General features: G+C 41.8%; 5 protein-coding genes and 3 non-coding genes across 56 annotated transcripts; 5 read left to right on the plus strand and 3 right to left on the minus strand.

The window, feature by feature from the left end:
- Positions 1–248,369: 248,369 nt before the first annotated feature.
- LNX1 (ligand of numb-protein X 1) lies at positions 248,370–384,788 on the plus strand. Of its 2 annotated transcripts, XM_065877398.1 has the most exons (11): positions 248,370–248,536; positions 265,425–265,917; positions 337,728–337,966; positions 338,472–338,624; positions 344,761–344,963; positions 347,809–348,180; positions 368,008–368,142; positions 374,398–374,575; positions 375,756–375,987; positions 383,648–383,806; positions 384,200–384,788. In XM_065877398.1, the coding sequence occupies exons 2-11, from the start codon at positions 265,526–265,528 to the stop codon at positions 384,333–384,335; spliced, it is 2,199 nt and encodes a 732-aa protein (XP_065733470.1). In that variant the 5' UTR covers positions 248,370–248,536; positions 265,425–265,525; the 3' UTR covers positions 384,336–384,788. The 2 variants fall into 2 exon arrangements, with proteins under 2 accessions (XP_065733470.1, XP_065733471.1); XM_065877399.1 differs by lacking the exons at positions 248,370–248,536; positions 265,425–265,917 and adding an exon at positions 280,372–280,709.
- Positions 384,789–385,826: 1,038 nt separating this feature from the next.
- On the minus strand, positions 385,827–450,980 carry FIP1L1 (factor interacting with PAPOLA and CPSF1). 48 transcript variants are annotated; one of them, XM_065877471.1, is made up of 19 exons: positions 450,695–450,779; positions 449,470–449,514; positions 449,327–449,366; positions 445,588–445,645; positions 444,403–444,506; positions 439,577–439,641; positions 438,925–439,032; positions 438,105–438,235; positions 437,745–437,813; positions 430,237–430,340; positions 423,222–423,329; positions 415,943–416,036; positions 413,832–413,988; positions 404,702–404,728; positions 402,613–402,667; positions 401,160–401,215; positions 394,367–394,580; positions 386,905–387,042; positions 385,993–386,140 (listed from the first exon to the last, which is right to left on the minus strand). In XM_065877471.1, the coding sequence occupies exons 1-19, from the start codon at positions 450,777–450,779 to the stop codon at positions 385,993–385,995; spliced, it is 1,806 nt and encodes a 601-aa protein (XP_065733543.1). The 48 variants fall into 48 exon arrangements, with proteins under 48 accessions (XP_065733545.1, XP_065733567.1, XP_065733576.1 ...); XM_065877470.1 differs by having other exon boundaries at positions 430,237–430,346; XM_065877469.1 differs by having other exon boundaries at positions 394,358–394,580; positions 430,237–430,346.
- Positions 450,981–458,434: 7,454 nt separating this feature from the next.
- SCFD2 (sec1 family domain containing 2) lies at positions 458,435–850,366 on the plus strand. Its single transcript, XM_065878015.1, has 9 exons — positions 458,435–459,272; positions 474,145–474,313; positions 505,859–505,986; positions 528,139–528,314; positions 625,215–625,464; positions 815,672–815,817; positions 826,429–826,563; positions 841,132–841,251; positions 850,274–850,366. The coding sequence occupies exons 1-9, from the start codon at positions 458,435–458,437 to the stop codon at positions 850,364–850,366; spliced, it is 2,055 nt and encodes a 684-aa protein (XP_065734087.1).
- On the plus strand, positions 512,998–513,070 carry TRNAK-UUU (transfer RNA lysine (anticodon UUU)). The gene has a single exon. It is a non-coding gene; the product is annotated as a tRNA-Lys (tRNA).
- A 7,843-nt stretch (positions 850,367–858,209) lies between the features above and the next one.
- RASL11B (RAS like family 11 member B) lies at positions 858,210–862,728 on the minus strand. The gene is made up of 4 exons (XM_065877891.1): positions 862,398–862,728; positions 861,729–861,785; positions 860,487–860,563; positions 858,210–859,693 (listed from the first exon to the last, which is right to left on the minus strand). The coding sequence occupies exons 1-4, from the start codon at positions 862,537–862,539 to the stop codon at positions 859,223–859,225; spliced, it is 747 nt and encodes a 248-aa protein (XP_065733963.1). The 5' UTR covers positions 862,540–862,728; the 3' UTR covers positions 858,210–859,222.
- Positions 862,729–947,350: 84,622 nt separating this feature from the next.
- LOC136123975 (small nucleolar RNA SNORA26) lies at positions 947,351–947,472 on the plus strand. Its single transcript, XR_010655930.1, has one exon. It is a non-coding gene; the product is annotated as a small nucleolar RNA SNORA26 (small nucleolar RNA).
- A 28,851-nt stretch (positions 947,473–976,323) lies between these two features.
- Positions 976,324–976,445, minus strand: LOC136123974 (small nucleolar RNA SNORA26). Its single transcript, XR_010655929.1, has one exon. It is a non-coding gene; the product is annotated as a small nucleolar RNA SNORA26 (small nucleolar RNA).
- A 48,037-nt stretch (positions 976,446–1,024,482) lies between these two features.
- Positions 1,024,483–1,057,448, plus strand: USP46 (ubiquitin specific peptidase 46). The gene is made up of 9 exons (XM_065877242.1): positions 1,024,483–1,024,626; positions 1,024,690–1,024,770; positions 1,027,267–1,027,480; positions 1,028,865–1,029,094; positions 1,043,234–1,043,310; positions 1,050,875–1,050,958; positions 1,053,007–1,053,204; positions 1,056,419–1,056,497; positions 1,057,347–1,057,448. The coding sequence occupies exons 1-9, from the start codon at positions 1,024,483–1,024,485 to the stop codon at positions 1,057,446–1,057,448; spliced, it is 1,209 nt and encodes a 402-aa protein (XP_065733314.1).
- Positions 1,057,449–1,153,433: the final 95,985 nt, after the last annotated feature.

Here is a 1,153,433-nt window from a genome sequence, read left to right on the forward strand (position 1 = left end):
ACAATCCGCTAAGACTATAGCAATGGCCTGTAGGGTTAAGAGAAAATAATGGTGTGTCAATGACAGAGCCTGCTCTCTGCCCTCTAACATCCCCCTCTGCCTCCCCCATTGGCTCAGGGAAGATGTGGTTTATATTAGTGACCTGGAGAAAGTTCGTGCCCTCCGGGAAAAGTATGTCCATGAAATGGCAGAGTGATTAATGGTTTATTTGCAGCCCTGACATCCAGGCTGTCAGGACCCTTCAGTGGCCTTTGATGTAAAACACACCGAGAGGCCTTGGGTTGTCCTTATCTCCTCAGAGGAGAGAAATCAGAAATGAAGAATGGTGGGCTGAGGCTCTGAACGTGAGGCTTCAGGGGTCCGAATGGTGAAAACAGACAGGGGCCAGGGATGGGGGTGGGCAGCGCTCAGCAGGGTGCCCTGGTGTCTTTCTCTGGGTGCTCATTTTTCCTTTTTTTCCTTGTATCTTCTTCTTCCTTGGGCACCCTTACGTCAACCCACATCCCTCAAGTCACACAGGGTAATGATTTCACAAATTACGCATGGATGTCCCAGGAGTAATGTCATGGATCTTTGTATTTCTTAAGGGCAGGTGGGTGGGCAGGTAATGGCTATGCCTCAGTATTGAACCATTGACGATAATTTAAAACTCTCTGGCCTCTGGTTGAAGGAGCCATGTTTCCTTAAGAGAACAAAAGAACCCCAAATGACCCCCAGTTGCCCAGGACAGAGGACAGAGTTTGCAAACAGCCTACAAGCTGAATCCAGCCCACAGCTGTATTTTGTTTGGCTACAGAGAGCTGAAAAACTTTTTAATAGCTGACAACATTTAACAATAAGATTCCAATTTCACATAAAGATTTGGATTTCTGCTTTCTCTTGAAAGACTGAAGATTTAGAAAAACTGGGCCTGGGCACCCTCACAGCAAAAGGGACTGAAGTTGAAGAGAAGTTGCTTCCCTTAATTGGGGCAAGGTCTCCTTTCATTTGGGGGCCCCAAATGGTGCTGTGTTCATTGCCATTTATCACTGTGTTTGAACTGTTGTTTCAAACTGTTGTTTCATTTCTTCCTAGTCCACTTTATGCATGTTTTGTGTGAGTTAGGTAATCCAAATTCTTTGAATCTCAGTGTTTTCATCAGTAAAATGGGAATAGCAGAACCACCCTGAGAGGGTTGTTGTGATGTTTACAAGAGATAGAGCAAGTAAAGAGCTTAGCACAGTGCCTGGTATATAAAAAATGTTTAACAGATGGTAGCAATTATCTTTTTTTTTTTTTTTTTTTTTTTTTTGTGGTACACGGGCCTCTCACTGTTGTGGCCTCTCCCATTGCGGAGCACAGGCTCCGGACGCGCAGACTCAGTGACCATGGCTCACGGGCCCAGCCGCTCCGCGGCATGTGGGATCCTCCCAGACCGGGGCACAAACCCGCGTCCCCTGCATCGGCAAGCGGACTCTCTACCACTGTGCCACCAGGGAAGCCCAGTGATTATCTTTTTGTAGACATGAATTTGGGCCTTCCACTCAGTAAAATTCCTCTGGCAGTCCCTTGTTGGTTTTGAAGCTAAATTATTCAAATCAACGCTTTAGAAAAAGGTTCTGCCGTACTTTATCTATAAAGAATCCCCCGAGGGATTCAGTAATATTCCAAAGCAGCCTGGATTCTGGAGTTTTAAAGAATTCTTTGAGGGGACTGATTGCAAACATTCCACCTTCTGAGGTGAGAATTTAGGAAGCACCAATGCCTTATCACTTCAGGGTAAATGGGTATTGAGCTAACCAGAAATGCATCTGGCCAAGAATGAATAGATACAAGAGAAGAAACAAATAGCCCATAAAAAAGGATGTTAGGATATTCTCCAGCAGCTTTCCTGCTTTTATTTCTCTGTCCTCCTGTGGAAAAAAAAATGAGGCAAGGGAGAACAGCAGTTGGTCTAATGAGTCATGACCCATAACGAGACACATGTGGCCTCAAACACTTGACTTCCAGCAGACCTTCTGTTTGCCTTCTTTATTTTCTAATTCCTCCTGTGGTTCTTCCCAGGCTATTACCTACAGCATGGGAATCTGGAGGCGATGGTGTTTAGTACAATTTGATGTATGGTTATAAGTAATCCTGTCTATAGCCATGAAACCTCACTTAGATGCAAGGGATAGGTTTGCTCATTTGGAATGAGGTCCACACTAAGGAGATCACCAACTCTTTTCTTTTTTTTTTTTTTGACCACGCTGTGCAGCCTGTGGGATCTCAGTTCCCCAACCAGGGATTGAACCCGGGCCACGATAGTGAAAACCCAGAATCCTAACCATTAGGCCACGAGGGAGCTCCTTTGGAGATCACCAACTCTTGATTATTTTTTCCACATTATTTCCTAACTAGAATGAGCTCTGTACTTCTGGATGTGTGCCTCCAAGATGTTGTTTTCCATCATGGTTGCTGTGGTGTGCTTAAATTTGCATGAATCAGAACGTTTTTGGCTGGAAGTAACAAACAGATAAAGATATTTTGTTGTTTCACTCATCAAGAAGTCTAGTGTGGGTTTAGTTCTTTCCTACCAACAGGGCTCAAGTTTGTTTTTTTTTTTCTCTCTCTCTTTTTAAAATTTTTTAATTTGTTTTTTATTGGAGTAAAATTGCTTTACAATGTTGTATTAGTTTCTGCTGTACATGAAGTGAATCAGCCATATATACACCTATATCCCCTCCCTCTTGGACCTCCCTCCCCGCTCCATCCCACCCATCTAAGTCATCACAGAGTACTGAGCTGAGTATCCCAATGTTCATTGCAGCACGATAGCTGCAATGAACAGTAGCCGGGACAGGGAAACAACCTAAATGTCCAATGATAGGTGAATGGATAAAGAAGATAGGGCTCAAGTTTTTGCAGATATTTGAGATATGTTTCCCATGGCACCCATGGGAGAAACTTAGAAGAAAATTCCAGGAATAGAAAAAAAATACTCTAGTACTAAAGCTCTGTTCTATGTCACAGATAAAATCTTACATTGAGAAACAGATGATAGTTCATGGATGAAATGCACTGGGGCCTCATTTAAAGATTTTTTTCCTGTCACATGTGGGAGAAGAAAAGCCACGTTGAGCGTTTGTTGACATCCATCAATCAAAGGAGAGATTATCCATGAGCCTGTGTAATGTGGCAGATAGCATCTGAGATTTCTGGCTGCAGTGGTAGTGGGATGGCAACTGGATAAGCAAGGAATGCAGCAACAGGCTCTGTGTTGGGTGGTTCAGGGCTCTGGTGTCTGGAGCAGTAGCTGGTACATGGTGAGGAGGCCTCTCGTGGGTGGTGTTAGAAGGTGCCCTGACAGCCAGAACAGCATCTGAATTCACAGCAGTAATTGCAGAAGGTACAAAGTAAATTCCCAAATAGAGATGGTACCATGAGGGAATAATCGGCAAGTATCTGGGTCAGTATTTCTTAACACGTAATCCCTAGTCTAGCTGCATCAAATCATCTGGCAGATTTCTTGACCTTGCCCATCAGCCTTACATTTTAAGAATCTTTTGGCAGCATGGCCTGAGAATCTGCATTTTAATCAAGATCTCCTAAAGGATTTGAAGGCATGGAGAGCTGATGAGACAAAGAGAACTGTAGGACTCCAGAGAGGGGCGGCTTCAGAGAAGTGAACTGACTTCCACATCAGATTTAACCCTGGGAGTATTTGACATTTCTGGCCTCAACCTGAAGGCTAAGAATCTCAGGTTTATACCTGAAGAGGGTTGCATCTTTTGGAAGAGAATTGAAGGCCTCAAGCACATGATCAGCTTTTGCCTCAGGACTTCTGCATAATTTGGGGGCTGTACTGGGTGGGAGGTCACAGACATAGGTCAAGAAACTTTGAGAATCAGAGCAGAATTTTGACAATCTTTTTGTTTTTTCAAAGGATGTATTCTTTTATTATTTTTTTTAAGATTTCATGTTATTTATTTTTGGCTGTGTTGGGTCTTTGTTGCTGCTCACAGGCTTTCTCTAGTCAGGTGGGGGCTTCTCTTGTTGCGGAGCACAGGCTCTAGATGTGCAGGCTCAGTAGTTGTGACACACGGTCTTATTTTCTCCATGGCATGTGGGATCTTCTGGGACCAGGGATCGAACCCATGTCCCCTGAACTGGCAGGCAGATTCCTATCTCCTGAGGCACCAGGGAAGTCCCAGAATTTTGGCAATCTTGCAAAGCAAAGGTTAGTGTTCAAGACCTGCCGGGAAGAGGGACTGTGTAGACTATACCAGGGTCTCAGCTGAAAAGCCAATAGATCAGCAGAAAACAAGAAATATATTAAATTACAAGAGTCACAACAGACTTTGGTATAACACAACATTTATTGGCCTAGTGGAACGTAGGGTTTTGAAACCCTCTTTGAAAGAAGTTGCCATCATCTGAAGCCCCTACACCCTTTAATATGCAATGTCCTTCATTCATTCAGAAAAATTATTAGCCATGGCAAAAGAGAGGATGACAAGAAGAAAAACCAAGAAATAAAACAGATCATAGAAATAGTCATGCGTTGAAGTTAGCTAACAAGAATTTTTTTTTTGACTGCGCCACACAGCATGTGGGATATTAGTTCCCCGACTAGGGATTAAATCCATGCCCCCCTCATTGGAAGCATGGAGTCCCAACCACTGGACCACCAGGGGAGTCTCAACAAGGACTTTAAAATAACTGTGACCACTATGTTTTAAAAATAGAGGAAAAGGTAGAGAAAGATATATGATAAAAGAATTTCACCAGAGAATTGGAATCTGTAAGAAAGAATAAAATCAAATTCTAAGAGCAAAGAACAATATCTGGAATTAAGTAAGAGCCCATCAGATAGGCTTAACAGCAAATTAGATAAAGCAAAATATGGGAACAGGGTAATTGAAAATAACCAAACAGAAGCACAGAGAGAAGAAAAGAATGGGACTGCAGGGAAGATTATTGAGATATGTGGGGCGTATGTGTCATTGGAGTCCCAGGAAAAGAGTAGAGAGAAATAATGGGTCAGAGAGAGAATAGGACAAAAGAATATTTGAAGACATAATGGTTAAGAATATTTCCCAACTGATGAAAGATATTCACCCACAGATTCAGGATATTTTTGCAAACCCCAAGCAGAATAAATACAAAGAAAATCACGTATAGATACATCATAGTAAGACAGTTGAAAATTAAAGGTAAAGAGAAAAGTCTCAAAAAGAGCTAGGAAAAAACACACATTACCCTCAAAAGAACAAAAATTAGTCTGATAATTGACTACAAGACAATGAAAAGATATCTTTAAAGTGCTGAAAGAAAAATCTATCAACCCAGAATTCTATACCCAGTGAAAATATTCTTCAGAAATCAAGGGAAAAAAGGGTATTTTCAGAAAAGAAAAATGAGAGAATTCATTGCCAACAAACCTCAATTAGAGAAATTCTAAAGAGAATTCTCAAGACAGAAGGAAAATGATCGCAGAGGAAACCTCAGAATTGCAAGAAATAAAGAGCGACAGAAATGTTGTTATACACCTATGGGTAGGTATAAATGAATATTGACTAAATATTAATCATATATTTATATATGATTATATATAATATTTATATATAATATTAATCATTATATATATTCCCTCTATGTGTGTATATATATATAGAATTAAAATGCAGGACAACATTAATGCAAAAGTTGAGAAGGTTATAGATGTAGTTAAAATTTTCTAAAGTTTTGGCATTGTATGGGAATTAATAAAAATAGTAATTTAGATCATAGTAAGTTAAGGAAATATTTTTTAACATGTAAGTGAGCACTAAACGAGAGGTAAAATGTGCATAAGAGAAAAATGGAATAATAAAAGATACTAATCAAAAAAGGCAGGAAAAGAGACCAAAAGAAATATGGGTTACATATAACATAAATGGTAAGATGCTAAATAAAAACACCAATATATCATTAACTACACTAATTATAAGTGGACTAAATACTCTAATTAAATCAAGTGACGTTGTTTAAACAGTAGTCAGATGGCAGGCAGTGACATTGGAGGTTGGAAGACAGTGATCCAAGTTTTGCAGTGACAAACACATTTGTTAAAATTGTGCCTGAGCTCATGTGGCAGGAAGATCAAGTAGCTACCAATTCTGTAACTTCAAGGAAAAGGTTTGGAAGATAGAATGTTAATAGTGTGTGTTGCTTGTGACCGGATGTATTATTAGAAGAAAGAGATGAGTTCAGACAAGGATTTGCTGATTTGGAAATATAAATAAAAATGAATCTAAGGAGTTCAGATATTTTGGTACTGAAAGATTTAAAAAGCCATCTGCTTCTAGACTCCAAGCGGTAGGAAATAAGATGGAGAAACCCTTTGAAAAACAATGTCTTATTAAGATGCAGATTTATAGTAAAGGTCAGATTATATGGCTTTTCTACCCAAGCTGGATGGCCTGAAGTTGGTTGCCATTAAGTTAAGAGAGAGTCATGAGGGCAAGAGAACAAAGAAATGTATCAGGATTTGGAGTCATATCTAAAAACTGACATTCGCAACTGACTGGAGGCAGATAGATGGGAAACATACTATATTTTTGAGGAAATTTTATTACCAAAGAAATATGAATAAAGAACCATGAAACTGGACTAAAAACTGACATTCCCTACTAGTCATCTCCTACGTTCTTTGACACCCTTTAATTTGTATTACACACCAATGGTACAGAGAGCCAAGAATGAGCTTTGATAGCTGGGTAGCCAATAGTACAGAAGGAAGTATATTGTCTTGCTAGACTTGGACATCCTAGAGAATTGAAAAGGGTAAAGCATATGGTCATGGATCCAACCATTGGGTGGAGTGTCATTTTACAATCTTGTTTCTGAGCCACCCTCCACGGTCTTAAAACTCTTTCCACAATTCCAGTCATTGGAGTGGTGGCAGGGATTGTGGAGAGAGCCTCCCCTCGATACCACTGAAAAGCTTTATTCTGCAGTGGGTATGCTTACAACATGCGCCTCTTAGAGCAGTTTTCTGCAATGGGGTCAACATATTTTTCCACAGAGCGAAATCCTGGAAATGTCTGACTAACTCTAGCATCATGTCTTAAGGGGGTAAAATAGTTTTGCTATCTGGCCGCAGGAATGTAGGCCTCCTAATTTCAAGTAATTCATCTCATAGGGGTGTTTTTGTGTGTTTGCATGTTTTTCTTGGTCATGCAAACTGTGTGGTTGGTCAACTCTACAGTCATTCTGCAGCCAGAAGCAATTTTTTCCCTCTGAAACCATCCAGCTTACACATTTTGCTTTCCAACCAGGAAGGGCGTTGTGGGGAAGAGTCCTGTCTGACACAGACTGATTCATGATTACGTTAGAGAAATAGTTACGTGTCATCCTATTAGAATATGAACTTGGCAGCTGGATAAGGCTTCAGTTCTGTTTGCACAAGAACAGGGGAGAATAAGGGTGTTATTGAGCTCACGTGTGACTCTGTGTGTCTGTCTTTTATTATGCAATGAGACAAATGAAAATAAGCGGATTCTTAGAGCCCTAGAGCATGCATGATTTGTCATGAGAACAAGAAGCAGGTTTTCTGGGAAGGCTGAGTATAGGCCCAGTTCAACAGTTTTGAATCTGATGATTTATTTAGGAAGTCTGATGGGAGGAAGCATAACCCTAACTGGCTGAGTCCAGCATAGGAGAGCTGACCACAGGAGGTTGTACTTGATTTTGTCAATAAGAGGAGTCCTCACTCCTTGCCTCACACCTTCTGAGAGTTTGAGGGAGATAGCTTCAGAGAGACTGTGTCTTGGATTGTATTATGCCATTCATCTGAGAGATTCAGGAATGAGAATTTGAGATGTGGGGATCTGGTGATAGAATCTTGCCCTTACACTTGGCAACAAGGCTGAGGTCGATCCACTGACGGATCCTTTCCTTCACTGTGTATTTATTGAACAGCTGCCGCGGTAGAGGTTCTGAGCCAGGCCCTGGTGGTACGGTGGGGAGTGATGCAGGGAGTTCGTGTCCCTGTGGAGTTTACAGCCAATGGGGGAGACAGATCAATACAGAGACTCACTTATAGTGAGGCGCAGGGAATGCTGTGAAATGGGTAGTATAGCTGCTAAGGGAGGCCGGAGAAGGGTCAGCCAAGCCAGCTTTGTGGAAGTGTCAGGGAAGGCTTCTTGGAAGAAATGATGTCTAGACCATGACATAAGAGATGAGGGGGAAGCAGCTAGGCATAGGGCTGGGGGCAGGGGCAGGGGCAGGGAAATTGGGTGAGGGAAAGGAATGGGCTAGAGCAGGGGTCCCCAACCATTTTGGCACCAGGGGACAGTTTTGTGGAAGACAATTTTTTCCACAGGACGGGTGTGGGGGGATGGGGGGGATGGTTCAGGCAGTAATGCCAGTGATGGGGAGCTATGGGGAGCAATGGGGAGCGGCAGATGAAGCTCCCCTCTCTCGTCCTCCGCTCACCTCCTGCTGTGTGGCCCAGTTCCTAACAGGCTGCGGACCAGTATTGGTCCACGGCCCGGGGGTTGGGGACCCCTGGGCTAGAGAGTTTTGGGAGAGGGAGTCACAGAGACTGTATTGTGGGAACTGGGAGCAAGGGGCAATTGACTATATTCTAACATGTGAGGCAGGAAAAGTTGAAATCTGAGTGAAGGCAGGAGTCGTATCTTGCTGAGCCATGTGGAATATTTTTTAAAGAGGCTGGCCTTTATTTTAAGAGAGATGGGAGCGGGGCTTCCCTGGTGGTGCAGTGGTTGAGAGTCTGCCTGCCAATGCAGGGGACATGGGTTCAAGCCCTGGTCTGGGAAGATCCCACATGCCGCGGAGCGGCTGGGCCCGTGAGCCATGGCCGCTGAGCCTGCACGTCCGGAGCCTGTGCTCCGCAACGGGAGAGGCCACAACAGAGAGAGGCCCGCGCACTGCGATGAAGAGTGGCCCCCGCTCACCGCAACTGGAGAAAGCCCTCACACAGAAACGAAGACCCAACACAGGAAAAACAAATAAATAAATTTAAAAGTCATCTTTAAAAAAAAAAAAAAGAGAGAGAGAGAGATGGGAGCTATTGAACAAGATTCATCTATCTATCTATAATTCTTCTCCATTATAGGTTATTATAAGATATTGAATATAGTTCCCTGTACTATACAGTAGGTCATTGTTTTTTATCTATTTTATATATAGTGGTGTGTATCTCTTAATCCCAAACTCCTAATTTCATGTGTGCATTTTTGATGTAAAAGAGTATTTTCCAGGGTACCTTCCATGGAACCCCAAGTTCTTAGCTTTTCATGAGATAATATTGAAAAATGGGGTTCCAGGTTAAACAACTCCGGGTAGCCTGAGGTGAAGTTGAATTTCTTTACTGAGAAATTGAATATGCTAATATGCATTGTGACTCTGAGAAAGGAACACGATTTGCAACATACTTTAAAATGTTTTTCTAAGATTCTCCTAGCCTGCGGGACCACAGAGACCTTTTAATTTTTTGGTGGAGCAACGTGAAGCACAGGGCCGATTGTAAGCTGTTTGGAGAAAAGACATCGTGTCTCTGTGGCTGAGAGCTGCCTCTAGGGTTGCGGGATCCCAGCCGTCCCCCCTCCGCAGCTTGTGATTTGCATGTGTATCTGTGACAGAAGCACAGAGTGGCAAACACACTAAGGGCTACTGGATTCTTCTCTCCAGGAGAGACAGTTTGTCGGTTTGCTGAATTCTCCAGGGAAACATTCAGAGAATGAAGGAACAGGACTTGGGGAACGGCCATTCCTTTGTCAAAACAAATACAGGCGCCCCTGCGTCAGCAAACCCCATGGAGAGTAACTTGCTCAAAATTTGAAATAGATTTTAAAGGAGGATTTGGGATCTTAAACTTGACATTGGGGAGAAAAAAAATCTTTGTTAAGAAAGAACATACGTGAGACAAATGTTGGGCAGCTGAAAATCCTGGGTAACTTTGACACATCTTAATTTTTAATTGAAAATAAGATATAGAAAACTCTCTCTTAAAAAGCTCATCTTTCAAAAAAAAAATCCTGTTGAAAAAGGCAAGCTGCACTGGGTGACCTCTGCCTAAGGATATGAAGTTTTGAAAACAACCAAAATGTGAGAGAATTCCTAGGACACGTTTGTTGAAAGATCTTAAAAGAGCCACAACCACGAGCCAGAGTAGTTTCCTGAAAGGTACTTTCTCAAAATATTCTTATTAATCCATATAATTTTCACCAGCTCTTTGGATCTTACCGATATCATCAGAAGGGGGTGATTCAGATTAAATGAACAGATAAACACACGATTTAATAAAAATATTAATAGTAAAAATACTCAAGGAATAGAAAGATTCAACTGTTTACATCAGAAAATCACCCCCAAATCTGCTATGAATACTTGACCAGGCTTTCAAAAATTTTAAGAGAATCAGTTAAATGCAGGCGGGCTAAAGCACAAAGATAAAAGGCTGAATCTTATCAGGAAGAGAATATTTTTTCCACCACCAGACTATCTGCCAAGTACTTTCCACAATAACTTATATTAATTTCATAATCCTAAGAGATTCATATTATCCCCAACTTGCTAATGAATAAATGAGTTCAGAAAACTTAAGAAACTCTCTCAAGCCCTTACAGTTGAGTGTTGAATTCATATCTTAACCCAGATTCTTCATGTAATGAATGCATGATCTCTGTTCAATGTTTCTGCTTCCAAAGGCAAAGTTGTCCCCACCTGAATAAATTTAATTTGAAAGACAAAGATAAAAGATCTCAGACAAGCAAGAAAACTTCTAGTACTGTTTTTAAATGAAACAGAATCCCTGGATGAAAAGAGGTGGCACCAGAAATGAAATCGTTTCTGCACATCTCTTCATTTTATTCAGCATACATTGATGTAACAGCGACCAGGTATAGGTTTAAGCACTTTGCAAATGAGGGTCCTCCTGCCATCTCTATGAAGTAGGTACAATTAACATCACCCTTTACAGAAAAATAAACAGAGAGGTTAAGTAATTGGCCCAAGGTTCCCCAGCTCAGAAGTGGCAGAGCAGGGTCCAGATCCAGGCTGGCAGGCTCCCAAGTCCCTGTTTTTAATCTCTCTGTTAGGCTGCCTCTTTGATGGAGCACACCGTGTCTAAGGACATGCCACATTAGGGTGCCTGGTAAGACGTTTAGCTTTACAATGTGTCTCCTTGCCTAACGTCAGATGCACTTTAGGCCAAAGCAGATTTTCAAAGCTTTCCTGACTCCTGCCATGTCAAGGAGCATGAGGCCTGCATGTCTATATCTGGTGAGGATCTCGTGACCCCGCACAACCTGTCTGTGCTTTTCTCAGGGGTGGTCCAATTTCCATGGCCACGGTGAATCAAAACCCCACCGGCTTCCCATTTGGGTGGACGGTGGATAGGGGGTTTGTGTCGCCCGTGATATCGGGACCATCTTATTGGCGCAGAGTAATGAAGAGGATCACTTTGTGCTCTCCATGTTCCAGAAAAACCCAGATTAAGAGTAACCCTTGCCACTACTAACACACACACACACACACACACACACACACACACACACACACACACACAGCTGAGTCAGGATCCATATGAACGAACATCTGTGCAGAGACCTAATAGAGTGGCATTGTGCTTGGGATAAGGGCTGAGAGCCCTCCCAGAAGTGGTTTTAGCAGAGTGAAGCCTGCAACTGGCCCTAAAAATAATTATGACATTGAAAAAATAAGGGGGGTGGGTAATAATACAGCATTTTGAAAAGCAGTTTATTGATCGACAAAGTACTTCATGATGTTAAAATCTTCCCACTGAAGTCCCTTCCCTCTGTCTAGGTCAAGGCGTAAATAAACAACATTTTTTCCCTCTGCTGAAAGACGAATTATGCAAACCGTGAAGCAAAAGATGGGACAAGGTATAAGTACAATTCTCTTCAAACTGTGAAGTAGACACTTCTATTTGCTTCAGCTGACCATTTTCTTTCATGTAAAATAATGATAAAAAGTTCCTTTAAGTTACTTCTATTTTCCATTGGTCTTCTAACTTTACCAAAAGTCCATTTGTTTCTTTTTCGTAATTTTCCCTTAGGCAGGTCTAAGACACAAGATTTAAATTGTCAAGTTTAATCGGTTCTTAAAAGACATGCAAAGTCTTGGAAGAAAATATTTTTTCAAATGGTCTATTTAAACAAGGGAGTATTATTTAAAATATGTGACCAGAACCTAACAGGTAGCAGATCTACACAGGTCTGGATTTTTCCAGCCGAAAACACTGGAAAATTTCACCTTGTGGCCTGAACCTGTAAACCCATCCCTTTTTCGGAGAGTTGGTCGCTGGAAGGCCCAGGGCGTCTGGAAAGAAGGACGCTTGACTGCGAGGTATGTTGAAGTTTTGCTGAAGAAAATGACCACAATGCTAAGAATCATAACTGACCCTCAGCATTTCCAGATGTGGAACCAAGTGTCAGCATAAATTTCCCCAGACTTGTTTCGAGTCCAGGCTTGGCTCTCAGCGCTGCCCGGAACACACAGGCAGAAGGCGCCAAGGTAGGCTTGTCCTGCCCTGTGTCCACCCAGCATATATCTTACGTGGAAGCCAGCTCCACAGATAAAAGCAGAGCTGTAGCATTGGCTGCTTTGGAAGGCACTACCTACCTCCAATACCAGAATAAGAAATTCCAAGAAACTGAGGGGCATAGAGACCCCAGAGAGAGGAATCCACCCCTCCCCCATTCATCTTAAGCTTTGTTTCAAGACAAAAAGATTCAACTTTCTCCCCTAGACTTCTGTTCCTACACATTTCCGTGTGTATAGGTCGTTATATAATCTTTTCAATCATAATTTAAATTATTGATAATATTCCTCTGGGTAGCTATCTTGTAACTTAATTCATCATTTTCCTGCTATTGGAAATTGGGCTTCTTCTAATTGTTTAACATAATCAATAATCTGTAATTCGTATTTCCATGGATATGATTACCTTCAAACCATTTTGTGATGTTTCCTAGTTTTCAGAGTCTCTCTTTCAATGGCATTTACATGGATCACTGGTGTATGTATCCCTTTAGCTCCTTAGTCACACCATCACTTGGAAATCCATTAACAGGAAGCCAAAAAAAAAAATCTGAAAAAATGTCCATTTAATGAAATATATATGTAAATCTGTTGTGAGATCTACACAAGCCTTTAAAAATCAAAATGATTTTTTAAAATGCAAAAATGGAAAAAATAGTCAAAAGTTCCCACAGTCTTAACCATCCTAATGTAACACTTCCACAACCACATACACCAGAATGATACTGTTGTGTTATTTTTGTCCAGCACTTTTGCATTTGCAGAGATAAAACAGCACAGCAAATACTTATATAAAGTTCTTACTCTGTGCCAAGTAATTTAGTATGAGTTTTATGTGATAGTAACTTATTTAACCCTTAGAAAAAATCTTTGAGGAAGCTATTATTATTTTTCCTACTCTACAAATGCGGAAATCGAGCATCAGAGAGGTTAAGTAAGTTACCCAAGGTCACAGCAGATAGGTGGCAGGGCTGGGACATGAACCTAGTCAGTTTGACTATGGAATCTATGCTCTTAACCACTGTACTTTCTGCCTTTCTAGAATGCACACCTAACTCTGTATTTGGCTCTCTTCAGTAATGTTACATCACATACGTACTTTCATATGTATATGTAGCTGGATAGATTTTATAACAATCATTTTAATTATTGCATAGTACTACCATAAAATTTTCCATAATAATTCAATGAGCCATTCCCCCACTATTGGAAATTGAGTTTCTCTAATTGTTTAAAGTTTTCAATAAAGTATTCCATGAACATGATTGTTCAAGCCATTTTGCAGAATTTTCTTGGCATACATTCCCGTAAATCGTATTGCCAAGTCAAAGAGTAAACATTTTATGACTCTTGATACATATCTCAAGAATGATTTCCAAAAAGTCATTCCAATTTACATCACCAACGTTACTATAAGAGAATACTATATTATTTGAAACCTAACCAGAGTTGGATATTATCAGTTATATTTGTAAAATTTATCATGTTCAGATGTATTGTTTTTGGCAAATTTTTATAATCATGTACCCCCCTCATCTCAATCAAGATATAAAATATTTTCTTCACCACCCCCAAAAGTTCTCTTTGTAGACAATCTTCTCCTCAGACCTCCAGCCCTTGGCATCCTCTAATCTGTTGTCTGTTCCTATAGTTTTTCTTTTTCCAGAATGTCACATACATGGAATCATAAAGTATGTGTGGTTCTTTTTTTTTTGGCGGTATGCGGGCTTCTCACCTCTGTGGCCTCTCCCGTTGCGGAGCACAGGCTCCGGACGCGCAGGCTCAGCGGCCATGGCTCACGGGCCCAGCCGCTCCGCGGCATGTGAGATCCTCCCGGACCGGGGCACGAACCCGTGTTCCCTGCATCGGCAGGCGGACTCTCAACCACTGCGCCACCAGGGAAGCCCCTGTATGGTTCTTTTGTGTCTGGCTTCTGTCACAGCGTGTTGTTCCGCATATCAGTGGTTGTTCCTTTATCTAGCAGTTTGGTATTCTATTGTACGAATGTATCACAATTTGTTGATCCATTAGCCAGATGGGTTGTTTCCTCTTTGGACAGCTATGAATAAAGTGGCTATAAATATTTGCAAACAAGTTTTAAAATTTTTCTTTTGGGAATTTTCGTCCAGGTAATTTTCTTTACCAGTGTCTTAGGGGTTTTGTTGTCTATTTTTATCAGCTCAGGATTGAAATTTTTTTAACCCTTTCTCAAGCATACTTTCAACATCTGTTTATCTTAGCCTTTACAATTACTTTTTATCTTCAGTTCTAAATTCTGAAATGTAGTGAAACCAATCAATCTCTTCCCTTCCCTTATTATTTCTTCTATTACTTCTATTTTTTTTATAGAATTTTTTTCTTTTTGGCTGCACTGTGACGCTCGCGGGATCTTACTTCCCCAACCAGGTATTGAACCTGTGCCCTCGGCAGTGAAAGCACAGAGTCCTAACCACTGAACTGCCAGGGAATTCCCTCTTCTTTTACTTCTATGCTTAGAATTTTGTCTTTTGTCTTCTATGCTTAGAAAATTACTTAGAATTTTGAAAAATATTACATTTTCTTCATTAGTTGGTGGCTGGGATTTTTATATTAAATTTCTATTCACTTGGAATTGATATTGATTCATGGGATAACATCTTTAACATTTAACTACTCTATGATATGATTTGTAAATATCATCCTATCACAGAAATCCATAAAGGGCAGTAAGTAAAGTAAGTCTGTGCAAGAGTTGTGTGTTCTTCCAGGCTTCAAAGAGATGGAATTAGTAAAGGATACAGTTTCCACTCTTGAGTAGCTTTTAGAGGAGTTAAAGATCAGATGGTGTATTAGTCAGGATTCTCCAGAGAAAGAACCAATAAAAGATATGTATATGTGTGTTCACACACACACGTATGTGAGATTTATTTTAAGGAATTGGTTTACCCAGCTATGGAGGCTGTGAAGTCTTATGATTTGTTGTCTGCAAGTTGGAGACCCAGGAAAAGTGGTGCCATAGTTCCAGTCTGGGTCCAAAGGCCTGAGAACCAATCCCAGAGCAGGAGAAGACCAATGCCTCAGCTCAAGGAGTCAGGCAGAGAGCAAATCTTCCCTTCCTCCACCTTTTTGTACTATTCAGCCTCTCAAAGGATTGGATGGTGCCTACCCACATTGTGGAGGGCCATTTACTTTACCCAGTCTGTGGATTCAAATATTTTTTTAAAATATTATTTATTTATTTTGGCTGCACTGGGTCTTAGTTGCTGCACGTGGGATCTTTAGTTGCAGCATGTGAACTGTTAGTTGTGGCATGTGGGATCAGTTTCCCAACCAGGGATCCAACCCGGGCCCCCTGCATTGGGAGCATGGAATCTTACCCACTGGACCACCAGGGAAGTCCTTGCTGATTCAAGTATTAATCTCATCTGGAAAACTCTCACAGACACACCCAGAAATGATGTTTAACCAAATATCCGGGTTCCCCCATGACCTAGTCAAGTTGACACATAAAATTAACCGTCACAGATGGGTAGTTAAGGTAGAAGGATAATTTAGGTGAGATATTTCCGTTTGTGTCAGTAGTTATAGTCTCTGTAGTCCCAGCATGTACAGCACAACTAGGAGGGCTAGAATGTTGATTTGGAATTTTAGACCTTGTCAAAATTGTGTGCTAATTGGACTGATGCCCCATCAGCCTGTATCAGAAATAACCAGACCAAATCTGCAATTGATAAACTTTACCTGATCTCCTGAATGTGATTACAGTCAATCAAAAAGGCACTTTAGGAAAGTTCACTGTCTCAGCTAACATCTTCAGCCACTCACATTCCCTCTGCTCTCTGTCCAGACTCATAGACGAAGGAAGTTGAAGGAGCAGAGTAGGTGCCAGCTTGACTTGTACACCTAACTGCTTGAGGAGAAAAGGCAGGAGCAAGAGAGCGAGTGGAAGATGGTGCACCAACCATGCTTACTAGTCACAGTGACCTAACAGATGCCTTGGTCTCTCACCATTCATGTTATCAGAATATCCTTCTTTGTTTGGAAGGAGGGTGGGAGGAAGTGAATAGGGAGGTGGGGAGAAGGGAAGGAGGATCCTCTCTCCTTTTGGTGTGGTTGGCACTTGGGTTTTCTGAACGTAATATCCCTGAGTCTTCATAGTGGCTCTGGAGTCAGATACAGGTTCAAATCTTAGCTCTACCACTTTGTAGATTGCAACCGTGTAAATATATTTCTCTGTGTGTATACACACACACATATACACATATGTTCACAGGGAAAACAACCCACTGTAAATCACTGAAGGAGGGAGAATTACCACTCTCTTGGGAATTACTGTGGAGGTGGCATCAGTAACAGTGATCAGACCCTAAGCAGAAGATGACCCTGTCCCAATAACACCAGTTGACATCCAGTGACTGCTTGCCTTGAGCTGACACTGCGTGCATACTTCACATGCCCTAGTTCGTGAAGACGTTATTAACTGATTTTACTAATGATGAAGTTGAGGCTCAAGAGACTTAGATAATTTCCCTCATAACCCTACATAGTGCTGAAGTTGAGCCGGGATTGGAATCTAAATATGTCAGATTCCAGAACGTGAATTCTAACCTTGACGCTGTACTTAGCGGCACTAGTGGGTCATTTCGCCTTCCCCTCTTGGGGCTTTTGCTGCCAGTGTTAGACTTTAGAGGGTCTGGGTTTTGTTTTAATAAGAGGGGTGATTCCTCTAAAGGCTCCCAAATCCCCACGAGTGTGGAGTCTCTCTGTATAGGTCCACAAACAGTTTCCTCTCATTTCCTCAATCGTACGATGTTTCATTATTTTCATTTACTCTTTATAAAAGAAATCAGCCTAAGGGTATGGAGGCTTTCTCAGGACTAATTCTTATATGGTTGCAAGACAGGCCTCATGGATGGTTCCAAGGCTCCCACTATTATGGTTGATGTCTCTTCTAGCGACCTTGGATCCCATGCTCAAAAACTTTCCTGAACCTGTTTAGTGGTTGGACAAAGCGAAAGGCAGGTCCGCTCTGTATGGAATCCCAGGGCCGGCCTGCCCACGAGAGAGGTGTTTAAGTGGAGGGCTACAAAAGTAACTTGGGGAGAAAGGAATGGAAGGTATTTGACATCTTTGATCTGTTGTCAGATTAGGGCAATGAGAAGTGAGATAGGTCTGCTGTCAGAGAGGAGAGACCTAAATGTGAGTGGGTGGAGGAGACTAGGAGGCTTGCAGAGAGGTGGTGGGTTACTTGAGGGCAAAAAGAGATTGAACCTCTCAGGTGTCATTTGGTAATTTAATGTTGGCCGTGGAATCCATTGGCCATCAGTCTTGATGAGCTGCCCTGGCCAAAGAGGTCACGTTTAAGCTCCCCTACCAGAGCTCTTCATCTGCTCTCTGTGCAGGAAGCCAGGCAGCCTGCTGGGTTCATCGTTCTTTGTTGTTCCTGCTCGCGCCTGCCCATCCACTGCCTCTTACTTACGGTAGAAGATTCTAAGGCAGGCAGGGGTCTGGGGCTGCTGGTTTATATCAGCATCTGAGGTCTGAGTTGAGTAATCCATGGCTGTCAGACTCCCACAAGAACTATGATAATAGATTTAGGAATATGTGGGAATATGTTCAACTTTACATCTTTGTAAAGATGGTTGCCTCACTTTCAAGGGCAGATCATTTGAGCCAAAAGATATCCAGACTTGGAATGTGTAGACTTGCTGTTTACTCGCTGTGTGACTTGGGCATGTCGCTTAACCTCTCTGAGTCTCGGTTTTCACTAAGGTAAAAAAGGAACTCAGGTCTCTAGGAACCAGTTCTGTAAAGTTCTGTCCAGGCCCTTGGGAGCAGTAGCTGTGAGCCTGTTACTGGTTTACTCAGATTTACAGACTCAGAATAGGTGTGTCCATCACCCTGAGGTAAATTGATTCATTTTCTAAAGAAAAGGAATTCACCACTTAAATGAATCTTCTGGTAATTCCTCTGGTTAATCCAATGGATATAATTATATATATATATATTGATGTTTAGCCAGTGGTCTTATTTCAATTGAGAAGTTATGTTGGTCGGCTAGGCAATTCTCTTCCTACCCTGAGTATTCTCGAAGGATGCACTACGAGACATGAGCCTCCCCCAGTGGGTCTCCCACATTTATCACCTTCGGGATAACTCCCTTGGCCATCTCCTGGGAAGACAGGAAGGTGCCTCCAAAAGTCAGGTTTGAGATTTGCATCCGTGCTTTACCTTTAGCCCCCTTCCAAGCTATTGCCATGACAACCAGCCTCACCCTGGGTACCTGGTCAAGAGTATACTGACATCTAATCCGGTGCGAGAGAGCTTAGGACCACGGCCTCCATATTTAGTGCTGAGTGAGACTCAGTGACAGGATGAACCTCTGGACAACCTGGGCAGGAGAGTGAGGGGCCAGAAGGGAGTACCACCGTGGCCTAGGTGTGTTGACTGTAGCTGGCAGATTTGTGAGCCTGTGTGAAAACGCCTTTGAAGACTCCCCCAGTGAGCTGAGGGGACTTTGAAGTGGGTGAGGACTGTTGTCCTGAAAACAAGCAAGTGGGGACTCTAATTTGGCTTTAATCTTAGTGTGACGACTCCGGAGTTCACAAGCTGTGGAAGCCCGTCATAATACGATGGACTCTTCCCAATTTCCTCCCAACCAGCAGGCTCCAGCTCCGACCCTGGGGTCAGGGAGCTCTTAGGCCCCTCACATGTCATCACTCTACTTCCACTCTCTGGGCCAGAGTCAGCTTTTTCTCTCAGCATTTTAGGTCCCTCGAGAAAAATATTTCCTCAACCCAGGCTCCACGCCAGCAACTGATCAAAACTGCCCTCCTCGCAGCATTTAATCCAACAATCTAGTTTGTGTCCCCCGGTGTCTATCCCTGGAGGCATTTTAATTTTTAAAGTAGTTTTAAAACTCAAGGTTATACCGCACAGCATTTAAAGAATCAAATGCACCTACAGAGCTTTCAGAAAACACAGCAGCCTCTCCCCATCCATTTACCACTCCTCCGAAGCCCCTGCTTTCAACCCCTTTGGCCTTTCTTGTGGTCTTTATCCTTAACACGGTTCAACTGCAGTTCTTGATTTTTCAGTGTTAAACATCATCTATTGACTTCCAACTATGGAAGATGAGGATTTATCCTTCTTTCCCATCCGCCACCCAAGTCTGCTACACAGAGACTTTTTTTGTCCCCTGTCTTTTATAATTTTGGTTAGATTGATATGTAGCACTTGATGACTTCGTAAACTCCATACCTGAGTCACGTATGATTACCTTCCCGGCACAAACATTTGTTGTCCTAAAGTTAATAATGGCTTTGTTTTTACATGTGCTTCGTTTTCTGTGCAATTGTCATTACCATATTCTTTAACAGTCCCCCAACTGTGTATCTCTTTCCGTATCTTCACATACATTAGAGAGTCTATTAATTTTATATGCTCTGAAGAGGTCCCTCTTGGAGCCTGCCCTGTAGGCCTGTTCACAGCTGTCATCTTGGGATCCTCCTTCATCATTTTCCTGGACTTTCTCTTCGCCTCTCCTTTTCGTTGGGTCTTCTATTTCCTGCATTTTATGTCTGCCTCTTCCTGGGTTTACTTCCTTGTTTTGGTGAGGTATCTCTGAGAAAGAATGAAAATGAGATAGACTTTTGGAGATCTTGGGGTCTGAAAATCCAAAATCCTTTGATTTCCTCTTCCCCTTCATTATCTTGGGTACTCAACATCCGATCCTATATTGGAAATCATTTTCCTTCAGAACTTTTAAGGAATTGCTCCCTTGTCTTTCAGCTTCCTGTGCTGAGAAAGCCAATGCCATTCTGATTTTTGAGATTTTGTATAATCCCTGCTTTTTACTCTGGAAGCTTTTAGAATCCTCTTTGTCTTCTATCACCTTAGGTTGGGTTTCCTAGAAACTGAGATTGAGACAGGGTTTTGAGTGCGTGTGACTAATTGAGGGATTAATCTCAGGAGAAGGTAAATGAGGGAAGGAGGATGGTTCTGGGGAAAGAGCTAAGGATGTGGTTTGGCTGAAAGCTAGTTTGGCCTGATACCCTGCTCTGCTCTGGAGCACAGATTGGACCAGAGTTGGTTCCCCTTTCGGGACAAGACTCTAGACATTTCCCATCAGTCATTGGTGTGACCTCTCCTGTGCAGGAGCTGGAGTGGTGGGTGGAACCTCCCTGGAGACACGGCTGCCCTTTGGCTGAGGGCAGTTCCCCAGAGAAGGGGGCTGTGAGCCCAGAGTGGCCAACAGTTGGATGTGCTGGCCCCATATAGGGGATCCGGACAAGGTACCAGCGATGTCTTCTAGACACGTGTTCTAAAGGTCACAATGATTCTTTTTCACTCTGGAAACATATACTTGAGTTCTGGGAAATTTTTGGCAGTACGTGGGCCTCTCACTGTCGTGGCCACTCCCGTTGCGGAGCACAGGCTCCGGACGTGCAGGCCCAAGGGCCATGGCTCACAAGCCTAGCCGCTCCGCAACATGTGGGATCTTCCCAGACTGGGGCACGAACCCGTGTCCCTTGCATCGGCAGGCGGACTCTCAACCACTGTGCCACCAGGGAAGTCCCCTGGAATGCTTTTTATTCAGATGTTGGAGATGCTGGAATGGTTCTCTGTCATCACCTTATCTGTCCTTTCCTGTTTTCCTTCTCTTTTTCATTTAAAAAATTTTTTTTAATTTAATTTTATTTTTTTTTATACAGCAGGTTCTTATTAGTCATCAATTTTATACACATCAGTGTATACATGTCAATCCCAATCTCCCAATTCATCCCACCACCACCCCCACCACCCCCACCACCCCCACCACCACCCCCAACTGCGGCTTTCCCCCCTTGGTGTCCATACGTTTTTTTCTCCACATCTGTATCTCTATTTCTGCCCTGCAAACTGGTTCTCTTTTTTTTTTTTTTTTTTTTTGGTTCTCTTTTTCATTTTGTTCTTTATTTATCTTTCTTCTGAGTTTTTACATTTCTGCTATCTTGTTTTTAATTTCTGAGACCTCTTCTTTGTTCTGAATACTCTTCATTTATTTATTATTTTTTTTTTTTTAAATTAATTAATTAATTTATTTTTGGCTGCGTTGGGTCTTCGTTACTACGTGCAGGCTTTCTCTAGTTGTTGTGAGTGGGGTCTGTTCTTCCTTGCGGTGTGCGGGCTTCTCATTGTGGTGGCTTCTCTTGTTGCGGAGCGCAGCCTCTAGGCGCATGGGCTTCAGTAGTTGTGGCACATGGGCTCAGTAGTTGTGGCATGCAGGCTCTAGAGCGCAGGCTCAGTAGTTGTGGCGCACGGGCTTAGTTGCTCTGAGGCATGTGGGATCTTCCCGGACCAGGGTTCGAACCTGTGTCCCCTACATTGGCAGGCGGATTCTTAACCACTGTGCCACCAGGGGAGTACCTGAATATTCTTCATTTAAATAGTCTCCTGCTTCTCATTTATGGCTGCAATATCTTTTTTCCCAAATATATTGTAGGTTTTTTTTTCAGTTTTTCTCTGCCTCCAAGTTATTTTCCTCTGTGTATTGGTTTTGTTCCTAATCTTTTATAATTGAGATTTTCCCCTAATATGTCTGGCTTGGCTAGATGCTCATATTTAAAAACGGGACGCTCAAAAGCTGATTGGAAACTCTGAGTCAGTGGGGTTATTGACTGTGAGCTTCATGGTAGGGTGAGCTGGACAAGTCATTTTCTGCAGAACCCTAAGATCTTTAGGTCTTTTCTTGTGAGTTGATCAGATTCCAGTAAGAAGGCTTTGTTAATTTTCTGCGTAGAGGATATAAACCTGATTTCCAGTGTTTTGAGAGCCAAGTAGAAGGAGAAGAATGTTTGAGTTTCAACATTCACTAAGTATTCATTTAATCCTACTTTTATTACACCATCTCCACCCTCAGCTGTGGCTGGTGTCCTCCAGTCCAGAGACTATGATTTATCTTTTCCAAACACCAACCCTCTTTCTTCTTCTAGGGTGGCGGGGGAGTCTGTCACCTGGCTCCATGGGAGAGAAGGGATATGAAGGGTCTCGGTGCTTCTTAAATAGACTTTTACTCAATACCACCTCTTGTAAGCTTACCTCTCCCCCAGCTTATACAAGTACCCCCAATTCCTAAGACTTTTGTGGGTTCTTCACTATAAATTGTGTCTCCACTTCCCTCACTTAAGATTTATCTTTGTTGAGATAATCAGTAACTATGCAGGCATCTGCCTTCCGACTTCCAAAATTTCGTTGCTATTGTATCCTCTCTGGAATTCTTTGTTTTTATATGTGTACGCCTTTTTTGAAAAACCTTTTACTGTTATTTTAGTGGAATTTCAGGAGGGACTAGACATTGAGGCATGCGTTCAATCCAACATCTTCAGTTGAAATCCCCAACAGGATCTTGTAACCTTTCTGCCAGGAGAAAGAAATATTCACTGAAATTTCTCTCTGCTCCTTACTATTTGTCTTAACTGCGTTGAGCCTGCCTTCTTCACTGGTAAGGACTGTCCTCATAACCGAAACCTCTTTCCTAGAATGTACTCCATAACAGGTGCATAATAATAATAAATTTTTTGTTAAATATTTAAACAGCATCATATACTCAACATTGTACTAGATCCTCGAAGAGCTTATCTAGTTGGGGAAACACACACACACAGAGTACAACAAAGGGTTGTTCTAATATGTTAAAGAAACAATAATCCATTCAGAGATTCTGCAGCAACAGATTTTTAAGACAGCATATTCAAAAATTAACATTTCACTAATTCACATGCATAATCCAATTTATCTCGATCCACAAACACAACAGATGGAGTTTTCACCGTGTGCTTCTAAGTTATGCTCCGTTATCAAGGAGCTGACTAGAGCTGTAGCATCAGGAACAGATGTGGTCGTGGAATACAAAGCTATTTCCACCTTTCACCTTCCCCTCTTCACTCTTGAAGGTCATGAAAAAGACCAGTGCCTAGAATCAGGAGAAAGAAATTTCAAAATTTGAGAACCACAAAGACAATAATCTAGCACACACCACTTGCCGGTTCCCTTGGCATTCACCTCTACACACCCAAGGCTGCTTGCTGCGAACATCAACAGCTCTGTTCCTGAAGACTTTCTACCTGATGGCAGGATCAAGCTCCACTTGTACACAGGGGAGCTTGTGTACAATCTGGTATTAATACCAGAGTTTAATACTGGATTCCCTTAGGAATCACCGTTGAATCAGTGGCAGATTGGGGATGTTATTGGTGGGTAAATTCCCCAGCTTCCTAATCCTTCAGTTGGGATAACTCTGAGGCATGTTCTACACTATCTCCCAGAGCACCCCAGCAGGCATGAATTCCAGTTGCCCACCCTGCTAACTGGCTCTGAAATGTACCCTTCATTGGCTTCCTTCCGTTTCCTGTCCTACTACTACACTTCCTTACAAGTGCTTCCCATGGTCACCCACTAAATAAACAACTGGCACTCAAATTTTTGCCTGTAGCGAAACCCAGACCTAGACCAAGATTTTCCCTAAAGAATAATGTATCTCAGAGAGGCCATACTCTTACTCTGAACTTTACAAAAGTAGAATGAACCCAAAAGATATACCAGGAGACTGTTACTCCAGATGCACTGAACAGTAGAATAACTCAATGCTTACACAGTTAAGTTTTGGAGCCAGATAGTGTTCAAATGGTAATTCAGTACAACTCCCACTCAAAGCTAGAGCCTCTCTTCTAAAGATCCCTGACCAGTAATCATCTCAAGTCTCTATTCGCATACTGCAAAACACAACAGAAAACCCAAAGAAACTCAGCCCTTCATATTTAAGTTCCCACTTTGGGTTGACCCTGGTAGACCCTAGAAAAGAAGGAAGATAACAAAAGGTGTCCAAAATACATGGGTGTTTTTTGAGTGAGAACAATTTAGACTGTCATCTACAAGAATACCAGTTAAAAATGGGCTTTATACACATTCCCAAGCCATTAAACCAAGCATTAAATTAAGTTGTTTCTTTGGCAATGAATTTCCAAAAGATTTCCTTCCCTAGTTTCTAACCCATCCGTATTTTCCCTGGATAGAAAATTTCCTACCTCTCTCTCTCTCTTTTTCTGTCCTTCTCTGTTTGAACAAGCATCTCTTTACAGCCACACAGTGGGTCCTGTTGACACTCAGTAGATGGTAAACAGTTTTAGCAGCAATGTCCACTCCTAGTCACGTAAACCTCATTAGAGACTGCTTTTCACAAAGTCTCACCTCCTGGGGGAACAAAGAAAGGCTAAGAAGTACAGCGAATACACAAATTATTGCCCAAAACAGGAGCTGCTTATACAAAGCGCAGTGGCAAACCCAGCCTTCCACAGAGGATGCTAGAACACTGGGCTGTTTGCCATAGTTCTCCTCCTCCCCCCCACCCCACCACAGAAACATTCTCAGAACCACTGAACGTTTTCAAGAAATATTAACATGAAAGTTTCTATACAGAAAGCAACCAACCCATCTAGGATGTATTAGAATCCAGTCACGAAAGTTCAGGAGCCGAGAGCAATTGACTATAGCAGCTAGATGGATGCGAATGTGTAGGGCGGTGTGGTGGAAAGAGAATGTATTTTGGAGTTTGTTAAGATTTATATTTCAATCACCAATTATGTTAGCCGAGGCATGAACTTAGGCTCTCTTAACTTCATTTGCTTCAGCAAAGTGGGAATGATACCGATATTTAAAAGATTCTTTGGGGGAGTAAACAAACATTAAAATACGTTTGGTAAAATATCAGATTATAAGGCAAGATACCCAGATTAGTTATTATTACCTTCCCTTGCTGCTACACTGCATTTGGTAGCAACAATGCCCTATTGCCGTTTGAACGATCCAATCTGAATCAGGTAGCCTTAGTTAGTCTAAAGCAATTATCAATTTTAATTAAAATAATCATTAACCTTGTTAAGACTATGACTTACAGACCACTTACTGTATGTAAGGTACTGTTAAGCTCTTTTCATTATCATCTCATAGAATTCTTAAAATAGACCTATGAGATGAGATACTTTTCCTGTTTTACAGTTGAGGAAACAACACTTCAGGGAAGTTGAATTACTTTTATGAGGACTACAACGAACAAGTGGTAGAGCCAGGGTTAAAACTCAAGTCTGTTTGACTATAAAACCTGTGTTCTGAACCATCAATAGATACAAGGTAACCCATGGTGATTGGAGTTGGTGAGGGTGAGAGCCAGGACACCCCCAAAGGAGAGGAAGCAGAGAGGGGGAGACGCAGAGGAAGGCATTGGCCAGGGGCAGCCTGGAGGACCAAATTTTACATTCTGATGGGACTAAGTGAAGAGTTTGGCCAAGGAATCAGGTGGGTGGCCTAATGGTCAAGTTGTTAGATGTGTTCCGTGAAGGGGAAAAGCTCTTAACATGAAACATCTAGCTGCAAGGAACCGAAGACTCAACTACCCGTGGCCTAAGCAGACTGGACTTTATATCTATCTCACTTAGCGCCACGTCCAGGGGAAGAGTGGTTCCAGGGTCCATTTGTCTATTTGACTGTGTCATCAAGGATCCAGGTCCTTTACATCCCGCTGTTCTGCCATTCCCAGAATGTCTACAGCCCTCTCCCCATCTCCTGCCAAGCTGCATGATGCTTGTGGTAGCTCCTGATATGTCACACAGAAAATCCACACCCAGCAAAGAAGGGGGTGTTTCTTTCCATGTGTCTGTCTCTTCTTATTACGGAGAAAAATCTTTCCAGAAGCCCTGAAAGGGCCACCCCTCAGGCTCCATTTGTCAGACTTGTGTTACGTGGTCTTGCCCAACCAGTCCCCGGCAACAGGGAAGAAATTACTATAATTAGCTTAAACTAACCAATGTTCATCTTCTGGGATGAGGTATTCCTTTCCTTGACAACTTGGAGATGGGGCACCTAGACAGAACCAAGAAGAAGCATGTGTTTGTGTGTGGTTGTATGTATGCACACTTGCATGCGTGTGCAAGTATGAGCTCTAGGAGAGGCAAACAACAGGGTCGGCCACAAGTAGGCTGCTTGCAATGTCTCCTGAAAGCGATGGGAACGGAGAAAACGTCCCTGGAATTACTCCAGTAAAAATTAGTCTGCACCGAACTCTCCAAGCCAGAGATCTCTCTTTTCTCCCTAAGCATTTTCCTTTTATTGTTCATTGACCCCTTTTGCCTGGAACACACCTCCTTTCTGCCTGGTCTGCATCAGGCCTGACTTGGACATCGCTTTTCCATGACCGCTGTAACATTTACCACTTCCTATGGTTGGTCCTAGAGCCCTTATTCTCCAGGTCTTTATTTCCCCAACTTTTTTCTACATTTTTAAAAAGAAATATCTATTGACACCATAGATCCCAGTTTAGGAAATGCTAAGCCAACAATTAATTCAGCAGTAAATTATTATTTAAAGGAAAAATAGAACCATAGAGACTGTTTTGGGGAAAGAACATTCTCTCCTGAATATTCCCGTATTTTTTAGTTCCTACCCAAAAAGTCGCTCTCTGTCTTCCATTAGATACCAGAGAAACAAATCCCTCCTCGCCACTCCTAAGGGTGCATCCCCGCGGCAATCTCCAGTCACTTTGCTTCCTTGGCAGGCGCTGAACACGATGGGCCCATCCTTCCTCATTCAGATGGCAGCCGGGGTGGGAGGATTGGCCTAATGTTAACCAGAGCTCCATCTAGTCCTGCAGTGAGCAGTGGCCAGGAGCCCAACGTTAAAGACATAAATAAGCTGCAGGTTTGCAGAAACCTGCCAGCAACCCTCTGAAACAGGAAGAGGCTACTTAGAGCTGTCCTGCTAACTCTCAACCGTGGGCCTGCTGCTCAGGTCTGAGGCTCTCCGGCTGCCGAAACCACCAGCCTTGGAGTTGACTCCAAGGGCACCAGTCTGAGAGGCCGCCTGAGATGGCAGGGACCGCTGATCGGGGAAAGAGCTAGATAACCCCTCCATTTGCAGCAGCAGAAGGGGGTTATAAATGTCATTCCTCTTCTGGGAGACGTGGTATCTGACTCCATTAGACTTCCAGGAGAGCCCAAAACAAACAAACAGAAAAGGAAAGGGCTTAGGATAATGGAATCAGATCAGGGCTGTCGTTGGGGAGCTGCTCCCAGGCAACCTGTGTTCCGGGCCCCCGGCTTGACTACCATTGAGAACTGAGCTGCTCACATGGAGATGGGGCTGGAACAAGTCTTTGAAACTCTGATGCAATCAAACTAGGCTTTTCTGGGGGTCAGTTTTCTCAAGTCTGAGAGCCATTAGTTTTGTCTGAAAAGCCATTATGGACGAATACAGTCAATACAATTAAAACAGATTCCTTGTATGACAACAAATGATAGACAATCAGAATGTAGCTGATGGCCTCCTTAGTCAAGTAATAATAGATACCGTAAAATTTCTATCCAGTGGAAGACTGGAGATCATTCCTTACAGTTCATGGCAATCAGAGTCAAGCCTAGGAGGTAGAACTCTAAATGTCATCATTCAATAAGGAAATATTTACCAAGCACTAAGTGTTCATGGACACAAAAGATGTGTCTCCTTCAAAAGCACCACAGACACATATGAAGTTAAACGATGATTTAAATAATAGAACGAGAGCGCATGAGGAGTCACGGGCACGATTTGAGAAGTTAGAGTGTGTATAGGTTAAGACGCTCATAGGTGGGTTCAACTATGATGACGTGGAGCCGCCTGAGAAGGCCTCTGAGAGAAGGTAGGACTTAAACTGGGGCTTAAAGATGAAGGATATGGAGAGATGAAGGGGAAGAGAAAGGAGGGGTTTTAAGAAAAAATTGCCAGGAATAATCACGTGTGAACAGTGTTGTTTATACTGGGGCTTTCATGTACCGGTATGCACATCCACTTATAATCACCTGCCTGAAAATCATTATTATGGTCTTTTTTTGTTGCTGTTCTCCAAGTGAATTCTTTTCCATTTTAACTGCTTTATTGAGATGCAACTGAAATGCAGTAAGCTGTACACACTGAAAGTATATAATTTGATATGTTTTGACATATGTATACAACTCCACAATCAACACAGTGAACCTATTCATCACCCCTACTGAAAAGTTGTAATCTCCTCTTCAATTTGGAAAGCCGGATATATGGCTTCAAGACACGCCTTCCACGCAGATTCTAAAAGCCAGCTCTTCTCCCTTCTTTGACATGAGGGCCCCTTTCTCTCCAACCCAGAACATAGGTTTCATCTTTTAGTAATAATCAAAGGAACCACACTTCGTTGAGGGCATTTGGCAGCCTGGAATCGGCTTATTGCTTTATTATTCCTAAGGACAATCCCAGTGAGGAAGGTATAAACTTTCTTCCCATTTCAGAGGCAGAGAAAGCAAAGCTTAGGGGGTCAGTCACTCGCCCAGGTCTGATAGATTGATAGTCTTCTCTCAGTAGATGGCAAAGCCACTGCTGGATCTCAAGGCTGCCTGTCTTTCAGTCATACACTCACATGTATGTACTCTGAGACCCTTATAAACCTTTTCCAAGACAAAGGATCCTGCTAGCCTGGCACACAGGCAAGGAGGATATTGAAGATAAAGTTCTAATCATTGAATCCTGACCATGGATAGAACGGTGAACTCAGGTTGGCTCCTTCAGCTTTCAAAAGTATCAATTTACCTTCCCTCCAAGAGTGCATGAGGGTCCCCCTTTTTCCATATCCTTTCCAACACTTGTTATCTTTTGTCTTTCCAATTACAGCCATCCTAGCAGATGTGAGATGATATCTCATTGTGGTTTTACTGGCATTTCCTGGATAATTAATCTACACTCCCTTGTTCAAATCAACATTATTCACAATAACCAAGATGTGGAAACATGGAAACAACCTAAATGTCAATGGATGAGTGGATAAATATATATATATATATATAAACATTTTTATAAACATTTTCTTGATATAGATATAGATATATATAAAGGAATGTTACTCAGGTTAAAGAAAAGGAAATCCTGCCACTTGCAACGAGGTGGATGAACCCGGAGGACATTATGCTACATGAAATAAGCCAGACACAGAAAGACAGATACTGCATGATTCCACTTATATGTGAAATCTAAAATAGTCCAACTCATAGAAGCAGAGAGTGGAATGATGCTTACTAGGGGCTGGGGATTGTCAATTATACCTAAATAAAGCTGGAAAAGAAGTTAGACTGTGACTTCCCTTCTGTTTCCTATAAAAGAGCTTTGGTGGTCCTGAGTGGGAGTGGGTAAACTTTCCTCCATCTGCCGCTGTCCCTGCAATCCCACCCAGTCACTCATCCTTCCCAGAACTCAACCAGGCTCTCTTGTAACGGACAGAAGAAGTCCATCTCAGAAAGAAGAGAAAAGATGGGCGTCTTGCTCTCAGAATCTCCGCTGCTGGCCTCTGGCACACCGCGGAAGGAGTGCTCTGCTCTGATTGCTGCTGTGTAAATGTCCTGTCAGGCTGTTTATACTCACAGTGCATTTTCTTGGCTTCCCCAGATCTGTTAATTGCCACCAGTTCAGGAACCTCTGAAGGGAAGAAAGCCAGGTTGCAGAAACATACCAGTGTTTATCATGAGTGACTTTCCAGGGGTTCCTGTAACAGCAAGGGGCAGGTCCTTTTCTTCAGAAGACAAGGCTTTGCTGCCTCAAGTCTGAGGCTGACTTTCACTCCTGAGGGCTTCTGATGCACAGGAGATGGTCCATTCCTCTTCACGAGCTCTCACTCAGAAACTTGTATGGAGTTGCGGCTCATGGTGTGCAATGTCTGTGCTGGGTAAATGGTTTTTGATCATGTGTTTCTGCATCACGATATCCCATCCTCCAAGCCCTGCCAGATAAGGGGCTACCATATGACCCAACAATTCCACTCCTGGGTATTTATCCGAAAAACACAAAAACACGAATTGAGAGAGATACATGCACCCCAACGTTCACTACAGCACTATTTACAATAGCCAAGATATGGAAGCAACCTAAGTGTCCATCGACACAGGAATGGATAAAGAAGATGTGGCACATGTATACAGTGGAATATTACTCAGCCTCTGAGTACTGATCTCATCCTCTCTCTTTCTTCCCGGCAATGTTCGTTCCTGGACTTAGGTACTTCTTTGCTGCATTTATAAATACTCAAGGAGGGTGTTTAAGAGTATATAGTTGCAAAGTACTGTGTCAGAAGGACCCTTCTTTTTTTTTGCCCCTTTCTTTCATTTATTTTTATTTTTTAGATGACGTATAGTTGATATACCATATTTTATAAGTTACAGGTGTACTATATAGTGTTTCACAATTTTTAAAGGCTGTACTCCATTCACAGTAATTATAAAATATTGGCTATATTCCCCAGGCTATACCATATATCCTTGTAGCTTATTTTATACCCAATAGCTTATACCTCTTAATCCCCATACCCCTATATTGCCCTTCTCCTCCTTCCCTCTCCCCACTGGTAACCACTAGTTTGTTTTCTATACCTGTGAGCTGCTTCTCTTTTGTTATATTCACCAGTGTGTTGTATTTTTTAGATTCAACATATAAGTGATAATATACGGTATCTTTCTTTGTCTGACTTACTTAACTTAGCATAATGCCCTCCAAGTCCATCCGCGTTGCTGTAAATGGCAAAATTTCATTCGTTTTTATGGTTGTGTAGTATTCCATTGTGTATATATACCACATATTGTTTATCCATTCATCTGTTGATGGACACTCAGGTTGCTTCCATATCTTGCCTATTGTAAATAATGCTGCAGTGAACATTGGGGTACATGTATCTTTTCGAATTAGTGACTTTGGTTTTTTTGGATATATACCCAGGAATATATACCCAGGAATCATATGGTAGTTCTGTTTATAGTTTTTTGAGAAACCTCTATACGGTTTTCCACACTGGCTGCACCAATTTACATTCTTACCAACAGTGTACGAGGGTTCCCTTTTCTCCACATCCTGGCCAACATTTGTCATTTGTGTTCTTTTTTGATGATGGCCATTCTGACAGGTGTGAGGTGATATCTCATTGTGGTTTTGATTTGCGTTTCCCAGATGATTAGCTATGTTGAGAAGATCCCTTCTGTTAAGGAAAGTACTATATATATAAAGACAACTAGAATATAAGAGAAAATGTGACAAGTTCTTAAGAGAGACTTAATGTAATATGGGTCTTCAAAGGAGGAAGAGAAGGTACCCAGCTGGGGTGCAGTAGCAGAGGTGTGTTAATTAAGCATATTTCAGAAATTGTATTACTTCATCTTCACAGCAATCCCATTAGATAAGAAAACTAAGGCTTAGAGATATGAAGTAACTTAATCAAGTCTCCACCGTGAGCAAGCAGTAGACTGGAGATTTGAACTCTGGAAGCCTGGCTCTTCTGCCATACTGCAGAAGTGGAACTGGAGCTGGCCCGTGGAAGATGAATCAGATTATGATTGGTTGGCTTGGAAGAGGGCATTCCCAGTTTGGAGAACAGGAGGAGAAGAGTAAAAGACATGTAGTAAGAAAATTGTTAAAAGCAACCCTAGGGAAATTGACTCACTCATCCATCCATCCATCCATCCATCCATCCATCCATTCATTCATTCAATAAATATTTGTTGAGACCCTGTTTTGTACCAGGCACTATGCAGGCTCATAGGAATTATCAGGGTACAAACAAAGATCCCTGCCCTCATTGGGAGCTGATTCTAGAACGGAAAGACAGATGATAGAAATAAAGTATGTTAGAGGTTGTAGAAATAGAGAAATACAGCTCGGTGAGGGAAAGTTGGGAGTACCGGAGCGGGTGTGTGTGTGGAGTCAGTAACAGTTTACAATAAGGTGGCAGGGGGTAAGCCTGTCCCTCACTGCTCCCTCTAACTCCACCTTCTCCTCCTCTCATCCATCTGTTTATCCACCTATCACACCAGGCTCAGAAACCGTGAAATTGTTGAGGTGGCATCTTAGGACAAATTCTTCCTGCGGCACTGACAGCCCCAAGCTGCTGGAACGATCTTTGAACCGGCCTGGGAGGCGTAGCAAACTCAGAAGCTTGTGATCTGGGCCCAGGGCTGAGCGTGGTCCCTGATGTTTCCTGCTCTCCAGGCCAAGTAGGGCTTGCTGCCTTCCTGTTTACTATATCCTACTTTGCCTCCTTCCACACAAGAGGGTCAGCTGCTAGGATAAGGCTGGGTACAAGCCCTCCAGGGGCTGTGCAACCAATAGCTTTGCTGCCCAGTGACCCTTCAGCTCAGAGGACGCATCAAAGGAATGCAGAGTGTGACTCAGGAAGGGGCGTGCAGAATTCCACTAAAGAAATACAACCCATCTGCAGCACCCTGGCCTGAATTCTGCAGTAAAAATTTCAGACGGAGAGTAACATGTTGAGAGGACGTGTGGAGAGAGACGCTGTCTCAGAGCAGAGACTGCTTCTTAGAGAGCCATTAGGGAACTCAAAAGGAACCCGAGAGGCTTTGAAGGATGTGTGAGTGAGCTCAGAGTGGGGGGTCTTTCTAACGACTCAGTAACAAGGATGCGGAGTAACTGGGTTTTGGTCTAGACCAGCAGCATGTGAGCACACAGAAGGTTAAGGCAAGAGAAGATGATTTCTTTAGTCCTTTGCGTCGCCGCGCAACTAAAACATCTCCTTTTCTGACCTCCAGCTAAGTAATGAATCGGATCACAGACATGTAGATACAGTGCCCTCCCTGGCGCTATTCTTTCCGAGTCGGCTCTGTTGACTCCACCCCAGTGTTTTCCAGCAAGACTGCATTATTTTTTCAGGGAGGAAGTAGAGGTGAGTGTTGAGGATGCCATGGGCTGTCTGAGACAATGTCAAGGTTAGGTGTTGAAAACTCACAAAAAACGAAGGGCCTTTTGTAGTCAGGTATTGTTTAGTTTCAAAGACCTGAAGATCCCTCAGACTAGTTTAAGTAAAAGAAAAGGGTGGGGGGAGGTGAGGACATATTTTTGGAATGGTACAGAGGCATCGCCCACGCTTGGGTTGGGGGCAGAGCCGGGCTTCGGCAGTGCCTGGTCAGGAAGGCTTGAGCTGAGCCACTCTGAAGGCTTCTCTCTGCACATCTGCCTCTTCCTTCCTTCTCTCTCTGCAACTGGCTTTCTCGATTTCCCATGTACGTACAGACCCTGTCCTAGCTTCACGTGATGCCCGGTTCTCCAGGGCACCGACCAGGGTCTCTGGATCTCGATTCTAAATGCCTGCGGGACAGAGTTGGCCCATTAGTTCAGCTATTTAAACTTTCTTCAATTAGATGAAGCCAGGGAGGACTGAAGTTATTTGTTACAAAAGCGGTCACAGAAGTTCCCAGAAAGGAGAGGTGGGGCGGAGGTGGAGAAAGGGGGAAATTTTCCAAAAAAAGGATTTAGTTGGGCAGTTATTCCAGAAAATGGCTACTGCAGGGTCTTCATTAATTGGAATAATGTTTCCTAGAATGAAACAAATACTACCAAGTAGAATACAGGTGTGGCTACTCTAACGTACACCCTGCCTTAAAGAAGATGAACGTTTATTTAACCTCCCCTCATGGTTGTAGCATAAACAGACCAGCAAGGAGAGGGCAACTCCACGGTGTCAGGATCCATGGCAGGCAGCCTCTAAAACGGCTCTTGGTGACCCTCTCTCCTCCAGGTCTTCATGCCCTGGTGTAATCACTTCCCCTTGAATGGAGGCTGGATCCTGTGATTCCCTTCTAACAAACAGTGTGTGGCAGCGGTGATGGGGTGTCGCTTCTGAGACTGGGGTACAAAAGGACTGCCTTCCATTTTGCTGGCTCTCTCTCTGTCTCTTGCTTACTCTGGGGCAAGCCATCTGCCTTGTTGTGAGCTGCCCCATGGAGAGGCCCACAGAGTGAGAAACTGACGTCAGAGGTCAACAGTCAGCTGGGACCTGACGGCTGCCAACAACCACTTAAGTGAGCTTGGACGTGGATCCCACCTCAGTTGAGCCCTGAGATACAGCAGCCCTGGCCAACACCTCGGCTGCAGCCTTGGGAGGGACCCTGAGCCAGAGGATCTCGCAAAGCTGTACCCAGATTCCTGACCCAGAGGAACTGTGAGATCATAAATGTTTGTTACTTAAGCCACTATGTTTTAGGGTGGAAATACAGGGTACCAGGCTTCTTCCATCTTGTTTCTCTGCTATCCTTCCCATCCACATGGTACAAGATGACTGACCGCCTTGCTTGCATCCCAGCCAGCAGGAAGAGGGAAAAAGGAACGGGAGGGCATGCCCTCTTATTTTTCAGGGCATAATTCAGAAGTTGCACACATCACTTCCACTCACATCCCACTGGCCAGAACTTTGCTGCTACCAAGGAGGAGGGAAGGGGCGGCCTTGTGCCCAAGTGAAAGTCAAGGATTCTATGCAATGAAAGAACAGGAGAATAGATACTGAAGAACAATTGGCAGTCTCTGCCACAAACACCCATGCCCATGTTTGTTTGCTCTGCGTGTGTGATGAGATTACAGCCATATCTCTCTGGTCCAGAGGTGCCTGGATACATAGGGCGTCAGAAAGACTACAAGAAGATGAGAGATGGAAGCCAGCTCCACAGAGCTAGCACAGGGCCTGCATGGCAGGTGACAAATGCACATTTGCTTGAGGAATTCACGCACCAGAAACCTTGGTTCTGTCTGTTACTTTTTCAGGGTCACACAGCTATTCAGCAGCAGAGACATTACAAACACCGGGGTTTCTGCCTCCCAGCCCAGAGCTCCCTCCGTTCTAAAGGGCAATTTTTAAAAATTGCTTCTGGGTTAGGACTACATGTGCGCTATGATAATGAGGAGAGGATGACACACAGCAAGAGGATTCACTTGCAGTCCAGACGTTACTTTTCCTGCCAGACCAAAACAGGTTGGTTTCTAGCACCTGGTGAATGCTGTACCAGCTCTTGATATCACCATGAGCTCATCCAGGGCTGCATCACCTGTGAGTGTTCAAAACATTTTAATTCAACTGATGTCAAATGAGAGGATGTAAGGTTTGACTCTGCTGTGATTTCCCACAGAGAAATGAATAAGTAATGGATGGTGCTATCTGTGAATTTAGTTAAAACCTGTTGGGGGACTTCCGTGGTGACACAATGGTTAAGAATCCGCCTGCCAGTGCAGCGGACACGGGTTTGAGCCCTGGTCTGGGAAGATCCCACCTGTCGCGGAGCAACTATAGCCCGTGCGCCACAACTACTGAGCCCGTGAGCCACAACTACTGAAGCTTGTGCACCTAGAGCCCGTGCTCCGCAACAAGAGAAGCCACCGCAATGAGAGGCCCGCGCACTACAACGAAGAGTAGCCCCCGCTCACCGCAACTAGAGAAAGCCGGCGCGCAGCAACGAAGACTCAACGCAACCATAAATAAATAAATAAACAAAACAAAAACATGTTGGGATTTTCCTCTTAAAGGCATCACGCCGAGACATTCTTTAATCAGTAGATTTTCCTCTCTTCTAAGACAGTGTTTAGTCAAACATATTTGATCTAAAATGTATACAGTATTTTAAGAGCTGGATGCTAACATTTTTCTCAAGTGATCCCTGAGTACCAAAGTGAAGAAACATCTGCCATCCAGTACAGATCTGCTAGTCTGCTGCTCCTCCGTAGATGGTAACACTGGTTTTACCACATCACACACATCTTCCCACTTTGTTAAAATAGTGACTCTATTAGAAAATTAGGGTTCTATGACATCTACTCTGTGAAGGGTAGGGTCTTTTAAGAGAAGGTAACCTGATTATATTATGAGTCAAGAGTGTAAGAAATTCCACTTAGGTGATGGAAATGCTTATTATTTAAAAGACTACCAAGGGCTTCCCTGGTGGCGTAGTGGTTGAGAGTCCACCTGCCTATGCAGGGGATACGGGTTCGTGCCCTGGTCCGGGAGGATCCCACATGCCGCGGAGCGGCTGGGCCCGTGAAGCCATGGCCGCTGGGCCTGCGCGTCTGGAGCCTGTGCTACGCAACGGGAGAGGCCACAACAGTGAGAGGCCCTCGTACTGCAAAAAAAAAAACAAAAACAAAAAAAAACTACCCATATATCCTGATGGTTCTAAGCACATTGTGAGTGCCCACAAAATGCCCACTAAAAGACATGAAATAATTGATCTGCTGTTACAAAGTGGACACTTGATGCTGCATTGACCACACTGAGTTTTCAGCCTGGGTACCTTTTCCCAAATACCATCCTTCTCCCCATCATCTTCTGTGTACTTGTCATGCGTTGACTTTTCAGTGACAAATTCTTGACATATGGTCATGCTGTCTCTCCAAGAATCCAAGACATATCCTTGGCATTTGCTTTACACTTTGTTGACCAGACTGTCTCCTACGAAACTCCCATCACTCCTATTATAATGCTGTACCATCTTTGAATCATATAGCACCAATCTGCCTTTTCTGGACATCCTTATGAATATATACACAAAGAGAGATGCGTGTGTATAATGTATGAATAGGTATAAATGAATGAATTGAACTTCAAAAATTCTACCTAGAAAGCAACCTTTTCCTTTCTCACCATTTCCCTTCAGATACTCTGAAGACGTGAGATATTCTTTACTACACATTGGGTAAAATCTCAGGCAGATCCCATAGCTTTTTTGGTCAATTTCAAATATTAAAAGGCCAATCTCATCCAATAAACTCTGAACTCTCATCCAATGAGAACGTTTTCTCTTCCTCTAGTTCTGACCTGCCTCAGGCAATGGGACTGCAGTGGACAAGGATACAGTAATTTTTTTCTCCCTTCCTCACTAGACCTCCTCTTCTTCTAGGTGTTGTTTTGCTCTCTAGGGTCAGGATGGAGTGGGGGTGGGATTAGGTGAATTAGAGGACCAGGGCCAAGTTGTCAGTGCCATTTAGCGTCATGGCCCTTTACGTGCTGTGTGCCCCAAAGCTTACACTTCCTTGGGTTCCTTGGGCCCCCAGCACTGAGGATTTCACATCTGAGGCTCCTCTTAGGTAATGTCTGCTTTGACTGGCTACAGTTGCCCCCTGCCCCAGTCTTTGGCTTCTGGTTGGTGCTCTGTTGGGGTCACCTCATCCCTCCAGGAGGCTGTCTTGTGCAATATCCCTTCAGAGATGACCCACCACCAGCTCCCTTCCTCAGGGTCCACACTTGGCTCAGGAGACGTGAAGGCAACATCGCCCCCTCCCATCCCAAACCCGGCAAGCACTGACCTTTCTTAGGCAAGCTGCTACTCCACCCGACACTGGCTTTTAGACCTTTTAGGTGAGAATACCAGTCTCCCCAAATTTCTTTCTTTTTATATAATAGTTTTATTTTATTTATTTAGTTATTGGCTGCATTGGGTCTTCGTTGCTGCACTTGGGCTTTCTCTAGTTGTGGCGAGCGGAGGCTACTCTTCCTTGTGGTGCGTGGGCTTCTCATTGCAGTGGCTTCTCTTGTTGAGGAGCACAGGCTCTAGGCACGTGGGCTTCAGTAGTTGTGGCATGTGGGCTCAGTAGTTGTGGTGCACGGGCTTAGTTGCTCCGCGGCATGTGGGATCTTCCCGGACCAGGGCTCGAGCTCATGTCGCCTGCATTGGTGGGCGGATTCTTAACCACTGTGCCACCAGGGAAGTCCCAGTCTCCCCAGATTTCAGGGAACATAGGTTGTGGGTTGCTTGAAGTACCCTACCACGGAGTCCCCGCAAGTCTTTTTACTTTGTGCTGAACAAGAGAAGGACCAGGCGCACATGCTCTCCGCAGAAATGCTGCTGAGGGCTGGTCCTCTGGTTCATTTCTGACCTGGCTTCTCTCTGCAGAGGTCCCCATAACCCAGCAAGGGCCCCAAGGGCCATTTCCCTAAAGCCCTTCTTGCTTGTGGAGGGTGTCAGGCAGGATGTTGGCAGCAGTCTTGAGCCCAGCTGCGTGGGGGCAGGGGCAGGGGCTGGATGTGAATAGGAGAGGCCTCCCAGCCGCCCGCTGGACTGGGCCGGCCTTTAGCAAAACCACCAGCAAACAAGCAGCGTGCCAGGCCCCGGGAGTTCCGTGTGGTCCGACCAGCCTCATACAGAGCTGCGGCTCCAGCCCTGGGATGGTACAAACACAGTCCAGTGAGGAGGCCCCAGTAATCCACCCAGGCCTTTTCTGATTTATGGCCCACTAGACTCCCACCAAACTGAGCACACGTGTCATAAACGCTCGGTGATTCAGCCATTTATTTTTTTTGTTTTTTTTTTTGCTTTTTGTACGCTATTTTATTTTTTGTATGCTTTTTTGTTTTTTGTTTTTTAACCTAAGCACCTTAGTTATTTCATCTATTGATAATAACATCTTCTCTGGGTTGTGGCTAAGGGTCAAGCTGGGTGAACTTCTGTGGCTCCTTTTAGATCTGGTTTCTGTTGGTGGCTGACGGAGGAGTCAGGGGGACTCGGGGCACACTTTTCTCTGCAGCCAAACTCCATTTCAGATCCCATTAAAGAGGAGGTAGTGTTGTGGTTAAGGGCCCCAGACTCTGGAGCCAGACTGCCTGAGTTTGATTTCTGGTACCATCAGTTACCAGCCGTGTAACCTGGAGCAAACAAGACACGCATTAACTGATACACATTCCCATTTCCTCTTCTGTTCAGTTAGGATAACAATCCATGATGTGTTTAGAACGGGGCCTGGCACACGGCAAGTCCTCAATCAATGTCAGCTGTCAGCATAAGCAGAGGCTGCTTGCATACTTCAGTTATGGCCTATTTTCCATTGTGTCACACTGGACTGTGGTCCTGTATCGGCGTGTTTAGTCAAAGATGCCCAGAGCCCAGCACAGTTGCTGTGTGTGGTGCGTGTCAATCTGATACAGATGCTGATCTTGAACATACTATATCCCAACTGCATCCCATAAAGACCTGGCAGCATTATTTTAGGGATCTCCGATTGTTTCAGGGCAGCCTGCTATGACAAAACACCGAAACTGTGTGGCTTATAAAGGTAATCGTGCATGTAAAAGCACTTAGCACAGTACCTGGCAAACAGAAGTGTTGAATAAATGTTGGTTATTAGCATCGGGATCATTCTTAAAATGCTTATTGTTGAAAATGAGTGGTGCGATGGTTTTAGGCGATGAGGGTCACCCTGAGAATCACCTGGAGGGCTTATTAAACTGTTACGGGTCCCTGCCTTCCAGATTTCTGAGTTAGCCGATCTGGGGTGGGGCCTGGAATTTGCATTTCTAACCGGTTACCAGGTTACTGATGCTGCTGGTCTGGGGACCACACTTCGAGAACCACTGATTTAGACTCTCTCCACCCGTCACTACATCATCCCTTTTCTTATTTCTTTCAAGGGAAATCAGGAGCGCACAGAGTGGGCACTTTCACCTGGGCCTTAAGCTTTGTGCTGAGTTTTTTAAAGACGACGAGGAGTAGGTTAGCCTTTGAGCTCTGTGTGGACAACAGAAGCTCTCACTCTGTAGGAAAGGAAGTGCCGGCTCCTAAACCTTGGGGGAGGAGAGCTGGGGCCTCCACGCTACCCTTCCTCCCACTGACAGCCACATGTTCCAGGCAGGAAAGTTTGCCCAGTTTTGCCTGGACTTCAAAGGAGGGTCTGTTGGCCAAATGTCTGCACGTGCTGGGCAGTTGCTCTGCGTTGGGAGCCCCTGGAGTTGCTGCAGCATCAGGGCCTCGTCTTACCTCGGCGGAGTCTGGCTTGAGCATTTCTAGGCTGTCCTGAAATGCTGTCCACGTGCAGCAGCGAAGATGCTGTGCTCCTCTGGTACAACTTCTGCGGTACACCTGCGATCGCTCCAACCCACAAGCAAGTCAGAGTTTTATCTGAAGTCCTTTGGGGGCTCACGGACAAATAATTTCAGAATGATTGCTGGGAAAGGCCCAGCTGGTGGGGGGGTGCTGGGATCCCAGAAAGGGTCCCGGTCACTGCTGTGCCCGCCCTTTTCCTTCAGCCCCCGGGCTGGGCTGGGCAGGAGAAGGCAGCTGATTTCTCCTTGGGGTTGGCCCTCACTTGATTTAACCACTTTGCCTGATGGGCGGTTTGGAGATGGTTAGTACCATGAATGTTGAATGAATGTCTGGGGATCATCTTCTGATTCCACCCAGGATTGGACCCTTCGCCGGTGCTTCCTTTAACACTGGTAGACATTGGTGATGGGGACTACCCTCCAGGTGGCAGGGGGGCTGGCTTCCTGTGTGTGACACCCGAAAAGTCGCAATGGCTCCCACACTCAGAAGAGTCCACACCAGGTTTAATGTTCTGTGGTTACTGTCTTGAAATTCTGAGTAAGTTTTCAATGGGCCCTGAATTTTCATTTTGCACTGAGCCCCGCAAATTATATAGAGGTTCTGGGTGGCAGTCTCAACCATAATGTAAGAATAGAGACATCAGGAAGGAAATGGATTTCAATTAGAGCTACTGCATCAAGTGAGCTTTCAGCTTTGCCCTCCTGAAACCCTGCGAGCCACTAGTGAGGGACTGTCACTAACTCCAAGTCGATCCACTCAGCTCTGGGGGCTTGGAAACTTCTGTGATGAAGGGCTGTTGGGTGTAAATACTAGGGTGGTGGGTAGGATCAGGAAGAATCTTTTCACTTTAAAGTTCTTACATCTCAATCAGTGTGCCCTGAAAGAAATCTAGCCAGTCTGAGTCAGTTCAGATGGAATTGCATTCAGACAGCTTCTCCCCTGATGGAGCAAAGAGGAGACCGCAGTCCAGGCTCACAACCTGTCTGCTAAGCATCCTTAGTGAAAGGAACTTATCTTTTTCCTAATAATATCAATGAAAGTCTAGGAATTGAGTTTTATTGGTCTAGCTTGGGTCATGTGCCCATCCTTGAACTAATCACTGTAGCCAAGGGGAGTGAAATGCTCTGATTGGCTAGGTCTTACTCCTATATCTGTATAGTGTCAGGGGGTGGTCTCAGCCCCTCCATCCCAGGTTTGGTCCTGCAGTGGGATCATAGCTTTTCTAGAGCCCTGGTCCTACTATACACCTCTCAGTTTCCCCCAGCCCTGGGCGTACAGTAAGTGCCCTCAATATTTGCTGTTTACGATAATGGTACTTAACAATGAACACAAGTTTCACCTTCATCTCTCTGGATTCCCATGAAGCTAGGGCCACCTGTCACCCCGAAAGATCCCTCCTATTGAAATTGCCACTGCTTATTCTCCAAATTGCTTTCCTCAATTCAGGTAGGAGTCAACCCCAAACAAACCAAACCAATCCCCCAAAGATATTTATAGCCCCTGACTGCATTGGTTAGCTCTGTTACTACACAATGCTGCTTAAGAAACCACCCTAAACTCAGTGACTTACAACAGCAATCGCTTCTTCTCATGAGTCTATCCGTGAGCTTGGCTGATCTAAGTTTGGTGCGTCTGGGAGGCTCTGCTTCAAGCTGTGGGTCCAGCCAGACTTCTCTGGGGAGCTCTGCTCCAAATGTGTTCACTTTGGGCCTGGAATGAAAGGTGGCAACTACCCAGGGGAAACTCCTCTCAGTGCTTTGGCAAAAATGTGAGAGGGCAATTGGAGATACAGAAGGTCTCTTAAGGCCCAGATTGAGAACTAGGTACTGTTGCGTCTGTCCACATTCCATTGGCCAAAGTAAGATATATGGGCAAACTCGAAGTCAAGACGTGGGGAAGTATTCTCTGCCGATATGAGGTTAAGGCAAGGATGTGTCTCTGGAGATGAAGAATTGGAGTTAATTCAATTTACTCCACTAATTCTATTATCGAAAACACTCCATCTGTACTCTAGTCATAACCTGGGACCGTTGTTTCTTGTGCATGTGGCAACAACAATATGTCAGCTAACCAGGTGCTGAGAAGACAACAAATGGAGTTAAATGGAAACCTTCACCCCATGGTGTAAAATCCCCAGATTTTACCATGTAAGCCAGTTTATTAAAAATTTCTTAAAGAGCATGTGAAAATGCTGATATCCTATTCCCAGACGGCGTGATAAGGAGGTCTGTGCCCCAGGATTCTGCATTTTTATAAGCACCTCAGGTGAAACAGGGCCTGTGTTTGGGATAAACTGTCTTAATCCTTAACTATGCCGTTAGGTTAGTCGATACTGGGATGCTAGCGAATTTGAGCAGATCTGGCGAAATTCTTAGTGATGGGCATTTAGTAAACTTCTACACAGATGAACTATTTTTTTTTTAATCTCCCCCATCCTCTTAATTTCTCGGCATGTCGCCAACTACCAGTTTTGCAGGTAGCTTCTGGTCTCTAGATACCTGTTCAGCACGTATATCTTTGCGTCATCTTTAGAATCTGAAAATGAGTTTCTTGGGATTGTACATCACTATGAAAGGTATCCATCATTTTTACTCATTCAGCAAACTCCAGCTTTTGCTGCTTCACTCAGATTTTTTTCCAGGAGACACACCTTTTTCTCTTTCAATCTATGGGGTCACTTCACAGCTGACCCCACTTCCATAAGCTACCCCTGTTTCCAAAGGAAGGCACGTGAAGTCACAATGATGGTTGTGAACAGCCGTGTATCCCAGTCTGAACTAAATCTCTGTCCATAGTTTTGCTGGTAGAAAAAAAATTTCTGGAGCTTCTGGGGCTCATCTTGGCCACCACAAAACTAAAACCTGCCTGAGAGTGAAGTCAGTACAAAGGAAAGCAGAGCAAAGGATTTTAGCAACGACTCTGAGCACCCGAATCCAACTGTGCCTGCAGGTGTTCTCCTGGACCTTTCCATTAGGTAAGCAAATGCGTGGCCTGTGTAGTTTAAGCTAGTTGAGTTTGGTTTCTTTCATGAGCAATTGAAAGAGTCCTAAATGATATATCATAGTCTGATATTGAGGCCAGTAGGACCACAAGCAAATGAGACTGGTCAGAGCTTAGCAAAGCCCAGAATTCACTCAGCGAGTCACACACACACACACACACACACACACACACACACACACACACACACACAGAGCTTATTCTGATAATCAGACCAGACTTGGGACCAAATCTTATCAGTAGTTATTGAGGTATTTTAAAGCAAAATAGATTGAAAAATGAATACAACTAGTAAATATATCTGTGTATTCTTAGCAAGGTCTAATTGCATTTTAAAAAACGATTCCCTTGGGCTTCCCTGGTGGCGCAGTGGTTGAGAATCTGCCTGCCAATGCAGGGGACACGGGTTCAAGCCCTGGTCTGGGAAGATCCCACATGCCGCGGAGCAGCTAGGCCCGTGAGCCACAATTACTGAGCCTGCGCGTCTGGAGCCTGTGCTCCGCAACAAGAGAGGCCGCAATAGTGAGAGGCCCGCGCACCACGATGAAGAGTGGCCCCCACTTGCCACAACTAGAGAGAGCCCTCGCACAGAAACGAAGACCCAACACAGCCAAAAATAAATAAATAAAATTAAAAACAAACAACAAAAAAAAAACGATTCCCTTTCAGGGCTTCCCTGATGGTGCAGTGGTTAAGAATCCGCCTGCCAATGCAGGGGACACGGGTTCGAGCCCTGATGGGGGAAGATCCCACATGCCGCGGAGCAACTAAGCCTGTGCGCCACAATTACTGAGTCTGTGCTCTAGAGCCTGGGAGCGACACCTACTGAAGCCCGCGCGCCTAGAGCCCGTGCTCTGCAACAAGAGAAGCCACCGCAATGAGAAGCACACGCACAGCAATGAAGAGTAGTCCCTGCTCGCCGCAACTAGAGAAAGCCCGCACGCAGCAACAAAGATTCAACGCAACCAAAAATAAATAAATGAATAAAACTATTCCCTTTTAAAGGCATAACTCATTTTATTAGCACTTTGCTTTATTGTGCTTCTCACATACTCTGTTTCTTTGTTTGTTTTTGTTTTTACAAATTGAAGGTTTGTGGCAGCCCTGTGCTGTTAGATGATGGTTAGCATTTTTTAGCAATAAAGTATCTTTTAATTAAGGTATATATATCATTTTTTTAGACATAATGATATTGCACCCTTAGTATAGTGTAAGCACATCTTTTATATGCACTGGGAAATGAAAAAAAATCATGTGACATGCTTTATTGGGATAGTCTTTTTATTGTGGTGATCTGGAACCGAACCCTCAATATCTCTGAGGTATGCCTGTGTTTGCATCTGCTACAACAGTTACATTTTCTCTTCCCCAACTCCCACTAGTAACATTTTCAGTGGCTTCCTCCCAGGTATTGCATAGAAGGATCTCTCTGAAATCATTTCTTTTTTTCTGCTTGGCTGTATTAGAAAGACAGAAGCCTCACTCTGGACAGCAGGAAATAATGCATCACTTTGAACAAGTTGTCTTTTTATTATAAATATGATGATATGGCTAGGTGGGATGGTTTCAAAGAGACAGGATGTTACCTTAAACATTTACAATGCTGTGGTTAAAACAGTCTCCTTAAATTACCTTTTCAACCCGTGGAGCTTACATAAATATTTGGCTGTTGGTGACAAGCCTAATAAATCTGTTTAGGATGTCGCAGCAATATTTACTTACAAAGTAAAAGCATAAGCCCACTTTGGCCAATAATTTTAAGAAGGAGAGATGCTACTTTTTAGCACCTTGCATAAATATTTGCAAGACCCATAAATCCAAGATAACTTTGCCTCTTCCTAAAGCTATTTACTACTTCCTATCATGTTCCACCAAAATGCCACTTTTAAATGTCTTTCAATTCACTCGGCAAACCTTGACATTTACTTGAGGTGTATTGGAAGACATCAACTGATTCTGGGCTATAATGGAGGAATTCTTAGATCTCCTAATGACCTAAAGTTCTTTCTTTTTAATTAATTTTTATTGGAGTATAGTTGATTTACAATGTTGTATTAGCTTCTGCTGTACAGCAGAGTGAATCAGTTAGACATATACATATATCCACTCTTTTTAGATTCTGTTCCCATATAGGTCATTACAGAGTATTGAGTAGAGTTCCCTGTGCCATACAGTAGGTTCTTATTAGTTGTCTATTTTATATATAGCAGTGTGTATATATCAATCCCAATCTCCCAGTTTATCCACCCCCCACCCCTTGGTAACCATAAGTTTGTTTTCTACGTCTGTGACTCTATTTGTGTCACATTTTAGATTCCACATACAAGTGATATTACATGATATTTGTCTTTCTCTGTCTGGCTTACTTCACTGAGTATGACAATCTTTAGGTCCGTCCATGTCACTGCAGATGGCATTATTTCATTCTTTTTCATGGCTGAGTAATATTCCATTGTATATATGTGCCACATCTTCTTTATCCATTCCTCCGTTGATGGACATTTCGGTGGCTTGCATGTCCTGGCTATCATAAATAGTGCTGCAATGAAATCGTGCTGCTGAAAAGATACATGGGATACATGTATCTTTTCAAATTATGGTTTTCTCTGGATATAAGCCCAGGAGTGGGATTGCTGGATGATATTGTAGCTCTATTTTTAGTTATTTAAGGAATCTCCATACTGTTCTCCATAGTGGTTGTACCAATTTACATTCCCACCAACAGGGTAGGAGTGTTGCCTTTTCTCCACACCCACTCCAACATTTATACTTTGTAGATTTTTTCATGATGGCCATTCTGACTGGTGTGAGGTGATACCTCATTGTAGTTTTGATTTGCATTTCTCTAATGATTAGTGATGTTAGCATGTTTCCATGTGCCTCTTGTCCATCTGTATGTCTTCTCTGGAGAAATGTCTATTTAGGTCTTATGTCCTCTCATGGCCTAAAGTTCTGCACGATACTTTCAGGCTAGGGGAAGAGCTGAACTTCCTTTGCCTCTAAAGCTTGCGAATCAGAACATGAGCATTTGGGGAATACAGCTCATCATGTCTGACCAGGAACTGAAGGTCACTCTCTTTACTTGACCTCTCACATCATAGGGAGTATAGAAAGTACTTGAAACGAAAGTGGACAGGATGGTGGCTTTTTTTGGGCAACTCTTTCTCCTGGAGAAACTAAGACGTGACCTCAGTGTTTTGGGCAAGGTTGTTGCACAAACTGGAAAGGATTCTGGTCTTTCTGAAATAGAAATGAGATGCCGTCTGACTTCTCTCCAACCTGTTCAAGAGATGAGTTTCTTCTTGATTTCAAGAGACGATTCCCCAGGGGAAAGATACCAACAGTGACAAACATCTCTATATGGAGGTCAAACAACAAAATAACCTCTTGATTGCCCAACACATCCCTATACTGTTGTCTTCTCATGGTTGAGTTTTTCAAAAACTTTAAGAGCTATTTCCATTTACTACATGGTAGAGAAACAGGCTGTGGAAAACTCATCCCAAGCACAAATACCAGAGAATTCCAAAGTGCCCGTCATTTGCGTATTACAGTTATGTTATCAGATTTAATTTCCAGTGAGTGTTAACTAAGCAACTGGTAATCATTCTGTTTTCTTGTAAACTGCTCACAGACTTAGAAAAATAATATTTCCAGGTATCATGAGAAATTGCTTTTTTCCAAACTTATGATGAGGCCTCCTGGTCTGAACATTTCTGAGGAAGGAGAACAAAAGAAGTTTGCTTTGGCATTTACATTTTCTAGGGGTGGAAGAAAAGACTACGGCCAAGACTTTGATGTTTCTGAGGAGGACGAGATGATTTTGTATTTATCCCTTTTTAGTATGTGAATTTATACCAGGTGGTCCATTTAAAATAGACCCCATTCTAAACCACTTTTGAATTAAGTGGGGCCATCCAGAAAGCTCTCATTTCCTCTCTGACAGTAGCTGGTGTGAGATCAGCCTCCTAGTAGTGGCAGGGCTGCTATACTTGCTTCTGCTGCCAGCCTGCAGGAACTCACCTGCACTGCCACCCGCTAGTAACAGATGGCCAAAAGTAACTGCAGTAAGAGAAGTCCTAGCCAGTGCCTGACAAACGGGTCACAGCATTTTCTCCTGTCTCTGGGAATGGTGGAGGCTAACAGTACTTTCTTGATGTGTTTCATTTATTCCTGGGAGAATTGGGAAAGGTGTCACAGAAGGTTCAAGGAGTAGATTAGTCAGGCTGGGCTAGGTGCTGTAACAAGCATCCCCAAGACGTGGCACTAGGCTCTGGGGACACAAAGTGAGCAGAACAAAGTCCTTGCTCTCACAGAGCTTCTATCTGAGTGTAGCTTTCAGGATTACACTGAGTGTCTAAAGTGAATAATCCTTTCCATCAAATGTTGGCTCTGGACTTTTCCACATCATGGTCACTCTCTGTAAAGGGTGGACCTGGATGAATGGATGCTATTTACATACATAGAAAAGGGAAGGAGAAGCAAAGAACTCAAGCAGCTCTGTTTCCTTCCGCCTAGAAGAAATACCTTCCAGTTCCTCTCACTTGATCCTCCTTCAAACATCTTAGCCTCTTCTGTGGTTTCTGGTCCTGGCTGCACATTAAAATCACTGGGGAGCTTTAAAAAATATGGGAGATTTTGACTTAGTTAGTCTAGGAGTGGGTACTGGAAATGAGGTGGTTTGTTTTTGTTTTTTAAATTTTCCTGGTAATTCTGATGGGCAGTTGATAATCATGGAGTCAGCATCCTTCTTAGGCTAGTGGCAGTAGAGAGACCAGTTTTTATTATAGTGCATGCAAAACATTAAGCTAAAATGAGCTCAGATGTTAGGAAGCTGGAAACATAATTTGAACATTTTGCCCTGTAGGCCTCTGTCTCTATGCACAAACCAGCATTGAGCATCTTCCATGTCTCATACATGTGATGAAAGGCAATGGAGAAATCAAAATAAATAAGCTATAATCTCATCCCTAACCTCTAGCTACTCACAGTATATTTGGAAGGGATAATAAATTAAGCCTACAATTACTGTCCAATGAGAGAGATGAAACATGAAGACAGGCATAATTTTATCTGATTTGTCCACTGATGTGTCCACAGTACCTAGATATTGCCTGACACAAAGTGGTGCTCAATAAATGTTTGTCGAATGAATAAATTTGAACAGTTATAAATTTGAACATGACACAGGATTGACACCTTTACTAAGTATGTTGTAAACACAAGCAAGAAACGAATCAATAGTTAAAAATAGACAACTCTATAAAGACCCAAACAGAAAATTAACCAAATTGAAAATAGGGGTAAATAATCATACAGAGAAAAGTTTAACTCAATTAGTAATAAGTAAATTAAAATACAAATAAGTTCAATCTTTCTTTAATTAAGTTAAAGGTAGTATAAATAATCTATGAGAGGATGCAGGAAGATGAGCATTGTGCACTTTGCTCTTGGCACCATACATTAGTACAACAATTTCTAGAAAGCAATTTAGAAAAAAACACTGTCATCCCTTAGTATCCATGGGGGAATTGGTTGCAAGACCCCCACAGATACCCAAATTCAGGGATGGTCAAGTCCCTTATAAAAAATGGTGTAGTATTTACATACAACCTATGCACAGTCTCCTGTAGACTTTAAGTCATCCCTAGGTTACTTAATACAAATGTAAAGGCTGTGTAAATAGATGCCAGAGTGCAACAAATTCAAGTTTTGCTTTTTGGAAGTTTCTGGATGTTTTTTTCCGAATATTTTAGATCTGCAGTTGGTGGAATCCATGGATGGGAAGGCCGACTGCATTAAGCCAATAAAAATATTCACACCAGTAAATTCACTCCTGAGAGTCTATCCTAGGAAAATGGACCAAAATATGAAAAGCTATGTTTTGAGGATATTCACCATATTTTTATCTATAATAAAAATAAAAACAGTCAAATGCCCCAAAACAGAGCAATAATGAAGTTAATTACAGCCAACCCATTTAATGCAATATTATACACTCATTAAAGGTGATGGTTCTGAGGAATCTCTCAACGTAGAAAAATGCTTATGTTGTTATATGAAGAGAAAATGTGAGATACAAAATTATATATATCTCTGCCTTATAATAATTTTTGGAGTGAGACAGGAATAAAGATTACATTTTAGAAATATGCTGTGTGTGAGATTGTTTCAAGATGGTGGAGTAGAAGGATGTGCTTCACTCCTTGTGAGAGCACCGGAATCACAACTAACTGCTGAACAGTCATCAACAAGAAGACACTGGAACTCACCAAAAAAGATACCCCACATCCAAAGATAAAGGAGAAGCTGCAATGAGATGGTATGAGAGGCGCAATTACAATAAAATCAAATCCCATAACTGCTGGTTGGGTGAGTTACAAACTGGAGAACATTAATACCACAGAAGTCCACCCACTGGAGTGAAGGTTCTGAGCCACATGTCAGGCTTCCCAACCTGGGAATCCGGTAATGGGAGCAGGAATTTCTAGAGAATCAGACTTTGAAGGCTAGTGGGATTTGATTGCAGGACTTTGACAGCACTGAAGGAAACAGAGACTCCACTCTTGGAGGAAACACACAAAGTAGTGTGTGCACTGGGACCCAGGGGAAGGAGCAGTGACTCCATAGGAGACTGAACCAGACCTACCTGCTAGTGTTGGAGGGTCACCTGCAGAGGTGGGGGTGGCTGTGGCTCACCATGGGGACAAGGACACTGGCAGCAGAAGTTCTGGGAAGTAATCCTTGGCATGAGCCCTCCCAGAATCTGCCATTAGCCCCACCAAAGAGCCGGGTAGGCTCCAATGCTGGGTTGCCTCAGGCCAAACAACCAATAGGGAGGGAACCCAGCCCCACCCAGCAATAGACAAGCAGATTAAAGTTTTACTGAGCTCTTCGAACAGAGCAACACCCAGCTCTACCCACCACCAGTCCCTCCCATCAGGAAGCTAGCACAAGCCTCTTAGATAGTCTCACCCACCAGAGGGCAGACAGCAGAGGCAAGAAGAACTACAGTCCTGTAGCCTGTGGAATGAAAACCACATTCATAGAAGGACAGACAAAATGAAAAGACAGAGGTCTATATACCAGATGAAGGAACAAGTTAAAACACCAGAAAAACAACTAAATGAAGTGGAGGTAAGCAACCTTCCAGAAAACGAATTCAGAATAATGATAGTGAAGATGATCCAGGACCTCGGAAAAAGAATGGAGGTAAAAATCGAGAAGATGCAAGAAATGTTTAACAAAGACCTAGAAGAATCAAAGAACAAACACTTATAAGAATTAAAGAACAAAAAAACAGAGATGAACAATACAATACCTGAAGTAAAAAATACACTACAAGGAATCAATAGCAGAATAATTGAGGCAGAAGAATGGATAAGTGACCTGGAAGACAGAATGGTGGAATTCACTGCTGCAGAACAGAATAAAGAAAAAAGAATGAAAATAAATGAAGACAGCCTAAGAGACCTCTGCGACAACATTAAATGCACCAAAGTTTGCATTATAGGAGTCCCAGAAGGAGAAGAGAGAGAGAAAGGACCCCAGAAAATACCTGAAGAGATTATAGTCGAAAACTTCCCTAACATGGGAAAGGAAATAACCACCCAAGTCCAGGATATGCAGAGAGTCCCAGGCAGGATAAACCTAAGGAGAAACATGCCAAGACACATAGTAATCAAATTGACAAAAATTAAAACAAAGAAAAATTATTAACAGCAACAAGGGAAAAATGACAAATAACATACAAGGGAACTCCCATAAGGTTAGCAGGTGATTTCTCAGCGGAAACTCTAGAAGCCAGAAGGGAGTGGCATGATATATTTAAAGTGATGAAAGGGAAGAACCTACAACCAAGGTTACTCTACCCAGCAAGGATCTCATTCAGATTCAAGGGAGAAATGAAAAGCTTTACAGACAAGCAAAGGCTAAGAGAATTCAGCACCACCAAACCAGCTCTACAACAAATGCTAAATGAACTTCTCTAAGTGGGAAACACAAGAGAAGGGAAAGACCTACAATAACAAGCCCAAAAACAATTAAGAAAATGGTAATGAGAACATACATATCGATCATTACCTTAAATGTGAATGGATTAAATGCTCCAACCAAAAGACACAGTCTTGCTGAATGGATACAAAAACAAGACCCATATATAGGCTGTCTATAAGAGACCCACTTCAGACCTAGGGAAACATACAGACTGAAAGTGAGGGGATGGAAAAAGATATTCCATGCAAATGGAAATCAAAAGAAAGCTGGAGTAGTGATACTCATATCGGATAAAATAGACTTTAAAATAAAGAATGTTAAAAGAGACAAGGAAGGACAAAACATAATCATCAAGAGATCTATCCAGCAAGAAGATATAACAATTATAAATATATATGCACCCAACATAGGAACACCTCAATACATAAGGCAAATGTTAACAGCTATAAAAGAGGAAATTGACAGTAACACAATAATAGTGGAGGAATTTAACACCTCACTTACACCAATGGACATATCATACAGGCAGAAAATTAATAAGTTAACACAAGCTTTAAATGACACAATAGAACAGATAGATTTCATTGATATTTATAGAACATTCCATCCAAAAACGGCAGATTACACTTTTTTCTCAAGTATGCACAGAACATTCTCCAGGATAGACAACATCTTGGGTCATGAATCAAGCCTCGGTAAATTTAAGAAAATTGAAATCATATCAAGCATCTTTTCCAACCACAATGCAATGAGATTAGAAAGAAATTACAGGAAAAATAACCGTGAAAAACAGAAACACATGAAAGCTAAACAATACGTTACTAAATAACCAAGAGATCACTGAAGAAATCTAAGAGGAAATCAAAAAATACCTAGAGACAAATGACACGATGATCCAAAACCTAAGGGATGCAGCAAAAGCAGTTCTAAAAGGGAAGTTTATAGCAACACAGTCCTACCTCAGGAAACAAGAAAAATCTCAAATAAAGAATCTAACCTTACACCTAAAGGAACTAGAGAAAGAAGAACAAACAAAACCCCAAGTTAGTAGAAGGAAATAAATCATAAAGATCAGAGCAGAAATAAATGAAATAGAAGCAAAAAAACAATAGCAAAGGTCAAGAAAACTAAAAGCTGTCTCTTTGAGAAGATAAACAAAACTGGTCAACATTTAGCCAGACTCATCAAAAAAAGAGGGAGACTACTCAAATCAATAAAATTAGAAATGAAAAAGGAGAAGTTACAATGGACAACACAGAAATACAAAGCATCCTAAGAGACTACTACAAGCAACTCTATGCCAATAAAATGGAGAACGTGGAAGAAATTCTTAGAAATGTATAGCTTCCAAGACTGAATCAGGAAGAAATAGAAAATATGAACAGACCAATCACAAGTAATGAAATTGAAACTGTGATTAAAAATCTTCCAACAGGGCTCCCTTGGTGACACAGTGGTTAAGAGTCTGTCTGCAAATGCAGGGGACATGGGTTCGTGCCCTGGTCTGGGAAGATCCCACATGCCATGGAGCGGCTAGACCCATGAGCCATGGCTGCTGAGCCTGCGCATCCGGAGCCTGTGCTCTGCAACGGGAGAGGCCACAACAGTGAGAGGCCCACTTACCGCAAAAAAAAAAAAAAAAATCTTCCAACAAACAAAAGTCCAGGACCAGAAGCCTTCACAGGTGAATTCTCTCAAACATTTAGCGAAAAGCTAACACCCATCCTTCTCAAGCTCTTCCCCAAAATTTTAGAGGAATGAACACTCCCAAACTCATTCTATGAGGCCACCAGCACCCTGATACCAAAACCAGACAGAGATACTACAAAAAAGAAAATTACAGACCAATATCACTGATGAATATAGATGCAAAAATCCTCAACAAAATACTAGCAAACAGAATACAATAACACATTAAAAGGATCATACACCATGATCAAGTGAGATTTATCCCAGGGATGCAAGGATTCTTCAATAACGCAAATCAATCATTGTGGTACACCATATTAACAAGTTGAAGAATAAAAACCATATGATCATCTCAATAGACGCAGAAAAAGCTTTTGACAAAATTCTACACTCATTTATGATAAAAACTCTGCAAAAAGTGGGTATAGAGGGAACCTACCTCTACGTAATGAAGGCCATATATGACAAACCCAGAGCAAACATCATTCTCAATGGTGAAAAACTGAAAGTATTTCCTCTAAGATCAGGAAAAATACAAGGATGTCCACTCTCGCCACTATTACTCAACATAGTTTTGGAAGTCCTAGCCATGGCAATCAGAGAAGAAAAAGAAATAAAAGGAATGCAAATTGGAAAAGAAGAAGTAAAACTGTCTCTGTTTGCAGATACATGATACTATACATAGAGAATCCTAAAGATGCTACCAGAAAACTACTGGAGCTAATCAATGAATTTGGTAAAGTTGCAGGATACAAAATTAATGCACAGAAATCTCTTGCATTCCTATACACTAACAGTGAAAGATCAGAAAGAGAAAATAGGGAAACAATTCCATTCCCTATTGCAACAAAAAGAATAAAATACCTAGGAATAAACTTACCTAAGGAGGTAAAAGACCTGTATGCAGAAAACTATAAGACACTGATGAAAGAAATCAAAGATGACACAAACAGTTGGAGAGATGCACCATGTTCTTGGATTGGAAGAATCAATATTGTGAAACTGACTATACTACCCAAAGCAATCTACAGATTTAGTGCAATCCTATCAAATTACCAGTGGCATTTTTTTTTTTTTTTTTACAGAACTAGAACAAAAAAACTTAAAATTTGTATGGAAACAGAAAAGACCCCAAATAGCTAAAGCAATCCTAAGGGAAAAAAACGGAGCTGGAGGAATCAGACTCCCTGACTTCAGACTATACTACAAAGCTACAGTAATCAAGACAATATGGTACTGGCACGAAAACAGAAATACAGATCAATGGAACAGGATGGAAAGCACAGTGATAACCCACGCACCTATGGTCAACTAATCTATGACAAAGGAGGCAAGGATATACAATGGAGAAAAGACAGTCTCTTCCATAAGTGGTGCTGGGAAAACTGGGAAAAATTTCATAAAAGAATGATGTTAGATCACTCCCTAATACCATACACAAACATAAACTCCAAATGGATTAAATACCTAAATGTAAGAGCAGACACTATAAAACTCTTAGAGGAAAACATAGGAAGAATAGTTTGACAGAAATCACAACAAGATCTTTTTTGACCCACATCCTAGAGTAATGGAAATAAAAACAAAAATAAACAATGAGAACTAATGAAACTTCAAAGCTTTTGCACAGCAAAGGAAACCATAAACCAGACAAAAAGACAGCCCTCAGAATGGGAGAAAATATTTGCACATGAGCCAACAGACAAAGGATTAATCTCCAAAATATATAAACAGCTCATGCAGCTCAGTATTTAAAAAAACAAACAATGCAATCAAAAAATGGACAGAACATCTAAATAGACATTTTTCCAAAGAAGACATACAGATGGCCAAAAAACACATGAAAAGCTGCTCAACATCACTAATTATTAGAGAAATGCAAATCAAAACTGCAATGAGGTATCACCTCACACCAGTTAGAATGGGCATCATCAGAAAATCTACAAACAACAAATGCTGGAGAGGGTGTGGAGAAAAGGGAACCCTCTTGCACTGTTGGTGGGAATGTAAATTGATACAGCCACTATGGAGAACAGTATGGAGGTTCCTTAAAAAACTAAAAATAGAATTACCATATGACCCAGCAATCCCACTACTGGGCATATACCCAGAGAAAACCATAATTCGAAAAGACACATGCAGCCCAGTGTTCATTGCGGCACTATTTACAATAGCCAGGTCAAGGAGGCAACCTAAATGCCCATCGACAGATGAATGGATAAAGAAGATGTGGTGCATATATACAGTGGGATATTAGCCATAGAAAGGAATGAAAATGGGTCATTTGTAGAGACGTGGATGGACCTAGAGACTGTCATACAGAGTGAAGTAAGTCAGAAAGAGGAAAACAAATATCATATATTAACACATATATGTGGAATCTAGAAAAATGGTACAGATGAACCGGTTTGCAAGGCAGAAATAGAGACAAAGATGTAGAGAACAAACATACGGACACCAAGGGGGGAATGTGGTGGGGGTGGGGTGGTGGTGGGATGAACTGGGAGATTGGGATTGACATGTATACACTAATATGTATAAAATAGATAAGTGATAAGAACGTGTTGTATAAAACATATAATAAATAAAATAAAATTCAAAAGAAAAGAAATATGTGTGAAAAATACGTGTGTACTAAAGACAGAAAGGAATTATGCAAAAACTATAAAAGTTATTGCTAAAGTGATGGGTTTATGAGTAATTTTAAAAAACTGCTTTCCAAGCAGTCTATGATATTATTCTATTAATCCTATCATTAAAAATAACATTAAAGTTTTTGTTAAGAAAACAAAAACACCAACAAAGGCTTATGAAAATACCTGGAAAGGAGTGTTAAGGGCAACTCATAAAAACTAATGGAAATTGTTACTTAGCTGCTGTTCAAGAATGAATGGATTAGTCAGGATAAGATAACGCTGTAACAAACAATCCCATCTCAGTGATTAACACAACACAACATTTTTTTTCTCACTTCTAATTGAATATTGGGTATGTGGGCTTCCATATGGTGATTCTGGGACTCTGGATCTTTCATCCCACAGTCCTATGAGATCTTGAAGTCTTCCACATCCAGCCATCAGATGATGGGAGAGACAGAGCATGCAGAATCCCACAGGACATTTTAGAAGCCAGATCAGGAAGTGACCCACATCACATCCACAAGGATACCATTGGCCAGAACTAGACATATGACGCCATCAAGATACAGTGGAACTGGAAAAATGTAATCTTCCAATGTGTCCAGGAAGAAATTGAAATAGTTTGGTATTCATAAATTATTGTCTCTGCTACAATTAATGATACAATAGAGGGAGGAGAAATGGTGTGCTGCAGGTGAAGAGGCTAGCATGTTGGGGGTTGTTGAGTATCCCAGTTTGGCTCAAGTTGAAGACTGAAAGAATGTGATGCCCTTGAGGCATGCAGAATTTGAGGGTGGAAAGACGACAGATTAACCTAAAAGGAAGTTTGAAGCCAGATTGTGAAGTCCTTTCCTTGTTTTGTCCCTTCCAAGTGGCTTTCAACTCTAGCCTTTCTACAATGGAGAGCCAATGAAAATATTTAAGAATCATTACATTTACGTATTAGAAAAGTAATTCTGGCTATAGTACAGAGTATATATGGGAAAGGGAAAGGCTGGGAAAAGGGGGATTTATTAGAAATTTATATTTCTAAGAGCAATTGTTGGCCTCTTTAATTCATGGAGGCCATGTGGACTTTCTGTTTTATGGTCAAATGGTACTAAGTGCACACCCAGTATTTGTTGTGTGCTGAAAAAATTTGTGGGAAATTGATTCCTGAACTCAAGGAGTGTTCAGTTAATGGAACAAGGCAGGGCAGGTGTAAAAGAATAGAGTGAGTATAACTTCCCGAGCTCACCCAGGTCTTCAACGAAATGTGAAAGGCTAGAACTTTACAGACAAGTAATCTGAAATGAAACTATATCGTACATGATGCATCTGATACACTGCTAAACGTGGAAGGGATTCAGAAGTTGGATGGCCAAAAAGACTGATAATGTCTAAAACAATATTATCAATCAATAGACTGTGTTTGTTAAAGTAAAAATGACCTTAGGAGGATGTATTAGTTCCTTGCGGTTGCTGTAACAAATTACTTCAAACTGGGTGGTTTAAAACAGCAGAAATTTATTATTTTTTAATTTTTTTTCCTTCTGATGAGAACCCTTAGGATTTACTCTCTTTTTAATTTGTTTGTTTGTTTATTTATTTATTTGGTTTCGCTGGGTCGTAGTTGTGGCAGGCAGGCTCCTTAGCTGTGGCACGTGGGCTCCTTAGTTGTGGCATACAAACTCTTAGTTGCGGCATGCATGTGGGATCTAGTTCCCTCACCAAGGATCAAACCCAGGCCACCTGCATTGGGAGTGCGGAGTCTTAATTCCTGAGCCACCAGGGAAGTCCCAGAAATTTATTCTTTTATAGTTCTGGAAGCCAGAAACGTGAAATCAAGGTGTCCGGAGGACCACACTTCCCCTGGAGGCTCTAGGGACTGTCTGTTCTTTGCCTCTTCCAGCTTCTGGTGGCTGTAGGTTTTCCTTGATTGGGGTCACATCATCCCAATCACTGCCTCTCTGGTCACATCACCTCCTCCTCTTCTGTCCGTCTTCTCTTCTGTGTGTCTCTTAATTGGACACTTATCACTGGATTTAGCACCCATCCAGATAATCCAGGATGATCTCCTCATTTTAAGAGCCTTAACTTAATTGCATCTGCAAGATCCTTTTCCCAAGTAAGGTAACATTCACATGTTCTAGGGATTAGGATATGGACATATCTTTTGGGGGCCATCATTCAACCAAGCACAGAGGCAATACATTCATTTAGACATAAGTTCATCAACTCCTCCATGTGAAGGGGTACATGCAGCCATTTTTACTCTTTGCTGCTTGGGGACCCACACTGTGTCCCCACTGGACTGAGGAGGCTGAGGGGAGGGAGAGACACTGAAAGCAGTGGGAGATGTAAAGACAACTGCAGTTGCTTTACAGTGTAAATCCAAATATTAGGGAAATATGTACTGACTTTCACCTTTTCTTATTCTTTCTTTCTCTGTTGCTATAGGTGTGCTTAATTATTTAGCTTTTATTTAACTTCCACTTCGCCATTGTAGAGTTTCTCTCTTAGCACAAATTACATGCTATCATGTTTCTCAGTGAGTGTACATGTTGCCCTTCCCTTTCATACCATGAAATAAGGACAGAAACACCTATTCTTCTCCGCATCCTCCGCTATAGCACGGAGAACAATCCTCTATGGAGTACAGAATCCCGCAACTGGTGGTGAAGCTTTGTGCGTATGATGGGAGTCAGAAAGGGTGGCTGTCAGGATTGTTTCAAAAAATAATCATTTTCTGGTTCTGCTGCAACTAGGGCAGGGCAGGAATAAAGACACAGATGCAGAGAATGGACGTGTGGATGCGGGCAGGGGGAAGGGTAAGCTGGGACGAAGTGAGAGAGCGGTATGGACTTATATACACTACCAAACGTAAAACGTAAAACAGACAGCTAGTGGGAAGCAGCCACGTAGCACAGGGAGATCAGCTCGGCGCTTTGTGACCGCCTAGAGTGGAGGGATAGGGAGGGTGGGAGGGAGACGCAAGAGGGAGGGGATGTGGGGATATATGTGTATGTATGGCTGATTCACTTTGTCATACAGCAGAAACTAACACACCATTGTAAAGCAATGATACTCCAATAAAGATGTTTAAAATAAATAAATGCAAAAAAAATCATTTTCATTTACCCAACCGAGTTGACGACTTGTCTACACCAAGGCCTGAATACAAGTTTTTATAGCAGCTTCAGTCATAATTGCCAATACTTTGAAGCAAACAACACATCCTTTAGTAGGTGAATGGATAAACAGTGCTACAACCAGACAATGAAATATTACTCAATGCTAAAAAGAAATAAGCTATCAAAGAACATAAAGACATGGAGGAACTCTAAATGTGTATTAGTAAGTGAAAGAAGCCACTAAAAGGCTACATATTATATGATTTGAAATATATGACATTCTGGAAAATGCAAAACTATGGAGACAACAGAAAGATCAGTGGTTGCCAGGGGTTGGGGGAGAGGGGTTGAGTAGGTGGAGTGCAGAGAATTTGGGGGGCAGTAAAACCACTCTGTCTGATACTATAATGGTGGATGCATATCATCATACATTTGTCAAAACCCACAGAATGTGCAACACCAAGAGCGAACCCTAATTTAACCTATGAACTTGGAGTGATTATGATGTGTCACGTAGGTTCATCAGTTGTAACAAATGTACCACTCTGGTCGGGGAAGTTGATAATGGGGGCAAATGCGGGGGGATGGGAGTATACAGTAACTCTGTATTTTCCACTAAACTTTGCTATGAGCCTAAAACTGCTCTAAAAAATAAGGTCTGTGTATTTTCAAACAGCCAGTCATATTTTTTCCTCCCAGAAAATGTCAGTGTTTCATAATTACCAGCCCCAACTTGGAGACTGCCACTTGAGCAAGTTTTGCCGTCTTCTCTTTTCCCCTTGAGGATAAAAACAAAGGTTGATATTCAGACCACTAGATAAATATTTCTGGATTAAAATGTAACACTAAGAAGTCATTGAACTAGCATTTCTTCTGAAATGTTAGTCCCGGGGAAACTGAGAACACTGCCCTTTTGATAGTGGTCACTGGAAAGGAGAAGATAATTTCCCAGCCCATCTCTTAAGGACAGCCCCCCGAGGGAACAAAACTGCCTGGGCATGAGTGTTACAAAGAAGGCCGTGTTCCCCTACAGGGCATCATTCCCCTGGCTGCTGGGCAGAGTCCGAGAGACATATTCTAGGGTGAAAAACTTAAGTGTTTGGCGTCCAAAAGTGATGTCATACCCACCTTACTTTTGGTAAATGTGGGTTTAGTTAGACTGGTTGCATTTCAAGACTAAGAGGAAAACTGGAGGATAAAGTTGGTTTCTTCTGATCACACCCTGGTGCGCACAGACAGAAATCAGACAGAAAACCCAGCTGTCATCAAGTAGTGAAAATATTGGGATAAAAAGTAGACTGGGAGGCATCAGAAAGAAATTCTACAAGGCTGAGTTAGCGGCAGTCAGCCGTGGGGTCTGTTAAATGCCTGCGAGCCCTTCCCTCTCCTGCTCACTTCTGAGTATTCCAGTCCTCAGTGAGGTTGACTCAGGGCTAAAGGATCTTTGAAACCATCTGATTCGAGAGCAGTCTGCCCTCTCATGGCCTGAGTGGTCCCCCCAAGGCCCCCAGACAGTCAGGCACTGACGTGCTTGCCAACTCAAGGCCACCCCAGCCTGAAAGTTCTGACAACCGCACACAAATACACGATAGATTTCCTCACCTTGTTCTTTAAGGTTTAAAAGCTGTAAACTTTTCATATGTGTTTCAGAGATAGAATCTTCATAATATAGGGACAGGTAGCAAGTAACTTAAGAATAAGCCACTTAATAATTTATTAATAATAAATAAGAAATGAATAATATCGTTCATTTAGTTATAAGCCTTATCAGTGTTTGGTGTTGGGAGAAATCAGAGATGACGCAGACACAGGTCATACATCCAGAGATTCCAGGCCCAGGCAGGTAATGTGACGTACTCCCAAGTAACAGTAAGGCGAGGCAGACGAGATGGTAAATGCCATGAAAGAGGCTTACATGACAAACGGCACGGGCATGGAGGATTACTCCCAGCTGGGGGAATGGAGGAGGTAATACTAGTGATATTAGAAGTCAGTCTGGGGGGAAGGGTAAGCTGTGACAGAGTGAGAGAGTGGCATGGACATATATACACTACCAAACATAAGGTAGATAGCTAGTGGGAAGCAGCCGCATAGCACAGGGAGATCAGCTCGGTGCTTTGTGACCACCTAGAGGGGTGGGATAGGGAGGGTGGGAGGGAGACGCAAGAGGGAGGAGATACGGGGATATATGTATATGTATAGCTGATTCACTTTGTTATAAAGCAGAAACTAACACACCATTGTAAAGCAATTATACTGCAATAAAGATGTAAAAAAAAAAAAAAAAGTCAGTCTGGGAGGGCAGGATTGGGTCTGCAGGCAGAGAGATGAGAGGACAGAAAGCATCCTAGGTGCCATTTTATCACAAGCTCCAGGGGAGGAGATATGCCTGCATTTGTAAGCGTGATAGGAGGAGGGGCCACGAGACGGAGGAAAGTCAGGGTTAGCCCCACGAGGTGCTGCACCCTAAGTGGACACCTCAGACATGGAACCAACAGGGGTCAGCCTCGCCTCCGGGAGGACATGCGGGGACATAGGAAGGAAATGGGAGGAGTGGTGAATAGGTGGACTCTGGTCGGAAGAAGAATTTTTTTTTAAAAAAAAACTCTTTTCTTTCTTCCTTGTAAGTTAGAAGAGTTCAGAGTTCTGGCCATGTGTGTAGGCTGAGGTGAAGAAACAGCGGAAAGCAAGGGATTGGAAACTCGCAGAGAGAAGGGCCTAAGGAACGAGCAGACTTGGACCAGGATGTTCACAGCAGCTGTATTTGGAATAGCCCCAAACTGGAAACTCAAACGTCCATCAATGGGGGAGTGGCTAAGGGAACTGCAGCGTGTTCATTCATATGGAATGCTACACAGCAAAGGAAAGCTAGAATACTGGTATTTTATGAACAACGTGGATGAATCTCACAGACTCAATGCTGAGTGAGAGAAGCACAAAGTTGAAATAGAACAGACACAAAAGAATTCCTCTTGTGTGACTGCATTTATATGAAGCTCAAAAATCGGCATAACTAGTCTATGGTGATAGAGGTCAGAATAGTGGTTGCCCTTGAGGGGGGTGCTGGCTGGGAAGGGCCACGAAGGAGTCAGCTTGGGGGGCTGGAAATGTTCTGTATCTTGACTGGGTGGGGATAGAACAGGTGTGCACGTATGTACAAATTTATGGCACTCTACAGGTAAGATTTGTGCACTTGATGTAGGTTATTCCGAGAGGGAGAGAGAGAGGAGAAATTGGGCGAAGCAAAGAGGTGGATGAGATAAAGATAGGAGGAGAGGGGAGGGTGTAAGGACAGGGATTTTAAGGTAGAGTGAAGACAAATTGCACTGTTGCCTCCAACTTCTTCATCCATCCAGGTGCGAGCAGATAAATGCCTCACCTGGAGTGGTGGGGATGACGGGCCTGGGAAGACAGGGATAGGTTCTGCAAAGGAACAGTCTGCAAGACGTGGTAACTTAGTATGGGACTTGGTGGGCATCTGATGGAGAGGAGGGGATCTCAGGTGCTCCCGAGGCCCGGAATCTAGATGTGTGCCTTACATCGTTGTGTCCAGTAAATGGTCATTGACTTTCCTACTAGGCGCTTATCCCATTTATGGAACGTGACTACGCGTCTGATTCATGGGCTGAGTTGCCAGGAGCATTCAGAGGATAAAGAAATATCTCAGGGCATACTTCAGTATAACACCAGCTCTCTGTCTTATCCTTGAGAAGACTGAATGGGGTGGAATTTGGAGTTTTCCCCATAATCTGTTAAATGCAGTCACTCTCAATGGAGCTGATGTCACTGTGAATTCAGGGGGCCTATGTATGGGTTCACAATGGACACACAACAGAGAGCCTGCTCCTCTCGATACCGATTGGTGAAGCCAGTTCAGAAGCCCTGGGCAGAAAGCAAAGGTAAGGAGAGGCAGCGAACCCACCGTGGGCATAAAGCTTCACCTCCCTGGGCATCATCAGGAAAGCCAGGGAGGTACAGTGTGGTGGGCCCTGTCCTACCATCAGCCTCATGTCCTTCCTAAGGCACCTGGAGTTCCACTTGGATGGAGTCGTTATTCTAGGTGACAGTGAGACTCAGAAAGTCAAGAAGCTGGGCCATCAGGGATGCTGAGAGCTGGGGCAGAGATGTTGTCCAGCTGGCGTCTCCTGGGCACTGACCCTGCCTTCTCCTCCCGGCTGAGGATGTAGTCTCGTTGGTGCTGAGTCCAGATCAGATCCAGGAGAGCTTGCTGCTTATAAACAGTCCCACCAACGCAAGTACATGGGTTGTTAGTGTAAGTTCTTCCTGGGGTGGGGTGAACCACCCCAGGGTGGGCTAAAAACACAGTGGCCGAGCAAGCCTGGGTTGTTTTCTCGACTCTGGCAGAGCCCCATCTGCAGAGTGCTGCCGGCAGCTGGGGGTTGTAAGGGAACCCAGGAGCAAAGGAAAAACCCCATCAAGAAACACGTTGCATCTGCTCCTGCCTTGTGTGACCACTTCCCTTCCCTTTCTCTCTGTGTCTTGGCTACATAAACAGGATTGTCGCACAAACATGTGCACGCAACACGTGAGAGCGCGTAAGAGCTCTTCAGTGAGCGTGTAACTCGCTGAACCAGTGCTATAAGGCATTGTGACCACATCACAGGCTTCGGAGAGAGGTGGGCATGAAGGGCTGGCGTGTGGGGGACTCAGGGGACATGAAAAGCATGAGATGCACCACCGGCCTTCAGAAAACATAATGGCTTAAAATATGTGCCACCCCATGTGGGCCCAAAAGACAACTCCGGGCCAAGCGAGTGGTACCAAAAAGAGGTGTTGAGAATGGACAGGGGTCGAGAGAGAGAAAGGGACAGGGGAGGGGAGGGGACAGGAGAGGAGAGAGCTGTCAACAAAGGCAGTCGGAGAAGGAAGACATGGTGATAAAAGGACACTTGATCTGGGGTCTTAGAGGAAGCATCTTACACTTACGATGAGAGAGAGAGAGAAAGGAGAGCATTCCGAAAAAGGAGCTGGGGGCTTCCCTGGTGGCGCAGTGGTTGAGAGTCCGCCTGCCGATGCAGGGGACACGGGTTCGTGCCCCGGTCCGGGAAGATCCCACATGCCGCGGAGCGCCTGGGCCCGTGAGCCATGGCCACTGAGCCTGCGCGTCCGGAGCCTGTGCGCCGCGACGGGAGGGGCCACAACAGTGAGAGGCCCGCGTACCGCAAAAACAAAAACAAAAACAAAAAAAGGAGCTGGTAGGTACAAAGTCCTGGAGGTAGGAAAGTGGACAGAATGTTCAGGTAGAGAAGGATCAGAGGCTTCGTGCTCTGGGAGTTAGCTCTGTCGAGCAGAGTCCCCCTGCCGCCCCACGCGTTCAATCAGTCAGGAATCAGCAAAGTGTGAACTCAAATATTTCCTATACACGTACATCTCTCTATATCTAATATAATTCATATATAATCCTATATATGAACATAGGAGGCTATGGGGTAAGTAGGAAGTAGGAAGATTAAGAATTTTTTTTTTTATTGGGGTATAGTTGTTTTACAATGTTGTGTTAGTTTCTACTGTACGGCGAAGTGGAGTTCCCTGTGCCCTACAGCAAGTTCTCATTAGTTACCTATTTTATACATATTAGTGCATATAGGTCAATCCCAATCTCCCAGTTCATCCCACCCCCACGTCCCCCCCTTGGTGTCCATACGTTTGTTCTCAACATCTGTGCCTTGCAAACAGGTTCATCTGTACCATTAAGAAAAATATTTTTAAAGGAGCAGTAACATGTAACACCGATCGTCGCCAAGTCAGTATTGCACACCTAGTTAATGTAGCAAAAAGAAAGGCAAGGGACTTCCCTGGTGGTTCAGTGGTTAGGACTCCACGCTTCCAATGCAGGGGCGCTGGTAGGGGGAACTAAGATCCCACATGCGGTACAGTGCAGCCGAAAATAAATAAGAAAGATGAGGCAGCTCTGCAGCCGTGCTCCCTCAGTTACTATCCCACAGGGGTGACCTAAGCCCTCCCCTCCAGCCTCCTCAAGGTCTCAGAGCAGCCCAGCCAGGTGGGGCAGCCATCGTGGAACCTGGGCCGTGCGACGGGCGTATCTGGTTCAATCCTGGCTCTGCCACTTTCCAGTCATGTGATCCTTGGCAAATTACTTGCTCTAACTGAGCCTCAGTTTTCTCATCTGTAAATGGGAACAGTGCAATAGGACCAATCTCAGAGGGTTGTGGTAAAGTTTAATGAACTTGGGAGGAAAAAAGCCCAGTGCTGGGGACCCCTCAGCAAATGTTAGCTACTTTTATTATTAATACAAGTGAGAGGAGGTGACAGTGTTCTCTGCTTCTGCCTCTGTTCTCTGCTCTCTGCTTCTGTCATATGAGTGCTAAGACTTGTGTGCTTACAAGGCCCCCATGGTATGGAGCCCTGGTTGCCCACCCAATAGCCAGTCTCTCTTTCTTCCTTAGTAATTGACCCTTCATTTTATTCAACATAGCAGTGTGCCTAGATTAAACACACACACACACATATACACACACACAATTTTCCTTGTTTCCTTCACAGCTATGGCCCATCCTGTTCTGACCAATGAGATGTAAGCACTAGGTGTACCCTCTGTGAAGCTCTTTAAGTGAGCCGAGTCACAAAGCATATACCACTTTGCCCTTCCTAATCTCCCTCCTTCTTCCTGCCTAAAAGGTAGATGTGATGGCTGAAGCTTCAGCAGCCTGGCTGAACCATGTGGTCATCTAAGTATGGAAACCTTGCACTAAGGCTGGATGGGGAGACAAGGAGCAGAAGTGTCCCAGACGATGACAGAGCAGCATAATGGTCTTAAGATGTCTATCTCTTAACTCTCATTACATAAACACCTACACTGTTTGAGTACTGTGTCTATGATACTCACCGCTAATTGCAAACTGGAAATGATACATTTCCCCATGACTAAAAAATGGGATTAAGGCCTGGAGCTGGCTGAATCGTTGCTGGGATCCTAGGGTAGGCAACTGGTTTCTTCCATGCCCTCGCCTCTCTCTTTTCCTCTCTCTCACGCTAGTACACACCCACAGTGGACTGAATGGTGGACCCAAAAACTTTATGTTCACGTCCTAATCTCCAGAACCTGTGAACGTTACCTTCTTTGGAAGAAGAGGTCTTTGCAGATGTAATTAATTTAGAGATCTTAAGATGAGGAGATCATCCTGGATTATCTGTATAGGTCCTCAGTCCAGTGACAAGTGTCCTCATAAGAGACACACAGAAGAGAAGACAGAAGAGGAAGTGATTGTGACCATAGAGGCAGAGATTGGAGTGACACAGCCATGAATCAAGGAAAGCCATCAGCCACAGGAGCTGGAAGAGGCAAAGAACGGACTGTTCCCTAGAGCCTCCAGAAGGAGTGTGGCCCTGCTGCCACCTTGATTTTGGGTTTCTGTGTTTCTCTCCAGAACCATAAGAGAATATACCTCTGTTGTTTTAACCAATCCAGTTCATGGTAATTTGTTATGGCAGCCACGGGAAACTAATACATGCCCACTGTCACACTGTACCCAAGCTTGCATCATGCAGGGTGGGAGCCTTGAACCCTCTGCAACTCTTCAGTAAATTCTTCTTGAAACAAACGGGCATGTTCTCACATCAGAAACTTGCAAGCCAGGCTGCTCTCCCTTCCTCAGGGATAAAGAAGCCAGCCCACAGCTCCGACATTCCCCGCATACTCCCCTGCACAGACTCTGTAAACAGCTGTGTTCCAGGGGCAGCTGCATCCCTATCGTACACAGAAGAGTGAAACCATTTGTAACCATCTGGAGGACACAGCCTGATCCTCTTTGCTCTGAAATGTCTCCGAGTTTAGAAATCTAAACACATATTCTAGTTTGTCAAACTTCCTGAAGGACTGGCGTCTATTACACGGTTGCATAATACAGTTAAATGACCGCCCTGCCTGCGCCTCTCTCCACTCCCGTGCCAGGACCCAGTTTAGGAGAGGAAGTAGGCTGGAGAAGATGGGCCAGAGGATGGGAAACAGAAGGGCAGAGAAGCAGGGGCAAGCATGTTCAAGAATCAAGAGCCTTCCAATGGAATGTGGAAGGAAAACCTGCCGCACTATGTTGGTCAGAACCGGAAAGCAACATAGGGTGGTGGCATGCAAGGTGACAGTCATGAATCCGAGCCTGCGTCCTTCCTCTAACCTGCTGTGTATCCTGGACCGATTTGATATGTATGATTTGTCTTACTTATCCACAAACCGGGGTTAGGAACTACATCTTCCTCATGGAGTTGTTGTGGAGATTAAGTGGGATAAATGTGTGAAAAGTGATCTGGGCAGTACCTGGTAAGTATGTATAATTAACAGAAACACCTAGTGTTTCCTTTTCAATAGAATCCGTGGTAATCAAGACACTAGGCTTCTCCCAGTCACAGAAGTCTATCAACAGTGCATCCGTTTCCTGTGGACAAGTTGCTAAACCGCAATCTTTCAAGGACTTCTCTTTGCATCTTTATTTTTGTTTTTAAACAAAGCTGGCCCAAGCCTCATACCACAAAATTGCTCCACCCCTCACTCATGCCTGTAATGCCCATTGCTAAAGGCTTCTCTCCTCTAGAATCCAGAGGGGTCAGCAAACTTAAGGGCCAGAGAGTGAATAAGCTAGGTTTTGTAGGCTACCTGTGGTCTCTGGGTTTGGCCCAAGGGCCATGGTTTGCCGACTCCTGCTAGATGAAAGTTTAAAGAGACTCACAGTTTTCTGATTAGATTAGCCATCTGCATAAAGGAGGCTCTGGGAGGTATCTAAGAGAGAAAGGGGTTTTCTGTCTTCTCTCCCTCTATCAGGAGAGGAAGAGATGGCAATGGTGGGCCCCAAGGGAAAGGACTCATTGAAGGGATTAACTGGCTACAGGACGTAAAGCAGACCTGGAAGACGGAGTCAGATCCTGGCACTGCCTGATTCTGCCTGAGCCCAGCCTGTCTCAGAGTTTGCCGCCATTAGTAAAGAACAGGTGAGAACCAGACTAGCATCTGTGCTTCAATATGGCTCTCATCTCAGTACTCAAAAGTGCTGTCATTTTCCAGCAATCCAGCCCAGCAAGATGCTCAGAAATGAAAATGCCAAAACCTGATTTCATAAATAATTCACTCATATTGATAGGTTCTCCTCATCCCATAACCTTTCATTCCAAGCAGCAGAAGACAGGGCTACAGCTTTAACTCTGACAACAGCAAAGAATCCCCATGGGTGATAGAATGAGATCATAGATACAATCCCCAGGGCCAGGAGACTCCCATCTACACTTGGTAGAAAACTGGCTTGTGAAGATACTGGCCACCGGGCCAGGTTCTAACAGATCCGACTTCACAGAGAGGAAAAGAAGAAGGCTGAAGATTAATGAAATTGATCCTGGAAGGAACGTAGACTACTCTCTGATCAAAAGAGAAAGTGGAATAAATCAAGTTTTTCTTTATCCAAAAATCACACACACACAAAAATTATAAACATGCTCAACAAAATCTGGAATGAAAAATTCTGAATGGTTTCCACTGAGGTATATATCTCAAGGGTCTTTGTTTCCCACTAAGAGTTTATTCTTGGGACTTCCCTGGTGGTCCAGTGGTTAAGAATCCGTCTTGCAATGCAGGAGATGCTGGTTTGATCACTGGTCGGGGAAAAAAGATCTCACATGCTGCAGGGCAACTAAGCCTGTGTGCCGCAACTACTGAGCCCACGTGTCACAACTAGAGAGAAGCCCGCGTACCACAATGAAGATTCCCACATGCTGCAACTAAGACCTGACGCATGCAAAAAATAAATATATTTTTTTAAAGTTTATTCCTTCCCTGAGCTTCTATATACACAATATATTAGTCATGGTTCTCTGGAGAAACAGAACCAATAGGATACATGGTTCTGTTTCATATATATATGTGAGAAATTGATTGATTTTAAGGAATTAGCTCCTGTAATTATGGGGGCTGACAAGTCTGAAATCTATAAGGCAGGCCACAGGCTAGAAACCCAGGGAAGAGTTCATTTTGCATCTCAAGTCCAAAGTCAGTCTACAGGCAGAATTCTCTCTTCCTTGGGGAACTCAGCCTTTCTCTCTTAAGGCCTTCAACTGATTGGATGAGACCCATCCACATTATGGAGGATTAGCTGCTTTACACAAAGCCTACTGGTTTAAATGTTAATTTCGTCTAAAAAATACATTCACAGCAACATCTAGATTGGTGTTTGACCAAATAGCTGGATACCATGGCCTAGTCCAGTCGGACACAAAAAATTAACCACCGTACCCATTAATCTACTGTTTTTCTTTGGACTCTCCATATTAGTCACTGGTATTGGATCATCTAATTGTGACTGTGCCATCCTTATCTGGGATGATAAAAGTGAACAATAGTAGACTATTCCTGAATGGCAGATTCTATCCATTAGAAATGGATTTGACTGCAAGTGATATAAAATTGAAAGAACAATAGCTTAAAAGGAAGAATTAACTTTCCTCCTGTATCAAGAAATCCAGTGATGCCATGAGACCCATATTCTTTCTATCCTTTGCTTTGCTATCTTACATGTGTTGGGTTTTTTTCACCCTCATGCTTATTGCTTCCCTCACGCTCATAGTTTCACGTTAGCTGCAGTAGCTCCGGATATCACATCAACATTCAAGGCACAGAAAAAATAGGATGGGAAGAAAGAGTAGTATGGGCTATGACTTTTCCCTTTTATTAGGAGAGCAAAGCTTTTCCAGAAACCTCCCTGGCAGCCTTCACTTGTTTCACTGGATAGACCTGTCACGTGGCCACCTTGAGCCGCAAGGGAGGCTGGAAACATTGCTGCTCCAAACAGAGCTACGGTTCTGTTGTCAAGAAAAAAGGAGATGTGATACTGAGTGGGTAACTTATAGTGTCTGCCACAAGGACAGTATGCAATTATTTTTATCTGGATTTGAAAAGTGTTTCTTTAGTTCTGCATTCCGTCATTCATTTAATAAACACTTACTTCTTCTATGTGATAGGTCTGTGATACCACATTTCATACAACAATGTACTTGCTCTTAAGAAAATTAAGTCTATACTGGTTTCCAAGAATAAACCGCTTATTATGAGAGAGATGTGATAGAAGAGGGATACACAATTCATTCTTCAGGAAGAAGTGGGTGGAAAACCGGGACAGTTTCAAAGAGGAAGTGATGGTAGAACAAAGTCTTAAAGGATGACTAACAGTAGGCCTTGGGGATGAGGAGGCACAGGTAGAGAATAAGCAAAGGCCCTGTGGTAGGAAGGCCTGCTATGTGAATCAGTCAGGTTTCTGCAGGAAAACAGACACCTCCTCAAGTATTTACAACAGAAGGAATTCAAAGCAGGGGATTGGCTGTATGGTAGAGAGAGATGCTGAGAGTTAAACATGGGATAATGAGTCCATGCAGGAAAAGGCATCAGCAAGAAGCCGCTACAGTAAGTCCCCTACATATGAACGAGTTCCGTTCTGAGAGTGCATTCATAAGTCCAATTTGTTCGTAAGTCCAGCAAAGTTAGCCTAGGTACCCAGCTAACACAATCGGCTATATAGTACTGTACTGTAATAGGTTTATAATACTTTTCACACAAATAATACATAAAAAACAAACACACGCAAAAACTAAAGAAAACATTTTTAATCTTACAGTACAGTACCTTGGAAAGTACAGTAGTGAAGTACAACAGCTGGCATACAGGGACTGGCATCGAGTGAAGAGGCAAGAAGAGTTACTGACAGGAGGAGGGAGAGGAGGTGGGAGATGGTAGAACTGAAGGATCGTCAGCAATAAGAGACGGAGGGCGAGCTGCAATTTCACTCACGCCTGACGTCGATGGCACAGGTTCTGGTTCCTTGCTGGATTCTCTTCCTGTTTTCTCTGTTCATCTACTTGGATCAGACAGCATCATTTCTGAACACTTGTGTCATCTGTTGACATACTAGGATCTCTGTTTACTTTAGCTCAGCAAAACTGGAACAGTAGACCTTTTAAAAGCAAAATATTTATTACCAATCTGTACAATAGTTACAATAGTTAATGTATTAGTATATTACTCACTTCATTAACATAGTTCTGGAGAAATCTACATCCTAGTAATGTTTTAGAGATAGTCTTGTTCTATCTGCTAGTCCCTTAAAGCATATGTAGTCCTTATGATTTGGTTTTCAACTTTTAAAATAAATCAGTGTCATTTGTCATTGGGTATGGAGGTGGCAGTTGGGAACAGAATCTCAGATTAACTTGAAGTGTTGACACAATGTTATCACAGAGCCAAGACTTATGGCCCTCGGAGAGATATTTAGAGTTTCTTTCTTCCAACAACCTCTTTTAGATGAGAAGAGTGAGCCCATGCAGATAAAGCCACTAGCCCAAGAATTTGAAAGTAATTAGTGGTGGTAGGGCTACAATCTAGACTCTCAGATCAACTCCTTTTAAACTTGCCTTTATTGCCAAGGTGTCTAGAGCTAATACGAAGTTGCTATTTTCAGAAATATTGCTCAGGTGATGAAACTCTCACCTCAATGGACTTGAGCAAAAAAGAGGGTTTACTGGCTCAGGAAACAGTTTAGGGGGATTCCAATTTTAGGCATGGGTCAGTCTAGGGGCTTACGGCAGTATTCAGGACTCAGCCACTTTCTATTTCTGCTTTCCTCTGAGCAGGTTTCATTTAGACAGGCTCCTCCCATGACTGGGCAAGGAGGAGACTGAAGTCCAGGCTCACAACCTATTTGCTCAGCATCCCTAGTGAAAAGAACTTGTCTCTTTCCTAATAATATCAATGAAAGTCTAAGAATTGAATTTTATTGGTCTAGCTTGGGTCATGTGCCCATTCTTGAACCAATCACTGTAGCCAAGGGGAATGAAATGCTCTGATTGTCTAGGTCTGACTGGTATGTCTATATAGTGTCAGGGGCTGGTCTCAGCACCTCCATCCTCAAATTACATATTTGGAGCATGAGGGCAGTAAGATTCTTCAAAGGGGATCAAAGTTCCATCAACCCAAGGAGAGAGAATAGGTGCTGGGCAGGCACAAAACTGAGATGTACTCTAGGCGCTGAGACTTGTGTCAAATAACAGAGTGGATTTCTAGATAATATATTGGTGAGGTTTTCCTGTTGGCTATTACCCTGCTGTAGGAAATAATCCCCTTTAGGTAAAATGAATTTCTCATGTGCAAAGCACATGTACACCCAGGGAGTACAGAGAAGTCAATTGTTTCTGAGGCTTTGGAAAGATGGTGATGCTGAGTAGGGAACTCCACCCCCTCACCCCTCTCCTAACCCCATGGATCGATCACTTTTGAGTCCTAAGCAAGTCTCTGGGAAACACTCCCTTAACAAAGAGCTCTTGCCTTGGCCCTGCTTTAGAGGCAGAACTCCAAAAAGTTTAACAAACTGACCGTTGAACACATAAGGTGCTCAGGGGTGAGAAAGGAGTTCGAGGTAAGGTGAGTGTGCCTGCTAAGAACTACCCCCAAAAGAAACAGGGTTCCAAATGAATCTGAGCATTCAAATGAAGAAGCAGCCTGCCTTTGGGCATTATTCTCTCTTTGGGGGCTCTGCTGGGCTTTTCATGCTCTGTGATAAATTAGCAAAAGCAAGCCAACTCTGGTAAGCAAAAATATATGGAATTTTATTCCACTGTAATTTAAGTCTCACTGCATCTATTCACTGCCTCTGTTCTTTTTGTTTAAAAATGCATAAAGGATAGCCATGGAGGTTTGATGAAGCATTGTCTAAAAGCCTCCATCTTCCCTCAGAGAGCAGAGATAAATGGAGAATTTTGTAAGCATGATTCCAAGGCAGAAACCTTTGTATTAAAATCTGAAAAAGATTTTAAGTATATGGCAAAACACTATTAAAAAGCTAAAGGGCCAACGACAAACTTTAAAGAAATATGTAACTTGTATTAAAAGCTGATAAAGAGGGCTTCCCTGGTGACGCAGGGGTTGGGAGTCCGCCTGCCGATGCAGGGGACGTGGGTACGTGTCCCGGTCCGGGAGGATCCCACATGCCGCGGATCGGCGGGGCCCGTGAGCCATGGCCGCTGAGCCTGTGCTCCGCAACGGGAGAGGCCACAGCAGTGAGAGGCCCGCGTACCGCAAAAAAAAAAAAAAAAAAAAAAAAAGCTGATAAAGAATATCTTTTACATATAAAGGGTTCTTATGAAGAAAAAGAGGAATACTGTACCACAATAGAAAAATGCACTAAGGGCATGAATAGCAAGTTTATGAAAGAAAAACAAATAGATAATACACATGTGAAAAAAATTCATTTTACTAGTAATTAAAGAAATGCAAATTGAAACAAAGAGACACCACTTTTACACAATCAGATTAGCAGAAGAGAAAAGTGACAGTGACGCTACCCAGAGTTAGCCAGGGGTAGAATAGATGGGACTGAGGATTGATAAAACTTGGCGTGGAAGGTGGGTGAGTGGGAGGTTGCAGTTTGGAAACAACCATTCTAAGAAGCCTCACGATGTGCACAGTTTTGACCCAACACCTAGGAATTTATCCTAAGGAAATAAGGAATTTGCACAAAGATTTAAGGCTACGGGTTGTTTATAAGAATAAAATACTGGAAACAACCAGACTGTCTAATACAGGGGAATTAATTAAACATACTCTGACATGTTCATTATAGTGGGAGAAACAAGTAAATTATAAAAAAAAAGTAGTTTAGTGTTATCTGTCATTTGGTTTTCTGTGGAAAGCTTTGGAAGAATATTTAAGAAAGTGTTAACGGTGGTTTTCTTCTTTTTGGCCCGTTTGTACTTTCTCATTTATCTTAAATGAACACAAATGAAGCTTGTAACATTAAAAAAGAAAGAAAAGACTGAGGAATGGTAAACTGCCTAGTTGAACAGGGACCTTTCAGGGACCTTAGGCATCCCCTCCCAGCTGGGAGAGAGACAGATACTTCTGCCTCCTTTCTGGGGTGTCCCTACAAATCTCTTGGGAAGACAGAACTGAAACACCCATCTGCCCTGCTCAGGGCAGCTTCTAATTTCATGGCGGGTGTCTGTGCCCGGCTCTGCTGCCCTGGGGGAGCCCCCGAAGCAGGAATAAGTGAGCCTGGCCAACACCAGGGGATTTTGATCTTTATGCCTTGACAAGCCAGTCCAAGGCTTAACGAAGCCTTGCTCACTATGCCAACGTGAAGGAGAAGGGGCTTTTCACATACGCCAGGGCCGGTTTTCCTTTTACTTTAGAAATATAACGTTTCTTGGATTCTGTACTGTCATTGCACGCAGACGTTTATCAGCTTTTACAAGAGAAAAAGAAAAATGGAAGGAAACACAAAGGGAATTCAAGTCAGCTCAATTTGTCCCCAGATCCTACCTTGTGTATGTTTTAAGTCTGCTTGTTCGTATCTCCTTCTGGATTCTAAAACCCCTTGATAAGATTCCCTTTTGGTACCCCTATGCTTGTAGGGAAAGAGGCCAGAGCTGGTCAGACCCTTTCATCTCTAACTGATAAAGCTGTGTGTTTATTTAGATTCGGTCATATTGAATGAATCTGAGCAATTACACATTACACCCCCCATCCCCTGAACAATAGATGTTCCCTTTGCCCCTCCCCTTAGGCCTGGACTTCCAAGGAATTTGAGAGATGTGAGTCAGAGCTCTGAGAGGGAATAATACAAATATTTCTGAGGTCCAGGAGTATTCAGAACTGACATGCTTTCCAAGGCGTCTATCCTTCCCAATCCCTCACTCTAACCTCAACTCATCTCCTTTGATTTCATTTGGTTTTGTTTCACTTTTCAATGTCGACCCTTCATGGCTCTGATCATGCCTCATCTGGATGGAATTGCAGGGTTATCCTCTCCCACCTGATGGATAATTTCCTGCACTGAACGTTGCAAGACAATCTGGTGAACACTCCTTCCCACCCAGCCAAACCGTTTCATAATTCTTCAACCCTTCACTGGGGGATCCAGCTCAGAAGCTGCAGTGAGTCAGAAGAGGATGAATGTTTCCTTCGGTCTTATCTTTTTTTTTTTTTTCTTTTAGGTTAGTTTCTAAGTGTATGTCTTGAGCTTTATCTGGGCCTGTTGGATCCTGTGGGTTGAATTCAGCTTCAGAAATCAAGGGACTTCATCTCCATGACCATCCCCTTCACTGGTGTCTTTCTAAGTGACTCCAAAAAGGTCACAGACAGTCGATATACTTTCTTTCCCATCTGTTTATAATAAGGCCTCAGACAGCCCCATCAGGTTGGATGAGCCTAGTTTATGGAGTGTTTAGAAATCCCTGAAGGACAGTCGTGCCCCCAAAGCCTTTTTCATAGTTAGCAGACCTGCAGCTAGGAAAGCAGAGAGTCTCCATAATGGGGTAATTAGTTCCTCTTACAATTCTAAAAGTCAGCTTTGTAATGGAGTTGTCATCCCATTCCCAGCTCCCCTGCCCAGGTTCCCCATATGTATTAAAAATCTTTGCTTCTAATGATAAATAAATAGTGTTCTCCTTTACCCTAGAAAAATTGCACGTATTCTAGAGGAAGGGGAAAGAGACATGGGGTGACTTATATCTTCTTTTTCTTGATTGTGGTGATGGTTTCACAGGTGTATACATATGTCAAATCTTATCCAAGTTGACACTTTAAATGCGTACAGTTTATTATATGTCAATTATACCTCAATAAAGCTGTTGAAACAAGAAAAAACAAAACCCTAAATCCAACATTCCCCATTTCCAACGCCAAGAGTCCGCTGTATTGCCCTGCATTGTTACTAATAAATAGGTGTTTAAGTTGGAAAACCAAAAAACTCCACAAGGAAATAATGTTGGCCCAGGCAAAACTTTCTAAAGTGTTACATTTTATCCAAGTATTATTTTGCCTACTTTCAGATTCTAAGAGAACTTAAAACAAGATTCTGTTTCCGGGAAAAGAGATTTAAGAGTAACTTGCCATCAGAAAGAAAGCAAAGTGATAAAGTTCCACCAGAAATTATGGAAGACCAAGCTGGCATAGGACCAGCTCCTGGTATACATAGGACACAGCTGGGAATCCACTCTCAAACAACTTTTAACATTTTCAGCCTTTGCTCAGGGACCACCTTAATTGTTATCATAGTGTTAACTTCTCCCCAGTTCTCGTGGCCTATGATTTAGTCAGTATTTATTGTCATTTTTAAGGCTAAAATTTCCAACGAGCCTCTATGGATCGGAACAGGAAGCATGAAGCACGAAAAGAGAGGAGTCAACGATCATTTAAATGGTGAGAAATTGTCTTTTCTCTTTCACTATCAAATGTATACTAGTGTTGCTAATTTACTTAGGTCAAATGTTAAAACTGTTTGTAGTCGGGGAACGACCAAAGGGGTTCTTCTAGCGACTGAATATTCAGAAGTAACACGGTTTCATTGAGGACGATGTTGGCTGTGGGTTTGTCATATATGGCCTTTATTACGTTGAGGAAAGTTCCCTCTATGCCTACTTTCTGCAGGGTTTTTATCATAAATGGGTGTTGAATTTTGTCGAAAGCTTCCTCTGCATCTATGGAGATGATCATATGGTTTCTCTCCTTCAATTTGTTAATATGGTGTATCACGTTGATTGATTTGCGTATATTGAAGAATCTTTGCATTCCTGGGATAAACCCCACTTGATCATGGTGTATGATCCTTTTAATGTGCTGTCGGATTCTGTTTGCTAGTATTTTGTCGAGGATTTTTGCATCTATGTTCATCAGTGATATTGGCCTGTAGTTTTCTTTCTTTGTGACGTCTTTGTCTGGTTTTGGTATCAGGGTGATGGTGGCCTAGAGTCTGTCATACAGAGTGAAGTAAGTCAGAAGGAGAAAGACAAATATGCTAACACATATATATGGAATCTGAGAAAAAAAAATGTCATGAAGAACCTAGGGGTAAGATGGGAATAAAGACACAGAGCTACTAGAGAATGGACTTGAGGACACGGGGAGGGGGAAGGGTAAGCTGGGACAAAGTGAGAGAGTGGCGTGGACATATATAAACTACTAAATGTAAACTAGATAGCTAGTGGGAAGCAGCCGCATGGCACAGGGAGATCAGCTCGGTGCTTTGTGACCACCTAGAGGGGTGGGATAGGGAGGGTGAGAGGGAGGGAGACACAAGAGGGAAGAGATATGGGAACATATGTATATGTATAACTTATTCACTTTGTTATAAAGCAGAAACTAACACACCATTGTAAAGCAATTATACTCCAATAAAGATGTTAAAAAAAAAAAAAGTAACACGGGATTACACTCACTGGAGAGGGGTAAACCGCAGGGCTCTCTCTCCCATTGGGTCCTGGTTCTGTCTCCATGGTCAGGGCGCAGGAACGGGGCCAGGAGTTGTGAAGCAAGGACATTTCCCACCTGAAGATGGCCAGCCTTGTTTGTTTGCAATATCCTGTGCTCTGTATGTGTTGTTTTTACCTATACCTCACACTTGAAAATAGGTGTAGCACTCCCATTTTATGGCGAGGCAGTCTGAAGCACAGAGATGTGAGGCAACTTGCCAAAGGTCACATAATATTAATACTAATATTAATAGTAGTGCTAAAAAGTACCAAACAACTAGATAGGATTTACTGTGAGCCAGGCAGGGAGTACACCGATTGCTTTACATATATGAACACATTTATGTTCCTATGAGGTGTGTTCCTGATACCTTTATTCCCACTAAAGACTAGGACATAAGAAGGGGGCAGTAGCTCATCCAGTCACACATTTGATCATCGATAGAGCCTGTTCTTCACTAAGCACAACGTTGTGTGTCTTTCTAGTATATTGTAGGCACTCAGTCAGTAGGTGTTTGTGTATGTGACTTTTTTGTGTGTATCATTGGGAGAGTGGGTTCTGGACCATAATGTAATTTTCCTATTTCTAGCCCAAATCCCCTATTTAGCTCAAACGATTAAGGCTAGATTGGAGTTGACCTTCACTGCAGTCTATGCTCTGCCAGGGCCACAGAATGGCCCATATGACACTGACTAATTTCTATTTACATCTTCTAACACCCCCTGGGGCACTGCACCCACTCCCTCTCCCAGAGGATCTAGAAAGGCAGTTAAGCACAGCGCTCACATCTTGACCGTGGAAGTGAGCATGTGTTTGATAACCTGGCCAATCTCAAGCCTCTCCATGGCCACAGGAACTGGCCCAGCATTAAGCATTTGACCAAACAAGAACCATTTAGGGTCCTTTCTTGGATTGCATATTTAAATGCTCAGAGAGAAAACCTCTCTGTTTCCTCTGGAAATTTTCATTGGGAGAGATTATGCTCGAAGCTGTAAGAGGCCGTGTTCCTCTTCATGGCAGAAGTTCAATCATTACGGGGGGAACTGAGGCCCAAATACCAAGAAAAGCAAAGACCAGCAGTGGGGACAGAGAGGGAGAGAGAGCAAATGACCTCATTTGAGTCTCAAAGGATCCTCAGGCCCTCTTGATTTCTAAATTTCCTAGTTATATGAACCCATTTACTTCATTATTTAAGGTGGTTTTATTTGAGTTTCTTTCATTTGTTACCTTAAAAGTACTGACAAATACAGGAAATATTCTTTTTCCTTTTTCTTAAATATTAAAATTATATCCACTCCAAAGTTACTTTTGATAATAATAAGCATTATACCTACCATATTATGAGGGAAAGTAATTGCAATTCTTTAAATACTCATTGTGAGAATATTATTCTATTTATTTTTAGCTAAGCCCTTCTATGGACTGTAGTATCATTAGGCAGGAAGATAGGATCAAAAGATCAATATCATCCTCTCTTTCATAATTAGAACAGAATCAAAAGAGTGGAGACATGATTTGGATACAAGTAGTGAAATCCTCTGGGCCTGAGAATAAAAAGAGACTCTGTATTGAAAATGATTCCCTTGGGCAACGTGAAAGATTAACCGGGATCAGTAAAAATTGGGGCAACAATCTAGAATTTCCCTTTAAACCAGAATATATTTGGGAGTTTTCCTACAAAATCTATTCTACTTGAATAGATTTCAAAGACTAGGGACTCCCAGAGATAGAGTCCTTTTTAGCCCCATATGCTTCCTTTGGTCCCCAGCTACCTGAGGGTCCTCCTTTAGGAAGTCATCCTTTTGATTACCATTCCCTCTTTCTCTAGTTTTCCTTGAGAAAATTTCCTTGCAGGGTAATATTACATCACTTTCGTCTTACGACAGTAACTTTATAGTATTTAAGCGCATGGATTTAAGCCAGACATCTTGGGGTCCCATCCTAGCTGCACCATTTACTAACTATGTGACTTTCCCTCTACCACCCCACACCATACCTTATTTTACACCTCTGTAAAATGGGGATAATAATAATAATAGCTACCCGGAGAGTTACGGTGGGATTAGAGAAGGTAACACACATAAGGCTCTCAGCATGGTGCCTGGCACATAATACCTGTTTTTTGGGGGTTTTGTTTGTTTGTTTGTTTGGTTTTTGCCATACGCGGGCCTCTCACTGTTGTGGCCTCTCCCGTTGCGGAGCACAGGCTCCGGAAGCGCAGGCTCAGCGGCCATGGCTCATGGGCCCAGGCGCTCCGCGGCATGTGGGATCTTCCCGGACCAGGGCACGAACCCGTGTTCTCTGCATCGGCAGGCGGACTCTCAACCACTGCGCCACCAGAGAAGACCCCATAATACCTGTTTGATAAATGCCAGCTATTCTCCTGAGAGTGAAACATCCTGGCTGTGTGCAAAGGACACTGAGAAACCAGCCAGGAGCACTGATGCTAAGCCTGCACCTCCAAATACTGTCCACGTGACCTTGACCAAGTGCACCTTGGTTTTTCTCACCTGATAAAAGGCAATACTAATGGCCCTCACGCCAAGTTCCCAGGGGTGGCAAGTCTGAGACTGGTGTTTGGAGGACACAGTGAAGTAACAGAAATGAAAGAGGTTTGGAAAGAGTAAATGGATTTTACAAATAATCAGTACTATCAGGGGGAAATAGTTTATTCATTCAACTAATATTTTACAAGTGTCTACCAGGTGCAAGGACCAAAACCAGTTTTATTTTCAAGGAGGTGGCAAATCTTGCTCTAGGATGAAAGAAAGTCAGAAAGAGACTAAAAGCCAGATAAAATTAGGGAAAATATAAGAAATGGGAGATGAGGGAAAGACCAACCTCACCTTCTCCACACTTTTGCAACAGGCTAACTCCACAAGGTTTTCCTGAACCTTCCTCCGTGTGGCCAGCCCAGAGCCACTTTAATGTCATCTGTTCTTCAAGCCAGTCCCAGGCAAAGTTAAGGTTGGACAAGTATTTCTAAACAGCTTGGAAGGGAAGCTACTTCCACACGTCATGTCCTTGGCTCTGAATTAATGCAAGTTGCTCTCCAAGGAGCAGAATATACACACACACACACACACACACACACACACACACGCACACACATACACACACACCTTATACTATATATAAATGTATATAAGTATATATTTATAACTTATATAATTATATATAAATATATATGTATATAGATATATTTAATTGTAGTAAAATGCACATAAAATTTACCATCTTAACGATTTTTAGTGTACAATTCAGCGGTATTAACCTTTCATAATGTTGTCCAGCCATCACCACCTTCCATTTCCAGAATTCTTTTTATTTCGTAAAACTGAAACTCTGGAAATTCCCTGGCGATCCAATGGTTAGGACTCGGTGCTTTCACTGCTGAGGGCGCAGGTTCCATCTCTGGCTGGGGAACTAAGATCCCGCAAGCCACATGGTGCGACCAACGTTTTAAAAATTAAAAAAATGTTTAACAACTCTACCCATTAAACAACATTCCCCATCTCCTCTATACTCCCAGCCCCTGGCAACCCCCATTCAACTTTCTGTGTCTGTGATTTTGACTGTTCTCTGTACCTTATATAAGTAGAGTCATGCAGTATTTGTCTTTCTGTGATTGGCTTATTTCACACAGAGCTTTTTTGGAAAAGGTCTGAGATCATTGTCCCTGGAAATTTGGGATGTGGCCACATTCCTTTCCTTTATTTGCGGGCCCACCAGTTTATGAGAAATTCTCTCTCTAGGTTTCAAGGGCAGCCAGGCTTCAGTAAAAGCGGGAAAGGGGATGTACGGCTTTTAATCCAAGCGGCAGCGTCTGGTTCCTTGAATTTCACCTTTTTTGGCTGCTCTCCGTTTTCCTTCACTTTCCATGTAAACAAGGACTTGGGGGATGGGGTGAGTGGTGTGTGAGCCGAGGCCCCTCGGACACTTTTGTCCAAGGAGTTTAATGGAGGCTTCTGAAGTCTGTAAAGCACAGTGAGAAACAGCAGCTGCTCGTTCGCCCCGAGCCTCCATTAATAATGAGATGTGCCTTTGTCATAAATGTAAACACACTGAAATGGGAACGTTACCAAGAGGCCCTGCGAGAGGCTTATCAGCAGGGGGAGAGGCCAAAGGTAAAGGTCACCAGGGATCCAGGGCCATTAGACAGAGGTCTGATGCCACTGTTGCCTTGGGAACAGGGCTCCGCACCCAAAACCTGGAAAGAACACGGGGTCTGTGTGTCCTCATCTGCTACATCTGGGCTCCCGAGACATGATCTCAGCTAAGCAGAGCCCACCTCCTTTGTACAGCTGACTTTTTATAAAAGCATGCATTCCAGAATTTATGCTTCCACGTGGAGATTGCCCTCTAAAATCACCACGCCATGGGGACATCATATTGTCCACCAGGGCCACCTGGAATGCTGTTCTGCACAGGCCTGCAAGCAAAGACAAAGTCCTGTGAGCTTTCTCAGTGATGGCAAGTCAAACTTTGGCTTGGATTTTGAGACAGATGGTGAAATCTGATAGAGGAAGCGTGTGATCAACACAGTCGTTTTATCTGGGGCGGAAAACAAGGCATGAGGGCTTCCCTGGTGGCACAGTGGCTGGGAATCCGCCTGCTAATGCAAGGGACACGGGTTCGAGCCCTGGTCCGGGAAGATCCTGCATGCCATGGGGCAACTGGGCCCGTGCGCCACAACTACTGAAGCCTGCGCACCTAGAGCCCGTGCTCTGAAATGAGAGAGGCCACCACAGTGAGAAGCCCGCACACCGCAACGAAGAGTAGCCACCTCTCACCGCAGCTAGAGAAGGCCTGCATGCAGCAGCAAAGACCCAATGCAGCCAAAAATAAATAAATAAAATACATAATTTTTTTTTAAAAAAGAGCTTATGGTTTCTTTGTGAAAAAAAAAATGGGAAAAACAAGGCATGAGTTCATATAAAACAATAGCTAATGTTTATTGAGGCAGGCCAGGTACTAGTCTAAGTGTTCTGGATAGAATGTCCTATTTAATTCTCACCATAACACCATGGGCTGAATAGTATCATCTCAGTTTTACAGAGCAGGAAGCTGAGATACAGAAAAGTTAAGTAATGTGCCCAAAGTTACGCAGCCACCGAGTGGTAGAGTCAGAGTCCAGGTCCAGGCTCTTAACCATTCACTATGCCAACTCCATGATTTACCTGAGTCACTTCTTTACAAGAATTGCTGAATTAGAGGTTACCAAAGAGACTTGTGACTCAATCTCTTACTCTTCCCCATGTCCACAAGGCCTGGAGTCTCTCTATTAGAGTTATTCCTCAGGCATTTTGTTTTGACCAGGGCTCCTGTTAAAATGCATGTGCTTTGCTCTGGAGAGCATTTATTCAGATGTGTGTAAAAAATTAAAAAGACTCAGAGAGCAAGGAGATATAAACATGGAAAACAAGGCGATGCCTTTTGATGGGACAGGAAGTAGTGAGAGATCCTAATTTTAGAGTTCCAGGGGATGATAGTAGTCTGGGTACCCCATCCATCCATCCAACCATATATCCATCGCTTCATCCCTCCCTCCCTCTATCCATTCATTTAACAGATATTTACTGAAGGCCTGTGATGTTCTAGGAATCATACCAAAAGCTGGGATACAATGTTGAGCAAAAACAGACTGAGCCACTCTGAGAGTTTAGAGTCTGGAAGGGGAGAAGTAAAATTTGAATTGTGATAACATCTGGGAAAGAGAAATACAAGGTGCTATGAGAACAGATAACAGGGGACTGGAATAGCATAATCTGAGGGCACTGGGTGTTTGGGAGGAGACAGAAAGAGATGCCAGATGAGAGGCAGGGAGGGGGTCAGCATGGTAGATGGTGATGAATGCTTGACACAATTCAGCTAGATCCCCAAGTTAACTCTGCTTCAATGTTTGGTGATGGACAGGTACATATATGTGCAAAATGCCTTAGCCCCGTGAAGGAAGTTATTATGGTCATACAGTGTGCTATTTAGAGAGGAAGAATTAATGACTTTGCACATGCACTCAGCCTTGACTCTTTTCCTCCCTAACTTTACAGCTATGTCACTTTGACATCCTCCACTGTAGTTACCTCGTGGATAAAATGAAAAGGTCAGAGAGACATTGTCTTTAAGCTCCCTTGAGAGTCTGTGTGTGGCTGTGATAGGAGCCCAGAGGGCAGCCACCACTGTCTGTCTTTGGTTGTTCTAGTGTCTCTGTGGAAACTAAAAGACATGAGGGGCATGCAAGGCAGCATGGCGGCCAAGGCATTTGGTGCCAGGGAGTCCAAGATGAGGAGTGGGGAGAGAGCAGAGATGACTTTCTTCCCTTTGTTCTTGGAGGGGGGAGAATCAGGTAAAAAGGTCTCAACACTTAATACGCTATAATCTGAAAGCTGGGCTCATTTAACAGGGGCCAAACCAATTCATTTTGGAAACATCCCAGAAGACACGGTTTGTGTGGCAAATTCATAATATATGGAAGAGTGCAATCCAAACTCTTGCTAAGAGTCCATGTTTCAAGCACTCATTTATTTATTAATAATGTTAATAATAATTATTATGTTCATTGATTGTTTACTATGTACTAATTCCTTCACATTCACTTTCTCATTTCTTTCTCATATTAACTATAAGAAATAGATATTGTGCTGTTATTATCCCCATTTTACAAATGAGGACACAGAGGTCTAGAGATGTTCTGTGACTTGCCCAAGATCTTACTGTTGTTAGTGGTACAACCAAGGTTGAAATTGAAGTCTGACTGATTGTGAAGTCCAGGCTCTCAAACACTGCACTCTACTGACTCTGTGGCTAAAGAGATGATTGATATCCAGATATTTACCAACCTGTTACTTGTTCATTAAGAAAGATAGGTCTCTAAAGACACTGAGGCCAACATTGCTAGATTTTACAGATGAGTAAAAGTCTAAAAATATTTGGGAGTAAGACAAAGGGGTATCAAGTCTTTGTTTTGCTAAATGAACAAGTTCTTTATTTTTTTAAAGCCTATTCCATCATCATTTCTTGAAAGAAAAAATAATTTAAAAATAAAAACAGAATCCTGCAGCCTGTGGAACAAAAACCACATTCACAGAAAGATAGACAAGAGGAAAAGACAGAGGACTATGTACCAGATAAAGGAACAAGATAAAACCCCAGAAAAACAGGTAAATGAAGTGGAGATAGGCAACCTTACAGAAAAATAATTCAGAATAATGATAGTGAAGATGATCCAGGACCTGAAAAAAGAATGGAGGCAACGATCTAGAAGATGCAAGAAATGCTTAACAAAGACCTAGAAGAATTAAAGAACAAAGAAACAGAGATGAACAATACAATAACTGAAATGAAATATACACTAGAAAGAATCAATAGCAGAATAACTGAAGCAGAAGAACGGATGAGTGACCTGGAAGACAGAATGGTGGAATTCACTGCTGTGGAACAGAATAAAGAAAAAAGAATGAAAAGATATGAAGACAGTCTAAGAGACCTCTGAGACAACATTAAATGCAACAACATTCACATCATAGGGGTTCCAGAAGGAGGAGAGAGAGGGAAAGGACTCGAGAAAGTATTTGAAGAGATTATAGTTGAAATCTTCCTTAACATGGGAAAGGAAATAGCCGCTCAAGTCCAGGAGCTCGGAGAGTCCCATACAGGATAAACTCAAGGATAAACGTGCCAAGACACATAGTAATCAAGTTGGCAAAAATTAAAGACAAAGAAAAATTATTGAAAGCAGCAAGGGAAAAATGAAAATAACATACAAGGGAACTCCCATGAGGTTAACAGTTGATTTCTCAGCAGAAACTCTACAAGCCAGAAGGGAGTGGCATGACATATTTAAAGTGATGAAAAGGAAGAAGCTACAACCAAGATTACACTACCCGGCAAGGATCTCATTCAAATTTGATGGAGAAATCAAAAGCTTTGCAGACAAGCAACAGCCAAGAGAATTTGGCACCACCGAACCAGCTCTACAACAAATGCTACAGGAACTTCTCCAAGTGGGAAACCCAAGAGAAGAAAAGGACCTACAAAAACAAACCCAGAACAATTAAGAAAAGGGTAATAGGAGCATACATATTGATCATTACCTTAAACATGAATGGATTAAATGCTCCAAACAAAAGACACAGGCTCGCTGAATGGATACAAAAACAAGACCCATATATATGCTGTCTACAAGAGACCCACTTCAGACCTAGGGACACATTCAGACAGAAAGTGAGGGGATGGAAAAAGATATTCCATGCAAATGGAAATCAAAAGAAAGCTGGAATAGCAATACTCATATCTGATAAAATAGACTTTAAAATAAAGAATGTTACAAGAGGCAAGGAAGGACATTACATAATGATCAAGGGATCAACCCAAGAAGAAGATATAACAATTATAAATATATATGCACCCAACATAGGAGCACCTCAATACATAAGGCAACTGCTAACAGCTATAAAAGAGGAAATTGACAGTAACACAAAAATAGTGTGGGATTTTAACATCCCACTTACACCAATGGACAGATCATCCAAACAGAAAATTAATAAGGAAACACAAGCTTTAAATGACACAATAGACCAGGTAGATTTAATTGATATTTATAGGATATTCCATCCAAAAACAGCAGATTACATTTTCTTCTCAAGTGCACACGGAACATTCTCCAGGATAGATCACATCTTGGGTCACAAATCAAGCCTCGGTAAATTTAAGAAAATTGAAATCATATCAAGCATCTTTTCCGACCACAATGCTATGAGATTAGAAATCAATTACAGGGAAAAAAATGTAAAAAACACAGACACGTGGAGGCTAAACAATACGTTCTTAAATAACCAAGAGATCACTGAAAAAATCTAAGAGGAAATCAAATAATACCTAGAGACAAATGACAATGAAAACACGATGATCCAAAACCTATGGGATGCAGCAAAAGCAATTCTAAGAGGGACGTTAATAGCAATACAATCCTCCCTCAGGAAACAAGGGAAATCTGAAATAAGCAATCTAACCTTACACCTAAAGGAACTAGAGAAAGAAGAACAAACAAACCCCAAAGTTAGCAGAAGGAAAGAAATCATAAAGACCAGAGCAGAAATAAATGAAATAGAAACAAGGAAAACCGTAGCAAAGATCAATAAAACTAAAAGCTGGTCCTTTGAGAAGATAAACAAAATTGATAAACCATTAGCCAGACTCATCAAGAAAAAGAGGGAGAGGACTCAAATCAATAAAATTAGAAATGAAAAAGGAGAAGTTACAACAGACGCCGCAGAAATACAAAGCATCCTAAGAGACTACTACAAGCAACTCTATGTCAATAAAATGGACAATGTGGAAGAAATGGACAAACTCTTAGAAAAGTATAACCTTCCAAGACTGAATCAGGAAGAAATAGAAAATATGAACAGACCAATCACAAGTAATGAAATTGAAACTGTGATTAAAAATCTTCCAACAAACAAAAGTCCAGGACCAGATGGCTTCACAGGTGAATTATATCAAATATTTAGAGAAGAGATCACCTATCCTTCTCAAACTCTTCCAAAAAATTGCAGAGGAAGGAAAGCGCCCAAACTCATTCTATGAGGCCACCATTACCCTGATACCAACAACCAGACAAAGATACTACAAAAAAAGAAAATTACAGACCAAAGTCAGTGATAAATATAGATGTAAAAATCCTCAACAAAATACTAGCAAACAGAATCAACAACACATTAAAAGGATCATACACCATGATCAAGTGAGATTTATCCCAGGAATGCAAGGATTCTTCAATAAATCCAAATCAATCAGTGTGATACACCATATTAATAAAGTGAAGAATAAAAACCGTATGATCGTCTCAATAGATGCAGAAAAATCTTTTGGCAAAATTCAACACCCATTTATGATAAAAACTCTCCAGAAAGTGGGGATAGAGGGAGCCTACCTCAACATAATAAAGGCCATATATGACAAACCCACAGCAAACATCATTCTGAATGGTGAAAAGATGAAAGCATTTCCTCTAAGATCAGGAACAATACAAGGATGGCCACTGTCGCCACTATTATTTAACATAGTTTTGGAAGTCCTAGCCACAGCAATCAGAGAAGAAAAAGAAATAAAAGGAATACAAATTGGAAAAGAAGATATAAAACTGTCACTGTTTGCAGATGACATGATGCTATACATAGAGAAACCTAAAGATGCCATCAGAAAACTACTAGAGCTAGTCAATGAATGTGGTAAAGTTGCAGTATACAAAATTAATGCACAGAAATCTCTTGCATTCCTATACACTAATGATGAAAAATCTGAAAGAGAAATTAAGGAAACACTCTCATTTACCACTGCAACAAAAAGAATAAAATACCTAGGAATAAACCTGCCTAAGGAGACAAAAGACCTGTATGCAGAAAACTATAAGACACTGATGAAAGAAATTAAAGATGATGCCAGCGATGGAGAGATATACCATGTTCTTGGATTGGAAGAATCAACATTGTGATAATGACTATACTACCCAAAGCAATCTACAGATTCAGTGCAATCCCTATCAAATTACCAATGGCATTTTTTACAGAACTAGAACAAAAAAATCTTAAAATTTGTATGGAGGAGCAAAAGACCCCAAATAGCCAAAGCTGTCTTGAGAGAAAAAACGGAGCTGGAGGACTCAGACTTCCTGACTTCAGACTATACTACAAAGCTACAGTAATCAAGACAATATGGTACTGGCACAAAAACAGAAATATAGATCAATGGAATAGGATAGAAAGCCCAGAGATAAACCCATTCACCTATGGTCAACTAATCTATGACAAAAGAGGCAAGGTTTTCAATGGAGAAAAGACAGTCTCTTCAATTAATGGTGCTGGGAAGACTGGACAGCTACATGTAAAAGAATGAAATTAGAACACTTCCTAATACCATACACAAAATAAACTCAAAATAGGTTAGAGACCTAAATGTAAGGCCATACACTATAAAACTCTTAGAGGAAAACATAGGAAGAACACTCTTTGACATAAATCACAGCAAGATCTTTTTTGACCCACCTCCTAGAGTAATGGAAGTGAAAACAAAAATAAGCAAATGGGACCTAATGAAACTTAAAAGCTTTTACAAAGCAAAGGAAACTACAAAAAAAGGGAAAAGACAACCCTCAGAATGGGAGAAAATATTTGCAAACGAATCAATGGACAAAGGATTAATCTCCAAAGTATATAAACAGCTCATGCAGTTCAATATTAAAAAAACAAACAACCCAATCCAAAAATGGGCAGAAGACCTAAATAGGCATTTCTCAAAAGAAGACATACAGATGGCCAAGAAGCACATGAAAAGCTAATTATTAGAGAAATGCCGATCAAAACTACAATGAGGTATCACCTCACACCAGTTAGAATGGGTATCATCAGAAAATCTACAAACAGCAAATGCTGGAGAGGGTGTGGAGAAAAGGGAACCCTCTTGCACTGTTGGTGGGAATGTAAATTGATACAGCCACTATGGAGAACGGTATGGAAGTTCCTTAAAAAACTAAAAATAGAATTACCAAATGACCCAGCAATCCCACTACTGGACATATACCTAGAGAAAACCATAATTCAAAAATAGTCATGTACCACAGTGTTCATTGCAGCACTATTTACAATAGCCAGGTCATGGAAGCAACCTAAATGCTCATTGACAGATGAATGGATGAAGAAGATGTGGTACCTGTATACAATGGATTATTACTCAGCCATAAAAAGGAATGAAATTGGGTCATTTGTAGAGACGTGGATGAATCTAGAGGCTGTCATACAGAGTAAAGTAAGTCAGAAAGAGAAAAACAAATATCGTATATTAACGCATATGTGTAGAATCTAGAAAAATGGTACAGATGAACCGGTTTGCAGGGCAGAAATTGAGACACAGATGTAGAGAACAAATGTATGGACACCAAGGGGGGAAAGTGGTGGTGGCGGGGTGGGTGTGGTGGGATGAATTGGGAGATTGGGATTGATATGTATACACTGATGTATATAAAGTGGATAACTAATAAGAACCTGCTGTATAAAAAAATAAATAAAATTAAAATAAAAACACTAAAAATTAAATAACCTCAGAATTTGAAAGCTGAATAAATTTAAACCCATGAACAAATTACTACACAATTCTTGCTTTTCTCTTTTTGCTTCAAACCAGTGAAAACAGGGCCCTAAGCCACTGACTGGCACCAGTGCAGGAAGCAATATTGGGAGTATCTGTCCATTGGCCTCTTATTAACAACACGTTGATTCTGAATCTAGCTTAGAAAAAAATAAGATGGTATTTCTTAAAATCTTTTACAACTCAGACTTTCCACTAACTTCATCTGGTCTATCCTCCCCCACTATATAATTAGTCTGAACATTTGAGGTTTTCCTATTGTCTCCAGTAAGGTTCTTGGAGACGAGGTCAAATTAAGGGCAAGTCTCACAGGTCAGAGTATTGTTTTGAGCCATATAAATGTGTCTCTTAATAATTAAAAAAAAATAAAGTCACTGAGTTACTGAAGTTATTGGGTGTTCAAACCAAATGGGTGAGTGGGTTTGGGGCCAAAACCAAAGACCATATTTTAAAGATGACCAATGATTTAAAAATGATATTCCATCACAACTCAAATAGGCAAAGAGAATTCACTTCAGCCATGAAGAAGACATGGGTCTGATCAACATTCTGGTGAGTGTGATTTGTTTGGGGCCAGTGACCTTTCCCTGCTCTGGTATGTTTTCAGGCCTTTTTTGACTATTCAGCATTACACAGTTCTTAGTTTATGAGTCACAGGTTATCTTGAGGGCAGCATCTCTTTTTCTGGGGGTGTACATGAAATTTCAACCCTGTAAGCTGTGTGCCATCATCTTACTTCATTATTCGTTTCTTTGACACTTTGGGAACAATCTGTCGAAAGTGTTTGAAACATCTGAACATCTTCCTTTTAAAATAAAGCAAAGCAGATGAGGAAATACTATCTCAGTGAAAGTTTTTCACATTAAAAATAAAATGCTGCACTTGATATAAGAGTATCACCAATCTTAAACCCAAGTCTCCATATCTTCAAGTCACTCAGATAATTTGAATGGTGCAGACATCATACTTCAGGATTTTAACCTTTCATTTCCCCCCTCAGTTTTCAGAGTGATTCAGAAGACAAATAAAAGTAAAGATAAGGGCTTTGAGATTTTTAGTAAAAAAATTTCCCATCAGTATAGCCTAGGGCTATGGACTTCTGGAAACAGACATATCTGAATTCCCATGTGAGTTCTACCACTTACTTTTATTTGACCTTGGGCAACTTAAGCTCTTAAGTCTCAGTTTCCACATTTATTTAAAAAAGAATGAAGCAAGACACTATATGTAAAGTTCTTAGCGCTATAGCTAGTACATAATGAAAGTTCAAAAAATGTGACAGAGACCCTCATAGCTCAGCAAACATTTTATGTGCTCCCCTACATTTCCCAGCTACCCTTGATGTTAGTTGGAACAAATGGGTCATAAGCATATTGTCACATTGGGTTTCGGTAGTTAAAAGCTGGGTTGTATGCTCTCTTTCTCTCCCCCTGCCATGGTGATCTTGAAAGGCTCGTTTTTAAAATTTTATTTATTTTTTTACTGAAATATAGTTGCTGTACAATATTATATGTTACAGGTATATAATATAGTGATTCACAATTGTTAAAGGTTATACTCCATTTATAGTCATAAAATATCGCTCTTTCCCCCGTGTTGTACAATATATCCTTGTAGTTTATTTTATACCTAATAGTTTGTACCTCTTAATCCTCTCCCTCTGTACCGCCCCTCCCCCCTTCCCTCTCCCCACTGGTCACCACTATGTTGTTCTCTATATCTGAGTCTGCTTTTTTATGTTATATTCATTAATTTGTTGTATTTTCTGGATTCCACATATAAGTGATATCACACAGTATTTGTCTTGAAAGCCCCGTGTTAACATGGTGGCATCATAGGATGGAGGGATCCTGGATCCCTGAATCGAGGAGAACTCCTGCTGAGCCACATCTTTTTTTTTGACTGCTTTGGGTCTTTGTTGCTGCACGTGGGCTTTCTCTAGTTGCAGCGAGCAGGGGCTACTCTTTGTTGGGTGCACAGGCTTCTCGTTGCAGTGACTTCTCTTGTTGCGGAGCATGGGCTCTAGGCGCGCTGGCTTCAGTAATTGTGGCACGTGGGCTCAGTAGTTGTGGCTTGCAGGCTCAGTTGTTGTGGTGCACAGGCTTAGTTGCTCTACGACATGTGAGATCTTCCCGGTCCAGGGATTGAATCTGTGTCCCCTGCATTGGCAGGCAGATTCTTAATCACTGAGCCACCAGGGAAGTCTCCACATCAGTTTTTACCGTAAAGACACATCAAACTTTTTCATATAAAGACCCTAAAGTTTTGAAGTAGCTTATGTTAATTATCTTAATTCACTTAGTGATTGAGATACATATATACTTTCATTCAAATCTTCAGACCACATTTCTTGTACCAGGAAGCATGTGCATGGGGCTACGTCAGCTCCCCTGGGTAAGAAACTCAGAGAAGCCTCTCCAGCTCATGCATAATCTGTCCCTTCCTCTCCTATAACAGGAGAAGCTCATTTTAAGAGTATGACTTCCAGCTGGTCAGTTACCAAGTCCCTGGCAAGAATCTGCCTACCTGATGGCTATGAGTTTTCCAAGATTTCCAAATTCTCTTCACAGGTGATTTCTACTCACTACAAACATTTGTCACTTTTACAGTCCAGTGTATTATTTTTTTTTAGCTTAAATAGTAACCTTAAGACCTGAATGAAAGTTGAGTGTATTAGTTTCCTACAGCTGCCGTAACAAAGTACCCCAGACTGAGTGGCTTAAGCAACAGAAATTTATGTTCTCACAGTTCTGGAGGCTGGAAGTCCAAGATCAAGGTGTCAGAAGGATTAGTTTCTTCTGAGGCCTCTCTCCTTCCCTTATAGATGGCCATCTCCTCCCTGTGTCTTCACACGGTCTTTCTCTGTACATGTCTGTGTCCAATTTTCCTCTTTTAATAAGGTTGCCAGTCATATTGGATTGGGGTCCACCCTAACAACCTCGGTTTCACTTAATTACCTCTTTTAAGACCCTATCTTCAAATACAGTCACATTCTAAAGTACTGGGGGTTGCTTCGGCGTATGAATTTCAGGGGAACACAATTCAGCCCGTCGCATGGGGCAACCAGGATTTCAATGAGAGGTGAAGCCCAAACATCGGTGCTCTTGGGCTTTCAGCCTCCCGTGTGTGAATCTGAGACAAAGGACTCATAAAAAGAGTAAATGCACATGTTGTGGCCCAACAGTGAGATTCTTGGACCCAGTTACCAGGCAGTAGCGGCTGATCAATCCGCACAATTTTTATTTGAGCTAATTTGGATAATCTCAAGATTGATCATTGATCTCTCCAGAGCCAGTTCCAAGAATATACAATTGAAAAACTCATTTAAGGTAGAAATAGGAGCGGACTTTTCCCTGGTTTCTCTGCCTCAAGTGAGTAAACAATAGCGGAAAACATAAAAGCAAAAAGCAGTCAGTTCCCGCTTTGCCCTTTAGCTTTCATGCTTTTGTTTCGTTTGTGTTATCAGTCAGCTGGAACAGGAAAACTGGATCAGCCCGTTTACTGACTTAGTCTGAGTGGCTGGTTAGTGTGCCTTTCCTCGGGGGCATACGTCCAATTCTGAGGAGGAAAGACTGTATCTGAATAAATAAAACTTGGTCATAAGCTTCCCCAGTGAGAGGAAAATATTTTCTTTTACATTGCTTTTGCTCCACTTTTCGAACATGCAAAAACCCAATTTGAGATTTCATATGTGCTTTAGGGTCGTTTCAACGTTTCAAACTCGTGCATAGGAGTAAAAACATAAAAGGAAGTTAAACTGAGACTCTTGGAGCCGTGAGATGTGATTAATTGTGGGCCTTTTTAAGACAAGTCACTACACAAAGCAGAGTAATAAATTAACAATGCCTCAGATCATGAGTTAATAAAGACGGCTTTGCCTAAGGCGCAGATGATAATTTGTAAAGGCCTGTGCAGGCAAAATGTCTCAGACAGCCCTTGGGAGGTAAAACAATTGGGAGGCTCATCCACCGTGACAGCCTTCTCTTTTGCTGTTAAGAAATGCAACAAATGAATCTCAGATCCCAGAGCTAACTCAGTTTAGATTAGAAGGAAAACTGTTTCTTTTGACCTGCAGGGACTTAGGGCAGGGATGGGGGGCTGATTGGTGGCAGTATTGGAGGGTCTCCAACAAAAGTCTTAGTGCTCTGAGCCAACGTGCCAAGTAATCGCTGATGGCCCAGACGTCTGCAAGTGGGCACTGTGGAAAATAAAGGTGGTCAGTCTGTCAGGCCAGCGGGGTGGGTTATGCTGCAGGGGTCTGCGGCCCAGCCTCTAGTGGGGAGTGGGCTCTGCTGCGGTCTGCCGGTGCTCAGTGACAGCCGCGGTCACCCAGTCCAGCTTCTTACTGGACTTATTTGAGGAAAACAAGCCGAGAGCACTGTGGGAAGAGCCCTGTGCTCAGGGTCGGGGGACTGGATTTGAGTCCTGACTCTAATCCATGGATCCAGTGTGTGCTGGCAAGTCCCATCACTTCCAGGGGCCTCTGTTTCTTCATTGGTAAAATGAGAGCTGGGGGGTGGCTTTCAAATGTTTTTAGCTGTCTAGCTTGTTCCTCAACCCAAAGCTTAAGTGGAAGCCCAAGGAGCTGAGCCTCTGGTTGTAGCAGGAACGAAGGTGACCCCGTCCCCAGGCCCACGCCACGCCAGGGCTGTGCTCAGACACCACGGCTTAACATCCTCAGTCCAAAGCAGTGCTTCTGAAATTTGAACGCGCAGTAACATCAAACACAGGTTCTGATTCGTCAGTTTGGAGGTGGGGCGGGGTAGTGGGGTAGGAGCTGAGATTGTGCATTTCAATCAGGCTCCCCTCTCCCCCCAACCCAGGGTAAGCTGGCACTGCTGGTCCATGAACTCTTCTTTGACAAATGAGATCATTTCTGTTTAGCTCTAAAAGGCTACGAATTCTTCTGACCCCTGACCCAGTGCCCATCATTACCCAGCGTCCCCTCCAGTGATGGAGAGGTACCAAGAGCAGGTTTGCTCTGTCTCTTTCTCTCTTAATAGAAATGTGGTGGGGGCACTTGTGGACTCCACAACCTTTAGGATTGTTATCAGCATTCAGTAGATTGAAGCTCAGGAAGGGCTAGATGCTCTGCAAAGCATACAGCTGCCTCACATGGCAGAGAATTATCCCCCATACTGCATAGCTTTGCTTTCTTTAAGCTCTGCAGCCAACAAAAAGCTTTCCCCCTTCTTCAGCTTTTTATTTTGGAAAATACATTTGTCTCTCAGCATCCATGGAGCATTGGTTCCAGGACCCCTGTGGATACCAAAACCCACAGATGCTCAAGTCCCTTATATAAAATGATGTAGTATTTGCGTATAACCTAGCCACATCTTCCTGTATCCTTTATCTCTAGATCGCTTATAATATCTAATACAATGTAAATGCTAAAGTTACAGGTATAAGGCAAATTCAAGTTTTGCTTTTTGGAAATTTCTGGAATTTTTTCCCAAATATTTTTGATCCATGGTTGGTTGAATCTGCAGATGTGGAACCCACAGATACTGAGGGCTGACTGTATTCACACCTACAGAAAAGATGCAAGAATATTTCAAAGAACACCTGGGTACCTTTCATTTATATTCTCCAACTGGTAATATTTTGGCACTCTTGCTTTATTATTTTCTCCGTGTATACATAAGAAAATCTCTTTCTCTCTCCTTGGCTGAATCATGTGAGATTTAATTACAGACATTGTAATACTTTACCCCTAAATATTTCACCTTAACTTTTCTAATAACAAGGACATTCTATTACATAAATGCAGATTATATACTCAGGAAATCTAACACTGATACAATTCTATTTTACATTAATAATTTACAGTCCATATTTATAAATTTCCCAAGTTGTACCAATAATGTCCTTTTTAGATTCTTTTTTTAATGCAGAATATAATCAAAGATCTTGCCCACATGGCTTTCTAACACCCACTGGACATTCAGGTACATAAAAAATTAAATCTCTTTGCATCCGAGCCTAGGATCTAACTTTATAAGTAAGTACAAAGCAATTTTTCCATAGTTTTAATAAATATTAAATTTTACACAAATGCATATCCTAGGCAACAAAACAAAGAATACACTTTGATTTGTCTGGAAATTTAGGTAAAGTTGTTCACCATTTTGGTAAATCACATCACTGAGGGCAGTGTCGCTTATGGGGTTTGGGTTTCCAAATGCCACACCTCCATTGATCTGCGTTTGTCATTGGAGCCCTCACAGTGACTCCACATGCATGTGTGAGCATTTGACTACTTAATTATGGCTTCTAGTTTATGCCTACCTATTTACATACTGAAACACACATTATTTTATTAGAAAAAATTTTTTAAGTTTCTCTTTCACTTTACAGTTAGGGCATTGTGTTGGCATTTGTGTAATTACTCATTACGGGTAGGTATAATAACAAATTTTATTTCTGGATAATACAGGGGGTGTTACAAAGTATTTATTATAGAAAGAGTTGTTGACCTCTATGAGGATGTGTAACATTAGAAAGATTATCAAGTGTTGGTGAAGATGTGGAGCAACTGGAATGCTCAAACACCATTGGCAGGAATATAAAATGGTACAACTGCTGTGGAAAACAGTACGACAGTTTCTTAAAAAGTTAAACATATACCTACCACATGATCTGGTTGTTATCTTCCTAGAAATGTATTCAAGAGAAATAAAAGCCTCTACACAAAGATCCGTGGCAGTTTTACTTGTAATAGCCCAAACTGGAAACAACCCAAATGTCCGTTAACAGATGAATGGGTAAACAAATTGCAGTTTATCCATACAATGGAATACTACTGAGCAATAAAAAGGAATGAACACGTGATACACACAAGTCATAGGTGAATTTCAAAATCATTTTGCTGATTGGAAGCAGCCAGAAAAAAAAAGAGTACACTTTGCATGATTATTGACAATTATAGAAAATTCTAAAATTCTAGAAAATATGAACTAATCTGTAGGGATGGAAAGTCGATTAGTGGTTGCCTAGGGGCAAGGAGTGGGTAGGAAGGGGCCTGAGCGGGGATTGCAAAAGAAGGACAGGAGAAAACTTTTAGGGGTACTGGCTATGTTCATTATATTGATTGTGGTGCTCTTTCACAAGGGCATACATGTGTCAAATCATATCAAATTGTTTACTTTAAGTATGTGAAAGTTTAAATATGTCAATTATACCAAAATAAAACTGTTAGAGGAAAAACGGGGTTGCTGTAAACACCTGCCCTATAAATGCAGTTTATACAGCATCCGTTGCAATCTGAGCCCTTATTGCCTTTGTTTAGGTAACTACTCTTCTCTTGGGTGGTGGATCCCTAATGGACTAAGTTAATTATGGGTTTTTTTAATCCCTTTTCCCCCTAATTATGGTGTTTTTTTTCCTTTTTTTGGATTAGGTGTGGGGATGAATAGCCATTCTGGACAGTGAAACATAAGGGAAAGTGTGTAGGTCAGGCTTCTGTGAAGGATTTACTTCCTTCAAAGAAAGACAGAAAGCGAAGGACCCTTACCTCCTTCTTGACATGTGTATGTCCAGATGTGATGTCTGGAATTTCTGCAGCCATTTTATGACCATGAGGGATGGTGGTTTGGGAACACAGCTAACATGTTGAGGCGGGAGAAAGAGAGACATGGAAAGAATCTTGGTCCTTGACAGTCTCTAGACTCTATATTATGTAGTATAATAAGTTCCCCCAACTTGTGAGGCAGTTGAGTTTAGATTTTTTGTTACATGCAGCCAAAGGCATATTACTTGATATATTCCTTATCTTTTAAGACTCAACTCAAGCACTACCTCCTCCAGGAAGTCTTCCCTGATACCTGCTCCCTTCTGGGCCTGGACTGTGTTATATATCCCTCCTTTGTGTTCTCGGGATATCTTTTTAATGGCCCTTTTTTACACTGCATGTATTATCTAATTACAATTTTCCTCCTGCATTGATTGAACTAGGAACTTCTCAGGGCAGGGCTGGGTTTCATTTGTTTCTACTTCACCAGAACCTAGACAGTAATTAGCAAATAGTAGACATGTAATAAATACCAGATCAACTGAATTGAAACTCTCCTTTTCATGTACTAGTAAATGAATCTCACTGCCCTCCAGTCATTACCAACCTAATTAGATTTCTCACATCTGAAAATTCCTTTCTTCTCTTCCTCAGTCTTTTTGTGGTTGCTCTTCCCTGAGTATCTTTAGAAACTGGAGTTATCTTCGAATTCTCCCTGCAACTACATAAGGCCACCTTCCAGGTGTGCCCTTGCAGGCTGCAAAGGAAGGAGGAAAGGGGTTCCCTTTCTCCACTTTGGGGGCACTACCTCTCCAATTTCCCCCTACTGTGGCCTTGGCTCTTTGGGGAGTATTGGTTTTCCTGTCACAGCAGGACTGTTGACCTAAAGACCTGTGCCTTCCCTGCCTCTCCCGTCTCCTCTCCCGAGTGCAATTTGGATTATTTTTCTATAGCTGTCTTGGCCCAAGTGGGCCAGGATTTCTGAATTCTCTCTATCAGAACATTTCATGTGTCCTGTGGGGCCCTTCCCTGTAGCACCAGCTCCAGTGACACTGACAGGTAATGTTTTTCTGTTTCCCAGATCATTACCAGTGAAAAAGATGTAAACGCAGAGCTGGCCAACCCCCTGCCCCTGGGGGCTCCTACTAAACATTTTTCTTCCCTTCCTTGGAACCACCTCAGGCTGGAGGCAACATTATTCATCATTTCTTTGGCTGCAAATTGTGCAAGAAGATGGATTCCATTTTTAGAAAATGGAATAAATATAAAATGGTATCTTCTCTCTCCTCCGGTCCTCTGTCTTCCCCTCTCCCCTCCCCTCCCCTCTCCCCTCTCCCTCTCCCAGCATTTCTTCCATATCTTCCCAGATTATTGCTTAAGCACACAGACTCTGGACTAGACAACATGGTTGTGGATCCTTGTCCCATCACTTAATAGCTATACGTCTTGATGGAGAAACTTAACGCTTCTGTACCGTGATGTCCTCATCTCAAAAGCGGTGAAAATTATGCTTAATCGGGTCGTTTTAAGTATTAAAATGCAGTATGTACAAGGTTCACAAACATGCCTAGTAAAGCTAAATACAATACAGATGTTAAGTATAATTGCTACTACCACCACCACTGATACTACTACTGGCCAGCATTATTGAGCACAGACTGTTTATTATGTGCCTGGTGTTTACTATACTAAACTTTAATAACATAGTCCCTTTTAATCCTCATGACAGCCCGAAGAGATGGCTCCAAAAAACCCACAGTTTTTGAATGCTCTGTGACAGACTCTTTTCTAAGCTCTGTACACTTATTTTATTATTTAACTTTCATAACAATCCTATCAGGTAGCTACGGTCAAGGTCCAGCTGACACATGGGAGAACTGCGGCTGGGCTTAAAAGTCTTGCCAAAGTCACACCGATTTATAAATGGAGAAGCAGGGACTTGATTTCAGGTCTGTGTAAACTTGTGATTCTCAAAATCATCTGGGGTTTGTTAAAACACGCATTGCTGGGGTCTCTGATTTAGTAAGTCTGGGGTGGGATCTGAGAATTTGCATTTCTAATAAGTTCCCAAACGATGTTGACACTGATGGTCTGGGGACATATTTTAAGATCCATTGTATTAGTGGTAGGCACTGATTTATCCTCAGGATAGGCATAATCCTTTAGTTGGTGTCTTGAATTTTGCTACAGAATCTTAACTAAGAGATATATTTCTCATCATAGGAACAGAGGGGAACATTTCGTGTTCATCATCCCACTCATGACGTTCCAGGGACATTATGACTTCAGCTCAAAATCTTATTTACAAGCTGCTGGTTTCGTGTTAGTGCTCAAGGAAACAGACTCTCACCTGCATCCCACGCTCTGGTCTCCTTGTTTAGACTTATCTTCTTTTATTCTGTCTTTTTCCACAAAGAGGTCATCAATTCTGGAAGTTTTCCTTGCAAACAAATCATAAACCTGAGCACCAAGAGATGCTGATGTTGTAGATTTCAAATTCCAATATGTGGAGAAAATCAAGCACCAGATTGAAGGGGTGTGATGGTTAATTTGATGTCATCTTGACTGGGCAGTGGGTGCCCAGATTAAACAGTATATCTGGATGTGTCTGTGAAGGTGTTTCTGAATGAGATTAGCATTTGAATGGTTAGATTTAGTGAGGTGGATTGCCCTCCACAATGTGGGTGGACATCGTCCAACCCATTGAGGACCTGAATATAACAAAAGGTGGAGGAAGGAGGAATCTGTTCCTTTTTCCCCTGCCTCACTGCTCTCCTGGGTCTCCAGCTTGCAGACAATCAGGGAACTTCTTAGCCTCCATAATCCCATGAGCCAATTCCCCATAATTAATCTTTCTCTCTCTATCTGAGCTTGAGTGCAATGATCAGCTCTTTGCCAAGGGGAAATGGATCCTAATAATTCATGGCATTTGGTGGCTTCACAATTAATCAAACTGGGTGGCTGTGATGACATACAAATGGAAGCAAGGACTGTGGTGCTGGATGGATTCTCCTGAGGGCACTGGAGCATCTACAAACAGCTAACGTTCTTTCAATCTCAGCTCAAGTCATGATCTGAGAGCCAGAAAGTTTCCATGGCAGCCCTAAAAGAATCTTTTATTTATTATAGCCACAGTCTCATATTGCTAAAAATCAAATAAAATGTAATTGGGAGGGTTGCAGAATTGCAATGTCAGTTGAATTCACAGCCTTGCCAAGTTTCTCATGTGAAAGTCAGGGAATTGATCGGAAAAGAATGAGACACTGAAAGCTGGAAGGGGGAGATTATGTTGGAACTGACACTCCAGCAGCCCCCTGTCACTCTGAGCCTCCCTTGCTAGTACAAGTAGCTCATCCTCCTGTGTCGGAGGGGACGAGCCTTCCTTTGATTGAAAGCCCTGTGGTGACCTCACCCGGGACAGAAGGCTTGCAAGGGGAGGCTCATTCAGGACCCACCACAGATACCCCTTGTTGTCACTAAAACATTAACTAGGATCAAATCTCAGTGTGCCCAGCGGTCCGGAACATATAATGACCTAGTAGGAAAAAGCATATATACATTGTAAGATTTTGCTGACCTAAAACCTGAAGGATATGTACGATAATGGGTTTTGTAAAATAAAATACCATGTCCTTTCTTTGGTGCATAACCAAGTGTCCTTTGAAAACAAAAAAACACAAAAAAACCTTCATTTTATTAAAGAGTTATGGAGAGATTAGCCTTCATAGAGACTAAAGAGGTATTATAAATCTACAGTATTTGAAACAGAATCCTGCTGGTACATAGGTGAAGAGAATAATCAGTGGAATGAAATAGAGCCCAGAGAAAAAACCCAAGTATGAGGAGTAATTTGATTTATGGAAACAGTGACATTTTATATAAGTGGTCAAAGAACAAATCAGTTAGTCAATCAATAGTGTTCATACAATAAGCTAGTGATCTGGGGAAAAGAAGAAAGAGAGGAAAAAGAGAGAAAGAGAGAGAGAGAGAGAGAGAGAGAGAGAGAGAGAAAGGGAGAAAGAGGAGGCTGAGGCCCTGCATCACACCTAAAATAAATTCCATTTTGGTCTTTTATTTGCAATATGTAGAAAATCCATAAAAACTTTAGAATAATGGTAGAATTTTATCCTCTGAAACAGTGAAGCTCTTTCAAACAAGACATGAGACTCAAAAGGTCTAAAGAGTAGATTTGACCACACAAACATTTTAAACAGAAAAACAAACACAGAAAGCCAAGAGACGAAAAATAAACGGGAACATATAACTGCCACCTATATCTCAAAGATTAATTTATTTAATTTACAAAAAAATCCTGCTATAATCCAACAAGAAAAGGTTGAAAACCAAACAGAAAAGTGGGGGGGAAAGATTAAAACAAGCATGTTACACAAAAATAATTACAAAGAGCTGTTCACAATATAAATGGATGCTCGACTCTACTCAGAGTCAAGAATATGCCTGAAAAGAGCACAAGGAAAATAACAGGAAGATGGATGCTATCCAGTGCTGATGAGGGTGTAGAAAAAGGGGAAGTGGCCTACACTCTTGATGGAAATACAAATTGATTCAGTCTTTGAAAGTTAGGCAAATCTATCAAAATTAAAATGTGTATGTTCTTTGACCTAATTTAAAATATATATGAGAGATATGCTCATACAGGTGGATAGGAGTATTTGAACAAGATGCTTTTTGCTGGCTTGTTTGTATTAGTGAGAAAAATGTTGGAAGCCATCTGAATGCCCATCATTAGAGAACTCATTAAGTAAATCACTTTTCACCGATGTGATGACACTGTAGGGCCACTTAAAACATTGAGGTAGGGCTTCCCTGGTGGCGCAGTGGTTGAGAGTCCACCTGCCGATGCAGGGGACACAGGTTCGTGCCCCGGTCCGGGAAGATCCCACATGCGGCTGAGCCCGTGAGCCGTGGCAGCTGAGCCTACGCGTCCAGAGCCTGTGCTCCGCAGCAGGAGAGGCCACAACAGTGAGAGGCCCGCGTATCGCAAAAAAAAAACAACAACAACAACAAAAAACATTGAGGTAGATCTAGAAGCATCGACATGGAAAGATGAATAGAATATATTATTAAGTCAAAAAAGTAAATTGCTGAATGATATTTATTGTATAATCTCATCTGTGGTCAACCAAAAAAATATACATATAAATGTATAGAAAAACTCAGTTTTTGCCTCTGGGGAGCAGGATGTGGGAGGCTGTACTTGACAAGTGACGTGAGATTTTAACTTTTTATTTTATACAATGCTCATTTTTGTAAGCCTATATCAATTTTATATTTAAAAATGCATTCCTTTCTCTTCTTCTCACTCTCCTGCCTTTTTAAAAAAAGAAGCTTCCTTCTCTTTCTTCTTTGGCAGTTCCCTGCTTCACGGGGCCTTCCCTCTCCTCCATTCTGGATTCTGCCCAGAATAATCACTCTCAAGCTCCAACAAGGTCGGATGACCCCAGGAAACAAGGAGAAGGCACTGACAGGTTGAGAGGCAGGAGACCCGAGTTCTCCTTCTTGGTTTTGCCTCCATCTAAGGAAATGATCTCGCGTAATTCATTCAACCTTTGTGAGCCTCGGTTTCTTTGGGTAATGCGACAGTCGGAAGGTTTCTTCCAGGGTCTATGTCATACTGATGACCTGAGCAAAGACCTGCTCCAGTTCAGCAGTTTTCCAGACCCCGCCCTTTGTCTCCTGGAGAGCCATCTTCTGCCTTATATGGGAAGCTCCCAGCACCTTTCACACGGAGGTGCCACTGACACTGATGGGCAACAGAGGGCTTTTATTCCACCTCAGACCTGCTCTATTTCTGGGCTGCTATCAGCTATTTCCCATCTCAGACTTGCCTCTGTTATCTAAATGGCCTGTTGGGGGCTGGGATACAGATGCTTCAGCCATCAAGGAGAGCCGTCTTTGTCTAGGTTTGAAGTGGGTTTCTCTGAACAATCCTGTCACTCAAATGCCCCGGATGGCTCCTGAGTTGAGTCTAGAGACATAGCAGGTTGGGTCACCTGTATATGGAAAGATTGTAGCCCCAGGCTTTATGACCAACTCTCTAAATGTGACATAAACAACGCCATAAATATGACATTGGGGGTTTGTGTGTGTGTGTTGAGGGACTACCTTGTCCTAAGCACTCCCTCTGTGCCTGCCAGCATGCTTGGTGCTTTACATAGGACCATACCCTAGAAGCTATGTGTTATTAATCCCATTTCACAGATAAAGAAAACTGATTCTCAGAGAGAGAAAATAACTTGTAAGCACATCTACAAGAGACACTTTGGTTTTAAGAAGCTGAATCAAAGGGTATGCACAAAAACTTTCTTCACCTCTGTCAAGCCTGCCCCTTTGTTTTGCTTTTGGCGAGGATGTAAAAGGTCCCCAAACACCCTAGTGACTATCGCAGGACAATGAAATGCATTGCTGATTTTTTCTCAACTCTTCCCCCACTGCCACCTCCAGCCCCCAAACACCACCAAAATTTGATTATTTCCATTTTCTTTCTTCACCAGATATTTGTTTACATAAATAAAAACCTTATGGTTGGCAGTATCGGCCAAGTTGTGACGTGGCAGCTGGGTGGGGGAGAAGAGGACCAGAGCTGAGGAGACAGGGTACAAAGCAAATGTTTACGTGTCATTTAAAATATGGCCTGGGCCTGTGTCCCACGTTTGCACAAAGCTCTGAATCAATTTTGTTGATTCAGGCACTTTTGGAAGGATAACCGACATATCTTGAAATATGAAGCCAGGAAACAGCTTCACTGGAGCTCATTTTCCAGTGACAAGTTCCACCTTATCTCGAGTGCCTCCATTCCTAAAATTACAAGCGTATGTCCTACCGCCATTGAAAATAAATTTGATGAGACAACAAGCTGGCATGGAGGGAGACAGTGTGCAAAACAGGAAGCCACGGCAACTGCTTCCATACTTCTCCAGCAGACAAATTACTTGGCAATTTTCACTCAAAACAACTGTAGAAGTTAGTATTTTATTTCCTGGACCTATAAAAGCCTAATTGGTGCCCATATGTCAGACTAATATTTATTCCAGCCCTTTAAACTCTGCAGTAAGATTAGGATAGGAGAAAAAAAGAATAACTGAGTTCTCCTTGGAATGAGGTGACGTCACCTGAAAATGCCCAGACTCCACCTATAAACTGTTGGGGGTATTTCCTTTATTTTCTCATGGCTCCTCTCTTTGTTCCTCTCATCTTCACAAGGAAAATTCCACCTAGCATTTGCACGTTCCCTCTCTGTGATTTAAAAGCCCCAATTGCGTCTTCGTGGACCTAAAGATTATTCTAGAGCCCCTGGTGAGTTTGGTAGTATTCCCAGAAGAAGGTACACATAAGCTTTTTAAGAGGACACAAGAAACTGCTTCATCATTCTTTTTTTTTTTTTTAAAGAAGTGGGCCCCGAGTCAACTGTGTGGGGTTTTTTTGTTTTGTTTTTTCGTTTTGTTTTTTTTTGCAGTACACGGGCCTCTCACTGTTGTGGCCTCTCCCGTTGCGGAGCACAGGCTCTGGATGCGCAGGCTCAGCGGCCATGGCTCACGGGCCCAGCCGGTCTGAGGCATCTGGGATCTTCCCGGACCGGGGCACGAACCCGTGTCCCCTGCATCGGCAGGCGGACTCTCAACCACTGCGCCACCAGGGAAGCCCTGCTTCATCATTCTTGAATGTGAAGACCTTCTGGGAGATCAGGGATTTTTGTCTGTCTTCTTCAGTCTGCATGCCCATTGCCTAAGATAAGATCAGGCACCATTCTTGGTGCTTCAATAAATATTTGTTAAATCAAGGAATAAATTATAGTAGACGTCTGCAGCTGTTGCCTGCCTGTATTCATTCCCCTCTTTCTGGGAAGAGCACCTGGAGCTTTTATGGGAAACCTCACCTTTCCCACTCTCAGTGCACCTGGCTCAGGTAGAGGTGAACTATGCCCAGCTCCAGGGGTGGGCGCATGTCCCAGGCCTGAATCACTGGCCACAGTGATGGGCACATGATCTAATGAGAGTCCAATGAGAGTGAACCATGAGGATTTTATGGGAACTCTGGGGATAAGAGTATGTTTGTTTGTTTGTTTTTTCCCCACTGAAACTGCTCTCTCTAAGCATACTGTGAGCCAGGAACTTCAGCCTTCACATCATAGAGAGGTCCTGCTTGGGAAGCAGCTCAATACAGAGAAAAGATGGGCCAAGAGATAGAGAGAGGGATTGAGTTCTACAGACATTATTTAATCCTTGGATCTAACTATACCTAGGGCCCCAAATCCCCTGGAGTTTTTAATCATATGATCCAATAAATTCCCTCAAACTAGTTTCTAGAAATCTAATATTTAAAAAAAAAATAAAATAAAGAACTGAATTAAGGAAATGGCAATGATTTTACCACCCCAGTAACTTTGGTTTCTATTAGAATGTGTCCATACTTGACTCAACTAGTCAAGAATCAGGCTGCTATTTCTACCCAAAATGCAGCAACTGAAACAATATAGACTTTTTTAATTCCCCCATGCAGAAGTCTGGGAGGCAGTCCAGGCTGTAATAGTGGCTTAACTAGGATTCTATCTTGTTACTTTGTCATCCTCAAAATGTAGCCTCTCTTTCATGCTCTCATGGCCCAAGATGGCTGTTTGAGCTCCTGCCATCATGTGTCTTCCCACCAGTAGGAAGAGAAAAAGGAGAAAGCGGAAGACCATGTTCGTCCTAAGGCACCGTCAACTTGTAGAAAGGTACAGGTGGGTGGATCAGAAGTGAAGCTGAAAATAATTCCTCCCTCCCTCCTTCCTTCTTTGCTTCTTTCTTCCTTCCTCTCTCCAACCCTCCCTCCCTCCTGCTTCTTTCTTTCCCTCCCTTCCCCCCTTCCCCCCTTCCTTCCTTCCTTCTTTCCTTTCCTTTCCTTTCTTTCCTCCTTCAAGCATTCATTGAGCACCCGTTATGTACCAGGTACTGTGATGAGTGCTAGAGAGACAACATTGAATAAGGCAGATTATTAAAAATACCACAGGTCCAATTTTAGGAGGTAGCGCTCTCAGAGAGAGAGATCTGGGACTTCGTTTTTACAAGTTGAGAAAGCCCAGCAACCCCCAACTTCCAGAAGCCTGGGGACTTCCAATCTAGCCCATGCCGAGCAAACCAGGAAAACATCTCTTACCTGCATTTACATTTTGAGTAACGTTACTCATGTGTACATATTAATTTTCTCCATCACACGCATGTTATAAACTTTTGATGTTTAATCATGTTATTAAAGACTTTGTCTCTTTTCAAAGGAAATTCAGGCAATCACAGAAAGATGAAAAAGATATTTCTTTCTCTATAAAATGGAGACAGTAATGTTACCTGCTTCGTAGGTGTGTTTTGAAAATTAAATGAGATAATACATATAAAATGCTTAGCATAATAAAGATGTTAACAGTTTTTTAAATCATTTTTATTATATTTTCTGATCAGAGAACGTTCTTTCTCCTTAATTCTATTTGGGGCACTTGGTAGTGAAAGTGTCTGGATTTTTTTTTAATGAATATATATGGCTTTTATGTTTAATAATTTAATATCCAAGAGGAATGACTATTCTGTGTTTGTAAAAATGAAACATGCTCATTATGAAGTATTTAAGCAATGGAGAAATGTACATGTTTATAATAACCCCAAGTAATTATCATTCGATGAATGATATTTCACATCTTTCTAAGCAGATGTATCAATTACGATGTTTTCCTTTCCAAAAAATATATAAAATCTGATTCAAATTGGTTTAACTCATATGGAAATATGTTGATTGCCCTCATTGATGTTCAGAGACAGGGTAGTCTGATCCAGCTTCATTTTTCTGTGACTCTACCCTCTGTCTGTGGAGGCGTAAGCCTCAGGCTGGCTTCACTTGTGGTAAAAATGGCTGTAGATGTTCTAGGCTTTGCACCTTCCCACACCAAGTCCACAGGGAGAGAAGGAACCTCCCATGGTGAGCGTGGTGGGTGTACTGTAAAAACTAGGGTAACTTTTTCCCCAGAAGTCCCCAGAAAACCTTCCCTCAAGTTACGTTGGCCTTACTTAGCTGGGTCACAGCCCATTCCAGATTCTGTGGCAGGACTGTGCCACGTTCTGGTTGCCTTTGTTCTGAGCTCCCTGAGATGAGGAGAAATGGGATTATCCTGGTAATTATCCACCCCAGAGCTGGAGCTGGGTTCAGAGTCCCCTGAAGGACATACATTTTCTGGTAGAGAGATGGATATCTAAATGAAAATCAGGGTACTATTTGGAAGGGAGAAGAGAGGAGAGGGGAAGGTATGCTAAAAAGAGACTGGAAGACACAGACCTAAAGAGGAAGAAATATTTTTACAGAAATGTGAGCATTTTACACATGCTATTTTTGATAAAACAATAGATTTAACATTACTTGAATTAAACATTAGAAAAGTAAAACTAAAGTAAAACTAAAGGAATTGCTGCCCTTTCGTTAAGTGTATCTTTACCACAAAGGTTATTATTTCCTTGGGGAAATAAGGTTAAGAAAAGAAATTATGAAAAATGTTAAGATGTTGTAATCGTTATTTTTTAAGAACAGTTTTCAATTTTAAACAGTACGGAATGACCCGTGTATATGAAAGATGCACTTCCTCCCATCTCACCACCCCTCACCTCTCAGTGCTGACTCTGCTACTGTTTTTACAGTATCATAGTTTGCAACATTCACATTCTGTTGTGGAAACATTACTCCCATAATTGTTTCATATCAACAGTTCGGTATTTAAGTGAATTATATATTCATGATTCGTCCGTTTTATCCCAGCTTGTCCCTTCCCAAATACTTTATTTTGCCTCATCTTTAAATTGACTGAGGCTCATCACTGAATAGTTGTTTCAAGAAAGTCCCATGGGGCTCCCCTGGTGGCGCAGTGGTTGAGAGTCCTCCTGCCGATGCAGGGGACGCGGGTTCGTGCCCCGGTCCGGGAGGATCCCACATGCCGCGGACCAGCTGGGCCCGTGAGCCATGGCCGCTGAGCCTGCGTGTCCGGAGCCTGTGCTCCGCAACGGGAGAGGCCACAACAGTCAGAGGCCCGCGTACCGCAAAAAAAAAAAAAAAAAAAAAAAAAAGACCCATGGGTGTGTCTTCTCTTCTCCTTTTCTGTGTCAGAATATTTGTCTCTGGCTTTTATACTAGAACTCCTCTTGGATGGGTGAAATACTCTTGAGTCACAATTTCCCTCAGAAGTTCTAGCTGGTGCTTCATTATATTCTGGCATTGAATATTGATTATCAAAGTTAGAGGCCAACCCATTTGGCTTCCCTTACTTTTTATGTCAGTATGCCAAAGGACTTTTATTTTTTTTTCCTTTAAGGCCTTGATGTTCAATAAATTAAAAAGGCTGTGTCTCTGTTATTCAGTATCTCCTTTCCTGGGTCCTGCTGTGCGCTTTCAGTCTGCAGATTCATTTCTTCATGTATCAGAGAAATTTTCTTATTTTATATCTTTGCGTATTTAGTCGGTCCTATTTGTGGATTCTCTACTTTAGGAATAACAAACAGGCTCAGATTGCTTTGTGCTTTTCACATACGTTCACTGTGTTTATCTCAAGCATTTTTTTCTGTCTGTAATTTTATTTTGAGCTGTGTCTATTCAGCTTTTTGCTATATTTATTTATTTATTAGTTCCATAAGAATGCTGTTTTGGTCTTTGATTTGTTTCTATAGAATCAAAATGTCCATTTTTTTCCCAGATATTTGTCTTGTTTTATCATTTTCCCTTTGGTCCCCAGTACTTTGAATTCATATTCTTATTAATCTGTTCTATAATCCAATATAGCCAGCTAGTTTGTTTCTTACCAGATTTGGAGGTTTTAATAAAAATGCTCAAGATTTTTGATAATTCACGGTTTCCAGGGTGAGCACAGGGTTAGAACCTCTACTCCTCTAAAAGCTCCCCTTTCTTTCCTTGTCCTCTCCTTTTTGAAGTACATGACATCACTTCCTTATTTGTACCCATTTCCTTATTTGCTTGCCACTGCTAATTTCCTTTTCTTGTTGGTTTTCATTACTTTTGTTCATATACTAGATATCAAGGGAGGAGAATCTCTACTTTGCCTTAATTCAACCATCTTTCTTCAGATGTCTGTATTATTTATATTCACTTACACTTATAAAGTCAGAAAGAAGTGATCTCCATTACTTAAAAAAAAAATCAGTGAGATCATGTGAGGTTTATCGAACACTTTGAAGTCCTATGCAAATATTATTTTTAAAAGATGAGATCATAGAATCTTAAGATTGGAATAGACTTAGGATCTTATGTTTTTAATCCCACACCCAACTAAGAAATCCTCCTACAGCATTCCTGATAATGGCTTCTCCTGCTCTCTGTGATGGGAACTCACTGCTGGGCAAAGCCAAGTGGATTCAACGAATGGACACCTCTCAGAGTTAGTAGTTATCTCTGTGAATCAAGGCAAAATGCGCTTTCCTGAACTTCAGTCTAGAGATTCTAGTTCTGCCCTGCTCAGCAGGTGGCAAAACGGGCATCATTTGAAGTTGTCACAATGTGGAGACATCAGCATACTGAAAAGAAACAAATAATAATGAAAAGATTTAATGGGGGACTTCCCTGGTGGCGCAGTGGTTAAGAATCTGCCTGCCAATGCAGGGGACACAGGTTCGAACCCTGGTCCGAGAAGATCCCACATGCCACGGAGCAACTAAGCCCGCGTGGCACAACTACTGAAGCACACGTGCCACAGTTACTGAAGCCCACGTGCCTAGAGCCCATGCTCCACAACAAGAGAAGCCACTGCAATGAGAAGCCCATGCACCGCAACCAAGAGTAGCCCCCGCTCACCGCAACTAGAGAAAAGCCTGCGTGCAGCAACAAAGACCCAACACAGCCAAAAATAAATAAATAAACTTAAAAAAAAAAAAAGATTTAATGGGCTGTATAGGAACAACACAGATAACAATAATTTGTGTGAAGTGTTTTCTACTTGTGCCCCCAAAACATACAGCAGGAAAAGAAAAAAGGATTTTAACTGTAAAAATCACAGATTAACTTTGTAGCAAGTTTTTAATCTGAATTTAACTGAATCTTACAAAATTTTGTTCAAGGCTCATAGGTAGGTGCTCCTACAAATGTTGGCAACCTTAAAAAAAAATTAGAAAGATTGCTCCTGATATGTGGCCATTATCACCTCTCTACGCCTCTCAGACTGCTGAATAAGCACTTGTTGAGTGAGAAACGCATTTCCCAGTGGGTCAAACCACTTCTCAGGAGGAAACAGCCTGAGGACCACTTCCTAATCTACACACTCCTGCCAGGCAGTGCCAAATGACCCATTCGGAAATATTTTTTTGACAAATCACTGCTCTTGTAGCCAAATGTTTTGAAAATACTTCAAAAAAAATATTTTCAACAATGCTGATTCTAATCTGTAGCAGAAATGTATTTATATTTTACAGATTTTTTTTTTTTTTTTTTTTGCATTTTGCATCAGCTCAAATATCCCTTGAAAATGCTTAGGAGCTTCTGATGGTCTTTTGTTCTCCTTTTGAGAGTGAATGTTTCTAAGGAATTTGTGTGGCACTTCAATACTGACACTTGGGCGTTAGATAAGAGGCAGATGGAGGGTGGTGTAGAGATCCAAAGTGGTAGAGGTTAAGAGACCTCTGCCTCCCCGCAGCCCCACCCCCGCCTGCTGGAAGGCCCACGTGCTTTGCAGAATCTCCCCACAGCCTCCCTAAATGAGGCTGACATCTCTGTGCTTGAGAACCCCTTGAGACCCTTCTGTGGAGTTTCCTTTTTCTTTTTTTTGTGTTACGCGGGCCTCTCACTGTTGTGGCCTCTCCCGTTGCGGAGCACAGGCTCGGACGCACAGGCTCAGCGGCCATGGCTCACGGGCCCAGCCGCTCCGTGGCCTGTAGGGTCTTCCTGGACCGGGGCACGAACCCGCGTCCCCTGCATCGGCAGGCGGACTCTCAACCACCGCGCCACCAGGGAAGCCCCCATTTTTCTTTTTCTTTTTAAATTTTTTATTGAAGTATAGTTGATTTACAATGCTGTGTTAGTTTCTGGTGTACAGCAAAGTGATTCAGTTATACACATATATATATTTCTTTTCACATTCTTTTCCATTATGGTTTATTACAGTGGAGTTTCATTTTTAGATCAATGCACACAAACTTTAGGTAATCCTCGCCCAATTCTACATTTTCAAAGGGACTATTTTTTTTTAACATCTTTATTGGGGTATACTTGCTTTACAACGGTGTGTTAGTTGCTGCTGTATAACAAAGTGAATCAGCTATACATATACATCTATCCCTATATCTCTTCCCTCTCCAAGGGACTCTTTTAGAATGTTATTTATTTATTTATTTTTCCTGAGGACTGGGTCAAAACCTCTTCAGTTACAAAGGTGATGACCTCAGGGTTTTTTTTTTTTTCATCCTCCTTCTAGTTTTTACTTCTGGGAAGGGGCAGGACAACCCTGATGAGCTATCCCTCCATGCTGGTCTGTTGTATGAGAGCTTAGAGAAGAGCCTCCCCAGCGCAGGGCCTTTCCCTTAAACTAACAAAGGCCCAGAGACAGAGATACTTGTGGAGGGATACTGTGTGCTGGGCCCTTTGTGTACGCTGCTTCATCTAATGCTCTCAGCACCTCCCTGGAGTTAGTTCTATCTTATTCCTGCTTCACACGTTGGGAAATGAAGGTGCAGAGAGGTTACATGGCTTGCCCAAGTTTACCCATCTTGGAGGCAGAAGAACTCGAGCTTGAATCTAGTCAATCTGATTCTAGAGCTTGTGCTCAGAGAACTCCCCCCACCCCACCACGGCGCTGCTCCCCTACATAGGAGGGTATCGAGTACCTACACGGGAAACACTGTATCGGCAGCCTCTGCTGTGCTCTCCTGGTAACTCACTCACATGATCACCTGCAGCGAACCTCTTGTGAGCACCTCACGAGGTGCTATTCTAGGGGCTGAAACAGTAGCAGAGGAAGATGTCTGCAGGTGGTACGTGATGCTGCCAGAGTCTTACACAGGGCCTAACGGGCTCTCTATTTCCGGCAACGTGGTGGATTGCATTACATAAAGCCCTCCTGCTATGAGACACCTGGAAAGGCCATATAAAATAGAGCTAGCATCCCTTTAAATGTCAAAATGGGCTCAAAAGAGAGAAGAGGAAATTCCAGGGACCGAAAATGAAATGGGAACTGAAAACCAGCGTGCAATCTGCAAACTGAAGCTGGGGCTACCTGGGGGGATTTGATGATCTCAGAAACTGAGGAGTTGGGGATTTAGAGGTTACTCTGGGACAGCAGGAAACCTCAATCTCCCATGTAAAGTTCTTACTCCTAGTGAAAGGATAAGGAGAAAAAAAGGCCCCCAAAAGACCAAAGGAAATGACAGGCAAGCTCACGTTTCTTGGAGTGAGCGCTCAGTGGGGGGAAAAATTTGAAACCCCAGTCCCGCCCTCACTAGCTTTGGGCTTCAATGGTGAACTTCCCATATGGCTCCTGGATATTTAAATTAGCTTAGAGACAGCTCTTAGGTGCTCCCAAAGTTCCTGGCAAAAGCAGAGGAGAAGCCTTACTAGAGAGACATCCTCAAACCTAGAGCCCCAGGGTTCCTGTGGATAAAACACTAGATGAAATGAATTCACAATCCAGGATGTTTAAAAACACCAAATGCATGAGCCAATGCCAGCAGGCAGAGCAATAGAAGTATCAATCTTTCCAAAACCGGATCTCAGATAGAGACTATAAAATAAGAGCATATAAAGTGGTTACAGGTAAGAAAGAAGTAGTGAGAAAAAAGAAACCATCAGTCTTACATTTGGTAGTGTATGTATGTCCGTGCCACTTTGTTATAAAGCAGAAACTAACACGCCATTGTAAAGCAATTATACTCCAGTAAAGATGTTAAAAATAAATAAATAAATAAAAAGAAACCATCCAAAAGACTAAGCAGATTGCGCTAAATAGAACTTTGAGAAAGGAACAAGTTTACAAACTTAAGGGCAGCTGAAGGGAGAACCAGGGAAGCACTTGATTCAATTCTGGCTGACATCGGAGACAGATGGAAAAATTTTCAGAATGCTGTACAGGGGAACAAGTGGTCCCAGGAAGGCAGTCTTGGACCTTTTACTGGAAACAACAGACAAGAATAGCTCTTTTTGTACTGGAGCTGCCCTGTCGTTGGCAAACTCTTTTTGTAAAGGTCCAGATAATAATTATTTTCAGCTTTGCCAGCCATGTTTTCTGACTGTCACATAGTCTTCTTTGCATTTTTTACAGCTCTTGAAAATGCAAACATTCTCCTTAGCTCACAGGCCTCAGGTGGGTTTTGACTCAAGGGCTATCGTTTGTGAACCCCTGTGCTGAGCTAACAGTCTATGGCTCTCCTGGACATCTGCCACTGCGTGGGGAGAGCCTGCCTGAGAATGAAACCACTCAAAGGAAGGCCTTGCCAGGAAGAGGACAGAGAGCACAGATTCCTGATGGCAGGGTTTGAGTGTCTGGACCCACCATATACAAAGATCCAACCAGGAATTTTTAGTTATGTGAACCAATAAATATTGTTTTTTAGAAAGCCACTTTTCCTTGGTTTTATGCCACTTATAAACAAAAGAGCAACATGCAAAGTTAGCAATGCTCTTGAAGCTCATTTTAAGAGAATCTCTAAATCCTTTGTGTGTCATAGTCTGCTTGCCTTGATATTATCTAAACAGCAATCGATTTTGTTCAGGAATTACTGAAAACCAGATGAATGTACCATTATTTTACAATCAATTGCTATGTGGACGGAAAAAGAGAAGAGAGGAAAATAGTATTTGTGTGTGTGTCCAGCACCGTACTGAGTGTTTTACCTGTGGGCTCACTGAAGCGTGACAACAGCTTGGTGAGATATACACTAACCCTATTTTATAAATGAGAAAACTAGCCTTAGAGGTGAAGTAACTAGTCCAAGGCCACACTGAGAAAGTGACAGGCCCACTGCTTGGATCAGGACTGTTGGACTTCAAAATCTGTTCTTTTCTTAAACCCCACATTGCAAATGTCTTAGATTGGGGTCAGCAAACTTTTTCTGTAAAGGGCCAGACAGTAAATATTTTTGGCTCTGTGGAAACGACTCAACTCTGCTATGCAGAGCAAAAGCAGGGTTGCAGAAAGATCTAAAACATGATTTTAAGTTGTTTGCTCAACTGTATGCAATGTCACCCCTCCCTCTCTGTGATCACTTGGTCTTTAGGAAAATGCCTTGTTTTCATGGTTGCTTTTGGGGTGGGGAGAGTCAGAGAAGAAGCTGTATGTTATATAGGGGCTTATGCCAGAACAGAATTGAAGAAGTAGCTCTAAGACATAGAGCAGAGTGATTTTTTTTTTTTTTTTTTTGCGGTACGCGGGCCTCTCACTGTTGTGGCCTCTCCCGTTGTGGAGCACAGGCTCCGGACGTGCAGGCTCAGCGGCCATGGCTCACGGGCCCAGCTGCTCCACGGCATGTGGGATCTTCCCGGACCGGGGCACGAACCCGTGTCCCCTGCATCGGCAGGCGGACTCTCAACCACTGCGCCACCAGGGAAGCTCGAGCAGAGTGAATTTTGATGAAGTCAGGACATGAGAACTCAATTAATCAGAAGTCTATAAGAACTTCTCCCCAAATTTGGAGAACCCTTGGGAAGTGCTTTAGGTTTCCTTAATCTGTGCAATTGGAATTGGATCCACCTTATCTAGAGTTTAAAGGCCCAGGTGACCCTAGCTGATAGCTGAGTTAGACACTTACTCAGCAAATATTGAATAAGGTACTCTCCTTGCTTCTGGGAGCTCACACTCTGTGGGAAACAGATTTAGGAATAAATGTGTAATAAGGGCTCTGACAGAAAGATGCTGTGAATGCCTGAAGGCAAAATGATCCGTTTTCCCTGGGGTGTCAGGGAGGGCTTCCTGTAGGAAGTGACCTTTCAAAGGTAGGCCTTGAAGGATGAGAAAGAGTTAATTGCTCAGAGAGGCGAAGGGAGAATCTTCCAGCCAGAGGGAACAGGGGGTGCCCAAATGGGAGTCAGGAAGTTTCCTGTGAGAGAAAATGAGGAGGGCAGAGCATGCAAATGTGGGTCAGGGCCAGGTAATTTTGTGTACTTCTTTTTTTCCTCTGTAATGCTTATTATATGAGGAAGGTGCTCTCAGGTGGGTTAACATCTATTATTTAATAAGAATTTGGATTTGATGAGGTGTCCCTTTCCTTTCTTGTTGCTCTCTGGAGTGTTAAATATTTGGTGGCCTTAGTGACATCATATGGTATTTGTCTTTCTCTGTCTGGCTTACGTCACTTAGTATGACGATCTCTAGGTCCATCCATGTTGCTGCAAATGCCATTATTTCGTTCTTTTTTATAGCTGAGTAACATTCCATTATATATATATATATATCTCAATCTCACACCTTCTTTATCCATTCGTCTGTTGATGGACACTTAAGCTGCTTCCATGTCTTGGCTATTGTAAATAGTGCTGCAGCGAACATTGGGGTGCATGTATCTTTTCGAATTACGGTTTTCTCCAGGTATATGTCCAGAAGTGGGATTTCTGGGTCATATGGTAGCTCTATTTTTAGATTTTTAAAGAATCTCCATACTGTTCTCCACAGTGTCTGTACCAATTTACACTCCCACCAACAGTGTAGGAGGGTTCCTTTTTCTCCACACTCTCTCCAGCATTTATTGTTTGTAGAATTTTTGATCATGGCCATTCTGACCAGTGTGAGGTGATACCTCGTTGTAGTTTTGATTCGCATTTCTCTAATAATTAGCAATGTTGGGCATCTTTTAATATTTTATTTATTTTTGGCTGGGTTGGGTCTTTGTTGCTGTACACAGACTTTCTCTAGTTGCGGCGAACGTGGGCTACTCTTTGTTGTGGAGCGTGGGATTCTTGTTGCGGTGGCTTCTCTTGTTGTGGAGCACGGGCTCTAGGCGCACGGCCTGCAGTAGTTGTGACTCGTGGGCTTAGCTGCTCCACGGCATGTGGGATCTTCCCAGACCAAGGCTTGAACCCGTGTCCCCTGCATTGGCAGGCAGATTCTTAACCACTGTGCCACCAGGGAAGTCCTGTTGAGCATCTTTTCATGTGTCTTTTGACCATCTGTATGTCTTCTTTGGAGAAGTGTCTATTTATAATTGATTATTTATGTTGTCAAAGGTTGTGTGTTAAAGAAAAGCACAGGCTTGAGTTTAAAACGTGACCTTGATGCTTCTTAGTGAAGCACAATTTATTTAATCACTCAGTTTCCCCCTCCATAGAGACAGGATAATGTTATCTATGTGGCAGAATTATGATGATGAGCAAATGATGTGATGTAAGTAAAATTGTCAACCCAGTGGCCATCACATAGTTGGTACTCCGTAAATATTCCCTATTTTCCAACTAGATGGGTTTTCTTTGTACATGATTCTTTAATGATTGTTTAGAGGCTTGGCATTTTCCAGTAGGGTAGCCCTAGCCACGTGTGGCTACTGAGCGCTTGAAATGTGGCTCGTGAGACCTGAATGTGCTCTAAGACTTAGCGTGAACTTAAGAACTGACAATATCCCATTAGTATATTTGCATATTGATTATATATTTAAATGATACTATTTTGGATATATTAGGATAAAAAAATTCTTAAAATGATCTCACCTGTTTCTTTTAAATTTTTTAACATAGGCTAATGGAAAATTTTAAATTACATTCACGGCTCACCTTATGTTGCTGTGGGACAGTTACAAGTCCAGAGGAGTGATGGAATTAAATCGCAAGGCTTCTCTAAAGCTCAGATGATCAATTAAATTTTTCCATTTTTTTATCTTTTGCTGTAAATATCTAGCTGCCTAAAATTCAATGGAGTTTTGAAAATTGGGTTAGGTACTTAGCCATTAGAGTACAGGTTAAATGACTGATGAAAAAAAAAAATCAGTTGTTAAATCTTTTCCGTTTTTGCATTTTCACCACCATCTGTGTCATCTGAATACCCTGTCCTCTAATGCAAGTGTGAAGTTTCAAGCACTGTCTCTCTGTCTCACTTCTGATGGATGGAATCCCAGAGCCCAGCTGCGTGCTCTACTGTCTGTCCCTCCTGCCTTGCACACTGAATTCATTTTCTTTTTACGCATGACAGTGCCTTCAATTTTTGAACTCCTCGTCTTTCTTAGAAACCACACAGGGATGTCCCTGGACTACGGGGGAGAGTCTTTTGAACTCTAAATCAGCAGCAGGTCTCAGGTTTGACATTAAAATCATTTAAACACACACACAAATGAGAAAACCCAATATAGGGGGTATGGTTTATAACAACAACAAAAAAAATCCAATGCACTAACTGTCTTTGGGATACAGAGAAAGGCTGAAGGATTTCTTCATACACTGTATCTCCTCTTCCTTGCCGCCGCCATCTGTCCATTCTTTTGCTGGGGGAGGCAGATGAGTTAATGAGGCTCCCATTAAGCACTTATGCAGGTGGAGGCAGAGAGACAAAACGGAGGGAAGTCGGTTTTCACTATGAGGCCACATCGACTTCACAGTCTCTATTTCCTTCTCTTCCCATCCTCAACTCCCCTAACCTCTCTTCCAACCCTAATACCCTTCCACAGTGGCTGCCTCTTCCTAAGGACACCCATGATCTCCATATCACTGAATCCCATAGATACTTTCAGCCATATCCAGGGATAACCTTAATGTCCACATCACTTATCCAGCATTGTCCTAGGGTACCACAGCTGTGCTCACTGTCTGCCTTTCCTCATCTCCCAACCAACACTCTCCAGTAGGCTTTCTCCTACCAGGCCCAGCAATCTTCTAAATGGCTCCTTCAGAGGTCACCCATGACACACACAATGCTACATCAATGGTCTCTTTCAGTTCCCATCTTTCTTAACCTCTCACCAGCATATCACTCCTTCCACCTTGAGACACTCTCTTCCTTGGCTTTCCAATACAATCCTTACCTGGTTTGCTCCTAGGTCTTTGGGCACTCCCTCTCTATCTGCTTTGTAGGCTCAATTTCTTCTTGGCTACTAAGTGTCGGCTTCCCAAGACTTGGCCATGAGCCCTGTTGTCTCCTTCTATTCCATACTATCTCCCTCAGCGTCCAGCAACCATAACCATTTCCAGAGTTTAAACAACTAAAAATTCTGATAATTTTCAAGTTTATATCCTCAGCCCAGAGAGGTTTATCCAAACCCATATACCTAACCTCTTACTTGACATCTCAAGTTGAATGTCTCAAGGATATTCAAAATCAACAAGGCCAAAACAAACCCCCAAAGCCTGGTTCTCCCTACCTATTTCCTCTTTCAGGGAATGATAGTGCTGTTCATATCTTGCACGAGCCAGCAGTCAAGTCGTCACTTTTGAAACCCTCCGTTTCCTTTGCCTGTACTGTTTTTTCCATTATATCATCCAGTCCCAACATTCTTATGTGCTAATAATCTCTCAGATCCATTCACTTTTTTCCACCCTCCCTGCCAACCCCTGGGCCACAGTAACCATCATTTCTTGTTTTGGACTGCTTCAGTAGCCTCCAATCTTCTTCTCACTCCTCCCCAAACACAGTCACCGGAGTCATCTGGCATACTGAGTCTCAGTCCTGTTGGGTCTTCCCCAACTTGGTGTCTTTCCAGAGTATAGAAGCCCTGGGGATTTTGAACTATGGCCTGGGAGCTCCATGACTCCTAAGGGTTTAACAGGAGTTCAGAGAAGGAGAAAGTTACTTCTGGCAAGTGGGTCAGTGGAGGCTTCACAGAAGATGGGTTTGACTCTGAAGGATGGTTAAGTGCCAATCATGTGGATAAAAGAGAAGGTCACTTTAGAGGGTGGAAACATGAACATAAACAGGGAAGTGGCAAAATGCCAGTATTGATTCATTGCTTCATTGAACAATGAATTATTGAGCATTCTTTATGAGCTAAGCACTGCTAGAGGGGCTGGCAATAATTTGATGAACAAAATAGACATGGCCTCTGGCCTCATGAAACTTACAGTCAAGAGGCGCTGTGTGGGGAGTGTTTGGGGCACAGGGCACACAATGGGGCTCGTGGGAAGTTATACCAGAAGAAAGGGCAAAGGCCAGATCGCAGGAGGGCCTTGAAGAGCAGACAAGGAGTTTTAGACTTTAGACTTTCTGTCAAGACCCATAACCTCAAATGCTGCCAGGGGATGCTCAGGAAATGTAAATCAGGGAAGTGGTCTGGGTGTGAGGCAAGAGGAAGAGTAGGTAGGGATTGGGGCAAACTGGAAATCCCAAACTCTATCCAAAGCCGTGAGTGATTACTCAACCACAGCTAATTATTGCTCTTCAGGGGTGTGGGCTCAGAGCCTCTGCCATTGAAAGAGGTAAACACAGGATTTTAGAGAGATTTTTGCCTTGTTAAATTTTGATAAGTAATTCAATTCACTTATTTTTCAAAATACCATGAAGGTCAATCAAACTATGTCATCTGGATGCAGTTTGTGAGATACTGGTCTGTGGCTCTGCTCGATGCAGATGGGAACCACTTAACATCCAGAAGACCGCTCATGGGTAAAGTGGGTTGAAGACAGGAACCTTTAGGCAGAGAGCCCACGGGAAGTGGCGTAGGAGACAAAGAATGAGAGTCTGGGTTAGAATCTGGACAACGAGAAAGAAGATGCTATCTCGGCAGGATTTGGTCTTAGCAATCGAACCCCGTGCAGTGTGCCAGCCTCCCCTCTAGCTGGGGCTGGGTGGCCATGTGAATCATTCTGGCCGATGTAATGACAGCAGGTTATTGGATAGGGCTTCAGGAACAGTTTTCAAAGGAGTACACCTTTTTGTCCTCTCTCCCTTCCACCTTTCATCTTTCTGGGATGTGGACGTGATGATGGCTGAAACTCCAGTAACTATCTGAAGCCAGAGTCAAAGACGATAGAGAAGACAGGTGGGAAGACCAGGGTCCCTAATATCCACAGATCAATCACCTCAGCCCTGGCCTGCCCACCTCAGGATTTTTACTTGAAAGGAAGATAAGTTTCCTCTGTTTAACACCTGCTATACATTTTCCGTTATATACAATCTGACCTAATCCTAACTGAGAAAGCAACTAACTGAACGTAGAGAGCGGGGCTGGTGGGGATGCAGTGGTGGGGTGACAGGAGCCTGGATGTGGGTATAAGATATTGGAAAGACAGGAGTGGCAGGAAGCTGGACACACATTAGGAAAGGCAGGTATGAAGGCGTAAAGGACCAGTGAGTACTCACAATGTTTCAGATGTTGCTTGACACACATTAGCTCATTAAAATCTAGTAACCACTCTATAAAGATACATTCTATAGCCATTTTACAGATGGGAAAACTAAGGCACAGAGAGACTAAGTAACTTACTCAAGATCTCCCGGCTAGTAAGTAGTAGAACCATGGGTGTCCAAGTGGCCCATTCCAGAGCCCACACTTATAACCTCCATGCTGTGCTGTCTACATTGGGCATGTAGTCTGTTCCTACCATCGCTCCCAAAGAAGCACCTCCTCCCTCCCTCTTAAGTGCTGCTCTCCAGCCACACTTCTTCCTCTTGTCCTTGGAAATGCCAGGTCCTTCCTGCCTCAACTTAAAGCCTTTGTCCTAGCTGAACTCTCTGCCTACAAGGCTCTTCCCTCTGATATCATTGTGTGACTGGCTCCTTCCCCTAATTCTGGGCTCAGCTCAAAGAGCACCTCCTCAAAGAGGCCTCTGTATCAGTTGTTGGAGTACCCTTGCAATGAATGTTTCTTGTGCAGAATTATAAGCTGTATCCACATTCTCAGACATCTACAGTTATGTTTCTGCTTTTAAGCTAAAGACAGTGATCTATTTAAAGAAAAAGCAAAAACAAAGAAAGAAACTTGGGACTTGAGTGCCAGACAGTCATCCATGCCCTCAAGGAATTCTCGGCCTAATGATGAGGCACAGAAGAAAATCCACATGTCTGGTGCATTATCAGTGCTCCTAGGGACGCGCAGATGAGATGCACACCAACGGCAGAAAGAACAGCTTCTGCAGAGGCTGCTGCAAATAATTGAGAGTGAAAGTATCAGCGTTTGCTACTTGTCCCCAGTTTTTTGTTGGATATATGACCACCAAAAACAGTGACTGCATTTCCCAATCTGTTTTGCAGCAAATGTAGCCATCTGACAAAATTACGTGGAGGTTCTTAAGTGGAACTTCTTAGACGGGGCCATCAGGGGAAGAGTAAGACTTTCTTTGGTTCCTCCTTCCTATGGGCTAAAATGTGGATCTGAGAGCTGGATCTCAAGCAGAGATCATCATCATCTTGGCTGATGATGTGGAAGCCACGTGATGAAGAAAATGGAACAGTGATAGAGAAAGAGCTTGAGTTTTAGAGACTTGGAAAAACATATCTGTCATATGGGAAGAAGGAAGATCAACTTTTTATAGTTTACACCACTGTTATTTTTAGTTTTCTATCACCTGTGACCAAATCTAAACTGGACAGGATCACAAAGACCTCACTGGGTTTTGTGAAGAATAAATGAAATTCCAACAGTGTCCAGACATACTAAATGGTATGTCCATACTAAATGGTCAATACATGGTAGGTGTTGTTATTTTCTGCTTGTTAAATAGTCAGGTCATCCACGCAGGAGTATTTTTCCTTCCCCGTGCTGTGGATTGAATGTTCGTGTTCTCCCCAAAGTCATATGTTGAAGCCTTTATCCCAAATGCGATGCTATTTGGAGGTGGGGCCTTGGAGAGGTGATTAGGTTTGATGTGGTCATGAGGGTAGAGCCCCCATGTTGGGATTAGTGCCTTTACAAGAAGAGGAAGAGACTGAAACCTCTGTCTCTGTCTCTGTCTCTCTCTCTCTCTCTCTGTGTCATGTGAGGATACAACAAGAAGACAATAATCTGCAAACTAGGAAGAAGGCTTTCATCAGGAACATAATTGGCTGGCACCTTGAACTTACCCTTTCCAGCCTCCAGAATTGTGGAAAATACATTTCTGTTGTTTAAGCCACCCAGTCTATGGTTATTTTGCTATAGCATCTTGAGCTAAGATACCTTACGTAGTCTCTTAAAGGTTGTTAGTACGTGGCACAGCAAGTAGGACCTTCAGTCTCAACTCTGAATATACAGTACATTCTCAATAAAAACAAAGGGAATAAAAGAGCGAGTGTGTCCTTGCTAGTCCAAAGAGGTAGTAATAGGTAAACCTATTCGGGTTTACCTTCACTTTGATTCTCTTCCTGCCCTGAGATCTCTCTCAGCTTCTCCCACTGGCTGTATACTCTGTCTAGAAGTTCCAGCAAAGAGTTTTTAAAATTAAATGTTCCTGATAAAGATTTTGGTAAATTTCCTGATATCTTAATGTGGTATACAAATGATTCCTTCTCTTTTATAAACCTTTTTTTTTTTTTCTTTGAACGAATCTCAGTGGACATTATAGGACCAAAAAAAAAAAAAAAAATCAGCATGGTGTATATAATATTAACCAGCTATGAGTCTGGAAGAAATTCAAAAATGAGACAGAAGTCTTTGATTTTTAAAACATATTTAATCATGGTTTAAAGCAAAATGAAAGACCACAAATCTATTCAGACATTCTAAACAGTGAAGGAATAATTTTTATCAAAATCTGTAACCTTACTCCCGCTGAAAGAAATTGTTCCTAAGCAGTGCTGACAACCCTGTCTGAGACGTGAATCTGAAAACACTGTATTTTTTCAATTATATTTTGGAAGCATTGAACGTGCTCAATGAAATTCCAGAATTAATCCACTCTAGTTTCACAATAGGCACTGACTCATCCAAAACTCCTCCCCTCTTTCCTTTCGGCAAAGTCACCCTCCTCCCTCACCCCCCTTCAACACACACACACACACACACAAATTCAGTTAGAACCAACGGCTATGATACATCAAAATATTCACAGTTAATCCAATAGACTTACATTTCTGTTTCCCGCCTCTGTTTTTCCCTCCCAGATGGAGGGAAAACATCTCATTTACCACCTGGACCATCTCCCAGATGAGCCGAGAGGCAGGGCACCTCCCCATCTAAGGGGGTAGGTTGGCTCTTCCCGCCCATGAATTCAGGTTGCTCAACAGCCTTTCATGGAATGACAAGAGAGCTATGTGCCACTGATTCCCACAAGAGCTGAAACTGCAATGGGTTGACATTTATTGTGCCATCGTCAGAGAACAAATGATTCACCTAGAAAGAGACACAGTCTTCCAATGAGATGGATCATTTTAATTCAAGTGCTGAAGAGGTAGAGAGTCCATGAAACAAATTAGCTTCAAAATCCACAGTTTTAGCTCATAAAAGATAGCTCTTTTTAAAAAAGAAATAACCATTTTTTGAGATATAATTACATATATAAAATTTATCCTTTTAAAGTGTACAGTTCAGTGGGTTTTAGTATATTCACCAATTTCTACAACCACCACTATTATCTATTTCCAGAACATTTTTGTTATCCCCTCCAAAAGAAATGCCATATCCACTAGCACTCAGTCTCAGTTCTGCAACCCTCCAGCCCTAGGCCATCGCTAATTTACTTTCGGTCTCTATAGATTTTCCTATTCTTGACATACATTTTGTATAAGTGGCTACATGTGGCCTTTTTTCTGGCTCCTTTCACTTAGTGTTTTTAGGATTCTGGATGAGAGGTTTTGATGATATGTTGAATTTCTCTTCTAACAGTCTTCCAGTATCAAGTGCCTCTCCACCTTTAAGTGCTGTAATATGCATAATCTCACTTCATCCTTCCAACGGTGGGATGAGGCATATACAACTACATGCATTTTACAGATAAGGAATTGGGGCTTAGAGAGAAGTCAAGTAACTTGTCCAGGGTCAGACAGCAAATAAGCAATAGAGCAGGATTTCAGTCCAGATCCATTTGACTCTAACCCTGGTAATCTTAACCTCCAGTCTCCAGGATATTTAGAGACGAGTTCTGATTTTGCTGCCCTTTCCAGTCTCTTCTTTTAAACACATAAATGTAGATTGCAAAGATGCTTGAGAGTTAAGGCAGTTCCCTAGGGCCTGTACTGGGTGGGATGAGTCTGTGAAACACAGCACAGCCAGTTAGCGAGCTGGGTATCAGCGAATGGTGGCCGGAAATCTAAGGGCCCAGGAATCCCAGAAACTATAAGGAGAATGACCCCAGGGCTTCTAGCATACCAGACGGGCAAACAGCTTGGGGTATCTGGTTGAAGCTTGGAATGCTGCTAACATCCCTGTTTGGGTCTCCAATGGGTGGACTAATAAATCAGATTATTCACCAACAGAGACTGATCTTCTTGATGAACCTTGGAGAAACATAAAAGAAGAGTCACCTTGCCCATCACATTGCTATGATCCACAGCAAGGCTCAACCTAAGAATCTGGGGATGAGATTCCACTTATTTTTTTAAATTTTTTATTTTATTTTATTTTTTAATTGAGGTATAGTTGATTTACAGCCAACTTATTTCTGAAGACTCTCCAAAGAGCGACAAAACATGCAAGCAGAAATCTGTCAAACACTGTCAATTTTCTTGTTTCTCCCAGAAGAAATGACATAAATTATAACTGAAACCCACAGCTCAGTCTTTAACCTCCTGTCTTGTTCCAACTCCTCCTTTGAAATTTCAAGAACCAAATAGTCAGGAATTATCAGCCTCACTCCTCCTTGTTTCCACCTCCCGACTTTGAGAGACCCTGACATCCACAAACTGTGACACGGCTCAGAATGGGCTGCATTTGAGCAAATTAGAGGGTCTGAGTAATTCTTCCTTAAAACACTGGACCCTGGATATGTTTTGAATGCAGGTGTAGAGGAAACGGTCTTTAAGTGATGATAGATTATTAAGTACATCGTTAAACGAAGCCAACCAAACTCAAATGCTCAGCTCTTCATCCTGGTGCAACTTTAGGTTTGAGTTGAATCCTTTTTTTTCTTTATTTCTTTTTTTTTTTAATTGAAGTATAGTTGATTCACAATTTTGTGTTAGTTTCAGGTGTAGAGCATAGCGATTCAGTATTTTTGCAGATTATACTCCATTACAGCTTATTACAAAATAATGGCCATAATTTCCTGTGCTATACAGGAGATCTTTGTTGCTTATCTGATGTATAGTAGTTTGTATCTGTTAAGCCCATACTCCTAATTTCTCACTCTCTGTTTCCCTCCTTTAAAGGGGAGAGAGAACACGGTTCTCCCCTCACTCCAAAGGGAGGGACAGTCCTGCTGCCTGGTTCCTGCTGTCCTTCTGCTATTTCTGGCAGCAGGACCTTTTGCCTCAGGCTGAACCCGAGTCCCCTGACATCACACCTAGTTCTGTGGTCAGAGAAGAGCGCCTCTGACATCCTGGTCTGCAAGTTCCTAGGTGCAAGGCAAATTCGTTAACCTCTCTAAGCCTGTGTTTCCTCCCTTATTAAATGAGAATATTAATACCCACCTCTTAAGGGTGTTAGGAGGATTAAATGGAATAAAATATGTGAAGCCCTCAGCAGAGTGTTTGACATGCAGTAAGTCCCTATAATTTGGAAGCACATCCCAGTGAGATACTTATACTGTCTTTATTTTAGCCTGCAGAACACACATATGACTTAGAGGGGCTGGGAGGGAATAAAAATGTGAGCTAGCTCTCACGGGTGCTTGCTGGTATGAGCACTGAATCTCAAGGGGGAAAGCTTTCGGAAGGCTTGGAAGTGGAATTGTTTTTGTCATCTGCTCTCCTCCTCTTGGTGGAAGAAGGAATTGAGCAGTAATTTAGGAGGGGCCTGAACAATGGAAGATTCTGAGGCGAGAGGTGAAGGCCTCACTTCAGAGGGAGAGAGGAGAGGAGGCATGCAGGCCATGAGGGTAGGGCCCGGGAGACAGCCTTGGCCACTGCCAGCCATGGGCTCCAGGGAGCCAGTTAGGGACAGGCACCCCTCCTCCCAGGACCCATGATTTGGTGAGGGGAGCACAAGGTGGATTTCAGTCCCCCACCATTTCCCTCACATCTCCTCAAATAAGTCCTTGACCAGGACCCAGACTTCACAGCCTCAAGCAGTGGCCTTGGGCTGGGGGTAGGTGTCTGAGTTTGGATTTGGACCAAGAGTCCAGAATCAGGAAGATAAGAGCAAGTAGGCTGATATCTGTGGACGGCAGGAGAGGAAGAAGGGAGGGTCTTAGCAAAGTGTCTCTCTATATGTAACCAAGAAGGACCCTATCAGGCCTTCCCAGGACAGACACCCCCCGCCCCATGTCCTCTGCCTGCCTCTTGTTCATAGAAAAACTTTCGCCTCCTAGGCATTCCCTGAGTTCCAAATAATAAATTTAATCAGAGAAGTGAGAAAATGCAGAAATAAAGGAAAACAGTCAAGCAAGACAAAAATAATAATAGTTGAGCCATTAAACAAAGTCAAGGGTCTTTAGTTCCTCCTCAAGGGCTATAGGCAGTATTCTGAGCCATGTCCTGTGAGCTGTTTTGCAGATACTAAGATCCCATCAGGTGAGAGGAGTTAACTATATACTGACCGTGAGCACGTAGACCCCAGACCAGTTGGAACCAGGAGGTTAATGATGTTGATTCCCAATTACCACACCACCAACCAATCAGAAGATTGCTGACCATGCATCCCACAACCCCCGTCCCTCACCCCGTCTTTAAAAACCTTTCCCTGAAAGCCATTAGGGAGTTCAGGTCTTTTAAGTACTAGCTGCCTGGACCTCTAACGTGGTACCCTGAAATAAATGCTGCACTTTCCGTCACCATAACGCAGTGCCAGTAGGTTGGCTTTGCTGTGCTTGGGCAAGTGGACCCAAGTTTGGTTAGGGAATGTATACTTTGCTGAATTTGTGAACCACCTTATAAGGTTGGGTTCTTCAGAAACTGAAGCTGAGATGGAGATTGGGATATGAGACATGCACTAGGGATCAGCACCTGTGAAGCACAGGGGAGGAAGTAGGATTGGACCTAGAGGAGCAGCCAGCTGAAGGCTCTTAACCATACTCCCTGCAGCTGGGCAGCAAGGCCTTCCTTAAAGGGTGATCTAGGTGATGCCTCTCCGAGTGGGCCACAACTACCAGTCAACTAGCACTGAATTAGCAAGTAGTGAAACTTTGCTCCTGGGGAAACGCAGGGGTTAGGTTCCTATGAGCCTCTGATCACAACACTGTCACCAACAGATCAATACGTGACCTGGCTTGATGTGTGTTTCTTTTTAAAGACACCTTTTAAAATATATGTTATTGATTCATAGACGTTGAATTCAAAGTCAACAGGACTACAATTCAGGCCTGAGCAAAACTTATCTAACACACGTGTTTTCTGTGTTTTCTCCATAAAGCTCATCACAGCTTTCTAGCGCTCAGGAACGCTAGACCCGCTTCAGAACTGCACCTGGGGGCCATTTTATTTTATTTTTGTGTGTGTTAATGTTCTCTTTCAATCTTTTTTTTTTTTAAACATCTTTACTGCAGTATAATTGCTTTACAATGTTGTGTTAGTTTCTGCTGTATAACAAAGTGAATCAGCTATATGCATATGTATATCCCCTCCCTCCTGCGTCTCCCTCCCACCCCTCCAGGTGGTCACAAAGCACGGAGCTGATCTCCCTGTGCTATGCGGCTGCTTCCCACTAGCTATCTATTTTACATTTGGTAGTGTATATATGTCCATGCCACTCTCTCTCTTCATCCCATTCTAAACAGCAAAATCATCAAGAAGAAGCACAAAAAAGTGGCACTAAATAGACCTCGAAAAGGACACATTTGCAGTGTGGGAGCTGAAGAAAGAAGGCAGCGAGTCACCTGTCCAATCTCAGCTGAGAACTTGAGGGTTGGGCAACCCAAGTTTTTGTCCCTCTGCACATCTGCAAATGACTGTGGAAGCATTGTAAGTATTGGCTTTGGGGTCACAGATAACTTTGAGCAAGTAGGTGAATTCACAAATTCAGAATCCATGAATAATGAGGATCAATTGTGCTATTTATTAATTGCCTCCCTAATAATTTAAAATGTTAGTCTACTTTCATTCTGGGTAACATTATTGATGAAATCATGGTTTAATTTTGCAGGATATATTTTTTCTAACATACATTAAATGGAATACATTAATGTCACAATTATTATCTTTACACCTCCTAAAATCATCTCACACCCCACCCCCTCCCACAGTGATGCACAGACCTCAGGGGTTCGCGATTTTTAGATTTTTTTTTTTTTTTTTTTGCGGTACGCGGGCCTCTCACTGTTGTGGCCTCCCGTTGCGGAGCACAGGCTCCGGACGCGCAGGCTCAGCGGCCATGGCTCACGGGCCCAGCCGCTCCACGGCATGTGGGATCTTCCCGGACCGGGGCACAAACCCGTGTCCCCTGCATCCGCAGGCGGACTCTCAACCGCTGCGCGACCAGGGAAGCTCGGTCCGCGATTTTTGAGGCTGCATTTTTGTGGGCAGGGATTCGATATGTACATGGTTTGGTCTGACACAGTCTCAGGAAATCCTTCTTTTCGGGTTTCTGATGGAATCATTCTTTTGTTCCAGGATCTCTGGGCTAAGAGAGAATTCTCTTCTATACTCCACTCAACATAAGTTATGTTTATCCTTCACTTGCTCATAAAACAGCAACTTGTGTTTAATGTTGATTGATTCAAATAAGAGAATTCAGCAAATTTCCAAACCCACCAACTTCTTCCTGTGTGGTTAAACTTTCCTATATTTGGTGAAAATGGAGGAAGGAAATGACAAAGGATTTGGATATTATCCTGAAAGCTATTTGTTTGCTTTAAAAATCTCAGTAAAAAGATTTTCTCCAATTTATTTTTCATAACTTCATGGGAAGCAAAAATAATTTCTGTGAAAGAGCTGGTTTTTAGGCAAAAATGCCATTTAATCTCCAAGTACACTGTAAATGACTTATAAGGGTTACCTGGCATTTGTAATCTAAGATGTCCAGAGTCAATAACATTGCAAAGATTCTCTGATAATCACGGGAATGCAAGTTTATTTCCTTCAGTGGAGAGTCCATTAAAAACATACGAGCTTTTTAATCGGCCTCTAGCCTCTCTGCAGCGATGTGATCTACCTATATTTTTCCATAATTTGTAAGCATCAGCTGAGACTTTATTAATAGATGAAGCTAAATATTTGTTAATTGAAAGTGGAGGTGATTTAAACCAAACCAAAGATAGCATGTATACATTTTTTTTAAACATTGAACCTATCTTCAATGTTCAGGAACCTATGTTCCGTTTTCTTCTCCTTCATTGTGCTTTTCTTTTCTTTCTCTTTTTTTTTAAATTTCAGCTTTATTAAGGTATAATTGACAAATAAAATTGTAAGGTATTTAAGTGTACATTGTGATGTGTTGTGAAAGGATTCTCCCCATCTAGTTAACTAACATATCCATCACCTCACATATTTATCCTTTCTTTTTTTGTGTTTTGAGAACATTTAAGTAAATGTTCTCAGCACAATTCAGTCATACAGTACTGTGTTCTCAACTATAGTCACCATGTTTTACATTAGATCCTCAAACCTTGTTCATCTTACAGCTGAAATTTTGCACCCTTTTACCAACCTCTCCCTATTTCCCTAAGCCCCCAACCTCTGGCAACCACTACTCTACTCTCTGTGTCTATGAACTTGACTGTTGTTTTTTTTAGATTCCACATATAAGTGATACCATGGAGTATTTGTCTTTGTCTGTCTGGCTTATTTCACTTAGTATAATGCCCTTAAGATCCATTCGCAAATAGCATGATTTCTTTCTTTCTCACAGCTGAATAATATTCCATTTTGTGTGTGTGTGTGTGTGTGTATATATATATATGTGCCACATCTTCTTTTCCCATTCATCTGTCAGTGGACATGTAGGTTGCTCCCATGTCTTGGCTATTGTAAATAGCGCTGCTATGAACATGGGATGTAGATATCTCTTTGATATCCTGTTTTCATTCCCTTTAAATATATACTCACAATTGGAATTGCTGGACCATATGGTAATTATATTTCTAATTTTTTTTGAGGAACCTCCATATTGTTTTCCATAGTGGCTGCAGCATTTTACATTTCTATCAGCAGTCACAAGGGTTCCCTTTTCTCCACACCCTCTCCAACTCTACTATCTCTTGTCTTTTTGGTGATAGCCATTCTAACATGTGTGAGGTAATAACTCATCGTGGTTTTGATTTGCATTTCCCTGATTAGTGATGTTGAGCACATTTTCACGTATCCAGTGGCGATCTGTTTGCCTTCTTTAGAAAAATGTTTATTCAGGGAATTCCCTGATAGTCCAGTAGTTAGGGCTCCGTGCTTCCACTGCAGGGGGCATGGGTTCGATCCCTGGTCAGGGAACTAAGATCCCATATGCCGCACGGTGTGGCCAAAAAATTTAAAAATTAAAAAAAAAGGAAAAGAAAAATGTCTATTCAGTTCCTCTGGCCATTTTTAAATTGGATTGTTCTTATGCTATCGAGTTTATGAGTTCTGTACGTATTTTGGATATTAACGCATTATCAGATAGATGATTTGCAAACATTTTCTCCCATTCAATAGTTGCCTTTTTATCTTGTGGATGGTTTCCTTTGCTGTGCAGAAGCTTTTTGTTTGATGTAGTCCCACTTGTTTATTTTTGCTTTTGTTGCTTTTGCTTTCGGTGTCACATCCAAAAAATCACTGCCAAAACAAACGTCAAGGAGTTACCTCCTATGGTCTTTTCTAGGAGTTTTACAGTTTCAGGTCTTACATTCAAGTCTTTAATCCTTTTCTTTTTTTTTTTTTTGTAGTTATAAACTGTTATTTATTTGTTTTAACATCTTTATTGGAGTATAATTGCTTTACAATGGTATGTTAGTTTCTGCTTTATAACAAAGTGAAGCAGTTATACATATACATATGTTCCCATATCTCTTCCCTCTTGCATCTCCCTCCCTCCCACCCTCTAGGTGGTCACAAAGCACCCAGCTGATCTCCCTGTGCTATGCGGCTGCTTCCCACTAGCTATCTATCTTACGTTTGGTAGTGTATATATGTCCATGCCACTGTCTCACTATGTCCCAGCTTACCCTTCCGCCTCCCCGTATCCTCAAGTCCATTCTCTAGTAGGTCTGTGTCTTTATTCCTGTCTTGCCCCTAGGTTCTTCTGACCATTTTCTTTTTTTTTTTTTTAAGATTCCATATATATGTGTTAGCATGTGGTATTTGTTTTTCTGTTTCTGACTTACTTCACTCTGTATGACAGACTGTAGGTCCATCCACCTCACTACAAATAGCTCAATTTCATTTCTTTTTATGGCTGAGTAATATTCCATTGTATATATGTGGCACATCTTCTTTATACATTCATCTGTTGATGGGCACTTAGGTTGCTTCCATGTCCTGGCTATTGTAAATAGAGCTGCAATGAACATTGTGGTACATGACTCTTTTTAATTAATTATTTATTTATTTATGGCTGTGTTGGGTCTTCGTTTCTGTGCGAGGGCTTTCTCCAGTTGTGGCAAGCGGGGGCCACTCTTCATCACAGTGCACCGGCTTCTCACTATTGTGGCCTCTCTTGTTGCGGAGCACAGGCTCCAGACGCGCAGGCTCAGTAGTTGTGGCTCACGGGCCTAGTTGCTCCGCGGCATGTGGGATCTTCCCAGACCAGGGCTCGAACCTGTGTCCCTTGCATTGGCAGGCAGATTCTCAGCCACTGTGCTGCCAGGAAAACCCCATCACTCTTTTTGAATTATGGTTTTCTCAGGGTATATGCCCAGTAGTGGAATTGCTGGGTCATATGGTAGTTCTATTTTTAGTTTTTTAAGGAACCTCCATACTGTTCTCCATAGTGGCTGTATCAATTTACATTCCCACCAACAGTGCAAGAGGGTTCCCTTTTCTCCACACCCTCTCCAGCATTTATTTTTTGTAGATTTTTTTGATGATGGCCATTCTGACCGGTGTGAGATGATATCTCACTGTAGTTTTGATTTGCATTTCTCTAATGATTAGTGATGTTGAGCATCCTTTCATGTGTTTGTTGGCAGTCTGTATGTCTTCTTTGGAGAAATGTCTATTTAGGTCTTCTGCCCATTTTTGGATTGGGTTGTTTGTTTTTTGATATTGAGCTGCATGAGCTGCTTGTAAATTTTGGAGATTAATCCTTTGTCAGTTGCTTCATTTGCAAATATTTTCTCCCATTCTGAGGGTTGTCTTTTGGTCTTGTTTATGGTTTCCTTTGCTGTGCTAAAGCGTATAAGTTTCGTTAAGTCCCATTTGTTTATTTTTCTTTTATTTCCATTTCTCTAGGAGGTGGGTCAAAAAGGATCTTGCTGTGATTTATGCCATAGAGTGTTCTGCCTATGTTTTCCTCTAAGAGTTTGATAGTGTCTGGCCTTCCATTTAGGTCTTTAATCCATTTTGAGTTGACTTTTGTGTATGGTGTCAGATGGGAGTCCAGTTTCACTCTTTTGCATGTGGCTGTCCTGTTTTCCCAACATCATTTATTGAGGAAACTGTCCTTTTCCCATTGTATATTCTTGGCTCCTTTGTCACAAATTAATTCACCGTGTATGTGTGGGTTTACTTCTAGGCTATTCTGTTCTGTTGTCCTTCATTGTATTTTCTCTTGGTTATGAATGTCCATGTCTGGGTTTCTTTTGTAATTCTCCCCCAGTTTATTACTTCACAACGGCCAGGTGGCCCCCCGGAGTTGTTAGAGCCTCTTGAACTCTCACCTCTGGCCTTGAATAGCCTCATCTGTAGTCTCATACATAGTACACGAATGATCATTTTCTACGTGTGCCAGGACATGAATAAGGTTGGAAAGCTCCTCTCAAGATCAAGGTTCATCTTGGCTTTGGGAATCTTGAAGGGTCCCTTGCTGCCTCTGTCCACAGTATGTTTGCTGGACTCTCTCTCTAGTACCTGGTCACCATTCCCCCAAACAACTGGCCCATCTTTAGACTTGAGACTGGCTTGCTTCACTCCTATGGCAGAGACTGGCTTGGTGGTCACCCAACCTGCTTCCTCTCCTGGGCTTAGATACACACTACATCTCCCAGTCCCTTTCATCCAGGTGGGAGTGTGAGACTAGCTCTCGCTGATGGAGTGGTAGTGAGAGCGATGTGTCTCTTCTGGGTCAAGGCCACCAAGAGTTGTGTGCCCTCTCCATGCTTTGCACCTAACTTCTTCATCCAAAGTGTCCCTTGCATGTTGAAGATGGTTGCTAGGTCCCTAAATGACTGCCCTTTGTCCAGCTACCCCACCGCCTCTAACTGAATGAAACAGACTTTGATGTGGATGAAAATAATTTTTTTTATGGTGGTAAGCCCTAAGACTTCAGGATTTATCTGTTATAACAACTAGCATTACTTACAGTAATCAGTACAGTTTCCTTGTCATAGACATTCATGGTGTTAGGAGCTGAACTGGGTCCCCTGTAATATTCATACATTGATACCCCTGGTATCTCAGAATGTCATTGTAAGTTCTTTAAAGAGACAATTAGTTTAAATGAGGGCATCAGAGTGGGTCCTCATCCGACATGACCGGTGTCCTTATAGGGAGAGAAATAGACCAGGGGTGCTAGTGCACAGAGGGACAACCATGGCAAGAGGCAGCGAGAGGGTGGCCTCCTGCAAGCCAAGGAAAGAGGCCTCAGAGGAAGCCAAGCCTGCTAGCTCTTTGATCTTAGGCTACCAGCCTCCAGAACCGTAGGCAATTATTTTCTGTTTTTTAAACCACCAGGTCTATGGGATTATGTTATGTCAGCCCTAACAAACTAATAGACGTGGTCAAGCCTCCCCATGTGCCATCTTGTTTCCTTCTTATTTCCCAACAGGTTTGCTCATTAAAAATACTGTGAGCAACTGTGAGTCCTCAAAGATGCTAGTCTGTCCAGCTTTCCTGTCTCTGCCATTATTACCTCTTATGACCTGCAATCAATTTTGGTAATTCCTGTTCTTACATAAATCCAAACACACACACCGCACATATTGCTTTTGCTTGATATTTTCCAATTTCATAATGGTCTTCGTATCCGAGGTTTATTCAATAAAAGTCTTTACCGAGGGCCACCCAGGATTTGAATTTAGCCCAGTCCGACACCCCACAAGGAGCTGATGGGTTAGATGAACACCCGTTCCAAACATTTCTGTAAGATTCTCCTATTACTGTCTCTCCTTCCCAGCCACTGCCTCCAAAGCCAGTCGCTAACAAACCTCCTAAGTGATAGGCTTCTCTGGCGCAGGATCTGTCTCCGATGACCGTGAACATGAACAGCCCTGCCCGGTGTGTGAGTGCAAAGTCAGCGGAATCGCCCATCTCCCTCACTACACTGGAGCCAGGCCCTGCCTCTGGAATCTACAAGCTTGTCGAATTGTGGCAACTGTCATGTTAAGCCAAAACCAAGTTTTGCTGATGGAAGCAAGATGCAAAATCCAGGGCAGCCCACAAACCCCAAGACACCGGCTTGCAAAAGCTTTGCTCTGGCTCAGAGCTTTTGACTAGGTAACCACCTATTGATAAACGAAGCTTCCAAAATATCCACGGGGGCCACCTGCTCAGCTAACTGAAAGTATTTTACGTTCAACTCAGGGAAATTGTTTAACACAGCTCCCTCTACTGGGCTATTAGTCCCTCTGAAGTTTTTGGTGTCATAAAACCTGGGAGAAAGGAACCAGCCCAGTTACCAATTGAGGAACCAGCGGATAGAAACAGTGAGGAAAGGGCATTGTCTGACGTGAGAATACTAGGGTGTGTATAAGTGGGACCCTCTGGGTTTTTGCCAATGCTTTTTGGGTGGTCTGCCGCATTGGGCCCTTCTGCATCTCAACAACTTGTCATCTGAGGAAAAAGGGGGCAGTAATCCTGACAGGCCTTCCAAGAGGTACAGGTTAATACGGTTACAGCATTTTCTTCTAGGAACAAATATGTTTCCAAGTTTAGCTCCACAGGAAGTCAACAAGCATGAGAAACAACAGGGCAAAGGTGTTCCAGAAAAATAAGCCAAAACACATTCACAAAAGGGGCCCTTTCAAAATAAAGGCAGACTGAAAGGAAGACAGGCAGTTCTTCCAAGAGTCTGATCTGGGACATCAGTGGGAGTTCCAGGCTTGGACCAAAGGCCATTCATGACCTTTGTCCAAGTGCTACAGACTCTTAAGCAAGGACAGTCCTGATCTGCTTCTTTCATCCTGTAACAGGAAGCTCTAAAGCAGGGGATGAGGCAGAGAAAGTCGCTGAAAATGTGTCTCCTCTCTCTACAGAGCTCGGGGTCATCCTGGTCTCATTTGGCACATGGAGTGAAGACTACTCTCAGCCCAGCCCGAGTGGAGTGTCCACCCTGCTACACACATCTACGTGTCTGCCCAGACTCCAAGTGAGCATTGCCTATGTCGGGGTTTGAGAGAGTCCAATAAGGCAAATGGAGGTCATAATGACATTGCTGATTAAAGCTGGGTTGGTGAGCACGGCTTTAAATATATTAGCCAGGTGGCTTTCCAATCGCTCCCTCTGTGCTGAACTTACTTCCTAGGCTTTTGCCGGGAAGGTTACAATGAGTAAGTTCCTGGCAAAAGCCTGACTCTGTAAAGTTTACAGCACAGGGGAGCAAAAGGAACAGTCCCCGCCAAAGAATGACTGAGTCACTCTGTCCCAGTTCCCACTCCTGGACTCAGTGATCAGATAAGTAATCCCTCTCCCTCCCAGGGAGATGAATAAAGGGGTGGTAAGAAGCCAGGAGCAGTGGTCTAGTGAAGGTGTCCACATGGAAGGAAGCATCAAGAGAAGAAAGTAAGTGTCCCCAACAATCTCCTCTGGAAGCCCCGTATATCCTCACCCTCCCTCCCTGTGTGAGGGCACAGGCGGGCACACACACACACACACACACACACACACACACACACCACCAGCACCTCGCAAGAAGACTGAGTCTGGACTCCTCCCCATGCTTTCACAGCCTGTGATGATATCTATCACTGCCCTTAATATTCTGTGTCACCACTATTTTTCTTTTCTACTTCCCCCATTAGAGTTTGAACTCCTGGAATTCAAGATTGTATTGCATTGCTTTTTTTTTTGTTCCATTTTTATTGAGAAATAATTTGCATACAGCATTGCATAAGATTAAGGTGTAAAGCATGATGGTTTGATTTCCATATACTGTGAAATGATTGCCGTGACAGGTTTCGATAACTTTAACCATCTCATAAAGATACAATAAAAAGAAAAAGAATTTCTTCTTGGGAGAAGATTTATCTGGATTTTTTCACTAATCATGATTTTAAGATTCTTCCATATTGTTGTATATATTAATATTTCATTCCTTTTGCTTGTGAGTAATATTCCATTGTAATGGACATACCAGACTTTGTTCTTGGGTTCAGCAGTTGATGAATATTTTGTTTCTTTTTTTTCTTCTAGTTTTACTGAGATATAATTGAGATACAGGACTGTGTAAGGTTAAGGTGTAGAGCATAATGATTTGACTTACATATGTCATGAAATGATTACCACAATAAGTGTAGTGAACACCCATCATCTCATATAGATACAAAAAAAAGAAAAAAAATTTTCCTTGTGATGAGAACTCTTAGGATCTACTCTCTTAACCACTTTCAGGTATAATGTACAGCAGTGTTCATTCTATTGATCACGTTGTACACATTACTGATCTCTGTCTCCCTGGTACTAGCACATAGTAGATGCTCAAGAAATGTTTCTGGGAGGGAGGGAGGGAGGAAGGAAGGCAGGGAGGGAGGGAGGGATGAATAACATGAATAAAGAATAAAACTGTGGGAACCCAGAGAGGAAGGGCTTTTTTCTAGATATAAACTAAGGCTTTGACTCAGTCTAAGGGCACAGCTGCCTCAGTCCTGTCGTTATCCTAGAGCAACCCTGGAAGCAGCCAGCCTCACAGAGGCTGCCAGAGTAGAGAGGATCTGAATCTGAACTAAATTCCTCTGAATGCCCGGGTTTCCTGGGTTACATCAGTCCCCTGATGGATCTCCATGTCCTGGCACTGGTCCCTCGGCCTGAGTGTGGACCTTTCCTGTGGATCTGGTGGGGTCCCTCCCAGCTCCCCATATGCTTCCCACCCTCCCTCCTCCAGGCTGACGGACCTGCTAGTTCCTGGCTGGAGACCTGGTTTGAGGATCTCCAACTTAGGAAATGCAAGACCCCCTCACAACTGAAGTACAACTGTTAATGAAATATGGGCTAAATATTCACATACTATACATCATACTTTTTTCTTTTTTTGGCTGTGTGTAGACTCAAATAGCATCTTGCCTAGAGAACATAACATCCTCAGTAAATATTGGTTGGATAATTATTTGATCAATGTAATTACACTGATAGCAATTACAGTGTAATTAAACATTGATCAATTACACCGATAACAGGTACAGTAGCTTAGACTTTGAACAAGGAAGACTGTAGAAAAGAGGTGCTATAAGCCCCTACTGACTTTTCTGGGACATGTGAGGCAGTGGTTAAGACACGAAAACTACCCCAACAGGCTTGTGTATGCGTTCCACCTCTGCCACATCTTTGACACGTCCTATAATATTTCTAAATTACAGTTTGCTCTTCTGTAGTCTGGAGATGATCATTGTACCGACCTCATAGGACTATTCAACGAGAAATAAAATAAAGCAGCATAAAATGCTTAGTATAGTATCAGGCACATAGTATAATATTTAACAAAAAAAATTTTTTTAATTGTAGGTGTTTTGTTATTTTTATGACTTAGGATTCTGGGGCAACGAAGGGGGCCAGGGTGAAAGAGCGTCATGAGTTCAGGGGCCTGTGTCGAGGTGGTAAAGCCCAGGGTGACCCCATGCTATGTCACAGCTCTGTGAATCTCCAGATGTGCACAGATGGAACAGTTTTCTGCAAAATGAAGTGTAAATGGAGTCAGGGGCGCTTACAGGAGCTCAGAGAAAAAGTTAGGAGCAGAGGGTTCAATCACTATAGCAAGCTCGAAAAGAAACCCTGACGAGGGAACCTCGTGCTCTCACCTGGAGACTTTGCTCTTGGGCTCTCAGTCAAACTCCATCCTGTGAAGGGGAGTGGGGAAAGAGACAGAGACAGAGAGAGACCAAGAGAGACCGAGCCAGCCCCTCTCATGCCTGCTGCCGGCCAACCCAGCTGTCTCTCAGAACCTGCTTCCTGCCTCGCTGGTGGGGGGAGATGTGTCCCTTGGCCCAGTAGCCATCAAAGGTCTTAGAGCGCGGAGGGATGCCTGCCAGGGAAAACAAAAGGACCCCGCCTTTTGCTGCCCGGGGAAAACTCTTGGGGATGCTGTAGAGTGATGTCCGCACGTGGGGTCAGGGAGGGAAGAAGCCCATCCACGCTGGGGACCTTGAGGGATGGTGAACTGCAGAGTTGAGGGAAAGCCCGTGGGCTATTTTTGGCCAGGTTCAGACTGGAGTCAATGGAGGTTTTGTTTATGTAACATCTGCAGAAGGCCCTTTGGAGAAAATGACCCCGGTCTCTGGGCCAGGGCTGCAGCGAGCAGGGGTGTGGTGGAAGCTTCCTGTTGTTCTTGGCCAGGCTGCCCAGCTGGTTTTGCAGCTCCTCTCCTGGAGCCGTGCTTCCTCACTGCCTGCTCCTTCCAGTCAGCCTTGCTTCAGTTACCTTCCTATGGGGTAGCACAGGCAGGGTGTCCCACAGAGCGGGTAACTCAGGCTCTGTGTCCCACAGAGTTGCCCTCCTGACCTCAGGCCTCCCTGCCTACTCTGTGGCCTTGGATGCTTCAGGGTGTCCTTCCTGCACATTCCCTTGGCTGAATGGGTTTACTGTCAGATGCAGTGGTTAGGGAAAGGGGCAGGGCCTGAATCCAGCTCGACCATTTGGTACTTGCTCAATCTAAGGCAAGTTGTATAATCCCCTGTGTTATTTATTACACAGGCAAATATGTATAGAAATACATCAGACATAAATAATATATGTCAATTTCCCTCCTACCAGCCTTGCTCAAAGGCATTAGGACTATACTGGTATCTTTTTGAAACGCAGATTCCCTTGGTACTAACATCTGAATGTTGTGTCCCTTCAAAATTTGTATGTTGAATTCCTAACTCCCAAAGTGATGGTAGTAGGAGGTGCGGTCTTTGGGAGGTGATTAGGTCATGAGGGTGGAGCCCTCATGAATGAGATTAGTGCCCTTATGAAAGGGCCTCCAGAGAGATATCTGGTCCCTTTGTCATGTGAGGATACAAGAGGTCTGCAACCCAGAAGAGAGCCCACAACATTTATATTGGCACTCTGATCTCAGACTTCCGGCCTCCAGAACTGTGAGAAATCCACTTTTATTGTTTATAAGCCACCCAGTCTATGGTGTTTTGTTATAGCAGCCTTAACTGACTAAGAATTAGGAAGGACTTTTTGAAGTTTAAGTAAACTTTACATACATAAAAATGTACAAACCTGAAACAGTTTGGTAAATCTGTTTACCTATGTATCTACCCATGTAACTACTAGTCAGATCAAGATACAGACTGTTTCCTTCACCCTTGTGTGAAAAGTTCCTTTGTGTCCCTGTCTAGTCAATGACTTGCTCACACCCAATCTACCCTTCTTAGTCTGCTCAGGCTGCCATAACAAAATAGCCCAGACTGTACGGTGTAAACAACAGAGACCCATTTCTCATAGTTCTGGAGCCTGGAAGTCTGAGTTCAGGGTTCCAGCATGGTTGAGTTCTGGTGAGAGCTGTTTTCCTGGCTTGCAGATGGCCATGTTCTCATTGTGTCTTCACACGACCTCTTCTTTGTGCACCAAGAGAGAGATCTTGAGAGAGAGAGCTCTCTGTTGTCTCTTCTTACAAGCACACTAATCCTATCAGATCAGGGCCCCACCCTTAGGAGCTCATTTAACCTTAATTACTTCTATAAAGGCTCTGTCTCCAAATACAGTCACTTTGGAGGCTAGAGCTTTAACATATGAATTTTAGGGGAACAGAGTTCAGTCCTTAGCACAAACACCACCTCCTCCTCCCCCAGTCCCTGGTTGTAGCCAATACTTCACTTATATTACTTCAAATCTGAAAGCAACCCAATGTTCATCACCACAAAAATGGATAAGTAAACATTGTACAAGTAAAGTCACACAATGGAGTATTCTGCCGCAATAAAAAAAAGCATGGCTACTGGTACATAGGATCCATGCTGGGTATTCGCCTGATCAAGGCCTTTGGTACTTACATTCTGATCTCTGCCTCCACTGCTCCAAAGGCCGGTTTGTTCAAACCAAGTTTAATTATTCCCTCACATTTGAAAGCAAAATTTCAAGTCTTTCAGGACCTTGGCTAACCACTCACAATCCTCCCACCATGGGGTAATGATGGAGACCCCTGCTCATAGCATGAGTGGTTTTCAGTAGAGCCTTGTTAATATGAAACATACCTTTCTTAGGGGAGAAATTGACTTTAATTTGGACTTTCTGTTGTTTTTATTAAAGAACAATAGGGTACCCACTTGACCATGGAAAAAGCAGTTGTTTCAAATTAGGTATACTTTTGAATTAAGCCAATATTGGCTTAACGGGTTTTACCCAAGATGTTTTTCTATACACTGGAGGTCCTACTAAGTCTGCAAAAGGTTGTGGTAGATTTCCACATGCATTGTTATTTGGCCTTACACGTTGTAAAGTATCAAAGTCAGTTTATTTTTAACAGTTGTGTTTTAACGGATTGAGCTAAAACCGTTGAAGAGGAGAAAAGATTTTTATAATAATCATCTCTTTTGAGGTGGGGAGTTTTAACGCACCGATATAATTTATTTTAAAGTGAAGGCAGCTAGAAGTTGAGATCTGAGATAACAAGCCAACCTGCTTGCAACTCTGCAATTCACACCCATTTCCGAGACTGGGTTTTCTATTCCTGGAGGTTTCATTCTGGTTTCTGTGAGTCTGGTTTTTTATCCAGGGGTCTTGCTTGCCTGCTGTCCCAATTTGCCTTTGGTTTTGGGCACTAAAATGATATTAAAATGGCCAGCAGCAGAGAAACCAGTGAAGTATAGAGGAAAGGTCTGTGTGTTAACATCAGGGAGATCCATGTTTTGGGTCCTATATCTTCCCCCTGCCTGACTATGTGATCTTGAGCGATTATTCCAAGTCTCAGTTTCATTATCCATAAAATGGGGATGTTGATGCCTACCTCTGATTTGATAAGAATTTGGAAATAATATCTGTGGTGTGCCTGGCACATGGTGGTTTATTCATTCAAAAAATATTTATTGAGTACCTAACACGTTTCAGACTCATTAACAGTGGGGACAGAGCAATGAACAAAATGATCTCTGCTCCCACAGAGCTCATGGTTGTTCAATAAATAGCCACTATTCCAGTGTTGCTCAACATCACTAATCATCAGAGAAATGCACATCAAAATCATGAGATATTGCCTCACACCTATTAGCATGGCTATTATATTTTTGAAACCTTAAGTGTTGGCAAGAATGTGGAGAAATTGGAACTCTTGTTGGTGGGAATGTAAAATGGTGCAGCCACTATGGAAGACAGTATGGAGGTTCCTCAAAGAATTAAAAATAGAACCACCAAATGATTCAGCAATCTCACTTCTGGCTATTTATCCAAAAGAATTGAAATCTGGATCTCAAAGAGATATTAGCATTCCCATGTTCTTTGCAGCATTATTGACAATAGCCAAAATGTGGAAACAACCTAAATGTCCATTGATGGATGAATGGCTAAGGAAAATGCGGCATATACATACAATGGAATACTATTCAGACTCAAAAAAGGAAGCAATCCTACAACATGCAACAACATGGCTGAACCTGGAAGATATGCTAAGTGTAGTAAAGCCAGTCACGGAAGGACAAAGCCTGAGTGATTCCACTCATAGAAGCGGAGAGTGGTTGTCAGAGGCTGAGGAGAGGTGGAAATGGGAAATTGCTGTTCAATGAGTACAAAGTTTTAGTTCTACAAGATGAATATGTTCTAGAGGTCGGCTTTGTAACAGTACCTGGAGCTCACAGGACCGTGCAGCACATATGAAACCTGTTGGGGGTAGATCTCATGTGAAGTGTTCCTACACAATAAAAAAAAAGAAAAAGAAAAAGAAATGTTCTAAAGCTGGATTATGAGAATTTTTGCATAACGGTAGATTTACTTAAATTCATTGAATTTTATGGTATGTAAACGATACCTCAACAAAGCTGTTTTAAAAAAAAGTTGATGGAATATTATTCAGTGCTGAAAAGAAGTGAGCTATCGAGCCGTGAAAAGACATGAAGCAACCTTAAATGCATATTACTAAGTGAAAGAAGCCAATCTGAAAAGGCTGCATCCTCTATGATTCCAACTATAACGTACTCTAGAAAAGGCAACGTTACGGAGACAGTAAAGAAGATCAGTGGTTGCCGGGGTGGGATGGAGGGGAAGGGTGAATAGATGGACCACAGAGGATTTTTAGGATGGTGAAACTACCTTTTATGATATTATATTGATAAATACATGTCATTATATATGTGTCCAAGCCTATAGAATGACAACACCACGAGTGAGCCCTAAGGTAAACAGTGGACTTTGAGTGATTATGGTGTATCAATGCTGGTTCATCCTGGGACAAAGGCACCACTCTGGTGAATGATGTTGATAATGGGGGAGGCTACAAGTGTAGGGGGGCAGGGAGCATATGGGAAATCTCCGTACCTTTCTCTCAATATTATCGTAAACCTAAAAGAGCGATAAAAAATAGTCATAAAAATTTAACAGCCCTATCTCCTTCAAGTCTGTTCAATGTCACCACTCCTCCTCCCAAAACTTCTTTGCCTGCTCCACTTTTGTTTCTCATAATCACCTAATATACTATATGATTTATCTACTATAGGTAACCAATTCTAAGTTGCACCATTTTTATACATTCTAACATACATGAAATCAGGATTTTTAAAAATAATTGACAGTGAGTATTAACGTTCTGTCCTTTTTTCATGGCACACAGAATAATGATACATCTGATATCATTGCAATCTTAGAGATGATAAACTACGGTGTTATGTTATTGTTTCTTGGTCTTTTCTGCCCTCTAGGATATCAGCTCCTACAAAGGTAGGGGTCTTTATTTCCCTGCTGTATTCCAAATCCCTAGAACAGTGCCTGGAACATAGTAGATCCTCAGTGAACACTTGTTGCATGAATGAATGAATGATTGGATGTCATGCCTGTTAATAAACTGATAATAAAACAAAGGAAGTGAAATGAAAAGCCAAGATGAGTTATTAGTAGAACAATCTATTTCCATTATTTCCTCACTATTCTCTCCCCCAGACACCAGGAAAAGAGCCTAGTTAGGAAGAATGTTAGCGAGTCACCAAGACTTATCCTCCAGGGCAATAAGAGATTTTCAGAGACCTTTGGGAGGGTTGAAAAGAAGGCTACTGTAGTTAGTTAGCTCAGTCCCAGAAGCTTTTTGTCCATACCGTCTCCCTCTGAAGCACTTATTCATGACATTCTCTAGAGATGCTGGGAGGAGCCCAGTCCTGCAGGAGAGCGGCTCGAGGGTCCCCCTCGGTGGGCAGTTCATCTCTTCTGGCACTCCCCAGGGGTCCAGGAATCACCTATCCCCCAGAGCAGGCTCATCCTTTTGGTTTGGTTTGCCAGTCACAGAAGTTGGCTCTCAGGAGCTGTGACATGAGGCCCCTGAGGTTGGGCTGCGGGTGGGTGGCTTCCTGGGCATCTGGAGGGGCTGCGGGCATTCATTCCTGATGCCCAGGGGCAGGACTTACACCAAGGCCTGGGTATGCGAGCCTGGGAAGAGTTCATTCCTTGTTAGATGAGCCTTTGCTCTGGTTCACGTTACCTAACACTTACCGACCCCATTACAGGCTGCTTCTTTATTTTTCCTTTAGTTTCAAGGCAGAGAGATGATATTATCCCTCCCCATGCCAGCCCTCTAGAGCAGATGAGGGGGCTGGGAGTGGGGAAAACCCATTTAGGGGAAGGGACGAGTACAACTTCCCATGGAATCAAGACCCCTTCCTCATGCAGCTTCAAGCTGCTTTCCCTTTTCTCTCTTTCTCTCAGCCACTCACCCATTAGGCACAGCATCTGAGGCCCACGATGCTTTTAGGGCCCACCAAAGTGTTTTCATTTCTTTTAAAATCAAAAAGAAAAAAAAAAAGAACTTTCAGGGGTAAAAAATGTTTTTATTTTATCTCACAGCAGCAAAAAATGGAAATTGTAGGATTTCTAAAAATCGATGACGTTTTGCCTGAAAGAAGAAATAAATAAAATGTTGCAGTATTTAAAGCTCTATCAAAAATTTTAATTTTGATATTATCATGAGGAAGGAGCCCACGAATGTTATATGGTGGCCCTGCTTGTTATGAAATCAGAAAAGTGATGTTGTCATTTCTGGGAGGCCAGGTGGCTTGAGGACATTTGGGGCTGCAGCAAATAGTGGGGACATTTAAGGGAAAAGGCAGGGTGGGGCAAACATTTCTTGAGTGCCACTCTGTGGTAAGCCTGATGCATGGTATTTTAAGTACATTATCTCATTGAAGCCTTACAACTCTGGGAGGCCATCTAACCACCCTTTTTTTTTTTTTTTTTAACATCTTCATTGGAGTATAACTGCTTTACAATGGTGTGTTTTTGTGCTGTATAACAAAGTGAATCAGCTATACATATACATATATTCCCATAACTCCTCCCTCTTGCGTCTCCCTCCCACCCTCCCTATCCCACTCCTCTAGGTGGTCACAAAGCACTGAGCTGATCTCCCCGTGCTATGTGGCTGCTTCCCGCATATGTCCATGTCACTCTCTCACTTTGTCCCAGCTTACCCTTACCCCTCCCCGTGTCCTCACGTCCATTCTCTACGTCTGCATCTTTATTCCTGTCCTGCCCCTAGGTTCTTCAGAACCATTTTTTTCTTTTTTTTTAGATTCCACATATATGTGTTGGCATACAGTATTTGATTTTCTCTTTCTGACTTACTTCACTCTGTATGACAGACTCTAGGTCCATCCACCTCACTACAAATAACTCAATTTTGTTTCTTTTTATGGCTGAGTAATATTGCATTGTATATATGTGCCACATCTTCTTTATCCATTCATCTGTCAATGGACACTTAGTAACCTCCCACTTTTATAATGAATTTAATGAACTACCCAGTTCCCCTGACACCTCCCTGTGTATGTCCCCTTTCTTAAAAAAAATTAGTTCACAGGTTCATGAATCCTTCTCAATGATCTTATCCAAATACTGTTTTGGAATCTTTTGAAAAATGCCTTTTCCTTTTTGATCCTTAAATTAGAACCAGCAAGATGGGTTTTGACAGTCCGAGGTCTGCCTTAAGTTCCAAACAAGTTTTGACTGTATTCTAAGATGCACCTTGGGGTGGGGGTGGGGGGGGCTTGATTACTTAAGGCAGCCTGCCTTGGAGAAATGTGTGATTTTTACTGATCTTTTTAAAAAGCATATTTCAAATGTCCAAAGGTAATTTTTTTTTTTTTTTTTTTTTTTTTTTGCAGTACGCGGACCTCTCACTGTTGTGGCCTCTCCCGTTGCAGAGCACAGGCTCCAGACACGCAGGCTCAGCGGCCATGGCTCATGGGCCCAGCTGCTCCGCGGCATGTGGGATCTTCCCGGACCGGGGCACGAACCCGTGTGCCCTGCATCGGCAGGCAGACTCTCAACCACTGCGCCACCAGGGAAGCCCCAAAGGTAATTTTAAAAACAATTTCACAATCAGATTTTGGTGGTGGTGGCCCCCATGCAAACACCCATACTGTCCACAGAATGTGACCTATGGGCCATTCAATTAGGATAAACAGAAAACAAAGCGTACCCACTGGAAACAAAATCCTGTAAAATTTGGCCCTAGAAAAACAAACAGTGCTGACTCCAGGATCTCTAGTCTCTTGATCGGACAACTCATTTCATCTGTATACAGAAACCAGGGAGGCTGACTCAAAGAGGTGACTTTGCACTTAATCTCAAAGGATAAGTAGTAAGTAGCTAGGTGAAGAAAAGGGGAAAGGTACTCAAGTACAGGGAACAGTGTAAGCAAAAGAACATGCCTGTTTGGGACCTACAGGTAGTTAGGGTACAATAGGAGAAATGGATGCATGAAATGAGGTTGGAAATGTGGACCAACTCCAGCTCATGTCCAGCTAAGGAGTTTTGACTTCCTTCTTTGGGTGATGGGGAGCTATTGAAGTCTGTTAAGAAGAAGAGAGACATGATGGGATTTATGTTTTAAGAAGACCTCTCTGGAAGTCCTATGGGGAAAGAACTGGGTTGGCGGGGAGCTAGGAAGACCAGCTTCAGAGGTTGCTCAGTAGAACTGTTGAAAGATGACAAAGATCTACAGAGTGACTCCGGGTGTGACAAAGAGGAGGGATTTAAGAGACATTGGAGTAGGAGATTCTAAAGACTTGATGACCCGTGGCGGAGCGTGGAGAGGGGACTGACTTGAGCAGAAAAAGATGAGCATGACTCTTCCAAGTGTCTTTTGGGTAATTAAGGTAAATATATAAATTCATCCAAAGACTATTTATTGAGAACCTCCTATGGACCAGGCACTAATCTAGGCACTGGGAGTATGGCTTTGAACAAAATAGGAAAAGCCCAAGTGGAAGAGTCTGTAAATAAGTAAACAAAGAGATAGTAGAATTTCAGATTTTGTTAAGCCTTATGACAAAAAATAAAGCATGGTAAAAAGATGGAGCATGATGTTTATTTTATGCAGGAGACAAGGAATGATTCTCCAAGAATCATCAGGGCACAGGAAAGCCACGTGAAGATCTGGAGGGAAAGATATTCAGGCAGAGAGAAGAGTGGGCATAAAGATCCTGTGACTGAAACAAGGGGGGCTTGTTTGACAAACAGTGAGAAGGTCAGTGTGGCTGGAGCTCAGTAAAGTCACAGGAAAAAGGTGGGTAGCAGGGGTTAGATTCTCACAGCTTTGCCCATCATGACAGTGAGTGTGGATTTCATATGAAATGTGATGGGAAGCTATTAGATGGGTTTGGGTAAGGGAGAGACATAATTTGCCTTATGTTCTTCTTGTTGATGTTGTTGTTAAATTATTCTGGTTGTGAAGTATAGAATGCATTTTATTTTATTTTATTTTATTTATTTATTTTTTTTGCGGTATGTGGGCCTCTCACTGTTGTGGCCTCTCCCGCTGCGGAGCACAGGCTCCGACGCGCAGGCTCAGCGGCCATGGCTCACGGGCCCAGCCGCTCCGCGGCGTGTGGGATCTTCCCGGACCAGGGCACGAACCCATGTCCCCTGCATCGGCAGGCGGACTCTCAACCACTGCACCACCAGGGAAGCCCCTAGAATGAATTTTAGAGATGCATGAATGGAAGCAGTAGTCAAGGCAAAAGAAAGTGGCAGCTGAGACTTGGGTTGTAGCAGTGAGAGTGTTGAGAAGTAACTATAGCCTTTTTGAGGGTGGAAAAATCAGGACTTGCTGATGGATTGAAAACAGAATCAAGGATCACTCCTAGGTTCTTCACCTGGGAAAATGGGTGAATGTTGGTACTCTTTACTGAGGTTGAGAAGAGTTGGGAAGGAATAGGTTTTCAGGCAATGGAGGAGGGAATCAAAGGTTTTGTTTCAGACATACTTCACTTGGAAAGCCTATTAAACATCCAGGAGGAAATATGGGAAGATAGCTAGACACACAGGTCTGGAGTTCTTGGGGAAGGCTTGGGTGGAGATAAAAATTTGAAGGTGTTTGATGTCATGAGATTGAATGAGGTCACAAGGGAACTGAATACAGATTAGAAAGAGAAGGTGGGCCAGGACTGATTCTTGTTCACTCAGGATGATAATAGTTGAGTGGAGAAGAAGCAGCCAGTAAAGGAGATTGAGAAGGAGATGACAATGCTGGTAGAAGAAACATCAAGGGTGGTGTCCCAAAGGCCAAGTGAAGAAATTCGTTTCCAGAAGGAAGGAGTGAGTTTCTATGCCAGATGCTGCTGAAAGGTCTAGTAAAATGAGACCTGAGAATTGACCACTGGATGTGGCAAGACGGAGATGATTGGCAACCTTGACAGAAGCTATTTTGGCAAAGTGGTGGTGATGAAACACAAGGAGACTGAGAGGTGAGAAAGTGAAGAGAAGGCCCATCGACGATGCTTTAAAATGATTTGCTTTAAAAGAGTACAGAGAGATGAAGTGAGAGCCGGATGGAGACAAGAGGTCAAGGGGATTTGATCTTGTTTTATTTTCACAGCATATTTATGTACAGATGGGAATTATCCAAGAGAGAAGAGAAAGCTAATGATACAGGAGAAAGCGGAGCAAACTGCAGGAGTCAAACCCTTGACTAAGCAGGAGGATGGGATGCAGTGCACAGTGGAGGGGTTGGACTTAGGAACAAGTACGATCCCACCTGTTGTAAGAGGAGGAACGGCAGAACGTGGAGGAACAGGTGCCTGGTCCTACCAGGAAGAGTCCTCTCTGGTTGGTTTTACTTCCTCAGGAAAATAAAGCAGAGTAAAGTACAGCAAAATAAAGGAAAGGAAAGGAAAATAAAGCTGAGAGTGAGGAAGTAGAAGGGATGTTGGAATTTTGAGAGGCCAGAGGTGGGTAGGGGGAGTATAAAGAGTAGCCGCGACATTTTTTTTAATTCACTTATTTTTATTTTTATTTTATTTATTTATTTTTGGCTGCATTGGGTCTTCGTTGCTGCACGCGGACTTTCTCTAGTTGCAGCGAGCGGGGGCTACTCTTCCTTGCGGTGCGCGGGCTTCTCATTGTGGTGGCTTCTCTTGTTGTGGAACACGGGCTCTAGGCGCACGGGCTTCAGTAGTTGTGGCACTCAGGCTTGGTAGTTGTGGCACACGGGCTTAGCTGCTCCGCGGCATGTGGGATCTTCCCCGACCAGGGCTCGAACCCGTGTCCCCTGCATTGGCAGGCGGATTCTTAACCACTGCGCCACCAGGGAAGTCCCTAGCTGTTATACTGAGAGAGCGAGTTGGGTGGCAGATGTATTAGGATTGCCAGGCAGTTGAGAGTGCTCACCTAAGAGATATACGGTCTTTGTTTTCTAACTTTTTTGAAATTTAACTGACATATGACATTTTATAGTTTAAGGTGTAGGACATGTTGATTTGATACACTTATATATGCTGAAATGATTACCACAGTAACCTTAGTTAGCACCTTCATCATAGCACGTGATTACCATCTCTTTTTTTGTGTGGTGAGAGCATTTAAGAGCTACTGTCTTAGCAACTTTCAGGTATATACTACAGAGTTGTTAACCGTAATCACCATGCTGATCCCCAGAACTTGTTCATCTTAGAACTGGAAGTTTGTACCCTTTGCCCAACATCTCCCCGTGTTTCCCATCCCCAGCCCTTCCCCCAGCCACTGGCAACCACCATTCTACTCTCTCTCTTATTTTTTTAAATGAAAGATCTTATGATGTGACTTGCAAACTGGACAGTTCCACATTACTTCGAAAAACTTTTATTGCCATCATTGACAATAAATTAAGTGGATAATGCAACAAGACAACTATGGGGAAGGATGGCTTAAAATGGATATATTCTAGTTTCCTTTAAAAAAAAAAAAAGGTTGTTATTCTATGTTCACATAACTCTGTGTACCTTCCTATTTTTTTCCAGTCCCGGTCACCTTCTGCACGTTGCCGAGAGTGCAAAGATAGGAGCCAGGAGGTACCCACAGGTTTCAGTATTCTCGCTGCCGCCAGCTCTCCGTAGCTCTACACTGTTTCTAGGAGTCTGGCTTTTTCAGATTCCACATAGGAGATCATACAGTATTTGTTCTTCTCTGACTTATTTCACTTAGCATAATGCCGGCAGGACCCACCCATGTTCTTGTAAATGGCGGGATTTCCTTCTTCCTTTTGGCTGAATAATATGGTCTCAGGTCAGTTTAGTCAGGCTGGTTGCGTTTAACTCCAGCCAGTTTAGCCATATGGGTGCAGGTGTAATGTAGGAAGAGAAAAAAGAGAGACGACACTTCGGTGGAGGGAGACATTATGTGGTAGGAAGACAGAATTCAGCTTGACCTGTGTTGGCTTTAAAGTATCTAGGGAGATGCAGGTAAAGCTGTCTGGTAGACAGTTGGAAATGAGGAGTTTATGTTATAAATAAAGGTTTGGGAATCACTCACTGATCCAGCAAACATTCACTGAGTGTGTCTGGTGTGCCAAACACTGTTCTAAACCATGGGATATAGCAGCAAACGGACAGAATCTTTGCCCGCATACGGAGCTCACACACCGGTGAGGAAAATTATCCTGTGTAGCTTAGAGGCTTCCCAAGAGTGAGACGCGGAGTCCAGGGATAGGTGAGATGGTCCTTTGGTATGTGGCTAGAAAATATTTGAACTTCCACTTCTATATTTCTTATCTCCTTTAACATCTAGCTTTATATGTGTCTTATTTCATAATATGTTAACGCAGTAGCACATCTATTATTATATAATAAATATGTGTATCTTGGGAGATGCATGCTCAAAAATTCTCTACTGACAGAGGTGCTTGATCAAAAAGACTTGAAAAACACTAACCATATGTGAGGTAGTAGAGGAAGAAGGATCGTAGTTAAGTTCCTCCCAAACTGACAGTGTTGAGGATGTATATAAGGAATTAGATTCACTTTCTACTGGGCCCAGTCCTCAAATATCCCACCATGTGTGGGGAATTAACATTCCTAAGTGATGAGCCTTCCAGAAACGGCACAGGATAAAAATATCAAAAAGAACTCGATTATGATTGTGCTGTGGAGAAACAGGACAAGCTGCCGTGTGACACGGTGGACACCATTCTGTGGAGGCAAGATGATCATTGGTGAGGCTGGCTGTGGATGAATGTGGGCCTTGTGGGACCCCGTTGATTTGACAGAGAGGATTTGACCATGCAACCCTCAAGTGTCTTGTAACTCTAGGCATCAATGTGTATATGAACGATGAGCTGTGACCTTGGAATTATAATAATCTCTTTATGCAAAGAGTTGGGTAGAAGAAGGGTGAATCATAGCCTTACATCTACAGACAGAGTGGAGAGGCTCTACCCAGACAGCAGCCAAGGGAGAACTGAAGAATATGTTAGCATTTCCAGCTGACTTCACGAGAGAGGGTGCCTGAGGAGCAGATGTGAACATTTTGGTTTCTGTGGTTGTTATTTTCCTATAGTGGAGAACAGTGACTCACGGTGTCCCCACGCCTGATGAAAATCACCCTGGAGAGGCAGCTCAGAATAGTGGAAAGTTACTCCACGTTTACAAATAAGGAGACTGAAGCTCAGAGAGGCTAAGTCACTAGCCCAGAGTCACCCAGCTGATAAGTGGCGGAGCTAGAATTAAAGCTGGAGCTATCCAACTTAAAATCCCATGTTTTCTAAATAGAGGTAAATTGAGGACATGTCCTAGGAAAAACACCAAGGTCTGCAAGAGGAAGAAGCAAGAATGCATTCATCTAGAAAAGGTGGGCTGCTATAATGAAGAGAACCAAGAATTACGAAAACCAAACAGTGGTTTAAACGAGATGGCAATACTTCTCTCTCACACATAAACGTCCAAATGTAGCAACCCTGGACTGATATGCCAGCTCCATTGTATTGGGGACCAGGCTTCTTTTAATTCTTGGCTGTGCCATCACTTGTGGTGTTGCCTTCAGCTGCATGGTTGAAGATGGCATTGTGCCCACCGTATCCACTGGGTCTGCATTTCATGCCATAGGAGGAGAGAGAAGGGAGTCCCTGTGTCCTCTCAGTTGTGACCATCACTGCACACTTTGCTTCTGCTCCCAGACCCTTGGCCAGAACGAATCACATCGCCACACCAAGTCATGCGAGAAGCGAGGAAACATCTTCCTTCCAGGGATCTATGTGCCTAGTTAAAGCTCAGAGCCTCTTTTTCTAAAAGAAGAAGGGGAATGGATATTGATAGACAACCAGCAGCCTCAGACCCAGAAAGTTACATCTGTTAGAAGAGCAAGAAAAAGTACACAGAGGAAGGATTTAGACTATCCTAACACAAAGTGAGGGAGGGAAGTCCAGGCCCGGGAAAGAGCCTGGGCAAGGGCAGAAGAGACAGGCCTCTTATAGAGAAGGGCTTGTAGCCAAGTTGGCTGAAGAGTTTAGCAGTGCACACAGGGAACGTTCAGAAACAAGGCTGAAAATTTTTGTCACGGGCCTTCAATAGATCAGGTGAGGAATTTGTACCACCCCTTTGTAGGCAAGAGATTACAGGAGTATAAGCAGAAAAAGTTATGATTAAGGTTGCACCTGTCAGAGATTTGTTCTAGCAGTTGTGTGCAGAGTGTAGATAGAGCAAAGGCAAGATAGGAAGCAGGGTGGGACGGTGGAAAAACGCTGGACCGCGTTCAGGAGGCCTGGCCGCAAAGCCCAGCCCTGCCACTAAGCAACTACTGTGCAGTGGTTATGCATCCTGCTCTGGAGTCTGGTCCCCGTGTTCCGTCTCAGCTCCAGCACGTACTAGCCATGCAGAGAAACCAGATGTCTATTGAGTGAGTTTAGCACACGCCGGGCACGTGGTGAGGGTTAGCTTGGCTGTGACCTTGAGTAAACCTCTCTCCTTAGTGAAACATAGATTCTTTAATTAAATGTTTAGTCGATTTCTAAAGCTACTTTTTGGTGTAAAACTCCCTGATTCTAAAAAATAAAATATCAATCAAATAAAATTCCCTGATTACATGAGTGTAATACAACTATTTAGCACTGGCTGAAGATATCTGAAAATAATATTTTAGAACAGTTTTCTTTCCCTTGGGTAACATGTTAGTATTGATAAATTCACCTTCCCCCCAACCCCAAACTGAATTATAATGATCCATTGATTAGAGGAAGAGAATTCTATTCAAATCATATTTTACTCAATGCAAAATAATGCTGGTAGTCCGGGACATTGAGGCAATACTGCCACCCAGCTTTGTGCCTCTGTCTCCTATCTTAGAAGAGGAACGAGAATTCCATATAACCCATTAGTTTTCTGAATCAAATTGGGAGGTATATTCTTTATCACAGTCTTTTCAGGAAGCTACTAAAGAGATTGCTAGGTCCAAATGCACCTTCTAGATAGATTTTCTACTTCCCAGGTTTGGGAGAGCAGGGTATGCAAAGGATCTACACCTCTGTAGCTAAAAGGGGGTGGATGGATAAAAGGGAAACACAGGCAGCCAGTCTGATATCGTTTAGTCCACGTTAAGGGTTAAATTGCGTCCCCCAAATTCATATGTTGCAGTCCTAACCCCCAGTACCTCAGAATGTGCCCTGAGTTGGAGATAGGGTCTTTAGAGAGGTAATCAAGGTAAAATGAAGCCATCAGAGTGGATTCTAATCTAATACAAATGGTGTCCTTATAAAAAGGGAAATTTGGAGACAGGCGTGCACATAGGCATAATGTCTGTGAAGATGAAAGCAGAGGTCAGGATAATGTTTATAAGCCAGAAAACACCAAAGATCACCAGAAAACCACCAGAAGCCAGGTGAGAGGGATGGAACAGATTCTCTCACAGCCCTCAGAAGGAGCCAATCCTGCCAACACCCTGATTTCGGACTTCTAGCCTCCTGAACTGGGAGACAATACACTTCTGTCATTTAAGCCACCCAGTCTGTGGTACTCTGTTACAGCAGCCCTAGGAAAAGAATACAATCCTCATCACAGAGAAGGGGAAATGACCAGCACTTGGAAACGTGCCTGGCTCATATGAAGTGGTCCATAAATACTTGTTGGATGGATAAATAAATTCATGAGGAAAGTTTTTTGTTGCGGAGAACAGGCTCCGGACGCGCAGGCTCAGCGGCCACGGCTCACGGGCCCAGCCGCTCCGCGGCATGTGGGATCTTCCCAGACCGGGGCACGAACCCGCGTCCCCTGCGTTGGCAGGCGGACTCTCAACCACTGCGCCACCAGGGAAGCCCACAAGGTAAGTTTTGAACGAACCAATGACCTGCTCTCTCTTTAGGAATCCTCCCTCTGTTGTAAATTGTACACCCAGCACCCTTTCTGGAGAACAAGAGAGGGGAACAGGGGTCATGAGAGCAGGAAGAAGAAGAGGCGATAACATCCATTTTTTAGAAATTCTTCCCAGGCTGTGGGGCTCTGGGCTTGGCCAGTCATGCTCAGTCCAGGGAAATTGCCTAGGAGGGTTGACAAGCCACCATTTATTATTATTTATTATCAGAGCTCAGAAAGTAGTCATCTCTATAAATCCCCTTAGTTATGAACATCAGCAAAATAGCTTAGAAAACATTTGGAAGGTTTGCAGACTGAGGGTAACCTCCAGTGTGTATTTTCAGAGCAGTTTTGCACTTCACTGTGAAAAACATCTGAGTTTCTGAGAAAATATCATCCATATGTTTCTGGCCCATTTATCCTGAAAACCTCAGGAAGTCTTGCTTTCTAAGCACCATGCAGGAGAAATGCTGGAGACCTTTCAACCCGTTCTCTGTGAATGAGTTCTATTTCCTCTCGCCATCTTCACTGGCAAAGTCTTCTAATTCAGTCCTAACCTGTTTCCAAATCTACGCTCAGAGCTCACCTGTGACTTTCCTGGTTGTTTCTTTTTCAGAGCACAGACCCATCTCCCAGTGGGTCTGCCTTGAATGAACTTCATACACAGGTGATACAGTCCCAGCCCTAGGGCATGCTGTCATTTCCTAAATAGCAGAGATTTGCTTCATTTCTCTGACCACCTCTCCTTCGTGTATCTCTTTATGGAAGGTGGTAGGTGATTTCTTTTAGGCTTTTGGATATTAAAAAAATAATGCCAAATAGTAACACACCAAAAAGTTGGACAGGGGACTTCCCTGGTGGCGCCATGGTTGGGAATCCGCCTGCCAATGCAGGGGACACGGGTTCAAGCCCTGGTCTGGGAGGATCCCACATGCCGCAGAGCAACTAAGCCTGTGAGCCACAGCTGCTGAGCCTGCGCTCTGGAGCCCGCGAGCCACAACTACTGAAGCCCCAGAGCCTGTGCTCCGCGACAAAGAGAAGCCACCGCAATGAGAAGCCCGTGCAACGCAATGAAGAGTAGGCCCCGCTCACCACAACTAGAGAAAGCCCACACGCAGCAACAAGGACACAACACAGCCAAAAATAAATAAATTAAAAAAAAAAAGGTTGGACAGGATAAGAACTTGCTCGGTTTTATTAGAAACAAAATGTTTGTCCCATGCAGGTCAGAAGAGGAGAATTTCATAACAAATTCTTATGTCTCCTGTTCAGAGAAACATGAAGCTCTATTCCAGGAAAATTCCAGATTATATGAACCACATGGGACTGAGCGCTTTCTGTTTAATGCCTCTTACAACTGGCCTCTTTGGGATTTGTTATATTCAGTTGTTCATTGTTTTGCGTAGGGAGATAACTTCAAAACTCTCAAAAATCCCATCATTGTTTGTAAGCAGCAAAAAGGAAATTTAAATGAGAATTTTGTCTTTGAATTGAAAACATTTTATTTGTAAGAGATATGAGAGGGAGAGAAACAGTGAATGCTAAGGGCAGAAAACATATGGGTCTTGAGACAAGCTAAAAAATGTGAATAAACTAATTGCAGAGGCGGCTGACTCAGCTGCATGCTTACTTGCAGACAGTCCCTTATAGACAAGGGGCATCACACCCCTGAACAAGGCACAGAGCATCACAGTCTAAGGTCTTCTCAGGCTTAACTCCTGTATCACTTGCCCACCCTGAACTGCATGTTCCCCACTTGAGGAGTGAAATCACAGAAAACACACTCTGTTCTGGTTTGTGGAGGTGAAGAGCAATTTGAGTTAGCAAAATGGCTGAAGTGCATTATTTTTTTAACCTCCCATGCCTAGTGTGGAATTAATTCACATTCCTCATTTCATGATGTATTATTATAAGATGTCCTTGGGAAGTCCCTTCCATTCTTTTCCTTCCTTCCGTTTTCCTTTCTTCCTTGCTTCTTACCTTTTATCTCCCTTCCACATCACCGTCCATTCTAACATGTTATATGTGTTTTTGTATGTACGTGTGTTTGCAAAATGAATAATGTGCTTTTGTATATATGCATTTTAGTTTTGCACATTGTGTTGCGTTACAGATCTTACGATACGCAACATCAACATTTAGTCATCTGCTGTCCCAGGGATGGATACGTGGACTGCCTTCAACAATTCAACCCACAAATAAGCCTGCTATGAATTCATTTATCCAACAAATATTTATATGAGTCTCTACTATGTTTCAAGAGTGATTCTAGGTACTTAGGATATATCCAAAAAAAAAGGCAGATAAAAATTCCTCTACTTTTAGAGTTTATAATCTAGCAGAGAGAGAAAATAAATTAAAAGATAATAAATAATTAAATTACATAATATGTTAGAAAGTGATAAACGTGACACGGAAAGAGAAAAGGTAGATCAGAGTAGGCAGGATTAGTGCTGTGGGGAAGGGGTGGACAGAAATTTAAATAGTCTGTCAGGGTAGTCATTTGAGCACAGAGATGAAGGAGACAGCGGGGAGGGGGGGGAATCATGCAGAGACCTGGGGGAAGGGAGATTCAGGGAGCCAGCACAGCCATTGCAATGCCTTCAAAATTAGAACATGTTCAGGGTACAGCAGGAAGGCAAAGTGGCTGGAGCAGAGTGGGCAAGGTAGAGAGCAGTAGGAAATGAGGACAGACCATGTAAGGCCTTGGAGGGCACTTTTAATTTTGATTTTAGGTGAGGAAACTTTGGAGTGTGTTGAGCAGGAAAGTGTCATGATCTGATGTGTATTTTAAAAGGATTGCTCTGGCTGACACGTTGAGAAAAGACTGCATGAAAAACAAGGGTGAAAGCAGAGATTCTGGTTAGAAGGCTTTTGTAATAATATGAGCACAGGATGGTGATAGATGAGATCAGAATGGAAGCGGTAAAGACGGAGAGAGGTGGCCAGATGGTTTTGTTTACATCTTTATTGGAGTACAATTGCTTTACAATGGTGTGTTAGTTTCTGCTTTATAACAAAGTGAATCAGCTATACATATACATATATCCCCATATCTCCTCCCTCTTGCGTCTCCCTCCCACCCTCCCTATCCCACCCCTCTAGGTGGTCACAAAGCACCCAGCTGATCTCCCTGTGCTATGCAGCTGCTTCCCACTAGCTATCTATTTTACATGTATATATGTCCAAGCCTCTCTCTCACTTCATCCCACCTTACCCTCCCCGCCCCATGTCCTTAAGTCCATTCTCTAGCAGGTCTGCGTCTTTATTCCCGTCCTCCCCCTAGGTTCTTCAGAACCATTTTCTGTTTTTAGATTCCATATATATGTGCTGGCATATGGTATTTGCTTTTTTCTTTCTGACTTACTTCACTCTGTACGACACACTCTACGTCCATACACCTCACTACACATAACTCAATTTCATTTCTTTTTATGGCTGACTAATATTCCACTGTATCTATGTGCCACATCTTCTTTATCCATTCATCTCTTCATGGACACTTAGGTTGCTTCCATGTCCTCGCTATTGTAAATAGAGCTGCAATGAATATTTTGGTACATGACTCTTTTTGAATTATGGTTTTCTCAGGGTTTAGTTTTTTTTAGTTCTTTAGTTTTCTTTGTTTTTTTTTTTTTGGCGGTACGCGGGCCTCTCACTGTTGTGGCCTCTCCCGTTGCAGAGCACAGGCTCCAGATGTACAGCCTCAGCGGCCATGGCTCATGGGCATAGCCGCTCCGCGGCATGTGAGATCTTCCCAGACCGGGGCACGAACCCGTGTCCCCTGCATCAGCAGGCGGACTCTCAACCACTGCATCACCAGGGAAGCCCTATTTTTAGTTTTTTAAGGAACCTCCATACTGTACTCCACAGTGGCTGTATCAACTTACATTCCCACCAACAGTGCAAGAGGGTTCCCTTTTCTCCACACCCTCTCCAGCATTTATTGTTTGTAGATTTTTTGATGATGGCCATTCTGACCAGTGTAAGATGATATCTCATTATAGTTTTGATTTGCATTTCTCTAATAATTAATGATGTTGAGCATTCTTTCATGTGTTTGTTGGCAATCTGTATATCTTCTTTGGAGAAATGTCTATTTAGATCTTCTGCCCATTTTTGGATTGGGTTGTTTGTTTTTTTGATATTGAGCTGCGTGAGCTGCTTGTAAATTTTGGAGATTAATCCTTTGTCAGTTGCTTCATTTGCAAATATTTTCTCCCATTCTGAGGATTATCTTTTGGTCTTGTCTATGGTTTCCTTTGCTGTGCAAAAGCTTTGAAGTTTCATTAGGTCCCATTTGTTTATTTTTGTTTTTATTTCCATTACTCTAAGAGGTGGATCAAAAAAGGTCTTGCTGTGATTTGTCATAGAGTGTTCTGCCTATGTTTTCCTCTAAGAGTTTTATAGTGTCTGACCTTACATTTAGGTCTTTAATCCATTCTGAGTTTATTTTTGTGTATGGTGTTAGGGAGTGTTCTAATTTCATTCTTTTACATGGAGCTGTCCAGTTTTCCCAGCACCACTTATTGAAGAGGCTACTTTTCTCCATTGTATATTCTTGCCTGCTTTATCAAAAATAAGGTGACCATATGTGCATGGGTTTATCTCTGGGCTTTCTATCCTGTTCTATTGATCTATATTTCGGTTTTGGGCCAGTACCAGACTGTCTTGATTGCTTTGTAGTATAGTCTGAATTCAGGAAGCCTGATTCCTCCAGCTCTGTTTTTCTTTCTCAGTATTGCTCTGGCTCTTCAGGGTCTTTTGTGTTTCCATACAAATTGTGAAATTTTTTGTGCTAGTTCTGTAAAAAATGTCATTGGTTGTTTGATAGAGATTGCACTGAATCAGTAGATTGCTTTGGGTAGTACAGTCATTTTCACAATGTTGATTCTTCCAATCCAAGAACATGGTATATCTCTCCATCTGTTTGTATCATCTTTAATTTCTTTCATCAGTGTCTTATAGTTTTCTGCATACAGCTCATTTGTCTCTTTAGGCAGGTTTATTCCTAGGTATTTTATTTGTTTTGTTGCAATGGTAAATGAGAGTGTTTCCTTAATTTCTCTTTCAGATTTTTCATCATTAGTGTATAGGGACTCAAGAGGTTTCCGTGCATTAATTTTGTATCCTGCTACTTTACGAAATTCATTGATTAGCTCTTGTAGTTTTCTGGTAGCACCTTTAGAATTCTCTATGTATAGTATCATGTTATCTGCAAACAGTGACAGTTTTACATCTTCTTTTCTGATTTGGATTCCTTATATTTCTTTTTCTTCTCTGATTGCTGTGGCTAAAACTTCCAAAACTATGTTGAATAATAGTGGTGAGAGTGGCCATCCTTGTATTGTTCCTGATTTTAGAGGAAATGGTTTCAGTTTTTCACCACTGAGAACAATGTTGCCTGTGGGTTTGTCATATATGGTCTTTATTATGTTGAGGTAAGTTCCCTCTGTGCCTACTTTCTGGCAAGTTTTTATCATAAATCAGTGTTGAATTTTATCAAAAGCTTGTTCTGCATCTATTGAGATGATCATATGGTTTTTATCCTTCAGCTTGTTAATATGGTGTATCACATTGATTGATTTGCGTATATTGAAGAATCCTTGCATTCCTGTGATAAACCCCACTTAATCATGGTGTATGATCCTTTCAGTGTGCTGCTGGATTCTGTTTGCTAGTATTTTGTTGAGGATTTGTACACCTATGTTCATCAGTGTTATTGGTCTATAGTTTTCTTTTTTTGTGACATCTTTGTCTTATTTTGGTATCAGGGTGATGGTGGCCTCATAGAATGAGTTTGGGAGTGTTCCTTGCTCTGCTGTATTTGAAGAGTTTGAGAAGGATAGGTGTTAGCTCTTCTCTAAATGTTTGATACATTTCACCTGTGAAGCCATCTGGTCCTGGGCTTTTGTTTGTTGGAAGATTTTTAATCACAGTTTCAATTTCAGTGCTTGTGATTGGTCTGTTTATATTTTCTATTTCTTCCTGGTTCAGTCTCGGAAGGTTGTGCTTTTCTAAGAATTTGTCCATTTCTTCCAGGTTGTCCATTTTATTGGCATAGAGTTGCTTGTAGTAATCTCTCATGATCGTTTGTATTTCTGCAGTGTCAGTTGTTAGTTCTTTTTCATTTCTAATTCTGTTGATTTGAGTCTTCTCCCTTTTTTTCTTGATGACTCTGGCTAGTGGTTTATCAATTTTGTTTATCTTCTGAAAGAACCAGCTTTTAGTTTTACTGATCTTTGCTATTGTTTCTTTCATGTCTTTTTCATTTATTTCTGATCTGATCTTTATGATTTCTTTCTTTCTCTAATTTTGGGGGGTTTTTTGTTCTTCTTTCTCTAATTGCTTTAGGTGTAAGACTAGGTTGTTTATTTGAGATGTTTCTTGAGGTAGGATTGTATTGCTATGAACTTCCCTCTTAGAACTGCTTTTGCTGCATCTCATAGGTTTTGGGTCGTTGTGTTTTCATTGTCATTTGTTTCTAGGTATTTTTTTATTTCCTCTTTGATTTCTTCAGTGATCTCTTGGTTATTTAGTAATGTATTATTTAGCCTCCATGTGTTTGTACTTTTTACAGGTTTTTTTTTTCCTGTAATTGATATCTAGTCTCATAGCGTTATGGTCAGAAAAGATATTTGATATGATTTCAATTTTCTTAAATTTACCAAGGCTTGATTTGTTACCCAAGATATGATCTATCCTGGAAAATGTTCCATGAGCACTTGAGAAGAAAGTGTATTCTGTTGTTTTTGGATGGAATGTCCTATAAATATCAATTAAGTCCATCTTGTTTAATGTGTCATTTAAAGCTTGTGTTTCCTTATTTATTTCCATTTTGGATGATCTGTCTATTAGTGAAAGTGGGGTGTTAAAGTCCCCTACTATTATTGTGTTACTGTCGATTTCCCCTTTTATGACTGTTAGTATTTGACTTATGTATTGAGGTGTTCCTATGTTGGGTGCATAAATATCTGTAATTATATCTTCTTCTTGGATTGATCCCTTGATCATTATGTAGTGTCCTTCTTTGTCTCTTACAGTAGTCTTTTTTTAGTCTATTTTGTCTGATATGAGAATTGCTACTCCAGATCTCTTTTGATTTCCATTTTCATGGAATATTTTTTTTCTCCCCTCACTTTCAGTATGTATGTGTCCCTAGGTCAGAAGTTGGTCTCTTGTAGACAGCATATATATGGGTCTTGTTTTTGTATCCATTCAACCAGTCTATTTCTTTTGGTTGGAGCATTTAATCCATTTACATTTAAGGTAGGTTTTTTTTTTTTCTTTTTGCGGTATGCGGGCCCCTCACTGCTGTGGCCTCTCCCGCTGCGGAGTACAGGCTCCGGACATGCAGGCTCAGCAGCCATGGCTCACAGGCCCAGCCACTCCGCGGCATGTGGGATCTTCCCAGACCAGGACACGAACCCGTGTCCCCTGCATCGGCAGGCAGACTCCCAACCACTGCGCCACCAGGGAAGCCCTAAGGTAGTTATTGATATGCATGTTCCTATTACCATTTTCTTAATTGTTTTGGGTTTGTTTTTGTAGGTCTTTTCCTTCTCTTGTGTTTCCTGCCTAGAGAAGTTCCTTTAGCATTTGTTGTAAAGCTGGTTTGGTGGTGCTGAATTCTCCTAGGTTTTGCTTGTCTGTAAATGTTTTAGTTTCTCTGTCAAATCTGAATGAGATCGTTGCTGGATAGAGTAATCTTGGTTGTAGGTTTTCCCTTTCATCACTTTAAATATGTCCTGCCAGTCCCTTCTGGCTTGCGGAATTTCCGCTGAAAGATCAGCTGTTAACCTTATTGGGAGTTCCTTGTATGTTATTTGTTGCTTTTCCCTTGCTGCTTTTAATATTTTTTCTTTGTATTTAATTTTTGATAGTTTGGTTAATATGTGTCTTGACGTGTTTCTCCTTGGGTTTAATCTGTATGGGACTCTGCACTTCCTGGACTTGATTGACTATTTCATTTCCCATGTTAGGGAAGTTTTCAACTATAATCTCTTCAAATATTTTCTCAGTCCCTTTCTTTTTCTCCTCTTTTTCTGGGACCCCTATAATTCAAATGTTTGTGTGTTTAATGTTGTCCCAGAGGTCTCTGAGACTGTCCTCAATTCTTTTCATTCTTTTTTCTTTATTCTGCTCTGAGGTAATTATTTCCACTGTTTGTCTTCCCGGTCACTTTTCTATTGTTCTGCCTCAGTTATTCTGCTATTGAGTCCTTCTAGAGAATTTTGAATTTCATTTATTGTGTTCTTCATCATTGTTTGTTTGCTCTTTAGTTCTTTTAGGTCCTTGTTAAATGTTTCTTGTATTTTCTCCATTCTATTTACAAGATTTTGGATCATCTTTACTGTCATTACTCTGAATTCTTTTTCAGGTGGAATGCCTATTTCCTTTTCATTTGTTTGTTCTGGTGGGTTTTACCTTGCTCCTTCATCTGCTGCATATTCCTCTGTCTTCTCATTTTGCTTAACTTACTGTATTTGGGGTCTCCTTTTCGCAGGTTGCAGGTTCATAGTTCCTGTTGTTTTTGGTGTCTGCTCCCAGTGAGTAAGGTTGTTTCAGTGGGTTTTGTAGGCTTCCTGGTAAAGGGGACTGGTACCTGTATTCTGGTGGGTGGGGCTGGATCTTGTCTTTCTGGTGGGGGGGGGACTGCATCTGGTGGTGTGTTTTGGGGTGTCTGTGAACTTATTTTGATTTTAGGCAGCCTCTCTGCTAATGGGTGGGGCTGTATTCCTGTCTTGCTAGTTGTTTGGCATGGGGCGTCCAGCACTGGAACTTGCTGGCAGCTGGGTGGAGCTGGGTCTTAGCGTTGAGACGGAGGTCTCTGGGAGAGCTCTCACTGGTTGATATTACGTGGGGCTGGGATGTCTCTGGTGGTCCAATGTCCTGAACTTGGCTCTCCCACCTCAGAGGCTCAGACCTGATACCAGGACAGAGCATGAAGACCCTGTCAGCCACTTGGCTCAGAAGAAAAGGGAGAGAAAAAGAAAGAAAAAAATAATAATAAAATAATTTTTAAAAAATTTTTAGTTATTAAAATTTTTAAAAAGTTAATAGAGAAAAAGAAGAGAGCAACTAAACCAATAAACAAATCCACCAATGATAACAAGCGCTAAAATCTATACTAAGATAAACATAAAAATTAGAAACGAGTCAGTCACAGACAGCAAACCTGAAGTCTACAGTTGCTCCCAAAGTCCACTGCCTCAATTTTGGGCTGATTCGTTGTCTATTCAGGTATTCCACAGATGCAGGGTACATCAAGTTGACTGTGGAGCTTTAATCCACTGCTCCTGAAGCTGATGGGAGAGATTTCCCTTTCTCTTCTTTGTTCGCACAGCTCCCAGGGTTCAGCTTTGGATTTGGACCCGCCTCTGCGCGTAGGTCGCCTGAGGGTGTCTGCTGTTCGCTCAGACAGGACGAGGTTAAAGGAACAGCTGCTTCAGGGATTCTGGCTCACGCAGGCCGGGGGGAGGGAGGGGTACAGATGCGGGGCGAGCCTGCAGCGGCAGAGGCCAGCGTGACGTTTCCAGCCTGAGGCGCGCCGTGCGTTGTCCCGGGGAAGTTGTCCCTGGATCCCGGGACCCTGGCAGTGGCGGGCTGCACAGGCTCCCGGGAGGGGAGGTGTGGACAGTGACCTGTGCTTGCACACGCGATTCTTGGTGGCGGCAGCAGCAGCCTTAGCATCTCATGCCCGTCTCTGGGGTCCACGCTGATAGCCGCGGCTCGCGCCCGTCTCTGGAGCTTGTTTAGGCGGTGCTCTGAATCCCCTTTCCTCATGCACCCTGAAACAATGGTCTCTTGCCTCTTCGGCAGCTCCAGACTTTTTCCCGGACTCCCTCCCAGCTGGCTGTGGCGCACTAGCCCCCTTCAGGCTGTGTTCACTCAGCCAACCCCAGTCCTCTCCCTGGGATCTGACCGAAGCCCGAGCCTCAGCTCCCAGCCCACGCCCATCCCGGTGGGTGAGCAGACAAGCCTCGTGGGCTGGTGAGTGCTGGTCAGCACCGATCCTCTGTGCGGGAATCTCTCCGCTTTGCCCTCCGCACCCCTGTTGCTGCGCTCTCCTCCGTGGCTCCGAAGCTTCCCATCTCCGCCAGTGAAGGGGCTTCCTAGTGTGTGGAAACTTTTCCTCCTTCACAGCTCCCTCCCACTGGTGCAGGTACCGTCCCTATTCTTTTGTCTCTGTTTTTTCTTTTTTCTTTTGCCCTACGCAGGTACGTGGGGAGTTACTTGCCTTTGGGGAAGTCTGAGGTCTCCTGCCAGCGTTCAGTAGGTGTTCTGTAGGAGTTGTTCCACATGTAGATGTATTTTTGATGTATTTGTGGGAGAAAGGTGATCTCCACTTCTTACTCTTCCACCGTCTTGAAGGTCCCCCTCAGGTGGTCAGATTTGAGACAAATTTTAAATTTAAAACTGATAAATTTCTCAAAGTTCCATTTCTACTTAGGATGTAGAAAACCACAAGAGTACATTGCTCCCATACGAACAATGAGAAAAATCTGGAACATCTATAACATCATAACTTTTCTTAAGTCTGTCAGAGAACTGACGTCTCAAGGCAACCAAAGAAATGGAATTCAAAAAGTGACAAGATTATCCTAGGAGAAACAAGATACACAGACTGTTCCACTTTCGGCAAGACTCAGGGAGAAGAGGTGGCTGCCATAGAAGAGAGTTGGAAGAAACAAGCTAAAATTTTAGCAAATTCCTAAAGGCCTAACTTGGCTGGTGTACCAGTACAGTATAACTGGGACCTATAGACACAAGGTGAGTTTTCACTCAAGCTCTTCTCCATGAGCGTCTAACAGGTATTCAAAGGAGTTGAAGGCAGGACAGGGGACCAGAGAGAGCACCCCTCAGTAGCCCAGGTGTGTAGGAAATAATTAGATGCCATTGCAAACAGGTAAAAACCACTGCATGCTTCCCCAACCTTTCTGTCATTCAAAGCAAAAGCCTTATGCTGCTAGGGGAAATACAGCAAAAAATCTCACCTCCAGAGCTCCCTGGGGAGGGGTAGAGGGAAAACCCATCTTCCTTTGCAGGAGATATATAAAAGCCTGCTTCCTGCCCCCCAGGAAGCAGGCAGAGATCCACTGCTTCTAGGGGAAGGATAGAAGCAAAAATCATCTTCCCTGGAGAAGGGGCAAGAAAATCTCTTGGTCCCTGGATCTTGTCAATACAAAGCAGAGGTCTACTACTGCTGGGGAAGGGACAGAAAAATATCTCCTGTCCAACAGTACACACCAATATGAGACAGAGTTTTGCTGCCATGGGGGGCGGGGAGGGGAATAGCAGGAATGGGGAGAGGCCCTCCCTGCAAGGCCAAGTGCACAGTACCTGCCTAAGATTGAGGCTGGACCAGGAGAGTTGAGAATCCCCTCCTGCCCCAGATCAGAAGCTTAGCACCAAGGAACAGGCACCACTGCAACAAGTCCACTGCAGGAAGAGCAGCAGAAACAGAGAAGGAGAACCCTTTCATCGTGACTGCTGAATTCTGAGAATGGAGCAGACATTCAGAAAAAGTTACTCTGGTGCCCAAGCCCTCTCACTAAGCAGAAGGTAAGACAGGGTACCACTGGAAGAATGTGAAGTGTGTGATGCACTGAAGGTAACGACAGCAACAGTAAACCCCGATCCAGCTCAACCACTGAGTACATTGACTCAGTTCCCCCAAAATAATGCCCTGACAGAAGAAGAGGCATGCCCACTTCTGGGATTGAATACTACTTATCTCTCCTGTTCTTTGGACACAATGCCTGGCAGTCGATGAAAAATAATGAGATACAAAAAAGCAAGGGGAAAAAAAGCCATTGTTTTTTGTTTTGGTTTTGTTTCCCCTAGTTTTATTGAGATATAAATGACATATAACATTGTATAAGTGGTGGACGAAGGTAGATCTTGTCCCTCTGGTGGGCAGGGCTGTACTCAGTAAAACTTTAATCTGCTTGTCCACTGATAGGTGGGGCTGTGTTCCCACCCTGTTGGTTGTTTGGCCTGAGGTGACCCAGCACTGGAGCCTACAGCCTGCTTGGTGGCCTCCGAGAGGGCTCACACCAATGGGTACTTCCCAGAACTGCTGCTGCCAGTGTCCTTATCCCCACAGTGAGCCCCAGCTGCTCCCTGCCTCCGCAGGAGACCCTTCAATACTACCAGCTAGGTCTGGCCCATCACTTATGGGGTCACTGCTTTTTTCCCCTGGGTCCTGGAATGCACAAGACTTTGTGTGAGCCCTCCAAGAGTGGAGTCTCTGTTCCCCCCAGTCCTGTGGAACTCCTATGACAAAGCTAGCCTTCAAAGTTAGATTCTCTGGGGACTCTTCCTCTCGTTGCTGGACCTCCAGGCTGGGAAGCTTGACGTGGGGCTCAGAACTTTCACTCCTGTGGGATAACTTCTGTGGTATAACTGTTTTCCACCTGGTGGGTATGGGATTGAGTCGATGACGATTGTGCCCCTCCTACCGTCTCGCTGTGGCCTCCTCTTTGTCTTTGGACGTAGGATATCCTTTTTTGGTAGGTGCCAGCGTTTTTTTTGTCGATGGTTGTTAGTTAGTTGTGATTTTGGTGTTTTCTTCAGAAGGGGGTGAGCCTGTGTCCATCTACTCCGCCATCTTGAGCTAATCTCCCACCATCACTATACTTCTATTTACATTCATTAGCCAGCTGGTCACAAGGTCACCTCTAGCAGCAAGGGAAAGTGGGAAAGCAAGTCCATTTCCTCAGCAAACAAAATCTAGGTTCTGTAAACAAGGAAGAAGGGAGTATGTGATATTGGATAGACAATATCAACAGAGGCTGCTCTGTGAGTATTCACTGTGACAGTGTATGCAGAAGAAGCTAATATGACATCTGGCACATAATGGATGCTCAATAACTGTATGTTTTTAAAAAGCTGAAGAGATGGAACTTACTTGAGATGGAATGATAGGAGACGGCCTCTATATCAGAGGTCAGGTTTTCACACTTCAAGAATGACAAATTAAAAGTTTGTACTTGACTTTGTGAATCCTTAAAAATACTCAGCAAAAATAGTGCCATACACTCAAAGAGCAGAATTAAGCGTTGGAGGGAGGTTGCTGTCTATATAGCCTTAACGGGTGGGATGGTTATTGTAAACCTAGAGGAAAGATACTGGGCCAGATGCAGAGAAATAGCAAATGTCACAGGAAATAAGCAAATGCAGAGGTAGCTTCGGTTCTGAAGAGGACTTTTGAGAGGTGGAAGACAAATAGCGTACGGAGTCTGTAAGTGTATTGTATACACACACATGTGCACTCTATAAAGATTTCACAGGCCGCCAAGCCATTCTTCAGAATCATGTTATAGGAGAGGCTTCCATACACGAAAACAAATTATCTCAACATATCCCTTCTATCAACTCTGCAAAGTTATTACAAGACGATTAACTTTGTTGCTTTTAAGAAAGTTTAAGGCATAACTTTTAGAGTCTGTGTCTACATAGTCTAAGCAAAGAGAGGAACTGACTTAAACTCTGAGTTTTTTTTAACATGATAACCAACCAGTATAATGAATTTAAGCTTACCACAAAATCCTTTCCATAATAATAAATTCTTTTTGTGACATTTCTGATGATAACAATTATAGATCATAATTTTCATCTCTGCTTAATTTCTTGAGGGTGCATGAGTCTACAAGTCAGAAGTATCACAGACACCATGGGTACCTAGCCTTTTTCTAGGGACCATCCTGAATCCCCAGTGCCATCTCCTTTTCTATCTAATGGAAAATGGCAGGGCAGGGTAACTACAAAGATGTACCAGAACATCCCTGTAGGGACAGCAGTTAGGAGAACATATATTTAGTTGATATCATCTTGTTTCAAATAGTTGTTTTCAGTCAATATCCAGTTAGGGATTTTTTTTTCCCAGTTAGGGATCTTAATCAGGTTGCAAGACAAAAAAGATATGTTTGAAATGATTTCTTCACTATGGATGAATTATTATCTGACATTACTATACAGTTAAACACTATAACGAATTACAAACATACAACATAGGAATGTTTCACTTTGACCACCAATCCTTCTTTACCTAGGAGGGTTACTGTATTAGTTTGGATACAAGCTTTGATGCCTTAATAAAGACCCCCAAACAACAGTGATTTCACAGAAGTTTGTGCTTTCTCATATAGAAAACCAGGAAGGTGATCCAGGGCTGGTATAACAGCTTCACAACCACCATGAACCCAGGCTCCTCCTAATCTTATTGTCCTGTCGTCCTCAACATATGACTTTTATCTCATGACCTGTATTAGTCTGATAGGGCTGCCATAACAAAATACCACATACTGGGGGACACAAACAACAGAAATTTATTTTCTCACAGTTCTGGAGGCTGGAAGTTCAAGATCAAGGTTCCAACATGGTTGGTTTCTAGTAAGGCCTCTCTTCCTTACTTGCTGGTAGCTGCCTTTTTTCTGTGTCCTCACATGAACTTTTTTCTGTGTGTGTGCATATACCTGGGGTCTCTTCCTCTTCTTATAAGGGAACCAGCCTTATTGGATTAGGGCCTCACCCTTATGACCTCATTTAACCTCAGTTACCTCCTTAAAGGCTGTCTCCAAATACAGTCACGTTGGGAGTTAGGACTTCAACATATGAATTTTGGGAGGAAATAATTCATCCATAACATGGCCCAACATAGCTGTTCTAGCTCCCACCACAATATCCACATCTCAGCCAGAAAGCAGAAAAGGAAAAAAGGGAAGGGCACAAGCCCTCTCTTTAAGGGCATAGTGAGAAATTCAAACGCATCACTTCCACTCAAATCCCATTGGCCAGATCCTAATCACATGGTCAAACCTAACTGCAAAGCATGCAGGGAAATAGATGCTTTAGTGAAACTTCCATGTACCTGGTTTAAATTTCTACTCAGGAGGGAAGAATAGATGTTAGGAGACGACCAGTAGTCTCAGCCACATTTGGAAAGGTTCTGTTGTCTGGTATAATCATACAGCATCTCCATTTGTCCCTTCTGTCTCCATTTCCCTTTTGTACCCCTCTGGTTCCCCCCAGAGTATTGGTTTCACTCAGTGCAACATGGGAGAAGCCTGGTACATCCTTAGAACTGAAGGCTTCTTTATGGCATCCATAGAAGACATGGAAGCATCATTAAACCAAAAGTTGTCTTTCTCTTTGGGTATGAGGAGATAAAATATGGAAGGGGATGAGGCAACTAGCAATGTAAGGGTAATTAGGGGAGAAGGCAGGGTCAAGGAAGAGAACTGAGATTGGAAACATTAGCGCTCTTTGTCCGCTGGTGGGAGTGATAACCCTTTGTCCTATATTTAAATCTCTCCAAGAAGAGCAGACCATTTGACGGGGATAAGACATTTAGAGCCAGTTGACTTTCTATACTGTTTCACTCTGAGCAAGAACTGCCTCTCGTCTCCTGTTTCCTGTCTCTTGAAAGTGGAATGTCTCCTTTCGTTAGCATTTTTAATCTGGTTACTCCAAAATTGTGCAATTTCCTGCTATTTCTTCTATGGTAATCTAGCCAAGTTCTGCTTTGGAGGACTCTCCCCTCTTGCTTTAAGGTTTCCCAAAAGCCCTCCATTTAACCTTTTATTCTTCCATGACTTTGTGGGAACACTTTGTTCTGGCACTCATGGAACAGCTAAAAATGTATCTTGTTACCTTGGCCCCATTTCAATCAACAAGTATTTATTGAGAGCTATCTTTGCTCCAATGCTGTTCTAGATCCTGTCGAATATAGACATAAAAGAGTCTGAGGTCTGGAAAGCAACTTAGAGATAGCTGCTCATTTTCCAAATGAGGAAACTGAGGTCCAAAGAATAAACAACTTGCCCCAGGGTCATGAGGCTGTTTAGAAAAATAACCTGCTGAGTTTTCCCATTTCCTATTCTCATTAGGATTTACCCTTTGACTGGGAAGATGAAAGAAAGTGTATGGAACATTATGGCACCTTTTCTAAGCCAAGCTTCATGTTTTCAGTATGTTATGTAAATTGCATCATCTCCCAAAGAACTTAGTAAGATTACTCTGTGAGAATTCAACTAAAAAAAAAAAAACCCATAGAGTAATTAAATTATGCACAATAGCTTGTCCTACCCCATGGCCCTATCTAGATGAACTAATAATACAAATTCTGGGGCTTCCCTGGTGGCGCAGTGGTTGGGAGTCCGCCTGCCGATGCAGGGGACACGGGTTCGTGCCCCGGTCCGGGAAGATCCCACATGCCGCGGAGCAGCTGGGCCCGTGAGCCATGGTCGCTGAGCCTGTGTGTCCGGAGCCTGTGCTCCGCAACGGGAGAGGCCACAACAGTGAGAGACCCGGGTACTGCAAAAATAAATAATAATAATAATACAAATTCTGGACATGCAAAGCTAAGGACCAGATCTTAGATCCTCCAGGTGCTGATACTTTGTAGGGACTCTTGGAGAACAGTGAGCCAGGAATCTAGGGGTCTGCCTTACTCTTGGCCTTATGTAAATTGCTACATGTATCTCATTCTACCTTCCAAACAGCCCTGTGAAGTGAATATCACTATCCCCATTTTATAGATGAAAACATCCAGGCTTAAAAGGGGAATTCCTGGGCAGGAGTCTGGCCTGACTGCCAAAAGATTGCAATGGAATTCAGGTTTTACTGATGTCTCTTCTTATCCTTAAGTGCTAGAATAAGTCACATCCCCCTCTTCTTTGTACAGCTTTCCAGCACAGAATGGTGCAAGAGCGTGAGACAGAAGCATTTAGGTGGACAGAGGTTTGGCCGTCAAGATGAACTTGATGGTGAGTGCTGGCCCTCAAAGCTGATCTCTCCTTGCAACTCTAAGGCTCATGCCCTTCCCTGCACAGGAAGAAGAGCTCTTTCAGGATGAGGCAGGATAAGACCCTAACCCTCCAGAGTGGATCTGAGCCCTCTGGAAACAAGCAGGGGCTTGGGAATTGTGTGGGGATGGGGAGAAGAGGAAAGTAGACCAGAGAAGATGCTCGGGCCAGGTTCCCACCTGAGATGGCTCTGTTTGCCTGAAATGCGATTCCAGGGGAAAGGCAACATTTTGAACCATGTTCTGGACCCATATGATTACTCTCTTTATGGAACTGAGTTCTGCCTTCATAACCTTCCAGACATTGCAAGCCTAAGAAAGGAGTTATATATTTGTGTATACATACAGAAAAAAATGTCTAAAATAATATTCATAAAAAATGCTACTAGTTGTGATTAGAGTGGAAAGGTTTGGTGCTTTTGAATTTCCTTTTTCTACTTTCTGTACTTTTAAAAATAATAAGCCAGAATTATTATTTTTTTAATTTTTATTTTATTTTATTTTTTTTGTGGTACGCGGGCCTCTCACCGTCATGGCCTCTCCCGTTGCGGAGCACAGGCTCAGACGCACAGGCTCAGCGGCCACGGCTCACAGAACCAGCCGCTCCGCGGCATGTGGGATCTTCCCAGACCGGGGCATGAACCCACGTCCCCTGCCTCGGCAGGCGGACTCTCAACCACTGCGCCACCAAGGAAGCCCCAGAATTATTTTTAAATCGGAAAAAATGAGTTGTTTTTTTTTCCATTTTTCATTGTTACTTGGGAAACAGAAACCACACATGTATCCACTAGCTTCAAATGTGATTGTTGCCTCAGGGATGCTTGGAAGTTTCAAAATGACTTTGTGTATAAAGTAATATCCTCTGGCCACAAAAACAATTTGAGAAGAAATAGAAGAAAATAAGATAGAAACCCGGTTTTGAATTTGAGAGTGTGTCTAGGTTATACCAGTCACACATCATACCCTTTCTGGTTCCAAGCACGGGCTGTCTGACATTTCATGTCCCCACGCAGCATCACCTTCAAACTTTTCCACTATTTGCTCATTGAGCAGTTTACAGCTAATTGTGATTAGCCAGGATCTAGCATAAGAAGCTCAGAAAACAAATAGGGAAAATGAGTGAGGTTTTCCCAAATCGGAATCCAAGAAGAAAGATGATGACTACTCCACGGTGAGGACCAGGAAGTAGACAAGAATCAAAACAGGTAGGAATCAAAATGCCCCTGAGTATTTTAGAGTGAGGCCAATTAAATTTGGCCTGGAGAATGAAGGCAGGCTGGGGATTTCCGTCTTTGCGGGCCTCTTAACAGTAAACATGTGAACATCTAACAGGATTTATTTATGTGATTGTCCTAATAAAGGCACAGAAATAGACTTCATCAATTTCCCAACGTGTGGTTACGGACAGTTCATATATTACTTTATCTCAAGAGGAAAACAGCACTGGGGACCAACCCCATTCTTCCTCTCTACTTTGACTTCCAACGAGTGTGGCTTTTTAAAAAATTCATCACCTATATCTAAAGGTTGTAGTTTTCAGAGTCCAAATTATGTAATGGATCAGGGCCGATCACTTGAAAAAGAGACCAGGTAGAGGGAGCTGGCGGACCTGGATCAGATTCCTTCCATTTTTGACGAATTGGGAAATTTCTTCGTTTTGACGAATTTCTTCGTTGGAGAAAGATCACTTTCTTAGGTCTGTGTCGTTCTTAGGTCTGTGTTGTCCCACAAGTAGCCGCCAGCCACATGTGACTATGTAAATTTATGTTAATTCAATTAGGTATAGGAGTCTCTGGAGGCACACAGACAGGAAGCTCCTGAGCTTGGACCTTCTCCTGTGTTCATCTTTCTGAGTTGTTTGAGAGTGGTAACAAAAAGTATTGGTTACCTCAAAAAAATGGGCAATGAATTTTTCTCTGGAAAGAGTCTACTTTCCTTTCATGTGCACAGGAAAAAGTTTAGAAGGAGACACACTCAATGACTAACAGTGGAACTCAGAGGGGGACTATTCCTCTACAAGTGGGATGGGACGGCCACGGGGCAGAAGGAGAATGGGAGATGGGGAAGGAGACACTGAGGGGCTTTCATTTGTTCCCTTATCTGCCTCTGGGTTGTTGAGATTTTTTTTTTTTTTTTTTTTTTTGGCTGAGTTGGGTCTTTGTGGCTTTGCGGGGGTTTTCTCTAGTTGTAGTGAGCAGGGGCTACTCGTTGCGGTGAGCGGGCTTCTCATTGCGGTGGCTTCTCTTGTTGCAGGGCACGGGCTCTAGGCGCACAGGCTTCAGTAGTTGTGGTCCACGGGCTCAGTAGTTATGGCTAGCGGGCTCTAGAACACAGGCTCAGTAGTTGTGGCGCACGGGCTTAGTTGCTCTGTGACATGTGGGGTCTTCCCGGACCAGGGCTCGAACCCGTGTCCCCTGCATTGGCAGGTGGATTCTTAACCACTGCACCACCGGGGAAACCCTGGTTGTTGAGATTTTTTTCTTTCATGGGGATGCTTTTAACTTTTAATGGGAGAAAACTAATAAAGAGACTTAAAAATAAATAAGCAAGCAAACAACACATGGATCCAAAATTCTAACCAATCTCATTTTTCTTCTCCAAGAACAAAGATTGTAAAGAATAATAAGTAAATGTTTGGGAGGAAATCTTGTTTGTTTTCACCCTCCATATGTTTGGCCTGGTCCAAAGCAGCTGGCGTGGCATTGTTTACCCACAATGTGTGCGTGACTTTGGTTGGCTGCATGTCCTGAGCTCGGCAATTGTAAAATTAACATGAAGCTAGCTGGAAACTTCCCCTCCTTCAATGCTGTAGAGACAGAGATTCGAGTTCTTTGATTTGCTTGATAAGTCCTTCCTAGCATTTAAGAGATAACTCTTTGTCTTATTTAAGGGTCAAATTCACTGAGATGCTGAGTTTGCTCTTTATCAATATGGTAAATAGAAACAGAAATGTCCCACCCTGTAAGGTTTAGCTGGCCCATTCTCCTGCCTCCAAGTACTTAACACTAACTTCTACCAATAATATGCCAATATGTGTTACCATTCCCTTGGCAAGCTGTCGATTTTCTTATTTAAAGGAAATTCGTGAAGTCAATAAGCTCAGAAAATGATATGCTGAGATGTTTTCTCAACTCTTTGTCAACTTCCATTTGTATTTGGCTTTTGATGAATTATGATGTTCCATATACACTAGCTGGGAAGCTTTTAAACTTATTTAACAGTAAAAAGACTTGGATGGTTGAAAATTAGATAGATAGATAGATAGGAAGAATATATCTCTATGATGTATACCTATGTATGTCTCTATGATATATATATATATATTCTATGAAGAATAAAGTAGGAAGTTGCTGAAGAAGGTGGAGAGAGGCTTAGACAGCACAATTAAAGTGTAAAACCTCTGCAAGAAGAGCTACATGGAAGGAGGATTCAGTAGGAAGAGATTCAGCCTACAGTGAGGTTCAGAGAAAGTCTCTGCCAGGCTGATAAGAAGGCTTGAGCAATGGCAACCCATTAGAGGATCCCAAGTTGGGCAGGAAAGCCCAGTTCCAGTGCCCCCCACTACTCAGTCATCAGCAGGGAGTGGCCCAGGCAGCGTGGCCTTGGTGTGAATGCTGCCGTGGATCTGATGGTGGGAACAGGGGGTTGTTGGTACACAGTGCTCCCCATGGCAGGTTCTCTTGAGGGAGATCTGAACAGTGCAATGTATGGGTCTGCTAAGGCTGCTATAACAAATACCACAGTCTGGGGGGCTGGTACAACTGAAATTTATTTCCTCCTAGTTCTGGAGGCTAGAAGTCAGAGATCAAGGTGTCAGCAGAGTTGGTTTCTTCTGAGGGCCACGAGGGAAGGAGGTGTGGCAGGCCTCTCTCCTCGGCTTGTAATGGCATCTTCTCCCTATGTCCCCACATTGTCTTTCTCTGTGTGTTTCTGTGATCACAGTTCCCCTTTTAATGAGGACTCTAGTCACTGGATTAGGGCTCATCTTGGATAATGACTTCATTTTAACTCAGTTACCTCTGCAAAGACGCTGTCTCTAAGTATGGTCAATTCTGAGATACTGAGGATTAGAACTTCAACACTTGAATGGTGGAGGGGGGCACACAATGCAACCACAACGTGCACCTCCATGCCACCACAAAGCTCCACTTCTCCACACCGGTTCAGGAAGCAGCTCCTCCACATTTCCCACTGGCCTCTCTTCCTGAGGGAAAACTGAGAAGAGGGAGGTTAGCAGGACAAACCACTGCTCCTATGGCTGCAGTGGTCTCAGGGCAGCAACAGTTACTCAGCCTCTCCCTCCACCACTATCCATCCTAAACTACCCCCCTCCCAACAATCACCTCAGCCATTATTGGCGGTTCACCAGATGGTGTGAAGTTTGCCATGTTAATCCCCTACTAATTTACCTGCAGTGAGATTACCATGGAGGGCAGTACAATCTGAAGCAAAAATTTTTTTGTTTGCCATCAAAACTGCTTTCAAGATTTCATTCCCGTAAATGATATCCTTTCTTAGAACATCAGAGAATGAGGATTCTGTTTTCTAGTGGAGACTAGCAGAAATTGGAGCCATTTTGAATTTTTAAACTTTCCCAATATAGATGACCATTTCCTGATGAATAATTATATAAAAATTTGAATACTGGTCATGGTAAAAGGGCAGGGCAGAATATAAGTTTCCTGGTCCATAGTGGGGACACTTCCAATTAATATTTCTGATTCCCTTGGCCTTTGCACAGCCAGTTATGTTGGAGAGCATTTTTTTTTTTTTTTTTTTTTTTTTTGTGTTACGCGGGCCTCTCACTGTTGTGGCCCGTCCCGTTGCGGAGCACAGACTCCGGACGTGCAGTCTCAGCAGCCATGGCTCACGGGCCCAGCCACTCCGTGGCATGTGGGATCTTCCCGGACCGGGGCACGAACCCGTGTCCCCTGCATCGGCAGGCGGACTCTCAACCACTGCGCCACCAGGGAAGCCCGGAGAGCACTTTTTAAAACTAGGATTTTCCATCACTTAAAAAATGAATTAGCGTTTTCCCTTTGTACTTGTCACTAATGAGTCATTTTAAAATGTTGAAACTTGTCATTAATAACCTTTCCTGTGTTTGTAGCAAAAACAGTAGAATCAAGCAGGAGTTCCATGATTATTTATGGAAGCTGTGCTCTGGATTCTTCTTTCAAGATTTCTTAGTTTTGTTTAAAATACAATTTTAAAATACCTGGGTTACAATTATTACATTTTCTGGGAGACAGCATAACGGAGTAATGTTTTAGTTCAGTTGCTTTCAGCTGCAAGTAACAGAATACCTCCATTAAAAGTGGCTTTAGGGCTTCCCTGGTGGTGCAGTGGTTGAGAGTCCGCCTGCCGATGCAGGGGACATGGGTTCGTGCCCCGGTCTGGGAAGATCCCACATGCCGCGGAGCGACTGGGCCCGTGACCCATGGCCACTGAGCCTGCACGTCCGGAGCCTGTGCTCCGCAACGGGAGAGGCCACAACAGTGAGAGGCCTGCGTACAGCAAAAAAAAAAAAAAAGAAAAAAAGAAAAGTGGCTTTAGAAAGAAAGGAACTTAGTAATCTCACAAAACAAGAATTTGAGGGGTAGGTGGGCAAGGACAGGGTTGGATCAGCAGATCAACAGCATCATTAAGGATGGAAACTGTTTTCCTCTCTCCACTCTGACATCTTCAAGGTTGGCAGCGTAGGTGCAAAAAGGCTGCCACATTCTAGGCAACACATTTATACCCCACAATATCTGGAAGAGAGAGACAATGAAAAAGAGAGAGAGACAGAGATTTCTTTCCAGACATCTTCTTTTATTAGGAGGGAAAGTCTTCCCCAGAAGTCCCTCAGCTGACATCTCCTAAGGTCCCATTGGTCAATACTGGATCACACATTCTAGCTGCAAGGGAGGCAGGAAGCGAACACATCTCCAGCCTCTTCCAGGAAGGAAGGATGGCAGCCAACAGGTTGACCATGCAGAAGTTGATGTGATCAGAACCTCTGGGAGAATGCCAGTTCTTCCACTTAATACCACTATAAACTTGAGCAAGTTATTGATACTTAGTTACTCAGTGCCTTAGTTTCTTCCTCTGCTGTGTGAAGTAAATTCAATGATACATGTAAAGCCCTTTGAGAAAAACAAATATCGTATCTTAACACGTATATGTGGAATCTAGAAAAATGGTACAGATGAGCCAATTTGTAGGTCAGGAATAGAGAACGGACATGTGGACACGGGGATGGGGGTGGGAAGGGGAGGGTGGGACGAACTGGGAGATTAGGTTTGACAAAAATACACTACCATGTGTAAAATAGCTAGCTAGTGGGAACCTGCTATATAGCACAGGGAGCTCAGCTCCATGCTCTGTGACGACCTAGATGGGTGGGATGGGGGGTGAGGGGTGGGAGGGAGGTCCAAGAGGGAGGGGATATAGGTATACATATAGCTGACTCACTTCATTGTATAGCAGAAACCAACACAATATTGTAAAGCAATTTTACTCCAATAATAATGATTTTAAAAAGCCCTTTATAGTATCTGCCATATGCCGCCTGTTAGGCATCATGGCTATTTGCTAGAATCACAGAGGGTCTCCTGGGGCCTGGGGTTCATCCAGATGCTCTGGCTGAAACTTTGACAGACATGTCGGATTTAAGCTGCTGTAATGTTAAATTTTTATAGGACCCTAACCGCGGTGGCTGTCTTTAATTCTTCAGACTTAATGCTTAATATTGTCATATACTTTTAAAAGCCTTTAGTTGGCAGCCGTGTCTATTAAACTTATTTCCAAAAAAGCTCTCAGAGATAGAAAAAGTGTCTTTGGGTCCTATGGGAGGTGCCAACCTCCTCCAAGATTCCGTCCACTCCTCTCTCACATTGCTCGTGTGTCTGACTCCTTGGTCTGTTCTCACTACAGCTTAAAGCAAGTACTAGTTTCACACAGCCCTATACCTCATGTCAGCTCTGTTTCTCAATCTCCTGGCTTCAAACTAGGGCAAATTCAGGAAGAGGACGGAAAGTAGCTATTAAGATTTTCCTTTAAAATTTGATACCCTGTTAAGTGGGATGGAAATCGGCATAAAATTTCTGAAGTGCAATTTGACACATGAAATATTTAACTACATAATTATCTTGACCCAGCAATTCCACTTCTGTGAATGTAAGCAAGAAATAAAGTTCATAAAGCATTGCCTGCCTCAGCAAAACATTTTTAACAACCTAAATGTCCATTAATAGTAAATATGTTAAATAACTGTGGCATTTCCATATTATGAAATTTCTATATTGGAACATTTTTTAAAACACAAGGAAGATCTTTATGTACTGACATGAAAGGATGCCTACCATATATCGTAGGGTTTAAAAACAACAAAGTACAGACTGTTGTTTATCCTATTGTATCAGTTTTCTACTGCTGTTTAACAAACCATCCCAAAAGCTTTAGTGCCTTAAAACAACAATATTTATTCATGATTCTGTGATTTGGCAATTTGAGTTGGGCTCAGCTAGGACAGCTTGTCTCTGCCGTATGTGGTGTTGGCTGTGCTCACTCATATATCTGAGGCCTAAGCAGAGGTGACGGGGACAGGTCCCTCCACCTGGCCCCTCTCTCTTCCTGTTCTCTCATCCTCAAGGAGGCTAGTCCAGGCTGTTCACATAGCGGCAGCAGTCCAAGAGGGTGAGAGCAGAAGAAGGAAATCCGGACCCTGACAATGTTATTTCCCCCAGTTTCTATTGGTCAAAGCAAGTTGCAAAGCTAGACCAGAATAAATCAGTGGAGAAATAGCCTTCACCTCTTAATGGGAGTTGCTGTCTCAAAGCCGCCATCCAAAATGCCCCAGGTCATCCTCACTTCCTGAGATCCATGCCTCTGTATAGTCCCTCCCTTATTGAACCTGAACCAACTGTGTGATAACAGAACTTCTGAGGCTAGATCATACCACACCTTGCACCTTCCACCTTGCTCTCTTGGACCTCTCCCTATGGGGGAAGTCAGATGTTATTTCATGAGGAAATTCAAGCAGCCTGTGAAGAGGCCCACATGAAGAGGAAATGAGGCCTCCTGCCAACAGCCGGCACCAATATGTCAGCTGTGGGAGTGAGCCATGGTGGAAGCGAATCTTCCCACCCCAGTCAGATCTTCAAACAACTGCAGCCCCACCCAACACGTGACTACAACCTCACGAGAACCCTCAGCCCCCCAGAACCTGGAATCACTTGGTCAAGCCTCTCCCTAATTCCTGGTCCATAGAAGCTGAGAGATAGTAAATGATTAGAGTTCTTTTAAGCCACAAAATATTGGAGTGATTTGTTACACAGCATTAGAAAATAAGAGATGCAAATAATTTATGACCCCTGTGTGTGTGTGTGTACACACACACATAAATATACACATATACAACACAAAGATAAATATTGTCTGTCTATCTAATGATTATCCCTAGAGACTGGGAATAAGGGTGTGTGTGTTTGTGTGTGTTGTTGATGTGGGGCACTAAGAGGCAGAAAGACATATTTTTTAGTTGAGGCCCTTTTTTCTTCAGACTTGTTTGAGTTTTTTCTCTAAGAATGTTTTACTTCTATAATTTTTTAAACAAAACTAATTTCTCTTGATATTCAAAGCATTTGTATGTACACATGAATATGAGTAACTGGGCTGGGGAAAGAGGCACAAATCCATTTAAGAGTCTTCAGCAGCCCTCTGGCATGATTGCTCTGGACATTTCAGTCCTAATAACTGTGCTGCATGCCCTCAGAGCATCAGCACAGGCTTGGTGTACGGAGATGAAGGCTCTCTGACCAAGGATAGCATCGAGACTACAGTAATAAGACAACAATGAGATTTAAGCATCCGTTTTCTTTTTAAATGAGGTTTTCCCGAAAAGACAACATCCAACCTAGTCACCAAAATGCAATTAGTGCATACAGCTGGATCGAGTTTAGAGCACTAAGAATCTGTTTGAAAAAACAAACACAAAATGGGATCCAGCTGTTCTGAACCAGTTTCGAGAACATCACATTTAAAGACAAAATGCGTTTATGTTTTCCAATCGCTTTTTCATTGCAATGTGGTTTTAAAAATCAACCGACTCAATCAATTCATCAGTGCAGTTGACCAGGCCTTTTCAAAATAAGGAATCTAAAGCCTTTTGTCCCCTGAAAATAGAGATAAGTGTCATAAAATCTTGGGATATTTTTTTCTAAAGTCTGAGATAACTCCATGAATTTCTTTCTGGATTGTAAGAAATCTGAGTTCCCCTTACATTATTATTTTCATTCACAGTAGTTATTCTTGTGATATTTATTGATTATTTATTAAGTATTTACAGTATCCTCAGGGCTGGAAACAAAATTCTAGAGGAGACTATAGTCTTTGCCTAATAGATTACAGTTTGGTCCTCTTCTCTATGACTGTCCCAGAATGTACAATATTTCGTCTCATGACATTTCACACAGTCCTGAAAGAGGCAGTTTCACCTCAAAGGGAAATATCCTTAACGTTAAAAAAAAAAAAAAAAAAGCATCTAACAAGAAACTAACAGAACACTGTAAATCAACTATACTTCAATTAAAAATTTTTTTTAAATTTAAAGCATAAAGAAATATATGTGTAAAGACATCTTTTGTGGAGCTCATAAGCAGACTGCTCAGAATTTCTAATATTTTTGACTTAGTGGAAGAGTTCAAATCGATGTGTTCTTCCTACTCTGATTAAAAACTTAGAGACATTGCAAAGAAAACTGGATTTTTCTTGGTGTAACAACTCGTTTTATTTTTCTTTATTGCCCTACCTCTGCCCCCCAATCCCCTTCAAGACAGTAATCTGGGGCACCTAATGTGTATAAATATGAAAAAGACAGCCTTTCCCCAGAGCTTGCAAACAGTTTTCCCAGTAACCTGTTAGGAGAAACTGCAGCCCCTGTGAACTAATTTGGGGTTCCTGGCATGCAGGTTTGAGTGCTGGATATCTGATTTGTGTGCCCAGCACCAAGACTCACTGTGGTTTTGAGCAATCCCCTACATCCTTCTAGGCCTGTTCCCTTCAATGACATGATACTGATTTGTGAGCAAAGCATTGTAAACCTATTATTACATGGATGACGAAAATGTAGAACAGGAATCCTAGGTATGGAGATGGGACTCATGGCTGTGTGCATTTGTTTGGGCTGACTCAAGGGCAAAGCGGCTTTTTTTTTTTTTCCTCTTTTTTGGCTGTGTTGGGTTTTCGTTGCTGCGCGCGGGCTTTCTGTAGTTGCAGTGAGCGGGGGCTACTCTTCGCTGCAGTGCGTGGGCTTCTCACTGCGGTGGCTTCTCTTGTTGCAGAGCACGGGCTCTAGGCACGCAGGCTTCAGTAGCTGTGGCACGCGGGCTCAGTAGTTGTGGTGCACAGGCTTAGTTGCTCCACGGCATGTGGGATCTTCCCGGACCGGGGCTCGAACCCGTGTACCCTGCATTGGCAGGCGGATTCTTAACCACTGCACCACCAGCGAAGTCCCTAAAGCCACTTAATATAAAATTCTTCAGGGAGTTTTCCTGGGTTTTGTTGAAAAACCTAGGCTATAGAAAGACTTCATTTTACCACTGGTATTGGAGACAAGGCAAACACCTGATTTACACAGTTTCTAACTCCAGTGTGAGATTTATTTTTGTGTGCATTTTATACATAGGTATAGAAAAGATGTTTATGAAAGAAACAAGTTAAAATACAAACACAAATTACCGACGTTGGGGGGAAGCCGGTGTCTCCTGGTTGAGGGCAGAAATCTAGAGCAAGGGGGACTCTTAATACAGCATCTGCGTTCTGAGGAGCTGGACGGAGACCAATGCAGAGCTTCCTGCCACCTTCCCTGAACTATAAGACCCACAAGAGTCTGACTCCTCTAACCAGTGAGAGGGAAGAAAATTGAAGCAAGAAAGCAGAGGCTGGTGTCCTCAGGCCTGGCGTCCCCACATGGCCTGTCTATAACAGGGAGACAAGGGCCACACAGGCACACCCTCCCTTTGTCCGAAACTCACCAGACAAAATCCAAGTGGCAAAGGGAAAGAGGCCCTTGCTTTTCAGTGCAGCCTAGGACCTCGCGTAGGGGGCCCGGGGAAGGACCTGCTCACCCTGTTTCACCAGTGAGATTGGTCATTACTTCTCCTTGCTGGGAGCAGCAAGATGGGAGCTAGGGAGGTGCCTGGAAGTGTGGTTCCGGTTTGCTCCTTCCTGGGGAATGAGTAGGAAGTTCCTTCTGAAATATGGACAGGAAAATAAATGTTTCCTGGCTGTGCCTCAACCCAAATAAACACAACGCCTGTGTGAATAAATTATCTCATGGGCCTCCCCGATGCCATCCAACACGTGCTCACTAGGAACCGAATTAAGATGAGCAGTCAGGGAGGATATGGCTGGTGATGAGTCACCGTATACTTGAGAATTCATATGAAACACAAAACGGGCCGCTCCCGCTTAGAAAGAATTTTTGTTCTGAGAGGTTTGGTTTTTCATTTTGGGGGGTTTTTTGGTATGTTGGCTGTTAGAATTTGGAACACATTTTCCCCTATAAACTGATGTTCTAAATCTAAATGGTGTTTGGTTTCCCAGAGCTGGTCCCCCAAAGTTTTTATAGCAGTATAGTCTCTGCTCTGCCTTACTGTTTTCGTGGGGAATGAATTACAAAATCCAACACGGAAAGGCAGAAATACATTAGTGCTGGGTCCATACCAGTCCACCCACCTCTCCTGCCCCCACGTTTCCCTGGGCTGCAGGGTGGCACTCCCAGAAGCAATAGCAAGTAGTTCCTTGGAAGGGAGAACTTGGTTAGATTCTCTACATCTCCACAGGGAAAACTATATCTGCCTATGAATAAGGACAAGTAAGTACCTCTCGACAACTATTTAAGAAACTCTTCCTTAAGTGATCTGAATTGAGAGAAAATCAATTTTTTTTCAATTACTCATCCCTTCATTCAACTTAAAAAAACCCTGGAACCTGGTAGGTACCAGGCCCTGGACAGGTAGCTGTGAACAAAATAGACACAGCTCCTGCTTTCATGGAAGGAAACCTAGTTGTAGGTAGAGGGGTGGGTGTAGGAGGGTAAATTATATAAGTTCTATATTAAGCAAATAGGCAAATAAATAATATACTTACAAATCACAGCAAGTACTACCAAGGAAATGGGTGTGGGGCGAGTATGTCTCTAGGAAATGACATTTGAGCCGAGACCTGAAAGATGAAAAAGAGGCAGGAAGAGAGTTAGTTTGTATGATTTTGGCAGGGGAGCTAAGGATGGCAGGTGGAGATCAGTACAAGCCGGCCCAGGAATAGCAAAGCTGTGAGATGGAGAAAAGCTGGGAGAGTTCAAGAAACTGAAGCCAAGCTAGTGTCACCGAGGTAACATTGGAGAGGTGAGAGGGGATCCAATTATGCCAAGGCTAGCAGGCAAGTCGGGGATTTTATGTTTCCTCCTTATTGTGCTAGAAAGCCTTGATGCTTTTAGATAGGTTAATGGCATCATCTGAATTACTTTTGAAAAAGTCTGCTCTGGCTGGAATGTGGAGTATAGACTTGGTAGAGGGACTGGAGGCGAGGAGGGCAGCAGGAAGACCAGCTAGGAGACAACTCAGTAATCCAGGTGAGAGCTGAAGGTGGGTCGGCAATTGTGGTAGTGGAAATAGAAGCGGTGGTTGCCGTTGATATCAGTTTGCGAGGTGGAATTGTCAGAACGGACTCATGGATTGGATGTGGGACCGGAGGGAGAGGCTGCAGCACTTGGGTGTTTGAAAGGACCATTAGCTGACATGGAAACAAGAAGAGATGAAGAACTGGTTTCGGAGGCGTGGAGTTGGAGATGGTAGTGAGACTCTGAGAACACGGTAGGAAACTCAGAAAAGAGGTCTGAGCCAGAGATACAAATATGGGAGTTGTTGGCACAGAGATGGGATTTAAAGCGTCTGGGTGGAGCTTCCGACTCCTCACTGCCTCTCCCATTTGTGGGCACGGGTGGGCAAACTCTCAGTTATGTGCTTAGACGAGGAAAAGAAAAGCAATACATAATGGTTTAAGGAAACCGTTTTCTACCTCCTATTTTGATAAATCCATGTTCACCCTAAGCATCTTATAAGAGTAAAAACAAGCCTGAGAGAAAACTTGCTCAGGTTCTGATATCTTGATCACAGAATACTGAAATACGGGGGGGAGGGATAAATTAGGAATTTGGGAGTAAGATATACACACTACTATATATAAAATTAACAAGGGCCCATTGTATAGCACAGGAACTATACTTAATATTTTGTAATAACCTATATGGGAAAAGAATCTGAAAAAGAGTATATATATATATATATGTATATATATATATATATATATATATATATATATATATATATAAAACTGAATCACTTTGCTGTAAAACTATCACCTGAAACTAAAACAACTATACTTCAATAAAAAATAAAATAAAAATAATACTGAAATCGCTCCTCTAGCATTTTACATAGCTCAGATTTAATACCCCTCCTTCAAAATGCCCCCAAAATGAGGACATTTTCTCTGCATATAACTGGGCATGTTACTTTTGTGGGACACTCTAAAAATGGACAATTTTTCCTTGCATGGCAAAGTTGCGTTTGCTTTCCCATGATGATTAAAATACATGAGGATTTAAATTTCATCTAGAGGTTTCTGCTGAGTTGGAGCCTGTCATTCATCTGGAACATCCCACACCACATGGAAAGGACATTCTAAAGCCATGGAGTTTGAGTAGACCCAGGTCCCCATGCCGTGAGCTGCCAGGGAGTGAGTAATTCTGGCTTTGGAAAGGGCATATTTGTAAAGCTAAATTAATACGTCCTGTTTTTCATCTGTGACTTCTCTCTGTTTCCAATAGTCAGCTGCCTTGGTTACATGACCATGCAAAAAAAATGTTTTTGGAGGTTTGTGTGTTTATTGTTTATCCCAGAATGGACTCAACTCTTGGAACCAGTTCAATCAGTACTGATCTAGATGCTCAAAGGAGAGGAAGGAGAAATAAAATCCATCTACCTTACTTACCTTTCTTAATGGAAGCCCCCCAAAGTGTCTGACAGTTCCCAAATCTACTGTCTTTATCCCCTGGTGGTGAAAAGCTGTGAAGCAGATGAGGGACATGAAAGCCTTCATTACATCAGCTCCTTTCCAATATTTTGGTTTTCATTTCATACGATAAGGTTGAAAGGCCCATTTGACTGTTATAAATTGCCTCTTCTCATCAAAGAACTCCAAGACCAGATTCTATAAACATATCTGGACACTGTGTTTAGTTGTAAACCACTGGGAAAGAAAAATGAAATGACATCTAAACTAAATGCCCGGCCCCTTTCCAGTCTTCTTTTTTTTATTGCCATAAATCCAGTAAATAAGTCTTTCGTTTCTGTTGAGAATGAAAAGCTGACCAGCCTCAAGTTTAAAGGCGTATGTGGACCCAGAGCAAAGTACTCCCAAGCTCCACCAAACCAAATGCAAGCATCCCAAGGGCAAACAGCTACCCTGATGTTGCAAGTCATATATTTACAAAAATGGACAACTTGGACTTCGCTGGGAGGCATCTCCCTGTCTCCTAATAAAAGGTTTTACTTTCATTTGACCAGCGGCCAGCTGCCCTGGGTAACTGCACATGTAGGAGAGCTACGTGCTAACAGTTGGAAGTAAAGATGAGGCCAAAAAAAAAAAAAAAAAAAGTTGCAGTAGGACCTGAGGACTGAAAATACACTTGATGATTTCTTCTCATCAAGCAGAAGTTTCCAGGCTGGAACTTAGAATCGTTCATCCCCTGGATTATTGATTAAAAGAAGCCTGTAACTGTTAGGCTTCTAAAGTCAAAAAGACAAATTTGTGATCAGGTCATAACTGAAGCACACACAGAGGCCAAGAGATTTACAGGGCACTTCCTTGTGGGTAAATCAGAATCACAGTGGAGAGCCGCGTGACAGCAGTCAGCAGCACACCCTTGGATTAAAGAGAAGAGAAGGCTCTGGGCTAGGTGTGTCCTATGTACAAGTTACATAAAGGTAGCACCAGTTCATAACTCCAGGGAGAGGCCACTTAGCTAACCAATGAGCCATGTTTCTGTTTAGAATTCTATTCCCAGCCCTAAGAGTTTGTTTAAGCAACTCTTTGGCCATCACTGGAGCTGTCAGTCCACAGAAGTGCTTAAGCTGACTGTTGGGAAAAGCAAGGCTCAGAAGAGCATCCTTCCAGAAAGGCAATTTCTACATTTTTAACTAGCTGGGTCACTTTGCAGGAGTGACTTAATCTCTCTAATCTTCATTTTCTTCATCCACAAAACGGGAATAAGAATGACAGTATTATGTCAAGAATTATACGAACTGGGCTTCCCTGGTGGCGCAGCGGTTGAGAGTCCGCCTGCCGATGCGGGGGACACGGGCTCGTGCCCTGGTCTGGGAGGATCCCACATGACGCGGATCGGCGGGGCCCGTGAGCCATGGCCGCTGAGCCTGTGCTCCGCAACGGGAGAGGCCACAGCAGTGAGAGGCCCGCGTACCGCAAAAAAAAAAAAAAAAAAAAAAAAAAGAATTATATGAACTAACACAGGTGAGGTCATTAGCACAGGAGCTGGTGGACAGTAAGTTCTCAGTAAATGCTAGCAAAGATGATGCCATCGATGATGACTGTGACGTTGAAGAGGAAGTAGAAGAAATCTTTATGTAAACAATAATCCTGTATCTTTAGAGGATATCTTTCTTTAAACGTCTTAGCTAGTGTCAGTCATAAACTTGCTCCTTCTTTTCCTTTGTCTACAAATGTTTGCCAGTGTTCGGTTACAAGAGAGGCTGCCTATGGAAAATCTTTGAAAGATTTGGCAAGACGTTGGAGTGGTCAGGATTGCTTGAATTGTCTGATACAGATCTCACGCTTCTGATATAAATGCACACTTCTTTACATATATAAAAATTAAAAGATGCCTGGGACTCTGAGGTCCATCCGGGCAGCGGCCAGCTCCTGCCTCTTTAGGAAGTGGTCCCAGCATCATGATGTCCCAGTCTGGTGAGAACATGGAGGGGCAGTGACCCTGTGTTTATTTCCTTGTTGATTTCCCTTCCCTGGCTCCAAGCTCATTTTCCCATTGCCTGCAGGAAAACAACATCCAGGGGTGCGGTAGGCCTGACTTGGCAGCCCTAAAGGTGAACAAAAGGATCCTGGCTTTGGCGAGAGCAAAAGGAAGTTGGAGGGAGCCTCGGCCCCATCCAAACCAGAACAGACTTGTCGTTGATGCCCCTGAGTGGCTGCTCTGCAGCGGCCGCTCTCCCTGGAAGCTCCCCAGAGGCTGCTCTCAGGTTGATGCATCAACTCTGGGCAAAGCCTGCAGCAGGGGCACAGGACGAGCTGATTAACTCCAAGGCAGAGTGCTTCTCGTGCGTGTCTGGAAGACGGGGCACAGGAAAGAGAAGGGAAATTTTCCTGGGCTACTGCTGAGTCAGAAAAACTGAGCTCCCAAATGGACTTTACCCAGAGGCCTCACACGGCTGGAAACTGATCCACAATGCAGCAAAGGTAAGAGGCCTGCTTCCTCCCGAGGGTGGTATCTCAGGCAACTGGGGAAAAGTTTGCCCCTGACTACCGCAGCCCAGCCTCCACCCAGCCCACTACACACACACACACACACACACACACGCACGCACGCACACACGCACGCACACCCCAACTTGTTGAGAAGAACCTAGAAATATCTAGTTCTGTCTTTTTCAAAGCACTCTAGAAAGGCCTCAGGACGTTTGCTCTCTTTATGTTTGATTTTTTTTCTGCATTCTTCATGGACACCTCTTCCTTTACTTTCAAAAATAAAAACTACTTTTTTATTTCGTTTTTCACTGGCCAAACAGGTCAGTAGAAACGTAAGTAATCCCACTAATGGTGACTGGGTTTATATAACATTATTCTTCATCAGTATTCAAAACACATTCACAGGTTTTGTCCCATTTCTACCAGAGAAATGGGCATTGCCACTGCAATTTTATCCTCGGAGACACTTAGGTCCAGAGAAATTGTGATTTGCCCAGCAGCACGTAGGAAGGTGAGTGGCAGACAGCTCATCTTGTCTCCACTCCTGCCTCTTTTCAGTAGAATGGTGACTCTACTTTCTAAACCAAATACCAGACTACATTCTCTGCCACATATTCTGGCAAACGATCTGATGAGAGGATGGAATTTTAGCAATTGGAACTCTCCTGGATAATCCAGATGTGGAGAGTCACAGTATCCAGGACTACGCCACCGTGTTACGTATCCCTGTTTACTTCCATCCCTGGGCATGGATGCCAGTTCAACAAATGTCGATAACTGATGGCCCCAGTGCCCAGCTCTGGGTCACATGTCAGGGCGTGGTGCAGACCGTATGCCCAGGAGGTGCTGAAGGAGTACAGAGTGGGGCCTGAGAGAGGACGTTGTGTGTGAGAAGACTCTCCACAGGAGGGGAGCTTCACACTTGGGCTTAGCATAAAGTAGGGACTTGTACTGAGGGAGAGCATTTCGGATCAGCACAGCCCCCCAGGTAGGGAGGGAGTGGGCATTTACAGCAAGACTGCGACAGCAGGGCAGGGGGTGAAGAGCACGGACCGGGGAATTAGACCATCTGGACATGAATCCTGGTTCCACCACCTACTAGCTCTATGTCCTGGGGTAACTCAGTTAACCCCTCTGACCTCAGTTTTTTGATATGTAAAATGGGAATAATGGTGAGACCTACCTCAAGGAGTTGTCTTCAGGTTTCAATGAGATAATGCATGTAAAATCTTTGCTGGCACCTAGGTGCTCAATACATACTAACTATTTAAATACCATGTGCCTGGCTCCATGGGAGATGCTGGGGATACAGATGAAGGGAGCCCTACTCTCAATCTGATCACAGTGCTGTGCGTTAGTTGTGTGCCACTAACTACATGCCGCATAGTAAGGGCTGTGGGACGGCAGAGGAGGGATCTGCTCAGTCTGTGAGATTTTGGATGGTTGTCCTGGGCGGCCTATTGGAGGAGGTGGGAAGAATTTTCACAGCAGAGGCCCTGTGTGTAGGAAGGTGACATAGAACAGAGCTACACGGATTTGATTTTGAATGGCAGCTTCATCTCCACCAGACGCCTAGCATAACCATGCCAGTCTGCTCAGGCTGCCATAACAAAATACCACAGCCCGCGTGGCTTAAACAGCAGAAACGTATTTTGTCATCGTTCTGGAGCCTAGAAATCCAACATCAGGGTTAGGCTACTCTCCTTGGCTTGCAGACAGCCACCTTTTTGCTGTGTCCTTGCAGGGTCGTTCCTCTGTGCACCTGTACCCTCGGTGTCCCTCTGCATGTCCAAAGTTTTCTTTTCTTATAAGGACACCAATCAGTCGGATTAGGGTCCGCCCTAAGGACCTCTTTGTAACTTAATCACCTCTTTCAGGGCCCTATCTCCCAATCCAGCCACATTCTGAGATATGGGGCTTCAGCATATGCATCTGGGAGGATACAACTCAACCCATAACAATGAGCCTGTTACTAAGCCTTTCCAAGCTTTATTTCCTCATCTATAAGACGGGGACACTACTTTAAAAGAAGAACCATTGTGATGATTATAGGAAGAACACATGAGCCACCTATCCCAGTTTCTGACCCTTAGAAGGTGCCCAATAGGTAGTGGTGGTTATTATCAGCGTTTTAGACCAAGCCTCAGATGAACATGGGATCCCCCGCACAATCCACATTCCAGATAGACACTAAAGAACTGGGCCTTAGTTATCCCACAGACTTCCCCAGAGGACAAACGGGCCCTCAATGTTTCTACTTCCTTGGTTGTGGCAGGGAGCCCATCATCAGATAAGTGAACTGGCCGGCGTGATCAGCCCTATAGATACTGTGTTCTCTCTGTCTATTATTCAGTAATCTGTCCTTTCTTTACTACATGAGTGGGGTGAGAATGCCCATCTCCTACACCTCAGCAGAGAACCAACATGAAGCAGACATACCCTGATTCTACTCTTGGGGCAGCCACCCCAAGGTTTATCCTCCCAAAGCAGCCTCTGGGTACCTGTGTCCTGGCAAGTCTGAAAAACCTTATAATTCCAACCTAAGATATCCACTACATGTAGGTGTAGATATAGGTATAGATATAGATTATTTTGAAAAATCTCAAACTTACAGAAAAGTTGCACGTATACTACAAAGAATTTTGTACTATATTTTTCCCGAACCCTTTGAGAATAAGCTGCCAAAATGATGCCTCATTTTCCCCAAATACTTTAGTGTGCATTTCCCATAAACAAGGCCATTCTCCTACACAACCACAGAATCAGGAACTTCATGCTGATACATTACTATTAGCTAATCCTCAGACCCCAGTAAGTTTTCATTAATTGTCATTGGATCCTCAGATCAAAAGTTTTTGTCAGTTGTCCCACTAATAGCCTTGAGAGCAAAAAGAGTACTTTCGAATCAAGCACTGCATTTAGTTGTCACATCTCCTTAGTCTGCTCCAATATGCAACCTTTCCTCGGTGTTTCTTTCACTTTCATGACCTTGACACTTTTAAAAAATACAGGCTAGTTATTCTGTAGAACGTTCCTCTCTTGGGGTTTGTCTGAATTTACTCACGTCTAGATTCAAGTTCTACAACTTGGGCAAGAATATCACAGAAGTGAGGCCGTGTTCTTCCCATTGCATCCTATCAGGTGGCAGATGATTTTAAATTTCACTGAGATCACTTGATTAAAGTGGTGTCTGCTAGGGTACTCCCCTGGAAAGTTACCCTTCTTCCTTTTTTTTAACTAATGAGTGTTGTCAGAAAAGGACCTTGAAATTATGTAAATATCTCGTTCCCAAACTGTCAATGTGCCCCTCTGACATGTTCCCATCATCATTTGAACACTTCTTTACTTCCTGTTACAATGACATGTTCCAGCTTTAAAATTCGCTGTTTCTCCAAGGAGCTCGGGTTCCGCTATGTGTGGGATTATTTAGAATCCCAATTCTCACTGCTCGGTGTGCTCACTGCTAACTTAGGTATTGCTGTTCCCTGACTCTTTCAGTGGACAGAGCTAGTGTGTGTATATATACATCTATATTATTTCCGTAGATGATCCATATATACTGAAAACCATAAATTCACTCTGGTACTTCCAATTCCAATCCAGCACCACAGGGTTCATCCTAGCTTTCTCCCTTTCCGTATTGTAAGTTCCTTCTCTAACACTTATGGAGCCTGATTTCCATTATCCTTGATAACACTTGCTTATTTGATCAACCCCCTGAATGTAACCAACTGCTATCATGACCACTGCCCCCTTCCCCACACAGTTGCCCTCCTCATCCCACTTGGATTCTGATACTGCCCATCCGGGCTCTGGCCCTTGTGCGGGTCAGCCCTTCTCTGTGGCTGATCTCCTTACCTTGTCTGGGCCACCATATCTCCTCCACCCCCCACAAAGGTGACTGCCTTACTCAGCCCACATAATAGCTTTAAGGACTGAATTATTTAGGAAGAGAAGGGAATGTAAAGAAGATGTTCATTCACTTTTAACATTTTTGAAAAACTCAAAAAAGTCATTCTGTGACCCATGGTGAGCATTTGTGCGAGTATGTGTTGTCACTGTCTTTGCTTTGTGGGGAGCAGTCTCTTCCATACAAATTGGGCATATGTCCCCAGTACCAGGACTGAAGGCATGAGGTTCACTACTGACTCTATTCCATTCAACACTGTTCCAGTCTATACGGACATGGGCTGCTCACTGTCTACTCAGGGTACCAACAACATTTCCAGGCTTAAAACTACTATCTGGGCAATCACTGCTCCTTTTTCTATTCTGAGTCCTAGTCTGGGCTCTGCCTTATTTATTTATTTTAAACTAGGTAGTAAGCACTTACTCGAAACCAGGTACTTGGCTAGGTTGGGACATAGAGATTTAAACCCTTGGTCTCAGCCCTCAGGGAACTCTCAGTCCACCGTGAGATGCACACAAGAGTCAGACAGTTACAAATCTGTGCAGCAACGTGAGCTGTCTGAACAGCTTGAACCTAACCTAGAGGACACCTAACCTAGATGGGGTGGGCAGAGAGAAGATGCCCGAGGGGAACCCTGAATGGGCAGAGATTAATAAAGTAAGGCAGGGCAGGAAGGAAGGCATAGGGAAAGGTGTGTGGAAGGGCCAGAGGCAAGGGGAGGGCTGAAAAGACAGGTGCAGGTTGGTGGAGGTGTGTCACACATGCCAGGTTAACATGGTTGGATTTTTTTTTCAACACCTTTATTGGAGTATAATTGCTTTACATGGTTGTGTTAGTTTCTGCTATATAACAAAGTGAATCAGCTATACGTGTACATATATCCCCATATCCCCTCCCTCTGCGTCTCCCTCCCATCCTCCCTATCCCACCCCTCTAGGTGGTCACAAAGCACCGAACTGATCTCCCTGTGCTATGTGGCTGTTTCCCACTAGCTATCTATTTTACATTTGGAAGTGTATATATGTCAGTGCCACTCTCTAACTTCTTCCCAGCTTACCCTTCCCCCTCCCTGTGTCCTCAGGTCCAACCTCTATGTCTGCATCTTTATTAACACGGTTGGGTTTTAGACTTTAGGACATGAGGCTCTGGAGCCCAACTTTCTCAGTTCAAATCCTGACTCTGCCACTTACTAGTTGTGTGATCTTAGGCAAGTGACTATTTTGTGTCACAGTTTCTTTCACTGTAAAACTGGAGATTATAATCATACTTACATCATGGGATTGACGTAATGATTAAATTAGTGATTTTACATAGTGCACAGAAAAATGCATAGCATATAAAAAGCATATAACAGAGAGGGAAGACAGCAGAAGCAAGAAGAACTACAATCCTGCAGCCTGTGGAATGAAAACCCCATTCACAGAAAGACAGACAAAATGAAAAGGCAGAGGACTATGTACCAGATGAAAGAACAAGATAAAACCCCAGAAAAGCAGTTAAATGAAGTGGAAATAGGCAACCGTCCAGAAAAAGAATTCAGAATAATGATAGTGAAGATGATCCAGGACCTTGGAAAAAAAATGGAGGTAAAAATCAAGAAAATGTAAGAAATGTTTAACAAAGACCTAGAAGAATTAAAAAACAAACAAACAGAGATGAACAATACAATAACTGAAATGAAAACTACACTAGAAGGAATCAATAGCAGAATAACTGAGGCAGAAGAATGGATAAGTGACCTGGAAGACACAATGGTGGAATTCACTGCCACAGAACAGAATAAGGAAAAAAGAATGAAAAGAAACAAAGACAGCCTGAGACCTCTGGGACAACATTAAATGCAACAACATTCACATCATGGGGGTCCCAGAAGGAGAAGAGAGAGAGAAAGGACCTGAGAACATATTTGAAGAGATTATGGTCGAAAACTTCCCTAACATGGGAAAGGAAATAACCACCCAAGTACAGGAAGCGCAGAGTCCCAGGCAGAATAAACCCAAGGAGAGACAGGCCAAGACACATAGTAATCAAATTGGCAAAAATTAAAGACAAAGAAAAATTATTAAAAGCAACAAGGGAAAAACAGCAAATAACATATAAAGGAACTCCCATAAGTTTAGCTGATTTCTCAGCAGAAACTCTACAAGCCAGAAGGGAGTGGCACAATATATTTAAAGTGATGAAAGGGAAGAACCTACAACCAAGATTCTACCAGCAAGGATCTCATTCAGATTCGACAGAGAAATTAAAACCTTTACAGACAAGCCAAAGCTAAGAGAACTCAGCACCACCGAACCAGCTCTACAACAAATGCTAAAGGAACTTCTCTAAGTGAGAAACACAAGAGAAGAAAAGGACCTACAAAAACAAACCCAAAACAATTAAGAAAAGGGTAATAGGAACACACATATCTATAATTACCTTAAATGTGAATGGATTAAATACTCCAACCAAATGACACAGGCTCGCTGAATGGATACAAAAACAAGACCCATATATATGCTGTCTACAAGAGACCCACTTCAGACCTAGGGACACATACAGACTGAAAGTGAGGGGATGGAAAAAGATATTCCATGCAAATGGAAATCAAAAGAAAGCTGGAGTAGCAATACTCATATCAGATAAAATGGACTTTAAAACAAAGAATGTTATGAGAGACAAGGAAGGACAATACATAATGATCAAGGGATCAATCCAAGAAGAAGATATAACAATTATAAATATATATGGATCCAACATAGGAGCACCTCAATGCATAAGGCAAATGCTAAGAGCTATAAAAGAGGAAATTGACAGTAACACAATAATAGTGGGAAAAAAAAATAATAGTGGGGCACTGTAACACCTCACTTACACGAATGGATAGATCATCCAGACAGAAAATTAATAAGGAAACACAAGCTTTAAATGACACAGTAGACCAGAGAGATTTCATTGACATTTATAGGACATTCCATCCCAAAACAGCAGATTACACTTTCTTCACAAGCGCACACAGAACATTCTCCAGGATAGATCACATCTTGGGTCACAAATCAAACTTCGGTAAATTTAAGAAAATTGAAATCATGTCAAGCATGTTTTTGGACCACAATGCTATGAGATTAGAAACGAATTCCAGGAAAGAAAACCATAAAAAACACAAACACATGGAGGCTAAACAATACGTTACTAAATAACCAAGAGATCACTGAAGAAATCAAGGAGGTAATCAAAAAATACTTACAGACAAATGACAATGAAAACACGACCATCCAAAACCTATGGGATGCAGCAAAAGCAGTTCTAAGAGGGAAGTTTATAGCAACACAATCCTACCTCAATAAACAAGAAAAATCTCAAATAAACAATCTAACCTTACACCTAAAGAAACTAGAGAAAGAAGAACAAACAAAACCCAAAGTTAGTAGAAGGAAAGCAATCATAAAGATCAGAGCAGAAATAAATGAAATAGAAACAAAGAAAACAATAGCAAAGTCAATAAAACTAACAGCAGTTCTTTGAGAAGATAAACAAAATTGACAAACCTTTAGTCAAACTCATCAAGAAAAAGAGGGAGAGGACTCAAATCAATAATATTAGAAATGAAAAAGGAGAAGTTACAATGGATACTGCAGAAATACAAAGCATCCTAAGAGACTACTACAAGCAACTCTATGCCAATAAAATGGACAACCTGGAAGAAATGGACAAATTCTTAGAAAGGTATAACCTTCCAAGACTGAACCAGGAAGAAATAGAAAATATGAACAGACAAATCACAAGTAATGAAATTGAAACTGTGATTAAAAATCTTCCAACAAACAGAAGTCCAGGACCAGATGGCTTCACAGGTGAATTCTATCAAACATTTAGAGAAGAGCTAACACACATCCTTCTCAAACTCTTCCAAAAAATTGCAGAGGAAGGAACACTCCCAAACTCATTCTGTGAGGCCACTATCACCCTGACACGAAAACCAGACAAAGATACTACAAAAAAAGAAAATTATAGTTCAGTATCACTGATGAATATAGATGCAAAAATCCTCAACAAAATACTAGCAAACAGAATCCAATAACACATTAAACGGATGATACACCATGATCAAGTGGGATTTATCGCAGGGATGCAAGGATTCTTCAGTATATGCAAATCAATCAATGTGATACACCATATTAACAAATTGAAGAATAAAAACCATATGATCATCTCAATAGATGCAGAAAAAGCTTTTGACAAAATTCAATACCCATTTATGATAAAAACTCTCCAGAATGTGGGGATAGAGAGAATCTACCTCAGCATAATAAAGGCCATATAGAACAAACCCACAAGAAACATCATTCTCAATGGTGAAAACCTGAAAGCATCTCCTTTAAGATCAGGAATAAGGTAAGGATGTCCACTCTCGCCACTATTATTCAGCATAGTTTTGGAAGTCCAAGGCACAGCAATCAGAAAAGAAAAAGAAATAAAAGGAATCCAAATCGGAAAAGAAGAAGTAAAACTGTCACTGTTTGCAGATGACATGATACTATACATAGAGAATCCTAAAGATGCCACCAGAAAACTACTAGAGCTAATCAATGAATTTGGTAAAATTGCAGTATACAAAATTAATGCACAGAAATCTCTTGCATTCCTATACACTAACAACGAAAGATCAGAAATAGAAATTAAGGAAACAATCCCATTCACCATTGCAACAAAAAGAATAAAATACCTGGGAATAAACCTACCTAAGGAGGTAAAAGACCTGTATTCAGAAAACTATAAGACCATGATGAAAGAAATCAAAGATGGCACAAACAGATGGAGAGATACACCATGTTCTTGGATTGGAATAATCAATATTGTGAAAATGACTATACTACCCTAAGCAATCTACAGATTCAACGCAATCCGTATCAAATTACCAATGGCATTTTTTTTTTACAGAACTAGAACAAAAAAATCTTTAAATTTGTATGGAAACACAAAAGACCCCAAATAGCCAAAACAATCTTGCAGGAAAAAACAGAGCTGGCAGAATCAGACTCCCTGACTTCAGACTATACTACAAAGCTACAGTAATCAAGACACTATGGTACTGGCACAAAAACAGAAATATAGATCAATGGAACAGTTTAGAAAGACCAGAGATAAATCCATGCACCTACGGTCAACTAATCTATGACAAAGGAGGCAAGGATATACAATGGAGAAAAGACAGCCTCTTCAATAAGTGGTGCTAGGAAAACTGGACAGCTACCTGTAAAAGAATGAAATCAGAACACTCCCTACCACCACACACAAAAATAAACTCAAAATGGATTAGAGACCTAAATGTAGGACGGGACACTATAAAACTCTTAGAGGAAAACATAGGAAGAACACTCTTTGACATAATTCACAGCAAGAACTTTTTTCACCCACCTCCTAGAGTAATGGAAATAAAACCAAAAATAAACAAATGAGACCTAATGAAACTTAAAAGGTTTTGTCCAGCAAAGGAAACTATAAACAAGATGAAAAGACAACCCTCAGGATGGGAGAAAATATTTGCAAATGAATCAATGGAGGAAGGGTTAATCTCCAAATATATAAAGAGCTCATGCAGTTCAATATGAAAAAAACAAGCAACCCAAGCAAAAAATGGGCAGAAGATCTAGATAGACATTTCTCCAAGAAGACATACAGATGGCCAAAAAGCACATGAAAAGATGCTCAGCATCCAAAAGTGGAAGCTCAGAAATGTCAGTAGTGCATCATACTTTAAAGCTTCTAAGCAACAAAAGACACAATCAACAGAGTGACAAGGCAACCCATGGCATGGGAATAATATTTGCAAGGCATATACTTGATAAGGAGTTAATACGAAGACTATATAAAGAACTTCTACAACTCAACAGTAAAAACAACCCAATTTTTAAATGGGCGAAACAGACATTTCTCCAAAGAAGATATTCAAATTGCAAATAAGCACATGAAAAGATGCTCAGTGTCACTAATTATTAGGAGATGCAAATCAAAACCACAAGGAAAAGGAAATACCACCTCACAACTCTTAGAATGTCTGCTATCAAAAAAAAAAAAAAATCCGCAAAATAACAAGTGTCAGCGAGGATGCAGAAAAATTGGAACCCTTGTGCGCTGTTGGTAGGAATGCACCATGGTGCAACCAGTGTGGAAAATGGGCAATTGGTATGGTGATTCCTCAGAAACTTAAAATAGTACTACAGTATGAACCAGCACTTCCATTTCTGGGTATATACCCGGAATAATTGAAAACAGGAACCCAAACAGATATGTGTATACCCTTGTTCATAGAAGCATTATTCACAATTGCCAAGGGATGGAAGAAACCCAGATGTCCATGGACAGATGAATGAATAGAGTGGGGTATAAAGATACAATGGAATACTATTCAAACTTGAAAAGGAAGGGAATTCTGACACATACCACAGGTGGATGAACGTTGAGGATATTATATATTAAGTGAAATAAACCAATCACAATGGGACAAATACTGTATGATTCCACTCATATGACGTACATAGAGTAGTCAAATTCATAGAGACAGAAAGTGGAATAGTGGTTGCCAGGGGGCAGGAGGGAATGAGAAGTTTTTGTTTAATGGGTACAGAGTTTCAGGTTGGAGAGAGGAAAAGAGATCTAGAGATGCATGGTGCTGATCGTTGCCCAGTAATGTGAGTGTGCTAAATGCCCCTGAGCCGTATGTACCCTTAGAAATGGTGAAAATGGTCAGTTTTATACTATGTATATTTTACCACAATTTAAAATAATAATTAAGAAATGCCAATAAAGTCTGGCTTATTTTCCTTAACAAAGGGATGCTGGAAAAAATGGTTAGGCGAACTTGTAGAAGGAAAAAAATCCTATTATTTTTAGAGAATTTTCCACATCTCAGAGTTTCCTAAAAATGTTAGAGACCTAAATTTCAATACTGGCATTTTATTTTAAAGCTTTTCTCTGGGAAGGTAAATACATAAGAAAATAAGTCTTGGTCAGAACTTGGGCATGCTCTCAAAAACGAGGTATTGTCTGCTAGATCACAAAGAACCTACAACTCTACCAATGATATAAGGAGACTGTCTCCTAAAACAAATAAGATCAACAGCCTATTGAAGATGCAGAAATGAAAGAGGCACTGCAAGGTGTGTTTGGTTATTCAATTGTGTGTGTGTGTGTGTGTGTGTGTGTGTGCGCGCACGCACACACTCCTAAAACATTTTAAGCTTGTATTTCTTGACTGGTGGCAGGGGAGCCAGGTATGTGAAAGGAGTTTAAGAAACATCTACACTGATGGTCCCTTCTGCACTGAAAGGCAGAGAAACAGACCCAGCATGAGGCTGACTCTGAATTAGAAGTCATAGCCTGTGTTGGGAGAAGCATCTACCCAGCCCCTGGTTCTGGAACAGGAAGAAAAGAGGAACTGACACAAGAAGGGGCTCTTCCTCCCTCGTTCCTGAATATCTGACCAGGAGGCCACCTCTGACCCCGGAGGAGCCCTGCCTCTAAGCTCACCGGTTCACTTTATGCCCTCAGGGGCTTTAATTTCCTCATATGTAAAACTAGAACAATAATGAAATACTAGAGGGCAATGGTGCTTCATTAACCATAAAATAGATGCGGGTTTTTATTTATTTGTGTTCTACTTCATCCCACAGAGAAACTTGTGGCTACAGCTGGCAAATGCAAAGTAGAACAGTGGCTCACGCTAACGTGGCCCGTTTCTGGCCAGCAGACAGTTTTTAATTTTTTATACTTGCCACCAACATCTAAAAACCAGGAGATTTCATAGAAAATCCAAATTTCAAATTCTGTTAAAATGTGGTAAAAACCTAGCCACACCGGTCCCACTTTCATGCCTTGATTCACTCACCTGGCAGATGTGGATCGGGTGACAGTTCTGTGTCAGGCACTGTTGTGGGTGCTAGGGATATAGCAGTGGTAAGAGAGAGTAAACAGATAAATCAGATAATTGCAGAAAATGATAAATGCTATGAATAATCACGGTTAGGGGCTAGAGATTGACAGTGGGGGAAGGGGACAATGCTATTTGAGTAGAATGGCCAGGAAGGACCTCTCTCTGTTTGCCACAGTCCACTCCATGCCCTATTATCCCACTTACTTCAGTCATTTACTGCTACCTGCCTGGCAATTAGAGGCAACTGAGACTAAGAACATACAATGACGGGAAATATAATGAAGAATTTAAATTAGGAACAGGGGAAATGTAAATAAGATTAGGATAACAAGAGCAGAGGAAATAAGAATCGAGTGTGCATGCCACAAGAGCCTTCATCATTGGTAGAGCTGGGCATCAGATTTAAACCTGAACTTCCTGGCAACTAGAGCAAAAGGGAGATATGTCCAATGACATCATCCTCATTTTCAGAAAGGAAGAAAGAAAGCCATTCCTTTATAGGTACAAAGCTTTCCTCACCTAAACTTGGAGTAGAAATTGACCACATCAGACTTTATAAAGGGAACTGTGAGTGATATAGTGATCAATATCTTCACCAACACATTCACAGAAGTATGGTATTTCCCACTGATCAATCATTCATTCAAAACCCTTTTGTCGAGACACTAACAGAAGCACTGGCCATGCAAAAATGCCTGCTGTTTTCCCTTTTCTCCCTGGTGTCTAGAGGTAAGAGATGAGGGCATCTCTTACGAGAACATTGTTACATGAAAGGTCAAGATAATGCCATGCAGGCCTCTGCTCCTGCTGATTTCAATTCACAGAGTATCAGAAGAATGGACAGAATGCCTGTCACTCAAACTCCCTTCCTTCCATAAATCTATCTTCTCTCAACTGGTTAGACAGAGTGAAAGTAAAGAGTAGAATTAACAGTTCTTTGTGGCATTCCTCAGTGACAGCCACTCCTATTACCAGAAGGCAATTTCTGTGGTCCTTGAACCTTTTGACTTAAGTAAATCTCTTTCTTTTTATGGACTAGCCCAGCGGGGAAATGCTAATGGTTACACATCCTGACTGCTTACTACTGAGACCAGCCCACGTGAGGGAAGGAAGTTCCTACATCTATTCATTCACCCCCTGCACAGGAAGCCTCTGCCACACTCCTAGGCTGGTGACCAAACACTGGGAAATCTAGCCTGTCTTCTAGAATGTTCCTAGGCAGTTCTTTCATGGCTTCAGTGTCCAAAGCTTCCTAAGGGTTCCCTTGCCAAAGGAGCCCAAAGGATTCTTGCTTTGTGTTAGCTCCATTGTGTACGCCCCAAGTACAGGGCATACCTATGTTTTTAAAGGTGTCCCCCCGCCCCCATGAGAAAACACACAGGCAGAAATATAGTTAAACCAAATTTTCTGCCCTTATTTTTTGGCCCCGGGGGCTGCCTGGCTGAGTGCTTGTCACCGGGATTATCTCCTGGCTCACTGGCGATTTTGTGGGCTCACTCTCCTGCAGTTGGCAAGAATCGAGGCATTGTCTGAGGGCCAGGGCCAAGCATTACTTCTCCCTCACTCTTTTGAAAACTGAGAAGAGCCTTTTGACTGTGCTGGATATAATCCTTACCCAGACTTCCTCCACTCCATTACCATACCTCTCTGTTACTCTGACTAAATATCCCCTTTGAGCCAACCTCACAGAACTGGTTTTCTGGGTTTGCAACAATGACCTTCCAGAAACACCCTGAGCTCAGTCTGGCTCGAGCCTCACAGTCTCTGCTTGGCCATCTGGCAAAGAGGCCCTTCTGGTGCCAAAGTAACTGACCCCACGTGAGATGTTATCCAAGTCACTTGACATGGAATCCTGCTCCGTCCTGGAACGGGACAGCCCAAGAGTTCCCAAGGATTTGCTCCAAGAGTCCCAGCTAGTGCTGTGTTTCTGACAAACTTCATTTTGTAAATTTCTTTCCATGGACCATAAACAAATATTTAGGCTTACATCTACACACATGCATAAATACCTCAATATAGACTACATTGTTGTTTTTTTTTTAATTTTTATTTTATATTGGGGTGTAGTTGATTTACAAAGTTGTGTTAATTTCAGGTGTACAGCAAAGTGGTTGTTATACATATACGTATATCCATTCTTTTTCAGATTCTTTTCTCTTATAGGTTATTACAGAATATTGAGTAGAGTTCCCTGTGCTATACAGTAGGTCCTTGTTGATTATCTATTTTATATATAGTAGTGTGTATATGTTAATCCCAACCTCCTAATTTATCCCTCCCCCTACCACATCTCCCCTTTGGTAACCATAAGTTTGTTTTCTATGTCTGTGAGTCTGATTCTGTTTTATAAATAAGTTCATTTGTGTCATATTTTAGATTCCCCATATAAGTGATATCACATGATATTTGTCTTTCTCTGTCTGACTTACTTCACTTAGTACGATAATCTCTAGGTCCATCTATGTTGCTGCAAATGGCATGACTTCGTTCTTTTTTTATGGCTGAGTAATGTCCCATTGTGTATATGTACCACATCTTCTTTATCCATTCCTCTGTCAATGGACATTTTGGTTGCTTCCACGTCTTCGCTATTGTAAACAGTGCTAAGACTACACTGTTTTAACTTAAATCATTTTTCATTCATTTCTTTTACCACTAAAGTGAGGTTCAAAATACAGTGCCCCCAACACACCCATCGGGCTTTGTTTCTGAAGGGTAAGTGTTATCATTACTAAGACTTTTAGAGTAAATGCTTTGTAGACTAATAAAAACTTGTCACCAACGTGCACTGAGTGGCCAGGAAGCACCTGGAAAAGGTGCGTTGAGTTCAGGAGGTGCTCAACTTGTGAAATCATAATAATCGGTCACTTACTGAGCTCTTCTCATGTGCCAGACACCATAAAACTCTTTACATGGCTTGGCTTGTCTTGTTTAATTCGCATGATTCTGAAAGGTACTATGATAATTTCCATTTTTCAGGTAGAAAAACTGAGGTTTAAGGAGGTTAAGTAACATGCCCAAAGTCACCAAGCAGCAGGACTGGGTTTGAAACCAGGTCTGTTATACTTCAAAGCTCTTAAGAGGAGGCAGAAGGGAAGGCAGAGGAAGGTGGTGAGAGGGTGAGAGGTCTTGGGTAGCCCACCCTTCACGACCCCTCAAGCTTCCTGATCAACTCTCTACGTCCATACTGTGGTACTTGTCTGCTTAATGGACAAAGAACCGCTTTTTCAGAATCTACATCAGTCATTTTCTCTGTTCGCTCTGATTGACACCTGATTAAATCATCAAGATTGAGGTTTCCCAACCTCGCCAACACTGGCATTTAGGGCTGGATATTTCTTGGAGGTGGAGAGCTGTCTTGTAGCATATTTAGCAGCATCCCTGGCTTCTGCTCACTAGATGCCAGTAACATCTCCCCAGTTTTGACAATCAACAATGTCTCCAGAAGTTGCCAAATGTCCCCTGGAGGGCAGAACCACCCCATACGGAGAACCACCGCACTTGATACAACGAGAGGTGAAAGGAGATTAAAGTTCCAGAGGTGATGGCGAAATTCCCCAGAGGGCAGGAGTTTCTGTGGGTCTGGCTGGGAGGCCTCTGGGAATTCTTCAGGCGAAGCGACCCCATTCCTAGTCACCCTGCCATTCTGACCTCAAGCTAAGTGGAAAAGGCCAAGACTAATCACCCAAAGGAAGCCTCGGGCCCCATAGGCTGGCATGTGGGTGGAGCAAGGGGGGGTCCCTCCGAAAGGCCCTGATGGCCATGATTAACCTTCCCAGTGTCACCATTCTGGCAGGAAATTTGTGTCTAGCTGGGAAATGGTCCTTTCTTCTGTAGCCACCTCTGTGGCATTCATTTAATCCCAAGCATAAGTGACTAAAGAGTGATCATGCCAGATATGACTTTAGGGTATACGGGGTATGCGGGAAGTGCCCAGGCTGGTGCTGGGCTCTCATGGCTTATCACAAGGTGGCCAGTGGGACACCAGAGTCCTTTGTCTCAGGCCCCACACTGGACCTCAAATTTAAAATTTTGACATCCTCTCCCATGTTATATACATGCTGAATTTTTGCACGTGGTCAAAAGCACTAATTTGTTCAACATATACATTTAAAATATATCACGCTTTTCACATGTCTATTTTGGAATTTCTTTTATTTTAAATATCTCAAGAGCCTCAAAAAGTGGGCATGGCCCAGGCCTGTCTTAACTTCTGACATAGCCTGCTTTCATCATTATAAAGCAGAGCAAGACACATAGGGAGAGTGATCTCCAGGGGCTAGAAGGCCTTGGGCCCCCAAATTGTTCCGCATGGGCTCTTGGTGCTGAAAATTCCATGAAAACTGTCTACGCGATGTCTTACATTCCAGGATAATTCTTTAAATAAAAAATATCCCTGGGAGAATGTATAATGACCTCTCAAAACTCAATCACGAGAAAATAGACAAGCCAATTTAAGAAATGGTCAAAAGATTTGGACAGTCACTTTGCCAAAAGAAGATTTACAGATAACAAGTAAACACATGGAAAGATGCACAGCATTATTAGTCATTAGGGGAAAGCAAATTAAAACCAGATTGAGACACCATTACGTACATTTTAGGATAGCTAAACCTAGAAAGGATGACCGTACCGAATGTCGGAAAGCATATAGGAACTGCAGCTACTTGTGGGAAAAAAAAATGGTACAACCACTTTGGACAACAGTCTGACAGTTTCTTAAAAAGTTGAACATATACCTGCCATACGATCCAGCCTTTGCACTCCTCAGAATTTACCAAAAAATGAAGGCTTATGAGCTTCTCTGGTGGCGCAGTGGTTGAGAGTCTGCCTGCCGATGCAGGGGACACGGGTTCGTGCCCCGGTCCGGGAAGATCCCACATGCCGCAGAGCCGGGGGGCCCGTGAGCCATGGCCGCTGAGCCTGCACGTCCGGAGCCTGTGCTCCGCAACGGGAGAGGCCACAACAGTGAGAGGCCCGCGTGCTGCAAAAAAAAAAAAAAAAAAAATGAAGGCTTATATCCACACAAAGTCTTGCGCACCTATATTCACAGCAGCTTTATTTGTAATCACCCCAAGCTAGGAACAACCCAGATGCCCATCAACAGGTGAATGAATGGACAGACCACCATGGAAAAGTACTCAGCAGTAAAAAGGAACAAACTATGCATACATACAATATGAATGAATCTCAAAAGTATTTTGCTGAGTGGAAGAAGCCAGACAAAAGAACATTCTGTCTGATTCCATTTATATAGGATTCTAGAAAATGCAAATAATCTATAGTTCTAGGAAGCAAATTTATGGTTGCCTGGGGATGTGGAGTGGAGGGACGAGCTAGAGGAGGGATTATAAAGGAGCATAAGGGAACTTTGGGAGGTGATGGACATGTTTGTTATCTCAACTGTGGTGTGGACGAAGAGTGTCACCTGCCGTATCAGTAAACAAAGGATGTTGCGACCATCCAGTGAGCAGCCACTGCAGCCCCCACAAACAGTACATCCTGAGGGCATTCAGGATGGAGAAAAGCAAGATCCAGGCCCTAGATAGTTAAGGTGCATATCAAAGGAATGATTTCAATGAGCCCAGAATCTTGCATCTTCTCATACAAGGTGCTAAATGTATTAACTTGAGATGTCAGGTTTTCTTTAATTAATTGTAATCTTTTGATGTTCCGACTACCCAGTTTTTGTTGCAAAACTTCTATATGTTCTGGGCCCTCCCTTACCCCTGCGGAGCAGTCCCTCAGAGCTACCTGAGAGGCTACCTTCTGGGCTTAAGTCCTCAGTTTTGTCCGCCAAGTAAAACATAATTCTCAACTTTTAGGTTGTGCGTTTTTTTCAGTCAACGGTGGTGATGATTTCGTGGGCATGTCTGGATGCCAAAACTGATCAGATTGTACACATTAAATATGTGCATCAGGATGGAGCTCAGGCACTAGGGTGCTGTGAGGGTGACAGAGGCACAGTCATTAGTGAAATCTTCCTGGGCAGTTTTTCCATCTCCCTCTCCTCGGGCTGAGCACAGAGGCTGTAGCCATCGTTCTTGAGCGCTGCCTGGATTGTGTTACTAGAGTCAAGTGTGAGAAACTCATAAAAAATGCAGCAGCTTCTGGGTGGGTGAAAGCCCGGCTGTGACACCCTCTCATAGTAGCTGAAGGGCACCTTTTATCGGGGTAAGTTCTCTTGGGGCCAGAAGAGATTAGATCAGAATACACTGGATACACTCGCAGGGCTGAAAATCCCTCCTTCTTAGACAGGAGAGAAAAGAGGATCCCTCCCCACCAGAGTGGAGAAAGTGGCTGAGCAGCTTGGATCCTCTCCAGCCTACTTAGGCCAAAAAACCGTGCAGTGTCCCAGTGTTCATTGAGAAAATCAAACGCGCGCGCGCGCACACACACACACACACACACACGCACGCACGCGCGCACACGCACGCACACACACACACACACACACACACAGCGGCATCAGAGCCCAGCCGCCTCCGAGGCTGGGGTCTGCAGGTGCAAACTCCAATTAGAGCAGCCGGCCTTCCAATACCTTTTCATCCCAAACAAGGACTGGGTCTCAGCCCCCGCCAGGGATTGAGGAAGGTCCCGGAAGGACTGCCGACCAGACGGGAGGAAACAAAGACTGTCCAAAGAAAAGCAGCTCATGTGAGTCGAACCTGAAACCCTCCCTTCATTCTAAATACTCTTGTGAGAATTAGCCAATGCACATTTGGTGGAAAATCAGTCACTGGCCACAAGGAAACAAACCGCCTTCCAAGGCCCTCCACTTCCTCCGCTAAGTTGGGGAGATTTCTTTTGCAAACCAGCGAGGCGCAGTATTTCTATAATGGCACAGTCTCCGTGGTTGTTTCCACCATTGACAACAGTTCCCCCTAAGCTGATGTGTTTTTCAGAGTTATGGATGCAGGGTGGTCCCTCTGTAACTGGTGGCTCTTTATCATCAATTTCACCTCAAGGCTTAAAAGAAATCACTTGTGCCCCTCATTTGTTAGCAAATAAGCATGTGCTCGATATGCTTGTCAGTGCTCTCTTCTCAGCAGAAAAGCACTAAGACCACAGACTCATTTTCTCTACTCCTCCTCTTCTCCCTCCTCATGTTGCTTTTACTGACTTTTTAAAGAGAAGGCTAAAAGGTCAAGAAGCTGATATGGAGCCCTGTGCTTCCTCTACAATCAAGTCAGCTTGTTCCACAGCCAAGGAAGCACTCCAGAGGGAGAAGGACTTCTCTGCAGGGGAGTTAATTCCTGCTGAGCTCTCCCGGCTGCTCTGCCACTGCCCCAGCCACCACCCTCTGTCAGGGGCTGTTTCCTCCCCTTCCCAAAAATCTGGCTTGTTTTCTAACGTCTAAATCTCCAAAGGAGCACCAACAATTAGAAATGTTAACAAAAGAATGTTACAGACATTCTCGACCTTTCTAGACTTCTCTTTAAAACTTCAAACATTGGTTTCAGGTCAGAAGGTCTGAGTTTGAGTGTGCTGCTTCAGGCTTCAGTCTCCATCAGCAGCCTGACCTTGAACTAGGCATACGTTTCCTCCTCTGTAAAAGGGGAAGTCCAGTGTTCATCAGTTCTGAGACACTCATTCTTTCACATCTTAACATATCTGAAACTGCATGGTCTTTTTGTTTTGTTTTGTTTTACAGTTGATTGTGTGTCATCGTTTAACAGGCAACACACTGTTTTCTTTCTGGGTGGTACATAAAACAAAGGTGCATATTCCACCCTTCGGCATCTTAGAAGTGATGAAATACGAGAATAATTATACCTACCTCATGTTATCTTGAGGACCGGGCGATGCCACAGCTTCACAGGGTTGATGTGAAAAAGTAAATAGAGTGTGAAAGGATATGAACAGTGCAAGGCACTTGCAAATTAGGGGATTATTATCAGGACTGGGAGTATTTTCTTGCTCCTGGAATAGATCAGTCCTCTACTTTTGAAATTGCTCAGGAAATTTCACGAAAGTTGCACCCACGATCTTCTACGACTATATTTTTCGTGCAGTGGTTGGTACAAACAGATTAGTTTAGTGGATCATGAAATGTTTCTGTCATTGGAAATAGATTCCAAAAAGAGTTTGAGAACTACTGCTTTGGGAAAAGCAAAACATGAGTTCTTTGGAGGCCAGAACATTCCTTTCTCCATGTCTATGATATTGCAAATGTGGGTTACATGGGACTTGATCATTGGGATCCTCCCATTTGCATTATGAGATGCTTTGCCAGTGGAAATTGGATTTCCACTCATAAAACTTCTTTTGCATATGTTCTGTTGTCTCAGTGGTAAAAGGGATGTGAAAAAATTGAGGCAATAATTCAGTCCTAAGTTATTAGTACAACCCAAGATTCTTCCATGTAGGTCATCCAGGTTATTACCTAAATTGCTTTTTTTTTTGGAGGGGGTGGATGGGAGAAAGGTTACCTAGATCCTGTGTATAAGAGAAAGCTTATAACACCTTCACTCCAAACAGAAGTTTTAAACAACAGATCTTGGCCTGGTTTCTTTATACATGTTGGTTCGTTCCTTGATATAAAGGAACAATATAAATCCAAGACATTTCTCTGGAGTCTAAACATAGACTATGATGGGATCCGCTGGTTGTGTGTGTAGGACAGGAGCATTTCCTCCCTGGGAACAAAATATAGGGATCTGCTGTCCTATTGTCAAATATTATCAAAGTAAATGAATAAATGGAAGGGGGTAGAAAACCAGGGCTGCTTCTAATTGCCATTTTGTTAGGTGCTTGTGTATAACTGTTTCAACACACCTAAATATAAGCATTATCATTTCCATGTTTCTAGTATCAAAACCTGGCGCTCAAAGGAGAGACGATTTCTGTTAAAGTCACAAGAGTTAGGAACAGAATCACCTTAACACCCAAATCCTGTCTCAAAGCCCTGCTATTCTATTCGAAGGGGCAAGAAGGGCCAAGCAGTGTCCCTGAGATGTGGTGACAATCGCCCTGCCATCCACTTTTCCTACCACCTTCTCTGAGGGGAATTGCAAAACCGGCTACTTTATTCACATGGTTGTCTTCTTACCACACAGTGACGCGCAGAAGCAGATGCTCGCTAATTTTTTTGAGACAATGAAGTTTTGTCTTTCGCAAGCCTGTCAAGGATACATCCCTTTTGCCCCACCACTCCTCCTCCCTTAAAAAAAGAGAGAGGAAAAAAAAAAGAAAAAGAGAGAGAAAAAGTAATAGAAGTGCGGGCCCAATGAGATACCTCTTCGATTTGTGTTCTGAATAGCAGGTATTGTCCTCAGAGGTTATTGCTTCTGGAGAGCTGGCCAATAAATATTAGCATCTCCTTTGCTTAAATGCAGTGCAAGAACACAGTTTTTAATTGGCCTGCCCAAGGTCACACAGGAATTAGCAGGGGAGCCGGAAGTGGGGCCCCAGTGCTGTAATTCTCCTTCATTGGCCGTAGCAGCCCACACTGCTGTTTTACATACACTTAGTAAATATTTACAGCCTTAAATATCTTCCCCATCACAGTTAGGACAAGAAGTGCTTTCACATATATGCGTGTGCATGCAAAACAGATGTGAGAGATATAAACTTGAATTAAACGGACACAGCACCCCTGATAGTAAAAGTACTAGACTAAAACCCGGGAGACCCAAGATTCAAGACGGCTGCTTTGCCCTTTCCCATGTCTTGGTTGTGCTTTAATATTCTGAGCAGAGAGTACACCTTTGACTAAGAGACCTAAAATCTGTGCCCACCTAGAAGTGCACTGATGAAAAAGGATGGGCAAAGTGTTCTCTGTGTTGCAGCCTTCCCAAGCTCACGACGCCCTAAAACATCCTATGTTGGAAAAAGTAGTAAAAGCCCATTATAAGATGGCTGGGTTTTGTGTTGGAGAGAATATTGATCAAATTATGCCCCTACTTCCCAAGAGACTTTTTTTTTTACATTAAATCATATATAACTTACACCAAGATATTGATTCTACTTCTCTTTATAATAATATTGAAATACAGTTGACCCTTGAATAATCTGGGGGTTAGGGGCATGTAAGTAGAACCGCACTGTTCAAACCCACGTTATTCAAGGGTCAATTGTAATTGCATATATTAACACTGAATGGACTCTTTCTATTCCAATCACATACATTCTTTACTATAAGATACTTGAGGAAGGAGGACATCTATCTGAATGGAAGTTTATATTTTTAAAATTAGATTTTTTAACTTCGTAGTGAGTTATGTAACATAACCTCAGTTCAAACCAACTAAAGAAAAAGAGAGATTTCATTGGCTCACCTAATTGGGAAGTCCAGAGGGGGGGATCTGGTTCAAAGAATGTCCGTGTTCTCTTCTCTCTCCACGTCTGGCCTCTGCACATCTCTCGTGCTTCCGAGTGTGTTGGTAGAATTCTATCCGCCCCCACCCCATGTGACAGGAAAGATGGATGGCAGGCCTCCTCCTTACAGCTTGTTTTCAAAAAGGCGGAGGATGCTGTCCTTCTCCCTCTTATTCCAAACTGCTGGGGAAGGATTCCGATTGACTTGATGAACCGTCTACCCCTTGGACCAATGCCTGTGACCAGAGAGAAGTGGATTATGCTCAGCAGAGGCTGGGTCCTGTGCCCACCCGTCCTGCAAGGGGGGCGGGGTGAGCCGGTCGGGCAATGAGACGCCATGATCACAGCCCCACTAGGACCAAGGGGTGGAGACGGAGATCCCCAGGGGAAAGGGAGTGCTGATGCCAGAAGGAGAAAAAAAGTAGTTGGGCGGGCACAGAATATTGCTTAGCTCAGACTGTTCCATTAGACTTATGATAATAAATATTATTATAAAAATCCACTTGAGCAGCTGGTATTGGGCGCTCAGGGCTAATGTGTGACTTTCAGATTTCCCACCCTCTTCACTGGAGAGTGTTATCAAGGCAGACATGACTTACCATATACTCCATGCCCTGGAGAGTTGAATTGCAGTGGTTTCATAATGTTATTCACAAGAATATTTGTACCAAAATATATTGTTTTCAATCAGTTTCTGCACAGGATTCCAGTGCTTCCCCCAAAAAACATATTATGAATTCTAGGAGGTCCCTTGTGGAGTAGCTGGCACGTATTTTGCTATAGAACCTTCCTGGTGATGGAGAAAACTAGGCCCTAAGGAGGTTATGCAATCTCCCCAAAGTCCCACAACTAGTTTGTGGCTGAGCCAGTAAACTCTTGTCTCGAGTCCTGGCTGTGGAGATCAGCTCCCTCTGCTCCACTGTTTGGCCCAGAAATTGAAGACTGACGTTGATGAGGGTTCTTTATGTCAAGCACTAGTGTAATTGGCTTTTAATGGCCTTATTTTCATCTTACAAGGAAAATAGCGTATCCTTTCCTGGCTAAACACTATCTCAGAAAAAGCCACAAACCAGCCTCCTGAGTCCTGTTGATAAAACTGAACGCAGCCTAATTCTGCTGAGCTGGCAAAAACGGATAACTTCACTGCAGCTTCCCTGGCCATGGCCCACAGTACAAGGATCTGTATTTCTGGATATTACTGTATATCTTTCTTAGTCTATCATGGCTGGAGGAAGTGGAAAGCACTACAAAAAAAATGAGGTGAGAAACCCTGGGAAAGGGAGATAGTAAAAGGAAGGTATAGAAGGAAAGAAAGAGAAAGAGAATGGAGAGACTAAGAAAATCATCGTGCATGGGGTCCAAAGAGAACAGTGGAGAACCAAGTTTAGAGGGAGATGGCAGGAAGGTTCCAGGAGGTAAGAAAACTTGACATTACTGGATCCCTACTATGTGCCATGGACATTCACATCCATTCTCTTGTTGCATTTAATGTCATCCTCACAACATCCTTGCAAGGGATGTGTGGTCATCCATCCCACATTGTAAAGAGAAGAAACAGAGGATCATAGCTTCCAGGTAACTTGATGGATTCTTGCAGCTAAGAAGTAATAACATTGGGGCTAAACCCAGACATATCTGACTCCCAAGTTCATATTCTTTCTGCCCCAACCTCCCCATCACCCACATACTATCTAATCACTATTGTCATAAGACAGGTTATCTAGAGGCAGAGCCTGAGACAAGGATTCTTGTACAAAGGATTTCTCGAGGAAGGGCTCTCAGGAGAAGGGGAGTGAGGGAAGCAGGATAGGGCAGCGAAATTGTAAGCAAAGATAGAGCCACAGTTACTCTAGCTTTAGCCTGATCTGACAGAGAACATGGATTACCCTTCAGAATTCATCCCACCTTGAGGCAAGGGAGTCAGACTCCAACACCCCTGCTAGTCAGTCATTGTGTGTGGGCCGTCCCTCCTGGCCAGGGTAGAGAGGGGTATGGGGGGGTGTAACATCTCAGGGGAGCAGCTGTGTAAGAGAAGGGGGCCCTGAAGAGAAGAAACCACTGCCCCAGTGGTCACTGGAGACCCATGCTGAGTGCCAGTGTCAGTTCCAAAGGCCTGGCCAACTGCAGCAGCCAAACTGAAGGTAGTAGACCTCACACTGGGGCAGTTCCTGGATAATATGGCCCTAGATCTGCCCCTCCCAACTCCCCCTGGTCCCCTCAATGGCCCACTTGCCTCCCCTCACAGGTGAAGATTCAATGGATTAGAAGAATCAGAGGATCAGGATCTTTGAAGGTACCCAATGCTGATTTCACTTTCACTATATTCATATATTTATCACATTCAAATATGTCACCACATTCATATTTATCACCAGCACTTTCTGCACTCTCTCTTCCTTGCTTTTCTCTAGCAGATTTTACTTCAAACATGTGATAACTATGGCATCTCACTAAGCCAGGGATTCTCAAGGGCTTTAAAATATACATACCAGTGCCCAGGCTTTCTCTACCTGCAAGGGGGTTCCGAATCAATTCACCTGAGATTTATTTTAAGTCCCAGAGTGATTCTGATTGCAGGCAGGATTGAGAATCACTGTACCAGGCGTACCTCAGTCACTTGGGGCCAATATATTAGAATCACACGGGCACTGAAAAAAATACCCATGCTCAGGTCCCATCCCCCAGAAATTCTGATCTAATTGGTCTTAAGTGGGGGTCTGACATCAGGGTTTTTTAAAGCTCCCCAGAAGCTTCAAATGTGCAGCCAATGTGGAAAGTTGGGGGATTTTTTTGAATTGTGCCATGGGGAAGCATGTCAGGATAGGGTGGTTTGGAACTGTGTTAGGATCAGAGTCCTGATGAAAAGAAGAGAGGCCTGCGTGGACAGTAACAACAGAAGTGAAAGAAGAAACTCTCACTTTTAATCTGACAGCCAACAGCCAGTTTGATTAGATTTCCTATCAAATATAAAGTAAAACTAGATTTTTCGGGAATCTTTTTGTGTCTTCAGGTCTTCCTGTTGGAAAGCTTTCTGTTTGAAGTTTTCTGTTGGAGGTCCCCAGGAGAATCATCCCAAAAATGGTGCGAGGAGAAAGGGATTATTGTACCTGAGATCAGGCCCAGAATTAATTTACCCAATCAAGATTGTTCAGGCGCCTATATTATCCCACCCGGCTCCTGAACGTTCACCCCCACTGGATATACAGACCGCGTGAAAACCAGCCATTGGGTACTGAAATTGTTTCCAAGTGGCTGCATCCCTCACATTCACGGGCCTCTGCCCTCCTCCCCCCACCCCCTCCCCCAATTCTCTATACTGACCCAGTCCATAGTACTGCACTTCTAGCCCAGTGGGCCTCACTGCAAAGTTCTCACCTAGTTCCCCTCACTGGCTTACCTGGACTGGCCTGCTCGAACTGGCCTCTGCATCCTGGTAGGCCCTGACCCACCCAGGTAGGCTCATGTCCTATCCTGATTTGCACCTCCAACTTCTAAAAGTGATACAGTTGATTCTCCATATTCCCAGTAGCTGTATTCCATAAAGTCACTGCAAACACTGAATCAGCAAATACCGAACATTGTTCCCAGGAGAAATATAGGGTTAGCTTCCTGAAAGCTTCTGGACACATTCTCAGCAGTCAATCAATATATAACCTTGTTTTATACGCGTTTCTGTTTATAGACTCCTTAATGTATAGTATTGATTCATTAACATTGAACTCATGACCAATAGCACCATAACTCGAGCCTGAATGAAGCTTATCTAACACACCTATGTTCTCTGCAAGGTACATCACTGCCTGTTATACTCAGGAACACTGGACAGCACTTCAGCACTATGTTTGGGGGCCATTTTAAACAGTGAAATCAACAATGGAAAGCACAAAAATGCAAAAAAAAAAATGTGGCATTAAACAGACCATGAAAAGGACACGTTTACAGTATGAGAGCTGATGACAGAAGGCACACGTGTCTGAGCGTGTCCACAGATGACCGTGAAAGCACCACAAGCGTTGAATCGGGGGCTATAGATACATTTGGTAACTAGAGGAATCCGCAAGTATGGGATCCACAAATAATGAGGGTCGATTGTGTAAGCACCCTGTTCTGGTGACAGGATGTTTTAATTCCTTGCTATTAATTTAAAAGCCTATGTTCTAAGCAAGAGCTCCTGAAACATTATAGAGCTCAGGTCCAGAGAAAACTCACACGGTGCTGTTACCCTTTTTCTTTCTTTTTTTTTTTTTTTAAGCAAGAAATTATTTTTGTGGAAAAATACTCATATTTCCACAGATGATTGAAGGTTTTTTCCCCCCAAGCAATGAAACATAATAGAAAAAACCAGTATCAGTACATTGTGTAGATTTTGGCTTTTCGCTAGAGGAGTGTTTTGTTGTAATGGGAAAAATAGATACATGTGTGGTCTTTATTGTGGATACGTAGAGAGGATCTTTTTTTTTTTCCTTTGTTCAAAATGGTATCATTCATTTAAAAAAATCAAACCGTGGTGTCTCTCTGTCATGTAAAACAAAACAAAAGACTCCATCCAAGCCAGGGGTGTTGGCCTCGGTGTTGTCCAGCTGAGATCTGTTGGGAATAGGCACAGACTAACCACCACCACCCTGATCACCCCAAAGATTGAGCAGAAAAGGCAAGTGGGTGTCTTTTTCCTCCCCTCCCAGGTCTGAGCCTGTCTCTGACCTCTGGTTCCGTTCTGTTGCAAAAGGCTTTGCTCCTGGTTCAGAGCACCCTTGGGCTGGGCTGCAGCCTGTGTGCAGATGGGCCATTTGGAAGGCACACTGCATCTTTTACAACACTCTTTCTTTCCAGGTCTGGGAGAGAAGCCACGCTTTGGCACTGCCTTGGACATATTTGAAAGGATGGGCCAACACAGACCGGAAGGAGCCAGAGCCAGCTCTTAACACTGAAACTCTGTCCCTTTGCTAGAGGTGGTGTGAGCTTGGTCTGTTTCCTGGTGGCCATTATTCTGGCTTCCAAGGGCAGCTTCCAGTCCTGTTTCATTTGCGGGTGCACCGAGGGATGGCTGGAGGCAGGGAGGAGGGGGCTTCCCCACCCCTCCCATCTCAGGTAGCCCCCTAGTCAGCCCAAACAAACATCCTAAACCTGCGCCCTTGCCCCGTGCATTCAGCTTCAAGAAGTCTGTACTTGCGCCATCCTTCCAACCAAAAGGCTGCCTCCAGGCTTTGCCTAATGGAAATCCTGGAGGTGATTCTGTTCCCAGTGAATTTAATTTTCACTCCCACTTGAAATCGTGAAGGGGCGCTAAAGAAAAATGCCCTCAGATTGGAGCATTGTGAACTTGACACCCACAGTCTTCTCTTTTCGTTGCTTCCTAAATGCGGTTTCCCTCAAAGACTTGTGAAGTTGGAATTATGTAAATCCTGGGTCCACTTGACCCAGAGGAGCTGAGCACTCCCCTTGAACCCCACCTGGAATCCTCCCGTGGGAAGTGCAGAAGGAGGACTGGCTAATTAGGAGGGCGCAGGCTCCCTAAAAACCACTTTCGGATCCTTCAGCAGGGCAGCAATGGCAGTGGAGCCTTTAACAGGTTCCGGATCAACTCAGAGCATTACATTTCTTGACAATTTTAGGTTTTTTATTTTTAAAAGTTTGTGCATTGTTTCATTTTTACACAATTTTAAACGTTATTTTCCATTTACAGTTATTACAAAATATTGGCTATATTCCCTGTGCTGTACACTGCATCCTTAAGCCTAGCTTACACCTAATCGTTTGTACCTCCCACTCTCCACCCCTATATTGCCCACCCCCGGCCCCACTGGTAACCACTAGTTTGTTCTCTGTATCTGTGAGTCTGCCTCTTTTTTGTTATACTCACTAGTTTGTTGTACTTTTTAGATTCCACACGTAAGTAAGATCATACAGTATTTGTCTTTCTCTGTCTGACTTATTTCACTTAACATAATGCCCTCCAAGCCCATCCATGTTGCTCAGAGCATTCTATTTGAGCAGATTACGGCATCCATCTTCAGAGGGGTGGTAACTCAAGACCGACTTACCCATTGGCACATTTTAGAAAGAGAAATAAATTACTTTGCTTCCATACAGCCAACAATTATTTGATTCCTTTAATGTTTGAATTTTCTTTAGGTTGGGAGCATTTATTTTGGGATTATATCATTTTATTGGAGTCAAAGGAAAAAATCAATTCAAAGCAAAAAAAAAAAAAAATCTCATTTTTTTGATGGAGTTGTTTGTAACTGAGTTCTTTTCAACATAAGAGCTCACCATCCGTAGGAATTCTTATGGAAGTAATGTGAGAGTCAACCAAGTTATTTGGGAGCAAATTAAACTTTCAACAAGATTGCTCAACTCTGTTAGAATCAGTTTAACAAAACTTGATTGGGCTTTTCTTATAAATGTTAATGAGACGTTCACGGTAGGAAAGACGATGAATACAGCCTGAGGACCACTCTATAACTTCAAGGACAGTGATAAGAGAGTTAATAGGTAATCAATAACTCCAAACCCGGTCCTCCCTCTTCACACCATCTAGGGGAGTCTTCTTACACTAGGTAAGCTTTCCTTCTCCCCGAAGACACCACTGGCCTAAGAGACGAAGTCTGGGTGCGAACTGTCCCATGCCACACAGCCCCATTAAAACCTATGAATGTACCTGGGGCAAATGCGGTTGAGGGGACAAGAAGGAGACATGTTGGAGCAGGTGGCACTTTCACATCCGTTCTTGTCCAACCAAGCTGGCCTCAGCTCCTTGGCCACTTACTATATACAGTGTTTTTTGTCAATGATGTGTGAGGAATGAAGGTCCAGGCCTCCAGACCACTTGCTGCTCTCCTAGCTTCACTTTTCATTTCAGGCTCTTGGCAAAGATGGGCATATGGTGTGTTTTTTATTAGATTTCAAAATCAAAATTCAAGTCTGGTTTTTATGATTATAAAGCTCTTTTCTGAAGCCCCTCAGACACCATGGAGCTTTCTTTGGATCACAAAAGAGCTGAAGAAGAGCTTGTTTTCCTTCCTTGGTTTGTCTATTTATGGTAAAAAAAGAATGTAAAGAAATGATTTTTGACTGAGAAGCGATGTGATTCTCTGTATTGGCTAACTCCCAATATTGTCACCTGTCCATATGACTCTTGGTGCCCTTCCAATCTGGTCACCATGAATCTTTTTCCAAATGCCGTTAGGCCCAGTGCCTAACACAATCCCTTGCTCAAGGGATGTGCCACAAATATTTGGTAAATGAATGAATGAGGAAATGAACACTAGCTTGCAGGTAGCTAATCCCTACTTATTTTTTCTTCTGAAAAAGCTTTACTGAGTTATAATTCACATACTACAAAATTCATCCCTTTAAACTGTACGATTCATTTACAAGGTTGTGCAACCACCAACACTATCAAATTTCAGAACATCTTCGTCACCCGGAAATGAAACCCAGACCCAGTCACGTCCCTCTCCATTCCCCGCTCTGTCCAGCCCCTGAAAACTTCTAGCCTATTTTCTATCTCTATGGACTTGAGTATTCTGGACATTTCTTTAAAATGGAATCATATGATATGGGGCCTTTTGTGTCGAGCTTCTTTCACTTAGCATAACGTTTTCAAGATTCATCTGTGTTGTAGCATGTACTTCAGTCCTTTTTATTGGTGAGTAAAATTCCATTATATGGATATACCACATTTTGTTTATCCATTCATCGGTTCATGGAAATTTGAGCTGTTTCCATTTTTTGGCTATTATGAAGAATGTTGCTGTGAACATTTGTGTACATATTTTATATGGACATATATTTTTAATTTTTTTAGGGATATATATTATCTAGGAGTGGAATTGCTGTGTAATATGGCATCTCTGTTTAACATTTTGAGGAACTACCAAACTCAGAAGTGATTGTACCATTTTAATTAACTAATTTACTTATTTTATTTTTGGCTGTGTTGGGTCTTTGTTGCTGCTCATGAGCTTTCTCTAGTTGCGGCGAGCAGGGGCTACTCTTCCTCGCGGTGCGCAGGCTTCTCATTGCAGTAGCTTCTCTTGTTGCAGGGCACGGGCTCTAGGCGCCCGGGCTCAGTAGTTGTGGCTCACGGGCTCAGTAGTTGTGGCTCACGGGCTCTAGAGCACAGGCTCAGTAGTTGTGGTGCACGGGCTTAGTTGCTCTGCAGCATGTGGGATCTTCCCGGACCGGGGCTCAAACCTGTATCCTCTGCATTGGCAGGTGGATTCTTAACCACTACTCCACAAGGGAAGTCCCGATTGTACCATTTTAAAAACTCAGCAATGTGTGAGGTTTCCAGTTTCTCCATATCCTTGCCGATATTGGTTTTATGTTTGTATCCTTGCCAACATTTGTTTTTTTGTTTGCTTTGTTGGTTTTGTTTTGTTTTTGCCATATTTAAGTAGTTCAGTGGCATTAAGTACATTCACTTGCTGTATAACCATCACCACCATCCATCTCCAGAACTTTTTCATCTACCCAACATGAAAATCTCTACCCATTAAACAATAACTTTCCATTCCTCTCTCCCTAAGCCCCTCGCAGCCACCATTCTACTTTCTGTCTCTATGAATTTGACTACTTTAGATACTTCATATAAGTGGAATCACACAGTATTTGTCCTTTTGTGACTGGCCTATTTCACTTAGCCTTATGTCTTCGAGGTTTATCTATGTCATAGCATGGGTCAGAATTTCCTTCATTTTTAAGACTGAGTAGTATTCCATTGTGTGTATACACCACATTTTGTTTATCCATTCATCCATTGATGGACACTTGAGTTACTTTAACCTTTTGGCTATGCTGTATAATGCTGCTCTAAACATGGTGTACAAATATCTGTTTGAGTCCCTGCTTTCAATTCTTTTTGTTACATACCCAGAAGTGAGATTGCTGGATCATGTGGTAATTCAATGTTTAATTTTTTTTTGAGGAACTACCATACTGTTTTCCATAGTAGCTGCACAATTTTACATTCTCGTCAGCAATGCACAAGGGTTCTAATTTCTCCATATCCTGGGTTGACTTTTTTCTGTTTTGCTTTTTTTAAATAATAACCATCCTAATGGGTGTGAAATGATATCTTATTGTAGGCCAACATTTGTCTGTCTTTTTTATTTCAGCTATCCTACTGGGTGTGAAGTGGTACCTCATGATTTTGATTTTTATTTCCCTAAAAATTTGTGACGCTGAACATCTTTTCGTGTACTTTTTGACCATTTGTATATCTTCCGTGGAGAGATGTCTATTCGAATCATTTGCCCTGTTTTCAACTGGCTTGCTTGTCTTTTTGTTGTTGTGTTGTAATAGTTCCTTATATATTCTTTTTAAAATTATTTCCACGTTATTGCTCAAGCACAGAAATTGAGGCGAACCTGGAAAGTTTTTATATATTCTGAAAATAAGTTCCTTATCTGATATATGCTTTGCAAATATTTTCTCTTGTTGCATGGCTTCTCTTTTCATCTTCTTGATGGTGTCCTTTGGAACACAAAAGTTTTTAAATTTTGATGAAGACCAATTTATTCTTTTGTTGTTTCTTCTTATGTGTTATATCTGAGAAATCATTGCCTAATTCAATTCATGAAGATTGACTCATGTTTTATTCTAAGAGTTTTAGCTTTTGCTCTTGCATTTAAGTCAATGATCCTTCTTTTAAAATTGAAGTATAATTGACATATAACATTGTACTCGTTTTAGATATACAACATAATGATTTGATATATGTGTATACTGCAAAATCATACCATTGAGTTTAGGTGATATCCATCACTACATATAGTTAGAAAATTTTCTTTTTTATAAATTTATTTATTTAATTTTGGCCGCACGTGGGTTTTCTCTAGTTGGCGGCGAGCAGGGGCTACTCTTCGTTGCAGTGTGAGGGTTTCTTATTACGGCGGTTTCTCTTGTTGCAGAGCATGGGCTCTAGGCGTGTGGGCTTCAGGAATTGTGGCACTTGAGCTCCGTAGTTGTGGCACATGGGTTTAGTTGCTCTGTGGCATGTGGGATCCTCCCGGACCAGGGCTCAAACCCGTGTCCCCTGCATTGGCAGCAGATTCTTTAACCACTGTGTCACCAGGGAAGTCTGTTATAAAATTTTCTTAATGTGGTAAGAACTTTTTTTTAAAGAAGAAGTCACAAAATTTATTACGTTAAAGAGGCAGATTAGAAAATAGGATTACGGTATTATCTAATTTAAAAACTTTTTATGAATATATTGCTTTTATAAATAGCTCGAATAGACATACACTAAAACATTACCATTAAATCCAGGGAAGAAAGGATATATGTATACGTGTGGCTGATCCACCGTGCCATACAGCAGAAACCAACACAACATCGCAAAGCAACCACACTCCAATAAAAACTTTTTTTTAATTAAAAAAAGTTGTGGTAAGAACTTTTAATATCCACTCTCTTAGCGACTTTCAAATGTATAATACACTATTTTTAACTGCAGTCACCATGCCAATGATCCATTTTGAGTTAATTTTTATATGTTCTATACCTATAATTTTAAAAATATTAATCAAATATATGTAAATCTTTTTAAATACTATTGAATTTATTCCTTACTCTGCAAAAGAGGGCTGTTGTTGAAATGTTGGGCAGTTTCCTTAACTAGAATCATTTTCTTATGAATTCCTTTTGTTTGTTTTTGTTCTTTTTGTTTGTTTGTTGTTTTGTTTGCGGTACGCGGACCTCTCACTGTTGTGGCCTCTCCCGTTGCGGAGCACGGGCTCTGGACGCGCGGGCTCAGTGGCCATGGCTCACGGGCCCAGCCGCTCCACGGCATGTGGGATCCTCCCGGATCGGGGCACGAACCCGTGTCCCCTGCATCGGCAGGCGGACTCTCAACCACTGCGCCACCAGGGAAGCCCCTTATAAATTCTTTAAAAATGTAGAAGGACGTTTACATGTAAAAATTTTTTTTCTTGTTTTTAATCATATATACATTGTATTTAAGAATTAGAACATCTTGAGTATATTTTTAACCCATCATTTATTAAATTTTTGTGTGTCTAATGTGCACAAGCAGCTCTCCAAGCAGTGGATGATCTGCAGGACCAAATGCTGCAGAAAGGTCAAGGTGAACGACAACAAGGAAAGGCCTTCGGGTTTGGTGGTTAGAGATCACAGGTGCCCGTGAGGATGTAACTGCAGCAGAGTCGGGGGTGGGCAGTGAGAGCCAGGAAGTCTCAGCAAAAGAGACCACTTGTTGAGGAAAGGAGAGAACTAGAGTAATTATTAGAAGGTACAAAAGAGTCAAGTAAAGAATTATTCAAAACAAGGGAAACTGGAGCATGAGTGTATTGAGAGGAGACAGCCAGTAAGAAGGTGACCCTGAAGAGCCTCAAGAAAAGGAGAGACTGAGAGTCTGCTTCTCAGAGGCAAGCAGAAAGGACAGCGATAAGAGCATAGGTTACGAAAGTAACTTGGAAAGCAGAAAAACCTATATTCCTTTAAGGAGTAACTACCTAGAAATGTAATAGATTTTTCAGTGCAAGGTTGTCATTTAAACTAAAAGAAGTTCAAAGCGTAGAACTTGAGCTCCAGGTGCAAACAGACCCGTGTTTACATTCTACCTTTGCTACTCATTAGCCGAGCAGACGTGGGCAAGCTATTAAACTCTTCTATAAAATGGGATCAATAATATAGACCTACCTCATCGGGCTGTTTGTGTGAAGATTCTAGGAGGACTACATATAAATCTCTGGATAGTTACACATTCTCTGTAGCTCTAGCAGAAATGAAACACATCCATGTTACTTCAGTTGAGAATTCAAGTGGTTGAAATGGTATTTTATTCTATCCTAACCCTCTTCCTACCATTTAGTCACAGTACTCTTGACAAATATCTGAGAGGCACATACGGTTTGTGTAAGAATGGCTCTTGACTCATTTTCATTCATGTTCTGTGGAGTCAAACCTCTTTCCCCTTCCATCCCCTGGAGTAAAGGAGATGAAGTTAGCCCTCATTTTAGTCAAGCAGTTCCCAGTGGCGGACTTGGATGTATTCTAGCCATACTGCATGCTCCTTTCACTATTTTGAAATCTCTTCCAGCCCCAGCTAGGATAAGTTATTAGAGCTCTTTATGACTAAATACCACCACATACCATTTTCCTTAATCTCTGGTTAATGAAAAGACAAGCTCTTTCCACCTTTCTTGTACAGCCATATTCATTTCTGGGCAAAACTCATGAAAACTTCCCTCCCAAAGAGTAATGGTCTACTTCTAAGGGAAATGGAATTGTGAAAGAAAATGCCATTGACTTCCAGTTACTGAAGTTAGATTTTAAAGTCCTGTGACATAGACAAAGGTGAGCGATCTTTCTGGCAACATATGTATCAGCCCTACTCATTCTCTCATCTCTCCAGAGATGCTGTTTTTCCCCAGCAGATACAAGCAACTGCAGTGCGTTAGGGGTATTTGGTTTTCTCAGAAATTTTTCGTTTTCTCAGAAATGTTTTGTTTATACTTTTAAACCTTCTCCCTCTCATGAGCATCGTTCTTTGTTTTCTTTACTGTATCCTGTTGTAATAAGAGGATTTTGTTTTTATACCGATTTGGAAAACTTCCTTCCTGGCATTCAGATTCTCTCTTCCGATGTCAGAATGAGAGATAATGGTCCTTTGCCAGCCCTTGGGTGGGGGAGTGATAGGGAAACAAGGGGAGCCCTAGTCTCCCCAGCCCGGCCAGGTTGACGGTCTCCATGTGTGAGAGCCGCCCAGTGTGTGCCAACAGGGCTTCACTGTTCCCTCCCGCGACACCGGGGCCTTAACATGCAAGGCTAGTGTTGTGAAGATTGTCAGTATTTTCTAATCGATGCACTCTTTGAGGCATCAATGGGGTTTCTAAAGTACTTAATCACTCAGAACAAAGTTGTGTTTATTGCAAATGCCAACTTTCTCGATCAAAATCCACTCTTCCTGGCTTATGACACGCCTACATCTTTCTGAAGCACGTTCCATTCAACAGTTTCCTTCTCATGAAAACCTTAAAATACAATATCCCATGTTTTTTAAAATGTCTATGGAAATAAGGGAAGCATATAGCTTAGTGTTACTTGCCTATGAAAGAGATTCTGTAAACTGGTTATCCTCCAGAGGCCTGTTCACATAAAACCTTAATTTCCCAAAGTTGCCTCCATTAGATTACATTAATATCTGACAAATATTAGAACTTTAGTGTTTAAAGCGATCTGTGATGGGGTGGGGGGAAACCTAAGGGACTGCTTAGTCCAACTCCCTCACCTATTAACGAGGAGACAGAGCCCACGGAGGTGAAATGAAAGGACCAAAGTGATTCACCCCGCATCAGGACCATATTCAGAATCCAGCTCTCAGCCCCGAGCTCACTTCCTGTCAGGTCCCGGTCTCTGTCTTTTGAGGTGGGATCTGGTAAATCAAAATATAATGAGAAATCATAAAGCAATCTTTTCAAAAGGAGAAACTGGATTTTCTCTTTGAACTCTTGGCCACTTCCCAGTCCCCTGTTGCCCTAAGTTTCTGTCTGGTTCTCTCTGATGCTTACGAACCAGAAAACTGACCAGAATTATGTGACCGTGACAGAGGGGAGTATAAGCCCCGAGGTAAATTCACCCAAGATATGGTGTCTACATTGAGTACTTGTCACATCTCATTCATCCACACGTTGTTTCATCAAAGGAACATTGACTGAGCACCCATTATGTGCAACGCGGCAAGTAAGTCCCGAATCCCTGCAAATTACAGAGGAAAATAAAATGATCTCCCTGACCTTGAGATGCTCTCAGTCTAGTACTGAGGACAGGTAAATAAACAACCTGCGGTCCGGGTGCTGTCATGAAAGGATGTCCAACTTCTCTGGGGGTCAGAGAAGCCAAAGGAGGGAAGGGCATTCTGGACAGACGGTGCTGCACAAAGGTTATAGTGGGGCAGTTCTGGAGAATGGCTCGGTCCTTCCCAGTAGCTGGAGCTGTACTTCTGAAACTCCAGTATGTATGCAGATCACCTGGGGTTCTTTTACAAATGCAGATTCTGATTCTGTAGGTCAGGAGTGAGCTCTGAAATTCTGCATTGCTGACAAGTTCCCAGGTGATGTCAGCGCGCTGTGCCCCCCGCCCCCGCCCCCCAGCTTTGAGTAGCAAGGAGCTACAGAGCAGATGAAGTAGGGAAAGAAGTAGGAGCCGGTTAGTAAAGTATTTTGAAGGTCATGCTCTAGAATTTGGATTCTCTCCGGAAAGTCACAGAAGTAACAAATAGACTTGAATGACCTGAAACTGATGCCGGCTTTCTAAGTTTATTGGAGGCTCAATAAGGCATTTCCTCCGGGAAGTTTTCTCACCCTTCCCTGGGCGGAGTGTCACGTGCATACCTGAATTTAGAGCCAATCACACTGTAAGGTAGTGCTGAGCCAACCATCTATCAAATTCACTTGACTCTAAGCATTAGAAGGACAGTAATGTCCTTTTCAGTGTTGAAGCCTCAAGACCGAATGCATCTAACACCTGCCACTGTATCTGACTTATAGGGGTTTGTCCATAAACTGTGATCCTATGATGTTCTTGCTGTAGAGCAGTGGTTTTCAAATGTTCGCATACATAAAAATGACGGAAGGCTTGTTAAGACAGAAATTGGTGGATCCCACTCTCAGAGTTTGTGATGCGGTAATTCTGGGCTGGAGCCCTAGAGTTTGTGCTTTAACATGTTCACAGGTGATGCTGACGCAGCTGTGATTACTTCCTACCAAGCAGTGTTAACAAATGAGATAAAGTAAGTTAATGGCTTAAAAGCATGGACCCTAAGCTGTGGAATCTTGGGGAATTAGTTAACCTCTCAGACCTCAGAACGCTCGCCATAAAATGAAGGTGGTAATTATAACACCTACCCCCTAGAGCCAATGTGAGGATTTAACGAGCTAATATATATATATATAAAACACTGGGGAATTGCTGATAAGTATTAATTGTTGTTGCTAAAAGAACTCACCTCAATGGCTGATGGCACAGAGAGAACAAAACAGCTTTGTAACAAAGCTGCAATGTGTTTCTTTACAGGTAAACTTGGCAAATGTGAGCCTAATCGCTAATTTCTGAAATCTGTAGGAATATCATAGCCCCTGTTGCATTTTTGTAAGCACAGTTTTAATATTTTTTAATCTGTGAAACACTAGCTGACTCCACATTTGTTAAAAAGTGGCTATAATAAAAAAGACACAATAACAAACAGTGGTGAAACTGGAAACTTCATACACCGCTGGTGGGAACATAAAATGGTGCGAACACTTTGGAAAACAGTTTAACGGTTTAATAAGTTTTTCCTTAAAAAGTTTAACACAGTGTTACCATTTGACCCAGCAATTCCATTCCTAGGTATATACTCAGTAGGACTGAAAACATATGTTCTCACAAAAACTTTTACATGAATGTTCATAACAGCATTGTTCATAGTAGCCAAAATGTGGAAAGAACCCAAAGTCCCATCAATTGATGAATAGTTAAAATGTGGAGGGCTTCCCTGGTGGTGCAGTGGTTGAGAGTCCGCCTGCCGATGCAGGGGACGCGGGTTCGTGCCCCGGTCCGGGAAGATCCCACATGCCGCGGAGCGGCTGGGCCCGTGAGCCATGGCCGCCGAGCCTGCGCGTCCGGGGCCTGTGCTCCGCAACGGGAGAGGCCACAACAGTGAGAGGCCCACTTATCGCAAAAAAAAAAAAAAAAAAAAAAAAAAAGTGGTATATACCCATACAAGGGAATAGCATTCAACCTTAAAAAGAAGTGACGTACTGATACACGCTACAACATGGATAAAACTTGAAAATATTATGCTAAGTGAAAGAAGTCTGATACAGAAGGCCACATATAAATGAGTCCATTTATATAAAATGTCCAAAAGGGGCAAATCCATAGAGACAGAATGTAGGTTAGTAGTTGCTGGGGCTAGGGAAAGAAGAGAATTGGGAGTGACTGATAATGGTATGGAATTCCTTTTGGGGATGATGAAAATGTTCTGGAATTAGATTGTGGTGATAAAAAGTGGTGATAAACAGTCTTGTGATGATACTAAAGACCACTGAATTGTACCCTTAGAAGGATGAATTTCAGTGTGTGAATTATATCTCAGTGTAAAAAAATTACTTAAGACCCTGTAATCCTACTTGGTGAGAATAACATTTTCATCTTAGAGCTGCACTGTCCAGTAAGGCAGCCACTATGAAATGTGGCTAGTCCAAAGTGAGCTGTGCTGTAAGTGTAATATACACTGCAATTCAAAGACTGTTTTTAAAAAAAGAATGTACATTATCTAAATACCTTTCTAATACTGAAGTGATACTATTTTGGATATATTTAGTTAAATAAAATATAGTGGTTAAAATTTACTTATCTGTTTATTTTTACTTAAAATGTGGCCACTAGAAAATCTAAAATTCTGTATGTGGCTCACATGATCCTTCTATTGGCCTGATCTGCCTCCAGGGTCCTCCTCAGTAGGTTGGAGTCTTTGTAGAGACACATGAAAGTGTTTGCATCTGGGGTTAGTGAATCTGAAGCTGGTCCTTTTCCTTTACATAAAGGGCTTTGTACCCAGCGCTTGATTAGCTCTCTTCCATTAGCATGACTCAACACATGTAAACAGGGCAATTCAATGGATGCTTCCAGTTTTTGTTCTTTGAGTAGAAGGCCACCTGCAAAAACAGAAGCTTGTTATCTCAAAGAGCAAAGTTCTGGACCATTATTTTAGAAAATACTTCTTGTGTCTCTTGCTAATGAACTACACAGCAAGTCATCTGAAAAAAAAATTTTAAGGCATAATTTCTTTCCTCCTCACAGTAATTTTTTTCCAAGGCTCAAGTCCTGTGTCAAAGTTTTTTTAGCCTTGGCATAAATTTCTAGGTATCAGTGAAAATTGGTCATAAGAATTCTTCTGGAAGGGAAAATTTGTGTTTTCCACATCTTTATTGGAGTATAAATGCTTTACAATGTTGTGTTAGTTTCTACTGTACAACAAAGTGAATCAGCTATACGTGTACATATATCCCCATATCCCATCCCTCTTGCGTCTCCCTCCCACCCTCCCTATCCCACCCCTCTAGGTGGTCACAAAACACTGGGCTGATCTCCCTTGTGCTATGCAGCTGCTTTCCACTAGCTATCTATTTTACATTTGGTAGTGTATATATGTCCATGCCACTCTCTCACTTCGTCCCAGCTTACCCTTCCCCCTTCCCGTGTCCTCAAGTCCCTTCTCGACGTCTGCGTCTTTATTCCTGCCCTGCCACTGGGTTCATCAGTACCGTTTTTTTTAATTCCACATATAAGCATTAACGTACGGTATTTGTTTTTTTTACTTACTTCACTCTGTATGACAGATTCTAGGTCCATCCTCCTTGGAAAATTGTTTTAAATAAAATGAAGACAAGGATTCATTTGGTAGGCAAAGTAGTTAAGGGCAAATTATTTGAATACTGTAGAAATGTCTATCAGTAAGGAAATTAGGTAGGTTGATTGCTTTTAAAAAAAATCAGGGCTTCCCTGGTGGCGCAGTGGTTGAGAGTCTGCCTGCCGCTGCAGGGGACATGGGTTCGTGCCCCGGTCCGGGAAGATCCCACATGCCGCGGCAGCGGCTGGGCCCGTGAGCCATGGCCGCTGAGCCTGCGCGTCCGGAGCCTGTGCTCCACAACGGGAGAGGCCACAGCAGTGAGAGGCCCGCGTATCGCAAAAAAAAAAAAAAAAAAAAAAAAAAAAAAAAAAAAAAAATCAATATCTTTTTGTTATAAAAACAATATATGCTATTTTGAGAAATTTCAAAAATAATGAAAAGCAAAGAGAAGTAAATAACCAACAATTCCTAATCATACTACCAGAGATAATCATTGTTAATATATAGAGGCCTATCTTTCCAGGGACAGAAAAGTCAAAATAATCCTATATAGAGAAAATTGGCCTCAATTCTATTAACTGCTGGTCAAAAAATAGAACAGTTATTTTTCACCCAACAAAAATAATTTTATTGGCACTAAATTTTGAGAAGATAAATCAGATTTTTACAAGTTTGGTTATAATATCCCCATGTTACAATTTACTAGGTGGACTTAACGTAATCCTTTAGCCTTTACTTCAATAAAACAAGAAAGATATTTACATTACACACATCAAAGATGTGGGTGGGCATGTCTCTCTACATTTTTCTCTTCTCTTCACCGACAAGGTTGTGTAAAAATATTAACTGCTTCCCCATAGGCTCATGTATGTTGTATAGTATCCACGTCATGAGGCAGAAGCATGGATTTTTCTCTGGAGTTTTTATGGACCCACATTCAAGTGTTTCCCCAGCTGTGTTTTCAGCTTTGAGTTGCTAAACTTCTTGAAAAGTAATCAATTTTGATCATCTTAAATCCCAAAGTAAATTTTCTTTTCTGGAGATTACTCTAGTTGCTAACACAGGTTAGTCTGGGCTATTGAACCATCTTTTAGTGCCGTGACGTCCAAACATGAAAGCTGTGGTTTTGCTACGAGGTGAAAGGGAGATTTGAAATATGACTCAGATTCTTCCCTGCAAGAGGTGAGGTCTCAGAACTGCTTTGCTCTTTTTTCAGTTGTATCTTGTCTTATTCTTTGGCCATTTCATCGTATAAGTCTGCTCTCTTCAAAATAGTGTAAATGCCTTTAAAGCCAAGATTCTTATATGACGTTATTTTTTGTATTTGTTTATATGTTTTATAACTTTCTGTGTACACACACAGACACATACTCTCAGTAATACTTGTTTCTTGACTAATGAGAAGTACAGTGATGTTTAAAAGCTTTGGAGATTGTCATTTGTAGGTGATTTCTTGTTAGATAACTTTTATAAATGACTATGTTTAATATTCCTTAGTTTAAATCTTTCAGCTGTAACTATACAATTAGCCACGAAGAGTCAAGAGTGTTTGCTAAGCACTAAGGCTCTGCCATGTAACCGTGCTAGCTTCGGCAGATAAATTAGCCCATCTGTGCCTCAGTTGCCTTATGGAAATGATAGATTACTGATTAACTGAATTAGTTAATTCACGTCAAGTGAATAGCGTGATGACTGGCATATTGATAAGGTATCAATAGACATTAGCTGCTGCTTCTGCCGCTCCTGCCAATAGTAGTACTATAATCAGGACACTCTTGACCAATGAGATCAGTTCCTCCACAAGCGGAGAGAGGCTCTCTTCTTCCATGCTGGGATCTTTGAGAGCTTTCTATGTGGAAAAGTGAGGCAACAAGGGAACATCTGCAGAGCTGGCCAGCTAAAGCAAATCAACAACAAGTCACTATTCGTTTTGTGACACATACGGGTATTAAGAAAATGAGATGAAAGCAGCAACAGGTGTCCCAGGAGACACTTAATTTGGTCAACATGTGCTAACCTCCCACCAGCCATGCTATCCTGGGTATGGGATACTGAAGAGTAGATATAAGATGTAGTGCCTGCCTTTGCAATCTTCTATCTCCCAGGAACTATTAAATACATGGTATTTAGGAGTTAGTTGTGTCCATGCAGAGAATGTGTTTTCCCAGATTTCTAGGGAAAAAAATGAAAAAGGAGCCCTGTTATACATGAAACACTAGAATAGAGAAAGAAAAGATACGTACTCAGTTAAAACATCCAAGCCACTCTAATAACCAGCTATTGCTGTATGATACACCACTTCAAAACTCAGTGACTAAACCAACAACCGTTTATTATTTCTCCTAATTCTGGGGCTTGGTTGAGCTACTCCTCTGTAGATTTTGCCTGGGATCACTCGGGAGGCTGCCCTCAGCTGGAAGGTCCAAGATGGCCTCACTCCCATGTCTGGGAGTCAGTGCTGGCCGCTCGTGAGAGCCTCCATTCTCTTCCAAAGGTCTCTCATTCACCAGTAGACTTGCCTGAGCTTCTTTACAGCCTGTCTATCTCAGGGTTCCAGGAGGGCAAGAGTGGAGGCTGCAAAGTCCCTCAATGCCTAGGCTCTGAAACTCCCACGGCATGCCAAGGCCAGTGCAGGCAGATACACAGGGGTGGAGAAATGGTCCCTAATTCTTATTGGGAGAAGCATATCATATGGCAAAGGGGTTGGACACAGCATCAGTTAACTAATTCTGCATTAACAAACCATCCCAAAAGTTATGGCTTAAAACTAATCTCCCATAGCCTATTCGCCTTCCTTTGACTTGTGTCATTTTCTCTTCAGTGACATGTGTAATTATCCCTCCTGTTTCTGCAGTTAATCAGTTTGAAATGTCATGACACAGCTAGGGTCCGTGACTTGAGGAAAAAAGAAAACTACATTTCTTTCTCGCTCTCGGAGTTCAAAAGCGGATGAATGAATTGAGGAATAGCTCCAAAAGTCATCTTGGGATAAGATGAAGGGAGGAGATGTTTCATTAAGAAGAGGAGCCAGATTCTGAGGGGGGGGGCACACCCCTTGGGTCCTCCCTGCACCTGGAGCTTCCTTTGAAGTGAAGGAAATTGTTCCACCACAAGGAGGCGGAGGGAAGCAGGTGGATGTGAGCACGGAATGTGAAACTAGTAAACATCCTGTAAACACCGAGGGCGCGGTCAGCAGCGTGGGCTGACCAATGGTATCTCGAGTTCGTTTTCTTGTCTTCTTATAGTTTACCTCATATTTGATTCTGAAGAAGTTCACAACTTAGACAACTTTAAAGTTCTTGGACTTATGACCTAAAGAGCAACTGGTCATTCTCCAGGTACCTTCACCTTCTGGCTTCTCTGTTGTGGGGAGAGAAGAACCGTGACCCGACCCCCCCTAGAGAAGCTGCCCCAAATGGTGTGATTTGCTTTACTTACAAAGGTTAACCTGGGAGTCATTTCACAGAAGGAAGTATGGATAAGAAGGGACAGAGGTAGAAAGGCCAAAATATATTCATTTCTAGAAGGAAGTTGGAGCCCTTCTGAGCGCTGTTTCTGAGATGAAACACTATGCAATGGGAGGGTAGGTCTTAGAATTAAGAATGGGAATCCCAGAATCAGAAATTCTTACCTGGGGAATGTTTTGGTACAGGGGTACAAATGGAATAGCAAATGTTCCTAGAAAGGAAAAAGTTATCTGGGAGGCAGAGTCCTTTGAACTGGCCGGGTGAGCTCTTTATGTCTGAACAATACACATTCATACATTTTCACAAATGCATGTATGTGAGGGATTTAAACATAGGTACATGTGTGTGGTCATGTGTGGGTGGTCTTTTTGTTTGTTTTCCTTTTTTTAGGCTTGGTGCCTCCTCTTCTCTTACAAGCATATCAATTCCCAACCCACCACCTACCCAGATAACCCTTATTAATAATCTAATATGTATCTTTCCTATTTTTACCCATGGCTATATAATCATATAAAGATGCACACACAGGTGCTTTCTGATCATCGTTTGTTTTACAAAAATAGGAAAATATTACCCTTTTTTTTCTGCACTGTGCTTTACTCAGTCAACAATACCTTCTGAAATTCCTCCTGTCAATTAGCAGAACTCTATGTCATTCTTCTTGACGGCCGTGTTGTTCTATCACAGGCTACGCCATAGTTTATTCAGCCATTCCCTATTGCTTGAAACATTGTAGCTTTCACAGACAATTTGAAAAAAACAAAATAAAACAACTCCCTCCTCCTTCCAAAAAAACACTTTATATGAACCCTTATGTTCTAGTGACCTTATTTCTATTGGAGAGTTTCCCAGGAAAAAGATTTCTGGCCTAAAAAGTATATGTATTTTAAATTTGAAGTAGATATCGCCATACTGCTTCCCCAAGAGGCTGTAGCATTTTTCATTCTGACCGTGAAAGTGATCCCTTTCCTACAACCCAGCCAGCAAGAAGTGTTTCAGATCTTTTAAATTTTAGACAATTTGGTAGGTATAAAATGATATCTCGTTGTTAATTTGCATTCCCCTCACTTTGGGTGAATTTGAGGGTCTTTCCTTGTTTCTCGGACATTTGGATTTGCTTTTCTGTGAACTGCCCATTCACAGACTTTGTCCATTTTCCTACTGGTTTGTTCTTTTTTAAAAAATATTTATTTATTTATTTGGCTGCACTGAGTCTTAATTGCTGCATGAGGCACCTTCGGGATGTTTGTTGCGGCATTCAGGATCTTTTAGTTGCAGCATGCAGGATCTAGTTCCCTGACCAGGGATCCAACCTGGGCCCCCTGCATTGGGAGCATGGAGTCTTAACACTGGACCACCAGGGAAGTCCCCTGGTTTGTTCTTGTTTCTCTTGTCAAATTGTAATAAATATTTGTATATTATAAAAATTAAATATACTATCTGCATGATATGTATTTCTGCAAACCTATTATGGTCAATGATATTTTTATGATATCTTTGCTTTAAAAGTTATAATTTTAGAGTTAAATATGCCTATCTTTTCTCTCGTAGCTTTTGACTTCTCAGTTTTGATCAGGGAAGTTTTCCTGCACAATATAGTACATATAATCTACTAGATTTTCTCGCAAAAGCTTTGCTTTATCTTTTTACTCATATATTTGTACTATATCCTTGGATGTGCAATCAAACTGGGATCAAATAAGGTACTTATCTGAATACAGTGGCTTTCTACAGAGTTCTAATAACCGGTGAGGAAGTCTCTGCCCCATTTTTACTTTTCTAAAATTACTTAGCTTTTCTTTAGTATTTAACTTTTTTCTAGAAACTTTAAGATCACTTTATGCAATTGCCAAAAACAACCAAAATACCCACCTTATCGTGAGTTTTCATGAAATCCATACACAATTTGAGGGAACATTTTTATGGCATTGAGTTTTCTCATCCAAGAATATGGCATGTCTTTCCGTTTCTCCTTTTACATATTTTAGTATGATTTTGTTATTTCCTTTTTTTGTTATAGCCAAATATTCCATAGGGGTTGATTTTAAATGATTTTTTTCCATTCCTATTTTATTGCTAGAGTAGAGAAAAGCTAATGATTTTTTTTTTTGGCATATTTTTGGATCCATCTACTTTACAAAATTCTCTGCTTAATTCTAGGGGATTTTTACCAGATGCCTTTGGGCTTTCTAGGTTTACAATCATATCATCTGCAAAAATAGATCATTTTTCCTCTTCCTTTCCAATGTTTTTTCCAGTTTTCAAATTTGTTGCCATAAAGGTTCAAATTATATTTTCTTTTAATATGTTTAGTCACTTTAATATCTGTTCTTTCTACTTCCTGATCTTTTATAATTTTGCTTTTTCTCCTTTTAAAAAATTAGGTTGTTTATCAAATGTATAGATTTTTAATACAACAAGATTTTAAATTTATTTATGTATTCAACTACTTTTTTCCTTTCTATTATATTAAGATTTTACCCTTATAATCACTCTTTATTGTTCTTTTTCTAATTTCTTAGAATGTGGATTTAGTTTCTTTACTTCTCATATTTATTCTTTCACAAGGAAGGGCTTTTGGTTGTAAAATTTTTCTAGTATAATTTCATAGAGTCTTAGAGTATTTTACAAAGGTTGCCTTGCCTTTTCATAGCTTTCAAGATGGTTGGTAATTTCCCTTTTGATTCTTCTTTAAGCCAAATATTTTCTAAGTATTTCTTAACTTTCAAGTAGACAGTTTTTGGTCATCTTTTCATAATTTTTTTTCTTATTCATTGAATTGGGATCAGATAAATATAACCTATAAAAGCTTTATTTTTTGAATTTCAGAAGTTTTCTTTGTAGCCAGCTACATGATCAGTCTATAAATGTTCTGCAGGCATATAAAAAGTAATAAAAATTATCTTTATTTGAAATGTAGGGTTTTGTTCAATTATTGTATTGGGAAGCAGTACGGCACAGAGATTAAAAGCAAAGACTTTAGGGAAAATATGTTTATTTTCAATCTTGAACTTACCATGTGACCTTGACCACATTTGTAAGATGTAAATCATAGTATCTACCTCATAGGGTCTTTGTGAGGATTAAATTATTTAATATTCATAAAGTACTTAGAATAGAAATTAGCACATACCAAATGCTATATAATTAATTGTTTGTAAACAAAAAGAATGAGTCAATTCATCTATGCCCTTATTTCCTTCTTTCTCCAGAATTGTCCAATACAGTCAAATAGATATATTGGGTTAGTATAAGTTTTCTGGTGTTTTTGAGGATGGCTCGTGTGTCAGAACATTATTCTAGTACTATTTTCTTTTCATTTAAGCTTTAAATTATTAAAGTGATAGATTTTTAAATGTAATCCTTTTTTTCTTTAGGTTTTCAATGCTCATTTTACTTCCTTGAATTTTTCTTATCTCCATTACTTTTTTTTTTTTTAACATTTGACCACACAAATTACAATTTCTTTGCCCTTTAAGAAACTTAGTCCCAATCTCATTCTTCCTTAACTAAGTTGCCTTTTCCCCAAAATAGTACATAAATAACCATTCTCATTATACTTTAGAATGCTGCATTTCCTTCAGAGCAGTTCAGGCAAATTAAATAGCCTGTTATAATCACATTGGATTACAGATGTGCTCCCAAAATGATGTTAAGTGTACTGACTTCCACAGTCCATTCATCCTTACAATTTCCAGTGCCATTCATATTTTGTGTTAATCCAAGTTTCTGTCTCAAATCATGTTCCTTCCCCCTAAAGAAATCCCTTTAAGATTTCTTGTAGTTCATGTCTGTTAGTAATAAATGATCTAGGTCTTTGTTTATCTGAAAAAGTCTAAATTTTACTTCATATTTGCAAGGCTCTTTCACCGGGTGTAGAATTTGGGGTTGACAGTTTTTCCCTTCCAGCATTTTAAAGATGTTCCCCCATTGCCTTAGGCTTTATTCCTTTCTGACGAGAAGTCTGATCTTCCTTATCTTCCTTCCACAGGCCTGATCCATGAGGAAGCATTTCTCCCACCTTCTACCCTGCATCAGTCTTTCTCAGGAGGTCTGTGGAGAAGAGCCTCTGATTAGGTATGACTCCTCTATTTACCTGTGACTCCCAGGGTGTCTGTACTCTCATGATAGCCCTAACTTGACTTTAGAAATTTACTACAGATTTTAGCTGAATTTTTCTTACTTGCTTTCACGGCAGATCTGCCTTCTTCCCATGCGCTGCTTCAGATTAGCTATTACTCATATGTTTTTCCTTGGAAGTGCCTATCTTCTCTTAGATTTCAGGCTAGCTGGTTGCCCTACAACTTCAGATCACTAATGGACCCCAGAAGAGTTATGATTTTGTAGATTATTCTACTTTTTCTTAGGGTGTGAGTGATGTTCTTTCCAGTTTTTTATATTCTAAGAAGAATCCACCTACTTAGATTTTAAGTGTAATTTACAAACATTATTATTTAATTTATAAATCTAGCAAAAATATAGATATAGATACACACACACACATATATAATCCCTTCTTAGCATACTTTTTTTTTTTTTTTTTGCGGTACGCGGGCCTCTCACTGTCGTGGCCTCTCCCGTTGCGGAGCACAGGCTCCGGACGCGCAGGCTCAGTGGCCATGGCTCACGGGCCCAGCCGCTCCGCGGCATGTGGGATCTTCCCGGACCGGGGCACGAACCCGTGTCCCCTGCATCGGCAGGCGGACTCTCAACCACTGTGCCACCAGGGAAGCCCCTTAGGGTACTTTTATAACTTAACTTATTAAATTTTTTAACATGTTCAACTGCATGGTAAATTGTAAAGAAAATATATTAAAATTTCTTTTTAAATATTCCAATTATCTGTTGTAGTAGATTGTATTTTCCAAAATGGGTACCACACCACAATTCCCATCCCATATGCTCTTCAGTGTGACCTTGACACTTCCCATCATGATATAGAAAGTATTTTCTCATCCCTTTGAATCTGGGTGGCCTTGTGACTCTTTCTACCATTAGAATATGGGAGAAGTTATGCTATACAAGTTCTGGTCATAGACCATAACTGACCCGGCAGCTTCCACTTCACTAGGCTTAGGGAGACTCCAAGTCTTGCAGTGATCTTGTGATCCAGGTTCCTTGGATTCTCCCTTAATTCTCTGATGAGTATGTGAAGAGAGAGAGGTGATTTTAGCACTTGTTTACAGCCTGTTCATCTTTTTGTTACTTGATTCTATTCTGAAGTATTTATAGATCCTTTCAACAACTCTTATAGATCGTTACATTACCTTGCGTTATTTTTGCGCATCTCTTCTGTCTTGTCTGATTTTCTGTTCACAATTCCAAGGTCATTCTAATGGCATCCTAAAGTTATCCACCAGAACTGTTTTTTAAAAATCAAGTTGTTGTTATATTTCTAAAAGTGCTTGGTTTATAGTTAGATGTTTAACGTTTGATGCATACTTTGGTGTTTGATGCAAATGGGATTATGACTGTTATACCTTCTTTATAAAAAGTATCTTTTATCATAATGGAATATCTTTTTTTGGTCCTGTTTAGTGATTTTAAACTTAAATTTCACCTTTGCTGACGTTAATACGCTACTTCAGGTCTTTGTATCGTTTCATTTGCCTCTTTTCTTGCCCTTGTTTCGTCATATTAACAGCATTTAGTTAAACTTTGTGTCTGAAAGCCTCTGAAATTTACTTATTCCACAAATATTTATTGAGCGCCTACTATGTCTTAGACTATATCTGGGCATTGGTGTAAAAAACAAAAATCCCTGATCTCAAGAAATTTTATGGAAGGAGACAGACAATAAACAATACACATAATAAATAAGCAATTAACATAACGTGTTAGAAGTGATAATGATGTGGAAAAAAGTAAGGCAGGGTACGTAAGATTGGGAGTACAAGGGGGAGGAGTTTGTCATTATAAATAGAGTGGTCATGATAGACCCCACTGAGATGGTGACATTTGAGTCTGAATTAAAGGAGGGAGGAAGCAGGCCATGTGGACACCTGGAACCTGGAAGTGTTCCAAGCAGGAAGAACAGCCAATACCAAGTTGTAAGGTGGAGGTATGCTTGCTGTGTACGAGGAAAAGCCAGGAAGCCAGTGTGGCTGGAGTAGAGTGAAAGGGAAAAGTCATAGATGAGGACTGAGAATCGGCATGGATCTGGCCACAGGACGTCATTGGTACCTTGGCTGAGGGTGTGTGGTTTTAATGGAGTGACGAGGAAATGCCATGTTCTTCATGATGGTGGATATGCTTAATTCTGCTTCTTCTCTCCAATTCGTTTATGATTGGTTTGATTTTATTTTTTAAGCTTTTTCTTTGTCCTAATCTTCACAAGTTTGATCAATATCTGAGCTGGGATATCTGCAATCTGAATTCCTTGAGTTTTCCGCTGCCCAGCCCTAAACTCATTTCTGTCTCCACCTGCCACAAAAAGGCAGGGATTTTTAGCTATTCTTTCCTGCAGACCTTTGGTACAGAGGAAAGAAGAGGGCTGTGTGTGACTCTGGGCCACTGTATCAATCTGGGTGGCAAACAGGTGCTGTAGACAAATCCAGTCATTGAAAACAGCTTATGAAAAGGGGCCATTTCCCAGGTGAGCAGAGGGACAGTGCAGGCTCAGGGCTACTGACAGTGTGTGTTTCGGTGGGTGGGTGAAGGCATTACCACGCAGAAGAGAAGCAATGACTAGAACTCTGAGAGAAAGAGAGCTTGTGCCCTGTGTCAGAAAATGAAACCACTCTATTACTCTGGAAGGGGAGTTGAAATGCATGTAAGAAAGCATGTCACTTCCCTCAGAATTCTATACCTCCAAAGCGTCATCTTTTCCAGTTTCCTGCTCCTGCATTGCTCTTTTCTTGGTGACCTGTGACCTGCTATTCCCACCCAAGTGGTTCAGCCCCATCCCAGACATGGGCACAGATTTTCAGTCTTGGAGAATTATATGAAGGCCAAATTAGTCTGTCTCTGACTTTGGACTGATATTCATAATTCATTTCTGGTTATAAGAAACAACAAATCCAGGGCTTCGCTGGTGGCGCAGTGGATGAGAGTCCGCCTGCCGATGCAGGGGACACGGGTTCGTGCCCCGGTCCGGGAAGATCCCACATGCCGCGGAGCGGCTGGGCCCGTGAGCCATGGCCGCTGAGCCTGCGCGTCCGGAGCCTGTGCTCCACAACGGGAGAGGAGAAACAACAAGTCCAGCTAACCTAAGTACACCCCAGATACCAGGTGTACCCCCTTATATACTCTTTGGAGCGCTAGTTAAACTTGGCCTAAACCCCAATACCACCGCCCATGAGAGTTCGGAGTCCTTGGTACAATCTCCGGGGGTTCCTGAGTTCCCTTCTCTTGTTCCTCCCTGTCTCCAGCTCCCACATCCTCATGGGATCTGCCAGTTCTTCTTCTTGTCCACCTGGCTTTTAAGTCTAGACATTTCATCAGTTTGCCCCTCAGGTATTCCTATTACTTCAGCATGTTGTGAGAATAAAAACTTTAATAACAGGTCACATTTCACTTGGTCTCAGTTTATTTTTTCTTCAAATACTCTCCAGTCTGAGGAGGCCGTCCTGTGCTTATAAGAGAACAAAGAAGTTCACCAGCGTTGGTTGCTGGTGTATTTTTACTGGGGCAGGGGGGGAAAAGTAATATGAATTCTTTCCTAGGGAGAGTAGAGCAAAAAGCCGCAGCTCCTCAGAAACTTGGAATGGACATAGCCTCAATTTGATAAATTGCCCTCCATCAGAGTCACAGAACAGCAAATGGATTTGGGTGGCTCCCCTGATGATGGCACCACCACCATCTGCGAGAATTCCTAGCATGTGTGGTGGCCCCATGTTGCGGTGGAATGGCCATCAGAAATAAGTAACTTTCCGTTTGTGAAAACGTCACCAGATATTCTAGGCAATATGACAGTCCATGTAACTAGGGATGATTTTCAAAATATTTAGCAATCAGTACAGCACAGGCATCAACCAGTCTGAATACACCTGAACAATCAGAGGAGATGTCAGGAGTAAACACCCAGTACAGCCCCAGCTGAATATCTACCCTGCCTATAACTTAATAGCAACTCTGCTAATTCACATCGTTCTGTACCCAGATGCTTCCTTTCTCCTCCCCTTTCCAAACTATACTTTGCCCATTCATTCATCCATTCATCCATCCATCCATCCACCCATCCACCCATTCATTCAACAAACACATGATTAAGCTTTTCCATGTGCTTTCCCAACCTTTCTCAGCTCCTGTCCTGTTGTCGCTCACACAGGTATCTTCCCTAATTAAGTCCTTGCGTGCCTAACCTCATCCTGGCATCTGCTTCTCACAGGACCCAGACTAACTCCTAATGGTGGTGTCAGGATCATAGACAGCAGAGCTCTCTTGTTGCATTTGGGTCAATCCATCCTTGGATCATTACAGAGGGTTACTTCATTTCCGTTACTTTGGGCATGCGCATTGACAGACCCTGATTACTCTTTCTATGTTCCTCTTTCCATTTAAGCACGGATGAAGAGGGTAGGTAGTATACAGTTTCTATACAACAAGGAGATTTGTAGGAGAGGGGATGGGGGCAGGGAGAAATAATGGCAATCAGTTTAGAACGTTAGGCTTTGAGATGACTAGCGCTTGGGACTGACCTGCTGCTGACCTCTGGCATGTGGTTCCTGGTTCCTTTATTCTGGAGACGATGCTACCTTCAGACGGGTAGAGGGTAGATCAGAAGACTCACAGGTCTTCTTCCACCTTCAAGTTCAAAGGAGTTGGTGTGTGCAGCATCCCCTTGAGGCAGAGATGAGGAGGGGACACGCCCAGCACGACTGCTGTCCCCTCTGCCAAAACTGCACAGCTATATGACATTGAAGAAAAGCAGGGACTTCCCTGGTGTCACAGTGGGTAAGACCCTGCGCTTCCAATGCAGGGGGCCCGGGTTCGATCCCTGGTCAGGGAACTAGATCCCACATGCGTGCTGCAACTGAGAGTTCGCATGCCACAACTAAGGAGCCTGCCTGCCACAACTAAGACCTGGTGCGCATCCTGAGGTACACCTGGCTTGCTGCCCCACACACTGCATAGTCACAGCTGCGGGTGTATAGGTAGGTGGATGGAACATGAACAGTACTGATCCAGGTGCAGCCAAATAATGCAAAAGGACCAGGGCTTCCCTGGTGGCGCAGTGGTTGCGAGCCCGCCTGCCGATGCAGGGGACGCGGGTTCGTGCCCCGGTCCGGGAGGATCCCACATGCCGCGGAGCGGCTGGGCCCGTGAGCCATGGCCGCTGAGCCTGCGCGTCCGGAGCCTGTGCTCCGCAACGGGAGAGGCCACGACAGTGAGAGGCCCGCGTAACGCATAAAAAAAAAAAAAAAAAAAAGGACTGGCCACCCTGGGGAGACGCTTTAGTGAGAGTCACCCAACACGGAGGTGGGAATACACCCGTGGCAGGACTTGTCAAAGCCGTACTTCCGTCCACCTCCTGGGGCGACTCAGAGAAAGTGGGAGAAAGGACTGAAGGCCAGCCTCTCCCTTGCCACGTGGACCATGCCACTTCAGGGGGACAGGCTGAGCTGAAAAGACCAGCCTAGCCGCCCTAGGCTGATGGCCAGTGCTGATATTGACAAAGCCTCAATTAAGGCAGTACAAACAGAGAACTTGGAGATCTGGGGCCTCTATTCCCCGGGCCGGTTTATAACACTGCTTCTAGCTCTTAACTCTCTGCAAATGTTCATTGAACTGAGCTGAAGGGATTTGAAAATAAGATGCAGGCATCTTTCAGACAGTCTCATACCCCAGGGAGAATGAGCTTCTGCTGTCTGCACTTTGGCACCTTGGTTGCAGTTGAGGTCAACATTTCCGATGCAGGATTAGTTGAGCCACCCAGTAATGGGGGACTCCAGGAAAGGCTTATGATGGCAACAACCCCACATTCTCATAATTGGTGAGGGTGAGTAGGAGGGGAAAGTATTCATCACTCGGTGATAATCTAAACTTCGACTGCAAGCGCAGCTTCCACGCTGAACTTGGGAGGAGCTGGCAGCTCCTGGAGCCAGAGTTACCAGAACTGGCCACGGAGATGCCTTCATCCACATCACCGGAATCCATGTTCAATGCTCCACCTTGCTGTGGCTTCACGACCACCAGGAAGCGCCCTTGTTTACTCCAGGCACCTCATCATGGAGTTGTGGCAGGTGCCCAGGGAAATTCAGCTCTAAGAAGGGCTGAAAAGAGAGGCAGCCATCCAGGTTCATTGTCCAAGCTGAGAAGGAACATCTTCACCTGCTCATAATCTGAGAACAGACAAACGAACTTCCCTTTGCTGAGACTCTGGTAGTCAGAATCAGACCGAGAGCTGTCTCCACATTAATGGTGAGTGGTTTTCCTGATATCCTTTCTTCTATTCTTTGACTTAGGAGAACTGAAGGACAGGATTCTTGGCAATGATCCCCGTTTTTGAGAACATGCCCTCTCTTGGATGGAAGCAAAAGTTCAGTGGGAAGGAACACACATCCCTATCTAGAAAGTTAGCTGCTTCTGTACTAATCACACCCGAAGGAACCAGCAACGTGATTCCCTTCTTGCTTTTGCCTTTTCCACTCCATCCCTTACTGGGCCATTTTGTGTGTGTATCTGTGAGTCACCGTGTGTTACTAGGTATTATGAACTTTCAACTTTCTCAGGAAACTCTGGGACCACATTTGAGAAGTTGTTCATTTTTCTACCCACTCAGAGAACCCACCTCTAAATTCGTGAAAATTGTTAAGGCGTAAGAAGCCTCAGGTTCTCTGGAGTGACGCACACAGAATCTAGAAGCAGGGCAAGTCCCCGTTCCCATGAGCCCCCTTCTTGCCTAAGGGCCAAGGTGAGGCTATGTGGAGCCTGGGAAAGCTACAGGCTCTAAAGTAAGCAGATCTGCACCCCCAGTGTCAGCGCCATCATTTACTAGCTGGGTGAAATTGGGCAGAACTCTTTAACAACTTAAAGCCTTTACATGAGAAGAAACAAGCTGACCTTCCTCTTTCCTGCAATTGCACAAGCACCCGGTAATTTCCACCTGTGCTTTAATCCTTTGTCTGTAACTCTGCTTCTCCATCGATTATGAGTTCCTGGAAACAGAGATTCTTCTCATCCTTAAGAGTGTTTAACAATTTTCTTTGAATAAGTGAATGAATGAAGAATGAATGTCTAGAATGTAGTATTACAGTGAAAATTAAATGTAATAAAGTTAGTTCCCTTCCCAAAGTCTACAAGCCCAGACTCCTGGGAAAAGGAAGGAGGGATACTTCCAAATTTAACCTAACAATGGGAATTCCCCCCCTTCCCTCATTCTTTCCCTTGTTTTATAGTCATCTTTAGTTCTTTTAACTAATATTTATTGAAGGCACGGGGCTGTGTTCCTTCCAGGCACTGGGCTACGTCCTGAAGGTCTATGAAAAGTCGTGTTCACTAGCTGACTGTCTAGAGAGCGGATTGTCTGTAATAAATTACAATCAGCACAATAACTGCTGGAGTAGGGCGTAAGGAGAGCACAGCACAGGTGCGGATGTCGGAAAGCCAGGGGAGATTCTATAAAGGAGGTGGCATCTGTGCTGAGACACGAAGAGGGAGAAGGAGTTACCCAGGCTGAAGGAGGAGAAATACCTGAGTGTCAGGTTTGCCTGTGACCTGCTGGGCATGTTGGACAAGTTACTTTACCACTCAGAGACTCAGCTTCTTCATCTGCTAAGCAGAGCTAGCTCATGGGGTTTCTGCCAGGATTCTGTAGGAGAATATATAAAAGTGCATAACATCAATCCAGGCGTTGGTAAATGAACAAGAACTGTTAAGATGGTGCTGTGTGGGTAAGAGCCTAGCAGTGAGAGACCCTGGTTGTTATGGGAACCACACTCAGGTTTTTTGGGATATCCAAGGGGACCCCAACGAACAGTGACTCTCCTAAGTTTGGAATAATTGGAGAAAAATTCAAAGGAGTAATTATGGAGGCCAAAATATCGCCTTTCAAATGGTAATAGCTAAATTGGAGAACGAGGCCTGGAACAAGGGAAAACAGAGCTTGAAGGCACCCAGCCTGAGCAGATCTGGGCACGGCAGCTTCTCAAACAGAAGCCTGCCTGGGGAAGACTCAGCAGGTGGAGCTGCAGAGGAAAACTCGGGCTCATTCCCAAGACAGAAAGGGGAGGAGAGAAGCCAAGCTTGCCTGTGTTTTTTCCCCCATTTTTCCAGCGATGGACTTGCAGGGGCAGAATGAGTGAAGGGCGAAGCATGGTCGGAGTTTGCTTTGGAAACCACTCTCCTGCGGAAATGGGGGTATGGGGAGGCAGTCCTTCTAACACAGTGTTACCAGGGCATGGGGGCTGGGGCGTGGGTGGTATTCTGTGGGTGGAAAGGATGTGGAGGTGTTGATGAGGTATGATTGGCAGGCAGGGACCAGGTCATGAAAAGCCTAGTGTACCAGCAAAGGCAAATGAACTGAAGGTGGGATGGCTGCAGAGAAGAGTCACAGGCCAGGATTGCCGAGGAGACTTGACTAGCGCAGCTGGCGTTGCAGAGCGTACACATATAGTGGCACCAACCATCGTGCTTATAGAAAGAGAGAAGCCTGGCACCCTGGTTCTGCCAGGCCATTAGGAAGTTGAGGATGCAGGCAAGGAAGTGGGATCTGGACCAGACAGGCTTGAAGTGAAAACAGTAGGGAACAATATTCTTGGACAGCCTCTAGGAGTCAAGAACCAGGGGTCACAATCAATTCAAAGAGGAAGGTAGAATTTGGGTAGGGGAGTGGAAAATCTGAATGGCTAAAAGAATATAGGAGGGAGCAGCATCCTCAGATTTTTTTCTTGAAATTGAAGATTTTTGCATGATAAGAAGATCCAAGGGGTGGCCCCGCAAATGGGCACCTTAAGAGGAGTAGTGATAAATATCCTTAGAGTTGACAAGGTCAAGGATGTAGAGGGGTTGTCTACAAGGACATGAAAGCTCCCAGGATGAGGCCAAAGTTCAAAAGGAGAAGAGATATTTTACACCTTTGACACATGGTATTGGGTCAGTTATAGTAGCTATATATGATGGAACCAAGAAAGATACGAAAACCTTCAAAATAGCAACAACCAGCAGCCCCCAAATTGACTAACCCACCTGGTTTATGCAAGGATAGAGTCATAAAAGCATAGATATTCACATTTGTGGAATATAGGCCTTGTGACATTTACAGAGAGAGCAATAATGATGTCTTTTTTTCTTTTTTCTACTAAAGAAGAATGTGCCGTGCTGGCCGCAGGTCTGTGTAGGAAACCATCACAAAATGTGTGCCACCTCCAGTGACCAATGTACTCCCTCTCTCGCCAAAAGCAGACAACCCAGAGAGTGCTCCCAAACTGTACATCCATCGAGTAGCCTAGAAGCTCATCTGCAAGCCAGATAACACATGGGCTGTGAGTTTGTGAGAGAAATGCAATCTCTTCCACATACATAGAACCAGACGGCATCTATCCCATCAGCTGATATCTGTGATTATCACTATTATTTTCCGTAACTGCCCTCTGGGTTCTGCCTACTTGTACCTTGCTAAGTACTTGTAATTATCCATTAAAAGATTTGGAGCTAAGCTAGCTCAAAAAAGAAACTGAGGCCAACATGACACAATATGTACAGCAATTCCATCTCATAATGCTAGATACTTTCAGCTAAAGAGATGCCTTTTATTAAAATCAGATGGAATATGTTCACTTTTGTGGTGGCATTCAGGCGTCTCAGACAACTCTACAAATATGCTGTGGGGGAAGAAAAAGGAAGCAAAGAGGGGCTAAAGTAGTTCTGACGAATCTTGAGGTACGGTCTTAGCAATAGTTCATTGCCAGGAAGAATCCTTGAGAATGCCAACCTTCATTGTAGTGATCTAGAAGGAAAGAGCTTTGAAAACAGACCTCCTTTCCCCCCCCCCATAGATTTCCCTGTCAAGATACATAAAAGAATTCAGACTAATGAAAAAGCCCAAGTGAGCTGGCTGGCTAACTAGGACAGGCCCAGCCTTGAGTTCAGAGAGCTTTCTAATGTGTTCCACCTGTGTCTCCAGAGAACAAAGTTTACAGGATATGTTGATGGCAAAGGAAGCTTGCTTCTAAAGAGTGAGATGATCACATGGTAGCCGAAATGGCATATCGTAGAAGTTTAGCTCAACGCCAAAAATACGGTCGCTCTTAATAAATGACCCATGCCCTAGATGCTGAATTTCTTTCTCTTTCTTCCTCCCTTCCTTCCCTCCCTCCCTCCTTCCTTTCTTTTCCTTTCTTCCTTCCTGTCTTTCTTTCTCCCTCTTTCTGTCTTTCTTCCTTTCGCGGTTTAATCATCATGAGAGAAGTCTCCAGCAGTAATGTAAAGACGTGAAGGGTGAGCTCTTAAGGCTCTTTATCATCTGGCCCACCTTACCCATCCAAACCAAGCACAGGATGGCTCCTCTTTACCCCAACAAGGTGCACTTTTCATGGTCTTGTCCTTTCCCTCATCCCCTTCTCATACCTTCCTCCCCAACACACACAAGTTGGGATCATCCCTGCCTCTACCTGCTGTCCTGTCTGGATTTGTGTGCCCTTCTCAGCTATCTCTCCAAATCCTAAAAGGTTTGATTCATGTTCCATTCTCCATGAAATCTTGCCTAATGACACCAGCCAACACCGATCTTTTCCTTTCCTGATTATCCCTCCCATTTACTCTCAAACCAAGGATAGAAATTGCTATGGTGCTTGGACTTGGGTCTTGAAGATTCCAAGGTTACCTCTGAGCTCAAGGGCACCACGGCCTTCTAGCAATGACAGTGAGAGTGATATGGGAGGAGGAAACTGAGAGGCGTGTGTCTAGTATTTGCCAAGCCTGGTCCAAACCATCTAACTTGGTAGTGGTTGTATTGGAACTTAATTTTATGTTGTCCATATAATCCAGTTGTATGTAGTTCTATGCTCTTATGACCCTTCTGATAACATTTGCAGATTTTAAAGGGATTGACTGTTGAAGTTTTAGAGAGAAATAACCATAAATGATGTCATAGAGAGTTACAACCGATCATTCTGGAGGGGCCCCTCAAGTTGGCCTTCCTTGCTTGGGGTTGGTTTGACAGACTCCAAAAGGATGATGCACCCTGAGGATGCACCCAGGGATGCTGGATTTCCTGGTGTGTTTTCTCATAAATATATGTATAAATGTATCCATATGTCTATATGTTCTATATTTACATACTCAGTGTATAAACCAGATTAATAATTCATTTGCAATTGGAGACAGTCTTTCCCAGAAACTACACTTCCCAGGGCTACTTCTACAAGACACTTCCTTCTGAAGAGAGGATGGGTAAGAACTTTGATTAGTGTCCAGGAAGTTGTCCAGGAAGCATGAAACCAGAACCCTTCCCCATTTTTTCCCAGTGGATTAAACTGCTCTGGCCCTGCCATTTGCTGGCTGGGCTGGCTTTCAGCGAGTACTCAGCGTCTCTAGGCCTCGGTTTTCCAGCGTCTATGCAAATAGTAATAGTGCCTGACATAGGATTGTGGTACAAAGTGCTTACAACACTAAGTAGCACCAGCTAAGCACTTATTCAGTGTTTGTTTCTTATGATTATTGTGTATATCTTTTCACCAGTACTTTAGAAATAGCATTTCCATAAACAATGCAACAGCCCTAATGGAATGATGAAGCCCATATTGGTATTTTTAATCTTTAAAGATTATTCTGAATCCAGGAGTACCAAGTCGAGGGGCTTATTATGTGAGATACATCTACTTTTTCCTTTCCTTTTTTTTTTGTTTTTTTGTTTTTTTTTTTTTTTGGCGGTACGCGGGCCTCTCACTGCTGTGGCCTCTCCCGTTGCGGAGCACAGGCTCCGGACGCGCAGGCTCAGCGGCCATGGCTCACGGGCCCAGCCGCTCCGCGGCATGTGGGATCCTCTCGGACCGGGGCACGAACCCGTGTCCCCTGCATCGGCAGGCGGACTCTCAACCACTGCGCCACCAGGGAAGCCCTCCTTTCCTTTTATACACCGTTTCTGGGAGTAAGCTCCACTCATGGTTCCACTTCTCAATTTTTATTCATCAAACCACAGGAGCAGAAGGCTGTGTCTCTGAATACAGCAAGCGAAGCCCCATCACCTCGATGGCTTTAGAAAACGCTTTCTGCGCTGTCACTTCCTGCAAATTCTTTCACTCAGAAACCGTGTTCCCCGTCTACCCCTCCCTAAGTCTGTGATTTTCTCCCCCTCCCCGGTGGGGCCTGGCGCCCTTCAAAGATGATTGACACACACGGAAGGCAACTGTACGCAGGCCTTCTGATGACTCACCAGGCCTGCGGCCGGGCTGGCCCTCCTGCTGTCGGGCCGGTACTTATTCCGGAAACACCGGCAAGTAGGTTTTGATGCCTTAGTCTTATTTTGTTGTCGTTGTTAATAATAAAGTAGTAGCCACACCTACCACAGTTTCTACTGGATAAAAACGTGAATGGGTTTTTTTGTTTTGTTTTGTTTTTTAAGCTTCAGTTCTCTACAAAGTGCACCCAGTTCCCAGGTGGGGCAGGTAGTCTAGAGCACTCTGGGACGGCTGGGGCGAGAAGCCAGCTCTTTTGCAAATGAAGTATCCAGAACCCGCCCTGCACCCCAGCCCTTGACTAGAATTTCTCCTCCTTCCCTCCCTGGTTGTTTTACGAGGTATCAAATGACTGGCGACACCCAGTCAATGTGGAGGCCAAGAGAATGGAATCAACACCTTCCTCCTCTCTCCCTCCCCCTCCCTCCCCTCCCCTCCCCTCCTCCTCCCCCTCCCCTCCCCTCCCCTCCTCCTCCCCCTCCCCTCTCCTCCCCTCCCCTCCCCTCCCCTCCCCTCCCCTCCTCCTCCCCCTCCCCTCTCCTCCCCTCCCCTCTCCTCCCCTCCTCCTCCCCTCCCCTCTCCTCCCCTCCTCTCTCCTCCCCTCCCCTCCCCTCCCCCTCCCTCCCCTCCCCCTCCCATTTATCCTTCTTCCTCCACCCCTCCCCCCAGCCAAAACACCAACCAACCAATCCAAAAACCTCTGAAGAAGGACAGTGTTAGAACTATGGAACCAAAGCGTTTCCAGTATCAAGAGAAAAGGGAGCTAGAGTAGGGGGGAAAAGCCGGAATTTCAACTTTTTTTTTTTTTCTTCAAGGGAAAAAAATAGTGTATCTCTGGGTAAGCAGGCCATCCTCCCGGGAGGGAGAACCCACGATTTCCCCAGGTAGTACATTCCAGAGAGTAGATAAATTGTCCAGAGATACTGGACGGGGGCCACAGAAATACACGACATTTAAATACAGTGATGGAAGCTGTTTACAGTCCTCTGAAAGATGCCTTTCATCTGAAAGATGAAAGGGTTTAACAGTCAGTCGAGATAGCTCACAGCGGTCGCTGTGACACCAGATGAATTGTAGTGTTCCAATCTTTTCCTACTTGAAAAGCTGAAGCAACACAGTGACTTGCCCAGGGTCACACACACCACACTTGGGACAGAAATAATCCTAACTGCTCCTTCCGGGCTCTAACCAGCTGACAAAGCCACCTTATTACTGTACAATCATTCGAATCTGAATCATTTAAATTGCTCCTAATTGCAGGCCAGCGGTGAACTGTAACCTCCATGTGACTCTGCCAGGTCAGGGAGGTAGGAGTGATGGAAGTTTTACAAACACCTGAATATGGGATGAAATGCTGGGAGGGGGAGAGTGTGAAAGTGTTTGAAAGTCAAGTGTTTGAAAACTTGACTCTGAAACTGCTAACAATCATCATATTTAGATTTTTTAAAAATGAATTTGAAATGTCACCTCTCATTTATTTTATTGGAACAGAGAAGCACTTGGGATCCAAATGGATGCCATTAAGAAAGGCAATTTGGGGATAAATCTGATATATTCCAAGCAGTCAATCTTCACACACTTCCCTTTATGCTCATTAAATGACTGTCTGTTTTGTGTTTAAAGATCCTATGTTATCACTTATATGTGGAATCTAAAAGATAAAGCAGTCTGTTTCTGTATATACATAACAAAACAGAAACAGACTCATAGAGAACAAACTAGTGGCTACTGGTGGGGAGAGGGAAGTGGGGAGAGGCAAGATACGGGTAGGGGATTAAGAGGTACAAACTAATACTATGTAAAAAATAAATAAGCAAAAAAGATATATCGTACAGCACAGGGAAGTATAGCCATTATTTTGTAATAACTTTAAATGGAATATAATCTATAAAAATATTGAATCACTACACCTGATTCAATATGCAGGTCGTACACCTGAAACTAATATAATATTGTAAATCAGCTATACTTCAATTTTTAAAAATAAAGTTTTGAAAATGAAAAAAAGTAAATAAACTTTCTTTTTAACTCTTTTGTAGGCAACTATTGGGAGGGTGGGAGGAGGGGACTGAGGAAGCAACCAGGCGTATAAATTTAGATCTGTCCACGGAGCTGGACAAGCGCTGTGCTCAAAGCGCTGTGCTCAGGAAAGAAAGTAAATTCCATAGGGCAAATTGCTCTGATTCATTTGTCCACGCAGAGACGCCACCTACCTGCTCGCAGGTATTCAGGTAAATGACAGGTGGGCGGGACCTACCTGACTGTTTCAATAGCTAAGGTCCCAGCAATGTTTTATCTGTCGAGGCTCCCGTGATGTCACGCATTTCCTGGTCTCCACCGACCAGTGCCTTCCTCCTTCCTCAAGGCACCTATATGACCGGTGGAGGCCGGTCCTGCTCAGGTGGCCCAAGGAGCTGCTGGATTAACCCACAAGGCGAGAGAGCTGCAGGGTTGTTGCTGCTTTGAGAACCCCAGGCAGCACTCGAAAAGGTGAGCTGAAACCCTCCATTTTTCTCTCCGGGCATTTAGACCACTGGCCCCTGACGGATCTGAAGGAAGAATTTGAATGAAAAATATAAACTGAATGGTTTAGCCCCGGGTGTTTGACCCAGCGGGAGAAGCCCTTTTTGAAAGGAAAAGAGATGCCGCTGACATTTTGGTGACACCGGAACTTTCTCCCAGTCCAGATATTTAATCCTTTTTGTTTCTCTTAATCATTAATCCTGCCTCTGCTAGTCTGGGAAGTTGAACTAATTATTATTTTTTTAAACTCTGAAGTGGAGTGGGGACTTTTTTTGAAACTTAACTCAAAGATGCAGACCTGTTCAGCCCGTGTTGGGAGGGGACTGAATTCAGAGTTGCCTTATTTTGTCTTACCTTCTGCGTTCACCAGAGGCAATTTCCATCTAAACCTGTGAGATGACCTCAATTTTTTTTCTCCTGAAAGTCTGTTCCGCCAACAGGTAAGCTCTGTTGCCCTTACTCAGCAGCCCTGCGCTCCAGTGTTCTTCCCTCTTTCTTCTCTAAAAAAGTCTACTCTTTTCTTTGTTCTTTTTAAAACCACTTTGCAGTCTGGATTAGAATTGTTTACATTCAGACCCTGAGTGCCTGCCTGCTGACCTTTGGTTAAAGTAAAGATGATTTCCTCAGTGTTTACAAGAATATAAATTCAGGTCTGATTTGTAATTTTTTTGGAACTCTTCCATTTTTTTCTCTGTTTCTTTCCTTAGCAAATATACCTAGGAGATTGTTCTGCCAGGACCTTTCTTTTTTAAGTAATTTTACCTCTAGGATCCATTTTTGCTTTCCTAATCCTGACCACACAGCCTGTTGCTACTTCTGCTCTTAACAGCCCAATAGCCAGCCACACTCTGCACTCAGTTCTGTTGTGAGGAGGAAAGAAGCCATCACCAAACCCAGTTCCCTGCTGGGAAGAGCTGGAAAAAGGGGGGAGAAAACTCAACCTGTGAGGGAGGCACTTCATTCTGCATTCCTTCATGGGCTACTTTTCTGAGATTTCAGTTAGCAAGGGAATAATACGTTAGGAATATTCCTATTCCTGTGACTACTCATATTCCTCCACGCAGAAATTCAAAGTGCATGGCAGTTCTCCAGAAGTATAGATTGAAACAAGCTGAGAACGCTGTTGTCTCAGACAGTTGCTTCTCCCCCGAGACTCAGCTCCGTGCTTGTTGCCAGTTTCTCTTACTCCTCAGAGGCTTATATAGCTCTTCAAGTGACCTTCGAGTCTGTCCTTTTCCCCTGAACCTTGTGCTGGGGTGGTAACGGCTGCTTGTCCCTCACCAGTGTGCTCACTTAATTCTGAGTTTTGTCAGCAGTAGAGAGAAAAAGATCCCTTAGATCCTGAATCTTCCGGATAAAATTGTGTCTTTAAAGTCACAAACCTCTCGACAAGATTGCCTTTCCTCTGTTGGCCATGGTTTGTTAGTTCTTTGCATAGTAGTTCATGTATGGTTAAACCATATAGTGACATCACTATATGTCAGAGCCCCTGGCTATTAAAGGAAAAAAGCTAAGGACACTACACCCACAGATATAAATTTATTTATTTACTTATTTATTTTTGGCTGTGTTGGGTCTTCGTTGCTGCGTGCGGGCTTTCTCTAGTTGCGGCAAGCGGGGACTACTCTTCCTTGCAGTGTGTGGGCTTCTCACTGCGGTTTCTTCTCTTGTTGCAGAGCACGGGCTCTAGGCGCACTGGCTTCAGTAGTTGTGGCACGTGGGCTCAGTAGTTGTGGCACACGGGCTTAGTTGTTCCGAGGCATGTGGGATCCTCCCAGGCCAGGGCTCGAACCCGTGTCCCCTGCATTGGCAGGCGAATTCCTAACCACTGCACCACCAGGGAAGTCCCTACACCCCCAGATATAAGAAAGGGAAAAAATTACAGAGACTGGAATTCACAGTGATCCAGAATGCAGTTGGTGTCTTGGATAATGTATACATGAGTTTTGTCCAAAGAGATGAAAAGACCCACAGTGGTTCCCTTCCTGTAGTAACTCCATCCCTTGGTTAAGTGGCAAAAAGGCTTGATTGCAAAATGTATAGTCTCTTTCATTCACATCTTCCTTATATTACTTCTCTGAGCCTCAGTTTCTTCATCAGTAAAACAAGAGCTAATAATCCCTACAATATAAAGTGGTCCTGAGAAGTACATGAGGTAACATATAGAGAGCATCTATATACATCCTTCTTTAAGGTATTTATCTGGGTTGCTTGGAAGAGATAGTCTGGCCTTACCGAGATGAAAGGTCTAATGTGATTGCAGTTGTTAGGGGCCCTGATAGTTCTTGTTATGGTTATTAATTGTAAGTAATTAACACCAATGTGCACAGTGCAGAGAAAGGAAACGGGCAGGAGGCAGGGAAATGCTTAAACTGTGTCATTAAACAGGCCAGGCAGATTGGTCTCCACTGACCGTCCAGGCAGGGTTTAGGAGCTGCTGTCTGCCGCTGTTACTCCTGCCTTCTCCCTCCTCAAGGCTCTCATCCCACAACAGTCCCACAAAATGTGGTCCTTTGCAGGCCTTTGGGGGAAAGGTCCTGCAGTCATTTGCTGTAATCTGACGTGGCAGGCAGCCCTCGCTGCCTTCAATTGTGCTATCTGCAGGGCAGATTGGTGCTTGGTCTCCTCCAGGCTTGCAGATAAACACCCTTGGCCACAGCCTGGTGAGCTGCAGGGCCAGGTCGCTGGGAGGAGGAGTCTGCCCTGGACTGAAGAAGGGGGACTTGTAGGTCTTTTGGATATGAGAATTCCCTCAATGGACTATCGTGTGTCCTTTGATGACCTGCAGCCATTGCATGAGGGCAGGCATGTTCCCAGGGCCCTGGGACCTTCTCCAGGTGTCACCCCATCCTGAAAAGATAAGGCACCTATTCACCATTCAAGAGCAAGGTAACGGCTTAGTGGGTTGAGACCAGGGGTTCAAAACCTTGATCCGACTGCTAGCTTGCTTAGGGGAACCTGGAGAAGCACCTCAACCTCCCTTTCCAACAGTTTCCTTGTTTACCTTTTCCCCGCAAAAGGGATGCTAACATGGTGTGCTTCACACGCCCCTGGGCCCCATAACAGAAGCTGGATGGGCTGCATACCTAGGTGGGTAGGTCAGGTTGACTGCAGGGGAGTGGGCAATGCCTCCCTAGGAAATATTAGTCTTATTTATTGAATTCTAGGTGGAATGGTGCTACTGCTTTAGAAGAGTGGCCCGGTCTCAGCCACCAGACTCCCTTGGTTCAAAACCCAGCTCCACCGCCTACTAGCCTCGTGACCTGGGATGGGTTATTTAACCTCACTTTACCTCAGCTGTAAAATAGGCTTATTGTGAAGTTTGAAATGAGTTGAAAGGTACAAAGTGCTTAGAATAGTCCCAGGCACAATGTCAGCTATTACTAGTATCATTTTCTTGAAAGGAAGGCACCATGGGTAAAATCAGTCAGATCTGGATTAGAGAACCAGTCCTGCCATGTCATTACTAAACTAAAGAAGCAATTTAACATCTCTTTGTCTCAGTTTCATCATCTGGAAAACAGAATACTTACCAAACCCAGTGCTGTCACGAGGAATAACTGAAATGGTTTTATATAAGGTGCCTGGTATATAGTAAGAACTCAATAAATGTTAAATCGTATATTATTATAGGAAACAATTATTATATTGGATACAGCTAGACTTCTAAGGTCATGCTACAGTTTGGATATGATAATGATGGAAACAATAGTAACTTGAGAACCAAAGATTCTCCGAGCAAAACAGACTTCCCAAAAGGCCCCCAAAGGCTTAAAAGGAGAACCTGATTAACAAAGATTATCTTGTTTATCTTGGACTTCCAGGAGAGGGGAACTGCCAGTTGAAATGCCTGAACCTTTGCAGAACTGTGGGCAGTAGAATTCTGCGATGTAAACAAACAGTGGGTTTTCCTGGAGCAGTGACTCCTGGCTTCCTGGCTTGCAGTGTCTCCTTTTTAGATTTGAATTCCTCACTTAAAGTGGAGAAATAGGGTCTGCTAGGATTCTGACTACTTAAAAGACCGTTTTCGTAAGATGCTACCAAGAGGGGACATATGAGAGATGCTCTAAAATGTGTCCTCCTCATTGTCTCAGTATCCGTGGACTCCCTGGGGGTACATAACCATTCTTGATATTTCTGTGCTGGCAACACATAGACTCACTTTTACGTGGGTGGCAAATTTATTGTCCTCTGACAGGGCCTCCAAAGTATCAAGGGCTTTTCAAAACCTTTTGGAAGGAAGACTACATCACTCTTTCTGGGTTAATAGGATTTAACCATCTATTATCTCCAAAGAATAAAGGTTTACATGAAAGCCATACAAATTGCAAAGCGCAAAGACTGCACTGAGCCGAAATCAAAAACAGAAAATGTTGGTTGTCCCCTATAAACTTTTCACATCCATCTTTCCCTCTTATTTTGTTCTAAGGGACATGAGGACACCACAGTGACCTGTTGCTTAGTTACCCACAGATACATTTCAGATCAATATAAGGAAGAACTTTCTAAAAATTCGAGTTGTCCAAAAATCCAGTAGTTTGCCTTTTAGGGCACTGAGTTCCCTGCCACTGAAGGTGATTGTTTCTTGGTATATTTAGTACCGGGTACGTGTTTGCTGAATGAATGAGTGCCAAAGTAGATTTGTGTTTCTTTAATCACTGATCTCATAGGATCATTCTAAAGATTACATGAGAAAATGCATGAAAAGTACCCAGCATAGTATCTTGCACGTAGTGAGCTGCTCATTAAATAGTAATAATCATTATGTTTTATTTTATATTATATTCTAAAAGGAGAGGGGAGAAGGGATTCCTGGGATTCAGGTAGAAGGTAGACAAGATGACCTCCAAATTTGAGATTTGCGGTTTCTGTGCTTATTGCTCTATTCCTGTTCTCTTCACCCCTGCCCTTCTGTGTCTGCCTTTCTAGAAGAACTTCTCCCCCCTGTTCCAGGGGGCCATGCTCCTTGACATGGTAGATTGAACCACTGTTAGGTTCTGTCCCATTTAACCAGAGACTTTTTTTTTTTAGTATCACCAGTATGTGACTTGAAATGTGTGGACTTAAATTCCACCATTATTTTCCAATGACTCTTAGTCGCTTCTTGTCTTTGATGCATTTGTCACAAGGACATAAAAGACTTCACCAACAGCAGAGTGGAAACTCTCCAGGAATTTTCTTTAGCAGCCTCTTGGCGCAGAGCATGACAACAGCACACATATGATGGTGAGGACTAAATATGTCCTTGCTGTTTGTTGAGATGATTTACATAACTTGCTCATGACTCCTTCGGTCAGTCGCATGGCCTGTTTGAATAGTACGCTGAGCGCTTAGGCTTCTGCATACTCATGTTAATACATGAGTCATTTGGTGTTTTCAAACGCCTCATTAATTATTATCATTATGCTTGTATTATGTCTTCCACAGCACACATACAAATTCAGCTATTCTACCTGTAGTCTTTTTTCCCCTTTGGGGCCCTAGCAAATTTGGTTTAACAGTCATCTCTGAAGACATCTGTGTTCTAACTTAGTAATGGATTAAAAGAAAATTATTAGGTTTTTATGCCAGGGCAGAACTGCTATCTCTAAGTATGTAGCTATCTAAGTGGCTGCCACTCAGCATGTTGTCCCTAAACCCTAAACCGTGTAGACAAGCGTTGGAGAGGATCCTGCGGAATATGTACCCCATTCCTGGGGAATACCGCTGGAAATACAGAGACCCTGTATTCATTTCATATTGCTGCTGTAACGAATGAAACTTGGCATCTTAAAACAGCACAGATTTATTTTCTCACAGTTCTGGAGGCCAGAAGTTTGAAATCAAGGTGTTGGCAGAGCCTTGCTTCCTCTGGAAGCTCCAGGAAAGAATCCTTCTTTGCCTCTTCCAGCTTCTGGTGCCTCCAGGTGTTCCAGGCTTATGGCTGCATCCCTTCAGTCTCTATCTCTGTCTTCACATCACCCTCTCCTCTGTATCTGTGTCTTTTCTTCTGTCTCCTAAAAAGATACTTGTCATTGGATTTAGGATAAATCAGATAATCCAGGATGATCTCATTTCAAGATCTTTAACTTAATTACATCATCAAAGACTTTTTCTAATAAAGTCACATTCACAAGTTCTGGGGGTTAGGATATGGGTATATCTTTTGGGGGGACATTCCTTCACATAGACCCCTCCCACTACTTATAGAGAAATTCCTTCTCCACTTAGAGGCTGAAATATTGTGCAGAATCCAGCAAGGAGAGTTAGAATTGGCAGCCTTCACCACTACCATTATTTATTCCTATGTTCAAAGTACAATAGTTAAGTGTTTTATACTCTAAAGACCTACTGAATGTTTTTAGTCAATAGTGTAATTTATCTACAAAAGCAAATCAGTAAAGGTCATTTTAGGTTGCTTTGATAGACAAGTAATATCCTGGTTGAGGAAGTGATTATTCCACTGAACCCTGAGCCCAAACCACAAATTTTCACTTCCAGGAGCCATGTTTTCAAAGGGACCTTAACAAACTACAGGGCATCCTGGGTGGACACTTGACCACTACCTGGACTACCCAGGAAGACAACTGGAAGAACCAGAGACAAAAAGACAAGAGAGAAACCACAATGCTGTCTTTAATTTGGGGGGCTGTCATGGTTAGAGGGAATGAATGTGATCTATGTTACACTGAAAGGCGTAACAAGAGCCAAAGGTCATACTAACAAGAGGGAAGCATTCAGTTGGCAAACTGATGCGCTCCCCATCACTGGAGGTGTTTCAAACAGAAGCTGGTAGGTCCTCTGTCTGGGATGTTGTAAAGAGGCTTCTTGCACTTGGTGAGAATCCAACATCATTACCCAACTCAAAATCCTGTGACTTCTAAATGATTTTAAAATCTCAAATACAGATCGTCATCTGGGAACATCAGACACCAGCGAGTGGATTCCTCTTCCTTGATTGAGGAATTTGCTCAGGTTCTTCCTCCCACCTGGATTTCTTCCCACTTGCCCAAATCCCATTTATCTTTCATGATCCTCCCTGAGGACCATCTGTTCCATGAATTTTCCTTGACTCTTCTGGGCCAGACTACGCTGCCCTCTTGCTCCTTTCCCTCCGCGCTTGTGTCCCTGGCTTCTATTTTGGAGGACCATACTCATTGTGGATTCTCTTGCAGTGTTTTAACTTTTTTTTTTTTTTTCCTATACGTAAGCTCCATTTTCATAATAGACTTAAACTCATTGAGGATGAAGTTGAATTGCTGTGGGAACTCCCACAGAAATGCAGACACATGTCAGGCAGGTAATAGATGATACGTGAACACCTGTAGAATTGAAACAGTAGAAAAATGTTGAGAATTCAAATACCTTCCTCCACCTTGTCCTTCCTTCCTTAAAGCTTGGTTATCTGTTTAAAAAAACCATAAGCGTTTCCCGAGTATGTGTTTCAGCCTTGAGTGGAAGAAGGCCAGCCTGCTTCTTTACCATGTTTCTCCTCTGCCATCAGTACTGCCCAGGACCCTATAGCAAATAGCTGCATGAACAGAGCCCTTGGTCAGTGCAAAATACTCTACTTTCATTTTTGTTATTGGCGGGGTGTCTGCCCCATTTCACCGTGTTGGTAGACCAGGAACTGGAAGGATGTCTCTTCTGGGCCAGAGTTCCTACAAACAAACCCAAGTTTTAAAGGTGGTGCCGTGACACCCCAGGGGAAAGACGGTAAAATCTGTCAAGAGAGGCAAAGCTCCTCGGGCTTGGGAAAGTCCATCACTAACTTCTAAAACTTGCAGCTAATTGGCTTGCCACCCGGGACTCTTCTCACTTAACACTTCCTTTGTTTTTCCCACTTCCTGAACATCTATGTTCTCAGTTATTGACTCCAGATATATTACATTGTCTCCTTTTAGTTCAGTTCTTTCATTTCCTGACCACATTTCAGCTTCTTTAAAGACCATTTATATATATTTTTTTCTGTCTTTTCTAGTGTTGGCAACCCTATGCAGACTAGTGTCATTCACAGACTGCGTTAATGAATTGCTTGCTCTCTCCGAGAACACTGATTTAGATATTAAGTAGGAGCAGAGCTCACCTTGACCTTTGCGGCAGCTCATACGCACCTGCCCTCCCTCTGTTCCCTCTGTCTGTCCTCTGCAATGCATATGGCGCCCCTGCCTTCCCAGCCTCCACTTCCAACCTAGGCTCTTGGCTCAAAGACAGTTTTTATCCCATGTGTGACTATTTTTATTCAGGTCACTAAAGCACTAACTTCTCCCTATTACATAGGTGTCTATAAGCTAAGGAATAGCCCACAGAGCATTTCTTCATCCTCTTATACACCTTAGTTCACAGTTGTTTTTTTTTTTTTTTTTTGCGGTACGCGGGCCTCTCACTGTTGTGGCCTCTCCCGTTGCGTAGCACAGGCTCCGGACGCGCAGGCTTAGCGGCCATGGCTCACGGGCCCAGCCACTCCGCGGCATGTGGGATCTTCCCGGACCGGGGCACGAACCCGCGTCCCCTGCATCGGCAGGCGGACTCTCAACCACTGCGCCACCAGTTGGTATTTATAAAAAAACTGATGGCACTTTGATATCTCCCAGTCTCACATAATTTATCTATAATTCAAAATGTAACTGTAAATTTACTTTGTTTAATAGAGGAAGATAGAGTTTGCCCTAACTTTGGCAATTACTTTCCCCCAATAATCTAATTTAGGAGTTGAAGCCAGAGCTATGGCAGTGGTTAGACAAACATGCCTGCTGGATAATCATTTTAGAAAGAGAGACGAGGCCACTGATGTGAAGAATTTATTGGCACTAGTCCACCCTATTCCTCTGTGGGTGCATTTCTGGTCTTCATGGTCCCAGATGGTGTTTCTGACTGTGACTGTGATCTCTGAACTGAGGTGTGGCTTTAGTGACCAGTTTCAAACCAACTCTGCAGCCTTTCTGCCCTGCGCAGCTTCATCCAGATTTTAAAGTATCATCAACAACAGGAAAACCTTAAGCTCAGTTTTGTTTGAATGGCTAATTCATCTTGGATTAAAAAAAAAAATTTAATTGAAGGATAGTTGATTTACAATATCGTGTTGGTTTCAGGTGTACAGCACAGCGATTCAGTAATATATATATTCTTCTTCAGATTCTCTTCCCTTATAGGTTATTAGAAAATATTAAATATAGTTCCCTGTGCTATACAGTAGATCCTTGTTGGTTATTTATTTTATATATAGTAGTGTGTATATGTTAATCCCAACCTCCTAGTTTATCCCTCCCCCCCAACCCCACAAGCATAGTTTCTTGAAGGGAAAGACTAAGGGATTCTAAGTCTTTACGTGTTTGAGACACACTGTAAAACATTAAGGTTGGTTGAAGGGATTCAAAGATTTGGAACATTAAATAAGTCAGCAAAAATTATGAAGCACACTGACTACAGTAGAGCAGAGTCTCATGCTGTTTGTATAGCCACAGAGTGTCCTTGCTCTAGAGGACGGTTTCTATCACTTGACTGGGCTCTCATACACTCACAGAACAAAACTCTTTCAGGATCCAATAGTTTTGTGATCATTTTGGGGACCTGGCTGTAGGTTACACTTTCTTCCTCTCATTTGAAGCCAGTTCTTCCTCTTGCCTCGTGAGCCCTTCAGCAAATGGCTCACCTGGTGGCCTCTATCAAGTATAACAATCAGAGCAGTCAATTTAGACCTTGGTTAAAATTTAGTGGCACACCTGTGACAAGGTTGTAGTTCTCCACTTTTGCCGTTGCACCTGGCTGGGAACCAGGGCCGGTGCAAGGAAAAGATTGAGGCCCACAGGAGGTGTTGGAAGCTGATCTGGGTCCTAACCACAGCCTCAACACCCTACTCTCTCTACCTGAGTCTCTAAAAATAACAGTGACAGGGCCATGAGTAGGTGGGGCAAATGCGGCGTTCACCTTAGGGTGCAGATTTTAAGGGGGCACCAAAAAATACTTAGTAATCCCTATAGATAATATTTTAATGTATTATTTTTAAAAACCAAAATTAATGCAAAAAAATCCATGGTGATCAGAATTTAAATAAAGACAAGGATTGGTAGCTCAAGTTATCTAAAGGTTATTTAAGATTATCACTTTGTCAAACATGCCAATTTCGGGCTTCCCTGGTGGCGCAGTGGTTGAGAGTCCGCCTGCCGATGCAGGGGACACGGGTTCGTGCCCGGGTCCGGGAAGATCCCACATGCCGCGGAGCGGCTGGGCCCGTGAGCCATGGCCGCTGAGCCTGCGCGTCCAGAGCCTGTGCTCCGCAACGGGAGAGGGCATGGCAGTGAGAAGCCCGCGTAAAAAAAAAAAAAAAAAAAAAAAAGTCAATTTCCTCAACTGAAAATCAGATAGGCAAAGAGGTAGATTTTGAAAATAGTATTGATGGGTTTGCTTCCTTTAAAGCCAGGAAAATGAAACTATGGGGAAAAAATTTTGGTTTTAGTATAAGTAAAATATTTAAACTTAAAATAACGTTGTACATTTAATATACATATTTTTCGTGTTTCCCACATTTTTTCAACTGTCTTCATGATCTGGGGGAAAATTAACCATTAAAAAAAATACACAAAAACATGTATATCAGTACTCACATTTCCTTTTGCCTTAGGCTGCAACACGGACCACGTAGTGCTGATAGGATAAAAGTATCTGTTATTTAGGAATGTCTTCAGTGGATTTTTTTCTGACACTGTTTGTCATAGGCTAAGTAGGAATTTTCCAGAAGCAAGGCTTTCTGACAGATAAGGGGAGAGCTAATGGTCCAAGGTGCCTGACTAATAAGCCTCCTCACACACTTTCCTTCTCAAAGAGCATGTGGAGCTTCAGGATTTCTAGTTCATCCCATCGCCCACCCCTCCCTCAGCTGCCCTTGGCCTGCCACTATTTTAATTTTTTCATTTATTAGTGAATTTCAGTGAAAGGTCATCAATGTTTATGCCCTGCATAGGAAAAATTATCTCGGATTTACCATTTCTTTCAATGATTTCCATTTCTTTTGTGTTACATATGTCAGGATATTTTAGGACAACAAGAGTTGTCAAAATAAAGGAATGCTTGCAGACAAATGGGAGAGCTCCGAATTCCCCAAATACCATCCGTTCTTCAGATCAGATTATACACTGAGAATTCTAATACTGGAACTGTTTAGCCATTAAGGACTTTATGCTGTTTATATCAGTCTAACTAATGCCACTAAATATCTTTGCATATTCTAAACTGTTCCTAGCCCTTGCTTTTGCTTTTAAAAGTATTTACTTCTCTACTTTATTACCCTTCATTTTTTTTTTCCCTCTGTGGCCAAGAATTGCTAATAGATTCCTTCAGGCCTCAGGGCAGTGTCCTGTGCTCAGCCCCGACAGGACTGCAGCAACAGCCGGGGTGTGTATCGCCACCAAGAAAGCAGATGCAGTCTTTGGCTGTGGGAGCAGTTGGTTCATTCCCGCTTCATTCTGTCCTGGTTGCTATCCATACCTTGTAGGGAGGACACTGTTAAGTTGGGAGCTTGCAGGAGAGTGTGGTCAGCCTTTTGGAGTCTGAAGGAAACCTGAAGGAATGTCAGATGCACCCTAAGGCTACTGAACCTAGGGGAGGGCTTGGGGGCTGTCTTCATATAATTGAGGGATTTAAGGAATTAGACATATTCTAAATGGCACCCATGAGGGGGTGGGTGAGTTCCAGGGAGGCAAATTTTTGGTCAATATATGGACTTTCCCTCCCTAGGAGATTAGAGGTATCCAAAGGAAGAATGATCTATTTTATAAAGTAATAAAGGCTATTTCATCTAAGGACCATCTCTCAAGGCTCCCTTTCAACCCAAAAAGTTTCTGGCTACCATGATTCGTGTTTGTCAAGGGTAAAGTACCAATGCGAGACACACTGCCATTTGACTACAAGGATACATTCTTTTTAATATTATGAGGTCCCGTTACTATTGTTTGAATAGCACGTGTGACTCATGCAACTATTCAAGAGATGCTTTAGAGTCATGTCTTGACCTTTCAGTAGAAGGAAAATGTGAAATTGTCAGTGCAGCCTGCCAGATGACATGTTTATAGCACCTTTCCAAAGTGGAGTATATGGATTATTCTGACTACGTCAGATAACCATTTTCTATAAAGGCAGTGTGCATTTAAAGGAAACTTAGTGGGACAGTAGCCACCAGGGACCCCATTGTTCTGATAGGTTATCTCACACAAATGTTTTTCTACTTCCAAATAGGCTATATCCCAAAGGCTGTTCTTTTGTGCGTGTGCTTTTTTATCATCCAGTTTTATTGAGATGTAATGGACATACAGTACTGTATAAAGTATACAGCATTATAATTTGACATACATGCATCATGAAATGATTACCACAGTAAGTTTAGTGAGTATTCATCGTCTCATATAGATATAAAATAAAGGAAAAAATTGTTTTCCTTGTGATGAGAATTCTTAGGATTTACTCTCTAATATATAACATATGGCAGTGTTGACTTTATTAATCATGTCGTACATTACATCCCTAGTGCGTATTTATCCTATAACTGGAAATTTGTATCTTTTGACCACCTTGACCCACCCCCCCCTTCCCCCCACTCTGGTAACCATAAATCTGACCTCTTTTTCTCTGAATTTGTTGAAGTATGATTGACCTACAGCACCATGTTAGCTCCTGGTACACTGCATAGTGACTTGATATTTCTAGACATTACAAGATGTTCACCACGATAATCTAGTTAGGATATGTCACCATATGAAGATACTACACATTATTATTGACTATATTATTTCACCCCCTGACACCTTCATTTTGTAGCTGGAAGTTTATACCTCTTAATCTCCCTCCTGAAGCCTGTTCTTAAGGATATTAAGTCTTCAGTCTGTTGAATTTTCCAGCTCAGGCGACAGTGTACCTATGACCTCTAACGACCCTCTTGGCTGGGGATGGTGCTGATTCACATTTGCTATGAAATGTATCTTTGTTGACAAGCCACAAACGTTTAGAATTTGAAAGTTAGGTAGAAAAAGTTCTGGACAGATTTCAGGCAAGATAAACCAGTGGGAAAGGAAGCAGCGATTAAGGACAAACAGAAATGGAGATTTTGTTATTTTCCCTGGCACTTCCTGGCGTGACATTGGTGGACTACACATCTCTATAAAAGTCCCTCGGGTGTCTCTTCCACCCCCACATAAGAGGAGAAGGAGGAAAAAATGGTTCCTAAGTCACAAGAGCATTGTATCAAGGCAGAATAAGAGTTCCACCCCAAACCACACACTCAAGGAGGCAATCTACTTCCTGCTCTTTTTCACTCCAAACTGCAAAAAAGCCACCCTGCAGCTCTCGTGCCTTACCCCAGCCAGGATCAGGGTGCTGACAGCTGACACATTGACTGATGCAGATGGATAGGCCCTCTCGCTCACTTTTAGGGGAGAAAAGAGTTTACCTTTTAAGCCTTAATGATTTTTGATAATTTCCTCCCAGTTCATCAGTAAGGCACATATATGTCTCAAAACATAATACATCATACATGCTTATAAGATGTAAACTGGAAATAAGAAACGTCAGGTAAATTATATGAATCATATTTTTTTAAAGTCTACCTAGTTCTTTCTTTAGAGCCCAAACTGTCAGCCAGTGCTCTTTTAATCTGTGTCTATTCATATAGGCTTTATTTAGTCTAAAGCGAAGTTGAAAAATATATACAGCAGTGTTTACATTAATATTACGTGAAGAATCTGGTTTTCTCATAGGGACCATTGCTAGGGACTTCAAATTGGTCTCAGATAAAAAAAAAAGAAAACAAAAACAAATTAGCGTTGGAGCTAAAACCTGCCGTTTTTGCTCGCCCCAATTCACTCATCCTGTGTCAGGCATTTTAACACTCAGTAAAGTCAAAGAATCTTTTTATTCAGAGATCTTGGGAAAACCCATCTGCCATGTGGCCTAAAGAGATTTTTCACCTTCTCATTTCCTGGGGCTCTTTTATTTAGTTAGTTACATTTTGGGATTCTCACTGGTCATAATCAAAAAAAGATGCTGGGAGAAAAGTGGCAAAATGGTGAAGAGCAGTAAGGAGTCAGGAGCCCTTGCTGGTTTGTTTCTTTTCTTGTGCAACTGACAAGTTACTTACCTACTGCACCTCAGTTTCCTCATCTGTTAAATTAAAAACAAAACAAAATCCTTGGGGATTTGTAAGGATTAAATAACATAATATATATAAGGCCCCAGCATAGTACTTGGTACATGGTGCCTGGCATACTCAAAAAGCTGTTATAAAGAAAAAAAAAAAAGATTTTCCCAGAAGCCAACCACCCCAAAATAAAACGCCTCCACTTTATTAGCACAGCTACATAGAACTCTATTTCTGAAAGGGATTTCATAGTATCTAGTCTGATGGTTTGCCTTTTTTTTTTTTTTTTTTTAACTTAAGCCACGGTGCTTTGAACCAAATATTATGAGGAATCTAACGTGTGAAATAAAAGTGGAGCTGGGTCTGGGTGGAGTGGAAAAGTGGACACAGCCCACCATCCCCCTTCCGTTCCCTGGAAGACCCTGAGGCAACTGACACCCCTTCCAGAGCAGAGTGAAAACCAAAGCTCTGGTCCAACTCCACCTTTTCACCAACAAGGGAATGGCCTAGAAATGGGACGTTGTTTTTTTTCCCACTTGTCCAACCAGAGCTATCACCTGCATTCCTAGCAGTCTCCAGTACTGCACAACAAGAAAGAACACGTGGGAGTATTTGACCCAACTCTTCCGGGTCTAAATATCTAGAGCTTTAGTTCAAAATATGTGAACTTCTTTTCCTATAGCAGATGATAACCTTTGGGTGGCCCATTTCCATTTTCATGTTTATTTTTCAACCGTTTTTCATGCCACTTAAAGCATTTCCTGTGTGGTTCCAGTACCTTCTATCAGCCTTGATGACAAAGAGCAGCTGTGTAGGTTTCCATGAAATTTGACTAGAAACAACTTCACCCCCTCCTGCACCCTCTACCTTAGCTGCCTGTGGTCTCTTCTGATGCTAAATAAAATGCTATGATTTCTAAATGTTTCACCTTCAGGTACTTTACTTCTACCTCTTGACCAGAGCGTTCTTCAAGCCATATTACTGCAGCACAGAAATGTAAACACGAAGCTGACTCAGTGAAAGGTTGAAGTCAATGTATTTTCTTTTGGAGATAAGGCTATGTTTGTACAAACAACCTCAGACTTTATTTGAAAAGAAAAAGAAAAAACTGCAAGGCAGTTTATGACTGCTGTGCTGTTTCCAAACGTGGCTAGTTTCCTGTTAGGTTATTCATGTGTCCTTATTTTCCTGTGGCAAGCTTAAAGTTATTTTATTTACTTTCAGAAAAGAAGAAAGTTGAGTTGGGGGCTGGGGTATTGCGGGATTCTTTGTTGTCATGGGCATTGACCCAGAGTCCCCTAGCGCTGACCTCTGTTTGCACTGCTTACCCGGGCTTCTCATTACTGTGTTCATGTCCACCTCCTCCGGCCTGGGGACTCCATGAGGGCAGGCATGTCCTTTTAAGCTCTCTTGAAAGTCTCCCCCATAGCCAGCTCATTACCTAGCTCAAGGTTGGCGCTCAAAAAATGTTTTTTGAAAACAGAGATGTTTATGATTATCATTGTTACTCATTCACATTACTGCAGCTCATTAATAAAAATGACTGAAGGCCAAAAAATACATTTATTGACTGATCAGGAGACTTCCTAGATGTTGAAAACTCCATTTTAAACTCTGATACTAAAGGAAAATACATAGTGTGAGAGTATTCTGCTAGTTTGAAAATATATATATATAATTGAATGAAAGACAACTAGGAGAACAAAGCAAAAAGACCCCTTAGGGCTTCCCTGGTGGCGCAGTGGTTGAGAGTCCACCTGCCAATGCAGGGGACGTGGGTTCGTGCCCCAGTCCGGGAAGATCCCACATGCCGCGGAGCGGCTGGGCCCGTGAGCCATGGCCGCTGAGCCTGCGCGTCCGGAGCTTGTGCTCTGCGGCCGGAGAGGCCACAACGGTGAGAGGCCCGCGTACCGCAAAAAAAAAAAAAAAAAAAAAAAAAAAAGACCCCTTAGAGGAACTATAGCTTTCAGTTTCCAGGCCAACTGAGCTAGACTGGAGACAGAAGGACTTCAGTAACAAATACATGTAAGAATAATTCATATTTATTGGGCACTTACTATATTCCAGGCATAATTCTAAGAGCTTTATGCCTCATATCTCATTTAATCCTCACAACAACCCTCTGAGGTAGTCTGTTATTATCCCCACTTTACAGACATGGAAACAGAGGCTTAAATCATTGGCGCACAGTGGTGGTGGGATTGGCCCAGGCAGTGTGGCTCCAGAAGCCACTTTACCACTACATGACTGAGTAAATGAAAGACATACAGAAGAAAACAATGCTTTCGTCATCATAAAAATACAACTGCCCAAAGAGCTCTCATTTCTTCTCAGATGATTTAGCTGAAGACTCTGAGGTCCTATATTTTCTGAGTTTTGGAGGACGGTAGGGAAGACAGATACGAGAAAGCCGTCAGAGCGTTAACTGGTTTTCTTCTTGTCCTGCTCTGACAGAATTTTATAAATCACTGGGCTATTTTATTAACAAATTACATTTCATAGGGTGTATTTCTGGACATTTCCCAGATCTTACCCCAGTAATTTTCACTACACCAACATGAGGACGTTAAAGGGAAATATTATTCCTGCTGGGATAACTGAGGCATAAGGAGGCAAGGCTGCTGGCCCCAGGTCATGTCAGTCACCTGAGTGGGCACTCAGCCCTGGCCTTCTGAGTCACGGCGCAGTTCTGTCCCCTGGCAGCACCGCCTCCCATCCATAACCAAGATGAGCAGTCTTGTTCTCTTTTAGGTTTGTGGATGGCTCCTAGAAGATCTTGATTCTCTCCGGAGGATACATCGTTTTCCTGGGTCGGTTTCCTGTCACACTGCCCTGCCCCCTCCCAGTCAACCATGAACCAGCTGGACCCTGCTGAGGACCCAGACGCCATCCCTGCCCCCCTGTGTGTGGTGTGCGGCCAAGCCCACCCCCCTGAGGAAAACCACTTCTACACCTACACGGAAGAAGTGGACGATGACCTCATTTGCCACATCTGCCTGCAAGCCCTGCTGGACCCTCTGGACACTCCCTGCGGACACACCTACTGCACACTCTGCCTCACCAACTTCCTGGTGGAGAAGGACTTCTGCCCTGTGGATCGCAAGCCTGTGATCCTGCAGCACTGCAAGAAATCGAGCATCCTGGTCAACAAGCTCCTCAACAAGCTGCTGGTGACCTGCCCGTTCACAGAGCACTGTGCACAGGTCCTGCAGCGCTGCGACCTTGACCATCACTTTCAAATGAGGTAGGGAGGGGCTTCTCCTCGGCCAATCCAGTGAAGCCCCGCCCTCAGGGCGGCCGCTGGAAGGGTGGGGTGTTCCAGGGCCCGGCTGCTTCCCGAGATGCCTGTTTCTCTGCCTTCTGCTTTGCAACCAATGGAAGGAGTCATTCAAAATAAGAAAGGTCTTAGGTATTAATGGCTGTGGTTCAGGGTGAGGAAACAGTAGGTGGTAGAGTTGTGGGCTGTGAGTTGCGTGTGTGCCTTAATAGGACTGGGGTTTTTTGTTAAAATATACATCACATAAAATTTACCATTTTCGGTATACAGTTCAGTGGCATTACGTATATTCATATAATTCTGCGTCCACCACTACCATCCATCCATCTCCAGAACTCTTTTCATCCTCTAGAACGAAAACTTCATACCCATTAAAACAAACACACAAACAAACACAAAAAAACTCCCATTCCCTCCTCTCCAGCCGCTGGCAATCGCCATTCTACAATAGTTTCTGTCTCCATGAATTTGACTGCTCTAGGAACCTCATATAAGAAGCGTCATTCAACGCCTGTACTTTTGTGATTGGCTTAGTTCATTTGTGTCCATTTGAAATGTGAAAGATACTGGAAAATCTGATGGGCAGCTTTCTCTGAGGCTCCTGATCCCCAAAAAGATTCCCTGGAGGGCATTGCTTACCTTTTTTGTTGTTGTTAAATTTATTTATATTATTTATTTATTTATTTATTGGCTGTGCTGGGTCTTCATTGCTGCGTGCGGGCTTTCTCTAGTTGTGGTGAGCAGGGGCTACTCTTTTTTTTAAATTTTCTTTTATTTATTTTTTTATACAGCAGGTTCTTATTAGTCGTCCATCTTATACACATCAGGCTATACATGTCAATCCCAATCTCCCAATTCATCTCACCACCACCACCACCACCCCCGCTGCTTCCCCCCCTTGGTTTCCATACGTTTGTTCTCTACATCTGTGTCTCAGTTTCTGCCCTGCAAACGGGTTCATCTGTACCATTTTTCCAGATTCCACATATATGCATTAATATGCGATATTTGTTTTTCACTTTCTGACTTACTTCACTCTGTATGACAGTCTCTAGAGTCATCCACGTCTCTCCAAATGACCCAATTTCGTTCCTTTTTGTGGCTGAGTAATATTCCATTGTATATATGTACCACCTCTTCTTTATCCATTCGTCTGTCGATGGGCATTTAGGTTGCTTCCATGACCTGGCTATTGTAATGAACATTGGGGTGCATGTGTCTTTTTGAATTATGGTTTTCTCTGGGTATATGCCCAGTAGTGGGATTGCTGGGTCATATGGTAATTCTATTTTTAGTTTTTTAAGGAACCTCCATACTGTTCTCCATAGTGGCTGTATCAATTTACATTCCCACCAACAGAGTAAGAGGGTTCCCTTTTCTCCACACCCTCTCCAGCATTTGTTGTTTGTAGATTTTCTAATGATGCCCATTCTAACTGGTGTGAGGTGATACCTCATTGTAGCTTTGATTTGAATTTCTCTAATAATTAGTGATATTGAGCAGCTTTTCATGTGCCTCTTGGCCATCTGTATGTCTTCTTTGGAGAAATGTCTATTTAGGTCTTCTGCACATTTTTGGATTGAGTGGTTTGGTTTTTTAATATTGAGCTGCATGAGCTGTTTATATATTTTGGAGATTAATCCTATGTCCATTGATACATTTGCAAATATTTTCTCCCATTCTGATGGTTGTCTTTTTGTCTCGTTTATGGTTTCCTTTGCTGTGCAAAAGCTTTGAAGTTTCATTAGGTCCCATTTGTTTATTTCTGTTCTTATTTCCATTACTCTAGAAGGTGAGTCAAAAAAGATCTTGCTGTGATTTATGTCAAAGAGTGTTCTTCCTATGTTTCCTCTAAGAGTTTCATAGTATCTGGTCTTACATTTATGCCTTTAATCCATTTTGAGTTTATTTTTGTGTATGGTGTTAAGGAGTGTTCTAATTTCATTCTTTTACATGTAGCTGTCCAGTTTTCCCAGCACCACTTATTGAAGAGACTGTCTTTTCTCCATTGTATATCCTTGCCTCCTTTGTCATAGATTAGTTGACCATATGTGTGTGGGTTTATCTCTAGGCTTTCTATCCTGTTCCATTGATCTATATTTCTGTTTTTGTGCCAGTACCATATTGTCTTGATTACTCTGGCTTTGTAGTATAGTCTGAAGTCAGGGAGTCTGATTCCTCCAGCTCCGTTTTCTTCCCTCAAGACTGCTTTGGCTGTTCGGGGTCTTTTGTGTCTCCATACAAATTTAAAGATTTTTTGTTCTAGTTCTGTAAAAAATGCCATCGGTAATTTGATAGGGATTGCATTGAATCTGTAGATTGCTTTGCGTAGTATAGTCATTTTCACAATGTTGATTCTTCCAATCCAAGAACATGGTATATCTCTCCATCGTTGGCGTCATCTTTAATTTCTTTCATCAGTGTCTTATAGTTTTCTGCATACAGGTCTTTTGTCTCCCTAGGTAGGTTTATTCCTAGGTATTTTATTCTTTTTGTTGCAGTGGTAAACGGGAGCGTTTCCTTAATTTCTCTTTCAGATTTTTCGTCATTATTGTATAGGAATGCAAGAGATTTCTGTGCATTAAGTTTGAATACTGCAACTTTACCAAATTCATTGATTAACTCTAGTAGTTTTCTGGTGGCATCTTTAGGATTCTCTATGTATAGTATCATGTCATCTGCAAACAGTGACAATTTTACTTCTTCCTTTCCAATGTGTATTCCTTTTATTTCTTTTTCTTCTCTGATTGCCATGGCTAGGACTTCCAAAACTATGTTGAATAATAGTGGCGAGAGTGGACATCCTTGTCTTTTTCCTGATCTTAGAGGAAATGCTTTCAGTTTTTCACCATTGAAAATGATGTTTGCTGTAGGTTTGTGGTATATGCCCTTTATTTATGTTGAGGTAGTTTCTCTCTATGCCCACTTTCTGGAGAGTTTTTATCATAAATGGTGTTAAATTTTTTCAAAAGCTTTTTCTGCATCTATTGAGATGGGCATATGGTTTTTCTTCTTCAATTTGTTAGTATGGTATATCACATTGATTGATTTGCGTATATGAAGAATCCTTGCATTCCTGGGATAAATTCCACTTGATCATGGTGTATGACCATTTTAATGCATCGTTGGATTCTGTTTGCTAGTATTTTGTTGAGGATTTTTGCATCCATATTATCAGTGATTTTGGTCTATAATTTTCTTTTTTTGTAGTACCTTTGTCTGGTTTTGGTATCAGGGTGATGGTGGCCTCATAGAATGAGTTTGGGAGTGTTCCTTCCTCTGCAATCTTTTGGAAGGGTTTGAGAAGGATAGGTGTTAGCTCTTCTCTAACCGTTTGATAGAATTCACCTGTGAAGCTATCTGGTCCTGGACTTTTGTTTGTTGGAAGATTTTTAATCACACTTTCAATTTCATTACTTGTGTTTGGTCTGTTCATATTTTCTATTTCTTCTTGGTTCAGTCTTGGAAAGTTATACCCTTCGAAGAATTTGTCCATTTCTTCCAGGTTGTCCACTTTATAGGCATAGAGTTGCTTCTAGTAGTCTCTTAGGATGCTTTGTATTTCTACTGTGTCTGTTGAAACTTCTCCTTTTTCATTTCTAATTTTATTGATTTGAGTCCTCTCCCTCTTTTTCTTGATGAGTCTGGCTAATGGTTTATCTTCTCAAAGAACCAGCTTTTAGTTTTATTGGCTTTGCTATTGTTTTCTTTGTTTCTATTTCATTTATTTCTGCTCTGATCTTTATGATTTCTTTCCTTCTGCTAACTTTGGGTTTTGTTTGTTCTTCTTTCTCTAGTTCCTTTAGGTGTAAGGTTAGATTGTTTATTTGAGACTGTTCTTGTTTCTTGAGGTAGGATTGTATAGCTGTAAACTTCCCTCTTAGAACTGCTTTTGCTGCATCCCATAGGTTTTGGATTGTTGTCTTTTCATTATCATTTGTCTCTAGGTATTTTTTTATTTCCTCTTTGATTTCTTCAGTGATCTCTTGGTTATTTAGTAACGTATTGTTTAGCCTCCATGTGTTTGTGTTTTTTACCTTTTTTTCACTGTAATTGATTTCTAATCTCATAGCGTTGTGGTCAGAAAAGATGCTTGATATGATTTCAATTTTCTTAAACGTACCGAGGCTTGACTTGTGACCCAAGATGTGATCTATCCTGGAGAATGTTCCATGCACACTTGAGAAGAAAGTGTAATCTGCTGTTTTTGGATGGAATGTCCTATAAATATCAATTAAATCTATCTGGTCTATTGTGTCACTTAAAGCTTGTCTTTCCTTATTAATTTTCTGTTTGGATGATCTGTCCATTGGTGTAAGTGAGCTGTGAAAGTCCCCCAGTAGTATTGTGTTACTGTCGATTTTCTCTTTTATAGCTGTTAGCAGTTGCCTTATGTATTGAGGTGCTCCTATGTTGGGTGCATATATACTTATAATTGTTATAGCTTCTTCTTGGATTGATCCCTTGATCATTATGTAGTGTCTTTCTTTGTCTCTTGTAACATTCTTTATTTTAAAGTCTATTTTATCTGATATGAGTATTGGTACTCCAGCTTTCTTTGGATTTCCATTTGCATGGAATATCTTTTTCCATCCCCTCACTTTCAGTCTGAATGTGTCCCTAGGTCTGAAGTGGGACTCTTGTAGACAGCATATATATGGGTCTTGTTTTTGTATCCATTCAGCAAGCCTGTGTCGTTTGTTTGGAGCATTTAATCCATTCACATTTAAGGTAAGTATCGATATATATGTTCCTATTACCCTTTTCTTAATTGTTTTGGGTTTGTTTTTGTAGGTCCTTTTCTTCTGCTTGTGTTTCCCACTTAAAGAAGTTCCTTTAGCATTTGTTGTACAGCTGGTTTGGTGGTGCTGAATTCTCTTAGCTTTTGCTTGTCTGTAAAGCTTTTGATTTCTCCATCGAATCTGAATGAGATCCTTGCCAGGTAGAGTAATCTTGGTTGTAGGTTCTTCCCTTTCATCTCTTTAAGTATATCATGCCACTCCCTTCTGGCTTGTAGAGTTTCTGCTGAGAAATCAGCTGTTAACCTTATGGCAGTTCCCATGTATGTTATTTGTCTTTTTTCCCTTGCTGCTTTCAATAATTTTTCTTTGTCTTTAATTTTTGCCAGTTTGATTACTATGTGTCTCGGTGTGTTTCTCCTTGGGTTTATCCTGTATGGGACTCTCTGCATTTCCTGGACTTGAGTGGCTATTTCCTTTGCCATGTTAGGGAACTTTTCAAGTATAGTCTCTTCAAATATTTTCTCGGGTCCTTTCTCTGTCTCTTCTCCTTCTGGGACTCCTATAATGCAAATATTGTTGTGTTCAATGCTGTCCCAGAGGTCTTTTAGGCTGTCTTCATTTCTTTTCATTCTTTTTTCTTTATTCTGTTCTGCAGCAGTGAATTCCACCATTCTGTCTTCCAGGTCACTTATCCGTTCTTCTTGCCTCAGTTATTCTGCTATTGATTACTTCTAGTGTATTTTTCATTTCAGTTATTGTGTTGTTCATCTCTGTTTGTTTGTTCTTTAATTCTTCTAGATCTTTATTAAACATTTCTTGCATCTTCTCAATCTTCGCCTCCATTTTTTTCCCAAAGTCCTAGATCATCTTCACTATCATTATTCTGAATTCTTTTTTCTGGAAGGTTTCCTATCTCCACTTCATTTAGTTTTTTTTCTGGGGTTTTATCTTGTTCCTTCATCTGGTACATAGCCCTCTGCCTTTTCATCTTGTCTATCTTTCTGTGAATGTGGTTTTTGTTCCATGGGCTGCAGGATTGTAGTTCTTCTTCCTTCTGCTGTCTGCCCCAAGTGGAGGCACTCTTCGTTGCGGTGCGTGGGCTTCTTATTGCAGTGGCTTCTCTTGCTTTGGAACACGGACTGTAGGCATGTGGACTTCAGTAGTTGTGGCACGTGGGTCAGTAGTTGTGGCTTATGGGCTCTAGACCCCAGGCTCAGTAGTTGTGGTGCACAGGCATAGTTGCTCCACGGCATGTGGGATCTTCCCTGACCGGGGCACGAACCCGCGTCCCCTGCATCGGCAGGCGGACTCTCAACCGCTGCGCCCCCAGGGAAGCCCTGCTTCTCTTTTTATGTAAAGGAGAAAATGTCCCCCACTTTGGCTCATGATTCTTAGAATTTTCTGTGTACGAGAATTGGCAACATCCAACTCTCCTTTGAGGAGATGTGAGGTATTTTCAACTAAGTTCTTAAAAGGAGAAATTTGGAAACCTTTTGTCCTTCAAGCGATTTGTTCTGCAAATTTTTCAGCCAAGGTACACACACTGGTGGTAGAACATTGGTCTGACCGCTCCTGATGGTGGCCAACATCACCCACTCCACCTGTCCACCTCTTACTTCGTCCACTCACATTGTCATGCTCCTGAATGTTCCTCGTGTGGACGGCCCAGGGGCACCCCTGGGTCTTGGGTATAGGAGTTACTCTCTTAGAGCGTTTAAGGTGCTTAATAAAGCGTGAACAATAATACCACAGTTATTTTGTAAGAGGAAATTTGGAGGCTGGTATTTATCTTGGTTCCTGTTGTAACAAGGGCAAGAGGCAGGTGCAGGTGTTTTTTTTAAAGGTCACATTCCTTAAGTCATGAATCTGAGTCTTTGTCTTTGGGCACACACAGAATCTCTGACATGGAAGTTTGCGTCCAAAGCAATGGCCTGGGTGTAATGCTTCACACGTGCTTTCCGTATAATTACGTCAGTGAATTCACTTTTCTCCCCTAAGATGTTGCACCAAATGCATCTATCTCAGGTTTCTGGGCTGCCTCTGACCCTCTGTGATTGTTGGTGTGTAAACTAGGATGTGGCTCTTCTCTGATTGCCTGGAAGGCAGTGTGGCCAGAGGAGAAGGGGTAAGGGAGTCTATGTGTGACCTTTGCTGCAAGTTTTACCCAGGTAGGAGAGGCATTGTCTGGAGGGGGAGTTGGTCTGGGGTCAGAGGTTAGATGCAGACAGATGCTGATGGGGACCAGAGCCAAGACTGAGGTCACACTGGGTAGGAGAAGTGAGGAGATGAGGAAGAGAAAGGCTCTGGTAGGCCGCCCTCCCACCTTCCTGTGTTCCCGACGTTTGCCGTCTATATATTTGTTTTGGGAGGTGTATTCGTTTCCTATTGCTGTTCTAACAAATGATCACAAACTTTGTGGCTTAAAACAGTGCAAGTGTGTTATCTTCCAGTTCTGAGCATTCAAAGTCCAGCACGGGTCTCACTAACATCAAGGTGTTGAGAGGTTAGTTCCTTTTGGCTCTTGAGGAGAATCCCTTTCCTTATGGCCTCCAGCTTCCAGAGGCCACCTGCATTCCTTGGCCTGTGGCCTCTTTCTCCATCTTCAAAGCCAACAGCGTAAAATCTCTCTCTTTCTTCTCCCACCTTTCCCTTCTTTCTCTCTGTCTCTCTCCTCTCCTTCCATCATCACATCTCTTTCTATGACTAATCCGCCTGCCTTTCTTGTATAAGGACACTGAGATCCAGTCAGTGAATCCACCTGGATAATTCAGGCTCCTTTCCTCGTCTCAAGATTTAACTTAGGGCTTCCCTGGTGGTGCAGTGGTTGAGAGTCCGCCTGCCGATGCAGGGGACATGAGTTCGTGCCCTGGTCTGGGAGGATCCCACATGCCGCGGAGCCGGTGGGCCTGTGAGCCATGGCCGCTGAGCCTGTGCATCCGGAGCCTGTGCTCTGCAATGGGAGAGGCCACAACAGTGAGAGGCCCGCGTACCGCAAAACGAACAAAAAAAAAAGATTTAACTTAGCCACATCAGCAAATCCCTTTTGCCATGTGAGGTAACATATTCACATGTTCTGAGGATGAGTAGGTGGACATCTTTGGGGCGGATGGTGGTCATTATTCTGCCCACCGCTGGAGTTTTGCAGGGGGAAGGGTAGAGAGGAGAGAGACAAGGAAAGAAATAGGAGCACTCTCTGGAGAGAAAGTGGAGACATAGCGGTCCTTCCTCAGCCCCTGATCAAGAACTGATTTGGGGCCAAGAATATCCCTAAAAGTTGGGATAAGATAGCACCTGGATCTGAGAGCAAGGCCGGAGCAGGAGTGGTGCAGGGGAAGGGCTGGGAAGAGGCAGTGTGGCGGGCGGGGGGGGGGCTCTGGGGCGCAGGACAGAGATGACACAAGTGCACCTCAGCTGCCCAGAGTGGGAATTTCGTTCCCCTGCCCACGCAGGCCGTGTGACCCACACACCTCAGGGAAGCCTGGGGAAAAGACCTGCTGAACACTCAGCTGATAACGAGATGCACATGTGAAAGGCAACAGTGAGGAAAGAACCCAAAGCTAGTTGAAATCATCTCTCTGAGCTGCGGCCTCAGAGTTCTTCACAGGCCCCCTCAGCACCCTCGATGATGAGGAAACTCTCATGGAGGGGAGGTGTTGGGCCCCATGCTTGCTGTGAGTCTCTCCACACTTGGGCTTCCTAAGTAGGTTGAAACCAACATTTCCAAAAATATGTTATATTTGGGCTTCCCTGGTGACGCAGTGGTTGAGAGTCCGCCTGCCGATGCAGGGGATGCGGGTTCATGTCCCGGTCCGGGAAGATCCCACGTGCCGCGGAGCGGCTGGGCCCGTGAGCCATGGCCGCTCAGCCTGCGCGTCCGGAGCCTGTGCTCCGCGACGGGAGAGGCCACAGCAGTGAGAGGCCCACATACTGCAAAAAAAAAAAAAATATATATATATATATATATATTTGTTAGTCATCAAATGCTTAATATATACTTCCTTCCCTCAGGCTTCCTGAGCATTAGCCAGGATTCAGAATTTGGAGCTAATCCAGAGCCTGACTCTAGAGCCCTCTTGGGCCTTGGGCCTGTGACTGGGCCGGTAGACTACCTCTTCCTCCCCTTAGAAGAGAGGTTAGATTAAGTAGTTACTTAATACAACAGTAATTAAGTAGTTACTTAGTTACCTCTGGAGTCCCTTAAACTAGGAAAACTCAGAGGTTACCAGAAGGCAAGTGTTTGCCTTACATTCCTATATGACGCCTCCAGGCTGGTGGCTGCTTGTGTGTGAGTGTGGTCTTATGTTTGTACTAGAAGACAGATTTATTTATCATTTTTGCATTCTTGGTTTCAGTATTTAAAATGTAATGAGTTAAAAAAAATATTCCTTCGGACTTCCCTGGTGGTCCGGTGGTTAAGACTCTGGGCTTCCACTGAAGGGGACATGGGTTTGATCCCTGATCAGAGAATTAAGATCCCGCATGCAATGCGGTACAGCTAAAAAAAAAAAAAAAAAAAATTCTTTGGCTGATGGCGCTTCGATGAATATAAACTAGGCAGGCTGAGAATCGACCTAGAATGGAGAACTTCACTGTAATTCTGGTTGAGAACCACTGGGAGACTGATGTGGACCCACACACGCCCTTCCAGGGGGTCCTAGAGAGCTAACAGTTCAGGGCTTCATGAGAAACTCCGCATGTAGGTTTCTCCACCTGTACAATGGGTATTTATGTCAGTTGGCTCCTTGAATACTAAGCTCTTGCAGAAATGAATCACATTTAGAATGTTTCCATTGTCCCTTTAGAAAAGAACATGTATTCGAGAACTATTTTCCCAAGGTCTCTGTTCATGGCCTGTCCATAGGATCACGCTAATAATAACAGTAGACTTGAGCCAGGGATGCTGGCTGTTTTTCTGCAGATTTCATGTCATTTGTAAACATTGTTATCCTACTACTTCAGACCCTGGGTTGAATGTAAATCCTGAAGTCAAACGTGTAGGACCAACTGTGAGCGTGCATGGCTGGCTGGACCAGCAATGACATGGACAACTATTTCTGACTTCAGACTAGAGGGTTCTTCTGTGGAAGTAGATCTGAGCGTGTGAGCTAATGTTTGGAATTTTCTGGATAATTCTGTTGACTTCTGCCCTCTTAGATGCTAGCAGACTCCTGTCACATGGGTCTACTCTAAAGAACGCCCACAAGGGCGATGGGCTTGTTGAGTCAAATGGCAGCCTCCCCAACCAAGGGACGTTGGCAGTGGACATGGTGAGGGCACAGTAGAGGGTCAATTCAATGCATCTCTCTTGACCCAGACCAGCAGTGAGAGGGCACGTGGAGGCGAAGCTTTTCCTTCCTTGATCCTGAGTGGGAGTTATCTTAGCCTCAAGGCTACAGCTTTATGCAGTATGATCACCTGCATATATAATATTTATCAAGGATCCACAACAGGCCAGGCCCAGAATGAAAGGAAAATCCATATAAGCCATGATTTCTGCCTCTGAGAAAATGACCTTTGAAAGGTAAAAGAGAGAATTTGAAAACACGTACACATTGAATTGTTTCATGGGACAAGTCACGTTGCTCTTGAGTTTCTGTCTCATGGAAGATAATAAAAATGGGAGATAGTGAAGTTGACCCTCCTTCAGCATTTACTGGCACGAATAAAGAGCTCATTGTTCAGTGTTTTGAAAACATCCCTGAATGAAAACGTGATGGCATTAGCACACCTGACTGAAGGTTCTCTAGGGTTATTTTCTTGATTAACTTTAAGGCCAATGTCCTGGAAGTTTCTTCCCCAAAGGCCTACCCTGGAACCTCTCCTGACCTTTTCTTCTATCGGGGGCCCTTTTCTGGAGTGTGTTCCATAAACACAGGCTCAGCTAGCTGCGTACAGGGCAGGGAAGATTTTACTGCCAGAGTGAAGGTCTGGGGAGTATTACCCTATGGAAAGGTGGGCAGGTGACAAATCTTGTTGGCCGTTTCAGCCTGGGTCAACATCTCCACCTAACTGTGTTTGACATACATCCTTCATGTGACTTTCTAACCCTGAACTCAATTTTCTCCTGGCCCTACCTGGCTGAGGGCTGCTCTTTTAGCTCTCCTGGGCACAAAAGAGATGGGGCAATGCCTTTGCGTTACTGTCTGAGAGAACCATTGAATGCCCATCAGATTATGCTCCAAGCAATTCTTTAAAGAAACCACAGGCTCCTGGGCACTTATTTCCAGAAATCTTCCTTACCTTTTCCCTTTCTTCCTGGATATTTTATTATCCATCCATATACATGCTCAATCTCTGCCATCACTCTCATAAAGTATGAAGTCCTTTTTTGCTAATTTGCCTCTGATCAAGAAAGATTGGTCCAAAAAATGGAGTTGAATTCTCTTTCATTCAACAAGTATTTATTGAGCATCTACTGCATTCTAGGCACTGTGGTGAGGATACAATAGAGAACAGGACCAGTAGAACTCCTGCCCTCAACGAATTCCCTGTCTAGTGAAGAGAAAAGAGACAGGAAAACAGGAGGTGATTGGTGATGGGTGATGTCTGAGCTGACATTTAAGGATAAATAGGACTCAGGCAGGCAGAGCCTGGGCCCAATGATTAGGGTTAGGACTGTTTACTAGCAAGGAAGCTACACAGCAATCCATGAGCATTTGAAGGTAGGATTTTATTTGCAAAAGATTGTATTAGGTAGGATTACATCTGATGGCAGGTAATAAAAAATTCAGGTTATATTGTTCTAACTATGTAAAAGTCTTCTTGTTCTCATTTAACACAAAGTCAGGGGCTAGGAAGCCCACAACTAGTATGATGTTGCCATGATGCCGTCAGGAATCCAGGCTCCTGATTTTCGATTAGCATTCATCCTCAAGTTTGTCACCTCGTGGCCGCAAGATGGCTGTTCAAAATCCGTCATCACGTCCAAGTTCCATGCGGAAAGAACCAGGCAGGAAGGGCAAAATGCAATGTACAAAGTGAGACTCCCTCCTTTAAAGAGCTTTCTGGGATGCCTAACCCAGTCATTTCTTCTTATACCTCATTGGCTAGTATCATGTTACATGGCTGCCTATCTATAGGAGAGGCGAAGTGCATCACCACCACGAACAAAACCCGGGTGCTGTTAAAAGGAAGAAGAGGAAATTAGATATCGGATAAGAAACCTGCAGTTTCTGCAAGAGCGACAGTAGCAACGACAAAAAACAATACCTTCATTTTTATATTGCATCATATCCATTAATGCATCTTATCCTATGGAAATACAAGGAGGTGAAAGGCAGACATCCTTCTTTTCTCACAAAGACTTGGAGAAGCAATCTGACCTTACCAAGGTTATCAGAAATACAATCCAGTACACTCTGAAGCCCACAGCATGTGTTATACATGATGTTGCTTATGAGTTATGCTCCATACAGTAGATCTTGGACATTCAAGAAGAGATGTCCCAGGACTCTGAAACTATATATTCAGGAAAAGACTGTAACATGCCACATCCCTAATAGAGCAGGAGGAAAGAAAGGTCAGGACCAGAATAGCAAAGCCTCTTGGAAATAGATGCTGAGCTAGCTGCCAGCTAGAATCATCCACTATTACTAGTGGCTGTTAATAACAGCATTTATAACAGTAGCTAACACTCATTGAGTCCTTTGTTCTTACAGGCATTATCTCATTCCACCTTCGTAACAACACTGTGAGTTAAGCATACTGTCATCGTCTTTCCTCTACAGAGGAGGATATGGAAGTTCAGAGAGGTTAAGCAACATGCCAGTGTCACACAGCTCATTCGTGGCAGAGCTAAGGTTCAGACTCAAGCTTGTTTGACTACAGCATCTGAATTCCAAACCTAATTTCCTTTTTATGGCTCTTCACTGGATCTGACTCACTCGTGCATACCAGACAAAGAGAATGGAATTCAAATTAGGACCTCAAAAAATTATAAATTAATAGATGCCATGCTTTCTCAAAGTTTTTTATCTCAGATCTAATGTTTCGGAGTTAAATCTGTACATTCTCAGGGTCTACCGTAGTTAACTCTTTCAGCCCTGCCTTGGGTGAATGCAGATCTCTGATGCCAAATTTCCTCTGACTACACTGTTTATTGCACTTGGTCTCATCCCAGAGATTTTTGTCTGGTCTTCTTCCTGTGAAGTGGAGTTTGCTGTAATTGCTTGGTTGTCATTAATGTAACTATCCCTTTGAGCCATTTCTTTTTTCTTTTTTTATCTTTATTGGACTATAATTGCTTTACAATGGTGTGTTAGTTTCTGCTTCATAACAAAGTGACTCAGTTATACATATATATATGTTCCCATATCTCTTCCCTCTTGCGTCTCCCTCCCTCCCACCCTCCCTATCCCACCCCTCTAGCTGGTCACAAAGCACCGAGCTGATCTCCCTGTGCTATGCAGCTGCTTCCCACTAGCTATCTATTTTACGTTTGGTAGTGTATATATGTCCATGCCACTGTCTCACTTTGTCACAACTTACCCTTCCCCCTCCCCATATCCTCAAGTCCATTCTCTAGTAGGTCTGTGTCTTTATTCCCGTCTTACCCCTAGGTTCTTCATGACATTTTCTTTTTTCTTAGATTCCATATATATGTGTTAGCATACGGTATTTGTCTTTCTCTTTCTGACTTACTTCACTCTGTAGGACAGACTCTAGGTCCATCCACCTCACTACAAATAACTCAGTTTCGTTTCTTTTTATGGCTGAGTAATATTCCATTGTATATATGTGCCACATCTTCTTTATCCATTCATCCCTTTGAGCCATTTCTATTAAGGTTTAGGCCTTCAGTTAGCAAAATGGATTTTAATGTTCGTAAATATAATATGAGCTAGAAGGAGAGGAGTCTGGGGCTTCTGTGGCATTCCAGAGCTTAGGCATGCAAAGTAGCCCTACTGTTAAGATAGACAGTACAGTCTAGAATCACAGATCTCAGTGCTGGAAGAGATGTTATGGCCCAGCCTCTACAGAGCCAGGTAGGTAAGGCATTATTAGCTCCATTTCAAAGATGAGATGACTGAAGCTCAGGGCTTCAATGAAATGCCCAGAATCCGACAGCTAGTATCAGAGCCTAATTCAGTTATTCAGGGGTTATTCAGGATGAATGGAGTGACTTGTTCTTACAGATCAGGAGCCTATATACACTGTTAGGACAGAACTTTATGTCTCTCTGTCAAGGCTCTTTATTAGTCTCAGAGAGAATGACAGCACCTATTCTGACATAGGGACAGTTTGCAACTTAACAAGGAAACCATCACTTCTCTTGCCTCTGTCAGTGTAGTCAGGACAGCAACAGGTAAAATACCTTAAATGCATATTCTAAATATACGTGTATAGGTGGAGTTGGTTCACTTTAACATTCCTGTGTCACAGTATCCAAAGATTCACATTGAGCTCAGAGCTCCAAGCTGTGTTCCAAAAATGCTGATTTCATCCAGTGTCTTCCTCCAACAAGCTGGAGGACAGCTTCTGAGTATTTGCTTATTCACACGGTGGGCTCTGAATATGCCACGTTCATGCCCTCTTCCAACACAGATTAGCTTCCAGCCCATCTGCTCCCAGCCAGTGATGTAGATGTACCAGCTGCTTCCCAAGAACCAGTCGGCATCCTGTAGGAGGGGCAGGTCCCTTTCCCAGGTCCCTTTCCCTGCTGCCTGCTCTCAGCCTAAGCCCTCTCGCCAACCACGGTGGGTCCCTCTGTTCTCACTTCTCCCCATCTGAGAATCAGAGCACACAATCCTCTTATGAGCCCATGATTTATCAACACAGCTCCAGCTAAGGGCTCTAAGTCTGATTCTCTATGATCTACTGATTGTGGGAACATGGCAAGGGTTGTTTAAAGGGACTGGGCTGGGCTGGGCACCTGCAGCTGACAGACAGAAGGTGGCTGGGGAAAAAGCTGCCCTCTAATCGGAAAATGAAGGCGCTTCTGTTGCTGGTCCTGCCTTGGCTCAGCCCTGCCAACTACACTGACAGTGTGGGCAACCTACACTTCCTGTACTCAGAACTGTGAGTCCCCCTCTCACCGTGCCTGCCTGTGTTTGTGTATTGGGTATGGTCGGGGGTGGGACCCGAGTCCGTTTCTTGGCTGGTATGTGGGTTTAGAGGAATAAATTCCACACGCACTGGACGCACTTGGACAAAACACACTGCCGGCAGTTTAAAGCAGCGTGCTTAGCTGTCTGTGACTTAACAAAAAAACCACCATCTTATTGATGCAGTGCTTTCCCAACAAGGCATTTTTTTCCCTGCTTCTGTGCCAACACTGCTTTCTCTTTTTTGGTACTCTGCTTTTTCTCAATAGATGTGTCTTCTCTTCCTTCCATAAATAGAACCAAAGAACAGTTAAGAACAGAGGCTGCATGCACAGATGTGCAGTCTCTATCAGGCATTTCTAGTTATGAGCAGATAGCATCCTTTTTTGAGACAGTCGGTCTCCATACCTGCAAACACAAAGAGTATCAGTACAGGGGCAAGATAGCTCTATAGGTTAAAAAAACTCTACATCCATTTTGTTTTTATTTTTGATAATTTTTATACATGGGAAAGCAGAAAGAACGCTGCAGTGAACACCCATATTCATGTCACCTAGATTTAATGATTAACATTTTGTCACTTTTGCCTCATTTGTTTTATTTCTTTTACAGAAGTGGTTTGGAGTAGATTGCAGTCATCATAACATTTTACCTCTAAATATTTCATTATGCATCTCTATCTAAAAAAGAAAGACATTTTCCGCCATGACCTATGTCCATTTTGTAAGGGGAAATGACTCATGTCTCCAACCTTTAGAGTGATATGTTTCTGGTTCTTTTTTGTTAATAAGCTTTGAAAGAGGATTGCAGACTGATGTGAACAGCTTCTAGCAATCAGGTGAAAGGTGCTGCTGTGTGTGCCTCAGTGTTTGCAGAACTTACAAAAATGTAGTTCTCCTTACTCACCAGACAGGTAAAAATAGCAAGAGTTGGCTTGTGTATAAATCAGAGTCAGTGGGCAAATGAAGAGGACTCTATAAACAGAGTCCAGAGAGCCCAGACTAGAAAAGCTTGACTGGTCAGATTGAGATAGAGACCCCCACATGTTTAGATATAACCAGTGCCTCTGTTACAGTTAGACAGACTAACCAATTTGCCCAGCACAGTAGATGCTCAATAAATGCTCCATAAGTAGAGAAAAGAATGAATGACCTGGGTCTTTGGAGGCACGTCATTCATTTTGAGGACTCTTCATTTCAGGATTTCCTGGTCCTACCTTATTGGAATGTTACCCCAGTCCACCTTGGATAAGAAGTTTCAAAGAGAAAGTATCTAGCTTAAGCCTGAATAGTGAGCATCTCCGGGGTGATAATGACATTGTGGAAGCTTTTCTAGAAAAATATACAATGGCAGAATTAGTTGGGATGGTGAAAAGGCCCTTTCCTCTCTCTTGATGGATGCCGAAGGTACCTATGAAATCTAGTGCCAAAAAGCATTCCTCCCCACCCCTCCACCTCCACTTGCACCCCTCCACCTCCACCCCCAGCCCCCATCTGCTATCCCTGTTAGTTGCTGTATTAGTTTCCTAGGGCTGTTGTAACCAATTACATACACAAAACAACACACATTTATTCTCTCACAGTTCTGGAGGCTAGAAGTTTGAAATCAAGGTGTCAATAGGGCCACACCCTGTGAAGGCTGTAGGGGAGAATCCTTCCTTGCCTCTTCCAGCTTCTGGTGGCTCCAGGCATTCCTCGGCTTGTGGCTGCATCCCTCCAGTCTCTGCCTCCATCTTCACATGGTCTTCCACTGTGTGTGTGCTCTCTAATTCTACATCTTCTTCTCTTTTTTTTTTTTTTTTTTTCTTCTTCTCTTTTTATAAGGACACTTGTCACTGGATTTAGGGCCCACCTGGATAATCGAGGATGATCTCATCTTGAGAGCCTTAGCTTAATTGCATCTGTAAGACTCTTTATCCAAGTAGGGTCACATTCACAGTTTCTGGGTAGCATATCTCTTGGGGGCCACCATTCAACCCATGACAGGTGCTAATGAGGAGCCTTTCCATTGAGTTACTTTCTGTTTTATAGCCTAATTAAAGGAAGGCTCTTCATACTGGCTTACAGTTTTCTTTTCTGCACATACATGAATCAAAGGCAACTTTTCTGTTGAACAACTGAGCGAACGCAAGCTGCCCATTCTTTCTGAAATATGAAGCAATCCAGGAAGCGTGACGCCAGAAAACTGCAAAGACCATGTTCCCATACTGATTTGACAGAACTTTCTTGGAAGTTTCCAGTTGCTAGGGATGCTTTAGAAGAGAACCCTGCGCAGCTGTTACCTGATGCTGCTGGTGATCATGAACTAATTGGTGAATTAATGACACATGGCGGGTACTGTGGCAGGTGCTGGAAGGAATACGGGCAATAAAAAATTAGTCACACTACCCACCCTCTAGGAGCTGAGGATCTAATTGAGAAGACAACATTTATGCAGATAAGAAATATAAACAATGATCCAAGGCATAAGAGGGTAAGTCTTTTAAACAGTAGGGCAGGTAACCGGTTGAGAGGAGGTGGAGATTGTGCATTTCGGTGAAATTGATCAGGGAAAGCTTGGGGAGAAGTTGGGGGTTTGAGGGGGATCTTGAAGTAATTAGGGAGGAATTAGGCAGAGTCAGAACTGGAGGGAGAAAGCAGTTTCAGGCAGGGTCAGTTGCACTGGTAAAAAGGGTTAGGAGTTGGCTAACCCTTTGGTTGGTCAGCAAAGGTTTGGAAAACAACTGAGAGCCGTGCGTGGTACCATTCTCAGAGCGGGGGCCGTCGGGTGATGAGGTGCTACCGTAGACCACTGGGATCTCAAAGGTGGAGGGGACTCATTGGGAAGCGTGAGAAGCCAGGCTTCCCCCTGCCACCCTCGTCTGAGCTTTGGCATCCGGACCTTCGGTGAGGCTGGCCCTGTGTCCCAAGCTTCCAGCCGCAGAGCTCCTCCTGGATTTTCCTTTCTCTCTGACACTAAGGCTCTCTCAGGCTGAGTCCTGTTCCCTCAGGGCCCCACTGGAAAACTGGAGCTAATCCAGTAAACGGATTCAAACGTAAGAGGTCGCACCTAGAGGTCTCAAACTCAAATGCCTACGGGAACCAGGCAGGAGTTATCTGAATATGTGACTCATTCGGGTATAAGACCACAGGAAGAGGTGAGGCCTCTGAACAACTGCTGAGAAAATACATATATATATATAATGTCTAAAGGTATTTAAACCCAAAATAAAACAAAAACACCATGTCCAATCCAGCAGATCGCTTCTGCCTGGTTTGGCCTTGAGGGCCAAGAGTTTATGACCCTGGGCAGCTGCTTCTTTAAACATTTCCATGGACACCTGTTGCCATGACCCAGAGGAGAGTGAATTCCATGGAAGAAGCCTAAAACCAGAGTATTTGGTGTAAAGGAGTCCCAGTCAGAGGTTAGGGGACAGGGAGTCTAGGACTGCTCCTGGGGTCTACAAAAAACATGCCATAAGGATCAAGGGCAATGCTTTCTTCTACAAGCCCTCACCCGCCGGACTCCCACAAACTCTTTTTGAACTTCCTAGACCGCCAAGCAAATTTATGAAATAGACTTTGAGTCTCGTGGACCTGAGCATGGATCCAGCCTTCTCATCGTTCTGGGTCTATTTACAGCCTCACGCGTGACAAGACTTACAGGTGAATGAAGTCCTTGGAACAGCGTCGGTTCTGAGGACCCCCCCACAGAAGAACCCAGGGCCTGGTTTGTCTTTTAAAATGCAGATGTTTGGGCTCTAAATCAATTCACTAAAACAAAAATCTTGGCAGGGGAGGGTGCATCCATTTTCATGCTTAAGTTCCCCAGGTGATTCTTATGGAGCCCATCCTATTTTCATTCTTAACAAGCTCCCCAGGTGATCCTTACGGGCACCATAATTTAAGAACCTTTAGATCCAGTTCAGATGTCGACTCACTCTGACTTCCCCCCGCCATGGAAAATCATCTCTGCGCGTCTCCTCTGCGTCTCCTCTGCTGTGTTTCACCAGCAGCGTTCCTGTCTGTCTCCTCTGCCTGGTGAGTCCTTAGAAGGAGAGCTTTTTGAGAGATGCTAATTTCTGTACACCCAGCTTCTGCGCGGTGTAAGCTTAAGTTGAACTAAATGAAATGGATTTGCTTCATGTCTTGGCTAATTCCTTGGCAAGCTGGCCTTATCTCCGGTTTTGCAGAAAGCAGCACCGGGCATGAGTAACTGAGATGGCTGCTTCTGTACTCAGTGATCTACCCATGGCTTTTGTAACGTTTGTTTAAATATTTTGTTTAGCAAAAATCCCAGGGAAAAACCTTAGAGTTTGGTGGGGTGGTGAGATGCATTTTATGGTCCAGCCCCTACTCTCAAGAGCCATTTACAGAAAATTGAAAGTTTTGTCATCTTTCCCTAGCCTTTCACATTTCTAGCTCCTACAGCCCCTGAAAAGACTTCTTACTTTGTGTCCTATTTTGGTAGATGCTGTGTTCATGCCCATGGTGTAAAGTTTGAGTGAGTTCTGAGTAGGCATACAGTAAGTTGGAGCCCTGTTTCTCAAAGTAGGTAACTGTCCTTTGTTTTAGAGATGAAGGTATCGGTAAGACAGCTAGGTGTGGTCGCTGGGGGATGAGAGGTCCCTGAAACTGGTGCTATTGCTGTAGCTGTGTGGCTTCTCAGAAAGCCAGGGCATGCTGGCTCTCTTTCTAGCTTGCAGTCAAATATTCTTGGTTGGGAACCGGCATCACTATGAACAGTATCCATGCCTGTATCTGGAGACAAAAATTACACTCTCTCCCCTGACTCCTGTAGAGATAGTAGCTCTAAGGAGGGAAGGTTTATTCCCCCTAGAGTTTTGTGCTCGGGAAATTAAAATGAACAACTCCAGTTTTGCAACTTGAGTCATTTAAGGTTGTGGGAAAATGTCTCCTGGAGAAACTGCTAAGTGCAGCAGGAGTTATGAGGCAGCCCTGTGTGTGTCGTTCCTGGGACACATGTCTCGGGTCCAAGGAGCCCAACCACCCATAGCCTCTCTGGCAGAACTTCCTTGAAGCAACCTGGAAAACACACCTCTGACAAATTCCACTGTCTTTGTTGGGGTTCACGGGCCAAAAAGTCTTAAATCACACCCAGCTGGGCATTCTGGGCTTTCAAATGAGGAGATGGTTTGCCCTGGTCCGACTTCTCCATTTCCCTTCCTCTAGGTAAAGGTCATGCAACGGCACTGGCCTCCTCCCTGCTGGCTTCAGCTAGACTTGGCCATGAACTACACAGTCTGGGGAGGCCTCTTTTTTTTTTTTTGCGGTACGCGGGCCTCTCGCTGTCGTGGCCTCTCCCGTTGCGGAGCAACAGGTTTCTGACGCGCAGGCTCAGCGGCCATGGCTCACGGGCCCAGCCGCTCCGCGGCATGTGGAATCTTCCCGGCCCGGGGCACAAATCCATGTCCCCTGCATCTGCAGGCGGACTTCCAACCACGGAAGCCCGGCAGGCATCTTTTTTTAAGGGCACAAGGCATATCTAGATTGTTGCCGTTGGATTCTTTCTTGTGTGAATGAGTTGGAAGAGGGTTGAGGGAGAGGAGTGCAGTGGGATGACCTCAGCATCCTTTTCCTCCCCACTTCATTTGCACTGTGTTAACGACTCCCAACACTTTCCAAGTTTAAACCAATAGGGCGAATTCTATGGGTTTGCCAGGAAACGCTTTCCAAGTTGAGTCTCAAAGAAATTGTTTCTTTTTCATCAAAATTGAAAAGGGAAAAAAAAAAAAAAAAACAACTGCTGATCTCTGGATTTTTCTCATCGTATGTTTTGAGAATCTGAAGTTGAGTTTAGATTAGGACTTAGAAGGAAGGAGAGAGAGTTTACAGAGGAAATGGAGTGAGGTGGAGAAATCCTACTCCAATGGAGAGGAGCAAAGCCAGGGCCCATCTGGGTTCAGTGACTCTCAATGTCTTTCAAAGCGTGGCAGCTCCACACATGTCTAATAGGGCATTTTCCCTTAAATCTGCAACTTGTGTATTTGGAAGGAAATTGAAGCTGCATGTTCCTGATTTATTTATACTTCACTCATCAAAATGGTGCTTTGTAATGATTTTTTGTCCAAAGAGCATATAGTGATCCTGCTTAATGGTCTTATTTTTCTCCTTGAGAATTAACAAGTTCTCTTTTGCCGGCAGAAACGCACCACCAGTCCCAAACCATTTGCTTTCCGGTCTAAAAGGCAAAACCCGAGGGCTTCCAGGTACCACTTCAGTGCTTGGCAAATTGTGTCTTTCTTGGTGTCACCTGATTACGTCAGGTGGATGAAAGACAGTGGGGATTTTTTTTTTTTTTTTTATATCAGGCCTCACTGATTGCTTCATGTTTGGTGATTTTTTTATTTTATTTTTATGATAAATCTCAGCACAAAAGTAGAGAATAAGGAATCCCCATGTACCCTAATACCCACCTCCAGTAATTAACAATTCATGGATATCTGTTTTCCTCTATATCCTCCTTTGAAGCAAATCTCAAGCATCATACTTCATCTGCTTAACACGAAACGTTTTAGTATTTACCTCTAAAGGATAAAGATTCCTGAGAAATGTAGCCATAATACTAATATCACACCAAAACAACCATAATTCCTTAATATCGAATATGCAGCCAGTTCAAATTTTCCCTTTTGCCTCATAACTTTTTATAGTTCGTTTGCAGCCGTGAGCTAAATAAACTTTACACATTACAGCTGGTTGCCATTATCGCAAGTCCTCCTCCCTTCCCCCTCCAGACTCCGTGGAAACAAAGGTGTTCTTGAGGTAAATTCTGAGGAGTATAAGTTTGGAAAACTCCCAATACTGGGTGAGTAGCTGAAAAAGAAAAATACAGCAATTATTTTAATTTCCTATCAAATTGAAGGAAATGGAAGGAAGACACGGTCCAAAGCACTGAACCATTTAACCAAGATGGGTGTTTCTGATGACCTTGTCACCCAGAAGCTTTAAGAGAGGGAACTTAAAGAGGATGGGGAAATATCTTTTCCCTAAGGTGATAATCTCCCAATTTTTTTCATCACAGACCCGTCTCAAGAAATTTGTTCATATGCCTGTCATACGTATGAGTATTTATAAATTATGCAGATGTACTGTTATATCCACTATAAGACTTACAAAAATCTTGTTAAAGGATCAGGAAATTAATTCTACATGAGAGTTCTGTTCCAGCCTCCCCACATTCCTCACGGGTGTCATCACTTTGGAGACCACCGTGGAGGAACAGGCTCTCCGGACTGGTTGGCATCAGAACACAACCCCTTCGTTAAAGTAAACAGGAAATTTCCCACTGCCAGTCTGTGGGATTGGCCTTGGAAGGGCAGGAAATGACCTTTATCTGCGAGCCAACGAAAACTTGCAGGCGAGAGAATCAGACATCTTTTCTCCTAGTTACTTTCCCCCTTCTTGACCATCGTTCCTTTTGCCTGGCCCACGTGGACCCCACTCTCTTCCAGCTTCCTCTACCCCAAACTGCACCTGCTTTCATAAACCCCAAGAGTGGGTCCAGGGGAGGCTCCAGGGTTATGAAAACTGAAGCATTTATTTTTTTTAATTTTATTTATTTATACAGCAGGTTCTTATTAGTTATCTATTTTATACATATTAGTGTACATATGTCAGTCCCGGTCTCCCAATTCATCCCACCACCACCACCCACCCCGCTTTCCCCCCTTGGTGTTCACACAGAAAACTGAAGCATTTAGAGCAGTCCTCTTCAAACAAACAGAATCATGAATTCACACTCGCTAGGTCCCTGGTCAGGTTCTTGGAAGGGCTCCTGCATGCCTTGAGGTATAATCATAGGTCTTAGAGTAACCCCCGTTCCTGTGACAGCACTGAGATACCAACCATCTGTCTGTGTCCCTCCCCCTTCTTATTTCTCTTTCTCTTTTAGTCCCCTATAGAACTAGCTCTGGGAGCTCTGGTGCCCCTCTAAGCCCACTGCTCCTGTGTTTAATTCCGGCCTATCCAGAGCTTTCTTGATGATCAGTGGGCCAAGGGAGTACCTGTGGCCCCTTCCCCACCCTCTTCCTTCATTGGCAGTTCTACCCGTAATCCAGTGGCCCACCACTTGAAGGTTGGAGGTGGGATAACTTGGTGATTAAAGGCACATGCTCGGGAGTCAGGCTGACTCAGCTTCCTATTCAGTCTCTGCCAGCTGAGCAACCTTGGGCAAGTTACTTAGCCTCTCTGAGCTTTTTCTCATCTATAAATGAGGGTAGTAACACCTCTCTCACAGATTGTGAGTATTGAATGCAGTTAAATAAAGCATTTAGTACAGTTCCTGGTACATAGCAAACCCTTAAATTATGGGCTTTATTAGTAGTAATAGCAGTAGTTATTAGAACAACTCATCAATTCTAAGATAATTCTTGGTATGAGAGTAGGCTGCATCTTGTAAGTGGCACTATGCAAAGAAAATGGGAAGTGCTTCTTTTTTCTATTTCTGTAAAATAATGGTGCATCTACAATAGATGGAGTCTTCGATTTAATGACGTTTGATAATAACTAAACTTCATCCACTGTGAGCAGGGATGGGCTAAGGTCAAGGAAGTGGAGTTGCTGAAACCATACATTCCCTCCCTTCTTCCCTCCCTCACTGAAGAGGTAGGTAAGTGCCTTACCTGAGCTGAGAAAGGGGTGACTAGCATTCCTGGGTGAAGCCTGGGGAGGCACCTGAGCCATCTGTCAGTACATGAGGGCCCCGCCTCCTACACAGCTCCGCTTCCGTGGTGGGTCCTTCTCTTTGGACCATCTTCCACGCTTCCTGCCTGCAGTCATTCCTCACCACTTAGCTCCTTGTTACCTTGACATTGCAGCTCCTACTTCTCTTTTCCTCTTTCCTACCCATCTTCCCCCTTCCCCAGTTTGCACAGGAACGCTGGATCCAGTATGTCTCTTGGCTGGTGGAGTCCGTGGCCCAGAGCCATGGGTTTTTTTCGAGCCAAAGGGGGCTGTGGAGATGATCCAGCCCAGTCTGCCCATTTTGTAGAAGAAACTGAGGTACAGTAATTCACCCAAATAACTCAGTCCTACCAGTAACAAGCTGTGTGACCTCGAACAAGTCATGACATTTTTGGGGAAACGGTGCTAATGCATTCATTATTCTAATGTTTCCTCAGGAAACAATAAAACTGGAGTTAGTTGTTAAAATTTTAACAGCTTTGGGCAAAGCAATGGCATAGATGTGATATAATGATGCATGGGACCACACATTGCCTTTAAGGGAGTGAGTGTCCTCTGAGGGTATATGACCACCTGGGCATGCTCAGAGAGGCCTATCGTGGGACTTCCTTGACCAATTTTGTACAAATGCAACCTGAGGCCATTTGACAATAATAAAGCTTCATATTGGAAAGTGGCAATCCAAGGATTTTCATATAATTCCAAGGCTTTCACATACAAATGGTGGCAGCAGAGAGGCGGAGCCCAGTCATGAAGCGGTTACAATTAAAACCGTGGCTTCAGAAGTCACTCAGATCTGAGTTCAAGTTCTAGCGCATCACTTACCAGCTGTGTAACTTTGGATAGATTAATTGCTCAACTTAAGCCGGGCCCCAAGTTTCTCATCCTTAAATCAGTTTTTAATGATGGTACCTTCCCCATGGGGTAAAAATTAAATATACACATGAAGCACTTAGTAGATGCTTGGAGCACTGCAAGGACACTGTAAACATTAGCCATGGTGATGGTAAACTACCTCATTTGAACCTCATAGCAAATGTAGTGAATCCCCATCTCATTGATGAGACAACTAAGCATCATTGAGATTAAGGAAGTTCCCCAAGATGATCCAGCCATCCTGGAAGGCAGGCATCCTGATTCTAGGACCAGGGCTGCTTTTCCTCTGCATCTCCCTTTGCTGCCATGGAGATGGCATTGCTGGGGTGTGTCTCAGGTTGTTCCAGGCCTTTACAGTTCACTAGAGCCAGGCTGGGGGACTGAGATGGATTCTGAACCCAAAAAGTAAACTGCTTTATAGATGAAACTTTTCTGGGTGAAATATTTGGGTAGTTTCTCTGGCCAGTTGAAATTATGCTGAAGACTTTCTAGCATGTACAACTATTTTTTTTTCCACTGAAGTAGGCATAAGGGGGCTGACTACAAGTGGTCCCAAAGACGTTCTTTAAAGTGGTCAGCCAAAAATGTTTTTTGGCCTCATGAGCTAATTGACGATAGATTAAAGAGGATCAAAGGGATTCTGTTGCAAATGCATTTGGAATAACCCTTCCCTCCAAGATGCTGCTGCAGTTTTTATAGAAAAACATCTGGGCACCATCAAAAGTAGAAGCTCCCTCCACCCTCACTCCCCACCCCACGTGACAAACCCTGTGAAGGTCGGAAGTGTCATCAGGGATGTGCAAGTCATGTGGCATTATGGTCATGAGTGTGGACTCCAGAGAGCCAGACAAACCCCGGACCTGTCACTTGCTAAGTGTGTGTCTTAGCTGCCCTAACCTCCGAGATCGGCCTTATGGAGGACTAAGTGAGATCACATGCAGCTCCAGTACCATGCCTGCCACGTGAGCATTAATGACCAATGTGAGCTCTTCTTACGCTTCCGTCTTTGCTACTCTACGAGCCAACTTCCTTTCTTTGCTCCCTGCGTATTTTTCTATTTTATAAAAGATACCCACGTGGTGATATTGGGTGGTGGTGTCAGTGTCTGAGTTCTAAAGTCTTCTCCCTGAGGAGGTTCCCCTCTTTTGATCTCCTTGGATTCTACTCAGGATAGCAGCCCAACTCCATCAGGGAATTATAATTCCTTTTAACATCACAAAAAAACGATTCCACCCCTGAGAGGTACTGATTCTCCCTGAAAGGCCCCAAACACTTATAGTTAGCTTCAGAGAATTTAAAAGTCCAAATAGCAACTGGATGGGAATGGTATCTAGGACTCAAATACAGGACGGTTGAGGGTAAAGGAGACTATGAAAAAGCATTCTTTGTAACTCAGGCATTGTTTCTTTAGTTACAAAAGAACCAGACAATATAGGCTATTCTGTGGGAAATGTGGTCAATTATTTGTTTGTTTTTTAATCCCCCATTCAGATGCTTGGCATCAGTAAAGAAAGCATCCGGTCAATGAGTTGATTTTTCTCACCTTTCACTCAGTTTCTCGGCACACAGGTCCATCTCCGCTTAGTTCCTTGGTTTGGTTGACAGAGTTAGATCAAGGCATGTGGACCTCCAAGGAATCCAATGATTTGGTTCGCCTTCAGATTCTTTATTTCACAAAAGCAGGGAATTTCTATTCATGAAAACAGTACCTTACAGAAACAGACTGACTGCTTGGCACAGTAGACATAAATTAATATTCTGGAAGAATCCAGCAAGACATTTCCCACTTCTTAGAAGTTCTCATTCTCTGTTCAGCGTTTTGTTTTATAAGTGTGGGGTTTTTTTGGTTTTAATTTTCCAAACTAGGCAACCGGTGGTAGATGAATTAGTGTGCATTTAGGTAAGGAAAAGGAAGCATTCATTTCTGGGAAGCGTATAATTTAATAACAAATATTTATTGAGTGCCTATGAAATAGCAGGCATGTTCGAGACTGAGGATTGTGTGATAAACATATATTCCAGTGAGAGGGCAGAAAGCAAGAAAATAAATAGCATATCAAATAGAGATAAGTGTTGTGAAATAAAACAGCATCTCTTTGCCCTGGTTTATTGCTATAAGGAAGACTCTCTTACATAAAGGAAGAGGCACTTGAGCAGAAACCAGAAGGCAGTGAGGGAGGGAGCTGTGAGGGCATCTGATGTTGGGACGAGCGTGGGCTTTGGAGTCGGGCTGTGCTGTTTGCAAACCCTAGATCTGACACTTTCTAGTTCTCCGTCTCCTTATGTGGCCTTAACCTCTTTGGCCTCGGTTGTCTCATCTGTGAAATGGGAATGGTGAGTCCTACAGCACAGGGTTCCTGTGAGTAGCCAGTGATACCCACGGAAAAAGAGCTGGCATCTGGGCAGGCTGGGTGCTGTAACTTCCTGCTGCTTCTGCTTTCATCTTTCTTTGCTGGATTATTCCTGAACGAGGGTGGGGGAGGGATTTGTACCTAGTTAAACTCTTACTCTGGGTCTCATGCTCTGAATATAGTTTACATTGGAACTATATGCCAATGACCTCCCTCTCCACATACCCCCATTCTTGTTTGGTGTGAATTCATGGTTAATTTTCTCATCCCGTTTTCTCTCTTTCTCCAGCTTGTTCATATCATTGTCTTCAGTGGATTCTCTCCAGTTGCAGATGTGTCTGTGTCTAACCTAACCTAGTTTACTTCTTTTTCTTCCACCTGTCTCCCATCTTCTGTGGCTCTCTCCACCTGGGTGTCATCCATAAATTTTGTGACACCCCATCTCGGGTCATCCATCAGGGTAACGATTGAGACTGATGTGATGGTGGATTGTTAAGACACCTTCTGAAACACGTCCCTATGACTGGGCTTAATACCTTCTTTGTTTGAAATTTCTGTCCATTTTCAGCCCCCCTTCTGAATCTTTAGACTCATAGTGGAAATAAAATCTTTCCCGAGACACCGCATGTTCACCTTAATGCCCCCTTCCCCATCCCTTTACATTCTTAACTACAAGAACTGTATTAAAGTCTGCAACATAATCTCAGACCGCTCATCTGCGGTCCTCTAAATGCAGATTGTTTTGTTTACTCACCCCTGGTGTTCTGAACCTTTTACATTTTGCCTCCGTAATGTTTATTCCACAGCTTTTAAACCAGCAATTGCATATATCATACACTAATTTTTCACTGCCCTTTCCTCCTGTTTTCTTTCTACATCACTATCACATGTTGTTGGTCTTTTTCCAATCTTCTGACATCCCCCTGTGTGCAAGGTAACTTTTCAGAAATAATTATTCATCTTAACTGCACCATTGTTCAGTAAGCATGTTAGTCAAATTCTTTTATTCCCCGGGGGTATATGTCATCCGGAGCCGCTGATTTATGTGTGTGTGTATTTGCCAAATATTCCTGTACCTAATTTTTTCTTGTCAAAACTTCTCTGTTAGTTTAATTCTTCAGATTTTTATTTATACTTATTTATACTTATAAAGATATTTTTTAAGGAGTTTAGCATTTCACGTGTTAACATTTTCATTTCAGTGTTTGCGTGTTTTAAAAACATAGGTCTGTGTTCTTTCAAGCTTCTTGGCCTAATTTTTTTATGACTCAGGGTGAGCTTACAGAGTTTAAAGCTATTGCTAAGTGTTAAATCCTCCTGTTTCAACTTATGTGTATTCTTCTCTGTTGAGCTTAATAATGTCCATTGTCTGAGCATCTTACTGTTCTTGTCTTAAGTATTCAGAACTGTTTGGTGATCCTAAGAGTTTCTGACACACATCTGAATAGATGTCCTCTTTTTCCACTTGATATAGAGAGTGGAATTAAAGAATTATGAACTATAAATTTCTTTCAGAAAAAAAAGCAATGGAATATGCTGATCAGCTTTTTAGAAACCAAGTCTCATCTTCCCAAAGTGTAGAACTTTCCACCATGCGAATAATTTGGCACTGGTTTTTCACTCTTTTCCTCCGAGAAATCATTGTATTCAACCCAGCCTCTTTTTTTTTTTTTAACACGACCTTGCCAAGTCAAATGATTTTAGAGAGCATTTTGCTGAAGTTTATTCTGTGTCCTGACTTGGTCGATACCTCCACCCAGCCACCGGAGAAGCCTCAAGTCACAGAACACATTCCTGCCAGTTATTTTTAGAATCTATTCCAATGCCTTTATTTTACTAAAGACAAATGTTTGACCCCAATAAGCAAGGACACTTAAATCTGTAACAACTCTCTGCCAATGATGACTCCAACAGAAAGCTCTGTTCTTGATGCAATAATCCTTCTTTTTTTTAAATTAATTAATTTATTTTTGGCTGTGTTGGGTCTTCATTGCTGCCCCACGAGCTTTCTCTAGTTGCGGCGAGCAGGGGCTGCTCTTCGTTTCGGTGGGTGTGCTTTTCATTGCGGTGGCTTCTCTTGTTGCGGAGCACGGGCTCTAGGTGCGCGGGCTTCAGTAGTTGTTGCTCATGGGCTCTAGAGCTCAGGCTCAGTAGTTGTGGCACGTGGGCTTAGTTGTTCCACGGCATGTGGATCTTCCCGGACCAGGGCTCGAACCCGTGTCCCCTGAATTGGCAGGCGGATTCTTAACCACTGTGCCACCAGGGAAGTCCCAATCCTTCTTCTTAATGAGCTTTGCAAGCTGGTGTAGCACTTGACTTGGAGGTTGGTGTCGGAGTACATTTAAGTGAAGCTGCATTGCCATTTGAAGCTGTTGGCAAGAACAGTGTAGTTGCTGTGCCATTTTATTTTATTTAAGTGCATTGGATTTGGTATTGATTAGTAGCCTGAGCAAACAGAACTGGAACAACTCAAAAGAGTAAACTTCCAGTTTTAACTGTGGCCAAGTCAACCTTTGTCATGAATGATCCATGCAAGGACAGCAGAAATTAACACTAACTACCGCTAATGCAGTGGTGGATTCCCCTGCAGCTTACAAGAAGCTGTTGTCACTGTCCTCTGAAAGCAAATTTTACTCTTAAAACATGCAGTAAACAATGTCTTTGATAGCATCAGTTTTAGATAACAGAAGTCCTGGTACTTGGAGGCTTCTGTATACATACCCTCTAAAGGGATCAGAGCAGTGGTTAGAGCAAACAAGTGAGAGCTGAATCAGTTTCTGCAAATGAAAGAATGTTTGTATAATCTTGTTCCTGCTACTAGAAGAAAAATGTCAAAGTTCTAAAATATTACTTACCGAGCCCCAAACTAACCACGCCTCCACCTCAGGGCCACTTTCACCTGAGACAGTCTGCATTCTGCCTGCAGAATTTGTATCTCTCTAAATAAACTTGCTTTCACCTTTAAAAAACAATAAAAATTAAAAAATATTACTTACCGAAGTTCTAAAATCTTATACTGAAACGAGTCATTTTTTAAAAGAAGAACTAAGGAGCATGTGAGCATTTATCAGCCCAGACATAACTCGTGGGTAAATATCTATGTACATCTTATGGACAGGAGGTAAAATAATGTTCCCACTTCTTGAGACTCTGCGTGATTAGAGGGCCAGAAGGGTAGGAGATATTGCTGCGGACCTTCTGGGAAGGGAACAGCGGGACATCTCTGTAGCTCAGGTCTAGCCTTGGGCAGCTTCACCTGGCAGAGGGTCCTTGTGGCCCCATTTGTGCCAGAGGGAGCCCTTCACCCGTGTGGGCTCCTTAGATGAAGCAGGATGGTTACACGGCTGATCCGATTTTAGGCAGGAAATCTACCTTATTTAAAGCAGAAAAAAGAATTGAAATAGATTAAGCCCTCGGAACTGACCCCGCTTTCTGTGGGACCAAGTTGATTTCATCCTCCTCCTGGAGCCCCTTCAGCCAGTCGGCTCTCTGGGAGTCGGGCAGGTGAAAGTGCACGAATGTCAGTCGGCTGTTTGGCTTACTCCCTCTGATTGCTTCCAGAAGGTGTAGGACATGTTGTCCCTATTGAGGGTCTATCAGTTACCTTTTTTCCTCCCCCCACCCCGCCTCTCTCCCTGCCCCCCCCCAAAAAAAAACAGCCCTTGTTCTGGTGTGTTCATGTTTGGCCTTTCCTGGCCATGTGAAAATATGAGACTAGACACTAATGACACCTGCATTTTGAATCTCGTGTCATGTCCCCAGTGAGCTGTACACCTGCGAATTTGAAGTCTCTTTCGCTCACAGCTTTTGAATTTTGCAGATGAATCCAGCAAGACTTGGGCTACATGGGGAAGAGCTTTTATCCAAACACATGCCATGATAGTGGGCTTAAGCCGTCTGGCAGAGCAAGCGGATTGACTGCTTTTCTAAAATGTAAGACTTAACTCAGATTAATGGGACCAAATTTGTAATTTAGTGGTTTTCCAGAGATGAACCCTAATCCATTCAGCAAAGAAGCGTAGGCGTTCTGATCTCCTACCCCACCTCCAGTTATGTGTGTGTCTCTTTCCTGCATTTCACCTGGAGTTAGGAGCCCCAAATGCAGCAGAACCGTAAAGATGAGCTGTTCTAAATAGCAAAAGATGGTGGTGCCAAAGGTGTTTTTCTGTCACTGCTGATCCTGGCTCTTAGGCTTGAAGGCGAGGTCTCACTCATCATAGTGGGTTTGTGGCCAGGCTAGTAGAAAGGGGTGCAGATAAAGCCCAGACACCGTAGTGTCCCAGCCCCAGGAGCCATCCAGGCACTCACCCTGAGGGCCCTGTGTATTACTCACTTTCGATTCCTCTCTGTTCTGGGTAATGGGCTTGGGAGTGGGCTTTTTTGTGATTGTGGGTTGTTTTTTGGTTTTTATGAGACATTTATATTTAGCCAGTGGCTGATTGAAACCAATTGCTGTGCAAATTTCATTACATACTTTGGGTCCCCTAACATTTCACATTCTGAATGAGAATAGAGAAGCAGTGACTGACAGTGGCCGAGCTCCACCCAGCCTTAGAATACTGTCTCAGATCAGTCCCTGAAAAGAAGGAACTGGATGGACCAGAGTGTGTATTTTTATGAGGAAGGAGTGCTACTCACGGAGAGCTCTTTCCATTTTCAATGGCAAAGACCTTCTCTGCCTTGGCTGTGTGATAGGACGTGGTTTGCTGGGACTCCTGTCAGACGGGGAGGCAACGCAAAGGAAGGCGCCAGGGCTGCCCACTGCTGAGGGGCTTGGGCATCACTGAGTCTCATGAGGCTGACGGCAGAGCCTGGTGGCTGGGTGCAAAGTTGGGTTAGAGAAGGTGGAGGGAGTGAGAAGATACTAACGGAGCCTGACAAGTGGCCACATCCCAATCCTTTGTAACGTCTCACGACGTGTGTGCATCTGTGCATGAGCACGTTGCCCTCCTCTAAAAGGAATAACACGAATCAACGCTTTCCAAAGAACCAGCGTCTTGGCTACCAACTGATAGAAACACCACAGCCTCCCTCCCTCCCTTGTCCACCCAGGAGTAGGACTGGACATAGGATGAGAAATTGGCCCGCAGACAAAAGATTCATTCAATTAAGAAAGGAGGAACCTACGGCTATTGTACACATAGAACTTCAAGGGTGTTGTTTACCATTTCGAAGCATTTATAGGCATTCTCACAATTCTTTTATGATTTGCTGGGTGTTTGCATAAAAAGTGCCAGGTGTTCACGCAGGTGGCTGCCTTTTAATACATATCTTTTTCGCACAGTTTAAGGCAAATCACTTTTCACAGGAAAATCAATGTACCCTCCCCACTGCCACCCTAAAATGCAAAGGGAACAGACCTAGAGGTGAGTCTTTTCACTTGTGGCGTGCTAATGACCAGCTTAGGCTAGAACTAAAGCAATCAAACGAAAGGGTAAATTTTCCTGAGTAACCAGGGAGTGATCGCTGCTGAAACCATGTTAGCCATACTTAGAATCTGCTACCAGCAGAGAAAGTAATGCTCCTGGGGTTGGAGCAGAAATTCCACCCTGATGCTGATATTTGCATCATGGTGTAATAAATGCAGTCTCCCACATCTTTTGTGTTGTCGTTCACCCAGGTTAATGCATCATTAGGTAGAGAATCAAGAAGAGGAAGAGAGCTGGCTCATTATAGAAAAACAAAGGAGAAATTTCTCGTGAACACTTCGCGCTTCCTCAGTGCAATCAAAGTCTCTTGAGAGGCATTTAGAGCATTCATCCAAGGAAGCTGTGTCACTTCAGTATCTAAAACTCTTTGTAAATAAGCGACGTGAGAACAGAAGCACTAGACTAGGAATGTCGCGGCCTGAGATCTAATCCGGAGTTGGTACATGGACACTGCTAAGCAAGTTTCGATAGAGCACAGTTCTAGAACACACTGAGTTCTAGGACAAAGGTGGAGGAGAAAGGGGAAACCGTTTTAGGTCAGGAGTTGCTTTTGGTCTAGGCACCCTTCCATTCAGGGACATTGCTAGATACTTTGCTATGAACATTTTGTGCTTGTCTGCCAAAGTAACAGTTCCTCGGGGGCAACCTCAGGGGCCGTACCATTTGTGTTAGGATCGTCTTCCAGAGGAGGGGCGCAGTGAGAATCTCTTCATCTCCGCTGGGTGATGAGTGGTTTCAGTTAAAGGAGGAAATCCTGGTAGGCATTTCCCATGAGATTCCCACGAGAGTCTGTTTGATTTGAACTTGAGACTAGAGGAGGTATATTCACAGAGGGCATCGCATTTATGTAGAAATGGCCTTAGTTATTCTCTACCTATTTCCTCGTGGTCAAATAAGGAAAACCATGTTATGTGGAATAACTAACTAAACAATGGTAAGACAGTTACTTATTAAAAGCAGGTGGAAAGACTTCAGGTCAGGGTCAAGTGATTAACCCACAAGGCTTACACTGGCGCGGTCCCTGAAAACCTCTCAGAAGTACTGGCCTTGACTAAGTCTAATACTCCAGTATTTGAGGTTACCCTTCTGCAAAATGGGGGTGCTGGTGCCTTTATCAAGTTATTAGATGCTCTACCAAACGTAGGAGTAAAGATAGTCCCAACCCCTTGTGCTCATGATCTGAGCAAATAGATGAATGAGATATCACAGGGGAAATGAGATTGATGTAGCAGGAAGGGGAGACTGCCTGGGAAGTATTTATTTACTTGGCGTCCATACAGTGCTGGGGCTGGGGAGCTGATTCAGGGAGGTGTGGCTGACCATTGAACCAACTCACATTTCCCTGGCTTTTGTCATCCCTCATTTCATTCCAATCTATATCAAGGGAGTAACACATTTTTTATAATAATGTTTACCTTTGGGAACGTTAACGTGGTGTTTTAAAATATTCACTAATAGAAGAGAATGGTAAAACTAAAACTAAAAATACTGTTCAGTTTCATTACAATGTAGTGAGCCAGTTGATTTTACTGAATTGATTTCTCATGTGCCCTTGTAGGAAAACAGAGTAAAATAGTTTGCTATCCTGGATGGAGGGGAGATATTTCATTTCTGGCCATATCAGGATGCAAGTTTTACGTCACGGAAATAATATTTCAGGAGGAAGACAACAATTGTAGTAGAATTTGCAAAAAGGAGAAAGAATCCTGCCTTAAGCAACAAAACAACAAAGCCTGGTCTCAGTTGTTTTCGGGGTCTACGGAGCCTAATTAAACAGGCTTAGCTTGTAATGGAAATATTGGTGGGTCTCATATGACTTTGATTATATTCTTTGTGTTCCTTAAAAAAAAAGTCTAAACCTTCAAATTATGATGCAGAAAGAAAAGTCTGCTTCTATTTCTCTTCGGCTTCTTTACAGCCATGAGGAATCATAATTATTTCAAGAAAATGATAAGCACCTTCCATCATCTCAACTCCATGACTTAACAGAAAAACATTTCCATTTTACAACAGGTTACCGCTACTGGTTTCATTCCTTCCACCCACAAGCACAATCACTTCTTTCCATCTAAAAATTTTTTTTTGGTCCCTCCACGCGGCTTGTGGGATTTTAGTTCCGCAGCCAGGGATTGAACCTGGGGCCATGGCAGTGAAAGCACTGAGTCCTAAACACTGGACCACCAAGGAAGTCCTCATTTTAATTTTTTAAGAGGTCCTTTCTCAGACCTTCTCTCAGTGATCCTTACAGCAGTTCAGCGAGTTAGACAGGTCAAGCATTATCTTGGGCAAGGACACCAGGGCCCCCAGAGATAGCAGCTTGGCCCAAGTGTATGGCTGCTGAAGAGAGAGAGAAAGTAGAGCGGAAATCATTTGACTCTCAGTGTGGTACTCCCGAGCACTAAAAGATAGTTGAGATGTTTCTCCTGAACTTTTTCACATCTTTCCCTTAGCCTTCTGTGGCACGACAAATAACTAAAATACAACCCCTAGATGTAACTCCTGTTCTCCCCACGGTCCACTTATGACACTTAAGGTTGAAGATACGGCCCTACCCAGAAGCATAGCACACTGCCAAAGAGGACTTGCAAACTCTTGAAGAGTCAATTAAGCCAAGAAAGCTATGATGATGGGAAAATTGGCAGTGAGGCTGATGTTTCAGAGGGACAGCTGCTCAGCATTCCCTTGCTTTTCTGCTCGGGGTAACCGGACCCTATGTTTACTCATGCCCACGGTCCCATTGTAAGTCCTGTTAAAGTCTCCCATGGGTCTTGTGTGGAATAAATTTGTAAAGTATGTTGTGACTGTCTTCAGTGCTACTGATTTGAGTGTATTCCACGTCTACCTCAACCCACCCTCACTGCCCTGACAACCTGATGTTGTCAGCTAGTTGACAACACGTGGGTAGAAGTTTGCAAACCTCAGAGTACATTGGAATCACCTGCAGAGTTTATTGAAAAACACAGGTACTTGGCACCCCTCTAACCCACACAGTGAGGTTTCTCAGCCTTGGAGTATTGATGTTTAGGCTGGATGATTTGCCGTTGGGTGCTGTCCTGTGCATTGTAAGATACTTGGCAGCAGTCCTGGCCCCAACCCACTAGATGCCGCTAGCACCCTCCCCAGCTGTGACAACCAAAAATGTCTTTAGGCATTTTCAAATGTCTCTTGGGGGGCAAGAGAGTCCCTGGCTGAGAACTACCGTCTTTGGGATTCTAATTCCCAATGGAAGATTGGAGCCCAGGATTCTCTTTTTAACATGCTTCTCAGGCAAATCGAGTTGCTGCATGTGACTTACGGGGCCTCTTCTTCTCTTCAACACCCCGTGTCCTTCAGCCCCCGCTTCCACGGTCACCTAGAGGATTACTACAGTCTTAATAGGAGGTAAAGCCCGGTTCTCCCCTTCCCAGGCCAGGCCAGCTCTGCTGCCCAGAGGCAATTAACTAAATAAACAGGATCCTGCTCTGTGCTGCTGAGTGGCCCTCTCTGCATCCAGGGAGCATATGTGCTTAAAACCAGAGCCCTTTCCGGGGGAATGTCCCTGCTGTTGTATAAGCCAGGAAAACAATAAATAGGCTCCCCTGATGGGATCTTTGGACCCAAAGGGAGAAAAGAGCATCGGTGTCGCTGGCTTCTGGAGGGGGAAATATCTAGAGCAGATGATGCTTGCTAGCAACTCCTGGGGCAGCCTGGAGCCTTCCCTGACGGAAGGCTGGACCTGGATTCATGGGCAGGTGAGGTAGGCTCAGCAGAGACCCATCAGCCTGCAGCCCAGCACAAGCTGGGCACCAGCAAAGGCGAATCTGACGCCTTTGCTCTAGCGTGAATGACTTGGATGCTTTCAGGAATTCAGCTGTTTAGTCTGTCTCTTGTGGTTGGAACTTCCTCTCCAAACAGTCGTATTGGGGATGTTATTTTACAACTGGCACGAGGAGAATTTCCTATGGTGACTATAAGTGCTGTGCTCTGGCCGAGCTGGTGCATTCAAGGCGGGAAGGCCTTCTGTGGGGCTCTCTACCAAAAGCGAGCATTTTGTTTAAGCCTGGTTGCAGTTGGCAACACAAGGGTTTCTGGTCTGTGGGTTTCCTTGAGGCTTTATGTTGTAGCCGGTGGCCTCGTGTCAACAGGTGCTTTCTCGAAGAGGACACTGCTTATATTGATGGCATTGGTGTCCTTGGTCCGCCTTTTTTTTTTTTTTAATATAAATTTATTTATTTTTGGCTGCGTTGGGTCTTCGTAGCTGCGCGCGGGCTTTCTCTAGTTGCGGCGAGCAGGGGCTACTCTTCGTTGCGGTGCATGGGCTTCTCACTGCAGTGGCCTCTCTTTGTTGAGGAGCACGGGCTTTAGATGCACGGGCTTCAGTAGTTGTGGCTCACAGGCTCTAGAGTGCAGGCTCAGTAGTTGTGGTGCACAGGCTCCGTTGCTCCGTGGCATGTGGGATCTTCCCGGACCAGGGCTCGAACTGGTGTTCCCTGCATTAGCAGGCAGATTCTTAACCACTGTGCCACCAAGGAAGTCCCGGTCCACCTTTTCTGAAGAACTTAAGCCATTGCAGTTATATTTAGAAATAATGTTGCCTTTATTTGTTTCTCATTGGAAGGCTGGAATAGATGCTTTGGTGTCCGCCCGTGACTCGGATATTTCTTATAACACCAGAGGCCTTTAACTCCTTTCCAGAAAAAAGAACAACCGAGGCAGAAGGTGGTCTCTAATCCTCAAAGAGGCCACACTGTGTCTCCTAAGCATCCCTGAAGAGAGAGAAATAAATACATCACCAAGATGGTGATGTGACAGGACAAGTCCTAAGTTCCCTCTTAGAACTCCAAGGGTTCGTTATGGTCCCATGTCAAGAAAAATGAAGTGCAGAAATCGTGGTTTACCAGCAGCGTGGTTCAAACGTATCACAAACGTGAGGCATTTCAGTCTCACGTTTAATGCTCATTCACAGTTTACACAGTGATCGCAAGTTCATTCACCTCCCTTTACATTCTCCCCAAGCTTATATGTTTACATAGCCGGGAAGCATCTGAGCAGGCAAAAGCAAACAACCAGCTTCAAGCTAAAATAATTTATACTAAAAACATTTTGAAAGCTAAATATTGTCCTAACCACTGTCTGTTTCTCTGTGCCTCATCCAGGAAGCTGTGGGTGTAGAATAGGAGACAGACTCGTGTCTGAGCCAGGCTAAGCTGTGGAATGTTAAGATTATTCGGGGCAAGAGAAATGATCTAATTCAAGCCTTCACTTTACAGATGAGAAGACTGAGTCCCTGGAAAATTAAGTGGTTTGCTTTAGAGAACACAGCAAGCTGGTGCAGAAAAAGGACAGGTGGCATATCTTAATTTCTGACCCAGTTTTCTGCAAATCACAGAATTCTGTTGCCCATAAAGTGTTCTTTCCCTGCCTCATGTCCACAGCACTTCCTCTCTAGACAGAAGTAGAGAAAAATTCTTCAACCAATGCCAACTGAACTTAGCTTACTAGAGGAAAGAGAAGGCTGAAGTTGCATGCAGTGTGTATTAGTTTGCTTGGGCTGCCATAACAAAGTATCACAGGCTGGGGAGCTGAAACAACAGAAATGTAGTTTCTCACAGTTCTCGGGGTAGGAGTCTATGATTAAGGTGTCAGCAGGGTTGTTTTCTTCTGAGGGCCATGAGGGAATGATCTGTTCTGGGCCTCTCTACTTGGCTTGTAGATGGCCATCTCCTCCCTGTGGCTTCATGTGGCCCTCCCTTTCTACCCTCTGTGTCCTAATTTTCCTTAAGGACACCAGTCAGATTAGAGCCTCCTCTGATGACCTCATTTAACCTCAGTTACCTATTTAAAGACCCCCATCTCCAAATAGTGTCATATTGAGGTACTGGGGGTTAGGACTTTATCATAAAACTGGAGGGACAAAACTCAGTCCATACGGCATAGGTACATGCATGTTTTTGTGCAAAAGAGAAAATGGAAGAGAGTAACAGAGAAAGAGAGAGAGAAGAACATGAACAAGGTCTCTTGGAGGCCTGTCAGAGAGGCATAATCATTTCCTGCCAGGACCTTGGCGAGAGAAAGAAGAAGAAATAAGAAAGGAAGGAAGGGAAGCTGGGCTTCTACCTGGTCAAGTACATGGGCCCTGAGGACTCCTTATCATTGTCTGACAGGGCCGGGTGTACTTGAGCGTGGTGTGTCAGTCTTCTAAGAGAACAGGCTAGGGGTTAGAGCAGCATAGTCCTAGCTGATTTATCTAGTGTGCAATTAGACTACCCAGGAGTCCAGTACGAAGGGAGAGAGGCTTAAAGGGGCTAGTTCTGTACTGCCGTTATGATAGCCACCAGCCTCGGGTGGCTATTGGGCACTGGAAATGTAGCACTTCCAAGTCCAGATAAGCTGTAGACGTAAAAGAGTCAATTTCAGGGATTTAGTATGAGAAAAAAAAGTAAATTACCTCATAATTTTTCTATTGATGTTGAAATGATAATATTATATACTGGGTTAAAAGATGTTAAAATTTCACTTGTTTTTAAAAATCTTCCATTATAAAATAGGGTGACTAGAAAATTTTAAATTACCTATGTGGCTTTCATTGATTTTTCTTTTGAACGGCTCTATGCTCTTAACTATGCATGGAGGAAAAGACTTGAATGAAATTAAGCTTATACTATATATTTTAAAATATATATTCATATAGTTTCTAACCTTTTCAAATATATATATTAGTATATTTTATGTATTTATATATATTTATATTTAAATATAAAATATATATTAAAATATTTGAAAAGGTTAGAAACTATGAATAAGCAATTTTCTATCTTGCACTTCTTATTTAATATTCTACTTCCTAATGTTTATTCATAATTGAGTCAGGTTTCTATTTTATTTGCTATTCTTTAAAACTATGATTTTAAGTTTGTAAGGTAGAGTTTTTCAAACATATGCAGAAGTAGAGAGAATAGTTTAATGAACTCTTACGTGAACATCTCCCAGTTTTAACAATTATCCACATTTTGCAATTTTATTTCATCCCTGCCCCCCCCCTTTTCTTTGCTGGAATATTTTTAAACGCATTCCAGACATTATGTAATTTTACCTAGAAATAAATAAATTTACCCAGAAATACCTCAACAAAATGTTTTTCACTGGCTGCCTAGTATTCTGTCTTTTGGCATGTCATAATTGATTGAACTATTCTCTAGACATAGGGACATTTACTTAGCCATATATTTAAATTTTCAAATTTTAACTCTCCTAGGTAATCTGTGATGAACATCCTTTAATATAAATCCCTATTTTTTTAGACTGAAGTCTTAGGAGTAGAATTACTTATTCAAAGTAGGAGATTGTAAAAGTATGATACGTATGCCAAGTTGCTTTCTAAAAATTTAAGTTCCTGCTATAAGCTTTTATCAAAGTGCTTCACTTTAAACACTTTGCCCAGTACTTTGGATATTATCAATGCCAATTTGATACATGAAAATACTATCTCCTGTTGTTTCTTTAATTATAATATTATACTTTAATTACAAGTGAGATTGAACAATTTTTTTCTTCTGTTTCACTGGCTAAGTACATGTTGTCCCTTCTCCCTTTGTTCTCTTGTTTCCTGGGAATCTCAGTCTCCACATGAATGTAGAAATGTGTGAATGTGATTCTAGGAGATTGGTTGCCTCAAAAATCAGCACCTGTACCATCCTCTTTTTCAGTTGGAATAACGTCTCTTGGTCTCTGTCTCTGGACCAGGGAGAAGACAGAGGCATGGAAAAATTCTCTCTTCCTCCCCAACCCTGGGCAGATTCTGTTCTGTTTCATGAATCAGTGCGTATGGGGCAAAGTAGCTGTTGGGTTTCTCAATCCAACTCCAGCACCCCTATCTCCTAGACTGTGTCAGTTCATCGCCTAAGTTTTGGCGTTTTAGGTTTTTTCATTCTCTCTCCCCACCCACCTCTAGTGCCTTAATTGTGTTGTGTTGACCTCTGTTTTCACATATGTGTGTGTGTGTGTGTGTGTGTGTTGGTCAGAACTCTTTAGCTGTAGATGTCAAACAAGCAAAAATAGGACAGCTCATACTGAAGACATCAGGCATCACTGGATCTTGGGTCTCCATGCCTTCATCAGGAAGGTTCTCTCTCACCGTCTCACGCTCTGCTTTCACCTAGTGTGGCTTCTTTCACAGGCAGCCTCTTCCTACCAACTGAAATGCAGAGTCCCAATTTGGATTGATCTGATGGGAGTCACATCTCCATCTTGGACACGATCCATTTAGCTATGGGTACCCTGATTGGTAAGTTAGATCACATGCCTTGCCCTTCCCTCCTCCAAGAAAGGTGGTGCCAGGGTAGTTACGGTCCACCAGTCCGTATAGGCTGGCTTCAGTTCGTATTGGTCAATGATCTATTCTCACTGGTTGCTGTGTAGGCTGTTCTTGCTTTTTATTTATTTTTTAAAATTAAGATATAATTGACATATAACTAGACTTATTGTGACAGTCATTTTTCAGTGTTTACAAACATAGAATCATACGCTGTATACCTGAAGCTAATATAATGTTAACATCTAACTCCATGCATAGTCATCCAACTTTGTTCTTGTGGTGAGAACTTTTAAGGTTTATTCTGTTAGCAACTTTCAAATATACAGTATTAACTATAGTCACTGTGCTGTACTTATTTATTTTATAACTGGAAGTCTGTACCTTTTGACAGACCCCTTCACTCATTTTGCCCACATGTGCTACCCCACCCAAGCCTGCCTCTGGCAACTGTCAATCTGTTCTCTGAGCTTGGTTTTCTTTTTTAATTACACATATGGGATCATATGATATTTGTCTTTCACTGTAATTTATTTCGCTTAGCATAATGCCTGCAAGGTCTATCCGTTTGTTGCAAATGGCAAGATTTCATTCTTTTTCATGGCTGAATAATATTCCATTGTGTATATATATATCACATTTTCTTAATTCGTTCATCTATTGATGGACACATAGGTTGTGTTCACACCTTGGCTATTGTAAATAATGCTGCAGTGAACATGGGGGTGCATATACCTTTTCAAGTTAGTTTTTGTTCGGATATACACCCAGAATTAGAGTCTGATTATATGGTAGTTCTAATTTTAATTCTTTGAGGATCCTCCATATTGTTTTTCATAGTGGCTTCACCAATTTATATTCCCACCAACAATGTGCAAGTGTTTCCCTTTCTCCACATCCTTGCCAACACTTATCTCTTGTCTTTTTTGATAATCACTAGTCTTTTTTTTTGTTGTTAGTTTATTTTATTTATTTATTTTGGCTGCGTTGGGTCTTTGTTGCTGCTCCTGGGCTTTCTCTAGTTGTGGCAAGCGGGGCTACTCTTTGTTGTGGTGCACTGGCTTCTCACTGCAGTGGCTTCTCTTGTTGCAGAGCATGGGCTCTAGAGCGCAGGCTCAGTAGTTGCGGCACATGGGCTTAGTTGCTCCACGGCATGTGGGATCTTCCTAGACTAGGGCTTGAACCCGTGTCTCCAGATTCTTAACCACTGCAGCGCTAGGGAAGCCTGATTATAGCTACTCTAACAGGTGTGATGTGATATCTCGTGGTTTTGATTTGCATTTACCTGACAATTTAGAGCATGATGTTGAGCATCTTTTCATGTATATATTGGCCATCTGTGTATCTTCTTTGGAAAAATGTGTTTTCAGATCTTCTATTTTCACGTTGTTTGTTTTTTGCTATTGAGTTATATGTTATTTATATATTTGGGCTATTAACCCTTTATCAGATATACGATTTGCAAATATTTTCTCCCATTCAGTAGGATATTTTGTTAATGGTTTCCTTTGTTGTGCAGAAGTTTTTTAGTTTGATGTAGCCCCACTTGTTTAATTTTGCTTTTGCTGCTTTTGCTTTTGGTGTCAGATTCAAACAGTCGTCACCAAAACCAGTGTCAAGGAACTTGTTCCTATGTTATCTTCTATGAGTTTTATGGTTTCAAGTCTTTAATCCATTTTGAGTTATTTTTTGTGTATGGTGTAATATGGTGTCTCAGTTTCATTCTTTTGCACGTGGCTGTCCAGTTTTCCTGACACCATTTATTGAAGAGATTGTCCTTTCCCCATGGTATAGTCTTGGCTCCTTTGTCATAAATTAATTGATCACATACATGTGGGTTTATTTCTGGACTTTGTTCCATTGACCTATGTGTCTGATTTTATGCCAGTAGCATACTGTTTTGATTACTATGGCTTTATAATATAGTTTGAAATCGGGGTGCATGATGCTTTCAGCTTTTTTCTTCCTCAAGATTATTTTGGCTATCCAGGGTCTTTGTGGTGCTATACAAATTTTAGGATTCTTTCTGTGAAAAATGCCATTGGAATTTTGATAGGGATTGCATTGAATATGTAAATTGCTTTGGGTAGTATGGACATTTTAACAGTATTCTTCCAATCCATGAGCATGGAATATTTTTCCATTTATTTGTGTTGTCTTCAATGTTTTTCATCAATCTCTTATAGTTTTCAGTGTACAGATCTTTCAGTTCATTGGTTAAATTTATTCCTAGGTATTCTTTTTCATGTAAATGTAAATGGGATTTTTTTTAAATGAACTGTCTGAAAGAGAAATTAGTAGTGTATAGATATGCAACAGATTTTTGTATATTGATTTTGTATTCTGCATCTTTACTTCATTTGTTTATTCTAACAAAGTTTATTTGGTGGAGCCTTTAGGATTTTATATAGATATATGTATATATATAACATTTATGTTATATATATCCTCTGCAAATAGTCACAGTTTTACTTCTTCCCTTCCAGTTTGGATGTCTTTTACTTCTTTTTCTTGTCTACTTGATCTAGTTAGGACTTCCAATACTGTTCTGAATGAAAGTGGTGAGAGTGGGGCTTCCTTTTCTTGTTTCTGATCTTAGAGGAAAAGCTTTCAGCTTTTCACCATTGAGTATGAAGTTAGCTGTGGGCTTGTCATATATGCCCTTTTATTATGTTGAGGTACATTCTTTCTATATCACTTTGAGGTTTTTTTAATGATAAATGGATGTTGAACTTTGTCAAATGCCTTTTCTGCATCTATTAAGATGATCATATGATTTTTATCCTTCATTTTGTCAATACGACATGTCACATTGATTTTGCAGATGTTGAACCATCCTTGCATCCCTGGAATAAATCCCACTGGATCATGGTGAATAATCCTTTTAATGTATTGTCAGATTCGGTTTGCTATTATTTTGAGGATATTTGCATCTATGTTCATTAGGAATATTGGCCTGTAACTTTCTTTCCTTGTGTCTTCCTTGCCTTGTCTGGTTTTGGTTTCAGAGTAATGCTGGCCTTGTAAAATGAGTTTTGAAGTACTCCCTCCTCTTCTATTTTTGGGAAGAATTTGAGAAGGATTGCTATTAATTCTTTGAATATTTGGTAGAACTCACTAATGAAGCTATCTGGTCCTGGACTTCAGTTTTTTGGGAGACTTTTGATTACTGATTTAGTCTCCTTACTATTGGTCTATTTTTTTCATCATTTCAAAGAACTGGCTCTTAGTTTCATATTTTCTATTGTCTTTTTAGTTACTATTTTGTTTATTTCCACTATGGTCTTTGATATTTCCTTCCTTCTACTAACTTTGGGCTTCATTTGTTCTTGATTTTTCTAGTTTCTTGAGGTGTAAAGTTATTTATTTGAGATTTTGTTTGTTTGTTATTTGAGGCTAGGCATTTATTGCTGTGAACTTCCCTCACAGAACTACTTTTGCTGCATTACGTAAGTTTTGGTATGTTGTACTTCCATTTTCATTTGTCTCGATATTTTTTTAATTTCTCTTTTGATTTTTTCTTTGACCCAGTGGTTGTTCAGTAGCATTTGTTTAATCTCCACATATTTGTGAATTTTCCAGTTTTCTTCTCATAATTGATTTCTAGTTTCATACCATTGTGGTCAGAAAAGGTGCTTAATATGATTCCAGTCTTAATTTACTAAGACTTGTTGCCTAACATATGACTTATCCTGGAAAATGTTCCATGTGCACTTGAGAAGAATGGGTATTCTGTTGCTTTTGGATGGAACATTCTGTATATGTCTAAGCCCATCTGGTCTAATGTGTCATTTAAGGCCAGTGTTTCCTTATTAGTTTTCTGTCTGGATGAGCTATCCATTGAGGTAAGTGCAGTACTAAAGCCCCCTACTATATATTGCATTGCTGTCTATTCCTCCCTTTAGGTTTCTTAATATTTCTTTATCTATTTAGGTGCTCCTATTCTGGATGCCTAGATATTTACAAATGTTATATCCTGTTGTTGGATTGACCCCTTTATCATTGTTTAGTACCCTTCTTTGACACTTTTTACAGTCTTTGTTTTAAAGTGTGTTTTTTCTGATATAAATATAGCTACCTCAGCTTTCCATTGGTTTCCATTTGCATGGAATATTTTTTTCCGTACCTTCACTTTCAGTCTCTGTGTGTCCTTACATTTGAAGTGGATTTCTTGCAAGAAGCATGTAGATGGGTCTTGTTCTTTTCATCCATTCAACCACTGTCTTTTGATTGGAACATTTAATCCCGTTACATTTAGAGTAGTTATTGATAGGTATGTACTAACTGCCATTTTGTTAATTGTTTTGCAATTACTTTTCTTCTATTACTCTCTTCCTTTGTAGTTTGATCACTTTCCTTAATGTTATGCTTAGATTTCTTTCTCATTACCTTTTGAGTATCTACCATGGGATCTTGCTTTGGGGTTACCGTGAGACTTACATATAAAAACATATTTATAACAGTTTCTTTTAAGTTGATAAAACTTAAGTTCGAACACATTCTAGAGCTCTACATCTTACTCTTCCCCTCCCTTCACAGTTTTGATGTCACATTTCACATCTTTTTTATCTTGCGTATTCCTTAACTAATAATTATAGTTATTATTTTTCCTACTTTTTTGTGTTAACCTTCATATTAGCTTTACAAGTGATTAACCCACTACCTATACTATATATTTACCTTTACTAGTGAGATTTATACTTTCATATGTTTCTTGTGACTAATTAGCACATTTTCTTTTCAACTTAAAGAAGTTCATTTAACATTTCCTGCAAGGCCAGTGTAGTAGTGATGAATTCCTTTAGCTTTTGCTTGTTTAGAAAACACATCACTTTCAATTCTGAATGATAACTTTGCTGGGTAGAGTATTCTTGGCATTTTTTTCTTTTAGCATTTTGACTATATTGTGCCACTCCCTTCTGGCCAGCAAAGTTTCTGCTGAAAAGTCTCCTGATAGTCTTATGAGGGTTTCCTTGGATGTAACAGTTGTTTTTCTCTTGCTGCTTTCAAGATTCTCTCCTTGTCTTTTTTTTTTTTTTTTTTTTTTTTTTTGGCTGCATTGGGTCTTTGTTGCTGCACAGGGACTTTCTCTAGTTGTGGTGCGTAGGGGCTCCTCTTCATTGCAGTGCATGGGCTTCTCATTGCAGTGGCCTCTCTTGTTGCAGAGCACGGGCTCTAGGTGCACGGACTTCAATGGTTGCAGCATACAGGCTCAGTAGTTGCGGCACACAGGCCGTAGAGTGCGTGGGCTTCAGTAGTTGAGGCGTGTGGGCTCGGTATTTGCAGCGCATAGGCTCTAGGGCACGCAGGCTTCAGTAGTTGTGGTGCGTGGGCTCAGTAGTTGTGGCTCATGGGCTTAGTTGCTCCATGGCATGTGGGATCTTACCAGACCAGGGATCAAACCCATGTCCCCTGCATTGGCAGGCGGATTCTTAACCGCTGTGCCACCAGGGAAGTTCCTCCCTCCTCGTCTTTAAATTTTGACATTTTAATTATAAGAAGCCTTGGTGTGGGTCTCTGTGGTTCTTCTTATTTGGAACTCTCTGGGCTTCCTGGATCTGGATGTCTGTTTCATTCCCCAGGTTAGGGAAGTTTTCAGCCATTATGTCTTCAAATAAGTTTCTACCCCTTTCTCTCCGTCTTCTCCTTCTGAGACCCCTATAATGAAAATGTTAGTCTGCTTGATGTTATCCCCTAAGTCCCTAAGCTATCTTCACTTTTTTTCCTTCTTTTTTCTTGTTGTTGCTCTGATTAGGTTGGTTTCACTGCCCTGTCTTTGGGTTCACCAATCTTTTCTTTTGTTTCATCTAGTCTAATGTTGAACCCCTCTAGTGGGTTTTTTGTTTTTATTGTTATTATATTTTTCACCTCCATGACTTCTATTTGGTCCTTTCTTAGATTTTCTATCTCTGTTGAAATTCTCACTGTGTTCATCTATTCGTCTCCCAAGTTCAGTGAACATCTTTATGACCATTACTTTGAATTCTATTTCATTAAGTGTTTTTCTGAGGTTTTGTCTTGCTCTTTCATTTGGAACGTATTCCTCTGTTTCTTCCTTTTGCTTGACTCTCTCTGTTGTTTCTAAGACTTGATGAAACAGCCACCTGTCCCAGTCTTGAAGGAGTGGGCTCATGTAGGAGATGAACCTCATCATTCAGCACTGCCTGAGCTCTTGGTTGTCTCTCAAATCTTTCTGATTGTCCAACGGCCTATTTTATTTTTAATAGCTCCCCGTAGTTGGGGGTATGCCAAGACCTGTCAGTGCTTCAACGAGAAGGATCTTAGCGTCTAGATTCAGGTTCATTGGAAGCCAGAGCTTCGAGCAGAAGCTGTTAAAGTAAACAAATATATACAATCCTGCAGACCACCAGAGCCAAGTGATCTGGAGGTGTCTCCTGAGTGCAGCTGCAAAAAGTGAGGCTCCAGATGTGCGTATAAGCTGCTTTCTGTAAGATACCAGTGAGCTATGGCGAGGCAGAGGGAGAGCGCAAAGACGGTGTCCCCCAGCATCTATTCCCCCTGAGAGCACCTCTGTAGGCTCCTAGGTGTGTGCCGAATCTGAAGCTGGCCCCTCAGGCCAAAGCTCCAGGACTAGCAAGTATTCCTCTTTCATAGAAAGGCTGGGGGTGTGTTTCAGTCTGCGGTCTGCGCAGTGCCCGGGGGTGGCAGCCTGCCAAGAGCTATCTCTGATGGTTACTGTCCCATGGGACCCAGCACTGTAAGGCCTTCTGGCTACTAGAGCCAGAAGATCAATGGATATTCCCTGGGTGGCAGTCGCAAAATATCAGGGCACCAGATGTAAAAATTGAGGTACCAGGCCTGTAAGAACTCCCCTCCAAGTGATACTGGTGCTCTGGAGAGCCGTGAAGATGGTGCCCATCCTCCCAGGTCTCTGGAAGGGATTACAGTCAGCCCTCAGATGTGTTTTTAATTCGATGCCCGCCCCTCAGGCTGCAGCTAAGATGATAAGCTAACGGGCCTCTTTCAGGAGAATGAGCTCCTGGGTCTGTTGCCGTGCCCTGAGGGTAGCAGCGGTTTCAGAACTTTTTCTCCGTGGTTACCGTCCTGTGGGACCCACAAGAATCAGCCTTGCAGGCCACCAGACCCAGGTGATGTAGAGGTGTCCCCCTGGCCCCAGCCACTAAAACTCGGGGTGCCAGACCAGGGTATAAGCCCATCTCTAGAAGATGTTGCTGAGCTGGAGGCAGGCAGGTGGAGGGTGCAAAGATTGCATCCCCAGCCTCCATTCCCTGAGTGCACCTCCGTACCTCTTAGAAGTTTGCCAGACCAGAGGCTGTACTAAGCCGAGCTCCTGGGCAAGCAATAGGCGCTTTTCTCAGAAAGACTGGAGGTGTGTTTCAGTCTGGTCTGGGCAGTGCCGTGGCGTGACCTGCCAAGATCTCTCCCTCCAGTCGTTGCAATCCCGTGGGACACAGGGGGAGGCAAGCTCCCCTGGCCTCAGAGCCGGCCAGTCAACGGACGTCCCCTGGGCGGCAGCTGCGTAAACGCAGCACCCGATGTGTACATAGAAGCTACCCTCCAGCTGATACTGGCGGTCTGGAGTGTGGCCCCCACCAGGAAACAATGGCACCCGCAGGCTTTAGCAAGGCAGAGGGAGAGCGTGTGGCTGGCATCCACCAGCCTCTATTCCTGGAGAGTATCCCAGCAAGCCCCTGCCCCTCCGGCGGACACTGCTTTGACATTAGCAAATGAACGTCTTTCCCCTAAAGTCTGGGTGCTTTTCAAAGAGCTGCTTCTGTGTTGTGCCCTGGGGTGGGTGATTCCAGTCTTGAGAGCCCTTTTAGGGTCGTTTCTCAGTTTGCTACGTCCTCATGGGTCTCATGCACGTGCACCCCGCTGGTTTTCAAAGCCGGGTGTTTGGAGGGACTCATCTTTCAGGTGCAGGTCTTAAAAGACTGGGTGCCTGAGGTGGGGTTTTCAGGGAGAAGCTCCGGATTTGAGTTCCCTCCTGGTTGTGGGACGCTGTGCCAGGGATGGAGCTTATGGCGAGCTTGTGTCTCAGCCTCTCTCTCCTCCTTCCGTGCGGTTTCCCTCTGATCTGCTCCCAGTGCAGGAGTCACTCAGCTAGTTCTTCGTCTTTTTTCCATAGAGATTGTTCCAAACTGTAGCTATAGATTCAGTGTGTCTCTGGGAGGAAGTGAACTCAGGATCTGCCAGAACCTCACGCTAGATTTTTAAATCTTTTCCATATCATGCCCGGGTTAGCCTACATGACTGATTGCTTGAAGTCCCTTCAAATGGAGGAGCCATTCTCAAAGGGAAAACAGACACAAAGGGTTAGGCAGCAACGTTAGGCAAGATTCTAAGGCATCTCAGAAGACAAATTAGAAAGACAATTAATTGAACATGGGCACTTAAGTTTAGGTAAACTTAGAAAACTTAAAACTTTATTCCCAGAAACTGGAACGTAGTAGGTTCAAAATTAATATTTTGGGGGTTGAATGAATGAATGAAAGAAGTAGATTATATCAGACCACAATCATCATCATCTAATTGCTGGAGGCATTTTGCCTGTGTAATGGGATTAGAATCCCTCTGCTTGCTCTTTGATTTGGGGCGAAGATCTGAATCTCTCAGTGAGGGTAGCTTTCACAAGGTCTTTGTCTTCAGAGTCCACGAGCTGTCAGCCCCAGCACTGCCTTTCCCTGCTGCGACCCCCTGCTGCACTCTCCACCTTCTGCTGTTGGATCTGTGGGCGTGGGTTTTACCGATCCAGTGAGGAGCTAGAATTCAGGCTTGGCTGAGTGATGGGGACAGTGCCCAAGGAGGTGAAGGCCAGGAAGTGTCCAGAAGCATCAAAGCATTTCCTGGGCATAATGAAGAGTTTGAAAAGGGACTGGGCTGTGCCTGCAAAATGGAGCCAGGGATGCCCTGGGGCTGAAGACCTTTATAACAACAGAGCTGAACCAGGTGTGTGTGTGTGTGTGTGTGTGTGTGTGCGTGCGTGTGCGTGCGTGCGCACGCTGATTCTGGGTGCGGGGAATCAGGCAGACCCCTTCTCAAGGATTCTGAAGCTATCAGATAGTGAGTACCACACCAAATTAGGAAAACACTTAAATGGATAAATTCCTAAAATAGAAGAAAGTTAGTTACAATGGATAATGAAACAACCCTTGACTTCAAAAAAAAAAAGAAAAGCTTATTTGCACCGTTCAAGGTACAAACCTGGAAGTCAGCTAGTTCATTGAATATGTAGAAGTAGTTTCAGTGAATGGATATAGTTGCATCTCAGTTTATAAAGATGCAATGAAGAAGTTGACCTGGTGCTGAGAATATAGAACTGAATTTCTATAAATTCCTAGCAATATATTTTAGTTGCAACTAAGGTCTATAAACACAAGCTTGGGTTGTTTTTTTGTTTTCTTTTTCCCCCTTGGGTTTTTTGGGGGGTTTTTTTTTGGTGGGGGGAGGGGAGGGATGGTCGGGAGTCTGAAACTTTATTTGACCCAGCGCGTATTTGGTCTCTAATTCATGCATTCCCTACCCCTCATTTAGGCTTCATTTGCTATTACTTCATATTCTATTACTTTCTACTACTCTCTGAGTGTATACCTTACAAAGAGGACTTTGCTCTACATTTTAATTCATTCTACAAACGTTGTGAGCCTTCCATGGAGCTAGCTGCTGAGTATATAAAGAGTTTAAGACCCTCTATCATTAAGATACTCACAGTTTAAGTGGAGAGACTGAGGAATTCACAACTAATAAATGCCAAAGGTTACAAAGTTTCAAAAGAAAAGGGGGAATACTTTTACCCTCAGAAGCCTAGTAGAGGCTAAGCAAGCAGAGACTAGAGCAGATAGAGAGGCACTGAGGTGGTAGCCATTTGGCTACTGGAGGGAGAGCCTCTTATGGCTGTGACTGCAAAGGGGGGTGTAGTTTGTTCTGTACCTTTACTAGATGCTTGGCCAACAGTTTTCGTTGGACTTCAAGATTTATTCTAGAAATTGCCATTCTAATATGAAGTTACACTTGTTGATTTCCCCAGTGGGTGCCAGGCGTGGGTGGATTGACTCACTGGTAATTCAGACATGAGAATTCAGGGTTGTGGAAAAAGTTCAGAAGTTGTGTGTCACTTACACAGTAACCAGTCATCATCTTACATCGACATGTACAAATTTCCCAAATTGAATTTCTAACGTAAACGTAAGAATGGACACGTAGGAATGTGTCCAGTGATTAAGTTTTTTTGTTTGTTTATATCATCATTGATTAGAAGAGGTTTCTTGTTGAATGTGACTTAAAGTATCCTGGAATCTTTATTACATTTTTTTCTTTCTAAGAAGTTCCAAAACATAATTTTCTTTTAGGCCGTTTCTAAACAAATAGCCTGTATTTTTAAAAAATTGAATACCCGTAACCAAGCGATTATTTTGGTTAAACAGTAATTAGATAGACGCTGGCAATCTGCAAAGTCCAATTTGCAAATTACCCCTTTGCCCATTTTTTATTAAATGACAGGGTACATGCTAGCACTGATCAGGTGGTATTTCCTAAAAATGTGATTGAGCGAACAAAGAGCCTCATTATTTTAACAATCAGCCCAGCTTGCCAGTGCCTTCCCCCAGGGACACCCCCTTCCTGGCCTTCTGAGTCCTCTCCCTGAAAGGAAGGCGCTATTTCAGCCCCAGGATAATAGCATTCACCACCACATTTTTGTTTGTTTGTTTGTTTAATTTTACTGAAGTATAGTTGATTTACAATGTTGTGTTAATTTCTGCTGTAGAGCAAAGTGACTCAGTTATACATATATTCTTTTTCATATCCTTTCATATCCTTTCATATTCTTTCATATTCTTTCATATCTTTCATATTCTTTCATATTCTTTTCATATTCTTTTCCATTGAATATAGTTCCCTGTGCTACACAGTAAGACCTTGTTGTTTATCTAATCTATATGTAATAGTTTGTGTTGCTAATCTCAAACTCCCAATCCTTCCATCCTCCACCCTCCCACCCCCCTTGGCAACCACAAGTCTGTTATCTGTGTCTGTTTCTGTTTCGTAGATATGTTCATTCATGCCATTTTAGATTCTACATACAAGTGATATCATATGGTATTTGTCTTTCTCTGACTTACTTCACTTCGTATGATAATCTCTAGGTCCATCCGTGTTGCTGAAAGTTGTTTCATTCTTTTTTATGTCTGAGTGATATTCCATTGTGTACATGTACCACATCTTTATCCATTCATCTGTTGATGGACATTTAGGTTGTTTTCATGTCTTGGCTATTGTAGATAGTGCTGCTATGAACATAGGGATGCATGTATCATTTCCAATTATAGTTTTGTCTGGGTATATGCCCGGGAGTGGAATTGCTGGATCATATGGCAATTCTATTTTTAGTTTGTTGAGGAACGTCCATGCTGTTTTCCATAATGGCTGCACCAACACCACCACATTTTTGATTCAAGAACCTTCTGTGACTGAGTCTCTACCTTTAAGAAATCTTAAACTTGAGCTATTTCTAGTCACCAGCCTGACTGACAGTTCTTTCCTTATGGTGGTGATGGCCAGTCAACTTTGTAGACTAAGGGACAGACATATTTCTGAGATTTGCTGAGATCAAAATAGAGCTGAAATTGCAGACAAGAAAGCAAGAATCTTTATGTGTGGTTAGCTAGATAAGCTAGGCTGAAAGCATAGAACTGAAAAACTAGAAGGAAGGAGGTGGGAAAAGACATGTTTAAATCCTCTTGGTTTACCAGCTCTATGACTTTGGGCAAATGGCAGAGCCTTTCATTCGTTTTTAAAAATCCGTAACAAGGAGGGCCCATAGCCCACATCGAGGGGCTCTCGGAGCTCTATATGAGAGTGAAAGAAAAGCATGAGAGTATGTGAAGGCCCTGCGGCTGCAGAGGCTGCAAAATATAGATGACTACTGTCTGTGCTACACACGAGAGCTTTCTGGAAGCTTCCAAATCAAGCAGAAATTCCCACCTGTGCACTCTAAGATTCCCTCCACACTAAACCTCCTTTAGATCATGTGCAAATTAGAATAAAGCAACCCCTTCGCAAGTGGACAGAGACTTTTTATTTTATTTTATTTTTACAAAACGGGCCCCTACCTCTTGACAGATGAGTCCTCTGCTGGCATTTGGCTTGGGAGGCAAAGCACTAGCTGGATGTTGACCCCCCCCCCCCCCACCAAGCCCTCGCTTGGGCACCTTTGTGCAGGATCCAAACTGCCCAACTGTGTGTGTTTCCCCTAAACCTTAGGAAATGCAGTAAACTTCCCAGGTATTGGATTAGTTCTAGAGGTAATGTTGACCGATAGTAAGATATGGGCTTGAATTCATATGGACCCGTTTTTCATTTCTTGATCTGCCATTTACCAGTTGTTAGAATTGAATGACTTCCAGGAAAATCATCGTGGTCTTCTTGTGTGTGATCTTGGGTGAGTGACTTAGTGTCTCTGAATCTGTTTCCCCATCTATGAAATGGAGACCCAACAGTACGTAGGCTGCCCAGTAAATGTGAAAGATACCACGTATGAAAGAGTAGTACAGGGCTCAACAAATGTCCGCCCAGCTGAGTCCTGCTTCCAACCTGGCTCGTTGGTTATTCCTGGGACAGGAAACCTCACTTTCCATCACTAGCTCTTCAAATCACCGCAAAAATTTCAACAAGATAATGACCATAGTGCTACCAAGGTCCAATGAAAGCTTTGTTGACTATAATTTTAAAACGGGGGCAGTGGGGGAAAGCCCACTTTAGTTTAAACATTGGGAGTGTTTCTTATCAAACCATATCTTCCAAAACACATCGACGCTATTGACGTTAAGAGAACAGATGTTAGTGAGCCAGATCTCCTGGTTTTCTGGGAGAACAAAGGCTCTTATCCAAAATGTCAGTTTTATGTAATCCAATTGATGGTCAATTTAAGAATAGGCCGACCAGCCAGATGACAAGTTAATAGAAAAAGTTTTCTTCTGAAAATCAGTTCTAAGTATTATAATTAATGAAATCCTTAAATACCCAAATCCTCTGTCACTGACAGGCAAGCAGGAAGGTGGGGGAACAGCGTAAATGGAGCCCTCAGCGGGTATTTTAGGACAACTGGAAAAGAGTGTGTGAAACTACCTGAATCCAGAGTGATTTCTGCAATGTATCTGGGCCTGTCTTCATTTGAAGAGGCCAAAACTATACTTCCAAGTTCACGTATGAACCAGAAAATCCGTGGTTTCCTTCTAATAGACCACTATCTAATTTTACATGAGATGTGCATATTCATACTTGAAAGCTCATTATACAGCTTGAGATACTCATTTTCAAAGACCAAAATATAATATTCTTTGTCTATAACAATCCTTTACTTATTCTTAGGAACCTAAACCCATGCCTAGCTTGGTCTTTCCTTGGAAGATTTCCAGAGGATCCTGTTACTTAATCTACTTGGAGATCTGTGCAATTTTTATATGATAATAACAACTCATAACAGATGAAATGCCTAACATCTTAATAAAAGTTTAAAATATCTAAGAGTTCAGATCCAAAGGATGTTGGCACCAAATTCCATCCTATAAAGACGTGAGTTCCTGTGGTTTTATATAACGTTCTGTGACTTGACTTCCCTATTTCCAACTCCCAGTGTTGGCAGATGGTTAAAAGCTGGATTGAACAACTTGGAAGTCCTAATAAATCTGGAACTCTGTTTACTCCCTGTGGAATAATTGGACAGATTAAACTGACCCCCGTTGATTTCAGTGCAGTTCTCCAATGATAGATTCTAGTCGTGAACAGGTTGAGTCATCAATTAGATGGTTGGCAAGCAGCCAAAATTTAGGTTTCCCTTACGTTCTTTTTCTTTTCCCTTTCTGTGCTATCCCTTCCCTGGGGATTGTTGAATTCCTAGAGAAGTAAAAGGAAAACGAATCAAATGGATTGAAACCAAAAAGGCAACTTCTGAGCTCACAAGTGATAGAAAGTCGGGGCTATTGCCACATTTAGGATTCAGTCAGGGTAGTAATGGTCGAAACCAAACACTGAAGTGTTGAAGGGTCATGGTACAGACAGAACGTTTAACAGGATGCAAACCCTAAACTCTGCTGATTGGAAATCATTAAGAACACATGGTTGGTAAATAGTACCTTAAGACATTTACCCACTTCAAGGATCTTATAAGCTGTGTGTGTGTGTGAAAGAAAGGAGAGTGGGAGAAGGGGTGTGGAAAGAACCCTACTATCAGTGTATCAACATGCCTGTTCCCCTATCCAGTGGCTGTTAACCTTGGATGAACCGTAGAATCACCTGGGAAGATTTTTAAAAGAGTGTGTGGAAATAAATGGGATGATGGAAAAGTTAGGAGTATTGTTAAAGTTATTTCAATTTTAAATGAGACTATCAAACCAGGAACAGAGTGACATTTTTACGTAGGTTGTTGGAATCAGGAATCTAATTATTAAAATCTTCCTGCATCATCACTTAACAAGTGTTCATTGAGAGCCTACCATATATCAAGCACTCAGCGTAGCTCCCAATAGGGATTTATTATTTTAGGCTTATAGAAGTTAGAGCTGAAAGAGAACCCAATATGTTCTATTAAAAGGTTTTAACCGGGCTTCCCTGGTGGCGCAGTGGTTGAGAGTCTGCCTGCCGATGCAGGGGACACAGGTTCGTGCCCCGGTCCGGGAAGATCCCACATGCCGTGGAGCGGCTGGGCCCGTGAGCCATGGCCGCTGAGCCTGCGCGTCCGGAGCCTGTGCTCCACAACGGGAGAGGCCACAACAGTGAGAGGCCCGGGTACCGTAAAAAAAAAAAAAAAGTTTTAACCATCTAGGATAATAGGGAAAACTTTAACGTGGCTTATTTTAAGCCATAAAAATCCATCACTGTGTTTATTGAGGTGGACTTTCGATTTACCCTTCGAGCTATATGTAAGTTTTGGGAATATGCTGTGATCATGCCGGCCACCTCTTGATGGGTTGTTTGCCTGATTATATCTTAAGTATATCATGCAAAGAACACTGTGAGAATTCAACTAGTTGCATTTTAGATGAAACACTGATCTGTGCAGCACGTTGTAGCCACCACCCCCTACGCACTCCCACGCCCCCGGCCCAGCCCATGCCCTGTGGAAGGTCAGGGTTAAGTGGATGCTCTCCAGTGGAGTAAATGGCAGTGTGACCCCTTTTGCAAGTCCAGATGATGCCGTAGCAGGGAAAGAAACCCTATTCCACCCCACCTCTTTCCCTGAGGGAGCTGTACACCCAGTTCCCACTACCCCAGACATTATCTCCTAAGATGGTTCCCAGCACAGCCTTCTGGGAGGAGTGAGGGAAATAACTCAGTGGTACCCTAGAAGCCGGGAAACCTGGTCATTCAGACATCAAGAGTGAGAAATGCATGATTTCAAGAATTCACACAGCAGTGATTGGCCGATGGGCAGTCCTAAGCAGATTCTGTAACTCAATCAGTTAAAATAATCAGTGAGATGGAAAGGATTGGTAGTGGTTCTCAACCAGTTGACATCTGGTTGAGATGTCAACCAGGGAGCTTTACAAAACACTGATGTATGGTAGACCCACTCAGAGATTCTCATTTAATTTGTCTAAAGTACCTGATAGGCTGGATTTTAAAAAAAATCTTCCCAGGTGATTCTGTTCATAAGGTTAAGAACCACTGGATAGGGGAACAAGCATGTCCATACACTGATAATAGATTTATTTACTAATCTCAAATGGCTTAAGAATGTGCATTTGGTCCAGTTATGGAAGAAACACAAGCATAAACATGTCTATGTGTGTCTATGTATTAAAAAGAGATTAGAAAAAAGATTAGAAGAATAAATACTAACAGACTAGCAAGAATTTTCTTTGGGGGTAGAATTATGGGTTTTTTCTTTTCTTCTATATTTTCAAAAATTTCTTCTCTGAACCTCTATTGCTTTTGAAATTTAAGAAAGGGACTATTTCTATTTGATTCTAATAAAACTAAGAAGTATTTCATGAATATCTATCATGCCCTCAACTGTGTGTGCATGGTGGAGGATACAGGAGACATGGTCTCAGGGGGTTTGCAATCTAGTCAAAGAGACGTAACCAGAGTCCGTCAACATGTAATGAAACACTGAGTCCTGGGGTTAAGCAGGTGTGGTTGAGACCATGTGTGGTCATCTGCCTGTCTCATTTCTGTGCTAGATCACTAACTCCTAGAGGGCAGAGTCTTAGGATCACCTAGCCTTGGGGCTTACGTTTGGAAGCCACTCGGATATTTGTGGAAGGAAGGAATGAGTTCAGAGAACAGAGAGATTACTATGAAGCGTCCACGGAGAAATGAGACGTGAGATTAGATTTGTCATTGGATAAAATGAGTCGGAGTGACCACCGTTCAAACAGATCCAAGTGAGAGGCCCGTGGTGGAGGTCATTGCGTATGAGGAGGGACAGTTTGCAGACGTGCTCCACTGCAGAAGCCTTGTCGAGTGCAGTGACTGTGTGCTACACCAAAGAAATCGGGCAGAGCCGTAGCCGAAAAGTAGGCCTGGCAAGAGAGAGGGAGAAAGAGGTGTTCTACTATCCAATAAGTAAGTAAGAGAGTCAGGATTTCCTGCATCTGCTCCCTCTGCCATTTGCATAACACAATTTTGGGGAAATGAAATATGATTCACAGAAGTCAGGTTGTTTCCTTTCAATATATTGCAAGGGAGAAGCAGCTCATTTAGCAAATAGAAGCTACCTGGAAAAATAGGAGTTTTGTTTCATGCAAAAAGATTTGGCACGAAAGAGCCGAATATCTTCGCATGACATATGCTCAAACACAGAGTGAGGAGGAACCCACTTTCTCAGTACCTGAGAGTCGTGTAAAGTGCATCCAGGAGGGCTCCGGACACCCAGCCCAAAAAGCGCTTGGAAAAACTGGAGCATTTCGTAATTATCCTAAGGGCTGGAATGGAGGGCACTTTGAGGAAAGAAGGAAACGCTTTAAAATGTCATCTGGAAGTGATTTCCACTCGAATGCCCTGCTACCTTCTCCCACCCCTCCCCCATCCCCATGCCAAGCTGTCACCTTTGAACAGCCCCCAGGGTTTTGCAGACGTCACAGAAATTTGGGGCCCTCAAAGACTCATCCCAGGCAGCTGGAAGCCTAGGCTGCTTTCAGGGTTGGTCGGAAAACCTCACTGGGCGGTCAGTTCCGATATTTAGAAACCCTCACCACCGTGAAATCCACCCTTTCCCATTCCCCTAAAAACATGTCCCACTCAACCCTGATATAGAAAGCACAGTTGATCCATAGCCCAGTTTGCAAAACACGAGAAGCTGGACTTTGGTCATTTCTAAGCGTTTTAAAAGTAAAGATGATAGGGCTTCCCTGGTGGCGCAGTGGTTGAGAGTCCGCCTGCCGATGCCGGGGACACGGGTTCGTGCCCCGGTCCGCGAGGGTCCCATGTGCCGTGGAACGGCTGGGCCCGTGAGCCATGGCTGCTGGGCCTGTGCGTCTGGAGCCTGTGCTCCGCAACGGGGAAAAAAAAAAAAAGTAAAGATGATAATTCTGAATGGAACCAAGAATTGCATGAACCTAAATGTTAGCCGAAAAGAAACCTCCCCCCCCCCCCCCGCCCTGCCCCTCCCTCCCTCCCTCTCTCCCTCTCTCCCTCTCTCCCTCTCATCCATGGACAGTTGATGGAAAATTCCAATCATCTATGGTATGGGAATTGTCTGCTCCCCCTCCCCCAAAACGTCCAGGAGAATAACTCCGTGACCCCAAAGATGCTGGAGCCTCACAGAATGGATAACTATTGTGACACCTCTGTGAGGAATTGACCTGGCAAGTGGACGGTGCCCGATCCCTTGACCATCCCTCATTAACCACTGTCAACTTCACATCTGGTTTGGGCTTTGGGATTCTTAGGCTCACCCCAGGGAGCAGCACGGGTATTTATCAGGCACTCCTGCCTATCAGTGTGGGTCTTCCTAATTAAACAGGGGAGTCGATTCTTCTAGTTGCTGAAAAGCCCTGGAATTGTGTGTTTTGGACCTGCCAGGGCTGCTGTGAGGCTGAGCTGAAGCAGCGGTTTGGGGGTGGCCTTTTGGAGGCCCTGCTGAGAGGGTGTCATCTGAGCACACACTGGGAGGCACCTGAAACCACAAAAGCTCCCACCTCACTCATTTGTTTCTATTAAAACTTTGGGCCAAATAAAAGGGAACAAATGTCATAGAGTACATGGTGAAGAGCATGTTCCTTGGAGTCATGACTCTGACTTTAAACTCTGTTTCTGCTCCTTATAAGGTGACCAGCCCATCCTGGTTTGCCTGCGACTGGCCTGGGTTTAAAACTGAAAGTCCTACATCTCAGGAGCCCAGTCAAAGGCAAGCTGGGACGGCCAATCACCCTAGGTGTTGTGTGACCCTGGGCAAGTGAACCCTTGTATTACATTTCCACATCTTCAAAGTGGGCATGATAATTACGTCTACCTCATTAGGTGGTTGTAAGGATTGAATGAACAGAGGGGAAAGTGCCTAAAACCGCCTGACCCATGTTAAGGACCAAGATAACTTGATAGTTACACACGGTTTAAATCAGCAACAAAATCCCAGACAGAGCTATGTTTAATTTTCAGCCCCTTTGCCTTAGTGCTGTGTCATCTTGGATAAATTACTTAACCTCTCTGAGCCTCGTTTTCCCGCTCTGTAAAATGGGGATAATATAAGCCAGTTGGGGCAGTGTTTGATAGCACAAGCCCCGCTACTACGCCTGGTGATAAAGACCAAACATGGAATAAGTAACAGCTCAGGTGATTACTATTATGACTTGTTATTACTAGGACAGGAGATGATGCACTCCTAGGTGGCATGGGACGGATACGTCTGCCTCTTTTCCCCTGATAAACTGTTTCCACCACAAATGCTGTGTATTTGAGTATCTGAATACCTGGACTAAAGAGCTCCCTCTAGAGGAGGAAGAAGTAAATCACAAGAAGTTAGGCACCCACCGGGTGGAGATCGTTTCAAGCAGCTGCCTCTTAGGAGGCTTGGAGCTGCACCTCTTCGCAGGTAATTGGGTTGTGCTTGGAGAGGAAGAACGGCAGGGAGACAGCGAACCTCAGGGCACGTGGGGGCCGTGCAGCTGCCTCCCTCCACTACCGGCCCACCAAGTGTGCTCTGCTGACAAATGGCCCTGTTGACAGGGCAGAAGCAAAGACGCAAGCAGCTCAAAGCTCACGGCTGTCAGCTGCAGGCCTGAAGATGCCGACTTGATTAGAACAGGCCACCCTTGCCAGCTCACGCTATTTGTATTTCTCATAGCAGCCACGCAGTAGCTGGCAGTGAACGATAGCTGTAGTGAAGAGTATGTGGTTATAAAGAACCTTCTCATGTTCCTTGCCTTTTTCCTGCCTGCTACGTTGCCGTCGCCTCCAGATCATCAGCCACCAGAGTACAGTTCCGAGGTACACGCCTCAACCAAAAGCCTGTCTTCTTTGGCTTCAAATCCCAGCCCCTCCACTTACCAGCTGTGTGACTTTGGGAAAGTTACTTAACCTCTCTGTGCCTTAATTGCTTATTAGCAAAGTGGCGATAGGGATCTTCCTCATTGGGATGATGTGAGGACCGAATGAATTAATATGCATAAAGCACATAGAATAGTGCCTGTTCCGTAGTAAGTGTACAGTAAGTGCTGGCTGTAATTATAAGTTGTTATTAATATGAGAGTTGAGATTTGAAGGATAAAAAGATGAAGCCACGGGTTGTCTGACAGACCTACCTCTGCAAACTGACAGAAAAAAATAAAGGAGAGCTGTTAACATTAGGTGAAAGAGTATCCGCTTTTCCCTGCCTCCCCCAAAATAAAATAGACACTGCGCAGCCTGTACAGCACCGGGTCGTCAGTCCCACAGGACACGTCGGCATGTTTGGTAAACTGAGTCACATGTGCTGGCTTAGTTGTCATTGGACCGTTTGTTTGTGGAGCTAATTCTGCTGTAAGAGCACCCTGCCCCTCACCCCACCTCGCCAGGCCCAAGGGACTGGGGTTCCAGCTGCCCAAAGTTTGATCTGTGCTTCCACATCGCTTTCCAGTTTGTTTTAAATTTCCCTTTCTGGGATTCATTAACAAGCGAGGCAGGGGCGGTTGGAATTTCTGGGGATGTTTTCCCCTGGTTTGGAGGCAGGAGAATGGGGCTAAAGAGAGGAAGGAGAGCACGGTTCGTGGTGATGTAAGAAGTCCCTCAGTTCTGCAGGGTGAGGGCCTTTCACTCAAGTTCATACTCAGGGCCTAAGCTGACTCCCGGATGGTGGGCTTGCCCAGCTGATGACCGTTTGACTTACTAACCGATGTTTGCTTCACCCATGAGTACACACAAGTGCTAATGACGTTTTTTTTAATGTATGGCTTCTGGTAGCTTCATGAGTGGCCATGTATCATTCGATCCCAGGGTACATGAATTTTGACCAAAAGGAGAAAAAGTAATCCAAACAAGGAAGAATTACTTTACTTAATATCCTTAAACTAAAGAGAGATTAGTTCAGAAGCTGCAGGTATAGTGAGTGAAATATAGAATACAGTTATCCAATCTGAACTCAGAAAATTCCCCAAAGGGTTCTGGTACTTAGGACCTGGCTGCCTGAAAACCAGGGCAGTCGTATTATTAGAAGTTGTGTTAGTGTTGAGTCTTTTCCAAGTAAAGTGATCAGGACTTGATTAGCAAGGGTGGTTCCTGCTGGAGTGTGGGCTTGGAGAGCTCAAATGCATCTGTTTTGGAAGAAGATGACTGATGCGTTTATTTTTATCTTAAACATAATAAAGATTTCTAGTGTTTTGCATTTAAAAAGTCATGAAATATTATCACGTATTTAAAAAACATAGCCTGTCTTCCTCCAAAAAAAGAATCAAGACAGCCTGCAACAATGAAAACATATCTGGGTCGGCATGATTAAAAGTATAAACAGAAATCATCTAATAAAAGGAGCTAGAAAAAACATAGCATAGGGCATTATGCTAAGTAAAATAAGTCAGAGAAAGACAAGTACTGTATGATCTCTCTTATATGTGGAATCTTAAAAAAAAAAAAAAATCACAGATGCAGAGGATAGATTGGTTACCAGAGGCAGGGGTGAAGGGGGCCCAAAGGTATGAACTTCCAGTTATAGAGTAAGTCATGGGGATGTATTATACAGCATGGAAACTACAGTTAATAATCGGCACAGCATATTTGAAGGTTGCTAAGAGAGTAGATCTTAAAAGTTTTCCTCACAAGGGAAAAAACTTTAACTGTGAATGTTAACTAGACTTACTGTGGCGACTATTTTACAATGTATAAAAATATCGAATCATTATGGTGTACACCTCAAACTAATATAATGTTACAGGTCAATTATACCTCAATAAAATCTATCAAAGGGAATAAAACGTATCTAGGCGAGCACAATTAAAAGCATAAACAGAAAGCATCTAATAAAGGGAGCAAGAAAGAAACACAGCTGTTCCCAGAATCTCTCAGGCTGCTCTGACACATGGCTGACCCCGTGTCTGTGAGCGCTGTGTGCAGTGTCGAGGATTTAGTGGTGAGCAAAACACGTTGGACTTTTACTGTTGGGGGGAGACAGTGATTTAAAAGAGAAGTAAGTAGGGCTTCTTTCCTTCCTTCCTTCCTTACTTACTTACTGGTGGCGCAGTGGTTGAGAGTCCGCCTGCCGATGCAGGGGACACGGGTTCGTGCCCCGGTCCGGGAAGATCCCACATGCCGCAGAGCGGCTGGGCCCGTGAGCCATGGCCGCTGGGCCTGTGTTTCAAAAAAGATAAGTAAGTAAACACACAGAATCATTTCCAAAGATGTTAAGTGTTGGGAAGTGAAAGTGGGCGCTGGTGGGAGAGACGATCCTTTAAGCGACAGTCACGGAGCCTCCGTGAGGAGGTGACTTAGAGCTTTCTGTTGTCCCCTTCGTCCCTCCTGCTCTCCCCTACACTCTCCCGTGTTGGCATCCGATTTCTCAATGCCCACTTGTCTCCTGTGCCCACGGGCATGGCTTTAGCCGTGCTGAACCCCAGAAGCGGCAACAGACGGGTAGTCAGGCGGCCTCCAGCACCACCCCCAGCATCTGTCCTCCTCTTTGGTCTCACTTCAGCTGTGTACTTTCTCCATTTCTACTTTACCCCTTGAGATAAAGTCTGCACCGAACTCAGTAAACCTGGCATCTACCGTGCACTTGCATCCTTCAGGTCTTTAAATGTGACACTCACACCTAGTCTGTCAGACCAATGTCACTCATTTTCCTAGACTCAGCTCAGATGTCACCTCTTCTGGGAAGCCTTCCTTGATTACCCCAAGCAGAGTGAGTGGCCCCTTTCTCTGAGCTCTCCCAACACTTGGCTCATACCTCCATCTCTCTGATAACGTGGCATGGCAGTTTTCTGTTTTCACGTCAGTCTCCTCGCATGCATACACTGTATAGTATGTTTCTTTGCATCCATAGTGTCTAACATTATGCTTGATATACAATAATTAGGTTGATTACTGCTTATTGAGTTGCTACTGTATTCCAGGTACCGTTAGGGACTTGGCATGAATCTTTAAATCTCACTGTAAATGAACCTTGGGCCCATTTTACATCTGGAAAATGAGGCTCAGAGGAATCATGGAATTTGTCCAAAGTTGCAGACTGGTAATGGCAGACCTAGGATTCACACCCAGATGTTTTAAACTTGAAAGCCTGAGCTTGTTCCACATCACTGTACCCTCTTTGTCTGGGGGTCCTCCTTATGTGCTCATTGAATGAAAAAAACAAAGTATTTCAAAATCACCCATCCTGTTGTAGCAGCTTAATCCATCAAAAGAAGGTATACGGCAACTGTTTATTCCTCCTCTATACATAATAGTTTTACAACCCAGACCCAATAAAATCCTATTAAAGTTATCAGGGAAGTATGTGAAAAAAGAAGAATTTTTAAAAAGTCTCACTTTTCCCTCTTTCCTCTCCCTTTTCTCATCTCGAGTCGGGTGATGCAGGGCTGAGGGAAAAAGGGAGCCTGGCATGGGTATCACAACCAACCACAATTACGTGTTAGCAGGACTGTGGGGGGTGAATCATCAATTCCCAGTTTGGTCATTTCAATAGACAGAACACCCAAAAGGGGACTTCAGCTCAGTTCAGTAAACGTTTGCTGAGTGCCTGCTCTAGGAAATCTAGATGGTATGTGGACCCTCTGAAAGGCACCAGGTGAGCAACACTTTGTCCCTTCTCTCCAATCCCCTCCAGCCCCCTCCAGCCCCGCAGAGCAAGATGTACCCAGAGCTGACTGGGCAGCTGAGGCAGGGCTGGTGTGTCTTGACCGTCAGCCAGGAGGGACATGGGAATCCATGAGCCTTCCTCTTTCCCAAGCCACCAATATGATGAAGCCTTCTTGATCCTAAAGGGATAGTTTTCAAAGTTTGGTTCTATTGGCTTAATTATGGAACTAGACTCCCCCCACCCCCACCCCATTTGGAGTTTGTACTCTATAGAGAAAAAATGAGCAGGGAGGAGGAAGTAGAAAAAATAAGTAGGGTTAAGACGTGCCAGGGAAAAAGCTGCTGGTTTTTTTTTTTTTTTTGCGGTACGCGGGCCTCTCACTGTTGTGGCCTCTCCCGTTGCAAAGTACAGGCTCCGGACGCGCAGGCTCAACGGCCATGGCCCACGGACCCAACCGCTCCGCGGCATGTGGGATCTTCCCGCACCGGGGCACGAACCCGTGTCCCCTGCATCAGCAGGCGGACTCTCAACCACTGCGCCACCAGGGAAGCCCCAAAGCTGCTGTTTTAAGATGGGTACTCAGGGAAGGTAGACTTCAATCACGGACCTGATGGAGATGAGGGAGCTGACCAGACAGGAATCTGGAGCGAGTGTTGCGGAGAGGGGTGGAGGGGGCCGTGGAGAGACAGCAAGGCCCCTGAAGCAGGAGCGTGCTGGGCAAGTGTGAGGACCAGCAGGAGGCCAGATGAGCGGGGGATGGAGGTGAGGGTACAAGTAACAGGGACAGAATACAGGGCCTTGTGGGCCATCGTGAGGACCTTGTGTTTTAGTAACATGGAGAGCCACTTTAAAAGGATCACACCGCAGCTGTGTTGAGAATAGATGGGGACGGGGCAGGGCAGAGAGTGTAGAAGCAGGAAGACCTCTCAGGAGGCCATTGCAATAACCCAGGCTTTGATTATGGTGGCTTGGACTAGGGCCGTGGCGGTGGACGTGATGAGAAGGCGTTAGATCCTGGATAGATCTTGCTTGATTATACTTGGAGTGTCGAGAAAAAGAAAGGAATCAGGGCTGACTCTGGGGTTTTTGGTTTGAACAACAAGCAGGTTGTGAGATAAAACGGAAGAGGTGGGAAGAGCAGGGAAGCTTGGGGTGTTTGGATGTGTGAGGTTTGAGATGCCTGTTGGACATGGGAGTGAAGATGTGGCATGAGCAGTTTGATGTAGGAGTCTGGAGTGCAGGGGATGCTCTGGGCTGGAGGCCAGGCCATGGGAGGGGAGAAAGCATGACCTCACAGCCTGGATTCAAATCCCAGCTCCACTCCGATAGGTAGAAGGGAGGAAAGCCTTACCCAAGTTTCCGCACCCTCATCAGCAAAGTGGAGGTGGTTTAACTGACTTGACAGCTGGGACCACTGGGAGGGTTTAAGAAGACCACGTATGTGAAGCATAACGAGTAGTACGCAGTAGACCAATCGATGTTAGCTCTTCCCAGCCCCCTTCTGTGTTGCCAGACCCTGTGGTGAGGCTATGATCAATACGGCTCAGGGATGGCCTGGGATGTCAGCCTGGGGAGTTGGGACTTGACCTGGTAAGCACTGGGAAATATTTCCATGGGAAGTTTTTGAGCAAAAAGAAATTGTGTTGGTATGTTTGTGGTTAGGATGGATTGGATGGTGGGGAGGAAGGGAAAGACTGGGAACAGGGAGATGGGCTAGGATGTGTTGCGAAGCCCTGGAGGCATGGTGTCAGGGGGGCCAGGGTGGAGGCCCTGGAGATGGAGTTGGGAGCCAGGCACACATGGCCGAGGCCCACCCTCAGCCCCCAGGGTCACCAGCACCCTGACACAGACTTTCTCTGAGCCAGAGCGCTGTGGTTCCTTGAGGCTCCCGATGGCCCGTCTCCCAGGTGCCTTGTCTGAGGACACGAAGGAGAGCCTGCTGCTCTCTGACAGTGATCACCTCTTCCTGCAGCGGGTGATGCAGGGCCTTTAAGGTCCATCCGTGTTGTTGCAAGTGGCAAGATTTCATTCTTTTTCATGACCAAATAATATTCCGTGGTATATGTATGTATGTGTATATATATATATATATATATATACACACACCACGTTTTCATTATTTAGCCATCAGAGGACACTTAGGTTGTTTCCATGCCTTGACTATTGTAAGTAATACTGCAGTGAACGTGGGGGTGCATATATCTTTTCCAGTTAGCATTTTCGATTTCTTCAGATAAATACCAAGTGGAAATGATGGATCATATGGCAGTTCTATTTTGAATTTTTTGAGGAACTTCCATATCATTTTCCATAGTGGCTGCACCAATTTATGTTCCTACCAGCAGTAGGAACATCCTCACCTTTTCTCCACATCCTCACCAACGCTTGTAACCTCTTGTCTCTTTGACAATAGCCATTCTAACAGGTGTGAGGTGGTATCTCATTGTGGTTTTGATTTGTGTTCCCCTGATTGGAGAGTGATGTTGAGCATCTTTTCGTGTACCTGTTGACCATCTGTGTGTCGTCTGTGGAAAAATGTCTATTCAGATATTCCTTTTTTTTTAATCGTATTACTTTTTTGCTATTGAGCTGTGTGGGTTCTTTATATATTTTGGATATTAACTTCTTATTAGATACGATTTGCAAATAATTTTTTCCCATTCAGTAGTTGACTTTTCATTTTGTTGATAGTTTCCTTTGTGGTGCAGAAGCTTTTTAGTTTATTTGTTTATTTTTGCTTTTTTTTGCTTTTGGTGTCAGATTCAAAAAAATCATCTATAAGACCAATATCAAGGAGCTTACCATCTGTTTTTCTTTTAGGAATTTTATGGTTTCAGGTCATACATTTAAGTCTTTAATCTGTTTGAGTTAACTTTTGTGTATGGTGTCAGATGGGGGTCCAGTTTCATTCTTTTGCATGTGGCTGTCTAGTTTTCCCAACACCATTTACTGAAGAGACTGTCCTTTCCCCATTGTATATTCTTGACTCCTTTGTCATAAATTAATTAACCATACATGTGTGGGTGTATTTCTGGACTCTGTTCCATCTATCTACATCTGGCTTTTTGCCAATACCATACTATTTTGATAACTATAGTTTTGTAATATAGATTTAAATCAAGGAGCGTGATGCATCCAGCTTTGTTCTTCTTTCTTAAGATTGCTTTGTCTATCTGGGGTCTTTTGTGGTTCTATACAAATGTTAGGATTGTTTGTTGTATTTCTATGAGAAACGCCGTTGGAATTTTGATAGGGTTTGCATTGAATCTGCAGATTGCTTTGGGTAGTATGGACATTTTAACAATATTTTCCAGTCCATGAACACACAATATTTTCCCATTTATTTGTGTCATCTTCCGTTTCTTTCATCAATGTCTTATAGTTTTCAGTGTACAGATCTTTCACTTCCTTGGTCAAATTTATCCCTAGGTATTTTTCATGCAGTTGTACACGGGATTATTTTCTCAATTTCTCTTTCTGACAGTTCTTTGTTAGTGTATCGAAATGCAATAAATATTTGTGTATTGCTTTTGTATCCTGCAACTTTACTGCATTCATTTATTCTAACAGTTTTTTTGGTGGGGTCTTTGAAGGTTTCTATATATAATATCATGTCATTGCAAAGAGTGACAGTTTCACTTTTCCTTTCCAATCTGGATAACTTTCATTTCTCGATTAGTGGCTCTTGGGCTGGTCTTCTTGAGGCAACACTCAGTGAAGGTCTGTAGAGGTTGCTGCACCCTTGAAATGGAACAGCACCGCTCCACACAGTCCCCCACCTGGCCTGATTAGCATATGAATTTGCAAGCCCTGGTTTCAAGTAAGAGCAGACTGGGCAATTAGTGAACTCAGTATGAGAGTAGACTCCATGTTTACCTAATTCAGAAGCGAACTGCGAAAGAAAGAATGCAAAGGAAGTTAGAAGGCTAAAGGGGAGGTTGTGTCGTTACCCAGACTGTTATAATGAGTATATTGAGGCTCAGTTTGTCGTGGACCACTTTTATTCTTCTGTCATCAGAAAGGAGCCCTCCCCGGGACTTCCATGGTGGTCCAGTGGTTAATACTTTGCCTTCCAATGGAGGGGGTGTGGGTTTGATCCCCTGGTCCAGGAGCTAAGATCCCACATGCCTTGGCGCCAAAGAACCAAAACATAAAACAGAAGCAATATTGTAACAAATTCAATAGACTTACAAAAAAAAAAAAATAACCTTAAAAGAAAAGAAAAGAAAAGAAACAAAACGAGCCCTCCCCTGCAAACTAGCTTGTGCCACCCAGTTGGCCGAGCTCTGAGCCCCTCAGAGCCTCTGTGAAGTATGCCGGGGGTCCATCCTGCTTCAGGTCAACCCCCATTAGTAGTGAACTCATGGACTCAGGAATTTTTGCAAGGAGGGTCATTTTCTCTTCTTACTTCCCCCCCGCCCCCCGCCTATCCTTGCAAAAAAGACAAAAATTCCATGGCACCCCACCCAGTGTCAGCATTCTTATATTAAGACAGATTTGCCTCTACTCACTTTGATATAGGAGCTCAGGATCTCAACTCTGTTATTAACAAAACTGGTCGTCAGAGTTGCTTTGAACAGTTAGCATATCCAAAGTGGTTGAAAAATGGTTTTCCATGTTTCTTGTGTGCATCCTTCAAGTTCATGGCCGTCGCCCATCACCACCTGAGAGTACTTAGTGCTCGGGGATAACTAAAGGGCGAATAAATCCTGCTTGCTTTGAACACAACCCAGGGTTCAGCATATGTTCCTGTACTGGCCAAGGCTAATCAGCTCTTTTCCCCTCCTCCCCTCACTTGTGCCTGTAAATCAAGAGGCCCCAGGATTAGTCAACACAAAAGAGATAATTAGTAAGTACAAGCTGCTACCTTCATAGATCACCCCGTGCCTCAGATTCAAGCTAAGCCAAGAAGCTGAAACAAGCAACATGGCACAAGTATGAGCCTCTTTAGCAGACCATTTTTATACAAGGTTTATGAGTCTGAATGTTTAAATCTACCCTTCCCAGATACTGTAAGGATGTCTGGGATACGAGGCCAGAGGGGAGGCTTCTAAGTCATTTTATGAGGTTTTCCTTTCCTGGACTAAACTGTGTCTTTGGAACCCCAAGGATTTGAAACAGAAATGGCTTCTTAATGGCGTAGTCTTGGGGTTCAGAGACGTTTAAATACCTTAATTCTTCTCGCAGATGTGGCAGCAGAACGAGATGCTACTTTTTTTTCCACTGGGATATGCTGTGTCCCCTCAGAAAGCCATGGCTTGTGCCTTTGCCAGCCATTTGTCCAATTGGAAAATTCATTTCCTGCTCTGGCAGGGCACATGGTCAAGGGCATTGCTGCCCCAAGAAAAGAAATACTGTTTCCAGTCCAACGAAATAGCCTAGGAACTTCCTAACCATGCGTTGTTAACCCGATACTGCTGGCTTACAGAGAAGTGTTCCACTCGCGTGTTTATGACCTTGGAGCTGCTCAAATGCATGCTGGCTTTCATTTTTTCCATCACACAATGTTTCTTCCAATTTTTGAGTTTCTCATATCAACCACTTTGCTATTTTTAAGCAGAACAATTCAAAGCCAAAGTAGCTAATCAGAACAGTGAAACCTCACCAATTCAAGCAGGGAGCTTGTACTCTTTCAGTGAGGGAAAAACTAGCATTAGAAACCGGGGGCCTGTTTCATGTTCTATAAGATAAGGATGTAGGGTTGTAAAATCAGAGTCCTTTTCTACTAATATTGAAACCACATTTCAGGGCTTCCCTGGTGGCGCCGTGGTTGAGAGTCCGCCTGCCGATGCAGGGGATACGGGTTCGTGCCCCGGTCCGGGAAGATCCCACATGCCGCGGAGCGGCTGGGCCCGTGAGCCATGGCCGCTGAGCCTGTGCGTCCGGAGCCTGTGCTCCGCAAGAGAGGCCACAACAGTGAGAGGCCTGTGTATCACACACACACACACGCACACACACACACACACACAAAAAACACACACATTTCATCAAATCATCATCATTGATTATAAGAAGCATCATATTTTATGTACCAACAAGAAAAAAAATATTCTTTCTTTTTTTTTTTTAACTTATTTGTTTGGTTCCTCCGGGTCTTGGTTGTGGCTTGCAGGCTCCTTAGTTGTGGCTTCAGGGTTTCTTAGTTGTGGCATGCGAACTCGTAGTTGCGGCAGCATGCATGTGGGATCTAGTTCCCTCACCAGGGATCGAACCCGTGCCACCTGCCTTGGAAGCATGGAGTCTCATCCATTGTACCACCGGGGAAGTCCCCTAACAAGAAAATTTTAAAACTGCCACTGGTTAAATCATTCCAAAACACCTTTAAAGATATCCCTGCAATGCATGGGTTGGTCAGATCAGACTTTGAAATCCATTCAGACACATATGGCGACCTCTCCTGCCCTATAGTTGTACTGTTTGGCATGAACTAGGCCTGTCCTTTAGGATGATCTCAGTAACAAAGTGTGACATCACTTTTCATCTCCTTGGGGGTATCTTTCTTGCTAAGCAAATAAAGCATTTGCTTGTCTCTTTGCAAGAAAATCAGGAATTGCTGCTCTCTTTCTAAAGACAAATATTTACCACCAGTATCAAATTTACACACCACTGCTCCGTTTCTGAGACTTTCCATATATACAGTAACTTTTCACTGCAATGCTTAATCATAATGTAATCTTTTCTAAGACACTGAAGAGCAATTAAACTCAATGGCATAGTACCAAGAGTGGAGGCAACTCAATGGAAGGGACGAGATGGACACCTGTGACCATGTTTCCTTGGACAATGGCATTTGTGTCATGACTGCAGCTTGGCGACCTGAAGCTGTGGGACCCCGTCAGTCACCCACGCATCCCAATCTCAGAGAAGTTAAAATGTGACAAAACAGGCATCTTAGAATGGTTGAATTATGGAAGTAGCTACAGTCTGTTGAGAATTCTCTATATATCTGGCAAGATATATAGAACTAAGCTCTTGACAAGACTTAATGTCAGCCAGACCTTACAGCAACCCAAGATGTCACAGCTAGGTAAATTTCAGAGCAAGGGTTCCCATCCAGACAAAAACCATAGATGTGGTTCTGTAGGCCATATAAATCAAGTGCATATCAACTGCAGACTGCTGTTTGATTCCATTCATAAGCACCGCTCCAAACAGGCTGTCAAAGCATTATTTAAAATAGCTCAGCCATATAAGGTTTTCTGTATTGAGTTGGTAAAAATAATTTATAAATTAACATCCATTATATGCAAATGGCCACTTCTTAAAGGGACTCGCCCATTTGATTTTTGCCTTCATAACCACTGGGAAGGTGGTTTGGCTGTCTGCGGCAGTTCCTCACCACAGTGAATGAGAGTTAAATCCTCACCATTTGCGGATCAAAACCCGACCTAAGAGCTGAGACGACTTGCCCAGTGACAATGGAAGTGCATCCATAGCAAAATATGGACTTAGATGGGCTCAGACCTCGGTGTCCTGGCCCTTACGCTTGCTCTTTAACATGCGTGGTGAATGGATATAGACCTGTTTTTTAAAGACCACGAATGTTGTTTTACCTTCCCAATGTTAAAAGACATGAAAACTTTTAGCACATGGGAGCCCCGAGCCCCTGGTCCTGGCCACTCAGACCACCCCAGAGGTGGAGACTGGAAACCAGCAAGTCTGCCTCTAGAGAATGTGAAGCTGAACCAACTCCTGTGGCTTTGTAGTGAGGGCATTTCTGTTTCCATGGACAGTTAAATATGGAATCTGGGAGGAGCTTTGTATTTATGGTCAGTGGTTTGGGAACTAAACCCAAAAGAAGGGACTGAGAGGGTGACTAAGGACTTTCATGGTCAAAATAAACACCAGCAAGAAGGAATTACATCCAAATAGTTGAAGACTGCCAGCCTCAAGCCCTAGTCTTGTAGACCCCGTAACAGCTCTCGTAATTTGCATTCCAGGGGCCAGTGTAGAGAGTGCTTTAACAGAATGCTGTAGACATCTTTTAAAAATTGTTCTTTCAAGTCATTCATTCATTTGGTTGGCAAGTGTATACTTACTTACGTCCATGTGAGAAGGGAGAGGAACCAGGGGTGAGTAAGTCAATTTCCAAGGATGGCAAGCACGTGGACTTGAAGAGCCCTGGTTGAACGATGCGCGAAGCCTTCTCTGACCTCCTGCTGGTTTTGTTGCAGCTGCAAAGGTGCCTCCCACTACGGCCTCACCAAAGACAGGAAGAGGCACTCTCAGGATGGCTGTCCAGACGGCTGTGCCAGCCTCACAGCAACAGAACTCTCCCCAGAGGTTTCTGCAGCTGCCACCATCTCCTTAATGACAGACGAGCCTGGCCTAGACAACCCTGCCTACGTGTCCACAGCAGAGGACGGTCAGCCAAACAGCCCCCTGGACTCTGGCCGGAGCAACCGAACAAGGGGTGAGTCAAAGGGGGTGGTTGTCTGGGAATGGGCTCCTTGGCCTTGGGATTGCCCTCTCTGGAAAGTTATAGAAACGTTTTTTTAAGGCAAAAACGCTCTGGTAGTTTTGGGCAGCAACCCAACATCCAGTTCTCCAGAGTGAAATGAGACCGCGAGGACCTGAGATCATTAGAAATGTGTGTAATCTGACCTGGCGAAAAGGGGTTGAAGTTAGACCTAGTGATTCATCACTCCCTCGGTGTCCCTACCTTCCCATCCAGGTGGCTCGAGAAAAGTGCTGTTATATTCCATCCAGCCCAGGAAAAAAACCAAGCAGATTTTAAATAAACCATCCGTATTGCATTGTAGAAAACTGAGAATATACAGCTAAGCAAATTCTATCATCCCACTGCCTAGAAGTAATCACCGTTCACGATGTGTTGTGCGTGTCTTACCAGCCGCGTCCATAAAAGAGGACTTCTGTGAATGCGTAGCTACTCTCCCTCCCTTCTCTCTTGTCCTCAGCACGGCCCTTTGAGCGATCCACCATCAGAAGCAGATCTTTTAAAAAAATAAACCGAGCCTTGAGTGTTCTTCGAAGGACAAAGTGTGGAAGTACAGTTGTCAACCAAGCTGAGCGGGGCAGAGAGAATTCTGAAAACACCACTGCCCCTGATGGTAAGTGGCCTCCCAGTAAGGCTGGGCTTCCAGAATGATGACTCCAGGCGTGATGACAGCCAGACCGCCCCCACCCCCCGCTTTCTATGACACCCCTCTTCCCAAGGGCATAAATATTTCTTACCTTGATTAGCCTCTTCTTGCATAAGTAACCAAAGGCAGAAATTATTGTTCTCTTCTTACATAGATTGAGGGAAAAGGTCTTGGAACACTTACCTTCAGATGCTAGCTTAGTGCATATAAAGAATAATATAGTTTTTTTTTTTTTTAACTGAATTATGCCTCAATTTATTTATTTATTTTTGTCTGCAGTGTGTCTACGTTGTGTCTTCGTTGCTACGCGTGGGCTTTCTCTAGTTGTGGCGAGCGAGGGCTACTCTTCGTTGCGGTACACAGGCTCTAGGTGCGTGGGCTTCAGTAGTTGTGGCATGCAGGCTCAGCAGTTGTGGCTCGTGGGCTTAGTTGCTCCGCAGCCTGTGGGATCTTCCCGGACCAGGGATTGAACCTGTGTCCCCTGCACTGGCAGGCAGATTCTTAACCACTGCGCCACCAGGGAAGTCCCAAGAATAATACAGTTAAGTGAAGAACATTTAGAACAGTGCCTGGCACATAGTAAGTACTATGTAGGTATTTATTCTTATTACCACTTTGTGTGATGTGTGGTTCTGAGTGTTTTCCATGCATTAACTCATTTAATCCTCAACAACTCTTTGAAGTAGCTACTACTATTATCCGTGTTTTACAGATGAGGAAACTGAGACACCAGGAGGTTACTTAGCTTGCCCCAAATTACCCTTCTAAACTTTGAATCCAGGTTAATGTGGTTCTAGAATCTATGCAAAGGAAGTTTCTGGATCTAAGATCCTATGTGTTTTCCCCAGTATAAATGGAGCTGAGAAAATACTGTCCTGTCCTTTCTTTTCATCTAATATTAAACCTTTACAGCAGTAATAATAGTAGCTTAAGTTTTTTTTTGAGCTTTCCTGGGTGCCAGGTAGTGCTCTAAGTCATTTAAAGGTCACAGCGCTAAGGACAGTGATCGTGATTCTCATTTTACAGAAGAAACTTAGACTCTGAGAGATTGGGTAGCTAGTCCAAAGTCACCCAGCTGGAAAATGGCAGACCTAGGATTTTAACTTGGGTCCTCTGGCTACAGAGCCCACTCGTTTACTCACTGGATTAAGCACCCTCCACTCCTTCGAGGTTGGGAGGTAAATCCGAAACCACCGTCTTTATCACGTTCTCAGAGAACTTGCGAGCAGTCGTATAAGACCCCTGCTTATCCCCTCTCACCCTGTACACACGCTACATGCTCTGACTACTCTGAACTTATTGCTGTCGTATAAATACTGTGTCTCTCTCACTTCCATGTTGTTGTCCGTCCTGTACTCTCATGCCCCTTCAGCTGGCATCCTAATTCCTCTTTCCAGGCTCAGCATAGGCTTTGCCTCCTCCTGGGAGCCCTCCTTGACTCCCTCAGTCCTCTCTCCTTTGTGTTCTCAAAGCACCTGTATCTCTGTTATAGCAATGTCACCTTTCATTGTAACTGTACCAATGGGGCCAGGGGCTCTTTATCTAAGTCTTTGTGTTCTCAAGTCCAAGCGCAATATCTGGCACATAATAGTTTTTGCTGAATGTTTCTGCAATGAGTAAAAGGATTATAACTTCCTTTCTGCCGGTCCTCCCCCCTTATTAAAGGCTCCTTAATTCCATTCCATGTAAAGTTTTCTCCTACCTGAATAAGATTGATTTGCATGTTTATTGCAGAAACTTTTAAAATAAGAGATTACTATGTGTAAGACATTGGCCTAGGCTCTGTACTTTTTATTTTTACTGAAGTACTGTTGATTTACAATATTATGTTAGCTTCAGATGTACCACATAGTGATTCAATATTTTTATAGATTATACTTCATTTATAGTTATTATAAAATATTGGCTATATTCCCTGTGCTGTACAATATATCCTTGTAGCTTATTTATTTTATACATAGTCGTTTGTACCTCTTAATCCCCTACCCCATTTTGTTCCTCTCCTCTTCCCTCTCCCCACTGGTAACTACCAGTTTGATCTCTATATCTGTGAATCTGTTTCTGTTTTTATTTTCTAGATTCCACATGTAAGTGATAACATACAATATTTGTCTTTTTCTGTCTGACTTATTTCACTTAACATAATACCCTCCAGGTCCATCTACATCGTTGCAAACAGCAGAATTTCATTCTTGTTTATGGCTGAGTAGTATTCCGTTGTATACATACCACATCTTCTTTATCTATTCATCTGTTGATGGACACTTAGCCAAGCTATGGAAGCAACCTATCTTGGTAAATAATGCAGCTATGAACACTGAGGTGCATGTATCTTTTCAGATTAATGCTTTTGTTTTCTTTGGATATATACCCAGGAATGGAATTACTGGATGATATGGTAGTTCTATTTTTAGTTATTTGAAAAACCTCCATACTGTTTTCTATAGTGGCTGCATCAATTTACATTCCTACCAACAGTGTACTAGGGTTCCCTTTTCTCCACATCCTCGCCCTCATTTGTTATTTGAAGACTTTTTTTTTTTTTTTTCCCTGCAGTACACGGGCCTCTCACTGCTGTGGCCTCTCCCGTTGCGGAGCACAGGCTCCGGACACGCAGGCCCAGCGGCCGTGGCTCACGGGCCCAGCCGCTCTGCGGCATGTGGGATCCTCCCGGACCGGGGCATGAACCCGTGTCCCCTGCGTGGGCAGGCGGACTCTCAACCGCTGCGCCACCAGGGAAACCCTTGAAGACTTTTTGATGATGGCCATTCTGACAGGTGTGAGGTGATTAGCGATGTTGAGCATCTTTTCATGTGCCTGTTGGCCATATCTGTACATCCTCTTTGGAAAAATGCCTTTTCATGACTTCTGCCCATTTTTTACTCAGGTTGTTTTTTTTTTTTTAATTGAGTTATATGAGCTGTTTATATAGGTAAGTTCTGTACTTTTATATAAAGATTATAAAATCCAGCTCCTGGTTTCAAGAAGTTCATTCAAGACTAAAAAAATAAAATACCAGAAAGAGTGAGATATAAATAAACGAAAATGACAGCTGTCAAGAGAGGTACATCACTTCCCAGTGGGACGGTGTAATCCATGTTTAAGGAGCGGTTATGACCTGGATGGGCATGGGGATCTTGACTGTGTGTTGGAAGGTAGTGGGAGATGAGGTTAAGGCCAGATTAGAAGGGTCCTGGATGCCATTTAGGAGTCTCGACTTGGGGCAGTGAACACACCTGAAAGCTTTTGCATAGAAGTATAGCAGGATGGAAGCTGTGTTTCAGGAAGATGAAGATGGCATCTGTGTTATGTGTGCAGGGGCTTCAAGCAGGAGAGGATGGATTTCCTCAGGTGCTCCAGGAAGCTATTACTCCACAGTGGGGTGAGGTATTATGACTCAGTGAGGCTGGTACAGGATTTGTGAGGCAACAAAGCTTTTCAAAAGGGCCTTTGGATCTCATTGCTTCAGTAAGTAACCCGCGGTTAGTATGGTGAACGCCCATGGTTTATCCATCCTTTTCATATCAGTAAAGAGACTGGCTTCACTACTTAGCTGTGTGACCTGGCCAGGTTACTTGACTTCTCTAAGCTTTAGTATTTCATCATCCAGAAAAACAGGGGTGATAATAATCTAGGTCAAAGGGTTGCTGTGAGGACTAAACGAACAACAGAGTGTCATGCAAATTGTTTAGCTCAATGGCCAGCATATAATAAACACTTGGTAAATGATACTATATCCCTTAGTCTTTAAGTAAGGGCACAATATTGAAAAACTTTCTTTTCAGACCAGCACTAGTTTGGCAGTTTAAAAATCACTTTAACTCTCAAAGGGGAGGTCACTAGGGTCTCATCATTGTAGCTCTAATTAACATTTCCAAGTGTGACTGGGTGTGTCCTTTCAGACTATCAACCATCCTTGATTAGTTAGATCTGGGAGCATGGTTTTTGTAAATCTGTTGGGAAAAAGAGTAGAAAGGGAGAGGGAGGAGAGAGAAAACCAGCAGCTTTGATGATAATTTCCAAATCTTTCTTTGCTCAAAATGATTTTTTTTTTTTTTTAATTTTATTTATTTATTTTTGGCTGTGTTGGGTCTTCGTTTCTGTGCGAGGGATTTCTCTAGCTGCGGAGAGCCAGGGCCACTCTCCATCGCCTCTCTTGTTGCAGAGCACAGCCTCCAGACGCGCAGGCTCAGTAGTGTGGCTCACGGGCCTAGTTGCTCCGCGGCATGTGGGACCTTCCCAGACCAGGGCTCGAACCCGTGTCCTCTGCATTGGCAGGCAGATTCTCAACCACTGTGCCACCAGGGAAGCCCTCAAAATGATTTTTTAAAAGGACTTCCCTTTCCTTGTCACCAGACCTGTTCCAACAAATACTTGTGGATAGAGCCTACTTAAGGTAATCAAGATAGTTTAAACGTTAATTGAACTCGGTCACCCAAGCACTATTAGCACCAGGAGCTGACAGATGAAGGCTGCTGCCCACAGCCTTACAGCAAAGCCCAATTGTTTACATTAAATTAACTCCCAGTGGGGGGTAAAGACCCACGTTTACAACCGTCTCCAGCTTCCTCTGGCAGCTAAATTGCTTTGTTTATCATGTTCTGCAATACTTAGAAATAATTTTAATTCTTGCTGTATTGTTCCTAGAGTTGAGTACTCATTCATGAATTCATAGTTCATTAGGGAAAATGCATTAAGGTCATGGGTTTTGAAAACAGTCAGAAAGAGTGTTTTATGTAGAACCAGGCCTGCAGTTTTGATCTTTCCCGATGACATAATTAAGGGAGAATCATAGGGCAGAGGCAGCTGTCAGCGGCTACAGGAGACAAAAGCATCAGTGCTCTCAACGTCCTAACTGGAGCCTCAAGCAACTGGGGAGGAGCTGCAGCTCCCGTCAAACTAGGTGTTCCGTGGCCGGCATTTCCTGGTGTCCCCCCCTGTAGGCTTCTATTCCAACCGAGGTGGAGAACAGCGCCAGTCGTTGCTGCTGGCTGTGGGTCTGTAGACCAAGTCCCCTGTGGACCCGTTGCCGGCTGTGGACCCCTGGCTTCAGGGGACTCTGAGGAAGGTGACAGGAGCGTCATCAGGAGCCCCGGGTTCTGACCTGGCTCTGAGGACCACCACCTAACTACCACCTCCAGCCAGTCGTGCCACTTCTCCTCTCCGAGCTCACGCATCCTCCCTTGTGAAACAAAGGTCTGTCACTGTCAAACTACACAGCCTGAGAAGCAATTTCTGTGTGTGGGCCCAGCAGGGCGGGGGACCCGTGACAGATTTCAAGGGGAAAGAGTCCTCAGTGAAAAGGTAAAGTTTGGAAACACCAGCCTGGGTCTCTGAATCTCCTTTTGGCTCTGAATCCAGCCGTACAAGCGGATCAGGGACACGAACCTCTTGATGCCACCAGCTGGGCCTGGGCCTCTTTCCTTGATCATGAATTAGGCCATTTGACTTCCCTTTACTGACAACAGCGTAGCGAGGACTGATTCACTAAGCCTGAAAAGCAGGCCCTCCCAGGAAGAGATCTTCAAAATGATCAAAGAGAGCAGAACCAGGGTTGTTCTGTTTTGCCCCTTGATTAATAAGTGATCAAACTGCAGCCCATTCCATAATGATTGTTCGTTCATTCCTCTTCATTCAGTAAACATAGGCTGAAGTCTCCTGTGTACAGAGATCTGTGCACAGAACTACAAAACAGCCAGAAATTATGTCCTCAAGGATCTTAGAGGCCAGTGGTGGGTATAAGAAATGGGCATGAATAATAATGGTAATAATAATAATAGAAGGCTCGGTGCCATGAGAAATAAAGCTTTATGGGAAATGGGAAGTTTAGAGAGAGCAGGGGGAAAGGGATCAGGGTAGAGTTTAATTGGAAGAGGGATCATTTCATGCAGGCCTTGAAGGAAAAGTTGGGTTTAGGCCTAGAATGGAAAACATTCCAGGCAGAGAAACTTATGCTGGCACAGAGGCAGGAAGATGGAAAACATGTACAAGGAACAATGAGTAGTTTAGTTTGGCTGGAACCAAAGTTTGGCAAGAAAAGGAGTGGCTGGAAACGTCCATTGGGGGGGGTGTCTTAAATAAATATTGTCTCTGTCCATTTTAGTCTTTCCAAGGTTGTATCACCTGATTCCATATGGTGAAATTACCAGAGTCAAGATCAATCGAGCGGATCCCAATGAAAGCCTCTCCATTAGGCTTGTGGGAGGCAATGAAACCCCGCTGATCCATATCATTATCCAGCACATTTATCGTGATGGGGTGATTGCCAGAGACGGCCGGCTACTGCCAGGAGACATCATCCTAAAGGTAGAGACCACGGCTGTGGAGCCATGAAGAGGATCTTAGCAAAAGTCACTTCAGAGCAAATCATTGGGTGGGTGGGTGGGTGGGTGGGTGGGTGGATGGGTGGATGGATGGATGGATGGATGGATGGACGGATGCATGGATGGACGCAGGGGTAAAGCACTTGTGGAGCTGTCACTTTCCGTAGTTCTTATGTTGATATGGCTCTTCATACAAGATTTGTAATCTGAGATAGGTCCCTAACCCTTCTGTCTTTCTTGTATTTTTTTTTTTTTTGGCCCTGCCACACAGCATGCGGGATCTTAGTTCCCCGACCAGGTGCCCCCTGCAGGGGCAGTGTGGAATCCTAACCACCGGACCACCAGGGAATTCCCATTCTTGTTCTTTTGATCTCTTTCTCTCTATATAAATACTGTCTCTGTATCATGTATCTTTTTTTTTTTTTTTTTTTTTTTTTTTTTTTTTTTTTTTTTGCGGTACGCGGGCCTCTCACTGTTGTGGCCTCTCCCGCTGCGGAGCACAGGCTCCAGACGCGCAGGCTCAGCGGCCATGGCTCACGGGCCCAGCCGCTCCACGGCACGTGGGATCCTCCCGGACCAGGTCACGAACCCGTGTCCCCTGCATCGGCAGGCGGACTCTCAACCACTGTGCCACCAGGGAAGACCCTGTATCATTTTGTCTCTGTGTTCCCCTCCTTCCTCTGCCTTCTGCTATCTTCCCCCTCTGTTTTCTCTACCTCTGCATTCTTCTCTCTTCCTTTTCCTCCTCCCTCCTCTCTCTTCCTCTCACCCTTTCCTCCCACTTTAAGTAGCACTAACATAAAACAATATAAAACCGAAGCCTATATCTTCTTAAATTGTTTTTAGGGCAGATAAATGGAACATTTTATATTTTACCTAATCACTTACATTCACACACCCCTCTAAAGTAAATTTCCTATAGCTTAATGGCCCTTCACACACACACACACACACACACACACACACACACACACACATCCCTAAGCTATTCTGCCAACCCACAGACATTCCAGGGGAGACAGGTGGTGGAAGAGAACACGTTGGGCATTACTGTCCTCTGAGGCTTGACTGAGGGGACGGATGCTAGGGAGGAATTTTCAGAAGAAGAGAAAGGATAAAGGAAGAGTTGTTTATCAGACAGAAGTCCAACATGTGCCAAAAGTGATAAGAAAAAAATCCCTGCCTTGGTCATATATTTCCTGTCTGATACTCAGATGACAGTTTCATCCCATCCCTTCTGGGTTGCTGAGGGGCCAGCTCCTGATACATCATGCGCTGTTTCTCTGGCAAAGAAATTCTTATTGTTTGGAATAAGAGGAGAAAGAACTTAAAGCAGTTATTGTAGAAACACTGATGTTCTCACTGGCCTCCGAGGTGGAGTATGAGGCAGGGCCCGTCAACCTCAAGGGACGGTCAGCCGTGCAATCAGCGACACTCTGCATGGCTTCCTCCCAGTTCTGCGGAAACTAGGCTGCCTGGAACGGTTGCATAAGGAAAACCTTTTTGATTCTTGTGACCTTCAACTGGCACTTGCAAGCAAAAGAGCTGCCAGGGGTATTTAGCAGGCGACCCTGACTTTCTTTTGGCCTCAGTGTGATGGAGAAAACCAGACCCGGGATAAGGTGTCAGAGCAGAGCCAGGTCTTTGAGCCCACCTGTGCTTGGACAGAGGTGATGAGCCTTGTCCGAGCACGAGGGAGCCTCCGTCCATCCCTGGAGATGCAACGGAGGACTAGCGATGGCACGCTGCAGGCAGGCCCATGAAATCTCATTCCAAGATTCTTCGAACTGTTGGCTGCAAGTACAGGAAATCTTACCAAACCGTAGAAATTCAAGAAGGTTGTTTCTCTTCTGTGAGGCCTCCTTCCTTAAGCACAGAGTGTACTGCTGCTGTGAAATTATTTTCTTCCCAGGCAGTGACCAGCACTGAGATCTGAAGCCTTCAGGCTGGGCCTGCCTAGAGTAATTAAAACCAGAAAGCCCCATGCAGCATCAGCCCTGAAGATCATTAGTGAGGCACAAATGAGTGGCCTAAGCTGGAGGACATTTAAGCAGCCTGATAACGTGATCCAGCCTTTCAATAAAAGAGCCTAGAAGCTTCCATTCACATCAGTTTGTTTGAAACTGTAGAGATTTTTTTTCTCTCCTTTGCTGAGAACATGGGCAAAAGACCTTGTAGGTGAACACCTGGAGACTTGACACACACAGACACTCACACACTTGCCAACACTCAAATATTTTCATGTACACACACATTCTCTCCCTCCCTCCTTCTCTCTCTCTCTCTCTCTCTCTCTCACACACACACACACACACACACACACACAGTAGTGGGGCCTGGAAGTTCCAGTACAGGTGATCCAGGGAGAAAAATTCATCTGGAGATTTTTGGAAAGAAAATGCCAACTCAGTTTGATTTAAACAGCAGTTTAATATAATCATTAATCAGAAATTTTCTTTTCTTCTTTTGCCTTTTCCCACTTTTTCTTCCTTTTCCTCCCCCCTTCAGCTGAAAAATAAGTTTAGCAAGCAACAGAAAGGAGGGTTAGGACTATATAAATAAATTCAAGGGCCTGTGTAAGGACAAGACTGAAGAAAGATGGTGTCTGCTGAGAGAGAGTTGAAAAGGTGTGCAGGTAATACTCAAGGAAACCGGGATACGAGTCCTGTTGGAAGATGGGGGTATTTGGACGGAGAAGAAGGTGATAGAGCAGAGTGGTCCTTCAGGAAGGGCCCCAGTGAGTCTGTGGGCTGGGCCTTTGGGGCAGGGTTGTGGCCGGTGGAGTGGACGGCTCGGTCGCTGCAGATTCTGAGGTCCCCTTGCCCTAGGTCAACGGGATGGACATCGGCAACGTACGGCACAACTATGCCCTGCACCTCCTGAGGCAGCCCTGCCAGGTGCTGTGGCTGACGGTGCTGCGGGAGCAGAAGTTCCGGAGCAGGACTGATGGGCAGCCCCTGGACACCTCCGGGCCCCGGGATGACAGTTTCCACGTGATCCTCAACAAAAGCAGCCCGGAGGAGCAGCTCGGAATAAAACTGGTGCGCAAGGTGGACGAGCCTGGGGTGTTTATTTCCAACGTTCTGGATGGTGGCGTGGCAGACCGACACGGTCAGCTGGAGGAGAACGATCGTGTGTTAGCCATCAATGGACATGACCTTCGGTACGGCAGCCCGGAAAGTGCAGCTCATCTGATTCAGGTGGGTCACGGGTCATTACAAGATCCCAGTCAGCAGTTGCCATGGTGATTAGGGACACTCATCACCCTGACCCACCTACCCTCTTACTACCCCGTGTGACATACAGTGTCTCCCTTTCGAGGAGCTGAGGGTGGAGGGCCAGGGAGGAATATTACTGCAGCAGATGGTGTGTCTTGGGGTCGTGGCCGTTCCGTCGGTGTTGCCAGTCATCCAGCCCTGACTGCAGGTAAACACGTTGGGCGAGGTGTTGCAACCTCACCAGGTTAAGGTCACTCAAGGTCAGCGGGGTTGTGTCATCCCTGGACCTAGTATGATAGGCATAGACCCAGGGCTCACTTAGATGTGTTCTGGACACTTCCAAGACATCTGGTTGTACCAACTCCTGTAAGAAGCTGTGCCATGTGCCCTCCAGGGATCCTGTGGACAAGAAACCACTGTAGGATTGGCTAAGGCTGAGCCCTGTCTCCATGGCTAAGTCCGGCCCCCTTCGAAAGCCCAAGGGAACTCAAATATGAACCTAAGGAAGTCCCCCTATAGGAGAGGCATACAAATTATCATTAGTCAGGCAAATAGAGCTCACGATAGCCTGACATTAGTTCAGACTAATTCACTCCCCTGACAGGCGCGATGTTACCAAGCCCCAGCATGCATCCTGTTGACTTTGGCTGGGTCACCATGAGTTTTTCTTTTTGTTGTTGTTTTTCATTGAACTATAGTTGATTTACAATGTTGTGTTTCAGGTATACAACAAAGTGATTCAGTTTTACATATATATGTATAGTTCTTTTTCAGATTCTTTTTCCTTATAGGTTATTACAAAATATTGAGTGTAGTTCCCTGTGCCATACAGCAGGTCCTTGTTGGTTATGTATTTTATATATAGTAGTGTGTATATGTCAATCCCAAACTCCTAATTTATCCCTCTCCCACCTTCCCCTTTGGTAACCATAAGTTTCTTTTCTATGTTTGTGGATCTATTTCTGTTTTGTAAATAGGTTTATTTGTATCTTTTTTTTTTTAGATTTCACATATAAGTGATATCATGATATTTGTCTTTCTCCGTCTGACTTACTTCACTTAGTATGATAATCTCTAGATCCATCCACGTTGCTGCAAATGACTTTTTCCCCATTTTTTATGGCTGAGTAATATTCCATTGTAAAAAATGTACCACCTCTTCTTTATCCATTCCTGTGTCAATGGGTACTTAGGTTGCTTCTGTGTCTTGGCTATTGTAAACAGTGCTGCAATGAATATTGGGGTGCACGTATCTTTTAGAATTATAGTTCTCTCCAGATATATGCCCAGGCATGGGATTGTAGGATCATATGGCAACTCTGTGTTTAGTTTAAGAAACCTCCACACTCTTCTCCATAGTGGCTTTACCAACTTTCATTTCCACCAACAGTATATATAGGAGGGTTCCCTTTTCTCCACACCCTCTCCAGCATTTATTATTTGTAGACTTTTTGCTGATGGCCATTCTGACTGATGTGAGGTGATACCTCATTGTAGTTTTGATTTGCATTTCTCTAATAATTAGTGAGGTTGAACATGTTTTCATGTTCCTGTTTGCCATCTGTATGTCTTCTTTGGAGAAATGTCTATTTATATCTTCTGCCCATTTTTTGATTGGGTTGTTTATTTTTCATCATGAGTTTTTCTAATGTTCTCTGAGCTTCCAGCTTTATTCCTAGAGAGACAGGCTTTGTTCTGGGCTCTTGTATTCCAACCCTTTAATCCACTTCATTTAGCCAAAATGAATTAAGTTTTTGCTGCTCGCCTAGCCCTGGATTAGGTTCAGAGAACAGGGAGATGATGACCTCTTAGGCTGGTCTCCCAAAGGAGTCCACAGTCTAGTAGAGGAGGTGGACTTTTTCTAAATGACTGCCATGTGGTGTGACAGTGTGTAATGGTGAAATTAAGTATAGTGCTGGTGTAGACAAAGGAGAGATTTTTTTTTTTTTTTTTTTTTTTTTTTACTGAGATGGGGTCTAGAAATTCTTCACAGAGGAGGAAAATCTTGAACTGGGGTTTTGATGGATCAGCAGAAGTTCTCTAGGTGCATGAGGCAGAGAGGGTCATTCTAAGGAGACACTACACAAAAGAATGTTTCCCCAAAAGCCAGTTAGGGAAATGGTTAACACCTTGAGAGTGGTATACATTTTAAAAGCAGCAATAGGTAAGGCAAGAGTGGTAGGCAAGGGCCAGATCATGTAGAGTTTTACAGGCCATGATAAGGAGCTCAGACCTTACCCCCAAGGCCATGAGGTGTCATTGGAAGGGTTTAAGAAAGGAAGTGACATGACTTTCTAGCGAGATCTCTCTAGAGTTAGTGGAGAGCTGATAGGAGCGGGGCAAGACCAGAGGCCTTGTCTTAAGATGCGTTTGCAGTTATCTGACACATCACATCAGCTTCCACTTAGTGACTGAAGTATTAATTCTTCAAGTATAGACAGAGTCAGCAGCAGTAGCTGACTGGTCCTTGTACCAAGTTCCATGGAGGATGACATTCAGAAGACAGAGCCTACTCTCAAGGACTTGATCATCTCAGTACAAACAAATCTCCCTACCCTTGGGTTCCAGTCATGGAGCTCTTCCAGGTGTCGGCAACTCTCTTCACTGTCGTATGTGTGGTATCTTATCCCTCTTTTCTGAGGAGAACCAAGCAGCGGATGAAATTATTGTCATTTTAAAGGTGGAAAGCCTGAGGCAGAGGGTGCAAGGGGACTTACCCTGCTTCCTCCATCCACCAGGACAGGAAGGACATGTGGTGCTTTGGTCCCCAAGCTGGGACTTTTCATGGTGCCCCAGTTCCAAGGTGATTCTTAACCTGATGGCCGTCCATCTGCCCTATGGGGCCTGAGGTCACGCCCTGTGGAGCCGGGAGAGCACAAAACCAGAGTTACAAGAGACGTTTCCCTTCTGGAGTTTATGCCGTCTATTCCCAAGTTCACATGCCCAGCTCCAACTTCTTTGAACACCACACTTGCATAGACAGCTGCCTACTTGGTATCTCCATGTGGCTGTCTAAAAGGCATCTCAAATTTAATGTCCAAAAGTGAACCCTTGACTTCTCCCCGCTCCACCCCTTTCCAGACCTGCTCTTCCCCTCCGTCTTTCCTCATCTCTAGAAATGGCACCACCATTTTCTCAGTTACTTGGACCAAAAAGAATCTTTACTCTTCTCCATCCCCAGCCTACAATTCATCTCTCACCAACTCCATGGCTTGGATCAGCCAGGCCACCATTATCTTTGGTCTAGGCCACTGCAAGAACCTCTTAACTGGTCTCCTTGCTTCCATATTCCATGCTGCTCACCTCTCTCTCGACTCAGCAGTTAGAATGGCCACTTTACAGAGTCAATTCCACCATGTCGCTTTCTTGCCCTCAGCTCTCTGACGCTTCCCAAGGCACTCAGATTAAAATTCCAAATCCTTACAGTGGCCTGCAAAGCCATGCTAATCTGATCTTTAGTTGTCTCTGCAACTTCATCTTAAGCCGGGGGGGGGGGGGGGGGGGGGGGGGGGGCGGGGATTTCTCGTATTCTCCCCCTTGTTTAACCATGCTCAGTCACACTGCCTTCTTGCTATTCCTCAAACATTTTTAAGAACTTTCTCAACTTAAGGCTGATGTTCTTGCTGTCCCTCTGATCAAAAGACTCTTACACATGTCTATATAACTCCTACACTTCACTCAGGTCTCTCCTCACATGTCACCTCCTCAGAGACACCTTCGCTGACAATCCCACTTAAAGTGGCATCTCCCACCCTCAATTCTCAATTCTGTATCCCCTAATCTTCTTGATCTTCTTTTTTGGGCCATGCCACGCGGCTTGTGAGATCTTAGTTCCCCAACCAGGGATCGAACCCATGCCCGCTGCATTGGAAGTGCTGAGTCTTAACCACTGGACCACCAGGGAAGTCCCTAATCTTCTTTATCTTCTACCAACAAATTATTGTATTATTACCTGCCAATCTAGCATAGTATAGTACAGTAGAGTATTATATCTCAAGCACTTAGAGATATGCCTGGCAGTAATAGGCACTCAATAAATATTTGAATGAATAAGTTTAGTCAAATTATAAAAATGTATAATTATCTATAATTCACACATTAATTCCATCTCATAGGGATATTTTTTGTCAAACCATTTACTGAAGAACAAGCACCAAATCCACTTTTACATTATTTGTCCCCAAGGTAGAACTCTACTTTTTGTCACCTTGAATTTGCTCAGTTATTATTGGTTGAGCACCTTCTAAGTGCCAAGAGGTGTGTAGTACAACGGTGAACAAGACTGACACAGTCCTGGCCTCTTGGAGCTTGGAATACATTCCCACCTCTCTTCAAATACAATTAAGTCAGCACTGAGCAGGTGATGTAGCCTGTATGTGCCAATGGGTGAGAACAGGATATAGACAATGTTTTTGAAAATATTAACCCATGGAAAAGGAAAAGCCCTTGGTTTTTTCTTTGTGAAGAAACTGTCCTCTACGCATGATTTTTTTCTCCTTAAAAAGCAGAAATGATGGTCTTGGGTGATCATCAGTTTTTTTTTCCCTGTTAACACTTGTCAACTCCCTCTGCAGGTCAGTCAGTACAGCTCACATTCTGAAGACGACCTGCCAGCTATCCTTCCCAGTAGGTGAAAGAAAAACTCCCAAAAAAAAAAAAAAAAAAAAAAGAAAAACTCCCTTACTCATGTCACTCGGAAAACTCTTGATTACATATGACATTCTACTTTTGTAGATTAGTAACAGAAGAGGAAACTATTTTTTCCCTGAGAAAGTGAATTTATGAAATTAAATCTTGCCTAACAGTGGAATTTCCTAAAAGATTCTTCTGCTTACCAAACAAAGCCAGTGTGCTTTATAGGCAGAGGAAGAGGAGGGAGAAAAAAAAAAAAACAAGCTCGGGCAAAACTAGTTGAGAATGCTGGGCAAACTCAGTTAAGCGATCTCAAGCATGAATTTTATTTATGAGATACTCGTAACACACACCAAGCTGGGGCGATTAAACTAAATGCCCTTCAAAAGCTGAGACTCAAATTTCCAACCAATCCTTGGCTGCATTGGCCTTGTGTGTCCACTGCATGAATCATATTTGCCTTACAAAGAAATTCCCAAACAACATGTCCTTTTGGTCATGTTTTCTCCCACAGTCCCACACATTCTGCCTTTTGGTTACATTATTTCAGGGAAAAGTTATTACAGAGAAGCCACAACTGTTTTAAATTTGACCAGCTTTACATATGTGGAGCCCTAACCTTGGCTTCCTCAGCAGCAGCCCTAAGGGCCAGGCTCCAGAGTTAGACAGATGGAGAGTCGCACTCCTCTCAGAGACAAACGCGATGGAGACAGAAGCTTCAATTATGGAGCGATTGCCTTATTTAGCAACATAGTACAACTTTATATTTCTCCCTTGTCAATTTAAGCTTTTTGACTAAAATCTCTCTACGAGAGTTGTTGAACTGTCTGGTGTCATACCTAAAATAATAGAACAAAGATATATGGGCCAAAGGTTTGAGACCCTAGGGGGGGAAAAGGCATTTCAACATCCCAAACCTGGGCGGTTCCACATATATCTACACAATATTCAATATGAGAATGATTTCTGCTGAGAGCTATGCCTGTTTTGAGATGCTCTCATGTACCTGCAGTTATGGATCAGTGAATTCATATTTAGGAGTTCAAATATATACAGTTAATAAATGAAGAAAGCAACGACGGATTTCCAATTTGAGTATCTCTTTTTTGTGCCTTTTTTTCTTAGCCAGCTTCCCAGACTTGATGCAGAAGTTGAAATAATTCAAAGCCATTTGCAGAGGTTGTGATACGATGGGTTTTCGTTAATGCTGGCCCGTGTGATTTTTTTCCCCTCACGTGAATTAATATTTAAATGAGAAGTTACTTCACCAAAGAACAATTGACAAGCAGCTTCTTCAGACTTTTTAAAAGAATGTGATAGGCCTTTAGACAGAGCCAGAAATTAAATAATGGACTACTCCATTGCCTACATTTGTTCTAAATACGTGATTCCAGCTCATGAGTTCTGGGACAGAACTTTTGTCCCCTGGAGCCAGTAAGAATGGCCAAGAAATAAGACCTGACAGTTCTGTGTGTGTGTGTTTTATTTTTTAATAGACTAGCACAGCTAATATAAAATCAAATTCCTATCTAAACAAATTTTCTTAATGCAGTATGGTAGTAAATTTAATGCACATAAGACTAAACAGTTTTTTTTTAAATTTCAAAAACATTCTCTTGAGCTGAATTCTAAGAGTCCAAATGATTTTTATATAGGGCTCCAAACTCCATGCATTCATGATTAAAGCACGACTTGCAAAACTGTTCAGCCTTTCGACTCAGAATTTTATGAGTGAATCTCCTGCCCAGCTACACTCCAAATATTAGGAGATCTTGAAACTTCACTACCCTTCTCCAACTCTCATATTCCCCTACATGATTTTGTTCTGTTTTTACCACGGAACAGAATCAGAGTAACTTCCAGGTACCATAAAAGAAATGGTGTTTGAGAACTTAGGTCATTCTGCTTACTCAGGAATTAATTTCTCATTTTGAGCTTGTCACTGACATCTGTACGACCCTGTATAAGTCAGACTGTCACCGTTCTTAGCACTTATAAGATATGCTTCTGGGAACATAAAGATGTACCTGGAGCTAAAGTCTAGTGGGAAAAATAGATCAAATTGCTGTCTCAAATCTTCTTTTCTACCCTTGTCAAATCCTAAGGTCCCATTCAGCACTTTTCCTCAAACCCTCCTTAATTTCCCTTTTCCTTTGCCAGATTCTGGTCACCCTTAACTCACTAAAGTAGCTGCCGCCTCTCCAGAGAAGATACAGTTCTTTTCAGAATGTACCAGGCTCTATGTATGCCAGGTGCTAAAGTCTCAGTGGTGAGCAAGTCAACACACACCAGATTTGCTTTCACTAAGCTCATTTTATAGGGACTAGCAACAAAAAGCACACCATCAGCTCATCCTAGAGTTGTAATTCTGGAGCCCTAACTTATTGCTTAGTGAGACTTTTTTTTTTTTTTTAACTTTTTCAATTCAAGTATAGTTGATTTACAATGTTGTGTTAATTTCTGCTGTACAGCAAAGTGATTTAGTTATACATATATATATATTTTTTCACATTCTCTTCCATTATGGTTTATCACAAGATAATGAATATAGTTCCCTGGGCTATACAGCAGAACCTTGTTGTTTATCCATTCTATATATAATAGTTTCCATCTGCTAATCCCAAACTCCCCCGTACCCCCTCCCCCTTGGCAGCCACAAGTCTGTTTTCTGTGTCTGTGAGTCTGTTTCTGTTTTGTAGATAAGTTTATTTGTATCATATTTTTAATTCCACATATAAGTGATATCATGTGATATTTGTCTTTCTGTGTCTGACTTCACTTAGTATGATCATCTCTAGGTCCATCCGTGTTGCTGCAAATGGCATTATTTCATTTTTTTTATGGCTGAATAATATTCCATTGTATATATATACCACATCTTGTTTATCCATTCATCTGTCGATGGACCCTTAGGTTGCTTCCATGTCTTGGCTATTGTGAATAGTGCTGCTATGGACATAGGGGTGTATATATCTTTCTGAATTACAGATTTGTCTGGATATATGCCCAGGAGTGGCATTACTGGATCATATGGTAATTCTATTTTTAGTTTTTTGTGGAACCTCCATACTGTTTTCCACAGTGGCTGCACTGACTCACATTCCCACCAACAGTGCAGGAGGATTTCCTTTTAGTGAGAGAGATTTCTGTTTCTCAAATGTTCTCTTGCTCACTGGCAGGACCGTTAGGCAAGGGTTTTGTTTCTGTACCTCATTGTGCAGTATGTTGCCATGTCAACAGGAATGGCTGACAACTTTGTTATTTTTCTAGCATATCAGTGGGTAACCCTGTTCAGATGCCTCCTGTTGTCTGTATTGCCAGGTAGGGTCCGTGTGCCACATGTGATCTCAGAGCCAGGTTGCACTGCTGTGATGTGTTTCACAGCAGCGTCTTGGGAGCTTCCCTGTCATCTTTGAGTTATGCAGTAATAATGAAGACAGACATCTATGGAGTTCTTGGCTCCACAGAACACAGAGACAATCCCTGTGCACAAGTGAAATGGCAAAATGGGAACTCCATCAGTGAGGTCCCAGGTGCAGCTGGTCCATCCAAAAAAAGTCCCTGCTCTGATGGTCAGACCAGGATTTGTCTTCTAGGTCCAAATCTCATACGCACACCCAACTCAGCTTTTTTACAGCGAGTCATCAAGAGTTCATCAAGTTTTTGTGGGGACTTGAAAACATGTTAAATAGTGAAGAAGCTAGGAATAGTTGACCTGGAAAGGAAAAGAGATCAGGGAGGGCAATGAGAGCTATTTTCAAATAGGCTTGTCGCATGGAAATTGATTTGGGGTTGCCCGAGAGGGCATGACTAGAACCAATGGGCAAGCAAGGGAAAGACAAATTTAAACTCAACCTAAGGACAAACTTGCTAATTAGTGCTGTCTAAAAAACTTGCTTATTAGTGCTGCACTGCCTTGGGACACAGTGAGTTCCTTGTCATTGGAGGCACTGAAGCATGAGCTGGGTGACAACACGGCAAGGATTTTGGAGTGGAATTAAAGCACAAACTACAGAGGAAATGTTGGATTAGATGATGTCTGCCATCTCTTCCGTAGCTGTGGCTTCCTGGCTGTGTGCAACCAGTGCTCCACAGTTCCCCGGGGCTTGGTAAGCACAAGATAGATGAACTGAAAATGATACTTGAGCCCCAGCTGGAAGGGGAGCTAAAGTGGGGCAGCCCCCAAAGGTTCAGGAAGAACCATCCCCACAGTTAAAGCTAGGCTGTCTCACTCTGGGATCCTTGGAAAAGAAACCAGTGGAGAATGCGGATGCAGGATGAATTTTTTTAAAGAAATGGTCATTAAGACCTCTGATGCTAAGGCCTGAACCAAGATGGCAGAGTAGAAGGACATGCTCTCACTCCCTCTTGTGAGAACACCAGAATCACAGCTAGCTGCTGGACAGTCATTGACAAGAAGACACTGGAACTCACCAAAAAAAATACCCCACATCCAAAGACAAAGGAGAAGCCACAATGAGACGGTAGGAGGGGTGATTTTGCAATCACAACAAAATCAAATCCCATAACTGCTGGGTGGGTGACTCACAGACTGGAGAACACTTATACCACAGAAGTCCATCCACTGGAGTGAAGGTTCTGAGCCCCACGTCAGGCTTCCCAACCTGGGGGTCCGGCATGGGAGGAGGAATTCCTAGAGAATCAGACTTTGAAGGCTAGTAGGATTTGATTGCAGGACTTCGACAAGACTGGGGGAAACAGAGAATCCAGTCTTGGAGGGCACACACAAAGTAGTGTGTGTGTCGGGACCCAGCGGAAGGAGCAGTGACCCCAGGGGAGACTGAACCAGACTTACCTGCTAGTGTTGGAGGGTCTCCTGCAGAGGCGGGGGGTGGCTGTGGCTCACCGTGCGGACAAGGACACTGGCAGCAGAAGTTCTGGGAAGTACTCTTTGGCGTGAGCCCTCCCAGAGTCTACCATTAGCCTCACCAAAGAGCCCAGGCAGGCTCCAGTGTTGGGTTGCCTCAGGCCAAACAACCAATAGGGAGGGAACCCAGCCCCACCTACCAGCAATCAAGCGGATTAAAGTTTACTGAACTCTGCCCACCAGAGCAACACCCAGCTCTACCCACCACCACTCCCTCCCATTAGGAAGCTTGCACAAGCCTTTTAGATAACCTCATCCACCAGAAGTCAGAGAGCAGAAGCAAGAAGAACTACAATTCTGTCGCCTGTGCAAGGAAAATCACATTCACAGAAAGATAGACAAAATGAAAAGGCAGAGGACTATATACCAGATGAAGGAACAAGATAAAACCCAAGAAAAACAACTAAATGAAGTGGAGATACGCAGCCTTCCAGAAAAAGAATTCAGAATAATGATAGTGAAGATGATCCAGGGTCTCAGAAAAAGAATGGAAGCAAAGATCAAGAAGATGCAAGAAATGTTTAGCAAAGACCTAGAAGAATTAAAGAACAAACAGATATGAACAATACAATAAATGAAATGAAAAACACACTAGAAGGAATCAATAGCAGAATAACTGAGGCAGAAGAACGGATAAGTGACCTGGAAGACAGAATGGTGTAATTCACTGCTGCAGAACAGAATAAAGAAAAAAGAATGAAAAGAAATGAAGACAGCCTAAGAGACCTCTGAGACAACTTTAAATGCACCAACATTCACATTATAGTCGTCCCAGAAGGAGGAGAGAGAGAGAAAGGAGCTGAGAAAATATTTGAAGAGATTATAGTTGAAAACTTCCCTAACGTGGGAAAGGAAATAGCCACCCAAGTCCAAGAAGTGCAGCAAGTCCCATACAGGATAAACCCAAGGAGAAACACGCCAAGACACATAGTCATCAAATTGGCAAAAATTAAAGACAAAAATTATTGAAAACAGTCAGGGAAAAATGACAAATAACATAAAAGGGAACTGCCATAAGGTTAACAGCTGATTTCTCAGCAGAAACACTACAATCCAGAAGGGAGTGGCATGATATACTTAAAGTGCTGAAAGGGAAGAACCTACAACCAAGATTACTCTACCCAGCAAGGATCTCATTCAGATTCGATGGAGAAATCAAAAGCTTTACAGACAAGCAAAAGCTAAGAGAATTCAGCACCACCAAACCAGCTGTACAACAAATGCTAAAGGAACTTCTCTACGTGGGAAACACAAGAGAAGAAAAGGACCTACAAAAACAAACCCAAAACAGTTCAGAAAATGGTCATAGGAACGTACATATCGATAATTACCTTAAACGTGAATGGATTAAATGCTCCAAACAAAAGACACAGGCTGGCTGAATGGATACAAAAACAAGACCCATATATATGCTGTCAACAAGAGACCCACTTCAGACCTAGGGACACGTACAGACAGAAAGTGAGGGGATAGAAAAAGATATTCCATGCAAATGGTAATCAAAAGAAAGCTGGAGTAGCAATATTCATATCAGATAAAATAGACTTTAAAGAATGTTACAAGAGACAAGGAAGGACACTACATAATGATCAAGGGATCAATCCAAGTAGAAGATATAACAATTATAAGTATATATGCACCCAACATAGGAGCATCTCAATATATAAGGCAACTGCTAACAGCTATAAAAGAGGAAATCGACAGTAACACAATAATAGTGGGGGACTTTAACACCTCACACCAATGGACAGATCATCCAAAATGAAAATAAATAAAGAAACAGAAGCTTTAAATGACACAATAGACCAGATAGATTTAATTGATATTTATAGGATATTCCATCCAAAAAACAGCAGATTACACTTTCTTAAGTGTGCACGGAACATTCTCCAGGATAGATCACATCTTGGGTCACAAATGAAGCCTCAGTAAATTTAAGAAAATTGAAATCATATCAAGCAACTTTTCTGACCACGATGCTATGAGATTAGAAATGAATTACAGGGAAAAAACGTAAAAAACACAAACACATGGAGGCTAAACACTATGTTACTAAATAACCAAGAGATCACTGAAGAAATCAAAGAGGAAATCAAAACATACCTAGAGACAACTGACAATGAAAGCACAACAATCCAAAACCTATAGGATGCAGCAAAAGCAGTTCTAAGCGGGAAGTTTATAGCTATACAAACCTACCTCAAGAAACAAGAAAAATCTCAAATAATCTAACCTTACACCTAAAGGAACTAGAGAAAGAAGAACAAACAAAACCCAAAGTTAGCAGAAGAAAAGAAATCATAAAGATCAGAGCAGAAATAAATGAAATAGAAACAAAGAAAACAATAGCAAAGATCAGTAAAACTAAAAGCTCGTTCTATGAGAAGATAAACAAAATTGATAAACCATTAGCCAGACTCATCAACAAAAACGGGGAGCAGACTCAAATCAATAAAATGAGAAATGGAAAAGGAGAAGTTACAACAGACACAGCAGAAATACAAAGCATCCTAAGAGACTACTACAAGCAACTGTATGCCAGTAAAATGGACAACTTGGAAGAAATGGACAAATTCTTAGAAAGGTATAACATTCCAAGACTGAACCAGGATGAAATAGAAAATATGAACAGACCAATCGTAAGAAATGAAAGTGAAACTGTGATTAAAAATCTTCCAACAAAGAAAAGTCCAGGACCAGATGGCTTCACAGGTGAATTCTATCAAACATTTAGAGAAGAGCTAACACACATCCTTCTCAAACTCTTCCAAAACATTGCAGGGGAACGAACACTCCCAAACTCATTCTATTAGGCCACCATCAGCCTGATACGAAAACCAAAGATACTACAAAAAAAGAAAATTACAGCCCAATATCACTGGTGAATATAGATGCAAAAATCCTCAACAAAATACTGGCAAACAGAATCCAACAACACATTAAAAGGATCATATTCTATGATCAAGTGGGATTTATCCCAGGAATGCAAGGATTCTTCAGTATATGCAAATCTATCAATGTGATACACCATAGTAACAAATTGAAGCATAAAAACCATATGATCATCTCAATAGATGCAGAAAAACTTTTGACAAAATTCAACACCCATTTATGATAAAAAAAAAAAACTCTCCAGAAAGTGAGCATAGAGGGAACCTACCTCAACATAATAAAGGCCATATATGACAGACCCACAGCAAACATCATTCTCAATGGGGAAAACATGAAAGCATTTCCTCTAAGATCGGGAACAAGACAAGGATGTCCACTGTCACTGCTATTATTCAACATAGTTTGGGAAGTCCTAGCCATGGCAATCAGAGAAGAAAAAGAAATAAAAAGAATACAGATGGGAAAAGAAGAAGTAAAACTGTCACTGTTTGCAGATGACATGATACTATACATAGAGAATCCTAAAGATGCCACCAGAAAACTACTAGAGCTAATCAATGAATTTGGTAAAGTTGCAGGATACAAACTTAATGCACAGAAATCCCTTGCATTCCTATACACTAATGACGAAAAATCTGAAAGAAATTAAGGAAACACTCCCATTTACCACTGCAACAAAAAGAATAAAATACCTAGGAATAAACCTACCTAAGGAGACAAAAGACCTGTATGCAGAAAATTATAAGACACTGATGAAAGAAATTAAAGATGATACCAACAGATGGAGAGATATAGCATGTTCTTGGATTGGAAGAATCAATATTGTGAAGATGACTATACTACCCAAAGCAATCTACAGATTCAATGCAGTCCCTATCAAATTACCAATGGCATTTTTTACGGAGCTAGAACAAAAAATCTTAAAATTTGTATGGAGACACAAAAGACCCCGAATAGCCAAAGCAGTCTTGAGGGAAAAAAATGGAGCTGGAGGAATCAGACTCCCTGACTTCAGACTATACTACAAAGCTACAGTAATCAAGACAATATGGTACTGGCACAAAAACAGAAACATAGATCAATGAAACAAGATAGAAAGCCCAGAGGTAAACCCACACACCTATGGTCAACTAATCTATGACAAAGGAGGCAAGTATATACAATGGAGAAAAGACAGTCTCTTCACTAAGTGGTGCTGGGAAAACTGGACAACTACATATAAAAGAAAGAAATTAGAACACTCCCTAACACCATACACAAAAATAAACTCAAAATGGATTAGAGACCTAAATGTAAGACGGGACACTATAAAATTCTTAGAGGAAGACATAGGAAGAACACTCTTTGACATAAATCAAGGCAAGCTCTATGTTGATCCACCTCCTTGAGTAATGGAAATAGAAACAAAAATAAACAAATGGGACCTAATGAAACTTCAAAGCTTTTGCACAGCAAAGGAAACCATAAACAAGATGAAAAGACAACCCTCAGAATGGGAGAAAATATTTGCAAACGAATCGACGGACATAGGATTTATCTCCAAAATATATAAACAGCTCATGCAGCTCAATATTAAAAAAACAAACCACTCAATCCAAAAACGGGCAGAAGACCTAAATAGACATTTCTCCAAAGAAGACATACAGATGGCCAAGATGCACATGAAAAGCTGCTCAACATCACTAATTATTAGAGAAATGCAAATCAAAACCAGTTAGAATGGGCACCATCAGAAAATCTACAAACAACAACTGCTGGTGAGGGTGTGGAGAAAAGGGAACCCTCTTGCACTGTTGGTGGGAATGTAAACTGATTCAGCCACTATGGAGAACAGTATGGAGGTTCCTTTAAGAATTAAAAATAGAATTACCATATGGTCTAGCAATCCCACTACTGGACATATACCCAGAGAAAACCACAATTCAAAAAGACACATGCACCCCAATGTTCATTGCAGCACTACTTAAGATAGCCAGGTCATGGAAGCAACCTAAATGCCCAGTGACAGACAAATATATAAAGGAGATGTGGTACATATATGCAATGGAATATTACTCAGCCATAAAAAGGAACGAAATTGGGTCATTTGTTGAGATGTGGATGGATCTAGAGACTGTTATACAGAGTGAAGTAAGTCAGAGAAAAATATCATGTATTAACGCATATATGTGGAACCTAGAAAAATTGTACAGATGAACCGCTTTGCAGGGCAGAAATCGAGACACAGATGTAGAGAACAAACGTATGGACACCAAGGGGGAAAGTGGCGGGTTGGGGGAGGATCGTGGTGGTGGTATGAGTTGGGAGATTGGGATTGACATGTATACACTGATGTGTATAAAATGGATGACTAATAAGAGCCTGCTGTATTAAAAAAAATAGAGAAAATCTATTTATTAGGTTTATAGATGTGTGTAATTAAAAAAAACACTACTGTTACCTTGAAAAAAATAGATATATAAGAAAATCGCTGATTGTTAGTGTTGGTGTTTTATTCAGTAAAATAACCAAACTCTTATTGCTTTTCATAGTTTAACAGTTAATTCTCTTGGCTTATAGCTGGTATTGAAAAATCACAATCCCTCTCTCAGATTCCAGACCTGAGCCAGTCTTAGACCCAGATTCTATCAAATACAGTGGAGTCTATGACCTCTTGAGGATAGAAACTATAATGCCATGGGAAGAGTTATATAGCAGCAATTTTTTTCAATCTTCCCACAGAGTGACCTATGGCTGGGATATTCCTTTGAAGGAATAGGAAGAGTTATTGCATCTTGCACGTGACATGTAACATTCTATTATATACTATAGTATCTTTGGAAATAAAAAATAAAACTATAATTATTTGTGAAAAAAAAGACCTCTGATGCTAATGGCTGGAGCACTAAGTAGAGACGAACTCTGTAAATAGCTTATTATTATAAATCCAACTACAGCTCTTACCTCTGTAAGAAGAGGGACCTCCAGTCAAGCGGGTCTATACTGTGTCATAAAGGGGGCCATGTACATGGTCTGTCTGCTGAGGGCAGCACAGTCTCAATGCCCAACAGTCAGTTTGGAGTCCTCTGTTTTATGTGTTTGTGTAGAACTATACCCTGTGGCATTGAGGGGGCACGAGTGTGGTAGCTCTTAACTTGATATTTTATGAAGCTAATATATCAATGCCGTGACCAAACCCACATGAATTACAGTTTACCAAATGTTTTTTTTAAGCATATGCATATATATATATATATATATATATATATATATATATATATATATATATATACGGTTAAAAAGCAGCAAATGCTAGAGTACATTTGGTTTAACTCCAATCTTCCTTCACAAATGAATTGGCTACGTCACACCTTGAAGTACAGGTACTCTATCAACTCTTACTCTGCCCTAGTTATTACTGGCTAAACAGCCACCGCATGGACCCATGCAACACTGGGTCAGTACAAAGTCTCACTGGGCTCCAAAGCACAGCTCTGTAAAATGCCTCTCCTGGCCCCTTGTGCAGTGGCATCTTTGATTTACATCTCTCTGTGAAGCTTCTGGTCCGTGTTGCATCCTGCAGTTCTTATGAACCATAGTGGATTTTGTAGAGAAAAGAGCCATTTCCAAGGTGAACGCGATGGAAGATGCTTGCCCTGTGAGGCATTAGTGTAGCGCTCTCAGACTCTTCCTTCCAGCTGTAAGAGATGGGATCGTATTATTTTGAAATGGGCTAAATAGAAGTGAGGCCGCCGGCCTATGGCTGCCTTCCGTGACCTCTGCTTACTCCCATCCTATAAACATAGGCAGTTTTGAGTCAAATCTCAAAAGCGCAGAGAGAAAGTCATCAAACAAAACAAAGACAAGCCTTTCCATGAGAAATGCTACTCGGTTTTAGCCCTCTGGTTTTCTCTGAATATGAGATTTGTCCTGTTTTTTTCAGCTAGAAGCAATTGGTCCCACCTCAGGAGACTCCTTTGTGTGCTACCCATATCTTTTTCCTGACCCCTGCTTCTGACTCTCCCTGAAGTAGGACAAGCTCTCTGAGGGCAGGAGCCATGTTCCCAAGGCTCTTAGTGCAGTGGCTGGTCCAGAGCAGGCACCTGTCAGCCACAGGGACAGAATGTTTGTAGAAGAGACCTGCCAACAAGCGGAGGTCCACAGGGGAGAACACAGAGGCCATCAGAATCCCTTCCCCCTAGCCAAGGAAAGGAGAAGAGGGAGTTAATGCTTGGGCTCTTAGAGTAGAAAGAAAATGATACAGCAGCCAGGCTGTGCAACTGGTAACCACTGTGTCCAGAATTTGTCTAGATCTAGAATGTTAAAGGGAGAGAAGAGAAGAGAGGAGAGGAAAAAGTAAAAAGGATTTACCTCCAGCCTGGTCTGCCACTTGAAAGACTCACAGTTGTTAAACAGTCCTTTTGCCCAAATTATAACATCCCAAGAAATGCAAGAAAGATGCTGTGCTCCCTCTTCCTTTGAGTGTCTGTTATTTTTTTTTAATTTATTTTTGTTTATTTTTTGGCTGCGTCGGTCTTAGTTGTGCCATGCGGGATCTTCACTGAGGCATGCAGAATCTTTTGTTGCAGCGCCCGGGCTTCTCTCTAGTTGTGGCGTGTGGGTTTTCTCTTCTCTAGTTGTGGTATGTGGGCTCTAGGACACTTGGACTCTGTAGTTGTGGCACATGGGCTCCAGAGCGCGTGGGCTCTGCAGTTCGCAGCACACAGGCTCTCTAGTTGAGGCACGCGAGCTCAGTAGTAGTGGCCTGCGGGCTTAGGTGCCCCATGGTGTGTGGGATCTTAGTTCCCCGACCAGGGATAGAACCCGTGTCCCTTGCATTGGAAGGCGGATTCTTTACCACTGGACCATCAGGGAAGTCCTGAGGTTTGTTATTTAAATGACAGGCCTGCTGCCCCCATCTTCCTGGCACAGATTATGTATGAAATAAACAAGTTCCTGCCATTCTCTCCTTCATTCAGTCTTTCTGTGACTCCCCTCTTCTCACACTCACCCCACACTCACACCAGTGGAAAGAAAGGCTATCTGGTGCTAAGGGCCATTTCTTGACACGGAATCCAGCTGTTGCTGAGAATTAGAGCCAGGATAAACACATTAGCCCATTTTCCACCTTCAACTTCAAATGCTTGGTAAGAAAGCACCAAATTGAATCTCTGAGAGCAATTTATAAGGTGGCTGGTAAGAGCTGGGGATCCAGCCTTGCAGGGAATTTATTTCCAAGTAAGTTGATACCAGGGCTATTCCCGCCAAAGTCAGCATTAGAAAATCCAGTGAGAAATTCGTGCTGGAAAATGTGAATTAAATAGCTCTTAGGCTACTTCTTGGCATTTGGGATTTTGCCTAGCAAGTTGATTCAGGATGCAAAAGTCTCAGATTTTCTCAATTATCATGAGCTGGTTGGGCCTGCCACTGCTGCTGGTCCTGAATGAACATGGTACAACATGTGGACCTGGACAAAAACCCACCGCACCACCGAGATCCTTCAAAACGTCGGAGTTTCCCTGAAGATAAAGAACACATCTGGGCTCAGCAGTTGAAGTTTTGACTTGAATGTTTGCCACTTCTTATCTTTTAGTAATTTTTCCTTCAGAAAGTTCCAAATGAGATAACCTCATTTGGATAAGTGAGGCCTACGGTACAAAGAAAGAGACAGTTATTACAAAATATTCTTCCAAGAACTCAGTTTAGTTGGTTAATACCATAGTTCTTCATGTCAGCTTACTTCATTATTGTTTCCTGGGCTTGTTATTTTTATCCTGTTATGACACAGGCTTTATATGTGATGAGAGACACCAGGGAATTCAAGATAGGCAAATGAGCAGAGGAAGGGTATGTAAGTGATGACTGGGCAGGGCAGCAGAGGTGATGATGTGAAGGACTTAGACTTTCTTTGTAGGGTTTCCTACATTTATGTGAAATGAGTCAACTCTCCTGGCCCACCATCCACCAGGATGTTTACAATAGACACTGCACTTCGGCAGGTGTTTTTAAACATTCATCTAATGTATAGCCACCCAACTGATGACCCCTACGCTTCTTCAAGAGATCGCCGAGAAGAGACATTAATATAAGAATGTAAAGTCGTGAAGGTTTGGGCTGGACAACTGTGGGGATTTGATCTATTAGCGGGTTCTTATTGCTTAAGGTTTTAAGACAAGGTCCCTGTTCTGGAGAGTGGGAGTGAGTTATGGGTCATGGGAAGGAAGCTGCAGAGAGGCAGGAAGCGAATATCTCCACTCCCACTGTCTGAGCCCAGGGAGAAGAGCGTGGACTTTCCATGGCCTCCTTTCACGACCTGACTTGTCCATGGTATGACATCCGTGCCTGTGAAGCAAGAGGGCAGGCAGGCCGCTGTCCATCTGTGCTGTGATGCTGAGCCATCTGGGGATGAGACGTAGAGGGGAACTCCTAGAACTTATTCCTCTCTTCTCCGCCTTCCTTGTCCTCAAGCCTAGCCTCTCCTGGTTTCTAATCAAATCTAGTCATGACTTAGCCACGGTCAGCTTTTACTCAAGTGACAGGGAGGTCAGCAGACTACTTCATCTTGGACCATCAGGGAGCCTTGTTCTGGACGTTTCACAGGTCCAAGGTCTAGTCTATCTGGCCTGCAGATCTAGAACCTCAATAGTCAGCAGTTCTGGAACAATGACCCACACTCTCAGACACAAGTGAAACTCATCTGTGGCAGAGAGCCAACACGTAAATTTATGGTGTGGAATGAACCTTCCTAATAATCAGTGCATTTGCTATTTGCAATGCTCTGTCCAAGTGTCAGGGTACATAGCAGAGAGGACTAGTCATCACAATTAGTGGCTGTCACATAAAAAAGGATCAAGGGAAAGGCGTTTAATCAGGCTGCATTATAACCTGCCGTCATCCTCAGATTTCTGAAACGCTCATCCTTTCCAATGCCCAAATGTTTGAAACTGTCAGACACAGGATTCCTCTTCCTGCAGTGGTGGTGTTGCTGCCACCAACTCTATTTCTTTTTCTTTATTGTTTACCTGTGTCTTGGACCTTTGACCTGGGATTTGGGCTGGGCTACCACTTTACGCTGTACATTCTGTTCTAGCTGGAAAGTCCTACAGACATGGCTTGTGTGCAGTGGAGCCCATTCATTAAACATAAATTAGCAATGTCCAACAGTGTCTTTTCAGAGACTGTTGAATGAGTCAAACCTTCCCTAGTTTTTCCCTTGAAGCGATGTTCATTACCCGATTTAGGGATAAAGGAAAAAACTCAAGTTCTTGCTAAATTACAAAGCGGGCATGGCCATGGAAAATACTAGAAATAATTTTTTTTCATAAAAGTTAAACCAAACTCATATCTTGGTAAGCCACTGGTGCTGGGTGCTTTGAATGGAAGCTCAGAGTGGCTAACACCTGTGTCTTATCACACAGGCCAGTGAAAGGCGCATTCACCTCGTCATGTCCCGCCAGCATCGGCAGCAGAGTCCTGACATCTTTCAGGAAGCTGGCTGGAACAGCAGCGGCAGCCGGTCCCCAGGGCCAGGGGACAGGAGCAACACTCCCAAGGTGAGGCCCAGCCAGGGTATGTCCACAGCTCCTGCAGGGAGCTCTTTCTTGGGAAGGCTGCGTACTTGAACATTTTTAAGTGTCACCTCTGTACTTCATCACTTAAACACTATTTGACTTGTCTTGTAAAATGGAAAGCCCCAAATCCCATCTTTGAGAACTGGTGAGATAACAGGTGTCTTTCATCCAAGCAGGAGAGAGGAAGGTGCGTGAGAGTTTTGAAACCTGATCTTGAAAACCAGACCTCATATGGGGACCTAATTTCTAGCCTAAGCCAGATGGATGTCATGTTTTTCCAACAGGTATTTTGTTTAAGGACTGCTCCCATTCACTTTGAAATGAAACAAGAGGTTTTCTTGGCTTCTAGTTTTTGAAGTTCCCAGTCTGCCTGAAAATTAATGATTCCCCTTTAGTAAGTTTGTTTTTGCAAGAAGGACCCGGGAAGATAATAAAAACACTTGAAGTTCATGTAACATTAGGGAGTGGTGGGATTGGGACAAACCAGAGAGCATATGTCCTTCTGGCGTTAAATTCCAGAAAAATTTTAAAACACTGTGGATGAAGCGGAATGCATCTCTAGGCAGAATGCCTCCTTCAGGACAGCAAAGTGTAGCCTATCTTTAAGTGAAGTGACAGCGCAATATGTACTTCTGTCATGGCTTTTATTAGAGGCAATACCGTAACCTCTCCATTTGGATGGGTATCTAAGCAACACAAACCTTGTTTAGTGCAAATTCAGAGTCCTGTAGCCTTGGCTTGGCATCCTGTTTTGATGGCAATGAGTTTCTAGCCATCATTCCTCCTGGGACCTGGTTTCATTAAATCACTTGTCACTAAAATCTTATAGGTAGCCCATTCTTCTTGCAACAGAGATTAAGGAATGCCTACATTCTACATAAGGCTGTGTTTCAGTTTGGAATAACTCAGGACTTTGAGTTTTTGAGCAGTGGATACAGAAACAGTACTCAAATTTTTGATTTCGGAATACCTCTGCTTTATGTACTGTTAACTGCACAGCCTACAAAGCTATACCACCTCTCCTTTCTCCAGCCAGCCAGACAGCCGTGCCCCATAAATCCATAAATTTCAGGTTTATTTACAATCAACAATCTAGAAAAACCAAGTACCTCCTGCTAAAAACTTTTATGGATAAGGACTCCCTGGTGTCTTTTTGCTAATAAATACCATTAGTGTTTAAATTAAACCAATGGTGTTTATTAATGGAAAACTAACTTATTAGCTCAATTAATTAAAGTTTTAATCCAATTATAGTTGAGTTAACTAGACCATATTATATTCTGGTTCATTACACCACTAAGAATGCAGCTTCCACCAGCACTGTGGGCTTTATAATCCCTTCCGCCTCAACATCATGAATCATGGAAACAGCCTGAGTAATCTGATAAAATTTTGGCTGCAACCTCCTGTCATGTGTCCAGTTCCTGGAAAACATATATAACAGACTGGCCTAGTGGGAAATTGTAATTATTTTCATTTTAATGTATAGTGCTATCTGCCTTCTGAAATGTACACACACACACACACACACACACTGGCATATTTAAAATTAAACTAAGACACATAGACATTTGATGATTTAGTTTTTTATGATCCTACTAAAGTTTTATTTAGGAAGCAACATGGCTTTTTGAAAGTAGGAGCTTAAATGATTCAAAGAAGGCAAACCAAGATTTGTGAGACAGAGAAGTTTTCAGCCAGTTGAAAAGTTACAGAATGACAGGCATCAAATTTAGGAGTGTGGTTACCTCTGCGGGAGAGGAGAGGGAACGTGACCGGAGGAGAATCACAGAGGGACTTGAGCTGTGCACAGAACCTGGATTTCTGATGCTGCATTGCAGAGTGCACGGGTAGGTCATTATGTTCACCTTTATACTTTTATTATACGTCTGAAATGTTTTCTTTTAAAAATCCAAAGCAAACATTCCATAACGTATTTTAAGAGCTGAATGATGAGCATACAGGTGCCCATGATACTTTTTAATCAGTTTGAACTGTGTCATAAAAAATTATGTTTTTAAACATTAGGGAATATTCTGAGGTCTCCACAGTAGGGAAGGGGGTGGGGACAGAACACGGGTGGAAAAGAAGATCTCTGTCGTATGTAGCTCTTCTTCTCCCAACCAAAGTTAGGCAACTCTGGGTGTGAAGGGTTCGGGGGTCAAGGGATGATGACTTGGGTTTTTCTGTCCCTAACATGGATCTCTCTCTGGTGGGGAACTGAGTGGCTGTCAGAGGCACAGGACACCTTGATTTGGGGTAGCCCAGACATTCGTGCTGAGCCTGTACCTGCTCGACAAAACATCCCTGGGCTCAGTGCAGCAAGACTGCTTGGTAAGCACTGAGAAGGTGTGATGGAAAGACTCTGTCTCCAGGGACTTGTATCTGAAAGCATAGACAGCACATCTCTGCAGCCAGGAGGACATAGCTTTCAGCATTCAAATCTTATATGTCATGTATTTTATTTGACAGCGTTAAAGTTGGTTTGTTTGAGTTCTCTATTCAGTGAGACAAATTCTTTCTGGAATAATTGGGTAATTCTTTCATGTGTGTTTTTCTGACCATCACCTGAAACTTGATAGATTAATTTATATCACGTGTTTAGATGGTACCTCTAAAAAGCAGAGCGGTGTACAGGGGAGAGCAAGGATTTAGGGTCAGACACTCTAGGTTTCAGCACTCAATCTTTCTCCTGCCAGTTGTGATTCATTGATCAAATTTTTTTTAATGGTGAGCCTCGGTTTGCCTGGCCTGACACATGGAAGTAAACAACAAATAATTTTTTCTTTTCCTAAAGGAGTATCTGGCCAGTCTGTACATTATTCAGGCAATATTTATTCATGACAAAATAATTAAGGCCTCAGTAACACTCCCTATTAACTGGAGTGGCAGGAGAGAAGCCAATGGAACTTCTGGAATATTTCATAGGATATGTCATTTTGCTGCTTTCACATGAATTTAATAACACATTTTTTAACCAAAGTATTCTCAGATAAAAGCCGTATCTTCCATTTAACTGCATTTCTTTTAGCCACAGGTTTGCCGTATGTGGGCATTCTGACCCATTTTATAGATGAAGTCAGAGGAACCTGGAATGATTACAGTGTTATAAAATCTCTCGCTTATTACTATTAGAACCCCAGTAGCGCTTCCCTGGTGGCGCAGTGGTTGAGAATCTGCCTGCCTATGCAGGGGACACGGGTTCGAGCCCTGGTCTGGGAAGATCCCATGTGCCGCCGAGCAACTAGGCCCGTGCGCCACAACTACTGAGCCTGTGCGTCTGGAGCTTGTGCTCCGCAACAAGAGAGGCCGCGACACTGAGGTCCGTGCACCGCGATGAAGAGTGGCCCCAGCTCACCGCAACTAGAGAAAGCCCTCGCACAGAAACGAAGACCCAACACAGCCAAAAATTAATTAATTAATTTAAAAAAATGATATAGAACCCAAATAGCAACAAACGATGTTCAAACTTTCTACTAGAAAAGCAATTAAATTATTGGAATTTTTTTCACCTGGGTAAACGTTATAAATATATTGTATTGCTAAAACCCAGTACTGGATGAATTGTGGGAAATTAGCATTTTCACAGCGTATTGTTGAGATTATAAATGATAGAGCTGTTTCAAAGGTAATTTATCAATATCTATCAAAATGTTAAATGCTCAGGCTCTTTGATTTAGCAGTTATACTTCTAGGACATTAGCCTGAAGAAATATTTACACAAGTGCACAAGATATGTGTGTCTAAGGATATTCACAGTGACACTGTTTAATTTTGTGAAAGACTGTAAAAAACCCAAAAGGTCATTAATGGTGGATATGGCATATTCACACAATGAAATACTAGGCAGCTGTTCAAGAAGAGATAAAGTGTGTGTGTGTGTGTGTGTGTGTGTGTGTGTGTGTGTGTATTTACATCATAAAAGATGTCCTTATTTTCCAGAGCATTCCATATGTGTATAAGGCATCACCTTGAGAGATCGACTAACTTCCCCTACAATACCCCAGGCCCCCTAGAAATAATGGAGTTAAGCCCTTCTTTGAGAGCACAGGGAATAAATGTCTTATGAATATCCCCAGGAACAAGCTGAAGCAGCAGGGCAGCCTGTTGGAGTCTCTGGGTTTAGAGATTTGCCCTGAGTTGGGGGCATTTCAGAACTGCCTGCATCTCCAAACTGGGATTTTTTTTTTTTTTTTTTTTAACTGTTGTGGCATCTCCCGTTGCGGAGCACAGGCTCCGGACGCGCAGGCTCAGCGGCCATGGCTCACGGGCCCAGCTGCTCTGCGTCATGTGGGATCTTCCCGGACCGGGGCACGAACCCGTGTCCCCTGCATCAGCAGGCGGACTCTCAACCACTGTGCCACCAGGGAAGCCCAAGATCTTTTGAGAGATATTTGTGGTTAAAGGAAGAGACATTCTGAATCTAATTGCTTTTTAAAAAGGAAAAGTCATGTACTAAGGACAGATCTTGAGATCCCCTCCAAGTCTACTCCTTTGCCTCAGCTGGAATGCTAGGACCACTATGTTCATACTGTTACTTGCTTGTCTTGTTTTGAAACTTTTCTCTGAAGAAAGCCCCATTTTAGTTTTACAGTCCTCATCTGATAACCAATCTCTTCAGGGCACTTCAAAGTTCTAAGGTTTATATAAACACAACCCAGACCTTACAAGTACTAATTGTAACATATACCTTGCTATAATCTTAATTTCCAATTTATTATTCTATTACTATCAAAAACAATGTGGCAATTTGCAATTCATCCATTTATTCGACAAACATGTACTTATCATCATCGATGTGTTAAACACAATGTTCAGGGCTAGGGATACAGTCACAGGGCATTACTGTATACAATAAGGCCATTAAAACAGACCTGGGTTATTTAAAACCATAGGAAATCATCAGATAATAAATGCACAAAAATCCTAGGCTTATCTTGCTCCATAATGAAGCATTAAAAATTGATTCTGTACATGCAAGCATTAGTTCTGTATGATGTCAACCATCAAATTTACAGAAGTTTGATTATAATTCATTTGATTTGTTGCATAGATAATATATTCACAGGGTTCAAAAAATGGCAAGTATATATTAAGTTTCTCACCCTTCCCTGATCTGCCCAGTTTTCCCCTCCACCCCCATGAAGCCACTTTTTCTTCCAGAATTTCTTTATGAAAATGCAAGTATCAGTACAAATTCTTATTTCCCTCCTTTTTTTTTTAAAAAATGAAAGGTAGTATACTTATATTTTGTTCTGTAGCTTGGTTATTTTTGTCAGATGTGTTTTTAAATTTTCTTTCTTTAGATAGAACTATAAGCTATGTTTTGAACCATAAACTTCTTTGAGGTTTGATCAAGTGTTATAAGTATTTATTTGCAGAGCAAATGCCCGTCTAGTCTCCTAGGTCACTGCCCAAGCAGGAAGGAGAATAACTTTTTTGAAAAATATATATTGATACATATTCATTGATAAAGCAGTACCCTTGACCTACTCTTATTGCTTCAAGATAATGTTGAATGTGGCTTCAATGTTTTTAATCTAGTGTTGTTGAATCAAATCACAATTAATTTGCTTTTGAAAAGTTGGTCTACATTGTGTATTATATAATGTATATATTATGTTTTATGTAATCAAATTAAAGGCTATAACTGCACATTATTTAGGACTGCTAAAGTAAGAGTAAAGTTGTCAGCTGGGGGCAAACCTAGATGTTGGTGAGATTTTAGAGTATAATATCTAGGAAATTCATTATTGTTCTTTGAGGATTTCTGTAATTGATTACCTGCATAACTTAAACTGGAACTATTTAATTTAAATATGGTTACATTTGAACCTAGAAAACTTCCTGATATTCATGCATGACGAGAGTTTTACGAAATGTTGACTCAGTGTATCAGTAGTAAATGGATCACCTGAAAAATTTTGGATGCAGTTCACTTTGTATACTTAATATTTCTCCAGTGGTCTCCAACCTATTCCTCTTCCCATTTTTTACTTCTCCCATTTGGAATATAAATTTTCTCTGAGTCAGCCTAAGGAATTTGGGGCAATGTAACTCTGTTGAGAGTGAGGACCAAGTGAGGAGTTCTCTGCCTCTCTCTCCCTCCTTCTCTCTATGTACGACCAAGAACCACCATCATATATTTGTGCAATCTTGGTAGTTTTTTGTATGTAAGAAATGCAAAGCCGCTTACGAACAAATGTGCTATATTTGTTTTTCTGTCTGTGCCCTCAGCCCCTCCACCCTGCGGTCACTTGTCATGAGAAGGTGGTAAGTGTCCAAAAAGACCCCAGTGAATCACTCGGCATGACCGTTGCAGGGGGAGCATCACATAGGGAGTGGAATTTGCCCATCTACGTCATCAGTGTTGAGCCCGGAGGAGTCATAAGCAGAGATGGAAGAATAAAAACAGGTAAAAAGTAAAGAGACTTAAGGTACTGGGGCAGTAGAGTGTTAAAAGGAATTAGCGGCTTACTGGGTTAGGTAACTGTTTCCAGAATTAACGAGAGAATGTGAGGGTGATCTGGCCAGGGCATCTGTGACCCATTGACCATGATTGGTTTGAGTATAGTTCCTGGACCGGGTTTCACCCCTCTTCGTTCATGTGGGTTGATGTGGGCCACCTTGCTTGCTGGTAAAGTGAGTATCTGCAAACAATGCCAAGAATTAATAGGGAAGGGCTACAGTTATGAGCAAGTTGCCTTGATTAAACGGCATAATTTGGCTCCATTCATTCTAAGTAATTCTTTGGTGGATTGATCCAGTGACGAAACTGTTCATGAATCGTTCCATTTATGGGTTGGATAGGAGAAATAATTTGATAGATTTTGATTCAGTGAATATTTATTAAGTGAAAATACCAAGCCAGGTACTTTCCCATTGATGAAGAGTGTTTCACTACTTTAATCTTATGTGACTTGGGCTCCTTAGAGTGAAGGAAAGAGATGTCCAATTTGTGTCTTTGATAGTATTGTCAGTTCCCATGGATGGGTAGCTGATGGTTGAGCCGATATGCCCTTTCAGGGTGTTCAGATTCAAGAAATAAAATGTGAAGTTTTTGAGGTTCAGTTGCTCAGCCTGAGGGGCCACAGGGGGATGGCATGTGTGAAGGGCTTCAGTCAGCCAACCTAACGGTGCTTCTCTGGGGTTCAGGATGAACTCAAGGCCTTTCCCACCTTTCTCCTCCTGTCCTTTTGCTACGGTTATTTTGTGCGAGAAAGTTGATATTCAAAGGAGGCAGAAAGACAGGAGGGAGATAAAAAGATAGGAAATGGAGGTACCTCCCTCCCTCCCTCTCTTCTTTCCTTCCTTCCTTCCTTTCTTCTTTCCTCCTTCCCTCCCTCTCCCCCTTTTTAAGGCAAGAGCCAAATACCAAGAGGTGTGCGTTAGAATCCCCCCACGTGATTTACCGGCGCCTTGGCACATGTGCACTTTCGCGATTTGATGTGTGAAAACCCAGCCGCATGTTGACGTGAGGCCAAGGAAGTGCCCCTTGCCCTCTCCATGTACCCGCATCCCAGTCAGTCCCTGCCCCTTTGCCTTTTCCAGTTTGCACTCTTACTAAGAATGGCTTCTGCTTCTCCGGTCACTAGGTGACGTTCTGTTGAATGTGAACGGGATTGAACTCACAGAGGTCAGCCGGAGCGAGGCGGTTGCTTTATTGAAAAGCACATCCTCTTCGGTGGTACTTAAAGCTTTGGAAGTCAGAGAATGTGAGCCCCAGGAAGAAGGCAGCAGCCCAGCAGCGCTGGACTTCAACCACAAAGACACGGCCCCACCTGGCAACCGGTCCCCCTCCTGGGTCATGTGGCTGGAGTTACCACGGTGAGTCCCAGCGTGACATCCTTGGGGAGGTGTGGGAGGAAACGATGATAGCTCTTAGACCACTGTTTCACTCTCTTGGTCTGATTCAGGGCACTGACATGTTAACGAGACCCAGGCTTGGTTGTGGGTCTATTTGAAAGAATTTGTGTTCCTTTTGGTAACTGAAACTGCAGCAATTCTTGGGCAGGGACGAAAGCCTGGGTGTGGAAACGCTGTTTGGCCTTCGTGGCGAGGAGGTCGTAGGGCTGCCATGTTCGATTGTGTGGGTTGTATGTGCGACAGAGAGAGGGCGCTGTTTTCACACACTCTGGAGCAGGGCAAGGTCAGCTTTTCTCAATTGGCTAGTGGCGGGCCTAGGAACTTGCATGGAGGTAAAACCAGTCTGTGGCTTCACGCCTCCAGCTCTCCGGTGGCCCCAGCTAAACCCAGAGCAACGCAGCAGCACAGTTTGCCTTTGCCCAGTTGCTGGGTCCTGTGTTGATTGAGGGCCTCAGATCACCTCTCCCTTGTTCCTACTCTTGAAAAGTCCTGGTGTAAACCTTCAGGAAGCAACTAGTTTGTCATCTCGGTGAGATGTAACTAGAGCCTTAGAGGGGAGCCAGATAAATGTTTCGGAAAGTTCAGGAAAGGATTTGAGGGCAGCCTTGCTAAATGGCTAGATACAGAAACCAAATATTCGAAGGACAAATAATTTGGGGTTTGCTCACCTGCATCAGAGAGTAAGCTCTTGGCCTTCAAAGGATTGCCTTAATAATTCCAAATGCATGACTTAAATGTTCAACATTAGAGTCACTGATGATGGTATGCTAGCAGAGGATTAAATGAATGAAAGTAGGATGTTTGGTTTTAGTACATTTTTCTCGAGGGTGGAGATAGGTTGGTCTCTCTCTCTCTGTCTCTTAACTTTAAATGAGGTTTTAAAAAACATCCCTACCTCAAATACACACTGAGATTCCCTTTTTAGCCTTCACTAGTTGATAAAATATTTTTTAAATGAGTACATCTGAAGTTCAAAACTGAGCATTGAGTTAAAAAAAAATTTTTTTTTAAATTTTCTTCCTGGGTGGAAGAAGAGAATGTTACTTTAACTAAAATCGTATGGAAAAAAAAGTTTCTGAAACTTCAATCTATTAAAATGGATCATTTAAAAACATTTTTTGTGCTTGAAAGCTACTTGTCTTATAAAACAGAGTTCCTTGCCATTCATTCATGTAAAGACAGAACAAACGTGAGATGTGTTTTACTTAGCGTACAACCAAGTGAATGGCTTTCTCTCCCTCTACCTTTGCCCTTGACTTTGGGCACAGCACTTCCCTGATCTTATCAGAAGTCCAATCTGGATTTTGCTCATTTCCTTTAGAAGAATAGAAAGTGTGAAGCCAGCAAAGACAACACTGGTTTGCAGTCCCCCTGGCAATTCTTAGTTTCCTTCATCCCCTCCTCTCCTCGTAGTAATAAGCACAGTGAACGTTCAGAGGGCACCAAAGGGTAGAGAGAGAGTGAAAGTGAGTCTTCCACCCTTGGCCCCTCAGATCCGCTCAACAGAGGCCACAGTTACCAATGACTTGTGTAATTTTCCAGGGAGTGTCTATGTCAGAGGTTGGTAAACTTTTTCTGAAAAGGGCCAGAGAGTGCAGATTTGGAGGGTCATGCTGTCTCTGTTGCCACTATTCATTTCTGCTGTTGTGGTGTGAAAGCAGCCATATAGACAGTCAATACATAGATGAATGGGCATGCCTGTTTATTTATAAAATTGGGTGTTGGGCTGGGCTGTAGTTTGCTGACCCCCAGTCTAGGTATATATGTACACACACACATACAATGGTAACATACACACTATGATGTACCATAATTTTTTTTTAATCTAAGAATATACTTTGGGTATCATTTCACATCAGTACACATCAAGCTTCCTCGTTCTTTTCTATGGCCAATAGTATTCTCTTGTATAGAAGTACCATATTGATTCAGCCAGTCCTGATAGTATTGTCGAGACCTAATTTGGTAGCGGACACTTAGGTTGTTTTCATCTTTCATAAGCAATGTTGCAAAATGAATTCATAAGGAAGGTACAGTGGTGTTCATTGCACTGTTGTTGTGTCCACTACCAATAGGAACTGGTTAAAGAAATCATGCTGTATCTGTACAACCCTGTGATAGGTTACCTGGTTATAAAACTATCTGATCACCTCTTTTTGGATTCCGTAGGCATTGCATCACTGACTTGCACTGAGTGGTAATGTGGAGAAGTGAGGCCTGTCTCATTTCTTTCCTTCTCTATGTGGCTTGGTCTTTCTACCTAATGTTCAAGATAAATGTTGTTATTTGGCGTCTTCTTTTCAGGGAGTCCAGATATGTATGTTACCTCTTTTTGTTTTATATCTTTCATTTTCTCTTGAATCCTTTTCAATTCTATTTACTTTCATTCTGCTTTCTTTGCTTGTTTTGATCTGTCCTTCATAACCCTTACTGTGTTTTCAGTAGTACATCTTTGCCTTTGTACTCACTTTCCTTTCTGTGTTATTTTTCCCTTCTACGTCTTTCTTCTCGGCCCATTTCTTCTCCTCTTGTCTTATATCTCCCCTTGAAATCTTATATCTCTGCCTTGATCTCTTTTACAGAGCCATTGTTTCAGAAGTATTTTAAATTCACAGGAATAGGGTTGGTTATAAATTTCCTTTTCTCTAGCAGCATTTCATTTCTGTGGCAGCATTTTTCTGGTGAGTGGTTTTTGTCTGTTACTGTTTTTACTGTTACTCTCCGCCTTTTCTTTTATATGTGTCTCTGGTTCATTTTTTAACCTTTGAGCTGAATTTTTCCTGGAGTGGCTGTTTGCTGGAGGTTTATAATAAAAGGAAGGAACCAGGGCCATCTTGCAGGCTGGCATTTCTGATCTTGACTGCATAGAGCCCCAAAGGTGCCAGGTTCTCCCTCACTGATGCAATACCATGGGCGTAAATGTCTCTAGTCATTTGGCATTAGTGATGTCCTAAGAGTTTCAGGCCTTAGCAAAAGTTACTTGCCTGCCGGAACCACTAGAGATTTAGGCTGCAAATAGTATATATTTTTTTAATTCACAAAGAAGACATTTCCCTCCAAGTTATACATTTACCCAGTCAAACCTTTTCCCCTTTTGCTTAACAGATTTTGAGGGAAAACTATTTGCCCTAAAGTATGATCCAGCCACTTACCTAATATTCCCTACCAGTGAAGAAAAGTGATATGTCAGCAGGTCTAGAAACAATCTCTTTTCTAGGACATTGTGATCATGTCCTCAAGTGCAGTCCAACACGTAGAATGAATGTATATGAAGAGGGTACCATTAGTATGCTGAACCCCAGTGGGTGTCAGATATAATAAACAGTAGCAGAGAGTAAAAGTAGGTTATGAAGGACAATGCAAATATGTCTCACCCTTATCAGGGATGCCTTTTGTACACCCCTGGGCAGTAGCTCCAGACATGGGCTCTAAGCTATATAAATGATCAGATGCAATTCACTTGGAGGGGATTCAGAAAACACTGAAGACCTTCTGCTTTATTCACTGTTGGCTCTCAGGGCCCACACTCCACATCTGGAAGTCTTTGAAAACATGCTCTCGTCCGGACTAGTATGATAGTGATACACATTAACTCATTTCTTCTCTTGCCTAAGTATTTAACCTTTCACTTTCCTGAACTTCATAAAGCATTTTGATGAGGATTGTCTGTATCGAAGAGCAGGGAGGCAAATATCATGGATTTTTTTTTTTTTTTTTTTTTAAGTCAAAAACTTTTACATTTTAACTATAGGACAGGGACACTGTCAAGTACATCCAAACCCGGAATAGAAATAACAACTGCAACAGTAGCTCATACTGATAGAACCTTTTCTGTGTGCCAGGCACTCTGCTAAGAGCTTTCCATGTTCTTTGCATTTTTCACTCATTTAAAGCTCACCTCAGTCCTATGATCTAGGTACTAATATTATCCCCACTTTAAAGATAGGAGACTGAAGCACAGAGTGGTTTAGTAACTTGCCCGAGGTAACATGCTAGTTAATATGCAGAACTGGGATTTGAACCAGGCTGCCTGGTTGGGATCTTAACCACTATGCAGCGTTTGGTGAGCATCCTTTAGGAGGATGTGAAGCCTATATTTAGCTTTTATAATTTGAGTCTTACCGTTTCTCTCTTTACCATAAACAAGTTCTGCAGGAGTGTAAATGCCTCAGGTTTCTATCATTCAGTGGATGTGTCGTGCACCCAGCAGCACAGTATGTATTTTTCTTCTTTGCTTAGCCTCTTAGGCCTTAAATTTCTTGCCATTCTCCTCCGCACCTCCCACCGTTACCATCCCTGTGTGATGTTTGCTAGTAAGTCACAGTCAGTCCAGAATCAAATGAGTAGCTCCTGGCAAAGTCATTTAAGGAGCGAAATTAGTCTTTTATAATTGTCCCAAACTCAGCTATATTTATGGTGGGATATGAATGCACTTTTAATGTGTTTGTTGTAATAGTGGGTGGAGCCTCCACAGGAATACCTAGTGTCTCTGTAGGTCTTTAAATGGCTCTGCTTAGCAGGCATTTGTTGAATGAAATAATCAAGAGTAGGTTCTAGGAATAGCCCTCATGGCCTTCATAATACAGTAAGCAACAACATGTCATAGTAAATTATTAAAAATTATGAATTAAAGAACTTATAATTAAAATATTATGTAGGCACAGGGTGCTTTGGGAACCTAGAAAATACACTGGAGTGAATGGTGGTATGTTTCATCTAGCTGGAGGACATAACCAAACTAGGAGAGTTAAGAATATCAGTTACTTTTCACAATCATGCTATGTAACAAACTAGCCACAAAACCTCAGTAGCAGAAAGTGAAAGTCGAAGAGGGAAGATGGAAGTGAGGCTGCCCACATCTGGAGCGTGCAGGCCAAGCCTGCAGAGCCCTGGGCCCACAGTGAGCGGCCCCTCTGATGTGCAGAATGCCCATTCCGCAGGGAACATCAGACACAGATCAGCTTCAGCTGATCCAGGCCTAGGCGTGATTGATCTTGGCTGGCTCCCTCATGCATTTGCAGTCCTTTCTGGGTCGTTTAGGTGGCTCTGCTAATCTTGGTTGGCCATGCTCCTGTGTCTAGGTTTGGCTGGCTCTGGCCAACGTCCCACTGATGATCTTATGGCTGAATCCAGAATCGGAGGGGGGCACCACAAAATTATACAATAAGTGGCACGGATGATACCGGGGAAGGGTGATGACTTGGGCCATTCATGTAATTATTTTACACAGTAAGGAAGAATGAGGAGATATTAGTTGTTTTGGACATGCTGAGGTTGAGATACCAGTGGAACATCAAGTTTGATAAACATGTCTACAGCAGCAATTCCCAAAGTTTTTTTTCAAGACCCCTACACTTATTTAGAGTATTGATGATCCCCAAGAGCTTTTGCTTATATAGGTTATACCTACTAATATATTACCTTATAAATTAATCTGAATAATTTTATTTATTAAATCATTTAAAATAATCCTTTATATATTAACATAAATAACATCTTTTATAAGAAGCAGTATTTTTAAAAATTACAAGAGTGGCAGTGTAATGATTTTTGCAAACCTCTTTAATGTTTGGCTTAATAGAAGATAACTGGACTCTCGTATCTACTTCTGCATTCAGTGTCCTGCCAGATCACTTACCACATGTCCTCTGGAAAATGTCACCATATGCTTGTAAGAAAATGAGAATGACTCATTAATGTTATGTTGAAATTTTTGTACTGGTAACATAAAAATTTTAGATGATTATTTTTATAGCTTGTCCACATGGAATAAAATATTAAGAGTCAAGGTCCAAAGTGATAATTAATGAAAAAACCCAATGGTCAAAAGGGTGAGAAATACTTAAGTTTCGAGTATTGCTCCATGTACCCATTTATATGTTTTAAAGAACGTTAAGACATATTTAATCATAACCTTGGGTAAGAAGCGCCCACCAGCTCTCCTCCAAACACTGGGCATAGGTGGGAACATAATGCTCTAGTGTCTGGGGAACAATTACCTGCTTTGAACATGAGCAGTCAGTGAGCCACTGTGTAAATGTGGTATCAAACACACCACAGCTCCTACAGGATGAATTTACTAACATCAAGTATTACTGTGAAATACAGCAAATGAATATTTTATAATAAAAATATGGTTGTTTCATTTAATGAATTATTTTTCAGCAATAATTTCAGCAAAAGAAATTATTGTAAATGATATATATGTATGACAACAGATACAAAACAAAATTGAGTTGCATTTTAGCACTACATTTTAAAGTTACCCACCAGACAAACCCAAAGCTTGTTTTACTTCAAATGGGAGTCGAAATGCCATGAAAGAAGTCATGTTACATTGATTAGCAAGGTCAGTAACAAATGTAATGACCAGCTTCATCACCAGAACATTTCTCAAGAGACGTTTTATTGGTTTTTCAAAAAAATTAGTATTTCAAGGTACAGTTTATACACAAAATCACCAAATCTTGACTTTTACCAACACTGAAAATGCTAATTGTCTTTCAAACCAGTGCCTGGACTTGGGGGATTCTGGAGTCAAATCCAGCTCCTGACATACCTCTGTCATAACCGTAACACAGTTTTGTACTTAGCCTGCACCTATGTTAACACTGATCCAACTGCCACTGAATAATAAAAGGAACAGCTTCCTCAATCAAATTTTCTGTTTTAGCTGAGGGTTCTACCCATTTACAAAAGACCTGTGGTCTTCCTCCCATTCCTGTTATAACTTGCTATTCAGTTTACTGCCAGGTTTTTCTCCTTCAGTATGAATCATTCTTACAATCTTTAAATGCACCTCAATCTCCATACAGTATATTACGTTGCCTGCATGCTTCTATATAACCTATTAAACATGTAAAACTATGTACAAACTGGTATCTTTCAAAAGTCAGAACTTCAGCCAATGAATTAATTAGGGTTACATTTAAATTTCTTCCACTGAGATATTAACCAAAGAATTTTTCCTTCATTAAAAATTATTTACATCCATAAGGAAATAAAAATATAACTGTAAGTATGCTTGAATGTGGTTCATCAGTAAAGATTTAGGCATAACTTTAATATAAGTTGAGAAATTAAATCTTTAAGCCAGAAATGATTCTTTCCCAGTAGACATATAAACAGAACGTAATAGATGGTGTCACTTTTAAAAGGGTGGTTAGCTTTAGAAAAGAGAAAAATTAGAAATTAGAAAAATTTTTAGAAAAATTAGAAAAAGCCAGCTAGGGCTTCCCTGGTGGCGCAGTGGTTGAGAATCTGCCTGCCGATGCAGGGGACACGGGTTTGTGCCCCGGTCCGGGAAGATCCCACATGCCGCGGAGCGGCTGGGCCCGTGAGCCATGGCCGCTGAGGCTGCGCGTCCGGAGCCTGTGCTCTGCGACGGGAGAGGCCACAAAAGTGAGAGGGCTGCGTACCGGGGAAAAAAAAAAAAAAAAAAAAAAAAAGAGCCAGCTAAAAGCAGAAATGTAACTGGGCTATGACACAATTTTGAATGAGACCCATCCAGTGCTATTAAGCCTAAAAAAATAATGCCAATAAAGGGAACGGGAGATGAATCACAGTAATTACTATGAGTTCGAATTAACTGCGCATTTACGTTGATTTCGTTCTATTTCAGGTACCTGTACAACTGTAAAGATGTTATACTGCGAAGAAACACAGCTGGAAGTCTGGGCTTCTGCATTGTAGGAGGTTATGAAGAATACAATGGGAACAAACCTTTTTTTATCAAATCCATTGTTGAAGGAACACCAGCATACAACGATGGAAGAATCAGGTAATAATAATGACTACTTAACAAAAAACTTATATCCAAAGATTGTGTTTTATACGTGCAAAAAGCCTGGCCCCATGTGAAATAAGGCACCTATTATATCTTTTTTTATTGGTAAGAAATTTAAAACATTTATGCAGCATTCCATTTCTAAGAAATCCAAAATGATTTGTTACTCTTGGTCCCATACAGCAACTTCCGATACTTTTAGCATTCTTTCTAAAACAAGCTGAACAACAGAATTTGAAGAATTTAAGTGAGGGAGAACCTTAATTAGAAGTACTGATAACATAATTAAAACTGACAGATGGAGCAAAAACTAGGACCACCAAAAAAAACTTGCATTAACTTCAGCTGTGGCTCAAAATGTTAATCATGTACCTTTATTTTTTTTAGATGTGGTGATATTCTTCTTGCTGTCAATGGCAGAAGTACATCAGGAATGATACATGCTTGCTTGGCAAGGATGCTAAAAGAACTTAAAGGAAAAATTACTCTCACCATTGCTTCTTGGCCCGGCACTTTTTTATAGAATCAATGATGGGTCATAGAAAAACAGGAAATCACAAATAAGCTAAGTTGAAACAATGTATTTATCTTATCGATTTTTGTATTTGAAGGCTACAATGTAAAAATATAATGTCAGGAAAAGTAGGATCTAATGAAAAGCCAATTACACCTCAGAAAATATAATTCTCAAAATAGAAACATTACCAATAGTTTTTATTCAGTGTGGAGCATTTCTCATTACTCTAGAACTTTAAGTTTATATTTTTCTATTCAATAAAAAGCTCTTAAACAGCTGACATGGTTTGTATGCCCCCACTGAATTCAAATCATACAGTTAAATTAAAATCTGGTATATGCTGAGGTCTGCAAAGGGTACATTATGGGCATTTTAAAAACAATTTCCAGACAGAGGATTTTAAAAGTGCATTGCTGAAAAATGTTCATCAAATGAGAAATAAATATTTTTCAAAAATTATATAGCTGTCTCTTAGTATGTGATACTAAGTTCATTTCTATTATCACTATTTAAAAGTTCCTAGTAATTCATTCTTTCAAAACCATGTTGCTACCATCACTGGCAAATACCTTCTAAGGGCTATCCCTAAAAATGTTCACAGAATTATATAAACTTGTACTTTCTCAAATGTAATGGGAAATGACTAATCTAAAGCTTATTTATTTTTATTCACAGTATAGCTAGTAACTGTATACAAACTCTACGTGCTGCTCAACCAATGAGCCTTGGAAGAACCATCAAGAAAGGCCAAACCAGCTTGACCTAGCTCATAAAAGATGGCTCTGAGGCAATTCAAATTTTTGTCACAGTGACGAGTATTTTGTCCATGTGCCTGCCAGAAACTACGTTTAGGGCAAGTTATTTCAGAGGTCACCCAAATGCCATTAGATTTTATTACTCTGGATAGGAAAGTTCCCCTTTAGTTTCACCATGAACCCAAATTTAGAACACTGAAACCTGCTATCAAAAAGTTGTAGTATCAGGCTTCCCTGGTGGCGCAGTGGTTGAGAGTCCGCCTGCCGATGCAGGGCACACGGGTTCGTGCCCCGGTCCGGGAAGATCCCACATGCCGCGGAGCGGCTGGGCCCGTGAGCCATGGCCGCTGAGCCTGCGCGTCTGGAGCCTGTGCTCCGCAACGGGAGAGGCCACAACAGTGAGAGGCCCGCATACCGCAAAAAAAAAAAAAAAAAAGTTTCAGTATCAAAACTGTATGAGTTCTTTAATATGCAAAGCAACAGTGCCACAGCAGTGATAAAAGACTAGTTTTAATCTCAAGACTCAGAGGTGCCTTCTGATGCATTTTGCAGTGCAACTTCTTAAGAGACTGGTATTTGATTAACTCAAGGAAACTGGCCAAGAGGGAACCTTGACCTTTATCAATCAGATATTATGTACACAGCTAAACATAGCTCTTTAAATTCCCTGCTGAGTGACTCATTCACATTACTTTCTTCGATAGTCATTACTGTCTATTTTTTAAATATTACAAGACGAAGATTTTTAACTTAACATGAAAAATTCACTCTTTTATTTTAGAAGAAAAAAGTTAACTTTCATACTAAAAGAACAAGATTAAAGGCAAATTTCTTAAACATTATCCAGAAAAATAAGATTTATAGTATCTATTTCTGGCACTACTGTACACAAAAGGCCATAACCATGCCTATTCTGCAGGTGGAGCTTCGGTGCTCTCCTGTTCAGGGGCAGGCTCGCTGCCAGCTTCTTTTCCTTCTTTGCTTCTTTTGGATTTTTTGTGCTTGTGTCTCCTATGACTGTCTCCTTCTTCACTTTCATGGCGACGTCTACTATTACTAAAGAAAAAAGAGAAAAAAGAAAGGTGTATTAAAAATGTTTAAGTAGTGACGGATCAACCTACTTTAGGTAAATTCTCGGTATAACAGTGGGTTTTAAATAATCTAATACTTTTTCTCAAACACATTTTGGGGAGTAATCATTTTTTATGTGACCTTTATGCTGATATTATATTTACATTTAATGCTCACCTTCATTAATATTTTCCTAGAACCCTAAGGACCATATACATTAGATTATGAGACCGACACACCGCCCACTATGCCAAGAGGGCCACTAGGGCCCATATACTTCATTCTAAAAGACTAATTACAAATTAGAAACTGAAGCACTAGATCAGAACAGGAAATACTTCCTAGAGCTGATTTTAGGCAAACAATAGGCATTAAAATTTAATGCTGGTTTTTTTTTTGGTGGGGGGGGGACTACAAGGCCCTGAATTTTCTTTGATTAAACTGAACATCAGTTTGTTTAATAACAATTACTACTAAAAACTGATTCATATGAGAAATCCCCCCCCCATCCAAGATAATGTAGTAAGTCTAATTCTCATATTTTTTATTCCATGCTGATTTTGGCTTATGGGCATTATAATCTGGTTAGATTTCAATATCTTTGTTGAAACCTATAAGGAACCAACTATAGTCTTCCAATTAGGAACACATATAATGCTCTAGTGGTTACTTAGAAATGTTTGCTTTTACTTCCTGAAATCAAATCAATTTCTCTTGGCTTCAAAATGATCCACTATTAAAGAGCAAACCTTCGAGAGGACTTGTGTCTGGTTTCTTCTTTCTCTCTGTGTCGTCTTTCTCTGTGTCGTTCTTCTTTCTCCCGACTTGCTCTGTGGCGCTCATAGCCTCTTTCTGCATACTCCCTGTATCTGTATCGTTCTTCATCACTGAAATCAGAATAGAAACAAGTTTTCTTGACAACTGGATTGTTGATCCTGAATGACTTCAAGCTACAAAAGACGTGACCTGAGTCCAAACCAGAAGTCCTAATGTTAGCATCTTACACAGAATAGGTGCAAAGTATATATTTGAGAGGAAAACAATGCTGCTCCCAAATTAGTACTAGATCTAATACAAGAATACAAAATATATAATGATTACACATTATGTTAAAGGGCCAAGTTCTGTGCTTTCACAGTTGTTATAGGGTAGAAATTTTATATAAATGCTGTTTTTCTTCAAAATTTGGGAGCTGTAACTGATTTAAATTTTAATCAGCGGCTTCATTTTACTTTTTAGACTTAAAAGCATGTTTGTATATCTCAGATTTCCAACCAAAATTCTTAATGATAGTTATAAAATCTTAGGCACACAGTTAAGATTCTAAAAATATATTAAAAATATTTGGCTTATGACGACATAGTCCAAGTAGATAAAGGTTCTTAAGTTTTTGAATCACATAAAGTATATATTCATCTAATGAAGTGGTATAAACATTAAGAACAGAGTGACATCAAAGCAACTTCCATTTTCCAGTGCAAATTAGAAAGCAGGCAATTGTAAACCGCCATATATTGGCATTCTTAGTAGATGTGCAAATTTATGAATACAGGCATACCTCAATGATATGAACCGTAGGTTCAGTTTCAGACCAATAAATATCACAATAAAGCAAGTCCACGAAATTTGGATTTCGCAATGCATATAAAAGTTGTTTACACTATACTGTAGTCCGTTAAGTGTACAATAGCATTATGTCTAAAAAATCAATGTACATGCCTTAATTAAGAATACTTTATTGCTAAAACATGCTAACCATCACCTGAGTCTTCAGCAAGTCAACGTTTTGCTGGTTTGAAATATTGTGAGAATCACCAAAATGTGACAAAGAAACACGAAGTGAGCAAATCCTGTTCGAAAAGTGGCGCTGATAATAAAGTATTATACTGAAAAAAAACCGCAAAAACTGAAAGAGACTGAAAAAAAAAGCAATTTCCACAATATCCACACAAAATGCAGGCAGAAAATTGCCTATGGACACACCTGAATTCTGACATCCCAATAACTTAACGCTGTCTGTGTGGTGAGGGAGGCGGGTTGGGGGGTGGAGTGAGGAGGAGGAAGCTGGAGGGAGGGGACCATGGGAACAACTTCAAATCCATATTAAGCTCTGCCTCCATTTTCTGATTTTGGAGAGAACGGACTAGTGAAACTGGGACTGATGGTAGTCATCTTTACCTCCTTAGACCTGTCTCTCCATGTCCTTTCGTGAAAATGGAGACATACTTCTGTTTTTCTCGTAATCCTTCAAGTCTATTTTTTCTTTTTGTTCAGCATAGAAGTCAACATTTTCTACATCCTAATGTCAGTAAACTCTCTTAGAATGAATAAAAATATCTTTTAGAACACTGTGTACTAAAGAGCTTTGGTTTCTAGAAATATATGTTTTATACAAATTATTAAATTAGAATTTGTACATAGCCTCAAGATGTTAAGGAATCGGAGAGAGAATAACAGGAGACAGAATCAGGTGAAAGTATAAGCCATATAAAAACAAAGCCTAACTGTGGTCTCTTAGCAAAAGTGATAATTCAGGAGTGCGACACCTAAAGCCAAGTCATATTGCTGACCAAGTTATTATTGCCTGTGATACATTTTTAATGTTATTTTAAAGAGTATTCATATATGCATATATATATGGATGATACACACACACACATACACACACACACGGACACATATATACATACACAAACACGATTTTTTTTCTAATCATAAATGTGTACTTGGTACTGGGAAGGTGGAAGCGTGTCATCAGAAAGGCAATGCACCATGACAGGCAGTGTGGAGTAGCAGGAAGAGTGCGTGCAGAGCAGGCCCAGGAACACGTCCTGACTGTTATTTCCTAAGTGTATGACCCAGGGTAAGTTACTTAACCTCTGTGAACACTCAGTTTTCTCATCTGTAAAACTGGCAACAGTCTTCTTCAGGATTGTTGTAGAACTGGCAATAACATTTATAAAGTGTTTGGAACAAGAGCAGGCCCTCAAATGGCCACTAACAGGCAGGCTCACCATCTTCATTAAATTTAATGTTAAAATTTTCAGAAGCAGAACGCTTTCTGTAAAGGTGACTGTTTCTAATAAAGTTTCTAAAGGAGAATAAACTCATGACAAACGAATATTAGCATTAATATTATCCTCTTTAAAAATGAGGTTCTTTGTAATGATTCCAACTGGATTTACCTAAAAATAACTAAGGTCAATTATCTCATAATTCATCCTTTGTAACCCTGTTTTTTCCCTCTCACCCTCACACCAATTCTTGTTAGCTCTGAGGCCTTTAAGATTCTGAAGGCAGCCATCTGATGGGACCCTTCCTACAGATGGTGGAAGATTTGGTCTCGTACACAAAATATAAAGACCGCTTCTCTGATAAGCAGCTGCAGCACAAAGGTTTCTCTGAGCCTGGAAATCATTAGAGCTCATTTCAAACACCCTAGAATGACCAGCCTTCTCTCTGGCCCACAATTAAGCGGCCTAAAAAACAGATGTTGAAACTGGTCTGTAATTTTCAAAACAATGACTCTGTAATTTGTAACAACACATACTACATGCCATATTGCTGAAATCTCAGTCTTGAGAAAAAAAAAAAGGCCTTTACTTATACTTCATTTGGATTTTCCAGAGAACACTTTATTCCTGGGATAATTCAGAACAACACAAAATTCTTCCACCTTTTTTTCCCTCTCTGGCCTTGAACTTTTAGTCAGATTTAAGTAAACATTACTCCTGATGCCCTACAGCTAGCAACATGAAAATCAAATATGGTTTAACGATTAACACTTTTAGCTTCAATAAAAATTAAGTAGCATTTGTGCATGAGCGTGTTTGAAATGGACAAAGAATTTTATAAACACTATTATTTATGCAAAGGAAAGTTACGAGCTCTAGCAAAGCAATTCATTTCAGACTTCTTTCCTATGAAGTTCTGCATTAAGCTCCTTACCTTGTGAACATGTACGTTCTAGAGATAACAATACTATCTCAAATATATTAATTTTAACTACATTAGAAACAACTCAACTTCCCAGAAAGTAATGCCCTTGAACTTAACAGAATTCATGCACTTATGTGACTGAAGTTATTAACAGCACATGTCCCACCATACAAACTCGAAACATACACTTCAACACACACACATACACACAAACATGCATGTATGTACCATACCTTTACTTATTTAGTCAATAAAATGTTACCAGGTGCCTACAGTGTGTAAGTCATATTATTAGGAGCTACAGGAAGGAAAAAGATTAATAAATCCTATGGAGTTTCTTCTTGCACTTTTTTTTACATAAAGTTTTAAACTTCTAACCAGTCCTAGATATCGTGACAATATTATATGGCTAAATCTATAACGACAGTGTATGAGTAATTCTGTATCCTCAGCACACAACTCTGTGCCTGGTACATAACAGGGACTCAAAATTGTCAGTTACGTGAGAGAGTGGCACGGACACATACACACTACCAAATGTAAAATAGCTACCTAGTGGGAAGCAGCCACATAGCACAGGGAGATCAGCTCAGTGCTTTGTGTCCACCTAGAGTGGTGGGATAGGGAGGGTGGGAGGGAGACGCAAGAGGGAAGAGATATGGGAATATATGTATATGTATAGCTGATTCACTTTGTTATACAGCAGAAACTAACACACCATTGTAAAGCAACTGTACTCCAATAAAGATGTTAAAAAAAAATGTCAGTTACATGAATGAAAGAATGAATCTGGTTCCCCACCACCCCCGAAAGAAAAAAAAAAATCAAGTACAGAAAGAGTAATAAAAACAAATGAAAAATAATAGGATTTTTAAACTACCTAATTTCAAGACTAGAAAGGATTTTAAGTAATATCTCAACCATATTTCCAGTAGACAGTATGGCTCTAGTGTTGCTTTAAATTTCTCTATGCTTCCATTTCCTCATCTGACAAATCAAAATTTAGACTGGATAACCCCTAAGGACCTTTCTGGATTAAGAAGTATATGATTACATGATCACATCTAACAAAACAAATGCTGTCTGAATCAAGCATATGCTCACATCTTGAACTGATATATTACTTCATCTCATCCAGCAAAATCAGAAAACTGTGTACCTTACATTTATCTTATCCATAAAAATAGCTGATAACAAAAAAAAGTTATCTTTAACTTATTTCATTCTACATTGTGAAGGTACCTAAATGGATATGTTAATTAGAAAGATGCCCAAATTAACGCTTTGATATAAAGGTTGATTTTTATCCATTTCAAAACCTATCTGGCTAACACAGTTTCACCGACAGTTTTCAAGACTGTTTTTTCTCTATTGTATTCACCCTCCTCCCTGATACATGTTAAGTCATTTTATTCACTGACACATTCATTATGTTCCAGGCATTACTGTACAAAGTGCTGAGGATACAGAGATGAAAAATGATAGTCAACACCCTGAAAGAGAAAGATATGCTTTAAAGAAAATACACAATATGCTTAGGGAGCATGTGAAGGAATAATTAATTCTTTCTTTCAGGTTCAGAGCTGCTCACAGAAGACAAATATGAGCTGAACCTTGAAGAATCAGTAAAAGTTTGTGAGGCAGAGAGGACAGGAATAACATGAAGAAGGGAAGTGCTAAACTATGAGGCTTTCCAGAAGAGCAAGTAGTTCAGTGTAGCTAGAGCATGCAGTATATTGCCTTGGGAGAGAACCAGGGTTAAAATATAGAAAGGTGCACTGAATTTGTGACTTACGGATCATAAAAAGAATTCTGACTTTATTCTTTATGCTAGCAATAAATGAATTCTTTCCAATGGCACAGAAAGTTTTAGGGAATCAACTTCTAGGTCCCCAACTTCCATATTTATTCTTTCCTGAACATGAACTGCCTAATGATACACCTGCAGGTAACACATAGGCCACTTCTCTGGCTAACCTCTCCTCCATCACGTTCCTGGCCTTTTACAAAAGAAAGGCATTCTTTTCACCAATTTTACTATAGTACATTATTGGCTCAGGGTATAAAAACCTTCATGGCATCAAGAAGATCTAATTTAAAATATTAGTGTCAGTAAGACCTATTTTATTCAAAGAACCATAAAGCTTCTATAGGGCTTTAGGCCTTTCTCTCTTATACATCTGTCCGCTACAAAGTATGAAGTAAGAAATGGAATATTTTGGCCTGTGTCCTGGGATGTTCTAACGTCAGATATCGTGTAGAGTAGTGTGGAGTCATAAGAATTTTCCCTGAACTAGTAAAAAAACAAAACCAAAAATTCCTTCTGAAGGAAAGCAAAACAAAGTGCTGGGGAGGCAGCACCTTATTTTGAATTCTGTGACTATTTTATCTTAGACTTAGATAGGAAATATGGATTAACTCATTTAACTGAACAGAAAAATGAAGTCAGACTTTTCTCCCATAGAAATTGGGTGTGATGTGGCTGGCTGGCTTGACAACAGAAGCTGTCTTTTACCAATTAAGTTATTTGGTAGCTATTTCCCATAAATGGAATGGGGGAAATTTGCAGCTCCAGGTTTGCATGAAAATAAGTATCAAATACACATAAAGGTGTTTCATTTTTACAGACATTTTGGAAAAGATATATTTCCATTTTCCTAACCCTTTCTAAGCACATTAAGTTGAACAGGGTACCTCTAAAATAAAGAGTATTAAGTATAATTGGTAGTCTTCTGATAAGTCTTGGTAAAGCCCTTTTGGTGTTCTTCCAAGAAACTGAGAAAACTAAAGACTTTGGAAGCAGGGTCTTTGCAGATGTAATCATCAAGGCAAGATGAGGTCAGACTGGATTTGGCTGCACCCTAACCCGAAGACTGTTATCCTTATAAAAATAGGGAAATTTGTACACAGACACAGAGAGGAGAATGCTGTGTGAAGACAGACACAGACTGGAGTGAAGCATCATCTACAAACCAAGGGATACCAAGGACTGCTAACAACCACCAGAAGTTACAAGAGAGGCGGGGAACAAATTCTCTCAAAGCCTACAAAAAGGAACTAAACCTGCTGCCACCTTGGTATCAGACCTCTAGCCTCCAGACCTGTGAGAGTAAATTTCTGTTGTTCTAGGCTAACCAGTTTATGGTACTTTTGTTGTAGCAGTCGTAGAAAACAATTTCACCAAGTAACAATCAGGTGGTTTCCAATTATCTGCTTTTAAGAAAACTGAGCCATGAGCTAATAGATTCTTAAAAATAACTTGATGACAGGTTAGTTGTGTAATTTTGACATATCGCTAAATCTTAAAGTGCTCAAATAACTTAGTGACAGAACCGCAACAAAATTCCATCAATTCTTATTTACATATTTTATGTGAACAAGGTTTCTCAATGCTTACATCTATATATTAAAAAAAAAAGAAAGAAAGAAAGAAAGAAATATAATTAATGGCAAAGCCTTTTTCCCCCTAACAGTAGTAACATTCATTCATGGATACAAATATTATTTAGGGATGGGAAGAAGCTCTTCCATCACATTAAAGAATGTAGTTATGTTAAATTATTTTTCAGAATTTGTATTATATTTATATATAAAAATAAATAACTAAAATCAAAAAAATTTTAAATACTTAATCTTATGGTCATTAATTTTTTAATACATTTTAACTTACATAGGTATGTTGCAGGGAAGATTGATAGGATGGATCAATTAAAAAAACTTTTTCAAGAAAAAAATATTTTGCATTAGAATAAAATTATTTGGGGGACGTGGCTCAGAAGTAAGAATTCAAGCACAAAAAGAAAGGCAGAATTTCCAAGGGTTACAGAGCTTGTTTATATATTTTTTAAAAATGGATAATGATGTTCAGCAAATCACTATAGTATTCTTAATCCAATGGATATATTTAATAGAGTAATGATAACTTTATTTTAAAATTGTGAGAGTTGTAACAGACTGGAAAGTATATCTATATAGCCAACTATTTATACTTAAGGTGAAAATTTTTTGATGCCAAGATAAAAATATGTGAGGGGGTATGACGTTTTCAAAATTGTTTTAAGGAAGAAATGAACAAACAAATTTGAAGACTGCTGCTTTAGGTAGTGGGAAGTCCTTATGAATAAACAGCCTTGATGCTTTTAAAATGGCTATCCTAACTACTCTTCAAGCAATCCTTTCCCAATTGTAGTGGATCTTCCATCCTGGCACTGAATATAAATTCTAAAGTGCATATAAAATACAGGTGTACAAATTACTGCACGCTGAACATACCTGTTGAAAACACTCGGCGTGGGACTATGATCACGCTCCCTCTCTCTCTCTCTGGTGCGTTCTCTTTCTCTGTCTCGATCACGATCTCGTTCTCGGTCTCTGTCTCTGTCTCTGTCTCGGTCTTTCTCTCTTCTTGAGTAATAGTCCCATTGCTTGCTGGTGTCCACAAGACTAGGCCATGAAGGAGCAGAACCAGGAAGGTGGGGAAAGGCAACTACAGAGAAAAAATAATAATAATTAAAAACAAAAGTTACGGTACCTAAAAAACAAAGAAGACCAAAAAAAGTAAACATCCCACAAAAATGCTTCACTAGATTAAAAAAAATTTATTTTATATATAGAATAGAGAAATAACATATGGTGAATACCCACAGTCTGGGTAAATACCCAGAAACAAACCTTAAAGATCTAACATATAAAGACTCTTCATTTTGCAAGGTGAACAGCAAATGAGAATTAGATACACCACAAACTTCCCAATACATCAAAAATATAAACCAGAATACATAAGGACATCTTCAAAGTGCTGAAAGAAAGTAACAATCAACCTAGAAATATGTACTCAAAATTATATTTCAAGAATAAGATTAAAACAAAGGCATTCATAAACAAAAATAAGCGAAAGTTATAAACAACAGAGTTCACCAAAAAAAACTTCTACCAGATATATGCATATTACATTTCAAGAGTAACCACTAAAAAACAGAAATAAGTATATTATTTCAAAACAATGTAGGGAAAAATAGAACCTGAAAAATTCAGTCAATTCAAAACAGAACTAGAAAGAATGGGGGTACGGGAGACAAGTGTGAATAGCTCAAAAATCACAATACAAAAGACACTGAATTAATTAATCTGTTAAGTGACAGAGATTATTGATTTGTACTTTAAAAAATTCTACCTAAATGCTGAAGATAAGAGACATAAAAAACACACAAAATGGTTGAAAGTAAAAGAATGGGAGGAAAAAAAGGAAAATACTAATAAAATAAAATAAAATACTAATAAAATAGTAATAAAATAAAACACTAATATCCCCCAATTTCCATATGAGTAGTTGTATTAAAGCAGACTCATACAAAAAGGATTACTCGGGGAAGAAAGGATGACTACTTGAAGGTGGAGGATGCAAAACTGACCAAGAAGACAGAACAAATTAAACTTCCAAATATCTAACACCTTACTTTTTACAGAGTAAAAACTAACAGAATACAGGCAGAAATAGAAAAATCCACCATGATCATGGGAGATTAACATACTCTTTCAATTACTGACACTTCAAGCAAACAAAAAAATCACTATAGATATATGAGGACCGAGCAAAATACCGCTAACAAAGTTGATTTAATGGACATAACATAGAATACTGCCCAGGGCAGGTAAAGAATACTCCTTCTTCTCACCCATATGAAACATTTATAAAAATATACTATGTACTTTCAGACACCATGTTCTCCGACCACCATACAATTTAAATTAGAAGTAAAAATTTTAAATTATGGGAAAATCATCTCCATATATATCAAATTTAAAACACACTTCTGATAACTCAGGGGTCAGAAAAGACATAAATTTAAAATAATTTAAAAACCGAACATAAACAAAAACACAATATATCAAAAGTCTAGAAATGAAAACTGTTCTAGAGGGAAATTAATCTTAAAAAACACTACATTAGAAAAGATGGAAAGTGAATGAATTAAGCTTTCAACTTATGAACCTAGGAAAAAATAGAATAATCTAACAGAAGGGAGATAATAAAGATAAAAGGAGAAATCAAGTAACTAGAAAACTACCATACAATAAACAAAGCTAAAAGTTGGTTTTTAAAGACTAGATGAATAAAACATGATAATCTTCTGACAGGATTAAGAAAAAAGAGACCTCATAAAAATTATCAGAACCAATAAGGGACTACAACTACAGATGTTGCAGAGATTAAACAATACAGAGAATATTATACACTTTAGACCAACACATTAAGTAACTCAAGAGTGAAAAGAAATCTTGACTAGTACCATAATTATTAAAGACATTAAATCCGTAATTCAAAACCTTCCCACAAGACCAGATGGCTTTTACAGGTGACTTTTACTACAGATCACTCTAATAATATACAAACTTCCAGAGAATAGGAAAAAAAGATTATTGCCTAACTTATCCCATGTGGCTTGTATAACCTTAATACTAAAACCAGTTAAGGACAGTACAAATAAAGGAGAATCACAGAACAATCTTACATATGAACTTAGTTGTCAAAATCCTAAATAAGTCAGTGTTTATTTTTAAAAATAAAAAGGTAAAATCAATCATGACCAAGTTAGGTTTACCTCAGCAAATAAAAGGTGGCTCAATATTAGAAAAATTTAGAAATCTGCCACATTTAACAGAGAAGGAAAACAGCATGATCAACTCAGAAAGCATCTGATAAAGCTCAATATCTGTTCAGTTTAAAAGCCCTTGGAAAGCAAGAAGAGATTTTCCTTATACTGACATAGGGTTTTATCAAAAACCTAAGAGTAAAAATCTAGCAGTATAAATATAAAAGCATTTCCTTTAAAAAAAAAGGGGGGGTATCCCCAGACAAGAACTCCACTTTCAGTACTTCAATATTATATGGAGATCCTAGCCAGAACAATAAGACCAAAAAAAGGGGGTTGGGGGCGGAGGGAGGTGAGGAATAAGAATCTGAAACGGAAGGAACTGCAGATGATACTGTCTGAAGAGAATTCACAGACAAATTATAGTGAGAGTTCAACAGGTAACAGGCTACAAGGTCAACATATATATTGATCAACATATATACATATAAATAAAACAAAAACCAATTATTTCTAAATATAAGCAAACACAAACAGTACATGGAGTTTAAATGAATATACCATTTATAAGAACAAAAAATAGGTACCTATGACTAAACCTAACCAAAGATGTGCAAGTGTATGGAGACAATTATAGCACTCAGCTGAAACACATTGAAGAACACCTCCCTAAATGGAGAGTACTTGTTCATACATTAACACAATGTTGTAAGGTATGAACTCCTACAAACTGTTCTAGAGCATCAATGTAACAAATAACATGGTATAGTTAAGAGAAAGGACTCTGGAGCAAGGCTACAAGGTTTCAAAGCCTACCTCTGCCACTTAATGTGTGACATTGGGAAAATGGCCTTAATCTGGCTGTTCTTAAATTCCCTAGTCCATAAAATGAGGGTCGTAACACTATGCCTGCTTTATAAGACTGTGAGGATTACATGAATTAACAGTGTTTGTCATACTGTATGCATAATATAAGCGTTAATTATTAATAAAAATCAACAGAGGGCTTCCCTGGTGGCGCAGTGGTTGAGAGTCCGCCTGCCGATGCAGGGGACACGGGTTCGTGCCCCGGTCCAGGAAGATCCCACATGCCGCGGAGCGGCTGGGCCCATGAGCCATGGCTGCTGAGCCTGCGTGTCCGGAGCCTGTGCTCCGCAACGGGAGAGGCCACAACAGTGAGAGGCCCGCGTACCGCAAAAAAAAAAAAAAAAAAAAAAAAAAAAAAAAATCAACAGAGTTTTTCATGGAACTTGCAAAGTTGATTCTAAAATAGATATGTAAGAGCAATGGCCCCAAAATACTTCTGAAGCAGAATAAGGTAGATAGATTTTGCTGAACCAGGTATCAGATTTACTACAGAACTCAAAATTAAGGTAGTGTGGCATTATTAGCACAGGGACAGTTAAATTAACCAAATGAACAATCTAGAAAGGTAAGAAACAGATCCATGCATGCAGGGAAACTTGATACACGAATGGAGAGATGACACTGTAGATCCCTCAGGAAGGATAAACAAGTAACACTGGGACCATTACATCTTTACTTCATAACGTAGGCAAAAATTAATTCCAGATGGCTTAAGAACTTACACAGGAAAAAGAAATTTGAAAACTTTTTTTGGGGAAAAATGTATTAAAGAATATCTTTGTATACTTGAGGTAGAGAAACTCATGGTTCAAATATGAACCCAATTAAAATGTGGTATGACTCTGCACAGTTGATGAAGTGTTAAAAAAAATGATACTTTTAATGTATTTGCCATAGAAAATTTCTTCTTTGAGGGGCTTGAGTATAATTATCGCTATAGTACAGAATATTTACACAGTCATAATAATGTGACTATGGTTTATTGTTTAGCTTTTAGAATAAAGTATTTGTCAGGGCACAGATAATTTTGGTTACAAGACAGAATGTTAGAAGTATAGCTGATCAAAGCAGGGAGGCAGAGGTGGAAAAAGAGGTGAAGGCTTGGAAAGACACACAGTAGTAGAGACTGATGGTACATGAAACAGAGGGTAGGTATATAAATAAAAAGAGGAAGAAAGAGAGTAATATAATTTCACTTCAGGGGAATAGGAGAGGAGTAATGATGGTAAGTGAGTAAAATATACATCCATCACACTAAGAAGATAACAGATGGTATCTAAAGTTATATAATCAAGAAATAGGGTGATAAGCCTATGTAGAAATGCCATGCAGACCATCAAAAGAACTAAAAACCATTAAAAATGTCTGTCTCTGCAGTTCTTCAATATTCCTGCAAAGATTACTTTTAAACTAGGTATTGCTTTATAAGCACAATCTTAATATGCACATCAAGAAAAATCATTGTTTTCCATCTACAGCTTAGTTTAGTAGTGTTTGAGGATGAACTACAAAATTCTAAAATAAACAAAGGTAAAACAGAATTACCAATAAAGAGGAAGTAGTATTTATCATCTTCATTCCAAGGCTTTGTTTGACTGGAATAAAGAAACCTAACTTTATTTAATTCTTGTGCTATGCTTTATCATTGTTAGTACTAAAGACATCCTCATTAAAGGGGGGAAAACCGCTCATCTCTGAGGGGGTGGTAAAGAGTGAGCAGAAAACTCTTGCTTTTTTATTAAAAATGTGCATGTATTACTTTGAGAAAAAGTTAAATGCTTAATTAGCCAGTTTTTAAAAAATGAAATCTTCCACAAGGAAACTGCGCAGGTAATCTCAAGAATAAAGTCTTATTCTTTCTGATATGGGCTATTCCTCAAGTACATCTGTACTGAAACAAATACACAGGAATTTAATGACAAAGCAGAAAATGTTAAGTGCCATAAAAAAGGTAAAAATAAATTTTAATTAATTTTATAAGTAATGCTTATCGAGTATGTACATATTACAGGTACTGTGCTGAGTCCTTTATATTCAAACTTCAATTAACAGATGTGAAAAATAACCGCCTCCAAGTGCAGAGAAGGGAAGGAACTTGGAGCTTGTTGGAGATGGGGATAATCAGAAAAATAACAGCTAATATTTGAGTGTCTATTAAATGGCAGGACTAACATGCTTCAGTGTATTCTCTCTGATCTTACGAGGAAGAATTATGCTCTCCATTTAATGGTTAAAGATCTACAAAAGTCACATAAATAATGAGAGGGGGAAGCAAGATTCCAACCCAAAGAGTATGACTTCCTGGGAGCCCAGGGGAAAAAATGTGACATAACCACTGAAACAAATAACAGAAAGACTACCTTTTGATGTGAATGAATGGAATATGTGGCTTTGAACAAGGTGGGTCTGAAGGACGGTACAAAACCCTGACACAGATACCTAGAAGGTTAACTGCAAGTATATGACTGACACAAATAGCTGATCTCTCACCAAGACTTACAAATTCTACTCCTTAAATGCCTTTGGAACCACTAATTTTCTCCATCCCCCATGGTATCCGCTGAATTCAGGACTATAAATTTCTTCCCCTGGATTACTCTAACAGTTTCTTGTTCTCCCAATCAAGCAGGCATCTCTGCCCTTCCCACCTTTCTCCCACCCTACAAATCCCCAATTTCCTCACAGTAAGTAGCCAGAATGGACGCTTTTCAAATGTAAACCTAACAATTATGCAAATCAGCATAAAACTAAATGGCTCCTCACAGCCCTCTGACTAAGGTCTAAACTCTACAGCATGGCTGTAACGCCCCACACCATTTCTTATCTCATCTCTAGATGTTCATCATATTCTCTACTCTCCAACCACACCACACTTCATTCAGTTCATAAAGCCTACCACACTCTCTCACACCCCCATGTTTCTGAACATGATTTGAACCCCAAATCATCTACACCCCACTCCAGTGGAGTGGGAGACCCCTCCATCATGCTCCTATGATACCCTCTTCTGTCACCTGGTTGTTTCCTCACTAGCTTATAATTTGTTGAAGGCAAGCAAACCTATGTCTAGTTTACTGTATCCTTAAAACCTAGTACAATGCACAGCTCTTTTAAAATAAACGAACGGATCAAGAAATCTAAGCAGAAAGTGGTATCAGAAGGCCTTAGAAGGGATAAAGTTGTCAAGAGTGAACATGAAAAAGAACCTGCCAAATGATCTAGAAGAAAAGATAAACCAGTGAGGGGGAAAGATGAGAAAGAGGTTAGTCAGATACCGTGAGTTAAGAAACAAAAAAGATTATGGACAGTGAAGATCGACAATTTGGTGACAAATCCTAAATCCTTTTGGGAAAAGGCAAGGGACAAATATCCCCGTTGTGTCACCATTTGTTAATTTTTAAAAATATGGCTGGTAAAGAAATGAAAAGTATTCTGTTAAGTAATCTGGAATATATGTAAGACCTAGTTATTCCTGTAGTAAATATTTTTTAATTGCTCTGTAAGATAGTACTTTAAACCATGGAAGTATGTTTCTATTGTTTTAAAAGTACTTAAGTACTTTACTGATTCAAACTGAATCTGGGCAATTAAAAAGTAACACTTACCATTGCCATATGGAAAAGCACGTGCAGAACGACTATCATAACCAGAGGAATGTCCACTGTCGAAGAAAAATATATTTTTATGTGTTGCAAGGAAGTTCTGAATTTTAATAATTTGGTGCAAATGCAAAACATAGGGCAGAATTATGACTTTTATTTAACCACCATATAATGGTACCTGTAATTCTGTAACTATTTTTTAATACTTAAAAACACAGGCTGTTTAACCTCAAAACCTAACACCTACTTGTAAAGAAAATAGAGCTTGTTAGTATTAACATGAGTAATCCAATCAATTCAGCCTGACTCACAATAAGTAACAGAAACTTCGAGGCTAACAAAGTATTTCAGACTTTAGTTAAAATTTTGCCTTAAAAAACTGACTTTAATAATTAAAAATCAGAAATTCAGTGCTACTGATAGAATCAACAAATACTACTTTTTAACATTTTGATTGTGAAAACAAATATATATTTAACGAGAACTTAAAATTAAATCCTATGGTCTCACAAGTCACACTTCACCGAGGTTTATCATTTCGTTTGAAAATCATATGCTTGGTTTGATGTTACTGATGTAAAGTTCTCACAATTTTTCTTTATATATAGTTTAAATCACTTTTTCAGAAATACAGTATTTTTTATAGAGTTTATTTGCCACTTAAGAGGAAATAATAATGGCTACCATTTATTAGTTATTTCTATCTGCAAAGAATGGTGCTGATGCTTTATATTCACTAGCTGTTTTAATCTTCACAACTCTATCAACCCCCCATTTGGTAAAAGAGGAATCTGAGTCTCAATGAATAGTTTTGAACCTTGCCTAAGAACACAAAGCTGGGAAATTCTGAAGCCAAATTTGAACCAGGTTAGTGTGATTCCAAAACCTATGGGGTTAAACATGGTATTGCCATCCATGAGGTAAATGTTCTTTACCACAGCATTCCAAATAACATAAACCATAAACGCAGGGTATAAAAAATAAGGCTACTGCCACGCAGAAGGGATCCAATCTTCCTTTGTGGAAGCTGAGTTGCACTGGGTAGCAAGGAATAAGGCAGCTTTGCTTTACTGTGGTCCCTGAAAATAGTTATCCTTACTTAATCCTAAAACAGACATGCATTATTCATGATTACTAGTCATCTGTTTGTACATCCCACAAAACTGGACTACAGCCAAGTTTTTACAATCTAGGGGTTTCTTTAATAAGAGTATCGTAAATCAAAGCAAGGTATTTCAAAATACTATCATTTAGTTTTCTTTGTCCTGTTTTGTTATTAGGCTACAGGTCCAACATCTTATATAAAAGTAACTAGTACAGATCTAGACTTATGAATTAAAAGGCAGGTACTATTGTTTATAAAATTAAACCTTTGAAAATATTACCAAGATACATATGATTCTTCTGTCAGAAGCCTATCAATGATAAAAAAGTTTACAGTATCCATACTGATTACCTTTCTATTGTTGGTATAAGAGACGGAGGTGGAGCGCCTGGTGGAGGAGGAAAACCTGAAACATTCAATCATAAGATAAAAAAAGTTAACAGAATGTACACTTAATGCCGAGAGTTAAGGCTGCTGTGTGTCACTAAATTTCTCTGGGGATATAACGTGCTTCTCTATGTTATAATGGACAGAAAAAAAATGGAGCTTAAATTTATGAACAGATTTTTGGAGGAATATAACTTTAAATGAACAGTCTGGTCTAATACACAGAGCACAAACTGGGAGTCAGGACACCCGGTCTTATTTTCAGCACCACACACAGCCCATTTTGTGAGTGTGAGAAAGTTAATCTCAATGCCTTACCTTTTCCATATATAAAACAGTAGTAGTGTTGCCACCAGATATATTTTAAGTATTTTAGAAGAAAAGCAAATAAAATAGCATTTACCTCTTTCAAAAAATATTTTGAGAGTTTAGATGTATATAAATTTCCTTAAAATGTATAATTTATAAATAAAATCTTACCAGTAAATATATAAATGCTTAAGGCTGAGAACATCCATCATAAAATACGTTTTAAACAGTACAACCCTAGAGAACTAATTTATAAAGAAAAGCACATAATGTAGTTTTAAAATTAGTTTAGAAATGAAATAATTTGCACCTTTATATCATGAGGTCTGCATTCTGAATAATTCACAAAACCTAAATGAAATACCACAGAGTATGGCTACAAGGGACCTTAACAGTTAAATCTACTCTGCACTTTCAAATTCAGATAGGCAATAAAATATCCCAACAAGACTTGAAGATTCTACAACTTATGATACCAATTCCTATGACACCAATTCCTGCCAAGCTTTAATAACCCTATTAGGAAGCACATTAAATTATATAATTCGAATCTCTCTCACTACAATTCACATGCTGATCTGCATGAGGACAAAAAGCAATCCATGGAAATACATGTTTGAAAACACTTCCACTAAGCCTCCTTTTTAGTATTCTAGGTAAAAATGAACCCCAGTTCTCCTAACCGTTCTCAAAAGTCCATTTAAATCCATTTTTAGCCCTGCTTCAAGCTGTTTCAAATTCACCATGCTCATCTTCACTGTGTCCAGTTTTTAGGTTCTCCTCTATTAAGCATCTTAGCAGTGTAAAATTTAGCAATCACTACATTAGTCCTAGAGTCACAATCCTACTTTATATAGCCTTACAATCACTTCTTTTTAACCTATAAAGACACACCAATGATTCCTTTATGACTTTTCCTAGTAAGTCTTTTTCAGCCATATTCATACATAATCAGTGACTCTCTATCCCACATCTAAATATGTATACTATCCTATGCTATCTAAACTCCACTATTTTCTGTTTATCAAGGTCATTTTGAACTTAGACCCACCCTTCCAAGCATTGTCACCTCTCATTCTCTTTATACTTCTTGACTTTTAATACTGAACTCAGTAAATACACTTGCTATCATATTTGTATCACACTACCAAAAAATAAAAAAATTTAAAAAGAACTGAAAAAAAAATGTAAAAAACACTGGGCCACATATAAACTCCTATTGATCATATCCTTACAACAATGAACAATTTAATCATTGCTCTATGAACAACCATCTGTCCAGCTGTCAACCTATCTGTGTGGTTCAGAACATACTTTCTCACAACATTGAGTTATGCCAGCAGGGTAAAAATAAAAAAATTAGAAACCATGATAAAGTCAAGATAAATGACCTTTCTCTTCTCTTGCAGTCACTTCATCATACATAAAAAATTCATTGGTCTGAAAAAACAATTTTTAATAAAAATTTTATTTTTAATTCTATCCTGTTTTCTTTAATAAATTGATATGGTAAAAAATTTCTCAGAATGTCTATTTCTACAGAAATGGGTAAGACAAGTATAAGAAAACTAAATATCTTAATCAAAACTCGAATGAAGCAAAGGCAGAGCTGAAAATAGGACCTTGAAATCCCAATAGCCTATTCCACATTCTAACCACATCAACACTGTCCCTCCTGTAACTGTAAGCTTGAAATTTCATGTTTATTAACAATGATGGAGAAAACATGAAAAAAAAGTTTTACCTGGAGGTGGTACAGTTATTGGAATACCTAAAAAACAAGTGATGAAATTTAATATAGTAATTGGATTTCATAACCTGTTATGTATTTATGCCATCACCAAAGAAAACCTTGAAATAAAACCCCTCGCCTCATTGTCCTGGCTTATTCCGTCAAAAGCAGCATTCTGTTTTCTTGCAGAGGACCAACAATTCAAATGTAACGTCAGACTTCCTGATGAAATCCCAGTCTAACAACTTCATAACAAGGTTTCCCCCACTAGTTGTGATCACAAACAAAGTGAGACATCAGTTAAAAAAGCACACTTGTGCATACACAAATATCAAACTCCATGAAATTAACACTAAGTTTGATAATCAACATCTGATCTTGTTATTTTAACAGTTTAATAGGGAAAGTGATCAATGGGCTCTTAAATACTGCAGGTAGTGCAAGGTAACTTGGAAGATGATGGATATTCACTTTAGTAAAGCTACGAGGGAGGTTCAAGTGTTAGTGTGAATTGTTTTACTGTTGTTGACAGGAGTGTGGAAAGGTTATTACTTCCCTTGACTTGTGGGAGGATGGGGGGTATAGCCAATTCATATATATAAACCCCTAGGGCACACTAAGTCTACTTCTATAGAAGTCAGTAAATACTAATTTGAGTGACTCTCACTCATTGGCACACATTAAAACTTTAAGAAATAAGCTATGTATAAACATTCTCAATTTACATTGGTCAAATGTGCCTATAAACCCTAATTTAAAATTTATGTGTCATGCAAATTATAAGTTTCTTGTTTGAAGAAAAATGACATTTCTAAGTAGAAAACTTTAAAAAACAAATAACTTTTTCAAGGAAAATTTTATACCATAGTAACTTCAACAAAGTCAGAATGGTTTACTAAATCCAATCTTAAAAACTGCATCAAAACTATTCCCAAAGAGGAAAAAGTAATCTAATTCATTAACTAAATGCATAGGAAAAAATAATGAAAAAAACTGCTTTCAAGTGTTTGCTTGTCAATGAAACATCTGCCAATAATTTATTTAAACTTTTTCTGTGCATGTTTTACCAGAATAAGAGGTTTATACAAAAAGATCTTAAAGCAGCAAATGGCCTTAAAATGGAGAATGAAGCACCTTATTTAACCACCCGTGCAATAAAAGGATAAGCTAAACTTACAAAAACCAAGAAGATTGAAAAAGATATATAAGACAGCTATCATGTTTCAAAAATCATTAGGCATCCACAAGTCTACTAAAATGAGCTACACTTCATGGTAATTCTCATCCATCCTGAGGTACCTTGCTGCTTCCTATATTACTAAGCTAAAAGAATCCAGCAAACAATACAAACTAGCAGAGTCCCAGACACCAAACTAAATGGGAAATCAAGGAAGGCAGAGCATATTAAACGTTCTTAATGTCTACTATTACTTGATTTTCTTTAGAACAGTATAGATATTTTTAGAGCACTACTGTACTTCACTATGTGACCTAGTTTTCACATTTGAATACATGACTATTTAAATGAATGACTATTGTCCTAGGTGTGTAAGATAAAAAACCATACCAACTTCAGCAACCCACTCTGTAATCCTAATAACTTTACCTAAGTCAATACACGAGCAACATGCATCACTTCAGCTAACTACAATATGAATTCATGTGAAGTAAGAAAATACTAGTCAGACCTCTCAAAATTTAGTCCTCAAAAACATTTATCAAACTTTCACAAAACATAAAAATAAAAGAATATAACCAAACTATTAAGTATGCTACGAAGGTAGTTAAAATTACAAACATTTTGCTTTAAATTTTAATCTTACTACAGTAGTATCATAGGACAGATTTTTTAAAAATCAACTGAAAAGAATTAAGAACACAAAAATTATGCAACATAGACAGATATAGATGTCTTTCCAAACAGTATCTACACATCAGAAAGCTGGCATGAGAACTTATAAAGGGTCCTTCTTGTGAGACCCATATTTCATCTAAGATAATTCAATGCAAATCTTTATTGGTAAGTGTTCACTGAAACAGAACTTAAAAGTTGATGAAACATTATACAATCCATTCTTTGACAATTAGCAAATGTATTTTCAAAATGCTACTAAGAAAATTTAATATGTGATATAATGTTAAACCAACACAATTTTCATCTAAAATAATCACCGCTTGGTATTTGACTTTTGTTAACAAAAGAAACAGTGTAATGAAAAAGAAAATGCATCTCAAAATTCCCCGTCCTGTCTCCCTCAACAATCCCACCTTTCCTGGCCAACATACATGCTGCCCAGCCAACAGGCTTGAAATACACAAAGCACGCACTGTGTTTCTTTTTTGTATCCTTTATCTGTAAAATGAGTAGGGAAAAAATGTTTGTTTTCCTGGAAAGTTTTGCACACAATAGTAAAAGCAAGATTTCTATTACAGGCCAAAAGTTTTTGGAAAAGTAATATTCAAGTTCTAAAGGGAATGAATAGATTAGTGGTTTTGAAACTTCAGTGGCCATCAGAATCACCTCAAGAATTTGTTAAAACACAGACTGCTGGGCCCCGCCCCTAGAATTTCTGATTCAGTAGGTCTGGAGTGAGGCAGAGAATTTGCATCCCAAACAAGGAGATGCTGCTGCTGCTGACCAGAGACCATACTCTGAAATCACTGGATTACATCCAAACTTCTCTATTAATTGCATTGCTGAGCACCTCAATATTCAAAACATGTAACATAAATTCCATTTCAAATTTTTATGAAACAAACAAAGCATGTGACATTCTTAAGTAAAACAGTACAGCTGTATGACAGCCTATACTATCTGGCATCTTTAAAAGAAAGAGAATAGGATTTAACTAATTCCAGTATGTAGTAAGTACTTGTAAATGTAAAGAAGCATAGGGGTGGGGGGGGGGGGGACCTAAAATCCTATTTAGGGACTGAAGGAATTGATGCAAAGAAACAGAAAGACAGCAGACCAGCAAAACATCATATCAAAAGGAACTCATCTATATTTCAAAAACTCCCACAAAGTTAATAGAGGCTCTGTACTCAAAAGATAAATGAATAAAAATTATCTATGAACGCATTCTCAATGTATCGTATCATTATTTTATATAGCTATGGCAAAAAAGAGTTAGGTGATAGCAATCTCTGACATGGCTTCCATTGATCCCTGCCTCCTGGTATTCATGTCTTTTTATACCTCTGGTATTTATATCCTCCCCTTGAGTGTGGTCTAGATATAATGACTTATTTCTAACAGGCGAAATACAGCAAAAATGATGGGATGTCACTTCCGTGACTAGGTTACAAAAGAGAGTGACTTCTATTTTGCTGGTTTCCTCTACTGTGTTCTCAGCATTCACGCTCTGATGAAGCCAGCTACCTTGTTGGAGAGGAAGTGAATCTTTTCAACAAAGAGGTCAGTGAACTTGAACAGAAATCTTTTCTTAGTCAAGCCTTTGAGATGACCATCTCAAAGCCTCTGAGAGAACTTGAAGCAGAGGACCAGCTAAGCTGTCCCCACATTCCTAACCCACAAACACTGTTCAATAATAAATGTATGTTGTTTTAAGCCACTATGTTCTACAGTAATTTGTTATGGAGCAAGAGCTAATACATATAGTTACTACCTATCATTTCTCTATTCAGTTCAAATGAAAGAAAAAAGCACAGCAAAGAACTATGTGAACTATGCTTCCTATTTCTCACTTGTAAATGACAAATTTCATCAACACTAGCATGTTACAAATTGATAGCCTGATCACTTTCCTCATGTCTCACCAATTTCCACTGTCAAGTCATCAAGCTCGTAAGTAAACTCTGCACAAAAAAACTGAGTACAAAAAGTTTTATAAAAATCTTTAAATATTACCTTCCACCACATGCTTTTCTATGTATCAATATTTTAAATACTATATATACACATACATCATCTACCATGTACCCTTTTAAAAAAAACAGGATGTAGACTAATATAAAACTATTTCTTAATAAAGTAATTAATCACAAAGGTGCAAAAAGGAATGGAAGTAATTTTAAAGAAAAAATGTTAGAAGGTGATATGGTCACTAAAGTTAAAGCAACAAAAATAGTTATCAGCATACTCCACACCTAAAAGTAAAAAAGATAATTTTACATTAACTATAAAATGGGTGAACTATTTTATCTTTATTAAGATCTCTTAATCCTATTATAATCTAAAAGCCTATGGAAAACAAAAATTCTATGTTAGACAAATAAAAACGTCTCTGATAGAAATATCAATATTTTTACAAATAACTTGTAAAGGAATTAATCTCTACAAGCTCACATCTAATGGCAAAGTGACTGGAAGAGTAGCACAAACAAAAGGCAAATATTAAACCATAATTAAATTCTAATTATAAAGGGAGCATCCATGGGGAAAAAAGACATTTAAAAATATCAACATCCTGAAGGAGCTTTTATTTTCTATTAAAACTTAAATTTAACTTAATTGTGCCAAAAAATACTATTTGTTACAGATAATTAGCATTACACCCTACTTTGAGTTTACTGAAAACACTGACAGACTCTTGGTTTTTTTAAAAAAATACAGAAAAACACAACAAAATAGAAAACGAGTACAGTTCTCAAAAACTTCAAGAAATTATTTTTCAAAAGGTATTTCTAGAAACTACATTTTTAAAATGCTTACATTTTTGGCAAACAGCATCACTTAATATGTGGATTTGCTGTGTAAGACCAAAAATCTTCATGGAACTATAAAATCAGCTTAATAAATGTTATATTCACAAAACAGCTTCTCAAATAAAGGGACAAAATTGTACTTCCTCAAGGATGGAGAAAATATTCATCGAATACAGGCCAAGCTTCTGGCAAAGCAGCAGTTCTCAAAGTGTTATCTGGAGCTTCCTGGGCGACCCAAAAGCCCTTCTAGGAATCTGCAAGGTCAAAACTCCTTTCATAAACACTAGGCTGTTATTTGCCATTTTCATGCTCATTCTCTTACAAGTATACAATGAAGTTTTCCAGAGGCTACATGACATGTGAAATCACAATAGATTTAATGTGGAAGCAAATAGGAGAATCCGGTTTTTTTCTAGTAAGCCACATAGTAAAGAGATTTGCAAAAGTGTAAAACAAGGCCACTGTTTGCACTAAATGTTGTCATTCTGGAAAAATAATTTTTCATAAAAATATTATCTTAATATGTAATGGGATTATTATGCATACTCTCAAAATAATATTTTAAATATAATATTTTAGGGCTCCCCTCGTGGCGCAGTGGTTAAGAGTCCGCCTGCCGATGCAGGGGACACAGGTTCATGCCCCGGTCCGGGAAGATCCCACATGCCGCGGAGCGGCTGGGCCCATGAGCCATGGCCGCTGAGCCTGTGCGTCCGGAGCCTGTGCTCCGCAATGGGAGAGGCCACAACAGTGAGAGGCCCGCGTACCGCAAAAAATAAAAATATATATATATAATATTTTAATTTCTCAGGTTTAATTTCTAATAAAAAAATTGATATAACACACATAAATAAAAGCTCTCTGGGGTCTACAGTAATTTTTAAGAGTATAAAGGGGTCTGTAACCAAAAAGTCTGATAGCCTCTGTGCTAGAAACCATACTGCTAACAGGAAAATAATCTAATTTTAGATTATCTAATAATCTAATTTTCTGGTTCACTAGAAAATGAAAATAATAGATTTTCTGAAAATTAAGGAAGATCTTGAATAACCAGTGTTTGTTTTCAAGCTACTGTTAGTATGGTGGCAAGGAACCATATTAAATACTTTTTCATTTAAAAAAGCTAATCCAGAACTCACAACATTCACTTAGGACCTTACATGTTTGTTGTACTCTCCAAAACAAAACCTCCTCTGCTCTCCGTACAAATCCATTGTGGCCAGAAATATGATTTTGGCCTCTCTGTCACTTTCATGTATGTTCTAGATGTATGTGTATTTGAGGGGGAGAGGAAGCAACACACCCTCTTCTTTTCTGTTAACTACCTGACAGTAAAAGTTCCTTGAATGAAGCGGTCTCTACCAATTCACTGTTGCTAAGGAGTAACTGTCCACTCATGCAAGAAGCTACATCTGTAAACCTCCAAGAGCTGACCATAAATTTAATCCTCCACACCAGGGCGCTTCTGAGAGTGAATAGTAATAATTAACCTGGGACAAAACATATAATAGGACTATTCCAAGCAAATCTGGATAACATCCCAAATTAAGGGCATAATACATCATTATTATATTTGTTCCACCATATACAGAACTACAGTCTTAGAAACTTAAGCATTTGAAAGCTAATGTTAACAAATGCAACATTAAAATGTTCAAATTAATTCTCCAAAGATTTTTCTTCATTTTTCCTTTAATTATTTCTCAAGGAAGCAAAAAGAAAACCCAAGGTTTCTCAAAGACAAATGGAGTGTTTTTTAAGGCAGTACTTACAAAAAGACTCCTGAACCACAGCTTTCGTTCATTAGTTGCTTATGCTTCTTAAGGTGATCTAAATTACAGCAAACTATACAGAATATACTGTAATCATGTGACTCTGTGGTAAATGGTAACTGAAAATGTGGCTTTAATCAAGGCCTACATTCATCTGGTATACGTATATATATCTATGCAGCCATACTGTAGTTTAAAGCCCGTGCTCATTCTGATTAATAAGTGCCTGTACCAACTGTCAATCTGATAATCCCTTTGGTGTTATGGATACATAAATATCCTGTTAACTCAATTAGCTAACATATTAAGGGAATGTCAAGTATACACAAGACCTCTGTGATTAGCGCTGCAGGAAACATAAATGGAAATACACAGCCTATGCTCTCTCCAACAGCTCACAATCTAGTAAAATAAGGAGTAATCCAGATAGTCTCAACTTACAAATATTTGGTTTCAATATGAATTGGTATCTTTCCCTCACTACCACCCCCAGCAAATATACCACAGATAGGTACTGCTTAACCAGCATTAGAATTCATCTGAATTTGTATTCCTTCAATGCTGACAGGATGACATGGAAATGTTCTCTAAGGATAAGCATCAAAGGAAATCTGGACAGGTGTTTAAAATATGGAAAGCATGTAGCTGAAAATTAATATTAAATAGACAGCTTAAGCAATAATCACTGGTACTCTACAGTATAATGTCATAGATAAGCTAAACATAATTAAAAGATTTGTCATCCTTATAAACAAAGGTTATACGGCAAAGAAATGGAATGATTTTGCCATTTTGAAAAAGAACACACATCCAGATAATGCCATTGCCTATCAATATCCTACAGGGCTTCTAAATATTCTTACACCAGGGAAGTATTTATTTTTTTATCATTAGTTCACACCGCCTCTCTCTCACTTACTTTAATAAATAGCAAGTGTTGAAATATGTTAGCCATCTGGGAATACACTATAGTAGCTAGTAAATAAAATTCTTTTAAATCACCTTTAGTAGCTGGTAAAGCTTAAATAAGATTACAAAGCAATGTAGTGTAAAGACTGTTATCACATACATTGATCATCTTTTAGTCTCATTAAATCAAATACGTTCAAAATTAACTATTTCTACATTTTATCTTTTTCATAGGGCAAAGGACTCATTTATGGATCACTAAGTCCTCATTACTTTCTCTTTTCATTTAGTTAATTCTCACCACATTGAAGATTCAAGAGTCACAGATCCAGGCACAACTTCTGAATGGGTTCGGATTCAGAACAAGCAATTTATTGTTGGAACAAGAAACTCACTGAACTTTAGAAATAATGTTCTCTTGAGTAACCTCTCCACTCTTCTCTTTCCTCTATTTTTGAGAAAACAGGTTCCCTAAAGCCGTAGTCAGGTTTCATAATTATCCTTTTTGAAAGCAGAAGTAATCTCAGAAGAAAATCAAAGGCATTGTGCTTGTGGGGCTAATGCAGTAGGTGAATTTTCGAGGCCAGGATGAGTATTACAGGTAAGGATTAGTCACACCCTTTAAGTGTTTCTGTACTCTAATTACAATCCCCACCGCTTAAAACAAAGACAACTCTCTTGCAAATTCAAAGTGAGTGGACAAGCCTCTCTAGTATAAACTGATTTTTTTTTTTTTTTTTGCGGTACGCGGGCCTCTCACTGTTGTGGCCTCTCCCGTTGCGAAGCACAGGTTCCGGACGCACAGGCTCAGCGGCCATGGCTCACGGGCCCAGCCGCTCTGCGGCATGTGAGATCTTCCTGGACCGGGGCACGAACCCGTGTCCCTTGCATCGGCAGGCGGACTCTCAACCACTGCGCCACCAGGGAAGCCCTAAACTGATTTTATTAATAGAAAGCAAATTTTAACATATGTAGCGCATGTAGTTCTGGTTAGGACCAGGAGCTAATTTTTAACATTTACTACTGGCATTCTCCCTAGGAAGAAAGTAATTATTATCTCAATCAATCCTGTTAGTTTCATTAAAAATTGATTAAGGGATATAAATATTGAAAGCCTATCATGAATAAAATAACAAAGGTCTTCAGACAAAAGGATGAAAGTGTAAAATATGGTAATTATTTGTGAATTTTTTTCTACTGTCACTGATCTAGTTTTTAATAAATAACCAAAAGTGACTAAGAATATGATAAAAAATGATATTAATTTTCTCTCTTGTGCAGTAGAGGTAAATATCAGATACCTGGCACCCAGAAACAGTCTCCTAAAAGGAAACCAGTATACAAAGAAAGATGACCAGACAGACTGAGATTTTCATTTCAATCCCTTCACAGGATGTAATTTTTTTGACCTACACCATTCTGAAAGTATCTTTAAATTTTTTTTCAAAACAAGTTAATATGATTCAATGTGAATTTATACATACACAACTAGCAACTTTAATTTGGGGATCACTATCATATTTTTGGATCACAATTTTTGTGTCTGTCCACTCTTCCCTATTTTAGTACATTGCTTCTTTGCTTTACTGAAAAAGTAAGACACATATACATCTGTTTCAGTGTGAATCTACTGAAGATTTTACATAATCAATTTCATATTCTATTACTTTTAATGTAGTGCAATCAATGAAGATGCTATTTTCAAATACATACTTTAATTGTTAAATTCAAAATTTTAAAAACACTCATAGGTTATTTTTCTTGCAAAATCAAATGTCTTATTTACTATTTACCTGGTGGTGGAATCAGAGGTGGAGCAGTGCTGACAGTGGGAGGAGGTGGAAGAAATGGAGGAGGTGGAAGGTGAGTGGGAGGAGCTCCTGGAGGGAAAAATGGCGGTGGTTTGCTAAAATTGTTGTCTACTTCAGTAGCAGATCTTTCAGAAAGGACCTAAAATTAGAGCATAGTTAATTAAAAAGATGAATAAATGTTCTTATCTAAGATTAAACTCAGTAAATGAATCTCATTTAATCTAAGAAATAAGTTTTATTCACTTACATATATTCTGGGGAAGCAGGAGTAATTTTTCTATGTGTGTGATGTGTGTGTATATTATACAGATGTGAGTATTCACTCTCAAACACACTTTTTTTTTTTTTTTTTTTTTTGTTTTGTTTTTTTTTGCGGTATGCGGGCCTCTCACTGTTGTGGCCTCTCCCATTGCGGAGCACAGGCTCCGGACGCGCAGGCTCAGCGGCCATCGCTCACGGGCCCAGCCGCTCCGCGGCATGTGGGATCTTCCCGGACCGGGGCACGAACCCGCGTCCCCTGCATCGGCAGGCGGACTCTCAACCACTGCGCCACCAGGGAAGCCCTCAAACACACTTTTTTAAATGTTCACATTCAAAGCCTAGACAAAACTGAATCATTACAAATAAAATTCTTAAGGAATAATTGTTCTAAAAATATTCTAAACGAGACAATTAAGTACTTCATAAATAAAATGTAATGAGTATTATCTTTGTTACTCAACCAAATTTAAAGTATTCAAATTAAGGCAATATAATCATTAGTCATAGATACTAGCATTAAGAAATTAACATGGCAATAGAACCAGATATTCACTGTACCAAGGCCTGTCATTATCAGGTTGCAAAGTAAGAGACTATAAGGCATGCATCAATAGGGTGCAACTAACAGGCAGCCAGATACATAAAAAACTTCTTCATGTGAGCCTTGTAACTTTAAGAACAAGGGTTTATACTTAAAAAGTATTTACAAAATACTGATCTATGTGAACAGGTAAGGGACAGAAACCGAACCTACAGGAGAGTGGCGCCTAGAAATTTGAATTTTTGACAAGTTCCCTAAGGGATTCTGATGTGCAAACATGTTTGAGAAAACTAGAAGAAACAGGCAACATGATTTTATATATTTAATGTATACTTTTCAAATCCTTGCTGGCTAAAGCATATCATTTAAACATAATCTTTCATTAACTTTTCCTACATTTAAGTACAGTAATTTTTGTAAGGCTTATGCTGATAAGCTAGTTTTTAAAGTAGAAAGCAGTATTATTTTAAGAAAGCATGACATTTTAATGGTGGGGGTAAAAAAGAGGATTATCTTCCATTCTAGAAATAATTTACCTTAAAAGGTGCTAAAAAGAACATTTACATAATTTACTAAAGGTAATAAAGAATCAAAACACTGGACATCTTTTAAAGTACTCAGAGAAAGAAAATAAATAATGAAAAAAAGTGAGGTCAAGCTAATAGCTGAAAGTCTCCATTACTCAAAGTTCAAACTTGAATTATACAAGCTAATAACTCATCTTCTTTCATTCTTTCACTTGAAAAACAGAGAGATCTACTTCACCCAGAAATGTCACATTAAATAAATTATGGTATAGCCATACAATAAATCTATCATGAGGAGGTGTTAAATATTTTTAAGAATATGGGAAAATGCAAATGATAATTTTATATGGAAAAAAAAAGGATACACAAAAATATAACCATAGTAGTATCTATCCCAATCTTGCTTAGTGACGAGAAAGAGATGTACCAAAATGTTAAGAGTGGTTATCTTTAGATGGCAGAACTATCGACGGTTTTATTTTCTTCTTTAAACTTTTCCCATATTTTCCTTTTTTAGTCCAATGAGCCTATATATCACATTTATAGCAAGGAAAAAAATATCTTACTGAAAAAGATCCAAAGGTTATAAATTTTAAATGGAACAGCTTTTGTAATAACATGGTGATTGATTCCACATTTTAAATCCCCTTTGTAGTACCTAAATCACCTTACATATAGCATAGTGCTATGAATGAATACATTAAATTAGAACACAGATATAATCCTTCATTTAAAAAAAAATAATAACTTTTAAAATACTAAACCTGTATGTTGCTGTTTTCATTTGCCCGTCGCCTTCCTTCTACTCGGCTGATAGTTATAGTCTGACCAATAACATCAATTGCCCCAGGTAATCTCCTGTAACATAAAAATTGAATCATTTCAGTTTCACCTAATTAGATGTTTGGACAATAACACAAATATTAGGTGAGAAATAAAGGCTAAAACCCTTTGCAATGTAATTTAAAATAAAATCAGATCACAACACATATTGAAAAAACTTCACTTAGATCTCACTACTTTGCATAGTCATAAAAACTAAATTTTATTAATTAGCTAAGACCAACACACCAAACAATGATCATAATGCTAAATTTTAAGTATTTTTGTAGGTTTTCTTCAAAATTTACTATTTTTTTAATAGTCTCCAAGTGAATTTATTTTTGTGGAACTGAATCAGTAGCAAATGTTAAACAAATGGAAATAAAAATTTTTGGCCACTATAATGGTAACACATATCATAGTTCTATTACAGAAATCTTAAAAATTCCTCAAAACGGCTTGAAAAGAAATAATGCTCATTTTGATACATAAAGGTTATGTTCCTTAGTGATTTATTCTGAGAATTAGAAAAAATAAATAGGGAACCACTTTTTCATTCTTGATAACTTGCCTTTAGTTAGAAAAATTCAAATATTTAAATGCCAGCCCCACCTCCAATTGTATTTACAACGATTAAAGTTTGTGAGTAGATGGAAAAACAGTCTATCACAAAATAATGCTGCAAATTCAATAGGAAAATCTAACAATAAAAGAAAATAAAATAACGTTAAAAGCCATTTTTACGCGTAGCTAAGAACTTTATAAAAAAATATATGCTTAACAAGATACAGAAGTCACTTGTAGGAATTGGCAATGAAAAGTGGATGCAAATTAGATGAATTTCTCTTCATCTATATTTCAGTTCTGAACAATTCTGTTTTTAAAATTTTACAGAAGTAAAACAATCAAAGTACCATAGATCCTTCAGGTCACTACAGTTAGGTTCCTAAAATGACTAATAACAGCAGCTACCAATTATTGAATGATTACATTCTATACCTAAACCTCATAATAACCCTTAACTTAAAAAATTAATATATACTTGTTAGAGATGATAAAGCTAGAGCCAGAGTGATGTCACTGACCTCAGTAATAATTACATGGCAAAACTAACTTTCACACCTGAGTCTTCCTGATTCCAAAGCCTCAGACCCCTTCCCTTGAGCCATGCTGCCTTCTAGCAAGATAAGCAGCCTTTGAAAAACTTAAGACTTTTGGAAATCAAGAACTACTGAAGGTATGTTTCAAGTAAACCTTGAAAAGCCCCATAAATAATTTTATGCTCACAAAAACAAGAAGACAGACCTACAAAAAGCCTATAATGGCATTTGAAATGTCTTCAACTACATAGTTAATTCCTGCTTACTATCCTGCCACTTAAGATTTCTGTTAATACATTTAAAAAATGTTCAAGGCTTTCTGATTTTATGCCTAGGTCATTGACCCCCTAGGTTCCCTCATGATCTCAAAGATCAAAAGTGATTTTACTTAACTTGTACCCTTCAGTGCAGCTGGGAAACTATCCTAACAGTCACACATTAGAAAAATTGAAATACTTCTGACAAAACAAATATTGCTCTAATTTTTGCCTAAAACTTAAAATACTTACAAAGCTATGACCACTATAATTTCATATCAAAGCACGTGCCATCAGCTCACATCTCAGATCCAACAGCCCAAACGATAAAGGTGTATATTCTGAAACCAGGATTTCCCTCACCATTTATTACTACCTAAACTTCATAGTAAAAATCCTTATTTCTACCCTACTATTTTCTTTTCCATTCTCTTCTATTCTCAATCGCTGGATTCTCCCCTCTCCATCTTCTTAAATTTATTCCCATCAAGAACAAATTCTCACAAATTTGTTTGGATTTGCAACTTGGATTATAAGTTCTCTGAATTGTTAAAAGTAGCAAAAGGGGAAAGATTCTATAACCTTTGACCATGGATTTCTAAGGACTTATGTTTTCAAAAATTCTGGGACACATGGGAGTACTCATTTATTAAAGTTTATCTTCAATATGTTCAGAGATGTCTGATTACCTTTTTCAGCTTTAAATGGATTGCTCTATCACTAAAGAGTCAAAATGGCAAATATTATGTTTCTAAAACATACAGGACTTCCCTGGTGGTGAAGTGGTTAAGAATCTGCCTGCCAATGCAGGGGGCATGGGTTCGAGCCCTGGCCCAGGAGGATCCCACATGCCACGGAGCAACTGGGCCCGTGTGCCACAACTGCTGAGCCTGAGGTCTGGCGCCCACAAGCCACAACTGCTGAGCCCACGTGCCACAACTGCTGAGGCCTGCACGCCTGGAGCCCATGCTTCGCAACGAGAGGCCACGACAATGAGAGGCCCTTGCACCGCAGCGAGGAGTGGCCCCCCGCTCACCGCCAACTGGAGAAAGCCTGCACACAGCAATGAAGACCCAACACAGCCATAAATAAATAAATATTTTTAAAAATAAATAAAATAAAAACATACAAATGAGAAATTAGCCTTAATAAATGTATATCACTAGAGGGAGTCTAGAAAATTGCAATTCCTTACATGTCCATAATAGTAACAGCCCCTTGCCCAAGCATTTTTACCACACAAATTGATTTACCTTAATCAGAAATTTTGTTAGAAATATTTTACAACAGACACATATGTACCAAAGTAACAAAAATCACTTAATATTTAACACAGGTGAATAATTAAACATCAATTCTGATGTCACATTATGGAAAACAATATTGAACCATATTATTATTAAAGTTTCTGATGTACCACTTTCTATTTCAATGAATAAAAAAATTTAGTAGAGCTTCACCATGAGGATCTACTGTAACTTGGATTTCTACATAGCACAGGTTTATCTGGGTTTACAAACTGTTCAAAAAGGCAGACAGCTAACGCAGTTATCAAGATTCTCTTCTCTATATTGGACTCAATCATAGAGTAAAAAGCTGAAAGAGAGAGCAACTAACCACAGTGGACAGCTACAGTTTCATTAATCTACAGTTTAATACAGGCAGTGAATATTCACAAGAACCTCGACCTGTCCTCCTAGCACAGATGAATATGAAAACATCTCTGAAATTTTAGTGGAATTAAATTAAAATGACATATTTTGAGGATTCTAATGTTCCAGAAAGGGTATGAGAGCTGCTTACATAGATACAATAGAAATCCTAAGAGTAACAAAATCAGAAACAAGGGAAAACAGATAAAAGGTTAGTTATTACTCTTTGGCCACAAATTTATCTCTGAGCTTATTTTTTACCAGCCAAAATAAAGGACAGTCTTCATAACAAAAGTCTTTAATGTGCATTAAGAGAAAAACAAAGCACTAGCTCTGAAGATTACTTTTCTTGGTAATAACAATTGCTAGTATTTATTGAACACCTACTATGGTGCTAGGAAAGCACTGTTCTAAGCACTTTATATAGATTTACTCCTCATAATAATCCTAAGAGGTAGCAACTATTATTATTCCCATTTTAAAGATGAAAGTAAAAAGAAAAAAGTTTCTCCTCTGAGTCCATCTTAAGTGATAGAGTACAGTAGTCTTTAAACTTTTTAAACCACAAAACAGTTATTTAGGAAACACATTTTGCACAGCAATCCAGTATATACATTATATAAAAAAAAACAAATGTTTCATAAAACAGTACTTACTTACATTTACTATAAAGGAAAAAGAACATTAATATCAAATATGATTTTATTAATATTTACAAATAACACAGGAAAAAAACAAAAATAAAACCAAGAAATATTTGGTGGCTGAGACCAGCAAATTTACTTCACACCCCACTAATGGATTAGGGGTTCTCAACTTTGCCTGCACATCAGAATCATCTAGAGAGCGTTTAAGACCCCCAATGCCCAGAGTGCACAGCAAATAGTTAAATCTGAGTCTCTCAGGCCTAAGCATCAATATTTTTTGTAGCTCGCCATGTAACTCCAATACAGAGCTAAAGTCGAGGACTACAACTAATGGCATGCCCAAAGAAGAGACTTATAAGAACTTAAAGTAGTTAATAAAAATTAATGTTTTTATTACTCAATAAATTTAAAGTCATATCTAAAAAGGTTTAACCATTATGGTAAAGATTTCATTACATACATATTTTCATATTGATCTTTTGAGTTCTGCGGACTGACAGTACTGCTTCTATACTTATATTCTATTTTTCAAGTGGAGACTTAATAAAAAAGAATTCTGTCTAGAAAAGTGATACACATCCCCCCCAAAAAATCACAGAATTAAAAAACTGTCTTCAGGACATGTAATTTCTTATCACACCATATTCAAAGAGACTGGTAAAGCCTATGATGGGAGCAGAGATCCAAGGGGAACTAACACTTTAGTGGGTGCCCTGCAATAGCGTTTCACAGGCTTAAAAATTATTTCATCCGTAAGTACACTGAAAGTAAGGTGTAAGTCCAATCAGTTTCATTTTCACAGATGTGGAAAGAGGCTCCTTTGTGAAGTACCACGCCAACATCAATATTCAGGCTTGGGTATGACCAACTCCAAACCCCCTCCTACCCACAGAATGTTTTCCATGCTAATTGTCTGGGTCCTGAATTTTTAAAATGTCACGTTACTTGTTAAGCTATATTAAAAACAAACAAAAAACCTTGAATACTTAAAGGTGAAATATGCTAAAATGTGACTCACTGGAGGACATAAATTGTGTTTATTAGGGCAGCCAAGTTTACTTACTTTTGTGCAGAGCTTGGAATAAAGCTTTACCAGCCATATTTATGCTTAGTTGCATTTTTTAAATGTATCACTGATAGGAAAAGATATGTTTCTACAGGTAATTTTTAAAAAAAGGCCTTCACATGTCCAATCACATAAAATCTTACAAGCTACACAATATAGCAACATGCATGCAGAGTGCTCAAATGCTATGAGGTACAGGTACGTTTTTTCAGTAAACGATTTCATCAAGACACAATAGTAAGCAGCAAGAACAAATGAGGGAGTCAACCTTAGATTTAATGTTCATTTAACATCCACTTTTAAGTTTTGTTTGTCTATTATAAAAAATGCGAGCAGGTTTAAATATTTTAGTGATTATACATTGTAAAGCAATTTTTACTATTCTTCAAGAGTCTGGGTTAGTTTAAAAGTATTCTGATATTGGAAAACAAGCTTAATAAAACAACCTAGAATTTGCAACTAATTATCTAAAAGGAGCATAGTTTAAGATTGTAAAATGAAAATAAAATACAGAAATAAATTGGACACTGGCGTAAGGTTATAGCAATCATCCATACTGCCTATTCCAATTTTCTGTGTTCATTTAAACTACTTCATTCTTCTCACTAATTCGCTTTACAAGAGTTACAAGTCTGTACAAAACAAACTTGCACCAATAAAATGTTATTGTTATATACTACAGTTAGCTTAAAGATTTAAAAACACTATAATATATAAATTAAGAGTAACAGAGTGAGAAAAGTCTGGGTCTCCAAATACAGTAATTTATGAAAAGGATCTCAACCATCATTTAATCGTTCTTTACAAAGAGGCTTAAGGAATGCTTTAAAAAAACTCCCCATTTCTCAGTTACATTAATTACAAGAGCTGGAATCTCATTTTTTATCTTATGCTATAAGAAAGTGTATGTAGCTTTCATCTATAGTTGTTTTTTCTTTTTAATTTTTAATTTTCAAAAGCACAAAATACACACTGAAAATACAGTGCCAAATTTCCTACTACCTATACTCCCTGAGACTAATCACAAAATCAGAATAGGGAGTTTTCTGAGTTACCAAACCATCTTTTGGGGCACAGGGGGGCGGGGGGGCGGGTAGCGAGGGGCAAGTTATATAGTCTAAGTACTGAAATGTATCACTTTCAGATTTAAAAACTAATATTTTCCTTATAAAATGGCCAATTTATTTCAAGAAATAAGCTGTTATATCAAAAGCATAACTATTTTAAGCTAAAAATTGTAAGTCAACTGGTTTATATAAAAGAAATTTCAGATGTTAAAGTAATAGCAGCATGGGACTTCCCTGGTGGCGTAGTGGTTAAGCATCTGCCTGCCAATGCAGGGGACACGGGTTCGAGCCCTGTTTCGGGAAGATCCCACATGCCGGGGAGCAACTAAGCCTGTGCACCACAACTACCGAGCCTGCATTCTAGAGCCCGCGAGCCACAACTACTGAAGCCAGCGCACCTAGAGCCCAAGCTTCGCAACAAGAGAAGCCACCGCAATGAGAAGCCCGCGCACTGCAACAAAGAGTAGCCCGTGCTCACCACAACTAGAGAAAGCCCACGTAGCAACGAAGACCCAGCGCAGCCAAAAATAAAATACAATAAATACATAAAAAACAAAACACACATTAATACAGCATCAAGCTGCCCAGGAAGAAAGCTTTAAATTCTTTACCAACAAAAACAAACAAAACACACTCCCATATACTATTACCTTATTTAAAACTTCAAACGATAAATTAAGAAGGTATCTTAGTCTGTATTTCTAGTCAAGCAAAGTATAACTGCTTAGATTATATAGTCAAGCAAAGTATAACTGCTTATTGTTGGCAATACATTTTCATACCCTAACACACTTGCTTCTCATTACATCACTTAGGATAGAAATTATTATTCCCATTTTCACAGGCTCAGTTTACAATATCCATCCAAGGTTTGTATGCTTTGTAAATTTAAGATTTAGAACACAAACCAAAATTCTATGGAGGGTGGATTATGAATAAAAAGCATAGCAACAATAAGGGAGATAGTACTTCCTAGACCCACTTAATAGAATGGCAGGTTTATGCACTGTAGTTGGAAAATAAAGATTGGAAAGACTCAATGGCGTCCAATTTTATAGGTCCTAAAGACCGGCTCAGAGAGCTAACTTTTATTCCAGATACTGAAAAGCACCCAGGGGTTTTTGAATAGGGTATGATATGAGAAAGGAAAATTAAACCTGCAGCAAAGGGAAGGAAAACATTTATTGAGCACCCATTAGCATGGTTCCAGGCAATTTATGTTATAAAAAGCTAGAGAGACAAGGGGCGAGACATGAGGTGATAAGGGCTGATTCATAAGGTAAGTGTAAAAACCCTCAATTCTATACTGAAACAGTGTAATTCAGGGGGGAAAATGGTACAGCCTAGTCAAAATTTATTATCTTTCAAATGAGATAAAACAACACTGATGACCTAAACATCAGGAGTATCCAATGTTTAAAAATAGCCTTACCTTAGATCAGGTGATTCGGCCCTCCCATATTGATCCTGCCACTTCCCAACGCTTGAATTGGCTTTTTTGGAGGCAGTACTTGTCTGAGACTGAGAAGAGGTGCTGTTTCTGGTGAGATAAATTTTCTATGTTTTTTCTTACATACTGTTGTCTCTGACCCCCCTTGTTCTGTTTCTTTTTTCCTTGACATGCTTTTTCTAAAGTCCTTTAGCATGTTCTGATAGTATCATTCTCTTCAAGTTATATGAAATACTTGTTGTGGAACTAAGACTGCTAGTGGTATTCAAATATAGATGTCTTTGTTATCAACATTTTATTAATTCTAGAATATTTTTAGAAATACTTCTCAACATAGACAGTATGATGTCAAAATGCAGAAATGAGAAAAGAACCAAAGGCTTACTTCAGGTTATATATATTATCCAGAAATAAATTTCAGTGCTTTTACAAATTAATAACATTAATTTCTGCAGTTTCATAAAACCTTATTTGAAATGTTGGTATTTCTTTCCCTAATTCTTCAATAATAGAAATAAATATTGTTAGTGTAACCAGTTAACAGCAACATTCTGTGTTTCATAAAAGCCTATATTAAATATATATTTCATTAAAATTCAATTTCAGAATAATTAAAGTCTTTCAAAGTAAAATTCTAAAAAAAGTTGATTTTATCCCTGGTGTTCACCTATATACACTCTTGCCAATCCTTTTAAGGAGTAATAAGACACTCTTTCAAAGTAACAGGAAAAACATGTTTATGTAGCTGCTTATTTATGTAAAAAAAAAAACAACACAGGAAGAACAAGCCAGTAACTAGATGAAATGAAATTGTTTATTGACAGGAGTGAAAAAAATTGCAAAAAGAATGACTAATCTGAGTATACTTTTGCATAGTCTTGCCTTTGGAACTATGTTAAATGTTCTAGATATGTAGAAAGTAAGTCAATAAGCATGGAGGAAAAGAAATGCTAATACTGAAAAGAAACAGAAACAATGGATCAAATTATCTTTTAAGTGACTAATACATATAACCACTCTGAAGGAAATTTTTGAACACAATATTTTGACTATTATACCCTCAATCTAAGAAAAAGAAAAATTGAAAGAAATCTTGAACTCTATTTAATAGGTTTGTTTTTTGTAATGGTAGGTGCACAGTTCTAATCTATTTTGTGTGTATTTCAGTATTAAGCAAATGAGTGTATATATTGAACTTGCTGGAACTAGGTTCTCACTGTGGGAAAAAGGAAGATGCAATACAAAATAGGGAAAGAGGAGTAGAACCTGTGGTGTCAAGCTAGAAGTAGAAGAAACATGACTATATGATTAAAATTTTATAAAAATAACATATATATGGCAATTTCACATTAAAATTGCTTGCTTTTTCCTAGCTGAGTGCTGAAAAGACCTAGAAATAGTGACACCCCAACAGCAATGAGCATAACTACTGCCAAGACCGTGGTTTCTAATTACCATTTCCCACTAAAAAGCATCAGGATTCCTTCAAGAAATGGCTGCCTTCTAGGGAAGGGGCAGGGAAAGTACAACATAAGACTGAAACATCAGAAAATAAAGAAATCCTCAAAAAAAGATGATGGGGACATGTCAAAAGGTCAGAGGAGCCAGTCTGAAGAGGCTCCCATGGACCAAATCTGGAACAATTTGAGCATCAATATGAATTACAGTACATATATATGTGTGTATACATATACGTGTATGTGTGTGTATGTGTATATATATAGTTTATATACCCCATTTATAAGCCACACACACTCTCTCACACATAAAATAAAAATTAATGAGTCTAACAATAAATAAGTAGGTGAGGGAGGTGGAAAAGCTCATTTTTAAAGTAGAATGCCAACTAATAAATGTAACAGGAATAACAGAGTTAGACAATGACTATTTTCAGTCATTACAGTAATAATTGACTAAATCAAAAACGGACATTAAAATTCATGGAAAGTTCAAAGACAAACGGAATATTTATGCAGTCTCCTCAGAGGTTACTTATTTATACAGTAACTTTGCAGAAACGCAAAGGACACCACCACGACTAAGTAATTAAAGTTATCACCACTAAAAACGGGACAAACTGACATCATGTACCTACAAGCTGATTCACTGAGAACACCACATTACTTATGTAGTATTCCTGCCCCCAAAGCAAAGCCTGAATCTAATAACGTGGGAACATCAAGCAAACCCAGACTGAAGGATGATTTACAAAATAACCAGACTGTACTCTTCAAGTCAATGTCAACAAATACAAAGAATGTTCAAGAAGCTGTCCCAGATCAAAAAAGAATAAAGAGATAAAGGAGTTATTTGTAATGAATAATCCTGGACTAAATCCTAAATCAAGGAGGAAAGAAAAGAACTGCCATGAAAGATATTATTGAAATAATCAGCAAAATTTATGGCTTGTATATATTAAAGTACTGATTCATTATGAGATGTTCTGACATTGATTAACTGTTTCCTATAATTACGGAACACAATGTCTTTGTTCTTAGGAAATATATGCTTAAGTATTCAGGGGTAAAAGGGCACAATGTCTACAATCAGCATTCAAATGGTTCAGGAAAAAAATATTTTTGAGAAATTATAAAGCAAATATGGCAAAATGTTAATAACTGGTGAATCTGAGTGAACAGTGTATAGACTTTAATACTTTTCTTGCAACTCTTTCTAAGTTTGAATTTTTTTCAAAATAAAACATTAAAAAATGAAAACAATAAATGAAGGGGGCACAAGAGGGGCTTCTGGTAGTAATGGTAATATTCTGCTTATTGATCTATATGAAAACTTTTAAAGATTAAAAAAACATTCTGATATATCAAATATTAACAATTTGCTGGGCGGTACAGAAAGTTAGAAATCCAACATTCCTACTGATAAAGTACAAAGAAGCATTAAAAATTTTTTTTCTTTGCAAACATACCAGTAGCCATTTATATGTTAATATGGCAATCTAAGATTTTAAACAACACGAATACGGTGATTAGGTCAGTAGTACACTTCATTACTGCTAAATATTTGCTGTAGTCTCTATTATGACTTACATGACATTACTGTCTTCTCCCTAAAGTCAATAAAATTTTACTTTTAAAAACACCTAATTTCCATAAATACAAAGACTAAAATGGAAATACTTTATAAATATAAAGAATAAAACACAGATATTTATTTAGGGAAATACTTCACAGTGGCTGAGAAGTATCCTTTTGATCAAGCGAAGATGAGTCCAGAAAACAAACTTTCCTAATGAGCAATGAGTACTGTTCTCTGCATCCCAAAGTGACAGTATTAACATGCTGCGTCTGTTTCTACAAACTGTGGTGGTAATTATCCATTCTTTTCAGCATAAGTGATGAATCTGCTAATTTCTGTCATTTTTTTTTTTTTACTTCCTTCTTACTGTGCCTTATCCACCGGTGTCCTCCCATCACTCCTTATCCATCTCTCCTTCATCTCTCCTTAGATCCATGATCCATCATTATAATCACTCTCTCAAGTACACTCTCACCTTCCTTGCCCCTCTCTCCGTTGGGCATATTTGCCTGGTATAACTTCAACCCCTGCTAAATCCAACTCTAGCTACTCTTCATGAACACATGAATACCTGACAAGGGAAAGACAAACACACCCAAACAAGCTGACTTGTTTCATTTTCAACCTCTGGCCACTAACCTCAAGAAAAGTTGGAAATGTACAGTCTCTCCCCGTGTCATAAATTTTTCACTCTGCTCATTCCCATCAGCATATAAAAATGCTGTGATTTCTCCCACCTGGAAAAGAAAAGCCATCTCTTCACCCCACACTTCCCTCCAGGTAACTGCCTAGCAATCCTGCTCCTTTCCCCCAGGTTTATCCACACACTTCTAAATAACTATTTCAGACCTTCTCCTCTCAAACATTCAACACCCTCTTCCACTATTCTCACTTTCACCAGATAAGTCTGCATTCTATGCTGCTGGGAAAAACTGAAGCAATCAGAAAGAGAACTTTCAGTTGTTTCCATCACCATTAACCACCCACCTACCTTCACCTGCCCTTCCTCCTATTACAATGAGTGAATTGCCCATGCTTCTTTCTAAGGCTAAATCCTCCTCTTGCATATTGCATCCCACCCCCTCTGACCTTCTTAAGGACACTGCTCTAACAACTGTCCCTTCTCAATTCTTGCATCATCAATTTTCCCCTCTAGTAACTCATTCTCATAAATATAAAAACATGCTGTAATTTCTTTCATTTTGGCAAAAAACCCTCCTCCTGACCCCACATTTCCCTCCAGGTACTGTGCCATTTCTCTGCCCCCTCAAAAGAGAGAAAAGAAAAAAAAAAGAAAAAAACTCAAAAAATTGTTCATTCTAATTCCTTTCCTCCTATTCTCTCTTGAATCCATTCCACAAAGTCTTTTTTTAAATCTTCACCTTATACCACTGAAAACGTCCTGGTCAGAATCACCACAACCTTTGCATTTAAAATCCAAGTCATTCCCAGTCCTCTTCTTCTTGGCCAATCAATATTATTTGATAGTTAAAACACTCTTCCTATTTTGAAACACACCCTTTTCAAGATATACACTGGGTTTTCCTATTTCATTAGTCATTTTTCTCTACTTGTCTCCTCTTACTGTTCCATCCTTATTTTTCTGACCTGCATGGAAGTGCCTCAAGGCTCTGTCTTCTTACTACTTCTCTAGTAATACTTACCTCATTTACAATCTAATTCAATTTCACAGATTCATTTAAGTACTATTTAAACACTGATCACTCCCAGATTTGTACCTCCAGTCCATACCTTTCCCCTTACTCCAGATCTATTTATCCACTTCCCATGCAAATATTCCACTTGTATAACTAGTAGGCATCTCAATTTTATCAGGTTCGAAACTGAACTTTTGGTCTCCTCCCTCCAAAAATCATTCCTCCTATAGTCTTTTCTGCCTCAGATATAAAAGATCTTTTGTGTCTTTTGAAATGTGTCCAGTATCTGACTGCGTCTCACCATCTGCACCACTACCACCGTGGTCTAAGTTACCATTATTTCTTGTCTAGATAACTGTTATAGCCTCCTAACTGGCCTCCCCATTACTGCCCTTAATTCCTCTGTAGTCTGAGCTTAATAAAGCAGTTAAATTGAGACTTTAAAAACCTAAATCAGATTATTTCATTCCTCTGCTCAAAATCTGATGGTGACTCCCCATATATTCACTTACAGGGAAAGCCAAAACACTTATATAATGGCACAATGTCCTACATAATCTGGCCCAAATTTTTAAAAAAGAGGGGAGGGGGTGGAAGTGGGCAAAACACAGAAAAACTGCTATTGATTTTTAAAAGTTCAATTAGTTTAATTATGATAATAACAAACATCCATAGAATATTTATTATGTATGTACCACTGTGCTAAACACCTTACATAAATTAATCCATTTAATATACATAACTATCCAGTGAGGGTATTATGTAGTATTATTACTGTATTTTATAGATTAAGAAATGAAAGAACAAGAAGATTGGGCGATGTGCCCAATACACACCAGCTAGTAATACACAGCTAGTGTAATTCACAGCTAGTAAGTAACAGAGCTAGAATTTGAGCCAGAAGTCTGGCTCTAGAGTCCAAGCTCTTAATATCATTCTAGAATGTAGAACACCATAAACTCAATGAATGAAGGTTGGCCTCTTTTAAAATATGAAAAAAAAAAAGAGAATACTACAAATTAAAAGAATCAATATTCCTCAGCTATCATAACTTCTTAGACAAACACTTTTATGAGATTGCATTTGGTTTAAAAAACCTTATTTGGAAAAGTCCATGACTAGCAATTGTTTTTCTGTTTTTTGTTTTAGTCATTTTTCCCCTTATGTTTTTTTTTTAAACATCTTTATTGGAGTATAATTGCTTTACAATGCTGTATTATAGTTTCTGCTGTATAACAAAGTGAATCAGCTATATGTATACATATATCCCCATATCCCCTCCCTCTTACGTCTCCCTTCCACCGTCCCTATCCCATCCCTCTATGTGGTCACAAAGCACCAAGCTGATCTCCCTGTGCTATGCAGCTGCTTTCCACTCGCTACCTATTTTACATTTGGTAGTGTATACATGCATGACTAGAAATTGTTAAGAAGAGACAGTCAAAATCTGAGATGGCTTTACGATATTGAATTTTGGCTGAAAGTTTCAAAAATCTTTATTTTAGGGCTAAATTACAAGTTTTCTTTCTGCATTCATATAGTATGAAATATCAGAATGACAAAATCAGGAAACTACATAAATTAAATTTAAGTAAGTAACACAAAAGGTAAATGATCTGGCTGAGAACTCGTAATAGTTGAGTTACTGACTTGTTTCAGGCTCAGAGAAATAACTGGTTTAAGTCATCTTTAACCCAAGATTAAACTGCTGACATAAAACTTCCCTAGTCTTGGCTTATCCTTTACCATTTTCCTGGTAATGGGCTAATCACTTGTTATGTTTAAGTTAAAAGGACATTTGCCAACATCTTTGCCTCTTACAGTTGGTACCCTGTAGAACTCAAAGTTAGGTATTATCACAACAAACCAAAGAAAGAAAAGAAAATGGTTTTAATTTGAAAAATTTCTCAGGCTGAAATTTCTACAACCTCTTTTACTAAAATCAGTGAAACATCTTTAGGCCAGTATATCCAGATTTAGGAAGTTCAATAATTCTTTAGGTAAGAATAATAAGCACAGAAAACAGTGCAACCTTTGCTGTCACCACCTGTCCTGAATGTGAGACTGTTGTTTCTTTATATATACATATAACTATATTCCACTGTTCATTTCTTGCTTACCTAGATTTTTTTTAGATGAAATAGCACCCAGAAGAGTTTTTCACAAAGAATTCATTTTGTACTAAAACCAAGTAGAATGTTCCAGTTTTGTGGTATATCATTCAGAGTTTTTATACTTCATATAGCACTAAAGGTGAAGATACCGATGCCTTCAATAAACTGAATCATCAATATCTCACTAACCTGCTTGGTGGGAGTCCAGTCTTGAACAAAGAAGGAGGAGAAGTAAACTCAGCTTTTGTAGATGGAAGCGCTGTTTCCTTCTCTGAATTTCCAGTTCTTCCCTGCTGTACCTTAAAAAAAAGGGTTATTAGCTTGTTTAATTCAATGGAACACTCAAACCTAATACAGTAAAGATGTTAAAATAAATTCATAACATTTCATTTGAAATTAAATATGAAGAGTGCTTCGTTGCCCAGTATATAATAAAATTAAACTTATTTTAGAACAGCATTAGGTGAAAGGCACCAAAGATGGATTATGGGACCAAAATGTTCCCAACTAGTAAAAAGTTCAAATTAATGTCACTTAAAAGTCCAATAAACTATAACTCTTAAGGACTTTCATAAATTCCCTCAGATCATTATAAATAAGTCCAAGATACTCAGTTAAGACTCCATGTTTCAGAGTTCAAGAAAGGCCTTGAAGAATTCAGTATACCCAGAAGCCTGACGTCAGTCATCTGTCTCCTTAATCCCTCTTCTCACTCTTTACGTTCACTTTCAAACCAGTTATCTACTTACTTCATAATTTCTCCCATATTTGCCCATCCTTTGTGCTCCTGTCAGATCCTCTGAAGTACGGTCCAGTCATATTCCTTTAGACTGGTGAAAATCTTCTTTATGCTCTTTTGCTTTTATACTCACCTTCCTATCTTAAAAATCGTCATTAATTTATTAAATTTAAATAAAGTTCAAGTTGCCCTATACTTATATAACATCACTATATCTTAGGCCCTATTTAAATTCTACTGTCCCTGTTCAGTCTAAATTCAGCATCACTCTCCTTCCCTATGAGGCAAAGGCCAAGAGAATTCAGACACCTTGACTCTGATACATTCAAACCACTGATTCAATTCCAGAAACCATCTACCTCTCAGATAAACATTATGTGGAACTCATTTTCAAATAAGGTATTAATGTTTATACTAATTATATGAGGGATGATAAGGATCAGCACTAAGACACTGAGGAGAGAAAGAAAGAAACAGATTTGTTAGACATCTGACAGGTAAAACTGACCCAATGTGGTGACAGGGGAAATAAACATGATTTATTCATCAAACATTTATTGACTACCTATTATGTACTGGAAACTGAGACCACAGAGAAATACAACAAAATTCCAGACTGTGGGAAAAGACAGGCACAAACCACCAAAGCAATACAACAACTGTTATGAAAAAAATATCCCTGGGATAAAAGATACTATGAGAACACAGAAGAAGAAATGCACTATTCTTCCTGGGAATGTCAGGAATACTCAGAGTTGACACTACGGTCTCAACTGTTCCCCTGAGCTCTAATAATTTACACCCAGCTTCTCACATGTCTTCTAAGAATCTCAAACTTACATGGCCAAAATAAAGCTACTGATTTCCCGCTATCCCCCAATCTGATCCTCCCCAAGTCTTCTTCCTATGAGTAAATGGCACCAAGTTGCTCAAGAAAATAAAAACAGAAACAAAACTAGCAATGATCCAATACATATGAACAATCAATGTCAACTTTACCTTGACAATATATACCAAATTCAACCACTTACCATTCTGTCCACTCCTAAAACTCAGGTCAAACCCACCATCACATCTCATTTGTTCTATTACACTGTGTCTCTGCTTTGACCTTACCTCTCTAAAATCCGTCCTCTGTACACAGCCAAAGCAATCTTATTAAAAATATAAATCAGCTCATGTCTCTCCCCTGCTCAAAATTCTCCAATAGGGGCTTCCCTGATGGCGCAGTGGTTGAGAGTCCGCCTGCCAATGCAGGGCACATGGGTTCGTGCCCTGGTCCGGGAAGATCCCACATGCCGCGGAGCGGCTGGGCCCATGAGCCATGGCCGCTGAGCCTGCGCGTCCGGAGCCTGTGCTCCGCAACGGGAGAGGCCACAACAGTGAGAGGCCCGTGTACAGCAAAAAAAAAAAAAAAAAAAAATTCTCCAATAACTTTCCGATGCAAACAAAATAAAACCTAAACTTATCATGGCCTACAAGGATTTATGGTATGGGCCCTGCCTACCTCTCCAACTTTGTTTTCCTCTATTCCTCCCCAACTTATCTTAACTACGCCCAGTCACAATGGCCTTTCTTCTTGTTCTTTTTAACAGATAAGTTCCTCCTTTATGAGGGCTTTTGCACTAGATGTTCATTCTGCTTTAAAAGATCATCATGGCTCAAGTATTGTTCAAATGTCTCCTTGAAGTGGCCAATCCCAATCTCTATCATATTATCTCTATCATAACATTTTGCATTTTATTCATAAAATTTCTCACATTATCTTAAGTCCTCTTATTTTATGTTTATTGTCTGCCTGCTGCCACTATAACATAGGATCTCTGAAGACATGGAAGGATACAAATCTGTATCCTAAGTGCCTAAATACACTGCCTGGCATGTAATGAGTGCTCAAATATATTTGCTATTTGATTGGCTTTGGGATTCAGCTTTAAATGTCACTTCTTTAAAGTCTTTCATAGAACATGGAGTTTATATAATTTTTGGCATGATAATCTAATTACTACCTATCTTTCCCATTAAGTCAGATAAACTCTTAAGACCACAAAGTCTATGTCTATAATGCTTACCTCCCCTCTCCACCCAAGCCTAAGACACTTCCTGGCATAGACAATGCTCAATTAAAAGTTGGGATCTGGAGAGCAACTGGAACCCTAGTACTGGAGCAGAGCAGCAAATCTGGTCTCACAGAAAGGGAGCTCTACTGGGCACCAGAAGGCCTGGATTCTAGTCTCTGCTCTTGAGGCTTTGAGAAAGTCTTTAATCTTTCTATCCCTATTATCAAATACCAGTAACAACTACTCAGTCTATCTCATCAAGCTCTTGTGATGACCAGGTGAGATAATGGGAAACCACTTTATAAACGTGGGGTATTAATGTTATTCTGTCAAAAACTACATAAAGATGAATATCTCTGGAAAGGCAATTCAAAGAAAGTAATAAAGATAATGTTAAATCTTAAAAATAAACAAACACGTAAGTAAACAAATAAATAATAAAAATTGGGAAGGAGGAAGGGAGAAGGGTTGGAAAGAGGTAGAAAGAGGGGCAAGAGATTATAAATTAAAGAGTATTTACAATAGGGGAAAAAGTGAGAAAAGGTATCAGGAAGACAAGATACATTTTCAAACATGTAAAACTTGCTTGTGTTTCCTAACTTAGTTTTCCTTTCTTGTTAATTTCTTCATAATATACTTATTATAGTAAACAATTCTGAAAATCTTCACCATTTTAGCAACCCTCCTAATCAACCTGCATTATCATTATCACTTTGTCTTCAGATGTTGCACTCAGCATTACAGACTCAAAACTTGTTTAATCACAACATAATGAGATTATTTTTTCCACATGATCTAATATTTTAAGAAATGACTGTAAGACATTATGACTTATTTTATAAAAACAAATTATCATATTTTTACTCAAATTTGCTGAAACTTAATTATTTTGTAAAACTTCCTTCAACTGCCCTTCACAGCATTATTTATAAAAGTTTAATACTACAAAATAATATCTAAAAAGAAATTACTGTGAAACACCCAAATAATGGATTATGCAACTATTTATAAAGTGTTATTTATCAAAAAACTTTAATAACCTAGGAAAACATTTACATGTTAAGATGAAAAAAGAAAAAATAGAAAATCACATAAATTATTTATTACAATTTTGTTTCAACCCACAAGAACAAAAAGACTGGGAAGGCAACAGAAGTTAGGACTTTGAAGGCAGACAAAAAAATAGTAACTGAGCAGACCAAAGAATCTGAATCCTAAGTCAGCAATGAGAAAGCAAAGACATACTGATTTTCACAGCAAGACCCACAAAGATTCAGGAATTGACAACTCTAGCTCCCAGAACATTTCAAGCAGCCAAATATAAATATAAACGCTCTAGGCAGGATACTAGAATGCCTTCTCTGAAAACTCAGATTATCACAAAAAGAAAAAACAAAAAGTAAAACAAAGATAAAGATACTGACATCGGAGACTGTGAGAAAAACTTAGCCCTACAGTAAAGCCTACAGTCAACAAGTTCTACCCACATGCACAGAGCTTCCAATCACCTTTTCAGCGGCCCAGTTAATAATGGGCAAGGATCAACAAATACTTGAGAAAAGTCAAAGTCAGAAGCCCAAAACAACAAACTTAAAGATGAACTTGTAGAAAACAGACCATGCACAAAAAGAAAACCTAACAGAAACAATCTAACATTAAGATCTTCTGAAAGATAGAGGGAGGAAAAAATACTGCATTACTGCATGCATGAATACGAATAGGTTAAAGTTAAATACTGAAGGAAAATCTTCTTGGATATTCAAAAATACAATAGCAGAAATGAAAAAGTGAACAGAAGCATTCTGAGGCTGAAGAAATCTCCCAGATAATGGAAAACAAAGAGAAAGGAGAAGAGAAAAACTAAGAAAATTAAAGGAACCAGCATAAGGAGGTCTAATTTTTGAATAAGAGGTCCAAAAGGCAGATGAAAGCAGAGAAAAAGTAAAAATAATAATAATAATAATAACAAAGTAAGAAAAGATCCCAGAAATGAAGGATATGTACTTCCAGATTAAAAAGGTACAAATGAAAGCTTGGTACAATGACTGATAACAGACCAAGACACATGCTTATGAAATTCACAACACTAGTGACAAAACTCATACATGCTTCCACAGAGGAAAAAAAACATCTATGCAGGTGTGCACCCATTCTCACTAGTCACTCCTCTCTTGCCCTAACCCCAAATTATGTAGTTATACAACTGCTTTTGTACCCAATTGAGTGATTTTATTTTTATACTTATTAAATTTCATCTTTCATTTTGCTAAAAAATATATTAAAAATCTTTTATATTAAAGTATATCAAAAGACTTTAAGAATGTTAAAATGTTGATAAGTCACTTGAGACACTTCCATAATAAACACATGGCAGTTCACTTGTACTATTCTACCTGTTAGAATGTTTGAAAATTTACTTAATAAAAAGTAAAAAAAAAAATTACTTTAAAGATGCTGATGAGTTGCCTCTCACTTGACTAAGGATGAAAAAATATCTTTGTAGTAGATATGAAAATAACTTAAAATTTTGATTCTTAAATTTGTTCCTTTGTCCATCCACCAGTATCAGTCTGGGTCTTTCTTCATTTCATACCTATAGTACTCCAACAGCTCCCATTCTAGTCTCTGTCTCCCTTTTTCCCTCTTACATTCTATAGCTTACCCTGGTACCAGTTCTTTTTCTAAAAACCAGATTTGCTCATACTATTCTCCTACCCAAAAACTTTCAAATGGCTTCCTACTGCCCATACATATGTCTGCAAGCTAGTTTTAGATTAAGATCTTTCTCATCATTTCTACCATTTCCAGGCTTCTCTCCTCTATGTCTCATCTACCCCAACTCTCCTTTAATGCTATCTGGTTTTGTTCACATTGCTCTCTCTGCCTACAATGTTCTATACTCCTCTGTCTCCTACTAATGAAAACTCACTCATTTTTCACTTATCACATCCCATTTGAATCCTTCTAGACTCTGCAATGCAGGATAACCCAATCTTTCCTCTGAACTCCCTACTGCATTTTATCAATACAACATTAACACTTGTCACAATACATCATGGTTATTAGTTCACATGTACACATCATTCAGATCATGAGCTCCTTGAATACAAAGACCCTCTTTTACTGTAGCATCTAGCACAGTGCTGGGCACACTGAAGGTACTCAGATACATCAAGAAAGCTGGGCAAGCTTTTTTCCTTCTATCTCTTTCTCACCAATCCTAATAATTATAGTTCAAATGGTAGATAAGTGGACAAGAGCTTGGACTTCATCCAACCACACCATACACTGCTGCCAGAATACTGTTACTATAAGTCACTCTCCTGATCACTAACAGGGAGTAATTCCTCCAATTCATCTTTCTGGTTTCTAGGCTTTCTAAAATTAAACCACACTCTACAAAGCCAAGTCTTCTGTTCTTCTCCAGAAATAACTCTCTGATCCAATAAAGCTGATTTCTTAACTAATTTGACTATACCTGTTAAATTCAAGTCCTTATTCATTCAGAATTAAATAAATCAGAATTGAACAATGACATCCTCTCACATGATCAAAAGAAACTTCAAAATAATTTTTCAGTAGACTATGTATGTAACTTATTCACAATGGCTACCTTCAATAAGAGACCAGACCCTAACAGTTTCTTTTTATCCTTTAGTTTTAGAAGTTTACTGCAAAAAGACAAAGCATAGAGAAGCTGGCAGTTTAAAAAGGCAGTTCTCATTTCTGTTAGAAGAAAATTATAAGCACCATTGCAAACAAACTATTTCCTCATCAAGATAACTTTTCTAACTATTCATTGCAATCATGAAAAACAATATATTCAATGTCTCAATAAGTAGATATCACCAAAAAGAACTTGATGACCATTTAAAATAAGATAGACATCATCACACACTTTCAAAATATTTACAGCAGAACAAGAACCAAATACTTACCCAAAGTAGGATGTAAATTAAAATTAAATTCTCTATACAGAACTGTGTCCAGCAGAGCGGCTACATCTGCGGATATAGCACATGCATTGCATAAGGCAGTATTTTGGTGGACTGGGCTGTAGCCCCAAACGGGACACAGAGAAGTTCCTGCCCACAAAAGTTCCCTGGGTATGTAACCCAATCTAAAAGTCACTCCCAGTCTTCATCCCAGTGTCACTCAATACAAGAATCAAGAATTAAGAATTAAGGTAAAGGAAGAAGAGTTTACAATCAGATTTTGAAAAAAGTTTGTAGGCTGCTGTGTATCACACAAGTATGAAAATATATTATTATTCTTGGGACTGATCCTATGGAATGGAGAAGCCAGAAGTCAGACTTGATACCCAAGTCGTATCAACCTGCAAGTCCCTCATTAAACCTGCTCCTTTTAATATTAATTTAAAAAATCAATGACTTTACCCTAATTTTGTTGAGTCTTTCTTGGCGACTGGCAAAGAACACCTAAGATTCCTGAGCCATCTTAAACTGCAGAAGACATTACACCAATGATTTCAGTCTCATACAGATAATAAGCAGTATGTCATCTACCTTACCATTTTTTAACAGAAAATTAGGACAAATAAGTCTCCAATTCTGATAAGCGGGATCTACAATGAGTGCTTAGCCTGTTGGCATGAACTTTTATATCCTACAAGCAAACACACACTTGACTCAAAATAAAATCACAACATATAGCAAGAATAGTTTTACTTTGCATTTGTTAGTATAATAGGCTATAATTCACATGCTTGCAAAAGTGGAGATAAAACAACAATCAGCAAATTTGTAAGTCACCAGGAAGCTGAAGGTTTGGAAAAAAGGTAGCTATTTCCACTTTAATCTTGTCCCTCGAGTAGTGGTATGGGAGCAGACTCAAGAACAAAAAATGAGAGCAACCAAGGATAATTTACTAAAATTCACCTTAAAAAGATTGAATCTGCCATCTTGGATCTCTGCACCTGGTGTAACTTCCATAGTACAGTCTTCGGCCTAAGTTAAATAACATATTCCCCATTAAGATACCACATAATTTTTAATTGATAGGCCACATAAAGACAAACCAGCTGTGGCTAGTCTGTGAATTGAAACTAAAAACATCAGATAATCATTAATATGAAACTGTGAAAGGGAAGGAAGGGAAAAAAAACAAACAAGGTAAAATGGAATTTTTAAACTATCATATAGCATTTAACCACCTTTATAGGGAAAAACTGATGTATTTAGGGAGTAAAACTGGGATGGTAGAAAAGGCTGGGGTATTTTGGAATATTTACTAATTACCGTAATTTTATTTGTAGTAGAGGTAACTGGTATAACTTCCAGTCCCATTCGTATCCTCTTTTGTTTTTCACAGTAAGCTTTCCAGGTATCTTCATTAAACCCATAATTAAAATAATCAGAAAGATCAGCACCTAAAGATAAAACACACTTTTAGTATACGAATATTTCAATTCTATTTTTATGCAGCACATAAAATATAATAAACTGTAAAAATAAATTTAGAGTTCTATTAGTCTCATCTAATTTTACCAATTCTCCCAATTACTACCATAAAGCAACAGGACTATACAAATTTTTGATCAAAATTACTCCCTTTAGAAATGGCATTATAGGGTAAGCTGGGACAAAGTGAGAGAGAGGCATGGACATATATACACTACCAAACGTAACATAGCTAGCTAGTGCGAAGCAGCCGCATAGCACAGGGAGATCAGCTCGTGCTTTGTGACCACCTGGAGGGTTGGGATAGGGAGGGTGAGAGGGAGGGAGATGCAAGAGGGAAGAGATATGGGGACATATGTATATGTATAACTGATTCACTTTGTTATAAAGGAGAAACACACCATCGCAAAGCAATTATACTCCAATAAAGATGTTAAAAAAAAAGAATTGGCATTATAATAAAACAATATGCAAGTCTACTTTTATACAATGCTAGGCCACCTGTAAGATTTAATAATACAGGTTATTACTCATGTGCTTAAGATAATGAAAATTACATTTAAAAAATAATATTCTAAACTGATGCTAAAAAAAACCTTTTCTAATAATAGTTTAGACTAAAAATCTTTTGAAACTGATATAATCCACATAATCTTACCAGGTTTACGCCATGGTTTATCTTCAAAAGAATCCAAATCTACCTCCAAAAGGGGCACCCCATTAATGCTTCCAGGTGCATCAAGATCTACTCCTTTGACTTTCGTTCCTACTTTAGAAAATTACAAAATGGTGAAGGAACTATATTAATAAGAAGCTGAGAGATACCAGAGACAAACAGAAAACAATGACACCTTTTTACTACTATTAGCACTAAATACGGCCAAGATTCCAAACAGAGTAGTAATGGTTACCACAAATAAAAAGTGAGGTCAAAGTTTATGGTGTAGCTATAAGATAAAATAGAGAGATTAGAGACTTTTTTATAATAAGGGATTCCTGTACCAAGAAGTTAATTTCCATGTTTTAAATCATTGTCTTTGTACAGTCTGTGAACTGTAAGAAAGGGTTGTAGAACCAAAAAACAACGGCAACAACAAAAAACCGCCCCCCCCACACGACAGGAACCCTATGTGACCCACACAGCCTAAACTATTCATTATCTAGCCATTTATAGAAAAGTGCCCATTCTATGATATATGGTCAAAAACTGCTCTTTTTAATTGAGCTGTAATAGCTATTAAAATCTATTCATGACCTATTCAGATATATGCCCTATTTTCTATTGATGCAACTGCAAATACAAATTTTACCTGTAGTTCCATAAACTCTTCCTCCTGTCTTGATGTTAAGATTTACAGGTGCTGTACCGTAACTCCTAAAAGCAAAATCAAAAAAATTATCCTGAGATGCTTAAAGTAAACAAAAGCAGAATATATTCAATATGTACACATAAATTATATACACATATTAACTAGATAGACTGACACTAACTCAAACATTTTAGAAAATGTTTTAAACTAATTTAAAAAGCCTGTCACTTGCTTAATAGAAGATAAAAAAATATTTTTTAAAAGTCTCACTAATTTTCCATCTCAAAAACCTACCCGCGATTAACTCAATACCCCACTCTAACAAACTTTCGAGAAATTTGGCTGGAAAGGGAAGAATAGTTCACATGCCTTGTTTTCACTTCCTTGCCTCCCAGTCATTCAACTGGACTTGTGAAAACTCACTGCTTCTGGTCTAACAATTTCCATCTTTTGCCTCCAATGTATTAAATTTATGAGACCTAGGTTATTCTGCTTAAAAAAATAAGGATATTCAATAAAATATTCAAATAATTGTATAAAGATCCACTACTATAAATGCAAGATGAAGGAGCCTAAAATAAACCGTCACTGTCAAGTTGTACTATCATTACCAACTTGAAAGGTTTAATCATCTCATTGACTAATTCTCTAATAAGTGCTTAAGCACCAGTAACACATCACATATAGTTCTAAGCCAAGGAGAGAGGATGAGGAGCTGGACAAATATGCTTCCTGCCGCATGATGCTTACATTTCAACAAGCTAAATTCAGCACAGCCAAAGCACTTTGAGGTATCTATATATGATGTACAAAAGTCCTAGCTGTTCGAAAGTCAATATACAAAAACCAAGGACTGTCTCCAAATGGTCCTCCTACAGAACTGCTAAAGGATAAACCAAAACAGTATTTATAAAAGGCTTACCATAGTTCATTAAATGAACTTCTTTGCTTCCCACCCAGCTACTTTCCTTCCTTCCCCATTCTGACCTTTAAAACATTACTTTTCTTTTTTAATGCCTCCAAGCCTTCACATTCATTGTGTGTAAAGAACCTCAGCTGTCTGGAAAGCTGCGCTTAAGTAAATCTGATACCACCGTTCAATAGCACCCACCATGAGGTCTCAGGCTTCTCTAGGGGCTAGATCCTATATACTTGGATGTCTACAAAAACTTAAAAATAAATGTATCAAAAAATTTTATCTTAACCTGCTCCTCCCACCTCACCCATATATGGTAATACACTGTTATATACAGACACTGAACTACTCTAGAAAGCTCCAAGTCACTGAATCCTTTGTCTCCCTTTCCATCTACAACCAACCCATTACCCATGTTATTTCCATTTATTATTCACTCAAATATATTGAATTCTTCCATCTATCCCTATATTACTGCTGCTGGTTTAGTTTCGACTATCATCCCATCTGGATGGTTACTTCAAATCTATTAACTAAGTTCTATCTAGTCCATCTCAACTACTACTGCTAGAGTTATATTTTCAAACAATGTGACCTGCCTAAAAACCTTTAAGGGTTCCATGATAGCACGGCAAAAACATCCTAACTCCCCTCTTCTGTGGTTTCAAGCATCCTCTCTCATCTACCTTATCCTCCAGTCTTGTGGTTCGTCTAAGTCATGCTTCCACTACATCTAAGTAGTTTCCTCTGCCAAAATCATCAGTCCTCTTCCTTCTGTCTCGACAATTATTCAAAAAAATTCATATATTACCTCCTCTAGGATCTTCTCTTCAACACATGCACTTTTAGCAACTGTCCTCTCAAAGCTTTCCAATCACCCTGTACGTTTCTATTCAAGCACTTACACTGCAAGGAAAGTATCTGCTCACACGTCTATCTCCCTCACTACTTTTGATAAATAAGGACAATTGATATTCCCATCATCAATTATTAGAGTGCCAAACAAACTGCCTTTGAAAAGTGTTAATGAATGAGCGGCTGAATTTCAAAGATACAGCTAAGAAACCACTCCTCTATACAAGGTAAGTTATTCCTACCCTAAGATTTGATTTTCCTCATACCTTACTTACAGATACAATAAACTCTGTAACAAAAGTATGTCACTTAAAAGAAATTCTAGTCTTTACCTTCTAACAGCTTATAATAAACCAATTTAGTATTGTTCCTTGAAAACAATTTGCTCTTTAAATTTGCCTCTGAAATGCTGTGCACAAAGTAAATATTCATCAAATTTTATTTTCTCCCTGGCTTTCTTTCACTTATCAATGGATATATCTTGAGATATTAAGGTTAAACAAGCTTTATACGCTTCAGAAAGATCTGTAACTTACTTTGAAATGCATAAAAAATACAAAATAAGGGGACTTCTCTGGAGGCACAATGGTTAAGACTCCACGCTCCCAATGCAGGGGGCCCTAGTTCGATCCCTGGTCAGGGAACTAGATCCCACATGCAAGCCTCAACTAAGTCGTTGCATCCCACAACTAAGGAGCCCATGTTCCGCAACTAAGAAGCCGGCAAGCCGCAACTAAGACCCAGCACAACTAAATAAATAAATAAATAATTTTAAAAAAGAAATACAAAATAAAAAAGATGGATTGATGAGTGGGTGGAGGCATGGAGATAGGCAGGTAGGTAGATAGATAGGTGATAAAGCAAACACAGCAAAATGTAAATTGTATAATCCAGGTGATGAGTAAATAAATGGGTGTTCACATCAGTTCCTTAAACTTCGAGTGTTCGAAAATTTTCGTAATCAATGTTGAGAAAAAAAAGTTCAAAGACAATTGTGTTTTTAACACGCAGTCAATTTAGTGAATAAACACTTACTACTTACTATATTTAAGGCAATGTAAGGAATAGGAAAATTCATAAACCACTCAAAGAATTTAGAATCTAAAGGTAATAAACATGTGCAAACATAATTCAATCCATGAAACCGGAAATTTTGTTATAAGAAATAAAGTTCAGATAAAGTACTATGGGAGTCTATATGTATTTAATATTTGCATGCAAGTCCCACCCCAAAATTGGTCATATTAATAAAAAGTAATCGCCATTTGCTTTAATTGTTCTGTACTTGAAAATACAAATAATTTTATATTAAATAAGTATTTACTAAATATGCAATTGATTATTATAGTATTATGTTAGTGTTCCTTCTGCATAATGCAGATGGATAAAAGCCTATTAGCATAAAGGCTTACTAATATCATAGCTCAACACTAATTATTTACTTTAACTGGGGATGAGGAGAACATCAAGAGTTATCCTAACTTGAATAATTTAGTCTCTTCTCAAACCTGCTCCCTAAAAAAGTTGCTAGAGTCTTAAAATTACATCAGCAGTCATTATTATAATGCAAAACTGATTATGACAACTGAATTACCTTTAAGCTCCTTGAAATAACTTTTGAAAAAATTTCTCTACTGAAGAAATAAAAAATTCAAAAGGATTTATGTATATATTGGTTCATTTCAGATAAGGCTACTTAATGAACTATAGTGCAATTAATGAAAAGTTTACTTTATATTCCCAACGCACTAGTACCACATCATACATCCAATCTGAAAAGGATAGAGAAAACGTCAACTCATATTCTACCACCATAACAAAATCACAATATGTACTTTATTCCCTTCCAATCTTTCTGTAAGATTCTTTATGTGCTCAATGAGTCAATGACAGGCCATTCACTTGATCCAGCTTTACAGACTATAAACTTTGAGACAACCTATTGGCATAAATAGCATACAGGATAATTAACCACTTGAAAAATACACTATGAAAAGCAAAAAGAAATACTTTTGATATTGTTTTTATCAGACAAAAAAAATTAAAAACCTAAACTGAAGTCTGGATAAGTAATAAAATGTAAGAACAATATAGATGTAAACAGCAAATTAAGGTTTTCTAATTCTACTTGAAGAATCTGGGGACTTCCCTGGTGGTCCAGTGGTTAAGAATCTGCCTTCCAATGCAAGGGATTCAGGTTGTATCCCTGGTAGGGGAACTAAGATCCCACATGCCACAGGGCAACTAAGCCGGCGCACTGCTACTAAGCCCGCATGATGCAACTAGAGAAGCCCGCGTACTGCAATGAAGAGCCCATGCGCCTCAACGAAGATCCCGCGTGCCACAACTAAGACCTAACGCAGCCAAATAAACAAACAAACAAACAAAAAAATCTGGGGCTTCCCTTGTGGCACAGTGGTTGAGAGTCCGCCTGCCGATGCAGGGGACGCAGGTTCGAGCCCCAGTCTGGGAGGATATCACATGCCGTGGAGCGGCTGGGCCCGTGAGCCATGGCCGCTGAGCCTGCGCGTCCGGAGCCTGTGCTCCACAATGGGAGAGGCCACAACAGTGAGAGGCCTGTGCACCACCCAAAAAAAAAAAATCTGTATCACTCAATTCATTTGTAAAAACATTTCAATTTCAGGAATCAAAAACTGCTGCTTCCATGTAACTTTACCTAATTAACTTTATGTTTAAGAAAAAAATATTTTCATGGTGAAATTCCTTTTAGTCATGAGATATATTGATACTTGATATATAACACTGTATTAATTTTAGGTAAACAACATAATGATTTGATATATATATAAACTGCCAAAATGATTACAATAAGTTTAGTTAACATCCATCACCAAAGATAGTTACAAGTATTTTTTTCTTATGTCAACAGCTTTTACCTACTGTCTTAGCAACTCATCACGTGAAATTTTAACGAGTTCTTTCATATCATGGTAAGATGAAAAAATGTAATAACATTGGAATCAACCACCAATTGTTTGATATAGACACACTACCTTTGATTTAAGCACACAGTTGTTACTTAAAAATAACTTACCCATACTGTGGTGCTCCCGTTTTAATGTCTCCTATAGTGACATGAACATCATCCTCATCATCATCACTGTCGCTATCACTATCGTCTTCAGTCTCTGTCACTTTCTATATCAACATAAACAACCACAAAATACACTCAATAATCCATTTCAACGTCTGATATAAATAACTGAAAAGGTAACCATTTTGCATTTTTTGAGCTAATTCTAGAGAAAAAGTTCTACTACCTACTTCAACTCATTTACAACTTTGATGTTTTGCAATGATAAAAAGGGATAAGAATGTGAAGTAAACCCTTTTTTCAACATTGTCTGTTTGTAAATAACACATGTATTTTTTCCTACTATTTATAACTGCTCCTCTTGCACAAAGGATCTAAGGCAATGTACTAAAATACCTAGAAGATATTTTTAAAATATTTGAGGAATTCTTAGCAAAAAGAACATGAAGGTAAAGGGAAAACAACTAATTTTAAGGGTCACAGTGTCACCGTTAAAAGCACCAAATAGTTAAAAAGCAGCTCACTTATTCTTGACATTCATGTACACATAGAAAAGGTCCTGCATGCAAATGACTGAGGGAATACTTTGTTTCTCTGAGTAAAAGTAGGGACATTTGTGAAAGCTTTATTTTGGCTCTAAAAGGCTGTTCTGTGCTTAGTCACGTAATAGTAAATTTAAAAAGTAGATCACCAAGGCTAAATACTTTTTTGTATACAAGTTCAAGCTTGCAGAATAAGAATTTCCTTCTTTTTACAAGATTAAAACGTTAAAATACTCATGGGACCGATGATTTGTTCACCCCCCAAAATATCACTTTTAACAGGCATGAGGTCAGACTGTCATTTATATAAAAAATAATTTTTGCTAAAAAACTTGACAAACTTGAGTTGAAAAACTCAATGTCTGCTTTGAAAACCAGGCTCACCCAGTGGTCAATTGACCTTGGTAGCAACAAACATCAAGCCTTTGCACATGCCCCATTTCATCTGAACTCTCCTCCCACTATTTCTTCTCATGGTTATACTTTTTTGACGGCACCAGATGACACAGGAGATATAAAAGGGGCCCGATTATGCAAAATATTGGCAGTCATGTTAAATTCTGGTTTTCTTCCTAAGTGAACGGGAAGCTATTGATAAAGATTTTAAACAGATAAGTAACCAGATCTCAAAGCCTTATGTTACCGGTTTAGGTACGCCATTTTCAGGAGTTTCATCTTCAATTCCCGATGGAGGGTTAGCACTATAACAACAAAAATAAGTACACAACTGGTATTACTTTTCTGAAGTACAGACGGAGCATGCTAGTATTTTTAATCTATGTCTGATAGTTTCCTGAAATTACTGTCTCCACCAGAGACGAAAAAAGATGGTAAAAACTGCCTGTCCTATTCTGCTATTCCTAATGCCCTACATAAAACGTGTACACTCAACACTGGAAGTAGAATGGAATTGCCTCCACAATTTGTTAACGAGGCCAAATTTGCAACTTGACGGTGGGGTATAATTTGAGTTTTTACATTTTTAAAATATGCATCATACTTGATCAATTTTATTTATCCTAAAACTACACTGAACTTCAAGGTACCCTAGGAATTGCCAAGGGCTATGTAACACACAGTTTCCTCTTTTCCCTGGTGCCCAAGGAACTCAGATGTGCAGTATGATGACGTTAACTCAGTACTGAGTTAACACACATGCTTCTTCCTAGTTTTCTGTTTCAGCTGTCTTATTGGATATATGTCCTTTGTTGTATAAAAAACAAATTTTAAGATTTAAAAAAAAGTTTACTTTCATGTAAAGACTGCCTTCCAATTTGACACTAAGGAGGTCCAAACCTAATTTTGATGCATTAAAAAATAATTACTTTTTTAAAGCCAGTTAATACTTGAATTTGCCCTGTTACAACAAAATTGACATATAACAATAAACACTTATTCTCAAGAGACTCAAGCATGTGGCCATTAACCATGAAATAAAACTTCTAGTACCGCGGTGCAAATGGTTCCTTATATTTTTAATAATTATGATTTTGAAAGTGGGAATTAACCATTAACCTCATTTTATAGATGAAGAAATTGAAATACAAGGCAACTGACAATTATTTAGTAGCATTTCTAGGGAAAATGTCCAGATGTTGATATAGTGCAAAGCTGTTTTCACTGGGTTTCTGCTAATCTCTTCTAAACTTCACTTTTTGTCAAGTAGTTTCTATATAAACCAATTTAATCTCTATAGTGGTATTCTGTAACACAATCTCCAAACAAAGCAAAATGAAGGACAAAACCTGAAAACTTATCTGTTAAATTTTCATAGTTCTAATGCTTGACCCTCCCCCCCAAAAAATGCAATTATAATTATTCAGTGCATTTCTCAGATGTAAGTTGAGCTTGTTCTTTATGTCACAAAACAGTATGTTTTGCCACAACTTTGAAATAAAACAAGACAATCAGAGACAGCACAGTGCAATGGCTAAGAACAGTTTTAACAATGGGCCAATCACAAAGAAGCTGGGGAAAACTAATAGCAAAGACTCGGCTCAGTTAGGGCAACGAAGTAGGTACTGCACTGGATAGTAGAACACAGGTTTGGCAGAGCTCTCTTCCCCAATAGACTTTTGAAAGTTTTAATTCTCTATCACCATTAAAACACTAGAAACATGATAAAATTATAAGCTTTATCTAGAAAAATAACATTTTAAGGGTAGATCTTTTCCTTTGGATGAAATAAACTTAATAGCTTTCCAAATAAAATGTTAATAAGGAATATGAAGACATTTTGACAGTGATAGGGAAGGGAGAAGGGTTCCTCTCCAATCAATTTAATCAAGCTGTGTATTGAGGAATTAAGGAATATTTAATCAGAAAATAAGCTTCAAGAATTATAGCCAAGAATATTAACAAAGTAAAATAAAAATTAGTTCACAAAAATGTATATCTGATTGTTATCATTAATTTCTTGATCAACTGAAAAATCAGAGTATGAAGAAATATTACTTTCATAACTATTAAACTACACAAATCCCAACTCTGTGGTTAACTAAAAGTAGGGTTTTGAACTGGGTTGGATATATCCATTTCAAAACTAAATGACAAGGGTTTCCCTAGTGGTCCAGTGGTTAAGACTCCAAGCTTCCACTGCAGGGGGCGGGGGTTCGATCCCAGGGGGATGTTCTGCATGCCACCAAAGGCGGACAAAAACAAAAAACCAAAAACCAAAAAACCCTAAATGACAAGATTTCAGATGATACAGCAATGAATAAAATAAATAAGTAAATAAAAACAAAAAAATTCTTCCAACATAGGGTTTTGTTTTTTTTTTTTTTTTTTTTTGCAGTACAAGGGCCTCTCACTGTTGTGGCCTCTCCCGTTGTGGAGCACAGGCTCCGGACACGCAGGCTCAGCGGCCATGGCTCACGGGCCAGCCGCTCCACGGCATGTGGGATCTTCCCGGACCGGGGCACGAACCCACGTCCCCTGCATCGGCAGGCAGACTCTCAACCACTGCGCCACCAGGGAAGTCCTATAGGGGTATTTTTAAGCAAGGAACAATAATCTCAGCACCCCCTGAGCTGTTTCCACTTCTCACTTCTTCCCTCCATTAACTTTTTAAAAAATAACAGCTTTGAGATACAATTCATGTACCACACAATCCACTCATTTGAAGTGTACAACTGAAAGGTTAAGTATATTTACAGAATGGTGTATGTATGTATGTATCTATCTAATTCCAGAACATTTTCATCACCCCACAAAGAAACCTTATATATTTGTAGTCGCTCTCCATTTTCCCCTGTCCTGGTAACTACTACTTTCTGTCTCTTTGGATGTACCTATTGTGTACATCTAATATAATAAGAAACACAAAATGTAGTTCTTTGTGACCGGCTTCTTTCATTTAGCATGTTTTCAAGGTTCATCCATGTTGTAACACATATCAGTACTTCATTTCTGTTTACTGCCAAATAGTATTTCACTGTATGGATATACCACTTTTCTAAATCTATCCATTTGATGGACACTTGGGTTATTTCCATTTTTTGGCTATTATGAATAATGCTGCTATATATGGTAGCTCTACGTTTAACCTTTAGAGGAACTATCAGACTGTTTTCCATAATAGTTGCACCATTTTACAATCTTACCATCAGTGTATAAGGGTTCCAATTTCTCCGTATCTTCACAAGCACCTGTTAACTATCTGTCTTTTTGATTACAGCCATCCTAGTGGGTGTGAAGTCGTTTCCTCCCCTTTTTAAACCCAAATATTCTTTAAAAGTCCTTTTTGTAATCACGCCTCCCCCACTATAAGACACTAAGGCATCTGGTCAGTGATGTCAGCATATCCATGTACTTGTACCCATGAGCGATTCTGAAATTTAGAATAAGTTTCTGGCTCCCTGATATGTTCTGTAAATGATACTCAGACCTTTCTAGTAATCTAACAAAGGCAATCAATCTTATAACAAATTCATTAATTCCACTTCGAATTTTAAATAAATACGAAACATTGAAATTATAACCACAATGCATTACACCATCAAAAATATTAAGTTGTAAAAGTAGTTACTCAAGGAATTCTTTATTTAAAAAAAATTTTTAAGTTAAAACTTTTTTTCTTAGTAGTCTGATGGTTATACTGTATACTCCACTATTGAGCTCATTTAAGAGTACAAAGTTACTCAATAGTGAAAAATATCCAAACCCTTACTTCAAAAACATTTTGTCCCCTGGGCTACTAGCAAATAAACAGAATTGGTATAAGACTACGTCCTGAAATAGTAATAAACTATAAAGGACTCAGTGTCTTGCTATCTTTGTCAAAATGTAATCAAACCAATGATTATAACAAAATAATTCTGACAATCTGCCGACAGAAGCACCGTACCTCGCAATCTGCAAAAGCATCAAGAAATTTCACTAACCTGGCATTTTCTTCTTCTGGCCTTTCAACTTCATTTTCATCTACCAAAAAAAATACATAAATAAATAAATAAAATTAACAAACAAACCACTCTTAAAGAAACCAGTATTATGAAAATCTGAAGTGATCATCACAAGCACTAACCTAGGTCCTTTGCCAAATCACTGTGCACATGCACGTCCCATGGGCCTATAAGCACATCCAAAGTTAGATCACCTTATAATGACTTAACAAGATATGTCGTTTATGAAAAATAAAGAAATAAAAAAAGTCAGACTTTACTTCTATAAAAATAAACTTAAGAAGTATTACAGATTTCTAGACCTTTGTAAAAGAAACCCTATACATTTACATTTCAAACAGTACTACGAATGCTAAATCTTGCCGCCAAAGACAAAGTATTTTACAAGTTTATCAAAATCAAAGTTTGTCGAAGTCACATTATCAAGGAGCTGCGTGGTGCCCAAACGTGCACTTTTACTAAACTATCCTAAAGACAATCAAGAATACGCATTTTAGGCAAGGAACAAACATTAACTTTCAAATCTGGTACCGGCAACAGACAAGAAGGGACTGTGACTTCATGGAAGTTAAAAGCCAGATGTCCCTTTCAAGGGGGAAGTAAAAGATGCAGTAAACTTATTTTATGAAAAAGCTATACACGAGGTGATACTGAAAACCATAAGCCTAAGGGACATGAGGTACTTCTATGTGGGTTAAAACGCAGTCTCTTAAAAAAGAAAAACTTCACCTTAATACAGGAGACATTCGGGGTTTTCTTTATGGGCCATAATGTATTCCATCTCTTTCTTTCTCTCTCTCTCTTTTAATTAATTATTTTTAAAGCACGACTTTCACACAAGGAGGTACCCTTGCAGGTGCAGTCCATACAAACTGACCATCAAGAAACAAGACGTTAGTTTTACAGCATCAACTTTATTTAGCTATTATTACAGAATGACTGTTCCTGGCACAGGAAGGGCATCCCACAGTCAAGGGGCAAGAAGAGACACACCAACACAGCTTAGAATCGATATAAGAAAACAAGAGGAAAAGAGCACAGAGGCGAGGCGGCCGAGAAGCCCGGGCGGAGTGGACGGCGAGGCTGGGGGCCCGGCCCCTAGCCCCCTGCCCAGCGGGGTCCCAGCCGCCACCTGGTGGGTGCGTGTTGGGGGCGTGGGCTGCGCGGGAGGAGGCAAGGGGGGCGGGGGACGCGCACGCCGAGCTCGGCCTAAGTCAGGCCGCATGAGGCTCCATGCAAGAGGCCCCAGGCGGCGGTGAGAGGGCCCCAGGACGCCGGCCTTTTGCGGGCCGGAAAGGGAGGCCTGAGAGAACCCGGGAGAGAAAAAAGGGACAGGAAGTTCCGTACCGCCATAGAGCCACTCTTCCTCCTCATCCCCTCCGGTCCCGCCGCTCAGCTCCGACACTAGGCGCTCGACCTCGCCGGCCGACATGGCCGCCCCGAGCACAACTTAAAGGCGGCGATCAACAGCCCCCTCCAACCCTTCCCCAGCCTCGCTGCCCGGGGTCTCGAGAGGGGCGCGAACCCGCCGGCGAGCGAACGAAGAAGGCGCGAGACTCAAATCCGGGGTAGGTGGCCCCGGCGGCGGAGGCGGCAAAGAACACGACTCCGGCGCCGCTCCGCCCGCGCCCGCGCACGCGCAGCAGCACCCAAGCAGCGCGGAGTCTCTAGGTGGCTTCGCTTCCGCGGCGGCGGCCACCTGAGCCTGGTTGCGCCTGCGCACCGTAGTTGACCCCGCCTCCACGGGATCTCGCTTGCCTTTTAGCGTGGCTTTCTCCCGTGACGTTTTACGTAGGCTACGATTCCCCTCCCCCAACGTTCTTTCTGATAACCTGTATTGCTTATGTTGGAGAGTGCGCCGTCGTTATTTACTGCGTGTGATGCTTTCTTTCTCGTTTTGTTTTTTTAAAATCTTCCGGAAGGCCTTGTTTCATTCTTTACTTGTATCAGGCTTGATTCATAATCGCCTTATCAGTCCCTGTTTCTCATTAAAGAAGAAATCATAATTCATGCCCACTTTCCTGAAAAATTAATTTTAACAGCAAACAAAAGCCAAACTAAAAAATGAATAATGCATTCTCTTTGTCAAAAAGTCAAAGACCTTCTCATCCACTACCCTCCTTTCCAGAAGTAGCCCTTGTTTTTCTGTTTCATGTGCAGCATTATGAAATTTTATACATATTTGCTACACGTGTATTGTTTTCGTGAAAGGACCTGAAATTAATGAGTCTTAAGGGGTACAATATTGTATGTATAATTGTGTAGATTTGTTTATTTGATTGGTTGGTTTGGTTGTTTTTTTTCTCAGCACTGTCTTGGAGGTCCTTTCCATATTTGTGTATGTCAAACTATGTTCATTTTTTAAGTGCTTCATCATATTTTTTCATTTATTTATTTAACAGTTATTGAATATCTGCTGTTTAAGAACTTAAGAAATAAAAGTATGAGTAAAGCACAGCCCCTGCCCTTGAGAGCTCTCAATTTATTGAGAAAGGCAGAAGGGTAGTAAACAATTAACTCACCTACAAGGGAAAGGTGGGTCCTAATAGAAGCACAAAGTGTTTTTAAACCACCAATGCCACACCATCTCATGCTATTTAAACAAATCATGTGGTTTTAATCTCCCTAACCTTTGAACATTCCTGTATTGCTATTCTCAGCCTCCCTTATCTGAAGGGGATAGATAATCCCTTGTGTATTTCTAAAGTCTGTTGAGATATAGTCAACTTTTGAAATCTTTCCTGAACCCCATTTCTTTATTTATTCTATAAATACTTATGCAGGGCCTACCAAGTGCCAAGGACTCTTCTAAACTATGTAGATTCAGCAATGAGTAAAACAAAGTCCTTCCTCCTGTGAAGTTTTCATTCTAATGAAAGGGAGACAGACAATAAACATATAAATGTACAGTATGTCAGATAGTGATAAGGGTTATAAAGTAGGGTAAGCAGGAAAGGGGGACCCCGAGCAAAGTGATGAAGAGGGATAGGATGCAATTCTATATCAAGTGGTCGGGGAAAGCCACTCTAATGAGGTGGTTCAAAAGTAGAGACCTGAATGGAGAGAAGTAAACCGTTGTGGATTTTTGGGAGAAGCCCTATCAGGTGGAGAGAATAGGAAGTGCAAAAACCCTGAGGCAGAAGCGTACTTGGAGCATTCAAAGAACCCCAAATGTAGCTGGAGTGGAGTGAGGGAGAGAGGATATGTAGATGAGATTAGAGTTATTCTGGAGTGGGTAGTGCAGAGCTAATCATTCCTTTCTGAACAGTATGCTGATTCCGTGGCATGTGTCTATCACATCATATAGTAATTATTTGACTACATATCTGTTTCCCTAAGACTTCACCAAATCCTCCCTCAAACAGGGCATCTTCTTATGTGTCGTTCTAATTCCTGGTGTGTTGCCTAGCACTTAGGAGATCTTCTTGGCCTCTGCTGACAGTAACAAAGTGAAAATTTTACATTCTGCTCGAGAGTGTCATAAGGCACTCACTCACAGTCCTGTCTGTTTATGTTTCTATTTATCATTCTATGAGTCTGTAATGATGGTTTCACGGGAGAACCAACTGCCTTTTGCTGAAGAGCCTCTTCTTTCAGCTGCCTGAAATGAGCTTGTCTTTCAAGGCATTACTTAAACTGAAGAACTGATGAATAATAATTGATACATCAGAATTGCCTTCATGGTGGAGGTAGCACTTGAGCTAAGCTTTGAAAATGAAGATTTTCACAATCAGAGAAGCCCATAAATCACTAATAACCACTCTTAAAAAACCTCTTCCTTACTTGCTTCCAAACTGAGTTCTTTGCCTGGATAGACTTCCTTAGTTAAAGGTATCTTTATCTCCCACCAGGGGAGACTTCAAAGACAGGTAGCTTGAAGATATTATATAAAATTATGACCTTATCAAACTACGATACTCCATATATTCTGATATTTGTTTTCCATTGTGTGTGTGTGTGTGTGTGTGTCTGTGTGTGTGTGTCTGTGTTGGTGTGTGTGTGAGAGAGATCTGCTGGTTCTTGGCAAAAAAAAAAAAAAAAAAAGCCGAAAACAACAAAGCAACAGTTTTAATGTATCTATCTCTGAGAAGTACTGAAAGGGAATGCTCGGTAGATGATGATTAAAATGATGAGAGGAGGTAAAGATCAAATAAAGGTGCCTTGCTCAGTATTTAGTAGATAGTAAGTACACATAGATGTGTTTTGAATAGATATGGCATTTAGGCTCGACTATACTATTCACTGCCAGCTTTAGTTATGTCATTTCAATGTTCCTCACTTTCCTTATCAGTAAATTGATATATTAAAATAGCATTTTATACCCACTTCTTTGAAGGATAACAAAGGTAAAATGAAGTTTCAAACGTGAAAGCATTTGACAAATTAGAGGTGACTGGTAAAAGGAGTTTTCATATATTGAGGTAGGGGGAAGTCATTCTGGCTTATCTGTGAGTTAACTTGAATTTTATGCTAACTAGCCTGTTTGTGGCCAATGAAACATACTTTGTACCTCTTCTTTAATTATGAAAGAAAAGGGCACGTTGACCAGAAGTAAAGAATGTCCATGTTAAAAATAAAGATTAGGGACTTCCCTGGTGGTCCAGGGGTTAAGACTTTGCGCTTCCACTGCCAGGGGCGTGGGTTTGATGACCCGTGAACTAAGATCCCTCATGCCATGCAGCCAAAAAGTAATAAGTAAATAAGTAAGTAAATAAATAATATTAAATGCCTCCTTTCCTGGGACACCAGAGCTGGTACTCCTTCAATGATAAGACTAACTTTCCAGGTGCCAAGGCCATACTATTCGCTGTGTACCTGCTATCTTTTTTCTCTTTTTTGAAACCACGTAAGAATGTATCCCTGACTTGTTTGATGTTCTTTCTTCTGATAAGACATAAAACTGTGCTGAAGAGTATGCTTCTCCGGAGCAGTTCCTCAGAATTATCTAAGAGGCTGTCTTCCAGTCTATAGTCCTCCGTCTGGCAAATAAAACTCTTTTCTATGCTATTATAAATTGTTTATTGATTATTTTCTTCAACATATGTTATGGTTTAGGCCTTTTGTCCTTTGAACATCCTGAGAAACTGCACATGTGTAGAGTTTTCCTTTGTCTCTAGGTACCACAACAAGGAATTAAGCCTCAATTATCCATCTTCCTCTGCATTCTGATATATGTTAACACTAAATTCTATGTTGCTAGTTGTTTCTGGCAATTGTATCATCTATTCACATCTACACTGCTATGTAAACTTCACATTCTTTAAGGGTGAAAACAAAATTTTTTTGTTCACCAGATTCTCTCTTACAATATCAAGCAAATGGGAAGTGCTTAGTAAATCCTTAAGTGTTGATCATGAACAGAGAGGACTTAGAAATGAGATGGAGATAGGCTTGATTTTATGAGAATAGAAAATAATTGCTAGCTATTTTGAGCAGAAAAGTACAAATCACATTTAAATAAGGTACATCTGATGGTCTTAAGCATGCAATTTTAGCAAGAATTCATCTAACTCTGCCATGATGTCTGAGATGAAGAAATCAAATTTTTCCTGGGTTTTCTTCTCTTTTCTGTCTACCCTGTCCCCCAAGGTTATTTCATCCAACCCCATGACTTTTAATACTGTCTATGTGATATATATCCATGACTCTCAATTTTCTGTCTGCATTCTTAATTTATCGTTAAGCTCAGGACAAGCTGCTCACTCAGATGCTTCACCTGATGCCTCTCTTGGGTATTTAATAGGCATCTCAAACTTATGCCCAAAACAGAACTTGTGAATTCCCTTTCCAAACCTGTCCTATCCCACTTCCATTCTCTCCCAAGCTTCTCCGTCATATTATGAATAACCACCATCCAACCAGTTGTTCAGCCAAAACCTAAGGAATCATCCTTGATTCCCCTCTTTCCCTCTTGAGTCCCTCTCTCGCCTATAAAAATCCATTAGCAAGACCTGTTACTTCTTCCTACAAAATATATCCCAAATCTGTCTACTTCTCTCCATCTCCACTGTCTACTTCTCTCCATCTCCACTGCAATTCAAGTAACACAAGCCCTTCAATAGTTTCCTGTTACACATAAAATAAAATCCAAACTTCCTACCACGTGACCTATAAGCCCCTTCATGATCTGGCAGCCCTTTGGGTGGTATGTAGCTGTACAGGTTGTGTATTGCCAAACTTTATGCAGTCCCCCACATTTCCTCATTCTGAGTCACTTTTTGTCAACTCTTTAAGTGTCATTCCCTTACATACTCTATGCTTATCCCCTCCCAGTTTCTTCAGGCCTGAATTCCAACTCTGTATCTAACTCTCAGTCCCTAACTTTGTTCCATTATATATACATGTCCCACATTCTCAGTATTTTAGCAGAGATGTCTCTACTCATTCACTGAAACTGAAATCTAACTTCCCTCCAGGGACAGCACATCATCCTCATCCTTCTCTACTGTAGACCCACCATTTTTCTTCACCCAGTTGTACTATGGAGCCTGGAGGAAGTATTGCCATTTCCTTTGCTCTGGTGGGCCACTACCAGACTGTTATGGTGCCACTTTCTTTTGAAAATCCTCCTCCTTGCCAGTGCATACCTCCTTATTAACCACCTCTGCCTCTCTCTCTTCATTTCCCCTTATTCACAGATGATGTTGGGGCCTGGTACAGAGTCTTCCGTTCCTTTACCACTTGGCATCATAACAAGTAACTTGCACATTCTGCTCATCTGTTTTTTGATCTCCTAGAATCTAACTATTCAACAATCTTCATTCATCCACATCAGCAGTCTGCATTTAGGGCCACATTATGGATCTCATTATGTCCTAGAACTGTTCCCTCCTTGAATTTTAGGGGCCAAGTTACTTTCTTTGAACCTAATTTCATATTCTGCCAACTTTTTTTTTTTCAGATTCCATCTCACTTTTCCCTTTTCTGTCACTCACTACTGTTGACCACTCTATTCTTTTTGAAACTTGCCCCTTGCTTTTCTAGTTCCTAGCTCCTATTTCTTCATGGGCCTCTCTTCAAACAGTACATTCAAGTTATACTAAACCATTTGCAGCTCCAGAGAACATGCTGTAAGGTTTCATACTTCTATACCTTTGTTCATGCTGCACTCTTTTTTTTTTTTTTCTTTTTTGCGGTACGCAGGCCTCTCACTGTTGTGGCCTCTCCCGTTGTGGAGCACAGGCTCCGGACGTGCAGGCTCAGCGGCCATGGCTCACGGGCCCAGCCGCTCCGCGGCATGTGGGATCCTCCCGGACCGGGGCACGAACCTGTGTCCCCTGCATCGGCAGGCGGACTCTCAACCACTGCGCCACCAGGGAAGCCCCATGCTGCACTCTTTGCTCTGCTGCCAGGAATGCTCCTCCCCATCCTGTACACCTGGTGAACACCTGGTTTTCTTTGAAGGCAACTCAAAACTTATGTCCTATATGAAACTTCTTCTGACCGCTTCCCTTTTTGCTTCACTTAGTCAGAGTTTATTTTTCCCACTTTGTAACTCTTGAACATTTTTTTTTAAAAAAAACGTTGCTCTGGGACTTCACTGGAGGTCCAGGGGTTAAGACTCTGTGCTCCCAATGTAGGGGGCTCTGGTCCAGGGGTTCGACCCCTGGTTGGGGAACTAAGATCCTGCATGCTGCATGGTGCAGTAGAACAAACGAACAAACAAAAAATTAAAAACATTGCTTCTGTAATGTTTTATTGCATTTGCTTGCTTTACATGTGTGGGTTCTTTTATTTCAGATTCTTCTGAAGGCAAGACTGTGGCTTACTTCTATTTATATCCTCAGTGTCCAACACGGTGTCTGGAATATTGTACATGTCCATTAAAAGTTGGTTGAATATATTATTTATTTTACTGATATGAACAGAGCATTTATTCAACAAACATTTATTGAATACCTGTTATTTTCTAGTGTTGGGGATACCAAGCTTCTAGCGCACCATCTAGCAGAACAGATATGTTAAGGAAAACAGGTATGTTAAAACTTACGCCAGATATGGCAAGTACTTAGCAGAGGTGTAAATTTTTCATGGATCAGGTAATATATCTTATTAACCACTGTATTTTGGAGCCTAACTCAGTGATTACACTTAATAAGTGCTTTATAAATAGTGATTGAATGAACTGAACCTGTAAAACATTCTGGGATCAATCTGTTGACTTCATTGTGCAGCTGTTTAATGTTCTAAGCTGGGATAGCTGGAGAGAAATAGAGAAATCGTGAAGGCTTTTGGTGCCATTATGACGCATCTGGCTGTATTCTGTAGGCAACTGGGCCAGGAGAGGATTTTAAGCAGAAAAATAGTTGAACAAGCTTAGTGTACTAGGAAGCAAACTGAATGGAAGGGAGAAGAGATGGAAAACTGGGAAATGATGGCGGGGGGAGGGTCACTGCTATTGTTCAGTTGACCGAAGACGGTGGATTAAGGCAGTGAGAGGAAGGATAGATGAGGAGAAAGGGCTGGATTCTAGATTTTTGAAGTGGATCAAGATTTAGTGCCAATGAGATGAGGGAAGGAAGATGGAGAAAGTGAAAGAGAAACCGTTATGTCTGTTAGAGGTTTGTGTCCAATAATGTATGTGATAGTAATGTATAAACTAAGAAACATCACACAGCAGTTGGTTGTTTTTATCTTCTCTGGCTGCTCTTAGTTTTGCTAGGCAACACATCACTTTTAAAGAAATGCGTTCAGATCCAAGGAAAATATCATATTTAGAATTAGGATTTATCATTCCTGAGATTTCTCAAGGAGCAGCGAAGATAATCCGAGCAGAGAGGGAGACGAAAAGAAAATCCCTCAGCTCCTTCTTGGGCAGCTCCTTTCCACTTCCCCGAACTTTCGAGGCACCCGGGAGCCTCGGAGCCCCGCCCGTTTATTCCCAGCCCTCACCATTCTTCCGCGACGTCTCCCCGCTAGCCAATCACGCTCCGTAACGTCATTACTATGCGCCCACACTGGATGCGTCGGAGGCCGTCCCACGTGTACTGTGTTGACTGTCAATGTCTCCGGCAGCCCAATTCCCGGAAGCTGTGAGTTCTGAGAGAAGTTCCTGCGCTCGGTGCCCTGAGTCTGCGAATCCCCACCATGAGCACCCCAGGCGTGCTGACCTTCACCCAGCAAGCCTGGGAGCAGGTCCTGGCCAAAGTGAAACGGGCCGTGGTCTACCTGGACGCCGCCTGCGCCGAGAGCCTGCACTGGGGCTGCGGGTCCTCACGGCTGCTGGAGGCGGTGGGGAACTCTGCGTGTTACCTGAGGGAGTTCGAGCCCGCCGCAGTTGCTGGCGGAGCCGAGCAGCCCAAAGCGGTGTTTGTGTTGAGTTGCCTGCTGAAAGGCCGGACCGTGGAGACCCTACGGGACATCATCTGCCGCAGTCACTTCCAGTATTGTGTGGTGGTCACGGCTGTGAATCACGCAGTCCACCTCACGGCTAATCACGTGCCGCCGGCGGCGGCGGCTGAGCTGGAAGGGCAGCAGCCGGTGTTCGAGCAACTGGAGGAGAAGCTGTGTGAGTGGATGGGCAACATGAACTACACGGCTGAGGTGCTGCACGTCCCGTTGTTACTCGCATGTGCTGCTCCCCACCTTGCCTTGACTCCAGCTTTTGCTTCCCTTTTCCCACTATTACCCCAGGATGTGCATATCCTCAACCGTGCCCGATCGGACAAGAGGAGGCTGGGAAACCTGGCTGAGGTGGATGCCACTACCCTAACCCCTGAGCTGCTGCTGACGATTAGGTGCCTGGTGTCCGGCCTCAGTTCCCTGTGTGAGCATTTAGGGGTACGGGAGGAGTGTTTTGCTGTAGGTTCCCTCAGTCGGATCATCGCTGCAGATCTGGCCAATTTTGCTCCCGCCAAGAACAGGAGGAAGACCGCCACAGGCAGGGCATCAGTGGTCTTTGTGGACAGAACTCTGGATCTCACAGGTAAGTGGCGTTTGCTGTGGAAGGCTTCATAACCGCTTTCCAAAGTGCTGGGACTTTCATTGATTCAACATATATTTTATTGACCTCTAACTATGTGTCAGGTTGAGAAGTCAAAGAGCTAGATGGACACAGTCCCTGATCCCACAGTTTATCGTCTAGAGGGGGGATACAGACAAGCAAATCAGCAAATTTGTTAAATGCTATCTTGGGTAAATACATCCTCAGCGTGCACTGCCCTTTAAAACAAGAACTGCATCTAGCCCAGAGATTGGAAAACCAGCCTTATGCTGACATGGAGGAGAACTGTCCACCTGGGAACCTTTTAGACATGTGCAGATATCAGTATTCACAACAATCCTTCATAAGAAAGCTTTAAGTTGTTGGAGAAGTATTAACAGATGAACAAGTGGAGGTAACCTGTACCACAAAACACGAAAATATTACACTTAGTTGACTTTCAAGTTTCTTTACATGAGTGTTAATAAATGAGGCTGAACTTAAATTTCACCAGAAAATGAGGCTAAACAGAATTGTAGAAAATATGTACAATTGTATTTAGTCTCATTTTCTGGTGAAAATATTTTCAAACGTTCATTTATTCTTAGCTCTCATTCTATTGAAGATTGGGTAATCCCAAATTTTAATAATATTTATACACATAAGTAACAAATGTTACTCTTAAAAATAGGTGAAGAAAAAACATTTTCTGATATTTGACATGTGCATTTATTTTCAAAGGTCAACTTTATTGTTCTCTAATTGGGTAGATGTAATGCTGCTGGTAGTGTAGGCTGGCCACACCCAAGTTCAGGGAGAATAATCAGGAAACTGACTTTGGCAAGCATTCCCTTCAGTAGGTTAAAAAAAAAATGTCAAATGAAGTTAAAAAAACCACAACAGGTGCATTTGAATTTTTGACCTTATAAGATTCATTTTCAGATCATAAAATAGAAAGTAAGCTAACTGGTAGTACTGAGATGTAAGCTTAATTATGTGACTGAAGTAACCAGGTGCTCAGCCTGTCAGTGTGATTTAAATAAAAGTAATCATTGTAACACCCCTGAACTCTTAGAGGATTAAAAACACCTGATGAGTGAGTATATGCTTGTTGAGTTTTTGAGTGGGTGGTACATACTGCTTATGCTTCTATTTCTTTTTTCCCAAAATGTGACATATTGTTTCATAATTAATCAAGGTCACATATTTTTGTGTCCCCCCCGCCCAAAGACTCCAGTTAGGCAAACTTTAATGTCCTGGCCATCCAGCATCATAGCAACTACTCCTTTATATATTATGCATCTCTTCCTTGTATATGACTCTTCTAAATACAGAAAAAAACAAGGTAAGTGTAGCTTCTTGTCCTCTAAAAGCTTACTATACGAAGTAGTCAAGAATGATTTAGAAAATAAGGGCGCTAGGAAGACAAAGTTGCCATTCAGCACAATTATTTTATACTTTGTCTCGCTTCAAGCCTCCAGATTTCCCTCCCCATGTTCGCCCCCTCAGCTTTCTTGCTTTTATATAAGCCACCAGAAAACTGTATCTTCTTATCACTAAGTCTACCAACCTTTTTACCTCTGTACCCCACATATTTTTCTTTCCTTCCTTCATATTAAAAGATGTACTGTTCCTGCTACTATCTAGTGCCAACTTTTCCTCCTTTGCAGACTAGATCTTTTCCTTTTTCACTTCTCTCATAGGTTTACTTCTTTCAAATACCCTCCCCTTTCCTAGATGATCATTTTTTGTTTAAAAAGTCTTTTCTACTAGGTTTTCCCCATCAAAATACACACAGAATGGAACATCTCCTTTCTTGACCTCTCAGGCTCAGTATCATTTTTGCTCCATTTTTAGCAAACTTAGAAATTTGTACTTGCTGTCTCTATAATCATCTGCTTCAATTTTCCCTTGATTTCAATTAGGCTGTTTGCCTCTCAGTACTCCTCAGAAACTTCCTTTGTCAGGATCACTGGTGGCCTCCATGTCACCAAATCCAATATTCAATTATCAGAATCCATTTTACTCAGTCTGAAAGCAGCATTTGTCACAACAGAGTAGAGGATGTAAATAGTTAAAAAAAATACAAATATTGAAGTACAGAAGACATACAGATCATGCAGTTTCTTGTGTAATCCCATCAAAACATAAAACTGGCGACATGGTATTTGCTTGCTCACAACCCTCCCATCACACCCACTATCAAATCTAAGTTCCTCAGCACGGTTTCCAAGGCCATACGTCATCTGCCTGTGTGTACCTATCCCACCTCATCCCTTATTGATCTCCCCACACACACTGCTCTCCTGGCATGCTGGCCACCTTGCCATTTCTCAACATGCGAAGTATGTCCCAGCCCCGGGGCCTTTCATGTTCTTGTGCATCTCAGCCTGGAATGCTCTTCCTTCAGGTGTCTACATGGTTTTGTCGCTCACTTCCTTCGAATCTCCACTCACATGTCTCCTCCTCAGACAAGCCTTCCCTGACCACTCTCTTTAGACGCTCTCTAACCCCTTACCCTGCTTTATTTGTCATAGTCTTTACCACTACCTAACATGCTAATTGATTGTCAGTTGCCTGTCTCCTCCCGTTTGAATGGAAGCTCGTGAAGGGAGGGGCTCTATTTTGTTTACTGTTTATTAACTAGCACTCAGAAGAGTGCCTTGAAAATAGTAGGTATTCAGTAAATATTTATTGAATGAATGGATGAATGAACAGGTGAATTAAAGGTTGCTGCCAACTAGACTTTCATTGAGGTTAGTATACTTATTTTTTCTGATTGAAAATACTTCTGAGATTCCTGAGTTGCATCACTAGTCATTCACAAATGCAGCGGGGCACACATTTTCTGAATATTCTAAAATTTGACAATTTGGGCCCACAGTAGTATTTGAGAAAGGAAATAATAATATTAACTAATCATATTTATGTGATTATTTAATGGATAAAAATCACTTCCACATTACCTTATTCGATCTCAACAAATTAGGTGAATTAAGTATTATCTATCATTTCAAGAATAAAAAATTGAGGCTCTGAAGTTCTTCTTTACTGGAAAAAAGAAAAGCAGAAACATTAAGTAGTAGGCCAGATGTGACAGGATTGCTCCAATATTTCTGTTAGTGTCTGAGGTCAGCACCTTTTGTTTTGTGAATTGTCAGAGTTAAGTGCTCACTTTCTTTGTATTTGTTTAGGATCCTTCTGCCAGTAGGTGGGCTTCCAGGGTGTGCTTTAAATTGGTGATGGTACTCATTAAGCAAACTGGTGTGGGAGAAGACATTTTAGGTACATGAGACCATGTAAAAGGATATTTAATGTTAAAAGGGGCATTGTTCAAAGGGAGCAAATGGGAGGTCTCTCTGGGTGGATTCAAGGCAACAGGTAAAGAGAAAGAAAAATTCATTTACTTTGTCCAGGGCTTAGGAGGAACCATGAAAGTGTTGTTTTCAGTAGAATGCCAAGAGAACTATGCAAGCTGATGATAAAGCAATGGGAGTGAACCTCCCAAAAGTTCCTTGAGGTATTTCCCAAGTACATTTAAAATTATAAGGACTCTGCTTCCTTCCTACTTTACTGAATAATTCAGTGGAAAAGCATCTAGGTGGGGCTAAGCAAGATAGGTGTCCATGCAGGGAGGAGAGCGCTACCAGGCCTGGGTGAGGGAGCTCAAGTTGGGTGAGATCTCCTGAGTGGGGAGAGGTGCCTGCATGAGGTGGTGGGTGGCAGCAGCAGTGGCCTGGTGGGATAGGAGATAAAGGGAAGCCAGGGTGGGTGGCATAAAGGGGTGTCCCTGGGGCACAACTATCTACCTCTCTACTGGTGCATGGAAAGAGTTTGATTTGTGGTCCCCTCTGAAACCAGTAAGCTTTGGCATGGTGTAGCCAAGAGAAGGTCCATGATCTACTTCCCATTTTTAAATTATGACATTCTCTCCTTCAGAAGGGATCTAAATTATATCTGGCTGGTGGAGGGTAGATTTTGGAGGATAGATACTAATTGGAGCAAGTTTGTTACTATGTCCTGATAACTTATAAATTGAAGTTTTTTTAATGGATACCTTTTGGATAACCCTCCATACTATCTTCCAGATGGTCAGTTTAATGGTTCATTTATTTCAAAAATGTTTCAACATAGTGTTATTATTCCATATTGGTAATCCTCAGGGCTGGTTTTCAGTTGGTGCGTAGCTGTATTGTCAAACCCGTTTTTTAAATACTAAAGTACTTCTGTACTAGCCAGTAAAGGGAAATTCTCTACTTGTTGAGAATTACCTGTTACTGTTGCCTGGTGGAGGCGAGTGATAGGGCTTAGGAGCATTGTGGTGTGGATGCAGCTGACCCCCAGGGGTGTTGAGGCAGCAGAGGGAACTCATGCTGGTAGTGATGGTTGTAGAGACGCAGCACTTCTCCTCTGCTCCAGAGTGGCCCAAAATTGGACGGGGTGGTAGGGTAGGTGGTGTTGGTGGCACTATTTTTGGCGCGGGTGCTTTCCAACCTTGATCCAGGCTCTGGCGTCCAGGAACATACCCGATCACCATGCTCAATATTTTTACTGATCTTTCCTGGATGCAACAAGCATAAGGAGCTGGGGAGCTCATGACTTGTTACAAGAATTTGGCGTGGGGCTTCCCTGGTGGCGCGGTGGTTGAGAGTCCGCCTGCCGATGCAGGGGACGCGGGTTCGTGCCCCGGTCCGGGAGGATCCCACGTGCTGCGGAGCGGCTGGGCCCGTGGACCGTGGCCGCTGGGCCTGCGCGTCCGGAGCCTGTGCCCCGCAACGGGAGAGGCCGCGGCAGTGAGAGGTCCGCGTTCTGAAAAGAAAAAAAAAAAAAATTGGCGTCGTTTCTTTTCTTTCTTTTTTTAAATTTTTAGTGGAGTACAGTTGATTAAAAATGCTATACTAGTTTCTGCTGTACAGCAAAGTGAATCAGCTATACACATACCGGTGTGGTTTCTTGCATCATATTGTGGTTTAGACAGAATGTGGGGCATTGTTTAGCCAGGGATAGCTGTAGCATATAGATGATTACACCAACAGTTTCTAAAAGTCAAAAGGTAATTGGAAATGATCGGAATGACTTGAATGGTTTGAATTTCAATTTAAATTAGGTGACAGCAGTTTTTTCTGTACGCGGACCTCTCACTGTTGTGGCCTCTCCCGTTGCGGAGCACAGGCTCTGGACGCGCGGGCTCAGCGGCCATGGCTCACGGGACCAGCCGCTCCGTGGCATGTGGGAACCCGTGTCCCCTGCATCGGCAGGCGGACTCTCAACCACTGCGCCACCAGGGGGGCTCCAGCAGTTTTAATATAGCGGCCAAAGGGAAATACATTTTTAGTTTTTTATTTAGATGTTAATTTATATACCTAGTATATTAATTTGTTATTTGTTGTTAAATATTTTGGATGCCATTTTTGATAATTTACCATTAGAAGATTTATATGCCTATGTATATATTCTTGGATGTAAAACTGACACTACCAAAAATAACCTCCAATAGTTCATAAATATACGGCAGTGTTAATATCATGCTTACAATTTTGAGAAATTTCTCTTTTTGTCATCATCTTTGCTGAAAGTAATATCGCTTTATCTAATAGTTGGGGTTTGTTTTTTCAGTAAACATTTATTGAGTGCCTACTATGTGCCAAGCGTTGTTCCAGGTCTAGGGAAACAGTGGTGAACAAGATAGACAAGTTCCTTGCTCCCTTGAAGCAGTTGATAAGCTCTCAGGGCTGAAAAATAGAGAAAGTTTGTTGCAATTGTTTGAGAAGTAAATGGCCACCAGTGTCTGTCGCTACGATTTTGGCATACTTCTACCATGTCTAGCCCACACAGGAGCTTGTGTCTCTGCAGACTGCTTCAGGCATGTTTGCATAGGGGATTTAAATACAGCATTCTACAGACTGTTCTGGCTTCTAATTTGTTTCAAGGAACAATTAAAAGGGTAGATGTGATTTATGAATCTCGAAAAGTTTGAGTCTGGTTTTCTTTCCATTCTTTCTGGCTCTTGAGATCGACTAGAGAGCTTTGTTGATAGTCTACAAGTTCAAGATCAAAAGATAGGAGGTGGCGGTAACTCTGGGAAATAAATTTCCTTTCTTGGTTCAATTCTCCTGAATTTTAGTTTCATGTAAACTTTTAAATTAAATTTAGTCAGTTAAAGGTTAACTCCCAATCCAATGGGCGGTTCTTAATCCTGGGATTATGGTATACTTGTGCATTTATATTTGCTTTAAGGTGTGATTGTATATTATTTTGTTAAAGTCTTGAAATTTGAGACTATTAATAGTAGCTAACATTTGAGAGCATACTACTTTTCTCAGCAATCTACATATATAAACTCCTTTAATATTCATAATAATTCTTTTATAATTATCCCCATTTCACAGATGAGGAAACGGAGACATATAGGAGTTAACTAACTTACCCAAGATCACACAGCTTGTAAATGGCAGAGTCAGGGTTTGAACCTTGGCAGCTTGCTCTAGAGCCTGTGCTCATAATCTCTCTCATATGTGAGGCTATCATCGTCCTGGTTAGTAGAGATGATGCTGATATGGCCTCTAGAAGCTAGCACCTTCCAAGACTAAACACAGTTGTTGGACTCTGGTGCTGCCTTAGTATTCAAAGAAGTGACTTATTCTTTCCTCCCCCATCTCCCCCAATCTGATTTTCCACAAAATGCAAAATAACCAATTAATATCTCTATTTTAGGGTTCAGAGGATACTGTTTAAAATAAGCATAGGTATGAGGAACAATTGAGAAGCCATTTAAGGCTCTGACTAGATTGCAGGTGTTAGATGCAGACCAGTATAATAACTTCAAGTCTTAGCTTAGTGACTTACTTGTTGTTTGATTCTCATTGAGCCTTTTTAGGGTTTTCTCATTTGTAAACAGGGGTAAAGAGTGACCTTGAAGTGCTGTTGGAAACATATGAAATCATCCATCCATCCATCCATCCATCCATTATATAACTAAAACAGTAGATAAGAGATTAAAAAGTGATAGGGTTTCCATTTTATTTTATTTAATTATTTTTTAAGCTTTAAAAAAATTATTTATTTTTGGCTGTATTGGGTCTTTGTTGCTGTGCGCGGGCTTTCTCTAGTTGCATTGAGCTGGGGCTACTCTTTGTTGCGGTGTGCAGGCTTCTCATTGCGGTGTCTTCTCTTGGTGCAGAGCACGGGCTCTAGGCATGCAGGCCTCAGTAGTTGTGGCTCGTGGGCTCAGTAGTTGTGGCTCGCAGGCTCTAGAGCTCAGGCTCAGTAGTTGTGGCACACAGGCTTAGTTGCTCCGCGGCATGTGGGATCTTCCTGGACCAGGGCTCAAACCTGTGTCCCCTGCGTTGGCAGGCAGATTCTTAACCAGCGTGCCACCAGCGAAGCTCGGATCTCCATTTTAGATAGCATAGCTAGGGAAGACCTCTCTGAGAATGTGACATTTGAGCAGAGATTGACAGGAGAGAGGAAGCAGGCCATGTGACAGCCTTGGTATTGAACATATAAGACCCAGGGAATGGCAAGTGCAAAGGACCTGAGGTGGGAATAGGCTTGACATGTTTGAGGAGGCTCGTGTGGCTTCCTTCAGCTTGCCCTGCAAGCAAGGAGGGTGGTGATAGGAGATAATGTTGGAGAGATAGGCAGAAGTAATGCATTGTAGGGCAAAGTAAAGACTTAGAGTAAAAACCAAAGTATGATGGGAAAGTTGGAGGGTTTTGAGCTGTGATATGACATGCTCAGATTTACATTATACAGGATGATATATGTAAGGAGTAAGGGGATTGCAGTAGATCCTCAATATATGGTAACTGCTACCACTTACCTAGGTTGTATAATAGGCATGAGTGGCTAGTTACAGTAGCCTTAGCTCTGCCCCTCCCTAGTCATAAGTCAGTTTCCTGATCTGTGAAATGAGGATAATAGTACCCACCAGAAGACTGAGAGGGTAAAATAAGTTAACATGTCTAGCTCCTAGAACACTGCCTGGTACATAATGGGGAATATGTGTATTAATACTTTTATTAATTAATGATATGCCTTTAAAATGATTTAATGTTTTATTCTTTTAAGTGTATGTTTTCCCCCTAAGTATAAGACTAAGAACATAAGTATAAGAGTAATTTGCCATACATGTAACCCAGAAGAATTTTACTACCTGACCTATTATCTGCCACTAAAGTAAGTGAGAGTTGGTTAGAATTAACCATTTGTCAAGAACTGTATTCTGTCATACCTAGAGAAAAAAAAATGAAGTGCAGTAAGTGAAAGAGTCTTTCTGTATAATCCTGCAAGATCACTACAATTTTGGTTACTTAGGGGAGTGTAAAGAATGACATGGATGATTTCAATTCATTTCATAAATGTTTATTGAGCAACTTTTTTTTTTATAAATTTATCTATTTTATTTATTTATTTTTGGCTGTGTTGGGTCTTCGTTTCTGTGCGAGGGCTTTCTCTAGTTGTGGAGAGCAGGGGCCAGTCTTCATCGCGGTGCGCGGGCCTCTCACTGTCGCGGCCTTCTCTTGTTGCAGAGCGCAGGCTCCAGTCGCGCAGGCTCAGTAGCTGTGGCGCACGGGCTTAGTTGCTCCGCGGCATGTGGGATCTTCCCAGACCAGGGCTCGAACACGTGTCCCCTGCATTGGCAGGCAGATTCTCAACCACTGTGCCACCAGGGAAGTCCGAGCAACTTTTATATGCAGGCTCTGTGCTAGGTGATAGTGACATAAAGCCTCCCTATTCAGTGTGTCCTGGGGACTGGCAGCCTCAAGCCCAACTGGAAGCTAATTAAAAATGCAGAATCCCAGGCTTCACCCCAGGCTTAAGAATCACAATTTTAACGAGATCCTCAGGTGATCTGAATGTGCCGTTAAGTTTGAGAAGTGCACGCATAAAGATCAAACAGTTAAGACTCTTGTCTATGAGGAACTCATGATCTATGAGGAAGCACAAAGCTTAGCAAATTCACGTATGAATGATATGTGCCTTCATAGGATTTAGGTACAAATATTCTCTTAAGGGGTGGCCATTTCTAGACCAGTGGGTCTCACATTCGAACCACCCCAGAAAGTCTGATTTTTAAAAGTGGTCTGGGCAGAGTCTGGAACCAGTATTCTTTTAGAAGCTCCCTATGTGTGCAAACATGTAAGAAGGAGCATAGGTTGTTCTGGGAATTCTTTTTAGGTAATTTTTTAGTAGAGCTTAAGGTTGGGATGAATGACTGAGGGAGAGGTAAGAGATCAGGAGGGAAGGGTGATAAAGATGATGAGGAAAGATAAAGGCTTTAAATTTCATGCTTGGTGAGGAGCCATAATAAGTTTTTAGGCAGGCAAAGTGCATGTACAGATTTTCTGTTGAATGAGTTCTCTGGTGGATGATGTGATGGATGGATTTACTGATTCCAAAGTGGGAACTGAGGGGGGATGGGTAGGTTTTTTGTTATTGTTTTGCTTGCTGTTTTTAATAGTCAAGTTTATTAAAGTATAATTTACATATAGCAACATTCATCCTATATAGTGTGTAGTTCTGTCAAACAACATATAGTCGTGTAACCACCCACCACAATCAAGGTATAAGAGGAGTGCCATCACTCCAAAAAATTCCCTTTGTACCCCTTGTAGGCAGTCTGTCCTCTTACTCTCATATCTGGCAACCATGGAACCATTTCCTGTCCCTAGAGTTTTATCTTTTCAAGAATGTCATATAAATGCAGTCATATAGTATATAACCTTTTGAATGGCCTCTTTCACTTAGCATAATACGGTTTAGATTCATCCATGTTGTAGCTTCTATCAGTAGTTCACTCCTTTTTATTAATGAGTAATATTCAGGTGTATGGATGTAGCACAGTTTGTTAATTTGTTCATCAGTTGGGCTGTATCCTTAAAGTGTGTAGAGAGGAATAACATTGATAGCTGTCGGCTCAACTAACTTATACTGTGTGGTGTGCAGTGATTTTTTTTATTTTTCCAGTGATTCTTAACTGTTTTGAAATTAAGCAACTTTTTTTTGAGCAACTGGTCAAAGTTGTGGATTATCTAGATAAAAGCATAAACTTAAAATATTTCTCATAAAATTCAACCCTCCCATGCACCCATAGAGGAGCCCAGCCTAGGAGCAGTGGGCTCCTTGAGATAAAAGCAAGAAATACTGGCAGCTAGGAGATTATTGATCAGGAGACTATTATAATATCTAGGTAAGAAATGATGTGAATTTATACCAAGTCAGTAATAGGAAGGATGAAGAAAGGAGTAGTTGAGTATTTAAGTGAGAGAATTAATAGAGTGGTGACTGATATAATGGTAGAAGGTTAAGAAGAATTTGAAGACATGCCAAGTATTCTAGCCTGGGCAATTTCAGAATCCATTCACAGAAAGAGGGAGTGTAGGAGAAGATTTAAGTTAGGGACAGTATAATGAATGCTATGTGACTTTTATCTAAAATTACTGTGTGGTGAAAACTACTTACTGAATAAACCTATATGAGTACTGCCTTATTATTCTCCTGCCTCCATCCCCCCAAAGTCCTACCTGGTATATGGCAAACTGAAACAGCCTTTTGACTAGTATGTATTATCTACCTTAATACATCCCCTTTGTACTAGATTTGACTGATATGAGCCAACCATAGGTAGTGTTAGAAATGGTAGTATTAAAGAGTAACTAATAACTAATGCTCCTTTAACCATCCAGATTCTAAATTGAATATGGAATAAAGAGTTGGCAGGCAGAGGCCCAAATACCAGTTTTATGGTGGGTACAGTGAACCTTAAAGAATGTGGCTTCCATCTATGGGCAAGTGAGATTCCTAACACCAAATTCTTGGGTTGGAAGGCTTACCCACTCAGCATCAGGAGTGGACCAGAGTGCCCTCTTTCCAAGGGCAGAACCTATCTTAGGCAGAATGAGTAGAACCTGACAACCCAAGGGAAAAGGGATTGATTGAAGGAGGTGAGGCAAGTTCAGAAATGTTATGCTAATTGTTGTCCTTCTACATAGAAGGAAACATCAGGAGCAATAATGAAATATTCTGTTCTTAGAAGACAGAAATGTCATCAAATACTGAAACATCTCAAAATAATGAAAGACGGTCAAATATTCTTAAGAAAGAGTCATGGGGAATCAGAAAGGAGGTGAGGTGTTTTTTTTTTTTTTAAGATTTGTGTATTGTGTAGTTTTTTTTTAATTAATTAATTTTTATTTTTGGCTGTGTTGGGTCTTTGTTGCTGCCCGTGGCTTTCTCTAGTTGCAGCGAGCGGGGGCTACTCTTCGTTGCAGTGTGCGGGCTTCTCATTGCGGTGGCTTCTCTTGTTGCAGAGCACAGGCTCTAGGCGTGCGGGGCTTCAGTAGTTGTGGCTCGTGGGCTCTAGAGGGCAGGCTCAGTAGTTGTGGCGCACGGGCTTTGTTGCTCCACGGCGTGTGGGATCTTCCTGGACCAGGGCTCGAACCCGCGTCCGCTGCACTGGCAGGCGGATTCTTAACCACTGCGCCACCAGGGAAGTCCCAGGAGGTGAGTTTTTGAATATACTAATTCCAAGAATCCAGTAACCCTGTCTCAACACAAAGGGACACTGTTTATAATCCCAAAATATCCTGTTTGTGAAATGTAGAGAAGGCTCTTGTGTTTTTATCTTTAAGCCCTACTACAGTATGACTGAGCTCTTGTGACGATGTCTCAGTTCTTGCTTCTTACTTTATTCCTTATAAGTAGAGGCAAGTGTAGATGTTATATGCCTTATGATGATGATACTGGCACGTACATTCACATATGATCCCCAGGGTCATACAGGATGGCTATTTTTCCGGTGCTGTTAACTATAAAAGTTTAGCCTTTGAAACAGTTGACTGAATTTAGGATCTCAAATACTGAGCTTCAAAGATATTTAGGTGTTGGTTGGACCAACTCTGAGTTTTTAGCTTGGTAAAATAGCACCACGTTTTTGGAAGTTGCCTCAGATCACGCAAGGTGCTAATGGAGGATGGGACCACTAGAGCCCATGTATCCAATTTCTTGTTCCTATACCCTCTTTAGAAAAGAAGGCATTGGGAAATAAACCATTCTCTGGCCAGACTAGACCCCATTGCTCTTGGCTAGATTAACAGTTGGACAGGGAAAAATAACTGGGTTCAGCTTGACTTCCACTCTTCAGCGTCTTAAATAATACTTTAAAATTTCTATAATAACGGAAAAATTAAGCTCTCTGAAAATTTAAGTGTGATACAAATCTTGGCATTTTATTCATTTCATAGAGGAAGAATCTGAAGTTACTGTGACATTGAGAGGCCCCAAATGCTTAGTCTATGTTTGAGTCATGTAACAGGCACTAATTAAATTTTAAAAATGTATATTGAACCCTCTAAAGCTGGACATGCAACAAACTGTATTCAGGGAAGAGCAGGACATGAGTTGAAAGCCTATACCTGCTTTATCCTTCATTATCACACATGTTAAATACACATTCCTTTTGACTAAACCTAAAAAGTTGAGTAATCCTGCTCATGTAAATTTGGCATTTTGTTAATTCTCATATATAATATTTTCAACAGTTTCTGAAAGAGTGTAAATTATTTTTCTAATTAATTTAGGTCAGTCTCATGTGCTCCTTGCAGAAAACACAGGGGAAAAATTAATTTTAGGTAGAGTTTACATCAACCGAAGTCCTACCATTCAAAGATAACCCTTGGTAAAATTTTGGGATATTTATATGTGTGTATAGCATGTTTTTTCATTTCATTACAACGGGAGTATATGTTCACCATAGAAAGTTTAGAATCTATAAATAAATAGAAGAAAATAAAAATCACAATTTGAGAACTGCTTCAGTAAATATGCCATAATTTTAAAAAACTACTCCTCTACTTCTGAACATTTAGGGTGTTAGTATGTAATATTTTAAGGATGTAAGTGATACATTGGTTCTGTAAAAATAACTATTAGCTATTAAACCTTAAGGAAAAATAAGCATGTCATGTCTTGACTTCTCATATTTGGAGAGTTTCAGGAGGACTGGATTAGTCAACAGTTTTAATTTGCCAAAGGTTTAATGAACTGAGACCTGCCAAAGACCCCTGCATTTAGCATAGGGAGGAAGAGTGAGTAACAGCTAGATTGTAGGGGCTAAAGAAGTTAGGAAAGAAAGGCAGAACATACAGACTACTTGTCTGTACCATGTGTCTGTGAATGGCAAATAAAAATAAGAATAGCTTGGGGGCAGGGCTCAGAATTTGGGCACCAGGTTCAAAGAAGAGTTATTGTAGTGATGAGTGGAAGTTTTCAAATAAGTGAGGAGGTCACTAGTGGAGAGAGAAATGATGCTATGGTGTAATCGTCGTATCTCCATTCTTTCCAGGCTTAAAGATATTATCCACTTAGAGACTTCTGACTGCCCTGTGGATCTCAGGGCCACTTATAGTCACTAGGCATTCATTCAGTAAGTATTTAACGAGTAGCTTGTAGTGTGAGTGCTGGGGAGACAACCATAAACTATAGACAACGTAAATAAGACATGGTTCCTTCCAGGCCTAATAAGTGAATATTTTACTGGTAGAATTAGAACTCTTTTCTTTAGCATCGGAAGCCACATTAGAAGCACTCATGCTGGTTCTGTCTTAAGTCATTTTTATGGGCCTGATTGTTTTTTTTTTTTTTTTTAATGGCGTGGTTTTTGGAGTTCTGCCTCGTGAGTTTGAATTCTTGCTCTGTAATTTACAGCATATATAATTGTGAGCAAGTTACTTAAACTGAATCTTCTACTCTGTCAATGAGCATAATAATACCTACCTATTAGAGTTGTTCTAAGAATTAAGTGGATAATAAATGTACAGTATGGAAGTTAATACCTGGTACGTCATAAGCTCTCAGTAAATATTAGCTATTGTGACGAAGAAGACGATGGTGCTGACAATGATTCCTTGGATTTCTGGTTTAGTCTTTTCTACCTAGTTCTTCTGTGCAATTAATATGACATGGCAAAAACAATAGAGATAGACATTAGGAAGTAAAATATTAATTGATTTGAAGTGGGTGGGATCAAAACAAGTTGATTTGGCCAGTCGCACCCGTTGTTGGAATCATGTCTTACAAGCATTGATGGCTTTTGGAAAGATAACTTGGTCTCATGGAAAAAGCATTAAACTGTGTCATTGGTCTTGAATTTTAATTTGAGCTTATTAATTCATTTGTTATTAAAAGAATTAATATATGTAAAGCACCTAGAGCAGTGCCTGGTACACAGAAAGCACTGTATAAATGGTTTTATCACTGCAAACTGTTACTATTCATTCATTTGTTCTTTCCTTCATTAACAAATAATTAGTGAGCCTACTAGCTGCCAAGTTGCCTGCTAGACATGGTGGGTAGAGGGTGAACTAGATAAATGGTCGCCATGATGAAGATAAACTTCTAGCAAAGGGGAGATCTGCTATTCTTGGTCAGGTCTCTAAGCCTTTCTGGGTCTTAAGGTCTTCATCAGTAAAATAAAGAAAATCCTTTTGGCTCTAAACTTTCAGGATAGTGTCATCCTATCACGCCATTTACGTGACCTTCCAAATGTTTATTATTTATTTATCCACTAAATACATATTAATGCCTACCATGTGTAGGCACTATGCTAGGTGCCGGGAATTATAGCAGTAACCAGAGCAGACACAGTGCCTGCTCTCAGGGACCATTAAGTCCAACACACAAGACATACATATTGTAGGTAATTGTGAGATTGATTAGTGTTACTAAGGGCAGAATGTTAGGTTTATGTTATTGATTTGTGTAACAGAAGCTAAAAATGGATACTGTTTTTGATAGAAGGGGTATTATAGAACATTAATTTAGCTGCTTTTTCCTCCCATTTTGTGAGTTCATATTTTCTTGTCTGCTTAAACAGGGGCGGTTGGACATCATGGAGACAACTTGGTGGAGAAGATCCTTTCAGTGCTTCCCCAGCTTCCGGGCCACACCAATGATGTGATGGTTAACATGGTGGAACTCACTGCACTCCAGGCCGAGGAGGAGAATCAGAACATGGTTGCACCCGGCTGTCTCGCACAATCCAAGTAAGATGTGTAGTTTTTTCTCTCATCCTTTTCTTTCTCTTCCCTTTTCTTTCTCTTGTACATTGTTCCTGTAGAAAGGAAACAATGAAGAATCAGTCTGGTTGAAAAATTCATAGTGGATAGCATTTAGAAAAAAGAATTTTTTCTTAACTTTGAAATAACCATATTCATTAAACAACGAAAGCCAAAAAGTATGGAATTTTATAGAGGTGTCATTTGGATGTAATATAAACTTGTTCCCAGGGTCAGCTAAGTGAGTCAATTTATGCACCCACAGACAGCTTCACATGGAGTTGAGGCTGGGCTTACTCAATTTCTCTTTCCCAGTTGCCTTTTCCACATGACTAAAATACTGCCCACATAGCTCTGAAACAGTGCCATCTTTTTATATGTAAGTGATATACTCTTGGGCATCAGTGTGAAATGTTTTTATTTCTACGTATACTTTTTCACATGGTTAGAGAAACCAGAGAAAGAAGATGGGGTACTTTATGTTATGCAGAGTTCCAAAAATAAAAGAATATTTCTTCAGAAACATGACAATAGAAAGATACAATAGTTACCTTTTCTACTTTGTCCTTCATCAACAGTTCTTGAGAAAAAAAAAATATTAGAAGAGAAAAAATGTGTGAGTATCCGTTTCCCTTATCTCCAAGTTTTAAAGTTTTAAACAAAAGAGGGCCTTTCAGCCGTATAGTTTCCAGTCTTAACAGTAACAGATACATTTGGAATTTCCTATCATATTTGGAATGAATTTCCAGCTCCTGAAGCTTTCAGCTTTTTTGTAGTTAGTTAATGACATTTACTGGATGCCCAGTGTGTATGGGCCGGTGTGGGAAGAAAAAAGAAAGTTCTGTACCCTGTCTTTTTTGTATGCTTATGCACACTTTAATAAAAGCAAAGGCCCTGTGCTCACTTTGGCAACATATGTACTAAAACATAGGCCTAAGGGCTTGGAGCTATGCAAACCCAGAAGTAATCATGGTTGGAAATATTTTTAGCTGCTCAGAGGGCCATTCAAAAGTTAATTATTAAGGACTTACTATGAGCCTTACTCTGGAGTAAGTAATGTGAAGGACATAGAATAATATAAAATGTCATTCTTGCCTTCAAGGAACACTTTTCTTATTCTAGTCATGATTTAGATACAGGTACAATTAAAAAACAGTAGAAAGATATGAAATCAAGACTCATGTGTCTACTACAGATTATAATTCCTGTAAGTGAAGTAACAGGTTAATGTGGTCTTTGTAGATCAGTGTGGGCTTTGTGGAAATGGTGGTGCTTGATTCAGTTATGTCTTGAAGGATTTAGAAAAGGAAAGAGGGCTAGCATGAGCATAGGTGTGGAAACAAGAATGGTCAGGGCCTAATGTGATAGGTTGTGAGGAAAAAGGACATCTCACTGGACACCACTGCCATCAGCTCTATAACATTTTTCGGGACTTACTGTGTGGCAAGCACACTTCCAGGCATTTTACATTTGGGAAGTCATTTAAGTTTTAAAATAACCCAATGAGATAGGTGTCTTTATTCCATTTTACAGATAAGGAAGCTGAGGCAGAAAGACATTAAGTAACATAGCTAGCAGGGCTTGGAGTTAGAATTTGAGCCCAGAATGTTTGATTTCTGAGCCACTGTCTTAACTTATACGCTGTGTATGCAGGGGCCAGAGAAGCTAGGCTCATGAATAGCTATAAAGAGACATGAGAGAGAAAAATAAGGTTACTTCATGATTTAATTTGGGGAGGCCTATTTGTTCAACATAATGGTTACACAAACAACAGAAATCAGTCTTGGCTAATTTCAGCAAAAAGAGGATTTATTAAAGGGGATTGGAAAGCTAATAGAATCAAAGGAAGAACTGTTAATCAAATTTTGTAAAGGACTATACAGTTCCAGGGGCGTAGGGGGCAAGAACTCAGGAAAAGCTCTTCAAGGCACTGACACCAGAGAGACTGAATTTTAACTGCTTTCTGTCTTGAGTCATTCTGCTTATGAGTCAGATTCCAGGGGAAAAGGCAAGATTGGCCTACCTTGGGCCTTGTGGTCACCCTTTGCCCAATGGGGGTCGGGAGCAGTTCATACTGACTGAGAGTTGTGTCAGGATCGGATGGCATGGCAGAGGGGTGGTTCTCCAAAGGGAAACTGAAACATTTATCAGAAGAAAGGGAAAAGGATATTGGCAGGCGGAAACAGTAGATGCCCCTTAATAATAACAGCACACACTTAAAGAGGACTTACTGTGTAACAGGCATGATTCTGAGCACTTTATGTGTAGTAACTTATTTAATGCTCACAACATCTCTATGAGGTGAGTTCTACTATCCTCCCCTTTTATAGATGAGGAATGAGGTTAAGTAACATGGCACCCACAAGTGATGGGGGCCTATATTTGAACCCCGGCAGTTTGGCTGTAAAGTCAGTGCTTACTGTTACCCTATGCCACCTCCACAGAAGCCTAAGATAGTTACAAAAGGAACATGTGAGCTTCCCAGAGAAGGTGACAAAAGAGAGAAGAGTTGAATCCATCTTTTTTTTTTTTTTTGCGGTACGCGGACCTCTCACTGTTGTGGCCTCCCCCATTGCGGAGCACAGGCTCCGGACGCGCAGACTCAGCGGCCATGGCTCACGGGCCAAGCCGCTCCGCGGCACGTGGGATCTTCCCGGACCGGGACACGAGCCCGTGTCCCTTGTATTGGCAGGCGGACTCTCAACCACTGTGCCACCAGGGAAGCCCTGTGTTGGGTCTTAGTTGCTAAGCGCGGGCTTTCTCTAGTTGTGGTGAGCGGGGGCTACTCTTCCTTGTGGTGCGCGGGATTCTCATTGTGGTGGCTTCTCTTGTTGCGGAGCATGGGCTCTAGGTGCACGGGCTTCAGTAGTTGTGGAACACGGGCTCAGTAGTTGTAGCTTGTGGGCTCTAGAGCACAGGCTCAGTAGTTGTGGCACATGGGCTTAGTTGCTCCATGGCATGTGGGATCTTCCCGGGCCAGGGCTCGAACCCGTGTCTCCTGCACTGACAGGTGGATTCTTAACCACTGTGCCACCAGGGAAGTCCTACAAATAATATTTTGATTATGGCCAATATATTTAACCTTGACGCCTCAGCATTCTTTCTACCCCAAGCTTAGTCCAAGGCTTAAACCAAACCAGTCTTGGAATCCCGTTTTCCTTGCCAGTGGTTGCTTTAGAAACGGGGAGGCAAAAGAAAAGTCTTCTTAGGGTTTCTTGGTCAAGTTTCTTTGCTTTTGAGAAGAGATTCAAGGAAGAGACACACTTTCCCTTTCCTCTTACACACCTCCCCCAGCTTCTCTGATGTATATCCTGAAACTGTGACAGACCTTGTTGCTCGCAACCAGAAGTTGAAGGTAACACACTGAAGGTGGTGTGGCCAAGGGTGCTACAGGCAAGAGCAGCAGTGGGTTACAGTGAGGTGTCTGGACCTCGTATTATGTAGGAGAGTATGTTTCCTTATTAAGTCAAATTGACTTGCTCTTGTCTACTATTTGCAACCAAAGTCATCCTAACTGACACACTTTCCGTACTTCAGCTATAAAATGAGGGCATTGGCTTAAATAACTTCTAAGGCTTTTCAGTTTAAAATAAAAATTCTTCTCAACTGAGTACCTGCTGTGACTCAGCTCTGCTTCTGAGCACTTGAAACTAAACTCATTCATATGTATTTTCCACTCCTGGTCTTTGTTTTTAGTGGGTGCCTTTTTCTCTCATTAGACTATGAGCGAATGTTGCCATGGAATATGAGCTTTCAGTGCCATTCAAGTATGAGAGTGTGGTCATAAATGTCAGAGGAAGTGATGAGTTCTAGAAGGATCTGAAGAAAGCTTTAAGGAGAGCAAGTTTGGTGAAATAGTGAGACCAGAAGTCAGGTTGCCGATGATAAAGAGATAGGTAGTGAGAAAACTGTAACCAAATAAAAGCATGCAGCAATAGATGGGAGAAAAAAATGGTACTTTCTTTACAGTTGCTTTGAAGACTGAGGGAATTGTGCTGATTAATTTATTTGCAAAGAGATATTGAAATAAATTACAGCTGTCCTAGTGTATACTGTACTTTTGTCAAAATAATAATAATCACTACTATCACCACCCCCAGAAAGTTCTTAGTGAAATGAGTGTGAGGCTAAAAAAGTTAGTACTAAAATGCAAATCAGATGGGTGCTTGTCTACAATGGAATAATCTTTAAAAAGCAAGTCTCTGACTAGGATTTAAATCTTGACAATCAAAATTTATTGCTAAAATAATTTCTATAAAAGGTTGTTTATAATTATAGCAATTAAAGTTACTGCCAATGCAGATGAAAAATTGATAACTTAAGTGCATTATAGCATGGCTTTCCAGTTCCTGTCCATTGGTCCCTGGATTATGTGGAATATTTTGTCCAAGAGGAGGCAGAATCTTTTCTGTTCTTATGTTTTCCTTCTGTTGAACTGGGTTTCTATTCTTTGCCCCAGCTCCAATCTCCTAGCCTATTACTTTTTCAATTCCTGAAGCACCCTTACCCTGATGCCTCAGGGAAGTCCCTAAAAAAGCATATTTTAAGTCCAGTTTTCTTGTTAACTTTTATGTTGGAGGTGGGAATGTTTTTTTCTTAGACTATAGAGCAGTGGAATAAAAAGAGTAGACCTTGGAATAAGAGACAAATGCAGCAGTGGTTTTACCCTAACACTGATGAGCCAGTTTTTTGTTAACTTTCACATTGTTAAGTAACCTGATAATGGTGTATATTAAATTACTAACTCAAAGTCAAAAATCATTAAATTCCTGGGGACTTCCCTGGTGGCGCAGTAGTTAAGAATCTGCCTGCCAATGCAGGCAACACGGGTTTGAGCCCTTGTCCGGGAAGATCCCACATGCTGCAGAGCAACTAAGCCCATGTGCCACAACTACTGAGCCTGTGCTCTAAAGCCTGCGAGCCACAACTACTGGAGCCCGTGCTCCACAACAAGAGAAGCCACTGCAACGAGAAGCCCGCACACCGCAACGAAGAGTAGCCCCTGTTCACTGCAACTAGAGAAAGCCTGCGTGCAGCAACGAAGATCCAATGCAGCCAAAAATAAATAAGTAAATTCATTTAAAAAAATCATTAAATTACCCCTAAATAGTGGTAATGTTTTTTCTTCTTTCCTTGGTTTTCAAATACCAATTAAATATTACTGTTAAAGACACTAACATTTTTCAGAGGGAAGAAAGGTAATTTTTATTAGAGAGGAATCAGAGATACTACTTTGATTTTGAATTTACCTGCAGGTAGAATTACTGAACTCAGATGGAAACATTAAGTAACTGTATATTTAGTGTTGACTTTGAGGTGAAAAGCCAGCACACAAGAGGGTGTGTCATCACATAGCCGTGTTATGAACGACCTTACTGTTGGTACAGACTGTGGGCATCTTCTCTTCCCTACTTGGACCTCCCTACAAAAATGACATTTTATTTTACGTTTTTCCTTTTTAAGTAAACATTGCAAAATGAGTAGGAGAAAGGCTTACCTCTTCTTAGCATACAGCTTGCTATATTTAACTTTTTTCAAGGAGTTCTAAAAATCGTCTAGTCTCAGTTACAGGTTTAGAAAACAGAATTGATGAGTAATTTGTGGATGGTGGGGTGAAATAAAGCAGGGTTCTTTTCCGCAAATGAAGGGATAAGAGTGTCCACTAAGAAATAGTTAAATAATTTAGTATGCCAGAGACATTTAAGTTATATTTCTTGATAAAGGATTGTTTAAGAGTACTTTTCAGAATTTTTAAAAAATGCATGTTAAGAAAAGAAGGTTTGAAGGTAGAAATTCTTGTTCTACAATTGCTCACATACATGGTATTTGTTAGTTAAGGAATGTGCAGGCAATCCCCAGAATCTTGTTCATATTGAAAAATTTTAAATGATTTGTGGTCTCCATGTTGTGAGAAGACTGAACGCTGGGTCATTGTGGCTTTGGGATCCATAATCTAAATGGAAACTATGACTCCTTTAAATAAGGCCAAGAACGCTCTGAAGTTAGTAGCTAAAATGGATAAGGAGGAATGGAAAGACTCATTACGTTTGAATGACAAGTTCTTAATTAGGTTGATGTTCACTGCCAAGCAAAAATCCACCAGTTTAAAAATCTAACTCCTGGTGAGTTAGCCAACCACAGCCTTTATTGGGGTGCTTCTAAGTCTTATGTTATAGTATAGACCAGGGTGTATTCAACGGTGTGCCAGGATTGTCCCATAGCTCTGGCTATAGCTTCTCTCCTCTAACACCTGCTGGTATTCTTGTCTGAGGGCCCTTTTCCTTTCATTTTTCACTCTGCGTTGTATTAAGTGTCACACTGGTGATAGGGATGGGGGGCTGGAATCAACAAGGTGGGGGTAGGCATCCTTCTAACAAAGCTGGGAGGAGGATAAAGTGAGAACTAAGAACAAGGCAACGGTTTTAGCATTGAAAGAAGGCATTTTGGGGGCTGCAGGCAGATGAGGTCTGAAATCCAGGAAGTTTATTTGAATAAAACATCATGGGTGGAACTATGAAAGCAAATCCTCTGAGCATGTAAATGTGTGTTGTCGTTTTTTTTTTTTTTTTGGCTGCATTGGGTCTTTGTTGCTGCGCGTGGGCTTTCTCTAGTTGCAGCGAGCGGGGGCTACTCTTCGTTGTGGTGCGCGGGCTTCTCATTGTCGTGGCTTCTCTTGTTGCGGGGCACAGGCTCTAGGCGTGCAGCATTCAGTAGTTGCAGCGCGTGGGCACAGTAGTTGTGGCTCACAGGCTCTAGAGCGCAGGCTCAGTAGTTGTGGTGCACGGGCTTAGTTGCTCTGCAGCATGTGGGATCTTCCCGGACCAGGGCTTGAACCCATGTCCCCTGCATTGGCAAGTGGATTCTTAACCATTGCGCCACAGGGAAGTCCTGTATTGTAGTGTTTTGGTTTTTATTTTTTTAATAAAATTTGTTTTCTTGCAAAACAAGTTGAGATTTTTTAAAAAGTCTTTATTGAATTTTGTTACAATATTGCTTCTATTTTATGTTTTGGTGTTTTAGCCGTGAGGCACGTGGGATCTTAGCTCCCCAACCAGGGATCGAACCAACACCCCCTGCATTGGAAGGTGAAGTTTTAAGCACTGGACCGGCAGGGAAGTCCCTGTTGTAGTTTATTTATCCAAAGTATTTGTTAATTGACTACTCTGTGCCAGACACTTGATGAAGACAAGACCTCTGCCCTCATGGAACTTACTCTAATGGGGGAGACAGACAACAAACAGGTAAACAAGTAACTATATAATGTCAGGTGAGGATAAATGCTATGAAGCAAATAAAGTAAGGGAATCAAGAGTAACTGGGTATGGGTGGGTGGTGAGGAGGGGCATGGAGGAGGTAGCAAAGGCCTTTCAGAGGAGATGTCTTTCAAGCAAAGACCTCAGTCAAGTAAATTGTAAGCCTCGTGGATATCTGGGGCTGGAACACTCCAGCCTAGGGAAAGGACTAAGTGTTCAAAAATAACTCATTGGGGTATTAATTTGCTTTCTGCTAATGGCTCATGATGTTGAACATCTTTTCCTGTACTTATTTTCTATCTGCATATCCTCTTAGATAAAATGTCTCCACATCTTTTGCCCATTTTCTAATTGGAATTTCTTTTAATATTGAGGTTACATAAGCCTTTGTCAGATAAGTGATTTGCAAATACTTTCTCTTAGTCTGTAGCTTGTCATTTCATCCTCTTAACAGGGTCTTTTCACAGAGCAGAAGTTCTTAATTTTGATGAAGTTCAGTGTATCAGTTTTTCCTTTTATGGATTGTGCTTTTGGTGTCAAGTTTAAGAACCCTGCCTAACCCTTATTTTCACTTCATTGAATCACTTTAGCACCTTTGACAAAAATCAGTTGAGCATATTTGTTTGGACCTATGTCTGGGTTTTCTATCCTGTTCCATTTATCTGTATGTCTGTCTCTCTAGCAGTACCACACAGTTTTAATTACTATAGCTATACAATAAGTCTCAAAGTCAGGTAGACTGATTTCTCCATTTTAACTTCTTTTCAAAAATGTTTTTGCTATCTTAGTTCCTTTGCCATTCTATATGAAATTTAGAATAATCTGTATATATAAAAATATTGATGGAATTTTGATAGAAATTATATTAATTTATATAGCAATTTGGGGAGAGTTGACATCTTGACTCTGTTGACTCTTACACTTACGAGAGAAATTTGGTATTTCTCTCTATTTAGGTTATCTTTGACATTTTTCATCAGTGTGTTGTACTTTTCAGTATACAAGTCTTATAGAGTATACATGTTTTTTCAAAAAATAAATTTATTTATTTATTTTTGGCTGCATTGGGTCTTTGTTGCTGCATGCATGCTTTCTCTAGTTGCGGCAAGTGGGGGCTACTCTTCGTTGTGGTGCTCAGGCTTCTCATTGCGGTGGCTTCTCTTGTTGCGGAGCATGGGCTCTAGGTGTGCGGGCTTCAGTAGTTGTGGCACGTGGCTCAGTAGTTGTGGCTCACAGGCTCTAGAGCACAGGCTCAGTAGTTGTGGTGCATGGGCTTAGTTGCTCCGCAGCATGTGGGATCTTCCCGGACCAGGGCTCGAACCCGTGTCCCCTGCATTGGCAGGTGGATTCTTAACCACTGCGCCACCAGGGAGGTCCCTGTATACGTGTTTTTGTTAGATGTATACATTAAATCATTCATTTTTTGAGTGATTATAAATGATATTGTAATTTTATTAGTGTCAACGTGTTCATTGATAGTGTATAAAAATGTAGTTGATTTTTTAATGTTTATCTTATATCCTACAACCTTGCTGAATTCACTTATTAGTTCTAGGAGTTCATCTGTTAGCTTCCCTGGAATTTTCTGTGTAGATAATCATGTTATGTGCAAATAAGGTCAGTTTTATCTATTCCTTTATGGCCTGCAAGCTTTTTCCTTTTAGCCTTATTGCCCTGGCTAGAACTTCCAGCATTATGTTGAATAAGAATGGTGAGAACAGATATCCTAACCTTATTCCCAGTCTTAGGAGAAAGGCATCAGTCTTTCGTCTTTAAATATAATGCTAGCTGTAGGTGTTTTAAAAGATGTTCTTTATCCATTAAGGAGGTGTGCATCTAGTTCTATTTCACTGAGAGGTTTTTTATTTAATCATGAGTGGGTGTTGAATTTTGTCAAAGTCTTAAAGATTTTTGCATTCATATTTATGAGAGATATTTGTAATTTTATTTTTTGTACTGTCTTTTTTTAAAATAGGGTAATACTAGCTTCATGAAATGAATTGAAAAGTATTCCTTCCTCTTTTATTTGCTGGAAGAGATTGTGTAGAAATAGTATTAATTCTTACATCTTTAGTATTCCCTAGTGAAACCATCTGGGACTGGAGACTTCTATTTTGGAATTTTTAAATTCCAAATTTAACTTGCTCAATAGTTGCAAGATTTTTCAAATTATCTATTTCGTATTGGATGAATTGTGACGATATACTTTGAGGAACTGGTGTATTTCATCTAAGTTGTCAAATTTATATACACTCAGTCCTCTGTATCTGTGAGTTCCACATCTGTGGATTCAACCAACCATGGATCGAAAATATTGGAAAAAAAATTCCAGAGGGTCCCAAAAAAGCAAAACTTGAATTTGTCGTGTGCTTTCTGTCTTTAATTGGTGTATATAGATCATTTAAATTTAATGGAATTATTGAAATGTTAGGACTTGAGTATGCCATTTTAATTTTTGCTTTCTGTTTGTTATCTCTGTCTTTCATTTCTGTTTCTTTAATCTAACCCTCCTGTCAGTTACTTGAACATTCTCTAAGAATTCCATTTGATTTATCTGTAGTGTATGTCTTTGTATAGTTTTCTCAGTGGTTGCACCAGTCGTTACATTTTTTATATACATAACTTATCACAATCTATTGGTGTTGTTATTTTACCTGTTGAAGTGAAATGTAGAAAGCTTACCATGCATTATTTTCCTTTACCGTCCCACACTTATAATCATCTTAATATTTCCTCTACATACATTTAGAACTGCATCAGTGTTAAAATTTTTGCTTCTGTTAGTTTAGAAAACTCAGAAGAAGGAATGCTTATTGTATTTATCTATATTTTTGCTTACTGTTTTCTTTCTTCATTATGTTTCAAGATTTCCTCTCTTTCCTTTTTAGAGAATTTCCTTTAGCCATTCTTTTAGAATAAGTTTGCTGATGACAGAATCTCTTAGTTTTCATCAATCTGAGAATATTTTTATTTCCCCTCATCTTTTTTTAAAAGAAATTATTATTATTATTAATTTGTTTATTTTTGGTTGCATCGGGTCTTAGTTATGGCACGTGTGATCTTCGTTCTGGCACGCGGGATGCGGCATGCAGGCTCTTCAGTGCAGCGTGCGGGCGTCTCTCTAGTTGAGGTATACTGGTTTTCTCTCTCTAGTTGTGGCGGGCAGCCTCCAGGGTGCGTGAGCTCTGTATTTTTCGGTATGCGGGCTCTCTAGCTGAGGCGCATAGGCTTAGTTGCCCTGTGGCATGTGGGATCTTAGATCCCTGGCCAGGGATCGAACCCACATCCTCTGCATTGTAAGGCAGATTCTCTACCACTGGACCACCAGGGAAGTCCCTCCCCTCATCTTTGAATGATATTTTCACTGCATATATTATTCTGGGTTAACAGTTTTTTTCTTTCAACACTTGAAAAATGTTGTGCCACTTCCTTCTGGCCTCCATGGTTTCCAATGAGAATCCACTGTCATTTGAATTGTTTTTCCTCTATAGTTAAGGTATCATTTCTCTTAATACTTTCATGATTTTTCCTTTGTCTTTAGTTTTGCGAAGTTTAATTATGATGTGTCTTGGTGTCGATTTCTTCGAGTTTATCCTGTTTGTTGTTCACTTAGCTTATTGTATCTGTAGGTTTATGTCTTTTACAAATTTGGGAAGTTTTCAGCCATTATCTCTTCTTGTACCTTTTCAGCTCCACCTACTTTCTTCTTCTGGGATGCCAGTGATAGGTATATTAATTTCCTATTGCTGCTGTAGCAAATTACCACAAATTTAGTGGCTTAAAATAACACAAGTTTATTCTCTTGGAGTTCTGGAGTTCAGAAGTCTAGAATCGGTCTTGTAACCCTAAAATCAAGGTGTTGGCAAGGCTGGTTTATCCTGAAGACTACAAGGTAGGTTCTGTTCCTTGCCTTTTCCAGCTTCTAGAGACTGCCTTGGCATTCCCTGACTGGTAGCCACATCATTCTAATCTGAACTTCCATTTTCACATTGCCTTTTCCTCTGCCTCTGCCTCCTCTTGTGTCCTTCTTATAGGGACTATTATTATTACATTGGGCCCACCTCAGTGGACCTTTTAATTGAAGCATTATTTATAAAATTGTGAAATGTACAAATGAAATCATATGGTATGTACTCTTTTGTGTCAGGCTTTTTTCACTAAGCATAATATTTTGAGATTCACCACATTGTTTTTATCTCTTTTTAATGCTTTGTAGTACTATTCCATAGCATGAATATACCGCAGTTTGTTTAGCTGTCTTAAACCTCATCTGTTTCTGGTTTTCTACTATTATGAATACAGTTACTGTGAACATTCTTGAAGAAGTGTTTTGGGGGAGATACACTGTCATTTCTCTTTCATGTTAGTGGAATTGCTGGGTTATACTTTCATTTCAGTGGAATTGCTGCATTATGGGGTTAGTATTTGTTTAGTTTTAAAAGAAACCACCAGATGTTTTTCTAAAGTGTTTTTACTATTTTACACTCTCACCAGCAACACGTATGGGTGCTGGTTGATCCACATTCTTGACAAGACTTTGTATTGTTCATTGTTTTGGAATGAATTATGTCTCCCTAAAATTTATATGTTCAGTTTCTAAACCCTAGTACCTCAGAGTGTGACTGTATTTGGATATAAGGCCTTTAAAGAGGTAATAAGTTAAAACGAGCCCCTTAAGGTTGCCCTTAATCAAATATGATTGGTGTTCTTATAAAAATAGGACATACATAGAGACACCAGACACAGAGAAAGGCATTATGAAGATGTAGTGAAAAAGGTGGCCATCTGCAAGGCAAGGAGAAAGGGCTCAGGAGAAATCAGACCTGGTGTCACATTGATCTTAGATTTCTAGCCTCCAGAACCGTGAGAAAATAAATTTCTGTTGTTTAAGCCATCAATCTGTGGTATTTTGTTGTAACAGCCTGGGTAGACTAATACATCTATCATTTTAATTTTAGTCATTCTTGGCGGCATGACATGGTATCCCATTGTGGTTTGAATTTGCATTTCCCTTAGGACTAATGATACTGAGCACTTTCTCATGTACTTATTATGTGGAGAAATTGGAACCCTCATACCTTGCTGTTAGGAATATAAAATGGTGCAGCAGCTATGAAGAAAAGTTTGGGAGTCCCTCAAAAATTAAACCTAGGGTTAATGTATGACTCAGCAATTCCATTCCTAGGTATATACACAAAAGAATTGAAAACAGGTATTCAAAGAAAAACTTATACATGAATATTCATAGCAGCACTATTTCCAACAGCCAAAAGTTATAAAAAACCAAATGTTCATCAAAGGATAAATGGATAAACAAAAGTGGTATATCTATAAAATGGAATGTTATTCAGCCATGAAAAAGAATGAAGTACTGATACATGCTACAGTGTGAATGAACCTCAAAAATATGATTCTAAGTGGAAGAAGCCAGTCACAAATGGTCACATATTATGTGATTCCATTTATATGAAATACCCAGAGTAGATTAATCCATAGAGGTAGGAAGTAGATTAGTGGTTGTCAGAAGTGGGTGGAAAGTGACAGCGGAAAAGACTGCTAAATGAGTATGAGGTTTCCTTTAATACTGAAAATGTTTTGGAACTAGATAGAGGTTAATGGTTGTACAACATTGTGAGTGCAATGAATGCTACTGACTTGTGTGCTTCATAATGGTTAATTTTATGTTATGTATATTTCACATCATTAATAAAAGTAATTGAATAATGTAAGCCATGGTGAGAGATCCTTAAATAATCTCACATTCGGTTCTTTAATACACATTTAGGTTTGGTAGATTATATACTTGTTTTCTAAATATTTCAATTTCCCTCCTTTCCCTCTGGTTACTCTCCTGCCACCCCCAAGCAAGGCCCCCCAAGCAAGGCCTGGCATTATTGCTTGTTTAGGCCTTTGGTGTATAGGCTGAAGCCATGCTTTAAGAGGTAACACGTGGTTGACATCTCTCTTTCTTTGTCTCAACAACTGGTAATGTTCAGCCGAAATCCTGGAGTGAAGATGAGACAGAGCAGAGCCCAGCCAACTCTTAGTAAACCTAAAACACGAGTGGAAATATACCTTTGTTGTTGTAAGCCTCTGAGATTTTTGGAGTCATTTATTATCACAATATTACCTAGCCTCTCTTGATTGAAACATCAGGTAATAAAATACCAGGGTGGTAGAATTTCAGGTGACTTTAATCTCCTTTTATATTTATGTATTGTTTGAATTCTTTTAAACATATCATTTATATATTCAGAAAAAAACAATAAAATTGTATTTATTGTGGAAAAATATTTAAAAGTTGAAAAATAATTAGGAGCAGTATTTTTTGCTAGTAATCTTCCATATGTTGTTAATAATTATTCTTACTGATAAACTATAAACTCATATAAGTTACGAATTTCATTTTACGGCGTGAATGCAGTACCCTCAGCACTTTGGAATTTTTAATAAATTAGGATTATCTGCATTTATAATTCCAAATTTTTTCCCAAAGTGATATCAGTTTAGAATATTCAGTGTCTGCTTAATGACTCAGTTTAATCAAGTACTTTCTAAGGATATACCCTGGGCAAGACCTTCCTCTTATCTAACATTTTGCCCATTTTCATAACTGACAATTAAATTATTCTCTTTGGCAAAAGCACGGACCCCAGAGTTTAGATTTCTCTATATTTTTTCACAACCTAGAGATTTTGGTCTTCTGGAGAGAAAACAGTATTTCATAAGGGTTTAGTATGCATCAGAGATTAGCTATTTAAGTACTTAATTCAGTCATCCAAACAGTCCTTAAAGTGAGTATCATTTTTATTTTTGAAAGAAAAAAAATCTTCACAGAAGTTATTAACTCGTTAAAGCTTACAGAGCTGGCAAAGCTGTGCCCTGGATTTTGAGCCCAAGTTCTAATTATAGAACTCTTCTTTTTTCTTCTACTAAAAACAGCCTCTGTGTTTGTACTTTGTTTACAGAAGGCTGTTACTTTATTTTTTTTATTTTATTTTTTTTTGCGGTACGCGGGCCTCTCACTGCTGTGGCCTCTCCCTTTGCAGAGCACAGGCTCCGGACGCACAGGCTCAGCGGCCATGGCCCAAGGGCCCAGCCGCTCCGCGGCATGTGGGATCCTCCCGGACCGGGGCACGAACCTGTGTCCCCTGCATCGGCAGGCGGACTCTCAACCACTGCGCCACCAGGGAAGCCCCATATGTGGAATAATATCACTTTATTTTCCTGTCAGGATTATCCTTACTTTTTTTTTCTCTTTTTCTGGGATTTTATCACTTAGTGATACATTGCATAACTATTCCAATTATGGCTTTTCTAATATTAGAATTCAATTTTGATAATTGCTTTATGGACAGTATTAACGGTGGAGTGAGAAAAGGGATTTTCAGGATACAGCCCCAAACCGTTATTCCCCAACACTAGTCTGTGACTACATTTCTCCTTTTCCGTGAGGAGCGCAATATAAGAGTTTCTGAGGGCTTTACACAATTTAGAGTTTGGCTTTATTGTAATTTAGGACTTTCTTTGCTTCAAGGATGCCCATGCTTTAAAAAATGTCAAGTTCCACAAGGAAGAAGCCACAGGTCTTCAGAGCCTGTGTTTTGTACAGAGAGATTATTCTGAGCATTTTGAATTTAAATTGTTTCAGAAGCATGCAGCATAATTTTTTCTTTTTTAAAAAATTGAGGTATAGTTGAGGGACTTCCCTGGTGGCGCAGTGGCTAAGAATCCGCCTGCCAATGCAGGGGACACGGGTTCGAGCCCTGGTCCGGAAAGATCCCACATGCCGCAGAGCAGCGAAGCCCGTGCGCCACAACTACTGAGCCTGTGCTCTAGGGTCTGCGAGCCACAACTACTGAGCCCATGTGCTATAACTGTTGAAGCCCGCATGCCTAGAGACCGTGCTCCACAATAAGAGAAGTCACCATAATGAGAAGCCAGTGCACCACAACGAAGAGTAGCCCTTGCTTACCACAACTAGAGAAAGCCCGCACACAGCGATGAAGACCCAACGCAGCCAAAAATAAATAAAAAAAAAAATTGAAGTATAGTTGACTTACAATATTAGTTTTATGTGTACAACGTAGTGATACAAAATTTTATAAATTATAACTTCCCTTAAAGTTATTATGAAATATTGGCTATATTCCCTATGCTGTACAATATATCCTTGTATCTTATTTATTTTATACATAGTAGTTTGTACCTCTTAATCCCCTAACCCTATCTTCGCCCTGACCCCCAAACTGGTAACCACTAATTTGTTCTCTATATCTGTGCGTCTGTTTCTGTTTTGTTATATTCATTCGTTTGCTTTACTTTTTAGATTCCACATATAAGTGGTAATAACATACAGTATTTCTTTCTCTGTCTTATTTCACTAAGCATAATACCTTCCAGGTCCATCCATGTTGTGGCAGTAAATGAAATGGCGGTATTTCATTCTTTTTATTATGGCTGAGTAGTGTTCAATTGTATATACTACATCCTCTTTATCCATTCATCTGTTGGCTATTTTAAATAATGCTGTTATAAACATTGGGGTGCATGTATCTTTTTGAATTAATGTTTTTATTTTCTTTGCTGTGTACCCAGGAGTGGAATCCTGGATCATATGGTAGTTCTGGTAGTTCTATTTTTAGTTTTTTAAGGAACCTCCATGGTGTTCTCTATAGTGGCTGTACCAATTTACATTCCCACCAACAGCATACTAGAGTTCCCTTTTCTGTACATCCTCATCAGCATTAGTTATGTTGACTAAAAGTGGCAAGAGTAGACATCCTTGTTTTGTTCCTGATCTTAGAGGAGATGCTTTCAGCTTTTCACCATTGAGAATGATGTTTGCTGTGGGTTTGTCATATATGGCCTTTATTATGTTGAGGTATGTTCCCTCTATGCCCATTTTCCGGAGTTTTTATCATAAATTGGTGTTGAATTTTGTCAGAAGCTTTTCCTGCATCTGTTGAGATGATCATCTGGTTTTTATTCTTCAATTTGTTGATGTGGTGTATCACACTGATTGATTTGCATATATTGAAGAATCCTTGCATCCCTGGGATAAATCCCACTTGATCATGGTGTATGATCTTTTTAATGTATTGTTGGATTTGGATTGCAGGTATTTTTTTTTTTTTCTTTTTTCTGTTCAGCATCAGTGATTTCCACTACTCTGTCTTCCAGCCCACTGATCTGTCCTCTGTATCATTTTATCTACAGTTGACTCCTTCCACTGTATTTTTCATTTCAATTATTGTATTCTTCATTTCTGTTTGGTTGTTTTTATATGTTTTCTAACTCTTCATTAAAAACTTCTAACTTTTTACTCTGTGCATCCATTTTTCTCCTGAGTTCTTTGGTCATTTCTACCGTCATTACCTTGAACTCTTTCTCAGGTAGATTGCCTATCTCCACCTCATTTAGTTCTTTCCTCTTCTGGGGTTTATCTTGTTCCTTCATTTGGAATGTGTTCCTCTGTCTCTTCATTTTGCCTAACTTGTTGTTTTTATTTCTGTGTATCTGGTATGTTGGTTCCGTTTCCTGACCGTGGAGAAATGGCCTTTTGTAGGAGATGCCCTGTGTGTCCCAGCAGCACACTCCCCTCTCATCACTAGAGCCTCTAGTGGTGCCCCCTGTGTTGGCTCCGTGGGTCCTTCTGTTCTAGTGGGCTGACTACTGTTGGTGGTCTGGTAGGCACAGCTGGCCCTGGTCCTGTTGGTTGCCAGGCTCTGCCTTGTGCAGAGGCCCCTGGCCACTGGTTATTGGGGCCGGGTCATGGACGGCTGGCTGTGGAAATCTGGGGAGTCCCTGGGGTGTTGCTGGCCTGCAGCTGGATGGGCCGCGTTCTGCTGTGGCAGAAGTCCTGGGGCTAGTGTCTGCCCATTGGTGTGTGACGTTGGTCTCAGGGCTAGTTCCTGTCCTGTGGTGGGTGGGGCAGAAGCTCAGGGGTCCTGGGGCTAGTGCCATCTCACTGGTAGGTGGAGCTGTGTCTTGGCCCACTGGTGGGTGGGGCTGGGGCCCAGGGGATCCTGGGGTTGGTGTGCCCGCCCCCTGGTGGCTGAGGCTGGTCCTGAGGCTAGAGTGGGCTCTCTGGTGGGTGGGACGAGGCCCTGGTGCTAATAAGGTAGAGGGAGAATTTGAAAATGTTGCTTGTCAGCACCAGATCCTACCACCTGGGAGAACGATCTCCCCAAAATGGCTGCCTCCAGCATCCATATTCCCCGAGTGAGCTCCAGTTGTCTCCTGTCTCTCTGGGAGACTCCCCAGGATCAGCAGAATGTTCTGACCCTGGCTCCTTTCAAATTACTGCTGCTTCTCTGGGTCCCAGAGAGTGTGAGATTTTGTGTGCATCCTTTAAGTGTGGAGTCTCTATTTCCCACATCCTTCTGGGTCTCTCTAAAGCAAGCCTCACTAACCTTCAAAACCAAGTGTTCTGAGGGCTTTTCTTGGTGATGCTGGACCCCTAGGCGGTGGAGTCCGATGTGGGGAGCCTGTTGTGTGGAGCAAGGAGCCCGTTGCTTCTTGGGGAGAACCTCTGCAATTGTGGGTTGCCCACCCAGGGGCGTGGGTCTTGGCTATACCATGCCTCCACCCCTCCTACCTTTCTCATTGTGGTTCCTTCTTTATATCTTTAGTTGTAGAAGATCTTTTCTCCTAGATTCTGGTCTTTCTCATCAATAATTGCTTTGTAAACAGTTGTAATTTTGGTGTGCCCATGAGAGGAGGTTAGCTCAGGGTCTTCCCACTTTACCACCTTGGCCAAGCTCCCAGCGTAATTTTTAACTTAGGAAGTGTTGTTAGCATTTAGGTGCTTGGTATTACTGAGTTTTTTTCCTTGCATTTATTTAGAACAGTGTTTCCAAACTTTGTTAATTGAAGAGTACCTTATTCATATACTGACCTTTCAAAGCTACTTCATATTTTTCTTTGAATTGATTGATGCCTTAAAATTTTTTTTGCAAACTTTTTTTAACGTACAAAAGAGTGGCAAGAATAGTACAAGAAACTACTTTTTTCCCCCCTTGAACCATTTGAGAATAATTTGCCTGTGCCCATCACTCTCAGATACTTTAGTGTGTATTTCTCTCAAAGGGATATTCTCCACTGTAATCTCAATCACGAAATTAACACTGTTGTACTACTACCATCTAACCCACAAATTTTGCCACTTATCTCAGTAATATCCTTTATCAAAGCAAAGGGATATTGGTCAGAATCACACAATGCATTTAGTTGTCACGTCTCCTTAGTGTCCTTTATAACGGTTCATAAGTCTTTCCTTGATGTTCATGACCTTGACACTTTTGAAGAGTACAGGCCAGTTATTTTGTAGAATGTCCCTCAGTTTAGGTTTGTCTCATGTTTCCTCATAATTAGATTCAGATTATGCATTTTTGGCCATAGCATGCAAGCGATGGTGTGTTCTTTTCATTGCATTCTGTCAGGTGGCACACAATTTAACTTTGACCATTCATAGTGATAACTTTGATCACTTGATTAAAGGAGACATTTTGAGATTATGTAAATATCCTTTTCCTCATCAAACTTTAACCCACCGCTTCAGCATTTATTAGTATTTCTTGGCTGAATTATTTCCGTGATGGGTGTTTTTAATCGGGGGTGTTTCAGACTTGTGTCCTTATAATCCCTTTATTTTGAGTTTTTACTCTGAATTCCTGTCTCTTTTACTAACAGTGTAATTTTGGCTACAAAAATCTAGAAGAAAACCTGATGATTCCTTTTTACGCTGTTCCTTAGGAATGGATCTTTGTGAAGTGGTTCTCAGATTTTTGGATTTCAAGGAGCAGAGAAATTCAACAACATAAAGCTCCATACTTTTATTAGTCATGTGAAGTCCTCTAGTTTTTCCACACAACACACAGACGGAAGATTACTTATCTTACAGTACTGAAAACACTTTAATTCAAATAATTTAGCTTTATGAGAAACTCTGCCTCATCCTCATTATAAGCAAACATAGTATGCTTGCTATGCAAATGCAACTTCAGAACAGGTTCTCTTTTCTAGCCCCTTAACAGATGGTGACCCCTAAACCACGCTTATAGAAAGAACTATTATATATTCTTCTCTCCTCAGATTTACCTCCTTATTAACACTTTAGCGAGGTTCTGTATTTCTAAGGTGCCAAGGGACATGGCACAAAATGCCTTAACAAAATACGTGGGAGTTAGGTGGTGAATAATAGGAGCAACATAGATTCATATTCCACCTGAACCAACAAGACTATAATAATTTCAACAAATCAAGTTTTCTCGATTTAGTGTCTTTGAAACCTCACACTTATATGTGTAAGGTACAGGGTGAATAGAGTAACAGATTCTGGAATCACTGTATGATAATAGAATAATAGGGTGTGCTGATTTTGAAATTATCCTTCCTCATGGAGTGGAGTGATAGAAGGGGTAAAGTGAACAGATTGAGTTTGTTTCTAAGAGCCTCTATAAAGCTATCACTAACTCTTTATCTTAGAGTTTCTTTACACGTGAACTAATCCGCAACTTTCCAAGTCTTGAGTTCAAGCCAAAACACACAGATGTAATCCAGCCTAGAGTAGAATTCCCCAGTGGAGCAAGCGCTGGCCTTCAGAATGGGTCATGGAACTCAAAATATAGCCTCAGAGTCAGAAAAATGTTCATGGAGGGGATGTATATTTGGTTTTTTAAGTAATCTAATTGTGTTAGTAATTTAAAGTCTTCACACTGAGTTAATCTGTTTATGCATTAGGAATCCATGTGTAAAACAGTCTTTCCTTTATTTTATTGTTTGGTATGAGGAAATTATGAATACATTTGTATCGATTATGGTTATTATCATTAATGAGCTGGTAGAGAGTAGGAATAAAATATGTTTATCTGCACTGAGATGAAGTTCAGTTTCCCATATTATTTTATATGATTGTCAAATAGTTTATGTGTTATATTCCGGTCCGTTTTTTAAGAGGTTTTGTAGGCCTGTTACTGTGCGGAGTGAAGGCATCATATTGAAGGAAGAAATGATGAGTATTCTTTGGAAAGAGAGGAAACTTTGATTATATATCATGTGGAGATTGTTCCTTTATTACTATGAACATTATAAAGCTTGTGTGCAATTGTTTATCCTGGATTTAAACAGTGTTTCATCCTGCACTGTGTTTAGTTTCTTAACACATGGTTATGATCTCTGCAGTGTAAAGTCATTCTAGTGCATTTATGATGTGAAACCGGTCACACCAGTAGATTTCTATTAGCTATAGCTTGATAGAGAAGGCACATGCATTTTTAGGAGATTTAAAATTTTTGAATACCAAACTAAAAGTATGTAGTTCACAAGATTATTATGCTAATTGAAAGTTGATAACAGATAATACATTCATTCATGCTTTTAAAATGACAGGGACTTCCCTGATGGCACAGTGGTTAAGAATCCGCCTGCGAATGCAGGGGGCACGGGTTCGAGCCCTGGTCCGGGAAGATCCCACATGCTGTGGAGCAACTAAGCCTGTGCTCCACAACTACTGAGCCTGCGCTCTAGAGCCCGCAAGCCACAGCTACTGAGCCCACGCACCTAGAGCCTGCACTCCGCAACAAGAGACGCCACCACAATGAGAAGCCCGTGCACTGCAACAAAGAGTAGCCCCCGCTCGCCACAACTAGAGAAAGCCCGTGTGCAGCAATGAAGACCCAGCGCAGCCATAAACAAATAAACAAACAAATAAATAAAATGACAGCTCTTTCCTCAGGTAGAACAGTACAAAGTAAATTTGTATGGTACTTTATTCTTAAGTGAATATCCTGAGCAAATAATCAAAGTCACTTTCCTAAGAGATGTATAGGATTGTTGAGACTTGGGGAGTAGGTATAAGTGACTTGATCATATATTGGAGCTGCCTCAGGGTTCCTGCTTTTTCCATTCTACTCTGCTCCTTCCCTGAAACGTACTTCAAAGCAATATTGCATTTAACGTTTTGAAGGGATCTTATCTTTTTCAGCAATGTATTTGATAGTTATGGGAACATTCTTTAAGAGATGGGACAGTGGATACAATACCTCCTTAAAACAATCTCTTCCTTTCAGTTGAACCAGAAAGGCCGATTGTGTTGATGTGGTTTTTTGGGGGTCCTAGAAGAGCTTCTGTGCAATTTTTGTTTTCTACTTATTATTGTAGTATAGTGGCTTTTCCACCAAAACTTTGTGACCTTGAACAAGGTACTTAATTTCTCACAGTCACAGTTTTCTTTTCTGTAAAAGAGAAAGTGTAGTGGATGATTTCTAAGGAACCTTTGATTTGAATTCCTTTTATTTTATGATTTTCATGTACTGTGTTTGGAAAATAAACTTCAGAACATGAACTACGTTAGGGGAGTGGTTTTATGTCTGTTTTGTTCACTAATGTATCCCCAGTCCCAAGAAAAAGGCCTGGTGCAAAGTAAGCACTCATATTTGTTGAAAAAAATGAACAAAACCCAACAGAAGAAACTTCAATAGGAAGAAATAAATGGATTATATTTAAAAATTAAATTTTATCTGCATACTTTGAAAGCACTATAGTTTTAATATCCATCTTGGGGAGTTATTTTTGTAAGACTGGCTATTTATACATACATTTAACTGCAAGTAATAATAAGTCTGATTCTAACCCTGTCCTGGTAAAATCCTTTGGTGGCTTTCCGTTGCCCTTTGAGTAAAGAGTAAAACTTAAACTTGTTTTAGAAAGCTTTCTTAGATCTGCACCTTGCTTCTTTTTTCAGCCTCCACCTTCCCCATCTTTTCCTGCCACCTCCTTCCCTTCCCTCCTATGTGCTCACACTCTTGGCTGCCGCTACACTAAACTTCTTCAGGTCCTCAATGTCCTGCTTTTCCACCTTTTGGCCATCTCAGGTGTTACTCTTTTCCTCTCCTCATCTTTTATTTCCTATAACAGCTCTTAGTGCATTAGCTTATAACTAGTAGTTTAGTGTCTCCTCCCCAGCTGGGCTTTGGAGGCTTTCTGAGAGAAGGTTTGTGCCTGACTTGTTCACCCTTGTGCACTGTTACACCTTCAGTGACTGGCACAGTCCATGGCCCGTGGGGTGTTGATGGTCTGAGTGCACTGCCACACATGGGCACAGGATGCTGACATTCTGATAAAGCCAGAATATTTCTGTCCTTAATGCCCTGCGACCAATTTTCTCCCAATTCATTAAAATAAATTCTATTTAACAATACCTAATTTGAGTTAGTGATGAATGTTTAAAATAGGGCAAGTGGGATTTGGAATAGGAAGTACCCCATTAGCCAGAGTGGTCAAGGAGGGAAGCCTTGAGCTCTTCTGACAATAGAACTGACATTGGTAGGTGCTCAATAAATATTTGTTAAATGAATGTGACCTAATCAATGAACATCTAGAGGAAGAGGGTTCTAGGCAAAGGGAATAGCCAATAAAAAGGCCCTGAGTTGGGAACCTACTATGACCCATTCAAGGGGCTGAAATCTGGCCAGTGAGGCTGAGACCAAATGGATGAAGCTGAGAAGGTGAGAAGCTGAGAGATGAAGATGTAAATAAAGAAAAGCACCAAAGGATATAGGCTTGTTGGCCAAAATAAGGAACTTAGATTTCAGTGTAACAGTAGTAGGAAACGTGGAAGGGTTTTGAGCAGGGGAATGATATGATGTGATAGCTTTAGGAATTCACCCTGGTCCAAGCCATCAATTCTTGCCTTCACCGTGCAGTAGCCTCTTGCACAGTCCTTAGATCCATTCTCTAAAATGGGGCCAGAGTGATTTTTTAATAATGCAGATCTGATTAGGTCAGTCTGTTGCTGAAGACCCTTCAGTTGCCCTTGAAAAAATGTTTACCATCCCTAATGTGGGTTACCAGGCCTTGGATAATTTGACATATGCTGAGGGCAGTGTCCGTCTAGATTTTCATGTTCCATTCATACTTTTTTTCATTTCCTTGAAAAGGTCTCAAGTTCTCTTCTCAGAACCCCTGCCCATGATGCTACTCTTACCTAGACTGATCTTACTCCATTCTTTAACTGGCTAATTCCTGCTCATTTTTCAGGCCCCACTGTCACATCCTCAGCTACCCTCTGACCTCCACTCTCACACCCAGACCAGGTTCGGTGTTCTGCTCTCTCCCTGAGCTTCCTTTCTGTGCTTTTGTCACCCAGTCTTCAGGCATATGCTCAGTTCCAGCCTCCCTGCTGGATTGTTAGCTCCGTGAGGACAGGGCACTGGAGGCTGCTCACAGCTGTGGCTGCAGCACCTCTGTGAGTGCCCAGCCTACGGGAAGTGCTCATATTCTGAGAAAGAATCAACAGAACTGCTTTCCAGTGCCAAGGGTCTACTTCAGTATCCTCTGTGTTTAGCTGTTTTCTGTTGAGATGAAGGCTAACGGATAATTTTGTTTAAGATGAGGTAATTGTTTTAAAAAGTAGTCAAGAGGAAAGATGACTGTTGAAACCTCTGTGAATAATTTAACAAACCTGCCTTCACAGCTCATTAAGCTCACCACTGATGGAAACCATTATAACCTGCTGTGAAAAACTATGACTCAGATTGCTCTCTGTTTAAAATTAGTTGAAAATGGTTATTTGGTGGTGGTTGTTGTTGTTGTATCACTGTATTTCTGTTGGAATACTGTGACTGTTATTGCAAATTGTGTGAGTAAACTTAACTTCCTATGCATGCCATGGAGAAACCATTTCTCTGAGTTTAGTCATATCTTCACATTTTACCCCCACTCAGTCTCTTAATTGCATGCCTTCCGTTTGATTGAAGTAGCACCATGATTCAACATTTAGCCACTTTTAAAAAATTAATGCTGTCTTCTTTATATTTTAGTTGATGATTAATATTTCCTGTTAGTTTCTAGCAGACTGCATTTGACATTTCATACATGCCAAACCGAGACAGCTTCTAAGATTTCATTCATAGTTGAGTAATTCTGGTGAATGAAAAGTCAGGAATTAACTGAAAGGACCATATCTTCCTGTACAGAAGTCTCCTGAGACTTAACAAAGCTAATTCTAGCAGGTTATTATTATGTGTATATTGCTGGCCTGTAGTATTCTTCAGACATGATAATTTGTCATAATAGTTTGACTTTTAAGGATACAAGATAATCAGTTTATTAAAAAAGGACATAAATTCAGTATGTATTTGACATCTTTTGTAAGTTACTGACAACATAGAAACTAATCACATTTCATAGTAATAAAATGGAGTTTTTCATAGGATGAATATTCTACTTTTATGTTGTATCTTTCAAGGGATCTATTGAAACAAAGTTGTATTCCAGTAGCTACAGTGAAATAAAGTTTATCTCATTGGAAAACTTAACTTTAAAAACAGAGAAAAGGGTAGAAAATTGTTTAAAATATTCTGTAAGCTGTTGGGAATATTCTTTTGTTAACTCTCTTTCTTACTACCACTGGACTTGTGAAAAAGAAAAAGGGTTGTAATAAAAGAAGTAACAGCATAGGATATTCCCCTATCTTTCACTGAGTGTTACAAAATTAATCAAATTCATACACGTGAACTTGGAGTACCAGTGTATAAGGGAAACCATATGAATATAGCTTGTTAAGGACCCAAGGAATCTCAGGAGTCAGCATTCTAGTTTCACCCTTTGTTTACAGAATAGTGTAGAATCATGGTTAATAGCTGGATTTTGGAGTTCACAGGGACCTGGGTTCAAATCCTTATCTACTGGCTATGTGATTTGGGTAAATTATTTTATCTCTTTAAGAGTCAGCTTTCTCACCTTTGAATGGGGCAATGATTCTTATCCTGGAGGGTTACTGATCAATGAGATAATATGGTCATATTGCCTGTGACATAGTGAGTTCTCAATAAATAAAAATATTTATAAGGAGATGTAAAGCCCCAGAAAGTAAACTGAATTACCCAAGGTCACAGAAACAGCCCCTGGCACTTTGAGTGTAAATCTTCCTTCCTTTATTGTTAACAATAGGCTGTGTTAGGCAAGTGGCTTCATTTTGTCTCAGTTTTATCAGTGGTAGAGTAGCTAGAGGCTATTTCTCCTTCTTTCTTTCCCAAGGAGATAATGAACATCAAATAAGAGCTAATAATACCTCAGGACAATTTAGACTTTAGTTTTTTGTCAGTTCAGTTATATAAATGATATATATGTAGAATGATTTAAAATTCAGCGAAGTCTTCTTAGAAACATTTAAAGAAGAAAGTTGACTAAAAGTGGGACATGATTGGCCTTGTGTCACAAGTGACTGTCAATGGCCAATGGTGACCCACAAGGAGAGTAGTATGATATTGTTTGAAACAAAAAATGTGTAAAATCTTGAGAGCAAGCTTGACCCGCTTATGAGTTAATGTGAATCTACTTTACTCTTCACTCTGTCCCATTCTATCCTTCGTGGGCCCACATGTGACTTTAAAGGGAGAATAGAGGATGTATTAAAAATTGGAAAAGAAAGCTAACATGAAAAGCTTAAAATATCTGATATTATAAATAATGGTTTATCCCTGATGATTTGCATAATACAGGCATGGCATGGTATAGTAGAAAGATTACTGACTCAGAGCCAGTTACTTGGGAATGAGTCCTGGTTTTGCCATTTATAGGTTGAGTGTAGTTACATAAGTCAGTTGGCTTCTCTGAGGCTCCTTATTTTATTTATTTATTTATTTATTTATTTGGCTGCATTGGGTCTTCGTTGCTGTGTGCAGGCTTTCTCTAGTTGTGGCGAGCTACTCTTCGTTGTGGTATGCACGCTTCCCATTGTAATGGCTTCTTTTGTTGCAGAGCGGGCTTCAGTAATTGTGGCATGTGGGCTTAGTAGTTGTGGCTCGCGGGCTTTAGAGCACAGGCTTAGTAGTTGTGGCTCACAGGCTTAGTTGCTCTGGTGCATGTGAGATCTTCCCGGATCAGGGATCGAACCCATGTACCCTGCATTGGCAGGCGGATTCTTAACCACTGCACCACCAGGGAAGTCCCTCTGAGGCTCTTTAAGTTGGGGCAGTGATATTGGCTTAGCTCATGAGGTGAGGGTCACGTGAGACCTAAGAACTTGTTTTGTTAACTCTGAAATGCTTCTAAAATGGAATGTAGTGATGGTATTTAACGGTATTTTTTAATATTATATTTTATTTACCTTTAAAAACTCTTCCTTAAGTCAGCCATGAAAAAAAGAAATTGTTTTTGGGTGGGCCGAATTATTAAAAAGATGTTGTCCAGCTGTTCCTGAATTTAAGAGAAAAGGCTAAAAGACTAAGCAAGATGAAGTAGGTTTACAGTAGAGCACAGAGTTTAGATTAGGTATAAATAGTATCTAATAACAATTTGATTTGTTTGAAGCTGTAGTGTTTTTCTCAGGCATATTATAAGATTTTTTTTAGATGCCTTCAAAAACTAGAAATAGATTTACATTTGTTTGTGTTGGGTTAGGTAGCATCCTGCTGAAGATGTAAAGATGATTAACATTACTTCTGATGTTCACTTCTACCCCATAAGTTGTACATCCACTTTGTAAGTCAGTCTGGAAATATTTATAGAACCTGAACTCCTCATAAAAGTAACAATTGTAGTTTTAAAATGTCTTGTAGTGTGCAGTCTGCAGATTTTCAGGATTAAATTGATGAGGTAAGAAGCTGGCACCAACGTCATTGCTTAAAAATCTTTGTACAAAAAACTCTAACTCCCTGTAGTTTTGATTCTCTAATCTGTAGTAAAGTTTCTTATTTTATTCCTGAAAATCAGAATTCTTCACATCAAACTGTCTTATGTAGGGCAATTGCTTGAGTTGGACTTAATGTGTTTCATTATGAATTCTGCATTATATATTGTTGACCTTTTCATGTTAGAAAATGAACCTACTGACAGTGGTTATCCATATGTGTATGTAAGTATGTGGAAGAGACTAATGTACTTCTAAAACAGGCTTCTTTCTATATATCTTATGAAAAGTTCCTGACCACTGATGTTTTAAAAAATTTAAATGAAGTATAGTTGATTTACAATGTTGTTAATTTCTGCTGTATAGCAAAGGGACTCAGTTATACATTTATATATACATTCTTTTTCATATTCTTTTTCATTATGGTTTATTATAGGATATTGAGTATAGTTCCCTGTGCTATACAGTAGGACTGTGCTGTACAGTGTTGTTTATCCATTATATATAACAGTTTGCATCTGCTAATCCCGAACTCCCAGTCCGTCCCATCCCCACCCCCCTCCCCCTTGGGAACCACAAGTCTGTTCTCTATGTCTGTTATTTTTTTTCCTAGAAATCTTAGTGATTTATTTTATTAAAAAAATTTTTTATTGGAGCATAGTTGCTTTACAATGTTGTGTTACTTTCTGCTGTCTGTTGACCATGGATCTTTTTATTACTACTACTGCTGCTGCTGCTGCTGTGTTTATTGGGCACTTATTATGCGCTAGGCATTGTCCTAGGTCTTTAGATATACTAGCACATTCATTTCTCATAACAACCCACTGAATAAGTACTATTATCATCCCCAGACAAGAGAGGAAGAAACATGTATAGACAGGTTAATTAACTCTGCCAGGGTCATAGAGCCAGCAAGTGGGAGAGCCAGAACCCTTCGTGGTTGGGTTCCAGAACCCATGCTTCTACCAGCCTACAGTGCTGCTACCACTAGTGCACTGACCCTTTTGTGATAGCCCTCTGTGCATTGCTTATTCCCTCATTAGGAAACTAGTTTGGAGAGGATAGAGAATTATATAAAATATACTGTCATAATTATAGTGTGAATTTCAGTGAACTTTCCTTGACTTATAAAATTGGACCTCGTGTGTCCAAGTTTCACATGATTTCATGTGGAACTTCAATAGTGTGAAATGTCTATTGGATCAACTTTTATGAGGGTATTAGAGAAAGGCAGTGATTAACTCCTGAGCTCAACTCAGATGCAGATACAGGAGTACATGTGTAAGCCACCAAGCAGCAGTAAGAATGACTTAGTGAAGAAGTGGGCGCAGGACACAGCAGAGCTGCCGGTAAGTATGACTTTGATCTTCTTCAGTGCTGATTTTTCAGAGAACCAGAATTAGTCCATGAATGTTAGCTTGGTAAACTTTAAATGACCATGTGTAATGCGGGGGTATATGTTCAGAAAACTGATTTGGAGAGAAAGTAGACATTAGCAACTGTCGTATCTAGACAATCAGAATTGTTTATATCGACAAAGCAATTTTCGTGACCTGGCTCCACATCGGTGTCAGAGACCATGTAAACTATATATTTCTTCTTAATGTTTTAATAGAAAAGAACCTGAGAGTACAAGTCCCAGGTGACTTCAGTATACGTGAACAAATCGAGATTGTATGAAAAACATACTCAATATAAGTGGATTCATTTAATATATTACAAACCCTTGAGCATATTGAATTTTAAGACAGTATCTTTCACGGCAATAGTAATAATAGTAACAACCACCACCACCACCACACAACTCCTCACGTTTACTGTGAATCAGGAGAGTGCTTTATGTGCATTATCTTATTTAACCCTCAACCGCCCTGTGAGGTAGTCACTGTGTTACTTCCATCTCACAGATGAGAAAACAGAGGAAAAGAGAGGATTAGTTACACGCATGAGGTTATGCAACTAGCAAGCATTGTTTGTTCATTCAGTATTTGTTGAGTGTACCTGGCCCTATTCTAGGTAGTGGGGAATTAGCAATGAGTATAAAAAAATCTCTGCTTTCATAGAAGGACTTTACGTTCCATAAGGGAGCTAAACAAGAAACAGAGAAACATGGAAACATAGAATGAATCAGATGGTAATACGAAATATGCAGGACACTAAAACCGTGTGAGGGAGAAGGGTATGCTGGAATAAATTGCTGGGGTGGGCTGTCGTTACTCTTTTACACGGGTGGTGAGGGTGACATCTCAGCAGACATCTGAAGAGAGAGAGGGACGTTGGTAGGAAGAGCATTCCTGGCAAAGGAGGGAAAGAGTTCCCTGTGCTTGGAGTGCCTGCGGAGGCTCAAAGGGGCCATGGAGCTGCTGTGGGTGAAGGGAGAACGGTGGGATTTGAACTCAGATTTATCTGACCCCAGGACCCATATTTTAACCATTACAGTAGTCTGATGGGGCAACCACAGCATTAGCTGACATACTGTGATCTTGGAGACACTGTATTATTCTCGTGGAAAAGAGGGCGGCAGTAAAGTTCTATTCTAGAGGTTCTGTATGTAGAGTTGAGAGTATAGAAGAAATCCCTGTGGCTTGGGGTGCTTTGGATAATAAAAGTAGGGAATGATTGTAGACCATAAATTTGGGAAACTGGGAGGAGTGTACCTCCCCTGCTCAAAATTCCTCAGTGGTTCTCCATTGCCTTCAGAGCTTTAGAGAAATTAAGTAACTCTCCCAAAGCCCCATAGCAAATAGACCTAGCTTTGAAAAGAATTTTTTTTTCTTATTGTAGTGTAGTTGATTTACAGTATTGTGTTAGTTTCAGATGTACAGCAAAGTGATTCAGTTTTATATATATATATATATATATATATATATATATATTTTCAGATTATTTTCCATTATAAGTTATTACAAGTTGTTGAATGTTGTTCCCTGTGCAATATGTAAATCCTTGTTGCTTATCTATTTTATATATAGTGGTGTGTATCTGTTAATCCCATAGTCCTATTTTATCTCTCCCCCTCTTCCCTTTCCCCTTTGGTAACCATAAGTTTGTTTTCTATGTTTGTGGGTCTGTTTCTGTTTTGTAAATAGACTCATTTGTATTATTTTTTAGATTCCACTTATAAGTATAGACCTAGTTTTGAGTGATGATAAAGACTTTGTTCGTGACTGCTGAACTATGCTACCCTTCTCAGAAAGTGAAATCAATCTCATGTTGATTGGCTGCTCATCACTTACAGACTGAAGTCAACAAGCCTTGGCAAGGAAGGCAGGGCCCTCCTAGAGTAGCTCCCACCGTCTCTTTTACACTTACTTCTACTGCCTCTCCCCTTCCACCTTAGCATGGAGCAACTTTGCTTACATGTCTGTCTCTTCTTCCAGACAATAAATCATTGAAAGCTTTTGCCCTGTTTTGTTCTATATTCCAACCACGGAGAATAGGACTTGGCATGCAGTTACCTGCTCATTTAAATTAAACTTAGAATATTAGTTTTAATATTAATGATGACAGTTTTGGTCAGATCAAAAGAAGTGGAATATGTTGAGCAGTGATGTTAGTTAACGCAGAAAAAATAGATGATAATAATAACCTTTCTTTAAGTAGTAGTTTTTATTATGTGTCAGACATTAAACTCAGTCTGAAAGACATCATTCCGAATCAAATTCAAATGTGAAAGGTAAACCTTATTAGGTATAATTTTAGAGCTAAAGTAATATCTTATTAGATACAACTTTTAAGATAAAACTTTAAACAATGTATTAATTTTTAAACTATTGCTAACTGGATAGTAGGAGGTGTTTCTGGAGCTTTAAGTAGAGGAAAATGTCCTTAGAAAGGGAAAGAAGTCATCTTTGTTTCTTTGTACTCAGTTTTTAAAACATTACTACAAATGTGTATACTTGGCTACATGCAGAGATCTTCCGGAAAGAACACTGTACTCATTTATAGTGGGGATGTGGCACGTTGGGTGAGACAGAGGGCTGTTGGAGAAGTGAGCCCAGATGAGACCCTGCATAATGCCCTGCTTCGTGCTCTTATCAACGGTTAATTGTAAGGGCTTTGTCAGTGCTGTCCTTCCAACCCAAGGCCCAAAGTGGGCTACTTAAGGCCATCGTTTCACAGCCTAATTCCTGATTGTCATTCACTAGGAAATCTACTTGTTAGGAATTCTGTTGAGTAATTTTTGAATAGAAATTCTCATTGCTGATTGCCTTCTGTTTCTCAGACAAGTACATTACCTGAAATTTATATGCTTGTAATCATTGATACATCATTTTTGGACATGTATTTAATTTTGGCTTACATAACATTTATATGTTACTCTAGCAATGTTCAGTTATACTCTGAAATACTTTTAAGTGCAAATTCTCAAAAAAAAAAGTCATACAGTTTTCCCATACTTCTCATAGCACAGCATGCCCCCCCTTTTAGGTGGCTTGATTTTATTGTTTCCTTAATTTCTCAATATTTTGTGCTGATTAGAATGGGTGAGATGTTCTTTATTTAATCCTAATACTTAAAACTGTCAGTGGGAAGAACTACATTAGTACTCAGAAAAGAGGCTTAAGAAATTATTTTGCTCGCCGCCCTTTCCGTTATCCAGTAGAAATTTACCCTAAAGCTCTTTCTGTGGTTTTATTGCAGTGACCCCGCAGCCAAAGCCCTGTGGGAAGCCTTATTGAACACCAAGCACAAAGAGGCAGTGATGGAAGTCCGGAGACATCTAGTGGAAGCAGCAAGCAGAGAAAACCTGCCAATCAAGATGAGTATGGGTAAGTTATCCTCTTACCCACAGACAGTGACCGCCGGCTCTGAGGAAGTTCATTTAAGTCTGCTCTGATCTGTGGGCCGACCTAGCCAGCATGGCATCTAGGTAAAAGTATTGAAGACATTTGTAAACTGATGAAAGAGTAGGGAAGGAATTTATACACATGCCCTCGGGGCTCAACCGTGAGCTCTTAGACTCAACTTTGGGAAGGCCAACAGAGTCCTTGCTTACAAGGCATCATGTTGTTAGTTATTTGATCCAGAACTCTCAAAATTGGTCTGAACTTCCTCCCCTTCATTCTGTCCCACTCCTACACCCCTGCCCCCACCTCCACACTTACTGTGGAGAAGTGATTGCTTATTAGTTTAGACTTGATGAATGAATGACCGTGCTGACAAATCAGTTGAGGAGATGGACATGTTCTGTCCCGGCCTCTCACCCTTAGAGTGGTCTGCCGATTGTCTGGTCACATCAGTGTTACCCCTTCTTCACCACAGTATGAAATGCCTGATTTTCCTTATTTCCTTTTTTTTTTCACATGGAGCTTTGTCCTTAGTATTAGAAAAATGGGGCTGCAATGGAATTTAAATTTTAAATGGCTTTTTTCTTTGGATTAAAAAGTCGGAGAACTAATGTTTTTATTGGAGAAAAGGAATCTGGGGTTTTACCCTTTTTAAATTAAATAATTTTATTAGTATGGAAATATTTAAATATGGATATTGAATCTGGTTTTAATAGGTAGAATTTATTTCTGGAAACTTATAAAAGTTTATTTCTCTATTTAAAAAATAAGGTTTCTCTTATAATCTGCTCTTAGGTATCCAATAGATATTAGTACATTTTACTAGATGGGTAAATTTTTCTTGCTGAGATTTCTCACCCAAATTCTTGATTCCTAATGAGTACAAAAAAAATCAAACTGTCAAGTTGAAATAGAAGAACAAAATTTTGGAAGTAAAAGAATGTGGATGAACCTAGAAGGAAAAAAATTAGAGGGTCATAATATGAACAAAAATCATAACTTTCAGTGTCTTAGGTGATTACATATGAGGGCTTTAAGGAACATGAAGGGTGATAAGAAAAGTGAAGATAACTAACATTTGTTGAGCACGTATGATGTGCCAGGTTTTCTTCTAACTCTTTACATGTGTTATTTAATCTTCACTGTAATTCTGAGACGGGTGCTATGAGTATCCCATTTTTCAAATAAAGAAGCTGGAATAGAGAAAAATTAAGTTGCCCAAACCCATACATCTGATAAGGAGTAGGACTGGAATTCAAATCTAGACATTCTAATGTGAGAGAATATGCTTTTTATTTATAAAATTATCCTAACTTCATACAACCAAGGCCAGAGTCCTACATGTTGTTTTGAAGTAGAAATAAAGTTGTTTCTTTGAGATCATCCTGGCGTTCGACTATAATTCTTGTATCTTTCTCTCCTTCCTCCCTCCCTCCCCTCTCTCTTTCTTTCTTTCTTCCTTTCCTTTCCTTTTTTCTTTCCTTTTCTCTTCTTTCCACAGTTATAGGTACACATTAATAACATATGTTTACCTAAAATATTTCCTTATCTGTGAATATGTTGAAATAAGGACTAATTCACATCATGAATAGAGAAAAGTAGGAATGCGCAAAGGGTCTGGGTGATAAGGTTAATTTATATTGCATTTCAGTGATAAAACCTTATGATGCTATCACAGAGCATAAATCAGTTTTTATTTCTCAATCAATGCAGGACTCTTGAAAGATCAAAACACTTTACATTTCTAAAGCTCTGTATCTTTTAAAAATAATCAGAGCCAGGAAAAAAAAAAAAGCGGGTAGCCCCATAAGGAATTCAATTTAAATATTTGAGTTTTCTGTCAACCAAAAAAATTTTAGATAAGATGGTTTGATTTATCCCCAAGCTCCAGACACGGGGGAGGGTGAGGAGAGGAAAAATAAAAAAGAAGGAAAGAATCAGACAATTGTTAGCCAACTTTGTTGTAAGAAGGACCAAAAAGATTGGCCCAAATCTTATTCTATCTGTGTGCCAACTATAATTTAGTAAAAGATAACACACTGTGGCTATGCATTTCTGCTTCATATCACTGGTCAGAATTTCTGGTGTGTCTCATTTCCATATACCAACAGATACATAACTATGAACAGTAAGGAAAAGGGCTGGAATTTAAACATAATAAAACATTGATATTTGAAATCTGCTTATCATTATAAAAAGAAAAATCATGCTCTGATATCCTAGATGGCTGGAATGCTTTTTCTAGCAGCATTTAAAGCTATGAAATGTACTTTAAACTATGCACTGTTCTCTCAACCCCTGCTGTAAATTCTACTGAAGTACACATTTTTCTGACTGTGATAGAGGCTTCTGGTATTTTTGAGACATTAAACAGATATTTTAATTCTAGATTGAAGACTTTTCTTATATTTAAAATCACTGGGAGGGATCCCATTATATAAAATTTCTCAGTAAAAGGTAAGTTAATATTAAAACATCATGAGCACCAAGAGAAATAAACATCATTCTCTTAGGGGAAAAAAGTTGAATTGCCGAAAGAAAGAAAAAAATTCATTTTATCATTTCACATATAAACATATGCCTTCTTTCCAAGAGATTGTTATTAAATTGTCAGTTAACTAAACATATATGTTCCAGAAGAGTGGTTTTTTAAAACATTGTAAACTGAATTGTATTTTTCCCACTGGCTTTTCATCATGGAAAATGTATTCTGAAAGTAAAAAACAAATGGACTCTAAGAAACCCATTTGTTTGGACCCAAAATATTCACTCACAGAGTAAGATGCCCATCTCAATCTCTCCATTTACAGAGAATCTGTTCCTCTGGACTGACACTGTGGTTGGGGGATCTTCACCGGTTTTCCCATAGCTCTCTGCAGAGTGGCTATATTTAATGGCTGGCAGAAAGAGCCTATTAGGGCTAAAGTGAAACAGATCTCTTTATGACACTGTTCTTTGTTCTGCAGCCAGATTTTTTGAAAAAGTATTCTATGCTCAACGCCTGTTTCTTTACTATTTTCTTGCTTATTAATCTAGTGTAGTCTGGCTTCTGGTACTTTTTTGCTGACAAGTCCTCTGGGCTACTAAATATAAGGGCGTTTTTCTCAGCCCTCATTCTTCTTCATTTCTTTGCGATATTCACTACCAGATTGTCACCACTTTCTTGTACATCTCTCTCTGTTTTCTGGGACTTCCGGCTCTCCTGATTGTGATGGAGTGCAAAGTCAGTTACACATGGAGGTGAATCACAGTTCTGCTACTTATTAGCAAATTTCAATTTATTTATCCATAAAAATGGGGAAACTATTTCCTGGAATTTTGAAGGAGAAAGAAAGCTCTGAGCAGAGTGAAGATTATGATTTTCAGGCAAACTGGAATTGGTGTGCTGCAGTTATATTCTATCTATGGGGAAATCTACATGGGAAACTATATTATAAGAGGGTTGTAAAATCAAAACAAACAAATCAAATTAGATGATTTCCCCCTTTCTTTCTTGGAAATGTACCAATTCATTCTTTCCACTTAAGTTGTCCTTTTCTAGCCTTTACGCTGAATATTTCCCTTTTGATAACGCATTCTTTCTTTAAGCAGAATTCTAAATAGTTTTTCCATTTTCAGCTTAGTTATTACCTCTTCCCTGACTCTGTTCACCCCCCAAATCACCTTGGCTGTATTTGGGATTCCCAAGCCTCTGTGGTCACACTTTTACAGGAAAATCTCTCGAGCTACGTTTCCAGATGATAATCTGATCCATTGCGTTGTGAAGCTTCTGAATTTACTCTCCTTGTTTGGCAGCACTGGAGTGTTAGCTCCACATAATCACCATCAGTGTCTCTCTTCCAAATGAAATGTGATGAGTGTTTTCAACCATTTGTGAAATAGTCTTTTAAACCGACACACTTTCTAGTTCTGAGCCACTGACAAAGTTCTAGCTTGTTAATGTCCATCCTAAAATGTGATGTCCAGAGCTGAGTAAAGATGTGTTGTTCTTTGCCTCTTTTTGGACACCATACTTCTCTTAATGAAGTCCCAGATGAAATTAGTGATTTTTGCTTCCCACCAATGCCACACCCACTATCATTTCCTACTTTTACGGCTTTGAAAAATAGCTTAAATCAAAACACTAAAGATTTATTCGATGTATACTTTTTTCAACATTATTGAGAGTACTCTGCTTCCTACTATTGGTATTGAGTTCATCCAGTTCTGTGTTTTGATCACATTTATATCTTTTGCATTCATTGTGGAGAATTTTGTTTGAGATTAAGGGGAACATGTACGCATACACATCCATGTGTACGTGCATGTGTGAACTGGGTGTGGAGATTGTGAAACTTTACAAAATGGATAGGTTAAAACCTAATAAGACTAACGTACCATTTGATATATGGTAATTGATAAGAGATAAGAAAATCTGGATGCCTCATAGGGAACATGCACTGTTGAACTCTCACATACCCTTGTCTTCATGTATTAGCTCTTGCCACAGTTTGGGGAATGAGGAAGGGAATTGACTTTTATCGGAGAGCTACTTTGTTTCAGGCATTATAACAAGTTTACATAGTTTGTTTCATTTAATCCTCCCAGTAGTCTTGTCAATTTGGTACTCTTCCCCCCTCCCCAGATCTCAACCCACCCTTCTGCTCTGCGGTGCTGGGGCTGGCACTGTGCAGACCGCATTCTTCTCTTCAGCTGGCTTCCTGGTGGGCTACACTGATGAGGGGTGCCAGAGGGAAACTGCAAGGCTGGAAGGGGAAGAAGCAACTTGCCTCTTTCCCCCTGCTGCCTGTGGATTCTGCTTCTGCTTGTCAGTGTCATGCCAGCAACACTTCTTCACCCCAGCAGTGACAGGTCCTTCCTGTGGGAGCAACTGAATCCAGTTTGCGGTTCTTCCAGTACTTGCAGAACCAGCTTCATGGCACCCCCTCCTCAGAGGTACCAGCCTAGCCAAGTAGCACTCTGTTCTCAAGAGGTATAATTCCAGCCTCTGTGTTTCTTCCATCCTACTGGTGGTAGCTCCTTCCAACAGTTGCTGCCTGCATGATACCTTGGAGTTCTCGTTTACCTTTCAGTTACCCAGTTGACAATTCTGTATGTTAAATTTTCTCTGCTCAAATAACTGGTGTATTTTCTACCTTCTACCTGGGCCCAGCCAGGATACAACCCAGGTCTGTCTGACTTCTGTATCAGGAATCAAACTACTGGGGGTGGGGGGGGGGGGGAGCGGCTACAGAGCCACAGACACAGATACGGTTGTGCCATTCCTCTGTCTAAAACCCTTTGATGGTTCCCCATTGCCTGAAGATAGTGTCCCAACGCCTTAGCATGCTATTTATAGAAATATTTCTGACTTCTCGCCTCATGCTTCACCCATCCACTCAAATTGCTTTACCTCCCTACTCCGCATTCCTCAGCAGGAACTTCTGTAGATCCATGTCTTTGTTGTTTTCGCCTGAAATATTCTCGTTTGATTGTCCCTCCAGGTTTCCTCCGCCCTTCTCTACCTGTGCTTCTGGAGGCTAACCGTTATGGACTGCCTCAGCACGCTCTTCTGCCCTTGGCCTCTCAGTTCGGTTTAGCCAATGGGAGGCATGGGCAGGAGATTTAGAGGGTGGGGGGAGGGTATGGTTAGGGTATTGTTTGCCTGGCTTCATCCCTGCCAGGATGCAATTGGTTGCTTCCTTCTACCCTTCCCTTGTTGGTTTTCCTTAACACTCCTGATTTCCCTTAGCCTAACTTGTTAGACATTCCTGTTGTTACGTTAGCCTTATTCTTCCTGTTAGAGTGCCGTCTTTTTCCTGCTGAGACCTTGACTGATATAACCACTCACTTTACACTACGTGCTTGTGCACACACGCATACACACACACACACAAACACTTTCCTGTCAAACCCACCTTATTTTTCATGATCTAGTACAAATGTCACTTTCTCTGTGGAACCATATCTAATTCCCCTTTAACCTTCTTCCTACACCCTCCTCAGCAAGCTATATTAATTGCTCTGGCTTCTGAGGACCCACAGCTCTTTCTCTTATTTCTCTTAGTGCTCTGTCTTAGCACTTACCACAGTGCAAAATAGTTAAATGTGTGTGGATCCAAAACTTTGCTAGACAGTGTCCATTTCATATTCTCCATTGGCTGTTTGGCTTGGTGTATAGTGTGTGGCTTAGTACTTGCTGCTCGAATGAATGGATTGCCTGATGCGAGTGAATGAGTAGTAGAGGGACAATGTGTATTTCTACTTTCAGTTACATGCATTAATATTTCTATTTACAACTTTCCTTTATGATATTTCTTGTTCCTCCTGATGTGTTGTAGCATCTGATCATGTCTTCTTTCTTGATGCTCTTCCCTTGGTCTGCATGTCACTCTGCTCTTCTGGTTATCTTCCTCTTTCTGATAATTGTTTTATGCTTTTTTTCCTTAATTCTAGTTTCCTGGAAGACTGTAGATATTTTTGTATCCCCTGTTGTGCCTTGCACATGGATACTTGGTTAATAATTGCTACTGATCTTAAAGCCTTACCCTGCTTCTCGCCTCCCTCCAAAAAAAGAATGCTCATTTCATCCTTCAGGCTTTTAAAATTCTCCCCCAACATTTTCCCCATCATATCTCGCATCTCCTGTCATTCTTTCTAAAAGATGACATCTTCTATCCCTATCGGTACTGTTTTTGTTCATACTTCTATTATAGCAGTTACCACCAGACCCTGAGTAGTTGGGCCTGAGAATTCTTATCTGTGCTTCTTAGTATTGTCCACACCTAACACAAGACCTTAAAGTTACTATATACTCAGTAAGTGTTTATGGAATGAATAAATAAATTCTTGAATTAATACTGTCAGTTGGTATTTGTTATGTATTTATTTAATGGATTGCTTTTTCTATCTCCCTCCTATGGAATCCAAGAGTGACACTGATTTAGAACATCAGTTCTCAAAACTTTTTGGTCTCAGAACCCCTTTACATTGTTAAAAGCTATTGAGGGGAATTCCCTGGTGGTCCAGTGGTTAGGACTCAGCACTTTTACTGCTGGGGGCCCAGGTTCAATCCCTGGTCAGGGAACTAAGATCCTGCAAGCCATGTGGTGTGACCAAAAAAAAAAAAAAGCTATTGAGGTTCACAACAACCTATGAACAACAAAAAAAGAAACTATGTGGACACCAAGAGCTTTTGTTTATGTGGAGTATATCTGTTGATACACGTGAGATAGACAGAAAGAAAATATCACGTCAGGAATTCAAGCAGGGAAAATTTTTAAAATATTTATTAATTAATATAAAAATATTATAATAAAACTATTACATGTTAATGTAACATATTTTTGTGAAAAATGACTATATTTTCTCAAATAAAATAATGTAGGGAAAAGAGTAGTACCACTTTACATTTTTGCACATCTCTAACGTCTGGCTTAATAGAAGACAGCTGTATTCTCATATCTGCTTCTTCATTCAATCTGTTGTGATACATTATTTTGGATAAAGTATATAAAGAAAAGCTGACCTTACAAAGATACGTAGTTGAAAAAGGGAGGAGTATTTTAATAACTTTCCAGAAAATTGCAGATATTCTTTGATACTACACCAGGTTTACAAGAGGTAATTTCTTACAGGTTAATTGCAATGTGGAATATGAAACCATATCGCTGAATTTTCCATACTCTGGTACATTAAAACCCATTGGTGTCCCTTGCACTTTGAGTGGCTCTTTTTTTTAAAAAATTTTTTATGCAATACGCGAGCCTCTCTCTGTTGTGGCCTTTCCCGTTGCGGAGCACAGGCTCTGGACGGGCAGGCTCAGCGGCCATGGCTCACAGGCCCAGCCTCTCCGCGGCATGTGGGATCTTCCCGGACCGGGGCACGAACCCGCGTCCCCTGCATCGGCAGGCGGACTCTCAACCACTGCACCACCGGAGAAGCCCTGAGTGGCTCTTTTATGCACATATTATTTTATAGCATTGTACATTATCACTTGGGCAATATTGGTTCTTTAAGTTATGCAGATTTTTGAAATGTTGACATATACAATATAACAAAGCCACATTTATCAATATCACCACTGATATCATTAGAAAATCTTTAAGTATTAGGAATATAAAGATATAGGGGCAGATACAAGTCTTCCAAAATTATAATTTCACATGAAAACTTGAGTTTCAATATTGACAATACAAACTGTTAATTATTTTCGTTGAAGTGACAGACTCACTTCATTTACTTGTTGGAAAAAATGTGTGAAGAACCATACTTTTTCAGTTGTCTTTTCGGTAAAAATTTTATGCCATTAAAACAGTGTGAACAGCAGTTCACAACTCAAGTAATCACATCAGTGCTTTTCCTTGAGGCAATGGTTGCACTGATACTTTGGTTGCCCCAGAAGTGCTTTTTGTATATTTCCCATTTCTTTACACAAAATATTGATGGTTTCTTAAGGGTTGAGTTTTGATAAAATTAGTAACATTTGCTTTTTCATCATGGCCATTCTGAAAGTGAAACTGACTACTTGTATAATTTGGTACCACTGCCTTGATTGGTGCTAAGGCACTGGCACTTTTACCCACCACTGTTTTTGTACCATCAATGCAAACACAGGATAGTAACAAAATCAAGTAGCATCTTTGTATTAGTATGAAAATAGTTCTGACTTTTCTGACTACCTGAAAGTGCCTCAAGGACCCAGGGGTCCATGGAACACCTTCGAGAACCATTATTTAAAAGGGTGTCATATTCTCCGGGGTCCAAGATTAGCACAGTTTTCTAGAGATCATTGGAATCAGTAGAAGGGGGAAAACTCATTGAAATTTTTTCTATACATTATCCAGATTTAGGCGTAATAGACAATTGTTCTCATTCATTTTAAAGGTATTTATTATGTGTTCATAGTATATAATTAGGTCCTTGTAGGGGATAGGAAACATGAAAAAATACTGTCTTATTTTCAAATGAACAAGTTAATTAACTTTTCTGAATCTGTTTTCCTGTCTTCAAAATGGGGATTCTATTGTCTGCTAACCTGACAATTAGATGAGATGATTCATTATGTAACATATACATGTTTGTGAAATTTAGCGTGTTCTGTAAAAGGAGGATATGGCATGATAAAATTATTTACTGTCTCCTGGGCAGATAAAAGACATTATAAAAATAATGACCAATGGTCATACAATTGCATATGAAGAGTATTCTACCAGATTTAGGGGTGGAATTACATTGCCTGGATGATTGCTTCCTGATCATCTTAGTTGGAAAACATGTGACTAGAGTAATGATTTCCAGAAGTGAAAGTGGAGATTGGGGATTTAGTTACCTAGTGATTATGTTGGAGCCTAAGTAGTGAATTTCTAAAGGAAGTGTAACGTAAGGGTGATCATCTAGGAAAAGAAAGTAGAATGAGTGAGAGAGGGTTGAAGGCAGAGTCGTAAGGAACACATCCATTTAGGGGCGTGAAGAAGAGAGAGAATCTAGAGAAAGAGACAGAAAGAGTTTTTATTGAATTAATGATTAATAGTGCCCGAAAGCCTTAAGGTCACTAAGCACATATTTCTTTCTTACACTTCATCACCTAAAACAGAACCTGAATTGCCTCTGTTTCTCTGTTTCCCCATCCACAAAATGGGAATCTGAATTTCTAATATCCCATCTTCAAGCATCTGCCCTCTGGCTCTATATTTATAACTTTAATTGGTGCATCTTTTTCTTCATTTTTTCTCCTCCTCCTCTTATTAATCTTTATATTTTCTCAACAGAAGGGATCCTCAACATATGAGAATATGGGCTAGGAGTTTAAAAACCCCAAGGGAAGATCCATTGCTGTGGGGTGGGAGTTGCTTTACTTGGAGGCTATTCTTTCCAAGTCAGGGTAGACCCACCATGGAAAGGCTCCTTACCTGGCAGGCTGGTAATCTGCCCCTTAGGTAACAGGGGTAATCTATCTGTTCCTTTCTGTGCTCTCTGCTGAGTTTATAAACACTGATGCAGTGTTTAACTTAGCCTCAGGAAGGCTGCATTTCCAAAGAAAGCCAAACCCTAAGTGTTTCTGGTGGTTTTATATTTCACTGTCTTTGTAAAAATTTCAGGGAGAGCTGTTTATTTTCTATTTGTGACCTATGGTCTTGCAGCAGTTATACTTTATTCTGTACTATCCTGAAAACATATCTTGCAATAGATTTCTCAATTTTGGATCCATTTGATTGAATTGATTCATGTAATTAAAATGATCTTTTCACATTACTTCCTTATTCTGTCTATGTAATACTACAGAGCTCAAAAATTTGTGTAACAAGAAACATATACTGTTTAAAGGATATCCTAGGAAATCCTTCTTCAGTATTCATAGTGTTAAAAAAATGGACATCAATTCCCAGCTGGGTTTTATCCAAGTTTCACTATACAGATGGCTGTATATACTGCCCTTCAAATCCCTACGGAAGAAGATTTATACTGTCTTCCCTCTTCCCCCCCGTTAATAACCTGTTTCAGTGCCTAATAGTCATCACGATCGTGGAATTTTTTTCTCATGTCTGACTTAAATTTCTCCACCTGCATGTTAACCATATTTCTTTGTCCTTTGACCTCAGTAGAGGTGGGAAACCGACAGTTATTATTACTCTTATATTTCTTTTTCTGTTGAAAGCCCATGCTTCATCCATTGTACAAATCAGTGATAGTAATAGACTCAGATTCCCCAGAGAAAAATACTGGTCTGTTCCTTTCACATGAAACAGACATTATTTTATATCAGAACCAAGAGACTATTTAAAAAGTAAAATAGTCTTTAAAATTCATATCATAGCATTAGTAAAATAAAAAGTAATTGTCTATCCCCCCTCCCTATCATCTTACTCTTCAATGTAACCTTTGCTCTGAAATCAGTATCTTGCCTTCCAGGCCTTTTGTATGTAATTAGGTAAGAAAGTAAGTAAATAAGCAAGTAAACAAACAATGAGAAAAATAAAATAAAGGTGCATACTAAGAGTATGGCAATGTGGTTTCCTCTCTCTCTTATTAGAGTTTTGGCTACCCAGCGTAAAATACCATGAAGGAAACTTAATTATACAGTTGTGCGAGGTTTTAAACATTGTATGTATACTTTAAAAATTATGTTAAGTTTGATCATATTTAAAATGTGTGGTTATATTGATACAACCATGGAAAACTATTTGGCAGTATCAACTTTAGATAAGTGTACACTGATCCAGTGGTTTCACACCTGGGCATGTATCCAATGGAGATGAGTCTACCAAAAGGTATGTAGTAGAACGTTCATAGCATCATTATTTATAATGGCCCCGAACTATAAAACCTAAAGATCCTTCAAAGTAGAATGGATAGAGAAACTACTATAGTCATATAGAACAATAAAACACAGTGAGAAAAAAAAAAGATTGAGATTTTGGATGATGTTGAATTTAAAAAAGCTAGGTACAAAATAGTATATCTGTATAATTCTGTTTATTATGACGTTCAAAAGCAGACAAAAAAGTGAGTTGTGTTGAGAGAGTTAAAAGTAATAGTTTGCTGTTGTGAGCTTATTGACTAGGTAGGTATTGACGGAATCTTCCAGAGTTCTGGACATATTCCATACCTTGATCTGGGTGGTGGTTACGTGGGTAGATGTGTGTGTAACAGTGAACAGAACTACATACTTAAGATGTGTAAGCTTTACTTTATGCTATACCCCTCACTTTTCACCTCCATTATACCTGAGGCTTCTGAGTCTGAAGTTGGTTGTAGCTTCTGGGCAGATGGCCCCTCTTTGCTGCAGTGCCTTGTCACATATTCTAGGCAAAGCCTTTGGTGGGGGGGTGAGGGGAGGAAGTTTATTTTTACTGTTTGTTTTGCTGCATGATTTAGTACTCTTCTATTCCTCTGTTACTTCAATTAAAAAATTTTTTTCAGTGCATGACCATAGTATTATTACATATAAAAAAGCCAGAATTCTCTTATAGCTGTAATTACCTAATGTTCTCATTTCTGCTATTTCTCAGTTTCCTAGTATAACTAAGTACAGTTATATCTCCCAACTGAAAATTTTATTCAGGCTGTATTCTAATATGTATGGATTTATAGCTGTATATCTTTTTCATAACTGGGGAAATTTGAATGTAGTCTCTCTTCTTGAGATGATGAAAATGTTCTCAAATTATATAGTGGTGATGGTGGCACAACTGTGAATATAGTAAAAATCAGTGAATTGTACATTTTAAGGGTGAATTTTATGGTATGTGAGTTAAAGCTCATAAAGCTCTTGTTAAAAAAGAAGCTCTTAGAAATACGGATATTATTGTAAAAATAAAATTCAGCCAAAGTTTAAAGATAAATCAAGAAAATTTCCTAAAATGTAGAAAGAGCAGGACATTGAAAATATGATACCAAAGATAAAAGATATAGAGAACCAAGTCAGGAGATCCAAGAACTATTAGAAGTTTCAGAAAGAGAGAGAAAGCAGAGGACAGGAAGCTAGCAAAGAAAGAATGTAAGACTTTCCCAGATGTGAAGAAAGACATATCAAGTATATAGAATAGGCTTAACTGAAAAGCAAGTGGAAAGAATAAAAACCCTCTAAACTAGACACAATCACTGTGACTCCTCAGAGTTACAGGAGAATGAGAGGATCCTATGGACCTCAAGATGGAAAAAAGAAGCTTATCTACAAAGGAACAAGAATGAGACTAGCACACATTTCTTATGAGCAACGCTGAGCCAGAAGATAATGAAGCAATGCATTATTTTCAACCTAGAATTGTAGATCCAGATAAACCGTTATTAAACTTTGAGGGCAAGAAAAAGCCTTTTCAGAGATAAGAGAACTTTGCTTTCCACACATCTTTTCCGAGGAAGTTACTTGAGGGTGTCCAGCAAAACAAGGCAGTATAGCAAGAAAGAAAAATCAGGGATTTAGGGAAGCGGTGTTCCAATAGAGGAGAGCAATAAAAGGCGTTCCAGGCTGCTGACTGTGCAAAAAGGCCTAAAGAACAATCTGCCCATGATGGAACAGGGGAATGAAGGAGTTTGGTAGTAAAGTATTCAGGGAGGGGAAAAAAAAACAAACCAAAAAACCCCACAAATCAACTATACCTCGATTTAAAAAAAAACAGCACAACACAACACGGACTTCAAAGATAAGACAGTGTATTAGAAATTAGGAGAGTTTACAACTTTGATTAAAGCAGGGAATGCTCGTCCCCTGCCCCCTCAGAAAAAGCCCATACGCATTCTAGGACCCAAGTGTATTCTATGCATAAGGAAATGTAATCATAGCTTGTACATTGGGTCTGTCATTAATAGTTACATAGTTTATAATGATACAAACACTACTGACTAATTTTGAAGTTTCTAATCATGCTATAGAAAAAGCACATTAGACTAAATTATGGTTACAAAACAAAATATAAATGCTATCAATCTTGACCGGATGAAAATAAAAGTACAGATGAGTTGGAAGATGAAAGGGGGAAATACGAAGTAGAGGAAAGGGTAAGGGGAACTAATATCCTCTGCTTAGAAGACGAAAAGCCATAGCATACCATCTGTAGTTGACAGAACAAAGAAGAAAGTTTAAGTATGTAATGTAAGTTACAAAGATAACCAGCAAATGGGGAGGAAAAGTGCTTGAAGTCTTGTCTGCTTATGGACTATCTCACGATCTCTTTGTTGTGTGTTCCTTTCCCTTTTTAATTCCTTTTTGTCTTTCTGATGAAATGAGAAGAGGATTTAAACCGATGTGTTCATGCTACCCTCTGAACCTTTCGTACATTATTTACAAAACTCCGAAACCATCTTTTGTACACAAGATTCTGGCTCTCTTATGCCAACTGTTGAATTAACATTTGAAATTTTCCCTGACAGTGCTGCCCACCAACCAACAGTTTAATATTAGTAGAGTTGCCACCATTGTCTACATATTAGTATAAGTGCTTTTGCTATAATTTACACGCATTCTTGGAAAACTTGTTTTGCAAAATCACATACTAGTTATCAGGGCTCGTGATAAAATAAATAACACTAGCAGGGCTTCCCTGGTGGAGCAGTGGTTGAGAGTCCGCCTGCTGATGCAGGGGACACGGGTTCGTGCCCCGGTCCAGGAAGATCCCACATGCCGCAGAGCGGCTGGGCCCGTGAGCCATGGCCGCTGAGCCGGCGCGTCCAGAGCCTGTGCTCTGCAACAGAAGAGGCCACAACAGTGAGAGGCCCGTGTACCGCAAACAAACAAACAAACAAAAATCACTAGCAGAGGCCCATTCAAAAATCCATACAAATTTATAATTAGAGCACTAAAGTAAACGATAAAAATACTAGCACAGTTAAAAAGATTGGCCAAATTTCTATAGATAAAGACTATAGATAAAGAAACGTTACTGCATATATGGGACTTTATGTGAACAAAAGAGTTGAAGGTAGCTCACTGGAAGGTAATGTAAAGAGGGGCTGAGGCTGTTTGGTATGGAGGCAAAGGCAAAATGCACTAAAGGTCAGGGAGAACCAAACAGGAAGCACTTCCAAGACAGTGCACGTGGCCGAACAGAGCCAAGAAGAACTAGGAATGTAATCAGTGCTCAGCTCCTCTTGTGGCTTGCAGAGTTCAGCTATGTTTGTTTATTTTGTGTTCAGCTGCTCTTATTTGGCGGCACAAAATGTTAAAATGAGAAAAAATGACAAATGAATAGATATTTTTGTGTAATATTAAAATTATTCATGTTTGCCAATTATGTGTGAGTTAATAAACCAGAGTTTTAACAGAATGTTATATTTAAATATTTTAATATACTTTGCCTTTATTATATTAGGAAATGATTAAAAAGGAGAAAAATGAAATGCTGATATTTGATTTCTGGAAATACATGTCTTAAAACATAACTTTGAGGACTTCCCTTGTGATGCAGTGGTTAAGAATCCTCCTGCCAATGCAGGGGACATGGGTTCGATCCCTGGTCCGGGAAGATCCCACATGCCGCGGAGCAACTAAGCCCATGCGCCACAACTACTGAGCCTGCGCTCTAGAGCCCATGTGCCACACTACTGAAGCCCATGTGCCTAGAGCCTGTGCTCCACAACAAGAGAAGCCACCGCAATGAGAAGCCCGTGCACCGCAACGAAGAGTAGCCCCCGCTTGCTGCAACTAGAGAAAGCCTGCCTGCGCACAGCAGGGAAGACCCAATGCAGCCAAAAATAAATAAATTTATTAAAAAACATAAAACAAAGCCCCTCCCAAAAAACCATAACTTTGTTTATTCACATTTCACACACTGGGTTTTCATTCGTGTTTTCAGGACAATGATGAATAAAAAACATGCAATGGGGCTTCCCTGGTGGCGCAGTGGTTGAGAGTCTACCACCAGTAGAAAGATGGTTACTTTCTACCATTAAGACACAATTTGGGGATTAAATCAAATCTAGCACTGACAGAATACTTTTTTTTTTTAAAGAAAATCAACAAAGCATCATATATGTGTAGATATTTTAAATATATCTTACCAAGTCACAAAACAGGTTCAGAAAGTTATAGTTTATCAAATGTATATAATAAATGGAAGAGTAAGTTCCATAATTGATTTGAATACAGTGGAATTCAATATTGTAAGGATCACAGACAATATAAATATATTAAATCCTTTTATTTTCCAGATATGTCCCCTTTCTCCCAAGAGATAATTCTATTTCAATGAGTTTCAAAATATACATAGAACTGATGGTTGTTAAAGTTTTGTGTTTGTTTCTTAACTAAATTGAAATCAGAAGCCCATTTCACTTCCTTAAAAACTATAAAAAAGAAAAAGAAAGCCTAATAGATTTTCTTACTTGAAAGCTATTTTTCAAATTTCAAAATTGTCCCTTTTCAAAGAGTTGCTATGTATTACGCAGTTTTGATATAAAATAGCCCTTGTTTTTAGGACTTTAAAAAAATGTGTTGCAAAGCCTTCTTGGGTTGACATTTTAAAATCACCATGTAAATCTGCGTGACAAGTGTTTTTGGTTTTTCTTGGTAATATGAGATGTGAATAAATGTTCTATTACTTTTTCAACACCTGGTTCTAGTTGCTTGCAGTTTTAGTTGATATGAACTGAGAAGCTTTCTCAAGTTGTTAGCCTCACAGTATAGCATTTTTGGTAGTCAGTCAGTTGATTTTGACTTGTTTTATGTAAGATTGTGATTAAATTTATATTTTAAAAATGTCACTAGCCTATATTTTAAAGCATTTGTGTGAAGTACTCTTTTACTAAATTCCAATTAACATGTTATGAATTTTTACCAAAAAAACACCCTGCTTTCATGACACATATAAGGAAGTGTTAATGGCTTGTGTGTGTAAGAAAAAGGTATACACAGGGGAACAGAATGGAGCAGCAAAAGGTATACAGAGGGGAACAGAATGGAGCAGCAAAGTGAATAATTGCTGATTCACAAGGTAGTGTTCTGTTGGCATTTCCTGTTACGAAATATATCCATTTGTTCCTTTGGATCTCATGCCTTATGTGGGAAGGCAGTGTTATGTAAATATGGTCACTGAGTCCAAGTCTGAGCTAGGAAATTGCTAACTGTATAAAAAGTTTAATAACTATGTTTCTGAATTGAAGACATTCTTTTTTTTAAAAATATTTATTTATTTATTTACTTATTGGCTGTGTTGGGTCTTCGTTGCTGCGCTGACTTCCTCTAGTTGTGGCGAGCGGGGGCTACTCCTCGTTGCAGTGCATGGACTTCTCATTGGGTGGCTTCTCTTGTTGTGGAGCACGGGCCCTAGGGCATGCAGTCTTCAGTAGTTGTGGCATGTGGGCTCAGTAGTTGTGGCTCGTGAGCTCTAGAGCATAGGCTCAGTAGTTGTGGTGCACAGGCTTAGTTGCTCCACGACATGTGGGATCTTCCCGGACCAGGGCTCAAACCCAAGTCCTCTGCATTGGCAGGCGGATTCTTAACCACTGCGCCACCAGAGAGGTCCCTGAATTGAAGACATTCTTATCTTTAAATTGAACATATGGTTATTGCAGTCGAAATCTAAACAGACCTGGTGACTTTCTTGGATGATTTCCATTTCTTGAGGTCTCTCTAAAACACAGTTATGTTATGAATGGATTGTATTCTGAGCCTTTCTTAAAAAATATTTATTTATTTATTTTTTGCGGTACACAGGCCTCTCACTGTTGTGGCCTCTCCTGTTGTGGAGCACAGGCTCCAGACATGCAGGCTCAGCGGCCATGGCTCACGGGCCCAGCCGCTCCGCGGCATGTGGGATCTTCCCGGACCAGGGCACAAACCCGCGTCTCCTGCATCGGCAGGTGGACTCTCATCCACTGCGCCACCAGGGAAGCCCTATTCTGAGCCTTTTAAATTCCTCCTCCTTCAGTCCAGGAGATAAGGTTGGAGAGGTAGGCAATTACATATCACATAGAGCCTTTCATGGTTTCAGGACATTTTAGTTTTTGCCTTAGCACAATAATGATTAAGCAGTTGTTTGTATAATTGTTCTATGACTTTCTCTCTTGATACACAAAGCTCTGTGTGTCCAGGGACCACACTGCGTCACCTGCAGCACAGTGTATAAACAAATAAATGGAGCTCATGGCAATGTTAGATTTGAACACATTTCATGTGAAAATTTGTTTTCATATATTTAATGTTAATATTTAATATGTCAAGATGTTTTTGTGTAAATATATTAATCATCTGCACAAAAGATCCCCATCTCCTAAGAAGAGAATGAGATGTAATGAGCTGAATTAATTAGGAGAGCATCCAGGAATCATTTGCCTTCTTTATTTGTTGGCCATGAGGACAGATTTTTGTCTGATTTGTTCATGGGTTTATTCTTAGCAGTAAGAACAGTCCCTGGCACAGAAATATATGTTGAGCCAATGGATTGATAAAACTTAATGACACTCACAACTCAACAGGAAGAAAATAAACGACCTAATAAAAATGAGCAAAAGATTTGAACAGACAAACTTCACCAGAAAAGATATAGGGTGGCAAATAAGCACTTGAAAAGACCAACATTATTAGTCATTAGAAAAATACAAATTAAAACCACAGTGAGTTGTTGCTACATACCTAAAAGAATGGCTAAAACCAAAATAACTGGCAATACCAAGTGCTAGTGAGGATGTGAGGCAATAGAAATCTCATTTGTTGCTGGTGGGACAGCTCACTTTGGAACTTAGTTTGTCGGTTTCTTATAAAGTTAACCGTACACTTAGCATATGACCCAACAACCCTAGAAATTTACTTAAGAAAAATGAAACCATATGTCCACAGACACATACACACATAAAAAAAACAAAGATGTTTGTGAAGGCTTTATTCACAATTTCTTTCTTTTTTTTTGGAAAATGTTGGTGGACTTTGATTTGTGAATCTTTTTCAATTTATTTCTATTTATTTTTTAAATTTTTATTTAAGTATAGTTGCTTTACAATGTTGTGTTAGCTTCTACTGCACAGCAAAATGAATCTGCCATACATATACATATAGCCCCTCCGTTTTATTTCCCTCCCATTTAGGACACCACAGTGCATTAAGCAGAGTTCCCTGTGCTATACAGTATGTTCCCCTTTGTTGTCTATTTTATACATAGTATCAATAGTGTATATGTGTCAATCCCAATCTCCCAATTTCTCCCACCCCACCCCTTTCCCTCTTGGTATCCATACGTTTGTACTCTATGTCTTTGTGTCTATTTCTGCTTTGCTAATAAGGTCATCTATACCATTTTTCTAGATTCCACATATATGTGTTAATATGCGATATTTGTTTTTCTCTTTCTGATTTACTTCACTCTATGATACTTCCTAGGTCCATCCACATCTCTACAGATGACCCAATTTCGTTCCTTTTTATGGCTGAGTAGTATTCCATTGTATATATGTACCACATCTTCTTTATCCGTTCCTCTGTTGATGGACATTTCAGTTGCTTCCATGTCCTGGCCATTGTAAATAGTGCTGCTATGAACATTGGGGTGCATGTGTCTTTTTGAATTATGGTTTTCTCTGGGTATATAGCAAGTAGTGGGATTGCTGGGTCATATGGTAGTTCTATTTTTAGTTTTTTAAGGAACCTCCATACTGTTTTGCATAGTGGCTGTCTCAGTTTACTTTCCCACCAACAGTGTAAGAAGGTTCCCTTTTCTCCACACCCTCGCCAGCATTTATTGTTTGTAGATTTTTTGATGATGGCCATTCTTACCAGTGTGAGGTGATACCTCATTGTAGTTTTGATTTGTACAGGATAGAAAGCCCAGAGATAAACCCACGCGCCTATGGCCACCTAATCTATGACAAAGGAGGCAAAAATATACAGTGGAGAAAAGACAGCCTCTTTAATAAGTGGTGCTGGGAAAACTGGACAGCTACATGTAAAAGAATGAAATTAGAACACTTCCTAACACCATACACAAGAATAAACTCATAATGGATTTAAGACCTAAATGTAAAGCCAGACACTGTGAAACTCTTAGAGGAAAACATAGGAAGAACACTCTTTGACATAAATTGCAGCAAGATCTTTTTTTGACCCACCTCTTAGAGTAATGGAAATAAAAACAAAAATAAACAAATGGGACCTAATGAAACTTCAAAGCTTTTGCACAGCAAAGGAAACCATAAACAAGACGAAAAGACAGCCCTCAGAATGGAAGAAAATATTTGCAAACGAAGCAACTGACAAAGGATTAATCTCCAAAATATACAAGCAGCTTATGCAGTTCAGTATCAAAAAAACAGCCCAATCAAAAAATGGGTGGAAGACCTAAATACACATTTCTCCAAAGAAGACATACAGATGGCCAAAAAACACATGAAAAGATGCTCAGCATAAATAATTGTAATTTCTAAAAATTGGAAAAAAACTCAAATGATCATTAACCGGTGAATGGATAAATGGCTAAACAAACCATGGCACATTCATACAATGGATTACTACTCAGCAAGAAAACGGTGCAAACTACCTATATAAGCAACAACATGAATGAACATCAAATACCTTATGCTAAAGTGAAAGAAGCCAGACTCAAAAGGCTACATACTATATGATTCCATTTATAGAACATTCTGGAAAGGCAAAACTATGGGACAGAAGCCAGATAAATGCAGATAAGTGTTCACCAAGGGCTGGGGGTGGGAAAAGAGAATTGACTACAAAGGGGGAACTTTTTGGAGTAATGGAAATAATCTATATTTTGTTTGTGACAGTGCTTACCCAACTACATGCATTTGTCAAAATTCATAGAACTGATTTGAGAACACCCTGAACCAGAAAAGGATGAATTTTACTGTATGTAAATTATACCTTAATCAACTTGACTCAAAACCGAGCAGAGAAAGGGTTAATGAGGCTCTTCTCTATTAGTACTTAAGCAAGCAAATCATTAGCTTGCTGCTTGAGAATCGGGAATGAACAATGCTTTGCCGAGGGACCAAAGAAACTAGTGACACTCAGCTCCCTGCTCATCATTCCCACTGTTTTTATTCTTTACATGCTCGCCCTGATAAACAGGTAATAAGGCACTTCAAAATCCTTAATCTCTTCAAAATACGTAATGAAAAGATAGAATATGTTGCAGGCTTATAAGTTGCTTGAAACAAGGTCTTTATTTATTTTTTTTTAAGGTCTTTATTTTTTGTGTATTATAGTCTGTAGCAAAACCATTAATTGACAGATGCCATTTAGCACCATGTAAGACACTGAACTCTCACTTATTTGCTACTCCGTAGAGTTGCTGTGAAAATCAAGAGGACATACTTGCACTGTGTAAACGATAAAGTGCTAAATAAATACAGGTGGTCTCATTGCCAAATATTAACAAACTAGACATAACAAACAAACTGGGATTTCAGGCATCAGAGAGTAAACCACAAACAGGGTGTAGGTAAGATGTAAAGGAAAGAATTACTTGACTTGCATCTATGTTTGGCCCCATTGCCATCTTCTTGCCCAATGAGGAGAATCTGTGGTGTTCAGGAGTTCCGTCCATAGCATTGATGAATGGCAGGAGTGAAATTTGACGTATTAGAGTGGGAAGCGACTAAATGGAAGGACTGCTATAGGCAAAAGTTGGACTTAGAAGCTCTGAAAGAGTGAATCTTCAACAGGTGGTTTTTTGTTTGTTTTTGTTTGTTTGTTTTTGTTTGTTTGTTGTTTGTTTTTGGTACTCCAGTCTTCTGTGAAGTGGGGGTCTCGTTCTAGATAGAGGTGACCATCGTAGTAAATGTACTGTGTCACCCATACCAAACCATTTCTTCTGATATCTCATCTTCCAGGGTTTTTGCCACTCTAGTTCTCCATACATTTTTGTTCCATAAACAGCTAGCTTTTATGCTCATGAATATTGTCAGGAACCCACGGATATCAGTGATAAAGTTTTAGCTATAGTCATAACAGATTTCTCCTTTATAGACATACGCACACAATTAGAAACCTTGCTTTTTTGCCTCTTAGATGGCTATATCATTTGTCTTGGAGGGGTACTCCATGTTGAGTTCAAGAAATATTTATTCGTATGACTTTATTTGATAACTTATTTATGGGGTATTTCAGAATTATGAAATGAATTCTACTAGCAATATGGCTTTGGCAAGATCACTTAACGTGTTTTCTTGCTTGCAAAACGCAGTTAATAGTTTCAACTTTGCTGTTGTCACCATGTTTTAAGAGTCACAGTAGCTTAGGCAAGCTTGCAGTTTACTCTGAAGTTTTGTGCTGATGTAAGGCAATAGTATTTTTTATTTTATTTATTTATTTATCTATTTATTTTTGGCTGCGTTGGGTCTTTGTTGCTGCGCGCAAGCTTTCTCTAGTTGTGGTGAGCGGGGGCTACTCTTCATTGCAGTGCGTGGGCTTCTCATTGCGGTGGCTTATCTTGTAGTGGAGCATGGGCTCTAGGCATGCGGGCTTCAGTAGTTGTGGCTCGCGGGCTCTAGAGCACAGGCTCGGTAGTTGTGGTGCACGGGCTCAGTTGCTCTGCGGCATGTGGGATCTTCCCAGACCAGGGATCGAACCCGTGTCCCCTGCATTGGCAGGTGGATTCTTAACCACTGGGCCACCAGGGAAGCCCTGCAGTAGTATTATTAATGGCATTCTCTTCATTATTTTTACCACTCCCAGAAGAGGGTACACTGATAAATTGTATGTTTTTCCAGGGAGAGTCACTCCAGGACAGCTCACGTCCTATATTCATCTCTTCAAGAACAACCTCAAAGCTCTAGGGAATCACTGTGGGCTCCTACAGCTTGGGCTGGCCACTGTTCAAACTCTGAAACACCCGCAGACTGCCAAGTGGGACAACTTTCTGGCTTTTGAAAGACTCCTTCTCCAGGTATGTTGCTCTGGGAGCTTCTTGGGATATTAATAATTTAAAGTTTTTAATTCCAGGGAAAAACTTTGATATTTATTATAATCTTAGCAATAAATCATATTGTTGACATATGCCCTATATCATATTTTCTTAAGTGCCCCCAATTTAAAATTCAAGTAGCAGTTTTTTTCTGTATCTACTTTTTTTTTTTTTTTTTGACAGTAACGTCTTTGGCTTCTCATTCAATACTTTAGAATGTTTTTTGAGTATTTGACTAAAGTTCGAAGATCTCTTTTCAGTTTTATGCCATTTGGGCCTTTCTTGATCTTCATGGCATCTTTATTTAATCCTTGCTACTTTTCCTGTAGAATATTGCTACTGTTTACATTTCTTCTGACACTACTTTCTAATCCTTAAACAACATATAGCATGTGGCTTAAAATGATGCTTATAATAGACGAAAGGGAGGCAAACTCCATTTGTAATTTTCTTTTTTTTTTAAAGTATTAGCTTATTTATTTATTTATTTATTTGGATGCTCTGGGACTTAGTTGTGGCACATGGGATCTTCCTTGCCACATGCGGGATCTTTAGTTGTGTCGTGCGGGATCTTTTTTTAGTTGCAGCATGCGGGATCTTAGTTGCGGCATGTGGGGTCTAGTTTCCTGACCAGGGATCGAACCGGGGCCCCCTGCATTGGGAGGGTGGAGTCGTAACCCCTGGACCACCAGGGAAGTCCTCATTTGTAATTTTCATGAAGAGAGATGTATGTGGAGTAGGACCTTTTCACTATTGATAAAATATATGGGAAACTTTTAAGAAGATGTATTTAAAAAAATTATATAGTATTTCAAACACATAAAATAATATGACAAATATTTATGTACCTTACACATAGATTCAATATAATTTACTAGTTTTTTATGTTTACTTTATATCCTTTTTCATTAAAGAAATAAAACTAGACATAAAGTTGAAGCATCTCTGATACTATACCCTTTTTCTGCTCTGATTCTCCTTTTTCCTTTCCCAGAGGTAATCACAAGCTTGATTCCTTGTTTCTATATGTTTATTAAATATTTATTTTTCCATGAATAATACAGAGTATTATGCTACAGGTTTTACTTTTTATGTAAGTGATATCACATTATAAGTATCCCTAAACAACCTGCTCTTCCCTCTCAGCCTTCTGTTTTAAGATAATCCAAATTGACATGTATAGATTTAATTGTATAAATATTCAATTTATGGAACCCATATTGATGTATAATTAGACTGTTCCATATTTGTGTGTGTGTGTGTGTGTGTGTGTGTGTGTGTGTGTGTGTGTGGTTTGAAAGAATGAGATGAATATCCTGGAACTTGTCTTCTGGTCCACATGTGAGAGAGTGTCTCTAGGGCATATACCTTGGAGAGGATTGTTATTTTGTTGACCATGCATATTGTTGAGTTTACTAAATATCACCAAACTGATCATCAAAGACGTTGAACTAGTTGACCCTTCTGCTAGGACTGGATGACAGTTTGTTTCCCAGCATAGTGTCCAGCACTCAGTATTATCAAATTTAAACATTTTTTTATAATGGGTCAATACTATCTTTGTATAAATTTGCATTTCTCTGGCTACTGACGAGGCTGAGCACCTTCTGTATTATTTATTAGCTATTCAGTTTTCCTCTTCTATCAATTGCTCATTTTTATACTTATTTATCTATTTAGGTAACAGAAAAAACTTTTATGTCATGCAAATACTTCTCCCAGACTGTGGTTTGGATTTTAAATTTAATTCCTATATGTTTTGTTGTACAAAATTTTTGCATTTGATGTACTCTAGTTAATGAATATTATCTTTTATAGTTTATTCTTATTTATGTTTTATATTAGAAATCTTTTTGTACCCCTAATTTCTAAATATATTGTTCAGTATTTTCCACTAAAAGTTAATTTTTGTTTTTGACATTTGAATTTTTATTTATTTATTTAACATCTTTATTGGAGTATAATTGCTTTACAATGGTGTGTTAGTTTCTGCTTATAATAAAGTGAATCAGCCATACATATACATATATCCCTATATCTCCTCCCTCTTGCATCTCCCTCCCACCCTCCCTGACATTTGAATTTTTAATCCACCTGGAATTTATCTTTGTTTATATTATTGGGATCTCATTTTCTTTTCTTCCCTATGGATAGCCTATTCTCCCCATACCATTTATGAAATATTCCATTGTGCTGTAGATTACTTACCTAACAGTCCTTTCCCTCTTTCTCATGTTGGCAGAATACCAGTTTTGTTCCAGTGTCTACTCTTTTCTCACATGATTCAGGCAAATCCTGATTGGTCTCAGACTATGTTAATATTCTCATCTCCTCACCTAATGATTGGTTTAGCAGTTCTAGCCTAAGAGAGGCAAAGTGAAGTTTGCTGGAGGTGCTTCTAAGAAAAATTTTCTTTTGCCCGTGTAGAAAAATACATAATGAAGAAACAAGCTCCTTTTTCTTGATATATGTTTGTGACACTTTGAGTATTTTGTAATAATGAAGGGAGCTCGCTGAGATCCTGACAAAGATAAACAGAACCTAAATCCTTAAAGATGACTTTGAGTCTTACCTCAGAATATCTTGTTCTGTGAGATGATGATTCTTCTCATTGTTTAAGCCATTTTAGTTGGTTTTCTGTTATTTGGAACCAAAAGATACTCATCCATTTCTCAATGATACATGATACACTAAGATCTCATATAAAAATAGGTTTGTATCTCACTTTCTAGTCTGTTTCAGTGGTCAGTTTATCCATCACAGAATTAATACCACAGTGTTAAAATTAACATGTCCAGTTTTATGCCTTTCTCTATAAAAGAAACTTACTAGATTTTTAATGGGTATTTTAATGATTTTAATACCAGTTGTAAATTGAATTTTCTAATTGCTCATTGCTGGTGTATTGGAATACTCTTGGCTTGACTTTTGACTGGTGATCACTTGTCCAACAACCTTGCATTTTGTATTAATATTTGTTTTCCTATTTCTTGTTGTGATTCATTGGTTGTCCTGTATTTCCTCTGCAGGCAATAATATTATCTGCGAATAATGGCTGTTTTGTTACTTCCTTTCCACATTTCATACCACTTTCTTTTTTAGTGCACTGACCAGGCATACTAGAACCCTACTCAACAGAGGCAATGAAAATAGGCATTTTCATCTTATTCCTGACTTTAAACACAATGTTCTAAAATTTTACCATTAAATATTATGTTTTGTTTTATTTTTAATCAGGCTAGGGAAGTTCCTTCTTAATCTTATTTTGCTGAATTGTTGTTGTTGTTGTTATTGCTGTTTTTATCCTGCCTGAGTGTTGAATTTCACTTAATACAGATTCTGAAATTTTTTAGATGAATATATATATATGGTTTTTCTCCCATAATCTGTTAATGTGGTGAATTGTATTTATAGTTTTTTAAATAATCATTACTGCATTCCTGGGATAAGTTTAACTTGATCCTACACACACACACACACACACACACACACACACACACACTGCTAGATTTAGTTTACTAATATTTTATTTACGCATTTGCATTTATGCTTGTAGGTGAGATTACCTTATAATTTTTCTTCATTGTGCTGATGTTGTCCAGTTTCGCAACAAAGCTTACAGTAGTTAGGTAAAATCAGAGTGAGTTTCATTTTTTGTATTCTTTGGAGCTATTTGTATAAGAAAGGAATTTTCAGTTGCTTAAAAGTAAAATATGCCTAAATTTAGAATCATGTGGACCTGCTGTGTTGTTGTTAGACTTAGATTTGTACTTCCAATTTGATTACTTAAGTGTTTATAGATCTATTTAATTCTCTGTTTTTTCTTGAGATTATCTTGGTAGTTTATATTTGTTTAAATCCATTCATCTATATTTTCAAATTGGCATAAATTTATTTATAGAATTCTCTTAAAATTTTTAAATCTCTTTTGAACATATAGTTGTAATTCCTTTTTTCAATACCTGGTATTTTTATTGCAAAATTAACTCTCCTTTTGATTTTGGTTCATATTAGCAGAATTTTATTAGTCATTCCAAAGAATCAGCTTTAGTTTTTTATTTTGATATACTCATTTGTGCTCTGTTTTATTTTTCATTAATTTCTGTTTTTATCTTATTTCCTTTCTTCTGTATTCTTTGGTTTTACTCTGTTGTTCTTTTTTTAACTTCCTATTTTCAAAGAATGTATTTAAGATTATGAATTTCCCTCTAAATACTGCTGTACCTTAGTCCAAAAGTTTGACTGTCTTTGTTGTTATTCAATTCTAAATATTTCACAATTTCTATTATGATTTTCCCTTTGATTTATTTATTATTTAGATTGCATGACATTTTTTAAGCTTATAAATATATGAGGTCTGTGTTTTTTTTTTTTTTTTTTTGCTTTACACGGGCTTCTCACTGTTATGGCCTCTCCCATTGCGGAGCATATGCTCCGGATGCGCAGGCTCAGTGGCCATGGCTCACGGGCCCAGCTGCTCTGCGTCATGTGGGATCTTCCTGGACCGGGGCACGAACCCACGTCCTCTGCATTGGCAGGCGGACTCTCAACCACTGCGCCACCAGGGAAGCCCTATATGAGGTCTTTTAAAAAAACTTACTTTTACTTGATTATTATATTGTGGTCAGAGAATGTGTTTTGAATGATATAATCTCCTTATTTATGTGACTTCCTTTGTATGTGATTCATTTCTCTAAATGGTCCACGTATTATACTCAAAAAGAATGTTTATTCTCTAATTGTTTTATGTAACGTTCCATAAATGTCCCTTAGCTTACAGTAATCATATATAATATATTAAAATATATATTATTATAATATAAATAATTCAAATAAATATAAATGATTCAAGATACATTTTTAAAAAATTCTTTATCTCCTTACTTACTAGCTTCTGACAGAAGTGTTTTCAAGTTTCCCACTATGATTGTGGATTTATCAATTATTCCTTATATTTTTTCTGTAACTATATCTATCTATATCACCTATATCTATATCTACTTATTAAAAACCAGGTCACAATTCTAATGTAATACCACAGGGCTCATTCTAGTTTTCTCCCTTTCCTTATCTATAAATCCCTTCTGTAGGTAACCAGTCTCCATTAGCACTGCTGCCCCTCTCACAGGTGCCTTCTTCACCTCACCTGGGCTTGTCTTCCTGCTCCAGGCTATGGCCAGGCCCACAAGGATGTTCTCTTTTACTTCACACAAAGGTGCCCCTATAGAAACCTCTCCACATGAATGCCCTTTCCATCTACTCAGGCTCTGACCTCTCGTGCTGTGCTTCCTGGCCTCCACCTCTTGTATGGGTGCCCTCCTCACCCCTCAGTCTCCAGGACCCCACATCAAGCCCCGCTGCTGCTCCCATGGCACAGATGCCCTCTTCCCTCTGTAGGCTTGAACATCCCATGCCAGAATATTGCCATTGCCACTCCCCTGTTTGCATGTTCTCACCTCCCTGCTCAGGCTCTGGCACTCTATCTTGGGAGATTGCTGTCCTCCAACATCCCCATGGATGCCTGTCTCACCTCCTTTGGTTCTGACAACCTGTGTGGGGCTGCTGCTTCATTCCCCTCCCTTCTCTGCCCACCCCACTCCCCCACAGAGATTCCCTCCTCATCTCACAGGGGCTTTGGTCGCCATTTAGACACACCCCTCATCTTGCTCAGGTTCTGAAACCCTGCACTGGGTCTTCACTGCCGCCAGCCTCTGTGAGGTTCTTTTCTGCCACTTTGGGTTCCAACAACCCCTGCTTAGCTCTGCCACCCACTATGCGAAGATGCCCTCCTCACCCTCTTTTGATGCTGACACCCTGCACTGGGATGCCCCTGCTTCCCGCCATGCACTCCCTTGGGCTCTGGCAACCTGCTCTAGGCCACTGCTACAACCTCCCTCCCTCCTCCTGCCCTGCCACCAGGACAACCTCTTCACTCCTGCCCACCACTGACACCCTGCAAGGTGAATCTCTAGCAGCAAAATCTAACAAGAGTGTTTCAAAACAATGCACAGCAGTTTTCTCCCAAGAATGATAATCCTTCAACTCACCAGAGATTTCTGAAGAAACATGACACAGTATTAATTCTATGGCATCTTATATTTAATTTTTGGAATCCTTTTCCATGTTAGACTGCCTCAGATGTGACCACGGTACTTGGTGTGCTTCTCTCAGCAAGTGGAGAAGGAATAAAAAGACAGGGAAAAAGAAGTAACATTTAAAATGCTAAAACCTCACTTTTATCATAATTGCACATTACCCTGACCAGCACTGTGTTCTCAGTCATTTCTGGGTCCTTATAAGTTAGTGTTTTCGCACAGGCGAACTTATACACCAGCCATAGCAATTGCTCTTTGTTTATGAACAGGCTTATTTTATCTAGTATACACTCATCCATTATTGTAATGAGTCATAATATATGCTGAGTTGCCCTATTTACAGACTTCGGTATGAAAGTAGAGCATCTGAGTTTATTTGGAGCGTGAAGACAATGTCTAGATTTTTCCTATGGGCTTGAGAGCCACCTAATGCAAATCTCAGCCAGCGCTGAGATCTGTGTATTTCTTTGGAGACTCATTTCCACCACTCTCTCCCCAGCCTCCGTCGCTGAACCTCAGTGTTGACTTCATGGCCTAAGTAACCCTGTAGACAACCTTGGTAAAGAAAAAGAAATTGGTCTTGGAAATGTATAATTAAACACAGGTTACTGCACTCCTACTCACTGCCATCTCCTGGCTCAGTGGTTCTGGCGATTTAATGACTAGTCAGCAAGAGATCTGGGTACTATCCATAAGACTTATGTTTGACTCAGGCCCTGGAATATGACAGAAAGATAATACTGTGTGCTCAAAAGATAAACTTTTTGGATTATTATTGGGAAAAATCTAATAATTATTTGCAGTGAATGTTTTTAAAAACCAAAGGGGATAAAGCATCTTCTCAATTCCTTTTTCTCTCCATTTTCATCAAGGTCCAATATCACAGTCTGTGTTTTAGGCATTCAGCACATATGTGCTAATTAACAAGTAATTCTGTTTCTATTTCAAGTTAAAAAATGTAGAAACGAAGTTGAACCTGAACGTGGCTGCATCTATGATTCTATTAATGAATGTATTCAGTTGTAAAAGTAGCTTTTCTTTTTTTTTTGCGGAACGCGGGCCTCTCACTGTTGTGGCCTCTCCCGTTGCGGAGCACAGGCTCCGGATGCGCAGGCTCAGCGGCCATGGCTCACGGGCTCAGCAGCTCTGCGGCATGTCTGATCTTCCCAGACCGGGGCATGAACCCGTGTCCCCTGCATCGGCAGGCGGACTCTCAACCACTGCGCCACCAGGGAAGCCCTGCTTTTCTTTTAATCAAAGTACGGATTTACTTAATTTTGTGGTAGCCTTTGAAGAATTCTTTTTTTATTACTATATAAAAAAAAGAAAGTTTGATTTAGCTTCCTCATCTAAATGGGAATAAAGTGCCTACATCATAGAGTTATTGTCAGGATTGGATGAGATTACATATGTATATCACTGAGTACAGTGCTTGACATCTAGTAAATGCTCAATAAATAGTAGTCATTATTTATTCTTTTAGCTGAGCCAAAAATATTGCAAATGCCAATTTACTTTATGCAAGTAATAGTTTTAATATATTCTCAACTAGATTTTGTTTTTCTAAATTAAAATTTACTGAGGAAGAATGAGACTGTTACGTAGAAAACTGTTACTGTCTTTTTTTACTTACTATTTGATGATGTTTAACAGTATTTTTCTTAAATCCAGATTTAAATCTCATTGTTTCTACATTGTATATCTGACGTTTTTATGCTAATTGTTTCAAAGAAAAACTTTTATTGACAATAATTTATTGGTGGTTATAAAACGATAGCAAACTATGTAGTAGAGGAAGCAACTGTGTTTATACTTTCTAAAAAACATACTTTATAAATATATATGTAGTATCTATCTCCAGTTTTTTTTTAGGTAGAATTTACATTTCTAAATAAAAAAATCCAACTTGGAAAATGACTTTTTAAATTAAAAAAAAGTTTTTTTTGCTGCATTGAGTCTTTGTTGCTATGAGCAGGCTTTCTCTAGTTGTGGCAAGCAGGGGCTCCTTGTCATTGCGGTGCACTGGCGTCTCATTGTGGTGGCTTTGCTTGTTGCAAAGCACAGGCTCTAGCCATGCGGATTTCAGTAGTTGCAGCACGTGGGCTCAGTAGTTGCGGCACACAGGCCCTAGAGCGCGCAGGCTTCAGTAGTTGTGGCCTGCGGGCTATAGAGCGCAGGCTCAGTAGTTGTGTTGCACAGGCTTAGTTACTCCGTGGCATGTGGGATCTTCCTGGACCAGAGCTCAAACCCGTGTCCCCTGCATTGGCAGGCGGATTCTTAACCACTGTGCCACCAGGGAAGTCTGGAAAATGACGTTTAAATAAAATATAAATGATTTATAGAGCCACTCACGATTTTCCAGGTAAATGTTGCTTTAGTTTTAAATGTTATCTGTCTTTGCAATGAAAAGTCGGCACAGCATTTTATCAGTTGCCAAAGCAGTTTTTAATAGGTAGATTTCGTTTTCTTTATGAGATACTAAACTTCAGAGTAGCTCTTCTGTACAGATCAAGTTTAACTAAACTAAATGACAGTATGTCTGCTTGTCCTATAGCAAATTGGTGGGTTTTACCTTCTCAGTCCTCTAGAGCTTCTGTTAGGTCCCAAGCCAGACGGCTAGGCTTGGAAATGTAATGGCTCATTTTAGGTCTGTTCCTGACTTCACCAACACCCTGGGAGGTCCTGATTTGTCACTTGCAAAAGTGCTGGTGATATTATTTGGATGAAGAGTGAGGGAAGAGGCAAAAAAAGGTGATCCCTAAAGTCAGACCTGAGTGTTGTTTACAGTTACAGAGATTTTTCATAGGATTTTTGCTGAGAAGGAAAATTGTGGAGCATGTTAAAAGAAAATCCCTTGTTTCTTTATGCTCTACTCTTAACACTTTCGACACCAAATGTGTAGGGGTTTTTCCCACACCAAGCAATCCTCCAACCCACTACTGGGTGTCACACCCACTGGGTATCCTGTAATTCAGTTATGAGTAACTAAATGGAGTTAGCACAGACCCCGCAGGTTATGGGCTAAGTCCCACAAGACTGCCCCCCACTTTAGACATCAGTTGCAAGTCTGGGCCTCTCATACTTCTGACCAACCTGCTTTCAATCAGGGTTCCCACGACCCCCTCTTTGGGTTCCATAATTTGCCATAATGGCTCACAAAACTCAGGGAAACATTTATATTTTTATTTATTTATTTTTCAACACTTTATTTTTTATTTTTTTAACATCTTTATTGGAGTATCATTGCTTTACAATGTTGTGTTAGTTTCTGCTGTATAAGAAAGTGAATCAGCCATACATATACATATATCCTCATATCCCCTCCCTCTTGTGTCTCCCTCCCTCCCACTCTCCCTATCCCACCCCTCTAGGTGGTCACAGAGCACCGAGCTGGTCTCCCTGTGCTATGCGGCTGCTTCCCACTAGCTATCTATTTTACATTTGGTAGTGTATATATGTCCATGCCCTCTCTCACTTCGTCCCAGCTTACCCTTCCTGAAACATTTATTTAAGTTTCAGCTTATTAGAACTCGGGTGAGGTCTGAAAGTGTCCTAAGAGCAGGAGCTTCTGTTCCCATGGAGTTGGGGTGTCCCACCCTCCCAGCACATGGATATGTTTACCAGCCCCAAAGCTCTCTAAACTCTATACTTTAGGGATTTTTATGGAGGCTTCGTCTCGTAGACATGATTAATTATTAACTCAGTCTCTAGCCCTTCTCCCATTCCTGGAGGATGGGGCAGGGTGGGTGAATCTGAAAGTCCAAGCTTCTATTCTTAGCTTGGTCTTTCTGGTGACCAGCCCCTATCCAGGAGCTACCCAGGAACCCACCAAGAATCACCTCATTAGAACAAAAGATGCTCCTATCATCCAGGAAATTCCAAGGGATTTAGGAGTTCTGTGTACCAGGAATCAGGGTCCAAGACAAAATATTAGAACAAAAGATGCTCCTAGCAACCCTGTTGCTCAGGAAAATACAAGGGTTTTAGGAGCTATGTGCCAGGAACTGGGGACGGAGACCAAATATATGTTTCTTACTATGTCACAGTGGTTTTCACGGTATTACATCAAATTTACTGCAAAGGCCATTTATCAGAGGAGAACATCCCCCAGCCCGCCACCGATTTCCACCAAGAGAGGTTTTCCTAGGCACGCTCTTGGTCTGTCACTGATCCTTTATTCCCTCCTCTCTTACAGAGAGGGTGTTTTATCCGGTTGGCAAGCTCGGGACAAATGAATGGGCTGAACTCTGTCTTTTCTCCTCTTGGGAGGGGCCCTGCGTGTGGAGCGCACTGTGGGGCTCAGCGCTTTCTGAATCAGAATCTGCCCTCATTGGCTGGCAGCCTGTTCTTTCTCCACCCTTCTTATTCTTTATAGCAAGCTGGCAGCAGCTTGTTTTGAATGAAATGTCTTCAATATTTTTGGAAAAATGTTAAATGGGGATTTATCAGTTGCCTCTTTGGACATTTGTATTAAACAGTTGTATACAAAGAGAGGTAGGAATGAACCTAATACAGAAGAAAACTTCTTTTTGATTGAGCTGAAAATAGTTAAAGTCATTTTCCGTTCTGAAAAGAAAAGGGGCAGCTTTGGCTTGAAGAATACTACCATTTCTTATTGATTCTAAAATATCCATTTTTTCACATTTTCACATTTCTGAAACTGGGGTGCATCTTGGAATCAATGGCATTTCTCACTCTAAGTGCAGTATTTTTTTCTCTTGCTGGGGTACATAAAATAATGGTGTGTGTTCTAATCAGTTGTGTCTTCCAGTCAATGAAATGGGGTTTTGAAAGTAGGAAGTGGATGAAAATTTCCCCAGATCTTGGGTCTGACTTAGTGTTTTCCTGACTGTTCTTTTGCCATTGTGTTAAAATAGTGGCATTTGAGTGGCATATTGTCTTCACCGGCCGTGAGTATTATAAAAGATTTGTCACTTGGGATATTCATCTCACTGGAGCACCTTTCATAAGTTAAGAAGGTGGTCTTTCTTTTAGGCAATTTTGTGACTATTAGACTATGCTGTGAATACATCATGATAATTTAAGTAATACTGAAATTTCCCCTAAACTGCCCTAGGACCAAGGAATACATGCTTTGGGGATGATCTCTTAGGCTGGCGCTATTAAGTCTTAGGTTAAGATTTTTATGAGTGGATTCTCAGTAGCTTAAGAATGTGTTGACTTAACTTGGGTCCCTATAGTGAAATATAAGTTGTGTAATATTTAAAATATAATACTAATTTATGATACTAATGTACAAATATTTAATTATTAAATTTGCTTATTTCTTTTACCTGTTTTGTATATAACTCATTTTGATTAAAAATGTATAATAAGGCATTTTATTTACAACTGCTGATTTCTGATTTGGAACTAAAATTTAGTTAGAACAATATACCTGAAATTAGTTAACTTTATTTAAGAAATATATACACCCAGAAGCACTATTTAGAACAAGTGAAAAAAAATAATTTTTGAATACAAAGGCTATACTTGTCTTTCAACTTCTCTAACCATTTGCTTTGTTTATCTTCTTTTTTCTATCGATGGCCCTAGGGCCTCTTTCTTCCTGGTTTTGGAGTGTTCCACATTATTCCTATCTGTTAAGTATTAATAATTCCAGTAGTAGTGTTATAGATCTCCCCTTCCTGAGGTTGGACACACACACACACAGACACACACACACACACACACACACACATATTCTTTCTTCCTCTCCCATGTGTAGCAGGCCTAAATAAAGAAAACTAGAGCTAAAGCAACTTGATTCTGACAAACAGGGAAACTTGGGGCTTTAACAATTGTTAATCCCTCTTATTAGAATGTTATTTTCCAGTTCTTCTCATGGATGGTCAGATCAAAACTGAAATGCCATCTCCTCAGGGAAGCCTTCCCTGAATAGCTTTCCTCATCACTTTGTTTTATATTTGCTTTTCATTTTCTGACGTTATTTTGTTTATATAGTCATTGTCTCCCTCTGCTAGATTATAAGACAGTTGAAACTGGGGACCTTGTTGACCTGATTCAGGTATTCGAATATGTCCCAGAATACAGAATCTTCATTTTCACACTTACAGTAGCAGGCTTTACTGCCTGCCTGTGGGAATTTGAGAGGTTTGTTATAAACATGGAGTTTACTTCCCATTGATTGGCTTGCAATAAATGGATAAAGATTTGAGTAGTTTACGTGAGTCTAAAGGGATGTCTTGTTTATGGCCTTTAGGGCAGAGGCTTAATGTTCTCACCACCTGGTGTCACCTTTTTACATAGTACATGGTCACCCAAAAGGACAGTGATTTCGCAGTTAGCCTTGCAGCTCGATGTGACCAGGTTCTGGTGAGTGAGACGTGAGTAGGACTGATGTGGGCCACCTTCAGGCTGTGCACTGAAAGGAGAGGTTATGTGCCTTTCCTCTTCCCCTTTCTGTGTGTTGAATTGCAGCCAGAATGGCAAGAATGGGAGTAGCTGACTTGAATTATGAGAGGAAGCTATGTGTTGAAGATATTTGAATGGAAGGCTGGAAGAACGATAGTTGGTTCGCTGGACCACTGACCTGGTCTTTATGTGAGTGACAAATATATTCCTATTTTGTTTAAGTCACTATAATTTTGAGCCTCTGTGATAGCAGCCAAACATTCCAATTAACATGGCCATCTTTTACTGCAGTTTTCATCACAGAAGTTTGTAGTGTAAGTCTTGTAATTCTGATAATTTATGATCTCAGGGGGAAGTTATCAAAATAATGGATTGTCTTGATGTTTGCACTCTTAAACATCACTAGATTCTGGGATATTTGGTAATAGTGTAGGAGATATAACTTATTTTAATGCAACACTAAATTATTAGAGTTTAAAAAATTTTTCCACAGATATTTATGGGAAAAAGTTCCAGATGAAGGACATTTGGAATTAAAGAGATCTGAGTAGCCTAATATGTTGGTTCTTCAGGGGCTCATGTGATTATACCCTTTTGAGGTATTAACTCTACCCCTTTTTCCCCCACAGTTCAGAACACCTGGGGAGACTCTGTCTCATCTGTAGATAGAATAAACTTTTCTAGTCCTCACAAATATAAATCATCTCTTCATCACTTTCTCTCTCCTCTAGGGAAGCCTCTGCCCTCTAGTTTCTTGCCAAGAGAGGTGTCACTTCCAAATGGTGGAGGGAAAAAGTTAAAATGCCTTCTCCAAAAGAAAATATTCTGTTCCATTCCACATAATAACGATCTCTTGAATGCATGCTGCCTGTCAGGTAGTGAAGTTATAAAACCCAAACATATATGGTTTCTTGGATGTGCATATAGTTTATTTTGTAATGTGTATTAGATATCAGTACGTTAGTACCATTTATGCTAATTTTGGGGATACAGGACCAAGTAGGATTTCCCGGGCTGGTCGGAGTACCTGAGTACTGCGTTTATAGTATTTTATAAATAAATTTCTTGAGCTGCTGATTTAGCCTTGAGGACTGTATAGCAGAGGTTGGACAAGTTATGAACTTGACCTACCATGGTCCTACCACTAGTAAGTGTCAGGTTAAAACCCACATGTGTCTGGTTAAAACCCGCGTGTCTGATATTGAAGCCATGCCCTTTACTGCTGTGTATTGCTAGACTATTTGTCCTGGGGCAAGGCGTCAAATGACTGTTGGCCACTTTCTTCTCATACTCCACTTATGCTTGTTCTCAGGCATTAGGATAAAAAAGTTTTCAAAACACAGTAGGGTCTACATAACCCATGAATGTAGATTTCAATGTATATGCACTTGAGCTGACAACTTTCTCTGTGAATATTGAGGTCATTTTAATGTTTTCTACTAATTTGCTTGTTATTGATATATCTATAAATTTGGCCTCCAGGTTAGAATTCCATCTTGAGTTTTGCTCCTCAGCAAGCCTTTTATTGAAACCTTATGAAACTTACACATTTCTCCATAAGGATATAGCATCTCGATTTCACTTTTCTCCAGCAGAATATTTTATTTTAATGTTGTTTTTCTCTCCTATCACATTAAGGTACTGTGTTTTTTAATAATAAAAGAGAAAGACAAATGGAAAATAGAATAAAAACACACATGAACTTCTTGTTCCTTTGCCCAGGGAGGGCACATTGCCAGGTTTTGGAGTTACGTGAATTTCTGCCAAATGTCTGATTAGAAAGTGAGAGTTAAATATATAGGCTAAGTAAACTATTGCTTTTAAACTGGGTTTGCCTTAGAAGCAATGATATCATGTGTTATTCCAGCTGGAAGCTAGAGCTAGTAATCAAGCAAAGTAAGTTCAAGGCTAACAATTTTGGTTCTAGCGTTTTGTGGGTCTACCAAAAAAGTTTCAAATCCAGACCTTATGCCAGTGGCCAAAGGCACATCTGGGTGGGTCTTGGTTTTGTGAAAAACAAGAAGGGTGCAACCATTCTGGTTTGCTTGACCAAAAGGGAAATAATAATGGTTTGTGCTTCCCTGCACTGACTGAATCTTCTATACCAGCCACTCCCTCTAGCTGTTTGTTCTATGCTGGCCACCCCAACGGTTGCTGGGATTTTTTTCCTTTTTTAAACATCTGGGTTTTTAAGAATGAAAGGCAATATAACACGATCTAATTAATGTTTTTATAATGTTAGTTAGTCTTGGAGAAACCAAGTCTTACTTATGCCAATTCACAGGATGTCTTGGGTGTAACCGAATGGCAGGTCTCTCTGAAGGAAGGCTATGCCTAAGGCCGGCTGAATGTCTTGAGGACCCCACGGCTTCACTTGTGACAGGATTCCGAGGGTGCTAGAGGCTCGCTTAACGTTAGTGAGCACGTGAGACTAGACAGTAGGCTTGGGCCTGAGTGTGGAGAAATCTAAAAAATTTTCTATTTTTTACCACTCTCGAAGAGCTACATAGAATGAATTATTATTTTTTTTTAAAGATTTCTTTTTGATGTGGACTGTTTTTAAAGACTTTATAGAATTTCTTACAATATTGCTTCTGTTTTGTGTTTTGGTTGTTTTGGCCGCAAGGCATGTGGGATCTTAGCTCCCTGACCAGAGATCAAACCCGTACCCCCTGCACTGGAAGGTGAAGTCTTAACCATTGGACCGCCAGGGAAGTCCCTAGAATGAGTTATTTATTGAGGGTTTTTTTTTTTTTTTGGTGTGGGGAGAAGGCAGCACTGCCAGTCCTCAAAAGTAGGAGAAATATTTGTTCAGGATCTCAAGTTTCTTTCTGGTGAGGGACACCGTGAGGATTTGGCCACGCCTGGTTTACCTGAGCACCTTGACTGAATGTCTTTGCTCCCATCTTTGCTTCTAAGGGGAGGGACAGAAAGCAGAAGTGGAAGAGTACTGAATGGAAGCTGACCAGTCTGTCCCTTTTTCTCTAGAATGTGTTGGCCCTTGCTGTGATGAATGTCGAATGATCTGAATATCCTAAAGCAGACATCCTTCGTGAGGGGTGCTGTATGGGGCAGTCCTCTATACCCTCTTTCCTCGGTGTTAGGAGGCAGTAGGGGCAGTGCTAGCTTATAACTTGCAGGATACTGTTGCAGGGTCACTTTATAAACATTATGGAAATACTTCTTCTAGAGTAATTGATGTAATTTCATATCTATGCAGAAAAAAATCCACAGCTGGGTGATTACATATTGGTTGTACTGTATGTTTTTAAGGAATTTTCCCTAACACAGTATGCAGGAACACTATTCTTACTTTTTTTAAATCTCCGGATTTTGAGCTCTTAAAAAAAGTAACAAATATGCAAAACAATTGCCAAAAACCCTATTCCTAGGGGCAAAATGTGTTAAAAATTGATAGATTACCACCTTGCCACATGGAGATATTTCTGTTATTATCCAGTCATGTGATTTTTTTTTAAAAATCTATTGTGGTTTGACAACAGACAAAAGATTCCTTTTTGTACTTAGTCCATGTAGAGCTGATATAGTCTTTTTTTTTAAGTGAGTTGTTTTGTGTTGCTGTTTTGTTTGATATATTAGTGTTTGAAGTTTGCTTTCCTTGAAACATTTTGGATTCATACTTTTTAAAAAAATGAGGAAATGAAATTGGAAAAATTTGGGTTTGGTAATCCTGGTTATTAACTCTCACTGAAAAATATAGAATTTTTCTTGTATCTTGTCAAATACTTGATACCCATACTTTTTAACTTTAAACTTAAAGTATTGGTAGAAAAACATAAAATGTTAAAACATTATAACATTTATACAAGTAGAGTACATCATGGTATTTGGGGAGTAGAAGGAAGATAATTACATGAAACTTTAATATATGTAACATTTTCAGTTAACTTTTTTTAAAGTAACTTTTGTTTGGTGGATTTTTTTCTTTTGCTCCTATAGAATTTTTTTTTTTATAATTGTAGTCTAAATGAGAGAAAAAGATACATTACCAGTAATCCCATAAATATAACTCTTAAGAAGAAAGCTGGGGCTTCCCTGGTGGCACAGTGGTTGAGAATCTGCCTGCCAATGCAGGGGACACGGGTTTGAGCCCTGGTCTGGGAAGATCCCACATGCCGCGGAGCAACTGAGCCCGTGCGCCACAACTATTGAGCCTGCGCGTCTGGAGCTTGTGCTCCGCAACATGAGAGGCCACGACAGTGAGAGGCCTGCACACCGCGATGAAGAGTGGCCCCCACTCGCCGTAACTAGAGAAAACCCTCGCACAGAAATGAAGACCCAACACAGCCAAAAATAAAATAAATAAATAAAATTAAAAAAAAAAAAAGAAAAAGAAGAAAGCTGCCTATTTAAATATGATAAAATACAATAACCAAGGCATAAGTCATCAGCACTCAACTTACCAGAATAGTTTCTAACGGCACCCACCTGATTTAAATTCTCTTTATGAATAAGCATATACTGATTGTGAAAAGGACTAATTCAGTGTATTCCTGCTTAACATGACAAAAGAATGGAGAAAGAAAAGGAAAATATAGATCAAATTAAAAAAAAAATTTTTTTTTATTTTTTAACATCTTTATTGGGGTATAATTGCTTTACAATGGTGTGTTAGTTTCTGCTTTATAACAAAGTGAATCAGCTATACATATACATATGTTCCCATATCTCTTCCCTCTTGCGTCTCCCTCCCTCCCACCCTCCCTATCCCACCCCTCCAGGCGGTCACAAATCACTGATAGATCAAATTTTAAAAGCAAAGGTATTTTGCTTTTGTAGGGGTGAAATTACCTCCAAATGGAGATATTTCTTTTTTTTTCTGAATTTTTGAATTTAATTAAATTAATTAATTAATTTTTTTGTGGTACGCAGGCCTCTCACTGTTGTGGCCTCTCCCGTTGTGGAGCACAGGCTCTGGACGTGCAGGCTCAGCAGCCATGGCTCACGGGCCTACGCGCTCCACGGCATGTGGGATCTTCCCGGACCGGGGCACGAACCCATGTCCCCTGCATTGGCAGGCGGACTCTCAACCACTGCACCACCAGGGCAGCCCTATTTATTTTTTTACACCAGAGGTTCTTATTAGTTATCCATTTTATACATATTAGTGTATATATGGCAATCCCAATCTCCCAGTTCGTCACACCACCACCCCCATGCCCCCCACCAGTTTCCCCCCTTGGTGTCCATACGTTCTCTGCATCTGTGTCTCTATTTCTGCCCTGCAAACCAGTTCATCTGTACCATTTTTCTGGGTTCCACATATATGTGTTAATATATGATATTTGTTTTTCTCTTTCTGACTTACTTCACTCTGTATTACAGTCTCTAGATCCATCCACGTCTCTACAAATTACCCAGTTTTGTTCCTTTTTGTGGCTGAGTAATATTACATTGTATATATGTACCACGTCTTCTTTATCCATTCGTCTGTCGATGGGCATTTAGGTTACTTCAAACCTGGCTATTGTAAATCGTGCTGCAATGAACACTGGGCTGCATGTGTCTTTTTGAATAATGGTTTTCTCTGGGTATGTGCCTAGTAGTGGGATTGCTGGGTCATATGGTAATTCTATTTTTAGTTTTTTAAGGAACCTCCATCCTGTTCTCCATAGTGGCTGTATCAATTTACATTCCCACCAACAGTGCAAGAGGATTCCCTTTTCTCCACACCCTCTCCAGCATTTATTGTTTGTAGATTTTCTGATGATGCCCATTCTAACTGGTGTGAGGTGATACCTCATTGTACTTTTGATTTGCATATCTTTAATAATTAGTGATGTTGAGCAGCTTTTCATGTGCTTCTTGCTATCTGTATGTCTTCTTTGGAGAAGTGTCTATTTAGGTCTTCTGCCCATTGTTTGATTCAGTTGTTTGTATTTTTAATGTTGAGCTGCATGAGCTATTTATATATTTTGGAGATTAATTCTTTGTCCATTGATTCATTTGCAAATATTTTCTCCCATTCTGAGGGTTGTCTTTTTGTCTCGTTTATGGTTTCCTTTGCTGTGCAAAAGCTTTGAAGTTTCATTAGGTCCCATTTGTTTATTTTCTCCTTATTTCCATTACTCTGGGAGGTGGGTCAAAAAAGATCTTGCTGTGATTTATGTCAAAGAGTGTTCTTCCTATGTTTTCCTCTAAAAGTTTTATAGTGTCTGGTCTTACATTTAGGTCTTTAATCCATTTTGAATTTATTTTTGTGTATGGTGTTAGGGAGTGTTCTAATTTCATTCTTTTTTTTTTTTTCTTTTTTTTTTTTTTTTTTTTTTACTAAAACAGGTGACAAAGAGGAGGGGTAATTTCATTCTTTTACATGTAGCTGTCCAGTTTTCCCAGCACCAGTTATTGAAGAGACTGTCTTTTCTCCATTGTATATCCTTGCCTCCTTTGTTATAGATTAGTTGACCATTGGTGCGTAGGTTTATCTCTGGGCTTTCTATCCTGTTCCATTGATCTATATTTCTGTTTTTGTGCCAGTACCATATTGTCTTGATTACTGTAGCTTTGTAATATAGTCTGAAGTCAGGGAGTCTGATTCCTCCAGCTCTGTTTTTTTCCCTCAAGACTGCTTTGGCTATTCGGGGTCTTTTGTGTCTCCATACAAATTTTAAGATTTTTTGTTCTAGTTCTGTAAAAAATGCCACTGGCAATTTGATAGGGGTTGCATTGAATCTGTAGACTCCTTAGGGTAGTGTAGTCATTTTCACAATATTGATTCTTCCAATCCAAGAACACAGTATGTCTCTCCATCTGTTTGTGTCATCTTTGATTTCTTTCATTAGTGTCTTATAGTTTTCTGAGTACAGGTCTCTTACCTCCTTAGGTAGATTTATTCCTATGTATTTTATTCTTTTTGTTGCAATGGTGAATGGGATTGTTTCCTTAATTTCTCTTTCTGATCTTTCGTTGTTAGTGTATAGGAATGCAAGAGATTTCTGTGCATTAATTTTGTATCCTGCAACTTTACAACATTCATTGATTAGCTCTAGTAGTTTTCTGATGGCATCTTTAGGATTCTCTGTGTATAGTATCATGTCATCTGCAAACAGTGACAGTTTTACTTCTTCTTTTCCCATCTGTATTCCTTTTATTTATTTTTCTTCTCTGATTGCTGTAGCTATGACTTCCAAAACTATGTTGAATAATAATGGTGAGAGTGGACATTCTTATCTTGTTCCTGATCTTAGAGGAAATGCTTTCAGTTTTTCACCATTGAGAATGATGTTTGCTTTGGGTTTGTTGTATATGGCCTTTATTATGTTGAGGTAGGTTCTCTCTATGCCCACTTTCTGGAGAGTTTTTATCATAAATGGGTGTTGAATTTTGTCAAAAGCTTTTTCTGCATCTAGTGAGATGATCATATGGTTTGTGTTCTTCAAATTTTTTTTTTTTTTTTTTTTGCGGTACATGGGCCTCTCACTGTTGTGACCTCTCCCGCTGCGGAACACAGGCTCCGGATGCGCAGGCTCAGCGGCCATGGCTCACGGGCTTAGCTGCTCTGCGGCACGTGGGATCCTTCCAGACTGGGGCACTGAGCCATGTCCCCTGCATCAGCAGGCGAACTCTCAACTACTGCGCCACCAGGGAAGCCCCTTCAATTTGTTAATATGGTGTATCACATTGATTGATTTGCATATATTGAAGAATCCTTGCATTCCTGGGGTAAATCCCTCTTGATCATGGTGTATGATCCTTTTAATGGGTTGTTGGATTCTGTTTGCTAGTATTTTTGAATCTATATTCATCAGTGATATTGGTCTTTAATTTTCTTTTTTTGTAGTATCTTTGTCTGGTTTTGCTATTAGGGTTATGGGGGCCTCATAGAATGAGTTGGGAGTGTTCCTCTGCAGTTTTTTTTGGAAGAGTTTGAGACAGATGTGTGTTAGCTCTTCTCTAAATGTTTGATAGAATTCACCTGTGGAGCCATCTGGTCCTGGACTTCTGTTTGTTGGAAGATTTTTAATCACAGTTTCAATTTCATTACTTGTGATTGGTCTGTTCATATTTTCTATTTCTTCCTGGTTCAGTCTTGGAAGGTTATACCTTTCTAAGAATTTGTCCATTTTTTCCAGGTTGTCCATTTTATTGGCATAGAGTTGCTTGTAGTAGTCTTTTAGGATGCTTTGTATTTCTGCTGTGTCTGTTGTACTTCTCCTTTTTCATTTCTAGTTTTATTGATTTGAGTCCTCTCCCTCTTGATGAGTCTGGCTAAAGGTTTATCAATTTTGTTTATCTTCTCGAAGAACCAGCTTTTAGTTTTACTGACCTTTACTATTGTTTTCTTTGTTTCTATTTCATTTATTTCTGCTCTGATCTTTATGATTTCTTTCCTTCTACTAACTTTGGGTCTTGTTTGTTCTTCTTTCTCTAGTTCCTTTAGGTGTAAGATTAGATTGTTTATTTGAGATGTTCCTTGTTTCTTGAGGTAAGCTTGTACTGCTATAAACTTCCCTCTTAGAACAGCTTTTGCTGCATTCCATAGGTTTTGGGTCGTCATGTTTTCGTTGTAATTTGTCTCTAGGTATTTTTTGATTTCCTCTGACTTCTTCTGTGATCTCTTGGTTATTTAGTAATGTACTGTTTAGCCTCCATGTTTTTGTGTTTTTTACATTTTTTCCCCCTGTAATTGATTTCTAATCTCATAGTGTTGTGGTCAGAAAAGATGCTTGATATGATTTCAATTTTCTTAAATTTACCGAGGCTTGATTTGTGACCCTGATGTGATCTATCCTGGAGAATGTTCCGTGTGCACTTGAGAAGAAGCTGTAATCTGCTGTTTTTAGATGGAATGTTCTATAGATATCAATTAAATCTATCTGGTCTGTTGTGTCATTTAAAGCTTGTGTTTCCTTATTAATTTTCTGTCTGGATGATCTGTCCATTTGTGTAAGTGAGGTGTTAAAGTCTCCCACTATTATTGTGTTACTGTCGATTTCCTCTTTTATAGCTGTTAGCATTTGCCTTATGTATTGAGGTGCTCCTGTGTTGGGTGCATATATTTTTATAATTATTATATCTTCTTGGATTGATCCCTTGATCATTTAGTAGTGTCCTTCCTTGTCTCTTGTAACATTCTTTATTTTAACGTCTGTTTTATCTGATATGGGTATAGCTACTCCAGCTGTCTTTTGATTTCCATTTGCATGGAATATCTTTTTCAAACGCCTCACTTTCAGTCTGTATGTGTCCCTAGGTCTGAAGTGGGTCTCTTGTAGACAGCATATATATGGGTCTTGTTTTTGTATCCATTCAGCGAGCCTGTGTCTTTTGGTTGGAGGTTTTAATCCATTTACGTTTAGCGTAATTATCGATATGTATGTTCCTATTACCATTTTCTTAATTGTTATGGGTTTGTTTTTGTAGGTCCTTTTCTTCTCTTGTGTTTCTCACTTAGAGAAGTTCTTTTAACATTTGTTGTAGAGCTGGTTTGGTGGTGCTGAATTCTCTTAGCTTTTGCTTGTCTGTCAAACTTTTGATTTCTCCATCAAATCTGAATGAGGTCCTTGCCAGGTAGAGTAATCTTGGTTGTAGTTTCTTTCCTTTCATCACTTTAAATATATTGTGCCACTTCCTTCTGGCTCATAGAATTTCTGCTGAGTAATCAGCTGTGAACCTTATGAGAGTTCCCTTGTATGTTATTTGTAGTTTTTCCCTTGTGGCTTTCAATAATGTTTCTTTGTACTTAATTTTTGTCAGTTTGATTACTATGTGTCTTGGCGTGTTTCTCTTTGGGTTTATCCTGCCTGGGACTCTCTGCACTTCCTGGACTTGGGTGGCTATTTCCTTTCCCACGTTAGTGAACTTTTTGACTATAATCTCTTCAAATATTTTCTCGGGTCCTTTCTCTCTCTCTTCTCCTTCTGGGACCCCTATAATGTGAATGTTACTGTGTTTAATGTTGTCCCAGAGGTCTCTTATGTTGTCTTCATTTCTTTTCATTCTTTTTTCTTCTGTTCTGTGGCAGTGAATTCCACCATTGTGTCTTCCAGGTCACTTACGCGTTCTTCTGCCTCAGTTATTCTGCTGTTGATTCCTTCTAGTGTGTTTTTCATTTCATTTATTGTATTCATATCTGTTTGTTCTTTAATTCTTCTAGGTCTTTGCTAAACATTTCTTGCATCTTCTTGATCTTTGCTTCCATTCTTTTTCTGAGACCCTGGATCATCTTCACTATCATTATTCTGAATTCTTTTTCTGGAAGGCTGCGTATCTCCACTTCATTTAGTTGTTTTTCTTGGGTTTTATCTTGTTCCTTCATCTGGTATATAGTCCTCTGCCTTTTCATTTTGTCTATCTTTCTGTGAATGTGATTTTCCTTGCACAGGCGACAGAATTGTAGTTCTTCTTGCTTCTGCTCTCTGACTTCTGGTGGATGAGGCTATCTAAAAGGCTTGTGCAAGCTTCCTAATGGGAGGGAGTGGTGGTGGGTAGAGCTGGGTGTTGCTCTGGTGGGCAGAGTTCAGTAAACTTTAATCTGCTTGATTGCTGGTAGGTGGGGCTGGATTCCCTCCCTGTTGGTTGTTTGGCCTGAGGCAACCCAACACTGGAGTCTCCCTGGGCTCTTTGGTGGGGCTAATGGCAGACTCTGGGAGGGCTCACGCCAAGGAGTACTTCCCAGAACTTCTGCTTCTAGTGTTATTGTCCCCACAGTGAGCCACAGCCACTCCTCTCCTCTGCAGGAGACCTTCCAACACTATCAGGTAGGTCTGGTTCAGGCTGCTGTGGGGTCACTGCTCCTTCCCCTGGGTCCCGATGCACACAGTAGTTTGTGTGTGCCCTCCACGAGTGGGGTTTCTGTTTCCCCCAGGGCTGTTGAAGTCCTGCAATCCAATCCCACTGGCCTTCAAAGTCTGATTCTCTAGGAATTCCTCCTCCCATTGCCAGACCCCCAGGTTGGGAAGCCTGACATGGCGCTCAGAACTTTCACTCCAGCGGGTGGACTTCTGTGGTATAAGTGTTCTCCAGTGTGTGAGTCACCCAACCAGGGGTTATGGGATTTGCTTTTATTGTGATTGTGCCCCTCCTACCACCTCACTGCGGATTCTTCTTTGTCTTTGGATATGGGGCATCTTTTTGGTGAGTTTCAGTGTCTTCCTGTCACCGATTGTTCAGCAGTTAGTTATGATTCTGGTGCTCTTGCGAGAGGGACTGAGTGCATGTCCTTCTACTCCACCATCTTGAACCAGTCTCCTGGAGATTATTTCTTATTTAACCAGAATATAAAATCCATCTGCTCAACCAACAAATATTTATCGAGCACCTACTAGACACCAGACACCATTCTTTGGCACTGAGGCTGCATCGGTAAACAAGTAAAATAAGGTCTCTGTTGTTGTGGAGATTACATTATATAATGAGTAAAGTCAAGCAGTAAACAGTTAAATAATAAGGACTGCAGTCACCACAAAATTTGAGCATCTGTTGGGTATGAAACATGGTATTAGATGTTAAGAAGGGTTTTTAAAATGTTAGTTTTCAATTGATAAAAGATATATGTCTTAACACATAAATGGTTTCTTTTTTAGTATGCCATAAGCCCCTTTCACATGCATACATAATATGCATATTTGTTATAACATGAGTGATAGTTACTTACATCCATCTCCCTCTGCTATAGCCACACCAATACTGACAGACCAGCATCCTAAGACTTATTTACCCATGCTTCCTCTTCACTCTTAGTTTACCTACATGATATATTAGAGAGGCTCACAGTGCATATTGGTTCAGTGAATGTAGTTCTTCACAGTTAGTGAGACATTTTCATCTGATTTTTATCTCAAATTGATTTTCACCAAACCTGTATAAATGGGGTAATTTTTTGGTTGAAGCAACAGAACATGAAAGAATTTGTGACTACTTATGGTCACATGGAAAATATATATGTTTTTATGCACATATGAAAGAATCATGGCTCATAGGCAAGCCAACTTTAAGAATACTAGTTTGGACCTAAATTTCCCTTTTTTTGTTGTGAAACGTCATAGAGGAGGGTATAGCTGATCATGTCCAATATAAGTTGGTCTAATTTTGTCCAATCTACGAATCTCACCAAAAGCTCACAATCTTTCTTTTGCCAAACCACTCCCATTTTCACCTTTCACTCTGTGAAATCTGAAGTTTGTACAAGATGTTTGTACTGAAGTTATAAGATAATCGATCCTCACTACCACAACCATTGAGCTCTTGCTAAGTGCCAAGAACCAGGCTTAAGTGCTTTACATGCATTGTTCTATTGAAATCTTACAATTCTAGCAACTGTTTGACAGATGAAGAACCAGAAGCTTAGAGCAGTGTCAGCCTAAGTTTATATGTAGGTGGTAGTGACTAGATTCTGTCCTGACTCTGCCCAACCCCAAAGACTGTGCTCTCAGCAATCATACTACACTACTTCAAAAGGCTTATTTGAAAATATAAGCTAAATGAATGTTGTTGCCAAGCTACATATCTAGTGTAGGACATGCAGGTCTGCCTATTTATGAGACAATCATCTGTACATCAATTTACCAGAAAATATAAAGTCAGGCTCACTGATTTTTGATTTTTTGCAGAAATCAGCCTTTGTCTTTCCTTAATGAATAAACAATATATCCTGTATTTTTTTCAAGAAGCAAGCCCCTTCAGTATATCAAATTCATTTTATTTGCCAGTTTTTTGTCCATACATCATGAATGACGAGTAATGCATATAGGAGGAGAGGGTTTAGGCTCCGTAGTGTGAACTCTAAAACCTGGATGTTCAAGTATAGTGAGGTTTAATCCAAACAACAGAGTTTTTGAGTGCTTGCAAAAACTTTGTATTATCTTCATTTACTTCAGAAATCTCAGCCATATTTTATTGTATCATCCATAGATTCTCATTCCTGGGAGGTACTTTAGCAGTCATCTATATAAGAACCCCTGTAGGGCAAATCCTCACTATAGACAGCTTGTGTGAGTCTATTTAAGACCTAGATTTTCTTTCTAAATATTGCACACACACACAAATTTTATTGTTAGCTTTGAGGGGTAATATAATTGAGGCAATGGACTATTTGCTTTTTTTGTTTTAAAGCTCTTTATTTAAAAGTTTATGTTGGTGTCTCTCACATACAATGCGCTTTTCTCAAACTGTACTTAATTTTGTCCTCTTACTGTGCCTGAAATTATGTTTGGTGCTCTTTTATACAAAATTATTGAATGGTGATAGGAAGGATCTTTATTATTGAAGGACAGAGGGTGCTTAAACTCAACAGAGAGGCCAGAAGAGAGGCTCGCAGTGGCCACCCATACTAGCCACCTTTCCATTCTGGCAGCTGCATGCTTCATCTTCTCCCTCAGCAAGACAAAATGGTGAAAAGACATGAGAAGATCCAGGACATCCTTAACAGCTAGGAGATCTCCCAAATGTCCCTCTGCGGGGGCTTCCGTTTTTCACCTGGGGGCAAATAATGCACAGCAAATGTAGTTACCTGACAACTGTGCAAGGAGTGTTAAAAATAATTTTGTTAGGGCTTTCCTGGTGGTGCAGTGGTTGAGAGTCCTCCTGCCGATGGAGGGGACACGGGTTCGTGCCCCGGTCCGGGAAGATCCCACATGCCGCGGAGCGGCTGGGCCCGTGAACCTGCGCGTCCAAAGCCTGTGCTCCGCAACGGGAGAGGCCACAACAGTGAGAGGCCCGTGTACCACACACACACACACAAAATAATAATAATTTTGTTGGTGATAGAGGGGATTTTGTAGGTTGGTTGGTTTCTGGTGTTAGAGGTGTTTTAATGAGATACTTAGCCACAGTGATCTTAATGTGCACATCTAATTATTTCATTGTCCTCTGTGTCTTCACACATGCTGTTTTATTTTACTAGACCATTTTCTCTACTTATCCAGAATACCTTCCCTCATCCTTCAAGTCCAAATTAGCTGTGTTTCCACAGGTGCTTGCCATTATCTTATACGGATCACCCTGTCTTCTTATTGCCTAGTTTATTTGTATCTCCTCAGCTCTTTGAAGATAGGGATCCTGTATGTTTTGTTTACTGCTGTTTTTCCACCTGGCACATAGTAGGTGTTCAATAAAAATTTCCTCTCAACTTATGAATTTAATGCAATGTCATTTAGAATTCCAGTGAATGATTTTTTAAAGAATTTGATTGTTATTCTTAAAAATAGCCAATAAAAACATGAAAAACAGTAGTGTTGGTTGAAAGACTTGTCCATTTAGCCCACATTATACTTATCAATATATAATATCAATTATATATCAATAATGCTTGTTAATGTTTTCTAGTATTTTTTGTTTTTGTTTTTCTTTACCCTTTTAATTCAATAATAATCACTTCCTTTCCCATAACAATAATTACTAATAATTTGTACAGCTACAAAATAGTTTAGAAATAGATGCTGTAGTATTTTAGTATATTAATAAATTTAGGATATCTAATAAAGGCAGTACCACAAGCCAGTGGGAAAAGAAAGAATATTTATGGATAAAAGCAATTGGTGGGGGGTGGTTATTGCTGTATCGATAGGGTAAATTAAAAACCAAAACCAAAAGAAATCTACTATAAAATATTGGAAAGCATATGTTTTATCTGGGGATAAGGAAGAACATTCCAAACATAAAAGTCATGGAACTAATCACAAAGGGGGAGAATCACCAGATATAGAAACTATAGCTTAGTGGTTAAGAGAAAGGACTTTATTATTTTTTAAAATAAATTTATTTATTTAAGGCTGCTTTTGGTCTTCGTTGCTGCACGCAGGCCTTCTCTAGTTGCGGCGAGCGGGGGCTACTCTTTGTTGTGGTGCGTGGGCTTCTCATTGTGGTGGCTTCTCTTGTTGCGGTGTGGGGGCTCTAGGCACACGGGCTTCATTAGTTGTGACACGCGGGCTTAGTAGTTGTGGCTCACAGGCTCTAGAGTGCAGGTTCAGTAGTTGTGGCACACGGGCTTAGTTGCTCCACAGCATGTGGGATCCTCCCAGACTAGGGCTCAAACCCGTGTCCCCTGCGTTGGCAGGTGGATTCTCAACCACTGTGCCACCAGGGGAGCCCCAAGAGAAAGGACTTTAAAATCAGATGGTCCGGGCTTCCCTGGTGGCGCAGTGGTTGAGAGTCCACCTGCCGATGCAGGGGACATGGGTTCGTGCCCCGGTCCAGGAAGATCCCACATGCCGCAGAGCGGCTGGGCCCGTGGGCCATGGCCGCTGAGCCTGCGTGTCCGGAGCCTGTTCCGCAGCAGGAGAGGCCACAACAGTGAGAGGCCCGCGTACCTCAAAAAAAAAAAAATAATAAATAAATAAAATAAAATAAAATCAGATGGTCCAATCTGAATTTTGCCTTTGACCCCTACCAAGTGATCTTATGGGAAATTATGTACCTCATTAAGCCTCAGTTTCCTCATCTATAAATTGGAGGGGTTAATAATAATAGCAACCTCATTAAGCCTTTAGAGTACAAAAATTTATGTAAAGTACCTGCCCTTTGCCAATCACATGAAAAATGCAAGAAATGTTAGTCATTATTATTACCTTTAAAATTTTATATAGGATGTTAGTAAATGAAAACCCCCTGTAAAAGGCAAACAAAATAGGAGAAGTATTGCCATAAAGACAAAGATTGATTTTCATGACATGTAAAGAATTCATTCATGGATAAGAAAAACATAATCGTTCAACAGGAAAAAAAAATGGTAAAAAAAAATGTGGCCTGCAAAAGCAGTTCTAAGGGAGAACTTTATAGCAATACAAGCCCACCTTAAGAAGCAGGAAACATCTCGAATAAACAACCTAACCTCGCACCTCAAGCAATTAGAGAAAGAAGAACAAAAATTACCCCAAAGCTAGCAGAAGGAAAGAAATCATAAAAATCAGATCAGAAATAAATGAAAAAGAAATGAAGGAAACGATAGCAAAGATCAATAAAACTAAAAGCTGGTTCTTTGAGAAGATAAACAAAATAGATAAACCACTAGCCAGACTCATCAAGAAAAAAAGGGAGAAGACTCAAATCAATAGAATTAGAAATGAAAAAGGGGAAGTAACAACTGACACTGCAGAAATAAAAAAAAATCATGAGAGATTACTACAAGCAGCTCTATGCCAATAAAATGGACAATCTGGAAGAAATGGACAAATTCTTAGAAATGCACAACCTGCCAGGACTGAATCAGGAAGAAATAGAAAATATGAACAGACCAATCACAAGCACTGAAATTGAAACTGTGATTAAAAATCTTCCAACAAACAGAAGTCCAGGACCGGATGGCTCCACAGGTGAATTCTATCAAACATTTAGAGAAGAGCTAACACACATCTGTCTCAAACTCTTCCAAAAAAAACTGCAGAGGAACACTCCCAACTCATTCTATGAGGCCCCCATAACCCTAATAGCAAAACCAGACAAAGATACTACAAAAAAAGAAAATTAAAGACCAATATCACTGATGAATATAGATTCAAAAATAAAGATGTTTAAAAAAAAAATGTGGCCAGCCATTATACAGATGAAGAAAGAACTATGGCTAATGAGCATAGGACAAAATATTTACTTTTCCTAGTAATAAAAAAAGTAAACTCAAGCTACACGGAAAAGCAGTTTACCACTTCAAATGAGCAAAGATTAACAGTTGATAATTTAGTGTTGGGCAGAGCTCAATGGCATGGTCATCAAGAAACATTACTCTTGGGAGAGTGAATTTTGTCAAAGCACTCTGGCAATGTATGACGAGACTCTTAAGATTTATAACTTTCCTGGTAATTTCACTTCTGGTAATTAGTCTTAAGGACACAATCAGAGATGCTGTTATGATTTACTTTGAAAGGTTTTCGTTGTAGTTTTTTTTAATAATAATGAAGAATTAGGAGCAACCTAAATATTTCACAGTAGAATGTTAGAATGCAGTATGTAGTCATTAAAAATCAAGTTATTGAAGAATATTTTTTAATGACGTGAGGAAATGTTAATCATGTAATGCTAATGGAAAAAGTGTTTATTCATTTGGATATGAAAATCAAAACTGCATATACAGTATGAATCCAGCTCTGTTAAATAACAACAACAAAAGGATGAAGAAAGTAAGGTACATAGACAAAACTAGAAGAAATAATGGAAAAAACACATGAAAATGACTATTGTAGTTTTCAGTGAGTAGCGGGCTTTCTGTTTATCTATCACTGCAACAGCAAATTACCCCCAAATTTAGTGGCTTTAAAGCAAGCATTTTATTATAGCTCATAATTTTGTGTGGCAGGAATTCAAGCAGAGCTCAGCTGGGCAGTTCTTCAGCTCCACATGGCAGCTAGTGAGGTGACTTGGTGGTATTCAGCTGGGAGGGGGGCTGAAATAGAGGGTCCTAGATGGTGACAGTTACATATCTGAGCCTGACAGGAACAGCTGGGAGGATGGGCTCAGTTGCAGTGCCTACACATGGCAGTCTCAGGGTGCTCAGACTTCTTACCAGGAGGCTCGGGTCTCCCTGGGGAAGTGTTCCAGGGGAACTGGTAAAAGGTGCAACTGGATTGAGGGGATAAAACTGGACTTCAAAAGGGGAGGAGAAGGAAAGAATTTGTGACCATCCTTAATCTACCTCAATTGGATTGAATTTATTTATTTGTACATTTTTTTGTACATTTGTAAGAGTTCTTTATATATTACGTTTATAACCTTGAATAAGATAGTTCCCATAAAGTACTTAACAGTGTGTCTGGCATAAATAATAGTCCTCTGTAAGTGCCAGCTGCCATCAGTGTTATCTTTATCCCTTTCTCATTAGAGTAGAAATGTATTGGTGGGTTTATTCGCAGTGGCTCATTGAAAAAGGCATTTAAAAAGATATAATTTTGCCTGGGCAAGCCAAACAAGATTTCATGAGCAGTTGATTCTTAAATTATGCTTTGAAGGATAAAAGGGAATTTACCAGTTAGGGAAGGGTGGGAAAGGCACTCAGAGTAGTAGGAGCTGTATATTCCAAGTCACAGAGTTGTGATAGAGCGTGGGTGCTGCAGGATCTTTTAGTGTAGCAGTGTTCAAATATAAGATGCACATTTGTGGAGAAAGGGCTGAGGCTTGGGGAGGAAGGATTAAATTCAAGAGATAATCCAGAAACAGAACATACAGGTCTTAGTGACTGATAAGCTGTAACAGTTCCTTGAGAGTTATAGAAAACAAAATTTATGTGTTCACTAGTTAAAGCAGCCATTACTCTCTGTTCCTGATTCAGTTTTCTTTCTTTTAATTTCAACATGAATTGCATGTGAAAAAGGCAGAATTCAGAGCAAGTAATAAACTACACATGGATAAATTTCATTTCAAACCAAAAAAATAGAGTTGGAGAAAATGACTGGCTAAGCTGTATTTCTTGGTTTAAAAATAAAGTGATTTATATATATGCGTAATATATACATATATATGTGTGTGTGTATATGTGTATATATATATATATATATATATATTTTTTTTTTTTTTTCCCCAGAAAGTCAACAGAGCTGAACATTTGTCCATCATCTCAGAGTGGTTGCCCCTGTCTGTTGGGCTTATTAGCTCCATTCTTTTGTCCCAGGGCTCTCATGCTCATGTGCCATATGGCCTCCACATCTGGTGACCAGTCCATGCTCTTTTGGGGGCGAAAAACAAAATTTCCTTTGAGGTACTACATAAATACATTTCTGTAGAATCTGCTACTGCCCATGTCTACAAATATCTGGGTCCCAAATTAAATGCATAAAGCTGAAATTATGTTACTTTTCAAAGATAACAGTAATTAAATAAGACACTATACAAATCAGGGCTTTAAACTTTTTGGCACCAGTTCTTTTCTTCCAGCTTATTACTTGCGATGATAGCCCTTTGATGTTTTGACATATCTCTGAAATCATGATTAAATATGTAGCCAAAGCTAGTTCTGACTTACTGTACTGGGCAAGTCATTCAGGATCAATATAATAGATTAAAAACTGCTATTTGGAAAAGTTCTTCTAAATTTAATGAATTTAATTTGTGTCTTTGTTTTTCCTCCTTAACTCACTAAAGTAGTTCTCTCAATAAGTTATTAAACCAAATAAAAACTTCAAATAAAAAAGTAAGTTCAAGATATTATTAGCAAATGTTTATCACTTAATATTTTTAAAATTTATCATAGATATCCACTGTCCCATAGATAAAACTGACAGTTAAGCTTTTTGGCAGCCACTTATGTTGGTATGCTTTGCAGTCATTTAAAAATAATTTCTTCGATCAAAGCTGTGAGAAGAATGTTGGAGCAAACACACGTGTAATACTGTGCTGGTAACACAATCGGGGTTCTGTGTTTCAACACCAGGGTTTTTATTCTCTTCTTAACTCATTGAGTCACTGTTGCTTCTCTCACTGTTTCAGAACAGGATTAAAATTTGTACCATTTTTCCTGTGTTAAAGAAACAAAGCGGGGAAAAGGGGGAAAGACATAATCCAGATAAAATGGAATTGGTTGTACAGAAACGGATATTTCCAAAGTGTTAACTGATGTCGTGAAAAGCTGTTTTAGTAATAAGCCTAATGGGAAAACAATGTGGTCAGGAAACTCGGTGATACTGAAATTTGACTCTCACAGTAATGTCAGGTACCAGGAACAAGGGGACACGATGAACAGAATCAGTCCCATGTGTTGCTAAACATAGGGTTTTGTTGTTTTGTTCCTCTGCTGCCTCTTCTTGTAGCCTCCCATGGTGTTGATGGGGGTCAAGGACTGGAAATGTAGCTCCGGTAGAACTGCTGGGTTCTCCCTATTCCTTAGCTTCTCATCACCATCTTCCAGCATTGTTACTCTTGTTCTGCCTTCTTGTAACTTGTCTCCTGGTGATGCTGTTTTAATCTTAACTTATTTTTCTTTCTAGTACAACAGCCTTGATTTGAGGTTCATATAAGTAATAAGTAAAAAGTAAGCAAACAATCAAGACAATCACGTTCTAAAAATTGTATGCAAAATCTGGAAAATATCTATTAGTTAGGAATTCATATCATAAAACACCACTGAAGAAGGAGTTAGAGATGGGGAGGCATAAACATTCCAAACTATTGTAATATTCTTAAGAATAGATGACTACTAGCAAGACCTTTAAATTGATAAGATTTGGATCGAGTAGGGTTTTAATTTAATTCTACAATTTTTGTTACGAGGCATGGTCTTAACAAATTTAAGAATGTGTGGGGTATTTTTTTAGTCTCAATAGACAAAGACTCCTGTGAATGGGAGTCAGGAGACCTGATTTTCCGTCTTTAAATCCTCTGCTTCTTAATTTCTTCATCAATCAAACAGGGACATTACTTTTTTACCTCCTTTCCTTGAGGAAATGCTCTAATGATCAATATTACCTTACTTTCAAGTCTCCAAGGGGAGTTACTTGATCTTTCTGAAGCTGCTTCTCAGCTGTGTAACTGAGGTAGCTTTGGGGTGGCTCTGGGCATTAGGAATAATGTATACACCGCATTAGGCACAGTGCCTGCTAGGCGACGGGTCCTCAAACGACAGATTTGACCATTGCACTTGCTGCACTTGCTCCTGCTACTACTCTGGTGCTGTTACTAGTACTACCATTACCTCCTGATTTGCCAGGACTTTATCAATACTAGTTCTTTTCCATGATTAAAACAAGCATCATGATATGGCTGAGATTCATTTGTACTACTTCCTGTATGGGAAGTTTTGTTTGCTTTGTTGAAAGGAAAGAGAAGATAGCATTTCAAATACCCCCTCAATCTAATAATATAGATTAGCTTTTCAAATTTTTAATTTCAGTATGCCATATTATTTTCTTAGAGACATCCCCCCCTCCCCTAGACACTCAGCAGTAGAATCAGTCAGAACTGGCTAAGTCTTTGGGACTCTTGTTCTGTATGTGAAGCCTTGCAATTGACCTCTGAATCATCAAAGATATTGACTTATGGTTAGTAAGGTGTTATTATTAACTGCTTTATTGTATCTAATGCTATAAAATTTTGCATGTGTGTACATATATATGATCCTTGAATAACTCAATATCCAACTATATTTCTTTTTTTTCCAACTTTGTTTCATATAAGAATATTCTTCACCTTTCTGATAATTTGTTAGAATATATTAATACAGAGACACACAGAAAGTACTCAGTTACTCATTTCAACAAGTACTTATTGAGCGCCTACTACGTGACTAATAGTCCTGTTCCATATGGTAGGACTAGAGCAATGAATATTACAGGGTCCCTTCTCTGATAGAACACACATTCTAGTTAAGGAAACAGACAGTAAACGAACAAACACATATATAAAGCATTTATGATAATGAGCTTATAAACTGACAGGTTGTCTATAGCTCTCTTCCATTGATTGGTTCCCTTGTTCTACTGGCTTTAAGTAATTTTAGTGTCACTGTTAGTGATAAGTGCTCTGATGGAGAATGAGTCTGGGTCATGGGAATAATAAGTAGCGGGGGTTTGGGAAGATATCATATACCATCTGGTGAAGGTTGGACATCTTTGAAGGAGTGACGTTTGAGTGGAGAGCTGAATGAAGAGAGGGAGTGAGCCATGAGGCCATCTAGGGAAAGAGTGTTCTAGGCAGAGGCAGCAGGAAGGGCCAAAACTCTGAGGCAGCTTGGGGGCCCCTGCTGAGGAGTGAGTGTCGGGTAATGGGGGATGAGCTCACACAGGTGTGGTGAGGAAGGTGGCGGGCAGATTTTGAGACCTTGTAGGCTCTGGTGGTAGTGGTGGTGGTAGTAACCATTATTATTATCATTTGGTATTTTGATCTTAGTATGTCTTAAATTATGTTAAACACGGGGGAAAAAAACACATGGCATTATTAATTGGATGAATGAAAAAATTTTAAGAACTCTTTGAAGCAGAATTCCACTGGTACTCCCATATACTGCATTATTTGCTTGTACATCTTAATTCTTCAATTGTCCTTTAGCTTGAACTAGCATGAAGTTTTTGTGTATGGACTCTTAAGAGTTGTGACAAAAAAACCTTTTAACAGGGTCTAAGTGAAGGCAGCTAGACTTTGTAGGTCCCACTCACTCTGGTTTGAATTTCACCCCGCTCTTTGTAACAAAAGTCAGGTCTCTTAAGAGAAGTGAATTAAGTCAGAGGTGTTTTTTCTTCTTATTCTCTTCCAAAGAAGGTTTTAGAGTTTTTGTTTTGGTGCTGTGCATCTCCAAGAGAAATTTTTTTCCTCTACACCTGCAACAATAAAACATAAAAGGATTGTGAACTTGAGTTCTATCGTTACTCATCATCTCTTTATGTTTATGCTAGAGACAATTATATCTAAAATCTTATATGCAGTTAGGTTGTTTTTAGACAGTAAACTTTGTCGAAAGGTAGTGCTTTTTATTCTAAACCTAGTAAATAATTCTAGTATAATCGCCACTGTTAGAAACTATTGATGTGTACCATATGTGTTTACACATACTTCATTTATCATTACTACAGAAGTGTTTCAATATTTGAACAATTGGAAAAGCCATACTGAATGCATTCAGGCTGAATATTTTTCTTGGCCCACTGTCTACCCGCACCTAGTTATGTGTAGTTTTTTTTTAATCAACTATATTTGCTAACAAGATAGAAAAAGTCAAAAGTGCTTGTTAAAAAATTTATTGTTGTAATCACTGCAAATGAGTTAAGGTTCACTTGTAAAGCAGAATTTGAATGGTTCAATTGGTTTCCTTTTAAAAACTGCCATCATTTCAAAAGAACAAATGATCCCACATAGCAATTGTATAAAAATATCTCCTCTAAAACTCCATGTCTAATATGAACTGTTTCCTTTGTATCTTAATGAATATTAGTCATTTGTCCATAATTCCTTATCTCTTTCCCCTCCATCCCAACACACACACACACACACATACACACACACACACACACACACACTCATTCACTCACTCACTATCTTCTTAATACTTTTCTGTGCTGTTCTTTGTTCATGTGCAAACAGCTTTTGCTTTCTTTTCATTTGGATGCTCTCTCCAGCCTGTCCTGGGCTGTGTTGTTGGTTTGGGAAGTGAAATGGGCAAATTCTTACTGACAAGCTAATTGCTTTCATCATGGTTGTGTCAAGTTGGGTGCACTGAAAATACCAAGCTAAACATACTTCTCACATTTTGTATTCTTTTGACTCTTTCAAGTCCTGGTCCTTTTAAAGCTATGATACGTGGTTAACTTTACCAATTTTGGGGAGGGAAAGGAACATTTGGTTTTGAGGGCAGGAGAATGTTTTCCCAACAGTGAATTCTACTAAGTGCTGGAATTTTTCTTCCCAGCAGAAGGAACAGAGGTGCCATAGCCTGAGTAATTTAAAATTCAGCTGGAGGAAGTTTAGCTTGGGCATATACCACCCATCCGATATTATAAGACAACCGAAGAAGGGAAGGAAAAGTGAAGGTGAAGTAGTAACATAGAAAGTAGAAATTAGCCTCGTTAAGCCTAAAATTCAAACTCTTAGTTGACGTTATTGACCTTTCAGTTTATAGTTTAAACCAGTGGATCTCAAACGTTTTGCTCATAGGACTCCTTTACATTTTTGGAACATTTTTATGGACCCCAAAGAGCTTTTGTTTATATGGGTTATATCTATCGATTATCAACCATCTTAGAAATTTAAAAAAAATGATTCATTAAAAACAGTAATAAATACATTGCATGTTAATATAAATGATACATTTTTCATGAAAAATAACTGTTTTTCAAAACAGTAACATTTAGTGAGAAGAGTGGTAGTGTTTTACATTTTGCGAATCTCTTTAAAATGTCTGGCCTAATAGAAGACAGCTGGGTTCTCCTATCTGCTTCTGCATTCAATCTGTTGTCATATCACATGTTACATAGCTTCTGGAAAACTTCACCGTATGCTCCTGAGAGAATGAGAGTGGAAAAAAGGCAAATAATGTCTTAGTATTATTATGAAAATAATTTTGACCTTGTGGACCCCCTGAAAAGGTTCCCCAGGGTCCCCTAACCACAGTTTGAGCACTATTGGCCTAAACAAATCTTTCCAGTCACACTCTTGTGTCAATTCCCCATGCAGCCTCTTAGTATCAACACTTCAGCCTGTTCCTTTCCCCACTCCCACCCACCTGCTCCCCTAGCTGCCCACAGTTTGGAGACCAGAATCTTAAGCATTAGAGTCAAATAGTGTCTGCGCAGTACTGTTGTCTGTCATGGAGGGGTTCACCTGAAGATATTATGAAAATAACAGAAGAGTGAACTGAGAATGAGTGAACCCACTTTCTGAAGTTAAAACTATAGTTGAAGTCTTATCCTTGGTGATCAGGGCTAGAAGATGACTCTTTAATTTAAAAAGCAGTTCAAAAGAGAGAAACATAAAAAAGTTGCATCCACACATCAGCATTTACAAACTTATATAAAGTATATCCATTCATTTGCCAATCTTTTCATATAGTGCCAGGTCTTTTCTTTGAGTAAGGATTTCCTGATTGGAGTTCCCCATCCTCCTGTATGCATAAACTACACTCAAAATGCATCATCTATTGTTTCCAGTTTTGTAATTTTAGAATGTGGAGTAAGATCTTAAAGTCACTTGCCAGACAGGCTAAGTGACTACAAACACTGATCTGTCACTTCTCTGTAGTGTAGTTTCCTGAGGACAGAGACTGTATCTTGTCATCTTGTTCCTAGTCTTAACACAGTGCCCAACAAGCATAGATAATCCCTGAAAGCTTATTAGTTGAGTCCATAGTGAGGGCATACATCTGTGAATGAATGAAGCAGAGGCTATGTAATGAAATTACGTTCATTATAAATTATTTCCCACTCCACTATTAGCACTGGTTTAACACTGAGCATCCGAAGTCTGGAGACTTCCCTCAGATCCCAGCAAACTGAGAGGTTTGGTCACACTAACCACCCTAAATCTGTGCACAGCAGCAGTGAATTCAAATTAGGGTTTGTTAGGAATTCAAATACTGGATCCATTACCATGGCCAATTTGAATTGCCTCCATAGAACACATTCTAGGAACCTCTTTTTAAGAGCCCTTTAGTTGCCTAAAGCAGGCAGTCTCTCAGAGGGCCAAGCTTCTGGGTTTAGTCTATTCCATTGGAATCTTCTTTTTTTTTTTGCCAAAAATCACAGAAACATTACCCACTCAATTCATCATTTAACTCAAGATACACTTGTATATGTATATAAAAGGGTATGTATGTATACATACATATATGTATGTATATAAAGTATACTCATACTTTACTAAAATTTAAAACTTTTGATTTTAAGAATAGATTTATATGTCTCTGATATTTAATTTATAAGACTTTTCCAGTTCTTCCTGTGCTTCATTCTGAAAACGTATACCCTTCTATTTCTTTGGAATTCTGTCAAGTAGCTATGACTTTGATTTGGAGGAGAGGCCACTGCCCTTGCCCTGCTAGCCATGGTGTAGCATGGAACACGTGGCTGGGAGTCAGAAGCCTGGGTTTGCACACTGGCTCTGCCACAAATCCAGGTTTGGGGACCTTGCACAGGTGACCTAACTTCTCTGGGCCATGCTTTCCTTTTCTATAAAATGGGGGCAATTATAATAGCAATGTCACAGATTGTTCTGATTATTAAGAGAAATAACTTGCAGGAAAGTATATGACATATAATGCATTATTCAATAAACATTTGTAGAGCCATTGCTGATAATATCCACAGTACCCAGCTGTTACTTCACGGATAAACTAGCATATTGTTTCCAATGTCAAGTTTTAATTTTAGAACATAATAGATATAAAAAGTGATTATTTCCTGATATAACTACTTACCGCTTTCTATTACTGACTTTTCAAACTACTCAGCCACATTTTTGTTGGTCCATGACCCAGGTACTTACATTATTTAAGTTTAGCCTTTTTGGAAATTAAGGATTATTAGTTTTGTCAACACAGCAATTTGAAAAATGTGAACACTTTTTTTTTTTAATCCTTCCTACCTCCCTTCATACTTTTTAATTTTCTTTTTTAGTAAAAAATGTACTATTAAGTTCCATGTTTTGCCAGGTTCAGGGCTAGGCACTAGGCACACATGGATTAACATTGGTTCCTGCCTTTTTGGAACTTCTAAAGATTTATGTCCTTTATTTTATCTATTAGGAGTTTTCTGTATATTTTCAGCTAGTTTCAAAAACTGAAAGGATTGCAAAGAGAACAGATTAAGAACCAATGAATTAAAGGTATTTAAAGGCAAAAGATGTGGAAAGAGCAAGTCTTAGAATCCTAAAACCTGGATTCATGTACTTTTCACCACTTTGTAGCCATGTGATTCTGGACAAGTTTCTTTAACTTCCCTGAAACTGTTAATAAATAACTGTTTTTAACTTGTTTGATTTGTACCAATTACTAACTTTCTGTACATGTTTCAATAGCCTTTTTTTTTGGTCCTATAACTATCCATAAGATTAATCACATCAGAGTCAGGGTTTCAAGTTTTTGTTTGTTTTAAACCTCCATTCTCAAGAGTTCTTTGTGAGTATGTTTGTATGTGTGCATGTATGTACTCTATATATTATAATTATTTTTAAATATCATTTTGTTCTTGTTTTATGGATACAATATCTTCTCTCTGCATGCCTTTTCCACATTGCCTTTTTTTCTCCTAAGTTGTTTTTTCCTCCATCTTCTATGTTAAAAGCTTTCCTCGGATGTTGGATAATCCCTAGTAGTAAAGATTAAGAACAGATGTCTAAACGGCTTATTGGATGTGCTGAACCTATGGTAGGCTTGCAAATTTGGGGTTTACTGTAGGTGATCAAGTGAGTTGTTTGTTGATAAGCCATCAGAATCAGTATTAGGTCTTTTCTCTTGTGTTAGAAGTATTCCCCCAAAGGGTACCCTTCCAATTTCCTGCATGGAGTGGAAAAGGTCTAGATATATCTTCTGAGAGCCACATAGAAGAAAGGGTGGTGTCTTAGTCCATTCAGGATGCTATAACAAAATGCCACAGACTGGGTAGCTCAGAAACAACAGATCAGGGTGCCAGCATGGTTACCTTTTGGTAAAGGCTGTGTTCTTGGTTTATAACCAGCATCTTCTTGCTATGTCTTCATGTGGTGGAAGGGACTAGGGATCTCTCTGGAGCACTAATCCCATTCACGAGGGCTGCACCCTCATGACTTAAACACCTCCCAAAGGTCCCACCTCCTAATACCATCATCTTTGGAGGTTAGGATTTCAACATATGAATTACGGGGAACACAAACATTCAGATCATAGCAGGTGGATAGTGTCAGCATCCACCTTTTGGTGTACAATCAATTAATTCCCAGGTCTTAGCCAGCCAATCCCTAGACCAAAACCCTCTGTTTTACTCTCTCCAGAGAATAACCCTCCTGTCTGCTACCAGGGTAAGGGAGAGGTGGTTGCCAAGTGATGCGGTGTGTTGGAGGGGACTCATACAGTTTCATCCCACCTATTATTAATGTATCCCAGTTCCCTCCCAACTTCTGAAGAACCTCTTGCTGCCATTTGCTGAGCCTTCTGTGGATTCTGCAGTGTAAGTAGGTTTGCTTCTTAGCTTTTCTACCAGTTAGGGCCTGGCTTTCTTGGTTCTCCTAAACCCTTTAACACTTATGCATTGCCTTTCAAGCTTCCAAAATTTTGTTGCTGTTATTTCATCTCTAGTTTTCTTTGTATATGTGGGGTTTTGTATTTAAAAAAAAAAACAACTTTTTTTTTTTCTGTTATCTTTCTTGGGTAATTTTAGGGCTTTGGGAGGTAGCATATTTAGATATATGTTTAATCTGCCATCTTAACCCTGAATTCCTTTGATCTTTCTAAAGTTGAAAATCTTACTTACGGATCTTCAGTTACACTCCCTGATCTCACTAGAGTCAAACTAAAGGGAATGTTTGACCATACTTTTCTCTTTTTAAGATCTGTGTTCCTGTTATTTATAAATGATGATATCAACTATATTTTCTAGCAAATACTCGTACTTTACTAAAATTTAAAACTTTGGATTTTAAGAATACATTTATATGTCTCTGATGAATTAGAGAAAATTTAAATATGTTCAGAGATGAATAACTGAGGTGAATTCATTGAGAGAGAATGTGAGAGAGAGAGAGAAAGAGTGTGTGTGTGTTTTGAGATTTAGTCTATTAGAAGCTACACATGCCCTAATATAGATGAAATGTATGCCCCCAGAATATATTTTTATCTACATTTATCCTTCAACAGTAAATATGTAGTCAGGATTTGATGTGAACACATTTTGCTGCATCCAGAGACTCCGTACTTCATGGAGCGACACTTCTTCCAGTTATTAGAAGAGTGCTTATCCCAGCTCCTGGTTTTCCAACTGGAGACCCCAATCTTTTTTTTCCAGAAACAGATTTTTTGCTTTCACCTTAAGCAGAGAAAAAAGCTCTGTTATTAGTCACAGAGACAGTACTTGTATTTGCTTTCAAATCTGATTATACCAGGACACTGTAGTAATTTTTTCATTTGCAATCCACTTTAAATAACAGTTCAAAGTTTTCAGAGATTCACATTCATAATACTACTTACATCCTCAGTGAGGTTTTGTTGAGGGTGAGTTTGCTGGTAGAGGGGTGGAAAGAGGATCAGGAGTAGTTGCTAGGTAGGAATTGAGGTGAGCGTCTATTATAATGACTCTAGGGTTGACTCTAGTTTTGTATATCCTAGTTTAAAGAGTTCAAGTGCAGAATAGTCACCTACCCATAGAAAGAAATATTATATGACTACAAGCTTTATTTCTGATTTTGGTCAACAGTCTTAGTGCAATGGACTGAATTGTGTCCCCTTCAAAATTCATATGTTGAAGCCCCTTAACGCCCAATGTGATGGTATTTGGAGATGTAGCCTTTGGAAGGTAATTATGTTTAGATGAGGTCATGAGGGTGGGACCCTCAGGATGGAATTAGTGCCCTTACAAGAAGAGACACCAGAGAGCTTGCTGTCCTTCTGTCTGCCATGTGAGGACAGAAAAGACCATGTCTACAATTCAGAAAGTGAGGCCTCACCAGAACCCAACCATGCTGGCACTCTGATCTTTTTGACTTCTAGCCTTGCTTAAGCAATCCAGTCTATGGTATTTTGTATGGCAGCCTAAGCTGATAATACACTTGGAAACTCATTGGTCAAATGGGAGACAGCCTGATTTCAACCCATCTGTACTCTGGAAATATAAGTGAGGATATTTTCTCATACCAACTGATTCTCCAGTTCTCCACACACCAACTGGGTGTACAATAACTCAGTTCAATTTTGGTACTATCTACCTGGAGTTAGCATCAGATCCCCCAAGTTAAAGGGGCTCAGTCCCACAAGACTGCCCCTACCTCAGATTCCAGTTGTAAGTTCCAGGCCACTCATATTTCTGACTGACTAGCTATAAATGGTATAAAAGGTATAAAGCATCTCAATTTCAATAATTTTCTAGAATGGCTTATAGAACTCAGGAAAACACTAACTTTTTTGCATTTACCAGTTTATTACAAAGGATACAACTCAGGAACAGCCAAGTGGAAGAGATGAATAGGGCAAAGTATGAGGGGTGGAGGGGATATGGAGCTTCCATACCTTCTTCATTGCACCACCCTCCCAGCAAGTTAATTAACGTGTTTACCAATCCAGAAGCCCATCAGATATCTTTGTTCAAGAGTTTTTAGGGAGCTCAATCTCTAGCCGCCCCCCATGGGAATGTGGGTGGGGCAGAAAGTTCTAACCAGTAATCACTTGGTCTTTCTAGTAACCAGCTCCATCCTGAAGCTCTCTAGGGGCCCTACCCCAGGTCACTGCATTAGTATAAGCTCAGGTGTGATCATCAAAGGGGCTTGTTGTGAATAACAAAAGACACTGTTGTCACTCAGGGTTTTAGGACCTCTGTGCCAGGAACCTGAGACAAAGATTACACACACACACACACACACACACACACACACACACACACACACACACACATACATACACATATATAATACAAAGAATATACATATATATACTTTTATTTTTTGAGGCTATTAAGTATTGCTTTATTTATTTTTATTGAGGTGTAGTTGATGTATAATGTTATACAAGTTTCACTATGTACAACATAGTGATTCACAGTTTTTAAACCAAATATATTTTTTGTTATACTACAACCCAAAGCCCATACCCTGTTTGTTTGTGGGTCAGCTCCTTAATCATTCATCAGGTTTGTAAAGAAGGAAGAAAGCAAGAAAGTAAGTAAACATTTCTGTGGTTTGTCTGGGTGCTTTTTGACTAGGTAAGAGAGAAACATCTTAAATAATATGGAAAATATGTTATTGTTAGAAAGAAAATGCCACCACCTTCTCTGTCACAAATGCCAGCATTTGGAGAGGAAATGGTTCTTGCCTTTGGAGAACTGAGTGGTTATATCAGCTTTGCTACAGAACAGAAGAACCTTGCCCCTGTATCCTACTTAAAACAACTTTGGCAATGATATTTTGGCTGGTGAGAAACTAATTAGAAGATGAGACAATTTTATGTACTCTTTAAATGACCCAGAGTTTCAAACAGATGTTTCAGGGAAATGCAAACCTGGTGCTCTTCCATTAGCCAATTACCTTGTTGCAACTGTCACAGGCTCTTTTGTACAATAATTATGAAGAATTATGTCCCAGCTGGCAACAGAAATGTACATTGTTTAGCTCAATTTGAAGGAAGTTTGGTGGTAATTAAAGACCCAGTTTTTCTGTTAAGCCTTGAAAAAGGAAACTATCACAATTGAGAAGACCTTGATGAAAGGCATAGGGGCAGACCACATTCTCCAAGAAACATACACAGTAGAGTCTTGTAGGATAATGTACAAACACACAACACACACACACACACACACACACACACAATCAGAAAAGCTTTAACTCCAAAACAAACAGAAGTGGAGAAGTAGAGAAAAGAGTAAGGAATAAACTATGACATAACTTGAAGCACTGAAATTTAAATTTCATAGCATTTAAACATAATTGCATGAATTCTTGCTGGCTTCTCTTGATGTTTCAACAATTTTTTTAGTATCTCTTTTTGTACCTTTAAAAACATTAGCTTATATATCTATAAAGGAATAGTTTTAATATTGAATTTTTCAGTAGAATTATTAGATTGGGGGGAAAAATCCTTGTTTGAATCTATAATACCTCACTCTCTTAAAACAAGCAAGCAAACAAAGCTTTGAGTTGAAATTAAAGACAAAGATAAGCATAAACACTTGTTAAGACTGTATAAGGCTTGATTCTTTTAAGGTCAAATAATTAGTTATTATTTGCTTAGTGACCTTAAGACTTTTGCATATTAAATAAAAGTTCCAGTCACTCAAATATGCAGAAAGCCATATGGATTATCATTATGTATGATAAAAAATTTCCATTATGTATCTATAGGTTTTATTCTTGGGACCTGGCAAAGAATTTGCTTTTTTCCTCTACAAACTCCCAAAGCATAGTAAGTCATTGGAAGCCAAGCATTCAGTACGAACAGTTTCAGTTTCCATATTTCCTAGCAGGCCAGCCAAGAGCTATCCTAGGAAAATGCAAAGAAAAAGTTTATTTCTGGAAAATACAAATATGTTCTTGTACTTGTAAATATTTTCCTACCCCATATTTTTGAAATTAACATCAATTAGCATGGGTCACATTGACTTGTGTTTATAAACCAGCTCTGCACTTCATTTTAGACGAAGATGAAATATTCATTCTATTTTTTTTTTTACCATCTCCCAATGTGATAATATATTTACAATAAAGAACATCTGGATATTTGCAATTGGAGAAGTCTTCAAGCTTTTGAAATATAGCATTTAATAAATAGTTCTCCTTCCACTGCTAAGTAACAATCAGCATGTCTCAGATACTTGGGTGGGTTTTTTTGTAAAAAGCATTTGCTTTTTTGTATTATTTAAGACATCTTAATATTGTAGTTAGGTGGTGAAAAAGCAAGTTGGACGTCAGGAGAAAAAAAATCTAAAATTTTGTAATAAATTAGGATAATTATGGCAACATGGTTAAATCTTAATGAAGAATAATGGTTCTTTTTCCTCCCTTGGTCAGGCCAAGCGTTGCAAGTATATGCATGACGTTACAATACTGCCCCCTACTGTAAGACTTTACTGGGCCCTTTCAAAGGAACATCAAGAAAAAAATAGGAGAAACTAACTGATGACTGGGGCAAGTAGATCTTATTACATTTGGCATTTTAAAAGCATATTCTGATGAATGGCCCCTTAAATGCAGAAATCTAGAATAATAGTACAATATATACTTTTGTTTCTCAGTTTGTTTTCTTTCGAATTAATGTCTTTGCTGCTCTGTTCCTTTGAGGTAAACAGAGGAAACTTTCCTCCCCTGACGTACTTCGAGATGATGGATCTTACTAGGGGTTTTGTGAATGTGTTTTTGTTTTAATTAGTGTTAGTTTCAAGGAATTTTGCATCTTTGAAAAAAGCACACAGGGTATCTTTGAGGCTGGATAAAGAATGATGCTTTTGTCTATCTTCAGTGTGGCTTTGGTATTTTTAATAACAGGAATGAGTCTTGGGGTAAAGTATATCAACTCAGCCAATCATATCTTGGAGTTTATCCAGTCTTAAATCTAACTGTCTGTAAACAACTTTGTATTCTTTTACATTGAGTAAAGCTACAAATTCATGTGAACAAGCCTTTGGCATGAATACGATTTAGGCTGCCTTTTTTGTTTTGTTTTTCTAAAAGTTGAAAAATTTTTCTTTTTTTATGGGTACTGCTTTAAAAAAATGATTCTGATGACATTTCTTTTGCCAATGCACATTTTCTGACATTAAAAAACAAATCAAAAGCCACTTATCACATGAATCATTGTTAAAGTCAGCAGTAATCCACTGTGTAAAATCTCTCTGTAAAGGCGCAGAGGCTGGGGGCTTAAACCTGGAGCACATTAAATTAGTTTCAGTCTCTCGCCAACGGGCTTCGCCTGGCTTGCTTAGGCAGGCAAAACGGAAACAGGCAGTTTATAACGTGAAGTCTGCTTTAAAAACCATGGGGTTCATTGGAGGAAGATTTATATCCCCCACTTATATAAACATTACAAATATGAACTGCAAGTAGGAGGGAAACCTTTATCGAAATCTCTTGAAGAGCTTTTTCATTGTGAGTAAAATGGACAGCTTGCACTGTTGTTTGAAGATATGCCAGCAGTTCGACAATCATCTTTTTCACTGCTTCGCCTGATTAAAATGTAGCATTGTAAAGACTAACCAGACCACCTACTTTTAATTTATTTTCTTGATGAGACTATGTTGGCATCAAAAGTGGAGCCAAAAAACTCTGTGCCAAAGGAGAAAATTGTCATTTCAGGATTAAAAAAAAAAAATTATATATATATATATATATATATATATATATATATATATATATAAATTATATAAAGACTTGGGGAAAGGGGAATCTGGATGTCAGTTTATATCACCTCCTAATTTAAAATGATTTTTATATGTAAACACTATCCTAGATTTCATGTTGTCTTTAGGGCTGTAATAGAACACAGATGAGGCTTGAAATATTTGATCCAATAAAATGAGAAAGGCTGCAAGGAAAGATTACCAGTTGAGATCAGAGTGGTTATTTATTTCACTTTTCACATATGGTGATTTTAAGTCCATGAGCTAAATTTCTGTTTTCTTCTCATTTGTTTTTATCTTATTTTTAATATCTTGAGAATTTCCACAGAAATGTACTTTCCTCTGCCCCAAACATGTCTAACAGGGCCCTAAGACAAAATTATCTTTTTTTCTTTAGGCTTGTTAGTAGTAGCTACTATTTGGTGGACTTCAGCCACAATCCAGGTAGTACTGTATCAGTTTTTCTTAGGATTTCCTCACTCTGTCTGAAAGATAGCACGTCTGGTTTTAGCATTGTTAGCTGATTCCAAATGTAAGGTTATTCTTAAACCTTAAAAATCTTAAAAGCTTAAACCTAAAATGTGAAACCTAAAAATCTAAAAACCTTAAAAATCAGGGCTGACGGTAAGAAGCGACATGGTGAAAGCATTTAAAGGACATAACATGAAACCAGAACCTGCAAGAGTGTGGGGTTAATATCTCAGGAGCTCAGCCCAGAAGGGCCAGCTTGGCTATTTGCCCACCAGGCCTGTAGGCTGTGACTGCCGTTGGAAGTAAAGGCAGATTTCTGAAAGGGAAGGACAGTCATTTGACTTTCAGGTGTGCAGAAGTGGGAGATGTAATTAGATTCAATGTAAAAAAAAAAAAGAAAGAATAAGGTACAATCAAGGCTCTCTGGCTAATAACATAATGATAGTGATAATAGTAATCATTTTAGTGAGTCTCATTTGTTAAGCTCTGATTATATGCTATGTACCATGCGAAATGCTTTACATATATCATTATTTTTCATCTTTGCAACAACTCAGTTTCTTAAGTGAGGAACCCAGGGTACAGAGGCTTAGGTATCACATCACTAACTTGTAATCCTGTTAATGCCAAACACTGCCCAGACTTTTTATCGGCAGCTCTATCTGTCCCTACAGCCATGATACTCAGATGAGTGGCCCTGAGTGTGATAATGAACTGTTTTGTGTTGTGAGCTGAGATGGAGGCAGGAGGGCTAGAGAATGACTGTCAGAGGTTGTCAGGTAGTGATGAAAAGAATTCTCTGTTACTCTGTACAGAAGGACTAAGATAAAGGATGATGCTTGTTAATCTGCAGCTAGTCTGTGATCTGTCCTTCCAAACAATTAAGTTATCCTAAATCCGTAATGTCTACCAGTGAGAGTTAGAATTTTACTAGAGGAAGACCTCTAGTTTCAAAGATAAGTTGACCTAATCTTGAAGGCAGCAGAATTATTAATCATTGTTCTTTGAGAAATTTGATTGATATTCACCTGTAACATGAAGAACAGAATGTATATGCTATTAAAATGGATTTTCATAATGAATAGCAGTCAGTCTTCAAAAGTAAGGCACAAATACATCACCAGCAATAGCATATGATTTTAGGCTCTAAAGAGGTTGTGATAGATAATACTGAATTTCTTCTTTACATAATTGGACAACCCCCCAGCCCCCCCCCCAAAATAAAGGAAATCCCAAAGGTTAGAAGGTAACAGAGTGGTAGTAGTGGTGAGAGGAGGATGAGAAGGAAAAGAAGAAAACCCTGCTCTCGTTACATGTAGACCTGTGAGATGAGGTGTATGATCTAGAGTGGGTGGAAGAAGAAACAAAGGTATAACTACTCTTTTTAAGGTATTTAAAATGAAGGAGGTAGTCAGTAGAGAATCCAGAGTTGTGATAGAAATGGGTGGTATTTATATGTGTGTGGTTATATATTGGGGAATGGGGTAGGGATGCAAGTGAGCTAAATTCTAGTCTCTCACAGTAGGAAGTCAATAGTAACATAAGAAAATAGTGATTTGTAAAAAAACTTGGTGCAGCCATTATGTAAAACAGTGTGGAGGTTTCTAAAAAAACTAAAAATAGAGTCGCCATGTGAGCCAGCAACCCCACTCCCGGGCATATATCCGGAGAAAACTATAATTCGAAAAGATACATGCACCCTAATGTTCATTGCAGCACTGTTTACAATAGTCAAGACATGGAAGCAACCTAAATGTCCATTGACAGATGAATGGATAAAAAAGATGTGGTACATATATACAATGGAATACTACTCAGCCATAAAAAAGAACAAAACAATGCCATTTGCAGCAACATGGATGGACCTAGAGATTATCATACTAAGTGAAGTAAGTCAGAAGGAGAAAGACAAACACCATATGATGTCACTTATATGCAGAATCTAAAATATGACACAAATGAACTTATCTACGAAACAGAAACAGACTTACAGACATAGAGAACAGACTTGTCGTTGTCAAGGGGGAGGGGGATGGGAGAGGGATGGATTGGGAGTTTGGGATTAGCAGATGCAAACTATTATATATGTATAACTGAATCACTTTGCTGTACACCAGAAAGAACACAACATTGTAAATCAACTATACTTCAGTAAAATCAATTTACAAAAAATAAAATAAAATGAAGGAGGTAATCAGTAGAGAAACCAGAGTTGTGATAGAAATGGGTGATATCTATATGTGTGTTGTTATATTTTGGGGAATGGGGTAGGGATGCAGGTGAGCTAAATTCTAGTCTCTCACAGTAGGAAATCAATAGTAATGTAAGAAAAAGGTGATTTATAAAAGAAGTAGTGTAACTGTAACACCTTATTTAATGACTTGATGGTGATCTCTAGAGAAACCAGAACCAAAAATCAACCAAAAGTGGTCTTCTCTGAGACGTAGGAGTGGGCTTGGGAAGGGGTGAACAGGAGGCTGTTGCTGTCCGTTACGACCCCTTTAACTATTAGAATCAAATCTTATGGACCATATTCATATTTTACTTGATAAGAATAATTTTTTTAAAGAAGAACTTTGATTAAAACCAAAAGAACACTCAAGGTTCTACTTTAAAAAAAGAGAGAGAACAAAATATCCCCTCATGCACTCCATTATACTTTCCTTTTCCCCCTTAAGCAGGGATCTGAAAAATTAAGTAACTACTCTTAGTTTTGTTTAGTCTCAGAAGTTCCCTTTGTTGGTAAGGTGAAGTTTCCAGAAAAGACAATTTTTCATAATCTGGTGAATTAGGCCAACATTTTTGATGACTAAATAAACCTGACCAATGACCTGTGGACCATTTTGATTAATTTTCAATTCCAAATTACTGAGACCCATAGATTTAAGTGATGGATGTAGTGACAAGATGCCTCAAGGACTTTCTTAGATTATCTTTGCCTTTTCGTTACTGTTACCGGAATATACTTGTACTCTGGAAGTCTGCTTCTCTGTAACACAATCACAGCAACCTTGACTGTCTGAAATCTGAAAGCTGGTTAACCACTTATGAAATCCTGTTATGCTCTCTTTGGAGTGGTTGATAATCCTGGCTCATTACATACCTTTTAATACCAGTATTTGTCTTAGTTTTCTGCACAGACCATTTTTGCTCATTTCTTACATCGTCATTCTTAGATAGACTTTTTTGGTCATTATATATTGTTCCTAAAAACCTTTTCTGGCTGAACTGATTTGACCTTAGACTTATCTTTAATTCTCAGGAAATTTAGTCGTTTCCCAGTTTAGCAATCTGACAAGTTAGATGTTATTTATGCTTATAGGGTTTTTTAAAAGGAGATGGTTTTCAGTATATGTAAATATATATTTGCATTTCCTGAGTATGTAGTCTTAGGCTTACTAATTTCTTTTGTACCATTAACTGTGAATAGAAAATCAAGCTTTCTCCATTTATCAACCTCAAAAATTCATGTAAGATGCCGTTGTTTTATAATATTTTTTAAATGTGCTATCCTAATGAAAGATTCACGTTTGCTGTGTGGCAACACCACTTCTCTGTAGAGCACTTTTACATCCCTTATCCCATTTAGTCATCACAACCACCCTGTGAGGAAGGCAGGGGAGGAGTCATCATCCCCATTCCATAGACAAGGATGAGTGATTTGCAAGCAGTCACATGGTTAGTGGTCTAGTGGTCTAGTGGTCGGAAGAACAACTCAGTGCTCTGACCTTGACTTCACAGTTCTCTGCAGCAGGATTTAAATCTAGGGTTTTTGCTTAAAACCAGTAAGGGAGTGTGATCCGCCCTTGCTCTGGACCTCATTTTCTCCTTCACAGCTGCTTCTTGCTTTTCTTTCCATTTGACTTGTTATAAGCCTGAGGGAGAACCAACAAGACTTACTGCATCTTGGGGGATGGAGAAATCACTCACTTTATTTTGGAAATTTCGATTAAAAATAATTCTTTATAATCTCTGAAAAAACAAAAATAAGGGAGTGTGTTGGATTCAGCATCAAGGTAGGTGGTGTAAACAAGGTGGAAGACAATAGGGAGCTGTGGAAACAGTAGTGACCCTAAGGGGAGATGCCCAGCCTCAGGGGGACGATGACTCTTTAGATTCTCCTTTTATTCAGCAGTTGAGCCTCAGTGTTGCTTGAACTTGCAGATTTTTAAGAGAAGTTGGAAGTTTGAATACTTTATGGGAAATTTCCTAATTTTCAAATACCCTTTTTGCTAAAAAAAAAAAAAAAAAAAACCATTTGATTCCCAGGGCCTGCAGCTTGGGACCCCTGACATAAATATTACTGTTTCTCTGTATAGGTACTTAGGAGCAGCCAGGGCTGAGGCAACCCCTGGGGCTGAGCTCATCTTTCCCTGTTCCAGGGGTGGTCTCTACTGGAAAGAGACCATGAAAGGGGTGCTCTTAGGACAGGAAAGATTACAGACAGTGGATGGGGAACCTTGTGGCATCTAGGAAACCCCTTTCTAATTTATGTTTTTTAATTTTCCTATAGAAAACCCTTTTTGGGGTTACAAAGTGTTGTCTCTGTTGCTTTCTATGATACTGCCTTACCTATTTCTGTTGAGAAGCCAAATAAATAATCATGGTCATGTTTGACGTATGTAGGAAAAAATAATTTATGAATATTTTCAAACTTGATTTTTCTGCAAGCAAATATTGCTCAACTTTTACATTTAATATTTTTCTAGATCTAAAGCAAAGTAAATGCAAACCTTATAATTTTTGGTTATCAATGTAGTTTTTTGTGATAACATTTTGGTTATTAAATGATTTTATATATCTTAATTTCTGTAATGTCAGGGACCTTTTTTTTTTTTTTTTTTCTTTTGCGGTACGCGGGCCTCTCACTGTTGTGGCCTCTCCCGTTGTGGAGCACAGGCTCCGGACGCGCAGGCTTAGCGGCCATGGCTCATGGGCCTAGCCGCTCCGCGGCATGTGGGATCTTCCCGGACCGGGGCACGAACCCACGTCCCCTGCATCGGCAGGCGGACTGTCAACCACTGTGCCACCAGGGAAGCCCTCAGGGATCTTTTTATAGCAATTCTGGTTTTAAAAATACAGCAAATCTCTGGTTTCAACTTCTGGAAGAGTTCACAGATATAACCTACTATAGTTTATTGGATTGGAAACTATTCATATTTAGTTTAATTTGAATCAGAGCATTTAATAGTCCAGCTGTGGTTTTACTGTGTCATATTGTTTTTCTTAATTTTTATTTAATATTGGAGTATAGTTGATTAACACTGTTATGTTAGTTTCAGGTGTACAGCAAAGTGATTCAGTTATGCATATACATGTATCTATTCTTCTTCAAATTCTTTTCCCATTTAGGTTATTCTAGAATAAATCTTTTATTCATTTATCCAGCATTGATTATTTCCCTGGCATTGGGGGTTCAACAGAGAACAAAAACCATATGGAAATCTTTGCTTTCATGGAGTTTATCTTCTGGTGTGGCGAGATAGATGATAAAATAAATAAGTAAATTAGGTAGTACATTAAAAGGTGATGAATGGTATGGAATAGGAAGTATTAGTGGTGGAGAAGTTTGTAATTTTGTAAATAGAATAATCGAGAAGGCCTCACTGAGAAGGTGACATTTGGGCAAAGACCTGAAGAGAGATAAGGCAGTAAGTCATGTAGATCATTGCGGGCAGAGGTTATAGCAAAAGCAAAGGTACTCAGATGAAAGGTGCCAGGTGTTTTCAAAGAAGACTTAGGAGGCCTTTGTGGCTGGAGCAAAGCAGGCATGGGAAGGAGATGAGGTCAGAAAGACCCTGTGGGACTTTATAGGCTATGATAAGGACACATACACAACACACACACACACACACGCACACACACAAGCATCTGTCTCCACTAAAATTTCAGAACTGTTCCCCAGTTAGTAAAATAGAAGAGGCCATTGAATGGAGATTATTTTCCATTATTAAATTATTTTGTGCCAGTTGAATGTTGGGCTAAAGAGAAGATGAAGAATAGGTTGACTATATCAGGAGGTAATTCAGATTGATTAAGTGTTGGAATGTAACGTCAGAATCTCTAGTTTTGAAAACCCTTAGAAGGCGGAGGAGTAAGACGTGGAGATCACCTTTCTCCCCACAAATACATCAAAAATACATTTACATGTCGAACAGCTCCTACAGAACACCTACTCAACGCTGGCAGAAGACCTCAGACTTCCAAAAAGGCAAGAAACTCTCCACGTACCTGAGTAGGGCAAGAGAAAAAAGAATAAACAGAGACAATAGAATAGGGTCGGGACCTGCACCTCTGGGAGGGAGCTGTGAAGGAGGAAAAGTTTCCACGCACTAGGAAGCCCCTTCACTGGCGGAGACGGGGGGTGGTGGCGGGGGGCGGGGGGGAAGCTTTGGAGCCATGGAGGAGAGCACAGCAACAGGGGTGCAGAGGGCAAAGCGGAGAGATTCCCGCACAGAGGATCCGTGCCAACCAGCACTAACCAGCTCGAGAGGCCTGTCTGTTCACCTGCTGGGGCGGGCGGGGGTGGGGAGCTGAGGCTCGGGCTTCGGTGGGATCCCAGGGAGAGGACTGGGGTTGGCTGCGTGAACACAGCCTGAAGGGGGCTAGTGCGCCACGGCTAGCCGGGACGGAGTCCGGGAAAAAGTCTGGAGCTGCCAAAGAGGCAAGAGACCATTGTTTCCTGGTGCGCGAGGAGAGGGGATTCAGAGCACTGACTAAACAGGCTCCAGAGATGGGCGGGAGTCGCAGCTCTCAGTGCAGACCTCAGAGACGGGCATGAAACACTAAGGCTGCTGCTGCCGCTACCAAGAAACCTGTGTTGCAAGCACAGGTCACTATCCACACCTCCCCTCCCGGGAGCCTATGCAGCCTGCCACTTACAGGGTCCCGTGAGCCAGGGACAACTTCACCCGGGAGAACACATGGTGCACCTCAGGCTGTTGCAACGTCACGCTGGCCTCTGCCACCGCAGGCTCTCCCTGCATTCCATACCCCTCCCTCCCCCTGGCCTGAGTGAGCCAGAGCCCCCGAATCAGCTGCTTCTTTAACCCCGTCCTGTCTGAGGAAGGACAGACGCCCTCAGGCGACCTACAGGCAAAGACCTGTCCAAAGCCAAAGCTGAACCTCAGGAGCTGTGCAAACAAAGAAGAGAAAGGGAAGTCTCCCCAGCAGCCTCAAGAGCAGCGGATTAAATCTCCACAATCAACTTGATGTACCCTGCATCTGTGGAATACCTGAATAGACAATGAATCATCCCATAATTGAGGCAGTGGACTTGGGGAGCAAATGTAGACTTGGGGTTTGCTGTATGCGACTGACTAGTTTCTGATCTTTATGTTTATCTTAGTTTTTAGTGCTTATTATCATTGATGGATTTGTTTATTGGTTGGGTTGCTCTTTTCTCTTTTTTTTTACTACTTTTTTATTTTAATAATAACTTTTTTCAATTTTTTAATAACATTATTTTATTTATTTATTTATTTTTGTTCTTTCTTTCTTTTTTTTCTCCCTTTTCTTCTGAGCTGTGTGGCTGTTAGGGTCTGGTGCTCTGGCTGGGTGTTAGGCCTGAGCCTCTGAGGTGGGAGAGCTGAGTTCAGGATATTGGACCACAAGAGACCTCCCAGCCCGATGTAATATCAATCGGTGAGAGCTCTCCCAGAGAGCTTCGTCTGAACGCAAAGACCCAGCTCCACTCAACGACCAGCAAGCTCCAGTGCTGGACACCCTATGCCAAATAACTAGCAAGACAGGAACACAACCCCACCCATTAGCAGAGAGGCTGCCTAAAATCATAATAAGTTCACAGACACCCCAAAACACACCACCGGATGCGGTCCTGCCCACTAGAAAGAAAAGATCTAGTCTCATCCACCAGAACACAGGCACCAGTCCTCCACTGGGAAGTCTGCACAACTCACTGAACCAACCCTACCCACTGGGGGCAGACACCAAAAACAGCAGGAACTACGAACCTGCAGCCTGCAAAAAGGAGAGCCTAAACACAGTAAGTTAAACAAAATGAGAAGACAGAGAAATATGCAGCAGATGAAGGAGCAAGGTAAAAACACACCAGAGCAAATAAATGAAGAGGAAATAGTGTACCTGAAAAAGAATTCAGAGTAATGATAGTAAAGATGATCCAAAATCTCAGAAATAGAATGGAGAAAATACAAGAAACATTTAACAAGGACCTGGAACTAAAGAGGAAACAAACAATGATGAACATGGTACTATACATAGAGAGTCCTAAAGATGCTACCAGAAAACTACTAGAGCTAATCAATGAATTTGGTAAAGTAGCAGGATATAAAATGAATGCACAGAAATCTCTTGCATTCCTATACACTGATGAGAAATTTGAAAGAGAAATTAAGGAAACACTCCCATTTACCATTGCAACAAAAAGAATAAAATACCTAGGAATGAACCTACCTGAGGAGACAGAAGACCTGTATGCAGAAAACTATAAGACACTGATGAAAGAAATTAAAGACAATACAAACAGATGGAGAGATATACCATGTTCTTGGAAGAATCAACATCATGAAAATGACTGTACTACCCAAAGTAATCTACAGATTCAATGCAATCCCCATCAAGCTACCAATGGCATTTTTCACAGAACTAGAAGAAAAAACTTTCACAATTTGTATGCAAACACAAAAGACCTGGGATAGCCAAAGCAACCTTGAGAAAGAAAAACGGAGCTGGAGGAATCAGGCTCCCTGACTTCATACTATACTACAAAGCTACAGTAATCAAAATAGTATGGTACTGGCACAAAAACAGAAATATAGATCAATGGAACAAGATAGAAAGCCCAGAGATAAACCCATGCACATATGGTCACCTTATTTTTGATGGAGGAGGCAAGAGTATCCAGTGGAGAAAAGACAGCCTCTTCAGTAAGTGGTGCTGGGAAAACTGGCCCAGCTACATGTAAAAGAATGAAATTAGAACACTCCGTAACACCATACACAAAAATAAACTCAAAATGGATTAAAGATCTAAAGGTAAGGCCAGACACTTTAAAACTCTTAAAGCAAAACACAGGCAGAACACTATGACATAAATCACAGCAAGATCCTTTTTGACCCACCTCCTAGAGTAATGGAAATAAAAACAAAAGTAAACAAATGGGACCTAATGAAACTTAAAAGCTTTTACACAGCAAAGGAAACCACAGACAAGACGAAGGGACAACCCTCAGAGTGGGAGAAAATATTTGCAATCGAAGCAAATGACAAAGGATTAATCTCCAAAATATACAAGCAGCTCATGCAATTCAATATCAAAAAAAACAAACAACCCAATTAAAAAATGGGCAGAAGACCTAAATAGACATTTCTCCAATGAAGGTATACAGATTGCCAAGAAACACATGAAAGAATGCTCAACATCACTAATTATTAGAGAAATGCAAATCAAAACTACAATGAGGTATCACCTCACACTGGTCAGAATGCCCATCATCAAAAAAATCTATAAACAAAATAAAATAATAATAAATCTAGAAGCAATAAATGCTGGAGAGGGTGTGGAGAAAAGGGAACCCTCTTGCACTGTTGGTGGGAATGTAAATTGATACAGCCACTATGGAGAATAGTATGGAGGTTCCTTAAAAAACTAAAAATAGAACTAGCATTTGACCCAGCAATCCCACTACTGGGCATATACCCTGAGAAAACCATAATTCCAAAAGAATCATGTACCACAATGTTCACTTCAGCTCTATTTCCAATAGCCAGGACATGGAAGCAACCTAAGTGTCCATCGTCAGATGAATGGATAAAGAAGATGTGGCACATATATGCAATGGAATATTACTCAGCCATAAAAAGAAACGAAATTGAGTTATTTGTAGTGAGGTGGATGGACCTAGAGTCTGTCATACAGAGTGAAGTAAGTCAGAAAGAGAAAGACAAATACCATATGCTAACACATATATATGGAATCTAAAAAAAAAAAAAAAGGTTCTGAAAACCTAGGGGCAGGACAGGAATACAGACACAGACGTAGAGAATGGACTTGAGGACACGGGGAGGCGGAAGGGTAAGCTGGGATGAAGTGAGAGAGTGGCATAGACATATATACACTACCAAATGTGAAATAGCTAGGTAGTGGGAAGCAGCCGCATAGCACAGGGGAAACAGCTCAGTGCTTTGTGACCACCTAGAGGGGTGGGATAGGGAGGGTGGGAGGGAGAGAGACGCAAGAGGGAGGAGATATGGGGATATATGTATACGTATAGCTGATTCACTTTGTTATACAGCAGAAACTAACACAACAATGTAAAGTGATTATAATCCAATAAAGATGTTTAAAAATAAATAAATAAATGATACAGGTCAAACATCTGTAATGAAAATTTAGCATCTGAATTGAAATGTAGTATAAGCATAAAATATGGACTTGATTTCAAAGATTTAGTATGAAATAAAGAAAATAAAATGTCAAAAAAAAGAATCTTTAGTTTCCTGTATGTTATACCCCTCCTGTTTATTTTTATATCACGTTATTCATTTTTCAGCAGATACTTTTGAGTGATGTTATGTGCCAGACACTGGACTAGGCTTTGGAGTAAGCAGTGTTATGCATAAAGGATATAGCCAACATTCTACTGATGGGTTGTAGTACAGTGAAGTGTTACACAGGTGTGCTTGGAAGTGGCATAGTATAAACTCCTCCAGTCTATTTTTGTGTGTGTCTAAGGGCAGTTTAGGTCGTATTATGAACTAAATATTTGTGTCCTCTCCCAATTCATTTGTTGAAACCCTAACCCTCAGTATGATAGTATTTGGAGATGGGGCCTTTTGGAGGTGATTAGGTTTAGATGAGGCCGTGAGGGTGAGATCCTCGCCGTGGGATTAGTGCTCTAACTAGGAGAGACCAGAGAGCTTGCTCTCTCTTTACCATCTGAGGACACAGCAAGAAGGCAGCAAGTTCTGCAAGCCAGGAAGAGGATCTTCACCAGAACCTGACCATGCTGGCACCCTTATCTCAGACATCCAGCCTTCAGAACTATGGGAAGTAAATGTCTGTTCTTTAATCCATCCAGTCTGTGGTATTTTGTTAAAGCAGCCCCAGCTGACTAAGACAGGTAGATCAGCTGGGGAGGGAGGAGAAAACCGTCTAGCCTCCCTTTCCCCATATTTTTTGTCTCCTTTTGGTTTTGTGTGACAGAAATCCAAATCAAATGATGATGAATGGCTTCAGGCATGGTTTGACCCAACTTTAAAAAAAAATAGTTTATTAGGAGTCTGTTTCTTGGTTCTACTCCCTTCTTTATTAGTTTCATTTTTAGGTAGACTCTTTCCAAGTGATGGCAAAGATGCCCCCAGCAGCAGTAGGTTTATATTCTCTATGCATGGAGCTAGGGAAGAAAAGATATGCTTCTTTCCCAAGAGCTTAAAGAAAAGTTTCAAGTCTCATAATTCTTGCCCCAGATAGTCCTGGCCTGAGCCATGTGGCTGCTGAATATTCATTCTGTCCAGGGGAATGAATATATTGCATGACCATTCCTGGGTTACTCATTAGCTCCTGAGGTTAGGAGTGAGGTTATCCCCCATCATATGAGCCAAAATGTGAGCAGAAGTCCCCCACAGGAAACCTGGGTGCTCTTAACCAGAGAAGGGGCAGTCAATGCTGGGCAGAAGAAAACAAGTGACCACCCTACGTGGGTAGACAATGTATAGCAATTTAAGCAGTTATTTACTTGGTCTCTCTCTCTTTTTTTTTTTTTTTTAGCCTTTTGTGTTCAACATTTACTTTACTAGATGAAATTAAGAATCTTCAGTTGGATCTATTCTTTCATTAGTTTTAAAAGGCACAAGTCAATACCATAGGTCTACTCTGAACTCTTGAGACCTTTGTTCAGTAATAGTCGTAAGAATGAATCAATGTACAATCTAGTGACACAGTGCTGTGCGTGCTACCTCCCTTCCACGTGGGGAGGAGGGGGTTAAATGTATTTGTATTCAGACTGGCTTCATTCTGAAGTTGGGCCTTTCTTAGACTTATTATAAAGTTGGAAAGGTACACTAAACACACACACACACACACACACACACACCCCATTTTTGAAGCATGAGGACCTTCTCCTTTTGCCTGTTTCCAGAAGTGATTGAACTGATTTTTTTTCCCTTAGCTGTGACCAAGCATTTGAACCGTCAGCCAAGAGGTCCCTTTAAATTTGCAGAAAGCAATGAGTTATAGCATAGATAAACACACACTGAAGTGTTTCTAGAATTATAACCATACAGATCACTAAATCTTTATAATTAATGTTTTCTTTTGTGTTTTTCTTTTTGCTGCTGAGTAAGCATGAGATTAAGGTTTTAACTTTATCCAGTACTGCTTAGTTGTGGGTTTTGTTTTCTTTTCCCCTAATGCCAGTTAACCATTAAGCATGTGATGTTCCCTTGAGTTGGTTTGCTATTTAATTGAATTTTTCCGTTGCACTACTTGAAATGCTTATATACCCATAGAACCTGTAGGCTGATTCCCATTCTTGTACGCCCCTTCCAAGGAGCACAGTGCAGCCACCATTGATTGGTGGTGATGAACACCATCTAACATCAGGGGTCTCTGAATGATAGGGCAGGACTATCTCCTAATGGTTAATGTTTTTTCTTTTGAAAAAGACAATTTTTATTTTCTTCATTACAAAAATATATTTATCAAAAAATTTAGAATATGTTATAGCTTTCCAAAGGCACCCATAATTTCATTATCTAAAGACAATTGATGTTAGCCTTTTGGTATGTTTCCTTTCAGATCTTTTTTATGTGTCTGTATAAACACACACACACATATCCTGTTATTGTTGTTTTTTAATGAAAATAAAATCATGTAGTAGTGCTGTTTTAGCATTTGTTTTTTTCATTAATGACATTAAATATCTTCCATGAGATTACAGTATTCAGTGTTGTAAAGGCATTGTAAAATTATTCTCATCCAGTTTTTCACTTTTTTTTTTTTTTTTTTGCGGTACGCGGCCTCTCACTGTTGTGGCCTCTCCCGCTGAGGAGCATAGGCTCCGGACTAGCAGGCTCAGCGGCCATGGCTCACGGGCCCAGCCGCTCCGCGGCATGCGGGATCTTCCCGGACCGGGACACGAAGTCGTGTCCCCTGCATCGGCAGGCGGACTCTGAATCACTGCACCACCAGGGAAGCCCCAGTTTTTCACTCTTATAAACAAGGGTTCATTTTATATATTTGATTATTGCTTTGTTATAAATAACTAGGTTTCCTTGGTCAAAAAGTATGTACATTTTAAGGCTTTTGATGCTCATTGGCAAAATGTCCTATAGAAATGTGCAAATTTAAACTCTTCACAAAGCTCTGTCAGCATGCCATTGTTTCATGCCATCATCAGTATTGCTGATTTAATCAGCAAAATTTATATCTCATTTTAACTAACACCCTTCAATTGCTTAATTAAGGTGGATATTTTTTCATGTTTGGTCATTTGATTGTATATATGCATTTTTTGTGAAATGCTCAATTCTGCTTTCCTATTTTCTATTAGGGTTTTACTCTTCTTGCTAATTTGTAAAAGCTCTTTATATATTTAGGGTATCCATCTTTTTTCATCCTGTTTGCTATTTGATATATATTTATTTATAGGTACTTTTTTTTAGAATACAAAGGCATTTTTATGCAGTCGCATCTATCTTTCCTCTGTTGGTTTGCTTTTAAACGTTTATGGAAGACATTGTGTCAGGCATTGTGGTAAGAACTTTTATCTCATTCATTCCACCCTGTGAAATGTATGAGGCAGGTATTATTATTATCACCCCCATTTTACAGTGAAGAAATTGACTCCTAAATGGCATCTTGGAAACTGAATTCATGCAGCCTGACAGAACTGGCAATCTTGACCATTTATTTCATTCCTCTTTTGTTTGCTTTTGCTTTTGGTGTCATGTTTAGAAATGCCTTCCACCTCTCAAGCTTATGTAAACATTCCCCTGTTTTCTTTCAGTATAATTATGGTTACATGTTTACCTATTGTTTAATTAAATGTTTTATCCCATAATCTCTGGATCTCTTTGGTTCTCTCATCTGCAGACACAGAGAATAATTGCTAGTTGCTTTTTATTCATGATTCTTTGTTTTAAAGCTGCTGCCAAATTCTTTTCTTCTTTCTTCTCCTATTAATGCTAGTGTTAGTTGCACTAACATTTGCTGGGCATGGACTTTGTGCAAGAATCTCTGTTAGTCCGTGTAGGCATACAGCAATGAATGAGATAGAGTCTACCTCTCCAACAACTTGTGATGTAATGGCAAGAAAGAGAAACATACATAAAGAACTTTAAGGTGAACTGTGGTAAGTCCTATAAAAGAGAGACAAATAAAATAGTGGAAAGGGGGAGGTAGGCGTAATTAAAGAAGGACTTGTGAGGAAGTAAAATTTAAACCAGACCTTGAAGGATGGGAAGGACTCAGACCGTAAAATGAGTATGATAATAGAACCATCTCATAGGTCTATTGTAAAAATCAAATGAGTTAACCTGCAGAGTGTGTGGGACAGTGCCTGGCATGCTGTTAAGAGCTGGGTCAGTGTTAAGCATTGCCTTCTTGATCACAGCTTGAGCAAAATCTTGAAAAATGCTGATTCTAGAATAAGTCCTACCTGTAGACTTTTGTTTATACGTTAGAGTATCCCTCTTGATTTTTTTGTTAGTAGCTACTGATTTGTATATTTTGTGATTTTCTACCTTGCTTTCACAAGGCTATTCATGTTGCATTCAGAGGGGGGCAAATAAATTTGAAGGAAAATAAATTTAATTAACGTGGAGCCAGTTTTATTAACTTTTATGTATCATGCTTTTATTTTGAAAAAGGTTCATTTGTTACAAATTAACCTTAGACTTCTGTTTGATTAAGAGTGTCTGACGGTCTCACTCATAGATTGTAATCACGGTTAAATTTAAGTATTTTCAGTTATGTGCATGTGTGGATGCACGCACGCTTTAAATTACCCTTAGTAACTAGTAGCTTAAATGAATGTATTGGAATAATTCAATTAGCCAATGAATAGAGTTAAAAAACCATGTTTGATACCTTTGCTTTTGGGTGACCTGAGTGCTTGGAGGACTCTCTCCGTGGGAGGTAGGCCCCTGCCAGGGAACAGTAATCAGAAACCAGGAAGCAGGAAACTTGAAACCCAGAATGGGAACTTGGGAACAGCACTGTATAGCAGTGTGAAACCTGGGGCTAGGACTAGGTCAAATAGATGATGACCGGTAGACCTTGCTCTATCATACCTTGAGACTAGAAGCCAGTTCCAAGCTTTGAGGGCAGGCTACAGGCACAAGGTCAGTGTAGGTGGACCGAAGGCTGGGCTCAGCTGTTGATAATCTTTAATATTCATGGAACACTTGGGTGGGACACAGTGAGAAACCAGACCATCTGCTTTACTCTTCTCTTCTCTCCATCTATACTTATCAGAACTATCACTTCCTTCCCCACTAGGACCAGTTGTCATTGTTACATGTGTGGAGATGGAGAGAAAAATAGAACTACCGCTAGTCTAGATGATATCTTAATAGGAATAAGAAAAGGTCCTCTTTCCTCAGTTCACTCCACTGCTTCTGCTGGAAAATGTTCATAATCAATACAAAAATCTATGATGTCTATAATTTTAATTGTGTCCCCTAAATGTACAGTATACAGCCATATCGTACTGCCCTGGGGAGTACAGCCTGCATAATGGGAGAGAAGAGCGAAAAATTATAAAGGCCATTTTGAAGACACTTTCACCCTTGTCTTTTATCCCACCACATAACTTCACCTACCCTGTCCTCCAGGAGAGATGCAGTTGGCACTTTGGACTTTTTTGTGCAAGTCTGCCATGGGCACTGAAGGATATTTAGTGCCCCTAGCCCCCCTTTCCACCTTCACACTAAAGCCTGTAGTGCTCCCCAGTTATTCCATCAATCCCCCTTACCCCCCGCCCCCACTCACATTTCTAGATGCCCCCGAGAGAGACAGTATCATTCAGGTTGAGAACCTCTACTCTGGCTTCACAGTACTAATCCTTCATTCTGAAAGATTTCGAGCCAAGCATGAAGGCTCATCCTTCATGTCACTTCTTGTGTGAATATTTCTGGTCTTGTCTCTGGATAGAATCAACCCCTCCACTGTGCCCCACATGGCACGTTTTGTTGACAGCTGTTAGGGCAAATACCACACTGCACGTTCTTGGGTTTGAGGGCCTGTCTCTCTGTCCAGCCCACCCCTACCCCGCCTCCCTCATTAGACTTTGAACAGTTTGAGGTCGTGGATAATGTTGTCTTCCTGGGATCCACAGAGTCCAGCACAGTCCCTGCATCTTCCTGGGAGGTTTTTCTCTCCCTTCTCTACTAGGTCAGCTAAAATTTTAATTTGTGAAAGCACTTTGCATAATGAAGAGCTACTTGAAATCAAACAAATAAGGATATCGTGTATTATAATTCAAAGTATATTGAAAATTGGAAATTGCTTCTGTAATCTATCTAAAAATACTAGTTTCCTGTTCAAACCAATATTTTTAAGGATATCAGTCTGTTGGTTTGCTAGTGCAAAATATTATTCTAGGTCAAAATTGCCGTGGTTGTACTACTTAAGGGAATAAGATAAGATGTTTTGTGATATGCTTCTTATATACATTCTTGTCTTGAACTTAATATTGCAAAGGATTATTTCCAGGGAATTCATTGCTATCCATACTTCGCTTTGAATTGTGAGTCCCACTGAGTCAGCTCCTGTGGCCTGAAGTAATAGACTCTGTAATGTGTAAGAGTTGATTAGCAATTGATAATGTTCACTGGCTTCTGTTTGGGGAGGCCATTTTTGTATTTCATTTAATTTGTTTTTAAAGTTTTTTTTCCCCTGAGCAAGAGATGAGTCAAAATCATCACAGTAAAACAACCTACAAAGAGAGTGCTTGCTCATCAGGAAAGCTAATCTCTTGTAGCTGCTAGAAAGACTGTTTCATGGGCGGCCTGGGTATATTAGAGCAAGTAAAGAGTTTCCAAGCTTCTGCAAGGACTCATAACAAATGAAGTTTGTTCTTTCTGCTTAACACTATTGCCATTTGAACACGAAGCAAATAATAAGTACAAAAATGAGGTGTTGATGAGTTGAGTTCCTCGTTGCCAAATATTTGCTTTGGGGCAGTGCACCGACCATCTGGAAAGGCCTTTGGACTCACAAGGCAGATGATGGTTCAGTTCGTTAGGATACGTATTAGGCTGCTATAATAAGTAGACTCTAAAATACGGTAGACAGAAGCAAGATAGAAATATCACTGTCTCTTATGTAAGCATCTCCATCAGTGGTCTATGACTAATAAGGCAGCTTCTTAGTGCTGGGGGCCCAGGCATCCTCAATTTGGTTGTTTTTGCTGTATATACTTCCATTTTATGATCCCAAATAGCTGCTCTAACTTTCACAAGCATTTCCTTATCCCACAGATTTAAAAAATGGGGACAGAAAGGTAGTGGTGGGTACAGCATGTTCCCTTTAAGATCATGACCCAGAAGTTACACCTATCACCACAGCTCACCATCCCACTGGTCACCCCTTAGTTACATGGCCATACCTAGTTGCAAGGGAGGCTGGAAAATGTAGTCTTTTTCTGGGTGGCCATGTGCCAGGCTAAAGGGGTGTTTTTATTACTACGTGAAGTAAGGACGTAGAATACTGGGGCATAGGAAACAAACTCTACTAAAATGGCTATTACTATTAGTTACAGCACTGAAGTCAGTGAAATGAATTACTTATTTCTATGGGACATTTCTTTGGAGTAGATTACATTTCCTAGTTAATTTAGTAATCTTTGAAAGGCATTTGTTATATCAGAAAATGCTGATGGAATTGGCTTCGTCATTGTCCTTGCTTGGATTAACTGTTGTACTTGCTCGGATTAACTGTTCTGTGTGTCAGCGTCATGCAGTTATGAAGCCAAGAGCAGACAGCCTATTGTTCTCTCAGGCCACCTGTGGATGTAGAAATGGAATGTAGCTCCATCATCCAAATAACCAAAATGTAATGGAGATGGAAGTTTTCATAAGAGCCCCAGAGTTTGAGTATGTTCTTATAATCCTGTTAAATGGTAATTTTCATTTCTTAGGATTTTTTCCCTTGATTTATGTTGACTTCCAGAAAAATTCCTTAATCCTCTTTCCCCTCTCCTAGTCTACTCTCTGACCATCTTTCCTCCAGATTTTTCATCGTCTTTACTTCCTCCAGGAAACTTTACCTGATTTCCCAGTTCTGGATTGGGTGCCTCAAATGTACTGTACCATAACATCAGGAATTCTATTCACTAGCTTCAGACCAACCCTCTGAATTGTAATTGGCTGTTCATATGTCACTCCCCCCACTAGACAATGAGCTGTGTAAGGGGGCATGTCCCTTCTGTCTAGCACCTAGTGCCTGGATACATATTTGTTAAATAAATGTAAGAATGGATGAAGAGAAGGGAGAAGAGGGGGATAAAGCTAATAGAAAGGGAAGATGAAGTAGAGGAGGGAGAAGCACATTTGATTTCATTTATGTCGACATGTTTGATAAGTGCTTCTGTCTGACCCACCTGGCTGGCAGCCTGCTCATGGAAGAGTCAGGACAGTGGTCTAGAAGGCTTGTCCTCAGATGCCCACTTGCTGAGCCTGGCAGTTGCTCCTTTTTCCCCATTCGGGTCCTTCCTCTAGGCTTATGGGAGTAGAGGCGATTTCGGTGTGGTGGGAGTGAGAGCATTTGTGTGTTGGCTCAATGATCTGCTGGCCAAGATAATAGTCCCATTTCCTCCCCAAGGTATCGCATTGGTTCACTCCCAAAAAGCCCCAAGGAGAGCTTGAAGGAGTGTTTGAGCAATATTCAACTATGTACTATATTCCATCAATTCACAGAAATGAATCTCCTTCCGGTGTTATCTGTATTTTCAGATACAGATTATCTGTATCTTTATTTAAAAGTCTATCTAATATTTTTCAGCTCAGCAAAGTATATTCTACTTATGCGTTAAGTTTCAGACTTTCGGGAGAAGTTTTGGGAGATAGGCATGTTTTTAGTTTGACTGTGTTATTTAATTTAAATCTAAATATTCAATGATACATTTTTATTATGGTACATTCCATTATTATCTTCAACATTGAGAAGTCTTGCTCAATTTAATGTATCTGTTCTGTAAAATAAAGTGAAGAAATATCATTTGAATAGATAGAAATAATTGAAAATGGGCTATTATGTGGAAGGTAGAGAGAGATATAAAGAATGGAATTGGCAACAAACCATCACTCTGGTTATGATTTCACAGCCTTGGTGATGGATTCTTTTTTTTTTTTGGCTGTGTTGGGTCTTTGTTGCTGCGCACGGGCTTTCTCTAGTTGTGGCGAGCGGGGGCTACTCTTTGTTGTGGTGCGTGGGCTTCTCATTGCGGTGTCTTCTCTTGTTGCAGAGCACGGGCTGTAGGTGTGTGGGCTTCAGTAGTTGTGGCACGCCGGCTTAGCAGTTGTGGCTTGCGGGCTCGAGTGCAGGCTCAGTAGTGGAGGCACATGGGCTTTGTTGCTCTGTGGCATGTGGGATCTTCCCAGACCAGGGCTCGAACCCGTGCCTCTGACCTTTGCAGACGGATTCTTAACCACTTCGCCACCAGGGAAGCCCTGGTGATGGATTCTTAATGAATAATTAAGGAAGCCAGGAACTTGGAGGTGTAAAGATTCCATAAGTATCATGAGATTGTAAAGCTGGAACCAGGAACCTTTGAAATTCACTTGTGCAGTGCTCTAGTTTTACGGATGAGGACAGTGCCTAAGTGACATATCCAAAGTCACTGGAAGGGGCAGTTGTTTTACATGATAGATACGTGCTTTTCAATTTCTAAAACTGTCATGGCCTGTAGTCTGATAAAATATTCCATGGAGGCAAATTTAAAGGTACCACAGTGTTTCTAAATTAGTCACTGCTCCTTTTTCACTGTCTTATTTTTTTCCTTTTGGAAAAAAAAAAAGAGACAAGGCATAAATAAACTAACTGCAAATATAAATATGATTCATGGTAATATTTCACTTAACTCAGAAGTTAATTTTGGCCTACAATAAATGCTAAAGAAAATGGAAAGATTTCAGAAAAACATGATTATCATATGAACTCAATGAATTACTTGCAGATTAAACCATTTATTTAGTCTCACTCCATGTGCAAATGAAATTTTAAATTTAGTTGGATTTTGGGGCATTTATGTTTGGATAATTTGGAAAATACTACAATTTTTGTCTCAAGTGAATTGTACATCCAATTTCCTAGTCTCCAAAAACAGGAAATTCAGACGAAGCTACAATATATCAGCTTACATGGCTTTGTTTTAAGAAATAAATTTTATTTCTGTACTAAATAGTATTTGCTTTTTACTTAGTGGAAAAATTATTAACTCTAAAAGTGATTTGAAGTTTTTGCTATTTGTTAGGTACCTTATGCATTCCTGAATTTCAATTCAAATTCCTGTGGAATTCTATGGGGATGGCTAAATATGTGCAGCCATTGTTGGGGAAAAAAGTTTGGTGTGCAGTCAGCAGAACCTGAAACCCCAAAGTGAACTGAAATTGGAGCTGAGTCAGACTTTCTCTAGACAGTGTGGTGCAATGGTCTGTCACAAACATTCAAAACGGCCATCTTGCTGCACAGTACAGGCAGCAACATTTGTGTGGATGATATGAACCTGTATTATAAGCAAAAACATTCCATGCCAACTGTGCTGAATAAAAGGCATTTCTCTTGACTGAGAGCAGGAGTGAGATGTAGGGTACAGGGACTAACTGTTTCATGTTAGCAGATGTTTTTCACTTTGTGGTGAATTTATTATTGCCTTCTCCCGCCCCAAGACTCTAAAAAAATGAGGAAATAAGCCAATTTCAGATTTCATTACTATGAGTCTTGGTTTATTCTTCCTAGCGGCTAATTTAATCACTTAATTGGCATAGAGATGAAGAATAAGTTGATTTCTTCAACCAGTGTTTTCTGAGCAGTTTAGGGTGTGATTGGCAATAGAATAGGAGCTAACTGCACAAAGATGACTAGTACTCAGGACTTCGACAATATTATTTATCCTTCTATATCCAGTCTCTATTACTGCTATTGAGACATCTGTAGTCACTGTAATATCAATTCCTTTAACTGTAATCCATTTTTCTTTGATTTCTTTTCAGATTTGTGTTTGTGTGTGTCTGTTTATATTATTATTATTTTACAATTTCATTATACTGTTACAGTGTCTAATTGTGGATTTCTTTCCATTTGCCCTGCTTGGTATACATTGTGTTTCTTGTGTCTGTGGATTTATGCTTTTCTTCGATTCTAAAAAATTCTCATGTATTGTATCTGCTAGTATTATGTCTCTTCTCTATTTTTTTCACTCTGGGACTCCAATTAGACCTGTTTTAGACCTTCTAATTTAATCATCTTTTCATATTTTTGTCTTGTTTCTTTGCCATATTTATGGTAATATCTTCAGATTTATCTTCTATTTCATTATTTTTCTCTTCAGTATTTGGAGTCAACATTTGAATTTGAATTTCAAATACTGTGTTTTTCTCTTTTAAAAACTCTGCTTTATTCCTTTCTTAAGAAAAACACTTCAGGTTATTTTTGATAGTCTATTATTCCCACCTTTAAAAACATTTTCGCCTTTTATTTCTTCGAACATTTTATATATAATCAGTTTATATTCTTCAGTTGATAATTTCAGTCCTGAAGTCACTGGGTCTGAATCTGCTAATGGTGTGTCTGCTGACTCATCCATGGCTTGCTTCCTTGAGTGTTTTATAGTTTTTGGTTGTGAGCTCATTTCTGGTAGAATAACATTTGGTAATTCTGCAGGCCTGAATGAGGAGTGTGTTCCTTCAGAGATGATTTGGTTAGGCTCCTCCCTTGGAGCTAAGGGTCTCTAGGGACACTACCAATATGCCACGACTGCTGTAGTCCACTTAAGTGTCCGGAATTAACGTAGCAAATGCAGATTCAGCTCTCTCACCTTGAAGGGTGCTCAAGGCCAAATTTCTGGATTCCTATGCAAAAGCCACTAGTTTCCCCAAGGCAACACCAGCTTTCTGTTGGCTCATTAACCAAAGTCTGGTTTCAGCTCACTGGTTGCCACCTCACTGTGCTTTAGTTTGTTTGCCTGAACAGATTTTCTTTACTTTCTTACAAGCCAGCAGTGAATTAAAACGTAAGTTTATTAACATTTATAAATGATTGTATTGTGTGTGTGCATTATTTTAGCAAAAGAGCTTATCATAGTATCTAGCACAGTAATACTCTAGAACACTGTGGTCCCCCTTTAATAATAAATAGCCCACCAATTATCTGTGCTGTTAAGAAAATAAAACATGACATTATTAATCTTGAGAATTTCAAATAATGAAGTGCTTTCTTGGGGTAAACATTTCAAGTTATTAGTCTCATATGAAGAAAAAACTCTTCCTTTCTTCTCCTGGTTTTGATGGACAGTTTAATTAATGCAAAATTTTAGCATCTGGCACTGTCTTTATCCTAGGTTACCAGGTAATTTTTACATGATTTTTCAACAAAATTAAAACCCAAATCAAGTGTCTTGGTTCACTTGCCAGATTACAAGTAGCATCTGGAAATGCCTAGAAGCAACTGGCCAGTTGGATATCTTGAAATGTGACACTGTTTTAGGGTTGGGATTTTTTGATCTGTTATTTATACTTTGGCCATATCAGTGTTGCTGCAAAATATTTGGTTGATTTTTCATAAGTTAGTTTTGCTTCCCCTGTCATTGTTCAAGTCCAGCTGGATCAGTTACTAGGAGATGGTAACCTACAAATAAATGAAACATGTGCCTTGGACATGGTAGCCAAATGGGAAAGTCATGTACACAAATAATTATAGTACAGTGGGCTAAGTTCTAGAAGAGGATACAAAATATTATGGGGATGCCTAGGAGGAAACATCAATATCTGTGATGCTGAGGATCTCACCAGTCTGAGAAGACTTCTCAGAGGAGGGGGACATATAAATTGGATATTATAGAAGAAGTAGGAATTACCAGGTAGAAAAGGAGGATGAGGAATTCTAAGCAAAGGGGTTATTATTAGATGGAGCAGGTTAGAAAGGTTTTCCAGAGGAAGAGCTGATTAATAGTATAACACATTTATTTTTTTATAAGGGGTAAAAGCCATGAAGTTAGTGTTTTACAGAATCACAACTCTTCTATTATATTTCTTCACCCCCACATACCCCTTTTCCCAAATACCACTAAATGTTTAATCTTATTGTGTGGGCCTAGATTACAAAGAATCCAGTATGTGGAGAGTCTTTCTTTGTCAGCATCTTCGATATTACGGCAACTTCTGATCCTCAGGATATGATCTTTGGTCCTTCTAGTACCTTCAAGCCAAGTCTTGATTGCTGGCTGCCTTGGTGGTGAATGGGCTCCCCCTTGCTTCCTGTGTTCACGTATCACCATTTGTGTGAGGAGTAGGGAAAACACTTTATTTTTCTTCGGGTTGCCATAATCCTTTTTCCTCATTTTCAGAAACTTTGCCTAATAATAATTAAAATTAGTGAATATTATTTCACTAATAATCTTAATGATTATTTCAGAGACTATTCATTCAGTCATCCATTCATTCAACAAATATTGAGTTCCTACTATGTATCATACACATTTTAGACACTAGGGATATAGTAGTGAACAAAACAGACAACAATCCTAGCCTCACTGAGCATTTTAGTAAGGTGAGACAGACAGTAAACAAATAAACAAAATATGTAGGAAATAGATGGTGAAAATTCTATGGAGAAATATAAAAGCAGAGAAGGGAGATGGAGTAAATTGGGATTAGGTGAAGACTGTTGTAATTTGTCAGGTTTCTCCCTGAGAAGTGGCACTTAAGTAAGACCTGAGGAGGTGAGGGGGCAGCCACACAGATGTCTGAGGGGAAGGGTTCCAGGAAGAGAAAGTAGCAAGGGTAAAAGCCTTGAGACTGACTGATAGTAATAATAATAGATTTCACTTGCTAAGCACTGGCTTTATATACTGTATTAATTTTATGTTTCCCCCTTCCAGTTTTATTGAGATATAATTGACATACAGCACTGTGTAAGTTTTTGGTGTACAGCCTAATGATGACTTAACATATATTGTGAAATGATTACCATACTCAGTTTAGTTAACATCTGTCATCTCATATATATATATATATATATATATATATATATGCTTTATTATTAATCTCCAGAATAATTCTGCAAGCAGCTCTTCTTTTCTGGATGTGGCTGTTGAAGCTCTTCGAAGTCGCCATAGCTTGTCCAAGGTCACTTAGCCTGTTGGAAAGCAGGGATTTGTAGCCATGTCTGTCTGACCAAACGTCTCTGTTCTTCTGCTTTTCCATGTGGCCTTTTATGGCACAAGGGTAACAATATTAATTGGGTATCCCAAAGAATGAGTTGCTCAGCATTTAAAAGCACTCCCTTAGAATATCATGGGGGCCCTTTTAAATGAAATGGTTTGTGATCAGGATAATAAAAATCACATAAACAGACTGCTGGTTTCTAGTTTCACAACTTGGAAATTTCCACTCCAGCATAACAAACAAGAAGCTAAACAGAATGAAAAAATCAACAACCCTCCTTGGATTGCAAGAGAGGGGAGGGAAAACTGCTGCCCTTGAGATTGGAGAGACAGACAGACAAACACAGGGAGTTGCAGCTCCTCAGAGTGGAGACTCACAAGTGGAAACTGCCACAAGGACCAGTGCTGGGTAGGGAAACAGGAACTGTAATTGACGAATTGCTGGAGGCTCAATGTGAAGAACTAACTCAGAGAGTTGAAAACTCCAGGGAAATCCAGTCATAGGACAGCCCCTACAGTGTTAGGATATTTACCTCCAGGAACTTGACCATACTTATACAATAAATATAAGAGAAAAATTCCCCTTGGGCTTTCAAAAGGGAAAAGGAACCATTTTAAAGTATGCCAGAGCACTCTATTCTTCTCAAGAAGGCCTACCCTCAGGGGAGAGTAGTTAAACAGAGCCTAAGGGGCTGGGGTATTATCAGGAATAATATAGGAAAGGGAAATACCCAAGTCCAGCTCACTCCAGCCATCCTGTTCCACCTAAGGGAGGAGAAAAGGACTGAGAAATGCTTCTGAAGTTCACAGTCCAGAGGCATTTGCTTATTAAAACTCTGAGATCTCATTATAGGACAACAGAATTCTTCTCCAACCCCTACACCTCACTACCACATTACTAAAGTTCTGTATATAGCACTTCCTTTTACCTGGTACATCATATCCAGCTATCACAAAAAATTACAAGGGTTACCAAAAGGTAAAAAACACAATTTGAAGAGACAGAGTAACATCAGAACTAGATATGGCAGGGATGTTGGAATTATCAGATTGGGACCTTCAAACAACTATGGTTAATATGCTAAGGGCTGCATTGGATAAAGTAGACAGAATGCAAGAACAGGTGGGCAATGTAAGCAGAGGGATGGAAATCCAAGGAGAGAATCGAAAAGAAACGCTAGAGATAAAAAACACTGCAAAAGAAGTGAAGAATGCCTTTGATGTTCTTATTAGTAAACTGGATATGGCTGAGGAAAGAATCTCTGAGCTAGTGAATATATCAATAGAATCCTCAGAAACTGAAAAGCAAAGAGGAAAAAGAATAAAACAAAAACAAAACAGAATATCCAAGGACTGTGGGACAGCTACAAAATGTGTAACATAAAGTATAATGGGAATATCAGAAGGAGAAGAAAGGAACAGAAGAAATATTTGAATCAATAATGACTGAGAATTTCCCCAAATTAATGTCAGACACACAGTCACAGATCTAGGAAGCTCAGAGAACACCAAGCATATCTGATAAATGCCAAAAATTAACACCTAGGTGTATTATTTTCAAATTACAGAAAAATCAAAGATAAAGAGAAAAATTCTGAAAGAAGCCAGAGGGATATCTTATCAATAGAAAATATCTAAATATCTTATCTATAGAAAAACAAATATAAGAATTACATCCAGCTTCTTCTCAGAAACTATGCAAGCAAGAAGAGAATGGAGTGAAATATTTAAAGTATTGAAAGAAAAAACTCACCAACCTGGAATTCTGTATCCTGAAAAATAATCCTTCAAAAGTGAAGGGGAAATAAAGACTTTTTCAGACAAACAAAAGAGAATTTGTTACCAGTAGACCTGCCTTGCAAGAAATGATAAAAGAAGTTCTTTAGAGAGGGGGAAAATAGTATAGGTCAGAAACTAAGATCTTCATAAAGAAAAGAACATCAAAGAAGAAATGTCAAGGTAAAATAAAAACTTTTTATTTTTCTTATTCTTAATTGATCTAATAGAGAACAGTTTGTTCAAGATAATAATAGCAACATTATAATACATTTGTATGCTTATCTATGTATCATATTTATGCTTATGATATATATATGTATACTTACATATATGTGAAATGAATGACAGCAATAATACAAGGAATGGGAGAAAAAGGAATTAGGATTTTTTTTTTATTATTATAAGGGACTCACTACCTGTGAAGTTTCATAATGTTATTTGAAAGTAGACCTGGAACAGTTGCAAGTGTATATCACAAACTCTAGGGCCACCACTTAAAAAAAAAAAAGACTATAAAACTGGTATGTTAGGAAAGAAGAGAAAATTGAATCATATAAAATGTTCAGTTAAAAGCACAAAGGCAAAAAGAGATTGGAAGACAAAAATAAGAACAAAGATAAAAGGCAACAAAGAAAAAACAGTTATGAATATGGTAGATACTAATCCAACTATATCAATAATCACTGTCAATGTCAATGGTCTAAATGTACCAATTAAAAGAGGTTAATAGAGTGGATCAAAAGAAATATGACCCAACTATACGTTATTTATAAGAAACCCACTTTAAATGTAAAGACCCAGATAGATTAAAAGTAAATGGATAGAACTTCCCTCGTGGCACAGTGGGACATGGGTTAGATCCCTGGTCCGGGAAGATCCCACATGCCGCGGAGCAACTAAGCCCGTGCGCCACAGCTACTGAGCCTGTGCTCTGGAGCCCACGAGCCACAACTACTGAGCCCCATGTGCCACAACTACCGAAGTCCGCATGCTCTAGGGCCTGTGTGCTGCAACTGCTCAGCCCGCATGCTGCAACTACTGAGGCCCATGTGCCTAGACCCCATGCTTCACAACCAGAGAAGCCACCGCAATGAGGAGCCTGCACACTGCAACGAACAGTAGCCCCTGCTCACTGCAACTAGAGAAAGTCTGCATGCATCCATGAAGACCCAATGCAGCCAAAAAAATTAAAAAAAAAAAAAAAGTAAATGGATAGAGAAAAATATATTATGCTAACACTAATCAAAAGAAAGTAGGGGTAGCTGTATTAATTTCGGACAGAGCAGAGTTCAGAGCTAGGAAAGTTATCAGGGATAAAAGTCATTATATAATAATAAAGGGGTCAATTCTCCAAGAAAACATAATAATTCTTAATGTGTATGCCTAAAAACAGAGCATTAAACTACATGAGACAAGAACTGCAAGGAGAAATAGATGAATTTCTATCATAGATGGAGACTTCAACACCATTCTCAGAAATGGACAGATCCAGCAGGCAGGAAGTCAGGAAGGACATAGCTGAACTCTACAATACCATCAGTCAACTGCATATAGTGGACATCTGTAGACTACTTCATCTAGCAATAGCAGAATACAGATTTTTCTCAGGCTTACATGGAAAATTCACACATGTGAATATTAGACCACAACTGGATCATAAAACAAATCTCAACTAATTTAAAAGAATAGAAATAATATAATATCTGCTCTCAAACCACAATGGAATAAAAGTAGAAATTAATAACAGAAAGATAACTGGAAAATTCCAAAATACATAGACAGTAAACAAACTTCTAAATAACACATGGTTTAAGAAGAAATCTCAGGAGAAATTTTAAACTATTTTGAAGTAACTAAAAATGAAAACAACTTAACAAAATTTGTAGGATGCAGCAAAAGCAGTGCTTAGAGGGAATTTACAGCACTGATGGCTTATATTAGAAAAGAAGGAAGATCTAAAATGAATAATCTAAGTTCCTATCTTAGAAAACAAGAAAAAGAAGAGCAAATTAAACCAAAGTAAGCAAAAGAAAAGAAATAGAAATTAGAGCAGATATCAGTGAAATTGAAAATAGGAAATCAGTAGAGAAAATCAATAAAATCAAAGGCTGATTCTTTGAAAAGATCAATAAAATTGACAAGGTGCTAGCCAGGCTAACTAAGAAAAAAAAAAAGGACACACATTACTAATATCAGAAATGAAAGAGTGGGGACATCACTACAAGTCCCATGGAAATTAAAAAGATAACAAAGGAATGCTATGAACAGTCCTTTGCCTACAAATTCGATAACTTAGGTGAAATGGCCCAATTCCTTGAAAGACACAATCTGCCAAAATTCACACAAGAAGAAATAGATGATCTGAATAGTCCTACAGTTAAAAGAAATTGAATCGGTAATAATCTTTCAAAACAGAAAACACCATGCCCAGATTAGTTCACTGGTGACTTCCACCAAATACTTAAGGAAGAAATTATACCAATTCTTTACAATTTCTTTTAGAGGATAGAAGTGGAGGGAATACTTCTACCTCATTCTGTGAGGCTAGCATTACCGTAATACCAAAACCACACAAAAATTTTATAAGAAAACTAAAACCAATGTCTCTCATGAACAGAGATGCAAAACTCCTCAACAAAATATTAACAAATCAAATCCAAAGGAGTATTAAATGAATTACATACCATGACCAAGTGGGATTTATCTCAGGTGTGCAAGACTGGTTCAACATTCAAAAATCAATTAATGTAATCCCTCATATCAACAGACTAAAAAAAGCATAAACATTATATGGTCATATCAATAGATGCAGAAAAAGCATTTGACAAAATCCAGCACCCATTCATGATTTAAAAAAAAAAAAAAAAAAACTCCCGGTAAAACTCCCAGTAGGAATAGAAGGGAACTATCTATTAAAAAACTTCGGAAACTTTTCTACTAATGTTGAGAAACTCGAAGCTTTCCCTCTAAGATCAGATACAAGGCAAGGATGTCCCCTCACTACTCCTTTCAACATTTTACTGAAAGTCCTTGTTAAAGCAATAAGGGAAGAAAAGGAAATAAAAAGTATTCAAATTGAGAAAGAAGACATAAAACTATCTTTACAGATGACATGATCACCTATATAGAAAATCAGGAAGAATAGACAAAAAAATTACTGCAACTAATAAGTGACTATAGCAAGGTTGCAGGATAGAAGGTTAATATCAATAGTCAGTTGCCTTCCTACATTGCAAAGATGAAAAGTGGAGTTTGAAATTAAAAACACAACACCATTTATGTTAACACACCCCCAAAATCAAATATTTAGTTATAAATCTAACAAAATATATACAAAATTTATATAAGGAAAACTACAAAACTCTGATGAAGGAACTCAAAGAACCAAATAAATGGAGAGATAGTCCTTGTTCATAGCTAAGAAGACTCAGTATTGTCAAGATGTCAGTTTTCCCAAATTGATCTATAGATTCAGTGCAATTGAATGAAAATCCCAGGAAATTATTTTATGGATATCAACAAACTAATTCTAAAGTCTATATGGAGAAGCAGAAGACCCAGAAGAGCCAACACAATATTGAAGGAGAGAAACGAAGTTGGAGGACTGATGCTACCTGACTTCAAGTATTATTATAAAGCTCCATTAATCAAGACAGTGTGGTATTGGTAAAAGAATAGACAAATAGATCAATGGAACAGAATAGAGGGCCCAGAAATAGACCCCCATAAATATAGTTAAGTGATCTTTGATAAAGGAGCAATAGCAATGCAATGGAGCAATGGAGTCTCTTCAAAAAATGGTGCTGGAAAAAAAAATTGCTGGAACAATTGGACATCCACAAACAAAAAATGAATCTAGACAGAGACTTTATACCTCCACAAAAATTAACACAAAATAGATCATAGGTCTAAATGTAAACTGCAAAATGATAAAACTCCTAGAAGGTAAAAATAGGAGAAAACCTAGATGGCCTTGGGTAGGGTGATGCTTTTTTAGTTACAATATCAAAGACACAATCCATGGAAGAAATAATTGATAAGCTGGATTTCATTAAAATATAAAAACATCTGTTCTGTAAAGACAGTATCAAGAGAATTAGAAGACAAGCCACTGGGAGAAAATATTTGCAAAAGATGCATCTGATAAAAGACTGTTATCCAAAATACACAAAGAACTCTTAAAATTCAACAATACAAAAACAAACAACACAATTAAAAAATGGGCCAAAGACCTTAACAGACACCTCACCAAAGAAGATATACAGATGGTTAATAAGCATATGGAAAGATATTCTACATCATATGTCATCAGGGACAACAATGAGATAGCAGTACACACCTATTAGAATGGCCAGAATCTGGGACACTGACAACACCAAACGCTGACAAGCACGTGGAGCAACAAGAATTCTCATTAATTGCTGCTGGGAATGCAAAATAGTACAGCTACTTTGAAAGACTGTTTAGCAGCTTCTTACAAAACTAAAACTACTCTTAGCATACCATCCAGCAATCACACTCCTAGGTATTTACCCAAAGGAGTTGAAACCTTATGTCCATAGAAAAACCTGCCCATGGATGTTTATTAAAAGCTGCCAAAATTTGGAAGCAACGAAGATGTCCTTCAGTAGTTGAACGGATAAATAAGCTGTGGTATATCCAGACAATGGAGTATTATTCCATGCTCAAAATAATGAAAAGACATGGAGAAATTTAAATGCCTATCACTAGGTGAAAGGAGCCCGTCCAAAAAGGTTGCATACCGTATGATTCCAATTATACGTCATTGCGGGAAAGGCAAAACTATGGAGACCATAAAAAGATCAGTGGTGGCCAGGGGTTAGGAGCAGAGGGAGAAATGAATAGGCAGAGCACAGAGGATTTTTAGGGCAGTGAAAATACTCTGGATGATTCTACAGTGATGGGTATATGACATTACATGTTTATCCAAACCCATAGAACGTACAACACCTAGAGTGAACCCTAAGGTAAACTGTGAACTTTGGGCTATTATGATGTGTCAGTGTAGGTTCATTCTTGGTTTAAAAAAAAAGTACCACTTTGGTAAGTGGTGTTGAAAATGAGGGAGGCTATACATGTGTCAGGGCTGGGGGTATATGGGAAATTTCTGTACCTTTCTCTCAATTTTGTTGTAAACCTAAAACAGCTCTAAAAAAATTAAGTCTTTTTAAAAATATCAGATGAACATGCTTTACATTTTATAGTTAAAATAGGCTCATTTCATTTGAGGATGAATTTATATCCTAAAATCATAATTGTCACTATTGCTACTATTTCCTGACTACTAGCCCTGGACCATGACTACAATCCAGAATGCTCACCAGGTTCCAAATCCCTGACTCTGCATTAGTAATGGTCTTCTGTATTAGTTTTCCTATTGCTGCTATAGCAAAGTAGCACACAGTTAGTGGGTTAAAACAGCACAAATTTATTATCTTACAGTTCTGGAGGTCAGAAGTTGAAATGGGTATTGCAGAGCTAAAATCAAGGTGTTGACAGAACTGCATTCTTTCTGAAGATGCCAGGAAAGAAGACATTTCCCTGCCTTTTCCAGCTTCTAGAGGCTGCCTGTGTTCCTTGGCTTATGGCCCCTTTCTCCATCTTCAAAGTACATTACTCCTATCTATGCTTCTGTTGTCACATATTGTCTTTGCTAGCTTTGACCCTTTTGCCTTCTTCTTATAAGAACCCTTGTGATTACATTGGGCCTATATGAATAATCCAGGATAATCGCCCCATCTCAAGATCCTTTTGCCAAGTAAGGTAACATAGTCATAGGTTCTGGGAATCAGGACCTGGGCATCTTTGGGTGTCCATCATTCTGTGGTCTAATAGTCTCGTGTGCTTGATTTTCTACTCTGGGCAATTTACTCCATCTCTAAACCTTAGCTTCCTTGCCAGTAAAATAAAGATAATAAGATCTCACTTTTAGGGATTAAAATTAAATGTGAGGATATAGATTATATCTAACTGAATAAGTGTTGAATACCTGGTGCTAGTTTTGAACTTCGAGGTTTGGTGAAAGTAGTAGACTCTAGAGCAGCACTATGCAGTAGAAATATAACGTGAGCTACGACGTCAGCCACACATGTAATTTCAAATTTGTAATAGCTACATTAAAAGATAAAAGGAAATAGGTGAAATGATGTTAACAATATACTTTCTTTAACCAGATATATCCAAAATATTATCATCTCAATAAGATAAAATAAATTATTAATGAGATATGTTCCTTTTTGTATAAGTCTTCAAAATATGGTATATATTTTACGTTTACAATTAGGTCAATTTGGACTAGCCACGTTTTAAACACTCACCAGCTCCATGTGGTTAACAGCTACCGTATTGGATAGAGCAGGTCCAAAATAATCACTGTTATTTCCTTGGGTACCATGTACTTCATAGCACTTGTCTAACATTGAGTTTTCTACTCAGATTGTTCACAGATCTGACTCTTGAAAAGAACTGAATGGTGGTAACCAGCGTGGCCAGAACAGACTGAAGGCAGGGGGTGGGGGAAGAGGAGTGGTGCTAGGTAAAGGTGGGGAGGGAGGCAAACCTGATCCTGGAGAGCCTTACACGTCAGTGCAAGGAGTGTAGACTTCTTTGCACTCCAAAGCTCCCCCGGACTAAAATGCCATCAGTCTTAAAGTAACAATTAGATCCTTTTTTTCATCACACTGGTTACTGTTTATTTTTCATTGATTGCAGAAGCACAGGCAGAGATTTCCCCTTTCCTCAAGGACTTTCTCCTCCAAAAATTTTATAAATATACATGTGTGGCCACATCCCTCTCTCTCCCTCCCTCCCTCCTTCCCTCCCTCTCTCTCCCTCTCTCTCTCTCTCTCTCTCTCTCTCTCTCTCTCCCCTTCTCTCTCTCTCCCTCTCTCTGCCCCCTCCCTCCCTCCCTTTCTCCCTCCCTCCCTCTCTCCCTCTCTCTCTCTCCCTCCCTCCCTCCCTCCCTAACACTTGAGCAATATCAAGACCCTCTTTTGCCTAATTCATCTTTGCGGCCTCTCTAATTATCTTTGTCTTCTTTTCCTAGGAAGCAGTCTGAAAATGCTTGTATGAAAAAGTTGTATGAAAATGCTTTAAAAGGGGAAGAACGTGGAATTGCAGAGCAGCAATACTGAGGAGAAAAGGAAAATGAGTCAAGGAAGGAAGTAAAGCAGATACGAGAGGGTGCATTACTGAGCTGGCCGTTGCCTCCCAAGAAACACAGCTGCTTGTAGCTGTATGTAGCACTCTTGCTGCTTGTAATTGTTTGCAGGGGAGGAGCTAGGTTAAGACTTTATGCCACTTCTGTCCAGTCCCCCTGCCTTTCATTGGTCTTAAAGTTTATTATAAGGAGGGTTAACTGCCCTTTCTTTCAGGTGGTGTTCTCAGGGTGACCAAGAGGGAGGCCAGAGCCTCCACGGGACTAGTTGGGTTGGATGTGGGCATGTTGCTGGTGTGGCCTCCACTAGGTAGGGATGAGGGAGCCATCAAGTTGTGCCGAGGGAGCCCGAGAGCGTTGACAGTGTGGAGGTGAGGCAGTGTAGCAGTGGCGTAAGCACACCGCTCAACAAGTGGCCAAGTCCAGGTGGTGGAGGGCAGTGCGCTGCTGAATCTTTGGAGGTGCGTAAGTACATCTGGGACCCCAGGCCTCTGTCTGAATAGAAATATGGCTTTGGTGAAGAATGTGGTAAAGTAGTAATAAATATAGTAGTAAAGCAAGTACAAACTGCTTTATAGTTTATAAACTGCTCATCTCATTGATATTCCATGAAAGTCTGAGTCTGAGCTAAAAGTCTGGTGAGGGATGTGGTATTATCCTCCTTTTTACCGAGACCTTGAAGCCTAGAGATGTTAAATGCCTTTTAAGTGGTAGAGTGGGACTTAAATCACACCCTTTCATACTGTCTCTTTAAGGAAATGAGATACTTACTTCTGAATCTGTACTAGGGCATTTAGTTAACTTCTGTAAAATGTTATTTGAGGAGCTCTAGAAAGACTTTCTATGACAGGTGGTTGCTGCCCAGCTACCACTGAACCAGAAACTTAATCATTAAAGAGTCATCTCACTTCCTCTTAGATTCTGTCTTTCTTCTCCTCTTTTAAAATGCAGAATCCTCCTGGAAGAGTTCGGCCATCAGTCATTCATTTCTTAGAGGAGGAATGGCTCATTCACTGGTGCTAGGAAGAAGCCAGTGAGTTCTGAGTACTTGGTAGAGAAAGGGAGGGGCAAAGTCAGAGAAAGGAAAGGAGAGACCACTCAAGTCAAGTTGGCTGCCTTCACGATTGTGCCTGTGTGTCTCCAGTCTGGCATTTAGGCATCTTCTGGAGTTTGTCCAAACTTCCCTTCTGGAGCAGAGAGTGTTCCAGACTTGCTTCTGAATAAGATGGCCCAGCCTCCTGAGATTATGGTCGGGGGTTGCCACCCAGCTCACGGGCTTCTGCAGGCAGGTGGTGCATGTGAGGAATGGTGCTTTGTTACTGAGTAGAATTTTTGTGTTGCTGGTCACTTTCCTAAGGGGGCTTGAGGCCTTGGACAGTGCATCGCCCTTTCCTTCTTACTTCCTGTCAAGTGATACAAAATGTTTTGAAATAATACTTAAGATAATTGTTGTGGTTTTCACAGGCAACTTCTAAGCTGGCCTCTTTTACCCATGCCTGCACTGCACTTTTTTTTTTTTTTAACATCTTTATTGGAGTATAATTGCTTTACAAGGGTGTGTTAGTTTCTGCTTTATAACAAAGTGAATCAGCTATAGGTATACATATATCCCCAAATCCCTTTCCTCTTGCATCTCCCTCCCACTCTGCCCTGCATTTTTCTGTCTCCTCCCCATTCAGTAGTCTTTGCTTTGCACTATGGATCCTGGAATTCAAATTCTCTCACAGGCTTTGAAGTGCAGTGTCCCATTCTCCATTAAGATAGCTAAAATTTATATTTTCATCTTCTCATGTATCCCCTAATCTGTCAAAATGTAACTCCTTTCCTGGAGTCAACAAAATGACATCATTTTCAGTTGCCTGTTAAGAGCTGTTAAATTGTTTCTTAGCCAGATTAAAAAGCAAGCAAGCAAGGAAGAAAAAAATGGATTTTTAGATAATGTGTACATTCTATGGGATATTTTGTTGGTAAGAACAGAAGTTATCAAGAGCTCAAGCAAAGAGTGGACACGTTGACTTGGCGCTGATTGGAGGAGTGTGAATATTCTTATACAGGCTTCAGAAAGCCCAGCATTGACCTGTTTTTATTATTTTTATTGGCTCCCTTGATGATAGACAAACTGGCCTAACCTGGGGCCAACAGAACCAGCAGGAAATTTAGGTCACGGATAGTTGCATTTTAAAAACTCTGGTTTTTTTAGATACTGCTCAATCATTGTGATTGATTGATGATAACATGGCAGAGAGGGCTCTTAAATCATTAAAGGTGGCCAGATAAAGACAAATGGCTGGAGATTTTGTTAGATACACGGTCCCCAACTCCCTGTGGTATTCTGTTCTGCTCTCTGAAGAAGTAGCTTGTCCCTCGTTTCATGCAACTTATGGCCCAGCTGGCCTGTGTACAGAAAAGGGCCTCTTAAACTTGGCAGTTCTATTTGAAAGCACAGCGTAACATCATTTCCCAAGAGATGGGGAAAAAACATTACAAAAAAAGTTTCTATCCCCCCTAAAACATGTGTGTTTTAAAATGAACAGCCTTTAAAAGTTGTTCTTTCCATCTTTCTCTGAAATCAAGGCCCTAGCCTTTACCCATAGCTGAAGGTAAGTACAGTCAAATTAGATAATTTGATAACTCCTGTAAGCTTCTTATATTTTCCTGCTCTTGCTTTGGGTAAATGCTAATTTGTAATAAGAACTCTAAGTAGATAGCTCTGTTCTTCCCAGGATGCAGGAAATGTGGCCCGGTATAATGGCATTTTAAAAAGTTTTTATTGAAGTAAAATATAATACTGTAGAAAAGTACAACTCAATGAATTTTTCCTAACTGAAAACATCTGTGTCATCAGCACCCAGGTCAAGAAATACAATATGACCAGCAACCCTGGAAGCCCTGCTTTTTCTTCCTCCCTGTTACTCCCTCCTTTCAAGGGGTAGGAACTTCTAAAAACATAGATAGTTTTCCCTGGCTTTTGTATTTTACATAAATGGAATTGTATAATATGTTCTTTGTTATGGATTCTTTCATTCAACATTTTATTTGTGCGATTCATCCATATTGTTGTTTTATGAAATTGGAGGTCATTCTCACTGCTGTGTACTATTTCATTGTGTGATTCTACTACAGGTTTTCTCTCATGGGCATTTTCAGTGGGAGAGAAAGTTTGTAGAATCTGTCTTTACTTCCGCTGAGGATTTCACCATTTCCCAGTGCCAGGGAATCGTTTGCTCCACAGACACAGAATGCCAGCAAGTTCCAAGTGCCCCTTAGAGGGATAAATTTTAGGAAACACTTTCATACTTTGAGATCAGCCTCATTGTGCTACCTTACGTCTGCTTATTCTATTGTCTTCTGATACATTCTTCCAACTTTCTTGTCTATGACATTATTTTGCTCTCTCCAGAATCCTGCCATTCATTTTGGTCCCTTTCTGCCTGTCCTGAGCTCAGACACCCATCCCCCTTTCTGGAATATTTGTATCTGTCCTATTCATACATTTCACTCCAATTCTGCCTTCTCTGTTATCTCCTTTGAAACACCTCTTCCTACTCAGAACCTCTTCAAAAACCTTGAAATAATTCTAGACTCTTCTGTTTCTCTCATACTTCATATTCAATCCATCAGTACACTGTGCAGACTTTAGCTTCAAAATATTTCCACATTCAACCAATTCACACCAACTCCAATGTGCCTATCTCAGTCTAAGCCCCATTTTTTCTTGCTTGGATTATTGAGATTGTTTTCACCTGTCTCTCTGCTTCCCTTGCCTCTCTAAAGTCTGTTGTTCTCTTCACCACAACCTGGGTGATAGCCTTTTAAAACATAGACCATACCATTGCTCTGTTCAAAATCCCTTTCATCTCAGAAGAAAAGCAGAGGTTCTAACAATGGGCTCTGTGGCCCTGAATGATCTTTGCCCTTCTCTGTCTTGTGTTTTACCCTCTTCCTACTTCTCTTGCTAAGGGAACTGAGCCTGTTCAACTTCCACACCGTTGATCTATGCGACCCTATTCCTGCTGCTTCTCATCTGAAGCCCATGCCGTGGTCCCAATCTACCATCTTTAAATTAGCTGCTCCTGGAGACCATTTCCACCCTCTTTGATGACTTCAGGATTTGATTCCTTTTTGTTCATATCTCTTCAGCATGTCCCATCCTTTTTTTTACATAGTTGTAGATATACATAGAAAATTATGCTGTTTGTAAAGCACACACTGGGTTGACAGCTACACAGGACTGGAGGCCACTGGCCCAGTGGCACTGGCTGCCCTGAGCCCCAGCCAGCTGTCCCTTAGGCTTAGGCATGTAGGGTAAACATGGCATGGAAACACCCTGAATGAGAAATTCTGCCTTAACGTTTGTGACTGGAAGTACATAACCCTCCACCAGAGATTTTTAACCTTGCATGAGGTTCTGGAGCCAGTCATCTACCTTACCTGGGGACTCTAAAGAGCTGCAAGTCAGTAGATCGCCTCTGACACGCTAAGTTGGTCTACTGCTGTTTGCTGAGTTCCCTTGGTGATTTGTCCCAGTCAGAATCCTAGCATCATAGCCTGTCTCAAGGCTCTGGATTCCCCTTCCCCACAAACTCTGATTTCCCTCTGACTGGGAAGCACTGGAAAGGAAATGTGAAGTGGATCAGATGTAGGTTTTGGAGAAGGACAGTCTTAAGTTGGATCCCAGCTCAACTATTCACCAGCTGATGCCCTTGACAAGTCACCTTTCTCAACCTCAGTTTCTTCCTCTGAAATAATAATGCCCAATGTTACAGGGTGATCAGGAGGATTAGATGAAATAATCATAATTATATCCTTGTAAATGTTCATTTCTCTTTTTCTGATGTCAACTACTTCATTGTAGAGATGAGTATACTTTTGAGCTACGTTCAAAGGACTGAGCTGGAGACACCATTAGGAGTAAGATGTGGTTCTTGCCATCAAGAATTTTTCAGTCTTAGAAGGGGGGTAGACATTTAATGAATAAACAGTGTAATGAATAAACAACTAAATTCAGGGTGATAAGAGCCATGGTAGAGGGAAGTAGAGTCTTTTCAGGGATCACAAAGTAGGCACACTTAACACACAGGGAAAGTCGGGGGAGATAAAGTTTTAGTTGAATTGTGAGACCAGGTGGAAGGGAGGGAAAAACATTCTAGGCAGGGATGTAAGCATGTACAAAAGCACAGAGGCAAATGCAAGTAGTTCAGCAAAACTGAAATGTAGCCTGTAAGGAAATGATTCATGCTGGATGAGGCTGAGCGGCTAATTAGGGCCACAAAGCTAAAATAAATGCATGTGTCCTATAAAAGCTTTATCTTGAAGACAGTGGAAACCATGAAATAACTTTAAGGAGATCAAATTTTTGGTTCAGAATGAGATAAATCGTGACTAGAGATAATAGTAGTTGCAACCTAGGCGGTAGAGGAAGGCATATATAAAATCATTAGGACTTGGTGGCTGATTTGATGTGCCAGGGACGAGGGAAAGCTGTGATAGACTCCAAGTTTCTGTCTTGTTCAATTGGAAGAATGATAGTATCACACAACAGTATGGTATACAGACTGCAGAACTGACAGTGGGGTAAAAATCTTCATATCAGTTTTAGACATGTTGAATTATATTTGCAGATGAGATATATTCAATACAAGTAGAGATGTCCAATACGCAGTTGACTGTATGGGCAGCAAGCAAAGGAGAGAAATTTGGCTGGAGATGTAGATTTATGAGTTATATTACTTAGTATTCAGATTAAGGTGAGAATCCACAAATACAGTGACTCAAACAAGATGGTTTATTTCCCATACACACTGCAGTCTAGAAGTTGTTGAGCGATCCAGTCCAGATGCCACTCAGAATGTGGTCCACTGGCCAGCAGCACTGGTATCACCTGACAGCTTATTAGGCATACAGAATATTCAGGCCCTATCCCCAAACCTAGTTAATTAGCATCTGCATTTAACAAGAGCCCCAGGTAATCCACATGCACATTAAATTTTGAGAAGCTCTGATTTAAAGGACCTATGTGGCATGAGAAGGGGAAAAGACAGTAGAAAATAATGAGCTTTCTTTTTAGGATGTGACATCCTTAAATCAGTAAATATTAGTATTTACTATAGTAGAAATTAAAACTGAGAATAGTTTAAAATATTTATTTATCAATTCCTTTAAAAATAATAACAAGCCGGGCTTCCCTGGTGGCGCAGTGGTTGAGAGTGCACCTGCCGATGCAGGGGACGCGGGTTCGTGCCCCGGTCCGGGAAGATCCCACATGCCGCGGAGCGGCTGGGCCTGTGAGCCATGGCCGCTGAGCCTGCGTGTCCGGAGCCTGTGCTCCACAGCGGGAGAGGCCACAACAGTGAGAGGCCCGCGTACCGCTAAAAAATAAAAATAAAAAAAAAATAACAAGCCTGTTACAAGCTAACATAAATAATATATTTTATGAAGAAGAACTGTATTTCCAAAACAAACAAACAGAAAAGTGAGAATGGCATTGGTTTATATTTTTGCAAATCTCTTTAATGTCTCCCTGAAGAGAAAACAGCTGGGTTCTTGTGTTTGCCTCCTCATTCAATATGCTGCCATATGTTGTTTCAGTTGAAGTAATATTTGAAGAAAATCCAGCCTCATGCAGATACATAGTTGGAAAAGGGAGGAATATTTTGATCGCCTTTTCATGTTTGCAGACATTGTGTTTTGATACCATACCTTGACTCTACAAGTAGTAGTTTCTTAAAGGTAATTTGTAATGTGGAATTGGAAAGCGTATCAATGAGCTTTCTGTACTCTTTTACATTAAAATCCACTTGTCTATCCTGCATTTTGCATGGATCTTTTGCCTATGCCTGATTTCCTTACATCATGCATGGGTCATTTGGACAACATTGGCTCACTGAGGTATGCAGGTCTTCCTCCAAACGTTGACACATTTCATTGTGCAATTCAAAGAAAAAATCACATATTTAATGTTGCCGTAGATGTCATCAGAAACGTCTTTAAGTATAGAGAATCTGGCAGTGGCAGATACAAGTTTTCCAAAATCTGAATTTTAATTTAAAAGCCAGAATTTTATCCTTGGCAATAAACATGTAAGTTGTTTTCCTGGAAGAAACAGGCTCACTTTGTTCATTTTTGAGAAAATGTTTGCCAAATACCCAAGTTTTAATTATAATTTCTCTATCTGAAATTTTTTCAAGTAACAATGATATTGCATGAGAGGAACAATTCAGTTTATGACTCAAATACTTGCACAAGTTCTTTTCCTCAAAATAACCATTGTACTTTAGTATATAGCAGAAGCACTTTATGCATAGTTCCTATTTTGTTACACAGAATATTAAAGAGACATTTATTTAAGCTTTGAGATTTTGTAAGATTAATAATTTTCACTGCTTCATCGAGAGCACTCTTAAGTGAAACTGGCTTTTTAGAAAATCCCAACTGTGAGTACATAACTCAGTGCTCAAAAATGCAATGTTATCACAGTTTGGAGCCTCTCTCCTTGATCTGTGTTAAGGTACCAGCACTTTTACCCACCATTATTTTTGTACTATTAGTGCAAATGTCAACAAGGCAAAGAATACTTTAGTATTTTTTGTTCTTTTTCTTTTCTTTCTTTCTTTCTTTTTTTTGAGCAGAGAAAGGTTTATTGCAGGGCCAAGCAAGGAGAACGGGTGGCTTGTGCTCAAAACCCCTGAACTCCCTGATGGTTTGGGGGGAAAAGGTTTTATAGGCAAAGTTGGGGATGAGGGCTGCAGGGTGTGTGACTTTCTTCTGATTGGTTGGTGGGGTGGTAGGTAGCAGGGTGGTGCTCCAGGAATCTTGTGCTCAGCCTGAAGTTACCATCCTCCACCTGGGCAGAGGCCTTAGTTCTGCAGAAGAGTTCAAAGATATTGTTATGTATATTCCTTGAGGAGGAACCAGGACCCTTACCCAAGGCTGCACTGTTGTTTGTTGACTGCTTCTCCCTTGTTTCTGTATTCCTTCCCTTCCCTAATTAGTAATTCTTTGAACCTGCCCTTTGGAACTCAGGGAAGGTCAAGGAGGCTGAATGAAGCATATTTCCTACAAACAAGAAACGGGGGATGTGGAAAGAATTTGTACCCGAGGGACCTCCTGCTCAGTTGTGATCCCCCCTTTTCTTTGATAGTCCTCAATCTTGAGGAGAACAGGTGTTGGAAGCCTTAATATTTTTATAAAAATAGTTTTGACCTTATGGACCTCTTGAAAAGGTCTCTGGGATCTCAATTCTGTGGCTCACACTTTGAAACTCACTGTCCTATATGATTATCCTGGGCCTGTTAAATATTGGCTTATGCAATTGCATGATTTTGGACTAATTCTAGGCAAATTTAAGTAGCCAATTAGGGAGCAAATTATTAAGTAGCAAATTTTAAATGTGGTGTGTCTCTGTGCCTTCCTTTTCTGTGACAACCCTGAAGGCACTCACTGGCTCCCTAGTGACACGGATGGAATACGTACCACCCAGGAACCAATTCTTGCTTGCTCTCGCTTGTTTGTTTAGTCATTGGGCAGGTATTTATGGAGCCCTACTTTTTACCAGGTTCTCTGACTGGGCTATGGGCCTAATGCAGAGCTTCACATGCCCCATCTCACATAAACCACTTGCATCAATTTTCTATTGCTGCTGTAACAAATCACCACAAACTTAGTGGCTTAGAACAACAGAAATTTACTACATTGTAATTGTGTAGCTCAGAAGTTCCACATTGGTCTCACTGGACTAAAATGAAGGTGACGGCAGCACTGCATTCCTTTCTGGAGGCTCTAAGGGGACATCTGTTTCTTTGCCTTTTCCAGCTTCTAGAGGCCCCCTGCATTCCTTGGGTCATGTCTCCCTTCCTCCATCTTTAAAACATACACTGTGCTTCTCTCTGACCTTTCATCATTGCATCTCTCTCTGACCACAACCAGGAAAGGTTCTCTACTTTAAGGACCCATGTGACTAGATTGGGCCCACCCAGATGATGCAGGATAATCTCCCCATCTCAAGTTCTGTAACTTTAATCACATCTGCAAAGTTCTTTTGGTCATATAATATAACATGTTTATGGTTCTGGGGACAAGAGTGTAGGTCTCTTTGAGGGGGTGTTATTCTGCCTACCACACACTTAGTAAGTGTGCATTAAATAGTTGTTGAAGGAAGGAATGAAGGATCCTATCCCATCACTCATTTCTCAGAGCTTTGCTCCTCCCTGATATTAGATGTTGATTGTTTAAGACTCAGTTGAGGTACCACCTCTTCGAGGATTTAGGTGTTGCTCTGCTCTATTTCCAAAGTAAATGAATACCTCTACTAAAGCACTTATTTACTGCATCATCATGACTGTTTGTTCCTATCCCCACTCTCCTGTAAGTTCCCTGAATCTTGTGTCTGGCACGTAGTATGTGCCCAATAAATATTTGTTGATGAATGCATGAGAGCAGCAATTAATTATCTTTATACCCACCAAGTTACACTTTTGCATTTTCCCTGGGGCATATAAAGCCCATTCCCCAAAGAAGCAGAGTGGCTTTAGTTATGGGAATTTAAGGCCTTGTGGCAAGTATTAATGCAAGAATGGCAAAGGCCATTAACACAAGTGATATTTGGGGCAGAAGGGCCTTAGGCACTCCCTGGCAGCATCCCTTGAGCCCGCACCCGCTAACTGAGCGGAAGCTTGGAGGAATTGTAGAGATGGGTTCTCTGCAGAGCAGCACTTTGGAGTGGCTTAGAGTTCCCCTAAGCGTCTGCAGGCTCTGCATTCCAGAGGAACAGGTGTGGAGCCGCAGGCCTGCTCTGCAGCCACACTGCATATGGCCCCTTTGCACCTCATGCCTGCAGAGGTCGCCAGCACAGAGACTGACTCTGACTTTGCAGAGGTGTCTTAATTCAGCCCCAAAGTTGGCTTTTCTAAACATAACATGCATTTTACAGAGGGCCTTTTGTATGGAGTTACTGGGGATTCATTCAAAAATAACAGAAGCCCCAGTCTGCAGAATTAAAAAAAAAAAAAAAGTTTTTGTCATTCCAGACACAGCTCCAGTCTTCCACCTCCTACTAGTAAGCCCATTTATATCAAAATGAATGAGAAATTTAATCCCTGGTACTTTATAAAGAAGCCATTTTTTTTCCTTTGGTTGTGGTTTACTCTGTGTGTACTTTTTTAATGGCAGTGTTTAATAATGTTTATATTGCCTTTAACCTTTGACTAACTCTGCAGTTAAGTTCCAAGATGTGGTTACACATCCAGTATTTGTAGGCTGCTCCTGCCTCCTTTGAGACTGCTAACTTCTTATTCCTGGAAGGTATTTCATTCTCTTACCAAGCGTCTTAATCACTTCTGCTGGGTAAGAAGGGAGTCAGTGGGGTAGTAGGCAATAGTAGTAGTAGTAGTTGTGTAGTATTGGGTTGGTCAAAAAGTGCCTTCGGTTTTTAAGTAAAAATAAAAGACTCATTTTCACTAAGAACTTTATTCAACAATGTATTCACCCTTTTGTTCCACGACCTTCTGCTATTTTTCAGGCAACTTCCTAATTCCATCTTCCCAAAACTTTTTATCTTTTTGAGCAAAGAACTGTTCCAGGTGCCTTTTACAGTCTCCCAGTTAATTGAATTTTTTTCCATTAAGAGAATTTTGTAAAGACCTAAATAAATGGAAATCCAAAGGTTCAATGTCTGGCGAACACGGTGGAAGAATCAGAACTTCCCAGACAAGCTGTAACAGTTTTTGCCTGGTCATCAAAGAAACATGAGGTCTTGCGTTATCCTGACGGAAGATTATGAGTTTTCTCTTGACTAATTCTGGACGCTTTTCACTGAGTGCTGCTTTCAGTTGGTCTAATTGGGAGCAGTACTTGTTGGAATTATTTGTTTGGTTTTCCGGAAGGAGCTCATAATAGAGGACTCCCTTCCAATCCCACCATATACACAACATCACTTTCTTTGGATGAAGACCAGCCTTTGGTGTGGTTGGTGGTGGTTCATTTCACTTGCCTCACGATCTCTTCCATTCCACATTATTGTACGGTATCCACTTTTCATCACCTGTCATAATTTGTTTTAAAAATGGAACGTTTTTGTTATGTTTAAGTAGAGAATCTCATGCGGAAATAGGGTCAAGAAGGTTTCCTGCGCTGAACTTACGTGGAACCCAAACATCAAGGCAATTAACATAACCAAGCTGGTGCAAATGATTTTCAACGCTTGATTTGGATATTTAGAGTATGTCGGCTATCTCCCGTGTGGTCTAATGTTGATTGTTTTCAATTAATGTCTTGATTTGATCGCTATCAACTTCAACTGGTCTACCCGACTGTGGAGCATTGTCCACCGAGAAATCTCCAGCACAAAACTTTGCAAACCACTTTTGACACGTTCGATCAGTCACAGCACCATCTCTATATGCTGCACAAATCTTTTTTTGTATTTCAGTTGTGTTTTTACCTTTCCTGAAATAATAAAGCGTAATGTGCCGAAAATGTTGCTTTTTTCTTCCATCTTCAATATCAAAATGGCTATACAAAAGTTCACCAAATTTGATGTCTTTTTAAAATATGGGCTGATATGACAGCTGTCACATACAGTCTAACCAAATTGTTTCGAATGAAGTTAAAGACAACTAAGTGCTACTAGAGCCATCTTGTGGAAAAAACCAAACGAACCTTTTGGCCAACCCAATAGTAATAGTTAGTAGTTATCAGGGACTATGTGCCAGGCACTGTGCTTTGTGACTCCTATTATTAAATCTTTAGAATAACCTTATGAAACAAGAACTATTATTGTGTATCCTCAAATGTAAGGGAAAATACTTTCCTTAAAATTAACCCTCAGAAAAGAGGGCCTCCCCTTATGTTTGAGTCCTTACAAAGACTGTCCCATTGTGGGATTACTCTATTTTAAACCACAAAGTAGTTTAAGCAATCGTCCCAGTATTATGAAAATGCCTGTGGCGGGCTTCCCTGGTGGTGCAGTGGTTGAGAGTCCGCCTGCCGATGCAGGGGACACGGGTTCGTGCCCCGATCTGGGAAGAACCCACATGCCGCGGAGCACCTGGGCTGGTGAGCCATGGCCGCTGAGCTTGCGCATCCGGAGCCTGTGCTCCGCAACGAGAGAGGCCACAACAGTGAGAGGCCCGCGTACCACAAAAAAAAAAAAGAAAGAAAGAAAATGCCTGTGGCTTGGGACTGCTTGATATGCAGGCCTTTGTGATACTCTTTCCATTTTATATAGATGAGAAAACTGAGACTTACCCAAGGTCATACAGCTAATAAGTGGTACAGCCAGAATTCAAACCCAGGCATAAAATCTTACTCCCATCTCCTCATTTTTAATCCACCTCAGATTCTTTCTTTTACCTTTAAAAAAGTTTCAGTCTAGGAAGTTTCATCCAGGATGTTTTCTTTCCTTCTTGTTGAGGTTTCATTCTAAGAGCAGAGAAGATCAGAAGATGGGTATGCATCCAGTCTGGAGTCATGCTTTTATGGATAGCACTAGGAAGGTCTAGTTCACCTTCTAAGCCAAGGTGTCATGGGATTCTCTCTGCTTCATCATTTCCAGATCACCCTGCTTCCCTTTGCTTTGATGGGAAGTTCATTGCTTCCTGAGTCAGTCTCTTACCTTGGCTCTGGTTGTAGGAGTTCTTCCTCATACTGAGCTGAAATCATTTGTCTTGGAATTTTCAGTCTGACAGAAAAGAGATCAAAATGTACGTGGCTTTGTCTCTTACTGTCTTCCCTTCCTCCCCTCCCCTTCTTCTTCCCTTTCCAATAAATGTTTTATTTTAGAATAGCTTTAGATTTATAGAAAACTTGCCAAGATAATAGAGAACTTCTGTATACCCCTCACCCTACTGTTAAAATCTTACACTATTGTGTATCCTCAATCATTTGTCAAAACTAAGAAACCAACATGGTACATTATTATTAATTATAAACTCCAGACTTCAGTCTGATTTCACTAGTTTTTCTCTAATGTCCTTTGTCTGTTCCAGGATCCCATCCAGGATATCACATTACATTTAGTCATTATGTTTCCGTAGTCTCATCTGGTGTGTGATAGTTTTTCATTTTTTCCTTATTTTTCATGACCTTGACCGTTTTGAGGGAGTGCTGGTCAGGCATTTTGTAGAATGTCCCTCAATTAGGATTTATCTGATGTTTTTGTCATGGGGTTATGGGCTTGGGAGAAGAATACTGCAAAAGTAAAGTGCCATTCTCATCACATCATATTTGGGACAGGTGATATCAATGTGACTTATCACTGGTGATGTTAACCTTGATCCTCTGACTAAGTCACTCCTCCCTCCCCTTTCCATACACAGTTTTTTAAAAGCAAGTCACCATGTTCAGCTCACACTTAAGATGTGGGGCGATTAAGTTCTGTCTCCAGGAGGAGAAGTATCTTATGTAGGTAGGTTATTTGTTTTTTTTTATTTGTGGTACACAGGCCTCTCACTGTTGTGGCCTCTCCCATTGTGGGAATGGGCTCCAGACGCTCAGGCTCAGCGGCCATGGCTCACAGGCCCAGCCGCTCCGCGGCATGTGAGATCTTCCCGGACCGGGGCACGAACCCGTGTCCCCTGCATTGGCAGGCAGACGCTCAACCACTGCGCCACCAGGGAAGCCCCTAGGTAGGTTATTTGGAATTCTTCTGTTAAGGAATATTTCTCTTCTCCTACATTAATTAATGCAACCACTTATTCATTACCAGTGTGGAATGATGCATATTTATTTTATACTTTGGGTTATAATCCATTACTACTACTACTTTACTTATTCTCTTGTGCAAATCATTCCAGCTTTGACCACTGGGAGATCTCCCAGTTGTCTCTTGTGTCGTTTTTTTTTTTTTTTGCGGTACGTGGGCCTCTCACTGTTGTGGCCTCTCCCGTTGCGGAGCACAGGCTCCGGACGCGCAGGCTCAGCGGCCATGGCTCACGGGCCCAGCCGCTCCGCGGCATGTGGGATCTTCCCAGACTGGGGCACGAACCCGTGTCCCCTGCATCGGCAGGCGGACTCTCAACTACTGTGCCACCAGGGAAGCCCTCTTGTGTCGTTTTGACATACCCCCATTTGTTTGTTTTCTAAGGACTTCCTTACTTTCTGGCACTACAAGATATTCCAGGTTCTTCTTGTATTTTCCCCCCCCATCCCTAGAATCAGCCATTTCTCCAAGGATCTCTGGTTCCTATTATTGGAGAATGATATTAGAAACTAAGATCTGACCACTGGAGTGCTCATTGCTACTGGGATGTAACTACTTCTACATCTTCTCAGTGGACAGAGTTAGGAAATACGTGAATGTATATCAGCCCATGTTACACACATATCTACGATATTTCTGCATCTACATTTCTTTCTATAGGAAGGCTTTTCTTTTTCAAGTATTTATTGTTATATTTTGCTGTGTAGCGAACAGCGAGATTCACTGCCTTCTACCACCAATGGTAATTTTTTAAGGTAGGGGGAGAAGAAAGTAAAAATGGAGATCTTAGCATAACTATGACTTAAGAACTCAGTCACCCTCTAGTCCGATCATGTAATTTTAGAGATGAAGACATCCTAAGAAGTTTACTGAGATCCAAAGAGGTTAAAATACTAGCTAGTGGAACAGTCAAGATTGGAATGTGGCTTTTTGAAACGGAATCTCTTTATTTCCACAAAATCTAATGCCTCTTTAAGACTAATCAGTATTCTTGGCTTTGTATTCAGCTCAGTTATTAACTTCTTCGGATGCATTAAGCAGATTAAAGTGTAATTTTAGAAATTGGTGTGCAGAGGTACGAGCTAGCCAATGGAAGTCCGCTGCAGTGTCACTGAGGAGGGATTTTGCTCTCCAGTGACAGATCAACAACTTGAAAATGATGCTCTGATGGCCAGATGTTAGTGAGTGAATCTTCTTAAATGACTATGATGATTACCCTGCCCTGTTTTACTTTTTATAACTATCGCAAAAAAATATATATTTTTGCTCTGGGGAGAGAATCACAGGGTTCCTATAGGACAGATACTTGATGTATACAGCTGCTTTTTAGAAATGGGATGTAAAGCAATGGAAGAATCTGTTTAATGTCATCCAAGGAGTTGGTGATAGGGTAAAAAATAAAAAGCGAAAGCTGCAGCCCCCATGGCCCTTCTTTTAACAGGCCAGCCACACAGCTCCTTTCTTTTAAATTGCTTTCGGGCAGCTTTTAAAGTAAAGAACAAACACTTGAAAATTCCTCCCAAGAGACTCCTGAGGCTACAGGACAGTCCTAGGATGCCTTCAAACCTTTCAGCCATTTCCTTTGAGAAGTGGGTATGTTTATACTTGATAAACCATGTCTTGTCACCACATAACAGTTAAAATCTCCATTCTGTTCTTTTCCATTTGTACTTTAGTCATTCCATTTTAGTTTTGTTTGGTACATTGTGAACATCCAGGATTTTTAGTTGAAATAAATGGTAACAGCTGTTTCCCATGTACCAAAAAATGTAATTATGAACCTTAACCTTGAGATGATATGTCCAGATTTTCCCAGGTGTGGAAATGACTTGAAAAGCTCATTTTGGGTAGTCGTCCCAATACAGAACCACAATCAGCTGCTTGCCATCAACTTCATTCAGAGAGAGAGAGTTTCTATAGGTCTTTCTTTGTTCCAATGCTCCCTTCTTAACACGGCTTTTCCTCTTTAAAATAGTGCAGGGACTTCCCTGGTGACGCAATGGTTAAGAATCCGCCTGCCAATGCAGGGGACATGGGTTCAATCCCTGGTCCGGGAAGATCCCACATGCCGCAGAGCAACAAAGCCCCCGCGCCACGACTACTAAGCCTGTGTTCTAGAGCCCACGAGCCACAACTACTGAGCCCGCGGCCACAACTACTGAAGCCTGTGTGCCTTAGAGCCAGCGTGCCACAACTACTGAGCCCATGTGCTGCAACTACTGAAGCCCATGTACCTAGAGCCTGTGCTCCGCAACAAGAGAAGCCACTGCAATGAGAAGCCCGCGCACCGCAAGGAAGAGTAGCGCCCGCTCACCACAACTAGAGAAAGCCCACGTGCAGCAACGAAGACCCAACGCAGCCAAAAATAGATAAATAAACAAACAAACAAATAAATAAATAAAAGACTATGGTCTAAAAAAATTAAAAAATATAATAGTGCATATTTACTGACATAAACACACCCTTAAGTCCCGTCTTTCATTCCTGCTTTATTTTTCTCAGTAGCTCTTACCACCATTTAAAATACTATATATTTTACTTCCTTAGGTTTAAGTTGTCTGTTTTCCCCCATTAGAATGTAAGCTTTGTGATAGCAGAGGATTTGTTTCGTTCACTGCTGTCTTCCCCAGACCCAGGGTAGTACCTGGAACATAGTAGATGCTCAGTGAATGCTTCTGAATGAATAACGTGAAAGTTGTAACTCGTGATCATTTGGCCCCTGATTTTAATATAAATACAAATAGTTGCGTTTTATTTTACAGGGTTATTTTAGATTATAAGTAGAATTAAATCACATTGTTTAAAATGGGGATTTATCTATTCACCAAAAACCTCAGAATTTGTACTAGAAATGTGCATAGTGCATTGGAAGTTATGCAGCTAACTCAGTAATGCAATGCTGTTATCACATGAAAGGAATTTTGAAATTCTCTGCTAAATATCACTCAGGAAATTGGTGGAATATCTAAAAGCACATTTTTTTTAAACTTTAAATGTGAATTATCTTCAGACTAACCCAAAGATATCCTGAAATGTCATTACCCAGTTTGACCAGATTTAGCAGAAATGACTTTTCATTGTTATAAAAAGAAAATCTATTCTGACTAATATTTGCCACCTTAAAGAATATTAAAAGAATATGCTATAAAATCTAAAGTAATTCCTCTGAAGGAATGTCAGCATATAGGTGCTAGCATGTTTTAATTTTTAATCATATTATGTTACAAATATTTTTATTTAAAATTTCTAGCATCTGAACTACGTACATTTTTAGTTTTAAAACACATGGCTCTTATTTCTTTAAGCAATATGTAAGATAATAGAAAAGGGTATGCAACTTGACCAGCCATTTTATGAACTAGATCTTTCAAAACAACAGCTCTAATGCCAAATTGCCTGCAGTATTCTCTCCAGGACAAGAAACATACAAATAAAAAGCAATCTAGTCAGTGAACATCACAGACTTGTTTGCAAGCTATCTTTGGGCTGATGTAGTGCATAAATTACGTCTGTACAAGACTGACATATGTGCCTATTCCCCCCTTTTATTTCAGAGCATTGGGGAGTCGACAATGTCTGTTGTGTTAAATCAGCTGCTTCCCATGATTAAGCCTTCGAACCAGAGGACTAATGATGACTACAGCCCCGAAGAGCTGCTGGTCCTCCTGGTATATATTTATTCTGTCAGTGGAGAGTTCTCAGTGGACAAAGACCTGGGTGAAGGTGAAGAAAAAGTGAAGAAAGCGTTGGCTCAAGTCTTTTGTGAGGAGTCTGAATTGTCACCTTTGCTGCAAAAAATCACAGGTGAGTGTATAACAAAAATAGAGGACATAAACATCACTGATACCGAAAACAGATTTAAAAATAAAGGCATTTGGAAATAGGATGTAACCATCTTCATTGGAGTTGTTCCGAATTTCATGAGGCCTGATGAATGCTAGCCAGCCTTTCGGATTAGAGGTTTTTGTTGTAGGTTTTTTTTTTTATTCCAGTTGTGGTAGGGAAATGGCCTTCTAGTTGCTTGTCAGTATTCATATTCTTAGAGCCTAAGCCTTGTTAAAATAGCAGAATACTCACAGGGTGTAATATCTTTAAGGAAAAATAAAATGATGTGCATCCATCCTATTCAAAGGATTTCTGTTGACATATTCTCTTTGAGATTGTCATTTCAAACTTAAAAACAAAAACAAAAAACCTGTTTCCCTAAGATGTTGTAAAGTGTTATAGGATGAAAATTGCCATTTTCAAGAACAGTTTCATATTTTGACTTCTCATATTTCATCTTGAATCTGAATTAATTGGTACTATCCAAAATAATCCCCAAACATCCCAGTAAAGAAGGCTGTTGATTTGGGGGAAGTACCTAATTAAATATCCTAAAATCTAACCATTTTCACTTCTAGTAAGAACTGTGGTATAACTTACGGAGATATTCATTTGTGTTGTTTCATATCAAATTCAATATGCTTTATATTTTGTGTAAAGCTTATTGCTAGTAGTGTGGATTGAGCCTGGGCCTGTTTGAGAGTGAGAAGTTATTAAAACTTACATGTAAAACGTAAATACTTTAAAAACATACCAGGTTGCCATTCATTCATGGATATGTGTGTATGGGTGCATGTAGACCTCTCCACTGGGGAAGGCTCCGCTGAGGGAGGTTACATATCATCTGACTTTTCCTCCTGTCCCTGTCCTGCCTCCCTGGGCGGGGCACCCAGCTTTCTCAGAAGCAGGCTGTGTCTCTGTCCACCTGAGCATCCCGTGCATGTGTGCTTTCCTTTGTGCCCACTGCTGACCTTTCCTGTGTCTGGTCATGGAAAACTAAACCCTGACAAGATGGAAACTGAATGAACTTCCCACAGAAATGAAACATTTCCTTGCCAAGTACAGAACCTGCTTGCCAACTTAAAATCTACGTAAGGAAAACTTGTGGGAGTTGTTCCCATTTCATTAGGGTACAGCACTGAGTGTGATTTCATGTGTGTGTTTGGCTATAAATGAATATTGACTTAGAAAGACTTAATATGGTTTATATAGAGCTTAGAACAGTGATTTGATTCAAAGTCAATTTGAACACTAGGAGAGTATAATTGGAAGTTATTCTTAACACACATAATTCCAGAAACAGACAACAAACATGGTGTGTTCTAACGAGGGTGTTTGGATAGCTTTCTGCAGCGTTAGTGTGTTACTGTATTATTTTGAGAATTGAGGTCAAGCAGTCAGTGTTCATTCAATATTCGCTCAAGGTGTTTATTGACCCAGAATTTCATTCTTTATTGGTTTCTCTGTTTTATGATTGCTCAGGATATTGCATTTTCTTGCTTTTAAATGTGATTTCACGTTTAAAAACACTTCTGTACATTTGTGTTTATATTAGGAAAATTTGTAAAGTTAGCAGTTGAAGGTAAAAAAAAATACGAATTTGTGGAAATTTTAGTGTATCTTTAAATTTTGGAGACATCTTATTTTATAATACAAAGTATATATTCCTACCTAGATTAGCTTTGTTTTTTTTAATTTATTTTTTATACATCTTTACTGGAGTATAATTGCTTCACAATTCTGTGTTAGTTTCTGTTGTACAGCAAAGTGAATCAGCGATATGCATACATATATCCCCATATCCCCTCCCTCTTGAGCCTCCCTCCGACCCTCCCTATCCCATGTCTCTAGGTCATCACAAAGCACTGAGCTGATCTCCCTGTGCTATGCTGCTGCTTCCCACTAGCTATCTATTTTACATTTGGTAGTATATATATGTCGATGCTACTCTCACTTCGCCCCAGCTTCCCACCCCACCTCTCGTGTCCTCAAGTCTATTCTCTGTGTCTGTATCTTTATTCCTGCCCCTGACAGTAGGTTCATCAGTACCATTTTTTTTAAACTCCATATATATGCATTAGTATTTGGTTTTGTCTTTCTGACTTCACTCTGTATGACAGAGTCTAGGTCCATCCACCTCACTACAAATAACTCAATTTCGTTTCTTTTTATGGCTGAGTAATATTCCATTGTATACATGTGCCACATCTTCTTTATCCATTCATCTGACGATGGACATTTAGGTTGCTTCCATGTCCTGGCTATTGTAAATAGTGCTACTGTGGACATTGTGGTACATGTCTCTTTTTGAATTATGGTTTTCTCAGGGTATATACCTAATGGTGGGATTGCTGGGTCATATGGTAGTTCTATTTTTAGTTTTTTAAGGAACCTCCATACTGTTCTCCATAGTGGCTGTATCAATTTACATTCCCATCAACAGTGCAAGAGGGTTCCCTTTTCACCACACTCTCTCCAGCATTTATTGTTTCTAGATGTTTTGATAATGGCCATTTTGACCAGTTTGAGGTGATACCTCATGGTAGTTTTGATTTGCATTTCTCTAATATTGATATTGAGCATCTTTTCACATGCCTCTTGGCCATCTGTATGTCTTCTTTGATGAAATGTCTGTTTAGGTCTTCTGCCCAGTTTTTAATTGTGTTGTTAGTTTTTTTGATATTGAGCTCCCTGAGCTGTTTATATATTCTGGAGATTAATCCTTTGTCAGTTGCTTCATTTGCAAATAGTTTCTCCCACTCTGAGGGTTGTCTTTTCGTCTTGTCTGTGGTTTCCTTCCTTTGCTGTGTAAAAGCTTTTAAGTTTCATTAGGTCCCATTTGTTCATTTTTTGTTTTTATTTTCATTACTCTAGGAGGTGGGTCAAAAAAGAACTTGCTGTGGTTTGTATCAAAGAGTGTTTTTCCTATGTTTTATAGTGTCCAGTCTTACATTTAGGTATTTAATCCATTTGGAGCTTATTTTTGTGTATGGTGTTAGGGAGTGTTCTAATTTCATTTTTTACATATAACTGTCTAGTTTTCCTAGCACCACTTATTGAAGAGGCTGTCTTTTCTCCATTGTATGTTCTTGCCTCCTTTGCCATAAATTAGGTGACCACATGTGTGTGGGTTTGTCTCTGGGCTTTCTATCCTGTACCATTGATGTATATTTCTGTTTTTGTGCCAGTACCACACTGTCTTGATTACTGTAGCTTTGTAGTATAGTCTGAAGTCCAGGAGCTTGATTCCTCCAGCTCTGTTTTTCTTTCTCAAGATTGCTTTGGCTATTTGGGGTCTTTTGTGTTTCCATACAAGTTGTGAAATTTTTTGTTCTAATCCTGTGAAGAATGCCCTAGATTAGATTTGGATGTACAGTTCAAACAGGGTGGATAAGATGTGCTACTTAGACTTAACATAAGTCAACTTGCCAGTGGAACACACATGCATTGATCAACACTTGTGGACACCAAAAGGACTTGATTTCTGAAGGTAGATTTTTACTTGGCCAGTATAGACATGCCTCTTATTAAGTATGTTGAAAAGTCACGTGTCCTGAGAAGTAGGGTTTATGTTTACAGTTAGCTGCTGAAGACAATGTTTAATCTACATCTGAGGATAAGGAGTAATAGGATAACATTGAGGCAGTGGTGACTCAGTCTTGTAGAATAGGATGGAATACTCAGTCTGTACTGGAAGAATTGAATTGTCTTCCAAATGTGCTTAGCCTTTCATGGAACCAGGTTAGTTTGGCTTTTACCATGAACTTGCCCACAGTGTTGCACTTATGTTTTTCCAGTTTATAATCTCAGCTTACTTGCTACTGGTTGGCAGAAATTACTTTATGTCTTGTGGACATTTTGTGGTTGATGAGATTTAGTTTAAAAGTACTATTGAAAATAAGCAATCAAGATAAGAATTCTACTTTTTATATAATGCTGTAATTTTACTAATCTTAACTGTTGATAGAATCAAGAAATCAATACTTCTTCTGTACTAAAAATTAAGCACTCAACTGCTAAGTGATAGAACCAGGATTTGAACCTTCTGGATCTCGAGCCCATGTCTTTAAACATGGAATTCCAAACCTGCCACAGGCTCACTTCCGTAACCACTGCATATTGTATTCTGTAACTTATGCTTGCTTAAACTTATTGTTTTATGCCATGCATGCTCACTTTCTGAACAGTGAATTAATATTTGGTTAATATTATAGATATTACTTGTGCTTTTGAATCTGTCTATAATAGCTACTTATAGGAGTTTCCTCATACCTTCCTATTTTGGTGCATGTATCCTCTTTGTTTCTCCATTGCTATAAAGAAATTAAAATATTGTATCTAGTCACAGAAATCTATTGGTTGTCTAGCTTTCTAAAACAGGAGTAGCAAACTTAAATTCCTTTTATTTCAGTAATACCTCTCGACAGTAATTACCCTATATTTAAAATTCATATTTCCTTTTATATGTTAAAAATGTAATTTACTTTTGATAGTTTCTTTCGTTTCTCTCTATTCTTCCCTTTTATGGAAAGGGCAATGAGAAATTGTGTTCGGCAAAACAAAGCAAAACTTAAGCATGGTCAGCGGCAACGTATTATTTTCTTTTTAATAGGTACTCTTGGGGAGAGTGGTGGGCAAAAACTCTCTTTTCTACTCACACAAAATAACAAGGGTTGGCTCTCAGGGTGTCAGGGATGGGAGCTGTAAAAAGAAAATTGGTACGGCCTAAATGTGTCATTTAGTGTTGTGCTTTCTCAGTCTTGCTAAGTTCAAAGAGAGTATCAGTTTCCATATATGTTAGTATTTGCATGGCAGTCACAAGAGAAAACAAACGAAAACCATTTGAACTTTCTGCAGAGTATGAAATCAAAACACTCATTTCAAAGATCTGTGCAAATGTGGACTATCGTCATACAGGGAGCTATGTCAGAAAAAGCATAGGCTTAGAGCAGAAATCCTTTACTCAAAAGTCCTGGCTCTGTCATTTCCTAGCAATGTGTGTTAGTGGGCACATTACCACCTCTGAACCTTGATAATAAATATAAGCGCCCTACTGACCACTCATGATTTTCCTGAGAATAAAATGATGTGATGTGTGTGAGCTAATTTTTGATCCATAGAGCACTGTAATAGGTAATTTTTTTTCCATTGCTGTTATTATTTTGATGGCATCTAGCTGTCATATAGGGCAGTGCTTCCCAGCCTTTTTAACGCTGTTTTGCACACAGGCAGTAAGAATGTTTGCAGAGTCTACTGAGGTAAGTGGACGGGCTGGTGTGGCCGGGGGCAAGCAGCAGCAGGGGCTTGATCACTCCAGGCCCTACCCGCCAGACCTGTGAACTGAAGCAGCAGTTGGCACACCTGTAAACTATTAAGGGCAAATCAGTGCTCTAAGGTATGTTGGTCAGGAGGCTCTGGAATCCGGAAACAAAGAAAAACAAAACTTGCATATGGTTTTTGACACCCCCAACTCTTGGAAAACAATTTTTTTGGTAAACAATTTTTATATTACTCATTAACTTATGTCCCTGAATTTCTATAGTGTCTTTAAAGATCAGGTCAATAAGAGCTAGATCTGTTTAGTTAGGTTCAGTGTAATGCTAGGGAATGAAAGATTCAAAATACCTAAGAACTCTAGATTCAAGAGAGAGGCATGATAATACCACAGAAACTGTAATTTATATTTATTAGATTCTTATTTTACTTCCTGTTGATAATTTGGGATTATCAATTTCTGTATTATATTAGGATTGTACCTGGATATATGTAATGGAAAATTTACAAGATTAGCTTAAATAATAAATAAAAATAAATAGGGATTCATTTTTTTTCTCAGCAGGAAGTTAAGAGACAGGCAGCGGAACTCACACTCCTTTTGGCTTCCTTCCTTCCTCCCTTTCTTCCTTTTTTTCCTGTCAGTATATTTCATCATCATGGTCATGAGGTGGACACTCCTCTTCCATGTATTGTGTCCCTGCTTTAGGCAAGGAGGGAGGAAGGATGAAAGTAAAAGGAATATACTAGTGGTGTCTGCCCTTTTTTACATTAGGGGAACCATAGCTTTGTGGAAGTCCTACCCAGAAGACTTGTAATCGTTGCCTAGAACTGGGTTTCATGACCACCTCTGGCTACCAGAGAATCTGATGAATATTTTTAACTGGGCACATATTGGTCATGAACAAAGTCAGGGTTCTGTTAAAAGAAAGAAGGTGAGAGTGGGCATTATGTAAGAAACTTGAATTTGCTGCAGTTATTATTATAGGCTTCCCTGACAGAGGAAATTCTAAGGCAATATAATATACTGTGAGATGGAGTGATGCCCCGGGTGCAGTTAAAGTATTAGTTTTCTTTTACAATATATACTGAAAAAACACACTATTGTGTGCTAGTATCATTGGACTTATAGCGCAAGTATTTTAAACTTATCAGTATTCATTGAACATGTCTATGTATCTGGCATTATTCTCTCTGAGCATAGAAACCCTGGGGGCGGCAGTGGTGGAGTAAAGGCTCTGAGCACAGGATTTGGAGTCAGGTGGGAATATCAGGTAATAGCAGCATTTTAATATCTGATAATCCTAGATAATACTATAGTGTTCAAAGTGCTTTTGTAAACAGTATCGCCTTTGATCTGAAAAGAATATGTACGTTTGAACCCATAAACTTATATGCCTAAAAAATTATACCCCAAATATCTGAGCTCAAATGAAATATATCTATAATGCTGAGTTCTCTTTAAGACAGTTTACTCACAAATATACTGCTAGTTTTTCAAACATGGTTTGGAGCGGAGAATATAAAATTGTATATAAACTTGGAAATAGGAGAGTTGCAGTTTTCCCTGTGTTTCCATTTTTTCCATGGCAGTTCCCTCCCTAATAAACCTTTTGTCTTTAGGTAAAACCCAGGTACACTTTGGGGAGGTCCCATAGTTGCCTGGGTTTTTGTAATAGGTGTAAAGACTCATAAGGCAGGGCTTCCCTGGTGGTGCAGTGGTTGAGAGTCCGCCTGCCGATGCGGGGGACAAGGGTTCATGCCCTGGTCTGGAAAGATCCCACATGCCACGGAGTGGCTGGGCCCGTGAGCCATGGCCACTGGGCCTGCGCGTCCGGAGCCTGTGCTCCGCAGCGGGAGAGGCCACAACAGTTAGAGGCCTGCGTACCAAAAAAAGAAAAAAAAAACAACTCATAAGGCATATATTATTATGTTTTATGAATGGAAAGGTTCTCAACAATTATCCGGTTTATTCGTTTTGCACAAGAGAAAATCAGTGCCCCAATAGGTTGACTAATTTGCCTCAAACCACCAACCAATGGCCTATCCAGTGCAAGGATGGAACTCAAGACTGTGTTTTCTGATTCCCAGTCCAGAATTCTTTTTACTAGACCAGTGATTCCCAACCTTTGTCTCATGGATCCCTGGGAAAATCTAGGAGTTAGAACAAAAGGTTCACTCCTGTGTGTGTGCTCTGTGCTTCATCCATATACTCAGTATTACTCTTCACATATAAATATACAAATATTTGTAGATATAATTGTAATTTATAAAATAGAAATTCATTTAAAGATATTGCTGAAGCTATAGAATTTTTCCTTTGTATCTTTTAGGTAACAGATGCCAAAAACATAATTATAAGATATCCCCATACTTTAAAAATGTTTGAAATCATGAGTTGCAATAGGAGTCTCAAACACAAATGCTTACAGGGACCAGCAACTAATATAAATAAGTAAAGTAGGTTAGGTTTTGGAAAAACAACAGTGAAAGTACAGTGATAATTAGCAAAAGATAGTTGGTCTTAATAAAGGGGGCAGTAGGGAGTGGTGATGACTATGTCAAACTGGAGATCCTCTAATTGTTTCCAGGAGAGCATGAGTCTAATATTGCCAATCTCTCAAGAAATCAGGAATCTGAGGGTTTTTTTTAATATTCTTAATTAACCAAATTTAAAAAGCTGGCTCATTTTCTAAAACACTGCATGAGTCAAAGAGATCTTATTGAAGGGCAGAATTCAGCCTGTAGGCTTCCAGGTTGCCATCTTTATACTAGAGTTTAGTATCTAGTATACAACCCAGCATACAGGTTGCAATCTTTATACTAGGTACTGCCTCAGGTATTGATTACAGAGAAAAGCGTTTAAATCTCTAATACTTACTAGAAATCTGAAAGATCTCTAGGCAGATGAAATTAGATACTACAGTTCGGTCAGAAAGCAAAGGAAAGGACCTAGCGGCCTCCTTTTTTGACTTTTTTTAACTAAAAGAAAAAAAAATCACATTTGTTTACATTTTAATCTGGCATGAGTTTACCAGTGAAGTAGCATAGGTTTTCCTTCCAAATAGATCCTGTAAAGATACCATATATAAGTGGAAGTAGACTTCCCACAGAACTCTGTATATTGGATGGAAAATGCTGGGAAGCAATTTTGGGTTTAATATTAGCAAGACAACTTAGGAAAATAAAGCCAGCCAGCAAGTCTGACTCACCCCCATGAGAAGAGCTTCCCAGCACAGGGAACTGACACTGAGACTTGTGTCAGTAGGAATTTTACTAAGACATTTTAGGACTTTAAAATATTACGGTGTGAAAAGTCAGTTCTGTGGAAAGGATGGTGCATAAGTTCTCCTCAAATTCTGGGAAGATGATATTTTTCTAGCTAGATCCATAGTTGTGCTTCCTTTGCTATGTAATTCTCAAAACTTTGGCATAAAACAGTGGCAGGATTCCTGTTATTCTAACTGGAATAATCTGAACTTCACATTGATTGGGATAAAATGTATAAATTACCTTCATGATGCACCATGATTTTAAAAATCATCTTGAACTTTTTTAAAGTTTTGATTTTAAGGGATCTTATTTCCTAAGTTTTTTCTTCTCTATTCCTTCCCACTTGTCTTTTGCCCTGTTTAAGATCAACCATGGATAATAAATGAGGAAAGGCAGGTCTAGTTTGGAAAGCACTGTTCTTAGGGACACTGAAGGTAAGAATAGTCTAGTGAGCTCTGAACCAATATCCACTTACATTCCTGTGAAAATCTAACAGAGGACTTCGAATGAGAAGGAGCTGAGAATTTATTTTCAATGGCTTGTGGAAGGCAGCTTATGGTACTTTCAGGTCTGCTTTCCAGTGGAAAGCATATATATCTACTCTTATCTCCTTAGTAAGACAAAGCCACATTCTACAACCAAGAGTACAAATCTATTTGCAATGATTTTTTTTCTTTTTCTTTTTCTTTTTTTTTTTTTTGCGGTACTCGGGCCTCTCACTGCTGTGGCCTCTCCTGTTGTGGAGCACAGGCTCCTGACGCACAGGCCCAGCGGCCATGGCTCACGGGCCCAGCCGCTCCGCGGCATGTGAGATCTTCCCGGACCGGGGCACGAACCCATGTCCCCTGCATCGGCAGGTGGACCCCCAACCACTGCGCCACCAAAGAAGCCCTCAATGATTTATTTTTGACAGCTTTCCTCTTTTGAAAAAGTTCAGGTAAACATACACCATATAAAATTATTATTGCTATTTATGGCTGCCACTTTATTATGAAAACTTTCATCTCCATCAACACAAGGCATAGACGTTTTGTTTATTACGTTAGTAGAGCTATGTCTTTCAAACAAAGCATTTTTCATCATTGGTCAAGTACTTTCCCAGCCTTGTAGAAAGTCAGTCTTCTTTGTAAAATATAAAGCACTTCCCAACAGAGAATTGTAAAAGATGAGGAACTAATGAGAATTTCTCCTCCTGTGCTTCCTTTACTCTGTCACCTCTGCATTCTTTCCTCCTCTCACAGCTTTCCCTCAGTAATTCATCAAATATGCATTTCTGCAGATTTCTGCTCCTAGGGGCACTATTTCAATTGAAAAATAGTTTTCAAGATTTCAGAAATCTTTCCCTTGAAAAGTTGTTCCTTGGACCTTGAGGACTGCCAATGACAAAGGATGTTGCTGTGGTAACTAGAAGGGTGATCCTAAAAGTTCATTGCCAGCCTTCATGTTACCCACACTTGAATGAAAACTTCAGTTCATTACAGTAGGTGACAGTGTACAAAACCATGACTGCAGAATCCACTCACTCAGCTGAAAGAGGACTTCAGGATGCAGGGGAAAATTCATTTCAGCAAAGATTCTGCCTCACTTCTTGGTTCTAGTTTATGGATTCTCAGTTATTGTGGCATTCCAGTATTAGACTTTTCATTAAGGTGTATACCTTCATTTCTAGTGTTTCAGATTTCTTGTTTCAGGGCTGCCAAAACAAAACAAAAGAAAAGCTTTAAAGACTTGTTTTCTATTATGGTTTGTAACACTGTTTGGTATAATAGGGTCTATTTTTCCTCTTGATTTCTAAGATTTCTGCTGGAAACTCTAATGAAAAACATATGTCTGCCCTAAATCACTCCCATGAGAAATGTTGGAACTGTTACATTTAGTTTTACTGTCCAACATATTAAAATAGTTAACCACAGCACATATTACAAAACAGCTATATCAAGTGAAGTTTACAATGTTTAGTTCATATTTAAAATATATCACAAGCTGTGTATAAAAATATTTAGAGCTGCCTATTAAGGTAGCTAACCAGTTATGTAATTTTGCAAAAATATTAAGAGATCACTACAAATTACTTTCTCAAGTACTTAATTTTTCCATACCAGCTCATAAAAACAGTCATCCTTAACTAAGACACTGGAACGTATCTTCTTGCAGTGGTATTTATAGATGCACAAATGCAGAGACAGACTGTCCATATCGTTAATTTTTATGTCTGCACATGGTGCCAATAGTAATAATTGTGTGTGTGACAGAGATTAATACTTGCTGATTCTTATTAACTGCACATTAGACTATAAATTTCTCAGTCATGAAAGAGAACAAGTGGAATGCATGGAATACAGGGTAATTTTCTTAAACACATAGCTCTGGATCAGATAGGAGTGATTGGGTGGTATGGTTGAAAAGAGCACAGACGGGAAGGGGCCTGGTGTTTATTCCTAAATATGCCCATAGGTGTGTAACCTGAAAGTAAGTCACTTAGCTTCCTTTGGACTCAGGATCCTTATCATAAAATGAGAGCTTTATTAGGTGAATCTAAGGTCTCTTCTTTCACTACCATTCTATGGTTCTAGCTTCTTTTGCTTTTTATTTTTATTGGAATCAGTGTACTCCCTTCCCTACCTCTAAATCAGCTCCTCCTCAATACCTTTCTATCTTTCCCATGCTATCACTGTCATCTCAGGAGGGAAGCAATGGACTCATTGACTCAACCTCAGCTCCTAGAGAGCAGCCCAGCTCTGTTTCCTTTGAGATGCTGTTTACAGCTCTCCAAAAATGCTCCCTGTTCTTCCATGGCCTTCCCTCTAAAATCCCCGACTCCACGCCTGCCCACCCATTTATACTGCCTGCTGATACCAGGTTAACATTCTTAAATTTAATTTTCTATTTTAATATCTTTAAGGTTTTTCCTCCACTATTACAGTCATACGTTCTCCTTATAGAAAATTTGGAAATGTCAAGAACAGTGTAGAAGAAGCCACATACAATTTTATTGAATATTGATGAAAAGCAGATACTTGCCATTTGTTTTCATCTTTTGTGAATTGCCGGCTCATGGTCTTTTCCTTTTCTCCTACTGATTATTAATTTTATTCTTAATGATTTTGAATCAGAGCATTTGTATTATTAAGGTTATTAATACTTAGTCATATATTTTGCTAGCATGTCTTCCTAGTTGGTATTTGCAGTTCATATTTGCTTATACGGCAAGTCTGGAGACAGAGCTATATTTAGGAATTTTGGGGGAGGGGCTCCAACAGTGTGATTGGGACTCTCTGCATCTTTTAAGCTTTTAAGTATTGACCTCATTCTTTTCTATCACAGCTGCCTCTGTGTGACCTCTCTCCCTCCCAGACATTCCTGGCTTATGTCATTCCAGAATAGCAACTCAGGAAAAGAGAGAGCTTTTTTTCTTCCAGGGGTTGTAGATCAATCCTAGGAAACGAAGCTGACTGTCACTGTTACTGATCCACTCACTGTTGCCAGGGGAATGGGGCTCTCTTTGGCCAAGCTGAGTCCTGTGTTCATAGCTGTGTTGGGAGTGAGCAGGAGGGAGGTCGGGGCAGGGATTTGCAGAAATGGGCGGTGGGCTGTGATCGACAGTCCAGCACTGCCATTTAACATAGGGTCTGGAGTAATTCCACAGAGGAAGGGATACTGATGTACAAAAGCTAGATATGTCCACCATGAGAACATTCACTAATAAACCAGTTTTATTTCTTTATATTTAAATAATACATCTTGGGCTTCCCTGGTGGCGCAGTGGTTGAGAGTCCGCCTGCCGATGCAGGGGACACGGGTTCGTGCCCCGGTCCGGGAAGATCCCACATGCCGCGGAGCGGCTGGGCCTGTGAGCCATGGCCGCTGAGCCTGCGCGTCCGGAGCCTGTGCTCCGCAGCGGGAGAGGCCACAACAGTGAGAGGCCCATGTACCGCAAAAAAAAATTTAAATAAATAAATTAATTAATAATACATCTTATCTTCTCCCTCTTGTGTTTTGTATTTTGCCTGTAAATGGATAAAGATGTCATCGGCACCAGAATAATTGCTTCAAGAGTAGGTATTTGTATGCCTAAAAATAATTGTCTGGAATTTTCACTAATGTTTTAGAAAACAGCATCAGAACAACTGTGGACTAAGGGAATTCTTAGAACTCAAGCTGCTTGCACCATGCAATTGCCCCTCAACACTCGAGTAGCAGTAATTGTGCCTGTCATGCATGGCTGTGTAATTATATATAATTCTTTGAATATAAGAATTAGAAGGGCAGAGATTGTCATCTGGATGAATTTTAGAGCTCCATTCATATTTATGTGTTCCTTAAAATATTTATAATCGGATTTTCTTCCCTGATGACAGCCATATACTTGTTCACTGTAGTATAGTTGGAAGATCTTTTGCTCTTTAATAAACACAGAATAAAATTTAAAATTACCTATGAACCCACTACCCAGAGAAATCTACTGTTAGTACTTTGATATGTATTTGGTGATCTGTTTATTGGTAAGTGGAAATTCAGATCCCATATATGCGTCCCAAGTGAATATAGCAGGTGAGAGTTTGTTTTAAATGTGTTTTTTAGTTTATCCGTTAAGGTCAGAGTGCCTAGGATAAATAGGGCCCCAGGTATAATGTCACATACGGTTTCTGAAACTAACATTGGAAAGATGGTTGTTGAGAATGTTGGTTCTGAATCCATGTCCCAAGTTCTAAGAGACGTTATCCCTCAAAAGTCAGATTACCCTTAATCAGAACATAAAGGAGAATACTCTAAGCCAGAAAGGAGGTTCATTAGGACCTTGGGTAGGAGGAAAAACACTTAGGTACAAGTAGTTCAGCCTAGAATTGTGGCAGAAGAAAATTAAAGAGAGACACAACAGGCTCTAGGCTCTGACTTATAATTTTATTATGTGAGAAGAGAAGATTAATATTTTAAAAACCAGGAGGAGAACATACGTGTACAACCATGGTGATACTCATTTGTATTTTGAAATTTAGTTGTAAATGTAACCAAGAACGTAATTCCCATAGAAGCCTGACTTTTCTGCCTTCGGGGTTGCCTGTTTCTTCTGTGCTTATAGCACCTGGACTGAATTGGTCCCAAAAGGATTGGTAATTTTCCCTGAAGTGTTTATGAAATGAAGCCGCCTTCTGCTTTTTTTTCCTTTCATTTTAAACACAAGACATATGCCTGCACCTATTCGTCAAGCTCTTGAGTTGTTGCCAACCTGACAGAGAGCCATCTGGAAAAGGAAACTGTTAGGGTGCAATGTTCATTAACAATTTACATTTTCCAACATGTAAAATGCTTAATTCTAGATGCTGTGGTTTTGTCCAAACTATACTCTAAAATAATTGAACTCCTTATTTCCTTATTTTTGTTGTGGTGGTTAAGAACAACAGTTAAATCTGATCTGTTTTTTTTTTCATACGATGAGGTAGGATTGGGGGTTTCTTTTCTGTAGAAATCACCACCTTGCAAAGAATTTAATCTTTGGCTAAAAAAGGTTTCTTCATAGTTAAAATGTAGTTGGATACTTCCTCACTGGGAATGCACACCCTTTCTGTCAAAGTGTAGAAACAATGCATCATGTAAACAATAACACTTCAGTTATAATTTACAGTATTTGGGGCATCTCTTTGATGTACAAGAAGTGAAGCACATGTTTTCATCTATCAGAAAAGCAGAATGCTTTACATTTCGTTCCCAGAAACAGATATCAAGACACCGATTTTTTTGTGTGATTGTATCTTTGTTATTATTTTTATACTTTAATCTCTTGTCTCCCATCCCCCTTCTCCCTTCCTTCCTCCTAATCTCACACTTCTGTGAGAGAACTCATAAAACTGGTCACCTTGGGAGTTTGCACACTGTATTCTTGATTATTTCAAGTTGTTCTTGAGAATGCAGAAGCCCAGACAAAATGACATCATCCAAGATGAGTACAGCCTTTTATTTTGAAAATGGGTATTTAATGGCTTTTGATTATAGAGTGATTGTAGCATTTCAGAGCAACAGCCCTTCCAGATATTCTGCTGGAAGTGTTGACGCTGTTATATGTCAGGGCCGCTATACCCAGAGTTTAGAATAGAACAAAACCACCAGGGTGTATTTGTTGGAACTTCTTGGTAGGGTATGTGCAAATTACAATCAAAATATCAGATCTCTAATTACTTCCTTACTGTTTTTGTCTTTGCAGTTCTCTCTTGAGCCAATTTATGCTTTATCATTTTTTAAAATACAGATTCAACATGTGAAAGATCCGGGGAAAAGTTCTGGGAACATAGATTTGTTGGCTTTTTGATGGGCCTTTTTAAGGACATGGCTCTTGTTTTCCAATTTGGCAGTGAAAAATAATCAGTGTTTTGCTTAAAATAATGGAAGAGCAAAAATGAACATGATCAGGCTGAAAAAATATCTGGGTCATTACTCTCCAGGGTATAGGGAGGAGCTAGAAATGGTTACCAAATACTGTGCTACACCCACAGCGTCCTCTGTGTCTGGACCAAAGGCACACACCCCCTGCACTGGACTTCTCAGAGCAGTAGAATGTCATTTTTCCATGATCACCTTCTCACTCTGGAGACTTTTTATCCTTTTGTACCCTTTGTTCCAGCCACAGGCTTTTCAGTTCCTTAAATACATTACATTCCCTCCAACTAACTCCCCACCCTAGTCCAATTAACCTGTTCAGAGCTCAGCTCGGGCCACATGTCCTAGGCTCAGCCTCCTCTGCCCCTCCTCGCTAGCTCAGCGCCCTCCACCCTCATCATGTGTCTAGTGAACAGTTCATTATATATTTGTTTGATAATTTGATTAGTGTCTGCCTCCCCCCCGGACCCCCCACAGGCCCCAGACCATAAACGCCATCAGTTTTGTTCACCATTGTATCTCAAGTACCGAGTATGCTTGGGGTCACATGGAAGGCCCTTCATAAGTACAGTATTTACTGAACGAAGGAGGGAATAAGAAAGCAGCTCTGGCTCAGCTCCAGTGCTTCTTCTGACACTGCAATGCTACAGATGTGTTGCAGCTTTACCAGAGGAACTCTGCTTTGGAGAACAGAAAGGTTGGTTGAAGAAGAGAATGGAATATCAAAAGGAAGCCATGCCCTAGCAATGAGAGTTTGGAAATCCCATTGTTTGCAATATAGTTAAGAAAATATTTCATGCAGTGAAAACAAATGGTATTAGCCATTAATGGAACTGTTATTTTGTGCTTTAATATTTTTATCCTACCAGATTTTAAATTCTGGAGGTTTTTGGTTAAATTCACTGTTTCCCCATTTCCCCTTATTTTTTTTTCACCTTTATTACTTTGCCCTTCTTCTCTTTCATCCCCTCGTCTTGTTTCCTTGCCTGCTAGTGAGCCTGCCGTTCAGCCATACCTGGAGTGCAAAACACTTTTTAACTTAACTTTTAGATCCTCTGACAATTCTTTTCCAACCTGAATATAACAAGGAAGAAACCAGCCCCAGAATGTCTGGGGAGGTTCTTTGGCCTGTGGACAGAACCACAGGGGCAGGAGAGCTTCCTCTCAAGATGGTGATTCTTGGGAATCCGACTGTCTCATCCATGCAGCTTATAACTGTAGTTAGGTGGGCTGATCATTTGTCTCGCACTGTAAGGGGCTTCAACGGACCAATTCCATGAAGGAAAGTAAATGTCACGTATAAACCATCATTTGAAAACCAGTGTCATATAAACTAATACAATCAGACTTTTTATATTTTTTAAATCCGCGGTTCTTTCTCCTTCCTTCCCTCCTTACTTCTTTCTTTTCAGCCAGTTTTTATGAAGGGACAACATACCTCTAAGGTGGTGCTAAGTACAAGAGGTGCAATAGAAACAGGGTGAGCAAGGTGTGTGTTGTCAGGGGGTGACTTTTAAGGGGAGAGGGTCTTCAGTGCCTCAGATGTCCTTGAGTTCTAGCTTAATCTCTCCAGTTTTCCCTCAACCCCCTTCAGCACGATTCCCTTCCCTTTATCCTTAATGCCTGTCAGTAGTATCCAGCTATAGCCTCCTAACTAATGTTTCTTAGCAAATCTCTCCTCAGCCAGCTTCTGTAGTCCTTTCCGGCTGCTCTCCCAAACCTTCCCCCCTCCCAGCCTGGATAGAACCATTTCTCCAGAAATGTTTTCTAAAATAACTCTTTTTTTTTTTTTGCACCACATCTGCTGCTCCCACCCTTCTACTGCCCACCTCCACACCTAATAATCAGGCCCTAAACCATGGGAGTTCAGTCATGAAATTAGCATTCCTAAATTAACAGCATTCTATTCAGTATTCATTGATTAAAAAAAAGACTTAGAGGATATAATGTTTAATATAAAGTGGGGGAGGGTTTTTGCTCCCAGCCCCATGTACCTGTTGCCTGCTTATGTGTAACCTGAGACCCCATCGTCAGGCATGTGTGCCCATTCATAGAAACAGGAGCACGCATCCTGGCTTCAGAGTTTTGCTTCTCAAGGCAGGAGCTGACTAGCCTGAGCACGTTTTGCTTTTCATACATATAGAAGAATATGTGATAATTTTTTGTTGCTACAGTGAATAGGAAAATTGCAAAATGCTAGTGAAGGAGAATGAGAAAAACTTTAGACCCAGGTATATAGTATGTTTAAGAACCCTTAAGTTTTCTCTCCTCAGGATTTAAATAATTTTATTTTCATCTCTACAATAAAGTATTTTCTAAATTGTGCTATATTTTAATACCATTTCCTGTGCATAAAATACATTCCCTGCCTCCCATTCTTACCTGTAAAACTCCTACCTATTCTTTAGATGCAACTCAAATATCATTGCCTTTCTTATTCCTTCTCTAATCATCCCAGCCCAAAGTGACCCCATGCCTCAGTATTGATTTGTGACAGTCCTAGGGCACTTACATTTATGTTGCCTCATGTGCTTGATATTTGCACATGTGTGTTCTTCCTACCTGGTGATCTTGGACAAGTTACTTATTCTCTCTTTACCTCCACTAGTCCATCTTTAAAATGGACGTATAATAGTACCTATCACATTGGATTGCTGTATATTAACATTTAACAGTATACCGATACTATTGTTGGTTTTCTCTTCTATTACCTTAAGCTCCTTGAGGGCAGCGACTGTTTATTATTCACCTTTGTATTCTCAGCTCCCATTTTTAAATTGTGGTTCTGCATGAAGGAAGAAGTAAAGACCGGGTTATAATATTTTCATAATGCTCTTCACTTTTCTCTATTCCTAGACTTGGTTCAAATGGAATGGAGGCTAGACTGGCCTTTGGGGTCTAGAACTGGTTCTGAGATGTTATGCTGTGAAAGGAATATTTGATAATGAGTGCTATTTTCTGTAAAATATTGTTTTATAAATCTCTGTTTGCTGTATTGCAGAAACCTTTTTCTTCTATTCCTGTTAAACCAAACACTGTAAACAGTATATCATCTTCTTGGGAGTAAATCTAGATATTCTTCTCCTCCAAAGTTACTTTGCTCATCTAGAAATTGACTCTCACATTTTTCTTTCACACATACATATTTGGAACTTAAAAATTGTCTTTTAACTTTGTAAGAAGAGGAAATTTAACCCACGTGTAGTTGAGATGAACTTTCTTCTTATACTTCCTTTCTCTGAAGAAAGTCTTACACGTTGGGGTATAATCACCTGAACCTCAGCTTTCATTGGTCCAACTATGTGGATTTGGGTTACCAGACACCAATGTATTTACCTGTATGAGAAGCAGGGCACTGATAGAGTTGGTCTTTCTCCTTCTCAAATGCTTGGTTCCATGTTCCTAGCATGCCAGTCAGCACTAATAGGAATTAATATTTATTGCACACCAAAAATGTTTAGACATGGCCCCAGAACCATCTTGTGGGGTGATCTAGCTCACTGAACTCAGAGTCTGAATGATACAGTAAGATGTCAGCCCTCTAGTAGGACAGAGCCCCACCCCAGCAGTACTCTACTCCAACAGGCTTACCACCGGAGCACGCAGAGCCTTTGTTCTCTGGTTCCCTGGGATGGGAACTCTTAGACTGTCGTTACCACAGATGTGCCTGTGAAGATCCATTTGGATTCTTCTCTAGAGTGGTTTCCAAGTACTGTTCTGCAAACCAGCTATATCAGCATCACTGGAGAGAGTTATTCACCGTACAGCTTTATAGGTCCTATCCGAGCCCTACTCTATCAGAAAGTTGAGGGACCAGGTCTGGGGATCTGTCTGGAGTTGGAGCAGTGTGTTCTATCTGGAGCCCCCTGGATCAGGCATGGGAAAGGGCTTTCCCTTGAGATATCACCCCACTGGAGGTATCTGGGACCTCACCCTCTCTTCCAGGGCACTTAAACAAGGTCCCAGGTTACTGAACGGGGTGGGTGTTGTCAACTTGGAGTAGGTCAGCTGGCAGAGTCTCAGGTATCAGCAGGCATCTTACAGGCACTCAGCTGGTGACTTGCTGGCCATGTCTGTCAGTGCCCGTCACACAGCTATTACGTGAAGGAGCTAGAATTCAAACCTAGTCCTGTCTGGGGCCAGTACCAGAGTTCTTTGTCTCTGTGCCATGTTGCCTACTAATTCCGGACTGAGTGGCTCCAGTCACTCCTTCCTACCTATCTACTCTGTTCATTTCTCCTTGTTTATTGTGACACAGCTGTTCCATTTGGTGGCTGAAGTTCTTGCCAGGACAGTGTTTATGCTTGGACTCTTCCTTTCCTTTTGTGGTGAGTGAGCTGGAGCTTGTCAGCAGGTCAGGGTTCAGAAGTCAGGGTCCAGGAGTTTTTTTCCCTTTAGGTTTTTTTTTAACTTGGCACCAAAGTGAGTGAGTCTTGGGAAGTTATTCCTTAGGTGATCCCGTTACTTCAGAAGCTGGTTTAAATGGGGATAATAGGAGGGGATGATGACAGCTGAAATATTTAAAGCAACAACACATTTTAGAAAAGAAGACAAGAAAAATGAGAGCAATCCTGGTAGCTGCCTATATTAGTATTCTTGATTAATGTCTGCTTTTTAAAAAATCACATTGCCAATGCATCTCCAGTCACTGCACCAGTCATAACCAGTTAATTGTGTTTATGTAATATTAAACAACACACAGGCAGGGCTGGCTGAAATGTCACTTTCGTCCACGGAGGGAGTCAAGATTACATACCTTGCTGCTTCTCCAGACCTTGTCTCTGCAGCGTGCGCTTCTGATTGTGACCGGGTCACAGCACAGCACTGAGGCAGCTCTGCCTGTGATTCAGAGTCGCTTCTTTTGTGGACTTGGAAGGGCCCCCGAGGAACTGTCCATGACAGCCTTCTCCCAAGCCAGCCTGCCTCTTTCCTTCTGCACCTCAGAAGCAAATTGGATTGCAGGCTCCAATCCAGCAAGCCTCAGCTGTTCTGTGGCCCTGTTGTGTTTGGCCTCCTCAGTGTTTGTGAAACCTTCTGTTGGAAGCCAAACTAGAATACAGCAGCTTCAGATAAATAGCTGGGGGTTTTGGGTTTGGGGTTTTGTTTTGTTTTTCTTTTCTGGTTTCTCTTTGAAAAATGTAAAGAATGGCAGGAATTGGTTGGGGCTGAGTGGTGGCTGCTTCTTAGAAGGGCCTGTGCTCTCCAGCCGGCCCAAGCATCTGTCCCTTGCTTCCTTCTCTTCTAGTAGCTGCGGGTCCCCAGCTGCAGGGTAGTTTGTGGCTTTGCTTTCCCATCACTGCCGTGTTCTCCCTCCACCTGCCTGTTAGCGGAATGGAAGAGAAGGACAAGCGGCCATCCTGACTAGTTTGGAAGTAGTTCACTTATCATTGCATCATGTTTTTATAAACAGGAACTTGAGATCCACACATTTATAAGTGTTTTTAGAGGAATGTGTCAAGCACAAGCTGTGGCACGTAGTAGCCACTTGGCAAACATCTGCTAAATGATTGACTCTGCAACTAGAGGTCCAGGTGTTTGGGGACCCAAGGTCATGTGTCTGGCTGGAAGAAGAGACATCATGGGGCAGTTTGGGAATATTAACGGCACTCTGTAAATACATGCAGAGCTTGGAAGACAGACAGCAATTTTTTTACTTTCCATGAAATACGGGGCTTTACTTCTATTTTGTGATGGGATACCTTGACCACTTTATATTGAAGCCCTTTTGGAGACCTTAAACTTCAGTGACCTTATAAAATGTCAACAAATTTTCTTTCTTCTCATCCGGGCAAAAAGTCCTCTTGGGTTCAGTTGGGTCTGACCATCTCTCTAACCTGATACCGTCTATTTCTCTCACTGTGGGCTGTGAAACAGGGACTACATCCCACGTCTCTGCCACGTCTGGACTTCTGGGCCCCAGAGACCTTTGGTGTTAACCGTGAACCCTCATTTTGTTACTAGCACCTTGGCTCTGCCCTACCAGACCCAAAACAAGTTATTAATGGCCCTGTTACAGTGGTTTAGGACTAGAGTTCCACAGATTGCCTGAGTCGAAATCCTTATTCATCATGTGGCCCTACAAGTTATGTATCGTTCCTGTGTCTTCATTTTCTCATCCGCAAAATGGGTATCCTAGTAGCACCTACATCATAGCATTGTTAAAACTGTGCTGGGCACATTGTGAGTGCTCAGTAAATGACAACTGCTGTCTTGGTGGTGGTAGTGACAACAGCAGTCGTATCTGTCTTGAGTTATGAGGATGTAGCCACTAAGAACTATTTTGTGATTTAGTTTTGTCTTACGTGCATTGAATACTTGGAGAATAGCAAATTCCTTTTGTCACCAGATTGTAAAAGTATTGGATACTTTTCACCCCCTTAATGTATGGTCAAGATTTTTTTTTTTTTAATTTCCCATTGATAACTTGAATTCAGATCTCCCAAAATAACCAAATAACCATGTTTAATTTGAAAGTTTTAATCAAAGAAGTGATGAGATTTGATTTATCTTTTGGGATGATTTCACTGAACAATTGTTATGGTCAACTTTGATTTGATAGAAAAGACACTGTCAGCGACACACACAAGGATCCAGTTGCTTTCCTGGTTATGAAAGGCAGATGGGGCCTTTGTGAGGGAAGGTCATTACCTTCCCATAGTAATTACTATTCTATAAAAGCCAACACTCTCTCACACCTGATTACTGAGGGAAAACAAGACGCTGGTTTCTGTGTAAGCGCCTTGTGGTAAAGGCCAACTTTGGAATTTGGTCTGATGTCACTGCTGATTGGCCCCAGGGGTCTGGGTTTTGTCTGTGTTATTGGAATACCTCAATTTATCTGTTTTCCACAGGAGATCACAGCACTCTTCAGGAGTTTGGAAAGTTCTGAAATGAAAGCACACTTCAGGACTAAGACATGCCTCTCCCAAACACTGGCAGTCCTCACAAGGCTAACAGTGTCTGTTGACCTTAAGGAACGATTTTTTTTTCTTAGCCATCAAACCACAGGATTCTTAAACTGGCTTTATGACCATCTCTCCCTATAGTCCACCCTCTTACTTACTTTGGACAGAAACTCAATTTCAGGGGCAACGTTGTCGTGTTGGGCCTTTTCTTTCCAGTTTCTTAAAGATTCCTTTCAGGTCTACAAGAGAAAAGCAAATTCTATCAGTTATATTTGGTTCCAAAGTGGCTTTTGAACCCCAAGTGATACGGATACTACTGAAACAAAAGACTTCCATTAAAAAAAAAAAAAGTGGATGCCTTGCCAGTTACAAGAGGAAGTAAATGTGTGTGGTGGATGAAAGAGAGGGGAGGGAGGTGTGGAAGGAAGTCTTTGAGAGTCAGAATTGAAAGTGTCCCTGCCGATTAGGCCCGTGACCTTGGCTGTTTCTTAGCTTTCAGTTTCTTCCACTGTGAAGCTGGGAATCACGGGTACCACCCTCACACAGTGGGGGAGGACCAATGCTTGGGCTGCCCTCAGTGAGTACTCGGTAAATCGTACGATTACCGTTATTATTATTGTGCCATGCTCTAGAGTGAACTCCACGTATTCAATTATGAGATCTTATGTCATCAAAGCATTTTCTAAACACTTTTTTTTTCTGATAGAAATATTTGAATGAGCTCTCTTTGTGATCATATCTCATTTCAGATTTTAGGTTTCACCAAACCTCTTGATCTAATCACCATCTACTTATAGATGGAGATATGCAGTCACTGATATGACTGATATTACGTACTTTTAACCCCTGGTAGACTGTGATGGACTCAAGCCCATCATTTCACCAGTCACCATGTGTTTACTGAGTGCCTACTACGTGCCAGACAGGAGTGGGTTCTGGGGATACAGTGGAGAACAAGAGAAAGCCCCTGCCCTGAAGGAGCTTGTACAATGTTTTAATGGCAGCATTACTTCTTACTCGTACTTATATCACATTCATTCTACCTAGTACCTGGCATACAGGAAATACTCAGTAAATGTTGGGGGGGGGGGCGGTTGGTGAATTGAGTGCACCTTACTGAAATGGAAGTCCAGTGTGCTCTTTCTGGAAATTTTTCTTTAAGGAAAAAAAAAGAAATCTAAGATTTTCCATGAAAGGTCCCCTTGTCTTTTTGTTTTATTTGTTAACAGTCTCTATCCATCTGGTTGGATAGAAAAATAGGTCTTGCTGATTACTATCTTCTCACTGTTTGAAGAAACCCTTCGTTGATTTTCCATATATATAATTATCTGTGCTGCTTGTATGTATAAAGAAATGTGTAAAAGGAGAAATGAACAGAAATACAAACCAGGGTTGGTGGACTTGTTCTTGGACGTGACCAGTTTTTGCAAAGCTCGTCAAGAGCTCTTTCTCTAATGGAATCCCTAGTCTGCCTGCACACCAGCAGGCTCCCCTTCTACACCTGCAAATTAAGAAGAAGGAGAGCAAGGTGGGAAGGAAGTAGCAGGCGAAGGCCTGTTAGTGCTTGGCCTTGTAGAGAACGCGTCACCTTTTTAAAATCACCTATTACCTCTGAGGTAGATGCTATTCACCACTGCGCCCCACCCCCATCCTCAATACAGATGAGGAATCTGAGGATCAGAGGTTAAGAAGCTCCCAAGGGCACCCAGTTGGGAGGTAGCAGAGGCAGGATTTGAGCCCAGGCTTGCCTACCCAAAGGCTCTGTCTCTGAAGACAAGGCTGCACCCCTTCTCTACCTGATTAATAGTCTCAAGTAAGTGTTGCAGGAGTCAAGACTCTTCTCCTCAAAGCTGCTCTGGGGCTGGTGAGACAGATCCTGGAAGTGGTAAGTTGAAGTGTGCTCTTTTGTTCAGCTCTCCTTGGGCTGGGACACAGAGACTCAAGAGGAGCCAGCATGGCCTGGGATCCTCAAGTTTCCACAGATTTGGTTTCTGGGCAGGTTTTGAGTTACACTGAGTGTAGGGGAAAAAAAAAAACCCCTCTCCTTGGTCTTTTTTTTTTTTTTTTTTAGAGTCTGTTAAGATGCAGAAATTTTGTGTAGGTGCAGTAAGAATTAATACACCTTTGGCCTTCTATGTCCAATAGTGCTTTCAACTTTTATCCCATACAGAATCCAAGATATGTGACAAGGTGGTAGCAGCTAGAGGCTCTGTGGTTGCTTAAAAACCTGTTGGTGTTTCAAGGATATGTTAACGTCTGTCCTCCTTCTACCATCTTCCTCACAATCCAGAAGTACTGTTCTGGCTCTGTTGTTTGTTCAGAAGCATGTGGTTCAGGATTCTTTCAGTTGTCAGACATGGAAGAAAACCCAACTGAATTAAGGAAAAAACAGAGGTTATTGTTTCACATAAACTAAGAGTCCAAGGCCATCCAGCTTCAGGTACAGCTGGATCCAGAAACTCAAACTGTGTTATCCGGACTCCTTCACCTCTGCCCGTGTTCTTCTCTACACGCCTAGTGATTCCAGGTTTATATCCTGTATAACTGTTAGTTGTTCATAAAATATTTCCAGCTTTCTTCCTTCTGGGTACATGGTAGGATTATGCTCCTTTGTCTCCTGACGTTAGGTATGGTGATGTGATTTGCTTTGACCAATAAAATATGTACATGAGAGGCATGTGTCACTTCTTGTCAGAAGCTTTTATGATCCAGTGCATTATTCACTATGTCCCCTTCTCCCCACCATGGTGATTGTTGAAACTTGTCAAGATGGAGTCTCCATCAGCTTAGGTCCCTGAACGACTTCAGTGAGTAGAGTTCCTTTGCTGATCCATGATAGACATGTAGTATGAGGGAGAACTTTTGTTACATTAAGTCACTGAGCTTTTGGCATTTTACTATAACATAATCTAGTCTATCCTGACTACTATACATCCTCCAGGTTCATCTACAAAGAAAAACAAGAGGTATTTCTATCCTGGTTTCTCAAATAAGAGTCCTATTATTTACTCTGAATAGCTATAGTTAGATGATGTGCCCATTTCTGAATCAATCCTGTGGCCTAGGAATTGAGTGCTCTGTTTGGTCAGGTGAAGGTCTCATCTTTATCCTTGAGCTGGAGGAGAAATTAGCCCATCCAATGCTCATGGACAGAATGAAAGAGATAAGGATATCAGAAGAAAGGATGAATGCTGGGCAGATTAAAACTAAACACGTCCTCTGAAGCATTTTATTTTTATTCAGGAGCAAGCAGCCCATTGTCAGCAGTTTTTAGAAGGCCAGTGTCTGTAGAAACCTGCTGAAGAGAGTTTTATGGTCTTCTTTATTCCCACACTATAAATAGACATGTTAGGGAAAGAAATGTAAATTAGCAAGTCCAAAGTGGAAAGAATCTGTCAGCTACATATCCAGGTTCAGTAATAAAAGATTAAATTATTGATATAATTGCCTTTCTTTAAGTTCCTCCCACAGTATCCCCCAATTTCAATATTTGTCCAGCTCTAGTGAAGATATTACCAATGAGAGAACATGTCTGCGTTCTCTTTGGCTTCTTATAGTGATTGATAACCTTTCTACCTCTGATTGATGCTTATTAATTCGGCCTTCTGGGAATCAGGATAAAAGCAAATCTTATGCTACTTTTATGTGTGTGGAAGTTTCTAGCATGAATCTGACATAGGGTAACAAACAGGTTCTCACTGTACATTTTTTAAAATAATTTAAAGATACATGTCTCAATCTTTTCTTCCTTGGGTTGATCTTATTTTTTTCATTTTTTTTCTTGAATGACATGCTTCTAAGTCTCCTAACTATATTGACTATTTTCTTCATCTCGTGCTCCAATTTGTCTATAAACCTGTTTTCCTTTTATTTTTTAATCCTTTCTGTAATCTATATCTTTTAATTTGGTGTGTTTAGACCATTTACATTTATTGTAATTATTGAAATTTTTGGATTTAGGTCTTCCATTTTATTATTTGTTTTCTGTTTGTTTCTTGTATTTCTCATTCTTCTGTTTTCCCTCTCCTTCCTTCCTTTGGGTGGTTTGAGCGCTTTTTAGTATTGCATATTTATATATTTTGTATTTGACTCTATTTTTTTTTTTTTTTTTTGTGGTACGCAGGCCTCTCACTGTTGTGGCCTCTCCCGTTGTGGAGCACAGGCTCCCGATGTGCAGGCTCAGCAGCCATGGCTCATGGGCCTAGCCGCTCTGCAGCATGTGGAATCCTCCCAGACTGGGGCACGAACCCGTGTCCCCCACATCGGCAGGCGGACTCTCAACCACTGCACCACCAGGGAAGCCCTGACTCTATTTTTTTGTATAGTGTTTTTAGAGGTTGCTCTAGGGATTACAATATACATACTTAATATATCAACTTAATATTTTAGTACTTCAAATGGAACATAGAAACATTATTCACATATATTAAAAACAGGTCTAGTGAAAATGAATTCTCTTAATTTTCTTTCATCTGAAAATATTGACTTCACCTGCAATCCTAAGGAATACTTTCACTGAATATAGTTCTTTTCTCTTAGCGCTTAAAAAATGTTGTTTAACTTTCTTCTGGACTCCAGTGGTTTCTGATGAGAAATCTACAATCATTCTAATTTCTGGGTTTGGGGATATTTTGAGCTCAGTCTGGGGGAAACAAGGGATGGAAATGGTATACTTCCCACCAGTTTGATGGGATTTGAAAGTCTGGTCTTGCATTCTGGTTTCATGCACCCTGTACAGGTTTTGTAATGGGAGATAAATGATGGAGTGTGGTTACTTCATCTAACCCAGAGCCTCTCTATGCATCTGTTTTGGGGAGGAGTGGATATGTAGTTCAACAGAAGCTGCTACATATTAATAAAGTATGTGTGGTATGTATGTATATATTTAATAAGCACATATTCCTTACATATATGTGCCAAGCATAATTTTAGGTCTGTTGCAAATTAATTAATACTTATGACAGTCCTATAAGGCATGTACATTTATTGTCCTGTATTTTACAGATGAGGAAACTCAGGAACAGAAACTTTAAGTTGCCCAAGTCACATAGCTAGCAAGTGGGGAGCTAGGATTCAGATCCTGGGGAGTCTGGTTCAGAGTCCAACTCTTAATCATTACACTAAACTGTTGCTAATTAAATTGTTATAATTATATAGAAAAAGAAGAAGAAAGAAAAGAAAAAATAATAGCTCATCATTATTGAGCACTTTCTAGATCTTTGTTCTATACTAATAACTTTATACACATCATCTCATTGAATTAATTTGTTCATTCATGCAGTTTTTATTGAGAATTATGTTAGGTACTGTGTGAAGTGCTTGGGCTTAGAAGCGAGCAAGAGAACAGTTCCCTGCCCTGGTGGAGGTTGTATTCTAGCAGAAGGGTTATTAAACAAATGACTCCCATGTAATTATGTGATTGCAATGTGAAAAGTGTTACAGAGGAGACTATTAGTGGGGAGAGCATTCTAGTGGGGTTTCTAATTTAAAATCTACCAGTCATGATAGGATAGATTATTTTGAAATAAAAAAAACAACCTGAAATTTTCAGTGGCTTAAACCAATGAAATTTATTTCTTGTTTATACTGCATGTCTATCAAAGAGTGGGCTGAAGGCTTTGTTCTGTGTTAGTATTTTTGTCTTCCTCAATCAGGGACACAGGTTGACAGAGCAGCCACCAACAAGCACATGGCCATTCTCAGGAGAAGAGGAAAAAGTATGGAAGACAGGACTAACTTTTGAACCTTTTACTAAGAAGTAACTGTAGCTTCTGCTCACATTTCATTGACCAGAGTGAGAATATGATCTGTCCTAACTTACAGGGGACAGGAGAAGTAGTTCTGCTGTGTGCCTAGAAGAAGGAAACCCAGAAATATTTGGGGAGCAGCACTAAGACCACCAGGTTTGTCTTGAGGTCAAGGAAGGCTTCCTTAAGAGACATCATTTGGGTTGAATTCTTAAGCAAAAAGCAGAGGGTTTGGGGTCAGGAAGTAGATGGAAAGGCAAATGTGACTAAAGTAATGGGAGTAAACAGAATTATACGAGATCTTGTAAGTTAAAGGGGTTTGGGTTTTATTCTAAGAGCTATGGTAAGCCAGCAAGAGGTTTTGAGTGGACGTAATCAGATTTGTACTTTAAATGGGATCCTATGGTTGGTGTGGAGAGTGGATGGGATGGGAGCGAGAATGAGTAAGCGTAGGTGAGATAGTAAGTAAGAACAGTGAGAACACTGTTGTCCTAGTAGTATAGGCTAGAGAGTATGGTAATTTGATTTAGGCAGTAGCAATTGACAGAAATGGGTGGATTAGAGAAACTGGGTTTAGAGGTGGATGGAATAATCCTCCGTGATCCCAAAGAATCTACTAGTCTCCATTTTCTCCATGAGGGAACTAAAGCTTGGGGAAATAACAAAGCTTTGCTAGTGAGTGGCAAACCAGGAATTCAAAACTGACCTGATTCCCAAACTTGTACCCTTAACTGCCATATCACACTACTTCAGTAGAACGTACTGAGAATAGTTTATGTCCCTGGAATGGAGAATAGGTTGGAGAGCTTACATTGCAAATGGTCAGGGCTCCCACTTGGCTCAGATGGTGCTTGCAGACCCTTTGATGGCAGATGCCAGGACTCCCTACTTTCTCTACTCACCTATATGGGCCTGGGATGCTGAGCCCTACTGGCTGCACAGTAAATCCCAGTCATGCTTATAGTGAGGTGATGTTGAAATCAAAGTTGAGAATCTTATCTAAATGCTTCCATTTAAATTAATTTATGCATTAAGGCTAGAAGCTTGATGTTGTAGGGTTAAAGTACTTTAGAGATTTTAGTGCATCCTGATTCCTTCCTTCCTCTCTCCCTCCTTTCTTCCATTCTACGTTCCCTTCTTCTTTCTTTCATCCATTCACTTGGTCATTAATCATTTTTTGAGTGACGTTTATTGCAGGGCAGTATAGCAAAGTGATTCATAAAGTAGAACTCCAAAGTTCTTCCATAAACCCTTTTCCATACCTTCTACTGACATCAGAATTCCAGGCCTAGCTCAATATCCAGCAGTCCATGAAGCCTTCTCCACTTCTGCCGAGGAGTTCTGAATGACTTTCACTGCGGTTATTTTTAAGTGCAATTTATCTTAGACTAACCTCCTGCTTCCCTCTGTAGCTTGTTCTTGAGAATAGGGAGCTCATACTTTTTACTTCTTTCACTTTCCGTAATGTATTCATCATGATACTAAGTATGCAGTTACTTCCTAATACACTCAGGAATAGAACAATAAATGTTTTATCTTAATCTTTATATGACATTGGTTTTTGAACATGATAAACTGTGAAATACAAGTGGTCTTGAAATATAATTGTTCATAAAATCCATGTAACAAATCAGAAACCCAAATTAATATATTCAAATATGGAAATTAGTTAAAACAATATTATTTTTAAAATTAATTTCTTTTTGGCTGCACTGGGTCTTCGTTGTTGCACGTGGGCTTTTCTCTAGTTGCAGTGAGCGGGAGCTACTCTTCGTTGCGGTGTGTGGACTTCTCATTGCAGTGGCTTCTCTTGTTGCAGAGCACAGGCTCTAGGCGTGCGGGCTTCAGCAGTTGTGGCTCGCGGACCCTAGAGCGCAGGCTTAGTAGTTGTGGCACACTGGCTTAGTTGCTCTGCGACATGTGGAATCTTCCTGGACCAGGGCTCGAACCTGTATCCCCTGCATTGACAGGCGGATTCTTAACCACTGCGCCACCAGGGAAGTCCTGGAAATTTTTAAATAGTAAAATTAACAGTGTTGCCTAATATTCTTTTTCTGTTCCAGGATCCCTCCGGGATTCCATATTACATTTAGTCATCATATCTCCTTAGGTTTCTCCTGGCTATGACAATTTCTCAGACTCGGTATTTTTGATGACCTAGATATTCTTAAGGAGTACTGTGCAGGTATTTTGTAGGATGTTCCTCAACTGAGATTTTTCTCATGTTTTTCTCATGATTAGCCTGGAGTTATGGGTTTTCTTTACATTTCCTGCCTCAGTCCTAGAATCAGCTATTTTTTCAAGGAGCCCTGGTTCCTTTCACTGGAGAATGGTATTAGAAATCAAGATCTGGTGCTTAGTATGCTCATTGCTGTTGGGATGTTATTCTTCTAGACCCTCTCAGCTAACAAAGCAAGGAAATATATGTATGTATATAAAGCCACGTAAATATACACATTTATGAATATTTCCATTATAAAACCATCTCTATTCAGATTAAGCGAAACATTAGTTTATACTGATGTCTCCAACTCTAATTCATTACCATGTGGCTCATTCTAACCTCATTCCCCTTGGTTTTCTGTATACTTCCACACCAACAGTTAGAAACCTGGCTTCCACCATCCTCCATCCACTTATTCAATGGGTTAGATTCAGTTTACGCACCATTCCCCTCCATTAGGATACTACATAAGTGAAGTTGTAGATTTCTCAGGGTACCATATACAGAACCATCCCTCTTCAGTTGTGATGTTAATCACCTGGTCAAGGTTTTGTTGGTTTTCTTCCTGTAATATAGTTACTGTGTTCTCCCTTGCAACTAATAAAACAATTTATGGTCATTTGCTTTGAAACAATGCACATATCTTGCTCCACATAAAACTATCACCCATTGATTCTTGCTCATACCGTTCTTACAGTGATGGCTACCAAAAAAATGGTGTTTACCTCCACCATATGTCTACTCATTAGTTGACATTCTACGAGAAGGAAAAGCTCTCTTCTCCCCTAGCTGTCTATGTATATATTTATCTATTTATTATCAGTATGGATTCCTATTTAATCAATGTATTATAATTCACTAATCTTGGTGCCAGTTGTCTCAGATCTGGCAGGTGTTAGCCTCTTCAAGCTGGCTCCCATATGCATTTGACATGGCTCATTATTTTGGGACATTTCCTTACTTTCTGGCACAGCAAAATATTCCAGGCTCATTTTATGCCTTTCTTGCTTCATCCCTGGAATCAACCCTTTTTTTTTTTTTTTTTAATTCCCTGGTTCCTTTCAGTGGGGAGTGGTATATAGAAACCAAGATCTAGGCACTAGGTATACTCATTGTTAATGATGTGTCATAGCCTCTAGGCCCTTCAGCAGACAAAATTAGGAAAAAAATAATTTTTTTTAATATACATACAAATAAATAAAAATGCACATACATACAAATTCATATTAGAAGCATATATATATTAGAAAATGGGTGTTATATCTATATATAGTTATATCATTAGTTATATAACTATATATATGTCTAGTAGATGAATATATGTACCTGCCATTCTACTCCAACCCCCAGGGTTCCTCCTTGCCTTTGTCCCATTCCATATTTGCATTTCACATTTTTTTAAAACATCTTTATTGGAGTATAATTGCTGTACAATGGTGTGTTAGTTTCTGCTTTATAACAAAGTGAATCAGTTATACATATACATATGTTCCCATATCTCTTCCCTCTTGCGTCTCCCTCCCTCCCACCCTCCCTATCCCACCCCTCTAGGTGGTCACAAACCAACTAGCTGATCTCCCTGTGCTATGTGGCTGCTTCCCACTAGCTATCTATTTTACGTTTGGTAGTGTATATATGTCCATGCCACTCTTTCAATTTGTTACAGCTTACCCTTCCCCCTCCCCATATCCTCAAGTCAGTGCTCTAGTAGGTCTGTGTCTTTATTCCCATCTTACCCCTAGGTACTTCATGACCTTTTTTTTTCTTAGATTCCATATATATGTGTTAGCATACGGTATTTGTTTTTCTCTTTCTGACGTACTTCACTCTGTATGACAGACTCTAGGTCCATCCCCCTCACTACAAGTAACTCAATTTCGTTTTGTTTTATGGCTGAGTAATATTCCATTGTATATATGTGCCACATCTTCTTTATCCATTCATCTGTTGATGGACACTTAGGTTGCTTCCATGTCCTGGCTAGGTTGCTTACATGACTCTTTTTGAATTATGGTTTTCTCAGGGTGTATGCCCAGTAGTGGGATTGCTGGGTCGTATGGCAGTTCTATTTGTAGTTTTTTAAGCAGGCTCAATAACAAAAGAACAACCCAATCCAAAAATGGGCAGAAGACCTAAATAGACATTTCTCCAAAGAAGATATACAGACTGCCAACAAACACATGAAAGAATGCTCAACATCATTAATTTAGAGAAATGCAAATCAAAACTACAATGAGATATCATCTCACACAGGTCAGAACGGTCATCATCAAAAATCTAGAAACAATAAATGCTGGAGAGCGTGTGGAGAAAAGGGAACGCTCTTGCACTGTTGATGGGAATGTAAATTGATACAGCCACTATGGAGAACAGTATGGAGGTTCCTTAAAAAACTGCATTTCACTTTTTCACAGCGAGAGCCCTGTCTCAGCAAAGTCAACACATTTACTCCATTTGCTTAATCCTACAGTGCACAAACAAAAAGAAAAAAGCAGTTTCAGAATTGCTATACTCATAGCACTATGTAAACGAAGCCTACGAAATATAGTTCAAGGTTTGCTTGCAGTTCTTTTTCTTCCCGGACTGAAGGTATTTATCAAAGCATTGTGTTCTCAAGTTACTTGGATCACTTCTTCCCTCACCTGCCTACCCGTGCCACAACATGGTTCTATTTTTCAGTTGGGATCATATGTTTATTTGTTTGCATTCAGTTTCAGGGTTCTCTGTGAAGTTTATTGATTTAACTGTACTTTTGAATATGTGCAACATTAACATTCTTCCACGTTTAAAATTATACAGAAGATGTGTTCAGAAATGTTACTCACTCCTCCATCGCTTTCAACTTGTATTCCACCCACCTCATTCATTCCTTTGTCGGTAACCAATTTTACTGGTTTCTGATTTATTCTTCCTGTGTTTCCTTTTGCAAAAATAAGCAGGGAAATGTATGATTTCTTACTTCCCCCTTTTTCTTACACAGGGGCAGCATACTGTATGTACTGTTTTATACTGTGCTTTTTTTACTTAATATGTCCTGGAAATTATTCCATATTAGTTCACAGAGAGCTTTCTTGTTCTTTACTACATTCGCCTAATATTTCATGGTGCGAATGCACCATACTTTATTTAACCACATCCTGTGGTTGGATATTTAGGTAATTTCTAATATTTTGTGATTACAAATGATGGTGCAATGGGTAACCCTATGTATACATGTTGGAAATATATGATCAGGATAAACTGTAGTCATGGTATTGCTGGGTCAAGGGAAGTGATTTAGTTTTGTTAGATATTTCCAAATTCCCCATCCATATGGGTTGTACCCTTTTACCTTCCCACCAGCCATGTAGGCGAAGGCCTGTTTCTCTTCAGCCTCACAACAGACTGTATTGTCAAGCTTTTGATTTTTTGCCAATCTGATGGGTGAGTTATTTCAATATTGTTTTAATATGATTTCTCTTTTAAGTGAAATTGAACATCTTATCATATTTTAATGTCATTTATATCTTTCATGGGAATTTTTTATTCATATCTTTTGTACATCTTTCTGTAATATTTTTGGTCTGTTTTTGATCCGTTTTTTAAAGTTCTTTATGAATTAGAGATATTAGTGCTTTATCTAGGATGTACTTGCAAATATTTTCTTCTAATGTGTTGTCTTTTGTCTTTGCATACAGTGTTTTTTGCCATGCATTTTTTTAAAGATAATCGAATATATCAGTCTTTTTAAATTGCATCTGGATTTTGAGTCATAATTAGAAAGCCTTTTTAACTTTCAGGTTATAGAAGAATTATTTAAGAATTAATCCATTTAAAAAAATTAATTGCATAATTTTATTTTAAAAATATCTTATTAATTTGGAGTTTGTGCTTATGGGCAGCATGAAGAATGGATCAAAATTTATCATTTTTCAAATGACTATCCAGTTGTCCAAATACCCTATATTAAAAAGCCATCTTTATTCCCACATTTTGGGATGCACCTTATCATATACTAACTTCCATCTGTCAGTTCTCCTTCTGGACTTGCTCCTCTGTTTCATAGGTCTATTTGTGTTCCAAGACCATACCATTTTAGTTATAGAGACTTTGTAGTAGGTTTTAATATTTCTTTTAGCTATTCCCTCACAGCTCTTTCTTTACATTGTTTTCCTTAGATAATCTTGTGCAGTTATTTTTTCATATGAACTTTAGTATTTAGTAAAGTCAATTTGTTTATTTCCAGAAAAAAATGGCTCCTTGGTGTTTTTATTGGGATTTCACAAAATTTATAAATTGACTTAGAGATCACAGGTATATTTTGATAATGTTGAGATGGAGATGTCCTAACCAAGAACCAGGGATATCTTTCCATTCGTTCAAATCTGCAATTGTGTTTTAGAGCAGTGTTTTAAAAGTGTTTTTCACATAAGTTTTAAGCTTTTCAAGTTTATTTAAGTTCTTTTGAAGTTTACCCTTTCCTTTTTTTTTTTTTTAATGGCTTAAAACACAAACATTTATTTTCTTATTATGTCCGTGGTTAAAAAAGCAGGAGCAGCTTAGCTGGATGGTTCTGTTTTAGGATCTCTCATGACACTGCAGTGAAGGTGTTGGCTGGGGTTGCAGTCATCTAAAGGCCTTACCACCACTGGAAAATCTGCTTCCAAGATCACTCACAAGGATATTGTCAGGTGGCCTCTGTTCCTAACAGGCTGTTACCTGGAGATCTCAGTTTCCCACTACATGGTCCTCTCCATAGGGCTGTTTGAGTGTCCTCATGATATGGCAGCTGGCTCTCTGTGCTCCAGAAACTTTCTAACAAGGAGAAAACTTTCCAAAAATGAAGAAAGAAATCTTCCAACAAGAAGCCTGGATAGGAAATTGACATCCCTTTTGCCTTGGGTGCCAAAATCTGGGGACAGGTGCACTCTGAGTTTCCCTTAAGAAGAAACTTCTTATGTTTTTTTTGTTTGTTTGTTTTTTGTTTTTTTTAATGTGGCCTTGGCACGAGCCCTCGGTGCCTGCTGCATCTCCTCTGTCCTCCCTTAAGTTTACCTTTTTCATTGTTACCATTATATCTTTTAACTTCAACCAGTGTTTTTAACATTTCTGTTTACAAGCAATGCTTAGCACATTTGCTTCTTCATTTCAAACAACTATCTCAGCACAGCCAGACTGTGTGCAATGCATCAAAGATAGTTCTTCCATGAGTAACTTTCTCTGTGTCAGCAGATAAGGTTAAAACTTTACACATGTACTGTGGACTAGAATCCACTAGAACCTTCGCCATCCAGAATTCAGAAGATCAGCTGTTATTAAAAGGAGAATATCATTCTGGAAGCTCTGTGAGTTGCTCTTTGGATTAGTGCAACAGGAATGGTATAACCACGGTCAGAGAAAGGAACAGGACCAGAGATCACACCAGATCTTATTGAAACAGCCACATTTGGATGTGCAGCTTGTCAAGCTGGGTTTCCGCACAGCATGAAAGTGACTCATGGAGCCCCGTAAAGTCACTCAAACGAAGTTTCTGCAAGCCAGTCCTTTTTACAATGCATGAGGGGTGAAGTGTGTTAAGTAGTTTACCATACAAAACGCACTGGTAGTTTCTTCCCTGTCCCTGGGAACTGCAGTGCTTCAGTGTAAACTTTGTGTTTGACATTTCTCTGTCTCTGATGAGGCATTTGAAGTTGTGCCAGAAGTGGAGATCTGTCCTTTCTGTACTTAATCTCACAGCTGTGGCTTTGCGTGGTTCATTCGGCAACACAGTTTGGGGTAGTGATGATTATTTATGCTAAAACTCTGAGCATTTGCATAGTCATGAGATTTCAGTGACAACTTACAAACTTTTTTGGACATTACTTCCAACATTAGTAAACTGTACCCTCACTAGAAAAGAGAGATAATAGAAAATACTAAAAAAGAAAGGGAATTTTCAGGACCCAGAATAAGGCTGAAATAAAACCAGAAGTTCAATTTCTACAATCTCTTGATACTTGCTGGGTTTGGCTGAGGTCATATGAGATTCCGTAGGGAACTTTCTGTGTTTGTTCATCTCCAGCTGTTCGTCCCTCATCCAAGTCTTATTCTCATGCGTATTTTGTCAGAATACCTTTTAAAGCATCTTTTTGACAATAGGAATTTGTAATGTAGTCCTAATGACTTTTCAACACCTCATTTAATGAAGGCAATTAAATTTTGCTAACTAGCCTGGATAGAAAAATTTTCTTATGACTAATTGAATAATCAGATTAAGAAACTGTTTCTCTATATACATGCATACACATGCACAGATTTCTTTATTTATATAATTCATTTAGTCTCTTACAGCTGTGATGGTATTTCTGATTCTTTTTTTTAAAAACACCTTTACTGGAGTATAATTGCTTTACAATGGTGTGCTACTTTCTGCTTTATAACAAAGTGAATCAGCTATACATATACGTATATCACCATATCTCCTCCCTCTTGCATCTCCCTCCCTATGCCACCCCTCTAGGTGGTCACAAAGCACCTAGCTGATCTCCCCGTGCTATGCGGCTGCTTCCCTCTAGCTATCTATTTTACATTGGGTACTGTATGTCAGTCCATGCTACTCTCACAGTTCGTCCCAGCTTACCCTTCCCTCTCCCCGTGTCCTCAAGTCCATTCTCTACGTCTGCGTCTTTATTCCTGTCCTGCCCCTAGGTTCTTCAGAACCTTTTTTTTTTTTTTAGATTCCATATATATGTGTTAGCATATGGTATTTGTTTTTCTCTTTCTGACTTACTTCACTCTGTATGACAGATTCTCGGTCCATCCACCCCACTACAAATAACTCAATTTCTTTTCTTTTTATGGCTGAGTAATATTCCATTGTATATATGTGCTGCATCTTCTTTATCCATTCATCTTTCAATGGACACTTAGATTGCTTCCATATTCTGGCTATTGTAAATAGTGCTGCAATGAACATTGTGGTACATGACTCCTTTTGAATTATGGTTTTCTCAGAGTATAAGCCCAGTAGTGGGATTGCTGGGTCAAATACTAGTTCTATTTTTAGTTTTTTAAGGAACCTCCATACTGTTCTCCATAGTGGCTGTATCAACTTACCTTCCCACCAACAGCGCAAGAGGGTTCCATTTTCTCCACACCCTCTCCAGCATTTATTATTTGTAGATTTTTTGATGATGGCCATTCTGACTGGTGTGAGGTGATACCTCATTGTAGTTTTGATTTGCATTTCTCTAATGATTAGTGATGTTGAGCATTGTTTCATGTGTTTGTTGGCTATCTGTATATCTTCTTTGGAGAAATGTCTATTTAGGTCTTCTGCCCACTTTTGGATTGGGTTGTTTGTTTTTTGATATTGAACTGCATGAGCTGCTTGTAAAGTTTGGAGATTAATCCTTTGTCAGTTGCTTCATTTGCAAATATTTTCTCCCACGCTGAGCACTGTCTTTTCATCTTGTTTATGGTTTCCTTTGCTGTGCAAAAGCTTTTAAGTTTCATTAGGTCCCATTTGTTTATTTTTGTTTTTATTTCCATTTCTGTAGGAGGTGGGTCAAAAAGGATCTTGCTGTGATTTATGTCATAGAGTGTTCTGCCTATGTTTTCCTCTAAGAGTTTAATAGTGTCTGGCCTTACATTTAGGTCTTTAATCCGTTTTGAGTTTATTTTTGTGTATGGTGTTAGGGAGTGTTCTAATTTCATGCTTTTACATGTATCTGTCCAGTTTTCCCAGCACCACTTATTGAAGAGACTGTCTTTTCTCCATTGTATATTCTTGCCTCCTTTATCAAAAATAAGGTGACCATATGTATGTGGGTTTATCTCTGGGCTTTCTATCCTGTTCCATTGGTCTATATTTCTGTTTTTGTGCCAGTGCCATACTGTCTTGATTACTATAACTTTGTAGTATAGTCTGAAGTCACAGAGCCTGATTCCTCCAGCTCCGTTTTTCTTTCTCAAGATTGCTTTGGCTATTTGGGGTCTTTTATGTTTCCATACAAATTGTGAAATTTTTTGTTCTAGTTCTGTGAAAAATGCCATTGGTAGTTTGACAGGGATTGCATTGAATCTGTAGATTGCTTTGAGTAGTAGAGTCATTTTCACAGTGCTGATTCTTCCAATCCAAGAACATGGTATGTCTCTTCATCTGTTTGTATCATCTTTATTTCTGATTCTTAATAACCCCAGGCCCATCATTTGGAATGCTGATACTTTTAGAATGTAGTAAATAATAATAGTAGATAATATTTATTGTGCACATCTGTGCCAGGCACTATTCCAGATGATTTATTTATTCTTCATAGGAGCCGTGTTAACTGATTTCTATTATTACCCTGCTTTGAACCAATGAGGAAACTGAAGCAAGTTAAATAACTTACCCAAGCTCACTCAGGTAATAATTATTGGTAATTTAATCCCTGGATTCTTAACCACCACAGAAGTAACCACTTAGCAAGAGTGAGGCTAAGAACTCTGGTTACTAACTAACATGACAGATAAAACTCCTGTTACTTTCATTTTCAACACCAGTTCCCTGATAACCACTTTGGCTGCCTTTTAATTTACATGTACCATCATTTATTGGTGTTTCTACACTTAAGTTTTTCCTTTATATTTCCGTTTTCACATAACTGGGATGAGGTTCAATTCAGTGTCATGCCCAGGGTTTTATAAATGTTCACATACCGCTTATCCATAAATACTTTTTTTTTATTAAGGAATGGAACCTTCCATTACATTAACACCCACTAGGAGGCATTTAATGAGGGAAATGGCTGATAATTATGTGTGCAGTAGGCACAGAGTAGGAGGAATGTAATGATAGTTTATGCTTTTCTATTTCAACTCTCAGCTTTGTGAAATTTTGTGATCCCATGTGGAAAAAATAGGTTACTGAAACAGTCCTATGAGTGACATTAGTGGTTTGGAAAAGTGGGGAAGACTTGTGACTGTTTACTGCTTTTGTATTTCTAACATTAATGGTCATGGTAGAAATGGTGGAAGCAATATCCTGGTACACCTTTTATCTTTCTGGAGACAATTGAAATAAGCACAACAGATACATATTGGGTTTTCTTACAGAGATATATACATATATATATATACACACACACACACACACACGTATATGTATATATACATATATACATACACATATATATGTGTGTATGTATATATACATATATATACATAAACTCATATATATTTTCTTCTCCATTTCCCCCTTTTTATGCAAGTGTTAGCATTGGACTTTGCCTTGCTTTTTTCACGTAATAAATTAATATTACATAGTGTATTATCATGTTATAGTAATATTACATGGTATATTATTATGTATTTTAACAAATTGTAATGTAAATTCATCACAGGCTGAGAATGTGCCATTATGTCTCTGTCTACATATGTGTAGCACAAAGCCTGTTATTCTATACTATGTAAATATTTGTTCAATGAAATGAAGCACACCTCTGGGCTGCAATTTGCACATCATACGGCAATTTCTCATCTAGCTCTGATTCACTGGGATTATTTTACATGTATAGCATTCTGTTGTCATTTTAATGTCTCCTTGTTTTCCACACTTACCTAAAAACCTTCAGTGATGTTGATTTTGACCTTGGGAGATTTGTATTTCTCTAATTACTAAATCTCTACATCTTTTGAGAGTTTTGATATCCCAGAATAATGAAAACTATAAGAATTACTTTTAAGAGAAAAGCTATAAATTATTATAATTAGAAAAAAAGGCATGACCAACTGTGTCTTAATAGTGAAGATGTGATATTGCTAAAACAGATTAAAAAGTACCAGACTCCATAGCCATATACTTCAGAGTGTATCTTTTCTCCCAGAAATACTCAGTCTGCCTGTGTTCTTTCACAGGCCACCTAAGCTGTTTTTATGAAAGTTGTAGCCACAGGACTCAAGAGGGACTTTGGGTGTTCTAAATTTTTGAACTGAAGGTTGAAATAAACTGACATTTGATAGAACAATAACCTGTAACAATCAGATTTATGTAGTATTCTTGGAGGATTATGAAAATATAAGTTATTTTCCAGGGTCTGAATTACTGAAAGACCATCAGAGATAATGTATACTCTAGTGTTTTTTAGTTTCTTTTTGCATTTTCAGTCTCCTGTTAATAGTCACTTTGGGATTTACGCACCTCCCTAGCACAGAGTTTGACAGATTTCTTCTTTTACCTATTTTCTTCTTTTCTTTAGGTGACAAGAGTCAATTCTTTATTTCTGTTGGGAGATAGCGCTTTTCCATCTTAGAAAAACTCATAGCATTGTTTCTTCCCATATGAATACCTCTTTTAACTTTGTATCTCCTAACTCTTTCCTCTCTCCTTTCAACAACAATCAGACAGACACACAGTTTCCTTTTTGGAGTCCATGGCTTTAAACTTTACAGATCTTGAGGCTTTCTCTCTCATCTGTTAATGACTATACTGGTATAATATAGGACAAGATGGTATAGCACTCATTTGTATAATTGCCATCCAAAATTAAACAGCATGACAGCAGCTATAAGCTTGTGGTCTTAGAGTCACATAATGAATCTCTGATGGAGTGTGCAGCTGTGAAGATTAGAGGTTCAGTGACTAGGCAAACCTTTGTTTGAGTCACTGGTTCCTGGACCTAGGCAAGTCCCTAAACCTAAACCTCAGTTGTATCACCTGTGAGGTGAGAATAATAATAGCAGCTTATCCCATAGGAGTGGCATGAAGATCAAAGGAGAGATCACATATGAAGCTCTGAATACAATGCCTGGCACAGATCAATGCTCCATAAATATTAGCATTTAATTGTAAGCTCCATGAGGGCAGGGATTTGATTCATTTTGTTTATAGTTGTATCCCTGGCATGTAAGACAGTACCCATGGTAAGTTCTCCACAAGTATTTGCTGAATGAGTGAATGAACGGCTATTAAAGACCTCATGCTAGAATACCACTTCCACAGTCACTGTTCTTTCCCCATCCCAAATCACATACTGTAGGTATTTTCATTCAAGCTCATTTATTTCCTATCTGTATCACATGATCCTTTCCTATACCGTCTCCTAACATATTTAGCCATACCTGAGGTTCTAGGAGGACAGAGTGAAGAAGACTTGGTCTCTGCCCTCAAGGAACTTCTGTCTTATGAGGAAACACAACTAAACAGACAAGTTGCTTCCTGGAGAGGGGTCCATTCCTGGTTTCCTTTCATTCTTCATTCTATCTCTCTCGGCATTTTCAGTGAGTTTAGCTTGTACATTTTCTAAAAATTGCTGCCATGTATGATTTGAATCCAACAGAAAATCTGTTTGTGGGGAGATGTTTGTTTCGGGTTTCTTATTTTTTATTTTGTTGCCAAAATAGTTTTCACTTGTTATCCTCTTTTTGACTGGCTTCCAGTAGAATTGCAGATACAAAGCAACAGATGGCTGGGAAGAGGGTTTTGCAATGTCCCTTGGGCCCAGTGAAATCCCACTTGCCACCCAGACGTTGCAGTTTCTGACAAACCTTCAAAGATTCTCCAGTTTGTTTTCCATTTAAAAACTATACGGTGCTTGGAAGTCACCATAGCGTTTTTTATTATTACCAAAGTGAGGTTCTGGCTGTTGTAGCTCTCTGTAGAAGAAGCAAATACACATATTGGCACGGATGTCTTTTAAATTAATTTTCTTTTAATGGTTGAGCATGTTTTGAGGTGTCACAGGGGAAATATGTTTGTATAACTCCACATTCCTTAGAAATGATTCCATGCAAAGATGTTCTGTGAATTAATAATATTAGCCTTTAGTCAAGATACAGATTCTAAAATATTTAAAAATATGAAAATTCTATAATCAGGTAGGCCATGTAGAGATGGTCCTAACTTTTATTCACTGTCAAAGAAATTGCTCAGATTTACTTTGATGTCTTGTCAAGCAGTTTTGCCCTAACTTGTATAGAAGAACAATTCTTTTATTATAAATGTTTCATGAGAAAATTAATTGGGTGTCTTCTGACTATGCATTCTGTAATTTTTCTACTTCGTAGATGTTGTCTCTTTTGTAACTATAGAATTAAACAGAGAAATCATTTAAACCAGAAACCTGGTTGTTGACATATCTCTAATTGCATAAAGTAGCGTAATTGGACTTGATCAAAATTTAAAAATTTTTGCTTCAAAGGATACTATCACGAAAGTGAAAATACATAGAATTGGAGAAAATATTTGCAAATCTGTATTTGATAGTAGTCTAGTATTCAGAATATATGAGGAACTCTTACAACCCAACAATTAAAAGACAACCCAACTGAAAAATGGGCAAAGGATTTTAACAGATGTTTATGCAAAGAAGATGACCAATAAGCGTGTGAAAAGATGCTTAGCTTCATTAGCCATGCGGGAAATGCAAATCAAAACCACGGTGAGATGACACTTCACACCCATGAGAATGACTATATTTTTCAAAAAGTGTAATAATAAATGTTGGTGAAGATGTGGAAAAATTGGAACCTTCATACATTGCTGATAAGAATGTAAAATGGTGCAGCCACTTTAAAAAATACGTAGCAGTTCCTCAGAAAGTTAAACATAAAGCTACCATATGACCCAGAAATTCCACTCCTATACCCAAGAGAATTGAGGATGTATGTTTATGCAGAAACTTGTATGTGAATGGTCACGGTAATATTATTCATAAAAGCCCCAAAGGAGAAACAACCCAAATCTTCATCAGCTGATGAATGGTTTGACAAAATGTGGTATATCTATACAATGGAATATTATTCAGCCATAAAAATAAATGAAGTACCGACATGTGCTACAACCTGGATAAACCTCAAAAACCTGGTAAATGAAAGAAGGCAGACACAAAAGGGTTAGGGTCAGCGTTAGGGTTATATGATTCCATTTATGTGAAATATTTGGAATAGGCAAGGCTATAGAGACCAAAAGTAAATTAATGGTTGCCAGCGGCTTGCATGGTGGGGAAGAGGGAGGCGGGAAAAGGATAGGGAATGACTGCTAATGGGTCTGGGCTTCTCTGTGGGGTGATGAAAATGTTCTGGAATTAGATAGTGATGATGGCTGCACACTAAAATCCACTAAATTGCATGCTTTAAAATGGTAAATTTTATGGCATGTGAACTGTGTCTTAACTTTTAAAAATCAACATAGAAAATCTATTTAAAAAATTAATTAACGAAGTAAGAATCCTGATATGAAAATATAACTGTCATTCAGTTGTGTTTTCTCCTTGAGGTCTTAATAAAAAGTTGTTTATGACAACAAATATCCCTCCCAGAATGTAAAGGACTGATTTTACAGAAACCACCTAGACTTTGTTACCCCACACACTAAGATAATTGCCTGAAATTCTGTGTGGTCAAGTATAGATTTAACCATATGTTTCATTTACCGGGCTTCAGGAGGTGGATTGTAGTTTGCAGTTCTAATTGAAATAATGTAGTGGATAACCCCCAAAGCTGGAATTATCACATACTTACTGTATTTCATCTACTCTGAGATGCACATTTTTTTCCAAATTTTAACATCTCTGGGATATATCTTACAATTGTTGGTATCTTTGGCTTGGATGAAATATGGCAGTTTCGTACTGTGTGTCTTTGCTTTTAATGCCTTTCTAGAGCGGTTAGCCATACAAAATTAACTTTGCTATTCCCTAAAAGGCCATTTATATTAAAATATCATTGCTAGTGCACCCCCAGTGGTATGTTTATTTTGAGGCTTTGAAACCCAGTTGTTGACCTATCTCCTAATTGCATAAAAAGTAGTTCTCAGAGGTTAAAGGAAGGCTTCCCACATTTCCCGTCCAGTTCTTTGTGGACTGAAGGGGGAAAGGTCTCTCAAGTTGTCCTACCTTCTTATTCCCTTCTGTCACATTGGGCCATTTGAAGGACTAACTGGAAACTTGAATTAAAAGTTCAAGTTAAAAAAAAAATCCTGTCTCTATATGTGACATTTTGATTTGAAACTTTGAGAATGAAGTCTTGAAAGTTTTTATAGTAGACCATAATTTAATAGTTTTTTTAAAAATTGCTATAACCTATTTTAAACACACCATGAAATCCTGTAATACAATAGAATTAAAGTTTTTTCCAGGTATCTTCTCTAAGACCTTTGGAAGCAGAAGGTTTTGGATTTCCGAGTGGAGATTGGGAAGGATATTGTTAATCCATGGTTTATAAAATGTTCGTTTTACCCCTAAACACAGAGAGAACCTGGTCATTACAAATGGCAATACTTCTTAAAAATATAAACATAATATGAAAACTCAGAGCATACATAAGCTAAGAAGCAGTTGGCAAGGAAAGTAGAGAGGGAGGGAGTATTTTCACTATTAGAACGCTTGGTTCTGTGTGATAGTATAGTATCCTTTTACAAAGGCAAAGCATTGCTGGCATTGCCTTTAAACAAATATATAACCCACACATCTGTTCCTATGTGTTATACAACAGGAATACCTAACTATTACAATAGTGAAGAAAGGAATTTCTTCACGTATATTATTAAAATGAGTATTTATACATAATATATCTTCTTATATATGTTTTCTATATAGCACAGATATGTATCTGTATATGCCATTATGGCCATCAAACTATTCCCTAAGGTCTTGGCTCAATGGTGATTTGTGACAGAGAAAGTAACTTTCTCATGCTCTTAGTTGAAGACTTAATATTGGATAGTAAGTCCAAGTTATGAAGCACATTGTGAGGGAAGTGGAAGCATTTAGTAAGAGCCTAATAATTGCTGTGCCAGGAAACATATAATGGTAATTATTGGGTGCTTTGAATACTCTTTCCAGTTTGGATTCTTGTTGAAAAATACTTCGGGTGCTTGGATGAGCACATGGAATAGACAATCTCTCCTCTCCCATTTTCTTTCCAGCACTGTTCAGACTCCTCCTGGTGAAAGGGGAGTAGCTCTTAGAGGGCAGGGACAACCACAAGAGGTCAATAAATTCTCAGTGCTATGTCTGCCTAGCTAGCCATCATAGCCAGTGATGGCACATATGGCCTAGATGCAGGATATCTGATGAAAAACTCATTTCAGACCCAAGATGATACAATGAGGTGTAAGTCTTACTTGATCTACACCTCATTCTATATTCCATCTTAACTCAGTGAGTGTGAGTAAAAGAACTGATTATAGCCATTGACAGGTTGATTGTTTTATTATATTAGCCAATACAGTATTGTGGATAAGACCATGGATAGTGGAATCAGATTATGTGGGTTCATATTCTGATTCCACTGTTTATTAGCTGTGTGACTTTGGGCAGGTTGTTTAACCTCTCTGTGCCTTAGGATTCTTATTTGTAATGTAGGGCTAAGAATAGCATGTGCCATATAGCAGTATCATCATAATGAAGTGAACCTCTTAGGACATTACCAGCACATAGAGTAATTGCCCAAGGATGCTTCTTGATTTGCTGTAGAAACCAAGTTATCAGGAAAACCATCTTTGGAACTGGGCAAGGGCCTGAGCTGGGAAAGTAGCCTTGGACAGTGAAAGCCATCATGTGAACTTTGACCTGGAATTCTAGTCCCTTAAAAGGAAAGAAAGAGAGAGAGAGAGAGAGAGAGAGAGAGAGAGAGGGAGGGAGGGAGGGAGGGAGGGAGGGAGGGATGGAGAGAGAGAGAGAGAAAGAGAGAGGGGTAGAAAGGAAGGAAGGAAGGAGGAAGGACGGGAGGAAAGAAGAAAGGAGAGAGAGGAAGGAAGGAAGGGAGGGAGGGAGAAAGAGAGAAAGAGGACTTCTAGTTTGGACCGTATTGTTTAGAGAAGCATGCAGTGCACAGAATGAAAATTGAAACCTTGGGAGTATTTTCTCACCCAAATAAAAAAAATTTAAACAGCTTTTAAAATTATGGATTGTCTTTTTGTCAAAACGGCACCTTTAATATCAGGCTTTGCTACAAGTAATTCATTAATTCCTTAATATGACTACTCTCTTTCCATTGCTGGGACTAAAATAGATTTCTGACCTATGAGTACTTTGATAATTTGAATTATTTGCTATTAAAAAAAAGGGTAAATTGAGATTAAAGGCAATTTAGTGTAGTAGAAAGAATATAAGCTTGGTGATATAATGACCTGGCTGTAAAATTCTGTTCTGCCACTTACGGCTTTGTGATTCCAGGCAAGAACTTAACTTCTGTGAGCCTCAGTTCCTTGTTTGTAAAATGAAGCTAATTAAGGCATCATAGTTCAACGCAAATGATCGTGCTCAGAAAATGGTTCCTATAATTTAGCCAATAAATAGTTCCTGTTAACCATGCAGAGGCTTCAGGCAAATCAGCCATTCTATGTGGTAGTTTCAGTGGTGATGATGCCCCTAAACATGCGGGAGCTTAACAGTGATCACGGTGCGCCTGGCTGAACTTGACGCTCGCAAGCTCTCATGTAGAATTTTGGCCTGAAAAGGAAACTTAAAAAATTAAAGTATATCATGGACTTCTCTGGCAGTCCAGTGGTTAAGACTCTGCGCTTCCACTACAGGGGACATGGGTTCGATCCCTGGTCAGGGAACTGAGATCCCACATGCCGCGCGACATGGAAAAGAAAACAAATCAAAACTTGAAGTATATCACAAAGAAAACTAGTATATATTTTAGATGTAAAATCCAGGAAACTAATAGCGACAGCTAATTATGTGATCTTGTGCAAGTTAAATGTTCTGTGCCTCGTTTTTGATATAGGAGGATTGGACTAGACGACCTTTGAGAAATAAATAGTCATGGGTTCAGGAAAGATAGAATAAGCTTTTAATACCGTGGAGATGATTCAGCATTTGTCAAACAAGGATATAAGTATTACTGGAGTTTGCCCGTGTGATTTGTTCAGAAAATTTGTGGATTTGAGAAAGGGAGGAGTGAAAATTAGATCTTAAAGCTGCAATATAATCTGTTAAACAGTCAAGCACTTAAAGAAATCATCTTAATAAAGTTTTGAAAGCACTCATCTAATATTGAATTAACTACATGTGGAAAACTTCTATTTTTATGTTTTTACTGTGGGATCTTCAAGTTAAAAGTGATGACACTTAGGCTGATTACCTGCATATGTATGCCCCATGCTAGATTTTCTCAGAACAAAGGAAGGTTCTTCCTAATGGGAAGAAAATACAGTGTAAGCTCCATGATGATGCTATTGGATGCTAGAACAATATACTTTTGATAGCTGAATTGCATTCTTTTTTTTTTTAACATCTTTATTGGAGTATAATTGCTTTACAGTGTTGTGTTACTTTCTCTGTATAACAAAGTGAATCAGCTATACATATACATATATCCCCATATATCCTCCCTCTTGCATCTCCCTCCCACCCTCCCTATCCCACCCCTCTAGGTGGACACACAAGGTGACACCAAGGTGATTCCCTATGCTATGTGGCTGCTTCCCACTAGCTAAAAAAACAAAACATTGAGTAGTATATATAAGTCCATGCCACTCTCTCACTTGGTCCCAGCATACCCTTCCCCCTCCCTGTGTCCTCAAGTCCATTCTCTACGTCTGTGTCTTTACTGAATTGCATTCTTAAGGCCTTTTCTTGGCAAAATTTGAACAATATACAAAATCTCTTCCAGTGCATTTAAATTAGGGTAATTACCAAGCCTGTTTGTCTCCAGATTCTCCTCTGCTGCTGAATGAAGAAATAATGTGTCCTTAAAAAAGTAATGCCAGTAGGGAAGGGAAGCCCCATTGGATAAACCCAAGTGTGTCAGCAGCCGACTCTGGGCCAGCGTAAAGAGATGCTGCCGAGGAGCCCCTGTTTGTTACCATTTAAAGGCTCATCAAATTTGATGGAGAATTATATTGAAATGCTTAGAGTTGGCAGGTCCTTTTTTCCTCACAGCTTTTTAAAGACTTATTTTGCCACTGATTGGTCCACCCACCTCATTTTGCTCTTAATATTTCACTAGCACCTCTGCTTCTGACAGTTATGAGGACTCAACGCCAGCCAGATATCAGCAGGCCCCCTCAGCCCGGCAGCAGCTTGGAAGGAGGCTGACCAGAGCTGGGGAGCAGAGGCTTTTCATAAATAATCGTGTGTTCTTGTCAGTGGTTTTGGCCCTTGAAGGATGGTAACATGTTTCCATAGCAGATGGGTCAGCTCTTGCCTGCCATTCTGTCTTTTGAACTTCCTGTGCAAGAGTATGGTTTTCATCAACCTTGATGCTGTAGAGAACACCTACTTTATAAGATTGAATTTTTTTTTTTTAGCCAAAAGAAAATAACTGAATGTTTTTGTGTATAAAAGGTTTCTTTGGAAAAGATTAAAAGGGGGTGGAGTAGCCAGACCAGATGTCCAAGTGAAAAATTGTAACTATGATAGAAGCTTTTTCGTGTAACGCATGAAAATTAAGACTGAGGAGAACCCTTTCTAGGTTCAGATTTCATTAAATGCCGTTAAGAAATTATACCTTTTGCTCTAAAACTGCTTTCCCTTATTTTTTTGGTAAATAATCCCTGCACATAGATGTCAGTTTGCCCTCTTATGTCTACAGATCTTTTGGCAGGCAAACTACTGTCTCCTACCTTTTCTTTTTGGCATCTTGCTCACATTTGCAGGACAATCCAAATGTAGTGCTCACAGGGTGAGCAGGGTTTGGAATGCTAAGTATGCTGGCCTCATTCCAATAGTATTTACTGCTGGCAGCTAAACATGGCTCAGGTAAATTATAGGGACCCCATCAACCCTATCGGACCCATAAAATTAGCTTTATCCAAGCAGTAGAAAGTGAATGTTTCAAAGCTTTGTGCATTTCCAGAGGGAAAAACAACACATATATTACTGTCATGTCTATGTAGTGGAAACACAAGTATGTCCTACTTCAAGGAGCTCTAATATATAAAAATAGCAACATTAAAAGCACATAAACTAGGTGGTGATTAGATACCTTCCTACATTTACACTCAGATTATGATTACTGGACGATGAGAATAAGTGGCCAACTCTTAACGTCTATAGAGATGATTCCATTTACAGAGTTTAAGGAATGACTGCACGGTACAGTGAGAATGCATAACGCAACCAGAAAGAAATGTCTGATGTTACTGTGGTTTTTGTCAGCAAAGGTCTCTGAGGTTTGAAGACCAAGTAAATCTGAGGCAAAATATAGTCCCATTAATTAAAATATGATTCACGTGTAATTTCTGAAACAAAGTATCCCTCTTTACAGTGGTCACCAGTGGTGCTCTGATGACCCCCTAGAAAATTCAGCCCGATCTGCTCTGCCTGGCTGATTTGCCTGAAGGGGACCCCGTGGTACATGAAACCATTAAGGAAGCCAGTGGTAGTCAACGCAGAGGTGAATTTTGGTTGCTCTTTTGTCTGAATGTTTAGCAGAAGGGATGAGAAGCCTAAGTCCTGAGTGGGCATGCATCGGAAATGTCCTGTGTCAGAAACACTGGGCTAGGTGTACTAGGGTACAAGACAGTGGTAGAGAGTAGCTGTGGCAGAAATACTACTAATACGGGGAGAAGAACGAGTTGGTAGAAAGAAGCAGAAACCCATCTGAACTAGACCAAGTGGAAAGGGGACTGATTATAAGGAAAAATTGGAAATGTTATTGAATCCAGTCATAGGAAGTATAGCCAAGTTTAAGAGGAGCTAAAACATCTTTGAGTGTTCAGTCTCATTCAGAAGGTCTCAATCTCAAGACTGTCTCTTGTCTAGATTATCTGTGTACATCTGCCTGCCCTCTTCCTAGAAAACCAGCATCTTCTGTTTCTCCCTTGGTTTCTGCTTCTCCAATAAGCTTAGTCAACAAAGAGTTTTGGTGTGCCATGTAGAACTCCCTGGCTATGTTCTATATAGCCTTGTACTTCTGTTCCTCACAGCTAACTAGCTCAATCTTTGCATCCCAATTTCAAATTCCCAAGAAAGTGAACCTTACTAACTGAGCCAAACCCATTGATTTGTTGTCCTTGGATCCCCCTAATACAAAAAATCACTATGTACTAAATAGTTTCTCTGTGCCAGGTCGTGGGTTAAACACTCTATATGTACTATCTCATGTAGTTCTCATTCGATCTGCAACATCTTATTTAGTTCTTCAAAAATATTATGTACTTCATGTGGTTCTTGAGGGGATAAAATGAGATAATGTATGACCAAACAGTACATTTCACAGAATCTAGCCTTCATTAGTAAGGGCTTCATTAACTCATAACATTAACTCATAATCAAAGTATTTTGAATGAATGAAGACTTGCTGGATTAAAGCTTTGAGGACCTGGGTTCTTACTGTGGTTTTTGCCAGCAACAAGTCTCTAACCTTCATTGGTTTCTACTTCATTAGAATATAAGAAATTATTGTTAATTATTTTTAAATGAATTTATTTATTTATTTTTGGCTGTCTTGGGTCTTCCCTGCACACAGGCTTTCTCTAGTTGCGGCGAGCAGGGACTACTCTTTGTTGCGGCGCGCAGGCTTCTCACTGCAGTGGCTTCTCTTGTTGTGGAGCACGGGCTCTAGGCACGTGGGCTTCAGTAGTTGTGGCTCACGGACTCAGTAGTTGTGGCTTACGGGGTCTAGAGCGCAGGCTCAGTAGTTGTGGTGCACAGGCTCAGTTGCTCTGCGGCATGTGGGATCTTCCCGGACCAGGGCCCAAACCCGTGTCCCCTGCATTGGCAGGCGGATTCTCAACCACTGCACCAACAGGGAAGCCCTGTTAATTTTTTTAGGCATGGTAACGCTATTATGGTTGTGTTTTTAAAGGTCCTTATCTTTAAGGATGTGTACTGAAATATTTGTGGCTAAAATTATATGATATCTGGGATTGACTTCAAAATAATTTGAGAGGGGATAGATGGAGATAAAAAAAGATTGGCCATGAGTTATAATTGTTGAAGTTGTGTCAGGGATTTTATTATAGTACTATTCTTTCTACTTTTGTATAGGTTTCAAATTTCCCATAATAAAAAAAAAAACGTAAAAAAAATTGGAACAAGATCACAGAAGTCTTTAGAACTCTAATCTTTTTTAATTCTGCTATTTGGAACAAAATAAGTCTTAGCCAGTGTTTACTCTGAATATTTAGCTTATATAACTAGTCTTTGAGTTTTATACAATTCGTATTTTTTTAATTACAAAAGTAATGTGAGAGTGTTAGAATACTGGCCTCCCCCATCCCCTTTCCCATATTCCTGTTGCTCCTGCAGTAATCAGGGTATCTTTCCACACTTCTTTTCTGCAGTCATATGAACATTTTTATATACACATATACAGGCTTTGGTGTTTTTTGTTTTATTTTCTTTACAAAATTTGGGCTAGTTATTTACCACTTAATTACCTTATACATCAAGGACATCCCCCAGTAGATAGACATGGGTCTAACTCATTCTTAAAAATAACAGCAAAGTATTCCATTATCTATATATTAATAGGGATATAAGTTTGATTTCTCTAATAGTGGCTTATCACAGAAACTTCTCTTTCAAGTGACAGGCAAAAGCAGTGAGGGTTAGGTGGCTGCTCTGGTGTATTAGGGCCCCAGGCTCCTTCTGATTCACTGCTCCACCATTCCTGGTGTGTTATTTTCATCGTCGTAGTCCAGGATGGCTCTCCACCACTTCACATTGTAGCCAGTTAGAAGGGGAACAGGGGTAGGGAAAGGTATGACCCTTCCCTTCAATGGCCACAGCCAGAAGTTACAAACATTGCCTTTATTCCCCCATGTACCAGAATTTAGTCACATGGCCACGGTCTTCCCTTATTGACAGATACTCAAGTTATTCCCACTTGTTTTTTGCCATTACAAACAATGCTGTATTAACATTCTTGTATATAGAGCCTATGTACTTTCACTGTTATTTCTATAGGATAGTTCCCCAAAAGTGGAACTGCTGTAAAACTGCATTTTTATACATTATGAACTAAAACACTTAAAGGAAATTCTGTAGTTGGGCTTACAATTTAATTGATAAAGATCTCTAACTCTTGATGGCATGGTCTCATACTGAGCAACCCAGTTTTGACAATGTCACCGTATTTGTTCAGCCATGTTTTGACAATTATTTGACTATTTTATTGTATCTCATTCTTATCCATAAAAATTAATGAGCAATGGAACAATGAAAGTTTTGCTGTTAGTGAGATTTCTACTAGAATTTAATAGAATATAAAATCCTTAAGAACTGGGGATTTTGGCTCTTTTCTTCCCTGCTTTATTCCAGGCACCTAAAAGAATATGACACATAATAGGCTCTCAATACATACTTGTTGAATGGTTGCAAGAAATCAACAAATGAATTTTCATTGATGCAAATTGGAAATGATTAGGAGCATTAAAAATAGTGAATCTTTAGGCTCAATTGGACACTATCCTTAAACTGATCACCTGAATGTTTATTGTCAAAAAAGAAAGAAAATCTAAGTAAGATATACAAGATGCCATTGAAGATGTAGTGATACAGTGATTGAGAGGGCTCTAAAAGTATGAATTGAAAGTATCCCTCTAGTTTTTCAAATGCTAAAGAAGTTCACAGAATGTTGATAGGGATATAGTCCACTCTGGAATTCTCTGCCAAGAAAAGAAGGTGGTCAACATTTTCGTGACAGAATTTTTGAGGTTAAGATCATCAGAGCTAGGATTGCAGAATTCCTGTCAGCAAATCCCAGTTCTCAAGATTAAAACCACTCTTTTGGTAGTTACTTAGTTTGTGCCTATTGCGTCCTTGAAACCTTCCCTCTCCCAAAGTTCAGACACCATGTCTGTTTGTCTTACCACAGTATCCCCAGAGTTTAACCCTGTACCCCTCACTTAGTGGGTGCCTAAAAAATAAATGTTGAAAGAGTGCAGGGATGAACACTCAGTAATTTAATTTACAGTATTACGTTTAATGTTTATATTTGTCAGTATTCTTTAGGTGGCAAGTAACAGAAACCCAACTCAGACCACCTTCACAAAGAAGATGGTTTTATTAGGAGACTCGGTCCAATCACAGAGAGGAAGCCAGGGCAGCCTGGACATCTCAAGGGCTAGAACTAGCAGGACTCTCTCTCTCTCCATCTTCGTCTCTTGTCTCACCCTCTTCTTATATGTGTATGATGATTTTCTATTGCACATGAGGTTTTCTTTAAGTATCTGAGTCCCGAGGCTCATATCCTAATAATCATTCACCAGAGAAGAAATTTTGTCCCACCAGCTCCATTTATAAAATTGTTACGGGAGCACTTGAATTGTCCTGTCTTGGGTTACACACTGCTGTGGAAAAGATCTGTCACCAGAGGAAAGGTAGGGGTGATGTTGTTAGTGAAACGTTGCATATTAAAGTTTCTGGGTTTTCTTTTTTGCTTTTTTTTTTTTTAAACATCTTTATGGAGTATAACTGCTTTACAATGGTGTGTTAGTTTCATTTCTGCTGTATAGCAAAGTGAATCAGCTATACATATACATATATCCCCATATCTCCTCCCTCTTGCGTCTCCCTCCCAACCCCCCATCCTACCTCTCTAGGTGGCCACAAAGCACCGAGCTGATCTCCCTGTGCTATGTGACTGCTTCCCACTAGCTATCTATTTTACATTTGTTAGTGTATATATGTCCATGCCACTCTCTCACTTTGTCCCAGCTTACCCTTCCTCCTCCCCATGTCCTCAGGTCCATTCTCTACATCTGTGTCTTTATTCCTGTCCTGCCCCTAGGTTCTTCAGAACCATTTTTTTTTTTTAGATTCTGTATAGATATGTTAGCATACGGTATTTGTTTTTCTCTTTGTGACTTACTTCACTCTGTACGACAGACTCTCGGTCCATCCACCTCACTACAAGTAACTCAATTTTGTTTCTTCTTTTGGCTGAGTAGTATTCCATTGTATATATGTGCCACATCTTCTTTATCCATTCATCTGTCGATGGACACTTAGGTTGCTTCCATGTCCTGGCTATTGTAAATAGAGCTGCAGTGAACATTGTGGTACATGACTCTTTTTGAATTATGGTTTTCTCAGGGTATATGCCCAGTAGTGGGATTGCTGGGTCATATGGTAGTTCTAGTTTTAGTTTTTTAAGGAACCTCCATACTGTTCTCCATAGTGGCTGTATCAATTTACATTCCCACCAACAGTGCAAGAGGGTTCCCTTTTCTCCACACCCTCTCTAGCATTTATTATTTGTAGATTTTTTTTTGGCTGTACGCGGGCCTCTCACTGTTGTGGCCTCTCCCGTTGCGGAGCACAGGCTCCGGACGCGCAGGCTTAGCGGCCATGGCTTACGGGCCCAGCTGCTCCGCGGTATGTGGGATCCTCCCGGACCGGGGCACGAACCCGTGTCCCCTGCATCGGCAGGCGGACTCTCAACCACTGTGCCACCAGGGAAGCCCTATTTGTAGATTTTTTGATGATGACCATTCTGACTGATGTGAGGGGATACCTCATTGTAGTTTTGATTTGCATTTCTCTAATGATTAGTGATGTTGAGCATTGTTTCATGTGTTTGTTGGCTATCTATATATCTTCTTTGGAGAAATGTCTATTTAGGTCTTCTGCCCACTTTTGGATTGGGTTGTTTTTTGATATTGAGCTGCATGAGCTGCTTGTAAAGTTTGGAGATTAATCCTTTGGCAGTTGCTTCATTTGCAAATATTTTCTCCCACTCTGAGTGTTGTCTTTTCATCTTGTTTATGGTTTCCTTTGCTATGCAAAAGCATTTTAAGTTTCATTAGGTCCCATTTGTTTATTTTTGTTTTTATTTCCATTTCTGTAGGAGGTGGGTCAAAAAGGATCTTGCTGTGACTTATGTCATAGAGTGTTCTGCCTATGTTTTCCTCTAAGAGTTTAATAGTGTCTGGCCTTCCATTTAGGTCTTTACTCTATTTTGAGTTTATTTTTGTGTATGGTGTTAGGGAGTGTTCTAATTTCCTGCTTTTACATGTATCTGTCCAGTTTTCCCAGCACCACTTATTGAAGACTGTCTTTTCTCCATTGTATATTCCTTCCTCCTTTATCAAAAATAAGGTGACCAGGGCTTCCCTGGTGGCGCAGTGGTTGAGAGTCCGCCTGCCGATGCAGGGGACACGGGTTCGTGCCCCGGTCTGGGAGGATCCCACATGCCGCGGAGCGGCTGGGCCCGTGAGCCATGGCCGCTGAGCCTGCGCGTCCGGAGCCTGTGCTCCGCAACGGGAGAGGCCACAACGGTGAGAGGCCCGCGTACTGAAAAAAAAAAAAAAAAAAAAAAAGGTGACCATATGTATGTGGGTTTATCTCTGGGCTTTCTATCCTGTTCCATTGGTCTATATTTCTGTTTTTGTGCCAGTACCATACCATCTTGATTACTGTAGCTTTGTAGTATAGTCTGAAGTCAGGGAGCCTGATTCCTCTAGCTCCGTTTTTCTTTCTCAAGATTGCTTTGGCTATTCAGGGTCTTTTGTGTTTCCATACAAATTGTGAGTTTTTTTGTTCTAGTTCTGTGAAAAATGCCAGTGGTAGTTTGATAGGGATTTTTTTTTTGCTTTTTATATTTTAAATAATCATATGCACATTGTTATTACTATCTGGTGCTAAAAAAAGTAGAAACAATTTTAATATAATGAAGAACTTTATAATGTCTAAAATTTTATTTAGTTATATGGGAATAGAATCCACCTGTTAGAACATAACTCTTACTCTCAAGTTGTATATATCTAACTTGCTTAGATGTTTTTAACAATGATTTTTTATGAAAGTTAAGAATACCTATACATGTAATACAGTCATTGGAACAGTGATAAGAGCATGGGGTTTGGAATCATTCCGCTTGGTTACAGTTTTCATTCTATTATTAACTGAGCAAGAGATATACCCTGAGCCTCAGTTTTGTGTTTGTTTTTGCTTTTCAATAAATTTTGGGGGTTTTTTTGTTTGTTTCTTAATCTGTGAACTGATGGGATTAAAAACAATATTTATTTCACAGACTGATTGTGAAGATCAAGAGAGATAATGGATGTGAAAAAATTTGTTAATTACAGAGTACCAACATTAAATAGTTATCATTGTATCCTATTTCTAAAGTGATATCTTAATTTGGGTTCCATGAACATCCCTCCCCCGCCCCCAAATTATATGCAGACTCGAATGTGTTTATACCTGTATCACTTAATATTAGGTTCAGCTGTGAGTGATGGAACACCGAATAACTGTGGCCTAACAAAATGTAAGTCCACTTTCCTCTCAAATTATACAAACTCCAGAGATAAGCCATCCAGGACAGGTATGGCAGTTCCAGAATCATCAGCGGCCCAAGCTCCTTCCCTCTTGTTGTTTTGCTTTACTGAGCCTCTGGTTTTCTCCTCATAGTCCAGAATGACAGCTTAAACACTCAAGCCAGCAATAAAGATGAAAGTGGGGAGGAAGTGGAAGAAGGCCATGATCCCTGCCTTTAAGAACACTTCCTGGAAGTTGAACATGACACTTAAGCTTGTATCTCATTGAGTTTAGTCACATGGCCACACCTCCCTTAAAGAGCAGCTAAGAAATGTAGTCTTTTTTCTAAGGCATCCATTACTAAGCAAGAAGGAAGAGTACTTAGAGGAAGAATCTTCTGTGTCTGCAATAAAATGGATATATATTTCAAATACAGCTTTCATCAGAATCTTAAAGAGATCTATTATAATTTATAAACATTAAAAAAACACACTGTTCCAAAGCAGAATCAGCCGTTTGCTATGTAAACATATAGATTAGGGATATCTTTCTAGATCATCATCAGTCTGTGCTGTGAGCAGAAGCGTAGGAAATAATCAGTAAGCGTAGGCTTGGTGCTGTCGTATATCGCATCAAAACCATTTGATAATGTTGGTTTCTTATTTTAATTTACCCTCTTAAATCAATCACTTTACATAAGTCAATGACTTCTTTTTCATGCACTCTACTGATGATGTATTACTTAAAAGATTCTTAAGCAATTTAAAATTTTATCTATACATTCTTCTTCTTTCATCATTTTGGATACTAATCACGATTCTTTTTGAGAATTGACTTTTACTTTTCGTAATTAATTTAATTTCAAATTAATAAAGTCTAGTGAGTATCTTTCTTAGTTTAATTGAATTTTTCTTTTAATGCTCTTGCTTTGTACAGATCATCTGATCTTATTGTTTATACCTCATTTTAAGTAACGCATGTTAAGCAACACATAAACTGTCAAAAGTTCTAATTTAATTCATTTCAGAAGTAAACAACTGATAAAACCAACTCAAAAGAAGTAAACAGGGGCTTCCCTGGTGGCGCAGTGGTTGAGAGTCCACCTGCCGATGCAGGGGACACGGGTTCATGCCCCGGTCCGGGAAGATCCCACATGCCGCAGAGTGGCTGGGCCCGTGAGCCATGGCCGCTGAGCCTGTACGTCCGGAGCCTGTGCTCCGCAACGCGAGAGGCCACAGCAGTGAGAGTCCCGCATACCGCAAAAAAAAAATAAAATAAAATAAAAAATAAAATAAAAAAATATATCATGAAAAAAAAAAAAAAAGAAGTAAACATTTATTAGACATTCTAATGGTTTTGTTTTTATTGTGCGGAGTCTTTGCTTATGTAGAAATTTGTAACTATAAATGGTTATTGATTTTAATTAATTTCTACTAAGAATTTTCTCTCTTTAGAAACAAGTCAGATGTCAACATTAAACACATGACCAAAAAAAAGAAGAAAAAACTCTTACTAATGTAATTGTCAAAGTAAAAATATGTCAGGATTTTTTTAAGTATTAAAAATAGTTAATTATGCAGCCATTTAAACTTGATTGATAAAGAAAGATGTATATGCATATTGTTAAAGTAGAAAGGAACGTTACAAAGCTAGTATGTCTGATATATTTTTTAAAATATTTACGTGTCGGGGGAAAACAATCTCTAACAGTATACACCAACTACCAACCATTTAATAGCATCTATCTGTGGATGGTGGGATTAAAGGTAATTTTTTACTTTCTAGAGTATTCCTTTCCATATTGTATGGATTTATATAGTATCATGTTGCATTGCTTTTATTACCAGGCTAAAAAAAAACAAACTAGCAAGCTTTCCCCTTTTTGAAGAAAAGTTAGTTATAATAAAATGAATAAACAAAGGTAGCATTTTGGGTTTTTTTCCCACTGCAGAACTCTATCTTTAAAAATAAAAAAGTCATAGCGCTCGCTTTGGCAGCACATGTACTAAAATAATAATAATAGTTTTCTTTTAAAGTCACTTAGAAGGTAAAATTATGTACCCATAACTGAGTACTACAGTTTTAAAGCATAGCATTTGGGAAATTTCACAGCAAACTTGATATATTGCTGCTTTTGTTGAAGAAACGTCTTTGCCTTGTCTGTGCTGGGCTGATAGCTACACTGAATTGCAATGAGATATGAAGTAGAGTAAATCATTGTGAATTAGGAATTTAGTCTCCTGGATCTCCTTCCCTTCAGAGTCACTGACTCAGTGTTAATGAGGATGTGTGTGTGTTACTTATCTCAAGGTGTGAGATTAGCAAATGACTGCAGGGCAAATCAGTAAAGCTTTTGTGCTCTGTGAAAGCAAGAATAAACCAGCTATTTTAACCCAAGCCCAGGCATTCCTTTCTCTGGATTCCCTAGCGGATCCTTCAGCTGAATCCGAGCCTTATAATAAAGCCACTTTCTGTGCTTCTCTGTGCATATTGAGAATCCTGCCAAAGCTTTCTATGAGGTATCTGTGAATTTCTCCTGGGAGAACACCACACAGTGTCCTTGGCTTCCTGCTCTAAATGATCCACTCCAATGACACACTGTAATCCTACTCAAGGTAGGGAGAATGAGCTGCCAAAACCTATTTATCACTTTGCTGGCCTTGAAACATGCACATCTGTCTAAAGTTAAACAAGGGTCATAGGAAGAGCTTTTCTTCCCCCCCACCCCCCGCCCTCCGCCTCGCCAACACTAGTATCTTGTATAAAGATTAAAATAAATTGTGTAGTGTTTCACTGCATTGGTCTTCTCACCCTACAAAGTGCCATTCTTTAAAGATGTATAAAAGAGTGAATTTGGGAAAATAGATGTTTGCAGTTTCACAAATAAATATTGAATATCCAGAGCTAGGAGGCATTGGTTAAATAGATGATGGTTATCCATTAAAATGGAATATTATGCTACCATTAAAAATAATGTTGAAGAATATTTAATGAAATGCACAAATGGCTATTGAATGGATAACTATCACCTTTTTAACCAAAATAATACGTAGAATATTATCCCATTTTGTTTTTAAAAATTAAAAATATATACACAGGAAAAAGTGTGGAAAGATATGTACCAATAAACTTTTTGTAGTTACTTTTGAGTGGAAGAAATATGTTTGAATTTTCCCTTCTTCTCTTTTCTTTCTCATTTTCTTTCTTTTTTTCATCAATATTTATTAACTTTTCTACTTTTGAAACAAACTACAAAGTCATTTAAAATAGGTTTATTAGGGCTTCCCTGGTGGCACAGTGGTTGAGAGTCCGCCTGCCGATACAGGGGACACAGGTTCGTGACCTGGTCCGGGAGGATCCCACGTGCCGCAGAGTGGCTGGGCCTGTGAGCCATGGCCGCTGAGCCTCCACATCCAGAGCCTGTGCTCCGCAACAGGAGAGGCCACAGCAGTGAGAAGCCCACGTACCTCAAAAAAAAAAAAAAAAAAGGTTTATTAGTGTTGATCCTTATCTAAAATAGAAAATTTGCCAATTAATATGAAACAAAGGGGACAGATTTTAGAGCATTTTTCTGGCAGTTAAATTTATATTTTTTAAAAGACACTTTAGAAACTGTGGAGAGGGAGCAGAGGGTAATACAGGAACTCCCTGTACTTCCCACTCAATTTTCCTCTAAACCTAAAACTTCTCTAAAAATAAAATCTATTAATAAAAATTTTAAAAGCCCCTTTACACTTGTTCTACTTGGCCATCTTTTATTTTCTCACCATCACAGGTTATGTTGGTAAGCACAAGTTACATTAATACTTGAGTTTTAACAAGCCGTAGGGCAGTGTTTATGAGCAAGATGTTTCTAACTGTAGTCCAGAGAATGGTAAAGGCTCGCTGAATATTCTGTAGACTGTTAGGATCTGATATTCTGGATTTCTTGGCCTCTTAAACCTCAAACACTATCAGCCCCCTTCCACTCCTAGCCATAGAACAAAGCAGATTCTGTACCCCCTGGATTCCCATAGGCATTAGTGATGACCCCTATCCTCAGGGATCTGTCGTCAGTGGCCCTGCTGTGAAATCAGTTCAGTGCCCATCCCTGCTCTGAAAGTTTGCCACCGTGCTGTTACAGCCACTCTTTTGGTTAAGACCCACTTCCAGAAAGCCCTTATTGAAGTGCAAATGTGAATGAATACTGACCATATTGACCAAAAGGAAGGTGTGAGGTCCAGGGTGAGTAAAGCATGTAAAGATGACTGAGGGAACTAGAAGGCTATGATATATAGTATTGACTTGCTCCATGTTCTCAGTAGCATGAGCTGCAGAGAGAAGAAAGAGGGAAGAAGGTAGAAGGGAACCAAGTAAGACAGAGTGAGGGGGATACCACTGTCCTATGCTTGCCTTGGCATAGAATTCTAGTCATCATTTTTACCTAACCAACCAACCAACCAACTGCCTTACCAACCAACTGTAATTACTTCTTCCCTTCCCTTTTGTCATTCCATAAACATGCATTAGACATCTCCTCTGTGCCCAACTCTGTGCTAGGTTCTGGGGTTGTAAGGTGAGAGCAGGCATCCATGTCCTCTTTCCCTCACGAGGCGTATAGTCTAATGGAAGGGAACTTATCAAATAACCACACATAAAAATGTAAAGTAACAGCTGTGATAAGTGCTATGGAGGAGAGGTACACTGTTGTAGGAGGGTTGAATCTGGGAAGTCAGGCTAGACATCCTCAAGGAAGTGACACTTCAGCTGAGCTCTGAAGGATAAGTCAAGTGAATGCAGCAGCATGAAGGGTTTTCCAGACAGAAGGAACAGCATGTGCTAAAGCTTTATCTAATCTTGTTTGGAAGGGGGCTACTAGAGCACTGAGGAAAGCCTTCGGTTTTTAATGTTCTGACTCTCAAACACCCCAAAAGACTCATCCAGGTGCAAGCAAATATTCCTGTGGACCCAGTATATTCGTTTTTTGTGTTTCGCTTCAGCTATAAAATTTGTTTTTACAGCTGCACTTTCTGGTACAGAATTTGAACACATATCATAAAACGAAAGACTACAAATATTGATTGTTCTGATTTTGATTGCTAAACAGCCAGTGTCACCCAGCAGTTACTTCATCACCTTGATAATGTAAAATAAGCACCAAAGGTCAGGCTCTCAAATTTAGGTTGACTTCATAACATGATTCTCATACACTTTTTAATTTGCTTAATGTTGCAGCTTTGATTTTAGATACAAGCCAAATTAGATTGAGCTTTGCCCGCAAGTTGTTTTCTTTGTAATATTTTGATAAGGTAAAGAGTTTTGTCAAGTGCTGTTTTTAATGCTCGAATTTAAAGACTTCAAAGACAATTAGTCCTGGTCAGACCATTCATCTGTGATTATTTTCATGGTGAAATGGTAGTATTAAATCTCCTCATGTTAAGGGAATAATTTTACTTCAAAGCATAGTTCCAGAATATTCTGTCTGGTCTTGCCACAAGTTCATGTTCCTTAAGGTTTTATTCTTGTAAGAGCTATTCAATGAACACAGTAGCAAGAAAATGGATGAAAAACATATGGTGTTCTTATTCAAGGGTTCAGTTGATCATTTTCATTTTTAAACCTTCAGTCATCCACCTTATTTATTTCTCTCTAGTGTATAGGGTTGTGTTGTGCGTGTATTCAAACTGTTGAAAAATGACAAAACATATAGTGTGGTAGTGGAATGCAACAGGAATCATTATGTGTATTTAATTTTTTTAAGTTAGAAAGAAACCAAACTCTATTTTGATAAGATACAGTAACAGAAACCAAATGGAAAGAGAAAATTATTATTAAATTATTTTTCTAAGACAAAAAATTTTGAAATAGAGTGTCAGTGTTTTTGAATAATGTTGACCTAAAAGATACTATGACATACTTTGAAGTGTGATATTATTAGTATAAAAGCAGAATAACAGTTAATGTCTTTAAATATGACTAAGTATAGTTTAAGAAAAATAATAAAATCTATTAGATGAACCAGAGTATTATTGATGGTTTGCTAGGATAGTTTCTCAGAAGGATTGCAGAGATTTTCCATGCTTTCTCCTAATCTGACAGCTGACTTATTATTTGTATCATAAGTGTTCTTCAGTAGAAGTATTCATTTTCTTTTCAGATCTCCCTTTTATATTTGACCAAAGTTTATCTCTGTTATCCTTTTCCCTGGGTTACTTCCCTGGTCTATATCCTTGAATTAATTTATATATGGTATATATAGTCCTAACTTGTAAGAGCCGTATTGAATTTACTCTGCTAACTGGTATAAGCAATCTATGACCACTGCTAACTACATGATTGTCATTTGTGTAATCATTATTCTACTGAAATCATCTTCTGCTGAAAGTTTCCCTGCCACTCTCAAGGTATCTGCTGCCATGACTAGAGTTCTTTCCCCTCCCTTTCTCTATATTTTTCTGATTGCTCCCCCCCCTGCTTTTTTTGGCCTTCTGTAACTATTGGAAAAACGAATTGACTATTTTCTAAAAAGAAACATGCTTGTATAAGTAAGCTTGTAGAAGCAGTCATCCTAGTGGAAAATTAGAGATGGCCCCAAATAAAATATTAATAATATTTTATTTATAAATAGTAATTTATTGAGCATTTTTTAGTGTTTTTAGTTTTTTTTTATTTTGAGCATCTTTTCATGTGCCTGTTGGCCATCTGCATATCTTCTTTTTTTTTTTTTTAACATCTTTATTGGAGTATACTTGCTTTATAATGGTGTGTTAGTTTCTGCTTTATAACAAAGTGAATCAGTTACACATATACATGTGTCCCCAAATCTCTCCCCTCTTGTGTCTCCCTCCCACCCTCCCTATCCCACCCCTTTAGGTGGTCACAAAGCACTGAGCTGATCTCCCTGTGCTATGCGGCTGCTTCCCACTAGCTATCTATTTTACATTTGGTAGTGTATATATGTCCATGCTACTCTCTCACTTTGTCCCAGCTTACCCTTCCCCCTTCCCATATCCTCAAGTCCATTCTCTAGTAGGTCTGCGTCTTTATTCCCATCTTGCCCCTAGATTCTTCATGACCATTTTTTTTTTTTTTTTTTTTTTTAGATTTCATATATATGTGTTAGCACATGGTATTTGTTTTTCTCTTTCTGACTTACTTCACTCTGTATGACAGACTCTAGGTCCATCCACCTCACTAAAAATAACTCAATTTCGTTTCTTTTTATGGCTGAGAAATATTCCATTGTATATATTGAGCATTTTTTATGTGCCAGGCACTAAACTAACTCCTCTACGTGGATTATCTCATTGAACCCTATGAAATCTGTGCCTTTTTAATGCCTCATTTTCAAATGAGGAAATTGAAGCTCAAGAAAGTCAAGAAACTTATCCAAGTTCTTTTAAATAGTAAGTGGTGGGGCTAGAATTGAAACTTCATAGGGACATATTTTAAGAGTGTGGTGGTTGGTTTTTTTTCCCCACGTAGATAATGTCACACTTCATTGTGTTAGGGCATCTTCTGAAAGTGAGCTTGTTCAATAATGGAATCTTCTACACCTTACTGTCTCATGTCTGTCTTCAAAGACCTTCAGTGATATAGTTTGATATGGAAAGTTAATAATGTTGCTTCTAGTTTTGAAAATGAGGCATAAGTGAGCTCAATTGTGTCTTCAGGACATCTGCCCAAGTAATAAATCCCTCCCTCCATTTACAATTTCCGTAAATTTATTTGCATTACCAGGACATTGATAGAAGTTTCTTTAACAGCACCTTTCCCACTGCTTCAAGTGTTTGATCAAAAATGGATGTGTTGGGAGCTATTGCCGAAATGGTAAAGGTAAACTTGAGATAACACTGATATTTTATATAAAGAACAAACTTGTTAAGAAAGGAAAAGGGAGTGTGAAACTGCAGTTTGCCTTGAAATTAGCCACAAATGATAGGAAATCCAGAATAGACAGCTAACGCCTAGAGTTGAGCTGGAAAAAAATTCTGATAAGCAGAGAATTTGCCACAGGAGCCCTTTTGCAAGAGCTGGTTATATTCATCTGGGCCTAGAGGGTTAATTTAATCAACTAAATCTAATTTTAGTCATTAAGAAAGTCAGTTGGGATGAAGAAACTTTGAACAGATTCTGGGCACCTTCATCAAATAACAGTGAATCTTATTCAGGTTATGTAGTTGTCTTTCACTTTTCTCAGTTAATGATAAGCAGTATTGCCCTAGAGCCAGACAGATTTGAGTTTGAATCCTAACTTCCCTGTTTAACAGGTTGGAGACTTTGGGTGAGTTCTACCTCTCTGACCTTCACTTTTCCTTGTCTGTTAAAGGGGATAACAGTATTTGCTCCCAAGGATCATTTGATAAATTTGTGAAAGTGAAATCAGAGCCCTCTCTTTCCTTCCCTTTTTATCTCTTTTTAAAATGGGAATTATTATTTTTAATGTATGGTACCATTTCTTTAAGGAACTCTACCCCTCTTATTAACTTTGGAGAATTGTTACATTGGGGGACAAATTGCATACAGAATAATTGCTCTGGGTTTTTTTTTATTAGGACTTCTAATATAAAGATTGATTATAGACTTCTGTGCATTTAAGTTGAAAGTCATAATATCAGTATTCACAAATAAATTATGAATAAAGTCAAACAGAAACATTATTCCAAATATTATTTCCAATGGTGAAGAAAATGAAATTGCTAAATTAATCCTCACCATGTTAAGCTCCTATTATTATTATATGCAGGACTTGGTCTTAACACATTTTAAGTATGAGCATATATTTTCATAAATAAAGATTCCATTTTGTCATCTCAATGTGAAAGGAATTCAGGAAATTACTAGATGAATGATTTTTTTTGGTAGGCCAAGGTTATTTCACATTTTTCATATGTGAAATATGAAAATAGTGGTTTCATATCACTGTATACCTATTAAATTATATGGGTTCTGTGTAATGATAGCAGTCTTGTTACTCAAGAGACTAAATCCCTGGAGGATACTCAAAAAGCAAATTTTCTTGTGTCTAATCACACATGTGGTATTGCATCTCCTCTCACTTGAAGTGAAAATACTTTCTTTTTCTGTGTCACGGTTGAATCATGATTTTTCCCTGCTATTACATTTATATCATGGCGGGATAAAAGTTGTAAAATTAGAGTAAATTTTAGAAAGCACAGGTAGGATTTTGGTTATTAGTCGGAATATCACTCTCCCCACTCCTGAGTTGCCCGACTGACTAGAAATAATATTGTGTGTTAAGATGCTTAAGCAAAGAATACCTATAATTCTTTGCTTGGTTCTCTGATAACTAGGATTAGAGTGAGCAGAAATGCAGGGGAGGGCTTCCCTGGTGGCACAGTGGTTGAGAGTTGGCCTGCTAATGCAGGGGACACGGGTTCGTGCCCCGGTCCGGGAAGATCCCACATGCCGCGGAGTGGCTGGGCCCGTGAGCCACGGCCGCTGAGCCTGCGCGTCCGGAGAACGGGAGAGGTCCGCATACCGCAAAAAAAAAAAAAAAAAAAAAAAAGAAATGCAGGGGAAAACGTCCAAATCAGCGGTTGTCTCTACAGAAGTAAGGTGCCTGACACTCTTCCATGAGAGACTACTGCTACTAGCAGTGATGGTGATGGTACATATTGTATTTTATAACTGCAATAATGATAACGTATATTTTAAAAGCACCTAGTAGCATACCTCCCCAGACTAAAGGCTGTGCCACATCTGGATGTAATAACATCAGGCCAGCTGGCTCTCTCACCCCTCTGTCCAAATGTGGGTTTGGGAAAAGTGATTGTTTCTCTTGTATCATTGTCTACTAGTATCACGTTTCCTTTTAAAGTGCTGAAGAAGGACTGAGTAAGGCAATCAGATTTGCATCATGGAAATAGGTGGACATATTGCCTTTATGAGAATTTCTTGTGTCACACTTCCCCAGGGAAAAAGTCCTTAAAAACTACCATCTGATCTCCCAGCCCTGAAGCATTTCACACGTAGGGTGTTATTTTCTAAATGAATAAATAACACAACTGGAGTAAGCACAACTCTGCCCTAAAGGAACCCACAATGTAAAGGCAACAGAAGGCAGATCGATGGACTTTCATCCGCATTCCGTCACGTACTTAAGAGCCTTTCTGATTTGTATTTCCCATTTCCTCATTTGCACTCAAAATGCCTTCTACTCTGGCAAGAAGGAGAGGAACGTTCCTCACACAGGAGTGGACTGGATAAGTCGCAGTGGTCCACGCAGTAGTTTAGAGTAGAGGCTCTGGAGACAGTTCCGAATCCTGGCTCTCCCACCTACCAGAAGACGACCTTGAACAAGCCATCCTTTAGTACTGTTGTGAGGACTCAATGAGAGGACAAGTGTAAAACACTTAGAAACAGGCCTGGCACAGAGTAAGTGCTCAGTAAATACTTGCCGTGAGTGATGGCATTGCCAAAACCTGAGTTCAATTCCATGTTTTCTTCACTAATGGATGTTCAAAACTCAAGAAAGCCCGAATATTTTTAAGCTTTTAGCACATTTAAAATAGAGAAATGTCAAAACAAGCTTACAAAAATATGTTTTAAATATTGATATATTCATTATTGACATTTCTAGTGTATGCTATTTATATAAAAGCACTTGGTTAATGCGTTTAACTGAAAATACAATGCAGTTTATTTTTGCTACTCACAAAATAATTACAGGGTAACTTCTGAATTCATAGCTCACTCTAGGTGTTATGACCCAGCAGAGCAGCAGTTCTTGAACTTTATGCTCTTCAGGACCTTTTTACATTCTTATAAATAATTCAGAAACCCCAGAGAGCTTTTGTTTATATGTTTTATCTGTTACTGTTTATGTATTAGAAATTAAGCCTGATGATAATAAACTCATTACATGTTAACATAGTAACATATGGAACTGTGTAAACATAGAAAGTAAATGTATCTTCATAAAATATAACTATATTTTCAAAAACAAAAAAATACATATGTAGTGACTGTCGTTTTAAATTTTTGCAAGTTTCCTTAACGTCTTTGTCAATGAAAGACAGGTGGATTCTCCTATCTCCTTTTGCATTTAGTTTGTTGTGATATCACATGACAGGTAGCCACTGTGTACTCATGAGAGAATGAGAATGAAAAAAGACAACATTTCATGCCACACGAAACGTTGAGGCTCTTCATAAATCAGAGCCTGAAAATGGCCCTCCCTGGTAGCCCTATGATGGCTTTGGAATAATACAGAGCACAATATCTTTTTCATAGAGGAAGTGCATGGAAAGGAAATGGAATTAGCTAGGCCTCTAGTTCCTCAGCACTCTGACCTAATTCTACGTTTAATTTCTTTTTTTAAACCCATGTGTGTTCTTCATTAGTTCCATATCCAATGAGCAGGGCATATTGTCTTGGTCTAAGTATTATGGAGAAAAATTTTTGGCTCATTTGAAGGAATCATTTTTCTGGACCTCAGTGTCCCCATTTGTAAACAAATGAGAAAATTGGACCAAATGAGTCCAAGAATCCTTTCGTTATGAGGTTCTATTCTTCCCACTTAAAGTGGATAGATTGTCATTAAAAAAGAAGAATTTGCTTTATGTATCTAGTCACTATAGATCTAGGGACTTCTTAATGCATAAAATTTCAGATTGCACAATTGCAAGGAGCAATAAATTTGTTCTGAGAATAACTGAAGTCATCTCAGCCAACCTCCTGCCATGTCACAGAGTCTCGAGTTGATTTACACTGCTCTGAATTCGTTTTTGAAACTTGGCTATATGGAAGAGGAGGCCTGCAGATTACCCCTTCCCAGCCACAGTCAGGAAAAAGAAAAGATTTTACCAGAAGGTATTTGCGAAATGGATTTTAGTAAATCAGGCTCTGCTGATATTAAGTTAGTGTTTAAGTGATCAGGCAGGCTCTGAAGTCAGGCGCTACCAGGATTCACACCCCAACTCTGCAGCTTGGTACTTACAGAACCTCGGGATAGTTCATATCTCTGAACCTCAGTTTCCTTCTCTCTACAATGTCTTCTTCATAGGGTTGCTTTGAAGATTGGATGAAACAAGATGTTGTCATGCCAGGTCAATGGTAGTTCCAGATGGTGGCTCTGTCCTTAACTAGGTTTCTTCACCTGTAAAACGGGGCTAATGACACCTCCCTTTCACAGTTGTGGGAAGATTTCACCAGCACAAGTCCTAGCATATAGTATGAGTTCAACTGATGATAATAAAAATTACTAATATTAGTACTCTTATTTACACAGGTATTCTGAAACATCTATTATACCATTGTGTACCATACAAAAGACATTTTATCTGCAGCTTTGTTTGTTTGTTTGCATATTTGTTTGTTTGTTTGGGGAGGCAAATCCCAAAACTGGTGGTAGGTAAGATTCCAGATCGAGGGGTAAAAGAAGATGGAGTGATAGGCCACAACCATAAGATTCAGTTGAAGGCAGTGTGTTAGGGGCAATCTGGCTTTCCTTTTTAGCAATAGTTTGGAACTTTGACTGCAAATTGGAATCACCTGAGGTTTTAAAGCTCTTGGCACCTGATTTCACCTGCAGAGATTCTGAAGTCATTGGCCTGGAGCCTGGCCTGGGAATAACAATTTTTAAAGTTCTCCAGGTGACTCCAATGTGTAGCCAGTCCACTGAAATTCTGCATATATTTAAAACAGCCATTTTCCCTGGAACATTATGTGCATTTGAACTGAAGACACAGTCAACTATCTATGTGTTTGTCTGACTGACTTGTATATTAAAAACATATATTATTTTTATTTTACTAAATATGACATTAATTTAGATCTCTTCTTAAAATAATGAATCTCCTGCTCTATGCCACACAATTACATGGAAACATTCCAGTGAAGTATTACTTATAAATGAAATAGGACTCTCATTTAAATAATCTGTTTACTAGCATGGAATACTAAAATTGCCCTCTCTGCCTTAGCATTGTTACTTAAAGTAGACTGTTAAAATTCATCACATTTGTAATTAGATTTGTAATGAGCTGAGTCCGTAATAAATTCAGCTGCCTGTTGAATGGTCAGATTTTATCTGATAGCCTCAGGGACACTGGGAAATGAGGTGCTGAGGATGAGGGCGAGACAACTTTCCCTTGAATATTCTGGAGATGGCTTGTGCCGAGAATGCTGAGTGCTTTTCTACCCTCTAAGCTGTCTCCCTTCTGTAGGGGTCAAGTTCCTGCTAGTTTTTGCATTGCCCTTTAGCTGCTCAACAGTAGTGTTGATAACTTTACTTTTAGGCTGCTAACACAGCACAAGGTACGTATGCCTTTATTTTTAGGCTCAACCACATTGGAAAACTGATGAGAGGCCCTTCGTTACCCTCCCTCCCAGCCTTGATGGCACACACTTTCTCCCTGTGTTGATGAGCAAGCGCCCCGTCCCTGATATTTTTGTCTTTATCAGCTGCACTCAACTTTCCTCCTTTTCCCAGCATCTCCTTCTACGACCTCATTATTTCTCTTTCTTCTCCATCCTTTAGTCTCGCCACTCAGCACCCTTATTCTTCTTCCCTCCCATCACTGTGTTCCAAAATATACAAGAATCTAAAACCGAAGGACATGGAAGAAAGTATAGCAACAAATTATTAGTGGTTAAAAGTGGTTCATTACTAGAGAAGCTAACGATTAGAAAGAAACAGTGTATTATGGAAAATCCTGTCTCTAGGAGGGAGTCGGGATAGTTCTCTTTGCTATTATTCAAATTGTAGTTCATGTACAGTTCTGCAATTTAATTGAATAATATTTAGAAAAAATTAGACGTAAGTCTCTTTGCTGTGAATAAAACAGAATCAGCACTTTCCTATAAAATCAACTGTTTTTCCTTTCCTTAAGTCCAGGAGCTGCTGTTATTTCTTTGGGGCCAAAACATACATTTCACAGTAACATTTTAGAGACGCTGATGGGGCTCAGTGACTGTGGCCGAGGCTGCATGGTTGAGATTTGCTGTAACAATGGACATCCCCTGGGTCCTCACCTGAGGTCATTAAATTGATTTAGTTTGGGTCCACTGGTGGTATTTTAATGCAGCTTAGCTGTACAAATACAAGGCCCCATTGTGTAATACAGGCAGCGCATTGTTATTTTTCTAGGCCCGTCAATGTAAAAAATGTGTCTGTTTGCCTTCCCCTATGACCTGAAAAAAAATTTTTTTTTTAGTTATATTACAGAGTAGCAGGACACCCTAGAAACGTTGGTTTGGGAAGGTACCTTGAGGAATAACATAGAAAGATCTGGCAACATAATTTGGTAAAGATGCCAGGGATACACATGTTCATCTGGGGGTACTTTATTACCCTTCCTTTTCAGTTAAGTACCGAGCCTTCATGAAGCACGTGAAGAGTCTCTAAGAGGCTGGTGGTTCTTCTGATGGTGGTCTGCTGTGGCCAGAGAGGTCATTTTCACTGCAGCCAGTCGGGAGAGAGGCCAAGTAAATGGGCACACATGCTCCAATACCCAGCACCCTAGGAAGCCACACTAAACACACTGTGTCCAAGATTTGCCCAAAATAAACCAGATGGCATTCAGCTTGCCAGGACATTTAGTACAATGTGTGTTGTGGGTTGTTGCAGGACCCATGTGTCTGTCATAAGATTCTGTTGAATCCAGGTGTTTTCTTTTCTCTCTCTCTTTTTTTTTCTTTTTGGCATGTGGCCATTGGTAACCATTTCTTCAGATGTGTCTTCTTGTGGGTTCCTCTAGGGTGATTCTCTTTTGGCCTAGCAGGTACTGGATTGAGTACCTTACAGGAAATTGCCACACAGCTTCATATGTGGTTTTGTAATGGGCCTATTCTTAGGCTATTTTCCATACCTCTGGGACTCCTGGGGGTTCCTTCCCAAGGGTAAGTCTCCAGCTATGGACATGTAAATACTACAAGTAAACACAGGAGAGAGGCTGTGTCACTTTTCTGCCTATTACTGCCCCATAATATGAGCTTCTGAGATGCTCATTTGAGAGTGTCGTTGATAAAAGTCTCACTGCCACAGACTCTGGAGCCTCAGAGGCCTGGGTTAGAATCCGAACTCTGACACATCCTGTCAGTGTGACCTCCAGCCAGCTCCTTACTCTCCAGGAGCATCAGTTACCTAATATGTAAAGTGGGGATTAATAGCAGACCTTCAGGGGGTTGCTTTGAAGATTACATCAGATAATGAATGTAAATTGCTTAGTAGATAGTAAGCATTCAGTAAGTGTTAGATACTGCAATTAGGTATTATTATTACCGCTGTTACTGTGAATATCCTGAGCTAATTCATGCCCTACACCCACAAACACAAACCCCTAAATTATTGTCACGACTGCTTCTCTTCTCTTAATCTGTTAAGTGTAATATTTTCAACTTGGACTTAAAAATAAACCTCATTTTTGGTTTTTTTTAAGACCTCATATTTGAAGACTAAGCTATTCATTTTGATTCTTTTTAAAAAATATTTATTTATTTATTTATTTTTGGCTGCATCAGGTCTTAGTTGTGGCACGCGGGATCTTTGCTGTGGTGTACGAGCTTCTCTTTGGTTGTGGCCACAGGCTCCAGAGCACACGGGCTCAGTAGTTGCAGCACGCGGGCTCTGTAGTTGCAGCACGCGGGCTTAGTTGCCCCGCGGCATGTGAGATCTTAGTTATCCGACCAGGGATCGAACTCGCATCCCCTGCATTGGAAGGTGGATTCTTAACCACTGAACCACCAGGGAAGTCCCTCATTTTGATTCTTTACCTCACTTATCTCTGCCTTCTTATGCTCGAAACGTTTTAGTTTCTTTAAACTAACATTGGTCAAAATGTCCTTATTCTTTGCTACCAGTTATGATGCGCCTTACTGTGCATTATCCAGTTCAAGTTCAGCAAATGTTTATCAGGCACCTTCTGTCCGATAGGCACCATGCCAGCAGGTAAGGATACAGAGCTGATCAGTACATGATTCTTGCCCTCGAGGAGCCTTATATTTAGTGGGGAAATAGACATGTAAAATGTCAACTAAAATATAGAATGATAACTGTCATAAATTATAGGAGGGATGAAAAATACACAGGAGGGCAGCTAAGGAGAAGATGCTCCTGCCTCAGCCCCAGGGAGGCCAGGGAGTCTTCACCAAACGGGCAGAGCAAAGCTATTCCCTGAGGAACAGAAGGGTGTCAGGTGCACAGCAGGTGTTCCTCAGTAGGCAGAGGGAACAGCAGATGCAGAAGCATGGAGATGAGCAATGAAATGGCCCGTCTAGAGAATTCAGGGGGAACCGTGTGCCTGGAGTGTGGGGCGCTGGATGTTGAGATGAGAGCGTCTGGAGGGGCTAGATTACAAAGAGCTTTGTCTGCCTTCCTGAGGAATTTAGACTTTATCCTATAGACTGTGATGGGGCCATTGCAAGGGTTTCAGCAGTGGAGTCCCTGTTTTCTTTTTCATTAAAGTACCACTTACATACAGGAAAGTACACAAATCATAAGTCTACAGCCTAATGAATTTTTCATGTGTACACACCTATGTGTATGGACAGTATTTCCAGCAGCTCACTTGCACCTCCTCCCGTCAGTCTCCCCAGAGGTAACCACTGTTCTGACTTATTTCACCCTACATTAGATTTGCCAGTTTTCGGCTTTGTATAACTGGATTCATACGGTATGTGCTCTTTTCTGTCTGGCTTCTTTTATTCACCATTTTGCCTGTGAGAGCCATCCATGTTGTTGTATGTGCCGTAGCCTGTTCCTTTTTGAATGCTGTGTAGCCTGCATTGTATGAAAATACTTCTGCAGTCACTTGTGACTGCTGTTTCTTTTCAATTGTTGACCTAAAATTGCCTAAAAGTGGACCAAGAATGGACTCCTTCTCCACTTCCATTTTCACCTTCTTTTCAAAATGCACACTGTATAAGTCGTGATTTCCATTTGGGCTTTAAGTTGGACTGGTCCCACTTGTCCCATCTGAAAGACCAAGGATCTGTCACTAACTAGAACATTTAAGATCCTGCCACCTCAAGGGAAGACTGGCTCAAGGGTGTTCCAGCTCATAAAGTAAGGTCTTTTATTTTCTTGTTATTCTTTACTGTCTCCCATGACCTTCCACCTCATCAATTAACAAATGATTATTGAGAACTGACAAGGTGCCAGACATTGGGACTTGTGACAAGAAGTTTGTAATAAGCAGTCAATCAAGATTCCACCCTAATCTGGAGGGTTGGGGAACGCTTTCTTAAAGGAGTAACAGTTGATCTGTGAACTGAAGGATGAGCAGGAATTAGCTAGAAGGGAGGGGGAACAGCAGCCGCAAGGCGGAGAGAGTGGCAGAGTTGGAGCTGGAGACAGAGACAGCGACCCAAGCATGTGAGGGCTCGTGGCCCCTTAAGGATCTTGAATTTTATTATAAAGGCAGTGTAAAACCTTTGAACAGGAGAGTGATGTGATCTGTTTTGCATCTTTTAAATAATTAGATTCCCTGCTGCACTTTTATTAAAAGCAAGGGTCCTACTGCTGAATATCTGACCTATAGGTTCGGACCATGTAGGAAATTTAGCTCTAACTGAGGGACCAGTCATTATTCTTTGATGGCCTCATCTCATTTTTAATATGTTCAGGTCTTTTCTGTATGTTTTCTCTTCCTTGCATCCTAGACTTTCAGAACTTCCTTCCCTTTGACTAGAATGTCAGGGTAAGTCTCACATTAGTGTATGGAGAACTAATTTAAAATCCTGGCTTTATTCTTTAATTGAAGTCTTCTTTTAATGATGGAAAACCTCAGGATTTTAACTTCAGGTGGGTTAACACTTTGATACTTCAGGGTCACTAGCTTTACTCTGTATCCAGACTGAGAAACAATTTAATGACAGCAATTGTATTAATTAGCTGTAGCCACTGTACTTAAAAAAAAAAAGTCAAAATGGCTTAATCTGAAGTTTCATTTTCTTACTCCAGCCTACTGTGATTGAGGTGGCCCTCCTCCAAGAGGTAACTCAGGGACCTGGGCTCCCTCCCGCAGGTACTTGCATCATCTCAGAGTCTTTAGCGTCTAACCACACTGCTGGGGAAAGAGTGGCCCAGAAGATTGTGTAGGTTGTTCTACTGCTAGTCCTGGAAGGGGTGACCATCACTTCTGCACACATTCTATTGGCCAGAGCATAGTCTCACGCTCCCAGAACCCAGCTGGAAGGAAGGCAGGCTGACAAGGGACCTCCTGAGTGCTGGGAAGAAGATTTAAGGAGTCAGCATCTAGCCAGTCTGCCATAGTGATACAAAATGTGCTCAAACTTTTGTTGCTTTTTACAAATTACACTTACTCATTCTTTTTTTTTTTTTTTTTTTTTTTTTTTGCGGTATGCGGGCCTCTCACTGTTGCGGCCTCTCCCGTCGCGGAGCACAGGCTCCGGACGCGCAGGCTCAGCGGCCATGGCTCACGGGCCCAGCCGCTCCGCGGCATGCGGGATCTTCCCGGACCGGGGCACGAACCCGCGTCCCCTGCATCGGCAGGCGGACTCTCAGCCACTGCGCCACCAGGGAAGCCCCACTTGCTCATTCTTTTATTCACTAAGGGTCCTGAGTACCTGCACTGTGCCAGGTGCTAGGACTACAGTGGGAAGCAAGACAGACATGGTCTCTGCAGTTTAGCAGAGAGAGGAACAGAAATAAAACAATCACACCAATGGCCGCTCAACTATAGCATTGTAATAAGGGCTGTGAAGGAAACTAGCATGATGTTAGGAGAGAGCACCTGACCAGTCAAGAAGCGTTCAGGGAGAGCGTCTCTGAGGAAGAAGCAGTTAAGCTGCCTCCTGACAGATGACAGGGAGTGGAGAGACAAAAGAAGTGGGCAGCTTTCCGAGGGAGCAAGAAGGGGCACGGGGAGTTTAAGGAACTGAAGGAAGCATGGCTGAAGCCCACAGAATGGGGAGACAGGAGCCAGATGATCCAGGGCATGGGGGGCCGTGAGAAACAAACAATGGGGGACATAAAGCAGTGGGAAGCCACTGAAGGAGGTTCAGCCTGGGAGTACATGATCATAAACGTGTTTTATAAACATTGGCCTCAACGTGGAGGATGGATTGGTATGGGGCCAGAGATGGTTGTCAGCGTCCAGGTACATTATCTCTATGGCTTCCTTCTGGTTTCTCTTCTTCCTTCATAGCCTCCCACCACTGTACATAAAACCGTTAGGCTCCAGTGGAAGTGCTGTAATTTTCATTTCCAGACATGGAGATGTTATCTGTATTATTGAAGTAGAATAATCGAATCCAATTCTGAGCTCTTTGTCATCTTGAAATATTCCTCATGGCCTCTACTGTCTGTCTTGACTCAGTCAATCACGTCAGCTGTTTAGCCAGACCCTTGCTGGCGAGGTTTGCCGCCACTTAATCTGGAGCTGGTAGAAAGCAGTGCCCATGACTGCCCCGTCTGCCATTTTGAAAAAAGTCTAATCAACACCTCATTCGTCCAGCATTACTCCGGGATAAGCGGTTGCCTATAAGATCTTGTTTCTCTTAAGTACTCAGAGGTGTTTTTAAGACTTTTAACATTTTCTGATTTCAAAAGTGGACATAGAAACAATATTAAAGGTAGAGTTATAAAGGAAAAAAAGTCAACTCTATTGGACAACAATTTTTACTTTTGCATATCACATTAGAATATTTGTAGACTTGTGTATGCATATCAAAATATCTTCCATTGTTTTTTCTTTTTTTTTAACTTCAACATAGTATCTTGTCTATAGCAGAAATAAATAAATATCTGTTGGATGAGTCAATGAACGTATGAATGAATATACGTTAATCAAAGAAATTTTTTAAATGTTGAAAAGCCAAAAGAAGAAAATTTACATGACCTAAAATAATTTTAACAAAAAAAGGAGCTATAATTGCTCCACTGAAAAACAAATTTTACCTGTGCATGTTTACATAGTTTTTTTTTTTTACATAGTTTTAATAGAGCATTCTGTGTCCTGCTTTTCTAAAAAAAAAAAAACATTTTTATGACCTTTTATCTAAAATATTGCATATAATTTTCTGATGTGAGGTAGTCAGAGCAGATACCATTATCAGAAATTTTTATACAGAAATAGACTCAGATTAGATGGCTGGGTGCAGGGAGCAGGGCCAGGAAAGGTCCCATGCTTCAAACTGACAGATTTCTTTCATTTACCATGCACTGCTGCCCCTCTGCTCACTCTTATTTGTCATCCTGTCATTTTGGGAACAAAATGAGGAGGAGGGAGTAGCTAATGGCAGTGACACATGTGGTTTAGAGTATGAGGAAGCCAGGCTGCCTGGGTTTGAATCTCAGTTCCTCTGTGTGAGTTTGCTAAAGTTACTTAACCTCTGTAGGTACATACCACATGTGTGTATCATTGATGTGTGTGTGTGACTGTGTACAGGTGAGGGGATATGATAGGGAGCAGATAGTTAAGGGGTCAAGAGGAAACATAACCTATAAAGAAAATGCTTGGAAGAAAATTGTGTTTTCACTCTTTTGAGAAGAGCAGAGGAGAGGTGTAATGATACATTCATATTGGGTAGATCTTATGTTGCAAAAAGCACTTTCATGGGAGGAGGAAATTTGTCTTTTTTTCATCTGCTCTGCTTAAGTCCTAGGACAGTTTTTGAAATAGACTAAGCATTCAGTAAACATTTGTTGAATATAAAAAATGAAATCAAAACTTGGGGAAATAATTACCATACACATCATTGCAAGAACACATAGCGCTGTTAAAATGGGAATATCAGGTACCATTAAAACTAGAACTTTCTGGTTCCTTTTGAAACATTATTTTCTAAGACTTGTTCCTATTTTATGATCTTCTAGTTATCGCAGAAAATGTGTATGCTCTTTCAAAAAATGTATGCTCTTTTAAAAATGATGTCATGAGTCATTTATGCCATTGCTGACTCTGCAATTATAGGCACTGAAGATTTGCTCTGAAAAGATTTTTCAATGTGGATTTTTAAACCTCATAGTAGAGTAGAAACAAAAATTTCATTGAAAATCTAGAGAGCTGGATTCTGGTCCCACTTCTGCCCTTTAGTAGCTGTGTGACCTTGAATAATAGTTGAGTGACCTCTCTGATCTTTAGTTTCCTCATCCTTAAAATGGGGTGGTCAGGACTTCCCTGGTGGTGCAGTGGTTGGGGGTCTGCCTGCCAACGCAGGGGACACTGGTTCAAGCCCTGATCCGGGAAGATCCCACATGCCGCGGAGCAACTAAGCCCGTGCACCACAACTGCTGAGCCTGTGCTCTAGAGCCCATGAGCCACAACTACTGAGCCCATGAGCCACGACTGCTGAGCCCACGTGCCACAACTACTTGGGCCCGCGCGCCTGGAGCCCGTGCTCTGCAGCAGGAGAAGCCGCCGCAATGAGAGGCCCGCGCACCGCAACGAAGAGTAACCCCCGCTCCCCGCAACTAGAGAAAGCTTGTGCGCAGCAACGAAGAACCAACACAACCAATAAATAAACTTTTTTTTTTTTTTAATGGGGTGGTCAGCTAAGTGATCTCTGGGAGACTTTCTAGCTCTTCAATGCTATGATTTTTTTATTCCATGGACATTTAGTAAACCTTTATATTTTAAGAAGTTAGATTATAACTATGAGAGAATTTGTTTATAAAGAGCATTTCAAGGCATTTTAAAGGTTTTCCTAGTTAATAGGAATGTACATTGAGATAGTCATAGGCTTTTTTTATTCTCCAAAGTAGGTAAATAATTAGATAAATTCATTCACTCATTAAATAAGTGTTTTTCATTCAATAAGTGTACCTGCTATACATGCACCAGGTATTGTGTGTTAATCCCACGAAGAAAAATACCTTATTTGGAGAATATAAGATATACAGATATATGAGTCAATCTAATTTTATAAGGAAATTTGGGGGAAAATAAAATTTTAAATATGTTTTATTATACAGAGAGTGAAAAACGATATTATATATGTGTGTATGTATGTGTATATATATACATATATATATATTTGTAGAGTGTATGAAATCACAAGCTCTGGATATATGGTAATATGTTACTAACCCTCAAAATTACATTTTTAGAGCTAAATTACATATCTAATAAGAAATACATGGGCCATGGAATACTAGTGCATAGCAGACCAACAAAACACAAATTGCATTGATAAACAAAGTGACTACACTGTACTTATGGGGTCAGAAAAGCAAATACCAGTACTAAGTGTCATTGAACACTAATAAATAAAAAGCCACATTATAAAACAAAAATGAATTCCAGTAGAGGGCATGCAGTCAAAGCAACAATATTAGTAAAATCTAGGGGCTTCCCTGGTGGCGCAGTGGTTGAGAGTCTGCCTGCCGATGCAGGGGACACGGGTTCGTGCCCCGGTCCAGGAAGATCCCACATGCCGTGGAGCGGCTGGGCCCGTGAGCCATGGCCGCTGAGCCTGCGCGTCCGGAGCCTGTGCTCCGCAACGGGAGAGGCCACAGCAGTGAGAGGCCCACTTACCGCCAAAAAAAAAAAAAAAAAAAATCTAGTACAAGCAAAAAGTACAATGCTATAAATCTGCTTGAATTCTTCTCCAGGTAACCCAAGTGTTTGTGGGTCTCACCCCTTTGCTGTGATGTGGGGGGACGCACACTTTGCCACCAGGAAACAGCGTGCTATTGTCTTGTTACTGTCCATGGAATACAAAAGACAGACTCTTTAGTTGGATTTTCCATTGCAGTAGCTTTGTTTCTTTTTAGTAGCATAGTTCTGAACTAAGTGGACTGTAAGTCCATACAACTCATTCCAGACCCAAGGCAGGCTTTCTTCTGGGGGGAGTAGAGGTAGGAACTGGGGTGGGGAGATAGGTGGATACACTTAGGTGCTGGCAAAAAGGAAAAAAAAAATAACAGTGAAGAGAAATACTCTTGCCTCCTATTGGACTCACTGTCTAAGATGGGGACAAAACTGTAAGCATATAATGTGATAACTAGTCATTCTAAACCTGGCTGCACTCAATCACTAAGGGAGCTTTGTAAAGTTAAAAAGAAGAAAGAGGAGGAGGGAGAAGAGGAATGAACTGTAAGTCCTACTAAATCACAGTCTCTGTGGTTAGAATATTTTGAACAACATTTTTTTTTCCCCTGGGCCACACTGAGCGGCCTGCGGGATCTTAGCTCCCCAGCCAGGGATCGAACCCGTGCCCCCTGCAGTGGAAGTGCGGAGTGCTAACCACTGGACCGCCAGGGAAGTCCCCGAACAACTTTTCTACTAAGGCTGGATGATAGGCTACAAGAGAGCAAATAGTGAGTGCCCCATCTGAATAACCAGGCAAGGCTACTTCGTGAAGGGGCTTGTGTGACCTGCTACCCAGAATAGTTTTATTCCTTAAGGAGTCATGGAAGCTGGGGACCATTGTGTTCATATTTGGGTCTTGAAAAAATTACTCTTCTGAGGAGGAGAACTGGAATCAAGGACCCCCATTATGAGGTACTGTCCTAGTCCAGGCCAGTGATAATTGAGCCATCACAGTGGGGTAGAGAGGAGGTGGTAGCTTCCAAAGGTCCTTAAGGAGGAGACTCAACAGGGTCTGGTGTGAGATGTAAAAGAAGGTTTCTAAACTGGGCAACTAGGGGTCAAGTAGTGCTGTTTTTGAAGATGGGAAGAATAGGTAACATCTGGGGAGGACACAGTGGATTCCAGTAGTTTGGGAATGACTGTGGAACATTTGTCTAATAAGCATAATTATATTATCTCCGAACTGGTCTCCCTGCTCCTGCCTTTGCTCCTCTGTAATCTTATCACAGCAGCCAAAATCGGCCTTTAAAAATATAATTCAGACCATGTCATTCCTCTGCTCAGAAAATCCTTCAGTAGCTTCTCACCTCACTCAGTAAAAACTGAAGTCTCCTCAGTGGCCTACAAGCCCCACCTGCCATGTTCCCTCTGACCTCGCCTCCTACTGTTCTTACCTAGGTCACTTCACTTCAGCTACATAGGCCTCCACTTGTCCCTCAAACAGTCCAGGACTGCTCCTGCCTCAGGGCCTTTGGACTTGCTGCTGTCTCTGCCTCGGGTAGGGGTTGTTGTTGCTTCTGTTGTTGCTCTTGTTGTTTTGGACTGTGTTCAAGCCAAGCACAGGGTCCAGGACCTCAGTAAGTGAAAGAGTGGCTCCTTCCCCCACTTGCTTCAGGTGCTTGCTGGAATGCCTTCTGTCCTGTTAAAATGACAAATGCCCCCTCCCCTTTCCTATGCCCTTTTCAAAGTCCTCACATTTAAATCTTCAGCCCAGATAGCTTTCTGAAAGACAGTTCCATATTTAGAATTACTATTCATTCATTCATTCAATCAACAAATATTTATTAAGTACCTACCGAGTGCAGGGTACTGCCCTAAGCACTATAGACACAACAGTGAACAGAACAGGCAAATATCCATCCCTTCATGGAGCTGCATTCTAGCTGGGGGAGACAATAAACAAGTAAGTACAATATTTACTATTATTGCATGATACTTTTTTTGTGTGTGTGGTACGCGGGCCTCTCACCGTTGTGGCCTCTGCCGTTGCGGAGCAGAGGCTCCAGATGCGCAGGCTCAGCGGCCATGGCTCACGGGCCCAGCCGCTCTGCGGCATGTGGGCTCCTCCCGGACCAGGGCACGAACCTGTGTCCCCTGCAGAGGCAGGCGGACTCTCAACCACTGTGCCACCAGGGAAGCCCTGCATGATACTTTTTATGCTACTTGCTCAGAAAACCTGATGTAGGACAGGAGGATAGAAGGGGCTTAACGCAAGTTCAGGTTTAGCAGGAGAAAGGAGTGACAGGGTTGAGGGTACTTGGATGACGAGGTGTGGGCTGGAGAAGGGAAGAAAGCAAAATTCCAGAAACTACAGACAAGTTTAAATCATATTTCTTTTGCCTGCAGGATTAAATATTTTCATTTACTTCTAAAGTCTCAAAAATATCCTTAAAATTCATAATTATTAATTTATTCAATTCAGAAAATATTTCTTGGGCCCATATTATGTGCCAGACACTGTCATAGTCTCTGGAAAAACCGTGTTAGGCACATTATTGAATTACTGAGTTGGGAGAGACCTTAGAAATAAATTAGGCTAAAGTCCCCACATTTTATAAATCACAAAACCAAGCCCCAGGAAAGTGATGTGGCTTGCCCAGTGATGCATAACCAGTTAACGGCAAAGCTGGAATTTGTAACTGGGTCTCCAGACTCAAAATCAGTGCTTAATCCAAGCTACATTTCTTGGGATCAAACCTTTAAAGGTCTAAACTTGTCATTTTACGACGGAAATCACTGGGAAAATGGTATTTTCTTTATGGATACTTTCTTTTCAGCTTGCCTTTCAGGAATCTCCATAAAATATAAGTCCAGTACATGCGTATACTAGAAGTGAGAGACACAGTCATTGACTATATTAGCTGAGAATTGTGGTTACAAGTGAGAGAAGTTTAATTGAGGTAGCATGTACATCATAAAGGGGAAACTGGGATAAGCAACGAGGTCCTACTATATAGCACAGGGAATTATATTCAATATCCTGTGATAAACCATAATGGAAAAGAATATGAAAAAAGAATATATATACATGTATAACTGAGTCACTTTGCTGTACAGCAGTAATTAACACTGTAAATCAAATATATATCAATAAAAACAATTTTTTTAAAGTGGGGGAAACGGAAGAATTTATCGGTTACAGTAGTAATTGGTGTAGGTGTGATGGTGGTGGGATGAACTAGGAGATTGGGATTGACATATACACACTAATATGTATAACATAAATAATATTGAACATGGGGAAAAACATAAAGAAAGAGATGATTAAAAAAATAGTAATTGGTGTAGCTTGGATTATGTGTCTGCTCCCTCCACAGCCAATACTGTCAGGACAAAGCCAAATGAGAAAAACAAGGCTGGGCAAGGGATATGGGGTGAGGGTGGAGAGAGGAGTTCTCAGAAAAAAGAAGAGTTCTTGTAAAGTGTATAAAGTCCCCAAAAGGTGTCTTTGTTGGTTGGGTCCTCCAAGAAGTAGGTGCTGAGACAGGGTTGTGGGGTAGCTGGTAATAGCTTTGAAAGATAAAAGGTGTGGGGGGAACAGGACTGAGCAGGAAAACCTTTGGCTAAAGTATGTATCAGACAACTGTGAAAGGAAGGAAGGGGGAAGCAGGACCAGGGAGGGAGAGCCTCAGATCTGGATGCAGATCTGACAAAGACATGACCAACGCAAGGGGGATTTGGGAGCAGAGATTATCTGTTCCGAAACAGATTGGGAAGGGGAGATTCCTTGGAGGGAGTGGCGGGGCCCTCAAGGATCATGCCTTCACCATCCTTAGTCATTGGCTGGTCCAGCCGGGAGGAGTGTGGCCTTGGCCTTGGCTCAGAAGCAGAGGAAGCTGCCAGTGGGTGACAGCTGAAGGCTGTCCACTAATTACACTCCATCCAGCTCAAAGGCAAGTGCTTTCTTGAAGGGAGAGCACATCCAGGGCTGCCATAATGTCTAGCATGAATTGTGAATGTTTTACTGACAAAATGCAGGAAACATCATCAGCATATCAATGCCAAAAAATAAGAGATTCTATATTTTAAAAATATATTTTGAAAAAATATATATATATTTTGGGAAATTTGCTATTTTTAAAAGTTTTTATTTAAAAAGGATTTTTTAAAAGAGTTTTTCTTTTTTTTTAATTTAAATAATACAAAAGAGCACAAATGTTCTCTCAGCTACCACTTCAAAAATCTGGTGTGTGTCCTAACAAAGCATTTTCTCTGCCGTATATATTTACATATTTTGTATATAGAAAAGTAGAACAATATTAAAAGTAATACTACTTTACAAATTGCTTTTTTTATTCATCAGGATAGATAACCTCTAGAATACATTAACATCTTTCCCCATTCTAACCCCCCCATGTTTTGTTATAATTATCTAGAAATGTTCTTCCAGATAATTATTACTTTTGTACTTTATATTTATTCAATTTAATCTTTATTTACAAATGCATGGAACTTCACAGTAACGTGGTCAATGATTATTGAGAGTTAAGCATGACTGAGTTCTTTTCTTAACACTGTTTCTTATACGTCAAGTCTCCCCAATTTGTTTATATTTGTTAGCTGACAGCCACCTAAGATCTCCAGCCTAATCAGATGCTTTAATTTTGCTGCCATCTGTTTCCAGCCTCTTTTTGGCTCGAAGCCTTCACTTTTACTTCACTCTTCACTGACGTGGGCTTCGTCTGACTCCCCACAGTACCTTTCCTGTTTCCATCCAATCTGCTGTTGCTGTCCGCGTTTTGAAGCAGAGCTTGACAGAGATGTTTTCCTAGCCTCCTCTCTCACTCCTGTTTTCTTCCATTGAAAGTCAATTAATTTATAATAAAATTGGGTTTTGGTCGATAGCTAAACCCATTGCCATAGTCAGGAATGGTGAGGTGGTATTTATTTTTAGAGATAGTGCCTATGGCTCCATTATTGCTCTAACATATAAAGTCTAGGTGCTTTTTGGTTTCCAGGTTCCAATAGACAGAATAAGCCCTAATACCTCAAGCTGTGAAGATTCAGCCCAGCTTTGCTCCAAGACATAGCATTTGGATGGCAATCTTGTCATCCCAAGAAGAGACTGTAAGAGGCACCTCCAAGAAAGGTGGTCAGCTCAGACTGATGCTGGGGCTCCATTATGACATTTTCATAAATGGAGGAAATTAGGATAAGATGTTGAGCTGGAAAAAAACTTGGTTGGGAAAAAAAAAAGAGGAAACTAATTTAATAAGTGGGTTTTTTTCCCAGAGAATATTTTATCATACTAGAATTTTCCATATATGTTTTCCTGGATACATCGTTTATTTACTTGTGATGTTTTAATTAATTTATTTATTTTTGGCTGCGTTGGGTCTCCGTTGCTGCACACGGGCTTTCTCTAGTTGTGGCGAGCGGGGGCCGCTCCTTGTTGCGGTGCATGGGCCTCTCATTGCAGTGGCCTCTCCCGTTGCAGAGCACGGGCTCTAGGTGCATGGGCTTCAGTAGTTGCAGCACGTGGGCTCAGTAGTTGTGGCGCACGGGCTCCGTTGCTCCACAGCATGTGGGATCTTCCCGGACCAGGGCTCGAGCCTGTGTCCCCTGCATGGGCAGGTGGATTCTTAACCACTGTGCCACCAGGGAAGCCCTGTTGCTGTGATATTTAGATCCAGCTTTAAAGTTCAAATTTCTAAGAAGTCCAGTACATACTTCCTTTTTCTTTCTTTTGGATTGAGAAAGGCAAACTACATGATACGTTGAACTAAGCTGAGAAGTTTCTTTGTTTAATTGGTTATCTGTACATGAGAAGATTAATAACAGACTTGCTATGTCAACAAGACATTTCTGGTTCCTTTTAACTGCATACTTTCCAGGGGAGAGTCCATTGTTTGGAGGCCAGCATGTCCCTTTGTGAATATACAGGTCTTCATGAAAATTCTCCAGTGTTTTCCCCCAAATATGACATTTTTGAAAAGTGTGATTAAGGTAAATATATTTGGAGAGACATTTCACTCCCAACTGATAAACACAGTTTGAACAGGTGTGTACTTTACATGTTTAATTTTGGATGAGACATTCCTCTTTGAAGAGTACTGTGTGGTAGCCAGCCTTCAAGACGGCACCTGATGATTCTGACTTCCTGGTATTCACATGCTGTGTAGTCCCCTCCCACGCTGGAAAGGGTAAGCCTTTGTGCCAGTAGGATATTTCAGACATGACAGAGTGACAGAGTATGTCTTCCGAGGCTAGGTCATAAAAGATACCGTCGGGCTTCCCTGGTGGTGCAGTGGTTGAGAGTCCGCCTGCCGATGCAGGGGACGCGGGTTCGTGCCCCGGTCCAGGAAGATCCCACATGCCGCGGAGCCTGCGCGTCCGGAGCCTGTGCTCCGCAGCGGGAGAGGCCACAGCGGTGAGAGGCCCGCGTACCGCAAAAAAGATACCGTGGCTTCCACCTTGCTCTCTCTCTTGCATCACCCCCTGTTGAGGAAGCCAGCCGTCACATCATGAGGACACTCAGTCGTGAGAGATGTCTTCATGGAGAAGGTCCCCGTGGTGAGGAACTGAAGCCCCTGTCACACTTAGCACCAACTTGCTCTCAGTGTGAATGGGCTATTTTGGAAGCACAGCCTGCAGAGCCAGAACCTTGCACTAAGCCACTCTTGAATTCATGATCCACAGAAACTGAGATAATAAATATTTATTATTATTTAGGCCTTTAATTTTTGAGGTAATAGATTACTGAGAAATAGGTAACTAATACAGATAAGTATCACAATCCTGACATGTGGAATTGAGACATAGAAGTGTGGTCACATGTTTTAGTTCCACGTGTTTATTGGGAGTTCTATTTTTAACAGCTTTACATCCCTTTTCTGAAAACTAAATTAAAAAATGACAGGGTTAATTCATTCTTTTAGGATTTCCTACAGCTCTTGGTAACTCTTCCTGTCTTACACCTAGCAGAATGTGAAATCAATGGATAGCATGAATTTCGTAGGTATGGTTTCTGCCTCTTGTGTTGCTTCGAGGCAGTGGTTGCGCTTTTGTTGTATAGAGGGAAGTACTGAACTTACTGTTGTTGAATCTTATTATTTTATGTTTTATTAGTATAAATATATTTTATAAGTTAAAATATATTACAAAAACAATAAGTAACATCAGCGAGGTCTTTAAAAATTCGTAAGTTTAATATAAGCTTAATATGATGCTTGTAATAAAGCAAGGCATTTTGATAAATATAAAAATTTGAAATTATGGATTATAGATGACAGTTGCAGTCTTATATCAGCTTTGGCAGCCAATTTATCTATCTTGACTGATCGTTATATTACAAGCTAAGTTACACTGTGATAACAAATAAATCCTGAAATTGCAGTGTCTTAATATAACAGAGGTCTATTCCTCACTCACATCAAATTCTGACATGCGTCAGGCAACTCCCCTCTAATTAGTGGCCTAGGGAGGGACCCAAGTGCTTCCATCCTGAGGCTCTGCTGACTTACACTTGAAGCAGGCAAATGAGGTAGAGGGGGTGGGGAGAAGGGGAGAGAGGGAGGAAGGGAGAGAAGGAGCGCGTGCACCAGGCTGGAGATCACACAAGCAGTGTGCACTTACGCTGAGCAGGATTAGTCATGTGGCCAACCTAAGGCAAGAGACCCTGGGAAATAGATATTGTTGAGCAGCAACAATTGCAAAATATTACCAAAATGCTAATACATGCAGATAAGCAAATGGTGGTGGTGGTGGTGGTTATTATTATTTTAAATGTCTTGCCTTGAATATCGGAATATCGGACTAGCTCCCTTATCTATGTGGCACATATCGGTGCTTTGGTCAACTCCAACTGATAAGTAACACACATAAATATGCATCTGGGTTGTTCTGGGCTTTAGGATTGTTTTAATCATACACATCAGACACGTACAGACTCCTTGGAAACCAAGGCCTAGAAATGAGATGAAAGGAACCAAGACAAGATCTCGGTTCTTCTACCAGACTCAGTGCTTTTTCATCTGTTCTGTCCCCATCAACTCTCAAACACACTTATGCCTTCGATGGTGTCCTAAAATTCGTCATAGACCTTGGTAAAATCCAGGTTTGGTTTGATTTATACAAATATGGAAAACATAAGAGTATTAAAGGCCTTGTACAATTTATCTTACTCTAAATTCTACAGAGATAGCAGACTCACACGCTTGCAAGGACCAGATAGGTAATGGAAATATGATCAGGGGCCCTGAGTTATACCGTAGGGACTGGGCTCAGCTCAGCTCTAGCTGATTATGGCCACATGGGAATCAGAGCCCAGGGTTCTCAGATCTTTGGGTTTTGTTGTTGTTGTTGTTTATTTGTTTTAGGAGAAGCCATCTACTACCTGCATAGAAATAAATGTCTGTAATGTCAGGTCATTGAAACCAGAGCAGTGATTTTATACTCTTCCAGATCTGGGTTGGGGAATTGATGGCAATTCCACTGCCATGGCATGTAGAGAATGAGCGAAAATTGTGTAACAGTCCAACCAACACCAGCTTTGTAAACCACACCAGGATTATCAGTTACCAAAGGGCCTGGAAGTCACTGGAAGCACCATCCAGCTCTGCCTTAATAAGACCCATGAGACCAGGTCTTGGCTCCAAGTATGTTTGAGACATGTTTTATCTTTTTCACACAACCTGTTTGTCCCTCGGCTTATCTTAACAAAGAAGAGTGGTTTTTTTCTCCATGCTGTTATATTGAAAAGAGGGCAGATACAGAAATAAGGAAACTCCTGGGGGCCGGAGATGATGGAAGTGAAGAGCTGGGTAAGACCTAGGAAACAGAGCTGTGCTGAGGAGTACTTGACAAGAACAAAACTTATTCTGACACTACCAGTTCCAAGTAATTTTATTACCATTGAAATAATGAAGCACAGTTTTTAAAGGAATAATTTGTGCATTTCTTAAGAGCTACATCAAACCAACCATAAACTACACGTACAAAGGGACTGCTTCCATGTTCAAAGCCAGAGACAGTGAGCCTCCTTCTCTTTGTTCCTCTCATCTTCACCCAACACTTACTCTTGCAAAACTAAATTCTTACACTTCCCAAAGTGCCAGACCGGGTGCACAAGTTATTCACTTAGTTACTCACACAGGACATCTCATCTCCTGATTTAAATGCTCTTTTACTATGCACAAGTGTTGTAAATAGGTCAGTGTAATGTGATGTTGATATACTCTGCATAGAACTGTCATTAGGGCAACTTGGCTCCCTAGAAACTCTCTACGTCTACCAAGTTATTAGGCCATGATTGTAAATCCCTATTAAGTGTAAAACATACCTTATGAATCCACCAGGTTCACTAACACCTTTGTTCCCATCATCATCAGAGAGAACGTTTCAGGCATCCATAAAACTAGTAGAGACCACGTAAGATGCAGCAGCACTGAGGGTTCTAGAAACAAGCCTCTCCTATTGGGGATCCCACAGATGGTTGCATAAACACTTTTAGTTAGCATATTACTGACCCAATAACAGCTTCTTCTCAGAGACGTGTTTTCTCTTCCAGTCCACCCAGCTGGCATGAATATGCTGCTTAAAGACCACATAATAGAAGCCTATAAAAATACTCACAGATCGTCCGGTAGCAGATATATAGACTAAATAGTCCCTGTGGTTTTCTCTCTCTCTCTCCACCAAATAAGGGAAATGAATAAACATCCAAAACCTAAATAATTATTTAGGTTCAGCAAGGCTTTTATCTTGTTCACAAAAGACTTTATATCAACAAACATAAAATCTTTTAACCTCCATTTTCAAAATTAGTTATAATTTTCACTTTTAGCAAGGATCCTTTACAAATTCATCAGTAAGGCATGAGTCACTGGAAAAGCACAGTGCTTGTTGACGATGCTGAACGTTCCACAGTGAACCTGCTCTAAGAGGCAATGAGTAAGGAGTGTCCACTGGAAGAACTTAATGGGGCTGTGGTTTGCGAAAAAGATAGAGGTATTCATCATTGCACAATTTAGAACACTGAAAAGAAGTTTTCAGCCAAAGTAGTCAGAGCAAAGTAGCTGTGTTAAACATAGCTGTATGCTTTCCAACTTTCATGCTAGCCGGCTTCCATAAGAAAACATTATAGAATCTCAAATTGTTTCATTTTTATTCCATTGTAGGAAATTAAATTTTGGTTTGAATGAATGCTGCCTTATGAAATTGAGGTATGCTTAGAGAAAAAATATGAAATTCCAATGTGGATTATTTATAAAGATCCTTCTTCAGATGATTTCCTTAACCCCATTCATTCAATATTTCATTCATGCTAGACAACTGATATTACAGTGAAGCTAACCTCCCTCTTCACATCGTTTATGAGTCACACCCTCTGCTAGTTACATGGGCTAAAGGCATAAAGATATACTCTTCATTTGATAACATTAACTCCACAAAAAGTGACAGTGCTATTAAAAGAAATAGGAAGCCAGGGGGAGAACCCAGTTCAAAAAGGAACATATATGTAGGATTTCAGGCCACACTCACCCGCTGCATCCTTGCTACGTCCATAGCACCGTGCTAGAGGCTGCTGGAGGTGGTTTCTTGGTAGTGTAAAGTCACTGCCATCTAACAGCCACATTGGGAAGGTATAAGCACAAGTGAACCGTGTAATTAGCCGTTCAAAACAGAATGAGATTAAGTGTCAAGTTAGTGATTTCAAAGATAAATCTGGACAAGGTTCAGAGTAGAAGAGATAGATGAAGGCAGCACAGAGCCAGGAAAAGAAGGCAGCCGTGGCTCTAGGGTCAGATAGTCTTAGGAGAAAATCTCGTTTTCACCCTTCTGTAACAGCAACATGGTCTTAAGTCAATGTCACTGAGCTCCAATTTCCTTATCTGTAAAACAGGGATCAAAATGCCTTCTTTACAAATTGTTACCATGATGAAATGAGATACCATAAGGGAAGTGCATGATGTGCAGGAGGCACTAATTATTTGGCAGCTGTTACTATGGCTATTGTGATCTAGCAGAGCAGGGGTAGGGCAGCCAGTCCTCATGCAAAAGATATGCTTGAAATTGAGGACAGTGAAGTTTTTGCTTGGGGCTTGCCATCTAAAGACAGGAATCAGTGAGAAAACTGGTCCACTAGAAATTTGTCTTAAAAATGTGCTAGAGAATCTTAAAGTAACTGGAGTCAGATTACAGAGGGCCCTGAATGCCAGGAAGATAAGTTCAGCCTACATTCTGTGGGCAGTTGGGAGCCACCGGAAAATTTTGAGCAAGGAAGTTATCTGATGAAATTGGTATTTTAAGGGTCTTGTTTTGATGCATCTGATAATCAGATGTGCAACCTGGATTGGAAATGAGACTGTCAAGAGCAAAGAGTGAGAAAGAAGGGGAGAATGAACATTGATGGGACACCTATGGTATATGTTTTAGATCATGGCCTGAGAGCCAACCTCTGATTCCAAAAGGGGTTCCCTCTAAGGAAGAATCAATCTTCCTCTTTAATGGAATGGAAAGTGAAAGTACAGAAGAGCTTTTCAGAAGTCTGAAGGGTGTAGACTGGAGCATGCAGACTACCATCGATGGTAGAATGAGGAAATCTATGGTGCTGGTAGAAGGAAATCTCAGAATGCAAGTTCTTTTTGAAGGAATATTTTTGTCAGTATTAAAATACTGTAAACATATATTCTTCTTCTGTTAGGTGTTTTATTTCCTATGTTCTTTTCTTCATCCTTTTGTACTTAGAGTAAAACTCATAATGGAGAAGACTTAGAGGCTTCAGACATAAGCCATGATTGCTGCATAAAACTCTTCATTCAAGCCCATTTTCATTAAAACCAGACTGTTTTAAAATGAAAGCTATTTAAAACAAGCTCTTCTGGGAACATTTGAACATCTGTAAGGAAATATACAGGAGCCCGATTATCGATCTGAAAAGTTGTATCTGAAAAAATGCAGTTTCCTTTACAGTTGAGGATGGGCCAAGGAAAGGGGACTTCATTTCGGCAGACTCCCTGGTCTGTGGAACCCTCTTCAGACTCATGAAAAGATTTGCCAACCCCAGGGGTTCACAACTTCATCTATAGAGTTCTCTTACTGGACTCCAGTGAATGCCAGTAAATAGCCCAGTAAATCAGAAAACAGGAATGTTTCTAGACTTGTATTCATTTTTCTTTTCAGAAGTATCTCTTCCACATGCTGTTCTTCTTAAGGAAAATCTTGGGACCCATGTGACTCTTGAGGAGTCAATCTGTGTTTCCAATTAATTTTTATTTTAATGTTACACTCAAAGCCTAACATTGACCAACACTTGTGTAGAACCTATAGCATCGCCATTTTATTTTCACTGAATGCAATCTTAATAAAAACTTCCATATTCTGGCTTACATGGAAGAAGAAAGTTCCAAGAAAATATTCGAGATCTACATTTCCCAGGGTTTCGTTGAACTCTGATATTATGTTCATTGTTGGATTGCTGTCATGTTTATCATAGATTTTCTTGCGTTGCTTGGCCAAGAGGAGTTCTCTGGCCTATAATGGATATACGTGGTTTTAGAGAGATTAGACATTTTACTGTGAAAAAACAACTTCAGATTCGAGAGAACGTAAGTGTTTAAAAAGCACTTATAGGGTTTGGAAGCTGTAAAAAAACCTTCACTTTTCATGCACCTTTGCTTGTAGGTCATTGTCTCATGTTGGTTTTCCTTTTTCATTGGTTACTAAAATGTTCTTTTAAACCTGGTAGCACTTGCTAATGGGTGGCACAAATGCTGGCTCGATGGGAAACTGCCAGTCTTACCTTCAGATCTGACTCTAGACTCTGAATCCAGCTTCCATTTCAAATTATTGCTAAAACCTGTTCTTAATTGCCTGTCAGGAAATCACTTAAATTCTCTGCTCTTCTGGGGAAATACATGGATATCTTCAGCTCAAGACATAAGATTTTATAACTTTATGATTTTGTATTATGAAAAAAATCTGTTTAAAAACTTCATACATTTTTATAAAATGTATATCATAGAAAATGAAAGTCCTTTATCATCCAACTTCTCAGAAAATATCTGTCTTACTATTTGGGTGACTATTTCTCCTTAGTTTTTTTTTTCCCATAGAGTTACTAACATACACATGCATAGGTTCATTAAAATGGAATCACCATATGCCTACACTTCTGCAACTTGGTTTTTCTCTCTTAGACATGTGTTCTGGCTATTGCATTTAAACCTAGCTTATTCTTTTTTGAAAAGAATATTTTATCCCTTTGTGAAGTGGCCCATAATTTATTTGGACCGTCCTCTGTTAGACATTTATATGAGATATTGATTGTTTATTCACTTTTTTGTTTACATACAGAAAAATTTACTATTTTTGTTGTAAAGTTTTATGAGTTTTTTTTTTTCTCTTTGTGATACACAGGCCTCTCACTGTTGTGGCCTCTCCTGTTGCGGAGCACAGGCTCCAGACGCACAGAGTCAGTGGCCATGGCTCGCGGGCCTAGCCGCTCCACGGCATGTGGGATCTTCCCAGACCAGGGCACGAACCCGTATCCTCTGCATTGGCAGGCGGACTCTCAACCACTGCGTCACCAGGGAAACCCTAGTTTTATGAGTTTTGATGAACAAATACAGTCATGTAACTACCACCACAATTAAGATACAGAACTCTTCCATCACTCTGAAAGTTTCCCTATACCGTACTGTCCCTTTGTAGTCAACCCTTTTCTCCACCACCAGCCCCGGCAATCTGTTTTCTCTTCCTATGATCTTGCTGTTTCCAGATTATCATAAAATGGAATTAGGTGGGATGTGGCTTCTTTCACTGAGCATAATATGTCTGAGATCTACCAGTGTTATTGTGTACATCAGTAGTTTCATTTATTTTTACTGTGTGGAGGTGCAGGTTTGTTTATGCATTTGCCAATCAAAGGACATTTAGGTTGCTTCCAGTTTTTGAAATTATGCATTAAGCCACTATAAATGTTCATGTATAGGGTTTTATGTTAATGTAAGCTTCAATTTCCTTTGGGTAAATGCCCAGGGGTGAGATTACTGGGCCACATGATAAGTGTATGTTTAACTTTATAAGAAAATGCCAGGAGGCAGAGTCAAGATGGTGGTGTGGGAAGCCATGGAGTTAGCGTCTACCCACAGTGCCTGCCGGCCGCTGGTGGGAAACTCTGACACTTAAGGAGATGGGAGGAAGCCCAAAGTGAACCGGTAGGATGTAGGGGGACTGAGGGGGGAGGAGAAGTGGAGGCCAGACAGGATCGGCGCCCCTGAGGCGGGGGAGATCAGGAGAGGCAGGCGGGAGGAGCCATCCAGGAGGAGTGGCAGAGGAGCGGCTGGCGTTTGCCCTGCCCACTCAGGCAGGGGAGACTGCTGAGCTCCCAGGCTTGCCCTCCAAAGCCCTCCAAAGCCCCTTTTGCTCCCTTGCCCTCCAAAGCCCCCTCCAGGCCACGTGGGTCCTTGAGGGCTTAGGAGGGAGGCCAGGAGATCAGGAGAGGCAGGCAGGAGGGGTCCTCCCAGACCCCAGACAGGAGGAGCAGAAGAGGAGAGGAGTGCATTTGCCCCACCCACTGGAAACCAGGAAGGCTGCTGGGCTCACAGGTGAGGTCCCCTGCCCTCTGAGACCAGGTTGGGGGGCATGCCTAGGCCCCTTCTGTTCCTTGAACCTAAGCCCCACCTGCACAGACCCCAGGGCCCTTTCCAGCCCTGTTGTTCCTGAGCATAGGCCCTGCCCACCACCCAAACCTTGCCCTTGCTTAGGCCCCGCCCTCCACAGCCAAGGGCTTCCCCCCCACACTTTTTTTTCTTTTCCCTTCTCCTCTTTTTTACTATTGTGGTACTAATGTACCTTCCAGTTGTTGATTCATCTATATTTTTATTTTTGTATTCTTTCTAACATATCTGTTGTTAGTTTCCTAGTCTAATTTTATTTTTTACTCTGTTATTGTTCTTTTTTTTTTTTTTTTTTTTTTGCCACTCCGCACATCTTGTGGAATCTTGGTTCACAAGCCCAGGGTCAGGCCAAAGCTCCTGCAGTGGGAGCTCCAAGTCCAAACCCCTGGACTAACAGAGAACCTCAGATCCTAGGGAATATTCGTCGGAGTGAGGTCTCACCGAGTTCCTCATCTCAGCACCAAGACCCAACTGTACCAAATAGCCTACAGACTCCAGTGCTGGAAGCCTCAGGCCAAACAACCAGTAAGACAGGAACACAAACCACTCATTAAAAAAAAAAAAAAAGAAAAGTGAGACGGCAAAAAAATATGTCGCAGATGAAGGAGCAAGGTAAATACCTACAAGACCAAATAAATGAAGAGGAAATAGGCAATCTACCTGAAAAAGAATTCAGAGTAATGATAATAAAGATGATCCAGAATCTCGAAATGGAGACCGGGATTGAGAAAATACAAGAAATGTTTAAAAAAGATCTAGAAGAACTAAAGAACAAACAAACAGAGATGAACAACACAATAACTGAAATGAAAAATACACTAGAAGGAATCAATAACAGAATACTGAGGCAGAAGAACAAATAAGTGAGCTGGAAGATAAAATGGAAATAATTGCCAAGGAGCAGAATAAAGAATAAAGAATGAAAAGAATTGAAGACAATCTCAGAGACCTCTGGGACAACACTAAAAGCACCAACATTTGAATTACAGGGATCCCAGAAGAAGAAGAGAAAAAGAAAGGGTCTGAGAAAATATTTGAAGAGATTATAGTCGAAAACTTCCCTAACATGGGAAAGGAAATAGTCACCCAAGTCCAGGAAGCACAGAGTCCCGTACAGGATAAATCCGAGGAAAAACACACCAAGATACATACTAATCAAACTAATAAAAATTAAATTCAAAGAAAAAATATTAAAAGCAGCAAGGGAAAAACAAAAAATAACATACAAAGGAATCTCCATAAGGTTATCAGCTGATTTTTCAGTGGATGCTCCGCAGGCTAGAAAGGAGTGGCAGGATATACTTAAAGTGATGAAAAAGAAAAACCTATAACCAAAATTACTCTAACCAGCAAGGATCTCATTCAGATTCGATGGAGAAGTCAAAAGCTTTTCAGACAAGCAAAAGCTAAGAGAATTCAGCACCACCAAACCAGCTTTACAACAAATGCTAAAGAAACTTCTCTAGGTGGGAAACACAAGAGAAAAAAACCCACAAAAACAAACCCAAAGCAATTAAGAAAATGGTAATAGAAACATACATATCGATAATAACCTTGCATGTATTAAATGCCCAAACCAAAAGACACAGACTGGATGAATGGATACAAAAACAAGACCCATATATATGCTCTCTACAAGAGACCCATTTCAGACCTAGGGGCACATACAGACTGAAAGTGAAGGGATGGAAAAAGATATTCCATGCAAATGGAAATCAAAAGAAAGCTGGAGTAGCAATACTTGCGTCAGCCTATTACAAAAGATAAGGAGGAACACTACATAATGATCAAAGGATCAATCCAAGAAGAAGATCTATAATTTATAACAATTATAAATGTTTATGCACCCAACATAGGAACACCTCAATACATAAGGCAAATGCTGACAACCATGAAAGGAGAAGTTGACGGTAACACAATAATAGTAGGGGATTTTAACACCCAACTTACACCAATGGATAGATCATCCAAACAAAATAAATAAGGAAAGACAAGCTTTAAATGACACAATAGATCAGATAGATCTAATTGATATTTATAGAACATTCCACCCAAAAGTGGCAGAATACACTTTCTTCTCAAGCGCACACGGAACATTCTCCAGGATAGATCACATCTGGGGTCACAAATCAAGCCTCAGAAAATTTAAGAAAATTGAAATTGTATCAAGTATCTTTTCTGACCACAATGCTATGCGATTGGAAATCAATTACAGGAAAAAAAACCTGTAAAAAGTGCAAGTACATGGAGGCTAAACAGTGTGCTACTAAATAACCAAGAGATCACTGAAGAAATCATAAAATACATAGAAACAAATGACAATGAAAACACAACCACCGAAAACCTATGGGACACAGCAAAAGCAGTTCTAAGAGGAAGGGAAGTTTATAGCAATTCAGTCTCACCTCAAGAAACAAGAAAAATCTCAAATAAACAATCTAACCGTACACTTAAAAACAACTAGAGAAAGAAGGACAGAGAAAACCCAAAGTTAGCAACAGGAAAGAAATCATAAAGATCAGAGCAGAATTTAATGAAATAGAAACAAAGAAAATAATAGCAAAGATCAATAAAACTAAAAGCTGGTTCTTTGAGAAGATAAACAAAATTGACAAACCCTTAGCCAGACTCATCAAGAAAAATAGGGAGAGGACGCAAATCAATAAAATTAGAAATGAAAAAAAATCACAACTGAAACTGCAGAAATACAAAGGATTATAAGAGACTACTACAAACAACTATATGCCAATAAAATGGACAATCACAAAGAAATGGACAAATTCTTGGAAAGGTACAATTTTCCAAGACAGAACCAGGAAGAATTAGAAAATATAAACAGACCTATCACAAGTAATGAAATTGAAACTGTAATTAAAAATCTTCCAACAGGGGCTTCCCTGGTGGCAAAGTGGTTGAGAGTCCACCTGCCGATGCAGGGGACATGGGTTTGTGCCCCGGTCTGGGAAGATCCCACACGCCACAGAGTGGCTGGGCCCGTGAGCCATGGCCACTGAGCCTGCGCGTCCGGAGCCTGTGCTCCGCAATGGGAGAGGCCACAACAGTGAGAGGCCCGTGTACCGCAAAAAAAAAAAAAAAAATCTTCCAACAAACAAAAGCCCAGAACCAGATAGCTTCATAGGTGAATTCTATCAAACATTTAGAGAAGTGCTAACACTAATCCTTCTCAAACTCTTCCAAAACGTTGCAGAGGGAGAAACACTCCCAAATTCATTCTACAAAGCCACCATCACCCTGATATAAAAACCAGAAAAATATATCACAAAAAAAGAAAATTATAGACCAATATCACTGATGAACATAGATGCAAAACTCCTGAACAAAATACTAGCAAACAGAATCCAACAGCACATTAAAAGGATCGACACCATGATCAAATGGGATTTATTCCAGGGATGCAAGGATTCTTCAATATATGCAAATCAATCAATGTGATATACCACATTAACAAACTAAGGAATAAAAACTGTATGATCATCTCAATAGATGCAGAAAAAGCTTTTGACAAAATTCAACACCCATTTATGATAAAAACTCCAGAAAATGGACATAGAGGGAACCTACCTCAACATAATAAAGGCCATATATGACGAACCCACAGCCAACATCGTCCTCAATGGTGAAAAACTGAAAGCATTTCCACCAAGATCAGGAACAAGACAAGGATGTCCTCTCTCACCACTCTTATTCAACATAGTTTTGGAAGTCCTAGCCACAGCAATCAGAGAAGAAAAAGAAATAAAAGGAATACAAATTGGAAAAGAAGAAGTAAAACTGTCACTGTTTGCAGATGACATGATACTATACATAGAGAATCCTAAAGATGCCACCAGAAAACTACTAGAGCTAATCAATGAATTTGGTAAGGTTGCAGGATGCAAAATTAATGCACAGAAATCTCTGGCGTTCCTGTACAGCAACAACGAAAAATCAGAGAAATTAAGGAAACACTCCCATTTACCACTGCAACAAAAAGAATAAAATACCTAGGAATAAACCTACCTAAGGAGGCAAAAGACTTGTACTCAGAAAACTGTAAAACACTGATGAGAGAAATCAAAGATGACATAAACAGATGGAGAAATATACCATGTTCTTGGATTAGAAGAATCAATATTGTGAAAATAACTATACTGACCCAAACAATCTACAGAGTCATTGCAATCCCTATCAAACTACCGATGGCATTCTTCATAGAATTAGAACAAAAAATTTTACAATTCATATGGAAACAGAAGAGACCCCAAATAGCCAAAGCAATCTTGAGAAAGAAAAATGGAGTTGGAGGAATCAGGTTCCTTGACTTCAACCTATACCACAAAGCTACAGTAATCAAGACAGTATGGTCCTTGCACAAAAACAGAAATATAGATCAATGGAGCAGGATAGAAGGCCCAGAGATAAACCCTCACAGATATGGGCACCAAATTTATGACAAAGGAGGCAAGAACATACAGTGGAGAAAAGAGTCTCTTCAATAAGTGATGCTGGGAAAACCGGACAGCTACATGTAAAAGAATGAAATTAGAACACTCCTTAACACCATACACAAAAATAAACTCCAAATCGATTAAAGACTTAAATATAAGAGCAGACACTATAAAACTCTTGGAGGAAAACATAGGAAAAACACTCTTTGACATAAACCACAGCAAGATCTTTTTTGACCCACCTCCTAGAGTAATGGAAATAAAAACAGACATAAACAAATGGGACTTAATGAAATTTAAAAGCTTTTGCAGAGCAAAGGAGACCATAAACAAGACAAAAAGACAACCCTCAAAATGGGAGAAAATATTTGCAAATGAAACAACAGGAAAAGGATTAATCTCCAAAATGCACAAACAGCTCGTGGAGCTCAATATCAAAAAAACCAAACAATCCAGTTAAAAAATGGGTGGAAGACCTAAATAGACATTTCACCAAGGAAGACATACAGATGGCCAAGAGGCACATGAAAAGATGCTCAACGTCACTAAGTATCAGAGAAATGCAAATCAAAACTACAATGAGGTATCACCTCACACTGGTCAGAATGGCCATCATCAAAAAATCTACAAACAAAGTGCTGGAGAGGGTGTGGAGAAAAAGGAACCCTCTTGCACTGTTAGTGGGAATGTAAATTGATACACCCACTATGGAGAACAGTATGGAGGTTCCTTAAAAAACTAAAAATAGAACTAGCATATGACCCAGCAATCCCACTACTGGGCATATACCCTGAGAAAACCATAATTCAAAGAGAGACATGCACCACAATGTTCATTGCAGCTCTATTTACAATAGCCAGAACATGGAACCAATGTAAATGTCCATAAACAGATAAATGGATAAAGATGTGGCACATATATACAATAAAATATTACTCAGCCATAAAAAGGAATGAAATTGGGTCATTTGTAGAGACATGGATGGACCTAGAGACTGTCATACAGAGTGAAGTAAGTCAGAAAGAGAAAAACAAATACCCCATGCTAATACATATACATAGAATCTAAAAAAAAAAAAATGGTACTGATGAACCTAGTTTCAGGGCAGGACTAAAGAGGTAGACATAGAGAATGGACTTGAGGACATGGGGTGGGAGGGGGAAGCTGGGGCAAAGTGAGAGTAACACTGACATATATACAGTACCAAATGTAAAATAGTTGGCTGGTAGGAAGCAGCAGCATAGCACAGGGAGATGGGCTCAGTGCTTTGCGATGACCTAGAGGGGTGGGATAGGGAGGATGGGAGGGAGGAGATATGGGGACACGTGTATGCATATGGCTGATTTGCTTTGTTGTGCAACAGAAACACACACAGTATTGTGAAGCAGTTATACTCCAATAAAGATTATTAAAAAATAAAAGAAAATGCCAAATTGTTTCCCAAGTGCCTATGCAATTTTGCATTCCCACTAGCAGTATGTGAGGATTCCAGTTTTGTGTATTTTCACCAGCACTTAGTATTGTCAGTTTCTTGTTTTTTGAACCATTTTGATACCTGTTTAGTGGTATCTTGTGGGTTTAATTTGCATGTCCCTAGTGACTAATGATGTCGGGTATCTTTTCACGTGCTTACTTGCTGTTCATGTACCTTCTTAGGTAAAGTGTCTGTTCAGATCTCTTCCCATTTTTTTTTACTAGGTTGTTTTCTTTCTTTCTTTCTTTCTTTTTCTTTCTTTTATTTTCTTTCTTCTTTTCTTTCTTTTCTTTCTTTCTTGCTGTGTTGGGTCTTTGTTGCTGCGTGCGGGCTTTCTCTAGTTGCGGAGAGCAGGGGCTACTCTTCATTGCGGTGCGCTTCTCTTGTTGTGGAGCATGGGCTCTAGGCGCACGGGCTTCAGTAGTTTTGGTACCTGGGCTCAGTAGTTGTGGCTTGCGGGCTCTAGAATGCAGGCTCAGTAGTTCTGGCGCACGGGCTTAGCTGCTCTGCAGCAGGTGGGATCTTCCCGGACCAGGGCTCTAACCCGTGTCCCTTGCATTGATAGGCGGATTCTTAACCATTGCACCACCAGGGAAGTCCCTGGGTTGTTTTCTTTTTAGTGAGTTTTGAGAGTTCTTATGTTTCCTGGATACACATTCTTTACCAGTTAATGTTCTACAGATATTTCTCCTAGATTGTGTTTGTCTTTTCAGACTGTCTTACAGATCAGAAGCTTTACATTTTGATGATGTCCAATTTATCATTTTTAAATGGATTATGATTTTGGTGTCATATTTAAATCTTTGCCTAACCTGAAACTTTAACGATTTTCTCCTGTGTTTTCTTCTAGACGTTTTATAGTTTTAGTTCTTACATTCAGACCTATGACCCGTTTAGAATTAGTTTTCATGTGAGTTGGAAGGTATTGGTTAAGGTTCATGTTTTTGTTTATGAATGTCCGGTAGGTTCAGCACCATTCACGAAAAAGATTATCCTTTGTCCATTGAACTGCCTTTGCACATTTATCAAAATCAGTTGATCATGTGTGTGTGGATATATTTCTAGACAATTTGTTCTCTTCCAGAGTTATGCATTTTAAATGTCTACCATACTGCTGCTGAATTTATCCCAAGAAGTGGGGCTACCAAATCCCATTTAGACCATGCACTTGTTTATTGCTTAATGAAGTCAAAGTGAATGCATTTTTTAGTTAAGCCCAGGTCATAAAAACGTGCATTGTTTAAGGCAGAATTGGTCAGGGAGAAGAACAAAGTTAATGGAAAACAACGTGTGCGCCCTTTGGTTTAAATATTTTTGGTAGACTTTTTTCAAAGTTGAATATTGGTGTTAACTTTTTCCAGATTCTTCCTAATAGTGAAAGTGTGAAATTACAGAATGATTCCCCTTACACTCAATGCACATGCATGCGTGCACACACACACCACACATCAGAAGGAAATTTTTATAGCTCAGAAACATTTGATATTTGTTTAAGCCCCAAATAATATAATCTTTTTATTACTAAAAGCATGTCTTTCCTCTTGTATTAGAACAGAGTATTAGAAACTGCCATTTTTAAAGGGAGGTTTCAACCAGTAGCATCCCAGAGCAAGATATAAAGTATCTGGAGCATGCATTTATCAAGGAAATGGTTCAGAAAATAACCCCCCTCTTACCTGTCTAACATTTTCAGGCTACTAGCTTACTATACACTGGCCTGCCTATCCCTCAAAAGCCCTGAGGATGTTTCACCAAGTAGGTAATCAAACTTGTGGTAGAGGAATTCAGAAAAAAAATTACTTCAGCAAACATGAAAACAGCCCGGCAGGTGCTCCCCCTTTATACTTAACCCATAAAATGCTTGATCAGGAGAAACCTAGAAACCTAGGGAAGATCTTTCTTCCTTCTACTTCTTTTTTCCTTCCTCTTTTCCTCCCTTCCTTCTTCTCTTCCATCCATATTGAATAGGTAGCATTGAGTCATGTTATGAAGCAATGTGACACAGTCCCTCACTGATAATTTAATTGGACAGAGAATACATATCTGCAGAATATATAAGTAATACTGTGGTATGATTCACAAAGAATTCTACCAAAACCAAGTTTTACCAAGTTGCACTGATATCTTTTTTCCAAGAAAATAAAATACTGGCAGTCTTTTGTCTAATTTGAGTACTCCCTCCCCCCAAAAAAGAAGTTACTATATAAAATTTTAAGCATTTTGTCTCATATGATTTTCTTAAAACTTTAGTATTTGCTACCACTAGTCTATCCTAGAAAAAAATAATAGAATCTGAATTAGCACAACATTTTATATATTTTTCATTAAATATATGCATATTAATTGTTCCTACTCTTCTACAAACCATCCGCAGATTTCCAGGTGAAGAATTTAAAGAACTGCCCAAGTGACACATGCAAAGAGTACGTGAAATTATAGACACTGGGGCCTGAGAGGGGCCTCTCTGATGGGCTTATCTAAGCCCGTCAGGAAACCAATGCTGGGCAAATGCGCCCATTTTACTAGGTCACTGCCCGTCAGCCTGGAAGACTAGGGAGAATTGGGTTGGCTGAGGGGAGGTGTTTTCAGGGCTCTTGAGTTTAGAGCACTCCAGTCCACAGTTCTGGATGAGGCTGGCTCATCTTTCACTGCTACTATAGTCAGTAGGACCTTAAGAGGATCTATTATGTTGTTGTATATTAATTCTCTCAGGTCATCAGGGTGACAGTTACTACATTGCTGTTTCATAAGAGTAAAGCATGTACATCTCATTTAGTCAGAGAAGTTTTAACTTCACATTTTTACTAGTAGGGAAAATCTAGAACAGTTTAGTAACCATTTTCAACTTTGGAAATTGTCATTCTCCATTCCTTGCTTTTTCCTTTTTAAAAAAAAAATTATTTTGTTTTAAATAGTTCAAGTTTGAAAGTTTGCATTTCATTAAGTTCCTTCTAGTGCCCTGGACCTCACCTTATTCCAGTGACCTTGAAGAAGCAGTTGCTACTATTCTGGTTGTGTGGAAGGTATGGAGGGGTTCAGACATCCAGAAGGATCTGGCTCCTGGAGTGACTGCCTAAAAAATAGAGGTTAGGAAATAGAAGTACGATGGTAAGCCAGGATACATCTGTAGGTTTCTCTTTGTAACGTCATCCTGGTATCCACAACTGGCAAGAGATTAATTCAGCCCTGGAGAAGCCCATCTCCAAGCACGGGCTCTGACATCCTCATTTCCCATTTAGTGTATCGCTGCAAACTGATCTTATGGCTTGGCCATGGTGCCATAGTAAGACTGGACAGGAAACTCAGAGACAGCATTTTTAGCTCCTGTTAAGTCATCTGTTTATCCAACAAATATCTGTTGGATGTCTACTGTGTACCAGGCATCGTGCTAGATAGGCAGTGAAAGCACAATGTTAGTCCCTGCCCTTGTGAAGCTTCAGTTTCGCCTCTAATTAGCAGTGGTGGCCGGGCACATTTTCCTCTTCTGTAAAGGAAGGACCTGGACTGAATGTTCTTGGAAGGTCCTTTCCAGCTAGAATATTCTATTCCTAAAAGCAGAGAGTTCCGGTGTCTCTGAGGGGAACAGAGGGTTAACTTAAGCGGTATGGAAAAAAAAAACTCCTAACAATTTAACACAGGAATTTGGGGACTTTTGTTGCTGTTGTTTTGGTGGTGATAGCTTGCTTTTTTGGAAAAATTTTTGGAATTTTCCTAAGAAGGGGAGAGAAGAAAATGAAAAACTTGAGTCATTTATATCATCCATACTAACTGAAGTAGGTTTTAAGAACATAATTCAGTCTAAGTTAAAAGATTTCTTGAAACTTTTAATATATGAAAGTGTCTTTGTGCAAATCAAGTTAGTTTTACACGTGTATTTAACAAAGGTTGGATTTTGACAAACTTTTCTTTACAAATTAAATCCATGAACTCAATAATATGACTCCAATTAATAAATTTTGTTATCTTCTGTGGGGCACAGCAGCAGGCCACGTGGGCTGTCTTCAAGGAACAGGTGAATAAGATGACTTGGCTTGTCTTCAAGGAACTCACAGTGTGGTAGTTTCCCCTGCATGAACCGAGTAGCTCTTTCAAATTCTTTTCTAAATACTTGAGTCTTTAGCATTTACAATGGAGATACGATGACAATGGAAATGGATAACTGGGGAGAAGGTGGGAGGTGTGATACCACCTTAGAACGCACTGAGAAGGCTTTCGAAATGACAGCTTGTGCTTGGAGAGAAGCGGTCTTCCTCCTGTAGGGTTGATCTGGAAATTGTATTTACTGGGCATTCTCTATTAGCACAAGAATATCTGGTTTTCTTTGATGTATTTCTTGTTTTGGAAATATCAGTGCTGTTTGGCATCAATTAAGCTGAAAAATGTTTTTGTGGATTAACAGAAATGTTTGCTTTAGTGTTGATTGTCTGATTTTGTTGTAAAATGGATATCCCCATCTGTGCTTCATCCAGGACAGCTTGGAAATAAAGGTATTTTTAAATGTGATTTGAGAATTTGAAAAACTTAGCATGGTATTTATATGAGCAAATAGAGGTTTCTGTTTAAGAGGTGGCCACCCAGAAGGACTCAGCCACCTTCCCCTCTATCCCACCGCCTTCTCCTTTTCATTCCATTCCTTGTATTCCTAACTACCAGAATAGAGGCTTTCAGCAGAGAGCGCAGCAGGGCTGTGGACATGCTCACAGCGTGGATCAATCATAACGCCGTTCGGCCATGAATAGGTAAAGGCACAGTGCAGCCAGTGGGCCAGGTGTATCAGATAGAGTCCACGCTGATGTTCTGGCCGTGAGGAGGGCTTACAGTTTCAGAAGATGTTTTAATGCCTCCAGGTTACCAGGGGCTGCCTCCTTCCAAGTGCTCGTGCTCATGGGGTAATCTGGGCCAATGTGTGATTATTGAAGTGGTGACAGGACAGAAGCAAAGGGACACTTGAACCCTTCTGCAGTAACATCATTCCGTGGGTCAGCTAAGAACCTTACTTGGAGTAACTGAAGGCAAAGGAAATGGCCGTAGGCATTAAAAATAACCTTTAAATCAAAATACTGACAGTCGGGCTTCCCTGGTGGCTCAGTGGTTGAGAGTCCGCCTGCCGATGCAGGGGATACGGGTTTGTGCCCTCTGGGGGGATCCCACGTGCTACGGGGCGGCTGGGCCCGTGAGCCATGGCCGCTGAGCCTGCACGTCCGGAGCCTGTGCTCCGCAGCGGGAGAGGCCACAGCAGTGAGAGGCCCGCGTACCGAAAAAAAAAAAAAATACTGTCAGTCATTGCAGGGGAAGAAATGGAATTTTTTTATTTTGTTATTCGTATTTTTTTAAATTTTGGATAGCCAGTCTTTAAAACAGGCCAAACCAAGGGTTTATAAAGAACTGGTCGTGTCCTAGCCTACCATTTATTTATTCCACCCTTTATTCAGCAAATACTTATTAACTGGCTACTTTATATCTCTTTTCCTCAACCTTCCTCCCCTCCCCCATCTTTTCCATCGTTTTCATCCATGTATTGCTTCAAGTCAATCGTGCCACTTTTGAACAGGGCTTTAAATTCTGTTAACTCATTACCTGGGACTGGCTGATTAAAAAGCCTTTGGTTTTAGCCTGTTTGAGTTGAACAGAAAAGAGTTGAGCCAGCCATCACCTCTTTAGAGGACTTTTCTGGAGCCAAAATTTAGCCCAGAACCCTTCATATTGGTGAGGTAAGCGAATCTTCAAGTCTTCAGGTTTCCTTGTGATGACCCGGACTTGCCGTTAGGCTTTTAGAAACACAGCCACAAATACTTAATGAAAGCAAACATCTTGAAAACAGCAGGTTTCCATTGGCTAGTTGTTTCCAGATGCCCGAGAACAGAGCTGCTGCTGACTGTGGAGTTTAGGTGCCAAGTCAGAGCAGATTCATTTGAATGACAGTGTCTCTAGAACACTCTGACTTGTCACCAGCAGGGCTTCCCCCCACCACCTGTGATCTCCCACCCAAACAGAGTCGTGTTCCCAGTGTTGGAGATGAACTTTTCTCTTGGACGATTAACTTCACACGGCGAGACCCTGCCCCAGCCAGTGGGGTCAGAGCTCACACATGACGGGTTTCACACTGATCTTCAGGTTTCACTAGGGAAACCTCCCAGACTGGCACTTGGAGTCACATTTACTAATATTATGCCAAAAGATATCCAAAGTGGTTTCCAGAGAAACATACTATAAAAACTGTGATGATGCCAGAGCAAAAAGAGAATGAAAGTAGAAAATAAAATGAAGCTAAAGGTAAGATAAAGAAAATCACCGATGTAATTATAAAAACATAAAATAAAAACCGTAGGGTCCTGTATAGTTGAGATTGGTCTAGATTCAGCGCTGAGATACTTAGCAGCCCAGGAAAAAAGAGAACGAAGATTATTTAGGATTTGGGACAGGGGACTATGTCACAGCGTTTTGCCCATGCAGGCTCCACCTTCTAAGTATGGGCTAAGTCTCCTGGATTCCTGGAACCTTCTGCAGCCACACCATTATTTTTAGGGCCAGGTTCACGTGGGTCTGCAATTCCTTTTTCCCAAAGTATGCCTCGGGAAGCTGGTGTCCCAGTTTTCCCAAGTGCACTATTGGAGTCAAGAATTCATTGAATTCGAGACACACGTGCAAATTTCAACTCATCTCAGCAATACTCATCTTTGGGGGAGCAAATTCAAATCAGAAGGAAGGCATGAGAAGTAAACTAAGAGTCTAAAATTAGATGTAGTATCATAGGAAAGGATTTTCCTCCCTGGAGTCTAGTTCTGCATTGAAACCCATGTACCCATGAGTCTAAATATTTATTGGGCCCTCTATGCACTAAGTTCTCAAGAAGACACAACTACCCGTATGCACCGTAAATTAAGTCAGTTGCCTGCGATGCACGAAGGAGGTTTAATGTGCCTTTCTTTAGCCTTTTGGGTAGTTTTCAAAAAGTCTATAGAAGCACTGCTTAATCTGTAGATTTACCTGGCCCCATTCATTCATTTATATAATAGATAATTCTCACCCTCCAACTTTGTGCCAGGTTCTGTGGGGATAAAGCAATGAATAAAAATGTCAAAATCGGGCTTCCCTGGTGGCGGAGTGGTTGAGAGTCCGCCTGCCGATGCAGGGGACACGGGTTCGTGCCCTGGTCCGGGAAGATCCCACATGCCGCGGAGCGGCTGGGCCCGTGAGCCATGGCCGCTGAGCCTGCGCGTCCGGAGCCTGTGCTCTGCAACGGGAGAGGCCGCAACAGTGAGAGGCCCGCGTACCGGAAAAAAAAAAAAAAAAAAAAAAAATGTCAAAATCTCTGTACACATACAGCTCATAATTATTATTTTGCTGTCGTTACTTAACGTTAAGAAGAAAAATTCAACCCTTCCTGCATTTTTTTCTAGCTGACCAGTCAGTCTCTGAAGTATTATCTCATGTCTATTCTGATCTCTAAATTACCCTGTGAGGTAGTTTGGCAGGAATTAATCCCTTCTTTAGAGATCAGGAAAAAGTGTAATCTTGCCAAGGTCACACAGAGCTGGGATTCAAAACCTGATCTCTTAACTCTAAGACCTGACCTTTCTCTATGATACCATTTTCCCAATTAGGTACTTTTACTTTATTTTCTGACCTTTGCTAGATGGACGGAGATAAGCAGTTCTTTATGATACTGTAGATTCAGACATACAAATTTCTCAGAAAACCAAATAACGAGGAATCAGAGCACAAGTTTTTTTTAGACCTGCTGCCTGATTGAATGTCAGCCTCCAATGGCCTCAGAGTCCCTGGGCATGTTGGTTCCAGCATATTTCCAGGGCTGCCTATGGGTAGAGAGGACAGAAAGGTACTGTGTTCTTATTCCTTGTCACTATCAATTTTAAAACTCCAGGCCCCCAGTAAGGAAGATGACACCCTTCAATGTTTGTTCCTCTTCATATGCACCTCTTAATAGTTAACCTGCATTCGACATCCTTTTGTAGTTCAGCCTCCTTTCCTAACCCTCCAGAGACAACATTTTTCCTGCCCCCAAAGCTTATAGAATAAGAAACTATGGCGGGAGAAAGGTTTCCGACAACACGACAAATCACTTGACAGCATCCCCAGTGGCATTAACTATCATGCTCTATGATACATGGACCTGTGGCCCCTCCTCATTTTTCAAACAGGGATGCTGGCATCCAGTCATTGGAGTAGAATTGGCCCCGTAATGTTTTCCATCTGCTGGCTTGGCACCAGTCGTCAGAGTGTCACCTGGGTTCTGTCTTCTGGTCTTCAGGGCCAAGGCTAGAGACACTATAGAAGAACAATTACCTTATTCATCTGTCAGCACTGTTTACTTTATGTGAACAAAGCAAGATTTTGCTGAAGTATATAAAAGAAATTTACCGGGAAAAAAAAAGTCTAGGCACCATCTCTCTTCTTTTCCTCTCCTCCACATCTTCAAATTCTGACAGATCTCAAATGTCACCTTCTCTAAGGAGCTTTTCCCAACACCCTCACCCTCCATGTGCCCCTGGATAACTTATTTCGTATTGCATTGTGTCCAATTTTTATTTGTATCTCTCTCTCTCCCACTAGACTGTAAACTCTTCAAAGGAAAACATGCACTGTGTCTTTTAAAGTTCATACCATTCAGTATGTTTTTCTGTTTAGGGAATGATTTGCAAGTTTAGAAAAAAATGGTAATTCCCGTTAGTTTTAAACTAAATCTACAGGAGTAAACTATGTTGAAATTTGCCGTTCTAAAAAATGAATTTGTTAATGCCTTTTTCCCTTTTATAAAAAGTTAGCAATAGGAAGTTCAGTGTTGGGGTTTTAGGATATCCTATTAAAAACAATTTTTAAAACAACTGAACTTTTCATTGTTGAAAACTAACAGGATATTTGAAACTAGTCAGTATCATTTAAAATTGACCTCAGACATTTGACAGCACTGTCATTAATTAAATGGCCCAGTAAGTTCATGCTTGTGGTTCTAAAATGGGTTTCTGCTTTAATGGAAATGTTCACATTATTAGTATTTCATCATAAGTGAAGTATATTCTTAGAAGCTATTTCTAAAAGATTATAAGATTTTTTTAAATATAAGATTTTTTTCACATTGTTGCTGGCTTAGACAATTCAGGGAGAGATGATGAAGTGGCTACAGGAGCAATTCTGGAAGGAGGAATGTCTGGGACAAAAATTTAACTCAAAAAAAAAAAAAGAGCCAAACCATCTACCCTGGCATTAAGACCCGCCACACAACTTTTCATCAAAGGGCAGAGACTGGTAGTCATGATAGGCTCTCATCTGAGCAGTAACCTCGACCCCCAGGCTTCATCTTCTTCAATGCATGGTTAGTGTCACCACATTGGGGAGGTCCCAGTGGGCCAGGCGTGGTGATGGCACACAGCATCACTTGTACCCACAGTCAGTCACATGGCCCTTCCTACCTGCAGGTAAGGCTGGGAAACATGGGCTAGCTGTGTGCCCAGGAGGAAAAGGAAAGCACTATGGGGAGGGAACAGCATTTAGTCCCTGAGATCTGAACTCATCTCTTAGGAAACCTAGTTCCAGGTACAGAATATTGTCTGTGGACTGGAAGATATAAACACCAGAGCTATTCAGATGGGAATCATCAGGATTTAGTGACTGACTGGATGGGGAAGTAGAAACACAAGAAGAGTATTTATTGACAGTTTTCTAACTTCTCTCTGTGTCTGTCCTTTTTAGGCTCTCTGAAAATTATTTCTAAAAAGCAACTGGACAAGGCTCTGAAAAGTCTGTCTGTCACAAAGTTGTTCTGAAACAATGACCTGTTAACTCATAAGCTGTGTATAAACTGGCTTTTCACATCCACTCTAGGCCAGATGAATTTTTAGAGGAACCACAGTCTGATTTGAAAGAGAATATCATCCAGTTAATGTGAATTAACATGAGCAAGTACAGTTCTGTTACAATACATTAACGGCCGAGAAGAAAAGTCAAGAAATGGCATGCTAGTTTAGTGTGTGGGCACTGGAAGAACTATTCTCTACTCAAAAATAGTTGTCAAAGAAAAGAATCAACCAAGAAGAGCTAATAGTTTTGGTGTGGGAGGAAAAACCGATTTGCAGCTCTTGGCTCTGAGGTGGGGTCAGGAAGGTCAGCAACCCAGTGTTGACCTTTGTGTTTGGAATCTTTCATATTGACTCACCAGACTCTTGTAATTTGGTGAGCAGACGAGCAGAAGTGTAGACGGCGGTCTCTGTGCCTGAACTTTAAACTCCTGAGACGCTTGTCTTTTACGATAATAATTAGCACTGCTTGGGATCCAAAGCAGCGTAGCCACCTAAGACCTACCATATTAATCTAAATTAAATCAATGAGTGACCACCAGAGGACCCGCTGGGAAGCTGGGGGTGGGCAGCTGAGTAGCACGGCTGCGTAACTTTGTACACCATTTGTTTGGAAGTCTGTCTGGAGGTGATTTTTACAAGAGTGATTAGTCTGATAGGATGAGAGAATTTCAGCAGTACTGCTATGATCACACGCTCATCTAGTGTTGAGATTCTCCGATCCCTTTCAATCCAAATGGGACTTTTACTCCTTATTTCCTCTCCTAATGATGAAAGAATAAATGTCATTTTATAATCAGGTCAATGATATTTTTCAAAATTAAGTAATATGTGTTTATGGTAGAAAACTGTGAAACTAAAGATTTTAAATCAACATTAATCCCATCACCTAGAGATAACTACCATAAATATTTTGGTAAGTTTCTTTCAATTCATAGGCATGTGTATGTATAAATATACATATACCTATATAAATAAGGCTTAAGTATAGATTAATCTTGATATCAGGAATACTACCCAAGTTAGTTTTCTTTTAATTTACCTTTAATAGTCACATGATGTTCTAAGATCTACTGTTATTTACTTAAGCATTTCCTATTTTTGGACTTTTCAGTTGTTTCTAGATTTTGAACATCCTTGTGCATAAATCTTTGTACTTATCTTTGACTACTTCCTGAGGATAAAGTCATAGAAATGGAATTACTAGGTCAAGGGCTGCAACCTTTTTTAAGACTCCCAGTGAATACAAGTCACTTTGTGTATACCGTAGGAAATGTGCTGCCGTTCACTCCTGTTATCTGGGTATGAGAGAGACTGACTGACCAAAAATCTTTTCAGCATTGAGTATTATTCTTTACTCATCAAGTGGGAATTGGAACATTTAACCGAGCTATCACTTCTGTAGCTTTACAGGCTGCTCTGCTTCATATCTAGCCATCTTGAGTACATTCTGTGAAAAGCTATTACAACAAACCTCATTACAGCTGCCCTTAGTCTAAAGACTAGTAAGACAGACACAGGCAATCTAAGATACGTCCAGCACGAGTACATGCATTACGTAGTTCTTAAAGAGCAAAGTCAGGCTGGTATGAGTTTTCTTCCTTTTATATGTCCTTTTATATGTAAGCATCCTTTGGGAGGGTTGCATTTGGTCTCCAGAGTTGATCTGCTGGGTCCAGTCCCCTGAAACGTCTGTCTAGCAATAAGGGAAACTCCAAGCGTGAAAACTGTACATCGTGAACCCAGTGGAGTTTTCCTGCTGACAGGGAATTGATTGACTGAATGTAAATCACTCTGACTTGAGTGATTCTGTCCACTCAGGATGAATTGGAGAGAAATCACCAGAAGGAAATTGGCCTCTGAAGTGTGAGAACATTGGATTATTGCCGTCAGGAGCAATGCTTGTCAGGAGCGTGGCATTTTTGCCTTATTTCGGATCTCACGTTGTTTGGAGCAATGTTGGAGTGCTGTAAGATTTAGATCTACCTTCCTCTGGGTGTAATGTTCCAAGTATTTTCTTTGCCATTTTAGCAATCTAGGAACAATGGATTATCGTGTTTTATTATAGTTTAGAATGCTTGGTTCGTTCTGTAACAAGATCAAAATTCCACCAACTTTTTCTTAAACGCTTAACTGTCACAGAAATCAATTAAATCGTTCAATGAGTGTGAGTATCTGGCCCTATCACATGCCCCGGGAGTAGAACTGTGAGTAAATCTAGTGAATCTCTGCCATCATAGACCTTACATTCTGGCGTGGGAAGACAGTAAACAAACATGTAGCATATCGCATGCTGATAATAGCTTTGGAGAAAAATAGAGCAGGAGAAGCGGGCAGGGAGGGTACAGGGGCAGAGGGGATATGGGTGTGTTATTTTATATGGGATGGTCGGGACAGGCCTCCCTGGAAAGGGGACATTTGAACAGACCTGAAGAGAGCAAGGCAGTGAGTCTTTTCGCTATTTGGGGGAATGACATTCCAGGTAGAGGAAAGAGCGCGTGCAAAGGCCCCGAAGCAATGGCTAGCTTGGTCTATTCCAGAACAGCAGCCAGGAGGGTGGACTGAATGGGTCGGGGCGGGAGGAGAGGTGGCAGAGTGCAGAGCAGGTAGGACCTAGTCGGCCTTCGTAGAGACTTTGGCTCTGTGTGAGAAGGGGGTCACGAAGTCTTTTGAGCAGAGAAGTGACACGATTTGACTTCAGTTTTCATTGGCAGCAGAGGTGGTTTATCCACTGAAACAGGAGGAAAGTCAGAGTCTCACGGACACAGGTGTAGAGCTTAGAAGGTGGGCGGTGGGAATGCGTGGAGGGCCGGATTGATGCCTTCTGCTTCTTGGTGAAGGAGGAAGCCAGGCTGCCAGCCGGCAGTGAGGTTGGGGGAGGAGGCATTGGAGGGTCAAGGAGGAGGGAGGGTTTGTAGTAATGGTCTGGGAGGGTGGGAGACTGATTGGAGAAGTGCAGGAGGAATAAGAATTGATACGGCCACCAGTGCCAGGATCATCAGTGACTTGAGTAAAGGACCAATTGGATACAATGTTTTCTGAAATCCTTTTCAAATTTTCCTTTGGCCAGCTGCTTCTTCAGCCTCCAACCAGTAGCCCTTGGCGGATTTTCTTTGACAGTCTTGGTACATTGTGACTCTAAGAGTTTGGTTATAAGGACCAAAATCCTTGTATATGAGGACTGATAGAGCTAGAAAGGGCTCAGAAATCATGTGGTCCAACCCTTTCCATTTTACAGATAAAACCCACCAGTGAGCTAGAGTGACCTGCCTGGGGCACGGAACTCATGAGTTGTAGAGCTGACCCTAACTCCTGTCTCCTGATCCCCGGCCCAGGACTCTTTATGCTACAACAAATATTCTTTATTTTTCCCAAAAAGTAATTAAAAAAACCTTAATCTTGGATATTTTAAAATCCCTATCCTGATGTAATCTAGCTGGTTTAACTTTAGAAGATAAAAGAAAATTGGGGAAAATACTTGGTAGCAACTTGACGGAGGTTTGTAAAACCCGTACAACACTTACTTTTTCATCTTTCATGTTAAATATAGACACAAAGCAGCAGCAGCAGCAGCAGAAATTTGGACAAGTTGCTTCACTATTTCATATGTTTTTATTTCAGCATGTTTTTTATGGAACTAGTTTTTATTCATCATTTCTCTCCTTGTTTTTTTATATGTGACTGAAATGTTTTCCACATTTATTTCCAGTGGGTGAAGTGTGGTCCATGTGGTCCATTGCATAACAACCCCCACCCCTGGATAATTGCCCTCCTTATTTTTATGAAGCAGAAAATAGCCTATTGTGTTATAATTAGTCAATGGTGCCCACCCAAACATGAGTATTATGCAACAACTTTTGCTTCTTCTCTCTTTTAGGGAAGGGAATGGGGATGGAAACAGGAGGGAGGATGAGATTTTGATCATTTCTGAATGTCCTGAAATACCATCTCGGGAAAGATTCCTGTTTTTTCAGGTTCCCTAAGAGACTTAAAAAAAAAAAAATCCATACAAACCTAATTTAAAATTAAATGTTCCTCAAAGTGACAAGTATACATTTTCTTTCACCTGTCTTCTAATTAGAGCCTCTTACTCATCTCTAACTTGATTCATTCATTTTGTCTCATACAAAGAATATTTAGAATACTCACTGATGGCTAAAGCACTCAGGTGTTTTAGCTAGATAAAAATTTTGTACGTTAACAAAAACAATAAAATAAACAATCAGATCAGAAACTCAGCAGTAGCTTATTTTATAAGCCCTATAAACAACAGATACTTAAATAAAAAAACTTTTTTTGCCCATTATTTAAAAATCTACATAAATATTTTGAAGACTTTTTAAAGATTCATATTATAACAATGTACATTCTAAATAGGTGCTTAATTTGTTTGAGCCCTAACAAGTGAAAACGTTAACACGGGGCGGATATGATTTTCTTGCTTTCTGCTCCTATATGATCCAGGACGATAACCAAAAATAATTTCGTGACATCAGATTTATTTCCATGGCAACTGACTGTAATGTTACAAACATTGGATTATTGACAGGTTCAGGATGAAGGTTAAGGAAGATTCATTCTTATCCAAGCAAGATCATCCAAAACCAGCACCGAGGGGAGTACTGTCAGAGCTGCTTCCAGCAGGGAGTCCTTTTCAAAAAATGTTCTCATCATCCCGAGAGTTTTGTTTTATTCTGTGAGGGTTTTTGTTGTTGTTATTATTTAACGTTTTAATTTTGTTTGTTTGCTTCACTTATTTATCCCGTCCTCCCCCAGAGGTGATCCGGTGGAAAAATAGTTATTTTTAGTCATAGAAGCGCCCTCTCTTAAGAAGCAGTCTCCACCTTCATGTAATTCTTCCTGCATAAATAAGATTTATTTTGGAACTTCAGTCCAAAACATCTGTACTTTGTGCTGAACAAAACAGCTGCTTTCCTACAAGAGCTGCTGGCCTTCCTGATGTTAGATAAACCCATTTTGGTATCTGAAAGCCCCTGGTAGAGCAGAGAAAGAATGTAGAGTGGGAAAGAGAAGCTCGCTCATTCTTTAATCTAGAGCGCCTCTGTGTGGCCTGAGCAGGTTAATACAGGAGGAGGATGAGAGTATCCAAACTGTTTGCCAGTTTGCTCTCCATTCCCCACCCCCAAACTTCATATGTTTTTAAAGGCAAAATATATTTTCATAAACATATTATTTGAGGAAGTAGTATGAACACAGAGCTCCTGAGAGCCCATAAAGCTATTTGACCATCTTGGAAGATAGGCTAGTGTTAACGGGCATTCTACTTGAGATACTTTTCTAATAGTGATGGGAGACATGCGGAGATCAGTTTTTAAAGTCTTATCTGAACCACCCAATGATTGACAACATGCCTTTGAGAGATTCTGTTTCTCTTGGGAAGACTGCCCTCACTGTCATGCTGCTTCCTCCAAAGGTTAGATTAGTTGTATTTTTTTTTTTTTTTTTTTTTGCTGTACGCAGGCCTCTCACCTTTGTGGCCTCTCCCGTTACGGATCACAGGCTCTGGACGCTCAGGCCCAGCGGCCATGGCTCACGGGTGCAGCCGCTCCACGGCACGTGGGATCCTCCCGGACTGGGGCACGAACCCGTGTCCCCTACATCGGCAGGCGGACTCTCAACCGCTGCGCCACCAGGGAAGTCCTAGTTGTATTTTTTTTAAACTTACTTTTCTGTATCCCTAACTAGGTTATAAATTCCTTCAAGCCAGAGCCGTTGTGTTCCTCACCTCTATATTCCCAGGAACAGCACAGTGCCTGGCACATAGTAGGTCCTCAAAAAATGCTGATGAGTGATGCGTGTTTAAGGACCAACAGTGGTGGATCAGAGACATAAAATCCATAATCTTGACCTGTGTCCTGACATTCCAAGTGTATGGTTAGTCTTTATTACTGTGTTTTTCTGTACTTAACTCTTTGGAAATTGCCTTAAGTACAGTGAGATTTACTTAATGAGAAACTGAGGTAGTAAATAGTAAACGCTATAATAAAGCTGGGCATTTTCACTAAGTTCCTCTTCTCCCTCCTGACTTGCTGGCTTTTGGTTTGTTTTGCTAAATCATTAGTTTGTAATGTCTACTTTTTATTAAAAACATCTGCCACCCAGTACTACACCAGTAAAATCTTCTAGTGAGTGCTGTAAGCTCAGAGAAAAAGTAGCCACATTGCCCTAATAGCAGGGAACGCTGAGTTATGCTGCTTTACAGAGAACGGGGACCACCCCACCCCCCCACCGCCGCTGCAAACCATTTTTTTTTTACTGTCCGTTTCCCATCTGCACTGAAACATGCTATGTAGGAAACACTTTTTTTTAAGGTATGTTTAACTATGTTCTGAGAATTGAGCTATGTCCCACCAAACACATGGATCATTCAACAAACATTTATTGATCCCCTCTGTGGTTGGCACTGTGCTAGGATTACAGAAGTGGGTGAGACAGTCCTCCCTGGACCTCATGGGAAGGCTGAGGGAGCCCTAATGCAGGTGATCTGTACACACAGGGCTGAGATAGTGGAGAGAGTAGTGCCTCTGAGGTACTTGATAAATGCTGTAGGAATTGAATTCAAGGACTTTTTAAGGGAAGTGGAAGCACCTTTGTGTATTGCAAAGCCAAACTGAGATGAGTGTCTTGGCTTACAGGGGAGAATAGTCGGGCAAATAATGTTCCATACCACACAAAAAATGTTTAATTTAGGCAAGGCAAGTAAGGAACATGTAGATTTTAGGTGTGGCCAGTTAAAATCAGAGACTCTGACTATAATTCCTTTCTTATGTTCAGCCCCCCGCCTCCGGGTGTGGACCAGTGACGCTGACTTATCAAAAGCTCTGAAATTTTCTTTTTCAGACTTTAATAAAAGTTGTTACTTCTGCCTGGAACGGTCACGGCCACACGGTCTCCAGACCAACTCCTCCCTTCATCCTGGAGGGGCCTCCTCTGTCTCTCTCGTAGGGCTCTGGGCTTCCCCTCATAGCACCTGCCACATCGTCATGTAAACAGGTTCACCTGCTTACCTGTCCGGCTCCTCTACACAGCTGGGAGCTGCATGGGAAAGAGTGTGTGACTGTTTCCTCCAGGGACCAGCACTTGCTTGGCACCTTGAGGCTTAATAAAGATGTGTTGATCAAATTAGCTAATTAATTAATTAACAATAGCTCTCTGGTGTTGTGTCTCTGTATGTGACTTCAGAAAACCAGATTCTTTTAGTTGCCCCTTTTTATTTTATGCTGAAAGAAGAGACAGGCCCTTCTCATATAGATGAGGGGAATATAAACCTCTCACTGCATAGAATCCGAGCAATGTCCTTTCCTTCCGTGGTAAACACGGGAAGTCTCTGGGAGTATAGGAAAGTATTTTTTTTTTAATAAAAAGGAAGATATACAGTCTATGATATGCCCTTGAGCCTGTTTACTCCTCTATAAATGAGGGGGTGGGCTTGATTATCTCAGAGGACCTTCCAGCAAAAGTTGTTCTAGGAAGCCACACCGTAAATACTATAAAACCATCTTATTACTGCCAACATTTCACATAATATTTGCTACGATTTTGTAAAGTACTCATGAGTAGTTTAGAAGAAAAAGTGAAGAGACTATCTCCCCAAGAGCCTCCAGCACACAAAACCTAAATGATTTTGTTGACTAAATGAATGTGAAAAAAACAAGTGGGGGAAAAACCTAGTCTTCAGTAAGAAATATACGTACCATTGATGGGATTTTCAAGAAAGAGAGGGAGAATCGTCTGCAAGGGCAGAAGCAGACATTTATTGTGAAAACGTGTTACTTAAACAGTTGCATTATTTATTTACATGGGAAATGACCCATGAATCTATAGTAAAAAGCCTTTGTAATAAGAGAATTAGGTCAAGAAACTAGTATAGCTGCACGTACAAGCCAGTACTTGATAAATGCCATGAACTAATGATTTGACCAAGTGTCCTTTGAAATTTAGTAACAAGGAGTCCCAGGAAAGTACAGGAAAGTGTTAAGAAGAACAGCCCATTCTAAAAAGGTTTCTTTCCTTGTCTCTATTAGATGGCTGTCTTGAGGGAGGGGGGCTTCTAAGTTTTCAAGCACAGACTGCAAATGTGTTTGTTGTCATTGAGGCCGCCATTTGGAATTGGTGCAGGAGCTCTGTCGCTTCTTTTCTGTGTAACAGCCTAAGTGTGGTGGCGTTCAGTCTAGCTGAGGCCCCTTCCTGTCATAAATAAGATTACTTTCATTTCACTTGTGGAGTGTGCTATTCCTCAGAGTAATGAATTTCCTCTGTGCCTTTGAGCACATAAACATGGTTTTCATTAGCTTTCTCTCTTTAAAAAAAAAAAAAAAAAAGCCGGGGACAGGGAGGTGGAAGGAGGAGAGAGAATCTGAGCAAAATTAATAGACGTCAATTAACTCCATAAATACAGATGGATTTTTTTTTGCCTACTGGCTGGAACAGGCTTGTGAGCAGTTCCAGAAAGGCGTTAGTTAGTTCATCTCTTCCGAAAAGCTACAGAAATTCAGTGAGGCAGAAAGGGGTACCAATTTTATCCTGCATGAACACAGAAACAAAGAGAAAGAGAAGGGGTGGGAGAGAGAGTATTCTTTTTTTAACCTTGTTTTAAGAACCATATCAAAAAGTCCATCAGAGTGGTCCCCAGGCCAGACAGCTAGCCCTGGGTTCCTCTGGAATTATGGAGCCCATCACAGAGGACAGCCTACATGACCAGGATCATAGTGCTGTCTCTGCATCCACCTCCCCTGCCTTTGCTGCCGTGTGTGTGTGTGTGTGTGTGTGTGTGTGTGTGTGTGTGTGTGTGTGTGTGTGATTTTATGCTAATAAGCTATCCCAGCCTTTCTCAATTTCAAACTTACCCTGTTGAGATTTGTAAGTCATACAGTTCATAGTACTAACTATGTAGTTTTTCAATTTTATATTCTAGAGTCTCTTTCTTGTCAAGGAGTGACTCATTATATAACACGGCTGGACTTTTCTCGTTGATGTTGCATACTTGAGCCCGAAAGCTATTTAGGAGCCATTGACCCTTTGACTTCTGCCAGGATCTTTTTTGCTGTTGTTTTTGGAAATTTGGGGGCAGATAGTTGAGGCATGGGGTGTTCTCAAATCATCCCAGTGAAGGAATTAAGCCATTTTTTGAAAGTCTAAAACTGGTTTTCAAAATTATGTATCCTCCCCGGAAAATCCCCAGATTTGTCTTTCCAGAATCCTCCTCTCTCCCCCCAAATCAAGGTCTGTTGCAGCCCCCAATTAATAGTATATTGTGTGCTTAGCTCTACCTCCCGAGAGGAAGAAATGATAATGCTTTGAAAGCATCAAGGAATTGCATTCCGGGTCGCAGGTTGTCATTGACAATTCACCGAAAGCTTTCACCCAGATAAGGAAGCTTGATGCGTTTACCAGTGAGGTGCCTTTTGCCCAGTTTTGACCTCCTGGATGGGTACTCTCCTTACAGTTTGAAAGTACAGCTGGTTTCCATTTGAAATGAGAAGGATGGAGCTGTTTAAGGAGCCAGCACTTCTCCAAGGTGAAGGCTGCTATGCTGAAATGTGCACAGCACGCAACGAGGAACCTTAGAAACCAGTTTCCATTTCACTTAGCTGTAGCACAGGAAATTATTTCTGGCTTCTTGTTGTTGTGAACGAAGAGAGCATTGCATATTAAAAATTCCCTGTAGTTGTTTAATATTTACTGGGTAGTGTGCGAGTCCCTAATCAAGGCTTTCTCCTCAGTAAATCATGTCAACTCTGTCACTGTTTTGATTGGAAGCATGAATTGTAACATTGAAAATCTCCCAGGACTTAAACTCTGCAGCTGTGGAAGGCTGCAGCTATTTACTGGGGTTATTAAAGGAACCTGTGCGACTTTTTGGGGTGGCGGAAGGCTAAGATGGAGTGAAATTCATAAGGTGTACAGGGATTTAAAATGAAGGTTCTATTATGAGCACAGCCCCATCGCAATATCCTCATAGAAATAGATACAGTATAATAACTATTGTTCCATGAATTGGCAAGCATAATATTCTGCTGTCTTTTTGCTTTTTTAGAGGGAAAAACAGGGTCCAAGTGTGAATACTAAAGTAGACATTTTTAGTGCTTTAGAACAGTGTTTGAACTGAATGGTTTTTCAGGGTACTCTGTAGAAACAAATGTCACCTTTATTTCCTAAAGGCATTTTGAAGAGTTTGCCATTAATGTTTTTACAGCCTTAATTCTCCTAAGAACGAAAGAAGTGGAGAAATTTTATACTTTCATGATCTGAAGACATGGCTAAGTAGCCTGCCTCCTGATGTTTGGTGCCCTGAGGAATGTCCTCAGAGTATGAAGGATGTGTTGGAGGGGCTAGATCCCAAGGAGTGGAAAATGGAGCAAAGGGAACTGAAAACTCATGCTTGGGAGCTGAGACCAACCCCTCACCTAAGATCTATCTTTTCCAGAGTGTTTCTTTGTTCACTTGTTCATTCCTTTATTCAATCACTTATTCCTTTAAGGAATGTTTATTGAGCATCTACTCGGAGCCCAGAACGTTGCCAGGTACTGGGAGGTCTAATTTAAAGGCAACTTGCCCCCAAGGACAGGGCTTCCTGCCAAGAATGTTCTGTCCTCTTTGCTGCAGTGTAAGGAGCAGCTGGATCCCCCAGTTCAGCCTTGACGTTCAGCAGAACTCAGTGTGTCTGCATCTAAAAGCACAAACCTGTTTGCTTGGCTGTTGTTCTTTTAATTGCCAGCATCTTTGCTATTGTGTAAAAGCCATTATTCATTTTAAAGGCAATCTTCTAATTGGATAGAAATCTCTATTGTATCTAGAAGAAGCAGTACAAGGCCCTAAGAAACAGTTTATAGAAAATATTTTTGAATCATTTAAAGAAAGGAACTGCAAATTTGACGTAATTCCAAAGTTAACTGTCAAAGGTAAACAAACATCAAGAAGATCCTGCAAAGCTATAGAAATGCAGTCCCTGTAGTTTTTTTTGGGGGGGGTGGGCGGCAAGAGCAGGATAATTTGGAATGAAACTTCTAAAATATTAACTCAGCAAAGCAAATGCAGAACTTTTGGGGACTCAGTACTCATGTGGGAGACTGGACACTGTGGGAGGATATGACAAAGGATAGATGGTCTCCAGCCTAATCTAGGGCAGGAGATGAAACTTAAGCCTTTGACTTAGAAGACGATGTGCTCCAAGCTATCAGTGCAGCCCCAGAAAGTACAGTGAGCACTGGCTCTTCTAGGCCGGAGGGCCAATGAAATGTTGGGGCCTTGGGAAAGTTACAAGAAGCCAAACTGAAAACATGTCCAGAGCTATCCTGTGTTCCTACCTGGAATGTATATGCTGTTCCTGGCCTTGTTCCTTAAGAAAAATAGTTTAGAATTGGGCAAGATTCAGAGAAATGCAATTAAAACGATAAAGGGGAGCAAAGGTTGATGGTGAGAGAGGACACATGCCACAGTAGGAAAAAACAAAAAGGTTGAGATTCTTCAGTCTGTAGAAATGGAGGTTGAGACTAGTTGTGTCTATGAAAGAAGGTTACATAGAAGGTCATTGCTAAATCTCAGTATTACTAGAAGCAGGAGAGAGCCATATCAGTTGGGAAGCCTTGAGCAAGGCATTTCCTTTCTTGGGGACCAAGTTTCTTATTTTGTAATCCACATTCCAAAGTGTCCTCAGCAGCACACCTGTCCTGCAAGATGCTTGCTGGGAAAAAGGTATTCTTTAGCCAAGTACATTTGAGAATCTCCCCACACCGTAACTTCTTCCAGGAGCTTCACTATTTGCATTCACTAAAAGCTCTTAGAAGTTCATCCTTAAGGAAAATCTATTTAACTTCTGTGAATCTCAATCAGTATTTCCCAAACTCATTTGACCATGTGGAATCTTTAGTTCACGTAGTGCCTATGAGGACTTTTGAAAATGCTTTTGCGAAGAATGGACTCCAAGATATTTAAGGTCCCTGGAAGGCAGTTAGTCCCAGACAGAGGAAGTGCTTCCTGACAGTGTGAAACTTGTTACTTCTAGAGCTGATACAGGGGAAAAAAAAAAAAACATAGTTTACAAGGAGTAGGAGTTTATAGCCAGTTATGGACGATGGCAGGTTTATCAAAGGTAATTGGGAGGTCAGGTTCACAATATGAAGGAAAATCATTCGAGTCCACACAGTGCTTTGGGGAGCTACTCTTGAGACCCAGGCCTCCGCATCAGGATCTCGATTGTTGTTATCAGGACGTAATAGACACCATCAAAAAAGAAAGTACATAGAGGCAGCTCATTTAAATTTTGGCTGAATCAAGTAAGATAGGTCTGCATCATGATGAAATTATAGACAGTTGGAAAACACTTCTCTTGGATCTTCTGCCCTGTCACAGTCCATTATTCAAGGTTTGAGTTCAGGTCCATTAAGACCATATCAGTTGTTTTCTATAGCTTGTCTCCAAGAAGCTGGCTAAGGATTCAGGTTCAACAGTTTTGTAGACTTGTGTGCTTGTGTTGTTTTTCCCTAGAAACCTTTTGCTGGTTTGAAAAAGTGTTTTATGCATGCAGCTGTCCACCCGCTGAGCCACTGGCCGACTTTTCCTCCTTTCTCTCACTTCCCCACCTCACTGAGCACGTGTGTATAGCCACGGTGTCCTTCCAACATCGTAAAACGCTTTCCTGTTATTTATTGGACTTTAGGGAGAGCAAATGAATATGGTAGATTGAAAGACTACAGCTGAGAAGAGCTTTCTTGCTTTCTAACACGTTTTAACCTCTGTTCCTTTTCTTCCTTCATCCCATCATGCTGGCCATTCTCCACTACCCACTCTTCTTCACTCTGCTTCGTGTGGGCATGGGGAGGGAAAGGCTGTCCTGTATGGACTGCACCAATGGGCTCCCTTGCCCTGTGGCTTCCTGTTGGGTTCGGCTAATGGAGAGGCAGCAGCTGGAGATTGTAGGAGGAGAATGACGTTCGGGTATACACCCCAACCTCCTGTCAGGCCACCCTCTCCACAGAGATCCTTTCTCGTGTTCTGGACACAGCTTCCTTCCCTTGCCTCTTCAGACCTGCACGTGGCCTCTGTCATTTGTAGCCCTGGAGCACTGTATCTCCACTTGTTAGTTTCCTTAAGCCCTGCCCACATCTTTGTAAATAGCCCTTTTATTAAACTCTCCCCAAATTACCCAGTTGGACTGAGTCATCTCTTTCCTGCAGAGACTCTAACATACCTCCTTGTAACCTTCTCTGTCTTTTTTGCTGTCTAGCCAATAGCAGCATTCAGTAGAGCTGTACCTCCATCACGCAAGTCAGGGGCTTTCCCACCAGCAGAGATCAGCTGTGATGGGTCACTCTTATTCACGCCCCTTGGGACTTCATGGAAAAATACAGAATTTGCAGATCTCATCAGCATCTATTGCTTTGGCCTCCATGGATTCAGGGAGTACAGCCATGACCAAAGTTGAGTAGAAATCCCCATCTCTCCTGAGAACACTGAGCCTTTAGGGGGAAGAAAAGGGATGCCTTAGACTTAAAAATGCCCCCTGGCGGTAAGCAGTTTCCCTTACTCTCTACTCTCCCGGTGATGCATCACCTGTCCTGGGGATTCAGGCAAGGGAATCACCCTGGAAAGTTTCTAGGATGCCCCCAACAGTATAAGCAAGGGTTGAGCCCTCCCACCATTCTGCCTTCTTTGACCTGTCTGTCCCCAACCACACTTGGCATATGATCACTGCTTTCAGATACCGGCTCTTCCACTTGCCAATTAGTTGTGTGACCCTGGGCAAGTCACTTCACTTCTCTGTGCCTTAGTTCCTTCGTCTGTCAAAAAGAATCATAATGGTACCCATCTTGCAGCATTGCTGTAGGAACTAAATGAATTAAACGATGTCTGGCACGTAGTGAGAGCTAAATAATTGTTAGTTATAGGACGTATTTTGATGACAGTGACAGTGGGTGTCTGGCCAGCCACGAGGTCACCTTTATACAAGACACAGCCAGGTTGTCTTCATGCTTCTCTGGTAAGCAGACTTTGGTAACTGAAGTCAGCCTGACCTGGCCTCTGCATGACGCTTGTTTATGTCTTCTTTCCATGCTCTCCAAACTTCTGGTTCTTACGTAGCTAAGACACCCACTGGATCAGACGGCTCTAGACGAGAGCGATTCTGAATCAGACCCCAGTGGTCTCCATCACTGACCACATGTCGTGTGTATGTTGTTATTCAGTTTCCTTTGTGGCTAAGGAATGGACACCTAAGTACTGCTTCTTTTTATGGAAGGCTCTGACTAGCATATTTTCTGATTAAAAGGGAGGCCTCGTAGAGCATTCATTTTGAAGAGCATAGTGATACTTAAAAACCAGCACTATTCCAGGCATTTACTGCAAACTCTTTATTTCCTAAAATAAGGAGGGCATGCTTTTTGTTTACTTCCTCCTAATGAGAATTCCTCAGGAGTCTGAAAGCTGTTATTGTGGCCTTTTCCTCTTCTCCCACGTCACAGCCTACCCTGTGTGAGGGGCAGCTATCCAGTGCTACCATTAAAGTGGCAATTTAACTTGGAAAGGAATCCTCTTCCACTCTCCCCTTAGAATTGTAGCAAGCTGCCTTTGTCGACCAAATGTATATAAAACCTTTTAATATATTTCAAACCCTATCACCAGTTCGTCTCTCCTCTGGGAAGTATTCCCTGGCCTCCATCTATTATGGAAAATATTTCACCTTCCACTGTCTCTGTGCTGGAACGTACCTTTATTGTTGTACTTAACATTTAGCAGCTGTTTAGTGGTGCCTCCTCTGTGCCTGGCACAGTGCTGGACTCTAAAGATCTAATCACAAACAAGACTGCAGCACAGCACTGTCTAGTGGAACTGCGGGTGACCAGACACTAGCCCCTTGTGGCTATGGAGCACTTGAAGTGTGGCTAGTGCAGTTGAGGGGCTAACTGTGTGAGTTTACTAATTTCAATGTGTATTTAAGAGGTTACATGTGGCTGATGACTACTGTATTGAACAGCTCTAGAATGTATGCCTCAGAAGGACAGAGATCTTTCTCTCTCGTTTACCGCTGTGCTCCCAGCACCAAGAGCAATGCCTGACAGGTGATGTGAAGGAGAGAATGAAGTAGTGGGGGAGGGAGGGACAAGGTCTCTGTGCCTGTAGAGCTTAAGATATAGGGGGGACCGATTATTTATGTATTTGTTTACAGACGTTTAAGTCCAGAGGTAGGGATTGTCTTTCCTTCATCTGTACCCTTCGACTCATTGCCTAGAACCATACCAGGGCCTTAGGAGATGCTCAAGAAATGTAAGTTGGATTGGATCAGATGCTGATGAGAAGGGGTAGGCACTAGGAAAGCTGAAATGGCTCTTTTGAAATTAACATTCCCTTTCATTTTCATGAATATGGGAGTAAGCATTTGAGAATGAATAAGGGGGACTTAGTCTCTTATCATGAGCCACCTTCAAAAGCTATGAATGGCACCCACAGGAACAGCTCCGAGTGGGCTCAGAGGGATACAGTCCTAAATGGAACATACCCAGCGCTGTGGCATGGAGGGGTCCTCGGTTTGGGGGGAAGAAGGTCATGGTCCCCTGAGCCAAACCTGGTCTGTAACGGACCTGAAGTCATTCATGCCCCTGAAGCAAGATAAAGGTTAAACATCTGGAATGTTCCTGGTGACGCTGCTATTCTGAGTTTCTTAGACGTGCAGATGCAACCAGGTACTTGATCTGGGTTTTGAAAAACGATCTGATTGTGCCTCCAGTGAGTGGCTTTTCAGTAGAAGCCCCGGAATGCAGCCTTATCTTCTTCTTCTCTCGGGCTGATCCTTTGTCCTGGCTGCTGACCTTTCTCCTTCCTCAGACAAGGAGGTTTGCTTGATTGGGAAGAGGAACAGATGCAGACAGCCTGATTGTGGTGCCTGTTCTTGGCAGGCACCACAATCTGAATTGCTGTGGCGGTCAGAGGATCATAAATAATTCACAGGGTTCTGGTTCTCTGGGATGAGATGGACCAAATTAGTCATAATTTCATTGTGTTCTCCCTCTTCTCACCCCAAACCCCGTACACCCCTATAGCCGCTTATCCCCTAAGCCAGCATCTTCCCTTTGATGCCTTAGAAGGAGAGGGGAGGGCGGGCTCTCCCCAATTGAACATGAAACACATTGAGTTGGTATGTGAAGATGCTGTGATGCAGAAATTAGGACATCTTGAAAGCTGAAACATAAAACAGCGTTTTTAAAAGGGAAAATAAGTCCAATGTGTTTGCAATATGCTCCGCACAGGAAACGGGACGGAGGCTCCAGTGATGCTGAGGGGCGTCACCTCCAGCTGGAGGGCTTTTATCACTGCTCTGTTATCATCTGCGCATCAGATCCCTAAGATCTTTTTACTCCAGCTCCGGGAGACAGTGGGTACTAAAGGCTAGAGAGCTTGGAATGTCAGCGTGACCTTGCGGGCCCCTCTGTCTCCTTCAGCATTTAAAAATTCAAATAATAAGCCTGGTCCCTGTCTGACTCGGAGTTGTGAATGTGTGAGGGCGAGCGCCTCAGCAATCCAAAGTGACCGTTTGTTTGAGACTTACTCTCTTTTAACCAAAGATGGGGGAAGAAAGCAACTCAAAAGGCGGGACCAAGACTTCAGGCATCTGTTAAACGTTGTTTAGACACAGAGCAGAGGCTAAATGCGACCCGAGTGCCACTCTGGCTAGATCTGGGGTGGAGAGGGACCCCAGCTCTATGTCTTTACTGCCATCAGCAGGACCAGTCCTCCCCACTGCCACCACCAGGGCCTCACAGCCAGCTTCTGAGCCCCCTGCCTTGTTGGGTTCTAGAGCCGGGGCACGAGGCAGCCTCCAATGGAGACAGCCCCGCAGTGGAATGTGCAGGGAAGACCACGGTGATCCACTTACATCCACCCTCCCTACTGAAGACTTAGAGTTCGTCAGACCCCTCCCCTACTCTCCTCCCTCTGGCACACTCGCTCTCTTTGCCCCTCTCCTCGCATGTGGAATCAAGAGAGCTGTTAGTTCCTCAAAGCAGGCGGTACTTAGCAGTTTTCAACAAAGGTTTGTTGGAAAAAGTGTGAGGGAGATTAAAGGGTTTTGGATTATCTACAAACTTTCTTTCTCTTTCTGTTTAACAGAGACCAGGCGTGATGCTAATTAAATAAGTGCTGCTCAAACAGCAGTCACTCAGTCCTTGCCTTTAAGAAGCTGAATCTAGAAAAGGAAACATAAGTAAACACAATAGTTACTATGGTATCAGTTTGCTTCCTTTCTTACAATAGATATTATTAGAGGTCAAGTAATTTCACCAGCAACAGATGGTGATGGTGTCATTAACACAGTAGATATTAGGAAAGTTTTCTATTTATGTTGATGGTGATGGTAAATATGCTTTATGATATTATGCAGGAACCCTCACTCCTCCCTTAGTGTTAAGGAGTGAGTTCCTTTGTGTCGTCAGCAGTGGGGGGCAGAAACGATGTCAGTCTGCAGAGTTGTGTGGACTCTCACAGGCAGACAGGACTTCACCTGAGACAGCGTGGTGTGGGTGTAGAGCGGGGAGGACGCGGGAGAGCTCTGGAGACAGTGCAGGACCCACCACCTGACATTCCAGGGGAGCACGAGGCGGTGTGATGCCTCAGCTTCCTCACCCCTCAGGTCCCTGTGTCGCATGGGCCAGGCGATCTCCAAGCTCCTCACTGAACACTGGGTCTTGCATCCATCCTCTACCTTTGACAGATAAGGACACTGATGCCAGAGAGTTTAATTAACCCGCCCGAGGTCAGTAGTAGCAGAGCCAGAAGTAGAAGCCAGTTCTCTGGCTCCAAGTCCCCTGTCCTTTGCACGTCCCCCGTCCTTTCCACTTCCCCTGTCATCATTTCAGGGTGGTCAGAGGCAGTGTAAGATATTAGTGAAATGTTAGGGCTTTGCAGAAAAGTAAAGTAACAAAGCAGCGTGAAGAAAAATAATCGGGACCCTCAAAGTTTGGTCATGGTTCATCCAAAAATGTGTCCAGGATACCTGGGCTTCCTCAGGTACACTCGACTGGGATCCACAGCCCTGAGGGTATTTGTCATCCCTCCACCAGCCATTCAGGGCGGCCACCGGCCTGAGAGTGCCCCTCTGACCAGGAGTGGCCTCCAGTGCCGCCTGCTGCAAACGCAGAGCAGGGCCAGCCTCAGGACAAGGAGGCCAGACAGGGGCAGAAAGGCTCATCTGCACCCTCGGGCCCTCACCACGGTGCTGGCAGCAGACCCACAGTTCGGGCCGCAGGTCATCTTTTCACAGCCCCGAGGACCTCCCACTCTCCCTCCTGTCTCCAGCTCTGCTCCTGAGGTGTCAAGCGCAAAGCTCTCTAAATGATTTCAGTGTCAAAAGAAAAGTACCTGTGTCGGAGAGTTTAAATGAGTTCAGTTATTTTATGGCCATTTTTATCATTGCAGTTTGGAAACTTGGGGTGGCAATCCAGCAATATTGCCCACTCTTCCCCAGGCTGTGCAGCATGGCGTTTTGTTTTGACCCAAACCCCATGTGTGCCAGCCCCTTGCCACTGTCATTGTGTCTTCAGTTTTCTTGAAGCAGTCATTTTGAGGAGAGAAACAGCCTATGTAAAAAATTACATGGAGCCCGTAAACACAGTTGAGGCCAAAACACAGAGCTGCTTTTCGACATGCATCGTAATGAGCATTTTGGCGATTTAGTTGCAGCGCGTCAATAGAAGATCCAATTAAAGGAAAAAAACATACGGAAAATACAAATGGACTTTTTAAGGTTGCTTGGGGAAATGTATCCACTGCACAGACATGTACGTTTTTAAAGTTCATACCCTGCCTTGTTCCAAAAGGATTTGAGATCGTTTCGGGACAAATATGGGCAGATAGAACCATCTGAACGCAACATTTTCATGCCAGAATGACTTCCTGCCAACACAGGACTACACAGCTACAACTCTACCCCCGTTTCCAGAAAGAGAGAACTAAAGGCACTTCCCCAACTTGGTGGTTGGGTGGAGCAAAGCCAAATGACCTTGAAGCTGGTTCTGCTCAGGTGTGCGGGCGGATGTAATAACCAGGCTCTTAATCAATTTCTGGTGATCAACTCCTCTCCTCTGACCTTAACCAAAGTTTTATTTCAAAGTTTTATCTCTCTTGTTCCCCAAGGCTGAGGTCATCCTCAAAAACCTGTGTGATTTTCCTGGTCCTCCAGGCTCAGGAAGCTTCCATCCTGTCCCTAGTCGTCTTTGTGGGTAGGAGCTCTCCGCTTGAACCCTGATCCCAGGGGGTCCCCCCTCGAACCCCAATCTCTCCTCCTAAGGTGAAGGGAAAGAATACAGACTTAGAAATCACAGCTCTGGGAATGAATCCAGAGTCTGTCTGCCTTTCACTGTCCTTAAAACCTTAACAACTCGCTTAGCTCCAATTTCTTCATCTTGAAATGGGAGGAAGAGTAGTACCAATCCCAGAGGTTCTGGTGAGGATGAAATGAGATAACACCTACAACACGCGGGGCCTGATACATGAGTATTTAATGCATGGTCACCATTGTTATTAAACTTGCCTCTCCCTAAGCATACCGGACAGCAGCCATGTATCTCCTAAGTCTTCCCGTATTGCCTATAAACAAGCTTTCCTGCGGGCCAGATCTACTCAGCCCCCAGGATGCCCTCCAGTACCCCTTGCTGGACCTCCCTCCCTCCTCCAGCCCACTCTCTACCCCCCACCAGCATGATGTCCTGATTCTGCACACCAGGGGCCTGCCTTGCAATTGTTCCCCTGCAGCCGCGTCTGTTCCGCGTTCAAGTGTGTGTGTCTAGACTCTCCCACACTCTCCTCCCACCACCTCAGCCCTGTTCTGATGTAAAGATAGAACTAATGCTTAATAGTTAAAAGAGTGGGCATTTTCTTCAAGATCACTGTATGTCTCTTTTGTTGGACAAAAAACAGCCCTTTTGGTGTTTCATGACTTTTACCCTTCATTTTTTCATCCAATCCAAAAATAGTAGCTACAAGGATGAACAAGACGGACCCAGTGCCTGCCTGAAATTTGCTTACTGTTTAGTAAGGGACTAGTATACAGGGTGATAGATTATATATTTGTCAAAACATATTAAAGGCCCTGTTTTAACTTTGTAATTTACGTGGTTCTTCCACTGGGGCAAGTTACTTAACCCATCTGTGCCTCATCTTCTTCATCTGAAAAATGGAATAATGAGAGCTTCTACCTACAGTTCAACAAGCAGCCTCGGCTCTCCCCTCTTCGGGACTCAGTGCAGTACACAAACTGCACAGCTGTATGAAGAGCTCTGAATATGATAATTCACTTACGGTAATTAAAACAAGCCTGGTGCATTGTAAGTGCACGATGATAAGTTATTATTAATTGTAGTCATAAAACACATTGGGCATGCAGAGACTCTCTCAGGGCCTTATATATTTTTGCAGCAGCTCATCTCTTTAGAAACATTTGCAGCCCTGCTTGGATGTAAGAAGACAGCTTTCTTATTAACTATCGCGCGTTCCCCCTTCAGGAGCTGCTGAATCAGGTAGGATGTCTCTTTCAGTTCCGACCCCTGCATCAGCACTCCTTCTAAGAGGGTAATAAATGAGCATGGTGAGTTTTCCTGCTGCAGTTAACTGCTTTCTGTGAGATGCGTCAGGAGATTATCTGAGAGTGTTTGGATAAATGATAGATTACTTGGAGGCTATTTATAAGTGTAGCAATAATGAGGAAAAGTTGAAGGAGGCATGAAGGATGAGAGGGAGGGAAGTGATGCCAGAACGTTAACTGTGAAGACAGAGGAGGAGAGTCAGGGAAGGAAAACATAAAGGGAGGCAAGCGGCTGAGCTGGAAACATTTGAGCAGAGAGGGCAGGAAGGGGGCATCAGAGGGTGAGGGGAAAGAGGGTGCAGAGAGCGAGAAGTCATCGTTCACCAACGAAAAGGCTGAATATTGAATAAACAAAATACATCAGGCAGATTGGGAAGAAAGTGGAACAAAAGAAATGGAAAGAGAAAGTTGGAATGACTATAATTTGACGCAGAACTGGAGAACACGTATTAGATTATGGCTATTTTATATAAAACAAAGGAGCAAATGTTTTGCCTGATGGAGATTACTGAGCTCCTCTGAAGTCACTACCATAAGCATTCCATGACAGTTTCATCCTTTTTTTTTTTTTTGCATTATATTTGAAATAGACACACTAGGGAAACTTAAAGAGTATCTTTATCATAAGTTGAACTCCTAAGTTATAGCATTTCAAATGCTGAACTTAATATAATATAATACAATATAATACTATAAAGGAAATTATAATATGGGTAAAGAAAAACTGAAGTTATACTGCTAATAAGACTGTTTATATCACCTCTTCTTAGCGTGCTTTATCAGCAGCGGTATATCTGTCTCATAACATCCCTTTAAGATAAACAGATGCGTGTAGCATGGTTTTTACTTCACCGAAAGAGGTTAAAAGAATAGTCAAATAATCCATAAGTCATTCGCAGAGCTAGGAACATCATCAGGTTTCCTGTTCCATTCTTTCAATGACGCCCACTCTATGCATCCTCCAGAAACAAATGAAGCTGGGGATTGGACATACTCAGGTGAGAGTCCAGGCACCCTGATGTATTAACTTTATAAACTGGAACAGCTAACTTGGCCTCTCTGAAATTTCATTTCCTCCTTCTGTAAAATGGGGATACTGCTACTTTTTCCCCAGGATCATTATGACTATTAGAGATAAAAATATATAGGGGATTTGGAACAAGTATATGGTCAATAAATATTACCTATTATTATTTTCGTGCAACAGAACCCAGTAATATACATCTTTTAGTCAAGAAAAAGCATCATTGCATCAGCAAGGAAAGGGGGGAATAGGGTGGCAAGATTAAATCAAAGAAGAGAAGGAAAATAATCACGTGAAAAAGCATGCTGGAGTCAATGTATTATAAAGGGAAATGTATTTCTTTATTGCTCTGAGTCAGTGTACCTAAATGGAAATGAGTACAGAAATGGAGTAAATTCAGCCACAGACATCAGAAATGCTATTCAAATGGAGGTTTGCCATCCCTCAGAAGATGTCTTAATCTGTACCTTAAGGTTAAGGTAAAGAGATAAGTGGAAACGAAACTCTAAAAACAAGTGTTACATAGGTTGAAGCTTGATTTTTTGATGTTGAAAAACCTGGATATTAGCAGCAGCCATTTCCTCTTGGACTTGATCATCCACACTTAAATCCTCGCTAGAGCCCCGGGTCGTATAGGCCTTCTAAATCATGTAACTAGTACGTCGAATAAGCATGGCTCAGGAGATCAGATCATAAAGCAATCTTATTTTGTTTCTCAGTGTTACTTTCAGTTATTCAATGGGGTCTAGTTCTTTCCCTATTTTTGGATGAACATTGGGCAAGTCCATAACTTTTCTGGTCACACTTAGAAAATACAAACGTCTTAATTTAGTAATTTATATGTCTAATCCCATGTAATAGTCAAAACTTCAAGCTTGGGGCTTCCCTGGCAGTCCAGTGGTTAAGACTCCGTGCTTCCACTGCAGGGGGCGAGGGTTTGATCCCTGGTGGGGGAACTAAGATCCTACATGCCATGAGGCGCAGCCAAAAACAAACAAACAAACAAAAAAAACTTCAAGCCTGATTTAAAGTTGAGGCATTCTCTCTCTCCCAGCTTCTGCCTGTTTCTGCTCCCTTGAAGAAGGGAGGTGTGGCCAGCTGCCTCTCTCTTCCCTCCTGTAAGGTTCCTGGTACCCCTTCCATAATAAACTGATAAATTGCAGTTCCCAACCCCTGCAAGGTTCCAGAGATAGGAAAGCTGTTACCTTCCTGACACTGTCTGGTCTCAACCTGCTCTTTCTCTTACATGCACCTTGGTGGGGGCTTTTGAGACACCCATATCCCTGGAGATCACCTGCAGTTCCTTTGATGTGAGGGATAGGAAAAGGAGAGCAGGGTCTTCCAGGGCTGTCTTGAGGAGGAAGGCTTGTGAGAAAAGGGATGGCCATTTGAAAATGAGTTTGCTCATCTCTGTTTTAGAAAAACAAATCATGAAGCAATGAAGGGAGAAAGGGAGTGATACATAATCATTCATTTTAAAAGCCTTTCAGACTACTGAGTTTGCAACCAAGTTACAAAGCACTATGTATCAAGCTCTAAATTCTCACTAAGTATTGGGGTTGAGCCATGGAAAATTCTGACTTTGTTAGACTAGAAAAATGTTCAAATGTTGGCAATTTCATTTGGTTCAGACTTTTTTTTTAACCCCCTCTCATCACTAATACTGAATTCTGCCTTGTAGTTTAGAAATTTTAAAACTTAAATTTTACTTTTATCATCCCACGACTAGATCCTAAGCTTCCTGAGACGAGGAATGGTAACCACTTACCTCTGCATTCCCTGAAGTACCCAGCACACAGTGGCTGCTGAGACAAACTTACTAGCTCATACCACGAACTGAGAGAGTCATGCTGGAACTCATTATTGGCCACAGAATTGCAGAGCTCGATTCTAATCGTCAAACTTTCCCTTGATACAGAAAGTAGAAAGTACAAGAAGTTGAAAAACCTTACGTGTGCTTGGCAACTTTAAGAAAACTTTGTACTATTCCCTCGTAAATTGCCCAGGGGAGGGAAAGGGAGAGGGAAAGATAGAACCTCCTCCAGGATACAAAGAGGGGCAGCTGTGGAGGGAGGAACCGGCTCCAGGCTGGACGTCCAGCCTCCAGCCTCAGACACCCTCCAGATCCGAGGGAGGCAGTTAGACCAAGCCTGCTTTCCTGTGCTCCTCCCTGATGTCAGACAAGGGCAAGAGCAAAAGCAGGGTATTGAGAGGAATTGTACGCCCCTTCTGCCCGCTCATTGTCTAATGAGAAATTATTTCTTGGCGATCGTTTGAAAAAAAGCCAGTCCCGACCTGCTCTCTCTGGTGTTTGTGTGATCTGATTGGAAATTCCCGAGTGTGTTTAGGGCTTTGTTCTAGAATGCGTGAACATAGCTGAAATTGCAGAGTGTCATCTGTTGCATATTCGGAGAAGCTTTTAAAAACCTAACTTGACACTAACCTGCCAACTCTGACCCAGAATTCCAGACAGATACGTGGGTCTTCTAAAATCATAAACATTTGATGTTTGTGTTCCTGAACTGGCTTTTTGAATGCAAAAATATTTACATCTGGCGTTTTGAAATCTTCTAAAGGAAGTTTTCCAGACACCTTTGGGGGTGTGATTTTTTTAATCGAATAAAACTGCCAGTTTTGTAAAATTCTGCTAGGATTTTCACTCGACACCGCTCCAAAACACCCTCAGATTTATCAGCGCCAAAATCCCCAGTCACAAAGATGATATTAGCATTTTATTATAAATGCATTTGGGATCCTCAGTAACTTGAAAGGCTTCTATTAGGATGAAACATAAGGCTAATTAATAAAGTATGGAGCTGATCACTGTGCCAAATGAAATAAATATTTATTGGAAATAACCAAAATGACTTTGCTGCAGTAGAAAGATCCTAAAGCTGTACTCTGTGGAATAATGCTGAACATGTTCACGTGTTTTCACAAACACATGCTGAAGATCATGCCCAGTTCGCTAGAGCTGGGTAGGAGTAGGGGGAGGACTACCTCTACTGCCTGGGAGCAGTCACACGGTCGAACAATATTAAAGGAGCATTTATGATCAATACCCTTAGAACCTCAAGAGAAATGTTAAAACTTAAATTGTCTGAGGCTTAGCTGTATGGCTCCCGATTAAATGAGTGAGTTGTGTCTTTAAATACCCATGCCCTACTGAAAATTCCCCATAGCTTTTTAAAAAAGCTATAAATGTGTTACTGGAGACAGAATTCAGCTTAATAAATTTCAGGAGGTTTTGATAGTTCCTTCACACTTTAGCTCGTAAAAGGTGTAGGCAAGAAAGCAGCATCATTTTTCCCGTCTTCCACGTGATTGGGAAGGATACGAAATCCAGTTGCATTTCATTAAAGCGATTTGGGGGAGTCTAAGATGGCTCATGAGGAAAAGAGGACTCCAGATAAGTCCTTGGTACCTAAGGTTACACATTTGCACACGGCTCTGACTGCCCCTCTCCTGCTGTATCAGGATCACAGACAGTCTCAGGCCTCTGCTGACCTAAGGTTTGTCACTGATGACTCAGCCAGAAGACCTACTTAGGCCTGGTTAGGATTCACATCTTACAAGCGATTCTTTCTATCATATAATGATCACTCTTGGGTCACAGATGCCCCCAAAGGACCCTGGTTTCAGAGCAACTTAATCCTTCGTAAGTTGCAGACTCTCCTATGAGTCTAGTCCCGTTGGAAAGCGTTCGATTCCAGTGTCAATCAGCTTTTGGCTCTTTTGTTTCCCTGATAAGAATTAAAAGTGGGTTGGATCCTCACAGCGCTGTTTGCAGGACACCCTGGACAGTGGTGGCTTTGTGACTCAGCGTTGAGGTCATTATTTTATAGAGCAGCACAAAAAGGCTCTTAGAAGCCACACTAAAAACTCTCCAACTTGTTATGTCAGTGATTTTGACATTATACACGTTCCTCCCTTTCCTTTCAATATGAATACATCCAACACAGCCCCTGCCTCTCCCAAAGTTAGAGCTTTACAAAAAGTACCTTTGGCATAACTCACCAACTGGTGTCATAATTACAACTTGTTTCGCTGGCTTCCTGTTTGGGAACCCAGCAAAGGCAACAGTGAGTGGGCCTGAGACATGCTTTTTGAAAGGTCCATGATTCCCCCGATGCCATCCTTCATGACACAAGTCACTGCTGCTGCTCTCCAGAGGAGTGGCAACCCGATACCCTATGTGCTCAGTCAGAAAGCTATGTGGGGTCATTATTTGGAGTGAGCTTTCTCTTGGGAAAATAGATGTCCAAGAAAACAGCCTAAATTTAAATTCTTCAGGGTAGATGAGATCAGATAGAGCATCAGTCTTAACGAGCACCTGTTTACTGGCAGGCTAGGATGTGAGGTTTACCCCCAAGCAAATGTGAATGTTTCTTTTTCCATGTTCCAGGTAATGGAACCAAACCGGAGAAAAGGAGAGGTTCCTCTTGATTTTCCCAGTAGAGGTCACCGTTTTCATGATCTGGATGGGTTTTGTGCATTAGAAGCCACACATTGAAAGGACCGTAGTAACTGAGCCTTCAGTTCCTGGAACTGAGAACAGATCCTCTACAGGACACTTTATTCTGTGGATAAAGAAAAATAGCCATTGTCTGGAAAACGTGGGTTGTTCAAGTAACCTATGTTTAAATTGGATCTTGAAATTTGAGATGTCTCCACTAAGCTGAAGTAAATACATCTCCTTTGAATATTTTCATGCACTTGTACACATGCAACTATTGTTTTTAAATTATTTTGGCTGCTTTAAAATATGGCTTTTTCCCCCTTTAGAACAATTTAATCCAAAAGAAGAGTCATAAATATTACTTATTGCAAATTTCTGAGGCACTGCGGCATTGGTCATATCTACCTTTAAAACCGATTCTATAGGCATGGAAAATGACAAATGTATGTATTGAACATTTGAATCTGGTTTTGTAGGATTTAGTGTCCTTAAGTGGCTAGGCAGAGTTATCATGCCCTTTCGTTCCTTTACTTGTGAACTTTTGCAGACTCTTGTCTAGCAGTCATTCAGGTCTTATGCTAAAGGCATTGAACAATACCTTGTGTAGGATGAACCATTACATTGTCAAAAGCCTTTCTGATGAAGCAAGGGATCAAGTAGTTCACACTAGAACTCAATAAAAATACCTTCTCTAAGAGAGAGTAGGGAATAATGGTCATAAATAGTACCCAATGGAAATCTTTTTTTTAAAATTTCATTAATTAATTAATTTATTTAGGGCTGTGTTGGGTCTTCGTTTCTGCGCAAGGGCTTTCTCCAGTTGCGGCAAGCGGGGGCCACTCTTCATCGCGGTGCGCGGGCCTCTCACTATCACGGTCTCTCCTGTTGCGGAGCACAGGCTCCGGACGCGCAGGCTCAGTAATTGTGGCCCACGGGCCCAGTTGCTCCGCGGCATGTGGGATCCTCCCAGACCAGGGCTCGAACCCGTGTCCCCTGCGTTAGCAGGCAGACTCTCAACCACTGCGCCACCAGGGAAGCCCCCAATGGAAATCTTTGAAAATGGATTTTCTGAAAAATATTTGCCGTCCCTCATGAATCATTATCTTGAATATTTCTGTCATGTAAATCTCCCTAAAATAAATTAGGATGAAATGCAGAGAGTAAAGTTACCTCTTCCCCAGTAGATTGCTATGTGTGCAAGCTTCGCTGGTTGCTGAATAATTTTGGACAGTAGAGTGCAGTAGAAGAGTATCAGAGAATAGCGCTGGCCCAAAATCAAGATGCTGGAAAACAGAACAAGGGCACGTTCTCCTAAAGAGATGTTCGGTTTCTACTGACAGGGAAAGACACTTTTGAACTATATCGTAAATGTATCCATTTTTCGAGAATGGCTAAATAACATCCAAACAATAAGCTGTCAAACAGGAATGTGAGTATTTTCTTCATTTTTTTTTATTGTGGTAAAAGTCACATAATATAAAACATACTATTTTAACCCTATTTAAGTGTACAGTTCAGTGGCGTAAGTGCATTCACATTGCGGTGCAGCTCTCACCATCATCCATCTCCCGAACTTTTCACCTTCCTAAGCTGAAACTCTGTCCCTTTAAACACTAACTCCCCATTCCCCCTCCCAAGCCCCCCACCCCCCGGCCCCTGGCACCTACCAGTGTACTTTCTGACTCTCTGAACTTGACTATTCTAGGTACCTCGTGTAAGTGGAATCAAACAGTATTTGTCTGCACCCAATGTATATTGGAATAGGAATACCAGTATATATACTGATCAGCTGTTTATTAGAATTAAAGCTGTTTACTTTGGAGGAGTGGAAATATTCCGTAACAAATTCTGGACAAGCTCCATCATCATTAATAGCTATAATCTAAAGCAGGCCTCAGACTAAGCATGTAGGAGAGTCATCAGAATCAGTGTCATTTCGGTGAATGCCAATTTATATGGAACATTCAAGCCATTTCCATCAATTTACCAATAAATGTGTTTGCCACTCACTATGTAGTCAAACTAGCCTTTGTAGAAACTACACCATAATTCTGATGTTTCCCTTTGGCCTTGGTAACCCCACTGGGGCGGCAGTGAATGCAGCAGTAGTAAAAACAAGCAAACAAAAACCAACATCACTGCCACCACGCTTACTCTTGCCAGACACGGAGCGGTCCACATCTGTTGTGCTGTTTCCATTTCAAGCCTCACTTGACCACACGTCCACCACTGAATTCTTGGTTCCTTGCCCATGTTTCTTCCCATCTCGTAAATGGTCCCTGCGTCCACCCAAGCCAGCAACGTAAGAATCATCCTTGACCCTCCCTCTTCCTTACCTCCTGCAACAGCAAATCCTCTGGATTCCAATTCTAAACTATACCTCAAATCCGTCCCCTTCTTTCCACTCCACTGTCCCATCCCCACCTGGGCCGCCATCACCTCACTCCTGCACCACTGCCAGAGCCTCCAGCTGCCCTTTCTCCTCCCAGCAGCAACGTGGTCTTTATATTTGAAAACATGGATCGGATCCTGGCGTTCTCCTGAGTGAAACCCTTCGGCTTCTGCCTACTGAGCTGGGAATGCAAAGCAAACCCCTGACAGTTGCCCACCAAGCCCTGATCAGCTCTCCGGGCTTACCCTGCCCCCACTCCAAGTTCTTTCTGACTCAGGACCTTCCCACCTCTGCTCAAAGGCTATGTGATTTGGGGAAGTCACTCAATCTTCTGGGCTCTGGTTTCCTCCTCTGAAAAGAGGGAGCTCGGTTGTTTTCCAGCACTGATCTTCCGATTTCCTTTGATAAGACAAGTTCTCTTGAATTTATCTTTTAATACCCTTCTACCAAGCACTGATCCTGAGGTATAGGAGAGATTAGCCACATGTCCATCGGAACATAGTTTCCAAGGATAGTACAGGAATACAAAATGCTTTGAAATTGAGATGTAAATGTTAACCAGCACTGTTTTCAATTAATAGAGGGATGTTTACACTGTATGAGAAGCCTGAAAGTCTAAAATTACAGCAGGGCAGCAGACTTAATCCTTAGAAAGTAAATTTACTGCTCTCTCCCTAGGCTCTATCTGAACGCACCAGTCACATGGGGGTGCCTAGTTAAATTGGCATTCTCACCATCCTGTATTAAAAGTGTATTTTCAGGGTTTATCCTGTTCTCATCAGTAGGACAGTGTTGTCAGGTTTCCAATTTCAGATTCTCAGACACCCAAACCAGAAATCGGAGCCAGATTTCCTTTCTTCCGTCGCCTGTAGCAGACGTTCCTAAACCAGTCTACCACAGAAAATGAAGGTGAATTCTTTTTTTTTTTTTTTTTTTGCGGTACGCGGGCCTCTCACTGTTATGGCCTCTCCCGTTGCGGAGCACAGGCTCCGATCGCACAGGTTCAGTGGCCATATGGCGCACGGGCCCAGCCGCTCCGCGGCATGTGGGATCCTCCTGGACCGGGGCACGAACCCGTGTCCCCTGCATCGGCAGGCGGACTCTCAACCACTGCGCCACCAGGGAAGCCCCGAAGGTGAATTCTTGAAATACATTTGTTTATTAACCGAGCCAACCCCACGCCAATTCAATCCAGTTCTGCAAACTTTGTTGAGTATCTCCTAGATGCCAGGTACCTACCAAGTACCAGGCTACAACAAATAGGTCCTGGGCCCAGCACTTAAAGGGCTCACAGTCCAGCAGGCAGACCCAGATGCAAATAAATGATGTCAGGGATCCGATGAAAAAATAAAGGCAGGTGCTGTGGTCTCTGGGGCAACAGTGCTTATCTCAGCGTGGAGGGATGAGGCAAAGTATGATGGACGAGTAGTATTTACCTGTCAAAGAAGAAAACAACATTGCAGGAAAGGGAGTCGGGTATGCAGACCAGCAGGAGTGCAATACCTGTGTCCTTTGGGGGAACGGCTGGGCTTCCAGAGGGTCTGTGGCCAGAGATAAAGCTGGAAAGAGAGGCAGGCACCGTGTTGTGAAAGGCCTGGTATGATCCGTATGCTCTCCCTAAAGTTTGACTGTATCCTGAAATAGTAATCGCTAACTGCCACGTTCCATGAAATAACTTATGTAATCCTACAGAGCTAAGATTCCAGCCCACGTCTGCCATCTCTTCAACCCTGCTATGAACCACTGTTACTCTGCCTCCAAGATAAAAGGATAAAACTCTCTGACCCTGGCAAGTTACCCAACACCTCTGAACCTTCCTCCATCCTCTGTAAAGTGGGAATAATCTGTACAATGGGAATAATTGGGTTGTTGTGAGAACTAAGGTTAGAACATGTGAAATATTTAGCATGGTGCCGTGTACGTGGTATGTACCTGCCATTATTATCATCTTCAACATCATCAGTATAATTAATTTTTAAGATTTTAAGAAATGAAACTGGATCTTTGCATGTTAAAAGGTGCCTAAGATGGCAGGGTGAAGGGAGGCTGGGGTGTTGCCAACCCCGGGGGGCACCGTTCACTTTGTAGTCGGTGTGTAAGTGCCCCTTGGACCCAGGCCACGCAACAGCTCTCAGAGGAACGAGACAGGAAGTCATCCAGAAATGATGAAAACGTAAATGGGGGGAGCAGAGAAGAAGGGGCTGTGGTAGATACTTAGGAATTAGGGACTGAGTGGGTCAGGACGGTAAAGCAGTGGCAGCAGACTTGATCAGCTGCCAGGTTTCTGGCCTGAGTAGGTGAGCTGAGTGGAGACGTGGGGTAAGCGAATCAACTCGGATGACTGTATGTTTCTGAATATGTGTCTCTAACTTCTTTCCAAACAGAAAATAAACACGGTTTCAGATTAGCGACCTTTTTTTTTAATTTAGTGTGTCTCTTCCTCTTAGGAGTGTCAATAACTGGGATTGACTGAGTTCTTAATAACATACCCCAGTGAGGGTCAGTGCCAGGACGAACGGCAGAATCCTGTTTTGATTTTCATCATAGCCATTTTCAGTCTGGCAAGACTGACCCTGTTATTTCTGAATTAATGATTTCAGTCACCCAAGGCGTCTTGTAAGTGAAATGTGGTGCGTACAAATGATGTCTCCTAGTAGTTGTGGGAAGGTTTTTCATCTTGTTACTATATGTTTACAGTACCTCATCACAGGGCAAGAGAATATAAAGTTTTAACGACAGAGGAGAAAAAAATTCTCTATGTGTATCCTTTTGTAAAGACAACCTCAGAATATCCTGAAAATAGAAAAGACAGAAAAATGTTGTCACTCCCTCAGCCCCTGGCAAGTCTGCAACCCTGGTATTTCATTCACACCCATTGGTTTGGGATTTGGGGAGACATCTGCATCTCCAGGAGCAGGCAGGTAGAGGGCTGCAGGGTGACTCCTCAGCCCCTTTTGAGTCCCAAAATATCTTTCATATTTTACCTTACTTGTGAGTTAGTTTAATAGCTCACATTGGCTGAAACACTTTCGGGGGGAAGGGGGATTTTATTTCTGCTTTATCCTGAGTGCGATGCTTATCAAATAGGCCATATCTGAAGTGTAGCTTTACTCCTAAGGGACCAGAACCAGAGCTGTCGATGCCTTGATCACATTCCAGGGTCCATTCTGTAAAGCACACACTTTGCCTGAGATTGATGTCACCCTGCTTATGCTTTATCCACTGCTTCTTCCTTAGTGTGTTTGTTTTAAAGCAAAATAAACCCTTTTAATTTTCAAAACAACTAAGCGTAAAACAACAAGGTCCTACTGTATAGCACAGGGAAATATAATCAATATCCTGTGATAGATCATAATGGAAAAGAATATGAAAAAGAATATATATGTATAACTGAACCACTTTGCTGTACAGCAGAAATTAACACAGCATTGTAAATCAGCTATACTTCAATGAAATTTTTAAAACACAAAACAAAAAAAACCCCAACTAATCATAATAAACATCCAATAATTAGGAAATAAATCTAAATAAATAAAACTTGAAAGAAATAAACCATCTGTACAATTTGATACAATAATAATAATGACGACGGCGACTAGCATTCAGATCTAGGCTAATCACATATAAGTGCTGTGCTACATCATTTACGCATATTACTGGATTTAATCCTCACAACCACAATGAAAGATCCATTACTTCCATTTTATCCATGAGAAGGTTGGGCTCAGATATACAGACGCGGATTAGAGTGTTGGTTAGAAATGCCTACAGGCCATCTGAGGGCAGGAACAGGTGCCAGGTAGAGGGGTGGCCAGGCACCCAGTGGACTTCTGTTCGGGCCATGAGTCCACTCCCTTGCTCTGGGGGGGTGACGTTCAGTGTTGCTCAGTCCCGACTCTTTGCAACTTCTAGAATAAACTTCCGTGTTGGTGCTGTTGGCATCGGGGCTCGTGATCCAGTTCTTCCTCGGGTATGATGACCACTTGCTCTCCCCTCCTGCCCTCCGAACGACAACACTCCTGTCGTTCCTCCGTTCTCTCTCTGAGTCATTACTGAGCACTTTCCACGTGCCAAGCCTGCTCTAAGGACTGGAGATCTAGCAGTGAACAAAACCCACTATTCTCTGTCCATCTCTGTTCTGTGGAGCTTAATTCTGTCGGGCATGGCAGAAAATAAAGAAGTAAAGAAATCACCCTGAATCTTTTAAATCAAACCCCCTTTCCATCTCATACCTGAATCCAGGTTTCACATCAAAAAACCTTGCAAGGGCCTTTTCTCACCTGCCATAGGTGGTCTGTTTCTCCTTCTTAGGCTATGAGAATTCATTGAAGGGATCATGCTGGCCTCGGTGTTTCTCACTCACAAGCCTAAATACTGAGCACGGTTGTACAGGTCTACCAGCTCTTCTATATCAGTTTCCCCCTTTATTATATGTTCATTCTCCCAGTAGCTAAAACACAAGAGAAACTAGCCAGTTATATAGTCTTTATTCCTGAACAAAGTGTCTGCCTCAGATCCTTCCATCTTTAACAGCATGGAATAATCTGGAAGAGAACAAATGCCCCCTTTGCTAGTCCTTCCTTGCCAGATGCCTGTATCTTTCTTCCGGCCTGTGGTCTGGCTCCTTGAGCTCAGTAGATCCAAAGACATCAGCCCCACCCCAAGACACTGCTCCAGTCATCATCTGACAATAATGTACTGACAGTCTCCCTCAGCCTCGTGAAGGGGGAAAGGGTGTGACTGCTGACCTTGTACCTTAGGGAAGAATATGGTAGACCCCTCCTTAATGTTCTTAGGAACTAGTCCTAAGCCCTTAGCCAATGTTCAGGTTCATAAATGATGCTGTAATAGCACACAGTTTCTCCCATAAAGTGCAGTCAAGTGTAAGTGGTCCCTTAGAAACTTAATGATACTGTAAATATTGAACCCAAATATTTGAATTTCTTCTAAGCATTGTCAGTTATGCACAACCCTTATGCTTCTCTCCGTTCCCAGCATCAGTGCAAGGAGGTAACTCTCCTGTGGGGCTATGGTTGGAAGTAAGAGTTCCCACCACAAGGGAGTTGCAGTGACTTGAGTAAGAGTAATTACAGCAGTAGCTGACACGGTGCTCACTGTGTGTGAGGCCCTAAGCTGAGAGCTGTATGTATATGACTCAGTCCTCCAGCAACCTTCAAGGTAGGCACTATTATTATTCCTCCCCCGCTTTTTTTAAACATCTTTTTTGGAGTATCACTGCTTTACAATGGTGTGTTAGTTTCTGCTGTATAACAAAGTGAATTAGCTATACATATACATATATCCCCATATCTCTTCCCTCTTACATCTCCCTCCCTCCCACCCTCCTTATCCCACCCCTCTAGGTGGTCACAAAGCACCGAGCTGATCTCCCTGTGCTATGCGGCTGCTTCCCACTAGCTATCTATATTACATTTAGCAGTATGTATATGTCCATGCCACTCTCTCACTTTGTCCCAGTTTACCCTTCCCCCTCCCCGTGTCCTCAAGTCCATTCTCTAGTAGGTCTGTGTCTTTATTCCCATCTTGCCCCTAGGTTCCTCATGACCTTTTTTTTTTTTTTTTTTTTAGATTCCATATATATGTGTTAGCATACGGTATTTGTTTTTCTCTTTTCTGACTTACTTCACTCTGTAGGACAGACTCTAGGTCCATCCACCTCACTACAAATAACTCAATTTCGTTTCTTTTATTCCCCTTTTTAAGAAGAGAAAACTGAAGTACAGAGAGGTTAAGTAACTCACCCAAGCTGACCCAGCTAGTAAGAAGTGGAATGAGGATTCAGATCTAGGCTGCCTGTGCCCAGAGTGAATGCCAAAATCTCTGCTCCAATCTTTCTCAATGCTGTAGCAAACGATGGGTGCGAATGATACGGCTGTGATGAGCTGTAGGTGCTGGGAGTTAGCTGGGCTCACTCACTGTGAGTGGAGCTCCCACACCTGCCATTGGCCCAAGTCACGCCAATCCACGCCTCGGGAGGGGCAGGTTGTCACACGTCACAGGTGTTTGGCTCCCTAGGAATGTGAGCTCCTTTGATGCCAGGGTCTGTGAGCATTCCAACTTTACTGAACCCACTTTCTCTATCGTTCCTCAAGCTTTGCACTTTGTCCTGTAGCCACCCTTCCCCTCCACCAGACTTTTCAGTATTTCAGGAGAAGGTGAAGCCCTGGGAGAGAGATCTTTATTTGGAGATTATACTTCTGATTAAAGAGCAAGCTGCAGGGAGGGGAGCAACAATTTCCTGTGACTTTGAAGGAGGAAATAATTTTCTACTTGACTCTAGAAGAAAAGCGAAATGCCTCCCTGGCGTTGGGCAATTGTTTGTTAAAGCTACTGGGTATGCATTGCTTCATTTAAATACAGTAGCACCCTTTGGCAGAAGAGCTGAAATTTATTCCCAGTGCTTTCTTTTATAAAGCCTTCTACTCTAAATCCAAATTTATACAAGAATAGAATCTTAGAATCAGCCAGTTGTTTTTTATATTCTTTGAGCTTTCTATCCTTCTAAAACATTTTTATAAGTGAAAAAAATATATAACCATATTAAAGAAACCTGCCCTTTTTAGAAAAACTAACAATGATTTTCATCTTTGCATGTTGTCTTCCAGCCCAGGCTCAAACTATTAATGTTTTCCATAATGTACTTGCAGCTCATATAAGTCAATATGGTAACTCCAATAACCACCACCACCACCCCACCCCCCAGATCTCAGGAGTTTAACGCAGCTCAAATTCATATCCCACTCACTCTGCATCTCTGACTCAAGCCAGCAAGCAGGCTGTACTGGTCACAGTCACAGAGGCGCAGACCAGAGGGATTGGTCCCCATCGTGGCACGCACTTCCAAGATCACTGAGGCAGGGGAAGGAGAAACAGGATATCACAAACAGGCTCTTAAAACTCTGCCTGGAAGTAACACCCATTACCTCAGCTCCTTTCTGCCAGCCAAAGTGACACACAGCCAAGCCAGCTTCAGGGGAGGTGGGCTTGTACATTTACTGTGTACCTACCTGGAAGGACGAAAGATGGGATACTTGAAAACAGCCCATAACTTTTCCACAACTGCGTTATATTCTACCACAAACTGTAATTTACTAAACTGTTTTCCTACTGGTGAATACTCATGCCGAAAGCAATGAGTTTACATAGGATTTTAGAGCATATATTTAAATGATTTTTATGGAACCATCACCAAGCAACGTCTGGCTGCCCCTGTATGAGCTCGCTCACTCGCTCTCTCTCTCTCTCTCTCTCTCTCTCTCTCTCTCTCTCTCTCTCTGTCTCACTCACTCACTCCCACACACGCACTTCTGATCACCTGTCTGCCCTGTGGCCGCAGGCTGGAAGGTCAGACGCTAACAGAGGCCGGCTCGGCAGTATGAGCCAGCACGCCAGCGCGTTCTGATTTGCTCCGTTTCAACGCTACTTCTGTCCTAAGCGCCTCACTCCTCCCTGCTGCAGCCTTGCACAGCCGCATGGCAGCAGCCTGGACGCTCGGCCCGAGCGCAGCACCTAGCACAGTGGTCATGTCTAAACGAGACAGAAGTGACTTTAGAAATGAAATGAGGATACACTAAATGTTGTGCTGTCTCTGTGAAGCCAGTGGCATCGCCCAGTGATAAAACTGCCTCTATTAATCCAGGTCAGAGAACCACTGTGGCTTTTGAATTGAATTATGTTGTATGGCCAGTCTTCCAGATTACAAAGTAAAATGTTAGTGGGGCACCCGAACCACCTGGCCTGTAGTGAAATAATTACATTTAACTGAAAAATTAATGAGTGAGAGGATCTGCCTGAAGTTTTATTGGAACTGGGAAGCAACTCAGCACCCATGGGGGTGACATAGGGAAGGTGAAGGGACAGAATCTAGTAGTAAAATTAGAATCGTACAGAGCAGGGCATGAGGCATAGGCTCCAGAGCCCAGGTGGTCCACAGAGTTGGAGCACAGGGGCCTCGTAAGCTCAGACCAGGCTCAGGAAAACACATACCACCAGGCCCAAACTGGCAAATAGGCAATGGAGAGGGAGTCCAAGATGAATCAGCAACATCTGTAGTTTAATGAGGAAATGTGTCCATTTGTGGACATATAAGAAGCACAGAGAACTGAACTGCCTCCCCCATGAAAGGAAAGCCAGGACTTACAGGAACTAGGAGACATTTCAGGACGTATAGGGCTGCCTAGCTTCTAGTTATGGGGCTACCGCTTGTTAACAGTGTTCCTTTGGCATGTTACTTAATCTCCCTATGCTTGACTTTCCTAATCTGTAAAATGGGATTAATAATAGTACTTACGTCACAGGGGTGTTGTGAAGTTTAAACGAGATAGTATGTGTTTCTTGTTATTATATATGTTATATATGTGTGTCATATGTATATAATATTGTACGTATTATATAATATGTGTATATTGTACAGAACAAGGAGCCACATAGCAAGTGCTTTTAAAATGTTAGTTCCTGTGAGGGGTTCTTGGATCCCAGATGCTAAATGGGATTTAGGATAGGTCCCAGAAATAGAGGCAAGCTAGGGCTCACTAGGGCCAACTCGAGAGTGGAGAATCAGTTAGAAAGTAGAGTGAAGCCATGGTAGAAAGAGTCAGAATATGCAAGAACGCAACCTTTTTGAAGTTGGTTGAAGATGCCGAAGATGGACAACATAGATAAACCTTGAAGACATTATGCTAAGTGAAGGAAAGCAGTCCCAAGAGGACAAATACTGGATGACTCCACTTATTTGGCATACCTAGTCCAGAAAGTAGACAGAAAGTAGAATGCTTGTTGCCAGGGGCTGGGAGTAGGAGAGAATGGTGATTTATCGTCTCATGGGCCCAGAGTTTCAGTTTTGCAAGATGAAAGCCTTCTGGAGATGGATGGTGGTGATGGTTGTACAATAATGTGAATGCACTGAATGCCACTAAGTGGTACAGTTAAAAATGGTCAAAATGGTCAATGTTATGTATATTTTACCACAATTTGTTTAGAAACTAAGGAAATTTGTATAAAATATGACTTTAGTTGTAATAATGTATCAATTTTGGTTCATTGATAGTAACAAATGTATCATACTAGTATAAGATGTCAATAATAGGGGAAACTAGGTTCAGGGGTATTTGAGAAACATCTGTACTATCTTCACAATGTTCTGGTAAATCTAAAACTGTTCTACAAAATAAAGTTTATTATTTTTTTAATAGCTCTAGAAAATGGGCAAAACCAGATGAAAAGCTGCTTTGGCTAGAGTGAGGGATAGTTGGGATAGCTGGAGAAATCATTAGAAGTCTGAAAACAGAGATTGTACGTATGGCTTAGGAAGTAACATGTAAGGAGGAAAGGGACTTAAGGAATCAGAAGGTTCCTTAAGCAGGGGAACAGATGACCATTGACACTGACTGGGAAAGGATTCAGGCCCTCAAAGTGGATTCATGCTCACCCCAGTCCCACCTTACATGTATAGAGGAGAGAATCATTAAAACACACATGCAGGGCTTCCCTGGTGGTGCAGTGGTTGAGTCCGCCTGCTGATGCAGGGGACACGGGTTCGTGCCCCGGTCCGGGAAGATCCCACATGCCGCGGAGCGGCTGAGCCCGTGAGCCATGGCCGCTGAGCCTGCGCATCCGGCGCCTGTGCTCTGCAATGGGAGAGGCCGCAAGAGTGAGAGGCCCACGTACCGCAAAAACAAAACAAAACAAAACAAAACAAATCAAAACACATGCAGTCAGTCAAGGGCATTTCAGATTCCAAAGAGGGAAGATTACTAACCCTGAATCCTTGGACATTTCCTTAAAGCAAAACAGAAAGCCGACAATTAGGAATGGGCAGAATGGTATAGAGCAGGGCAGGGAGCCCTGGCCCCAGAGTCCCGGTAGTCTGGTGGGTCCAAGTAGATCTGAGCACCTAAGCATGTCAGGGCTGAACTGTAAAGTGTTGATACTGTAAATCAGATGTCATTTTACAGTAAGATTTACTATTTTAAATTCTTGTCCCTAAAAGTCCCTAGGAAGTCTTTATGAATCAGATCTAAGTTCAACACATTTAGCACCTATGAAGTTCTGTATTTGGCATGTCTGCCCATGTCATTTTAATTCTCATAATAGCTAGTAGTAGTATTACCATAGAGTATTATGTGAAGAAACTAGACTCAAATCATTTGAGTAACAAGTGATAGAGGAAGGAATCAAACTATGATCTTCTAACCATATGAACGAATTGTGAGTTTCTAAGCTCCTTCCATAACAGCTGTTAAACCAAATGAAATCAAATCATATACAGCAGTGAGGAGTTTGCCTAAAGGGCTGATCAAGCCAGACATCCTGGCTACAGAGGAGGTCCTGGAGGAGGCATTGGAGAGCAGATGTGGGCACAGCACAGCCTTTTCTACAGAATGTATGCCCTGCTTCTCCCCCGCTAGGTGCCAAAATGTCAGTAGGGTGGGCCTCGTTTTGAGTATCTGCACAGTGCTGTAAAAATTGGGCACGCGCAGATTCTGACCAATCCACACGGGAAGAGGGTGAGGAAGTTGTGAGGGATGCAGGATCACATGTCACAGTGTGGGCAGAATGAGGGGGAAGGGATGTGGGCCTACTGTGACGGGGGTGGAATAAGGGGAACATGCCCTCAGCAGCTGCAGGAAAGTGGACATTAGGGTGGGGCTGCAAGAGGGGCCAAGGGCCCTGGGCTGAGGCAGGAGGTCAGCAAATACAGTCTATGCCATAAGTGAAGAAATGTTTAAAAATCAATTAAGATGCTATGAGAAACGTCAGTACTAGACGCCTCATATTTTTGAGGTTTCGTAGTCCACTTCATTTATCGGGATACTTTCAATGCAGCTCCCAGAAAAGGAAAGACATGCGCCAGAATGCAAAAACGGTCTGGAAAGATTAGCATGAAACTTAATATTCACCAGCACAGCCTCCACTGGCCATGATGGTGTTGCACATAGTAGGTGGTCAAGAATTGCTTTTTGAATGAATGGTTACAACATGGAATAAGTAGCATCAGCGTGTGTATGTGTGTTTGTGTGAGTGTGTGTATCTGTGTGCAGTTTGGGTTACTATGTGAGGTTTTCCGTTTTGTTTTATTTTTTAATGTATCTATTAATATTTTCCACCATATATTCTGCCTTTGAGGTCAGGAATCATGTAGTTAATGTCATCTTTGTAACTATTCACAGCTTCTGTGAGGCTTTTTCCATTGTGCGATGGGATCTAAACTGATACAGTTTTCTAAATTCCGGACTAAGTTAACATGGTGATATTTTATTTAAAATGCTTATCTTAGCCCATCCTATTTCATGCTGGCCCATAATTAGAAGCACTCAGGTAAAGGCTGGACAAATGACTACAGTGGATGGGAATGGGATTAAGAAATTCAAGGATCCCTTCTGACTCTGAGTCCATTTTTCTGTGACCCACCCCCCAAATCCCCTGAGGTCAATATTCTCTTTATAATCATATTGCAAATCCACTCACAGGTGGATTGTAGTACTTGAGTATATTGTCTCCACATTGCAAACCAACATTGTTTAGCCATCCATTTAATGAAATGAAAACTCCAGCCACTCAGTTGCAACTCTTATAGAATGTGCCTAGGAACGTGGATGGAGATAACCAGGAAGCTTCAGGGGACACTGGCAAAGACACTGGTTTTAGGAAAAGGTGAGGCTCCTCTTAGTCTAGTAAAATGTCTCTCTTTAATATTTTGAAAAATTTGGGCCTGTTGGCTAAAGCAGTTAGTAGTCAGTACTAATGACGTAATGCTGGATCAGATCTGACCTGGTGATACATACAACTTTACCCTTCTGCTAACCGCTTGTTCCTTCAGCCAGTCCAGAACTTAAACAACTAACAATAGGAAGAAAAAAATTCCTGACCTATTTTTTGAATCTTCACATGATGCAGAGATAAAAATAATTTCTCTGCACTAATTAACTGAAAAGTCTTGGAACATTACAGCCTGGAAGCTTTCCATTTCTAAAATTGGTGCCCAGAACATTGCTAAGTGGTTTGCTTTAGGGAAAGATGTGCTGGTTTTCATTAATCCATCGTTGAGCTTTTCAATGGGAATAATTCAATAAAACCTTTGTATTACTTTTTCTCCCAATTAATAGCAAGAACATAATGTACTTTGGGAAGGACAAATGTATGACTAATCCTTCACTCCCATGTCTGATTTTTCTTATGCATCTTTTGAGTTCCATGTATTTGATTAACCATTCAGATAACTGCACAACGCGCAACTTTATTGTTTTGTTTCGTTTTGTTTGTTTGTCTGTTTCCCAGGGAACATATGTATTTTATTTAAAGAGCTGGCAAAACAAGAGAAATTCACAGGGATTGGTTCTTATGCAGTAAGCAATTACAGAAATCATATACTCATGCATTTTTAAACAACTGGGGTGAGAGAAGCACCTCTGATTTTTCAAATTTGATTTCAAACATTTACACAGCTCACCTACGGTATAACTTCCACACATGACTTAAATGAGATCTAATATAAAATCAAAGTAGTTGAGGTGAGTCAGTCAAGGTCTTAAACATGAAACTTTACAGTTACATAGTTATTGCTTCTTGTCCAGTTTATGAAATCAGAGAGCAACATTTTCTCCTCCCACCACCTCTGTTCTTATCAACCGCATGTCTTGTGGAGAGCGGAACTAAGGCTGACGGAGAAACACACACTGCTGCCCATCAGGTTTATGGAAGAGAGTCCTGTCTCGGAGAACTTCTTTTCCTCTCTTCCTGAGAAAACCAAATAGATAATTGTGGCTAGAAGAGAGAGAATTTGAGTTCCTTCGGTGGAGACACTTTTGAACACAGTTGAGTTAATAACTCTACCTTTGAAACTTAGGTCTGAAGTAGTTTCATTTATGGTCAAGAATGTTGGGGGAAGGAATCACAAAAACAAAATGTCAAGTCAAGGTCATGGGTGCTCTCAGGAAGATAGAGTGCCTTTTATTTTTGTTTTGTTTTGTTTTGTTTTTTTCGGTACGCGGGCCTCTCACTGTTGTGGCCTCTCCTGTTGCGGAGCACAGGTTCGGGACGCGCAGGCTCAGCGGCCATGGCTCACGGGCCCAGCCGCTCCGTGGCATGTGGGATCTTCCCGGACCGGGGCACTAACCCGCGTCCCCTGCATCGGCAGGTGGACTCTCAACCACTGAGCCACCAGGGAAGCCCTGATAGAGTGCCTTTTAGAACCTGGCTCCAAGAAATGGGGACGAGACGGCAGTTCAAGGACCTTCCAGCAAATTCTTAGTGCAGAAGAATCAAGTACATGTAAACATTTTTAAAGCGGTAGGGCAAGTGACCCCAAATATTCCTTCTGCTCCTCTGATCTCGTGTTGCATCAGAAGAAAACAACAACAGCAAAAATAATGATGATAAAGTAAAATCGTTTCTTTTTTCAATCAGAAAGCTGATGAACCCATATGATCCCAGTAGTAATCTCACTCGTAATTTTTGTTCTTGGTTAGTGACTAGGGCATTTCTGATAATAATTTGCAGACTTAGGGAAATACATTTGTTCTTTTTAATAGAGGGTAATTAAAATGCTTTAGTAGCCAGTGGAGTACTTGTGAAGATTTAAACTTGGTCAAACCCACGTTTGTTTAAGCAAAGCCAGTATGTGTGTGTGTCGTTCTGGGGGAGGAGAAAGAAGGAAATCAGTGAGCTTGTATATAAACAACTCACTTTTATGTGAACTCGAGGCCTTGGCCCTTCTCCTAGTCTCTCTCCTTTTAGGATCTCATCCAAGCTTAGAATTTTAAGCTGTGTCATCTGTGGAGATAATTAATTTGGGAAAGAAAGATTCACACTGACCATGAGAGTAAAATATTTCTGGGTAAAGGCTTTTCTGGGTAAAAAGGATTATACCTTGTTTCAGAGACAGCCAACTTCCATCATCTGGGAAGCCAGTCTGGAGATGAGGCAGGTTTCCTACCCCTGATTAAAGAGTGGGGAGGGTGAGGGAAGAATATACAACTGTCATCTGCTTTCGTTCTCCAGCTCATGGTCATTGTTTCCCCTAAACTGTTTACATCACAGTCTTAACACAACTGTCATTATAACATATTACTTTAAAAATAGATGAGAGGACAGCCACTTTTTAAGAGTGCGGCCAAGGAAAATTACCTCCGCCATGCCACTGTCCAGCCCAGCTATGCTCCTCTTAACTGTGTCATCTTCAGGAGGAAATAGTACAACCTGTGGATTGAATTTAGAGAGAAGTCCGTTTAGCTCAGTGAAAGGAATCGTTTATATTAAAGCTACCTGGTGGCAAACTCTTGATGGCCTTAAGAGTTTATAAGGTGCCAGGAGTAAAAGTTGTTCTGGTTGAATCGGTTGAATCTGTTATCATTTCTGGAAAGGAGATTCCTGCTTTGGGTTGGAGCTTATGCTACGGACCCCCTGAGGCCACTAAGAACTGTGAATTTCCCTCACTAGCAAATCTGCATTTGCAACCCTGTCCTCCATCCTGGAATCAGGGAGCTGTAGAATTGGCCGTGACCTCAGAGGCCATCTTATCCAACCCTATACAGAGAGGTTAAGGGACCGCCATGGTCCCTTGAGCTCCGGTCCCACTCCTTCCAACACTGCCCCTTACGTCTCAGCGGGGGAGAAGTACTCCCCCCTTTCAAACCAGCTCCACCTCTGCTTTCCATCAGTGGAAGCGTCATCCTCCCGACTCAGAGGAGCAGACCCTCAATACCACCTGCCTTCTCCTTCCTTTGCCTCCTACAGTTAGTCATCAAAGGGACTAGTAGAGTTCCAGTGTCATTCTACGCCTCCCGCCTCATCCCCACCACTGCCACTGTGGTATCACCTCCAGCCTGTCAGTAACTGCCTGTGAATGTCACTGATTCCAGTCCTACCCCTCTGAGCCATGATGCAGACTATCACCAGCTACTGCCATCTACCACACAGTCTCAAGGTTGGAAGAAACCAGAGAATTCATCTTGTTCCACCTCCTACCCCATGCCTGACCCCATACTAAAACATTTCCTCTTTTATCGGTATTCCCTTTCTCAGAGGTCATCATGGTTCCTCCTGTCTATAGGACATAAAGTTCTTACTCCCTAGCTGTGCAATCATGCCTTCCCTCTCATCTCCTGCCAAGTCTGGCCCCAGTTTATCCTTCCAGCTGTCCTTTCACCAACATCAACCAGTGAGGCTCGTCTTCCCACTCTTCCATGAACACTCAGACATTTACGCCTACAGTGACAAAAGCTGACCAGCCAAACTAGCTTTAAAAAGCGAAAACAGAGCCAACTCACATGAAGTAAATGGTCCAGGGCTAGAGCTGCTTTCCTCAACCTTTGTCCTCGGGACAGAGATCTCCGTCTTGGTTCTTCCTCCCTCTGTGTTGGTCGGCCCCCTCCACGTAGTAGTAAAATGGCCACCAGTAGCTCCAGGATTATGTCCTCTGAGCAGGACAGCTTCTCTCTACCCATGGTTCCTGCAAAGGTCTCAGGATCCAGTCTCATTGGACTGGTCTGGATCAGGTACACATTCTGAACCCTCACAGTGGCCAGGTGGTTAGGGTGCTTTGGGGAACAAGGTCAGGTTCAGGCCCACCTGAGTCACAGAGCTAAGGGTGAGTTTAAGGAAAATCAGGGCACTGTTATCAAAAGATGTGGGAAGGGAAACTGCAGACATCCCCTCTACCCCACATGTTCTGCCAGCTCTCCTCGGCTTCTCCGAAACCCAACCCAGGTCTCACTTCCCCCAGGAGGCTGTTTTGTAAGCAGCCTACTCACTATGACCCCTGAACTCCTACCGTACTTGCTTTCCGGAGCATTCAGTGTCTCTACACTAGGTGCTGAGGTCCTTGAAGGGAGAGACCACTAAAGATCTAATGCATCTTTACTTCTTGATTTTTCTCATTGCACCTAGGACTGTGCTTTACACAACTGACGCATAATAAATTTTTGTGGTGGTGGAGATGTTGGCTAATACTAGCATGCACGTGTGTGTGTCAGAAAGAGGGATGAGGTGCATGGAGAAAGCAGATGTGTGTCTCCATGGAAACGTAGCAGCAGGCAGCTGCTGAGCCTGGTGGCCGCATGATTGATGCAGACATCTGGCCATCTTGGTAGCCAGGGTTGAGGCCTCGGCTAAGAGGATTTTGCATCCTTCCACGACGGGCAGTAAGATGATGACATTACAAGGTGCACTGAGTGCAGACTCTTTTGTCACTCCGGCCTCGGTTTCAGCGGGAAAGGACAAAAAAAAAATAGACCAAAAGGCAAATCAGAGAAAAGAATGAAGACAAAAAGTAAGAGGGACATTTTTAGGGGAAATAAGGAAATAAATTAGGAGGAAAACTCAAGACCATGGCCAGTGGTGACAAGAGCTACTTGTTCTCCGTGAGAAGAAGGCCTATTTGCTCTCACGCTCTTCCCTTACAGCCTAATTTTACCTGTTTTCTTCTATGTGTATGATCTGAGTGTGTGTGTGTTTTGATTTAGAAATACCTCCTCCCTCTCTCTCCTTCCCTCCTTCCTTCTCTCTCTCTCTCTCTCTCATTGTCAATGTTCTCTGATCCAGTGACCTTTTCTCAGTAACTAGTTCCATATGTTTGTTGACTTATACTTGTAAAATAACGTTAAGAAGATTCTTTTGGTTAAGGTCATGTCATCTTGTTTTTGCATTCCTTCTAAATGCGAGGGATTTGTTTCGTATGGTTTAAACATTTTAAAGGATAAAGAACTTGCCTGTGTCCTACAAATGAAACAAGGTCTTGTGTTGTATACAGCTGATCTAAAGAAGACGTGCCGGATATTTGGGGGTTAACTTTGGGTCTGATGAAAGAGGAAAGCTTGCATTCTTGAAGAGTCTCTAAGAAAAGGAAACCACAGGCCATCATAATAGAGCTGAGTGAGATTTGGGAATCATATACCTTGGTTTCTCAGACTTTAATATGCTTAAGAATCACCTGGGGTTCTTGTTAAACAGATAGATTCCTGGGCTTCACCCCAGGAATTCCAATCTGGTAGACCTGGGTAGTCTGCATTTCAACAAGCATCCCTGGTGACTGGGGAGAATGGGTCACAGACCACACTTTGGGAAATACTTCCTGCTTCTAGGCAGGAAGACACTTCATCCAGTAGTTCTGAAGTGGCCCGTTGGGCATCGCACTGCCAAAATAGGCTTTACCTCTATAAGCCTCAATTCCTTATTCCTTAAAGCAGGAGTAATAGTGTTCTCTATTTCCAAGGGTTATTGGGCGGATTCCATACGATAGTATACGTAAGGCCCTTCTCACTTTGCATGCCTAATACATAATAGGTTCCAGTTAATGCTTAAGTATTATTATCAGCTTATTGCTATTATTTTTGGTAAATTACTTCCCTAATTGAACTCTGTTTGCCTGCAGAGCTTGCCAAAAGGCACCAGGACCATTCGGGATGGACTGGCAAGGTGTCCCTGGGGAGGAAGAAAAGTTCTCCAGAGCTGGGCACAGACCCCCTTCCTCAGTTTCGGCAGTGGGTGGCTGACATAGGACTCCACTGTCCCCAAGTTAAGGCCACCCATATGGGAGCTTTTCCTTTGTCCTGTGGTGGCTGTGAGCAGGGCAGTCTGTCGTAGTCATGGTTGGATCAGATGGTAAGCAGACAAAAGTCAGTTGTTGAGGGTGGGAGTGAAACGCTAAGAAATGTCAGTAATGAGAACCTCTCTAGCACATGAAAAAAGTCACCACGTTATAGAAGGTTAGTGCTAAAAGACACCACAGCAAACCCCTTGTCCAGCGCCTTCCCTCCCTCCATCAATAAGTGAGAAAAGTACCTGGTCCCAGACAGAGCTGGGATAAGAGCCCAGTTAATTCCCTTCCTGAACAGAAATAAACAAACTCGTAGTACCTTCCTCATAGTATCAACGAGGGCCTCACAGCCCAGGCAGCTTTTAATATGTGAGCACAAGTTCATAACCTTGTAATGCAGACGGGGATCAAATGTTTATGCAGGGGCGTATTTTCTCACTGCACTCAGAGTGTCATTGTTTTTCCTTCCCACCTTGGGGAGCAAAATAGCCCCTTTCAGTCTAAAGGAGCACTTTTGATGCGGGAGGAGAAAATGAACCTTTTTTCCTTTGTGTCTGACTCTATTTCTCATGTACAAAGAACTTGTGTTCCAAGGAGAGCCTGGATGGCAACCGGGATCCTAACAATCACGTTTACTGTTCAACTACACAAGGGGGCCGTCTGTCGGGTTTAATGGTCCTCTCTTTTAAAAATAGGAACGACCAGCCAGTTAATAAAAAACAGCCCTGGCTGAGTCCTGCTCGGGCTGGTTAGCTTAGATTTGTATTAACACATGAAAATAAGCATCACCTTGGTCTGATGTGAGCACACCCCTCTCCCGGGTTTGGGGTTTCATCTAAACCAGCACTCAGGGAATTCCCTGGTGGTCCGGTGGTTAGGACTCCGTGCTTCCACTGCAGGGGGCCCAGGTTTGATCCCTGGTGGGGGAGCTAAGATCCCACAAGCCGTGTGCTCGGCCAAACAAAAAAAAAAGAAAAGAAAAGAAAAAAAAAAACCCCAGCACTAAGTGCAAGTCTCATCTCTGTGTATAAAATCAGATGATGAGCAGGTCAAAGGAGTCAGGCACAAGGAGAATGCTTTTGCTGAGATCTCCACAAGCCACCTCTCTCTTTCTTGTTGTGGGACCTGGTGCGCGCCTGCCATTGTGAGGCAACAGAAGAGATGGGAACAAAAGCTCGTAAATGTGCTTGGTGAGCGATGCCCATTGGAGCCTCTTGGTATGTGGACCCCAGCCTTTGTGAGGGTTCAGCTGGGATTTGTGAGAGCCCGTAACCTGCCATGTCAGGAAGATCGCTGCTGTTCTCAGCAAAGGAGAGCTGGTGGCAGCTGCCAACATTTTTTTTTTTAAACTCAGACCCCATACTGCTCCTATCCTGCTGATTCTTTCAGTGTTCCTCTCCGAGTAGCAGATGGTGACAGTTCTCCAGATGTTGCAGCTTTCATGTTCATCTGATGTGTACACGGTGTGCCAGGGTTATTTATGTCAGCAGACTCACACACCCAGCACACACGGACCCAGGTGTGTGCTTCCCAGGCTGGCTGTCGTAGTGGCCTCTGCACCGCCCAGGTGGAGGTGTTCAGCCCAGACTGGGTCCCTCCCATTTTCCAACCCTCCTGGCACATATGATGGTTGCATCCCACTCCTCTGGAAGGGCAACATTTGCATTTGAAGCTCAGAATGATTTCTATAATTATGGAGTACCTCTAACCTACTTGCCCTCCTCCCTTATGTGACTTTAGTCTCGCAGGCTGTGTGAGTTCCCCAGAACATTGAAGACCTGGGTTATGAAAAGAAGTATTTCATGTTGACCTCCGATCCAATTTTGCTAGGATTTCAGCAACTCTGTCCCCTTTGTCATTTCCCCCTTGGACACCCTGGGGCAGCTCCCCTCAGTTCTGCAGAGGCCTGACGGCCCAAGACTACAAGATCCTTTGGTGGCCATCTGTGGGGGTTTTTTTGTTTTTTGTTTTTTTTGCGGTACGCGGGCCTCTCACTGTTGTGGCCTCTCCCGCTGCGGAGCACAGGCTCCGGACGCGCAGGCTCAGCGGCCATGGCTCACAGGCCCAGCCGCTCCGTGGCATGTGAGATCTTCCCGGACCGGGGCACGAACCCGCGTCCCCTGCATCGGCAGGCGGACTCTCAACCACTGCGCCACCACGGAAGCCCCATCTGTGGTTTTGCCTGCCCCTCACCAGTCTTGCATTTGGGCGTCTTATGTGAAGAACTGCTCTTCCTCGTCCTCTGTTTGATTTTATTGGGGGTTGTCTATCACAGTACCTCTCCTTATTGGCCACAGAACTGGGCCAGCTGGATTTCTTGCCTAGGACTTTACTAATTGAAATGCAGAGTTTCCCTTCCCAGCTGTGAAGCTGGGCTCATGACAGCTGCTGGCAGCCACATCTCACGCTTCATGGAAGATGCCAGTCTGCAGGAGAGTTCAGCTGATCATCAGAGAGGAGAAGAGAAAAAAGACAGAAAGGGCAGTGTGGGCCCTGGTTTCACTGTCCCAGGACCCAGCTGGCCACGTGCCCTTCCTTCGGCTTAGTTACTTGAGCCAATAAACTCCCCTCTTTGCCTTTAGAGAATTTAAGTTGGATTTCTGTTACTTGTGATCAAGAGTCCTAGCTAATGCAGTCGCCTTGACCTCTGCTATGAAGTCTCTCCACTCTCCTCTGGCCCCTCAACAGCATCTCCTCTGCCAGTCTCCAAGGGCAAGGAGGTTTTCCTTCCAAATGTGACGGGTGATTCTGCATGCCTCTGGGGAGACGGCCACTGTTTCCAGGGATGACAGATGGTCTTGGGCTTCTCCCAGACTTAGAGCTCTGGCTGTGAGGAAGTTCATGCCAAGGCCCCTCTTATGATACTTCAGAGACTCCGAAGCCAGGAGGAAAATTGGGAGCCCTTATAGCCTTCCTTGACCAACAAATCTAAGGTTCCCGGAGAGTTGCTGACCACAGCAGTACGTATCTCAGCCTACTGTGTGATACCAGCTTAATCCAGTCGGCCATCTTCTGTCCTTGGGAAGTGTTCCCTCAGCCAAATAGCTGCCTTTTCTTGAATACAGCGTTCGATTTCAGGCAATACAAGGGCTGTTTTTCTCGGTCCCAGATCATCGCGGTTGCCCACTGCCTTTGTCCTGGAGTACTATCACAGGAAAGCATATGTTTCTCTACTTCCGTGTATGTTAAGTATATTATGTTCTCCGTTCCCAACCCTGAGGCAGCCTCTGCCGCCAGAATCTTTTGATGAATGTCCTATAAGGTTACAGCAAAAGGAGATGGTCTCGTGGGGGTATTGAGAGTTAGGCTAAGAACAGGGGCTGTGGAGTCCAGCTGCCTGCTTGGACTCTCAGCTTTATCACCTACCAGTGGTGGCCCCTGAAGCCAGTCTCTTAACCCTTCTGTGTCTCAGTTCCCTCATATGAAAAATGGAGATAACCACAGCACCTGTTTTGCAGGACCGTAGTGAGGAGGGAATGTTCTAAAAGACATAAAGGCCTTAGCGTAGGTTCTGTCACGTTAGCAATCATTTAGTAAATGTTACCAACAGTAGGGCTTCCCTGGTGGTGCAGTGGTTGAGAGTCCGCCTGCCGATGCAGGGGACGCGGGTTCGTGCCCCGGTCTGGGAAGATCCCACATGCTGCGGAGTGGCTGGGCCTGTGAGCCGTGGCCGCTGAGCCTGTGCTCCGCAACGGGAGAGGCCACAACAGTGAGAGGCCCACGTACTGCAAAAAAAAAAAATGTTACCAACAGTAGTAACAGTTGTTTCACATGGAACCTGTGGGATCTGGTTGATTACATTATGGTCAGGTATTTTGTTTCTGGGAAACGGGACTTGGCAAATTTGGCAGAAAGAAGGCCAGTGGGGTGCAGGAAGAGACAGATGCTGGCATGACCTCTTGCTTGGGCTAAAACCCACCGCCCTAAGTCCCCCCCTCCAGTACAAGGGCAAAGGGAGAACCCTTGAACACCAGCTGCCACCTGGTGTTGGGAAGCCTGGCCACGTATCTGCTCTCTGCTTTCCCCCAAACAGGCTGTCTTGGTGGGAGAGAGGGGATGGGAGGTGAAACTTGAAGGGTGGGAGAGAAGTCGCCGACAGATGGAGTGAGGAAGTCTCGAGAAGAGGGTGCAGAGTGGGAGAAGGCTTGACGTCAGGAATGGGAAGGGTGGGTGAAGAGGGTGGGTTGAGATTCTCCTCTGTGGATCTAAAGGAGCAGAGAAGAAAAGCAGGCAATGAAAGACTTGAGCGTGCGGCCATGCACATAGGCACGGGCTCCCTGGCTCCCTTCCGTGTCTCTTTCATGGCCCTAAAAAAAAAAAAAAAGCCTCCTCTTCCCACTTCTTACTCAGACATGTACATCTGCAAACCCACCAGCCCCTTGAGCTAATGTTTCTGCTTGAAAGACATGATTAAATCCTGGACTTAATCTATGCGTTTCTTTGACACAGATGCAGCTGTGTAAGCCATGGTTATTTTATTCACATTTCATCTGACTCTCCCTTTCTGATTTTTGCTAGACTGCTCGTTCCCTTTTTTCTTTTTTTTTTTTCCTGCTCTTCTGAGCTTTGGATCTGTTTGTCCATGTATGTTGGGTTGAAGAATATGAAATTGCTGATTTTACCCCACTTTTGACCTACCAAAACGGCCATTTCATAGGGTTCAAGTGAATTTTTTCAAGTTTAGGTTATAACCGTAAGTTTCCAGAGGAGTGGGGCAAAGCCACTTGCTCTGAGGACCCACCACTGAGGTGTAGCCTGATGGCGACAGAAAGCTGGTTAACTGCCCAGAGCAGAGAAGGGACATGAGAACAGCACAGCTCACGCTTAGCCAGCAGCGTTCTGTGCCAGCCACTGCGCCTATGTTATTGTTCATAACCCTCACACCAACCCCCAAACATGGGTACTCGGGGTGTCCCCCTCTGTGATGAGGGGACAGAGGCACAGAGAGGTCAGGGAGCTCGCCCACCGTTACACAGCCAGCAGGTGGCAGAACTGGGATTCGAACCCAGACAGCCTGGCTCAGGAGTCAGTGGCTTAACCACTACACTATAAAACGTTTGACCAAACATATATACGATGGATATATTGTATATATGTATGCAGTATATTATATTACTCAGCCATAAAAAAAGAGTGAAATGATGCCATTTGCAGCAACATGGATGGACCTAGAGATTATCATACTAAGTGAAGTAAGTCAGACGGAGAAAGACAAATATCATATGATATCACTTACATGTGGAATCTAAAAAAATGATACAGATGAATTTATTTACAAAACAGAAATAGACTCACAGACAGAAAACAAACTTATGGTCGCCAAAGGGGAAAGGGGGGGAGAGGGAAGGATAAATTAGGAGCTTGGCATTAGCAGACACAAACTATTATATATGAAATGGATAAACAACAAGGACCTGCTCTATAGCACAGGGAACTATATTCAATATCCTGTAATAACCTATATTGGAAAAGAATATGAAAAAGGATATATATCTCTGAATTACTGTGCTGTACACCTGAAACTAACACAACATTGTAAGCCAACTATACTTCCATTTTTTTAAAAAAGAATATAAATTTAAATAAAAACAAATGAGACAGAAAAAAAAAAAAGGTTGAGCAAACCATGGAGTAGTCAGCAGTGTTCATGGGTCCATTGCTGCAGACTGCACTGTTACCATTCATCAAATACTCCTGCCCAGCCTTGTCAGCTATTGTTGGCTTGGATGAAGTTGCTTTTCTGGATAAGCTTTAACATAAATCCATTAATAATTACCTACTTGAGGATTTTATTTGTATTTGGCATTTTACCACCACCTCCCTCTCCTCCTCTCATCTCACGCGTGTGCAGCATCTGAGACTTCCAAAGCCTTTCACCTTCATCTTCTCACTCATCCTTCACAATCTCCTGGACAAGGAAACTAACGCACTGAGAACGGAAAGGACTTTCCCAAGTCACACATGTGACGCCCGTCAGGCAGACACTGGCCGTCACTCCACGGGAGGCTCTCCCCAGGACTCACTTGGTTCGTCAAAGACATGAGTGACCCCACTCCACGCTTAGGGCTGCGTGACCTTTGTGAGGTGATCTGCCCTCCCCCAGCTTCTGTTTCTTTATTTTTATCTGATTTTTTTTTTTTTTATTTTGTGGTACGCGGGCCTTTCACTGTTGTGGCCTCTCCCGTTGTGGAGCACAGGCTCCGGACGCGCAGGCCCAGCGGCCATGGCTCACGGGCCCAGCCGCTCCACAGCATGTGGGATCTTCCAAGACCGGGGCACGAACCCGTGTCCCCTGCACCGGCAGGCGGACTCTCAACCACGGCGCCACCAGGGAAGCCCTGTTTCTTTATTTTTAGATGGAGGTATTCATACCTACAGGATTGGTGTTCGTCACTGTCTGTGAGCTTCTTTACATAGTAGACACACCAGAGGTGTAGTCCTTCCTTTCCGCTCTACTCGAGGCTGGCTGTGCTGGGATACTGAGTCACAGCCATTGGCACATACTGACACCAGGTCTATAGGGTATGAAACAAACAAGGCTGAACACACATTCTTCACCACTCTCTCACTGTAAACTAATGTAGTGAAATGACTGCTTTTAGAGTCTTCGTTTGCCAGGTAGGGACAGTAATAATAATACTGACTCCCTAGAGGGCTCTGTATGAGGATTGAAGGAGGTGATGGGTGGAGCTCAGGACCTGGTGCTTTACAAGATCTCAGGTGACGTAGCTGTTGCTGTAGTTGTTGCTGTTGTTTGTGGTGGTGTTACTTGTCCAACGGGCCTTCATATTCAACCTGACCAGCAGAGGAAGTTTCTAGTCGTATGGGACATTATAAACCTGTAAACATTTTTCTGCTATTCCATGGCTACTAAAAAAAAAATACTTTTACTAGATTTCAGGACTCCAGCTGTCATTTTATCATCCATTCCCTGCTATTTAGTGACTTTCCCAAGGAACAGTTAGGTCATGTGAAGATTTCTATTTTTATCTGGGAAAAAGCGGGGGAGAATTTGAATAACATTTGGGGGAACGAAAGGATTATCATTTTTCCAATGGACCTGTTTCCACCATGTGTCCCCTTGTCACTAGAAGATTGTAAAGCTATAAACACTCCTGTTCCACACTAAATCATGAGTCACATATCAGGAAAGAAAAATACCTTCTGCAATCTGGCCAGCATCTCCCTGACACTTGCTTCACCTAGACGTGACCCATATGTGGTTATTACTTATTTCAAACGATATTTTAAAGTTAACTGCTGCAGTAGTAATGAAAATATTTTAAAGTCTATGTTTGGTATGGCAGCGGGTGGGGGGAGAAACCATATTCCAGAGTGAAATTAAACTGGCCTTGTTTAGCTTCTTTGCTTTGTTTCTCTCACCGGAGTTGTTACCCTTTCAAAGGTGTCAGCTCTTAAGCTATTTACCCCCTTGCAGTAGACTTCAGGGGGCTGCAGAGAGAGGAGAAACTACCCTTAGACTGCCCCCTAGAGAGATCCCTGCTGGTGGTGCCTTACTGTCTGGACCCCCCGTGGGACCATCTGGGGTCGAGGGGTGCAAGAGGATAGGGGTAGGGAGTGGCTTTTGACCGTTAAGTAGACAGACAGAGAACGCAGAAGTGTGGCTTTCCTGCTTTCCTCTTATCTTCCGCCCCTTCTTGTCTTCTGTTCAGCCTTCTCTTTACCAGCTTGTCATCAGAACCCACGTCCAGGTACCAGCTCTAAGTACAGGTATCACACTACTGCCTGTCACATTCATCTCTTTCAGGAGATTGTTCTTAAAATACTGGTCACCTGGGGGCAGAACCCCTTTTCCTCTGAACAGTATTGGAGTGCATTTTAATAACCCACCTCCCCCTTTTAATCTATCATCTCACCATTGGTCAGGATATTCTAAGTTTTGCTGTAGTAACAAAATAACCCTAGAAGTTAAGGGACTTAATTCAGTTAAGAACTTATTTCTCGCTCAGATTACATGTTGATTGTGGCTCAGTGGAGTCGCTTTTCCACACGTGTTCCCAAAGATTCAGGACGATGGAGGCTCAGACATCTTGAAGCTACACCACCTGGAATAAGAGGCCTCCACAGGTACCATGGAAGGGAAAGAGGAGAGCTGAGCTGGAGGGTCATAGAAGCTCCCGGAGTCCCCCTTCTTATAGCCTAGCGGCAAGAACTAGTCACATGGCCTCTCCTAACTGCAAGCAGGGCTGGAAAATGGGTAGATCTCATGGATATTCGGTGTACAGATGATGTCTCTGCCGTAGCCCGTTCCCGCATTTTCCATGTGATTGAGTGGATGACAGCTTTCTGATCCTAAGGTCGTCTTCCTTAGGGTACTGTTTGGATAGATGGGAGTTGTCAGTTTACACAGACTCCCAAGTCTTAGACTAGCAAGCTCTCCTCTGTGCTCCTAAACCACTTCCTATGCACTTTCATCACAGTCCTTACCAGAGTGCGTTAGATTTAGTTGTCAGTGTCTCCATTTATGCACCCCCCTGCCTCTCCCCCTATTACTACATCTTGAGGGTAGAAAACAGGCATTTGAGGTCTGTCTCTAAAAGCTTTGCTAGTCCTCATCAGAGTATCTGGCTGTTTGGCAGGTCAGGGAGGAAGAGAGGGAGGGAATGAATGAATGAATCAATCAATCAATCAATCAGTCAGTCACATAAACAAGCAAAACCACCTCTTGGAGTGGGTTAGTCATAAATTAGACTCATCTATTGTGGGCTGATTTCTACTGGTGTACTAGGCACCAGTAATGTTAAGGTATCTAACGAATATCTATCTTAAAATTTTGTTTCTCTAACTCTCTTAATTTATACATGTGTTCCTATTCCCCTGGGAAATGGGAAATTTACTGTCTGGCAATTCCAGGTCCCCCCACCTTTTTCCCAGGGCCATATCTAAGGCTCTGAGGAGCTGGTATCTGTGCTACACACGCTGTCTGTCCCTGAAGGCACCCCAGTAGCATCCTCGTTCCACAGGATCTCTGCTGTCAGTCCACAAGGCCCTAATGGATAGCTGTTTGCAAGGCCTCTTTGGGCCCAGCTCTCTATCTCTCTGAGTCTCTTAGAACTCCATTAGGCCAAGAGAAGCTTTCTGCTGCTCTTAAGCAAGGGCCCAGGGAGCTCTGTGAGTCTCTTCAGAGCTTCATCTATGGCCAGGCCACTCCAGGCCGCATGCAGTATGGGGCCATGGAAAACTCTGTGACCTCGTTTGACGTGTGACACAGCCATTACTGCGCTGGGGCTTCTGCTTCCCTGGGCTCCATTAGAGAGTTGAAGCGTAGACACCCTTTGTTCTATAAACCTACAGACATATCCAAGGGTTCTCTCCTTCTCCCTTGGACGCCCCCAACCCAGGGACCTTTCTCTAGTCTTGGGGACTAGAAGCCTACCTCTGCCTCTGTCAATCCCCTGAGTATCCTCAGGGGATGCGTTGTAAGGTCAAAAGAAATGTGCTTCTGTGCGTGTATATGAAATTCGTTAACACTTTAAATTATTATCCTGCCTCAGTAGTGCCACTCTCAGGGTTACCTACTTCTTCTTTTGTCCCCAGATGTAGTCTAGGGACACATTCATCATGTCTCACACCCTGTGCCCTAGCGTCTGCTGTCCTGCTGGGTGCACAGGTGTGTGTGTTGAGGCCGTCAGTTCACCAGCTCTGCCCAGGGCAGAGGCATGGTCAGCTTTGCCCGGCACACTCGAGATGCCCGCTGCCATGCCAGGCGCCACCTGCCCAGCAGGAGTCTCCCCCAGAAGCTGGACTTCCCTCTGCTCTCCTGGATTCTACACCAAGGTTCAAAGACATCTTGCCCATTCTGGCATTTTGGTGGTACAGGCCCCGTGCATTTAGGCCCTAAATCAAAGGATGAAAGATTTGTACTTTCATTGTTTCCATGGAGCATTTAGGTCTAGACCTTGTGGTTCAGCTGTCTATCCCCTGCATCTTCCAAGAAATGGGAAAGATCAAGACTTCAAGGTGGTCACAGCAGACTGCAGTGGCAATAGTGGAGCCAGTGGGCCAGGGGAAATTTATTTCTCCATGCTTCTCAGTCATCTTGTAGGAAAACTCTGTCCACCCCGAACCCCAAGGGAAGACAGCCCATAAAGAAAAGAGTCTGAGAACACCTGTTGGCTCAGTCAAAAATGAAAGTAGTGGGCCTCAGACATCAAAAGGGAAGGCACAGCTTTCAGAAACAGCTGAAGCCACACGTGGTTGTTGGAGACAAGTGCTAACCTCCTATGAAGAGCAGCCCTGTGCAGTCCCTGGGTTCCTTGGCTCTGAAGTCCCGAACAAGATTTTTATAATGTACTTATTGGAAAAGATCCTACTCTTAAAATATAAACACATAAATATAAGTATTCAATGTAAAAAATAAACCTGTCTGTATATACAGTAAACTAGTGTTCTGAGGGTATGTTAATGTCCTCCAAGAACTTACAGTGAGAACATGGAGCCCCAAAGAGGTCACGTGGCTTTGCCTGGGTCCCTCAGAGAGTTGATGGCTCAGCAACATCTATCAAAGTCAGTCTCTCTGGCTGTTCATCCTGTTTCTCCTCCAGAAGCCTTTATGCTCAGAATTCTAGTTCAGCCTGATGATACAAAAGAGTCTTTTAAGCCATATCTTAAGATGCCTGCTTTTAATTAATTGGTATTAAAAGTGCTTGTGTAGAGAGAAGAAAATTGAAAGCAGGATGTGGGAGGAAGAGAATATACATTACAACCCTGGCAACAGACACATAGAAGGAACCAACCTGCCCATTGTTTTAAATCTAGCCTGTCCACCCCCATGAAGGTTACACACTGACAGGAGAAGGAATGGATCCAGCATTTACTCCTATTGTTTGCTTCTGCTGGTGGCTGCATCATCCAGGGTCATCACTTCATACATATAAGTAGGAGTTGGAAAGAATGGTATTTCCACATGTGAACCATTGGTGACAGTGAAGACACTTGGCATGTGACCACTAACAGTGGCATATCAGCCCCAATGTACATCTGTGCGGTCGGTACAGTTTAAGTGTACTTTCACTAGCTGGTTGGCCTCTTCAGGGTCACATTGAGGTCATTGTCGTTCTCTCTCTTTGTAGAAGAGGAAAGTGAAATGCTGAGTTAAAGCATCTGTCCAAAGGTCCACAGTAAGTCCAGATCCTCTGACTCAAAATGCCTTGTTTCTTCTTCGGCAACGCAGCTGCCTCTGCCGTGGCTTTCCAGTCTTTTCGGGGCACCGGGCCTTGTGAGAGTGCTGGGAAAGCTGCAGCTCTGCCGATTCAGAACCATGCTCCAGTGAGTTATAAGAGGGAAGACAGCGCATCTGTGGAGCACATGCTGCGTTCCGAGCACTCAGCCTTCATCTCTGTCTTATTACAGCCCTGCCCTCTCTCACCTGAGGCTCCTTGCCTCTGCTGTATCCCTGACTACCCAGGGACCTGGGTAGTATCAGACTTCATATCTGTGTCATTCTCATTTCCCTGACTGTTGTGTAAAGTTGCATATATGGGCATGTTTTTCACCATTCACATGATTTCTTCTCTGATTTGCCTCTTCGTATTCTTTGCCTATTTTTCTACTTGGTTGTCTTTTTTCTATTGACTTTCTTACTGATGTCTTCTTTTGTCTATCTAATCCTTTGTTGATTTTATATGTTACAAATATCTTACAGTAGTTTAAGGCTTGTCTTTTCACTTTGTGTATGGCATCTTTCATTTTTTTCTAAAAATTTTTGTTTCTTTCACATTTAGGTCTTTAATATCTCTGGATTTTTTTCCATATAATAAATGATACAGGGATCAAATTTTATATTGATTATGTCCACACACCACTTGTTGAATAGTTCATCCTCTCCACACTGAATTTCGGCATCATCCTGGTTGTGTATCAAGTTTCCATGTATGTGTGACTGTCCATGGGCTCCTCTGTTTTCATTTCATTCTTTGGTCTTTCCCTTTGGCAGTACCACACGGTCTTCATTACTATATCTGTATAATGAGCCTTGTTCAGCTTCAACTTTTTCTTGCTTACTCCTTTCTTTCTTTCTTTCCTTCTTTCTTTCCTTTCCTTTTCTTTTCTTTTCTTTTCTTTCTTTTCCTTTCTGCATTGGGTCTTCATTGCTGCGCGCGGGCTTTCTCTAGTTGTGGCGAGAGGGGGCTACTCGTCGTTGCGGTGCAAGGGCTTCTCGTGGCGGTGGCTTCTCTTGTTGCGGGGCACGGACTCTAGGCACGCGGGCTTCAGTAGTTGTGGCACGTGGGCTCAGTAGTTGTGGCTCGCGGACTCTAGAGCACAGGCTCAGTAGTTGTGGTGCACGGGCTTAGTTGCTCTGCGGCATGTGGGATCTTCCTGGACCAGGGCTTGAACCCGTGTCCCCAGCATTGGCAGGCAGATTCTTAACCACTGCGCCACCAGGAGAGTCCCTTCTTGCTTATTCTTAACCCTCTGCTCTCCCATAGAAGTTTTAGAATCAAATTTCACACACACACACACACACACACACACACCCTTCACTTTCTTGATTTGCATTGAAGGTGTACTGAGTTAATAGATTAATTTGGACAGAACTGATATATTTACAGTCCTAATCCCTAACGGAACTTGAGTTTGATCAGCCACAGGTTCATGAAGGCCAGAGCTTGCTCTGAATAGTGAAGGGACACCTGACTTCTGTCTGGCAGTTTCCCTGTAACTGGAGAGCTCTTTCCAAATGGCCATCCTTGCCTAAACTTTGGATGCATTACAACGTATTTTTCTCCACGGTGAGCCAAGGTGGAAAATGACTATTGTAGTGCAATTTGCCAAGATTTTTTACTATCTGAGTGATCAAATATATGTAAATAGGGAGAAAAGAGCATGTAAGACCAGTGCAAAGGCCAACTCAGCTCTGACAGCTGGATTCCCGTGATGGCCTGCGTGAGAACGCTCATACACATCAGGGCACAGTGAGCAGTCTTTGCAGGCTGGAAACTCCGCCAGCAGGATAAGAGCTTCAAAATAGAATAATAGGAAAACAAGAAGAGTGTCATTAAGCCTGCTGAGCTTGACATGTCCCAGCCAATTTCATTCCAAAGATTATTACCCTTCTCCTCTGATGAGTACTTTCCTGTTCCTCCCAGCTTTCCTACCATAAATACCTAAGAGTCAAAGAAAAAACGATCCCTGCATTCTGAAAAGTGATAATACTAATCCTTTACTCGCTCCGATACTGTTTGTTAAATGAGGATTTTTAAAGAATGAGAGCCTATTTCTTTTAACTCTTAAGATTTCAAGAAAATAAAGCATCTGTATTATGTTAAACTATAGAAACACATGTAATATTTTTGAGTGGGGGGATAAAAACTGTAGTGATGGGGCTTCCCTGATGGCTCAGTGGTTGGGAGTCCGCCTGCCGATGCAGGGGACGCGGGTTCGTGCCCCGGTCCGGGAGGATCCCACATGCCGCGGAGCGGCTGGGCCCGTGAGCCATGGCCGCTGAGCCTGTGTGTCCGGACTGTGCTCCACAACGGGAGAGGCCACAACAGTGAGAAGCCCGTGTGCCGCAAAAAAAAAAAAAAAAATTAAATTAAATAAATAAAAAGGATGCAGCATTTGGGGCATGGGGGCCATCTTGGGCATTCCCCTGCCAAATTAAAAAAAGAAAAATAAAGGATGCACCATTTGCTTTTAAAATCCAGTTAATATAAGAATAAGACCAAAAAAAATTTGATGTATAAATCCCACACTCATTATTCCTTCTTGAAAAAAGAGAAAAGACCAATTCTCATGGGTCTTTCTGTAAGTGGAAGGTTGGAGAAAGAAAAAGAGAGTTAAATTTAAAGTCAGCAAAAGAATCATTCCATTTGAAACTTGTGTGCTTTTACATTTCTTGGAAAGTATGCCCAGAAATATCTGATAACTGAAGCCTGTGAGAAAGCCATGTCCTAGTGGGAGCTGTAACGTTGTGTCAATGAGGAATCTGTCCGCTTGGTTTTGTTTATTAGTGGTGGTGTTTTTTGGATTTGAGTTTTTTTGCCCTTAACTTTAGCAGAAACACAACTCATTTTCCCACGGATTAACACTAAGAACTGATGAAAAAAGAAACATTTATGAAAAGATCAGTGTTACATCCTCATGCTTATTTTCATGACAAGGATATGGTCTGATTTTGCCTAAGTTCCAAATGTATGTGTTGGGGGAAGAGGATTTGAGAGAAGAAAATCTTAAGCAGAGGCTCAAGCTATAGAAATAAGGAGGCAACCAGATTTAGGGCTAGGTCTTGAGTTCCCTAAAGAAAGGTACGTTAAATGTAAAATTAAATTCAATTTATAACACTTGTAATATATGAATATAGTCTCATTGAACAAAATTTAACCAATACAGGTAAAAACACGAGTTCCTCTTGATGTCTCCCTTTTTTTAATTCCACTTCTCTTTCCAGAAGTAACCCCAGTCATCAGTTTGGATATAATCTTCCACTTTCTTTTCTAAGTATTCACATTCAAATGTATGTGCAAAGGTACACCTAGAAGTATACAGGGCTTTTGAAAGTAGATATGATATCATAGTCTACATATTATTCTGCAACTTGGTTTTTCCCACTTAATATGTCTTAGAGTTTTTTCCAGGTGACCACATGTGGATCTACCCATTCTGTTTTTAACAACTGCATAATATTCTGTGTTATTAATTTAATCGTATGCATTGATGCACATATTAAATAATTGTTTCTAATTATTCTCAATTGTAAGCCAGGCATAGAGACCACCTTTTTTTTTTTTTAAGATTTTAATATTTGTTTGTTTATTTGTTTATTTATTTACTTCGGCTGTGCTGGGTCTTAGGTGTGGCACGTGGGATCTTCATTGCGGCACGTGGGATCTTAGTTGTGGCATGCAGGATCTTTAGTTGCGGCATGTGAACTCTTAGTCGCGGAGTGCATGCGGATCTAGTTCCCTGACCAGGGATCGAACCCGGGCCCCTTGCATTGGGAGTGTGGAGCCTTAGCCACTGGACCACCAGGGAAGTCCTGCGACCACCTTTCTATATGCTTCTTTGTACCCAAGTAAGACTATTTCTAGGGTAGATTCCTAAAAGCTGAGTTGCTGGGTCAAAAGGCCTGTATATTTGTAATTTTAGTAGGTGCCATTCTATTGCCCTCCAAAATGACTTTACACATCTACATTTCCACCAGCCCTGTACATTACCATCATGCTTGATATGAGCAAGCTTTAAAATGCTTGCAATTAATGGTGAAGGAAAAAATATATACTTTGATTTAATTAGACCTAATATTTAATGCCTTTTGAGAATTATCATATTAATAAATTCACACACACATGCGCAGAGGAACCCTTTGTCTGCCCATATGCTCGTGTTTAGCTTCACTGTAAATATGCCTTGTTCTAGCCTCAAGTCAGTACTTCCTCCAGAGCCCAATCTGAAGACAGACTAGGTGGGTACTGTGGCACCCAGATGACGCTAGATTCTGGGGGAAAAGGGGTGACTATTACATGATGAGAGGTGAGGTAGACAGTGGCTTCTGGAAAATATCCTTCCTACTGGGGTAAATTGATGCCTGGAAATTTCTTTCAGAAAACAAGGCCCTTCAGATTAAGCACTCACCCTCTGCAAAGAGACCTTCACTAACAGAAAGGAGTTGGTCTGTAACGTGAGAGCACTGCATGGCCTCCATAGGCCCTTTCAGCTCGAATGTTCCATGATTCCTCTATGAAATTAGCTAGTTGACAGGAAAAACAAGGCCTTGGGGGAATGGAATTCAGACACATGAATGGAATTCAGAGGAGGTAGTCAAGAAATCTCTGCAGCTAGGGCTGACGCAGGGTTTGATTACCTTTGGGTAGTTCAAAGACATTGACTGCGGGAGGGACATGGTTAGGAGGACGTCTTCCACGTCCACCAGTTGACCTGGCCGTCACCTCATCTGCCTGTAGCTCTGCTCAGAGAGATGTTTCTGTTCAAGCATTAGGCGTCAGCGCCCAGCTAATCAACTGAAATGTATTTAAAACCAGATTAAAAGTTGAAATAGCTCATCTGTGATGTCACGTAAGACACATGAGAAGAGAGGCCAGCCAATTATGTCACTGAGAGCGAAGTTTGGATGATAAATGTATCATTAGAACAACAGATACAGGCAATTTGATTTTCTTTTACAGAAGAGTCATAGCATCTATTTCTTTATAGGGTTGCATGGTTCTCTGGCATGGATTCTGAAGGGTTAGAATAATATAGTTGATATTCTTTTTTGCCTGATAGTCTCTTCCTTTGTTGCTTAAACCTATCTGTCAAGGTTCTACTCTTAAATCCCAGACATTTGTGGCATGAGAGGGAGCTTAACACTTCCAAGACATGGTTGTTATAAAACAGTATCATTTCCAGTGTCTTTCCCAGACACTGACCTTTTGGCTGATGAGTTCTATAACATTGTTGCATCATGGAAATCTTTTTAAAAATGAGATAATATGTCATTTGGATGAATAAAGAAATAAAAGAATTCTCGGTCTTAGTCTCAGTTGACATTAAGTATCGAGAGGTCTTATGCTTAATTATATTAATCTAGACACAACTAAAAAAGACAGAATGTGTTTAAAACTACAAGTGTTATCTGTCCCTCAATAAAGTTCATTGAGAATATTTTTAGTGCATATCATCCTTGTCAATTTCTAAAGACTTATCTGCTGAATAATTGTCTACACCACTGATATTTCAACATCCTGGAGCTTTTATGTTTAGGCTCTCATTTCATTACATTGTTTGGTAAAGAAAATGTTCTCAGTGGGCTAAAAATAAAGGTGTACCATGTGTCTGAATTCACCCCTTCCCCGTGGTTCTTTTTTAGACATCCTGAAGGGTTGTGAAAGAACAGGGGAGTTGAGATGGATCATACAGAGCCATTGCAATGTGAGTCAGGGTCTCTCTTCATGTTAGCCCTGTTATGCTAGGTTTTCGTTTACATAATGGATAAACCCAATGCCTATCTTCTGCAGGGATTTTTTAAGTGACTAACACTTTAAAATGAGATTTGAGAATGTCATAGGCCTACTCTGGTCACAAAGGCCAGCAAGGCTGGAGTCTGACACTTGCCTTCTTGGGTTAGTCACACCATCTTGAATCATTGGCTTATTCTCACACCTTTGTTTTGTTTTAATTATTTTTTATCATTTCAGAAGATTTTCTTTAGCAGCAGCAGGGTAATGTCCTATTTAAATAATGCCAAATTCTCTTCTGCTTAGTGCTCTTTAAAATTTTTTTTTCTTTTCTCTTCCATGGTAGATTTATATAGATCATATCCCTAGCTATCTTAAGCTATGTTATATGGGCAAAGCCTTTTTTTTTTTTTTTTTTTTTTGCTGTATGTGGGCCTCTCACAGTTGTGGCCTCTCCCATTGCGGAGCACAGGCTCCGGACGCGCAGGCCCAGCGGCCATGGCCCACGGGCCCAGCCGCTCTGCGGCATGTGGGATCCTCCCGGACCGGGGCACGAACCCGCGTCCCCTGCATCGGCAGGCGGACTCTCAACCACTGCGCCACCAGGGAAGCCCAAAGCCTATATTTTTTTAAATTTTATTTTATTTATTTTTTTATACAGCAGGTTCTTATTAGTCATCCATTTTATACACATCAGTGTATACATGTCAGTCCCAATCTCCCAATTCATCACACCACCACCACCACCCCCCACCACTTTCCCCCCTTGGTGTCCATATGTTTGTTCTCTACATCTGTGTCTCTATTTCTGCCCTGCAAACCACTTCATCTGTACCATTTTTCCAGGTTCCACATATATGCGTTAATATACTATATCTGTTTTTCTCTTTCTGACTTACTTCACTCTGTATGACAGTCTCTAGATCCATCCACGTCTCTACAGATGACCCAATTTCGTTCCTTTTTATGGCTGAGTAATATTCCATTGTATATACGTACCACATCTTCTTTATCCATTCGTCTGTCAATGGGCATTTAGGTTGCTTCCATGACCTGCTATTGTAAATAGTGCTGCAGTGAACATTGGGGTGCATGTGTCTCTTTGAATTATGGTTTTCTCAGGGTATATGCCCAGTAGTGGGATTGCTGGGTCGTATGTAGTTCTATTTTTAGTTTTTTAAGGAACCTTCATACTGTTTTCCATAGTGGCTGTATCAATTTACATTCCCACCAACAGTGCAAGAGGGTTCCCTTTTCTCCACACCCTCTCCAGCACTTATTGTTTGTAGATTTTTTGATGATGGCCATTCTGACCAGTGTGAGGTGATACCTCATTGTAGTTTTGATTTTCATTTCTCTAATGATTAGTGATGTTGAGCATCCTTTCATGTGTTTGTTGGCAATCTGTATGTCTTCTTTGGAGAAATGTCCATTTAGGTCTTCTGCCCATTTTTGGATTGGGTTGTTCGTTTCTTTAATATTGAGCTGCATGAGCTATTTATATATTTTGGAGATTAATCCTTTGTCCGTTGATTCATTTGCAAATATTTTCTTCCATTTTGAGGGTTGTCTTTTCGTCTTGTTTATGGTTTCCTTTGCTGTGCAAAAGCTTTGAAGTTTCATTAGGTCCCATTTGTTGTTTTTTTTTTTTTATTTCCATTACTCTAGGAGGTGGATCAAAAAAGATCTTGCTGTGATTTATGTCAGAGAGTGTTCTTCCGATGTTTTCCTCTAAGAGTTTTATAGTGTCTGGCCTTACATTTAGGTCTGGAATCCATTTTGAGTTTATTTTTGTGTATGGTGTTAGGGAGTGTTCTAATTTCAGTCTTTTACATGTAGCCATCCAGTTTTCCCAGCACCACTTATTAAAGAGACTGTCTTTTCTCCATTGTATATCCTGGGCAAATCCTATTTTGATGAGGAATATTCTCATATCAAAATGCTCAGGATTGCTAAAATATTTCCAAGGCCAAGCCAGTGGCCCACTTGTTTTGAGAGGTATTCGTTAGAATAAAATGCTTTCTCCTTCGACCTCAGCCCCTCTCCCTCTAGTGGTAAATTGCCCAAAGACACAGACTATACCATTAACTTCCAAAGTAGAATTTTTTTCTCACCCCAACCCCATGAGCCTAGATGTGGCCTAGCGGCCCCTAACCTGAGACATTCCACCCAGGAGAGCCATGTATTTCTTCATTTCTAAATGGGAGGGATCTCCTTCTGAAGCTCAGAATTCAGACCTGCATTGCTGAGTATAGTCAGAAGAAGCCTGAGCCGTTCTGGGGTCTATTCCTGGTCATCACAGGCCTCAGACCGGTTGGTGCTCAACAGTCCCCAAGCTTCCTTAGGCGCCTTTCTACCTCCGCAGCTTCTGTTCGTTCCCTACAGATCATCAGTCAACACTGGCTGAGTGACTGTTTCATGTCAGGCCCTGTATAAGACCTGGTGAGTGTGGCAGAGAGTCATAGATGAGCAGGGAAGACCAGCAGGCAAATTGCCCTCAGTCCTCGTGACTTGGGGTGCCAGCCGCCAGCGAATGCGTGCTCTCTGCTTGGGTTTGAATTCCCGAGGCAGCGGTGGAGGGAGGGAGGGCTGCTGTTCCCAGCAGGTTGGAGCTGCCTCTCTTGGCTTCTGCTGGTGCCTTGATGTCATCAGCCAGTGGCAGCATGCCACCACAGTTGTGTGTGTCGGGGTGAAGCATATGGCACATTCTTACCAAGTGTGTGCAGGGCATGTCATTATTTGGCCCTCATCTCTCATTTGCTTTCCTAGATTTCCCTTCTCTGCTGTGTGTGGGGTTTTTTGGTTTTTTGTTTTTTCCTTCCATGACTTGGAGTATACTCTCAAGCCCCACCCCATCCTTGCCTTAGCCAAATAGCTCATACACCACACTGAAATTGCTGCTTTCCTCGTCTGTAGCCGGCACTGGACTGTCCGCTCCTCAGGGTAGGGACCATAGTCACCTTCTTCACTCCAAGAATCCTGCTACAGTGCCTGACACATAGTAAACATGCTGTACGTGTTTGGTGAATGACTGGATGACTGAATGCCTTACCCACCTAGTGGTCCTATGTCTGGCCTTTAGAGGAATCTAGTTGCATACGCTTTTGTTGACAGCATTGTATAATCAGAAAATTCAGACAAACTTGAATTTGAAACTCACCTCTGTCACTTACTAGCTATATATCCTTGGCTAAGTCCCATTCCCTCTCTGAACTTCAGTTTCTGTGTCTGTAAAATGGAGGTCATAGCTACTTCTCAGTGTTGCCAAGAAGATTAGGTATGATAACATGTAAATACCTAAAATATAGTAATGGTCAATGCTTGTTTTCCTTTCCCTTCTAATTGGCTTTATAGATTCTTTATGCATTCCTCTTTGCACCCAGAATTTGGAGGGTAGGTGTTTGTAATAGTTACAATGGGCTAAACACAAACGACCCCAGAATCTCAGTGGTTTAAAACAACACTGGTAGTTTCTTCTCTGTGCTCTGTGTCCACCTCTGGTGTGCAGGGGCTCTGCCAGACGGCCAGAGACCTGCTCTCCATCTGGCCTCCATGATCACTGAGGCAGGGGGAAGGGGAGGTGGTAACCTGCACACAGGCTTTCAAAGGCTTCCCCTCAGAAGTGGCACATGTCACTGTCACTCATATTTGACAGCCCAAAGTAAGCCCCACGGTCCCACCTCACTCAGGGACACGTGTAATCAATCCTACCGCACACCAGAAAGAGGAGACCAGGGTGTCGTTGATTAAACACCAGTGCCCACCCTGTAATATGTAAGATGAGTTAACTTTAAAAGTACCATGAAATATTAAGTGACTTTGACCTCGATTGACAGTGAGGACTGCTGAGCAAATCTTAATCGGGAAGACTGTAATGACGACTGGATAGCCTTCTCAAGGAAACAGACCATTTTAAGGATATGAAGTGTCAGTTATCAGCTACGGGCACTCGAGTTGCAGTCCAGGCTTTAGTATTCATCACAGCAGGCAGCAGAGTCCTCTGCTTGTTAGATTTCTGATCACTGCATTAGCCCTAGTCTCAGTATGCGCTTGCAGGAGGTAAAAATACGTTTCTTTCCAGATAACCTAGGACTTAAACTTGTCATGATGTAAACTGACCCTTCTAGCTCTTTGCTTAAATTTGGGCTATTTTACTGTGTTTATGCTGTACTTTTTATCATAATCATTTAATTGTTTATTGATTGTCTGCTGTGGTAAAAGAGTCTGGACTCTGGGTCCTGACTGCCTGGGTTCAAATTATCGTTCTGCCATTAATTGGCTGTGTGGCCTTGGGCAAGTTACTCAACCTCTCTGTGCCTCATTTTTCTCAGCTGTGAAATGGGGGTGATGATAGCATCTACCTATAGGATAGTACTGAGGATTAAATGAATTAATACATATAAAATACTTAGAATAGTACTTGACACATAAGTGCTCAATAAATGTTAACTATTATCATCATTTTTAGGCAGAGTGGTGGAAATACAAAGGAAATCGGATGCAGGAAGAAGTTTTTATGTTTTATTTGCTGTTGCTTAGAACAGAGCCGCACATCAGGCACTCAGTAGATATTTGTTGGGTGAATCAATGAATGGGCTCTGCCCTGGTGAAATTTAAATCCAGCCTAACCCTCGATTCCTTCCTTGGAATAATACGAGAACTTCCTTCTCTCAAAGGTACCGTAGCCAACCTTGAATTTTCAGGTCAGCACAGCTCTTGACCTCCCTGACCAGGGGTTTTTATTTTCCCTTCACTTGCCAACTTACTCTCCAACAAATTCTGCCTCCCATTCCAATCCCAGGCTTCACGGGCTGCCCTTCTCTTCGCACCCTCCGTGGGTGACCCTGGCGTGACAACACTGACTTCTCACAACAGAGGCTGGTGGCCGTGAAGCCACTCCTCGCGAAGTAGACTGAGTCAACACATGCAAGTTGCCGAGCACACAGCAAGAGCTCAGTACCCACAGCAAGAGCCACTGGAGTGGCTGTGTGGGATTTGCAGAAGCCCCTGGAGTGGCCATGGCAAGATGAGGCTGCTTCTAGAGGTTTCCTGCCTCCAATGGGCCCTGAGGCTTTTCACAGCCAGTAACCAGACTGCCATGGCCACAGCCAACAGTTCTCCGTAGAGGTTCGGTTTGGTCTGGCTTCCTTTTGGTTTCTTTTTTGGTTTTGGGTTTTACCTTTCTTGCGGAAGAGTTACACGTTTGTGATCTAGCTGCACGTTCCATTTACTGACCAAATCCTGGGTGCCTGGCTCTGCACGAGGCACCAAACCCACTGCAGTTCTGAGAACTGTCTCATTTTACCAGCTGACAATGAAACCTTTGAGAGACATGACTGTTCCGTAAACCTGGTCCTGAGCTATCATCGCACAGTTGCTTCACCTGCAGGGAGGCAAGCACTGGGGGCAGAAATGAAGGCAGTTGTGGGCTGGTATGTGAAGAGAGAGTTCAGATGTTACAAACCTGGACAATTTCCCCAGTGGGGGCCCCAAAGAAATCCTAGCCATTTGGAGTTTTTATTTCTAAACTCCCTGTCGACTCCCTTGCCCTTCAGGGAAACAAGAAGCTGAGACCTTGTTTGCTATTCAGTGTATATTCCACTTTCAGGTCCCAGAGCTGGCTGGAGCACAGTGGTTCTTCCACCCTCCCCTTACCCATCTTTCAGGGGAAAGAGCTCTGAGCCAGGCCCCTCACTCACCCTCCATGACACATGGTGGACATAGAGTAACTGCGAAAACAGCTGTGGGCTTAAGAATGTCCCTGCCCAGAAGCAAGTGAAAACCTGGAACCCCTGAGCCTCTGTGATAATTCATTTTTGTCGGCAGAGTTTAAATCGCCCCGTAGATGTGCGATTCATCTGAGCCATCTCCATCAGAGGTTGGAGGAGATGGGTGAGAGCCCACCTGAGACTGGACTGGGGTTGGCGCAGGTAGAAGCGCCTAGAAGCCTGCAGACAGAGGCCCGCTCCACCCGTCAGGAAGCCTGGCTCTGTCCTCAGGGTTGCCCCTTCCAGACCCCAGCTCCCCCTTTCACTGGGACCTGAGCTCAGCGTTGCAGAAGGCAGGCCTCTGCCTATAAGCTTTCCTGGGTTCCCTGCTTTTGCTTCTGGGGTCCGCCCTCAAGGTTCCTCCTGCCCCCAAAAGAGACGAGGGCAATGGTGATATTTCTCGCCTTCCCCTCCATGCCAGGGGCCACTGGCAAACCTCTCTGGACTGTGTCCCATCTCCGAATCAGGCACGGCTGACCTCCACGCTAAACCGTGCTGCCTCCAAAAGAAAATACAGAAAAGTGATAGATAAGAGGCCTCATTTAGTGGGAGCTTAAATTTCAGGCGTAGCAATGCTGGCTCAGCTCAATGGCAATTTACAACGACAGGTGCAGGGGAGCCTTAGATCGAGGCTGAGAGTGATTTTTGTGTGTCTTGGGGGAGGGGCAAGGCGGGGGTCTCATTTGATCTGGCTGTTACCAGAAGAAAAATAAACTCCATTTGTCCTTTCATTCTTTTAAGAAACAAAAGGGATGAAAGAAACTTTAGGCCTATAAGCTTCCCTTTTCATTCTTCTCTTTTTCTCAGATAGATCAGAAAATGATTCCATATTATTAACCACCTAGCCTTCCCCAAAAATATAAATAAAGAGACACTACTGTCCCTCCATACTTACAGACCTCATGATAACAAGCTCAGTGAGGCTGGAGCTCAAGAAATATAATGGAAAAGAAAAAACTTAGATTTTTTTCTTTGTTTTTTTAAAGCTCCTCTAAATGACGGTGAGAATAAGAGGCAGGGGAAGGCCAGACAGTCATTTGAAAGGCTTTTAAATGTGCCATGATTTGGACTTCTGATTTCATCCTTTTCTACAAACGAACGATTAGCTGTAGCACAGGTTTGTGTAATTAGCAGACAGGCCAAACCCTGAGTGATTTATTCACTTGTAACTTGGACAAGAAAGCATTGACTAGGGACTTCCCTGGCAGCCCAGTTGTTTGGACTCCGCGCCTCCGCTGCAGGGGACGTGGGTTCAATCCCTGGTAGTGGAACTAAGATCCTGCGTGCCACGCGGCACAGCAAAAAAAAAAAAAGCATTTCCCAGTGGCACATCACAGCTAAAAACAACACCGTATTATTCCCACACTCGCAATTTTATTGGCATTTCTAGAATAAGGTACAACCTTATTTCTTAAGAATCCTTCACAGGCAATGGACCTTTGGTACTGTTTGTAAAACTGGCAACAAGACTGGGCCTGGGCTAAGTAAGATTCAGAAAGAAGCAGAAAGAGTGTACCTTGATGTGATCCTTCACAGCTTCCTTCTTGGCCTGCTCCTCCAGGAAGCCTTCCAGGCCGTCTTCTTGGGGGAGCCCTAGGCCTCTGCAGCAGCTGCGTCAGGTAGAATCACCCCTACCCCCAACACACACACATTTCTGCACTGGAGAATAGGGAGGGACAGAGTGTGCAGGGTAACGAAATGCAGGGCTGGTAGCAGGTGGTGGTACATGAGGAGGACAGGTGGGATTGGCCTCAGCAGGTCTCGGAAAGAGCATCTGGGCTTCCATTTCCCTCTCTCTGAAATGCCGAACTAGTTCATTGGTTCTGAAACTGTGCCCTGGGGGAATACTATTCCCTGCTAAAATCAAATGATGGCAGTCTTCACTCAATTTAACGAAAAATAAAGCAGATCAGATTTACCCCACCGTAAGTTTCTATCTATTCTGTGTTTTCTTACCTTTGTTGCTGCTTCAGCTTTCGTAGTACCCCAAAAAGAACAGACAAGAAGCGAGCAAATGTTAACAGAAGAGCTGCCAGCTGTGCTCAACTCACAGCTGTGCTCTGGTGCCACCTTTACGTGCATGTAGCATAGCCTTGTTTTCTCCTAGTCTGGAAAACGAGATCAACAGTCGTCATTGTCACGGTGGTCTCTGAGGCTCCCAGGTGCTATGGCACCTGACAGCTTGTGAAAACAACCAGATGCAGGTCATCTCTCAAGTCAGCTTTGAGAGGCCAGCCCTCCATGTCCAGCTATTCAGAACCACCAGAAATGTCAGCATGCTTTGAAAGGGGACTTATGGTATCAATGGCAAGTCAGTAAATCAATAGAATTAATTCAACAGAATAAAAACAATCAACCTATTAGGAAACATTGGGAGTGAGATACGGGTTTGAGATGGTGTCTGTGATTACTGTTAAGGAGCCGCCCTCCTTGGGACTGGGAAGGTTCATGACCATGAGCTTAAGTGGTTATGTGGGCATTTCTCCCACTTGTGGCAGGTTTCATTCCTGGAAAAGGGGCCCAAAGTCGAAATGATATGAGGGAAATCTGATTTTTCCTATGGTGATAGCTCCGATAATAGGAGATTGTGTAACTGATCAAAAAATCAATGGCTACCTTTTTGAAAGAAATAGCCTCAGGACTTCCCTGGCGGTCCAGTGGTTAAGACTCCACGCTTCCACTGCAGTTCGATCGCTGGTCCTGGAGCTAGGATTCCACATGCTACGCGGCGCAGCCAAAAGAAAAGAAAAGAAATAGCCTCAAACCTGGTATTTCACTTACTCTGAATGCTGAACTTCACAGTCCCCTTGTCTAAGGTGACTTGGATTGATTTAATAGGATAACATAATAACCGACGTGAAATTGTACTAAACCTGATGCGGCATCACAGCAGTTTTTATACTTAATTAACCCTTCCGTAATTAACCACATAAAATCTTAAGATAAAGAGACTGTGTTGGTATAGTTAGGGTAGTCATAAAAGCTGCTTTGGAGAGACTTTTCAGAAGCATCTTGGAGGAAATGCTTTGGAATGGTTGGGGCCGTTTCCTTATTTCTGCAGTGACCCAGGGTTATTGGTCTTGCTGCCTCCTTGGCTCTTCCTGAGGCAGCACGGACGTTCAGGATCAAGAGGCTTGCTTGTCCCGCTGCCTCCATCCTGCCTCCTGGGCCTCACTGGCAACTTGACTTTGTTCCCTGCCTTAATGAAAGATGCAAGTTCCAAAGCGTATTCCTGACGACGCTCCTTCCTTCAGGTTTCCCCCACCGCATGTCAGACCTTGGGCTAGAATTCTGGGCAGTCACGTTCTCTCGTGGCTGTACAAGACTTTCCACGTCCACCACCCCTCCCCAAACTGCCTAATAATAATAGATTTCAGCTGTCATTCCTTCCCTGTTTCCAACTGTTATAAAAAGCTGAATTTGCTGGAGGCTTAAAAAAGTAGTGTGACTGGTTTTGTGTTCTGTTATATAGTTTAAGATGATAGCTGATACATTTAAAAGATTATACAATATATATATATTATAAAGCGTAATTACATAATAAACACCCATGAACTCATCGCCCTATCCCAAAGGGTCCTTACCCGCCCACCTCCTCCCCCAGCGGTAACCACTTTCTGAAGCTTGTATTTATCATTGCCTTTCTTTTAAAAACAGTTTTATCTCATATGCACGTATACCCAAACCACGTAGAGTTTAGTTTTGCTTATTAAACAGACAAGCCAAATTTATGCAGCCAATTGAGGTTGCTCTTCACCGAGCAAAGCCTTTATGAGAGATGATCCACTCACACGTGGAGGCGGCACTTGCTCAGACCCATCTGGGAGCCCTTTGTTTGAAATTTCCTGCAGAGATAGTTTATCAGCTCCTCAAGAATCACACTTTATGGCGTGTTTGGTCTGATTCAGCTCTTTTTCCCATTATCTCTCCGTTTTCCCCATTCATTTATTTAAGAAATATTTCGTGGCTGCTTCTAGGAACCAGGTGCTAGCTATGCTAGAGACCAGCGGAGAACCAGGGAGAGCCCCGGCTTCCCTGGAGCATGTCGCCACCCCTCCCCTCCTTTCCTCCTCTGTCATTGGAGCAATAACTAGAGGCCACAGGCTAAGGAGATTCCAGCACACTGAGCAGGATCCAGTGAACCAAGGGGGCATGGGACCGATGTGGCCTGAGAGCCCGAGGGGAGACCTATGGAGGGACTTCCGGGGGTGGTCCAGTCTCCACGAGCCCTGCCTTGGGCCCTTTGTGGCCTCACCGGGACACCTTCTGACCCTGATTTTCTTTGTTAGGCCAGGCTCACTAACACTCTCATCCAAGCATACATACATTATCCCCGCACCTGCTGAGGAGCCCCTGCCGTGTAGTGTAGATCAAGGATCCTACAAGGAAAGAGGAAGTCAGCCCTGTAAGACTTGAAGGCTGATTTAAAAAAAAAAAACAGATTATGGTTTTTTTATGTTAGAAGAACTTAGAAGTCACACTAGGTCATTAAATATTAGATTGATGACACAGATACATTGCCCTGTAGTATAAATATGAGACCTCAGAAATACGTGTGTATAATACTTTTCATTTATATACAATATAATGTATAATATAAATACAATGAATATAAATAATACATATATATAATTCATGTGTTCTCAACCAGCCTCCACACGACCCATTCACCAAAATAACTTACATCCTGCGATCCCTCAATAAAATAGAACAACCCACGCCAAAACTCTGACCCCCTCAGAGCTCTAAGGCAACCTCCGCTTGCCTGGGCACATCTGCTCATCCTGGTCGAGCCGTGTGATTCCCAGGAGCCAGTTATGTTTGTTCCCAAACCTGCTTATGCCAGTTGTATTTGTTATTAAATAAATTAAATTAAATGTTTAATTAAATGTTCTCTGAGGAAATATGAATTCAAAAAAAAATTGTTTCAGAGAAAACCAAATTGAATGCCTTGAAAGACTCAGTAAAGATGAGTCATTTTAAACATGCTTTTGAATTAGGTATGAACAAGATGATTGTGAAAGATTGAAGGGAAAAAAACCCATTAAAATCTAGAAGAATTCTGCTCTCAGATTGCGCTACAGGTGTCTAACTTCTTATTCCACTTTAAATGGACTAAAATTGGAAATTATACACAGTACATAATTTTTTTTAAAAAAGAATTCTAATCAGCAGATAATACTCAAACAGAAGACTTTTCTCAAAAGAGTAGTGAATAAACAGATGTTTGTGTTTTAATTTTAAACAAAGTTATATGTACACACAAATACACATATATGTGTATGTATACGTGTGGGAGAGAGATCAATTCTTCATGATCCCCCTCTTTAAATGACTTCTAATCACCTATTGGTCCCAATCACATTTGAAAAAGAGCACTTCCATTATAAATATTACCAGGACTTCCCTACTCAAGAGTGGTTTTACACAGTCAGCCTCCCGAATAGATTTCAGATGTGACACCACTTGCTAAGGTTTATTTGGTTTTTTATTTTGTTTGGTTTTGTTTTCATTTGCCAACCTTTTATAGAGAGCCATGAAAAAGGACTCCATCTTTAAAACAATGGTTTGAAAAGAGAGAAAAGGCAATGTCAGACAGCCGGATGGATGAGGGAGGTCATGACTTCCCAGCGCTCTGCCCTTTCTGCTTTCTGGCCACGTTGCCCTCCCAAGCCAACCTTTTCTCTCACTGCCCCAGGAGCCCACAGAGATGGGTCCCCTGCTGCCAGGGGTTTGCTGAGAGACAGGAGGGTGGGATGCAAATTGGAAAATGGACCTGATGTTCTCAACCTCTGGGCCAGAAGAAGGATGAGGAGGCCATCCTTGGATAATTTGGGTCCAGATAAGAAAAGAACCCCTTGAACAGGCTCAACTGAAATTCTTTGACCCTAGCTCTTCTCAGTCAGATGTAAGGGACTTTTACAACTGTGACGAGAATAATATCACTCAATAGGGAGACATTTAAAATCCAGTTCCAGCCATGTCCCCCAGCTTATCCAGCCATACAGGTTCCACGTGTGTGTGTGTGTGTGTGTGTGTGTGTGTGTGTGTGTGTGTGAAGGCCTTAGGTGAGGGTGCTTCATCTCTAATCCAGACTGAAGCTTTGGATAAGGCAGCCTCCTGATACAAGATGCTTTATTTTCCTGAATACCTAAGAAATAAAACCAAACTTCTGGGAGCCAGGCTCTTTTGAAAAAGTTCCCCATGCACCAGAAAGGTGCAAGCCTGCTCCGTGAGAGAACCAAACAGAAGGACTTAGGCAGACTGGAGTGAGGAGTCCAGCTTTATTTCAGCCCTCCCAGGAGGATCTGAAACAGGAGGGAAGGGGGCAGGGCACAACCTTTGAAAGAATGACATAGCCTGAGGACATGACATAAGCTGATTAGAACCAAAAAGGTCCAAGATGGTGGACAAGTCGACTTCCACTAGACCTTGAGCCTCAGTATATGCTCACTGTACTACATTAGCATGCTAAATGACACACCCACGGGCGCCATGACAGTTCCAAGACCTACCATAAAGATCAAAAAGTGGGTGGTGGCCCAATTCCTGGAAATCCCCACCCCTTCCCGAAATAGCTGGAATACTCCTCCCACTTATTAGCCTGTGAAATTACCCACCCCTCTAAAAACTGACAACACCATACCCTGGTATTTTTCTCACCTTCTGAGATGGCCCACACTCTGTCTGTGGAGTGTGTTTCTCTCTAAATAAATCCACTTCTTACCTATTGCTTTGTCTCTCACTAAACTCTTTCTGTGATGAGACATCAAGAAGCTGAGCTTCGTTAAGTCCTGAAACCGGGTGTGTGATATCAGCTGGAAGACTGTGGGTTTTGGCTGGGTTTGAGTCCCAATCTGAGTTTGGGCCGGGTTTGAGTCCTGGCTGCGTGGGTTCAAGTCCCAGTCTGAGGTGCACGGTTTCAGATCCCTGAGCTCTTCAGCCTTCTCTCCATTTTACCTTTGTTTTTGCTGGAAATGTGGGTCCCTGCAGTGCACAGAGCCATGGAAACCGCTGTCCTCCCTCTGCCGAGGTAAAGCAACTCCAGTAAGTGGAGACGGGTGAGAGGGGGACGAGGGAGGGCAGATGTGGACACAGGAGCCCTATTTTGTTGCCCCGAGGAGTAACTGGACCCCTGCCCAAGAGATCCCCAAGCCCTCCAAAGAAAGAAATTGCAGGGGCATGAGTCATCCCCTATTTTAGGCGAACACAGGGGTGCCCTGCGGGACTGAGGGCCTCCCTTATCAAGGAACAGGCAACTGAAGTACGCAGATTGTGCTTGGCCAAAGGCTAGGATCAGCTTCTGGTTTATTATCTATTTAACTAAGTGGATTAAATGAGAATTGACTGGAATTGTACACTTAGGGGTCCCTTACAAAACGCCGTTATCTCATAAGCCGGCTTAATGGAACAGGCTGTCCGGGGCTTATTAGAAGTAACTGAATACAGTGCCCTACAGGGCAGAGATCCGATGGGGGGTGTGTGGCAGGCCCGGGAGATCCCACACCTTGTGTGGCCACAAAAGATGGGCCTGGGGTACAACTGCAAACCATACTATTAGCGTCTACCCCCAGAGACAGGCCCAGATCTTCCCAAGAAGAAAGGCACCTGCCATTCACTCCACTGTAAAAGCACTTCTTCGATATTAAGGGTGGACTAAGTGCTTTACTGATCTTTTATGTATGTGGACTCCGGCACGTACGAAAGACAGCAGGGTAGAGCGGTTAACACAACCGTCTTGGGCGTTAGACTGCAAGAGTTTGCATCTTAGCTTTACCGCTTACTACTTGAGTGACCGTGTGTGTCACTTAACTTCTCTATGGCTCAGTTTCCCCATCTGCAAAATGGGGATGATAGTAGTACCTACTATCTAGGTACTACTACTACTGGTGTTGGGTTTCTGAGGAGATTAAGTGAGCTAATATGTATAAACTTCTTAGAATAGTGTCTGGCATAAGTGATTCTATAAGTGAGCTTTCAGTGATTATAGCTTTTACACCAAAAAAGAATTCATCCCATTTCATAGCTTTTGCACCCGCATCTCCTTTAGCTATTGATGGCAGCATGATATGGAATGAGCTGCCCTCACAGAGGAGATATTCTGAATGGTGGGAGGCAGTGTACGTGGAGGAGGTCAGGGCTGTGATCAGAGGGACATTTTGCTGGAGATGGTGATGCGATCTTACACGTCATTTATCTTCTCTTATCCCCATTTCTGTGTGTGTGTGTGTGTGTGTGTATATGTGTGTGTGTATGTGTGTGAGAGACTTTCATTATAGGGTTTAGGTAAGTGAATGTAAATTCTGCTTTTGGTGAAGATTGATATAATTATGAAGATGCTCAGAGATGAGACCCCTTTGGCCTGGTGTCCCAGAAACATGTACATTTTAGAGGACTTGCTTTGAGGATAACAGACACATCGGAAAGGATCGCTGGACAGACCCACTGGACAGAAGTTGCCCTTGTGCAGTTGGTTTGAACAATGGAGATAATTGACTGTTTTTCAGGAAGGTTTTAATTTATTTGCAAATTTTGCACTTTTTTTCTTCCAGCAATTTCTTTGACAGTGTTATTTTTCTGTTGAGTTCCTTTGAGTTCAATTTACCTGTAATCTGTAAACATTTCTTCTGTCAACAACCTGCTCCACAATTGACCTAACTCTTCAGAATTACACAGCCTTTGCTTAAACTACTTATAACGTATAATCTACGATTTCCATGTATAATTTATAATTTTCAGTACTCTATAATCCAGGAGATGATTCTATTCCACTCAGCCTAATGGATGAACATTACAGTCCTCACTTTTCAAAAAGTTGAAGGAGACCATATAAAAATTTGTATGAACCTTTCTGTTCTATAGAATTACTTTAAATTTAAGAAGTTTAGCCTGTTAGCTGAATTGTGTTTTAGGGGAATGGAAACACCATGCATAGTGTTAGAACTAGTAATGCTTTCTTCTTGTTTTCATGCCGTTTTTAATTTAAAGGAGTAGTAGTATAGTATACAACACTTAGATATAATTGATGTAATTTCCCATATTTTAAATGGCTCAGGCTGGGAGTTTAAGGAAAGAAGCCACATGAATCAGTGAGAAGCCATAACCTTCCAGGGTTTCTTCTGGCTGATTATTGACTAATGCACAAATTGATGTGTCTCAACTGAGCTGCATTGCCGAGGGCAAGCATGGTATGATATTGATAGATGCTCTGGACCTGTGGATCTCACCTTTTCTTGGTTATGAACCTCTTTAAGAATAAGGAGGAAGTTGTGGACATGCTTCTCAGAAAATGACACAAAGCTTGGCATAGAATTCTAGAGAGTGTACACGAACTCCCTGAATTTTCTGTCGAATCCCTGCTTCCCCACTGGAGTTCACTGAACACAGGGAGGCTTCCTCTCACTAGGCTTGACCACCCTTTTGATTTTTTTTTTTTTGCGGTATGCGGGCCTCTCACTGTTGTGGCCTCTCCCGTTGCGGAACACAGGCTCCGGGCACGCAGGCCTAGCGACCATGGCTCACGGGCCCAGCCGCTCCACAGCATGTGGGATCTTCCCAGACCAGGGCACAAACCCGTGTCCCCTGCATCAGCAGGCGGACTGTCAACCACTGCGCCACCAGGGAAGCCCCTGATTTTTTTAATGACAGTGAGTTGGACATTTCTGGAGACCAGGATATAGAGACTGGTCAGAGGATTTTTATGATACAATAAGAAATATGCATATTGGTCTTTGTCCACAGTTCCTAGCACACAGCTCTTAAAACCCTTGGAATTTCCAGAATGATGAGAGTGTCCTATATGCTAATGCGATGATTGGTGGTTGGGGGAATAATAGCTTCAGGATGGGAGCTGGTTGCCAGAAAAACCAAGGCATGTTTAGAGTAGTGGAACTTTCAGCCCTACCCCCGCAACTTCCAGAGTGAAGAGAGCAGCTGAGAGATGCATTAATCACCAGTGGCCAATAATTTAATCAATTGTGCCTATGTAATGAAACCTCCATAAAGTCTCCTAAACAATAGTGTTTGAAGAGCCTCTTGGTTGGTGAACACATCAAGATACTGGGCAGGTGGAGCACCTGGAGAAGGCATGGAAGTCCTGCCCTCCTTCCCCCATACCTGGCCCTCTGCATCTCTTCCATTTGACTGTTCCTGAGTTGCATCCCTTGTAATAAACTGGTCCCAGTAAGTAAAGCACTTTCCTGAGTTCTGTGAGCTGTTCTAGCAAATTATTGAACCTGAGGAAGGGGTCATGGGAACCCTTGATTGATAGGTCAGGAGTGCAACTGGCAACCTGGGATTTAAACTTGGCATCTGAAGTGGGGGCAGTCTGGGTGGGGTCTGCACTAACTCTACATAGCTAGTGGCAGAATTGATTTGAATTGTAGGACACTCAGTTGATGTGTGGAGAGTTAGAGAATTGGTTGGTATAGGGGGAAAAGCCCACACATTTGGTGTCAGAAGTGTGAGTAAAAACAGTTCAGAATTTTGCCCTCCCTTTAAGAGTTATATACAGTGTTCCACAGTTATTGAAAGTACAGGCTCAACTATCTACACACTGTGTCTGCTGCCATTGGGTTCCTTTGGATGTTCCTATGTACTTTAGATACACTCCATTTTAGTTGAAGTTTGTTTGGATCTACCTCTACTTCCTAAAAACTTCTCTCTTTATCAAAATTAACAAGTATCTCCTCACTTCACATCCACTAGGAGAGCTACAATCAAGAAGATAGTTGATAACAAGCATTTTTGAGGATGCAGAGAAAACCCTCTTACACTGAGGGTGGGAATGTAAAATGGTGCTGTCACTTTGGAAAACAGCCTAGCAATTCCTCAAACGGTTAAATACAGAGTTGCCACATGACCCAGAAATTCTATTCCTAAATACGTACCCAAGAGAAATGAAAATGTATGTCCACACAGAAACTTGTACATGTAAATCTAGAAGCATTATTCGTAATAGCCAAAATGTGGAAACACCCAAATGTTCATCAACCAATGAATGGATATTTAAAATGTGGTATATCTATACAATGACTATTAGTCAGCAATAAAAAGAAACTAAGTGCTGATGCATCCTACAACTTGGATGAGCCCTGAAAACATTGTGCTAAGTGAAAGAAGCCAGTCACAAAAGACCATATATTCTATGATTCCATTTATATGAGATGTCCAGAGTAGGGAAATCCATAGAGACAGAGAGCAGATCAGTGGTGCCAGGGTCTGGGGGTAGGGGGAAAGGGGGAGTGACAGTTAACAGGTATGGAGTTTCTTGTTGAGGTGATAAAAATGTTCTAAAGTTGATTGTAGGAATGATGATTGTACAACTATGTGAATATACTAAAAGCTATTGAATTGTACACTTGAAATGGGTTAACTGTGTGGTGTATGCACTGAACCTCAATAAATCTGTTCTGAAAAAAAGAATATAGATTCTGGACCCAAGCTGCCTGTGTTAAAATCACCCTGGCATCTCTGGTGTCCTGAGACAAGGATTTGGGTGCAAGTACTGTATTTGAGAAGATGTCCGAGGCAGTGTGGTCAGGACGTAGGGAAGTGAGACAGGAGAGGAAGGAAAGCCAGTAGAGGAGGCATTCATGAGTGAGTTACTGGTGGGGGCAACTGGGGCTCAGTCCTACTGCCCCCTCCATAAGGCTATGGAGACCACAATTCACAATGGTACCCCCCAAGCGATGAGAAAGCTCTGTTGTTTCTGAGTACTGACTTCTATGCTTCTAACCAGAGAAAGGCCCCAGACAGGAGGAGAGATACACAGAGACAGACACAGACAGACACAGAGACAGACATGCAGGTACTTGAGGCAGGAAGCAGAGGGCACAAGAACTGTTCCCCAAACCTACAGGTGAACCAGTCCAGAATGACTGAACGAACGTGGGCTGAACATAGACAGTGTGCTGATGGGAGTGTTCCTTAATCTCTCTGGCCCTCAGCTCCCTCATCCTTTGTATGGGGGAAAGAATAGCTCCTGTCTCATAAGGGTGATATGGGGATTGATGAGTTCATGTATCTGCAATATTTCAACAGTCAGAAATACTCATCTTGAATCTTTCTCTATTTTTTGAACTTCTGACTTACCGTGATCATTCCTCTTCTGCATGAGCTTGTAACAAGACAGAGAAGAAATCCATCTATTATGAGTTTCAAAAAGAAATAGAACCACTTCCGAGAACAGTCTTCTTATTAGGCCCCCTTTGTGTTTGATCAGCTCTGAATGGCTGCCTTTTGAAATACGCCATAAGCTTTGTTAGCGCATTACATGCCCATCCCAGCAAGTTCTGTTATTGGAGCAACTCTATGATCTTTCTCATTCTTGCTATTCTATTTTATGGAAACTGTTGGTGGGATTCAAGTGAGAGCGGTTCATCACAGTACCCTGTTGTGTTTTCCTTTGTGTCTCCTATTTTCCCAAAGCTGTGTTCAGAGGACACTAGACCGTGGGGAGCTTTCTTTTTGTGAAACTTCTGCAGTCTAGGGGTTGAAGCCAGTGGCTGCAATCCCAGGCAATTCTGAGTTCTACTTCTGTCAAAGGCATTTACACTCAATGTGTTTCATTGCTCAGGGATGATTGAAACAGCCCAGTTGGTGAACAGCCAGGGGGAAATAGGGTTAAAAAACAACAACAACAACTATGTTACATGAGCTCAACCTGTCACGATTACAACTCAGTGTAAAGATTTGTTCAGCGAAGCAAATATCTCTGGATTGTTTCAGGCTGTGACTCTTCAATTAACCTGACATTTCACAAGTCCAGAAGTGCCGTGGATGAACTCTTTACTTCGCTTCGGGATATTGCTGGAGCTCGGAGTCTCATGAAACAGTTTAAGTCTGTATATGTTCCTGGAAATCATACCCACCAGGCAAGTACATATGTTTTAAAGTAACCGTCTAATCTGTGTTGTGTTTTTAGGATTCAGAGACTGAAAGAAAAGTTTCCATTTTAACCTCTCTAAAATGAAGGATCTGTTCAAGATGAAATCCAAGGCCCTTGTAGTCCAGAGTTCTGGGTTCCCCTGAATCTGAAAGCTTCCCAGTTTATTTGTATTTCAGGCTTGATGCAGTGAGGTGAGCGCTGGATTATGGGTCAGCGCTGCTTTATAACTGCCCCAGAGCTGTTCTGTCACCTTAAGCAAGTCCCTAAGCTCTAGATGTGGGGTGGCCTTAGTGCCCAAGTTTCTGGATCTAAGAGTAGCAAAATTACCTAATAATGTTATGGCAAGGGAAAAAGAAGCTGATGCCAGCAAAAACGTTTGTTATTTAAAATGCCCCCCCACACTTTATTAGGAGAGTCGGAGAACCTTGCAAGGATGTTTTGACCAGGGAGTAGGAAGACGGTATGAGAATCCAAGATTGAAGGGGTAATTGCTCTATCAAAACTCCGTGGGGCGAGGTGCGGGGGAGGCACAGGGAGACACAGAAAGACCCAAAGGGAAGACGAAGGGGTGAAGGAAAGCTGGGGCCATCGAGGCTGGGCAGTCTCTGTTGGACAAGGAAGAGACAACCCGCAGGTTCCTGGTGGCCAGAGGTGAGCTTTCAAGGAAGAACAGATGTTTCTGACAGAAAAGATCATTGGGTTTTGCTGTGGAGTGTGTGAAGGAATCTTCTCTTCCATCTCCCCATGAAATAGTAAAATTCGCTCCATTTGCTAAGGCTTTTTGGAGAGTTGAATGAGCTGTTAGTGGGGACTATGACATAGTGAGGGGTTCAGCTTGAGGGTTCTGACTCTCTAAGGTGGGCATGACGACAACAGCTAAGGTTACCTGCTACCACCTAACAAAATCCAGATTCTTCCTCCCATATATTTGTATAGTAGCTGATACTTGAAGAGTCCCCTACATGTGGTTTTCCCTTTGATCCTCATGACAAGTAGGCCAGAGAGGTATTCTCAGCCCGAGACCCAAGAAGCAGGCACACAGGTGGGCCAAGGCCTGACACCAGGTCTTTGCTGCCAACCCAAAACCTCCCCACTTGCTGCACCACGGTTCTCCTGGAGGGTCTAGGAATAATGACCAATAATGCTGATCTCAGATACTGAAATCACCCCCCAAGACACAAAAGACCTTAGAAATCGGCACTCAACTTAGTAATATAAATTCCCATCTTTTGTTCAATGATCTGAGAACATCACTACCACGAAATACAGATAAAATCGCTCAGATAGTTAATCAGTTGTAGTTTTGTCATGAAAAAATTACCAATCTTAAATATGGCAGTATGGACTGGTCCTAGAAGACGTGATAGAAATGTTGACATACGATGAAATTTAGACCAAAGGCTATCAAGAAGTAAGTGGCTACTATCATTGGCAAGGGGAAGATAAACCACTAATTTCATGAGGTCTTTTCAGTTTTGTGATCACCATGGTGACTAATTTGGCCAACTTCACATAAACATGTATTAGCTATAAATCTTGGGCATAATAAGGACGGTGATAAGTTTCCTAGACTTTATCTCCCTGCTAGCAACACAGTCTCTCCAGACCTCAGAACCCTGTCTGAGCAGCCATCGCCTTTGGAAAATGAACTTTCCCTTGTTGCACACACTTCCCTTACAGTGAGTCAGTAACATCAACTCGTTCACCAAAAATCCTAAATGTCAGTGAGTGGAAGTGGGGACAAGGCAGGGAGTATATGTGTATCTTGAGGGGATCAAATAATAATTATACAGACACTTAGTGAAATGCTGTGCAACCCATAAAATGAGTGGGATCTAAATATACTTGGCAAGGACTGTATTTGGGTCCTTGTCCTGGGCTCTGCTTGGAGAATTCAGAATAAAACAGGGGTTCATGTTCTATTGGCTGTAGATATACATCTATTGGGTGTAGATGTAGATCATTCTGTAAAGCATTATCCTATTTTTGTTTACAAATAAAAAGTACACGGGTGTATATATTTAATAAGTCTCTAACATTTTAGGAAAATTTTATAATGGTTATGTGAGGGGAACAGAAAGGGTTAGATGCACAAGGAGGAACTCTGGCTTCTTGCTTTATACTCACATATGTAGAGGAAGAATTTTTGATGGGATTATGGATAATTTTTACCTGTTTGAGTTTTTCAACACTTTTTGAACTTAAAGAAGTTTTCAGGACTTCCCTGGTGGCGCAGTGGTTAAGAATCTGCCTGCCAATGCAGGGGACACGGGTTTGAACCCTGGTCTGGGAAGATCCCACATGCCGTGGAGCAACTGAGCCCACACGCCACAACTACTGAGCCTGCGCTCTAGAGCCCACGCACCGCAACTACTGAGCCTGCGTGCCACAACTACTGAAGTCCACATGCCTAGAGCCCGTGCTCCGCAACGAGAAGCCACCACAGTGAGACGCCCGCGCACCACAACGAAGAGTAGCCCCCACTTGCTGCAGCTAGAGAAAGCCCACGCACAGCAGGGAAGACCCAATGCAGCCAAATAAATAAATACATACATACATAAATAGATTTATTAAAAAAAAAAAAGAAGAAGTTTTCAATCACAGATGGAAGCCCCTTGAGGACAGGGATTTTGATCTGGTTTGTCCACTGCCATATCTTCAGTGCCTAGAGTGGTATCTTGCACGTAGTGGATACTCGATAAATATTTGTTGGGTGCATCTTAAATGTGCTACATGTATTTTTATCACATGTTGGAGGATTTGTTGGGACAAAAATGTGTATAGATAGAAAACAACAAATGTCCAGAGTAGAAACAGAGTCCAGCTTTGTTTAGCTTTGAAGATGGACCTTGGCTGGACAACTTTCTGTCCATCCCTTCTCCCAATTTGGTCCTCAGCTCAAGGAAAAAAATGTGCTTTCTATCTAGCTCCATGCTGTTCCTACACAGAATCTAGTTGGGATGTCCCGGGCTCCCTGGGACCAGTGCTATGTATCGGGCTCTCTCCCCTGGATCTCAGGGCCCCTGCCAGCCTCAGCCTCCCTCCCAGGGTACCTCTCTCCTGCTCCAATATAAATGAGTTGACTCTTAGAGCCACTCCTGTTTCCACTCCTAGCTTGAGGCACTTCTTATTTAACCTTCATCCTTTAGCCCTTTAGGAAAATGTGTCAGTCACAGCTCAGATGCAGAAAGCAGACACCACTCTCGTCATTTTAAGGAGAGCAGGATTCCATACAAGAAATTAAGTACATATAAAATCTTGAAAGAGCTAGAGGAGTGGGATCTAGACTAGGTCTCCAGAAGTGAGCCCAGAACATCACCACGCACGTGGCCCTCCAAGGAAACTAGTACCTCTGCCACAGCCAGGAGAGTGAGCATGGTGGGGATCGTGAGGCTGCCACTGAAGCTCTTTATTTGAAGAACACACCACCAAAGCTGGAGACAGCTTCTGGGTTTGCTCACCACGGTACATGCAGAGCCCAGCACAATGCTTGCCACCTAGGGGTGGGTGGAGAGGTGGATGGATGGGTGGGTCCTGGACTGTGGGTCTTATCCAGAAAGGCTTTTCTTATGTTCTTAATTCTTAGTGAGAGGGAGGTTTGCATGTACGTTAACAGCAACATTTGGGTTCATAGCCCAGCTCTGCTCCCTACTAACTGTGTAACCTTAGGCAAATTACTTCACCTCTCTGTGCCTAATTCCTCTTACGTAAGCAGGAGCTAACAGTAGTAGCTCCTTCATAAAAGTGCTCTGAAAAATATATAGAAAGCTCTCAGGATAGGAGCTGACACATAGACAGTGCTATGTAAGCATTGTCTCTAACAGTTGTAGTAAAGGACAAAATAGACCTTCTCTTTGTCCTCTTTCGTAGCATTTTGTCATTTCCTTTATTAGGAGATGGGCTACACAGAAAGGGAGTCATTCTTAAGCTGACTGTCCTGTTAGCTGTGGCATTTGGTCAGAGTCTACTGCTGACACCCGTTTGTTTGGAAAAGTCATGTTTGTCCATAGACTCTGTTGACCGGAAACATAAGCCCCAGTTTTGCCTGTGCAGCAAGTCTTCTTATGCTTTGATTTCTTACTACAAATGTTCCAGTTTAATGGGAGGCTTAACCTCCTTCCTAAATGTCAGTGTTTGATGTGCTGCTGTTTCTCAGATGACTCAGGGCAAGGAGCTTATGAGCCCTTTCAGACAAAATATTGCACGGCTCTTGCATGACGGGTTTTGGCAGAAGTCTCAAAGTGCTGTGCCCTGGAGGAAACTTCCCACAGATGCGCACTGTCCTCTGTGCCTCCGGCATGTTGAACCAGAGCCTTTAGAACCAGCAGGGCCCAAGGAGGCCTGATTCATCTTGTGCCCGGTGAAATATGCGCTCTGAACAGTCTGTAGGCCCAGTCTCTTCATCAACATCAACAATCCCCGGCTCTGGCCACCAGCTGATCTTTTGCAAGCACTAAGCTCTGTTCTTCCTTCTGATTCTATCTACCTCACCCTGGACCTGCTAGCATCCTTTCTGAAAGGCTCTGCGTGAGATAGGGCTATGCTGGGGGCCAGGAAACTTGGCTCTGTCCTGTAGTCTAACTTCTAACTGCCTGTGTGAATTCAAGCAAGTTAATTAATAGCTTTGGGCTTTGATTTCCTCATATTGAAGTTGAAGGGACTTTAATCAAAAGATATTTTAAGTAATCTGCTTCTGGTTTGAAGGATGGATGGACGGATGAACAGATAGACAAATGAACCACTTTTTAATCTGCAGCGCAAACCATTTTCCTTAAGAAGATGAAAGGAGAAAAAAATCAGTCATACTGCAGCAAAACATAAAAATAAATAAGCCATGGAGTATTCAAAGCCAAGACCAGTTTTGAACAAATGTTTTTCTGTACAAGCTTGGATTGAAACAAAGTAAATACTCTCAGTACAAATCTAGTTCTGAGAACTTGGTGTTCAGAGTCGGTTTTGCAAAAAAGAGAGAAGCATCTGCAATAGGACCAAGAGAGGTCCTGGCTGCACCAACACCAGCCAGCAAAGCCAAGGTCAGCAGCATGACTGTTGGGGGTGTGATTGTGGCAACAACTCCAGTTTTCTCGGAAATGGATATCCTAGGCCAGGGGTCCCCAAACTATTTGGCACCAGGGACCAGTTTCATGGCAGACAGTTTTTCCACGGGGTGGGGTGGGGGGGAATTGCTCAGGCAGTAACGCGAGCGATGGAGAGCGGCAGATGACGCATCGCTCGCCCGCCGCTCACCTCCTGCTGTGCGCCCGGTTCCTAACAGGCCTAGGACTGGTACCGGTCCGTGTCCCAGGTGTTGGGGACCCCTGTCCTAGGCCATCTTTAAGGTGCGCCAAATTCAAGAAGCTGTTGGGGGCTTCCCTGGTGGCGCAGTGGTTGAGAGTCCGCCTGCCGATGCAGGGGACACGGGTTCGTGCCCTGGTCCGGGAAGATCCCACATGCCGCGGAGCGGCTGGGCCCGTGAGCCACGGCCACTGAGCCTGCGCGTCCGGAGCCTGTGCTCTGCAACAGGAGAGGCCACAACTGTGAGAGGCCCGTGTACCGCAAAAAAAAAAAACAAAAACATTATCTTTGACCAAACAGTTCATTTTTTTCTTCTCATTTTAAAAGAAATCAATGCATTTTCATGGGTCGCTAACAGTCCTGTGGGCCCTAGGCATCGTGCATTCTGTGCCTAGTAGATAAGTCATCTCTGTGGTCATAGCCCCCATTTGCAGCCGTCTGTCCAGGACAGGAACATAGCTCGCGGTAGGGAACAGCGGGCATTTTTCTCCTCTCAAGTAGTCCTGTGACCATGATGAAGCAGTCCATGCAGCTACCCAGGAGCTGTTCGGTTTGGTCCTGAAGTGACAGCTGAGCAGTGAGGGAACTAGACTCACATGGAGGGAAGGGTAGGGGCAGGAGTCCTCTGGCTTAAAACCCTCATATCCTATAGGAGCCAATTTCTCTGAAACAACTCCACTGACATGACTTCCAGCATTCCTCCAAGGGCCATGGCCAACCACACAAAAGCCATCATACTCAGAGCAGCCCAAAGCCCTGGCTTTCTGTCCAGTATTTATAGTTCCCCCAGTCTAATGCAATTTACTAAGCAGGGGTCATTTTTATCATAAGCAATCTTGCCTGGCTAGAGTTTGACATTCTTCCCTTATCAGGTTTCCAAGGAAACAGAGCTAGAAAGTTAACCAAAGGTCAGATTCTTATGTAGAAGGGAAGAGAGGTTTAATAATCCTTTGCCTACAACAAGCAACCTGCCAGTTATTAAGGAAATAGTTATATTAATGTTTCAATCCAGACCTTACGGTGTATCTGTGGCAGAGACAATGCTATACATGTTCCCCAAACTCCATTTCCTTTTCCTTCTGGCATAGTTAGACCACATTTTCCAAATTCTCTTGCAGGTAAATGTAGGTTTGTGACTAATTCTGGCCAATGAACAATGGGCAGAAGTAATACAGATCACTTTCAGGCTGAGCCCATAAAATCTCTCTGGAAATCCTCCATACTCTCTCTCTTTCATCCTCTGCTGATGAGATGCAAAGGCTTCAGTGTGGGATTCCAGTGCCCTAGGGACTGGTGGGGCTTCTCAATAGCAGGAACCTGGGTGTCTGAATGATTGTGTAGGCCCTGCACCGTAGGGCACAGACCCCTTACTGCCAGCACACACTGGATGTGGTATAAGGATGAATTTGTCTATGTTTTTAATTCCTCTCCTTCCCCCCCCGAAAGATGAACTAACAGTGAATGTTTGATTAGGAAAATTAAATTACTCTGGTTAACACTCTTATGTAGACAAACTACACGACTAATCTCCCCTCTGGTCCTTTTTAACATGTGAGGAAAACTCGTGAGCAGGGCACTAGGGCAAGACATCTGGCTCCCCATCACCACCTCCTATGGTCCTTTGCTGAGAATTGGGTAGCTTCTGGCTGAATAGAAAATTCCATGACAGTTAGAGGATCGTCATCTAAGAAGCTACTGCCAAAAGCTATTCATTTCAGTCAGATTTCAGTGACATGATTTGGGGCAGAAAAAAGTCCAAACTAAGTGAGGAAGGAGCCAAAAGTTCTCATGATTAAAACCCTACTTGGGAAAACTAAGAAATGTGTTTGCTAAGAAGTCACGAGACTAGTATACTGCTTTGTACCTAAGAGAGTCTTTTCCCAAATCGTGCTCTTTAAATGGACAATGTTATTTAGTGGTTCTGTGCTTAGTCGTTTTAAAGAAGAAATTGGAAAGCTGAAATTGGAGCAAGGGAGAGAGCAGGATCCCTAACCCTCTACGCTTCCTTCTTTCTCTGTCTCACAGTCTACATGGGGGCTTCTGGAGCCCTGAGAGCAATCCTGTCACCCTGGTACACTGTACTTTGCACAGAGGAGGCCCTAGGCATAGTGTTTTAGCTGGACAACAGGACCAACTTTTTCCTATACCTGAGCTCTTCTCAGGATCACTACTCTTCCTTCTTACAGAAGGTACATCCTACGGGGAGCAACAGCCTCTTTTGTTTTCTGTAGGTTGGGGGTATACTCTCTCCTGTCTTAAATGTGACAGCGTACGTGTACTTCTCTGTGGTTCTGCTTAATGTTATTCTATATAACTATATGTAGACTAATAAAACAAATAACTGTAAACTCCTGGAAAGAAGAAATGGCCTTTTTATTTCTTTATCTTCCCTTTGTGCTTTGTATCAGTTAGAATTTCATTCAGTTGCAAGTAACAAGATCTGAAACGTAAGGCTTAAACATGCAAGGTTTTGTCTTGTCACATAAGTAGGTCCTGATTCAGTACATCCGTGTTATGTTTATAGTGGCTCCACCAGTCTCCACTGACCTGGGTTTCTTCCAGCCCTCTGCTCCAGTATCTCTAAAGAATGGCCCTGTCTTACACAGTGGCTGCTGGCGCTCCAGTCATCACTTCCATGTTCCAGGCAGCAAACAGAGAAAGGGGAGGAAGGCATACCCTTCCCCTTTAAAAATAGAAGACTTCTGAAAGTCCCACTCCCCTTGTACTTACATCTCATTGCCCAGAACTTGCAGACCCAACAGCAAAGAAGGCTGGAGAATGGAGTCTTTCAGCCAGTTGATCATGTGCCTGTCCAAAAACTGGATTCTATTTCTAAAGAAGCAGTCAATGAATATTTGATGATAATGATGATAAGGTGGCAGAGTATTGGCCAAAGGACTTCTCCATGGAGAGCAATTTAAAGAGATTAATGTTTAAGAGATTAAATATCCGGAAAGGCTGAGGTGGTAGAAAAGTTTTCAAGACAATTTACTCAGGGAAGAGGATTTGTAGAATTCAGAGGCCATTCCATGAACTTTATTTTTTTTAACATTGAAAATATTTATTGGATTGTTTTATGATTCCAGAAGTATACCTGTCAATTTCTAAAATTTAGAAAAAAAAGAAAATAATGTCCCCTACTCCCAGAACCTAGAGTTAGCCCTTGTTTACATTTTGGTGTGCTTTACTCGAATTTCTTCCATGCATAAATAATTTATTAATTTTGAACAGGTGAGGGGAAAAAAGGCCATTCTTGCCGTGTGTGTGTGTGTGTGTGTGTGTGTGTGTGTGTGTGTGTGTGTGTGTGTAGTGGTGTTTTAACTGTGCTTTTTAAAAAAAGAATATAGTGAAAAGGCTTCCTCTCACCTGTGTCCCCTGTCCGTTCCCCCACTCCATGATCACTGCTCATGGTGATTCTGTATATCACACCAGTTTATTTTTGGCATGTTTCAGCAAATGCAAACTTTCATATTCCCTTTGGCACATTTTACACAAACGCCCATCATACACACTGTTCCTCACCTTGCTTCTTCCACTCACGATTTATTCTGCACCTTGCTTTTTACCATCAGCACAGAGCTTCCCTCTTCGCTTCCACAGCATTCCTTCGTGTGGATGTATCCCACTTATGAAACAGCTCCCTACTGATGGGCACATGAGTTTCTCATCTTTTGCTATTACAAACAATAAACAGTCCTTTGTGGATCTCATTTGAATATATTAGCATATTTGTAGGATAAATTCCTAGATGTGGAATTGCTAAGTCAGATGCATTTGTAACTTTGATAGATACTGCCAGATTACTCTCTACACCGATTGTAACAATTTACACTCCCACCAGCAGTATATGAGCGTGTCTGTTTCCCCACAGCCTCATCAAAAAAAGTGTACTTTCAAACCTCTGTATTTTTGACTGTATGATAAATTTTTAAAATCTATGTTGGTATTAGGAAGGTTGACTCACGGTTTTCGGTTTTTTCAATTTCTGTGTTATCGGTGTCTCTGCCCAGTGCTTTCCCTTTCGTGAGCATTTGCCTGTGAGATCTCTGGGCACGCAATGGTCTATTTGACTAATAAGCAGAGGAGAGCTGCACCCTCAACTAAACGGCTGCTATTTCTCCCTGCATCTTATCCTTGATAAATGCACCAGTTACCTTCTAGCTAAACGACTGTTTATGATTTTGATGGTTTATACCCTCCTATATTTCTAAGGTATTTCAAGTAAGAAAGTTGGAATAAGGGGGAAATAAGAGTAAAAAATGACTACGAAAAGCAAGATGAAGCCAGAGGTGAAATTAACATACCAGATATCCTCAACACTGGCTAGAGGCCGGTTACAGATTTGGCCAGTGCAAAGACAGGAACAGTTCATGACATCTCTACAGTGCTGTCATAGCCTGGCTTTCCTGAGCCTGTAATAGATATAGCAGAGTGCTTTGAGGGAAGACATTCCTCTTCCTTCACCCTTCATGCTCAAACTGGGCTGCCGAACGTATCTGGAGCAGCAGAGGTAGCAACAAGACTGGGAGGAAGGTGGTCCAGCCGATGCGAAGGGAAGGAGAGAGGAAAAGCTTGGTAGTGAGGAGACACAAGGAAAGAGGTGGGGGAACATGCTTGGAATATACATTGGTCAGAGGCAGCTGCCTCCAAATACTACCTAAATGTGGATAGATTTAGTACCATTTACCAAACTGTAGTTGCTGTAAATTCACATCAGCTTAATTCTACTGAAATTCTCATAGTCTGCGTGGCTTGCTTTCTCTAGGCCCTGACCTTGGTCAGATTTCTTTGGGCATCTTGGCTGCTTTTTCTGGCCAGTTTGTACTTGGAGTTGACCTCTCTAAAAGACGGAGGGATTGCTTTGGACTTGGATAGTGACAATACGTTGTGAGAAAACATTCGGGATCCTAGCAGAAGGGAGCATAATTCTAAGAATGTTTAGGAGATTGTCTTCCTGTCTATATCAACTGACAATACTTTGCTTTTCAGTATACTTCATTCAAAAAACTGTCACTTTAAATCTAGATTGAAAAATTAGCCATACTAGGATTATAGCTCTGGTGAGAGGCATTTGCTTATGGAAGGGAGTGTGAGGAATAAAAAATAGTGCTAGTGTAGTGGGATAAAAATTTCCCCCCCAAATCAATGTTGTCATATTGTCTTTTCACACACGGAGAATCACAGCCATTGCTCAGTATCAGAATAAACTGGTTTTGCTTCGTTTGGTGCAGAGAAAGCTACCCTCTCTCTAGGCAAATCAAACAAACCCTTTTACTGACAGCACAATGTTTTGTCTTTCCAGGCATCCTATAAGCCGTTGTTGAAGCAGGTTGTGGAGGAAATATTTAATCCCAAGAGGCCAGATCCCGTTGACATTGAACACATGTCTTCAGGCCTCACTGATCTCCTTAAAACTGGATTTAGCATGTTCATGAAGGTAAAGTAACCATGACGAGGTAATCCTGAGTGTAATGCTATCTTTGCTGGGCTTGAAAATGCCGGCACCCCCTTAACCCTGGCGAGTACCACAAAGGAGAACGTCCACTATTTGGCCCTTCTGAAATCGGGTGCAATCTTCATTTAACTTTCGGTTATAAGCAGCCTGACCTTCCAGCCTCATACAGCTTCTCTTGACCTACGCATTATGATCTTTTCTGATCAATAGGTAAGGACCCAAGCCCTCCAGGGTAGCACTATTGAAAACTTCCCTCGTGGCCCACATTTTCACTTAACAGGAATCCACATGCCATTCACAGATCTTAGTGGTAGCCTGGTGCTCTTAATTCTAGAACTTATTATGTGGGATAATGAGTAACTCTGCTCAGTTGTATAACTAGCATCACCCCAAAATCCATTTGGAAATGACTTTTATTTCGGCTTAGCAGACTCCTGGGTGACAAGCATGAGAATTTCCCTGGCTAGTATTAAGGGTAGGTCAAAATTACTGAACAGCCTTTGCAGTGGAGATGAAAGGAGGAAAAGTACACAAATGTGATCTATTTTTAACCCACTATAAAGTTTCTAAATTTAAAAAGATCGAAACAAGATTACAGGCTGACCTCCTCTTCTATGCCAGGATTTCAGTTGTAATAACTCTTGGAAATAACAGAATGTTTTGCCAGCTTCAAAGCATCTTTGAAATCATGAATTAATCTGCATAGAAGATCAGACCTTTCAGAGTTCAATAAATGCATGTGCCAGGAAAACTGGTCCACTCCAAAAGCCGGAGGACGGAAGCCAATCAGACTCTAAACCAAGCAGTAAACGGCTGGAATGGACACCCAGTCTCCTTCCCAATGGTCCCAGTTATCATCAGCTTCTAATGCAACGCGCGGCTGGTGCATTTTCCCTCTGTTTTTTGTTGTTGTTGTTTGTTTTTAAACAATGCAGCACAGTTCAGCTTCTCAAAAGTGTTCGTGGACTCCCATGTTAAATGTAAGCCCAGGGTTGTCCAGCAGCCCTTCGTGGTGGCTAGTTTGTACAGAAGCTTCCAGGCTAGGGGTGGTCTCTGACCTTCTCCACCCGAGCACCCTATTCCTTCATTCATAAGCTTGGACTCAACCTTGGAGAGAGACTAAAATAACAAGAGTGGACTTTCCTGTCCTGATCCGTCAAGTCTGAGGACGGCTCATTTTATCCTTTCCCAGTCAGGCTGCTGCGTCCATGGTCAGGCCAAGGGCACACGTGAAGGCTCGAACCTGTCTGCACTCTGCCTACTGCAGGAGTTTCTAATTTGCAAGGAGGCATGGTGTCAGTGAGAGGAGGCCTTAACTCGCTCTTAGGCCAGTGATGTTCTGCGAAAAGAACTGTGTCCTGGCGAAAGGGTTCTGTGACCAAATATGTTTGGAAACCCGTGGGATAAACAGAAAATTAACCCGAAATTCTTTGCTGTCAGATTTCACAGTGCCTTTAATGTGCTAACGGACTTTGCAACTCTCTGGAGGCCAGCATAGACTGTCTGTTGTAGGAGGACTGTCCACTTGCATTTTCCATCACTGTTTCATGAACCGTGAGACATCACATTTTTAAATTACCCTTTTAAACTATGCGGAGTGTTTTCTACAGCTCTTCTTGTGGTGGGAAGCTTCGCTGTCCTATGGGGAGCTTTGCCTGAGAGGATGTTTAGAACCGTCCTGGGCCAGCACTGGCCTGCTGTGTTTCTCTCCATTCAAATCCTTGGAATTAGAGCTCATGAAGAGATGCCCCCGCCCCTGGAGACTGATCTCAAAGAGAGGTTTCCATGTAATGGGTTTAAGAAAAAGGAATGTGTGTTCTTCCAGCAGCTGTCAGCATCCACTCCTCGGCCCGCAGCTGTCGGGCCTCTGCTCTCAGTAGCCAGGGGCTCTCATCTCTCTGCAGGGGGTGGGAGAGTCTTGGTGGGCTGGCCCAGTAGCCCTCCTCATCCCAGCAGCCCAAGGGAGAATCATTTTGTTCCATTTCTACATGGGCCTCTGTGGCCGGCTCTTCCCATCATTCCACAGAACTTGGCAAGGAAAGTTACCTCTGGCCCATGTGTTCAAAGTTTAAACAAAATTGGGATAAATGGAAAAAGGAACTGCAGGGCTTTGAGGACCTAACAGTGACTTCTCAGAGACCTCCGTCTTTGAGATGGGGGGCGATGCCGTCAGGAGAGGGTGTCTTCTACGTTGGTTTAAGGCCAGTGGAAAGAAGAGGATGTGGATAGAAGAGATGGAGCTCTCATGGCCACAGCCATTCACCAGTCTCCCTGGTCCTGTTCTCTGATGCTTTTCACTGCCAAAGTCAAACAGCTAACCTGTGGTCAGCTGTACCAGGGAATCAGCCATTCTCATATTCGAACCTCACAACACCCCTTTCATTATCCCTGCTTTCCCCGTGGGGAAACTGAGGCTCAGAAAGCTTAAGCAGTAGATGTGGACTTCCAGAAGGCCCAAATTGGGTCATCCTCCCCTCCGTTCTCAGGTGTTCTCCAGACAGCACACAGGAAATGGGACAACAGGATTTGTTCCCAGGTCGGTCTTATTCCAGAGCCCGCGCTCTTAACCACATTTCTTGGCGCCAGGATGCTGCCAGGTATTTTCTTGGAAGTTAAATATTCATGTGTCATTAATTCTTTTCTTCCTGACGACTCATTAGCACAGATGCTTTCCCTCTCCAGTACCTATGCAGCTCCTCAGTCAACTCCACGCCCGGACTGGTCATCAAGACACAGCCCGTGTGAGGGAGCTCTCCCGGGATCATCTGCTGTTACCGTGTCTGCTTCTCTGGGACTTGGTCCCGGGACTCACTGGCAGTACAGCCCCAGGAGAAGAAATTCGCGCAGTGGTGTGAGCTGCTTCCACACACTGCATCTTCATTCTGTATCAGCAGCCAACAGCCATTGCTTTCGGGCTACTTGCTGCCCTGCTCTTTGCCTCTGGGACCTGCTTCCCCCGCTTCTCACTCAAGACCCACTAATGCTGTGCCTGAAGGGAACAAACAGACAGAGCCTGATGAAAGAAAGGTGTCCACGTGGGCTCCTTCTGTGCTTGGGGTACTGTCGCCCAAATGGGAGAGCTGCAGGGCTGGAAAGGGAGCTGAGCTGCTCATCTGTCCCCGTCCTGTCTGTGGACTCACAGGTGGTTTCACAGATGACTTTGGCTCAGTCACCAGAGGCAGTATCTGTAGCCTACGCGGGGGGTGAGAAGCCAGCAGGAAATGTTCTGGGAAAGAGACCAGCAGACATTACCGCAGAGTGTACTGGGGGTCCCCATGACGGTGATAGGAAGAACATAGGAGAGGGTTTTCCAGGCCCCAGTGTCTCGTCAGGGCTCTGGGCCTTGTGTGCGCACTTCTGTGACTGCACTCGTTCCTTGCCTTATCGTTATACGTGTTAGGTATCTTTCTCCAGACTAGCATGTTCCAACTGAACGGCTTCATCCACTGCACATCAGTGAATCAAGACCTCAGTTCAATGGGTTGTAATCAGCACTTCTTAACGAAGAAAAATAGAACAGGCTAGCAACGTGAAAGCAAAAACTGAGTCATACATACATACACACTTGTGATTTAAATGAATTTCTTGCTTTCGGCCACAATCAAAAGGAGGTGAGGGCTTCCCTGGTGGCGCAGTGGTTGAGAGTCCGCCTGCCGATGCAGGGGACACGGGTTCGTGCCCCGGTCCGGGAGGATCCCGCATGCCGCGGAGCGGCTGGGCCCGTGAGCCATGGCCACTGAGCCTGCGCGTCCAGAGCCTGTGCTCCACAACGGAAGAGGCCACGGCAGTGAGAGGCCCGCGTACCGCAAAAAAAAAAAAAAAAAAAAAAAAAAGGAGGTGAAAGCTATGGCTATGAGAAAGGAGGGCTGATCTGGGTCTCATTCTTTCCTGCATCCTCTGCATGGGCCTTACACACAGCAGGCACCCGCTAAAGGTTGGGAGTGGCCCTGTGAGGGCGCCCATTCAGAGAGCAGCAGGCTTCAGTCAGTGGTTCCTCTTTCCAGCTTATTGCCCTTAAGCCGAAGCTACGTTTCAACAACTTCACGAAGGAGAGAAGGCAGCAGCCAGACCAGGCAACTCCAGTGACCCTCAGCGTATTCCCTGACCCTCCTTTGCAGCAGCTACTAAGCAAGGCGAAGCCAGTCACTGTTCTGTCATTATGTCACCCCAGAGAAGCAGCGACCCACGGGCTCCCGCTCACCGCCCAGCACTGCCCTGCTGGGGGAGACGGAAGCCCACCTCGCCTCTGTCGAAGAAACCTGGTGGGCTCATCTTCTGTCCACAGACAGCATGGAAATCTGTTTCTTCCACCTTCTTTGTCTCTCTGGAGAAGAGAATGGAAGCAAAGAGGCTGGTTTTGTAGTGTGAAGACTCAGAGGAGCCAGCAGGAGAAATGTCCGAACAGGGTTAGGCAGGGGGGTGCGTGTTGTCGGGAGGTTTTGGGGGTCGCTTTTCTATTCCACATCTCTCACTTTTCTGTTTGCTTTTGTAAATAACAGAAGGCCATCTAGTTTATGCTCTATTAACACCACTGACCTCCTTCTACTGCCCATGTTTGTTTACAAGAGGCAATAGGGAGCGGTGGTAATATCCGGAGTCAGATGGTCTGGGTTAGAACTCGAGCGCCCGCACTTACCAGCTGTGTGACCGTGGGTATGTTGTCACTTAAGCCCTCTGTGCCTAAGTTGCCTCATTGGTAAAATGCGGATGATAATAGTACCTACTTTACAGGACTGTGGTGAGGATTAAGTGAGTTCATACATACAGAGGATTCACACCAGTACCTGGCCTACAGGAAGTGCTAAGTATGTACTTGCTATTTTTATTTGCACAAGTTCGTGATCCTGGCCAGACTGTGGCTCTTGAGAAAAGAGCCACCTTGAGTGTCTTTGTATTGCTGTACAGAGCCCGTGTGTGGGCATTTGGTGCATACAGATTAACTACTGAGTGAACAAATGAATCACACAGAAGAGAACTGACACCTTCCCCCAAAGTCACAAGCATTTCCTGTCTCACTGCCGACTTGCTCTTGCTAAGAGACATGGACTTTCTCTGTCCGTGGGAGAGAAATGGCTGTGCGGTGTTTTTCCAGACCCCCTTTCTCTTCTATCCTGCGAGTCCCGGCTTGATGTCCTCGGTCTCAGCAGACACATACCCTCCCTCCTGGAGCAAGGTGTGGGAGCCGGTGAAATTCTGTGCCTGTGCCGTGACAAAATGGCTCAAGGGAAGAGAGGCCAGCTGGGCTAGACCCTGGCCACCTGGCACAGAGGCAGAAGCCCAAGACAACTCGGACCCCAGACCCCACCAGGAGCACTTCAGAAGCTCCGCCTCTGCCCCGCAAGCACTCCTCAATCAGCCCCAGTGCTGTAGGGAGGCCTCGGAACTGGCTCACAGAAATCAATCTTATTGATGTAAATGTCTACAGACAGTGAAAGTTAGGAAAAATGCCTGTGTGTCCAAGATTCTCTGCCTCAAATAAACCCTGTGTGAGAGGGAATCAAGGCAGCTGTATTTTGCCCTTACTAGAGTCGGAACCTCATCTGTGTCAGGCTACAACTTGTTAAAGTCACTTTCTTTTCATTGCTTTAGCCTGTTTTCCTGTATAAATCAGACTCTCCACAGAAGTCTCTCATCCCCCGCCCAACCCGTTCTGGTTATTGCTCGTTACGTAAGAAGCCATGTCAAAACACTGGCGTAAAATATTATCAATCATTTCTTTTGTTCGTGTGTCTGCTCTCTGGGCAGAGCTCGGCAGAGAAGAATTCGCCTCCAGGATGGTCCACTCCCATGGTCAGCAGGTTGTTGCTCATCACCAGCTGGTAGCTCAGGACTCAGTTCCTATCCACACAGGCCTCTCCACGTGGCCTGAGCTTCCTTACAGCATCCCAGGGACAGGCATCCTAAAAGAGATTGCCAGGTGGGAAGCCTCAGAAGCCACAGGGCATCACTCCTCAGTATCCTGTTGGTTGAGGCGGTCACAAATGCCCACCTGGATTCAAGGGGAGGGATATACTGTCTTCCTATGAAAAAGGGAACCAGAGCATGTGAAGCAGAAACGATCGCTAAGGCCGCTTTAGGAAAATGCAGTCCACACTTTACCTCGATGTAGGATTGGCTGTCCAGCCCACCAAAGGCAGTGTTTGGCTAATTCTAGGAGTTTTCCCTTCAATCTAGAGGACAGAAAATGTACTTAGGCTTCTGATCTGCTTTCAAAATAAGTGAGCCCAGAAAGGCTTTGATAATGCAAGGCATGCCTGCTATTTGCCCGCAATCATTTTAAATAATATAATCTAAGGAAAAAAAAAAACCTTTCCGAGTGATGAGCTGTAGGACTTTGCTCTCCCAGGTTCGCCCCATCAGGCCCTGTCAAGGAAAGCAGGCCGGCTGGGGAGCAGAGCTGGGTGCCCACGAGATCATTCTTGCTGCAGTTCTGAGCAAGTGTTTGGAGTCAGCTCAGCGCACTCCTCCACCAGAGGCTAGACTTGTGGTTGGCACATGAGCTGTCGGCTTCAAAGGGCGGTGCCCTGGGGGGAGGGGGACTATCAAACCCGAGAGAAACAGCTTTGACAGAACGTCACATTTTTTAAACAGTCAAGTCTTCTCTCCAAATGCCTGTGCATGGAGCACCTTGATCCCTGTAGAGAAAAGCTTGATAGTGATCTAGTAAATAAAGCGAACCATACCTTACCACTCTCACAATTTAATTTAAAACGAGCATGTCTAATAGGCAGCACTTTGAAAATGCGTTTCTGGAATTTGTGGTTTGGATTTCAGTCTCCTGAAAATAATATATTTTATATCTACTCCATGTGTTTGGACTCCAACTTGTTTTGACTAAAGGACTTGATTTGTCAAGATGTTTTCTCTGCTGGAACTGCTGTGAGGAGCGTCGGTTGTATCTAATGCACTTACGCGAGGCCCTTTTACCTCCTTTTAAGAGCATTGTGGAACTTTGTGTTGTTGTTCCATTTCTTATATGGCTGTGCTTCATTGGAAAAGAGAAAAGATTTATGAAAAACACTCAAAGAAGACCCAGTGCTTGCCTCTGGGCCCTTAGTATGAGTTCCTGTGAGAGCTCCATGGCCTTAGGCAGCAATAGAAGAAGGCCCACAAGGAGAGAGGGCACAACTGCTCAGGGTAGCCCTAAAAAGCTAGAGGTGGTGAGGGGGTAAGAGTTGAAACACTTCAGTGGCAATTAAGCTGCCACCAGGTTGCACGAACTCCATCAAAGAAAGTCCTCATTATGAGGACCGAGGGGGCCTCACCGGGAACCTAAGGGCGGCACTGCGGTGGGCCTCAGGAAGGATTGGGCCCGAGAACTAGAGAGCCACCAGGAAACCAGACAGTTCTTGAAGGCTTGCTGTGGCCTGCAGAAGCTGCCGAGAACAGCCCTAGCACCGTGTACGTACTCAATAAATATGAGTTGAGTGAATGGCTGGAGAGCTATGCCACGGCTTTTGGTGCTTCTTAAGAGCTCAGCTTTGACTGGGCCTCGTCCGTCTTAGGTCAAGTCTTGATTCCCAGTGAAGGGTCTCGAGTGGGCCCAGCCTGGGTCGGGGCCCATTCCTGAACCGTTCAGTTGAAGTTGGGGGGTATGATCACACCATAATTACATGGCTGCCAGGAGCCCACCCCATGGCCGTGGGGATGGAGGAGACTATTCATGTGTGGGCGGGACAGATACCTACAGATGCATCTACAGCAGTGGTGAAGGATGCTGTAAGGATAAAGGGCAAAAGTGATGAGCCTCAGGTGCAATTTGATGTCAGGTCCTTGGACTGGGAAAGCTGGACGTGCCTGGAGGACATCTAGTCCAGGTCCTCACTGTTTGCACAAGAAAAATGAGACTCAGATGTGAACTGTTGGCTTAGGTCCATTATACTTTATGGCATTTCTGACAAGAGGAAAACATCTTAGCATTTGGTGTTTGTTGATTAAATCAGCACAAGTCTTGGAATCTATTTGCAATACTATTTATAACTGTTGTTTATATTTTCTTCTTCTTAATTATGCTACATACTGTGGTTTGATTTTTGTCTAACATTTGCTAAATATGATCCATAAGTTCTAGTGAGATGGATTTTGGTAGGAATCGTGAAACAAAAACTTGGTTTTGGCAGGCTACGAACTTTGTTTGCCTATGAGCAATTATCAAGAGCCTCTCGTGTGCTAGTCACTCTTGTGGGTAAGGAAGATACAGAGACAAAGTAGCCATCCTACCTTCCATAGCATAGCTTACATTGGAGAGCTTACAGTTTGTTAGGGAGATGGACAAGAACATTGAGGGTTGAGGGGACGAGAGATAAGTGGTATCTGGGTGGGGTGTGAGGACACAGAGAAGGGGGAGCTCAGTGTGTCCAACCAGTAGGAGTGAGGAACAAAGTGATAAAATGCCGGGCTACATGAAAGGAATTCCAGGTAGCTCCAAATGGCTGGGTCTAAGAGCAGCCTGTGAAGAGTGGAAGAAGGTAAGATAGAGAAATAAATAGAAGGCAGATCGCGAAGGGCTGGAGGCTTGACAATTGACCAAAAACAATGAGGTTCCATGGAATGTTTTTTGGAATTTATAACCAGTGTATGTGTTATAAAGATCACCTGGAAGCACTGAGCGAGGGGGTGGGGGAACGTGGCCAGACTAGCATCAGGTTGGGGAGAGAAGGTGAGAAGATGAGAGTCGGGGTGAGGTAGGGGCCGAGGGAATGAGGGCAGTGATGCAGCGCCGGCGGGTCCCACAGGACCGGGCATTGATGGGATGTGGAAATAAATGAGAGAACATTGTCCAGGGTCAGTCACCCAGTCAGGGATGGCTGGATGGCAGGTGTTAACGTTCTCTCTGACTTGGAAGCAGGAATGGAGAAGAAAATAACTTGCATTTTAGAGTTTAGGTGCCTGTGAGACAGCTTTGCAGCTCAGCAGAGCTGAGGGGCCACTGGCCCATGTGAGGCCCAGACCGTGGACAGGATAGGGCCGCCCAGGGACGGTGTTTGCGAGAAGAGGCCCAAGCAGTCAGGAACACAGTACATGATGGGGCAGGTCAAGCAAGAGGAGAATCCATGAGGAAGAAGAGAAACTGAGAGGGCTTAGAAAGCAGAGAGGGTTGGGGAGGAAGTTTCTGGAAAGTGGAAGCCATTCACTGCAGCAAACGCAACAGTTAGGCTGAGCTAATGGCAGAGTGACTCTGGCAGGTGGCAGCCTTTGCGATGAGATTAAATAAAGACCCACGAGGAACCTGGTAATTGGCTGACGTTGCTGAAGAACTAAAAGTACAGAGTTTTAAGAGATGAAAGCTAGTAAAAATGCTTTCAGTTTGAAGAATCTGTTTATAAATGAGAGCATGTGGAATGTATCCCACTCTGGTATGAGACAGACCTGGGTTTCTGTCTCAACGCTACAGCTTATGAATTGGAAAACTTGGGACAAGTCGCTTCACCTCTGTAAGCCTCACTGTCTCCATCTGTAAAATGGACCTTCTGCCTACTTCATAGAGTCCAAGATTGTGCAGAGTAATGCTTGCCCCACCCCCTGCTTTATTTTCCTCCACAACACTTATCACCTTCTTCACTTACCAATTTACTTTTGTATTTTGTCACTCTCCCCAACGAAAATATAAACTCTGCGCAGCAGGGAGTCCTCTCGGGTTCGTTCGCTGCGGAGTCCCCAGTGCCTAGAGCAGTGTCTGGCCCATAGTAGTTGCTCAATAAATATTTGTGGACTGGATGAATAAATGAGTAAAAGGTTGTGCTAGACGTGAAGTGTTTGGCGGCAGTGGCAGTGCTGTTACTTCCTCCTGTTGGGAGAAAAGCCATTACCAAGCCACCTTCAAAGTCAGCATGGCGGGTCTCAGGGCCCAGTGCCCTTTGGGCCAACGCTCCCATTACGCTGTCTCCCTCCTACGAGGCCCGGCCCATCGTTGGAGGGTGGGGGACCTGACCCTTGCCTGTGCTGGGGACAAGTAAGTCACACATGTAGAGAAACAGATTGGAGGAGAATCAGCAGCTGGGTTCTTGGAACGCCTGGAGAACTCCAGAGAAACGGGGAGCAGAGGAAACCCTTCTCATAGAAACCAGTCAGGACATCAAAGAGCGCTCTCGGGACCACAGCTGCAGAGAAGGTGTCGGCAGCCCCTGCTTCAAAGGCTGGATGGATGGTGGGGAGAAACTGTCTTCTCTGACCAGAACCTGACGTCTTAAAATCCCAGCCAGTGAAGGTTTAGAAAATGAAAGAAAGAGCAATGAGCCTGACTTGCTTTATTAATCTGTGTGTTTGTGACGGCAGTAATGACGCTTAACTCTTTCATCATCAAAGTGCCTTACACCATGAACCCACATACAAATGGGACTCAGCCGAATGTGGCTGGTTATAAGGAATGTGTTATCCTGATGGAAAAGACTGGAAAGGCTCCACTTCCCAATAGCCTGCCGATTTGACATGTTCTAAAAGGAAATCTGGTATCAAAACATAAATCTAAACAGAAACCAAAATGGCAAACAGCAACATGCATTAATGGGGCCCGTTAATTTGTACCACAATCAACATTCCCTCAATTCGTTGGCCAAAGGGTATTGTTCTTTGTTGTTGCTGTTCATTTCTTTTTTCCTTTTCATCTTTCAATACATCCTTCCAAGATTCTCACAATGTACTTCAGAGTCCAGACTCTCTTATGGAAAGCATATGTCTTTGGGAACATACTGTACCACTTGAAGTTCTGGAGCCATTAAGTGAGAAACAATTGTTTGTAGGGTTGGAAGGAACCCCGGTTAGTTACTCAGCCAGGAAGAACCACACGTAAAGCAAAGAGAGAGTGTCTAAAAGATCTCAAAGAAAAGAAGAATATCTCCAGTTACCCTGTGGACCTCATTCATTCATTTATTCATGCAACATTTGTTGAAAGTTTATCATGAGCTAGCTCTATGCTCAGACCCCAAAATACCGAGATAAATATGATCAATCCCTACCCTCCAGTAGCTTACAGCCTAGGAGAGGAGATAGGTCTATCAAGGTCGCAGTCCAGTGTGACAAGGCCAAGGCAGAGGTATCTGTCAGATTCGGGTCATGGGGCAGGAGTTGAGAGGTGGTTAGGGGGAACTTTTTAGAGGCGAGTGTGCCTTTTAAAGAGGGTAAAAAGGAAGGAGGTACAGAAGGGGAGATTTACACAGAGGAAACTGTCCGTGCCACATAAAACAAGATGACGCAGTTGGTGCTCTAACTGTTTAATAACTGGAATGTCAGGGGCACAGACAGGCCAAAACCCACTGGTGTGGTCCCAACCAATGCCTGTGGGCTAAAGATCTTTCCTCCTAATATGGACAAATCCCCAGGGTATATCACTGAGCAAAACTAAATCTGATATCGAGTGGCTAGAAGTCAAGACGGCAGTTACCCCTTGGTGAGGTCGTGACACGAAGGGGGCCTGAGTGGGGATCCAGAGTGCTGGCTTTCTGTTTCCTGATCCGGGTACTGGTCACAAGGATTTGTTTAGTTTGCGGAAATAAATTCAATTGCACACTTGTGATAAACGCTCCTTTCAGTGCAAACGTTCAGTAGAGCGTTGTATGTTTAACAAAAAGGTTTTTAAGAAAGACCTTGCATTCATGGATGGCTCAAGTCCTCGTGAGTGACTCCAGCAAACAGTGCATATGGAGGAGATGAAAATAGAGGCATAAAGCAAAGCCACGTGAGAAGAGCCTTATATACTGGATTGAGGAGTCTGAACTTTATCCTCAGAGCTAGGAGACTCCCCGGAAAGAATGTGAGCATGTGATGGAGCTGAGGGGTGTTTAAGAGTGTGGCCTCTGCAGTTTGGCCCCTGGCTCCAAGGTTTAGTCACGACGTGTAAACTTCAGTCTCTCCATCTGTAAAATACGCCAATGATTGTATTTGCCTCCTAAGGATTTTTGACAATCGGATAAGATAACGCACAAAAATTCAATAATAAATATTTGCACTTTCGAAAGCTTACTTAGGCAGGAACAAGGAGACTGGATCTGGGCGGGGGTGTGTGTGTGTGGCCAGACCGGAGACGGGGAGACTCTAACAATAATCTAGCAAAGAAGGAATGAGAGCCGACCAGAGCAGGGATAGTGGAAATCAAGGAGAGATCAGTGAATTGGAGGGGGAAGAATTAACAGGACTTGATCTGGGAGATGAAAAAGACAGCACAGTCCAAGATGACTCTCAAGGGTCTGGCTCAGGTGACTGTGAAGGAGGTGATGCTCTTAGAAAGTCAACAGAAGGAATAGACTTGGGGAAAGATCATGCATCAAATTTGAAATCTGTTGAGTTGAGGGATCCCAGCAGGCATCCAGGTGGAGACGGCCACAGCAACTCAATAGTGATGCTAAAGACATAGATTTGGGAAGCCTATAAAAGATTATTGAAGGCATATGAGTAGATGAGGTCCTCAAGTGAGAAAAGCAAGGGGCCGAAGATGGAACCCTAAGGAGCGTTGACACTTAAAGGGCAGACCAAGAAAAGGAACCTATGAAGGAATTTGAGAAGAAATCAGTGGAAAGGTAAAAGAAATAACCAAGACAGTGTGCTATTGTGGAAGCCAAGAAGGGTGTTAGCCACTGTGACAAATGCCACAGAAAAGTCCAGTTAAATGAAGACAAAGAACTGTCTATCGACTCCTACATATGACGGCCATTGGTGACTGCAGTGAGAGCAGCTCCAGGGGAACAGTGGAACAAAAGCAGGATGGCCGTGGGTGTGTGGTACTCGGACTGGAAGACAGCAGTCAACAAATGCAGTCAAGGGGATGGAGCTACAGCGCAGAAGGTTGGGGGGTGGGGTGAGGTAAAGATCAAAGAGTTTTATAACTTTTTCAGTGTTCACCACCACCCATTTTGAAAAAGTTTAGACCTACTTTTCCTTCTTTCTTTCTTTCTTTCTGCCTTTCATTTCTCTCCCTCCATTCCCCTATTTCTCTACCTCCCTCCCCCGCATCCACTCTGAGTTTCCTCTCCAGAAGCCAAGGAGCAACTTACATAACTGAAAATACTTAATGTATTACCTTTTTAAGTGTTTTTAAAACAAGACATTGGAAAGTGGGTATATTTAGGCAGGGGAGTCAAAAGAACCAAACTGAGAAAGGAGTTGGAGTTGGGGTAAGAGCAGGGGCTTCCTCTCTTCCTGTCAGCCTGATGTCCCACCCTGCTGCTCCAAGGGACCGTCCCTTGGCCCAAAGATGGCTTGTGTGTTAGTGGGTGTGAATGAGTACAGACATTTACCACCTTTGTCTACCCTCTCCTGGCTGGAGTCAAGCCTGTTTCTCCCACCTCGGGCTTCAGTGGCCATGCAGGCAGCTGACAGCATCCTTCCCATAATGACTCCATGCTGCTGTCCCGGCTGGGCCTCTGGCCTGCTCCCCCGACCTGGTGACCGCTTGCCTGCGGCGCTTCGCTCACAACACTTCTGCCCACTTCTCACCGAACCATCCTGGGCTTCCAGGTAGGGCTCAAACACACTGTCTTCAGGAACCCCCTCTCGTCCCCTTCAGTTAGTCACTAGGTCTATATGTTGGCCTTGCACATTTTCTGAGAGATTACTGGGAGACATTCTCATTTTAGTTGTTTTTTTTCGTTTGTTTTTGGTTTTTGGGGGGTTTTTTTTGCAGTACGCGGGCCTCTCACTGTTGTGGCCTCTCCCGTTGCGGAACACAGGCTCCGGATGCGCAGGCTCAGCGGCCATGGCTCACGGGCCCAGCCGCTCCGCGGCATGTGGGATCTTCCCGGACCGGGGCACGAACCCGTGTCCCCTGCATCGGCAGGCGGACTCTCAACCACTGCGCCACCAGGGAAGCCCTCATTTTAGTTGTTTTATACTACTTTGCCTCACTGGTGAAATCATGAGGCACCAGGAGGAATTCTCCACGACCTCCGGTGCAATGCTGCACGCGGAGCAGGGCCTCAGCTCTGGCCGAGGCCAACCTCAGCTGACTGAGGCTGGTTTGCAGAAGGTAAGGGCGTGAAGTTTGCACTCGAGGGTGGGTGCAGGGCTCTTGCATCTTTGCCCACCCTCCACCGCCCCCTCCTAGGGCCCTAACCATCCGTCAATTCCACAGACATTTACTGAGCACCTACTCTGAGCCAGAAACTGCGCTAGGCACAGCAGGCATTTAGCAGTGAACCCGGCAGACAAGATCACCGCCTCGTGGAGCTTGTGTTCCATTAGAGGAGACGGCCGTCAGGGGAGAGACGATGACCCCAGGCTGTGGCGCGTGCTTGGAAGGAGATGCACGGAGCTCTGTAAGGCAGGAGCATGCTTATGCTGAGACCTGCAGACCGAGCAGGAGGGGAAGTTGCCCTCGGTCTTCTCTGCGTATTTAATAGTGCTCCTGTAGCTACTGTAGTTTAATAGTTACTCCTGTAACTTTGCTTTCAGTAAAATATTTATTGCAAGGGCTGTAGCAAGGTGACATGCTGTGCGTGTTCCTGGTCAGTGCGCTCACAGACCACTAACACATCCGACCCCTAACAGATCCCACCCTCTCTGAGGGTTGTTCCTCTCACCTGAAGACGCCTCTGACGCCGGGGGTGGTTTCTTTTGCAGGTGAGCCGGCCTCATCCCAGCGACCACCCTCTTCTGATTCTCTTCGTGGTGGGCGGGGTCACAGTCTCGGAAGCCAAAATGATCAAAGACCTTGTGCCATCCCTGAAGCCAGGAACCCAGGTACCGAGTCCTCAGTGATATGATCTGAACGGGAGGCCTGAGGCAGGAGTGGGGAGGGCGGACCAGGGCCTTCATTAGGCTCCCCCGCGCTCCTATCTCCATCCCGCTGCCTCCTTTCCCCCTGCTTCTTCTGCCTGTCCCGGGGCCAGGACCTGCTGTGGGTGGAGGGAAGGGGGAGACCTCTCCTACCTCTGGGTGGCGAGTGCTGAAGCGCTATTCCCAATTCCTACAGGGCTTGTATTCTCTGGCGTCCAATCGGTGCTTAATTACTCAAGAGTTTTGGCTGCTTTCCAGGCTCCAGATAATTGAGGGTGACTCCCGGGGACCATCTCCGCCCTGTGGCAGGGAGAGGATGGGGCTGGAGGAGTTTGGGAAGGCCCCTTGTCATGACAATGACAAGTGTAGTATCTTTCTCCTCTGTAGCCTCCTGCCAGGTCCCGTCCTCCTCCCCATGCAAATGCCCGGTGGTTAAGACACAGCCCTCTAGGTTTTCCAGGCCCGAGTCTGCATCCTCCCTCCGCCTTTTACTAGCTAGGTGATTGGAGTGAGAAAAGCCCTCCGTTTTCTCATTTAGACTACGGGGCAGAGTGGTTGGGAAAAGAGTGCCTTGCCCGGCTGCTTACTTATGGGCAACCAAGGCTCTGTCCTCTGGGGGCTGAGGGGCCTCAGAACTGTCCTGCTGGGGCACCGGGAGCCTGGGACACCTTCCCATTGACCCTCGCCCCCCGCCCAATTGAGACTTGCTTTCGGGGCCTGTCTTCAGCTTTGCCATGTCTGCATGCAGCCAGCGGCTTTCTGTGGTTTAGAGAAAGCAGAACAGAGATGCCAGTGCAGTGCTTCAGGTAGGACCCTGGCTTACGTGGGGGACTGTCCACCACAGGCACACGGAGCCCAGGGGGTATTCCAGCCACGCCTGGCTGCTGGTCTGGGTGGGGGGTAGTGTACAGTGCCCTTGTCTCCCAGCTCCACCCACTCTGTGTATACGCACTCAGCCAGCCAAGGAGCCCCCATCTCTGCTGGCGTCCGTAATCTGTACTCTGTAGTGCAGCACTCAGGGGCTGCTTCCCGTTGCTGACAAAGCCTCCTCAAGCAAACACACGAATTCCTTGAGGACAGAGGCTGGGCCTTCCCAGGCCTGAGCACAGGGCAGGAGCTCCGGAAGCCTTGTGGCCTGACGGCCTGATGTGAGGCAGGAGAACTGGCTTGGTGTCAGGGTGGCCGGGACACCTGAGACGTAGAGAAGGCCTGGTTTCCGAGGGTCTCCAGACACCCTCCTTAGGAAGGTGACCTGTACCTAGGGAGCCATGGTATGTTGTTGAACAGGGGAGTGACCAGTCATTGGCTGTGACCATTTCTACCATTACTCACACCTGTCATGGTCATAGCTGGTGGAATTTCTGATAAAGTGGTAAATTCGGCCTCGTCTCACACCCTCTCCGTCCGCAGTGTTCAGGATCTGTTTGGTGAGCAATTGCCTTTTTGAGCAAGACATTCTTTTTTATCAGAAAGCACACTTCTCACTGCCCCTAACACGGTGAACCAAACTTTTAGCTCTTCCGAACAGCGACGCATTGTTAATAGCCTGCCAGACTGTTAATCTCCACTCTAAAAGGATAAAATGCAGACGTTTTCAACGCCGTGTGACCTGAGTTTGACAGCAGAGACCTGAGATCTGTAGTGGCTCAGTGGCTCGGCTGCAATCTGACCGACCTTGTGCTCAAGTCGTCTGCAGAGAGAGTGGCTCAGAGAACCTGGGGCTTCAGGAGCAGCCTTGCCAGCTGCTTGTGTCACCGCTGCTGCCCCTAACTCCTGGGCCACACAGAATCTATGAGCAGATCAGCCTCTCTCCTCCTCCACAGGTCCTACCCCAGGGCCACTCTTCTCCAAACCGAGTATCTTCAATTCTTCCAGCCTCCCCACCCCATCCCGTGCCGTGGACCTGAGTGCCTCAGCTCCCGGGCGGCTCTCCTGGGCCCCCAGGTCTCTCCCTCTCATGCTCACTCACAACTGAGCGCCCTTGCCATGGGCTGATCAGTGCAGAGGCACTGGGGCCCCCTCCTCCTCCTACCACGGCCCCTCCCTGCCGCTGGGCCTTCTTTTCCTACCACCCTTCTGCTGGCCTGCTCCCCTCCAGCCTCAGGACTTTGCACTTACTTTAATCCCTCAAACAGGACCTGGCACCAGCTGTCGTGATTATTCATTGCATACTGAATACTAGAAACCGTACCTGCATTATTGAAGCATAAGATAAAAGCAGCTTTTCTGTAGACTACGCCAACCTGTTACTGATTCTGGGATTATGGACAACTAAAACCACTCTGTCTTTTGTATCAGTTGCTATGATCCGTACCTACTGTATATCAACGTGGGTGCTTTTTGGACCCAGGTGCAGGAACTTACAGTCTCTTAAACCGGATTAGTCGATTATCCAGTAAACATTTATTGAGCATCTGCTCTGTGCCAAGCACTGTTCTTTGTGCTGAGGATAGAGCGGTGACCAAGCCAGACTCGTTCCTGCTTTCATGGAACTTACATTCTAATAGTAAGTGATTGACTGACATTAAACACGGAAGCTCCAGCTAGACATGAGTGTTCCGGGAACATAGGCAGGTGCTGTGATGGGAATACCTGGGGGCTTGGAGGCAAGAGGTTCCTTCAGATGGCACCGGCTTCCCCTGGAGCAGAAGGCTGGTAAGCTGAGATTTGCAAGGCATTCGGGGATCTGCTCTTCAAAGGAAACTGCCGATAGAAGTCACTTAAGGCACATCCAGAAATGAATTCTCTTTTACAAAAGATGGTAAGGATAGCATGAAACAGTGGAATCCAGAAACCCCATTAGCAGCTGCTAGTCCTCGAGGATGGTTGCTATACTCTAAAATGGGGTGTTTTCTCCGCTCTCCGTCTGTGGTTCTTGGTAAACGTGCTGAGAGAAAGTGGGCAGCTGGAGAAGGCCCTCCTTCCTGACTACAAAAAAAAAAGGATCAGAGAGGCAACCTCTCAACCCCACTGCAAACAGCCACAGCCATGAGCAGGAGACTTTGCAGGCTTGCCCTGGTCTGGGGTGCGTGTGCTCAGCACCGGCCTCTCTCATTCCAGACAGCTCTGCAGGCTGAACCCTGTAGCTGGGTCGTGGCCAAGAGGCCAGCAGAAGCCTGCGATTGTGGGAGGAAAATAACAGGGAGGGACCCCTCCAGAAAATACAGGGAAAGGCCAGCTCAGGAAACAGAGGAAGACCGAGTGACCAAGCCGACCCTGCCATCACAGCTCTTCATGGGCTAGTGCACGTTGCCCAGCCACACTTTCATGGGCATCTACATTTCTGGAGCTGAACATTTAGTGAGAATGTAAGAGGAAAAAAAAATTAGACCCAGAAATATGCTCATACGCATACAATTTTGCACAACTGTGGAGGTTCAAGGATACCTAAATCCTGGATGTATACCGTGGCTCCAGGTTATTCTAAAATTTGAAGCCCCAGAGAGAAGAGTCAAGTGACTTCCTTTTTTTTTTTTTGGTCTACATTTAATTTGTTCTGAAGTTTCTTACTCTAAGGAAAATGTCAGTGAGATTCAAAATTTTTATTTTTACCTGAGTTAGCTCAGGGCCTTATAATTGGAAATATTAGACGGCATTACACTGTTCATATCGTTCCTCTTAACATTACCCTTCGTTCCTACGCACTTCATGTGTCTCTGATATTTGTAGCAATCCACGTAACAACGCTGAAGTCATTTACAGTGGAAGGTTTTTGTTCTTGTTGTTTTCCCTCAAGAGACTTCTTTTTAAACAACCATCATGAGGGACAAAAGCGAAGAGGCGTCTGAAATCTCATCAGGTTCCTTAGGAGAGCCTAAGCACAGCACACTCACCCCTCGGGCAATGAGAAGGCAGTGAGTTTTCCAGAAAGCTCGTCATGTCTGTTTAATTAATCCACTGCCCCACTGTTTTAACGATACAAACATTTTATGTTTAACACACGTGTGTACGTGCGTGTGTACGTGCAGCACCTGTGCTAATGGGGGTGAGTGGTGCCTCGAATCTGACATGTGCTCCAAAACCAGTTCATCAGCTGGATGAATATGCGTGTTGGTACCTGTGCGTATTAGTCGCTTTTACTGGGAAGCATCTCCCAAGGTCAAAAGAAAAATAGAGAAAAACTATTTTTTACCCCCCTCTCCTTTCACTTCACAATGTTAGAAACCAGAGGGATATGGAGTCTAAATCCTGGGTTGCCGGCTTCCCCCTGTTCAGCAGAAATGGAACAGGAAGATGCTGGCACCTACAAGTTATGACCCGGAGAAGCAGAGGTGGAGAGAAAGCTAGCAGGCTGGGCCACTCTTGCAGGAGCCAGGGTGGGCTGAGGACAGAGACAAGATGCCCCTCCTTCAGCTGGAGTAGAGAGCCTGTGTGGAGCCCCAAAGGCAGCTTTTTAGGGGCTTGGTTCAGAGGCACCCTGGTGTCCTTCACCCTTGCCTCTCCGATGGAAATTTTCATCAGTGCCCTTGGTTGCCTGGGAAAAAGCCAGTCCTCCGAAAGGAGCTCTAGTGCTTAATTTACTTCATATCACACATTTGATGACTATGTTCATAAAATTTAAATTTCATATCCAACAGGCCAATTTCAGATTGCTTTAAGCATTTTCTTTTTCATTTTTGAGTGCCATTTCCCCCCATCTAGCTAACTTTTTATAATTTTAAGGACTGTTTCAGTCAAATAAGGCAGAAATGCTTTTTGTCGAATACGCTCAAAAACAGGAAATGCTCAAAAGCGTTCTGAAGAACAAAAGCCGCCTAAGATGTGAAAATGCTTAAGGACCATCACTATTATACTATAAAGGAAATGTTAGTGGCGTGATCCTGCTTGTTCTTCAAAATCGGCATTTTAGACAAGTGGGTTTTCAGCTGAACTGATCTGAAACAAATTTACGCAGAGCTATTTGAGATACCAGAGCCTCCTGGTGTGAAAAGCTTCCTGCTGGCTAAACTCACTGCCTCCTTCCTAGTCTTGATTCTGTTCATTCATTTAATCAGTCATTGGCTAACTCACTATATCGAGGACCTACTAGGTATCAGGCACTGTGCCGGCACACAACAAAGAAACAAGGAATACAATGTGATACCAACAGCCATGGGAACATCCTCAGTCTTCAGAGAGGGGTGGTCTGGGAGGGCTTCTGGGAGGTGGTGATGCCTGAGTAGATTATTGAAGGATGATTAAGAGGACTTCAGGCAAAGAGTTGGGAACTCTCATTCCAGATGAAGAAGCATCCCCAAAGTGCCATTTGTGAAACTGCAGATCATTTAGGGTGGCTGGAATGTGGAACCAGTGGTGAGGGGTGTGTGGTGGCCAGGGGGTGTGGTGGGGTGTGGAGTGCTGAACAGCCCTCAGTCTCTAAAGTCCTGGAATGCTCTCTAAGACGGTTGGACTTACAGATTTTTGGTTTGTGGCTACCATGAGGTTTTGATATAGCAGTCTATATACACACAAGATTGTTTTAAGTTGCTGGTCTCTTAATTTCAAGTGCATTTTGATATCATATTTATGTCTGGAGGATTTCCTACCTTTACTGTATGTTTGCCTTTACTCGTGAGCTTTCCCATTCGTAATTTTCCTTTTTCTAGTTGTGGCCTTTTCTTTTCCCTCTAGAGAAGTTCCTCTAGCATTTGTTACAAAGCTGGTCTGGTGGTGCTGGTTTCTCTTAGCTTTTGCTTGTCTGTAAAGCTTTTGATTTCCCCATCCAGTCTGAATGAGAGCCTTGCTGGGTAGAGTATTCTTGGTTGTTGATTTTTCCCTTTTATCATTTTAAATATATACTGCCACTCCCTTCTAGCCTGCAGAGTTTCTGCTGAAAAATCAGCTGATAATCTTATGGGGATTTCCTTGTATGTTATTTGTTGCTTTTCCCTTGTTGCTTTTAATATTTTCTCTTTGTCTTTAATTTTTGTCAGTTTGATTAATATGTGTCTTGGTGTGTGCCTCTTTGGATTTATCCCGTATGGGACTCTCTGCACTTCCTGGACTTGAGAATGTTTCCTTTCCCAAGTTAGGGAAGTTTTCGGCTATTATCTCTTCAAATATTTTCTCAGGCCCTTTCTCTCTCTCTTTTCCTTCTGAGACCCCTATAATCTGAATGTTGGTACATTTTATGTTGTCCCAGAGGTCTCTTAGACTGTCCTTATTTCTTTCGTTCTTCTTTCTTTATTCTATCCCACAGCACTGGGTCAGGCTTATAAATGGTGGAGGGAAGGCAGTCAGGATTTTAAACCTATGGATAAATACAATCAGATTTACACTTGGGGAAGATGGCTCTGGCGCGTTTATCTCCTCTGAGTCCACCCCAATAACTGCGGTGAGCTGAATAGGGGGAATGCATCAACCGAGTCTACAACCTTTCCCCTCCAAGTTCCTCAACCCTGTTGATAAGACTTAACCATCCTGTGGGACTCACTCTAGCCATTACACTTGCCCTCACCTCAGCCAGAGAGGAATTCACCATCTTGGCATTGGAGCTAAGGACCCCAGGGGCTGGCAGCGGTGGTGGAGCCTGGCGAGCAGGAGGGCAGGGGAGGGGCTGTGGCCATCAGCTTCCCTGGCCTCTCCTACCTCTCAAGAGTCTATTCTTATGCAAAGGATTTTTGTCTTTATGTGGGCATTTTTTTAAATATCTGAATAAGGGTTTCTTAACCTGTCTATGAGTCCTAGTTATCCACCTAAACCTCACCTAAAACTATATTCAGAATCTTGTGTGTACACATATGCATATTTTTCTAGAGAGTTTTTAGCTTTCATAAGATTCAGAAGGAGGCCTATGACGCAATCACAAAACACCATCAAATAGCAGCTCAGAATCGCTGAGCACCTCACATGCTCTACGCACTTGGCCTTCTGTAATCCTTGCCACAGTGCTACAAGCTCGGGGCTGTTGTTTTTCTTCTGGGAAGGATAGAGTGAGGCCCCAGGTGAAGTGACCCTCCCCGGGGCATGTAGCCCATCCGCGGTGGAGCCGGGCTCTACTAGCATCTGGTGAGCGTGCTGGTCTGGGCACCGCCAGACTCAACCATCTGTTGGACCTGGCCCAGAAGCCCCGGAGGAGTGAGTAGAGACCCTGTCCTCTCTCTCCAGAGCCACATATTCAAATGGCATCTACACCATGTGATAAGGGGGTGCTAATATTCACTATCTGCCCTCAGACTCTCATCACATGGCTTTCTAGGAAAGATGTGAGCACAGATTGTTGTGTATTTTTTTCTGCCAGAAATATGACTTGGCTGACATTAGCCATATATTTTCAAGGATAATTCTCTTTCAAAAAATAGTAACATCACTGCTTTCAAAGATTAATTTTTGTTTTAAACAGAAAACTTTTTAATAACCTCATTTCTTTAACAACAACAAGCACAAGAAAATTATAAAATGCTTCCTTCTCTCCTCCCCTCCCTCAGCTTCTCCTCCACATTGGAGCGTAGGCTCTGGTTTTTGGCCAGTGAGTTGGTTAATTCATTGCTTTGGTTCCACCTGGGATAGCTTTGGGGGTGGGAGGGGTAGAGAGTGAGGTGTGAGTGCCAACTTGCTTCCCCGCAAGAGGCCTGGCCAGGCGGTGTGGCCCCTTGAAGCCAGGCCTGCTGCCGGCCTGCGACCCCCCACGCTCAGGGTCTGGGCTGTGGCACCTGACTCATACCTCCTTCCCACTTCCCATAGTCACCCCCTTATCTACTGGGTGTACAACCCCTGCCTGGGCAAAACCTCACCAGCCTGACAGAGCGCATCACTGCTCCAGCCCAGCCCTGGGGAATGAGCTCTCCCAGTGCTGCAGAGGGAAATCTGCCCCAGAAGAACGGCCCAGTCTCAGGGAAGCAGAAAGGAACATCACGACAACAGGCCAGAGAGGCCCAAAGGTCCATGTGGACTAGGGAAGTTAGCAGCCTTCCCAGAGCCCTTGATGATAGAGGAGTGACCAGACAGACACTTGGACGCTGAAGCCAGCCTGCCTGGGTTGGAATCCTGACTCAATGGCTTCTGCTTCCTGTGTGTCCTTGGACAAGTTGCTTAACCTTTCTGTACTTTTATTTTCCTTATCTGCAAAATAGGAATAATATATGTAGCTACTTCATAGGGTTGTTATGAAGATTAAATGGATATTAAATGAGATCATCCTCAGTGCGGGACCCACCATAAGAACTAATAAATATTAGCAGATATCATCATTATTATCATCATTGTTATGGGTCAAACGGTGTCCCTCCCAAAAGATGTTAAAGTCTGAACCCCTAGTACCTGTGAATGTGGCCTTATTTGGAAATAGGTTTTGCAGATGATCAAATTAAGATGAGGTCATTAGGGTGAGCTCTAATCCTATATATGACTGTGTCCTGATCAAAGGGGAAATGCGGACACAGAGACAGACACACGTAGAGGGAAGACAATGTGAAGACGTAAGGGAGCTTAAGAGGGAAGATTCTCCCTCACAACCCTTGGAAGCAACCAACCCTGCCAACACCTTGCTCTTGGACTTCTGGCTTCCAGAAGTGTGAGACAGTAACTTTCTGTTATTGAAGTTTGGGGTACTAAGAAATTAATACAGCCGTCATCATTATTACCCACAGCGACAGCCAGCTCTCGAGTGTGCCGTCTCTCTTTCCCTGAAGCAGCAAAGGCTCCCTAGAAGAGGGAGAGACCTCTCTGTTGAGGTCACGTTACTGGATCACAAAGCAACGGTCTGATCAAGTTCAATTCAGCAGCAAGGTGGTGGCTGGGCTCAGCCCTGCTCAGTGCCCACTGGTTAAAGGCCCAGCAGACTCAGCCCACCGTCCCACCAGCCATCCTTCCCAGCCCGTGCGCCCTTCCTTACACCCAGGACGCTAGCATCGGTGGCATTCAAGCTGCCGCCTTCTGCCTTTTTCTCCACAGTACCCACTCCATGCCTTCCCCCAAAGAAATGTGTTGCATTTTATTTCTCATCATCTAATAAGCTGGGATTGGCTCTCCTAATTGTCTGTGGTGTGTTTGCCCCTCCCGTTGTTAGGTAATCGTGCTGTCCACGCGACTCCTAAAGCCAACTAATATCCCTGAACTGTTATTTACAACTGACCGGCTGCATCCAGACCTTGGCTTCTGAGCATCTGCTGAGAAGAGGAGACCTACCCGAGCTGGAAATCCCAATACTATTTTCTGTCCCCATCCAAGATATGCCTCCCAAACCAGTGTCCCTGTTACTAATCGTGGGTATGACTGAATTATGCCCAAAGAATCTTTTTTTTTTTAACATCTTTATTGGAGTATAATTGCTTTACATTGTTGTGTTAGTTGCTGCTGTATCACAAAGTGAATCAGCTACACGTACACATATATCCCCATATCCCCTCCCTCTTGCGTCTCCCTCCCACCCTCCCTATCCCACCCCTCTAGGTGGTCACAAAGCACCGAGCTGATCTCCCTGTGCTATGCGGCTGCTTCCCACTAGCCATCTATTTGACATTGGGTAGTGTATATATGTCCATGCCACTCTCTCACTTCGTCCCAGATTACCCTTCCCCCTCCCCGTGTCCTCAAGTCCATTCTCTATGTCTGCATCTTTCTTCCTGTCCTGCCCCTAGGTTCTTCAGAACCTTTTTTTTAGATTCCATATATATGTGTTAGCATACACTATCTGTTTTTCTCTTTCTGACTCACTTTGCTCTGTATGACAGACTCTAGGTCCATCCACCTCACTACAAATAACTCAATTTCGTTTCTTTTTATGGTTGAGTAGTATTCCATTGTATATATGTGCCACATCTTCTTTATCCATTCATCTGTGGATGGACACTTAGGTTGCTTTGCCCAAAGGATCTTGATACCCACACAGTGAAGTACTTTGCTGGCATTGCTGAGATTCTTAAAAAAGAAAAAAATTTCATTTTTCTAAAGGCATCAAACTGCCTTTCAGCTGGCCTAACTCATGATAATTCCGCTTGACCCTTAACCCTCTCTCTGTGATCTTTCTGATTCCACCTGCAAGTTCATTCATTCTAAATGAGTGCCTGTTGGTGAGTATTGGTAGATTACAAGACGTTTGATCCGCAGTTGCTCAAGGAGAAGTTCCCCATGCTTTAGAATCGTGAGTGTGAGGAAAGTTTGGTTTTTAAGATTATGTAGCTGAGGAGGGAATGCTGCAAATAGGATCTGAGGCTTTGTTTCTCTCTTGATCTGAGACATTTCTGAAAAGGCCCGAAGGGAGGGGTAGCGGCTAGGGCCGTGCTGATTGTCTGCCTGTGTTGTAAATCGCCTGCCTGTACAAAGGGCTGCATTGTTCCAGTTTGCTTACTGGGCAGGGCTGCCAGCCTGCTCGGAACAGGAGTGGGAGAGAGGTTGATTGGAGGGCTGTGCCTGCCTGTAGAAGGTTTCCTCTCCTCCCCAAGGAAGGCCCCAATAAAGATATCTAGTCCAGGGAGTCTAGGTTGGAACCTCACCCCCCACGACTTTTGTGATATCACATTTCTATAAAAGTATAAAGCTTTCTTTTCTGTGAGTCTAACGCTTCCTTCTAGCCATAACAGAAAAACCTAGACTGACAGAGTGAAATTATATAAGAGCTCCAGCAAAAATGAACTGCTTGGAACCCACACATTTGTAGGTGTATAGTTCATGGAAATTTCTAACATCTCTGAAAGAAGTTTGTAATAAAGAGACAAAGCTGCAAAATACTGGCTAGTGTGGATTAAACAGAGGAAATAAAATGTAAACCAAAACATTCACGTGTCTCTGCTTTTAGTTCTCTACAAAACACTGTTATGAGAAAACTGTGAGGTTGGAAATCATTTCGAGATGTCATTGAAGCAGGTTTTCTAGACACCAACGTTCTTTATTTTGTCCAAGTATGTTTTCCACCTAACACCAGTTCCTTCACGGTGCTGAAATACTGGAGACCTCGGATGCTTCTTCCATTCCACTCAGTTAAAAGTTTGAATTTGAATAAGGAAGAAAATGGCAAATAGCCCCAAAGAGATGATCATTAAAGCAAAGATCACTCTTTTCTAAAAATAAAGAAGTAACCTGGGGGCTTCCCTGGTGGCATAGTGGTTGAGAATCTGCCTGCCAGTATAGGGGACATGGGTTCAAGCCCTGGTCCGGGAAGATCCCAAATGCCGCGGCGCAACTAAGCCCGTGTGCCACAACTACTGAGCCTGCGCTCTAGAACCCGCGAGCCACAACTACTGAGCCCGTGTGCTACAATTACTGAAGCCCGCGTGCCTAGAGCCCGTGCTCCACAACAAGAGAAGCCACTGCAATGAGAAGCCCATGCACCAAAATGAAGAGTAGCCCCCACTTGCCGCAACTAGAGAAAGCCCGCACGCAGCAACGAAGTCCCAACGCAGCCAAAAATTTTAAAAATGTAAAAAAAAAGAAGTAACCTGTTGTGTGTCTCCAGTCTGCATTCATTCATTCATTCATTCATTCCCAGCTATCCAGCGGTATGTACCAGGCACTCCATGAGCTTCTGCCCATGATATGGGGAAGGAGAGCGGCGCATCCCGGACACAATGGCTCTCACAGAACGAGCAGCTGGTGCTTCTCCTGACACTCGAGCCCTGTGTGAGGATCTGCTCAAGGATCAGTGTTTGGGTTTTTTTGGTTGGTTTTTTTCTTTTGGCCTTACCCCATGGCTTGCAGGATCTTAGGTCCCTGACCAGGGACCGAACCCAGGCCCTCAGCAGTGGAAGCCCAGAGTCCTAACCACCGGGCCGCCAGGGAATTCCCGAGGTTAAGTTTTAAACCATATGTCTATATGCAACGGAAACTTTTGGGAAATAGAAAAACCAAACTGCTAACAAGTGGTTCCCTCTGGGAAGCAGCATATTATAGGAGGACTAAGAGAAGGGAACGTCTCGCTCTCAATATATGTGTGTCATTTGAATATGTTTCACAGAAGACAGGTATTTGTGTTTTACTTCCGTGCCTTGAGTGTATTTTTACAAGTTAATTTTCTCTTTTATAAAAGAATATTCAAAAGCTTCTCATCTGAAATGATAAACAGAGGAAGTTTCTGATTGTAGACTTTATCATTCAGCAGTTACTATGTCCCGAAAATGCTCTCGGTACTAGATTAAATATGGTCCAAAGCAGTCTCTGAGTGATGGAAGGTTTAGTTTATAATCGTCTTTTTCCATCTCTGTGGTCGCTGGTTGGAGGAATTGAGCTAGGCAGACAATCAGGTAGCGGAAGGCTTTGGAGGAAATGTGAGCTGAAAGAAGATCCTGGGGATCAGAGTTTGGTTTGAATAAGAAGGTGGGAGGCACGACTTGGTGTAAATCCTGCAAAGAGCCTTTACCAGATAAGAAAAAAGAGGGGACTCTGGAAGTAGCACATCGGGCCCCTGGGCGGAGCTTCCCGAAACCTCTCTGGCATTGCCTTCTTCTTGGGCTCACTGCCCGGGAGAGGAGGGGGTGAGGGAGAAACGATCGTGCTCTTGGTGTGCTATGAAGGAGCAGTGGTTAGAACAGAGCTCCATAGTTTTGTCTGGGTTTAAGTCTCAGCTCTGCCACTCCCAGCAGTGTGTACCTCTCCAAGCCTTAGTGCCTCCTTCTGTAAATCCTGATAATAATGAGTGGTACCTACCTCATGAGAGGGCTGCTGTAGGGGGACGCCATCCCTAACACAGCCTGCACAGGACACCAAGGAATGTGGGTTTTCACTGCTGAGGACAGCAAGGAACTCACCCCATAAAATGATGAAGTCTCAAAAGGCGGATAATGTCAAATGAAGAGAAAATCTGGAAGCATTCCCAGGGTCCACAAGGAGAGGAGAAGACGGAGGAGGAATAATGCCCTGGTCCCACCTACTTCCAGGATGATACAGCCCAGAGGCCAGGAGCAGCGCCTGGAGCCCCATCCCATGGCTTGGGTTCCAATCCCGCCTCCTCCGCACAATGGTTCACTTCTCCTGGTCTCAGTTGGCTATGAATTGGACAATGATAGGACATACCACGTTGAGTTGTTGTGAGAATTAAAAGAGTTAATACGTGTAAAGCATTTAGAACGTGGCACTTGGCAAGCTGGCTAAGAGCACAGAAGAATCACCATTATTGGCAGCTAATGTCTAATGATTGCCCATGCAGAGCCCTGTCCCTGAGAGAACTTTCTCCATCCCTAATGTTAGCTACAGAGTAGTTATGTGGACTCTGAGACTGACACCCTGGCTGAACCATTTCAACCTCATCCAAATGCACCAGTTCTAAAGGGATTTCCCCCCCGCCAGATGTCAGCCACCTGAAGGTGGCTTAGAAGGCCGAGCTGGGTGTTTACTGTGGTTTCTCCTCTCTCCGCCTGGGTCTGAGTGTTCACCACCTAAACCCTGGCTGGTCAGAGCCAAAACAAGTACAGACAAATGCAAGCCTTCTGCCAAGGATCTCATCAGCCACTCTTCATAGACACAATTGATAGAGGTGTAAATACTCCTTAGCGATTGACTTCCACTTTTGTAAACCCTCCTTCTGGAGTCTGCTTCCCAGCAAACATAGCGGGCACGACAGGTGTTTGGAGGTATGGCAGCCAGGGGTTGTCCCCAGAGGGCTGGGGCCTATGGATTTGGTTCCGTCGACCCCAGACCCCTCCATTACAGCGTTACCCAATAACAAAGACTTCCATCAGGCTCGCCCCAAGACTACTATTATTTATTAAACCCCGGTTATCAGAAACAGAATCCCAACAACAAATAATCCAGGATTACAAATGTCATCTGCCATTGCTGCCCAGGAAACATTAAGAGAAACTCCATCTCTATTTTAAGAGACAAAACCAGACGACGGGGGGTATTTGAGAGCAGAGGCGTGAGGGATACTTGTCGGGATCTTTGCCACAATCAGCGATAACCCCGATCCTGTGCTCTTCTCACCGAATTGGGAGAGTCATGAGGACAATAAGAACTTTCTGGAAGTTTCTACTTTTAGACTCTGAAGGGAGTGCAGAAAACACCAGTTCTCCTGGGTTATTTATTGTAACAAATAGAGCCCTGTCATTCGTCGTGGCCACTGCCAGGCGCCCTGTCTTGAGTTACCGGCAGAGACTTGGCCGGGCAGCCCGTCCCCCGCTCGTGCAGCCCTGGAGTTACCCAACTGCTCGCTCCTGAGGGATCTGCCCAGAGGCTTGTGTGTTTGTCCAGAAAGCACATCTGCTTTCTCCCCTGCAGGGCGTAACATGAATGTCGGAATCCCGCTTTTCACCAGAACTAGGGGCTCACTGTAGGCAGGCCCGCAGCTCTTGAACCTGGGGCTCAGGGCAGCCCGGTGGCCGGGCGCTGACAGGGAGCCGTCGTGGTCCCCGGCGCAGCGCCAGGCCCGCCGCAGAGTGTTCGGATGGTTTTGATTTGCGGCAGGGAGGAAGCTCGAAAGCCAGACATCTCGACGGACAAGGATCCGGTGCTGAGGCAGACGGGCTGTGGGCTGTGCTGGCCCCCGCCCCAGCCTGGACGTCTTTATTACTGAGCTGGGACTGGACGCCAGTGTGCAGCAGGCTGATAGCAAGAGCAGATGTGGCCACGGCAGCCAGGCGGGGCCACGAGCCCAGGGTAGCAGCAGGGAGGTGGAGGGAAGCCCGACAGGGACCACAGGCCGGGCAGGGAGGGCCAGCGTCTGCAAGCAGAGGAGAGGAGAGCTCCGTGCCCTGGGGGCTTTGCTTAGAGGAGCCGGGGTTGGGCAGCGGAGGGCCGGCTGCCTGGCGTCTAGGCCGTGGCATCAGGCAGACGTGGTGGAGTCCTGGATCCGAATCTGCCACTTAGGAGCTCATTCTTCTGAGCCTCCCTTCTCCGCATCTGTAGCGGGGACTGAAAATGGATTGTGGGGTTGGTGTGGAGAATGGAAGTTATTTCAAGTACCCGCTACAGTGCCTGGCACAGAGGTTTTCGGAAACGGTGAATGTTACTGCCTGTGTGACCCCAGCTTTCACCTCTCTGAGCCTCAGTTTCCTCATCTTTAAACTGGCGGTGGAATTATTACCTGCCTTGCAGGATTCTTCAGAAGATTAAAGGAGATGGATTATAATCTGGGCACACTAAATGCTCAGGAAATTCTGACTCCTTTCTCCATTCCCCTGCACATACTCACACACCCCTCCCTTCCCCTACCCAGGTGGCAAAGGGAGCCATCCCCTACCCGGGTGGGAGAAGGCCATTTCTCAGTGCCATATGATTATAGATCAGAAATTAAAACCAAAGAGGAATTCAGAGTATAATGAAAGGGATGAACAAAGGTAAAGAAATATGAAGCTAAATTCATGAGAAGAAAACATGGTGTATTCTAGAACTATAAATAGTCAAGTCAGCCTGAGACTGGACAGAACTGGGACTTGGGTGGTTTCCAGCCGGGAGTCAATCTCTCTCTCCCAGAATGGCCTCCAACAAACCACTTTATCCCCAGGGTAGACTGGAGCCCTGAGACCCTTTCAACGTGAATTTCTAAAATGAAATGTAAGAGACCGAGTCCGGTGCTGCGGGGATGTGAGGGGCAACGGGGAAGTGCCAGGAGGTCAGGGAGGGCAGCTCGCAAAGGAGGAGAGGCCTGTTGTGAGGTCTGCAGACTCTTGGAGCAGGTGGAAAGGAGAGGAGGAAGCAGGGCGCCTCTCATAAACAGAGGACGTCTGGCGCTGCTCAGCACCTTTGCAAGATAAAGCCCCCGGGAAAATTCATCTTCTTTAATTCCAGAACATGGGTAGAAGACCATTGGTAAGTATATAAAGATGAACCTCTCACTCACTGGACATTACTAATATAGCCACATAGAATGAATGAAAACAAACGTGAACAGAATCTAGTCAGAGATCCTTGTCTCACTGCCTTTGAAATGAGACGTTTTTAGAATCTCATGTGAGCGCTGTTCCCTCCCTCACCCCCCCTCACCCCAACACCTTCTCAGAGGTTCGGTTAGGCTTGAAGTGTAGAAAATTGCTCTCCATGGAAGGAAGGTTTGGGACATCACCAGAAGCCCCGTCAAGAGCAGGCAGGACATTTACCCTGTGGGAAAACAGATTTGAAAATCTGGTACCGTTCCGTAGTAGGCCCTCAACTATTCATTATGGCTGCTTCTCTTGGTCCCAAGGCCCCCTATATGTGGCAGTGGCCCATATATGAAATATTATAAAGGACTAAGAAAATTGAATATAGTCAGAAGACATTGATTCATGCCCTTTGTGTGAACTCGAGGACATCACTCGAAACTCAGAGCCTGTTTTTCTCATCTGTAAAATGGTCATATTACCTCCTCCGCCCTCCCCACTGGTTTATCCTGAGGGTTAAATGAGATCAGGTATGTGAAAGCACTACACAGACAAATATAAGGTGTGACTATTTTCCCATAAAGGTGGTGACTCACTTAGCTTGTATGAAAGGTCTCCCAGGCTCGGATGGAAGCAGATGAGAGGCCTGGCAGTTTTAGCACACCACCTGGGGCAGGTGCTACATGGGAGGGGTTCCTGAACAGCCCCGGATCAACTGCTGTGAGCTTCTGCAAAATGAGAGCAAAGTGCACTTCCTGAAAGCAGCATACCCAAGGAAGATTTGCCGAATAGAGCACATATGGAGAAACAGTGGTCTTGTGTACAAGCATGATCTTCGCGGCTTAGCCAAGCGATCTCTGATCAACATAAAATATAGGGCCAGACATCTGTCTTAGGTTTACCTGGAGGATCAGGAAGGAAATGAATAGGAGATGTGCTATACTCTTGACTAGAAAGCAGCAAATTACAATTTACAACTCTCACAGGCCGGGGCCTTTGACAAGTTATTTAACTTGTTTTCAAGCCTGTTTCCTCATCTGTAAAATGGGGATAAGAAGAGAATGCGCTCCAGTGGTTTGTCATGAGACTTAAGTGCTCACCCCAGGAAGGTATCATGCCCGACTCGACGTGCCGGAGAAGTACAAGTGCCGAGTAATACTTTGTCTGAAGGACGGAAGGTGAACGTTTCAATTAAGACCACGTCAGACGTCTCCTCTTTTAAAATGAGCTTTATTGTACATAAAATAAATTAATTACAGTTTAAGCCAAAAGCATGAGTGGCTTTTTAAAGTGCATCTGTGTAGGAGATTTGGCGGTCACCCCTGCATCTGTTCACTCGCTTTAAGATAGTGTTTCCGTAGTTAAGCCACAACTCGGCCAGGCCTAGAAACAACCCAGCGTCATTGCTGTGTTTACACAAATCAGACCAAAATAAATGGACACACTTTGTTTTTCTGTACCTGATACAACGATTAAAAAAAAAAAAAAATTATACAGTCTCACAGTTACTCCAAGTCTGGGGCTGAAGAGTTTGTGTTCTCAACCACTCAACACGTACCCAACTCAGCATACTCACCCCATGTCAGGAGGATGCAGGCCCATAAGCCTACACATATCTGTATATATAACATTCGGCCCATAAACTCCACCCTTTTTAGTGGGGTGGGGTAGTATTTTCTCGTGTTCTTTAAAAGAAAAAGAAATCTGGGTATCCTTCAGGTTAGAAGGGCATTCTATAAGGAAGCGTATTCCAGAGACACATATACTCGTGTAAGAAAAGCAATTCTTCCTCTTGGGAGGAGGGGGAAAAAAAAAAAAAGGAAAAGAAAGAAAGAAGAAAAAAAAAAAGAGGAAAGCCTGTGAATGCTTAATCCATTCTTTTCATTCCCAATGTAAATCACATCAATATATTGGCTGAAATTACAACTGACTGTCATTTACAAGGTAGTTAACAAAATCCCCAGCGATCGTGCCCCGTCCCCACTGCAGAGGAAAAGACATGGAGGACATTTCACGAATTCGGAGGGTGGCAGTGGGCTCGTTCAAGCTGCATCAGTTCTGTCCCCCTGCTCAGGACAACGCTTCCTCGTGTGCAGCAGTTCCACGGGCCCTCCTGGCCCCTCTGCTCCAGCCCTTCCTGGAACCATGAATAACTGCCCGCATCCAACATTCCTGCAGAACCTTGGGCCTCTTCCCGGAAAGACCAAACCCCCTTGAGCAGCTCGGCGTCAGACAGAGGTGACAGTCCTGACTTTGGCAGAGAGGGCTTGCTTGAACCTCCTCTTGAGGTCCTGCATGTTGGGGGACTTGGGCCTGGGGATGAGGGAGGTCCGTCGCTTCTCTGGCGTGCCACTGGGCTGCTGTTTGTGACTCACTTCCTTGCACAGCACGTGGAAAGCGCTGTAGACGTCGTTGTCGTTCTCGCTGACGGACACCTCGTAGAAGGAGCAGCCCAGCATGCTGGCCAGCTGCAGTCCGAGCTGAGGGTCCACCTGCCTGATGTGCAGCAGGTCGGCCTTGTTGGCCACGACGACCACGGGCAGCCGAGTGCCCGGGTGCAGCTGCTGCACGTGCTGGTGGAGCGGGCCGGTGAGCTCGTAGCTCTTGTCGTCGGTGATGGAGAAGACGATCACCACAGCGTCTGCCCAGCGGATGCATCTGTTCAGCTGCTCAGTGCAGCCCAGGCCGTTCTCGTGGACCTGAAAGAGAGGGATGACGGCAAGGTGGAGGGTGAGGGCCGGAGAGAGCCCTGGCTCAGCTGGAGAGAGAACTCAAAAAGCCCTTAGCGGGAACACCAGGCTGCAGGCCGCAAACAAGCTCCATCCCCCCCACGCTTCAGCTTTCTCGACAATACGTTGATCCAGCTGCACGGAGCTGGAATAAATAACAGAGCAGCTCACCACACTCGAGTGGAAAATTGACCTGCAGAGAACTCCATGCAGAGAGACTTTGTAGTTGCATAAAATGGGAAATTAACTGGCTAGACAGTGAGTCTGGGGAAGTAAAGATAGGAGCTGGAAGCATTTAAACCTGGATAACTGCCCAGTTCAAGAGGGAAAAAAAAAAAAAATACACACGCGCGCATGGCTCTTTGTCTATAGCGTAACTTTCCACCATATAAAAATGATTCCAAGTGTTTGGAGACTGTACCTAGATGTTCGATTTCTAATGCCAAAAACACAAATGTAAAAACTGACCTTTTTAACCATAGCAAGGGCATTTTGCCAAATCCAAGTGTGTTTGGTTTGGTCTTTCCTGCTGGGTAGAATCCTCCTACGAGAAGATTTCTGCCCCTTAGCCAAGTCTCCCAAATTAAGCCAGGCTAAGACTGACCAACAGCCAGATACAACTGAAGTGTCAAACAACATATAAAAGCCTAGTGACTCCCCAGGTCTCTCTCCTCCTTCAGCAAGAGGTACTTTGGAAACAATCGAACAATTCCACGGCCAAGCAGACTCCCCTTTGATCTAGTCACATATCTCAGATACTCACCTGAATACCTGGAGTGTCTTGAACCTGAATAGCCAGGGTTTCACCTTCTATTTGGACTTGTCTGGTATAGAGATTACCTATAAAGGCAAAATTTCAAAAAAAAAGATTATGTCCTTCCTTCTTGTACAACTTTTAAAACATTGTGGGATATTCTTTTAACTTAGAAATTATAACCTGAACCAATGCACAAAAATATGCTGTAGTTTATTCTGTTTAATGGGCTTATTTCAGACTTTTTTTTTAAACAACTGCAATTTTAACCCCGTATTAGCAGGTTTATTAAAACTAGGACAAAGCTTGTACATTTTTGGAACCTTAGCTGTCAAATTTTAAACGAAGGTTCCATGTTTAGAGAATTTCCTTGAAAAAAATTTTTCTTGTTCAGCATGTGTGGAATTTGCTTTATTTTAGTACTTATCGCTCTTTGGCATAAATTTATATTCTAGCTATTAGATATAATGGTTTGGTGGGCAAATATTGTTAGTAAATTCACAACCAACATAATCAGTTGGAATATAAGTGTAACATAACATAGCTGACTCTACATCAAAGCACAAGGCTGCCATGCCTTATCTTGGGATGGTTTATATAGTGCGTTCCAAATAATCCCCTGTAGGTACTTCATATGGTCTAAGGAATTAAACAATTTGCTAACAGAGCATAGGTAGAAAGCCCTTAAGCCTCCCCAGTGGATATTCTTAATCATAGGGATTGAAAAAGTGTTCTATCATTTATTCAGGAACTCTCCTCCTAAAATTTTACCATTTAGTTATTTTTCTTTGTTAAGAAAAGAGAACTTTAGGTTTACAACTGCTCTCCTTTGGCCTTTGCTTTAAAAGGTCACCTCTGAAAGGCAGCCAGCAGAGAGGGCGAGGGGTAGGGGGAGGAGCTGGCCATCTTTTTTTTTTTTTTTTTTTATGACTTTTGCAGGAGTGTTTTGAAGGGAGAGGCTCTTGAGTACAAAGGGTGCTTCCAACTGGGGTCCCTATAGTTAAAACATACCAAGGGGAATACTTTCAGGCACTTGATAAAATGATGAATGGGCTTGGAATGGAATGAGGCCAGATGGCAGTTATGGGAAGGGGGGGAGCACGGGACGGGGGCAAGGGAAGTTGCAAGTGGCAGGATCCCAGTACTCAGACTGTCACTGAAGGAACCTGCCTGGTAGACACTGAAAAAAAAAAAAGGGAACAGCAGTACTGGTGCAAGCTGACAGCATTTTCCTCAAATACATTTCCTCACCTGCATTTCTTTCATAGTCACCGATGAATCGTTTGGTGAGGAACCGGACCACCAGAGCTGCAGGTCAGAAAAGAGAAGGGAAAGAGAATTAACCTTGGCACAAGAAGTTAGGTTGGTCTCCACCCCTCCCCCAACCTAAAAAGCAACTCTCAGAGAAAGCCAGCCGACCACCACGTGAAATTCCTACCCTGCAGCGACGGGGAGGGGGCTGGAAGGCGTCGTGAATTATGGCTCTGTCCAGCTGGATGGGTCATTTGGTCCACCACCATCCTCGGAGCCCGGCTGAGCCACACCTAAGCCTTCCCGCAGACAAATGTCTTTCCTAACCTTAAAGATCTCCAGGAGAGGTTACGTTCACTAACTCCCCTTTCTGTGCCAGGGACTGCCAGAGGCTCAAGAACCCCAGAATTCGAATCCCAGTTGTGTCGGTGGTGTAGAGGGTCGTCTGGCCATCAGCAGTTTGTTTCCCTCATCTGATGAAGGAGGAGAGTGGAAACGAAGATGGCTGAGGCCCCTCCCGAGGGGCAGCGGATCAGTAGGAGAGGGTGGGCGATCCGGCTGCAGCTCCCACCTCTCCCCCACCCCTCGTTTAACCGCAACTCTCAGTGGGGGCCGCCCAACTCCAGCCCCAGAGGTAAGCAGGGTTCTCGCCGGAGCGCTAAGACTCACCTGTCTTGCCTACGCCACTGGCGCCCACCACAGCGATCTTGACCAGGCGGCGGCCCGCCGCCCCCAGGCAGCAATCGGCGGCGGCTACGCTGCCCGGGGCGGGGTACTCGGCGATAGTGCACATGTTCTGAATGAGGCGCATCGCCGCTTCGGCAGGGGCTTCAGCGCGCGGGACGGGACCTGCGGGACAGGAAGAGGCTCGCGCTACGCAGGAGCGGGCTAGTGGACCGGGCAGGGGGCTCCGCGGTATTAAAAAAAAAAGAAAGAAAGAAAAAGAAAAAAAGCCCCGGAGCGGGCGCGGCGGGTGACTCCGGCTGGCTCGGGTTCCAGGCTGGGAGTGCAGCAGGGCTGCGCGCGCGCTGTTTTCTCCGGGGCCGGCCCCACCCCTTGTTTCCCGCGGCCAATCCCTGGGCTCCCTGCGCGAGGCCCCGCCCCCGGCGCCGCTCCGCGCGCGCCACGCCCCTGGGGTCGCCCAGAGCCAGTGCGGGGCCCCGTGAGGCTCGGAGAAAATGGGGCAGCCGGCAACAGGAGGCAACGGGTGGGCCGGAGCCGACGGCGCAGCCAATGGCGGCCGCCCAGGAGGGCGGCGCCGGGCACGGGCCGGGGTTCCGCTGTGCCGGGACGGGGCACATGCTGTGGCTGCGGGGTTGGGGGCGCCTCAGTTCCGGGAAGCGGGGCTCGGTCTGGGGGCGGCTGTGGGGGATGCCTCTTGGCCTGTCTGCCTGCCGTCCCCGAAGAGCGCGGCCTCGGACCCCCATTAGCATTCCCAGGCATCTGCACCCGCCCGGATGCCCAGCCCGCCCGCCTGCCCACTCCCCGCAGCCAACTGACTGATCGGCCAGCTCCGCCCACCCTCAGGGAACCTGTGCCCGGGAGGCCGGGGCCTCGAGGATGTGAGCGCTCGGGGTCGCCCGTCTGGCTGCCCGGCCTCGTGCCTGTCTCCTTAATTTGGGTCGTGATTGTACTGACTTGGGTGCATCCGGAGTGGCATCCTGGATCATAGATTTGGCTACAGTGGCAATCAGTAATAAAGACCCCCGTACCCGCTCCCCTGAAATGTGACTTTAACTTTGGGGAAAAATAAAGTCACCCAGTTTGCTCTAGCTCTTGTTGGCAGGGTGGCGGATCACTCACCCTCTGACAAGCTCACGTGAACACACATATGGTCGAGTGCATGTACAGCATACCCAGAGGCAAATCTAGAAGTAATTATAGAACAAGCTTTCTAGCGCCTCACACGCACTCACACCTCCTCCAAGAGCTATGAAAAGGAAAGAAACAGTTATCCCAGCTGTCTCTGGATACTGACTAGATTGGGAGGCAGATATCAGAAAGGGTCTGCACTTAGTCTCTGGTTATGAGGAATGGCAAGTTTACTTAAGTGACTTGATGCCAATTTGCGCTCATAAAATCCCAAGCTCCACCCCTTACATTCTCACCACAGAAAGGCATCTTCAGTGGTAGGCTGAATTCCCCATCCAAGCAACATTCTGTGGCTGGAACTGCTGTAAAATGTCACCAAACACTCAGGCTGACCACCTCCCCATTCCCTCCATCTCGCCCCCTCTCCTTCCCACCCTCCTAACCTGGTGGGCCCCCAAATGTTCCAGAGGCTTTTATCCTAAAGACAAATGACAGCAAACACTGTGGCACTGGGTCCACACCCACGTTAAAGGTTGAAACGTAAAAGTAAAGTAAACCAATTCCCTTATCTACACATGCCAGGCATCTAGTTTGACTCCTCCTTGCAACCTTGACTTAATTGACCAGGTATTTGACAGAATTTATGATGCAGACCCAGTTCAGACGTTGAGATGAACCCTCGGGCCTATCACGGTTTAGATGTTTGCAGGCATTCAAGGACGAAATAGAGTAATCTCAAATGGCTCAGCAGCAAGTCTTCTAGGATGGGCAACATAATTAGCCAGGTGCACAACCTTAATAAACACAAGAAAAGGTTGACTTCTGGGGAGGTCACAGGAATGAAAGAAATTCAGCCATTTGAGTCAGAAGGGAAAAGAGTATATCCAAAATGCACTATGTTTTTCTGCATGGTTTAAATCAAACTTGAATTTTGCTCTTCATAAAAATTGCAAAAATGCACTATGTTTTTTGCCATAAAATCAAACTTAGCAAGACTATAATTACAGGTAACCATGTACTTTTCAACGCCCCCCACCCCCCGCCAGGAAAAAAAGCCTGTAATTCTGTCGTGCTTATGTGGTAAAATAATTATGTAGTCTAAAGTTTTTGTTTAACTGCTTTTTACACACACACACCACACACAGAGACATGACGAAAGTTGTCAAGGGGAATTTTGCTTTGAATCATTTTAGCTTCTGGGGCTTGATTTTCAGTACCATGAGCCCGTACCAAGCCTGTGATTCTTCTGTCTGAAACACGAAGGCTGAATTCGGTATTCTTATTTTAGGTCTAAGAGATCTGGCTGTGCTTTAAAGAACACAGAAAAGAAAGAAAGAAGAGAAAGATGGAGAAAATCTCTTCAAATTCCAAACGTCTAGCAAATAGCCCACCTCCATGCCACTCTGCCTCAGTGGATGACACGAGAGCTACCCCTTCTAAGAAATTCATAGAATTAATAAAAAGGAAGGGGAAGGGGCAGAAGAACTGATATACATTGAAGGCTTGTTTTATTTCAGGCTGTGGGCTAGGGATTCAGCAGACAAAAATCTCCTTTTACCTTTTACCTCTTCCTAAGAGGTAGGTGTCATCATTACCTCCTGTTGCAGTTTTCTGTTGCTGCTTTAGATGTCCAAGATGCCTTCTTCAGTGACATGTCTGCATTTCAGTTGGAATGGCTGGAACAGCTGGGACTGGCCAGCATCTCTCCCTGCCTGCCTCCCACTTTGGTTAGGTCAGGCCCCCTCCCAGCGTGGCAGGTGGCTTCGCTTAGAAGGAGTATTCTAAGAAAGGAAGCGGAAGCTGTCAATCTCTTAAGGCCAGTGCATGGAAACTGGCACAGCATCACTTCAGCTATATTCTGATGGTCAGTCCCAGAGCCCACCCAGATTAAAGGGCAAGGGGCATAGATCCCACCTTTAGAGGGGAGTAATGTCAAAGAATTTGTGGCCATCTGTAATTCACCACCCTTCCATTTTATAAATGAGGAAACAAAGTCTTGCTTTAAAACTCCTTCAGGGTCATATATCCTATAAAAAACAGAGCCAAACCGGAAAAGGATGAGTAACACAGAAAATATCCGGGATGTTCACAATGAGATGGTCTCCTGTGATGCCATGCTATAGTGGTTAAACTGTTCTCTCTCTCTCGGCACCCACCTCTGGTTAACCTAACACACTAGAAATGGAAAGGAAGGTGAGTATGAACCCACCATTTCCTCCACACTTTTCTCAGCATCCCAAAGAACATAGGGGTCCAACAAAGGAGAGTTTGGGCCCTACCTTACATTTCATTTTCAATTATAAAAGAGTATAATGAGATTCTTTTTCAACTGATGGCTTTGAGACCACTGTTCAAGACCACTGTTTCGTTGCTTTTACGTACTCTGTATTGACACCCCTCTCTGCTTTTCTGAACTGCCTGGCACAGGGAGTATTTACTGATGTCACTTGCTCAGATCGTTTTCCATTCTTTAGTGAGAGCACCTCAATTTTCCTTTGGAAAACTCCCCTGCCCCATTCTCATGTTGCTCTGATGATGGCAATGGGGAGATACCAATCCCTAATTGCAGGAGTAGATACAAATAAGCCTCAGGGATTCGTTCAGGGCTGGGCCAGTGAAATATCTCCCTGAGAGGTTTTGTTTTGTTTTTTTGCGGTACGCGGGCCTCTCACTGCTGTGGCCTCTCTCGTTGCGGAGCACAGGCTCCGGACGCGCAGGCTCAGCGGCCATGGCTCACGGGGCCAGCCGCTCCGCGGCATGTGGGATCTTCCCGGACCGGGGCACGAACCTGTGTCCCCTGCATCGGCAGGCGGACTCTCAACCACTGCGCCACCAGGGAAGCCCCTGCCTGTGAGTTTTGCTGGGGGAAGGGGTGCTTCATTTGCACTGATGTTAATCAGCTGGTAGAAAGTGAGCCTGGAGCTCCAGGTAACCATCCTGCCACCATGTGGGGAAGTCTGCCTCAGAATGAAGCCAACCCACAAGAAAGCAAAGTTGACAGGCAGAGAGGCAGGACCCTGATGGTATCTTTTCTAGCTCTGCATTCAGCCATACCTCAAAATCCAGACTCACTCCTTGAAATTCCCAGTTACAGGGGTCAACACAGTTGCTTTCGAGATTAGGCTAGTTTGAGTTGGGTCTCTGTCACCTGCACTGAACACGGCTTCACACACCCTGTTTGTGTGCAGTTGTGGTCTCTGCACAGGCATCAGCAGCATCCCTCATTCAGAAATCTGAGCTCAGCCATAGCCTGCAATCTATAGAAATACGCACACAACTGAAAGGATATTAGTACATCCAGACAATGGAGTATTCAGCACTAGACAGAAATGAGCTATCAAGCCACAAAAAGCCATGGAGGAAGCTTACATGCATATGACTAAGTAAAAGAAGCCAATCTGAAAAGGCTACATACTGTATGATCCCAACTTTATGACATCCTCCAAAAGGCAAAACTAAGAGGAGAGCAGAAAGATCAGTGGTTGCCATGGGGACCAGGGATGGAGGGATGAACAGGTGAAGCACAGAGGCTTTTTAGGGCAGTGAAACTACTCTGTATGATACTACAGTGGTGTCTTTATACAGTTGTCCAAACCCATAGAACGTACAACACCAAGAACGAACCCTAATGTAAACTCTGGGCTTTGGGTGATGGTGATGTGTCACTGTTAAGTTCATCAGTTGAAACAAATGTACCACTCTGGTGAGGGATGTTTATAACTGGGGGAGGCTCTGTGTCTGGGGGACGGGGCACGGGCTACATATGGGAGGTCTGTACCTTCTGCTCAATGTTGCTGTGAATCTAAAACTGCTCGAAAAATAATCTATTAAAAAAAAAAAAAATAGGGCTTCCCTGGTGGCGCAGTGGTTGAGAGTCCGCCTGCCGATGCAGGGGACACGGGTTCGTGCCCCGATCCGGGAAGATCCCACATGCCGCGGAGCGGCTGGACCCGTGAGCCATGGCCGCTGAGCCTGCGCGTCCGGAGCCTGTGCTCCGCAACGGGAGAGGCCACAACAGTGAGAGGCCCGCGTACCGCAAAAAAAAAAAAAAAAAAAAAAAAAAAAAAAAAAATATATATATATATATATATATATATATTAAAGGGCATCTAGTCCAACTTTCTCCTGCAATATCCCTGCTAAGAGGTTGTCCAACCTAATCTAGAATTCTTCCAGTGATGGGAAGTACTCACCATCCACAGCAGCACATTTATACTGAGCTGTTATCTTTTCTCCTAGAGCCCCCTTCCTGAAAGGCAGACATTGGCATCCTCACCAGCTTTCCAAACACCTGATCCATTGCCTTCCATAGTAGTTTGGAAAGGACTAAAGGACTGATAAGGGAAAAGGAAAGGTGCTTGCCTATGCATGGACGTGTAAAGGAACAGGAAATACCGGAGATGCGTCGCCTGCATCTTCACTAAGGATGACTGTGATAGAGTTTTTATCATTCAATTTTAAAAATGAAAAAGAACCGTGGCTCAGAAGCAGCATCTGGATGAAAGAGGGGAGAGAATTCATTTTGAGCTGCTCATTTTCTAAGAGCTCTGTAAGCGTGGAAATAGAAAGAGATAGAAGTAAGCATAATGGAAGGTTTTCACCCAATGGCTCTGTGCACCATGTGTTGGATGTCTTGCAGTTCTGTGGATTCCGCTACAGAGAGCTATGCCTGGTACACAGTGGGGATGTGATGATTTTTTTAAATTGTCAACCTTCTTTTTAGTAGAGGCTGGGATGAAAGGTAGAATCACTAAGTTCAAAAGGCAAAGGAGGGAAGGCAGATTGGAACTCAAATAAAAAGAACACAACACACACACACACACACACACCTTGCCATTAGAAAGATCACCAACTGACCAGAACACTTTAACTTTGAAAAAAGTAAGATCTTTAAGTTCCTCGAATGGGCCTTCCCTCCCCTCCACATACCTTGGTCGGTTTCTATGGTAGCAAATGGCCCACACTCTCCCCTCCCTTTCCACACTCAGGGAGAGAAAGAAGGACTAGTGTTCTACAGTTATATTCCCTTGCTACTCTATCAGGTTTTATCTTTCTTATTCTGGAAGGTTTCCTCCACCCTCTTTCTCTATTTCAATGTAATATATAAACTGAAGGTAAAAGAAAAAGTGGAAATAATTCTCCTTTTCATTCAGGGCAAAATCTGAGATTTTCTTCTCCTCTCAATGATTTAAGTCTTAATAGCCTAAGTCGTTTTTCTGGCAACACAGAAGACCTATTTGGTAAGTAATCTGGTGGCAATTACTCAGAATATATTCAAGTTGTTTTTTTTTTTTTTTTTTTTTTTTTTTGTGGTACGCGGGCCTCTCACTGCTGTGGCCTCTCCCGTTGCGGAGCACAGGCTCCGGACGCGCAGGCTCAGCGGCCATGGCTCACGGGCCCAGCCGCTCTGGGGCATGTGGGATCTTCCCGGACCAGGGCACGAACCCGCGTCCCCTGCATCGGCAGGCGGACTCTCAACCACTGCGCCACCAGGGAAGCCCCCGTATTCAAGTTTTAAACATTACTTGGAACAGCTAGTGAATTTTCACTGTGTTTTCATGGAGAGTAGGAAAACTCACAGGGCTCATTTTCCCAAAGAAACGTTGAGCATTAGGAACTGACAGGACTGCATTATTGATAAAGCCATGGTTAGGAGTTCTCGTCATTAAATGAAAGGTCTTAAAATATTGGAGCTAGACAGTGCTGACTTTCTCTGAGATCATTTCTTCTTCTTTTCTCCAGTGGAAAGAACCCTTCAAGCATACAAGGATCCTGCTGCTTCTCTCTCCAACCCATCATTTGTACAGAAGACTAAGGAGCCGAGGGGAATAAGTATCGGTCCCCCAGAAATGATTGCTCTTGGGACACTTGACGGGCTACTGGGATCAGGTGATACGCACAAACAGAAATGGTTCAGAAAGATTCAGACAACTGAGCCAATTGTTTAGCAGAATCTTTGGTTCCAAGTTCCTCTGTAGATTGGACACATCTAATATTTGCCCTCCGACTTTCCCTGGGGGTGCTTGAAAGTTCACCTAAGGACACTTCAGGCCTCCTTATTTGTCTTTGCAGAGAAGACAAAGCCTCTCCTCACAGCCTCAACTCCTTAGCATAATGTTTGAAGCTAAAAGGAAATCCAAACTTCATACATATCCACCTATGTTATGAGAGAACAAGCTTCACTTCCCTCCATTGCCCGAATCACCTGGACGGTGGAATGAAACCTTGTTTGGGGCCAAAGCCACTGATTCTCGTTGCTTTGTCCGGCTCTCAAAAATCCCAGGAACCGTCAAATTCTTTCTAAGCTCTAATCAGCATCCCTGGCTCAGGGTATTCGGGAGTATCTAAAATATCATGGGTCATAGTGTGAACTATAGAAACGGGGCCCCAAGGTAGCAGAGATATGTAAGTTACTTGGTTTGTGAACATGGAAATGGTGATGTGATCATTTCTTTAACAAGCATGAGATTCAGTCACTGCCTAAAAACATTTTCATTCTAATGCTATTCTGTGAGAGTTTAGGATTTTCACCAAGACATCCGCATTGTTAATGCATCTCCCTTCTGATTGAAAAAGAAAATGGATAGCAGATGAGAAAAATTTGATGCGATCGTTTTTAGGAAATGCACAGATGACTCACGTACTCACTTGATTTGACAGGAGTACTGGTTTCTATATAAAGAAGCAACGTAGTCCCAAAATAGAGCTGCACATAGCAGAAAGTAGCTTGTAGAAGAATTACACATTCCAAGCCTGAGGAACATGAAGTTTGGTATGCTGGGGCATCTCTGCTGGGAATGTTCTGTGAGGTCCATTATTAATTCATTTGGAATGTAAAGTTAGCTGCTCCAGGATCTTAACTGTTTTACAAGATAGGAAAGCTCCCGTGTATTTTGAGACAATTCTTTTTGGCTCTAAAAGAAAACAAAACAACTTTTGGCTCTAAAAGAAAACAACAACAACTTAACTTTTTTGCAAAGAATGTGTACCCCCATTCTAACTAAAAAATATATTTAGCTCAATGGTAAATAAATTATAACAGATTTTGTGCCATACATATGTTGAATGTCCATTGAGATTAGGCATATGAAAGTACCTGGTAAATTGTCAACGTTTAAGCCTTTTATATCTTCATTATGAAAATGAAGTGGAGTTCTTTTTCCAGCCTGGATTGTCCCGTGATCAATTGTTGGGAAGTAGTCTATTAACAGCTCAGTCAAATCCTCTCCCAAATCCCTCCTTACCTGGACCTGGATGAGGAGACAGGGTGAAAAGAGCCAGGCTGAAGCCTTTCTTGTGTTTATTTGCCATAACAGCCGGTAGAGCCAGGAGCCAAGGCATTCCTCTCTCCCTATCTGCAGGCAAGAGATGGAACCATGTCTTCTGGATGAGCTAGTGCACTGCTTATCAACCAGCCCCGCTGTGATTCTAGGGCAGAATGTGGCAGGCTCCCTGAGGTAACAGCACACACCCAGCCCAAGAACATTGTGGAGAACAATTTCCAGACAGTTGTGCTGGACAGCAGCCGGCTCAAGAAATTCCTCAAATTGGCCAAGCGGCATCTTAAGGGAGCCCTTCACAGCTTCTCCCTCATCATTATGAAATAGCCTGACCCACAGGAGGCCCTTCTATGGCACGACCTGTCCCCCTGTCCCTCCATCCCTCCTTCCCAGTTCAGCCCCAGGCCCAGGGCCACTGGGCTGTGATTCAACTCGCTGTATCCTTCACCCTTCATGCTACACTATTTGCTTGTTTATTGTCCAGCTCTCTACACTGCAGTGCAAACTCCACAGGAGTAGAAATGCTGTGTTCTTCGTTGCTTCGTGTCCAGAACCTAGAAGGGTAAATGTAGCACTTCTAGGTGTCGTGAAAAAGTCAACACATGAAAGAATCTGTGCATTTTCTAAGCACTGAGAAAAGAGGCAGTGGAGAGAGCCTGGGGAAGCTAGAACTGTGGACGGGGATGGCAGGGGAGTCAGGACCGGAGGGGGCACGGGGACTGTGGGCATGAGAACACAGATGGAGAAGGGCTCTGGACGTGAGGCAGGCTCCCGGGCTGCACCACGCACTGGCTCAGTCTTTTCACTGATTCCAGGAGACGAACGAAGAGGATGGCTTTGCAGTCGGAGGACACTGCCAGGGGCAGAAGATGGAGAGGGTGCTGTGGCTGGCCGGCTGGTGTCTTGGGAAGCAGAATTGAGGCCAACGGCCCAAACTGGGTGATAAGACGAGGAAACGACAGGGCGATGGTGAGGACGGCGCAAGGAGAACAGAACAGGCAGGTCACATCCACTGAAAATGCTTCGGGAACCAGAGGACCAGCTAAAATGAGATGGGAATAGGGAGGGTGTGGCTCAGGGAAGCAGAAACAGAGGAAGGGGTGTGGTGTCTCAGGGAACCAAGGGGGCGAGTTTATCTGGGATTTGGATGCGTGGCTGATTCTGGAATCTACGTGGGAAGGATGTCGACAAGGAGGGAGAGTGACGGGGAGGGACTCCTGGACCTTCCTGGGGGCTGGCCACCATGCTGCACAGCCAGCGTCCAGTCTGTGCAGGTACAGACAGGCTGGCCCGTAAGCTCACAAGGGCAGGGACTGTATTCTCTGTGCCTTGCACATACTAGGTCTCAGTAAATATTTGCCAAATGAAATTAATGAATAGAGCAGATTTTGTGCAGGAACAGGTCAGACTGTTTCCTGTTGTTCGCTGTCTCGTGTGGGTCTTATCCTGGTACCGAGGGGACTCACGTGCCTTCCCTGACAATGATACTACCGATTAGGCACATACCATGTCCCAGGCACTATTCCAAGAGCTCCATATGTAATGACTCAGTTAATTGTCACCACAAACACACAAGACACGGCTAATACTGTTGTCCCGCTATTTACAGACAGACCCAGAAAAGCTCAGTGGTTTGTTCAAGATGATACAGGTAGGAAGTGGGAAAGGCAATGTTTGAACCCAGACAGTCTGGCTCCAGAGCCCTACCACCCACAGCCTGCCGCCTGCCTCTCAGGATGCTCTACCGTCCCGCCTCTCCAGGGCCAAGTCCCTCTATCCTCAGCCTTCCTCTTGCTTTTTCATCTTCTATGCAACCTGCAGGTGGAGGGGCTTTATGTTTGGAAAGGAATGTGTGAAACGCAAGGGTGAAGAAAGCAGCAGGTTGGGGAAAGACTGGAGTCCCAAGCTCTGTGTGTGTGTGTGTGTGTGTGTGTGTGTGTGTGTGTGTGTGTGTGGTGTGTGGTAGGAGCTACAGTTGTTAAAAGTGACTTCTCATATATATTTTAAAAAATTGCTTCTCATCTAACCCACCAGGGTAAGAGCACCCGACCACAGCTACAGGGCTGGGATTTGATCAGGGTGTTAGTATGTCAATTTAGGGTCAGAGCATAGGAAGTTGAGGACTGGCTAATCGGAAAAGCAAGAAGAAAATGAAGACTTGCAGCTTATTCCCAGGGTGGGAAGAGGAAAGACTATCACTTCTTGAACTTAACTTAAGCATTCAGTTCAACCACCTCTGCATTTTGCCCGGAAGTCTCAAGACCTGAAAAAGAAACTACAGTCAGCCCTCCATACCCAGGGATGCAAAACCCACAGAAAAGGAAGCCAGGCTGTATACAATATTTTATATAAGAGACTTGAGCATCGGCAGATTTGGGCAACTGAGGGGCCTCCCAGGTACCGAGGGACTGTGTACTGAGAACTGGGTCGGTGGAGTGAAATTCAATTTGACTCCAATGATAAGCCAGGTACTCTGAAAGGTGCTTTAAAAAAGGAAAAGTGGCATTCATCTATTTCTTGGTGTTTTGCTTTTTCCACCTTCTGTCCTTCTATTACATAACATCAGCCCCATTCAGAGCAGAGATAATGCTTTACAATAGTCCCGGTGCTCAGTGACCAGAAGCACATTTGCTGAACACTGGTGGCTGTTGACAAATGCCACAGCCCCACTTGAGCATTGAATCATCCGCAGAACCTTGATTGCTTCGTATGTTCTTCCCATGTGACCATTATGTATAGGTAACAGGCTCCAGCAGGGGTTTAGAGGAGAGTATTCTAGTTTGTTCTGCAACCCTGGCAAACATATGTTCACTTGTCCTCATCAACGTGATGCTGAAAAGTTGAAAAAGCCAGTGCTTTTAAAATGGTTTAAAAAGAAGGGGACTTCCATGTTGGCACAGTGGTTAAGAATCCACCTGCCAATGCAGGGGACACGGGTTCAAGCCCTGGTCCAGGAAGATCCCACATGCCATGGAGCAACTAAGCCCGTGAGCCACAACTACTGAGCCTGCACTCTAGAGCCCACAAGCCACAACTACTGAGCCCGCACGCCACAACTACTGAAGCCTGTGCACCTAGAGCCCGTGCTCTGCAACAAGAGAAGCCACTGCAATGAGAAGCCCGCGCACCACAACGAAGAGTAGCCCCTGCTCGCCTCAACTAGAGAAAGCCTGTGTGCGGTAACAAAGACCCAACACAGCCAAAAATAAAAGATAAATAAATTTATAAAAAATAAAAGAAGATACACCAGAAATATTAGGTATTTAACCATGAAGTAGGATTAGTCAATTTTATTTGCTTACATTATCATGTGTGTGAGGCCATGTGAAGGTCAATGAAATCATGTGGCATGATCCCTGCTCCCAGGGAATGTATAGGCTAGTTAGGAAGGAAAGATTTACAGAGGAAAGAATGGGTGATATATTGTGATGCATATAAAGCGTGTCAAGTTGTACTTAAGGAGAAAGAGGAAGATCAATAGGGCTGGAGTGGCCATAGGAGACTTCTTAAAAGAGCTGGAAGTTGAGCTGGACTTTGAGGGATGAGTGAGATTTGGATGATAGGGTGCATTTGAAGGAGGAATGAATGTGGCATCTTGGAGAGGGGTGGAAAAGGCTGCACTGACAGAAGGCATTGTGCCAGGATTGAGTGGGAACTTGGGTTGGATGAGTAAGATGCTGCCAGATGATGGAAGGATTTGGAAGCTGGAAGCCAGGGCATTTAGACTTGTATTTGAACTTGCTAGTGCCCAAACCTAGTGGGGAACCTCAAGGTTCCAATAGGCACGAGGTGCTCTCACAGTAGGGTTTGAGGAACCAAAGGAAATAAGAGAAGAAACATTGCGACCATAACTAATGTCAGAAATGGACCACAATTTAATGACCGACTTGAATGATTGTCCATTTCTGACATGTGTTTTTCTACAAGAAACAGAGAAGCTAAAACCACTGACCCTGGTGCCTTGACATTCTAGGAGCAAAAGTCCACATGCAGGATCAAGCAGGAGTGAAAGAGAGATAGGGGAGAGGGGGTAAAGGGAACCACAAATCTGCAGGAGGATGGTGAGGGCCCGGAACCCTAAATAACTGGCTGCTGGAGCAGAACGTGTCCAGAAGCTAAAGTAAGCAATCAAATTGCTTAAATGGAAAGCGGATTGGCATGGGAACAGGATTCATCTAGAGGCTGATGCCATCCAGTCAAGATTTGTGAATAGAATGTAAAGGCAAGGTAGTGGAAAGGAGAACCTTGGGTGCTCAAGGAGAGAAGCCAAAGCGTGACCAACAGGAGTGCATTCATCCATTCGTTCGTCTATTCAGCAGCAAAATATTGGGTTGGCCAAAAAGTACGTTCGGGCAACGAACAAATGTTTTGGCCCACCCAATATATTGAGTGCAGTCGTTGAGTTGCCCAATTCCAGGGAGCCCCATTCACATTGTTTCCTGTATAAATGGCACCGCTGGAGCACCATGTAGAATAAATCTGAATGGGGCCTTTGGAGCTGTGCAACAACTTAGCCTGGATTGCGTGGCTATTATGTGTCAGGCACTGCTGTAGGTGCAGAAGTATTAGGTTCAGGGTCAAGTCCAAGAATAGGAACCAGCCAACCAGATCCTGCCAGACTCCAGGGACTGGGCCAGTTCTTATTTGTGCCCACTCATTCCTGTCCTCCCCATAGAATAGATCTGAAGAAAGCTGCAGGTGGAGAGGTGCCAAAGAGGGAGAGGTGAAAATTAAAGCACATTTATAGACAGATGCTAGATTTACAAACTAGCCTCTACAAAGCCCCCAGGGGGTTGCCTTCCTTCCACGATCAAAGGTCAGCATGAGTACAAACAGATTCAGCCCCTCTGGAGACAGACCAGACGCCTGAAATGCTTTGATTCTCCAGCCTGTGCTGTGGAATAAATAGCTTTACTCCCTCTGGAAGGCCAGTGGCGGAGAATAATTCCAAACCTGTGATGATACCTTTCTCTCTACCTCATTAGACACTTACTTGAGTGAGAAAAGTGAAGTCAGTAAAAATTTATGGACTACTCTGCCCTAGTTTCTGCAAAACTTCAACTTTTCCTTCTCATCAGCTGTGTGATTTACTGAACATCAGCTAACAGTCACAAGCCTGGTATCCGGTGAGTGCAGGGAATAAATGAATGAAACCCTGGCTTTGGGGAAGTGGATACTACTGTCATGTTGATGGCTTATGTAGTGGGAAGCTGGCTTAATGTCACAGCTGATGTCTAATTGCTTAAAACGATGAAGAGAGATTTCCATAGAAAGCCTGAGTCAGCAAAGCAATAGAAAGGCTGAGTCTTCCATAGAAAGCCTCTGCTCACAGCTGTCTCCCATTCCAACTGAAATCCCTCAGTCCTGAGGTCATTGTTGGAGATGGGGTCATCACAGTGTCAGCCTGTGATGCTGAAGAATAATCCATGATGCCTTTAGCTGAGAGAGCAGAACTGGCCTCAGCTAAGGAGCAGAAGAACAACAAGGCTGGTGGAGTGGTCATCATCTTATCTAGGGAAGATAGGAAAAGAATCTCTCTTTTCAAAGCATTCAGTATACTTCCTGCAGATAAAAATGACAGAAACTCAATTCAAACTGGCTTAAGGATCACAATGGAATTTCTGGGCTTGTGTAACTGGAAAATCCACAGGTAGACTTGGTGGGTTCAGGTATGGCTGGGCTCGTAGGCTCCAATAGCATCCATAGGTCCATAGGTCCACAGGTCCCAGGCCAGCCTCTCCTCTCTTGCCCGTCTTTGTTCTCAGGCAGGCTCCGGCCAGGTGGTTGTCCTTGGAAGCTCCAGGCTTACCTCAGCCACATAGCTCGCAACTCTCAGCTCAAAGGAAAAACCTCTTTCCCAGTATCTCCAGTAAAAGTTCCAGGATTGAGTCTCATTGGCCTGGCTTGGGTTACAATCCCAACCCAAAGGCAATCATCTTGGCCAAGAGGATAGAAAATGCTGATTGGCCAGGTGTAGATTATGTGCCCAGCCCTGGAGCAGAGTGGGTGAGATCAGCGCCACTGGATCCCTGGGACCAGGAGTGAAAACAGGTTGCTTACAGTTAGGAAATGAATGCCAGGCAGGTCAAAGAGCAGAACTCCAACTCATGCTCCCCACCGCCCACCATGTGTAAATGAACAGTCTCTTCTGGGGTCTTATTTGGCTCATATGGGTCCTGCTCATGACATTAAAATAAAACAGGGCCTACCTGGGCCAGGGTACACTGCCCTAGAGTCCTTGGGAGCTTTCTACTTCTCTTGCTTGCATTTTGTGTGTCTCTCTGGAAGACAGAAAAATGGAATTTAGATGACATTTCTCAAAGAGCTTTCATGTCCAATGACTGGCCCACATGCACTGGACAATCAAAGCATCATGGGGTGGGCAGAGGGTAGAGATGTTTGTGTCTCCAGGTCTAAGTTCCACCTCTACCACCTGCTTCCCATGTGATCTTAGGTTAATCGAAGGAATTACTGTATACTCCCTACCTCAAAGACCGGTGAGGATGTGAATACTTGAAATTATACTTGAAATTATGTGAAAGTACTTGATGGATTATTATTAGTAATGAGAAGAGGTATGTATCAGACAGTACATACATTATTTTATGGTTATTATTATTTTAGGTTAACAGCTGATCTTTCAGCAGAAACTCTGCAAGCCAGAAGGGAGTGGCAGGACATATTTAAAGTGATGAAAGAGAAAAACCTACAACCAAGACTACTCTACCCATCAAGGATCCCATTTAGATTTGATGGAGAAATCAAATCTTTACAGACAAGCAAAAGCTACGAGAATTCAGCAACACCAAACCAGCTTTACAACGAATGCTAAAGGAACTTCTCTAAGCAGGAAACACAATAGAAGAAAAAGACCTACAAAAACAAACCCAAATCAATTAAGAAAATGGTAATAGGAACATACATATTGATAATCACCTTGAATGTAAATGGATTAAATTCTCCAACCAAAAGACACAGACTGGCTGAATGGATACAAAAACAAGACCCTTATCTGTGCTGTCTACAAGAAACCCACTTCAGACCTAGGGACACATACAGACTGAAAGTGAGGGGATGGAAAAAGATATTCCATGCAAATGGAAATCACAAGAAAGCTGGAGTAGCAATTCTCATATCAGTTAAGATAGACTTTAAAATAAAGACTGCTACAACAGATAAGGAAGGACCCTACACAATGATCAAGGGATCAATTCAAGAAGAAAACATAACAATTATAAATATTTATGCACCCAACATAGGAGCAGCTCAATACATAAGGCAAATTCTAACAGCCATAAAAGGAGAAATCAACAGTAACACAATAATAGTGGGGGACTTTAACACCCCACTTACACCAATCGACAGATCACCCAGACAGAAAATAAATAAGGAAACAAAAGCTTTAAATGACACAATAGACCAGATAGACTTAATTGATATTTTTAGGACATTCCACCCGAAAGCGGAAGAATACACTTTCTTCTCAAGTGCACACAGAACATTCTCCACAATAGATCACATTTTGGGTCACAAATCAAACCTTAGAAAATTTAAGAAAATTGAAATCGTATCAAGCATCTTTTCCAACCACACCGCTATGAGATTAGAAATCAGTTACAGGAAAAAAACAGTAAAAAAACACAAATATATGGAAGCTAAACAGTGCACTGCTAAATAACCAAGAGATCATTGAAGAAATCAAAGAGGAAATAAAAACATACCTAGAAACAGATGACAACAAAAACACGACGATCCAAAACCTATGGGGCGCAGCAAAAGCAGTTCTAAGAGGGAAGTTCATATTAATTCAAGCTCACCTCAAGAAACAAGAATAATCTCAAATAAACAATCTAACCTTACACCTAAAGCAACTAGAAAAAGAAGAACAAAGAAAACCCAAAATTAGTAGAAGGAAAGAAATCATAAAGATCAGAGCAGAAATAAATGAAATAGAAACAAACGAAACAGTAGCAGAGTTCAATAAAACTAAAAGCTTGTTCTTTGAGAAGTTAAGCAAAATTGATAAACCTGTAGCCAGACTCATCAAGAAAAAAAGGGAGAGGACTCAAATCAATAAAATTAGAAATGAAAAAGGAGAGAATACAACTGACACTGCAGAAATACAAAAGATCATAAGAGACTACTACAAGCAACTATATGCCAATAAAATGGAAAACCTGGAAGAAATGGACAAATTCTTGGAAAAGTACAACCTTCCAAGATTGAACCAGGAAGAATTAGAAAATATAAACAGACCAATCACAGGTAATGAAATTGAAACTGTAATTAAAAATCTTCCAACAAACAAAAGTCCAGGACCAGATGGCTTCACAGGCAAATTCTATCAAACATTTGTAGAAGAGTTAACATCTATCCTTCTCAAATTCTTCCAAAAAACTGTGGAGGGAGGAACACTCAACCTCATTCTATGAGGCCACCATCACCCTGATACCAAAACCAGACAAAGATATCACAAAAAAAGAAAATTATAGACAAATATCACTGATAAGCATAGATGCAAAACTCCTCAACAAAATACTAGCAAACAGAATCCAACAGCACATTAAAAGGATCACACACCATGATCAAGTGGGATTTATCCCAGGGATGCAAAGATGCTTCAGTATATGCAAAACAATCAATGTGATACACCATATTAACAAAGTGAAGGAGAAAAACCATATGATCATCTCAATAGATGCAGAGAAAGCTTTTGACAAAATTCAACACCCATTTATGATAAAAACTCTCCAGAAAGTAGGCATAGAGGGAACCTACCTCAACATAATAAAAGCCATATATGACAGACCCACAGCATACATCATTCTCAATGGTGAAAAACTGAAAGCATTTCCTCTAAGATCAGTAGCAAGACAAGGATGTCCACTCTTGCCACTATTATTCAATGTAGTATTGGAAGTCCTAGCCACAGCAGAGAAGAAAAAGAAATAAAAGGAATACAAATTGGAAAAGAAGAAGTAAAATTGTCACTGTTTGCCGATGACATGACACTCTACATAGAAAATCCTAAAGATGCCACCAGAAAACACTAGAACTAATCAATGAAATTGGTAAGGTTGCAGGATACAAAATTAATGCACAGAAATCTCTTTCATTCCTATACACTAACAACAAAAGATCAGAAAGAGAAATTAAGGAAACAATCCCATTTACTATTGCAACAAAAAGAATAAAATACCTAGGAATAAACCTACCTAAGGAGGCAAAAGACCTGTACTCAGAAAACTATAAAACACTGATGCAAGAAATCAAAGAGAGATGGAGAGATATACCATGCTCCTGGATTGGAAGTGTCAATATTGTGAAAATGCCTGTACTACCCAAAGAATCTACAGGTTCAATGCAATCCCTATCAAATTACCAATGACATTTTTCACAGAACTAGAACAAATTTTACAATTTGTATGGAAACACAAAGGACCCCGAATAGCCAAAGCAATCTTGAGAAAGAAAAACAGAGCCAGAGGAATCAGGCTCCCTGACTTCAGACTATACTACAAAGCTACAGTAGTCAAGACAGTATGGTACTGGCACAAAAAGAGAAATATAGATTAATGGAACGAGATAGAAAGACCAGAGATAAACCCATGCACATATGGTCACCTTATCTTTGATAAAGGAGGCAAAAAACAGCCTCTTCAAGATGTGGTGCTGGGAAAACTGGACAGCTACAAGTAAAAGAATGAAATTAGAACACTCCCTAACACCATACACAAAAATAAACTCAAAATGGATTAAAGACCTAAATGTAAGGCCAGACACTATCAAACTCTTAGAGGAAAACATAGGCAGAACACTCTATGACATAAATCATAGCAAGATCCTTTCTGACCCACCTCCTACAGAAATGGAAATAAAAACTGAAATAAACAAATGGGACATAATGAAACTTAAAAGCTTTTGCACAGCAAATGAAACCATACACAAGAAGAAAAGACAACCCTCATAATGGGAGAAAATATTTGCAAACGAAGCAACTGACAAAGGATTAATCTCCAAAATATACAAGCAGCTCATGCAGCTCAATATCACAAAAACAAACAAATCATTCCAAAACTGAGCAGAAGACCTGAATAGACATTTCTCCAAAGAAGACATACAGATGGCCAACAAATGCATGAAAAGATGCTCAACATCATTAATCATTAGAGAAATGCAAATCAAGACCACAGTGAGGTCACTGTGGTCATCATCAAAAAATCTACAAACAATAAATGCTGGAGAGGGTGTGGAGAAAAGGGAACCCCCTTGCACTGTTGGTGAGAATGTAGATTGATACAGCCACTATGGAGAACAGTATGGAGGTTCCTTAAAAAACTAAAAATAGAATACTATATGACCCAGCAATCCCACTACTGAGCATATACCCTGAGAAAACCATAATTCAAAAAGATACATGTACCACAATGTTCACTGCAGCACTATTTACAATAGCCAGGACATGGAAGCAACCTAAATATCCATCAACAGATGAATGGGTAAAGAAAATGTGACACATATATACAATGGAATATTACTCAGCCATTTGAAGGGATGAAATTGAATTATTTGTAGTAAGGTGGATGGACCTAGAATCTGTCATACAGAGTGAGGTAAGTCAGAAACAGAAAAACAAATACCGTATGCTAACGCTATATATGGAATTTTAAAAACCGGTACTGATGAACCTAGTGGCAGGGCAGGACTAAAGACGCAGACGTAGAGAACGGACTTGAGGGCATGGGGGACAGGGAAGGGGAAGCTGGGACGAAGTGAGAGGGTAGCCTTGACATATACACACTACCAAATGTAAAATAGCTAGCTAGTGGGAAGCAGCCGCACAGCACAGGGAGATCAGCTCGGTGCTTTGTGACCGCCTAGAGGGGTGGGATAGGGAGGGTGGGAGGGAGATGCAACAGGGAGGGGATATGGGGATATATGTACACGTATAGCTGATTCACTTTGTAATACAGCAGAAACTAAGAAAACATTGTAAAGCATTTATACTCCCATAAAGATGTGGGGGAAAAAATAAAGAACATACAAAAAAGAAATTCAACTGAGTAAAATTTAAAGATCTAAAATTAATTAGTTAATTAGTAATATACTGGTCCAGCCAGTTTTTATTTGAACCCAAAGAGTAATCCTCTCTGTACTTCAGTTTTTCCTTCTGTAAAATAAGGTTGTTGGGTTAGAACATTTCTGAGGTCTCCTCAGGACTCTGAGGTTCCCTGATTCTGCGGCTACCTCTGAACCAGGGTATCTGGGGACCCTATAAGACATTGAGTCCAAGTAAAGATAAGGCCCCAAAGGAGGAGCACTTGGGGTTATTTCAGAGGCCTTGGCCTAAAGGTACATACTGTAAGATTTGGCTTAGAGGGCTAAGTACTGCTTGGCTGAATTCACAAGTCTGTTTATTGAGGCATGACACTGGAAATATTCATCAGTCTTATGGCACAAAACCTGAGCAATAAGAACTGCCCATCAGCAGGGACCCAGGGTGCCACACGGTGCACGTAGGATGGCTGTCAGCCCTGACTGAAGTGCAGCTGCCTTGTCACTTTTCCCTCTTGCCACCCCTGCCAAGGCTTATCTCCCAGCGGTGATATCTGTCCCCACCCCGGCACCTGCCACAGCCTGGAGCCACCAGAGCCACCTGCGGCTTGTGGTTTGCCAGAAGAGTGACCTCTACCACCATAAGAGCCAGGGTTTCTGCCTCCAACATTTCGGTTCTTTCCTGAAACAAAATTTGAAGATTAATTGTAATTGCCTAAGGGCATTGTAGCTTCTGCCACCTCCCTCATTCCCACATCATTCACCTTCTCCACCACGGCTGCCACCATAACCACTGAAGTTTTTGCCCATCAAGAAAGTGGATTCTGTCAAAGTCAACTCTTAGGCACCACCAAAGAGTCCACAGTGAGCTGGATGAAAAGTTGGCCAACCCTCAGTCATACAATGCTCATCTCACTTCACAGCAGTGGGACTTCCGCAGTCATCCACAGTGTGGCCTTCCTGGATAATAACTGGTTGCACAGAACCATGGTCACTGAAGGTTACCAAAACCGTGCCTCTCTCTCGTGGCCTTATTTACTGTTTACTGTTCAAATAACCTCTTTTTTTTTTTTTTAATTTTATTTATCTTTGGCTGTGTTGGGTCTTTGCTGCTGCGTGCGGGCTTTCTCTACTTGCAGCGAGCAGGGGCCGCTCTGCTGCTGTGCGTGGGCTTCTCACTGCGGCGGCCTCTCCTGTTGCAGAGCATGGGCTCCAGGCACACGGGCCCCAGTAGTTGTGGCATACAGGCTCAGTAGTTGTGGCTCACGGGCTCTAGAGTGCAGGCTCAGTAGTTGTGGCGCATGGGCTTAGTTGCTCCGCGGCATGTGGGATCTTCCTGGACCAGGGATTGAACCCGTGTCCCCTGCACTGTCAGGCGGATTCCCAACCACTGCACCACCAGGTAAGTCCCCAAATAACCTCCTGAGAGGAGTTATGCAGTGTCTTCCTTAATCAGGTCAGCGGGCCTTCTAGAGTCATCTCTTGAAAAAGGCCTGTTTGGCTCACCCCGAGGGTTTCTTGTCCATCCACCTTATGTAGCCTTGCATGCATGGCTGCTTATACTTCTTCCACGGTGGCCTTGTGACAAATGCAATGTCCCTGGAGTGACTGGTGTTTGCGTCTTCCGACACCTCCCAGCTGGTGAACATGCCCCACTGTCCTCAGGCTCCTATTGGTCACCTCCAAGTTCAAGTCCCCAGTGAGGAGCCTCTGCAGCCGTGAGACTTAAACATGGTGGCTGTTAGAGCAGACACTGCCACCACCCTTCCTCAGGGGCATCCACGACAAAAAGGGGCTGACCCAGACCCAGATCTCAAAACTTGCTTGTTTTATGAACCAAGTCAATGGGCTGATGAGACACCTTTTCACTCTTTTTTCCCCCAGTTTTATTGAGCTATAATTAACATACAGAACTGCATCGGTTTAAGGTGTACAGCATGATGATTTGACTTACGCACCTTATGAAATGATTACCACAATAAGTGTAGTAAACACCCATCATCTCACATAGACAGAATATTAAGGAAATTTTTTTTTTTTTTGCGGTACGCAGGCCTCTCACTGTTGTGGCCTCTCCCGTTGCGGAGCACAGGCTCCGGACGCGCAGGCTCAGCGGCCATGGCTCACGGGCCCAGCCGCTCCGCGGCATGTGGGATCTTCCCGGACCGGGGCACGAACCCGTGTCCCCTGCATCGGCAGGCGGACTCTCAACCACTGCGCCACCAGGGAAGCCCTTAAGGAAAATTTTAAATATTTTTCCTTGTGATGGGGAACTCTTAAGGTTTACTCTCTTAACACCTTTCATATAGAACATACAGCAGTTAAATCATATTTAACACGTGGTACATGACATCCCTAGTATTTTTTTATCTTATAACTGGAAGTTTGTACCTTTTGACCGTCTTCATCCAATCCCCTCTCTCCCCACCCCTGACACCCTTTCACTCTTTCGTGGCTACCACACACTTTTGTCTCCTAAGAAGCTCAGACGTGAGATTTGCACCTAACTGGATGCATTTTCCTCATCCTGAACACCCTGGGGTAACTATTCCACAACTTCATCGCTAAGCCTTCATTGTTTTAATTGGTTTAGAGTTTCATTGTATCTCTGTCTTTTTTTAATAAAGCAAGCTCAACTCCCAGCATAAATAAGTGGTTGAGGGAATGCGAAGAAGTGGCTACCAATCCCTAAGAAAGAAGCATAAATAAAACAGAACCCCCATGCTCAAGTTTAGCTTGTAGAGATTGCATCCCATAGATTGAATAAGGTAGTAGTTAGGGTGTTGATAAAGGTTGAGGGGGAAATAGGAAGCCAAAAGGCCTGGAAGAGCTATCCCCTTCCTCTTAGCCTGGCTGAGGACCCTCCTCCACCTGGGACGACAGTGTCCATGAGCTGCCCCCCACTTTGAGAAGGGAGGGAGCCTCTGGGAGAACATCAGATAATACAGGAAACCGCTTCGCTGCCGTGAATGAGTCTCAGGGAATGAGACTGTATTTGTGGCAGACACTGCAACAGCCAATTGCAACCCCCTGGCCCTCGCTCCTTTTGCTACAGAAGCAGAAAAGGGCAACCTCTACTTTCTCAGTCTCCTTTGCAACAAGGAGGATGCAACACGGTTCTGGCCAGTGAAATGAAAGGAAGTGGAGGTTTGTTGAGTTTCAGGAAAATCTTTGGCTTTGATGCAGCTGGCACTGGCCTCTCTCCTAACTGGCGGAAGTCAGGATATGGGAGCAAAGCTGAGGGAGGGGGGCACGTGGGAGTCTCTTCCCATCACTCTGTTCCCATTCTAGCAGTGAAACAGAAAGCAAGGCCATCAACTCTGAGTGAGGACATGGAAGGAGAGGTCGGGACACATATGAGGATCAGTGAGCAGACTCAGGACTGACCTGAGGTTCGTGGTCAAAGAGGTAAAGTGAGACCGGCCAGCATGGGAGGTGTTTTCCTCTAGCCTTGTTCATCGGCCTGTACACCAACATGGACTAACATTTAAGTAGGGTTCATGTTTTGCCAGGGAACTACAACAAAAAGAGAGGGGGAAAGGGGTTGAGGGTTCTTGCAAGGAAGTGACTATAGACATGGACCACGGGCACCAAATGGGGGATAGAGGCAACTGAGGAAGGGACGTGGGGTAGGGGGTACACTGCCTGTAGACTTACGGGAGTCTCTGCCCCCCAAGGCCAGAGAATGGTGTGAGACAAGCCGTGGGGAAAGGGAGCTGGAAAAGTGGGAGATGGTGGTCAGGGAGATGCTTGAAACTGAGCTGAAGGAGGAGGTGCAGTTGTTGGTCACGACCAGCTGATGATAAAGATGCAGTGTCCAGAGTGGAAATGCAGACAGAAGAGATTATGCTCCCTCCTCCCTTGAAGTTAGATGCCCAGACCTAAGGCCTGAAACCTCAAAATGCTAGCCTTCCAGGGACTTCCCTCGTGCTCCAGTGGTTAAGAATCTGCCTTTCAATGTGGGGGACGTGGGTTTGATCCCTGGTCGGGGATCTAAGATCCTACATACCGCGGAGCAACTGAGCCTGTGCGCTACAGAGAAGCCCGCACACTGCAACAAAAGATCCCGCGTGCCGCAACTAAGACCCAAGGCAGCCAAAATAAATAATAAATTACAAAAACAAAAAGAACTGAAAAAGTAAGAGAAATCTTAAAAAAAAAAAAAGTACTAGCCTTCCATTTCCCACGAAACTGACCCCTTAGAGCCAGTAATTGGAAGCTTTTCTCCAGAGCTTCACAGACTCTCTCCTTCCCTCCCTGTATCCCTATTAGCAAACTCCCAGCAGGAGCCCAGTTCAGGGGGCCCCCCAGCACCAGACAGGCAGCAAGATGGGTAAGGAGGACCCTGGCGGGCAGGGGGGCGTCATGGTAGAAATGGCAGCTTCGTCTCAGAGCAAGGCGGGGACTCAGGAATTAGAAGAGGATGCAAGATCAGGTGGAGACATGCTCCCCTGGGCCGAGGGGGAGGGAAGCCAGGGCTGGCTCCAGGGCTGGGAAGCCCTCTCCTCCCTTAGCCAGGGGAAGGCCCCCAGTATGAGGTGGAGGGGAAAGTAGAGGAATGGGTAAAGCTCTGCGTGGCTCCAAAGGTTAGAAGGTGAAGGGCTGAGAGCCAAGCTGGACATTGTGTTCATAGTCAGGATTCCAGAATGGGAAGGAATCTTGGAGGCATTAAGGTTAGATGCACTGCACATAACGGAAGTCTTAGGGTGGACATTTCGGGTGGTCCACGGTACATGGTAATGGTCACTCCTCAGTTGTCAGGGTCCTGGGTTCACTTTTTGCCCACCATCCTACCTGTGGCCTCCATTCTAGTGATGGTATTTCAGCCAAGTTGCTTTATTTTTCTGAGCCTCAGTTTGTTCAGCTGAAGAATGGGACTAATTACAGTCTCCACTTCATGAGGCTAAGGAGCAGACTAGTTAAGATAACACATGAAAAGTGCTTTGCACCCACGCCAACACAATAAAGTTTCACCGTTGCTTGTTTTGTTCAGCTCTAGTCCAGTGCCGGGTATACAGTTGGAGCTCAATAAATATGGAGCTCAACACATATTGCTTGAATTGTTATTATTATTATCGTTAGTATCGATGAGGCTTCACACAGTACTCACAAGCTATATCCAGAACCTACTCCATTACCCAGCACCTAGGAAGGGTCTAATTTCCTTGAGCCATCTTTATTTCTGGATGACCAGTTGCCAGAATTGGAACTGACCCAAGGAGCAATTGTCACAGAGCAGCTGATGGAGGGTCCAGCCCACGTCAGCCCAGCAGGGCCCAAGGACCTCCTCGGCCAGACCAGACGCTGCTCATGGCTTTTGTTCGCCTGTCAAATTCCCCCACCCGTCCTCCTCTGGGAAGAAAGAGCAGACACAGTTGAGTCCTTGGGAGGCCAACGCAGGCTAGAGGCTGGGAGCCTGGGAAGGAGAGCCAGGGGAGAGTCGCTGCAAGGGACCATTCTGGGGTGTTCGGCGCAGGCCTGGGAGGTGTTTTCCTTCCTTGTGCCATCGGCTGCGTGTGTGTGCAGCTCTCACTGGAGATGGCCTCCCTCCCTCTCTCCCAGAGTCACAGAGGGATTGTGGTGAGAAAGCTCAGGAAAGTCAAAACAAGCCTGGTGATGTGAAAACCATATGAGAACTTTCTGGGGCCCCAGGTCAGCCTAACGGGCCTCCCAGCTGTCACCGAGCCCACAGACACTGGCCCTGTGTGAGGTGGGGGGCCCTGGCCCCGTCGCTCAAATTCAACAGAGACCAAATTTAAGAGGAAAGAGAGACGAGGAAGGCTGCCAGTCGGTCTCTCTTCTATCATCTCTGTGCTTCCAAGGGCTTAGCAATACAATGATGCCAGGCCCTTTAAGTGATGCATAGTTATTGAGCGCTTGCTACCTGCCAGGCGCATCCACGGTGGGCCTCATTTCCCCTCTCATTCCTTTCACTCATCTCAGGGTTTACCTCATTCCCGCGTCAAAGCTCAGGTCTCTGAGGTTTATGGAGGTCAAGTCAGCAAGGTGACAAGGCTAATAAATGGTGGAACAGCCCGCGGGGGTTCGAATGCAGGCCCATCTGGCTGAAAATCTTGACCTTTGATTATCCGAGCTGCCTCCCTGGTGACCTTTTGGTTATTTCAAACAAATTTACCAACGTTCAAAATTTTGCGTCAAGGCTTAGCTTTCGGAATGTTCCCCATCCTAGAGAGAAATGGAGAAGTATTTTTCCCTTCCGGTCATATTATCTAATCTTTGGACAATACTCTAACATACCAATTGTTATTTGTACCTGAAGTTACTGCACAGCAAAGCCTGTCAGGGTGGGAGGGAGATTATTTTCCAGAGCTCTCATTATTGTGATGTTAAAATGAAAATTAAATGTTCTCTTAGAGCAACTAAAAAAAAAACCTAATTCAGAAAGTGAGGTAAATGGCTGTGCAAGTATAATGGCTTGTTTTTCGGGTTCCCAAAGACCAGAAAAACGAGCTTGATGTACAAATACATGTGCAGACTTTCACCTGTCTATGATCTACAATTATTTATACTTCCAACATCTATCTTCTTGGGAGGGTTTCTTGAAAATCATTCAAATCCATTTTAAAACTCAGCAAACTTTTGGAAGGCTGACCAGACCCAAGTGTTCTGAATTTTTTTTAATTGGAGGATAGTTGATTTACAATGTCATGTTAGTTTCAGGTGTACAGCACAGTGATTCAGTTGTATATATATATTCTTTTTCAGCTTCTTTTCCATAGGTTATTGCAAGATATTGAATATCGTTCCCTGTGCTGTACAGTAGGTCCTTGTTGTTTACCTATTTTATACATAGTAATGTACATATGTTAACCCCAGACTCCTAATTTATCCCTCCCAACTCCATTCCCCTTTGGTAACCATACGTTTGTTTTCAATGTCTGTGAATTTCTTCCTCGTGGACTTTAGGGCTGGCAACCTGGAGATGGAGTTACTTCCAGAAGCTGCCTGGCTCACCTCTGGAGTCAGCTTGAGGCCTGATTATTTCTGCAAGGGTCTGCTTCAACTTCCTCACGAAAAGACTCATGAAGAGCCCTCCCACTTAACTAACATGAGGGAACGGAAGGAGCTTCAGGGTAGGAGCCAAAGCAATCCAGGCAGAGGAGGTGAAACAACCTAAATGCCATAAGGCTGGTTAAAGGTGTCCCTACACATCCAGACAGAGGGGCCTAGGCAGCTGTTGAGAATGAGCTGGATCTGTAGGGATTAATAAGGAACAATCTTTTGATTGTTTTCTGATTTGCAACAAACCTTTTTCTTGTACTCTTTTTTAAAAATGCAAACCAGTATATAATATCTACTTTTTTCTTTTAATTGGGAGTTATCTGTATCTATAACTTTCTCTCTCTCCATTGTGTGTATACCTATATAAATAACTATATCTGTGCGTAAATATGCTTTGAATAGCTCTTGATGGATAACTAGTAAACTGGTAACAGTGATTGTTTCTGGAGAGGAAAACTAGTAGGCTTCAGATCAAGTTCAAAAGAACATTTACTTCTCACTCTACCCATTTATAGTGTTTGAATTTTTAAACTTTTTAAAAAGTATTGTTACCATTGCTAACACGGATTTGGCACACATTACACACCAGGTACTGTTGTAGCACTTCACGTTTAAACACATTTAATCCTCACCATACCCTAAGAGGTAGGAACTCTTATTATGACCATTTTACAGATGAGAAAACTGAGGCACAGAGAGTGTATACCTCTAGTACGTGACAGAGCAGGCATTTGATTGCAAGTAGAGAGGCTCCAAATATGCTAGCACGTACTGTTTTTAAAAATATTAAAGATGCTGGTTTTTTTTTTTTATGTCAAGTGAAGTTGCAGCTGTCTCAGACCTTGAGGGTGACACCACCCCTGGGTCCAGTTCTCAAAGAATAAGGGGTGGGTTGGGTGGGGTTTGGAGGGAGGTGGTGGTGGGGAGGAATGTGAGCCCAGTGCCTAGGTCCCCCAGCTTGTTTTTTTGTTTTTAATGTCTCTCTTTGGCATGAGGATATATATATATATATATATTTTTTTTTTTTTTTTTTTTTTTTTGGCTGCTCACGGGCTTTCTCTAGTTGCGGCGAGCGGGGGCTACTCTTCATTGTGGTGTACAGCCTTCTCACTGTGGTGGCTTCTCTTGTTGCAGAGTATGGGCTCTAGGCACATGGGCTTCAGTAGTTGTGGCACGCGGGCTTCAGTAGTTGTGGCACGTGTGCTCTAGAGCACAGGCTCAGTAGTTGTGGCACACAGGCTTAGCTGCTCCGCGGTATGTGGGATCTTCCCGGACCAGGGCTCGAACCCACGTCCCCTGCATTGGCAGGTGGATTCTTAACCACTGCGCCACCAGGGAAGTCCCCCGCCCCAGCTTCTTATTTGAGAAGCTGGGGTTGATTCTCTAGCAGACCTTGATTCCTACTATCCTATTGCTAATTTTAAAATACATAAGTAGATCTTGCTTTCAGCCTTCATTATGTGAGCATACCAAGGGAGAGAAATTAACTGAAAGCCTCTCCTGGTCTCCAGTGGATGGATGGAAATTGAAACCCCTCTCCCCTGTTTTCCTTACCGCATTAAAGAAGCACATTGTGTTCTCTGAACCTGTCAGGGCTGCAGTGAGAACGGCACCCTCTCCAGAGTCACCGTAACCCTGAATCAAGTTGATTCACAGGCCGTCTGGCCGTGAACCCCACAGTACTCTATACTTATGCTCAAAGAGTACTAATTGCCTTGTTAACAGACCTCCTCTCAAGAGAATGAAACTTAAGCAGAGGAATATCAGAGCGTGATTTCCAGAGAAGTGAGCTGATCCAGAAACTAATAGCATTTCCAGCAACCAAGTCGCCGAAGGCCCGCAGAGCAAATAAAAGAGCATTTTAATGGTATTGTCAAGAGGATACGACTTGTCAAGGCAGATCTGCAAACCGGAAAGGGGGCAGAGACCGCTCTTGTCTAGACATCTGATTAGCGAGAAACTGTAGGATTATGAGGAGTGTGGATTTTTCTGGCTGCCGTGTCTGAGGCGGTCAGGCTTTCTGCACACAGGGCTGGATGAGAGAAACCTTTGTCCCCAGTGGAAAACGCTGGCTGGTCTTCATCCTCCCTTGGGCTCTAGCAGCCAGTTTGGGACCAAGAGACTGTACAGTAGGTCCCCTACATACGAACCTTCAAGTTGTGAACTTCCAAAGATGCGAACGTGTGTCCACATGTCCAATCGCATAAATTAGTTCACGTGTCTGGTGTACATGGTCACCTGCGTGCATCCTCTACAAGTGGTTGTGCTTTTGTGTACTTTACAGGACTGTACAGAGTGCTGTTATTTGTGTGAAAAGTATTATAAACCTATTACAGTACAGTACTGTCTAGCTGATTGTGTTAGTTGGGTACCTAGGCTAACTTTGCTGGACTTGGGAACAAGTTGGATTTACGCACACACTCTTGGATCGGAACTCGTTCATATGTAGGGGACTTACTGTGTTAGTTGATTTTAACCTGCTGCTCAGGGCACTGGGCACTTGCCTGGGAGGGTCTGGGGTTCGGAGACAAGAGAATCACTGACGGGCATGTCACCTCTTCCTGCCCTTCCATCGGCAGTCCCAGCTTGCTGTCTGATCACGCTGCAGGCTGATCCCCTGGACTTGGGACCTCTGTTCTGCTTACATAACTGTTCAACCCCCTCATCCCAGGACACCATGGAAACCACAGCACTTCCGGGTGGGAATTATGGGTTGTGGGCTCAGACAAATAATCCTCGCTTGGATGGAAATGAAGTCAGGTGAATCGGGGGGTGGGTGTGTAAGGACTGCAGGGCCTTGGATAATGGGTGGGACCCTGGAGGTGACAGGTGGGTTCCTAAAGGAAAGGGGCTGGGAATCAGGAAACGTGAGGTTCTAGAACAGGTTCCTCACCTCTAAAGGGAGGGAATTAATGTCAATATCACGATTCCAGTCCCTGTGCCACCCGAGTGCTTTCTGCACAGCGCTGTGGGCCATCCCTGCCCACAGCCCAGGGCTGCATGCTTGTTCATGAAAAGTCACAGCCCAGCCCTGCATGAGCAGCAGACTCTACAGCAAGTGCGATAGACGGGGTTGAAAATACAGTCGTTCCATCAGTCTGAGTCCAACTAGGCAAAGAAAAACCACTGTGGATTTCAAACAGGGAGTGCATGCCGAGGAATTTGTTACAGGGGTGAGACAGTCCTGAAATTGGCAACAGCAGGAAGCAGCTACCACCTGAAGGCTGGGGAGGCGTGGGGTGAAGGGAGATGGGAGAACCAGAGCCGAGGCAGGAGCCCCCAGACAGGAGCCAAAACCAAAGCAGGCCTGTCTGGTGGGAGTTAGGATCATGGAGCAGCTACCACCCAGGCGGGGAGGGAAAGGGTACAAAAGTATCTTAGATTTTCTCCCTGTGCCCTCGCCACCGACCTTCTCCTGGCGTACGGTCTTCAGGGGTCAGGCCCTGGCAGGGGAAGCGGAACAAGGCAGTGCAAGTTGGGGCAGATGAAGGGGGTCAGATATTCTGTGAAACAGTCTCCTCACCTCCTGTGCTCTGCCCTCTGCAACCACCAGAGTTAAACGACAGAATTAAATATTTGCGTAATTATTAGTTTAATATCTTTTTCACCTCTTCCACACCACCAGCACTGCAAACCCTGAGGTCCATGAACGCAGGGACAGAGTCGGCCTTATTCACTGCTGTAACACAGCACCCAGCATGGTAAGTGATTCCTAGCTGAATCTTTAGTGCATTTGTTAAGAATAATTGAATGAATGAATTGTTGTGTACTGCCCATCATGCAAGCAATGGATTCTCAGAGTAGAGCCTGCAGGATTTAAAATCTAAAAACAGTAGCACTTAAACTCACCACACACTCCATAAAGTCTAGGAGATCACCCAGCCCCTAGGGTCGACCTTCCAAGAGCTCAACTTCATGCAACTTCAGTGGGATTTTAGAATTTAAACAGCTCTTACTGTGTTACCAGGACAGAATTTTGCCCCTTGGTGAATATGAAATTATTTTGTACATCACAAAATAATGCATTTATCTTAGAGAGTATAGTAACGTTCATTACATTTTACACGAGTAAGCCCCGCTTCTGCATCTACCGAGAGTGCCTTGGAAGGGTTTTAGGGTTCCTCTTCTCTAAGACCTATTAACATCTAGCACAGATAGAAATTCCAGGGGATAACTTACACCAGTTACTCACAGGGAGAAATGATTAAGGGGAAGATGAGAAATTGGGTAGAGAGAAGGATTCAAAGAGAGAAAAGGAAAGATAGCCTGAGTCGCTCACACATTCTCAGGAAGGAGGAGGTGACGTGGACCAGGTGACAGGAGGGCAGCAGGACAGTTGCCGTGGTTGCAGTGGGTGCTGAGGGCCGAGGGGCCAGAAAATGAGAAGTGAAGGTAGCAGATGCCAAGTAGGGCAAAAGCACAGCTGAAACTTGACAGGGTGGATTCAATCAGGGCAGAAAGGGACTAGCAAATTGATAACTATAACAAACAACTAACATCTGTTTACTGCTTTCAGTGTGCCAAGCAACCAGCTCCACAGTAATTCTCAGGACAACCCTGCAAGGTAGATACAAGTATTTCCCCATTTTACTGGTAGGAAACCAGTAGATATCTGGTGTGTGTGTGTGTGTGTGGTGTTCTGTTTGGGGTTTGCTGCATCTAATCCCCCTTCCTAACCACACACTGGTTTCCTTGCGAGGAACATGGCAACTGGTCTCCCAGATGGTCCCATGAGCCTCCCCTTCTGGTATTCACACCCTTTACGGTCCCCCCACCCCCATATTAAATAAGGCTGACCAGTTCTGAGTGTTGCTGTATATTAACTTATTAAATCCTCCCAGTAATCCTATAAGGTAGGTACTAGTATGTCCGGTTGTACACATTCTTACAGAGGAGGAAATAGAGGTACAGAGAGCTTAAGCAACTTGCCCAAGATTGTGGAACTAGCTAGTGGTGGAACTGGGATTTGAATCCAGTTTTCTCACTCCAGAGTTTGTGCTTAACTGAAGCAAAAGTAAATGTGTTGAAGGAAACTAGGTTTACACAGAACTGATGGAGAACCAGGCTGCAGTGGTTTCTTAACTCCCAGAAGGAAGGCATAGTCTTGCTGGATGCCCAGGTGCCCTGTGGTTTGCACCCCCCCTCCCCGTTCCATCGCAGACCTCCTCGCCTGCCCCCCACCCAGTGCTGCTCTGCTCCAGCCTCCTTCCTCTACCTGTAGCGCCGGGACCACATCAGAGCCCCGGCACTGACGCTGCCTCCTGGAACCGCCCCCGACGCCCTCCCCACCTTGTCCACCACCAGCTCCCTCACCTCCTTCGGGTACTTTCTCAGCGAGCTCTCCCAGCCTATCTAGGATTTTACCTTCTGCTGACACTTTATTCCCCCTTCCCCCGCCAAGGTAGACACTGTTGTCGCCACACCCAGATTGTTTCCTGGGCCGGTGCACTCACCCCAAGTTGCTGTGAGTGTGGCCGCCAATGGCTCCGAGATGCCCTGCTTCTCTGGGGAATTGTCCTCTACCAACAGGCTCTGCCTTGGCTGAAAAGTTACAGCCCCTTCCTCACCCAACCCAGGGCAGCCCACAGCCAATGACTGAAAGATAAGGGGACTCAAGGTGCTGGCTTTCATGCTTCAAGGTGGGGACAATTGTGTAAGAGTTATATGAATACTCCAGAGTCTCTCGTGGATCAGACCTAAGCCCACATTCTTCATGACTTTTTTCCATTCATTATCTGCTTCCTTCACTCCCTTTCATCTAAGAACTCTCGCTCAAAATAAATGAACAAACAAAACAAAAAAACCCACCTTCACCAAATCCCTGTCTCAGGCTCTGCTTCTAGGGAACCCAACCTAAGACCTTCCTGTTGTTTTTTTGAGTCCTCAGGCCTCTATGCATCCCGGGACTTGCACAAATCCTGACCTTGGTGGTCAAGCCAGGAGTCTTGAGCTGCTAATGCTGTTGACCACAAGCTCATTCCACCTTCTCATCTAATTTCTCCAGCCTATGAAAGCTGGCTTCTGATCCCAGTGCGCTGTTCCTCCCTATCTGGGATGATTTGCCAGCAACCCAGCTTACTTGCTTGTTTGTCCAAAGGCATCTGTCAGCTCCTCTTGGGACTACTGGCCTCCCACAGTCTGCCCACTCAGGTCTCAGTCAAATGATAAGGTAAACAAGGGAAGTCTATTCATCTGCCTCCAGATGTGATCTGAAAACTAGGTGGATGAAGAAAGGTACTCGGTAGAAGGCACCCAGGTGAAGCTGTGCTTCCTCATTGGGGTTAGCGATCAGAACGCATGGCAGAGTTAGGAACAGCCACAGGCAAGGGGGAAAGCTCCTTTTTTCCTGAGCTGGAGCCCTGCCAAAGCCAGCTGAGGGCCATTGCCTAACTCATTCTAGAGGTTAATTCTGGCACATCTCACAGGGGTGTGTCTTAGGGCTGTGTTCCAGCAAGGCTGCATTGCTGCCAGCCAGGAGTGACTAAGGGACTGGAGATGTGGAATCAGTCAGGTGGGGCTCAGATCTTGAAGTTTCTGCGCTATTGACTTGTCAGCGACCTAGTTACCTTCCTGGGCTTGGTTTCTGGGCAGTATATGTTCTTTGGTTTCAGTAAGAGCAAACAATACTGTTTTCTGTGAGGGCATTTCCTGGCTGTGGGCTGCCCTGTGTTGGGTGAGGAAGGGGCTGTAACTTTTCAGCCAAGGCAGAGCCTGTTGGTCGAGGGCAATTCCCCAGAGAAGCAGGGCATCTCGGAGCCATTGGCGGCCACACTCACAGCAGCTTGGGGTGAGTGCACCGGCCCAGGAAACAATCTGGGTGTGGCGACAACAGTGTCTACCTTGGCGGGGGAAGGGGGAATAAAGTGTCAGCAGAAGGTAAAATCCTAGATAGGCTGGTCAGGGAGAGCTCGCTGAGAAAGTACCCGAAGGAGGTGAGGGAGCTGGTGGTGGACAAGGTGGGGAAGGCGTCGGGGGCGGTTCCAGGAGGCAGCGTCAGTGCCGGGGCTCTGATGTGGTCCCGGCGCTGCAGGCAGAGGAAGGAGGCTGGAGCAGAGCAGCGCTGGGTGGGGGGCAGGCGAGGAGGTCTGCGATGGAACGGGGAGGGGGGGTGCAAACCACAGGGCACCTGGGCATCCAGCAAGACTATGCCTTCCTTCTGGGAGTTAAGAAACCACTGGAGGGTTCTGAGCAGAGGCCTGACATGATCTCACTTTCGTTTTAACAAGTTTGTTCTGGCGGCCATGTTGAGAGTAGACGAAGAGGCCAAGAGTGGAAGCTGGGAGGCCAATCAGAGGCCACTGCAATAATCCAAGTGAGAGAAGAGAGTGGCTTGGACCAGGGCAGTAGCAGGGAGGGGGGTGAGAGTGGTCAGATCCTGGAAATATTTTGAAATTCGAACCAGTGGGATTTTCTGAGAATCTGAATATCAGGTTTGAGAGAGAGAGAAAGTCAAGGTTGGCTCCAAGGATTTTGGCCTGAAATCTTGAAAGATGGCTGCCATTAACGGACATGGGGAAGCTGTGGGTGAGGCATTTTCATTTTGCTGTCCAATGGGAGCTCCGTTTGGACATGTTGGTGTGTAACAACTTGGATGTGTGGACATCCAAGTGGAAGTGTTGAGTGACTTGGATATAATTTTGGGAGTCATGGGTGAAAAGATGTCACTCAAGCTATGAGATCATACAGGGAGTGAGTCAAGATGCAAAAGAGAAGGGGTTCAGTAATATTTGTCAAACAAAGCACGCTGAGCATGGGCCTCCCCACTGGACGTAGGGGTGTCTCCCTAATGGCCTGGGCCAGATCCACTTTTACATCCCCCAAGCACTCACCGGTTGCAGGGAATGTCACCTATCTCCAGAAGCCCCCCACCCTTGGTGATTATGTTTCAGAATCATAAATACAGAGATACTCAAATTTAAACAATCACATCAAAAACCTACATTTTCAAGAGAGATAAAGTAGGGGGTGATAATAGGTTGTGTGAATGAGTCCCCACAGACCTGCTATCAGTCAAGCTTCACACACAACCCTCTCGGGCATTTCAAACAGGATCCTGTCTGTAAAAATAAGGCACCAGCTTTTATCAGTGCACCTGTTGTTCAAAGGGTCACCGGTCCCCAAGTGGAGATATGCAAAGGTCACCTGCTCACACCACCCCGTGGGAATGTTACCTGCCAAGCTGCCCATCCAGGCGCTCTGTGCCCAGGAAGAAGATGGCGGCAGAGCAGCGAGGGAGGAAGCAAAGCTTTCTGTGCTTCTGGGCCCTGTCCCCCAGCACCACGTGTGAGTCCAGCCTGTCACTGAATTCTCTGTCTCTCCCAGTCCCATGCAGACGGAGGCATGCCATCACAGGAAGACACTAAAAGAGTTTGCCTTTTCAGAAGTTACTCTAGTTTGGAGACCTTTTTTAAAGCACCTGTGCTGTGGCAGAAGGAACACTGGAGTGAGAGGCCCTCCATCCTGGTTCTGCCATGAACCAGCAGGTTGGCTTCGGGAGCAAGTTTTACCTACTTGTGCCTCAGTCTCCTCATCTGTGAAATGGGTATCTGAGTGCCCCATGAGGTCATTCTGAGGGTTAAAGGAGTTGAAATGGGTAAAGTACACAGAAGAACGTCTGTCACAAATTAAGGTATATTTTATTTCATGTTGTGTTAGCAATCATATAGCTCTTGGTTGCTGTTATTATTGTTGTTGTTGAATTGACCCTGCCAATTAGCTTTGTGATCTTGGGCAAGTCGCCCCACTTCTCAAAGCCCTCAGGCTCCTGTCCTCGGAGGTGCTCTCACAGTAGTCCATGAACAGCCCTCCCTTCCAGGCTCTGAGAGTGGGGAAAACTCCACAGCCGCACATTTGAGAGGCCCAGTGACCCTGAGGCCCTTACAGGAAGTGTGATGGCACCATCAGAAGGCGGGGTATCCACACAGGAGGTGAAGGGGCTGGGAAGTGGCAAGGCTGCCCTCGCTCCCCTTACTCTGTTTCCCTTTCCCACTGGAACACAGGTATCTTCTCCAGTCCCCCCACTTCTCCTTTACACCCTGAGTCCCTGCAGGAGCTGTACAGAGTGCTCTGAACAGCCTATCCTGGTGGTGTTCTTTGTCTACAATTTCAAGAAAACAATCACATGTCATCTGTTCATTCCAGGAAACAGGTTCCGTAGTGACGAGAAGCCCCAAACTTCTGAGAAAGAGCCTCTGTTTACAACATTTGTAGAGTCTTGCTTATGTTTGCATTTCCCCTACTAGTAATAGTTTTGGCACTCCATCTCCTGCTGCACGCAAGTGCACTACCTAAGCCCGGGTGCACCTTGCCAAGTTGGGAGGGAATTGCTTATAGGCAGCCCGCAGGAATCGTTGGGTTCCTGGGGCTGTGCCAGCACGGGAAGAGGGAAGTAAAGGAAGAAAAAGTAAGAGAGCCTTGGGCTGGGAATCAGGAGCACACCCAACTGAGGCATATAGCACCCCAGGCAAGCTAACCATTTGGCTCCTGACTCAATTAGAAATAGCACTTAGGGCTTCCCTGGGGGCGCAGTGGTTGAGAGTCCGCCTGCCGATGCAGGGGACACGGGTTCGTGCCCCGGTCCGGGAAGATCCCACATGCCGCGGAGCGGCTGGGCCCGTGAGCCATGGCCGCTGAGCCTGCGCGTCCAGAGCCTGTGCTCCGCAACGGGAGAGGCCACAACAGTGAGAGGCCCGCGTACCGCAAAAAAAAAAAAAGAAATAGCGCTTAATTGCTCATCTTAGCGGTACCTTCAAGAAGAAGTTTATTCCTCTCTTACATAAAAGAAGTCTAGAGGGCTTCTGTAGCAGCTCCACAAACTCCTTAGGTCTCTGCTCCACCATCCTAGTTCATTGCTTTCATCCTTCAAGGTTGCTCCATGATCCAACATGGCTGCTAGGAGCTCCAGCCATTACATCCACATGCCAGGCAACAGGAAGGAGGAACCAAGGAAGGGCAAAAAGAGCATTCACACGCTCTACCTTTTACAGAGCCTTCCCAGAAGTCCCATACAACTCTGCTTACATCTCAATAGCCAGAGCTCAGCCACACAGCTGTTCCTGACTGCGAAAGACGCTGTGCTACCTACGGAGACACTGAGAGTGGTTTGAGGGAAAGGGGAGAATGAGGACTGTTAGTAGCAGCACAGCCTCCAGTTTTCTGTCCTGAGCAATTCTGCTCTGGCCCCAAACTTGCACACCCACCTAGCAAAAAAAAACACTTCATAAAGCACCATATTTACTTGTTGCTCAAATATTCCCCCAGAGAATGTTAAGATTTCTCCCATCTTTGTTATACTATACTCTCCTACAGAGGAATTCTAATAGAGTTTGTTCCATATCAGAACATGTCTAAGGATGCTTTAGCTTAACAGCCATGTTTAAACTCCCCTCAACTCTTGGTCTGAGAAGTTACCTGGCTCTGACAAGAGACCTAGGACTTAGTCTTAGCCAAGACACCATCAGTCTGGATCCTTTATTCATTCAACAAATATTTGTTTAACATCTAACCTGCCCAAGACATTGTGCTAGGTATTGTGGACCTGGGAACCAACACATGCAATGTCAGTGCCCTCGTGGTGCTCACAGTATAGGAAATTCACAGGCACTGGTAATACATGATGGAGAGGTGCTGGGGGCCAAGTGTGTGAGGCTCCCTGGCAGTTCCTCGGCAGGTCTTTGACCTTATCCAGGAGTGTCAGGAAGGCTTCCACAGGGGTGACCTCCAAGTTGAGAGCTGAAGTTCAAGCAGGGGTTATTCAGACTGTGAATAACAAAGAAGTCACAAGATCAAAGGATGAAAGATCCTTGTGGCCACAGTGCAGAGGAGGAATTGGAGAGGGGCAAGTGTGGGGGCAGGGAAACCAGGGACGAGCCTGTTGCTCCATCCAGGAGAGCAGGAGAGGCAGAGGCAGCTTGGATGGCGAGAAGGGAGGCATACGAGAGGCATCCTGGAGGTGGCATCCAGAGAACGTGGTGACTGGTTGGTGAGGATCGTCTGTTTGGAACGGGAGGAGGCATCCAGACCTGAGGCGGGTTTCTGGCTCAGGGTTCCCGGCTTCAGAAATTGGCTGGTGGTGTATCCCAGGGCTGGATAACACAGCGGAACAGGCCAGGGCCTGTGGCTGAAGCCTGCCCCTTCCCCTGCGTCATGAGGAGTCAGGCATGTGGACACTCCGGCCCGCACAGCCCCTGCACACCACCTGTCACACGAACAGCTTCTCCTGAAGCAGAAAGCATCCTCCGGGGGACTGACCCAGCCCAGAGGCCTTCGCAGACTCTGTGAGAAGCTTGAAGCTGTTTGAGCAGGGAATTCTAGGGCCTGGGAACATAAGGTGGTTCGGGGGTCAGCACAGGCTCAGGGTGGGCACGTCCCAGTGGGAAGGGGCACAGCCAAAAGTCAGCAGGAGAGGGGGGCCTCCAAGTGCCCTGGGGCAGAGGTCCCAGGACCCCGGGTGTAAGGGCAGTACCGGCCGGAGAAAGTAGGGTGCGAGGAGATACTGACGTTAGTGCTGGGCAGCTTGTGTTTGAAGGGCCTGTGGAGCTAACCAGGAGGTAGTCAGAGCTGTCATTCGGGGGCACAGAAAGGAGATTTTGAAGTCATACATCCGTCTTCTCACACTGGCTACCCTCAGCATCATGTATAAAACAGGGCTATGCTGGGCTATGGGACCCGCTCCCGGAGCCTCCTTCCTCCTCCGAGCATCTCCGGGCCATAAATCAGCCTCCCCAGGGCTGGCGGGCCTCGTTGGGGCAAAGCCTGAGGAAGCCTGTCCGAGGGGCCCAGCCTCGCCCGATTCACCAGATTCCTGTAATCAGTTTGGTTACACAACAAAATTCAGATCCGAGTGAGGATTAGCAGAGGAAATCCGTGCACGGCGCTTTGAACTTCACAGATGAAAACCCCCTCCCCCATTCGCACAAAGAAAGCCCGAGGTACGAAACGGGACGGGACGTGAACACAGCGCCCCGACCCTCACCGGCCTCACTGCCGCCCGCTGCAGCCGACCGGGCGAGCCATTGGCATCCCAGACGGCCTTCCCCCCGTGGCATTCCACCCAGGTCTCCCGGACGGGGGGAGAATGGATTCTTTCCTCAGCCCGCTGCTCCTGGAATTGCAGGCATTCGGTGAGCCGGCCCCCAGCCCTGCGTTCTCCAGGACTCCCGCGTGCAGCCGGTCCCGCAGAGTAACGGGAACATTCGCGTCCTCCCCACCTCCCCATCCCACTCGGAGTCCACAGCCCACGGCTGCACAGGGAGAGAAGGAAGAGGGCCTGGTAGGGGGAGGGGGCGTGCAGCCAGGGCAGCCCTCCCGGCGGATCGGCCTGCCGCTGGCGGGTGATTGTTCCCACATGGAGACTGTTAAACCCTGTCGGCCTCAGATACACACTGAGCGCTACGTCCGCATTCCTGGGATGTGTAACTGCCCGGCTTCACCTTCTGCGGCCCTCGATTCAATAACATGTCAAGTTCCCTCAATCTCACCCAGAGCTAAAACCCTTTCACCTACTCCCAGCCTCTGCATTTGGAACGCATATTCGCTGTGGCTGTCTAAATATTTAAGCTGGGCTAAGGGGGAGACATATGTAATTGGATTGATTACACTGAGTTGTCGGAGCTGAGTGGGTCTCACCTGTTAGTGCTGGCTTCACGATGAGCTTTGGAAGCCCAGAGTCATGGACTGTGCTCACTGGGCTCTAGGACTGATGATCATGGATGCTGTCCCGGCGGTTAGCAGCCCCGGGTACCTGAGGGAGGAGCAAGAACAATTCTGCTGATGTTCTTTACTTGAGGGCCTGGCTGCTGGAGGGATCCTGTGCCCTTGATTCCCCACTCGAGGTACCGGATCTGCCATGCTAGGAAGTGCATTCCACGGCCCTCTCCACCCTGACTTGGCATTGCCTCTCAGAGCTGTGATACTGCTCCCACCCCGGCAGACCCTTTCCACAGTGAGTCCTTTCTCTTTTACCAATCTGCAATAAATTAGGCTTTTATTCATACTGCATTGAATCTGCAGGCAGCAAGGATACCTTGGCATCTGGGGCCCAGAGATGGTAAGTGACTTGCTCGAGATCACACAGCAATTGGCGATGAAGCTGCATCTATCACCCCAGACCTTTGACTTTCTATCTGTTATGGGTTGAATTGTATCCCCCCAAAGAAATGTTGAGGTCCTAACCTCCGGTGCCTGTGAATGTGACCTTATTGGGAAATAGAAACTCGGCAGATGGAATCAAGTGGAGATGTGGTCATTACGGGGACCCTGATCCAATATGATGGTTTCCTATAAGAGGAGGGAAATGTAGATAGAGGGCCACACATAGAGGAAAGTCAGCCACTTGAAGATGAGGCAGGCATTAGAATTACACAGCCACAACCCAAGGAACAGCCGGAAGAAGCCACTAAAACGGGAAGAGGCAAGGAATTGTCCTCCTGTAGGGGCTTGGAGGGAACATGGCCCTGCCAACACCTGGATTTCAAACTTCTAACCTCCAGAACTGTGAGAGAATACACTTCTGTTGTTTTAAGTCATCCAGCTTATGGTATTTTGTTACAGCAGCCCTGGGAAACTAATACATCATCCAATAGCGTTTCTGATGCGAGAGGTGAGTGAAATTCTGGGTGAAAACACAGCTCCTTGGAAGTGATGAGAGATGGCTCATTATGGGTCTGGACTCCTGATTACCTACCAGACCATGTTTAGTGTGCAAGTCACATTTGAGTAGGGCCTGGCACTCTGTACCTCCTCCTGTCCGGAGGAGTGCCCTCCAGAGACGCCCTGGGTTCCTTATCAATTTCTGAACTTTAATTTACGAATTGATGTAATATTGGAGGACTTTTCCTCTTAATCCTTCTTTAGGCTGCCTTCTTCTGGCATATCTTTTATGCCAGAAGATAAGAGCTGGCATAAAAGTACTGTGGCTCAGGCTTGGCCTGACTGTGAGCTGGGGGTTTGGGCAAATGGATGCTTTGCAATTAACCTTAATGTTTTTCTTAATTCTCAAGCGCCGGCAATTTTCCAAGAATCCATGGGCCAGCTCCCGGGTCTGTAGGGTTTCTTACAGTCAGTTGGTGGTTTGCATCCAGGGGTGGCTGTGTTCGTGCGCTAACACCCACAATACTGGTCCATGAGAACCCCTGAGCCCACTGCTTTCTGTCAGCCTCACACATTGGCTGAGGTTAGTCGCCCAAACCCCAAATCTCCTGATCGCGTAACTTTGGGAATAACTGTTCTAATAGACGTGTTCTATTTTCTTTCCTCACTGCTCTTCACCAAAGCTTCTTGTTTACTGTGGAATTGCTAGGAATCTAAACACATCAAGGGACAATGCTCCCTTCCCCATAGGCATGAGTTGAACTAAATAGAAACATACCTTTGCTTTCTTCCCAAACCAGTGGGTGGAACCAATTTAAAACATCGTGATCATTCAGTGTGTGTGCAGACTCCCCCTGTGTGTTTTAATGTTCGTCCTGAGAAGGACATAATGTTCTTGCCTGTGTTTTATCTACCAAAGGCAGGCACTGCACTGCAAAGGCAATAGGTCTAAACAACTGGCCACTGCTTAAAGCAATTACGGTACAGCCACACAGTGTACCCCTAGGCAGCCACAGAACGTCACGCTTTGGAAGCAAATTTAAGGACATGAGAAAATGTTTGTGGTCTTCTATTAAGTGAAAAAAGCTGCTTACAAAACAGAATGTACAGTATGAAAACAATTATGCAAAAATTAGGTATATATCCATTGAAAATCTGGAAGGCTATACGCCAAAATGTAGACATCGATGAAATACTCAGGGCCACGAACACACAATGGCCAGTTTGTACGCCATGCAAGGGCATCTCCTTGGGAGAACAGCAGTGGCTGACAACCTGGCACAGGGCTGGCCCTGCCGGGAAGGGCCATCTTTTTCTAATCATACATGGCACCATAGAGACTGGCGTTAGCTTTGGGAACGTGAGTCTAAATTGTTTTCTATGTGCTTTTTCATGATTTCCCAAAGTTCTTCAATGAGTATGTGCTACTTCTGTGTCAACTAAAAACCATGATATATAATATAATCAATCTGAAAAAGATAATCGGTAGAAATTTGAACACTGACAGAATATTTGATGGTATTAAGGAACTATCTTTAAGCGTACTAATGATATTGTGGTTATATTTTTTAAAGACTCATTAGCTTTTAGAGAGGCGTACTGACATGTATATAGATGAAATGATATGTGTGGGATTTGCTTCAAAAGAATACGGGAAGGGAATTCCCTGGCGGTCCAGCAGTTAGGACTCGGCACTCACCTCCAGGAGCCCGGGTTCAGTCCCTGGTCGGGCAACTAAGATCCCATAAGCCTCGAGCCATGGCTAAAATTTTAATTTAAAAAAAAAGAAGAATATGGGAAATAGTTAAGTGGGGAGGTGTATAGTATAAAAAAGAAAGGTCATGATTTAATAATCGTTGAAGCTGAATGCTAGGTACGTGCGGGTGTGTAATACTTTTCTATTTTTGTATATGTTGCAAATTGCCATAACTTAAAGTTAAAATAAAGGTAGAAAACTATTTTAGGTTTTCTAAATGGTTTAGGTCATTGTGGCTGAGATTAACCTGGGTTTTCCCTTACCTTTGCTTCTGGAGAATTGTGCAGACCTTCTGCGTGCCTTCCTGAGTGTGCCTACTTGTACGGGGGTGTAGTGGCCAGTGAGGGCATGATGCCATCCTGCTTGGTGAAGCCAAGATGAAAGGCAACAGGACACATGCCACCTACCCAGTTCTACCAAAGCCACCAGGAGTTTTACATGGTAGCGACATTATCACCACCACAGCTGAAGATAGACAAATAGGTCCCATAAACTGGATTGTAACTAAAGTTTAACCCTTGACAAGAGCCATTACATATCTAACAGGTTTAACAATGCAAAGATGGATTACCAGCAAGTCCTTGTCTCCACTGAGACAAAATAAGAGGAAAAGGATTAATTCACAAGTGCCAGAAATTGGATTTAGCTACATGGAAAAAAAATTAGTACTGGTACTGGAATGTTAAATACCCACAGGATTATTGTATCAGCTAGGAATGCTTTCAGCTGCAAGTAATAAAAAAATCTTACAGTGGTTTAAGCCATAAGTATCAATACATTTGTCAGTTAACAAGGAGTGAACAGGTAGAAAATCTCAGGGTTGTTTAGCAGCTATTGGTGATACCAAGATATGGAGAAGCCAGGTGCTTTCCATCCTTCTGTTCTTTTATTTCTTAAGCAGACATTTTTTTAATCTATGGTTACAAGATGGGTACTGGAGCTCCAAACATCCCAATCTTAAATAACCACATCCGAAGCCAGGAAGCAGAGGGAGGAGAGCAAGAGAAAGTTCTCCTGTGTAGCTCTTTTTCTCTTTTCTATTTTTCCAGAAAGGAAAACTGTTGCTCAAAAGCCCTTCAGCAGTCTTGCCTTTGTATCTTATTGGATAATACTTGGTTGCCTGGTCACCTCAAGCTGCAAGGGAGACTAGGAAAGTGAGTACCTGTCTCTTTAAGGCCCTACAGGAAAGAAGGAAAGGTTTGGGAGTGGCTGCCGTAATTATGGAAGAGAGCTATGGCATATCTGCCCCCATTATTGAAGCAATTTTTGCTAATTCTAGAAAAATTGAAAAATGCAGGCAATTACCTATAACCACATCTTCCAGAGAAATCCACTGATAATATTTTGGTGTCAGAGCAGTAGCTTTTAACGAAGTTAGATCTCCTTTATTGGGTACATGAAGATAAGTGGAGACAGAGCGGGTCAGCCCAGGTCTTTCGCAGGTTTCTGAGTCAAGGTAAAAGGCTCAATCTTGACTTCTTCCATTCCTCAGGAATAGAAAGAGGAGATTCGGATAGAGTTTATCAGTTATGTGTTGCTGTATAACAAACCACCCAAAACGTAATGGTTTAAAACAACAACCATTTATTATTGTTCATGTTTCTGTGGGTAAGGAATTTGGGCAGGGCTCTGTGTGAAGACTACTTCATGTGGCATTGGCTCCTTCACTCCACCAGCTGCATTCAGCTGACAGGTCAGCTGGGCTGGAAGATCCGAGATGGCTTCAGCCATCTGTCTGGAATGCTCCGTGCTTCTCCCTGTGGCCTCTCTGGATTCATTCTGTCTGGTCCTCCAGGGCCTCTCTCTCCAGGCGTCCTCTCTCTTTAGCAGAATAGCCTCGAGTTCTCTCCATGGTGGCTGCTCTTCCTAGGTGAAAGCAGAAACTAAAAGCAGCTTAAGGAATGCCTTGGAAGTTCCCGAATGTCATTTCCACCATTTTCTAATTAGCTGGAGCAAGATCCAAGGGAAGGGAAATAGACTCTATCTCTTTTTTTTCCTCGTAGAAATGTTTTTTTTGTTTGTTTTTTTGCGGTACGCGGGTGTCTCACTGTCATGGCCTCTCCCGTTGCGGAGCACAGGCTCCGGACGCGCAGGCTCAGCGGCCATGGCCCAATCGCTCCGCGGCACGTGAGATCTTCCCAGACCGGGGCACGAACCCGTGTCCCCTGCATCAGCAGGAAGACCCTCAACCACTGCGCCACCAGAGAAGCCCTGTAGAAATGTTTTAAATTACGAATTCACGTCATTTAATAGATAGAGAGCTATTCCAGTTCTATATTTCTTCTTAAATGAACTTTGGTCGTTTGTATCTTTCAAGGAATTTGTCCCTTTCATCGAAGATTTTGAATTTATGGATATAAGATTTTTTATAACATTTCCTTATTATTCTTTTGATGTCTGTATAACTTTTAGTGATGGTCCCTCTTTTATTTTTTTTTTAATGAAGTATAGTTGATTTACAGTGTTGTGTTAGTTTCTGCTGTACAGCAAAGTAATTCAGTTATACATACATATGTATATATATGTATTTTATGTATATACATTCTTTTCATATTCTTTTCCTTGGAGGAGAGGCAAAGGGCTTGCCAGATGGCAGATATTGTCATAACCATCTTGGAAACAATCTGCTCCGTATTGCAACACATCTGCTCAGGGTTAGAGAAGTTAAAACACACACACATGCAAATGCACTAAAATTCAAAACTGAACACTGTTTCACCTTTGGCAGCTCTATGCCATGTGTGTATGTATATATGCACCAACTGTGACACTCTGTAATTCTTTGCAAATAGGAGCTTTCAGGTTTGTTGAGGAATCTCTGTCCACCACTGGTGAGAATGTAGGACTTTATAGCCTTAGCCTCAAAGCCAGAATGTCCGGATTCAAATCCAGCAACACCTCTTTTTTGGACGAGATTAGCATTTGAATCAGTAGAGTGAGTAAAGCAGATGACCCTCCCCAACAGGAGCGTGCCATCACCCACCAAGCTGTCAAGAACCCGAATAGAACAAAAAGGTGGAGGAAGGGCAAATTTGCTTTCTCTCTCCTTGAGCTAAGACATCCATCGTCTCCTGCCCTCGGACATTAGCGCTCCTGGTTCTTGGGCTTTCAGACTCGGATCGGTCTTAAGACATCAGCCCCTTGATTCTCAGGCCTTCAGACTCAGACTGAATTATATCGTTGGCTTTCCTGGCTCCCCAGCTTGCAGACGGCTGATCATGGAACTTCTTAGCCTCCATAACTGTGTAAGCTAATTCCTGTAATAAATCTCTTCTTATCTACAACTCCTATCTCCATCTCCATTTATATACCTATATCTATTTCTATTTCTATCCTGCTGGTTCTGTTTCTCTAGAGAACTCTAATGCAAGACCCTTAGTTGAATTACATCTGCAAAGACCCTTTTCCCAAATATGGTTGGTCACTTTCACAGGTTCCAGGGGTTAGGATTCAGACATTATTCAACCCACGACACCACCCTATTTAATAACTGCAAAACTATAAACTCTCATGCACACACACACACACACACACACACACACCAGGTCCTCCTGATACCCCTTATCCTGTTACTATTTCCTTATTTTCTACAGTACTTGCCACCTTCTAATGTACTCTATCATTTGCTTATGTATAAGGTTTATAGTTATTCTCCCCTCCCATTGGAATGTAAGCTCACCCCTCCCCCTTTGCACCCCGCTCTGATGCTCACTCTTGTTTGTCCTTTATAAGCTATGTTGGGGTATGTTTATTTCTTTATTTCCTGAAATAATGGCCTTTGGAGCCTGAGTTTTGTGTAGCTGTTTTGTCTTATCTCAGTTTGGTTTGCTTGTTTTCACCTTCTGCAAAGTTCAGAGCACAAATGAAGTCTTTAAATACAAATATATTTCTTATTTTTAGTAAAACAGTAAGAGCTGTTTTGAAGGGTATTTGGGAAGTGCAGATGAGCAAAAGGAAGAAGTATTTGAAACAGCCTATAACCCCACTGTCCAGAGACAGTCGTGGCCATTGTTCACGCTGAGTCTCACCACCACCTCTTGGTATCTCATGAACTTCCTCACGTCCCGCCCATCTCACTCCTTGTTCAGATATTTTAGGTGTGTTTAGGGTGGTTTAAAGATGGCATGTGCCACAGGAGGCAAGGAGGCCGGTGACAACCAGCTGACACCCCCAGTGTTTTCTCCCACGTGTGTCCTCAACTCTTGGACCCACTCCTGCGGAGAAATCATCCTCTTGCATTAGTCTCACAAGGATCAAATCACAGGCCTCCAGGAAGGGTGTGGCCCAGAGCCAGAGCTCCACCCTAGAAGACACACTGGTTCTAGGTCTGTCTCAGCATTACTGTGGACCTTTAGCTTCCAGCAATCAAAGAATGAAAAGAACAAATCTATCCGTCATTCATTTGACAAACATTTACCAGTTGCCTACTCTGTGCCCGGGTTCACATTATCTATCGCTGCCTAACAAACCACCCCGAAACAAAATGGCTTTACACAACTATTTATTATTACTTCTTATAAATTTGTCCTTTGGCTGGGCTCAGCTCAGGGGTCCTTGCTTTGGGTCTCACGTGGCTGCCATCAGGTCGTGGCTGGGGCTAGAGTTATCCAAAGGCTCATCTGGGCTGGACGACCAGGGCAGCTCCCTCGCACAGCAGGTGCCCCATGGACTTTCCCTCTCCCCTCACGTGCCTCACGCGGTATTTCACCCTCCAGGCCTTCTCCACTTGGCGTGAGCTTCGCACAGCATGGTGGTCTCAGGGTACTTGCACTTCTTACATGGCAACTGGCTTCCAAAGGTGGAAGCTGCCAGCCCAGTTAAGGCCACACCTAGAGCAGGTACAGTGTCACTTCTGCCATAGCCTATGAGTGAAAGCTGTCACAGGGTCTACCCAGATTGAAGGAGGTGGAGAAATAGCTTCTACTCCTTGATGGGAGAGTGGAAAATCACACTGCAGAAGCATATGTGGGATGGGAAATATTGTTACCAGCATCGTTGGAAACTACGATCTGCCACAGGTGGGCATTGTGTACAGCCAGAGTATACAGCGTTGGGTCCCTTAGTCCTTAGAGCTAATATCTAGTAGTTAAGACAGACATTAAACAATTAACCATGCAATAAAATATATATTTCCACATTGGAAAGCTAGGTGCCAGAAAGGAAGAGCATATAAGAAGCTTGGTCAAAGAATGCCTCTCTGAATATGGGGCACATAGACTGAGACCCCAATGATGAGCAGGAGTTATCCAGGTGAATAGCATTCCACCCAGAAGAAACAGCGCATGAGAAAAAAAGAGAGTGGGGTTAAAATGTACGGATAAGAGAGGGATGCAAGAAGAAACTGAAAAAGTAAGCCAGGACTGGGTCATGCAGGGCATGGCAGCCCTCATTGAGTATCTAAGATTTTTTTCTTAGTGCAGTAGAAACCACTTGTTTTGTTTAGGTTAGGTTCAGCTGCAAGTGACAGAAACCCCAAATAGCAATCTATTAAACAAGGCAGAAATATATCACTTCCCCACATGAACTAAGGTTTGCATGATCCCTCAGAGGCTAGGATGACTGTCCACGGTATCAGGGACTAGCACCTTCAATCTTTCATCTGCCATCCTCAGGACAGAGTTTACCCCTACCTCATGGTTCAAAATGGCTGCTTGAGTGCCAGCTATCATATCTACATGGCAGTCAGCAGAAAGGAGGAGGGATGATATGTTTTCTCTGTTTTGGGATACACATCATTTCCACTTACTGTCATTGCCAGAACTTAATCACGTAGCCACATCTATCAGTGAGGGAAGCTGGGAAATAGAGTCTTTCTCCCGTTGCCCGTGTGCCTGGTTAAAAATTGGATGCGTTATTACTAAGAAAGAGGGGAGAATGGATATAGCAGCCTCTGCTATAGTACTGAAAGGTTTTAAGGAAGGGAATACTTCTAACATTGCCAAAACATTTTATAAAATAAGACACTGGTTTCTTTGTCCAGAGTCCTGAGTTCTACAGTGCCCACCCCCACTACTGTTCTCAAGGTGACCTTGAGAGTTCCCTTAACTTCTCTGGGCCTTTGATTTCTCATCCACAAAAGGGAGGCTAGCCTGCCCATCGCATAAAACTGTTATGTGAGCTGGTGAGGTAATAATTAATGGGCTTAGCAGGGGGTAGGGGTGAGTAATGGAGGATGTTAATTTTGAGAAATTCCCAATCTGTGACGTATTTAGAAATTTGGAAGCACCAAGGAAGCAAACAACACTCCATCTCTCTGATGTTCATCCTATAACCCAGCAACCAGCAAGAAGTCCTTAAGTGTATAGAAGTGCGATAACGTCCACTGTCCTTAAGTGGACAGAATTAGGCTGATATCGTCAGCTTCCTTGGAAATGCCAAAGTTAAACTGACTGGCTCCCTGAGCAGTGAGCAGTCACGAGCCTTGGTCACAGAGCTCAGATTGCTGGTAAGTGACTAGAATGTCGTTTCCAGGAAAGCTGGACCACGCCACACAGAGAGAAACAGGATTTAGGATGAGGCGGTCTCTAAAACCTGGTTTAGAGGCAAAGTAGGGACAGAACTAGAGTTCATTGGTTCTTGTTCTGAAAGTTCCCCTCCACCTAACAATACAGGAAGATTAGCTGTTATTTATGGACTGCCTACTAAGCTAAGTGGCAGACTCTGGGCTAAGCTCTTGAAATAATTACCTCATTCAACACTCAATAGTCCAAAGAAGCAGGTGCCAATCATGCCCCCATGTTAAAGATGAGGCAATTAAGGTCTAAGAGTCCACAGTTCCTACAGGCTAAGAGCGTTATTTGTTCCAAGAAGTCTGGCTCCAGAGCAATTGAATATAAACCACTAATTACCCTGCATCCAGCTACCTAAAGTCTTAAGATGCCTCACTTCCAAGCACACAGGTCTTGAAGGCCTAGTGTGTGCCAGGTCCTGGACTAGGTGTTGTACCGTGAAGACAAAAAACCAAAAACCAAAACCAGCGCTGGTCCTCAGGAAGTTTACAGCTGGAGAAGTACACCAGGTAAAGGCGCTGCTGGGTATGCTGAGTGGTTGCTGCGTACCCGGGAGGAAGGCCTAATCCACCCTGGAGACTGTGCTGGGGGCAGTCAGGGAAGGCTTCCCGGAGGAGGCAATGCATGAGCCACGTCTGAGGTCCCTGATCCAAACACACTTGACGTATCTGAAATAGTAGGCTTCATACTCACACACGTGTACACAGATATTACGGCTTTACACTACATCCTTCTGATCCATTAGTCTTATTTTCCTAATTTATTTATAAACAGAGCTCCAGGGACCATTGGTAAGGACAGCTGGGTGGGGTTTCCTGAAACTCAGCCCCCAGAAAAGAGCCCCCAGGAAAGGCTGAACCTTTCCTGGGTCAGCCCATTTATTTTATGGGTCAGCCCATTTATTTTATCTTGTTTCTTCTTAGGTTCCAGAAGATTTTGGAGCAAAAGGCAGCCTCACATAAGCATCCAGAGAACAGAGGGAGGCCCACACCTGGGGGCGGCCCGCCCCCTCTGGGCCTCCCTGCCCGGCCAGGCCCCGCACCACACTCCCCGCTCTCCGCCCATCTGAAGAGCCTGGGCCCCAGGTGTGAACCAGATTGTTCTTTCTGCTATTCACGTTTCTTCACCACAAGCTTGTTATGACCCTCACTCCCATATTTTATCCCAGTAGTTGTTTCCATGGAGAACATTTTCTTCTGTTGGAAAACCCAAGGCTTGAAATGGAAAAAAATTAAAGCATGTGTTCAATTTTCAATTATTTTCTGGGGGAGTCCTACATGGAAGGGTCCATGTCCTGCATCCACCCACCTGAACATTCTTTCTGTTTTTCTTTCTCAACAGGGGAAAGAAAAATGAGAAGCCTGGGATTTTAGCCTGTTGCAAGCAAGAAGGATCCAGAAAGGGCACAGCAGGAATAGTGCAGGCAGCCTGGGTGATGTGCCTTGCTTCCTGAGAGGTACAGTATTCCGGATACTCTGAAAGCAGGTAGTAGGTGCACAGAAATGTGGGCCTGGCACAGAACTTCTACAAACATGGGGTTGGCCAGCCAGGCTGATAGAGGGTGTACGGGGAGGGGAAGGGCTCTGAGGCCGCACCTTATATAGGAGGCAGAAAACTTCAGCTGTCCAGATCAGAGATGGAAGGCTGGATATTAAGAGTTGTGGGCTAAAGCTGCCTCTTCGGATTACAAAAAAGAAAAGATAAAGGGAGAGAGAAGACTAGAAGGAGGGAGAGGATGAATGGACAGAAGGGGGGAAAGAAAAAGCACAACCAGAATTTCTAAAACCAGCTTCTGTCAGAAATTCTTGCCACCATTTGTTAAGGATTTGCCATTAGGACTAGAACTCTGATGTGGCATCATGGGGTGATTAAAAGCACCTGAGTTTTAGAGGATCGCAAAACTGATTTTTTTAAAAAAATATATTTATTTATTTATTTATTTTGGCTGTGTTGGGTCTCCGTTGCTGCCCGCAGGCTTTCTCTAGTTGCAGCGAGCGGGGGCTGCTCTTTGCTGGGGTGCATGGGCTTCTCATTGCGGTGGCTTCTCTTGTGGAGTACGGGCTCTAGGCACACGGGCCCCAGTAGTTGTGTCTCGTGGGCTCTAGAGCGCAGGCTCAGTAGTTTTGGCACATGGGTGTAGTTGCTCCGCGGCATGTGGTATCTTCCTGGACCAGGGCTCGAACCCGTGTCCCCTGCATTGGCAGGTGGATTGTTAACCACTGCGCCACCAGGGAAGCCCCAGAACTGATTTTAAGTCCTGACGCTGCTGCTTGTCAGCTGAATGAGCTAGGATAGACCTCGTTTCCTCGAGAGTAAAAAGAGGTGTGATAGTACCTGGTGGACAGGCTGTGTGCCCCACAGCGTGGGCTGTTCCAAGAGGACGCAGGTGGGCCTTTCCTCCCCTTGCGGGATTAGGAAGCCTGATGGCCTGGCCCGATGCTCCCTACTCCTCCCCGGGGAGAGGGGTCTCCTAGGAAGGCGTTTCTACCTCTGCCGGAGGGTCAGAAGGGGGCCTGAGGTGAGAAGGGCAGTGGCCCTGACGGCACCCGAAAAGGTAAGACTGTGCTGAGGGCGTGTGAGTGAAAACAGAGCTGTGGGAGGTGGGCGGCTATTAGGCTCCAGCCCTGCCCGGGCGTTTGCTGAAAACCACTGGACCACTAGGTTCTCCCAAGCGAATTAGTTTTCTTCTCTTATCCCTGTTTATAGCCGCGTGATATGCTGGCAGTCACCTCTCCATTCATTTATAGCCTCTATTCCAGCCGTGGCATTCAGGCCGAAGCCCCTGTCTTCCGTTTCAAGGTTGATGGCGCATCTGTTCTCTCTTCAGTAGCTGTCCCCTTCTCTTGGGCTACGCTGACGTGTGCTAAACACACTCTTTTGAGCAGGCGTTTAGCTCATATTCAGGTCTCAGAAGTGAGGCCAGTTTGCTGGGGGCCCGTGTGCACAGTCGGGTGTGTGCGTGCGTACACATGTGTGTGTGCCTCTGTGTCCTTCTCCAGCGTGGCCCCTCCTGTCAGCCCCTCCACTCTCTTCGCAGCCTCTCTTTTAATAAATTCATCCCAGTCCTTTGAAACATTTTATCTTTAAACCCACAAGAATGTTAAGATTCTATCTGGGCTTCAGGAATTACCTATTTTAAAAGTCACTTCCAATTGCATGACCATTAATGTAGAAACATTAACCTTTCTGAATCTTTCCAGTTGTTCAGCAAGCAAACCTAAATGTGTCCTTTTCCTTCTTTGTTTAGTAAGTTAACTAATCATTCTGGCATCGTCCTCATTTTCGATGTTAAGAAACCCCACAGAATCTTTCACACTATATCGGTTTCTGAAAGCTTTTAAAATGGCTTGTGATCAGAAAAAATTAAGAAAACAAAAAAACCCACAAGTGACATTTTCCGAGATGGGCTTTAAAGATTATTCTCCAGGAATGGAGTTGAAAGAGAAAAGTTACATGTAAGTAATTGCCTAGGAATGTGCCTTAATACAGAGATTTCTTAATGTGATGACACAGTCTAAACGTTCTGTTTGCAATTTCTTGAAACAACTTGCGGTACTTTTGTGCTGTGGAATGAGATACTTCTCTCCAATTAAGAGATTCTAGTGCTCAAAGAGAAAAAGAATATAACGCCTATTTGGGGGATATCTCCAAAAGAAAGGAAAAGAAAAACTAAACCTTATTAAAACTTGGAAAATCTAGTGGGCTTAAATGAAATGGTTGAGTACAGTTTACCTAGATAAGAATATTGCAGTACAATGAAACTATTTTAGTCTTGGCTATATGAAATACAGTTGTAACAATCTAACTTCTTAGAACCCTTGGGTATTTCACAGGGATCTAGTATTTCATTTCACCTATTCAGGTATGCTGAATTTTTTTCATAACATTTATTAATGTAGCATATAAATAGGCATATTTTAATGTTGAGGCAGAGATTCCTTTTAAAAATGACGTTTTCTTATTATAAAAAAGATACACAGAAATTTACAGAGAAAATAAAAATCACCCATAATCAGACCATTAGGAAGAACTATTATTAACATTTTGGTATATCCCTTCGAGTCATTTTTCTGTGTGTGTGCATAAATGATGTAATTTTTCAAAATTGGGGCATGATGATGTGTATACAGTTTTGTATCCTGCTTTGTCGTCTTTGTTGTTTATAGTTAACATATGCTGGGAAGGTTTTTCCGTTTCATCATTCGTTCTTCTATACCATCATTAGTGCTGCCTACGTAGTTTTCCGTTGTGTGAATGTACCATGATTTTTGAAAAAAATCAGTTCCCTGCTATGCACCGCTTGGCTTCTTTCCTGGTTTTTTGTTTGCTTCTTTGCCATTACAAACAATGGTTTTGATAGGTCTTTGTGCATCTCCGTGATCAGTTCTCTAAAATAAAGGGTATGAACATTTGTAAAGCTGTTTATCCACAGGCAGAATTACCCTCCAGAAGAGCTGCACCAATTAACACTCACTCCAGGAGTGGATAAGGAGAGTGGGGAAGTCAAACGTGCAGACTGGGCTCGAACCTGGGCTCTGCCTCCCTCCCATCATGCGATCTTGGGCAAATGATAGAAATTTTCTGTGCCTCAGACTTCTCATCTGAAAAATGGGGGAAACACATACATTTATGTCATGTGGCTATTTTGAGGATTAAATGAGAGAAAGTGCTTGGGCCTGGGATGATGGTTCTTCCACTCATCGATTCAATTCACTTAACAAATCCTTAGTGAGTGCCCACCACGTGGCAGGCTCTGTTCTCGGCACTCGGGGTACATCGGTGAGCAAAACAGACCAAGATCGTGGCCTGAGTGGGAGCTCACATCCTATTGGCAGGGAGGAGGAGACAGATAATAAATAATAGAGCTGAAAGAGAAATAAGTGTACGGTACTTTAGAAGATAATGAGTGTGCTATGGAAAAAGACAAGGCAGGGCAGCGGAAGGATTTTCAGGAATTTGGGGGCTCAGGTTGGAATTTTAAGAAGGGTGATCAGAAGAGGCGCCAGTGAGAAAGTGACAGTTGAGCAAAGAGAGAGCAGACAAGCAGATAACGGGAGAAAGGCTCAGAGCAGGAGTGTGGTGGAGCCTCGGAGGCTGGCAAGGGGCAGTGTTGGTGGGGACAGAGGCACAAGAGGGGAGGTGACAGAAGAGAGGTGTGGGGCAGATCACGTGGAGCCTCACAGGGCCTCTTCCCCTGCATGGAGTGGGGAGCTACTGCGGGCTTCTGAGCAGGGTAGCAGCCTGAGGTGGCTTCCGTGTTGTAAGAATCACTGGCTGCTGTGTTGGAACAGACTGTATCGGTCAAGGGTAGAAACAGGGAGTCTGTTAAGGGGCCTCCACAGTGAGAGAGTATAGTGACTCTGATTATGTGGAAGTAGTGAAGGTGGCCCAACGTGGGCAGGTTCTGGACCTGTTGTGGAGGTAACACAAGCAGGATTTCCCCACGGGTGTGAATTGGTTGTGGGGTGTGAGAAGAATAAGAGGCAGGGATTTATTCCATGGCTTTTGACCTGAGCACCTGGAAGAACGGAGTTGCCTTTCATTGAGATAGAGATCAGGTGTGGGGTTTGGAAAGTGCTAAGTTTGAGGAATCAGTCAGACATCCAAGTGGAGACATGGAGAAGGCAGTTAGAAAGATGAACATTCGGAGTTTGGGAGACAGGGCTAGGGTGAAGATGTAACTTCCGGAGTCATAGGTATAATTTTTAAACTACAAGGTTAAGTAAAATCGCCAAGAAAACGCATTTGCCTAGAAAAGAGGAAAAGGTCAATGACTGAACTCTGATGATAACCCACCTTCAAAAGATTGGGGAAAGAGGAAAAAACAGCAAAGGAGAGTGAGAAGAGCCAGCATCAAGGTAGAGAGAAAACTAGAGGGTCTGAAGTCCTGGAATCCAAGTGAAGAGAAAGGCTCAAGGAAGAAGGAGTGATCCAATGGGTCAAAGGCTACAAAGAGGTCAAGTTAGGATGAGGACGGAGAACTGATGGGTTCATATGGATTCTGCAGCCTCGCCAGATGACAGCAGATTTGATGGAGTGGGCAGAACAAAAAGCCTGATGAGAGTAGGTTAAGAATCTTGAGTAGGCAAGAGTGAATGGGCTCTAGTACGAAGTGGAAGAATTGGCTTTAGACGGGAACGTAGGAAATGCCCCTATATCAAGATGTGGCTTCAGATGCCGTCAGTGGGCAGATGTGGTAAAAGGAGGCCGTGAACCTTTTCTTCTGATTGCCACATTTTCTCATGTACTTATTGAGTGTCTACTGCATGTCCAGCACTTGGCTGCCCATCGGATCATTTTGTCAGGTTCCCCACAGCTTTGACATGCCTTCACCTCTCTGGAATAACTCAGGAATGTTTAGAGGACTTATTAAGTTTCAAGGGACAGGGGTAGTGGTACCCAAAGAAGCCTGGAGGGATGGGCACGTTTCCAAATGCCTCCCTGAATACCTGGGCTTTTCCTGGGGTCAAGAATTTGAAGCAGTTACCCTATCATCCATTACTAAACACTGATAGAAGCTTGTGCTAAAAATAGCTGTGCTAAAAATAAAAAGTCCCAGCACTTATCTGAATTTTGTCAACTAAACTGTCGACGTCAGCATCTACATATTTGGAAACATCTGTACAAACGCTTGGATCTTTGGAAACATCAGAAACCTTGGCATCATTTGGCATTTTTAAAGCTTTATACTCCTGATCTAGATATTCTGGTTTCATGTAGACATAGCCAGGCAGTGTGAAGGATCCATTTAAAATCAAGTCTCTGTCCACAAAGGTCTGTTTCCATCCCCATACAGATACTAAGGGAGAGAACACAGTAATCACGGAACTATGAGAAACCAAATGTCATTGCCATTTTACCTTGATACTGTCCATGAAAATAAATATTCTCTTATATTTAGAGCTAAACCCTCTCACAAAATTTTCATTTCGTGCGTTAATTCTCATTCTAAACAGTTAAACTAGTTTGATGTCTTCTGTTACCTCAAGCAATTCCCAACCTTTCCTTCATCTTCTTTTTAATGTTTCATGAAATCTTAAACCTATTAAAATGCTTCCAGTGTGTACTCTTCATGGTTCTTGTCAAACCTCAGGGTTAAGCCAGCTTTGTTTGTAATTGCCTTTGGATTATGTTACTGCAGTTCATATGAGCTGTTGGATAAGACGCATAACTGACTGGAAATTAAATCCAAGGCGCTGCCCAACTTTTAAAAAACCTGTGATTCTTTGCAGCCAGTTAGGTATTAAACTCAGCTTCCTTTACTTATACAAGGTATAATGATAAAGGATAGGCAAATCTTTTATCCATTCTTCTTTATGACTTAAGAGCACTTTGCAAACTGTTGTCCCGTGTTTATACATACTTATTGTGTATAAGGTGCCACTCAATGCGACGAAAAACAAATTTTTGGTAGTTGATTCGGAATCTTTGACGCCTCTTTGTCCCTTTGGTGTAGTAATAACTCAAGGATGTTTAAATGACTTTCTATATATGGTCTGATTCTATGTAAAAGGAAAGAGGCAGCTAGTCACCCTGCCAGCTTTTTACTCCTTCTTCTATGCATCTCTCCAATATATTTTAGATGATGTGAGTTTTGAGAGTTAAAAACCAGTGAGGATGCTCATTGCTATAACTAGAGCATTGAAGCCCGTAAATGTTATTGTTATTTTTTTAAACCACACATTTATAAAAAGAAGAAAATAAATTTTATAATTATTGATGTCTGTATAACTTGTATTAGATAGGGTAGCACCATTACTTGTATTAGGTAGGGTGCCATAACAAACCCCAAATTTCCACAAGACAGCACAACAGAAGCTTGTTTCTTGCTCATGTGACAGTAGGTGTTCTTCCCCACGGTCATTCAGGGATCTGGGCACCTTCCAAGTCAAATAGCCCCAGTTTCCTTAGAGTCCTCTGCACCTGGCTGACAGATGGAAGAGGGGAGCCAAAAAAAGGCACAGCTCATTACTTAAAACCCAACCCAGAAGTGACACAGCACTTCTGTTCACATCCCATTGGTGAGAATTAGCCATATGTCCTGATCTGGATGCAAAGGAGGCTGGGCTATGTAATCCTTCATTGGGCAGCTGTGTCCAAGTAATAACTCTGAGCTAAGGAAGGGTTAGCCAGCCATCTATGCCACACTGTGTAATATAGTTACATTTTAAAAATATATTCTGCAATGCCTCCTACTGTTAACATTTGGAATATAGCTAACAAATTGGATCATACTATATACACTTACTATTTTATGACCTGGATCTTTCTTTGTTAACAATAAATCAAATCACACATCTGTCACATGTATTATAGATGTCCATCACTGGTGTGAACAGAGCATCATTGCAAGTAGCAGCCATGCATTTGTCTGGTGTGTCTATTTGGTAGCCAGTATCACAAAGACAGAGAACACCATGAGAGTTCTATATAGCATAATGGAGAGACTATATAGCATAATGGAGCAAGTTCAGGCTTTGGGGCCAAGCACATCTGGGCTCAAGTCCCAGCGCTTGCATTTGCTAACTTGTAATGATAAGGAAGCCCTTTCCTTAACCTGTAAAATGGGAATAGGAGACTTCTTTTTTTTTTAGGAGACTTCTTTTACTAGGTTTCTGTGAGGGTTAGTGAAATAACTTATGCAAAGAACTCAAATACCAAGATGGGTGATAACCTTATTTTTTTAAACCTTATAAGTGACTTTAAAGATTTTCAAGTTTTTTAAGAAAACTACTATATTGTTGGCATTTTGTGGCCTGGTGACATGCAGAAACATGTAAAGCAAATTACAGACTGCATGTGAGTCACCTGGGGATCTTGATGCTGATTCAGTAGGGCATAGGTTGGGCCCATGAAACTGAATTTTTAGCAGTTCCCCAAGGTGATTCTGATGCATGTTGTCCTTGGGACCAAAACTGAGAAACACGGATATAAAGTCTCTGTCTAGGCAGTCAAAGGGAGACCAGCGGATGGCAAAGAATAGGAAAGCAGAAATCAAGAGAAAGGAATAAATGACCCAGAGTCAGAAGAGAAGTAAGAGATAAGAGGAATATCTAGCACAGTATCTCAAGAGGCATTTTGGGTGAGACAAATTTTCATTGTATTGGATCATCCCAAGCATTGTAGATATTTGGCATCCCTGTTCCCTGCCCACTCAATGTCAGCAGTGTCTCACATTTATTGTGATAATGAAAAATGCCCCACATTTCCCCAAATATCTCATGGGAGCAGAGCCACCCATGATTGAGGACCACTGAACTAGTCCAAAAGCCTCACCTTTTCAGATGAGGAAGTTGAGTTTCAGAGAGGTGAAGTGACTTGCTTATGGTCACACAGCTAATTGGTGGCAAGGCTTGGAATAGAACCAAGTACTCTCTCCTCCAGCTGAGGGTTTATTTCCACCGTGTGGCCATATTACTTTAAAATGCTTTTTGCACAGCAAAGGAAACCATAAACTAGATGAAAAGACAACCCTCAGAATGGGAGAAAATATTTGCAAATGAAACAACTGACAAAGGATTAATCTCCAAGATATACAAACAGCTCACGCAGCTCAATATCAAAAAAACAAACAACCCAATCAGAAAATGGGCAGAAGACCTAAATAGACATTTCTCCAAAGAAGACAAACAGATGGCCAACAAACACATGAAAAGCTGCTCAGCATCACTAATTATTAGAGAAATGCAAGTCAAAAGTACAATGAGGTATCACCTCACACCGGTAAGAATGGCCGTCATCAAAAAATCTACAAACAATAAATACTGGAGAGGGTGTGGAGAAAAGGGAACCCTCTTGCACTGTTGGTGGGAATGTAAACTGACACAGCCACTGTGGAGAACAGTATGGAAGTTCCTTAAAAAACTAAAAATAGAGCTACCATATGACCCATGAATCCCTCTATTGGGCATATAAGCAGAGAAAACCATAATTCAAAAAGACACATGCACCCCAATGTTCATTGCAGTACTATTTACAATAGCCAGGACATGGAAGCAACATAAATGTCCATCAACAGAGGAATGGATAAAGAAGATGTAGTACATATATACAATGGAATATTACTCAGCCATAAAAAGGAACAAAATTGGGTCATTTGTAGACACAAATGAATGGACTAGAGGCTGTCATATAGTGTGAAGTAAGTCAGAAAGAGAAAAATATTGTATATTAACGCAGATATGTGGAATCTGAGTAATGGTACAGATGAACCGGTTTGCAGGGAAGAAATAGAGACACAGATGTAGAGAACAAACGTATGGATACCAAGGGGGGAAAGTGGTGGGTGGGATGAATTGGGAGATTGGGATTGACATATGTACACTGTTGATACTATGTATAAAATAGATAACTAATGAGAACCTACTGTATAGCTCAGAGAACTCTACTCCATGCTTTGTGGTGACCTAAATGGAAGGAAATCCCCAGAAAAGGGGATATATGTATACATATAGCTGATTCACTTTGCTGTACAATAGAAACTAACACAACATTGTACAGCAAGTATACTCCAATAAAAATTAATTTTAAAAAAAAGGTTAAAAAATTTACAATTAAAAAACAACAGCAACAAAAATGCTTTTAACTGCAAGTCATAGAAAACCCAATTTTATCTTCCCTCAATAACAGGGAAGTTGATTGGCTCCCTTCACTGGAAGGCCAGAGATAGAACCCACTTTGGATGATCCAAATTCTGAGCAGAGATTCTGAGCAGAGATGTGGCATAACATTTAGTTCCCCAGGCCTTCCCTAGAGTGGGGGTGAAGTTTGCTTATCCCAGGTTGTGTTGAACAGGAGTGAGTAGGTATCTGAACAAAATTAAGTTTCTGTTAGAAGAATGGACTCTCTGGGGCTTCCCTGGTGGCGCAGTAGTTAAGAATCCACCTGCCAATGCAGGGGGCAGGGGTTCAAGCCCTGGTCCAGGAAGATCCCACATGCCGTGGAGCAACTAAGCCCGTGTGCCACAACTACTGAGCCTGTGCTCTACAGTCCGCGAGCCACAACTACTAGAGCCCGCGTGCCACAACTACTGAAATGCCTAGAGCCCGTGCTCCGCAACAAGAAAAGCCAGCGCAATGAGTAGTCCGCGCACTGCAACAAAGAGTAGCCCCTGCTCACCGCAACTAGAGAAAGCCCACGCGCAGCAACGAAGACCCAACGCAACCAAGTATAAAAAATAAAAATAAATTTAAAAAAATAAAGAAGATTGGACTCTCCTGCTGGTTAGACCACCATCAGTGTTAATGATAATAACCTTGGCTCCTTTGCAGCTTATACTCTTAAGTAGCTATCTAGTCTATAACTATGATGCCATGTTTTTTTGGGTTCCCAGTGATTAAAGAATGTGCATTAAAAACAAAATTAGAGAGTAATTTTTTGACACATCAAACAATATATGGTTACATATCTGATACATGTATCATTTCAGATTAGCTTTGGCTGTGTGTGACAAAAGACCCAAATAACAGTAGCTTAAAAGACAGAAATGTATTTCTCTTTTGACACATGTATGCAGCCCATAGTGCGGCAGGCCAGCCTGATAGGGTGGCTCCACAATCATCAAGGATCCAGATGTCTATCTCATTTATCCACCATCCTAAATGGGAGGCTCTGTGCTTCATGGTCCAAGTTGGCTGTTTGGCTCCAATCACTGTGCCACACTTCAACCTGCAGAAAGACAGGAAGGCCTGTAGAAGGGTGTGCTCTCCTTTTAAAGACATTTCCTAGAAGGACAATATTAACTTCCACTCAAATTCCTTTGCCACACCTAGCTGCAACAGAGGCTGGACAATGTGGTCCTTATTCTGGAGAGCTAAAACATTGGGAATTTTATTATTAAGGCAAAAAGGGAAAAGGATACTGGGGATAATTAGGAATTAATGCCACATATACATAAATAAAAAAAACAATGAAATATAAATTCTGAAAATTCCCATGACACTGATAAAATACATTTCAAGAATTACTCAACAATAGTCAACTACAGTAGTTAGAATTCTTGAGCCTCACGGGAAAGTTCATCCAAATAAAAATTAAAAAGTGCCAGCCAAGTAAGGAGGAGCCAGTCTACTCTCGGCTCCTTAAAGGTGCTTCCCTACCCCCTAATACTGGGCAGCTCCCCGCTGGGTGAGAAGAATCAACTAGTCAGAGATAAGAGTCAATGACCCGAACAAATAAAGGGGGTGGTTATCCAATTGTAACCTGGATGTAAGGTGGGGCTCATATTGCTAAATTAAACATTAAGCACATTCGAAGGAAAAAGTCTGAAGACCAGAAATAGTTAAAAAGTAACTCTAGTCATTGATTGTATTTTCAAAGATCAGTAACAGAGTCTGAGTCATATCCCACAGCAACACTTCCTTGTCATTAAGGGATTTTGTTTGCTCACATGCTGACACTGCTTCAGAATCTTGATGCTCTCCTCTTTCTTGGAAGCTTCATTCTCTTTTGTCTTTCCTCCCTCCTCTCCTGCCCTATCACCCATACGCACTCTCTCCATGTAGAATCCCAAAGACCCAGAAATCAACAAATCAAGACACGACTCTCCTCAATGTGGGGCAGGGGAGAAGCTGAGGCAACAAAGCTAGACCAGGGCAGGAGAAGGGAACACAGAGCGTGGGGACACTCTCGCTGTATTAATCCTCTGTGTGACCACCACTCTTGAATCATACAGTCATAAGGACAGTCCTCCACCTGGACACACTCGTCTCCTCCCAGAGTGGAATAATTTTCTAGAAAAATATGAATACTAAAATTTATTCAATGTGAAAAAGAAGATCTGAAGAGAATACTTTGTTAGTCATGGTTCCTATGTTCAAACAACAGAAAATAATTTTGCTTTGTTAAAAAAAAAATGAAAAAAGGATAGTGCAAGGAAAGTTACCAGCCAATATCTCTTATGAACATACCTACAAATAGCCAAAATAAAATATTAGTTCACTGAATGCAGCAATGAACTTTTTAAAAAAAGGATCCAAAGGTAAATCATGCCATAATTGGAAAGGACACCAGGATACCACTAGGCACTGTTGTTCCTAAACATTCGATGCTATTTCTCATACCATTGCCACGTGCAAACAAACAAACAAACAAAAACAAAAAAAAACCTCTCTAGAATGTCCTTGATTCTCTGCTTATTGGCTCCAGACTTAAAATCCTGGGCACGATGGTCCCACGAGCTGAGCCAAAAACATATTCCCAGGTCCTAGATGCTAGAGGGCAGAGGAAAGTGTATATCTGATTGTTTCAACTCTTACAATGGAATATAGGTCCTGCCTTTAGCCAAGATTCAAACAATAAGGAATTCCCCAAAAGGAAGGTATTTCAGATGCTGGATGGCAAAAAAAAAAAAAAAAAAATCCACCAGAACCAATAAATATTAAAGAAAATTTAAAAATTTCTTCCTCTCCCCAAAAGACAGCATGTTCAAATGGTTTCTATGGGCAACTTTTGCCAAATCATCAATTATAAAATTGTTCCAAATATTTCAATTCTCCCACATTAAGCTATACATTCACTGCAATCCCAATCCAATTTCCTGTTAGATTTTCTGGGGAATTTGAAAAACTGATAATAATATTTATATGGAACAATAAATGTTTGAGAAGAGCCAAGATAACTCTGAGATAGTTGGGAGAATCACTCTTCAGGACATGAAGATGTATTTTAAACCTATAATAGTATTAGACAAAATATCCATGGAAAAAGAAGGAAGCTCCTAAAGAGATCAATGCTTTTGTAGGAACTTGGAATATGATAGGGCGGCTCTGTCTTCCCCTAATTACTCTGCGAAGCCTCCCTGAAGATGAGAGAGGGAAGATTTCAGGAGGCATTTGGAAGTTATGGGGAATTAAAAGTAATGAGGAAACTGGACACATTTTCTACAATTTCCAGTTCAAAAATCACCATGAGGATTTCCCTAAACCTTTATTGCAAATTCTTTCCTTAGTAGATAGATAGATACATAAATAGATATAGATAGATAGATAGATAGATAGATAATTTAAAAGAATAACTCTTTTGACCCACTTCCCATTAAATAGCTAGAGTTTTATGCTGTGCTAGAGACTAAAAAATAATAAATGTATTTAAATAGGCTCTACCACATTGAAAAATGAAAAGTACCCAAGCAAAATGAATAGTGACCAAATGAAAACCTTGGTATAAGTCATAGATACTTCATTGATTTATTATCTCACCAGAAAAACACACTAAGTACTTGGGGGCATTTTTTTTTTATCATTTTAGAGTAAAGAGAATTAACTGCTACAGATACAAGGAAACCAAAGGGAATATGAGTGCCAACTTCTTGAAACACAGAAAAGAAACACAGTATGTAGATCAGAGCTCTGATATTATCAGGAACACATCTAGCGACTGCATGGGAAAACCCTATCAAAGGAAGGATTGTCTTTGACTTTGGAGGCTATTGGGTAAATGATAGTTATTATTTCTCGGAGAGTGGAACCAAGATTACCACACCACAACAAAAGGCATCTCTTAGCTTTGATGTTCACATATTTTACCTTGATAGATACAACAGCAAAAATCTTTCCATTTTCATGTTAGCCCAATCTGATTACAGAGGTCATTCATCCCTTCTTACACCTTATTATTTTGTTTGTGTCTAAATTAATATTTTACTAAATCATGCATTGCAAAAAAAATTAACAAAGTCAATAAAGATGAGTGTATCCAAAATTTTCAAACAAACATTGATATTCTGAAGATAGCTGGGGATATTAAACCTATGTAATCTTATTCCCAAAAGTCCTTAGTTCTTAGCTTCCCACAGCTCCGCCCACCACCCTCCATTAAACCAACAGTATTCATTGGCTCCTGGAAAAGGCAAAACCTAATCTAGTACAGAAGAGACATTCTCAGCTTTTTCCTTCAAATTAGATTTTAAAAAGTTAACACTTGGATAATTTTCCAAGGGCTTGACATAACATATCTAAGGGTGGTACTTCTGATAACATTAATAACAATAATGTATTCATTGATACTTATGTCCCATACCCTGTTCCGAGTGCTTTACACATTTAATCTCTACCATAACTTTATTTTTCTCTCCCATTTTAAAGGTGAGGAAACAGAGACCCAGAGGGATGCAGTAACTTGCCCTGCGTCATGCAGCTACGATCTAGTAGAGCTAGGATTAGAGCCCAGGCAATCTGACTACCGAGCTAATGCAGACCCCAATCCAAAATACAAAGACATAGATATGGTGGATAAACATAAAAAGAGCACTTTAAAATGGCCATCCTCAAAAGAAAGAAAGTTCCAAAAACAGAGGGAGCTTGGAGCTAGAACAGTGACCACAGCTTTGCCTGTCACTTCAGCCATGCATTTCATTGACTTCGCACAACCCATCAGGAGCCTTTTTTTCCCCTCTGGCACCAGAACTAACAATGTTCTAGATCAGTCTACTGACCAGCCCTGTCTGCATATTCTTTGTTACCAGTAGAGAAATTGAGTAAGTGCTAAGAAACTTTATAGCAATTTGACATTGCTGCTACATCTAGGTGTGTGACTTGTGGACGTATCTCAGTGAGCATGGTCTAGACCTGTCAGGAGCTGTCAGATTTCCGCCACATGTGAGGGAGCCGAGTATTAGGCATGCTCAGTAGAACCATATGACAATATGTGACATTTTGAGGCTAGGTTGTCAAGGGTAACACAAATGTGTATAAAAATCTGATAAAATGTAAGCATTTACTTACTTTTATAATTCATTATTTTTACAATCATTTTAATTTTTAATCAAGGTTGTTTTATAACTTATTTGTTATTAACTAAATTAGGGAATTAAAATATGTATTTTAAAAAATGTTAACCATTATTGATAAATGATGAAACAAGCTTTTCTGGACTTTTTTTTCAAGAAATGACACTGCTGTTCCAAATCCACTGGTAGTGGACAGCCAAATGATGATGATGGAAATGATTCTGAAGAAATGAACACCATAAGATGTAACCAATGAGGGAAATCTAGTAAACAGTACGAGAGACCTCTCTGTACTATCTGTACAACTTCCTGTGGATCTATAATAATTTCAAATTAAAAATTTGCCTTTTTTTTTTTTTTTTGGCTGCATTGGGTCTTCATTGTGGTGCGCGGGCTTCTCGTTGTGGTGGCTTCTTTTGTTGCGGAGCACAGGCCCTAGAGTGCACGGGCTTCAATAGTTGTGGCTTGCAGGCTCAGTAGTTGTGGCACATGGGCTTAGTTGCTCCACGGCATGTGGGATCTTCCCAGACCAGGGATTGAACCCTGGTCCCTGATCGTTCCCTGCATTGGCAGATGGATTCTTAACCATTGCGCCACCAGGGAAGCCCCCTAAAATTTTTTTTTTAAAAACAAGCTTGAGACCAGACAAGAGACTAGGAGACTACCCTTTCTGTCTCTCCCTCTCTCCACATATATACAAAGTACACTAATCAACATTGAACAACTTGCTAAAATTTTAACATATGTATATATCCTTGTGAATATCACCCAGACCACAGTAATAGAACATTTCAAGCACTAGAAAAAACCTTCATGTCCCTTCCCAGTCCATAGCCCTTTTCAAAGGGTATTCCAAGAACATTCTGTCCCAACTTCCGTCACCATAAATCACTCTTCTCTATTTTGAACCTCATATAGGTAGAATCATACAGTATGTTCTCTTTATTGTTTGGCTTCTTTCACTCGGCATTTGTCTGCTAGATTTATCCATGTTGCTGAGGATATTAGTAATTCTTTTTGTTGCTAAGTAGCATCTCGTTCTATGAATAAAATATACATTATTTGCCCTTCCTACTATTGATGGATGCTTGAGCTATTTTCAGTTTGAGGCTATCACAAATCAAGCTGCTAAAATCATTCTCATTTTAAAAAAGAAGAAGGAAAAGGAAATGAACACCAAAGAAATAAGGTTTATTTCAGCTTTGGGGGCATATATTGGTCAGGGAAGCAAAGCCACTGTAGGTGTTATGGAATAGGGGATTTATTATAGGATTTAGATCTTAATGATTGGGGAGAGAGTCTAAAAGGTGGAGTTAGTGGATCAGAGAAAAAGCCACAAGCAGTTGCTCTGTGCCCTGGTGTAAGTAGACAAGTCTGTAATTCTTGAGAAGCTAAACATGGCCAGCTATTGCAATGGGATCATAAAGAAGGAGCTTGTGGACAGGTCTGTGGGAAGCTGCTGTCTTTATGTAGCTATCCCTGCTGTGAGTCCACCACCGAGCATTTGCGGTGGGTCTGGGGGCTACTGCCAGCTAGCAGGCCTAGCTCTCAAAGAGCTAGAGGCATACAAATGAACTTACTTACAAAACAGTAATAGATTCACAGACACAGAAAACAAACTTAGGTTACCAAAGAGGATAGTGGGGATAAATTAGGAGTTTGGGATTAAACAGATACACACTGCTATATGTAAAATAGGTAAAAAACAAGGACCTACTATATAGCACAGGGAACCATATTCAATATCTTGTAATAACCTATACTGGAAAAGTATCTGAAAAAGAATGGATAGATAGATAGGTAGATTTAGGTATATATATGAATCACTTTGCTGTACACTCTAAACTAACATGACATTGTAAATTAACTATACTTCAATTAAAAAAAAAAAAAAGCCATAAGCCGAGCAAAGAAGAGCAAGGGCCTGCTGGAATCTGTGGACGACCTCTGAGTCTGTTTGTCACTGTATCTGACCGTGAAGACCAACATGAATGTCCATAGCAGGTTTATTTACAATGGGTGAAAAACTGGAAAAAAACCAAAGATCCACTGGCAGGTAAGTGGATAAACAAATGATGCTATATACATACAATGAAATGCAACTCAGCAACTGAAAGAAATGAACACTAAGAGGTGAGGATACTGGAAGTACTGCCTGCATGGATACTGACATACCATGAATTAAGATAGGAGTAGTGTTGGAGAGAGTATCAAGGAAGCAGGAGGTAAAATAATTTTTAAATGAAGGGGGGAAACCTATGAATCAGTAGAAGATACCAACCGCAAACGGTAGCAGGGTGGTAAAATCTGGGGAGGAGGGAGAAAGAGTGGCAGTGATACTCAGACACATCGGAGAGGTATGGGAGTAAAAACAGCCAGCTCTGGAGAAGGCTGTAGGGCAGTGCCTTGGGGAAGATAACAAAGAAGGAGAAGGAAGTCTTCAAAGAGGATGGGTATAATTTCAATGGTTATATGTATACATATATATATAGTTTTTAATTTCTGGAAGTTCTATTTGATTCTTCCTCAAACAGAGTTTAATTTTTAAAATTTTCTCTTTCTCAATTTTCACTTCATCTTTTATCTTTAAATGTTTATGCATCATGTATGTTCTGCAGCTAATAATGCCAATATCTTAAATTCTGGGAAGTCTATTTTTTTGTTAGCATTTTTGCTGCCTCTCGTTCTGAGGAGTCATTTTTTGTGCTGGGTGATGTTTTATTATGAGCCTCTATTTTATTGCACTTGATCTGGGGGAAACCCTGAGCCCAGTGGGAGGTGCTTTCCTCTACAGAGGCTTGACCACACGCCTGGAGGCCTTTGCAAACTGCGAGCCGCATAACGTCAGTTCTGAGTTTGGGGTTCCCCCTGACTGCACTAGCAATTCAAATTTACATCCCACAGCCGCGTGTTGGAGGTGCTGTCACTTTTCACGTGAAATAATTTTTTTATTTTTTCTACCCAGAATAATGATTAGAAACAAATGGTTCTCCTCATAACCTCAAGTGGCAGCAGCAGCAAGCAGGTGAGTCCTCATTCTCACTTAATGTCAGCCTATCAAGCTCCTAGCTTTACCACAGGTTTTACTCCTGGAAAGTTTGGGAGAAACAGGTTATGGACTTGAGGAACTTAGCCATCAGGAAAAAGGAGCTTTAAAAAATGTATAGGGCTTCCCTGGTGGCGCAGTGGTTGAGAGTCCGCCTGCCGAAGCAGGGGATGCGGGTTCGTGCCCCGGTCCGGGAAGATCCCACATGCCGCGGAGCGGCTGGGCCCGTGAGCCATGGCCGCTGAGCCTGCGCATCCGGAGCCTGTGCTCCGGGAGAGGCCACAGCAGTGAGAGGCCCGCGTACCGCAAAAAAATAAATAAATAAATAAATAAAAAATAAAAAAATAAGAAATGTATAAGAAGGGAAATTTTATCATGGTAAGTTACTTGCCTCACCAAGTAGGATGTAGTCATGATAATCACATTGTAACTCAGCAATGTAATTAGGCATATAAATAGGTAATTATAATAAAATAAACACTGACTATTCATTTAAACAAAAATTGTGATAGAACTTTACTGGGAGAGGATGTGAGAGCATGGGGATAGAAAAGTATTCGATGGTATCCCATCATCCATCATAGGATATCAATAGATAAAGCCTAAAATGTATACCCTGGGAATAGTAATGGAAGCACACTGTTTAAAGGTATGGATGTAAGCCAGAAAGAGTTTCAGAAGAGGAATTCAGGAGTGGGCTGTGGTGTGCTACAGCTGACTTAATTCTGGCTTGAGAAGCCAGCTGGGCACATCTCTTCCCAATTCCCTATTCAGTGGTATCACAGTGCGACCTTGAAATCAGTCATGGTAGTAGTATTTGTATCAGTGGAACAGAAAACACTATACATCAAAGCTTTTTTTTTTCTTTTTCCAGTCAGTCAGTTGCTAAACATTCACAAGCATACCACTAAGGGCCAAAGAGAGACTCCTTTTTCAGTTACAAGCTTTATGGCACTATTTGGTTTTTCCAACTGTATACATGTATCATGATATTTCTCAAGGAGTAACCCATGGGGGGGGGAAGAAAGATGAACAGAGCAGGGAGTTGCCTTATCAAACATCAAAACATACCATAAAACCAGTATAATCTAATCAGTGTTGAAGAGACATAGTAATAAACAGAAGAGAAGAATAGACTAGAGAATCCATAAATTGACCCCTTTATATATATATAAAGTTATACATGATACAATGGTATTTCAGTTCAATGAGGGAATGCTGATTAAGTAATAAGTAATGTTGATACAATTGTCTATCCACCTATACTAGTTTGCTAAGGCTTCAATAACAAAATACCAAGCAGCTTAAACAACAGAAGTTTATCTTTTCACAGTTCTGGGGGCTGGAAGTCCAAGACCCAGGTGGTGGCAGCTTTGATTTCTCTTAAGCCCTCTCCTTGGTTTGCACATGGCCATCTTCCTGTGTCCTCACATTGCCTTTTCTCTGTATACACAAATCTCTGGTATTTTTTCCTCTTCTTATAAGGACACCAGTTATATTGGATTAGGACCCACATTGTGACCTGATTTAATCTTAACTACCTCCTTAAAGGCCCTATTTCTAAATGCAGTCACATGTGGGGCTTAGGGCTTCAACATATGCCTTTGAGGTGGACACAGTTCAGTCCATAACACCACCTTAAAAAGTAAAACTCAACCCTTATCTTATAGAATAAGATAGAAAAACTTAATTATAAAAATTAAATCATAAAAATCTTAAATGATAATCCAGGAGACTCCACGTAATCTAGGGTCATGGATGTTTCTTAACCAAGTCAGGAATCTCATAAACTTTCATAAAATAAAAGTAGTAGACATATTGACCATATAAAAATTTTAAACTTCTCAAGGTAAAAGATATCTTAAAGTGTATCAGTCAGGAAACAGTGCAGGAAACACAACAACCTTAGGGTATTTCAAGAAGAGAGGCATTTAATATAGGGAATTAGTTGTTTACAAAAGTATTGAGAGGGCCAGGAGAACCAGTGAGCGTAAGGTGGCTGCCACCGTGTAACTGATTTCAAGGCCACATTAACAGAGTTACAATCCAGATGTGAGAAATTTGTTGCTGCTACCACTACTGCCTCCTCAACTCTCATGATCAGGAAGCTGGTGATCAGACAACAGAATGCACAGTAAGGCTACAAATATTCATGTCTTTCCAACTTGCTTTCCAGCAAAAATAGCACTTCTATCTTCCAGACCTTGCATGAGTACGTCTCATTGGTTCAACCTAATTCACATCACATTCCTAGCTGCAAGGGAGTCTGTGAAATGTGTTTTTCTCTTTCCAGCTCCTGTGATCAGGAAGTATTTAGAAAGGGTTAGGAATTATTACTGTGCATCAAATGACCTGACTATATCTAGGAAACAAAGTCAATTTAAAAAGCAATACATTGAGGGTGGAAATTACTGTTGATAAAGACTTAGAATTTAATATATTATTAAGAGCTCTTCAAGATGGATAAGAAAAAGTTAAACAACCCAAAAGAAAAATGGCAAAGGATATGAATAGGCAATTCACACAAATGGCAAAGACAAAGAAAGAAAAAAAATGCTTAGACTCATATCCAAAATTAAGCAATACCAAGATATCACTAATACCCATCATACTGGCAAGAATTTTAAAGAGCAGTGACATATATTAATCATGGGATTTGGCAGGAGAGTATTTGAATAAGGCCAGGATTCATGTGAAGAAAAGAGGCACCACTCTAGCTGCTTTAATTAGAAAGAGGCACCATTCTAGCTGCTTTAATTAGAAACTTAATACCAGAAGTTATTATTGAAAGAGCTGGGACAGTTGGCTCTAAGCTGGACCTCCAGTAATGATTCCCAGAAAACCCTGCTGAACTCACCACCAGAAGCACTGCTTTCTTTTTTCTTTCGTTTATGTGGAAGTGAATATAATGCGATAGCATTTCTGTAAAATAACAAGACTGTGTGTGCACACATGTGCATGCATGTGTCTGCATAAATGTGTATCTGATTATGTGAGCTTGAGGAAAAACATGGAAGGATGGGTTACCAGCATAGGTGGAGGCATGGAAATGGGGTGGAGGGTTTGAAATGATATGAGTAAGAAGAGTAAGAAAGGCAATGAGGAAGGTGAGCTGTAAGGAATGGAAAAAAAAAAAAAAGAAAAAAGAGAGAGAGAAAAACACCAAAAACGTCCATTGTTTTCAGCATGGTTCATTCAAAGTCACCCTCTCAAAACCTATAATTTAAAAAGCTTGTGTCCAAACATTGACCTGTAAGAAGATACCGTCATTCAGCCAAACATGGCATTGTGATTGATATGCATGACAGCAAACACTGAGCTAAACGATTTTGAAATTTTCCAGATGTTCTAGAATGGAATCTTTCCTATTCTGGAAAGCTATTTGGCAAAAGCCATAAAACTTTCATATCCATTGACCCAGAAATTACACTTCTAGCGATCTAAGGGGAAATCCTAAGGAGATTTGGGTACAATTTTTGGTTTAAAGATGTTATTTTAGTATTAATTAAAAGAAAAAAAAAGGGAAAAATGAACAATCTAAATGTTTAGCAAAAATTAATTTAATAGATCTATAGAATGGAACATCAAGCAACTACTAAAAGTAATATTTTTAAGTTTTACACAGGAAATTGCTCATGATATAATGTTAAGTGAATAATAAAACAAGACGTAAAATTATGTACTGCATTATTTCACTATTGTTACACACACACAAACACAGAAGACCTTAAGGAGGTACACCAAAATGTTAATGGAAATACACCAAAATGTTAATGGTTAACTAACTCCCTATATTAAATGCCTCTCTTCTCGAAATACCCTAAGGTCGTTGTGTTTCCTGCACTGTTTCTCAATGGCTGCTGCTGTAGCCTTCCAAGATTCTTGAGCCATGATTAGCTCTAGGAAATAGATTAAAGATGATCATCACGGGCTTCCCTGGTGGCACAGTGGTTGAGAATCGGCCTGCCAATGCAACGGACACGGGTTCGTGCCTCAGTCCAGGAAGATCCCACATGCCGCGGAGCGGCTGGGACCGTAAGCCATGGCCGCTGAGCCTGCGCATCCGGAGCCTGTGCTCCGCAACGGAAGAGGCCGCAGCAGTGAGAGTACCGCAAAAAAAAAAAAAAAAAAAGAACAAAATAGTGACATTTGCAGCAACACAGATGGACCTAGAGGTTGTCATACTGAGCGAAGTAAGTCAGACAGAGAAAGACAAATATCATATGATATTGCTTATATGTGGAATATAAAAAAAAGGCTACAAATGAACTTATCTACAAAACAGAGTTACAGATGTAGAAGATAACAAATGCAACAAATGCATCGTTGCATTTTTCCTTGAGTTTCCCCAATACAAAGTGAAATTACCTTCGTACACTTTGTATTCATCTTCTTCTGACCAGGAATCCCACCCCAGGCTAGTCTGATTAAAGTTGAGGGTATAGTTACAAAAGGAGTCATTTAACCAGCCCAAGATGTGTCCCCATCCCTCCAGGTTCTGAAGAGTCTGGGCCTCAATAACCTGTGTTAAGGAGACCACTGCATACCCTGCCCTTCTACAGCCTGCGGAAACAAAACTACTTCCATCAGTGAACCAAACTTCCTCAGGGTATTGTAGTGGAGTATCGGTTAGATCGGGTCGGGGCAACAAGGAATGAAATATTATATCTTCACATTGATGAACTGGTAGACCTTCCTCAGGGAAAAGTAAGGGTGTAGTTGGATTTAAAGAGGAGCAGACCGTGACACGTAGGTCTGGATTCTGCAACAGTAATGCCTGACGTTTGAGGATCCTGCTATCTGTGAGCCAGAAATGGCCTTCCCCTTCCAAGAGAGAGGTAACCTGATGGGAGGTATATACTGTCAGGGGTTGCCCCAACATAAGCTTGGAGGCTTCTTCCTCCAATAAGGCCAAAGCAGCAACTACCCTAAGACAGCTGGGCCATCCAGTGACCACCGGGTCCAGTCTCTTTGACAGATATCCTACAGGTCTCCGGACAGGGAGAAGTTCTTGAGTTAGGACTCCTAAAGCCATCCCTTGTTTTCCTGCCACAAGTAGTTGAAAAGGTCTATCAGTTCTTGGGATTTCCAAGGCTGGGGCCTGAGACAGTAATGTCTTTAGCTGCTGGAAAGCTTGGGTTTGGTTAGGGCCCCAGAGCAGAAGTTCAGAGTCAGATTTTCCTTTCAGGGCCTCATAAAGAGGTTGTGCTTTTAGTCCATAATTAGGAATCCATAATCTGCAATACCCGTGAGGCCTAAAAAGGCTCGGAGCTGTTTTTGGGTAGCTGGCTCTGGCAGATCTAAAATCCCTTGTATTCTCTCAGGGGAGATCCTGCGTTGCCCTGGGGAGGGGATTACTCCCAGATATTTGACTTCCTGCTGTGCCAATTGGACCTTGGACTTAGAGACTTTATAGCCTCATTTGGCCAAAAAGTTAAGGGTCTGGGTAGCATGAGTTAAGGCTCTCTTGTGGTCTGGGGAGCAAATAAGAAGGTCATTCACATACTGGATGACAGTCCCTTCTTCCAGGCGTAGATCTTGGAGGTCCTAGGCCAGGGCCTGGCCAAAAAGGTGAGGGCTGTCTCGGAACCCTTGGGGTAGGGCTGTCCAGGTGAGTTGTTGTTCTCTATTCCCTTCCCCATGTCACTCAAAGGCAAAGAGGTAGTAGGACCGCGGGTCCAGAGGTATGAAAAAGAAGGCATCCTTTAGGTCTAACACAGTGAACCAGGAGGCTGTGCCTGGGATGGTCCCCAACAAGTTGTACAGGTTGGGGACTACTGGATGGAGTGGGACAACTGCCTCACTGATAGCTCTTAAGTCTTGGACCGGTCTGTGTTCTCTGTTTGGCTTTTTTTTTTTTTTTTTTATCTGTTTGGCTTCTTAACAGGTAAGATAGGGGTGTTGCAGGGAGAACTGTAAGGAATAAGTAGCCCATGTTGTAAAAATTTGGATATGAGATGCTGCAGTCCCCTTGGGGCTTCTGGGCGAATTGGATATTGTTTCTGACTGGGGAAAGAGTTTGGCTCCTTTAAGGTGATAAGCTAAGCACTGGGGAGGTGGTTATAGCTCCCCCTGGCATTCCATCGGCCCAGACCTGGGGGCCTACTGGCAACTCAGCTAAAGCTGGTGTGCCAGTCCTCAGAGGGGGCTGTGTCTCTAAGACTAAGAACTGGAGGTGTGTTACTGCAGTGGTTCCCCCAAGTAGCAGTCTGGTTCCCAGACTGTTAATGATGCCCCTACCTAACAGTGGGTGGGGGCATTCAGGTATGACCAGGAAGGAGAGAATGTATATCCTTCCCAGTAACAATACAAAGGGAGAGTGAAAGGCCTAGTAGTAAGTTTACCCGAGATGCCTGTAACCTGACAGGAGTCGGAGGAGAAGGGTCCAGAGAAGGAAACTAGGACAGAGTAGGCAGCCCCCATATCCAATAAGAAAGATATGGTCCTACCTGCCACATCCAGGTTTGCCCTTGGCTCCAGTCCAGTAATACTGACATTAAACAGGGGGTCCATCTGGAGTGGAAGGCCCCCGTCAATCTAGAGCCATCCAAGGGGTTGCCCCTGGCCCCTCGGCCTTTCAGCCCAGGGGCAGTTGGCTCCCCAATGGCCACTTCTGTGGCATTTTGGACAGGGTATCTTAGGAGGCTTGTCCTTGTTGGGGCATTCCCTTGCCCAGTGGCCAGGCTTTTTGCAGACCCGGCACTGGTCTTGGCTTCCGTTGGGACGGGTCCGGGCTTCTCTGGATGAGGTTTGCCCCTGTAGGGCTGCCAATAATTGGGCCTGCCTATTTTTTTTTCTCTTTTCCCTCTCCTGAGCCTTGACCTCCTTCTCCTGGTCCCAATTATAAAAGGTAGTGGTGGCTGTAGCTAGAAATTCATCTAGATTAACATTGGGCTCCTGCGTAAGCTTTCGGAGCTTCCTCCTGATGTCCGGTGCAGACTGGGTAAGGAATCTATCCTTTAAAATGTTTTTTCCTTCAAGGGAGTCCAGGTCTAGGTTGCTATATTTAATTATTGCCTCCTTGAGCCTTTACAGGAAGGCTGTAGGGTTTTCATTGGGTTCCTGGCTGACAGCAGAAAACTTTGAGGAATTAATGGGTTTCCTTCTGCTTGTTTTGAGTCCAGCTTTTATACAGATTATAAAATGTTCCTTTTCCCATTGTCCATTGGGGTTATTGTAATCCCAGTGAGGGCCCTTATGGGGAATGGTGGTTTCCCCCACAGGATATTTTGAGCTGGATAAATGGAGGCTGTCCACAAAGTTGCAGGCCTCCTTTAGGACCTTTACTTTCTCAGTATCTGATAGAGTTCGCTCTGAGATTATCATGACATCCTTCCAGGCTAAGTCAAAAGCCGAAGTTGTCAATGTAGTGGTCAGGATCATCAGAAAATTTACCTAGTTTCTGTCTGATGTGCTTTAACTCTAGAAGAGTAAAAGTCTTCTGAATGAGTTGGGGTCCAAATTCACCCGTTGTCTCCACCAAAGGGCAAATTCTAGGGGGAGGCCTTGTGGGAGTCAGATCTCCCAGGTAAGGCGTTAAGGGGGCTGTCAGTGGCAAAGGGGGATATAGATGGAGAATGGGGTGGGTTTAGTGCTATCCCCAGGTTTAAAGATTTTCTCCCTATGGCTCTTATCTGGTTCAGGTTCCCTTTTAGCATGCCCCGACTCAGATGGATCCTCTCGAGGATGGGGGCTGTCTCATCAGGACTAGCACACCAGAGTCAATTTTACAAGTCTTGCAGAGTTCTTCCTTATCTCTAAGAGCGAAATAGTCTTGAACATAGGGAATCTCACTCCATTTTCCTTGCCGTTGCTGGCAGTGAGGACACACAACATTCAGGAAGAGGAACAGACCGTGTGCCAATGGTTCTGTCACCTATAGAGATTCTTTCACCTGGATGAGCAATTGGTTTTTAGGTAGAGGGAATACACCGCATTGAGGCTGTGTCACCAAGAGAGATTCCCTCTCCTTAACGAGCCGTTTATTTGTACTCTCTGGCTCCTGAATCTCATAATAGCGTGGCTATTCCTTCTTTCCCATTGCCAGTGGGCCAAGGCTCCTATGCAGGTGATCAGGACTGTAAAGGCAAGTCCCTGGAGATTCCTGACAGGCTGGCGATCGGCAAGGTCTGGTAAGTGATGGAAACTGTTCTGGGTGGCTGAGGGGAGGAAGAGTTGGTTTTCCTTAGGGACCATGTAAAACAGATGTTTGAGACGACAAGGAAAAGAATGAGGGGATCCCAAATTAGAGCGGTCTGGCCAAAAAGTGGTGTATGGAACTGCTGGAAGTCCTCACAAATATAACAGATTGGGTGTTTGGGGCGGCCATCAGCCTGACCTATCCACAGAAGAAAGCTCCTTCGAGTCTCAGAAGAGGAAAAAAGGGCCCCGAAATGAAAGTGGGAAAAAGACCTCCCAGAGTCCCACTGTTGATCTCGGTTCCAGTCAGTGACAGAAAAAATGATTAGGAGGTCTAGTAAGCTGAGCCAGAGAGAGGTGTGAAGCCTTCTCTATAGCCGTGATTCAAGGAAGCTGATCAGGGAGGTCGATTTGACAGGAGAGGTGTAAACACTTAACAGAGTCAGAAGGTGGCAATTCGTCCACCGTTGCTGCCGGCAGTGGTGAAGGACGCAAGCGAGAGGCCGGGAAGGAGAGTTGTAGGAAAATAAAACAGCATTAGGGCCATTTCACGTTAGCAGCGACAGAGTAGTCCCTTCTCAGGTGAATGAGGCAAGGAGCAGAGGCATGTAAGACAGGCGGGGCAACTGACATGCAAATGAACGAAACCCCGGGAAGGTGCTACTCAGCCGGCGGGCGCAATCCTACCTTTTTCGAACATGAAAGCGGGGAAAGCCGTAAAGCAGGCTGCGGGAAGCTGCAAAGCAGGCGCGGGGAAGCCGCAAAGTAGGCATGGGGAAGCCGCAAAGTAGGCGTCGCAAACATACCTCTGATCAGGAAGCCGGGGGAGCTACTAGGCCGTGGCCCAAACGTACCGTTGCGGATTCGACTCACGGTAAGAGCAGTGTCACGGGGTGGACGGTAAAAGCAGTGTCACGGGGTGGACGTACGTTATAACAAAATAGCTTGAGCCGAGGAGGTCAACGGAAGGCCCAGACCAGCAATCTCGGTTCACGATAGTAAGCAAAGAATTGCAAACTACCCCGTTAAGCTTAAGCACAAAGCAAAGTTTATTTAAGCATAGGTACACTCTGGGAGGGGGGCGAGAGAAGGCGGGAGGAGGAGGGGGAGGAGGGGAGAGAGAGGCAGAGAGAGACAGAGAAGGCTGTTTCTGAGAGCGGGCTGTTTCAGCGAAGTGAAGCAAGGCCAAAGCAAATTTTATCGACCCAGAGGTACACTCTCAGAGGGAGAGAGAGCGGGCTGTTTCTGCGAATGGAAAACAGCATTCCTATACACGCTTAAGGGTGCTTTTAAGGAGCATTTTGCAGGAAGGCGGGGGTGAGTGACAGGGGATCATTATTTGATTGACAGTCGCGAGCTATGTAACAAGTTTACTGTTGCGTATGCTCTCACCCTTGAATCGCTAAGAAACGCCCACGGGGTGGGGGTGGGGCGGCAAAACCACATGTAGATTTTTTTATAATTATGGTATAATGAGTTTGGGTTTACTATAGGTTATACGCCTATCTGGTCTGGGCATGCGCAGCCGGGGGACCTCCCCTTGTGTTACTGTGCCCCTCTATTATAAGGATAAACTGCCCACCACACGACCATAGTTTTACCTGTCTGGGTGGTGTCAAGGGAGAGGCCCCAGATGACTGCGTGTGTGACTTGATTTCGTCTTGGTTTCCTCACCACTGTCACCTCCTTGCTGCTAATGTCTAACTACCTAACAAAAGTACTACTTCCACCTAGGTATATCAGGTTATAAATTAAGCAGAGGATAATATTTGTAAGAGACAGCCAGATATAACCAGAACTCATCGATGCTTGTGTTAATACAACATATGGAATAATTGTAGTTATGTGTGTGAATAAATTGGTCCTCAGGTTCTCTACCAGGTTTCATCCATATCCTTTGATGAATCCTCTCTGGCATCTTCAGCATCCATGGCAACAATGAAACACATAAGCCAATATCATACCATGAAGAGCTGGCAAGGTAGGGCATTTGGGGGCATTTAGTACACTTAAAATTCATACCATATCCTTTAAGACATCAGTTAAAATTTTGTGAAATGACTGTTTTGCTCAAGATCGACATATCTACCATTTTGAGCATGCACTTATATATTAGGCACCTTAACTATGTAATTGCAGTTAATCCTAACAGCAATATTATCTCCATTTTATTTATGAGGAAGCTGAGAAGATGTAATTTGCTTGAAGGCACACAGCTAGCAAATAACAGAGCCAGGATTCAAAGCTGAGCCTGTCCGGCTCCAAAACTCAGTCAGATTCACATCCTTATACACTCCCACTCCAACTGTACTAAAGCAAGTGTCCCCCCCATCCCCCCACCAACCTTTTTATTTTTTCTTTGCCATTTTGATACATTCATTTGCAGTGTGTTAAACTGGCTTTTTACGTAGACTTTGTTTGTTAATGGATGTTAATACTTCTATTCTAGAACCAGCTTTCCCTCCAGGGGGCCCAGGAACATTTCAAAGCCACATTGAGCAGTAACAAATATTTTCCTTAACAAATTTCTCACCTCGTCATAAAGTGATTGTGGATGTTGCCAGTGTATATTTGTGTTTACATCCTGACTGTGAGCATTAGGGCAGGAAAACATCAAAGTTTTGTGGGTGACAAAGAATCACCTCTGATCTTCACTTCAAAGACAACCAAACAAACAAAAAAAAGCCCTTCCCATCAACACCTTTGGGATTAATGTCAATTAAGCTTTCTCCTCAACTTGTTTATACAAGTATGCACGTTATAATGAATGAAGCTTGTTAAGAAACCATAAACCTCCTCTAAAATGGCAGTAAAATACCTAAAGCACACACATAATTTTTCCTGATGTATTATAAGAATTTTAGTAAATGGACCCTTTTTATGCCTTAGCCCTGATTCTCTAACCCCAATTTTAAAAAAGTGCCAATAAGGCCCCATCAAAAAGAGGGATGAGTGCTGTTTCTAAGCCCCCAAATCTAAACTGACATTTTCTGTAACGTCTGCAGAACTTTCCTTTCCTTCCTCTGCTGAGCCCACATCTAACTATTCCTCTTCGTCTGAGCACAAACTCAGCTTCACAAAGCCTTTTGTTCTGGATCTGGAACTTGTTCAAAATTCTCAAGTCTCAAGTCAGAATGGCCATCATCAAAAAATCTACAAACAATAAATGCTGAAGAGGGTGTGGAGAAAAGGGAACTCTCCTACACTATTGGTAGGAATGTAAATTGGTATAGCCACTATGGAGAACAGTATGGAGACTCCTTAAAAAACTAAAAATAGAGCTACCATATGATCCAGCAATACCACTCCTGGGCATATATCCAGAGAAAACCATGGTTCAAAAGGATACATGCACCCCAATGTTCATTGCAGCACTGTTTACAATAGCCAACACATGGAAGCAACCTAAATGTCCATTGACAGAGGAATGGATAAAGAAGATGTGGTACATATACACAATGGAATACTACTCAGCCATTAAAAAGAATGAAATAATGCCATTTGCAGCAACATAGGTGGACCTGGAGATTATCATACTAAATGAAGCAAATCAGAGAAAGACAAAGATCATATGATATTGCTAATATGTGGAATCTAAAAAAAAAGTTATACAAGTGAACTTATTTACAAAATAGAAGCAGACTTAGAGAACCAACTTACGGTTACTTATGGTTACCGGGGTGGGGAGGGAATAGTGGGGGGGCGAGGGATAGTTAGGGAGCATGGAACTGACATGTACATACTGCTATTTTGTTTTTGGCGGTACGCGGGCCTCTCACTGTTGTGGCCTCTCCCGTTGCGGAGCACAGGCTCCGGACGCGCAGGCTCAGTGGCCATGGCTTACGGGCCCAGCCGCTCTGCAGCATGTGGGATCTTCCCGGACCGGGGCACGAACCCGTATCCCCTGCATCGGCAGGGGGACTCTCAACCACTGCGCCACCAGGGAAGCCCCACACTGCTATTTTTAAAATAGATAACCAACAAGGACCTACTGTAAAAAAAAAAAAAAAATAGAAATTAAAAAAAAAAAATTCTCAAGCCTACCTCCACCTCCATCTCTTCTGGGACATGGCAACCTGAGGAAGGAGGCCCTGCTCCTGGAACTCTTCTGGGGCTGGTTTTGTGTCTCATTTCTGTCTCCACAGTGCCTGGTGCTACCTCGACCACATCACTTACTGTCTGACCATCATCCATGAACTCTTGGAGAACCAGGACTATGTTTGGATCATCTTTGTATCCCAGGCATGTAGCCCGGTGCTCAACACAGCTGGTGCTCAGTTAGTGCCTGTTGCCCAATTAAGTGCATGAATGGAAGTGAGACCACCCTTCACCCATGAGGCTGAAAATGAGAGTCCCCAGGAGTCTGGGGAAGGAGAAGGAGAACCCCTAGCGGGGGTTAATAATAGCATGGCCAGAAGCACAAAGCAAATATGTTACATGGACTCAGTTGCAGTAAACAGAATTCACATCAGCAACTGCAGCTCAGCTGGCCTCAGAGTCCTGGAGGTAGGGAGAGGCTGCCCCTTCCTGCTCTGCTCCTTCTTCAAACTCATCCAGGAGAGAAGCCCTACCTTCCCTGGGGAAGAGGAAGGAAGGGAGCAGAGACAGACAAGCATGTTATTCTACTAGAAATACCTCCACCTGGAACCTATAGGCATAGGGAATTAAGCACTTCCTACTAACCAGCTGTGTATTTTGAAATAGTTGGTTTTGTTCCTTATGATTCTGACTTAGATTCTGTCTTTCAAAAACAAGTAAATCATAATGTGTGTCTGACCTAATTGCTGAAATAAGGACTGCGTTCTCCTACAGTGATGTAGACCAGTAACATTGCCTAGGATGGAAAAGATATTCTCTGACTAGTCAGAGCTCTGCAAAAGCACCACGTTTAAGAATTTTTCTTCCTTCATGTACCATCAATCCCAGGCCTGCGGCATCAGTATTGGGATTGATGGAAAGATCTCACAGTGATCAACAATCATTTTAAAGCAGATTATCACAAACTTCTCAACTGGCTTGACATGTAAACACGTGGACCATATCCTGACACGCCAACTTACTTTTGGCATGTTTTTTCCAGCAAGCTAGCCTCATTCAACATGGCTTTAATAATGTATTTCAGTCTTACTAATCTTACTGAAAATAACAGTTTTGAAAAAACAAATAGACCTCAATTTATAAGGCAACCCTTTCACTTCCTACTGTTTTGATTATCACTTGAAAGATTTATCTTATTCTCCTTTTGTTTAAATTTGGATACTGGAATTTTAAAGAGCAGCTGATAAAGTACATATTCCAGACTTTAAAGTTTTAGCCTAATATTAACTCGTCAGGGGAAAAAAATCCAGATTTTCATTTTTCATGAAAATATAGCAATAAAAAGGCATCTGCAGTTCCAAAACAGGTCAAGGTCATTTGTGGCTCTCATTAATCCTGCCCCTCCTGTGAAAAAGGCTAAAAGCATTGCCTACATTTTGCAGATGGAAAAAAAGCAGGTTCCATCTTGCTCTGGGTATAATAGCAAAGCCTGTGTGTGGTAGAGCCAGAAATAGAAGCTGGAGGGATTTGTGTTCCTTTTCTGATGTAGAACAGGACTCATCTGAAGCAGTCTCATTAAATTGTGCTACTGAAGAAGCAGGTCTAGCTCTTCACTCCATTTTCTTTAATAGAATTAAATAGTCCATTTTTTGCTGTTCTTTCAATTGGATACATTATGCTAATTAGTTTAACTGGCCAAATATAATTTATATACTACTTTCATAGAGTACATTGGATGCTAAGCATAATGGATGTTGACTAAAAATATATATTCACAACCTAAAAGTTGAGAGTTATGTATTATTTGGTGGAACTTTTTAGGACTTCAAGCCCGGGAGGTAGCATCTCAAGTAACCCTGAGAGAACTGCTCCAAGGAGATGAGGTAAGGGCCAGGACATATAGGAGTTTTGCAACAAAGGGCAGGTAGTCTGAATGTCAAAAGATGATTGTAAATTAAAGAAAACCAGATATCTCAAGTTAAGGAATTTAGCGCTTTTCTATGCATAGTAAGATGCAAGAATCTGGGCTCACTGAAATCATTCCTTTGATATGCAGCTCAACTCTCGGGCCAGTATCCAGTGTTTTCACATCGGTGTTTCCTCAGGACTCACCATAGGGAGTGGCTGCAGTCTGATGGCTGCTAGATGGCAGGTATTCTTTTCCTTCTTGAGTTCCCTCGGGGCTCACCAGGTTACCTTCGGCTGCGGCTGCAATCGCTGATGACTGTGACATCCTTTGTTTACTGAAATGGCAGGCAATACTCCATTTCTCATGGATAACATGTAATTATTTTAAAGAGGGCTTTTTTTTTTAAGAAAAAGCAATATTTAAAATCCTGTATAATCAAATACTATAGGACAGCAAGTACCATTGTTCAGGTTCAGCTCGTCAACATGCAACTTCTAATATGGCTATCAACATAATTCTAGATTTTCTCAGAGTTCTAATTGAAATTCCACAATCACTTTTAGGGAAAAGCACGTTCAAAGTTACAGAAATTGAGAATTCCATGCTGCCATCCTGTGCCCACCATTTGGCCATTGCAGCTATGATTTCAGTTTCCTTCCCTAAGGTTATGTTTGTGTACACGTGTTGGGGAGGAACCTGACCCACTGTTTGGATGTGCTCACAATTCCTAATATGTTTACCAGCCACCTAAACTATTAGAGTGGCAGGAGAACAGCTCTCAAAAAATATTAGCAATATGTGGGTCCTCTGGTACAAAATGAGAAATTGTGTACCCGGTAGGTGGCTGAAAGGAGTAAATAAGCTAATCTGTGTAGAGCAGTTTAAGGAGTTCAGAGCATGTAGTAAGTGGGCAATAAAGGTTAGCTCTTACTGTCTTCAACATGCTGGCCTGAACACATGCCAGCCTTGCAAACATCAACTTTTACTGACCTGCATGTATACAACACATTGTTAATGAGCATTAATATATGGGCAATTTTATGGTCTACAAGTTCTGGCAGCCACCAGCATCTCCAGATAACCCCGCCCTCCACACCCCAGTCCCCTACCCCCAAGCCCAGTTTATATCATGCCTATCCTGCATCTCTCTCCATCCCCATCCCTTGGCTTTTTGTGCAGAAGTCACAGCAGCCTTCGTACATTCCCATCAATGCACTGAGCTCCTTCCTGGAGCCCACACTCTGCACATGCTCTTCCCTCTACATGGAACTAAACCCCAGGCTCCTCTGCTTTGCCTCATAAACTCATCTTCAATTTTCTGCTTAATCACCCCTTCCTCAACCTCACAGCTGAGTCTCTGACCTCCATCTTAGCTCTTAAGTGGTAATTTCACATTTTAAGAAGGTGATTCTTGTATTAATATGTTTTACCCACTAGACTAAAAGTTCCACGTGGGCAAGGTCCATGATTTGTTCTGTTTGTTTTTCTTTTTCTTACTATCTGTGTGCCTCTAGGTCTACCACAGGGCTTGGCATATGGTAGTTCTCAATACACATGAGTTCTATAAATGAATAAACACAGCCCAACAGGAGGCAATTCCTTCCAAGGACTGAGCATTTCTCTCTTTCCACTTTATTTCACAATCACTGTTCCCCTCACCCCTGGCTTTACTCAGCTGTACTGTGAAAACACACATGTTTTGGAAGGTAAAAATAGCTTGGGGAAAATAAAAGGTAATTTAATTTAGAAGGGAGAGGGAGGAAAAGAGACATCAATGAAATAAACAGTTATAAATGGGGCAGTGAATCAGCATAAGCAAAGGGCAGTGTGAATAGTGGTTACACCCATTTCTTGAGCCAGACTGAAGAGCAAAAGAGAAATCTGAAGAGGCAGGAGATAAAAAATAAATAGCCTGGGAGGGCTGAGGAAGCCAATAGGACTGGAGCCCAGACCAGAGCAGTGGGATTGGTGCTGCTCTGGGAGAAGGGTTCCCCCCAGCTGAGAGAACACTGGGAAGGATAAAGCAGGCTGCAGGCCTATTCAGGGCTGAGAGAGGAGACCTGGGAATCTGAAGGGTTTGAAGACCACTATCCCATCCCCATGACAGTTAGCCTCCTTCCCGAGCAGCCTCTCACTAGTGACTGCCACCAGGACTGTGGACCATGTGTCCCGCAGCCCAGGGCCATTGTCCTTGTCCATCTTGGTCCCCTCTGCAATATGGATCCAAATAGGACCCTACTCGGGATCTCTGGTAAAGAGCCTTCCATCATATTCAGTTATTTCTACAGTGAAATATATTTTCCAAAGCAGCACAGTAACGCTAGTCATGATAAGTTTTGCTTCTTTGTTTCTTAGTGCCGTAAGGGGCATTTGTTCACAGCAAAGACTACTGTCTCTATCTTTAGTTTTCCAAGTTGTAATAAAATACTTAGGTTTTTCTCCTTATCACTTATTAACCCTACGACATTTTATTTTTACAACTTGATTCTGTTTTTGTTCTCCACTAGAATATCAAAGGCCTTTGTTTCGCCTTTTTAAAGACTAGAAGGGTGCATGGCACATAGTAGGCACTCAAATTAAACTGTGGCATAGGAACGAGCAGCTCAGCATTCTAGGGGGTTGTGTGACTGGGAGCCCTGGACCAGGCGCTAACCTGAGGAGAGGATACAGGAGAAGGCCTCGCTGGGAGAGTTCTTGTGGAAGGAACGTTGGCCTGGGAGAACCAGATGCACGAGGGCTAAGGCCTGGGGAAGCGCCAGATAAATGCGGTTTCCGCGCGCGGACTCCCTGAGGCCCCAAAAAGCACGCTCGGCTCACAGTCAGCTAGCTCTCCCGCCGCAGCCAAAGTCGAAAGGCCGGGGGCCCCGCCCCTCTCGGCCAGAAACTTCCCTGGGATTGGTTGCCTACCCCACGGCCCTCCTCCCGTCCTGCCCCCTCCCCAACCGTCCCGGGGGTTGGCTGCCCGCCCCGCAGCCCTCCTCCAGGTCCCGCCCCACCTGCTGGGTCTCTGCGGGTCTCTTTGTCCCACGGAGTTGGGCGGTGAGTGTTACCCTGGTATGCGGTCTCTTGGCCTCTTGCGGCGGGGAGGATTCCCGGCCGGTCCGCGGGCCCGGGTGGGGCTGGGCTCGCCTCGCGTCCCCTCGAGCTTTGCCCACCCGGAGCTCCGCTGCTCCCGGCGGTCAGAACGCAGGAGTAGAGCAGCCCTCGGCGGTCCAGGGAGGGGTGGGAGGGAGGGGACGGCAGTGCCCGTCCCGGGGCCGCGCGAAGCACACACACTGCGCCCAGCCTCCCGGAGGCTTCCCGGCCTGCTGGCCCGCGTGTGGTAACAAGTTTAAGCTTTGCTTCCCCAGGGCGCAGCCGCGGCTACTTTGCAGCGGGTTCGGGCCAGGCCCAGCCTGCGGCGGCAACAGCGGGTCTCGGACCGACCGTGAGCCTGGGGAGTTTGTCTCCAGCGACTGCGGGTGCAGCGGCCTGAGTTCTAAGCGCAGGTATGTGCCTGTCTTTGAGTGAAATGAAATGACGCGGGCTCGAGCACGTGGTCAGTGACCACCGGAGGATTCCCAAGCACGTGTCTCCGGCTCTCCTTTAACAAAGGAAACGGACGTTCACAAGCAGAACAGCTGCTTCTAGTGGGTTTTCAGACTCGGTTAAAGAAACTGCTGAGGTCCACGGACATTGACGAGAGAGGAATGCAGGAAATTGTAGAGAACCCTGTGAAAAACCAAATCACCCTTTCCTGTGCCCTTTTAAGGTTGACGCAGTGCCTTAAGAGGCTAACACAGAAGGGTAAAGAAAGTCTCCGTAAAACCCAGAGAAGAGATTGTAGAACTCCTCTTTGGATCCTGTCTGGAGTCACAGCTGAACCAGAAGAAAATTTCCTTTCATTGTGAGCACCTTTGTGATATTTTTACACAGGTCCGAGCAGAAGCGGTGGATTCAAACTTAACCTTAGCATTGATAGTACAAGTGTTGGTATTTGTCTTTGAAGGCAGTGACAACCCACTAGAATGATATAAAGACTATAAATTGAGAACATCTAAATGCACCAGCTGACAAAGGTCATAAAACCTCCAGAGTCACACTTCACTGGGTAGAAACAAGAGTTACCTCCTCCTGTCATGAAATATCTCAGGGTATGCAAAAACTCACCCCAAATGCTTTGACTCAATTTTGTCCATCCCTCTCCCAAAGATGAACGATTATGCAAATCTTTGTGGGTAGCTGGCTCTTGCCACCAGTGGATTACCAACTTTGCTGCCCCTGCCAAACCCTTATATGCCTTCCTCCCAGATACACCACAGAATCCTTTACTGAAGCATTGAAATTCACATTGTCCATCTCCTAGCCCTCAGATTACTCAGTTTTGACAAACCTCTCCACCTATATTGCCATGAGAAGAGTGGGATAGATGCAGGTATTCCAGGACAACCTTTTCCCTTTCACATACACCCCATAGAATATTTCTCATGTCAGTTGGACCCTATGGGATCAGACATACCCCTGTGCCTAAGTACATTAACTTGGCTGCCACCCTGATTCACAAGCCAGTAGCCTTACACAAGTTTCCCCTTTTCACCTTTTTGTTCCCATGCTGTATCAGTCCTTCCAAGTCCGTAAAACACAACACCTCTCTACTCAATGACAGACCACCTATGAACAAGCCCGTTAATTACCCCTCCATCATCTTGGACCTCTAATACTCTTAAACCCCTCATGATAAAGAGCCATTCCACATGGTTACCTTACAACCATTGAGATGATTTCTAAACCACAAGAAGACCTCTTGGACGTGTCCTTTAGCAAGCCAGACATGCTCTTCTATGTGATGGTTCTTGTAAACAAAATTTTCAGGGAAGCTGGCTATCCCAGAGCAAACATTTGCTGCATGCTGCCCACGAGAAAATCAGCCCAAGCTACAAAACCCATAGCTCTTCCTAGGGCTGATACATTGGCAAAAGGGAAGGCTACAAACATTTATACCGACTAGATAAGCCTTTAGGGTCTGTCAGGCTGTTAGCACACTTTGGCAGTTCCACAGATTCTTGACCTCTGCAGGTACTGGTACTTATTATTTCCCAGTGTACCACCTATAAATCTTACCAAGTTTCTGGAGGGAACCAGTGTAGCTCAGGAAGTCCTCCAAGACCCACACTGTCCTTTATGGCACTCCAGGTGGACTTTTAGACTTACCTCCAGCCCTAGGCTCTTTTCACTGTTTAGTTATTGTCTGCATGTTTAGTGGATGGTCTGTGCTAGCCAACTAGACATACTGATGCCACAACAGATGTAACAAACTAGTACCTTGGATTATTCCTTGTTTTGGCATTTCTTTATGAATTGAATCTGACGAAGGAACTTTTTTTTTTAATTTTTCATACAATTTTTAAAGGTTACAGTCCATTTACAGTTGTTGCAAAATGTTGGCTGTATTCCCCGCGTTGTGCAGTGCATCCTTGCAGCCTACAAACCCAATAGTTTGTACCCTCCAGTCCTCCACCCCTATATTGCCTCCCCCCGCCTCCACTGGTAACCATTAGTTTGTCCAAGGAACTCATTTTACAGCAGAAACAAATCACTTGCTCACAAAGACTCTGAGAGGATATTTGTTAACATTTCATAGTCCCTACCATCCCTTATCCTCAGGGGAAGGAAGACCTTAAAATGTAGACATAAAAAAGAATGCCGAGGGGAAAAAAAAATCTATCTAGAAACTAGACCTATATGGCTAGAAGCATTATCCCTGGCCCTTATACAGATCCAGGATACTTCAAATGGATCCCTTTTGAAATAGTTTTTAGTCACCCCAGTGCCAGCTGGCATCTCTAAACCTTCCATTCCTGGATTGGGCAAGCAACATGGGGACTTGAGTGAACTATTCAGTACTCTGACTAGTTATGTACAAGAACGTCTATACTTGGTGCATCTCATCAACAGGTGGAAAAAAAGCATGGTCCTCACTGACAGGCCTTGCCATCCCTTTCTTCCAGGAGATGAGTATACATCAACATTTTTAGAAGAAAACGTACATTGTCACCTTGCTGGGAGAGGCCTTAGGAAGTACTGCTAACCGTCTACCCTGTCATCAGAATAAAAGTCCTCCTGCATTCGCATGCGATACCAAGCTAGATCCATGTCATCACCCCCCCGCCCCGGACAATTAGAAGGCCATCCCTATGCGTGACCTCAAATTGAGGATTTCAAGAGCTTACTCAGGCTCCAGAAGCAGACGACACCACAAAGTAGACAGCTTTACCCAAGATCTCTGATCAAGAATTTTGTTTCCGTTTATCTTCCCTTGCAACCTCTGCCTGACCTGCAAAATTTTCTGACACAGAAATTTAAACAAAACTCTTCCTCTTTCAGTTACAGAAGGACTGACTGGAGGTTGCTTGTCTAAACCTATCCTCCCTCTGTTCCCCCACTGCGGGCTCCCTTTCGGACTATGTCTTGCTTCAGCGAATTCTTACTGCTTTTTCAACAGTTTTAGCATGGCCACAGCACCCACTCACACCAATCTTTCAGACCCTGGCCATCTTAACTAATCAGTCTAATTGCTGGTTATGTCAGCGTCTAAATAACGCACCAGAACCTGAACTAGGTTTTGTCCCTCCCAGTGCAAGCACCTGGTGGACCCATTCTGGACAGCGGATGTATGGAAGGCACTCTGCTTCCTCCTGTGGCAGAGTGACTTGGCATTGGGGAACCCCCATGGAGGCTTGAGGTCTGTCCTTCACTCAGGTGAGGGTATTGGAGGGAAAATTTTCTCTTTGCATTGAAAATAAAAACGGCACTGGACCTTTCCTAGGTAACATACCAAAACAATACTGTAATCAAACACTGGTTTGATTCCACAGATGACACCTTCAAATCCTCCAGAGACGTTATAAATGAGTTCCAGACTGATTATTATAATGATACAAATGTTTGCATAGTCACTGGACAGTATTCCTGGCCTGCAGGCCACAAAAATAGGACCTGGAACAGCTCAGCCGTTCCCCTGGTTGGTCTGCCTGATACCCCAGGCCACAAATGGGTCGACCAAAATTCTGGAATGACCTTGCTCGGTAGCTGCTAGAACCAGACTGAAGGTCTCCTCTTACCCGATATTTCGTAGGCTGTTTTGCTCTTACAGCCTGACAGAGGCACATGGGAAATGGAGATATACAGATGCCAACATAACTAATGACATAACTAATGACAAAGGCCACCATGGACACCAAACTCCAACCTGGTGGGTCACAGGTTCCACTCTGACCTTGTTTGTGAACACCTCTGGTCTGTTTATTTTATGTGGCAATAAGGCATATCAAGGGTTCCCACCTAAATGGTCAGGGCGTTGTGGACTCAGCTACCTGGTACCTTCCCTCACTAGTTATCCCACTTTAAATGCTAGCCGGATTATAAACCTGGGCTCCTTCAGGCATGAAGTAGCACCACGTAGACGCATCCAACCAGACATTGTAGGCAAGCCACTCATGTATCGCAGTACTGATTCAGTAAGGACCCTTTTTCCAAGCTTGAAAACTTCTGATCTAGAAGAAGCAATTCTGAACGTTTCCAAAGTCATGGAACAAGGATTCACTGGCACCCCGCAGACCTTGAAAGCACATCCGTCAGGGGTTAGCAGTTTCGCCTCTGTGCTCTGAAATCGCCGTCTCCTGGCTACACAGGCTGCCCAACAGGGAACACTGTGCCATCATTGGCAGACAGTGCTGCTTGTATGTAAATAAATCGAAAGAAGTACAGGACAGTTTGAACCGTATAAAGGAACGGGTTGACATCCTACATAAAATGAGTGAAGCACCGTTGATTAATTGGACTGACCTCGAGAATAAGAGACTGGTTCAGTGAAAGATGGGGCTGTGTGTTGGGATTTGCTCTTTTATGCGTATTCATCCTTGTTATCTTGTGTTTTTGTTCGCAGATCTCTTACCTCCCGACTTCTAATCCATGTCTCCCCACAGCAATCGCCCCAGCTCCTTGCTTGTGAAACTTCATGATAGGTTATAACAGGGAAATGAAGGGACTAACCTCACCAAAATGGCATAATGACTATTGAAACTGAGGCCATCTGAACAAACAGCAGCTGCTGGAAAAAAAAAAAAAAAAGAAAAACACCAAAAAAAAAATTTTCTCTGAACTTCCCTTTGATAAGTAAAGCAGGTCTTTCTAAGTATTCAGCTGCTGTAAGCCCTGTCTTGCATCAGGACCTGCCAAGGAACTGTGTAAATACATCCTGGGAGAACCTTCCATACTTTCCCACTGAGGCCTTAATACCTTTCCCCACCCCGCCCCCATCCTATTAAGCTGGTATATAAATCCTTACTCCCTACAGCATGCTTTTGCCTACATGTATAATAATTTTGGCTCCTATTAATCCGTCTGTTAATTCACAGGCCCCCAAGTACTTCACCGTAAGTTGGTAAAGAAAAAGTTTTCGTCCCAGTAACACTTTTTAGACTTTTCTGGATACACCAGAGAATGTGTTCAAATACAAGGGAATTTGGAAACCTTGATTTTGTTGGAAGGTGAAAGAATCCACTGTACATGTACACAGGCTCTGTGGAAATCCTTTTAAATTTGTCTCAGTGTGTTTAATAACTGACTGAAAACTTTCTCTTTATTTCCCTTAGGGAGAAAGCTGTAGACCATTTAATCTGGGATGATCTGCTGTACTCTCCTGATTTCCCGTGAGCATTTAATCTACGGTCTAAAGGGTCGTTTGTCTGGTATGAGTTGTAGCTGTCTTATGATTATGGACAGCAGCAGCGAGGGGGGCTGTAGGAACCAAGTGGAGGTAGCATTTATCGTATTGTACGTGTCACTCCATTGCTCCTGTCCTTACATTATTCTGTTTAATTCTCACACAGCGTTCTTCCCGTTTTACAGATGAATAAATTGGAAGGGTAGATAACTTGCTAAAGATTATACCATTACTGGGACTTCCTGGTGGTCCAGTGATTAAGACTCCGCACTCCCAATACAGGGGGCATGGGTTCAATCCCTGGTTGGGGAACTAAGACTATACCATTACTGAAAATAAGAGCAAGCTGCAGAACTGGTATCTAGTGTGCAACCTTTCATAGAGCAGAGGAAAGAAGAAAAACTACACAGTCATTCCTTGGAGATATTGCGGGTTTGGTTCCAGACCACTGCAATAAAGGGAGTCGCACAAATATTTTGGTCTCCCTGTGCAAATAAAAGTTACGTTTCCACTATACTGTAGTTTATTAAGTATGCAGTAGCCACATGTCTAAAAAACAATGCACATCCCTTTATTAAAACTAGTTTCTTGCTAGAAAATGCTAACCATCACCTGAGCCTTCATCAAGTCAATCTTTTTTGCAATAGTGATTTCACAGATCACCGTAAGAAATATAATAATAATAATGAAAACGTCTGAAATATTGCGAGAGTTGCCAAAATGTGACACAGATGCGAAGTGAGCAAATGCTGTTGGAAAAACAGAACCAACAGACTTGCTCCACACAGGGTTGCCACAAACCGTCAATTTGTAAAATATGCAGTATCTGCAAAGTGCAATAAAGTGAAGCAATAAAACGAGGTACGCCTGTATGTATACGTCCATATACTTCGCTTTGCAAAAAGACAACTGAAAGTTGAACATAAACGAACTAATGAACGTTATAGCAAATTGACAACTTCACATAGAGAAAATTATTTCAAAAGTTATTTCAAGCTGTGCCAAAAAATGAACAGGATTCTGGGTACATCCTTAGAGGCGGGTTTATTGTTCATAGTGATATTGGTATCAAAAGAAGATAAAATATGAAAACTGTTCCCGTGATACAGGGCATAGTAAGAGGGGGGCCTCCTGAGCAGAACTCCTCTATTGTTCCTTTCCTGTGTGTGTCAGCAAACAGTAGTTAAACTCTTGCGCTGAAGCTAGAGAAACCATTAAAAGATGAGCGTTCCGCTTTCAGTATTGGGTATTTTGTGGTACCTGGATAGATGAGGGTCATGGGATGCTGAATTAGAGTGGCAGGAGTGTTCTAAGCAATTGGGGGAAGTGATCGGAAAAGAAATCTAGATTCTTGACACAATGTCAATTTTCTTCTGTAAAATGGAGAAAAACGGTAAAGGGTTGATAGGCCACCACTGCTTTCTCCGTGGCCTTTTTGACAAAAACTGATACAAAGTTTATTGTTAACGAATTTCCTTTCAGGAGAAGATTGATAGCTACTGACCCTTGGGATTCAGTGCTCAAGGGTCATTTTTAAAGAGGTTTGAGACACACTAGATTATAAACTTATTTGTATACCTGTTGTCTGTTCCCTGGTAGAATGTAAGCTTCACGAGGACAAGCATATTTGTTGAATCACAATGAAGAGGGTTGTGGTGAGGATTAAGTAATGCATGTAAAGCTGACCTTGGGCATTGCTTAACTAAACGTAAGATAGAGCTCACTTACAGCCAATATGAGTAGCAGGTTTGAACTTTGGCACTCGTTGTTGTCAGATGTAAATTTCCGAAAACTTATGAATAAAGGTGATTATATGCCATTTTGGAGTTCTGATCATGGCTTGCTTTGTTTCCCTTTTCAAGTATTCGGGTATTAGAAACCTTATGCATATATGCAAATCTACTTATTCAGCCGTGGTTTCACACCATTGAGTTCTAACAAAGTTAGGAGGAAAAGTGAAATGAGAGTGTAGTAATTGGAATGTTAGAAAAGTCTCTTGGAAGGATAAGGTCTTACTCTGTCAACTGGCATGAGTGATTTTGAGGTGTGTTTAGCCACACAATATTGCGTTAAAGGATATGCACCTTTTCTGCTTCCTTATGTAAAGTTCGTAGGGCATGAAAAGTTATAGAAAATAGTTTCAAAATTATTAATGGACACATTTTTGATACTTCGATCTTAAGTTATTTTGTAGGACGGATACTCTCTTTCCATCATTTTGTAACAGATGGAGCACAAGATTAGTTGGCAAAAGAGTTTATTCGCCAACTGAAAAGCCTCAAGATGTTTTAACAATTCATTGAATTATTTATCAACATTTACCAAGACTCAATGAAAGATGCCAGATAGCAGGGGCCATTGTAATCAATTCTGTTAGAATTAAGAGTAATCCTTTGAATGATATTTGTTACAATGATAAATGATTTGAACACCTTAATCTACAAATAGAATTAAGATGGGAGACAGCTTCAAGAAGCACTTGAATTGTGTTCCACCAGACTACCAAATAGGGAAGACTTATTAAGGCAAAAACTGCAAGGTTACAGTTGTTACATAACTTGTTTATCAAGAATTATAATGGGAGCTGGCAGGAAGTAAGGGTGCTTGTTAAATAAGGATTAATTGGGGTCTGAAATGGTTGCACAGTTACACGGGGGAACAACCTTGAGATAAGGTTGCAGCTAGCAGATGGTTTAAAAATGGCTGGTGGGAAAGAAGATACACAGATTGCCAACAAACACATGGAAGGATGCTCAACATCACTAATCATTAGAGAAATGCAAATCAAAACTACAATGAGGACTTCCCTGGTGGCGTAGTGGTTAAGAATCTGCCTGCCAAGGCAGGGGACACAGGTTCGAGCCCTGGTCTGGGAAGGTCCCACATGCCACGGAGCAACTAAGCCCATGCACCACAACTACTGAGCCTGAACCCTAGAGCCAGAGAGCCACAACTACTGAAGCCTGCGCACCTAGAGCCCATGCTTCACAGCAAGAGAAGCCACTGCAGGGAGAAGCTCACGCAGCACAACAAAGAGTAGCCCCCGCTCGCTGCAACTGGAGAAAGCCTGTGCACCGCAACGAAGACCCAATGCAACTAAAAATAAATAAATAAATAAAAATTAAAAAAAAAAAACAAAACTACAATGAGGTATCACCTCACACCAGTCAGAATGGCCATCATCAAAAAATCTACAAAAAATAAATGCTGGAGAGGGTGTGGAGAAAAGGGAACCCTCTTGCACTGTTGGTGGGAATGTAAGTTGATACAGCCACTATGGAGAGCAGTATGGAGGTTCCTTAGAAAACTAAAAATAGAACTACCATATGACCCAGCAATCCCACTATTGGGCATATGCCCTGAGAAAACCATAATTCGAAAAGAGTCATGTACCACAGTGTTCATTGCAGCACTATTTACAATAGCTGGGACATGGAAGCAACCTAAGTGTCCATCGACAGATGAATGGATAAAGAAGATGTGGCACATATATACAATGGAATATTACTCAGCCATAAAAAGAAACGAAATTGAGTTATTTGTAGTGAGGTAGATGCGCCTAGAGTCTGTCATACAGAGTGAAGTAAGTCAGAAAGAGAAAAACAAATACCGTATGCTAACACATATATATGGAATCTTAAAAAAAAATGGTTCTATATGGAATCTAAAAAAAAATGGTTCTGAAGAATCTAGGGGCAGGACAGGAATAAAGACAGATGTAGAGAATGGACTTGACATGGGGAGGGGGAAGGAGTGAGAGAGTGGCATGGACATATATACACTACCAAGTGTAAAATAGGTAGTTAGTGGGAAGCAGCCACATAGCACAGGGAGATCAGCTCGGTGCTTTGTGACCACCTAGAGGGGTGGGTTAGGGAGGGAGGGAGGGAGACGCAAGAGTGAGGAGGTATGGGGATATATGTATATGTATAGCTGATTCACTTTGTTATAAAGTGAATTCACTTTGTTATAAAATTCACTTTGTTATAAAGTGAATTCACTTTGTTATAAAGTGAATTTGTTATAAAGCAGAAACTAACACATTGTAAAGCAATTATACTCCAATAAAAATGTTGGAAAAAAAAAGAATAAAAGTGACCTTTTGGTTCTCCTGGTCTTTTTTTTTTTTCTTATCAAGTTGATTTCTTAATTATTCCCTTATGTACTCATCCATTTGTTCAACAGTCAGGAAACATTAGTTGAGTATTTCCCATGTGCCTGCCATTGTTCTACGAGCTGAACATACCCCAGTGAACAAGGCAGACATAGGTTTACATTCTGTCAAGAGGAGACACAATGTAATGTAATGTGTTTGTTTGTTTGTTTTTATAGTTTGCATGAAAACACACCTTCTGTAGGCAGGGTTTATTACCTTCTCACTGGCTAAAAGCATGAAGTTTTATAGTTTTCATGGACTTTTTTCTTCCCCTTTTAGACATTTCTGAGAAATTAAAAGAGAATTTACAGAAAGGTACAGAAGTTTCTCCAGATGTTTGATGAAAACCAGCACATTTAGTGTTAGTGACAGAGCGAGTCTGGAGCCCACACAGAATCACACTGTGGAAAGTGCTGTAGTGATATGATTGTGAGTAGCTGGCACTACTACTCTGATAAGCTACTTTCTTGCAGTATATTGGGATTTACATACCTTTGCTGGGATTCAGTTTCCTTACTGTAAAATGGGAATGATAATAATAGAGTCTGTCTTGTTGGGTTCTCGTGAGAGTGCTTGAATTTTGCATGTAAAGTGTCCGAAAGTGCCTGACATACAGAGAAACACTTCTCAAATGTTAGTTTTTTATTTTTTACCTTAAACTGGGGACTCAGATAAAGTTTCTTGGAGGAAGACATATTTAAGCTGGACCTAAAGGACAAGAAGGACCCAGCCTCGTGAAGATGGGCTGGGGAGAGCAATCTAGGCAGAGGAAACAGCTGGTACAAGACTCAGGTGGGACCGTTCAAGAGCAGAGACTGGGGGGAGGTGAGTGATCACATGCAGCCATGTGAGCCTGACGAGGGATTTAAATTTTAAAAGCCACAGAAAAGCAAGGGAGAGTGTTAAGTGTGAGAGTTGACCAGGTCTTATTAAGATCTTTAAAAAGGATCACTCAGCTTGTCATTGCAGAGAATGGATTTTTAGGAAGGCAAGGGTGGAACCAGAGAGACAAGTTAGAGGAAAGGCTATTTCAGAGGTCAAGGTAAGAGAGACTCTGAGCCAGGATCGCCGAAGTGAAGACTGGGAGAAGTGATGGATTAATTCTGTGTCATACTTGATTTTTAAACTTCCTATTCTGTTATTGTGCTTTTGTTTTCCATTTTACAGATATTTAAAATTCAGATGTCTTTTTTCTATTGAGTTCTTCAAAGAAGAGAGAAATTGACTTTTCTTCCACTGATGTGTTTCAAAAAATCATTCTCTAATAATTCTCCATTAATTTAAGCTTTTACGTTTAAATTCTTATTCTTCACATTTCTATCCAGTTATCAAAATGTATTCATGAGTTTCCTTTATCCCTTTGATTTTGAAAACTCTTACACAGCCAGGTTTTCTGTTTTTTTCTTCTTTAAACTTCTTGGGGTTGTGCCTGTTTCTGAATTCTTCTAAATTGAAGTAGAGTTCTACTATACCATTACTAGTCTGTAATTGCTGCATAATAGGCTATAAAAGCTGGTAATAGCCCTTTTCTTTCACATATATTATGTATAATATATATTATATTTGAATCCATTTATTTTTCCATTTAAATAATTTTATATTTAGTATTCTCTCTCTATTTAATTAGAATTATATTAAAATCTAAATGCTATAATTTACACATTTATGCAATTATAAATTAAATAGGGTAAACAGACATATAAATACTTAGTCTCAAGGTTCAGATTTCATTTCTTATGCACCCAGTGATTCATTATTTTCTGTCTTCCTTCATCCTTTATGCTTGTAAACTCACTCTGTTCAAGAATATGCTATAGTTCTCCATCTGTCCAATTCCTTTTTCAAAAGACTGCCAGTAATAAAGTTAAAAGCTAGCACAGAAATGGTACTTACTATGTAGCGGGGACTGTTTAAGCACTTTACATTTTCAAATCGTGTAACCTGTTCAACTCTATGAGGTAGATACTGTTATCATCTCCATTTTACAGATGGTTAGACTAAGACTCAGAGAGGTTAAATAACTTCCCAATTTCTACAACTACGAAGGGTGGAAGCCAGGGTGGGCACCAAGCAGCCTGCTCCAGAGGCTGTTCTCTGTAGCACTACCCAGTATAGTTGATGACTAAACAAATAAATATGTACTATATCTTTTGTTGTTTTAAGTATTATATATTTTTGTGACTGTTTTCAATTGGATCTCTTATTTTTCAGCTGGTTATGACTGGTTATACAAGGATCCTATTGACTTTCGTTTTTTTTCTCACGACTAACCTATTTTTATACCTCCAGGATTTTTTTTTAAACCTAATTCCTTTGGATTTTCTAGGATTATCAATTGCATCACCAGCAAATAATGGTGCTTTTCTCTTTTCATGTGTAATTACATTAGCATGGGATTTCCAAAGCAATATTAAATAATTGTGTAAGTGGGAGCTAATTTTTATGCCTGAAATGAAAGAAAATGTGTCTAGTTTTGTTATTAGATCTAATCGCATAAAAGTTAATTTTTGTATTCTTGAACGTATTCATTTTGTCTGATAGGAGCACACACTTCTGTACTAATGGTAGGTACATCTGAGATTTCCCCCCACCCACCCCCCTGCCAAACTTAAATTATAAGTGCTCTGGCTAGAAGACCTTAAAAGACCCTAAAAATATAAAGATGAATTTAATTCAGCTAAATTGGATTTGAAAGTATGGGAAATCTACGTGTGATTTAGATATTGTAGGGAAAGGAAGAATACTTTAGATGAAACAGTGTTTACTAGCTCACTGTTTGGGGCACTAGTTCTCAAACTGGGCCGCACATTGGGATCAACGAGTAAGATTTACAAAAAATACTGATGCCTGCCTCCCACTCCCAGGTAATCGGATGTAATTGGTCTGGGCTGCAGCATGGGCACTGGAAAGTTTTTAAAACACCCCAGGTGATTCTAATGTATGGCCAGATTTTATAACCACTAATTAGGGAAGACTTCAAACCTGTTTCTCACCCTGCACAAATTCTGGTTAAATGGGTTTGTATAGCCTAGTAGTAAAATATGCCTCTGTTGTATACCAATGTTCCTAGCAGTGTTAGTCACAAGAGCCAAGAGATGGAAACAATCCAATACCCACAGATGGATGTGACTGGATAAACAAAGTGTGGTATATACATATAATGGAGTATTATTCAGCCTTAAAAATGAATGAAATTCTGATAGATGCTGCTACATGTATGGACCCTGAAAACGTCATGCCGAGTTAAATAAGCCAGATCTTGCATGATTCCACTTATATGAAGTTCCTAGAAGAGTCAAATTCATAGAGACAGAGAGTGGAATAGAGGTTACCAGGGGCTGGGAGAAGGGTGCCTGGGGAGGTATTGTTTAAGGGGTATAGAGTTTCAGTTTGGGGATGATGAAAAATGTCTGGAAATGGATAGTGGTGAGGATTGCACAACGTTGTGAATGTTCTTAATGCCACTGAATTGTACACTTAAAAATGGTTAAAACGGTAAATTTTTTCTTATTGTGTGTGTTTTTTGCTGTTTTGTACAATATTTATTTATTTATTTTTGGCTGCCTTGGGTCTTTGTTGCTGCACGTGGGCTTTCTTCAGATGCAGTGAGCGGGTGCTACTCTTCGTTGTGTGCGCAGGCTTCTCATTGCGGTGGCTTCTCTTGTTGCAGAGCACGGCCTCTAGGCGCACGGGCTTCAGTAGTTGTGGCGCACGGGCTTCAGTAGTTGTGGCACACGGGCTCAGTAGTTGAGGCTCGCAGGCTCTAGAGCGCAGGCTCAGTAGTTGTGGTGCACGGGCTTAGTTGCTCCGCGGCATGTGGGATGTTTCTGGACCAGGGCTCCAACCCGTGTCCCCTGCATTGGCAGGCGGATTCCTAACCACTGTGCCACCAGGGAAGCCCTAAAATGGTAAATTTTATGTTATGTATATTTTATTACAATAAAAAAATTTTAAACAAAAAAGTTGCCGGTGGTGGGCTATGGGCCACCTTTTCCAGCTGGTTTTAGAGTGTTGATGGTAAGGAATGTGATACAGAGTGATTTAGTAATGGCCTTAATAGAGTTTGTTTAGTGGTGGTTTTCTCTCCACACCATTTTTGAAGAAGGTAGCTCTTTTATTTGCCTAACAATTGTTAACTGTTATAAAACCTCCGCACGTGTGCAGACAGGTAGAGGCAGTAAAACTGTAATCTGCAATGCAATGCCGTGAAGACTATCGTGTGAGGATCCTTCTGAAGCAAACACCAGAAGGGCCTCTTTCACCCTCACACCTTTGATGTACTCCTGCCTGGACTGCACGTGTACACAGCAAACAAAAAGACATCGAGATCACTATTACGTGAGGCATTTAGCAAGAGAATATAATTTGTACTGGACTTGACGATGTTTCTGGTGTTCCAAAGAGAAAGATGAATTGAAGTAAGTCTCTTTGGTATCAAGTTTCATGACAAAAATGAGGCCATTTATAAACTGTCTTGACTGTTTGAAAGAGGTGGATCACGATGTCAAAGAAAGGCCTTGATTTATGAGTCTGATGATCTGCTTGAGCAGAAGACAGGTGAGCTTTCTTAGCTTGGTTTTCCCATGCAAAGTAATTGTATCAGAAGTTCATCGTGGGTGCCAGGAGCACATTCAGAGTTTCTAAATTCTGAAAGATGTATTGTCCAGGAGATACGCTTCCTCACCAGGCAGAGGATTCTAGAACTGCACTGTCTAGGAGTGTGCTCTTGAAATGAGGCTAGTGCTGCTGAGTATATTAATTTCCTATGGCTGCTGTAACAAATTTCACGAACTTGTTGGCTTAAAGCACACATTTATTATCTTACATTTCTGGAGGCCAGAGTTGGAAGTCAGTTTCACTGGGCCAACATCAAGGTGTCTGTAGGGCCACGCTCCTCTGGAAGGCTGTAAGGAACACTGTTTCTGTGCCTCTCCCAGCTTCTAGAGCTCCATTCCGTGCATAGGTTGGCTCGAGGCCCCTCCCTCCCTCTTCAAAGCCAGCAACATAGCATCTTGCTTCAGCTGTCACATTGTCTTTTTCTTCTGTTCTGCAGTCAAATCTCTCTCTCTCCCCTTCTTATAAGGACACCTGTAATTACATTTAGGGTCCACGTGAATAATCCAGGATAATTTCTCCATCTCAAGATCTTTAGTTTAATCGCATCTGCAAAGTCCATTTTGTTATATAAGGTACAACTAATAGGTGCTGGAAACTAGGATTTGGGTCTATTTGGAGGCCATTGTTCAACCTACCATACTGAGGACTGAATTTTTAATTTAGTTAAATTTAAATATCCGTGTGGCTAGCGGCCACCATATTGTATATATGAAACATGACATATGAAACACAGAACATTTCATCCTCACAGGAAGTTCTGTATACAGCATTGCTTTAGAAGACATCTAGCAGCCAATTCTAGATGCTTCATTTCATAGCTACAGGCCATCTTTTATTTTTCCAATAAATTTATTTATTTAGGCTGTGTTGGGTCTTCCTTGCTGTGCGCGGGCTTTCTCTAGTTATGGTGAGCGAGGGCTACTGTTCGTTACAGTGTGCGGGCTTCTCATCGCAGTGGCTTCTCTTGTTGCGGAGCACGGGCTCTAGGCATGTGGGCTTCAGTAGTTGTGGCACACGGGCTCAGTAGTTGTGGCTTGTGGGCTCTAGAGTGCAGGTCAGGGTTGAGTTGCTCCGCAGCATGTGGGATCTTCCTGGACCAGGGCTCGAACCCGTGTCCCCTGCATTGGCAGGTAGATTCTCAACTACTGCGCTACCAGGGAAGTCCTACAGGCCATCTTAAAGTTAATTGTTGGGCTGCTCTTCAAAGAACAAACAAACGAACAAAATCTATGTAAATCTTTTTTTTAATTTTTTAGAAATTCAGAACACATCTTCCCATAGGTGGGCCAAGGAAAATCCCTGGTGATGCTTCATCATTGAGCAAAGATGTAATGAGTATTTATGATGGGTCAGGCACTGAACTCTAAAAGTAGTTCATAATCTACAACATAATTAATAAACATTGCGATAGCAGGAAGCACTGGGAGCCTGGGATCAGAAGCCAGTCCCAGTGAGGTCAGGGAAGGATTCTGGAGAATGCAAAAACCTAAGTTAAGAAGTTGCCAGGCCAAGAAGGGTGAGAAAGAACACAGAGTGTAAGAAAGATGTTATCGGCAGAGGGAGAAGCATGCACAGAGGAAAGAGCTTAAGAGAGGGCTTTGGGAGCTAAGTAGTGCCATGTGACTGAGTATGTGGGCTCTAAGGGGGAAGGCGGAAAAGAAGGCAGGGGACACGTCTTACTGGGCCTAGTATGTCATCCTAAGGAGTTTGATCTTTACCCTTAGTATCAGGATTGGTTTTAATGCAAATAACAGAGGCCCAGTAATAGTGCCTAAGGTTCTGATCACCAATTAAGATGTAGGGGGATTTCCCACACACATCCAAGTAATGCTTGGATACCAGCTAGCTGTCCTGCAGTTCAGCTCTATTCTGACACTGTCTGCCTGGAGGGAGCATCAGATCCCACAGCTGAAGGACTCAGTCCCTCAAGACTGCCCCCACCCCCCATCCAATGCCAACTGTGAGTCTAGGTTGTTACCTGTGCTTTTGACCAGCTGGCTTAAATCAAATGTTCTCACGATCCTAGCCTGGGGTTTGACTGATTAAAGTGGCTCACAGACCTCAGAGAAACATTTTACTTACTAGATTACCAGTTTATTATAAAAGGATATAACTCAGGAACAGCCAGATGGAAGAGATGCAGAGGGCAACATATTAAGAAGGGGGTGGAGTCTCCATGCCCTCGTTGAGGCATTCTCCCAGAATCTCCACGCACTCACCAACCCAGAGCTCTCTGAACCCCGTCCTTTTGGGGTTTTATGGAGGCTTCATTACTTAGGCATGATTGATTAAATCAGTGGCCTTTAGTGATTGAGTCCACCGCCGGCCCCCTTTCCTTACCCCGTGTGTGTGTCGGCGCGGGGGAGGGACTAAAAGCTCCAACCCTCTAACCACAGGGTTGGGTCCTCAGGCAACCAGCCCCCATCCTTAGGTGCTTTCCAAAAGTCACTTCATTAACATAACGAAAGACACTTTTAATTGATCTCACACTTAAGAAATCCCAAGGGTTTTAGGAGCTCTGTGCCAGAAACAGGGACAAAGGCCTGATGTACGTTTCTTATTATAAATCACAGTATCACAGGGCCTTGAACAAGGCAGATGTTTATCAGGACCAAGGCTGATGCGGAAGTTGTGGTCCATACAGTTCTCAGGGGCTCAGATTCCTTATACCTCATTTCTCTGCGGCCTTTAGTGTATTAGTTTCCTAGAGCTGCTGTAACAAAGTACCACAAACTGGGTGGCTTAAAGAACAGAAAAGTATTGTCTCCCAGTTCCGGGGGCTGGAAGTCTGGGATGAAGGAGCCGACAGGGTTGGTTCTTTCTGGGGGCTGGAAGAATGCATCTCATCCAGGCTTCTCCCCTAGTTTCTGGTGGTTTTCTGGCAACCTTGGGCATTCCTTGGCTTGTAGAGTATCTCTTCCTTCATCTTCATATCCATATAGTGTTCTCTGGCTGTGTGTCTCTTTGCCCACATTTCCCCTTTTCATAAGGACACCAGTCATATTGGATTAGGGGCTCCCTCTACTTTAGTATGACCTTCTTACCTAATTACATCTGCAATGACCCTATAACATCACATTCCAAATAAGGTCACGTTCTGAGGGGGTTAGGACTTGGACATGTGAATTTAGGGGAGACACAATCCAACCCATAACATTGAGGGTATGGTCAAAGATAGCAGCTAGAGATCCAGCCATCACATTTACATTCAGGGTCTTCTTAAAGGGCCCATCCTTGCAGGTCCTTTTGCACATTAATTTGAATATTTGCTCTGGAGGGTGTCTCAAAGCAGCCTAGCACAAACAGATTCTGGTTCTGAGGTGGTCATTGGAGAGTTGTTCTCCTAAAGAGGACACTGGCCACTTGTTAGCAATGCCTCCTCTTCAGAAGTGGGGGTCAGAGAAAAGCATCGCTGAGGATTGAGGAGAGGGAGAGGGAAGCTTGTTGCTTCTCCTCAGATCATTCCAGAAGGACTTCATGGAGGAGAAAGGATTTCAGGAGGCATTTACAAGACCAAGTTGCTAGGGCCATCTGGCTCATTTCCCACAGGTTAGTTTCAACTATGACATCCTACAGACCTGCCAGCAGGATTCATTGCCACCTTTCATTTCTTCTGTGCTTTCACCCCCTCTCCCTTTTGTAGTATCTGTTCTGCTGGGGGTTGTGGTTATTGTGGGCTTGCCTCCTCTATTAGACAATATGTTCCTCAAGAGGAAACAAAGTGCCTTTGAAGTCTGATAGCTCTCGTAGAGGTGGTGGTGGTGGGATTCGTAGCTTCAATCTCAGCTCCAGCACTTATTAGCCATAGGAATCTGACCCCCCAGAACCTTAGTTTTATTATCTGAAAAGTGTGGTAACAGTATTTACCTTACAGTGTCATTATGATCATTAAAAATAACAAATGCAAGTGCTTGGGCTAGAGCAGATGCTCAATGGTAACTATTGGGTTGGGCCAAAAGTTCATTCGGGTTTTCCTGTTACAGCTTATGGAAAAACCCGAACGAACTTTTTGGCCAACCCAGCATTATTGGTTGTCAGCGTTTATCTCCAGGGCCCAGCACAGGGCATCTTGTAGAGTAAGCGCTCAATAAATATTTGTTGCCCCAGTGGAAACTTAGATCATGACTATAGCCCTGTGCTATCCTCAGATCTGGAAACGATAATTAAAAAAGCCATCACAGTAACTATAAAACACAAGACGTTGGAAAAGAAAGGTATCAAATGTGGGGAGAAATAAATACATTTAATGTAAAAAGAAACACCCGAAGGACATAATAAGTACACATGTATCATTTACAAGTCAAAAGACTGGTGTCACTGATGGAATAAACAGGACAATATGGCTTGAGGAATCCCTTACACACAGGAGCCAGATCTGACTCAGACCTCTGATTGCAGGTCTGAGGGCAAACCCTCAAACACAGCTAGTGACAGCCCAGGAAAGCCCTCTGAAAGAGAATTATTAAGTGTGACCTTGGATGATAGCAGATAATAAACTACAGGTAATGGTACTAGAGTAAGAATCTTTCCCTGTGATTTGGGGCTACAAATTTTATGGTGTCTGATCACAGGAAATGTCTCCCAAAGCATTAAACTCTCCCACACTTGAAATAATATTTTCATTGCTAAAAGTGCAAGGTCAAAAGAGCTGGACACCTTACCTATCTTTGGGAAGATGCATTTTGAATTTCTTTCAAAAAGATATTACACAGATACTGTTGAAGAGCAGCCCAGCCATAACTCAAGATGGCCTGTGGCTATAAAATGAACTATCTGGTATTGGCCTCTAGATGTCTTCTAAAGCAGTGCTGTCAACAGAACTTCCTATGAGGATGTTCTATATCTGCTCTGTCCAACATGGTAGCCACTAGCCACATAGCTATTTAAATTTAAATTAAATTAAAAATTCAGTTCACTGGTACACTATCAAGAATAATCATAAAGCTGTAGTAATGAAGACCATGTGGTATTGGTGCAAAGATAGACAAAACCAACCTATCAAACAGAATAGAGTGGGAAATAGGTCTACACATATGTGGTCACCTGACTTATGATAACTGCAAACGGAGGGAAGTGATCTTTTAAATAACCACACTGGATTCATTGGATAGCCACATAGAAAAAAGGATGTGTGGACCCAGTTTTATATCCCATCACTCACAACAATCAGTTCAAAATGGATTACAATTCTAAATGGACAAACTAAAGCTTTTGGAGGAAAACAGAGAAGGAATATTCATAACCTGGAGTAGGCAGAGATTTCTTAAATAAAACCAGTCACCATCAAAAGTTGATACATTGGAGTATTAAAACTAAGAACTTTTGGGGGGCTTCCCTGGTGGCACAGGGGTTAAGAAACCACCTGCCAATTCAGGGGACACGGGTTCGAGCTCTGGTCCGGGAAGATCCCACATGCCACGGAGCAACTAAGCCCGTGCGCCACAACTGCTGAGCCTGTGCTCTAGAGCCACGAGCCACAACTATGGAGCCCACGTGCCACAACTACTGAAGCCCATGCGCCTAGAGCCCATGTTTCACAACAAGAGAAGCCACTGCAATGAGAAGCCTGCGCACTGCAACGAAGAGTAGCCCCTACTCGCAGCAACTAGAGAAAAGCCTGCGTGCAGCAACGAAGACCCAACGCAGCCAAAAATAAATAAAATTAAAAAAAATACAACTAAGAACTTTTCCCCTCACAGGACATCCTTAAAAGAATGAAAAGGAACTCAGAATTGGAGGAGATATTTGCAACACATACACTTGATAAAGGGTGCATATAAAAAAAGTCCTCTTATAATGGATAAACTGGTATACTTATCCAGCGGAATACTACTCAGCAGTAAAAAGAAATGAATTACTGACACATGCAACAACATGGAGGAGTACAGTATGCTGAGTGAAAGAAGTCACAAGAGAGCACATACTGTATGATTCTAGTTATATGAAATTCTGAAACAGGGTAAAGCTAACCTACAGCAGGGAAAAAAATAAATCAGAACTGTCATTGCCCCCAGGAAAGTGGAAATGGAGAATGACTTGGGAGGTGGCATTGAAAAACTCCTTTGCTCAAAACTCAGCAGATCTACACTGAAGATTTGTGCATTTAATGTAAGTTTTACATTACACTAATTTGATGTAAGTTTTACATCAAAACAAACCTTAAATACTGAATTCTAATTAATTACATATATGCTGAAGTGTTTAGAGGACATGTATTGCTATCTGCAATTAACTTTGAAATGCAACAACATGAAGATGGATAAAGAGAAGGATAGAAATGTAATAAAGCAGGTTCTATAGAATATTAATGGTAGAATCTGTGTGGTAGGTTTACTTGTGTTTACTGTAAAATTCCTTAAACTTTGCTAAATACTTGAAAATTTTTTATAATCAAATATTAGGAAACATCAAATAAAAAACAACTCAGAAAAATGGGCAAAGAATTGAACAGAAATTTCATAAAGGTATTTCTAAATAACCAGTAAACATATGACTAGGTGCTCAAATTCATTAATCAGGGAGATGCAAATTAAAATCACAGGAGACATAATTGTCAGCCACCAAAATGGCCAAAATGAAAAAAGATGGGAAATACCCAGAGTTAATGAGACTGGAACGACTGGAACTCTCAGATGTTGCTGATCAGAGTGTAAATCGGTGCCAACACTTTGGAAAACTGCTTTAAAATATCTACTAAATTTGGACCTGGCACAACTATGATCCAACAATTCCATTTCTGGGTATATACCCAACATGGCTTGTGTACTTATCTGTAGGTGTGAATACTTCAATAAATAGCACTGTCTGCCAGAGAGTGGCAATAAGGAGCCACAGAAGGATTTGACATTTCAGAGACTTCAGAAGGATTTGAGAGACATGATCAGATTTGCATTAGGAAGATTAATCCTTGGCTTTGTAGAGGATGGCAAGGAGAGGAGTTAAGGGGCTGTTTGTAGAAGTAATACAGCAATTATGAAGTCCCGAAATAAAGTAAGGGAGCTAGGGATAAAGAGGACAGAGTATAGTTCCTATTTGGAGAGCAAACACAGAACTTGGGCAGGTCACTAAATTCCCCTGTGCTTCTGGTTTCTTCACTTGAAAAATATTAACAGTACCTACTTCACTGATGATTATTTTGATGATTTACTGAGTTACAGGAGGATTAGCGATTGTTAAAAAAAAAAAAAAGCAATTTAAGTTTAACTCTCACTGCATACTATGCAGAGCAAGACGTAGGTATGGAGATGGAAAGCGTTTAGAGAAATATTTTTATTTGGCAAAGTCCATGGAAGCCTGTTTTCTCCCAAGCACAGGTAAAATCAGCTCTCTGCCCAGGACTGGGTCAGTCTGGGGACACAGGGTAGAATGCTGAGCTTAGGAAATGAGACAGGTCATGTCAGAATCTGGGCGTGAAATGGTCCTAAAATGTCATTTCTAGGGTGAAGAGCTGCGATTCTACTCAGGTAGCCCGAGCTCCTGCACTAGGAACTGGGGGGAAGCGTAGGCATTTCCCCTCCTGCTCCCCACCCCCTCAGCTGAGATACGGGGCCGCTAAATGGGGCGGGGATTCAAGCTGAGGAGGTGAAGTTGGGGCCGGAAAAGATGCCAACGGGACGCGAGCTTTCCCGTGTTTAGCCAATTGGGTGCGCCCAGGACCGCCTCCATCTGGTGATTGGCAGACCGCGTCCCCCAGGGCTCTCGCGGCTTGTGGGGGCTTGTCAGAACTCTCGCGAGGGTGCGGGTCTTTCTCCGGTCCTTGGGCACTTGGTTTCGCTGCCGAGGGGTTTGCCCACTTCCGGTACCTCGGACCCCCCCCTGGTAGCGCCCGTCCGCTCCCAAACTGGGCTGAGTGGCGTCGAGGGACAGTGGGCGCGGCCAGGGAGTTTGACTCGCCGCAGGCAGGTAGCTGCCTGTCTCGAACCCCGGACCCGCGGTGCCCGAGGCGGAGGTGAGGCGGGGCCCGGGCCGTGGGGTCTCTTAGCCACCCGAGCTCGGGCTTTTCCTCAAGTTCCCATGCCTTCTCCTCCGCCGGGCGGAGATCCGCGGTCCGCGCGGCTCTTCTGCCGCTTAGCAGGAGGAACCCAAGGTAGTAAAGCGCGACCTGATTGGGCCTTGCCGGGTACTGACGCTCGCTCGGTGTTGAACGGTTTGCAACCTTGGAAGGGACATTTGAATTAAAAATAGTGGGCGAGTTTGTGGTTCTATGGTTAACGCACTTTTGAGTGCACGCAGTACGGTGAGATACAGTGCTTAGAGGAATGAACTGCCTTGCTTAAATGGTCGGTTCTTGTCCCAGCCTGTTTATAGCTCGTGCTTATTCGGCTGCTGTACAGATAGTTAAGGGAGGGTAAGGTCACATCTACATTTTGAAGTTCGTTTCTAATGCAGACACTTAAAAGCAGCCCTATTCACCTCCTAAAAAGGTAATGCAGATTCCTCCAGTAAAGGAGCGTGTCAATATGTATTGAATTCTTGCGCATGACAAACAACAAAGTTATTTTAAAGTAGTTTATACTTAATATTAACTAAAAGTCTTGAGCCTGAGTCTGTATTTTCGCTGAAGAAAAAGCACTGACAAGAAGGGGGGAGGGGGGAAAGGCAGACGAGGATTGCGAAAATACTTAGACCTGTAGATACCTGAATTTTCATGTACCACTGTGAAACTTGGTAGAAAATAACACATGTTGGCGAGGAGCTGGAGAAACTGGTACCCTTGTCCGTTGCTGGTGGATGTAAAATGGTGTAGCTGCCATGGAACAGTTTGCTCGTCAAAAAAGTAGTTATCATATGATCCCGCAACTCTGCTTCTTGGTATATAACCAAAATTGAAAGCAGACTGGAGACAACAGCATCCATTCTCTTGTTATATATTTGGGAGTAAACTATTTTGGTATCTTGCATTTGGCCTATCAACTAGAAAAAAGATCATTTTGAACTAGCTCATTCTAAATATACAGCCAAGCCAGGTGGCAGCTTCCATAATGTCATTAGGATGTATTTTTATCTTAGGTTCTTTGGGGGGGGGGAAGGGGAGGGGTAAATGCTCCCTGCACATAGTTAATGTAATGTATTTCAAAGATTATTTGCACTCTTCTGTTTTAATTTTGACTAAGTTTTCATGTGTGGCTTTTTACATCAGAGGAGTGACTGCTGCACGGATATTATTATAACACGTTTCAGCTGGCCACAACAGTGCTTTCAAGGTTGCCAGCTATCTTTGTGAGTAGGTATGAGTTTTTTTTCCAACCATAAAAATGAGTGACCGTAATTTAGAGCAAAGAATGCACATTAAACTTTGTGTAAAGTTAAGTAAATCTGCAAGTGAGACACCTGAAATGTTAAATGTAGTTTATGGTGAAGTAATGTCAAGAGCAAGAGTCTTTGGCATAAAAGGTTCAAAGAAGGCAGAGATGATACCCACGATGATGCAAGAAGTAGCTGGCCAGTCACCACGGGACATATGAAAATTGAGAGGGTTGGAATTTGGTTTGCTCAAATAACCAACTAACTGTAAGAAAAAAACGGGTAAAAATTTAGACCAACTCATTCTGAAAGAAAACTTGCACCTGAAGAAAGTTTCTGGCAAGATGATCTCTCCTGCTGTTGTGGTCAGTGATCCTGTAGAGGCCAAACCAAAATAGAGCTGCACAGGAACCTGCCACTTGGGTGCATATTCAGGGCAGTCCTACAATTATTGGTTTTGGAGAAACTAAAATGAGCTGAGCTTCCTCAGACACTTTTCATTGGCTCTGTAGGTTTAAGCCACTTAACGGTGATTTAAGCAGAGTGAAACCTGTAGAGTTGAGTGTGCAAGTAGATGGCATGGAGCTAGTTTACTAGGAGGAACCTAGCAAATCATTAGCTCGGAATGAGGAACTCAACATGGGAGCATTTCTATCTTATTTCAAGTTGAGTTCATTTGAATAATCGGGTTACCTGCAGGCTGGGAGTTAAACCTTAAACAGGGAGCTAGAGATCAATGTAACTATGTGGAAACATCTCAAAAAACAGTGGCCACTTTTAGGCAGAAATATTCAGACTTGTAATAATGAAACTTTTTTGTTGTGGGAGACGTTGGAAACAGGTATTCAAGTCTGTTAGCAAGAAAGAAGCAGAAGAGGCTGCAAGGAACGGTGGGCAGTTTATGACACTTTCCTCTTCTACCCCCCCTCCCCCAAGCCCCCAATCAGGACCTGATTTTGGTCAAAAGTTAATGAAACCTCCTATTCGTTATGTAAATTCCAATTTTAAATAAATTTTCAGATATAAACTGTTCAGGTCTGCAACTTGGTATGAAAGGTAGACAAATAGGGCTCAGTTTTGATCCTAACTTCTTTCATCAGAATGAGATTCCATAGGTTGAGAAGAGCTTCAAAAGGCAATACTGTAAATAGCAACATGTAAACAACACACAATCTTTTCAACAAGGACTGAGTTTTGACCTTCAGGTTTTCCATGTTTTATTTGACTGAGTGTGATGGTCCCATAAGAATACTGAGTTCAACAAGTGTGAATTTCTTATTCAGAAACTTGGGTCTTTGCCCTAGTTTCCTTACCAGTCTCTAGCATGAAGCTGCCATTATTCAGTATCAGTACTGTTGTAACCTAGATATTCAGTACATCAAAATTCCAATGTATGGATGACAAGTCATAGCCCTGTGGTAGTGACCCTGAGAAAACTAGTTCTATTAGTTAATACTGTTTTTTTCAAACCTCCCAGAAATTCAGTTTTACATTTTGTGGAAACATGAGACAAGTCTGTGTTACCTCTGGGACGCTGCTAGCCAAAGCTGTGTGGCCTACAAGGCAAAAATTATATAACCAACATAATTTTTTCCTATTGTTTTAGTTTCGTTATCAGATTTTTACAACTTGAACTTTGGATGGTGTTTTGTACTGTGTAATGAAATTTATTAAAAGTATACATAAAGTGACACTCCAATAAATCATACATTGATTTCTTATACTTGTTTTGATAATCTGTATTTTATTATGAGGTATTTGCTAATCCTCCATATTTTAGCTACATGCTGATAACTCCTGGGATTCAAATCTAAGTAAATTTTAACTTAATTGCCATACCTCTGAAAATTTTTAAATTGACTAACAGTTAAGATCTACCCTCACCTACCCACCAGTAAGGTACTAGTGAAAACACAGCATAGGAGGTGGTGTGGTGTGGTGTAGTGAGGTTCCAGCTCTGGCTGTATTTGTGATCTTAAGCTTTCCATCAGTATTGGATACCTGAGGCTGCTGTAACAGATTACCGCCAACTTGGTGGCTTACTGAGACAACAGAAATGTATTCTCTCACAATTCTGTGGGCCAGAAGTAAGAAATCAACTCCACTGGATCAAATCAAGTGTATGCTCCCCCAGGAGGCTCTGGGGGGCCAGGAATCAACATGTTCCTCACACCTTCCAGCTTCTGGTGGCTGCCAGCACCCCCCAGCTAGAAGCTGCATCACTCCAATCTCAAGGCCAACATTAAATCTGCTTCTTCACATGGCCTCCTCCTCTGTTCACGGAATCTCCTGCCTGCCCACAGAGGTGATCCAGGACAGTTTCCCCATCTCAAGACCCTTAACCTAATCACATCTGCAGCGACCCTCTTTCCAATACGGTAACATTTACAGGTTCGAGAATCTGATCTCTTTGGGGCCGTTAGCCTACTACACCATCTCTCTAGGTTTTCCTTCTGTCTTCACCATATAACCTCTAGAACAGTACTGCCAATAAACTTTCTGTAGCAATGGAAATGTCCTGTATCTGCTGTCCAGTACCGTAGCCCCTAGCCACAGGTGGGCCAGGGGCTTGAAACGGGGCTAATGCAACTGGGGGCCTGATTTTTTAATTTTAGTTTTGCCTTAAATAGCCACGTGTGACTAAGAGCTGTCCTACTGGGCAGCGCAGTTCTAGTGTTTCTATAGTTCTAAACTCTGGACTCCGAAGCAACTAAAAAGGTGTTCTGTCTTTCCTCCAAAGTTTTACCCCTGGCTATATCTATAGTTCTAAACTCTGGACTCCGAAGCAACTAAAAAGGTGTTCTGTCTTTCCTCCAAAGTTTTACCCCTGGCTATAAAACTGCTCACATCTTTCACCTGCTATTGTTTAGTCTAGTGGACTTGAAGCTTTTTAGCCAGAAGCCTTGTTACTAAAAAAAAAAAAAAAAAAATTATTTGGAAAACCAAAGTATGAACAAGACTGTAACTGGCTGAAGTTGGTTAGTGGGAGGGGGAGGATCTGTGGCAGACCCAGGGTCTCCACCTGTCTACCCAGCCCAAGGAACTCCTCAAGGGGCAAAGAACCAACACCAGGACTCAGTGGAGTGGAGCCATTTGTGAAACCAGTGGTCATCCTTGGGATCTTTGCTAGAGCCTTCAGACTTTTTTTTTTTTTTTTTTTTTTTTTTTTTTTTTTTTTTATGCGTTACGCGGGCCTCTCACTGTTGTGGCCTCTCCCGTTGCGGAGGACAGGCTCCGGACGCGCAGGCTCAGCGGCCATGGCTCACGGGCCCAGCCGCTCCGCGGCATGTGGGATCTTCCCAGACCGGGGCACGAACCCGTGTCCCCTGCATCGGCAGGCGGACTCTCAACCACTGCGCCACCAGGGAAGCCCAAGCCTTCAGACTTTTGTAGTTAGCATTTGAAGTCACCTCATCTAGGCTTTTAGCCTACCGAATACCCTCTCGGCCACCACACTGCTAACTAGTCACAGCACTCAATTAAGGAAGCATCACAAGCCTTTACACTGGAGGCCTCCGTCAATGGACCAGTCGCAATCATATCCACTGATCTGCTTTGTTCATGGATGTGTTCACCTAGAATAGTACCTGGCCCTAGTAGGTGCGCTGTTGTTTTTTATGAACATTAAAGCCAGCATTTTAGTACCATATAAATATCAAATATTAGTATTTTCATTTTGATTCAGTATTCCAGTGATCATACGGTATTGTCAAAATGGCCCTATAGCACTACTAAGTGCTTACTACTCACCAGGGTTTTCTTAGGAACTGTCATGATTATCAACTTACAGATAAAGAAACTGAAGTTAAGAAGTAACTGGTCTAAGATCATACTGGGTGGGGATCTGAATCTAGCTCTTATGCCACTTCTAAGTAAGCCACCCACTTGAATGCAATTTATAATTCATTCCAACACAATTAACGATAGTACTAAACTTAATTATAAATGATACTGCTCCTTGTACTATAGTCGTCATGGGTTTAGGGCTCAAGTTAAATATCTGAGAACCTACAGTATGCCAGGCACTTGGTTAGACCCCAGGAATACAGTGGGAACCAAGAGGGACTTTATGGGCAGGGGCAATTAGGCAAGCTCACAGGCAACTACAAAATGTGCTTCCAAGTACGATAAGGCCATTACAGGGTGCTACAGAAATCCATAACAAGAGCACTTGGGAGGGAAGATAGTGCTTATAGAAACGTGGGAAACTGTATGGGTGCATTCTAGGTTAAGTTACAGCATTCTGAGGCCTGAGAGGCCAGAAAGCAAGCTGCCATCTTAGAATGGTCTAAAACATCCACCTTAGACCTGCACACAAACTGCTGTCAGATCCTCCCGTAAGGTCACTTCTCTGCAGCTTCACCTTGCTTCCCCCCCAAACCTTTAAACACATCCCTCCCCAGGGCCATTGCACTTACTTTTCCTCTGCCTGAAATGCTCTTCACCCAAATATATGCAGTTGACTTTTGCACAATGCAGGGGTTAATCTGAACAATTTATAGATGGCCCTCGATGGACCATGTAGTGCTGTAGTACTTACTATTGAAAGATATCTGTGTATGAGTGGACCCATGAAGTTCAAATCCATGTTGCTCAAGGATCAACTGTATATAACCATGTTATCTCCCGCAGCTCTTTCAGGTCTTCTGTAGTTAGTCATTCTCCAACCAGCTCCATCTGAAATTATCATGTCCTTCACTCACAGTTGCATATACACGCCCTTCCTATTTCCCTTATCTTGTTTTCCCTCTAGCAATTACACTAACATTTGTTCAATAAATTTCCTATATTAGGAAGCTAGATCTTACAGAATAATATGGAATATAAAAAGAAATGAAGTTTAAACAGAGGCTAAAACAGTATTTTGAAATAAGCATTAAAAATGAACCCAAGGTGAATACCTTTAAGACTTCTGGAAAATGAGGTATTTGTAAACATTCAGAGCTGATCAACAGGAATGACTCCTAGCACACACTGGGCTGTTAATCTTGCTACACTGACACATTTCTTCCCATATGAAAACTTTCCCGTCACCTCCAATACTTTCAAATTCTAACTATCTAGCATCATTGTGTCCTTTAAATTCCTTTTTACAGCTCATTATGCTACATTCATCAGAAGCATTTAATATGCTGATGGATGCTCCTTTTGTATCAAATTTTGACTTCTTTTAGGTTCCATGTAATTATATACTATAAAGAGCTTATATTCTCAACAGTCAGTCTCTGGTCCTTAACACTCCCCGCCCCCAAACTGACCTAATCCCCATCTGAATACTTCTACCCTTTAACCAGGACACTAAATCTCAAGAGAGATAAGTGACTTTTCATAGTTTACATAGCCAAAAAGGTACATATGAGGCTCCCTGTTCAGGGCTATGCATATGTGATGGAATCTCAATTCACTACCTGAACTACTGCTTCATCTGTAATTTTACAGTATCCACTTCACAGAGTTGTGAGAATTAAACCACCAGCACTACCCCATTGCCCTAAACTCCCAAGCCAGTGCAGATACATGGTTGCTACAAGTTATGTGAGAATAGTTGACCTCACTGGAGGCACTTGTGTGTTGTCAACTGCAGAGTGATAGTTGGTGTAAGTTAAAATACCAGTGTCAGGGCATTCCAGCTTCACTGGCTTGTACCTGTCTTCTTCAACCTATAAAACGAAAAGTTTTAAAATTACCTTTCTGAACAAATTGAGAAAAACAAACAAACAAAAAAACCTTTGAGGTATTCTTTTCAGTTTGTCTCAAAGGATATCCAGAAAAAGCCTTTTGTACACCTGTTCCATCATCTAGATTTTTTTCCACCTTCAGAGATGACCACAAGATCCAAATACTCTATTTGAAAACACTGGATGGTATCCCCAGAGGAGTCTAAAAAGCAGGCCTTAAGGTACTGTCAAACCTAAGGTTAAGTTTATCACTTTGTTATTAACTGTACAAATATCACTAAGATGCTAAAACTGAATGAAAACCTTTTGGTTCAGCTGTGACTCCAGACAGGATCCAAAGAGGAGTTCTACAATCTCTTCTCTGGGTTTTATGGAGACTTTCTTTACCCTTCTGTGTTAGCCTCTTAAGGCACTGCGTCAACCTTAAAAGGGCACAAGAAAGGGCGATTTGGGTTTTTCACAGGGTTCTGTACGATTTCCTGCGTTCCTCTCGTCAGTGTCCGTGGACCTCAGCAGTTTCTTTAACCGAGTCTGAAAACCCACTAGAAGCAGCTGTTCTGCTTGTGAACATCCGTTTCCTTTGTTAAAGGAGAGCCGGATTCGGGCCTTTGCACCAAACACGTGCTTGGGAACCCTCAGGTCGCCATTGGCCACGTGCTCGGGCCCGGGTCATTTCACCTCACTCAAGGACGGGGACATACCTGCGTTTAGAACTCAGACCGCTGCACCCGCAGTCGTTGGAGACAAACTCCCCAGGCTCACAGTCGGTCCGAGATCCGCTGTTGCCGCCGCAGGCTGGGCCTGGCCCGAACCCGCTGCAAAGTAGCCGCGGCTGCGCCCTGGGGAAGCAAAGCGCGAACTTGTTACCGCGCCCGGGCCTGGCCGCCGGGAAGCCTCGGGGCGGCTCGGCGCGGCGCGTGTGCCTAGCGCGGCCCCGGGACGGGCACGGTCGCCCGCCCCCCCAGGCCGCCGAGGGCTGCTCTACCCCTGCGTTCTGGCCGCCGGGAACAGTGGAGCTCCGGGCGGGCAAAGCTCGAGGGGACACGGGGCAAGCCCAGCCCCACCCGGGGCCGCGGACCGGCCGAGTGCACCCCCCCCCCCCCCCGCCCCTCCACTGCGCTGACCCACACTCACCGCTCAATTCAGCAAGACTGAGGGCGATGCGGGCGTGCGGCGCCGAGACATTGCAGTCGGGGCGGGGCGGGGCGGGGCGGGACGGGAAGAGGAGAAGGAGAAGGTAGGGGCGGGGCGGGAGGAGGAGAAGGAGGGGATAGGGGCGGGGCGGGCAGCCAATCCCCGGGAAGTCTCCGGAGGCGGGTGGTGCGGGTCCGGCCATTGGTGCCCGCGGTCCCTTGCCGGCAGGGGTCTTTCTGGTCTTTCCGTGGCGGGAGCATGAGCTAAGCCTACGCGAAGCAAGCTTCTCGGAAGCTCCAGGAGTCTTGACACCTCCCCAGGCTTTGGCGCTCGTGGATCTGGTTCCCTGAGGCCAACGTCCCTTCCTCTGGACTCTCCTTAGGAGGCTCTAGCCGTTACCCCAGGGCTGAGGCAGGACCCAAGAGATTCCCCTTCTTACGACTACATAAGTTCAGTATGTGTTTAGAACCTGTCCTGCTAAACTGTAAGCTTCTTGAACACGCTCACCCCATGGTCCCTCCTAAACCTGGGAGGACCAGCCTTCTTTCTTCATGCTCTCTGTTCATTTATTCGCAGCGTTCAATAAGTAGGTTGGAGGGGTGGGAGTGGCGCGGGGGGGCTATGTTGGGGGTGAGGTGGGAGGTAGGGATGGAGGCACTATAATCCTTCCCAAGGTGACGGACTCAAACTTGGCAGACGATTAAGTGGGTTTAAATTGGAGTATGTGCTAAAGTGAGAACTTCTATTTCTGTTCTAAGAGTTTACCTTCTGTTAACAAATTTAATCCTCAAAATATTTTTAATCATCCCCACATTATAGGTGGGGAAGCCGAGACATGTCGAGTAACTTTCCAAAGTAAAAGAAGCTAACAAGTGGTGGATTTTGGATTTGAACCCTAACAGTTTGAAGGCAGAGCCCCTCAAAATGCTGTACTACATTGCTCTCCTCATGGGGGTGGAGTCGGGAGCGAAGGGAAACAAGTGGCCTGCGTTTGATTGGCTGATCAAGGTAGGCATCTCCAGTAGAGTTGGGGGTCTACAGGCACAAAGAACAGCTTATGGTAGAGCCCGGAGGTAGAATGGAAAGCGCTTGACCTGTTAAGGAACCCAGAGTGTAAATGGAACTTAAGGATGTAGGAGCAGAGTGGCCTGATAAGAGATTGGGGCTAGACCATGCAGGAGGCCCTGATGGAGTTTGTGTTTTATGCTGAGAACAATGGAAAGCCGTTCAAGCATTTTATGTTATTAATTTTTTATTGGAGTATAGTTAGTTTACAATGTTGTGTTAGTTTCTGTTGTACAGCAAAGTGAATTAGTTATACATATATCCACTCTTTTTTTAGATTCTTTTCTTGTATAGGTCATTACAGAGTATTGCGTAGAGTTCCCTGTGCTATACAGTAGGTCCTTATTAGTTATCTATTTTATATATAGTAGTGTGTAGATGTTCAAGCATTTTAAAATGGAGGATGATAGGACCTGATGCAAGCTGTGGTTTATTAATTTATTTATTTTTGGCTGTGTTGGGTCTTCGTTTCTGTGCAAGGGCTTTCTCTAGTTGCGGCGAGCTGGGGCCACTCTTCATCGCGGTGCGCGGGCCTCTCACTGTCACGGCCTCTCTTGTTGCAGAGCACAGGCTCCAGACGCTCAGGCTCAGTAGTTGTGGCTCATGGGCTTTGTTGCTCCGCGGCATGTGGGATCCTCCCAGACCAGGGCTCGAACCCGTGTCCCCTGCATTGGCAGGCAGATTCTCAACCACTGCGCCACCAGGGAAGCCCCCAAGCTGTGGTTTAAAGATGTGATTAAGATGATTTGAGGAAAAGAAATGTAATAAAATTTATCAGTAAATCCTAGCAGCCAGTCACTACCTTGCAGATATTCATAAGATCATAGTAAAATGGGTTAAGGTGGCAGAGGGAACACCCATTCACTGTCCCTTCATCCTTCTTCTCTCAGAGTCTTCCAAACAGAGACTCTGTAGCAGGGAGCAGGCTCTGGATTGCCAAGCTGAGATTCAACAACATGACCCTGGCTGTAGGAAGATGTTCCTCTTCTTTTTTACTGCCTTGCACAGAAACACATTAATCCTAGTATCTTCCTCAGACCTTTTTTTAGAAAAAAATTTTTCTGGGCGCGCTGCGTGGCATGTGAGATCCCAGTTCCCTGGCCAGGGATTGAACCCGCGCCCCCTGCAATGGAAGCGTGGAGTCTTAACACTGGACTGCCTGGGAAGTCCCCTTCCTCAGACCTTCTTTAATCCACTTTTTTTTTTCCAATGGAGAAAAATCCTAATAATAAACCTGAAGCTCCCATTTTTGTGGTAAAGCCCAGCTCGTTCATAGTTGATAAATGTCAGAAGAGAGGCTGACACCCATGTATAAAGAAAGAAGTGGTCCATGTTAAAAGTGAGATGGATTTAACCAGCAACATAAAAATGACTTGTAATATTTTTGTATTTGTTTTGATATTTGTAATTTTTTAATCATTTATTGTTGTTCATTCATTTATTCATTGTTTATATCCCATTTTAGTCCAAAAAGGATATGAATGTAGTTTCTAAGACTATATTACAATGATATTTTAAAAACAGTGAGGAAATTGGATTGCAGGAAAAATAAGATAAAAGTCTGGGGCTAGTACACGAAATATAACCCATGAAGCGCTGTACACTTGCTGAAAGAAGGCCAAAAATTTTGCTCTGAGCCGCTTAGCAGTCAATGCGAAAATCAGAAAATGGAAACAAATCAGACACTCAAGAGAAGCACAGGGCTTCCCTGGTGGCGCAGTGGTTGAGAGTCCGCCTGCCGATGCAGGGGACACGGGTTTGTGCCCCGGTCCGGGAAGATCCCACATACCGCGGAGCGGCTGGGCCCGTGAGCCATGGCTGCTGAGCCTGCGCGTCCGGAGCCTGTGCTCCGCGGCGGGAGAGGCCACAACAGTGAGAGGCCCGCGTACCGCAAAAAAAAAAAAAAAAAAAAAAAAGAGAAGCACAAAGATTCCGGAAGGAAATTTCCTCCACGGATCTTCATAAAGAGGGCACTGCAACCAACTTCCTCAATATCAATAACCTAAAAAAATGTCTGTAATTCACATGTCCGAGATTTCTGACACCCAGGCAGAGGATTTCCTAGTCAAGGTGATTTCACATACTTAAACCCACTTAAAACAGTTTTTCCCCAAGTCCTAATTATCATGTGGCAAGATGGTTATCAGTCAGGCCAGGTGACATCTGAGAAGGAAATTGCATCTGATTATGAAGCAGATAGGCCACACTCTATAAAAATACTGAAATCAGTGATCGAAAACAAGTAGTATGCTCCCATAAGAAAGATATGGCAATTTGGGTTAATTCCCTGGTGAAAGATTCAGCATTAAGTTGTGTATGTGTGTGTGTGTGTGTGTGTGTGTACAGTATTAGATTTTTAAGACAACTAAATCTTTAACAAGATTATAAACTTCCATTAGGAAGTTTTCAACAATAAAATCCTAAGTCCAGCACAGCACATCAAAGTACAAATTTCTTTTGATGTGAAGTTAATTCATTGCTTAGAGTAAATATCAACTGAATATTCAGTTAACAAGAATTTTATCCTCTTAGAACTTAAAGTGGCCTTTAAAAATTTTTTTTATTCATTTATTTATTGGCTGCATTGGGTCTTCGTTGCTGCGTGAGGGCTTTCTCTAGTTGCGGCGAGCGGGGGCTACTCTTCATTGTGGTGCAGGGTCTTCTCATTGGGGTGGCTTCTCTTGTTGCGGAGCACAGGCTCTAGGTGCGTGGGCTCCAGTAGTTGTGTCACACGGGCTCAGTAGTTGTCGCGCATGGGCTTAGCTGCTCCGCGGCATGTGGGATCTTCCCGGACCAGGGCTCGAACCCGTGTCCCTTGAATTGGCAGGTGGATTCTTTTTTTACCACTGCGACACCAGGGAAGTCCTGCTTTTCTCTTTTTTAAAAATGACCAAGGAACTTTGAGCTCAGTGCCTTTCTAGTCTGTCCATTAATTTCTCTGAGTTTATGGAATTATTCTCAATTCTCCCTCTGGCCTTTTCCTGTTGAAAAGCTAAAAAGTAAGAACCTGCCTCTAATATTTGCCATTCAATCTCACCCTAACACTGCAGGTACAACTGAAATTTTTGGAATCAAAACACATTAAAATAATCAAGAAGCCCTGAGTTCCTTCATTCTTAAATTTTTATCATGAAAATTCCCAAATATGCCCAATGATAAAATTCAGCAAGTCCCTGTGTATTTATCTTCCAGTCAACAGCTATCAACCAAAACCAGCATTTATTTTGCATACTTGTTCCATCTACCTTTTCTCTTGAAGTATTTTAAAGAAGACCCCCAGATATCATGTTATTTCACCCCTCAATGTTTCATTATTAATCTCAAAAGAAAAGACATAATCGTACCTGACAACAATGCTAGCATGATTGTTAAGAAGGTAAACAATAATTCCAAATTCATATTCGACTTCCCCCATTGTCTAAAAATGTCTTTTACAGTTTGTTTGAATCAAGATTCAAACAAGGTTTACTTATTGTATTTAGTTATGTATTCAAAGCTTAAGCCTCTTCCGGTGAAGAAAAAAATGTCCTCCTTTTTTCTTTTCTTTTTTTTTTTTATTCCAACACCTTTAACTTTTTAAATAACAGTTTTGGAGATAAAATTCAGATACCATAAAATTCACCCTTTTAAAGTGTGCAATTCAGTATTTTTAAAAATATATTCATAGAGTTGTACAATCATCACCATTATCTAATTTCAGAACATTTTCATCACTCCAAAAAGAAACTCTCACCCACTAGCAGCCACTCCCTACCTCTCTCCTCCCCACATCCTCCCTCTGGCAACCAGGGCCTCTCATCGTTGTGGCCTCTCCCGTTGCGGAGCACAGGCTCCGGACGCGCAGGCTCAGCGGCCATGGCTCACGGGCCCAGCCGCTCTGCGGCACGTGGGATCTTCCCGGACTGGGGCACGAACCCGTGTCCCCTGCCTCGGCAGGTGGACTCTCAACCACTGCACCACCAGGGAAGCCTATGTTTCTGGCTTCTTTTACTTAGGATAATGTTTTCAAGGCTAAACAAACAAGAGTAGTGCTTTGCAGTGCTGGACTTTATTCCTCTTTATGGCAGAATAATATTCCATTGATTGGACATACTAAATTTTGTTTACCTGTTTATCAGCTGGTGGACAGGTCAGTTGTGCTGTGGTGTGTTCCACATGCTGGCTGATTGCTTTCTCCTGCTGCTGTTTAACTTGGGTCTTTATCCTCTGTTTTTCTCAAAGACTTGAGAGAAACTCACATTCTTGAAAACTTGGTTGTCAGACTTTAGTGTATGAAAGAACTACCTGCCACGCTTGCTAAAGGTGCAGAATTCCAGGCTCATCAGCGGAGAGTCTGATGTAGTCTGACTGGAGAGGGGACCCAGGAATCTGCATTTTTTAACCCACCAGTTGATTCTGATGCAGGTATTCCCAGAATACACTTTGAGAAATTCTGCTAGGTGTCCCTAAACCTTGATTTTAATAGCACTTGACATTTCACAGAAAAGCCATAATAGCAACTGGTAGATTATTATTATTATTGTTTTTTTTTTTTTGGTACGCCGGCCTCTCACTGTGTGGCCTCTCCCGTTGCGGAGCACAGGCTCCGGACGCGCAGGCTCAGCGACCATGGCTCACAGGCCCAGCCGCCCTGCGGCATGTGGGATCCTCCCGGACCGGGGCACGAACCCGTGTCCCCTGCATCGGCAGGCGGACTCTCAACCACTGCGCCACCAGGGAAGCCCGCAACTGGTGGATTATTGACTAAGACTTTTAAAAAACAAAGTTGGAAATATTACTATAGACTTACTATAATAAAAAGGGCCTAAGTTAATACCCTGGCTGGTGTCTTCTGGGTTGGAGTTAGACGTCTGCAGGAATCATGGCCAGGAGAATCGTGTTGTGGTTGTTAATTAGCCACCCTGGAGTGAGTGAAGTAGCCAAATTTAGTTTTAAAGGCAATGAAAGCCAAATAGCCTCTAAGAATTAAATTACTGCACCAATCTTTACAGTATTGACCTCAGCATTTACAAATGTGCTCAGATTGATTAATTAGAATACTTCTTGATTCAGGAAATTTTAATTCTTAATCTGAAGCCATTTTCTGTTAGGTAACCGAGAACAAAGTAGGTTGTAAATATTCTAAGAAGACTCCTCTTTTCCTCTAGACATAGGCTACAACAAAGTACAACCATGTTTGCTTCAACACTTTTTCACTATCTAAATAGTGCATTTTAAACACCCCAAACTCCTGAGTATGAAGAGTGGTTTTCCCTTAATTTAATGACAAGGGTTTTCCTCCTTCCTTCCTCCCTCCCTCCCTTCCTTTCTTTTTTTTTTTTTTTTTAATTTCTTTTGATGTTGACCATTTTTAAAGTCTTCATTGAAGTTGTCACAATATTGCTTCTGTTTTTATGCTTTGGATTTTTGGCTGCATGGCATGTGGGATCTTAGCTCCCAGACCAGGGATCGAACCCTCATCCCTTGCATTGGAAGGTGAAGTCTTTAACCACTGGACTGCCAGGGAAGTCTCAAGGATTTTCTTTCACTTAATAGATGAGTGATGATTTAAAGGTCTTTTAATGGTTCTTGAGCAGCCAAAGTAGCAATAGCAAATGGAGTTCCATTTATTCTGTGCATCTCATTAAGCTATTACAGAAGACAGTAATGTGGGGGAAAAACCACCAGTGCTTTTTTGGGCTGTGAGAGAAAAAAATGGATTTCAGGATATGAAAACTTAGTTCTGGGCATTTATAGGGGAGTTGCCAGTAGAAGGGAATGCTTAATTCCTGAGTAATAATAACCTCAACTTCTTGACTCATTAGCCTGACTTGTAATGGGTGAGTGCCTACAGCAAAAGTATATTTTAAAAAACTTTTTATTATGAAAAATTTCAAGCATACCCCCAAATAAGGAGAAGCTTCACATACTCAGCACTCAGTCTTCAGCAATTAGCAATATTTTGCCAATCTCATTTCATCTGCCCACCCACCTTTATTTTTACTCAGTCATTTTCAAGGAAATTCCAGACATTATGTCATTTCACCAAAAAATTTAGTATGCATTTCTAGATTGATAAAAACATTTTAAAACATAACTATTTGCCATTATTACACCTAATAATTTTTTTTTATTATTCTCTAATACCAGGTCTATGTTCAGATTTTCCCGATTGTCTCAAAACTCTTTCTTTACAGTTGTTTTTTTCCAATCGGAATCCAAACAAGATCCACACATAGCATTTGGCTGTGTCTTTAAGTCTCTTTTATTTGATAACGATCCTCCTCCTTCACCTGATCACTGATTTGTTGTAGAATTTGGGTAATTTCTCCTGTAAAATGACCCACATTCTGGATTTGTCTGTTTCCCCTTACTGGCATTTAGTGTGTTTCTTTATCTTCATTTAACTTCTTTCTTTTTCTTTTTTTAACTTGTTTGTTTTCTATAAACTGGAGATTCAAGTTGAATTTTGGGTCGAGAAAACCTTCCATACTTCTGATGTATCACGTTGCAAGGCCCGTAATGGCACACTTGTCCCATTTTTCTAGGTTTTATTAGTGGGTTGAGGTGGTGTCCTCCACTACCAAGTTAGCCATTACCCTTTCACTGAATGGCTTGAGCTTCCACTTATGCTCATTCCTTAAACTCTTGTTTCATAGCTGTAAAATAAATTACAAATTTAAAAAAATCACTCGTCTTTCTCTCAAACACTATTTGATTACCCCCAAAAAACAGGTCATATGGGAAAGGCAGGATAAACTCTTTTTTTTTGCCTACGCCCCCCCCCCCAATTTCAGAGTTATACAACCTCGATAATTACAGGAGGGTTTCATATTATCATGAATTCAGGATTTTTATATTCAGGTTTTATATTCATCAAAAGTATGTTTTTAAAATTGATGTTGGAGATGGAACCATGAAGCGTTGGCATCAGCCTTCTGAGACAGCATTTCTCAAAGTATGGCCACAGACCATATATATCAGAATCCCCTGGGGCATTGGTTAATATGTAAATTCCTGGTCCCCATCACGACCTACTTGGTCAGAGTCTCTGGGAGTAGAGCCCTAGAATCTGCATGGAATCTGCATTTCTAACAAACTTCTCTAGGGATTTCTAAAATAGCTATGGAATGGATAGCCTTATGGGATTACCTCATCAGAGCTTGGGGACAAAACACCAAGTGGGTATACACCTGAGCAGTTACTTTAAAATAAGGTCACAAGGGCTTCCCTGGTGGCGCAGTGGTTGAGAGTCCGCCTGCCGATGCAGGGGACACGGGTTTGTGCCCCGGTCCGGGAAGATCCCACATGCCGCGGAGCGGCTGGACCCGTGAGCCATGGTCTCTGAGCCTGCGCGTCCGGAGCCTGTGCTCCGCAACGAGAGAGACCACAACAGTGAGAGGCCCAAGTACCGCAAAAATAAATAAATAAATAAATAAAATAAATAAGGTCACAAGATCAATGACCACTGATAATTCAAGAAAAGAGAGGATGGATACATTAACTCCTTCAAGAAGGGCCCAACAGACAAGAGTCGTACAATGCAGTCCTGGACCCCATACAGTGCTCTACCCTGGTTGAGACAATCTAGGTTCTGACTACCCATTGTTACTAGAACTCTGGGAAACGTTCACAACAGTAAATCCTGTACAGCGTGGCTCTACATGACATTGAACTAATCTCTCCTGTGGATTCCCATGGACCACTGTTGTTCACATCTGCAGCCTCAGATCCTGCACAGCTGCTGTCCACTGGGCCCCAGAGACTCCCACTGCATGGTATGTGTCATCACATCAGGTCACATGGTTCTGTATCCATTAGGACGTGGGGTGCCATTTGTGTTTGAAGGATCACTTAGTACTGTTCTCATATGTCCTATTTTTGAATTGATTATCTCCTCTAGGGAACATACTTTCAATATTTTATTAAAGTCCCTGAATGCTTGACATTTTGAGCAACAGATTTGTTTAGTTGGTTTTTTATATAAGTGATGATCCATTTTTGTAATTTCATTTGCCTTTATTTATTGAATTTTAAATAGCATTGTTGAATGCACTGACTCATGGGGGTTGGGGGGTGGGGAATACAGATGCTTAGAAGAAGAGCCAAGCTTGCAGACCTTGCCAATTGAATTTTCTACAGATTAGAGAAAGCTAAACTACGTCTCTCAGCATGTTTCTACCCATGTACTTGGGAAGAGAAAATGGGAATCAGGCTCCTGGGGCATAACAGAAGTCCCAGATCTCCCTGAATGAACGCATCCCCATTGTCTGTCAGTGAAGCTCTGTATTATGCCAATATCCAGCCCATGGAAAGAGCATGGCAAAGTACAGCATTTGGCAATCCAGCAGGGCCCTGCAGGGGACCAGAATTACATGCACAGCCTGTTTCGAGATTCTTCAAGTTGCTGCCAAAGCCCTGGCATGGAGCTCCAGGCAGAAACCTGGCCTTGATACCATTTGATAAGGGCAGGAGTCATAAATTCAAATGCCTATGGGGGCCAGGAAGGCAGCATAAAGGAGTGAAGAGGCCTGGACAGGAGACTGGTGGATTAGGGAAATATGTCCCCACCGAAGGAAGCCACCCATCAGCTTCTCCTGGCTGTTACCAGGAACAAGGTCCCTGAATGGCTAGAGCTTTTGATATTTCAAGAAAGGCAGATAATCTGAATTTTTACGTGAATTCTCTAGATTTCAAATGTTGGCATTAATTCAAATAGATTTTAAACACTGCAATGGTTAAACTAAATATGTCTGTGCGTCATTGTTTTGGGGCTTTTGATTTAAGGAAATACAATACCTTAAATTAATACTGCAGTGAAATAGAGGAGAGCTTGTATTTCCCAGACCAAGATGGTAAAAGTTACAGTCTATAGATGGTTTGCTGATGCTGTTAGCAGAGACTCAAACAATGAACTTTTTTTTTTTAAAGAAGACAAGAATGTCTTCTTTTCCTTCTTTTTTTAAAAATAAATTTATTTATTTTAATTTTGGCTGTGTTGGGTCCTTGCTGCTGCGCGCGGGCTTTCTCTAGTTGCAGTGAGCGGGGGCTACTCTTTGTTGTGGTGCGTGGGCTTCTCGTTGTGGTGGCTTCTCTTGTGGCTGAGCACGGGTTCTGGGTGCGCAGGCTTCAGTAGTTGCAGCACACGGGCTCAGTAGTTGTGGCTTGTGTGCTGTAGAGCGCAGGCTCAGTAGTTGTGGCACCTGGGCTTAGTTGCTCTGCTGCATGTGGGATCTTCCCAGACCAGGGCTCCAACCCATGTCCCCTGCACTGGCAGGCGGATTCTTAACCACTTTTCCACCAGGGAAGCCCTCAAACCATGAACTTTATAGGGATAAATTAGCTATACTTTGGTCAGTAGCCAGAGGCTAGACATTTGTAATTGTGTGCCATTTGTCATCTAGAAGCTCTGGATCGATGTATATAGATCATTGCAGAACCATAATTCAAAGTCCATGGTCTATTGATTGTGGGTCAATGGTGACATCTTCCTACAAGAAAGCCATCACATTATAGAGCTAGCCCCCTGACCCCCTTGAGTCCTCAGAGGAAGACACAGCAGAGTATTTACATGGATTGCTTTATAAAACTCTAAGCCTTGACTTGCTGGCAAAGAAAGTAGTGAGAATTTAGGCAGACTGCTTTGCCTTTCTGAAGAGTGATAGCCAGATAGCATGTTCTGTTGAGATTGGATTTCAGTGTTGAGTTGTCTTCTAATTAGTCAGAGAGAGAAAGCATGGCTATATAATTACAACATGTGGACAGAGTGTTCTTTCATGGTTAACTAAGTGCACTTACAAAATTAATCTGGACTCTGGGAAATTAAATTGAGTTTAAAGAGAAATTTTAGACTTAAGAAAGCACACTGAATAAAATTTTGGGTATCCTATAAAAGACCAGGGTTGTATTGACTAGAATTCTAGTTCTACCTCTGTCTGCAAACGATATGGGTCTTGATCATTTAACCTCTCCTGGTTCCAAGTTGGTTGAATTAGATGAATCTAACTGTAATATTCAATTGTTCTACAACTTCATTTTTTTTTAAAAGCTGGTTGTTTTCTGTTACTGCTTATAGTCGTTGACTATTCATTTTTCGATCTTGTTTCATTTCGAGGAGATATTAGATGAGTCCTTCTGTTTGCTAGAAAAAAAATGGATGGACCTGTCACATATCTATGTTATTATTTTTATACTAGTTGGGACATGGACTGCTCATTGAGATGGGCTTAAAAGGAAATAGGATGATGTGGACTCAGTACCAAAAATATTTTGATGAGCATTATTAAGTTATATATGGTTCCCTCTGTTCTGCTATAAAAGGAAACACAATCGTTGTTTATTAAAATACAGTATTTTAATACCACAATGAAATATACACACACACACACACACACACGCTCACCAAAATGGCTAAAGTTTAAAAGTCTGCTAGGTCTCCGGCCTCGCTCCTGGGATACCCATCTCGGCTAGGGGGTCACTGCCGGGTGCCCGCGCGGGTTGGCACGGTGGCCTTGGGGTCTGGGCCCGGCCACCGCCTCCTCCTTCGCCGCGAGCTCTGCGGGGCCGCGAGATGCAGCCGCGGGGCCCTCCCCCCGGCGTAGTCCCCCACTAACGGGGACTTCACCTCTGTCTCCTCAGCAGACGCGGAAGACCAGCAGCATTGGCATTACTGGGCTCTAGTAATGCAGAATCTGCCTTAATCATAATTTACATTCTGACAAGATAATCCTTCAGTGATTCATATACACATTAAAGCTTGAGAGGTGCTGATTGAGAATATTATGAAAGATCAACAAAAAGAGGAAAATTTTTTATAGCTGAAAGATGAGGGGCAGTTTGATATTGGTAATATTTTGCCACATTTTGAAAGACAGGTAATGTTCTGTATATGTAGGACGGAGGGAGTGTGTCCATATGCAAGGGGCTGCCTATGAGGAAGTCCCTAACACCAAGAAATGGCTTAATAAGAATGGGATTTTTAAAAATTCATCATACATAATAAATGCTATGAAAAGGAGGTTCAGGGACTTCCCTGGTGGTGCAGTGGTTAAGAATCCGCCTGCCAATGCAGGAGACACGGGTTCGAGTCCTGGTCTGGGAAGATCCCACATGTCGTAGAGCAACTAAGCCCGTGCGCCACAACTACTGAGCCTGCACTCTAGAGCCCGTGAGCCACAACTGCTGAGCACATGTGCCACAACTACTGAAGCTCACGCACCTAGAGCCTGTGCTCCGCAACAGAGAAGCCACCACAAGGAGAAGCCTGCGCACCGCAACGAAGACCCAATGCAGCCAAAAATAAATAAATAAAATAATTAATTAAAAAAAAAGAGGTTCAAAGGTGGAAATGGTTAACTGCAGGAAGGGATCAAGGAAGCCTTCAGAGACAGATGAGGTACATTTTGAAGGAAAAGGAGGAGTTTTTCAGGTTGAAAAGAGGGAAGAGCATTCACTTAAAAATTATGCAAATGCAATAATTGGTCGAGGCAGTCCCTGTATTTTATACTTCTCAATCTTCACAGACCTAAAACAATGCTGATTTAGACCATGAAAAAAAAAAAGTCTGATAATACTAAGTATAGGTAGGATGTGAAGCAACAGGAACTCTGACACTCTGCTAGTGCAAGTATTAGTATGACCGCTTTAAAAACCGCTTTGGCATTATCACCCCATTTGAACACATGCCTACCCTATGGCCCAGCAACTTACACCTAAATGTATATCCAACAGAAAATGTGTGCCCATGTTCACCAAAGGACACATATAAGAACGTTCATAGAAGCATTTTTGTTTTTGTTTTTGTTTTTTTCGGTACGCGGGCCTCTCACTGTCATGGCCTCTCCCGCTGCGGAGCACAGGCTCCGGACGCGCAGGCTCAGCGGCCATGGCCCACGGGCCCAGCCGCTCCGCGGCACGTGGGATCCTCCCGGACCGGGGCAAGAACGCGCGTCCCCTGCATCGGCAGGCGGACTCCCAACCACTGCGCCACCAGGGAAGCCCCATAGAAGCATTTTTGGTAATAGCCTCAAGCTGGAAACAAACCAAATACCTGATGGTGTTGAATTTGTATATAAACTGTGACATCTTCGTACAACACAATACTATACAGCAACAAAAACTAACAAACTGCAGCTTTTCTGAGCAACATGGCTGAATCTCATAATACTGAGCAAAAGAAGCCAGGCAAAAAAGAGTTACACACTGCATGATTTTATTTATAGCAACACAAACAGAAAACCCAGGCAAAACTAAGCTACGGATTTAGAAGTCAGTGTAGGGGTTACCTTTGGGGGAGAGAGCACAGTGGTTGAGAGGAGTGTGGGCGAGGACTTCAGGGTGCTGGTTATGTTCTATTTCTTTACCTGGGTGGTGGTGCACAGGCGTGCCTGTTTTGTGACAATTCACTTAAGATTTATGCATGTATTTATGTTTTAATTAAAAATTAAAATTTCTGAATGTTTGTTTTAATTTAAAATATTAAAAACATAGGAAGGTTTCATGCTTTGTGCTTAGACATGGTATCAACAGCTCTTTTAGTAATAACCTATAGGAATCAATAATAGCTGTTGCTGAAACATTATTTTATAACAGTGACTTCAACTAAATGGCTCATAGTTACCCACCCCCAAAAGAAGATAAGTAAGCTATCTTGAATTGTCCTTTTTATTCAAAAGTAAAGTCTAAACAGCAATGAGTAGAGTGTGCTTCAAATGGAAACATCTACAGTATCATTGTTTCAAAGGTTCCAGTTGAACCAGAATTCCATCAAAAACAGCATAAATCACTTGTAATCATTTGAATCAATTAGTACTCTTGAAACTTTTGAATCTATTTACCTAGTTCATGCAGAGATTGAAAGGCTTATCAAATGAGTATGTATAGCATTCAGAGCTGTCAGCTCCTCAGAGCCTATCTCTTTTTGGTCACTGGTAACAGCGAGTGATGACTGGCATGTGTATAGTGCTTTTCAAGGTACATAGCACCACAGCCACCAGTAGGAGGATCTGCTCATGTGGCCTTATCAGTGTCACCCTTCATTTGGCTGTCTGACCCTATTTTCTGAGAAGAAATGCAAGAGTAGAACCCTAAACCTTCACTGGGGACAAAGTTGTACAGTGAGAGAGTTCAGGACAGTCTTATCTTGTTTTCGATGAACCACATGGTTGCCAGCTTTCTAGAAGGGCATGATCACAAAAGGAGAATTACAGGTGTTGCTGCCTGAGGGAAGTCTCATTCCAGGTGCCACTTGTGAATCCCTGCCCTTCCACCAGGTGGCAGTGGTGGTCGGGAGGCTGTTAAAACTATAGAAGTGATCACATCCGGGCTGGGAGCATACTAGGGTATAATCTGGTGAGAAGGCATACATCTTTCCTTTATTGTAAATAGTGTTTATGGACATGGAAGGAATGTAAATGCCCCCAAAGAAAGCCTGTTCGAAATCTGATTAGGCTATTAGAACAACTATTCTCTTACCCTAGAGAGTCTTCTTCTAATCTTATCCTTTCAATCGCCCATTCAACAAATATTTATTGAGTGCCTTCTATGTGCCTTACTATTCTAAAGGGTATGGCAGTAAACAATGCAGTCAAAACCTCTCAGGAGTGATGGAGCGTCTATTCCTGTCTACTAGGAAGATAGAGGCCATCTCATGTTAATTTCCTCAATCTAATAGATGTACTTCCTCCTTTCCAAAGCTCTTGGGCCCTTGACGTGACCCGTACCCTTCTAATAAGGGCACTCCATCAAGCCTTACTTGTAGATTCACTAGCTCCTCACATTTTGATGACTAATGTACTAATAATTATGGTAAAAGGGATAAATAAGATGACCAAACCCTTCCATTAATTCCCTTGCCTCCCTTAAGGTGCTGAGATCTCTCCTTATTTTATGACCAAATCTCTCTAGAAGTCTTATTTCTAAATGAGGGAAGCTCATTTGCTTCAACTTCCTTGCCACACACTTACCTTCTAAACCCTGCCCTCCTCATACCCATTAGGGCTGTAAATTCTATATAATTCAGATCAGAACTTGGAGGAAAGAGAAAACCACCAGGAAAGCAGGGTGGTGAGTAAACTGGTTCTGATTAAGTGAGCCAAGTGTTGTAGGTAAAGAATTAATTACCTGTTAATTATCTGAGAGACTCCTGTGTGCACCTAGCATTGTGCCAGGCATTTCAGGTTTCTAAAGAAACGTCAAGGGACTCCCCTGGCAGTCCTGTGAGTGAGACTTTGCCTTCCAATGCGGGGGGGCTAGGGGTGTTGTGGGTTTGCTCCCTGGCCGGGGAGCCGGATTCCCACATGCCTTGCAGCCAGGAAGCCAAGGCATGGAACAGAAGCAAAGTTGTAACAAATTCAATAAGGACTTTAAAAATGGTCCACATCAAAAAAAAAAAAAAAAAAAAAATCTTAAAGAAACGTCAAAAGTGACCTCTGATAAAAACCTACCAAGAAAGGTGAAACTGGGAAGTCTTCCTCTGGAAGTGAGCTTTGAATGGAGTTTTGAGGAGTGAGTGGACTTGAAATAGAAGGAAGAATAATCATCGGAGGGTGAGGCTGCAGGCCTGGAAGCATGAAGGGAGAGTGATGTAAATATTTCATTTAAAGGAGGTGCTTGCAAACCAGGCAGAGACCCATTCCATGAAGGTAATTTTGAGCTCTTCAATTGTCTAGTTCCCTATCTCTTCTTCCCTTGAAAGCCGAACACCTTTAGTCTGTTTTCTCACCTCCCTCTTATTTATGAATCCATTCCAATATGGATTATCTAATATCCAATATCCTAACTGTTCCATGCAAACTGCCTTTGATAGAATTCAAAGAACTTTTGAGTAATAGGTTCTGGTGAAATAATGCTTAAATGAATCTGGGCAAGTTACTTAAACTCTCTGGGCTTCAGTTTTCTCTAAAATGAGGATTATATATATGCCTTCCTCATAGGGCTGTCAGAAGGATTAAATGCATGTTAAAGTTTTGGTCAAGAATTGAACATTGTTACTATTATTAATCATCTTCTTTGATCTCTCAGCTGTATTTGATACTTTTGACTACCTCCTCCAATCTTAAAATACTCTGGAGTTTGCGATGTTGCATGTTTGTTTGCTTTTCTTCTACCCCGTTAGCAGCACTGTGTTAGTTTTCTTTGGCTGCTCTTCCTCCGTCTGATCTTGCATGGTGGAGCTCTTTCTGACTATCCCTTTATCTATTCTCAGTCAGAACTCCTTGGCAGGGCTTCCCTGGTGGTGCAGTGGCTGAGAATCCGCCTGCCAACGCAGGGGACACGGGTTTGAGCCCTGGTCTGGGAAGGTCCCACCTGCCGCGGAGCAAGTAAGCCTGCACGCCACAACTGCTGAGCCTGTGTTCTAGGAAGACCCAATGCAGCCAAAAATAAATAAATAAATTCATAAAAAAAGAAAACCTCCTTGGCAAAACTCTTCCTAGGCAATTTCATCCATAACCACATGTCCTCTGTTATCTTCTATATATTAATTACCTTCAGGTTTATCTCCAGTCCAGACATCTCTTCTGAGCCCCAGTGGTACCTGACATAACTTTTCAGGTGTTTCATGGTTATCTCCAACTCAACACCTCTGAAACCAAGTTCACTTCTCAACCACCTACACCTGCACCTTCTCCTCCAGCATTCCCTATTATAAAAAATGACATTCCTTTTCATTCTAGTCAGAAACTTGGGTCTCATCTTTGACTTATCCTTGTCCCTCATCCGAGTAAATCACCAAATTCAGCTAACTACCTCCAAAAAAAACGTCTTTGATCTATCTGCTTCTCCCCTTTCCATTGCTATTCCTTACCTAAACCCAGGCTCCCAAAAGCTCTGGGACTCCTTCTCCACAGATTTCTAACTGGCCTCCCCTAGAGCCCTTTTGCTCTCCTTCAACCCTCTTTCCCCACACAGTAGCCAGCTACAGTCATCTCTTCTTTCAGTTAATCAAAATGTATTAACAAATAGAAATCGAATCATGTTCCAACCTAGCTTAAGAGTCCTTCAATGGCATTTCAATCGGCACTTCAAAATAAGCCAATTGTTTCAAAGACTTAGGGACTCTTAACCACGCATAAATAGACGCATGATTTTAAATGCAGTTTCCCCGTTGTAGGAACTCACTCCAAAGTTAGCTTATCCTTATTTTATACTAAGTGCGTGCAAAAAGCAGTGAAGACATTCATAAACAGTTTCACGTTAGAAATTGAGCAGTACGAGTGCTGTGACTGCCTTCTCTTATCCTCGGACCACCGGCGCCTCACACAGCATCTGGCCCAAAGCATGTCTTCAGGATTTGTTTGATACATGATGAAAAAGGGAAAAGGCTGTCATAAAGTTCCTCACAGAGCTGAAATATAATCCTCAGAAACCAGTTTGGTTTTAAAGTACAGTCAGGAGAATGTTTTCCCGTGAGACAGCCAAATGTTTACTAGCACTTGCATCTCACATGAGCTGCGATAACCTATTTGGCAATAAGGAAAAAAAGGAAAGGAACGAATGTGCCAGACACAGTGCCTGAGACCGGATGAGATTTTTTTAAATGCACAAGACAAGGTTCCTTCCCTCCAGGAGCTTCCAGGCCACTTGGAGAGAGGCAACTGTCCAAATATTGAATATCTGATTTCTTGGCTGCTCTTACGGACAAGGCGCCGTGTCCTTCTTAGGTGTAAAATGGTGAGCAAAAACAGACCTGTCTCTCACTTCACATCTAATGAGGGTTGGGAAGCACACGTTAATCAATCAATCACATGCACAATAATGACAGCAGTGTCACGTATGTAGTGGTTAGTGCATGTCAGGCATATTTTCTGTACTCTATATAATAACACCCTATGAAGGTGCCTCTTCTTGTGGATACAGAAGTTTCCACATAGAGAAGTGAAGACACTTGCCCAAGATCATACACCTATTCCAGAGAGTCTGGATCCAGGATTCGTTTTTTAACCACCCATTCTACTGCCTCCATGCTGTGTGCTAGATGGCATAAGCATATTCACAAATATAAGGTCCGTGAAGGGAAGACTGATGGTGCTGTAAGAACATACGACAAAGGCATCCCATCTTGTCTCAAGTCATCTGAAGGCTGAGTGGTGTTAACTAAGCAAAGAGGGGAAGCAGGAGGGGGCACTGACACAAAACTGGTAATGACAGAAGGGTGAGCATGGAAACACCTGGATATAGTTCATTGGTGGCAGTGGGAAGCAATCTTGGACGGCATCACGGAGGAGGCAGATCTAGAGGAGGAAGACCTGGAAAAATCTATGGAGTGGGTAGAGAAGAGAGGAAAAGGAAACACCATGAATTCAGAATGAACCTAATGAATTTTGGACACAGGGAGACAATGGTGTATTAGAATTGTTTCAGTTGTGAGCAGCAGACGCTCAATTTGAACTACCAGAGAAAACAAGGACTTTACCACCTTGAGTTGCTGAAGAGTCCAGGATACAGATCTGGCAGCCACAGGATGAATGATGTCGTTAGGATCTCTTTTACATTTCTCAGCTTTATTTTTCTTCATTCTCAGCAAGTGGGAAGATGGCAGCTCTAGATTTTATCATATCAGCTCAGCGAACTCAGGAAGGGGAGCACTTCTTTCCCCAAAGACCCAGGGCCAACTCTCATTGGCTCAGTTTATATTACGTCCTCCTAGCTGAACCAGTCATTGTGGCTGGGCCACGAGGTGCTCTCATTGGCCAGGCCTGGATCATGTGCCTTCATCTGTTTAGTGCTAGCCTATGTTCCGTCTCTCCATTTGCCCACTTTTCCCAGTTTTAACTCTATACCTTTATACCAGCTGGCCCCTGTATGTGGACCGCTTTTCCTCAAAGTTCTCTCATTAGCTTGTCAACATTTTCATCATTTTACCTCTTACCACCTCCAAGTAATGTTTCCTCCCTGAACAAGGCTGAGGTTACAATTCTTCTTCTTCAACTGATGCCTTTTCCAATTTAGATCTGTGAATACCAACCTTGTAGTGGTGTAAAAATGTATTTAATTATTCATGAGTCTGACAAGATCTGCTGTGTTAAATTGATTTGCTGTGTTTGTAATTCACTGCCTGAGTTTCAATCTGGATGTTTGTCTATATTGAACACTTCAGTTTTAGGCTTTAGGCTGTTAAAAGGCATGCAAAGGATGCCTTGCTAACGTAGCACTCAGTAATGGAGTGATGTTCAGCTTTCATTATGTCAATGGCATTTTCAATCCTGTGGACTTTGCTATCCATTATGCCAATGTTGGCAGAAATACTGAACTCTATTATGGTATAAAATTTCCATATCATTTAAGGTTTTGGATTAATGCCTTCATAGTGGAATGTCTGTGAAATTGAGTCCCAAGGCCTGAGTTTCAGCCTTGAGGTTGCTCCTGAACTTGTTTTATGACTTTCTTCAAGTATTTAAACCTTTCCAGGTGTCAGTTACCCAACTGGCCATAAGTTGGGTGTTTTGCTGCCTTCTCCTCTCTTTAAGGTGCTTAGCCAGATTAGCACGCTAACTTCAGTTGTAACATTTGGTGAACGTGACTGAGGTAGGATACTTGATACCCTAAGCCTTATTTTACTGATCTACAAAAGGCGATTATAATAGCATCTATTACCTGATGATTATGTTGGTGCCTGAAGATTATGAATGTAAAGAGCATCACGATTGACAATGGTAAAAAATTAAAGCGAGCTATGATCCTCAGGATCTGTTTGGAAACAAGATGTAGGCAGAATGACTCAACATAAGCAGGAATTTATGCCTTAAATCCATTAAGTATACAGAGCCAAGATGACCCCAAGGAAACTTCAGTCGCTGTTGTTTGTCTTATTTCCATCCCAGGTCCTAGGGATGTTAGCAATGGATGGTTCTCAAATCTTACAATGCCTAACACTAAATAGATAATGGAGGACAGGAAGCGTGCTATTTTCCCAGTATGTTCCTCTTGGTTAGATAAAAGCTATCTTCAATTATATTAACTTCTCCTCTAATTCGATTTGTCATTAAATATATTGGTTTAAGAATTATCATGCGTTGCGCTTGTACAACTTCTCTGTTGAAAGCACTGAATTGCAACCTTGTATGAGAATTGTTTCACACCTTCGGAAATGGGCTCCTCCACTTCACAGGAACGTAACTGCTAAATGGTGTGGATTCGCGCTTTGAGTCAAAACCCACGACCTTTTATGCAGGAAATGTGTATAAGCCGATACAATGACCCTTCTCAAAACCTAAAGAGGTTGGGTGCCCGCATGAGAGGTAGGTATTTCTAGAAGACGCGGGAAAGTTTGGTGTTTGTTCTTTCTAGATTCAAATCGCTCCTTGGACCGTCCCTAGTCCTTGTCCAGAACCGAGACTTTCCCTTTGTACCTGCTAATGTCACAAACTGCCCGAGCGCGCCGTGGCTGGCTTCCCCTCAGTCCCAGATTCATGTCCCCTCCCGGCGCCCTCGATCAGGCAGCCGGCCCGCGCTGTCCAGGGCTCTGGACACTCCCGTGTCCTGACCCCATTTACTTCTTGGGTCCCCGCGGGTGCCATTTGGCTGGAGCCCCGGGGAGAAACGAAAAGTTGGATGTAGTCACCCCTACCCCTTGCCTCCTCCACTCGCCCAAACATAAAAACGTGGGGCTGCTGGGGGCCGCGCGGCAGGAAAGAAGAACAAATGAAGACCGAAAGCGGCCCCCTGTCCCCGGCGACGTGCCCCGCTTCCCCGGCCCGAGGGCAGCCCCTTCCGCCGGCCGACACCCCACGCGGGCGTGGTCCCTGCTTCCCGGGCGGTGTCGCGGGCCGGAGGAGGCCGCCGACGCGTCGGGGTCCGCGCTGGGGACCTGGGGCAGCCGCGCGAGCGAAGGCCTGGCCGCGCATTCCAACCCGTTCAGAGTGAAGCAGGACATCAGAAGAGAAAAAGAAAAAAGGCCGAGCCGGGGTGGCCGGGGGCGCGGGCGGGCGGAGGAGGGAGGAGGAGCCGCGGGGACCCGGGCCGGGTCCGGGTCGGGGCTGGGTCGAGGCCGGGCGCGCGGCGGGAGCGCCCGGGTCGCGGGCTGCACGCGGCGCTCGGACCGCCCCTCCTCCCGGCGCCGCCGGCCGCGGCCCAGGCTCCCTCGCTCCGCCACTCCCCGCCCCTCCGCTCTCCCTCCCGCCTCCCGCCTTCCCCGCCCTCCCCTCCTCCTCTTCTCCCTCCCGGCCTCCCTCTCCCAGCCAAACTGAAAGCCGGACCCCAGGCCGCCTCCCCGCCGCCGCCGCCGCCGCCGCCGCCGCCGCCGCGCCCGGCCTCCCCGCGAGCGCTTCACCATGGCCGGTCCTGTTTTCACCTTATAAAGATGGCGGTGCGGGATCGCTGTAACCTTTAGACTAATGACTGTCCGAAACATCGCCTCCATCTGTAATATGGTGAGTGGCCGCCGCCGCCTCGGGGGTCGCGCCCCAGGCGCGGCGAGGCGAAGAAAGGGAAACCCGAGTCGCACGCCCGCCCGGCGGCCGGTGGGGGTGGGGGCGGGGGCGGCGGGGGCGGCGGGGGCGGCGCGGCGCCGCCAGAAGTTCCCGGCCACCGGGCAGGGCGGGCCGGTCGCGGCCCTGAGCCCCCCGCCCCCTTCTCGGCCCCGGGACCAGGGACCCCGCTTGCCGGTCCCCGGGCCGAGCCGCTGCGCCTCCGCCCTCGGGTTGCGGTGGAAGCGTCTTGGGGAGGAGGCAGAACCCGGACGTCCCGGGGGACCGGGTTGGAGGAGAAGCTGGTGGGGGGGGGCACCCATCCTGTCCTTGCCACAGATAAGCCCTGCCGGACTCCCTGACCGCCCTCATCTCATTTTTTAGTTCACTCCTTAAACTGTATTTAAGATTCACTTTGCAGAGGCAGTAGGTGTATCTGGTGAAATCTGAAATGTGATAGAGCTGTAAAAAAAGTGCAAAATTGTGGTTAGGGAAGTGAACTTCTACCTGGTTTAGGAAAGCATGGCATTTGCTTTGGATGCCTCAGTTTTCCCATCTGTTAAAGGGGGACAAGGTTATAAGGCAGTAACAATTAGAGGCCCTAAGGGTGGGGCCGGCTGGGGGCGTGGAATTGGTCTCCAGGATTATCCTGCCTGATCCACTGTAGACCTAAGCGCGGACTGGTGGGCGTGGACACCTCAAGGGGACCTCGCTGGGCTCCAATTTGGACTGGGTCCATGACGTGGTGATCACTTTAACTTAGGTTTCTCCCATTGCTTTCCCTTCGTTTTCATTTTCTGCAGGAACAGCCTCCAGCCCTTGGGTCCCCAGGGTGCATCCTGCTGGTACCTCTACTTGTGAGAGCCTTGGAGAGCACAGCTCGCCCCCTGGAGTAAGGCATTGCCTTCCTGTGCAGGATGAGAGAGTATGTGCTTTGCCTTAGCTCTCCAGGGTTCCCCTGCCCCGCATCAAGTCTCCCCTCCCCCGCATCAAGTCTCCCCTCCCCCCAGCTGAGTGGAACACATGCTCTTTTAATGCCAGTTTGGGGGAACCTCCCTTGAAGCTAATAATACAGGCCACTAAAGGGAATCTGAGGAGGCTTGATTGAGAAGCCTGGGAGTAAGGTGATCTGGCTGCCCTTCCCCCATCACCCAGCTTTATAAATCTTCTGTCCAACATTCTGTTGCAAGATTAACACATGGGAAAGGAGCATTAAGGAGCCATGTGTTAGCTCAGGGGTCGAACCAAGACCCACTGGTGCTGGCTTCAGTTTTCAGCACCGTTGGACGCGGCTACCGCTGTGGTCGGCAGAGCAGTTGCTGCGCCTTCCCAGAGTGATAGCTGCAAAGGTACTGGTGCAGGACCAGATGTGGTGAGTGGCTCCTGGCACGTTTACATTTCCTCTCTTCCTTCCTTCTCCACACAGAGACAGGTCTTCTGCTCCTTCCTGTCGAGTGGCATTAATGTCGCTTGGTGCAGTGAAAAGATGATGCCTTTCCTCTCCATCTCTCTGTCTGCTAAGACCAGCTCCTGAGGGGAACTCTGAAACCAGAGCATCTCCAATACTCTCTTTCGTGCCTGCTGGGGTGGCCTCGGGCTTACAGGGCAGTGAAGCTCTTGGTGGTGTTCCTGTCCTGCTTGTGTGTGGCGACACCTCTCTGTATTGAAGCAGGCTGGAAACTTGAGAGCTAGCATGTCCCAAGATGAAGTCAGTCCCCTGCTTTTTTTTTTTTGGCCCTCAGTGCAGTTGGGGCTTCTTGGCACACCTGAGTAGAATGTCACAACCTGTTTCCAGTGAAACTTGGCCAGGGAGGCAAGCTGCAGGGAGGACATGAGAGGAGCGGGCTAGCACTGTGTCTGGAAAGTTGGCACCTCATATGGAGTCCCTAAAAAGGCCCCAAATTTAGGGTCATCACCCAGGTGAGGTGAGGAACCAATAATTCATAACTAGGGAGTCTTACATTTCTAGTTTCTATATGGACACTGTGCCTGGAGTAAGTGATATGAAGAGCTTGGGCTCTAAAGTCAGACTTCCTGGGTTCAGTGACCTGCTTCTAACATATACTGGCTTTTCGTCCTTGAACAAGTTGCTCTCTCTACTACTTTCCTTATCTATAAGAAGGGGATGATAATGGTTCCTACCTCGTGGGACTGTTGTATTAAATGAGTTACTGAGCCTAGTATGTAGCAAGTACTCATTGAGTGTTAGTTGTTATCAACATCATCTTTCTCGTTACTATGTCATCTTCAGTGGTTTAAAGGACAATGGGTTTGATGTCTTCTTGTACCTGATGGAAGCAGCCACTAAGATAACCCACATGTTCATTTATGCAAACCAAGCTGACTGCATTATAGGGAGGCTGGGACGGGAATCCTTAACTCCGCCCCTTATAAAAGGCTGCTCAGGTCATCGTGGCCCCTCCCAGTCTTGCTTCCCACAGAGGAGGCTACGTGATGAGGAGACTGCTGTCTTTTCGCTTGATCAAACATACGTTTTTCATTGGACTTCTCTTTAGATTCTTCACTTGATGATGCATTGTTTCCAGGTAGGTTTTCTATGGGTCTCTCCTCACTGTTCCATTTCTCTCTGGGGCTCTTACTGATCCTTCCCACTCCCAACTCCATTTGGTCCCAGCTGGTCTGAGTCGTAGTTAGAATGAGTGGCAGGTTTGTTTTTTTTTTAAGCAGGTCATTTGGCTTATTTTAAACAGCTGATGTGTGTCCAGAACGAGTGTTAAAAGATATCATCCTTCTAGGTAAGACTTGTACAAACCGACCTAGCATTGAGAAGTGGATTTGTTTCATCCAGCGGACAAGAAAGGACCCAGCAGAGCAGGAAAAACCTTGTAGCAAATCCTTTGTGTGATTGAAAAATAAACACCTTCTCTTTTCCCCACACTTCTTGTGCCAGTTTTAGATACAGGGGTTGTGGAAAATATTCACATCCCCCGACTTGTCCCCTACCCCACTGAAGTTTTATATTCCATTGGCAGTTTAATGCGAGTTCCCATTTGTTTTAATTTCACTTCATGTGAATTCCTGCCATAGTGATTCTTGATCAACTTGCTTAGGGCTTGTCAGCTTAGCCATACAGCGTGTCTGGTTCAGAGATAGTAAAGCTTGTTTGGCTGGTGTGTTGTAATTTTTAAAATGTACTAGCCGCTACCAAGCATAAGGAAATGTTCCTTGTTGATAATCTTGTGACTTTTGTCCAGACCAATGGATTTAACTTCCTACATATTTTTATGGCCCTACAAATGGAAGGTTTTTGGGGGGTAGATTTTCTGTTTGAAGAGCCTGAGGAATTTTCTAAAGAGGAAGCATTTGTTAGGAGAAACCAAATGTGCCCTCTAGAAATGTGACTGGTACTGATGCAAATTGGCCTAAATCATCAAATCTTAATTTCACTTGTTACTAGCGCTGTAAGTTGTGCCATGGAAGAAATGCTGTGTATCAAATAGATTACATTTTGTTCCTGAAAATGGCCATCTGTTGAGGACCTTTATGTTAGTGTTGGCACATATTATGTGCAGGTACTTAATTGAATGAGGTGAGTCCCTGTCCCCAAGGAGCTCAGTGGTTTCTTATCTTGTGGGTAAAACATTGGTAAAGATGAAACAATTTCAATGCAGTGTGGTATCCACAGGGTTAAAGGTTGAACAAAATCTCAGAAGCGATTCAGTGGACTGATGAACACAGCAGGATGTTTCTGTAATATAATTTGCATTTGACTCAAGTTTGACTATTTTTTTTATTTGGTATGAGAACATGATTATAGTCAGCGTAACTTAGAACTGGAATCTGTGCCATTGAGTGTCTCTCCAGCTAAGCCTGAGTCTAATGGTGCCTCTGGACAAATTGTTATATTTCTTGGGACCTTAGTTTTTTCCTCAGCTTGTAAAACTGATATATATTTTTTTGGTTGTCAGAAACTTCTTAGTGAGTAGTAGTTTCTGGAGTCTTTACTTGAGTGGCTAACTACTTTGTTTAAAACTGTATTGAATCTACCAGATATTACCATTTCAGCATTCATTGAACAATCCCAGGATATTATTGGACAGCACTGTGAGTGCCAGATTTGAATTCTTGTACATAGATGAAGTCACCTTGATATGAAGGGGAAGTAAAATTAGTAAACATTTGTAACAACGCTAGAGGATTTTTATAGAGATCACTTTATGTTGGTAAGTCAGTTACTTATTTGAGGCCAGTGTTTTGAGAATAGTTGAAAAAACATTTTTAAGTTATTTAAAAATATGTAAATCTCAAAATTTGGAAGAGATAACTTGCTTCTTCCTCTATTACTGTTACTCCTTCCCGTTGTCAAAGATAATTGGAAATCATAAGTTGAGTTTAATATGTCAGCTCGGAGAGGTTAAGGTCATGTGTGAGCGTCTCCACTGATACTTTTCAGATTTAGAAATTGCAGCCTGAGGTGGCATGGGTTAATGTTTAAAGAAAAACTCTGTTCTTCTGGCCTCTCAGATCTAATATGGAGGAGTTTGTGTTGGGTTAGGACCTGACAATTAGGTCTACAGATTCTTCTTTGTTTTTCTTGGACTCGTAAGGGAAAACAAAGCTGAATGACAATATTTAGTTAGAATTAATGTGATACCATTTTCTGGATATCAACTATGTGTGTTCCAGTTCACCCAAACAATAAAACCTATTTATTTATTTTTCATTAATGTGGAATTTTGGTGTGTTTGGGTTGTAACTGAAAGTAATTTTCAGTTTTGATTCTCTTGAGCAATTAAGAGAAGATTGTCTAGTTCACATCTTCCCCCTCCCTCTCCCCGCTGCCCCAGTCTGTCTAGTTAGTTTGAATGAGTTGAGGTTTTATGATGGTATTTAATTCTGTGGTATCATCAGAAAGGTATCTCTTGGTGGTTTTATCTCTGGCCTACCCACGGAGCCAGCCCAAAGCAAATCGATTGGGAGAGCCGTAAAAAAATGGTGTCTTTTAGTCTAGTTAACTTTTCTGGCCTAAATATTTTAATGTAACTTCTTACAATAAACCTTCAGTTGTGGTGGAACCAAATGCTAGTCTAAGGGTTTGAAAGGCCTTGCTGATCTTTAAAGAGAATAGGCCACCCCAAAATGAACCAGCAAAAACGTTTCTTGAGGCAAATAAATTCTGTGTCAGCAACCAACCCCGGCACTAAAGGCTTTTTGGAATATTTCTGTTCTGGGATTGTGGCTTCGAATTTTGGGGATGTCGTAGGTCCTGTACGTGGAATTTTACCACAATTCTGAGAATGATTATTTGCCATGGGTAGTTTGAAGAGTGAGAGGGGAACCCTGTTGGTTCTCTGAGCTTTCCATTTGTAGGTTTACCCTTCCTCCTGCCCATCAAATTCTTTAAAAAAAAAAAAAAATTTATTTGGCTGCGCCTGGTCTTGGTTGCGGCACGCGGGATCTAGCTCCCTGATCAGGGATCAAAGCCGGGCCCCCTGAGTTGGGAGTGCGGAGTCTCAGCCACCGGACCGCCAGGGAAGTCCCCATCAAGTCCTGATTCCACTCTCAGAACTCCCAAATGCTTTCAAGTAGCTCAGACTTGGGACCCTTTTTCTAGGTGGTGATAAATTTCAGGCATACAGAAAAATATGGAGACTGATAAGAGTGAACACCCAGTATCTTCCATCCTGTGAAGAAATAAAATATTACAAGTGAACCTTTCCCCATCTCATTCCCTTCCCCCCAGACAATGGCCACTATTCTGAATTTGGTGTTTATCACATGTTTTTATACCTTTACTAGATATGTAGGTCTTCATAAACCAGGTTTGAGTATTGCTTTCTCATGTTTGTAATGCTGAACAATTTGTTTGCTTTTGTTTAAATAATGATTTTGAGGTTTATCCATGCAAATACATGTAATTCTGGGTTATTTTAGCTGCTGTATAATATTCCATCACATGAATGTGCTACAATATATTAATTCATTTTATTGTTGGATTAGAATTGTGTGTGTGTGTGCCATGAACCTGTCAGTTTTGAACCTGTCTCCCTGTGCATCTGTTTAGAGTTTCTCTGTGGTGCATACCTAGAAGGGAAATGGCTGGGTCAAAGGAAATGGGCATCTTTGACTCTAATATATTGCCTTATTTCTCTCCAATTTGCATTCCAGCCAGCAGGTTTGGGAGTTTCAGTTGCTCCACATGCTTGCAGACACTCAGTGTTGTTAGACTTAATGTTTTGCCAGTCTGATGGGTGTGAAATGATATCTTTGTGGTTTAAAATTTGCAATTTCTTGTTTCCTAGTGAGGCTGAACATCTTTTCATGTGTTTATTTTGCTGGGTTTTTTTTTTTTTTTAAGAAGATGTTGGGGGTAGGAGTTTATTAATTTATTTATTTTTGCTGCGTTGCATCTTCGTTTCTGTGCGAGGGCTTTCTCTAGTTGCGGCGAGTGGGGGCCACTCTTCATCGCGGTGCGCGGGCCTCTCACTGTCGCAGCCTCTCTTGTTGCGGAGCACAGGCTCCGGACGCGCAGGCTCAGTAGTTGTGGCTCACGGGCCTAGTTGGTCCGCGGCATGTGGGATCTTCCTGGACCAGGGCTCGAACCCATGTCCCCTGCATTGGCAGGCAGACTCTCAACCACTGTGCCACCAGGGAAGCCCTGCTGGGTTGTTCTTTTCTTTCTTTTATTATTAATTTTTTTTAACATCTTTATTGGAGTATAATTGCTTTACAATGGTGTGTTAGTTTCTGCTGTATAACAAAGTGAATCAGCTATACATACACTTATATCCCCATATCTCCTCCCTCTTGCGTCTCCCTCCCACCCTCCCTATCCCACCCCTCTAGGTGGTCACAAAGCACCCAGCTGATCTCCCTGTGCTATGCGGCTGCTTCCCACTAGCTATCTGTTTTACGGTAGTGTTATATATGTCCATGCCACTCTCTCCCTTCGTCCCTGCTGGGTTTTTATTTTTTAATTTTATTTAAAAAAAAACTTTTTATTGAGGTATAGTTGATTTACAATGTTGTGTCAATTTCAGGTGTACAGCAAAATGATTCAGTTATACACACATATATATATATTGTTTTTTAGATTCTTTTCCATTATAGGTTGTTACAAGATATTGAGTAGAGTTCCCTGTGCTACACAGTAGGTCCTTCTTGGTGATCTATTTTATATACAGTAGTGTGTATATGTTAACCCCAAACTCCTAATTTATCCCCCCCCTACCCTTTGTGCTGCTTTTTTTTTTTTTTTCTCTTTTTTCTTTTCTTTTTTCTTTTTCAGCCGCACCACACAGCTTGTGGGATCTTAGTTCCCTGACCAGGGATTGAACCTGGGCTCCTGGCGGTGGGAACGCCGAGTCCTAACCACTGGACCTCGAGAGAAGTCCCTGTGCTGGGTTGTTTTATTATTATTACTATTTTTAATTTTTATTTATTTATTTTTGGCTGTGTTGGGTCCTTGTTGCTGCACGCGGGCTTTCTCTAGTTGCTGAGAGCGGGGGCTACTTTTCGTTGTGGTGCATGGGCTTCTCATTGCGGCGGCTTCCCTTGTTGCAGAGCACGGGCTCTAGGTGTGCAGGCTTCAGTAGCTGTGGTGCTCAGGCTCAGTAGTTGTGGCACACGGGCTTAGATGCTCCATAGCATGTGGGATCTTCCCGGCCCCGAGCTCAAACCCCTGCATTGGCAGGTGGATTCTTAACCGCTGCGCCCCCAGGGAAGCCCTGGGTTGTTTTAAATCCAGGGGCTCGAATCCAGGGGCTCGAGAGCAGTTTTCTAGGGCTTGAAGGTCAGGATTGCGGTGTTGGTTTTGTCTGCACGTAGGGAAAAGGAAAATGAAGGGGAGCCTCAGGGAGACCAAAGAAAAAGTCAAGCAAGATAAGGATGGAATGGAAGATAGGCTGAGGACATGATAACAAGGTGGGGAAAATGTAGCAAAAGGATTATAAACTAGAATGGAGAAGATAGTCTTGAGTGTTGAGAGGAAATTTGGAATCTTTTACTGTGCCAGCCAGGCCTCAGTTCAAGTTACATCGTTCATGCCTTGTTTAATCGAATTTGGCTTTGGTGAAAATCGTGTCTGGGGCCTCTTCCCGTGAGAATAGCAGCAGCAAGGCTGGACCTGTGGAGCTTTGTTTACCCAGTTGCTTTTTGAAGTTCTTTTAGAAAGGCAACGTGAAGTTATGTTCTTCTTCCTGAAATACATTTCTTTGTCCTTCAGGTTAGATACACTGTGCAGGAAACCAGTTTTTATCAGGATCTGCTTGAATGTACTTGTGGAATTATGATCTCAAGTATTTAGAAAACATTCCCTGTGCTTTATTTTAATTTTCAGAGTATGATGAATGTCACCTTATTGAATGCAGACACGTATGGTTTTAAAAATATGAGTAACATTAACTTAAAAAATATACTTGAGTGGTTCTTCGGTGTACGAAAGAATTGTGCCCACAGGTGCATTCTTTTATTAAAAATTCAGCCTCTGGGCTTCTGCCCTCAGAGATTTTGATTAAGTAGGTCTAAGGCAGGAAACATGGAATCTGCATTTTAATAAATATTCCCTCCTCTTCTCACTCCCACTTCCTTCTGTTGCAGGTGAGCTAAGGATCACAGTTTGAGAAATGTTGCTTTCCTTGGGTAATAACCTTGGCCTCCTAAAAAAAATATATAGCCTATAGAAATTATCTTCCATGTGAAAGGTTTTTTTAAATCTATATAAAATTATTTAAGGTAGTAATTTAACTTCAAGAGCTATAGATCGTTGCCATTCTGTAGATGTATTTCCTGATATTAAATAGTAGAGTTTTATTGCTTTATATTCCTATAACAGGGATTCCCAACCCTGGCTATATATCACAGCCCCTGTGAAGCTTTTGAAAGTAATTTTAAAGAAGTTAAATCACAAAACATTAGCACCCAAAAAAGTATGGAAAAAAAGAATGTAGTTTAATATATGTTATATACCCAAACGCCAAGCCTTCAGATTTAATGGACTTATACTTTAATCATATTTGGTTAAGATCATTTTTTAGATATGCTACCTTAAAAAAACCACTAACCACCCCTATCTCTTTCCTATCCCCTCCTCCTAGAACTGACCATTTTCCTGAAGATGGTATGTGTTTACCATGCATGTCTTTATACTTCTATTTATGAATCCGTAAGCAGTATATCTGTGTGTGTAAAACTGTATAGGCTTTGTGACTATCTTTTCACTCAATTATATTAGAGAATATGTTGACACATATACATCGATTTATTTTCTATTTATTCATTCTAAGAGCTCCTTAACAGTATTTTTTGACTTCACCATGGTTTACTTATTCATTCCCTTATTTAGGGACAGTTGGATAGTTTCCAGAATATTCTGTCTGGAAACAGTGCTGCAGTGAATGTTCTTGTTCCTGTCTTCTTTGCACACATGCCTCCATTTCTCCAGGATATAGTCCAGGAAGTGGAAATGCTGCTCTTAGGATATGCTCAACCGCAGCTTCCCTAGGTATTGTTGTCAAATCGTTCTCCATGGTAGTTGCATGAATTGGAGCTTGTCTGATAAGCAGCATCTAGGGCTTCAGCCTCAGTTTCTGACTGTATGGAGGTGTAGGTAGGTCTGCAGTGGGTTTTAGGCACCTTCATTTTTTCCTTAAGTGCCACCCTTGATTCTGATCAGCACCCAAGGTTGAAAAAAACCACTGTGTTAGACTGGCAACCCCACGAGGGCAGGAGCTACGTTTATCTTATTCACTGGGGATTTCCCAGCATTCAGCACAGTGTGGTCGATTCACCGTAAGTAATTATTGGTTAAATGAATGAAGAGATGTAGCATGGGAGAATGGAAGGATTGCCTTGCAGTAAAGCAGTGCTCCTCAAATTGTCTTGTCTTTTTTTTTTTTTTTTTTCCCCCTGTCATGCCGTGCAGCATGCGGGATCTTAGTTCCCTGGCCAGGGGTCAAACCTGTGCCCCCTGCAGTGGAAGCATGGAGTCGTGACTCTTGGACCGCCAGGGAAATCCCTCCTCACATTGTCTTGTCTGCAGGAGTTACCTGGGGATCTCGTTAAAATGCAGATTCTGATTCAGTAGGTCAGGAGTGGGGCTGAGATTTTGCCTTTCTAGCATCCTCTCTCGTGACCAGGTGCTCCTGGTTTGGGGAGCACACTTAAGACCCTAGGGAGAAAAGGAAAACAATTTCTTTTTTCCATACAGCTCTAAAGTGGAGCAGTTTGGGGTTTAAAATCCTGCTTGGTAAATCTCAGGGCCCGTTTCCCCATCTCTTTACGACACAAAATGGCATGATGAAATACCCTCCTCACTGCTTTTTTTTTTTGAGAATCAAAGGATATCTTGCCTGCGGAAGCGTTTTGTGAGCTGTGATGCCCTCACGCATATTACTTTTTCATAATTCTCTTTCAGCGAATGAACATTTTCCTTCAGTTTGTTCAAAGCACAGAGCTGTTGGTATTGCAGGAGCCAATGGGATCCTTTCATTTTGACCTGCCATCTACATTTAGTGGGCATTTTGGGAAAAATAGGATTGGGGAAGGAGGTTGGGCAAGAGCAGAGGCAAAATTCATCAGATGGTGCGGTTCTGACTGCGGGTGCTGGGAAAGTGGGTGTCCCTTCTCACTGTTTCTTGAGTGTGAAGGGCTAGAATGAGGTCACATCTCTCCCAGCCAGCTCTCCAATTTCTTCCCCAGGTCAGACACTTAAAGTGAGAGGGGGCATGCTCAAACTAATTATTTGATACTCATTGATCTATAGGTGTAATCAGAGCTATTCAGGGCAAACTAGGCCTGTGGTCAACCCAAGGTTAAGCCACCACAGGACACTGTCATTTAGATACAAGTTTTCAGGATGCTTTGGTAACTGGGGTCCTGCCTCATCCATCTGAGAGAGGCCGGCTGGTGTGGAGAGTGGAGGGCGGATGAAAATAAAATAAATAAAAATAAAGTGGGCTTCCCTGGTGGCGCAGTGGTTGAGAGTCCGCCTGCCGATGCGGGGGACGCGGGTTCGTGCCCCGGTCCAGGAGGGTCCCGCGTGCCGCGGAGCGGCTGGGCCCGTGGGCCATGGCTGCTGGGCCTGCGCGTCCGGAGCCTGTGCTCCGCAACGGGAGAGGCCGCAACAGTGGGAGGCCCGCGTACCGCAAAAAAAAAAAATAAAATAAAAAAAAAAAAATAAAAAATAAAGTGACGTTTAGAACTCTTGTGTATTGTGTGCTGGGGTATTCCCAAGCTTCTCTTCCTCTAGAGAAAAGCCATGGACTGGATCCACTTCCTTAGACCAGTGATTCTCAAGTGTCAGTTTGTTGTCCTCCACGGTTTTCATTATATCTCAGAACCACCTGAACTTATTTATTTAGTAGTTGTCCTTAAATCTGTTCAGCTTCTTTTAATTTGGCCTCATTCTGTGCTATGACATCTGTGAAGTAACGGGTTTGATGAGCTGGTTATGCGCTTTTTAAATACGTATCAAAAGCGTAGTTGCTAAAGTTAAAAATGTTCATATTCGTGCCACCTAAGATTATCTCCCCTCCCTTGGGCATTCATGGTCTGTAGTTCGGGAGACATCGGCTCAGATAAGAGGTTCTTTATGGTGGTTCACCTAACTGGCTCTTGGAGGAGCCCTGTTAAACTGGTTTGCAGATTGCAGGCTGGCGAGCTTCCTCCCGAGGCAGGTCAGCATGTGGATGGGATCCGGTTGGTTGGATGTGAGAGCTGGCCATCATCCACCCTCTCAGAGACTCTGCTTCTCATCCATGGCATGTGGGTGATGAGAGAACTTCCCTCCCTGGGGCATTGTGGGGCGTAAGTGGAATCATTTGTGTCTAGCGCTTAGCCCGGTGCGTGGCCATTTTATTGCAGTTTTCTTCTAGAGCCCCCTCCTTCCCACTAGCAAAGGAGTCCAAAGGCTGTAGTGGAAAGAGCCCTGATCTCGGGATCCGAGGTCCCGGGTTCCAATCTTGATCCTGCCACTTTGTCACTTTTGTGGCATTGGGCAGGTGAGTTTAGGTCTCTGGGTCTGTATGAGAGCCATTCCTCCTGGTGAGCGGTGCTGAGAAGGTAAGCTAGCATGTTGTAAGCTCACTGTGGCTTCCAATCTGAGACAAGCCCGGGGAGGGGAAGTGCGTGGAGAGGACAAAAGGAGGAAGAAGCCGTGATTTCCGACTGAGATGTTGTTGGAAGACGCAGGACTGAGGGTGTGTGGCAAAGCTTCTGTAATCATCAGTCAGGATACTGTGTTTTTCCTTTCCTGGTAATGAGGGCACATCATGTGGTAAACGATTTTCAGTCACCTGATAAGCATAAACATACCCTCTTGTGTTATCTGGTGTACAGTTAGGTATTCCTAACAAAAACACGCGAGGCGACTAAGCTGTTTCTTCCTTTTCTAAAAGAATTTTTAAAGAAAGTTTTTGAAAAGGTGAATATGAGTTACATGGTAGAAATTTTAGATTGTACAAAAGGATGTATGTTGCAATTATACCCACCATCCGATTCTTGTCTCTGGTATCCAGCAGTATTTGCTGTTTCTTCTGCTTCTCTTCAGAGGTATCTTATGCATACCCAAGCAAGAATGTTCATATTTCTCTCCTAGTTTTTAAAAACACAAACAGTGCTTGTAGCATATACTGAACAGTCTTGATCTGCCCTTTGCTTTTTGTATCTTGGGGTTGGGTCTGTGCTAGTAAGTACAGAGCGTCCTCATTCTTTTTTTATGGCCGCAGAGTATTCAGTTGCCTGAACATATTGAATTCACTTAACGAGCCCCCAACTGATGGGCTTGAAGGTAGTGTTCCAGTCCTCGGTTTTTTTACAAACAAGGCTGCAGGGAACAACTTTGTCCCTGCATCATTTTGCATACTTTGGGGTGTATCTTGTCAGCTGACTTCCTAGAAATGGATCTGCATTTGTAACTTTGATGCATTTGTAACTGCCAGATTGCCCTCCACTCTCAATATGTGTGACTCTCGTAGCCCACAGCCTTGCCAAAGTCGGGTGCTCTCCAAAAGCTTTTTTATCTTTGCCAGTGGGGGAGAAAATGGCGTCTTGGTATATTTTTAGTTTGCCTTTCTCATATTAGGAGTGAGCTTGAGCAGCTATTCACACATTTCAGAAAACAAGCTCAATTTCATTTAACTGTTTTGCTGTTGGCAATTATTTTCAAAGTCTGTAGGGAAGGACCAGTTTTATTTTTATTTTCAATCTGTCACAGACTAATACTTTTGTAAAATACAATAGAACATTAATTGCAAAATGGAATAGAAACCCTCAAAGTTGCTTAAAACACCAGGTCCAGTTGTTTTATTACTAAACTCTACAGGTGCAAACTTACCCGGTCCATTCATTGTACATGTTTTCAGTTTCTGAACTTTGCTCCCGGGCAGAGCAATAACGCTTTGAGCAGTACCGCTGTGAAGACCTCCTGCTACCTCTCTTTTCTCCCCTTGCCATCCTGTCTGGGGAGGGGAGAAGAGAGCACAGAATTTTATATTTTGTTTCATAATCAATACATTACAGGGTGGTTTCAGTACATTAGACTAAAATATCTCTGGTAGTGCAGTACCGATGCAAGGGCAGGGATTCCACACTGTGAGGTGGGGATACTGCTGTCCTGGTTTTTCACTGATGGAGACCTTGAGCTCGAACTAGAGAGGGGGATGAGGGAAGTACTTGAAATCACCCTATTAGTTAAATTTGAGGACTTGGCCTCTTTGACCTGGGGCTTTGCCAGGACCCTGTGACACCAATGCTGCCTTTCAGGGAAACGATGAGAAGGGTACCTTTGGGTAAAGTAGGAGCTTAAGAGACCTCATCGTCGAGGAGGCAGCTTGGTGCCTTTGCAGAACACTGGGTTGGGAGTGAGGTTCTTGGTTCCAGGTCACTGAAGTCAGGGACTGGGGTAAATACTTCCTCCTCCACCTTCTGCTAGAAGACAGACCCAGCTCTTTGTTCTCCTTTTTTTTTTTTTTTTTTTTTTTTTGCGGTACGCGGGCCTCTCACTGCTGTGGCCTCTCCTGTTGCGGAGCACAGGCTCCGGACACGCAGGCTCGGCGGCCATGGCTCACGGGCCCAGCCGCACCGTGGCATGTGGGATCTTCCCGGACCGGGGCACGAACCCATGTCCGCCGCATCGGCAGGTGGACTCTCAACCACTGCGCCACCAGGGAAGCCCCTCTCCTTTTGAGTTGAAATGTCATCTCTGCCTGAGGACTTTGTTATGCTGTGTCTAGCCACAAAGAGAGTTGTTTTACAAGCCAGAGGCTCTAGCTGCTGTTTACTGTCCTTCCTATGATGACTTGGGATCATTATGTATCCCAGGGTCATCTTTCTTCAGTTGCAGACAGTTTTGCTTCCGCGTTACATCATTCAGTGAAGTCACGTTGAGGTTTTTTCCAGAGTTGTTTCTCTCTCCCCAGTATCGTATAAGGCATGGAAATGACGTGCTATCCTGGCGCAGAATGGAAATGCCCTTTAACTGCCTTCCTGTGGAAGCCTGGAGGAGGGCAGAGGAGCATTGTTGAGCCAGGAGTTGGAGTCGTGTGGTATTAAGATTGTGGGTTCACAGCTGACCTCTGCCTCATACTAACACTTGACCTTGGCCAGTTACTTAACCTCCATTAACTTCATTTCCCTCACTTATGAAATGGGGATAGTGAGTCTGAGTGTGTGACTTATCTGGAGGGAGGGCGTCAGTGTTGCTGGATGGGACCAGGTGATGTGTGTGCTCTCTGAGCAGGACGGGCGGCATCCATAGCCCCTCTGGGTATTGCCCGCCCGTGGTTAGGTGATGTGTGATGGCCAGCAGCCAAAGAGGACACTCTCAGAAGCAGCGGCCCTCTGCGCAGTCTCTACGTCTGCAGCTAAGGAATTACTAAAAGTATGAATGAGAAGACCATCTTCTCTGACTTGTGGTCAGGAGCTCAGGCTCTGGACCTGAATGGCCTGGGCTTGAGTCCTGGCGCTGCCTTTACTGGCTGAGTGAGCCCGAGCAGGTTCCCTCTGTTCTTGCATGAGTGGCATGGGGACAGTAAGTGGGACTGCCTTGGTGGCGGACAGTGGAGTCGATGGATACAGAGACGTGAGGTTCTCTGAACAGCGAGTGGCACATACTGCTTACCCTGTTTACCAAGTTTATTCAGTCAGCAAATTTAGTAAGTGCTTTTATATGCCAGATGTTCTGCATGGTCCTAGGAGACCAGTCAGTCACAACCCTGTCCTCATAGAGTTTATGGTCTAGTGTAGGGGTTGACAAGCTTGTTGGTAAAGGGCTCAATGGTAAATATTTTGGGCTTTGTGGGCCATGATATCTCTGTCGCAGCTATACAACTCTGCTGTCGTACTGTGAAAGTAGCTACCATAAGTAAATGAGTGATCGCAGCTGTGTTCCAATAAAACTTTATTTACAAAAACAGTTGGTGGGCCACATTTGGCCCATGGACTGTCATTTGCCAACCTGTGGTCCAGTGGGAAGACAGGTGTTAAATAGTCACAAATAAGGAAGTTATTACAAATTGTGATTAGTTGTATGAAGAGACACACAGGATTCTGAGAGAGGGAAGGTAGCTGTGAAGAAGTGACATTGAAGGCAAATGCTGAGTAGGAGATGGGGGGAAAGAGGGGACAGCTCTGAGGGGCCAGAGAACTGGCCACACTAGTTTTGAGCCAAGGGGCTCAGAATCGCAATCTGCATTTCTGTCTCTGTAGAGGCACAACAGATGCTTTGCCGGCTTCTTTGGATAAGAAAATAATGGCGGTTTTTTCCCTGATACATAATTTATACTACTTCTCCCTACTCACCCGTCCCAAATAATCCCAACACTGAGAGATGAGCTGTATTAATATATTAACACATTTTGTTCTGCATACTTCTGGTGGGTCCTTTCTCTTTCTGTTCTTTTTTTTTTTCTTCTATTGTCAGTATCCAAAACTTTAGAAGTTAGGGACGTGAGAGTGCACATTTTTCTAGTATTAGGTGTAAAATGGTTTACTTCTTAGAACTCATTTCTGCTTTTTGATCTTGTTTTCACTTACTCCTATTTTAAACAATATTATTTTCTTTTCCTATTTGGCTAGATAAAAATCCACAGCCTGAAACCATTTTGAAACAAAAACCTATTTCCTCTGGACTACATCTCAAGTTTCTCCTGATTTTCAACCTCAATTTTATATTCTCTTAAACAGGTTGCAGTGTTCTGTGGTGATTTTACAGAGGAGGACACCTGTGCTCCTCATTCTAGAATATTTTGAATGGTGCCTCAGAGGTAGGGGTTTACCTGTATAACTCTGTGACCCCTTCTATTTCCTCGGTTTTTCATTCCTGCACTTCTGGGACTCTGAGGGGACCCTGCCACCTTGAGAGTCAATATTGTGTACTGCTTGGGAGCATACACTCTGGAGTCAGATGGTGTGAGTTCAAACCTAGTTCCAGTACTTATTAGCTGTGTGGACTTGGGTAAAGTTACTTACCCTCTCTGTGCCTCAGTATTCCTATCTTTACATTTTTTTTTTTTTTTTTTTTTTTGCGGTACGCTGGCCTCTCACTGTTGTGGTCTCTCCCGTTGCGGAGCACAGGCTCCGGACGCGCAGGCTCAGCAGCCATGGCTCACGGGCCCAGCCGCTTTGCGGCATGCGGGATCCTCCCGGACCGGGGCACGAACCCATGTCCCCTGCATCGGCAGGTGGACTCCCAACCACTGCGCCACCAGGGAAGCCCTTTTTTTTTTACATCTTTTTTTTTTCTTAGTTTTCCTATCTTTAAAATGGAGACAATAAAGACAACCACCTCACAGCATTATTGTGAGTAAAATGAGTAAAATATACATCAAGTCCTCAGAGCAGTGACTGGACACAGTAAGTGTTATTTTTGTGATGTCTGTTATTATTACTCATTATGTGGAAGCCAGTGACTATAATTCCACCTTAACCATCCTTGAATTCTGGCAGGTGCTCCTGACTCATCCTGAAATCTTGAGCTGCATCACTTCATTTTTGCTTCACTTTCTCCTTAAGGCTCTAGGAATGACCTTTTGTCATCAGAAGTCTGGGAATACTAGAGCTTCTGAGAATTAGTCCTCTGTGTACTTTTGTACTTTGAAAACGTACTTGATAAGTAAAATAGCCATTTTTGAATATAGACTTAAAACTGTAGTTTTAGCAACAATATTCACCTCTCCTGTCGTACACTTTAATTCATGGTTTATAATCAGTGACTTTTTCTCTGTGTACTTAGAAATCCTTACATGTTATTTCGGGCCTTTCTCCACTTTGTACAGACTTGAAAGAGATCCTGCCTGCCTTAGGATGCAGAATTGGGGGAGGAGGTTTATGTTTCTGGGCCTTGGTTTTTTTCATCTGTGGAATGGAGCTGATCTCCAAGACCCCTTCCTGGTCTCTGTTTTTGGTGTAGGCTCCTGCATATTATACAGTGTTCTCATTGGTTTTCTTTTTTTTTTTAACATCTCTGTTGGAGTATAATTGCTTTACAATGTTGTGTTAGTTTCTGCTGTATAACAAAGTGAATCAGCTATACATATACATATATCCCCATATCTCCTCCCTCTTGCATCTCCCTCCCACCCTCCCTATCCCACCCCTCTAGGTGGTCACAAAGCAGGGAGCTGATCTTCCTGTGCGATGCAGCTGCTTCCCACTAGCTATCTATTTTACATTTGGTAGTGTATATATGTCCATGCCACTCTCTCACTTCATCCCAGCTTACCCTTCCCCCTCCCCGTGTCCTCAAGTCCATTCTCTACGTCTGTGTCTTTATTCCTGCCCTGCCCCTAGGTTCTTCAGAACCACTTTTTTTTTTTTTTAGATTCCATATATATGTGTTAGCATGCGGTATTTGTTTTTCTCTTTCTGACTTACTTCACTCTATATGACAGACTCTATGTCCATCCACCTCACTACAAATAACTCAATTTTGTTTCTTTTTCTGGCTGAGTAATATTCCATTGTATATATGTGCCACATCTTCTTTATCCATTCATCTGATGATGGACACTTAGGTTGCTTCCATGTCCTGGCTGTTGTAAATAGTGCTGCAATGAACGTTGTGGTACATGACTCTTTTTGAATTATGGTTTTCTCAGGGTATATGCCCAGTAGTGGGATTGCTGGGTCATATGGTAGTTCTATTTTTAGTTTTTTTAAGGAACCTCCATACTGTTCTCCATAGTGGCTGTATCAATTTACATTCCCAGCGACAGTACAAGAGGGTTCCCTTTTCTCCTCACCCTCTCCAGCATTTATTGTTTGTAGATTTTTTGATGATGGCCATCCTGAACGGTGTGAGGTGATACTCTCATTGCCATCATTCTGATGATATCCTCCTGGGCAAGAATCTGTCTTCTTCCCCCCTCCCCAGAAGGAAGGCATTCTAACATGTTTTCCTATAAACTGCTTTTAAAATTGCTTTAAAAGAAATGCCTTTCTATACCCATCTTACACATTTATGATTCATCCTTCACAAGTTGTTGTTATTGTTGGTTTTGTGTTTTTGTAGCACCCCTTGGCAATCACACAGTTGCTTTCAGAAGTGCTGTGAAGAGCTAGCATTACAGTCTTCTTGTTGGAACTTGTCCCAGCCCAGATTCTATTTTTAATAAAGTGTGGTGCATTGTTTTCAAAGGTTACCAATTTTTTTACTGACGAAATTGAGAACTGTGTTTCTTATACCTCCAGACCCTGTGATTTACTGCTCTAGATTAGTTTTTTGTTCAGCATCTGGTCAGTTATTCTCAGTGCCTCCCGTTTGCCTTATGTGTCACAGTGCTTGGTGCCCGCGGTAGAACTGCAGGCTCTTGGGTTTGCAGCACACCTTGCAGTTTACATAGTGCTGATAATGTTGCCCGTTGTGTTTGATTCTCTCTGCCACCTGAGCCATAGGCAGGCTGAATACCCCACCTCTCAGCCAGGAAACTAAGGCCAAGAGAGGGGAAAGCAAATTCATTCCGGGGGGAAAAATGGCCACATAAAGCTCTGAGTTGTGTGCTGTGGGCCTTAGACAACTGGTCTGCAGGATATTAGTTTGCTAACTTTCTTTGACATTTTTTATGACAAAAATAATACATGCTCATGGTAAAAACTTTGAACAGTTGAGAAAACAAAAAGCCCCCGGTGGCCTGTCATCTGCCAGCCCCACTTCCCGGACACTGGTGACAAGTGTTAATAATTTCTCAAGTATTCGTTCTGGAATTTCCATTAGAATGTAGGTGTTGAAGGCAGGCCCGAGCCACTCTGTCCCTTTGTGTCCCTCAGAAGTAGAGTCGTGCTGGACACGAAAAGGGCTCAGCATCTGCTGCTTGAAAGGAGGACATTTCCAGTAATTGTCCTGTACACACACTTATTCTCTCACACGTTTTTATTGATACTTATCGCTGTATCTTGGACAAATTTTCATAGCCATACCTATAGAGTAGCTTTACTTTTTTAAGTAGCTACATGGTATTCCATCCTGTTTATTACTGTAATTATTTGACCAGTTATTTCTAACGTTTTCCTCTTGCAAGCCTTGCCGGGGGGGACCATCCGAGATGTTGCCTGCTGCTCGTTCCTTCAGTATCCTTTTTCCATCTCTAATTTTGGCTGGTAATAGAGCCCATTTGCCAGGTTCGCCTGGCAGCTAGGTGTGGCCGTGTGGCTGGGTGAGATTCTGGCCATTGGGATCACGAGCAAAAGTGATGTATGCGACTTCCAGGAACATTCTTGGAAGAGAAGGCGCAGTCTCTCCCTGTCTTGTCTGCTTCCCCCTGGCGGAGGTTGTTTGATGATAGGGGCCGGAGTGACCATGTTGGTTCCCAAGATACATTCTTGAGGACGACAGAACAACAAGATAAAAGGAGCCCGAGTCCCCGGCCCTGCAGAGCTGCCTTGTCAGGCCTGTGCTGCTTCCTCTTGAACTAAACTTCCATCTTGTTTAAGCCAGGCCTGGATTATTTTGGTCCTTGCTATAGTCTCTGTATCTTTTCTACCTGTGTGAGTATAGATGTGGAACAAATTGCTTAAAGAAGAATTGCAGGATTGAAGGATGTACTCATTTAAAATTTCGATTTATACTGTCTAGTTGACCTTTAAGCTCCCACCATCTCTCATGAAACGTTCCCCATCATGTGTGTGTCCTTTTGTCATACAGAGATTTACATTTAACGTAGAGAACTCCAAAATCTGTTAAAGATGCACAAAAATTCACGTTACCAATGGAAAATGCTAGCATGTGAAGCAAGAGGTTGGTTCCAGATGTCAGTATCAGTGACGTTCTGTATCCATGGGAAGGAATTCCTAGGGTGTATATTTATAAAAGGGAAGGGAGAATGGGGAAGTGGAAGAGGGCACCATGTAGGCCTCACTGAGCAGTAGATCGGGAGAGCTCACACACCTGTGTCCAAATGATCATGGACGGGGAAGCAACTTGCACAGCCCTAACCATCCCCATCTATGCACGCGTGCATCCATCCATCCAACCAACCATCCACTCATTCGTCCATCCATCCATCCATCCACCCACCCACCCAGCAGGCCTGCGCCTGATCTGTGCTAGCCACTGAGAGTGCCGTATTAGGCAGGTCAGACATAAGTCATTGCTCCTGTGAGACGTGTAGTTGAGGGGATAGGAAACATATTAATAATTACATAAATAAGAATTGGAGTAAACACTGTAAGGGAGACAGTATGCTATGAGTGGAGAGTGGAGGTTGTTGGGGGAGGGGTGTGTTAGTTTCCTGTTGCTGCTGTAAAATAGGACACAGACTTAGCAGCTTAAAATGACAGGAATTTATTCTCTTCGAGCTCTGGAGGTCAGAACTCCTAAAATCAAGGTGTCGCAGGGCTGCACAGCTTCTGGAGGCTCTAGGAGAGCCTTTTCCACTTTCTAGGGCCTGCCTGCAGTCCTTGGCTCTGGGCCCCTTCCATCGTCAAGGCCGGCAGTGTAGCATCTTCCGGTCTCTCTGTGAACTGTGCTTCTGTCGTCACATCTCCTCTCTGACTCTGATACTCCTGCCTCTTTCTCATGAGGACCCTTGATGACACTGGGCCCATTGAGGTCATCCAAGATAACTGCACCCCCCCATCTCAAGATTGTTAAATCAGTCATACCTGCAGAGTCCCTTTTGCCACATAAGTTAACATATTCACAGGTTCCAGGGATTAGGTGGGGACATCTTTGAGGGGCCATTATTCTGTCCATTACAGAGACTACCTGAATCTAGGGGTGGCCGGTAAAGAACTCCCTGAGAAGGATGATAGGGTACAGCCAGGTGAAGAAGCAGGGGAAGAGCATTCAGGTGATGGATGGGAGGGAACTTGAGGTACTTGAGGACCAGAGCAAAGGCCATCCTAGCAGGCCAAGTGTATGAGAGAATGGGTGGCAGGAGGTGACATTGGAGACAGCAGTAGAAGTCACTGGAGCATTTTAAAGCAGATTTGTATTTAGAAAGAGTTTTGCTGCCATGTTGATGGTGGGGTTAGAGGTGAGCAAGGTGGGTGTCGGAGGCCATTTAGGAGGCTGTTGTAATTCAGATGAGAGATGCTGGTGGCCTGGTCCCACTGGTGGCAGGAGGTTCAAGAGAAGCGAAGGGATTTAAGAGATTTAAGGAGAGTGAATCAGTCAGTAGTGTGCTGTGGTGGATGGCCGTCGAGTGTGGAGAAGGACGTTAGGCGTGGCCCTCAGGTTTCTAGCAGGAGCCAGGTGGAAGGTGGCATCGTCATGGACAAGTGGGGAAACACCAGGAAGAGACTGGATTTGAGGGGAAGGAGAAGTGGAAGCTCTAGTTTCGGGGTAGAGTGATTTTGAGGGCCTGTGAGACAAGCAAGTGGAACTGTGTCTTCACCCCGCCTGAATGGGCTCAGAAGTGAGCTTTCTGGGATGAAGGGGAAGCGTTGGAAATGGTTGGCACGTAGCTGCTGATTGAAGCCTGGTTGTTGCCTGGACCCTACAGAAAGAGGCATGGAGGGAGGGAAGAGGGCCTTAGACAGCACCTGGAGAAAGCCAACAGCTAAGTGTGTCTTCCTGAGTTGACCATGTGTGGAGCTCATCAGGGGTAGAATCCAGAAGGGAATATTTTCAGGAGAGATGGGGAGGTGAGGAAACAGAGACAGGTCTTAGCGAGTATTATGGAAAACTTCAGACGTATTAGTCTATTGCTGCTGTAACAAGTTACCGTGAATTTAGCAGCTTAGACAGCCCAAGTATATTACCTTATAGCCTGGAGGTCACAAGTCTGAACTAGCCCCACCCGGGCTAAAATGAAGGCAGTGTGCGGCTGTGTTCTTCCTGGAGGCTCTAGCGGAAACTGTGTTTTTTTTCTTGCCTTTTAAGCTTCTAGAGACTGCCTGGTTCCTTGGCTCCCGGCCCCTTCCTCTGCCTACAGAGTCAGCGAAGGCAGGTTGAGTCCTTCACACATCATAGCGGTCCGGTCTGTTGTTCTGAACTGTCTCCCACTTCTAAAGATGCTTGTGATTACGTTGGACCCAACTGGATAATCCAGGGCAGTCCCCCTATTTTAAGGTCAAATTAAGTCCTGATTAGCAAATTAAGCCCTTCTACAATCTAAATTTACCTTTGCCATGTAGGGTGACGTCATCACAAGTTCTGGGGATGAAGACCTGGGCATCTTTGGGAGACCATTACTCTGCCTGTAAACATATATGTAAAAGTATAAATGGAATAGTATAATAAGCCCCGCACACCCACCTCCCACTTCTCCCCACTGGATCATTTGAAATGAATCTTAGAAATCATCTGATTCATTTGTAAATGTGTCAGAACAGACAATTGTTTAAAGAAGTTTAGCTATGAAGGGGAGGTGAGAAAGGGGGTGGGGACTGGGAGAGGTGGGAAGAAGACGTGTATGTGTATTTTTAACATGAGAGACAAGGAGGCATGTTAAATTCCGCCGGGCAGGATCTGATAGTGCGGGAGCAATTGACCTGCACGAGAGTGAGGTCTCCATCATTGGGAGAGGTAGGCGCATAGGTTTGAAGGTTTGAGAGTGTGAAATTAAGAGAGTTCCTCTCTGCTGGTTTAATGTTTTTCTTTTTCTTCTTTTTCCTGTTGAGTGGGAAGCCAGTGAGAGGGGCAGAGAGGTATATAGTTTTGAGGCGTTTGGGGAAATTTGGAAAAGGTCGCTGTGGAGTGGAGATGAGTGCCTCAGAGAAAGGCTCTTGGAAGGTGGGGACGTGGGCCGCTTGAATTTGGTGAGTTCGAGCGAATGCAATCAGCCTGAGGTGCAACTTCTCCCCGCTAGCGCCGCACATCTGTCTGGGCATATGTTCAGAGAAGGTGAATAATTTGGTTCCCATTGGGTGGGTTTTTTGCCAGGTGGTGTGAGCAAAGTATAAGGTCAGGGGTGTTTATAAGAGCCACTGACATCATGATCCATGGACTCTAAGCTGAATGAGAAAGGAGAGGAGTGACGGGTCCTGGCAGGTGTATGAGAGGCTGTGATGGGCTGAGCCGACAGACAGAGTCCAGCCTGGCTGGGTTTTGGGGTGGTGACCAGGTCCGGGGTGCGTCTTTGGGAGTGGGTAGCTGGAGTGGAATGAAATAAAAGACAGCTAGAAAAGAGGGCATGAGTTGCTGAGAGAGCAGGGTATGGGAGGGCACCGCCACGTGGATCCTGAAGCCACCCAGCACAATGGCAGGAGACAGGGTGTAAAGGTAGGTCGTCGGGGCATGGAGGGGTCAGGCGAGACGAGGAGAAGGGAAGGGGTTTGTACGGTGCTGGGAGGCACGGGCTGCACAGGGTGGATGTTTTGACGAGATGGGTGACGGTGCAGGGGTCTGGAAGCGATGCTGGGGATCAGAGCACGGTTGACCTCCCCTCCTGACCCTTCCAGACCTTGTGTGTGCGGGGGCTGTGAGAGGGGGTGAGCAGACCTGACCGGAGGGAGGGCCAGGTTTCGCTGAAGACGCAGCTAGCTCACTTTCTTCTCCCCCGAGCTGTGCTGTGGGTGCTCCTGGCCTGCTACCTCCATGGTATTATCATATTATTATAATTATTATATTATTCCTCCCATCCAGGTATTATTCCTCTTAAGCACGGCCCCTGGGTCACTGTACTTAGCCTGAGTCACAGCCAGCCACCCCCCACCAGCTCCCTCTCCAGTGGGAAAATATTAAGATAGAAAAAAGCACTCCATCCAAGAATTCCCGAATAACAGAAGTCATGGATTGAATCTTTAGATTTAATGAGATCTGTCTCCATGTGCTATACTTTTATATCTGACATTCCTCCTGGGCTCTAAGCCATATATTCTAATGTTGTTTCAAAAATGGCTGTGGGTATATTTAATACACATTATTTACATCGATTTATGATTGAGATGTAGCTTTATTGAAAACTTTTAGTGATTTTTGTCTATACCATAAAATCCTGCTTTCAGATAAGTATTATTTTAAAAATTCAGCCTGTATATGGAGTCACATTATTGTGAAGGCAATGAAACCCTGCCTCCCCCGCCTGCCCCCATGAAAACATAGTGAAACTGTTGTGCACAAAGATGACCGCTAAACTCAAGGTCTCCGATGACGGGTAAAGGAATTTAGATTGGTGGAGCAGTATCATGGACCTAGAAAACAAGTGGAAACAAAGGATATTATGATAAGGGGATGGAATGTACTATTTCTGCTGAGGTTGTGTTTGCTTAGAATTGAGTTATTCTGCATTTCATGTTTGCTTGTTGACACGTGACCGTTTTAACTGGTTCTCAACCCACCTTCTGGCCATTTCTTTCTGGGATGGGAGATTCTAGTTATATGAGCCCAGAATAAGTAGCAGCAGCCGATTTAGTTTTTACAAAACATAACAGTCTCTTTTTAAAATACCTGTCTCCCAAATCTCTGAGATTCTGTGAGCTGTGAGTCTTCCGTGATAGCCTGAGGACGTGAGAAGCTGTAGGATGATGTTAGAGCCACGGGTATACGTGGGGCCTGTGGTCCTACCCACCCCCTAACTACTCACCTGATTGGACTGAACTTTGGTCGCTTTTCCTAATCCCAGCAGACCCCTCCAGGCCTTGCGGGGGGGTGGGGCGCAGTGATAATCAGTGTGCTTTTGCCAATGACCCCTTGGCCCTTAGCGGGCCTCAGTAAATGGTTTTGTCGTAGGATTGCTCTGCATAGCCTTTGGTTAAGACCGTGGGCTCCCAAGTCTGACTCCTGGGTTCAAGTCCTAGCTCTGCCACTTACTGCCTTGTGGTCTTTGGGCGGGTTCTTAACCATTCGAAGCCTTAAGTTCCTGTCTGTTAAATGGGGATTATGATAGTAAGTACTTACCTAATGGGATGTGGTGAGAATAAATAGTGCAGTTCCCGGCATATACAGTGGGAGTACCCAGGAACTTATTATCGTCGTGTTGGAGTGTTGAACTTGAGTACACATGGCTCACCAATTGGATGCATTTGGGAACTGTTAGGTTTTAAATTGTATTTCTCCATTATTTACAGTATTCCTTGGACGTTTCACTTTCTCAGTAAGGCCCCCCCCCCCCGACCACCCTATTTAAGCGGCAATGATCTACCCTCCACTCCTTCCCCCTCCGTACCTCCCCTTCACCCCCTGCTCCCTGGAGTCCCCACCCTCACTTCCTGCCTTGTTTTTCCTCACTGCACTTGTCACCTTCTGATGTACTGTCCAGTGTACTTGCTTTTTCTTTCAGCCTGTCTTTGTCCCCTGTTCTGTTGTCGGAGCCTAGAATAGTACCTGGCACATAGTGGGTGCACGGTAGATAAATCTTTATCAGGATGATACTGTTGACTTTGAAAGTGGTGGTACGATTCTATACACCAGTAGTATAAAAGCTACTGCAGCTGCCTGAGCTTAGAATGTTTCATTCGGAAGTTCTGACTGATGATTTGCTGATTTGCCTGTCCCAAACCTCCTTTCCTAATAGAGGAGAATTGAAGCCGGGTAGAACAGGTTTGAGGGGATGATGAAGTTGGATGAGGAGAGGAGTAGGCTGACGTCATTACCTCTTCGACGGTTTACTTCTGACACCTGTTCTTTCAGCGTGACCGTCACCAAACTCCAGGCCACCCGAGGAGATGCTGGTCTCGATAGTGGACTCTCTCAAGTATCATTTTGCTTTCTTGTCTATTTTACACACAACAGAACTTTTGTTATTTTTCTCTTTTAGGGCACCAATGCCTCTGCTCTGGAAAAAGACATTGGTCCAGAGCAGTTTCCAATCAATGAACACTACTTCGGATTGGTCAATGTAAGTATTTTAAAATGTACTATCTTAATCAAATGTTTTAGAGTTCTTGAAGCAACTCCATTCCCATTTTCATTATTATCAAGCTTTAAATAATCGTTCATACTCCTTGGTTACCATAAGTGGCAAATATTGGGGTGGGGGAAATTTAGTCCAGTTTTTGAAAGTATGAGCTGCCCCAGAAGAAAGTGTTTAATTAGTGCATTATCGGGTCAGATTCTCAGTTTTTTCCCCTGTGCTTTAAAAGATTTCTGCCGCACCCATAACTTCCACAGTGATATTATTAGCCTTTGTAGTAGTATCTGCTTTTGTATGTTCTCCCTTCACCATCTGGGTGGGCTCCTTGGTAGCTTTTTTTCAGTATGCGTCAGTTCAGCCAGAGCATCGAAAGAGTTTCCAGCTCATCACCAGTAGCGATTTAACAGCACAACTTGGTATTCGAAGCATGGGTGGGGAGTCAGGGGAAAACTGGGGCCAGTTTACCTCAAAATCCCTTGGCCTCATTTTGCTTGTGCTCAGCAATGGTCCCCTTGTAGATGGCCATACTTGCCAGGGCCTGTGTCCTAGACAAGTTGATTATGACCAAGTAGTAAGGCCGTATTGCCCACCACCCCCGTGAGCTTTCTTCCCCACCTGATCCTTTCTCTCTGGGGTGGAGGATTTAAGTGACATCCGGTGTTAACTCACAAGCACCTGGTTTTCTGGAACAACTGCTCTGAGTGTGGTCTGTCAGTTCAGGTGTGATAGGTGGTAATTTCCGCTGGGACCATTCTCTGAGTGAATGCCGCCTGTGGGATAATGGAGTGGACATTGGCTTTGCGGTAGTACAGACCTAAGTCTGAATTCTGCCTATGCCGTTCACTAGCTGTGCGATCTTGGGCAAGTCACTTGGCCTCTCTGTGTCTCCATTTCCCCCTCTGTAAAATGGAGACCATAATGGTTTCTCCCTCTTGGCCTATGACGAAGGATCCATGAGAGCTCCTATTGAAGGTACTGACATGAGACTGAGGCACATTTGTGGACACTCGGTCAATGTTAGTTCCTTTTCTTTCCCAGACGTTGTCCACTGGCCCAGGGCCAAGTGTTACTAAAAGGTGTCTGGCTGAAGGTGAGGTACCGAGTAACAGAGAAAAGAATGGTAGGAGGAGGCTACAGTACTGGAATATAGGACATTGTGTTGATGAAATACTGACTCCTAATGTTAATGCAGTTGTTTTAGGCATAGCGCAAAGGCCTCTTGCTTAAGCTCTGTGAGGATAGTTATTCAAGTTGCTGGAATTCTACCTTGTGCAGGGAAAAGAGAAGTGCAGACTATGGAGGAAAAAAGAACTAAGGCCATCTCCTAGTCTGTGGAAGCCTTGTGAGACCTAAACTTATTAATAGTTTCATTTATGTTTATTTCGAATGGTAATTCATGAAAGTTACAGCTTCTCTTTAAAAAAGAGGTTTGTCTCATTGCGTAATTGCGTCAAAGTAGATTAGAATATATAAAAATAGGAAGTGTTCTATCTTAACCTACGTAGAAATATCACGTTAAGGATGGTGGTGCGTCTGCCTTGCTCTTGGGCAGACAACACACAAGCCAACAACCAATCTTGAAATGCTCCTGCTCTATTTTAATCTTACACAGCAGTTCGTAATCTGTTATTAATCTTCTGATTTCCTTAGTTTGTTTTCCTTTTCATTTTAACGTGCATGAAGAATTCTAAAGTGAATGTCTCGGCTATGTGTTCACCCGCAGAGTTGGTTATTATATCGTCGGTTGAAAACCGGGGAGATGATGACTTACTTTTTCCCTCGTTAACCATAATTTTGAGTATCCGTGGCTTTTGAGAGGTCATAGTATTACTCTGTGGGCCCTAATCAGATTGCAGGAGACCAGGAACTGGGTGGTACCATTGTATTGAGACAATTGCTACTTTGGCGGAAATAAGATTGCTCTGGAGAAAGTGAGGAAATGTGGTCTGAAGCCAATGGCAGGCGTGCTGGAATCTTGAAAGCGAGAAAGTAAAACAAGTCCCCATTCGGTGAAGACTGTTTCAGCTGAGCGAGTGGTCCCTAGTTGCTGGATTTCTTTCTGATTGAGATTTTTATTTTCCCTGTCATAGGAGTTTTGATGTGTTGCCTTGTGACATCTTTTGTGTAGCCAGCTGCTTTTCTGCGTCTCCACATCATGTCGATTTTTTTCTTCTTCAGTGTCGCTCTCTTTTTTAAGCACCAGAAAGTTTCACTAGATTTTTAAAAATCAAGGCCGAGTGCTTCTTATCATTTTAGAGACTTTTAATGGGCTAGAGAGCTACCAGGCTTGCATATACTAGCATTCATTTCCCTGGTGATGTTCAGAGTGCCATACTGGGCTTCTACCACCGTGAGCAGGGCTGTGATACGCGGAATCTGGGCTGGTTCACACGGAGGGTGGCCCTCTCCCTCTCCCCACCTGGTTCGGAGGTGGTGCAGCCCCGGACCCTGATTTGAACCATCCCTGTTGTCCTTTGGCAGTTCGGAAACACATGCTACTGTAACTCCGTGCTTCAGGCCTTGTACTTCTGCCGGCCCTTCCGGGAGAATGTGCTGGCATACAAGGCCCAGCAAAAAAAGAAGGAAAACTTGTTGACGTGCCTGGCAGACCTTTTCCACAGCATCGCCACGCAGAAGAAGAAGGTTGGCGTGATCCCACCAAAGAAGTTCATTTCGAGGCTGAGAAAAGAAAATGGTGAGTAGCCTGGAGACGAATGGGTGTCAGGCTCTGAAATAAGGAGAATTAACAGTTCTGTATATCCTCAAAACGAAACCTTTTTTTTTTTTTTTTTTAATGGGAAAATAGTATGGCCAACTACTCAACTATCATTTGAAAAGATATTTCTCCTTTTCCACCCAGTATATAAAACAAAACTGAATTAAAAATATACTTAAAAGTTCAAATTTATCATTCCATTTTGGAATGACCTTTTCTTTTTGCTCCACATTGGAAGGAGTTTTTTCTGGGTAGGATCATTGTAAGAGGAGAAATTGCCCAAGACAGGACACTGATTGGAATACATAGGTTGATGCAATAATTGAATAAAATAGTACTATCTTATAAACTTGTCATAAGTGATTAAACTAAATGCAGATTGTCTAATCAGAGCCTCTGCCGTTTTAAAAATAATACCTTTGGTTTTTATTTGCCTAAGTTGAAGGATATCAAAATGTCCTGCTGCCATCTGATTTTCTTCTTTTTTTTCTATATTCTTTTTTTGTGTGTGTGAGAAGTGGTGGTAGAGATGAGGTTATTCCAGAAGTTCTGCATGGGTAATTTTTATGACTGTAGAAATATTTGATATGGCAACTTGTGTTTAGCCTAGATTTCAGCCTTACTGCAACAGACTTGCACAGTTAATCAGATGTTTGTTTTATAAAGTCTCATTTAATTTGATTGCCGTCTTTTGAAGTTGTTGTAGTTTATACACACCAGAATAGAAATCATCTGAGAAGGAAGCAGAGCCCTCCCAAGTCTCCTTGTGCACATGATTAATAATGAAGTTTCACAGCTGCATTCATCTCTTGATTGTTTGTCCTTATGGCAGGGAACAGGCTGCTGGAATCATTTGTATTTGGTTTCAGAACACTATCGGATAGATACATTCTTATATATATCCCTCATCTCCCTTATGTGTTTCATTTAAGCTGCTTCCAGGGTTTAACACGATCTTTGGGAAGAGACCCTGTTGCTCTGCATAAATTACGAAGTGAATACTTGATCATTGGTGGTCACATCATATTGAATACTGATACTTTATCAGGGAGTTTATCAAGTAATTCCTGTTCTTTTTCTTTCTTTTTTTTTTTTTTTGTAGAACAAATAAAAATGGTGGTAGCTTTTTATATATATGATGACTTCAGGAAGATATGGGAAATTTAGTTCTTGGTGGGTGGTAAAAAGTGGAAGTGAACAAAAATTTTTTAAAAACTTACCCATTGAAGTTGCAAAATAGAGGTGAACGTATTCCATGTGTGTCCACCCTTTCAATGTGAAAATGGAAGTGTGGTTTGTAAAATTAGCATTTTCTTTGCTTCTCAATAGCCGGAGATTGAAATACCGACCCTCTCCTTTCCAGATCTCTTTGATAACTACATGCAGCAGGATGCTCACGAGTTTTTAAATTATTTGCTAAACACTATTGCGGACATCCTGCAGGAAGAGAAGAAACAGGAGAAACAAAATGGAAAACTAAAAAACGGCAACATGAACGAACCTGCGGAGAATAATAAACCGGAACTCACCTGGGTCCATGAGATTTTTCAGGGAACGCTCACCAATGAAACTCGATGCTTGAACTGTGAAACTGTAAGCATCAGGAGGGCTTTCATGTAATTTGCTTGTGCATAGTTGTACTAACTGTGTTGTGCGTGAGTGTAGTGTGGTATCGTAGCACCTAGCAGTTGTCTTCAGCATGTGCAGACCGTTCTGTGTATGTGTATGAACCTCAGATGCAGACTTTTGGAAGCATGTCTCCATCTAAGACGTCTCAGCTGGCTGAAGTAGAGTGATGAGGGAAAATCTCAAAAACTGGATTGCTGTGCATCATGGACTAATTTTAGGGTCTACCAATTGGAAGTATTGAACTGGACCTCCACCGGTTATCTTGAAATGAGTTTGGCCACGGGGAGGTCATGTGTGACTTAGAACAGACCACCTCCCCAACATAAAGGGAATCAGCTGTGTATGGTGAACTTGAAATCAGAAGATAGGCTTGACTTTTTTTTTTTTTTTTGGCTGCTTTGGGTCTTCGTTGCTGTGCGCGGGCTTTCTCTAGTTGCGGCGAGTGGGGACCACCCTTCCTTGTGTTGCGAGGGCTTCTCATTGTGGTGGCTTCTCTTGTTGCGGAGCAGCACTAGGCGTGGGCTCAGTAGTTGCGACACACAGGCCCTAGAGCGCACGGGCTTCAGTAGTTGTGGCATATGGGCTCAGTAGTTGTGGCGCACGGGCCCAGTAGTTGTGGCGCACAGGCGTAGTTGCTCCATGGCATGTGGCATCTTCCTGGACCAGGGCTCGAACCCGTGTCCCCTGCATCGGCAGGCGGATTCTTGACCACTGCACCACCAGGGAAGCCCCCAGGCTAGGCTTCTGATTTTCTAGCAGTTAGCTGGGTGTATGGGACAAGTCCCTGACAGCACTGTTGCCAGGGCTGGGTTAGCTTATGTGTCTGGGTGAGTCTGGCACATGGTAGGTAGGCACTTAGTGTTAGTTGAATTTGAAGACATTTTCCAGGGCGTGATTCAGGATGTTGCCTTGGCTTTCTGTATTTGATTTAACTCTCTGAGTGGCCTCTGAATGTGGTAGTTAAAAGCCCAGCTTTAACTAAAAAAAAAAAAGCTTTTTAAAGGCTTTAGGGCCAGGCTGCTGAGTTTGTATGCTGGCTCTGCCAGTCAGCCGCTGTGGGACCTTGTGCAAATTATTCACCCTCTCTGACCTCACCTCATCCGTAAATTGGGGATGATGAGAGTGCCTATCTCGTAGGGTTGCTAGGAGGATTAAATGAGTTAGCTTTTGGAAAGCACTTAGAACCATGCTTGGCACATACCAACTGTGCAGTAAAAGCCAACTCTTTGCTATTTATGATGACTACTAATAACATAGAAAGTATGGGTTCATCTGAGGTCTCAGAGTTTCTTGGTAACATCGTATGAAAAATTCTGTAGGATTGTGCATCTTTCTGGGGAGAGAGACAGTAGTTTCATCAGATTCTGCCAAGGGACTGGCACCCAGAAATGGTTAAGAAATGTGGATTTAAGTGGGAGGCTCTTTGTTTTTTGGCAGTCTTCTATCCTTCTAAACAATTTTTGAAGCATTTGGAGCATTTGAAGCATTCTGGTTTGTTCATTGTAGAAACAATTAGAAAACATAGCTAAGCAAAAAGAGACTAAAAGTTACCAGTAATCTCCCCACCCAGAGATGATACATTTGTAACACTTCCTAAAAATTGTGATCACGTTAGCCCGGAGATAACCATTTAAACATTTTGAAATATATCCTGCCAAAACATTTTCTACACATACTTATCTATCTAGAGATCTCTCTTCCTCCCCTTTCTCCTTCTGTTCCAGTAAAATTCAAATGCATACAGAAATAGAATAGTATAATACATCCCATATGTGTATTACTGAGGATCAATGATTGTTAACACACTGGCCCATCTCAGTCATCTTTCCTTTCACGCCCCCTCCCACTTCACAGAACTGGTCTATTTTTAAGCAAGTCCCAGGTAACATCATTCCATTTGTAATTTCTTCATTACTTTGTTATATATCTCCAAAAGGTAAGAAATCTTTTTTAAAAAAACATTGGTGCAATGCCATTATCACACCTAAAAAGAATTCCTTTAAATCGTTGTTCACTCAGTGTTCGTTTCTCTGATTATGTCACTTTTTCTTTAAAGCAGCTGGTTAATTCAAATCAGTATCCAAACGTGGTCCACACATTGCATTTGGTCAGTATGTGTCTTAATCTATGAGTTGCCACCCCTCCTTTTTTTCCCTTGTAGTTTAGTTGTTGAAGAAATCAGGTTGTTTGAAAGAATTTCCCACATTCTGGAAACATCGTGTGGTGTTTAACTTGTATTGTGAAATGGCAGTACGTTTCTACCATCCTATTCTTTGTTTCTATTCAACCCACCTATTTTATATTCTTTTTTTTTTTTCCTCTTGCCTTTGTATCAATGAAACGTCTGTCTTCCTTCCTATTTTTTTTTGTTGTTGTTGTTAGTTTTAAATTCTTTTAGAGGTTACTCTAGAGACTACAATACACATCCTTAACTTGGTTTGTTTTTTTTTCCACTTTCCCAGCAATGCTAGAACCTTTGGAACCCTTCATCTTCTTTTCCTTCTTTTGCATTGTAGTTTTGTGATGAACTCCTGAGTTTTAACATTTTATGTGTTTTAATCCATTGCAGTTTTTTTATTCTTTTTGGTACTAAATTTATTTTTAGAGTAAATTCATGTCCTTTTTAAACATCAAAATTAGGGCCATATTGTACGTAGTATAATCTGCAGACTTGCAGTCTTTTTGCTTTCTTCCCTTCTTTTAATAAGGGAGTATCCCTTGGTACCATGCTCACCTTACCTCTTGTATCTATTCTGTCACCATGTCCTGTCTTGTTGTGTCTCTTTAATCCTCTTCATCCCTCCTGCTCCCACCCTGGCTCAGGCCACCCATCACCACTTTCTCCTGTTAATGTCTCATGCCCTTTACTTTTTTAGAGCAGCCAGAAGAACCTAGAAGGGTAGAGGAACCCATCAGCTCGTGACTGGCCGTCTCAACTAAGCTACAGCAGTAACTTCCTACTGGGTTTTCTTGCTTTTCTCTTGCCCTTTTCCATGTTACTCTCCTGCCCAAAGTAGAGTAGTGGCCTCCAGTTTCTTTATCTTCTTTGAGAGAGTATGTGTACGTTTTGATTTATCTGTTCTTTGAATGTTTGCTAGAACTCGAAACTTACCTGTGCATCCCTCAAATAAATAGCCGTTTGGATTTTTTTTGCTCTTTAGATGAATGGAATCATGCAGTGTGTATTCTTTAGTGTCCTGTTTTTTTTTTTTTTTCGTTTTTTTCCCTCACTATCGCATGTGAGATTTATTTGTGCCGTTGCATGAGGCTTAAGTTCATTCATTTTCATTGTCATATAGTATTCCATTGCCTGAATATACCACAATTCATGAATCCATTTTACTGTTGGTGGATATTTGGTTGTATCCAACTTGGGGCAACTATGAACAATGCTGCTATGAACATTCTAATACATATACAATCTAGTGTACATAAATCTAGTTCCTCTAGGATATATACACAGAAGTAGATTTGCTAGGTCATAAGATAGGCTTACCATTAAACTCATTAGAAAATATCAAATTCCCCCAAGTGGTTGTACCATTTTATACACCCAGTGCGTGAGCATTCTTATTCTCCACATTCTTGTCTGTACCCACTATTCTCAGATGTCTCTTCACTTTGGTAGTATAGTGGCTGTTGTATAGACAAGTATTCTTTTATTCAATAAATACTTTTTTTTTTTTCTTCCCACATCTGCTAAGTAAAGGTATAGACACTGAGGATGCAGTGAGAGCCTGGCCCTTCTGAAACTTTGAGCGTGGAAGACAGACATGAATAACACAGTGGATAATTCATTTCGTGGTTACAATTGCAAAGTTCCGTGAAGGAGTACAGAGTATTCTGTGAGCTTAGATACAGGAACCAGAACAATGGGGCATCACATCTCTACATTTAGCCGGGAAACCTGCCCCAGACTGTACAGCTGGTCTAATTCTTTTGGTTATCTCTGAAATTAACAGTTCCTACATCCGTCTTGTGATTCTCTGTGTAGATTTTCAGAAAGGCTCAGTCACATTTGTAGTTTCTTTTTTTGTCTGAGAGCAGGTCCGTTGATCCCAACAAATGCAAATATTGCACCCGCAGATAATTGCATTGCAGAAGCTGTTACAGTTTTCTCGTGGAGGGTTACCACGGATCGGAAGCCTGTGCCCAAAGATGCCTCCAAAACTTTTGGGTCACACCATAGAGTTTGTTTTAGCGGGATTCCAACCATTTATACTATGTTTGTGGGAGAGAATGAGAGTGTGTGGGTGTGTCTTTGTGGAGGATGGTGCACTCTGAAAAACCTACATTTATTATCCCCTGAAATGATTACATTTGAGGCAGGAGTGCTTTCCACCTTCCCCGCTCTGGAGTTACTTGGATAATCACCTCCATTTTCTTAGATCCTTTAACTGGACGGGATCCTACGAGTCACCTAATCCTTCCTCTCCCAGTGCCCGAGTCCCTTCTGTGACGTCCTAGCCAGTTGGTCACCAGCATCTGCTGGATCCTGTCCAGAGATAGGGAACTCAATCTTCCCAGGCGATGCCTTCCATTTTTAGAAAGCTCTAATTGTTAGAAAGCCCTCTACTTTCTAAGAAAATGCATAGTCTGCGGGCTTTTCAGTTGTTACTGTAGAATGTTGAGAACTTAGTGTAAAGGAAGACCTACGTTAAAAGTTTTCCTTCACAGGATGAGAAATATGGGGCCCCGTTTAAGTAACGTCCTCTGCCCAGGGCAAGCAGCCTTTACAGAGCGCTTCCGGCAGAATTGCCAAGACCATTAGTGAACACTCACAGTGGGAATGAACTGCACTAGATCTGGAGCAGCAAATTAGCCCCTGGGGGAGCCTCGCTGTAGGGGCGGCCTCAGCTGGTAGTTCCTCCAATTGTGCAAAACCCTTTGTGCCAGTCTTCATGCTTTCAGACGATAATTTTTTTCTTTTTCTGGGTCTCACCCTTTGTAAATGTTGCCTGTGATTGCAGTGCAGATGTCAACTGAGGGGTTCATGGAGACAAACGGTTTCATTCTGCAGTAGACTTGGAGAGGCAGTTTTAAGGGGGTCATTCAGTGCTGACTGACCCAGATAACCGTAACCAAGGCACTCCAGAACGGAGGCCTGGGTATTTTCCAGTCTAGCCTCCCTTGGTTGGAGCTTAATTTTGTTGTTGTTGTTAATTCCCACCCCCCGCCCCCACTTTCTCTTTCAACTGAGTTTTTGCTTTGCAGATCTGTGGTTCTCAGTGCTTCTCAGTGGCTTTAAGACTGAGAAGCCAAAAGGTTGTCTAAAGAGCTGCTCTATTAAGTACCAATTGTATGCCCCTTCTTGTTTTGTCTGCAGAGGTTAAAATTGACTCAGTAGAGCTTCTGAGCCCTTCACAGAAGAGGAGTGGGGATGGGCGCTGTGGGCAGGCGGCGTCGCTCGCTGAGGGGTGGTTCTGAGTCCCCAGGACTCAGGTGGGCTGTGGTTGCCACTCTTCTTGAGCCCAACAATTTGGCACCGACTCTGAGCCAGCACGTTTTCAGTCCCTGGCTGAACAGCGTGGAGCTGCCACCTGGTCACCTTTTCCGCTAAGCCCAGCAAAGGCGGCTGGGGATTTAGAAGCACATTTGAATAGGATTTTAATTACTCAGGAACTTAGCAAAGCTCATGATTTTTTTTTTTTAATTACTCAGGAACTTAACAAAGCCCTGTATATTAATTTGTTCTATGAATTGATTTGTAATGAATTAAAAACAAGAACAAGTAGGGTCTCTTCCACCCTTTTGAAACTAGTTTTGGGGGAACTCCATGCCCAAAATCAGGGGAGAAGAAAGGAGAATAAGATGTAGCCTGTACCTGCTGAGAGTATCAGAGTCTTGGTGATACATTTGTTTCCTTGGAGACAAGCTGTGTTTTCACTTAGACCAGAATGAGATCCTTGTGTGTGGGAAGAAAATGGTTTTATTTTCTGGCAGCTTTCTGGGAAGAGATAAAAGGAAAAAAAAAAAAATTGCTTGATCACTCATTGCTTTTGACTATGTCAGTCTGAGACGGGGAGAGAGAAAAGTCCAAATGGAAGGGTTTAGTGCCATGTTTTGATGTCACCGGTGGGGCCATCCACCTGAGCAGTGCTTTCTCACTCTTAATTCTGGAAGCAGTTTGCACTGGGAATGGAGAAAGTTACAGTAACTTTCTCCAGTTCTTTAATTAGATTTGTACCTTTCTTCCCGCTCCCTGAAACAAGTACAGGGAAAGATTTGCATCTAAAGGGAGACCGTGTTTCTTTGTTTTCATCCCCCTTCAAGTACAGGACCTTTAGTAGAACTATCTAAATTATGTATGACTTCAGTTGGCTATAATTGTTTTATTATCTCTCAGAGAAAGGCCATTTAGGTTTAAAAAAAGGTTTACTAATTAAAAAATATAATACCTGTGAGTTATTTTTTAAAAAACAGACACAGGAATGTATAAAAAGAAAATCATTCATAATTCTTCCACCCAGATGCCATTATTGGCGTTTAGATATCTTTTCATTTGTTTAGTCTTTTGTTCAGTTATATATTCATTTATTTAGTGAATATTTATTGTGTACCTATTAAATACTGGAAATTGTTTTATGTACTAGAGATATAGCAGTTAAAACAAACAGAAAAGATAGTCCCTGCTCTTTTATTTCCTAATATACACATTTAAAGCTATACATTTTCCTTTTAAAACTGTTTTAGCTGCATCTCTCAAATTTTGATATGTTTTCTTTGTCATTAGTTCAAATTATTTTCTGATTTCTCTTGTGACTTTTTTTCTTTGACCCATGTATTACTTACAAGTGTGTTGTTTAATTTTCAAATATTTATAGTGTTTTCCTAGGTATCTTAATATTTTCCAATTTCATTCTGTTTTGGTTAGGGAATATATTCTGTATGATTTCAGTCTTTTACAATTTATCGTGACATGTTCTGTATCCTAACACACGGTCTATTTTGGTAAATGTACTTGAAAACAGGGTCTCTCAACCTTAGAACTATTAACCTTTCAGATCAGATCATTCTTTTTTGTGGGGTGCTGCCCTGTGCATGTTCAGCAACATCTCTGGCTTCTACCTACTAGATTCCAGTAACATCCCCCGAAATGTGACAACAAAAATGTCTCCAGACATTGCCAAATATCCCCTGAAAGGTAGTTTCCCTTGTTAAGAACCACCGAGTTGAAAATAATTTATATTTTGTAGTTGTTGGGTATAGTATTTTATAGTTATCAGTAGGTCATGATGGTTGGTAGAGTTATTCAGATTGTCTGTGTTTTTCTTGATTTTTTTCCCCCATAGTTTTATATTATTTGCTGAGAAAGTAGTGTTAAAATTTCTAACTATAATTGTGGGATTTGTCCTATTTCTCCCTCTAATTCTGTCAGTTTTTGCTTCATGAATTTTTTTTTACTTTTTAAAAACAACTTTGTTGAGGTGCAGTTTAATTACCATGAAATTCATCCATTCAGTGATTTTTCTGGGGGTGGGGAGTGATTTGCTAAGTTGTGTAACTATGACCAAAGTCCAGGTTTTTTGGGGGGGTGGGATTCTTACAGGCATTTATTGCTTTTTTTTTAACATCTTTATTGGAGTATAATTGCTTTACAATGTTGTGTTAGTTTCTGCTGTATAACAAAGTGAATCAGCTGTATGTGTACATATATCCCCATATCCCCTCCCTCTTGCACCTCCCTCCCACCCTCCCTGCCCCACCCTTCTAGATGGTAACAAAGAACCAAGCTGATCTCCCTGTGCTATGCGGCTGCTTCCCACTAGCTATCTATTTTACATTTGGTAATGTATATACGTTAATGCTACTCTCTCACTTCGTCCCAGCTTACTCTTCCCCCTCCCTGTGTCCTCAAGTACATTCTCTATGACTGTGTCTTTATTCCTGTCCTCCCCCTAGGTTCCTCAGAACCACTTTTTATTTTTAGATTCCATATATATGTGTTAGCATACGGTATTTGTTTCTCTTTCTGACTTCCTTCACTCTTCCTTCAGTCTGTATGACAGACTCTAGGTATATCCACCTCACTATAAATAACTCAATTTCGTTTCATTTTATGGCTAATATTCCATTGTATAAATGTGCCACATCTTCTTTAGCCGTTCATTTGTTGATGGACACTTAGGTTGCTTCCACGTCCTGGCTATTGTAAATAGAGCTGCAATGAACGTTGTGGTACATGACTCTTTTTGAATTACGGTTTTCTCAGGGTATATGCCCAGTAGTGGGATTGCTGGGTCATATGCTAGTTCTATTTTTAGTTTTTTAAGGAACCTCCATACTGTTCTCCATAGTGGTTGTATCAATTTACATTCCCACTAACAGTGCAAGAGGGTTCCTTTTTCTCCACACCCTCTCCAGCACTTATTGTTTGTAGATTTTTTGATGATGGCCATTCTGACCGGTGTGAGGTGATACCTCATTGTAGTTTTGATTTGCATTTCTCTAATGATTAGTGATGTTGAGCATCCTTTCATGTGTTTGTTGGCAATCTGTATATCTTCTTTGGAGAAATGTCTGTTTAGGTCTTCTGCCCATTTTTTAATTGGGTTGTTTGGTTTTTTTTAATATTGAGCTGCATGAGCTGCTTGTGTATTTTGGAGATTAATCCTTTGTCAGTTGCTTTGTTTGCAAATATTTTCTCCCATTCTGAGGGTTGTCTTTTCATCTTGTTTATGGTTTTCTTTGCTGTGCAAAAGCTTTGAAGTTTCATTAAGTCCCATTTGTTTATTTTTGTTTTTATTTCCATTTCTCTAGGAGGTGGGTCAGAAAGGATCTTGCTGTGATTTATGTCAAAGAGTGTTCTTCCTATGTTTTCCTCTAAGAGTTTTATAGTGTCTGGCCTTACATTTACGTCTTTAATCCATTTTGAGTTTATTTTTGTGTATGGTGTTAGGAAGTGTTCTAATTTCATTCTTTTACATGTAGCTGTCGAGTTTTCCCAGCACCACTTATTGAAGAGGCTGTCTTTTCTCCATTGTATATTCTTGCCTCCTTTATCAAAGATAAGGTGAGCATATATGCGTGGGTTTATCTCTGGCCTTTCTAGCCTGTTCCATTGATTTGTATTTCTGTTTTGGTGCCCATAATCCAGTTTTAAAACATTTCCATCACACCAATAAGATCCTTTGTATTGGGCAGTTAATCTCTGTTGCGAGCCTTAGGCCACCGCTAAGCTACTTTCTGTCTTTAGATATTTGCCTTTTTTGGACATTTCATATATATGGAATCATACAAGATCTGGTCTTTTGTGTCTGATTTCTTTCACTTACATAACATTTTTGAGATTCATTTGTGTTTTAGCATGTGGTTCATTCCATTTTGTTGGTGAATACTGCTCCAGCTTCATATATTTTTGAGGCTCTGTTATGAGGGACTTCCATATTTTTGATTATGTTTTTCTAGTAAATTGACCCAAGTATTAGGAAATACCAGTTTTATTTCTCATAATTTTGTCTGAAATCTATTTTCTTATATTAAATAGCCCACTGTATATGTATATTAACTCTTTACATAGTATATTTTTTTCCATCCATTTTTTTTCAGCTTACCTGTTTCTTTATATTTAAAGTATAGCTCTTGTAGGCAGTATGTAGCTGGTCTTGCTTTTTAAAAAAATTCAACTCGATTTCTGGCTTTTACTTGAAAAATTTATTACATTAGTGTTTAATATAATTATTGATATGGTTGGGTTGAGGCTCCCATTTTATTATTTGTTTTCTATTTATTCCCCCGGAGCTTTTTGTTTCTCTCTTTCTCCTTCTCTGCTTTTTAAATGTTTTTCCCTTTTTGGATTATTTGTGTGTGTGTATATTACATTGAACAATTCCATTTTAATTTTCCTCTTAGTATATCTTCGTACGTTGTTTTTTAGTGGCTGCTCTGGAGAGTACAGTATATTCTTCACTCTTCACAGTCCCCATACAATTAATAATGTTCCATTTCGCATAAGACATAGTTAACTTATAACTGTGTAGGTGCGTATTCCTTTCACCCCTGACCTACCTTGTCCTTGATGCTATAGTTGCTACATGTATTATATTTACGTATATTATAACCCCCAGAGGACAGTGTCATAATTCCCATTTTTGACGCTCTTCACTTTTTCTTGAGGATCTGGATTTCCATCTGCTAGCTTTTCCCTTTGGTTTAAAGAATTTCCTGTAACCTTTCTTGTAGTGCAAGTCTGTTAATAATGAATTCTGTTCACTTTTATCTTCATTCTTGAAGGATCTATTTATGGGATGCAGGAATTCTGTTTTGATAGCTTTTTCTTTTAGCATACTAAAGATGTTCAGTGTCTTCTGGCCTCTGTAATTTTTGATGAGAGGCCAGCTTCCAACAGAATCATTCTCTTGTAATTTGTCATTTAAAAAAAAAAAAAAGTTTATTTATTTATTTTTTAGCCATGCCACGCAGCTTGTGGGATCTCAGTTCCCCGAGCAGGGATTGAACCCAGGCCACAGCAGTGAAAGCCTGGAATTCCAAACACTAGGGCACCAGGGAGCTCGCTGTAACGTGTCATTTTTCTCTAGATGTTTTTAAGATTTGCTTTTTTACCTTTGGCTTTCAACAGTTTGACCTTGGCTGGCCTTCTTTGTATTTATCCTGCTTGGTGTTTGTTGAGTATCTTCAATTTATAAATGTATGTCTTTCGCCAAATTTAGGGAATATTCAGCCATTATTTTTCAAATCGTTTTTCTGCCCTATTCTCTCTCCTCCCCGTCTGGGACTCCAGTTATGTGTGTGATATCTAACAGGTTTATTGAGTATCTGTTAATTTTTATTTCAGTCTTTCTTTTTTTTCCTTTATTCTTCTCCTTGGATAATTTCCGTTGTTCTCTCTTTAAGTCCCCTGGTGTCTCCTCTGTCATCTCCAGCTCTCTGTTAAGTCCATCCAGTGTATTAATTTTTTAGTTCTGGAATTTCCATTTGAGTCTTTTTTTTGTTTGTTTCTATTTCTCTGCCGAGATGTCTTATGTTTTGGTTCATTCACTGTGAATATATTTCACTTTATTGAAGATATTTATAAAAGCTTATTTAAAATCATTGTTTGTTACTTCTAACATCTGGGTCATCCCAGGATTGGTCTCAGTTGCCTCCTTTTATTTTAAGAATATCTTCCATTTTCCTGGTTCTTCACATATTGTAAGTTTGGGTCATATCTGGGACATTGAGAATGTTCAGTTTGAGAGACTCTGGGTTCTGCTGTTGTTCTTCATTTAGTTTTGAGTTTCTTTAGTTTTAGCAGGTAGTTATCTTGGTTGGACTCACTACAAACTGTTTCCTAGGCAGCAGTTTGACTCTTGGGTCATCCCTTTTGTCACCAGCCAAGCTGCTGTGTGTGGCTGTGTGCATGTGTGTGGCTCAGGGGTCAGCCAGAGATGTGGGTAGACAGAGTTGGGGATACTTTCTCAGATTCCTTCCCTTCTTCTCAGTGGACATGGTTTCCCAGATTGGTTTTTCTGGCTCCTAGACCAGAAAGACTGCATTTTCCCCCATGGATCCCGCTAAAGGCTGTGAAACCATGAACTCATTATTTGCAGCTCTTTTCCTCCACGTGTGGACTCCCCATCTGCCTCCATTGCCTTCAGGTAGTTGCTGTTAGTTTATAGTTATTTGAGTTTATACTTTTCTGGAGTAGTGTTGGAAGGGCAGGATCTTAGTCATTACAGAACTTTTGAACTTTCACTTTAGTAAGGGGGAAATAGACAATAAATGAATAAAAATAAAATATACCTACAGACATACCTTGGAGATATTGTGGGTTTGGTTCCAGGTCACTGCAATAAAGTGAATATCACAGTGAAGCGAGTCACACACATGTTTTGGTTTCCCAATACATATAAAAGTTATTTTTACACTATATTGTAGTCTGTTAAGTGTGCAATAGTATTATGTCTAAAAAAATGTACATACCTTAATTGAAAAATACTTAATGCTAGAAAATGATAACCATCATTGAAACCTTCAGTGATCATAGTAGTAACACCAAAGATCACTGATTACAGAGCACCGTAAAGCATAATAATAATGAAGAAGGTTTTAAATGTTGTGAAAATTACCAAAATGTGACACAGAAACACGAAGTGAGCAAATGTTGCTGCCAGTAGACTTGCTCGACACAGGGTTGCCACAAAACTCCAAATTGAAAGAAACACACTATCTGCCAAGTTCAGTAAAAGGAGGAATGCCTGTCATGTTAGTTGTAGTTGTATTGGTTATATTTGTTGCTTTGTTACAAACTTCCCTAAAACTCTGAGACTTAAATCCACTCTGATTCTTTTACTGTAGTTCATGCAACCATGGGTTGGTGGGGGGGTCGCCTGATCCAACTGGCCTTGGCTGAGCCCGTACGTCTGCGTTTCAGCTGTCTCACGTATGTGTCTCAGGCCGGTGGGGATGGTGCTCCTGTCTGGGCTTGGCTGGGGCACCTTATAGTGAGAACAGCTCTCCTCTGTGGGTCTCTCATCTTTTTTTGGGAAGCAGTGGGCTAGCCTGGGTTACCCTTCTCATGGTGACGGTGGAAGTGCAGGAGAGCAGTCTCATGTTTCATTTAATGTTTCATTTAATATGATACTCACAGTGTAGTAACCCGTTCCCAACTTTTTGACCACCTTAGGCCATTTTAAATGTTTTTTCCATCCTTGATTTGTTGAATGCTTACTTACTTCTTAAAGCACTTTACATGTATTATCTTATTTCATCCTTACAACAACCTTATGAAATAGATACTCTTACTGCTCCCCCTTTACAGATGAGGAAGCTGAGGTACAGAGAGGCTAAGTACCTTGCCTAGTGTCATCCACTTTATAAGTGGCAGAGACGGGATATGGAGTTGGGCAGTCTGCCAATACCCATTCTTAGGTACACAAATGAAAGTATAAAGGATTGTGTCCACATCTCTGACTGTTGGAGTGTTGGGTCATAGGATAGTTGTCTCACTTACAGGAGTATGATTTTTGTTTTGCTGCCAATTGACTGGGCATCTCAAAGTTCCTGCTGGGCTAGTTTGTCCCTCCCACTCCAAGACAGTGAAATGCCAGGCAAGCTGGTGAGCTGCTGGAAGGCAGGCACCACTCGGTGAGCTTTGATAAGTACAGACCCAGAATTGGTGTGGTGTCAGCTGTGCAGGCCAAGAAACAGCCGGGGCTGGGGATGGGTGTGGCTGAGAGCAGTCCAGTCTGCTGGGCCCGTGTGAGCCCAGGCTCCCGGCCAGCTCCAGGTCTGGCTGGTACCACAGACAGCATGGGCGTGTTCTACAAAGGACAACACTTCCTGGGCCAGAGGACAGCTCTGTGTGTGTGTGTGTGTGTGTGTGTGTGTGTGTGTGAGAGAGAGAGAGAGAGAGAGAGAGAGAGACCGACCCTGCAGCCCATAGCACATTCAGCGCCCGGGCCCCCCACACAGTTTGAATGACTAGGCACAGGAGGAAGGGAGTGATTTCTGGGGACTGGCAAGAAGTGCAGACAGCTGAATGGAGGGTGATCATCTGAGCATTAGGTTTTGTTTTTGTTTTTTTTTTGTGGTACGCGGAGCTCTCACTGTTGGCGGCCTCTCCCCTTGCGGAGCACAGGCTCCGGACGCGCAGGCTCAGCGGCCATGGCTCACGGGCCCAGCCACTCCGCGGCACGTGGGATCCTCCCGGACCAGAGCACAAACCCATGTCCCCTGCGTCGGCAGGCAGAGTCTCAACCACTGCGCCACCAGGGAAGCCCTGAGCAGTAGGCTTTTTAAGGCTCTTGTCCTTTTTCCATTTCCATTGTTATCATTCTGCCAGGCTGAGCTATATGGATACCTGTTTGATATTTCCTGCTTTGAAACAATGGGGGCAGTGAAAGGACAGGAAGAGAAATCTGGTTGAGTTTTAATTATGAAAAGCCTGAATCAAAGCTGGACACAGATGAGGTTAAATGGAGAATTTAGGATTTTCTCTTGTTCTGGATTGTTTTCAAGGTAACTGGTAGCTAGAGAGTATACAAAGCCATACCTGACGTTGACTGCAGTTATGGTTTTTGGTTACCTGTAGGTGTTCAGAGTTTTATCTACTTGTCTATTATGTATTTTGTGCCTAATGCTTTTTTTCTTTTTTTGCTCCAGGTTAGTAGCAAAGATGAAGATTTTCTTGACCTTTCTGTTGATGTGGAGCAGAATACATCTATTACCCACTGTCTAAGGTAACCTCATGCATTCTGACAGTGGTCTGAGCTTTTGATCAGGCTAGTAAGTACATGGGGGGGGGGAAATCTTGTGTTTCTTCAGGACATAATCTTCCCTTCTGTTAAACGAATATAATCCTATTATTTTCTATTTCTTCTTTCCTGAGAGAGATTTAAAAATAAGTGTATGTGGTCTGGAGAAGAGTCCTGCTGAGGAGAGAGAGGATCAAGTGGAAGTCATTAGTCATGACGTTTAAAAATAAGGTTTTGATCTTTAATACAGATGTGTGCTTTGGGCTCTCGTCGGCCTCTCTCCCTCTCACACACAGAGACGCACACAATCACAGAGTCACACAATTAAGTTAAAAAGTGCTACAGATGCCTACCATTACTTTCTTTTTCTAAGCTAATCTATTCTGTTATTTAAAACATTATGGGAATTCCCTGGCAGTCCAGTGGTTAGGATTTGGAGCTTTCACTGCTGCGACCGGAGTTCAGTGCCTCGTCAGGGAACTAAGAATCCCGCAAGCTGTGCAGCGTGGCCGAAAAGAAAAATTATGCACTTTTGAGCTGAGAACCAATGAGGGCATTACCTTTTCCTCCATCTTTCAGCATTGTATGGAGCTCACTTATGGAAAAAAACTTCCTCTTAATTCGGGTTGAGGAAAGGCAAGGAGCCCAGAGTATAAGAGCAACACATGCCCAGGATTACTGTAGCTATTGTGCATTGACTCGTGTGTTGAAAATGTGCTCAAAGTTGATGTAGAGGCACAATTCCCTTCTCCTGTCCTCCCTGTCTTCTCCTCCTTTCGACAAGTGGTCATGAGCACTTACAATTAGCCCAGCACTGTTCTGGACGCTGGAGGTCAAGGGTGAGCAGCAGGTATGCATCTCATGGCGCTTACAGTCTAGTGGGAATCCATGGACAGGGATCAGTGCTTTGAAGGACATTAAACACGTCTAGAAGAGTGCCTGGTATTGGGGGTGCCAGTGTAGACCAGGTGGTCAGGTGGGCCTTCCCATTGCTTATAATACCTCAGCTCAGAGATGTTTTATTGTGTCACTACAAGGCACTATTGATTTTTATTTTTTTGTTTATTTTTTAAAATTTATTCAAGTATAGTTGATTTACAATGTTGTGTTAATTTCCGCTGTACAGCAAGGTGATTCAGTTATATATATATATATATATATATATATACACACACACATTCTTTTCCATTATGGTTTATCACAGGATATTGAATATAGTTCCCTGTGCTATACAGTAAGACCTCGTTGTTTATCCAGTCTCTCTATAATAGTTTGCATCTGCTAATCCCAAACCCCCAGTCCATCCCTCCCCTCCTCCCCTCCCTCTTGGCAACCACAAGTCTGTTCTCTATGTCTGTGAGTCTGTTTCATAGATCAGTTCATTTGTGTCACATTTTAGATTCCACATATAAGTGATACCACATGGTATTTGTCTTTCTCTTTCAAGCCACTGTTGATCTTTATCAGTGGGAATTGTGTAACAGAATTGTTCTATCAGGAGTTCAGGTTACTTAGAACTCTTTAGACTAGTAGATTAAAGAGACTTGCTGTGGCCATTTGGCTGTTAGAAAGTCGTTTTTCAGGGCAAAGGCACCAACTCCAACCTGGAAGAGCGTCCTGGTCCATCTGAGGGTCATGTATCGTGTGAGCTGGGGGCTGATTACTCTCCAGTTCCCAGGATTCTGAGCCTACCCTCACCCCTTAGAGTTACTGCAGCACCTCCTGTTGGTCTGACGTTTCATCCCTTGTCTCCAGATGCCTTGGGTCCAGGTGTCTAGGGTACATTTGTTACCTCTCTGTTTGCAAAGCGTTTTGTGGGCCTGGATGGCCTTTCTTTCTTCTGAATGGTTCAGTTTATGGCACGGGCTCCTAATATTCCTGTGAAAAGCAGCCGGTTTTGATTTCCTCCAGGTTTTGTGTTCACAGGGAGTCGAAAAAGGTAAGGTTGTGCCAGCGCCGGTCGTAGGTGAGGGGGAGGGAGGAAAGGTATTACTTGCCCATTTCTGCTTCTTTGAGAAGGGGAGTTAGTTTGGGAGGCTGACTGTTTCCCTCCCCTCTAAGAAATTCTGGGCTGTTCAGAAGGGCAGATGGCAGTGACTATAGCTTTGAGACCAACCAGGTAAAGGGCTAACTCTAGTTAGTTATAATTCCAAACTTTGGGGAACCTTGTTATAAACAAACGTAACCCAGAATTATGTTTCCCCCCGCCCTTTTCTTTTCCTTGGAGAAATGTATATATTGGCGATGCATACCTGATGAAGGCAGGCTAGAGGCATGTGGAGGCGTTAAAGCAGGATGGGTGGGTACGGAATAGCCTCAGAGTACCTTCTAAACAACATCAGATTCTCATCAGACTGTCCAGGCTGATATTCCTGAAGGGCCTGCCCCACCCCATCTTACCTCATCCTTAAAATAGACCTTGACTGACTTACCTAGACCTGTCCTCATATATGCCTAAGGTCTCACCTCCCCAACATAAAGAGAGGCCCTGCCAGGTGTCGCCATTCACCGCTGAGAGTTCTGTGATGGGGGTGGCAGCTTTCCAGCCTTTCCCAAAAGAACCAAGTGCAGGAGAAAGTTCCGGGGAGTCAATGACGCCAGCTGATGTGTTAGCCTTTTCTATTTGAGGCGACAGAGGAGGAATGATTGTGATCTTTTTTGGCCCCTCTCATGGTTTAATTTGCTTTGCATTCTTGAGGGTTTCTTTCTCAAACTAGAATTAGGAGTTTTCTTCTTTAACATCATGCCTGCCTATCTCTTCTGATGTGATACTTTATCATTTGTTTTGATTTTGAGAAAAGTTAAAAATCAAGCTAACATTGTAGGATTTAAATGTAAGATCTCTGCCACCTCCTTCCTGAAGGGCTTTAGATGATCAATTACAGTGTGTTTTCAGTGAACTTTTGTCCCAGAGAAATGATGATATAAATGGTGGTTAATTCAGGATACAGGTCTAGAGGAGGCACTAAAGCCATACTGTAGCTGAGCTATGATTCTAATATTTCACATCTCAGCACCGTGTCTTAGGCAGAGTGAGCCATCTGTATCATAGGAGGATACTGAGAAAGTTTTTTTTTTATTCTTTTAAAAAGTTCAGGGATGGCCTCAGGCAAAAATATGTGACGTTTATCTTAATTATCCCCCCCATGTCCTTTTTGGTATTTTTTTGTCTTTTGCTTCAGGGCCTTAGTCCCTCCCTGTGGTTCCTGCACAGAAATGCACCGTTCTCCTCAAAGGGCTCCATGTTCTGAAACCACTCTGCTCTTCCTGTGTCCTCCTGTCATTAAGAATTCCCATTCTCCCAGGGCCAGGGAGGTCAGCCTTTTAGTTCTCCCAAAGCTCTATTTTGTAAATTACTCTATTTTTAAAGAAATGTCTTTTCTATTCATTTTGGAAACTTCCTCTATGTGCTAAGTGTACACGCATCCCCATCACACATCCATTGCCATATGCTCATCTATTAGTTTCTCTGTTTCCCTCACTTACGTCTTGGTTTTGGTTATTATTTATATATGGTGCTTGCTAATATCTGACATGTCTTTCTTTCGGATTTCTTTTTTTGACCTTCTTTAATGCTCTAGTCAGTAGTTCTCAATCTTTGGTGCATATCAGAATCACCTGGGGAAGTTGGTAAAAATGGAGGCCCAGGCCATATTCGACTTTTGTGAGCCTGGGCATCTATTTTTAATTAATTTTTCTGGGTGGTTTTGATACCACCAGAGTTTGAGAACCCCCGCTCTAGATCTGTGCTACTCAAGCAGGGGTCTGTGGACTAGTGCCGTTGATATCACCTGGGATCTCATTAATACGGCAGCATCTCAGGTCTCCTCCAAGAATGAGTGCGTGACTCAGAGCCTGCGTCTTGACAAGATTTCCCGGTGCATGAGTGCATGTTAATATTTGCAAAGCATTGTGGACAGTGGCTCTCAGCCCACACAGCATACTGGAACCACCTAGGGAGCTTTAAGAACAATAGTGCCTGGTTCCACCTGGAGAGATTCTGTTGTAATTAGGCTTGGGGGAGGGTGAGGGGCGATTGAGATTTTTTTAAAGCTCCCCAGGTGATTCTGATGAGCAGCTGGGTGAACCACTGCTGCAGGTTCTAGAACAAAGCTTCCCAGCTGGTGTGCCCCAGAAGATGGGTTACAGGTGCATGTAGATCCCCTCAGCTTCTGGGAGGCTGGGCAGAGCCTGGAGCTGCCAGAGAAGCAGTCACATCGGTGTACCCCAGCTCATTTCTACGTAGCACCATTATTTTATGTGGGTCATGACATGAAAATTACTGGGAAGCCTAGCTTGAGAATTCTTTTAAATTCAATTTTTTAGCTATTGTGTGGAGTGAAAAGTTAAGATTTTAATTAAAAATGTATCAAACATAGACATTAAACACGGACATGGTAGCTATCTTTACAACCTAGAGCCATCTTACCCAGGAACATAGTTTTTCTCCATTTTTTTCAAGTTTTCTTGCATACATTTCCATTAGGTTTCATAGTTTCCGTTTAAAGGTGTGTGTTTCGTATTAGAATTGTTTCCAAAGTGTATTTTTAAAAAGTGTTTCATTTCCACTTTGATTCTTTCTAAAGAACTACAAAGAGTTTTGTGCTTTCCCAGTAACCTCTCCTCTGTGCTTTGTTGTAATTTATCCCGTGTCAAAAAGACCTCTCTACTCTCTCCTCTTCTCTTTGATTTTCTCATTGAAAAGTTTCCTCAACCTTTGTTGCCTGCTTTTGTTCCCACAACTGTATAGCATCACCTGACAGATCTGCTGTGCCTCAGTTTCTTGCCAGGGCCACTCTATCTTCCTAACTTAGCCGCATTTTCCAATTCTCAACTCACAGGTGCTCTAAAAGTGTCACCCTGTCTCTCCTGTGTCATTGAGCTTCCAGCCAGCTAGGGCTGGGCAGGATGGTGGTTTTTTGTGAATCAGGTCTTCACGTTAGGTACCAACTTCTGCTATATTTCTACGTAGTGGGTCTACAAAAACTTCTGTGTTTTTTTGGCAGGGGGCGGGGAATAAGAGAGAGTAGAAAGTGTTTAATTCCTTATTTGTTGTTGTGCTTGCCTTAGTTATTCTGATTCTTTAGTTGGATAAATAGATTTGTCTGTGGTAGACATTCCAAAAATGTGAATCTCCACCGTCACCCGGGCTCATCCCCCACTTCTCTTTGGTTGTTCCGTTCCACCCCAATAAACCGTGTGTGGGCCAAGAAGAGATTTCACATCAGTTACTCCGTGAAGAGCTGGCTAGTATGCATTCAGCTAAGTTTGAGTCTGTTTTAGGCACCAAGCACTTGAAATCTGGGGGTTGAGTGTAATTGCCTTCTAAATTGTTTCCTTGCTTCTCGAGCCCCTCCAGTCCTTCCCCCAGAGCGCTGCCAGAAGTGATCCAAAAAGCACTGTCTGATGCTGTCGCCCCTGCAGAGACCAGTTAGAGAGCCACACGGTCCACACAGCTTCTAAGAAGCGTGCTCTGTACCTTGCATTCATGCCTTTGGGCCTCAGCCTTCACTCTGTCTGGGACCCTGGACTCTTATTCCCCTGGCTCACTTTCCCTTTTTGCGAACCTGACTCAGATATCACCCCTCGGGGAAACGTCCTGAATAATCCCAGTTCATTTCTCTGTCCTCTGTGCTTTCCCCTGGACTTTATACACACGATTCTCTCTTTGTTCCTTTGTTCAGCCAACACACGTTATTGAGGGCCATTATGGGTTGGGCCTGTTCTCAGTGCTGGGGTTCTAGCAGTGAGTGAGACAGACAGGGTCACTGCTCACACAGAGGGGAGGCGGGTGATGCAACAAACAGGAGGATGCTTCAGGTAGTGATAAGTGCTCAGAAGAAAGCAAGACAGCAGTAGAGTAAGGGGCTGGATGGGTTTGGAGAGAGTGGCTGGGGAAGTCCTCTCCAAAGAGGTGACATTTAAGCTGAGCTCTGAGCAGTGAGCAGGGCCAGCCATGGAAGCATCTGGAAAGAAGCTGTCGGTGCAGGGGAAATTGCAGCAGCAAATTCCCCGAGGCAGGGAGAGCGTGGCACTCTGGAGCTACACAGAAGGCCAGTCGGCGGGGCTGGAGCAGAGTGAAGGAGATGGGGTGGGGCGGGAGGTGGGTCAGAAGAGCAGTCAGGACTCTGAGGACAGGCGGTCTGTTGGCCATGGTAAGAAATTTGGATTTTATTCCTGATTGCACCGAGAAACTATTGGAGGGTTTTAGGCAGGGGAGTCAATCGTGTGAAATGATTTATGTTTAGCCTTCAGTGAACACTAAGTGTTGCAAGTGGCTTCTTGCATGTGTCTCTGGTAGACTGTGAGCTGTGTGAGGGCAGGCGTTCTCTGCGGATCCCCAGCCCCTAGCCCAGGGTACTGTCTGTAGCCACTGGGGAATTTAATGAATGAACAACCTATGTGTTCTCTTGATAAGCTCTGTTTAAGTGGTTGAGTCATTGACACCATGTAAATACCATTTTCTATTTAATAAATCTGATCATTCTGGCGCTAGGACACTCCCTATGAATAAGGAAATGCCCTAGACTTTTTCAAGGCTCTGGGGTATTATGATATTCTGAATGTTATTCAGCCTTTGAAGCAGTACCACAGGAATGTTAAGTAGGATCTCAGTGACCAGAGAAGAATGAAAAGCCATGACATTTAAAAAATGAAAACCACAGGTAGTACAGTAAAACCTCATGGCAAGGTGAATACAGATATAACATCCCAGTGGCATTTGTTCTCAGGAGGCAGGCTGACGTTATCTTCCGGCGTGTGGGGAGGTGGGGAGTAAGGGCTTGGTAGACATCTCCTGATCATCTGGGACTTTCTTAGTTCAATATAAGGGCCACTGAACATGCTTTAAATTTTATTATCTTTACTTTTGTGCTCTTTGAAAATACAGACCACCTGAGACAGACCATTTTTCATTAACCATGTAATAAGGACACCTTGCATTTTGTATGACTGACATTTTTGGACTCGACTTTCACTGAAATGGTTGGCTTTTACTAGAGTTAGTATTTTTCCATTGTAATTTTTTAAATTTTATTTTGTATTTTTTTTTGCGGTACGCAGGCCTCTGTTGTGGCCTCTCCCGTTGCGGAGCACAGGCCCAGCGGCCATGGCTCACGGGCCCAGCCGCTCCACGGCATGTGGGATCCTCCCGGACCGGGGCCCAAACCCGTGTCCCCTGCATCAGCAGGCAGACTCCCAACCACTGTGCCACCAGGGAAGCCCTCCATTGTAATTTTATTTCCAATTTACAGGTACTCTCTGTTAAACCCTGAATTTTTTTTCTGAATCAGTTGGAAATCCTAATTTAGATCTATCTATGTCCCATTAAATAAAGCTATACTTGAAAATCTCTCGTGGTGAAATCATAACCCAGCCCAGTGGACATGCTCTAATGCATCATAGCACCTGCTTCTAAGAAGGATCTTTTCTCATTACTTCTTTCCCCACATTCACTTAAAAATTACCCTACAGGTAATAGGGGGTTTAAAACATGGTAAACTGAGTGCATTTTGGGCTTCTTTTAAGTTGAAAATATTTTTCTCCGCAGAGACTTCAGCAACACAGAAACACTGTGTAGTGAACAGAAGTATTATTGTGAAACGTGTTGTAGCAAACAGGAAGCCCAGAAAAGGTACGTAAAGGGTTTAGCTCAGGGGGTGGCTTTGTGATGGTGGAGCCCGACAGATCTGATTTTTGAATCCCAGTTCCATGGGCTTGTAGCCAAGTAGCTTTGGAGAAGTCAGTTACCTTCCTCACTGGTAAAATAGGATAAGAACGCCTACCTGGGGAAGTTGCCCTTTCGTCTGATTGTTTGTTCATTCATTCATTCAGCGTGCCAGATACTTGTGCGGGGTAAACAAGTGGTGAGCAAGTGTAAGCACTCTCCTCTTGGAATTAAAGACAAATTATAAAACGGATTTAGCATAGTACGCAACACACGGTGGTCACCCGATAGCACTGCTCGTACTGCCTAAATATCGGACCTTCTTATTTAGAAGACAGGCAAAAAGAAAAAAGAGATCACTTAATAAGGAAGCATGAGGAAATCAATATCATCAGTTTGTGGATAGGTGATAAGAAAGTTATCAGATTCTGAGTTGATACAGGACCCAGAGTTGCCCATCTTTTTACCAGCACCAGCCAGTTCCGGCTCTTGGACAGTGTGAAATAGCCAGTCCTTCCCTGTATTCTGTCGCCCAGAAGCCAAGAAACTTGACATTTTCATTAGCCTGTGAAGCCTTACTGTGAGTTAAGTTTACCCTGCCCATGGTTGTGGTGTATTCGGTGGTGTAACTCACAGACGCCCATTCCTGCCGCCTAAAACCCTCAGGGGTCTAGAGCTGAGGTCGAAATAGTTTCTCTGCCCAGTCTCCCAGCCCTCCATCCTCAGACATGCACATCTTTTCTTGGTGCATCAAAACTTAAGACAGCTTAGTCACTGTGGTGGCAGGCAGGAGTTATCACTTGCTAGTGGTCGAGGAACTCACCTCTGCTCCCACCCATGTAATCTAGGTCTTCCTATGGGTCGTGAAGGTGTTTTCTGTTTAGCCCTGGAGGTTTATACATTAAAATGTCATGTTTCTGAAAAATATAGGGTTCACTATAAATCTTACGTTTCTGACGATGATGTTATTTTGCTTATTTTTATGAACAGGGTTTTTACTCCATAGATTTCTGAGTAATATTCTCTTAAAATGTGTCCTTTACAAATAATATGCATTGAAAATGTGCACAAGTTGAACAGCATTTACACTGATTCAGGACCTTCATAGAGGGGGTCCTGGAAGGCAACCAGGAAATCCTCTATTCTAGCAGCGTTATCCACGTAAAACTGTGGTCTTTGTGACTTCCTACCGAGGAATATTAATGGTCATCTAGAGAAAAAAGCTTTCCGTGTTTATGTAAGTTGGCGAAATGCTGCATCAAACCCAAAAGAAAATCCTTTTCTGCAGGATTTCTCAAATCCCTCAGTGTGCTAATGTGCGAGGAGGACCTTCAGAATAGAAGGGAGCATTGTGCAGACTTGGCCCCGGAAACCCCACATCCGTTAACATCTCCAGGGCTCTCATGAGCCTATTTGGGTAAATGTAGCCCTAAGCCAACCCTTGCGTTTACAAGCGAGGGACCTGAGAGCCAGAGAAGGGAAATCACTTGCCCAGGAGCACAGGGGTAGGGAGGGAGAGTGGATCCAGCATGCCTGGTTACCTGAGGCATCCCTGCCTGGTCGGTCCTCAGAACCTGTGCGTCCAGACTGCACCTTTCCGCTTGTCCTCTCCCCAACCTCCTTCTCTCAGAAACTCTCCCCCCTCGTCTCCATTATCTCAGGGTGAGGGGGTTTGTCCAAATACTGTTCTCCCTGGGAGGCAGAGGGCAGTGATGCAGAGCAATTGCACATATTTTCATTGGTACGAAAGTTCTGGGATGTCTCCTTTGACCAAACAGAGACACCCCCCCCCCCAACCATTGCGCTTTTCTCTGCTGGCTAGGCTCCAGCTAGCCGAGCCTGTAGAAGTCAGCTCTACATAAGCGAGCATCCTTTCATTCTTGCGAGTGGTTTGGCCGTTTGCTGGTTTGAATTTTGTTGGACCCCTCCTGCTCTCCATTTGTGCAGGTGGCGTTGTATTCTCTTCCTCTCATGGGGGTTGGCTACCACTGATTTTCTACGTCATGGTTTCTTAGGATGAGAGTCAAAAAGCTGCCCATGATTTTGGCCCTGCACCTCAAGCGATTCAAGTACATGGAGCAGCTCCACAGGTACACCAAGCTGTCTTACCGGGTGGTCTTCCCCCTGGAACTGCGGCTCTTCAACACCTCCAGCGACGCGGTGAACCTGGACCGCATGTACGACCTGGTCGCGGTGGTGGTCCACTGCGGCAGGTGAGGGCAGGTGGGGAGCGCGGCGTGGGAGAAGCGGGAGGGCTGTCCCCGGGCCAGGTGGACCCCGCCGCACCCTTCCCGGCTGGTGAGACTCAGCGGTAATGGTGCTTTGGGGAGTCTCCTCCAAGCTCTGGTTTATCTGTCACATCAAAATGAATCTAAACGTACATACATAAAATAAGTTAATAAACAAGTAAAAAATAAAACAGTTGTGTTATAATAAAAATAATCTAAACGTTCTCTCGTAAGGGAAATACTAAGTCTCCATTGGATATAAATGACGCTTATGGAGTTTGAAATCACATGGAGAAAGAAATGTTTATGCTATGATTTTAATTGAGAAACCAGGTTACACGTATAGCATGATCTCAGAAATGGTTTAAGATGTGTGAATAAAGACTGGAAGCAGTAGATGGAATTTAAAATTTTTTTGGCATTTTGAATGATTGAAATGTACTCTTAACAAATATTCTTTATTCAGTTTTTAGTCTTTCCCCAATATTCTATAATAAGTACATAATCAGAAAAAAAAGGAGTAAGAGAGAGGGCCCCTCGATGTAGAGAAGCAAAGTGTCTTTGCTGGAAGTCTTTTGAGGAAGTATTTTGTATTCCGTAATTTGGTGTAAAGCCTGGAAAAGTCTGCCGGAAATTCACCTCTTTGCTATCCTTTGCTCGCTGGGACGGGTTTGTGTCCCCTCCCTGGGATCGGCACGCCGTCACCCTTATAGGTTTCAGATTAGGGCCTGTCACAGAGCAGGTGTCTTTTCCTCTCCATTCTCCTGGACTGGGTTGTGGTGAACAGACCATTACCAAAAGGATGCGTGGTTCCCCGTGGAGGGATGGATTGATTTCTTACCCTGTACTGAGTGGATGGTATCAGAAACTGTGGCTTCACATCTGAAGCACCTCATGTTTTGTCCCATGCAGAGTAACTTTAAGTCACGGGTTATTGCCTTACGTTCTCAGAAAGTTGTATTTGTCGGTCAGTTGTAAGCCGTCTTTCTGTTTCCCCTGAAGAATACTTCTAGTGGTTAATTCTTTTAAAGAACATAGGGGTTCAGCGATCTGGAAACTAGCCATGAACACTGGGTTGGGAGGAGGTCTTGGGGGCAGGCAGAGCCTGGTACCTGGAGGGTCTCTGGTGGCCGAGGTGGGCAATGTGGACAGGAGGTGGAGAAGCAAAAGCAGTCAGGTGTGTGGGGTACGCAGGGGTTTTCAGTATGGATCTCTGTGGGTGCTGACTCTGGTCCCTGGGAACGCTGGTGAGGGCAAGGCAGAGACCCACTTATGAGAACTGGGGGACAAGTAGGAGGCTGAGTTCTAGAATAGTCAGCCTCTGTAACTGGGGCACAAGGTCAGAGCAGCCCTGGCAGCAAGGCTGAGCTGGTGCCGAGTCACGCACGCTACTGATGAGGATTCTTTAAATTCCTCCCCACTAGAGGTGGAATTGTTCTCATACACGGAGCAGGTAGCTTCTGGCTGTGGGCTCTGGAAAGCTCTGAGGTTAGGGAGCTCAGCCCTTCCTTCTTGTGCCGGGACCCCCGGCCCACAGTTGCCTCAGGTGCACAGCCTCCTTCATTGATTTCTCCTGCAAGCATTTTTAAACCCTCGTTCCCTGGGTTCCGGAGCAAGATCTGAAGTTACAGCAGTGAACGGGACACACAGGGCCCTACCCTCACGAAGCTGGGCATCTAGTGGGAAAGACAGATAGTTAACAAGTAAACGCACCAGGCTGCTACCACCAAAACCAAACCACCGCAAAGTCACTTCATGATTTTGATCAGTACTATGAGGAACGATCGGGGCAATGACAGAGAGCAATGGCGGCGCCTCTTTAGGGAAGGTGGTCGGCAGCGATTTATCTACCGAGATGACGTTTGAGCTGAGGCCTAAGGAATAAAAAGAGCCAAGAAGGCAAACATGGGTGAAGACAGTTTCAGGCAAGCTGCAGTGGGCACAGAACCGAGATGGGAACCGCGATGTGTATGAGAACAGAGGCCTGTGGACTGGAGCTTGGGGGGAGGGGAGAGAGTGGCCTGACAGAGGTGGGAACAGACCCTTTGGGGCATGTTGTATTTAAAGAAAGCAAACTAAGGCAAATTCAGCTTTCCAGTTTTGACGGTGCATCGAAAAAACACAGAACTCTAGATTTAGAGTTAAAAATTCCCTCAGTTGTGCACACCCAGCTACATAGTAGCAGCTGTTTGGTGGTTCTTTCTGCTTTGTGTAATGTATCTTTCTGTTTTCGTGCTTGTTATTATACATTTTAGTGTCACATCTTTCTAAAACTTGAACCAGATCATGTCATTCCTCAAAATTCCCCAGTGTCTTCCTGGCTCACTCACAGCAGAGTCCAGAATCTTCGCCGCGATATCCCATTCCCGTCCCTCCTTCACCCCGGGCTCCCTGGGCTCTGGCTGCCTTGCTGCTGGGGGAACACGCCAAGAACTGTTCCACCCTTGCGCCTCCCCCAGACCTTTGCACTTGCTTTTTTCCATTCCCGACACTTCCATCACGTGGTCACATGGCTTCTCCCTCCCTCTTTCTCTCTCTCTCTCTCTCTCTCTCTCTCTCTCTCTCTCTCTCTCTCTCTCTCTCACACACACACACACACACACACACACACACACACATGCCCCTTCCCCTTCCGTCAGGGAAATTCCTTCTGTTCAACTCTCCTGTCATCAGAGAGGCCTTCTTTCACCACGTTATATCAAATACCGCCTTCCCTCTATCGCTCACCATCCCATTGCTCTGCTGTATTCTTCACGGCACTTACCACCAATTGAAATATATTTGTATTTTAGTTTGTTTATTACCTCTCCAACCCTCATCTCAAGCAAGTGGGGACTTCGTTTCATTTTCTGCTTTTTAGCCCGACAGCCAGGATGGGTCTGGCACATAGTGGGTGTACCAAAATTATGTGTTAATATTCGTTGAATTTGAATGTCTGTTTCCCCCAGCAGATTGCGAGTCCTTAGAAGACTAAGATGAGGTTTTTCTCATCTTTCTCTTATACCCAGCACAGCTCCGGCCCCTGGGTGTCCCTCCGTGAGTTATGGCCAAAGGAATGTGGAAATAGACATATATACCAAGTTCTCTGTCCTGAAGATAGAGGGTTTTTTTCCCTAGTAAATCACTGCATGTAGAGAGCTACATAGAGTTTTATGGAGAAATAAATGTTAACTTGGTGACTTTCTTTGTTCTTTTCCAGTGGTCCTAATCGTGGGCATTATATTACTATTGTGAAAAGTCATGGCTTCTGGCTTCTGTTTGATGATGACATTGTAGAGGTTGGTATGCAGATGATTGTATCAGAGAGAAGTGGGGCAGAGACGGTGTTTTGGGATGTGTGTGTGTGGACATTTTCTAAAGTAGGCCTGTTTTCCCATAATCCGACTTGAAAACAACTTACGTTTCTCTCAAAACTAAATTCTGCTGCTCCTCGTTCTCTCCGGAAGGGGAGAAGGGGTGTGATCGTGGACTCATCAATACTGCGTTCTCGTTAATTGATTAGCCGGAGACATGGGATCTCTTTGCCGCCCATGTGTAAGTCCTGTTTCCTACAGTGACTAAAGCCCTCTCTGGGACCAAATAATCAACTTCAAAGTTCTATTCAAATTCTTTTATTATACCAAATTTTTCTTGTATTGATTATTATTTTAAAATGTATATTTTTTCAATCTGTTAAACCTGGAAATCTTTATAGGATACCAAAGTATTCCACGTATCCATTTTGTTGTAAAGGAATACTAGCTGGAGAGAATTCCACACTCAAAGACGTGGTCTCTTTTAGCCCACTTAAGGTAGCACTAAAGGGAAGAAACTCTGATGGCCTGAAAGAATTAAGGTTATTCCCAAGAGCTCCCCCAGTTTACCATTTGAAAGATGGAAGTCCTGGCTTCTTCCAAGAGCGCCCACCTATGGTTGCTGATAGATTAAAGGGTGACTTTCTTCCCCAACGACATGCAATGTATGTAATCATGTCCCTCTGTCAGGTCTGTGGAGCTATCCATTTGCTATTGAAAGTTCCCAATTTTATGATAGTGTTTCTTACATTTTCTTGTGCATTCCATTAGTGTTTCTTTCCTTCTCCCAGGAATCATGTTAAACCGTTGAATTGTTTTCTCTTTTGCTTGCAGAAAATAGATGCCCAAGCTATTGAAGAATTCTATGGCCTGACATCAGATATATCAAAAAATTCAGAATCTGGATATATTTTATTCTATCAGTCAAGAGAATAACTTAAAGGACTGTGGGACTAATTCGAGTGGGGAAATGTTCAAAGCACTCTTACCTGGTTTCTCTGCAGACGTCCCTCTTCCCCAGCGGCCCACCAGCGGCGTGGCTCCGAGTTCAGGGGTCTGGCTGTGTGACTCTCCCCCTTCGTTTTTCTACATGCAGCACTACTCGTGGTTTTATGTTAGTCTGAGGTAGAGTTAACTGCAATCAGATTGTAGTAAGTTTTAGATAAATAACATTTGCTAATTTTAGGATCAGGTACATGCCATGCCACTGGCTGTGTCTGGCTGAATTAGAATGACATTTCCTATGAACATCGACAGTCTTTTTGGGGTCTTTGCTCATCTTTCTAAATGGCTTCCGGGGTCTCCTTTCAATGCATTCCTTTAACTTGTCCCTGGAAACACCGCTTCCCGTTTTTAGCTTCTCTGCCTCTTTTCTGACGGAAGGACAGAAGAATGGGGTAGATACTCACCTTTTAGAGCTGCAACTATAGCTTTAAGTTTTGCCAGTGAAAATGTTTGAAAGTGAGTAACCTCGAAACTGAATTCGTCCTCCGGGTGGAACAGGGTGAACAGAAGCCGTTCGCGGTTGCTAGCGGCTGCCCCGGGCTGAGCTCACCCAGCCATGAGAATTCCAGAGGCTGAGGAGGTGTGGGGCTCAGGGCAGGCAAAGCCAAGAGGAGGTAGCTTTTGTGCACAGTGGAAAGTTGCTTTTCTTATCTTTCTACCAAAACCAAGTTTCAGGAAAATAGCTCTATGCTCTTTGTTTTTAGTGATGCTTTTCTTCTGTCCTGTGAGTTGTATCTCCTTTATCCGGCGCTGCTAAGCTTCCCAAGGTATCTTTCCGATCCTACTGGTGTTCCGCAGTCAGTGGTGGCAGAGCTGAGACACCACAGGGACTGTCTTGCGCCCAGCTCTCCTTAGCTAGGCAGCACCAACCCCGTCCTTTCCCAGGAAGAACGAAGGCTCTGCACCTTTCCTCCCATCAGCCACATTGTACAGCTGTTCACGTTTTAGCATTTCAGTCTGTGTACTGAGGCCCTGGCAAGTTCCAGGGCTAACATGGAACCTTCCCTACAGGAGATACTGGAGTTAGCTGGGGATGCAAGTGGGTCAAAGGAAGTGTCAGTGGGCGGGTGGAGGGATGAACAAAATGGTGGCGTTTCTTTGGCTCAGACTCCCAGGATGCTTGACAAACGGAGTTTTTTGGAAGAACCTCATCTCACCGTAGTTACTTTTTGTTACATATGTATTTATTAAATCTTTTGAGTATTGGCACCTTTTATTAAAAGGGTCGATACGGTGTTTTGCTGTTGAGCTGGTTTTTGGTTTCCTACAAATGTTGTGAGTTGTAGATCTTGGCTTCCTTTGGGAAGACAGTTGACTTCCATGCGCTATAATATACTGTGAACCTGTTATTTTGTTACCTAATAAATCAGCGAAGGAACATGCAAACTTGTGGCATAATGTGAACTAAAATTGAAATTGAAAATGTTACTGGCCATTTTGCGACAATTAAGAGCATAGCACTTTATCTAGATGAAAACTGGATTTCTTATCTTTGAAGTATCTTGAACTGTTTGTCGCTCACAACTTACATAAGCATGCCAACACTTCATCTGTTCATGCTTGAAGTGAAATGTTTTACTTTTCACTGGAGAAGACAAAAGCAGGGTGATCTTCACGTTATTGTTTTATAAAAGTGATGAAAATATACCTTGCCTTGTTTAGAGGTGAATTCATATTTATAAATAGTTTGTCTTTTTTTCCTCCACAAAACTTATGCAGTAATGGCGTACGTGGAAGGTGTGTTTTTATTCTCTTTTAAGGAGAGACACTTTCCAGTTGAAGGTGACTGTTAGAGGGAGCTGTTTGTACTATACATAAACCATATATTTGACTGCAGGTTGCAAAGTTTAAAAAAACCCCGATTGATCCTTAATATATTTGGAACCGATACATGAGAATAACTATGAAAATTATCTTTGAAATGACTCTTGAAGCTAATTTATTAGAAAAAAATTTTTCAGTTGGAAGTCTAAGGAAATAATACCTGAATGCTAAGTCATAGATTCAGTTTTTTTTTTTTTTGATGTGTAAAAAGTTTTTCCCAGTGACTTAACTGAAATAATGCCTTTTAGTAGAAAAGGTTAGTTAAAATTCAGTATTCACGGATAAATTCTTGGACTAAAAAAAATAAGTATCGAAGCTAACACAGAGACACTAAAATGGTTGTGTGTTGCAGGGAAAGAAGATTGAAAAAAAGACCAAAACACACTTATCCGCCAACACTCCATCAGTTTTTTAAACTTTAGAGCTATCTGGGAACTTCTTCCCCCTTCCTCTTTAATAAACGAAAGAAACACGAGGCAGCTACATTTCCCCCTCAGTCATTTCACTTTATGTGAAGACTAGAGCACATAAACACTTCTTTATTTTTCATCCCTCATTCATTGTGTGAAGCAGAGATGGTGTGGGTTGTGTGAGACCATTCTGAGGTCAACAATAGCACAAAGGCTCAGCAATATTCCCTCAAGTGGCCAGGGTTTTTGTGTGTCGTTTTCTCGCAGGAGTGAGCAGGCCTGCTGTATTCCTTTTAACTGCTGGGTGTTTTAAAATAAGTTGCAGTGTTTTCCACTTTAAAAAGAGAAGGAATATTTGCTTTATTGGTTACTTCTTGTTTAACATCTAGATTATGTTACCGTGTGATAAAAACCTTCATTTGTTTGAAAGTCAATGTTGGTAGAATGCTGACGCCCAGTCCTGTTATTCTGATGCGTTTTCCATTCCGAGGCAACACGAAGTGGGCTGGTTTGAAGAGAGCCAAGGGAGCAGCCCAAGAGGGTGGTGCTCTGACTAGGAAACCAGTCATATTGGTTTTATAGCCTGGTATATTTTGGATTTCAGATGAAATGGGGAAAAGAATGACAGAAATGGTCCCTGTGCATTTATTTTCATGGATACCCTTAATTCTCATGGGCATGCCTAACAAACTATGTTCTAACTGGGGCTTAGGGCTTATTTTAGATATTGGAGTGTAGCTTTATTACAGATGGATTTTATCTTTAAACATTGCATTTTGATCAACTTTGTATATTCACGTGTATTAAAATACTGTGCACTAAATGTTTTGCCCTCGTTTGCTATTATATGGTCAAGGCATTTATCAGCACTAGTGTGATTAACTCATGTAAGTGGCATGGGTCAGGGAAAATGATTTCCTATGTTTCTGCCTAATTAAATTTGTTTTTCGGTATTGAATTAATTTATTTGGGCTTCCATTTCTGTATAACCAGAATAGTTAACTGTATTTGTGTGGCATTCATTTATTTGACTTTGTTGCTAAAAAAATTTTTTTTTAGTTTTTATTTAAAATAATCTGTACCTTTTTTTTTTTTTTTAATGTAACCAATTCAAGCACTTCAAGCAATAATGTCAATCTTGTGAAACTTCAATCAGTTTAACACCCTGCCTCCAAAATTGTTGGCAAAAAATAAATAAAAGAGGAATTCTCTTCCTGGAGAATTCTATCTCGGTAGCATTATACACATGGACTTAAAATCCTTTTCATAAAATGTGAGTCATTGGTAAGCCTCCTGTGCAGGTAATCATTACAAACCCAATTTTGAAGCATTGTAAAGAATATTCTGGTCATTGTAGTAATGGACGTGTAATAATAACGTACTGTCCACGTTCATAAAGTTAGTGTTCTGGAGATATCTCACCTCTTTTTTGATTGAGAAAGATCAGCACAATTAATCCAGAAACCTTTGTCTGGGAAAGAGCAAACTGAGACTATCAGTGAAAAAAAGAATTAGGGTAGGTATATTAGGCATCACAGTGAATGGCTTAGCAGCGATTTTGCATAGAAAATACCCTTTACCAGTTACGAAATAAAAGATCCATTCCCAAAATAAGAAAGTGGCTTCCAGCTCTTTGATCCCATCAGCATTTGGTTTCTAGGAAAGGGTAGGAGTGCGGTCCGGGCCCTGGTGTACTGCCAGCAGCCCCAGGCTTCTGGGCGGGGTCTGAGCTGCAGTGACCCCAGCGGGGTGCACACCGGTCCCTCCATTGGCCTGCCAGAAGTGGGGCAGTGCAGGCCCATGTTCTGTGGTCTCAGAGTGTGGCCCTCCCAGGACTGAGACTCAAGCTTGCTGTTAAAATGCATAAGACTCTTCTTCCCCCCAACCAGTCACTTCAAGGGGTCCGTGTGTGGACAGGAGATTGTCATTTGAATGCATTTTCCTGGGCCCAGTGATGGGAATAAAACGCAACAGACCAAGAGCGAGGCAATGTGCCTTGAAGTCTCCCGGTTTCCATCTATCTTCTCCCAGGGCAGCTCAGTTGAACCTGGCTGAGCTGGGACAGGCTTGCTGGGGAAGAGCCTGCGTCCGCCATGACGGCCATGGGAATGGAAGACGTCAGGAAGACGTCAGGAAAACGGGGTTTTCTTTTCTCGGCCTCCTGTTGTCCATCTGTCCTATAGGGCTTATAGGATAGGCCCGTCACCACCAGCACAACACAGTTTCTGGGGAATGAGAAGAGTTGCCCATTTCTCCAAATTTCCCTCCCTCTGTTCATTGAGACTTAGAACCCCTTGAACAGAGAACAAAGCCTTCCATTTCCATGCCTTGTATCCCCATGAAGATAAAAAAGCTTGCTAAGTCATTCCCCAACCCCCATCCCCGAGGGAACACTTTGACCGTGGAGATGGTACTCAGACCTTAGACTTGTCCTAGAGATGTCCCAAGTGGAGAGATTTTTAATTAAGCCATTATTTAGCACCTGTTATATGCTAGGCAAGGGGACAGGAGTTGGGGGATAAAAAGGTGAAGCAGATAGGATCCCTCTTCTAATTTCCTCCCTCAGAGAAAAAAGTTTGCCAGAGAGAAATTTAAATTGTGGAGATAACATGTGGGCGGCGAAATTCATCACAATCTGGCTCATTTTGGTATTCAGCCTGGGTCTTCCTGAACAGATGGACACTGCTCCAGCTGGTGCTGTGGGTAAAGCAGCCCGGTTCCTTCTTGACCTTGGGTCCCCTTCTTGTGTCCCACTTTCCTCCTTGCCTGCTCTCCATGTTGCCTTAGGCTGCCTTTTAGCTTCTTCTACTAGGGATGACACAATTTTTTAAAACAATGCTTAAATCCATTAGGTTACAGTGATGGACTTGAGCATTTTGCCTCTTAATTCTCATGTTAAAAGAGCCAGAATATTGAAAGTCTTAACAGGATTTTATGAATAAATTATCTAAACGATCTCTTTCCATGATTACCAAATAATTAGAGCCTCTCCGAACTTAACCAAAATCAATCCAGCATGAGTTTCTAAGCTATGTGACTAATGATTTTGTTGGCTCATCAACCTATGTTCCCTTTTTGGGTTCCCTTATGTTTTAATAGTGCATTGAATAAAACACATTAGGAGCTTACAGATGAATGAAAAATAGCTTCATTTTGGTTCTAAGACACCAGAGTCAGAAACATTAGATTTTGTAAAAAGGATTCCTAATTTTCTACTCATTTCCCACGTGATGATTCATAATAAAGTATTTATTAACAACCTTGGGGGTATCATACTCATGTTGTAAGTTACATGGATGCGTCTTTCACTTTTTTCTCCTCCCTCGAGTGAGCATACAGGTTGTATCAAGGTGGCGTGGAATTCCACAGAAACTCTGCACGGGAAGGTTGGGCATTTGTGTTGTTGGTGGAAATCCTATTTTGTTCTTACCTCGTCCTGGTAGTTAGGGATCTTGGAGAAGAAAACTGAGATGCAGATTTGACTTGACAGGAAGCAAACTAATTTAATAGTAGAAACCACTATTTCTATATATTTAACCAAGTCCTCTTTCTGTGATCCAACTCAACTGTATTTGTATTTCAGAGAGTGTCTCTTAATTGACCTTGCCTGAGAGAACATTCTGTGCTGAGATAACTGAAAATAAACACAAGGAAGATTGGGGAATGAGTCTTCTGCAGAAAGCTAGGTCTCTTCACTGTAGAGCCCGTCTTGGGTTGAGAATTGCCTGTTTCCCAAGCTGAGGGGTAGAAAAATATTTTTCAGTGGGTTATAAAACCTGTATAAAGGAGAAACCCATTCTCTTGCCGCGCCCCAACCCCATAGAATAGTTTGAAAACCCTGAAAAGAAGTTGTTTCTGCATATTTTTTCCATCTTTGTTACCCCAAAGCCCAGAGAACCAGAAATAAGTATAAATTAGCCTAAATATGTTGTCTTTTCCAACTTTGACTTACAAGCCTCCAGCAGAAGTAGGCGTGAAGACTGCAGAATGGAGAGGGACCCTCCTCCTGGACATTTCATTGATTGTTCTGATCTTTGTGTCATTTGAGGGGTCTGCAAAGATCGTGAAGAACAAACTCACCGCAGAATCTGCCCTCAGATAGGAACTGGTAGAGAATGTAGAAGAATGAGGAGGTGGGGTGTGAATCTCAGGGGGTAAGAGGAGGGGAATAAGGTTGAGACCCTTCTGATGTGACACGGCATAGCTCCTGGCCTCAGGTCTCACTGCATTGTCTGTCCCAATCTGTGCCTTTGCCCTGCAGAGTCAGGAGGGATTGCAGCAAGCCCCACAAGTGCCCCTATCTGATAGACAACGTACGGACTCTATGCCCTTTCTGTCGTTGCCCTGACCTTGATCTCTAATAGGAGAATTTCAGACTCAAGTCAATAGTCTTGTGAAAAAGCCCTACTGGACTTGGAATTGCAAGCCCAGGTTCTAGCGTGGGCTGTCACTAGCTGGTGCCATCGTCACAGCATGTGCGGAAAGCAAAGGGTCAGGAAGCAGAAGGTCTGAGTTCGAGTCCTGACTGTCGCTTCCTGGTTGGATGATGTTAGAGGTTTGTCACCTAAGTCAGACGATGGTCATAATGTTGGGTTTGGGATGATAATGAGAGGTATTTGTCAGAAGGGCCCTTCTCAGGTCCTCAGGGAGGTAGAGACACAATTGCCAAAACAACAGAGAGCATACCAGAGCTGGTTACTTAAACAGGAAGTTGTGGGGTATTGTGCTGTACTATTTCATTTAATCTAATCCCCACGACATCTTCCAGGCATAAAAGACAAGACTAAAGAGAGCTGAGGGGTGGCGGGGGGGGCGGGGGGAAGCAGCCCCCTATAGCCAGGAAATAGCCAGCGATAGCTACACCTGGGATGTTTTCTGGAGCTGGCCCAGCAACTCCAGCTGGACCATGGTGTTTCCCGGTAGGACGTAAACAACCTCACAGGACACCAACCTCAGACAAGGTCGTGGTATGACCATGATGAAGTGAAACAATAAACAAGACCACTTTGTAATTTCACCTAAGCATGGACAAAAACAAGATCACTGCAAATTGCAAAATACCAAACACCCCTCTCCTGCCAAATCCCAGTCACCGCTGCTGCTGTACCAGTGACGGCTTTAGCACTGCTCCCATCTGTCCTAGATGAGATTTATTAAGATACATGATCAAAGGATTAGCCCCCCTTCCTGACAGCACCCAGTCCAGAGTGAAACTCTGTTCCTTGAACCCTCCCCCAAACCACCAAACCAAAGCCCCAATCCTGTAAGTTCTAGCAGCCTCTTACTGAAATGCCCCCACGCTTCCCCACAGTGTGTGGTCTCTCTGAGCTTTATTTTATTTATTTATTTTTTGTGGTACACGGGCCTCTCACTGTTGTGGCCTCTCCCGTTGCGGAGCACAGGCTCTGGACGCACAGGCTCAGCGGCCATGACTCACGGGCCCAGCCGCTCCGCGGCATGTGGGATCCTCCCGGACCAGGGCACGAACCCGTGTCCCCTGCATCGGCAGGCGGACTCTCAACCACTGCGCCACCAGGGAAGCCCTCTCTGAGCTTTAAACACAATTTTGTTAAACACAGTTTTATTCCTGGAGGTCTGGCTGGAGAGCATGGACAGAGGACTGTGCTGGACTGAGAGATCAGACGCTTCCTGGGGTCGGCCTGTGTCTGCTGCTCTCATGGTTGCGAAGGAGAAAGGGCCACACATTCAAGGTTGTCATCAGTGTCCTGAGACCTAACTGATCTTCAGTGACTCCTGCCCAGAGGGGATGCTGGTGGTGGGCTGGATGCCAAGTAACTTTGGATGAATCTGGACCTCGGTTTTTCCTAACCTGTAAAATAAAGTTAGAACAGGGTTGTGATGTGTAGAAACTGCTAGAAAGCACGAGAGGTATATAATGTGATTATGAGCAGGCTATGGTAAGACTGACAAGCTTTGTTCTTTGTTTATCTATTCCTGGCACCTCCACACCTACCCTTAGAATCCCTCAGGCTCGGGAAGAGATATGGGAACATATGTATATGTATAACTGATTCACTTTGTTATAGAGCAGAAACTAACACACCATTGTAAAACAATTATCCTCCAATAAAGATGTAAAAAAAAAAAGAATCCCTCAGGCTCAGCTGTGTCTGTCTCTAGAGCCCTTGAATTCACTGCAGTGTCAGAACCCCTATTTGAGGCAGGGTCTGAAACCAATAAGATGGGGCCTGAGCTCCATCGGTAGGAAGGGTATAAAATCTATTTCAGGAATTCCAACTTTCTACAACAGGCAAGGTCACAGTTCTGTACGGACCTTGTGTATGTGGAAGAGGTTTTTAGAATCATACAGCTAGGGTGGCATAAGGGGCAGCGAGGGGTGAAGGCAGGTGGCAGAAGAGGTGATTGAGGACTTGTGCTGGGTCTAGTGCTCTCTAGTGGGAATGGCCTAAAATACCTCCTGATTTTTCTCAAAAGAACTGCTAGACACGTCTTGCTTTTATTTTATGTACATTATTTATCCATGGGTTTTTGTTAGAAACAAACCCAAAACCTGACAACAATTACCTTGACTCCATGCCAAGGCTTAAGTTAAACAGGCCCTCACCTTTCAGCAAGATGGGGCACTGGAACACAGGAACCCAGGGTCAAAGGAGAGAAGAAAGTGACCCCTTTGAAGACAGAGAGTGTCCTGTTCACCTCCGAAGCTTCATGGCCAGAGAAGGGCATTGAGTGAAAACAAGAGCATGAGATCAGGCAGGGGCTGGCGTTGAGGAACCAAGTCAGGAGGGTAAAGGACAATTGATTTCTGGTCCTACTTAGCTTGTTAATGTCACAAAGCCGGAAGGGAAGAAAGGATAAGGAAGGAAAGAAAAATGGCAACTTTGAGAAATCGATGTAAGGGTTTAAATCAAAGATCTAAGAGCTTCTGTCTTATTTGGGGAAGTGTCAGGAGAGCTACCCACAGCAAGCCAGCTAAGGTGACAAGGCATCGTTTTACTCCCTACAGCCCAACCCAAGGGCAAATATACTGTTTTATTTTGTGCACATTTTGGCTAAAATTCTTTATAAGCTGCTGATTTTTGTGATAAAGATTGTGAGGCCTCACAGGGACTCAGTGGTTTTAGAATTTCTGGAAAATTCGTTTGCATTTTGGAGCAGTCTTACGTTGTTTTTGTATTGACCTTTATTTGTAATCATATCTGCTGACCCCGAACTGTAAGATATGTTATAGAACTTGAATTACATCAGGCTCAGGATTTTTCTCTTCTCTGTTTGGGTATATAGGGAAGTGAAGTATTGGACAGAAAGTCTCTAGTGACGTCTGAAGAGTGTGAATAAGTGAATGTTAGAAGTGTGAGAACATTCAATAAAGAAAAATTGCAAAGCAGGGCCAAAGGGAACAGAAAGAACGTGTTAGTCTTCGTAGGCGAGGCTGGTTAGTGTGTGACTTCTGTCACAGGAAGAGTTAGATGAAGCTGGCTGATAGAATCTGTTTTAAAATAGATCTCAAGGAAGGCAGATACATTTTATTTTTAAAAACTTCATTATGGGAAATTTTAAACATGTACAAAAGTAGGATACAGAATAGAATACATTTCTGAACCTCCATGAACCCATGATTCAGCTTCACCAGTTAACTATGGCTATTCCTGTTTCAGACAGATAGAATTCTCATATTGTACTGGAAAGTCACCAAACTAACAAGCTTCCAACTTTTCAGAATCTCTAAACCTGTAGAGGATAACTATGCGAGGTGTAGTTCAATTCAGATTAAGAACCACCTCTAAGGGATTATCTACTTGGTCATTCCTCTGACTTGAAATAATGTGTCATTCCTCTAACTTGAAATGTTTTGGCATAAATGCAGAATGCAGAAACGTCTTGTGTGTGTGTGATATAGAGATGTTATGGTTGAAATAGGCTTACTGTGTATAGTGGCTAAATAATATGAAATATAGTGGAACTGAAGCTGCAGTGTTTGAACGTGACCACATTTACTTGGAAAATTATAACAAAGATAATGGCACTTTACTGTAGAATATAGAATATGGTCTTACATATATTTTCTTACGTATATTTATACAAAAGTGAAAAGGCCCACAGCTCTCCCACATGCTTTCTTTTGTAGGTTTTCACCTTTCTGTCTACCCCTTACTTCTGGAATTTTCCCAAAGAGATGGCCAGGCTCAACGTTCCTGTTTGTCTCTACCTTTTCCTGTTGGTATTTTTCCTTATGGCGTGTCATTAGCAGTTTTCACTAATCAATGGATTAAACTGAAGAATGCCAGAGAGGGAAGGAAGTTCCTGGATAAGAGTGCAAACTTTCCAGACCTGGAAGCCCTGAGATCTTAGCAAGACTGGCTTGCATTGTTTTCTAAGTCAGTATTACCTAGAGTAAGGAAGGAGAGGCTGGTGGAAGTTGCTGGGCATTGAAGCAGGGTCACTTCTGTGTAGTGGACCCGTGCAGCAGGAAAGGGTTGCAGGCTCCATTTCAGCTTTCTGAATCTCCGTCTCTTCCTGGTTCCTGCAGAGCCACAGGGGGTTGGACAGGAAAGAGAAAGAGGTGGTCTTAGCATTCAGGGGTAGAGCAGGAACCAGAGGGTCTTATGCATGGAACCTCACCCTCCCCGTCCCATTGTCCAAATGATCAAGGGCTGAAGTTTCCAAACTTTCCATTTAGTACCACAATCTTTGTGAAAAATAAAATCTTATGTAGAACTTTACTACATATGTATGTAGTATTTTCTATGGTATTTTATTACTGTACAGTTATTTTATAAGTTAATGAGAACAAAGCAGCTACTTGAAGAACATGAAAATTTGGAATTGGCAGTCTGCTATTGGTCTCGGCAACCAGTTTGTATCTGAATTTTGTTTTTGCTCACAGAGGATTAAGAAAATCCAAGTTCACACAAATACATGATTGAAAGTACTGCTTTTGTTTTGTTTCTGTTGTTTTTTAAACAGTTGTCTTGCATTATCCAAGATTCTTTTCAATAAAGAAAGGTAGTAGGAGAACATTTACTTTTATTTTATTTATTTATTTTTTATTGTTTTACATCTTTATTTTTATTATTTTTTTAATCTTTATTGGAGTGTAATTGCTTTACAATGGTGTGTTAGTTTCTGCTTTATAACAAAGTGAATCAGTTATACATATACATATGTTCCCATATCTCCTCACGCTTGCGTCTCCCTACCTCCCACCCTCCCTATCCCACCCCTCTATGTGGTCACAAAGCACGGAGCTGATCTCCCTGTGCCATGCGGCTGCTTCCCACTAGCTATCTATTTTACGTTTGGTAGTGTATATATGTCCATGCCACTCTCTCACTTTGTCAGAGCTTACCCTTCCCCCTCCCCATATCCTCAAGTCCATTCTCTAGTAGGTCTGTGTCTTTCTTCCCGTCTTACCCCTAGGTTCTTCGTGACATTTTTTTTCTTATATTCCATATATATGTGTTAGCATACGGTATTTGTCTTTCTCTTTCTGACTTACTTCACTCTGTATGACAGACTGTAGGTCCATCCACCTCACTACAAATAACTCAATTTCGTTTCTTTTATGGCTGAGTAATATTCCATTGTATATATGTGCCACATCTTCTTTATCCATTCATCCGATCATGGACACTTATGTTGTTTCCATCTCCTGGCTATTGTAAATAGAGCTGCAATGAACATTTTGGTACATGACACTTTTTGAATTACGGTTTTCTCAGGGTATATGCCCAGTAGTGGGATTGCTGGGTCATACGGTAGTTCTATTTGTAGTTTTTTAAGGAAACTCCATACTGTTCTCCATAGTGGCTGTACCAATTCACATTCCCACCAGCAGTGCAAGAGTGTTCCCTTTTCTCCACACGCTCTCCAGCATTTATTGTTTCTAGATTTTTGATGATGACCGTTCTGACCAGTGTGAGATGATATCTCATTGTAGTTTTGATTTGCATTTCTCTAATGATTAATGATGTTGAGCATTCTTTCATGTGTTTGTTGGCAATCTGTATATCTTCTTTGGAAAAATGTCTATTTAGGTCTTCTGCCCATTTTTGGAGTGTGTTATTTGTTTTTTTGTTATTGAGCTGCATGAGCTGCTTATAAATTTTGGAGGTTAATCCTTTGTCAGTGGCTTCATTTGCAAATATTTTCTCCCATTCTGATGGTTGTCTTTTGGTCTTGTTTATGGTTCCCTTTGCTGTGCAAAAGCTTTGAAGTTTCACTAGGTCCCATTTGTTTATTTTTGTTTTTATTTCCATTTCTGTAGGAGGTGGGTCAAAAAGGATCTTGCTGTGATTTATGTCAAAGTGTGTTCTGCCTATGTTTTCCTCTAAGAGTTTGATAGTGTCTGGCCTTACATTTAGGTCTTTAATCCATTTTGAGTTTATTTTTGTGTATGGTGTTAGGGAGTGATCTAGTCTCATACTTTTACATGTAGATGTCCAGTTTTCCCAGCACCACTTATTGAAGAGGCTGTCCTTTCTCCACTGTACATTCCTGCCTCCTTATCAAAGATAAGGTGACCATATGTGTATGGGTTTGTCTCTGGGCTTTCTATCCTGTTCCATTGATCTATATTTCTGTTTTTGTGCCAGTACTATACTGTCTTGATGACTGTAGCTTTGTAGTATAGTCTGAAGTCAGGGAGCCTGATTCCTCCAGCTCCGTTTTTCGTTCTCAAGATTGCTTTGGCTATTCGGGGTCTTTTGTGTTTCCATACAAATTGTGAAATTTTTTGTTCTAGTTCTGTGAAAAGTGCCATTGGTAGTTTGATAGGGATTGCATTGAATCTGTAGATTGCTTTGGGTAGTAGAGTCATTTTCACAATGTCGATTCTTCCCATCCAAGAACATGGTATATCTCTCCATCTATTTGTATCATCTTTAATTTCTTTCATCAGTGTCTTATAATTTTCTGCATACAGGTCTTTTGTCTCCTTAGGTAGGTTTATTCCTAGATATTTTATTCTTTTTGTTGCAATGGTAAATGGGAGTGTTTTCTTGATTTCACTTTCAGATTTTTCATCATTAGTGTATAGGAATGCCAGAGATTTCTGTGCATTAATTTTGTATCCTGCTACTTTACCAAATTCACTGATTAGCTCTAGTAGTTTTCTGGTGGCATCTTTAGAATTCTCTATGTAAAGTAGCATGTCATCTGCAAACAGTTACAGCTTTACCTCTTCTTTTCCGATTTGGATTCCTTTTATTTGCTTTTCTTCTCTGATTGCTGTGGCTAAAACCTCCAAAACTATGTTGAATAAGAGTGGTGAGAGTGGGCAACATTGTCTTGTTCCCGATCTTAGTGGAAATGCTTTCAGTTTTTCACCATTGAGGACTATGTTGGCTGTGGGTTTGTCATATATGGCCTTTATTATGTTGAGGAAAGTTCCCTCTATGCCTATTTTCTGCAGGGTTTTTATCATAAATCGGTGTTGAATTTTGTCAAAAGCTTTCTCTGCATCTACTGAGATGATCATGTGGTTTTTCTCCTTCAATTTGTTAATATGGTGTACCACATTGATTGATTTGCGTATATTGAAGAATCCTTGCAATCCTGGAATAAACCCCACTTGATCATGGTGTATGATCCTTTTAATGTGCTGTTGGATTCTGTTTGCCAGTATTTTGTTGAGGATTTTTGCATCTATGTTCATCAGTGATATTGGCCTGTAGTTTTCTTTTTTTGTGACATCCTTGTCTGGTTTTGGTATCAGGGTGATGGTGGTCTCGTAGAATGAGTTTGGGAGTGTTCCTCCCTCTGCTATATTTTGGAAGAGTTTGAGAAGGATAGGTGTTAGCTCTTCTCTAAATGTTTGATAGAATTCTCCTGTGAAGCCATCTGGTCCTGGGCTTTTGTTTGTTGGAAGATTTTTAATCACAGTTTCAATTTCAGTACTTATGATTGGTCTGTTCATATTTTCTATTTCTTCCTGGTTCAGTCTTGGCAGGCTGTGCATTTCTAAGAATTTGTCCATTTCTTCCAGGTTGTCCATTTTATTGGCATAGAGTTGCTTGTAGTAATCTCTCATGATCTTTTGTATTTCTGCAGTGTCAGTTGTTACTTCTCCTTTTTCATTTCTAATTCTATTGATTTGAGTCTTCTCCCTTTTTTTCTTGATGAGTCTGGCTAATGGTTTATCAATTTTGTTTATCTTCTCAAAGAACCAGCTTTTACTTTTATTGATCTTTGCTATCATTTCCTTCATTTCTTTTTCATTTATTTCTGATCTGAAATTTATGATTTCTTTCCTTCTGCTAACTTTGGGGTTTTTTTGTTCTTCTTTCTCTAATTGTTTTAGGTGCATGTTTAGGTTGTTTATTCGAGATGTTTCCTGTTTCTTGAGGTAGGATCGTATTGCTATAAACTTCCCTCTTAGAACTGCTTCTGCTGCATTCCATAGGTTTTGGGTCGTCGTGTCTCCACTGTCATTTGTTTCTAGGTATTTTTTTAATTTCCTCTTTGATTTCTTCAGTGATCACTTCGTTATTAAGTAGTGTATTGTTTAGCCTCCATGTGGTTGTATTTTTTACAGATCTTTTCCTGTAACTGATATCTAGTCTCATAGCATTGTGGTCGGAAAAGATACTTGATACAATTTAAATTTTCTTAAATTTACCAAGGCTTGATTTGTGACCCAAGATATGATCTATCCTGGAGTATGTTCCATGAGCACTTGAGAAAAATGTGTATTCTGTTGTTTTTGGATGGAATGTCCTATAAATATCAATTAAGTCCATCTTGTTTAATGTATCATTTAAAGCTTGTGTTTCCTTATTTCTTTTCATTTTGGATGATCTGTCCATTGGTGAAAGTGGGGAGTTAAAGTCCCCTACTATGAATGTGTTACTGTCGATTTCCCCTTGTATGGCTGTTAGTATTTGCCTGATGTATTGAGGTGCTCCTATGTTGGGTGCATAAATATTTACAATTGTTATATCTTCTTCTTGGATTGATCCCTTGATCATTATGTATTGTCCTTCTTTGTCTCTTGTAATTGTCTTTATTTTAAAGTCTATTTTATCTGATATGAGAATTGCTACTCCACCTTTCTTTTGGTTTCCATTTGCATGGAGTATCTTTTTCCAATCCCTCACTTTCAGTCTGTATGTGTCCCTAGGTCTGAAGTGGGTCTCTTGTAGACAGCATATATATGGGTCTTGTTTTTGTATCCATTCAGCTGGTCTGTGTCTTTTGGTGGGAGCGTTTAATCCATTTACATTTAAGGTTATTATTGATATGTATGTTCTTATTCCCATTTTCTTAATTGTTTTGGGTTTGTTATTGTAGGTCTTTTCCTTCTCTTGTGTTTCTTGCCTAGAGAAGTTCCTTTAGCATTTGTTGTAAAGCTGGTTTGGTGGTGCTGAACTCTCTCAGCTTTTGCTTGTCTGTAAAGGTTTTAATTTCTCCAACAAATCTGAATGAGATCCTTGCTGTGTAGCGTAATCTTGGCTGTAGGTTTTTCCTTTTCTTCACTTTAAATATGTCCTGCCAGTCCCTTCTGGCTTGCAGAGTTTCTGCTGAAAGATCAGCTGTTAACATTATGGGGATTCCCTTGTGTGTTATTTGTTGTTTTTCCCTTGCTGCTCTTCATATGTTTTCTTTGTACTTAATTTTTGACAGTTTGATTAATATGTGTCTTGGCATGTTTCTCCTTGGATTTATCCTGTATGGGACTCTCTGTGCTTCCTGGACTTGATTAACTATTTCCTTTCCCATATTAGGGAAGTTTTCAACTATAATCTCTTCAAATATTTTTTCAGTCCCTTTCTTTTTCTCTTTTTCTTCTGGAACCCCTATAATTCAAATGTTGGTGCGTTTAATGTTGTCCCAGAGGTCTCTGAGACTGTCCTCAATTCTTTTCATTCTTTTTTCTTTATTTTGCTCTGCAGTAGTTATTTCCACTATTTTATCTTCTAGGTCACTTATCAGTTCTTCTGCCTCAGTTATTCTGCTATTGATCCCATCTAGAGTATTTTTAATTTCATTTATTGTGTTGTTCATTGTTGCTTGTTTCATCTTTTGTTCTTCTAGTTCCTTGTTAACTGTTTCTTGCATTTCCTCTATTCTATTTCCAAGATTTTGGGTCATCTTTACTATCATTATTCTGAATTCTTTTTCAGGTAGACTGCCTATTTCCTCTTCATTTGTTGGGTCTGGTGGGTTTTTATCTTGCTCCTTTATCTGCTGTGTGTTTTTCTGTCTTCTCATTTTGCTTATCTTAGTATGTTTGGGGTCTCCTTTTTGCAGGCTGCAGGTTCCCATTGTTTTTGGTGTCTGTCCCCAGTGGCTAAAGTTGGTTCAGTTGGTTGTGTAGGCTTCCTGGTGGAGGGGACTAGTGTCTGTGTTCTGGTGGATGAGGCTGGATCTTGTTTATCTGGTGGGCAGGTCCACGTTTGGTGGTGTGTTTTGGGGTTTCGGTGGACTTATTATGATTTTAGGCGGCCTCTCTGCTAATGGGTGGGGTTGTGTTCATGTCTTGCTAGTTGTTTGGCATAGGGTGTCCAGCACTGCAGCTTGCTGGTCGTTGAGTGGAGCTGGGTGCTGGTGTTGAGATGGAGATCTCTGAGAGATTTTCACCCTTTGATATTATGTGGAGCTGGGAGGTCTCTTGTGGACCAGTGTCCTGAAGTTGGCTCTCCCACCTCAGAGACACAGCACTGACTCCTGGCTGCAGCACCAAGAGCCTTTCATCCACACGGCTCAGAATAAAAGGGAGAAAAAGAAGGAAGGAAGGAAGGAAGGAAGGAAGGAAGAAAGAAAGAAAGAAAGAAAGAAAGAAAGAAAGAAAGAAAGAAAGAAAGAATAAAATAAAATAAAGTTATTAAAATAAAAAATAATTATTAAGAAAATAATTTTTTTAAAAGAAAAAAAAAAACAACGGATGGATAGAACCCTAGGACAAATGATGAAAGCAAAGCTATACAGACAAAATCTCACACAGAAGCATACACATACACACTCACAAAAAGAGGAAAAGGGGAAAAAATAATAAATCTTGCTCTCAAAGTCCACCTCCTCAATTTGGGATGATTCGTTGTCTATTCATGTATTCCACAGATGCAGGGTAGATCAAGTTGATTGTGGAGCTTTAATCTGCTGCTTCTGAGGCTGCTGGGAGAGATTTCCCTTTCTCTTCTTTGTTCTCACAGCTCCCAGGGGCTCAGCTTTGGATTTGGCCCCACCTGTGCGTGTAGGTCACCTGAGGGCGTCTGTTCTTCGCTCAGACAGGACGGGGTTAAAGGAGCAGCTGATTCGGGGGCTCCGGCTGACTCAGGCCAGGCCGGGGGTTAGGGAGGGGCACGGAGTGCGGGTGGAGTCTGCAGCGGCAGAGGCCGGCGTGACGTTGCACCAGCCTGAGGCGCACCGTGCGTTCTCCCGGGGGAGTTGTCCCTGGATCCCAGGACCCTGGCAGTGGCGGGCTGCACAGGCTCCCCGGAAGGGATGTGTGGATAGTGCCCTGTGCTCGCACACAGACTTCTTGGTGGCTTCAGCAGCCTTAGCAATTCATGTCGGTCTCTGGTGTCCACGCTGATAGCCACAGCTCACACCTGTCTCTGAAGATCGTTTAAGCGGTGCTCTGAATCCCCTCTCCTTGTGCACCCTGAAACAATGGTCTCTTGCCTCAGGCAGGTCCAGAGTTTTTCCCGGACTCCCTCCCGGCTAGCTGTGGCGCACTAGTCCCCTCAGGCTGTGTTCACGCCGCCAACCCCAGTCCTCTCCCTGCGCTCTGACCGAAGCCCGAGCCTCAGCTCCCAGCCCCGCCCGCTCCGGTGGGTGAGCAGACAAGCCTCTCGGGCTGGTGAGTGCTGGTCGGCCCTGATCCTCTGTGCGGGAATCTCTCCGCTTTGCCCTCCACACCCCTGTTGCTGTGCTCTCCTCCGCGGCTCCGAAGCTTCCCCCCCAGAACATTTACTTTTGAGGTCTTCATAAAAATAAGTTAACCTCCCAAGTTATCTCAGTTGGGGGTCTCTAATGAGTTTAAATTTGATTTATAACACTCTTAAGCATGTCTGTTGATTATTTAACCTAGTTATTTTTAAAAAGTGAAATTCTAATGAAAACATTTGTGGAACCCGTGAAGCAGGGTTCCATGGAACACAGTTTGAAAACCACCAATCTGATGTTAAAAAGGTAAGGCTTCCTTTTATTCCCTTACCCAAACATCTTTCAGCCTTTAATGCTACCCTTTCATGGCTTTCCCCCCTTTTAGAGAGGGCATTGAACTAATTTATTTTTTCAGCATTACTGAGATATAATTAACATATAACATTATGTATGTTTAAGGTATACAACATAAAGATTTGACATATGTATGTACTACAAATAAATACCACTGGTAAGGTTAGTTAACACATCCATCACCTCACATAGTTACAATGTTTTGTTTTGTTTTGTGGTGAGAACTGTCTTAGCAACTTTCAAATAGCATTGAGCTCATTGTACCTCAATTTCACTAAGATAGCCCTGTTGGTGGGAAGATGGAGAGGAAGGTTGTTCTTCCTCCACAGGGACCCAGGCTTGTTCTGCCTGGGTCCCTGTGTTCCCATCTCCCTTCCCTCCTCTCTGCTCCCCTGCCTGGCACCAAGGGGGTGGATTCCAGTTCCAAGGAGCATTGCCTAGTACATGGACTTAATTCTCATGACTTCTTCAGTCCTTCCATTAAGACTTCCCCTTTCAGTATTGCATGGCTTAGACCCTGCTTTCTTTGAGGTGTTTGCTGGCTGTATTGGTAAACTAATCTAGCTGATATATTTACTGGCACGCTTTTGAAGTGTTAGTTATTTTGATCACTTATTTATTGAACAATTGCTATGTGCCAGATACTAAGCTAAGCCCTTTGTGTGAGTTTCCTCCTTGGGTTCTCACAACCCTGTGAGATAGGGTCTAGTATTACCATTCCCATCTAGAGATGAGAAAACTGAGGCTGGGACCTCCAGAGCACACTGAGAGTCTTTTTGGAGCATTTTGTTTTGGGACCTCTCAAGCTACCTGGTTTGAATTTCAGGTACAAATGGTGAGGTAGTTTAGGACTTTTGTTCATCTGAAGAACAGATCTTTCCCCCATCTGAAGAACAGATCTTTCCCCCAAATAACACAGCAGTTAAGAGCACAGGCTTTGAAATCAAATGAACACAAATTAGGATATAGGCTCTGCCACTTACCAGCTGTGTATTCTTGGTCAGTCTCAGTTTCCTCATCAGTCAAATGGGGATGATAATAATAACACCCAGGTCTAATGCTGTTGTAAGGATTAAATGAGATGACGTACGTCAGGCACATAACACAACACCTGCCCACGTGTTCAGTGCATGCAATACATATTAATGCTGGACTGTGTTAGGTATTACTTTGTCATTGTCAGTGTGTTCAATACGTTCAATGCTGGACTGTGTTAGCTATTATTTTGTCATTGTTAATTCACTAATAGGCCTAGCTGAACAAAACAGTACCCATTAAATCTTCCACTTAAGCACATATTTAAAATAGGAATAAGTGAGGTTGCCTGGATTCATTTAAGGAAAGAAGATGATGCTAAAACCATCTAGCTTAATTCTTTGATTCTTTGGAGGTATGGTCGCCTCTCTGAGAGACATCAGCTCATACTGGGTCTCTGCCATGGCCTGGTTCTAAAGTTAATGTTTGGTATCTTCCTTTTGGGCAGGTCAGAGTCTCAGGCATAGGGGGATGCTGTTCGGGCCAGCCAATAAAAAAGAGCAGAGAGAGCTGAGATCATCAAGTTGTCACTCTTGTGTTTTGTGCAAACTTCTATAAGTCACTCTGGGAGCAGTTTGGCCCCCAGGAGCAGTTCCTGCTGCTGGCATCTAATGAAGTCAGCGTTGTCCCCTCAGGTGCTCTTTCTGTCCTTGCAGAAGGACAGTGGGGTTTGCCGGCTACAGGCCTTTGATGGGCACATACCATGGGGCTCAGTGAGGGGCAGTCTGCTTACAGTGGCCCAGACTCCCAGGTACTGTTCCCTCCTGGGCCCAAAGGGACAGGGAACAGGGCCCCGGGGTGAAGGCTTCTCTATCCCTGTAGGTCCACAGAAGGTCGGCCCAGCAAACCAACTGCTCCACACTTGTAGCAACTTTGTGGCAAATTTGAAGCAAATTTGGCAACCCTTTCCTGAACCATTTAGGGATCCCTTACTGGGCTCTTTTATTCAGAAACAGCCTGGTTTTCCCCAGCTCCAGTTAGAGAATATGATTATCTTTTCTTTTTAAAAACACTTTGTATTATTTTAAAAGTAAAAGTAGTAAATGCTCATTGTCTGCAATTAGGAGAACACAATAGAAATAGAATAATCTTCACAAAGCTTTTTTGCTATTTATTTTCTGTACATTTGACTTACATACAAATTTTTGGAAAATTACAGAAGTGACGTACAAATCATGATTATAATTAAAAATTCGACAAGACCCGGTTAAATAAAAATGAAAGTTTCCCCTTGCTTTCTGCCAACTCCATTTCCTTCTCCAAAGGTAAATGCTAATGAAAGTTTGTAGAAGGCCCTTCCAGACCTTTTCTTGCATTAACATACATATATATGCACAGAGATAATATTAACATGTGCATATGTATTTAGTTTTGATTTTTTAAACGTAAATGTTTTAAAATGTTATTCTGTATATCTTCTTTGGAGAAATGTCTATTTAGGTCTTCTGCCAATTTTTGGATTGGGTTGTTTGTTTTTCTAATATTGAGCTGCTTGTATATTTTGGAGATCAATCCTTTGTCAGTTGCTTCGTTTGCAAATATTTTCTCCATTCTGAGGGTTGTCTTTTCATCTTGTTTATAGTTTCCTTTGCTGTGCAAAAGCTTTTAAGTTTCATTAGGTCTCATTTGTTTATTTTTGTTTTTATTTCTATTTCTCTAGGAGGTGGGTCAAAAAGGATCTTGCTGTGATTTATGTCAAAGTGTGTTCTGCCTATGTTTTCCTCTAAGAGTTTGATAGTGTCTCGCCTTACATTTAGGTCTTTAATCCATTTTGACTGTCATACAGAGTGAAGTAAGTCAGAAAGAGAAAAACAAATACTGTATGCTAACACATATATATGGAATCTAAAAAAAAAAAGGTTCTGAAGAACCTAGGGGCAGGAAAGGAATAAAGACGCAGATGTAGACAATGGACTTGAGGACGTGGGGAGGGGGAAGGGTAAGGTAAGCTGGGACGAAGTGAAAGAGTGGCATGGACATATATACACTACCAAATGTAAAATAGATAGCTAGTGGGAAGCAGCCACATAGCACAGGGAGATCAGCTGCATGCTTTGTGTCCATTAAGAGGGGTGGGATAGGGTGGGTGGGAGGGAGACACCAGAGGGAGGAGAAATGGGGATAAAGGTATATGTATAGCTGATTCACTTTGTTATACAGCAGAAACTAACACATTGTAAAGCAATTATACTCCAATAAATATGTTAAAAAAAATAAAAAATGTTATTCTGCAACTTGCTTTCCCCCGCAGCCTAATAGTCTTAAAGATCTTTCTGTACCAGAGCTACTTCATTAAAAAGAAATTACTTTTAATGGAAAGTAATTTTCTTTATGGAAAGAAATAATTCCATAATATGGATATACCATAACTTATTTAAAGAACATTTAGGTTCTTTTTTGCTGTTATAAGCAACCTTGAAGTAAATGTCTTTGTACATATATCTTTGGGCAAACAGCATTTTTCATTTAAACTTAAAACTTTTCCTCTTAAGGCAGGAAGGATTTACACCGGTAGGCCCGGAAGAGTTAGCTGTATCTATGTGCACATGTTGAATTAGTCCAGGGAAGCACTTGGGGAAAGTAGAGGGTCTCTAAATCTCGGACAGGAATGAACACTGAACTTCAGAACTAGTTGGTTTTATGAATGCCAAAAGAGATTTCTTAGAGTCACATTGATTGAATGTATGCAGAACCTAGAGCCATCATCTAAGGAGCCATCATTACATTTTAATGGACTTGATGTCTATCCTCATCTGGTGTCTGGAATTCTTGCAAGTGTCTGAGAGCCGAGAGAGGCTTGAAAGTTGATAGTGTGTGTTTTTCCATTGTTTTACTTTCACCAGAGTTTGGAATTTCCAGCGGGTCCAGTTGTGAAGCTTGTCTTCTTGCTGCAGTGTTTTTCCTTGATTTGGGGTTGTTTTGTAACTGTTGCCAAAGTCACATGATTTAAATTGTAAATGCCACAACATGTATTCTTATTCCGCTATCCTTGAGATAAAATTTAGAAATCAGAAACTTGAGGAGCAGGACTTGGAGAGAGAATTTAAGAAGCTATTCTTGGGCTTCCCTGGTGGCGCAGTGGTTGAGAGTCCGCCTGCCGATGCAGGGGACGCGGGTTTGTGCCCTGGTCCGGGAGGATCCCACTTGCCGCGGAGCGCGTCCGGAGCCTGTGCTCCGCAACGGGAGAGGCCACAACAGTGAGAGGCCCGCGTACCGGAAAAAAAAAAAAAAAGTAATAATGTCAGTGAATGGATCTTAGGCTGTATAAACTTATGCACCTTCACATGCACTAAGACTTAGTAAAAACAGGATTTCAGGGTTAAAAAAAAAATCTTTTAATTTTAGAATAATTTAGATTTGCAGAAAAGTTGCAAAGATATTACAGTGAGTTCCTGTATCAGCTCTCAACCCTTTCCCCTAATGTTCACATCTTACATCACCTTGGTACATTTGTCAGAAGTAAGAAACCAAGATTGTACGTTATTATTAACTAAACTCTGGACTTTCTTCAGATTTTACCAGTCTTTACACTACTGTTCTCTTTCTGTCCCAGTATCGAATCCAGGATACGACAGACATCACATTTAGTTGTCATGTGCCACAGTCTAGTGTGGGGCAGTTTTGCATTCTTTCCTTGTTTTTTATGATTTTGTTTTCATTCAGCAAACTTTTATTTTTTTCTAAAGGTGTACAGTGTGATGATTTAATATACACATATATATATATATACACACCATGAAATGATTACAACGATCAAATTAATTACCATGTTTTTTCATCATCTTGACAGTTTTGTCAGATATTTTACAGAATGTCCTTCAATTTTGACTTTCTCATGATTAGATTGAGGTTGTGAATTCGGGGAAAGAATTCCACAGAGAGGAGGCATCCGCCTTCTCATTGCTAGTCATCAACAGGACTTATCACTGTAGATGTTAATTTTGGTCCCTAGGTTAAGGTGGTCTCTCAGACTTGGCCACTGTAATGTTATTATTTTTCCTCTTTTGTTCCATTCTTTGGAAACAAGTCACTAAGTCCAGCCCACATTTAGAGGTGTGGTGGGGAGAGGCAAAAGGCAGCTTAAAATTTTTTAATATATTGGGAATTCCCTTGCAGTCCAGTGGTTAGGACTCTGCACTTTTACTGCTGAGGGTGTGGGTTCAATCCCAGGTTGGGGAACTAAGTTCCTGCCAGCCACAGGGCGTGGCCAAAAAAAAATTTTTTTTTAAGTATACATGTTACTTTTGCGATTTAGAGTTTAATATTTTTTTTATTCAACTATTTCTGGGGACAGAGAGGCTATATTCCTCTGAAATATTTTAATCAAACCCTGCTTCAATACCTCCCTCACACTAATTATAAATGTCTTAATATGATGTGGTGTTTCCGAGCTGGCTCACAGCCAGAACTAGCAAGGATTTGCTAGGAAGCTTATGTTGAAAATACGTTGAATTATATAAAGAGACCCCTATATTCACTTATTCATTCAATAAATAGATATATATTGAGTGCATACTATGTGCCAGGCAGTGCTGGGGATCCATGGACACATTTCTCCATCCCTCAGTTTGGCATGGGAGAAGGAATAGAATCCCCATCATTTACTGAGTGCCTCCTAAGAGCTAGGCACTGGGCTGGGTGCTCCGTATTCATCATTAAATCCTTTTTGACAGTCCTGCAGGTAAGCTTTTACTATACCTAGTTTATATTATTTTTTTTATTTTTTTAACAATTTTTTTTTTGATGATGAGAAACAATGCCGTATTTTATTTTATCTTTTTTTGTGGTGCGGGCCTCTCACTGTTGTGGCCTCTCCCGTTGCGGAGCACAGGCTCCGGACGCGCAGGCTCAGCGGCCATGGCTCGCGGGCCCAGCCGCTTTGCGGCATGTGGGATCTTCCCGGACTGGGGCACGAACCCGTGTCCCCTGCATCGGCAGGTGGACGCTCAACCACTGCGCCACCAGGGAAGCCCTATATTATTTTTAAGATTAATTAATTTTTTTAATCAGAAAGACTCAGCATCAAAAGATTTACAATGAAATATAGGAGTTCATCACCCCTAAGCCATACACCCCCTAGAAGGAACTACCCTCTCCTGTTTTAGCCGTTTCTCCTGATTACCTTTGTATTTGTAAATAATATGCTTAAATTATAAAACCTGTTTAAGGTAAAATAAAACACAGACACAGAACACCACATAAAGCCAATGAATGGTTTAATGGGACATGGAGAGCATATTGAACTCCCTGTAACCATCACCCATGACAAGAGATAGATCTTGGGGAGACACCCAGAAGCCCCTCCACATGCTCCATCCTAATCACCACCCCGTCTTTCCCCAGAGGTAACCACTCTGCTGACTTAACTGCTATCACTTTCTTGTGTTTTTAAAAATAGTTTTATTACCCGGTGTGCATCTATGGACACTATGGTTTGTTTAGACTTGATCATTTAAAAACTTGTTATACAAACGTAGTAAGGTAGATAGCTAGTGGGAAGCAGCCGCATGGCACAGGGATATTAGCTCGGTGCTTTGTGACAGCCTGGAGGGGTGGGATAGGGAGAGTGGGAGGGAGGGAGACGCAAGAGGGAAGACATATGGAAACATGTATATGTATAACTGATTCACTTGGTTATAAAGCAGAAACTAACACACCATTGTAAAGCAATTATACACCAATAAAGATGTTAAAAAAATTTAAAAACTTGTTATATCTTTTTAAGTCTCTTGTAATCAGCAGGGTTCTTCTCATCCTTTTCTTTCTTTTTTTTTTTTAAACAAAATCCACAATCTGAGTTTTCTTGGTTTTAATCTTGGAGGGTGTCCTTTATGTGACCTTGCCCCAATGTCTGAAGTCCTTTATATACTGGCTAGATATGCAAACAGAGACCGCCTGCCCTAAAAAACAGTTTTACACTTAACATTTTCTGTAGAAAGACATTAAATACAGTCAAATGATCATTTTGGAAGGTAGGAAGATGAAGGATGATTAGAAGTTTGGGATCTTGGTAGAGACTGGCAGGAATTTATCCAACATTTTTGCCTAAAGCAGAAAAAAAAATAGTGGTTATTATATATTTTTGAAATAAAGAAGACTTTAAAAATTGCATACTGGTGGCGCAGTGGTTGAGAGTCTGCCTGCCGATGGAGGGGACATGGGTTCGTGCCCCGGTCCGGGAAGATCCCACATGTCACGGAGCGGCTGGGCCCGTAAGCCATGGCCGCTGAGCCTGCGCGTCCAGAGCCTGTGCTCCGCAGCGGGAGAGGCCACAGCAGTGAGAGGCGTGTGTACCACAAAAAAATAAAAAATAAAAAAATTTTTTTTTAAATTTCATACTGATTTAAAGTAGGTGCTCTGATGTCTACCTGAGTCCAAATCCTGGCCTCTCTACTTCTTAGTGGCTTTGTGGCCTTGAGCAAGTTTCTTATTGCCTCAATATTCTCTTCTGCAAAATGGGGGTGATAATTGTCATAGCGTTGTTGTGAGGATCACATAAGATAATACGTGTAGAGTGCTTTGAGCAGTAGCTGGCAAGCACAAAGTAAATGTTCAATATTGTAAGCTGTTATTATTATTATTCTTTGCAATGGGGAATAGACTGGAATTGATCAGCTTAAGTCTGATGTAAATGACTAGGATTTTCAATTCATTTATTTGCTTTTCCTCCTGGCACATTTCCAGCTCTCAGCCACGTGATTGGGGATAAAATTAATTCATCCACAGCTGTTCTTTAATCTCTGGTTATTTTCTTACTCTTAGGCACATAAATTACCAACCTTAAAACTAAACAATTAGTCTTAGCTTGAAATAATTTGTATAAATCTCCAGGGCCATGTACAATGAAACAAATCCTTTGTTTCCTCTGTTTATATATAAACTGTGAGATAGAACTATGGAAATCTCATCTCTCCTCTAAGGCAATTCGGGAAGAAGAAGAAAAAAGACTATGGTAATTAATGTTTAGCAACAAAGAGAAAACTGGTGCATTTCTATGCACATCCTTGAAACCCATAAATGTCTCTCTCCGAGTCTGTTTCCTGCAATCATATTTCCTAATATTTGTGGTTATTTCCTTGTAATGGGTTGAAGGGTATCTCCCCAAAAGGCATGTCCAAGTCCTAACTCTATGAATGTGAACTTATTCGGAAATAGGGTTTTAGCAGGTGTACATAAGTTAGGGAGCTTGAGATTAAATCATCCTGGATGTAGGGTGGGTCCTAAATCCAATGACTGGTCCTTATAAGAGACCTTATGGGGGGGAAAGCCAGTGAAGACTGAGGTCGAGGATAGAGTTTTGCGTCTGCAAGTCAGGGAAGGCCAAGGATTGCTGCTAGTGACCAGAAACTAGGAGGGGGGCACATGGGGTGGATTCCCTCTCAGAGCCTCCAGAAAGAACCAACCCTGCCAACACCTTGATTTCAGACTTCTGGCTTCTGTAACTGTGAGCAAATATGCTTCTGTTGTTTCAAGCTGCCATGTTTGTGGTCATTTGTTATGGCAGCCCTAGGAAACTAATATAACCCTCATCATGATTAAGGACATTCTGAACGTTTTTTTTTAATCAGCAACGATACTTCTGCCAATACAAATAACACCCCCTCCTCACACGCACCTTTCATTTATCCTAAGCTAAACATAGATGAGAAAAGTGTGAGTTCTGGTTAACTATGGTGTCCCATACCAGTGTCCATGGTTTTAGGAATCCAAATATTTACACTACCTTGCCACAAACTATTCATTCTCAGGTGATTCAGAAGGCACTGCATATCTTCGGGGACCTGGAAGTTACCTGTGATGTCTCTATCACCGTCACCCTGACATCCAATGAATCACCAAGTGCTATAACTGTTTCCTTCTAAATGTCTCTGGAATGTGTCCACTTCTTTCTATGTCCTCTGTCACTCTCTGGGCCAAGCTGCTGTTGGCTCTCACCCTGACCACCGGGCTGCCTTCCAGATGGCCTCTGCACCCTTCACCACACTGCCAGCAGCCCAGTCTCTCATACAGGCCTGATTTTGTTACCTCCTGCCTAAAATCCTTCCTTGGGGCTTCCAGGGCTCTGGACAAAGACCAAACTCCTTGAGAGAAGAGACTTTATTTTCTTCTCTATTTCAGTGCCTAAAACAGTGTGTGGCACACAGTAGGTGCTCAATACGTGTCCATGGAATGAATGACTTAAACCTATAATGCTCTGCATCATCCAGCTCAGGATCCAGTCCAGTCCCCAAATGTCCTGGTCGTGTGACCTCGGGACAGGTCATTGAAATTCTCAGGCTTCACCGGCGCCCCCGTACTCCTCACTTATGGTGCCTTAGTCATATGGGCCTCTCAGGTCTCGGCACATAGTGGGTTTCTTCCTGCTCTAGGGTTTTACCAGGCAGTCCCCATTTCCTGCTCATACCTCTTGCCTTAGTTAGCCTCCGCATACCAAACGCCACTTCCGCAGCAAACCTGCCCAGGTGAGGCGTCATCTCCCTACTACAGGCTCTTGTACGTGTCCTTCACCTTGCGTATGACTGTAAATATGTATTTGTTTGGTGATTACTTGTTTACTATCTGCCTCTCCTACTAGGCTTCAAGTTCCGTGAGAGGAGAGACAGGTTCTACCTTATTTGCCACTGTCTCCCCACAACCGGGCACACTGCCGGCTACGTGACAGTGGCTCAGTAAAGGCTTGTGGGAGGAGTGAATCAGCCTGGGGTGTCTCAGCATTGTCATTACGACTGTCAATGCAGAGCGTGTTTCTGGCTTTGGGGGATATATGAGTGTTCACAGCAACATTCACTGGGACCCAAGATGAGTAGGAGATTCCACGTGAGGCGAGTTTTCTCATGTGAGGTGAGTTATCGCAGTACAGCTGGGGTACATTGCCAGGGTCCACTGCTGACGTCCACTGCTGGGGTACAATGTCAGGGTCCACTGCTGGGGTCCATGACCGGGGTCCACTGCTGGGGTCCACTGCTAGGGTAAGGTGGGAGATGGGAGAGGAGGGAGGTGAGCAGATGTGGTGCGTGGCAGGCAGGACATAAAAGGAAAGGTGCAGAAAGCAGGAAGAAAATTGGAGCTTTTGCCCAACCCTTGTCCTTTGCACCTGGCAGTCCTGGGCCAAAAAACCACCAGTCCAGGTGGGAGAAGGAACCACAGGGTGGAGGCAAGGGGAGGAGAGAGGGCAAGTCCACCCAATGCTTGACAGACCACAGCTAGAGAGACATTGAGCCTCTTTTTTAGGGAAACACTTTTTAAACTTTATACTCTGTGGTTCGCCTGAGAAATGAAACAGTATTTATCAGAGTTTAAAGGTTTCATTTTCTCTTGGTTCAGCTATTATAACGTAGTATACCACCAGGCCAAGAACCAGAAGGCAGGATGAGAACCAACACTTTTTTTTTTTTTTTTTTGCGGTACGGAGGCCTCTCCCTGTTGTGGCCTCTCCCGTTTTGGAGCACAGATTCCGGACGCGCAGGCTCAGCAGCCATGGCTCACGGGCCCGGCCGCTCTGCGGCATGTGGGATCCTCCCGGACTGGGGCACGAACCTGTGTCCCCTGCATCGGCAGGCGGACTCTCAACCACTGCGCCACCAGGGAAGCCCGAGAACCAACACTTTTTGAGAACCTTCAGTGGACCAGGTACTTGACATCATCCCTTTCTTCCTTCCTTCCATCCTTCCTTCCTTCCTTCTTTTTCTTTCTTTCTGTCTCTCTTTCTTTTCTCTCTCTCCACCCCCACTTTCCTTACTTCTATCTTTCCTTCCACTCATTCATTCGTTCATTCCCAAGCACTGTGTTAAATGCTGGGAATACATCGATGATTACAACACGCATGGTCCCTGCTGTCATGGGGGCTTACGATTTAGTTTTTCTATTTTTAATCCTCCCCCAAATCCATTGCAATATATATTATCCCTATTTTACAGGTAGAGAAATAGGCTGTAAGAGGTTAAGGTGATTTACCCAAGGAAATGACGGAGCTGGATTCAATCTACATCCCTATCATCAGCTATTTCCAATCACGTCTCTCTCAGGAAACGTGTAGCCCTTGGGAAAATCCAGTCTCCATTATGGACCTCTTGTAGAGATTGTCAGTGGGAATAGTTTGGGGGCTAAGGAGGGGACACTGGCAGGAGGCCTCTGGTACCACACTGAGCCCGGCAGATGCTGTGGGTGCCCCACCCATTTCCCCTTCACACCCCCCGTCCGGGCTCATGTCAGAAGTATCCTACTGCAGGCCCCAGGGTTCTCCACACAGAGGCTTGCTCTCAGCCTGGGTATGAGGTAGGCTGAACGGGCCCGGGAGTTAATGTCCCTGGGACCCCTGACCAATGACAGATGGGGGTTACAGGACAAACATCCCTGGGGTGGCATGTTCTACACCATCTTTCAGAGCTCCCCGGCAGGAAGAGCTGCAGAGTTGCCTACAGGGGACACCCTGGCTCCTTCCCTTTCTTCTTTCCTGTCTTCACTTCCTGGGATGGTCTCTAAAATGAACTACTTGCCTTCAAATTCTTGTCCAGAGTCTGCATCTGAGGACTCCATACAAGAAAGGACAGTCACGCTTTCTATTCTAGCAAGGTTCTAGTACCGACCCTGCTATTTAATAACCATACAACCTTGGAAAGGTTATTAAAGTGAGGTTCAGTTTCTTTAGTCTTAGGAATGGCCAGTAATAACATCTTTCATGTCTCCCTCATGGGGGAAGTGTGGGGCAGTCAAGTGGAGAATGTCTTTGTAAATTACTGAGTCTACAGAAACTTGGTGGGGTCTTGGTATCATTAGTAATTACCCATGGTGTTGAAATGAAATAGTCCAAGTGTTTGTGAGTCCCCAGTTTGAAGGCCATCTTGGGCTGGGTCCCTGGGCATGGGTCCTCGTCATGGGACCCTCAGAAGTTGTTTCCAGTCTTGGAGTCTCCCTCTCTGGGTTGAACGCATCCTGGCAATGAATGAAGGGCTGTCATGACGGAAGCCTGGAGAGAGAATACCAACTCCGCGGGTCCCTCACCAAGAGACCAGAGGGCACCCCTCTGTGGTGATGAAAAGTGAAAATGCAGTCAGAAGGCTTTTTCTCTGCATGGAAATGAAATTTATGAAAATGTTATTCAATAGCAAACCATGGAGCTCTAAGCAGGGGCCCTACGAGAGTCTGGGTGTTTTCTTAGTCTCCTTCCCCTGGCTGCTGTTAGCAATCATTGAGGAGGTTTGTTAGAAGCCAGGTGCTTTGCAGGCCCCTTAGACATCACCAGCTGGAATTTCATCAGTGGCCCTACGAGGGCTGTTTTCCAATTGCCCCACGTTGTAAACTGGTGCTGGAGAGTCGACAAGTGCCATGGATCATGTGGTCAACCAGTGGCAGTGCTCAGATTGCAGCCCGGTAGGCTGGTGCCAGAGCCAGGTCCCTTGGTCACCTTGCTACTCTGTCCCCCTGGGGAAGTAGAGCAGTTGGAGCCCCAAGCCCTGGGTTCCAGACCCAGCTCTGTTGCTCATTCACTCTTTTTTTTTTTTTCATTCACTCTTGCCTCAATTTGCTCATCATTAATGTGGGGATTGATCATTGACATTAATCACCATCTCTTAAAATGGCTGGGAGGATTAGTAAAATAGTATATAGGCAAGGGCTTTACAAACTGCAAAGTATGAGGCAAATATTGTGGTTTTGATAAGAACTACATAGAAGACGGAAGAGAAGCCTGTATGCTGACTTAGAGTGTTGGGCAGAGCAGAGGTGACAGAGTCCAGCTAGAGGGCCCATGCCCTCCTCTCCCTGGGGACAGAGTGGGACTTCATTTCTCAGCCTCCCTTGCAGTTAGTAGCGACTCCTGCCCCTGAATCCTCCTGCGTGTTCCTCCTCTTCTCCCTCCTGCCATCATCTGCTGGCCGGGAGCAGAGGGTGTAGTGACAACCCCAGGGCTCAGCCGGAAGACTGTCTGTAGCCCCACTACACTGTCTGCCTTACAGACAACTGAGCTTTGCATAAGCAAGAAAGAAAATTGACATGTTAAGTCACTAAGATTGGGGTTGTTTGTTGCAATAGTGAGTGTACTCTAGTAGAGGAGACGAGAATCTCTGCCTAGTTTTCTTCTTTTTTATTTTACTTTTTGGCTTGGACCAGATGGAGATCACACTCTGGAATTTAAGGATACATCACTGGGTAGAGAATGCTTTGTTCAAGCTGACCAAAGATGGAATTTTTGCTCCATATTGTTTTAATTAACAAACAAGCCAGTGAGTAATTTGCTGTCCCTTTAACTTCATTTTCTAACAAAATGAAAAACAGGATTTAAAGAATAGTAATTCTTTGAAACTTTGGGGATACATACTCTGGTGTTCATCCTATTCCCAAATCTCATTATCCCATGGAGAATCCCTGACAGAATTTACAGGAGTTTGAGCTATACTTAATAGACAAAAAGTGCAATCATCTTCTTAGAACGGAGGGTTCTCTGGGGGTGGTGTGATTTGTGGAATGTGGTTTAAGTTAAGCTTTTCCAGCAGGGGTCTTTCATATGAACGAGGCTTATTTTCTTGGCTAAGCCCCTTTAGCAGGTCACTATGATCAGCAGCCAAGGGCAGCATACCAATTTAGAAAACAGGGCCAAACTTGGAACTGAAGGAAGGAAGGAAAACGCGGAGAAAACCTGCTGACTCCATGAGAATGGGGCACGTTGGTTTGGGGTGCTAGGTTGAAACTGAGGGTCCGGAATCTCAGCTATCAAAATTGCCACAGCAGCCTCTGAAAAACCAGAAGGGGCTTGTAATAGTATGAAATTTAAATAGCTGCACCAGCCAGGAATCTTCTGAATATCTGCAACATCTTGGTGATTGTTATGGACTGAACATTTGTGTTCCCTGCCTCCCCTCTCCCCCTAGTTCATACGTTGAAGCCCTAACTTCCAATGTGATGGTATTAGGAGGTGGAGCCTTTGGAAGGTAATTAGGTTTTGATGAGGTCATGAGGGTGCAGCCCTCGTGTTGGGATTAGTGCCCTTATAAGAAAAGAAAGAGACACTGGAGCTTCCTCTCTCCCTGCCATGAGGGGACACAGCAAGAAGGCAGCTGTTTGCAAGCCAGGAAGAGGGTTCTCACCAGAATCTCACCATGCTGGTACCCTGATCTCAGACTTCCCAGCCTCCAGACTGAGAGAAATAAATGTCTGTTGTTTAAGCCACCTGTTTAATGTTATAGCAGCCTGAGCTAAGACAGTGGTTTACTTTGTACCTCACATTAAAAAGAGTTTCTGGGGTTTAGAATGTGGGAACTGGGTTCTTTCCTTTGACCCAGTGATCTTTTGATGAATCCATGTGTTAGAACCCTATGAGAATCATTTCCTTTCTGGAATCCGAGAGACTTAGGAAATCTACCTATGAAGCACTTTGTTATTATCCTAATTGCAATCTCTCAAATCACATGTCCTCTCCAAATTTATAGCCATATAGGCTCAGTGTTACTTGACACAAACAGTGTATCCTCTTTCCAAGCTCTCAGCAGTCCCAGGTCCCGTAGGATGACCAGGAGGGTCTGATGTGTGCACTTCTCTCCCATCAGGTCAGCTGGTCCCGGACCTGGTGTCCTTCAAGTCACATCCGTGAGGCATCCTTTCCTCCTCATTCTGCTGGTAGCCGCACCAGCTTATCAATTAAGCTTCTTTCTTGGCAAATGACAATCAGTGTAATGCAAATTGGTTTAAGTGGAAATGAGAGGTGATTGCTTCACATAACTGAAAAGTCCAGGGCGCTCTCTCCCGGCTCCAGCCCAGGTCGATCCAGGGCTCATATAACGTCAACAGGATCCAATCTCTCTTTCCTCTTTCCTTTTATATCCTTCGTCTCCCCTATTTTCTCTCACCCTTTCAGCTCTATTTCCTCAATTTTAGCTCTATTCTCAGTGTCCTCCTGGTTCAAGATGTCTGTGGCCCTAGGTCTTCCAATGTCTGAGGTTCAGGTTCATCAGGAAAGAACACTGGTTTCTATCGTAGCATTTCCACAGAAGGTCTCATTGCATTTCCATAGTTCTGATTAGAATGTGTGTTGGTACCTTAGCTCAATCACCATGTGTGGGGAGTTTGAATGAGCGGCTTAGCTGAGATCACATGCTTCACCCCTTGTGCTTTAGCGGGAATGATGGTGTCACGGGGGGATGAGGGGTGGTGTACATCTGATCTACATGGTATAAGAATAAGGGAGTGTGGATTCCCCAAAGAAAATGAGAGCAGGGCCTATTAGTGGAAGTAGGGTGAATGGGTACTGGATGACCCCAAATCAACAAATGTCCTTTACCAGACCTGCCTAAACCTGATCTCTGCATTAAGATAACAAAAGAAGTCAACCCCCTAAACAGTCAAAGGAGACCACAATTTTCCAAATGTTTTTTTATGGGGTTAAATGAGAAATTTTATCTAGAGCATAAATCCAAGTGCTTTAAGGGAACAAAGTTTCAGATAAGAGGAGTGTGTCTGGAAACGTATGTGTACACAGTAAGACTTGAATAAGGGGTAGAAGCAGGACAGTTCATTACAGTGGCTGCAATATCAGCATTTATCCTTTGAGCATTGTGTACAACATTTTATCTGTGTTTCTGTATCCAATAGAGAAAGTGCAGATGTGAAAAATTAAAATGTTAGATCACCAGCTCAGCAATAGATGGAGACGAACATCCAGTCCAGACCTCACAGGGGCTCAGGGAACATTGCTGACTCACTGCTGACCTGCTAACCTGCCATTCTGCTCCCCTGTGGCTACCACCTTCACTCTTTGAGTTTATAAAGACCTGTGTTTCCTAAGATTTAGAAGCCTACATGCACCACTTGTATTTATTTTTCTTACCAAATTAGAATGAGTGGGTAGGTTTCTCCTAATATTGGTCTTGCTCCCTTTAAATTTAAGCTCTCTTTCATCCCCCTGAGAATGTCAGCTCCACCAGGGCAGGATTTTTTTCTATGTTCTTCCCTGTTGTATCCCTGGTATATAGAAATGTGCCTTGTACGACGTGGGAAGCCTCCCCATATTCTCCCAGCTTCCCAGAGCTTCCTGGGTTTGAGTTTGCTTGGGGGTCACCTGAGGACACTAGGACTCTCTAGAGTTGATAATCACAGAGAAGGAGAGTAGGCACCCCTAGCAGGAACTTAGCCTGGAATCTAATCTGGAGCACCTCTTTTGAGGAAGTGGACCAGGACAGTCCTGGTGTGTACACAAACCTCTCTCAATAATGGTTCCAAATACCATGGGGTTCCTAATGATTGTGAGGCAGGAGATAGATGGGCTCCAGGCTGAGCAGCTGGAGTTTGTCCCCTGTGGACAGATACTCCAAGATGAAGATAATGGCAGGACGATAATGGGAGAGGCTGGGCCCTGTCCAGATAAATGAGAAACCTCATATTTCTCATTCTCAAGGTCAATGAGACCTTCCCGGCTATGCATGCACAGAAAGGCTCCTTGGAGGTCAAAAAGTGAGTGATGTCAACCTACCCACAGGCCTCTTTGCTGGAACCCATCTTGGCTAAGAGATGTGCACGCACACAGGGGAGGACCCTGAGACAAACCAAATATGGACTCAGAACCAGGCAAAGCAAGATGATTGGCCAAAGGAAACCGGGAAGAAATGCCCCACATAAGTGATTCAAACTACCACAAGGGCACAACTCTCCCTCTGAGCCCACCCGTGTGAGTCTATTCACACGTACCCTTTTTTTCTCCTAATAAACACTTGTTTTACTACTTTCTGTCTCTTTGTGGGAATTCACTTCTACAAAGACAACAGGCCAGGGGCCTTGTCCCTGGCCACTGGACTAGTGGCTAGGGTTCAGCGCTCTCACTGCTGCGGCCGGATTTCAATCTCCAGCCGAGGAACCAAAATCCTGCTTCAAGTCATTGCAGGCTGAGGCCACCCCAGATCAATTGGGGATGGCTTAGAACCTACATAGCAGACAGTGTCTGGCCCTTTTCTGGAACTTTCACTGATGGATCTTTTAAGTCCCCCAGGAATATACTAGGTTAGTATGGTCCAAGGAATGGTAGGTAACCTGAAGAATAGCAGCTCTGTTTCCAAAGAGAAAGTTCAGCTGAGTGTTCTTCAGATCATACTTGATACTTGATACAGGTCATACTTGAGGTTCCTGATCATGCAATCACTTACAGGGCCTCACCGTGCCCTGGCATCCCTGGAAGGACTTGCAATTAATCATGATAGGTTGAAAACACACGCTTACCTCAGTCCACCACCCTTCCCCCCATCACTAATATCTAGTAAAGGGACAACCAAAGGGGGAATTCACAAGAGGACATCAACTGAACAGTGACTACCCTCTTCCCTAGTTCCCCTTCCCCACTAGGTTCTGAAAGCACATGCAGACAGGGAAAGAGGCTTTAAGTCCCTCTCTACTCCTAGGCAGGAAATCAGAAGATGCCTCTCTGGTAAAACCAGTCGGCCCGAGAGAAAAGAATTAGTGGTATCTAGCCCGAGCATGCAAAGAATTAGTGATCTCTAGCCTGCTGTCCCACCAGAGAAGCCCACCAGGCAACAAGCCCTGTGTACAGAGAGTTTCCACTGTTTCTGACTTTGTTCCCAAACAAATTTATGAGGACTGATAAAGATAAGGTAGACACGTAAGATAGTTCAGCGAAGAGGTTGTACACAGAAGGTAAACTCACACTTCCTAAGGGTGGACCACAGATTTGGCTCACTCAGCAGCCAACTGCAAAAGGGAAATGGACAGTTACATGCTTTGCAATAGCCACAAGATAAAAGCTCATCTGTTGTTCCCAACTCTCTTCTCTCTTACTAACCCCACATCTCCTAACGATGGTTGCCATGGAATTTGTCTGGACTTCACTTTTGTAAATTTGAGTGTCTGTCCTTGGGGGCATCTCAGTGAAATTCTAGTACCCTCTGGTTCTTTTTGAACTGAAGTCTCCCTGACCCGTCACTTCCATGCTACACACACATTTCCGATTTCATAGCAGCTGTGAGGATGCCTCTTGGGAAAAGCTTTTCATGGCTATTGACTTCTAACCCACCAATCCATTAGGTCGCTAAAGAAGATTAAAGTGACGCTAGAGATTCATTTTTAAAAAAGAAAGAAAGAAATTTCATTGTAAGGGTTGGCTCCCAGGGGGGAGTCTTGTCTTGGATTGCTGTTTCCCACAGAGGTTTCCTTAAAGGGGCGAGGACATTTTCTGCACTCTCCAGGCATCATGTTTTGGAACATCTGAGTGCCCTCAGTGAAGAGTCATGCCATTAAACTCAGCTCAGGGCGTAGCCTGTGCTCTGCCAATTTACTACACAGAAGCATAAAAAATATATACCTTTTCTTCTGAAAACCTGCAAAGACTCCCTTTTGAGAGCCCCCAAATATCTGAACATTATACCTACAATATAGGTACAGTCATTTTTCTTGCCCCCAAATGGCCCAACAAAGCAGAACTTTATCCCTTTATTCAAAATGGATAAGACAAGGCATCCTGTATACAAATAAGGTATTTTTAGCTTAGATACTCTATGGCACTTACTTGCAACATATATCGACCATCTATGATGTACCAGGCACTGTGCTAGGTAATGGGATGCAATAACAAATAAGACCCTGCCCTCCTCAAGGGGTTCATGGTCTAGTGTGGAAATAGACACACACAGGAAACTTCATGATAATACATTGTGATCAGGACTCTCACATAGATTTGTAAAAAGGGCTGTGAAAGTACCTGAAGGATCAATGAATTCTTTCCAACAGGGCTGGGGGTGGGCATGAGGAGGGACAATGTAGGGGAAGACTTTGTGGAGCCATGCTTGTCTTTTCACATTTATACAATAAAAGAAAAAGGATAGCCAAAATAGCTAAATTTGAACATCTATTGAGCCCTGGGAAGTAGATATAAAGAAAAGTAACATTCAACTGCTGGCCTTAAGAAATGTCTTACCTCTTTTGGGTCTGAAGTCTATTTGGTTTCCTATAAACAGTATTCACTAGGAAAACACATACTTCACACGTGTTGATAAGTATCCAGATGCTTGATCTAAAGAATAAAGAGAAGGAGCTTCGCCCAGTCTGGGAAGGGAGGATGTAGCTCCAAATGCTCAAGGATTGATTGACGGAATAGGTACTGGGCTTGTTCTGTGTAGCTTAGGAAGGCAGCACTGGAGCCAGTGGGTGGAGACAATTACAGGAAGGCAGCTGTACGTCCATTTTAAGGAAGACTTATTTTTCTGATACCTAGAACTTTCTAAATCTGGAGCAAGCTGTCTTGTGGGGTGGGGAGTGCCTTGTTCCCACCTAGTAAAGCAAACATGATGAAATGTTGTTGGGGCATGGTAAAGGATTGGGCCAGATTCATTGAACTCCACAGTTATCTAGCATGTGCTCAGCATTCTGCCAGGACCTAGGCATTTAATCATGAGTAAGTCATGGACACTGCTCTCAGGGAAACAGACAGGTAGGTATACAGGCAAGTACATGCAGTATGATGTGTGGCAGTAAAATTAACATGCTGGAGGGGATTACTTCTAAGCTAAGATCCAAAGGACAAGAATATAGGTAGGCCAAGGTAGTGGAGGGGAAAAGGGGGAGTGCTAGGAGAGTTCTTCTAAGAGCCCATGCAAATTTATTGGCCAATATACTAAAAAAATAAATAAAACTATGCTTCCCCTTTTACCTGGAATAGGAGATAAATAAGATCATGTTGATTGGGCATCCTTTAAAAATTCTGATCATATAGCTTTAGTAACTCTAGTGCAAATTAAAAAAGAAATTCACAGAGGGTTCGATGTGCCCTTTCACTCTCCCTGACACCCAGTTTTACTACTGTCTAACAGCTGGCACCACCTACTCCCACAAAACTTTCCTTGTCCCTGATCCTCGGGAAGGGGTGGTAGGGCTGGCAGCATGGGCAACTGGAGAGGAGCTGTGAGAGGTCCAGAGCTGACCTGCACCTTCTCTGCAGTGTCCAGTGGCATCAGGTGAATTTTTTAGGTGGTGAAATTTTGCCTTATCCAGTAGAGGGTTGATAGGGACTGCTTTAATTAAGAATCTAGTTATGGGTAATTCCCTGGTGGTCTGGTGGTTAGGACTGTGCGCTTTCACTGCCGAGGGCCCAGGTTCAATCCCTGGTGGGGGAACTAAGATTCCACAAGCCTTGCGGCACAGCCAAAAAAAAAAAGATTCTAGTTATGTTCAGTGGGCTGGCCCCACTGTAGGGACGAAAGGACAGAGAGCATCCAGGCCTGGACATTATAGACACAAGAATCCACAAATCTAGCAACCAATAAAGCATTGATGGAACACCAGTTGCATGTAGGATACTCAGTGTTCACGTCACAGGCACTTAACGTATAGTTCAGTGCCAACTTGAAAGGCATGAGGGTAGACCTGCCCTAATGAGACTAATGTCCTTATAAGAGGTGGAAGACACCATTTCCTCCCCACCCCCTTTCCCTCCCATGTGAGGATACAACAAGGAGACCCTCTGTAAACCAAGAAGAAGCCTCTCACCAGACACTGAATCCTTCTGGCACCTTGATCTTGAACTTCCCAGCCTCCAGAACTGTGAGAAACCAATGTTTGTTATTTAAGCTCCCCAGTCTATGACATTTTGTTATAGCAACTCAAATCAGCTAAGAAACTCAGAGAAGCCTCTGATGACCAGCCAGTGAGGAACTAAGGCCTTCAACCCAACAGTTCTTTGAACTCCTTTGGGGTCTTAGTAGCAAAAAATAGACTCTGCTCTAGTTGGCTTAGGCACATGTAAAAAGGATATATTAGAGGATTCTAACTCAAACAGAATCTCCAGAAAGGGCAGAGAAGCAGATTTGGAAGCTCATAGTGAGGGAAAATATCCACCAACACTGTCAGATTGCCCCAGGGGAGAGGAGTTGCTGAGGCTTCTAGCAGGGGCACTGCAGTTCTCACCATGGTGCCAGGCATGGCTCTTCACTGGGAACTCCATGTCTACTGCCTCTGAAAGGCCAGCATCCTGTGGTTCCCCCTTGCCAGAATCATTTCCACCCTATTCTCTTCTAAATCATAGGTTCACATCAGTGTATCTAAATGGTGAAGCCTGGGTCATATTCCTATGCTTTAGCAGTAAGGGGGGCTGAGAAAGAGGCAGCATGAGGTTCTGCCCCGTAGAGATGGAGCTAAAGGTGGGAAATCCCTCAAATGGAGGACAGTTTTCAAAGGGTATTTGGTGGCTAAAAAGCATAATAAATGTTTACCACAATACCCAGGATTAGAATTTCTGGTTCGAAGGCTTGTCTGCCCTACTAGATGTTGCCGAATTGCCCTCCAAGTGGCTGTACTTTCTTCAGCAGTGTATTAGTTATCTATCGCTGTGTAACAAATTACCCCAAAACTTAACAGCTTAAAACAACAAATATCCAGTATTTCAGTTTCTATGGGTCAGGAGTTTGGGTGTCCTTCAGCTGAGAGCCTCTTGCTCAGGATCTCCGATGAGGTTGCACTTAAGCTGGGGCTGCTGAAGGCTTGACTACAAGATGACCTGCTTCTGAGCTCGCTCAGGTCACCGTTGGCAGGCTACAGAATATTCATTTTCAAGCTAAGTCCTATGCCTGTTGACAAGTCTCAGAACTTCACTGGATATTGGCTGGGGATAGCAGTTCCTAGTCTAATGGGGTTCTCCGTCAGGCTGGTCATACATGGCAGCTTGCTTCCCTCCAGCATGACAGAGAGAGAGGAAAAGAGGAAAAATTGTAAGGAATTCGTTCACACGATAGTCAACAGTGAAGGCTCAAGTTCAAAATCTGTAGGGTGGGCTGGCAGGCTGGAGACCCAGGAAGGAATTGCAGCTTGAGTCCAAAGGAGGTCTGTTGGTGGAACTCCCTCTTCTTCAGGGGAGGTCGATCTTTGTTCTATTAAGGCCTTCGGCTGATTGGATTAGGCCCACCACATTATGGAGGATAATCTGCTTTACTCAAAATCTGCTGTCTTAAACGTTAATCTAAAAATACCTTCACAGAAACATCAGGAACAATGTTTGACCAAATATCTGCGTAGGGTGGCTTAGCCAAGATGACACGTGAACCATCACTATTCATACCTGTGAGAGAGGGCGGGAGGGTTAGACCTTGGGGTGGAGGAGTTGCAGTTTCCCAGTCACTCCTCTCTCCCATTCCCCTTATTCCCCAACCAAACAGGTCAGTCTCTAACATGTGCCACCACCCTACCCGGGCTGAATGGCTCCTTCCTTCGAGGGGCATGGCTTGAATGCAGGGGATGACTGGGGAGCCTGCAGGAGGGGCAGAGTGTGGCTCCAGTGGCTTCTGCAGGACACCAAGAACCCTGGGCAGCTGGGTTGATGCTTACTTGCCTGTCTTAGGTGGGCCCCACACTGCTGTGCTGGAGTCACCCAGAGCTACACCTGGCTGGGGCAACTCAGGGACAAGAGCAGCTGGCAGGGAGATTTCACTTCTTACGTACGATCCTTCACCTCCTTCTCCACCCTCAGCAAAAAGCTGTGCCCATTCCCTTCCATCCGTATACACCCAGCACTCACACATGTTCCTTTTTCATCCCTGTAGATACTTCCAATCTCCTGGTTGAACACTGATTTGGGAGCAAAGCAAGACCTAGCAGTCAGATTCATCTTTCAGCAAAAAGGTAACTTTTCCTAGAAGAATGAGCCAGTTTACTTTTATGTTTAGTCTAGCCTTCCACTGTAATTACACTCTCAATATGCCCTTTGAACACCAACACTGAGAAGCCTTTGGGTAATTGTGTCTTATTTCTTATCCGCAGAAAAATGATTAGAGACCCTTTTGGCTAGAGCAATTGTGTATGCCGCTTAATCACTATTTTAGAACATCTCAGAGCCATTTCTTATTTGAACACTTTCTATCTATCAAGCTCAGGACTGAGCTTGGTGGAGAGAAAATGTGCTTTGGCAGTTCGGTGAAAAATGAGTAGCATTTTGCCCTCCTGTGCTGGGGGAAGGTGAGCAGTTGGTACGGGAGGGGGCGGGCCTCCTCTCTGGAGCTGGCACTCTTTGTGTTACAAAGTTCCTTTGTTCCTCTTTAATGCACTGGAAAGTTCTTTGAATCTAAAGAAATTTACTTCTGCCTCTTTCTCTATTGCTTTGGTTATAGGAAATATTTAAATCGAAAGGAATTCTGGAGAAGGCAATTTTCATGCTTCTGTAGATCATATAATAATGAAGTAGGTTCTTCAAACTTGGCTTCAAGTTTGCTTTAAAACTAAGGTGGATTTTTTGTGTTTTAAAAAAATTTTGTATTGAAATATAGTTGATTTACAATGTTGTGTTAGTTTCAGGTATACAGGAAAGTGATTCAGCTATACATACATATGTATATACATATATATATATATATATGTATATTCTTTTTCAGATTCTTTCCCCTATAGGTTATTACAAGATACTGAGTATAGTTCCCTCTGCTATACAGTAGGTCCTTGTTGGTTATCTACTCCGTATATAGTAGTGTGTATATTTCAATCCTAAACTCCTAATTTGTCCCTCCCCCCTTCCCCCTTTGGTAACCATAAATTTGTTTTCTATGTCTGTGAGCCTATTTCTGTCTTGTAAATAATTTCATTTGTATCATTTTTTGGTATCTTTTTTGTTAGATTTCATATATAAGTGATATCATATGATATTTGTCTTTCTCTGTCTGACTTACTTCTCTTAGTACGATAATCTCTGTGTCCATCCATGTTGCTGCAAATGGCATTATTTTGTTCTTTTTATGGCTGAGTAATATTCCATTGTATATATGTACCACATCTTCTTTATCCATTCATCTGTTGATGGACATTTAGGTTGCTTCCAGGTCTTGGCTATTGTAAATAGAGCTGCTATGAATATTGGGGTGCATGTATCTTTTAGAATTATGGTTTTCTCCAAATATATGTTCAGGATTGGGATCGCTGGATCATACGGTAACTCTATTTTTAGTTTTTTAAGGAAGCTCCATACTCTTTTCCATAATGGCTGCACCAATTTACATTCTTACCAGCAGTGTAGGAGGGTTCCCTTTTCTCGTCACCCTCTCCAGCAGTTACTTATAGACATTTTAATGATGGCCATTCAGACCAGTGTGAGGTGATACCTCATTGTAGTTTTGATTTACATTTCTCTAATAATTAGTGATGTTGAACATCTTTTCAAGTGCCTCTTGGCCATCTGTATGTCTTCTTTGGAGAAATGTCTGTTTAAGGTGGATTTTTTTTGACAAGTCTAGTCTTCCTGCTTCTGACTTGGTCGCAGCCAATCCATCTCCCATACAACACCAGAGTTTTCTAATGTGTCCTATTATTCTTATTGAATTAAATAATAATTATATGATTGTGTGTGTGTATGTGTGTGAGTGTGTAAGAGTGACTTTTGTGAAGGTGTGATGTGGAAATTACTACACTCTGCTTCCCCTTCTTTCCCTCTCCTTTGTTTCCCACTGTGTTTCTGAAAAAAATCAGTGTGCTGCCTGCAACCTTTCCATGTCTTTCCGTGGCTCTGCATTGCATTACCTGATGCTGCCTGCCTTGGCAACCTCTGATTTTCTCATTAAGTAAACAATAGTTCCTTAGTGTTGAAACCACTTTTTTGGAGGGGGGATTTGCAGTCAAAAGCAGTCCTCAGTGATACATGAGTTGGGTACCAGACACCATGGGCTCAATATGTATTTATTGGATGAATGAATAAGAGAATGAATGAATGAAACTCCTACCTCGAGCACAGCTTCCCACACTCCAGCTGTACCTGACTGTTAACAGTTTGCAGACTTGATCTCTGGCTCCTGCATTTTGCACAGTTGATTCTGTGTCTGGAAGAATATCCCTTTATTGTTCATCCCATATTGTTCATGCATCTTCCTTCAGGATTGAGCTCAAATGTCAGCAGCTCTGGACAATCTTATTTGACTTCCCTAAATAGAGTGAAGAATTCCATTCTCGCAGAGTGACTGTTTCACTCAGTATATCTGTGTAACAATCTACTCCAAAACTTAGTGGTGAAAATAACCGTTTATTATATTCCCGGATTCCGTGGAATTTGTACACGGCACAGCGGGGTGGCTTGTCCCTGCCTCAGTTGGAAGGCTTGATGGTGGGGCTGGGATCATCTGATGACTTGTTCACTCACCTGGCTGGTGGTTGATGGAAAGGGCCAAACATCTGTGGGGTGGAACAGTGGGGTTTCCTTGGCATCTTTTTCTATATCTCTGCTGTTTCCCCATATTGCAACTTCAAGGTGGCTGGGCTTTTTACAAGGTGGTTCAGGGCTCCAGAGGTGTACAGAGAGAGAGAGAGAGCCAGGAAGAAGCTGTATTCTTTATATGATCTAGCAGTCTTGGAAGTTACATAGCATCACTTCTGCCATACTGTATCCTGCAGAGCAGTCATGAGCTCACCTAGGTTGGAGAGGGTGGGGAAATTGATTCTGCCTCTTGATGGGGGAGAGAGCGTTCTGGAAAGGTATGTGGAACTGAAAATACTGCCGTGGCTGTTTTTAGAAAATCCATCTGTTACAGCACCTTATACACACCTCTATTATAATATTCACCAACTTGATACAATTAGTTTCTTTCATGTCCATTATTCTGACATTTTCTTAGATGTGAGCATCTAGAGGTTTTGGACTATGTTTTATTCACTTTAGTGTCTCTGGCATCTTTATAAATATATGTTCAATAAATGGCTTAAACTAACCTCCCAGGGCCTCATTTATTAAAAAAAAAAAAGGTTTAGGAGCAGTAAGAAGAATTTCGACCTAGGTTGCCAAGGTCCTTGCCAACTGCAACATTACGAGTCTGCCTCTCTTTAGGGGGATAAGAGAATAATAGGTGAAGCTGGTATAGGTATTGACATGTATTTGCTTTTTCACTGTCAAGCTCTATAGCAGTGCTGCCCTAGAGAACTTTCTGGAGTGATGGAGACTATCACTATCCGCACTGTGCTGTGTCACATGTGGCAACTGAGCCCTTGAAATGTGGCTGATATGACTGAGAAACTAAATTTGATTTCATTTCCATTAATTTTAGTTAATTCTAAACAGCACATGTGGCTGGTGGCTACCTTACTGGACTGAGCTCTAGAGGATCGGGGTTGTTATAATTCTGTCCCAGGTTTGCAGGACCACATACTACTGGCCTTTCTTTCTTCAGCAAAAGGAACAAAAGCCGCAAAGGTTTTTGTGTGTGTGTGTGTGTGTGTTCCTCTCTGCTCCCACCCTCCCACCAAAACACTCCTTTAAATTCCTGAGACAGCCCTTCGTTGCTGGTTTCAGCATCTTTCCTCTTTTACTCATATCCTCTCTTTTTTTCCTCTGTTTTTCTGCCCAGTTGGTTTCCATATATAATGCTTTCTGTCCTCATTTTCTTTTCTACCTGGAAAAATACTTCCTCATGTCTAATCTGTATCACATACACTAATGTAATTATCTCTGTTGAAAGGTCATGGATGTTACTTAAGCCAGTTACCATTTTCATGGGCTTTAATGAAAACCCGCCTTAAAACATGCCTGTTGTTGACATGCTCACTAAGAATCTTAATCTGGCCTCTCTTGGCCCCCTTGTTTAATTCCAGTTGTCATTCTCTGTATGCTTCCTTTTGGCATGGTCTGCTTTTTATTAAACTGTCACTGGAATGTTCTTGCCTTTAATGTGGCTTTTTGGTGAGGAACGGGCATTGTCTTTTTCATAGTTTGGAAAGGGACGGGTGATAATCTTAACTTTACTGACAAAAGAGTGTAGCTTTGTAACCTTGTTTTGAATGATTTGAGAGTAAAAACAAGCAGGTTTTCTTCCTTAAGCCCAGAAGTACTGCCACGCAGAGAGTTTGGGAAACAGGGCTGGAGCTCTGGAACATTTTACATTTGAAGGGCAAACTCTATTTTCCTAAGAACAAGTGTGAATTTACAATCTGGAGTGACCTGGAGGATGTAGGTTTTGCAGCCAAGGCACTTAGGCTTCTCTGGAAAGGAGAAGCCACAGATTGCCTGGGGCATCTGCAGAAAACAGCAGAAAGTTCAGGACCATGTGTTAAATCCATCATTGCTAGATTAAACCCAGTGAATCGCAACTCTGTTTATGGATGGAGAGAGTGGGGCAGCCGGTTAAGGTTGCAGAAGGCAGAGAATTGCGTCTGTTTTATTCACTCTTGTACCCCCAGGCCTCGTTCTGTTCACTCACCAACTTTTCAGTACCTATTATGAGCCAGGCCCTGTATCAGTGAACAAAATGGATTAAGATGCCTGCTTTCTGGAGCTGAACTTCCAGCATCGAGTCAGGATGGGGGAGAAAGATACAAATGAAAAGCAGTAGGGCTTCCCTGGTGGCGCAGTGGTTGAGAGTCCGCCTGCCGATGCAGGGGACGCGGGCTCGTGCCCCGGTCCGGGAAGATCCCACATGCCGCGGAGCGGCTGGGCCCGTGAGCCATGGCCGCTGAGCCTGCGCGTCCGGAGCATGTGCTCTGCAACGGGAGAGGCCACGACAGTGAGAGGCCCATGTACCGCAAAAAAAAAAAAAAAAAAAAAAAAAAAAGCAATAAAGATGTAAATTATAAGGGGAGAAGGGGGAGGGGGAGGGATAGATTGGGAGTTTGGGATTGACATGTACACACTGCTGTATTTAAAACAGATAACCAACAAGGACCTACCGTATAGCACAGGGAACTCTGCTCAATATTCTGTAATAACCTCAATGGGAAAAGAACTTGAAAAAGAATAGATACATGGATATGTATAACTGAATCACTTGGCTGTGCACCTGAAACTAACACAACATTGTTAGTCAACCATAGTCCAATATAAAATTTAAAAAGAGTAAATTATAGTATGTTAGCAGGTAGCACATGTTATGAAACAAGAAAGCATAGAGCAGGGTAAAAGATACAAGAAATCTGCAATTTAAATTGCAATTTAAAATATAACGGTCAGACTAGTCTTCACTGAAAGGAGATCTGAGCAAAGACTGGAAGTGAGAGTAACCTGGCACCTAGAACAATATGTGGCTCAGAGAAGATTTGTTAAATGAACAGATAAGTGAACTCTATCTTTCCACTCAATGCATGTGTTCTTCAAGTGAGCTTGCGATGGGGTGCGGTAATCTGCCGCACCTTAGGGAGATCTAGACATTGATTATCTCCCCACGATGAACTTTCCTAGTGTTAAGGATTTCCATATGCCTCAACTCCTAGTTGTAAGCCAATAATTTTATCAGATGCTCAACTTTGACTGAGCGATGTGTTTCAAAGCCAGGGGAAGAATTGGTCTTATTGAATTTACTAAAATGTGCAGTGATATAGTATTACGATTTTTAACTGGTTCTTCCTCAAGCAAACCCTGCAAAATACATGTCTGTCCATGGAGCTGGATATTGCATGTGTTACTTAGGTAATGGTTGTGGGTGGAGGGTTTGTGGAGATTTGTAGAATTGGGGTAGAAAAGCCAAGTTCCTCTCGCTTCACAATTTTGCCTGGGGCTGGCCCCGTGGGAGAGTTTTAATAGTGAACATTCTTCATGGCTCTAAAATTATTTAATTTCATGGTGATTTTACAACCCCTGTTTTAAGACTTGAGACACAATGAAAGCAGATCATTTGAGCTCCTCCAGAGTGAAAACACAAAAGCCAATAAAAAGTTTCATGCTGCCAGCAGCCTGAGCTCTCATGCTAAACACTAGGTCCAAATGGACTGAGTTTAGAGGACTTGGAGATGATTAAATCATTCATTAATTTATTTGAAAAATATATTTGAACACTGTGTTTCAGTCTCCGAGACGGCTGTCCTGTTATTTATGTTCTTATGTGGTAGTTTCCTTCTATAATCCTTGGGGCCAACCTGGGTGACCAAGAGGACTTTGTGGAAATGACAGGGTATGACTTAGGAGGCTAAGACAGAAAACACATGATATCTTTCATCTTGCTTTCTTGGGGTGCATTTGCTGTGGGGGAAGCCATCATGTCCTGAGCAGCCCCCAGGAGAGGCCCCAGAGGTGAGGAACCAAGTCCTCCTGGCCACAGCCAGCACCAACTTGGCAGTTTACTTTGGAAATAAATCTTCCCGGCCCACTCACTCAAGCCTTCTGATGACGGTAGCCTTCCAAGACTTCTTGATTGCAACCTCCCAGAAAGACTCTAACCTAGAACCATCCAGTGAAGCTGCTCCCAAATTCCTTATTCACAGAAACTGTGAGATAATAAAATTTGCTAGAATAGCTCACAGAACTGAGGAAACACTTTACGTCTCTTTACCAGTTTTTTGCAAAGAATACAACTCAGGAGCAGCCAGGTGGAAGAGATGCACAGGGCAAGATATGGAAAAAGTGGGTGGAGCTTCCATGCCCTCACTGGGGGCACCACCCTCCCAGCACCTTGATGTGTTCACCAAGCTAGAACCTTTCTGAACCTTGTTGTTTAGGATTTTGACAAAGGTGCCATTACATAAGAATGCTGGATCAAATCATTTGTTGTTAGTGATTGAACTCAACCTCCAGCCCCTCTCCCCTCTGAGGGCCAGGGAGGGGCTGGGAAATGATTGAAGGGGTGGGGCTGAAATTTCCAACCCTCTAACCATGCCTTGGTCTTTCTGACCACCAGCCCCACCCTGAAGCTACCTAGGGGTCCCAGGCCACCAGTCATCTCATTAGCATATAAAAGACACTCTTGGGGAATTACCTGTCTGTCCAGACTTGGTGCCCTCACTGCGGTCGCCCAGGTTCAATACCTGGTCGGAGAACTAAGATCCCGAAAGCAGAAAAAAAAAAAAAAAAAAATAGACACATCCTTGTAGAAATTCCAAGGGTCTAAGAAGCTGTGTGCCAGGAACTGTGGATAAAGATGACTCTATATATTTTCCATTGTTCCACAATTGTTTTAAGCCAAACTAAACTCTGAGGTATTATTTTACTCAGTAGTTGATAACTAATCCAGATGTGGGGTGCTGCCAAAACAAAATCCTGAACCTACGAGTGTGACATTGAAATGGGGTAATGGACAGAAGGGCTTTGAGAAGCGTGAGAGTGAAAGCCTAAACAATGCAGGGATACCTGAAGTCAAGCTCTACCGAACTGGGTTGTAACTTTATATTTTATTTATTTATTTGTTTTTATTTTTAACGTCTTTATTGGCGTATAATTGCTTTACAATGGTGTGTTAGTTTCTGCTTTATAACAAAGTGAATCAGCTATACATATACATATGTTCCCATATCCCTTCCCTCTTGCGTCTCCCTCCCAGCCTCCCTATCCTACCCCTCTAGGTGGTCACAAAGCACCAAGCTGATCTCCCTGTGCTATGCAGCTGCTTCCCACTAGCTATCTATTTTACATTTGGTAGTGTATATATGTCCATGCCACTCTCTCACTTCGTCCCAGCTTACCCTTCCCCCTCCCCATGTCCTCAAGTCCATTCACTAAGTCTGCATCTTTATTCCTGCCCTGCCCTTACGTTCCTCAGAACCTTTTTTTTTTTTTTTTAGATTCCATATATATGTGTTAGCATCTGGTATTTGTTTTTCTCTTTGTGACTTACTTCACTCCGTATGACAGACTCTAAGTCCATTCACCTCACACAAATAACTCAATTCCATTTCTTTTTATGGCTGAATAATATTCCAGCCACATCTTCTTTATCCATTCATTTGTTGATGGACACTTAGTTTGCTTCCATGTCCTGGTTACTAGAAATAGTGCTGCAATGAACATTGTGGTACATGAGTCTTTTTGAATTATGGTTTTCTCAGGGTATATGCCCAGTAGTGGGATTGCTGGGTCAAATTCTAGTTCTATTTTTAGTTTTTTAAGGAACCTCCATACTGTTCTTCATAGTGGCTGTATTAATTTACATTCCCAGCAACAGTGCAAGAGGGTTCCCTTTTCTCCACACCCTCTCCAGCATTTGTTGTTTGTAGATTTTTTGATGATGGCCATTCTGACCGGTGTGAGATGATATCTCATTGTAGTTTTGATTCGCATTTCTCTGATTAGTGATGTTGAGCACCTTTCCTGTGTTTGTTGGCAATCTATATATCTTCTTTAGAGAAACGTCTATTTACATCTTCTGCCCGTTTTTGGATTGGGTTGTTTGTTTTTTTGATATTGAGCTGCATGAGCTGCTTGTATATTTTGGAGATTAATCTTTGTCAGTTGCTTCGTTTGCAAATATTTACTCCTATTCTGAGGGTTGTATTTTCATCTTGTTTATGGTTTCCTTTGTTGTGCAATAGCTTTTAAGTTTCGCTAGGTCCCATTTGTTTATTTTTGTTTTTATTTCCATTTCTCTAAGAAGTGGGTCAAAAAGGATCTTGCTGTGATTTATGTCAAAGAGTGTTCTTCCTCTGTTTTCCTCTAAGAGTTTTATAGTGCCTGTCCTTACATGTAGGTCTTTAATCCATTCTGAGTTTATTTTTGTATATGGTGTTAGGGAGTGTTCTAATTTCATTCTTTACATGCAGCTGTCCAGTTTTCCCAGTACCACTTATTGAAGAGGCTGTCTTTTCTCCATTGTATATTCTTGCCTCCTTTATCAAAGATAAGGTGACCATATGTGTGTGAGCTTATCTCTGGGCTTTCTATCCTGTTTCATTGATATATATTTCTATTTTGGGGCCAGTACCATGCTGTCTTGATTACTGTAGCTTTGTAGTATAGTCTGAAGTCCGGGCACCTGATTCCCCCAGCTCCGTTTTTCTTTCTCAAGATTGCTTTGTCTTTTCGGGGTCCTTTGTGTTTCCATACAAATTGTGAAATTTTTTGTTCTAGTTCTGTGAAAAATGCCAGTGGTAGTTTGATAGGGATTGCATTGAATCTGTAGGTTGCTTTGGGTATTATAGTCATTTTCACAATGTTGATTCTTCCAATCTAAGAACAGGGTATATCTCTCCATCTGTTGTATCATCTTTAATTTCTTTCATCAGTCTCTTCTAGTTTTCTGCATACAGGTTTTTTGTCTCCTTAGGTAGGTTTATTCCTTGGTATTTTTTTCTTTTTGTTGCAGTGGTAAATGGGAGTGTTTCCTTAATTTCTCTTTCAGATTTTTCATTGTTAGTGTATAGGAATGCAAGAGAATTCTGTGCATTAATTTTGTATCCTGCTACTTTACCAAATTCATTGATTAGTCCTAGTAGTTTTCTGGGAGCATATTTAGGATTCTCTATGAATAGTATCATGTCTCCTGCAAACAGTGACACTTTTACATCTTCTTTTCCAATTTGGAATCCTTTTATTTCTATAGTGGTGAGAGTGGGCAACCTTGTCTTTTTCCTGATCTTAGTGGAAATGCTTTCAGTTTTTCACCATTGAGAACAATGTTGGCTGTCAGTTTGTCATATATGGCCTTTACTATGTTGAGGTAAGTTTCCTCTATGCCTACCTTCTGGAGGGTTTTTATCATAAATGGGTTTTGAATTTTGTCAAAAGCTTTTTCTGCATCTATTGAGATGATCATACGGTTTTTCTCCTTCAATTTGTTAATACGGCATATCACACTGATTGATTTGCATATGTTGAAGAATCCTTGCATTCCTGGGATAAACCCCACTCGATCATGGTATATGATCCTTTTAATGTGCTGTTGGATTCTGTTTTCTAGTATTTTGTTGAGGATTTTTGCATCTATGTTCATCAGTGATATTGGCCTGTAATTTTCTTTTTGTGTGACATTTTTGTCTGGTTTTGGTATCAGGGTGATGGTAGCCACGTAGAATGAGTTTGTGAGTGTTTCTCCCTCTGCTATAGTTTGGAAGAGTTGGAGAAGGATAGGTGTTAACTCTTCTCTAAATGTTTGGTAGAATTTGCCTGTGAAGGCATCTGGTCCTGGGCTTTTGTTTGTTGGAAGATTTTTAATCACAATTTCAATTTCAGGGCTTGTGATTTGTCTGTTTATATTTTCTATCTCTTCTTGGTTCAGTCTCAGAAGGTTGTGTTTTTCTAAGAATTTGTCCATTTCTTCCAGGTTGTCCATTTTATTGGCATATAGTTGTTTGTAATCTCTCATGATCCTTTGTATTTCTGCAGTGTCAGTTGTTACTTCTCCTTTTTCATTTCTAATTCTATTGATTTGAGTCTTCTCCCTTTTTTTCTTGATGAGTCTAGCTAATGGTTGACCAATTTTGTTTGCCTTCTCAAAGAACCAACTTTTAGTTTTATTAATCTTTGCTACTGTTTCCTTCATTTCTTTTTCATTTATTTCTGATATGATCTTTATGATTTCTTTCCTTCTGCTAACTTTGGGTATTTTTTTGTTCTTCTTTCTCCAATTGCTTTAGGTGTAAGGTTAGGTTGTGTTTTTTCTATTAAATTAAATAAATTAATTAATTAATCAATTTTATTATACAGCAGGTTCTTGTTAGTTACCTATTTTATACATATTAGTGTATATATGTCAATACCAATCTCCCAATTCATCCCATCACCACCACTCCCCGTACCAGTTTCCCCCCTAGGTGTCCATACATTTGTTCTCTACATCTGTGTCTCTATTTCTGCCCTGCAAACCAGTTCATCTGTACCACTTTTCTAGGTTCCACATATATGTGTTAATATACAATATTTGTTTTTCTCTTTCTGACTTACTTCACTCTGTATGACAGTCTCTAGATCCATCCACGCCTCTACAAATGACCCAATATTGTTCCTTTTTATGGTTGAGTAATATTCCATTGTATATATGTACTACATCTTCTTTATCCATTCGTTTGTTGATGGGCTAGGTTGTTTATCTGAGATTTTTCTTGTTTCTTGAGGTGAGATTGAATTGCTATAAACTTCCTTCTTAGAACTGCTTTTGCTGCATCCCATAGGTTTTGGGTCATCGTGTTTTCATTGTCATTTGTTCCTAGATAATTTTTGATCTCCTCTTTGATTTCTTCAGTGATGTCTTGGTTACTTAGTAGGTATTGTTTATCCTCCATGTATTTGTATTTTTTGCAGTTTTTTTCCTGGAGTTGATGTCTAGTCTCATAACATTGTGGTTGGAAAAGATACTTGATACAATTTCAATTTTCTCAAATTTACCAAGCCTTGATTTGTGACCCAAGATATGATCTATTCTGGAGAATATTCCATGAGCATTTGAGAAGAAAGTGTATTCTGTTGTTTTAGGATGGAATGTCCTATAAATATCAATTAAGTCCATCTTATTTAATATTTCATTTAAAGTTGTGTTTCCTTATTTATTTTCATTTTGGATGATCTGTCCATTGGTGAAAATGGGGTGTTAAATTCCCCTACTCTGACTGCATTACTGTTGATTTCCCCTTTTATGGCTGTTAGCATTTGCCTTATGTATTGAGGTGTTCCTATGTTGGGTGCATAAATATTTACAATTGTTGTATCTTCTTCTTGGTTGATGTCTTGATCATTATGTAGTGTCCCTTCTTTATCTCTTGTAATAGTCTTTATTTTAAAGTCTATTTTGTCTGATGTGAGAATTGCTACTCCAGCTTTCTTTTGATTTCCAGTTGCATGGAATATCTTTAAGCAACCCCTCACTTTCAGTCTGTTTGTGTCCCTAGGTCTGAATTGGGTCTCTTGTAGACAGCATATATATGGGTCTTGTTTTTGTATCCATTCAGCCAGAGCATTTAATCCATTTACATTTAAGGTAGTTATTGATATGTATGTTCCTATTCCCATTTTCTTAATTGTTTTGGGTTTGTTATTGTAGGTCTTTTCCTTCCGTTGTGTTTCCTGCCTAGAGAAGTTCCTTTAGCATTTGTTGTAAAGCTGGTTTTGTGGTGCTGAATTCTCTCAAATTTTTCTTGTCTGTAAAGGTTTTAATTTCTCCATTGAATCTGAATGAGGTCCTTGCTGGGTAGAGTAATCTTGGTTGTAGGTTCTTCCCTTTTATCACTTTAAATATGTCCTGCCAGTCCCTTCTGGCTTGCAGAGTTTCTGTTGAAAGATCAGCTGTTAACCTTATGGGGATCCCCTTGTATGTTATTTGTTGTTTTTCCCATGTTGCTCTTAATATTTTTTCTTTGTATTTAATTTTTGATAGTTTGATTAATATGTCTTGGTGTGTTTCTCCTTGGATTTATCCTGTATGGGACTCTCTGTGCTTCCTGGACTTGATTAACTATTTCCTTTCCCATATTAGGGAAGTCTTCAACTATAGTCTCTTCAAATATTCTCTCAGTCCCTTTCTTTTTCTCTTCTTCTCGTACCCCTATTATTCAAATGTTTGTTCATTTAATATTGTCCCAGAGGTCTCTGAGACTGTCCTCAATTCTTTTCATTCTTTTTTCTTTATTGTGCTCTGTGGTAGTTATTTCCACTATTTTATCTTCCAGGTCACTTATCCGTTCTTCTGCCTTAGTTATTCTGCTATTGATTCCTTCTAGAGAATTTTTAATTTCATTTATTGTGTTGTTCATCCTTGTTTCCTCTTTAGTTCTTCTAGGTCCTTGTTAAATGTTTCTTGTATTTTCTCCATTCTATTTCCAAGATTTTAGATCATTTTTACTATCATTATTCTGAATTATTTTTCAGGTAGACTGCCTATTTCCTCTTCAGTTGTTTGGTCTAGTGGGGTTTTACCTTGTTCCTTCATCTGCTATGTATTTCTCTGTCTTCTCATTTTGCTTAACTTACTGTGTTTGGGGTCTCCTTTTCGGAGGCTGCAGGTTCATAGTTCCCGTTGTTTTTGGTGTCTGCCCCCAACGGGTAAGGTTGGTTAAGTGGGTTGTGTAGGCTTCCTGGTGGAGGGGACTGGTGCCTGTGTTCTGGTGGGTGGGGCTGGATCTTGTATTTGTGGTTGGCAGGACCACGTCCGGTGTGTGTTTTGGGGTGTCTGTGAACTTATTATGATTTTAGACAGCCTCTCTGCTAATGTGTGGTATTGTGTTGTTGTCTTGCTAGTTTTTTGGCATAGGGTGTCCAGCACTGTAGCTTGCTGGTTGTTGAGTCGAGCTGGGTCTTAGCATTGAGATAGAGATCTCTGGGAGAGATTTCACCGATTGATATTATGTGGAGCCAGGAGGTCTCTGGTGGACCAATATCCTGAACTCACCTCTCCCACCTCAGAGGCTCAGACCTGACCCTGACCGGAGCACCAAGACCCTGTCAGCCACATGGCTGATAGCACAGGGAACTCTCCTCAACAGTCTGTAATAACCTACCTGGGTGTATGACTGTTATCTCCTTTTCTTTACATCCCAGGGCTCTTTGCTCAAAAAAGGTGACCAGGTTCAGCTTAGAGACAGCAACTCTATTTCTTCCCTTTCCTCCTCCACTTCCAGTTTTCTTTCTCAGGCAATATTATGTAGCTATGTCACACCTGTACATCTTTGAAGACATCAGCACAGCACCTTCACCTGCTACCCCTACACTCAGAGGCAGGAGGCCCTTGAAATCAAACTTTACATTTTAAGAGAGAGTTTTCCACTGAACCCCAGGTGGCTGTTCCTTTCTCAATGACCCTCTTGTCTATATGGAAAAAGATTTCTTAGGTAATTTCCAGAAGCATTTCCAAAATGAATGACTCCTAAACACCAGGAATGGTATGAAGCCGAAAGTCACCTTCATTTTGTTTTTATCTATTCATGTATTCAACAAATAACCATTGAGCATCTACCACAGGCCAGGACCTATTTTAGGCACTGGAGATAGAGCTGTGAACAAGAAAGGTGAAGGTCCCGCTCTCATGGGGTGTACATTCCAGTGGGAGGAGATGGAGAATAAATAAACTAATGGGCATGAACATTTCAGGAGGTGATGTAAGTGCTCTGAAGAAACTCAAGTCTATGATAAGAGTAACCCCAATAAGGGGTCCCCTTTGATCTCTGATGACCCATTCATCTCACACTGTTGCCACTTCTAGATTCCAAGATTTCTGCCTATATCCTACTTTCTATCCTACAATACTGTAATTGCCAAAACTTGGAAGCAACAAAGATGTCCTTGGACATAAAAGAAAACTTTGACCCTGCCATCTGGGAACGGAGCTCTTGCATTAGCTGATTCTTACAGAAGTGGTACACTTCTGCAGAGAGAAAAATGTGGCCCTAGGTCATGAAGTTGATGGATAGGTGGGCACCGGGGACAAATCACCTAAATGATTTTACAAGTAGCCTATTGTGCTGAACCCCAATGTTATTGCAAAGGCTACCTCATTAAAAACAAATTTAAATGTGTTGATTTTTTTAAAAAGGTATTATTTTTTGCAGCAGCTGTAAGTTCACAGCAGAAGTGAGCAGAAGGTACAGAGATTTCCCACATACCTCCTGCCCCACACATGCAGAGCCTCCCCCATTATCTGCATCCCCCACCAGAGCAGTATGTGTGTTATAATTGATAAACCCACACAGACACATCATTACCATGCAAAGTCCATAGCTGTGCATCCTGTGGTTTTGACAAATATATAATTCCACGTATTCACCATGATAGTATCAGACGGAGTGGTTTTATCACTGCCCTAAAAACCCTCTGTGCTCTGCCTATTCATCCCCCCACTCACCCCTTCCACCACAACCCCTGGCAACCACTGACCTTTTTATTGTCTCCATAGCATTGCCTTTTCCAGAATGTCAAATAGTTGGAATCATATAGTATGTAGCCTTTTCAGATTGGCTTCTTTCACTTAGAAATATGCATTTAAGTTTCCTCTCTGCCTTTCCATGGTTTGATAGCTCATTTCATTTTAGTGCTGAATAATATTCCCTTATCTGGATGTAACACAGTTTATTTATCCATTCACCTACTGAGGGACATCTTAGGGGCTTTCAAATTCTGACAATTATGAATAAAGTTGCTATAGACATCTGTGTGCAAGTTTTTGTATGGACATAAGTTCTCATCTCCTTTGGGTAAATACCAAAAGTACGATTGACGGATTGTATGGTAAGAATATGTTTAGTTTTATAATGCCAAGCTGTCTTCCAAAGTGGCTGTACTGTTCTGCATTCCCACCAGCAATGAATGAGAGTTCCTATTGCTCCTCAACCTCATCAGCACTTGGTGTTGTCCGTGTTCAGAATTTTGGCCACTCTAGTAAGTGTGTAGTGGTAACTCATTGTTGTTTTAATCACCTTAACTAAAAAAAAATTAATATAAGCTACTTTTTAGTAGACCTTAACTTTTAATTCACCCCCTACACATTTGAGTGCCTATAATGTGTAAGTCACTCATGTTTAGCTTCGTAGGAAGATAAAAGGATTCCACAGGTCAAAATATACATTTAAAAATTTAACTGGTTCTGTATGTAGGCTATTGTGTGGGCCATCTCACTTAAAAACAGAACAAAGAGGGGCTGTGTCACATACCAGGCATGCCCTGCCCAGCGGGTTTAATTCATGCTGGATGATGGCTGCTTCCTGGGATTAGTACACTAATGCACTCATGGAGAGCTGTTTTTTTCTGCTTAGAACTCTTTCATTAAACGAATCCTGCCTCCTGCCCCTCTGTTGACAATATCTAATGTATATGAATAAGTTTCAAGAAGAAAAAGCAACATGCAGAACAGTATATATATCAAGTTACCACATGTTTAAAATGGGAGAAAATATTTATACATAGCTCTTTGTTCATTATTATTATTATTGAATACTACTAAGTAATAAGCATTTTGCTAGGTGCTCAGGATACAGAAGTAAACAAAACAGATGAAATCAATGCCCTTGGGGAGCATTATTTACACTAAGCATTGGGGAGCATTATTTACACTAAGGGTGTAAATAAATTTATTTTAGACACTACTATTTAGAGTATGGTGTCTTGTTTGTAAGAACTAAATAAAGGACACTTCTTTAAATTGGGAGATGATCTTTTAGAATCAATGAAATAAAAGGTAGTGATACGACTTTTATGAGTATACAGGACTCAAGCCAAGCGTACTGAAAAGACAACTCAAGCGCTCTTCACTAACAATTACAAGTAGCCGTGTTGGGCGAAGGGAATTCAATGGATTCCTCTCAGAATTCAAGGAGGAGTTGAACAGCCAGTCCTGAGGGCCATGTGGACCCCAACTGTGACATTAATGAGACTCAGCTCTCAACTCCTAGTTTCTGTGTTTCTTCACTTATTTTTTTAGAGAAAAATCATTACAGTATGACTCAGAGCAAGACTGGTTTGTTTGGTCAGGAGCCAGGCTCCCCCATTTCTTCATAAGTGAGTAAGATGAGACCCGCTTTCTTCCAGGAATGAAGAAGGAATAAGGGGAGATCTGTGGGACTCTTTCAGCAACCCGAATCCTTTTACTCCCCGTCCCACTTTTATTTTAACCAAAGCAGCCGAGAATGGCCCTGTCCATCCTCTTCCTGTTCCATGGCAGAGCCTGGGGTGGTTCAGGGCAGTGCTGGGATAGGGGCTTAAGCACTTGCAAACCTTCAAGGTCCCTTTACCCTTTCTTGATACTCACCTGGTTCCACTGGTACAAAATATCATCACGGTTCCTTTCCAAGCACTAATATGATATATAACCACCCACTCCAAAACATTATGCAGACTTTGGAAAGTGTGAAATGGTAAACTAGCTTTTCCTGAGTTCTGGGAAGTCTTATTTTATTTTAGAGAAGTTGTATAGCTGAGTGGTCAACAACTTGGTTACTGGAGCCAAGTAGCAGTGGGTTCAAGTTCCAACTCTACCAATGACTAGCTGTAACCAGGGGTGGGATTTGTGACCCTTGCATGCTTTTGTTTCCTCAAGTGTTAAGTTCAAGATGGTAATAACAGTACTTATCTCAGTGTTGTACACATATCATGTGACCTTGGCAAGTCATTTCCTCTCTCTGTGCTTCGGGTGCCCTCCTCTGCAAACGGGAGAGAAACTATCAAAGAACATGTCTCAGAGGGCCATTGAGAAGACTAAATGAGTTAACGTATGAGTTATAGGTTGGATTGTGCCCCTAAATAAGATATGTTGAAGTCCTAACCCCTAATACCTCAGAAATTGACCTTATTAGGAAATAGGGTCATTGTAGATGTAATTAGTTAAGATGAGGTCCTTAGGGTGGACCCTAATCTAGGATGACTGGTGTCCTTATAAAAAGAGGAAATTTGGACCCAGATATACACAGGGACAGTGGCATGTGGAGATGAAGGCAGAGATCAGGGCAATGCTTCTACAAGCTAAGGAACATGAAAGATTGCCAGCAAACATCCAGAAAATGGGGGACAGGCATGGAACTGACTCTCTCTCAAAACCCAGCAATCCCACTACTGGGCATATACCCTGAGAAAACCGTAATTCAAAAAGAGTCATGTACCAAAATGTTCATTGCAGCTCTATTTACAATAGCCAGGACATGGAAGCAACCTAAGTGTCCATCAACAGATGAATGGATAAAGAAGATGTGGCACATATATACAATGAAATATTAGCCATAAAAAGGAATGAAACTGAGTTATTTGTAGTGAGGTGGATGGACCTAGAGACTGTCATACAGAGTGAAGTAAGTCAGAAAGAGAAACACAAATACTGTATGCTAACACATATATATGGAATCTAAAAAAAAAATGGTCAGAAGAACCTAGGGGCAAGATGGGAATAAAGATGCAGACCTACTAGAGAATAGACTTGAGGATATGGGGAGGGGGAAGGGTAAGCTGGAACGAAGTGAGAGAGTGGCATGGACATATATACACTACCAGACGTAAGATAGATAGCTAGTGGGAAGCAGTCCCATAGCACAGGGAGATCAGCTCGGTGCTTTGTGACTACCTAGAGGGGTGGGATAGGGAGGGTGTGAGGGAGGGAGACGCAAGAGGGAAGAGATATGGGGACATACATATATATATAACTGATGCACCTTGTTATAAAGCAGAAACTAACACACCATTGTAAAGCAATTATACTTCAATAAAGATGTTAAAAAATACACTTGAAGATAAAGTAATCTTTTATATTACATTTTTAGGAGCTAAAAATATGAAAAATAGTGGGTAGAAAGTAAGTTTTTGGCTATCAGAGTAAATAAAATGTCTAAAAAGATTTTCAAAAATCCAAAAACAAAACAAAACAACAAAAATACCCTTAGGTGGAATCAGGCCTGCCAACACCTTGATCTTGGACTTCTAGCCTTCAGAACAATGAGAAAACAAAATCCCTGTTTAGTCTGCCCAGTCTGTGGTACATTGTTACAGCAGCCCTAGCGGTTTTTAAAGCACTTAGATTGAGTTGGAATTAATATTATTAGAAAGGGGATTAAATGAGTTGCTACAAGAAACCAGTGCAGAATGTAGTTAGTGGTCAGTAGCTGTCAGTCATTATTTTTAGAACAAAAGACTGAGAGGCTCTGAATGACGAATACCCTCATCACAGACTTCTGGGGGAGGGCGCGCGCACTCCCTATAAAGGGAAGATTCTGCCTCCTTTTAGGACAGATGCTTATTTTACTTCAATGCAGTGAGGGTGAGCCCGGGTCAAGATTGCCTGAAGCTCTGCTCACTGGTTGGTGAGAAACCCTCAATCTCAGAGGCCACTGCAAGGATGACAGAAATGCAGCTGCCTCTAGGGGAGATGGTTAGGGGGTGCGCAGACGTGGGCCCTGTGACCGGGCCAGGCAACAGTAACAACAAACCTCCAAGTCTGCTGAGGAGAGCAGAGTGCAAACCGCCCACTCCCCACAAAAGACACTGACGTGCACCCCCCTCCCCACTGGGGAAGGCGGGGCTCGGGGTCCTCTTTTTTTTTGTGGTACGCGGGCCTCTCACTGTTGCGGCCTCTCCCGTTGCGGAGCACAGGCTCCGGACGTGCAGGCTCAGCGGCCATGGCTCACGGGCCCAGCCGCTCCGCGGCATGTGGGATCTTCCCAGACCGGGGCACGAACCCGTGTCCCCTGCATCGGCAGGCGGACTCTCAACCACTGCGCCACCAGGGAAGCCCTCGAGGGCCTCTTAACCCACTCCTTGCTGGCATCCAGGTTGGCCTTGACTCGTCTCCATTTTGACGCTGGGTTTGGAACCGCTATCCATTCCTGAGCATGTGAAAGTGTCTGGAAATCCTGAAAGCTAGTTTGCTTATTTGGCTTTTGTCCAAAGGAGCAATCTGCCCGAGGTGTTCTGTTTGTCCTCATAACACACTCTGATGACAGCTTCCTCTCCCACCACCCCCTATGAAGAAAGGGCGGCTCTGTGAAAGTTGCCCCTGGTGTTTTCAGCACATTTGTTCTCAGCAGGCTTGCTGATTGCGTGTGAATCCCTCCTGTGGCATGGAGTGTGGCGTCCCTCTGGGAGAGAGCAGGACAGCCTCTTCCATCCAACTCCCGTGGACGTTGACCTGACCGTGTCCACTCTAGCTCATTGTTGAAGAATAACAAGGATGAGATTATCATGTGTCCTTCTGGACTTTATCTGAGGAGGAGAGGTGGAGTTAAAAGTAGTTTATTTTGAAACAGGAAACTCCTTTTGATCAAAGGTTATCAGTCCATTATACTCCATTTGGATAAAACATTTCTCAGAAGGGCTCTGGGTGAGCACAGGTGTCCGCACAGTGTGTCCTGAAGGCTTTGCAAGGTCTGGAATGAACCTGGTGTTCAATCCTGCACAGTCCAATACAGGAACCACCAGCACGTGGCTACTGAGTATTTGAAATGTGACTGGTCCAAACTGAGAGGTGCTCTGAGGGTAAAATACACACCAGCTTTCAAAGACTCAGTACAGAAAGAAACTGCGAAAGATCCCATTCATAATGTTTTATTGATTACATGGTGAAATAATATATTTGATATGTGGGTTAACTATTAAAGTATTATTAAAATTAATTTCACCTGTTTCTTTTTACCTTTCAAAAATTTTCTGGCAGCCACTTTAAAATTATGTCTATGGGGCTTCCCTGGTGGCGCAGTGGTTGAGAGTCCGCCTGCCGATGCGGGGGAGACGGCTTCGTGCCCCGGTCCAGGAGGATCCCATGTGCCGCAGAGCGGCTGGGCCCGTGAGCCATGGCCGCTGAGCCTGCGCGTCCAGAGCCTGTGCTCCGCAACGGGAAAGGCCACAACAGTGAGAGGCCCGTGTACCACCAAAAAAAAAAAAAAAAAATGTCTATGACTTAACCTTTGTGGCTCAAATGATATTTCTAGTGCACAGGGCTTGTCCAAATTATTGTACAAGTGTTTCCTCTTCAAGGTTACTTGGGTGTTTTTTATAAGTTGTCTTTCTATTAAAAGTTTAGTTCCTACCTTCTAGAAACTGAGAACCGATACCTCATTTAGCTATTTTTCTCTCTCCTTGATTGCTTTATGTTTGGTTCAGATGACTTAGCAATTAGTTACCAAATACTAAAATATATATTTGAATCTCTTTGCCTCTTTTCATGTATTTCTATTTCTTTATTTTTTCTATTTCTTCATCTTTAAACCAGAGTGTTGGAAGTGATATAATTCCAAAGGCTCCTTCTGTTTTATGATTCCATTTTAAAATTTGAGACCTTAAAAGGAGGAGGGAAATCTAGATTCCTCCTGGAGAGTCTTGACATTTGAGGGGTGAAAGAGTCTTCTGAAGGTAAAATCTTCTTTTCCAATTCCATTCCTGCTGAGACGGAACCCTGGAATCACAGCCTGTGGAGAGGCCCGGGCTGAGCAGACAAGGAGAGGCAATGCTGCCTCCTACTGGGATAGAGGGAAGCTGCAAGTCTACGGTGGGGTGTCCCTGGCAGTGGCGGCTATGCTGGTCACATCCAGAGCCAGGCCCACAGCTCATGTGGCAGACACTCTGTGTGTGTGTGGATCCCAGCAACTCCCCTATCGTGCTTGCCTGGTCTGCCCCAAACCTTTTTCAAGGCTCTCGTGTGTGATGTAAATAGGACAGCTCCATTCTGGGTACAGTGCTCACTCTAAGGGTCTCTGTGGTCTGGGCAGGTGAAGCTGCAAGGATGTGGATGCAGGAGCCGCCCCCTCATGGTCCCAGCCCCAAGGAGACAGCAGGTCCATGGGAAGGTGACTGACAGGCCAGGAGAAGCCAGAGGTTGGTCCAAACTGGGCTTCTTCCCCCTTTGAACAGGAGTCCTGACCAGTATGGTCTACAAAGCAGCTCTTTAGAAGAAGATGAGCTGACTTTCTGAGTAAATACAACGATGGATCAGTAATGTAAATAGAAGGGATATGTACCCTCCTCTCTGCCTATGTGATATATTTAAGAGAAAGGGAATCTGAGGGACACAGGAAGCCACGGCTCTGGTGCCAGACAAATGTGTCAAGAAGCCGGAATGATGAGTTTGTCCATTTCCGTTACTCCGTTGGCCAGACTCTCCTACTCTATCACCTCTCAGTCCTCCCAATCTCATCACCGCTTTGCTGCCCTCTATGCCTTTTCACTTCTCACCTCATCTTTCCAACACAGGACACACTCTACAAACACACACGCCCCCTCACTCCTTGGTAGTAAAGAACGCAAAGGAGTACACTTACCTGTGTTACTTCAAGTAAGGCGGGTTTTGCTAGTATGTATATGGAGATAAGGAAAACATAATCTCAAGCTCTTGGCCAGGCCCCCTTGGAATCAAGGGAAAGCCACACAACCTCCAGAGAAGAATAAGAACCACAGGACAGCAGAGCAGCTCAGAGTCCAGAATGAATTCTGGCCCGAGGAGGGTCATTTTGCACCCGTGCTGGCCTAGAGATGGGTTATCTATCTTGTTGCCTTGCCTGATTTCCTGTCTTCCCTTCCTCCCAGATGCTGGAATGTGTTGATCTTCAAGGGGTCGACCCTTAAGGGACATCTTTCCTTTTTGTATGTGTCTCTAACACACTCCAAACAACAGCTTCCGGGAATTCCCCGGTGGTCCAGCGGTTAGGACTGGGTGCTTTCACTTCCAGGGCCTGGGGTTCAATCCCTGGTCGGGGAACTAAGACCCCGCAAGCCAAAAAACAAACAGAACCCCCCCACCCCGCAAAAAACAAAAACGCAACAACTTCATTCTCTACGTGCCACAACTTTCACTGCTACCTGCCCACACAATACATACATTGATGTCACTCTCTGCCCAGCCTTGATTCCTTACCTGAGTTCCGGATTTACATTTCCAACTAGCTATTTACTATGTCACCTTAGATGTCCTGCCAGTCCCCAACCAGAGCCCGCTATCCTCCTCCTCTAATCCATCTCACCTCCTTTCTTCCCAAGCACACTTGGGGTAACTCTCCCAAGGTAGAAGCTATAAAGATACCCACAGTCCCTCATACCTGGGATCCACAGATGTGTCCTGGCTCCAGCCCTGGCCCAGTGCCTGCCACGGTCTTGGTCCTGGTCCTCCTGAGTGCACCTGGGAAGAAGGAAACAGCCTCCTGTCTGCTGCCTGTTTGCCTCACATGCTGTCTCCCATAACCAGTCATCTCTGGTCCCCATTCAACGGATCTGCTTCAAAAGCAAACCTAAGGTTACAGAGATACTCTCTGAATGTGGGAGAAAGGGGACATCTCCACAGATACTTAACAGTAAAACATTGGGAGCCTAGACATCAAGTTCAAGAAGCAAAAAAAGATACCTAATAATATCATGATTATTCAACACGGTTCTGGTTTTTCTTATTTAACGTGGTTAAACCACTCCCCCAATAGAATTAGTTGCTCTGTCCTCTAGGCCCCTACAGGCCATCCTCCACGCTCCACAGAGACCTGGAAAGCGTCGTGCTAAACCTGTCAGAGCCACGAGGTGAAGAAGACTGGATCCTCAGATTTCTGCTTAGATGAGGCATCCACTTGTGAGCAATGCCCACTGTGAACTGTATGTGAAGGAGAAATCAACATCCGTCACGTTTGGGACATTGCACGTGCTTGAGTTTGTTACACGTTCTAGAATTCCCTTAACAAATACATCTGTCTTGAATATTAGGAACCGATGGTTCCTATAGCAGTGCTTGGAGCGTGGTAGGAACTTATGCCCTCAGAACCCTGGATTTTACTAGAAAACAGAGCCTGGTGTTTAAACAGTAGAGCGAGGGTCACCCCTGACATGCAGGAGTCAGACTCTGGAACTTTGCAGAGAAGTGTAGCTGTCCACATCACTGGAATAATAAGAATGCTACCAAGAGGAGGAAAATGTAAGGCTGAGAAGTCTTCTTTGCACAATCCCTGACAGCTATTTAAAGCAAATGGAAGATTGAGACTATTAAGTCGGGGCAGGGAGTGTAGGGAGGGATCTTAGGTCAGTGCTCAAGGACTAAATAAAAAGGCTGACTGAGTCGTGTGGTCCCATGCCTGGCACTGTCCCAGGATGTGAAGTCTGGACAGTTGGAGGACCAGCAGTCTTGGAGAAAAGACAGTGATGCCTGAGGTTACTCTCCAAGCACCTCCCACCTCACCCTGCCTCTCTCCTCCTCCCTGGGAAACTCTTCCCAAGGGAAGAGTCCCCACCGACTGCATTTGCATGAGGCGTGTGTGCTGTTACACATCACCATGAAACACTGGCTTCTCCTCGAGGTCTCTTTTGATTGAAGAAGCCAAATTATACTGGCTCTCCCCCCTCTCATTTTTACTCTCAACTAGAGAGAAAAGACTAGTGCTCTGTCCAAGTAGGGCAGGGGGCAACCTACAACATGGGATCTTTGATCAAGACAATGGGCAGTTGACAAGAAAAGCCATTGTAGGTTGGTGTTGGAGGAGGTCAGCAGATGTGCATGGGATAGGAGAGGGCTCGGAACTCACCACCCCCATCCACTCCCATAAAGGGCTATAGTCAGGGTTATGCACTGCACTAAGCTTCTGGGTCCCTGCACAGAAATAGCCAGGTTCTGTGCCATGTGACACCACCTCCAGGGCCACAGCTTGTTGAACAGAGACAGAGTCCAACCCAAGGGTAGCTAATTAAGGCTTGTGCTGCCAGCTTAAGAATCAGCAGGCTGGGCACTCCATCTGTCCTGCTCCTATGGCTGGGCATCCATCTCTGGGAGAAACCCGGGTCAAAGCCCCATGAGGAGCGTGGCCAGGTTGTATTATCAGGTGGTCGCATGAGGGAGGCTGTCAAAGATGCAGAAATACCGACATTTTTCAATAGCCGCTACCTGGGCCCCTCAATGTCCTTCTGCTGCCCCCAGCTACCCAGACCACCTTCCTCAGGAACCCTATGAACCGGCAACCAAATGAGTAGTACCTGTATATCTGGGACCCCCCGAGACCTTGCTCCAGTACCTGGCACAGACAGTTTGGTGCCCATGAGCAGGGCAGAAAAGACTGGGGTGCTGAGACTTGTCCCAGGTCAGGGAGGTGCCTGGACAGGGAACAGGGGGCTGACACTGCCCAGCTGTGCTATGGACAGTTGTTAGCAGGCAGGGGTGGAATCAACACTCCTCCAGGTGGCCTCCCTCCCCTGCCCCTCACTGAGTCTCTCAGCCCCGGACCGCACTCACTGCAGAGACGGTCTGCTCCCTGGGATCTGGTCACCTCCGCAAACCAGAGTGGGAGCTTGTTATGTTACTTTTCTGCTGCTGCCAGTAACAAAGTACCACAGACTTAGTGGCTTAAAACAATACAAATGTATTATCTCACAGGGCTGGGGTTCAGAAGTCTAAAATCAAGGTGTTGGCATGGTTGTGTTCTTTCCAGTTGCTTCAGGGAAGAATCCGTTTGCTTGGCTGTTCTCAACTTGCTTAAGCTGCCTGCATCCCTTGGCTTGCGGCCCCTTTTTCACACGATTCCTAATTTTTGCCTCCATCATCACATCTCCTACACCTCACTCTCACCCTCCTGCTCCCCTCTTTTAAGGACACCTAGGATGACATTGTGCCCACCTGGATAATCTCCCTATTTCCAGATCCTTAATTAATCACACCTGCAAGATCCCTTTTACCATATTTATAGGAATTAGGATGTGGACGTCTTTGAGGGACCGTTACACCCCAGGCCTGCCAGGTATTAGAGGCACCCCCATGCTGTGGGAGCCTCATACCTGCTACAGGAAGGGAGACCAGAGTATGAATCAAAACTCATACAGAGGACTGGCGAAGATTTCTCCCTCCATATTCATAGAGTCATTCATACTCATGTGAAAGTATGAAGATGACACATGTTAGCTGCGCATTAAATATTTTTACTGAACATAGCAAAAATTATGTGGAACGGGGGCACTGCTGAAAAATAGCAACATATTTGTGAGGTGTGGTTTGTTCATGACAAAAGCTTCTTTTGCCCAAGTGTTTCCTTGCTGTATTAGCTGACTAGGGCTACTATAACAAAATCCCACAGACTGGGTGGCTTAAAGAGCACAATTTATTTTCCCACAGTTCTCAAGGCTGGAAGTCCAAGATCAAGGTGTCAACAATATTGGTATCTGCCGAGACCTCTCTCCTTAGCTTGCAGAGGGCAGTCTTCTCTATGCGCTCTCACATGGCCGTACTTCTGAGCACGCACCACTGGTATCTCTTCTTCTTCTTATGAGGACACCAGTCATGTTGGATTAGGGTCCCACCCATAAGGCCTCATTTTAATTTAATACCGCCTCTGCCCAAATTCCCATCATTGATCCCTCTTAATGGTCTTTTCAGGAGATTCATGATTTTTTTTTTGTTTTTGTCTTTTTTTAACATCTTTATTAAAGTATAATTGCTTTACAATCGTGTGTCAGTTTCTGCTTTATAACAAAATGCATCAGTTATACATATACATATGTCCCCATATCTCTTCCCTCTTGTGTCTCCCTCCCTCCCACCCTCTCTATCCCACCCCTCTAGGTGGTCACAAAGCACTGAGCTGACCTCCCTGTGCTATGCGGCTGCTTCCCACTAGTTATCTATTTTACATTTGGTAGTGTATATATGTCCATGCCACTCTCTCACTTCGTCACAGCTTACCCTTCCCCCTCCCCATATCCTCAAGTCCATCCTCTAGTAGGTCTGCATCTTTATTCCCATCTTGCCCCTAGGTTCTTCTGACCATTTATTTATTTAGATTCCATATATATGTGTTAGCATACAGTATTTGTTTTTCTCTTTCTGACTTACTTCACTCTGTATGACAGTCTCTAGGTCCATCCACCTCACTACAAATAACTCAGTTTCAGGCTGGGAAGCTGTATAAATGGTTCTCAAATTCACTGTGTTTTAGAATCACTCAGGATGTTTGTCAAAAGCACACAGTGCCAGGCCCCATATTCACAGTTTCTGACTCAGAAACTCTGGGCCTAGGCCCAGGAATCTGCATGTTCATAAGGACCACATCCCCCACCTCCCCACCCAGTGGTTTTGTGATGCTGGCTGTCCATGGATCATGTTTGGGGGGAATCATATTTTTTAAAATGCTGTTTTGTGACTGTGGTTGAGGATTTTAAATACAAATTCCAGAAGCAGAAAAAGGTTAAAAGATAAGAGCAGAGTGTCAGATATAGAAGTGTTAGAAGAGAGTGTGAAGTTGAATCTGCCCTTCTCCTTCATATTGATGAGCTCTGTTGAAGGTTGTGATCATTGGCCATTAAGACCAGCCACCACCTTCAAGGTCAACTGTGGTCAAAACATTTAACCTTATGTCTTCCTGCTGGTCCCCAGCTAAAACAAAGAAGGAGTTATGATGATGAAAAGATTTTTTTAAAACTTACTCAGCCTTAGCAGATTGTGTCAAATGTCTTCCTGGCCTAGTTGAATCACGATCCAAAAGATGTATATATATATGTATATATATATATATATATATATATATATATATATATATATATATATATATATATCTTGAGTCAGAAACTTGGTGGATTTATCCAAAGTTAAATACCTTTTGTATTGAATTCACAAACTGTGAATTTTTTCTGTTTCAGAGACGTTTTACAGATTTGATCTAAACTTTAGGGCAGCAAAGGCTCTTGAGGTCCAGAAAAGTTGGGGGACTCACACAAGGCCATATAACCCATTCGTGGTAGAACCAGGCCTTCAGGAAATATTTGGAAAGTTCTTTCTATTTCATCCTGCCACTCTATTCTTTCCCTCTTTATAGTCTTATTATTTTCTTATCTAATACTATTAAAAAAATAAATTATGGCTAAGGAAACTTATGCGGACTTTTCCCTCAGATGCAAATCTAATTTTCTGAGAGGTTAGCACGAGGGCACCAAGGATGAAGGCAAGCTGTCATTCAGACCCAAGTGTTTCCATCTGCTCCAGTTTATTTCTGCTTTTCTGTACATTGCTTTCAGATATAGCCTCACGCTTCCTAGACTTTATCTCAATGTATACAACACCCCTCGTTTCCCATTCAGTCTGGTGGCTGCTTCTATTGCCATTTTGTCTGGAGCAGCGTTCCGTGCAAGATTTATCTTCCTAATGTCAACGTTGTTTCCTGTTTTCCTAGCAAGCAGGAGGCCAAGTGTGGGAAGTGTTTGTATTATGGTTGCTTTGCCCTCCAGAGGCGCATTGCACACACACCTAACTATATATCGATAGCATTAACAATTCCTTTCTGTTCTTTATAGAAATCCATTGGTCTGTCTTTTTCAGATTAGATAAGATAAAAACTGTTTCCCTGCTTCACATTTCCTGATTTAACCGATTTCCAGAATGTTTTAAGGGTAGAGAGTGTGCTGTGTGTTTAATTGTTAAAACTAGTATATTGTGAAGAAAATTAAGACCCCAGAACACTGAAAAAGGAGCAGTATTTTCCATTTCCCTATGAGAAAATATATGGATTTTTGTACATGTGATTGTCAATGCCACCATTATTTTAAAGACTATTCATGATTCATTACTGTATCAATACTATTAATTTCTACCCCCTTATTTCACTATGACTTCAAACACAGTCTAGAAAAGACAAACAATGAGAAGAATCATTGTTTCCACCATTTAATCTTTTACTTAGAATTTATGTATTTTCTTATTGAGGTACAAAATTTAAGTTAACATCAAAATGCACAAAATGTACAACCCTAAGTGTAAAGCTCAGTACTTTTTACTTACATGTATACACTCATGTAACTACCATTCAGATCAAGATATAAAAATCTACAGCACCTCAGAAAGTTCCTTCACCCCTTGCCTGTTCATACCTGGCCCTCTACTGGAGTTTACCACTAATATGATTTTTTACCACAATTCACAGCTTTGCGTCCTTATGGACCTCATATCAATGGAATCAAACACTATTTCTCTTTTGTGTGTAGCTTCTTCTGCTCCACATGGTTGTGAGATTCATTCATGTTGTTGCCTGCATCAGTAGATTTTTCTTTTTTAAATTGGGCATAGCATTCCTTATGTGACTATATCAGAATGGATCCATTCTCTAGTTGATGGACATGTGGGTTGTCTTCAATACTGGGTCATTATAAATAAAGCTGCTAGGAACACACTGGCATTTATCTTTTAGTTGCCACAAGCACTCCCTTGTCTTCGTTATATACCCAGGAGTGGAATTGCTGTCTTCTAGGGTAGGTGTAACTTTAACTTCTGTGGTTATTGCCAGTCGTCTAAAATGGCTGAGATTCCATCAGCCATGTGTAAGAGTTCCAGTTGTTCAATATCCTTACCAGTGCTTGGTGTCTCAATCTTTAATTTTAGCCATTCTGGTGGGTATATAGTGGTAACTCATTGTGGTTTTTATTTTTTCTTTTCCATTATAGTTTATTACAAGCTACTGAATATAGTTCCCTGTGCTATACAGTAGGACCTTGTTGCTTATTTATTTTATTTATAGTAGTTTGTATCTGCTAATCCCAAAATCCTAATTTATCCTCCCTTTCCCCTTTGGTAACCACAAATGTGTTTTCTAAGTCTGTGAGTCTGTTTCTGCTTTGTAAATAAGTTCATTTATATAATTGTTTTTAGATTCCACAAATAAATGATATCATATGATATTTGTCTTTCTCTTTATGATCATTGTGGTTTTAATTTGCATTTCCTTGGTGAATAATAATGTTGACCAAGCTTTTCATAAGCTTATAGGACAACTGAATACATTTTTTTTGAGGAGTACCGTTTTATTTTTTTTTGCGGTACGTGGGCCTCTCACTGTTGTGGCCTCTCCCGTGGAGCACAGGCTCTGGATGCGCAGGCTCAGCGGCCATGGCTCACGGGCCCAGCCACTCTGCGGCATGTGGGATCTTCCCGGACCGGGGCATGAACCCGTGTCCCCTGCATCGGCAGGCGGACTCTCAACCACTGCGCCACCAGGGAAGCCAAAGAAGTACCTTTCTTTTACTCATTTTTATTTTGGGTTGATTGTCTTTTTCTTACCGATTTGTAGGAGTTCTTTATATATTCTTGATATGAGTCCTGCATTATATTATGTATTACAAATATTTTCTCCCATTCTATGGCTTGTCTATTTTCTATATTGATGGTGAAAAACAGAAATTCTTAATTTATTGAGACCCAAATCATCAAACAAATTTTTTTTAACTTTCACATTTTGTGCTTTTTTTGTGTACTTTTGAAGAAATCTTTGCCTAGCGTAAGTCAAGAAAATATTCTCCTACGTGTCTTCTAGGAGCTTCATCATTGTACCTTTCACATTTATATCTATGACATGTCTCAAGTTAGCTTTTAAGTGTGCTATGAGGAAGCGGTCAAGGTTTATCCTCCCCCTCCCTGCCCCCAATATGGATATCCAATGGCTCCAGTACTGTTTCTTGGAAAGGCCATCCTTTCCCACTGCAGTACGGCGGCACCTCTGTTGTAAATGAAATGACAGCATATATGTGGATCTATTTCTGGATGGAGAAGCTCTACTTTTAGTATACTCACTATAAATATTCCAGTGGATGTGGTGTTGGATGAGGCATCAGAAGCCCTGGATTTCAGGGCTGTTTGTTCTCAGGGGCGTTGGGAGACTCAGGAGCAGAAGACATATTGATCTCCTGCTGCCATGTCCAACACTCCTTCCTGGCTTCTTGTGCCTCCCCCTCTACAGCTAGCTAGTGGTCACCTTCTTTCTTCATTCACTGCTGATCACGTCATGGGTGGACGCCTGACCCAGACCTACTCAGCTGCTGGGTGGCCTGCAACCAATTAGATTCTCCCTCTCGGGAGAATCTTCACCTGAGATTTACAGAGACTGCTAATGTGACTGAAAGATCATATGGAATAAATATTGAGGCTAAATAAATGGATGCTACAGCCATGTGCCAAGTTAAACTTAAGAATGTGCGGTTGAGAACGCAAGCTGATGGAGACAGTGTGTGAGGGAAAAGCATGGCCGAGAGGCACAGAGAGGATGGAGATGAAAGACCAGAGGAGAGCAACGTAGACCTGGAGGGGCCGACTCCTTGCATGAGCTCTCAAGAGACTCTTACGAATCCATCTGCCAACAGCTATTTGAAAAAGAGCAGGAGACATGAACAGAGGGGCGTCTGTGCCGTCAAACATACTCCTTCACCCGGAGACAAAGCAGAGTGCTTTTTATAATTTAAAAAAATAGTCACATAGAATATATATTTTAACAATTTTCTTTTCTCCTTAGGCCGCCAAGTAACTTTGAAGTTTGTTTTACACAAGCTCTCACGGAAGCTGTGGTCTATCAGCTGCAGTCCTGGGAGAGCCCCTGCTTGTCTCACCATTCTCCACTCCTCCCTCTAGGACACTGGAGCCAAACTGGGGCTGCTTTGCCCGGGTGAGCTTTGGGTCTAATACCTTCAAGCTCCCGAAGGCTTTGTAGCTATGTAAGAAGTCCTATTTTTATTCGAGCTAGTTTGGGTATTTCTGGCAACCAAGCAAATCCTGACCAGAGCACCTGGAGTTTCTGTGACTTCTATTGCCCTGTTCGCTAAGAGGGATGCGAGGTGCCATGAGTGGAACTTGCCCCAGAAGCAGAGCACAGACACGACTGGGCATGGAAGTTAAAGAGGAGCAAGGGGCAGCCTCAGCTTGGGAGTTATTGAAGGGGATACAGTAGACAATGGTGCCTAGGACATTTTTTTTTCCCTACTGAAAACCAGGTATTATTGTCCATTTGTGAGATCCTAGTAATGTGCTCCCTAAACCCTGGAAAAATGGCTGTCCTCAGTGTTCATCTAATAAAATCCATATCCGATCGATACGATTGATGTCTTCACGAGTAAAGCAAGAAACTGTGTGTAAACGAGGGCTCCAAGAATTTGGGAACAGCTAAAACTCCAACCCGAACGTGATTTGTCGTTAGAAAAAGAAAGTCTAATCAACTGAATTGTCTCCTTTTTGGATAAAGAGTAGGCGAACAGAAAGAGCAGGGTCAACTTGGAGCACGCAAAGTGGGAAGTGTATACCTGGCAGTCTCCAGGTGAGAGAGGTGCTTCTCTGGAGAGCATCAGTTTTCTGGTGCCTGGTGAGGAACGCTCTGCTGGCACAGGGACCACGCCCTGGAAAAGCACATCTACCACTGTCCATTCACCACTCTCCTCTGATCTGATGCCACACTCCCAAGTCTGATCACCTGTTGCCAGTACGTCTTCCCCAGTATTTGTGAGTGGGAAGAGAATGCTTCATAAAGGACTAGCAGTATTTTAGCCACTGGAAAGAAGTAACTCTCACTGTAAAGTAATGTATTTGTGCTTTGCTTCATATATTTCAATGAGCTTAAATGACAAGAATCAGTGTTCTTGGTTTTCAACCAACTTCGTACACTAACAAATTAAGAGCAAGATTCTGATCAGATTTCTCCTGCAAATCAACTTCATGGTTTTCCCTACTCACCATGGAAGTTATTTATTTATTTTGCGGTACGCAGGCCTCTCACTGCTGTGGCCTCTCCCGTTGCGGAGCACAGGCTCTGGACGCGCAGGCTCAGCGGCCATGGCTCACGGGCCCAGCCGCTCCGCGGCATGTGGGATCTTCCCGGACCGGGGCACGAACCCGTGTCCCCTGCATTGGCAGGCGGACTCTCAACCACTGCGCCACCAGGGAAGCCCGGAAGTTTATTTTTAAGACCATCTCATCATTGCCATAGGAATTGGTTGTGGGCTGTAATTTATCAAGGCATTTACAAGAACTTTGCAGCAGGTATTTAAGAAGTGCTTTTGCATAGGAAGACACACACATCTTCAGAATTTTCAACACTTCATGATGTGTGGTAAAGCAGATAGGAACAGAAGTAGAACAGGAGAAATAATTCATGTATTCATTTGCTAGGGCTGCCATAATAAAATCACATTGACTGGGTGGCTTTAACAACAGAAATTAATTTTCTCACTGTTCTAGAGGATGGAAGTCCAAGATCAAGGTGCCTGCAAGTTTGGTTCCCTCTGAGGCCTCTCTCCCTGGCTTGCAGACTGCCTCTTTCTCCCTGCGTCCCCACGTGGTTATCTCTCTGTGCACTCACCCCTTCTTCTTCTTACAAAGACACCAGTCATATTGGATTAGGTGCTCCATCTTAAGCACCTACTTAAGGACCGTATCTCCAAATACAGTTACATTTTAGGATATTGGCATTGGGACTTCAACAGATGAATCTGAGGGGTTACAATTCAGTTTGTAACAGGTAGTGAGATCTGTCGAGACAGCAAGGCTTCTTGCCTAATCTTCCTATTGTTTTGGTGAGTCAGAGTAAAGAAGAGTTGCTGGGGATTGGGTTGGTCCACCCAGTGTTAGCACCCAGATTGGGCAGGCAAGGTTAGCTTACCCATTGCAGAATGCCCCCCACGGAGACCATTTCTACAGAAAGCATTACAAAAAGCCAAGTTATAATTATAGTGTTTCATGGACAGAGGCAAGCCCAGTCTAAAATATCATGGTTTTAATCTCAAAACCAAAGGATAAGCAATGAACGTAAATAATCCATGCAATGCAGGGACATTGGTCTGGTTTTGGCATAAAGGTTGTTGCTGTTTATGGAGACGGACTTTTCTGTGGGGAAAGGCCAGTTAGCAGGCCCAGAAGAAGAGGATTTGTGCTTCCTGTGTTGAGGCAGAGCTTCCCAGAATTCTGGGGGTTTTGCCAGAGTCCAGTTGGTTTTCAGATAGGGTCATTGGACTCCTCAGGGGGACCTATCAAAGGCCCCTTCCAACTGCTGCGCAGCCTGGGTCAACTTGTTCTCTGCCAGTCTCTGCTCTAGATTTATGAATGATGAGAGGAAACTAGCTAGAAACATAATCTCTGTTGCCCTAGCAATGCCTCTAGGGCTTCTGAGAGGGACTGTGTTTTTCCAGGCACAATTTACTTCACATGTCGCTCACTATCTGCTTCCAGGATAGGGCTGGTGTTAAGAGGATTATAAATAAATTGAGATGTGCAAGGAACAATGGCCTCAAATCAGAGTTAGAATGACCAATGCATTAATTCATTTATTTATTGAGCACTTACTACAGGGTCAGGTACTGTTAGCGGAGCTAGGGATACACTTCTGATAAACTAGACAAAAATCCCTGCTCCCATGAGGCTTTCACTCTATTGGGCAGAGACAGACAATAAATAAAACCACTAAGTGAAATACACCTTGTGTCAGACAGTGATGTCTATTTAGAGAAAAATGAGGCAGGGAAGAAGAATAGGAAGTGTCTCAGGAGGTGGGCAGTTTTGCAGTTGTAAAGGGTGGCCAGAGAAGCCTTCATGGAGAAAGTGACATTTGAGCAGAGTATTGAGGAAAGCGAGGGAGCAGGCCACGCATCTCTTTGGAGGAAGAATGTTCCAGGCAGCAGGAATGTCTAGTGTAATGTCCTGAGTTGCAGCAGGAAAAACCAGGAAGCCAGTGTGGCTGAAGGGAAGAGAGCAGTGGGACCATAGTAAGAGATAAGGTGAATGGACAGGGGGAGGGTAGGCACATTACTTAGGGCTTTGTAAGCCATAAAGGACTTTATTGAGGTATAATTGACAAAATTATAAGATATTTAAAGTGTACAGGGTGATGATTTGCTATACGTATATACACTGTGAAAAGATTTCCCCCATTGAGTTAATTAACACATCCATCAACGTCAACTGGTACAGCCACTATGGAAAACAGTATGGGGGCCCCCTCAAGAAATTAAAAATAGAAATATCATATGATTCAGCAATCCCACTTCTAGATATATATCCAAAGGAAACAAATCATTATCTCAAAGAGATATCTACACTCCCGTATTCATCGCAGCATTATTTACAATAGCTAAGGTATAGAAACAACTGGTAAAGGTTTTGAGCAGGAGTGGCATGACCTAACAACTTTTAAAAGAGTTGAGAAGATTCCAAGAAAGGCAAGTGTGGAAGCACGGGGACCAGTGAAGAGGCTCCAGCAATAACCCAGCAAGAGATAGTGGTGGCTTGGACTAGGGGGTTAGCAGTGGGCTGGTGAGAAGTGGTTTGATTACAGATATTTTTGTTTGTTTGTTTTTTTTTTTGGTTTTTTGGCCGCACGGCATGGATCTTAGCTCTCCCAACCAGGGATCGAACCTGGGCCCATGGCAGTGAAAGCGCCGTGTCCTAACCACTGGACTACCAGGGAATTCCCTCTAGATATGTTCTGAAGGCAGACTCATTGGGATCTACAGACAGCTTGGAGGCAGGTTATGAGAGCAAGAGAGGAGACAAGGTTGACCTCAATGTTTCAGGCTCATAATAACTAGAAATCTAGGGCTAAAGTACAAGAAGTACTATCAAGATGTATTTCTAGTAAAATGGGGAGACTTTGGAGTATCTGATACTCAGACATCACTCTTCTAGACTATTCTATAAGAATTGAAGTATATAAAATTCTAAAATTCTCCAGTCTAGCTTCACAGAATCTGATGCCGTCATTCATTCATTCATTCATTCCCTCTTTCCCTCATTCATTCCATTCATTCAGTGTTATCTCAGATGTCAGCCAGGAACTCCCCATTCTTTGAGGTCTAAATGAGATTTATATGAACACCACCATTCCACGGTATGTGAATGTCCAAAGATCTTCCAGGGATTTCCATCAAATGTCAGGGGAACTCAGGTTCTTCTGGCCTCCTCTGTATCCTGGACACCAGCTACCAACAATGCTGCCGTGGTTGTGCCCTCATCACCAAGCATCCATGGGTACTGGGCACTCTACTGATGATTTGGGATGCAGCACCTATTTCTTCACTCTTCTCCTCTGTCTTATCTAGGAGTCCATTAATTCCCCTCATTTGTCCTCTGCATAGCAGTCTAGTGTACATGTTTGTGACTTAAGCTTGGTCTCCATCCCAAGATCTTACCATAGATAAACTGTGACCTTATAGCAATCTGAAGGGTTCTAGGCAGAGGTTGTTTGATTGTTTTGTAAAGATTCCTCTGGTTGCTGGTTGGAGAACAGACTGAAGGTAAGGGGAAGTGGACGGAGACCCATGCCCGTCCACCACCTCTCACTATGTGGCTGTCTGTACTTCCATTGTGCCACACTCTGTTAATGGTGCTCTGTACTAGTGCTGCTTAGGCTCCAATTACATAGTTTAGCCAAATAACTATTACAGTTTTTACTGTCCTCTTCTTAACCCTAGGACCCAGCTATGGGGTTGGACCAGAGAGGGAGCCGAGTTACAACCATGCTTGAAACAGAGCCACACTTCCTCTCCAGTCACTACAGATGCTTTATTGAACTTATCTGTTTTTTTTGTATTTGTTTTTGGTTTTTTTGTGGTATGCGGGCCTCTCACTGCTGTGGCCTCTCCCGTTGCGGAGCACAGGCTCCGGACACGCAGGCTCAGCGGCCATGGCTCACGGGCCCAGCCGCTCTGTGGCATGTGGGATCTTCCCGGACCGGGGCACGAACCCGTGTCCCCTGCATCGGCAGGCAGACTCTCAACCACTGCGCCACCAGGGAAGCCCCCAAAACTTAGCTGTTTTTATCCAGCATCTTCTTTTCCCAGAATGAGTTCTGCTGGGAGGCCTCCCATTCTCCTGCCAGTCAGTACTTGGCAGACGCCCCCAGCCAATTTGCCAAATGTGCCCAGACGTGTCTGGCTCACATTTAGACTACAGCTGGAACCTGTAGATCTGGTGAATAAGTTTCTTCATTACACTTTGACCTCAGTCAATGACATTTGTATTGGTCGTGAGTCAAACTACTGCATGGAAAAGCTATCCATACTCTAAGATGGGTGTGGTCATAGTTAAATAAAACATGTGTGATAATTGGTTTGTTTATTTAGTTTCCATACTCAAATCAATATCCTTTGAAAAATAGTTTCTGAGTGTCCTGGCATTGCCTGTAAAAGAAGCCAAGATATCCCTGTGACTGTGCAGTACTCAGTATTAATTTTGGGGTGCCCGAAGATAAGGCCCTGATACAGTCACTGCTCTGTGGTTTGTGGACCATGTGGAGAGTCTGAAGTGTGCTCTGGTTAGAGTACCCTGAGATCCAGCAATAACTTTGTCAGGTTTTTTTGGTCAGACAAGCGCTCTTTGTTAAAAAACTAGGGGAAAAGTTCTGTTAATGTTACTAAAACAGAAATTTTTTCCCGTGAAAAACAATTTTTTACTTATAAAATTTAATAGGGGTAAGAGTGATACATGAGTAACAAAAACTTGCAAACTGAAAACGAAATTTAGTGCTGTATTTTTATGTAAAGTAATGCATAATACTTGATTAACGTGGTATTTTGATTGATCGTAAGATTTTTCTGGCTCACATCTCTGAAAATTCATTTATTAGTTCATTTGATATAATTGAAAGAGATATCAATTGTTCTTGGCAAATGCAAGATTGAAAACATATATATATGGGTTTTTTTTTTGGCTGCGCCATGCAGCTTGCAGGATCTTAGTTCCCTGACCAGGGATTGAACCCGGGCCCCAGCAGTGAAAGTGCCGAGTCCTAACCACTGGACCTCCAGGGAATTCCTGCAAATAATTTTTGATCATCTTTAATTTTGAAAATGATCTTACTGCTGACACAACTGTTACTGGATTTAGTAAGATTATTTTATAGTTTGTAACAAAACTGGGATACATTTTGATAAGTTATTTCAAAATATAAATTTTCATACATCTAGAGTTGATGATTCTCACAGAACAATTTTTCTAAAAAGATTTAACTCTTCAAAGAAGTCTACTTCGTGTAATTCTGAATTTAATTTTAAGTATAAATTTATACAATAGCATTTTAATGTTTCCTCTGACAGTTCTTGTAACTTGTAGAAATAGTACAAGAAACTGAACATGGCTTCATATGTTTATAATTCAAAATGCCTGTTTATGTACTTTATTGCTGTATTTTTAACACAAGGAAATTAATTTAAAAATCTTCCTTATTAATGAGTGGTTCATCTGAAGTTTCAGGTGAAAATAATGCTCTTTTCCACCAAAGGTGATGGCGGTAATTTAATTCCTAAGCTTGTAGATATTTGCTGTGCAATCCTGCATCAGTTTTCAAAACTGGACATTCTTCTTCAAAGAATTATACAGTATTAACTCCCCGATTCTTTACTGCCATGCCCATATGTATGCTTCTGTTTAGGAATAATTTATAGCACAGTTAGCTCTTTCACTTTTCTTAGGATTTAACTCAGATATCCTATCAGTGAGGCTTTCTCTGACACCCTATTCAAAAAAGCTGCTCTCCACTCCCTAAATGTGTTTACTTTTTCTACATAACACTTGTCACCATCAGGCATCCTAAATATTTACTTTTTGCTTATTCTCGCTACTTTTTTGTTTATCTATCGCTTTTAGAATGTAAGAGCTAAGGGAGTGAGTCTTAGGTTGCATTCACTATTCTCAGCACCTAGGATAGGACCTGGCCCAGAGAAAGCACTCAGTAAATTCTTAAGCGATGAGTGAGGGAGGCTTCTTCAAGCTTGGCTAGTCTTGTTAAGGGCGCACTGATTTCTAGGAAGGATGATGTGGGTCAAGCACAAACAGTTGTGTTTTCAGGCTAAGGCAGCATTTTTTAAAGTGTGGTCTCTGGACCCAAGAGGGTCCTAGAGACTTTTTTTTCCACTTTTTTACTATTTGGACTGAGAAGTTCAAAACAATGCTGAGTAAAACTGCTGATGATGTAGCAAAAATTAATGCAGTGGCACCAAACTGTACCATTAGCATTGCACCTAATGTCTAATTTACCATCATACGCTTGTAGGAAAAAGAATTACCAGTTTCACTTAAGAATGTTCTTGATGTAAAAACTAACTGTATTAAATCTCAACCCTTAAGTAAAGAACTTTTTGACATTTGGTGTTAGGAAATGAGAAGTATGTTTGCTGCATACCAAGGTATAATGATTGTCTCAAGGAAAAGCCCCTGTGAGATTGTCCAAATTGCAGGCTGAACTAGCCACTTTCTTTAGGGGAAACCATTTTTTAAAGGAATGACTGACATAGAAATTGTGGTTATTTAGATTTGAATGTTCGGTAGACATTTTCTAGAAAATAAATGAGACTGTTATTTCAAGAAAAACTAACAGAATCTGTTGCCATTTATAAAATTTGAGTTTTCAAGTGAAAATTAGAATTTGACAGCTTTCCAATACTTGAAGACTTTGTGATAAGATCAGTGGTATGTTATTGAAATAGATACACACATACATACACACAGAGATCTTTCAGATGTTGATACATTTCATTTTATATATAATATTGATTAAAATGATATTATATATAAAATGAAAAGTGTCAACATCTGAAAGAGCTGCATAACTCAGTGAACCAATATTTTCTAAGTGACCAACGCATGCTGTGTACAACCATGCATGGGAAAAGATCCATCCAAACTATAAAATGGATCAAAAGATTTTAATATGAGTATGGAAAATTCATTAATCTGGTTTAATCCACACTGAAGTTAACAATTAAGAAACTACCACTTGTCAAGTTTTGATGCAGTATCAAGGACAATTATCTGAAAAATATCTCCCTTTTCCAACCATATATTTGTATGAAGATGGGTTTTCTTTATATACGTAAACTGAAACAACGTAATGCAACATACTGAATGCAGCAAGCATGTATGAGAATCCAGCTGTCTTTTATTAAGCATGACATAAAACAGATGTGCAAAAATGTCAAGCAGTGACACTTTTCTCACTAATTTGTTTTGGAAAATATAGTTATTTCTTTAAACAGCTTTATTAAGTCATAATTGAAATACAATAAACTACCCATGTTTAAGTGTACAATTTGATAAATTTTGACATATAAACACATGAATGACACCATCACCCCCGACCAAGATAATGAACATATCCATCACTGTCAAAAGTTTCCTTGTGTTGCTTTTTAATTCCTCCCTCCCTCCCTGTCTTGCCTCTCTCATTTCTAGGCAACCACTGATCTTCTGTCATTCTGTTTACATTTGTATTTTTCTAGAATTTTATATGAATGGAATCATAGAGTATGTACACTTTTCTTTGCCTTGAGGTTCACCTGTGTTTTTGCATGTATCAAAAGCTCATTCATTTTTTTGAATTTATTGATTGATTTATTTTATTATTTTTTTGTTTAACATTTTTATTGGTGTGTAATTGCTTTACATTGTTGTGTTAGTTTCTGCTGTATAACAAAGTGAATCAGCTATATGTATACATATATCCCCATATCCCTTCCCTCTTGCGTCTCCCTCTACCCACCCTCTAGGTGGTCACAAAGCACTGAGCTGATTTCCCTGTGCTATGCAACTGCTTCCCACTAGCTATCTATTTTACAATTGGTAGTGTATATATGTCAATGCTACTCTCTCACTTCGTCCCAGCTTTCCCTTCCCCCTCCCCACGTCCTCAAGTCCATTCACTACGTCTGTGTCTTTATCCCTGCCCTGCCCCTACGTTCATCAGAACCTTTTTTTTTTTAGATTCCATGTATATGTATTAGCATACGGTATTTGTTTTTCTCTTTCTGACTTACTGCACTCTGTATGACAGACTCTAAGTTCATCCACCTCACACAAATAACTCAATTTCATTTCTTTTTATGGCTGAGTAATATTCCACTGTATATATGTGCTACATCTTTTATATCCGATCATTTGTCGATGGACACTTAGGTTGCTTCTATGTCATGGCTACTATAAATAGTGCTGCAATGAACATTGTGGTACATGACTCTTTTTGAATTATGGTTTTCTCATGGTATATGCCCAGTAGTGGGATTGCTGGGTCATATGGTAGTTCTGTTTTTAGTCTTTTAAGGAACTTCCATACAGTTCACCATAGTGGCTGTATCAGTTTACATTCCCACCAACAGTGTAAGAGGGTTCGCTTTTCTCCACACCCTCTCCAGCACTTATTGTTTGTAGATTTTTTGATGATGGCCATTCTGACTGGTGTGACCTGATACCTCATTGTAGTTTTGATTTACATTTCTCTAATGGTTAGTGATGTTGAGCATCCTTTCATGTGTTTGCTGGCAGTCTGTATATCTTCTTTGGAGAAATGTCTATTTAGGTCTTCTGCCCATTTTTGGATTGGGTTGTTTGTTTTTTGCTATTGAGCTGCATGGGCTGATTGTATACTTTGGAGATTAATCCTTTGCCAGTTGCTTCATTTACAAATGTTTTCTCCTATTCCGAGGGTTGTCTTTTCATCTTGTTTATGGTTTCCTTTGCTGTGCAAAAGCTTTTAAGTTTCACTAGGTCCCATTTGTTTATTTTTGTTTTTATTTCCATTTCTCTAGGAGGTGGGTCAAAAAGGATCTTGCTGTGATTTATGTCATAGAGTGTTCTGCCCGTGTTTTCCTCTAAGAGTTTTATAGTCTGGCCTTACATTTAGGTCTTTAATCCATTTTGAGTTTATATTTGTGTATGGTGTTAGGGAGTGTTCTAATCTCATTCTTTTACATGTAGCTGTTGATTTTTCCCAGCACCCCCTATTGAAGAGGCTGTCATTTCTCCATTGTATATTCTTGCCTCCTTTATCAAAGATGAGGTGACCATATGTGCATGAGTTTATCTCTGGGCTTTCTATCCTGTTCCATTCATCTATATTTCTGTTTTTGTGCCAGTACCATACTGTCTTGATTACTGTAGCTTTGTAGTATAGTCTGAAGTCAGGGAGCCTGATTCCTCCAGCTCCTTTTTTCGTTCTCAAGATTGCTTTGGCTATTCAGGGTCTTTTGTGTTTCCATACAAATTGTGAAATTTTTTGTTGTAGTCCTGTGAAAAATGCCATTGGTCGTTTGATAGGGATTGCATTGAATCTGTAGATTGCTTTGGGTAGTAGAGTCATTTTCACAATGTTGATTCTTCCAATCCAAGAACATGATCTATCTCTCCATCTGTTGGTATCATCTTTAATTTCTTTCATCAGTGTCTTATAGTTTTCTGCATACAGATCTTTTGTCTCCTTAGGTATGTTTATTCGTAGGTATTTTATTCTTTTTGTTGCAATGGTAAATGGGAGTGTTTCCTTAATTTGTCTTTCAGATTTTTCATCATTAGTGTATAGGAATGCAAGAGATTGCTGTGCATTAATTTTGTATCCTGCTACTCTACCAAATTCATTGATTAGCTCTAGTAGTTTTCTGGTAGCGTCTTAGGATTCTCTGTGTATAGTATTATGTCATCTGCAAACAGTGACAGTTTTACTTCTTCTTTTCCGATTTGGATTCCTTTTATTTCTTTTTCTTCTCTGATTACTGTGGCTAAAACTTCCAAAACTATGTTGAGTAATAGTGGTGAGAGTGGGCAACCTTGTCTTGTTCCTGATCTTAGAGGAAATGTTTTCAGCTTTTCACCATTGAGAATGATGTTTGCTGTGGGTCTGTCGTATATGGCCTTTATTGTGTTGAGGTAGGTTCCCTCTATGCCCACTTTCTGGAGAGTTTTTATCATAAATGGGTTTTGAATTTTGTCAAAAGCTTTTTCTGCATCTATTGAGATGATTATATAGTTTTTATTCTTCAATTTGTTAATATGGTGTATCACATTGATTGATTTGTGTATATTGAAGAATCCTTACATCCCTGGGATAAATCCCACTTGATCATGGTGTGTGATCCTTGTAATGTGTTGTTGGATTCTGTTTGCTAGTATTTTGTTGAGGACTTTTGCATCTATATTCATCAGTGATATTGGTCTGTAATTTTCTTCTTTTGTAGTATCTTTGTCTGGTTTTGGTATCAGGGTGATGGTAACCTCATAGAATGAGTTTGGAAGTTTTTCTTTCTCTGCAATTTTTTGGAAGAGTTTGAGAAGGATAGGTGTTAGCTCTTCTCTAAATGTTTGATAGAAGTCACCTGTGAAGCCATCTGGTTCTGGACTTTTGTTTGTTGGAAGATTTTTAATCACAGTTTCAATTTCATTACTTGTGATTGGTCTGTTCATATTTTCTATTTCTTCCTGGTTCAGTCTCAGAAGGTTGTGCATTTCTAAGAATTTGTCCATTTCTTCCAGTTTGTCCATTTTATTGGCATAGAGTTGCTTGTAGTAGTCTCTTAGGGTGTTTTGTATTTCTGCGGTGTCTCTTGTAACTCTTCCTTTTTCATTCCTAATTTTATTGATTTGAGTCCTCTCCCTCTTTTTCTTGATGAGTCTAGCTAATGGTTTATCAATTTTGTTTATCTTCTCAAAGAACCAGCTTTTAGTTTTATTGATCTTTGCTCTTGTTTTCTTTGTTTCTATTTCATTTATTTTTGCTCTGATCTTTATGACTTCTTTCCTTCTGCTAACTTTGGGTTTTGTTTGTTCTTCTTTCTCTAGTTCCTTTAGATGTAATGTTAGGGTTTTTTTTTGAGATTTTTCTTGTTTCTTGAGGTAGGCTTGTATAGCTGTAAACATCCCCATTAGAACTGCTTTTGCTGCATCCCATAGGTTTTGGATCGTCGTGTTTTCATTGTCATTTGTCTAGGTATTTTTTGATTTCCTCTTTGATTTCTTTAGTGATCTCTTGGTTATTTAGTAATGTATTGTTTAGCCTCTATGTGTTTGTGTTTTTTACTTTTTTTCCCCGTAATTGATTTCTAATCTCATAGCGTTGTGGTCAGAAAAGATCTTGATATGAGTTCAATTTTCTTATATTTACTGAGGCTTGATTTGTGACCCAAGATGTGATATATCCTGGAGAATGTTCCATGCTTACTTGAGAAGAAAGTGTAATCTGCTGTTTTGGGATGGAATGTCCTGTAAATATCAATTAAATCTATCTGGTCTATTGTGTCATTAAAGCTTGTGTTTCCTTATTAATTTTCTCTTTGGCTGATCTGTCCATTGGTGTGAGGTGTTAAAGTCCCCCACTATTATTGTGTTACTGTCAATTGGCTCTTTTATAGCTGTTAGCAGTTGCCTTATGTATTGAGGTGCTCCTATGTTGGATGCACATATATTTATAATTGTTATATCTTCTTCTTGGATTGATCCCTTGATCATTACATAGTGTCATTTCTTGTCTCTTGTAGCATTCTTTATTTTAAAGTCTATTTTATCTGATATGAGTATTGTTACTCCAGCTTTCTTTTTATTTCCATTTGCATGGAATATCTTTTTCCATCCCCTCACTTTCAGTCTGTATGTGTCCCTAGGTCTGAAGTGGGTCTCTTGTAGACAGCATATGTATGGATCTTGTTTTTGTATCCATTCAGCAAGCTTGTGTCTTTTGGTTGGAGCATTTAATCCATTCATGTTTAAGGTAATTATCGATATGTATATTCCTGTTACCATTTTTTAAATTGTTTTGAGTTTGTTTTTGTAGGTCCTTTTCTTCTCTTGTGTTTCCCAGTTAGAAAAGTTCCTTTAGCATTTGTTGTAGAGCTGGTTTGGTGGTACTGAATTCTCTTAGCTTTGCTTGTCTGTAAAGCTTTTGATTTCTCCATCAAATCTGAATGAGATCCTTGTTGGGTAGAATAATCTTGGTTGTAGGATCTTCCTATTCATCACTTTAATTATATCATGCCACTCCCTTCTAGCTTGTAGTGTTTCTGCTTAGAAATCAGCTGTTAAGCCTTATGGGAGTTCCCTTGTATGTTATTTGTCATATTTCCCTTGCTGCTTTCAATAATTTTTCATTGTCTTTAATTTTTGCCAATTTGATTACTATGTGTCTTGGCATGTTTCTCCTTGGGTTTATCCTGTATGGGACTCTCCGTGCTTCCTGGACTTGGGTGGCTATTTCCTTTTCCATGTTAGGGAAGTTTTCAACTATAATCTCTTCAGATATTTTCTCAGGTCCTTTCTCTCTCTCTTCTCCTTCTGGGACCCCTATAATGTGAATGTTGTTGCATTTAATGTTGTCCCAGAGGTCTCTTAGGCTGTCCTCATTTCTTTTCATTCTTTTTTTTAAAATTCTATTCCGCAGAAGTGAATTCCACCATTCTGTCTTCCAGGTCACTTATCCGTTCTTCTGCCTCAGTTATTCTGCTATTGATTACTTCTAGTGTATTTTTCATTTCAGCTATTGTATTGTTAATCTCTGTTTGTTTGCTCTTTAATTCTTCTAGATCTTTGTTAAACATTTCTTGCATCTTCTGAATCTTTGCCTCCATTCTTTTTCCGAGGTCCTGGATCATCTTCACTATCATTATTCTGAATTCTTTTTCTGGAAGATTGCCTATCTCCATTTCATTTAGTTGCTTTTCTGGGGTTTTATCTTGTTCCTTCATCTGATACATAGCCCTCTGCCTTTCATCTTGTCTATCTTTCTGTGAATGTGGTATTTGTTCCACAGGCTGCAGGATTGTAGTTCTTCTAGCTTCTGCTGTCTGCCCTTTGGTGGATGAGGCTATCTAAGAGGCTTGTAGAAGTTTCCTGATGGGAAGGACTGGTGGGAGGTAGAGCTGGCTGTTGCTCTGGTGAGCAGAGCTCAGTTTCTCTGTTTTTAACATTTTGAGGAACAACTAAATTGTTTTCCATAGTGGCTATGCCATTTTACATTCCCACCATTAGTGTGTGAGGTTTTTAATTTCTCCATATTCTCACCAACACTTGTTCTTATCAGTTTTTTTTATTATAGCATCCTAGTGCATGTAAAGTGGTATCTCATAGTTTTGATTTGCATTTTCATAACAATTGATATTGAGCATTTTTTCATTGCTTCCTGGTTATTTTTTTAATCTCCTTGTGAAATACCTGTTCAGATATTTTTCCCTTTTAAAAAATTTCACTGTTTTTCATCACTAATTATAGGAGAGATGAAAATCAAAACTGCCACGAAGTATCACTTAGCACTAGTCAGAATGGCCATCATTAAAAAGTCTACAAGTAAAAAATGTGGGAGACAGTGTGGAGGAAAGGGAACCCTCCTGCAGTGTTGATGGGAATGTAAATTGGTGCAATCATTATAGAAAACAGTATGAAGGTTTCTTTAAAAACTAAAAGTAGAGTTACCATACTATCCAGCAACCCCACTCCTGGGCATATATTTGGAGAAAACTCTAATTGTAAAAGATACATGCACCCCAATATTCATAGCAGCACTATTCACAATAGCCAAGACATGGAGGCAACCTAAATGTCCATTGACAGAGGAATGGATAAAGAATATGTGGTACATATATACAATGGAATACAACTCAGCCATAAAAAGAATGAAATAATGCCACTTGCAGCAACATGGGTGTGCCTAGAGATTATCATACTAAGTGAAGTAAGTCAGAAAAAGACAAATGCCATATGATATCACTCATATGGGGAATCTAAAACATGTTACAAATGTACTTATTTACAAAACAGAAATAGACTCACAGACTTAGAAAACAAACTTATGGTTACCAAAGGGGAAAGGGGGTAGAGGAGGGATAAATTAGTAGTTTGGGATTAGCAGGTAAAAGCTACCATGCATAAAACAGATAAACAACAAGGTCCTACTCTATAGCATAGGGAACTTTACTCAACATCCTGTAATAAAACATAATGAAGGGCTTCCCTGGTGGCGCAGTGGTTGAGAGTCCGCCTGCCGATGCAGGGGACGCAGGTTCGTGCCCCAGTCCAGGAAGATCCCACATGCTGTGGAGTGGCTGGGCCCATGAGCCATGGTCACTGAACCTGCGTGTCTGGAGCCTGTGCTCCGCAACGGGAGAGGCCACAACAGTGAGAGGCCCACGTACCACAAAAAGAAAAAGCAAAACAAAACATAATGGAAAAGAAAAAAAATACTGAGTTTTTAAAATAAGTTCTTTGTTAGGTATATGTATTGCAATTATTTTCTCCCAGTGTGTAGCTTGCTTTTTTATTTTTTAATGTCTTTCAAAGAAGAGAAAAATTTAATTTTGATGCAAATTTAATTTACAAATCTTTTTCTATTATTGTTTGGTTTTGGTGTCCTGTTCATAAAATCTTTTCCTTTTCTAAGATTGTGAAAATTTTCTTACATGTTTTCTTTCAGAAGTTTTAGAGTTTTAACTTCTATGCATGGTTCTATAATGTATTTTAAGTTAATTTTTCTATACGGTATGAGTTAAAAGTTGATATTTTTTCCCCCTTATGATATCTAGTTGTTCCAACACCACCTTTTATCATTTCTTCACTGAATTTCCTTGATGACTTAGTCAAAATCAATTGGCCATATATGTCTATTTCCAGACTATACTGATTGGTCTGTATTGATCTACATGTCTAGCGTTTCACCAACAACATATTGTCCTGGTTTCTATAGCTTTATACTAGTCATGAAATCAAGTAGTGTAAGCCTTCAAATTTTGATCTTCTTTGCAAGATTGCTCTGGCTATTCTATGCCTACCATTTCTATATAGATTTTAGAATCAGCTTATTAATTACTACAAAAAAAGCCTGTTGGGATTCTGATTGACATTGCTTTCAATCTATAGATCAGTTTGGGGAGAAATGTTACCTTAATAAAATCAAGTCTTCCAATTTATGAATGTAAGATTACTCTCCAATTATTTCAGTCTTTAATTTCTCAGGCTTCATCAGAGATAATGTGTATTTTTCATTACATTTATCCTTAAGTATTTTAGCATTGTTTGTTATTATAAATGGTTCTGTTTTTAAATATATTTTCCAGGTTTTTGTTGCTGGTATAAATAAACATATTTGATTTTAGCGTATTGACCTTGTACCCTACAACATTACTAAATTCACTGAATTGTTTGAACATTTTCTATATATTTATTGGAATTTTATACATACACAATCATGCTGTCTGTGAATAAAGACAGTTACATTTCTTTCTTTCCAGACTTTTTGCCTTTTACTTTCTTCTGTTGCCTTATTGAACTGGTTAGAACTTCCAGTCTAATGCTGAATAGAGTATAAGATTAGGAAGCTTTGCTTCATTCCTGATCTTTTAGGAGGAAGAAATTAATTCTTTCACCATTAAATATCACGTTACATGTAGACTTTTCATAGCTGCCCTTTATCAGATATTCTTTTCTATTTCTATTTTGTTTAGAATTTTTAATCACGAGGTCATGTTGAAATTTGTAAAAAGCTCTTTCTGCATCTATTGAGATGGTCATATGATTTAGCTCTGTCGTTAACATAGTCAATGAAATTTGATTTTTACATACAAGTTTATGAGGGATATTGATCTTTGGTTTTCTTCTAATGCCCTTGTCAGATTTTGGTATCTGCTGGCCATATAATATAGATCAGGAGTGTTCTTTTCTCCTGTTTCCTGAGTGTGTATAAGATTGTTATTATTTCCTGCTTAAATGTTAGAATTCACCAGTGTGGCAGGTTGGAATCTCTGTAAGCAAAGCCGAGATGGAGTTTGAGGATGGAAGATGTTTTCCTGTGATCAACACTTCTATTGGGAGAGGGAAGAGTACTGGGTAAAGCTAGAAGTTAAACTTTAGTGAAGGCCCAACAAGCCTTGGCTAACCTGGCAGGCAGGGGACTTTGGAGCCAGTGTTGCTGTTTAGAGCTTTAGGCCAAATATTTTCACTTTTCCTTGCAGGTTGCTTCAAGAAGGTCATGACAATGGATGGGGCAGTGCTCTGCAGACCAGGTGGGCCCCATCATTGCCGGCCTACTCAGTACCTGCATTCTAATCCGTGTCCCTCCGCTTTCTGAGGTGGTCAGTGTCCATGACCGTTCTGCTTCCTGCACCCCAGTCCAGTAAGTGCTGGGCCGGTTGTGGGGCTCACCTCCTTTGCTTTCCTTTACTCTGGGATCATAGTTCTGCATTCCTGTAGTCAAAGACATTCGGTGTTTTGTATACCTTTTTCAGTTTTATAGCTGTTTTCAACAGGAGGGCTGTTTCAAGACCAATTACTCCAGCAGGTTGGGAAGAAAAAAAATTCTTAGTTTAGCTTTTGACAACCAGTTACAGAGACATCTATTTTTATTATCTTTGTTAGGAATTTATTTTTAACACAACATTATCAATTTAAGATATATTTTTTCTTAGCTGACTACAAAAGCTTAACAAACTTGGAAATAACAAAAGGCAGCAATAAATGTAGATCACAGCTCAGAATGTTTTGGTAATGCAGGTCTCTTTTCAGATGTTCACTCCTCCCCTTACCATCACAATAATACCATTTAAAAAAAAATGAAATGAATCACATACACCAGTTTCATGGAAGATTTCCTGACTGTTCAGCCAAAACAGAAGAGCTCCACGATATCTTCCCTCACAAGCCAGTTCTGCTCACAAACCTGAATGACATTTGCACATTTGCATAGCGGGGTTCTGGTGGCCCACACTTTGGACTCTCAGGATTCTTTGTACCTACACATTCTCGGGGGCTGGAAAGTCAAATTTGGGAAGTTTTTAAGGTTCATGTTTTTCAAGAAAGAGTATTTGGGATAAAAATTGATTAGCTAGAATGAAAGGAAGCAGGAGATGGTATAGAGAAGGGAGGAGCTTTTGACATATTTCATTTTCATACATTGCTAGGTATACAGTAGACACTCATGTAGACAATAGACACTTGGTTATTGGTTAATGTGGAATTTCAACATTCAGTATAACTGATACTTTTCCTTTATTAGCAGTCAGCTCAATTTCCAGCCCTACGTTTCCCTGTGGAAGGAATCATTGCTTTATTTTGGCACTTTTGAAATAATGGCAGAAATTTTGAATGCAGTAGCAATAGCATGGAATGGAAAAGAATTAACAGCACGTGAAATTTCCAGCGTGGGTGCTGAAAACTAACGAAATGCTGTATTATTCGGTGTTCTGCTCTAGAGAACTTGCGATATTCTTCTCTAGTTAAATTTGACTCTATAACTTGTAGAAATATGAAGAATAAAAAGTTCAGAAGGCATTTGTGTTCAAATAGAGTGCAATTTAAAAGTCCCAAGCAAGCATTATAAGCTCATAAACAAGAGAGGTAGCAAGAAGAAAAAATTCAAGAAGCCAATGCTGAAGCAAGTTATAACTTGCCAGATATGAGAAAGGCAATAGAAAATCAAAAAGAGATAAAAAAAAAAAAAAAAACAGTGTGACCACTAATTAGCAAATGGAAAAAGATAATTAGGGGCCCCAAAGAAGGCTGAATTATTAAAAATGCTTCTTCAGTTTCAACAAAGAAATTCCAGGCAGTGACAATCTTTTAAACTTACAATGAGGATTGATGAATAGAAAATAATTGGTATCAGGATATTTCAGGGAACAAAGAAATAAATGAGTCCAAGCTACAATATTAAAACAAACTACTGTGCTAAAAGATTTCTGCTAAAGGTAGAAGATGTCACTGTGCTCTCTGCCCTCCTTTGTGCTTCCACAGCTATTTTGATTCTTCCGTTCTGGGTGGTCAAACCTCTGGTAAATGTTTCTCTGGAAGATGTTGTTTTTTGCTGGTTGTTGGGTCACTGCCATCTGCCACAACTACATCCTCAAAAAATACACAAGCAAACAGATTCCTTATGAATCTTCATTTTCAAGATGCTTCTGACTGATTTAATCCATAGCCTGCAATGATCTTGAATGAGGTCTGATTATTATTGATATAATGAGCACTGAAACAAGACCACAAAGCAAAGGAGAATGTCTTTTGACTAGAATTGGTTAAAGAAACATGAAAAATGCAAACTGTTCCTGATAATAAAAATAGTTACCATGTCTTATGTGCCTAGCACTAGCAGGCGCTACACATGTAATGTCTGATTTAATCCTCACAATGATCTTATGAAGTTTGTGTAATGATTCTTATTTTACAGATGAGGAAACTACAGTTCAGACAGATTTGTTTATTTTTTAATGTCAGTCTGAACGGCATTATTTTTAATGCAGATCAGACAGATTTAGTTTAGCAACTAAACCCATGTGTCACAACTACTGAGCCTGCACTCTAGACCCTGCGAGCCACAATTACTGAGCCCGCATGCCACAACTACTGAAGCCTGTGTGCCTAGAGCCCGTGCTCCACAACAAGAGAAGCCACCGCAATAAGCCCGCACATTGCAACAAAGAGTAGCCCCCGCTTGCCACAACTAGAGAAAGCCTGCACTCAGCAATGAAGACCCAACGCAGCCAAAAATAAATAAATAGAAAATAAATAAATTTATTAACAAAACAAAACAAAACAAAACTATAGCTAGCATCATATGTAAGGATGAAAGACTGGATGCTTCTCCTCTAAGACTGGGAACAAGGTAAGGCTGGCTACTTTCACAATTCCTATTTAGCATCATTCTGGTCAGTGCAATAAGTCAAGAAAAAGACGTAAAGCCATATAGACTGGAAAGAAAGAAATAAAATTGCCTTTATTCACAGATGACATGATTCTCTACATAGAAAATGCCAAGGCTTCTAAAAAAGTTCCTAGAACTTTTTTTTCTTTTCTTTTTTTTTTTTGCGGTATGCGGGCCTCTCGCTGTTGTGGTCTCTCCTGTTGCAGAGCACAGACTCCGGACATGCAGGCTCAGCAGCCATGGCTCACGGGCCTAGCCGCTCTGCGGCATGTGAGATCTTCCCAGACAGGGGCACGAACCCGTGTTCCCTGCATCGGCAGGCGGACTCTCAACCACTGAGCCACCAGGGAAGGCCTATTTTTTTTTTTAATAGTGATCTTGGTGTCTTCTTATTTATTTATATTTTTAAATTTATTTTTGGCTGTGTTGGGTCTTCGTTTCTGTGCGATGGCTTTCTCTAGTTGTGGCAAGCAGGGGCCACTCTTCATCGTGGCACACGGGCCTCTCACTATTGCGGCTTCTCTTGTTGCGGAGCACAGGCTCCAGATGCGCAGGCTCAGCAGTTGTGGCTCACGGGCCTAGTTGTTCCGTGGCATGTGGGATCTTCCCAGACCAGGGCTCGAACCCGTGTCCGCTGCAATAGCAGGCAGATTCTCAACCACTGCGCCACCAGGGAAGCCCCCCTAGAACTATTAATTGAGCTTACCATGGTTGCAAGATACACATCAATGTACAAAACCAATTGTATTTCTCTCTATGTACCATGAACAATTAGAAAGAGAAGGGTTGTTTTGTATCTTCTTCTTTTTTTGTTTTAGATTCCACAGATAAGCGATATCATATCATGCTGACCTGGATTCAACAGGTCAACGCTGGAACCCAGCTTATGCAGAAGAAAAGGCTCCAATCAGTTTAGGATTTAGAAGGCAGAATTTTTTTTCCATTAAAGAAGGAGAGAGTTTTGCAGCTGATGCTCATGGCTGCTCTCTTGGCAGTTCTTCTATTTTGTGAATTTTTTATCTATTACTTAGTAATCTTTCAATATAGTTGGCCTGAGATGAAAATGTCAGCTTTCGGTTCTTGATCCTGCACTAATATGGATCATGTTTTTGGCTGAGAGTCACTTACTTGGGGAAATAAGAGGTCACGAGATAGATGGATTATGAAGAAAATGGCAAATAGAGAGAACCTTCCAGACCATGCATAGTTGCTGCAACCTGAGACCATCTTTGCTCTGATTGATGCCTCAGAAGAAAGGAAGGTGGGGCTCCTTCTAGGCTAATGGATGATTTGGGGAGATGTTGTCAAGTGTTCAGTCCTCCACCTCACATGCAGCTCAGTGTAGTTGCTGGCCACCATGACAACTGGCTTCCACTATCAGATGAAGACATACAAAATAAGATGACTTTAGAACGTTTTCAACCCTGAAAACCTCTTTTGTTGTAAGAGGATGCATTTTGCGACAGTGGATGCACTGTCCTGGAAAGGAATGGCTGCACTAATTGTTCTGCCACAGCAGCTTATAATTTCTCACAAATGGAATTGCTGTCACCAGCGGGAACATCATTTTGGCCAGTGTAGAAATAAGCAACAGCTTCCCGCTGGAGCCCAGTCTTTCTGCAGCCTTATCCACTTTCTCTGAAAAGTGATACTAAATGTTGCTAGAAGATTCTGCTTATTTAAGGATAAATGTGGTGTCCTGTCTTGAGGCTTCACAGAAGTCACTGGGGGTGACCTTAGTCTCGCCTGATCCTGAGTGGCCTTGTGCACAGCACCTGAACCCACGAGGTTAACAATCCTTGGCCTTTTACTTGGAAAAACAGAAACCAGCTTCGTCTCATCCTGGGCAGCGTAGCATCCACAGATTCCTCTCTCTCTAAGTGCTCCTTCCATTTGGAGACATGATTCTAATCATGGACAGAAGAGCAGCTGTGTTCCAGGTGGTCCCCATGTTAGCTCACCTTGTGTTTTTACCTTCACCTCTTCTTTTCAGGGAAAATTTCCTTGGAAAGCATGAGGCAATGTAAAAAGCAAGAGATCTGCATTGAATAGTGAATGTTAAATACAGAGAAACTGAACTTCATGCAGAGTATATGTTAGAATCTGTTGAAGGATAAATGCAAATGCAGGCCATTTTCATGGCCCTCATCTAAATTCTAAGTCATTGGTAAGAATTACTGCAAAAGAAACAGTGGATTGACCTGCTTTCATGCTATAAAAATGGAGCAAGTATTATACAACAAATCTCTTTTCTTGCTATTTCATTTTTATTATTTTTTTAATGTAATGAATGGTTGTATCTGCATAATATATAAATGTTATTAGTGTCATACCTTGCATGCACCATACACCTCCCTTTCTAGGATGCATGAGGCAGCCCCAGAATACACATGTGATTGTGTAGGTATATATGTGTTAAGTTGCTTCCATCCTCATATGAAGTAGTTCTCAAACTCCTCAGTATTATAAAGCTGCTCACTTAATGAAAGATGTAGCTACTGTGAACAGGAGCATATTGTTTTACTTGACTAATGCTTCTTGGCTAAATTAACTGAATTAGATATTTAAATAGGTGTAATTTTCTCTCTGCTAGACAAAATTGTCAAATCTGAATCTAACATCTTTCAATAAGTAAAAGAAACTTTTAAAAAACGAAGGAGGAAATGGCCTTTGCTATTTTAGAAATACAGCAATTGTATTTTGATAATCTTGAGCCAAAGAAAATGTATTCTTTGATATTTTTAAAGATTCTATTTTTTTCTTTAATTGAACTTTTAAATAGGCAGCTGAATTAGTGTAAGACCATCTTAAGGGGGAAAATTATTGAGTAATTATACATTTAACAAAATAGAGATTCACTTTGGGGAGCATGGTATCTTCAGTTTTTCTATGTCTATATTTTACTTGGAAAGTGTGTGGAGAATTGAAAATCATTTCCTTTTATATGTCTTAGTTGAACTGAGATTTTTATGAACAGTTAAGTTTGAGAGAGGTGATAAACTAATCTAATGAGATAAAAAATACATGATGGTTAGATTGATTGCCTATAAAATTTTTATCTTTCAATTCATGGACATGTAATGTTCAAATTTGAATAAAGGAAATTATAAAAGATTACAAATCTTAATTCATACATAGCTTTAAAAGATTAAAAGAAGTCTAGGTAGTGGAAGAGGAAATTAATGAAGTAATGTAGGCTATCATTTCTCTGGATGTGTATTATTGAAACGACCGTCTTGGAAGTTTATACAGGTTATCTAATACAAGGCAACTATGTATAGAACATGACACCTTGCTGCTACAGTAAATCTTGTTTTCAAGATATTATATGATACTACAAGTTTAAGGATATTATTCAAGTGTGTGTAATCACCATACACTTTGACTTTATAAAACTGTTCTAAAGTCTCTTTATTTTAAAAAAAAACTATTTCTTTATTCTCTTAAGCCAGACACAAATATACACTTTTTTTTTCCTTGTTATTTGCACAATGGAGCCTGAGATTGATAACAATTCAGACGTTTTGACTGAGGGAATGGTTCGACTACTCATAATCAGGGAGTTTGTGAAAGTCTTTTTACTTTACTTAACATTTTCTTATGAAAGTTTAAAAAATATAGAAAACATGAAAGAATTTTACAGCAATCCCCCACATATTTACCACTTAGATTCTACATTTAATATTTTACTATACTGGATTTATCACATTTCTATCCATCTAGCCAATCCCCTATCCATCCATCAATCCATCTTACTTTTTGATGCATTTCAAAGGAGTTGCAGACATCAGTATACTTCCCCTCAAGTACTTCAGAACGCTAACCTTAACTGGTACTGTGAAAATCTTTTAATAGCAAAAGAATGAAAAATCACTTGTCTGCAGAGGAAAATAAAGTCCTTGGATACTTGAAAAAAAAGATAAAGTTACAATTTGGACACTTGGATGAATTTCAGGGTTTAATAGCTAAGCCTCAGAAAAATAAAGACAAATCAATAACACAGCTCACGATGATGGTAAAAGCAAACCTCTAAACCCCTGAACTTTCATCAGCAGGAAGAGGGCTTTGAAAGTCAGTCATCCCCCAAAAAGAGGCATTTTCTGTGAAGCCCAGCTCAGATACAGCTGTAGAGGTCCCTTCCCCCACACCCCCCCCCACCCCTTTAAATATGGCCAAGTCCCGACAAAGGCAAAGAAATAGAAGAGAGCTTTCTACCTACAAAGGCAGGAAGTCATTAGCTGACCTGGCTATTGTTTCAGCATTCTGGATAATCTACTAACCAGCCAATTAACTCCCAAGTAAGTAACAAGCTGCTACAGGCTAATTCTAGCAA

Source organism: Phocoena phocoena, chromosome 5, assembly GCF_963924675.1.
Source record: "Phocoena phocoena chromosome 5, mPhoPho1.1, whole genome shotgun sequence".
Classification (NCBI taxonomy): domain Eukaryota; kingdom Metazoa; phylum Chordata; class Mammalia; order Artiodactyla; family Phocoenidae; genus Phocoena; species Phocoena phocoena.

Coding starts and splice junctions, on each gene's coding strand:
- LNX1 (XM_065877398.1), top strand. CDS start 265,526: ATGAACCAGCTGGACCCTGCTGAGGACCCAGACGCCATCCCTGCCCCC. Junction 338,625..344,760: donor AAACACCACTGCCCCTGATG/GTAAGTGGCCTC, acceptor TGTCCATTTTAG/TCTTTCCAAGGTTGTATCAC. Junction 348,181..368,007: donor GTGCAGCTCATCTGATTCAG/GTGGGTCACGGG, acceptor CTTATCACACAG/GCCAGTGAAAGGCGCATTCA.
- FIP1L1 (XM_065877469.1), bottom strand. CDS start 450,779: ATGTCGGCCGGCGAGGTCGAGCGCCTAGTGTCGGAGCTGAGCGGCGGG. Junction 449,367..449,469: donor TGATTTGGCAAAGGACCTAG/GTTAGTGCTTGT, acceptor TTTTTTTGGTAG/ATGAAAATGAAGTTGAAAGG. Junction 404,729..413,831: donor ACCTCTGATTCCACCACCAG/GTAAATAGTAAA, acceptor CTTGTTTTTTAG/GTATTCCAATAACTGTACCA.
- SCFD2 (XM_065878015.1), top strand. CDS start 458,435: ATGAGCACCCCAGGCGTGCTGACCTTCACCCAGCAAGCCTGGGAGCAG. Junction 505,987..528,138: donor GCCAATCAAGATGAGTATGG/GTAAGTTATCCT, acceptor ATGTTTTTCCAG/GGAGAGTCACTCCAGGACAG. Junction 841,252..850,273: donor CCCTGAAGCCAGGAACCCAG/GTACCGAGTCCT, acceptor TCCCGTTGTTAG/GTAATCGTGCTGTCCACGCG.
- RASL11B (XM_065877891.1), bottom strand. CDS start 862,539: ATGCGCCTCATTCAGAACATGTGCACTATCGCCGAGTACCCCGCCCCG. Junction 860,564..861,728: donor TGACTATGAAAGAAATGCAG/GTGAGGAAATGT, acceptor TTGCCTTTATAG/GTAATCTCTATACCAGACAA. Junction 859,694..860,486: donor AAGACACTCCAGGTATTCAG/GTGAGTATCTGA, acceptor CCTCTCTTTCAG/GTCCACGAGAACGGCCTGGG.
- USP46 (XM_065877242.1), top strand. CDS start 1,024,483: ATGATGAAGTTGGATGAGGAGAGGAGTAGGCTGACGTCATTACCTCTT. Junction 1,024,627..1,024,689: donor TCGATAGTGGACTCTCTCAA/GTATCATTTTGC, acceptor TTTCTCTTTTAG/GGCACCAATGCCTCTGCTCT. Junction 1,053,205..1,056,418: donor GTGGTGGTCCACTGCGGCAG/GTGAGGGCAGGT, acceptor GTTCTTTTCCAG/TGGTCCTAATCGTGGGCATT.